At 43.2% G+C, this 1,153,433-nt stretch overlaps 1 protein-coding gene across 3 annotated transcripts; it reads right to left on the bottom strand.

Moving 5' to 3' along the window:
• Positions 1–421,296: 421,296 nt before the first annotated feature.
• On the bottom strand, positions 421,297–1,131,227 carry GRB14 (growth factor receptor bound protein 14). 3 transcript variants are annotated; one of them, XM_078681641.1, is made up of 13 exons: positions 1,130,829–1,131,225; positions 958,718–958,874; positions 762,672–762,790; positions 673,051–673,125; positions 635,543–635,680; positions 615,378–615,488; positions 615,067–615,162; positions 577,492–577,572; positions 500,658–500,774; positions 500,493–500,562; positions 479,727–479,814; positions 448,270–448,363; positions 421,297–422,810 (listed from the first exon to the last, which is right to left on the bottom strand). In XM_078681641.1, the coding sequence occupies exons 1-13, from the start codon at positions 1,130,889–1,130,891 to the stop codon at positions 422,664–422,666; spliced, it is 1,356 nt and encodes a 451-aa protein (XP_078537767.1). In that variant the 5' UTR covers positions 1,130,892–1,131,225; the 3' UTR covers positions 421,297–422,663. The 3 variants fall into 3 exon arrangements, with proteins under 3 accessions (XP_078537767.1, XP_078537768.1, XP_078537770.1); XM_078681642.1 differs by lacking the exon at positions 673,051–673,125 and having other exon boundaries at positions 1,130,829–1,131,227; XM_078681644.1 differs by lacking the exon at positions 448,270–448,363 and having other exon boundaries at positions 1,130,829–1,131,130.
• Positions 1,131,228–1,153,433: the final 22,206 nt, after the last annotated feature.

The following is a 1,153,433-nucleotide window of genomic DNA, read 5'->3' as shown; positions in this document are numbered from 1 at the left end:
ACCTTATTTTGACCTCCATAATAGCGGGAATTACACTTTGATAAAAAGTTTGAAGCTGCATCCGTGGTCAATTTATTGAAAGTAAATTTAGCATCAATAAGGTCTTTAAGAGAGGATTCAGTGTTGGAGTGATAATAAGTATACTCGAGTTGTTTAATTTTATTAAGAAGTTGGGCAGACTGAGCTTCCAAAAGCTTTTTCTTATGTGAAACTAAATTGATGATAACACCTCTAGCAGCTGCTTTAACCCCTCCCATGCTCATGACGAGCTGAGCTCGTCATAAGCCACAGTGGCCGTGTCCTTATGACGAGCTGAGCTCGTCATAAAGGCCACAACGCTCGCACGCGGGGCTAATTCCCCCGCTGTGCTGAACGTTCCACAGAAACGGGTGTGGCCGTGACGAGCTGAGCTCGTCATGAGCACACGGCCACCATGGCTCATGATGAGCTGAGCTCGTCACGAGCAAGGGGGCGCTGTGCGAGACCCTCCTCCCCCCAGCCCAGCGCGGGAATCAGCCCCGCAGGCAAGGGGTTAAAAGAGTCCCACACCATAACAAAAGAGGAGTCGGGGTATGATTAATCTTAAAGAACTCTGTGGCAAAAACATTACATTTTGTACAAAAATTGGGATCAAGGAGTAAAGAGTTAATAAATCTCCATCTACCTATGTGAGGAGAAAAGGGGATGAGGTCAATATCAACAAGGACGGGAGCGTGGTCTGAGATTAAAATGACTGTGAATAATTCTGTTTCTATAACTAGGTGGACAACTGTAGATTCTATCCTGAAGCGTTTTGTATGAGGATTTTCTGAAGAAACTGCTCTGACTGAGAGAAGGTTGTCATTGCAAAGGGCTGGCCCCACTTCTGACGGCAATCATATAGCAACTGCTGAGGTTTTTTTTCATTTTTTTGTGCATATTTATATAGCGCGAACACGACCCGAATGTATTGGAGCGCTTTACTTGAGCACCGTATTTTCATTACACATTAAGGCACAGGGAGATTAAGTGATTTGCCCAGAATCACAGAATGTGGACGCGACCCAGAGGCTTGAAACCTGGTTTCCAGCGCCAAAGTCGAATGTCTAGCCTACGGACCACATCCTCTGCCCCTGAGTCTTGTGCGGGGCCATTTACATTTGAAATAGCAGCAGCCCCTTCATAGGAGTTTGTTAACTACAGCTAATACAACCTCATTGTCTAATGAACCGCCAGTTAAAAGGAGAAAAGGGATGAGACTTTATTGAGGGGTGATGTGGTACAAAAAGGCAAAATTGTAAAGTGGCATTTTAGAGGTTTTGGGAGTGTATGCTTTCCTGAATGATCTGTGTGTTAGGTTTGAATTAATATTAAAAGCAATTATTAAACCCCTTTTAGATCAGTTGAACGAAAAAAAAATTGTCAGCTTCTACCATTTTTACAACCACTGGTGACTCGCCCAAAGCACCAGAGGGTGTTCTCCCTGATTCTCCTGTGGTTGGCAGTAGTGACTCAGTTGAGTCTCGAGGTACTCAGCAGATGGTTTATGGGAACTCCATCAACCCTTCTCCCTTGTTGCCTTCCTCGCTCCAGTAATTAAGTACTCCTTTAGTTGCCCAAGTGAATGTAGATGTTAGGTCGGGGTGTGTGGTTGGCTTGGTAATTACACCAAGCAGGCTTCTTTGGAGGGCGATCTTGGTTTGAAGTTGGCTATATTGAGCCCAGCCACTTCTGCTTTGTTCATATGCATTAGACCGGGCCAACGTACCAAAATTAAAATTAATTCAAGAGGAGACAAGTGACCAGTTAATGTGCAAGATATTACACGGGCTTTACAAGTGTATACGATTCAGTATTGCGAATAGCAATCCACTATAAATGGCCAGAAGAGTGGATTGGGTTGGACCATCGCTAAAGGCTCTAAATGGGAATTGCATTGTTGTCAACTTGAGAACTCCTGATATAGTGCTCATCTTGTTAGCTATGCCTCATTTTGCATTTTCAGAGGGTTCTCAAATTCTCCTGCTTCAATTAGGTTATTTTTTAAGCCTCCTATGTGGTACTTCCTATATATCCTGGTCGAATTTTTCCACCAGGTCCAAGTTTGAGTACGTTTCAACCAGCAAATAGTGTAAGTACCTTGCCTCTTTCTAACTGGTTTGTGGTAGCTGACAGGTTATCAGGGGCTTATTGACTTGAATTTGTTTGGTGTCACATGGCTCCCAAGTGTAATAGGTGCAGTTGTTGATGTATTAGAGGTAGCACATAATCTTACCACTAAGGGATCTGAGCTTTGTCTAGCTTCCTATTTTGGAATGCGGCTGAGAATCACGGTAAACTGTCTAAGCCAGACTGGGTTTCTCTGCTAGAGAAATATAAGTTTATAATCCTGCAGGAAACCTGGGCTTTTAGCCCTATTCAGTGCAATGGGTTTTCCAGTTACTCTATGCCTGCGGTTCCCTCAACTTTTGGGTGCCCAAAAGGTGACTTATCAATATGCGTCAAGCTAGGATTACAGTGCAATTTGTTCCGTTGTATTTTTTGCAGCTCTGTGATTCCAGTTCTGTAAGTAATTGATTCACAAAAGTTTTATTTTTTCATAGTTATTATTTATAATAATGACTTTACTATTACCATCAGCAAACATTGTGCATCTCTTTTTAAGATATTTGACAGTCTTATGACCAGGTACAAGCCACCTTTGTCTGAGTGTAATGTCATTATATGTGATGATTGTAATGCTATATTTAATACCTGTACCAACAAGTAAGTTGCCCATTGTTCCAAGTCTTTCATTATGCAGGGGTCTTCTGATTGCAAGGGTGTTGAGATAGGTCACTACGTTTTGCCCTGAGATCTTATTAATATTCATGAGGCTGACCGCAATAGTAGGTCAAAGATTCCTACCCTCGATGGTAGAGGTTTTTCATCTATAATCGATTACATATTTGTCACTCAGGGGGTACTCCAGAGACTGGTGTAAGTGTGAGGCGTTGGATGTTAGGTATGGGGATCACAACTCCTTGGTAGCTACATCCGCCTTGAGGACACAGTTACTCAGCTGCTAACCCAACATAATGGCTCAAGTTAGCCTAGTGTTTGCCCATTCCCATTGAGTTTCTGGATAGTTTAATTAAAACTAATATGGATATTGTCATGGCCTGTCTGCAAGGTATTGTGCCTGGGGGCCCAGTTTATGGCCTTATGTGATATCATTACAAAACCCTTAATCAAGCCATTGTGCAGACTAACTTAGGTCCCACAGCTCTAGGTCGATGGTTCTTATTCTCACTCAAACAGAGATTTGTGCAGGGCTATGTCATCTATACTGAGGACCCCCTTTGACATTTCAAAGGCTCGTGCTGTCTATACAATCACTCTGTTAAAAAGGAAAAGTGAAATATGTAGGGATAATTGTGATCTTTTGACTGCAGCTGTCAATCTTAAACTCTTATATGTTCTGGAAAGTGGTTATTGCCCTGAGAGCACAACATACCTCGGTTTCTTTCATGAGTAGTCATATCACTGGCGATCAGTTAGTGAATCATTTTAGTACTATTTACTGCCCAATTCTTGACATTACCACTGCCATCGCTTTTTTAAAGAACAATGAGGTAATTAGTAAGGGTATGTTTTACAGTTGACATATTTGCTATCATTCTTAACCAGGGTTCTCCCAGTAATGCTGGATACACCTGAACCTACTCAAACTGAATGGAGGAAAGACTGAAGTCCTGGTCTTAGGTCAAAAACAGGACCTCTGGAGCCCCAAACATTGGCCATCAAAGTTGGGTGCCTTTCCTTCACCATCTGAACATGTGCGCAATCTGGGAGTGACCGTGGATAACGGCTTAACAATGCAACGCCAAGTAAACAAAGTGGTAGCCATCTGCTTTACCATTCTGCGTTGGTTGAAGAAAATCCTCTGGATGCTGCCATCTGACACCCAGAAATCCGTAATAAATGCCTTGATACCTTCTCAGTTGGATTATGGAAATGTACTTTATTTAGGGGCAACCAAAGCAGAAACAAGATGTCTCCAACTAGTTCAAAATGCTGCTGCGCGCTTGCTATGCGGCAGTCACAGAACTGATCACATCACGGGGCGCCTCCGCGACCTTCACTGGCTTAGAGTGGAAAATCGAGTCAAATTTAAAGCCTTGAGTTACATGTATAAAATAAAGACAGGTAGTGCACCTAGTTATTTACAATCTCTTGTTAAAACCTACACACCTGCACGCTGTCTCCGTTCCTCATCACAAGGCTTCTTTTGTGTACCCAAATATAGACTTGCAAGAATGGGTGGCAGGTCCTTCACTTTTTTAGGCCCTAGACTTTGGAATTTCCGTCCTCTTAACATCCGTTCAGAAACCAGCTATGTCCATTTCCGTAGAGCTATTAAGACCTGGCTCTTCAACCAACAATCCCTCAGTTTGTCGGTATCCCTTTTGCCTTTTTGGTTTACAGTCTCCTTTAGCGCCGGGAAACCCTTGCGGGTAGCTGTCGCGCTCTACAAGATTAATAAATAAATAATAAAATAAATGCTCCTGGGCCAAATGGGGTATATTGATGTTTTTAAATGCAGGATTGATTTTTGGGCCCCATTACTTATTAATCTATTCAACAATCTTGCTATAGCTGAACTTCCACCTTCAGGGTCAAAGTCGATAATTGTCACTGTTCACACTGGTCCCAAATGCTACAGACCTACTTCCCTAATCAATTCAATAGTTAAAATCTTAGGTGAGTTATTATTAACAGAAGTCGGGAATGGGTGCATGACAACAACATCCTGACTCCTTGCCAATATGGGTCTAGAGAAAGAATAGGCACAACGAAGCAGTGCCTAAATTTACAACTGCTGGCCTTTATGTACTTGTCCTCAGCTTTTGATAATTTGTGCCAAGTTATGGGTGCTCATTTTAGAGAAAGGGTTAGACGCATCTCTCCAAAACTTTCTAGTAATCCTGTCAGCTAGTATTAGATTTGGCCTTAATAGGGACCTCTCTGATCTGATCTGATCACATTGAGTCATTCAGGAGTGTGTTTTAGCCCTTCTCCTGTTTATTCTGTACATAAACAAACTATTTAAAAGGAGCTACTCAAGATGTTACTGGTGTTAAATCCACCCCATACCTGTACTTATATAAATAGATGATGCTGTTCTGCTTTCCCAAACTCCTAATGCTTTACTTTTGCCTGTTTAGAGCCTTTTCAGATTTTATGATGGATCTTGATTTTTCTAAAACTTTTCCAAGACACATAACATGGCTTGTAGTCCTAAACATCATCTGTTGCATACCCTTTGCATCAATGATAACACACTTGTCAGTGTGGTTAGTTTCCCCCATCTCAGGCTTATGCTCAAGTCTTGTGGTTTCCGGGCTGGAAATGTTTTATACTGAGATGCAACGTTTTCTCAGCTCTAACAAAACAGAGGCCAGAAAACTATTTTAAAGGAAAGAGGTATGTTTTGATAGCTTTCCAAAAATCCAACAGACCCTCCAATCCACGTATATGAATTGGCAAGGGGTTCCATAATTTGGCCGCCAAGCAACGAAAGGAACGTCTTCCTGCTCGACAGTGCTTCACCTAGGGAAGAGTGACCAAATGATGCCCCAAAGAGCGCAATGCGTGAGGTGAAACATAGGGGGTCAGCAAATTGCAGAGCAGATTAGGCATAGCAAGTTTCAGAATCTTAAAAGAAAGACATAAAGTCTTAAATTGAAACCGCTCCGCTATAGGGAGCCAGTGAAGTTTCCTGATGGTATCGGCGATAGGGCAAAACCGAGGGAGCCCCAACAAGGCTCTGACCACCGCATTTTGGATACGCTGCATCCGGATAATCTGAGCTTGATTAGCCCCCAATAACAAGGAACTAGCACAGTCCAGACGAGAAAGAAAAGTCGACTGGACTATCAGCTGACGAGTTGAACGTTCGAAAAAATTCAAAAGAGGTTTAAGACCTTGCAAAAAGCCCAAGCAAGTTCCTGCAACTATTTTGGTGTGGATACGAAAACTAAGAGAAGAGTTCATCCACACCCCCAAGTTCTTAACCTCCTCCTTAGGTTTCGGGCCTTGCCAAGCGCATTCGGCCACCAGTGCTCACCCCACAGGCTTGCATTCTTACCGACCAACAGAACTTTAGTTTTACTTGCATTTAATTGCAAATAATTAGAAGTCATCCATTCAGCCACGGCCGTCAGGCCGCTTCTGAATCTAGAGGCGTTGAAGGCAGAACTTTCAGCCAGTGCAACCACTAGCTGCGTGTTGTCCGCATATGAGACCATCAAAAGATCCCACTGCCTGGTGACCGCCGCTAGTGGCTGAACATGAAGGATAAACAATGTGGGACTCAGAGCCGAGCCCTGAGGAACCCCCTGCTCAATGGAATGGACCTGTGATAGAAATGGGGGAGTAGAGACACGGAAGGATCTTCCGGTCTAAAAGGATCTAAGCCATTCCAGAGCCAGGCCCATAATACCTGCCTTCTCCAGACGTCGAAGCAGAACACCATGCGAGACCGTGTCAAAGGTGGCACTAAGATCCAACAGGATTAGTGCCGCCATTTGACCAGAATCAAGAATGGTCTGCAGGTGTTCAGTCATGGCCAGGAGAGCAGTCTCTGTACTATGGCCGGAATGGAAGCTGTGTTGCGATGCATACAGAATGTTATTGGAATGCAAAAAATTGGTTACTATGAAGTTAACATGTGCCTCCGCAACCTTCGCCACCCAGGGAAGAAGAGAAATAGGCCTGAAGTTCTCAGGTTTAGCCGAGTCCAGTGTTAAACAATTGTTTCTGGATGGTGTTGTATTCAGAAGAAAGATGTGGATTTGAGCAATCCACTTGTTCAGCAATACGCTATCCTAAAAACTAATATTGGCACATAGCCCTCTCCGTCCTTTGTGTGTGATAGCTGAGCAGGACTTGTTACTGAAGTTTAAAGCTGGTACTATATGTTATTTATTTCCCTTCCCCTTGGGCCATTTTTGTACATTAGCTGGAATGAAGTGTGCTTGTGAACCTGTTCCCTACAGATGTTGCCTATTGAGGATGTGTGTTATCTAGAATGGGATGTTTTTTAAAATCTTCTGCTTTTTACAGAAAATGTATGAATTTATAGATATGTGTATATTGTATAATATTTTTATGTGTGTACACATAGCATACCACTTGAATTTTGGTATGAAGATAGCCATTCTACTGTGGAGGAAAACATGGTAAAAAAAATGAAAAGTCCTCTTTTGTCTGATGAATGAGTGCATTTACAATATTACATAGGTCTAACACTTAGTCTGATAGGGCTGGATACATGTTTGACACTATCTTCAATTTGCTGCAAACAATTGTTTATTTCCAGAACTGTTGTCCTCATCATTCAGACTAAGATAGTAATAGGTAAGAATACATGTTATTTGAGGATTAAAACACCCAATTTGAATTTTTTTTGTCATGAAATAACATATTTTTATAAGGAAATCATGATGAAGAAAAAGAAAATATTATTTCTCAGCCTAAAAAGTAACAGTTTGGGAACCAAACTACCAAGTTAGGTGAATATGTGAGGCAATCTATGGTAAACTTTGATAGTAGTTGTAAGAAATTGGGTTGTTATTTGAGGGGAGTGAAAGCCCCACTCAGGCAACAATCACAATCCTTGCCAGGGGAACCACAAAAGGCACACAATTAGCCTTTCCTTAACCCTCTGCTACCTTCGAACAATAGAATTCAGGCTTAATTTAGTCTTAAATTGTGTAAAGTATTTTTGCAGCACAGAAACAGTAATAAAGTGAAAACATAACAGAAGAAAAAACCCAAACCAATTTAGAAAAATAGAGTAAGTCTGAATAAATAAAATGATAACATAAAATCCAATTAGTAGAGTTGGAGATATTAATGTTTAAAGTTTTAGGTAAAAAGAGCTCCAAAAGGCACAGAGTGCCAACTGTAGGTATCTGGTCATTTTGGACCAGGAAAAAGTCACAAGTTCATGCTGACTGCAATGGAGCGTGGTACAAAAGGGGGTGGCGACGGATGGAGCGTAGGCATGGCACAGGTATGAGTTGGGCGCGCTGAGAGTTATACCCTATGCTAGGTATGTGCGATATTGCTTAGCGGGTCTTCGTGTTGCTCAACTTCAGATCTGATGAAACTTTCAGATGCGCAGCGAGGCTTTGCACCATTCAGCTTCAGTCCTGATGAAGCTTTCAGATGGGTGGAGAGGGTTTGTGGGGCTTCACATAGCTTTGCTTCAGATCCAATAAAAGTTTTTGTTCAGAACTGCCCAGCTTTGGGGGATCCAGCATTGATTTACCAGGATCTGATGGAACCTCCAGTTTGGCAACTAGGAGTGCTCTCTGATGCCGGCTAAGGGTCCAGGACCTCAGTGTTACCTCTGGGAGATCAGGATTAACTCCAGCAGAGGCCAGCAGCAGGGCTCACGCAGATCCAGGCAGGTCCAGCTGGTCCTGGTCAGCTCGGCAGTTGCAGAGCAGGTCTCTGAAAGTTTAGTGTGTCACTGTAGCTCAATCAGGAGGTCAGCCAACTGTTCCTTGGTTTAACTCTGAGTAACCTGGGATCAACATAAGCAGGTTCAACATTCCTTTTTCAGACAGCGAGGCAGTCTTTCATTCAGCAGGACAGTCCACCTGGCAGAAGGGCAGTCCGTCTGAATCTTCCACAGGTCAAGGAATGTGCTGATCAGCGTTCAGATGAGGTTTGAGTTTTTTTACTTAGTTCTGGCCTTTGTGTGGGGAATTCCCGGTCATCAGCCAACTTGCATACAAACACACCACCACCAAACCTCTACACACATACTGAAAGACATGATTTTGGTTGGTCCCTAGTCATGCTTCACAACATCCCACTTAAAAGAAATGTAGACTAAAAATTTACTATCTGTCTCCCTTAAAGTCCTGACTAATACTGTACATGTGTCAAGTGAAACTCTATCATCGTGAGTCCTTGGCAGACACTTGATATTCAGGGAGAAGTGTTTTTCATTTGCCTTTAGTAAAGTCGTTGTGCTAAATTACACTCCTTTCAGTGTGTGGATATAAGTTTGGGGTATATAAGTATGTCTTGTGCCCGAGATTCCCCAGACTATGTGAGCATATCTACCTGTTTTCAGTCCCCTCTGTGCTTGTAGGGAAACCAGGAAACTGTTTCCTGGGTGCCAGTCCCGTAACTAAGGTCATCTTGTTAGTGATGCAGTCACATGAGTATCAGGATTATCACACTCCCTGGCCCAGAGCAGGAGAGTTTCCTGCTCTGATTTAGGGAAGCATGACAAGGGGCGGCACAAGAGCATCACACACCTAGTTACTGCACCGGTGTCAGAAGCTTTGACATGACCTCCCCATCAAAAGCACCCAGTCGTGAGCACTCTTGATGTGGGGGTCAAGTCAATAGTGCCTGAGGGGGTTACTGTTCCTGTCCTGGTGTGGTTGATATGAAGCAATGCATATTGCAGGAACCTGCAAATCAGTTAAACATTGTGTTGGCTTTCAAAATAAAAAAATGTAAGTCCTCTTGGCTGAGCTCAGTAGCCACAAGTTCAGTTCCTGAAAGCGATTCACGAGGCCCACAGACATCTTCACAGATTTGTCAGTTACCTTGACCCGTATAGACATGCTGACCTACTTTAATGTAATCCTTTCCTCTTTCGCTCAAGCCTTTAAAAGATACCCAGCAAAATGATTATCAACCAAACCCAACCCAACCACACCCTTCATTATAATCAGATAGTGCAGTTGCCTGCAATGATTTAGCATCTTACTTCTGAGCAAAAGAGCAGTGTACTTTCGCTTAGTAGAGGAGGGAACATCTTTACATCCTGCTTCAAGGATATACCAACATTTTGCACAGTAATGTATAAAAATATGTGATACCAAGTGCTATTCCATGTGCAGCTTAGAGTGTCAATTCGGCAAATCAAGCAAGCAGGATTGAAAGTAGCTGTCAATCTTGCGTCATTAAAGGCTGTGCATTATTTTGAATCTTTAGATGATAAACAGCTGCTTACCATCAGTTTTATCGAGATTGCTATGGACACATTTGATTCTGGTCTTTTGCCCAGTCCTTTTAGTACCAAAGGGAAAGAGGGACTGGACACCATCTCAGCTGCCCAGAAAACAGTATTCCTGAGCTTGCCAATGAGAGCTATTACTCCGTTTTACTGTAATGTCAATAAAATGTGGAAACATACGTTTTTTTTGCATCTGGCATGTTCGCCTGTCACACCCAGAGGCTAACTGAAATTGAACAGAATCTACGTGTTGTCCACATATGAGTAAAATTGAAAGGCTTACGACCCAATGAGTATTTTTAACCAATTTGTGGTAGTGATTAGCCCTGCTTAATTATACAAAAGAGAGGATGTCATTAATCAAAGCAGAGTGTAAGTGAAACACTCTGTGGCTCAACATTCAAAAAGTGTGCTATCCTGGGTTCAAGACCCTGCCACTGATTGAGGAATATTGCACCCAAAAAAATCAATCATCAATCTTGTTCTGTCTGCTGTGAGTCTGACCAACCTTGTTTCCTCTGCGGATCGTAGATAATGCCGTAGGTGGGTGTCTGAAACCAAAGAATGGGCTTCTTGAACTAGGCTTCATAAATGAAATTTGTCTATCACATTCTGTTATTGTCAACAATTTAAAAAGTTCGAAAATAATGCATCGCTGCGTTTTTTTAGGAGAGTGCCTGCAATAGTTCAGACTCTTGGTGTCTTCTAGAAAACTGCTGATGGACCTAACCTTTCTTGCGGGTTCACCCCCAGATGTTTTGCTGTCTATTTCGAACCTGTTTTTGTTGCCATTAGGACTCTGTGCCCTTTTTCATTGCTAACCCATAGTAAGGTGCTCTTTCCCGAATTTATGGTACAGTTGGCATATACCTGATGGATACCTTTAATGGGCCTGTCAGTCCCTAGTATATGGTACAACATGTACCCAGGTCCTGTAAATTAAATGCTACAAGTGGAATGCATTTACAACAAGGGGTGGTGATGGACAGAGTCTCTGAATTAAGCAGAGTACTCTCACCCAGTCAAGAGATCAGGGCTAGATCCAACACCGTTTTTTAGCTCATTGCACCATCCCAGTTTCAGAACCTGGCTGTATGCAAATTAGTCTGTCCCTGGCCCAGTGCATCATGGGAACAGGGGAGACCAGACTACAACAGCCAATTCTTACACTGGGAAGGAAACAAGCTTCCGGGGACCGTTTTCTGCCATTTCAGGCGTCTTCGGCCCGGCTTGCTTGAATCCTGATGGTGCAATGAGCAAGGGACTCACATCTGAGTATACCCTTCCACGCTTAGGGTGGACAAAATTATTTACAACAAGGGGTGGTGATGGACAGAGTCTCTGAATTAAGCAGAGTACTCTCACCCAGTCAAGAGATCAGGGCTAGATCCAACACCGTTTTTTAGCTCATTGCACCATCCCAGTTTCAGAACCTGGCTGTATGCAAATTAGTCTGTCCCTGGCCCAGTGCATCATGGGAACAGGGCAGACCAAACTACCAAGCCAATTCTTTTCTGTATCGATTTTGGCCACTATAGGTGTGGCAGGGTATACTCAGACATGAGTCCCTTTCTCACTGCTCCATCAGGATTCAAGCAAGCCGGGCCGAAGAGGCTGAAATGCCAGAAACCGGTCCCCGGTAGCTTGTCTCCTTTCTGGTGAAGAATTGGCTTGGTAGTTTGGTCTGCCCTGTTCCCATGATGCACTGGGCCAGGGACAGACTAATTTGCATATAGCCAGGTTCTGAGCTGGGATGGGGCAGTGAGATAAATAACGGTGATGGATCAAGCCCTGATCTTTGGACTGGGTAAGAGTGGTCTGCTTAATTCAGACACTCTGTTCATCACCACCCCCTTTTCTGTATCGATTTTGGCCACTATAGGTGTGGCAGGGTATACTCAGACATGAGTCCCTTTCTCACTGCTCCATCAGGATTCAAGCAAGCCGGGCCGAAGAGGCTGAAATGCCAGAAACCGGTCCCCGGTAGCTTGTCTCCTTTCTGGTGAAGAATTGGCTTGGTAGTTTGGTCTGCCCTGTTCCCATGATGCACTGGGCCAGGGACAGACTAATTTGCATATAGCCAGGTTCTGAGCTGGGATGGGGCAGTGAGATAAATAACGGTGATGGATCAAGCCCTGATCTTTGGACTGGGTAAGAGTGGTCTGCTTAATTCAGACACTCTGTTCATCACCACCCCCTTTTCTGTATCGATTTTGGCCACTATAGGTGTGGCAGGGTATACTCAGACATGAGTCCCTTTCTCACTGCTCCATCAGGATTCAAGCAAGCCGGGCCGAAGAGGCTGAAATGCCAGAAACCGGTCCCCGGTAGCTTGTCTCCTTTCTGGTGAAGAATTGGCTTGGTAGTTTGGTCTGCCCTGTTCCCATGATGCACTGGGCCAGGGACAGACTAATTTGCATATAGCCAGGTTCTGAGCTGGGATGGGGCAGTGAGATAAATAACGGTGATGGATCAAGCCCTGATCTTTGGACTGGGTAAGAGTGGTCTGCTTAATTCAGACACTCTGTTCATCACCACCCCCTTTTCTGTATCGATTTTGGCCACTATAGGTGTGGCAGGGTATACTCAGACATGAGTCCCTTTCTCACTGCTCCATCAGGATTCAAGCAAGCCGGGCCGAAGAGGCTGAAATGCCAGAAACCGGTCCCCGGTAGCTTGTCTCCTTTCTGGTGAAGAATTGGCTTGGTAGTTTGGTCTGCCCTGTTCCCATGATGCACTGGGCCAGGGACAGACTAATTTGCATATAGCCAGGTTCTGAGCTGGGATGGGGCAGTGAGATAAATAACGGTGATGGATCAAGCCCTGATCTTTGGACTGGGTAAGAGTGGTCTGCTTAATTCAGACACTCTGTTCATCACCACCCCCTTTTCTGTATCGATTTTGGCCACTATAGGTGTGGCAGGGTATACTCAGACATGAGTCCCTTTCTCACTGCTCCATCAGGATTCAAGCAAGCCGGGCCGAAGAGGCTGAAATGCCAGAAACCGGTCCCCGGTAGCTTGTCTCCTTTCTGGTGAAGAATTGGCTTGGTAGTTTGGTCTGCCCTGTTCCCATGATGCACTGGGCCAGGGACAGACTAATTTGCATATAGCCAGGTTCTGAGCTGGGATGGGGCAGTGAGATAAATAACGGTGATGGATCAAGCCCTGATCTTTGGACTGGGTAAGAGTGGTCTGCTTAATTCAGACACTCTGTTCATCACCACCCCCTTTTCTGTATCGACAAGTGGAATGCAGCAATCCCTCTTCCATCCGATAAAGTAGCACTGTAAACATGTCTCAGGCCTGCTACTGCAGCCTCTAAGGCATTCTTAAACGGCTACTTCACCCTGGCAAAATACAGGCTCAAAACTTTCCTATTAATACATATAATGCCACTATTATAAAGTTGATATTTTCTACCCAAACCAAATGTGCCTTTCTGCCAGTTTCCAGGGTCACTTCACTAGAAATTACCCTCCTGTGGTGTGATGTGTATTACTTACAGCCATAGAAATAAAAGGGTTTTGAATATGCAGCAGGGTATTTCTCTCCTGAAAAGAATGGCCTGGACTGGGGGTTGTAACCAGCCCTTACAGACCTTCCGTGGAGAGCCTGAGGACTGTGCCCACCACTTCCTGACTCCCCTTCAGGTCCTGGACCCTTGGCTGGCATCAAAGTTTACCCCTCCTACAGAACACTGCAAACACTGTACTGCAGATCAAAATTGAGAGGTTTTGGGTTCTTTGTGATGGAGAGAGGATTCCTTGGACCAGCAATGATCGCCACATCTCCTGCCATCGCAAAGCTTCAAAGGCGACCTGCTCCTTACACCCGAATTTTAGAAATGTATAGATTTGGTTCCACTGATTAGTTTTTTCTTGTTTTAGTGTCATTGTATTTATTAACATTTAATCTAAGCCTGAGCGTAAATTTCGTTCTGCTCGCGGAATTTGCGATAGTTTGACATTTTTGAGTTCCGTGGAGAGCGTGAAAATGTCAAAACTTTTGCAATCTGCTGTGAAGCTGAAGTATTTTCTTGTTTGCGCTTTGAAAATGCGTTATCGCAAGCGTGGTAGAGACTTACCAGGTCCCTGCGTTTGCAGACGAGTTTTCCTATCCGTTCGCATGCGCCACAAGATGTCGGATAGTTGGTAGCCGGTCGCGCTATCCAGCGAGAGTTTGTGATCGCGAACACGTCATTCGACCCAGAACAGGAAATAAGCATTGTGAGCAAGATGGCCGCACCCATTAGCAACCGCATGGGCAAGTTAAGGATAAATTTCCCCGCGAGAACGCAAAAACACCACAAATGGGCATTAGAAGCAATCTCGTCATCATCGCGAAAGTGTCAGCGTGCTCGCGAAGATTTTGAGCAATTTTGCGATAATTTGCGCAAGTCAATTTCCTAAATTCTGCCCACCCCTAATTTAATCCATGTTTTTAAATAGGTTTAGTACTCTACTATTGTTGTGTTCTCACTTTATTACTGTTTGAATAACGCATAACGTCTTTAGACATTGCCTCTAGGTCAAGCCTTACGGCTTTTGCGCTAAGTGATGAGAGGGTTAAGCACACAAGTTTATTTGTTGACTATTTTTGGTTCACCATAAGGAGCGAAACTGTTTGATGTTAACTAGGACTCGCACCCCCTCAACTTATTTTGTTTAACTTTGTTTTTATTATTGTTGCTATAATCCTCATATAAAGTACAGTCGTACATAGTTATGTCATACAAATAAAGCATTGCATAAACAACCAATACATTTGTCCCATTCCATATTTCCAGCATCATCAGTTTTTACAGACACTAGTTATGAGTCCGTGTCATGTTGTGGTTACATACAGAGTTAAACCATGAGCAATAAAAAAAAACTACCACCCAGAACATTTACAGCAAAGCCATGCATCACATCATGTCCTGTAACTATGGGGCACATTAGGATTGCGGGTGGATCTCGTCATAAAATGGGACTGCCCGCCATAAGGGCGGGGGTCCCGTGGGTGCCATTAGGATGCGCCCGCCACAGTGGTGGGTGCATCCTGCATTCCTAACATTGTGGCGGGTGGTGCACTCAGCACCTCCCGCCACAATGCCAGGAAGGCATGTTGTGCAGTTCCATGCACAACATGGCAGGCACCGTGCGGTGCCTGCCTTGTTGTGCATGGAACTGCAGGGGGGTACCTTAGGTACCACCATGTGCACCCCCAACCCCCCGGAGTCCCTTGGGGCCCGTAACAGGCCCCCCAAGCAGACCCCGCATGCCTTTCCGTGGTGGCAATGGCACCAGGGAAAGGCATTTCAAAACCCACATTCTAATATGTCTGACGGTGTCTTTCAGACACGCCACCATATTGAACCCTTTACCGCCCGGTCGACATGACGACCGGGCGGAAAAGTGGGGGACGGTCTTTCCGTCCGCCGCTGACCCCCCCAGCCATTGTAATATGGCGGGGGTAATTTCTGCACGGATGGTGGGCGCATCGCCCCCGCCGGGCTGGCGGTGACTCCCGCCGGGGGGTGATCCGCCCGCCATCCAAATGGGGCCCTATGTCTCATCATTTGTGTCAGACCAGCCGCCCAACTATGACTACTATTCGAAATGTATATCCTGGCGTCCTGTATCATCCAGTATGCAATGACCATCACTCTGATGGTGTGTGTGGATGCTTGGGGCTGGATATAGATCCGTGTAGGGAGAGCAAGCAGATTCTTAGTGAGGAGGGAGGGGGAAAAAGGAGGTTGGGAGGGGATTGTGAGAAAACCACATGACAGACATTCATGTGTAGTCGCTCTCAGAATAAGCAGCAGCGCATCACCCTCCTACCTGCACCTCACTCCCTCAACTAAAAAAAAGAATTCTTCCACCAACTCACTGAATATATTCATCAATAAAGTCAAATTCGTTTTTTTTTTCTTGTGGGTTTTTTGTCCTAGCTGTGACCCTATTTTGTAGAGACCTCCGACTGTTCATACTTATCATTTTTAGTGGGAGACGGCGTTGCCTTTGTTTCAGGCACTCTTGAAGGGCACTCAACAGACATATGTCATTTTACATCTTTGACTGATTGTGACATCCATACTTCCATGGGCTCTGCAGGACTCTGGATTCTGCCACGACCCTGGCATCAGAATTACATCAATAGTTCTTAGAGAATTTGGCACTTACCAGACCGTAGTGCTTTGGTCTATAGATCTCCCAGTACTCTTATCAATGTCCCACAATTTTCTGTGAATCCTGCTAAGTTGCAATACTGTTTTAGATTTAATCAGGAGCAAATTAAGGTTGACTGTTTGATTAGTTGCCCATGACCTGCTTTGCCTTGCTGACCAACTATGATACCTGCTTGAAATTCTATGATGCCTTATTGTAACGTTTAAGAACCTGTTTGAATGTCCTGACATGCAGTATTCTACTAAACACGCTGTATATGACTTTTTTTGTAAGAAACAATGGATACATTGACTTATGTGCCTCATTTTTGCCAATTGGCTTTTGAAACAACTTGGGTTGATAACCCTCAATGAGTGTGTTTTGATGTAGATTAAGAGAAGAGAAAAAAAGGATGAAATGGTTTGATCTTAGCATCATACTTCTTTTCCAGTCAGACTATATTAGTTCATCACTTTTAATTGAACATTAATTACCAGAAAGAGCAGGTTTTATTGGGCTATTTGGCTTTTCCAAAGGTGTTATTATCTGGAAAATCAGAGAACTCAACAAAGTCATTGTCTTAAGTAAATCTTATTCAAATAGGAATTGTGAGGGGTTCCCAGTCTCAGAATGAAAAAGCCTGTCTACCTAAGGCTGTGCAATGCTTGTATTATAAGGGTGTAAGACATCCCTTACTGTACTACCTCAAAAGACTTTTGTAGAGGTCTGGAGATTTAAAATTTCACTTGCCTAATACTGAAAATCATCTGCTCCTTTGATCAACTAAAATAGGAACTGTTGACGGAAAAGTTGTTAATACCTGTGACTTGCTAGATATCCTATCGTGTTGAATGTCTATTGAACACCATTGAACCCACAGGAATGAATAAGTAAGTAAGTAAGTAAAAGTTTTATTGTATTTGATTCATTAAAACCATTACAAAAATACATTTGGATGCGCATCTCATCAATCATTTTTTTTTAAAGAGAAATCTTAATTGATAAGAAAATACAATAGTTATAAAATGAGGGCTTGAGAAGTGTCCATAATTCATTATTTTTCTAAACCACCGACATCTTAGTTGGAAAGTTTGTGCACCATTAATTTTCAAAAATGTTACCAACATCTCATTTAATAGCGGAAGTCTTGGATCAAAGCAGGCATGGACTGCTTGTCTCCGTGTGCGTATTCTGTATTCACTAAAAGTTGTTTTTAAGAGAGCATCTCTTTCCTCTTTTAGCTTCGGACAGGAGCATAGCAAATGTTCGATATCTTCTTTACTGCACTGCATAACCTACATATTGTCCCACAGTTCCTTCTCAGCCATGCTTGTAGATGGGGTATGGCTGGTAGTGGGTGCATCCTGCATTCCTAACATTGTGGCGGGTGGTGCACTCAGCACCTCCCGCCACAATGCCAGGAAGGCATGTTGTGCAGTTCCATGCACAACATGGCAGGCACTGTGCGGTGCCTGCCTTGTTGTGCATTCAACTGCAGGGGGGTACCTTAGGTACCACCATGTGCACCCCCAAACCCCCGGATTCCCTTGGGGCCCGTAACAGGCCCCCCAAGCAGACCCCGCATGCCTTTCCGTGGTGGCAATGGCACCAGGGAAAGGCATTTCAAAACCCACATTCTAATATGTCTGGCGGTGTCTTTCAGACACGCCACCCACCATATTGAACCCTTTACCGCCCGGTCGACATGACGACCGGGCGGAAAAGTGGAGGACGGTCTATCCGTCCGCCGTGGACCCCCCAGCCATTGTAATATGGCGGGGGTAATTTCTGCATGGATGGTGGGCGCGTCGCCCCCGCCGGGCTGGCGGTGACTCCCGCCGGGGGGTGATCCGCCCGCCATCCAAATGGGGCCCTGTCTCATCATTTGTGTCAGACCAGCCGCCCAACTATGACTACTATTCGTAATGTATATCCTGACGTCCAGTATCATCCAGTATGCAATGACCATCACTCAGATGGTGTGTGTGGATGCTTGGGGCTGGATATAGATCCGTGTAGGGAGAGCAAGCAGATTCTTAGTGAGGAGGGAGGGGGAAAAAGGAGGTTGGGAGGGGGATTGTGAGAAAACCACATGACAGACATTCATGTGTAGTCGCTCTCAGAATAAGCAGCAGCGCATCACCCTCCTACCTGCACCTCACCCCCTCAACTAAAAAAAAAGAATTCTTCCACCAACTCACTGAATATATTCATCAATAAAGTCAAATTCGTTTTTTTTCCTTGTGGGTTTTTTGTCCTAGCTGTGACCCTATTTTGTAGAGACCTACGACTGTTCATACTTATCATTTTTAGTGGGAGACGGCGTTGCCTTTGTTTCAGGCACTCTTGAAAGGCGCTCAACAGACATATGTCATTTTACATCTTTGACTGATTGTGACATCCATACTTCCATGGGCTCTGCAGGACTCTGGATTCTGCCACGACCCTGGCATCAGAATTACATCAATAGTTCTTAGAGAATTTGGCACTTACCAGACCGTAGCGCTTTGGTCTATAGATCTCCCAGTACTCTTATCAACTTCCCACATTTTTCAGTGAATCCTGCTAAGTTGCAATACTGTTTTAGATTTAATCAGGAGCAAATTAAGGTTGACTGTTTGATTAGTTGCCCATGACCTGCTTTGCCTTGCTGACCAACTATGATACCTGCTTGAAATTCCATGATGCCTTATTGTAACGTTTAAGAACCTGTTTGAATGTCCTGACATGCAGTATTCTACTAAACACGCTGTATATGACTTTTTTTGTAAGAAACAATGGATACATTGACTTATGTGCCTCATTTTTGCCAATTGGCTTTTGAAACAACTTGGGTTGATAACCCTCAATGAGTGTGTTTTGATGTAGATTAAGAGAAGAGAAAAAAAGGATGAAATGGTTTGATCTTAGCATCATACTTCTTTTCCAGTCAGACTATATTAGTTCATCACTTTTAATTGAACATTAATTACCAGAAAGAGCAGGTTTTATTGGGCTATTTGGCTTTTCCAAATGTGTTATTATCTGGAAAATCAGAGAACTCAACAAAGGCATTGTCTTAAGTAAATCTTATTCAAATAGGAATTGTGAGGGGTTCCCAGTCTCAGAATGAAAAAGGCTGTCTACCTAAGGCTGTGCAATGCTTGTATTATAAGGGTGTAAGACATCCCTTACTGTACTACCTCAAAAGACTTTTGTAGAGGTCTGGAGATTTAACATTTCACTTGCCTAATACTGAAAATCATCTGCTCCTTTGATCAAATAAAATAGGAACTGTTGACGGAAAAGTTGTTAATACCTGTGCCTTGCTAGATATCCTATCGTGTTGAATGTCTATTGAACACCATTGAACCCAAAGGAATGAATAAGTAAGTAAGTAAGTAAAAGTTTTATTGTTTTTGATTCATTAAAACCATTACAAAAATACATTTGGATGCTCATTTCATCAATCATTTGTTTTTTTAAAGAGAAATCTTAATTGATAAGAAAATACAATAGTTATAAAATGAGGGCTTGAGAAGTGTCCATAATTCATTATTTTTCTAAACCACCGACATCTTAGTTGGAAAGTTTGTGCACCATTAATTTAAAAAATGTTACCAACATCTCATTTAATAGCGGAAGTCTTGGATCAAAGCAGGCATGGACTGCTTGTCTCCGTGTGCGTATTCTGTATTCATTAAAAGTTGTTTTTAAGAGAGCATCTCTTTCCTCTTTTAGCTTCGGACAGGAGCATAGCAAATTTTCGATATCTTCTTTACCTGCACTGCATAACCTACATATTGTCCCACAGTTCCTTCTCAGCCATGCTTGTAGATGGGGTATGGCTGGTAGAATTCTTAGCCTGTGTTTTAGGAAGGCTTCTCTTGATTTCCTGCAATACCTCAGTCCAAAGTAAGCCTGTAACCTGGGTGATTTATAGGTGCTCAGAGTCATCCGGGCGTGGCACCTATGGGCAAAGGTGGCTTTATCCTCTATAAAAGAGAGTCTCTTTATGCCCTTGTTTACTGCGTGCTTAAATTGTATGTGCGATAGTAGAGTTTCCCATAGTTCTTTTAGTCCTGAAATAGCCAGTGACTCCTCTAAGTATTTTTTTGCCGTTACGATGGAGCTGCTACACAACTCTTGCCAAAGCTGGTGGTTCAGTGTGTTCTCAGGGGAATTCTTTATTTTGTACCAACACTTAACCCCTTCCATGCAGCCGCGATTCTGCGCCTGTGCGGCAGAATCGCGAGCGGGTGGGTTTATGACGGCCCCCAGCCGTCATCAGCACAAGAGCCCCGTAGTGCATGACGGCTGGGGGCCGTCGTCAGCATGGAAGGGGTTAATATACAATCCGCTCCTTGCTAGCAGTTGTTTTGTTAGTCCAAATTCTAACCGGATCTGGGCTTGTGAGGTGTAAGATGGTAAATTTAAGAGGACTCTATACGCTTTTGAAATGCTAGTGTTCAGCAATTTCGCATCTGTGGCCCTTTGTGCTTCGCTGCCATAGGTAATGGATGACTGAATTTTAACTTGGGCAACACGAAGCAATGGTAGAAAAGTGGGGCCGGTCAGTTTGGTTTTAAGTTGTCTAAGTGTTGTCGCAATCAGCATCCCTTTCCTCTTCGTGGCCTTAAGGTGATTTGAGAAACGGCGTCCCCATGTCAACTATAACGGCAAGATATTTATATTCAAAGCAGTTCGCGATTGCCTTTGTTCCAAGGAACAAAGAGTGGGACTTTTTATTCCCAGTTATTGACAGTACTTTAGTTTTGTCAATGTTTACTTCAAGAAGGTTCTCTTCAGCGTATCCATGCAGTGTGTTGATGAGATGTTGTAGTCCTACTTTGGTATGACTAACCAGGACAACATCGTCTGCATAGGGTATGCTAGGCAAGGCTTGACCCCCTAGTCGGGGGGCATGCGCGTTGCAGGCTTCTAGAGCAGGTGGCAGGTCGGCTGTGAATAAGTTAAAAAGGGTTGGCGCTAAAACACACCCCTGCTTGAGGCCTTTTGTGGTTGGTATGCGCCTCGAGAGATGGGTACCATTCCCAAGCTTCACCTCAACCCAAGTGTTGCAATGCAGTTCGATCAAGAGGTTTAAAAGAGGAGCAGGGATCCCCAAAGAGCTAATTTTCTCCAAAGATTGGCTCGATTGACATTGTCGAAAGCTGCTTTGAAGTCCACAAAGCAAAAGTGAAGGGTTTGTTTGGTCAGTTTTGCTTTGTCAATAAGTAGTGATATTGCTAGGAGGTTTGTTGTGGTTCCGGCATCCCTGCAAAATCCTGTTTGGCTGGGTGGAATTATATTATACTTAGTTGCCCATTCGCGCAGCTGTATCAGTAGAAGCCCCGCAAAGTATTTCGCCTCAAAGTCCAGTAAGGCAATCAGGTGGTAATTTTTTGGTAGGGTTCTATCCCCTGCTTTGGAATGATGTTCTAAAGAAATTAAAGAATACTTGAACCTTGTGTCTATTTTGGGCACATTTACACTCTAACTGAGAAAGAGAAGGAAGTCTTAAGAGGTTATTTACAAGAGTACCTGCACAATAGTTTGAAAGCTCCACATTTTGGTGTGATTGCCTCTCTCAAGTCTGCTGTCAGCCTAATAATTCCTTGGTTAAAGAGATTAATCCTTATGTAAATGTATCACCTTGCAACACATCTCTGTCATGATAAATGCACTTCATCAACATGTATTGATCGCTCTCAGACAAAAAATAAGATGCTATTTCCAACTTCGTAGTGCCATTCCATTAAAATGCTTTTTCTTCATTGTTCTCTAAACCAGACGCTAGTGTACTGCAACAGCATAGGGAGTATGGGTGTGTTATTCTAGTTTAACCTGGTTCTTCAGCCCCTTTTGGGAACATAGATTGTAGGTTTTCTAGAGCACTCTTATGCCCAGGGACATTTTGGCACTAGCCTGTGATTAAAGTGGAGCACACTTACTTAAAATGAAGACAATATATATATTTTTTGAAGGTCAAGAGGGTAGGGGCAGTTTTTATATCATTGGTCAGATCGTTTCATTGTAAAGCAGTGCATTTGATAAACCTTTCACCTACCCAAGACTCTAACTTATGGGGGGGGGAACAACTGAATTGTTTGCAGAGCTGGATCGAAGGCATCTGCTTTGGGTATACCATATGAAATTATTTTTGAAATAGTCACGGCCTATTCCAGTTAGAGCTTTGAATGCTATACACAGTGTTTTAAAAGTGGTGCGCTTCTTCATGGGGAGGCAATGAAGCTCATTCAGAGCCTGAGTTGCAGAGTGGAATTTAGATAGATTTAATAGCATTTCTAGCTGCTGAGTTTTGCACAGTCGGCAACATAGAGAGCAACCTCTTTTGTAAATTTAGATAGAGTCTATTGCAGTACTCAAAGCAAGAAAGGACTAATTCAATGACTACTGTCTTTAATAAATTATACAGATTTAGGTGACCAAGTTTTTTAAAGCAGAGAAAGATGAGGAAATTACTGTACTAACCTAGTTTTTATAGGTGAGACAATCGCCCCGAGTAACACCTAAATTTGTAACTTTTTCTGTAGGGACTGGGAGTGTCCCTAGTTCTTGCGGCCACTAGGAGGCAGATCAGAATGATCTGTTTTGTCCAAACAGCATCATTTCTGTCTTTGCTGAATTTAATGTAAGGCCGTTTTGGCCCATCCAATCACTAACTGAGGACATGCAGTTTCGGAAGTATTCATCTATGCCCTGATCGGTACTGGAAAGAGACACCATAATTTCCGTGTTGTCAGCGTAGGCCACTAACAAAAACCCAAATGATTTAATTAGTGCAGCCAAAGGGGTGACATATATATTTAATAGTGATGGACTTAGCGATGAGTCCTGTGGGACACCACAGGGCAAGATATATGGTTACCAAGTGAAATAGTGTGAGTCACCGATTGAACCCTTTTGGCTAGAAAGGACTGAAGCAAGGCTAAGGCTGAGTCTTTAATACCTAGCTTCCCCAATCGGGCGACCAGATATGTATGATTGATTATGTTGAAAGCCTCAAACAGGTCTAACAAGACAAGGGCCACTCTGTCGCTCCCTGTCCAGAATTAAACTGCTTTCCTCTGTGGCCACCATAAGGGCTGTCTCCATACCTTGGCTACTTCAGAAACTGAACTGAGTTGCATCCAAATGATCATTCAGTTCAATAAATGATGACTGCTGTGAATTCATAGCCCTTTCAACCAGTTTGGCAGCAAAGGGAAGCCTTGATATAGTTCTATAACGGTTAGTGTCAAGAGGATCTAGATTTGGTTTATTTTGTAAGTGTAAAGACTGAGGCCTGTTTCCAATGCTTGGGAAATTTACCTGTACAGAACATAGTATTGGACATTTTTGTTCAATGTCCAGCAATGATATCCGGTGCAACCTGGATATTGGTGGGTGAGCAATGATCTAAAGGAGATCCCGACTTGGTGGCAAGAATCAACTGCCTAACTTGCTCCGTCGACAGACTAGTAAATTCTCTAAAGGAGCTAGGACTATTGCTAACTCAAGAATTAATGTTCAGAGACTGCTTACAAACTTAGCTATGGCAAGAAAGCCATCAAAAATTGCCTGAAACTTCATTTGGAAAATAATTGCCAAGGCATTACAGAAATCCTGATTGCCTCTAATAGAATTAGCATCTGGGATGGAGGTCAGGTTAGTGACAGTACAAAAATGCTCTTTAGTAGAATTATTAGCTCATTCAGTCTTTTTACCCTCTAACTGAGAAAGAGGTAGCAGTCTTAAGAGTTATTTACAAGAGAATCTGCAAACTAGTTTGATTGTTCGTTCTTAATCACCTGATTAGACACCTTTACTTTTTTGTACCGAATAAAGATAGAAACATAACACTGTATATTGACTATAGAGGGTTAAACAAGATCACAGCTGAGGATAGATATCCTTTTGCCCCTTTTCAAAGACAATTTTCAGTTTGTTCATTGAGCATGAGTTTTCACCAATTGTGATTTTCGATGAGCATATAATCTGTTGTGCACAAGGAAGGTAATAAGAATAGGACAGATTTCTTAAGCATGTTTGGGTGTTATGAATATTGGGGGATTCTGTTTGGATTGAGCAGTTCTCTTATTTTTCAGCGCTTTCTAGACCTAATGCCTTCTGGTGAGCTAAATCAATTTGTCTTGCTGTACCCGGATTATATTTTGTGGTACTCTAAAACGTTTATGGAACACAAAAAATATGTGAGCATGGTATGAGATAAGCTCCAGCAAAATAAATTAAAAGATTAGCCAAAGAAACATAAGTTTGAAAAGAAAGACATTGATGATCTGGGAATTATGTTATGTGCTACTGGCTTGGCTATCCACCCTTTAGGAAAGAATCTGCTACTCTGGATTGGACATCTCCTACAACTATTAAAGCACCACACACAGTAGAAAAAGTTCATTGTGAAGACAGATGTTTCTGAAAAAGCTATTGCAGCAGTTGTAGTTCAGAAATTAGAAGACAGTGGAACAGAACATCCAGTATTCTACTTATCTCATATCTTGTCAGAATCTGAATGAAGGTCCTCAGTTCTTGCAATGGAATTTTTTGCTATGAAGATGGCTTATAGTGAAGGAACTCTTCAAGAGGTATATAAATTCAGTTTCAAATGTAAGTGTAAAAAAATACATTTTTGACAGGGTCTAAAGAATATTTTAAACATTTTGAGATTCATACTGACTACTGGAATTTACATTAACTAAGAAACTTCTAATACAGAATCGGTCATCAAACATCCTTATTTGAACAATATGATTTTATTATCACTTATATTTCAGTAATTATAGGTTTATGTAATGAGGATATATCATCACACAGCCATTTCTGGTTCATAGAGGAGTTAAGACTACTTTGAATTTGATTTTACATCCCTTTTGGAGGCCAACTGGACATTTGGATGTACAAGAATATGCCTGTGCCTGTCCGATATGTGCTCAACATAAATCCTTGCAATCCAAGCTGTTTGGATTTTTGAAGACTTTGCTGGATGCCCCTGAACCATGATGTAGAACCTCAACAGATTTTATTACTGATTTTACTCCTTTCATGAAAAAATTGTGTGCTCATAATTATGGTGACAATCATAGAAATGTGCAACAAAGTAAAGTAATATATTCTTCATACGTTATGCATGGCTCTTATAATGAATAGGCCACCTATAGAATACACAGGTGTTCAAGTGTGCCTATTATTTTCAATAAGTAAAATAAAAATACGTCTCATTTTGTAGTCCGCATTTGCCGTGAAGCATAGTGCTTTTGCATATTGACTCATGCTGAACATCACCAATTTGCTTTCGCTTTTATGTGTACCTAATCTAATCTAATTCCATATTATCAATTATTATAGCTTTGAAACAGCCTGGGGCTTTCAAGCCATCAGGGGGTGAAACATATGTTGACTGAGCATCAATACCCCCATGTAGAATGAATGCTGTAAACCTAAACTACAACAACGGAAAACTGAATCTGTGACCAGACCAAAAGAAAGAAAAATAGAACGAAGTATACATAACTCAATTTCCCTTGAATGTTTTATCTAAAAATGTTTTGTGGCTCAACAACATACTAGAGAACATACTTAAACACACCTGTACCCTTCCTACTATGGTAGTCACTACACATTAAGCAGAATAAGTGAGACATTTACAGCATGTAATAAATACCATTACCCTGGAGTGAGGCATTCGCCACATATTGTGAATACCTCCTAGTCTGACGTTTTAACTTGCAAATGAGACATACCATGCAGAATACATGTATTTTACATTCTGAATTCCACATGTTTTGCCCTTTTTACAGACTTTTTCCACCCATACAGTTTGAGAGGTGTTTTGACTAGGTCAAATTTCAAGGGTGTGATAATCATCACACAACTCGTAATTCTGATCTATGTGGAAACACAGTTGCATAGGGATCGGAATTTAGCCCTGCACTTGTAATTACGGTCTGTACATTGTAAATACGACAGCAATGCACAACCATAAATTTAGCATTCTGATTAGCTCCTAGCTGGTCAGTGTCTATCCCGGGGATTCATAGCTAGTAAATGTGACAGGCCTAATCATTGTTTCAACCACATATCACTATGCCTTCTTCCCATAACAGCTGCCTGTGAACATCACAAAGTTCTAATAAAGTGGTTGAATATTCATCTACCTCACAGAATTGGTCCTACTGAGAAACATATTGCTTGATAAAACAGCTTTAGAATCATTCACTTTCTTGAGTAGACAAATGGAATAAACGTGTCCTTGAAAGCATTCCTTTGCATTTGTTTGTATTACATATTTGAAATAGTCTATGACAATTGTGTAGCCCTTGACAGTTTTCACTGTGTTCTATACCATGAGCCTTATTTTTCTATCTGGTTTAAATTTGACCTATTTTGGAATGTGTTTTGATTAATAAACCTTTGCAGCAGTTGTTTTACCATGCAGAGCAATATTTGTTATAAACAATAAATACATATTTTTAAATGTTTTTTTTATTCCTAATATTTAATTCACATTAAAAGTTATTGTGAAGCCATGCTCATTCAAGCAGGCAGATACAAGTACTGACAAGAAGAAATGGGAAATACTAAAAATGTAGGGGTCCATTAGAATTATAGGGCGGATCGCCACCGCCCGCTTGGCGGTGGCGATACGCCCTACATCCTTCCCCGCCCGCCACCCATTTACCTCCGCCATATTTGTATGTCGGGGGTACCGCGGCGGACGGGAAGACTGTCTGCCATTTTTCCACCCAGTCCACAAGTCGGAAAAGGGTTTAATATGGTGGCGGTGTCTGCTAGACACCGCCATCCATATTAGCATGGGGGCGGAAACATGCCTTTCTGTGGCAGTGTTGCCGCCACGGAAAGACATGCGGAATTTGCTTCCAGGGGCCCGTTGCGAGCCCCTAGGGTACTGGGGGCCTGCATTGTCATGGACATGGTGGCAGGCACCTCGCGGTGCCTGTCACCTTGTGCATGGCAATGCACGCAGTGCATTCCCAGCATTGTGGCAGGCGGTGCTGTGAGCACCGCCCGCCACAATGCTGGGAATGGAGGATGCCACTGCCACAGTGGTGGTGGCATCCTAATCGACGGTGCGGGACCGCCTCACCACTGGTGGCCGGTCCCAGCACCTCTAGGGCCATTCTAATGGGCCCCATAATGTTAAATGTCACATGAGCAACACATTCGGAGGGTCTCCCTACCCACTATAATATAGCCACGCCATCTCCTATCCATAAAATGGGTAGGCAATTCCCAACTGAGCAGACAAACCTAGATGACCAAGAGCTTAACTTTTCTGCTGAGCAAGTTTGTAAAGCCATTGAATTAAGTAGACAAGACGGTGCACCATGTCCGAATGGAATTCCTCAAGCCTTGTACAAGGTAAATCTGGCTTTTTTGGCAGAATGCTTGCTCATAGTTTTCAACAGTGCACTCCAACTACAAAAAGTCCCGGACTCATGTACACCTATTTTTAAAGGGGTAGTTTGACATGGACCAGCACCTCATCACGTTAGAAGACATTGAGGTAATACTCTTTGCAGGCACTCTCCTAGTGGAACTCTCAAGGTGGGTGGAAGAAAAACAAATTATCCCTCCAAATCACACAGGATTTGTCCAAGGGCCTTGGACGGCGACAAATACTCTAGCGCTGTCAGTACTTATTGATAAGTACAAGTCAAACAAGCAACCAATTTATTTGTGCTTTGTGGACTTTAAGTCGGTATTCGACTGTGTGCAATGCCATATTCTTTGTCAAAAGTTGGTTCACCTGGGTATACCCCCTACTTCTAAAAGCAATTTAGCTGCTGTATTCAGGTACCTAGGGCAGGGTGAAAATAGGGGATGGCTCTTTCCTCTCTATGAAAATGTAATCCTCCCAGGGTTTGAAGCAAGGAGGCATTCTAACACATACTTGTTTAATCTGTTTATGACAGATTTGAATCACTGACAGAATATCGACAACCAGAATATCGAGGATAGAAATATCAGACACAAAATATCAATGTGCAGAAAATCAAAGTTCTATCTACATAGTGGTAAGTACAAAAATATCACAAAAAAAATAAATTTATATTGTTGTTAAAAATATTGTTTTATTTAATGTGTAAAATAAATGAAATAATACATATAATTTAAAAAAACATTGTTAGAATTATTAGAAAATTTTTAAAATTATAACTAATACATATAATGTAAAAATAAATTAAACATACATATATATATATATAAAATATAATATATTTACTTATTAATATTAATAAATAATTATTTTAATAAATTATAAGTTGTTACAAACAAATTAAAATGTATAAATAAGGGGGGAGGAGCCACGCGCCAGTCCAAGATGGCCGCGTGAAGGATCAGCTCTTCCGGACCTGTCCCCCCATCCCTAATATCCTGTCGTATCTCCTGAACACCGACCCCACCGCTGATCGGCTGAAGGCGAGCGGTGAGCTTTGAAGTCACTCCGACCCCGCTGGGACTTCGGAGGCCGGAGCTACGCCTCTCGTCCTGGGAGGTCTATGGATTGAGCAGAGCTGAAGTTGGCCGGGGAGCCAGCCGCCAGTGCAACAACACCGGGGCCGCGGACCAGAAGTCGTCGGTCGGGCCCCGGTACGGACATACTGCAGCTGGGAGGCCGGAGGTGAGTGGCAGCTGCGGAGAGTGCTGAGATGTGGCCCACCCACCACCCGGAGGAGATTTAAATGCATGGCGGCAGCAGCGAGGCTACAGTGAGGCCTCCTGTCTGAGGGCTCGCGAGGGGCTCAAACGCGGTGGAGCAGCGGAGACACAGAGTGCGCAACTGCCGGTACGGAGCAGTGCGGAGACAGATCCTGGGAGCCCCCGGTGCCTGCACATACTTGTAGGAGCCAGCGCTGATTGTCTGAGCCGGGTGATCATCGGGGGGAGACGGCTCCCCTGTAGCCTAATAAGAGAGCCTGACACAACAAAGGGCTAGTGGAAGAGGGGCTGAGAGACACCAGGCCCTGAAGAGGGAGCTGATACCTGCGGGGCCCGCCCTGAAAGTGTTATGGTGGTCGACAGCCAGGGCCCCCGGGAGTGAAATACACACCTTTCCTTGGTCACAGATCTGGCTGTGAGTCGGGGCTTTTGAGTTATTGAGTGAGCTGGGTCGATGAGAAAGGTGGAAGTGACGCAGAGGTTGCAGTCGGGAGCTGGCGGAGTGGAGGGGAGGCCCACCGTACCTGCTCATCTTTTCTGAGCATCTGGGAGGCAAAGCTGTTCCCGCCAGTGAATGTGGTGTGGCTGGTGCCCCTAGGCACCCTCCGGTGACCGTGGAGGACGGCTTGCTTGTAGTGGCCCAGGACACTGCGATTCGAAGTTGGCGGGACAGCGCCGCCATGGCCCTGTGTTTCTCCGGGGGTCAAGGAACTGCATTCTGGGGACCGGATAGCCTTTGGGGACTACACCTTTGAGACTGCGTCTAGCCGACGACCTATCCGGGGGCACAGACTGGTTGGGGGCACTGGTTGGCTACCCGTTTCCGCTGGCTGGGTAACTCGTAAGCCATTGTTGCACCTGGTCGGAGTGAAGGGGGCAGGAATTCACAGAGGAGCCATTTGAGATGGCGTTGAAATCCAAAGGCGACAAGCAGCAGTCAAGAACCTCTAAGGGGTCGCGTCAGGCCCAGACCAATAAGCTTGACTGATATACGATGCCTCGAGGGTTTACGGATTCAATTGGTTGGAGGGGAGTCCGCTGGCCCGCCTGCTAAGCCGACCCTACTTGACGTGATGGCGGCGATAAATGGTGTAAAGTCCTCCTTGGGTCAAAAGATGGAGTTGCTGGACAACAAGCTTGACACTGTCACCATCGAAGTTAATCTCATACGGGCGGATCTCACTAAGGCAATTGAGAAGGTCATGTCTCTAGATATCAAGACCACCAGTTTAACGGATGACGTGGCACAGCTCCAACAAGAAGAGCGGGAACTTAAGGTCTCTGGCGTCCTGACCAATCAGAAGTTGGACGAATATGAGGGGAGAGCTTGACGCAATAATGTCCGAATTATTGGCGTTCCTGAGGAAGACCGAGGGCCCGGCCCCTGACTTATGCGTCGAGGACCTCATCCGTAACCATCTGAAGCCCAAGGGGCTGGACAACTTCTTCACGATTGAACGAGCGCACAGAGTACTGGGACATACCCAAACCGGGGGCCCCCTCGACCGATGATTGTGAAGGTTCTAAACTTTAGGGACAGAGACGCTATCCTCCAGGCCTCCCGGTCGGGAGGTTCCCTTCGATTTGAAAACGTCACTCTTTCCTTTTTCCCGGAATTTACTCAAACTGTCCAGAGACAGCGGCAAAGTTTCCTCGGTGTAAAGAAAAAGCTCAGGGATGTAGGACTGAAGTACGCAATGATGTTCCTGGCCCGGTTGAGAGTAGAGGCTGAAGGGAGGGTCTGGTTTTTGACAACCCAAAGGTGGCTTCAGACTGGTTGGAAAGTCGTCCCCCGAGCGGACCAGAGCGTGATGAAGGTGATGGATCACAGGAGGAGAAGTGACGGCGACCGCGGGCTATTCGGGACTATTGACCCACATATACTTTGCTGATTTGGTCTCAGGACTATGTGATGTCATAGACACAGAGGGGGGTCGTTTTTCAAAGGGCTGGGGGGCGGGGTCCTGATTTCCTCCGCTTTTCTACCTTTAGTTAGTCAGTAGTTTAGTTTATGGGGCGACAATCACACTGCCAGTTGGGGTTGGGTGGAAGCCATGAGCAGGGGTGCAGGGAGGGGATGTGGGGGTTGGGTGACCTTGCGATTTATACGTCCAAGGGATTGTTTGTGTTTTGTTTGGTTTTGTTAGCATCGGGTGACAAGGGTGAGAATGTACTGTTTCCATACCTACACAATGTCAAAGGTTAGACAGGGATCGGGGATCAGTGTGCTCAGCTGGAATGTAAATGGCCTGGGGGGATAAGATTAAGAGAGGGATGGTGAGTCAGTTTATTCAAAGACACTCCCCGGATGTTGTGCTGCTACAAAAGACACATCTTATAGGCAATCGCTGCATAGCCTTGCGTAAAGGAGGTTATAAGTTGGTGGCGCATGCGGGGTTCACTTCAGGGTCCAGGGGGTAGGTATCTTGGTGATAAATTCCTTTCCCCTGACTGTTCAGGATATTTGGGTTGACAAGCGCGGTAGGTACATCGGAATATCAGGACAGTGGTAGGGGAAGACGGTCACCTTTGTTTCCATTTCTGTCCCTCCAGGTCTGCAATCTGACACATTCCGGGATTTGGGCTCTATTTTTTTTACTTTGCCATTGGGCCTTCTAGTGATGGGAGGGAACTTTAATGCTGAAGTGTTGGATAGAAGAGTGTTAAAATAAATATTTCCTAAAAATTTAGTTTAAAATAAAAAAAGACAAAATAGCAACTACAATACAAAAATTGTTAATTACAAAAAAACTTTATAAAAATATTTACAAAATCCAAAACATACATAAATAATTATTTATTTGAAATTACTAAAAATTAAATACAAACATTAATTTATAATAGTTTACAAACTACATTTTTCAAACAAATAACTATCTTTAAAATAAAGTATTTTATTTAAAAAAATTGATTAATATTTTTTAAATAAATTACTTCACTACGTATTTCCATATAAATGGACAAACAACCCCTACAAATTTGACAGAATTAAAATATTTACCAATTAAATATTTATAATTTTCAAACAATTAATAATTAAATAATATTAAATAAAATAACACAAAAACAACTATAAAATAGAAATATAAAATAAATAAAAAATAATAATTACTTTATTTTAATTAAATTACCTCCCACCCTATTCCCCTATAAATCTACAACACACTTCTTAACAAAATACCACTTTACCATAATTAACATTTTACTAATTATTAATAAATAAATAACCAGTTCATAATTAATTCATAATCAATTACTTGAAAATACTAATAACTAAAATGTAACAATTACTTTGCTATAAGTAAATGACTTCCCAACCTATTCCCCTATAAACCCACAGTCTGATAAGTAAAAAAATATTAATGTAATTATCAATTAATCAATTAATAAACATAATAACCAATTAATAAATAAGGATAAATAAAATAATTATAGATAATAATAATAAATAAAAAATGTAAAATGTCTTTACTATAATTACATTACTTCCCACCCTATTCCCCTTTGAACTCACAACCTGCACCTAAAAAAATAACTCTTTTTTTATAATTATCAACTAAGAAATAAAATAAATGATTAGCCAAATAATAATTAATTAATAATTAATTATTTATGAATACTAATAAATAAAACTTAATAATTGCTACTTTATTATCATTAAATTACTCCCTACCCTACTCCCCTAATAAAATTATCTATTAATTATTGTATAATAATTAATAACCAATTAATAATTAATTACTAATATATTAATTATAAATACTAATACATAAAAATGTATAATTAATTTAATTATAATTACTTTATGATAATTCAATTACTACCCACCCTATTCCCCTATAAACCCAGAACTAACATATGCAAAAATTATTTAACATAAAATTAATTATTGCTAGAAATTTAACACATGCATTAATACAAATTGCTATACTTATACAAATAAATTCCATCACATACTTTTAACAAACATACTAAAATACAGAACACTAATATAAATATCGATATTATTAACAACAATATTTTTACTAACGATATTACTGTCTTCGATATTTAAAAAAAATAATATTTATTACCTTACTGTCGATATGCTGTACCACAACATTCTTGATGTCGATATTCTTATACCTCGATATTTAAAACTCTATGGGGCATATTATGAAGTAAGGGCGTTACATTATCGCCGCTTTTATTGGCAGGATACTGCCGATAAAGCGGCGATAATGGGCTTGATAATATGCTCTATGAATGCCAATCGAAGTCCATGTTAGATGTGAAGATATCTAACATTGGCTATGGAAGTGAAGCTCTGAGTGGTGGAGATGCTTCAAGTTCAAATATTACTCTCTCCAAGACATTTCAATTGCTTTTTTGTCTCCCCCATAATATATTGCTGGCATAGATAAGGCTAGAGTACGGCCTAGTAAACCAAACTATTGCTAGGAAAGCAACAAATAATAAAGTTTGAGTTAGAATAAAGTCAAATTTTTCAAATCAACTATGCTGAGTTCACTGGCAAGAATTACAAACAAACTCAAACACCCCATCAAATGAGTACCTAGAAGTGCCAATTAACAATCTGACGGTTTGTCCACTATGGGAAATGTCTGTGGCTTTAAAGTCTTTTAAAAAAGCTATCAACGGTCTGATGAAAAAAACTTCAATGCTAAAAGACAAAGGGGGTCATTAGGATGACGGGCGGACTTAGTCCGCCCGCCATCCCATCGGGGGAAGGGACCGCCCGTCATAACGGCAGGGGTCCCGTGGGGGGTATTAGGATGCGCCCACCACAGTGGCGGGCGCATAATGCATGTTCAACATTACGGAGGGCGGTGTTAACACCAGCACCCTCCGCAATGTTAAAAATGCTTGTAATGCATTTGCATACACAAAGCGGCAGGCACCGCGCGGTGCCTGCCGCATTGTGTATGCAAATGCAGGGGGGTACCACAGGCAACAGGCCCCCAAAGTGAAGACCGCATGCTTTTCTGTGGCGGCATCTGATGAAGCCCATCCTGATATGGCTGGCAGTGTCTGATAGACACCTCCACCATATAAACCCTTTTCCTAAAAGCGGCTGACGGTCTTTCCGTCTGCCGCGGACCTCCCAGCCATGTTAATATGGCGGGGGATCATTGCATGTACTCACAAAGAGAGACTCCTCCTACAGGACACATCTTTCATTATAAACGTGACTTTTTGGGATAGTCAATTTTTCTTATTTCCCTATTTATAAGAATTTCATTTATTTATATATGTCACTGTGTCAAATTCATAGAAAAACCACACACCGGCTACCACCTTCAAAACCCACATTTCCATACAGTGAAAAAAATGTGAGGAGAGAGAGAGAGCCCCTCACGGAAGAACCGCCACAAGGGGTTACTGGCTGATGATTACCAGTTTACCCACTTATCATCATCGGTAACTCTCTCTCACTCGTGAAAGGAAGAGGAAAGAAAAGAAAGTGAAATCAACAGATAATTTCACTACTTAAGAGACACAAATAATAACTCCCACTTGTGCACACATCCCCACAGACACCCCTCGTGGAAAAATCAAAAGTGTAGTTTTCACCATTAAAATTGAGAAGCTTGCTGGCCTCTTTGACTTTGATTTTGGGCAGCAAGCCTATCAAACTAAAAATGGTTTCTGTTATACCCAACCTAATATTAAATTGCCAACATGTTCCATTGATATATGGTTTCGCAACTTCATCAGGGCTTACAGGGGTTCGTCCTTTCACTCATTCCACAGTGTTTTTCAGTTCAACACCGGTCGGTGCTCCTTAAACGCCGGTGGGACGCGGCAGCGAATCCCAGAAGTACGGTGGATTTCGCAGGGAAACGTGATCAACTGACACGAAGACCCTGACAAGAGGTGTGCTGGTAGGTTGTAACTTCGCCACCTTAAGGTGTTGAACTGAAAAACACTGTGGAATAATGAATTTATAGACGACAGCAGTGACCAAATGATTACAATTAAGCAGATCGAATAACGGGATTCGATTCCGATTTGGACATCTTTTATCAAAAAAATCCCGAATTTGTAAATATTAAAAAAAAATCCCTATTCTCAATACCGAATCTCTCTTTAAGAGCATCAAAGGAAAGTAAGTTGGCACCACAAAGAAAATTTCCAATATAATGAATACCTCTATCCCCCCCATCTTCTAAAATATGCATCATGGAAGATTTCCGGGAGTAAATCATTATTGGCTAGAGGGGAGTACCAATGAAGCCGCTCCATCTCTAGCCTTTTCCTAACTGCAGTCCAGACTTTATAAGCCCCTAACAAAACCTTAAACGTCACCCTCTAATAGTATGCAAAATCGATCTGCCTCAATAAGAGGCCCCTTGCTTCTACCCCATATATTAATTGAAAAATAGAAATTCCTGGGCCAACCAGATTGCCCCCGTTTACCAACTCCCCCAGGTACTACAGTGTAATAGCCCAATAGTAAATTTGGAAATTAGGAACAGACCAGCCACCCCGATCTCTGGGTAAAGTCAAGAACCTAAGTGCCCATCTTGGGTGCTGCCCCGCCCATAAGAACCACAACACTAGCTGATCAAATTTCCGGAACCATATCTTACTGAATTCCAAAGGGATAGCTCTAAAATAATATAGTATTTTGGGTAAAAAGATCTTTTTGATGACATTGCATCGTCCAATAAGGGTCAGATGGAGATTGTTCATCCTCTTAGTATCCAATTTCATACTGCATAATAATGGAGCATGGTTTAGAACTACGATGACAGTAGGGTTAGAGCTTATCTCAACCCCTAAATACCTAGCATTTGCTACAACACGGTGATCCACAAGATCCACCTTATCATTAATTACTATTTGCGTTTTACTTTCATTCAAATGATAGCCTGAGACTCTGCCAAATTGTGATGTTAACATGCCTATTTCCTCCAACGCCTGTTGTGGTGCAGATGTGGTAAATCATCCGCATACCCTAACATTTATACATCTCCCCCTCGAGCAGAGACTGGGAGTATTGACTGGCTCTCCTGTATCAATCTTATTAATGGATCGATGTAGCTCGCATATAATAAGGGAGAGCAAGGACACTCTTGTCTGGTGCCACGTCTTATATTAATCTCTCCCGACTGTGTTCTCATCAATACCATCTTGGCGACTGGATCCTTATACATGCTTTGAACGGCTCGTATAAAGCCCTCCCCGATGCCATAATGCTTCATAGCAGCCCATAACAAGGGCCAGGAGACCCTATCAAATGCCTTTTCTGCAACCAATACAATTAAGAACATAGGGTCTCCTGTCACCTTAGTATAATCAAATAAGGTTATTGCCCTACGAATATGATCTATTGATGCCTGGCCTGGGACGAAGCCGTGTTGCTGATGAGAAACAATTTTCTTAATTACAGACGCCAGTCTATTGGCCAAAATCTTCGAAAAAATTTTAACATCATTGTTAATCAATGTGATTGGCCGATAAGCCCCTAAATCTGTGGCCGATTTCCCTTTCTTTAAAAATATGGTAATTTTTGCATACCTCCACGACACATGGGGAGATTCCCCCCTCTTAATCTGCCCAAACATCTTCAACTTAGTTGGCGGCAGCTGTATTTGAATTTTTTTTAAAGAATTCTCTTGGAAGAAAATCCAGCCCAGTTGCTTTGCCAGATGGAACAGAGTCTAGTGCATTAATAACCTCCCCAAGAGTAATCGGAGCGTCCAGCATTTCCCTATTTACCAAAGTCAGAGATTCTATTTTAACCTTCTCAAGATATCCACTAATTTCATCCTGCAGCCCTGATACATATCTACTATCTCCCGAGTATAGCCTCTGATAAAAAAATTTGAAGGCAGCAAGAATTGCATCAGAATCCGTCACAAAGCCGATATCTGGATCATTCACCCCATAATCCAAGTTTGTATTTCTTTTTCCCATATTCGCACAGCTAATGTATGGCCCACTTTTGCGTTACTCTCATAAAGTTTGGGATACCAGGCAAAGTATCTGGCTGCAGTTTTAGCTGAGGAGATCTTCACTATAGCAGATCTGGCAATTAAAATCTTAGTTTGAGCCTGGTAAGTATCCCCTCCCTCAGATATAACCTGAACCAAATTTAATTCCGCATTAGTCAGCACCTTATACAAATCATTTAACTTGCTTCTCTCTTGCTTCTGAACCCCCCACCCGAACTGCATGGTCTCCCCTCCAGGCCCTGCCTTTAAGGTATCCCAAACATTCTGCAAGCTGGTACTACCCCGATTCTCCTTCAGAAATCTGGTGATCCATACACCCATATGTTCTGCATACAGGTTGTCACTCAACAAAGCCCTGTTGAAGGACCAGGTAGAAATATTATTTGGGCACTTAATGAGCACTTCCAGAACCAAGGGGTTGTGGTTGGACATGACCCTAGGAAATTGTTCAATTTTATAGCCCTGCAACAGGCTTTGGGAGATAAAAAAAAATCCAATCTTGAATGTGATTGGTGTGGGGCTGAGTAATATGTAAACCCAGAGTCATTGCTTTGTATTGCTGCTCAAACATCCACTAGCCAGTGGAGCTACTTTAACTGGCAGAGAGATCTGAAGACTTTTGGCTTACGCCCTTGATATTTCAGTTCCGGAAGATTCTATATTACGCAGCTCATATTTATGTTGAAGTCACCGCACATTATAACTGGCAGCGGCCATCCCACCTGTTCAATTCTCAGCCAATCATACAATTCGGGGTCGTCTAGCACTGAGCCACATACTGAACGTAACGTAAACAGGCTGTTATCTATTGAGCACTGAGTTATCACCCATCTACCATATTTGTCTGAAATGGACCGTGAAAAATTTGCCATGCCCCGGCGAGCAAATATAGCCACCCCCCTAGTCTTAACCTCCTGCTTGTACAATAAAATCAATTGAAACCCATCTAGGTCAATAATCTTGTTTCTACTGGCTTCAATGTGAGTCTCCTGAAGGCAAATTAAGTCTACCTTCAGAATTCGAACATCTTCTTTTATCCTTCGACGCTTTGCTGGGTCATTTAATCCACAAATATTATTAGTCGCTATCCTAACACCACCATACATTATGTAAAGCATTATAAAAAGCAAGCACCACAAAGTATAGCCATATCTTATAGAGGGGAAAAAGAAAACACATTTCCAAACGTCCCTTGCAGCTTTCAATTTCCTTACCCTTAAAATGGATCCACCCACGCCCACACCCTTCACTAAGGCAAAAAAGGTCTCCAGACCCTTGTGAAGCCTCCCACGTTAGTGCACCCCATTGCTCCCCAACCTATCTAGAAAAAACTCCAGTTGAGCCAAATCCTGTCTGCCTTACCCCTTACCCACTCATACAAAATCCTCCTACAAGCTCATCAGTTAACTAAAGAGAGACATCCCAAAAAAAAACATGTCTGGAAAAAGAAAGGGAAATGGGCAGCACCCCATACCCCATATCTTTTTTCCTTTCCTCAGTACAATGCAGACTTATCTATTCGCCAGATATCTCTTTGAGATAGTCCCCCGCCTGGATCTCAGAAATAAACACCCTAACCCGCCCCTGATGTATAACTTTCAGCCGAGCAGGGTTCATCAAGTAGAAATCACAGCCCAGTTTCTGAAAGGGAGAGATCATCTGCCTCAAACGCCATCTTCTCTCGACGGTTGTATGGCAGAAATTGGGTCGCACGAAGAAGGTCTGCCCTTCCACTACTTTCTTGGCATTTGTTCGGGCCTTCTCAAATATTGCTTGCTGCGATAAAAAATTCCCCCTAAAAATCAGGATTGGTTGTGGTCTTTGGTCCGACCCAGGGTTGTTCTTTGCCACCAAAGGAAATCGGTGGACGCGCTGAATCTCAGCCTCCCAGTTCCAGTGTGAAAGTTCTGGGAAAGCAGACTTAAAGAGCTTGATCACAAAGCCACGTATGTCCCCTCCTTCAGCTTTCTCTTCTATACCCAACAGGCGCACATTATTTAGTCGCTGTCGATTCTCCGACTCCTCAAGCTTACATAGAATGTCAGTCATTGTAGCATCATTGGCAGATGTCTTTTGCTCAGTGCTCTCCAGCCCGGCCGCGAGACCTACTACCCTCTCCTCCAGCGCCGTTGTTCGTGCCATGACTTCAGTACAGGCTTTTCACACGACTGGGGAAAGTATTTTTGGGGGCAAGATGGCGGCTGCGTGAGGTGCGCTGAAAGTTTGCTCCCTGACAGGCTTACTGTCTGAGTAGGATAGAAGCTACACTGCATCGATTGCCTGCACCAAGTCCTCGACCCCTCGAGCCTCTGATTGCCTGGCTGCATGATCTTTTTTCCTGGCTTGTCCCGGCTTTGGCATCACCTGACGGAACTCCGCCTCTGATTTTCACTGAGCGGGACGGGTGCTGGCTCTGCAGCGGATGCTGAGCTCAGCGCAGCCTGCAGAGCCATTGGGGGAAGACACCTTCAGGAGCGGGATTCAGAAAAGGGGGTGGTGATTGACAGAGCATCTGAGTTAAACAGAACACTCATACCCAGTCAAAAGATCAGGGCTTGATCCATCACCGTTTTTTAGCTCACTGCACCATACAAGTTCAGAACCTGGCTACATGCAAATTAGTCTGTCCCTGGCCCAGTGCATCATGGGAACAGGGCAGACCAAACTACCAAGCCAATTCTTTACTGGAAAGGAAACAAGCTTCCGGGGACCGGTTTCTGGCATTGCAGCCGTCTTCGGCCCGGCTTACTTGAATCCTGATGGTGCAGTGAGCAAGGGACTCATGTCTGAGCATACCCTGCCACTCCTATAGTGGCCAAAACGATTCAGAAAAGGGGGTGGTGATGGACAGAGCATCTGAGTTAAACAGAACACTCATACCCAGTCAAAAGATCAGGGCTTGATCCATCACCATTTTTTTAGCTCACTGCACCATCCCAGGCATGTAGCCAGGTTCTGAACTGGGATGGTGCAGTGAGCTAAAAAACGGTGATGGATCAAGCCCTGATCTTTTGACTGGGTAGGAGTGTTCTGCTTAATTCAGATACTCTGTCCATCACCACCCCCTTTTGAATCGTTCAGGAGCGGGATGGCGCCTCCCCAATTTGCTCCCAGGGAGGGGGCCGCAATCTAGAAAAGCTCCTCCATTTCAAGGAAGCAGGAGGCGGCGAAAAAAGCAAGACTGTGCCTCTGCTCCTAGGCAGAGGGACGGTGAGATTGTAGAGAGTACAGAGATGGCTGCGGAGAGCAGTGGAAACTCCGGCACGGAGCAGGCTTTACTTGATGGGGGAGCAAAAAAAAAGACCCAGACGGTTCCAGGGATGTTTACTGGTAAGCCGGTAAGTGGGAAACCAAGCTGCCAGACTAAGCTTAATCTGGAGCGAACACCTATTCAGCTAAGGAGTAAAAAACGGTATCAACTGTTTCTTCTGCCGCTTTATTATACATTGCCACTATCACTGCTACTATTGCTACCCCTGGCACCACAGCGGCCCCCAGCAATATTATCTTGGCAATAAGTAACCCAGGCAATGTTGTCTCTAGGATAGAAAATGCCTCTATAGGGCTAGATGCTGCAAATATTCAGGTTGCTACAACATCACCCGCATTATTGCTATAGGAGCCACCTTTTGAGACGCAGCTAGAGACGCAGCCAGAGATACAGGCAGGGGGAAATTCAGGAATGGACTCTGACTGCTATACCCGCCCTGAAGGGCAACAAGAAGGAATGGATAAAGTACCAGGAACCCATGACGGGGAGAACTTTTTTCCAATGGTGGAGGAATCAAATTCCATAGTGGGTAGCGATTTGGAGAATTCCGATGCAGATGGATCGGCAGATAACAGTGATACGGATAGCGCTCCCACAACTGCTGACACGGTCAGGCTAGCTTCTAGCCGTACCAAGGGGAAAAAGCAACCTAGCTCCCGGTGACAGAGCACTCATTCCGATTCCAACATTCATCTCCAATGGGACAATTCGAATACTAACCCAGGAGGCGAAGGAGCTGAGGGAGGGGTAGGATTTCAAGAGAACCCCCATGCTTCAGGGTCCAAGGGTGAGTCATCTCCCTCAATGTCTTTGATCTATACGACTCTTAAGGCTATGCAAATCGAGGCAATTAGCAACAAAATAAAATACAGGGAGCAATCAGGAAAACTATGAACTGTAATTTTACAATGTTTTTATAACCAGTAGTGAAAAAACTGGAAATTCACAAGACTAACTCAATCTAAATCGGCCTCTAGAAATTAACTCTACATTTAAAAATGGTCATAGTTTTCTTGCCCTTACCATTGCCAAGAGAGATATAGCCCAGTTGAGGAAGGGAACTTTGCCGCTGATGATAGGGAAATGGCGGAAAGAGCTAAATAAATGTATGGGTGCGGATATGGCAGTGTTACAAGCGAGGGGCTGTCCCCAAAAACATAGAAAGATATGGTCTTGGTGGGCTACATACCGTGGCATTGATCTCCCTCCTCTTCCTTCACAATCCCCATAGGAACTGCCTCATGAGAAGCTTGTGGGCCCAAATGTATGTTGCATCGTTTCCTGAATTTTGCTTGCCGATGAATGTGGGGTGGGAATGTCTGCGTACAGTTCATAGTTTGTTTTCTTTTGTTTTGTATACATTGATATTTCCATTGCTGCTAATTCTTTGATATTTTGCTATCAAGTGGATTATGTCGGGCTCTCACCCAAGTGGTACTTGAAAAATGTAATACAATATATATATTTTTTAATGGCCATAGCTAATAGCAGGTACATTAGTACCGTGAAGATTTCCAAATTTTTTCTAAGATGTTTTAGACCTTTGTATTGTTGCCTTCAAGTACTATTTGTGACTTTTATCATAGACAAGCACTTTATAGAGAATTATGAATGAATTTATATGGTGTTTTGTACATCCGATATTTAAAATTATTAATTTTATGTACTTGTTTCAACTTTAAAATACTCAAGTTTGTAGGAATCATGGCATTGTAAGATTTTAATTAATTAAACAATAAGAAATTATACTACTATAAATCTATTCATTGTAAATAGCTTCTAGCACCTATAAAAATATCATCCCCTACATTTTATATGGAAGATGGAAAAACCCTTCAATGACCACTAAAATGTTGATATTTTAAAATTGAGGAGGTATTAAGCAAAAGAGAGGATGGCTAGCCTGAGTAAATAGGTATGGAAAGGGGATGTAGTCTTAGATAGGGATTTATCTAATTAACTATTGTAGCTCCTTAAAATATATGATGTCATTAATGGCTAAACACCTATACTTCTACATACATTTTAAAGCAGCTGGTTTCATATCCGCAACACCATCTCAGTGCCCATTTACTTCAGTCTGCTCCATTGGAAAGGCTTTTAATTCACCAGCTCCTATTCCTTCAAAATGGTGTTCAGGGGTGCCTGGCTTTTATCTACTTAGGGCAAACAAAGCAAACACAAGGAGATGATGAACAGAACACTGACATTTTTCAGACACTCACCCCGGTCACAGATCTGGGTTGAATCCGTCATTGTTCTTTAGCTCACTTTGCCACCCCAATTCAGAACCAGCCATATGCAAATAAGTCTTGACCCTGTTAGTTATGGGAATAGTCCAGCTTGAACTACCAAGCCAGGTCTTCCCTGGACCGAAAACAAGCCCTCATTAGCCTGACTAGTTTGAATCTAGTGGCAAAGTGAGCAAGGGATTTATGTCTGAGTATACCCTGCCAACTTAGGTCGAACAAAGCAAACCGAAGGAGATGATGGTGCACTGAAACTTTTCAGACCGTCACCACGGGTCAGAGATCTGAGTTAAATCCATCATTCTTCTTTAGCTCACTTTGCAGGTCGAACTGGACTGTTCCCCTGCGGTAGAGGGCCAAGACTGATTTGCATATGGCTGGGTCTGAACTGGAATGGCATAGGGAGCACAAACACAATGGATTTAGGCCCAGATCTCTGTACTGAGATGAATGTTTGACATCGTGCAGCATTCTGTCCATCAATAGTTCTTTCTGTTTTGCCACCCCGAGTGGCACGGGTATGCCCAGACGTGGGTGCCGGACTCTCCACATCACTGGAATCAAGCTAGCCTGGCTGATGAGGGGTGATGGCCCAAAACTAGTCCCAGGATGCTTGTCTCAAGTCTAAGGCAAACCTTGCCTGGCAGCTAGGGCTGGACTGTTTCCGTGGGAATAAGGGTCAAGACTGATTTGCATATGGCTGGGTCAGATATTAAAGGGCATGGAGAGCAAAAGAAATTATGGATTTACACCCAGATCTCTGTACTGGGGTGAATGTTTGACATTGTGCAGCATTCTGTCCATCAATTGTTCTTTTTGCATTTGTCACCCCGAGTTGGACGGGTATGCCTAGACGTGGGTTCCGTGCTCTCCATGCCACTGGAGTCAGGCTAGCCTGGCTGATGAGGGGTGATGCCCCGAAACTGGTCCCAGGATGCTTTTTTCTAGTCCAGGGACAGCTGGACTGCAGTTTGGGATGGACTGTTCCCATGGGGAACAGGGTCAAGACTGATTTGCCAATGGCTGGGTCTGAAGTGGGATGGCATGGGGAGGAAAAAAATAGGCCCAGCCCTTTGTACTGGGATAAATGTTTTACATTTTGCAGCATTCTGTCCATCAATTGTTCTTTTTGCATTTGACTTTATCTACAACATAGAATGTACCCATTTAGAGGTTGTTTAGGACTTCATGGAGAAGCTACAGTAGAACACTGGTCAGAATAGGGATATTACCTTCAGACCGGGCACCCCTACCAACTCAATAAACCCACTCTTTCTGGGACAAAACACAGTTCTGAGAGAATCTCTGCTCAACACACACTGGTAGCTATGATGCAAGCAGTGGGCAATGCTCAGAGGAGTGCAAGCTTTGTTCCAGCATTCCCATAATTGTTTTTTAATAATTTTCAACTGTGTATATGTAACAAAATTCAAAAACATGACATATCCATACAAGAAAGACAAGACAAGCCAGTACAGAAATGTGGTAATACATAAATTACATGCCATAAAAATATTACTGTTTCTCTTCAATAGAAACTGTGAAAACCCACTACTCTTTCATCTCCTACATTGACAAATAAAGGTTAAATCTGCAGAGCATACACAGAAATACTGTAATATGGGATGTGAGGAATATTGTGAATGCACCTGCTTCAACCTCAGTGATTCACAAACTACTCTGGTGGAGTTAACCCAGTCCATTAGGACCCTCATCACCCCAGTATCCTATGTGTCAGCAGACTGTAGAAAGAACTTGAGAGGCTCCAAATGTCTTTGGCTGGAGACTTGTGGGGCAAGAGATTAGTGTAGAGTTCAGTATGCTCATTTCAGCATGCGGAGAGCAAATGCAGGGAATTGCTCTGATAACTGTTTCAAATTTACCATTGAAACTGGCAGGCTCGTGACTTGTTGAAGCACCCTTGGACTAGAGGCTGTTTGCTTTGTTGGCTCATGGCAGCATTGATAATAGAGGGGTGATGAGCAAAACGTTACGTACTATCCCCTTGTATTGAGGCTGCAATCAGTACTCGAGACAACGCTCTTGGAGGTGTGAGAGGCACACTTGTGTCTATGAAGTCATTGCGCTACATTGTTAATCAACTAGAGCATATCTAGCCAGCACAGCTTTCAAAGAAAAGTGACCTACACTGACCAGTGTGAGTGCATCTAGGCAGTGCGACTTTCTAAGGAAACTGATTTCACTGTAAATAATGAGTCTGCATCTAGCCAATGTTTCTTACAAAGGATATTAATTCAAACATTTGTTTGTTGCAAATTTGACAAGCTTACTGTAAAAAGAAGTGAAAATACACACAGTGTGTTTCAAAGATGACACTACATTAACACATATTAAAAACAGCAGTTACTAGACCCAGCGGTTTCCGGCTGGCTGGGACGCATCAAAGCCCATCTGTCCTAGATAGGATGCGTATGATACACATGTCCGATAACCTATGCTCAACCTTGGGTAGCTTGGCACCGAGCAGTCAGGCTTATCCTCAGGGCCCAAGTGTAAAGTATTGGTACAACACCACCCTTATTACACACTGCATACACCACAAAAATACTGGTCTTTGCATTACACACACACATTGAAATCAAAACGAGATACACACTGTAAATATACTTTACAGTTATATGCAATTGTCGAACTTTCTCATTAGCAGCAGAATGGCATGAACATATATGGCATAATCTAAGGTATTTATCCAACACGACATTCCCCAATATTGCATACCTCCAACAGCTGCAATGGTTAAGCAATCACAGGTCTTTCACTACAACTCGTGACCCTGCCCCTCAGTCACTTCACTACATCAGCCAACGATACGTGTTGCCCTTGCTGATGCTGCATTGAGTAGATTGTCAGGATCACCTAAAATGGAAAGCAACTGTTACTTTCAACTATTCGGATTAGGCCTCCAGGCACCCAGCAGCATCAGCACGAATGCAGGATCGCTATTCCCCCATAGACAAAAAGATTGTGATCCAGGAAACTGGTGCACTTCCAAGTCTGGAGAAATGTTTCCCCTCAAGTGGAGGTGTGAGATGCTGTAGCTCCCGACAGCCAGCCATAGCTGTCCACAAGGCACAATGAAAACCCTCGGGCCCTGTCACAATGTTCTCCACAGCACAGTACCTTGTGGCATGGGTCCAGGGAGAGGAAGACAGCGACATTGGACATAGGTCATGATGTCAGACACTGTCATCCTCCTGATCTGGAGGTCGAAGACAGTCTCAGTTCCTTGCACAGATCCCTCAACACCCCTCGATCACCACATGCTCCAGAGTGCAAGCTAGCACGGGTCCCATGATTGCAAGTACATGTTTCTAGAACTCTGCATGCCTCCCCCACACTAATCAAACTCCTCATGTCCCGTCACCTCAGGTGGGCTGCTGATCCTTTATGAGCGCACTCCTGTACAGTGTGATGATATGTACATCGAGACGGTCCTTGTCCAAACCGGCAATCACTTACACCTGATTCGGCCACACTCTGCGCGGTCCTTATGATCTTGTGGAAAAGAGGTGATCCTTTGTGTACCTGGGATCTTGTGGACTGGAGGCCAACTGACTGGCCCTTGGAAAGTACCTAGGGACCCAGGCACTTAGCATCAGGCCAAAAATGTCCAGGCAAAATCCACTAAGTGATAGTCCCCTTCCGGAAGCACAACAAGCTCCAGGCCACCATGAGTCTACAGATAATCCAGTTGCAGTCCATCCTACCCTAAAGATTTCTCTTGTTGATGTCAGAGTGTCAAACCTGCATAGTATGTTTCCCAATCAAAAAGTGTCTCTAACATCTGAGGGCAGAGCCCCAGTAGCCTTTGAAGATGTAATCTGTTCAAAAGGCCACCTTTGTTGTTTGTTGTCCTGTCTGTCATTCTATCCTGGGAGGTTTGATCACTATCTTTAGTGGGGCCAAGACCCTGCCCCTTGGAATGGAAGACCCAATTCCACCTTGGGTTGAACCTAGGCTTTGTGCAGATCTAAGATCATTAAATAAAACATCATAGTGGACTGTCATTCTTTTCCTAAAACACAGGGGATGCTTAACTCAGTGGTTCAAATACTGTTCTATAACTGATTTTAAATCTGAGTCTCTTCAGGTGATATTGTCTGAGAGTTCCAAAGATTTAACCACTTTTATTACAGCTTTTGGAGTATATCGTTATGTCTGTCTACCTCTTGGTCTGGCTTCAGCTGGCAGTGGGTTTCAAAAGGGAATGGATCATCTTTTAGAGAGAATACAAGGTGTTCAGATCTTTCAGGATGATATTATGATTCATGCTAAAATAATGATATTTTGGATAAGGTATTGGAGATACCTGAAAATAGATGTATGACTGTCAATAAATCAAAATGGTTTATCACAAGTTTGGCAGTCTGTGAACTACTGTACCCACAGTCATGGTCCGAACACAAGAGCTTGGAAGTCCGACCGCTGTATTATGAGATGGGTGCGTTGCATTTGGAAAGACTGTGGCTGAACCGCTGACACCACCAGCCAGATTGCCAGGGTCATGGTCGGGGAAAAGCAGCTGCCATAGGGTGGTATGGGGGAGTTTCACCGCCGTCTGTATTACGAGGTTGCTTTTCAGGGAGCAGACCACAGCGGCAGGCGCGCTAGCTTCAAGTCAGCAGAAACAAAGGATTTGTGGTGCGTAATAACCTCTTTCCGGTACTTTAGGTCAGAGTTCAATATAGATCCCTTTCTTCAGGTCCCCATTCACAGCAGCATCTTCACCCTGAGGATTATGACTGTGTTTGTGGTGATATACAGCTGAGTCCCTTTTGTACCATCTATCGATTGCCTGGACTGCTCACATATGGGCCAGACTCCGGCAAAGGGTAGGTGATATGTTTCCGCATGTATCATGCATATGTGTGCATCCAACATATATGCAGTCGATTGCTCACACAGGTATCAATACACATGGAAAAGTAATCACCACTGCCGCATGATCCCTGCTGCCAATCTGCAGGCACTGCAGTAAACTCATAATATAGCATTCAGAAAACCGCTAGGGCTGCTGTCTTCTAGAGTCTGTGGTGTTTGGGTGGTCAGACCACCAAACTTGTAATGAGGCCTAAGAGTACATTTTTGCAAACTGTAGAGGCACCCATTCCCATGAAAAAAGATTCTTTAAGGTCATTGCTTGGTATGAGTGAATGATATGCCTGTTTTATTCAAGGTTATGTAATTTTGGTTGAACCATTAAGGAGATTACTTAAAAAGAAAACTAAATTTGAATGGAGTACAGAGCAAGAGAAAGCATCCCAAACATCAAACAAGCCATCCTATATTTCTACTCACTTACACCACGCAACAACTTCAGACTGAATACCCCTTGCAACGGGCAGCTGACCTGGACATTTGGCTCGGGCATGACACGGAAGAGAACTGGAAGTCAAACTATAGGTGAGTCATGACTTTTCTGGAATGCAGAATACCCACATGATCTAAATTACCCAATCCCTGATTGGTCGAATTGCAAAGATGATCATACTTCCTAATCTATTCGCTAACATCCCACTCCCGCTTACAACTCAATTCTTCAAATGGCTAAAATCTAATATGATTACAGTATTATGGGCGGGTAAACAACCAAGAGTCTCCTAGGACCTATTTTCCCTTGCACTCACACAAGGCGGAATGGGAGCACTGGACATGCCATTATACAATTATTGCACCCAGGCCCAATATCTACATTGCTGGCTGTATCCTCTTCCTTTTCAACCACATCTGGCTGTTGGGACAGGCCGAGCAACCCCATGTCCACTATTGGCAACCTTCTACAGCCGCTATAAAGTTCCCAGGAAGGCGATTGACACTGTCGAATTCGCCCGTTGGGCGTGGCAGGGTCTCAGAATGAGGGCAAAGCTACCGCTTCTCTATGCTTTCTCCATCCCTCCAAACTCAATCTAACCCCCCACATCAATTCTATTGCAAAATCTGCTCGTTACCAACTGCGCCTTCTTTGGGGAATCAGACGCTTCTTCCCGGAATAGAACCTTATAACCCTGGTGCAATCGCTGGTCCTCTCCAGATTAGACTACTGCAATTCTCTTCTTACTGGCCTCCCCAAATCCCACCTGTCCCCACTTAAGTCTGTTTTCCATTCAGCAGCTCGCTTCATTTATGGGGCCAAAAGAAGCGATCAAATCACACCGATGTTATCCACCCTTCGCTGGCTCCCCTTCGAGGCTAGAGCTATCTACAAGACCACTTGTATCACCCACAAAGCGTTGCACTCCTCCTCTCCTCGCTACCTGGCGAATAAACTGAAACTCTCTGGAGGCTCTAGACCCTCACGCAATGCGGAGAATCTTCTACTTGAACCTCCCACTTTCAAGAAGGAGAGAACAATGGCCCAATCCTTTTCAGGCAACGCAGTGAGAATCTGGAACTCACTCCCGCCTCAGCTCCGGACCACTGCCTCCTCCCAGGCTTTCAAAAGGGACCTCAAAGTTCTCCTCCTCCAGAGACACCTCCAAAAGTAATTCACGTCCTCTTGTTATTTGGAGGAAGACTTCCCACTACTGATATTTTCCATGCCCATGGAAGTGCCTTCCCAGGGTATTCCTGGGGTTGGAGTGTCTGCCTCTTTGGAGTATTTTCCATGTACTTGTGTTTGGTGCCCTTGTGTAACATGCACACACCACTTTGCCCTTGTAACACACGGTTTGCTACCTCTCACATGTTTTTATCTTTGATACTTGCACAAGTGCCACCTTGCCTACATAACGCTTGTTCGTGTGCCTGAGTGTCTAGCACCTTTTGCAGTATTATACCTCAAATGATACTTTGTTCTCTCTTGTAACTGCACACTTGTCACTTTTTCCTCCTGTGCACTTTTTACTACCTCATGTATTTTTGGCTGCTCACAATTTTCACTACCTCATGTATTCTGTTTGCTCACAATTGTCACTATTACCTTTACTACCTCATGTATTTTTGGTTGCTCACAATTTTTACTACCTCATGTATTCTGTTTGCTCACAATTGTCATTATTACCTTTACTACCTCATGTATTTTTGGTTGCTCACAATTTTTAATACCTCATGTATATTGTTTGATCACAAATGTCACTATTACTTTATGTAACGTAACGTATGCTTTTGTAATGTTTCTCATTATGTTCCATTTCTGTTCCTTTTGTGAAGCGCTCTGACACCTTCGGGTAAAGTCCGCGCTATATAAAAATGCATAAATAAAATAAAATAAATAAATAAAATAATCCTTTGATCAACAACCCCCAGCTGCTGCTGCACCTGGATAAAGGAGCTGCTTCATGTGCGCATAAATATAAGCTGAAATTATTCTCTGACCTCTAATGAACAGTTTCTCTCATCTTTCCAGTCTACCATGTCTTCACCCCTCATGCTTTTGGACACCCTTCTATACTACCACCTCAAGGCTACGTGTTGCATACTGCACAATATTTTTCCTGCTCTACCCCCAGTCCTCCGGGAATAGGAACATCTACTTTCCACCCCTTCCCCACGTAAATTGATAAAGCGCCTTTACAATAATATTCAAAGCTCTTCGCCAATAACTATTGCTTGGGCTAGGGTACTATGAGAATCTGACACTGACCCGGCTATCACTGATGCACAATGGTCCTATTGCTGCATAGAATTAAAACTTCTCTCCCCGAATTACCGATTGAGATAAATTCACTTCAATTTTTTTACATTGCACATATCACACCCCCAACAACTATCAGAATGGGTTTAGTTTCCGACCCACGCTGTTTACGCTGAAGTTCACCACAGGATTCCTTCCTTCACCCTGCATGGCAGTGCCCAGATATGGCTTATGTGGGTGGGGAGGTGCTAACCCATGTACCATTGGTCACTGGTCACAAAGTCCCATACTCTCCTCTGACAGGACTATTGGACATGAAAGATGTCCCTGGCACACACCGATGATTCATTGCTATGCTGCTCTTTCCGGTGAAACTTAAAGTGACAATACACTGGGGTAGGAAACCTGCTCCCACTATCAAGGCATAGATACATGATGTTACACACTGCCAAGAACAATTAACTATCGTTTGGGGCCTTATGCCACTTTATTCTCCTTCCTAAGACTCCTGCACCTGCCTCAACCACATGACTGCCAGTCTGGGTTTGCAAGGTTCTGTACACCCCCCCTCAATGGACTGTAGGATGTGGACCTTTCCCCTTGTGCCATCCTTGTGCTCCGGGGCCCAGTAGCTTCTCACTGCGATATGTGTTTGTACTATTGTCACTATCTATAATGAGTCTGCTACAAGGCTTAACATTTAGAAATTTGAGTAATTGACAATGTAAAATGCTTCAACTTAAATTATACAATGTGGCAATGCTCCTGGTACATGTCCCTCCTGCCCCCGCCAACCTATTTACCTTCCTTCTGATACAGGCACTGTTGTTGTGGTGTACTTTTTATAATGATAAATGATAATAAAAATATATATTTAAAAAACAAGCCACCCTAAAAGCACCAGTACGTAAGACACATGATTCCAACAGAAGTAAATAGAGCTGTTTTTAGCCAGGTGATAGGTGGCAAAGAATACACTATAGCACTTCTTTCAAGAGGGTTAAAAGATGAAGAGAAATGGTTCAGTATTATTGAACAAGAAGTTTTGACAGGATGTTGGCTGTGGAAAAATGTAAGAGCTATTTGTGGGGGAAATTATTTGAAATATTAACTGATCATAAACCACTACTGTTTATGTTTGATGGTTGTGCTAAAGGAACTGCAACTGGCTCTTCAAGCTTGATCAGGTTGATGTAAAGATTACAAGAGTATAATTTTCTAGTTAGACATATTTCCGCAAGCATCAACAAAAGGGCTGATTGATTATCTAGATCACCAATTGAATATGTCTTACCAGGAGTGTGTTGTGTCAGTAGTTGATGCCACTGTTGATTGTGAGGGGTCTATTTCTAATCATGATGGTTAGGATTTATGAAAAATGTTGTTATTTTGAATCCGATTAAAGAGTATGTGGTGAATGGATGGCTAGTGGCCACCAATCAGGAATCTGAATAATACATTAAAATGTTCAATACAACTAGCTGATGTATTGACCATTGAGGGAGAATTATTCATGAGACATGATGTATTGTACCACCTTGTATACTAAGGAAACAATTGGTGAAGTTAGCTCAAGGAGGACACCCAGGAGCTACAAATACCAAAAGACTTTTGAGGAAACTATACTAGTGGCTGGTATTTGACTCAGAAGTTGATTAAAGTATTGTTAGATGTGTGGAGTGTGTGAGATCAGAAAAGCATTGGCCGACCTCAAAAGAGAATGTGCACTTAGTTGCTGTCCCAAATGGACCTTGGGTGAAATTAAGTACTGATTTTGCTGGTCCTTTTAGTTCTGTGAATGAGTATATGCATGTTTAATAGTACTAACTGAGTACTACTCACAATGGGTTCACAATGAGTTTGACTCTAGTATAACCTCAGATATTGTTATTGATTTTTTACAAAGAATTTCTGCTATTGATGGTATTCTACGAATTTTAGTATCAGATAATGATACTAAATTGACTTTGGAAAAAAAATTGCAAAACTTCTACACAAAACAGGAAAAAACATCAATGTTTAGTGGAAAGAGCTAATATGGTTTTAAAGGAAGGTATTCAAATGGCTGAATGTATGTGTCAAAGATTTTCTGAGACAAAAGATTGTCAGTTATAACAATACTCCACATTCGGTCGCAGGTTTTCCCCCTTTCTTTTTGATGAGAGAAAGAGAAGGGTGTACATTATTAACACCAAAGATGAAGAGATGTAGAAAACATAATAGTGTGACCAAAATTGAGGACACTAAACTAAAGAAAACATTAGGAAAAAGCAACTGAAAGTCAAAGCATTCTATGATAGAATACACAGAACAAAATATAAACAATTCTCAAGAGGAGATTGGGTATTGGTTAGAAAACCTAGTCAAGTACAAAAATCTGTGTATTCTTCTCCAAAATGGGTTATGAAAGTATCATAAAGTGCAGTGTTATTGAAAATTAAGACATGGTGGAATAAGGGTGCACTAGTGCTGCTTAAATAGGGTCAAGAAATGCTTTCAATATCAAAGAAAGAGAAGACAGCAGTAATAATAATAATAACTTTATTGCGTGATTAATAAAAATCTTTGCAATGACTCTTTGAAAAAAACATTGGAGTAGATACATGATCAAAAGTTTTACAAAAACAGTTAAAAACAGTGAAAGAAAGTTTAAAAATATGGGCGAAAGATCCGTGCAAACTGATGCAATACATTGTGGTTTAGAAAGAAAAGAAAAGAGCAGTTCAAGGTTTACTGAGTCTTTGATAATTGAAAGAGAGTTTTCTTAAGATGCAAAAGCAGGTCTTTTTGAGTCAAGTTCGATCACTGGCCTCTGGGTTTTGGATCGTGTTAACTGTTTTCATGAAACGCACTAAACTGCAGGCTAATTGGATGTCTTCTCCCTTGAAGCTGATCAACAGGGCTTGTCTGCGAGTTCGCACACCATTTTGATTCCAGAGCTGTGTTAGTTGGCCCCTTCGGGCACTGTCTAGAGCTTTGCAGCTACATAACAAGTGAAGATTTTCGCAAAGCCTGCAATTGGAGTTTGTTTCCAAGCGTTTCCATGGGGGAAGATGTACTTTTGACGGAATTACCCCCATCCTTAGCCGCAGGAAATCTTCCTTCACCTTCCTTGAGAAGCTGGTGCTGAGGTATGGTTGGGTAGGGCGCTAGTGTAGCCTTGGATCACGAACCACCCGTGTGATCTCCTGGTTAGTGCGGCTTTGTCTTCTTCCATGGAAAGAATTTTCACTGACTTGTTGACAAGTCGCTTGAATCACTTGTGTGAACCGCTCGAATGCCAAAGGTCTTTTAATGCAAGGGATTTTATAGCTGTTTGAAGGTACACCGTTGCTTGGGATCCCTTGTTTATCTCCTGCTCTTTCCAAAGGTGGGCGTTCGAGGAGTCTGGTTCAGCATTCTTTATTTTGTGCCAGCATTTAGCATATGCACCTTTACGTGCGATTTGCTGCTTCTGTAAGCCAAACTCCAGCCTTAACTGTGCTGGGGAGGTGTAGGGGGGGGGAGTGAGAAGAGTATTCGGAGTGTTTTACTGACCACATTGTCTAGAGTGTCCTCGTCTCTCCCTCTCATGCATTCACTGCCATATGTTATTGATGGTAGCAGTTTTGCGCGAAATATGTCCAGCAAGGGGATTAAGTTTGGGCCTGCTATTTTATTCTTGATGTTTTTTTAAAGCGATGGCCAGTGAAATCCCTCTGTTTTTTATTGTTGTTGCGTGTCGCTGGAATGAGCAGTTGGAATCAAAAATTATTCCCAGCTATTTATATTCTTTAACTGTTTCCATTTTGAGGTCATGCAGAGACCATCGAAATATTTGCTTTTTTGATTTTTGATTGAAAACCATCACCTTCGATTTTTCCATGTTTATGGTCAGGCCATTTTTATCAGAGAATGTACTTGTTGAGTTAATAAGATGTTGCAGGCCTACTGGGGTGTGGCTGATCAGTATCAGGTCGTCTGCATATAATAAATTCGACAGTGTAAAACCCCCTAGCTTTGGGGCGTGATGGTTGCAGTTGTCCATATCTTTAGAAAGGTCAGACATAAAAAGGCTGAACGGGGTCGGTGTGAGGACGCACCCCTGTTTCAGCCCTTTTGTGGTCGGAATTTCTTTTGATAAGCAATTGCCGGCCCCCAGTTTTATTTGGATCCAGGTGTCTGAATGTAATAAGATCAGTAAGTTAAGCAATTTGGGGTCCACATTCCACTTTGAAAGTTTTGACCACAGTTTCCCTCTGTCAATGCTATCAAAGGCGGCTGAGAAGTCGATGTAGCACGCATATAATGGTTTTTTGTGTTTAATGGCAGCATCTATCAGCAAGGAGAGGGCTAGGATGTTAGTCGAGGTCCCTAGATTTTTTGGGAATCCAGTCTGGTTGATAGGGATTCCTTTTTTGTTCGATGCCCAGGAGGTTAGTACTTCCAAGAGTAGCCCTGAAAAGTATTTTGCATCTATATCTATAAGCGCTATGAGTCTGTAGTTCTTAGCCTCATTCTTGTTGCCTTTTTTATAGATTGGAGCTATTATTGAGCCCCTCCAGGAGGACGGAAATTGTTCAGCGTTCCAGGTTTCTACGAAGAGCGGGAGGAGTAGTAATGATTTTCATGATTTGAACAATGGCATTATAAACATACATTATGCACAAAAAAAATTGAAACAAGAAATGACTTTATTGAAGAAACGTAGGATGTATTTGAAAATGAACATTATGAAAATAATTTGTTTGAAACTGACAACCACACAGGCACACAAGAATGTTAATGATGATAAGAATGATGATTTGCAGAATAAAATTGTGAACACAGACATTCAAACAAGGATGAAAGTTGTTGTTTCTGAAAAATGTATGGATTATATTCTATATTAAGAATTTTAATTTATACTTAATAGATTTTTTTTAAGTAAAGGAGGTGTACTGGTGAGTAAATGAGTTTAGAATGTATAGAACGTTCATTTGTCATACAGGGGTTTGGAATGTAGTTGGAGATATTTATAGAGTGTTGTAGCCTATTGAAGGAAGAAGGAATATTCTTCAAGAAGAGTCTCCCCCACTGTTTTGCCTCGTGTTCCTCTTTTGGGCCTTATATTAAAGTATGTGAATTAAATATAAATATTAAAATGATTTACTGAATCCTGCATTACTAGAATACTACACCCATCCCAGTACTGCAGTTCAGGGATCGTAGATCAGTTTGTGCCTTTTCATATCTGATAAGGCAGTGATGATCTCATGCTAATAGTAGTAAAAACTATTGCATGCCAATGACAGGTGTAAAAAATCTGTCCCCAATTGACCGAATGTAGCGCAATCCAAATATTTGCTGTAGTCCGAATTTATGTAAAGTTTTCAGAGTGTAATATGGTCTATGCAGAAATGTATAGTCATTAATATGCAATCTACTGGGGCTGTAACTGTAAAGATCACGGTTATGACTAAAATATCAGAAGTTCAATTTGAGAACAATAATGTTGCTTTTCTCCCTGCAATTGCTGGTAATTTTGTAAACATGCAATATTCTTCACGTTAAATAACATGTATAAGTTTTGTTGAATTTGCTGGAAAAGTCTGTCTTCTATGTACACCCGTGTTCATGATCATGTGGTGTGTTATTTAAACAACAGAAAATATTTGGCAAAAATACTCGTGGACAAGGAGCACAGCGCTCCGAAATGCATGGCGTTTTTCGTGGCTGTATTAAACACACTTGAAATGCAATTTGGGCCACGGTGTGTTTGTTCGAAAGAACTTGGTGCACATTTTTGATGGAGGTGTAGGGGTTTACTACCCCGCCGCAGAACGCTGTTTACAAGAGGCTTGGGATTTAGCGATAACTAAGTGATGGATATATATATATATATATATATATATTACCTACTGGCGGTCGCCAGTAGGTATATATAGTTAGGATTTTTTCTCTATGGGATTTTTGAAAATTCTATGTCTAATAACTTTGGCGTTTGTGGACGGAATTGGCTGAAATTTTCAGGAAAATGGCACATTTTGTTTCTGAGTAGCTCTTGAAAATTTGGGGGGGGTTCGTCAAGGGGGGGCCGAGAAAAAAGGGGGGTCCCAAAACGTGTTTTTAACATTGAGTTTTCCATAAGGCGGTTGGCCTCACTTTTAGCCCGAACGGCTGAATGGATTTGCACGAAATTTGGCAAAATTGTAGGGACTGGTAGCCCGATGTGCCTTTGCTAGGTCTCAATATATGTGCTTCAGTGGATTTTGAGAAATTAACGTTCAAAAAAAGATATATATCTGTAACAGCGGACCGGGCAGCGCTCCGGTTCGCGGACTTTTCGCGGTACGGAGCTTTGTGAAGCGAAGCTGATTGGTTCTCCGGCGTCTGTGAACATTCCAAACAGTCCGTAGCGGCCGCCATCTTGTCTCTCGGTAGGATCGAGAGACAAGAGGAGGCCAAAGCGAAGGGGCAAATGACCATAAGGGGGCATAGTAGATCCTCGCTGACCCCCTAGGTTTGATGTGGAGGTTTTAAAAGGGCCCCGCGGGGCAAAAAAAAATAATAATAATAATAATCGAACGGCTGAATGGATTTGCACGAAACTTGGTAAAATATTAGGGACTGGTAGCCCGATGTGCCTTTGCTAGGTCTCAATATATGTGCTCCAGTGGATTTTGAGAAATTAACGTTCAAAAAAAGATATATATCTGTAACATCGCTCCGCTTCGCGTAACGGAGGTTTGCGAAGCTGATTGGTTCTCCGGCGTCTGTAAACATTGCAAACAGTCCGTAGCGGCCGCCATCTTGTCTCTCGGTAGGATCGAGAGACAAGAGGAGGCCAAAGCGAAGGGGCAAATGACCATAAGGGGGCATAGTAGATCCTCCTTGACCTCTTAGGTTTGATGTGGAGGTTTTAAAAGGGCCCCGCGGGGCAAAAAAAAAAATAATAATAATAATCGAACGGCTGAATGGATTTGCACGAAACTTGGCAAAATTGTAGGGACTGGTAGCTCGATGTGCCTTTGCTAGGTCTCAATATATGTGCTTCAGTGGATTTTGAGAAATTAACGTTCAAAAAGAAGATATATATCTGTAACAGCGCTCCGCTTCGCGGAGATAAAATTATATCTGTATTACCTAGCTGTTGCTAACACCAGTTAGCGACGGCTAGTAGGAGATAGCGACCATCTTGGGCCCCACTTTGCATGTGAGTGATATTTATCACTAATGACATGCAAAGTGGGCATGCCAAGATGTTAGCGACTGGAAACAGTCGCTAACATCGCTATCTCCTATTATCAACTTTTGGAAATATTCGCGATAAGCGCGAATATCTCCAAAAGCTAGCACCTGCCCTGAGCAGTTCTTAGCCATGTTATCCAATGGGAGGTGGATAACATGGCTAAGAGCATTAGCTCGGTAATGCATGAATATCGCTGAGTTTTCAGCGATATTAATGCATTGCGGTAGTTTTTTATCGTATTTGCGATAAACCTTGCTAATAGCAAGGTTTATCTGCGATAATTTCTGACGATGCTTAGCGGTAAAAAAATCGTTGCTAAGCATCGTTAGGGATAAATATCGCTTAACTTTGGTAATATGCCCCAACGTCTGTTAACGTTCGATTCGAAGGAAATCAGGAAGTGTTGAAAAACATTGTCTGCGCCATCTTGCCTTTTTTCAAATGCCACACTTTTGTCGTGCACGGCAGTCATTTTAGATGCCTTGACCAGACCCACTCTGTGCACGCTGTCGATCCTTAGCATGGCTCCCCACCCTCGCAAGCATCTCCCCCAGGCAGTGGTCACCCCCGCTCTCTGTCTTATGCATGGGTAATAAACCACCCCCCATCTGCGCTGCTCTTCCCTGAGAATCACACCCTGTGCCCGCCCGACACCTCCCTTTCGCCCTATTCACTTCCGCACCCTCTGACACTCCTTTTCCTCTGTGTCCGATTGTCCAGGCCGGTCCTAGGGTATCAGCTAGCCCTGCAGATGTAGTTTATGGCCCCAGCTGTAAAGAATCACCCCTCTTCAAAGGAGTTATAGTAGATCAAGGCCCACACTCGATGAGATCCGTCACAGCAGACGCGTTCCTATTATCTGAAAACCATCCTGTATTGTGATTGGGGAGGGGACCGAGCCTGAAGCGGAAGATTCCAGGGATGACTCTTTGTACATCAAAGGTTTTACAATTATGTGTCACATTAAAAATATATAGCACTCCAACAAAGTAGTAAGATTATAAAACTTTAATAACTTATAAATATATACAAGAAAACAAAAACAGTAATAACATATAAACATTTTTAGGGAAAAACAACGAAGTAGCGGTCGGCTGTGCGAATAGTCCCAACGCAGCACAACGTCCAGATTTCTGGCGTGGGGCGTCGCGGGGGGTGGGTCATCAGTAGCAAACTGTTGTGCGAATAGTTCCAAGGCAGCAGAACGATGGCACCAAGGTGATGTCCAGTAAGTTGCCGCACTGGTTTTGGTATCCTACAATGCTGCTCCGAATAACGGCGTGGGGCGCCCCGGGGGAGGCGGCGTGAACGGGCCTCTCCAGGTGGAGTCTCGTCTGTTGTAGTGGGGCGCCCCTTTACCGTTTCAGTTGCCATTCCGTCCGCTTTTGGTCCACTGTGTCAAAAGCCGCAATTCAGCTGAGTTGCGCCCACTCTTGCGGTGCAGCGATAGGCGGCTGTCACAGGACTCTCAAAATGGCGGCAGGCTGTTTCCTTTTTGGGCCTGGTCCACTGAAATGGCCCTGGGACACCTTGGAAATCGGACGCTTGTCTGCTAGGTCTTGGACCCCATTCTAGAAAGCGTCCCCTCCGCCTTGAAGATTCTACAAAAGTCTTGGGGGCCCCCGACTCCTGCAGGTTTCCGGTGGGGAGCGGCTGCCATGATTGCTCGCGGAATGACCACGACGGAGCTACGAGATGGTGGTGCTCTCATGCTGACGCCAGCTTCAGTCTGAAACATCCAGAAACAAGGTGGGGCTTTCATCGTTTGGGGAAAAAAAAAAAGTTTTCATCCAATGAAAAGTGTTGTTTTTAGGTCATATGATCAAGCCTTCCATCATTAGGAAACCAAAAGTAAAATGAACCAATGAAAAGTTTTATAAACAAGTCACATGACCTGTTATGCGGCATAGGGTATAAAATGCGGAGAAAATACGTTGGCACGTGAGGCGGCGTCAGTAGCGGACCGATGTGCGAATAGGCCGAAGGCAACACAACGCGCCAAGATCCGGATGGCACCGAGGTGGTGTCCAGCAAGTTGCAGCACTGGTGTGGCCATCCTACAATGCTGAAAGTCGGCGTGGGGCGCCCCGTTGGCCTGTGAGTTTGCGTCAGTAGCGGACCGATGTGCGAATAGGCCAAAGGCAGCACAACGCGCCAAGATCCGGATGGCACCGAGGTGGTGTCTAGTAAGTTGCCGCACTGGTGTGGCCATCCTACAATGTTGAAAGTCGGCGTGGGGCGCCCCGTTGGCCTGTGAGATGGCGTCAGTAGCGGACCGATGTGCGAATGGGGCCAAAGGCAGCGCAACAATATTTTCTGACTAGAAGACACCACAAGGCGCTGAGATGCCAAGATTCGGATGGCACCGAGGTGGTGTCTAGCAAGTTGTGGCACTGGTGTGGCCATCCTACAATGGTAAAAGTCGGCGTGGGGCGCCCTGTTGGTCTGTGAGATGGTGTCAGTTGCGGACCGATGTGCGAATGGGGCCAAAGGCAGCGCAACAATATTTTCTGAATAGAAGACACCACAAGGCGCTGAGATGCCAAGATCCGGATGGCACCGAGGTGGTGTCTAGCAAGTTGTGGCACTGGTGTGGCCATCCTACAATGGTAAAAGTCGGCGTGGGGCGCCCTGTTGGCCTGTGAGATGGTGTCAGTAGCGGACCGATGTGCGAATGGGGCCAAAGGCAGCGCAACAATATTTTCTGTATGGAAGATATCACTAGGCGTTGAGATGCCAAGATCTGGATGGCACCGAGGTGATGTCTAGCAAGTTGCTGTACTGGTGTGGCCATCCTACAATGCTGAAACTCGGCGTGGGGCGCCCGGTTGGCCTGTGAGGTGGCGTCAGTAGCGGACCGATGTGTGAATAGGCCGGAACCAGCACAAGGCGCCAAGATCCGGATGTCACCGTGGTGGTTTCATAGTTGAGAGGCACTTCATCTGCAGTGGGGCGCCGAGATCCGGATGGCACCGAGGTGATGTCTAGCAAGTTGCTGTACTGGTGTGGTCATCCTACAATGCTGAAACTCGGCGTGGGGCGCCCCATTAGCCTGTGAGATGGCGTCAGTAGCGGACCGATGTGCGAATGGGGCCAAAGGCAGCGCAACAATATTTTTGGAATAGAAGACACCACAAGGCGCTGAGATTCGGTTAGCACCGAGGTGGTGTCTAGCAAGCTATGCAGCTGAGTTGCGTGCGCACTTGCGGCGAATAGGTCGAAGGCAGCACAACAATGTTTTCTGAATAGAAGACACCACAAGGCGCTGAGATTCGGTTACCACCGAGGTGATGTCTAGCAAGTTGCCGCACTGGTGTGGCCATCCTACAATACTGCTCCGAATAATGGCGTGGGGTGCCCGAAGGGGGGGGGGAAGCGGCGTGAATGGGCCTTCCTAGGTGGAGGCTCGTCTGCTGTAGTGGGGCGCCCCTTTACCGTTTCAGTTGCCATTCAGCTGGGTTTCGGCTGCTCTTGATGCTACAGCGACAGGCGGCTGCAACAGGACTCTCAAAATGGCGGCCTGTTCTTTGGATTTGGGCCTGGTCCACTAAAATGGCCCTGGGACACCTTAGAACTCGGACGCTCGATTTTTTTTTCCTTTCCTGTACATGCAAAAAAAGGTAAATGCCCGGTACGTTACACGCTTCATCTGCCACGATGAACTCTCCAGAGGAACCGAAAAAAAATATAGTTATGGTAACTATACCATGCATCGTCATATGGAGAGGTGGCACCAATTAATTATAGTGCTGCATAAAAGAGAGATTTGGAGGAGAACCCCTGACCTGCTAGTACATTCATCAAAGAAGTGGCACTGACAGCATCAGAGGCAAGGGAAACGGTCCCAAATATTTAGAAGAACTTTGGAAAGATTAAAATGACATGTTTAGATTGTGGCAAATTAATTTCATGTGGACAGATGAGTGTTACTCTAATAAATACAGCATATGAACATCATCATAGTCGATGGTTGGTAGAGACATTTTGACTATATCCTGGACCTGCCCGTCCTCGCCCAAAATGGCGCCGGAATAAATGGGACTCGTAACTCCTTGTTGTGTACTGATTGCAGAACCTTGAAATCACGAGATACGTATGCAGTTTTGAAGCACATGGCGGGCGGGGACGAGAATTGATTGAATATTTCGACATCCCTATTGATATTAAGTTCTGATGTGTTATTGATTACTGTACTATTGAAAGTTCGAATTAACGTCACCCATGGTACTTGCCCGCAAATGTATATCTAGATAATTTTATTGTAACTGGCCCTGTCGTATTTTAATTATAAAATATACGTCCACCGATTCCGTAACTGTTAGACACCTTAGTTCTTGCAACCTAATGGCCCGCCCGTTACGTTCCTCTACAGTGTAAATGTCTACTCATCATATACGATTACAGTTTGCTCCGTGGCCGGCCCACGTGGTTATAGGCTCATATTTGTATAATGACATTTTCACAATAAAGGTTTTTAAAAGAAAACATGGTAGTAGTATATACATTGGTAAAGTTTTTAATAATAGTCACTGTTTTAGAATCATTAAAAGGCAAGTGAAATAAAGCAGACCAATTACATGAAGGGTAAAAGGTATAATACGAAGGAACGCAGTAAAGATAAATGGTCAAGGGCTGTTGTGTTTTCTACTCCTGCAACATAAAGTGATCGATAAGAATCTCATATTCAGGCGTATCGGCGACTAAGACAGCAGGTCGACCCTCTTTTGCTCAACGGCTCCGTCATGGGACGAAGAAACGCTCTTTTTCTCGAAAAAAGAATATATTTTACTTGCAGGACAGTTGTAAATTTTCCGGGAAAGTACATTAGCCTGGAACATTATAACATATATTTAAGAAAAAATAATGTTCGGAAGTAATAAAAAGCGTAATTTTTAGGTCATATGACCAAGCCTTTCATCATTAGAATAAGAAAAGTAAAATGAACCAATGAAAAGTTTTAACAAGTCACATGACTTGTTATGCTTACGTTACGCGCTGCGCGCCCCGGATGACTTCCGGATGCGCTAACGCGGCGCGTCATATGACGCATTACGCGACAACGCAGGTCCAGAATATAGTCAAAATGTCTCCACCAACCAGCGGTCGGAACACAACCCCTTTCAGCAGGCTAAATAGTTCTGTTAAATGACAACAGAAGGGACAGGCAACAAGAACCATCAGTCAAAGAGGGGAGGGCTAGTTCTTCTCTACCGGGTTACATTGGGGCGCTACCGGAACTGATCGAATTGGTAGTCTACAGTGTTTCTGGATGTTTCAGACTGAAGCTGGGTTTAGCATGAGAGCAGCACCATTTCGTAGCTCCGTCGTGGCCATTCCGCAACCAATCATGGCAGCCGCTCTTTATCGTTATTTTGGGCGGGGTGGGTGGCGGAGCCGAGCTGTTTTGCAGCCATCATTGTGTGGAGTTCAGTTCATCTCACTAGTTTTGTATTTGTCATGAGGGATTGTTCCTAATGTTTCTATTTTAGTGAGGTCAAAAAGAGATCCCATTAGTGGCCTACTGATTTTGCTCGATTCCTTTTCTTTTTTTTTTACACGATTTATCGTTATCTGCAAAGACTAAACAGAGTATTGCGACTCTGTGTTTGTTTGTAAATAGAGAATGAACCAAAGAGAACCAATTCTAAAACAGTAAATACTTGGATAACAATCAATCAAATGGAGAGAGAAGCAGGCACGATGTATTACAACGGGGGTAAAGGCCTGCGTTAACTACCTTTCACTATCTGCAAAGAGAGAGTACTCCTAATAGAAATGAGGGGGGGGGGCACCATTCAAAGCAGATCAGTGTGCATAAACACGAAAATGTTTTCACTTACCACGTACTTGACATTCGACAGCTTATGATATTTGCTATTAAAAAAACATTAAAATTCACTGAAAAAACCATAGGTTATAGACCATATATAGTTAGGAATTAGCATTTACAAAACCTTGAAAATTCACTGAAAAAACCATAGGTTATAGACCATATATAGTTAGGAATTAGCATTTAAAAAACCTTATTTTACTCACACAAAACCGTTGAAATTCCATATATAGTTAGTTGCACTAACTATATATCGCACACCCGCAATCCACTGCTGATGATGTCACATATTACATCATTCATGACATGGTCAGTGACATCACTGATGACATCACTGATGACATCTCAAATGACATCACTGATGACATCACTGATGACATCTCATTTGACATCAATGACCACATCACTGATGATATCATTCATGTGACAATACAATGCATCTCCTCACATTTTAATATAACCTCTGTTTCACCCAGTGTTAAATACAGAGTATAATTTTTGAAACCATTGACACACCAATACTAGTTACTACATACGCACTCACTGATTCCTACGTCTACACACACATTCACTCATTCACCCATACAATCATTCATACATACAATCACTCATGTTTACAACACTATCATATGCACTCATACACCTATACAGACACTCACACTCTGCCACTCATCCATGGAGTTACTCACACACCTAGTCAGTCCTGTAAAGAATCAATCACACTTCCATTTTCTTGTCTATACAGTTAAACATAGAGCACCTTACATTTTCAAACATATACTAACACATACTTACTTTCTTATACAATCATTGATACAAGTACACATTGATCTGCACAGAGTCACACACCTCCCAGCCAGCCACACACACACTCAGTCTCCCATACAAATACTTGGACAATCAATCAATAACCCATATAGTTAATCATATAGCTACTGATCAACACATGCAGCAGTTTACAGAACAACAGACATAATGATGCACAAATTAAGACAGTTTAGTCACTAACCCATGCACTCAGTGAGACACATTTAATCACTCACTCATACATTCAGTCATGCACCTACTAAATCCTTCGTCCAGACACTTATACATCTACTCATTCTTCAATATGTAAAACATATTTAAACTTTACAGAAACACACAGTCACTGGATGATGTCATCAGTGATGTCATCAGTGATGTCATTTGAGATGTCATCAGTGATGTCATCAGTGATGTCACTGACCATGTCATGAATGATGTAATATGTGACATCATCAGCAGTGGATTGCGGGTGCGCGATATATAGTTAGTGCAACTAACTATATATGGAATTTCAATGGTTTTGTGTGAGTAAAATAAGGTTTTTTAAATGCTAATTCCTAACTATATATGGTCTATAACCTATGGTTTTTTCAGTGAATTTTCAAGGTTTTGTAAATGCTAATTCCTAACTATATATGGTCTATAACCTATGGTTTTTTCAGTGAATATATATATATATATATATATATATATATATATATATATATATATATATTACCTACTGGCGGTCGCCAGTAGGTATATATAGTTAGGATTTTTTCTCTATGGGTTTTTTGAAAATTCTATGTCTAATAACTTTGGCGTTTGTGGACGGAATTGGCTGAAATTTTCAGGAAAATGGCACATTTTGTTTCTGAGCAGCCCTTGAAAATTTGGGGGGGGTTCGTTCAGTGGGGGCCGAGAAAAAAGGGGGGTCCCAAAACGTGTTTTTAACATTGAGTTTTCCATAGGGCGGTTGGCCTCACTTTTAGCCCGAACGGCTGAATGGATTTGCACGAAACTTGGCAAAATTGTAGGGACTGGTAGCCCGATGTGCCTTTTGTAGGTCTCAATATATGTGCTCCAGTGGATTTTGAGAAATTAACGTTTAAAAAAAGATATATATCTGTAACAGCGGACCGGGCAGCGGCCCAGGACGCGTACTTTTCGCGCAACGGAGCTTTGTGAAGCGAAGCTGATTGGTTCTCTGGCGTCTGTCAACATTCCAAACAGTCCGTAGCGGCCGCCATCTTGTCTCTCGGTAGGATCGAGAGACAAGAGGAGGCCAAAGCGAAGGGGCAAATGACCATAAGGGGGAATAGTAGATCCTCGCTGACCCCCTAGGTTTGATGTGGAGGTTTTAAAAGGGCCCCGCGGGGCAAAAAAAAAAAATAATAATAATAATCGAACGGCTGAATGGATTTGCACGAAACTTGGTAAAATATTAGGGACTGGTAGCCCGATGTGCCTTTGCTAGGTCTCAATATATGTGCTCCAGTGGATTTTGAGAAATTAACGTTCAAAAAAAGATATATATCTGTAACAGCGCTCCGCTTCGCGTACTTTTCGCGTTACGGAGCTTTGCGAAGCTGATTGGTTCTCCGGCGTCTGTCAACATTCCAAACAGTCCGTAGCGGCCGCCATCTTGTCTCTCGGTAGGATTGAGAGACAAGAGGAGGTCAAAGCGAAGGGGGAAATGACCATAAGGGGGCATAGTAGATCCTTCCTGACCTCTTAGGTTTGATGTACCATTTTGCCAAGTTTGGTGTAATTCCGTTCAGCCATTCAGGCTGTAGACGTATGTAAATGTCCTATGGAAAATTGCATGGGGAAAACACATTTGAAAGTGTTGAAATTTAGAACCAATTAAAATGTTACTTTGGTTTTGTATTTGTGTGTGATGAAAGTTAATTGGTTATGTATATATGTCAAATGAGAGGAAACCACAGCCATTTTGTGATACTACTGTCTGAGGTACATTTGTGAGGAATTTTTGGTGGTGAATTTCTGGTGTTTGATTTACACAGTACTAACACTTTTCCTACTTTTAAAAAGGTGAGTTGTTAATTTGTAAGGGGAACTATGTTGTACACTTGAAGATAATTTGAAAAATGTTTTCTGTTATTTATTTGAAGTCCTTCTGTTATACTAAATACTTGATAAAGTTAGTTTTATATTATGTATTACTAAAAACGATAAATGAAAGTGATTATTTTTTTCTGCAATTTACAGCAAGCAATTTCAAAATAAAATGGCTCACAATGAAGAGACCGTGGCAATTTCTTTTGAATTGTCCACTACATTGATTGAAATTGAGAGCACCAATAATGAAATATTGTCACAAGGAGGACATGACTTGTATGATTCCATTAGATTGATTGAAATGGACAGCACCAAGAATGAAATATTGTCACAAGGAGATGACTTGAATGATTCCACTACGTTGATTGAAATTGAGAGCAGCAATAATGAAATATTGTCACAAGGAGGAGATGACTTGTATGATTCCATTAGATTGATTGAAATGGACAGCACCAATAATGAAATATTGTCACAAGGAGGAGATGACTTGAATGATTCCACTACATTGATTGAAATTGACAGCACCAATAATGAAATATTGTCAGAAGGAGGAGATGACTTGAATGATTTTTTTGATCAATCTCTTGATGGCGAATTTATCGAGTGTTTGGAGACCATAGAGTTACAAGAATCATTATTGGAGACTTTTCATGAGGACATTGCTGATGAGGACATGTTACTAGTTCTTTCAAATTTAGAAAATTCTGAAGAATAAATTTATATTTAGAAATCAAAAATTGTTTGAGACATTATTCATTTTTATTTTTAATTTATGAGGTTGTAGCGAAGTGATTGTAGTATAAAATGAGACTTATAGTATAGAGTGCAACATTTTTATGTTACATGGTAAGTTTACTCATATTTACTTCCCTTCTGCCACTATATTATCTCCAATGTGTATTTGACATCTCTTCTTCATCTCCGGCCTCCTTTCTCTCACTGTGTGTCTCCGATGCATCTTATCGCTGCTATTTTGTGTAATTACAGAAGAGAGTAAAATAAAATAGTTCGGAACGTGAAAAGGGGGCAAAGTAGAGTACTCCTCACCCCCTAGGCCTTTTTAGGCGGTCCCAAAAGGATCAGTTTCTGCTTTCCTGAGAGATTATGGTATGAGTTCCATATACCACAATAACTTGCATTACAACATGCAAGATATCTATCTCCTATTACCAACTTTTGGAGATATTCGCGCTAAGCGCGAATATCTCCAAAAAGTAACACCTGCCCTGAGCAGTTCTTAGCCATGTTATCCAATGGGAGGTGGATAACATGGCTAAGAGCATTAGCTCGGTAATGTATGAATATCGCTGAGTTTTTAGCGATATTCATGCATTGCGGCCGTTTATTATCGCATTTGTGATAAACCTTGATAATAGCAAGGTTTATCTTCGATAATTTCTGATGATGCTTAGCGGTAAAAAATTCGTTGGTAAGCATCGTTAGCGATAAATATCGCTTAACTTTGGTAATATGCCCCAACGTCTGTTAACGTTCGATTCAAAGGAAATGAGGAAGTGTTGAAAAACATTGTCTGCGCCATCTTGCCTTTTTTGAAATGCCACACTTTTGTCGTGCACGGCAGCCATTTTAGATGTCTTGACCAGACCCACTCTCTGCACGCTGTCGATTCGTAGCATGGCTCCTCACCCTCGCAAGCATCTTCCCCAGGCACTGGTCACCCCCGCTCTCTGTCTTATGCATGGGCAATAAACCTCCCCCCATCTGCGCTGCTCTTCCCTGAGAATCACACTGTGCCCGCCCGACACCTCCCTTTCGCCCTATTCACTACCGCACCCTCTGACACTCCTCTTCCTCTGTGTCCGATTGTCCAGGCTATCAGCTAGCCCTGCAGATGTAGTTTATGGCCCCAGCTGTAAAGAATCACCCCTCTTCAAAGGAGTTATAGTAGATCAAGGCCCACACCCGATGAGATCCGTCACACCACACGTGTTCCTACTATCTGAAAACTATCCTGTATTGTGATTGGGGAGGGGACCGAGCCTGAAGCGGAAGATTCCAGGAATCACTCTTTGTACATCAAAGTTTTTACAATTATGTGTCACATTAAAAATATATAGCACTCCAACAAAGTAGTAGGAATATAAAACTTTAATAACATATAAATATATACAACAAAACAAAAACAGTAAAAACATTTAAACAACGAAGAGACCGTGGCAATTTCTTTTGAATTATCCAATAGATTTATTGAAATTGACAGCACCAATAATGAAATATTCTTGTCAGTAGCGGTCTGTTGTGCGAATAGTTCCAAGGCAGCAGAACGCGCTGAAATCTAGATGGCACGAAAGTGATGTCTAGCAAGTTGCCGCCCAGCAAATAACGGCGTGGGGCGCCGCGGGGGTGAGTGAGTCCAGTAGGCACCACAGCTATTCTTACCGGCATTGCAGAATTACTGCTGGGGACAATGCCTGTGCTGTAGCAGGGTCACAGCAGAAACAAAAAGGATTCTGTTGAAGATGTTGTTGGTTTTCAATTTGAAAACAGTTCTGGTGTCAACTGCTATGTTATTGTAGTGGTTAATGTTTTGTTTTCTCTAGAAAATGTAAAAGAGGGGGAGGCAGTCCAAAGTTCCGTTAAAAGGGCAAAGGAAAGGATCGGTGGTTTGAACTATCAGTCAAAAAGGGGAGGGGGTGCAACAATTTCTCCTACCGGGTCACACTGTGCTTTCACCGGAAGTGAGGTCTGCAGGATTCTAGTAATTCAAAGTGAGGCTGGCGCCGACGTCCCACGGATACAGTTTCGTCACTCCACGGGTGATCATGGCAGTCATTCCCCATCGGGGGTCGGAGACTCCCGCGGCTCCTCTAGAATCTTCAAGGTCGTGGAGGACTACGGTGGTGGAGTCAACCAGTGACCGGGCCATTTCTTTATGCTGGGCCCGCTCTTGCCAGGTCGACCGCCATTTTGAGAGTTCGGTAGCTACTGGCGATCGCGGGGTCAAATGAGCGGACGGGCTCCACCCTGCCGGGCGAGACGTTGCAGCATGGCCACAGTGGAAGAACCCTTTTCCGGGCGCCTGGAGCGCTGAGGGTGCAGCTGGGAAGCCTCCACCTGGGGAGGCGGGAGAGGCCTGTTCGCACCGTCTCTCCCTCCCAGTGCACCCCACGGCGTCTCGCTTGAGATTTGTTATGGCCGGACCAGGCGATGAGGACGAGGGGGGGGGGGTCGGAGGCATGTGCAAGACATCCCCCCCCAGGGTTGTTGCAGCAATTATACAAGAAAGAAGAAGTGTCCCGTCCGTCTTCGGGCCGGGCTTCCGGTAGATGTCGGCCGGACGCCCCTGGCTCTGGCCCCATGAACGGGTTTCTTGGTTTATTGGCTGCAGCCGGATCCCGTCGGCCTCGGCCCCCCGACCGTTGGTGGCCGGACCGGAAGAGCATGTGGCGGGACTACCTGCAACTCTCAAGGGCCACCGCGGCCGGACTGGGAGAGAGAGGGGAGGGTCGAGGAGACATTCCCCCCCCCTGCAACTGTTCAGCGTTGTAAAGGCAATCCCCTGGCCGGGTCCCGCTGGTCTCGGCCTCTCCTCCGGCTACACCCTACGTTAGGATCTCCTGGCCGAGGCGTGGCAGCAGGACCTGCCTTATATGGGCTGCTCCCGGCTGGGCGTAGCCGGAACCCTGCCCCACCTTGGAAGTTTCCAGAGTGGGGGCGGATGTTCTACTGACTTGCATTTTCCCTAGTCTATCGATTTTTTTGGCGTGGCAGGCGGTGGGACAGCGAGGGGTGATTTGGTTTCTCTTACTGTTTTTCTGGTCTCTCACCACTGGCATATTTCTAACGTTTTCTTGTTTCTAGGACATTAATAGGTTTTATCATTACGTTATGTTATCGTTTCTTTGTTCGTTGTTTAATAAAAGTTCATGTTCATCAGTGGCCTACTGATTTTCGATTTCCTATTCTTTTCTTTCCAGGTTGTTTCATGCTAAAGTTTCTGTTAACAGGATACAGTGATCACTTCGTTATTATTGCATATGTCCTTTTCACTAGGGGTGCTCTCTGGTCGGGCCAGATGACGTATGTCTAGTAAATGGTCCGGGTGAAACAGGTGCATCAATCAGTGGGGAGTAGATAGGCATGACAGATTACAACGGGGGAGAAAGGTCCGCATTACGTACCCTTTCACTACTTGCAAAGATTTTCCTACGTTTATTTGCAAACAGGGAATACCTCCAAAAAGAACTAATTCCCAAACAGTCAATGTTCGGACAATCAATCAATCAATGAGGAACTATCTGCAAAGGGAGAGAGAATATTCCTATTCTTCCTCGTTTGCAGGCAGAGAAGATCCTTCGAACAATTCAATGCTCGATTCAAACAATCAACAAGGGGTACTGTGAACACAAATGAACGCCGCTTATGTACATACGCATTGCTATTTTCAACAGGTTGTTCCTAATGTTTCTATTTTAGCGAGGTCAAAAAGAGATCCCATTAGTGGCCTACTGATTTTGCTCGATTCCTTTTGTTTTTTTACACGGTTTTTCGCTATCTGCAAAGACTAAACAGAGTATTTTGACTCTGTGCTTGTTTGTAAATAGAGAATGAACCAAAGAGAACAATCAATCAAATGGAGAGAGAAGCAGGCACGACGGATTACAAAGGGGGCAAAGGGCTGCGTTAACTACCCTTCACTATCTGCAAAGAGAGAGTACTCCTAATAGAAATGAGGGGTGGGGGGCAGCATTCAAAGCAGATCAGTGTGCATAAACACGAAAATGTTTTTACTTACCACGTACTTGACATTCGACAGCTTATGATATTTGCTATTAAAAAACCATTGAAATTCACTGAAAAAACCATAGGTTATAGACCATATATAGTTAGGAATTAGCATTTACAAAACCTTGAAAATTCACTGAAAAAACCATAGGCTATAGACCATATATAGTTAGGAATTAGCATTTAAAAAACCTTATTTTACTCACACAAAACCATTGAAATTCCATATATAGTTAGTTGCACTAACTATATATCGCGCACCCGCAATCCACTGCTGATTATGTCACATATTACATCATTCATGACATGGTCAGTGACATCACTGATGACATCACTGATGACATCTCAAATGACATCACTGATGACATCTCACTTGACATCAATGATCACATCACTGATGATATCATTCATGTGATAATACAATGCATCTCCTCACACTGTAATATAACCTCCGTTACACCCAGTGTTAAATAGAGAGTATCATTTTTGAAACCATTGACACACCAATACTAGTTACTACATACGCACTCACTGATTCCTATGTCTACACACACATTCACTCATACAATCATTCATACATACAATCACTCATCTTTACAACACTATCATATGCACTCATACACCTATACAGACACTCACACTCTGCCACTCATCCATGGAGTTACTCACACACCTAGTCAGTCCTGAAAAGAATCAATCACACTTCCATTTTCTCATCTATACAGTTAAACACAGAACACCTTACATTTTTGAAACATATACTAACACTTAGTTACTCTCTTATAGAATCACTGATACAAGTACACATTGATCTGCACAGAGTCACACACCTCCCAGCCAGCCATACACACACTCAGTCTCCCATACAAATACTTGTGCAACCAATCAATAACCCATATAGCTACTTATATAGCTACTGATCAACACATGCAGCAGCTTGCACAACAACAGACATACTGATGCACACTTTCAGACAGTTTAGTCACTAACCCGTGCATTCAGTAAGACGCATTTAATCACTCACTCATACAGTCAATCACGCACCTACTAAAACCTTCATTCAGACACTTATACATCCACTCATTCTTCAATATGTAAAACATATTTAAACTTTACAGAAACACATAATCACTGAATGTTGTCATCAGTGATGTCATCAGTGATGTCACTGACCATGTCATGAATGATGTAATATGTGACATCATCAGCAGTGGATTGCGGGTGCGCGATATATAGTTAGTGCAACTAACTATATATGGAATTTCAATGGTTTTGTGTGAGTAAAATAAGGTTTTTTAAATGCTAATTCCTAACTATATATGGTCTATAACCTATGGTTTTTTCAGTGAATATATATATATATATATATGTATATGTATATATATATATAAATATATATATATATATATATGTATATATATATATATATATATATAAATATATATACATATATATATATAACTCACCAAAGGTCCTTCGTCTGCTCGAAGCATTATCAGCGCTTCTTCCGCCACAAAGGATTCACGAACCACCAAAACTGCAGTCAAATCAAATTTTTATTGCTGTTTCCTGATTACGTGTTTCGGGCACCACTCGCCCTTGTTCACACAACCAGAGAGTAAGAAACGTCATTTGTTATACAATTCTTACACCACGTGATAGAACACCATCAATAGATATATAAAATATATATATATATATATTCACTGAAAAAACCATAGGTTATAGACCATATATAGTTAGGAATTAGCATTTAAAAAACCTTATTTTACTCACACAAAACCATTGAAATTCCATATATAGTTAGTTGCACTAACTATATATCGCGCACCCGCAATCCACTGCTGATCATGTCACATATTACATCATTCATGACATGGTCAGTGACATCACTGATGACATCATGACATCTCAAATGACATCACTGATGACATCACTGATGACAACATCCAGTGACTGTATGTTTCTGTAAAGTTAAAATATGTCTTACATATTGAAGAATGAGTGGATGTATAAGTGTCTGGATGAAGGATTTAGTAGGTGCGTGACTGACTGTATGAGTGAGTGATTAAATGTGTCTCACTGAATGCATGGGTTAGTGACTAAACTGTCTTAATTTGTGCATCATTATGTCTGTTGTTCTGTAAACTGCTGCATGTGTTGATCATTAGCTATACGAGAGGCTATATGTGTTATTAATTGGTTGCCCAAGTATTTCTATGGGAGATTGAGTTTGTGTGGGGGTGGCTGGAAGGTGTGTGACTCTATGCATAGATGTGTGAGCAGTTTATTCACTAGGTGTATGAGTTCAAGAGTGCATGTGGAAACAGCTACATGGGCAGTTGACTGTGTGCATGAGTGTATTGATGAGTGAATGGATATCTCAATGCTACATGTCATAGTAAGTACATATGTAAAACACAGTACATGTGAGAGTTGGCATATATAAATAACTGTGCATGAGAGCCACTGAATGAGTGAGTGGTTGTATCGATCATTGTGAACTTGTATCAGGGATTGTATAAGAGAGTAAATATGTGTTAGTATATGTTTCAATAAGTAAGGTGTGTTTAACTGTATAGTTGAAGAAATGGAGGTGAGATTGTTTCTTTGCATGACTGACTGGGTGTGTGAGTAACTCCATGGATGAGTGGCAGTGTGTGAGTGTCTGTATACACTGAGTGTATCTAAGGTTATATTAGAGTCTGAAGAGGTTTATCGTATTAGCACAAGAATGATGTCAAATGAGATGTCATCAGTGATGTCATCAGTGATGTCATTTGAGATGTCATCAGTGATGTCATCAGTGATGTCACTGACCATGTCATGAATTATGTAATATGTGACATGATCAGCAGTGGATTGCGGGTGCGCGATATATAGTTAGTGCAACTAACTATATATGGAATTTCAATGGTTTTGTGTGAGTAAAATAAGGTTTTTTAAATGCTAATTCCTAACTATATATGGTCTATAACCTATGGTTTTTTCAGTGAATTTTCAAGGTTTTGTAAATGCTAATTCCTAACTATATATGGTCTATAACCTATGGTTTTTTCAGTGAATTTCAATGGTTTTTTAATAGCAAATATCATAAGCTGTCGAATGTCAAGTACGTGGTAAGTGAAAACATTTTGGTGTTTATGCACACTGATCTGCTTTGAATGGTGCCCCCCCCTCATTTCTATTAGGAGTACTCTCTCTTTGCAGATAGTGAAAGGTAGTTAACGCAGGCCTTTGCCCCCGTTGTAATCCGTCGTGCCTGCTTCTCTCTCCATTTGATTGATTGTTATCCAAGTATTTACTGTTTTAGAATTAGTTCTCTTTGGTTCATTCTCTATTTACAAACAAACACAGAGTCGCAATACTCTGTTTAGTCTTTGCAGATAACGAAAAATCGTGTAAAAAAAAAGAAAAGGAATCGAGCAAAATCAGTAGGCCACTAATGGGATCTCTTTTTGACCTCGCTAAAATAGAAGCATTAGGAACAACCCCTCATGACAAATACAAAACTAGTGAGATGAACTGAACTCCACACAATGATGGCTGCAAAACAGCTCGGCTCCGCCACCCACCCCGCCCAAAATAACGATAAAGAGCGGCTGCCATGATTGGTTGCGGAATGACCACGACGGAGCTACGAAATGGTGCTGCTCTCATGCTAACCCCAGCTTCAGTCTGAAACATCCAAAAACACTGTAGACTAACAATTCGATCAGTTCCGGTAGCGCCCCAATGTAACCCGGTAGAGAAGAACTAGCCCTCCCCTCTTTGACTGATGGTTCTTGTTGCCTGTCCCTTCTGTTGTCATTTAACAGAACTATTTAGCCTGCTGAAAGGGGTTGTGTTCCGACCGCTGGTTGGTGGAGACATTTTGACTATATTCTGGACCTGCGTTGTCGCGTAATGCGTCATATGACGCGCCGCGTTAGCGCATCCGGAAGTCATCCGGGGCGCGCAGCGCGTAACGTAAGCATAACAAGTCATGTGACTTGTTAATAAAACTTTTCATTGGTTCATTTTACTTTTCTTATTGTAATGATGAAAGGCTTGGTCATATGACCTAAAAATTACGCTTTTCATTACTTCCGAACATTATTTTTTCTTAAATATATGTTATAATGTTCCAGGCTAATGTACTTTCCCGGAAATTTTACAACTGTCCTGCAAGTAAAATATATTCTTTTTTCGAGAAAAAGAGCGTTTCTTCGTCCCATGACAGAGCCGTTGAGCAAAAGAGGGTCGACCTGCTGTCTTAGTCGCCGATACGCCTGAATATGAGATTCTTATCGATCACTTTATGTTGCAGGAATAGAAAACACAACAGCCCTTGACCATTTATCTTTACTGCGTTCCTTCGTATTATACCTTTTACCCTTCATGTAATTGGTCTGCTTTATTTCACTTGCCTTTTAATGATTCTAAAACAGTCACTATTATTAAAAACTTTACCAATGTATATACTACTACCATGTTTTCTTTTAAAAACCTTTATTGTGAAAATTTCATTATACAAATACGAGCCTATAACCACGTGGGCCTGCCACGGAGCAAACTGTAATCGTATATGATGAATAGACATTTACACTGTAGAGGAACGTAACGGGCGGGCCATTAGGTTGCAAGAACTAAGGTGTCTAACAGTTACGGAATCGGTGGACGTACATTTTATAATTAAAATACGACAGGGCCAGTTACAATAAAATTATCTAGATATACATTTGCGGGCAAGTACCATGGGTGACGTTAATTTGAACTTTCAACAGTACAGTAATCAATAACACATCAGAACTTAATATCAATAGGGATGTCGAAATATTCAATCAATTCTCGTCCCCGCCCGCCATGTGCTTCAAAACTGCATACGTATCTCGTGATTTCAAGGTTCTGCAACCAGTACACAACAAGGAGTTACGAGTCCCATTTATTCCGGCGCCATTTTGGGCGAGGACGGGCAGGTCCAGGATATAGTCAAAATGTCTCTACCAACCATCGACTATGATGATGTTCATATGCTGTATTTATTAGAGTAACACTCATCTGTCCACATGAAATTAATTTGCCACAATCTAAACATGTCATTTTAATCTTTCCAAAGTTCTTCTAAATATTTGGGACCGTTTCCCTTGCCTCTGAAGCTCTCAGTGCCACTTCTTTGATGAATGTACTAGCAGGTCAGGGGTTCTCCTCCAAATCTCTCTTTTATGCAGCACTATAATTAATTGGTGCCACCTCTCCATATGACGATGCATGGTATAGTTACCACAACTATATATTTTTTCGGTTCCTCTGGAGAGTTCATCGTGGCAGATGAAGCGTGTAACGTACCGGGCATTTACCTTTTTTTGCATGTACAGGAAAGGAAAAAAAAATCGAGCGTCCGAGTTCTAAGGTGTCCCAGGGCCATTTTAGTGGACCAGGCCCAAATCCAAAGAACAGGCCGCCATTTTGAGAGTCCTCTTGCAGCCGCCTGTCGCTGTAGCATCAAGAGCAGCCGAAACTCAGCTGAATGGCAACTGAAACGGTACAGCAGACGAGCCTCCACCTAGGAAGGCCCATTCACGCCGGCTCCCCCCCCTTCGGGCACCCCACGCCGTTATTCGGAGCAGTATTGTAGGATGGCCACACCAGTGCGGCAACTTGCTAGACATCACCTCGGTGGTAACCGAATCTCAACGCCTTGTGGTGTCTTCTATTCAAAAAACATTGTTATGCTGCCTTCGACCTATTCGCCGCAAGTGCGCACACAACTCAACTGCATAGCTTGCTAGACACCACCTCGGTGCCATCCGGATCTTGGAATGTCAGCACCTTTTGGTGTCTTCTCTTCAGAAAATATTGTTGCGCTGCCTTTGGCCCCATTCGCACATCAGTCCGCTACTGACGCCATCTCACAGGCTAATGGGGCGCCCCACGCCGACTTTCAGCATTGTAGAATGACCACACCAGTACAGCAACTTGCTAGACATCACCTCGGTGCCATCCGGATCTCGGCGCCCCACTGCAGATGAAGTGCCTCTCAACTATGAAACCACCACGGTGACATCCGGATCTTGGCGCGTTGTGCTGCCTTCGGCCTATTCGCACATCGGTCCGCTACTGACGCCATCTCACAGGCTAATGGGGCGACCCACGCCGAGTTTCAGCATTGTAGGATGACCACACCAGTACAGCAACTTGCTAGACATCACCTCGGTGCCATCCGAATCTTGGCATCTCAACGCCTAGTGGTATCTTCCATACAAAAAATATTGTTACGCTGCCTTTGGCCCCATTCGCACATCAGTCCGCAACTTAGACATCACCTCGGTGCCATCCGGATCTTGGCATCTCAGCGCCTTGTGGTGTCAGTCAGAAAATATTGTTGCGCTGCCTTTGGCCCCATTCGCACATCGGTCCGCTACTGACGCCATCTCACAGGCCAACGGGGCGCCCCACGCCGACTTTCAACATTGTAGGATGGCCACAGAAGTGCGACAACTTACTAGACACCACCTCGGTGCCATCCGGATCTTGGCGCGTTGTGCTGCCTTCGGCCTATTCGCACATCGGTCCGCTACTGACGCAAACTCACAGGCCAACGGGGCGCCCCACGCCGACTTTCAGCATTGTAGGATGGCCACACCAGTGCACCTTACTAGACACCACCTCGGTGCCATCCGGATCTTGGCGCGTTGTGCTGCCTTCGGCCTATTCGCACATCGGTCCGCTACTGACGCCATCTCACAGGCCAACGGGGCGCCCCACGCCGACTTTCAGCATTGTTGGATGGCCACACCAGTGCGGCAACTTACTAGACACCACCTCGGTGCCATCCGGATCTTGGCGCGTTGTGCTGCCTTCGGCCTATTCGCACATCGGTCCGCTACTGACGCAAACTCACAGGCCAACGGGGCGCCCCACGCCGACTTTCAGCATTGTAGGATGGCCACACCAGTGCTGCAACTTGCTGGACACCACCTCGGTGCCATCCGGATCTTGGCGCGTTGTATTGCCTTCGGCCTATTCGCACATCGGTCCGCTACTGACGCCGCCTCACGTGCCAACGTATTTTCTCCGCATTTTATACCCTATGCCGCATAACAGGTCATGTGACTTGTTTATAAAACTTTTCATTGGTTCATTTTACTTTTGGTTTCCTAATGATGGAAGGCTTGATCATATGACCTAAAAACAACACTTTTCATTGGATGAAAACTTTTTTTTTTCCCAAACGATGAAAGCCCCACCTTGTTTCTGGATGTTTCAGACTAAACTGGCGTCAGCATGAGAGCACCACCATCTCGTAGCTCCGTCGTGGTCATTCCGCGAGCAATCATGGCAGCCGCTCCCCACCAGAAGCCTGCAGGAGTCGGGGCCCCCAAAACTTTTGATGAATTCTCAAGGCGGAGGGGACGCTTTCGAGAATGGGGTCCAAGACCTAGCAGACAAGCGTCCGATTTCCAAGGTGTCCCAGGGCCATTTCAGTGGACCAGGCCCAAAAAGGAAAGAGCCTGCCGCCATTTTGAGAGTCCTGTGACAGCCGCCTATCGCTGCACCGCAAGAGTGGGCGCAACTCAGCTGAATTGCGGCTTTTGACACAGTGGACCAAAAACGGACGGAATGGCAACTGAAACGGTAAAGGGGCGCCCCACTACAACAGATGACACTCCACCTGGAGAGGCCCGTTCACGCCGCCTCCCCCGGGGCGCCCCACGCCGTTATTCGGAGCAGCATTGTAGGATACCAAAACCAGTGCGGCAACTTACTGGACATCACCTTGGTGCCATCGTTCTGCTGCCTTGGAACTATTCGCACAACAGTTTGCTACTGATGACCCACCCCCCGCGACGCCCCACGCCGTTATTTGCTGGGTGGCAACTTACTAGACATCACTTTCGTGTCATCTAGATTTCGGCGCGTTCTGCTGCCTTGGAACTATTCGCACAACAGTTTGCTACTGATGACCCACCCCCCGCGACGCCCCACGCCGGAAATCTGGACGTTGTGCTGCGTTGGGACTATTCGCACAGCCGACCGCTACTTCGTTGTTTTTCCCTAAAAATGTTTATATGTTATTACTATTTTTGTTTTCTTGTATATATTTATAAATTATTAAAGTTTTATAATCTTACTACTTTGTCGGAGTGCTATATATTTTTAATATGACACATAATTGTAAAAACTTTGATGTACAAAGAGTCATCCCTGGAATCTTCCGCTTCACGCTCGGTCCCCTCCCCAATCACAATACAGGATGGTTTTCAGATAATAGCAACGCTTCTGCTGTGACGGATCTCATCGAGTGTGGGCCTTGATCTACTATAACTCCTTTGAAGAGGGGTGATTCTTTACAGCTGTGGCCATAAACTACATCTGCAGGGCTAGCTGATAGCCTAGGACCGGCCTGGACAATCGGACACAGAGGAAAAGGAGTGTCAGAGGGTGCGGTAGTGAATAGGGCGAAAGGGAGGTGTCGGGCGGGTACAGGGTGTGATTCTCAGGGAAGAGCAGCGCAGATGGGGGGAGGTTTATTACCCATGCATAAGACAGAGAGCGGGGGTGACCACTGCCTGGGGGAGATGCTTGCGAGGGTGGGGAGCCATGCTAAGGATCGACAGCGTGCACAGAGTGGGTCTGGTCAAGGCATCTAAAATGGCTGCCGTGCACGACAAAAGTGTGGCATTTGAAAAAAGACAAGAAGGCGCAGACAATGTTTTTCAACACTTCCTGATTTCCTTCGAATCGAACGTTAACAGACGTTGGGGCATATTACCAAAGTTAAGCGATATTTATCCCTAACGATGCATTGCAAAGATTTTTTTACCGTCAGAAATTATCGCAGATAAACCTTGCTATTATCAAGGTTTATCGCAAATACGATAAAAAACGACCGCAATGCATTAATATCGCTGAAAACTCAGTGATATTCATGCATTACCGAGCTAATGCTCTTAGCCATGTTATCCACCTCCCATTGGATAACATGGCTAAGAACTGCTCAGGGCAGCTGTTACTTTTTGGAGATATTCGCGCTTATCTCGAATATTTCCAAAAGTTGATAATAGGAGATAGCGATGTTAGCGACTGTTTCCAGTCGCTAACATCTTGGCATGCCCACTTTGCATGTCATTAGTGATAAATATCACTCACATGCAAAGTGGGGCCCAAGATGGTCGCTATCTCCTACTAGCCGTCGCTAACTGGTGTTAGCAACAGCTAGGTAATACAGATATAATTTTATCTCCGCGAAGCGGAGCGCTGTTACAGATATATATCTTGTTTTTGAACGTTAATTTCTCAAAATGCACTGAAGCACATATATTGAGACCTAGCAAAGGCACATCGGGCTACCAGTCCCTAATATTTTACCAAGTTTCGTGCAAATCCATTCAGCCGTTCGATTATTATTATTATTATTTTTTTTTGCCCCGCGGGGCCCTTTTAAAACCTCCACATCAAACCTAGGGGGTCAGCGAGGATCTACTATGCCCCCTTATGGTCATTTGCCCCTTCGCTTTGGCCTCCTCTTGTCTCTCGATCCTACCGAGAGACAAGATGGCGGCCGCTATGGACTGTTTGGAATGTTTACAGACACCGGAGAGCCAATCAGCTTCGCATCGCAAAGCTCCGTAACGCGAAAAGTACGCGAAGCGGTGCGCTGTTACAGATATATATCTTTTTTTGAACGTTAATTTCTCAAAATCCACTGAAGCACATATATTGAGACCTAGCAAAGGCACATCGGGCTACCAGTCCCTACAATTTTGCCAAGTTTCGTGCAAATCCATTCAGCCGTTCGATTATTATTATTATTTTTTTTTTTTGCCCCGCGGGGCCCTTTTAAAACCTCCACATCAAACCTAGGGGGTCAGCGAGGATCTACTATTCCCCCTTAACGTCATTTGCCCCTTCGCTTTGGCCTCCTCTTGTCTCTCGATCCTACCGAGAGACAAGATGGCGGCCGCTACGGACTGTTTGGAATGTTGACAGACGCCGGAGAACCAATCAGCTTCGCTTCACAAAGCTCTGTTGCGCGAAAAGTACGCGTCCTGGAGCGCTGCCCGGTCCGCTGTTACAGATATATATCTTTTTTTAAACGTTAATTTCTCAAAATCCACTGTAGCACATATATTGAGACCTACAAAAGGCACATCGGGCTACCAGTCCCTACAATTTTGCCAAGTTTCGTGCAAATCCATTCAGCCGTTCGGGCTAAAAGTGAGGCCAACCGCCCTATGGAAAACTCAATGTTAAAAACACGTTTTGGGACCCCCCTTTTTTCTCGACCCCCCCTGGACGAACCCCCCCCCCCAATTTTCAGGGGCTGCTCAGAAACAAAATGTGCCATTTTCCTGAAAATTTCAGCCAATTCCGTCCACAAACGCCAAAGTTATTAGACATAGAATTTTCAAAAAACCCATAGAGAAAAAATCCTAACTATATATACCTACTGGCGACTGCCAGTAGGTAATATATACATGTATATAGGAACACACAGTCTTTCTTTTATGTCTTGTGTCTTTTCTCTCTTTTTCGTTTCATATTATTTCTTTTTCTTTTCAATTTTTCTTTTCTTTGTCACTGTTGTGTCCATATCAGATATATACTGTGATCCTCATATATTTAAAATGAGGTTCTCAGAATGTCTGAGAACTTTTTTCTGTTCTCCAACTTTATTACATTTAAACTTTTTATGTCCTTTTTTTCTCATTAGTTCTTCCTAGCTCCTTGTGAATTTTTTCACAATGCAGTTTAGAGAACTGTTCTCGAAACGCTCACGTGATTTAAGTGCAGCTGAAAATAAATTGACAATCCATGACAGCCTATTGCATTGCAACATTTTCAACCCATTCTAAAGCAACACCCATATGCGAAAAACTGATATTTTAGTCAATTAGATCTGCCTTCTTATATTCAGTAGATTTGTCCACATTCAGGGTTTTCAAACACAGTAGTTCACATATACATGAAAATAAACCTCTGAAGTTCATTTGACACCATTTTTTAACACAAATAGCTTAAAAACTACTGAATGGATTCACACCCACCATTAAATTATCCTATAAGTAAAGCTTTACCTTGTGTGATGTTTGCAGTAATTCTCTAGAGCATTGTCCATAATACTAGACGAAATATGAAATTACAAAATAAAAAACTAAGCAGCATGTGTCGTGGGACTGCCAAATGTAATGCAGATTCGATTAATGAGCTTTTGCTACTAACAAATCGAATAGCCTGTTTTAAATAAAAGTTGCCACATAAAATGTGTGCACAGGCATCCTTCTCAATATAGTACTCCCCTTAGCTAATGTATGCCTTTTCGTAGAATTATGATAACGAGAGACTAGCTGCAAGATTTTACTCTATTTGTCATACATTATTTGCACTGCGCTCTGCTCAAAAAACGCCAGCATCAGATATCAATGACCTGCCAAGCTCAGTTTTCCTGTGATTACCCGTCTTGTGATCAGAGATCACATCAGCTGCTGAGTAGTAGAAATGAAGTTGATTAAAATTCTGCCTTTCTGCACAAAAATGTCTCTATTGTAAGACAAGCATCTGTAATCCTTTGTAACAGCAGCTATGGCACCAAAGGTAAAAATCAAACACCACATGCCTTTCATAATTCTCGATCTACTATCTTTTAAAAAATATATATATTTCAGCAAAACGTGCACTTCATATATTACCTATTCGGGGAATTTGCTTCGTTTTTAAATAGTTTTGCCCTGTTTCTTTGTCATCTCTTTATATATATTCAAAAATGAATGAATAATATACAGCTTATGCTAGATTGATAGGGGAGAAAGCTGAACGCCTTCATTTTCTAACAGAGACTGTGACCGGCAGAAAGCAGTGAGAAATATTTAACCCAAACTTCCCACATAATCTGTCATATCTTCTCTCTAGAAGGACAGCCTCGTGTGGGTAGAAAGAGATCAGAGAACAATCCCCTATTAACAGCACCCCTTGTCCTCTACTGGACTACTCAACAATAACCTCTCAAAACAACTAGACTCTGCATCAACAATATTCCACTCCACTCCCAATCAATACAACTGCAGTTCAAGAGCCATGTAACATATAGTGAACACTGGAAGTGTTCAATATATACAGGTCTCTAAAACAGGGTCAGGTTTTTGGAGCCACGTCATAAAATATTTTTGTCTGGTGCTATTTCGTGTCCTTGGTTGTAAAAGAACTCAGGGGCATATTACCTAGCAATAGCGATAATTATCGCTAAGCAGGGTTAGCGGGAATAATTTTATCGCCGCTCTACGACGATTTTTATCGCTGAGATACATTGCTATCATCAAGGTTTATCTCAGAAACAATCAAAATCATTCGAAATGCGTGAATATCGCTGGAAATACGGCGTAATATTCACACATTATGGTGACAATGCACTTAGACATGTTATCCACCTCCCATTGGGTAACATGGCTAAGAACTGCTCTGGGCAGGTGTTAGCTTTTGGAGATATTCGCGCTTAGCGCGAATATTCCCAAAACTACGCCTTTGTAGGTAATAGGAGATAGCGATGTTAGCGACTGTTTTCAGTCGCTAACATCTTGGCATGCCCACTTTGCATGTCATTAGCGATAATTATTGCTGACATGCAAAGTGGGCCCCTAAATGCCCGCTATCGCCTACAAGCTGTCGCTAACTGGTGTTAGCGACAGCTTGGTAATAGGGTGATAAAATTATCGCCGCATTAGCGGGAAAAAGTCCCGCTAAAGCGGCGATAATGGCCCTTGGTAATATGCCCCTCAGTCCTTTGTGCACATACCCTTGCCACAGTGTCATGAACGCTGGTTTCTGTAGGGGGTATGTGACAAGAATGCTTGTGAATATTCGTTGTATACCAATCTGTTGCGTGTTAATGTGTCATGTTCTGTTCTACTGTACTTTTTCTGCTAAAATCTTACAATGTCATGCTGTTATATTGTATTGTGGTTGTTGTGTTTCATTTTGTTTCGATTGTATTGCTGTGCTATTCCTTGTTGTGTTTTAAGGATGTTTTTATTTTGACATGTGTATGTTACAGTGGTATATTGTTTACTTCAGAAATTACAACAAATGCTTCTATGTTCCCACTTAAAAGCAGCTCTAGCCTTTGGAGATTATATGACAAGCTCCCAATTACCACAGATAAAAGAGGTAAAATCGCACTGCTGTAGCTCTTCGACTATTTAAGATACCAGTCTCCCCAAAAAGTGGCAGACACTGTCACATAATTGAGCTGTCCTAGTGCTCACAATATGTGGCATGGCCCTGCATGTGTGTATTAGTTAAAGAGCAGAAGCAGCAATCATTTACTGCTTTTCTCAGTGGTGTATAGCTGTTTGTCACTAGTCCTACATTGAATGTGCTGTTTTTGGCTGGAAATATAGGAGCTTCTTTTGATATATCTAAAGTAAACAAGACACAATAGCAAAAAAAACTATCGATACGAAAATGCATCAAAAATGTAACATGACACAGTACAACAAAACTGTCATAACAGAATTCAAGACAACAACCACAGTCCACCACAACTGTAACACAAAGAACTAATGCAAAACAATAACAAAACATCTAAAAAAAATCATTGCACCAACAAAATGCAACATGACGTATGTGTACAAGGATCCTTTCTGCATATTACCACCTCTTTAAATCTGCTTTCTTAATACAATGGTACAAATTATTTCCATTAAGCAATTGCTTAATTACCACCAAAGAGAGTTTGGGCCGGAATACGAGTGGAAACTCTATTTATATAGTCTGATAAATAACAAAACCATATTATATAGTATACCCAAATCCTCACAACAAGGCTAACATAATTACTCCCTTAATAGCTTCAGTCAAAAATGTTTGGTAATACGGCAATGTAGAAGCTCTTCAGCTCTGTGCTAGATCTGCTTCTCCCCACACGAGCATGTAAAGGTTCAATTAAACCAAGGACAATTCTTTCTTCAATAGAACAGAGATACCCGACTGTCCTCTGCAAGTGAAGTAGCCTAACATGGGTCCCATTATCAGAATTGTACAAGTGTGGGAAAGCTGTACTTTCAGCTTCAGTTGCGTCATCAATTCAACTTCATTTTTTTACCAAGGAATATTTTTAGCTTTTTTTAGAGATATAGATAGAGACCCATCATAGAGTATTATAAACACAGATGCAGTTGGAATCCAGGTATGTAAAGGGCCTAGAGTGATTTAGACCAATATAATATACTATTAAAATGTTTTAAATTATAGAAGGGCAGATGTGCCACCTCATGTTCCAACTTGACTATAGAAAGATAGAAGTAACTTTGTCAGATGTCATATGCTACACATTTCTTTTTAATTTCTTTGGACAAAAGGTAATAAAGTGGGGTTCTATGTTGATGTCATGTTTTCCATTAACTCCCAAGCCAAAATATATTTGAGGCAGTCAGCATTGTCAATTCACAAAAATGGCAGTGGTACAAGCCCTTTGACCCCCTTTGACATCACAGGAAAAACACTACAGGACCTTTGACCCTGATGACATCACAGGAGTTCCAAACCACTACTTCAGGAGAATGCTACCTTGGCAAAACTATGCTATGTGCAGGGTGCACCCATTTCATCCTAGAGGCTTAACCATTATGAGTTAGTTTATATCTATCAATGTATGCCCAAGTACAACAATAGTAGGGCCATATTCATTCTAAAAGGCCCAGTTACAGCTTCAAATATTCTAACACAATTCTATGATCTTGCAAAATCATATGCCCATACAGACCCTTATTAATCTATACATAATGATCACATGCCCAGACAATGCAATCCTTAGCCCTGACAAACACTTAATTGTATAAGCATAGATTGAAATACATACGCACTATTATCATTTTTCCTGGCAAAACCCAACATTCCTGTCTTTTCCTAAACATAGTCTTTATATAACAAAGTGGAACCCTAAATGTACTGAAAAGACCAAACTCAACAAATATTCACAAACCCAGCATGTAGTGGGTGCAATGAGACACCAGGGTGCAAGATCAGCAAGTCCTGGATAACCAATGTTTTGGGCATCATTATTTGCTGATGAAGCTGCATTTCCTGTCACTTTTATGCGTCATCTTAAACTTCGGCACATGTCATCATTTATAGATGACTCTTAATGTGAAAAAAAAATATCATAATGTATTTTCGAAGCAAGCTGAACATGATGTCTTATGGCTTTTTCAAGCAAAATGTACATTTTGCAAAGTGGGCTCCACCCATGTAATCCCCGTTGATTTTTTGCCTGTGAGTTCCTGGTCGGACTTGTGAGCGAGTCTCACTGCCTGAGTCTCACCCTTGGTGAATTTATGATAAACGGAATGTGTCTGCCTTTTTAATAAGAGGCTACTGCAGTACAGCTAAGTTAAGAGGCTCTGGGATGGTTACATGTGCACATGTGTGGGCCACACCTTAGTGTACCGTCTTGCGCCGCCTATCATCTGCACACAGTTAGCCTGTCACAGAAGGGACCCTTCAATGATTGATGCTGACCTAGGGTAGGCCTTATAATGTGAGTGAGAATTGGTGGTATAGGTCTGTAGTGCTTACTGAATTGCTTAAACTGTATTACACTCTATAGACAAAATGTGCACTGAAATACAGTTTTGTCCCCCTTAGGCATACAGGGTTTAGAGAGATATAAAAATAAGGGTAATCATGCACAAAAAGTGTAAATCGTCAACCCCCTACAGCATACATGCACTTCCTATGATTCTTTAAGAACTTTCATATTTCCCTGGCTCAGCCTTACCCCCTTACTGAGCCAAGTTAATGTATCTGCTGCCCAGCAGGAGGATCAAAGCCTCCCCACAAAATAGTGCCATTAACAGTGTTTGACCCAGTTACTGGGAAAGAAAAAGGTGGGGAGGAAGACCTGCATCTCATAATTAGCTTGTAACACTGCACCTAGGCTGGGACAGCAAGGTCCACAGAAAAAAAGAAGGCGGTCCAAATGTCTGAAGCTAAACAAATTTGGGGCTCACCTTTGAAGCTTTGGTAAGAAGGTATCAGGCAGTTCTGTCAGATAAGGATGAGCTGAGGCACTCAGGGAAGCTCTTTTCGTAGAAAACATGAAGTCTCCATATTGGATTGTCCCTAAATGCTCTGCAGGAGGAATGGCACAGGGGTGGAGTGATGATACGGCACTCTAGAATTGTCAAGGGGCGTCTGGCTTCGGGAACTTTGTACCCCCACTTAAAAACCCCTGCACAAGTGAAAGACTGATGAGAAGACATTGGACACAGAAACGACAATGGCAAACCAATACCCAACTAGAAGGAGAAGTCACCTTATACCACTACAAGGATGAACTGAAGGTCTTTAACTCCAGCTTATCCCCCCGAATAAGAGGAGTCTCTCCAGGATCCATTTACCACCTGAGGGAGATTTTAGGGAACAGACTTGCTAGAAAACCCTGGAGGATTACTTTCTGGCTTCTGTGGACTGGCCCCTGACTCCACTGCTGACTCATTGGTGCTCTGCTAGAGGGCCAGGAGGGCATGGAACATAAGGAGTGGGGAAGCAAGAATGTTCTCCTTGTTTGCTGTGGTGGGGCTGCGGAAGAAGCCTCCCCAGAAGGAGAGAGCCTCAGAAGCTCAAGCAGGGAACAGCTCTGGCACAGGAAGCAATGAGCTTAAGCTCCCCCTGAAAATAGTCCCTTAGAGACCCGAAGACCAGAAGAAAATGCCCCTGGTGGCTAGAGAGGACCACCTATATAAAAGAGAAACTTGTAATCTTAGTTGAGGCATGCAAAAATATGAGAATGCTTTATCACTGCATTTTACTCATTCTCAAGTTGCTTAAAATTCATCTCTTCCAAGCTCTCCTGATATTTGGTCTCCAAATGTCTCCTTTCTCTCTCCTTCTACCATATCATATTCACCTCTCTAAATTATAGTTTTGTTTACTATTCTTTCTTTTTATGCCCTAGATTTGGTCGCTGTAAAGATCTTTAGTAGTCTGGTTTTTGAAGCCAGTTTTGTATAATTATTTGTATTAAACCAAAGATATAACATTCATTACTGAAGGTAGGTTGCACTAAAACAAGCAAATGTAACCTTTGAGGTTTCTATGTTTATGTGACCATGCTGATGTTTGTTCTATATGTATTTTAAGAGATTTGATTATTATTTTTGATGGGGAACTTCCCACTTCAAGGAATAATCACAAATCTTGTCAGGGTGAACCCTTAAAGTCACTAAATTAACCTGAGTTGAACACCTTAGTAGCAATGGCACAGAGCATTTAGGCTTAACTTTAGGCAATGTGTAAAGTAGATAAACTGTACCAAAACCGTGAGTCTAAATATCATACAATAAAGATCCCCAACAGAATTTGAAAATAGAGTAAAATGTAATAAATAAAAAAATGGAAATTACAATCATTCCAATATTATGAAGCGGAGATATCATTTTTTTTAAAGATTAAGGAAACATAGAAACAAAGAGCACAAAGGGACAATGATAGTCAGTGGGCTCAGTACACCTGAATCTAGGTGTGATTTTAGGCCAACTGCCATGGAGTTGGGATGGGGGGATAAATCAACCAGGTTTTACCCAGTCAGAGGTTTTATCTTGGGACTTAGGGCCTGATTTAGATCTTGGTGAGACTCCTGTCATTCTTTGTGGCGGTGCTTACAGTTACTCTGTTTTCCATTGTGTAATCAGCTCTGTTACCGCTGTGGACTCCTTTGCTAGCTAACATTACTCTGTCGCCAACAGGGTGGTAGGATTGCGCTTAGCCTATTTAGATTTCTCAGTTGTACTAGCATTGCCCTAGCAGTGGTTTCCAGACAAAGGGATTCTGTCGTGGGACACATTCAACATTGCACTATTCCTGTGGTTTTTGAATGGATGCTAGCATCACACACTGGATGTATTTTTGCTAATTGTTTTCACCTGCATACCACTCTATAAAACACATTCTATTTCAGACCATGATCCTTCGCCATTCCACTGCAACAGAACATTGTTCCTCAGAACTTTCACAGTGGTCAGGTTATTTTTTGCTTTCTCTGTTTCTTGTTAATTTTTATTTTTTTATTTATTATCGTTTGGGGTATTAAATATATTTAAGTTAGTTATTTGATAATGGCAGGCAGGAGAAATCCCCATTTTACTGAGGGAGGAATGTCAGTCATGGTGGATGACATTATTAGAGTAGATCCACAATTGTTTGGAGCCCAAGTGCAAAATGCAACTATAGGTCAGAAAAGGCAAATGTGGGTCAGAATAATTGACAGAGTGAATGCTGTAGCAAGAAACCTGCGCACACATAAGGACATTAGGAAGCGGCGGACCAACCTGTGGGGAAGTGTGCCTTCCCTGGCCTCCAAGCGTCAAATGGAGGCCCAGAGGACTGGTGGTGGTTCTCCCTTCTCCCTTTACAACTTTATCCCTGGGAGGAGAAGGTAGGTTATACTTTTGAACGTGTCACTAACCCTAAATGTTGTTTTTGCTTTTAATTTAGCTGATGCTAATGTGTTTTGCACCTTTTGTAAATATTTACACTTATATATTTTTTATTGTTTTGTAGTATTATTGTTGTTTTCCTTATTTTACAAATTGCTAGTATGTGTTGTCAATATGTGCGTTTTTCTTCTCATTTAATTTTTTGTGTTTGCCTTGTTTGTTTGTTTGAATGTATTTTGTTGTATTTAAGATTACAGGTTTTAATCCCCATTAAATTTCACAAGATGATATGGTCCTTGCAAGTGTTTTTTCATCTAATGATATATTTTATATATATGTTATATTTTGTAAATGTCTGTTCATTTTAAGCATATTTCTATTAGGTATGTTTAACTTATAGTTTTGCAAGTGTTATTAACGTTGAAATGACTACAGCGCCCATGAGAATTTGATTTAGTTTTGTTAAAATGTCTGTAGTTTATGCTATGTTTTGAAATGTTTGTCATTTAAGTTTGTATGTTGTAATTTTCTTGTTATTTTATTGAATTGATATTGTTTCACGAATCAAAGTATGTTGACTTAAACATTTTAATGAATGGTATTTTGTATGCTGAATATAAGTTGATTTTTAAATAAATGTACTTTCCAATGTTCATATGATGACTAATGCTACTTATACTTCTAAGTTGTTCAACTTTCACACTTGTACTCTGCTAGGTCTTGGAATGGTTTATTTCACATTTCTTCTCCCTACTGTCTTATGTTGAATTTTTGGTATATTTTATGTATACTTTCTAATTCTTATTTTATTTCATAACATTATTTTACCTGCTTTTGTGAAGTCTTTTTGTGTGTAATATAGACTGTGTTTGTAATGTATTATAATACTATTGAAAAGTATAATCATTAAATTATTTTTCTTTTTCCTGGTGGGTTGCTTGATTTTTTGCTTCAAACTCATTTAATATATAACTCAGAATATTTAAATATTTGTTTTGTAATTTATAATAGGTCCAACACCCACCGAGAGTATGTGGACAATCATCTGCTACTGTTACTGATGATACCTCCACTCCACACCAGGAACAAGCCTCCAGGGAGAAATCCACTCCTGCAAATCCAGATGATGAGGAGCAGGTTGGACCATCAGGTCTGCCTGGGCAGACAGGTCCATTGAGTCTCACTCGGCCCGAATCTACACCTCCCACCTCAGCTGTTACCACACCTTGTCTCCTGGATACCGCCACTTCCTGTGCCCAAAGGAACATCATGCCAATCTTGTGCTCCCCACTCCTGGCTGCTGTTGATCCAACGCCACCACCATCTCCAGTTCATCCTGGACCCAGTGGGATTGTTAGGGTATGTACCATGGATATGGCTCAGCCCCATACTGTATATTAGTCGATGTTCTCATTGTAAGGCTTTTGTCCTTTTCATTGAATAAGGCAATATTGTTTATAAGCTAGGAAGAAATATGATTTGTTGCCTTTATCTTTATTTTTTATAAATCATGCTGATTCATATTCACAAGGAACCCTGTACAAAAGTAAAACATACGCTGAGCAGTTTGCACGTGTTTGAACACAGCACCTCGTTTACATAGCCAGCGCATTGTCAAAATCTTGGTGCTGATTAATTTGTGCCATGTGTTTTCTCCCCACCCTACCTGAGGACCCACCCACTCGAGAGCCTATAAAAGACTCATACGCCCAAATAGATGTGCTTGCTCTCGTTTCCTAATCTTCCTTACCTGATCTCCTGCGAGGCTCCTGCAGTGCATCTTCCGGATTTCCTGCGAGGCTTTGGTTCCCAGCAGTCCGTCTTCATGAACAACTCATCTCCGACCTTCCCTTCAGTACCGGAAGCGCCCTGTTTTTCCTTGGCAATCCTCTGACGCCGCATTTCTCCTTCCTGTTCCTGGTTTCTGTGATTACCGATCATCAGCAAAAGAAAGAACAACATAGATCAATCAAGTAAGACCTTTCCAATTTCAGTTTTAGCAAGAAAAAGTTAGCGTGCATTCAAAGGACAGGCATTAAGAACTTGTCCAAGGTACGCATTATTTGTCTAAATATTCCTGCACAGAAAACAGGGAATCATTTCCTGATGAAAAGGAACTTTGTCTGCAAAACAAGGAACATAAAATAAGGCACCTTTTGCAGAGAAGACTTATTTGAACATTTAAGATAGTATTTAGGAAATCTCATAAGACTGAATTGAAATAATGTTTCGTAAGTGGACAATTAAGAAGAGTTATGAGAACTCTTAGTAGTGTTGTTTTGTATTAAATAACCTCATTTTATTCCCACATAACATATTTAAGAAATATATTAATCATACCAGTGTTCTAAAAAAAAAAGGAGAGAAGTTAAATGTTGTGAAAAAGACACAATTAATAGAAAAAAGTATTTTTGGGATGTTACACAAATCACATAAATATGCAATGAAAAGAATATAGTAAATTAGGTTAATGTTGTTTTATTGAATATAGATGTCTTATTACTACAAGACACAAGAGGTCATCATTATACTTGAACTTCAAGCAGTGGAGTGTTTCTTTTGTTTCTTTTTTATTTTGTCCCATTTTCCCCCTTGCCTTGGAGATCTATTCTAGCCAAACTGTAATTTGTAAATGGTTTAGGCTGGTATAGATTTTTAGGGGGATGAGAGAACTGTCATCTCATCTCTCAAGTTGAACCACCTGGATTTCAGGTGCGGATGGGGCACAATGGCTCAAAGGCACAGGGTAGCGGGAGTAGGGTTAGTGGGAGGGAATATGTGGGCCAGCAAAGTGATAACACTTTGCTGGCCCAAAGTATTTTTTATTACATTACAATAGAACCATTACAAATGACTAACTTTGAGGACACATTCTGAAAACAATCAAACTTAAACAATGTAAATACACAAAGTAGTTAATGTGTCAAAACTTTGATCAGCAAATATCTTTGCCCTAGATTTTCCTTAACTTGCCCTGTCCTAAAAATAACTAGCACAGACTTGTATACTCATTTAATTAAACGTTGGTTTAAAATGTAATGTAATAATATGTAAATATATACTTACACTCATGTGAAGAGGTTGTCAATAACATCTTCACGTAAGTCTATTCTTTCCTCTTAACCACTATCATCTTCATTTGGCATTTCAGCATCCTCACCATTGTCTTATCATGAATTCCTTCCTCTGCAAAGTACGGGATGTTCCATCTAAGGGCTATGGTATGTAATGTGCAGCATGCCGTGGTGATTTTGCATACCTTATCAGGTGAGTGGAGGAGGGATCCACCAGTCTTATCCAGACATCAACATCTAGACTTTAGGAGCCCAAAAGCCAGCTTCTCTGTCCTCTGTGTTCTTCCATGATTTCATTGAATCGACTTTCACTAGCATTGTTGGATTCCTCAGTGGTGCTAACAACCATGGTCGATTAGGAAAAGCTGAGTCTCCAGTATGAAAAAATAAAATGAGCAAAACAATGTGATACTATGTCATTAAACTTGAAATCAGCTAAAACAGATTGACAGATTGTACTCACCTACAAGCTAGGCCCTTCCAGGTCCAAGTTGTGACATTTGCAGGGGTACCAAATAGGAAAAAGTGTTATTTGTTTCAGGTGTGATGGCCCGTTACAATTGTGAAGCATGTTATGCTTCCCCATTACAAGTGACATAGCATAAAATGCACTTATGATTATGATACAGTGGTTGTTCCAAACTTTATATTTATGAGTTAGTATTATCAACAAAAAATTGTAAACATTTGAGCCAAAAAGACAAAAAACATAAGATTAAACAATTAAAATGTTGAATCAATTATCTTGTTAATAAAAAACTATTTAATTTATGTTAAAATTGAGTTTAGAATAATGTCTTACTCATTCACAAATGCGCATTTAAGCTAGTCTGTTTCTTGAAATATGAATTCAATGGCCATACATTATTGAAAAAACAGACAGGATTGGGAACACATTAGTGTCAGAGTAACACATACACTATTTTTATGTCCTTTGTTATTTCCAGATATTGAATCAATAAATAACAAGTACTTTATGGGACTTTTGCAGATGGAATGTTCCACAAACTAAACAGATTTTTTGTCCAACCTATTTCAAGGTCAATATTTTATAATGCACTTGGAATTTGACGGGTCCAAATTCTGTCACGCATATGTTGGAGTATCCCATTTGCTAAACTCTAAATTAGGTACAAAATACGATCCATTTAGAAATATTTTAAATGCATTAAAGTAAATTGTTTTACCTTGTAAATTGCATTTAGATTTTTCATTTTAAAAATAAAAAAGGAATCAATGTATTAAAAAATGTACTGCAACTTTGTGACATTTTTTTACTACTAAACTGAAAGGCAGTTTTTTTTTTTTTTGTCCACAAATTAACTACAATATTTTAGATAGAAAACTATTTATAATATCTTTATTGAAGTGGATTAAAATGTATCAGGCTCTATGTTTTTACTTATGCAGTAGAAGTAATTTAAAACAAGAAAAATTATATTTTTGGATTTCTCCAACAGCTTAGTAAATACATAGGGTCTGATACATTAAAAAGCAATGAAGTACTGAATGAAGAAAAATAATTTTTCAATTTAAAAAATACTTAAGTTACCCTTAAGTTAATTGAAGTATATTTTACCATTGTAAAATGCCCAAACAATAAAAACAAGCTTTCAGTTTATACAAACTTGGTGCAATATTGCCCAAACAATAAAAACAAGCTTTCAGTTTATACAAACTTTTTGCAATATTGCAGTAAATATTAACACACACTGATTTATATTTTCATGTTTTACCTTTTACACACAATGTACAAAGGAATTTTTGTTTCATATCACATTTTTGTAACATAATTTCACTATTCAAAACAACAAATCAGAACCATAAAGAAGTGTAAAACACTTCCTGGAGAGAACTTAAAATTGTTAAGAAAACTGATGAAAAATAAGAATGGAGCAGTGATGGAAAATTACAAAACTGTGACCAAATGGTTTCTGAAGATATTCCCTACATGTAGGAGAAAAAGATAAAAATACATCAACGTTCAAAAGCCTTGAAGAAGGTGAAATATAAACATTTTGAAAATGTTTTGAGAAAAAATGTCATGATCAGTTATATTTACAAAGTCACAATAAAACTATTGTATATGTCTTTACAGCGTCTTCAAGAGCAGGTGATGGAGATATTGGCCAGGAAGGTGGGGAAGCAGCTGGCCACTGTGTTTCGGGTGGTGGAACATCAAACACCAATAGACACAGTGGCATGGAGGATGAGGGGACTGGAATGGAGGCTACCACCTCGTCATCATTATCGAGGCCTCCACAAGTGACCAGTCCCAAGTGGTGGTGGACCCTAACAGAGCAGTTACAACCTCATCTTTGTCCACTGTTTTGTTTCATACAGGTACCCAGATATTGGCTCAGGTAGTGAATAAACCTTTCACCTACATTTCCCCTGCCAATACATGACATAACGGTTCTTAGTACTGACCTCTTACCTAGTTATGGTAATGCCTAAATGACATAGCCTCATTCATTATGCATAAGGATTCTTGAAATCTCAGCAGGACTACCATCTCCTGCATAATAACTATGCATGAGGGTCATTCCTTCTGTAATCCTAGTCCAACATGACACAGCAAAGTATATCCCCTGCGGGTACTGCTTTGGGTATAGAAACACCATATCTTTGCTGAGACAGGATGAGAAGAAAAAGGTTTCCATGCTGACACACTGACGCTAGATGCTGATGTTCCTTCATTCAGCTACTCCAGCTCGCAGTGGTCTGACATCCCTTTTGGGGTGTCCATCTCGAGACCAAGACGGGGTCCCTCAGTCTCTCAATTCAGGTAATGGGTTTGGCTTTATCCTAGGGGGTTTCTTGGCTTTAAACCTGCATACATGCTAGGCATACTTAGGTACATCTAGTTAAGGTTGCATCGTAGGAGTATGCATTATCACTGTCATGTATTTTCGTACTTGCCTGTATTAATTGTTTTAGCACTATTGTAGAAATCTACCATACTTTTACTCTATTGTTGCTTACAATCATTTATATCTGTTTCTGTTTTATGGTTGTTTCAGCACACCTATTTTACATTAGAATAACGTTGGTTCAATAAATGCTTATTAAAAATGTCCCCACCTTTTATTCTGTGTATTTCTCTGAGACAAATTAGGAAGGAGTGACTGAGCGAAAAGTACTGTACTGTTGCCATGATCCCTGATGGGACAGAGTTGTCATGTTCAATAGTTGCCAAGAACTATTTCTCCTTGGTAAGAGGGGTTTATAGTGGCACTGTGAGCCAGCTGGTATACAGGCTAACATACCCAGTGGGGGTGTCTGGAATCAGTCTGGACACCAATCCCACAGTGTATGTTCTTTAAACGCGTAGATCCTCTATAGGTTTATAGGAACTACACATCATGCAAACGTTGGTTTGGTACTTATTTAACGGTCAAATCTGAGTAGTTTAGTTGTGCTGTTCTCAGCAAGCTCTACTCACATTTTCCCAGAGACGTCAGGAGTGGGGAGGGAACAATCCCCTACAGCTGAGTAGGCATATCCTTTGTATTGGCAGTAGGTCTCTCTAGCTTGAAGGGCAAATAGTTCCCTGTTGTGCATAAAACCTTATCTAAGTTTCCTTGAAACTTCTTGTTTTATAGCAATGTCTGACGAAGATGCCGCTGCACCAGCACAATGTGCGACTTGAGCAAGGGAGGAAGAACAGGAAGGTGAAATTAACATTTCAGAACTGCCCTTACTTTAAAACTAGCAGACTATGGAGTCACAACTAGTGGTGGGACAGTAATTTTCGTGATTGAGGCACACAAATCTTTCAGAACAGAGGTATTCTATTCATGGGTTAAACTCCCTTCTGTGGATGCACGCACAAATGCATTTCATTCTTACACTGAAGATGAAACACCAGATGAATACTGTCCTTATGAGGACATTGAAGTTCCACTCACCTAGCAGGAGCATATAAACTGGTTTAAAAGTGCCCTCTCACACACAAAAGAAAAAGTGAGACTCAGTCTGCTCGGAAGAGACAGAGCAACTTGGCCAGTCCTAGCGGCTTACACACTGCATCCAGATACCGATTCAATGCCAGTAGCACTTCATAAAGAAGTAATAAAACTGTACAGAAACCTGACACAATTCGTGATGAGAACACTCAACTGCAACTAAAGTTATTCCACAAACTCTTCATGCAGTTATGGGCAAAATGCCCACTAGATGTGAGCAAATGCCATTTTGGATATCTCAGAAAACAACACAGTTAGAGGCAGTATTCCCACACATAAGCCCTCAAGAAAAACACAGAATGGTAACAATATGCTTGCCAATGGGGATAGCTCCTCTTGGGGTAGAGTTTTCACTGCCATATATACCAGAACTCATGGTATCATGGTATCCCTTCAATAGCAGTAATACCAGATGTATTAAGGAAAATACAGAATGAGTGTGGAGCAGAACCTGCTCTGAAATTAGGGATGAAATTGTTAGGAATTTTTGTCCAGATATCAACTATTATATTAGCAACCATAAAAGGGGAGGTAGAAGCAGTGGAAGTACGCCGGCGCCTGATGGATTTCTCTCCTTTACAACAGGAATGTGAATTACCTACAATTAGCGAAGATACCTATGCCGAATTACGTATAGATAGTTTGGGAGCTAGAGCAACAAAACCTCAACTTATGGGTGGTCCTGAAAAAGATAACACCAAATAAGCACCTTATTCTTCCAAGAAGCAATGAGATAATAATAATAAAAAGCAAAAGAATAGAAAAAATAGGTCACAATCCAGGAGTGGGTCTCCTCAGCAGGAGCCCTCCGAAAGGAGCTACAACCTTAGGAATAGAGATAACATAAAAAATCAGACAGGTATCAGGATACAGGTACACATTCCTCTCAATCCTTTCAGGGTTCACTAAGAAACTCCAAGAGGGAAAGACGGTCAGAACACAGACAAGAAGAGCGTACAAAGTCCAGAGACAGGCAACGCACTTCAGACTATGCTTCCAAAAAAGAAGAAAAACAAAAATCAAAACCTCAATTAAAAAAAAAAGAAAGTTAGACATGCCCAGAATTCTGAGGACTCAACTTCTGAATGGGGAATGGGATCTTATGATGCTAGGCAGCGCAGCAGAAGTAACAATAGCTTGCCAGAACCTGATGGAATTTCTGGTGACAGCAGAGTTGAATGAACATATTACGGTGGAGGCACCTGATACAAGGGTAAGTGCCCCACATAGGTTACATGAAATAACACTCCAAATGGAGGGGAACAAACCCAGAAAAATCAAAGGTATCTTTTGGGAGAATTTACCTTATGGACATGACATTCTTTTGGCAGAAAAAGATTGGCTGCCTGAAATTGTTATGGAGTGCCCAAAGGGAGAAACAGTAGTTTTGCTGGCTTTTTCCGACCGTTCCAGTATACTTAAAACATTCATATGCGCAGGGGTCAGCAGCAGCACTTGATCCAGCATTATATTGCAACCATGTTGAGTGGGATGGTGAGTCACCTCACCATGTAATCCCAGTAAAAACTACTCCAACTCCACAGAGACAGTACTCAATAAAACAAGGAGCAAAAAAACAGGTCAGGGAAATCTTACATCAACAGGTGACTGAAACTTGGACCTCTTCAATAAATAATCCTTTGTTTCCTGTAATGAAACTCAATAATTCATACCGTCTAGTTTTAGACTACAGACATCTGAGCACATGCACTAAAACATTTGCAGAACAGAATGCACACAGAGCCGCATTAATGAATAATATTATGCGGAAAAAAGTAAAAACAGCACCACATATCTCAAATGGATTTTTATGCCAAAATACAGTGCCTGAAAGCAGATATTTGACAGCATTCTCAGCGACAATTTCTGAGACTCCCTCAAGGGTATAAGAATAGCCCTGGGATCTTCTCAGGCATTGTCCTTTGTAGTCGACATTTATCTGATGGATGATGATTTAAAGGATCACTTGACCAGGGTGAGCAACATAATTTTGGGGTTCACCTCTGAGGGCTACCAGCCTTAGAGGCTGTCACATAGGTAAGTGTTCCAAATGCTAAGGCTTTACATCCGCGATGGATACAATGGGCTAACTCTCTGACTGCAACAGATGTAGATTACAAATTTGACTCTACACTTAAACGCAAGAATGTCTCCAATGTGAACAAGAATATTCTCTCCTGAATTAAATAATGCCTCTAGATCGCTATGAATATATAATTTGCACTGACGGATCTGCTCAGCCGGCCATAGGAAGTAAACAACAATGCAGCGCCGCATGTGCGATTGTGAAGGGTCGTATGCAGTAAGGCAAAATCTTAGCAGTACGAAGACAGAGTCTCTAGGAGACTCCACGGCACAGCTGGCAGAATTAAAAGCACTGTTACTGGCACTGATAAATAAGGATTGAGAATTACCCACACTGATTGTGTGCAATTCATTTTACTGTGCCCAGTCATACAATGAATATCTCCACTACTGAGGTCAGAATGGGTTTAAAGACTCAAAAGGTTGCACAATCAAGAATGAATTGCTGTGGGAATAGGCAGCTGAGTTGAAAAATGAACTACCAAGAGCTCACAGGATACACACGCTGAGTCATCAACGTGCTGTCGTTCACGTTGAAGGGAATGCCTTGGCTGATGAACTGCAAAAGGGGGGGTATGAACTGCTGCCGCAGCTGTAATCACTTGCTCTAAAACGAGAATAGACTGAGAGATAATGGTAGCTGTCATTGCTTCACGCAAAAACTTGGCTGTACCAAAGACATTTCCACTCAAGTACTCCTAGATGCAAGTTAGATGCAGTGGGGAATAAAGAGTTAGAAAATCAGTTCTGTCGTCACTGGTGCTATTTCCTGGCAGGAGATGGAGACAGCAGCATGCTTGAAGGCAGACAAGACCCATTCAGGTGAAAGGAAATCTCCTCCCCCTACTCTAAATGCAGCCAAGGTCTATTCAGCCCAGCCCTGACTCATCAGACTTCTGGAGTCACTGCCCTTCTCCAGCCCCTGTCAAACAAAAGCCAGACATGCAATACACAAACCTAGCAGAGGCACACTGGATGGTTATGCAAGAAAATACCTACTTTCTAAAAGTGGTATGTCACATACAATGTACCCTGCCCACAGGGGTACCTTGGGCATACCTTAGGGGTGACTAATATGTAGAAAAGGGAAGGTTTAGGGACTGGCAAGTGTGTGCACTTGCCAAGTCTACATGGCAGTCCCATACTGCACACAGGCTCTGCAATGGCAGGCCAGAGTTATATTTTACTGGCTGCTTCTGTGGGTGGCACAATCAGTGCTGCATTCCACTGGCAGCATTTGATGTACAGGCCCTGGGCACACACAGTGTACTATACTAGAGTTTGACAAGTAAACCAAATATGCCAATCATGGAATCACTAATCCATAACAACAATTTAGAAAGGGAGCACTTACACATTGGCATTGAACACCAGTGACAACGTGCCCAAAGCATCTAGACAAGCAAAACGCAATCCAACACACAACAAAAATACAGGGGGCAAAGGCAAGAATGCAGGGGAGACCCACACCAATGGTGTCAGGTCTAACATAGAGTAATACTAAACATGGATTGCAGATTAGGCTTAATGCTAACTTCACATGAGCGTCTGGGTTCTGCACATGCGGGAGTTACCGCTACAGTTTATTTACTGAAATGCAATAGGTGGCCAGGACTAACTAAACAGACAAAAGAATTTGTCTTAAAGTGCGACATCTGTCTGCAGATGAAAGGTTCCACCGTAGGACGTCCAGCACAGACACCATTATTGATATCAGACAGACCACTTGCTTGTGTCTATTTGGACCATTGCATCCCCCTAGAATCAGATGGGGCTTACAAGTATAACTTGGTGGCAGTGGATTCATGCTCTAGATTCCTTGGCGTCAGCGCTCTAAGGCTTACAAGAAAGCCATGGGAAGTTTGGGTGTAGCTCTGCAGTACTACTCTCCATACCATCCCGAGGGTAAATCGGTCATAGAGAAGAAACACTGGGACTTAGGCAATCTTTAACAGCAAGGGTATTAAGTTCGGGTGGTAGTTGGGTCAATCACTTATATGGGGTCCAGAGGGCTCTCAACAATATGCCAAGAAATTCTCTAGGAATGTCACTCCTTACGAAGTCCTATGTGGGATGACAATGTGGGTACCTGATCTCGATTAGGAAAGCACAGTGGCGGATGAAAAACCTTTTGACATCAGTTATAGACAATGCTCCAAACGGCTGACCACAGGTTCAGCACATCAATCCCTGTCGCATTAAATATATTGTCCTTTGCATCTACTTCTGGCCCTCGCCGCCATTGAGCGCCATTGGAATCCGGAAAGAGCAAGATACTTTGGAATGGAAGGTGTACCAGAAATGAAGTTGGGATAGCAAGTTTAGTCCATTATCCTTCTTTATTTGTAATTGAATTAAAATCAGCCATCAGCCAACGCGATTCGTTCTTTTTGCATAAGGAACTTCATCAGGGCTTGGTCTATCTAGTAGAGTGTTCACAAAGATCCTTAGTGGTCGTGGTAGTGGTATTGTAACCTTTTGACATCAATAAACGTTTGGCTGTTTTATAGGATCTCAGTGAATTCCGGGTACTACAAAGCAACGAAAAAGAAAAGAGATTAATCTCTATTGATCTGATCAAGCCACTCTATGTGGCTGATACTGAATAGTATGCCTTGTGGCCTTCTGGGTAGCTAACGTTCTCCTCTCCCCACCATACAGAAAGTTCAGACAGAAAGACTCATAACATTTAAGGAGTCACCAATACAAAGTAATGAACTTACCAACAATGAAATGGAACTCGTTCCTGTTGAAACAAAACATCAAAAAACAAATGAAAGACAAGTGTCAATTTGGCCGACCGCCGATATCTATATCAATATTTCTCTATAAGAGATGTCTGGCAGTTCAACAAAACCTGCTGAGTTACCAAAGATAGATCGAACTGCATCTGACTACTTCATCGATTTTGATACCTTCTCTCTAGATCCCAGTGAACCTGAATCAATGCCAGCTCCAGTTTCCCGTAAAAAACAACTTCAGAATTTCTAGATTTTTCTGAAAAAGTATTTTCTAGTTTCACCATGGCTATAGCTCTAGATAATACCTAGAATATGTATTTTTTCAATTCTGGATTGGCCTAGTGGCAGTCTTTTGCATGCTCATGAACGGAAACTATCTCCCAGACGTTCTGCAGTTTCAAATGTGAACTTGGTCTGAAACCTCATATTGTCATCTCATCATGAACAAAGAGACCTGTCATTCGTGAACATTACAGCTGTTCCAATTCCTGAGGGTAAAGTGTGGGACGAGGTTGATTATGATATATTTGGTCCCACAGTACTTTAAAAAATACCTCATGTATTTAAAATGTCTTTAAATGATATCGTTACCTCCAGTACATTTTCTGATGTTTGGAATTTTGAAACTGTAAATAACATGTTGTCTGATTTATAACAATCTGCTGCATTTTCAAACATTCAAATTTTAGAGGACACAACTGATTTCGACAGAATGTACTATTTTTTAGGGTTTAACACTTCCGACCCGACCTCATATTACTATAAGGATGCACCTACAACTGCACAGAAAAATATGCTAACAAACACCAAACAGATTTACTCTGCATCCTTTATTTCTCAACTGTGTGAACAGTACTCCAACTTATGGAAGGACACTATAGACAAAGTCAGTCTGGGGTTCTAAGGAATGGCAAGTTCAGGGAACAGAGGCATTATTTCGAGCATGCCTCATTCCCCAGCAAATTATCTTTCTGAACAACACTGTGCAACAGACTTCCTGTCTTGGACTAGCCAAGAACAAAGATTTGAACACACCTCGGATTCCCTCACCTTGACACTTTGAGGGGTGGAAAAACTATACAACACATGGTGGGGATACAGCAGATGACATTATACATATACTTTCATGCAATTCATCAGACCCTGAATGGAAGGGATGGTTAGTTTGGCCTACAGACACAAATAGATGCCAGTCAAGATTCTGGGGTACTAATGAAGGGTTTAGTATCCATAGGCCATGACCAACGCTATGCACAAAGAGAACATCCGGCGTAGTGACTTCATTCAGTGTTGGGAAGTTATGCCTCGACTGGCTCAAAACCTCAACACTGTCACAGTTGAAACAGCACTTGTCCTAACTATCAGAAGACATGAATTTAAGGGACTTTTTATTAGGTCCCAGAAAACCATGTCAGAATTTTTTTTTATATGCTGTTTATAAAGAAATTTGGAAAATCTCTGAACAGGAAGCTGCGGAGAGACTTGGAAAATTGACAAAATTAACCTAGAAACGGCCTTAACGGTTTTTGATAATGCTATGACCACATTGACATCCAGGATTTATTCACTGGGCAGCATTGTATCTTCTGCTATAGAGTAAGTAAGTAAAAGTTTAAAAGTGCTCGAATGCCAAGGCATCTTGGGGCTGGAGAGCAAAGGAAAAACATATGGAACCCAGAAAATCAGATCTTACTGATTGGGAAAAAGCCACATTTTCAGTAGGCCCCCGAATTTTGGCTGGACTGGCTGGAATCTGATTAGTAAAGGCAGCTTGACAGCTAGATATGAGAGGCATCTACCTCCCCATTTACCTTTCTTAATTTTATGGATGTTTACCAGTGCTTTATTGGCTTATCTTAGTGAGCGTCTAGGGGTGTACCATTGGAATGATTTATGGTATTCCGTTGGACTGCCTCCATACAAGGTTTTATGGATCAGACACAATGCCTTGAATTCTATCTGCTCTTTAGCTGGAAGACAAAGGAGGTTCCTGATAGTCCTTGAAATTCGGTTGAATGTAGGGATACTAAGTAAGGAATGGGCTACCGCACTCTGCAGGGATTGCAGTTGGGTTAGCTGCCGTTTATCAACCCCAAGGTAAAGTGCATTACAATTGTCGATCCGGCACAACACAAGTGCCACCACAACAGTCTTCCTCAATTCCATTGGAAAAAACTGTAGAATCTTTCGCAGTATCTTTAGTGTGAAGTAGCAGGCTGAAGTGACCTGATTAATCTGAGCTGAGAAGTTAAGCTGTGTGTCACAAACAATGCCCAGGTTTCTAACTTTCCCCACTTCTGTAGGACAAACTCCTGCTGTTGCTGACCACCATGCAGAGTGCCATACGGGAGCACCAGTACCAAACTCCATGACTTCAGATATACTAGAACAGGATTTGTCCATATTACAGCACGGACAGTCTCAGTTACATTCTATTATGTTGTAGAACTGGACACTTCAATCATTGCGTTCAGGTTATGTGTCTTGGTGATTTACCAACAGTACGCCCGTGTTCTCTGCATATAATATGACTAACAAGCAAATAACAATGGCACAAAGAGGAGCAAAGTATACAAAGCTGCGTAATGGTATGCGTTGTAGTGACATGCACTGTAATGGCTGCGTTGTAATGGCATGCAATGTAAAGGCAGTTGTGTTGTAGTAATGACTGCTTTGTAAATGTAGTGCGTTGTAATGACTGTGTTGTAATGGTTGTTTCCCTCGAATGGGAGGTACTTGATGCTAAATGATCAAGGTTGTTGTGGAATGCTTCCGGGCATTGCATATCTTGTCACTGTAGGCTCCAGAGTTAAGTGCTGTATGAAAGTATTGTTTCCACCGACCCACACAGTCAGAGAGGTGTCGTTATGGCCTTTGTTGAATGTTTCCTTCATACGTTCTGATACTCTGAGCTGATTGAAAGCCATGCTTCTACAGAAAACTGTGCCCTTAACCTCCGCCCAAGAGATTTTTAATCTCCAGGTCTCAAAGTCCTACAGGCACTTGTATGAACAAACTGCCTTTTCTTTAACATGTCTGATATGAAGGATATAGTATACCTATTTAAGACCATAGGTTCTGGACTGTTAAGCACATTTCAGACAGTCTTTGGAGTGATTCCAGCCTTCATACACTCCGTATTTGTAAGCATTTTTGCAGGACTTCCGCTGATCCTGTTTCTAATAGCTGGAATCCCGGTTTAAAATTTTCTGCTATGCAGTGGGCGTCCCAGTCACCAAGGAGAAGGGAAAAATGCTCTTGGAGTGTCAATACCATGATCCCATGGTACTCCATTAGGGCACACCTTGCCTTCAGGAACTGAGCAAGTCTTCGTTCCTATCATTTCGACCAGTCTCGATTGACTGGGTTCTGCCTGTTCTCAAATGCTTATTCTGCGGACAAGAATGCATGTTGGATCTCTGTCTAACACTACTATAGGTTGCGCTACTGGATGTGGATGCTTTACTGGACCCATTAAAGGCCCATGTATTGCTGTATCGTCAGCGCATTCTCATGTTAATGTCTGCATTCTTAGAGCCACCATGGGATGCTTCATCTCCTGTTGGCACGGAGACGGCTCCTCTACTGGCACAAAAGTCATGGATACCATGCATGCTTCCCCAGCATCAGCCGTGGGCACTACAGAAGATCCTCTGTGCTCGAATGACCTGATCTGTGAGGTGTTGCAGGGATCGTCGTCTGCAATGTCAAGCGGCAGTGATGTTGCATCTCCCACACAGTATTTCAAAAAGGGGGTGGTGATGGACAGAGTATCTGATCTAATCAGAACACTCCTACCCAGTCAACAGATCAGGGCTTGATCCATCACCGTTTTTTAGCTCACTGCACCATCCCAGTTCAGAACCCGGCTATATGCAAATTAGTCTGTCCCTGGCCCAGTGCATCATGGGAACAGGGCAGACCAAACTACCAAGCCAATTCTTCACTGGAAAGGAAACAAGCTTCCGGGGACCGGTTTCTGGCATTACAGCCGTCTTCGGCCCGGCTTGCTTGAATCCTGATGGTGCAGTGAGCAAGGGACTCACATCTGAGAATACCCTTCCACACTTGTGGTGGCCAAAATATTTCAAAAAGGGGGTGGTGATGGACAGAGTATCTGAGTTAATCAGAACACTCCTACCCAGTCAACAGATCAGGGCTTGATCCATCACCGTTTTTTAGCTCACTGCACCATCCCAGTTCAGAACCCGGCTATATGCAAATTAGTCTGTCCCTGGCCCAGTGCATCATGGGAACAGGGCAGACCAAACTACCAAGCCAATTCTTCACTGGAAAGGAAACAAGCTTCCGGGGACCGGTTTCTGGCATTACAGCCGTCTTCGGCCCGGCTTGCTTGAATCCTGATGGTGCAGTGAGCAAGGGACTCACATCTGAGTATACCCTTCCACACTTGTGGTGGCCAAAATATTTCAAAAAGGGGGTGGTGATGGACAGAGTATCTGAGTTAATCAGAACACTCCTACCCAGTCAACAGATCAGGGCTTGATCCATCACCGTTTTTTAGCTCACTGCACCATCCCAGTTCAGAACCCGGCTATATGCAAATTAGTCTGGCCCTGGCCCAGTGCATCATGGGAACAGGGCAGACCAAACTACCAAGCCAATTCTTCACTGGAAAGGAAACAAGCTTCCGGGGACCGGTTTCTGGCATTACAGCCGTCTTCGGCCCGGCTTGCTTGAATCCTGATGGTGCAGTGAGCAAGGGACTCACATCTGAGTATACCCTTCCACACTTGTGGTGGCCAAAATATTTCAAAAAGGGGGTGGTGATGGACAGAGTATCTGAGCTAATCAGAACACTCCTACCCAGTCAACAGATCAGGGCTTGATCCATCACCGTTTTTTAGCTCACTGCACAATCCCAGTTCAGAACTCGGCTATATGCAAATTAGTCTGTCCCTGGCCCAGTGCATCATGGGAACAGGGCAGACCAAACTACCAAGCCAATTCTTCACTGGAAAGGAAACAAGCTTCCGGGGACCGGTTTCTGGCATTACAGCCGTCTTCGGCCCGGCTTGCTTGAATCCTGATGGTGCAGTGAGCAAGGGACTCACATCTGAGTATACCCTTCCACACTTGTGGTGGCCAAAATATTTCAAAAAGGGGGTGGTGATGGACAGAGTATCTGAGTTAATCAGAACACTCCTACCCAGTCAACAGATCAGGGCTTGATCCATCACCGTTTTTTAGCTCACTGCACCATCCCAGTTCAGAACCCGGCTACATGCAAATTAGTCTGTCCCTGGCCCAGTGCATCATGGGAACAGGGCAGACCAAACTACCAAGCCAATTCTTCACTGGAAAGGAAACAAGCTTCCGGGGACCGGTTTCTGGCATTACAGCCGTCTTCGGCCCGGCTTGCTTGAATCCTGATGGTGCAGTGAGCAAGGGACTCACATCTGAGTATACCCTTTCACACTTGTGGTTGCCAAAATAGTTCAAAAAGGGGGTGGTGATGGACAGAGTATCTGAGTTAATCAGAACACTCCTAGCCAGTCAACAGATCAGGGCTTGATCCATCACCGTTTTTTAGCTCACTGCACCATCCCAGTTCTGAACCCGGCTATATGCAAATTAGTCTGTCCCTGGCCCAGTGCATCATGGGAACAGGGCAGACCAAACTACCAAGCCAATTCTTCACTGGAAAGGAAACAAGCTTCCGGGGACCGGTTTCTGGCATTACAGCCGTCTTCGGCCCGGCTTGCTTGAATCCTGATGGTGCAGTGAGCAAGGGACTCACATCTGAGTATACCCTTCCACACTTGTGGTGGCCAAAATATTTCAAAAAGGGGGTGGTGATGGACAGAGTATCTGAGTTAATCAGAACACTCCTACCCAGTCAACAGATCAGGGCTTGATCTATCACCGTTTTTTAGCTCACTGCACCATCCCAGTTCAGAACCCGGCTTTATGCAAATTAGTCTGGCCCTGGCCCAGTGCATCCTGGGAACAGGGCAGACCAAACTACCAAACCAATTATTCACTGGAAAGGAAACAAGCTTCCGGGGACCGGTTTCTGGCATTACAGCCGTCTTCGGCCCGGCTTGCTTGAATCCTGATGGTGCAGTGAGCAAGGGACTCACATCTGAGTATACCCTTCCACACTTGTGGTGGCCAAAATATTTCAAAAAGGGGGTGGTGATGGACAGAGTATCTGAGTTAATCAGAACACTCCTACCCAGTCAACAGATCAGGGCTTGATCCATCACCGTTTTTTAGCTCACTGCACCATCCCAGTTCAGAACCCGGCTATATGCAAATTAGTCTGTCCCTGGCCCAGTGCATCATGGGAACAGGTCAGACCAAACTACCAAGCCAATTCTTCACTGGAAAGGAAACAAGCTTCCGGGGACCGGTTTCTGGCATTACAGCCATCTTCGGCCCGGCTTGCTTGAATCCTGATGGTGCAGTGAGCAAGGGACTCACATCTGAGTATACCCTTCCACACTTGTGGTGGCCAAAATATTTCAAAAAGGGGGTGGTGATGGACAGAGTATCTGAGTTAATCAGAACACTCCTACCCAGTCAACAGATCAGGGCTTGATCCATCACCGTTTTTTAGCTCACTGCACCATCCCAGTTCAGAACCCGGCTATATGCAAATTAGTCTGTCCCTGGCCCAGTGCATCATGGGAACAGGGCAGACCAAACTACCAAGCCAATTCTTCACTGGAAAGGAAACAAGCTTCCGGGGACCGGTTTCTGGCATTACAGCCGTCTTCGGCCCGGCTTGCTTGAATCCTGATGGTGCACTGAGCAAGGGACTCACATCTGAGTATACCCTTCCACACTTGTGGTGGCCAAAATATTTCAAAAAGAGGGTGGTGATGGACAGAGTATCTGAGTTAATCAGAACACTCCTACCCAGTCAACAGATCAGGGCTTGATCCATCACCGTTTTTTAGCTCACTGCACCATCCCAGTTCAGAACCCGGCTATATGCAAATTAGTCTGTCCCTGGCCCAGTGCATCATGGGAACAGGGCAGACCAAACTACCAAGCCAATTCTTCACTGGAAAGGAAACAAGCTTCCGGGGACCGGTTTCTGGCATTACAGCCGTCTTCGGCCCGGCTTGCTTGAATCCTGATGGTGCAGTGAGCAAGGGACTCACATCTGAGTATACCCTTCCACACTTGTGGTGGCCAAAATATTTCAAAAAGGGGGTGGTGATGGACAGAGTATCTGAGTTAATCAGAACACTCCTACCCAGTCAACAGATCAGGGCTTGATCCATCACCGTTTTTTAGCTCACTGCACCATCCCAGTTCAGAACCCGGCTATATGCAAATTAGTCTGTCCCTGGCCCAGTGCATCATGGGAACAGGGCAGACCAAACTACGAAGCCAATTCTTCACTGGAAAGGAAACAAGCTTCTGGGGACCGGTTTCTGGCATTACAGCCGTCTTCGGCCCGGCTTGCTTGAATCCTGATGGTGCAGTGAGCAAGGGACTCACATCTGAGTATACCCTTCCACACTTGTGGTGGCCAAAATATTTCAAAAAGGGGGTGGTGATGGACAGAGTATCTGAGTTAATCAGAACACTCCAACCCAGTCAACAGATCAGGGCTTGATCCATCACCGTTTTTTAGCTCACTGCACCATCCCAGTTCAGAATCCGGCTATATGCAAATTAGTCTGTCCCTGGCCCAGTGCATCATGGGAACAGGGCAGACCAAACTACCAAGCCAATTCTTCACTGGAAAGGAAACAAGCTTCCGGGGACCGGTTTCTGGCATTACAGCCGTCTTCAGCCCGGCTTGCTTGAATCCTGATGGTGCAGTGAGCAAGGGACTCACATCTGAGTATACCCTTCCACACTTGTGGTGGCCAAAATATTTCAAAAAAGGGGTGGTGATGGACAGAGTATCTGAATTAATCAGAACACTCCTACCCAGTCAACAGATCAGGGCTTGATCCATCACCGTTTTTTAGCTCACTGCACCATCCCAGTTCAGAACTCGGCTATATGCAAATTAGTCTGTCCCTGGCCCAGTGCATCATGGGAACAGGGCAGACCCACACAGGACACATAAACATTTGGCTCATCGTATGCTGGGAAAAATGTGGCCTTTTTCAAAACAAAAACACTTTTAATCTTCTCTTGCTGAAAAGCATGGCTTTCAGGCACTCATAGTGGTTTGGACTGTATATACGAATATACTTTAATTGACTTCTATGGCTTCTGATAGAAGTTTTAGCATATTTTTGCATTTTTCTTTTTCTAATAGACTTGTTAGTTGCCTGCAAATCTTTTAAAAATACATTATTAGACCTTTGTAGTATGTCATCCAGTTGCATGAGGAGTGGGTGTTATGTTTCAGACAGGTACCCAGATAAAGCGTCCCTTGCTCACTTTGCCACTGGATTCAAGCAATCCGGGCTGAAGACGGCTCAAATGCCAGAAACCGGTCCTCGGAAGCTTGTTTCTGGTCCAGGGAAGGCATTGCTTGGCAGTTCGGGCTGGACTGTTCCCATGAGGCACAGGGTCGGACTGATTTGCATATGGCCATGTCTGAACTGGGGTGGCAGAGTGGGCTAAAGAACGTGTTGTGTTTCTATCTAGGACCCTAATTCGATATTCCTGATTTATGCCCTTATGTGGTTATAATAAATAATATCCTAATAAAGGCATAAGAATCATATCCATATTTAGTCGTAGCCCATGCAGTCCAAATTAAGCAAGGCTACTTCCCCAAACTCCTAGAGAGTACAACGAGTTCTTTAAACAAAACAAACCTCCAGCAACCTGTGAAATCCCCATGCTTTTGTTTTGATTTGTCCTAGAACTCCTGCGAGCACTGAAAGAATGGCCCGTTCTTAGTGACATCTTTATTGGCGTCTTATGTCCAACCTTACGTCAAACCCGGCACCTTTCAGGTATAAATATACCAACGTTGCCTTAAGCAAACACACGGTGGTTTGGAGCAGAGCAGCTATCTACTTGCCCAAGTGCCCAGCTGATGCGAGAGCCCACGGACGCCGCCCCTCCCTTTTGACGCACTGAGAAAGACGCTGTCTTTTTCTCCAGCCGAGAAAATCCAGCTCCGGTGTTTCCAGCCACCCTTGCGGGTTCCTGGGATATCGAGTCCTGAGAGAGAGATGCCAGACCTCCTGCTTTCTATTACCCAGGTACGGAGCTGACTAAACCCTTAAGAGAATTCTTGATTCAGATTCCTTGGCAAAAACCAACTTAACTTAAACTGCTACTTACTTACTCCTTCCCACGTATTAGGCTTAGATCAGCGACAACAGGGTAGGCATAGACTAGAAGCACCAGTTGAGTACGTTAGTTAATGTTTTATGTATGTATATATTTTATCCATTTTAAAGTATCATATGGCTAAGAAACCATATCAATGCTTTTACAGTATTATTTCATAATACTACTTTTACTGTACGCACTTTACTTCATATTAAGTATTGCAATTATGGCAATTCATTTCTCTTGCATGAGAAAGAAGACTGCTCAATAAATAACACCTTTTATTGAAAACGCCCGTCTCTCTATTCTCTGCACTCTGGTGAAACTAAGTATGCACGATTGACTGAGTAAAATAGCTGTCTATTGTTTTCACACGACTCTAGAGATATACTCTTTATTCTGAGGGAGCAAAGTTGTCATGTTTATGGTTGTCAGAGGCTAATCCCTTTTTGTCTATCCAGGGAAGTTAAACTCCTCCTTGTTTATTCGAGAAAGTTTCTAGTGACCTCTGAGCTAGCTGGCAAAACTAATTAAGTCTAATATAGTCAGTAGAGACCTAGTCGACCTCAGTCCTACGTCTACACTGCTGTTTATATTATTCCAATGCGCAGAGCCTATTGGGAATATAGGAACTACACTACATGGCGCCCAACGTTTGGTAAGGCGATAATCTAATGCAAGGCATTACAGTAACTGAGTCGTGCTTTTTCACACAGACCCTTTTTCCCGTAAAAACTCCAAAAGACGTCTGGAGTGGGTGAAAGGTTAAAATCCGCCGGAACTTAGTAGGAAGAGATTCCTATGTATAGTTTTTGGTTTAGTCAACGTTGAAGGATACAGTGTTCCAAAATATTGTGCACCTAATCTTTGTTTCCTTGAAACTTGCTCTGCAACAAAAACTTTCTGTCAGTAAAATGCCGGAAGCGTCTCAACTGTTAGATGACACGAATCTCCAACAGAATGACCCGAATGCTATAATCATTCCGGCAAATATAAGAAGAACTATAACTATTAAACTTATAGAAAATGGACTGTCATCACAAGGTGGTACAGTCATATTCGTGGTAGAGGCCCATGAATATCGGCAGACAGAGGTATTCTATTCATGGATACACTTTCCAGCAGCAAACGCTGTAACAAAAGAATTCCACTATTACAAAATAGAGGAACCTCCGGATGAATACCCTCCTTTCGAGGAGGTTGAAATCCCATTAAATTACCAAGAGCACCTGCTCTGGTTTAAAAGCGCCCTAAAACATAAAAATCACATCATCAGTCTCGGTCCACTAGGTAGACCAGGAGCAACGTGGCCGGTTCTAGCCAGCTACACAGCACATCCAGACATTGAAAAAATGTCAGACCGAGAGCTCTTAGCTCAACTAAAACTGTTAATTAAAATACACAGACAATTGGTCCAATATGTTATGCGGACTTCAACAGTCCAACCAGCAATAATAATTCCACAGACCACCCCTCATCAGGGGAACACAAACAAAATAACACCACAGAACATACAATCATGTCTTGGTAAAATACCCTCAAAACGGGAACAAATTCCATTCTGGTTAGCACAAAAAATCACTCAGATAGAGGCAGTATTTCCTGATACTACACCTACTGAGAAACACAGAATTCTGACTATCTGTCTTCCAATGGGGATCGCTCCACATGTGGAGGACTGTGACACTTGGGGCACAGTCTTTGCTTCCATCTACACAAAAACACATGGTTTTCCGTCCATGGCGGTAATACCAAATGTATTAAGACAGATTCAAAATGAATACGGTCCAGAACCTGCTTTAACTTTGGGTATGAAATTACTGAAAGACTTCAAGCAGGTCTCGGCTATATTATTAGCCAACATAAAAGAAGAAGCAGCATCTGTGGCGATCCGCCAGAAAGTGAAAGAAACAGATATAGCAGAACAACCTTTTGAACTTGCCAGAATCATAGAGAAATCCTATGAAGAACTAGGTAGAGATAGTTTGGGTGGGAAACCAGTAAAACCCCAACTAACTGAAAATCCTGAAAAATCTTTTATTAAAAATAATCTAAACACTCCAAAAAAGAGTTGGGATGGAAATAAACAATCCACTCCCAAAGAAAAACGATTCCAGTCCAGAGGAAGGTCTCCTCAATGGAGAGAAAGATCTCCGGACCGAGGAAACAAGTCTCCCCAGAGGGAGTCCTCTGAGAAAAGATACAACCTTAGAAATAGGGATAATCTGAAAAAACATGATTGATATCAAGATATTGATACACGTCCCTCTCGATCTTTTCAGACTTCCTCACAGAAATCGGAAAGAAGAGGACGGTCAGAACACAAGGCAAAGCACCTCAAGTCCAAAGACAAGGAACCTGCTCATCAAAGTAAAAAATTACAATTTCCAAGAAAGAAGGTAGCCAGTATTAAAATAATTAAACATGCCGAGGATACTGAGGACACAACTGAAAAACGGAGAGTGGGCCCAGACAATGCTAGACAGCGTAGCAGAAGTGACCATAGCTCGCAAGATCCTGATGAATCTTCTGGAGACAGTGGACACGAATGAATACATTCAGGTGGAAACTGCAGATACCAGAGTTAGCAAACCTCATAAAATATACAAAATAACACTGCGTATAGAGGGGGACAAGACTAGGAAAGTAAGGGGTCTCTTTTGGGATAACCTTTCGAAGGGCTATGACATTCTTTTAACTGAAAAAGACTGGCCACCAGAGTTTGTCAGTGAGTGCCCTCATGGCAAAGAAATGATTATGCCTGCCTTCTCAAATCATATTCCAATTCATAAAAAATATACATTAGCAAGAAAATGGGCAGTGGCCCAAGCTCATGTATTATATAAAAATCATGTAGGATGGGATGAGGACTCTCCTCACTACAAAATCCAGTTAAAAAGTCAACCCACTGCACAAAGGCAGTACCCAGTTAAAAAAGAAGCTAAAAAGCAAGTCAGGGAGATCTTAGATCAACTTGAATATCAGGGGGTGATTGAAACATGCACCTCACAAATGAACAATCCTTTGTTTCCTGTCTCCAAGCCAGACGATTCATATCGTCTATTTTTGGACTACAGACACCTTAACTCATGTTGCAAAACATTTGCAGTACAAAACTCACACAGTGCAGCACTGATGAATAACATCATGCGCAAAAAATACAAAACGACATTAGACATCTCTAATGGATTCTTTTGTGAAAACATTGCACCTGAAAGTAGGTATTTGACCGTTTTCTCAATAATGGGGTCGCAAAAACACTTCTGTCGACTCCCACAGGGATTCAAGAATAGCCCAGGATTATTTTCAGCAAGAGTAACAGAGTTACTACAAATATATGATGATGAAGCATTATCTTATGTCGATGACAGAGACACATGTTACCACTACCGAACTAGGCCGGTTACAGGCCAAATGGCGGGGGACCTTTTGTGCCACGCAATACTCGGCGTTTGCACGTGGCGCCTTAATTTGGGTTAGACCAGGTACCCCCTTCCGAGTGCTCAGGCGGGTGGTAGACGGGGGGGGCAGATATGCACTTCTAGAGGGAATTTTAGACGGACAAGGGATCCACCTAGGCAGCATTAACGCCCCTAATTCAGAGCAGGACAAATTTTGGGACCACCTCACAGGAGTCTTAGCCCAGTTCACTACAGTTCCCTGGGTGTTAGGGGGTGACTACAATTGCACACTAGATCCCGCTCTGGACCGATCACACCCCCCCCGCACACTCCCCAGTCCCTCGGCAAGCAGAACTCTTTAGAGCTTGGACCACACACTGGGTGCTCACTGACACATGGCGGCACTTACATCCACTAGCTCGCATTTACTCGTTCCATTCGATACCTCACAACCTCCGGGTCCGCCTGGACAGGTTCTTATGCTCTGCACCTATCCTCTCTAAGGTAACATCTTCAGACTACCTAGGTCGGATCCTCTCGGATCATGACGCCGTTGCCCACATCTTGCGATTGACCTGGCGCCCCCCACACCCAACAGTCCCCACTTGGCGTCTCCCTAGAGACTGCCTGTCGGACCCGGTGTTTAGGGACACACACAATACCAGCATACAAGATTACTTTGCACACAACACGAACACGGCATCGTCGGCACTAGTGGAGTGGGATGCATTTAAAGTGGTGGCACGGGGGGAATGCATCAAACAGATCGCAGGGGTTCGCCGCACATTGGAACAGACACTCCTAACCTCGGAACAGCGTTTAGCTGCACTCACTAAACATACCGATGACTCGGAGGAACACGCCGTGTGCACGGCCGAGGCGAAGGCACTATATCAGACTGCCTGTGCTGACCTTCGAAAATACAATTTTAGGGCCTATGCCTCCAGAGTTCATAAGGACAGGGACAAAACGGGAGCGTTGCTCGCCTGGATGGCGAGGCAGGACACCGAAATCAAACGATCACGGACATTATCAACCCTGAGGGCGTGCGTGTGCGATCCCAAGCCGAGATCCTCCTGGCGTTCCAACGCTATTACGCACGGGTATATGGAGCCCCGACCCAGTACTGTCCATCATACGTGGACCGTTTCCTGGAACCACTGACGTTGCCCACGATATCAGACGCTGATAGGCGTGCACTGGACACTAAGATAACACCCTCAGATATCACCCAAGCGCTGCGCGCCCTGTCTCGGAATAAAGCACCGGGACTTGACGGATTCCCACTGGAATACTACTTGACGTTTTCTCCTCTGGTGGTCCCCCGGTTGGCTCGGATATTCGAGGCATCCCTTAGTCTGGGAATACTACCCCAGTCACTGCGAGAATCCGTGATTGTTACCTTTCCCAAACCCCACAGGGACCCACTCCACATGGGATCGTACCGCCCTATCACGCTCCTGTCGGTGGACTGTAAGATTCTCGGGAAGATCCTAGCTGATAGATATGCCCAGGTCATACGCCCACTAGTCCACCCTGATCAATGTGGCTTTGTTCCGGGAAGGAACACCTCACAGAACCTTCGCTGAATCTTCCATTTCCAGGATCAGGTGCGAGACAGGTTCCCCCGCGCCACCTGCCTCATTATGGATTTGGAGAAGGAATTCGACACCCTCACCTGGCCATTCCTCTTCTCGGTCCAACGTCGCCACAACGTTGGCTCGACGCTCTTGGCGTACACACACCTTCTGTACACCGATCTGACAACGCGGGTACGGATCGGGAAATACATCTCATCAGCGTTTGAGGTTCAACGAGCCCCCTGTCGCCTCTTTTATTTGCCCTGGCCGTCGAACCGCTGGCGGTTAGACTACGCCAGGAGGGAATGCATTGGGGCATCCCGCTCGCGGACGGTACACATTGCGTCTCTATGTACGCAGATGACCTCCTCATATACGTCCGGGACATCGAGACTGACCTAACCTCCATAGGGGTAGCGCTTGCTGAATTTGCAGACGCCTCGGGGCTCCGGGTGAACTGGGACAAGTCCACGATCTATCCCCTCCACCCAAGCTTACCCCCGGGACGTTGGGCTAGGGACCCATAGACTCTCATGGTCTGCGGAAGCCCCCCAGTACCTCGGTGTCCACCTGTACCACTCTCCGGCAGACATCTTTGAGGGTAATCACCGTAAAACGCTCGCTGGCCTACGCCCGACCGTTGCCTTCTGGAATAAGCTCCCACTAGCCCCAATAGGGCGGATCGCCCTGGCTAAAATGGTGATGCTTCCCCGACTCCTCTACCACTTCTCTAATCTACCGGTGGTACCGCCCAGGTCCTTCTTCCAGGACCTCAACTCTCTCCTGGGCACCCTTATATGGGGCGCAGGTCGACGCAGGGTGGCCCTGAAAACCCTCCAACTCCCCACAACACACGGCGGGCTCGGAGCTCCTTCCTTCGAATCCTATTTCCTGGCGGCGCAGCTCCAATGGCTGTCGTATTGGACGGCGGATCGATACACCCAGGAGACTTTTACCCCGACTGGCAGAGTCACGACCCCGGAACTCACCCGTCTTCTCCTCCCGGGCACTAAGCCTCGGCGAACATATCCCCTTCAAGTCGCGGTGGCGCGCCAGTGCATGATGCGGATCCACCGGATGTCCCCCGGTAGACCCCCATACTCCCCGCTACTGCCTCTGATAGGCTGCCCCAGACTGGACTCCTATTTCACGGCCCCAATGCTAGCTGCATGGACACACTGTGCCATCATGGATATGGAGTCGCTCTTTGAAGAAGGTCAGTTGAAACCAATCGACCGACTGGTTGTTGAGTTTGAACTCCCCCCAGGTCAGTTCCTCAGACACCGACAGTTGCTCGAGCGATTCCGTCCCTACTATAACCTCCAGGCCGGCGAACCTGACACGCATCCAGTGATACACACTATACTACATATGGGAGTGGGACGCCACTTGGTCACCTGGCTGTATAAATCGATCCGGGAACTCTCGTACACTCCCCTGACGGCCCTACGGGCCAAATGGGAGGAAGATATCGGGCGCGCACTACACGACTCGGAATGGACCAGAGCACTTGAGGCCCCGAAACATGTCTCTAGGAATGCCCGCTTCAAAAACATTCAATACTATATACTACACAGAGCATACCTCACTCCGGCACGACTGCAAAAGTATTACCCGTCAATACAATTCCTATGCCCTAGATGCCGCTCCCCCGATGCAGATTTTTGCCATATGTTCTGGAGCTGTCCCGACCTCCACTCCCTATGGCAAACGGTGCACGACACACTGACGGCTCTCACAGGCCTTACAACGCTAGCCTCCTGGGAATCCAGCGCGCTAGGCATTTTTCACGTCCCTAAACAAGTACCGGTACATAGACGCTTTGAGTCCCTAGCGCTGCTACTGGCGAAAATATGCATAGCCATGCACTGGCGGTCCCCGGAGGGTCCCCCCTTAACGGCCTGGACGGGAGCGGTCTGTAAGTGGGCGGCGGCGGAAGAGGATGCTCTTAGGGAGGAAGAGGCCAGGGGGGCGCGTAAAAATCCCATTTCTATGGAATGGGCCATGCTCCTTCATAACTTCCGACAGTCCCTGCACACAGAAGACCCACCCACACACCCCCTCCCCCGCCCGAGAGAGCCCATAGTCTTTGACTGTAGCCAGTCATCCCAGTGTCGAATCCCGGTGCTTCACACCTCCTCGTCTGCGCCCCGCTACCATGTCACACGTCCCTGCATTCCACATACGTGGGATGCCTCCGCCCCCCCGACCGCCTTACCACACTGCGAGTACATACTGGGGGAACCCCTTGCCTCTCGACACCCGACACCTGTCTTCTCTTACCTTGATCTTGCTAGCGCCTATATGCTTCCCCCCCCACAGTTCTGTCCCCCCCTGTTACTTGGTAACACCGCTATGCGGACTGTACAGACCCAGATCCTACACCCTCGAGATGGGAATTCTCATGCCCCATGTTATTCTCCGTCTCCCTTACGGAGCACTCTCATTGTATCCCAACCTGATGACATGTTTGATTGATCTGTACTGTTCAATGGAGGAAGTACCTACTTACACCTGTTAATATACAGAAATGTTGTGAGAATGGCTGACCGTGGCTGAATGTTGATGCCTCGCCAGCAGTTGATCCACTCTGTACCCATGATCTCTGATGCAACAATAAAAACAATTTACAAAAAAAAAAAATCTTATGTCGGTGACATCTATCTAACAGATGATGACCTGGAGACTCACTTGAAAAGAGTGAACACCATAATACTTGGTTTCGCAGCTGAGGGTTACAAATTCAACTTTAAAAAGTCACAAATTGCCCATCTAACTGTCCTGTTTTTAGGATATGAATTATCAAGTGAAGGCAAAAGCCTAGCAGACAACTTCTTAGAGAAGTGTGCTGTACTCCAAGCACCTAAAACGCTGAAGAACTTACAATCAATACTAGGTTTCCTGAATTTCGAAAGAACATACATTCTAAATTATGCGGAGAGGGTTAAACCACTCTATGAATTAATAAAACCTGATTTCAAACCAATAAATTGGACTCAGAAACACACAGAAATTTTAAGATCATTGCAAACAGACATGTTAACTAAAACAAAATTGCAAACTCGCGAAAACATACGCAACCTTGTAATCCGAGTCATCCCAGGAAGATGCGGATTCACGTACCTAACCTCTAATGAGGGAGAAACGTTACCAATAGCTTACAAATCACATTTATACACACAAGCTGAAATGAAATTCAGTTCTACTGAAAAAATTCTAATAGCGGTTCAAACTGCTGTAGCACGAGAAAGAGCCCAAGCCCAAGGAAGAAGGATAACTGTTTTAACAGCAGAATCAGCCCTTGAGGCATTAACAAGCCCACGCAATTTGACTGCCGTGGCATTAGATCCAAAATGGATACAATGGGAAAATTCTCTTGCTGCAAAAGACGTGAAATACTATTTTGACCCGAAAATGAAAAAACTAGAAACTCTAGAATATGAAGAAGAATATCCTCTGCCAATCGAAATTCTGCCTCTCGAACAATACACATGTGTAATCTACATGGACAGCTTTGCACAACACTACAATGTAGAGAAAAAATCCTACAACGCAGCGTGCGCGATTGTTAAAGGTCGCTGGCGCTTTGGTAAATTCAGACCAGTAATTACCAATACTGAATCACGCAGAAACTGTTCAACTCAGCGAGCTGAAATAAGATCTTTAAAGATGGCGCTCGAAAATGCCGATCACGAATTCCCCACACTAATAGTGTGCGATTCGCATTTCTGCATCAAAACTTACAACAATGACTTGCAGAACTGGGTTCAAAACGATTACAAAGATGACACAGGTGCCACAATAAAGCATAAAAAGCTCTGGGAACAAGTAGTTCTTTTACAGAAAGAACTACGAAAGACTCACGTGATACATACACTGAGTCATCAACGTGATGGCGTTCACGTTGCAGGGAATTCATTGACTCTCAGAGCCACAGCGGAAGCGGTTCAACCGGCTTCCGTAGCCACAAAAAAGCGTTCAGAAAAATACATAGGCGGAGAAACAATGCTGGCGGTAAAAGCGTCTTTAAAAAGCGACTATGCAGCATTACCTCTGAACTATCCACTCAATTATACATACATAATAGATGCAAACTCTGTTCCTTTTGCTCAAATCCCTGGAGTGGGGGACAGAGTAATTCCAAACACGAACAGGAGAGTCTTTTTAATAGCAGACGCACACATGGGATTGGGTCTAAGGCACCGAGAGATCAGGGAATCTCAGAAAGAATTACGATCAGAATACTGGTGGCCAGGGATGAGCCTGCAACATTACAAATTTGCATAGGGCTGTCAAGACTGCAACAGAGATCGCAGTCGCGAACCGACCGGAGTAATGCCAGGACCCTTCTTTTAGAAAGCATAAGGCTATCTATACACAAAACTCCAGTAGGAGAAATGCGTCCCATTTATGTTTAAGACTTGATTCACTTAAAATGTAGACACCAGCGCTCGGCTGACACCAGAACTGTTATAAAAGATTTGCGAGTCTTCATCGGCACATACGCAGTTGGCATGCTACATTCTGACCAGGGTCCTGCTTTTAGCTCTCGGGTTTATAAGGAGGCCATGACCAGCATGGGCATTGCATTGCGGTACTCTTGTCCCTTCCATCCTGAGGGAAATGCGGTAGTGGAAAGAAAAAACCGGGACATAAAGCAATCTATAACGGCGAGGGTATTAGGTTCGGGTGATGGGTGGGTCCAACATTTAACAAGTGTCCAACGTAGTCTTAATAATCTGCCAAGAAATTCTCTAAAAGGTCTCAGTCCGTACGAACTATTGTTCGGTACTAGAAAGTATATTCAGGACCTCGATAGTCACACTTCAGTGGTAGAAGAAAAATGCTTTGATATCAAAGACCGTTTGGCTGTTTTACAGGACTTAAATGAAACAAGAAGAAACCTGAGCAACATAAAGTTAAAGCAACAGCCAACAACCACTGAAGAAAAACCACCTGTCCCAGCAAGACCTGTCTGGATTCCAAAGATTGGGGATCTCGTCAGAGAGAAGATCGCGGTAAAGAAGGAATTTGGGCCTTCTTACAGAAAAGCAGTACCTGTCTTAGCTGTCAGCGGAACAAGATCAGTTGTACTACCGCCCCTTGCTGGTAAAAAGGAGAACCGAGTTGTATCCATCGACCTGGTAAAACCACAATCATGTGGCCAATAATAAGTAGTAGGCCCAGTGGACTCCCAAGAAATAGCAGAGTACCAAAATTTGCTACAATACAAGAGGTTCAAACTGAGAGACTAATCACATTCGATAAACCTGCAGTGAATAAAAAAGGACTATGCAACAATGCCATGGAACTTGTGCATCTTGAAACCCAAATTGCAACAGTTCGTCAAGAAACACCTGTCTACAACGATGTAGCCTCAGACTATGCTAATGAAACAAAGACAATTCCAAAAGCTAAAGAAAATCCAGAAGCAATTCCAACAATTGACAGAACTGCATCTTGCTACTTCATCAATTTCGATGACCTTTCTGAAGATCCAAGCGAACCTGAAGAAACGCCAGCAACAAAAACTTTCAAAGACAAAGTAACTGAATTCTTTCATCAACTCAAAGAAACATATCTGATTTCTCCATGGATTGAATTTTGGATTGTGTTAGGTGTACTTTTCCTCCTGCTTTAGCTCATCATGGTTCTTTGTTTGGGAAAATTCATTGAAGGAAAATACAGTACAATGGACACAGCAAGTCAGAACATCAACTTGGTCCTAAAGCCTCACAAGTCATCTCACATCGAGAAAAGAGAACTATCATCATTGAACGTGACAGCCAATCAAATACCCGGTGGGGTAGCATGGGACAGAACTGAATTTGACATTTTTGGCCCGATTGAGCTCTTGAAATATCCACATCAGTTCAAGGTTTCATTAAGTGACTTTGTAACACCAAGTACTTTTTCTGATGATTGGGACTTTGAAAATATTAATAACATGATGTCAGATTTAGTAATGTCAGCCAAATTCACAGAACATGATTATTTACAGGGTTCATGAAATTATGAAGAAGTGTATTGCTACAATCATTTTGGTCATCACTATTTGCATAAATCTGCTCAACCTAGAAATGTTTTTAATTATAACCAATGGGAACATTGTGCAACACCGCCTAAAAGCAGCTCTAAAACGTTTTATGAGAAATTCCCATACTTCTCAGGGTTTAACACAAGTGATGCAGAAACGTTTTATTTTAAAATGTTAAATAAGACAGGAATGAAAACAATGCTGACAAATACTAAATTAATCTATTCTGAAACATTTTATGAAAAAATGATTACATTTGGTTTTGAATTCTGGAAAAACAAAATTGAAACAAAAACCATCTGGGGTACAAAAGAATGGCAGGTCCAAGGTTTAGAAGCATTGTTTAGAGCCTGCATGATCCCAGAACAAATAATATTCTTGAATGACACCAATCAACAGACAACTTGTCTTGGCCTAGCCAAAATTAAAGACTTAAACAAACCGTCTATTCCAAAGCCCATACCTGATAGTAATAGCACTACTGATATGGAGATAGACGTATCCCATATTTTATACCAAAACAGAACACATCCTGATTGGAAAAAATGGTTGATCTGGCCCACAGACACAAATAACTGTCAAGATAGACTCCTGAACCAAATACAGGGGTTAAAACTGGATGTATGACGTTATAACGCATACTTTTACAACGCATACCTTTACAACGGAATTTTTACAACGCAAATACTATTACAACGCATGTATTTACAACGCATGTTTTTACAACGCAGGTACCTTTACAACGCATACCATTACAACGTAAGTATTGGTAAGTATATATTAATTTTTTAATTGTAAATTAATTGAAATTAATATAATTTAATGTAATGTAATTTAATTTAATTTAATTAATTTAATTTAAAATGAATTTTACTTTATTTTTACCCTGTACCCCTGTAACCCAAAAACCCAAAACTGACCCTGAACCCTAAAAATACCCCTTTACCCAAAAACCCAAAACTGACCCTGAACCCTAAAAATACCCCTTTACCCAAAAACCTAAAACTGACCCTAAACTCTAAAAATACCCCTTTACCCAAAAACCTAAAACTGACCCTGAACCCTAAAAATACCCCTTTACCCAAAAACCCAAAACTTACCCTGAACCCTAAAAATACCCCTTTACCCAAAAACCCAAAACTGACCCTGAACCCTAAAAATACCCCTTTACCCAAATACGCAAAACTGCCCCTGAACCCTAAAAATACCCCTTTACCCAAAAACCCAAAACTGACCCTGAACCCTAAAAATACCCCTTTACCCAAAAACCTAAAACTGACCCTGAACCCTAAAAATGCCCCTTTACCCAAAAACCCAAAACTGACCCTGAACCCTAAAAATACCCCTTTCCCCAAAAACCCAAAACTGACCCTGAACCCTAAAAATACCCCTTTACCCAAAAACCCCAAACTTACCCTGAACCCTAAAAATACCCCTTTACCCAAAAACTTAAAACTGACCCTGAACCCTAAAAATACCCCTTTACCCAAAAACCCAAAACTGACCCTGAACCCTAAAAATACCCCTTTACCCAAAAACCCAAAACTAACCCTGAACCCTAAAAATACCCCTTTACTCAAAAACCCAAAACTTACCCTGAACCCTAAAAATACCCTTTTACCCAAAAACCCAAAACTGACCCTGAACCCTAAAAATACCCCTTAAAAAAACCCAAACATATAACATTTAATTATAATTATATACTTACCAATACTTACGTTGTAATGGTATGCGTTGTAAAGGTACCTACGTTGTAAAAACATGCGTTGTAAATACATGCGTTGTAATAGTTTTTGCGTTGTAAAAGTTTCGTTGTAATGCTAGTGCGTTGTAAAAGTTGCGTTATAAAGGTAACATACCGTTAAAACTGAACAGGCCAGACCCAAGATACTCCCAGAGACAACATCCAGGGATAGTTACAACATACAGTGTAGGGAAACTATGCCTCGAATGGCTACAGAAATCCACACTGGTTGAAATTAAGCAACACTTGACTTTACTTAAAGACGGTGCTGACTTGCGTGATTTCATCCTGGGACCATGCAAACAGCGTCAAAAACGTTTCATAGCGGCCGGCATATACGCTGCATACAACGAAGCTTGGAAAGTAATGCAAATAGAAACAGCAGAAAAAATATGAGAAATTGATCGTATTAATTTGGAAAAATTACTTTCTGTTGTGGATAATGGGTTAACGAACGACTCTGTCCTCCAGAATATAATCACTGGACAGCATCGTATCATCTGCTATTGATATAATAGAGCAGGACTTACTAATGTTACAACATGGTCAGTCCCAATTACGTTCTATTGTACAGCTTGGCTGGACGTTGCAAAATCTGCGTTCAGGCTACGCACCATGGCGTTTAATCAACACAACGTCATTATTCTCTATCTTTAACCTTACTGATAAACAAATCAGTTTGGCACAAAAAGGAGCAGACTATATGATTCTGAGCATTGAAAAACTTGAGAGATTACCATTGACAATGTCAGAAAGACCGGTCATTGAATGGATAATACACGGAATAATTACAATACCGATAACAACTTTCCAATTCAAATATTGCCAAGAATATATACCAGCGGGCCAGTATGAAAGGTTGGGTAAAGGGTACATCAAGTCAACATGGAAATTACCTTATACACACACATGTTACAGTGAAAAGAAAAAGAATGTATTTCTTAGTGGTAAAAATTGTAAACGATCACTAAGCGGTACACTTCTGTGTCAAGGTATTAACTTGCATGGGGCCTGTGAAGGGTCTTCGAATAACCTTTCGTGTCACCTGCACGGCACTCCTGCAACACAGATAGAGCCATTCTTTAAAGAGCTTTCTAACGGGAGCTATATTCTAATAAATGACCACAGCTGTTGTGGCATGGGGCCAGGAAAAAGCCTATCTCGTGAGCGTTAGTTCCATGGTCACTTGCTGTATGCAAGTATTGTATCCAAAGAGCACTCCAGACATGGAGGCGGCAATAGGGCCTTATTTGAATATCTCTTCTATTCGAATTGATACTTTAATGAGAATGAAGTCTATTCTTTTACAGACAACTGTGCCTTTGACCTCGTCTAAAGAAACGCATGATCTTCAAGTCACAAGGACAACAGCAGAGATACATACCCTTTTATCAACAAATTGCCCCGTGCATTTCGTAGAAATGTTGAGCCAAATCTTAAACATGTCAGATACCAGTGGCATCACACATGTATTTAAGACTACTTTTTCTGGACTGTTAACACCCTTTGAAACAGTTCTGGGCATCTTTCCTAATTTTGTCCATTCTGTCTTTGGCGGCCTACCTCTACTTTTGGGACTCGTAGCAGGAATTTTATTTTTGATTCTTCTGCTCCGATATGGCAAGCCAAGCCACAGACAAGACTCCAGCAACGATGGAAGAAACGATCCTAGCTATACGCTATCGGGACCGCATAACTAAAGTCCTCGGATTAGCCCGGCTAAGAGATCTGAATATGACCTGGTTTCTTTCATTCAGACCTATCTGGCAAAATTGCATCTTACCTGTGCTTCGATGTATGCTATGCGGAGAAGAATGCGTGTTGGATGTCTGTTTTACACTACCATCAGCAGTACCAATGGATACAGATACCTTGCTAGGTCCTGTAACGGCTCATGCATCGTGTTGTCCCCAGCGGCTACCCATTCTGATGGCGGCATTCGTTGAGACTTCACCACTACCAGTATGTGGCAGTGGAGTACGAGATGAGAGCAGCATCACACAGGTACAGCCTTCTGTGAGCATTGCTGATCCTGACATCGATGATAGCAATCATTCTTACGACTGCACTGTTTTGGCATTTTCAAACTTGGTCGAACTTTCACCTGATGTCGTAGACCAATTTTTTGCGAGTCTGTCTGAAATGATGTTCTACCCTGAACAGAAAGAATAACTTTTTAAGCAACAAGCACACAGCGTTCCCTGAACTCTGACTTTGGCCTTCAGCTTTGATAAACAAAAGCTACTAAAAACATTTGGAACTATATTTTTTTCCTCTCCCCCGAAAAACGAAATTATTTTTTTTCACTTCCAAAATATTTACAGTTTTCTGGCACAGAGTACTGGAGTTCTGGACTTTTTGGTTCCGTCCAGAGGTGTCAGGGATAACACCCGAAGACCCCGGAGTTCAACCTGCCTCGGTGCACAAACAAACAGAAACACGGGCTTCTCGATGGTGGCGTCAAAGACCAAAGGTTTATTACTGCAGGGACACAGAAGTCACAGAAACTACACATGGGCAGTATCTAGGAGCCTGTTCAATTTGTACAAAGAGGGTTATTCCTTATATACTGAATATTGTGCTTCAGGCAAATTCTCTACATGTTAGAACATTCCAAAACCTTTGTATCTTAAACAATAAATATTTGTCGTTGCACAGGAATCGTCAACAATATCTGATGTCAAAACATTACGAACGAGGGGTTCCCACTAGTCCATCATAATCCCATGTCAACTTTCCATTCAAGACCCGGACCGCCTCATCGTAAATTTCGTTACCTCCCCCTAATAAAGGCCCAGAAGGAAAGGAGCAGAGCCAGGTGCAGAAGATAGAAAAACAGGATAAGAGATGTTTGTGGGTCGTAAATGGGCACGGTTACCGGCTTCGGCCGCCTAATCATGATCAGGCCAACGAACACGGGAACCAGTATAGCAGGACTGGCCTCAGGCTGGGGAGGCAACTTTTGCCGAGTCATGCTGCCACAGCGTTGCTGGCCTAAGGTGCACGTGTCACTAGCAAGGTGAATCGCCGGCTAAAGCCTACGTGTCCTTAAATGAAAAGAGGTCATTGCGTGTCCATTGACTATGTGAGGGCAAGGAATACAAAATGGCTTCCTTGTTCTAAGATGGATGCCACGGGTAGATCAGAAATGTGTTCATAACGGGAGTGCTCTTGCTCGTAGCATAGCGAAAACACCAGGATATACTAAATGGATCATTTGCGGTTCACTGATACCAAAATTATGTATTTGTGACAATGTTACAAACACGGGTTAAAATCGTCACAGAACCTCAGACCCTCCTTTTGCCCTTACATAGGCAATTACTCAGTCTATGTCAGAATCTAACTCTATGCTCATTAGGTCAGTGACATGTTGTTGCATCATCATCCTGTCTCGTACCTTTTCTCCAAATACAGGTTGTTTTCTGAAACAGGTTGCAGCACAGAGACTACACAAAGCGGGACCACATTGGATAATAAGGCAGCACGAGAACAGAAATACTAGGATGACACCAATGACCATCAGAACCTTCCATCCCCACGCTGATACCAGAGTCCAAAACCACTCCATGAAGGACCAGTTTCCCTTGTCTACGTGTATAGAGTCGGAAATCTTGTGTAGCTTAGAGATCGCTTCATAGACGGTTGGAGCATTATTGGGAAAAAAAACACAGCAGCTCGATTGGATCATTCTGCATACCCCACCTCGATCTGCAAGTATTACGTCTAGAACCATTCGGTTCTGTAACGTCATGAGACGATCCGCATGAAGCTCAGCTGTTAAGTTACTAAGGGCACCAGCAGTTTCTGTAATAGTAGATTCAACTACCCGTGTTAGTTGACGTAGATTTCTACTATTGGCCATAGGCCCCCAAAACGGAAGGAAACCTTTGAAGAAGTCTCCAGCTTCCTGACCAGCGGTATCTTCCTTGTTGAAGACACCTCTTGCTACTCTGGTCTTGTGATAATCTGAAGAAGCAGTGTATGTCGGAGGTAACAATCGAGCAATATAACATGAACCTGAGAAGTCAGCAGGCAGCCATGTATACGCTCTGTCTTGACAGATGAAGTAAGTACCCCTAGCAGTAAGGAAGGCAGGGGAGGAGTTAGACGGAAATACATAAGTCTCAACGCACTCACTCCTCCCTAGCTGAGCTCTCAGATTTCTCCCATTTCCTTGCAAACAGACCTGACCTCGGTGAGGCACGACCCAAACTGAAGTGGAGCTTTTAGGCTTGCTTTCTCCCAAACTAAGGCGATACTCTGTAGAGTTCCAACTCAAATACACCCGTAATTCATCTCTAGGGTAAGATGGAGTATTATTGACGTCTTTAATCATGTCAATAATTCCCTGGACTAAAGCTTTGTTGGCTGAGTTGTATTTAGTGGACCGTGGTGGACGCGGGGGATAGGTCTCAAGGGCATAGGAAAAAATGGTCTGAAAGGCCTGAAATGATCCATTATAGCTAAAAGGCAAGACTAGATAGGGAATGCCTTTATCCATAGTGTGAGGTATCAAGCCACACACCCAGCAGTCTGTAGTATTAACTACCAGTTGGTGTTGATGCAAGAGCTGTACAAATGTATTGTTAATAAATTCTGAGCGTCGAGCTTGTTCGTGTTCAGGAAACGAGTGAAAAGAATGCATAGGAGAAACCGTAGAAGTAGTAGGATCAAGGGGAGGTACTGTAGTTACCGGCATAAAAATTAAATGCACACCAAAGATGATTCCACCCACCAACGTTATCAAAACAATTAAAAATGTAACTGCACACTGCATTAGAAAGCATTTGCTGTGAAGTATTCTGTACAGTCTATTTCTGCGCACATAAATTATATTCTTTCGTTGCAGCTCAGGAAGCTCCATCTTCTACAATCCGCTCGTGACCACTGATGATGTGTACGTAGATGAAAATGCCTCTATCAGCCCTGGGAGTTCCCAGAACTAACAGAAAGATCGACCTTGTGTCTGACCCCCGCAGATTCAACTAGGCACACAGCCACGACCCTACGGCTACCCAGACGGCAAGGCAAAATTTAAAACAACAAAATAATAGCAAACTTCCTGGCTGGAGGCAAGGTACCAAAAATTCAAATGTGAGAATAGGCAGTTTCCTGCTTTATTTGTCCATATTGCGAGATCGCAGATTGTATCTCAGTTTTGCAGGAGCTGTCTGATCTGGAAACAATGTATTTTCAGTCGACGTTGCAATGTTCACGTTCGCAGATGGCAAATGTTCTTTTGGTGCAGATGGCAAATGTTCAGGATTCAAAAGAGCAGTTTCAGGAGGAGAGTCAGAGTTTGATGTATCAGTGATCAGTTCTGCATCACTGAAAGGGATGAACCTGGGTATTTGTTCTGCTTCAGAGGCACTGATTCCTTTCTTTACCCAGTTGTCGTAAGGAAGTGGCAGAGGCACACGTTTGACGTGTGTCGTATGGATCCAATTCTTCCGTCCGGCCACACGAATAGCAGTCCTCGTTGCCAACAAGACCTGGAATGGTCCGACAAATCTGGGTTGGAGATTCCTTGTCCGACCAAAATTCCTAATGACCACCTGGTCACCTGGTTTCAGCTGATGACCTGGACTCTCCGGTGGCTTTGGCAATGCATCGAAAACCTGTTGGTGAATAAGGCTCAATTTAGCAGTCAAGTCGAAAAGGTAATCAATTAACATTGGGTATTCCAGCTGCTTAAATTCTTTTGGTCTAGGTACCCCCCAAACATTTGCAGGACGACCAAAAATTATTTCATATGGACTAAGCCCTACTCTAGAATGTACAGTTGCTCTTGTTGATAACAAAGCCAAAGGCAGTGCATCTGGCCAGGGCAAACCCGTGGACGCTTGTATCTTAGCAAGTTTCAGTTTAAGGGTGCCATTGTAACCCTCAACTAAACCCGCGGACTGGGGATGATTCGCACTGTGGAATTTTTGTTTAATCCCTAGGCCGGCACACACACTCTGCATAACTTTCCCTACGAACTCACTTCCGTTATCTGACCATACAATCCGTGGCATTCCGAATCTGGGGAAGTATTCTTTAAGAAGGATCTTGGCAGTGGACAAAGCAGTATTGTCCTTCAGTGGGTATGCTTCGATCCATCTGGAGAACGCACAAACTACCACTAGGACGTACTTTAGATTATTACAACGATCCATGTGAATGAAGTCTAGCTGAATCACTTCAAAGGGGCAGGAAGGAGGAGCGAAGTGACCTGCAGGTGTGGGGATTCCCTTGCCAGGATTATGCATCAAGCATACCATACAATTTCTCACCACTCTCTCTGCACACTTACTAATCCCATCATTCTTCCAAACTGGAGCCAACATCTTACAAATCCCTTTAGAGCTGATGTGCGCTGCTCCATGTGCCATCGTTACTACTGCAAGCACATACGCATCAGGTAACATCCAACGCTGTTGTTCCGACAAATCAATCCAACACCCACTCGAGTCCAATTTACCCGTGCTCTCTTTCCATGCACGCTTTTCCTCCTCAGTCGCCTCTTTCTGAATTTCTTTCACGCTTTCCACTGTGTCCTCACACATTCCAGACTCAGAAATCCATCTTGTAGACGTTGCAACATACATTCTACTCATCATATTTCTAGCTGTCTGTTTTGCAGTCTCATCGGCAAAAGCATTCCCACGACCAACATCATCCGTGATTGCTTTATGAGCACTGCATTTCACAATCGCAACTTCAGTCGGCAAGGTTAGAGATTCCAACAAGTCATTAACTAGCTGACCATGTTGGATCTTAGTCCCATGGGACGTAATGAAACCTCTCTCTTTCCACAAACGGCCAAAACTATGGGCCACGCGGAACGCGTACTGACTATCTGTGAACACATTCACTCTCTTTCCCTTGGCTAAAACGCACGCTCTTGTTAGCGCGATCAATTCTGCAGCCTGGGCAGAATTCTGACTCACTCTCGCAGTCTCCACAATCGTACTCAAGGTCGTTACTGCATAGGCAGCAGTCACGTCACCATTCTCCAATTTGAAGCAAGACCCATCAACATACAACGTGCCATCTGGATCTGATAACGGAGTGTCTTTTAAATCAATTCGTCCTTTTGTTTCTTCCTCAGTTCTGAAGCAACAGTCGTGTGGTTCGGAATCACTCGACTCTTGACTAGTCGGCAACAATGTTGCTGGATTCAATACATTGCATCTTTTGATCCGAATATGACTCGCTAGCAGTGTCAATTCGTAACCTGATAATCTAGCACTGGTAAGGTGCTGCGTCTTGGTTCGGTTCATGAGTGTATCCACAGCATGAGGAACCATAACCACTAGCATGTTGTTCATTACTAAACCAGCAGATTGTCGAATGGAGGCTGCAGCTGCGGCTGTAGCTCTCAAGCAACTAGGCAACGCTCTAGCTACCGGATCTAATGTTGATGAAAAATACGCACAAGGGCGTTGTTTATCACCAAATTTCTGTGTCAAAACACTTAACGCACAACCTTCTCTCTCATGGACATAGAGCGTGAATGGCTTACTGTAATCGGGTGTACCCAATACAGGAGCTGAACACAGTGCATTTCGTAACTCAGAAAAACTCTCCTGACATTCGGCAGACCATGGCACTGGACTCGGAACATTTTTCCCAGTCAAAGCTACCAATGGTTTCGCCAAAAGAGAAAAATTTGGGATCCATTGCCTACAATATGAGGTAATACCTAAAAAGGCACGTACTTCTCTCTGCGTGCTAGGAACATTCATCTGTGTAATTGCTTTTATTCTCTCTGGGGTCAACTTCCTTCCCTCCTTTGACAAGAGATGACCTAGGTAGGTCACTTCTTGGCAACAGTATTGTATTTTTGAAGGTGACACTTTGTGATTCAAATTTGACAAATGACGCAATAATGAAATTGTAGCTGTTTTGCAAGTTTCCTTGTCATCGGCAGTCACTAGAAGATCATCAACATATTGTACTAAAGCAGAACCAGGAGGAAGTACAAAGGAATCTAATTGGCTTTTTAATGCTTGACTGTAAATGGATGGGCTTTCACAATAACCTTGTGGAGCGCGTTTAAACCTGAAGCTTCGTCCTCCTAGAGAGAAACCGAAGATATCTCTGCTTTCCTCGGCTATCGGAATGCTGAAAAAGGCATTTTTCAAGTCGATAACCGAAAACCATGCTGCTGTAGCAGGAATCAACGTTAATAATGCAGTAATGTCTGGAACCACAGGAAACTGTGGAATCACAATTTTATTAACCTCTCTAAGATCAATTACAAACCTATATACTGGAGGTTTGGTTGGGTTAGTTCGTTTCAGAATGGGCAGTACAGGACTATTACAGACATTACCTCTAGTTTCTTCTACAACGTCTTTCTCGATCAGATCTTGCACAATTAATAAAAGTGCGCGTTCACCTTCACTAGAGATTCTGTATTGTGGAATTCGTGGAAATTTTACATTCGCTTTCAAAGTTACTACATATGGTGGAATTTCTAAAAGACCTACATCATTAGGACCAGTCGCCCAAAGAGTATCAGGGAGAGAACGCAGTTCTGGTGGGAGCGCATCCATCGACAAGTACATCGGAGAAATTATTCTTTTACCCAACGTAAGCTGTACTCCTTCTGGAGAACAGTACAATGTCGCATATAAGTGTTTTAACAAGTCTAAACCAAGCAGATTTTCATTACAACCTGTTGTCAGAATCAGGGGAGCTTTCAAGTGGCGGGGTCCAACAGAAATAGACAAAGGACCAGAAACAGGGTTGTGAACAGGGGCGCCTGAAAAACCTACTGAAACGTTTGTTGAGCCAGACAAAGGTGCGCCACGGAGTTTCGCATGTATGATAGAACTTTTTGCTGCACCAGTATCCAATTATTATATTATTATTATTGGGACATTTGTAGAGCGCTGCGTTACGCACACCGGCGTGTCCACGCGCTAAAAGAAGGAGAGGCAGCGAGCAGGGAGCACAGAGCAAAGCGGACACTTATTTAGAGTAGAGGAATGTTTTCAGTTTTGCTCGGAACCTAGCTTCCTCCGGTTCCAAGCGCAGGTCCACTGGTAGTTTATTCCAGTTACTTGCCGCTAGGCATATGAAGGACCTTCCTCCCATGCGTGCTTTCTTAACTCTGGGGATCCTCAGTAGACCACCCCCAGCGGATCTAAGCGCTCGTGTTGGATGATACACTTCGATCAGTTTGTTCAAAGGGTCGGGCGCCCTGCCATTCAAAATTCGATGACAAGTGCAGAGGGCTTTATATTCCACTCTTCTCCTCACGGGGAGCCAATGTAGCTTCTGGAGGGCCGCCTTAGAAGGCGCCCTTTTGGGCAGCCTGAGAATCAAACGAGCTGCCGCATTCTGCAGCACTTGCAGGCGTGCCATGCTTTTTTCCGGAGCCCCCAGGTACAACAGGTTCCCGTAATCCAACCTAGCTGTCACCAGGGCATGGACCAGGGTTTGACGGGCACCGATCGGGAGTAAGTCTAGGACCTTTCTTAGTTTCTTCAGAATCCCAAAACAGACTCCTACCACCCGGTTGATCTGGGGGCCAAAAGTAATACCCGCATCAAACCACACCCCCAGATTGCGTGCCTCTTGACAGGGGGTTGGGGTTGGTCCAAGACAAGGTGGCCACCATGCCGACGACCAGGCAGACTGGGCTCTCCCCACCACCAGCACCTCTGTCTTGCTGCCATTAAGCTTCAAACAGTTGATAGCCATCCACTCGGCAAGATCTTTCATGCACGAGCGGAAGCCATCGGCAGCACGACAGGGCGCGTGCGATAGGGAGATCACCAGCTGCGTATCGTCGGCATACGAAACTAGTTGGAGACCATGACTCTCCACAATCGAGGCAACCGGCGCGACATACATATTAAAAAGGGTCGGGCTCAATGACGAACCCTGCGGCACGCCTTGGCCCAAGGGGACCCCTTTTGAATAGCAGTCTCCTTGCCTGACTCGAAAGCTTCTCCCCTTAAGGAAGTCCTGGATCCATCTCAGCGCGGTGCCAGAGATGCCACCTCTGTTCAGACACTGTAGCAAGATGTTATGAGCTACAGTGTCGAACGCCGCGCTGAGGTCCAACAGGATCAAGGCCATAGTTTGGCCAGCATCCACACCCTCCCTCAGATGTTCCGTAGCCATAAGGAGGGCAGACTCGGTGGAATGGCGTGGTCTGAAACCAAACTGCGTCGCATGAAGCAATCCCGTCTCTTCCACATGCTTCATGATTTGGGTATTAACCACCTTTTCTGCCACCTTGGACAGAAAAGGCAGGAGGGAGATGGGCCTCAGATTCTCTAATACCTCGAAGCCTAAGTGGGGTTTCTTCCGAAGCGGGAGCACCACCGCCTGTTTCCACCCCTCAGGCAGCTTCCCCGATCCGAAGGAAATGTCCAGGACCTGCCTTAAATAAGGCTCTAGAACTTCATGGCTGTCCGCCAGGCGTTTGGGTGACACTGGGTCCCACGGGGACCCTGATTTGACAGAGCGACACACCGCTACTAAATCCTCAAATGGAGGGGTGTGGAAGTTAGTAAGATGCCCTGCCGTCTCTGTGTCCCCAAATGCTGCCTCGCAGTCGAACCCAGTCGGTGGATTAGGGAAAGTCGAGTAGATTTTTTCGACTTTAGTTGCAAAATATTCGGCAATTCGGTCACATGACTCCGTTGAGGAACTCTCCGGCTCAGTAGGTGAATTTACCGTGGTCAGAGACTTATAAATACCGAAGAGTTCTTTGACTGAATTCTCTGACCCCAAGATTTGTCCTGCATAGTAGGCTGCCTTAGACTTTTTAATCAGCCTATGGTGCAGGCGCCTTTTTTCCAGGAACAGTTCTCTGGCCTGATTGTCATAAGACACCCTCCAGACTTTTTCAGCTCGTCTACAATCTGCCTTTGTTAACCTCAGCTCACCACTATACCATGGGGCTGATCGATCTTTCCGGGCACCTGTGGATGTGCGGCAGAGTGGAGCTGTCTGGTCAAGCGCTTCAATAATGCGCTGATTCAGGTTAGAGACCGCTGTTTCAATGTCATCGCCACCAGGCTGACCACCCCTACTTAGAGCTTGGTTGAAATCCTCCACTGAGAATTTCGCCCACTTCCTCCTCAGATAGTTAAGGGGTGCCTGACTGGCTTTATTGGATTTTAGGCTCTGTATGGAAAATGCCACCAAAAAGTGGTCTGTCCAGGGGATCGGCTCTATTCCTGACACCTCCACACCTCCCCAGTTAGCATAAACCGGGTCCAGAAGATGTCCCTGGCGGTGCGTGGGGTCCGATAGCTTCAATTCCAGTTGAAGAGCTAACATATCCCGACAGAAGTCCTTAACCCCTGTTTCCTCTGGACAGTTTAAATGCAGGTTCAGGTCTCCTAATAGGAGAAATTTATCCCTGCGTAGGGTAGTCTCCATAAGGCTTTCTAGCAGGCTCTCTCTAAACTTTGTGCATGCCCCAGGCGGCCGATAAACCAGACAGCCTTTGATCGTCGTGCCCCCATTGATTTGAATAGTGAAGACCCCCGTCTCACTCTCCACAATCAGCGTGCGCTCTAGGCAACATCCCAAAGTGTTTCGGAAAATAATAGCAATCCCCCCTCCCACCCCCTCAGGCCTATCCAGCCTAACCCAAGAATAATTCTCCGGCGTGGCCTCGATAATGTCCGAGTCGGAACACTGGTCTAACCAAGTTTCCGTAAGAAACAGTAGGTCGAACTTTTTATCTAGAATCAACTCATAAACATCGAGTCTATGTTTGCGTAGTGACCTTACATTTAGGAGGCCACAGGCAAGTGCTTGCTCCGTGGTGTCCCGCAACAGAGTAGTAAAATGGTAACCGCAATGAGGACATATCCTTTCGCCACTCGTCATGCCATGCATACACAAGGATGCAGTGCGAGGACGGAAGCCAAGGAGTTGATCCTTAGACCAGCGGATCTTATGGCCAGGGGTTGTCGCCCTAGCCCGCTGTCGGCCGCGGACGGGCGCAGACGGGCTCGACTTTGGCGACACTTCGGCGCGCCTTCGTCGCGCCCGCTGCGCTCGTCCGCTGCGCTTCCGGATTGACATCCTCCTTTCAAAGCCCTCAGCCCGTCTGCCTCACCGCGACTAGACCGCTAACCGGTCACTCGCAGGCGGAAGTGGAAGTGACTGTCTCTCACCTCCACGCCCTCCGCTCAACGGTGCTAGCCACCCTGTCGGACCGAGGCGTGGAGGAGGGAAGACGAGACAGGCACCCCAATGCGACTGGTAAGTCGGGGAGTCTGGGGGGGGATTCAAGAAGCCTACGCCCACTAAGGGCTTGACTCCAGCGGAGACACCGCTAACAGTGCAGCCGTTTTCCGTGGAAAAGTACACTTTTAAAATGCAATATGCAGTGCAGCACAGTCCATAAAAACACTACGTGCCCACAATTAAAATCACAGTAACAGTGCGCAAAGCAGCTGTGAGCCCTGCCACTGCTCACTCACCGCCACTCGTCCCACGCTGCTGGATTCCTTTTAAATCCAACAGAAACGGTTCGACTATACCTGATGTTGCTACTGCGACATAAGGCCCACTCTGATCTACTGGAACTGATACTACTCCCTCTCTTTGTCCATGGCTGTCCTAGTACTCCCTTGGCTGAACTTCCTCACTAGCTTCATAGTAATCTTCAACATGATATTGTTGAGACCTATTTTGTTGGGCAGATTGTCCATTTCGTTGGTCGAAATAATTAGAAGGGCGATCACTTGTCTGTGGAGGCATAGCACCTCTTCCTCGACCTCTAGAATTCTGCATATAACCACCACGACCTCTCTGAGCTGCCGCAGTATTATTCTGTGCCCGTACCGGACACTCAGTCTTATAATGGCCTTCCATTTTGCAATAAGCACACTGATTCCATTGGTACTGTGGCCTCTGAGAATTATACTCCGTTCTTTGATATGACCCTTGCTGTGTATTGGTCTGATTGGTGCGAGGCGGATAAGCTTGCTGTAAAAGAACTTTAGTTTTTAAATCTTTTGTCTTTTTATCTGATTTTTCTTTCTCCTCTTTATCCCTATTTTCATAGTACTGGGCAGTCGCAAGTATTTGCGCAGTCGTAGAGACAGCCCACGCACTTTCAGAATTCTTTAATTTACCACTAAGTTCGGGCAACAGATTGTGCACAAATTTATCAACAAATAATCTCTGACCTCCTTCTGTGCTCATATCTTGACCACTATGATCCACGAAAGTCTCCTCGAATCTTGTGAAAAAGTCGGAGACGCTTTCGTCTTTCTTCTGTTTGCACGCGGACAATTTGTCCCAGTTAACGCGTAATGCTGGCATTAGGGTTTTCATTAAATCGATTATTCTACCAGGCAAATTAGCAATTAAGGGTTCAGGTTTAGAACCACCTATTTGTTGACCATCCGCTGCAATTATAGCTGCCCAATCACCACCTAGGGCAACTGGATGATTCTCTTTACGAATTTTAGCCCAAATTGGTTGCGGTACTACATTACCAAATAGCAGATCTATGTCAGCTAGATTTAATACACAAGCGTCAACTGTCTGAGCCAACTCTTTGTAGTATCCTGCAGGATTTTTACGCGGATCTGGCAAGGCCTGTTTCACTGCTAATACTTCAGCTCGCTTCCATGGAATATGTATCCATACTCTCTGGAATTGGGCTGGAGCGGCTGCAATACCAAGGTTTGCATTAGCTTGCACAGCTTCACGCCAAATTGGTGGAACCTCTCTCATTGGGTATTGACGATTTTGTTTCGTACTACGTTTCTCTAACTCCCTCGATGAACGAAGGGATGGGTCATTCCTATAACTTAAAATCAGTTCCATCACTTCTTTTATATTTTGACCAACTATCATACCGGCAGCAAATTCTTTCTGAACATTAATTAATTCTTCTAGATTTGATTCAGGGTCATCCTCTTCCAATTCCTCACGTAGAAGGAAGCACATTTCATCAAACACATATCGTTGTGTCGGTTCGTTCCATTGCATAAATGTATCTAGTACATCTTGTACATTATATCTTCCAACTTTCGAAACCCATCTAAGAGCAGTGGAATCTAATATTCCTCTTTCTTCAGTACTGGGAAGCTGACTACGTCTCTGCACAGAGTCAGAGGTAGGAGTCTTAATCAGAGTTTTATAGAAGGGAGATAGAATATTAGAGACAGAATCAGTGATTCTCCGACGAACAGAAAGCGGAGTCATAATATTAGTAGAAGCAGTAAATAGAGTAGCAGTTGGAACAGATAGATCAGGAACAGTAGGAGTAGCGGGCAAAACACCCTGTGAACTAGCAGATGTGAGCGATATAGGTATAGGTAAAGAAGCCGGCAACCCTGGAGGAGGGGGTGCCGAAGGAACATTAATATTGACCACAGGAGGTACAGGAACTTGATTCAGAGGAGCAGGAACACCAGGTTGTCCAGCAACCGGTACTTGAACATTTGGTATAGGTGAAACCGTAGCACCCTGTGCATACGGTGGGGGTGATCGTAACAAGTAAGACAACAGGGGATCCTTTTCAGGGTCCTCTACTATCTTAGCTGTACTCGATGGCAAAGCAGGATAGCACTTGTCTATCGCTAAATTACGCTCTCTATTGGCCACCTCCATCGCCTAATTTCTCTCTGTTTAGATTCTTTTCGCCAATAACGGAAAGAATCAAACATTGCCGGCCGGGCTTTCTTCTTAAATAATTTCGTTTCTAAATTATCAAGAACTTGAGGTTCGAAACTACCATGCAGTGGCCAACTAAGGACACCATCTTTCTCTGTGTATTGGATCCATACCTCGTTATAAGAGATAGGGCCCACACCAAATTTGCAATATAGATCATAAAGGGGAGTTCCAATCGGAGGAACCGAACACGAGTCCTCCAACTGGGAATCACTGTTGCAACTAAAACAAGACAACATACAATTTTTCCGACTTACCATTTTATAACCCGGAACACAAAACAGACAAAACACAAACCAAAAGAAAGGTGCGTACTCGAACCAAGAACTTAGGCCTACCAGAACAGACAAACGTATCGATACCCGAACTGAACTGAATGATTATCATAACCAGAATAACCAGCGATAATCTTATGAAACCGAACCGAAACCAAGAACTAAAAGGATTATCGAAACAGAAACAACCCTCACGAAGTAATCAACTATCAACCACTTAATACTTAACTGAGGCACTGAAGACGTCACCAAGGAGAAACCCGTCACGTCTCGCCGTACTAAGGACTGCACCTCGGGTCCAAGACAGGGCGACGGTCAAGGCAACGAACCACTGCAGCCGTCTGAACGGGAACCCTCGTGGAAGAGAACGTCGGGCCACTTTTGCGATATGCCGGGATCGATGAAGTGGGGCGCCTCCCTCAGAAATCTTCCCACGAAGCTTCTCGAACTCTTCAGGCTTTTGGACCGGTACCGAATGACGTCGCCCCACGTTGGGCGCCAATTGGAGTTCTGGACTTTTTGGTTCCGTCCAGAGGTGTCAGGGATAACACCCGAAGACCCCGGAGTTCAACCTGCCTCGGTGCACAAACAAACAGAAACACGGGCTTCTCGATGGTGGCGTCAAAGACCAAAGGTTTATTACTGCAGGGACACAGAAGTCACAGAAACTACACATGGGCAGTATCTAGGAGCCTGTTCAATTTGTACAAAGAGGGTTATTCCTTATATACTGAATATTGTGCTTCAGGCAAATTCTCTACATGTTAGAACATTCCAAAACCTTTGTATCTTAAACAATAAATATTTGTCGTTGCACAGGAATCGTCAACAATATCTGATGTCAAAACATTACGAACGAGGGGTTCCCACTAGTCCATCATAATCCCATGTCAACTTTCCATTCAAGACCCGGACCGCCTCATCGTAAATTTCGTTACCTCCCCCTAATAAAGGCCCAGAAGGAAAGGAGCAGAGCCAGGTGCAGAAGATAGAAAAACAGGATAAGAGATGTTTGTGGGTCGTAAATGGGCACGGTTACCGGCTTCGGCCGCCTAATCATGATCAGGCCAACGAACACGGGAACCAGTATAGCAGGACTGGCCTCAGGCTGGGGAGGCAACTTTTGCCGAGTCATGCTGCCACAGCGTTGCTGGCCTAAGGTGCACGTGTCACTAGCAAGGTGAATCGCCGGCTAAAGCCTACGTGTCCTTAAATGAAAAGAGGTCATTGCGTGTCCATTGACTATGTGAGGGCAAGGAATACAAAATGGCTTCCTTGTTCTAAGATGGATGCCAAGGGTAGATCAGAAATGTGTTCATAACGGGAGTGCTCTTGCTCGTAGCATAGCGAAAACACCAGGATATACTAAATGGATCATTTGCGGTTCACTGATACCAAAATTATGTATTTGTGACAATGTTACAAACACGGGTTAAAATCGTCACGGAACCTCAGTACTCTGCTTAAAGTATAACTATTCTTAGAGAACAGAGCTTCTATTTTTAGGAACTCTAGAGACAATATTTTACCTCAGCATCTAGCACATGTACAGCATTTGTATTATTATGTGATGGAATGGTCTCGACCTTCTCTTCTGTATTAAGAGCCATTTCATGTGTAATTTGTTCGCATTTCATTCAGTTGATATATATATGCATTTTTAACTGAATGATACCACTGCTTGAAAAGCGTACAGTACCAATACTCATTTTTCGTGTATTTACCATATACCATTTCAAATACGAATTATGTATTTTGGGGTGGGTTGGAAAACACATGCACCATTATATGTTTACTATTGCTTAGTTTTTAGTAATGAGGGACATTAGATCGTGGAGTGGGTGTTGTGTTTCTATCTAGGACCCTAATTCGATATTCCTGATTTATGCCCTTATGTGGTTATAATAAATAATATCCTTATAAAGGCATAAGAATCATATCCATATTTAGTCGTAGCCCATGCAGTCCAAATTAAGCAAGGCTACTTCCCCAGACTCCTAGAGAGTACAACAAGTTCTTTAAACAAAACAAACCTCCTGCAACCTGGGAAATCCCCATGCTTCTGTTTTGATTTGTCCTAGAACTCCTGTGAGCACTGAAAGAACGGCCCGTTCTCAGTGACATCTTTATTGACGTCTTATGTCCAACCTTACATCAAACCCGGCACCTCTCAGGTATAAATATACCAATGTTGCCTTAAGCAAACACACGGGGGTTTGGAGCAGAGCGGCTATCTACTTGCCCAAGAGCCCAGCTGATGCGAGAGCCCATGGACGCCGCCGCTCCCTTTTGACACACTGAGAAAGACGCTGTCTTTTTCTCCAGCCGAGAAAATCCAGCTCCGGTCTTTCCAGCCGCCCTTGCAGGGTGCTGGATTATCGATTTCTGAGAGAGAGATACCAGACCTCCTGCATTCTCTTACCCAGGTACGGAGCGGACTAAACCCTTAAGAGAATTCTTGATTCAGATTCCTTGGCAAAAAACCAACTTAACTTAAACTGCTACTTACTTACTCCTTCTCACATATTAGGCTTAGGTCAGGTACACCAGGGTAGGCGTAGACTAGAAGCACCAGTTGAGTACGTTAGTCAATGTTTTATGTATATATTTTATCCATTTTAAAGTATCATATGGCTAAGAAACCATATCAATGCTTTTACAGTATTATTTCATAATACTACTTTTACTGTACGCACTTTACTTTATATTAAGTATTGCAATTATGGCAATTCATTTCTCTTGCATGAGAAAGAAGACTGCTCAATAAATAACACCTTTTATTGAAAACGCCCTTCTCTCTATTCTCTGCACTCTGGTGAAACTACGTATGCACGATTGACTGAGTAAAATGGCTGTCTATTGTTTTCACACGACTCTAGAGATATACTCTTTATTCTGAGGGAGCAAAGTTGTCATGTTTATGGTTGTCAGAAGCTAATCCCTTCTTGTCTATCCAGGGAAGTTAAACTTCTCCTTGTTTATTCGAGAAAGTTTCTAGTGACCTCTGAGCTAGCTGGCTAAACTAATTAAGTCTAATATAGTCAGTAGAGACTTAGTCGACCTCAGTCCTACGTCTACACTGCTGTTTATATTATTCCAATGCGCAGAGCCTATTGGGAATATAGGAACTACACTACAAACGGTGATGAATTAAACCCAGATCTGTTGACTGGGTGTGAGTGTTTGATTGGTTCGGATGCTCCGTCCATCACCACCCCCTTTTGTACCACTTTGTTCGCCATAAGTTGGCATGGTATGCTCAGACGTGAGTCCCTTGCTCACTCTGCCACTGGATTCAAGCAAGCCGGGATGAAGACGGCTGAAATGCCAGAAACCGGTCCTCGGAAGCTTGTTTCCGGTCCAGGGAAGGCATGGCTTGGCAGTTCGGACTGGACTGTTCCCATGAGGCACAGGGTCGAACTGATTTGCATATGGCCATGTCTGAACTGGGGTGGCAGAGTGGGCTTAAGAACGGTGATGGATTAAACCCAGATCTGTTGACTGGGTGAGTGTTTGATTGGTTCGGATGCTCTGTCCATCACCACCCCGTTTTGTACCACCCAGATAAAGGCTCAGGTAATGAATATACCTTTCACCTACATTTCCCCTGCCATACACTACATAACGGTTCCTAGTACTGACCTTTTACCTAGTTACGGTAATACCTAAATGACCTGGGGTTTCCTCCAAAAACTAGCCTCATTCATTATGAAATCTTGGAGTTGTGTTGTATTTCAGGAAGAAGTTCCAGAGGTTTGGAGGAACTTTTGGAAAAGCTCTATAAACTGATCGACCTGACGTCGACACTCAAGCCGACTACGTCAAATAGCGACTCGGCCTGGATTTCAGATTCATTCAGCTAAAAGCTCCGGAGCTCAGGACTTCCAGGGTTTCACTGAGGCTGTGAGTAAATCCAAACTACCATCATCGATCCGATTTGTGGCCTGACAAAGTACATCACTTAACAACGAGAGAAAAAGCTCCAGAAAAACAACCAAGTTCGTAGGTAAAAACTTGACTGGGCAGTCCATTGCGGTCAGCCTTAAGCTTTGACTTTGTCCCAGTCAGGCGTGACCAGATGTCCCAAGTTGGTGCTTTTCATTTGTAGGCACCATAAAGCATGTATTCTTTAAAAAATTCATATCCAGGGTTCCCAACATTGGATTTTATTTGTTTTGGAGTAAATGTAATCATAAAAATGCTTCCTATTTTTATACATTGGTTGTATACTGTGTGTAGTGTCTTACTTATTTAATGTATTGGTGCTTTTAAATGCTTTACACCCCTGTCTCCTAAGTTAATCCTGCCTCCCGGCCGCAAGCTACTAAGGTATTGAGACCTTGACTGGGCCTTATATTGTGTTTGTGGCCTTATTGCTAGTGGTAGGTGTTTACATACCTCTACTAACAATCTACCTTCCAACCACCACCCAGAGACACAGCTCCATGCTCCCTCTTGCTGCCCCCCTCAGTTGGGCAAACCCAAACCCCTAAATGGGCTGTGGTCTCCTTTGCCACAGGCACCTCACAGCTGACCCTGTCACCCTGGCTGCGCTGAGTGTGGAGGCTATTGACCTATTACACAGCATTTCTGTAGGCCAGACTGTGATACTGAATGAGATCCAGGAGCTCACCTGCCAAATGCAATAAATGGTTGCATTTCTGAAGGCCGTTCACAGGTCAACGCCTGGCATTCAGAGATTGCGTGCCAAAACAGCAGCCTCCTCAATCACCCAAGCCTCCCAACCAGCCCAACCTTCTGACTCAACTCCTTCAACCCAAACCTAAACTCTCACCCCAATCCCAAGCTCTCTCAATTCACCCACATAAACACAAAAACACAAAGGCTAATAAACAAACATACAAAAAACATACACACACTACTGAAACTACACCCACAAGCACCACAAGTACAACATCCACAACCACCACAGCCATCATCACATACACCACAACCACCACTACATCCACAACTACCATTACACCCACCACCATGTCAACAAGCACAAACACGATAACCACCACTACACATCACAAGTACTACCACCACACCTACTACCACACGCACAAGCACCACAGCCACCACCACACCCACAACTACCACCTCACCCACAACCACACAAACGACCACAATAACACACTCATCAAAACTAACACACTCACACAAAAACACACCTACACACAAAACATCACCAACCAAAAGCAAAAGCACACATTTACCAGAGTATATAAAAACACAGCCAAAGAAATACATTCACAAAAAAACATTCACAACAAACACCAGACCCACAGGCAACTGCCAAACATACAGACACAGCATATCACACACTCCAGCAACCTCTTCCTCTAAAAGTCAATCCTCAACCACTCCTGCCCTTACTCCTCCTTCCAAATTCCAGTCTTATATGTCATTAACCTCTACCAAACCTAAACCCACCCCTCCCAAGTAAAAACGCATGAGGTGCCTGCTCTGTGTCCGATAACTGCCCTTTCTTGAGTAGGTTTCGCTTTGGACTATGTTTAGGAGGCAAGATATGGGCAACAAAGCCACAGGGCATTATTATGGGAACCCCTGTCTCATTTTTTTTCAAATAAAAGTTAATGAGAGAAGTATCTAATTTATAAATGCTTTATTTTTATTTAGGAAAGCTTGTCCTAACATTATTATTTATTACCAGTTCATTGATTATTAACATGTTTAATGATGAACATCTGAAATACACATTCTTACTTACATTTTTGACAGAAATCACTAATGTTTTTTAAAATTACACATTTTTAAAGTACAAACATTAGTAAAAAAATACATAATGACATTAAAACTTTGGTGCAATCATTCATCATGATAATGGACACCTACATCATAAAAAGAATAGCATCTTTTATTTTTAAGTGTTAATACAGGTGTGTTTATTTGAACTTAATAAGTGAAAAAAGAAACACATATGCATTACACCTTAAAAAAAAGACAATTAAAATACAGAAAATGCACCAGATATGGGGAATATTTAAATAAAAAAATAAATACATGAAATGATTTAAATTTAGAACAAAGAATGATTTTACATTTATTTTAAAAACATGTTACCTTATGCAGTGCAAGTACTAAATTATATTAAATTTCAATTATTCAAAAGTTGTGAAACCCCTATGTTTATAAATTGATAGTTTGTGAAAAGTTATTAAACACACCTGTATGAACTAATTATGAATTTTGATTAATGTCAAATTTTGTGCAAGTATCCATTATCATAAAGAAATCTTGCACCAAATTGGAAAAAAAAGAATAAAACGGGTGTGTTTCTTTAAATTTCTTAAACCACAGCATTACACACATGCATTCCTCATTCGAAAAAATTGCTGTAAAAGAAATAAAAAAAAAAAGTCCAGAGCAAATGGAAATAGACAGTTCAAAAGAAAACAAGCAAAAAAAACGTACCTTCAATTCTGGCGACAACAGGGTATATTTGCTTTATAGTCAAGTAGCAGCAGCAAAGGTAGGACTTGAACGATCGGGTTCATGACGGAAAGGGAAGTGGAAAAAGAAAAAAAGATACATTTCTACATTATATCCCTTCATAACTGCCAACTCAAGTGTGGAGGTTTACCCACTACAGTTACATCAAAGGGAAAGCACATTCTGATTGGCCCGGCGGAAATAATTAGCTGAACTCCCTCTGACAGCCTCTTTTGTCTATTGTGCCATTGACATTACACTCTATTTGGCATTTACTTTCACTTACACAAACCTGCTTACACTTACATGCATATTCACACACTGCCTTTCAAATGAATACACTCTCACCCACAAGCAAGCCAATAAATATACATTTTACCTATTTTTTACTTACCTTATCTGCCGTATGAGTTCATATTCCTGGTAATTGTACTCCATATTTTATTACACAAATAAAGAATAATATTATTCACTATTTGTTTAATAATAAAATTGGAAAAAAGACAACAAAGAGGAGCCCCAACTGATGTCCATTAGGATGAGCTGCCCCTGTGCTTCATGCACTAATCATGTCACCTCTGAGGCCAGGTGTTAAAAGGCAGTGCAAGAGGTCACATGGGGCAGTTCAGGGGTCATAGCTGCGACCACTAAAGGACGTCCAGGAAGTCAGATAGAGGCTGGGCAAGGTCCTGCTGAAGCCTCTGGTTGTGATGGGAAAATACAGGGCAGGAGAAATAAAAAATTTTGGCCCAGAGAAGTCCTCTTACCAGCCAGATACTTTTAAAGCCTTCACCTGGTCAGTATTTATACTTTCAGACTTAGGACCTCATTATGATGTCGTGCAGAAACTTTCCGCCGGACTCCGTCTTGGAATTGGAATCGACCAACTTGTGGTCGGCGGTTCTGCTCGACCAAATACAATGCAAATGAACACTGTCCAGTCATATTCCCGTTGACTTCCATAGGAACCTGTGTTCCGTCTGACAACACAGGCTCCTATGGGGAAATGAGGTGTGTGGGGAAAGCCCTGCACCGTGTTGCAGGCACACATTGTGTCTGCCACACAATGCATGGTGTTACAGTGGGGTCCCTTAGGTACCTCCTCGCCCCCAAACCGGGGGCTGCAGAATGAAGGGGACCTGCGAAGGGCCCCCCAAATTCAGTTTCCAACAGCCTTTTCGTGTTGGACAGGTCAACTCAGAAAGACTGTTGGAAACCGGCATCGTAATCGCTCAGTTGGAAATGCTGTCCGCAGAGCTGTACAATGCAGTTCAGACCAACATGAATTCTCCAAGAGCCAGTTGGAACTGATTCAGAAAGACTGTGAGGTTTACAATCCGACCACCAACATCATATACGGTCAGGTGAATTGTAAACTGACCGAGTCGGTCGGAAGGATTTCGACACGCTCTACGGCGATCCGACTGTTGGGCGTAGGCCTTCCGCCCCAACATCGTAAGGAGGCCCTTAGTGTCTTTTTTGGAGCTTGGGACAAGCGGGACAAGTTGGCTGGTTGCATGCAATGATGGGTTCCTCAAAACCAGATACCTTCTTGCAGAGGGTCCACTGAATCAGATTTGCTGCTGCAGAGAAGCTTCAAGCAGAAGAAATCTGTTTTCTTAACAGAGCGAAACCCTGCCTTGGGCCTATTGCCTTTGGTGGTTTATTCAGGTCATCAGGAGGTCTGGAAATCAACCAAGTTTGTGGGTCCCAGCTTTTCTGGGGTGGAAGGAGACATACAGGTGGAAACAGCCCAGGGTCCCAGAACCTTAGGAATAACCCTTTGAGGTCCAGAATCACTCCAGCAGAGGCCAGTGGTAGGGTCCAGGTCAGGTCCAGATGGTACTAGTCAGCTGGGCACTTCAGGTAAAAGGCCTCTTTCAGCTTGTTGTGACCCTGTAGCTACACAGGAGGTCAGCCTTCTGATGCTTAGGGCCTCACTTATGAGGTTTTGGCTCAGCACCGTGCAGCAAGGATTCTTGCTGTGCTGCCGTGCATCAATAAAAAAGGGCAGGAATATGCAGTATCTATGAGATACAGAGCTGTACTGTCCTTTTCCCCTGCCCTGGTGCACAATGGGCTGCCATGTACCGGTGCAGGCACCCTTGCACCATGGTGCAAGGGTGTATGCGTTCTAGAGGTGATTGTGTTGTGAAGGAAGGGACACCTTCCTGCACAGAAACAATCTCAAGAGATGTTTTCCTCCTTCTATGTGTACTGCAGAATGCAGCAGATAGAAATAGGAAAAATTGAGGATAAATAAGGAAATCCTCAGTGCACAAAACACCTCCCCACATCCAAGTCATTTTCTCCACTCTAGGAGCAGTTTTCACACTTCATCAGAGGTAATCCTGGCTGGGCTACTCCTTGAAAGATAGAAATTAGCTTTCATAAGCTTCAAGCACAGACAATGTAACTTTCTAAAAGTTACTTTTTCTTAATATATATTAAAAATCCAACTTCACTATTGAGTTGGGCTATTAATAAATATTGAAAAGAGTGGTTTTACCATGTTTATAGTTGTTAACAACCCAGAGATAACAGAATCATAATTCAACCTTGCTTTCCAGTGTTTTTTTTCTATGGGTCAACCAGAGCCTTCTTACAGTGAAAATAACTATTAGGTCCTTGTCACTGTAGGGATATGGTGACGTTAATTTTCTGCATGTCCAACTTTTAAATACCACTCACCCTACCTTATGGGATAATGGGCATATATGGAGGTTACTCGTTGAAAATGGTTATTTTAACAGGCCGCGATGCAGGTTTTACACTGTTGCCCAGGTCTAATTTCATGTAGCTGTTGAAAAGGAGGAATTAATTTGTAAAGCCTTGAAGGCTTCCTACTTTTATGCTGTAGGGTTGTAATGAGAAAAGAGGAGCTGGATGACATTTATTCTGTCAAGTAAGTAGGATGAGGTCTAAGTGAGAGTGGCAGAGTCTATGCCGGATTCCAGATTTGTGTGTCATGATTGATTGTGTCAAAGGCAGCTGAAAAGTTCAAAAGAAGTAGGGCAGCAACTTCAATCTGGTCTACTGTGTTTTTAAGGCCATCTTAGATGGATTCAGTGCTCACATCTTTGTAGAATCCTGTTTGAAAGTTGAAAGTGTTCTTCAATGAATTGTGACATGTGGGAGAAGTCTGCTCTTTCTATATGTGTGCCTTTGATTGTTCTGTTTGCTATAGGTCTGCACTTGCTATACCTATATAAAAGTGGTAATAGATAGAGAAATTAATCATATTTTTCCATATATTTTTAAAAAGGGTTATGGAGTACTGCAGGACAACTTAGGGAGTACTATGGACCTTAAATAAAAAGAGAAAACACATTAAAAATGTAAAAATAAACATACACTGTACTAAACTATGTACTAAACTATATTTCAGAAATATAATGTACAACAGTGTATTTTAATTTTTTTACATATTTAATTGCTTCGGAAAAATATCAGGCGTACCGCTGTAATACCTACAAATTAGTGTGCTAACTCAATTTTTTTAATTACATTTTTTTTTAATTACAAATACACTGAACTACTCTATTTTCACTAATTTAGAATACCACAGTGCATTTTTGATTTTGGGGATTTTTCTTTGCTTCACTACTTTCTAGGTACTAGTGAGGTACTCCTATATATAGTACCAGTAGGCAGTTATAGTTAAGATGTAGTTTCCACATGAAGAGTGCAAAAAGTGCAAATACCAAACAAATTAAAAAACCTCACAACAATAAAAACTCTAAAACATACATCCTTTAAAATCCACTCATAGTTTCATAATTTCATCATTACCAAGTAAAACAATCCATAAATAAGTTAAAAGAATAGGGGCCTTCGGCTGTCCACTGCCCACAAACAGGAGGCAAGGAAATAACACACATAGGAATATGGAACCATCTTGGGACTCAGATTGAGCTGAGTTCCAGAATTGTTTTCTTTTAAAAGGGGGGCAAGGTAGAAATATCCCGGCCCCCAGGGCCTCCTGGGGAGGGTTCCACAGGGACCCCGCAGGGACAAAAAAGCATGTTCTTTCTCAAATTTTTGGCAGGATCTGCTGTTCTCGCCAAAACGTTTTTTTAAAATGCAGCGCAGACTTCCAAGCTTCATTAAAAATCAGCCCCCGGGTGTGCCAGGTCTCAGGGGCATTTGTAAAAAAAAAAGGAGGGGGCGTATAGACCCCCCCATCTGGGGAATAATAATGCCCCAGGGAACCCCACCTTAAGGGGTCTTTTTGATTTATAGACAGGGGGCCTCCCCCACTTTCCAAGGTCCTCCAGGGGACCAAGACCTCCCTGTGACAACATGTCACAAAATACTGGGGGGGGCTACTTGTACCCTCCCATGCCCCGGGGGCCACCATCCTCCTGAGGTCAACTTATTTTATAAAGATGGGAGGGGCTACGCAGCCCCTCCTTCCAGTTCTCCACCCCGAGGACCGCCACACCTCAGAGCTGCCACCTGCTATTTCCAGGGGTGCCCACCCCTGGAATGTGCTTCTTATAACCTTACAAATTACATCACTCATGACATGGTCAGTGACATCACTGGTGACATCTCAAATGACATAACTGATGACATCAGTCACAGAATCTCTTAGGAACCCACTCACACCCCAATATAACTTTTCATATACCCACTCTAACGTCTACACTAACATTCTCAAAAACATTGACACACCCATATCAGTACTTACACACCCACTCACTCATTCATAGGTCTATACACGCATCTACTCAGTCACCTAAACAGCCACTCATACACCAACTAATACAGCTAATGATATATCTACTCATACACCCATACAGCGACTGACACACTGTCAGTCACCCGTAGAGCTACTCACACATCTACTCACTCACCCATAGAATCAATCACACAGCCACTTACTCACCAATACAGTTATACACACACACCCACGCATTTATTCATACAGATACTAACATGTACCCACTCACCTATACATTCACTGACACAAGCATATACTTACCCATGCAGCCACTCTCATGATCACTCACTCACACAGTCACTCATATACTTCAACATTCACCTATACTGCCTTTCACGTATGCAATTACTCACCCATATACCACTGACACAGGCTTATACACACTCAGTCACCCATATAGCATTTACCCATACAGCCACTTAGACACCAACTGACAGACTGATGAAGACATTCACACAACCCAGTCACTCAACCATACATTCACTGAGACACTTAATAACTCACTTATACAGTCAGTCATGCACCCACTGCATCATCCATACAGGCACTCATACACCCAGTGATTCACCAATACACCTTGGTATATATATTTAACAATCGTTAAAAAAATGTAAACAGTCACAGTCACTGGATCATGTCGTGAGTGAAGCTATTTGAGATGTCATCAGTGATGACTATAACGTCCCTATCTATTATTTATATATAGTGGTAATAGGTAAGGGATAACAATAAAACCTGCTATTTAACTATGTCTAAGGCCCTAACCCAAAACACAGCCATAGCATAGTGTGGCAAAAACAACGACTGCCTTTTACTTTTGTAAAGGCAGTCATTAGCCAGTCATATACTGCATCCCTAAGGGCCAGATTTATCATATAATTGTTTTGCCCTTGCATCACGCATGGTACGACAATGGCAACGCAATACTCAATTCACATTTATCAAGTAACTCAAGCTCACCAAGTGCAGCCCCGTGTTGCTTGGTAATTATGAAGTAATGCAAGGTAGAGCAAGTTGCTGCTTTGCTTCACTCTGCTCTGGGAAGTTTCTCCATGCATGGACCATGAGTGTTCCCATGCCTGGATTTTGGCATATTCCCAGATTTACTAAGACTGATAATCCTTATTCCCACGGATGCTCAATGAGGATAACTACATTATTTCTCCTCGTTGCTTCCTCTTTCTAAGTGTGTTGCATTCTGCAGCAGACTTAGAAACAAAACAAAATCCTATAAGGATTGTTTTTATGCAGAAAGGTCCCTTCCTATACAAATACAATCCCGCATGCAATGCAGGCATACTTTCTACATGGCACCAGGGTGCCTGCATTGGTACTAGGCAGCCACAAGTGCGCAAACACAAGAAAAAAATGAGACTGCACCATACCTTGATAGATATGATGCTTTCATGTCCTCCCTGTCACACAACGCGGACATTTTAATAAAACAGCCCAAGTGACAACATTTTAACACTACTTAACCATGTGACAGCTACTGCAAAAAACTAGCTTTTCTAACTCATATTCTACATTCCTGACAAACTTTCATCTATATCTGTTCAGCAATTTTCACACAATTACAGTTTAAAGTATACTCTATGACATGCCACACCACTCCACTGTACAACATGACACTCCAATCTATGACACACCACTCCACTCTATGATAGTCCACTCAACTGTATGACAGTCCATGCCACTCCACTCTATGACACGAGGCTCCACTTCATGACATGTCAGTCCACTCTAAGACATGCCACTCTACTCTACACTAATACACTCAACACCCCTCAGCTGTATGCCACTCTGCTCTATGCTGTTCCACTGTATGCTACTCCACTCTGTACCATCCCACACTATTCCACTTCACTCTATGCCACTCCACTTTATGCACTCCTCTGTATGGCATTCTACTCCATGTCACTCTGCTCTATGCGAATCCACTCAACGTCACTCCACCTTACGCCACTACACTCTTTGCCACTCCACTGTATGCCACTCCAATTTACCCCACTCCATTCTACGCTATTCCACTTTATGCCACTGTAGTCTATGCCACTCCACTGTACGCTATTCAACTCCACACCGATCCTCTCTATGCTACTTCACTGTATGCCACTCCACTCTATGTCACTCCACTCTAGACCACACCACTGTACACCACTCCACTCTACCCTATACCTATTGCATTGCACTCCACTCTATGCAAATCCACTCGGTGCTATTCCTCTCCACAGCACTCCACTCTACTCTAGGACATGATAATTGACTCTACCCCACTCCAGTCTATGCCACTCTACTGTACACAACTTCACTCTACTCTATGACACGCCACTCCACCACACTCTATGACTCTCCACTGTACTCTACGGCATGCTACTTTACTCCATTCAAGTCAACACCATTCCAGTATACACTATTCAACTGTATGCAACACTACTTCATGCCTCTCCACTCTTTGAAATCCCACTCTACTCCACTCTATGCCACTTTACTGAATGCAATTCTACTCTATGACACTCAAATCTACTTCACTCTACTGTATGCTGGTCAACTCTACACCACTCAACTCAACATTATTCCACTGTACACAACTCCACTCTACGGCCCTTCACTCTATGCCACTTTACTGTATGCCACTGCAATCTATGCTATTCCCCTTCATACCACTCCAATCTATGCCTCTCTACTGTATGTCACTTAACCCTATGCCACTTCTGTCGACGCCACTCCGCTCTACGCTATTCTACTCTATATCACTCCACTCTATGCCCCTCTACTTTATGCCACTCCACTCTATGCCACTCATCTGTATGCCACTCCACTCTATGCTATTCACTCTATGCCACTCCACTCTATGCCACTCTACTCTTTGCCACTTCATTCTATGCTATTCAAATGTACACTACTCTACTCCATGCAACTCTACTGTACAACACTCTACTCCACTCCACACCAGTCTACACACTCTACTGGGCAATACTCCATTCAAAGATACTGCATTCAAAGACAGTCCTCTGAATAGCACACCAATGTATGACACTAAACTGCTTGAGACTCCACTCTACATCAGTCCACTCCACTCCACTCTATGACACTCCACTGTACTCTAAAGCATGCCACTTTACTCTATGCCACTCCGCTCTACAAGACCCCACTCCAGTATAAGCCCCTCAACTCAACAGCAATCAACTCCACTCTTTAGCAGCCTGTGACCTTCTACTCAACAACACTACACTCAATGACACTTCACTCAAAGGCACTCCTATGAATAACACACAACACAATGCTGTACAACAGTTCCATCAATCAATCAATCAATCACTTAGGTCATACTTGTAAAGTGCAGCTTGTCACCCAAGAGAGGATCCAGGTGCTTGCTGCAGGTATTAGTTGATGAGACAGTCTTGAGCCTCTTCCTGAACTGGGACAGCTAGGGTGCTGTGCGAAGGTGGAGAGGGAGGGTGTTCCAGGCTTTGGCTGCAAGATGGGAGATGGAGCATCCTCATGAGCGGCAGAAGCTTGTGTGAGGGTGAGGTGTGCAGAGCAGTGGTTCCTGGAAGGTCAGTGGAAATGCAGAGGTGGTTTATGTAGGCTGGTACTTAGTCGTGGAGGGCTTTGTAGGCATGTGTTAAATTGGCATCTCTTCTGGACCAGGAGCAAGTGGAGGTCCTTTAGGTACTGGGTACTGTGGGTTCTTTCGGCCAGGTTTAAGATCAGTCTTGCAGCTGCTTTCTGGATTGTCTGAAGTCTTTGCATGAGTTCGGTGGGGGCTTTCACCACCCTCTTCCTGGTTCTGATGGGGAGCCACTTGAAAACGTTGCGGAAGATGTGGAATAAGGCTGAGTAGACAGCGTTGACATGAAGCTTCATGGAGAATTCACTGTCAAAGATGATGCAGAGGTTGTGGGCTTGGTCTTTCGGTTTGGGGGTGGGTCTGAGTTCCGACAGCTCCCAGGAGTCATTCCAGGGGGTGGTGTGTCTGCCGAAGATCAGAACTTCAGTTTTGTTTGTGTTGAAATTCAGGCAGTTGTCCTTCATCCAGACTGAAATGTTCTTCATGCAGTTGTGTAGTTGGTCTTCGTGGGGTGAGAGGACAACCTGTGTGTCATCGGCATAGGAGATAATGTTGATGTTGTGCGATCTGATGATGTCTGCAGGTGGTAACATGTAGATCTTGGTGCTTGCCTTGCAAAGTGAAATGAGAGAGGCAGACTCTCTGGGTGCGCTCCATGAGAAAGAATGTCATCCATCTGAGCGCACCATCTGTGATTCTAATCTGGGATAGTCAATACGCGCATCTCTGGTGGGAGATGGGTTTGAATGCTATGAAGAGGTGAAGCAGGATTAGGGCTGCTGATTCTGCCCTGTCGAGTAGGGTGAGTATATCGTCTGGTGCAGCACTCAGAGCTTTCTCTGTGCTGTGATTTGCTCTGAAGCCTGATTGGGAAGGGTCCAGTAGGTTGTTTCTCTCCAAGTGTTCAGTGAGTTGGAGGTTGATGGCCTTCTCCAGGACTTTGGTGGGGATCAGGAGCAGTGAGTAGTTCTGGAGCTCGCTGGGTCTGCATAGGGCTTTTTGAGGAGGGGTCTGACCTCCACATGTTTCCAGGCATCGGAAAAGGTGTTTGTGGTTACAGAGGCATTGAGGGTGGTGGTGAGCTGGCGGCTGATCTTGTTTCTTCCGAGGTTGAGAAGCTGGTGTTGGCATGGGTTGGTGGTGCTCCAGAGTAGATGGAGTTGTTGTGTTCGGCGTGCTGAGTTCTTCCCATGCGGTGAGCGGGTGGTCGTCGGTGGTCAGCAGAGGTGGTCAGTGGGATGCTGAGGAGGTCAGATAGTTGGGATTGAAGTTTCTATAGATGGTTGCTCTCTTTTTTTGGAAGAGGTAAGCAAGTGCATTGTAAAGTTCCTGTGAGGAGGGGATTGAGATTTCAGTGTCTGACAGGCAGGTGAACTCTCTAACGATGTTGAAGAGTGTCTCGACTTGGTCGGCACTTGGCCTCTTTTTTACGTCTTTGATCTGGCAGTGGTAGTCTTTTTGGGCAAATTTGAAGGTGGCTTGGTCGGTGTGGTTCCTGCTGGTGTGCCATCTTCTCTCCAGTTGTTTGCATTTGTGTTTTGATATGCTGAGTTCCCGGGTATACCAGCTGGCTTGTTTGGAGGGTCCAGGAGTTTTGGCATGTTTGGTTGGGGTGACTCGGATCCCAGGGCTGGGGATCCAGTCGTTGAAGTTCTGTACTGACTGATCCAGGTTTGTGGTGACGTTGGGTTGTGTGGTGCAGAGGATGTAGGTCCATTGTTGCTGAGTGACCTTGGTCCGGCTGTAGAAGGGCGTGCTTTGGTGGTTGGGTTGGTGCTAGGGGGTCCAGCAAAGGTGAAGTGTATGATGGAGTACTCTGACCAAGTGAGTTCTGAGGTGTGGCTGTATCTTATTCTTCTTCTGGACGTGAATATGGGGTCCAGCGTATGTCCTTCTTTGTGTGTATGTCTATAACCAGCTGCTGGAGGCCAATGTTGTCCAATCTTTCCAGGTGGATGGTGGAGTTAGTGTCAGTAGAGTCATCCAGGTGGATGTCGATGTCTCAGAGGAAGATGTAGCATTCAGATTCCATGGCCAGCAGGGAGATGAATTGATAGATGGCGTCGCTGAAGCTGGTTTGTGGACCTGCTGGTCTATATGTGAGGGTGACTTAGTTGGTTAGTTGGTGATGTTATCCTCGGTGTGGAGCTGGAAGTTCATGTGTTCCATTATTGAATTGGCTTTGTAATCAGTGATGGTGCAGGTGATTCCTTATGTATTATTGTGATGCCACCTCTGTGTCTATTCGTGTAGTTGCTGTGTTTCATCTTTAGCTGATGGGTATTGCAGTGGCGGTGTTCAGGGTCAATATGGGGGTGAGCCAGGTCTCTGTAATAAAAGTCATTTAGAGGGCGAGGGTGGAGATGTTGTCCAGACTTCAGTGGTATGTTTGCAGAACTATCTGGCATTGATCAGGAGGCAGCTGAGTTGTTCTGGGGAGGTCTCAGCTTCCGCAGCTGGTGTAGTTCTAGTTGCTGCGATGGTAGTTGATACTAGGTGGAGGGGAACCAACAGCATGAAAGGTCACACTGGGAGTGAGGCCATGTGAGGCAGCAGTAGTTGTTGCATCTGGGATCCAGGACGTGTAGTTCTAAGAAGGAGTACCTTTGGGAGTGTGGAGGGCCAGGGTTCCTGGTGCTAGAATGGTCCACTCTATGACAGTCCACTCCTATCTCATTACACTGGACTGTACTCTATCCTACACTCCACGCTACCACACTCCACTGTACTCCGGTCTATGCTAATGCACTCCAGAACACTCTTATCCACTCTATTAAACTACACAACACCCTACTCGATGTCACTTAACTCAACGCCAGTCCACTCCGAAAGCTTAGCACAGTTCACCCGGTCAAAGGCTGTGGTAAAATCCATGAAGCTCAAAGAGAGTGTACCCTTTTTTACCATGGTATACATATGCATTATTAGATACAAGTTCAGGCTCTGGTCGATGGCACTAGGACTAGGGCTGAACCCACACTGTAAATCAGTCTGTGAGTGGTAGGTGAGTGGCTGTGTGATTGTGTGATTGGGTGAGTGAATGGTTTTGTGGGTCTGTGAGTGGGTGTGTGAGTGGTTTTGTGGCTCTGTAAGTGAGTGTCAATACAGATGTGTGAGTGGGTGTGTGTGTCAACATTCTAGGCTACACCACTCACCTAAAGTCCAGGTGGTTCCGATGGTGCAATCCTGAATCCCCTCTCTACCAGAGCACTAACCCCAGCGTAATTTGATAGACTCTGCATTCGCATCAGTACCAGAGGAGAAGGGGGTGAAATGGAATTGATGAGAGAGAGAGACATGGAACATGTTTCATTTCACCTTATCGCGGCACAACTGCATCACCACTGATCACTGCTCATCTGCTTCAGCACCTTAGGATGTTGCACAGACACTATACTGGCCAATGGTGAATGAAAAATCACAATTAACTCTGCCCCCCATGAATGTACTCATGTTGTACATTGGTCTAAAATTGTCTGTATCACAGCCCTAAATGCACAGGGTATCACCTACAAAACAACACGCTGTTCTTAAGATTCATATGCTTGAGGGGTTCATGGAGTATACAACATGCTTTGCAACATATTATTAGGAACATCTGGAGCAGCTGAATTGTCTGCCATATCATAGAACACGTTCTTGAATTATGATCATGAACAAGGAAACATGGGATAATCATGACATCATCACAAGTTGCATAATAATCATGCGAGTCATTTTTCAATGTTTGAAACAGTTCCAAACTTATACAAAAAACCTCTGATCTTCAAAGTGTGTCTTTCTGTAGCATTGGCGACAGTGTTTTTTGTGTGCTTTTATCATGTGAATCTCTGTGAGCTAGCGTAATAATGCCATAAATCGCAAACTGTCTCTTTGTGAGTCTCTGCAGCACCAACAATAGTGCTCTAATTCCAACACAATGCATTTGCGTCATGCGAGTCTCTGAGGCGCTGAGGTTTATGATTATGCAAGCGGTGTGCAGCTCTATGCATTTGCAACAAATCTTGTTAACATAGTATTGTTCTTTGTCCCATTTCTTTTGCAGGAAGCGGAAGGTCATGAAGACTCGGAGGCCGACGGTGCTGCCGATCAAGGAGAGAGGAAGAAGTTATTAAATGGAAATCGCTGACTGAGCCAGGAGCAGGTAAGTGGGGCAAGATATAACAAGACCAAGCACTGCTGTGCATGTGGAAAGGGCTTTTATAGCCATGTCTACACAGGGCAGCCAGAAGCAAATGAGGCAGTTGGAGCAGGTGCTCAAGTTGCTGGGTGTGGTAAGGCAAGGGGGTAAGAACATGCTGGTGTGCGCTTATGCAAGCCACATGTAAACACAATGTGCCTTTCTAAATTGTGCAGAGTTCTGTTTCAGTGCAACCACTGCCATTGGGGATATTTTACAGAAAGAGTGAATCACAAATACATTATTCATTGTAAACCTACCACTGCCAACAGGGAAATTTATGGCAATACAAACTAATGTATAAATCATGAAACCTCAGTGAAGAACTTCACAAACCCCTGGGAGGAGGCCATTCTTTAATAAACCAAGGACCCAGTTGTCCAAGCTTCTTAGTGCACACGTTGCACATTATAGGAGCATATAGTGGTGAGAGTTGGAACCTTGACAGTGTAAGTGGGTTTGTGAGTGTGGGTGTGTAGATGGCTGGGTGAGATTGTGAGTTGGTTTCTAATTGGATGTGTGAGCAGCTCTATAGTGCTGTGAGTGCCTGTATGGATGTGTGAGTGGTTGTGTGGGTGTGTAAGTAGATATGGGAGTGTATGAGTGGGTGTGTGAGTGGCTGTGTTGGTCTGTGAGTGGGTATGTGAATGGTTTTAAAGGTATGTGAGCAGGTGTGTGAGCAGCAGTATGGATATGTGGCTGTGTAAGTGGGTGTGTGAGTGGCTGTCTAGGTCTATGAGTTAGTGTGTGAGTGGTTTTGTGGGTCTGTGAGTGGGTATGTTAGTTACTGTATGGGTGTGTGAGTGAGTATAAGTGTGGTTGTGTGGGTGTGTAAGTGAGTGTTTGAGTGAGTGTCTAAGTAGGTGTGTGGGCCTGTGAGTGGGTGTATGTGATTTTATTGGGGGTTTGAATACACAGACCCCCTGCAGAGCACACAGGGTTTACGCTGAGCACTCTGGTGGATCTGAAGACCCTTGTGCCCTCGCAAAAAAGATGTTTTGGACTATTTCTTGCTCATGAGGGGCCCCTCACTGACCCCTCCATGAGACCCAGCGGGTCAGGGCACATCTATTTACTATCACATTTACATTTTAATTTCTCCCCTTGGAAAGGCACTCTTTCTGGACCAAGATCTAGCTTTCTGCCAAATTTGGTATATTTCCGTTCAGCTGATTGGGCTAAGGTTATTTCTAAAATCCCTACTTTAAACTGCAAAGGGAAAATGGGTTTTGGGACACCCCTTTTTCTCAGCCACCACTTGACAGATCACCCCAAGGAATGGTGCACCTGGGCCAGAAACGGACTGGTGAAGGGGATCTCATTACCCCCTCCCCTAAACAAATATGCTGGACCTCAGAGGATGCGGTTCATGGGGCCAAAATAAGCCGGAACCCAGGGAATCAGGTCCCCGGTACTGAAATTGACCCGGGGAGGGGCTGCATGCCCCCTCCCAATTTGGCTGCCTTTGAGGGGTTGGCCACAGAGTCTGGTAGCAGACCTGGCCTTGTGCAAACCCCCTGCATCACACAGCCGAATGCCATGAGCAACGTGGGCTTGGTTACATGCAGGGGTTGGCCGCAGGTGCCCTAAGGTAACTATAACTCACACCCTCACCCTGTAACCTTCTATTTCCTAACTATAACATACCTGTAACCTTTGTTTTTTTAAGTGAATTTCTCTGTTTTTTTAACAAGTAGTTGTGTTTGAAAAGTGGTGGAGAAATGGGGTGCGGCCTCTGACCAGCTCTCAAGAATCCTACTATGTAAGACTTACTGGAGGTACCAGGAGGGCTTCTTGGCCCCCAAGAATCCTCTGCATCCAAGAGGACTTCATCTCTTAACCAGCAGTGCACCAGGAGGCATGTTTGCAAAGTGGTAGAGAAAGGGGGCATGGCCTCCGAACACCTCTCAACAATTCCGCTGTATGGGACATATTGGAGGTAACAGGAGGGCTTGTTGGCCCTCAAAGACCCACAGAATGCATGGGGACGTTATCCCCCAACCAGCAAGGTGCTAGGAGGCGTGTTTGCAGAGTAGTGGAGAAAGGTGATGTGGTCTTCGAAGACCTTTTTAGCAAACCCAATGTGTGGGACTTAGTGGGGGTAAAAGGAGGGCTTGTTGGCCCCGAGGGACCCTCTGGAGACAAGGAGACATAATCCTTCAACCAGCACAGCATCAGGAGGTTGTTTGCAGAGTGGTGGAGAAAGGGCATGTGACCTCTGAAGTCCTATCAGCAAAAGAGCTCTTTGGTACTTACTGGAGGTAACAGGAGAGCTTGTTGGTTCCCAAGGACACTCTGCATCCAAGGGGACTTCATCCACCAACCAGTTGTGCACCAGGAGGTGCGTTTGCAGATTGGGACACACTGGTGGTAACAGATGAAGTTCTCGGTCCTAAAAGCCCTCAGCATCCAAGGGGACTTCATTATTTAACCTATAGTGCATCAGGAGGCCCCTTCTTAGGGTGGATGAGAAAGGGGGGTCTCTGACAAGGTCTCAGCAAGCTCACTGTGGGAAATAACTTGTGAAAACAATAATAATAAATAAGAAAGAAATTTATAAAGCGCCTGGTTATGCCATAGCGGCGTGTCCCCGCGCTAAGGTGAGTGGAGGAAGCAACGCTGAGAAACCATGTCCAGAACCCCTAACAAATTAACATGAAAACAGTTGGGTTTTATGAGCCTTCCTCAGCTTCAACTCGGAAGTTTTCATCCGGAGGCTCAGAGGAAGTTTATTCCAACTCTGAGCCGCCAGAAGCTGAAAGGACCTGCCTCCCATCCTTGCCTTCTTAACCTTAGGTACTAGCAGAGGCCAGTCCCACTCGATCTAAGGGACCTTGCAGGCATATAGCAGGTGAGATGATTCCTCGAATAGGAAGGGCCCGTGCCCTGGATGATACGGTGGCATATGCAAAGCTTCTTAAACATCACTCTTTTCCTCACTGGGAGCCAGTGCAAAGTGTCCAAAGCTCTTTTGGAGGCAGCCCTCCTTGGTTGCATAAGCACCAGCCGTGCGGCTGCATTCTGCAAAACCTGAAGTCTACTGAAGCATTTAGCTGTGGCGCCCCGATAAAGGATATTACCATAGTCTAGGCAAGATGTAATGAGGGCATGCACCAGCGTCTTCCTAGCCTCTATAGGGAGGAGATCCATAGTTTTCTGCAGGCTTTTAAGGACCCCAAAACACGTCCCCACTACACATCTAGTATGAATTTAATACGAAAGATTGGAGTCCAACCATACACCCAGGTTCTTCACCTGGGTGCATGGTGTAGGAGTCGGACCCGGCTCGAAGGCCACCAAGCTGACGGCAACACCGATGGCGCACCCCCTACCACAAGCTCCTCGGTTTTGTTACCATTAAGTTTCAGGCAGTTCTTAGCCATCCAAGAGGCAAACTCCTGCATGCATGCCCTGAAGTTAGAAGCTGCCAAATCCGCTGCCTGTGATAGGGAGACCACCAGCTGGGTGTCGTCTGCGTATGAGACGACCCTGATTCCAAAACCTTCCGCTATCTCCACCAAAGGGGTTATGTATAGGTTAAACAGGGTAGGACTCAGGGCCGAACCTTGTGGCACACCCTGTTCCAAATTGATGTCCTTGGAGTAATGAGCACCTTGTCTGACCTAAAAGCTGCGCTCTGTCAGAAAGGATTGCAACCATTTTAGGGCTGGGCCTGAGACAGCGCCCTTGTTCAGACACTGCATCAAGGTGTAATGAGCCACAGTGTCAAAGGCGGTGCTCAGGTCCAGCAGAATCAGCGCCATAGTTTGCCCAGCATCTGCCCCATGTCTAATGAACTCCGTGGCAAGGAGTAGTGCAGACTCTGTAGAACGTAGAGCCCGGAAGCCCAATCGGGAAAGGTGCAGAAGGCTGGATTCCTCGACATAAGCCATTAGCTGTTAGCTTACTACCTTCTCTGCCACCTTAGCCAAATAAGGCAGCAGCGAGATGGGTCACAGGTTTTCAAGTTTGTCCGGGCTAATATTCGGCTTCTTCTGAAGTGGAAGGACAGTTGCTTTTTTCCAACTCCTCGGCACCGTGTGTGATCTAAACAAGACCTCCAAGATATGCCTTATATAGGGCTCAAGAATAGCCAGACTCTCACCCAGCAACTTAGGTGAGGCGGGGTCTGGCGCGAGCCAGACTTAATACTCAGACAGATTTTACTGAGTAGCTCAGGGGGGGGACTAATGAAGCTGTCCAGCCTCAAACCCACCCCACCTCCTCCAATCTGTTCCACAAATTCCATACCCATCTTTACGGTCCCAGGAAAAGAGGAATACATTTTCTCCACTTTCTCCGAGAAATAGTTCACAATCCGGTTGCATCACTGAGCCGAGCCCGCTGTAGGCGCGGCGGAAGCTGCAAGGGAGGAAATCTCCTTGTAGATTTAAAAAAGTTATTTTGTAGAGTTTCCCGCAGCCCCAATTCTAGCCCGGTAGTGAGTGGCCTTAGCCCGTCTAATGAGTCCCTGGTATTTTTTCCGTTTTTCAAGGTACTCCAATCTATCCTGGCTCAAAAATCCCTTTCTCCATCGCCTCTCCAGGCGTTTACTTTCAGCTTTAGCCAGGTGCAAAGCAGTGTTATACCAAGGTGCTGATTTAGATGCCCTGCGCGCCGTCTAATTAGGAAGCAGCGGGCTGCACTATTTAGTGCTTCAGTTATACGCCTCTCTAAATTGTCACAGGCATTTCCAATATCCTCCAGGGGCCCACCCAAAGTCAGTTTGTCAAAATTATCCAGCGAGAAACCTGTCCATTTTCTACAGGGGTAGTTACATGCGGATTTTACCTGGACTCTGGGCTCTGGAAACCTCACCACAAAGGGAACCAAGAAGTGATCTGACCAGGGGACAGGGAGGGGGGTGGTTACTCCTACATCCTCCCAATTGGCAAACACAGAATTGAGTAAGTGGTCGTGCTGATGGGTAGGAGCACATGATTTCAGACTAAGGTGGAGCGACAGTAGGTCCTGACGTAAGTCAGCGGCCCCCCTATTCAGGGGATCATTCAGATGGAGATTCAAATCGCCCAACAGTAGAAGTTTATCATGTCTTATGGCCAGATGAGTAATACCCTCAACCAGGCTGGGCAAAAACCGGGTTTGTGGGCCAGGTGGTCTGTAGACCAAGAGCCCCTTCACCGTAAGGTTCGAGCTAACTTTGATTGTGAAGGAGCCCACTTCACTATCAGCAATCGTGAACGGTTCAAGGAAACATTGGAGGGGGAGTTTGAAAATAATCGCTATCCCTCCTTCTCTACCTGTCGCCCTATCAATTCTAGTTAGCGTATAGCCAGGGAGTAGTGTCTCTAGAATTTCCGGCTCAGATTTGAAGTCTAGCCATGTGTCCGTGAGAAACAGAAGATCAAACGTCCCCTCCAAGAGCAAGTCAAAGACTTCCATTTTATGCTTACTTAGAGATCTACAATTCAGTAGACCACAGTTCAGTCCTGAACTCCCTGTCTGCCTCATTCGCTCAGTATTACACTAAAAAGAGCAATGACTACAATCTCCATCCTGGTTGACCATCATGCTATGTCTACACACGCTAGCTATAAGGGGGTGCATCGCATGCAAATCTGCACAGCAAGACCAGTTACTGACAGAAAAGGTGTGTCTTAATGGCCTTTCTAAAAGCCAGAAGATCATTTAGATTCCGGATCTGTAATGGAAGAGTGTTCCAAAGTTTTGCAGCCAGATAGCGGAAGGAACGTCCTCCCGTCAGAGCTAGCTTAACCCGAGGAACCACAGCCAGACACTGTCCCATCAATCTAAGAGCTCTTCGAGGGGAATACCTTGTTATCAAAGGGCAGAGCATAGGGGGAGAGTCCATGTTCAAAATCTTAAAAGCGAGACACAAAGTCTTGAAGTGGATTCTTTTTTCGATAGGAAGCCAGTGTAGCTTTGAGAGCGTATCAGATACTGATTTAAACCGGGGGAGTCCAGTCAAAGCACGGGCTGCTGCGTTTTGGACGCGTTGTAAATGAGCCTTCTCCGTCTGGTTAGTTCCCAGAAGCAGAGAACTTGCGTAGTCCAGTCTTGAAAGGATTGTAGACTGTACCACAAGCTGACGCGTAGGCGGATACATTTTTTTTAGTATTGGCCTCAGATTACGCAAGAGTCCAAAACACATAGCGGCGGTTTTCTTAGTGTGGACCACAAAACTTAGTGAGGAGTCAAACCAAACTCCTAGCTTTTTAACTTCCTTTTTAGGTTCTGGAAGGTTGCCGAGAGTATCTGGCCACCAGTCCTCACTCCAAGCTGCAGCATTTTTTCCGACTACCAACACCTCCGTTTCATCAGCATTAAGCTGAAGATAGTTCGCCGTCAGCCAAGATGTTATTGCAGTAAGGCCCTGTTTGAACTTGTACGCTTTTACCCTGGCTTCGTCACTCAGCAACACCACCAGCTGAGTGTCGTCCGCGTATGAGACTATGGATAGGTCCCACCGTTTGGCGACCTCAGCCAGTGGTTGGACATACAGATTGAAGAGTGTCGGGCTGAGTGCGGAGCCCTGGGGTACTCCTTGCTCAATACTACATTCTTTAGACAGAAAGGGTGGGGTGGAGACCCGAAAAGATCTCCCGGTCAAAAAAGCCTTGAACCATGCCAGGGCTTGTCCCACAATTCCTGACGTTTCCAGTCTATGTAGCAGGACCTCGTGTGACACCGTATCGAAGGCAGCACTGAGATCTAATAAAATCAGTGCTGCCTTCTGCCCGGAGTCCAAAATTGTCCGGAGGTGTTCTGTCACACTGAGAAGGGCGGTTTCCGTGCTGTGTCCAGCACGGACACCGTGCTGGGAAGCATCCAGAATGTTATGCGACTGGAGATGTTGCGTCAAAACATCATTGATGTAGGACTCCGCAATCTTCGCAGGCCATGGAAGCAACGAGATAGGTCTATAATTCTCAGGCCTAATGGGGTCCAAGGTTGGTTTTTTAATTATGGGGGACACCCAGGCCTGCTTCCATCTGGCAGGTATTGTAGATGTAGTAAACAAAGAATTGATCAGAGTTCTTAATGGGTCAAGGACCAATGGGGCAGCCTCTCTAAAATGTTCCGGTTTTAATGGGTCTGCTGGGGAACCAGATTTAACTTTGGAGCAAAGTCTAAGAAATTCCTCACGATCCATCTCCGGTATGGTCCTGAGTTCATGTGCTGGGCGGTTTGTAGGCAGAGTAAGAGTGGGTATGGCAGAGAAACAGCAGTAAGGTGGGAGGCCCCTTTGTGGAGTGGTTGAGAAATGGGGTGGGGCCTCTGATGAGGTCTCAGCAATCCCACTGTAGGGAACTTACTTGTGGCAACAATAGGGATTCTTGGCCCCCAATAACCCTCAGCAGCCCAGGGGGCTTCATCCTCCAACCAATAGTGCACAAGGAGGTCCCTTTGCAGAGTGGATAAGAAAGGGTGAGAGGCCTCCAATGAGGTCTTAGCAATCCTGCTGTGGGGGACTTACTTGTGGCAGCACTGGGGGTGCTTGGCCGCCACTGAACCTCATCAGCCAAGGGGACTTCATCCACCAACCAGTAGTGCACCTGGAGGATGTCTTTGCAGAGTGGTGGACAACGGGGGCAGGGCCTCTGATAAGTTGCTTTAGGATCCTCAGTTCCACAAGGTATCACGCTGATCACTCCGAGGGACCCACGGATTCCTACATGTTGAGAAAAAACATTTATGAGTCTCTCGGGAACCCCAGTAGCACACAAATGGGGTCAAGGGATCTGTACCTTTTCCCCTTGATTCAATTTGCTCAGAGATCTTCAGCCCCGAGGACCTAATCCCGACAAACAAAATGGCATCTGCAACTTTTCTCTGAAGGTGTGGCTAGCCAATAAGGACTTTTCTTTGGCGCGTTAATCCGCGGATAACCGTGAGCGGATCAGCAGATGATTCACATCCCTATATATACAAAATGTTTTCAGTTAGTATCTCTAAAACTTCTGAACGGATTTACACCAAATCACAAAAAGCATTATCTGTAGAACAAAATCCATCTTTCTGACAAATTTTGGGTAATTCCTTCCATTAGCTTGGGCTGCAATCATTCTCAAAACTCCTTTAGGAATTAACCTGAGGAAAATCTGTTTAGAAACCTTCCCTTTTTCTCGGTCCCCACTTCATGGATCACGTTGAAACTTTATAGACTGAACCTGAAGTGAGCGTTGAATTTTTTGGGTGAAATTTCGACAAGCTTTGTCAACTGGTGCCAAAGATGTAGGCAACCAAAAAAAAGCTTCTTAAAAGAAATGATGTCCTAACTTCAGACAGCTACTGGCAACCGCTAGTAGTTAATATGTATATGTATATTACCTACTGGCAGTCGCCAGTAGATAGTTATAGTTTTTGTTTTTCCAATATCTTTGGCACCGTTTGACAATCTTTGTGAAATTTTCAAAGAAGATGGGGTGCTCCAGTCAGCTACTGTACTGAAAGATTTGGGGTGGTTTGTGAAGCGGGGGCCGAGACAAAAGGGGGTCCAAAAATACATTTTCCCCATGTTATTTCCATAGGAATCTTTAGACAAAGCTGCAGCCCGAACTGCTGAATGGAATTACACCAAATTTGACAGAAAGGTAGCTCTTGGTTCAGAAAGAGTCCTTTTCTTAAATGATGTAAATCCTTTCATAAAAAAATGTTTAAAGACAAGAAAAGGAAGCAGGGTAGAAACACCCTGACCCTCTGGGCCTGCTCAGGGGGTCCCACAAGGCCCAAAAAAGCAGCTGGGTGCGCGAATCCTGCCGATAACATTTTAAAAAACGAAGCGCAGGCTACTGCGCTTCGTTATTATTGAGCCCACGGGTGGGTCAAATCCCGGGGGCATGTGCCAAAGAAATAGCAGGTAGCCGCGGGGACCCCCGCAGCCCCAGGGATCGCCACCTACCCAGGGCTTTATTTATGGTTTGCGGGGGCACACAGTCCCCCGCAGCCCCGGGGACCACCACATCCCCGGGCTCTCCTGTTTGAAAAAAATAAATCAATGTGGGGGGCTCAAGCCCCCCCCCACATGTCCTGGGGAGCGCTACCTCCCTGGGGCTTTATTTTACTTTTGTGGGTGGGGGTGCACGCAGCCCCCCCCGCAGCCCCAGGAACCGTCACCTCCCCATGGCTGTTGTTTTTGAAGAAAAAGAACCTATGTGGGGGGCCAAGCCCCCTACACGCCTCGGGGACCAACACCTCCCCGGGGCACTAAGCATGCAAATACAGGGTCTGTAACGGAAACTTACGGACCCTGAGCCCCGGGGACCACCACCTCCCCGGGATTTTGAACACATTGGGAGGGGGGGCCGTGCGGCCCCCCCCCCAGGAGCCCTTGATGGCCCTGGGGACCACTACCCCCCGGTGCCGGCTCCTGCAGTGTCCTGGGGTGCCCACCCCGGGACACTGCTGTTTGCTATGGCAGGGCGGGAGCCGTGCGGCTCCCACCCTGCCATAGAAAACCCGGCTTTGCTTCATCGGGGCTCCCTGTTCTCGCTAGAATGAAGCAAGGCAGAATTTCTTTTCCACAAGGGGAGCTGCATGTCAGCAGCTCTCCTTGTGGAAAAGCAATGCCGGCTCCCACAGGAGGTGGGGAACCAGCGGGAACATGGAGGAATTGGGACTCCCCCCACAGTCCCCCACGGAGAAGCAGGGCCCCGGGGGATCGGGTCCCCGGGGTCAGGATTGGGCTCGGAGGGGGCCATGAGGCCCCCCTCCCACTCAAAAAAATAAATAAATAACAAAAAAGAATTGAAAACAGCAGGCCGGCTCCAGGGGATAGTGTCCCCACGGCCATAATTGGCCTGTGGAGGGGAGCCAAGCTGCCCCCCTCTGAAAAATAAAAATAAAATAGATGGCCAGGCCCTGGGGGATGGGGTCCCCAGGGCCAGGAGTGGCCTGGGAGGGGGGCCACATGGCCCCCATCCCCCTCAAAAAATAAATAAATAACAAAAACAAATTTTAAAAACGGCAGGCCAGACTCAGGGGATGGGGTCCCCAGGGCCATAATTTTCCTTTGGAGGGTGGCCACATGGTCCCCCTCTGCATAATTTAAAAAAAAACAAGGGTGCCAGGCCCTGGGAGATGAGTTCCTCGGGCCAAAGGTGGCCCAGGGATGGGGGGCCAGGAGGCCCCCCTCCCAAATTTTATTTTAAAAAAAGAAACTGGCAAATCGCCAGAGGCCCCGCCCCCTCTCTGCACCATTGTGCAAACGTGCCCCGTGGCGCGTTTTAAGGTGGGGAATTAGTTCCCCTTGAATCCTGAAAGTCCCTGGGGACCAACTAGCCCACCAGGTACCTCCAGTACACGCCACAGGACTCTGTTGCAGAGCGGTGGTCCGAGGCCACTTCCCTTTTTACACCTCTCTGCAACGCAGCTGTGTGGCGCTTACTGGAGGTACCGGGCTGGCTAGTTGGACCCCAGGGACCCTCAGGATTTAAGGGGCTGGTATTGGTGGGTTGATGGTTTCGAAAATAGTAGTCTGTATTTTATACTGGGTGTATCAAAGGTTGTATTAAAGTGTGAGGAGGTGCATCCGATCTTCATGTGGATGATGTCATCAGTGATGTCACTGACCATGCCATGAATGATGTAATATGTGACGTCATCAGCAGTGCATTGAGGGGGCGCGAGTTATAGTAAACTGAACTAACTTTAACGGTGGAATTTCTCTGGTTTTGAACGAGTAAAATGTCCAACTAACTAAAACGCCAATGAAACCTATCTTTTTTTCAGTGAATTCCGAAGGTTTTTTAAATGCTAATTTCCAACTATAAAGTGCCTGAAACCTATGGTTTTTTCAGTGAATACATATATAGATACAGATATAGATACAGATGTAGATGTAGATTTAGACATAGATATATTGCTATAGATATAAATATAAATAAAGACATGGATATAGATGTAGATTACAGAGTGGCACTCGCCACTGGGTAGTTATACTTAGGACCACATGTTGCATAGGAAAATAATTTTTGGGTTTGTTGATAACATTGGAAGCATTTAAAAAATCTCCATTAAACTTTAAAAAAAAAATCCACTCTACCTCCGTTCCTTCCCGTAAAGTTTTGAGATTATCTATCAAGTGGGTGCTGAGAAACCAGGAGGGTCCAAAAACACATTTTCCCCATTCATTTAGACAAAGGAAAATTAGACACATCTACAGCTAAAACAGCTGAAAGCTGGATCTTTCTCCAAAAAGTGAGCTTTTTGTGATTTGGTCTAATTTCATTGAGCAGTTTAAAAAAAATTAATGCTCAAAAGCTTTGCATATTTCACACTGATGAAGATCCGCAGATCCGTTCTCCCAACCCCATGTTGTGATTGGCTGGCCCAAACTGAAGGAGAAGTTTCAGCCACCACATAAGGACTTGGGGACTCAGTCCTTATTCATAAAAAAGAAAAGAAAATATGATATGAAGGGGCAGGGTAGGGGGTATCCTGAACCTCTGTGCCTTTTGGGGAGGTCCCAGTGGAACCCTGGGGTCAAACAAAAAAACACTTTTTTCTGTTGGGCTCCATGTATCTACTGATCAATCGCCATACTCTGGGCAATTCTCCTGGATTCCGCGGTGCACCTAATGCAACGCCACACACGGCATTGGACATCGTACTTTACATTTAAAAAAATATAGAAATTCAATGAAAAAAACAAAGTTTATAGTGACCTTATAGTTAGGAATTGTAATAATATCTTACTAGAAAAATATTTTTAAAAACGTAGAAATTCACTCAAAAAAACAAATGTTAAAGTGACGTTATAGTTAGGAGAAAATGTAAGTTAAAACATGATGAACAAAACCACCCCTCCATATAGTGTTGGTTTCAGGGGCGGTTCCTGCATGAGGGCACAAGGGGTGGAGCCCCACCAATCTTGGAGAAAGGCGAAGGAGATTGAAAGAATGGTCTGAGGCACATATACTGTCCAGTCTAGAATTAGCAGTACAGTACAGCCGTGTACTAACACGCTTCACATGCAAGGTGGACAACGTCAATATCGCCCAAATCCCGCATGTGCAGTGTAAGTCTGTGAGGCAGAGGTAATGGCAATCAAGTAGCAGTTTTTCCAGGGCTTCGGTCGAGTACTCGGCTCGCCCGGAACTGTTATGTAGTTAAGAACATTCTTCTAGGATATCGCTTCTTCTCTGACTGACGCACCCAGGATAGTGTGAGCCTATAGAATAGGGATTTTCATGTATCACTTCCTAATCATTGCTGGAGGATTTTGCTTCCTGTTCTTCCTTCGATCTTGACTCGATCCTCTGCAGCGCAACACCAGTTGAATAGAATTCTAGCATAATTAACAAATGAGCGCATCTAAAATTTCTATTCCTACTTGGGAATAGAAGCTGTGTTCCTGTGATTAATGAGGGTGCTGTGGCTGGCTTAAGTACGATATCAGTTGCACACTGAGTAAACCAAGATGTGAGGATAAACATAGGGCGGGAAGACTATTTTATCTGTGACTCGGGAAGGGAAACAGGTGTTTCTGTGCTTTGTGAGGTTATTGTGAGAGGCTTGCTGAAGTGTTCCATACGCAGGGTGACCGCTGAACACAAAGTGAAGCAACATAAAAAGATAGACAAAGAGCCCGTAGCCAATTTAAGCTGTTTAAGTGTCCCTGCACTTTATCAAGCTTACTTTTAGCTCAGTAAAAAGTTCGATTAAATACAATGCCGGTTGTAAGTGAAGTGCGATGTAATAAACGGAACTAGGGGCCATAAGTATCAAGCCAAATTGACTTCGCAAACGCCAAAATTCGCAGAATTTCGGCGTTTGCAAATGCAATTTGGACTAATGGTATGCATCAAGCAAATCTGCTTGAGAAATAAGGAATCGCAAAATATGCGATTCCTTATCTTGCGATTGCATTTAAGGAGTCGCACATTTTGCGATTCCTTAAATGCAATGTAAGAAGCTAAAAAAATAGCAAATTGGCCTTGAGGAATCGCAAATTACCACCAACTTCTGTTGGTGGTAAGTTGCGAATTCCTTTCAAAATGCATATTTTTTCTTTTTTCAAAGTGCCACGTGACGCACATACATGCCCTTAGGGCATGTATGTGCGCCACATGTGCACCCATGCAGTTTTCAGGGGTGAAACAGGGTGTCCTTGGACGCCCCTGCACCCTTGAAAATATTCACAATTTGCGATTAACAAATTGCGAATCGCACATTTCCCCTTCATTCCTATGGGCCTCCTGGCCCATAGAAATGAATGGGAAATTATTCCTTAATTGCGATTAGCAATTTGCTAATCGCAATTAAGGAATTTTTAGAAATCACTACAAAGAAGCGATTTTCTACATACATACCATTTTGCGATTTCTAAATAGCGATTCCTTAAAAATCGCTATTTAGGAATCGCAAAACGGAATGTTGATACATATGGCCCTAAGTTTGTTGCGCATGTTTTTAAATCAACCTCCCTGATTACTAGAGGTTGACATAATAGTAAACAAAAAGGCTGAACAATCTTTGCCGTCAGTGGGACTTTGATTAAGAGAATCTCTTAAAAAATGCAAACAAACCTCAATGCAGTGAAAGTTCAACACTTCAAATAGCAAAAAGATATCATGAAAATGGCTTGCATGGCAAGCTTGTAAATTGGAAAAATTGTGTACCTTGTGAACGCTGCGCAGTTGTATCAGCGTCACGTATGGAGATATTGCGAACCGCGGGCCGGAGTGGATGCTGCACAGCTGTACTCTGTCACCAGGTGAGCTGCTACAAACTGAGAATGAATCTTCATACAGCTGAGTAGAATCAGTGTCATCCCGAGAGATATTGTAAACCGAGGACCAGCGTGCATGTTGTAAAGTTGATCAGTGCCATGGGGTGAGATATTACAAAGTAAAGATCTGTGTTTATGCAGTTGAGTGGCATCAGGTGAGATACTGAAGACCAGAATGCATGGTGCTACCCGGGAAGCTTATAATGAAGGACATTCTAGAATGAATTCTAGAATGATCCCAAGTGTACAAGCTCTAGCCGTATATTATTATTATTATTATATCTGATTTTGTAGAGCGCTCAGCTACCCGTAGGTTTCCCGGCGCTAAGGGAACAGAAGTAAAAGAGGACAACGGAAGTTTAAGGAATCGGTTACAGAGAAAACAGCCAGGTTTTCACACCTTTGCGGAATTTGATATAGGATGTTTCAGATCGCAGAGGGATGGGAAGCGAATTCCAGAGCGCAGGTGCCAGGTGGGAGAATGAGCGTCCACCGACTCTGGCCCGCTTGAAGCGGGGAACAGAGAATCTGCAGTGAGTGGAAGATCTAAGGGTGCGAGAGGGACAGTATTGCTGGACTAAAGTGGAAAGATATTGGGGGGCTTTTCCAGCTCTGATACGGTGCATGAAGCAAAGTGCTTTAAATTTGGTCCTAGATTCTATGCGCAGCCAGTGAAGGCTACGCAGAGAAGAAGAGACAGAGGTTGTTCTCGGTAGGTTACAAAGTAGACGGGCAGCCATGTTCTGAACTACTTGGAGCTTCCGGGTGACCTCCTTACAGGCACCCAGAAGGAGTACGTTGCCGTAGTCCAGCCGCGATGTCACTAGGGCCTGGACCACTGACTTCTGGGTGTCTGGAGGCAGCATCCATGTGATCTTCCTCAGCCACCTGATGATGGTGGTGCAGGTGGCCGAGACCTTGACCACATGTTGTCTCATGGATAACTGATTATCAAAGAGGACCCCCAGATTGCGTGCTGAAGTTGCTGGGACCGGTAGAGGTCCCATTTGCTGAGGCCAATGTTGCGGGCCCCAGAGAGCGGAATCCGGCCCAAATAGGAGAAGCTCTGTTTTATCGCCGTTTAGCTTTAGCTTGTTAGTCAGCATCCAGTTGGCGATGTCAGTGAGTCCAGAACAGAGAGAAGAAGAAGGAGAGTGCTGATTAGAGGAGAGAGAGAAAATAATTTGGGTATCATCAGCATAAGAAAAAATAGAAAGTCCAGCCTGTTCAGCAAGAAAAGCAAGAGGTCTGACGTAAAGGTTAAAAAATAAAGGACTAAGAATAGAACCCTGGGGAACGCCATACGGGGAGTTGTGAACAGTGGACACAGAAGAAGGGGAGAAAACCTGGAAAGTGCGATGAGAAAGAAAGTCAGAGATCCAGGCGAGGGCGGGGCCGCGGATACCAACAGACTTCAAGGCAGACAAAAGGATGCTATGGGAGACGGTGTCAAAAGCGGCACTCAAATCCAAAAGGATGAGTGCCACTGTCTCCCCTTTGTCTACCTGGCGCCTGACTGTCTCCGAGACTCCCAAAAGGGTGGACTCCGTAGAGAAGCCCGCCCGGAAACCAGACTGAGAAGGGTGGAGAACGTTTGCTGATTCAATGTAGGTGGTGAGGTGACGATTAACATGTTTCTCCAGCACCTTTGAGAGGCAGGGAAGCAGGGAAATGGGCCGGAAGTTGGCTGGGTTGCTGATATCCGCATTAGCTTTCTTCAGCAGTGGAACCACCATCGCATGCTTCCAGATGTTAGGAACCACTGCCTCCGTGAGAGATGCATTCAAAAGAGCCAAGATACAGTCCAGAGGGACAGAGTCTAAATTACAAAGAATCTGGGGAGGCATAGGATCCAGGGGAGAGCCGGATTTAATCTCTGCCAACAATTTCAGGAAAACGGGCATGGAGATACATTCCCATTTATCTAATCGAGGAGGAGAAGGTCGTTCAGGATCGTCCTGTATGGAGAGTTGGTCATGTTGCTGGAATGGTGGCCTGGGTGAAACAGAAGATGAAGTATCAAAGCCCGCGTAGATGTTGTCAATTTTTGATGTAAAAAACTCTGCCAAGGAATTACATTGATTGCTATCCAGGCAGGGGGCTTTGGGGGCACATGACATACCCGATAGTTCCTGAACTGCCTTAAAGAGGGATTTAGGACGATTCTGAGCTTTCAGTATCGTATCGTTAACATGATTAGCCCTGGCAGTGTTACATAGAGTGTGGTATTTCTGTAATGCAAGTTTGTAGTTCTCTTTATCTGCCGACAGGTAGTTGGATCTCCAAATGCGCTCTAGTCTTTTGCAGCGTGACTTTTCCATTTTGAGTTCTTCATTGAACCAAGGGGCAGGAGGGTGCAGGAACTTTTGTTTACATTTACGTGCCGGAAGGCAGGACTCAATAGCAGAAGTAAGCCAGGTGTTAATCTTGCCCACATCATCCGTGGTGATATTAGCAGAAGGGGGGAGGGTTTCTTTTAAGGAATGATTAAGTTGCTCCAGATTCAGTTTTTGCCAGTTCCTTCTTGTTCCAAGGGAATGTGGGCTGCCAAGGGGGCCAGGTGCAACCGTTGTTTTAATGTGAAACTCTACAATGAAATGATCCGACCAAGTAATCGGCTTAGAGGGGAGGCAGGTAACATTATCTAGATTAGCAAAAATTGGATCGAGTAAGTTGCCGCCTTTATGCGTGGGACCAGAGTTTAGAAGACTTAGATTGAGGGCAGCCAGGTCCTGTATAAGATGAGTGCTGGTAGAACATAGGGTGTCATTAAAATGTATGTTTAGATCACCTAATAATAGAAAATTATTAGATTCCAGCAAAAGAGGGGAAATATGTTCTGGAAGGGCAGCAGCCCATGCGCCAGCAGCGCTGGGAGGGCGATATAAAAGGGCACCGGACAGTGTAAAATTCGGAGATAATAGGAGTTTGAAACTGCCAGCTTCGCAATTAGGGATAGCAAGATCATCCCACTTGCAAGAATAGGTCCTTTTAAAAATAATAGCAATGCCTCCTCCATCTTTAAGAGGTCTGTTACGACCCACAAAGGCGTAATCATCAGGGAGGGCAGTAGCGATATCTGGTCCAGAACAGTCTTTTAGCCAAGTTTCGGTAAGAAACAAGGCCGACGGACTATATGAAGTGAGAAGGTCAAATATGTCCCTTTTGTGCTTAGGTAAAGAGCGACAATTTACGCTGATAAAACTAAACACAGGAGATGGGTTAGACAAATGAACCTTCACAGGGAGAGGGGTGTTGATCCAAAAAGGGAATGAGGGAATGCACAGCTCAGAGGGGTAAGACGTGATAGCCAGAGCGCAATCAGGACAGGATAGAGGTGCGTCCTGACAACACATGCAGGAGCAGTACTTACCAGGCAGCGGGCGTAAGCCAAGCAGAGTACAGCGAGAGTAGGTGAGTCTGGGGTAGATGATGCCAGGAGCAGGGGGGGAAGCCCCAGGTCCCAACTGGTCGCGGACGGGCGCTGACGGGCTTAACTCAGGCGCAACTCCGGCGCGCCTACGTCGCGCCCGCTGCGCTCGTCCGCTGCGCTTCCTAGGGAGGGGGACCATTTTGAAGGGCTGAGGGCGGGAGGGGCCGAGCGCTAGTCCGCTCGCGTCCACTCCACTCCAGGCTCCTCACCCAAAATGGCGGCCAAAGTCGGGTCCCGGGCAGTGTTTTAATCGCCTGCTATGGGATGAATCAGGGGCAAGTGCACAAGTGTGCAAAATAAGCTTTTAAAAGTCGCCTGTATAACAACACAGGTTAAAACAGTGTGCAGGGTAAAATACAATTTTTCACAATTCCGTTTTTAAATTCTACACGTCGCCTCTAAAGCAGCCACGGAGCCCGGTCGAGCCTTGGGCATCCGTGAACTTCGTATATCACGAGGTATGATATTCTAAAAATGGTAGACTGCTATTCATGCTGTAGGGCTGAATCATGAGGTGAGATTTCTGGAAACTGAGGACCTGTGTTGCATAGTGCTGCCCAGGAAGCAATGAATGTATGAATTTGAGTATGTAATGTATCTATTATTTTATTTGACTGTTCTATGATGTCTTTTCCTTGCATAAAACAATAAAAGCTTTTAAAAAAAAAAGGAAGCATATGATGAGGGAAAAATCCTAGAATGAGTATAAGTGTGCATAATCAGGATGTCTATAACGAGGTGAGATATTCTGTGAAATTAACACTGGTGTGCATAATTCTGGGGTGTGAATAACTTAATGAGTGAGGGGGTAGTTGTGTGAAAGTACTAGGTGAGTGGTGTGCCTTTGTGAGTGCAGGATGAGTGGTATGCTTTGGTGACTGTAGGGCAAGCGAAGCAGTGTGCATCTGTGAGTGCAGAGTATGCAGAGCAAAGGGAGAGTGATGTGTCTGTGTGAGTTCCGGGTGAGTGATATTTCTGTGTGAGTGCAGCTTGAGTGTAGTGTCTGTGAGAGGGCAGCTTGAATGATGTGTCTGTGAGCTCCGGGTGAGTGGTGTATCCGTGAGCTCTGAGTGAGTGGTGTGTCTGTGAGTTCAGAGTGAGTGGTGTGTGAGTCCAGGGAGAGGGGCGTTTGGATTCAAGCTCGCTCACACTTTATATTTACCACAAAGCCTTCTGTCTCACCACTTTTAAAATGCATGAGCCACCACTGGTTGTCTTGCATGATGTAATTTCAGATGTTGCATTGAGGTTATCAATAATGTCATAGAACATATCAAGAGTGGTGTAATATGTGAAATCATAAGCAGTGCATGACAAGGGTGCAAGTTATAGTCAATTGAGATTGCTATAATTGGTGAGTTTCAGTGGTTTTGTTAATTGAAAACAGTATGATTTAACTGACATTTTCACCTAATTTTAACGTCCCTTTAAGTTTGATTTTTTCAATGGATATAGATATAATATCAAAAGAATGTAATTGGTTACCATGAAGTGTTATTTTATTTCCCTGCCTCCATTGTTTTCTATTGAATTGTGTTGCAGTATCTGTCAGTGGCTATGCGTGGTGCTTGGCTTACTCCAAAGAAGGGATGATATAAATCTACACCTTGTTTGTCTTCCTCTCTAATTCCTTGATATTTCCCCAAACCCCTCCCATTTATTAGTAAGTATTCCCCATTTTTAACCACCGGCCTTTGCCACATATACTGCTGAACAGCACACCTACCTGTGCTGCACTCTGCCACTGAGGTAGAGTTCTCCACACTGAAAAGACAGGAGAGGCGGAGGTCTTTCCCCACACGAGCCTCATTTGTGTGACCTATTTTAAAGGTTGTTTATGTGCACTGCATTTTGGAATATAGCAAAAAAATGCTTTAGCTGGTCTGCGCATAAGACATATATAATTTTTCACAATTCCTTTCTCAAGAATCATAGATACCTGTCAATGTGAATTCAATCACAGCACAATTTCCGAAAAACTATTTTCCTCAGAAAGCCCACCTGTGAGTCAACACAATGGTGATAGCTTACTGTGTATTATGCAGTTGGCCATTCTCATCTAATACCTTTTTAATGCAGTTTTCCCATTCGAAAATACTATTTTTCACCGCCATATGTCCATATGGGTCCAGCACGTATGCTGAAACTTGTTTTGATTGGCATATTTTCAGGCACCATCTCATACATGCTTGCATTTCTGTGTTGTCCTCCTCCGCTTGTTGACTTTCTGATGAAAAACCAGCTTCTTAATAAAATTCATTAAAGGGGCCTCCACACATTTGCTATTACTCGTACCCTTTCCTCCCCTCTGATTTCTTGTACCCCAGAGGTACACTCCTGGCTTCTTTAAATATGTTGTAATTAGTGTATTTGAGGGAAGGTAGCAGCTAACATTTCATTTATAACATCTCCAAACTGAACTTCAATGCATTGCAAGAAATAAAAACATGTTTTATTAGGAATTCTACGTATATTGTATTTTTGTACATGGCGCTTTAATCGACAGTGCATCAACTTAGCAAATGTTGTTCCCTGCACACCGGTGTGCGCTCTTTAAGCCTATATTCTCTTGTTACATTTCAAATACTAAGAGTTAAATGTTCAGCGCGACATAATAGAAACATTATTTTTGTCAAAAATCAGCTACAGCATCTCTAATCATTTTTGTCCAGCATATTATAATTTTAATTAGTCATCTCCCTTATTATTCAGGAAAAATATTCCTGACGGAAACAAATTATATCCGTAACATATTTCACACGGCGTATCAAATATTCTAAAGGTTTTCTTTCATTATTTATAAGATGGTGCGCTGTCTCGCTGCTGAAAATGAGGTAGCCTTCAATGTAAAATGGTGCAAGCAATGCAGAGGAATGAAATAAAATCAGATATTCCCTAATGATACTTAAAAATAGACATTTTTGTTGCTGTTACATACAGCATGTTCCATCTTTTAAGATTTAATAGCTCTCATGTGGTTTAATGGAGAATTACTTTCAGTAATTGATTATTAAAATTTAAAATTGCTAACCATCTTCATTATTAGTTGAGCGAATATGTTATCCTTGTAATTAAAAAAGCTTGAGACTTTCATCCTGTTGACAGAATTGTCAAACAGCCTCCAAATTAATACTCAATGGTTACAAGATGCTTGCATGAAAAATGTAGCTCGCAAGTAATTTGATGATGAAAATGCACATCAGCCACAGGAAATGAGCAGAAACACTGCACATGAATACGCTAATCTGACAGTCGACTTCCATGTTAATTCATCCATTTAGTTTTTACTTCTAAAGCTAGGCTTATTCAGACTTACTCAAAGGAGTTGTAGCTATGTAAGGCGTTTTACATTTTTTATTTTTTTAGTTCTTTAAAGATTTTTATTGTAAGACGTTTTAATTGAAAAACAAAGTGGAGATCATAGTGTTCAGCAGTAGACTGGAAGCAGTTCGAGTGAGCAGACTTACAACGAGCTTAAAAATTATATATTAGGGTTAAACATCCTAGCCTCTCTTACTTCCCAAGCCTGGATTTTTCCTTACTCCCAGGACCTGATTGACAGTGAGATTTCTCAGAGTAGTTGCTCCTAACTCCTATTTTAGAAGTCTAACACTGCAGAATTCCCAGCCCCGATCCACAATGGCAGAAGTAAGGCAGGAGTAAACTTGGCTTACTTTTGAAATTCAGGACCAACCTGGGAGCACTACAATGTAAAATCATTGTGGCAGAGGCCCGTATGTGAAACTTACGAATTTTCATGAGCAATACATAATTATTCGCAGACCTGACTCTGAAAGCCTTTTTTTTCCACAAATAAGCAGGTTGTAGTGCTACAATTTCCTAAGTAAGTCACACCTAGGTTTGGTGTAAGAGCAAATTCCTGCATACAATTTGTTGTGGATTGGTCCTACAAATTCATGAGTAATTCACACTGTAGGGATTGTACATATGCACACGAGCTGTCACGAGCATTCAGGTGTTCAGGATCGCTCGTGACAAGCTCGTGTTAATATAACGTCATGTTGTTATTTGAACCAGTAATGGATGTCGGTTATGCTCGTGATCTGTGATCCGGCATTACCGTCTTGAGACTTGATGCAAGAGGATGGAATAAATATCCAGGAATAATAATTACCTTCTGTGTGATCATTTTGGACTTCCCTACACTGGCGACGATCGGGATCGGATACTCATTATCTACACCTAAGAAAAGAAGGAATTACTTTTTTTTTTTTTTTATTCCTGCAATTCTACATAAAATTGACCAGCGCTTGCAAAATTCAAATAACAGTGTTGGATTACAACGCACAGCGTTAGAGGGAAGACTACGATCTACAGAAGAGCTGTTACTTACTATTTATTTGTGGCGTTTTTTTTGAAAACCACTGACTTCAACTCTGCTCTCGAGCTTTCATTGCCGAGATACGCGTGCAAAGACTCGCGCAAGGGCAAATGAATCAGCACTGAATAACGCGCTGACGTCATCACGCGACCTTCGGAAGCAATAAAGACGGGTTTCCTGAAAACTGTTCTTCCGGTACTACGGACCCAGTCAAGACGCTTCCTGAATTTTAAAACCACAGCGCGCAACAAGTAATGAACAATCATTTAGTGAACTCCACACCTTCAGGAGACATCGCGTTGAAGATCTCACCCATTAAAAGGTTTTCAGTGACACGCACACTGCGTGTCCCACAATTTAATATTTAATAACAATGATAATTAATAATTCAATATACTTAATTTATTTCTTTCCTTTACTACCCTGCTATTTGACTTATACTTAGTGTGCTTAAATTGACTTATACTTAGTGCGCTTAATAGAGAATTAACATGTCAGGCATTGTACCCCCACCTTCATTTTTGTCATCACCTGGTGAACCACCCATGGCTTGGGAGATTTGGGAACCTGTTTTTTTGGCTTATGTTGATGTATTGGAAGAAGGGGAGTGTGAACCAGAAAGAAAACTATCACTCCTAAAACATTGCTTGGGTGGTATAGCTTTGAAAGAATTCAAAACATTGCCAGCCTTAGTAAACCCAGGGAACATTAATGTATATGAATATGCTTCTTTACAGTTAAGTTTAAGATATGGAAAGAAAAAGAATGTGGTCATGGAAAGATTCATATTTTATTCTCGCAAACAGCGAAATGATGAACCTGTAGAGGATTTTGTATCAGCCTTGAGATCCTTGGCTGTCACGTGTGATTTCGAACACATATCATATGAACAAGTGTTAAGAGACCAGATTTTAATGAGAACTAACAACAAAAAAGTACAGGAACGTCTTTGGACAACATCTGATATGTCACTTAATAATGCTATAGATATCGATAAATCTATAGAACATTCAGAGAAATTTGTCAAAGAGATTAGAGGCAATGATAAAGGTGATGTATTTAACATAACTAAAGATGTAGATAAGTCTAAGAAAAGTTTTTTTCAGAGAAACGAATACTCTTCTAGAAATGATAACAAATTCAAGAATCAGAAATATGAAAGGAAAACTTTCAAACTGCTATGTTTTAGATGCGGCAGTGACAGTCATTTAGCAGACTGTAAGAATTGTCCTGCTTTAGGAAAAACATGTTCAAAGTGCAACAAGAAAGGCCATTTCACAAAATGCTGCAGATCAGCACAAGGGAAAATGAACTGTATACATGAATACTGTGATGGTTACCAATCAGATAATGAAGAAAGGTTTCAGGTTAATACTGTTATCAATGTATGTGGGGATGAAGATTGCAAAAAATTCCCATCATGTATTATAAATATTGATGAAGTGAGTTTAGAAATTTTCGTAGATTCATGCGCATGGTATACCATCATTTCCTTAAATGTATTTAGAGACAAATTCCCGAACAAAAAATTACTTGAGTCTGATGTCTCTCCTGGTGGATACACAGGCCACAAAATTGACTTAATTGGTTACTTTATAGCAAAGATACAATTTTCTGACCGACACATATCAGGGAAAATCTATGTGTCAAGATCTGGATTGTCACTCCTAAATTGGCCACACCAATACGAATTAGGAATGAAAATTGATCCCAGGGCCAATCCACCTGTATACGTTGAACAAATATTAAATGTTTCAAGTGTCACTGAGAATAGTTCACTAATGGTAGAGAAATTGCGTGATTCTTTCCCTACAGTTTTTAGTAGTAAGTTAGGCCAGTATAAGGGATTTGAACATGTCATCAAATTAAATGAAAACGCCATCCCTATAAGACATAGAGTAAGGAATGTTCCTTTATCATACAGACTCAAACTTAAAGAAATGCTAAAAGATCTATGTGAGAAAAACATTATTGAACCTATAGAGTCATCACCTTGGGTTTCCCCATTGTAATTTCGGTTAAGTCCAATGGGGAACTCAGATTATGCATTGACCTCCGCAGTGTCAATGCAGCAATTTGGGTTGATTCACATCCTTTGCCCAATCTACATGAGATGGTCTCGACACTGGCTGGCGCACAAGTATTCTCGTGTGTTGATCTAGCCAGTGCATACCATCAAGTAGCACTTGCTGAAGAATCCAAAAACATAACAGCATTTATCACACCTGAAGGATTATACAGGTTCTGTCGCATGCCTTTTGGTCTAGCGAGTGCAGCATCAGTGTTCCAAAGACTAATGAGGGATACTTTAGAGGGTTTAAATGGGGCCATAGCATTTCAAGACGACATCTTAGTATATGGAAAAGATGACGCTGGCATGACAATAATTTAAAATGTGTGATTGCTGCATTAGCAGACAAGGGACTTACACTACGTATTGACAAATGCAAATTTAAACAAAAAGAAGTAGAGTATCTCGGACATACTATAAGTGGAATGGGAATCAAACCTAAGAAAAATCATGTCAAGAGCATCATAAATGCTCCTGTACCCACTTCAAAGGAACAACTTGTAGCATTTTTAGGCCTTATCGAATTTTATGCCAAGTTTATCCCGAATTTTTCTGTAAAAGTTGACCCGTTCAGGTGCCTGCTAAAAAAAAATGTAAAGTTTAATTGGACTGATAAAATGACAAATGCTTTTCAATCTTTAAAAATGTTTATTGTTAATGCACCGTGTCTCAAACCCTTTGTGGTTGGCATGAAATGTATCATCATGGTAGATGCTAGTTCTTCTGGCTTGGGTGGAGTACTTATCCAGAAAGATAATGAGAAAGAATGGGTTGTTGCATATGCGTCGAGGGCTCTGAGGGATGCAGAAAAGAATTATTCTGTCATAGAAAGAGAGTTACTGGCGTGTGTTTGGGGAGCTGAGCACTTTAGACCTTTTTTGTGGGGTACAAGATTCTTAATAAAGACTGATCATAAGCCTTTAGTATATCTCATGGCTCCAGGTGGAGGCAGAACTATGTCGGCACGTCTTGCAAGATTAGCATCAAGATTACAATCTTTTCAGTGCACTATTGAATATGTTCAAGGAAAGGCGAATATACATGCCGATTGCATGTCCAGATTGATTTCTAATTCGGATACCTCTGCAAAAATTAATGAAGAAGAGTGTGAAGTAGCCTTTACTTTTCATGATATAAATTTAGTGTATGGTGAGCAAATGTCATTACAAGAAGAAGTTTGGATGGAAGAGATGAGTAAGGACTTAGAATTGTGCAGTGTCAAGAAGTACCTAGTTCATGGTTGGCCAGAACAGAGGAAGTTATCAGGAAATTTAATGGGTTTTTATAAAATTCAAGAAGAACTTGCAGTAGAGAATGAATTGATTCTTCGAGGCCATAAAATTGTACCACCTTTTACTGTCAGGAACTCTATTCTTAAGATTGCTCATGAGGGACATTTGGGGATATCTTTCACCAGAAGACGTTTGAAGGAGTCCTTTTGGTGGCCGGGCATTGACTCGTGTGTGGACCAATTTGTACGTTCTTGTTCTTATTGCTCAAATAGTGACAAGACAGCTGTCGCTTTACGTCCTGAACCATGTCCCGTTGAATTGCCTTCAGGTCCCTGGCGTAAACTAGGGATAGATATCATCGGACCTTTTAGTTGTTTACCAAGACAAGAGGCTTTTGGCATAGTACTTATAGACTATTTTTCTAAATGGCCAGAGGTCAAGATGGTGAAGGAAGTCACTTCGTATCAGATAATAGAATTCCTAGATGAGATTTTTTGCAGGGAGGGTATTCCTCAGGAGATTGTGACCGATAATGGTCCGCAGTTTGTGAGCAAAGAAATAGAACAATTTTTTGTTAAGTGCGGTATTGTTCATAGAAAAATTGCAGTTTTCCACCCAGAAGCCAATGGCCAGGTTGAAAGGTTCAACCGTGTAATCAAAGAAGCCATACAACTCTCTATCAAGGGCAATTTGAATTGGAGAAATGCATTACAATCCATGTTGTTGGCTTATAGAACATCACCTAATTCAGTGACTTTGGTCACACCTTTTGAGCTTCTAAGAGGACGGAAGCCTAGTACTAAATTGGTTCCATGGTGGTTAAAAGGAAGTTTAGCTGGTACTGAAAACTGTCTGAAAGTAGATTTTGAAGCCGTTAAAAACAGAGTTCAATCGTATAAAGACAAAATGAAACATAATATGGTCAAAAGAATTGGTTCTACATCTTGTCGTTCCATTAAAGTGGGTGATTATGTCCGTGTAAAAAGAAAAGAGGGTGTAAGCAAAGGTTTACCAGTTTGGTCAAGTCCTATGGAAGTTATTGAAGTCTTTAGAAACGCAGTCAGGGTTGATGGTGGTTCAGTGTGGAACTTAAGCAGAATTTCATTGTTTAAAGGACCCAATCAATTAGTAAATGATGTTGACAGCAATGTATTTTTTGATGTTGGAAAACAGAATGACAATGTGGAACATCTCCATGAAGAAAATTGCACTAACAACACTAGAGCGACACGTTGTCATCGTTTACCTGTTCGATTTAATGACTTTGTAATGAACTAGATTAACTTTTATAATTTTTTTGCCAGTGTTTTTTTTTAAAGGGGGGAAGGTGTGTAGGGATTGTACATATGCACACGAGCTGTCACGAGCATTCAGGTGTTCAGGATCGCTCGTGACAAGCTCGTGTTAATATAACGTCATGTTGTTATTTGAACCAGTAATGGATGTCGGTTATGCTCGTGATCTGTGATCCGGCATTACCGTCTTGAGACTTGATGCAAGAGGATGGAATAAATATCCAGGAATAATAATTACCTTCTGTGTGATCATTTTGGACTTCCCTACACACACCCTTAAAGGAGTAAAGCACACCTACTATCAGTAAAATCTTTGTGATTGTGCCTAGAGAGGCCATTTCCAAGACCTTTCCACTTCCTTGCCTTAAAAGTTCTCCTGGTTGGCATACCACCACCGAGGATGGCATCGTCATACAAGTCGTTCATATGTGAATATTCCGAAATGATTAATACCTGTAGGTTGATCTACAGTATCCATTAGTAAGAGAAATTCTCTCTCACCCTGTAATTACAGAGGGCAGTAGCAGGGGTAATTCCATGGGGGGGGGGGGGGAGAATAAACTGAGCAAATACTGGCCACTGTGAATGGGCCTCTAAACTGTAAAGGAAGTGTCCCTTAGAAAGTGAACAGAACAGACAGAACAAGACAGGTAAGGAATTACCGGAATTACACTAGATCGAGTAAAACAATTATTTTAGAACCACTGGGCCTGATTTAAAATTTGTGGATGTGATGGATGTACCTTGCACCGTATTGTAAAGAGTCATAGGATATACTGGACTAGAAATAATGCAGACAGGCTGTCCGTCATGTTTGTAACCTACACTCCAACCTCTAAATCAGGCCCTCTGTCTACAAATCGAGAATACTTTCCTTCCAATCATCCAGTGTCTTAGAACCTTTTGCTTTACCTCACAATTCTTTTCATCTCCCCAACCACTCAAAAGTTATATGTGTCTATACAGGAATGACAAACAAATCCATTGGTGTCTTAGTAATAACCTATATTTATTTTTGTATTTGCTTTTCTATGAGGCTGTACAAACTGGTAAGGCAATAAAATCAAAGAGTGAGTTAACATACCACATAACTATATAAAAAGAAACTCTCTGCCTCAAAAAAAAGAAACCATGCTCTTAGTGGTTGACATTCTCCATAGCTGGAACCCCAATGTTCCTAGCTCAAACTGTTAGAACATACCCTCTAAGAAATAGAGATCTCTGTTGTTGATCCTCAGATCTATCTATTTTATATTAGCATTAACTAATGCATTGATTATGGTACCACACTATTTCATAGATATGCTCCACAAGGCAGTAACATTTGTGTACCACATCTAATGAATATAACTGATCAGACAATCCACATGTATGTTGGACTACAGGAGGGGACTTTGTATTGACTAAACAACGTGCAGCATGTACAGATCCAACTCATTCGTGTACAGCAATCATCTCAAGCAGAGAAGTGAGAAAAAGAAGTGGGTTTGACCTCAAATGGATGAAACATAGGGGTAAATGGTATCAAATGGAGGGAACTTGCCACAGGGGCTCCCAGTCAAATAATTCTGATATTGTTTACATTATGTGGAGGCGAATTAGGGCAGTGCATAATATATGCAATAATAGAAGGTCAGTATTTGCATGGAGGGGGAAAGGATGATTGGCGTATAAATAAGAATGCACTTATGAGGTTTTTTTCATTTCTGCCTATTGGCAGATATTTCAAAATTCAACTGGCTTGGCAAATCAGCTGGACTGGCATCATCATTTGAAATTTGGCATTCAATCGATGTGGCTGTTTGTTTCACAATGGCATTTTCAATCAATTGAGAAAGCCTATTGGAATTTAATGAAGTTGCATTGAAAACTTTCACAACCAGCGAGTGGAAGTCTCTGATTGAAATCTTGGTATGGCAGTATATAAGCATGCAATAAAATAGGAGAATAAGAAATCGTCATTTAAATTACCTAGCAGACATCAAATGAGTTAAAACAAATAAGCTTCAATTTAGACATCATTGGTGAGCCAGCAATATTTTACAGTATACATATTTATATATAGTAGAGAATGGTGAGCTCCAGATCTGTTGGTGATTGGCTTTTCTCCAGGAAAAATAAGATACTCGATGCACAAGGGCAGGCAAATCCATTAGATATTCAATTTCCTGAACCTATAAAGAAAGTAAAATGACAACATCTGGGCAATAATAATAGGATTGCAACAATCAAAAAAGAAAGCAGTTCCATTATGAACCTTAGTAAACTGCAGAAATTAAACCTATGAGTGGACGATCAAAAGAACTCTATTAAAGAAACTGTTAAGATACATTCAAATGAGCTACTGTCAATAAATATCCAAAAATACGTTCTTGATTCTCACTTTGAATCGCTAGAAAATCAGTCACCAAGAAATAATGGGTCATATGTAGGTAGCCAAATACCAGTCGGTAATGGAGAAATTCGGTAAATTTCACCGTTACTGACCGGTAAATAGGCATGCGCGATGTAGGGAACGATTTGGGAAAAAAGAATCAGTAAATACCGATTCCTCATCATCTAATCAGAATCTACCGATTCATAAATACCGAATCGGAAAATACCGATTCGGAAAATACCGAATCGGAAAATATCGATTCGGAAAATAAGAAACGCTAAAAACGATAAAAGAGATGTAGGAAAAAACGTTAATTAAGAAATCCATGAAATTCAGTATTTAAGAGTCGGTAATTACCATGGATTGAAAGCAGGGGGTAACTAGGTGCAGACCATAAAACAGGCCCCAAAATGCAACAGTGTGATCAGAATGGCGGCTTTCTATGTGACAGCAAGGCGGCTACGGCTACAGGCAGCAGGAGTGAGGATCTGGAGATGGGAGGAGCAAGTCTACAGAGATCACACTCTTCCAACCTACTGGGGCAAAGATCCATGAAAGGTATAGGCTACACCACCATACCATCCTGGACTTGATAAGGGACCTGCACCCACTCCTGAGCACCCAACACCAAGGGCGCATGCCATACCACCATATGTGCAAGTGCTCTATAGCCTACACCTACTTGCATCTGGCAGTTACCAGGGGGTGATAGCTATGGTAGGTGGGGTGTCCCAGAGTTGCCTGTCCTGTTTCTTCAGGAAGTTCCTGGAGGCCATGATGCAGAGAATGCATCATTACATCAGCTTCCCTGACACACATGCGGAACTGCTGAAGACCAAGACTGACTTTTACCAAATGGCACAGTTCCCACATGTCATCGGCTGTATTGATGGCACACACATCCCAATCTGCCCACCTGCAGCCACTGAGTACATCTACAGAAAGAGAAAGTCCTCCCACTCCATAAATGTGCAGGTAATCTGTGATGCTGCCAACATAATCCAATCCAAAAATTCTTTATTTCGGCCATTTGAGACCATAAAAGATTCATTAGAAAACATTTAAAACATAAGGCATACAGTTAAAACAAGGCAAGGTGCAACGAACAAATTAATTCAGTTTCCTAGAGGGTCTAATGCAATGAGGACGCAGTTAACTATATTTCATTACAGGTCATTACAAGTTCAGTAGAAGATTAACCTTTTAGTACTTTTCCCCTTATCTGCCACATAGCCATTAAGTACTTGGCAACTGCAAAAACTATATAATGCTGGGTACTTGTCTTCAGGATTCTGTATGAATGTAAATAGTGTCTTATGCCCAAGTTCCTACACAGTGGCGCTAGCCAGTATTTCCTCTGTCTATTGTAGGCCAACATAATCACAGACATCGTGGCCAAATTCCCTGGAAGCACCCACGTCTCTTACATCTTCCAGAACAGTGGGATCTACACACGCCTGGCAGCGGGGGAATTCGGAGAAGGATACCTTCTAGGTAAAACACTGTGACACACCCTGATAGATACTGCAGATGTAGGTGATGTTGTGCATGTGATTAATGGCTCTCTATTTTCCACATAGGCGATAGCCCATATGCCGTCCGCTCATTCATCCTCACTCCCTACCTGAACCCATCAACCCCGAGTGAGAGATGATACAACGTGGCACACAAATCTACACGCAACGTTGTGGAGCGCGCCTTTGGGCTGTTGAAAAGCAGGTTCCACTGCCTCCACAAAAGCGGAGGCGCACGTCAGTACTCACCCCTCATCAGCTGTACAATCATTGCAACTTGCGCAATGCTGCACAACCTTGCCACTAGGAAAGGCACAGCAGTAGAATTTACAGATATTGAGGATGATGATGATGAATTTGCACACCCTGAGCCCAACAGAGCAGGAGTGGCGCCAGCAACAGATGGGAGACAAAGACGGGCAGAGATCACACGCAACTATTTCTAAGTAAGTAAATGTAAATGTAAATGTAGTTGAGCTTATATAGCGCACAGCTACCCGCAAAGCAGGTGTCCCGGCGCTTGCTTAGGGAACCCTTCCTGATATTCCCCTGTGAGATAGCAGGGTATCCACAAGGTGAAAGTCAGGCATCCCGCCACGAGGGGCCGTTGTGGAGATTAAGCAAGCTGTTGCCCAGAGTCGCAGAGTGTGAACCCGTGAGTCGAGGAGGCACCGGGGTGAGAATTATCGAGTCCGTGGAATTTTTAGCCCAAGACCCGCCGGGGCGGGGAATTGAACCCTGGTCCAGGACCGATCTCAGATTCCGGGTCTGCCGCCTCTAACCCCTGAGCCACACTTCTCCACAAGTAAGGGCACACAGCCAGTTGTTGTATGCACAGGACGTAGTTTTAATATCTTGGCACTACGCCAGTACACAAAGGCCCAAATGTGCCAGTCCAATTGTTGCCATCCATTAGGGAAGTCCTGGGTTACTTCACCCATTCCAGTTCAGGGAGTGTGGGCAGCATCAGTGTCTGCGGGGACGCCCACCGGTGCTGGATGCCATTGGCTGGCTGACCTCATTGGCTGTGTGGGCAGTGGCAGCCCCATGCCGCCTGCTGCTCCTCCGGGTGTCAGTAACAGGGGGCTCATGCTGCTCCTACTGGTGGTCTCCTCACTCTCCCCCACATCCAGAGCACCAGTATTTGCCGACTGAGCAGTCAGCAGCACCTCAACTGCACTTGTCACCCTCTCAAGGCCCCTGGAGACTTCACTGCTTTTTAGTGTGCCAGTCCCTCCTGCATGTTGACGCAGCGCCTGCAGAGCAGGGAAGTGGCAGTGGCTAGCCGGTTCACTGCCCTTGTGTGTTGTTCAGACCTCTACCTCTCCCTGCGCCTTGTTGCCCTGTCCTCGTCCAGCTTGATGCACAGCAGCAGCACTGACTGGGACATGTCCCGCATGCCCGCAGCCATCTCTCTCATTCCCTCCGCCATTGAGCTGATGCCCTTATCAATGTTTTTTACATTTTCATTTAGGTGCTTCATCTGTCGTTGGACCGACTGGATGGCCTTCCCCTGCATGCGCTGCACCTTTACCATACTTGCCTCCAGGCCGCAGAAGACACCAGGACCCTCGCAATGTTGGTTTGGACTGCTGTCCCTGGCCCTGCGGCGTCTGGCATCTGTGCCCTGCACTGGTACTCGCCTCCTGTGTGCCTTCCCTCCGGGGTGCACTACCTTCCTTGTCCTTGGGACGCCTGCGAGATGTCTCGCCTGTGCACAGAAAATCGTACATTAGCTCTGTGGTCCTGCAGTCCTGCTTATACAATTTAATTCTCATCTCTGAAACACTGTCGCTATTGCCTCAGCTTGCTCATCACTGTTGTGTGTCACATGCCTTGTTGTTTGGTGTGTTGTCTGACATTTTAGGTGCTTCACTGACTACATCTCCCATAATGCATTGCTGGTGTATACTAAAACCTGTACTGGAGTGGGGTTCAGACTACCACATTGGGGAAGGGGAAAGGAAAGGGGAAGGGGTTGGGGTGATTGCTGTGCATGCTTTTTACCTTTTTTGGTGGCAGCTCGGGCTGAGCTGTCTGCATCCCCAATCCCACAGACGCTGTCTGGCTCTATGGTGGACTCCACGAGCTCCTCAAGCTCAGTCAGGGCAGGTGCCCTGTTCCTCCCTCCTGTCTGCCTCGCTTGTTTCTGGAGCTCAGCCATTTTTCTCTTTGTCACGGTCCGGAGGTCATACCACCTCTTCTTGAGGTCGTGGATGTCCCGTGGGGTCACTCCAATGGCATTCACATTGGTTTGTATAGCCAGCCAAATCTTCCTTTTGGCAGATTCTGCCACCTGCAGGGACTGCTTGCCAAACAGCATGTGGTGTTCCTTCCTACCTCCTCCACATGGACCTGCAGCTCCATGGTGTTGAGTTTCACCTTTATCTTTCTCTCTGCTCCTTCCATTACAGTCTCCTTGCTTGACGTCGTGCTGTTTTCCTGGAGTAAGTATCCCAGAGTCTCAAGGGCTCTGCTCTGCTCTCCCAGCCTCTCCAGCAGCTTCAGATTGAGTCCACCTGCATGGGTGTTGCCACTTCCTGGTTGGGAGGTGGAGTGATTGCACCGGATCTGCTGATTCCTTAATTATTTCTTTTTTTGAATTGCCGATTCGGTATATACCCAATCGGTATTTAGCGAATCGCATTTTACAGATTCTGATTTTACCGATTAGGTTTTTACTGATTGGTGTTGGGGATTCTGTATTTCTTTACCGAATTTTACCGATTCGGTAAATATTACCAAATTTTTTCCTACATCCCAAATACTGAATTCTTATTACCGATTCGGTAAAATTCGGTAATACTCGGTATTTAAGATTCGGTATTTGGGATTTACCTACATATGGCCCAATATTGCTATTAGTAGGATCCCCATTGTAGAAAAATGTTATGAAGTCTTAAAAAATATTTATGGTTATATTTATTAGGGAAAATGTAAAAATAATGCCATCTTCAGTTAACTTGAAAATAAACGGATCACTGACATAATATCGATAACATAAATATAGATGTAGCAAAATATCGAGTACAAAATATAGAATACAAAAATTTTGAACTCCTATCTCCAAACAGGTAAGTGCAAAAATATCGAATCAAAAATATTGTTGTTAAAAATATAGATAGTCAAAATATTGGATTTTTTAAATGTCTTAAAAGTGATTGAAAAATAATAAAATATTAAATATAATTAACTTAAACATACTTAAAATACTTAAATAACCTTAAAATTAATAAATAATTAATTTAAGTTAAAAATAAATAAACATACAATTTAATTTTTAAATACATACATATATTTAAACATAATATTAATAAAAAATATACAATATTTTTACCGTAGGTTAGTGGGACAGTAAAATTTACTATTACCACTCCATTGAGTGCAACAGTAGAGAAAGCGTTGGATAGCGTAGGGGTAAAAATTACTATTCCCACTACAGTGAGTGGAACAGTAGGGAAAGCGTTGGATAGTGGGAGGGTAAAATTTACTATTCCCACTCCAGAGAGTGCAACAGTAGGGAAACCGTTGGATAGCATAGGGGTAAAAATTACTATTCCCACTCCAGAGAGTGCAACAGTAGGGAAACCGTTGGATAGCATAGGGGTAAAAATTACTATTCCCACTCCAGAGAGTGCAACAGTAGGGAAAGCGTTGGATTGCGTAGGGGTAAAAATTACTATTCCCACTCCAGGGAGTCCAACAGTAGGGTAAGCGTTGGTTAGCTTAGAGGTAAAAAATACTATTCCCACTCCAGAGAGTGCAACAGTAGGGAAATTGTTGGATAGTGGGAAGGTAAAAATTACTATTCCCACTTCAAAGAGTGCAACAGTAGGGAAAGCGTTGGATAACATAGGGATCAAAATTACTATTCCCACTCCAGTGAGTGCAACAGTAGGGAAAGCGTTGGATAGTGGAAGGGTAAAAATTACTATTCCCACTCCAGACAGTGCAACAGTAGGGAAAGCGTTGGATAGCGTAGGGGTACAAATTACTATTCCCACTCCAGAGAGTGCAACAGTAGGGAAAGCGTTGGATAGCGGGAGATTAAAAATTACTATTCCCACTCAAAGAGTGCAACAGTAGGGAAAGCGTTGGATAGCGTAGAGGTAAAAATTACTATTCCCACTCCTGCGAGTGCAACAGTACGAAAAGCATTGGATAGGGAGAAGGTAAAAATTACAATTCCCACTCCAGAGAGTGCAACAGTACAGAAAGGATTGGATAGCGTAGGGGTAAAAATTGCTATTCCCACTCCAGAGAGTGCAACTGTAGGGAAAGCGTTGGATAGCGTTGGGGTGAAAATTACTATTCCCACTCCAGGGAGTGCAACAGTAGGGCAAGCGTTGGATTGCGTAGGGGTAAAAATTATTATTCCCACTCCAGAGAGGGCAACAGGAGGGAAAGCATTGGATAGCGGGAGGGTAAAAATTACTATTCCCACTCCAAAGAGTGCAACAGTAGGGTAGGCATTGGATAGCGTAGGGGTAAAATTACTATTCCCACTCCAGTGAGTGCAACAGTAGGGAAAGCGTTGGATAGTGGAAGGGTAAAAATTACTATTCCCACTCCAGACAGTGCAACAGTAGGGAAAGCGTTGGATAGCGTAGGGGTACAAATTACTATTCCCACTCCAGAGAGTGCAACAGTAGGGAAAGCGTTGGATAGCGGGAGATTAAAAATTACTATTCCCACTCAAAGAGTGCATCAGTAGGGAAAGCGTTGGATAGCGTAGAGGTAAAAATTACTATTCCCACTCCTGCGAGTGCAACAGTACGAAAAGCATTGGATAGGGAGAAGGTAAAAATTACTATTCCCACTCCAGAGAGTGCAACAGTACAGAAAGGATTGGATAGCGTAGGGGTAAAAATTGCTATTCCCACTCCAGAGAGTGCAACTGTAGGGAAAGCATTGGATAGCGTTGGGGTGAAAATTACTATTCCCACTCCAGGGAGTGCAACAGTAGGGCAAGCGTTGGATTGCGTAGGGGTAAAAATTACTATTCCCACTCCAGGGAGGGCAACTGTAGGGAAAGCATTGCATAGCAGGAGGGTAAAAATTACTATTCCCACTCCAAGGAGAGCAACAGTAGGGAAAGTAAATAATTCATATATAATTAAAAATGAACTAACTATAAATACCAATTACAAATTAATAAAAATTAATTACCAATTTAATATATTATAATAATTACTCAATATTACCTAATAATACAAATTAATTACCAATAACAATTAATTAATTAACAATTGAAAAATAATTAACAATTAACTTAAAAAATGCCAATTAATAAATAAAAAAAATAATTAATTACAATTGAATTACTTCCCACCCAATTCCCCTTTAAACCAACAACCCATTACAGAAAATAAATTAATACAATGAACATAGTTATCAATTAATCAATTATTAAAATTAATGACTAATTATATTTTAATTAATTACCAAATAAAAATTAATTAACAATTAATTCAAAATAAATACCAATAAATAAATTAAAATATTTAATTAATTATAATTAAATTACTTCCCACCCTATTCCCCTATAAACCCACAACCCACCACAGAAAATAAATAAATACAATTAACATAATTATCAATTAATCAATTAATACAAAGTAATTACCAATTACATTTTAATTAATTACCAATTAAAAATTAATTAACAATTAATTCAAAATAAATACCAATAAATAAATTAAAATATTTAATTAATTATATTTAAATTACTTCCCACCCTATTTCCCTATAAACCCACAACCCGCTCCAGAATTATATTACGCAAAAAGTAAATACCATAAAATTAATTAATTAAAATAAATTATAAAATAAAAATACACTTTTAACACATATACTAACATAAAAAACACTTACATATTATTAAAAATATAAATATTAACTTACTTACCTAAAATTCGATATTTTTGTTGTCTATATTCTGTACATCGATATTTTTGTTGTCTATATTCTGTCCATTCAATATTTTGTCCATTCTATGTTTTGGATTCGATATTACTGCTATTCTGTTTGATATTTTTGTAGTCTATATTCTGTCCATTCGATATTTTTCCCATTCTATATTTTTAACTCGATATTTTGCCCATTCTATATTTTTTACTCGATATTATGACTGTATACCGAAATAAACTTTAGGAGATTCATTGAGATCCATCTTATGATAGACAAAAAGATTGTTCTAAACTAAGATAGATCCAATTAAATATTCAGCCATATACTGTGAAGAATCTGCTATCAGCGAAAAAAGTGATCAAAGACAATGGGATCATTACTTGTATACAAACCATGGGTATAGAACATATTTTTAATTCCCTTCTAGATTGAAGGTTCTGATCAATGCTGCTTCTAAATTTATTTTTTCTAAAGCAGAAACAAGGAAGCTACTCGAAATGCTTTCTATCTAAAAGGAAATGTAGATAAATTAATCAAACTGGAAGATAAAGGTGTAGCTACAGAAACAAATAGGTGTTGCCTGAGGAGGATGAGGATGATAGGTAAAGTCGACTTTTATTGATCAGAGAGGAAAAAGGGTTTAGTAAGGTGCACACGGTTTCACAAATTGGGGAAAAGAGAAAAGATTGAATTCATACAAAATAGTGGGTATATTAAGATGATACGACCTGATGGTAAAAAGGCTAAGGAATGTGGCTAAGTCTTTAATTTAAGTATATAGGCTTGGAATGTCAATGGGTTGCTGAGTGATTAACAAAATCTGTAATTGTACTCCACAGTCTGTGCAATTAAGGAATGAATCTGTTATCACCACAGTGTTGCCTAACCAGGACCAGTGCTATGCTGAAAACACACTTAGAATACAGTAAAAACACCTATATATTTATTTGTTTGTATAGTGCTTGAATCGAACCCTGAAGGGGTATCTCTGCGCTTTGGATGGGCAATACACTAAGGTGCACTTTGCGTTCAGGTACCCCTATGATTGGCATGAACTCCCCTATAAGGCCCTAGTACATAGTAGGGCAGGGGGGTTAAAACTACATTTAAGTCCCTAGTTTATAATAGAGATTGGCAGTTTAGAGGCCAGCAGCCATTTCTGCACTTGCATGTGTGCACTGCTGAGGCCTGAGGTCAGTTTAAAAGCAGCCCTGTGTTGCGGGACTGCTTTCAAAAATGTAACTTATGCCCAAACTCGACTTTGGTGTTTGGGGCACTTAAATATGATGTCCAACATACTTTGACATATTAGGTAACCCCAGGGACTCCCCTAGGTGTCCCAGCGGTGGCGTGTCTGGTACTTATAAGGAGGACCCTTATAAAATAGGTTTTATATGCCCTGGGGGTAGTAAAATGGTCCATTTCACTTCTCTCAATGTAGTAAAGTGCTTCCCAAAATATTTCATGCTAGGAACACCTTGGAGTGAGGATCTGCAATATCTTTACATATTCAGAACCCCTAAAATCTCCCTTTGATGTTCCAGGGGTGGGGGGCCCTGTAGATATATGCAGGGTCAATAAGTTATTAATTATTAACTAACGCTAGGCTTTACGGAAAATATCATTCAAGAACTTGGGAGAATGGTATTGATGAATCCAACAATATGCTGTCGTTTAATTTATCCTAACATGTAAAGAAAATAAATTATAAGACTTTCTTGTCTGTAAGCCAAAATTCAGCCTTTCAGTGGTCTGCTCTGATTGGTCAGAGTTAAGTGGATTAGCCAGGCTGCTTTACTGAAGTGATAAGTGGCACATCTGGTGAGGAGCCATTCTGGGAGGTGAGGGTTCTACTGCATAGGGATGCCAGAGCATGGGGGAAGGGTCATAAACCATGAGCTTTAAAGGCCCAGGGGGACAGGCAAAGAAAGCCAGAGCCATCTATGCCCACCCCCTCAGGACCCAGTCAGATAGCAGGCTTAGGGAAGGAATGTGCAGATGCCAGGGGGAGGGAGACCATAAAGATGAGCCATTCTGGAGGCTGGTTTAGCTAGCTCTTACCTCTCTGCTGAGACTTCAGCCATATTGACTCTTGGAGAAATAGTGCCACACTTTGGAGGAAATGGTCATGCTCAGGGGTGTAGACCTGCACCTCATTGGACAGAGGTGCTCTCCTGTTTGATCCCAGAGAACACAGAGTAGGTATTTGAGAGGTGCAGAGCCTCTTAGATCTGCTGCTTGAAACTACAGAAGAAGGAGTCACTATGCTTGAAGTTTGATTTGCGGCAATCAGGCCCTGCACTCTGGCTCACTGTGCCTGTTTTACAATCTGGAACCAGAGCCCCGTTGATCAAACCTGCTTCCAAAGTACTAAAGAGTGGACTCCCTGCAAGCTACAGGTTAACAGAGTTACCCTGGACTATAACCACAAAGACACCTCAGCCATAGATGCTTCCAGTGGATTTGTAAGGGTTTTGTCCAAGTGGAGTAAGTTTTCAACACTTTGGGACCCTTAATGGAACTTCAGGAAGAAGTTCCAAAAGTTTTTATGAGGTTTGAAGCAACTTTGAAAAAAATCTCAATCAGTGGACCGACTCAATCTGGCCAACCAAGCATGCGACACTCAGCCAGTCTGTCCTCCAGGTCCGTCCTTTTGAAAAGCTCCGAAGGTCTGACTTCCAGGGTTTTACTGGGAGCTGGTCAAACCTAAGTCTGCGAACCCCCATCGAATTCCGCCGGTGAAGAGCATGGAAGGAATCCGCTTGACAAAGCTCCCTAAAAGTTTCTAAGTCCAAAGGTAGAAGAGTTAACTAGGACCAACTGCGAGAGTCAAGCCGCCCACCTTCAACCGTGAGCCTGCCTGGATCTTTGGTTCCTCCTGCTGGAAATCTCCGGTGCTCTGACTTCCATAGGTCTGACCAGGAGCTCATCGCTAGGCAAGCCGGCGAACCCTCAATGAATCTGGACTGGCGAAGAGCTTTGAGGGATCCCGGGAGAAAAAGATCCAGAATAAGTTAAAAACGTACCGAGTCCTACCATGAGGGGTAGCCGCGCGTGTCTCCATCGCAGTTGGCCTGAAACTTTGATACTTATATGATTCGAGGGAGTGGACCAAAGTCATGCAAATATCACTGGGTCAAAAAAGTTCTTGATTCCCAAATTGTTCTTTATTGTTCAAGTGTCCATCACACAATGACGACAGTTCAAAGAATCATTTCCAATACTCCAAGTAAATCCAAGATGATCAAAATAACATCAAACAGCCGACGCGTTTCGTCCAATGAAGGACATCATCAAGGCTGTTGAAAAACAAACCAGATATAAGAGAATATTCATAACATATATGTATTCACATTTTCAGAAATTTCCTACTAGTCTCAGCATTTCGACACCTGCCTATTTCACAATCTAGTGTCTGTTAATTCTACCCCAACCTGTGTTAGGTTTACATCAAACCAAATCATATGAACAAATTTATAAGGCTCACAGAAATTACAAATTTTTTGTCGAAAAGACCTGCATAAACTGAATACATCACAGATACAGTTGATTATCTCTCTATACATCATAAATCCCCATTTTTGCCTACCTTGCAAAAGGCTTTTCTCAGTACTTCCCTATTTCCAGTTTACGTCAAAGTGAATACACCACAGTTTGTCTAAAAAAATATATATCACATAGGTATATAAGATTCATGGTACATATATTCCTATTAGCAATCAATCTATTATCTTTAGGACATCTCAGGTTAAACCCGTAGCCCATGTTCTTAAATCCCATCATCATTGACCTACAATCTCCATCTTAGTTCTACTCCTGACCGTCATTTGAGTTATCTTAACATTCCTAACTTACTATGTCTATTGACCTTATTGGTATTCTTTCCAGTTTTTGCTGCAAATTCTTACCTATATTTCAGGTCTATTCAGGTGCAGGACCTCAACTCCCTTTCCAATGTATCCTATTCTGTGTCATGAGAAAAACACAATATTTTATCTAACCAAAAATCACAGATAGACGCTATTCCCCAACCTCTATCAAGTTATCTTCTTAACAATTCCTCAAAAAACTGCTTACCAATATAACTATCAGCCAATCTTCACACAACAATTCTCACGAAAGCTCAAAATATTTTCTTTAAACTCTGTATCTGTGAACATAAATACGCATAAAAAGATGTATAATAAAAACAAAAATCTGCATTAGGGAGAAGCTTGACCTCCTAGTACTACTACTACCATGCTGCTACCATACCCTCACCTGTTCTCAGTTAACATTCCATCTTCTTAGTTCTGTTCAAACAAAAATATACAAAACATCTATGTCATTAACTATTCTCTCATCAATGTTTTAAAAGCAACTAGTGCATAGACAGAAAATGTCTATCTCCTCCCCTCTTTACCTGAATCAATTCGATTAATTCGTCTACGGGAAGTCCTGATCCATGGCGACGGGCATCTCATCTGGTAACCGTGCACTTAATCTCTTCGGGATGTCGTTATTTAAACTGCTCCTCAGCCAATCACCTCTGCTCCATTTTCCCGCTAAATAAACTTAACCTGCTTCCACTCCGGTCCGCGCTCTACGATTTCCGCCTACATAGCCATCAACCAATCCCCATTCACCTATGCTCAACCAGATAGGTTCCCACTTAGGTCCGCACTACATTCCTCACGCTAAGCCCGTAACCCTATCTCCCGGTAAGTCTGGTGATTTCCGCTTCCTTGCTTGCACCAATCACAAGTAGAGACAGCGCCCTGCATGTTCCGACATAAAAACCTCATTTAAAGGAAGTGTATTTGTCCTCATTCCTATTATATCCGGTCAACATTACTTCCGGTTAATTATCAACCAATAGAATTCCATTACATCAAATATACGCGAAGAATTGCTCAATCTTTCCTTTTTACCGTTCCTGTCAACCAATCAGATAAAGGGAAAGGAATTCTCATATTAACTCACGTCCCCCGTACCAAGTGTTTTGTAAAAACGTATTAAACAAGTCGTGTTTATTGAAATTAAAGTCATGTGCCGCAACCAGCCACCTATCGATCAATATCTAAAAAATATCCATCAATGTGCAACTAATAATATATGTATTACATTTTGTACCTCTGCACTCCAAGTATTCAAAACTTCTGTTCATTAGTTGTCAATGAGTTTATCACATATCCTAATCACTTATATTCAATTACTGTTGTTATATTGATAACCATCTTATTATTAGTGCAGTTTTAAAATACAAGAAACTTGACCATTAATCAGTACACAAATTTCTCTCGAAATCTATCATTATTAACCATTTTATTATTAGTGCTGGCTTGCGATTCATGAAATATAACCATTGATCAGTATACCAATTTTTCCTCGAAATCTTTCATTAATGACCATCTTATTATTAGTGCTGGCTTGCGGTGCATGAGATTTAAACATTAATCTGCAAACAGATTTTCCTGTAATTGCGTATTGTAATTTCAGTGATCATCTCACCTCAGAGTCCTCATCACTGAGAATTTCTGTCCATTACTTACATGTCAAGCTAATCTCCCTTTCCTCTCCTCCATATTAAACTTTATATTAAATCCTGTAAATATTTCTACTTCAGAGACTACGCCTTTTATTTTCCAACAGGGATAATTCAAAGAAAGTAATGTAACTCATGTTCTGTGTTGAGTCCACATCTCACAGCCCTACAGCGACTGATCCTACGCGACTCCTGCTGTCGCAATTGTAAAACCCAATCCCCTCCTCGTTTCGAGATCTTAACTCTTTGCAATCCATGAAATCTGATCCTATTCCTGAATTGATGATGTGTCCTAATGTGTGTATAAATAGGTGACCTTTCATCACAATTCTGAATGGATCTAACATGCTCCTGTATCCTCAATTTGAGCTTTCTCTTCGTGCTCCCAATGTATACTTGATTGCATTCACATAGAATGGCATAAACCACCCCCTCACTGTTACAATTAATGAATTCTTTGATCGTATACACCTACTCTGTATTAAAGCTGAACTTCTTGGTCCTATTCATACCTATGTCACAAACATTGCATGAACCACACGTAAAAAAAACGCAGGAGTCTGGTTTAACCAATCTGTATGTTTCTTCTTGATAGGCTCCAAATAATTACTACTGATCATCTGTTTGACCATTGGACTCCTCCTATAAATTACTTCAGGGTGTTCTCCCAATGAAGATGTTAATTGTGGAACACCCCTCAAAAGATTCCAATTTTTATTCAAAGCCGTATACACATCTTTTCTGTTCTCACAGTATTTGGTAACAAAGGCTACACGACACATCGCACTTTTACTATCCTTTTTCTGTATCAGCGTGGATTTCCTTTCCACTCCCAGTATTCTCTTTCTTGCTTTTCTGAGATCCCCCTGTTCGTACCCTCTCTGAATTAGCCTGTTCTGTAAATGGTCTAATTCTTCCAGAAAGTCTGTCTCCTTACTACAATTTCTCCTAATTCTCACCATCTCTCCATATGGAATCCCTCGAATAACTGCTTTGGAATGGTGACTGTCTGCTCTAAGGATTGAGTTTGTGGCAGTTGGTTTTCTATATAGCCTACTAATGATCTTATCATTTTCCACTCTCAGTTCTACATCCAAGAACACTATATGTGTTCGGCTCTGTTCCAACGTCAAAGTCACATTAAAGTCATTACAGTTCAAGTACTGGAAATACTCTTGTAAATCAATAGCTGATCCTCTCCATATCATCAGGACATCATCTATAAATCGAGTCCAAAATAGGATGTTGTCCATCCACTTGTGCGCCCCTCTGCTCCAGGCGTGCTCCCTCTCGAACCAACCCATAAAAAGGTTCGCGTAAGAGGGAGCGAACCTGGAGCCCATGGCTGTCCCTCTAATCTGATGATACCATGTGTCCTCAAATAGGAAATAGTTATTTGTCAAAATTAATTTGGCCATTTCGACCAACATGTTCGAATGCTCTCTCAGGCTCACATTTCTGCTGCCTAAAAAATACTTCAATCCTGCTACTCCTCTTTCCATGTTGATGCAGGTATATAAACCCACTACATCCATTGTGACTAGGGTGTACCCTTCTTCCCATGCCACATCCTCCAATTTGTTTAGAACATCCATTGTGTCCCTGATGTAAGAGGGAAGATTAAACACCAGTGGTTTTAAGAAAAAATCAACAAACTCTGATAAATGCTCAGTTATACCCCCGATCCCTGACACTATAGGTCTACCCGGAGGATGAGTACTGGATTTGTGCACCTTCGGTAAGATATAAATAAACGGAAAAGAAGGTTTGCTAATGCTCAAATATTTGAATTCTGCTTCATCTAACATTCCTTCCTCTTTCCAGGTATACAGTCTATCATTAATTTCTCGAGCTGCCTCTGCAATGGGATTGGTAGGTACTTTAACATAACAGGTCACATCTTCCAATTGTCGTCTGATTTCTCCACTGTAGTCTGATCTATTCATAATAACAATATTACCCCCCTTATCAGAGGGTTATATCACTATACTTCTGTCTGAACGCAAATCCCTAAGGGCAGTGCGTTCCCCAACCATCAAATTATCCTTAAACTTCCTCCTTTTTTTCCAGTTCATGTCCTGTGTCTTGTGTAACTCTTCTAAGGTCTTGGTTACATACATATCAATTGCCATGAATTGTCTCCCCTGCGGAATGAACTTAGACTTGGGTTTAAGCCCACTGGAACAACTATAGTCAGTGGATACGTTCAACAGCCTTGCCACATCTTCTTCACCCAAATCATCCCCTTCAGTGATGGACATTAGCAAGTGAGTATACCTTAAGTCATTGATGGTCATTTCACAACTTTTATTTGATGTCAAACTAACATTCACAGGTCTATCATGTTCTGCAAAAAAACATTTCAATTTCAATTTCCGTGCAAAATGAAATAAATCAATTTCCAAATCTGTGTAATCACATTTATACATTGGACAAAAGGACAATCCCTTCTTTAGAACTGACAATTCCTGATCATTCAAACGTCTATTGGATAAGTTCTTGACCTGTAATTCACCTTGTTCATCTCTAGATTGTTCTCCCATTATTTTTTCAAAACATTCTGACTTCTTGTACCCATCCTTGTACCTCCTGTGTTTCCGGCTTCTCCTGATACCCCTGGACTTTTCTTTCTTCCTTTTCTGATACGAGTGAGCTTGTCCAAAAAAGACGAACTGGTTGGCTGAGCAGCAGTCGCCGCTCCTCCTCCAGTAAGATCCTCAGTGGACGAGACACTCGAACTACTGCAATTGACTGAGCTCAAATCACTATGACCCCCTGCTACATTCATCGGGCCTTTAGATTTAACCAATTCATCAAAACCCCTAGCAAAGGTGAATATCCTCCCTTGGGCATAGTCTCTCTCGTCCCTTCTAATCTTGGTCATCTTTTTCTCCTTGATTTGCAGTTGGTACTTATTAATGACTTCTTTCAAAATCACAAAGTTCTTTTCTGTGAGCTCTGGCTCATTCATATTCTTTATCTCTAATTCTAAATCTGCAATTTGTTTCTTCAATTTCTCCACCTTTCTTTCCGCATTTTTTATCAAAATATTAATCATAGTAAACGATGAGTTATACAAATTTTCCTCCCACTCTTTCAACAAATCCTCATCGAGGTCATCGAATGTGGGGAATATTAATATACGAAGACCTCTGGGTACCCTTCTAAGATCCAAGTAGTTTTTCAGGGTTACCCCGTCCCACCATTTAGAAAGCTCACTCTTCTCAATCTTTCCAATTTCAAAAATGTATCTCCTAGACTATTGACAGGTGTAGCCCTTTTGCCTGTGTTACCAGGAGTCTTAGCATTACTGAACAGCTCTGCCGCCAATTTTTCTCTGTCATCCTCCATAGTTCAATCACAAATGATAAATAACCACTGTGATTTTTGTGCTCACCACCCTATAAATATAAATCTAATAGAAGCGACGGTAAGGGCCTGAAGACCGTGGCACAGAAAATCACCAGATTTCAATAAATCAGAATGTCCTTTTCTTTATCTGTCCGCTCAAACCCCAAGAGGATCCACCGTCCAAAGATCCAAAAACAGACCAAAGTACTTATATGATTCGAGGGAGTGGACCAAAGTCATGCAAATATCACTGGGTCACAAAAGATCTTGATTCCCAAATTGTTCTTTATTGTTCAAGTGTCCATCACACAATGAAGACAGTTCAAAGAATCATTTCCAATACTCCAAGTAAATCCAAGATGATCAAAATAACATAAAACAGCCGACGCGTTTCGTCCAATGAAGGACATCATCAGGGCTGTTGAAAAACAAACCAGATATAAGAGAATATTCATAACATATATGTAATCACATTTTCAGAAATTTCCTACTAGTCTCAGCATTTCGACACCTGCCTATTTCACAATCTAGTGTCTTTTAATTCTACCCCAACCTGTGTTAGGTTTACATCAAACCAAATCATATGAACACATTTATAAGGCTCACAGAAATTACAAATTCTTTGTCGAAAAGACCTGCATAAACTGAATACATCACAGATACAGTTGATTATCTCTCTATACATCATAAATCCCCATTTTTGCCTACCTTGCAAAAGGCTTTTCTCAGTACTTCCCTCTTTCCAGTTTACGTCAAAGTGAATACACCACAGTTTGTCTAAAAAAATATATATCACATCAAAGCTATGTACTGCTTTTTAAATAGGCCCGGGCAGTGTAATTCCACAGAGTTGCCAACAATTCAGTCAAATCCGCGGAGTTCCCCAAGTGGGCAGAGTATACCAAGCTGCTCTCGCTCATCTCCAATTTTTTGAAAAGGCCCAAGCTAAGGAATAAAGAGATGGAGGTGGGTATCATCTAAAAGCTTAAGTCTGCACCAACATTCACACGCAATCTAACTTGCCATCCTGGTGGATTGGTTTGAAATATACCGGTACAGAGGTGCACACAGGAAGTTGAAGAAAAAGTGTACACACCCAGTGTACGTGAAACCAAACAAGCACAAACAATCAACTGACGGAGACAATAAGAGACCAATATACAGCATTACATTAGGAGCAAAAACTACACAAACAAACACACATAAATGTACTAAAACTCCACTGACGGCACTAACCGTACGTCGCTACTGTCGAATCTGTGCATGGTCTTTGGTCATTTGTTCGCATTGATCTTCTCGGCCAGCTCCGCCCTGCAGCTGTCGCACAGCACAGTGATTGCCAGTCTGATGGCAGCTGCAGAGGTGACCAGAGGGCATGCTGAAGAGCAACAGCTATGCAGGAAACTTACCTGAGCTGGTACTAGTGGAGAACACCTTGGGTAGGCAGCGGGGCTATTTAATTTATTGCCCTAATGCAATAAATGCAAAGTTATTGCTGCTGTGCATAACTGACTAGCTGTGTCTGTAGCCGGGTAGTGTCACCTCTACCGGAGGGCTGGGCAAAGGCCACAGCAGGAAAAAGCTTGTCTGAGTCTCGTGCCAGGGACACAAAGAATGGACAACAAAAAAGATAACAAACGTAAAGCCCCATGCGTGATTGTAAACTTGGTAGCCATCTTAACTTTCAATATCAGCGGGGTCTGCCTCTTCCCACCTCAACCCGACTGCCCCCACCTCCGGGTCACCAGCAGCGACACAACATGTGGGTCTGGGATTAAAGCCCTGGGCACAAGCCCAATCTGCCCCACCACTCCCTGGTGAGAGACTGTGCAGTGCCTCACGAGCACCCAATGGCTCTGTGAAGTGGCTGCAAGGATGGCTTTTTTCCTACTTCACTTTGGAGAAGTTTGATTGGGTCAGGAAAGTTAAGGAAAGGTCCAAATTGATGACATGAAGATGCAAGAAGGTTTCAGTGCATGGAAAGCTTGATCTTAGGGAGGGGGAGTGCTTTGGTGAGTCTAGAAGTGTACGTCAGAAGTGCTAGAATCACATAGTGATGAGGCTGTTCCTCTCCGAACTCCATTGTGAACATGAGCATTCCTGAGCTACACTGCATTTCTAGGCATCACGCTCTCATGGCTCCCAAACTGGTTGTAAAACTGTCATCTTTAAGCCAGGCAGAGGAGCTAATGATATCTGAAATAGAGCAGCGCTCTAAGCAATATAAAATTAGAGATGGGCACTGGTAAACCTAGTCATGCTGTAATTTGCAGAGTGTTTGCTGAACCCCAAACTCCAAGTGGAGCGCAGAGTTGCAAATCTCCACAAACTCTACCAGTGGAGCAGTTTACCACCCACCCCTATTTTTATGTTCTTTAAATTTTTCAATCAGTTATTTTGTTCAAGATGAATTTGCAGCACCCATTTCATTGGATACATTAAACATCCATTAATGGACTAAAGAATGGGATAACATCTAATCATAATGGAATATCAGCAAGCTTTTAAAATACCTAAACAAAAGTATCTGTATACCATTGCAAACACTCTGCAAAGATATTTGTGAGTGTGGGACTATTCCATGCTCATAGAAAGAAGATGTTGTTGGAATTTTTTTAAACTTAAGAAAGATCTGATGTTTGCTTCATGTACACCTGTTTCCTGATTCAAAAGTAAAGTTTAAGTCAATATACTTACAGGAAGATTACAAAATATTCTGGCATCAGTTGGTCACAGAGTTCAACAAAGCTTCATAAAAGTGTGGAGCATTGTAAAGAAAGTTACAGGGGTATTAGCAAATAAAGACTGTGCGGAAGTGGACCATATTGCTACAGTTTAAATTCCAAAAGACTTTGTGAAAGTCTAGTCCAGGTTTTGCATGAATAATGCATTCATTCCTTATAGTTAATGGACAACCGAGTGAATGAATCGCAAAAAATAAAGTGATAAGATCTCTACAAGGTCTCCACTCTTGTTTTCGATTTTTATAGAACCACTTGCTTTGTCATTAGCATATAATCAGGAAATTCCTCAATATTAGTTTACGAAGGAATTTCAAAAGGTTGAATTACATACAGATGGTGTTTTGGTTATAATGTCGCTGATAAAAATATGAAATAATTATGCAGTTTTGGTAAATGTTTTGGCAGAGCTGATGGCCTGGAATATAGATGAAAAGCTAGAAAACAACTTTTTACAATAACAGTACAGAAGAAATGAGATATTGTAGGTACACATTTCACAGAAAACTCAAGACTTTTATCAAATAAACTATTGGAGCAAATGCTCAGAAATCAAGAATCATGATCTCTAATTATCAATAGTGAGTGGAATTACTTTCATGAACATGAATATCTCACCAACATTACTAATTTTAGTTTCAGTATCTTCTAAGTTCAATATATCTTTATTCAGCAGTAAAACAATAAGAAAAGAAAGATAAAACACCACAACACAAAACCACATTATATATATACACATGGGGCCATATTATGGAGAGTGCCCCGGGGGCTCAAAGGGTGTTTAATAGATTTTTATAGAAGTTACAAATCACCATTATTGATTGTTTATATGCAGAAGTGGACACCTTCCTGCACATGAACCAGCATTCCCTGCAATGCAGGCACCCTTGGCACTATGGTGTAAGGGTGCATGCATTCACGCTAGGCAGCTAAATTTAGTACCAGTGCTAGGGAAAACACAATGATGCACTGCTTTCTTGTAAATACAGTGCATCCCTACATTTTGAAACTGTCAGTGCGCTGCAGTAGCAATTTTGGCTTAACCCCGCACTCTGGTAGTTTTCTTGTAAATATGCCCCTATTTCTTGTGCTATGCCTATGTAGGGATGTCCTGGGGCTGAAGCTGAGTGGTAGTAGCATGGAAGAAAGCTTAGGGGCAAGAGAAAAGCCAGGTTTTCCGTTTTTTTGGGAACAAGGTGTGGATTCAATGCTTCTAAGATGTAGAGGCATTGTGCTCCAGTGGAATGGTCCCAGGAAAGAGAGAGCCTTACCTCCCAACCGAGACTTTTTAAAATGGGGGACATTGGCCAACAGAATATTGGAGGAGCGAAGATTTCTACGAGGAGTTTAGAAAAAATCCTACGTTTAAGGTAACCTGGTCTTTCCCTGTATAGGGCTTTCTGTGTGACAAGCAAAGATAAAAAATTTCTTTTTTTCCTTACAGGGAGCCGGCGCAGGCTCCTCAGAATGTGGGACACACTGGCATTTCGCGGGAGCTCAAAGATGGTACGGGCTGCTGCATTCTGGAGAAGCTGAAGCCTGTCCAGCAAAAAGCTAGGCATGCCGAGATAGAGGCCGTTCCCATAATCCAGACTGGATATAATCAGAGCTTGAATCACGTGTTGTCTAGCAGCTCTGGACAGAAAAAACAAAACTTTCCATTGAAGATGCAACAGAGCAAAACAGGTGCCTACTACTGCATTAACTTGAGCATGGAATAGCAGCTGGTTGTCCAATTTAAACCCCAGATTTTTCACCACCAGGCTGTACGCTGAGGGGGCAGGACCGTCTGCTGGCCAGAAGACCTGTGAAGGAGTATCAGCCACCTTGCCTAAAAAGAGTACCTCTGTCTTACCAGCATTACATTTCAACTGGTTAGAGGCCAGCCAACCGAAGACAATTGAGAGGCAAGAACAGAATAATGTACCCGGACAAGGCTCCTTAGCCATATAAATAACAGCTGAATGTTGTCTGCATAGGACACGATTTTGGCCCCCAGTGATTCAGCCACCTTGCCTAAAGGTGTGAGGTAAATGTTAAACAGGATCAGGCTTAAAGCCGAACCCTGTGGAACCCCCACCTTCAGTGAGCACGACAAAGCTGTGAAGGGGTGGCACCAGATCTCCTGCCCCTTACCCTCTAGAAAAGATGCTAGCCATTTCCTAATGCCAAATGCGTGGAGCTGGCTCAGGAGCATCTGGTGCGACACCGTTTCAAAGGCGGCCAACAGATCTAATAAGATCAGCAACGCCTTCTCGCCTGCCTCCTGACTCAGCCACATAGAATCCACCACTTTTAACAGAGCTGTTTCCGTGCTATGGTTAGGACGAAAGCCTGACTGGCTGGGGTGAAGTAGGCCGTTCTTTTCCAGAAAGGACGACAGCTGCTGGTTCACATGTTTTTCCAGAAGCTTCAAAGAGACTGGAAGCAGGGAGATCGGCCTGTAGTTGGCTGGATCATAGGATTAGCCCTGGCCTTTTTTAACAGTGGAACGACCTTAGCCTGTTTTGATTTAGTAGGGACCGTGGCATCTGAGAGGGGGGCATTGAATAGCTGATTCATGTGAAAGTTAATTGGCTCCGCTCCTAATGCAAGAATGGAGGCGGGCCGGATCCAATGGAGAGCCAGATTTGAGGCATTTTAGCACCCTTAAAGAATCTTCCAAAGAGATTGGGTTGAAAGAATTCAGGGGACATACTTCCCTAGTAGAGGGTACAATGTCTTTGAGATTTTCTTGAATATTGGCCCCTTTTAAGGCCAGCCCTGATATACCAAGATCCACTGCAGGTGGAGGGAGGCTGGCCTGGATCGACACAATGTTATCTTGAAAAAAAGAGGCCAGCATTTCACACCATTCCTTAGAGGGAGGCTCCATATTGGAGTCTACTTCTGGTGTAGAAAAGGGCCTCACGATTTTAAAGATCTCCCTTGAACGATTGCCTGCCTTTAGGATTCTGGCCTCGAAAATATTCTTTCTTGCTATTTTAATTTCTTTATAATAGTTACCTAGCTCTGCCTTATAGCCTGCTTTGTCCGCTGGACAGTAGTTTGTCCTCCAGAGCCTCTATTTGCTTTTACATGCCGGGTTAACATTTTTTAAGGATGGGGTGAACCAGGGACAGGGCACATTTGACCGATACTGGTTGGTGCCACTTTTAGCAGTCAGAGAGCGACAAGTGGACTCAATACAGTCCTCAACCAGACCTACATCAATGTTAATCTCACCAGTCAGAGAAGGATAGTGGCATCAAGCTTATTGATCAGTAGGTCTGATTTGAGTTTGCCACAAGCACTGACCGTACGGGGAAGATTATTCTCTTTAAGAGGAATATTACAACATTTTGGGCACCTGAACCTAAGGAGAAATTGATCAGACCAGACGAAAGGCACGGCAGGGTCAACATCAAGGGGGATGGATGTAAATATTTGGTCCAACGTATGTCCGGCCAAATGAGTCAGGCATTAGTGGAAGGCATAAGGCTCATGGCTGCGCAGCTCTCCATCAGTGTATGGCTATCTGTTAGCTGATCACGGTCCATGTGTAAATTCAAATCTTCTTCAGAACCCAATGTCCGTGCATCAGGACCAAAGGGAATACCATTCCACAAAGACCCGAGATGGATCCAGCTGCTGTGCCCGGTGTTCTATATGTGAGACCCCCCCAGATATTGATTGTTTAGAAGAAAAATCTAAGGTAAAACCCAATATCTCTGCCATCTCCAAGTTCACCTGGGGTAGCTGGGTCAGGGTATAGCAGTCTTTAAATATAATAGCTATCCCACCACCCCTGCCCCCATTTCTATCTTTCCATACAATGTTATAGCCCTCACGGATGACTGTCCAAATATCAGGGCCCGAAGACTCGGTAAGCCAGGTCTCTGTTACAAACAGAGCATCCAGAACTTCCTCTCCAAGGAGGTTGTATATATCAATGGCATGCTTAGGAAGAGAGCGTGCATTTATAAGTGCCGCCTTTGGTGACGGAGCCTGCTCTGAGTAGTATCAGGGGTCGATTTTATTATTTTTGGCAAAAAAATTGCATGAGGTACATCGGTTTACAGAGAGATCTAAGGTGTCCATACTCAGGGGTGTACAGCTGGGGATAGCATTGAAGGAATGAATTTGTTGGGATGTATAAGTCTGGCGGTGCTTTCCCAATTTGCACTTTTGGGCATTGTGACTGGTACTGGTCGCTTCCAGAATGCTGGCGGGGGCAGACGGGCTTGCCTTGGCACGCTGGCAGCTTGCATTCTGCATGCCAGTGGCACGCCCACTGCATGTGTCTGTGCAGCGGCCTGGTTTAAATACATTAGCCTGATTAGAAAAGCTAGAGCACGCACTAGCAAGATGGCCCCTCTAGCTGTCCCTGGAGGAGAAATGGCAGCCACCCACCAAACACTTGCGATGGCAGGCAGGAAGACCCCCACCACACTCCTGCATCCAGCTATTGGAAGGTGGGTTGTAAAAGTAAGTGTAACTTAAGAGCAAGTAGTGCAAAAGTACAATTCAGATTCATATTCCGAAATTCCAATTACTATAAAAAACGTACCCCTAATCCCACTGTGGTCAATAACAGTACCAAAGGGAAACACAAGCAAGCAAACTCTTTAAAAGCAAGGTAAAAAAAACAAGAGGTGCAGGTCATAACACACACTGCTAACCTTCCAGCAGCCGAGGCCGTGCAGCGGCCGGTCTTAACGGCATTAGCCTGATTAGAAAAGCTAGAGTGCATACTAGCAAGATGGCCGCTCTAGCTGTCCCTGGAGGAGAAATGGCAGCCACCCACCAAACATTTGAGATGGTAGGAAGGAAGACCCCCACCAAACTTCAGCAACCAGCTCACGTAAGGCAGGCCGCAAAAGTAAGTGTAGCTTGAGCACGAGTAGTACGAGTTTCTGATTTTAAGTAGCCCCAGATACCGGTCTTGTATGAGCCTACAGTTGAACACTTACTTTTATGAATAGTGATTAAATCAATGACTGGTTTGTGTCTCAGTTTTTGTGCAAATCTAAATACTGTATCATTTGTTTTGTTGAAGTGTTAGTCTCTTAACTTAATCATGGGTGACCAGGTCAAGGATGAATTGAATAAAATGCCTAAATAGTTACAAGTATTTGTTCTACCCAACCATTACACCCTCAGCCTATTGTTCCTAATCTTGGTTTTGACTGGGCAGAAGGTCATTACAAAGGTTTTGGTATTCTTGACTTTCAGATCTAAACATTCCATGAAAGAGGAAAAGGAGTTCTATAGGGTTTGAAGGAAGTTTGCAGTTCTTGCAATGAACACCGGTTCATCTGCATGCAATAAAATTGGGACATAGTGGCTACCCATCTTTGGCATATCAGGGCCTGAATCAAGTAGATGTTTTTTGACACTATTACTATATAACAAAAAAAAGAAAGGGTGCCAGAATGCAACCTTGACTCACATCTAATCCAATAAGTTAGCTCCCCTGACAGAGATCCCATAACGGATTAAAACTGAAGTTTCCACATAGAGGCATTTTAACAATAGTAACAAATCTTTGTCTATCCCCATTTATCCATTATATCCCAGAAGTCTGACTTGTTAAACCAGGTTGAATGCACTTGAGAGGTCCATAAATGCTAGGTGGAGCACCACTTCCAAGTTTTATTTCAGACACTTTTGTTAAAAAAATTCAAACTAGCATGGATAATTTCTGGTAAGATAAAGTTCCTAAATTATTCAGAAGAAATGTATATACTGACATAGCAAATCAGGATTTAGCTATGGAGATTTTAAGAGATATTATTGGGCAGCTGAACTGCATACTATCCAATTTTACTGGTATCTTGTTGACACAAAGCAGATAAATCTATTCATTCATATGAGATTAAAATTCCACGCAATGAGTATTAACCAAAATACTTAATGAAAATGTAATTATAGTACAAAATATTGTACAATTATGGTAAGGTTCTTAGAAAGGGATTAGATTGCTTATATTTCATTCCCATGTAACATTAATGGGATGTCACTATTTTCCATCACTAAAAATATCAACAGAATCTTTTATTTTTAGAAATGCGCAATGCATAAAACAATTAGTTGATGAATCTAGAAGAATAAAGAAATGTAAACGGCTCAGATTAGAGTGCAAATAAGTATATTGGTTATTCTATAACAAATAAAAAAACGCATCTAATCAGTGTAAAATACTTGTATTACAAAAATATACTAATCATTTCTTTGTTCTGAATATAGTTCTCATATTGTTGCTAAATTTTATTTGAAGAAGCACATTAGAGCCAGTTGATAATAGAATTTTGGAACAGGAATTAATAAAACATTGTTGTTCAGAAAAACTGAGATTAATAGATCAAGTAAGGACAATGACTATTTTATTTATGTATATGACCTTCACTTGTACAAGATAATATAAAGAGATTTTCATCATGTTTATAATACTCATGATGATTGTCAAAATATATCCACGATCAGCCTACTGTTTAGACGCAGAGTATCTCGATTATTTACATGAATTAGCTAGCTTTTGGTTGAAGAAAAATTACTTTAGAAGATTTGTGCAAAATTATGGTATATCATTGGATCCTTTCATATGTCTGTTTGGTCTGAGGAACGATTACATTATTTTTCAGCATTTATGCATTTTTAAATTATGTATGGCCTCAGAAAAACATAAATAATGATCACAACACATTTAAAAAATTGTGACTAAAGCAGAATAAAATGATAGCCTTAAAGGGAATCTTAGGGCCAGATGTAGGTAATTCATATTTACCGACTCTTAAATACCGAATTTTACCGATTCGGTATTTAAGAGTCGGTAAATATGAAGGGGGAGATGTAGGTATTACAGACTCTGTAAATACCGAATCGTTAAGATTCGGTATTTACCGAATCTGTAAATACCGAATCGGTATTGCCCATTGATTCCTATGGGCCTTGAAGCCCATAGGAATCAATGGGCAATACCGATTCTGTAATTACAGAATCGGTAAATACCGAATTTAGCAAGGGTGCAGGGGGTGTCACTTTGACACCCTCTGGCACCCCAAAAATAGGCATGTGCGCCATGTGGCACACAGGCATGCCCTAAGGGCATGTCTGTCTGTCACATGGCTAGGTGTGCATGCACACATGTGCATGCACACCTGAATTCGGTATTTTAACACCCAATTGGATTGTGTGCTAAAATACCGAATTTGTAGGACCTTTGGGACTCAGAAGAGTCCCACCTACATATGGAAGGTACCGAATCGGTAAAAATACAGATTCGGTATTTTACAGATTCTGTAAATTTACCGATTCGGTAAATATACAGAATCTGTAAAATCTGGCCCCCTACATCTAAAGATGCCAAATACCAGTCGGAAACGGCCAAATTCGGCCGTTTCCGACCGGTATTTGCCACCTACATCGGGCCCTTAGTTGTTAAAAAACAATAATAAGAAAATGATGCTTTGAAAACAGAATAAATCAAAATTAGATTCTGGAGAAGTAGTATGAAAGTTTATTCATCAGACTAATCACTTGCACTAAGTGGATTAAATCTGGGTAAATAAATTGTAATCAGTGAGGCTGTTATGGGAGGCAATGTAGTCATTATGAAAATAACTGATTACAGTAAAGAAATATAGCCAATGTTCAATGTGATGAAAGAATAGTTACAAATCTGACTAAGGACCCGATTACGAGTTTGACGGTCTTCCTGTAGGACCCCCACTGTGGCGGTCCCAGGAAGACCTCTGAATCCCGTGGTGAGTCCACCTGCTGGATTCTGAGTTGAATCAAGGGTGGGTGGGTGGGTGGATGGGTGGTGTGACAGTGATGTCATGCCAGCGGGTATTTTCTAGGCTCATAGGGGAGCCTAAACAGCATACCACCACTGTAACAGTGCCTCCTATTCGTGCACAGTATGGCATGCACTATATTGTGCATGCCATACAGTGCATGCACAACTCTGCCTTTTTGGGGCAGCACACCATATGCCCCCACACGCACACTGATGGGTAGATGTGCCCAGGGTGCCCCTTTACAAACCTTTTCACCAAGCATTTTGTGGCGGGTCCCTGCCCTGAAATGATTGGTGGAAAGGCAGGTCAGAAGCTGCTCAGCCATGCCAGCATCAACACCGCTGCAATTCCCACCTGCTTTCTAAGCTGCCACGGCAATTGGATCCTGGTGGTGGACTTGTGGCGGTCCCACCATCAACATCTTAATATGGCGGTTAGACTGCTAGGGTGGTGGTGATTGGACTGCTACCTGAAGTATAGCCGTTTCAGGACCGTCATACTTGTAATAAGGCCATAAGTCTGTGACAATATTGATAAACTCAAAGTTGGCAGATTGGAAAGAGAGAGATCTCTTACCTGATATGGACTATAGATGTCTCATAGTCCAAGTCTCCTCATTAGCCTTGCATTTGTATTTTACCCAAAATTCACAAAAGCACTCCATTCTCACCAGGAAGACAGACTTATTTCAGAAAATGACTCCCTCATTGAGCACTTACCAGAAAATGTTGATGGTTTTTTGTAACCTTTGGTTAAAAATGATCCAGCATATGTAAGAACCAGTAATGATGTCCTCAACATGGTTGTAGATGTATAATGGGCACAGGACAATATGAGATTTGGACATGAATCAATACAAGACTTTGTATATGTATTCAGAAAAGTTATGCTGTGCTAGCTCTCACACGTTTTTTATTCAGCAGAAAGCATACTATTTTGGAAATACTGAGATGCTATATGATATGGTTGCTATCATCTGGAATAATACTTTTTTTCAAAATAATGGAATCCGGTACAACCAGCTGTGGTAACATAAGCTAGCATAAATTAAAGTAAACCTACATTTGTGATCCACAATGTGTCAATGACTATGAAGCATCACGATGAGGAAATTAATTAATATTAAGATCAAGAGCAGGATACTCAGAAAGGAAGCTACCTGCAATAGCCTTGTACATGCCACAAATGCCCCCCACCTCCTCCATAGGGGTAAACCATACAGTGAGTGGGTGAGAGCCAGAAGAAACTGTAGTAATGGCACAGAACTCTATGATACTAATAGTGAGATCACAAAGAGGTTTCCATTAAGAGGTTATCCTGAAGGCTACCTCCTCAAGGCTGAAAAGAAAGTCAAACTTTAAAAAAGATAATATGCATTGGTGACAAGTAATAAAACAATCACAGGGACTACTTGCATTTATTAATTAATACAATGGTCTTTCTGTACACATTTTTATGTTTCTTAAAAAATATTGCCATTTACTAGCAAAATCCCCAGGCTTGAAAGATGTGTTTGGTAATAAACCCAGGGTCATATATAAGAAAGCCAAGACTTTGAGGGAGCTGTATTGTCCTAGCTATATTTCTTACATTTTGAGGACGGACACTCCACATACATGGTTGCCTGATACACCACTTGGACAGACACTACATATATATGGTTGCCTTATAAAACTTGTTTGCTAATATGCCTGCAATAAGACAAACAATTTATGTAGTACTCCAAGAGAAGTTATAAAAACAAAAACTTTATTAATTGCAACACAACTTATGTTGTATACATAATTGGTTGTCCATGCAGGAAGATATATGCAGGTAGTATGACTTATAATAAGAATTAAAGAACATAATCTGGACATGTAGAATAGTGATACCTATTATCCAGTGGCAATTCATTACAAAGATTACTATTCAGATATATCTGAGATTTGGTCCCATGAGATAGATCAAGTAAAATCTAAGCCCAAGGGAGGGGATGGTGAATTACATCTAATGCAAATGGAGGTTAATTGAATAACTGGATTGTGATCTACTTCCAGGGGAATTAATTGCATTATTCTTTGTAATCAATATACATTGTTACTTTTGTTGACTGCATTGCCATTCAATATATGTCCTCCTTATAGCTGTTATGGACTTCAATATTCAACTACAGAATTATAGAAATATATTTACTATATTTCCCCATTCCTATCAGTTATAAAAAAGGTACTGGCTCTTAACAAAGCAAAGCTCAAAGTAAATTGACCCATAATTGCCACATTTAAAGCCCATAGGTTTTTCTTTGAATATAAAATGTAGCTCTCACAATTTACAGAATGCTGATTGAAGCTGTTAAAACAAACATACTGTTCTATATAGAATAGAAAAGTGTGCGCTAATCTAGGATATGGCAAATCTGGCACATGGACATTAAAGAAATATACCTAGGGCATAATCCATTCTGCTTCTTTTATTTTCCAACTGTTAGATACATGTACTGGATTTTCAATTCAATCAATTCACAATTCAATTCTTTATTATGTTTTTGGAACTCCGAGGAGATCCACATAAAAACCATACACGATACAAGACCCATTCAATGCAAGAAAGACATCTACAATGTTTACAAAAATATAGAGTAATCAGATTCACTTACTACAAAAGCCATCAATAAATAGCTAAAAAACATTTAAAAAAGTTAAAAATGTTAAAACAGAAAATTTCATTTGGGGGATTATACAATGCGAGTAAAAAAGAGTTAGCATTTAAAATACCCAATTGCAAACATACATATCTAAACCACTTACGCCGAAATGGGCGCAATACAGGGCATATGAAGAGAACGTGCAAGCGATCCTGGGTGGACAAGTTGCAAAAATTACAGATTGCAGGAGTACCATACCACTTTGCCAATAGATTGTTTAATGGCAACAAATCCTGTCTTAGAAGAAACCAAAATCGCCGAATACTATGTGGTAGATTCCAGGCGACATAAGGTTGCATAGCTTTCCTAACATACGAGTCAGTAAGATGGTTAGCTCCCTTTTTAAGATAAATAGCCTCCTTGTCCATTTTAAAGCTAAGGTCCCAAGATGCCTCTTTCAAAAGTGATTTTAACTGTGCAGCGGAAACAATAAAAAGTGTGCTCTCTTCCAATTGGAGAAGGGCGTCCGCCTTTCTGAAATTTTTAACAATTTGCGAGTACTCCTTTAAGCTGCCCAACAGTTCAACCTTCATGAGATTTCTTAATGAACCCATTTCTCCTCTAGCCAAACTGGCAACCCACCGTACTACAGCTGCTAGGCCCTGCACCCAACTACTGCGAAGGCCATATTCCAGTCTGCAGGCAGCTGCTGAACAAGCGGTATTAAGAGAGGATATAGATCTTAACAACTTCCCTTCTACAGAATGTAAAAAATCCCATTGCCTTAAATCAACCAATTCCATTCCATACAGAGAGGCATAATCATTCTTGCTCCCTCTATTATATATTCTTATCATGCGATTATCAGCTCTACTACACTACCATCAATCACAGGTAAGGGACTGAGAGCTATGGAAGGTCCAGCACACCCATGCTCCTAACTCTAAGCATTCATACAAATGTAGGGCGGCTGTTCCTAAAGTGAAAAAAGAAGAAGAAAGGGGAGGTTCAAATGACAATTAGTTTTAGGGAGTCTTCCTCTTTGGAAGATATAGCCCTCACACATCTGAAAGGGTGTTATGCTTCTTAATTGGGCTTTGCTCCTCGTGAGGCCGGTGCTGCAATTCCCCAGGGGCCCCACAAGAGGTCTTCATGTCAGAGATCTTTACTGTTTGCTGTATTGATGTGAGCAGTAATTGGAAAATAGGGTAGTGTGTGTAATAGTAAATCAAAACTACCTAATGTGTACTGTGTAATTTTAATAATGTGGCACCTTTAGAAGGGATCAAAATAAGACTGTGAATACCGTCATTAGAAAACACTGTTTATCATACTGAGGTCTACATGATTCATGCCTATGTAGTCCAGATGAGATCCATGATGTTTCTTCATTTGAGGTGTAAACGAGGAACGTTTGGATTCACTATACCTATGTGTATGCTAAATCTCTAACTATATCTCAAAATCCAACCCTTCTGACCTAAAGACATGCACTAAAGGGTAGGTCTTGCACACGAAACAGCGCAGGACAATTTAATACCACAGCTAGGATGTCGACCTCTGCCTTGATTACCTTTTGTGCAGACACCTGGCTATTTATCATCTAAACAACATATAACTTACCTAGCACACAGTGCAAGACACCTCCGGGTAATTTCGTACTTTAAAAAAGTCTTCATAACATAACACACACTAACCCATACAGCACGCATCCCACAAGCTTGCACCTGCACCTGAACTCCGGCTGTGAGTCCACTCTGCCAAGTGGTGCTAAGGTGCTCTATCAGCCACTGTTGATCCAGCAGAACCAAAGCATCTCCTCTGCTACACCTTGCAGAACCAACGCATCACTGTTGATGCATGGATTCAAACCATCGCAAAGACCTAGATTGCCTATGCAACTTCTTCGGATCCCCTGTTGCGTGATGCATCTGTGGTGCAAGTCATCGCATCCCTCAACAACTACATCAGACTCAGTCACCGCAGCCTTGCATTTCCTTGAATCCAACGCTTCACCTTAATGCTAGATTTTGCATTGCATGTCCTCTTCAACGGTATCCTCAATGATGATGCAGGACCTCACATCGCAACCTCAGCACACCTTGGAACCAAGATATGGCTGTGCGATGCATCTTCAATGTGGACCCTCACAACAATCCCCAAACCAGGATTTAGAGTACTTTTTTCAATTGACCTATCTGGGTCCTGTAGCTGGCCATTCCTTCTTTTTTGCGCTATTTTCACTAAGATCTTTAAGATCCTTAAACATGAAAATCTTCTGTAATACTGATTGGTTTCAATCCAGGCAGAATCGCGGTTCGATAACGGTGGCTTGACCCTCGATGAAGGGTCTGTCAACATACGAAGCTTTTTCTGGCAATTCTCCAAACCGCTCCAAACGTCTAGAAGCTCTGAGCTGCTCCTTGGGATTTTGTGACTATGCTTCCCACAATACACCAGACCACATCCTTAAACCTGGATGCCATTCTGCTAAGTTCTTCTTGGTGGAGATAATGCGGGTGGAGCTCTTTTAACCTGGTGCTTTCAGGGAGTCCCCTCCTTCAATTTTCCATGCTTGGCAAAGTCCTTTTTGGGTGGAAGACCAAAGTGTGCAGCAGGTGCTGTTCTTTTGAGTGCAGTCCTCTCTTGTGCAGTCCAAGGGTCCAGCAAGCAGTCCTCCTTCTTCTGGTAGTTTTAAGGCAGGGATCTTAGGTGCTGGGCAGCTCTCCCATATTTTTCCAGTGTTCCTGGGATGCATGCAGGTGGGCACCTCTGACCAATGGTGTACAGGTTGACACCCAGAAGTATGACAACTTCCTCTAATGTGTAACATATTCTTGTCCCAGAAAGCACTATTCCTTTAAAATCCAAAATGGAGAAACTCTCTCCTAGAGGTTAGTATCTGACTAAGCCAACTTACTGTTGTGGCTAAGTTTCCCTAACACTTCCCTTCATGCCCCTCTGCTAATTCTATTACTGGTGCTCCTTTCTAGCTGGGGTGTACGAAGTAGGGGTGAGCCTGTGTCCTTTCCTAGCTGTCATTACCTTTTTGAAGACCAGTTTGAATGCCCAACCCTCTTCCTGCCTTTTGTTTTGCAGCTTGCAGGTCTCCATTCACCAGATGTACTTTGTCTCCAAGTAGGCCATGTCACACTCATCAGAGCAATTTCGTTCAACCTGCCAATGGCTGGCAAACCAGGAGAGGCTGCTGGAACGCTGGATTTTGGCTCATCCGAAAAGCAAGTTCTAAAACTTCTTTTCTATCATAGGTATAATCTAACCTCAGCAAGTTGTTAGATTTATTCTAACTATCATGTTAAGTCTTTGAATTATGTTTTAGATCACTCCTGTCAATATATATACTTTATTGAAGTATTTCAATATTAGCCTATGGAGCCGATGCATTACAATGTGGAACACCGAAATTGGCAGTTTTTCCCTCACCAGAGCATTTAAAACATCTTTTATAATGTCTCTGCTAATGGTTATAAGACACTTTATCCCTGGGGCAGTAAGGGGGGACTTTAAGGGTGACTTATATGTAATAATAAGGCAGTTTAAGACTTTGGAAGTACCTTTAATTCCAAAGTGGAATTTGCATCTAGTAGTCAAAATGAGAGCAAAAGGTAGGGGGGGGCACTGCAAACATCCCTGGTTTCTCACAGAGTGTGTGAGACCATACCCCTCAATTTCTTGAATTGACTCCCAGAGTACACACCATTAGGAAGTACAAAACAAAATATGAATAATACTGATGAAAATTACAAACAAGTATAAACCAAATTATCGTAACATCCCGATTATGAAGGAAACAAGTCCATGTTACTTTTTACAGAACTACTAATTCAATCAATACACTAGGAACACCAATATGAATCTACAGACACACACTGGCATGCCCTAATGTTTTTAACAGTGATTGGGCTCAGATGTACTTATAACCTATAACCAAGTTATACAAATATGCTACATATCACCTTATCAAATACACGTTCACATTTGGAGATACACATGTGACAGTTACTTTACATGAACCTCCGGTATATTGCCATCAATCTGTGACTGAGAACAATTGTACTTTATTGTGACACCACACTTTGCTTTAGTGCTTGCACCTTGAGCCTCTGGCCCTACAGCAGGTTCTACCCCAGCTCTTTCCAAAATGCCTTGTCACCTGGCCTTGGTTTCCGTTGATGTAGTATGTCCTGACCGCAAAGCAGATGGTAGAGTTGTGGTTGACAGATCACTGACGGAATATCGGAAACAGAAATACTGTGTGGACATAATACTGTGTCAAAAACTAATGAGGACCAAAATATCGAGAAGGTAAGTACAAGTAGGTAGGTATAGATTTACTACTCTTATCTCCACGTCTACATACCTTGAAGATATATATATATACAAACACCGCAAAACGTGAAAAAGACGCGATCGTCCCTAGGCCCCGCCCTCTCCTTGCACGACTCTGCAAACACGCCCCTGGTGCATTTGCAGAGGGAGAACAAACTCCCCTTGAAAACTGGGAGTCCCAGGGGGCCAACTAGCCCACCAGGAACCTCCAGTATGCGCCAGGGTGCTGTGAGGCCACGGCCCTTTTTACACCTCTCTACAACACAGCTCTGTGGCGCTTACTGGAGGTACCTGGTGGGCTAGTTGGCCACCAGGGGACCTCAGGATTCAAGGGGACTTAATCCACCAACTTAAAACGTGCCCGGGGGCACGTTTGCACAGGGGTGAAGGTAGGGGGTGGGGCCTGTGGTGATAAGTGTGCAAACATGCCCTGTGGCGTGTTTTAAGTTAGGGAATTAATTCATCTTCAATCCAGAGGTCCCCTGGGGGCCAACTAGCCCACCAGGTATCTCCCCTAAGCGCCAAGGAGCTGTGTTGCAGAGTGTTGTAAAAAAGGGCGAGGCCTCTGAACACCTCTCTGCAACGCTGCTCCCTGGTACATAATGGAGGTGCCTGGTGGGCTAGTTGACCGCCAGGGGACTGCAGGATTCAAGGGGACTTAATCCCCCAGCTTAAAACACGCCACAGGGTGCGTTTGCACAGTGGTGAAGGTAGGGGGCGAGGCCTAAGCTGATATGTGTGCAAACACGCACTGTGGCCTGCTTTAGGTTGGGAAATTAATTCCTCTTCAATCCACAGGTCCCCTTGAATCCTGAGGTCTCCTGGTGGCCAACTAGCCCACCAGGTACCGCCAGTAAGCACCACGGAGCTGTGTTGCAGAGTGTCGTAAAAATGGTCGTGGCCTCTGAATACCTTTCTGCAACGCAGCTCCTTGGCGCATACTGGAGGTACCTGGTGGGCTAGTTGGCCCCCAGGGAACCGCAGCATTGAAGAGGAATTAATTCTCCAACTTAAAACACGCCACAGGGCGTGTTTGCACACATGTCACCTCAGGCCCCGCCCCCTTCCTTCACCATTGTACAAATATTCCTCTAAAATCAGTCAAACTACGAATTCCTATTTACTCACCTGTTATTAGGAGAGAACTCAGTGCTGAATCTTTTAGCCCAGCACAGACCCTGAAAAGTAATTCTAAGCGTACTTACCAGTAACTTGTATTTCCTTCCATAGAAATCCATTGTGCGGTTTTCAACAGAAAAGTTTCTGTGTCGATTTTTTAAATGTACAAATATTCCTCTAAAATCAGCCGAACTACGAATTCCGATTTACTCAACTGTTATCAGGAGAGAACCCAGTGCTGCATCTTTTAGCCCAGCACTGACCCTGAAAAGAAATTCTAGGCGAACTTACCAGTAACTTGTATTTCCTTCCATAGGAATCCATTGTGTGGTTTTCCCCAGAAAAGTTTCTGTGTCGATTTTTTAAACGTATAAATATTCCTCTAAAATCAGCCGAACTATGAATTCCTATTTAATGTTATCAGGCGAGAACCCAGTGCTGCATCTTTTAGCCCAGCACTGACCCTGAAAAGTATTTGTAAGCGTACTTGCCAGTAATTTGTATTTCCTTCCATAGGAATCCATTGTGTGGTTTTCAGAAGAAAAGTTTCTAAGTGTCGATTTTTGAAACGTACAAAAATTCCTATAAAATCAGCAGGACTACGAATTCCTATTTACTCACCTGTTATCAGGAGTAACCTCAGTGCAGCTTCTTTGAGCCCAGTACTGATCCTGGGAAGTAATTCTAACCATACTTACCACTAACTTGTATTTCCTTCTATAGGAATCCATTGTGTCTATTTTCACAAACTAAAAATATTCCTTAAAAATTGCCTGTATGACTTAAACACATTCTTTTGACTGTTTACAGGAGATGCATCCGTGCTGAATCAAGGATCCACCACTGAATAAGAAAAAGTAACGTTAACACTACTTACCTGATAAGTGAATTTCCTCCCATAGGATAACATTGGTGATTCTATGTCCAAAAGTTTTAAGTGTCAACTTTTAAAATACAATAATATTCCTTAAAAATCACTACTGTAACCAAAACATTTTTACTCAACTGTTTACAGGAGATATCCCAGGACTGAATCTAGGATATAGTCTTATGGTTAGAAAAGTAATACAAAAGGTAACTAATTGCATTTAACTAGAAATTCACATTTAGCTCAATGTTGCATTGGGTCTGAAATTGTGTTGCGCATTACAACAACTGAAACTACTGTACTTAAAATTCAATTCCCTATTTGCAAAGTATTGAAACTAAAGTAATTTATTCTGAAAACGTATATTTGGTAATGTAATGTAAATGTAATTATAATGTAATTTAAAAATAAAATATCTAAAAATAAATAGTTTAAAAAATTGTAGTAAATCAGTATCAAAAAATAAATATAAGAATTATTACATTTAAAAATTGTCATTTACAAAACCTTTGAAATTCACTGAAAAAACCATAGGTTTCAGACATGTTAGAGTTAGGAATTAGCATTAAAAAAACCTTTGAAATTCACTGAAAAAACATAGGTTTTAGGGGTGTTATAGTTAGTTGGACATTTCACTCGTACAAAACCATTGAAAATACCCCGTTATAGTTAGTACTAACTATAACTCGCGCGCCTGCAATCCACTGCTGATGATGTCACATATTACATCTTCATGACATGGTCAGTGACATCACTGATGACATCTCAAATGACATCACTGATGACATCATCCAGTGAATGTGGTTTGGTTCGATATTTAAATAAGTATTTTATATATATATATATATATATATGTATATATATATGTATATTACCTACTGGCGGTCGCCAGTAGGTATATATAGTTAGGATTTTTTCTCTATGGGTTTTTTGAAAATTCTATGTCTAATAACTTTGGCGTTTGTGGACGGAATTGGCTGACATTTTCAGGAAAATGGCACATTTTGTTTCTGAGCAGCCCTTGAAAATTTGGGGGGGGTTCGTCCAGTGGGGGCCGAGAAAAAAGGGGGGTCCCAAAACGTGTTTTTAACATTGAGTTTTCCATAGGGCGGTTGGCCTCACTTTTAGCCCGAACGGCTGAATGGATTTGCACGAAACTTGGCAAAATTGTAGGGACTGGTAGCCCGATGTGCCTTTTGTAGGTCTCAATATATGTGCTCCAGTGGATTTTGAGAAATTAACGTTTAAAAAAAGATATATATCTGTAACAGCGGACCGGGCAGCGCACTGGTTCGCGGACTTTTCGCGCAACGGAGCTTTGTGAAGCGAAGCTGATTGGTTCTCCGGCGTCTGTCAACATTCCAAACAGTCCGTAGCGGCCGCCATCTTGTCTCTCGGTAGGATCGAGAGACAAGAGGAGGTCAAAACAAAGGGGGAAATAACTATAAGGGGGCATAGTAGATCCTCGCTGACCCCCTAGGTTTGATGTGGAGGTTTTAAAAGGGCCCCGCGGGGCAAAAAAAAAAAATAATAATAATATTTGAACGGCTGAATGGATTTGCACGAAACTTGGCAAAATATTAGGGACTAGTAGCCCGATGTGCCTTTGCTAGGTCTCAATATATGTGCTCCAGTGGATTTTGAGAAATTAACGTTCAAAAAAGATATATATCTGTAACAGCGCTCCGCTTCGCGTAACGGAGGTTTGCGAAGCTGATTGGTCATTCTGTCACTGGGCTATAGTTGGGCTACATCTGGCTGATATTTGGGCTACATTTGTTTTTTTGTGTGTCTGGCGGCCATCTTTGGGCTACATTGGGCTACATTGGGCTTCATTGGGCTACATTCGGCTAATTAGCAAATAGCTCATCGCAAACTAGGAATGGTAAAGAATCGCTATTTATTCCTTAAAGTTCGCTATTTAGGAAATGCAAATAACTTTGATGATACATATGGCGGTTCATCTCTAACAAGATAAGAAGCATAGGGATACATTTATGATGACTGGCGCATCACCAGGGATGTGTTAGTCATTTTGTGCCGCTGTTCCGTCACCTATGGTGTGCTGCATTTACAATGCGGCGCATCATGGGGCAAAAACAGCACAGATGCGTGATGTATCTGTGCCGTAAAGGTGGCGCATTGCTGGAGTTGTATCGCAAGTGTGATGAAGCTCCAGCAAGGGTCGGGGGTGCCCCTGTCGCAGGGTTTCTGTTCTCACACAGAACTGTGGACAGAGGATTGGAACCTCGGCGAATTAGGGTGTCCCAAAACTCACGTTAGTAATCAAAAACTCCTTAGCAAGCTAGGTACAGTGTCACATTGGATATAACAAACTCTCAATGTTTAGACAATCCAGAATATGAACTTATAGTACCTCAGGATACGTGGAACTCATGAACAGTCGGTTGTTATAGATTTCTTAGAAACCAGAACATGGAGTTAAGAAGAACAGATGTGTATTTGAAATGTTTATTTACTAATGCCGTCTTCTCAGGCGTAGTACCTTAGATAATAAAAGTACACATATTATCAGTAGCAAAATTACCAGCATAGTTACTAGTACATAAAAAGTGAATGGTGATAGTATGTTAACATGCTGTAAATGAATAAGAGTTAGCAACACTTATAAGCAGCCGCGGGCCGTGGAGGGAGTTACGGTGAGGCAGGGAGGCGGGGAGGGGGAGAAGCAGGGTGGAGAATACAAGTACACATATTATCAGTAGCAAAATTACCAGCATAGTTACTAGTACATAAAAAGCGAATGGTGACAGTATGTTAACATGCTGTAAATGAATAAGAGTTAGCAACACTTATAAGCAGCCGCGGGCCGTGGAGGGAGTTACGGTGGGGCAGGGAGGCGGGGAGGGGGAGGGGCAAGGTAGAGAGGGCTCCACCCTGCTTCTCCCCCTCCCCGCCTCCCTGCCCCATCGTAACTCCCTCCACGGCCCGCGGCTGCTTATATCTCACCCTCCCTAATACACATATTATATTATTTGCTAAGAAGGTCTCTTTGTGTTGGTTTAGGGCGTGCCCATACTTTAGTGTCTTAGATTTGAAGGAATCACATCAGCATACACCAGCTCTCTCTTCATGTGAACCGCATCAACTGTTGTGTATGTGTGTTCGGCAAAGCAATATAAAACCCGCCTCATGCCCAGAATTGGCAGAAGTTGCACTTATGTTATGAGTATGAAGTCGTGGAGATCAGACCTCATAACAATTCTGTATCGTGTTGTTCTTGAAACTTTAGCACTCGCTGTACAGATATAGTTTAACAAGTAAAGCAGATAGTAGACCAATAACATATTATTCTCATGTAAACCACGATGAACTACTAGGTGGAAAGCTAAAGCAACAACTAAGTGTCGTGTGCAGAAGTTGCAAAAAAGGAAAAATGGCGTTTAAACCGGTAATGAGCCCATGCTAACTTAACACGGTGTAAAGATATCCAGGACCTAGATGACACCTCCTCATGATCCGGAAACGAACTGAATAAGATAATAGAAGTGCCATCTCATGAGAGCAGATTGCAAGTTTATATGTGGACGGTCCGCAAGGTAAAGCATTAAAAACTAGGAAAATTTAATGCTAAAGAAAAATAAAACAGCCAAGTACTTTATCGAGTCTTAAGCCAATAGGCAAGGTAAATAATAAAAACTTGACAAATAAGTCAATGAATTGTCAATGAAATGCTAGTACTCAGCATATCAAACATGAAAAAGGTCTATGACATAACTGTGTATGCAAAATAAGCTGCAACAGCCTCCAATAGGAAGTCACCGTCTTCATCCGAAAACAGTTCAGCCATCCAATTTAAAAGCGGAAAAGAACATACGTGCTCTCCCAGCACCGGATCCTCTATCACCATCAGAGGACAGCTCGGTGGGTTTTCAAGAAAGCTCTGTTCCAAGAAAGACTGTGCTGCCGCCAGTAAATTCCAGGGACCAAGTAGTCCATGCATCAATGCCACAGCCATAATCCTTTCGCCAGGACAAACCAACTCGTGAGTAATGATAGGAGTCATCAGCTGATTAAAGTCGACGTCAGGAGAAACCGGTCCGCAGAGACACAAATCAATGGCCCAATCGAAATCACAGGTCAGGCAGTGAAATACAGGCTGGACACAGGTGAAGTAGGAGAACCAAAAAGATAATCCATATGCCGTGCTTAATATCGCCAACGGCATTGTGCCATAATATTCTAGCATGCGATTGCGGAACAGTGTCAGCAGCTGCAGGGTCGGAGGTTGCATAGGAGGGACATCCATATTTAAAAATGTAAAAAAGCACAAGAGCGTCCGCTGGTAATGCAAGTAAAAATGCCAATCTACGAACCAGAGTGCAGAAAATACAATGAAAGGAAGCAGGGATGACTCCAAAGATTTTCTCAAATGAAGTCACGAGACCACTGGTAACAACTTTAAAAAAGTGTGCCAGGGACTTTGTGGAGGATGCGTTAAAGATAGTCGGAAACATGTTGCTGAAATTGAAAGGCAAATCTTAATTGAAAAGGGTGTGCACCTCTGTATGGGTGTTCGCTATGTGAAGTATGAAAGTTTCACGGGCCGAACTCAAGGCCACCTCTCTCTGAGACAAAAGAGCTCTTATTCTTGCCATGCCGTTGAAACGTGTCCCAAGGTTGGTATTTGTGGCCAGATTGAAAACTCCCTATGTTCATGTGTGGGAGGAAATAGAACATTTCTGCAGCAAATAACCCGTTCACTTACTGTTACGATAAAAGGAATACTTTTAATTAACTCAGAACAATCTTCATTATTGAGCATCAAATAACTACCATTTTCCAACAACTTGAACGTGGGGATGATAGCAGGAAGTGGCGTGCCTTGCAACCCGCAAGCCATATTTGGTCGGTGTTTGTTGCATGAACCGTGTAACTGTATGTGCCTACACATTAGTGAATGATCTGGCGTCTCAGTGCATTCCTCTCCATTCAGATAAACTTCTTGATCATCTTTGAAACATCTGTATGTGTATGGAAGCGACCAGACCTCATGAAGAAAAGCACTACCTAAAGGTTCATAACGACCTATTGGTATATATTTCATACAATTTGAAAACTTATATAAAGCAAAAGGCAGCGTTATTAAACCGTGGATAAGGCATGTTGCCAAAAAACCCGCAATCCTCTGCTGATGATGTCACTGAGCATGTCATGAATGATGTAATATGTGACATCATCAGCAGTGGATTACGGGTAATGGTATCTCTAGTTTACTCCCTTATAGCTGTGTTTCTTTTAACATAAGTGTCTGTTTCCTTCCCTTATACTTACTGTTTTTGGTTCGCTTCCGGTTCGCGTACCAGCGAGCGAACTAGGAAGCGAACTAAGAGAAATAGAGGTTGGCACAGTTCCAAATATTGTACCAATTTTTTAATAACGGGGAGGTAGTTCTGAAAAGAACTTTTATTTTTATTTTTCTGAACATTTTTTTACTGTTTTTGAATTTTTCGGAACAGTTTTATATTTTTTTGGGTTTTTCTTGGAGGGGGCAATGAAAACGATTCATTGTAAAGGGCTCAACAGGAGCAACAAAACAAAAAAAAGAAGTATTTATTATTTTGGGCGTTTCGGACAAACTTGCATATGATAGTCAATAGCTCTGTTGATCAGAGTGATGCTTTTTTCTCCGTAGGAAATGAATCCATCGCAAAATGCGCAGATGTGTTTTACATCACCAAATCTCATTTGTATATTTGGCACCATCTCCCTGCCCTCTGGTCCCGTTACTTCCGGTACAACAGATCTTCTGGCCATAATAGGGAGATTATCTAGGTCGTTCCGAAACTGTGCAGCACTGTAGTTGTTAGGATGCCACCTAGTCATATGGCGATGCATTGTGTAGTTTCCGAAACTGTATTTTTTGTCGGTCCCTCTGGACAGTCTATCTTGACATATAAGGCAAGTTACGTATCTTGCATTTACTTTTTTCTGACCTTTGGGAATTTAAAAAAATTGCCAAATGAAGTTTTCTTTCCGGTGAGACGTCCTGGGCTGCTCAGGCAAAAACTGCCTCTCTTCGTGCTCGTCCTCCTGTTCCTCTTCTTCTTCTTCTTGTTGAATTACAACTTGAGCAGGTGGTCCACTCTTCCTTGGATGTGGTGGAGGTGGTGGGGAAGCACCAGCTGAAGCTACTAAAGAAGCCATTGCTCAGTGATCACAAAGGGTCTTTCTCTCACAATGATGAAAGTCAGAGTGAGGAAAGAACGAGGGATTTTCATCATTTGGGAAAAACAAGAGTTCTCAACCAATCAAAAGTGTTCATTTTAGATTATATGACCTAGTCTTACATCATTAGGAAACCAAAAGTGAAATGAACCAATGAAAAGTGTTATTACCAAGTCACATGACTTGCTGTGTTTACGTTAAGCGCTTTGCAGGGCCTCCCGGTTTGCTTCCAGAAACCTGCGCTTTGCGACTCGCTTCGCGTACCAGTTCGCTAACGTAGCACGTCATATGACGTATCACGCGACAACGTGAAACGTCATGCGGACGGGAGGCGTCACGATGTTGTTTTCTAACGCGGCACTTGCGGTAAAGAAACGTTTACCGGCTCGCGGTCTATTTCGCGGCATCAAGGTCAGCTAACGGGAAGCTTCCCGATTCGCGAAGCGGGAACGAAGAAAAAAAAATATTAAAAAAAAAAATTATTCATAAACATATAAAATATATTTTTGGATTTAAAGAAGAATACATTTTACAGCTACAGATATTAGCTGTTAAAAAACCAATGAAATTCACAGAAAAAACCATAGGTTATAGACCATATATAGTTAGGAATTAGCATTTACAAAACCTTGAAAATTCACTGAAAAAACCATAGGTTATAGACCATATATAGTTAGGAATTAGCATTTAGAAAACCTTATTTTACTCACACAAAACCATTGAAATTCCATATATAGTTAGTTGCACTAACTATATATTGCGCACCCGCAATCCACTGCTGATGATGTCACATATTACATCATTCATGACATGGTCAGTGACATCACTGATGACATCACTGATGACATCTCAAATGACATCACTGATGACATCACTGATGACGTCTCATTTGGCATCATTCTTGTGCTAATACGATAAACCTCTTCAGACTCTAATATAACCTTAGATACACTCAGTGTATACAGACACTCACACACTGCCACTCATCCATGGAGTTACTCACACACCCAGTCAGTCATGCAAAGAAACAATCTCACCTCCATTTCTTCAACTATACAGTTATACACACCTTACTTATTGAAACATATACTAACACATATTTACTCTCTTATACAATCCCTGATACAAGTTCACAATGATCGATACAACCACTCACTCAGTGGCTCTCATGCACAGTTATTTATATATGCCAACTCTCACATGTACTGTGTTTTACATATGTACTTACTATGACATGTAGCATTGAGATATCCATTCACTCATCAATACACTCATGCACACAGTCAACTGCCCATGTAGCTGTTTCCACATGCACTCTTGAACTCATACACCTAGTGAATAAACTGCTCACACATCTATGCACAGAGTCACACACCTTCCAGCCACCCCCACACAAACTCAATCTCCCATAGAAATACTTGGGCAACCAATTAATAACACATATAGCCTCTCGTATAGCTAATGATCAACACATGCAGCAGTTTACATCACAACAGACATAATGATGCACAAATTAAGACAGTTTAGTCACTAACCCATGCATTCAGTGAGACACATTTAATCACTCACTCATACAGTCAGTCACGCACCTACTAAATCCTTCATCCAGACACTTATACATCCACTCATTCTTCAATATCTAAGACATATTTTAACTTTACAGAAACATACAGTCACTGGATGTTGTCATCAGTGATGTCATTTGAGATGTCATCAGTGATGTCATCAGTGATGTCACTGACCATGTCATGAATGATGTAATATGTGACATCATCAGCAGTGGATTGCGGGTGCGCGATATATAGTTAGTGCAACTAACTATATATGGAATTTCAATGGTTTTGTGTGAGTAAAATACGGTTTTCTAAATGCTAATTCCTAACTATATATGGTCTATAACCTATGGTTTTTTCAGTGAATTTTCAAGGTTTTGTAAATGCTAATTCCTAACTATATATGGTCTATAACCTATGGTTTTTTCTGTGAATATATATATATATCACTGAAAAAACCATAGGTTTCACACCAGTTATAGTTAGCTGGAAATTTTACTCGCATAAAACCATTGAAATTCCCACGTTATAGTTAGTTGGACTCACTATAACTTGCGCGTGCAATGCACTGCTGATGACGTCACATATTACATCACTCATGACATGGTCAGTGACATCACTCATGACATCACTGATGACACCATCCAGTGAATGTGTGTCTTTCTGAAAAATAAATATGTTTTATATATGTATATGTAAAAGTTGATGGAAGAATAAATGTTTAAATAAGTGTTTACATGTTGATTGGTTAACTGGCTTATTAAGTGTATCTTAGTGAATACATATATTAGTGAGTAATGTTTAAATATTTAAATATATGTATTAGTGTTTCACTTTGTGTATAAGTGGCTGCATGGGTTGGTGAGTAGCTACATGTGTATGTATATGGGTTATTACATGTTTTTCTTAGTATCAGTATGAGTGTTTGTATGGTTTGGTGGGGGTATTACCTAGCACATAGATGCATGAATGACTGACTCTCTCTTTGTATGTGTTTTAAAGACAGCATATGTGCAGGAATGTATGGGTGGATGAGTGTGTATATGTGTGTGTTAGTGAGTGAATGAGTGTCTCACTAGTGTCTTTATCAGTAACTACATATGTATTAATCTAGTGTATGTGAATATTAATGTATATAAGTGAGTATATGTGAGAGTAAGAGATTGTAAGAGTTCCTGTTTAAATTAGTATGTGTTTCTATAAGTGATTGTTTAAGAGAGTAAGTATGTGTAGTTTCTTTAGAAGTAAAGTGGTAGTGTGTGTATAGCTGTATATGCAAATAAATGGATGTTTAATAGTTTATTTGCATGTGTGAGTATGTGTCAGAGTATCTTTTAGATGACTGTCGGTGTGTAACAGAATGTATAGGTGTATCACTACATATAATGAGTGAGTATATGTATGAGTGACTATATAGAACTGTTGGTGAATAAGTGGATGTGTATATAGATGGTGGAAATATTGAATTGGTTGTTGTTACTGGTATGGGAATCTCCATTGTTTTTGAAAATGTTAGCTTTTATTATTGAATATGTGTTTCAAGGGTTACATTACAGTGAAAGGAGGTCTGCCACTCTGTCACAAGGATGGTGTCATGAGTGATGTCATGAGTGATGTCACTGACCATGTCATGAGTGATGTAATATGTGACGTCAAACCAATTTTTCCAATTTTAAAATCGTTTGCATATTTTGTGGAGGGACAATATGCTATGGTGAGCAAAGCATTACACTTATCACCCGTGCTTGGGATCACTACAAGTGCCCGAAGAAACATTAATTGTTTCTTGTTTTGTTTTTTTGCTCAAGTTGAGCCATTTACAATTCCCTGTTTTTTGTTTCTCCCCATAAAAAATACAAAAAAAATATACAACTGTTCAGAAAAGCCAAAAAAAGTAAAAAACTTTCAAAAAAGCAATAAAAAAAATATAAAACAACAAAAAGAATAAAAAAAACAGTTCTTTTTAGAACTACCTCTAATTTATAAAAAAATGCTACATTTTTTGGAAACTCTGTCATTCTTTTTTCTCCAGGGTACGCGTATCGAAACGCTCCCCGGTGCGCGTACCGGGGAGCGTACACAAAAAAAATAAAGGAGTGAGCATGAGGGAAAGACACAGAGAGAGTGATGTTAATAGAAAGAGAGCTAGAGGGAGCAACACAGAGGGACTGTGTATTAGATAGTAAGACAGAGAGAAGGTGTAATAGGGTGTAAGTGAGAAAAGGAAAAGGAATAAGGGTGCGAAAGAAGGGAAGAGAGAGGAAGAAGACTAAAACAGAGGAACTGGGAGAATGTGAGTGGGTGATGAAAGTAAAAGGAAGGACAGTAAAGGATGGGGAATGAGGGGTTGTGACGGAACCGGAGTAAATGAACAACGGTGAGGGAGGGTGAGAAAAGAGCAATGAGTGTAAGTAAAGAGGGTGGATAAAAGTGAATGAGGGTAAGACATGGGGAGTGACAGAGAGACAGGACAGAGAGAGTAAAGGAAGGAGTAACTGAAAGGGTCTGAGTGAAGCAGCAAAGAAAGGTAAGTAAGTGAGTGTGGGTGAGTTGTAGGGAGTGAGCATGAGAAAAGAGTAGTGACAGGCTAAGGGGACAGACACAGTGACGGTAAGAGAGACAGAGAGAGGGAACGGAAGTGAGGAACTGTGAGGACAGACGGACTGAGAGAAGAAGTGACAGGAGTGAAGTAAATGATTAAGGGAAAGGGAATGAGTGAGGGAGCAAAGGAAGGGAACAGAGGGTAAGGAAAGTAAAGCAGGGGGACTGAAAGAAGTTGAATGCGGTAGGGGAGTAAGGGAAAGGGGAGTAAACATGGAGGATAAGAATAAGTCAGGGAAGCAGAGTAAGGAAACAGGAGTGAGATAGGGTGAGAGAATAGTAATGAGGTTAAAGCAAAGGGTGATGACAAACTACATTTATTTAGTCACACGTACCATATAATTAATGTAAATTTAATTACATGTTTTTACTACACTTTGTATCTGTGAAAGAGAGAAAAAAAATAAGTTATAATTAGTAAAATATATATTTTAAAAAAGAAGAGACAAGTCAACAGGTTAAAAATCATAAAAGTGTACTAAGAAATAAAGTAAGAGTGAAGGACACCGAAAGGGAAATAAAGTAATGTAGAAGGACAAAAAGAGGGAAAAATAAATAGAAGGAGAGCAAATTACTAAGAGTAAGGCAGATACATTCAGTGACAGAGAGGAAGAGAAGAAGAGAGAAATTAACTGAAGGTAAGAAACATACTAAAACAATGTGAGTTAGCAAAACTAAATCAGGAAACAGGAGTGAGTAAAAAGGGAATGACTGAGAGGGAAAGGAGTCTGATTGAGGATACATTTACAAGAATGAGGAATGGAAGATGACTGAGAATGAGTGAAGGGGAGTCACAGAGTGAAGGGATGAAGGAAGAGAGGATAATATAGAAGGATTGAGGGAAAAGGAGTGAGGAAGTTAGTAGACAGAGGGACTAAGGGAAGGACTGAGTGAAGTGGAATACAATGAGTGAGGAAAGGAAAATGACTAAGGGAGCAAAAGAAGGAAAGAGAGGGCAAGAGGACTAAAGCAGTGGAACAGAGAGAATGTGATTCGGTGATGAAACTAAAGCGAAGGACACTAAAAAATAGGAAATGAGAGGTAGTAATGGAACCAGAGTAAAAGAAAAGGGGATGAAGAACGATGAGAGAGGAGCAGTGAAGTTGTTGTAAGATAAATGATAGAAGGTAGGTAAACACAAGTGAGCATAACACAAGGAGAGTGAGAGACTGAGGACATAGAGGTAGTGAACGAAAAACAGAGAGAAGAGGACAAATGAAAGGAGCAAAGAAAGATAAGTCAGGGAGAGCGGCTGAGAAATAGTTACAGGCTGCGACAAAAGAGGTGAGTGAGTAAAGAGGAATTACTAAAAGAGCAAAAGAGGAAAAGACGGAAAAGGAAAGTAAAGCAGAGAGACTGAAAGCTGAAAAATGGTGCAAGGGAGAGAGGGGATGCAGACAGTTGAAATGGGAATGAGGAGTTGTGAAAGAAGTGGAGTAAAGGAATGGGGTAAAACAGAGTGAGAGAAAGACAGTGTGAGTGAGTAAAGAGAGCTGAAAGAGGGTGGAAAAAAGAAAGTGAGTGTGAGACAATGGGAATACAATTTAAATTACACAATACAAACTATAGAATAACTTGTACAACACGTTACATAGTTTATTTTTGCTGTTGTCAGAATATATTGAATTTCACTAAAAATAGTGAGTTCAAACTACTCATCATATGACAGCGGGAAAAAAAACCACAATCTAAAAGGTTGTGTTTGAAAAAACCCATATAAACTTACAAATCACATATGTACACTAATCTTTGATTCACTTACTTTTCTTTTAAGCCAAATAGTACATCATGAAGGTCCTTTTCTTTGGAAAATACTCTGCTGTTCTGTAAAACTTCCATTTCATCGACTTTCTATAAGAAGAGCTCCAAGAACATGTGAAATATTTCTCAATGTTTTCATTTCCTTCTTGTGTTCAGTCATGACTCTTTCCTTATTCCTTCACTTTTCCATAAGGCCAAATAGTGTCAGATGTATTAGTATGTTTTAAATTAATGAAAATAAACTCTGAAATTACCGTTTTCCCAACGTTCTGAAAGAAAAGCTCCTACAACATTTTCACAATATTTAAAAATTCATATTTCCATCTCTGCCTCACTGATATTCAACATTTCCTATAATACTGATATCACGTATTATGAGATCCATTTTCAGTACCTATATGACAACTACAATTTTTTATATTATCTTGAACACTTTTACTCACAATATAATTTTAAAGAGCAGAGTAACTTTTATTAACTGCTCCTGTCTTCATAGGCCAATTACCTCTACTTAAATTTTGGTTGTAAAAACACTAGGTATGAATTTTTTAAGTCGAAAGGCAAACGTTGTTTGAAAGTCAAATGAGTATCATCGCAGTTAGTCCAACCTCTTTGACATTTTAAATAAATTGTATAATGCCCTGATGTTGTTGAAGGACCGTCATGATAAATAATAGCTACAGTTGCAAAAGTTCTTCCTGAAATTGATAACTGAGAAGCCATGAAATTTTTAATAGAAGTTGTCAATTTACTTCCATCAGGTCTACATCGTTGGAACATTAAAATGACATACTGACCATAATTTTGTATAAATAATGTGGACAGCATTGCAGACTTACATTGGGTACATACCATATTGTGATCAGCTGCTTTAACTAGATTATTAAAAGGCACTGATTTGCAGTCTGGTAAAGTCAAATTTATAAATCTTTCGGTGTCTATTGTAGTACTACTTGATAAATTACAGTTGTCGCAGTCATGCTGCCATTGATAAGAAAGGCTAAAAAGATTTTTTATATCTACACCTTCATCTTCCAATACATCAAACATATACATTAAAAATTCCTGACAATCTTGCTGAATATTCTGTGAAAATTGTTTTTGACCAGAACATATGTCTAAAAGATTTCGAATTTCTGAAACACTTTCTATTTTTGCTCTATCACTGCTACATTTCTCAAACACAGAATTCAATAAACAACAGAATCTTTGATCCCGATTTTCAACAATCTGTTCTTGTAAAGTTTAAAGAAAAAAAACAACATTAACCACTACATTAGCATAGCAGTTGACACCAGAACTGTTTTCAAACTGAAATCCAACAACATCTTCAACAGAATCCTTTTTCTTTCTGCTTACAATTACAGTTTCATCTACTTTTTGTCTTTTTGCTACTACCTCACTGCAATTATTCTCATTTCTTCTTTTTCGGCCTACCACACATTTTCCAAACAGAGGATATTGAGGGAAATGTGGAGCATACTCTCTTCTTAACCTATTGTATTCTTTAACACAATCTAGATCTGCACAAGTCTTTGTTTCATCACACTCAATCAAGTACAATCCTGATAAAGTTCTGACTCGTGATAATGCCACATATGCCATACCCTCTTTAAACACAGAATTTCCAATATTCACCAAAGCACTATCTACACTTAAACCTTGAGATTTATGAATTGTCACTGCATATGCCAAACAAACAGGAAACTGTTTTCGGCGAACATATACGTCTTTCACAAGCAAAAATCTAGCTGAACAACGACAAATTTGTTCTATTTCGTCAATGCCATCAAATTTAATTTTTAAAATTTCAATTCCATCTCTATTTTTGTAATTCACAAAATCAACAACATGACCCATTGCTCCATTTACCAGACCTCTTTCAACATTTAAATTCCTTCTCAAAATGATACGACAATTTAAACACACATTCAGAGTTTTTTCAAAACCAGCAGTTTTAGATATAGTCTTCTCTAATGAATCCAATTTTGATTTCAAATTTTCAGACAAAATAATTGTTGCTCCCATATGCTCTATTTTATCTATAGCTTCCAGTTTCACTATCTCTTCATTTTCTAACTTTAACATTTTGTTGTTGAAGATGGAACATTCTTTCAGAGTTGGCATCAAACATATCCCAGATTTGTTCTCGTTAATTTTCTTAAAAATATTCTCTGGAAGAATGTTTTCAATTGGATACAAATTTGAAATTAATCGTGCATGTAAAGCTTCTTTCCCATGCTCACTTACTTTTCCGATTCTTACATCTTGTAGAATATATTTATAATCTTCATCCTTTGCCTGTCGCATATTTTGAAGTAGTTCTGCATATTTGAAATTTAACCATATATTAACGTTTCCAATGCTTCCTAGGCACTTCCTGGTATCTTCATGCGTGACCATTTTAAACACTGGTTGTCCTTTCACTGGAGTCAACTGCAGTAGATCTCCAAAAACAATAATGTGTTTCCCTCCAAATAACACATCATACTCTGTTCTAAGAATAACTTGCATTCTCAAATGCACGAAAGCAAGCATTAGATTTGAGACCATGCTTACTTCATCAATGATAAGAAGTTTCATTTTCTTCAGGACTCTGGAAACTTCGGAACACGCATCTCCAGATAGCTTGTGGTATTGCAATTTGTTATCATGCTCGACTGGTAGCATCAGTAAACGATGTAAAGTAATCCCTTTAATGTTATGAGCTGCCAGCCCAGTTGGAGCGGTAACAACACAAGACAGCGGTAATTCAGTCCTTTTCTGCAGATAAGTTGCAATTGCTTTAATCAGAAAACTTTTTCCAGTTCCCGCTTCTCCACTCACGTACTTAATACGTGAGTTAGTACAGGCTTAAATGATGTACATGAGCACTCTTTGTTCTCATGACTGAATCCATGTTCAATCTGTTCTGTGACTTTGTCATATATCTGTTTCTGCTCAAGGTTTAGTTGTTTCACCAAATCTTCTAAGTTAACTACATCATCTTGAGCTTGTTCCATAGCTCTTTCCACCTCATCCATGGCAGTGGCAGCTTCATTTTGGATAATTGGTCCTCCAAGTGGATCCTAACTCAATGAAGTAGAACTCTGACTGTCTTGAGAACTGTCTCTAGCAATCTCTACAGCAATTGTGGCTTCTTGCTCTATTTCTTCGTTCAACATTTGCAGATAAATTGGAAAAACAGGACATTCTATGGTATCCTTGGTTGCATTAAAAGAAACTTCGTAACAGAGAAAATCTCCAAGTAGTTCCTCTTCTGTACGCCATGGCTTAAAGAGTTGCAAAAGAGCTAAATAGTAAAATTCCCTTTTCTCTGGATTTTCGCAACTCAATTTTCGATGATTAATCAAATGGCCTTTTCTCTGCTTCACTAGACATCCTTCACACCCAATGACAGCATATATTCCATTATTGATATCTTCTCTGATGTTCCTCTTATAAATATAGTTTTGCAGAACTTCATACAAACAACTGTTCTCAAGATGACTACTTCTATTTGGATAGTATGTATCCAACATGTTTGTCTTCAAAATATCTGTACTGTTTGGTTCTTTCTCCGCCAAATACTCAATTTCTTGTACAGATTTTAAAACTCGGTTTCGTGTTGTAGCAAGACCTAGACTTGCCTAAATAATTATTCTAGACTTGGCGTAGAGACTTGCTGATGATAACCGATCAGAACATTCATATGCTCCAATTTCTCGATGCGACAACATCTTCAGACTGAAACTGTATAATTTTTTACTTATACTCTTTTCATGTGAAATGTCCTCCCACATTTCCTTCAGTTCTGTCTTTTCTTTTTTTGTGATGTAAGACGTCACATATCGAGCCACAGCAATAGAGTTGTCAGCAATGAACTGACTATCCATGTTAGCATTCCACATGGACAAAATCACTGGGTTGTAGTCGTTGGTGTACTTGGACTCTTCATTTCTTTTTAAATTGTATGTATTTTTTGGAGATTTCCTCGTCACAGTATGTCACAGAGAAGACATTACATTATTTACTCTTCCTTTAGAAATCACTGGTCGTGGAAACCCGAAACAACATTTTGTGTAGAACTTGTCCTTGTTTCTGAATTTTGGACGACAGTACTTTCCCCAACGATAGGATTGAAAGCGTAAAACTTGTTGCCTTAAACTGTTTTCTTTGGTAGTTTTCGGAACAGCACATGTTGAATACTCTTCAATGAAGCTCATCACTGTCTCATCCGAATCTGTTCCAAATTTGGGTGCATCTTTAATCCACAACAACATATGTATGTGAGGAGCACCTCTCGCTTGATACTCCTTTCTCCAAAAGAAATCCAAAACCTCTCCAAGGGGAGGATTTTTTTTGTTGGTAATAAAAGACATCATAGCTTCAAATCTATGATTGAAATATCTGCATACATTCACTGGATCCAAAGAACACAGTTCTCCAGGAGTTTTGAATTCTATATTTTGTATATTTGCATTTGCCTCTCGTAGAAATTGAAGTAAGTCGTCCAGTGCATACTCAGCACAGCTAAGAGTGAGGAACCATGTAGGAGTTCCTAAGTTTCTTAGCATACATTTCAATTCCCCATGACGACGGTACCAATACTCGTTTGTACCACGCTGACTTGCCATGAGATTGATTAGATGAGATTCCAAAATATTTTCTTGCAGATTGACTTTCTCCATAAAGTCCCTCGCCGAAACATTTTGCAGATGTGCTCCACTTTTCAGTATATGGTTTACTGCATAAGAAAGCCCAGACAAGTCACTTTCATACAGTAGATGAAACAAATATGGAATGCATTGACGAAACCTTGGATCTTCAGCATATAATCTTAAAGTTCGATATTCAGATGCAGGAATTTGAAGTGGTCGATCATCATATCGTCCACCTCGAACTGTTGGAAATAAATGTGGAAAACAACGAGCTTCCAAACTTTCTTCCCATACACTAATGGGACTTCCTTTTGCTGCTTTCATTTGAAACAAGTCAATTGCATTCCCCATTACTTCTTTGGAATGCAAAGGATGAACAGTATAATGTTCATATATTTCTTCACTTCTAGACACATCAACTTTTTCAATTTGGCCAGCTGAACAATCACTGTCTTCATCTGCAGCTGATTTCTCTGCTCCAACACATACATGTTTGTAGTACTCATTGTTTTTGACCAAATACAACGTTGCCTTTTTGACTTTCCTAACATCCACTAAATCTTGCCAGATTTTCTTACTCTTTGTCGGAACCCCATTAACTAGAATAACCAGAGGTTCCACTTCCACTTTCTCTACACCAATTGTATCAATATTTTTCTTGAAATCTAGAGGCAAATAAACAACTCTTTCCTTTAATCCTCTCTGTAAATCTGAAGGAGGCAATTTCCCTATCTTAGGCTCCATGCGAACAAATGCCTGAAAAGAATGGACACATTGAATCAAAATAGACTCATATGTATTTAAATCCATCAATTCAGGAGGAATGTCTACCAACTCAAGATTATTATGAACAGCTCTAGCAGGCATTCTGTTTTGATTTAATTTATTATAACAATATTTACAAATACGCTGATCAGAACTCAAATCAAAAGAATTCTCCACCCACAAATAAGTTGCAAAATCCTTCCACTCATAATTATTTATCTTTTCACTTTTTACGTATAAATCAACTAATCTAGTTTGATGCTTATAATGAGTTCGTCGACAACACACACAAGTAAAATTAGGCCTTTCACTTGATTTCACCTTAAACCTGGTAATTTCCTGGTCAAAATTTTCTGTACTTGAAATCTGTACATTGTCTTCCACATTAACTTGAATTTCTGTGTCAATTTCTACACTGTCCTCTTTTTCACCAAAATAACAAATCTCAATTTCTTCACAGATCTTCTTCACATATAATTCAGCTCCATGCAAAAGAGCACTGTTTAATTGTTTAAACTTAAGTGCTGGACTTTTTGCATAATACAACCTTCTCACTAATTTCCTAATTTTGTTATGATGCACTGCTAACATCCTAAAATGATGAAAAACACTCTGACAGACTTTTCTAGAAAGACAAGCCAGTGAATGCCCTTGCAAACCTGTGTTTTCTCTCACTCTGCAAGGATCTAAGTCTTGCAACATCTTCATTTTCTGTTTTAGACTTTTCTTACTATATGTACGTAAGAAATTACGAAACAAATCGATTGAATCCTGTCGCACACTACAAATACTACTACACTTCCAAGTGTACACTGGACCCTTAGTACGTCTTCCTAAAACTTCATCAGTTAACACCTCTTCTGCTTCTCTAGGCACAAGTTTCTCTTTTTCAATCGGACAACCGTCTTTCACCTCGCATGCTCGCCCACTGGTGTCAACTGCATGCACTAAATCATTCTCCTGGAAGTAACTCTCCTCATTAAAAAATGGCTCACAACTTGAACTATGCATCCATTCTCCAGAAAAAACTTTACAAAAATTAGTCCGATTATTTACTCTTTTGCATCTACTGTTTGATTTGAAAACATCAATTGTCTTGTTAAGTGTCCTAATTCTATTGATTATTAAAATAAAATAATTTTTTCTTAACTTCAAAAGCCTGATCAACAATCTTCTCTACACTTTTCTTTTTCTTATAAAAAGCAGCTCTCTGTTTACCTTTCCTAATGTTTTATAACAAATTTAAAACCACCCTATTGCGAAACATTCGTTTACGAATGTCCCTAAATTGATTCTGCCTTCTATTCCTATACATATTATTCTCTCCTGCTCCAGTAGTAAGATTTTTGGGGGGCCTCTCCTTCCTTTTCAAATTTGCTCTCTCCTTCTCTTTATGCACATTTTGACCAACATTTTTTTTTTATCTACATATGTTCCATACATATGTAGATAAAAAAAATACTTAGTTGTCTTACCAGGAGCTTTTTTCCTGTTTTTTGAAGTATTTGTTGTAGAGGAGTACTGTAATTCCGTTGCTGTTTTTGATTTTTTCCGCTTGGCATCTTTTCTTCTCCTCAGCCTTGAGGGCATAATTCCTTACTATTGTAATCTTGATTTCAATCTGAGGTAAAGAAAAAAATACCACATTATAGACCACTATTACCAAACAACAAAGCAATGACAATAAGCAAACGATATAAACACTAGTAAATCAGGAAGAGGATGTAAGAGAAAGTATGACTTACAAATTGCTGTAAAAAATAGAGAGAGGGAATACATTAGAGACAGGGTGTAAGAGAATGTAAGTCAAAGAAAGAGTGTAACAGAGTGTAACACAGAGTCAGGATGTAAAAAGGAATAAGTCAGAGAGAGGGTGTTAGAAGGGGACAGGTGGAAAAATAGAGTAAGTCAGGAAGAGAATATAATAGAGACTAATACATTGTTAATAATCCTTGGTAAAGAAATGTTAGTGCATAAAGGAAGTGTATTTTCTAAATGAGTGAGTTTTCAGTAGTGTAATCAAATGCTTATACATATGACCTATGCTCTATTTTGTAAATGTTATTTATAAAAAGATTTCAGGCACATGAATTGGTTTTACATTACTGACAAGGATTAGATAGTATCTGCATGATTAAAAAAATATATTAGCACATTTCACAATCATGTTACCTGTGTTTCCTCAGATTAGTAAGCAGATTGTGCAGATGAGGTGAGGCCTGTCCAGGGGTGCAAAGGAAGTGAGGCTTGTGTCCATGAGTGCAGTGGAGAGAACTGACCTCCTCTGACCCTTGGACAAGCCTTACCTCATCTGTGTCCTCTGGACAGGCCTCAATGTATTGGGTATAATTGATGGTAACTGGGTGCAGATGAGGTGAGGCGTGTCCAGGGGTGTAGATAAGCTGTTGCCTGTCTAAGGATGCAGATGAGTTGAGGTCTATTCAGGGTTGCAGATGAGGTGAGGATTGTCCAGCGGTGCAGAGGAGGTGAGGTCTGTGTTGAAGAGTGTAGTGGAAGAGAGGTCTGTCCAGGGGTACAAAGGAGGTGAGGCCTGTGTCTAAGAGTGCAGTGGGGGATAGGCTTCATGAAGTCTAGTCCACTGCACTCTTAGACACAGGCCTCATCACCTATGCTCCCCAGGAAAGGCCTCTCTCCCACTACAGTCTTGAACACGTCTCACCTCCTCTGTACCTCTGGACATGCCTCACCTCATCTGCACAATCTACTTCCTAATCTGAGGTAACACAGGTGACATCATTGTGAAAGGTTCAAATATATTTATTTAATCATGCAGACACTATTTATTCCTTCTCAAAAATCTAAAAGCCATTGATTTGCCCCAAAATCGTTTTTCAAATAACATTTTAGAAACAGAGCGCAGGTCCTATGTACAAGCATTCAATTTCACTACTGAAACCTCACTATTTCACAAAATACAAATCCTCTATCTTGCAAATGTTGATACCAAGCATTATCAAAAAACATGACACAAACCAACAGCAAAGAAGCTCAATGTGCTTCCTAGTATGAGGTAACACAGGTGACATCATTGTGAAAGGTTCAAATTTATTTCTTTAATCATGCAGACACTATTTATTCCTTCTCAAAAATGTAAAAGCCATTCATTTTCCCCAAAATAGTTTTTCACATCACATTTAAGAAACACAGCACAGGTCCTATGTACAAGCATTCAATTTCACTACTGAAACCTCACTATTTCACAAAATACAAATCCTCTATCTTGCAAATGTTGATACCAAGCATTATCAAAAAACATGACACAAACCAACAGCAAAGACGCTCAATGTGCTTCCTAATCTGAGGTAACACAGGTGACATCATTGTGAAAGGTTCAAATATATTTATTTAATCATGCAGACACTATTTATTCCTTCTCAAAAATCTAAAAACCATTCATTTGCCCCAAAATCGTTTTTTAAATAACATTTTAGAAACAGAGCACATGTCCTATGTACAAGCATTCAATTTTACTACTGAAACCTCACTATTTCACAAAATACAAATCCTCTATCTTGCAAATGTTGATACCAAGCATTATCAAAAAACATGACACAAACCAACAGCAAAGAAGCTCAATGTGCTTCCTAATCTGAGGTAACACAGGTGACATCATTGTGAAAGGTTCAAATATATTTATTTAATCATGCAGACACTATTTATTCCTTCTCAAAAATCTAAAAGCCATTGATTTGCCCCAAAATCGTTTTTTAAATAACATTTTACAAACAGAGCGCAGGTCCTATGTACAAGCATTCAATTTTACTACTGAAACCTCACTCACAAAATACAAAATCTCTATCTTGCAAATGTTGATACCAAGCATTATCAAAAAACATGACACAAACCAACAGCAAAGAAGCTCAATGTGCTTCCTAATCTGAGGTAACACAGGTGACATCATTGTGAAAGGTTCAAATATATTTATTTAATCATGCAGACACTATTTATTCCTTCTCAAAAATCTAAAAGCCATTGATTTGCCCCCAAATCGTTTTTTAAATAACATTTTACAAACAGAGCGCAGGTCCTATGTACAAGCATTCAATTTCACTACTGAAACCTCACTATTTCACAGAATACAAATCCTCTATCTTGCAAATATTGATACCAAGCATTATCAAAAAACATGTCACAAACCAACAGCAAAGAAGCTCAATGTGCTTCCTACTCTGAGTTAACACAGGTAACATCATTGTGAAAGGGTCAACTTTATTTCTTTAATCATGCAGACACTATTTATTCCTTCTCAAAATGTAAAAGCCATTCATTTTCCCCAAAATCGTTTTTCACATCACATTTAAGAAACACAGCACAGGTCCTATGTACAAGCATTCCATATCACTACTGAAACTTCACAATTTTACAAAATACAAATCCTCTATGCAGTAAAAACTTTTTCCCAAGCATTATCAAAAAACATGACACAAAGCAACATTAAAACAACACAATTTGCTTCCAAATCTTCTCCATAGAGTATACAAGTCTCTATCTATATTAAATGAATCATTACTCACCTTTACAAATCCTTTGGGAGATTGAGAACAGTGTCAGACACACACACCAATATTTCTTTAGCAGAGCAAAAGGTATGTACTCCAGGCACTGCAACCATGAATGGCACAGAAAACCTCTAATTCTACACACATATCCCTCGTGTTAACCAATTAAAACTCTTCCCTCTCTATTTTCAAACCAACACCCTTCCCCCCTCAGCCCTTTCTACCTGTTACCATAGCAACTCCCTCCTCACTGAGCTCTTAGGTTTAAAAGTTTATTCTACAATGTTGCAAATGAACTCAGCAAGGATGTTTGACCTCTCAATACACCAGCTTATCCGGTGCAATGTTTCTTTAAATGACTTTTTCTTAACCATTCAAATTACTTCTTTCACAAAACAGAACCATGCACCCTAACTTTCAGTTTTCAACTATCTGAATCCACCAATCATTTCTTCTGATTCAAGAGCACTGAAACTCCACAGTTTTTCTTCTTGCAAACTCCTACTGTTCCAACTGCCATTTCATTCCCACACTTCATCTGACTGCACCAGAACCTCCTCTTACCATGTATTCTGTCTGGATTATTGGACATAGCTACATCCACTGGGCTCAAAGGTATGCAGCTACCAGAAATTTTCACAACCTTGATTTACCAAATGTGGACATCAAGAGAAGTGGCCAGAGAGGATTGAGATGTCATCAATTGATACCATTGGTGAAAACCTTTTTGCATCTGCCACACCCTCACCTCATAATTCTGCACGGTGGTGGAAATGACTTAGGCACTTTGACTGGGGTAGGTCTGGAAATGCTTTTAAAGGACACCTTTGAGCAATTGATGGCACTGTTTCCTCAAACTGCCTTGGTATTTTCCAATATATGCCAAAGACAGAAATGGAAGTGGTCCAACCAATTTTGTCCACAATTTGAGAAAGCACGGAAACATGTGAATAAATCTGTTTCTGCGTACATGCGAGACTATGGAATGGGTTCAATATACAACAATAACTTGCGTTACAACATGCAAGATATCTACAGAGGAGATGGTGTGCACTTCTCAGATGAGGGGAATAGAATATTCCTCCTGAATTTAAGAGTGTGCATTGGAACCTACTTGTAGGTACCTAAATAAGCCACAGAACCCAAAAGCTCTTTTCAGGGCTACCCTACCTCTGATCACTCAAAATGATTACTTTACTTTACTCTAACTTTTTTCACTGTTTTTCACCAAAATACGCTCCCCGGTACGCTCCCCGGTACGCGTACCGGGCGCTCCCCCCGCGAAAAATTATTAATATTTTTTTTTTGCCTATATGGGCCTCCTAAGCCCCCCTCAGAAAACCTAGGGGGTCAGGGGATGTCTACCGTGCCCCCTTTTACCCATTCCCAACGTTGTTTGTCCTCCATCTTGTGTATCAAATCTACCAAAACACAAGATGGAGGACTCCTGTTGCGCCGCCGGTACGCGTACCGGGGCACGCACCGGTAAGCGCTCCCAAAAATTTTTAAAAGTTAATTTACATAAAAACCACTGGAGACACTTTCACCAAATATAGAATGGGCCCTACTACATACCAGTCCCTACCATTTCCCAAATTGGGTGGAATTCCATTGAGCCATTTGAGCTGTAGCACTGTCTAAATATCCTGAGGTAAATTACATGACAAAAACACATATGAAGTGTTAGAATTTACAACAATTAAAATGTTACTTTCATTTTCTACTTTTTTTCCTGACATTTGATTGGTTATGTACATGAATATAAATGAAAAATTTTAGGGAAACACGGCCATTTTGACTACAACTACCTGAGGTACATCTTTAAAGAATTTTCTCCATTTATCTTCATCACCTTTTAATAAGGTAAGTTGTTAATTTGTAAGGGGCACTTTAAGTTAATTTGTAAAAACTTTTTCTGATAGTTATTTACTGTCCCTCTGTTATAGTTATAGATTGAGATAGGCTTCTCTGTTATAGTTATAGATTGAGTTAGGCTTCTCTGGTATAATTATGAAATTACTTAGGCATCTTCACATACACTTTTTTGATATTTCTACTTCCTGCCTGATACCATACACTGCCCAAAGATAACTTCACTGTTAAAAACCCAACACTGCCCTAACTCTACTGATATATTTATTTTTAATGCAATTTACAGCAAGAAAATGGAAGGAGAACCAAAGAAAATTAATATTTCTTTCGAAATTGTTCTGGAGAACAATCCTGAGGAAGACTTTGACTTTATGGATCAGTCTCTGGACGAAGAGTTAGTTAATTGTGTGGAAGAAATGGAATCATGGACTCAAAATGAGGACATTGCTGACGATATAACGTTGGAAGTTCTTTTAAATTTGGAAAAATCACAGCAATAAATTTTTATTTAATAATAAAAAATTGTTCGAGACATTATTCTTTTTTATATGTAATTCATGAAATAGTACCAAAATGAATATAAGTGAGACTTATAGTATACTGTGCAACTTTTTTGTGTTACATAGTAATTTTGTTCATAGTTACTTCCTTTCTCCCACTATATTATCTCCAATGTGTATTTAACATCTCTTTTTCATCTCTTGCCTCCATGTTGTTTCTGCTTTCCTGACAGACTATGGTATGGATTCCATATACCACAATAACTTCTGTAACAACATGGAAATTATCTACAGAGGAGACGGTGTACATTGAATTTAAGACTCTGTATTGGTACCTACATGCTGGTACTTAAGTCACCCACACAACACAACAACTCTATGCAAAGCTACCCTACCTCTAAGCACTTTAAATTATTATTTTACTGTTTCACTGGGTTTTCCCCTTAATACGCTCCCTGGTACGCTCCCCGGTGCGCGTACCGGGCGATCCCCCCACGAAAATCGGAAAAAAAAATATTTTTTTTTGCCCCGCGGGGCCCTTTTATGGTCCCCACATCAAACCTAGGGGGTCAGGGGGGTCTACCCTGCCCCCTTATGGTCATTTCCCCCTTTGTTTTTGCCACCTCTTGTGTCTCGATCCTACAGAGACACAAGATGGCGGCTGCTCCGGACTGTTTGGGATGTTGACAGACACCCGAGAGCCAATCAGCTTTCCGCGTGCGAACTCGCGTTACGCTCCGGGTGCGCTTACCGGGGCGAGCTTATAGATATATATATTTTTTTTAACCTAAATTACTCAAAATCCTCTGGAGCACATATCTTGAGACATAGCAAAGGCACATCGGGCTACCAGTCCCTACAATTTTGCCAATTTTCGTGGGAATCCATTCAGCCGTTCGGGCTAAAAGTGAGTCCAACCGCCCTATGGAAATTAACATGGGGAAAACACGTTTTGGGCCCCCCCTTTTATCTCGGCCCCCGCTTAATGAATCCCCCCCAAATTGTCAGGGAAGTTGCGGAGCGGAGCTGGCCACCTAATTTGAGAAATTCGTGAAAATTCGTCCACCGGCGCCAAAGTTATTCCTAATAGAATGTTGCGGATTTCCTATGGAAACTAGGTCCTAACTATAACTACCTACTGGCAACCGCCAGTAGGTAATATCTGTATATATATATATTGATATATATATATATATATATATAATATATATATATATATATATATATATATATATATATATATATATATATATATATATAGCAATCTGCCTTAAAGTCCGAGTGCATGTATAAGTGTCTGAATGGAGGATTTGATAGCAATGTGATTGACTGTCTGAGTGACGAATTTAAAGTTTCTCACTAAATATATGGGATAGTGATTAAACTTTGTGAATACCTGTATCACTCTATCTCTTGTTGTGTAAACTACTACATACGTTGGTTACTAGCTATGTGAAAGTCTATATTAGTTATTAATTAGTTAAGTGAGTATTTGTATGGGATAGTGAATGAATGTGTGTGTGGTTGGGTGGGAGGTGTGTGACTGTCCAAAGATGTGCAAATAGTTGATTTAGTAGGTAAATAAGGTTAAGACTGTATGTGGAAACAGTTGTTTGGGTGAGTGAATCTCTTTCTCTCAGAGTTACAAAAAAACTCTGGGAAGTTGTGCTGGTATTCCTGCCGCTCTGGTAGAAATTATACCCAAGTGGCATCTCGCAAACCGTTTGCGATCGCGAGCAGGGAGAACACTCCGCTGCACATCGCAAAGCAGTGTTTTCTGCACTCCGCGATCTTTGCGAAGTACAGAGTGCAGAAAACTCTGCAAACTCCGTATTCGGAGCAAAGTTCGGATCACTGACATAATATAGAATGACAAAATATAGACTTACCAAAATATAGTCACCAAAATATAGAATGCCAAAATATCGAATTCCTCTCTACAAACAGGTAAGTACAAAAATATCGAATCCAAAATATAGTCTGTAAAAAATATAGTCAGTCAAAATATCGAATTTTTTTAAATGTCTTAAAAGTAATTTAAAATTAATGAAATAATAAGTATAATTAACTAAAACATACTTAAAAATACTCAAATAACCTTAAAATTAAGATATAATTAATTTAAGTTATTCATAAAAAATTTACAATATTTTACCGTAGGATAGCAGGAGGGTAACATTTAATATTACCACTCCAGTGAGTGCAACAGTAGGGAAAGCGTTGGATAGCGTAGGGGTAAAAAATGCTATTCCCACTCCAGTGAGTGCAACAGTAGGGAAAGTGTTGGATAGCGTAGGGGTAAAAAATACTATTCCCACTCCAGAGAGTGCAACAGTAGGGAAAGCTTTGGATAGCGTAGGGGTAAAAATTACTATTCCCACTACAGAGAGTGCAACAGTAGGGAAAGCGTTGGATAGCGTAGGGGTAAAAAATACTATTCCCACTCCAGTGAGTGCAACAGTAGGGAAAGCGTTGGATAGCGTAAGGGTAAAAATTACTATTCCCACTCCAGAGAGTGCAACAGTAGGGAAAGCGTTGGATAGCGGGAGGGTAAAAAATACTATTCCCACTCCATTGAGTGCAACAGTAGGGAAAGCGCTGGATAGCGTAGGGGTAAAAAATACTATTCCCACTCCAGAGATTGCAACAGTAGGGAAAGCGTTGGATAGCGTAGGGGTAAAAATTACTTTTCCCACTCCAGAGAGTGCAACAGTAGGGAAAGTGTTGGATAGCGTAGGGGTAAAAAATACTATTCCCACTCCAGTGAGTGCAACAGTAGGGAAAGCGTTGGATAGCATAAGGGTAAAAATTACTATTCCCACTCCAGAGAGTGCAACAGTAGGGAAAGCGTTGGATAGCGGAAGGGTAAAAATTACTATTCCAACTCTAGAGCGTGCAACAGTAGGGAAAGCGTTGGATAGTGTAGGGGTAAAAATTACTATTCCCACTCCAGAGAGTGCAATTGTAGGGAAAGCGTTGGATATTGGAAGGGTAAAAATTACTATTTCCACTCCAGAGAGTACAACATTAGGGAAAGCATTGGATAGCGTAGGGGTAAAAATTACTATTCCCATTCCAGAGAGTGCAACAGTAGGGAAAGCGTTGGATAGCGTAGGGTTAAAAAATACTATTCCCACTCCAGAGAGTGCAACAGTAGGGAAAGTAATGATTTAATATATTATTAAAAATAAATTAAATATCAATACCAATAAAACATTAATTGAAATTAATAACTAATTTAATAGTATGTAATAATTAATTAGAAATACAACTACATATTAGTTATTAAACATGAATAACCTATTCATAATTATTTAACAACTAATTAATTTTCAATAACAAAAACTAATTAATAATAAAAATTAATACCAATTAAAAATTAACAGTAAATGAATTATCAATACACAAAAAGTATTTTTAATATGTAATTAATTACAATTACATTACATCCCACCCTATTCCCCTATAAACCCACATCCCACTACAGAAAATACATTAATACAATTATCATAATTTTCAAATATTTAATTAATACAAAATAATTACCAATGAATCAAAATTAATTGCCAATTAATAGAAATTAATTACCAATTAAAAATTAATTAACAATAAATTTAAAATCAATACCAATAAATGAAAAAAAATATTTACTTAATTACAATTAAATTACTTCCCACCCTATTCCCCTATAAACCCACAACCCGCTACAGAAAATAAATTTAGAAAATTAACATAATTAACAATTAATCAATTAATACAAATCAATTGGCAATTAATAAAAATTAATTACCAATTAAAAAATAACAATAAATTCAACATGAGTACCAATAAATAAATAAAAATATTTAATTAATTACAATTAAATTACTTCCCACCCTATTCCCCTATAAACCCACAACCCGCTACAGAACTAGAAAGCAACATTTAATTAAGAATTTATAATAATTGCTAAAAATTAATATTTAATTTTAATATAATTAAATTACTTCCCACCCTATTCCCCTATAAACCCACAACCCGCTACAGAATTAAATTACGCAAAAATTAAATAACATAAAATTCGTTACAAAATTTAATATACACTTTTCACACATATACTAACATACAAAACACTTTAAAAAAATTGATATTATTACAAAATCTATATATTTAATGCCTATATTGTATACTTCGATATTTTGACTTCTATATTTAGAAAATCGATATTACTTACCTTGAATTCGATATTTTTAACCACTATATTGTGTCCATTCGATATTTTGTCCATTCTATATTTTTAGTTCGATATTATGTCCATTCTATATTTTGGAATCGATATTATGACTGTTTACCGCAAAGTTCATTGCCCAGCCCTAATTGCAATGTGTCCCGTAGAAAATATTTACTTGGTTGGAGACAGACGGATACCTTCATATGTATCTACATCCTGTTGTGTTAGATATGCATTCACGAACAGATTAGCACCTCCTTATACCTTGTTTAACCTAAACAAAAACAACTCAGTCCATGGGAAGGTTGAAGCCCCATTTGCACTGTTGACTGATTGCATACTGTCTCATTGTTAACTTGCCATGGGTTTGTAATCAATAAAATCTGTTTTAAAAAAAAATGATAGTTTGGAACATGATATTTCTGTTTCCAATATTATGCCTAAACAACGGGTTGACACGGGAGCCAGGATAAAGGTGGCTCCAGTTGTTGAGGCCGCTCCGGACTGTTTGAAATGTTGACAGACACCCGAGAGCCAATCAGCTTTCCGCGTGCGAACTCGCGTTACGCTCCGGGTGCGCTCCCCGGTGCGCGTACCGGGGCGCGCTTATAGATATATATTTTTTTTTTAACCTAAATTACTCAAAATCCTCTGGAGCACATATCTTGAGACATAGCAAATGCACATCGGGCTACCAGTCCCTACAATTTTGCCAGTTTTTGTGGGAATCCATTCAGCCGTTCGGGCTAAAAGTGAGTCCAACCGCCCTATGGAAATTAACATGGGGTAACCATGTTTTGGGACCCCCCTTTTATCTTGCCCCCCGCTTAACGAATCCCCCCCAAATTTTCAGGGAAGTTGCGGAGCGCAGCTGGCCACCTAATTGCAGAAATTCGCGAATATTCGTCCACCGGCGCCAAAGTTATTCCCAATAGAATGTTGCGGATTTCCTAAGGAAACTAGGTCCTAGCTATAACTACCTACTGGCGACCGCCAGTAGGTAATATCTGTATATATATATATATATTACCTACTGGCGGTCGCCAGTAGGTATATATAGTTAGGATTTTTGAAAATTCTATGTCTAATAACTTTGGCGTTTGTGGATGGAATTGGCTGAAATTTTCAGGAAAATGGCACATTTTGTTTCTGAGCAGCCCTTGAAAATTTGGGGGGGGGGTTTGTCAAGGGGGGGCCGAGAAAAAAGGGGGGTCCCAAAACGTGTTTTTAACATTGAGTTTTCCATAGGGCGGTTGGCCTCACTTTTAGCCCGAAGGGCTGAATGGATTTGCACGAAACTTGGCAAAATTGTAGGGACTGGTAGCCCGATGTGCCTTTTGTAGGTCTCAATATATGTGCTTCAGTGGATTTTGAGAAATTAACGTTCAAAAAAAGATATATATCTGTAACAGCGGACCGGGCAGCGCTCCAGTTCGCGTACTTTTCGCGCAACGGAGCTTTGTGAAGCGAAGCTGATTGGTTCTCCGGCGTCTGTAAACATTCCAAACAGTCCGTAGCGGCCGCCATCTTGTCTCTCGGTAGGATCGAGAGACAAGAGGAGGCCAAAGCGAAGGGGCAAATGACCATAAGGGGGCATAGTAGATTCTCGCTGACCCCCTAGGTTTGATGTGGAGGTTTTAAAAGGGCCCCGCGGGGCAAAAAAAAATAAATAATAATAATAATCGAACGGCTGAATGGATTTGCACGAAACTTGGCAAAATTGTAGGGACTGGTAGCCCGATGTGCCTTTGCTAGGTCTCAATATATGTGCTCCAGTGGATTTTGAGAAATTAACGTTCAAAAAAAGATATATATCTGTAACAGCGCTCCGCTTCGGAGCTTTGCGAAGCTGATTGGTTCTTCGGCGTCTGTAAACATTCCAAACAGTCCGTAGCGGCCGCCATCTTGTCTCTCGGTAGGATCTAGAGACAAGAGGAGGCCAAAGCGAAGGGGCAAATGACCATAAGGGGGCATAGTAGGTCGTCCCTGACCCCCTATGTTTGATGTGGAGGCTTTAAAAGGGTCTCGCAGGGCAAAAAAAATATATATCGTTTTTTTAGTTTTTTTGCGTGGAGTGCGCCCGGTTCGCGAACCGGGAAGCGTTCTGGGGAGCGTACTTTCTTGAAAATTAGTGAGAAAAGTTAGAGTAAAATAATAATTGTGAGTGATCAGATGTAGGGTAGCTCTGAGAAGAGCTTTTGGGTTTATGGTACATTTAGGTACTTATAAGTAGGTACCAATGCACAGTCTTAAATTCAAAATGAAAACTCTGTTGCCCTCATCTGAGAAGTGAACTCCATCTCCTCTGTAGATATCTTGCATGTAGTAACGCAAGTTATTGTTGTACAGGGAGCCCATTCCATGGTCTCTCATGTAAGCTGAAACAGATTTGTTTACATGCTTCCTCGACTTCTCAATTTGTGGACAAAATTGGTTTGACCACCTCCATTTCTGTCTTTGGCATATATTTGAATATACCAAGGCAGTCTGAGGAAAAAGTGCCATCAATTGCTCAAAGGTGTCCTTTAAAAGCATTTCCAGACCTACCCCAGTCAAAGTGCCCAAATCATTACCCCCACAGTGCACAATTAACAGGTCAGGTTTTGGCAAATGCATAAAGGTTTTCACCAATGGTATCAATTGGTGACATTTTAATCCTCTGTGGCCAAACCACTTAATTTCCACATCTTGTAAATTGAGGTTAGGTAAATTCCTGTTCTCAGCATACCTCTGAGCCCAATAGATGTAACTATGTCCAACAATCCAGACAGAAAACATGGTGAGAGAAGGTTCTCCTGCAGTCAGATGAAGTGTGGCAATGAAATGGCAGTTGAAAAAATAAGAGTTTAAAATGAAAAAAACTGTGGAGTTTCTGTGTTAATGAAGCAGTAACAGTGATTGGTGGATTTTGATTGCTGAAAACAGAAAGTTAGGGTGCATGGGTGAGTTGTTTGAAAGATGTATTTTGAGTGGTGAAGAAAAAATCATTAAATGAAAGAATGCACTGGATATGAGGTGCACTGAGAGTTCAGAGTTCAATTGCAACATTGTTGTGTGAACTTGCAAACACCAGAGGTCTTCCAAGACGTGGTTGCCATGCAGAAAAGGCATGAAATGGCAGAGGGGGGAAGGGTTTTCATTTGAAAAAAAGTGAGGTAAGAGTTTTGATTGGGTGACATGAGAGATATGTGTGAAGAATTACAGCATTTCTGTGCTTTTGATAGCTGCAGACTCTGGAGTGCATACCTTTTGCTCTGCTGAAGACAAATTGGTGTGTTTCTGAGACTGTTTTGAAACTCAAAGTATTTGCTAAGGTGAGAAAAGATTTCTTTAATTTAGATAGAAAATAGTGTGCTTTAAGGAGAAAATTATGAAGAAAGTTGTGTTTTTCAAATATTGCTTTGTCTCAAGTGTTTTACAAATAGATTTTGTTTCTTTGAGAAATTGTAATTGGAGAAAATGTGAAGTATTAGTACTGACAGGGTTTTTATGTGCATAGGAGCTGTGGAGTGTTTTCAAATTATGACTTGTAAATCGTTTTTGAGAAAAAGCAATGGTTTTAATATTGATGACAAGGACATAATGGTGTCTGCTTCTTTATAAGGTAATTGAGAGTCTCTGATGTTATTTTTCCCATTTCAATGTAAGAAGTTTGTCTGTGGAGCAAATTGCTTGTAAATATGCTCCCACCTGTGCATGGCAAATTTAGATTTTGAATGTTTGCGTTACATAGGCATGTTAAAGGTGACTGAAACATGCTGCAAAGGCAATCAAAAAACGCTTTTATGTGTCTTAAGGACATTTTAAGTCATTTCCCCATGTGCAGTGTTTTCAAATTATGAGTTGAAAATCGTTTTTGAGGTAAAGGAATGTTTTCAAAATTTATGTGCGCCATATGCCCCCAAATTTCTTTTTCAGGGGTGCAGCAGGGTGTTCTTGAGACACCCCTGCACCCTCGGAAAAATTCGTAATTTGCGATGAGGTAATTGCTAATCGCAAATTGCACCTTCATTCCTATGGGCCTCCTGCTGCATGGAAATGAATGGGTAATTTGTAATTAGCAAATAGCTCATCGCAAACTAGGAATGGTAAAGAATCGCTATTTATTCCTTAAAGTTCGCTATTTAGGAAATGCAAAAAACTTTGATGATACATATGGCGGTTCATCTCTAACAAGATAAGAAGCATAGGGATAGATTTATGATGACTGGCGCATCACCAGGGATGTGTTAGTCATTCTGTGCCGCTGTTCCGTCACCTATGGTGTGCTGCATTTACAATGCGGCGCATCATGGGGCAAAAACAGCAGAGATGCGTGACGTATCTGTGCCGTAAAGGTGGCGCATTGCTGGAGTTGTATCGCAAGTGTGATGAAGCTCCAGCAAGGCTCAGGGGTGTCCCTGTCGCAGGGTTTCTGTTCTCACACAGAACTGTGGACAGAGGATTGGAACCTCGGCGAATTAGGGTGCCCCAAAACTCACCTTAGTAATCAAAAACCCCTTAGCAAGCTAGGTACAGTGTCACATTGGATATAACAAACTCTCAATGTTTAGACAATCCAGAATATGAACTTATAGTACCTCAGGATACGTGGAACTCATGAACAATCGGTCGTTATATATTTCTTAGAAACCAGAACATGGAGTTAAGAAGAACACATGTGTATTTGAAATGTTTATTTACTAATGCCGTCTTCTCAGGCGTAGTATCTTAGATAATAGAAGTACACATATTATCAGTAGCAAAATTACCAGCATAGTTACTAGTACATAAAAAGCGAATGGTGACAGTATGTTAACATGCTGTAAATGAATAAGAGTTAGCAACACTTATAAGCAGCCGCGGGCCGTGGAGGGAGTTACGGTGGGGCAGGGAGGCGGGGAGGGGGAGGGGCAGGGTGGAGAGGGCTCCACCCTGCCCCTCCCCCTCCCCGCCTCCCTGCCTCACCGTAACTCCCTCCACGGCCAGCGGCTGCTTATATCTGACCCTCCCTAATACACATATTATATTATTTGCTAAGAAGGTCTCTTTGTGTTGGTTTAGGGCGTGCCCATACTTTAGTGTCTTAGATTTGAAGGAATCACATCAGCATACACCAGCTCTCTCTTCATGTGAACCGCATCAAGTGTTGTGTATGTGTGTTCGGCAAAGCAATATAAAACCCGCCTCATGCCCAGAATTGGCAGAAGCTGCACTTATGTTATGAGTATGAAGTCGTGGAGATCAGACCTCATAACAATTCTGTATCGTGTTGTTCTTGAAACTTCAGTAGTCGCTGTACAGATATAGTTTAACAAGCAAAGCAGATAGTAGAGCAATAACATATTATTCTCATGTAAACCACGATGAACTACTAGGTTGAAAGCTAAAGCAACAACTAAGTGTCGTGTGCAGAAGTTGCAAAAAAGGAAAAATGGCGTTTAAACCGGTAATGAGCCCATGCTAACTTAACACGGTGTAAAGATATCCAGGATCTAGATGACACTTCCCCATGATCCGGAAACGAACTGAATAAGATAATAGAAGTGGCATCTCATGAGAGCAGATTGCAACTTTATATGTGGACGGTCCGCAAGGTAAAACATTAAAAACTAGGAAAATTTAATGCTAAAGAAAAATAAAACATCCAACTACTTTATCGAGGCTTAAGCCAATAGGCAAGCTAAATAATAAAACCTTGACAAATAAGTCAATGAATTGTCAATGAAATGCTAGTACTCAGCATATCAAACATGAAAAAGGTCTATGACATAACTGTGTATGCAAAATAAGCTGCAACAGCCTCCAATAGGAAGTCACTGTCTTCATCCGAAAAGAGTTCAGCCATCCAATTTAAAAGCGGAAAAGAACATACGTGCTCTCCCAGCACTGGATCCTCTATCACCATCAGAGGACAGCTCGGTGGGTTTTCAAGAAAGCTCTGTTCCAAGAAAGACTGTGTTGCCGCCAGTAAATTCCAGGGACCAATTAGTCCATGCATCAATGCCACAGCCATAATCCTTTCGCCAGGACAAACCAACTCGTGAGTAATGATAGGAGTCATCAGCTGATTAAAGTCGACGTCAGGAGAAACCGGTCCGCAGAGACACAAATCAATGGCCAAATCGAAATCACAGGTCAGGCAGTGAAATACAGGCTGGACACAGGTGAAGTAGGAGAATCGAAAAGATAATCCATATGCCGTGCTTAATATCGCCAACGGCATTGTGCCATAATATTCAAGCATGCGATTGCGGAACAGCGTCAGCAGCTGCAGGGCGGGAGCTTGCACAGGAGGGACATCCATATTTAAAAATGTAAAAAAGCACAAGAGCGTCCGCTGGTAATGCAAGTAAAAATGGGAATCCACCAAGCACAGTGGAAAAAATAGAATGAAAGAAAGCAGGGATGACTCCAAAGATTTTCTCAAATGAAGTCACGAGACCACTGGTAACAACTTTAAAAAAGTGCGCCAGGCCCTTTGTGGAGGACGCGTTAAAGATAGTCCGAACCATCTTGCTGAAATGGAAAGGCAAATCTGTATTTAAAAGGGTCTGCACCTCTGTACGGGTGTTCGCTATGTGAAGCACGAAAGTTTCACGGGCCGAACTCAAGGCCACCTCTCTCTGAGACAAAAGAGTTCTTATTCTTGCCATGCCGTTGAAATCTGTTCCCAAGGTTGGTATTTGTGGCCAGATTGAAAACTCCCTATGTTCATGTGTGGGAGGAAATAGAACATTTCTGCAGCAAATAACCCGTTCACTTACTGTTACGATAAAAGGAATACTTTTAATTAACCCAGAACAATCTTCATTATTGAGCATCAAATAACTACCATTTTCCAACAACTTGAACGTGGGGATGATAGCAGGAACTGGCGTGCCTTGCAACACGCAAGCCATATTTGGTCGGTGTTTGTTGCATGAACCGTGTAACTGTATGTGCCTACACATTAGTGAATGGTCTGGCGTCTCAGTGCATTCCTCTCCATTCAGATAAACTTCTTGATCATCTTTGAAACATCTGTATGTGTATGGAAGCGACCAGACCTCATGAAGAAAACCACTACCTAAAGGTGCATAACGACCTATTGGTATATATTTCATACAATTTGAAAACTTATATAAAGCAAAAGGCAGCGTTATTAAACCGTGGATAAGGCACGTTGCCAAAGCAGCCAACCTTTTGGATTTATACTGGAAATGTTAAAGGAAGAATTATGGAGTAGGGCCTGTAAATCTTTAATGGACAACCGAGTAAAATTACTCCAACCATCATATTCCTCTAACTCCGGGATAGTAGGGGTGTTTAATTTTTTAGAAGTAGCCAATCCAAAGCATTTGGTCTGGGAAATTGTTTCATTCACAAACAACATATGATTTGGGATGAGATATGCACGGTGCAAAGCCTCAGTGCCTTTTACCTGCCAGGTTCGTGAACCCCAAACTGATGTAGATCCTGGATATCTTTACACTGTGTTAAGTTAGCATGGGCTCATTATTGGTTTAAACGCCATTTTTCCTTTTTTGCAACTTCTGCACACGACACTTAGTTGTTGCTTTAGCTTTCACCCTACCTGCGTCAAGATCTATGCCTGCTTCAAGCAGGCGCAGGGTTTTGATGCAGCTTTGTCCTATCTGATTGTAAATGCGGCAGACTGTGGGTGGTAGAGCAGCGGTGCACGTTAACTGGTGCATCTCTGGGGATGTGCTAGTTAATATAAATCTGCCCCTTTCCATACATACTGAGCATGTCATGAATGATGTAATATGTGACATCATCAGCAGTGGATTACGGGTAATAGTATCTCTAGTTTACTCCCCTATAGCTGTCTTTCTTTTAACATAACTGTCTGTTTCCTTCCCTTATACTTACTGTTTTTTCGGTTCGCTTCCGGTTCGCGTACCGGCGAGCGAACTGGGAAGCGAACTAAGAGAAATAGAGGTTGGCACAGTTCCAAATATTGTACCAATTTTTTAATACCGAGGAGGTAGTTCTGAAAATAACTTTTTTTTTATTGTTTTTGTTGTTTTATATTTTTTTAATTATTTTTCTGAACATTTTTTTACTTTTTTTGAATTTTTCTGAACAGTTTTATATTTTTTTTGTTTTTTTTTTGGAGGGGGCAACGAAAACGATTCATTGTAAAGGGCTCAACAGGAGCAACAAAAAAAAAAAAAGAATTTATTGTTTGGGGCGTTTCGGACAAACATGAGCATGATTGTCAATAGCTCTGTTGATCAGAGTGATGCTACTTTCTCCGTAGCAAATGAATCCACTGCAATGTACGCAGACTTGTTTTACTTCACGAAATCTCGTTTGTATATTTGGCACCATCTCCCTGCCCTCTGGTCCCGTTACTTCCGGTACAACAGATCTTCTGGCCATAATAGGGAGATTATCTAGGTCGTTACGAAACTGTGCAGCACTGTAGTTGTTAGGATGCCACCTAGTCATATGGCGATGCATTGTGTAGTTTCCGAAACTGTATTTTTTGTCGGTCCCTCTGGACAGTCTATCTTGACATATAAGGCAAGTTACGTATCTTGCATTTACTTTTTTCTGACCTTTGGGAATTTAAAAAAATTGCCAAATGAAGTTTTCTTTCCGGTGAGACGTCCTGGGCTCCTCAGGCAAAAAGTGCCTCTCTTCGTGCTCTTTGTCCTGTTCCTCTTCTTCCTCTTCTTGCTGAATTATAACTTGAGCAGGTGGTCCACTCTTCCTTGGATGTGGTGGAGGTGGTGGGGAAGCACCAGCTGAAGCTACTAAAGAAGCCATTGCTCACTGGTAACAAAGGGTCTTTCTCTCACAATGATGAAAGTCAGAGTGAGGAAAGAAGGAGGGATTTTCATCATTTGGGAAAAACAATAGTTCTCAACCAATGAAAAGTGTTCATTTTAGATTATATGACCTAGTCTTACATCATTAGGAAACCAAAAGTGAAATGAACCAATGAAAAGTGTTATTACCAAGTCACATGACCTGCTGTGTTTACGTTACGCGCTTTGCAGGGCCTCCCGGTTTGCTTCCAGAAACCTGCGCTTTGCGCCTCGCTTCGCGTACCAGTTCGCTAACGTAGCACGTCATATGACGTATCACGCGACAACGCGAAACGTCATGTGGACGGGAGGCGTCACGATGTTGTTTTCTAATGCGGCAGTTGCGGTAAAGAAACGTTTACCGGCTCGCGGTCTATTTCGCGGCATCAAGGTCAGCTAACGGGAAGTTTCCCGATTCGCGAAGCGGGAACGAAGAAAAAAAAATATTTTAAAAAAAAATTATTAATAAACATATAAAATATATTTTTGGATTTAAAGAAGAATACATTTTACAGCTACAGATATTAGCTGTTAAAAAACCAATGAAATTCACTGAAAAAACCATAGGTTATAGACCATATATAGTTAGGAATTAGCATTTAGAAAACCTTATTTTACTCACACAAAACCATTGAAATTCCATATATTGTTAGTTGCACTAACTATATATCGCGCACCCGCAATCCACTGCTGATGATGTCACATATTACATCATTCATGACATGGTCAGTGACATCACTGATGACATCACTGATGACATCTCAAATGACATCACTGATGACATCACTGATGACATCTCAAATGACATCACTGATGATATCTCATTTGACATCAATGGTCACATCAATGATGATATCATTAATGTGACAATACAATGCATCTCCTCACACTTTAATATAACCTCTGTTACACCCAGTGTTAAATACAGAGTATAATTTTTGAAACCATTGACACACCAATACTAGTTACTACATACGCACTCACTGATTCCTACGTCTACACACACATTCACTCATTCACCCATACAATCATTCATACATACAATCACTCATCTTTACAACACTATCATATGCACTCATACACCTATACAGACACTCACACTCTGCCACTCATCCATGGAGTTACTCACACACCTAGTCAGTCCTGAAAAGAATCAATCACACTTCCATTTTCTCATCTATACAGTTAAACACAGAACACCTTACATTTTTGAAACATATACTAACACATACTTACTCTCTTATAGAATCACTGATACAAGTACACATTGATCTGCACAGAGTCACACACCTCCCAGCCAGCCATACACACACTCAGTCTCACATACAAATACTTGTGCAACCAATCAATAACCCATATAGCTACTTATATAGCTACTGATCAACACATGCAGCAGCTTGCACAACAACAGACATACTGATGCACACTTTCAGACAGTTTAGTCACTAACCCGTGCATTCAGTAAGACGCATTTAATCACTCACTCATACAGTCAATCACGCACCTACTAAAACCTTCATTCAGACACTTATACATCCACTCATTCTTCAATATGTAAAACATATTTAAACTTTACAGAAACACATAATCACTGGATGTTGTCATCAGTGATGTCATCAGTGATGTCACTGACCATGTCATGAATGATGTAATATGTGACATCATCAGCAGTGGATTGCGGGTGCGCGATATATAGTTAGTGCAACTAGCTATATATGGAATTTCAATGGTTTTGTGTGAGTAAAATAAGGTTTTCTAAATGCTAATTCCTAACTATATATGGTCTATAACCTATGGTTTTTTCAGTGAATATATATATAGATATATATATATATCTATATATATATTCATTGAAAAAACCATAGGTTATAGACCATATATAGTTAGGAATTAGCATTTACAAAACCTTGAAAATTCACTGAAAAAAACATAGGTTATAGACCATATATAGTTAGGAATTAGCATTTAAAAAACCTTATTTTACTCACACAAAACCATTGAAATTCCATATATAGTTAGTTGTACTAACTATATATCGCGCACCCGCAATCCACTGCTGATCATGTCACATATTACATCATTCATGACATGGTCAGTGACATCACTGATGACATCACTGATGACATCTCAAATGACATCACTGATGACATCACTGATGACATCTCAAATGACATCACTGATGACAACATCCAGTGACTGTATTTTTCTGTAAAGTTAAAATATGTCTTACATATTTAAGAATGAGTGGATGTATAAATGTCTGGATGAAGGATTTAGTAGGTGCATGACTGACTGTATGAGTGAGTGATTAAATGTGTCTCACTGAGTGCATGGGTTAGTGACTAAACTGTCTTAATTTGTGCATCATTATGTCTGTTGTTCTGTAAACTGCAGCATGTGTTAATCATTAGCAATATGATTAACTATATGGGTTATTGATTGGTTGCCCAAGTATTTGTATGGGAGACTGAGTGTGTGTGTGGGTGGCTGGGAGGTGTATGACTCTGTGCATAGATGTGTGAGCAGTTGATTCACTAGATGTATGGGTTCAAAAGTGCATGTGGAAACAGCTGTATGGGCGGTTGACTGTGTGCATGAGTGTATTGGTGAGTGAATGGATATCTCAGTGCTACATGTCAAAGTAAGTACATATGTAAAACACAGTACATGTGAGAGTTGACATATATAAATAACTGTGCATAAGATCCAGTGAATGTGTGAGTGGCTGTATGGATCATTGTGAACTTGTATCCAGGATTGTATAAGAGAGTAAATATGTGTTAGTATATGTTTGAATAAGTAAGGTGTGTATAACTGTATAGTTGAGAAAATGGAGGTGTGATTGATTCTTTGCATGACTGACTAGGTGTGTGTGTAACTCTATGGATGAGTGACAGTCTGTGAGTGTCTGTTTACACTTACTGTATCTAAGGTTATATTAGAGTCTGAAGAGCTTCATCGTATTATCACATGAATGATGTCATCAGTGATGTGATCAGTAATGTCAAATGAGATGTCATCAGTGATGTCATCAGTGATGTCATTTGAGATGTCATCAGTGATGTCATCAGTGATGTCATTTGAGATGTCATCAGTGATGTCATCAGTGATGTCACTGACCATGTCATGAATGATGTAATATGTGACATGATCAGCAGTGGATTGCGGGTGCGCGATATATAGTTAGTACAACTAACTATATATGGAATTTCAATGGTTTTGTGTGAGTAAAATAAGGTTTTTTAAATGCTAATTCCTAACTATATATGGTCTATAACCTATGGTTTTTTCAGTGAATTTTCAAGGTTTTGTAAATGCTAATTCCTAACTATATATGGTCTATAACCTATGGTTTTTTCAATGAATTTCATTGGTTTTTTAAAAGCTAATATCTATAGCTGTAAAATGTATTCTTCTTTAAATCCAAAAATATATTTTATATGTTTATTAATAATTTTTTTAAATATTTTTTTTGTTTCGCTCCCGGTCCGCGAACCGGGAAGCTTCCCGTTAGCTCAATTTGATTCCGCGATCCGGTCCGCGAACCGGTAAGAAATCAACATAGTGACGGTATCGCGTTGCCGCGTAATGCGTCTTATGACGTACTGCGTTAGCGCACCCGGAAGTGCCCCGGGGCGCGGACCGAGGCGCGAAACGCAACTCCCCGGAAGCGATCCGCGGCGCGAAAGCGCGACGTATCGCGTTGCCGCGAAATGCGTCTTGTGACGTATCGCGTTAGCGCACCCGGAAGTGTCCCGGGGCGCGGACCGAGGCGCGAAGCGCAGCGAACCGGAAGCTAACCGGGGAGCGTTCCGCAGCGCGTAACATGAGCGTTAGAGGTCATGTGACTTGTTAATAAAACTTTTCATTGGTTCATTTCACTTTTAGTTTCATAATTATGGAAGGCTAGGTCAGGTGACCTAAAAATAACACTTTTCATTGGTTGAGAAGTATTGTTTTTTCCAAATGATGAAAACCCCTCCTTCTTTCCTCACTCTGACTTTCATTATTGTGAGAGGAAGACCTATTTTGCTTCTTGGAAGACCTATTTTGGTTGTGTGAAAATGGCTTCATTGATTGCTGCAGCTGGTGCACCCCCACCACCACCTCCACCTCCTCATGGGAAGAGAGGACCACCTCCCCAGGTGGTTACCAACACTGAGGAGGAAGATGAAGAAATGGATGAGGAGGGAGAACAACCACAATTCCTGGAAGAGTTGCCCCGGGTTTCAAGAAAGAAAGCCAGTTTCATCTGGCAGTTTTTTTCCATCCCTCCTGGCCAAAAAAAGGTCAATGCCAGGTACGCAACATGCCTCATATGCAAGGAACAATTGTCCAGAGGGACGGACAAAAAATACAGTTATGGTAATCACACCATGCATAGGCACATGACGAGGAAACATCCCCTAAATTACAGCCGGGCGGAATTAAGGGATATGATGGACAATCCTAGAGCAACTCCTGTGGCGAGATCAACAACATCGGTTTCCTTAACACCAGAGGAGGCACGGAAAACTGTGCCAAATATCCAACCAAATTTTGGGCATATGATACATTTATGTATGCACTGTCGTGCATTATTAGCTTGTGGCAACATGAGCATCAATGCACTGAACCTTGCATATGAACACCATGATTGCCCTAACCGCCCCCAGTAATTTTTTTTTGCTCCTGTTGAGCCCTTTTCAACGCCTGTTTTTTGTTGTTTCCCCCCCCCCAAAAAAAACAAAAAAAATATAAAATCGTTCAAAAAATACAAAAAAACAAAAAATGTTCAAAAAATACAAAAAAAATATAAAACAACAAAAATATAAAAAAAAAGTTCTTTTCAGAACTACCTTCCCTTTCAAAAAAAATTGCTACAATGTTTAGCACTGTGGCAAGCTCTATTTCTTTTGGTTCGCTCCCGGGTTAGCTTCCCGGTACGCGGACCGGGAGCTAACCAAAAAATTTTTTTTTTTTTTTAAAAAAGTGTAAATATAAGGAAAGTAAACAGAGAGTGATGTTAAAAGAAAGACAGCTATAGGGAGTAAAGAAGAGATACTGTTTAATAGATCTATTTACCGAAGAAAAGACAGAAGAGGGTATAATTGTGAAAAACAAAATAGATAACGAAGTGAAAGAAAAACAAGCATTGGCATAGCCAATAGGTCTCGCCTTTGGGACCTTCTAAGTATTTAGTTATGCAGCATAATATCCTTGGTGCAGCAACATCAACTGTTGCATGTCTAAACACGTATAAGGTCCCAAAAGCGAGACCTATTGTCTATGCCAATGCTTGTTTCTTAAGTAGAATTGCAATATGTCTGACTCTTCCATGTGAAAAGATCTTATCTTGTGCTCTAAAGATTGCTAAAGTCTCGACAGAGAACAGGCTAGGCTGTAAGTAGGGTAAATTGCGCTTGGTGATCTGTTTGAGGGAGCGTCTGCTTTGCCTGGTGTCTTTGGAGAGCAATTTTGATTGTTATACTGGACAATATAGCCCTAATGTAAATAACATAGGGGCATATTATCAACATAGGCAATAAAAGTTTTGCAGCTTTTATCGGCAGAAATGTGTCGCTAAAGCTGCTTTTGCGGCAGAAAACTGCCGCTAAAGCTGCTTTTGCACCAGTTTTCTGCCAATAAAAAGAGCAATAATTTTATTGGCTGTATTCATAATATGCCACTTAGTGTGCTTCAACTACGCAGAGAAAGCATTATGAACAAATAGTGATACAGTGATCAGTCAAAGACACTAAGAGTAATAGAGACGGAGTGAGTGAACAAGAGTGAGGAACTATGAGAAGAGAGGGACTGAGAAAAAGAGTGGAAGGAGTTGAGTAAGTAGGTAATAGAGAAAGGAATGAGGGAAGTAGCAAAGGCAGGAAACTGAGGATTAAAGAAATGAAGCAGTGGAACTAATAGTAGTTCAATGTGATAGAAATGTAACGAAAAGAGTACAAAATATTTACCTTATAATTGTCGTTAAATTACTCACTTTTTGTTTTTATACTTTCAATCTGTGAAAGAGAGAACAAACATTAGAAAAATATAAAAACATGTATTAAAAAATTACAAAAGACAAGGGCAAAGATTGAAGGACAAACAGTTTTTCAACAACTTTGACACTTACAGAAGCTACACAGTCCTAAAGATATACATTTTAAACTAACACTATCTTGATGCAGATGAAGTGAGGCCTATCTTAAAACATGGTGCATATTTTGCATTGCTGTTGTTTCAGAAAAGTGTTGCAAGACACTAAAATTTTAAATAATTGCTTCAGGATGCCAATAAGATGTCTACTATCCAGAGTTTTGTTTCAGGTGAGGCCTACTCAGGGTTGCAGATGAAATTTTGAGTTGTTGAAGAGAATAGAGGACATAATACATGTGAAGGTCTACCAATGAAGTGAGTCATGTCCACTGCAATCTTCAACAAAGTCCAAACCTCCTATGTTTCCCTGGACAGACCTAAACTTGATCTGCACAATGTGATTCGTAATGATAGGAAACACAGGTGATGTAATTGAAATACATGCAATTTATTTTGCTCATTTCACAATCACATCACTTGTGTTTCCTTTGCTTAGGTATCTCATTGTGCAGATGTAGTCTAGCATATGAAAGAATACGCAGAAGTGCAGCACTGCATGCAACAACTTTGACACTTACAGAAGCCTCACCTTCTCCATGCCTCCTACACAGTTCTACATATACATCATAAATGCAAACAGTACAGAATTAATTAAACATGTTAAATGGTTTATTTTTGCTGTTCTCAGAATGTATCAAAATTCACTAAAAACAGTGACTTGAAGGTATTCATCATGTAACAGCGGGGAAAAAAAAACACAATCAAAATGATTGTGTTTAAAAAACCCATACAACATCAGAAATCAAAAATCAGAACTCCTTAAAGTTAACTTACTTTCCATGACGTCCAAGGATGTCCTATGAACAGCTTACACTATTTTGTGCTGTTATTACTTTCAGCCCGCCACTTTCTGAAAGAAAATCTCCATCGTTTTTAAAAACATGTTAAATACAATAAATGACTTCTTGCTCTCTACCACAAGATTCCACAAGGCCAAATCTTGTCAGAGCCATGTATAACTCTTGGATTTCTTGTTAGCCAATCCCATCATTTGGCATTTCCGCAACTTTCAGAATTAAAATGTTGAAGATCATTTTCACAATCCTGGAATAGTAATATCTTCCCCTTCTTGCTCAGTCATGTTCTACATTTCCTATGACACTGATACTGCTTAATATGAAGCAGACTTACACTACCTCTATGACTACAACAATTATTTAATTCTCTACATCACTTTTAATCACAAAGCAATGTAAAACAGTAGACAGCATTGCAGACTTACATTCCCTCTACTCCATGTTTTGATTGGCTGCTTCAATTAGCTTATAAAAAGAAACAGTTTTTCTGAACTCATTCAAAGTGCACATATATCTCCATGATGTCCAGTCCTATGATTAGAAGTTATGTCTCTGAAATACACTTATCCTCAAGGCCAAATTGTGTAGGAGCCATTAGAACTTCTTGAAATTCCACAGAGCACATCCCGAGATTATTTCCCTAAAATTTGGGTTTTAAAAACACCAGGTAAGAGTTTTTAAGGTCATACGGCAATTTTTTTTTGAAAATTAAAACAGAATCATTGCAGAATGACCAGCCATTTCTAGACTTTAAATAAGCTGTGTAATGTCCTGATGATATTGAAGGGCCGTCATGATATATAATTGCTGTAGTTACAAAAGTCCTTCCTGATATTGACAACTGCGAAGCTACAACATTTTTTATTAAAGTTGTCAATTTTGTTCCATCAGGCCTACATCGTTGGAACATTAAAATGACGTACTGGCCATATGTTCGTATAAATAATGTGGACATCATTTCAGATTTACATTGGCTACACTCCATGTTGTGATTAGCAGCTTTTACTAGCTTATTAAAGGAGACTGATTTACTGTCTGGCAAAGTTAAATATATAAATCTTTCTGAGTCTACACTAGTAGTACTTGATATCATACAGTTCTCGCAGTCATGCTGCCATTGATAAGAAAGCCCAAACAGCTGATCTACATCTACACCTTCAGCATGTAATACATCAAGCATATACATTAAAAACTCCTGACAATCTTGCTGAATATTTTGAGAGAATTGTGTTTGGCCTGAACATCTGTCTAACAGATTTCGAATTTCAGACACACTTTCTATGTTTCTTCTATCAGTGGTACATTTCTCTAACACAGAATTTAACAAACCGCAAAATCTTTGATCAGAATTGACCACAATCTCTTCTTTTACATTTTTTAGAGAAAACAAAACATTAATTACTACATTAGCATAGCAGTTGACACCAGAACTGTTTTCAAACTGAAAACCAACAACATCTTCAACAGAATCCTTTTTGTTTCTGCTTGTAATTTTAGGTTCATTCACTTTTTGTCTTTTTGCTATAACCTCCCCAGTATTGTTCTCATTTCTTCGTTTCCGGCCTACCAGACGTTTCTCAAACAAAGGAAACTGAGGCAAATGTGGCGCATACTCTCTTCTTAACCTATTGTATTCCTTAACACAATCTAGATCAGCACAAATGTTTGTGACATCACACTCAATCAAGTACAATCCCGATAAAGTTCTAACTCGTGACAATGCCACATATGCCATACCCTCCTTGAACACAGAACTGCCAATATTCACCAATGCACTGTCTACACTTAAACCTTGCGATTTATGGATTGTCACCGCATATGCCAAGCAAACAGGAAACTGCTTACGGCGAACATATAAGTCTTTTACAAGCAAAAATCTAGCAGAACAACGAGCAATTAGCTGTACTTCCTCAATGCAATCAAATTTAATTTTTAAAAATTCAATTCCATCTCTATTTCTGTATTTCACAAAATCAACAACATTACCCATTGATCCATTTACCAGACCTCTTTCAACATGTAAATTCCTTCTTAAAATTATACGGCAGTTCAAGCACACATTCAGAGTCTTTTCAAAACCTGCAGTTTTAGATATACTCTTCTCTAATGAATCCAATTTTGTTTTCAGATTCTCAGACAAAATAATTGTTGATCCCATATGCTCTACTCTATCAATAGCTTCCAGTTTCACAATCTCTTGCTTTTCTAAATGCAACATTTTGTTGTTAAATTTGGCACATTCTGCAAGAGTTGGCATCAAACATATTCCAGATTTCTTTTCAGTAATTTTCTGAAAAATATTCTCAGGCACAACATCTTGTTCTGGATATAAATTTGACAGTAATCGTGCATGTAAAGCTTCTTTCCCATGCTCGGTCACTTTTCCAATTCTAACATCTTGTAGAATAGTCTTGTAAACTTCATCCTTCGCCTGACGCATATTTTCATGCAGTTCAGCATAATTGAAGTTTAACCATATATTGACGTTGCCAATGCTGCCTAGGCACTTCCTGGTATCTTCATGCGTGAGCATTTTGAACACAGGTTGCCCTTTCACTGGTGTCAGCTGCAAAAGATCTCCGAAAACAATGATGTGTTTGCCACCAAATAACACATCATACTCTGTTTTGAGAACTTCTTGCATCCTCAAATGCACAAAGGCAAGCATGACATTGGAAACCATGCTTACTTCGTCAATGATAAGAAGTTTCATTTTCCTCAAGATTCTTGAAACTTCAAAACAAGCATCTCCAGATAGCTTGTGATATTCTAATTTGTTGTCATGCTCCACTGGCAGCATCAGTAAACGATGTAAAGTAATCCCTTTAATATTATGTGCTGCCAGTCCAGTTGGAGCAGTGACAACACAAGACAGCGATGACTCTGTCCTTTCCTGCAAATAGCATGAAATTGCTATAATGAGGAAACTTTTTCCAGTTCCCGCTTCTCCACTCACGTACAGTCGGACAGGCTTCAACGACGTACATGAGCACTCTTTCTTATCATGACTTAATCCATGATCAATTTGCATGGTAACTTCGTCATATATTTTCCTCTGCTCAACGTTGAGTTGCCTTTCCAACTCTTCTAAGTTAACCGCATCCTCTTGAGCATGTGCCATGGCTCTTTCCACTTCATTCATAGCAGTGGCAGCTTCATTTTCGATAAGAGGTCCTCCTAGTGGATCCTGACTCAATGAAGCAGAACTCTGACTGTCCTGAGAACTGTCTCTAGCAATCTCGGCTGCAATCGTTGCTTCCTGCTCAATTTCCGCATTCAACATTTCTACATATTTGGGAAAAGCAGGACATTCTATGGTCTCCTTGGCGGCATTGAAAGAGTCTTCGTAACAGAGGAAATCTCCAAGCAGTTCCTCTTCTGCACGCCAAGGCTTGAAAAGTTGCAAAAGTGCTAAATAGAAAAACTCCTTTTTTTCAGGAGATTCGCCACTCAATTTTCGATGGTTTACCAAGTGGCATTTTCTTTGCTTGACCAGACATCCCTCACTTCCTATTACAGCATACACTCCTTTCTCAGTATCTTCTTTGATGTTCCTCTTGAATATGTAATTTTGCAGAACCTCATACAGACAAACATTCTCGAGGTGACTGCTTCGATTTGGATAATATGTATCCAACATGTTTGTCTTCAAAATGTCGGTACTGTTTGGCTCCTTTTCCGCCAAATACTCAATTTCCCGCACAGGTTTGAGAACTCGATTACGCGTTGCAGCAAGACCAAGACTCGCCCAAACGATACTCCTGGACTTGGCATAGAGACTTGCTGAAGACAACCGGTCAGAACATTCGTACGCTCCGATTTCTCGATGCGACAACATCTTCAGACTGAAACTGTACAACTTCTTGCTGAGGCTCTTTTCATGGGAAATGTCCTCCCACATATCCTTCAATTCTGTCTTCTCTTTTTTGGTGATGTAAGACGTCACATACCGAGCCACAGCCATACAGTTATCAGCCACAAACTGTATATCCATGTTAGCATTCCACATGGACAAAATCACCGGGTTGTAGTCGTTGATGTACTTGGACTCTTCGTTCCTCTTCAAATTGTATGTGTTTTTAGGTGATTTCTTCATCACATTATGTCGCAGCAAAGACATCAAACTGTTTACTCTTCCTTTAGAAATCACCGGTCGTGGAAAACCGAAACGACATTTGGTGTAGAACTTGTCTTTGTTTCGGAATTTACGACGGCAGTACTTTCCACATCGATGGCTTTGGAAACGCAGAACTTTTTCTCTTAGGCTTTTCTTCTCCTTTGCGTTTGGAACAGCACACGTAGAATACTGTTGGATGAAACTCATCACTGAGTCTTCTGGATCCGTTCCAAATTTAGGTGCATCCTTGATCCACAGCAACATATGTATATGAGGAGCACCTCTTGCTTGGTACTCCTTTCTCCAGAAGAAATCCAACACCTCTCCAAGAGGTGGATTCTTCTTATTCATGATGAAAGACATCATAGCTTCAAATCTATGATTGAAGTACCTACATACATTGACTGGATCCAAAGAGCACAGTTCTCCGGGTGTCTTGAATTCGATGTTATCTACGTTAGCATTTGCCTCTCGTAGAAATTGAAGTAAGTCTTCCCAGCCATACTCGGCACAACTCAGAGTGAGGAACCATGTGGGAGTACCTAAGTTCCTCAGCATACATTTTAAATCACCATGACGACGGTACCAGTACTCATTAGTACCACGCTGACACGCCATGAGATTAATCAGGTGAGAATCCAAAATACTATCTTGGACATTGACTTTATCCATAAAATCACTTGCCGAGATGTTTTGCATGTGTATACCACTTTTCAAGATGTGGTTCACTGCATATGACAGTCCAGACAGATCGCTTTCAAACAGGAGATGAAACAAATAAGGAATGCATTGTCGAAACCTAGCATCTCCTGCATACAATCGCAAAGTCCGGTATTCAGAAGCAGGAATTTGATGAGGTCGCTCATCATATCTTCCTCCATGACCTGTTGGAAAAAGCTGTGGGAAACACCGAGCTTCCAAACTTTCCTCCCAAACACTAATGGGACTCCCTTTGGCTTGTTTCATTTGAAACAACTCAATAGCATTCCCCATGACTTCCTTGGAATGCAAAGGATGAACACTATAATGTTCATATATTTCTTCACTAGTAGAGGGTTCTACTTTCTCAATTTGACCAGCACACAAATCGCTATCCTCTTCCTCACTTACTTCCTCTTCTGCAACATATACATTCTTATAGTATTTATTATTTTTTTTCAAATACAATGTTGCCTTTTTAACTTTCCTAACATCTACTAAATCTTGCCATATTTTCTTATTCTTTGTCGGAACCCCATTAACTAAGATAACCAGAGGTTCCTCTTCCACTTTTTCTACTCCAATTGTGTTAATGTTTTTCTTGAAATCTAGAGGCAAATAAACAACTCTTCCCTTGAATCCTCTCTGTAAATCTGATGGAGGCAATTTCCCTGTCTTTGGCTCCATTCTTACAATAGCCTGAAAGGGATGGATACTTTGAATCAAAATAGATTCATAAGTATTTAAGTCCTTCAATTCAGAAGGAATCTCAACCAATTCCAGATTATTATGAACTGCTCTAGCAGGCATCTGGTTTTGTTTTAATTTGTTACAACAATAAGTACACACACGTTGATCCAATCCCAAATCAAAACAATTTTCTACCATCAAGTATGTTGCAAAATCCTTCCATTCACTATTATTTTCCCTTTCACTTTTTGCATATAAATCCACTAACTTAGTCTGATTCTTATAATAAGTGCGTCTACAACACACACAAGTGAAATTAGGCCTCTCACTTGATTTCACGTCAAACGTCGCAATTTCCCTCTGGAAATTATCTGTACTGGAAACCTGTACACTATCTTCCACATGACCCTCTACTTCTTGCTCAATTTCAACATTCTCCTCTTTACTTCCAAAGTAACAAAACTCAATTTCTTCACATATATTCTTCACATCTATTTCAGAACCATGCAAAAGAGCAGCGCATAATTGTTTCAGCATAATTGCTGGACTCTTAGCATAATACAACATTCTAACTAATTTCCTCACTTTGTTATGATGCACTGCTAGCATCCTGAAATGATGAAAAACACTCTGGCATACTCTCCTGGAAAGACAAGCCAGTGAAAGACCATGCAAACCTGTCACTTCTCTTACTCTGCAAGGATCTAATTCTTGCAACAACATCATTTTCTGCTTCAAACTTTTTTTGTTAAATGACCGTACAAAATCACAAAGCAAATTGATGGAATCCTGTCGCACACTGCAAATACTACTACACTTCCAGGTGTACACAGGACCCTTAGGACGTCTTCCTAAAACCTCATTACCTAACACCTCTTCTGCCTCTGTTGTCACAAGTTTTTCTTTTTCAACTGGACAACCATCTTTCACTTCATAAGCTCGACCACTGGTGTCAACTGCATGCACCAAATCATTATCCTGGAAATAACTCTCCTCATTAAAAAATGCCTCACAGCTTGAACTATGCATCCATTCTCCAGAAAAAACTTCACAAAAATTGCTACGATTAACTATTCTCTTCCATCTACTATTTCTTTTGAAATCATAAATTGCCTTGTTTAGCTTCCTAATTCTATTGATTATCAAATTAAATAACTTACGTTTAATTTCAAATGCCTGATCAATAACTTTCTCAACTATTTTTTTTCTCTTATAAAAAAACACTTTCTGTTGACCTTTCTTAATATTTTTTAACAAATTGCCAATTATCCTGTTGCGGAACATTCGTTTACGAATGTCCCTAAACTGTTGTTTCCTTCTACTATCATGCACAGAGTTATCTCTTGCTCTAGCAGTAACATTTTTCATTGGCCTTTCCTTTCCGTTTGATTTGCTTCTCTTTTTCTGGACTGAAACATTTTCTGTAGTAATATTTTTTTTACTACAGATATTTCTTATGAATGTTTTTGTACTCTTACCCGGTGCTTTCTTGGTAACTTGACAAATCTTTTTGTTAGAGGACTGCTGCTTTTTTTCATTGACCTGCTGTCTTTGACGTTTTGCAGCCTTTCTCAGTCTTTCTTTGGTTGGCATGCTGAAATCTTGAAATGATCTGCAGTTGAATCTGTGGTAAAATATATTAAAAAATTTTATTAACCACTATTACCCAACAGTAAATCAATTACAATATTCAAAAACTTAAAACACTACTTGACATTTTTACATAGAAGATTTTTTAGTGCTTGGCAAATTTAGAATACAGAAATAGCAGAAAAGAAATGGTATTTATATTCATTTTACCTGTGCTGTTTTATATGTGAATCTGATCTAATTTTATGAGCATATTTTAATATTTTATTGAAGACACTACACATAACCTGTTTTTGAAGGTGTCTTTATTTTTAAATTAAACGGTTTACATTTTTACTTTTTATTTATTATAAATTTTTAAAATAAATGTTTATAGTTCCATAGGCTCAAGCACGTCAGCTTCCCATCCTATGTCATACAATTCTGACAAATCTGCATCCTCATCACGTTCTTCTTCATCCTCAGGATTTAAATCATCCAAGGGATCGACATCCACTGATGTTTCAATTACGAGTTCAATGATGAGGTCGAAATCAACTGATTGCTGATTGTCGCTCATGTTGATGTTGTCTTTATCTTTAAAGAAAGATAACAACAATGAGATGTTGCAGAGTAAGAGACAAATCTCAGAGATTATAATAGTAAAATTATTTAACAAGAGTAACATTTTGCACCTATTATTTAGCCATGTCCAGCGATGCTGAGGAGGTGAAGCCTATGTCCAATTTTTCAGTGAACAGGACTCATCTCTTCTTAACCTTGGATAAGCCTCACCGACTCTGTCTCCCCTGCACATACTTAAATGTAAAGGGGCAGATTTATGTTAACTGGCACATCCCCAGGGATGCACCAGTTAACGTGCACCGCTGCTCTGCCACCCATGGTGTGCCGCATTTACAATCAGATAGGAAAAAGCTGCGTCAAAACCCTGCACCTGCTTGAAGCAGGCATAGGTCTTGACGCAGCATTGTTGATATGGAGCACCCCTGAGCCTTGCTGGAGCTGCATCGCACTTGCAATACAACTCCAGCAATGCGCCACCTTTACGGCACAGATGCGTGACGCATCTGTGCCGTTTTTGCCCCATGGTGCGCCGCATTGTAAATGCAGCACACCATGGGTGGCGGAACAGCGGCGCAGGATGACTGGCACATCCCTGGTGATGCGCCAGTCATCATAAATCTATCCCTAAGCTTCTTATCTTGTTAGAGATGAACTGCCATATGTATCATCAAACTATTTTGCATTTCCTAAATAGCGAATTTTAAAGAATAAATAGCGATTCTTTACCATTCCTAATTTGCGATGAGCAAATTGCTAATTGCAAATTACCCATTCATTTCCATGGGCCAGGACGCCCATAGGAATGAAGGTGCAATTTGCGATTAGCAATTAGCTCATCGCAAATTAGGAATTTTTCCAAGGGTGCTGGGGTGTCTCAAGAACACCCTGCTGCACCCCTGAAAAAGAAATTTGGGGGCATATGACGCACATACATGCCCTAAGGGCATGTATGGGCGTCATATGGCACCTTTTGTTTTTTGGAAAAAAAGCTTTTTGAAAAGAATTCGCAAATTATCACCAACTAGAAGTTGGTGGTAATTTGCAAATCCTTAATGGCATTTTTTGCATATTTTTTGTTTGATACATTGCATTTAAGGAATTGCAAAATTTGCAAATCCTTAAGTGCAATCGCAAAATAAGGAATAGCAAATTTTGCTATTCCTTATTTTGCATCAAACTTGTTTGATACATACCATTTGTCTAATTAGCATTCACAAAGGCCGAAATTCGCAGAATTTCGGCCTTTGCGAATGCTAATTAGCTTGATACATATGGCCCCAAGTGAGGCCTGTCTTGCAACATGGTGCATCTTTTGCATCACTGCTGCATCGGTTTCATGTGGCACGGTTTTTTTACAGCATAACACATCTGCCTAAATGCATCAATTTGTAATTTTGTCGCCTCATAGCAAATCTTTTGCACCGCCGCTGCATCACAAAAGTGACGCACAGTGGCGCAAAAGAGGCATACACCTATCATAAATCTGTCCCTAGCATTTTAAATGATTAATTCAGGATGACGATAAGGTGTGGCCTATCCAGAGGTTTGTTTAAGGTGAGGCCTACTCAGGATTGCAGATCAAAGTTACGCTTGATGAAGAATACAGAGGACATAATACATGTAAAGGCCTACCAATGAAGTAAGTCATGTCCACTTCATTGCGCCAGTCATCATAAATGTATCCCTAAGCTTCTTATCTTGTTAGAGATGAACCGCCATATGTATCATCAAACTATTTTGCATTTCCTGAATAGCGAATTTTAAGGAATAAATAGCGATTCTTTACCATTCCTAATTTGCGATGAGCAAATTGCTAATTGCAAATTACCCATTCATTTCCATGGGCCAGGAGGCCCATGGAAATGAATGGGTAATTTGCAATTAGCAATTAGCTCATCGCAAATTAGGAATTTTTCCAAGGGTGCAGGGGTGTCTCAAGAACAACCTGCTGCACCCCTGAAAAAGAAATTTGGGGGCATATGGCGCACATAAATTTTAAAAACATTCCTTTACCTCAAAAACGATTTTCAAGTCATAATTTAAAAACACTGCCCACAGGGAAATGACTTAAAATGTCCTTAAGACACATGAAAGTGTTTTTTAAAGCCTTTGCAACTTTTTTGGGTCACTTTTAACATGGCTATGTAACTCAAACAGTCAAAATCTAAATTTACCTTGCACAGGTGGGAGCATATTTACAAGGAATTTGCTCCACGGGGAAAGGTCTCTTTAATTTAATATGGGAAAAATAACATCAGAGACACTGAAATGCCTTATAAAGAAGCATACACCATTATGTCCTTGTCATAAATTTTAAAACCATTCCTTTTCCCCAAAAACGATTTTCAAATCATAATTTGAAAACACTCCACATGGGGAAATGACTTAAAATGTCCTTAAGACACATGAAAGTGTTTTTTGATTGCCTTTGCAGCATGTTTGGGTCACTTTTAACATGGCTATGTAACGCAAACATTCAAAATCTAAATTTGCCATGCACAGGTGGGAGCATATTTACAAGCAATTTGCTCCACAGGGAAAAGTCTTACATTAAAATGGGAAAAATAACATCAGAGACACTCAATTGCCTTATAAAGAAGCATACACCATTATGTCCTTGTCATAAATTTTAAAACCATTCCTTTTCCCCAAAAACGATTTTCAAATCATAATTTGAAAACACTCCACATAGGGAAATGACTTAAAATGTCCTTAAGACACATGAAAGCGTTTTTTGATTGCCTTTGCAGCATGTTTGGGTCACTTTTAACATGGCTATGTAACGCAAACATTCAAAATCTAAATTTGCCATGCACAGGTGGGAGCATATTTACAAGCAATTTGCTCCACAGGGAAAGGTCTTACATTAAAATGGGAAAAATAACATCAGAGACACTCAATTGCCTTATAAAGAAGCATACACCATTATGTCCTTGTCATAAATATTAAAAAAATTCCTTTTCCCCAAAAACGATTTTCAAATCATAATTTGAAAACACTCCACATGGGGAAATGACTTAAAATGTCCTTAAGACACATAAAAGCGTTTTTTGATTACCTTTGCAGCAGGTTTGGGTCACTTTTAACATGGCTATGTAACGCAAACATTCAAAATCTAAATTTGCCATGCACAGGTGGGAGCATATTTACAAGCAATTTGCTCCACAGGGAAAGGTCTTACATTAAAATGGGAAAAATAACATCAGAGACACTCAATTGCCTTATAAAGAAGCATACACCATTATGTCCTTGTCATAAATTTTAAAACCATTCCTTTTCCCCAAAAACGATTTTCAAATCATAATTTGAAAACACTCCACATGGGGGACATTGAGAAAGGCTTTTTTATTATAATTATGGATTGATTTAGGATTCTGTGCTATAATTATGAAATTACTTAGACTTCTTCACAGGCACTTTTTAATAGTACTACTTCACGCCTGAAACCATACAGTGCCCATAGATAACTTCTCTGTTATAAACTCACAAGTACCTGTCTGAACTTAAACCCAACAGTGCCCTATCTCTACTGATATATTTATTTTTTATGCAAATTACAGCAAGAAAATGGAAGGAGAGCAGATTATTTCCTTCAAAATTGTTCTGGAGAACAACACAGAAAAAGATATTGAGGACAATGATGACTCAGATTTCATGGATGAATCACGGGACCATGAATTAGTTCAATGTGTAGATGCAGTAGATTCGCTGATTGAGAATGAGGACATTTCCGACAATTTGTTGTTAAATGTTCTGTTACATTTGGAAAAAGATTCACAAAAATAAAATTATTTAATAATCAAAAATTGTTCGAGACTTTAATCATTTTATATGTAATTCATAAACTAGTACCTAATTGATTATAATGTAAAGTCAGACTTATAGTATACTGTGCAACTTTTTTATGTTACATAGTAATTTTGCTCATAGTTACTTCCTTTCTCCAACTATATTATCTCCAATGTGTATTTAACAACTCTTTTTCATCTCCTGCCTCCATGTTCTTTCTGCTTTCCTGACAGACTATGATATGGATTCCATATTCCACAATAACTTCTGAAACAACATGCAAGATATCTACAAAGGAGACGGTGTATATTAATTTTTTGACTCTGCATTGGTACCTACATATTGCTACTTAAATAAAAAAAAACTAAAAAAAACAACAAAACGAACAATCAATAATAATACAATATTTTAAAAGTCTATCATTCTTTTTTCCTCATAGTACGCTCCCCAGTACGCTTCCCGGTTCGCGAACTGGGCGCTCACCACGCAAAAAACTAAAAATAAATGTATTTATTTTTTGCCCTGCGGGGCCCTTTTAAAGCCTCCACATCAAACCTAGGGGGTCAGGGAGGATCTACTATGCCCCCTTATGGTCATTTCCCCCTTTGTTTTGGCCTCCTCTTGTCTCTCGATCCTACCGAGAGACAAGATGGCGGCCGCTCCGGACTGTTTAGAATGTTGACAGACACCGGAGAGCCAATCAGCTTCTCTTCGCGAAGTTCCGTTACGCGTAAAGTACGCGAACCGGAGCGCTACCCGGAGCGCGCTTACAGATATATATCTTTTTTTAAATGTTAATTTCTCAAAATCCACTGGAGCACATATATTGAGACCTAGCAAAGGCACATCGGGCTAACAGTCCCTACAATTTTGCCAAGTTTCGTGCAAATCCATTCAGCCGTTCGGGCTAAAAGTGAGGCCAACCGCCCTATGGAAATTAACATTGGAAAAACACGTTTTGGGACCCCCCTTTTTTCTCGGCCCCCCCTTGACGAACCCCCCCCAAATTTTCAGGGGCTGCTCAGAAACAAAATGTTCCATTTTCCTGAAAATCCCATAGGGAAAAAATCCTAACTATATATACCTACTGGCGACCGCCAGTAGGTAATATATAAATATATATATAGCAATCTGTCTTAAAGGCCGAGTGCATGTATAAGTGTCTGAATGGAGGATTTGATAACAATGTGATTGACTGTCTGAGTGACGAATTTAAAGTGTCCCACTAAATATATGGGATAGTGATTAAAATTTGTGTATCACTCTATCTCTTGTTGTGTAAACTACTACATACGTTGGTTACTAGCTATGTGAAAGTCTATATTAGTTATTAATTAGTTAAGTGAGTATTTGTATGGGATAGTGAATGAATGTGTGTGTGGTTGGGTGGGAGGTGTGTGACTGTCCAAAGATGTGTAAATAGTTGATTTAGTAGGTAAATAAGGTTAAGACTGTATGTGGAAACAGTTGTTTGGGTGAGTGAATCTCTTTCTCTCAGAGTTAAAAAAAAATTCTGGGAAGTTGTGCTGGTATTCCTGCCGCTCTGGTAGAAATTCTACCCAAGTGGCATCTCGCAAACCGTTTGCGATCGCGAGCAGGGAGAACACTCCGCTGCACATCGCAAAGCAGTGTTTTCTGCACTCCGCGATCTTTGCGAAGTACGGAGTGCAGAAAACTCTGCAAACTCCGTGATCGGAGCAAAGTTCGGATCACTGACATAATATAGAATGACAAAATATAGACTTACCAAAATATAGAATGCCAAAATATCGAATTCCTCTCTACAAACAGGTAAGTACAAAAATATCGAATCCAAAATATAGTCCGTAAAAAATATAGTCAGTCAAAATATCTAATTTTTTTAAATGTCTTAAAAGTAATTTAAAATTAATTAAATAATAAATATAATTAACTAAAACATACTTAAAAAAACTCAAATAACCTTAAAACTAAGATATAATTAATTTAAGTTATTAATAAAAAAATGTACAATATTTTACCGTAGGATAGCAGGAGGGTAACATTTAATATTACCACTCCAGTGAGTGCAACAGTAGGGAAAGCGTTGGATAGCATAAGGGTAAAAATTACTATTCCCACTCCAGAGAGTGCAACAGTAGGGAAAGCGTTGGATAGCGGAAGGGTAAAAATTACTATTCCAACTCCAGAGCGTGCAACAGTAGGGAAAGCGTTGGATAGCGTAGGGGTAAAAATTACTATTCCCACTCCAGAGAGTGCAACTGTAGGGAAAGCGTTGGATATTGGAAGGGTAAAAATTACTATTTCCACTCCAGAGAGTACAACAGTAGGGAAAGCATTGGATAGCGTAGGGGTAAAAATTTCTATTCCCATTCCAGAGAGTGCAACAGTAGGGAAAGCGTTGGATAGCGTAGGGTTAAAAAATACTATTCCCACTCCAGAGAGTGCAACAGTAGGGAAAGTAATGATTTAATATATTATTAAAAATAAATTAAATATCAATACCAATAAAACATTAATTGAAATTAATAACTAATTTAATATTATGTAATAATTAATTAGAAATACAACTACATATTAGTTATTAAACATTAATAACCTATTCATAATTATTTAACAACTAATTAATTTTCAATAACAAAACTAATTAATAATAAAAATTAATACCAATTAAAAATTAACAGTAAATTAATTATCAATACACAAAAAGTATTTTTAATATGTAATTAATTACAATTACATTACTTCCCACCCTATTCCCCTATAAACCCACATCCCACTACAGAAAATACATTAATACAATTATCATAATTTTCAAATATTTAATTAATACAAAATAATTACCAATGAATCAAAATTAATTGCCAATTAATAGAAATTAATTACCAAATAAAAATTAATTAACAATAAATTTAAAATCAATACCAATAAATGAAAAAAATATTTACTTAATTACAATTAAATTACTTCCCACCCTATTCCCCTATAAACTCACAACCCGGTACAGAAAATAAATTTCGAAAATTAACATAATTAACAATTAATCAATTAATACAAATTAATTGGCAATTAATAAAAATTAATTACCAATTAAAAAAATAACAATAAATTCAAAATGAATACCAATAAATAAATACAAATATTTAATTAATTACAATTAAGTTATTACCCACCCTATTCCCCTATAAACCCACAACCCGCTACAGAACTAGAAATCAAAATTTAATTAAAAATGTATAATAATTGCTAAAAATTAATATTTAATTTTAATAAAATTAAATTACTTCCCACCCTATTCCCCTATAAACCCACAACCCGCTACAGAATTAAATTACGCAAAAATTAAATAACATAAAATTTGTTACTTAAAATACAATAAACATACATTACAAAAATTAATATACACTTTTCACACATATACTAACATACAAAACACTTTAAAAAAATTGATATTATTAAAAAATCTATATATTTAATGCCTATATTGTATACTTCGATATTTTGACTTCTATATTTTGAAAATCGATATTACTTAACCTTAAATTCGATATTTTTAACCACTTTATTGTGTCCATTCGATATTTTGTCCATTCTATATTTTTAGTTCGATATTATGTCCATTCTATATTTTGGAATCGATATTATGACTGTTTACCGCAAAGTTCATTGCCCAGCCCTAATTGCAATGTGTCCCGTAGAAAATATTTACTTGGTTGGAGACAGACGGATACCTTCATATGTATCTACATCCTGTTGTGTTAGATATGCATTCACGAAAAGATTAGCACCTCCTTATACCTTGTTTAACCTAAACAAAAACAACTCAGTCCATGGGAAGGTTGAAGCCCCATTTGCACTGTTGACTGATTGCATACTGTCTCATTGTTAACTTGCCATGGGTTTGTAATCAATAAAATCTGTTTTTAAAAAAAATGATAGTTTGGAACATGATATTTCTGTTTCCAATATTATGCCTAAACAACGGGTTGACACGGGAGCCAGGAAAAAGGTGGCTCCAGTTGTTGAGGCCGCTCCGGACTGTTTGGAATGTTGACAGACACCCGAGAGCCAATCAGCTTTCCGCGTGCGAACTCGCGTTACGCTCCGGGTGCGCTCCCCGGTGCGCGTACCGGGGCGCGCCTATAGATATATATATTTTTTTAACCTAAATGACTCAAAATCCTCTGGAGCACATATCTTGAGACATAGCAAATGCACATCGGGCTACCAGTCCCTACAATGTTGCCAATTTTCGTGGGAATCCATTCAGCCATTCGGGCTAAAAGTGAGTCCAACCGCCCTATGGAAATTAACATGGGGAAACCATGTTTTGGGACCCCCCTTTTATCTCGCCCCCCGCTTAACGAATCCCCCCCAAATTTTCAGGGAAGTTGCGGAGCGCAGCTGGCCACCTAATTTTAAATATTCGCGAAAATTCGTCCACCGGCGCCAAAGTTATTTCCAATAGAATGTTGCGGATTTCCTAAGGAAACTAGGTCCTAACTATAACTACCTACTGGCGACCGCCAGTAGGTAATATCTGTATATATATATTTATATATATATATATATAGCAATCTGCCTTAAAGGCCGAGTGCATGTATAAGTGTCTGAATGGAGGATTTGATAGCAATGTGATTGACTGTCTGAGTGACGAATTTAAAGTGTCCCACTAAATATATGGGATAGTGATTAAACTTTGTGAATACCTGTATCACTCTATCTCTTGTTGTGTAAACTACTACATACGTTGGTTACTAGCTATGTGAAAGTCTATATTAGTTATTAATTAGTTAAGTGAGTATTTGTATGGGATAGTGAATGAATGTGTGTGTGGTTGGGTGGGAGGTGTGTGACTGTCCAAAGATGTGTAAATAGTTGATTTAGTAGGTAAATAAGGTTAAGACTGTATGTGGAAACAGTTGTTTGGGTGAGTGAATCTCTTTCTCTCAGAGTTACAAAAAAACTCTGGGAAGTTGTGCTGGTATTCCTGCCGCTCTAGTAGAAATTCTACCCAAGTGGCATCTCGCAAACCGTTTGCGATCGCGAGCAGGGAGAACACTCTGCTGCACATCGCAAAGCAGTGTTTTCTGCACTCCGCGATCTTTGCGAAGTACGGAGTGCAGAAAACTCTGCAAACTCCGTGATCGGAGCAAAGTTCATTGCCCAGCCCTAATTGCAATGTGTCCCGTAGAAAATATTTACTTGGTTGGAGACGGACGGATACCTTCATATGTATCTACATCCTGTTGTGTTAGATATGCATTCACGAAAGGATTAGCACCTCCTTATACCTTGTTTAACCTAAACAAAAACAACACAGTCCATGGGAAGGTTGAAGCCCCATTTGCACTGTTGACTGATTGCATACTGTCTCATTGTTAACTTGCCATGGGTTTGTAATCAATAAAATCTGTTTTAAATAAAAAATGATAGTTTGGAACATGATATTTCTGTTTCCAATATTATGCCTAAACAACGGGTTGACACGGGAGCCAGGATAAAGGTGGCTCCAGTTGTTGAGGGTGTTAGGCCACAGAGGATTTGTAGGGTCAGTGTTGTAGGTATTGGGGACAGGGGTCGGATCTGGCTGGTGTTGTGTTGTGAGGGAGGGGGAGAAACATAGGACATTGGCCACACAAACCGGATGAGCCAGACGTTTTTTTCTAGAAGGTAATCATAGGCAGGAGTTTTAATCCCACGAAGGCTTCAGATCTTCTGTCCTTAAGCAGAGTGGTAATGTAGATGATAATGATTCATATCTGGGGGTTTGACATTTGAGTAAAAAAATACAGGAGCATATTCACAAGGACCGGCAATACCTATCGCAAACGCCAGTTAGCAGCATTTTTTATCACCTCCTAACCCTGAGAACTATCACCATGCGTATTAACAAGCCGGCGCTACATGGCGATACTATCAGGAAACGGCGGTGAAAACTGCTGCTAACATCAGCGTGATGGTGATAGGAAATCCGGCGTTAGTATACGAAAACTACTGACAGGCCCATCTGCGGCAGAAAATCCCACGTTAGTCAGTCCAACGTGAGTTTTTTTTGCTTCTAATGAAAAAAACAGCCTATTAGTCAACATCCAATAGAAAATAGGCATACAAAACTAAAAAAATGCAGAATGGAGCCGCCAGGGCCAAGCGCAGCACCCATCAACAACCCCTATAAGCCACCCAACATCCAGGATGAACAGGATGAGAGCCAGGATGCCTCGCTGGACCTGCGTCTGGAGCCTGCATGTCTCGCTGAACCTGCGTCTGGAGCCTGCATCTCTCGCTGGACCTGCGTCTGGAGCCTGAATGCCTCACTGGACCTGCATCTTGAGCCTGGATGTCTCGCTGGACCTGCGTCTGAAGTCTGGAATGGGATGCGGAGGAGCTGTGGGGTTGATGAGCCATGGTGGTAGACATTGAGCGTGACGATTGCCCGTACCTGGTGGTGAAGTCTGGCAGGTCGCATGGGGACACGTTGCTTACCTGTGTGAGAAGACCTCCTTGCGCACCTTGGAGCTGTTAATAGTAGAGGCACTCCTGCGCCCCAAGGTAGGAAGGTCTGCATCGCATACTACGATCCACCACTATACTGGGCTGCACGGAGGGGATTACCAATGCTGGGCACCGCCTCTACGCATTCCAAGTTTGAAGATGTTGGGCTGACTGGACGCTGTGGAGGGTGAGGCCCCTGAGCTGCACCGAACTTGTGCGATGGGAGCACTGCAACTTCACGCCTAAGGGGGCCCTGCTACATCAACTGCATCGGGAGGTTCACCAGCAGATTTTGTGGTGACTGCTGTACCCGGGCTTGTAAAATCCCACCTGGCTGAGTCTCCAGCTGGCTGAGTCACAGATTTGGAGAGAGTGCAGCGGATTGTGCCACAGTGTCAATGTCCAGGTAAGGAGAAGAGGGGATGCGTAGCGCAGGACGCCCGGGGGTCGAGTCGCCCAGGCCTAGCACATGTAGATGATGCACCCCTACTGACGGCTCATCCGCTATGGTGGAAGAGCGTCGCCCCACTGCTTTCAAACAGTGCAGAAGAGGAACAATCATCACATGATGATAACTTACTGATGTAACCGTGCTATGTTTCCTTTGGTGGTGGGAGGGTGGGTAAGACTGCTCCAAGCACGGGGAAAGGATGGGCAGATTGGCATGCCCACTCAACTGAGCAATGACTGTTTGGTCGGCCCACTCAGGCTGCCCAAACCAGTCATGCACACTTCCCTATTCATAATGCAGGTTGCATTATAGCCTGCTTGGAGAATATGCTCACCCCTCCAGCCCCTGGCTGCATGCCTTGTCATGTTGCCAATTACCGCACCTCAGCGTTGTGATTGGCTCAGGGGAGGGAGTCTGGCTGCCTACTTCATGTTCCTGGAAGCAGACGCAGGAGAGCAGGAGCAATGAAGACCCAGGACCCGGCTTCAAAGTAAGACTTCGCTTGTTGAAATAAACAACCTCTCACCCACACACCCCCATGTCCATGCTCTGTCCAGTGCTCTTTGCGGCATTTACCACCTCCCAGTTAGCCAAACCCCCCCCAGTACTTCTCAAAGGCAGCAGCTGTGCGCCAATGCGCAGCCGGCGTGCCACTTGTGTGCCAAAGGTACATATGTAGTTACGACGCATGCCATTACATGGCATTCCATTCTAATGCATACTAATACTAAGCATATTGCAACAGTAGGGAAGGTGTTGCATAGCGGAGCCGTAAAATAACTATTCCCAATTCAGTGATTGCACCCAAAAACTAACCTTTGTACCCCCAACCAAACCGTGAACCCTAAAATTCCATTTTGAGCCCCCAAAACACACCCCAATTTCCATATTTTACCCCAGAACACACACCAATATTCATATTTCACCCCAAAACACATCCCAATTTTGATATTGGGGTGTGTGACCGGACATCGCCATTGCCATCACTGATGGATGCAGTATCACCTGCAAGGAGCTCCCCAACCATCAAGGAGGAGGCATTGCCATCACCTACCGAAGTTAGCACCACATTTAGCGGTTAGTCAGTGGTATTGTTAATTGCTGGTTACTGTATTTAGTCTTTTGTGTTCAAACAAATAATGTCATGCATTCAGTCTAGTTTCTCTGTAATGGATGATATCAACAGAAGTTAGAGTTAATCTTTAGTGGTGAAGGGTGGGTGTATGTAAGGTCATGCATATTTTCGCTGGCGTTAGATGAGGCAGGGGAGATTAGGTATTGTGAGGTTGCAGGGGTTTGGCTTAAAATAGGGGAGGTGATCTTTGAAATTAGTATTTTCAGAAATACTTTAACAGTGATTAAGGCAAACAGGCATGCATCTTAGAGATGCTTCTGCTCAGAGAGAGGTAGCATGCTGAGGATGGCAGAATAGGACAGTAGACGTGACAATCAGAATTTTAAAGTAAAGGTTCATTCTTCATGTCAGATTTTAGGAATTTAGAGGATGCTCTTTAAGATAGCCTACAATTTGAGGATGCAAGACTTTAGAAAGAAAAAAAACTTGATTTGTATGTGAAGATAGTGCAATGACAGGTATGTTTAATAGGTCAAAGAATCAGGTGAGCTGTTTGTCCACTTCTAGGCTACCAGTAGATAATCTCTTCAACAAGGAGAAATGATCAGCTCGGGGATTGGTAGAGTAAAAATTGTCTGGACAGAAGCTCTGAAGGAGGTTTTGTGCATGTTCATCCTCAAGTTTGACTTACAGTACTCATTACAAACTAAAGAAGGAACCATTGTGGATCCTCTCAGTTGGCATGACACAAGATGAACGGTGTGCACAGCTTCCTTAGACAGTGAAAGTGTACAGCCTTAATTTATGCCGCTAGAGAGTTGAGATACATACACAGAGTTAAGAAGGATAGTATCAAGGCTCCCTTTACAAATTGAATAAAGATCTTGTTAGCAAGGAGCTGCTGACTGACCTTCAGAAGCACTGCTCTTTGGTATGTTGTAAGGCTGAAGGATGGAATTACAAGGTCTGTTGTGCAACATTTAAGGGCATCCTTTAGGTGAGGCCCAGCCTTTTTTTTTATTTATTACACTTTTAGTTGGCATATAAGTGCAGAACCTCTTTGTGTCTCTGTTTTCGGTGCTCCAGGCCAGAGACTAGCCTCCTATGAGGGCATTGCACGAATACTGTGTCTGGAGATTAATTTAAAAAAGACATTTGAAGGAAGAACCATCCTTCTGCAACATATTTGTACGCTAAGTAGTGCGATTCTACATGTAGATGAACTGTCAATAAATACTATATGATTATGGTTCCTGGTATTATGGTATTTTTTCCACATTTCTGTCTGTATTTATCCATATTTATTTGTGTCAACTTTATCAGTATTTATCCATATTTATTATGTGTTTTGTGAAAAAAGAAAGCTGAAACTGGTATATTTCCACATTTATCAAACCAGTAAACTTGCAGTCATGCTAGAATGCCTGGCAGGTTTCAGTGATATAAATACCCACAGAAGATAAATCAACCAATGCACCTGTATGAAAATATGCACCTTTCAGTGTCAGCATCGTGCATATCTACTGCTGTTTAAGCCTCTTTACTAAATCTTTCTTCTTTAACCCCCTTGCCTATCAATCCACATCGATATTGGCCTGAAAGTCATGCCAAAGTGTATTAAGAATCACTCCAAAAGCACCCAATTTCCGTTTTTATCCATATTTAAAAATGATTACAGACAAGAACAAAAATGGTTTTCTGTCTGTATTTATCTGTAAAACCAGTAAAAACGGAAAAAGGAGCCTTATATATGATTCACAAAAAACAAAGAATCAGCAAATTCTGTTAAAGCTTTGCTGATGCTCAATAGAAATAAATGATTGCTGTGAAAGCTACGCATAATCTGTCTTTGTTGCACAGGAATAAATGTTTCTTTGGTGCAAATAGGCTTGTAGACTGCCATCCATACTAATATTATAAAGGGAGAGCACAAACCTTTGAGGCGGGTAATCTCAGTAACCACAGCACCAATCACAACACCCAATACAGCCTTGGAAAGGGCAGTTGCAGCAGAAGGACATAGGTTATGCAGACGGCCACCATCATTTTTTAATTTTTTTTTGTAGAGTTTTATATAGCGCGAACTTGACCCAAACTGAATCAGGTATCAGAGCGCTTTACATAGCACCAGTTACGTTACATGAGGACACACATTCATTTTTGTTAGGCACGGGGAGATTAAGTGATTTGCTCAGAATCACAGGATGTTTGGCGTCATTACCAAGACTCAAACGAAATGAAATGAAATGAAATGAAAAATTGAAATGAAAAATTACATTTGTATAGCGCATAACTACCCTGAGGCCTCGCAGCGCTTGATGATTAAATGGCTTAGCGCAGGCTCAGGGTAGATCAGCAGGATTTAGCAAACAAATGCGTTTTCAAGGCCTTTCTAAAAGACAGGAGGTTACTGTTTCCTCGGATGGTGAAAGGCAGGGCGTTCCAGAGTCTGGCCGCCGAGTGGGAGAAGGAGCGGCCGCCCCAGCGAGCTTTATTAATTTTGAAGGAGGCCGCCAGCTGCAGGGTGCCAGAACGGAGGGAGCGAGCTGGAACATAGGGCGTAACCAGAGAATGCAATATCGCTGGGCCTACTCGGTGAAAGGATTGTGCAAAATGCACAAAGCCTTGAATTGCACTCTGGCAGCCATTGGGAGCCAATGGAGATCTTTCAGTGCCTTCCTGGCCGACTGCCGACGAGGCAGGTTAAACAGTAGGCGGGCCGCGCTGTTTTGTGTGACCTGAAGCTTCTGTAATACCGAGGCCGGGGCTCCCAAATAGAGAACGTTCCCGTAGTCCAGGCGGGAGAGTATCAGGGCCTGGACCATGATCCTCCTCGCCTGGAAAGGGAGCAGAGGGAGTACCCGGCGGAGCATCCTCATTAGTCCAAAGCAAGTGGCAGCAGTCTTGGTGGCCTGGACCGAGAAGTCAAGAGCGGTATCGAGCCAAATCCCGAGGCTCTTTATCTGGGACCTCGGGGCGGGGGGAACGCCCAAACATGGTGGCCAGATGGATGCAAGAGCAGACGGGGGAGGATTGCCGAGAAGAATGATGTCTGTCTTCTCCCCGTTAAGTTTCAGACAGGAAGCTTGCATCCATCTGGCAACAGCCTCTAGACAGGGGCCTAAGGTGTTGGATGATCCATCTGAGTGGTCTAGAGAGACCACCAGCTGTGTATCATTTGCGTAGGTGACAATACGCACGCCAAAGGGATGGACTATCCTGTCCAGAGGTTCCATGTAGGCGTTAAAAAGGGTCGGGCTCAGGGAGGAGCCCTGAGGGACCCCACACCTGAGAGGATGTTTAGGAGAGGCTACCTCACCCTCAAAGACCTGGAAAAAACGCTCGCTCAGGAAGGAGGCAAGCCATTCCAGGGCCGCGCCCGACACGCCCATGCCAGCTAGTCGATGTAATAGCGTGGCATGGTTTACCGTGTCGAACGCGGCGCTAAGGTCTAGTAAAATAATGGCCACCTTTCCTCCCTGATCCAGAACAGCTCTTGCTTCTTCCGTAACCGCTAACAAAGCGGTTTCGGTACCATGTTGAGGACGGAATCCTGTCTGGGAGGCATGCAACAGACCATTGGATTCCAAATAGTCTGTTAAGATGTTATTAACGTGCCTCTCCAGCAGTTTACTCAGCCAGGGGAGTAACGAAATGGGGCGGTAGTTGGACAAGTTACTCTGATCCAGGGTGGGCTTTTTGAGTAGTGCCCTCACCATGGCACATTTCCAGGAAGGTGGGACAGATTTGGAAACAATGGAGGTGTTTAGGGCTTCCAAAATGACAGGACGGATGACGTCCAGGGCCTTAACAAGGATCTGGGGGGGTGCCGGGTCGTTGGGCGACCCGGAAGTGACTTTAGAAATTAATCTGTCCAGACCACAGGCATCAAGAAGCGGAATTGTGTCCAACTTACAGAGAGCCAGGGAGTCAGCTAATTTGTGTGAGACAGAGCTGGCGTTGACCTTGGGATTGCTAAAAGAAGAGTATATGGTCTGGATTTTCTTTGAGATGAAAGCGGCCAACTCATTGCAGCGGTCTTGTGCACCTTCGGCAGTAGGACGCTCAGCAAGAGGTGAAATAAGAGACTTAGCTATCCTGAAGATTTCCCTGGGCGCATTGGCTGCTGCATTAATTTTCCCTTCATAAAAGAGAGCTTGCGCCCTCTTGATCTCTGATTTATAAAGCTTCATTACAGCCCTATAATCCTCTTTCCTAGACTGAGAGTGGTCCTTCCTCCAAGCTCTCTCAAATTTACGACACTCAAGTTTTAACGACCTGAGAGCAGGAGTATACCAAGGTGCGACTTTAGGTCTTCTAATAAATTTACATGGGCGTTTGGGAAGAACCTGGTCAAGGGTGCTGGAAATCCAATGATCAAATTCGTTAGAGGCAGAGGCAGAAGTCATAGCCTTCCTCGGGGGATCTTGGACGAGGACAGCTGTCCAATCAGTGAGGGGGAGTGAGGACCATTTCCTTCCCAGATGCTTGGCGGGAACATAACTGGGAGAAGGAGAATTGGAGAACCAGGTGAAGGGTATCAAAAAATGATCAGTCCAGGGTAGTGGAACAGGGGACTCTACATTGAGGTCAGTGTTGCTATATATGTGATCAAGAAGGTGTCCCTTCTTGTGGGTCGCCTGATAGCCTCTCTGGCAGAGGTCTATCGCTTGCAGGTTGACCCGCAGGTTGTTAGCTGACGATCATGGGGGTCGTCCAAATGGAGGTTAAAATCCCCAAGCAATGTGAAATTAGGCGAGGTCAACACAGCGTTAGCAATGAGGTCCGTGATCTGAGTAATGAAATTATTGAGGGTGCCAGGTGGACGATAAAGTAAAATACCGGAAAAAGTGGTGTTCCGAGGTCGAGCGCCTTAGCCGTTAGGCCAACTCCTCTATACATTTAAAAGGTAAAAGAACTGTGCCAGCAAAGTAGTCCCTTGTGGGCGTGTCTGCGTTGTGCTGTGGGCGTGGGCTGGGGGCGTGACTAACGCTGGGAGCGTATGGTATGGCCATCACATCATGGGCTGGGGGCGTGACAAACGCTGGGGGCGTGTGTCCGCCCTTCATGCCATGTGAGTCATACATAAAAGCGCCAAATACGTTGCTGCGCAGCATCAAGGGGCACGCTGAGGGCATGAGAAACGCTGGGGGGCGTGTGTCTGGCCTTCATGCCATGTGAACGCAATTGTGCCACATCGAGGGGCACGCTGGGGGCGTGAGAAATGCTGGGGGCATGTGCTACGTTCCGCCCTTCATGCCATGTGGGTCGTACATTAATGAGAAGATCGTCTGCTGTCGCCGTGTGCAGGGGGCGTGACAAACGTGTTCACCTGGAGACCTGGTAAGTAACGTTACTGCAGCCTCTCCTGAGCGCTGTTACTGAACTCTCTCATTCAACGAAATTACACGCGCCTGCTACCATCAACCAGGGCTCTAGCCAGGCTCAGGCGGCCAATCAGTATACTAATTACACGCGCCTGATAACATCAACCAGGGCTGCAGCTGGGCCTCAAGCGGGGGAACACACACCTGCTAACATCAAACAGGCCTGCATCTGGGCCTCAAGCGGGGGAACACGCAAATGAGCGTGTCTGCAGGGACAATTAGTGCAGCCTCTCCTACTCGCTGTCACTCAACTCTCTCATTAAACGGATTTACCCGCAGCTGATAACTCTCTCATTCAACGACATTACACGTGCCTGCTAACATCAACGAGGGCTGTGGCCGGGCTCAGGCGGCAGATCACTACACCAATTACACGCGCCTGCTAACATCAACCAGGGCTGCAGCTGGGCCTTCTCCGTCCCTATTCTAATGAAACAAAAAATGTTGTCTACCGCGAGATTTTAAAATAAATTGCCCTTGCCAAATACACACATTACACACATTCTATTTCATACCCGGACAATGTCGGGACGGGCTGCTAGTCTTAAATAAGATAGTACCAGGAATGCCATATCACCCTGTGAATTGTCTGCAGTATTCATCCAAATCTGCTTTCTTGATACAATGAGCAGCGCAGAAAATAAGTGCTGTATGAGAACTCTGCTAATGTATTTGTACCTAGATACTAGAGGACATTCAGGAAAGAATTTCAAGAACATCTTGTGAAGCAATTCTGAGAAATGTGTAGTTGGGAACTGCTTTACTGGAAGGTTGAGGTTGTGATCGGTAGCCCCTCTTGGACAGTGTAGTGCTGTACTTATATATACTAATGTATACATAATAACACTTGTGCAGTTGTTGAGAGCCACTACTGCTCCCATTTTTTTATTTCTGGAATTTTAAGCCCACTTCAGCTGTAAGAGTATGCAATACATACACAATAAATCAAGACAGAAGTATTTTTTGAAAACTCTGTGTTTGCATTGGTACTGGGACAGCATTTCATGGAGTAGTTAAGATGTGCAATGTTTTATCCCTTAATTTTTTCAGGAATGGGCTAGTGCAGATTAGGAAACAGGACATTTGCCTGTATCTCAACAAGGGCACAGCAGAGCATAATTATCAAAGCAGCACAATTCACTTACCTTGTTTGGAAGTACTCTAGACTGGTACATCAATTGTGAATCTCCTGCTGAGTAGTTAAACAGTTGTGATCTGCCCCCATCAATGAACCTAGACAGGCAGCCGCTGATGCAGGGTAGGTGCAACTGACCCGGCACCCAACGTAACCATACTAGGGTGCGGGCCATCAGCTAGGACTAGCAGAGGGACACTATTTCTCCATTTGTGTGGACAGAATACTGTGTCAAAAATATTGAAGACCAAAATATTAAGAAGGTGAGTGCAAATAGGTAAGCATAGATTTACTATTCTAAACTCTACAGTTACGTAGCGTGAGGATATTTATATCTTCAAGCTATGTAGATGTGTAGTTATATATAGATAAACTTTGCTTACCTACAGAAGCATACCTTCACTATATTTTTGTCCTCAATATTCTTGACCCAATAATTTGCTCCATGATATGTTTGTTTCCAATATTCTGTCTCAACACCACTGGAAATATTGCAAACATATGCACACCATATCAATGTTGTTGAAGTTGTATCAGTCGACGGTGGACAGTGGGACCAACAACAAAGGGCTGAAAATCAGCCAATGGTCTTTACTCTGTGATGACAGATGGTGATCCCTCAAGCCAAACTGTAAATACAGTGGATGGAAATCCATCAGTCTGAAGGACAGATAAGTCCTTCAGTGATAGAGAATTGACATCCATCAAACTGCACATCAGACCCTAAGTCAGAAAGTAAAAACCGTGACTATGTGAAGGTCTGAAAAGGTGACTTTGGGCTGTATTCAGCTCTTAGTGGTTGGATTGCTCTGTCACAAAGATGATGGATATACCGTCAACCGAAATATAAATCCCATGGAATAAAATGGGATTTATATTTTGGTGGACAGGATATCCGTCACCGTTGTGAGGAAGTAACCATTCCGCCAAGATCAGGAGCAGGTCCAAAGTCAGAAAGCAAAAATGTGACCGGGATGAAACAGCCCCACTCCATTGAATTAAGCCTGCAATTGCACCTCCATCGGGCTCAACAGTGAGCATGAACTTCTGATTAGCTTATTACTGTTTGTTGGTACATGCCCCCACATGCATCATTGTGACATTTTGCACTTCTTAATTTGCGAAAAATAAGGAATCGCAAATTAAGAAGTGCAAAATGCTATGCATCATTATTTTCGGTATTCATTTGTGATTCGGTAAAAATCGCAATTTTTACCGAATCCCAAATAAATACCGAATTTTTAAGTTAATTTTCGCAATTCCCATTGATTCCTATGGGCCAAAAGGCCCATAGGAGTCAATGCAAATTGCGAGTGGCACTTAGAAAATTTCATGGGTGCAGGGGGGGGTCCAAAGGACCCCCCCCTGCACCCCTGAAATGTATTTTTCGCATCATGTTTCACACACACATGTCCTAAGGACATGTGTGTGTGAAACATGAATGTTGAAAAAAAAACATTTTCAGCTTTTTAAACACTTTTTCCAAATTTACCGAGTGGTTCAACCACTCGGTAAATTTGGCACCCTAATTGCGAATTTACAGTTTTAAATTTAATGATGCATTGCTTTTAAGAAATCGCACATCTGCGACTTCTTAAAAGCACCCGCAATTTTAGAACTCGCAAACATGTTACGAATTCTAAAATTGCTTCATGCATCCCAAAAAGCACTTTTGCATTCGCAAACGGCCGATTTTAAGGAATCGCACCGTTTGCGACTACAAAAATGCTTGATGCATGTGGGGGTTTGTGCCCAAAAACATTTTAAAGAAAAATCCTATCTCCAATCCCTCTTATTTGATTCCAGTCATTTTGTTGTGATTTTTCTTATTAGATATTTGTATTTATTGGTTGTTGAATTTTGATGTGTTGTGTTTTGGCTTTTTTAATTGTGTTGGTACTGCTAAATACTTTACACACTTTCTCTAAGTTAAGGCTATCTGCTAAGTGCCACACCTGCCAGGAGTTGAGCTCACGTTTATTTACTGAGCTTGTACATTGGTCATGATAAGATTTTTGACTTGAGAAGGACTCATATCTTCCTTAACTAAAGGCCAATTTTCTTGCAGGACTCAAACTTAGATGGCAAATAGGTGTGGATATATTATAGTTCAGTAACGGCTTCCTGGATGTATGACGTTATAACGCATACTTTTACTCCGCAGACCATTACAACGCGACTTTTACACCGCATACCGTTACAACGCATAGCGCCTTGGGGCGCTGGATAGTGGTAAGTATAATTTATTATTCTAACTCCAGTCCCCGTGGACCCTAGGGAAGGTGTTGGATAGTAAATTATACTTATTACCTATCCTAGAGCGCCCCCCAGCGCAATGCGTTGTAATGGTATGCGGAGTAATGGTCGCGTTGTAATGGGTCTGCGGAGTAAAAGATCCGTTGTAACGGGTGTATACCCGGCTTCCTTGGTACAGTGTTTCCTCTTTCCATTAGCTAGGAGTTGTGCATTCCGTAAAAATAAAAATGGACTGAAATTCAATATGTATTATATTGAATTTAGAATTCTGTATATTGACTGTTGCTGTGAGAGCATGCACCTGAAAAATTGCCATCAGCTCCATGTGCACTGTAAAGATTCATGCCCTTGTCTTTTTATAGCAATCACAACTAGTTTGTGTCTGTCATCTTAAGTCAGGAAAGAAGACTGTAACTGAGACTTGGCAAAATATCTGTAACCCATTCCTAAATAAGCTAAATAAGCAGATGTGCATTTTCCATGAACCTCCATTCTCCTCATCACCACTAGCTTCTAGCTGTCAACCCACATATATTTTAAATGTCAATGTGACATTACAGTTAATTGAATTCTCAAGAAAAAAAAATAGAATCAATTCTCAAACATACTGCGTGTAACTTGGCCTAACATACTCACCTCTGTAAAAAGGTTTGAGGAACCAATTATAGTGTTTTGGCTTTTGGGAGATTGTCAATATGATCAAACCTTAGTCGCATTTAAAGTATCCATTGCCTGCGCCTTCTAAGTTCTACTTGACTTTTCTGCCCAGAAAAGCCAGTTGCAGTTCATCAATTCACAACCTCACTATGCATTGCTCTGCTCCACAGGGAATACACACAATAGTCAGAAAAAGTAGAGGGCTGGTCTTGTTGCACCGTTTAGAGAAATGGATCACACAGTAGGACGTTTCCAAACCAAGTGACTCTGGTCAGCAAGACTTCATGGTATAGTGACATCAAATGGCGTTTTCTTCCCCTTTGAGGGGCCTCCGTACACCTCGATGGGAAGAAAAACTCTCTAGCTACTATGCTCAACACTGCTTTCTCAAATTGTAGAAAAAATAGCGCTCTAAGTGAATGTTGATGCCTCTAAATGAGGGACTGCATGACTCTGCACATTGGTTTAGAACCACCCACCAATGACGTGCCCTTTTAAGAACCCTAGTTGGCCTGCTGGTACTTCAGAACTTGCTTTGAACAATGAAATGAATATGGGTCTCCTTCATTCTGAAAAAAGCCCAAAAGCCCTGTGCCTGTCTTGCAAGAGATAGGGAGAGATTTTGTTATACCTCTACCTTGTATTTCTGCACCTAGGACGTTTTCCATAACTGGACTCGTGACCTTCCTGGTCTCCTCTACTGGACAATGTGGAATTGTCTCTGCAGGCAAAATGATTTGGTGGAATGAGTTTGCTTCAAGAACCTAAGTGAAGGGGAGCAGCAAAGGACCTGGACACAAAGCAAAAAGGTGAACCAAATGAACTTTGACCCTCGTGGAGTCTGTGCTAAAAATCCGATTCCGAAGATATGCGAGTTTGGATTGAAAGTTTCTATGAAGCAAAAAAGGAGTTCTACTGTTCTGCAATAGCATAACCATTCTACATAGAACTAGGAAAGATGTGGAACTTACCCTGAATCATTTGAAGATCGATAAATCTCTGAAAACATTTCGGTAATCTCTCAACAGAGGAGTGTGTGCGGCAAATCAACGTAATTCATTATGACCCAGGTCTTTTTGGTGAACTATGGCCTTTCACAAGAACAAGGTTGCCAATCTGCAGGCTTCTAACTTTCTCTTATCATCCAAGATGGTCTTTCTAACCCACTGTGGGAAATCAAGTTCTTTAGATACTAAGGGCACTGGCGTAACGAAAAGTGAGGGGTCCTCCCTGCACGGTACTTAGAGGGGCCCCCTCCGGGCTCAATCAGGAGCTCTCCGGCCACAGTGCAGTGCCGAGGGGGCCCCTTGGAACTAGAGACCACCTGCACCGTGGGGGCTGCGGGGGCCTGTGTTACGCCCCTGACTATTGGGCATATTTACAAGGGCAATGTGCTACCGAAGCGTCACTTTTTCTGATTCTGATACTGTGGTGGTGCAATGCCCTGCTCCAGACTTACAAAGTGGCACTAAGCCAATTTGCAGGCTTGATGCCGCTTTATAAATATGGCCCTCCTCACCGCAGAGGGCTGTGCAATGGGTGTTGCAGTGGGCATTCCCACGTAACACCCCATTGCCTTTAGGCACAGCCCGGATTTACAAGGATCTGTAAATCTAATGCAGCAGCAAAAATTAATAGCTTTCAAAAGGAGTCATTAGAGTGGCGCAACGAGGAGAAAAACTTGTATTTTTCCTTGGTTTTTGCTCTGCGGAAGCTATCATTTCTGTCAGACAAAGCAGAGAATGAGAGAAATTCAAATTTGCAGACACCAAAATCCTTGCATTGGGTGGATACCTTTTGCACGGTGACCAACGTCTCATGGACATGGTTTGGGTCTCACTCCAGCAGCTTTGAATTAGTCCCCTCCATTAATATACCTGAACTAAGTGGTTTGAAGTAATGATGAAATACGTTGATAAGTCCTTCCTTTGAAGTAATAATAGGCTTTGATAGATCGAAGTTATTCTGAGGGCTTTGCCACAATGGATTTATAAACAACTGTTAAAAATGATCATAATTTACTGCATTGTACAGTAGGCTAAATTGCCTCTTCGAACATTAATAGACGTTGTGAGGGGATTTGGTACATATTAAGCTTGTTTTGTATATATGTAATGTATGTATCTATGGTTCCGTGCGAGTATGGTTTGAGTATGAAGGTGGCTGAGTGCTGTTGAATGTAAGTTGTGAAATGGGATCTGATTTTGTCTAAAATTCTGCAGTTAGGGTATGTATTTATTAATGCACTGATATTTTTGTTTTGAATGGATATATAATAAAAAACAAAAAATAAAATAATGAATCAAATAATGAGTACACCCTCTTAAATGTTTTATATTTGTGTTAATGGTCCAGCCAGAGTGGCCCACATAATATTTGACGTATAGCATATGTTAAATTGAAATAGGTAGAGTTCATTGTCTGTCAATGTTGGTCTTTTGCCCTGGTCCTCTACCTACATCCTGTTTCAGGGGCCCCCCTTTGTGTTAGTGGTTGTCTCACTCCAGCTGCGCCCACCATCAAGTCCCAATCCAAGTTCAGTTGCTAGTGGTCAGTTGGGCATTTCAGGAATAGGCTTCTTGTGGCTTGTTGTGTGCCTTTAACCACACAGCACAGAACAGGAGGCAGCCAACTGACCCTTGGAGTCCATTTCTGAATCCTAGGCACACATGGGAGCAGGTTGAGCCCTTCAATTCTCCACACAGGTCTCAAAAAGGAGCTCTGGTCCTCTTCTGGTGTTCCATAGGTCCAAAGAGTGTTATGATAAGATGTGTATGGGGGGCCACTTTGTAAAACTACCTAGCCAGGGGGTAAGGGGTGATTCCTAGACACTTTCTGTCGGATGATGTCAATCATGCAACTGGTATTTGCTACGGATTATTGCGCAGCCTCTATAAAATCTTTAAATGGGTCCCACTGTCATCTCGCATGCCACTGGTGCAAGGATTGATCATCAGCCATCTGGATTACGGTAATGCCCTGTTGGCTTCCATAAATGAAGGGTACTTAACAAAACTCCAGGTCCTCCAAAATACGGCAGCGAGATTAGTACTAAACCTACTACCCCATTTCCCCTATGCACCATGTTTGAAAACTCTTCACTGGCTCCTGATTAGAAAACGTATCACTTTCAAGATTACCTGTCTAATGCACAAACTCTCAATGGATATGGCCCTCATTACCTCGCTAATAAACCGAAAATACATCAGCCCTCCAGAACTCTTCGATCAGCTAATAAATACCTTCTGATTCCTCCTAAAATCTGTCCCGCCAGAAATGGCAGAAAATCTTTGCAAGAAAAATCCCCACAACAATCTAGGCAAATAGAGTAAATGTTCATACATTACTTGAGACCAAAACAATAAAAATCCAATCATTAGAGCTGTAGATATCCAAACATAAAGATTTAAATAAAGCGTCAAGTAAGGGTATCTGGTCATTCTGGACTAGGACAAAGTCACAAGTTTTGAGCTAACTGTGATGAAAAGCAGGGCGGGCACATGGCCAGGTTTGGCATGCTGAGTGGTTGATTGGTTGTTAAGGCTTTGCATCAATCTGCGTTGGTTTTAATGAAGCTATACGGTGAGCTTCTGTGGGGCTTCTCGTTGCTTTACGTCAGATATTGTAGAACCTTCCGTTAGGCCAGGAGGAGCTTTCTCTGATGCCAGCCAAGGGCCCAGTACCTGGGGAGGCACTACATTGGGATCAGGAATTCACTCCAAAAGAGGTCAGAAGTGCTGAGGCAGGTCCAGTGCAGTAGGTCACCAGGGCAGTGCAGGGGGTCCTCTGGATCGTGTTGTGTCCTTGTAGCTCAGAACAGGAGGTCTATCAACATACCCTTAGAATCACTACATCCTGGGATGAAGGGTGCAGGTCCAGTCTTCCTTATCAGACAGCAGGACAGGCCTCAAACAGATCATTTTGCAGGCCCAACAAGTTCCAGTGCAGGAGGTCAGTTGGGTATTCCTTCTAAAGTCTCCACAGGTCCATGAGTGTACTAAAGAATGGGTCAGAGGGTCCTATTTTTAAACCTAATGCCAGCTGGGAAGTGGAAAAACAACCAGAATGTTCCCCTATAGAGTGTATGGAATTTCCTGCTTCCCTGCCCTGGTCCCAGTCTGTCTGTGGGCACAATAGGCTAATGTGGAGGTATTTCAAAGTGAGCTGAGGCAGTGGCTTTGAAGTGCAAGCATGACAATGACAGCTCTGCCCCTCAATTCAAGTCAGGATAGCCATCCTGCCAACACCCAGACCTGCTATTGTGTGGCTGTCTGGGAGGAATCCACAAAGTCCACCTGCTAACTCTACTTAGTTATGTGACCCAGCAAATAGGCTGTGGGCCCCAAATAGAACAAAAAATGCCAACTTTTTAAAATTGTCTTTTGCAGAATTGTGACTTAAAGTCCAAATTTACCATTAAGGAGAATTTAAAACTTTGATTTCTTAGAAATCAAACATGACATTTCTACCTGCTCCCAAAGTAACTCCTTATTAAATGAAAAAGTGAACCTGATGTTATCCCATGGGAGAGGTAGGCCCTTATAGTAATGAGAAACACATTTTGGAGTTTTTCACTACAGGACATGTAAAACATAAAAGTATATGTCCTTCTTTTAAAATACAATGGACCCTGTCCTGTGTACTAACATTACTCTTAAAATATATTTTATTCAAGGTTCCTTTAGTTGGCTTCAAAACCAAGTCAGGATAGTGTGTGCAAGGTTAGGATGTGCCCCTATCTGGAGTGTATAATGTAGTGAACTGTCAAAGTTTCATAAATCAGGTTATTGCCTGTTTATGTCCATGCAGTGGGCAGCGCTGACATTCTTTTAAAGAGGTCAAACAGAAACTCCGGGGCCTCAACCTGCAGTACATGCTCCTCTTCCCAGCACGGCTAAAGGTGACACTTATTTATTTGATATTCTGGAACAAGCTTGGGAATGGGTGGCCGAGAGGGGGAGCTTCAACATCCTGATGGCTCCTTGGCGGTGGGGGCTGTCCACGTCTTACCCTCAGGTCGGCCCAAAGGAAATGTGCCAGATCCTACAGGACTCACTAACAACCCCATGGGCCTCGAGACTCCTCTGGCCTGCACAGAGGGAGTATGGAACCTGTGGACACACCAGAACATTTCAGGTCCAGGGATGACGATGACCCTGGTGTTCCTCCATGAGCCTATGTGGGTGATTGGGCTCAATTGGAACTCCTGTGGGTGCTGGTGTGGGATGTGTGGGAGTTTTCTGGGTGTCATTCTTTTGATGCAGGTTCCGCTTTGGTTTTATTTTCCTGCCTTTCCTTGCAGGTTTCATGCAGGACTGTACTTTTTATTGCTGACAAGCACTAGTATTCTATCGATACTGGGAGCCTCTAGGGCTGTTGGGGCTGTCAGGCCTTGTGCTGATTGTTCATGTTATGTGTGGGGTTAAGGCGACAGAGTGACTTGGTCTGGCTCCCAGCAATGGATGTCCTTCAGATCTAGGACACTGAAGTTCTCCCCTTGGGTATTTTGGATTATGCCCCGCTTTGTGCTTCAGATTGGTCTTACTCCTGTGGTGTTGCGGCCCATGTGGCAGATTAGCGCCTGGTATTTAATGCAGCCTGCATTGCCTGACTTCGGTGAGGAGGAGATGCGCTCCTACTTCAAGATCAATGGTGGTATGGTGGTATGGTGGAATCTGCAGGTTCAGTGTGGGACCCTTGTGAGGCTTGGTTAAAGGATTTGTTTATAGCCAAGAGGCCCAAAAGCTGGCAGAGATGACGGCCTTTGAGGCCCAGATTCTTTCTATGGAATGACAGGCACTGTGGCAGCCCTCTACTGAGCTAGACCATTGGCTGGTGCTAGCACGGGCCAGCCTGCATCACATTTCACTGGAGGAGGAGGAGGAGCAGAACTGGAGGGCCTCTACTCACAGGTTCGACAAACATAGTGATAAGTCAGGTAGGCTGCTTTACTGCTGCCCACCAGGAAGGTTGTCTCCAGGATGGTGCCCTCGATTAGGGACACTTGTGCAAAAAAGCCCTTGAAGTTACGCAGGTTTTTGCAGATTACTAGGGTACGCTATATGCAAGTAGATCTCGAGCTCCCAGTGAAATGCTATGCCTGATATTGCAGTATATCTCATTGCCTTCGATTCCCTCATTGTTGGCCGATGACCTTGACTAGCTGCTTATGGTGAAAGACATTTAGGAGATGGCCTTTGAAACGGTAAACTGTTACTTTCTGAAGGTAGTGCCTGAGCGGGTTGGGTAGGGCCCCGTTTTAGTGCCTATGTGGGTCTTTTGTGTGCTTGCCTTGCTGCTTGGATCTGGGCCTATGGCGTTTTTTCGTCTTCCTTCCCGATCCATTAGGGCATCTGTCAGGGTGTTCCCTGCATGCCTTATTCACTCATGCCCATATCCAACAGTGGTCCTAGGACGGTGGCCCTGAGAGCGTATCGCATTGTACGTGGATTATATTTTGGTGTTCCTTGTACACCCCCAGGCCTCCAGCCCACAATGCTTGGGAATCCTGCAGATCTATGGGGAGGCATCTGGCTTCAGGGTCAGTGAGTAAAAATCCCTGTTGGTCCCCACTGTTGGTGATGGAAGTACTTGCACGTGACAGTCTGCGAACCCTTTGTCTCACCTGTCCTTCAGGTGCCTAGGTATTCATGTCTCATGTCTTCCAAACTTTGACTAGAGTCTTAACCTGATGCCCCTGGTTACTAAAATGAAGTGGGACTAGCGACGATGGAGTCGTCTGCCATTGCATATCCTAGGGCGAGTGGTCCTTTTCAAAATGATGGTTGCTACCCCATTTGTTATTGTATTTTCAAAGTATCTGTGTGCAATTGGCCCGGTGTTAGTTCCAGTCTCTTGCCCCGATGATTGGTACCTTCCGCTGGGCTTGTGGCTGCCCCAGAGTTTCCTTTGTGAGCTACTGGCAGTCCCCCCATTGATGGCGCAATGGGCATGGCATATCTTTTCTGCTATTGCCTGGCCTCACAGCTGGTTGTGATTAACGACTGTTTCACCGAGAGGTGTGACAACTTGACTTACCAGGTAGAACAAGCCTCATTAGATGTTGATAGGCTTCTGGGCCTTACTTTGCAGGGACCCGAATCCCTGCTCCCTGCCTGAATGCACCTGGGTGGCTCTGCTGTACTGGATTGCGGTGCATCGTTTTGTGGGTTGGAATTTTCAGTTTACAGTGCCTAACCGCTTGTGGCAGGGAACATAGCTACATCATACTGTAGGGTTGAAGGCTTTGTGCACTGGGACAGGATTGAAATCACTCATCTTGGGGACATCTGGGTGGGCACACATGTGTGGGCATTTCAGGAGCTGTACTATCAGCTTTCCACCATCAAATTCTACAAGTATTTCCCGCATCAACAAGCTCTGTTGGCCACTGTTCTCAGGGACACAGAGCTCCCAGAATCAGGCTGGGGCTATTTCTTTGATCTACTGCTCTTTGATACTGATCTTTGATAGCCAGTGCCCCAGATCACTTCTCCAGCATGCGTCCGCGGTGGAAGGCCTGGGTGGAAGACCTTGATGATGCAGACTGGTGCAAGGCTTGGATGGCACCCCAGGAACTGGCTATATACACACACCGTTGATGGGTCCAACTTAATTACATGCATGCGACCAACATGACTCCCCTGCATCGCCACTGATTAGGCAGGCTTCACAAAGCCAAATATGTTGAATGCTCCTTGCTTACTGTGGACTTCTTTCTCACCAGTGTGGTGTTGGTGGGGTTGCTGGAAGAGGTTGGTGGCTCTAGAATGGAGCGCACTCTCATTGGGGCGGTGATGTAGATGACTAAGTGAGATATCGCCTGTAACTGAAGATTCCAGACCCCTCCCACATTAGTGGAGTGGTTGTGGGGGCTGGACTTAGACTAGTACGCACAACAGAAGCAGCCTGGTGTTGTCCCTGTAAACATGAGAAGATCTGGGGCAGTGGTGGGCTCACCACAGACTGGATGCTGAAACTGGCTGATTAGCATCCTTCTTGTGTATTGCTGACCATTGACTATGTCTTTTGGAATCCTGCTTGGCTTGATGGATTGCTCTCTCCTTTGCCTATTTGGTTGTAAATTGTAAAAAAATCACTAACATTTGGTTATGAAAAGAATCATAGGCAATGTCACATTGCACTCTTTGATATTTAGTGTGAAAGGTCATCTTATGTGAAAATACTGATGTATATGAGCCAGCAAACAATTTATGAGCTTTTCATTTCAGTGGTTTATTCTGCAGCTTAAGTCATATTAACATATACAAAAAGTGATGGATGGAATGCTTGAATTATTGTCAGCCATTGGTAATTACTTGTGCACACAGTGCCACCTCAGTTTAGTCCTTGCTATATGCAAATCAGTCCTGACCCTGATTCAATGGGAACAGTCCAGCCCGAACTGCCAAGCTAGGTCTTCCCCGAACTGGAACACAAGCAACAGGACCAGTTTATCCCACTTATGGGTTCATCAGCCGTGTAGAGCTTGGTTCCAGTGAGACGGTGTGCACAGGATCCACTTCTAAGCATACCCATCCCACTCCAAAGGGAACAGACCATCCCAAACTGAGATGACGTGATGAGTGAAAAATTATGGATTGGGATCAGCCCGAGCAATTGCCAGTGGCTGAGATTAATTGAAGCATTCAAGCCATCGCTTCATTTCCTTCAATGATTTAAGTTGCAGCAGTCACTGATCTTGAATAGCTCTAAAATAAAAAATAAAATAAAATAAAATAACTGATGTCGTAAATGTCAGTTCATGACCAAATATACCTGTTTTAAACCTGCCACAAATTTGTGAATGATTGCAGAGTTCTCTCCACTCATAAATCTCAGTCAAGGAATTGGAAAATCAGCATGTAGTTAGTCTGAATATTTGCAAACGCGTACAAACACTTATATTTGTGGGTGCTCACAAACTACTCTCAATCCCCTTTCCACCCTGGAAATGGTAAGAGATTTACTTCAGGCAAGAGTTGATATAAGTACTTTACAGGATTGGAAAGGTAAATGGATGAATCTAGGATTTGCTGGGTCAGGCGGTAAAGTAGTTTTGCAATGGGGAAAAATATTTTTCCTGTGGTGAAAACAGATATGGGTTTGCACTGGGGATCTTATTCCCACTGTGTAGATATCTTGCCTATAGAGAAAGCTGCACAATAGGAATAGGATCCAGATGGATAAGTTATAAGGCTGTCCCAGAAGTACGTCTAAAGACCATCAACTGGTGCAGCTGTCCAGGCATAATTCTGTAAAGTTGCATGAAGTCCGAGAAGTTGGAAAATATATGTGCAGACCGTGGTGGATATATCCGCCCATAATTTTATCACTTTCTTTTTCAATCGGCCCATTGAGAATAAATATTACAAAGACAATTAAAAACAAGCCATTTCTTTCTGTTATTCAAAATGGGAGAAGTTAAAAGAAAATAGAAAAATCCAGAGATAATCTTAGGGCTAGGTATTTGAAAATACAAATTTTGTCTGCTGTTAAAAGTATAAGTTAAGATCCTGTTTGCATAAAAAATCTTACTTATATATTAAAGTATATTGGAAATGAGTATGTTATGTTTTTTCTATTTGTTATCTTAAAGTGCTCCATATCAAAATGTTGCCACAATCGTTGCACTCAAACTACACATTTTTTATACAACTGCTTAGAAATAATAAAAACTGTTATAATCCTTATGCTCATTTGAAAATGATCGGCTATTTCTAGTAACAACACAATCCTGGAAATTGCATTACCCAAACGTTACTCACAATAATATCACACATTTAGCTCTCAATGGGAAATGATATTCCAACCCAGGCCCATATTTACAAAGGTTTTGCATCCGGTTTGCATTCCTTTTTTAATGGAGACCTGATGCAAAGTTTTTTCTGAGATTTTCAAACCAACACAAATTCATATTTGTGTTGGTTTGTACATAAAAAGTAACACACATCAGCACAGAGTGCTACTTTGCTAAACTTTATGTCAAGGGAATGTTCCATGGGTGGTACATGGGTGTTCCCGTGCTACCACCCATTGTTTTTATGCAAAACTCTATCTACTATATATACTATAATACAAAGGTTTTTGCACCAAAAATTAACGCCATACGAAAACAGGTATTAAAAGGAGAAAAGCTTTTATTCCTCCCTTTTCTGACTTTTCATGTGTGCTGCACTGTGCAGCATACATACAACATAGGAAAAGTTTCAAAGTCAGTCTAAGCATAGTGTTTTGACCAGAAAGGGTGCATATTAAAAAAAAATTCCATGCTTGTTTCACACAGAAGTGGAGAAGTGTGGCTCAATGGTTAGAGCGGCAGACCCTGATGCAGAGGTCTAGCCCGGGACCAGGGTTCAATTCCCCGCCTCGGCGGGTCTTGGGCTCAGAATTCCACGGACCTGATAATTCTCGCCCCGGGGTCCTATTCCAATCATGGAGTCCCACTCTGCAACTCTGGGCAATAGCTTGCTTAATCTCCACAACGGCCCCCACAATGCTAAGGATGCCTGGCCTCCACCTTCGGGGTGGCCAGGAGTGGACACCTCACAGGGAAAGCCAGGATGGGTTCCACAGCGGTATTCGTACAAGCTCCTTGAGACCCTTGCGGGTGAGTAGTGAGCTATACAAGTATCAATTTACATTTACATTTACACAGACATCTTTGGTGTGTGTATGTGTGTGTGTGCCACTCAGCAGCATCATTCTGTGCTGGCACTAGTGAGAAGGGAGGAGAATGCCATACGTCTGTAGATATGTTGCTGTCCTGTCTCTATCTCTCACGCAATGCAGTGCAGCAACTTTGGGTGCTGCGTTATTTTGCATCACAGTTTTGTAAATTTGCCCCACAGAGTTTCCACATTCAACTGACAAGAGTTAGAGCCAGTGTTTCCTAATGCTAACAGGCATGCCATGTTCGTGGGGTGGAATGATCCAGTCAAGTGGAATTACTATATTTTTGGATGCAGTAATTTCTCTTTTCATAAATATAAAAATAATGTCAAATGCATAAAAGTTGGTTTATCACTCAGTTAGCACACCAGTTTATACAAATGAGGGCCATCGACGTTTATAACAAGAAAACCAAACAAACAACATTTTAGTTTTGGAAAACGAAACACTTTGGGGCAAATTCACAAGCCCCTATCGCCACCACAACACCACTTTCAGTGACTTTGTGACGGCGATTCTGGCCTCGCCTTATTCACAAGGCATTGTTAAGCCACTTAACATGGCTTAATGCTGCCTTGTGAATAAGGCCCCCTCTCACGCTGTATTTAGCATGAAAGGGGTGTGCAGTGGGTGTTGCAGGTGGCGTTCCACCACAACATCCATTGATTATGATGCTGCCCCATATTTACAAGGGCAGCGTAAAAAGGAGGGAGCGCCAAAATTAAGACCACGAAAATCCTTGTTTTAAACAGGAGAAACAAGGAGAAAAGCTTTATTACTCCTCGGTTTCGCTTTTCCCATGTCTGCTGCCTAGTGCAGCACACATGGAAAAAGCAAATTGCCACGGTTTGTGTATGTGTAGGAAGGTGTCCCTTCCTGTACATGAACAAACCTTTTTTTTAAATGCCATTCTGTCACTTTCATATGTGCTGCATAAAGCAGCACACATGAAAGTGAGAGAATTGCATTTAGGTTTGTTCATGTGCAGCAAAGGACACCTTCCTACACATACACAATCGTCCCCTGCACATAGACACCCTTGCAGTCCGGTGCAAGGGTGCTGCTTTGGTGCTAAGTTGTTAAACTTAGAGCCATCGCAGGGGGAAACCGCAAGGCTGCACCATATCCTTGTGAATATGGTGCAGTGTTGCGTTTCCAAAGTGGCGGACAGAGGCGTTAAACCAACAAGGCTTACGCTTCTCTCCGCCACTTCCCTGTGCATTTTCCCTATTGTCTATACTCCATGTGATACCTTTAAACAAAGGACATTCGATTGCTGGTGCATCTCTAAGACTATCTTCAAGTAGGTCAGCATGGTCTGTGGAGTCTTACTTGCAAGCTGTCTTTTCCTAGGCAAGAGTAACAACAGCTTTCGTTCATGTGGCAGCTGGTTAGGTGTCCTATATCAAATGCTGGGGAGTATCTTTTGAAGTGATGCTCAGGGGGCAGACACATGGCATTTGAGGGTTAATTAGCTTGAGGCTGACTAGCACATTTGCATATTTTGAATCTTCATATTGAAAGGTTTTGTTTCTTCTTTTCAACGATTTTTCTTAAGTGGGTTTACATGATGAAGTCAATTCTTCATTACAACAGTGTAACGCAAAATGCTGCCCCCACCCTAAGCAAAATTTGGTAAGGGATCTCAGAGACTGCCATAACCTACAAATATTCAAAATCATTACGCCTAATGGGGTCTCATGAATGGAGGAGGTGCCTGCACCGCAGGGGCTTCCGGCACGTGCATTACCCTCCTGCTTCGTTATTGATAAGACTAACTATGACAGAAATAGGAAAAGATTGCAATGCAATAACAGTAAATTCTGAGAATGAATTAAGAGAGCGATAAAGGGGAATAAACCAGACGATGAAACTGACAAAGCAGTAAAGCATTCCAACTGAATTGAGAATTATGCTTGGATCCTATTAGAGTATTATGAGCAGGCACATTGGCACAACTTAAAAAGCACAGACTGAAGACGTAAATATGTTTATGAATATCTCTGAAGTAAAGGAAACTGTGTAAAATGAGCATTAAATTACATTTCAAGGCGAGGGGATAGAACCATACTGTATATAGTATTTAAAAAATGAAATCTTTCATTAACAAAGTTGTAAAGAGTGTTCTGTTGTTGTATGTACGTAAATGTATTGTGTAATCTAAAAATCTGGTGAAAATCTGTTGGTTTTTTTTTAAATAGAAGAGAAAACCATAAGGATGTGATAAGGGAATAGTCGCTGCGGACTGAGAACAGACATGGAAATAAAAATAAGTTTGAAACGAGGAAAATGCCTTCCTTGATGAATTATGTAAAGGAAGTCGGGTGGCCATTAAATTCTCTACATAAATGATTGATAGCCACAAGGAAAGACAACGAGTCTATTGTGAAGCTTGTTATAAATGTGAAGAAAGGAACGATATATCGTTTTTGTTTTAGTTTTAGTTATCTGTGCGTGTTAAGAAGATTCGACTGCACAATATATAAGTCGTTAATTCAGAATCTTCGCTATTCTTGTCCATACTGGTCGAATGTTTGCATTAATCTTTGTCACCTGGAATCGGACGTTAACTGCTGCCTTTAAGTTTTCTAAGAGTAGCACATTTCCTTTATCCACAGGCTTTTCTATACACTATCTTTATATGTTTTACACTAATTTAACCTTTCTTGCTACATCTGTGAAAAAAATGTCACCATAAAAGTGAAAGCAGAACAAGGGCATTCGCTGGTCCTGGAGACATCGCTGAATAGCTTCCAAAGCCTACTGTACAGTGAAACTTTACACATTTTGTATACTGCAAAATAGTAAAAAAAAGTTACCGAAACAGAGGTTGGTTTTTAAAACAAACCAGTAAATTAATGAGTAGGAAGACTCTGAGTCTGCTTAAGGATTCGATAAAAGAGACGCTTATATCATACACTCCTGACTGCCTCCACTCCAGAGAAAGTTATGTGCAATTGGTAAGGTTCTAGTCATTACCAATAGCTGAGATTTTCGAAGAAACCTACCTACAGCAGGCCCGGACGGCACTAGATTAGACAAGTTCAAATAATGTATTGTGTAGTTATTGTATAAGCATATAAAACCATAAGAACACATCAACAGTAGCACAGAATAACAAATTATAAAACATATACATGAAAAAGGGAAAATATATTCTCAGAAGAGTTTATCAACAGTTACTAAAATCAGAGATGTGTCCTGTGGCCTTCATTACAGAAGCTCAAAAGCTAGTTAGTCAAACAGGGCACCCACAATACTATATAGACACTTCCTCGGAGAGCCAACGCTAATTCCTTAAATTTATTGGCGACTGGCCATCCGTTACTCAGAAAATGATGGTTTATCAACATCTATATCAAACAGTACAAATAAAGGGTAGAACAATTTTCCCCATAGGGGCAGTAGCGTGGAAGATGTACCCAAGATCTGGGCTGGGTATCACTTTATAGTAGCATAGCCTACAGGGAATTTCCACTTCACAGCAATATCTGATTAACATAAAACTCAGTCGGAAGAGAAGCAGCTTATATTTAACGTATGCTGAAGCATATAGGTAAGACTGTCTATAGTTTTTTTATAACTGTTAATCACAAGCTAAGCATGGTTTTTCTTACCAAAGACCACCAGATCAATTGTCCCTTAATCACAGATTTTAAGATTGTAAATAGGGAAGGGATGTTCTCCCAGATCTCCAATAAAGATAATATTCCTGTTTGAAGACAGGCACAAAACAACTTCCACCAACAACTTTGAGCTGATGGGCACCCTCAAATGTTCACTTTAATACCAGAGATTTTAGGTTGCCATTTTTTGTGGATCTTATATTATCATTTGATATAAGCCACCACCAATACAAATGACCCTTTGGACATCCTAAATTCTAGTTTCCTCTCTGCTTGAGAGGTTACCCTTGGTAAATTTAGTAGGGCCCTAAAGTTACTTAAGGGCTCTGCTCCATAGGGCGTTGTGGACACCAGTTTTGATTCACTTACAGACAGAAATGGTTCTAGGAGGGATATGGCATTCTCTCAGCCAGGATGCACTGACCATAGTGTAGTGAGTGGGCCTATGTCTTCTCAGCTGCCAAATATTCGTGGAGGATGCTTCTTCCCTCCAGGTATACTATACGGTATTATTAGCATACAACTCGCTCAACCTTTGTACCATTTGGGTTCCTTTTTTCGTACTTGTTCTTGATGTGTTCCCCAGATATTATTATCTAATTTTTGTCTACATTGACAAGCGTTATACTTTTCACAGTACAAGTCCATGGCTTAATACGTTTCTGTAGCCCAATACCTGCTCAGAAGCCCAAGTCAATCAGTATATTTTTACAAGGTTTTTCTTTGATAGCCCACCTTTGTGTAGTGTGAATTTGTATAACTGAGTGAACTATCTAATTCTGCTAAGAACAGAGCGAATAAAGGTGGCGAAAACAAACAGCCCTGCTTCAGACAACAGGTTTTTAGTACAGAGACTCTATGCCTAATTTTATTCTGTAGGGGTATACAAGTTGAATGCCCCTCAAAGGGTGTACAGGTATGTGTCGGGCCAACAACTAGGACCTAGGTAAACTTCTGACTACCATAGCCAATGCTGAGCTAAAGTACAAACCTAGCACATATTGGTGTTTTTGTTTGAATTGCCTCGTCAACTGAAATAGAAAGTGGCAAGATGTTATTCCGAGTGCCTGAAATGGATTGAAAACCTTTCTGATTGAAATTAACACGTTTTTCCAGGAGGTCGTACGCTCTAGTACCACCTTTGCAAAAAAAAACAACTCAGGAGTCAACTAAAGCTAAACGTTTTGGTGTCTGAAAGTAACCCATTTTTAAATGAAGGATGAAGCAATAACCCTTGCCAGGATGTCTGAAATAGACCGTATATGCATACACAGTTGGAGAATACCTTCCCAGATATCTGACTCATGTTTAAAATGGCAATTGGGGAGGCAGGCCATTGAGACCCAGGGGGCTTTTCTCTATTATCTGTTAATGACCTTTACCTCACATGCGACATTAGAATCGAAGTCATCCGCATTAGGGACAATGTGTGCCATCCAATTTTCACAGATACATTATTATTACTGATATTACTACCATTTTTTTTCCTTTTATTAATAATTGCCAACATTTTCCCGTTTTACATTCAAGGTTGTTTGCTTAGCATTCACACCTTATGACCAATGACGAGAACTTCTATATTTTCTATATACGTTTTCAATTTTCCTTCAGTGTTTGCGTATATGAATCGATGAATGGGGGAGTTCTCCTGAATAAAAATTATTCTTTGAAGGTGCAATGCAGCAGTTTAACCGCATTGCTATGTGTTTCCAACTAACAAGACTTTAATTGCATACCTGTCAATCCGTCATGGAGCCTGATATAATAGAAGTTTCCTTTTTGCTCCCTGATTCTCTTCCTCTGTCGAGGCCGACCATACACTCATTCTGAGGGGAAGCCTGACTTACTGTTTGCTTTTGTAATGTTAAACGTTTGAGGAAAATGGTAAATTTCTCAATCTTTGTGAATCTGAAACCCATCTAAATAACCAGATAACTGCAAAGATGCAAAAATATTAGTCCAACAAAATATTTCTATTGATAGTTGTGAGTAGGATATGAATATAATGTAGACTGGGAAATCCTGTTTTTGATATCTTGATGAAGTACAGGCAGATGGTGTTTCTGATCTATGGTGGGTGATGGAACTTGTGCTTGTAGCTGTAAGCTCTGAATGAGACTATTTAGAACTTCTTCAAATATAATCTTCTTCTTCTAACTCATAGTGTTGAAATTCGTCTACAGTGAGGGTGACTTTTACCATTAAAATATATATATAACATGGGTTGTTATATGTGTAATGATAGTGTGAAAGTTGAAGTGGGTGTATGAAAGGTTACACTGGTGTGTGAGCGGGTGTGTCAGAAATTCAGTGGATTATGTGATCAGTGATGTCATTTGAGATGTCATCAGTGATGTCACTGACCATGTAATGAGTGATGTAATATGTGAGGTCATAAGCAGTGCTTTGTGGGGGCGCTAGTTAGCTCATCTAACTGTAACCAAAATCTGAGCTTATTTATAGCGTCCCTGTAACATTTGTTTTTTTCTGAGAATATATATATTCCCTGTAACCATTTGTTTTTATCACCCCAACACTCACCTAAATTGCCTTTCACATATGCAGTTACTCACCCATATACCACTAACACATCCATTCACTCACTGACACAGTCATACACACCGGCCCTCACCCATAGAGCCCTGCACAGACGCACTCACGAGCCTATATAGCCACTGATTCACCCACTCACTCATCCATGTAGGGTGTCACACACTCCCTTATCCACCACACAGACACTCATACACCCATACACCTATACAGGTATTCAGACAACCAATCATTAACTTATATAGCCACCCATGTACCTACTCACCAACCCATGAGCCCCGTACACACCAGCTGACAGACTGATACAGACATTCACACAAATTAGTCACTCACCCATACATTCACTGAGACACATATAATCACTTACTTATACAGTCAGTCATGCACCCACAAAATCGTCCATACAGGCACTCATACTCCCACGGATTCATCAATACACCTTGGTGTATAAATATTTAACACTCATAAAGTTTTTAGAAACACTCACATTCACCAGATGATGTCATCAGTGATGTCATTTGAGATGTCATGAGTGATGTCATCAATGATGTCTTGACCATGTCATCAGTGATGTCACTGACCATGCCATGAGTGGTGTAATATGCGAGGTAATAAGCAGTGCATTGCAGGGGTGCAAGTTATAGTTAGTTCAGCTAATTATAACTACTGAATTTCTCTGGTTTTGTACATGTGACATCTGAGCCTAACTATGACAACCTTGTAACTTTTGTTTTTTTCAGTGAATTTCCATGTGTTTTTATCCTATTTCCTAACTATAACAGCCCTGTAACCTTTAGGTTTTTCATTGAATTTCTAAGGTTTTTTAAATGCTAATTCCTAACTGAAATTTACCTGTAACCTTTGGTTTTCTTCAGTGATTTTCCATGTTTTTTAAGTAGCAATGGTGTTTGCAAAATGGTGTGGAAAGGCGGCTGGCCTCTGACCAGCACTCAGGATTCCAGCTGTGTAGGACCAGTATGGCTTCTTGGTCCCCAAGGACCTTTAGCATTCAAAATAATTTTATTTCCCAACCAGCAGTGAGCCAGGAGATGATTTTGCAGAGTGGTGCAGAAAGGGGGCATGGCCTTTGACGACCTCTTACCAAACTGACTGTGTGGGACTTGCTGGAGGTAACAGGAGGGATAGTTTTCCCCCAAATACCCTCAATAGCCAAGGGGGCTTCATCCTCCAACTATTACTATGCCAGGATGCGCGTTTGCAAGGTGGTAGAGAAAGGGCATCCTTGATCATTCCACAGGTAGTGCCTGTATGATTCTATGAGTGCCATTGCCCAGGACACACTGTGAATACCGGGTGTTTTCAACAAAGTGTAAAACACATATATACACATATTTTACATGAGGTTTCAGTGTAGCTATTTAGTAAGATATTAATGTAATGTTCCGCTTTGTATTCAATTGATGAAATAACTAAATCAAAAAGGCATTATCCTTCTTCACAGCAATACCGGAGGTCACAATGACATCAGTAGTCATGACTACAAATGACAGAGCGTAAAACAGATATACAGTCTTTACACAAAGTTTAAGTCTAGCTGTTTAGTAACATATTGGTATAACTTTATTTAACAACACATTTATAAAAAAGAAAAGTTATAAAAAATAACTCAACATCTGAACTCACTAATAGAACATAACTACAAACACCCATCAAAGTACCCATTGATATCCACACTCATGGGGAATTAAAACCTGCTGCAAAACTATTGCAATGCACAATCTGCAAACATCACATGACCGGAAAAGTAAGGAATATCATTGAATAATGTACTTTCAGTAAAATGAATGCAAATTATACACCCACTCCTCCTTCTTGAATCTTCTTTTCCAGTGCTTTATTGTGAGCAGGTGGTAGATTTTGGCTGTAGACCTTTTTGGACTCATGTCGGATAACGTTCATGCCATATCATCTAAAAACCTATCATAGATAACATCTCCAAATGCTGATCAAGCAGAGGGAAGCTGGAGGACCATCTACATCAGGGCAGCAGCAACAATTCCCAGCCAGAAAGTCCCTTCAGAGGTACAGACTAACAACAGATATGGCTCCAGAGCTTTCAAGAATGGGCAGGTATTGCATGGACTGTAGTGTTGGTATAAGAGCTGAGTAGCAGTGTGTTACAGCTATTTGCAATGCTGCAAAAATCATACTTGCTCATTTTTTTCTCCTTTAAACTTTTTTGCACACTTCTCAGTGCACATTTATCGAATTCCTTCTTTCTCAGTTGCCATGTTTGCAACCATAAAAAAGAACACCATTTTTTTTAAACTTTACAAAACCACAAAAAAACAAAAACAAAACAGAGAGTCACCCAGAAATAGAGGAATGTCATTGAATAATACACTTTTCAACTAAAAGAATCAAAAGAACACACTCATTTTTCTATCTAGAACATTTTTTAAGAAGAGTTCATAGTGAGCAGCAAGAAGGCAATGCAAAGCTGAAAGCAACCTCGACGTTGATAGGAGCAACAGCAAAACTGAAGCAGAGAGTCAATTACAAAGTGCAATCTCAACTTCTATATTTTGCTCCACAGTTTTCCCTGATGCCATCGTACTGCATGGATTGTGGAGTTGTAGTGAGTGCTGGAGAGCAGTCAATAACAGCTCTTCACAATGCTGCAAAGAATAATAAATGTTGATTTGTTTTTGTTTTTGCCCCTTCATAGTTTTTCTATATTAGTAAGCATTTTATTATCATACAAAATGGGTGTCTTATATCTATGTGGCCAATTCACAAAGGTAATCTGAAACAAAAGTCTAACTCTACAACTTTTGGTATTCACAGAGATCATTTACGAGTCATATCTTTAAGTCCGCAGTTAGGCTGGAATCATCGCTGGTGAGCCGTACTCTCCACACCCGGCCATACTCTCCAGCTCGGGCCGTACTCTCTGACTCAGGCTGTGCTCTCCCTTCAGCCGGATGTAGTGTAATCAATGGGACACAATGCAATTTTAACAAATGGGAACATTAGGAATGTGTAATAAATGGTAGCGGAGGTCATGAGAATCAGTATAGGCAGGGAAATGGGTAAGAAAGACACTACATTATATATGTTTAATAGATGACTTTGTCCTCTTACAAGAAGCTCTTTTTTCTTTCAGCACTTTTTCTACATGTTGCCCCCTTTGTCACTCATTTATGAAGATACAGGAGTTGCTTCTGTTGCTTTTTTGTCTGACCTTTTGTATGCATTCTAACTGTGTGTAGTTATGCATATATTGTTCAGTAAAAAAAAAGTATATTTGAATTATGACCCTAGTCAACATACCAACTACTTTACTACTGACATACACATAATACAAAAACTGTTTTTATGGTATGTTGCAGTTTTAAATCTGCAGATGAACCTGGCTATATTACTACATGCACTTACTTCTATATAGCAAACCCAAAGCAAAACACAAAACGTTATTTATTAGTTACCTTTTAACATATTATCACCTTGTCCCACAACAAGATGCACCATATCTCACTTCCAACGTATACATGGTGAAAGACCAGTTTATCCCTTCTGTATTAAATTTTAAAATGAAAGTCAAGGCAAGGAAGTGTATTTACAAGCCCCATGCGACAAAGCATCACTTTTTTTGACACACCAATGCATAGTGTAATGGTCCATGTTTACAAGACCACGTAAAGCCACTCTGCGTATCTTTTTGTGGCCTTGTAAATACAAGCCCCTGCACCACTGCAGCCACCACCAGCAAGACTGCACTGCCCAGAGTGCTGTTCTGCATATCGCGCCCGGATGCGCCGTCATCGCTTTGTGCACCTGGAGGCGCTTAAAAACCCTCGCGGCTCTAGCTCCGCGGGACGCACGCACCACTGCAGCCACCACCAGCAAGACTTCAATGCCCAGAGTGCTGTTCTGCATATCGTGCCCGGAGGAGCCGTCATTGCTTTGGGCGCCCAGAGGCGCTTAAAAACCCTCGCAGCTCCCACTTCGCGGGACCCGCACCCCACTGCAGCCACCCCCAGCAAGACTCCACTGCCCAATGTGCTGTTCTGCCGATCACGCCAGGAGGCACCGTCATTGCTTTGTGCACCCGGAGGCGCTTAAAAACCCTTGCGGCTTCTGCTTCGCGGGACCCGCGCACCACTGCAGCCACCACCAGCAAGACTTCACTGCCCAGAGTGCAATTCTGCCTATCAGGCCTGGAGGCGCCGTCATTGCTTTGTGTGCCCAGAGGTGCTTAAAAACCCTCACACGGGCGCGTCCGGGCCAAGGGCGGGGCCATCCTTGCCCGTCATCGCCCGGAGGAGGCTGGGCTGGGCCAGGGCTCTTGGTCCTGCAACCAGACGTCTGAAAAGCAGTGTGGACAGTGTACATTGCCGGGACAAAATCCCCCAAGTGGGTGAGTACTCCTGTAATTTCCTAAAGACTTTAATTTGTACTGGAACACTGAACTGCTCTTTTTTTTGGACAAACTAAGATTCTTATATCACCTTAGTTACCTTTACAAGAGTTGAATTCAAGCATGGGGAAAAGAAAAATCATGGATGGGTCCGGTGGAGCTGTGGGAGGGGGGCAGAGTGGTAGAGACCGCAAGGGAAAAAGGGTGAGGAAATCACCAAAGTCTAAGAAAAGGGCAAATAGTTGCACCCTGGAAAGGTTTGACCCACTGATAAGTGAATACGAGGATATCCTATCTAGTGAAACATCTACCCAAATTCTTAGTAAAGATGTGTCCCCCGGCTCCCCCTTTGTAGCTAAAAACACCGTAGCCCAACAGATAACAATTCCTGTAATGTTTCATAAACCGAATAGGGGAGATACGTTAGAGCCCCATAAAGAAGTTCAGGTTGGGACAGGCAGTATCATATGGGAAAGTAAGGCTGTTCCCTCAGAGGAAGAGAATATAAGGGTTGTTTACACAAATAGGTTCTCACCCCTTATAGACTTGCAGGAGCATGATTGGGTAGATGAGAATACACTCAATCCAGTAGTGATACCATGTGATACTCCCTCATCACCTTTAACTCATATTACTGTTGAACTGCAGGGGCTACCCATTGTCATAGCTGAGCTCAAAGTGGAAGGTATTTCAATGCGCCAAAAATTAGAAGAACTTTCTTCAAAGGTTGATATTCTATCTTACAGGTCCTCTCCCTGCTCAAGAGTTTGCAGCCACAGAGTAAATTATTTGGAGCAATTTAACCAAAGACCTAGTCCGGGAGGTCAGTCTGCCGCAACTGTTACAGATACTCGGCCTAAGATTCCTACCCCACATCATGCTAGCAGAATCAGTAAAGGAACCAATGGTCCTAGAAAATAACCTATACCATTGGTTGATACCACTTACGCATCTACCCTAAAACCAGGCATATTACAGAACAAAATGAGACATACAACAGCGGGTGCGGCTGCAGGGTTTCCGACAAATACACGTAGGTACTATGACCAAATTACATTCCCGGAACGAGAGCTACATCAGCCCCCAAGGATCTTTATGGTTAATGTCCCCAAAAGTGTTAACGGGAATATAAGAGAAAGCGGGGACTCCCTTACAAATAAGGCAATACATTGGATTCAATATGTCAGGGGATGTCGTTCTGTTGTTAGGGAAGACATACTCAGAGCACGAAGAATCTCTTTTCCAGGGAAGCCTTTTGACTCTATTGAATTAACACTGAAGGATTATGACCTGGTTGACAATCTGTTGGCTCTAGAGTTTCACACATCCTCCCCAAACAATTCCAAAATACAGTTTAGACGTTCCTCTTTTGTCTCTGGCTCTCCTGTGGGGTTAGGTGTTCCATCCTTAGTTGGTACCTCAAACCTTGATTCTAATGACTGACTGCATAAAGAACAACGGAGAGCTATACAACCTGGCATAATTGGCTGTAGCATCCTCTATCAGCCTAGAGAGGACACACCTAATTTGAGCACTTCGCAGGGAATTGATAGTCTATTGCATTCAATGGAAGTCTCTGGGCTAATAAATTTAGATCTTGATAAGTCTATGAGTCCTATTATCCATGAGGTTAGTATAACGGCGTATAAGGGAGTTAGTGGTATACCCAATGGCCCGTTAAATGCTACGCCTGTATTGCCCCCTGGGAGGACATTAATGACCTCCCTGTCCGTGTTGTCATAGAATATAGCTGGTTTGGGTTCTAAGACTAGCTCTCCTGAATGGCAGTCCTTCGTCTCTGAGTATGATGTATGCCTGTTCCGGGAAACCTGGGCAGTGGAACTGATGTTCTGTATAGGCTATTTGGATTTTTATGTATCTGCGATCGCAGGTGGGAAAGGCCGACCATCGGGAGGCCTATTAGTCTGGGTCCACCAAGATATTGGCTTTGTGGTGCAGGGTTTAGAGCTTCATAATAAGGGCATACTAGCAGTTAGATTATCATGGGGTGAGATTCAGAAAAGGGGGTGGTGATGAACAGAGTGCCTGAATTAAGCAGACCACTCTTACCCAGTCCAAAGATCAGGGCTTGATCCATCACCGTTTTTTAGCTCACTGCACCATCCCAGCTCAGAACTTGGCTATATGCAAATTAGTCTGTTCCTGTCCCAGTGCATGATGGGAACAGGGCAAACCAAACTACCAAGCCAATTCTTATACTGGGAAGGAAACAAGCTTCCGGGGACCGGTTTCTGCCATTTCAGGCGTCGTCGGCCCGGCTTGCTTGAATCCTGATGGTGCAATGAGCAAGGGACTCACATCTGAGTATACCCTTCCACGCATATGGTGGACAAAATGATTCAGAAAAGGGGGTGGTGATGAACAGAGTGCCTGAATTAAGCAGACCACTCTTACCCAGTCCAAAGATCAGGGCTTGATCCATCACCGTTTTTTAGCTCACTGCACCATCCCAGCTCAGAACTTGGCTATATGCAAATTAGTCTGTTCCTGTCCCAGTGCATGATGGGAACAGGGCAAACCAAACTACCTAGCCAATTCTTATACTGGGAAGGAAACAAGCTTCCGGGGACCGGTTTCTGCCATTTCAGGCGTCGTCGGCCCGGCTTGCTTGAATCCTGATGGTGCAATGAGCAAGGGACTCACATCTGAGTATACCCTTCCACGCATATGGTGGACAAAATGATTCAGAAAAGGGGGTGGTGATGAACAGAGTGCCTGAATTAAGCAGACCACTCTTACCCAGTCCAAAGATCAGGGCTTGATCCATCACAGTTTTTAGCTCACTGCACCATCCCAGCTCAGAACTTGGCTATATGCAAATTAGTCTGTTCCTGTCCCAGTGCATGATGGGAACAGGGCAAACCAAACTACCAAGCCAATTCTTATACTGGGAAGGAAACAAGCTTCCGGGGACCGGTTTCTGCCATTTCAGGCGTCGTCGGCCCGGCTTGCTTGAATCCTGATGGTGCAATGAGCAAGGGACTCACATCTGAGTATACCCTTCCACGCATATGGTGGACAAAATGATTCAGAAAAGGGGGTGGTGATGAACAGAGTGCCTGAATTAAGCAGACCACTCTTACCCAGTCCAAAGATCAGGGCTTGATCCATCACCGTTTTTTAGCCCACTGCACCATCCCAGCTCAGAACTTGGCTATATGCAAATTAGTCTGTTCCTGTCCCAGTGCATGATGGGAACAGGGCAAACCAAACTACCAAGCCAATTCTTATACTGGGAAGGAAACAAGCTTCCGGGGACCGGTTTCTGCCATTTCAGGCGTCGTCGGCCCGGCTTGCTTGAATCCTGATGCATATGGTGGACAAAATGATTCATCACCACCCCCTTTTCTGAATCATTTTGTCCACCATAAGCGTGGAAGGGTATACTCAGACATGAGTCCCTTGCTCACTGCTCCATCAGGATTCAAGCAAGCCGGGCCGACGACGCCTGGAATGGCAGAAACTGGTCCCCGGAAGCTTGTCTCCTTTCTGGTAAAGAATTGGCTTGGTAGTTTGGTCTGCCCTGTTCCCATGATGCACTGGGCCAGGGACAGACTAATTTGCATATAGCCAGGTTCTGAGCTGGGATGGGGCAGTGAGCTAAATAACGGTGATGGATCAAGCCCTGATCTTTGGACTGGGTAAGAGTGGTCTGCTTAATTCAGACACTCTGTTCATCACCACCCCCTTTTCTGAATCATTTTGTCCACCATAAGCGTGGAAGGGTATACTCAGACATGAGTCCCTTGCTCACTGCTCCATCAGGATTCAAGCAAGCCGGGCCGACGACGCCTGGAATGGCAGAAACCGGTCCCTGGAAGCTTGTCTCCTTTCTGGTGAAGAATTGGCTTGGTAGTTTGGTCTGCCCTGTTCCCATGATGCACTGGGCCAGGGACAGACTAATTTGCATATAGCCAGGTTCTGAGCTGGGATGGGGCAGTGAGCTAAATAACGGTGATGGATCAAGCCCTGATCTTTGGACTGGGTAAGAGTGGTCTGCTTAATTCAGACACTCTGTTCATCCCCACCCCCTTTTCTGAATTATCATGGGGTGAAGGCAAAAAGCTTGACGTGTATAACATCTATGCGAGGAGTACCAGGGGAAAGAAGTCGGATGTGTTGGTAGCCCTAGATTCATTGCTTGATCAGTCTTCCAGGGGTATAAATGTGATATTAGCAGGTGATTTTAACCTGACTTTTGAACCCCTTTTAAACGGGAACTCTAATTTTTATGATGCTGAAGATGAGTTGTAGAGTATCCCGAAATTAGATCTAACTCCAGTAAAAAAAAATGGACTGAAACCGTAATTCAGATGAACTCCCTCTGTATGGAGAAAGGTCTGAGGGCCACAAACGGCAGAACCCAGCCAGATAGAGACGGTGCACCCACTTTTAATAATGGCTCTAGTCCAAGCCGTATTGATTATGTTTTAATTAATTGTGAGTTATGGCACACACTAAGGGACATGAGTGTTGTTGACCATATTAAAAGTGATCACAACCCACTAGCTGTGGTCTTCGAAATTAGAGCAGACAAAGCTACACCCCACCCTGAAGGTGATGTAATAACCCTTGATTTAATCCCATCAAATAATATGAGGTGTCTGAAATGGGCAAACTTGTTAGTTAACCCTGAAGTCCTGGCAATGCTGGCAGAAGATGCAACTACTGCAACTTCAGACTTGGAGAAACTTTTGCATAACAGGGCCTCATCCGAGGAGGTTATTGGATTTCACGTGGAGTTTTTCAGACAGCTTTGCACCTATTTTTTAAGACATTTAAAAATATGGGTACCAACCTGAAGAAGGGAAGTGTCTGGTTTAATAAGGATTGTAAGGAGGCCCGTAGCTCCCTGGGGAAAGCGATAAAGTGTGGCGATATGCCTACGGTTCGGTATGCTAGGCAGAAATATAAGAAAGCCCAGGAAGTGGCAATGAAATCCTGGGATGATAAGAGGTGGCAGGAACTTAAAAGTGCCTGTGAAAATAAAAAACAGAATCTATTCTGGGATGTAGTAAAATTGGGACAGAGGCGGCACCCATGCAGTACCAAACAACTATGTAAGCCAAGACCAATGGGTAAAGCACTTTCAATTACAATATGAGGGCAGTGATGATGAGGAGGACCAATTTTATCCCCCATGTGTCTACTATGACGGTTCTGCATTTAGTAAAGCGTATGTTGATACTGCATTGAACACCCTGCAGGGAGGCAAAGTGCCAGGCCCTGATGGCATCCCAGTTGATATTTTTCTTCATGATAGAACTAGGTGGAGCCGCTACATTTTACTTTTAATGAACTAAATTGCCAATGGTGCGTCGATTCTCGAATCCTGGAAAGGTGCTGTGATCATCCCAATATTCAAAAAGGGGGATAAGTCCAATCCTGGGAACTACAGACCGATAAGTTTCATCGACTCATCTCAAAAAATCATGGGTCGTCTTGTATTAGATAAAATCCAGAATTGGATTATCAAGCAGGACATTCTATCTCCCCTTCAAGCAGGCTTTTGTTCGGGCATAAGCACCATTGATCAGGCATTTCACTTCACTCTTCTCTACTGGAAAATGTTGAACCTGCCTTTGTAGATCTGAGGGTAGCATTTTACCTCGTTTCTGGAAGTAGATTGTGGAGAGTCTTGTCTGATCTAAAGATGCCCCATGATTTACTATCTCTTGTTGCTAGACTCCATGGGGACACCTATGTGAAGATTAGGTGGGGAAGCCAGGAGCAGGTCACTCCCTCATTTAGAGTGGGCAGGGGGGTGAGACAAGGCTGCGTTATGGCCCCAAACATGTTTTCTATTTTTATAAATGGCGTTGCAAAATTCTTGGAGGTTACTCCAACTGACGCACCTAAATTGGCGGGCATAAGAATTCCGATTCTTATGTTTGCCGATGATACCCTCTTAATAGCAAAAACACTGAGTGGTTTACAGCGAGCACTAATACTCTTTGAGGAATTTTGTCACACGCAGGGTTTTGAGATAAATGTCTCAAAAACTAAATATATGACATTCAACCCACAAAGATCCTCAGGAGGAGTAATGCTACTGAATAAGCGCCCTCTGGAGAAGGTGAAAGATTTCACATACCTAGGCGTTATTATTCAGGATAAGATGAACTGGGGTAAACATCTGGACATGGCCACATTAACACATTGCCAGCTAGCAGGTACCATATTATCTGAATTTAATGCATCTTTTACCAAGCCAATGACCTCCCCTCTGACCATCTATAACATGAAAGTTGTCGCTGCAGTCCTATATGGGGCGGAACTTTGGGGGTTTAATAATTTGTCCAAATTAGCTGTAGCGGAGAATAGTTTATTTAGGAAACTTGTGAACCTCCCGCAAAGCACCCTGGTAAGGCCCCTGCTCCATGATCTAGGAAGGGAGGCATTAGCGGATGGTGCTAGACTACGCCCCCTGCTGTATTGGTGGAGAATCTGGACGACTCCAGAACTGGTACAATATGCTGAGGGTTTTAAAGATCTGATACGCTGTGATCGTTTTAAAAAGATTTCTTGGTTACAGCAGGTTAGATCGCTTCTGTTAAATGTTGGTCTTGTGGCCTTGTGGGAGAACCCCAAGAATGCCCAGTTTCCGTCTAGAGAGCAAATGAAGGAAATGTATTGGGGATGGGTGGATGCCAACATATTTAGGAAGAGTGACCCTTTGACACTGATGGGCTAATTCCTCATGGCTAAACCAGTCCAAAATCTAGAACCTTACTGGGACGCTATTACTAAGCATCAAGATAGAAAGCTCCTGTTTCAACTAAGAGTAGGCACGCTTCCAGTCAATTTGTTTTCTGCAAGGTGGGTGGCATCAATGGATACTCTTTGCTCCAGTTGCAATGAAAGCCCTGAGTCTCTGGCTCACTTGCTATTTGCCTGCCCCGCCTATACAGTTCCAAGGTGAATATGGCTGGCCCCCATTTGGCGAGTGCTGGGAACAAGGAAATGTGATGAGGCTTTAAGAATGATTCGTACTGAAGCGTGGGTGCCGCTTAACATCGCCGTAGCCATGTATTTAGGTTGGACATAGATTATAAGAGCTAGAGCAATCATGGCATCATGATCAATGTATATTGTGTATATATTTTTAAATCCTGTAAAGTCCTGTATACATATGAATTTATACACAATCATCGCCAACAAATGATTAATATTGTATTGCTACATTACTATTGCCATTATGAGCTGGGATTTTATAAGTGAGTATTGATTTTAGTTCTGGTGTTTTTATAACTTTTTATATGGATGTTTTATAATTGAGAGACATTACTCATTTTTCTTTTAATCTGTTTTACTGGGTGTTTTACGTATTGGATTATGTTTTTATGACAAAATGTCGAATAAAGCTTTATTATTATAGTTATAGTACAAGCCCTTTTCACGCAGCAATTTGCATCAAAGGAGCATGTCATGGGTGTTGCTGTGGTGTTACCACGCAACATGCATGCATTTTGCCACATTCCCAGATTTACAAAGATTTGTACACCTGGGAATGCATCAGAAATAAATGCCTCCTCAGGAGAGGTGTAGGGAGGCACAAAAAGGAGCAATATTTTTATTTCTTCTCATGTGTTCCAATTTCTATGTGTGCTATGTTCTGCAGCACACATAGAAAGAGGAAAACACCTCTTGTGATTGTAATTGTTCAGGAAGGTGTGCCTTCCTGCACAAAGAAAATTATCCCCGCAACACAGGCACCCTTGCACCAAGGTGCAAGGGTGCCTCCATTGCAGCATGACAACCAGTTGTGCACCACCGCAGGGGAGAGCACAGGGATCCTTCATATTGTTGTAAAATGATGCATCTCTGTGCTTTAAAAGTAATGCAGCACAGCCAAATGGCTTGCATTACCCTGGTGTAGAAGTACATATAGTGTCTCAACACTGTAAATCAAAAAACTCAACAGAAGAGTTTTCTGCATGCCTCTCTACCGCTGTGTCACTGGTGTATTTAGTATCTCAGTCATTTTGTACTTAAATGTATTTGAATTTTGAGAGACGCTTCATATAAAAATCTGCACATTAATCTATATTCAACCATATAGCTTAGTAATACGTCCGAGTACTTGCAAAGAGTGTTTGACAGGTTGCATAAATAATTCCCCACATGGTTCTAAAAGACTACATATTCCTCAGTAAAACCTGTAAATACTAAACTAAAATTGTGGTAACCAGGTTTCTGATAGGGCGCTCTCCCTTAACTATTGGCCTAAAAGTAGAAAACCCACTGTAATAGGTTGTGCTTCAATAAGGGTGGAAAATGGGTTGGTTACCAGACAACCGCACTAAGCCCACCTCGTGGACATTATAAATATTACAAACCAATTCCTCCTGAGCACACTCTAGATCAGTATTTTGCAAATCATTCATATGAAGATATAGTACAAAAGTAAAGATATAATTTGTTAGGCACAGCCTCATACAACAGTATTCTATAGTTGATTACATTTTCTCAAAGTGATTATAATAACATTACAAACATCTCTTTCATCTAAAAAACCAACCTGGTCCTGTCTAAGAGCATTTTGAATTGGTTTGTAAAACCTGTAAATACATGGGTTTGTGGTTGAATACATCAATACTACCTGGATGATTGAATGTAGTGCCTAGGTGATTCCGAGTTGATACAAGTAGTGCCTAGTTGATTCCCTGACTATTTCATAACTCCATGGGCCATTCCATATCTGAATACTAAATGCCAGTGTGTTTGCATGAGTAAACCACTAGTATCTGGGTTTTTGAATGAGTTCTTGAGTAGAGCCTAAATGATTAGACAAGTGTGTGACTAATGCTTCAATAATTTAGTACTTCAATAATAATTCAATACGTGCACAGAAACTGGTGGGATGATTAAATAAGTGCAACTCTGGTGCCTGGATGATTTCAACAGTGCATACCTAGTATATAGGGGATTTATAGAGTGCATGGATAGTGCATGGATAGTGCATATATAATTGTTTGAGTCCATGCATTGCACCTAGCCTATTGGATAAGTGCAGTAATAGTGTTTAAGAGATTGGATGCTGCCCATTTGTTTTTAGTCTAATGAAAGGTAGTGCCTAGAGGTTTAGATAACAGTAGTGCCTGGTTTAATTGAATACGTGCGTCAACAGTGCCTGGCTAATTAGATGAGTGCATGACTAGTGTCTGAGTGAGTTCTTAAGTCCTTTGTGAAAGCTTGAGAGATTGGAAGAAAGTAAGTTACTGCTGGGGTGATTATATTAGTGCAACACTAGCGCAAGACTATTGCCTCAGTAATTAAATAGCTGCATTGGTACTGGATGGGTGATAGGTTTAAAACAATGGAACTCTCCAATTAATTAGATGAGTGCATGAGTAGTGCCTGAGTGTTTCATCAGTGTACACTTGTTCCTCAGTATTTCAATAACTGCTTGGGTTGTAAGTGGGTGCTTAGATGCTGCATAGGTTCTGTGCAAATGTTATAATGATGGCAAATAATTACAGCCTTGTTAATTGTACAAGTGATTAGTTAGTACCTAGGTGATTAGATGAATGTATGCGGAGTGCCTGCATACTTCAATGACTACATAATTTCTGCCTACCTGATTGCACGAGTTCATGTATAGTGTCTGGGTATTTGAATAACTCCTTGGATTCTAAATCACTCATTGGATGAAAACCTGATTAGGTGATTGCATGTGTGCCTGAATATTGCCTGACTGGCAGTGAAAGTACCTTCCATGCAGTTAGATACATAACAGTTGTCACTATATATCTGACTCATTAGTTATCTCCTTTTTGTCAGTATCAGACTACCTGTATACATGCTTTTCTTCTGAGTTATGCAAAGTCTAGGTATCACACTTGGTATATAATTGCATACATGGCTCTCTAGAATCATACATTTCTATATTACTGAATGTGCACATGCATCAGTAAGTTTATAAAAGGAAAACAACATTTTTAAATTTTACAAATCACAAAACATTTTGCGAATGGCATACCTACATCATTTCTCAAATACTTCTTCTGCTTCTAAAGCATATATTCAGCATGTCTCAAACAAAAGTTACACTTGAAATTAAGCTAGCACAAGAACTCTCGAGGCATTTTAAACAAATCTCAATTTTAAACAAACTCCTCAATTTTAAACAAACCATGTTTTAAGAAAAAACACTACCCACACCATATACATGAAATTTTCATCACCCTTACTGAACATAGATCACCATATAAACAGATTTCTTAATAGATGTACACCTTCAAGCCATCTTTCCAAAAACATATACTTTTCTGCATCTTTAGGTAAACTCAAACTTCCCACCGTCTTTATATCTACCATCTGAGCATATGCAAAAGTCATTGAAGTTAAAAACCACATTGACAAACATTTCCCAATACATACCTTACAACGTATTATGTCTTTCTAATTCATATACAAGTGGACAACATGTTCTCATATTTTATTTCTCAATACACCATTCCTGTTTAATAATGTTACTAAAAGTGCTACCACTCCCAGAATTCAAATAACAGATGTATCTATGCTACACATGATGTTAGACATTTAAAACATTCTTAGTTCCTCTTTGAAACTTTCCATAATTCTATACTGTTATTTTTCAATAAAATATACAATGTACAAAAAGGCACCAATTCATTTTTCTCTTAATTGCCAAAATATTCACCACTAACCTCTTAATAGATACAGTTCTTCTCAGATATTTTTTTTCATCACCATGATACTCTTTTTTATGAAACTCCCATATACATCTTCATTTCGGTGGTAGTTAGTTTCAAGGATTAAGAAGTTATGTACAAATCAGTTAATTGCGTTCATAGATTATATTGTTGTTTTAGCTCCCTCTAGGTACTTCTGACACTGTTGGAATTTGTAAAAACTAAGCACGGGAATAAAGTAAAGTCCACATTTGTAAAGCGCACAATCACCCGTAAGGGTCTCGAGGCGCTGGGGGCCGTCGGGAAGATTAAGCGAGCTATTGCCCAGAGTCACATGGTGCTGGGCTAACCTGCCGCCGGAGCCGGGGATCGAACCGTGGTCCCCAGATTCCAGCGTCAGTCGCCCTGGCCGCGGCGCCACACCTCTTCCTCATGGTATGGTACACCACTGTCATAGAAAGCAACTCTAAAATGGCAACCTCTACAACTTTCCACTCTATCATTATAAGAAATCTCCACTTGTGAATGGTTAGCATCATGATCATCACAGAGAAATCACAATAAGAAAATAGGAGTTCAAACCTATATCTAGGTTCATTTTTCTGAAATTTGAATACTACACAACAGTTTATTACATAGTCCTGAGTTGGAAATTAAAACTTGCTGTTACTTAAATTATGTCATCACTGCTAAACTTTAAAAAAAAATGTTCTGTGTGTTTAACACCCTTCCCCAATGCACTCTTAGCTTAGTGTACCTAGCAACCAAGTGGAACCAGTGGGTCATGAGTTCACAGCACATTCTACAAGGAACATGCTGCTTCTAAATAAGATACTGCAGGTGTGCTTCACTCCACAGATTCAAAAGCATATCTCTGTCTAGTTTACATTTGTATTTTTAAACAACAGCCAATAATAAGACTTCTTGGTAAAGCATCCAACACACTACCAAATTCTATTCACTTTCATTCTGGCAGCATCCAATGAAATATATATTTTAAAAAAAAAATCTCCATTTTAACTTTTTCCTTTGAAAAACTACGTCATCCAGATCCAGACTTCTCCTGACTACTATTGCTCCATCATTTCAAAATACTTAGAGTATAAATTGTGGGCCACAGCTATATTTATTGGGCTAACGAGGCTACACAAAAGTGAGGTATTGACAGGGACTTGGGTTTGCCAAATGTGCAGATTACTTGGTTTGGCCTGAGAGGGTTAAAGTTTCATCAGTTGCTGGTTTTCGTTAAATCCATTTTGCATCCCCAAGCTCCTCACCTCATGATTGTGCACTGCACTGGCTATGACCTATGCAGTACAAAAGGGGGTGGTGATGGACGGAGCATCTGAACCAATCAAACACTCACACCCAGTCAAAAGATCTGGGTTTGATCCATCACCGTTCTTTAGCCCACTCTGCCACCCCAGTTCATACATTGCTATATGCAAATCAGTCTGACCCTGTGCCTCATGGGAACAGTACAGCCCGAACTGCCAAGCCATGCCTTGCCTGGACCGGAAACAAGCTTCCGAGGACCGGTTTCTGGCATTACAGCCATCTTCAGCCCGGCTTGCTAGAATCCCGTGGCAAAGTGAGAAAGGGACTCACGTCTGAGCATACCCTGCCACACTTATGGCGGCCAAAGCGGTACAAAAGGGGGTGGTGATGGACGGAGCATCTGAACCAATCAAACACTCACACCCAGTCAAAAGATCTGGGTTTGACCCATCACCGTTCTTTAGCCTACTCTGCCATCCCAGTTCAGACATGGCTATATGCAAATCAGTCTGACCCTGTGCCTCATGGGAACAGTCCAGCCCGAACTGCCAAGCCATGCCTTCCCTGGACCGGAAACAAGCTTCCAAGGACCGGTTTCTGGCATTACAGCCGTCTTCAGCCCGGCTTGCTTGAATCCAGTGGCAAAGTGAGCAAGGGACTCACGTCTGAGCATACCCTGCCCCTTGTTTAAAATCCATCTTTTGTACCTATTTTCCCTGTTTGCGGTTATTCACGAAGTCGTGATGACATTGTTAACAGTGATGATCGCGCCTTTTTTCCATAAAGTGAAAACACATATGTGCACAGTATTTTACACACTAAGGGTTTATTATTGTACACTTCAAACTCATGTTTTTCTAGTGTATTTCTAGAACAACCATCTCTAAAACCTATTTTACGTTTTCACAGTGAGGCCGGAGATTGCGATTATGTCAGTAATCGCGATTCCTGTGGTATGTCGCAAAAGCAGAAAGCAAACACCACATTAAAAAATCATAGTAATATAATTAATTCTAACCATCGCAGTTGATAACTCACTATATAAATAACTGTATAAAAACCTTTATCAAAATCTCAAAATCTCTATAACAATGCATACTATAGATTCACTGATATATTATTTTATATTTCCACCAATATTCACAACATCATCGGTAGTCGCAATCTCCCTGTGACGGTACATGGCTGAGTTGCACTGGCAGTCACGGCGTTGTTGCGAATATCTTGCTCAATGAAAAAAATGTATTTTGGACACGTAACTTGTGTCAAGTAACACGCCCACTTCTCAACCATAGGATTAGAGTATCTCCACGCTGACCACTTATGTGGGCTTTCACACAAATTTTCAGCCCCGGGAACCATTTCTGATAGATAAAATGGCGGCGGTAACTGTCTGTTCAGGTTGCATCCAGCCAATCAGAGCATTCCCGTTGGTGCGTGCATTCGTAAATGCTAACAAAACTGTCACGAAATATCCACGGTTGGCTTACATTTTGCAAAAACAACTGAACAGATTTACACCAAATAGGTAAAAGGCTCTTTCTCGAACCAACATCTACCTCCCTGCCAAATTTGGTGTAAGTCCATTCAACGGTTCGGGCTGTAGGTGTGGCTAAATTATCCTATGGGAATTACCATTACAAACGTAACCTTATATCACGCCCCAAAATTTCGGTCCCCACTGCACGGATCACCTGCAAACTTTCCACGACAACCAGAACCTACATTGATACTTTTTGGGAAAAATGTAATGAAGATTGGTCAAACAATGTCAAGGTAATAGGCAAGTCAAAAAATGCTTTTCCTATGGAAACTAGGTTCTAACTATAACCTACTAGAGACTGCCAGTAGGTAATCTATATATTATATATATATATATATATATATATATATATATATATATATATATATATATTCACTGAAAAAACCATAGGTTATAGACCATATATAGTTAGGAATTTGCATTTACAAAACCTTGAAAATTCACTGAAAAAACCATAGGTTAGAGACCATATATAGTTAGCTGGACATTTTATTGACATAAAACCAATGAAATTCCATATATAGTTAGTTGCACTAACTATATATCGCGCACCCGCAATCCACTGCTGATGATGTCACATATTACATCATTCATGACATGGTCAGTGACATCACTGATGACATCACTGATGACATCTCAAATGACATCACTGATGACATCACTGATGACATCTCAAATGACATCACTGATGACATCATCTAGTGTCTGTGTGTTTTTGTAAAGTTTAAATATGTTTTACATATTAAAGAATGAGTGGATGTATGGAAGACTGAGTGTGTGTGTGGCTGGCTGGGAGGTGTGTGACTCTGTGCATATCAATGTGTACTTTTATCAGTGATTGTATAAGAGAGTAAGTATGTGTTAGTATATGTGTGAAAAGTATGGTGTTCTGTGTTTAACTGTATAGATGAGGAAATCGAAGTGTGATTGATTCTTCACAGGACTGACTAGGTGTATGAGTGCATATGATAGTGTTGTAATAATGAGTGACTGTATGTATGAGTGATTGTATGGGTGAATGAGTGAATGTGTGTGTAGACGTAGGAATCAGTGAGTGCGTATGTAGTAACTGGTATTGGTGTGTCATGATGTCATCAGTGATGTCATTTGAGATGTCATCAGTGATGTCATCAGTGATGTCATTTGAGATGTCATCAGTGATGTCATCAGTGATGTCACTGACCATGTCATGAATGATGTAATATGTGACATCATCAGCAGTGGATTGCGGGTGCGCGATATATAGTTAGTGCAACTAACTATATATGGAATTTCATTGGTTTTATGTCAATAAAATGTCCAGCTAACTATATATGGTCTCTAACCTATGGTTTTTTCAGTGAATTTTCAAGGTTTTGTAAATGCAAATTCCTAACTATATATGGTCTATAACCTATGTTTTTTTCAGTGAATTTCATTGGTTTTTTAAAAGCTAATATCTATAGCTGTAAAATATATTCTTTATTACGTGACGTATCACGTAGCCACGTGAGACGCCTCATGACGCGTCGCATAACCGTGACGTATCGGCTCTGCAGTGGAAACAAAACCCGTAACGTAAGCGTGCCGGAGCACGCTTACAGATATATATATTTTTTTTAACCTTAATTAGACAAAATCCACACGTGCACATATCTTGAGGCCTTGCAAAGGCACATCAAACAAACAGTCCCTACAATTTTGCCAAGTTTGCTGGAAATCTATTCCCTTAATTTTTTTTTTACTGTTTCTCTTGGTTTTCTCCTTGTTACGCTTACCGGGACGCTACCCGGTACGCGAACCGGACGCTCCAAAAACACAAGATGGCGGACTCCCGTTACGCTGCCGGTTAGCTGCCCGGTTCGCGTACCGGGAAGCGCCTCTACCGCGAAAAATCGCGGGGGACTTTAATATCCCCCTTATCAATCCTAGGGGGTCAGGAGGGGTTTACCTTGCCCCCTTTCCTTCATTTCCCCCTTCTTTTTTCACCACATCTTGTCTCTCGAACCTACCGAGAGACAAGATGGCGGCCGCTCCGGACTGTTTAGAATGTTGACAGACACCGGAGAGCCAATCAGCTTCGCTTCGCGAAGTTCCGTTACGCGTCAGGTACACAGACCGGGGCGCTAACCGGAGCGCTGTCACAGATATATATATTTTTTTAAACGTTAATTTCTCAAAATCCACTGGAGCACATATATTGAGACATAGCAAAGGCACGTCGGGCAAACCATATCTACAATTTTGCCAAGTTTCATGTAAATCTATTCAGCCGTTCGAGCTAAAAGTGAGTCCAACCGCCCTATGGAAAAATGAATGGGAAAAACGCGTTTTGGGACCCCCCTTTTTTCTCGGCCCCCCCTTGACGAAACCCCCCCAAATTTTCAGGGGCTGCTCAGAAACACAATGTGCCATTTTCCTGAACATTTCTGCCAATTCAGTCCACAAACGCCAAAGTTATTAGACATAGAATTTTCAGAAATCCCATAGAGAAAAAATCCTAACTATATATACCCACTGGCTATCGCCAGTAGGTAATATACATATATAAACATATATAATCTGCATATCTATATAAATATAATGCATGCATACATATACATATATGCATACATATGCATGTTATTTACATGAAAGTTTTAAAAACACTAATAAAAGCAAAGCTAAAAAGCCACCTCATTACAAACAGAATGGCTTTAACTTAAACGAGGGCGAGATCTATTGCATTTTCAATGCTTGTTTACTTTGGTTCTATCAAGAAGGCATTCAGATGTGTCACACATTTGCCATAAATTCTGAATGTTAGCACTCTAGTTGCTCATTAGATCACTGTAGTAAAGCTAGTGCTCACCAGGGAAGTCTGCTGCTAATCATGGTTTGCAGCCATTTTCCCGCATTTTTTATCCCGCAGACTTTCAGTCCGCATACCATTATCCCGCAACGTCATTGACCTCGCATACCATTATCCCACATTTTTTCAAAACGCATGTGCATTTATCGCGCATGCCTTTACAAAGAATTACGTTTTAAAGGCATGTATGGTAAATGCATTTGCGTTGTGAAAACCACGATGACGAGAGAGGTAAGTGGGGTAGTGTTTTAGGGTTTAGGGTTGTGTTGTAGTGTTTCCGTAGTGTAGGGTCATGCTGGGGCTAGTGTTTTAGGGTTTAGGTTAGTGTTGTAGTGTTTGCGTAGTGTAGGGTCATGCTGGGCGTAGTGTTTTAGGGTTTAGGATAGTGTTCTAGTGTTTGCGTAGTGTAGGGTCATGCTGGGGGTAGTGTTTTAGGGTTTTGGGTAGTGTTGTAGTGTTTGCGTAGTGTAGGGTCATGCTGGGGTGTAGTATTTTAGGGTTTAGGGTAGTGTTGTAGTGTTTGCGTAGTGTAGGGTCATGCTGGGGGTAGTGTTTTAGGGTTTTGGGTAGTGTTGTAGTGTTTGCGTAGTGTAGGGTCATGCTGGGGGTAGTGTTTTAGGGTTTTGGGTAGTGTTGTAGTGTTTGCGTAGTGTAGGGTCATGCTGGGGTGTAGTGTTTTAGGGTTTTGGGTAGTGTTGTAGTGTTTGCGTAGTGTAGGGTCATGCTGGGGGTAGTGTTTTAGGGTTTTGGGTAGTGTTGTAGTGTTTGCGTAGTGTAGGGTCATGCAGGGGGTAGTGTTTTAGGGTTTTGGGTAGTGTTGTAGTGTTTGCGTAGTGTAGGGTCATGCTGGGGGGTAGTGTTTTAGGGTTTTGGGTAGTGTTGTAGTGTTTGCGTAGTGTAGGGTCATGCTGGGGGTAGTGTTTTAGGGTTTTGGGTAGTGTTGTAGTGTTTGCGTAGTGTAGGGTCATGCTGGGGGTAGTGTTTTAGTGTTTAGGGTAGTGTTGTAGTGTTTGCGTAGTGTAGGGTCATGCTGGGGGTAGTGTTTTAGGGTTTAGGGTAGTGTTGTAGTGTTTGCGTAGTGTAGGGTCATGCTGGGGGTAGTGTTTTAGGGTTTAGGGTAGTGTTGTAGTGTTTGCGTAGTGTAGGGTCATGCTGGGGGTAGTGTTTTAGGGTTTAGGGTAGTGTTGTAGTGTTTGCGTAGTGTAGGGTCATGCTGGGGTGTAGTGTTTTAGGGTTTTGGGTAGTGTTGTAGTGTTTGCATAGTGTAGGGTCATGCTGGGGGTAGTGTTTTAGGGTTTAGGGTAGTGTTGTAGTGTTTGCGTAGTGTAGGGTCATGCTGGGGTGTAGTGTTTTAGGGTTTTGTGTAGTGTTGTAGTGTTTGCGTAGTGTAGGGTCATGCTGGGGGTAGTGTTTTAGGGTTTAGGGTAGTGTTGTAGTGTTTGCGTAGTGTAGGGTCATGCTAGGGGTGTGTTTTAGGGTTTAGGGTTGTGTTGTGGTGTTTGCGTAGTGTAGGGTCATGCAGGGGGTAGTGTTTTAGGGTTTAGGGTTGTGTTGTAGTGTTTGTGTAGGTAGGGTCATGCTGGGGGTAGTGTTTTAGGGTTTAGGGTAGTGTTGTAGTGTTTGCGTAGTGTAGGGTCATGCTGGGGTGTAGTGTTTTAGGGTTTTGGGTAGTGTTGTAGTGTTTGCGTAGTGTAGGGTCATGCTGGGGGTAGTGTTTTAGGGTTTAGGGTAGTGTTGTAGTGTTTGTGTAGTGTAGGGTCATGCTGGGGGTAGTGTTTTAGGGTTTAGGGTAGTGTTGTACTGTTTGTGTAGTGTAGGGTCATGCTGGGGGTAGTGTTTTAGGGTTTAGGGTAGTTTAGTTGTTTAGTGTATGCTAAAGGCATATTCGTTCTAAAAGTTTTCGTTATTTTAATTTGCGGCCTAATAGTACATGCGGGATTTTTTTTGCGGACTGATGGTATGCGGGATTTCGTCATATATTCGCTAATCATACTTTCTATGGCAAAATGAACCCCCTCATTTTGTTCCTTTTTAAATTAAATGTTTTAAGAGTTACCACTTTATTCCAATCAAGATGGCTTCAGGTGTGCCATACCTTTGTAATAAGTAGGACTGTTAGCACTCTAGTTGTTCTTTAGAACACTCTGGGACATTCTGTCATTGGGCTATAGTTGGGCTACATCTGGCTGATATTTGGGCTACATTTGTTTTTTTTGTCTCTGGTGGCCATCTTTGGGCTACATTGGGCTACATTGGGCTACATTGGGCTACATTGGGCTACATTTGGGCTCCAACATATATATAGCCCAATGTAGCCCAATATATATTTTTCAAAGTTAATTTTCGTAAAATCCACTGGAGCCTATATCTTGAGACATAGCAAAGGCACATCGGGCTACCAGTCCCTACAATTTTGCCAAGTTTGGTGTAAATCCATTCAGCCGTTCAGGCTAAAAGTGAGGCCAACCGCCCTATGGAAAATTGCATGGGAACAACACGTTTTGGGACCCCCCTTTTTTCTCGGCCCCCCCTTTGACGAAACCCCCCCAAATTTTCAGGGGCTGCTCAGAAACAAAATGTTCCATTTTCCTGAAAATTTCAGCCAATTCTGTCCTCAAACGCCAAAGTTATTCGACATAGAATTTTCAAAAATCCCATAGGAAAAAAATCCTAACTATATATACCTACTGGCTATCGCCAGTAGGTAATATATATATATATATATATATATATATATATATATATATATATATATATATATATATATATATATATATATATATATATTCACTGCACCAGTTATAGTTAGCTGGAAATGTTACTGATATAAAACCAATGAAATTCCACGTTATAGTTAGTTGGACTCACTATAACTTGCGCGTGTAATGCACTGCTGATGACGTCACATATTACATCACTCATGACATCACTGATGACACCATCCAGTGAATGTGTGTCTTTCTGAAAAATAAATATGTGTTATATATGTATATATTATTGAATATCTTAGTGAATACATATATTAGTGAGTAATGCTTAAATATTTAAATATATGTATTAGTGTTTCACTTTGTGTATAAGTGGCTGCATGGGTTGATGAGTAGGTACATGTGTATGTATATAGGTGATTAGATGTTTTTCTTAGTATCAGTGTGAGTGTTTGCATGCTTTGGTGGGAGTATTACTTAGTACATAGATGCAAGAATGACTGAGTCTCTGTTTGTATGTGTTTTGAAGACAGCATATGTGCAGGACTGTATGGGTGGATTCGTGTGCATACGTCTGTGTTAGTGAGTGAATGACTGTCTTATTAGTGTCTTTATCAGTAACTACATATGTTTTAATGTAGTATATTTGAATATTGATGTATATAAGTGACTATATGTGAGAGTGAGGGATTGTAAAAGTTCCTGTTTATATTAGTATGTTTCTAGAAGTGATTTTTTAAGAGAGTAAGTATGTGTAAGTTTCCTTAGAAGTAAAGTGGTAGTGTGTGTATATTTGTTTATGCAAATAAATGTAGGTTCAATAGTTTATTTGCATGTGTGAGTATGTGTGTGAATAACTTTTGGATGACTGTCGGTGTGTAACAGGATGTGTAGGTGTATCACTACATATGATTAGTGAATATATGTATGAGTGACTATATAGAACTGTTGGTGAATTAGTGCATGTGTATATACATGGTGGAATTATTGAATTGGTTGTTGTAACTGGTATGGGTATCTCCATTTTTTTGAACATTTTAGTTTCTATTTTTGAATATGCGTTTCAAGGGTTAGATTACAGTGAAAGGAGGTCTGTCACTGTGTCACAAGGATGGTGTCATCAGTGATGTCATGAGTGATGTAATATGTGACGTCATCAGCAGTGCATTACACGCGCAAGTTATAGTGAGTCCAACTAACTATAACGTGGAATTTCATTGGTTTTATATCAGTAAAATTTCCAGCTAACTATAACTGGTGTCAAACCTATGGTTTTTTCAGTGAATTTCATAGGTTTTGTAAATGCTACTTCCTAACTATAACATGTGTAAAACCTATGGTTTTTTCAGTGAATTTCATAGGTTTTTAAAATGCTAATTCAGAAATATCTCGTGTATACAACCTATAATTTTGCAATAAAGTTCTGGCAATATTTTTTTCAGAAACAAGCCGTTTTCTTCACTGTTCAAGTTGCATAGAGACTCCTTGTAAAGCGATAAAGAATTAGAAAGTCTGTACCTTGCCTTTTTTTCAACGCATTAAAATTAGCCTGTAAATAAAAATAGCCTTTCTAAACTTTCGTGCACGACCCGATGTGCGGACTCTCGGCAACAGTTCTCAATAAAATGGATAGCGCATTTCCAGGCTTTCGTGCACGACCGACTGCGCGCACCCGCCTATATATTTCGTGAAAACTTTGCAATCTGAACTTATTGAATTTCTTCATAGACCCATCAAAGAACTTATAATACGTCAAAGAGACTAAACCTAGGCTTTTTTTTTAATATTATGAAAATTTTCATTAAATGGAGCCGAATGTCTTTTTAAACTTTCGTGTGTGACCGAATGTACACACCTTGGTATTTAAAAAAAAATATAAAAGGTTTTATACTTTAACAATTGTATGCTTGAATCAAGCTCAGAAGATATATTAAATCCGGATATGTTTGGATTTACTCCTTTTCACGTTTTGAAACTTCGCTGAATTAGACCGCTACTTCCAAATGGCGTACGTGACCAGATACTATCACCGCGTACACGTCCTGAGACGCGCATGTGAAGTCATGTGACTTGAAAACAACACTTCCAATTGGTTCTTAGTAGTTTCTATTCTGCAATTTACACGGAGGACTCCACCCACTCCTCTCACTATCTTTTCTACTCTCAAAAGAGAACAACGTTCAACACCCTTCGGAAGACTTTGCTGAAATGGCTGCCGCCCCGCATTCATCTTCCGAATCTGAAGGAAATGAGCGACTACCTTTAAAAAGAAAAAAGGAATCTTTTATTCGGCAATTTTTCACTTATCCTGAAGAACAAAAGAAAGTGAATGCGTCAAAAGTTACCTGCACGATATGCAATTCGGTTCTCTCAAGAGGAAATCCAAGAAAAAAATATTCCTTTTCCATACATACCATGGTGCGGCATGTCAAACAAGTGCACCCTGTGGAATTTGCACAGGCATCGACAAGAGCCCTGGCCACGCTATTACCATCAGAGGTGGTCAGCACATCTTCTGGTGGACGACCTGTATCTCCATCGAGTGCTGTGATGGACTTGAGACCATATCTTGCAAAGGTGCACATGAAATGCAACGAGTGTGGAGAAATTCTTCTGTACGGAGAGCAGAGCCTCATTCTTACTAAACTAAAAATTGAGAGTCATAAATGCCCCGAGAAAAGATAAATTTCTTCATTTCATTTTGATCCTGTGTCACACATGAAAATGTTGTTGCAAGTTAAAAAAAATCAAAAACTGCATGACACTGTTCCTGTCAAGGTAGCATAGCTGGCGGCCTAGGGGTGGAGGACCGTTGTGCAAATACCCCGGGGAGGACTCTGGATATGCTTGGTCCCTGAGATTCTTATATGTCACTGCCTTCCACAAATGGCATAAGTCCTGGATGTTCGGTGCCATACTTGAGGGTTTGACCTAAAGACACGTCCTGCGGTGCCCTGGTCCAAAATCAAACAACATAACACTTGTTTAAAAAAAAAAAAAAAAAGTTCTTTTCAGAACTAACTCATTGTACCAAAAACAGCTCCAGGAGCATATTATAAAGGGGGTTTATCTCCCCTTTTTTGGCTTTCGTTCGTGCGCGACCGTGTGCGCGCACCCGCCTATATATTTTGGGAAAACTTCGCGATTGCAACTTATTAAATTTCTTCATAGACCCATCAAAGAACTTATACTACGTCAAAGACAGTAAACCTAGGCTTCTTTTTTATTATTATGAAAATTTTCATTAAATGGAGCCGAATGTCTTTTTAAACTTTCGTGTGTGACCGAATGTACACACCTTGATATTTAAAAAAAATATATAAAAGGTTTTATACTTTAACAATTGTATGCTTGATTCCAGCTCAGAAGATATATTAAATCCGGATATATTTGGATTTACTCCTTTTCACGTTTTTAAACTTCGCTGAATTAGACCGCTACTTCCAAATGGCGTACCTGACCAGATACTATCACCGCGTACATGTCCTGAGACGCGCATGTGAAGTCATGTGACTTCACAACAACACTTCCAATTGGTTCTTAGTAGTTTCTATTCTGCAATTTACACGAAGCACTCCACCCACTTCTCTCACATCTCTACCCTGTTATCTGCAATTATGAACATCAAAAGGAGCTGCGCTACGCCCCTGTAAGAGGCCTCACTCCCACTGCTGCAACGGCTTGGCAGTCCTCCAGATGCACAGGAACAGCCCCTCCGATCCATTGAAGTTCTCTGTCGTGAGAGGCCTCACTCCCACTGCTGCAACGGCTTGGCAGTCCTCCAGATGCACAGGAACAGCCCCTCCGATCCATTGAAGTTCTGTGTCGGTCTCAATACCACTTACGAAATGAAAATAAGCACTGAAGAATATTTATGCTGTAGCAGGAGGAGTACTACATGCTTGGAGAATGCATTCTATTACCTATTCTATGCCCTCCCCTCCGCCGACTACATCCTCCTGGGGGACCTCAACTTCCACCTGGAGAACAACAGCGACCGCAACACCATCAGCCTGCTCGACAACCTCGCCAACCTCGGACTCAAGCAGCTGGTGTCCACCCCCACCCACCTCGCCGGACACACACTCGACGCCGTCTTCTCATCCAGCAAAGACGTCACCTTCAGCCACGCAACAGGACTCCACTGGACGGACCACAGCTGCGTCCACTTCACCTTCAGAAGAATGACGATCCTCCACCACCAGCAACAGGTTGCCCGAAGAGGCTGGAACAAGATCACAGCCGACCAGCTCACCGCTTCCCTGAGCCAGCACCCTCCCGCCAGCTCAGCGAACCCCAGCCAGGCCGCCGACAACCTCAAGAAGTGGATCAACAACTGCGCGGACGAACTCGCCCCTCTGAGAACCCCACCCAGCAGACCCTGCAGCAGAAAAACACCATGGTTCACAGACGAACTCAAGAGCTCCAAGAAGAACTGTCGAGTCCTCGAGAAAGTCTGGAGAAGGGAACCGACTACGGACAACATGACCACCCTCAAGCTCGCCACCCGGAAACACCACCAACTGATCCGCGCCACCAAGAAAAATACATACAAGGATCGACTGGACAACAACGCACACAACTGCAAGGAACTCTTCAACATCGTGAAAGAGCTCTCCAACCCCAACGCCGGAAACAATGACATCACCCCGTCGCAAGACCTCTGCAACTCCCTCGCGTCCTACTTCCACAACAAGATCACGGACATACACAACAGCTTCAGCAACCAACCAACGCAAGCCACAACCGCAACAACGCCACCCACCACCACCCTCCGCACCTGGACCCCGATCAGCACCGAAGACACCATCCGCACCATGAACTCCATCCATTCCGGATCCCCGACTGACCCCTGCCCTCACCACGTCTTCAACAAGGCCGACGCTGTCATCGCACCCCACCTGCGGGACATCATCAACACCTCCTTCGACACCGCCACCTTCCCTGAGAGCTGGAAGCACGCCGAACTCAGCGCTCTTCTCAAGAAACCCACAGCAGACCCCACCGACCTCAAGAACTACCGTCCCATCTCGCTGCTCCCGTTCCCGGCCAAAGTCATCGAGAAGACCGTCAACAAACAGCTGGCCGCCTTCCTCGAGACGAATGGATCCCTCGACCCCTCACAGTCGGGCTTCCGAGCGAACCACAGCACCGAGACCGCCCTCATCGCTGCCACCGATGACCTGCGAACTCTGATGGACAACGGAGAAACAGCGGCCCTCATCCTCCTGGACCTCTCCGCGGCTTTCGACACTGTCTGCCACCGCACCCTAGTACAGCGCCTCGGCAACATCGGAATCCAGGACAAGGCACTGGAATGGATCACCTCCTTCCTCGACGGAAGAACACAGAGAGTCCGCCTACCACCGTACAAGTCAGAGGCCACCAAAGTCATCTGCGGCGTCCCTCAAGGATCCTCACTGAGCCCCACCCTCTTCAACGTCTACATGAGCCCCCTCGCGGCCATCGCACGCCAACACAACCTCAACATAATCTCCTACGCCGACGACACCCAGCTGATCCTCTCCCTGACCAACGACCCCGCCACCGCCAGAGCCAACCTGCATGAAGGGATGAGAGATGTAGCTGAATGGATGACGACCAGCCGCCTGAAACTGAACTCGGACAAGACGGAGGTCCTCATCCTGGGCTCCTCGCCCTCCGCCTGGGACGACTCCTGGTGGCCCCCCGCCCTGGGCACCGCACCCAAACCGACGGACCACGCACGCAACCTGGGCTTCATCCTGGACTCCTCCCTCTCCATGACCAGACAAGTAAACGCCGTCTCCTCGTCCTGCTTCAACATCCTGCGCATGCTACGTAAGATCTTCCGGTGGATCCCCACCGAGACGCGGCAGACGGTCACCCAGGCCCTCGTCACCAGCCGACTGGACTACGGCAACGCCCTCTACGCCGGAACCACGGCCAAGCTCCAGAAGAGACTCCAGCGGATCCAGAACGCCTCGGCCAGACTCATCCTCGACATCCCCCGACGCAACCACATCTCCGGACACCTGAGAGATCTGCACTGGCTACCGGTCAACAAGAGAATCACCTTCCGTCTCCTCACCCACGCGCACAAAGCCCTACACGACCAAGGCCCGAGCTACCTCAACAACCGGATCAACTTCTACACTCCCAAGCGCCTCCTCAGATCAACCAACCACGCCCTCGCCGCTGTCCCCCGCATCCGAAGAGCGACTACAGGAGGAAGGTCCTTCTCCTACCTGGCCGCCAAGACCTGGAACTCACTCCCGACCGACCTGCGCCTGACCCAAGACCACCTCTCCTTCAGGAAGAAGCTCAAGACCTGGCTGTTCGAGCAGTAACGGCACCCCCCCCCCCCCCACCCAGCGCCTTGAGACCCTACGGGTGAGTAGTGCGCTCTATAAATGACCTGATTGATTGATAAAAAAGTGAAACACCCACGCTACAATCATATAGAATACTTCCTCTAAAGAAGCCTGTGAATAACTTTCGAACATCAGGTTAACCTTTTTTTACTCTGTCATCATTGTTAAAGATAAGTATTTACAATACTATATTAAACAATGCCATGATTTTTCCTTTTTAATTTTAAAAATCTTGCAATCTTTCACAAACCCAATACTCAAGGCTTCTTTTTCGTGACAAAAATCTTGCAATATTACATACCTACATAGAATAACAGAAAAAACATAAAACTACAAAGGCCAAACAGTCTACTAAACGCGGATTTGTAACCTATGGGGCAGATTCATGTTAACTACTTCATACCCAGATATGCACCAGTTAATGTGCACCACAGTATGGTAGTGCTCCGTTACCCATGGTGTGCCACATTTGAAATGTGGCGCACCATGGTACAAAAACACGATACATGCGTAACACATCTGTGCTCAAAAACTAATACATTGCTAGAGTTGCATCGCAACTGTAATGCAGCTCCAGCAAGGCTCACCAATGCACTATATTCACAATGCTACGTCAATACCTACGCCTGCTTCAAGCACATGCACAGTTTTGAAACAGCATGGGCCTGAAAGTCACTGAGTGAAATATCATACATTACAGTCAGCCACTTTCAAGACGCATTCCTTCAGAGGAACACTTACCGGTTATTAGAGGTAGATCGTCCGACTCCACCGGAGGAGACCCCTAATAAAAAAGACATATATAAAATGCGGACTAGCCACTGTATCGTGCTAGCAAACTTTAACTTAAAAATCGTTAGAAAAAACAAAAGGAATCGAGCAAAATCAGTAGGCCACTGATAGGATCTCTTTTTCACCTCGCTAAAATAGAAACATTAGGAACAACCCCTCATGAGAAATATGAAACTAGTGAGAGAAACCGAGCTCGACACCATGATGGCTGCAAGATAGCTCGGCTCCGCCGCCCACTCCGCCCAAAATAACGACAAACCCTATACAAATATTATAAATAAATACAACACACCAGCAAAGTAACAGGGTAAAACGTTTTATTAAATAACTATTTACATGGCAGCCTGCTGCAACATCGATCCAAATGCATGACACTGTTCCTGTCAAGGTAGCATAGCTGGCGGCCTAGGGGTGGAGGACCGTTGTGCAAATACCCCGGGGAAGACTCTGCATATGCTTGGTCCCTGAGATTCTTCGATGTCACTGCCTTCCATAAATGTCATAAGTCCTGGATGTTGGGTGCCATAGTTGAGGGTTTCACCTAAAGACACGTCCTGCGGTGCCCTGGTCCAACCATCACATATACCTGCGCCAGGAGACGGCGTGGGGTGCACTGGAAGGGAGAGGCGGCGCGAACGAGCCTCCCCCACCTCCCCAGGTGGAGGTTTCTCAGCTGCACCCCAGCACTTCACTCGACATAGGCGGCCGGCTCCCAGGGTCCGGCGGAACTTTTAGCCTTTTGGTGACTCTTCCATTCTGGACCTTGTCCCACAATCCGTTTGACCTGAAGACACGTCCTGCGGTGCCCTGGTCCAACCATCACATATACCTGCACCAGGAGACGGCGTGGGGTGCACTGGAAGGGAGAGGCGGCGCGAACGAGCCTCCCCCACCTCCCCAGGTGGAGGTTTCTCAGCTGCACCCCAGCGCTTCACTCGACAAGATGAGTTGCGCCCGCTCCTGCGGCACAGTGCCTCGCTCGGCCAGCTGAATTACGCCTGCTCTTGCTATTACAGCGTCTCATCCGCCATCTGGCTGAATTGCACCCACTCTTCCGGTACAGCGACAGGCGGCTGCCACGGAGCTCAGGAAATGGCGATCGGCTCCACAGACTTGGGCCTGGCCTGCAAGGATGGCTCTGGACAACCCTGGAACTCGGACGCTTGACTGCTACGGCATGGGCCCCATTCCCAAAAGCGTCCCCTCAGCCTTGAAGATACTACAAGAGTCACCGGGGCCCCCGACTCCCGCAGACTTCCGGTGGGCAGCTTCTGCCATGATTGCTCGCAGAATGGCCACGACGTAGCCACGAGGTGCTCTCATGCTGACGCCAGCTTCAGTCTGAAACATCCAGAAACACTGTAGTATCGCGTTGTCGCATAATGCGTCATATGACGCGCCGCGTTAGCGCATCCGGTGCGCGAAGCGCAGCTTCCCGGAAGCTATCCGCGTAACGTAAGCATAACAGGTCATGTGACTTTTTAATAAAACTTTTCATTGGTTCATTTCACTTTTGGTTTCCTAATGATGTAAGGCTAGGTCATGTGACCTAAAAGTAACACTTTTCATTGGTTTAGAACTAAACCACACCTCTTCAGGTGGTGGTTGAGCAAGAGGTGCCCCCCCTCCCCACCTTCATGTTGCCTGATTCGGCCAGCTCAATCGATCGAGCATGAGTCTCTGTTGTGATCTGAAGAACCGCTGCCTGCGGTGCCTCACAGAACCGCTTAATAAAGGCCCCCGAGGGGCGGTGTGGTGGCGCGGACTGGGAGGGGCCGCTTATCTCCTACCCCGTCCCCAAGTCTCGCTTGGCCAGCTGAGTTCCGATCACTCTTGCGGCCTACGACATGGAGAGGCCGAGGCGTTGACTAGGCGGGACCTCCGACCGCATCCACAGCGCCAACGATCGCTGCTGACGGAGGGGAGCCTTGCCGGTGAGAGCCACTGATCTAAAGAACCGCTGCCTGCGACGCCTCCCTGAACAGCTTAACGGAGGCCCCCGAGGGACGGTGTGGTAGATCGGACTGGGATGGGGCGCTTGGCTCCTGCGCCCTCCCCAAGTCTCGCTCGGCCAGCTGAGTTTCGCCCACTATTGCGGCCTACGACATGGAGAGGCCGGGGCGTTATGGATCAGTATGAGCAAATTGATCTCAGTCTTGTTGCCCTGGTGTGGCCTGAGATCGCCCCCGACATAAGCGGCCGGCTCCCGGGGTCCGGCGGAACTTTTAGCCTTTTGGTGACTCTTGTCTTCTGGACCTTGTCCCACAATCCGTTTGACCTGAAGACACGTCCTGCGGTGCCCTCGCAATGCGGCCTGGTCCCTGAATGTGTGCAGGGGGACGGTATTGATTGGATCAAGATGGCGGCTTCACACAAAGCTGACTCAAGTGTTGCTGCTGATGCTATGCAGACAAAAACTGGTTTTCAGTTTGTACATTCTTCAGGCTTTTTCTTCATAAATGTAACAATATGAGACTCACTAGGAGAACGGCCGTTTATCTTTCCTTTCAAAATGCTGCCAACAATATTTTCTGAATGGAAGACACCATCTGAGATCGCCCCGACATAGGCGGCCGGCTCCCGGGGTCCGGCGGGACTTTTAGCCTTTTGGTGACTCTTGTCTTCTGGACCTTGTCCCACAATCCGTTTGACCTGAAGACACGTCCTGCGGTGCCCTCGCAATGCGGCCTGGTCCCTGAATGTGTGCAGGGGGACGGTATTGATTGGATCAAGATGGCGGCTTCACACAAAGCTGACTCAAGTGTTGCTGCTGATGCTATGCAGACAAAAACTGGTTTTCAGTTTGTACATTCTTCAGGCTTTTTCTTCATAAATGTAACAATGTGAGACTCACTAGGAGAACGCCCGTTTATCTTTCCTTTCAAAATGCTGCCAACAATATTTTCTGAATGGAAGACACCATCTGAGATCGCCCCCGACATAGGCGGCCGGCTCCCGGGGTCCGGCGGGACTTTTAGCCTTTTGGTGACTCTTGTCTTCTGGACCTTGTCCCACAATCCGTTTGACCTGAAGACACGTCCTGCGGTGCCCTCGCAATGCGGCCTGGTCCCTGAATGTGTGCAGGGGGACGGTATTGATTGCATCAAGATGGCGGCTTCACACAAAGCTGACTCAAGTGTTGCTGCTGAAGCTATGCAGACAAAAACTGGTTTTCAGTTTGTACATTCTTCAGGCTTTTTCTTCATAAATGTAACAATGTGAGACTCACTAGGAGAACGGCCGTTTATCTTTCCTTTCAAAATGCTGCCAACAATATTTTCTGAATGGAAGACACCATCTTGTAGCATAAAGGGCTGCGTCAAGAGTGGTATTGCCCAGAATGTCTTGTTTTCTAGTGCTCGTAATGACGAAGCCAGAACTGCCGAAAGGGATTCTGGTCCTGCCGCTACTTATTGGACACATTGAACTATACTCTGGTCCTGCCTGACCTCGACCAAAATGGCGCCAGTATGGGAGCGAATTGCAACTCCTTATGACGTTCTAGTTACTTAGCCTTGACGTTATGGGGGGATGTATGTGGTCTTTATGCACATTGCGGGCGGGGAAGGGTACTGACTAGGAATACGGGCAACCCTATTGATGTCGATTTTTCATTATTGATTATTGTATTAATAAAGCTTCAAAATAATGTTACCCATGATACTCGCCCATGGTATGCGTATTGACGATTTTATTGTAACTGATCCTGTTATACTTTCAATTAAAAAATCAACCTTCACTGATCCTGCAACCGTTTGTCACGTTTAGTTTTTTCAATTAAATGGCTCGCTTGTTACATACTCCTATACCCCTGGCTTTTGAAAGACACCATCTTGTAGAATAAAAGGCTGCGTCACGGATGGTATTGCCCAGAATGTCTTGTTTTCTAGTGCTCGTAATAACGAAGCCAGAACTGCCTTGGTATATTCCAATATATGCCAAAGACAGAAATGGAATTAGTCCAATCAACATTGTGCACAAATTGAGAAAGCAAGGAGACATGTTAATAAATCTGTTTCTGCTTTCCTCAGAGATTATAGCATGGGTTCTATTTACCACAACAACTTGCGTTACCACATGCAAGACATCTATATGACAGATGGTGTTCATTTCACGGATGAGGGAAACAGAATCTTCCTCTGCAACATCAGACTCTGCATCGGTACTTACTTATAAATGCAGAAAAAACTCAATTAACACAAGGGCTCTTTTCAGAGCCACCTTATATCAAAGCACTCAAACTTCTGATTTATCTCCATTTTCACACTCTTGTAAATAGGTGTGCGCGCCCGGGTGCGTGCACCCCGCAACTTTAAAAAAAATATATATATATATTTTCGCGTTTAAGGGCCTTACTGCACACCCTGAGAGAACCTACGCAGCAAAACAATCTCTACCTTCTCCCCTTTCCATGTTCCAACGCTTTGAAATGACAATATATTTACTCGCAGTGACAAAATGGCGGTCAACACTTCCTGATTTCCTTCGAATCGTACGTTAACAGACGTCACGCAGCAAAAAAAAAATTCCGCTCGCGCGCAGCCGCTTGAGTGCGCGCACCCGTGCACGCTTATAGATATATAATTGACTTTAAGTTTAATTTTCTCAGCAACTACTGAACAGATTTTCACCATTCCAAAAAAAGCGTAATCTGCGAGCCGGACTCTACAGTTTTCCCAAATTTCTTATAAATCCATTCAGCCGTTCGACCTGTAGCCGTGTCTAAACGTCCTATGGAAAATAACATGGAGAAAACACGTTTTGGGACCCCCCTTTTATCTCAGCCCCCACTTCACCAATCCCCCCCAAACTTTCAGGGAAGGAGCGCAGCGGACCGAGCCATCTTCTTTGAGAAATTCGCAAAGATTCATCCACCAGGGCCAAAGTTAATCCAAATAGAATGTTGAGGATTTCCTATGGAAACTAGGTCCTAACTATACTATACTATAACCGCCAGTAGGTAATATATATATATATATATATATATCTTTCACATATGCAGTTACTCACTCATACACCACTGACACATCCAATCACTCACCAACACAGCCATACACACACCCAGTCACCTATGCAGCCCTTCTCTTACACACTCTCTAACTCATACGCCCACTGACTCGCCCACTCATGCATCCATGTAGGCACTCACACACCCTCTCACCCACCCACACAGACACTTATATACCCATCCAGGTACTCAGATAACCAATCAATCACCCATAAAGCCACTCATGTACCCACTCACCAAACCATACAGCCACTTAGACAACCAACTAACAGACTGATACAGACATTCATAAAACCTAGTCACTCAGCTATACATTCACTGAGACACCTAATCACTGAGTTATATAGTTAGTCACCCACCCACTGGATCGTCCATACAGGCACTCATACACCTACTGATTCATCAATACACCTTGGTATATATATTTAACAAAGCAAACACAAGGAAATATGGTCTTTTCAGACACTCACACCCAGTCACAGATCTGGATTGAATCCATCATCATTCTTAAGCTCACTTCGGCACTCCAGTCTAGACACAGCTATATGCAAATCAGCCTTGTCCCTGTGCCTCATGAGAACAGCTTAGACCGAACTGCCAAGACCGTACATAGCACAGTTTTGCCGAACCGAGTTTATTCAAAACACATATACATTCTGACATCAATTATGTTGTGTATAGTGAGCTAGAAAGTGGTAGCAGACCCCCAAGTGTTTAGTCTGCCAAGACAAAAGAAAAATTGAAGGAAGTGAAAAAAATGGAAATAAGCTAAAGAAGTGATTGACTGATACACATGTGAGACAGCAAATTCAGGTACAAACAGTCATGGATAGAAAAGTGCAATAAATACTAAAAGCAAGAAACTTTGTCAGTCTCTATACTCATGTTGACTGCGTTTTGACCCTTTAGAATAACAGGGTCTCACAAGGACTGAAGATAACTAGGGTCTAGGGAAAAAAGAACTGACTATTAAATATTTGTGGATTTATTTATTCTATTGAAAACCTGAATGGTAATTACAAAGTACATACTGGCTTCATGGAATGTCTCTGGCAATAAGTGGGTTGGGGGACATCAAATGAATGTAGCATCCCTAAAAACGAGAGTGAAAAGCTTTGATAAAAAAGAAAGAGAGGGAAAGTTATGGTCAGTGGGGAATTCCAATATTTGACACTCACCTCAAGCGACTGGAATGCAGACCAAACATTGCTGGTGAAACAGATAAGGAGGAGCCCTAGAAAGTACCTATGTCTGTAGAAGTGCTCAATCTGCAATGATACCTTTTGGAGCCCCAATGCTCTAATGGCACATCCAATGCAGCTTAATGCTGTATCAGAGGCTATCTGCAAGTGCCAAAGATAAGGATTCAGACTGGACGCCACAACTCGTCCTGGTGGAGGGGCGTATTGTGGGGCATGCCAGTAACCGCTGTGAAACCTTTCGCAAGCAGGAAGCCTGCAGAGACACCTGTGATCTTGTCAAAAATGTGGAAAAGGATACTTCCAGCCAATGAGTAAAATATATTCTAAAAATTTTGAAAATATTTTCGCAGCGGCAGGGATTGAAACTTCTATGGTGAAAACATACTAACAGTTGCGGAAAACCTCATTGCTAATGCGCGGGTCAAAGGAGAAGGCCAGCTGTAAGCTACTTGAGCATGTACCTTGACGTAGATTGTTAAAATGCAGAAGGGAATAGGAACATCTAAAGAATACCGGTAGAGATGCAAGGTGTGGGCATCTGCTAGTAAAGGGAATCTATATGTGGTGGCGGATTCCATGAAGGAAGGCCTATGGACTAGTGTTATAGCGATATTATTGATGCAGGTGCTGGGATCAAACCAATGTTGGTAATTTCATAGTAACAGTGTGGAAAACCACAGTGCTGATGCACAAGTCGGTGGTGAAGGCCAACGATTAGCTACTTGAGCATATACCATGGCAGAGATCATAACAATGAAGGGAGGAACAGGTACACCTCATATATCCCGGTGGATGAAGGCTGTGAGCAGCCACCAATAAAGGCAATTTGTCTACGGGGGCGAATCGCAAACAGGCCTGTGCACTGGAGTTGCGCAGATTGAAACTGGAAGATGGGAAGTCTGCAAGTGCAAAGCAGGCAAACTGATTGCCCTGGGGGAGTCATCGTAGAGCCTAGAATGGAGAAAAAAACTCCTCTAGGCTAAATAATACATGCAAATGAAGGGTCAGCTGAGAAAACAAATGCAGACTATCTCAATATATACAAAAATGATTATTCAAAACACAGCAAGACACAAAAATAGATATTAAGTTCATTGAGTATAGAGTTACATAAGACATGTACGAGGCTGTAGGCAAACATTGGTCTAGTTCATCAATGAAATGAAAGAATGCCATTCATCATAGGTGTTAAGTCCATTTCTTATTGTATCGAAAGTGTCTATCCATTTGCACTCAAGTCTTTGGAGGAGATAATTCATGTCACCTCCTCTTGCTGGCAACATAGCTTGTTCAAGACAATGTCATTTGAAGTAATCTGGGCTATTTTTCTTCTGTACAAAGTGCGGGACCATTGGCGCGGTGAGGACCGCGCCACGAATTTTACTCCTATGTTGCGCGATCCTTGTTTTGATTTATTGTGTATTCTGTCCAACGTGCAGTAGACCACAGAGACACACTATACAGTAAACCACATTACTTGAAGAACAGTTGGTATGGTGTTGTAAGGTAGTTGTTATTCCCTCATGTGGGAATGTATATGTATTTGAAGTAAAATCACATGCGGTTCAGCTGCCACATTTGTAGTGGCCTGTGATGGGCTATAAACCGCATCTAGTCAATATGGTATTGTCCCTTTGGATTCTTTCTTTATTGGCATAGGCAAGTGCCTGTTTTATTTTTCTACCTTTTCCGTATGTAAAGAAGGGAAGTTCCCTAAATGTGTCCATTGTTTTATGCCGCGGCCAATGCTTTTTAATGATTTTCACAATATTGTTTGTGTCAGGACAGAATGTAGTGCCACAAATGTTTTTGTTAATTTTAGTTTAGTCTGTGTTTAAGGATCTGTTCCCTTGGGCTAAACCAAGCCCTTTTCATTGAATTTATGATCAAGAGCTTAAGGTAACCTCTCCAATGTAGATAAATGCTCAAGATGGTCCCTTCTCTAAAGCAGTCCTGTTTAAGGCAACAATTCCTACGTAGACTGAGGAATTGATCAAACAGGAGACCATCCTGGAAACGTTTATATTGTAATAAGGTGTTTCTTTCGGTTAGCTTCCTGTAGAGTGACACAATGAGCTGGCTTTCCAGACATTTGGTATTCAAATCGAAGAATAGGATATTGTTACTATAGTGATTGGATGTGAATTTGAGAAAGGGTAGGCATTTGTCATAGAAGCTGGACGTGTATTGAGTATGTTCTTCACCTCAAGAGGTAAAATCACCCTCTTGTCGTGGGATGTGTGTATAAGAAGATTCAATGACCAGGTCACTAAAATTTCTTGGAGGGGGTCAAAGGGAGAGCCTTCTATGAGGTTAATCATAAAGGTGCTGTCTCTTACATATGTTTCAAGAGCTGGTACAAAATCTTTGATAAAGACATTTAAATACTCGCCCAATGATTCCAAAATAAAATCGCAGCCAGATAAAATTGGCCTTCCAGGTGGTGAGTGCACATCTTTGTGTATTTTAGGAAGAGTATACAGAACAGGAGTTTGAGGAGATTTTTTGTTTAAAAATTCAAACTCTAGTTAGGTCAAAAAATCCAGAGTCATGGGCACGCATTGTAGAATCGAATATTCTTGCTCTGATCCATTGTATGGAGTTGGAAGAGAGTAGTTTATAAAGGTTTTTGTTGGATAGTTGCCTCTGTATTTCTGCATCATACTTATCTCTATCTTGTATCACAATACCAACACCTTTATCGCCTGGTTTGATAATCATGTCATCTTCTTTTCTCCATTGATTGAGTGCCTTCCTTTCTTGTAGTAATTTGTAATTTGTGATTGTAATTTGAAATAGCCTGCTTTCTCTGTCCGGGCAAAAGAAATACCTTTACTGAGAAGGAAGACTGCTTCTGAACTTAATGTTTGGTCTGAAAGGTTAAAGACAGGAATGCAGTGGGGGTTGCGGTTGCCCTATGTGGTGTAAGCTATCTGACGTATGGCTTCTTGTGGCTCTGTAGTATTCATGTTTACCACTATTGGCCGTCTGGACCTCATTTGTAATAACGTCTCCGTGTTTGGCGGTCTCCGGAATATTGATTCCAGCTTCTCGCGCTGTACCTCTCACCTATTGTTTTTTAATTTGCCCCAAGTAGCTTGGCTGCGCGGCTGTTGTGTTTGAGTGTAAAAATCATCTAACAAGTATGGATATGTTTTCTCCTTACTAACATTTTGTATGTATTTCTAGACTTTGTCTGCTTTTTTCTGTAATTCTATGAAGTTGAACTCAGCAATAGATTTATTCAATGTATCCAGTGCAGATTTAGATTCTTCCAGAATGTTGCATCCAAGCAACTCCTTTTCCAATTCAGCAATTTCTCTGAGCTCGATTGCACTGTGTTCTAAGGCAGTTTCCACCCCTATAACCATCCAATGCCTAGAGCATGTTGTAGAAATATGACCAAAGTATTCTTTGAACTTTTTGTCTTCTCTGAATATGACTGGAACATTGCGGACCTGAAGACCTTGAGGAATGAATCCTGCTTTGAGATATTCAGTCAACATATGGGCATGTAGTTCAGTTCTAACATGCTTCTCTTTGTCGTTTTTTTATTTATCCAACACTATTCTCTTTGTACTTAGTGAGGTTGTAGTGGTGTTAGAGGAAAACAGGGATGGGCCACTAATGATCTTTGCAATATAGTCCTCTGTATAGAGTGGTGCTTCTCTATCAGTCATGATATGTGATGTACCCACTGGTGTGTGAAGCAATGAACCCAGACAGTATCACATGTGACTAATACATATACATATAACAGAACAATCTTCAGAGAAAGGGAGAGCAACGTAACAACAGCTCTTGCGGTGGTAACCACACTAGTAATGTTTAAACAAACCAACAAGAGCAACCCTTATTTCCATGCGAACAGGGGTATAAAGTATTCCTTGATAGAAAACGTTCACATGGAACTCATTTTAAACATCAATACATAGGACTCACAGATATTTCTGTGCGGACTAAATCAAAAAACATCAATGCAATATTTCAAACAATTAGAAGCAGAAATAATAACTAAACCAGTATGTAGCACGGTTCAGCTGAACCAAGTTTCTTCAAAACACATATAAATTCTAACATCAATTACGTTGTGTATAATGAGAGAGAAAGTGGTAGCAGACCCCAAGTGTGTAGTCAGCCAAGACGAAGGAAAAATTTAAGAGAGTGAAAAAATGGAAATAAGCTAAAGAAGTGATGGGCTGATATACATGTGAGACAGCAGATTCAGGTGCAAACAGTCAATGATACAATAGTGCAATAATTGTATATTCAAAAGCAAGAAATTTTGTCAGTCTCTATACTCGTGTTGATTGCATTTGGACCCTTTTAGAATAATACGGTATCATCAGGACAGAAGATAACAGGGGTCTAGGGAAAAAAGATCAGTGTGAGGGAGCATTTCTGAGAGTGAAAGGGACAACGAGCTTGGTGAGGAGAGCAAGAAGCAGCAAAATTACAAAGACCATCACATTAGATCAATTGGAAATTAGGGAAGAACTGATAAGGTGATGAAAATAGTGTTTGTGTGTAAATGCAAATTTTGATTTCCAAACAAAGTAAAGCTTGTGTGACATACCCTTGAGATTGAAAGATCTTTTTCATTTAGAGTTGATACAGCTCAGCTCCATTAAAGCCTGCGGTCCTCATTGTCTTTCAAAACTTTTAGAAAACAGAGATTTCTCTTCAATCTCAGTTGCTTCACTTAAAGCGTAACTCCACTCCATGAAAGTCTATAGATACCATTGTGGTTCAGTGCTATCACCACACAGGGTATGCTTCCAAAAACAGCCGTTAATTATTAGGGGTGGGAATAACTTGTATAATTCTGTGCAGCATAATCTTGCAGATTTGCCGAAGAAATCTGCGCTATTATGCTTCAATTTCACAAGAAGAGTAACTCTGCGTTTAATGCTATTTCTCAACAAACAATGCCCCTTCGTGCCCATTGTGGGCTAAGAAATAGTGCTAAACAGAACAGAACACAAATTGTGAGTGTGAGCAGCCTCTTGCGTTCGCTAAATGTGGTCTGGGACTGGATCTCCTCAAAATTACTACCTCTATTTAGCGCTACTTTCTTAGTGTAAAACATACACTAGCGTCCAAAATGGATGGAATTGTGCATTTTGCGATAGGAAACATTGCAGAACACAAAATTTAGTATGAGCAGTCGCTCGCACTCGCTACATTTTCTCTGGTGATAAACATTTTTCCCCCAAATTACTCTTTATTACACAAGCAGGAGTAATCTTATTGGTATTTCCATGTCAAAGGATAACATTGAATTACTGAAATTATTCTGATTACTCCAGCATAATCCAAATTCTGCCCAGTACAACTAATCATTGGGCTTCAACTATGGTAGTTTTTCCAATTAACATTACCGTCATGTGTGAGTTACTACCAAGACAAGCTCCTTTCATGTAGACTTGACTCAACTTCATAAAGTCCATTGCCGTTCTGTAAGAGCCACATTTAGTAGGATAAAGGGCGATATGGTTCATTACATATAACTAAAGAGCAGTAAACTTGATACCAATTCACTGGGAATCACAGGTCTTCTAGACCATTTATAATGCTGGCCTAGAGACATGAACATCACTCTCAACTTCTATCCACAAGTCTCTGATTCAGGCAATGATCAGCAGGTTCTCAATCCTGCAGAATCTTGGTAAATTACTTCAGCATCAATAGGAATTCCACTATCATATTACTGGCCTTGTATCTATCTGCTCATGGAATGAAAATGCCAAATTCACACATAGATGTCAAATTCAATGTCATTCAAAATCTCTAAATGTATGGGTGATGAAATAAAATGTATAGTGTAAAATTAAAATCAGTAAACAATATTACAGATTAGAAAATACATGATATGAAAATGTAGACATCCATCAGCAAAACATATTTAAACTCATCGGGGAGAATTCACAAATATATTTATAAGTATATGAAATAGCCCTACCAGAGTACTGTTTCAATTACTCATAAATATCTTTGCATATAAAAGCTGAAACTGTGAAGTATCTGTTAAGTGTTACCGCTTAGTTAGATTTATGATTCTGCCATAAAAATTAAGAATTCTTTGAATTACAACATTCAAGGAGGTCATCATCAAACCTATTTATCTTCTTCCCTCCATCATAACCAGCATGATGTAGGATTCAGCATCAGTTCGAAATTGATTAAATATGTTAAAATACCACTGTTTGATACCACCACTACACTGTTCATGCCACTCTGACTATAAAATTGTCTATGCTCTGAATAGGATATGAGGTGCAGTCTCTGAGGGTCGTTTTGCCTTGTTTGTGCAAGTGCTGGTGCCTTGTCTTAGTCTTTTGGGATATAGTGCTCATTTGTGGTGAAGTGCGGACGTGAACAGATGGGGGCAAGTCCTGTGTTTGGATAAAACCTCACCATCAGTTCATAAACAATCTTTCACTTTTTATGAACAGGCAGACATGCTTGTCAGTTAAAGTAAGAATTACTACTTGGGATCTGTAGGATTGATAATGTTATTACCACTTAGGGACTGATTACGATGTCAGTCAGAAAGCCTCAGACCGCTGGTCAGAGGCTTTCGGACAGACATGGAAGGTTTGAAGTCTGACCACCTTATTATGATGATGGTGATCAGAATTTAAACCGTCTGTGGACTCCGACGTGGTTTTTGAGCCGTTGGCCAGTCCAAAAGGCATCGTAATCCCTTAAGGACGGCGTTTTAGCCGTCAGGATTATGGTGGCGATTTCTGGAAGCCAATCCATATCAGCCTTTCCGACATGGATTGGCTGTCGGAAACTGACTTTGGGGACCCCTAGCAGGGTCCCCTACCCCACTGGCCCTCCGCATTTGGCCCTGGGGGCACTATTTCACTGCACTGTGTGCAGGCACTATGAGGTGCCTGCCACACAGTGCAGGGATGTTTAAACACTTCAGTTTTTCAATGGGAGCTTATGCTGTGGGCGGATCAGCTCCCGCACAAGCTACCATTGAAAATTGGAAGTTTGCAACCGCATCATGTGCGGTCGCATCCTGCTTGCGCGGTCGGAAACTCTGACCTTTCCCAGTTCCTTCCACGAAATGATGTTGGTCGGAGGCAACTACGACTTACATAATAATTAGAGCCTTAGACTATATCTTTCAGTTCTTTTTGTGAACTGTCCATGCAAACGAAAATATGGGTGTGAAGGAGGGTAACCTAACAAGAACTCTAACCGTGCTTACTGCTTTCTTGCCGTACAAGTAAAAAGAGACAATCTCATTTTTGAACCAGAAAAGGATCTAAAGTTAGTTTCTGAGAAATGTGGAAAAAAAAACATTACTATGTTATTGTATTCAAATTATAGAGTGCCAAATAGGAGTAACTACAGGTACAGACTTCACAATATTGTGGTAATTGATATTTGGCCACAATAATTTGTCAGGTCGATATTAAGAGCTTGATATTCTTGATATTGTGGTAGAAAACCTCTAGCAGTAAATACTAAGTGGAATTTTACTAATTGAAAGGTGAACAGAGAAGTATTTACATTTGTCCTATTTATGTTACACAGGATATACAATAGGGTGGAACATTCTTATGTTACTGCAGAAAAGGTGGAAGTAAAAAAGGAAGAAATGGCAGGTCTGAATTTTGAGAACAAGTGTTGTGGATAAAACAATATTAAATAACGATACAAGAATGGTCGAAAATGGTACGGTAAGACTGATACAAAGAGAGCAATACCATAATATTTGAAGTAATCTGATTTGCAGCAATTCAGAAATCGTATAAAGATTGGAAACAAACAGTTCATGTCCTTAACAGCGAGCAAATGATCACTGCAATTTAATCAGTGGATCCCAATTAAATCCGGAGTTCGTATTCAGTGCTACAAATGATAAAGACGAATATTAGATGCTCAATTATTTCCATTTGAAAAATGGGAAAGAATAATTCCCCTACATGGCCATGAGTTAGATAGAATACAGATAAATAACTTGAGACAAATGCGTATTTATCAACAATTTAACGACATCTAAAACTGTAGGCCTGAATAACTGGGTGAATATAACATACATATTAATACTCTTGGTTGGTCTAATTTCTGAGGCCATGTGGAAGGTGTTCATGAAGAATTGCAACTGTGTCACAAAAAAGGACCTTTATTCACAAAAGGGTGAGCAAGAAAACCATTGCCCTTTCAGGCTGATTTTATAACAGAGAATTACTGGCAACCCCCCCAAGCATGACTTTCAATACAAGCTTGTCTCTCCTAAAAAGTATTTCAAACTATTTTCAACCACACCCATCATTTCTGTCACAATATGTTTTATTTTTTTGCTTGAAGGACCCTTTCATTTCCCAGGCACATGAAAAAGTAATTTCACTGCTTATACCAATTGCCTCCAAAGGGGCAGATGTTTCAAAGGGGGTTACCCATTCTGTGTGTACGGGAAAATGCTGTAGAACATATGGTGCTAAGTTATTTGCATTGAAGCAAACTCCACTTGCCTACCCTTTTCAATTCCTCTAAAGGGACAAACCTCCCTGTCAAGCAATTTAGGGCCAGATGTAGGTCACCAAATACCGGTCGGTAAGGGCCGATTTCGGCCGTTACCGACCGGTATTTGGTTTGTGACCTGTAGGGGGCCTAAAATGTACCGATTCGGTAAAATACAGAATCGGTAAATTTACCGAATCGATAAATCTAGATGTAGGTGGCACTGAAAACAGTGCCACAGGCCCTTAAGAATTCGTTATTTACCATCAAATACTATTTGATGGTAAATAACGAATTCCTGTGTACATGCACATCTGTGCATGTACACCTGTGCCATGTGGCACACATACTTGCCCTAAGGGCATGTATGTGTGTCACATGGCACACAAGCCTGAATCAGGGGTGCAACAGGGTGCCACAGTAACACCCTGACCCCCTTGTCAATTCGGTAATTTTACCGAATCAAGGCCCATAGGAATCAATGGCAATTACCGAATCGGTAAATACCGATTCAGTAATTACCGAATATTACCGATTCGTTAATTTATTCGGTAAAAATACCTACATAGCATTTACCGATTTGTAAATACCGAATCGGTAAAATTCGGTATTTACGAATCGGTAAATACTAATTACCTCCATCGGGCCCCAAGTGTACTACCAGAAGATGTACATCGTGAACTGAAAAGCTCTTAGACACTTGCGATATCGCTATTCTTTAAGCACTGACAGCATAAAATGTAGCATTGCCACTACAAACATCGATAAGGGGTAGCTAATTTTGCTGTTCTTGGCCTCTGAAAGCATTGTTCATTGGTCATTAGGATGATTCTGGAAGTTGTCCCCCAGGAAAATTATTTTTGTGAAAAGTGGTTTAAGGGTCCTTAAAACATTTGAGCCTAGGAATCTATGCAAGTAGCCATGCAATGACCATTGCATATCATGGACATACGCATCCACTCGGAAATGAAATCAATAAATATGTTTCCTCTCCTGTTCTAATCATCCTCATAGTCATTCTTGACACACATTTTTTTACATTAGGGTTCCAATGCCTGTTTCACACTGAATGCGCTTTAAATTGTGAGTGAGCTGTAAATAAATGCAAATTTAGAGAGACCTTACATATTCGAAAACACTTGGGGAGAAAAGTGTCAGTTCAAGTCATAGTTTATGGCCTTCTTCAGAAAAAGCTGGGCATTTATTACATCTCCATAACATTGGCACAGAGGCAAGCAACATCATATTTTCAATAATATTAGTTTGCCATAACATTGTAAACAAAGGTGTGCATAGTTCAACGAGCTATGTGTCTGCTTGTTTTTGGATCACTGTGTGTGGTTTATGTATTGTTATGTTATCTCTTTGGTGTGTCACCTTAAAAAGATGGTGCAGTGTTTGAAGATGTTTCTATTGGGATCCCTCTAAAAACTCTCAGATGGATGAGCTGGATGATGCAGAACGTTGGCTGAAGCAAACTCTCAAGTCTTACTTCAAGCATTGTGGATAGATCCTGTGTACAGTTATTGAGCAGAACACAAAAAACTAAATGAGTAGTTACTATACCTTCTGGTTTAATTAAACAATTGTGGGAAAACAGGTTATTAACTTACTCGGGTGTAAGCCCTGGTCAAGCAACATCCACAGTCCCTGACAGCATGAACTAGAAAAGTCAGTAAACTAACCTGTGCTTAACCCTGGGTAACTTGGCACAAAATGCAGACAGTTTAAGATAGAGGCAATGTGTGAAGTGCAGCACACAAAGAGTAATAAAGTGAAAAGACAACACAAGAAAACTCCCACACCAATTTTGAAAAATTGGGTAAACTTAAATAAATGATTTGACACCACAATGATAAAAATCCAATAAGTAAAACAATAGTTATACATTTTTTGACTTTTTTTATAAAAAATAGCGCTTAAAGCAGGTCAAAGGCCAAAAATATGGCCTACCCCGATGGAGTGAGGTTGGATCCCTTCAGCTCCTACCTTCTGATGTGGAGTAAGTTTCAAGAAAAATGTTCTGAGAAGGTAAAATTGAACAGAGCAAGTCTGCAGGCAGTGTTCAAGGAGGAGGCATTGTTGTCAAGCAGCCTTAGGTTAAACCTGTGTTAAAGATTTCTACATCAACAATCTCCAGCAGTACAAGGCAGGAGACTGTAGCCAAAGACAGTTCCAGAGGCTCAGATACCTCCTTCGTGAAGGAACAATGACCAGGAATTTTTGATGCGGAGAAGAACAGAGTGGTAGTAGCTTTGAAATTAGTCAGGCCGGCGATGCACCTTAGATGGATAGACAAGCTGGTTGGTTCAGGACTCTATTCGGTTCTCGGAGCAGTTTTTAGCCAACAACTTTCTAAGTCCTCATTTTATTTTGGCTATCTGGGCACCTTCAGTACCACAACCAAGGATCCAGGGGCCAGTTGCGATTCCCCAAATGCGAATCTCAAGGGCTCTCAATCGGGAAATCGTGGAATGCAACTAGTGAAGGTGTACAGTACACCTTTTGCGATTCCTAGGGGGTCGCAAATGACCTACCTCATGAATATTAATGAGGTAGGTAGTAATTTGCGACCCCCTAGGAATTGCTAACATCACAGGATTGGTGCCCTGCTGAGATCAGCAGACCACCATGTCCGTGATTGCTTTTCAATAAAGCAAACTTTTTTTTTTGTAAAGCAGCCCATTTTCCTTAAAGGTAAACAATATGCCTTACAAAATCAAAAATGAAAAGTTTTCTTTTCATTTTTTAAGAGCAGGCAGTTAAGAGCAGGCAGTGGTCCGTCGGACCACTGCCTGCTCTTAAAAATGTTTTTACAAACATTCACAAAGGGGAAGGGGCCCCTTGCGGACCACTTCTCATTTGTGAATGGGTTACCACCTACTTGAAGTGGGTGGTAAAATGCGAATGTTTTGCGACAGCAATTGTAGTCACAAAACATTCATACATACCAATGTGATTCTGTATTAGGAAGGAATGCCCTAAACACGCCCCTGCCTAATACCAAATCGCAAACCCATTTTGCGATTCAGTTACATGTTATCGAATCACAAAATTCGGTTTACTGCATCGGAAAAGCAATTTTTGCAAAAAAAGCCTGATGCATCTGCCCCCAGGAGTTCAGGACTCATTCACACTGGTTCTAGTTGCGGGTTTAATATGGTGGGAGCCTGTGACTCTGAACAGTTGGGCAGTAAACTAGCCCTTGCAGTCACTCTGGTAGTCCTGGGTTCAGGTGAAGATGGAGGGCTTAACTGCAGGGCTGGTCTCTGGGCGTGCAAGGCAGGCTCCAGGCAGCAAAGTAGTCCTTGCACGTACAGCAAGGCAGTCTTGCGGAGTGCACAGCAGGGCATAGCAGCAGGCAGCCCTTGAAAGTCATACTACAGGTCCAGAAAGTAAACTGAAGAGTGGGTCTGAGGGCTCTACTTTTATACCCACTGCCTCCATTGCAGTTGAGAAATATTTCTAGAGGTTTCTCTTTGAAGTGCTTTGAATTTCCCAACTTCCCTGTCCTGGCTCCAATCTGGCTGCAGTAACAATGTGGAGGTGATAAGCCCTTTGTGTGAAGGCAGAGCACAGCCTATTCCATTGCAAATGGGGCTGTGCCCAGCTCTGTCCTCACATCCTGCCATCAGATGGCCCATTTAGGCACACCTAATACCTCTATAGTTTGACTGTTTGGGAGGAATTCACAAAGTCTGTCAGCTACACCCAATCAAGTGTAGAACATTATGACTTTCTGAGTATGGTACACCACTATACAAGGGACTTCTAAGTAAATATATTAAATGGGCCAATCAGGAGTAAATCACTTTGACCATGCTTAGGGAAGTGACCACAAGCACTTTAGCACTGGTTAGCAGTGGTAAAGTGCACAGAGTCGCATGGCCAACAACAATTAAGTGGGGGCAGAAGCAAAACGATTCCCCCATTTGCATGGGGCCAACCCTCAAATGCAAATGAGAGAATACCCTCACAAGATTGCCCTGGCACTACATGAGTGGAGATGCTTACGGTTTTACAAAATGGGCTGCACAACCGTCTACAGCTCCTTCTGGGATAGTAAATTACTTCAGCAGTGCACAATGTAGGTGCACAAGCCCGTTGCACCCCCGGGGCACTGATAGCCCCAGGTGAGCCACTTTGACCAGTATTGAGTTGCAGGAGGTCTTACGTGAATTTGTAGAAGTATTGTGATACTTGTGAAGCACTGATGATCCCAATGTGTTCTTCAGAGCTTCTTCAATGTATACAAAACAGTGTATTGCTCTTGCAATTTCGGCACATATTTCCATGTCACACGCACACTTCAATGGTTCTGCATGCATAGCTTACTTTTCACTTTATGGTACAATTCCACACATTGTTCTTGCTTGATAGTAGAAATGATATTTCAAGTTGCTGTCCATCTTCAAACCTCATTATACATATTTACGGGGTCACAGTTAATTGGCAAATGTGTAATTTCATTTTCATTTGCACTACTTCATTTTATACAAATCTTAAGTCTTTAAGGCACTGTAATGTTTAATAGAAATATCTGGTACTAGAAATGGTGTTCCTATAGCTCTCTTAATAGCTGATTTCATGTGAATCTACAGGATGATTTTCAGCAATTATTAATCATTTACCAGATTTCCATTTTAGTCTTCAACTCGACTTCATAGCACATCTTTAAACTGTCACCTTAATTGGTGAAAGGCAAATAAATAATATATCTGTCAAGTAAAAGAGGCAGGATTTTCAAAGGTGTGTTAAAAAAAATAAGAGGCATGTATAATGTGGCTATGTCTGATAACAAAGAATTACTCTATTAATACCATGGTTCAATGCTGACACCCAGAGGCCATAATTTACAAGGATGAAATAAATCGTATTTGCATTCAAAAGACCATTTGTTCTCTATCACATTAACAAAAACAAAGCATATCATTTTAAACGGTATTTAAAATGTACATACTCATAATCAATGTACTCTCTATATTGGTCAGTCTCTGTGCAGCAAAATTAATTTAATGCATTTAATAATTATGGATGTAATATAAATCGAATCCATAATAAGTTGTTGTAATGGTGAAAATATGGAAATGTTGACGAAATTATGATACAAAATCGAATAAAGACAGAGCACAAGGGTACCGGCGCCCTTACTGGCAACTGATTAATATGGAAATGTACTGTTTAAAGCATGGTTGTCTTTCAAAAGATATGAAGCATGGATACAATTTGTATAAGGTTTGTGTGTTCTTGTCCATTACACCTTCTTTGGGGTTCAAGAATTCTTAATGGAGTATTTAGATATTAATAGGCTCAGTACACTCCAAACCCCTCACCAAAATTAAAAAGGCAAAAATGAGCAAATAGAAATGGGTTTGGGAAGTAAGAGTGACAGAATGAACCAACAAAGCACTGCACTGAGTTTCCATATAATATTTCAGCATCCCTTTTGGGCGTTGACATATAGGGAGCACTCAGAAACTCATTAGGTTTGCCTGTGTGGTATAGTCCATGCAGACATATGCACACGCAGTGTGCATATGTGCAGACACAGAACACCTCACCAACACAACCAAAGACCTTTTTGCAAAATCTACATAGATATAGGCTTCGATGCACGCAAACAAACATACAGGCATTACTGAAAATAGAAAGTCAGCATAAAGTTGTACAGAAGGGAGCACATTATGATGTACATTGAAAAACATGAATTGTTGGGTAACGCGGGTACGAAGGATGATGTTTAGCATGGGAGCACAGAGTGATGTTCACCAGAGGAGCGAAGGGTGATATGCATTAGGAGAGCACTTCTTGTTGCGCCAATCTAACACCTGGTTTTGAATAGAGTTAGATTTCAGCGCTGCCTCAGATTTATAGATCCTTGTAAAGGGGTCCCATGGGCCCCCAGACATCCCCTTCAAGGCAGGTGCAGTCAATAACTGCCCCGCTTGCAAGGGGATCTCTAATCCTCTTTATAAGTGCAGGCGGGTTGCCGCCTGCACTGTGAAAACATGGAGCGGCTTCAAAGCAGCTGCTCGGTTTTTCACATGAATGAGCACGAATTTGTGGCTGCCCTCAGGGCAGTGCAGTCATCATAATATGGCACATTTTCCTTCATTGCTCTGGGTGCACCTTTTAAAAGGTGCGCTCAGCGCAATGAAACAAATTGTGCCGCATGTATAATACCTATTGGTGGCTGGTATTCAATGTCCCACAATCCACCTGCACAGTCCAGGAAAAATCCAGCTGCAACTGGTCAGCTGGGGAGATCCTCTCTTTGGCTTTGTAACCAACTTCTTCCAGGTATGTTGTACCTGTTGCTGATCAGGGAGTTCACTCCAGCACTTCTAAGTGCAAGCCTTTTATGGTGCATTCCAAGGGTCCAGCAGGGCAGTCTCTCTTCATCATTTTTCCAAGCAGTGTTCTGAGAACTCCCTACAGCTCGCCCATATTTAGCCTTCATTTCGGCTGGCAAGAAGAGGAGGACACCCCAACCAATAGGGTAAATTTACCTCTCTCTGTTGTGACCACGTTCTGCAAATTGTGGCATATATTTGACTCAGAATACACTGTTTTCATAAAAATCTAAATGGAGAAAGTCTCTGGTTGGTATGTGTGTCTGTGTAACCCAACCCAAAGGCCTGGCCAGCAACTCAATACACACCTCTTCCAGCCCCTCTCCTAATCTTATTAGGAGGGCTCCTATCTGGCTGGGGATCAAGGAAGTGGGAGCTAGCCTGTGTCCTGTGACATTTATTCACCTGTCTTTGAAGTCCAGCTTATCTCCCCAGCCCCCTTCCTTTCCCTGACTTCTCCAGGAAGAAAATCTCTTCCCACCAATGGCTGTATTGTTTCAGCCCCAGGCCTCTTCACACCTGCTCAGGGAGCAGATTGGCTCACGTTGTCAAAGGCTGACTAATCAGAAGAGGCTTCTGAAAGGAGTTCTGTAGGTAACTTTAGGATAATAAGTTCTAAAACTATGTTTCTGTAATAGTTGTCATACCTCTGACCTTGGCAAGTTTTGGATTTATTGTAACCATTATTTACTTTAAATGAAATTGCTAGCTAAATCCCAGGCAAAGATATAGCCTATGGGACTAGAAACACTACGATAGGGAAAAGCAACTTTAGATATTTCTCCCTACAATCGCATACAAAACATATTTTATATTGTACCTGCTTTTTGTAACAATGCGGCCTACCCTAGGGAGACCTAGGGCTCACCTTAGGGGTGACATATTAGTAATAAAAAGGTAGTTTTGAACTTTGGAACTACTTTTGAAATTTCAAATTTCAAATTAGAAATGTCAAATTTAGAAATATTTTATTTTAAAACTAGCCTGCAAGGTCGGCCTGGCTTTAAAATGTTACCAGATACCTCCCCAGTTCACACTTTTGTGCATAAAGTCCGCTGAGGTCCCTTAATAGCCATCCCCTACCATATACTAGAGACTTACAGGTAGGTTGTCTTTGCCAATTGGAATTATACCAATTTCTATATACCTTTAGAAGACAAACCACTGGCCCTTGGCGTGGTTAGCAGAGCCTAGTGCACTTTCAGAGACAATAACCACCAGCATCAGTCAAAGAAATGTGGGTGATCAAGGCAAACTGGATGACTTTCCTACAATTTTGAGGAGATTGCTCAAGAACTTTAGCACTGGTTAGGATGGTAAAGCACACAGTGCCAACAAAAAGAGAACATCAAAGTAAGGGAATGAAAGCAAAGACTTTGGAGGAGTGCCACACCAAAGATGTCAGATCAAATATGGGACACATGTTGGAATAGGAAAATATGATGGCAATGAATACTATGAAATGTGCAGGCCCAACAACAGCAATACTAATGAATGCAATGTCAATGTATCCCATAACATGTGCCCACATAGCCATGGCAATGCCCATCAACGCAATGTCAATGTATGCCATAACCTGTGCCACCACAACAGTGTTGATACTGGCAGTAACTACGTCAATGTTTGCCATAATCCATGCACGGATGATATTGTTGTTACCAGTAGAAACAATGTTGATTTCCGCTATGACCTAGGCAAGCATGACAGTTAATATCAGTGAAGACAATGTTGAAGTATGCTATGACAACTATGCGCACAATGTTGAGAAGGTCAATAAATATGTTCCGAGTAATTGCCATTTTATTTTCAGAAGTTCCAATAAACTTGTATCATTGCTGATGGATTCACCCAAGTTGACCTCCCCATCAACCCTGAGTCAGAGATACATGGCCAGGCAGGTCCTGCAACCTACACCCACTCCTATAGAATGACAGGTCAAAGGTGGGGGTCTGTCTTAACCCAAAGACAAACGCGCACCCAGGGAAAACCCTGATCCATTCAACAGATAGATATTTCCGTGGAAATTGACCCCAATAAAACACAGTTGGTCAAGGGCTTGCAATCCCCCAAAATAGTGCAAAGCTAGAGGCAACATGTAGAAAGGAAAAGTCAGCCAATCAGGACATGACATGCACACCACACACAGAGATCACATGCTCCTCATGCCGTACATCTGGACACATACACACTGGGCAACACTAGCTCTCGCTGAGTTCGAGAGCCATCTGTGTCCCTATCTGATACCCACACTTGTTAATTTATGATTGACATGCATTTCAGGAATGCAGAAATTACTTTATTGTACCTCACAACATGTATATAATGTCAGCCAAATCTTTGTACATGGAGAGACTTTCCTCAAAAACATTCTGTCGAGACTCTCCCAGCTGCTGCGTTTAATTAATACAACTTTTGCTAAACACCTCTTGCCTTTTCACACCTTTTGGCAAGCCAGCCAGGAGAGATTGCTTTATCTAGTCCAACTGCTGCCGATGGACAACGACCCTGTCTGAACGGATTCACATCTGTGTAAACAAGATCAGTGATCAGACATCACAATTGATTAGAAGTTCTGCAGAATCCGCAGGGCGGATATCAATCTGGAGTAAACCGTGACAAGATTAAGAGACTACATCTGATCTAAAGTCCCAGCATGTGGTGTATGGCACAAGCGCTTAGAACAGGTTTTCCCTAGTCAGCACGCTAGAGAAGGCAAAATAAGTTCAGCTTTTTGAGCTTGAACAGTTTGGCTTGACACAACAGTACACCTCTGACCTTTGGTGTGTTATATTGGGTTGGTTTTTAGCTTGAACAGTTGGACGTGACACAACATTACACCCCCTGATCCTTGGTGTGTTATATAGGGTCACCACCTCAATCTTATTTTTTTAGTCCAATTGGTTTCTTAGAGAATTTGGGGTTTCTTAACACTGGGGGGATTTAAAAGAAGTGAAAAGATGGATTTTGGCACTTGGACCGCTTGGCGTCGGGCAGTTGAAAGATACTACCCCTTGGTGTGACATAGGGTGTAATTAAATAAAATTGGGCAAAAAGTCAGACTCAAGTGAAATAAGGTGTAGCTTGTGTCTGGCCACAGAGCACCGATAGTTGTCAGGTTATTCCTTTCTCCACACAAAGTGCTGCTACCTTTTTCCGCTGTGGCTAATAGTGATAGACTAACAGGCTCACTTAGCTCTGCATAGTACACAGAGCATCCCCACTCCTTGGGCTGTAGGAGTTAGAAGGGGGCTAAGGTTTTTGGACAAAGTGATAATATTTTCTGTCAACACTTTTCTCTCTTAGTCTCTTTTAGATTTTCGATTTTAAGCATTCATTGATGTTGCAATGCTGTTATATTTTGCAATATGCTGCATGTTTGAATATTATGTCATGATAGTAAGTCAATGCTGTATAAAATAATAACCAATTTTTTCCAGATCAGAATTTCACGTTTGCTAGTTTACTGCTACAAATTAACTCCTACTGCTCTGAACTAACAATTGCATTGTGTTACAGGTTGTTTTTTTTTTTTTTTTTTTTTTTTTAAACCTTTATTAGCGTCAAAAGGATATACAAGTCTAGGCCTACAACCAAATCGGCCGGCCTCAATACGTAAAACAATCAGAAGTTCCAAGGCAAACATTACAGAATCAAGCAGCAAGAAGCAGAGGCAATACAATCGTAAAAAGGGAGAATATACCTAGGAACCAGAGGGCCAAGACACAGGAGCAAAAAAGGTTAATTTTATAATATGGGGATAAGGCATATGACAGGCTCACTTTCAATGTAGAGACGGCCCAAGTCCCAAAACCAGCCTCAGCGACAATAAGGGGGTATGGGGCCACAATACAGAAGAGGCAACACAATTCACACAGGAAGATCGGGATAATTTAGACATAATCGACACTTGAACAGTATCATCGTTACATGCCCACCACCCAAACCACAGCTAAGCCAGAACAGAGGGACCGGAGAAACATTACATCAAAACTAACCCGTCATAGTGACCTCTAGGAAAATGGAGGGAGGGGGACGGGGGCGAAGAAAGTAGGGGGAAGGGGGGGGGGGGGGGTGGGGGAAGAGGGGGAGGGGAGGAGAACAAAACGGAACAATGAGAAAAAGAAATGAAATACAAAAACGAAAGAAAGAAGACACGCCGACACAGGCGTCCCGTGGCGGGAGTACAGGAGAAAACAGGAGTATCAGCACCAGTGAGGGTACAGCAATCGAGAAGAAATGCAACCGAACCATAAAAGGAGGGTTAACGACGCCACACACCTCACCCCGAACACACCACGGGAGGCAGGGACAGACGCGACATTACTATAAAGAGATACAAAAGGGCCATAGAACCATAAAACAAACAACAAATAGAACCCAACCCACCCAACCCACCCTGCACCCCTGTAGAAGGCTATGGCCTACCCTTCAGACAGCATGCCTGTCGCCCTAAACCAGAACCCGAAATATAGCAAGAAAGAAAGAGAGAAGAACGAGACAAAAAGAAACAGAAACAAAAATAAAGAAAACAGGAGGGAGGAACATAAGAACAGAAATCAATATGGTCGGCCGCCGCCCTCCGCCCAACCAGACAATCGCAACAAAAACAGACTAGGACGACACCCCATCAAGCGCCATAAAACTTACAGAGGAGGGGACTACCCACCGCTCTATGGGTACAAACAACTGCGCCACTAAGTCGTATACCAATAATCAACCAGGAGTCGTGCATATCACCCCCATCCCTTCCGAACCACAAATCCCACCCACCACATGACAGTGTAGAATGAGATATTCAATACAAAACCAGCACACAATCGAAAAAAATGGGGAGTAAATCAGTCCGCAAGTGAGCAAAAGTTCGAGCAGAGAGTTTAAATGCATCAGCGATCGCAGCACGGGTGATGAAGAACAGGAGTTCAGTTTCGCCGCTTGGGAAGGCGAGGGGGTCTCCGTAGTAAACAAAGGCGAAGCCATCGGAGCAGGTGCAGGCGGCAGTCCACCAATATTTCTAGGCATCCGAGCCGAACAGGGCCGCGGCACAATGTCCAAGTCCCCGGGGTCAGAACCTCGAAAAACAGGGAGCTCCAAAGTCACCGGCACACAAAATTATCTTCGATCAGCGGCAGCAACACTTGCGACCATAGAGGGGGGCGAGGCAATGGAGTCACTGAAACAAGGGGGCGGCAAGAAGAAACGGCTGCTCAAAATGGCGGCAGATCGTGGCGGACTCACAGGGATATCGGGGGTCAGGGATGCGCGCAGGGCTCTCAGAGCTTCCAGGATATCTCTGACCGTAAGCTCACGCTCACTAGACCGGACCGCCGCGCAATTAGGCAACCCAAGCCCGCCGCCACAAGGCGATTCATGTTTCAGAGGGTCGGCCGCCATTTCGCGAAGTCAGCCCAGTCGCCGCCCTCCGCGACCCCCAAAAAACAGTTAAAAAATGTAGGACTTCACAGAGCTCCGGGGGGTTCCCAGCAATGGCAGCCTTGGTGCCGAAAGGATGTCCGCCCAATGCGGGTCTACGCCTACACCAGCACCGGCGCCCCCAACAAGCAGAGTCCGGGCGCAGAGGTCCAGGGCCGCCGGTCAAAGCAGCGGCGGGGGGAGGACCCCTTCACAGAATCAGTCCCCGGTGCATCTCACCCACATCAGCCGCGCGGTCACCAGGGCAGGCCCGGATCAGGATCGCCGGGATTTTCGCACAACGGCTCTCATCATTGGTTCACTCTCCCGACCGGGGCCGACAGTCGTCGGACCCCACAGGCTAGGTCCCGGTCTAGGTTCCACGGAGGCCCCGGTCTTGCGGAGGGCACTGCACGTCGAGACCTCCGGGCCAAATGGTGAGTACCAGCGAGGTGTTCCGTTTCCGATTGTCCGATAATGTGTCGTCTCCGGACAGGATATTATACAGGATACATGATCAGGCCGGAGGGCTGCGGGAGCCGAGCTAAAAGGCGACCATTACGCTCGCGAGCTTGGCTCCTCCTCGTGTTACAGGTTGTTACTATTTCATTGCATATGTCTTTTGTTTAGTGTTAAATGTCCTTTTACTCATGCATTGTTTTTTTTATTTAGCTTGAAACCAGCAGATTATTTTTGGTACCACCACGTGCTCACTGTTCCCCAAAATTAGAGTAGGATTTAATTAGAGTACAATTCAGAAATATTTAAATATTCTTGAGACAATCCAAATGTGCTAAATTCTAAAAATAAGTTCCCTAATCCATCATAGAGACTACACTAAGCCACATGTAAGCAAAATTCCCCAACCAGACTAGAGAGGCACTGCCATGAGTGGCACAATCATACCAAAGACTATGAATTTCCCTTGCCTGAGGGGGGAACATTCAATGCTAACATCATAGAAAGTACCAAAACTTACATTCAGGCCTGACATGTGGGCCATAAAACCATTTGGAAATATCCTCTACACACCACACATACAATCCCAGGGCTAGCACCACGAGGAAGGAAGGCTCTTTTTCTTCGAACTCCAATAGTGAGGATGAAAGCATAGGCTGGGGCCCGCACATACAGAGGAAAGGCAGGGAGTGCACACCAAGGATCACCCAGGAACTTAAAGACACACTCACTCCACTGACAACCCAGGACAACCCTGAGGAGTGCCCTTAGTCACAATGCTAATAAGTGAGAGACCATACTACTTCTTGGAGGATACAGGTGTAGCAAGGTCATGCTTACGGGAAGGAGCAGACCCTATATCCAAGATCACAATCCAGGTGCAGGGAATCTCAAAGGCTTTACCCAAGGATCCCCATACAGAACCCCTCAAGCTGGAAGTAGGAGGGAATAAGATTCGGGAGCAGTTTTTGTACTATTCATCCTCCACCAACTAACATATTGGAGTGGGGCCTATTGTCCAAACTAAGGATGTCCATCCAGTTTACTGAATATGGAACTATAGCATGTTCTTCCCCTGGAGCCTCCCCTCTAGGGCACACACCAGCAACTTCCTCCGACACCAAGGGAACGCCAGCCAAAGTGAACCTGGACCGTCGAGCGCCTGTCAAGAGGGTAGTTCTGGACAATACAGGAAACCTCTAAGAGTTATATAAACTAGCTCAGCAGTGGACTAGCCGTGCACACCACCTCTTTCTAGAAGTGGGCAAAAGAGTAGCAGGTAGCATGCACAGGGAACAGGAAACCCATGATCGCAACAACCACAGGCCCACTACACCCAGAGGATAAGTGGAAATTGGGGTAGCAACCAGACCATGCCTGAGCCTACCCGATCCAGACTTTGTCACTGCCCTGGCACCTTCTCAAGGGAGGAATTGGTACAAGCCATGTGGCACCGTTACAAAGGGTATGTTACCCACACTCGCAGCCCCCTCCCTGTCACCAAGCATAGCACCCAGGCGAGTGACCGCAGTAAGAAATATGGCATCCTCGACTAGCAGAGTGACATCCCAAGGAGATTTCCCCACCTACCACATGGGAAAATGGCCTGGTCTAGGATAGACAGGCTGCTGACCACTTTACCTATGCCTGGGCCCACTTGGGCAAACTGGCTAAAGTCCCCCGAAAGGGACCGACGCAATCACATACATTCAAGGGGTGTCCAGCTGGGTAAGGACTCAACCACAGGCTCCCGGAGGGATCCAACTGAGTACTTGTACCAGAAAGCCAAAAGGCTGGCAAACACCAAATGTTTAAGAATGCCACTATTGTCACTGCAGAAATCACAAGGCTGACTACTGTTACTTGGAAATGTACCACAAACAAAACAGAATATTACTAAGGTAGTTCTCACAGAATACCTAACCACCGAAAAAACCCTAGAACAAGCCAAGTACGCAGTGAATCCAAAACTTCAGCACAGCACCGCTCCATACCCACCCCAGAATGCTCACTATAACAATAATGACTAATGATAAAACAGTAGGAAAACTCAAGCCTTTACTTACACACAAGGAAACCTCAGGGTGGCCGTACTATGTGGACTTGGAATCCACACTGGAGTTCACCATCCGGATGCCCGCCAGGGCCCAGGGCCCCCACTGCTGTTGATCCCTCGGGGAGGGATTGGTTGACCACACCCCATTATGAGGACTTTCTGTCAAGGGATCATGGCAGCCCCCCAGCTGGTACATTGAAGCAGGCCCACAGGTCTCTTTGTCCAATTCACTAGTGCATGCCCCAATTTAAAGGACTTCAGGGCATATTACCAAGCAATAGCGATAATTATCGCTATTGCTTGGTTAGAGACAACATTTTACCGCTGAGCTGCGGTGATTTTTATCGCAAATAAACCTTGGTATTACCAAGGTTTATCGCAAATGCGATAAAAAACGGCCGCAATGCATGAATATCGCTGAAAAGTCCGCGATATTCATGCATTACTGAGCTAATGCTCTTAGCCATGTTATCCACCTCCCATTGGATAACATGGCTAAGAACTGCTCAGGGCAGGTGTTAGCTTTTGGAGATATTCGCGCTTAGCGCGAATATCTCCAAAAGTTGGTAATAGGAGATAGCGATGTTAGCGACTGTTTCCAGTCGCTAACATCTTGGCACGCCCACTTTGCATGTCATTAGTGATAAATATCACTGACATGCAAAGTGGGGCCCAAGATGGTCGCTATCTCCTACTAGCTGTCGCTAACTGGTGTTAGCGACAGCTAGGTAATAGGGAGATAATTTTATCTCCGCTTTCTTGGCTTTTAAAGCCAAAAAAGCAGAGATAAACCCCTTGATAATATGCCCCTTCATTCTTTAATACCTTTTCAGGCCCCCTCTAAAATCGAGGCCCTCCTAGAGTTCCAAAATGAGGCGGAAGCTCCAGTAATGAAAGCCAGGGTTTCCACAAACTTGGAAGAAGGGGGTTGAGAAGACCAAAGAGCCCCATTAGCTATGCCCAAAACTGACCCCTAGTCAATAGACAAATCCACCTGGGAAATCTGCCAGTTCAGTTCACTTACTCCCAGCACGCCCCAGCTGCACACCTGACCCCGTGGGTGCCAAGCATTCTGCCTCCTCCTCATCTCCCCAGATATTTTCAAATATCCAAAAGGTCTGCTTATTGGAATATGCCCCTTCAATGCAGGAGAAGTAGTGTACCATCAGATAAGAAGCCCCTGATTCCTTCCAAGTGCAACAGCTCCTAAATATCCCAGATTTCGGAAAGACGGTCTCCATCGAAAGCCCTTGCAGCCCACTCACCGGTGCCGGAATAGACTCACCAACTGGGACCCGGCTGGTCAAATGTTATTCCCAGGGCCTCATGAAAGTAAGAGGCCCTATCCCATTCATAGTTGCATCCAGGTCACAGGAGCAACAGAATGGCTTCCCAGCAACCACAAGACCCTATTCCATCAAATTAATTAATGTCACCTCCATCAGTCCCAACGAGATACCTACCCCTTGCCAAAAAATAAAAACCTGCAGACAAAAAGCAGTTACAGCGATTTTCCATAGGTCCCTATAGGGGTCCACACACATCCTTCCAACCACCTCTAGTATCCTTTGTTAAAATTAGCAACAGCCAAAAACACAGGTAACTGCTGACCAGGACCCGCACAAAACAGCCCAAATATGATTGATTTTTCTAGAAGGAGTGTGTAACTCAGTAACTCTGCCTAATTAGAGAAAATCCTTGTTCAAAGCCATGTGCAGAGACCCAAGGGATGACCACGTGGGAACGAAAACAATAGCCTAAAATCCAAACATCCACTTCCCTTTACAGTTGCATGCAGCACATCAAGATAGAAAAGACACCCCTGCCCTGATCTAAACATAACACCTTTAAATGGAGCTGCCCACAGGAAATGAGTAATTTCCCCAACACAGCTAGGAGAGAGGGGAACCTAAAAATACAAAGAGCAGTAAAATTGTTTAAAACGCACCATTTACCCTAAAAATGTAGCACTTTTCAGTACCCCGTTCGGAAAACGTAGCTCACAGTTGAACCATTGAGAGCATCAGTAAAATGTTAATGCTGATATTTTTCAGACAACTGCCTAATGATGTATTTGTTCCAAACTAACATACATCCCAAGGCTCTTAACCTACAGGTCTGTGATCGAGCTGAAAGTGCACCAATACTTTGCGGGCCCGCCGTTCCCACAATCAAAGCTTTCAAAAGGACTTTCTTTCACAAAGTCAATCACTCAAGTAAGATACATTGAATTTTGCAACACCCTTTGAGCATTATGGTTTGAAATGCACCAAGACAAGACACCTCTGGGCATCCAGAAGACAGACACCTCACCCGAAGACGACCCCACAGGCTACAAATGCTTTTTAAGTTGTGTGTTGTTGTATTGCTGTACACGCTCTATTTAGCCGGAGTGCTCTTGAGCTCCTCCAGAGCTAGATGATGCCTTATCCTATAAACTCTACTTTCTTGCAACACATGCACAGTGACCTCTCTCACCTCACATACACCTGCACTGAAACAAACACTAGTATTCCTCACACACTACACAGCACACTCCTACACAACAACTGGTACTAATAAATGGCTGCCGTAGGCACTCAAACTACAAACTGGTCATGTTATATATGATCACTTATACCCTACACCGTAGGTACTGACAGCCTTACCTACCCCAGGAGATAGCCCCTGAAAGAGCAAAATGCCTCTTCCATCTGTACCTATATAGGATCAGAGCAAAGATCCAACCCAACAGATTAGAACCCTGTAGGACACTAGTAAACATCACCTGGTATGAGACCAACCCCACTGCACTGTATCTCTTCACCGAGCCTAGTGACAACCAATCTGAAGTAGACAGGATGAGCAGAAAGGGCACCACAGAGCAGGATACTGTTTGGCCCGGGACTTCTTAGAAAAGAAGATCCTGGAGTTACCAAGACCATCACACCAGTGCACAAATACATCCACTCCTGCCTCTGTCTGCAGTCCCAGGGTGGCCGTTAACATCTTTGAAGCCACCTTCTTTAAAGACAAATGGGCCCCAGACATGGAATTCCAGTGCAGGGCTGCTCATCTCAATCATGTGGGGGAAATGAGTTCCATGGGAGGGGGTACAATGCTAGCAAAGACACCCCATTCCAGCAAATCTGGAATAGGGAGATTAATTATATAGTTACAAATTGTTGGGGGGAAAAAGGGGCAACCCCTAATTGTTTGGGAAATTACACTAAACTCTTTATATTTCAGAGGCAAAGCAACCATAACATTGAGCAATAACGAGAACTGTGGAGTGATACTACACATACCGGACCCGCAATGGGGCATCTCCACGTTAATGGATTTCTACTGGCAATGTAGCGACCTTCCCTACACCCAGATCCTCCCTGACGGTGTGGCCTCTTAACCCTAATCACCATACACACCCCAACCCCGGTCATCCATGGAGAAGTTCTTTCTGAGGTATCTTAACATCAGTTACAGAAGAAAAAAACTCTTTTGCATCTGGCTCAAAGGAGAACCACTGATTGTTTTGGCTGAGATCAGTACAAGGGCACTTCAGAAAAATGTTGACTGTTCACAGAGACTCAAGTATAAGCCGGACGGTCAATACCCTTCTTCACCATGCAAAAGCTCGCTGGTTACAGATAACCAAGTAGATGATGAAGATGATCAACACTACTGAGCTTGCCCTAAGTGCTGTCAAGGAAGAACTGAGAGCCGTCCACTTTATGTTGATGCACCATCGGTACATGTTGGACTTGATGACCACAATGGAGGGTGGGATGTGTGCCAAGATTGTTGCTTTCTGTTGTACTTTATTTCCTGTAAAAATGATATGGATAATGGGAAATTACCTTGTGTCATCCAAGAACTCCATTTTCTGGAAGCCACCATGAAGAAGGAGGGAAGTGCCCCAGAGCGGGACTGGTTTGCATAGTATCTTTTCGTGGATCTCTCTATGAGTGTCCAAGCTATTCATGTCACTAATGCCAGATTTCATTGCTGTACATCTGGTATGTGATTTCCTACAAGTGGGGGTTTTGTGCTATAAAAATGCAATCCTAAACATTTGGTAGTATGGACATGGCTAAGGAAAAAGTAAAAGACACTAAGGAGAAAAGAACCTTAGCAAGTGTACAACATTCAAACTATATACAGGCAAACCAATAATTACACATTGCAGATAAATAATTAAAACATTTAATATATTTTCTAATATCAAAATATACAAGTGTGTTTTTGAATAGTGGGAAGGATGGCAGATTTATCTGCAGTATGTAATTATTGGTTTGCCAGTATATAGTATGAATGTTGTACACTTGCTAAGGTTCTTTTCCCCTTTGTGCTAGTTAATCCTTATGCTTGGCGAGTATATCTTGCATGTAGGTGCCCCTTCTTTCAAAAAAAGTTAAAGACACTACAGACATACACACACTTTCAAATAATATAACTTTCATGACATACAAGGAAGATAGAGTAGTTGAGAAAACAACAAGAGGGAGGAGTGTTAGAATGGGTAAATATGATGTCAATGAATACCATGATATGTGTAGACCCAACAATGGCAATACCAAGAAAAGCTACGTCAACGTATGCCATAAACTATGCCGCATAACCATGTCAATGCCCATAAATGCAATGTCAATATATGCCATAACCTGTGCCTGCACAACAATGTTGATACTGACAGTAGGGATTTCAATGTATGCCATAATCCATGCATGAATGACAATGCTGTTACCAGTAGAAACAATGTTGATGAACGCTATGACCTAGGCAAGCACAATGGTGTCAATATCAGTAAAGACAATATTGATGTATGCTATTACAACTGTATGCACAATGTTGAGAAGGTCGATAAAAATTATACCAGTGATTGCCATATTATTTTCAGGAGTTCCAATGAACTCCTATCTTGTTGTCAGATTCACTCAAGGTGATCTCCACTTCGACCCCAAGTCAGAGATATGTGATCAGTCAGGTCCCTCGACTCACACTCACGCCTATCAAAACACAGGGTCTCTCTTAACCCAAAGACAAACGCACACCCAGATAGTTGCACCACAAACAGGTCAGGGGAAATTGGCCCCAATGAAGCATGTAGATAGGAACACTCAGACAATCAGGACAGGACATGCACACCACACGTGATCATGCGCTCTTCATGCCGGACATCTGGACACATACACACTGACCGACACCAGCTCTCGCCAAGGTCAAAGGCTATCTCTGCTCTTATCTGATGCCCACACTTGTTAATTTATGGCTGAGATGCTTTTCAAGAATACAGAAATAACTTTACTGTACCCCACAAAATGTATATAATGTCAGCCAAAACTTTGTACACAGAGATACTATCCTCAAAAGCATTCTGTCGAGACTCACCTGGCTGCTGCGTTCATTTAAACCAACTTGTTCCTGTTTTGCCAAGCACCTCTTGTCGTTTCATTTCTTTTAAGTACATTCATATCAGAGGAACAACTATGACCATTATAGAAATAATATGGTGATGTCTGCTGTGAGAAGCTGGCCTGATATATGATGTCCACTTATGTAAGTGTGCACCTTGCACCAGTCCAGACAACCTTTATGGTGATTTAAGAGGTCTTAGACAACCTTAGAAAGCTCTCTAAGTGGTAGCTGTGGAGAGCAGCCTTCAGGCTTAGTCCAGAAAGAGTGTAAAGCAGCCTGTTTTACCAGAATGCAATCTTATAGTATAGATCAAGTGAAAAGAACCACACCAAGGGGCCCATTAGGATGGCAGGCGGATTGCCCCCGCCAGGCCAGCGGTGGTCACCGCCGGCCTGGCGGGGGCAATTCGCCCGCCATCTGCTCCGGAATGACCCCCCGCCATATTAATATGGCTGGGGGGTCCGCGGCGGACGGAAAGACCGTCCGCGCTTTTCTGCCCCGTCGCCTTGCGAACAGGGCGGAAAAGGGTTTATATGGTGGCGGTGTCTATCAGACACCGCCAGCCATATTAGCACGGGCTTGAAACAATGCCTTTCCGTGGCGGCACACCACAAAAAGGCATGCAGAGACTCCCTGCAGGGTCCCGTTGCGTACCCCCAGGGACTCCGGGGAGGTGGGGGGTGCACATGGGGGGTACCTATGGTACCCCCCAGAAGTTCCATGCACAGCATGGCAGGCCCCGCGAGGGGCCTGCCATGCTGTGCATGGAAGTGCACAGCATGCCTTCCTGCCATTGTGGTGGGTGGTGCTGAGTGCACCGCCCGCCACAATGGTAGGAATGCAGGATGCGTCCGCCACTGTGGTGGGCGCATCCTAATGCTGCCCACGGGACCCCCGCCCTTATGGCGGGTGGTCCCTTTCACCGACAGGATGGCGGGCGGGCAAAGTCTGCCCGGCATCCTAATGGGCCCTTAAGCCTTTATAAATATATGTATTTATTATATAATAATCTCTAGTACGTTCAAATATCTCCAACATGGAGATAAACACAATGCACATAATACATTAGCAAGAAACACAATAAATAGCACAGTATACACAGTGGGCCTGGGGGGACCAAACCATATATTAAGAAAGTGATATAAGAACCACAACTCGAGTCAGGATAATGTTGAGAGGATGTAGAATTGCTGGGGACCCACAGAACCACCCAAAGTAAGTAGATAGAGGCCCCACAGAGAGCATGTGCAGTGTAGAAACACAACCACGTGCTCCATACAAGTCTATGTGCAAGTCGCAGTTGGATTTTTAAAGATTAATGACCCTTCCCAGCGGACCCTGAAGAAACACCGTTAAAGACAGAAGGTTGGAGAGCCACCCTACCCATGGATGCCCTAGTACCCATGCTACATACTCCACGGAAGCCGGGTGCATATGTGTGAAGTCAAACCCAATGGAGGACTTCAGGAATGTGCCACTGTGGAAGAAGGTAGAAGTGTCCGGTGGAATCTGAGCATGGATTCTTGATGAGAGGTCCCTGCAAGCAGATGCGACAGAGTCTATGTCACTCAGGAGGACCAGGACACTTGGAATGCCCTCCGATGTCTGGTTTTTCAGGATGCATGATGAGGACCTTTAATCTGCAGCTGTGAGGACCAGGTGATGCTGAGTAGGACCAGGAGCCATGCATGAGCTGTCCCATGAAGGAAGACGAGGACTGAGGGGCAAGTGGCCATCAGGAGCACCAACACGCCTTGGCAAATGCAATCAAAATGCAGGAAGAGAAGGAGGAGCAACATTGGGATCAGCAAGGTCCAGGGGACTCGCCAACTGCAGGGGAGTCATGGCAGGCCCAGGCAATCAGGGGAGCCTAAAAGAAACAAGTGTGACCCTCAATTGGACCCACAGGCCAGAGGCACTGGAGTTGCGAGAGGACCTCAAGCAGCTCACCAAAATATGCAGTCCACGATGCACATGATGTGGTGTGGCTGAAGATTCAGGTCACTGGAGATGCTTGAGGTTGGGGCTACTTGTAGCGCAAGGATCTCCTTGGAAGGAAGCAAAACAAGCCTTTGCAACTGCAAGTTGGACGCAGGACATAGGGGTTTGGTTATTGCAACCCCCACAAGGGATAGCGGCCTCAAACTTTGTGAGAGGGCAGGGCAGACATCGGGAGCTGTGGAAAACTACCACCTGTGTTTCATAACATTACAGAGTCCGGAGGAGCTCAGGATTAGCAGACCAGTCGTCTTAGTTGCGGTGCCTGCGAATGCAGGGGAGTGACCCCTTCACTCCAAGAAGGATTCCTTCAAGTGACTTTAATGCTTCACAGGCTTTAGAAGGTTCCTGTATGATGCACAGGCACAGACGATGCAGCAGACTAGAAGGGAGATGAAGTCAGGCGCAAACAAAGTCCAGCGAAGTCCAGTGTGCCCAGACGGTAGAAGAAGTGGTGCCTGATCTGAATCTCATCCCATGATAAATCTAGGGACCTACATCCAGGTAAGTCATTAAGTACCCTTGGGAAATGGTTGGGAAGACTCAGGGGACCCTCCCAGGGGAGGTTCTGGGCAGAGGGGGAGGTTACCCTCATGTCCTTTGTCTAGTTTCACACCAGACCGGGAGCCAGCGGATTCCAGAAGTGGTTTGAACTGGACTATGCACGGAGACACCAAATGTGCCCCTCATGCAGACTTTCTGGCACTGGCAAGTGCACCCACATGGTCCCGCTACACTAATTCCTGCCTGGGAGGTGATCACACCTCCCTGTGACAGGATGCCTATTGTTCCACCATCCTCTGCTCGAGCTTGGCTCAGCAGCAGGAGGGCAGAATTGTGTCTCTGGTTGGCAGCAACCATTTTGTACTCTCCGCCTCTAGAAGGATGGCACTGGGAACACTTAGAGCCTAATGGAGGGCTCTTCTAGTGCTTCAAATCATACCTCCCACACCGTTTACTGTGTGGGGTTTGATTCCAACATGTTTGATACCAAACATGATAGGATTTGTTGCAGCCAGTTTTGAGATGGTCATTGCGTAATACACAATGCCCCTCTATATAGTATATGGCTGCTTCACTTACAATCCAGGAGAATGGACTCCGTAGGCTGTAGGGGTGTCCTGCTCATGCAGGGACACACTCTCACTAAGAACCAAGCCTCCTGCCTTCAGGATTGCAAAGGGCTGCTATCGGGGTGACTATTAGGTTTTAAGTTCAGTGACCCTTAGATATAGGAAACCTATACCGTTAGTAAGTGGTGCAAGCAACAACCTACACAGGCTGCAATGGCAAGACTGTAGTTCCATTTTGCATGGTCTCTCATGGGTGGCATAATACATGCTTCAGCCCATGGGAGACCTCCGAGGCACCTAGGCCCTGAGTACCTTAGTACCATATACTAGGGACTGATAAGTTTATCCCAGTTTCCAATCTGGAATGTACCTAAGTACTGAACACAAACATTTAGGGAGAAAGCAGATAGACTGGGTTCCTGATTAGCCGGATCCTTGTCAGACTAATAATAAACAGCATCATGTCAAGAAAAAAGTTGGGGTAACCATAGAAGCAGAACCTACTTTCCTTCATGCGCACCTAGTGGCATACATTAATTGTAACAAATGGTTGTGCACATCTCCTTAGTGACGCATGGGTTTTGTACAATATCATTTTGTATTGTGGAAATTATAAATCTACAATTGAAATGGCAAAACCACAAGTCCCCAAATGCAAAGTTCAGCTTGTTGACAAGTCAGTCCTGTGTGGCACGTGTAATTTCCCTACGGTGCTATTTTCTTCAATAATTATAAATAAAAAAGAATCCAAATTTCCTCATGATCATCAACTAAAATTGACCCGTTTTCAATTTGATGCTTTTGAGTGTCCCTGCTTTCGAAGTGCCCCTCATTCAGAAAACAAAGTGTGCATTAACAATTTCACAGCTGACTGTGAAAAGTCTAAGAATCAAATTCGATCAGGCGTTGTCCTTGAAGGGTCACGTCTCCACAGTCTGTGGCACTTACTTTTCTACATTGTGACTACTGCGGAAAGACTTTCCTCTGGTTACCATCTGCTGCAAGGAAAACATTGGCCAAAGCCGTACTTACATGTCAACTTGACTATGGTAATGTGTTGCATACCACCACTAATAACACCTTATTGGTGAAACTATAGATAGTACAGAATACGGTCTATCTACTTTGAGATCCTTGCACTGGCTTCCAATCAGAATGCGTATCATTTTCAAGACCTGTTGCTTTACTTACAAGGCTCTAATCAGTGCTTAATTTGAACTGGGGCTTTCTGGTTCTAAGCACCAGCTCTTAATTGGTTTCCAGTGCTCAGCACAGGCACCTAATTGTCAACACCATACTTAGAACAGTCCACCACATAGTGGCACTGTTCATCTAATTTAGAGATGACCAGAACAATGGTAGTTTAGGAATACAAAATACATTAAAATTGCTAATACCTGCCTCCTCAGCCATTCCTTTAACTTTGGGAACCTGGAATAATCTGAACTGTCGCATTTACAAGCGAGAGAGATGGTTAGTAGTTGTTTTGGCATTGACGACAAGGGAGATAGGTGGTGAAAGCTGCATTGGCCTCCTGGTCAGAGCCCTGGCACTTTATATTTTACAAATTAAGCACTGGCTCTAATGGGTGCTGCTCCCTTTACCTAAAGGACAAACTGATTTACTACCATCCTGCAAGAATGTTTAGACCAAGTGATAAGGTGTTCTTGACTGTTACCCACTTCTGCGCCACCAGACTGGGTGGAAGAGCTTTCTTCTTCTTGCCCCTTTGGCCTGGAACTAACTTCTCTACCATCTGCGTTGCTGTCTGGACCTTGCCAAGTTTAAAAAACTTTTGAAAACTTTGTTGTTTTAGGTGCTATTGAGATTCTTTGCTGGCTCATCGATGAAATATACCTCCGGGTACGATTTGTTGTGCTATGCTAAGTAGAAAGAACATAACATAACACAATACAACATAATATAATATATCATCGCATGACATAATATAACAATACATAATATAACATAACATAACAACATAAATGAGTATTTCTTTCAAACCATGATGATGAGTGCTTGATTCTCCTAAGGCAATCTATGTCTTATTCTACTCCATGCACTTTCCAATATATGAGCTCCTTTCACTCGCGGGAATGCACTCTGTACATAAGCAGCTATTGCCGTTCTCTGAAGAATTTTTTTCACCAGGATCTTACTTCTGCTGTTACCTTCTGCTCTCACGTGGTGTCCGATTCCACTAGGGCTCATAGTATGTTTCATTTGCATCTGAAAAATTATTTCTTGTGCTTAATTGGTCTTTACTGGCCAGGTGCTTTTGAAATTCTAATTTGATCTATGGCTCGGTTGGTGGAAATCTGTCACCAGACGTTTTGGATTTAGGCCTCCAATATTTTGCAACTTCTTTTAGCTTGTTTATTTGATGCTATCCCCGGATGAGGGTGAGTTCCTTCCTTCCAGTTTAGCACCCAACCTGATTTTGTCAGACTGAGGTAAATCTCCTGACCCCAGATGCCCCCTTTCAGCAGCCCAGAGCTGAAAATAGCCCAGGGATCCTCTTAATTCTGTGCCCTGGTGTCTTCCTTCAGCAGCAGTCCATGGCCATCAAAGAAGGTTGCATTGCTTGCCTGCACTTGTCAAGCCTAACACCTGCTAACCACTTGGAGGACACCTATGCTTCAGACTGCATTTGAGGGGTGCTCACCACAGGATGATCCATAGAACTTCTATATGAGCCTTCTTTCTAGTATCCCCAGCAGGTCGTTCTACTGAGCCCCAAGAGAGTATGGAGGCTAATGCCACTGCAATCAAAGCAAGTCCGGGGGGGGGGGTTCCTTAGCTTACTTGTCTGTCTGTGTTCTTCTCTAGGTTTCAGTTCTACTCAAAATTCTCCCTGTGTGTATTGGTCTAAAAATTGAGGTGAAAAGTTCAAAAAGGTTGGCATCTCAGCCATATGTCATATCATTTTACCACCCCAATCCATCCGGCTGTATGGCAATCCTGGGATTTTGCAACATGATGAAATCAAGCTTTAGTCAATCACAACTCTTCCAGAGATTGTATTCCCTTCACTCACTAACACAGCAAACTGGTTCATTCTTTAAAAAATTTCAAAAGGTAGCCTCTCATGTGAAAGGTGCCCGAGGTCTAGCTGTCTTCCTTTGTTTATGAGAGAAATTGCATGCTCAGTTGTCTGTAAATATGAGTTAATTAGCCAAAGCAGAATCCTCTCACCCCTTTGTGATCTCCCAGGAGAAGCCTAACCCCCTCAAAGGGGTATATTGTTTGGAGAAGGCTTTGGTCCACCTGCTGGTTAGCAGAGTAGTTAACTTGACACAACAGGATAGTTCAAAGTCTGAATTTCATTAGAGGACTACTGTGGAAAATACTGCAAAACACATGGTATATGAAGAAGAACATGTGTCAAATTAACAATATTTGCACAAATGACCATTTTGAACATAAAATAGAGACTTTAACCTTTTCTGTATGTTGAGTTAATGTGAAGTTAATATCTTAATCAGTGATGTACGAAATTCACACATTTGCTTTCACACAACAGTGTGAAATTTCTACACATTACAAACACGTATGCGTAATTCTCTGAAGTGCGCATCTGTGAATTAATGCTTGGTATTAGCATGAACTGCATCCTCACATCAATTTTTTAATGCGAGGCTGCATTTTGAACTAAGAAAATGTGCATAAAATGAAGTCGTAGCGAACAACTGGCACTTGAATTGTATTATTCCTGAGCATTCACTGTAACTTTTGACCGTGAATGGTGCATTCACAGTACATTTTACTGCAAATGCTGCATAGTGCGTCGCATAGTATAATGGTGCCATTATGAGAATTTTTCTTAATAACCATAAGAGAATTTTCTCTAAATTGTACAAATCACACCAGTGTAATTTCAGTTTCACTCAGGTCTAATTTTGATGTCGCTTTTATCTACAATGTGAAAACATGAAAGTACTACAGGCTTACAGTGAAGCAATACAGACTCACGCTAAAGTAAACAAAAATAGGGACATTTCATTTTTGATGACTTGGAGATGCCAGGAAAGGTTTCTCCTTTTTAGTCCCAAAACCCTCACAAACAGCCTAGCTACAGTCACTAAGAGTAATGGGGTAACCCAGTAACCCTCAAAACCTGGGTCGATTAACTGAATGAGAACAGTGGTTCTGTTGGGAAATTCATTTGCATTGAAGAATATATTGAATATATAGTTGTGGAAAAAGACTTTCATGTGAATAATCTACCAAGAAAATGAATTTTAAGGAAAACACAAACTGACCATAAGAAGGGTACAAAGGCTAATCTTTTATATTTGACCTTTCCGTCGGTTTGATTCTCAATGTTTTTAAGAAGCTGTCCGAAGCCAACAGTACATAAACTAAATGTACAAGTGGTAAGTGAGTTGTGACTGGTGACTGGGTGCTCAACAAAACATTTTTAAACAATACACATACTGATAAGCATACATATAGAGACAATATTTTAATCAATAGTGTCCACTTTGAATCACATTTGTTTCAAACGAATATATTATTTATTTTGTTTGCTTGAAACTATGTGTGGACTGATACAAAGGCAGAATGTTGACGTTTCGACCCTAGACGGATGCGCTGACTTTTGTGCATCTAAAGGCGGGTCTTCCTCAAGACTGCAAGAAAGATGGACAGCCTATAAGGTAAAATTAATAAGGTCAGTGTCAGGTGTGTGTCAGTGTTTGAATTAATGTCAATCTCGCTGCCTAGGGCGGCTTACCTTGTAAAAAGGTGGATGTATCGACAATGATGGCTTCTGATGTAGGTGGAGAATGTCAGCCGACAAACTCCAATTCGTTTGAGGCACGAATTCCTCTAGGAAGAATTAAACACGGTGAATTATTAGGTCGCCACCTCAGATGGTAAAACATTTGTCATGTGAGCTAATGTGGTCAGGGCTAAGCACACCTTTTAGAATAATTTCGGTCTTGAACACTAGCCGGTGGGAAGATCCGTATAGTTCTGTGCCCCCGTGGCGATCACCTGCAAAGGTAGAGGTCCACTCTTAATCCTGAGTAAGGGCATGTATCCTGGGTAGTCAGGTTAAAAGTGACCCATATGGCTTAAAACCGACCCACAGTGTCAGGAAGTGAGCATACATGTAATTATATTGATTTTTCAAACAAACGGCTGTGATTTGATATTTTTATTAAGGTGTCTATTAAATGAGCATGCTGTTGCTGCGGTGCACGGATGTGAAGGCATCGGTATGAACCAGACGAGTTTCTCTTGTGCTTAGAAGAACGATATTGAAAGCAAAACACCGATACCCTGTGGTTATTTAAAAAGGGCTCGGGGCACGGGTCTGGCACTTTAGATGGCCCGGTATTTAGATTCCAACTATTTTAACAACGGCAGTGATTAGAACATGTTTTTTTTAAAAAAGACTCGGAGCACAGGTCTGACCCCTTCGTTGAGCAAGGAAAAGAACCATCAGCCTGATTCATGTACGGGCCGTTTTGCGTGTCCCTAATAGCGATTAATAGCGACTCGCTATTGAGGAAACGCAAAACGGCATTCATGTACTTTTCGGGGAAAAAATAGCGACTCGCACGCGGGCGCTAAAGCCGTTAGCGACCTACAAAAAACGCAGAAAAATCGCTATTTCCGGCTACCTGCGATCGGGATTGCGACTCGCAATCCCGATCGCACGGGATTGCGACTCGCAATCCCGATCGCACGGGATTGCGACTCGCAATTCCGTGCGATCGGGATTGCGAGTCGCATTCTCGCGGGATCTGGAAAACGGGAAGACGCATTCCGAGCACCGTGATGACATCACAACCAGGAAGCAGCCAAATCACAGCCCCAAACACCACAGTGACGCTATCATTCGAGTGTTCACGACGGAAAGCTGCCGCTAAACCTCCGTTAGCGACTCCCGAACCGGCCGAAATAGCAACCGCCATGTCCGACGAACCTCTCCCTGGCCCCAGCACCAGCGCTGGCCGCAAGCGCAAACTAAAGTTCTCCGAGCAGGAGCTGGAGAACCTTATAGAAGGGGTGGTGGCCAACCACGACCAGCTCTTTGGAGCCAACTCAAGGAGGGTCCCAGAGCAGGAGAAGCGGAGGATCTGGGTGGGGATTGCCTCCAGCGTCAACTCTGTGGGCGTTGCGGACAGGTCGTTGGAGGAGCTGAAAAAGCGCTGGTACGACCTCCGAGGGCGTGCCAAGGAGAGGGTGGCGGAGCGCCTTGGTGAGGCATCAGGCACTGGAGGTGGTGGACCGACTGTCCCACCCAACACCCCCCTGGAGGACCAGGTAGAGGACACCTTGGAGAGGGAGGCGTGTGTTGGCGTGACCCCTCTGGACTCCTCCCGCCCCACCCAAGACACCCAAGGTAAGTGGCATGCACCTGCGACCCTGTCCCCTATGACCGTCCCTGACCAAATAGGCTCACTCATTGGCCCTTAGTCATGCCTATGTTGTGCATCAGGAAATGCCCTGAAGCATTGTGGGAGACGTAGTATGTCCACAATGTAGTAGTACCACAATGCGGCCAGAAAGGTTCCAAAGTGCGCAAATCCACAGCCATCCAGGGAATGACACCCAGCATGCATGTAACATCTGCACGTCTGACAGTCACATGCACCTAATGAGTATCCACTTACCCTCACAGGTGCGGATGATAGCAGTGACAGCGAGAGGCTGCTGATCGATGAGGAGGCCCAGGAGGAGGAATCCCTACCCGATACCCAGCCACCAGCCCCTGCCGCTGCGCAAACACCAGCAGCCAGGCCCCCCACCTTACCTGCTGCAACATCTGCAGGCCCACCGGCTGCCAAGACCAGAGCCCCCACCTTACCTGCTGCAACATCTGCAGGCCCACCGGCTGCCAAGACCAGAGCCCCCACCGTACCTGCTGCAACATCTGCAGGCCCACCGGCTGCCAGAGCCAGTCACCCCACCAATGTGCCTCCAGTGCCTGCCGCACCTGCAACACCAGCTGCTACACCACCTGCAGCTCGTCCAACCAGATCTGGGCCAGCCACATCCGCAACACAGCGGCCGCACAGCAGGAGGGGCAATGGGCATCTCCATGCCTGCATGAGCGTGGAGCGCCGCATGCTCCGAATACACCAGCGCCAGTCGCAGCAGCAAGGAGCCATCCAGCTCCAGCTGCATAGGATTGGCCGCAATGTGGCGGGAGTCGGCGAGCGGATGGACCGCATGACGGCGGCCATGGACCGCATGACGGCGGCAATGGAGGACAATACTGCAGCGCTGGTGAAGCACCGCAGTGTTGCAAGCAGGCGCCACCACCAGCTGTTGAGCCGGCTGTCCACCTATAGTCGCTCAAATTATGTGGCAGCAAATGCCACCACCCAGCTGTCGCGGCGCTCGTTGACCCAGCAGCACCAACTGGTCCAGTGCTGCGAGGACATTACCCGGGTGCTGGAGCACTTGACCACCGCCGTTACCGCACTGCATACACCTGTGCTACCGGCCATTGTGGGGGGAGACGATGCGAGTGAGGGTGCCTCCAGTGTGAGCAGCCACTCTGCCACGCAGGCCCCCCCACCTAGGCGCAGCACCAGGGCTACGCCTGGTACAGCTGCCCAGGATGAGGAAGAGCCTCACAGGCGCCTGGGAATTGTGCGCCGGAGGCGCCAATGACATTGTGTCAGGGACACAGGCGCAGGCTGAAGCTAAGCCTGCCATGAACCTTCACATGCAGTATGCAGGAATACTGCATTTTGTAAATAGTTGTTACCATGACCCTTTTTTCTTGTGAATCAAACAAATACATTTATTTTGCTGCACACATTCGCCTTGTGTAATCATTACATTTTGCATGCAATTGTGATATGTGGGGTGGGGGAAGGGGGTGGGCTAGAAATTGTTAGCTGTGATGTGGTTGCGACGTCTGTGGCCTTCAGCTGGGTTCTCCCCGCGTGCATGGTGCGCATGTGCTGGTGGCCGGTCGTCCCCCTCAGATTCACTGCCTGAGATGTCAACTGGTATCCGGCGCTTGGTTGCAATGTTATGAAGCATTGCACAGACAGCCACAATGCGGCAGCACGCTGCAGGACTGTAATACATGGCCCCACCTGTCTTGTGCAGTATACGGAACCTGCTCTTGAGCAGGCCAAATGTCCTTTCAATACAGTTCCTTGTCCGGATGTGCGCAACATTGTAGCGCCGTTGCTGAGGTGTGGCAGGGTTGAGGTAAGGGGTCAGGAGGTATTCCCGTAGGGCGTAGCCACTGTCACCTGAATGAGAGGAGCAGATGTTGATTGCCTGTGCAGCGCAGTTACTTCATAGCAATGTGACATTGTCGACAAAGTGTACTTACCAAGTAGGTGTCCTTCCCCAAACTCTCCCCTGATCAGTCGTGTGTGGAGTCCGCTGTGCCTGAAGATAAAGGAGTCATGGGTACTCCCTGGGTACTGGGCCACAATGTCAGTGATGATGGTCTTGGCATTGCAGACCATCTGTATGTTGAGGGAGTGGTAGGACTTCCTGTTGCGGTACATATACTCCGTGCCAGCTGGTGGGCAGATGGCGACGTGGGTACAGTCTATGCAGCCGAGGACATGGGGAAAATGGGCAACATTATAAAATTGGAGTTTTGTCAGGTCCAATTCCTGTTGGCTCGTGGGAAATGTGATGTGCCGATGGAGCTGGCTGAGCATGGCGTCAACAAAAGTGTGGAGGCAGCGTGACATGGTGGGCTGGGATATCCCCCCAGCAGCGGCTACTATGCCCTGGAAACTGCCGGAGGCCAGGAGGTGCAGGCTGCACAATACCTGCACATGTGTGGGCACAGAATTGTTTCGCCTTGTTGGGTGCTGCATGATGGGGTCGAGTTCTTGTATCAGCCAGGTGATCATTTCCCCATTCAGCCTGTATTTTGCATAAATCTGTTCTCTGGTTTGGCCCAGCAAGGTGACCCGCTGCCGGTAAATCCTTGCCTGCCTCATACGTCTCCTCCGTGCTGCTCGCTGTAGCCTTCGCCGCCTCACCACCATGTACATCCCAGGCATTGTGGATCGCCTAATGCTGCTGCTGAATGTCCTTATGTGTGATTGGTCAGGCCTGGACCTGTTGGTGATTGGCTAACAGTTTTTCAAATTTTGGTTAATCATGGCTTTTATGGTTACCACCTGCTTTGAGTTGTCCTTAAATTGCGGCGCGCAAACGTGCGATTTAGCGCTTTTTCGCTAATGTATTTCTTTCATGAATGCCGATTGAGACAATATTGCGTTTCGCTATTCATTTCGCAGATTCCGTGGTTGGTCGCTATTTCCGTATCGCTAATGCTCGACTTCCCGGAGTCTGCGACTATTACAGCGTAATCGCTATTCCGATCGCTATTATTTTTTAGCGATTTCGCTATTTCGTACTTGAATGCCGATTCCGTGTTTTGCACCCGCAATTGCGTTTTCGCAGCCATTGCGGGCGCTATTTCGCTTCATGAATCAGGCTGCATGTTTTTAACCTGGCAAGTGGTAGGGGAGCTCATCTAAATAGGGTAGTGGCTATGGAGTTGAATTCTGCTATCTTCAAATAGAGTTTCCTTTGTAAATTTACACTAAGGCAAAGAGGAAGTGCTGTAAAAGGAGGTCTTAGGATTATGAGACAATAGTCAGGATTGGTTGTTATATTATCTCCAATCACATGCTTGTGCACAGGATATAACTGACATCTCACAAAACATCTCTTCAGAATTTTCATGGACCTAGGAATACTCCACATGACGAAGAAGGCCCAGTTGGAAGAAAACTCCTGACTCCTGCTGGAAGAAAGGCCTCATACAAGGGCAAAGGACTCATGAATCCTGCTGCCACCAAAGAAATAGAATTAGTTTCTGATGATGAATAGCTTTATTTCGATATCTTTACATATCATAAAAGCATTACAGTACAACAATAATAAAAATGCATAAAAAATCTGACACTACACATTGTATAAAATTTACAAAACGATAGTAATCCATAAACTGCACTATTAACTTGCATAAAATCAGTTTGTGTACAAAATCCATCAAGACATTCTACTGGAGCAAAAGTTTCTTAGCAGTTCGCAACCGGCAGGCCCAACCCAAGAATTTAGCCAGACAGCAGGCAAACAAAGGACGAGCATCCGAACGTAATATACGTAGAGCCTCCAGATGAGATCTAGTGCCGAGGCTCCTACATAATGGTTTCAGCCATCTGGACCTGGGAGCTACGTATGCCGGACACTCAAACAGCAAGTGGGCCAAGGATTCAACCTTCAGTTCACAAAATGGGCAAAATGGTATGGTTTGCAAGGGTGGTTTCCAACTAGAGGTTAGCTGCCCTAATGGAAGAACTCCCACCCTAAATCTAAAATACAGTGATCTGTCCCATGGATTATTGATCAAGTCCAGGTAGGGTTCTCTGAGAGGGAGCTCCTTAATTACTAGAAACTCTACAGCAGATCTACATAGATTGGAGTTGCTCATTCTCACATTAGTCACCCATGCCCAATATAATTTCTTAAGCAGCTGTTTTGGGGGGGCTGTTCTGTTTACCCAGGCATCACCTAGGCCCATTTCATAGAGAAGCCCCTTAACTTCCCTAAGCCAACCAACCTTGTGCCAACCAGGTAGGGCAATGAGTTCTCTTAGGGCGTCCGCATAGCTGCTTAATTCTGGAACATTCCATATCCGGGCCCATAATAAGAGGGGTCGTAGCCTTGCTTGCTCATTTATTGGTCGTGTGCCTGCATCAAGCAACAAAGGGAGTGTGGGGGTACTGTGTGGCAATTTCATAAGATCCTTATGAAAGTTGTTTTCGAGGCATGTTAGGGTGTTAACTCTCTGCACTCCCCACAATTCCGCACCATACAATGCAGCGCTCACCACCCTTGCCCTGTATATATCTAGTAGCGCCCCAATAGGTTTGAAGGATGAGGCGCGTTGCTCTTTAAGCAGGGCCCCTGTGGCCCTCTTATGAATCAGAATTTTTTTTTGGTGATGGGCCTTCCAGTTCATCGTGTCGCAGATTCTTATGCCCAAGTAATCAAACTCCTTAACCCTGTCAAGGGGCACAGAATCTAGGACAGGAGGGAAAACAGATTTCCTGGGAGGATTCAGAACAAGGAATTTGGTCTTGCTTATGTTAATAGATAGTCCCCTGGTGTCACAAAAGTCCTTAAAGCTGGAAAGCAACTTTTGGATGCCAGCAGGAGTCTTAGAGATTAGGAGGGTGTCGTCTGCAAATAGGAGCGTAGGAATTTTCCTGCCAGCCAGGGAGGGTGCATCTGTTGGCTGTTGAAGAAGATGCTCAACCACTCCGTTAACGTAGAGTGAAAACAGAGTGGGAGCTAGGACACAACCCTGGCGGACACCCTTATCTACAGGAATTCGAGATGTTTTTTGCCCCTGATCACCCCACCTAATCTGAGCATAATTTCGCTCATGGAGCTTAATAAGCAAGGCCAACAGGTAAGGGGGAATACCTAACCCTTCCAGGACATTCCACAATTGGGCTCGTGGGACCAGGTCAAAGGCAGTTCGTAAGTCGATGAAAATTAATTACAAGCTACCCTTGCCCAATACGACCACTTTCCAATACAACATTAACAAGCGAAATGTCTGCTCGATAGTACGTGTTCCTGATCTAAATCCTGCCTGGAAATCTGATAATATCTGATTGTCTTCAACCCACTGTAGGATTCTGCCCAAAATTACTTTGCCTGCTACCTTTTGTGTTGAATCGAGCAGACTGATTGGACGGTAATTCGCTGGGTCGTCCCGACAGCCTTTCTTAAAAATCGGGACGACCTCAGCGCCCCTCCAAGAGTCAGGTAGACAGCCTCCCAAAACAGCCTCATTCAGTAGTGAAGAGATTAGTCTGCTCCACTCATGTATGTTTACCTTCAACAGATCGCCGGGGATGCCATCCGGGCCAGCAGCTTTATTTGTAACAAGGGACCTAATTGCCCCTTCTACTTTGTTGGCACAAAAGGGGTAATCAATAGTTGCAGTGGCAGCCGGCAATCTAGGTGGAGATTCCGTGCTAGATTGTATAACTAGGGGGATAGAATAAAGCTTCGAGAAGTGGACAAACCAAGCCTCCCCTGAGATGTTACAGGTCAATTGTACATCATTGGGCTTATCCCTGGCTCTCAGCAAATCCCAAAACCCCTTAGAGTCTTTCTTAGCACTCGCCTTCATTAAGTCGCTCCAAAAGATAGAATCATGGGCTTCCTTGGCCAAGACTATAGTTTTATTATAGAATTTCCTGGCAAGTCTAATTTTCCCAGAGTCTTTGGATTTCACAGCAAGAATGAGATCCGTCTTGGCGGCCCGACAATCTGCCGAGTACCATTTGTCTCTCGCCTTAGAGACACTTCTCGACCCGACCCTTACCCTTTTTTGCGGGATAATAAACAACTCACTAAGGGCCGAGATAGTTTCAGTAAAAGACGCTAGGGCAGTATGGTCGGAGTTTACCTGAGCATCTAAGCTCGACTTCATAGCTGCCACTATAATCTTTGCTTGTTCCATTCTTCCCACATCTGCTACTACTTTGGCCCATTTTAGTCGCCTGCCACAATTGGAGGGAACAAGTTCATGGGAAGATTTCCATGCCTGGGTGACCTTAACCTGGTTCCCGACTTGCCACGGCGGAAGCATAGTTAGAGACAAGGGGTTATGATCGCTATCACAAGAAGAGATAACTTCCATATCTCGGTGGAATGGCCATAAGTTGTAATTTAACATAATATAGTCTATTCTGGAAGTATGTCCCAGCCTATTATAGGTATGTGCTCCCCCTAGGTCTGAGTTGGAGCGCCCATTTGTTGCTCTCAGGGTGTGTTCCATGCAAAGAGAATTAATGTCAATTACACTCTGCGTCCATTTTTGGATTGGATCTAGGGAGAGCGTAGGGATACCTCTCCTTGTGTCATCATCCCAAATATCTAATATATCCTCACTTGCCAACGGCTCATAGCAGCAGTTGAAGTCACCTGCAAGGATTACATAAGAATCAATCTTGCAGGATTCAAGTTCACTATTTAAACCTGATGATGCTAACATTGATGCCCCTCCTTTGGCCCCCCTTAGGTAGAGGTTGAACACTTCTAACTTCCTACCCCCCTGGCACTGTATGGTTAGTCTCTGCAGATCTGGGGATTGGGTGAGTTTGTAATTAACACTAAGACCTAGAGCAATACTGACCCAGATAAGGCCTCATACGAGGGCAAAGGACTCATGAATCCTGCTGCCACCAAAGAAATAGAATTGGTTTCTAGTCTCAAGTAGTTGGCCTCCTCTTCACCTGCTTCAGGGACAACAAAAGGAGAAAAAACCCTGACTCCAAAACAGTCCAGCTGACCACAGTGGTCTAGGTCCTGCAGGAGACCTGACTGGGGAGAGAGAATTATTGAGGAGTTAGAGGCTGTTGGATTATCCAAGATGTATTGGGAAATGTTTTCATCATCCAGGGGACAGGGACAAGGTGATAAGGCTTGCTCAGTGATGTAACTATCAAGGTGGAGAAGAATATCATGTGTGTGCTGCTTGGAGATTTTTGTTGTGCTCACAACTGGTTCCGTGTATCCTCTTTGTAAAGATTTCTGGCCTCGGGGGGCATGGCCAACTGCCGAGTAACATGGCCACTCTCTGAGGGAGCTCCGCCCGAGCGCACCCGTTTCCAGCATCTATCCATTTAAAATCCAAAGGTGAAGAGGCACGAATGGCAGTCTTGTGTGCCTGAAGCCAGCGCTATTCATTTGTGCCACGGCACGGCCGTTTTCGGTGAGCTTACGCTGAGATCGTCTTGACGTCGCACTCAGCCCGGGATATCGGCCCTGGCAGTGGAAGAGGGGCGTGCAGGCCCGGATGTCATCCGTGGCTCTTTTCCTCAGCGAGGAACTCTGCTGGGTATTGCTAAGCCTGCACCCTCCCGAAGCCTTGGATCTCTGGAGCGGGCCGTATGTATGTGCCTCGATGACCCGGCAGGAGCCGCAATACCGCTGGGGGGGTACAAAGTCAACATGTGGCCCAGGGGCTGACTGGCTTCAACACGGAGGTGAGGAGTAAAGGCCGCACTTCAGGAGCCTCGTTTACCAGCGGGAGCGGGGCACGTATTCTTGTTGCTAGGCCCGGCTTTATATCCCGAGCCAAAATCATTACCTTGGTGTGCACCTTCTCCCCTTGGGCGCTCCCCCCGCAGTGGACGCAAGGCCATCCTGAAGGAGTGAAGGAGGTGGCCGTGGCAATTTCGGCCCTACCCAGCGGCCTGGCACAGATTGTAGGGCTGCACCCCGCAGTGTGCCACAGATCCTCATTCTCTGCACCGACCCGGCTGTGGGAGCGGTGAGGTAGCGGCCCATATCATCTGCAGCGATCAGAGCTGTCCAGTTGGCGGAGTTATAGCAGATCGGCTCAATAGTTCGGCGAGCGGCGAAGTGCGGTGTGTAGTGCCATTGAGTTGCCGCACCCCACGGCTTCCACGTGCCAGAGTCTGCAGCACAGCCCACACCCCATTGAAAGCAGTGACTCTGTGGTAAATGCTTACTATATCTTTTCCCCTCTACCACTGCATCAGAATGTCCTGTGACATCATAGAATGTTTAAGTGCCTGACTCTAGCTAGAGAGTCAGTTGGTCATCTCAGGCTGAGGAGCTGGAAGCTCTCTCCTGGTGGGGTTTTCTCCTAGTATCTTTCTATCCTGTAACCTGCCACCTATCTACTTGCTAATAAAGAGGAATCTACTACTACACCTGGACTATGCATTTATGTTTGTGTACCACAATTTGGCGACGATTTGAAGCTGATGAATCTACATGTGTCAACTAAAGACAAGTGTCTACTAAAGAACCAAGAAGGAACCTAAACAAACTAAAAGGTAACGCCCAGCTAACCCCACCAGTGTCCTTTTCAACTTGGACAGCCTGCACCCTGGGCGTCTGTGTTGTGAGTGAGCTAACTGCCTTTTCGCTGTCATCTGGAGTCTGTCTGTTTCCAGCTACAAGAGCCACTGTCTCAGCGGGCCTGATCACCCTGTTGTGCCTTCTGGTTTTCTTGTATTCTTTGACAGTTCGCTGTGGATTCAGTGTATATTCACACAGTGTGGGCACTTCTCCTACTACAAGCGCTTGTTGTATTTGTTCTTCTGGAGGTGCCCCGGCGCTAGCAGTACCCTCACTCTCACAACACTGTTGTGTCTCTACCTTCTCCATCACAGGAGCCACCCATCATCTGTTTTGTCAAACTCTATGTAGCCTTTCTGCATTGGGTGTGTACTCCCACAGTGTGGTGTTTCCTCTGCCTTCACAACTTCAAGCCATTCAGCGTATGGAAGCAGCGTGTGGAAAATTGGAAGCCTATTTGTATTTTTGCGGTGAGAGGGGAACATTTTTGAGACGTTTTGTGTACTTTTCCAATGCGATTTACTTTGAGGCGGTTGAACCTTCACATCATGCGCAAACCAACTGCCATAGCGCGCACGCAATCTTACCCGCCTCGTAGAGCCTGCATCTTGCCCTGTGTGACGTCTGCCTCTCCGTCACTGCTTTCTCCCTTGCCAGTCCGGTATGCACATCTTCGCCGTGAGCCATCCAGCACCGACGTGAAGACTTGCCTCCATTTTGGTTGTTCTTGCTGCGCAAGTCTCCGCAGTGTGTACGAGTCCGTCCGTTGTTGCCACTGTTTTAAGAGTTTGAAGGTTTGTCCCTTGGTCCGCTCCAGCTTTTCTTGCGGTCCTAGTCTCTTAACTGTTTCAGTGGATAGTGGAACATGAGGAATGAGGAGTGTATGCCTACGGCGTTCTAAGGAGAAAAGTGCTTTCAAGCTTTCTCTACATTACTGTCTGCAATCGAGATTTGCCTTTTCCAAGAGGAGGTTCTCTCAGGAACTCGGGTGAGAGATTCATTTCGTGACTCTTATTACGTTTCTAAACATCTGCATTTCGATGCTTTCAAGCTTCCTCTACATCACTGGTTGTATTCAAGTCTTGCCATTTCCAAGAGGAGGTGACTGTGAATGTCCCATCTTTAGACTAACTCTTGGTTGAAGGTTGCCTGCTTATCACCCCATATTTCCTGTTGTGCAGTCACTCATCGGAATTTATGGACAATCCTAGCCAAGAAGTCCTCGGGTGAGAAATCGCTCACCGGAGCTCAAGTTTTTTTTTATTTTTGTGTGGGGGTTGCATTGATAATGTATATTTATGTGTAATTTCATTTTCCTTAACAGTGGTGGGTGTCAGTTTTTTTTGTTTCCTAAGGCAACATGTTTACTCTATGGTGTACCCTTACTTTGAGGAGGTTGTGGTGTCAGTCTGTACCAACTTTTGCTTCCTAGAGTCATGTTACCTCTTGGTGTACCCTATACATTCATAGGGGATGTTGCTGTCTGGGTTTTACAGGGTGTGTTTCCTGTGTTTAATTCTGATTGGTCAGCTAGGTTGTTTGTATTTAATTAATGCCCCATTTATGTACTAAGGGTTAGTACTCTACGGTGTACCCTTACTTAGGGGAGGTTGTGGGGAGGTTGTAGTGCTAGTCAGTGCCTACATTTTGTTTCCTAGGGTCTTGTTGTTACCCTCTGGAGAAGTTACGTTGCACACTTTTAAAGTGGTGTACCCTTTTATTAGGGGAGGTTGTCTGTGTGGTAAATGCTTACTATATCTTTTCCCCTCTACCACTGCATCAGAATGTCCTGTGACATCATAGAATGTTTAAGTGCCTGACTCTAGCTAGAGAGTCAGTTGGTCATCTTTCTATCCTGTAACCTGCCACCTATCTACTTGCTAATAAAGAGGAATCTACTACTACACCTGGACTACGCATTATTGTTTGTGTACCACAGACTCCATCTATCCTTTGTACTATTCCTTGACTTACCTGTGGGCGTCTCCTTAACAGACTTGCCTAACCCACACTCAGCCCCACAGCGAGAGCACCTACCAACAGTGCTGTAATACGCGCCACGCAGGCCCGGCCGCTCTGCCCTTTCCTACTGTCCATACCTCTGGTGAAACCTGGTCATGGCTGTGGGCCGCAACATTGCAGGCCAAATTGGAGAAATACACCTGGGACAAGGTCCCTGGCCCTGCCAACTAGGATGGCGATGCCCCGTCGGAGAAGCAGAGGAAGGGGCAAATTAACTGACCCTACAGGACATCCTCACAGCCATAACAATGGTCCAGACATCGTTGGAGTCCAGCATTGACTCTGTGTCCACAGAAGGTTCGCTCATCAGAGCTGATATGCGCTCCATGAACACCAGACTAAAGGAAGTAGAATCCATTGCAAGCTCTCTGGTCACCGATACTACTGCCCTACAGCGGGGGGTGGATGACCTCCAGACCCTGACTGTGAGACTAGAGGTGCAACTGGATGAGTATGAGGGGCACTCCAGGTGCAATATTGTCTGCATACTGGAGGTCCCGGAGAGAGCAGAAGAACCGTCGGCGGAATTGTTTGTAGAGGACCTAGTCACCACTTACCTCAAACCGACGAGACTGTCCAACTTCTTCTCAGTCAATAGGGCGCACAGGGTGCCCGGGGGCAGACGAAAACCTAGAGCCCCCCCTCCAGACATATAGTCGCTAGGATTAGGGACAGGGACGTTATCCTGCAGGCAGCTCGGGTAGCACCCCCACTCGAATACCAGAACAGCAAAGTGGTTTTCTTCCCAGACTTCACCCTCAAGGTGCAGCGACACAGTTTTCTAGAAGTAAAAAGGGCGCACGAGACAAAAATGTCAAATATGCCATGCTCTTTCTGGCCAAACTGTGGGTGGAATCGGAGGGCAAGGCTTGGTTCTTTGTCGCCCCTGAAGCTGCGTGGGACTGGCTGGATGGCTAGCAACCGGCGAGGCACAAAGGTTATCGAATGCAGCAGAGTGGCCGAGAAAAGGCCCAGAGCAACCCGGAGAGAGGATCCCCGCCGGGAGGGTGAGAAGAATCAACAAGAGGCGACTAAGAACTGGTCTGTATGCAATGTTGTAATATGTGATGGCCCTGACCTTATCTCTCGATGGGTCTGGGCAGTGGTTGGGTTATGTTGATTAACAAACACGTAACCAGGCCGCGCTCCAGTGACTGTTTCATGTTCAAAAGACTGCCATCAGTTTTATATACAAAATGAGTGTGGGTATCTTGTTTTATTGATTCACTGTTTGCTTTTATTGTCCGCACGGGTACCCAGTTGGCCACACGCACCACAAAGTTTTAGGGGTGGACGATAGGCACTCTGCAATTTTGGGGTGGTGGGAGGTTCTGATTCTGCCAGGTAGGGAGGAGGGATGTGTTCTCTTTGTTGGGGGGGTGGGACCCTGTGCACAAAGTCTCTCCGTCATGATCCACAGCCGTATTGCTGCTTACAGCTCTCATCCTTGTGCCCGGAGGAGAGGGAGGGGAAGTATGTTTCCGTTTAGTTTTGTTATAGATGGGTATGTCATGTTAGACACTTTGAGGGACATAGCAACAAGCATGCTTCATGTTGTGACTTCACTGCACCTTGGGGAGGGTCGGAAAGTGGGCATAGTGTACTCTGACGATGCTGCTGGGGGGCTTCCCTCACGACTCTACACTCACACCTCAGACAATGACTGGTATCGCAGTTAGGCAAAGGCTCAAATTGCTGGCCTGGGGGACAAGATCAAAAGGGGCATAGTGCTCCAATTCTTGAAGCAGCACTCCCCCAACGTAATTCTGTTACAGGAAACGCATCTTCTCGGGAATGCCTGTAAGGCCATGTCAAGATAGGGGTTTAAATTGGTGGCACACTCAGCATTTGCGTACGGTTCCAGGGGAGTGGGAATAATGTTGCATAAATCGATCCCCATGACAATCGACCATATCTGGACTGATAGCCTAGGTAGATTTGGTGCGACTTCTGGGACCTGGGAGGGGGGCACAATTAATCTATGTGCCGCCTGGCTTGCAGATCCAGGCATTTGTGGACACTGGTAGTCTTCTCTTAGAGTTGCCAGGGGGCAGATTACTGATCGGGGTGACTTTAATTTCATTGTCTCTGATTCCCTGGATAGCTGGCTACAGAGGGTCCTGCCCCCCTCCCGAATTCAGATTCATAGCTTTCTGGGGGCACACGGCCTCATAGATTTCTGGAGGAGATTATGTCCGGTTGAGCAGCAGTACACTTTATATTCAGGGGCACACTGTAGCATGTCCCGGATTGACTACATCCTGACATTAGCGCATCAGATGGATTGTATTAAAAAAATACACCACCTGGCCAGGGGAATTTCTGACCACTCGCCTATCTTGTGTCGTTTGGAGGTGGGTGAGACCTCCATGGGCAGGATGGCCCAATTAACCCTTAGTATCCTAAGGTCCCCCAGATCAGTGACAAGATCATGAGTGACTCTGATCTTTATTTCCACGAAAACGAGGGATCAGTATATTCACCTGTGACGTTGTGGTGGCCTATCAGGCTGTCATTCGGGGGTGGCCCTGGCTCAAATTGCGGGTCTACGGAAGGAAAAGCATGCGGGCATGACCCGCCTCTCGTCAGTGGCCTTAAGTGGACCTCAGATTGGGAGGACCGCATTTCGCCATATGTGGATGATATTTTACTCTACCCGGCATTCCCGGCGGCCCGCTCAACAGGGTATTGAACATATTCTTGGTGTTCGGCAGATTCACTGGCTACAAAATAAATTGGACCAAGTCAGTGCTCTATGTCCTGCATGGGGCATCTCCCTCGCTTCCCGGGGATTCTGGGTAGCAGAAGCGATAGACGGCTTTAAATATTTGGGGATATGGGTCTCTAAGAACCCATTCCGTTTTTATGAGCGTAACCTTCAGCCACCCCTACTACGTCTTAACAGCAACGTCCGACACTGGAAATCTCTCATTCTGTCCCTCCTAGGGTGTGCAGCCCCATTCAAAATGATGTCCCTCCCTAGATTCTTGAACTTTTTGCAAAACGCTCCACATCACATAGACTTCGTATATTTCAAGGAACTCTACAGCATTCTTCGGGATCTGCTTTGGGAGGGAAAGCCACCCTGAATTACCACTCATAAGGTCACACTGGGGTGGTTTGATGGGGTAATCGGTCTACCTGACATCAAAAATTATTACTGAGCATCCCATCTTGCAGCAATCAATCCGTGCACTTACAGACCACAGGGTGACCATGCTTTGCAGATTGACAGGTGGCTCCTACTGGGTGGGAGCTTTGAGGGGGCAATATACTCAGTTAGGCCAGCCCTCGCTGGACCCACTGGGATGCCGTACAGGTGTGGAGGGCGGCCACAAAAAGTCTGGGATGGGAAGATAGGATTATGCTGGTGACACAACTCTGGCACAGTGAGCGTCTGGGTAAGTTGATCCCCTCGAAGGGTTTTGACCGCTGAGAACTGATCAGAATATCGAAAGTGGGGGACTTGTGGAAGGCAGGTGACATAGTCCCCTTTACCCAGCTACAGATAGACTAAGAGTTGGTGCAAACCAAATACTTCACATATATACAAATTAGGCACGCTTTGCTCGATGTATTGGCCAGAGGGGAGTCCATTTCTGAGTCCTCCCCTCTTGAGGACAGAGTCTTAGATGGAGACCTAACGGAGAAGGCCATATCACTTATTTACAAAAATTTGATTAACAATACTGCAGACCGGTTAGTCCGGCTACAGGCAAAATGGGACCATGACGTAGCGGGGCTTGATGACAAGGAGTGGCTTGCGGTGATAGAGCAAGGTTTGCAAATAAGCAACTTGCTCGGATGTAATCCTCTCATATAACCTCGTTATAAATTACTAATAACCATTGTAATACTAATTTACATGACATTTTAACATTAGAAAAGAGGGTAGCTTGCCTAGGTGTTTTACTAATAAATAACCAGAGTGCAAATAAAGATGGCTGCTAACCCGGGAAAAAGCATTGCGCATGCGTGAACTGCATGACATCTTAACGCTTGGAGGGAAAGTTTTGCTTCTGCGCAATGACAGGTAAAATGGCCGCTTAACAATTCACATGCTAAGCATCTACTCTGCTGAAACTAAATCGCATTATATATCAAGTACTAATGCATAAATAGTCTTTATTATTAAATGGGATTAGAGTAGAGATAAGTGGTATGCAGTAAAAGAATTTTATTTGAATCTAACATCTTGTCTTTTTGACTTCTCTGTTAGTTCGTATTTGGGCCTTAAAGAGAGCTAAGGGCTGACAATCATGTGACACTCATCCGCATGCGTGGTAGAGACAACTTCGGAGTCATGAGCTCAAGTCTTGTAACCCGATTAAGGACAGCCATTCTACATGTCCTGGGAACCAGCTGTACATCCTGATGACTTCATGGACAGCTGTACAAACAGTATACATTGTTGATAACGCATTATGAAAATGGGCGGGAATAAAGCTTGGGAGAAACAAATTAATGGGTGGGAACATAAGACAAAGGTCTTAAGAAAAAGTATTAAATTTAGAATGGTGTGATGATCATACCCTCGGCTTGTCCAATCTGAATTAGGAATTTAATAAGGTTGGTAAACATTTATGGGTGGTAAATGCCACTAAAAAGGTATAATTGGGGGAGTTAGGTAGATTAGTTAGCCCAATCGCTGCTCAATTGCTGCCAGAACCCTGAGAGATAGAGATGCTGTCCGATTGCTGATCAAAGATTACCTTAAGAAGCAGACTTGGAAAATGTCAAACAAATAGAATTAGGAAGGAGATCGTGGAAGAATTGAGGAGGTAATAGAATTAGAAAGGAGATCGCAGAAGAATCAAGGAGGAAAACAGTATCAGAGAGGGGTGAGACGCAGGCGTCGAATCCAGAAGGGGCTGCCTGTTCTGTCCTATTCCTGTCCTGAAAATATCACCCGAATTTTCCAAGGGATCCATAACTCTTTGCCAGAGGAGTCCGTTCGTGCCCCATCCTTGGTAACTATAAATCTGTGTATTCTGTCAATGTGCCTTTTCTCTCTATCCTCTCTTCCTGAGGTACTTGTCATTGAAATTTATAGTTAATTTCAGACAAATTGAGTCTTACCTCTTCAGAATGATGGAATTAACACTGTAATTTGTCTTTGATTTTCATGAAAATTCAGATAAACCTTTAAACAGTCAGTCAGTCAGAATATCTTTATTCGACTTATTACAAGTCATACAAAGAAACAAAACAATAAAACCCTGAGAAGCAATATATACATAAATAACCCTTCAATGACCTAAAAACATCAAACTAAGTACATATTATACTATAAATACTATATACAAGAATAAATAGATAATGCATTATACAATACATCAAAGTAAAGAAAAACATAACAACTTTAAAAAAGTTTAAAAAAAGTTTAAGGCGACACCTGACCCCCCCTTTTTGCCCTTACAGCGGCCACTAAAAAGTTGGCAATACAAAAAGTTGTGCGGGGATTTGTCAGGAGTTGTAAATAAAGCAACGCCGGACGCACCTGAGTAAAGCCTGCTTCTTTCAGGATGGGGAGCAAATATTTTCTTCTCTGCTCATGGTATAGGCTACAAAACATAATAAAATGCATTGTGTCCTGAACAGAAAAATGGTCACAACTGCATGGGGGGGCTAAGTCTGGCTTCTGCCAAGATGTAAAAGAACCTAAATAAAAATGTAACAGGTTAAACCTAAATTTAGTCAGTAAAAACCTGTGGTAAGGGACTGTAACAAAAATGAGATAAGATGCAAGGGAAGATTCGCTCACCAAGAGATTGTGAGCCCTAACTGCTGGCTTCTGCATTTCAGCTTCCTCACGACGCATTTCCTTCATAACCCTGAATGACTGTTTTATAAGGTCTATGTCCAGAGCTCTAATTTTATCTGGGCTTAGAAAGAGTTCTGGGTGGCCCAAATCAGTAAATGATTTAATTAAGTGGGCCAACCATGGAATGCTACTATGTTTATCAAGTAATAAACATCCTTCAATATTATGTGGTTCAAAGGAAGATCTTCGTTCAACCACATTTTTAGCCATAGAGTTAGAGGTGCTAAACTCAATGAGTCTGACAGGTAGGGTAAACCCACCTCTTTATGTATGGAAAAAGTCGGAGTTGACTGGGGGATAGAGAGAAGCGACCTTATAAATCTATTTTCTGCCCTTTGGATGGGATCAAGATTCACGTACCCCCACAAAGGGGATCCATATAGGGCAATAGCAACAGGCTTGCACTTATAGATCTTTAAAAGGGCTTCCATGGGCCTGGCTCCCAGCTTACCAGCAAAGCCCAAGAGCGCTGAGGAAGATCTTATAACCGCCAGCCTCTTTGCTCTAATCTGTGGCCCCCACGTTCCGTTCTGGTCAAACAAAACACCCAAGTAGGGAAATGTGGTTACCTTGGCAACCAGGGCCCCTCTGCAGAAGAATGATTTATGTTTCTTTTTGAAACGTTCGCGGCCCATAACCATAGTATGTGATTTAGAGACATTAACCCTAAGGTCTAGGTTATCCATGAAGGAGCCAAAAGCGTCCAAAAGACGCTGAAGACCTACGCCAGTGCGAGCAATCAACACGGCGTCATCCGCGTACAGGAGTGCCGGAATGTGGACATCTCCTGCACGTGGCACGTCCGCGTCCTGGTCTCGCAGATAGTCCCCCAGGCCGTTGATGTAGATGGTAAAAAGCGTGGGCGCTAAGATGCAGCCTTGCCGAACCCCTTTTAAAGATTTAAAAAGCGGGGTACATCTGCCGTTGTTTGACACTCGGACAGCTGCAAAAAGCTCCTGATGCATGGTGGCCATGCACGTTACCAAAGCTTCATCAATACCCATCTCCAAAAGAATTGTCCAAAGTTTTGCCCTATTAACGAGGTCAAAGGCCGAGGATAGGTCCATAAATGCCAAAAACACCGAACCCTCCTTGGCCACCGTATACTTTGAGATGAGTAAATGCAGATTAATACATTGTTCGATGGTCCCTTTTCTCTCCCTAAAACCATATTGTAGGTCAGACAACCCGCCACAGCCCTCAACATTCTCCCTCAGTCTAGATAAAAGGACTCTGCCCAGAATTTTTATCGTTGAGTCCAAGAGGGATATGGGCCTATAGAACGCGGGGTCGTCCCGCTGACCTTTGTTTTTAAAAATGGGGACGATGGTAGATCTGGCCCACGAGGCGGGAGCTGGGTTACAATTAACTGCATTAAACACATTTGACATAACCTCAGCCCACAGTTTAGGAGAGTACATAAAAAAGTCAGCAGGGACTCCATCGGGGCCAGGTGCCTTATGTTTGGTGGTAGCCAAGATAGCTTTCTCCACTTCTTGGGGATTAAAGATGATGGGATGAAGGTCCACGTTTATTAATGGAACATCTTTACAACCGACTTCATCACCCCCATAAACATTTTTAAAGAAACACAACCATTTTTCATCTGTGATCACGCAGTCCATAGGTGCATTGCTGTCATCAGAGAATATGGGCTGTTTGATAATCTCCCAAAATCTCCTACTGTCCTTCAGCACTGCTGCCAAGAGAAGATTATCCCATGTTTCGCTTTTAATGGTATCTTTGCGTTTCTTGACGGCTGACTTATAGTTTTTCCTTAATCTCCAGATTACATCTTTATCCCTTGGAGTGTTTTTTAAAGCTGCCAACAGTTCTCTATGGGCTTTTGAGCATGCAGAATCAAACCATCGCTTATGTCCTTGTACACCCTGGAATGGTTTTGATAAAAGATCCTTGGATACCTGATTACAGATTGCCTCATAGGCCGCTACTATGTGAATACCTTGCGTGCCCGGATTTTTACAGATCTCCACATTGTCTTTGATTTTAGGAAAACATTTTCCATAAAAATTCTCCGGAATCACTTTAGCCCACTTCACTCGTCGGTCTTGATCAGTGGTCCTCAGGGGATGTGCTGGTTTTAGTTTCATTGGAGGCGCCCCCATCTGGGCACCCCAGGCCACTTCGAGTAAAACTGGGTTATGGTCACTATAGTGTGTAGCAACTGTGCGATATGCCATGGTCCGATTTAAGATCCCTGGTGAGACAAAAATGTAATCGATCACTGTACCATTTTGGGCGCCGGTAAAAGTTGGCAATCTCAGGCCACTGTCCGGTTCATACAAGTCGTAATTAGCCAACAGATCTTCAAGCTCCTGGCCCTCTGCAGAATGTTCGAAATGAGGGCCCTGTAAGGCTGCGTCATCAAACTCATTTGTACTTCTTCCCTTACATGATAGGTTACATAAATGAATGTTAAAATCGCCTAATAAAATAAACTCAAAAGCTAACTCGGTATTCTGTACTGCTGTATTTAAAATATTATCCAAACTGGAGATATTGCGACCGCTATATTCAGAATTCCCTGAATTGTAGAAATTTACATATAAAATCCTACATGTTTTATTAATCACCCTTTCAATCATTAGGATATTGTCAGAGTCAGTACTAATCTGCCTATAGCTGCCCACTAAATCTAATGCAAACAAAATCACCAAGCCACCTTTGGCTCTGCCCGCCCTGCTAGCCACTGCTGGTTTAGTAAAACAGGTGAACCCATCCCACCAAAGATTGCTGGATGTGTCCCATGTTTCTTGCAAGGCGATTATATGGTGCTTAGTGACAAAGCTCAACCAGGAATTATCCTGGCGTTTTGCAGCTAAGCCTGCTACATTCCAACTAATAATCCTGCATGAATCAGTGGGTAACCTTAGTTCATTTGCAACCTCTAAATCACCCTCAGCTACTAGTTGCAATAATGGGCCTTGGCTGTTGTCAACTAGACACGGGCTCTGTATGCCCTCTCCCCCCGTGCTCGAGTTTACCGCAGCCACAGTACAAGATGCAAGCAGTTGCTGTGCAGATTTCATTAACACTTGAGACTCTGATGCTACATTGGGGACAAAATTATTCGGGTACTCAAAAGTATTCAAATCTCCACATTTTACTATTGGGTTGTTCAACACCTCCCTATCCGTGTCAAATCCTGGAACGAGTCAATCGCAAGTATTCAGGTCAGATAGAGGGCCAAACCTATTTCCTGTGGCAAAGCCCCACTCAAAAGGAGTAGCCACCTGACCCTGTCCATATAAAGCTGGGTTCCACATAGATTGTGGGGTATTTGGGCGTGTAAGAAAATGGTCGTTTCTCAACCAGTGTGAGGGCCTAAATCCCTGCGCGCTATGTTCATGGCCCATAAGGCCAGAACCCCAGCCATTAAACCTTGAATCATGTGCAAGGGCTTGCCTGTTAGTTAACTCTTTCTGGTAGTTAAATCTTCCTGGCTCACGATATGCTGGGCGCTTGAACCAGTCATTAAAATGTTGAGATATGGTACCCCCACCCCAGCTACTGGGGTTAACGTGTCTTTTGTAACTGGGAATAATGGGTATAGTAGCAAACTGAGTCTCATCATAAAAGAACTTTAGAGTAAGAGGAACTATAGAGCCGCTACGACGTTGGGGTGGGAAAACATTATTCAAAATTTCTGGGAGGACCTCGGCATTGGCAAAGTTTAGAATGACACAGTCCCCCTGGAACTTTTTGGGCTTACTGCCAATCCAGGAGACCCTCCTAGTCATAACGATATCCCCTGCCAGTTTATCAAGCCCTTGTTGTGCCATATACATATTGTTAGAGAGCCAATGTAATGCTTTATCTTTTAGATCTTGATTGGACTCTTTTTTCCCTTGTGATAGAGCCGGGACATTCGCCAGCACCAGCACTACTGGCGAAGCTTCCCCTACAAATTGGGCTGAAACATCCTCTTGTTGTATAACCGCTGTAGAACCAGTGGTGCTGTTTCGGCCATCTCCATTGTCTACGACAAAATCCTGAACCTTGAAAGCTCCTGAGGCGGAAAGCCGGGAGACGAAGCACTTTTTAAAAATTGTTTATGTGTCACAATTTGCCGAAATACTCTGCATTTTAAAACTTCACTCACCCGTTTACCTCTCTGGAGCGGGCTCAGAATCACCTAAACAGCGACCCCTTCGCTGCAACGCTAAACCACCTAACAAACTTCTCTGACGCCATTCTCGGCGAGGGAGAGAGGCCACGCCCACTTTAAGGCCACGCCCACCCGCCGCCCACGGTACTTAAACGCTGCCTTCAGCACGACCAATTCAGAACCTTGAAAGCTCCTGAGGCGGAAAGCCGGGAGACGAAGCACTTTTTAAAAATTGTTTATGTGTCACAATCTGCCGAAATACTCTGCATTTTAAAACTTCACTCACCCGTTTACCTCTCTGGAGCGGGCTCAGAATCACCTAACAGCGACCCCTTCGCTGCAACGCTAAACCACCTAACAAACTTCTCTGACGCCATTCTCGGCGAGGGAGAGAGGCCACGCCCACTTTAAGGCCACGCCCACCCGCCGCCCACGGTACTTAAACGCTGCCTTCAGCGCGACAAATTCAGAACCTTGAAAGCTCCTGAGGCGGAAAGCCGGGAGACGAAGCACTTTTTTAAAATTGTTTATGTGTCACAATTTGCCGAAATACTCTGCATTTTAAAACTTCACTCACCCGTTTACCTCTCTGGAGCGGGCTCAGAATCACCTAAACAGCGACCCCTTCGCTGCAACGCTAAACCACCTAACAAACTTCTCTGACGCCATTCTCGGCGAGGGAGAGAGGCCGCGCCCACTTTAAGGCCACGCCCACCCGCCGCCCACGGTATTTAAACGCTGCCTTCAGCGCGACAAATTCAGAACCTTGAAAGCTCCTGAGGCGGAAAGCCGGGAGACGAAGCACTTTTTAAAAATTGTTTATGTGTCACAATTTGCCGAAATACTCTGCATTTTAAAACTTCACTCACCCGTTCACCTCTCTGGAGCGGGCTCAGAATCACCTAAACAGCGACCCCTTCGCTGCAACGCTAAACCACCTAACAAACTTCTCTGACGCCATTCTCGGCGAGGGAGAGAGGCCACGCCCACTTTAAGGCCACGCCCACCCGCCCTTTTTCCTACACATTTAAGATGTGCAACTACCGGACGCGCAGCGGACGGGCGCAGCGGGCGCGCCGTCAGCGCGCCGAAGGCGCGCCAAAGGCAAGCCCGTCTGGGCCCGTCCGGGCCCAGAAGGCCCTAGGCCCCGTCACTATGTCGGGTACTCCTCAGGCTCGTGTAATGTACACAGCGGATACTTTACACGACTTACGACCTAAGAACATCCTAGCCTGCCACCACTCATTTACTGCAGGTAAGGCATTCTCGACCTGTCCACAATGCAATCCGACTCCTATCCTGAAATCACCCACCCTTGCTTTGAAACTAGGACTTCTTAACTGCCGCTCCCTCCCCAAACATGCCACCGAAATGAACCTCCTGATCCAGAACCAGGAGCTTGACCTACTGTTCATAACGGAAACATGGCTCACTGACAACACCGACTCGGATGTTGTCACGGCCCTCCCCACCGGGTATATCTGCCAAGCCCTTAATAGACCTAGAGGGAGAGGAGCCGGGGTAGCTATAATCCACAGGGAACAATTTACCTGCCGGATGACCAACGCTGGTATTGAGGATTGCGAGAGCGGTCAATTCTCCATCCAAATCTCCCCAGCTCTTACCCTGGCAGGGCTTCTAATTTACCGCCCCCCAGGGGCCCCGGGTAATTTTATCAACGCTGTATTCGAATCCGTTTCACAACTAGCTTCTTCCACCCCCAACTTCCTTATATTAGGTGACTTGAACGTCCATTTTCTGGACCCCACGGATCAAGCAGCATCGGACATTAGACACGACTTAACTTCTTTAGATATTCGTCTAGTGAATAACGAGCCTACCCATGACAAGGGCCATCTACTGGATCCGATCCTCACCAACATAGCAACAATGACCACTAACCTACCGGTGACCTTACCTTGGACGGACCACTTTCTGGTCCCCTTTTTCTGGGAAATCCCCACACCCACTTACTCAATCCCTAAAACCCAAGTTACCGACCGACAATGGCGCAAACTATCACCTGAGATATGGGCTGACTCTCTTGCAGAGTCCATCCCTGCGCTCTCTTCTGACCCCGATACAGCTGACAAACAATTCAGCGATTGGATCACTTCCTCCCTGGATACGCTGCTTCCGAAAACTACCACCTTCAAACAACCTAAAAGAATACCCCCCGCTTTGTGGTACACCCCAGAGCTCAAAGTTCTGCGTCAAGAGTGTAAAAAAACCGAACGCTCCTGGAGGCGCGACAAAACAACAACCAATAAGAACATCTACTCTATTTCTCTTCTGACCTATAAAACTGCTATTCATAAAACCAAAAGCATGTTTTTTCAGGAGAGAATAGAGAAAGCAGGAAGCTCCAGTAAGGAAGCGTATGCCATCCTTAAAGAGCTGTCAAAACCCCAAGGACAAGGACTAGGACCTACTTCCGATCCTAAAGTCGACCTGGAGAAATGCCAGCAACTGGCCAACTTCTTCCACGACAAAATCCGACGAATTCTGGAATCTATCCCCCCCTCCAGTCCTGAGGAAGAAATCGCTCTCCCACACACCTCCACCTGTCTGTCCACGTGGGGCCAGGTCACGGTAGACGAGGTGAGAAATACGTTCAACTCCATGAAGAGCGGTTCCCCTAGTGACCCTGCTCCTCTCCGCATTCTTAAAGAGGTAGCCCCTACTATCATCCCCTCCCTTACCCATCTAATTAATACCTCACTCCAACAAGGAGTTGTACCCTCAAGCTGGAAGAAGGCGGTGGTAAAAGCCCTACTGAAGAAACCTACGCTCGACCCCGAGAACCTGGCTAATTACAGGCCCATCTCCCTACTGCCTGGAGTGAGCAAGGTCGCAGAAAAATTGGTCAACAGGAAACTCTCGCAGTTCCTAGAGGCCAATAACAAATTAAAAAGCTCCCAGACGGGCTTCCGACCTGGACAGGGCACGGACATCGCCCTCCTGGCTGCGGTAGAGGAGGCCAGAGCGCTATTGGATGGGGGAGGATCAGTGGCAGTGATCCTCCTCGACCTTAGCGCAGCGTTCGATACCGTAGACCACCAACTCCTCATCGAAAGATTGGCTAGAGTTGGAGTGGAAGGTACAGCCCTATCCTGGCTTTCTTCTTTCCTGGCCCAACGGTCTTACCAGATTTGGGAAAAGAACGCCCGCTCCTCCGAAATGCCCCTCCAATGTGGTGTTCCTCAGGGCTCTTCCCTGAGCCCTACTTTATTTAATATCTATATGTCCACATTGGAGGAGGTTATCACCCCTTTCGGAGTGAGCGTCGTCAGCTACGCCGACGACACACAACTAGTGGTGTCTCTGTCCCATCCCAAGCAACAGAAAGCTGATCTCTTCAACTGCCTTACGCAGGTCCATCATTGGATGAACAGATCAGCCCTAAAGCTTAATGGGACAAAAACTGAGGTCCTTATACTTGGCCCGAAAGGAACCTCACTTCCCCTGGACAGCTGGCCAGCTTGCTTGGGTCCGCCCCCTGACCCAAAAACAGAGGTGAAAAGTCTAGGTGTGTGGATCGATTCCGATCTCTCTTTCACTTCACAAGCTAAGAAGGTGGCGGGGACCTGCTTTGGTCTCTTAAAATCTCTGAGGAAAGTCCTGCCCCTTCTCCCCCCTAAATCCCAAAAACTATTAGTCCAAGGTCTCATAATATCGAGGCTGGACTATAGTAATGTGATTTACCTGGGCGCTCCCGAAGCGACCCTTACTAAACTGCAGACAATTCAGAACACGGCCGCCCGGATCATCACTAACACCTCGGCCAGATCATCTGCTAAACCCGCTCTCAAACTCCTCCACTGGCTCCCCATAAGGGAGAGAGTCAAATTTAAGGCCCTATGTCTCGTCCACAAAACGCTGCACAACCAAGGCCCTCCTGTCCTCAGTAATTCTGTCACCCCCTACAGAAATTCTAGATCCCTCCGTTCCAATGCAGAAAACTTTATCAACACCCCAAGATTCAGGAAAACCCGAACAGGAGGAAGACGTTTTTCGGTACAAGCCTCCCGCCTTTGGAATTCTCTTCCTCGTAACCTACGAATGGAACCTCAATACCTGCGCTTCAGGAAGCTGTTAAAAACCCATCTCTTTCCCTAACCTGTGCACCCCCCCCCCCCCCTGTCTCTGATCTTTCATTCTCCCTTTTTTCCTATCTCAGTTTCTTGCCCCGCTGACTGGTGAATTCAGGGTTCCTCAGCGCTGGGATACCTCCGGGTGACTATCGCGCTTTATAAAAATAAATAATAATAATAATAATAATAATAAGGAATAGGTACAGAAGGCAACGCTGGCAAAAGCAGCGGACCTTGTTGCATGGGTTGTAAATTACTTTCGGTTGGGGTAGCCTCCACAACTGTGGGTGTTAGATTTGTAACGAGAGAGGATAGATTCTCTACCTCATCTACTAATTTAATATGTACCCCACCCAGTTTTTTAACCTCAGATGTTAATTTATCTAATTTCCCGATAAGGGGCTTAATTATTGTCCTGATCTTGATGTCTATCATTTCTTGAATCCTATTGAAAAGATCATCATCGATAGTGCGTTTGGACTCTATATCAATGTCGGGCTCTACATATCTCCCCCCCAGCCTAGTGGGTGGTGTGGCGGGTTTTTTCCTTCCTAATTGTTTCCCGCCCCTCTTTGCTGGGAGTCTTCTGCAGGCTCTAACAGCCCGTGTTGAAGGCTGCAGGGATTGTGGGTCTTCCTCCGGGACAGCTGGCTGTTGGTTCACATCAATAAAAACACTATCTGATAGATCTATTAAATCAGTTCTATCTATTGGCAAGTCAACGTCAGCGTCAGCAGCTACCTCAATGCTGTTATTTTGAGGATCTTGTTCTGCGGAAACTGACAGCGGTTTTTCAATGAGTGAATCCGATGTCGCTGTACTTAAGATGCTTGTAGAGGGGCTATCTGTATGCAAAATAGGTGATTGACTTAGCCCGAGAGATTGCCTTCTCTTATTGTTAATATTACTGACTACTTGTACCAAATATGAGTCGATAGTATTCACTGCCTCAACCGGGGCAGGAATCAACTTTTTCCCCATGATTGAAAAGGTAATTTTTTGATGATCTTCAAGGCACAAATCTGGTGAGTACAAACAATGTTGACAACGATGTACCGTGCAGGTCAGTCAAACATCCAGTAATGGAATAGGAGGCCGATGCCTCTTAATCAAATATAAACAAATATGAACTAAGCTGGAGACAGTACCTTATAGAATATGTGGGAGGTGTCAGGGGGGTGGCCTAGCCTGGCCTCCTCGTGCCGATGAGGGCCGTAGAGGGCCCGCCCTTGAGGGCCGTAGAGGGCCCGCCCTTTGCCCGGGCTTCGCCCCGGGCGTCCCGCTCGCGTCCCACGACGCGGGTCTATGTCACCCTTTATTGGCCTCCTTGCGCACTGCTGGCGCGTTTCGCGTCACTTCCACGCGCCGCCGCGATGCCTGCCGGGAGTTGTAGTCCCTCCCGGAGCGGCGGCGCGGTTTCTATGGCCAGGTATGACTCTCTTGGCGGTGGCGGCTTGTGCGTCAGCTACTGCGCTTGCTCTGGCGCCCGTTTGCAGCCCTGGAATGACTCTCGGCGGTGGCGGCAGGTAAGTGGTCTCCCCCGCTCTGCCGGTCTCTGTCTCCCTTTATTGGCCTCCTTGCGCACTGCTGGCGCGTTTCGCGTCACTTCCATGCGCCGCCGCGATGCCTGCCGGGAGTTGTAGTCCCTCCCGGAGCGGCGGCGCGGTTTCTATGGCCAGGTATGACTCTCTTGGCGGTGGCGGCTTGTGCGTCAGCTACTGCGCTTGCTCTGGCGCCCGTTTGCAGCCCTGGAATGACTCTCGGCGGTGGCGGCAGGTAAGTGGTCTCCTTTAAACCTTATCCGAGTCTGTGGTTATTAATGAACTGAACAGGTAAAAGCATAAATGGTTATAATTACCATCATAATCAACTAATATAGATTCATTTGTAAAGAAAAGGGCTTAGTATTAAATAGGCTCAAAGCTGAGAGGTAAACAGACTTATATATATATATATTTAGCCTTAAAATTGATCCCCAGCGGGGTTTCATTGACCAGATTGTGTGTGTGTGTGTGGTTCATGGGCCCGAATGCGTATTTAGTGATAATTGTTCGCAGGTTGGTGTCCCGCTGGATCAGCGGCGTTGGCCTCTTCTCAAGAAGTGGCCATTTCCTCTAGGCTCCGATTAGTACAGTTAAAGCTTCTTCACAGATCCCACTTGTCTGTACTGCTACTGGTTTGGATGGGCTATTGTACAAAGGGTGGCTGCCCTAGGCACTGTGGGCAGGAGGGCACCTTCATCCATACTCTCTGGGGTTGTCCGTTTGTCCACTGGGCGGCTGTGGTGGGATGCATGGAAGAAGTGTTGGTGCAGAAGATAGACTGCAATATTAGGCTGGCTATCATGAGCGCCTGGGGCCTAACAAACCTGAACTCCAAGGAGCATATATGGGTAACTTTGTGATTGATGGTGGCTAAGCAAAATATTGTGCGACTCTGGAGGGCAGATGACCCGCCATGACTAGTTGAATGGGGCAAAGACATGGACTGGTGCATGATCACTGAAAAGACTGTATATGAAGGCAGAGGGTGTCCCACCAAGTGGACGCAGATCTGAGAGAACTGGAATGACTATAGGGAGGGTTATGTGAGCCCCGCACATGAGGCACGCTGCTTTTGCATGAGGTCTGAACACGATGGAACTGTGATTATTCTATCATATTTTGTACTTACTGTGTTTAATGTCTATCTCGCCTCATGAGTATGTTGCTATCATCTATGTATGTTATTCTTCTTGATTGTCATACCTTGATTTCAATAAAAAGAGTTATTTAAGAAAACAAAAAAATAGATTTCTGGCCTTTTGGAGCACTGGCCAGCCACGGCTTCCAACCTTGCACCACTGGTGAATTTTGATTTGGACCAGAGCAAGGTACCACAGCTATTCAACCTGCAAACTGACAGTGGCAGCTATTAAATTCAGATTTGTCCACTTCTGAGCTTTTAGTGCCAAAACAGGTTCAGCAGCAGGAGCTTGACTACATATCCATCTTTACGAGATCCTGACCAACTACACTTTTGGAATTTACCCAATAGAAGAAAGTTTCAGAATCTAAGTCCAAAAGTTAAATCTTTAACCAGGATGACCCACTTGGTGTATCCAACAACCGATCCATTGCAGTCAGATGAAATCACACCTAGGCTCTGGTCAATCATGACATATATTTTGACTTTTGAGTTGCATTTTACATTTTCTTGTATTTTTCCCAAATATTTCAAATAAATCATATCTTAGGGTCCCCAATCTATTTTAATTATCTTGGTGTCCTTTTGCTCATTAAACCTTTCTCTATTTTTTAAACTGGTTCTTCACTTTAAAATGATTGGTACTGTACTATGGTGAATTAACTTTTCCTGCAGTTCTCTTGTGTTTGCCTGTTGCTTGTGCCATAGTTACCAGAGAGTCAGTAAAGATGCTTTCAAAACTGTGTTTTGATCTTACCATAGTAGGTTTATTGCGTAGGTTAGTGTACCCCATCCTAATTTAATAACCCCTTTCCTGATTGCAGGCCCTAAATAATGTATTTAATGTCCCATCAGTCAAAGGCTACCTCTGCTCAGATACTGTAATGAGATAGACAATATTCCTACATACTTAATAGGCACATGCGTGCACTTGAATGTGCCCATTGTTCACACTGAACCAGTGCATGCAACCTTATTTTAGAAGGCGGGCGCTGGTGGTCAACACTCAAAGGCATTTTAGTAGAACTTGCAGATACATAACTTTAATTGCTACAGCTGTATTTCCGCTCACTGCTAACCATGCCTTCAAGTTGTGCCCATATCTGCCATGCAAAGCCTTGTTCTCGTTCTCACCTTTGTTCTGTATGAGGTAGAGGGTTGTTGCACATTCTGCCAAGATTGTAGATCTTGCACTTGTGAAGCACCATTATTTCGGTCTCATTCCATGATTTCCTTTGGTGCCCTTTGTATGAATACATAACATTTATGTATTTTCTCATTTTGGATAGTTGCATGCTTATTGGGGGGTGAGGGTATATTTTTGTTGCCTGATACTGTGAGTCCCAGCTTAACATTCGCAGAGTTTGAATTGGCATGTGAAAAGACATGGCGTGTTTGGCTGGGAAGTACCTATGCTTGACAAGAAGCAGGGAGCGCATCTAGAGAGGACTACACACAATTGCCCCAGGTGTCAGAGATAAGGAAGACATATCTCTGCTGCGCAGCTTGGTTGGAAGACGGTCTAGATTTTAACAAACTATTTAAGTTTTACACTTCTAATGCACTTTCAACATTCATGAACTGTGAAATCTGATTGAGTTTATCCCTTCGCTGCAGCGGCAATTCCGCCGCAGCGCAAGGGGGTGGGGCAGCCGCGCAGCGCTCACTTGCTCGTCACGGAACCGCTACATCAGGAGCCTCAGGTGCGCTGTGCTAATGATGGAGCGGTTCCGTCACGGCCCCGACCACTCAATGGAACATCCAGCGCAGGTGCGGAATCCGAACCACGCAGGGGTTTATTAGAATTTTGAGACAGGTGACAGTGCCTCCCGTAACTCCCTGATCTGAAGCCCCGTCTTGAACACTGCTTCTTTGGTTCCCAGTGTTCAGGATGTGAAACCATAAAATGCAAAACCACATGACACGTTCTCTGCAATTTTTCATTTCGCCAAGCCCTATATTGATCTCACTCATGCATCAATACCCAAATGTGATCCTGTTTTTTTATGTTGATGGTGCTTCCCTAAGAAATGACTGTGGCTCACTAATGACTGGATCCAAATGCACCATATGCACTTTGCATGAAGTAGTTAAGAATCAATGTTTTCCTCAATGCACTCTGATCAAGTGACTGAATTTACTGCTTTCACACATGCTTGCCTTCTCCCTGCCCAAACAATTGTTACCATTGTTTTTGAGTATGCTTTTGGAGCAACCCGTGATTTTGAATCCCTGAAAACAACTTGGTTTCCTTACTTCTGCTGAGATCCCTATCAAGAACAGTGCATAGGTTCAAGGATTACTTGGTGTATTTTTCTTGCCCTCTTTGCTTTGCAAACTGTTCAAAGATGAGGTATTTAGAGTGAATGTTTTTGCTGATAAACTGCTAATAAATGGTGCACTGTGTATGATCTTCAAAGTGTATGTTTCTCCACCTTTTGAGTCTGTTAATCCTACCTTAAAAGATTTGCCTGCATTTCTGAAATGTGCGTCTGAGAAGTAGGCTTCAATAAAACAAGACTTTGAAAGATATCCTGATGGAGAGTAGAAGGATAGCACCAGGAGAACGGTTACCCCACAATTCCTCCACCGTAATCTCACCCGACTGAATGACGAAATTGTCCACATAAGTAGGAATGGCATGATTCTTACCCAATGATTTGCATAATTTTTTTTCATCCGGTGCCCAACAACATTGACACTTGTGTCACTTGCCAAGCTCACAACATTAAGACGAGAGGCAAAACCTCTCCCTCTGTCCACAGACCTTCAAGTGGCCCTTTTTTCCACAGTCACATGTACTTCATCCAAATGCCCAAATGATGTACATACTTGTTTATGCCTGTATGCTGTCTGGATGGATTAGAAGCATCCCTATATGCCCATGCTGATGTGACTGTAGTTGCAAAAAAGCGCATAAGGGATTTAATTCCTAGGTTTGGGGTTCCCTTTCATGTAGGAAAGGATACCCATACTGTGTCTGCTTTTGTATAAGGACCGTGCAAAGCTTTAGGAATTAGAGCATACAAAAAGTGATGGATGAAATGCTTGAAATAATCTCAGCCACTTTTTTTTTTTAATTACTCGGGCCGCATCACAGTCCATTATTATTTTACACTCCAAGCTACCTTAGTTTGGACCCAGCCATATGCAAATCAACCTTGACCCTGCTCCAGGCTACGTTGTGCCAGAATACCTGTGTTACTCTCATTATTTATTTATTTTTATTTATTTTTTGAGCTTATAGAGCGCGACAGCTACCCAAAAAGGGTTTCCCGGCGCTGGAGGGTCAGAGAACTGGAATCTAAGTACAACAGATAAACAGAAATTATTAGTTGAATAGCCACATCTTAATGGCTCTGCGGAAAAGTGTGTAAGTAGTTTCTTTGAGGATATCAAGGGGGAGAGAATTCCACAGAGTGGGGCAGAGGTAGGAGAATGAACTGCCCCCCATCCTAGTGAGTTTTACTCTAGGTACAGTGAAGTTACCATAAAATGAGGATCGGAGGGGGCGAGAAGGAGTATAGGGACGTACAAGGGATTGGAGATATTGTGGGGCTGTGCCCTGGTTGATTTTAAACATATAACTCAGGGTCTTGAATTTGATGCGATTCTCAACCCTGAGCCAATGTAGGTCGCGCAGATATCCCGAACTGTGAGTATATCTGGGAATATTGTAGAGAAGTCTTGCGGCCGAATTTTGCACCAATTGCAAACGTCTCTTCACTGCCTTGTTAGCTCCTAAGTAAAGGACGTTACCGTAGTCCAGCCGGGATGTTATAAGGGCATGGACCACCGTTTTTATGGTTCATCGTTCAGTGTAGCTTGGTTCCAGTATGCACATCCCATCCCATACCCATCCCACTTAGGACGTCACACTGAAATATACAAAAAAAGTGATGGATGAACTGCTTGAATTAATCTTTTCCACTGATAATTACTCAGGACTGCATCCCAGTCCATCATTATTTTGCACACCATGCCACCTCAGTTTGAACCCAGCCATGTGCAAATCAGTCTTGACACTGCTGCAAAAGGAGCATTTCAGCCTCTACTGCCAGGCCAGGTACTCCCTGAGCCAGAACACAAGCAACCCAAGACAGTCTTCACACTTCATAGGACTCATTAGTTGGGTACAGTTTGGTTCCAGTAGCACAGTGTACACAGGACCGACATTGGGCATACCTTTCCCACTTAGGGCGTCACACGGAAGTTTTCAAAACAGTGATGGATAGAATGCTTGAATTAATCTAAGCCACTGGCAATTACTAGGGTCGCATTTCAGTTTATCGCTATTTTGCACATCATGCCACCTCAGTTTGGACCCACCCATATGCAAATCAGTTTTGACCCTGCTTCAATTGGAATTGTCCAGTCCAAACTGCCATGCCAGGTCCTCCCTGAACCATAACAAAAGCTACACAAGCCCAAGTTTGCTCTTATTAGGGCTCATCAGGCAGGTATAGCTTGGTTCCAGTGTCACATTGTGCACAGGAAACACATCTGGGCAGACCCATCCCACGTAGGGTGTCCCGCTGACGTATACAAGACAGTATATGCAAGACAGAGAAAAAATCTTCGACATTGTTTTGCTATTTGGATATCATCAATGAGATACAAATTGAGATTTTAGACACTCAATCAATCAATCAATCATATCACTTGTATAGCGCACTACTCACCCGGGAGGGTCTCAAGGCGCTTGGGGGAGGGGGTCCGTTACTGCTCGAACAGCCAGGTCTTGAGTTGTCTCCTAAAGGCAAGATGGTCCTGGGTCAGCCGAAGGTGGATGGGGAGGGAGTTCCATGTCTTGGCCGCCAGGTAGGAGAAGGATCTGCCTCCGGCGGTGGCTCTTCGGATGCGTGGCACGGCGGCGAGGGCGAGGCTAGTAGATCGTAGCTGGCGGGTGGGCGTGTAGAATGTCAGGCGGTCGTTGAGGTACTTGGGGCCCAGGTCGTGGAGAGACTTGTGTGCGTGGGTGAGGAGCCTGAACGTGATCCTCTTGTTGATGGGGAGCCAGTGCAGGTCCCTCAGGTGGTCGGAGATGTGGCTGCGTCTGGGGATGTCCAGGATGAGTCGGGCGGAGGCGTTCTGGATGCGTTGGAGTCTTTTCTGTAGCTTGGCTGTGGTTCTGACATAGAGGGTGTTTCCGTAGTCCAGTCGGCTGGTGACGAGTGCTTGGGTGACCGTCTTCCTGGTTTCAGTCGGGATCCATCGGAAGATCTTGCGGAGCATGCGCAGGGTGTGAAAGCATGATGAGGAGACGGCGTTGACTTGTCTGGTCGTGCGTGGTCTGTTGGCTTGGGTGCGCTGCCTAGGGCGGGGGGCCACTAGGAGTCATCCCAGGCGGAGGGCGATGGTCCCAGGATGAGGACTTCCATCTTGTCCGAATTCAGTTTCAGGCGGCTGTTCTTCATCCACTCGGCGACGTCTTTCATCCCTTCGTGTAGGCTGGTTCTGGCGGTGTTGGGGTCTCTGGTGAGGGGGAGGATCAGCTGGGTGTCGTCAGCGTAGGTGATGATGTTGAGGTTGTGTTGGCATGCGATGGTTGCAAGAGGTCTCATGTAGACGTTGAAGAGGGTGGGGCTGAGTGATGATCCTTGCGGAACGCCGCAGATGACTTCGGTGGCCTCGGATCGAAACGGGGGGAGGCGGACTCTTTGTGTTCTTCCGGCGAGGAACGAGATGATCCACTCCAGTGCCTTCTCTTGGATGCCGATGTTGTTGAGGCGTTGAACTAGGGTGTGGTGGGAGACAGTGTCGAACGCTGCAGAGACGTCCAGGAGGATGAGTGCCGCTGTTTCCCCGTTGTCGAGCAGGGCTCGGATGTCGTCGGTGGCTGTGATGAGGGCGGTCTCGGTGCTGTGGTTGGCTCTGAAACCGGACTGTGAGGGGTTGAGGGATCCGTTCGTCTCGAGGAAGGTGGCAAGCTGTCTGTTGACGATCTTCTCGATGACTTTAGCAGGGAACGGGAGGAGCGAGATGGGGCGGAAGTTCTTGAGGTCGGTGGGGTCCGCTGTTGGTTTCTTCAGTAGGGCGCTGAGCTCGGCATGCTTCCAGCTCTCCGGGAAGGTGGCGGTGTTGAAGGAGTTGTTGATGATGTTCCGGAGTCGGGGTGCGATGGTGGAGTCAGCCTTGTTGAAGACGTGGTGGGGGCAGGGGTCGGTTGGAGATCCGGAGTGGATGGTGTTCATCGTGCGGGCTGTGTCTTCGGTGGTCACCGTGGTTCAGGTGCGGAGGGTGCCGGTGGGGGGCATAGGTTCTGCGGTTGGGTGCGTGGACGGTGCGCCGAAGCTGTTGTGAATGTCGGCTATCTTGCGGAGGAAGAACGAGGCGAGAGAGTCGCAGAGATCTTGTGAAGGAGCGATGTCGTTGTTGCCGGTGCTGGGGTTGGAGAACTCCTTGACGATGCTGAAGAGTTCCTTGCTGTCGTGGGCGTTGTTGTCCAGTCGTTCCTTCAGTGATTTCTTCTTGGTGGTGCGGATAAGCTGGTGGTGCTTGCGGGTGGCGTGTTTGAGGGCGGTCATGTTGTCGGTGGTCTGGTCGAGGAGCCAGGCTTTCTCGAGGGTGCGGCAGGTCTTCTTGGAATCCTTGAGTTCGTTGGTGAACCAGGAGGCCTTCTTGCTTCTGGGTCTGCTGGGAGGGTTCTTCAGTGGCGCGAGGTCGTCGGCGCAGGAGGTCAACCACTGCGTGAAGTTGCGGGCTGCTTCATTGGGGTCCGTTGTGCTGGCGGGTGGGTTCTGGCTGAGGGAGGTGGTGAGCTGGTCGGCGGTGATCTTGCTCCAGCTCCTGTGAGGAACCTGTTGCGGGTGGTGGTGGGTCGTGGTTCTTCTGAAGCTGAAGTGGACGCAGCTGTGGTCGGTCCAATGGAGTCCGGTGGAGTGGCTGAAGGTGATGTGCTTGCTGGATGAGAAGACGGGATCAAGTGTGTGGCCGGGAGACTCAGTAGATATTACCAATTTGTAATGAAGGTGTAGAATGCAACAGTTCTAAAACACCAATATTCTTCTGTTGTCTATTCATTATTACATTATTTTTTTTAATTTGGCTGCACCATTACATACTGATCTGCACCATATTTAAATGGGTCCAATCTCACTCTAACTAATGAAGCTAGTTCAATGTCCCTCTGAAAGATAAAACAAGGAACATCTTGCATGTAGTTCTACCTAACTGAGCTGTATCCTTCATCTTCAGTATCCAGACTTGTTGAGGAAGTACAGTTGCATAGTTACAACTAACTCTAGGATGTGCATATTGGCTGGTAGTGTAATCATCTGTATAGCCAATCCTTCATTATTAACATGCTAAGGGACAATGGGCCATTCATAGGTGCTGAAGCAATGCCACCCTCCCCCTTCCCAACAATGTTGTCCTGCTCTCTCTTTTTTCCACTTGCGAATCAAACAATCTGTTAGTCTACTTGAAGTATTCTTTGATTTTTGCTTCCACGCGTGAGATAAAATCCAATACTTTGCTGCACATGGGGTGCATTTCGAATGAACCACAGTCATGTTCAAGTACCAATACTTATCCATCAAATCAAGCAATTCTGATTGTAGACTGAAGGAATGAACCTTTTTATTATATCTGTTCAACAGAAATGTTTCCCAGACAATGCATAAAATGAAGTGCATGCCCCCTTACCTCCTACCTGGTCTGCAGAGTGCCGGGCTCTACAGGTAGTGTGCTACACCATGTACGTACCCTTACACTCTGTGACGGGTGAATAGTTTACACAGAGGACAGGGTGAAGGTCTAGCTCTAGCTAATGCTTCCTCTGAAGCTTATCCTTTTCCTCCGCTAATATGTGGCAACCTGAATGTGCATTAAAGCTGGGCACCCAACCTTCAATATATTGAGATGTTTAGTGGGCTGGAGTATCTAAATCTTCTGCATAACATACAGGGTTCAGTTTCCTTTTCGCATTCCTGCAAGGTGCTGAGTACTGCTCAACACTGAAGGCCTTCCCCTAGCTGATACCATCTTCTACCCATGAAAAATCATGGAATGATACACCCTGCTCTCAAAGTAATAGTTTTGACATCTTAAAGCTAGCTCACCTTTTAGTTGGGCCTCAATTATCACAAGTGCATTGGATCCTGAAAATATGTTGATTGTGAACTCCCAACTGCTGGATCCTTACTGATTTTGTTAATCAACCACCAATATTTTTTGTCAGAATTTTAAGCGTTTAGCTGGACACGTACCCATACAGGCTTAGACTCAGTTGTTGTGACCTGAACCAGGGTCAACAAGAAAGTAGGAAAAATGGCAAACATCTCAAAGCAAGCTTGATTTATTACACACTTGTCTGCCACACCTCTTCACCATCGGCTGCTTACTGCAAATAAACTTAATTGAATACCTGAGAGCCTACAAAGGTTTTTGAAGACACATGAAACCCTTTCTGTTAAACTTAAAATAGGTCCCCTCCATCCTTTTAATTTAATGGTGATCACAGAACAGGCGAGGTCCCTGGGGATAGTCAGGTACATTGACTGGATGACAGAGCAGCAATTTGTATAGACAAGCGACATTAATGCAAATTGATGAAGCTGTGACTTTGCTGAGTACACTCCTACTCTTGTCATTTATCCAAGCCAATACATAGGAACAAACAGACACCTTTGAAACCAAGTTCACTGTTTCATTAATTCTCTTTAATCTTCACAAAAGATAGTTGTGCGGATAAGGCAAAATACTGAATTACACAAATGCAATTTATGCTGTAATTATACACAGTATTAAGACACACACACACAGCATATCTCAAATTTAATTAATTGGTAGAGGGGAACAACGTTGAGTAGATCTGTGATTTAACTGTGAGTTATTGCTATAAATTTCTTTTATTTTGAGTGCAGCAATGACCAATTTAGGTTTAAGCAGGCCAAATCCATGCCAAGGACATAGATGTCAGCGGTGTAGCCAGTGCCGAGATTATGGCACCCAGACGGTGGGGTGTGGGTCCAGCCATCTCTATACTGGCTGCAGCTAAATTACAGGTCCCCCACTCTGGATAAATTAAAAAACACAGATGCCCGGGCACAGTTTACTCTTGTGGGAGGGGTGCCGCTTGGAGGGATTGGGTAGGAAAGATTAGAGGATATGCGGGACATGGAAAAGAGAGAGGAAATGTATGAATGGAAAGGAAAGGTTAAAATTAGGAAGTGAGTGATAAGGATGAGCAAATGAGACTGAAAAGAGTAAGAGAAACGGGCAAGAAATAAGGTGCTCAGGAAAAGAACAGAAGGAAAGAGAAGGACGATAGCAAGAGGAGAGAAGAGAAATGACAGAGAAGGAGATCTAGAACACAGGTAGATTAAGCAGGGGATGCAGGAGAGAAGGGTAGGATGCTAATTGTAGAGAGAGGAAACAAGAAAATTGAAGGAGAGAGGAATCGGAAGTTAGAAGAGAGGTCTTAAGGGGAGTAAGAATAGATAAGAGAGAGAAAGGGAGGAGCAGAGAAGGGCGATCTCGAGGCAGGAATGGAAGAATGAGGGAAGAAATGAAATATGCAGGAGAGAGGGAAAAGCAATTGGAATGTAGAACTTGAAGACATGTCGCTATCATTAGTGCAATAGGTGTCCACTACAATCCAATTATAGTTGTCCCAAGGGTGCAGGGGTCTGAATTTACATTTGCATGTTACCCTTGCTGGGCAGCACGCAACATAATAAAGATTTTTGAATACTTAGAACATAGATGGGAATATTTACATTGCTACTGGTTTTACCTTGAAAATCTTACGCGGATTCTTTTGTTATGAACCTAAGAAGGGCACATCTGATTTACTGTTTCACAACAGATTTCTGAAGCTGATCAGTAAAGGTAATACTTGACTCTAAAAGACCTTTTCAGTGCAGGATGTGATGCAAACACATTCCATTTGTGGTCCTCCAAAGCTGGCGTCACAGTTACTAACTAAAATATATGTAACGTTTCCTAGGACTTTAATAATATTTTGGGATGTTCGTCACTAGTTTAGGGGAAAATGCATTTTGGTTAAAATGTTGTCCGAGAACAGTGATGTTTTAACTTGCAAGGCAACACTCCCTTGTTGAGCTGATAGAATTCCACAAGCTGGATGAGATCAGAAAATCTTGTGTGGCCGTCGTCCAGTGTGTATAGCCGTTCACCAGCGTCATCCAGCTATCATTGAGAAAGAAGGCAATGGTGAATAATATGTTGATAATACTGCAAACAGCTTAATTAAGCATTTCTTATGATTAAGAGGCAATTTAGAAAAGATAAAAACATTGTTATCTTTAAATTCAAGCTCTTTTTACAGTTAAAAAACATGAATTTTGGGCACAGAAATTAAATTTTTATAAGTAAATTTCCCCATACTACATACCATGGAGGGGAACACAACATTACCATGAGACAGAAATAGTAAGATACTGATCCACAATGGTTTGTCTGTGTGTAGGTAAGACTTCCTCCATAAATATCGGTCCCTTCTTTCTGAGTTAAATGAAGAAACCCACAGAAACATGAAAATAAGCTTGATGGGCTTGGCCACGAAGGCTATATGTCATATTTCACTGTTTGACGACTGATCAAACTGAAGAAGAATGTATCGTATAAATGTATGATGGTCAATCGTGAATAAGGGTTTGTTTAAGCCAAAATGCCTAGATGTGTTCACTTTTGGAGTCAAAATATATTAAATGAATGCAGACCGTTTCTGGAGTCACAGTACATCTTGCATGGAAGAGCGAGGGGTTTAGAAGATTTTATGCGGTGAAGGCAGTCCCATTACTTACAGGGTACCAACAAAGGTTTGGAATCAGCTGGTAACTGCTGATTGGTCCCAAAACTATTGTTGGTGCTGCACTCCTACCCCCTTAAAATGTGACGTGGCCCTGGGGAATGGGGGCCAGAGCCTTCCGCAGGCCACACACCCCTCCCTGAAACAATATATTGCAGGATCCCTATGGGCACTGGACCACCCCAAGGGGGCTTTAAAAAAGGGTGACAGCCTAATTTTCTTTTCAAAAAAGGTTCCACTGATCTACAGAATGTCTGCAAATTCACTGCAAAATCTTTTTAGAAATAAATCTTTTTGGCTACAGGGCTATCCCTACCCTTACACCATATATATGTTTATACTCATTATCAGGACAAGGTCCTGAGTTCCCCCGAGTCCTAAAATGGCTGCCATCATATTTTTTTCATGTGGTGGTAGCCCATCTAATCTTATCTCTAGATCTGTCAGCTCCTCGAAACCTCAGTGGCGTGGTATATATATATATTTGGAACCTTAATTTCTCAAAAAATATGAAACAGATTTGCACCAAATAAAAAAGCATGCTTTCTGGACTAAGATGTAGCTTTATGTCAAATTTGGTATCATTCTGTTGAGTTGTTTTGGCTGTGTCAGTGTCTAATTGTCCAATGGAAAAATGAATGGATGAAAAGCCGTTTTGAGAACCCCCTTTTTCTTGGTCTTGCTTGCCCACCCACCCGAAAACTTTCCAGGAAGGAGTAGAGATGGATGAACATTTTTGAAAAATAAATTTTCTGTCATTGTTGCACACTTTTTATATTCATTGTTTATCCGCTTTTTTAATCAGTCTTGAAAAATTGCGTATTTGGCCAAATGTGTGTTGGTTGTAAAAAAGGCAGTCGAAGAGGATGAATCTGGAATTTGGATATTTTTAATGCAGATGTATTACGCAGCATCTCCTCGTGTTTATCTTTTTGATGAACTGAGTTATTTTGATAGTACATATATGCAATGATAATATATATTGTATTCCTCATCACCTTCCAAACTATAAATATTTGTGGTCCAATCATATAGGTGCCATAGAGGGTGAGTGGGGTTTACAGTGATGTAGTTCCATGCAGTTTTTCTTGGTCTACATTCTTACATACACACACATATTTGTGCATGTCTTCACACGGGGCAAGATGTCATCCAGGCTAGCAAAAACATCTTTCACAAAATATCCACCTCCTTGGTAGAAAAAAGTTGACACTCTAGAAGGACATTTTCGCCAATCTTATTTATTGTGGCCCACAAATCAAAATTTACGAACAAGAAACTTGTGAGTGTGTTAGAAGCTTCTAAACCTTGTGACAGGTGACACAACATAGATAGTACACGAATTATTGAGCACAGTTGGGTTATGTAGAAGTATCGCCGAGATTACAGCCCAACAAAATGAATAATGGATAGTTGACACCAGGTTGTTACTTGTGGAAAGAGGATGTTTCAGGGTTCTGAATAGACCTTTACATTTCTTTTGAGCCACATGTGCAGATATTGACTATATCATTATGAAAGACTTACAACAAAATATCAAGTAGAATACTATATTTGTCTTTTTAGAGAACATTAAGTTAGACGTGGGGAGGGAAAGTAGAGCACCAGACATAAATGTTCTACTTACTTCCTTCTTAGAGCGGTGCCTCCTTTATCCTGAGCCGCTGCCAGGTGGGGTGAGGTTTTTCCCTCAAACATTGGAGGTAAGAAATAATGATGATTACCCAAAAGTTTGGAGAAATGACAAAATTGGCAATGGAATTGTCGTAATGGTTATATATTTGGTACGCGACGGTCTTTGCCTAAGGTTTTCAGCTTGCCGTTATATGTACTTTCCTATATTTCTTCCAGAATCATCAAGAGATATGAATACCGGTTTGAGGATGAAATATATACAGTAGGAAACAGGTGACGAGGTTGTATTGTTTCCAACTAAGACATATATTTGGACACACTAATTACTATTTTCTTTTCTTTTCTTCTTTTTTTCACGATTGCAGTAGCTTAAATACTTGGAAAGGTCCTGAAGAAAGCACGGGGTACAGTTTTGCCTATGGGTGCTGAAACATGTTGACCATCTAATTATTAGAAACAGCTATCTGTTGAAACTGTTTCTTTGCACTGTTTTTAATTTGGACCGTGGCAAACAGGAATAAAATTGTGGTTTTTGCCGCGCTCTAATTTTAACTTCCACTTTCACTATTGCACTGCACTATCTTCCCATACACTATACTTAAATCGTTTTTGCTCACATCTGTCTAGAGTCATAACACATCCTGGGGATCCTCTATCAATATGGTAGAGTTGTAGCCCTGATTGTCAGTAGTCTATCTAAGGAGACCCAGATGATGAAACATGTTACCTGGTCAGGTGACTGATGGGAATCCGAACATGTATTTAATATTTTTTCAGGATTGTTTATAGAAAAAGCCTTATGGTGGAATACTAGGCGCATACCTACAGTTGCACAGACCTAGGGATATATTTGTATGAGTCAAAAAATACCAACAAAAGGTCACTAGTGATACACGCACGCAAGAGCATCCAAACAAAAGGCAAAACATTCAAGGTTTACTCTTCTATGAAAATCTAATAGATTGAATTTTAGAAAGAAAAGTCAAATGTCTTATTATACATTCCCACCTTGACCTATGAAAATACAGAGACAAGGCAAAATCTCATTCGGGAACCACAAGAAGAATGCAAAATAGTAACTAACTTGATGTTCAGATAAATTGATGTCTGAGTAGAAGGATCTTCTTACCTATTTACTACTAAAATACTAAAGGAGCAAAAAAACAAACTAGAATATTAAAAGAACGTTTTACCTTAAGGTGACATTACAGTCTATGAGAATGAGAAAGTGTTCCAGATAATGACAGAAGGTTCAGGGGTGACCTCAGCAGGTGAAGACTCTGGACCGAATCAGGTTTTGGCATTAGATAAATGGAAACTGAGATTCATTTAAATGTAATTCTTCATAAGTAGAAAAGTTCTTATGCAATTCCTATGTGGATTTTACACTTTCTCATTGCATTCACTGGTGAAAAGGAGTCACAGTCTACAATATCTTACTGATTTGTGGCACTCATGGATATATTTCTAAAAATATATTGTTCACTTACAAGTTGCACTAATTCTTGCTATTGGCTTCTTGGAGACCCATGAGACGAAATGATTAAAGCCCTGGCACTAACCACATAATGATTAGAGGACAGAACCCAAACATGGCTTTATTCTTTGTGGTAACCGAGTAAGGGAACAGCCTGATTCTAGAAATAATAATGTAATCCTGAAAAGCTCTTGTAGGCAACAAAGCACTTGGCACGCAAAGTTGCATGTTAAATAAAACAATGGCCGACAGTGGTGTCCCTCAGTTGACTTTTTTATCCAAAAATCTGGCTATGTGCCTTTTATCTGCTTTCATGATTCTCTCTGGTTTAGAAATATTTTTCAAAAAGTTCAAATTAGAATCATGTGCTGTACTCTAATTCCAAAAGGTACGCAACCTTTTGTACAAATTCATTAATGCCACTGGCAATTAAGAAATCATAAGATTAATATGTTTTTTGGCTTTTACGAGGGTCTTTGAGCACTGGCTTAGTTCACAGAGGTATTAGCTAGCAGAGTGTCACTATTATTTCCTTTGAGAACATGCTATGTTTCATCCTATAACAGGGTTTGTCAGTTCCTAGGCCCTCCATCTTTGATGACAGGCTAAACCGAGTCATCTTCTAACAAAAATATACAGGATAAAGGTTCAGTTTTACTCGGGCAGAATCGAAACTGAGAACTGACCGGTGGATAATGAATACAGGAAAACTGTGAAAAGTAGTTTGACTATACCAATCTTTTTACTGCTAATGAGATACGAATAAGAGGTGAAATATTCATGCAGGCACAATTTTCAATAAGAACATCCTCAACTGTTGTATTAGGCATGATGCAAAGCCAGCATTCCAATGAGGGGACAGAGCACGCCTCTTGCCAAATATCATTCTTGCAGTGACATTTGGAAAAACCATATTACCCTGTTTGCAAAATGGGCTGAGTAAAAAAGATACCTCTATAATATATGTTATAGGTATCAGCGGTTTTATACATTTTAAGAGTGCTTTTCATATTGCATGATATCAGAGCCTTTCCTGGAAATAGATATAATGAGAATCTCCAACGGTCTTATAAAAGTGTTTATTGATTAACAATCAAGGGCATGGATTATAGCGAAGGGTTAGCTCACCTCAAAGATACTTGTAGAAGCAGCCTAAATGACACAGCTTACTCCCTCTCTGTCGTTCTCCAACTTTTTCAGTGCAGTCAGTGCTTAATTTGTGCCAGTGGTTGCCGGTCGGCACATATATTAGGGGCCTGATTTATAAAAAGTGACGCATTGCTGCGTGAAAACAGCGATGCGTCACTTTTCACTGCGCCCTCCTTGCGAGACCAATGATGCGTCATATTTACAGTATGACGCATCATGGCGCAAGGAGTTACAGATACGTCAGTATTTCTGACGTATCTGTAATCGCAAAAGTCACGCATTGCTGGAGTGTGTCACAAAAGTGACAGCAATGCGTCCTTTCACATGGGGAAAGCCCCATGTGAAAGGGCTTGCATTAGTCTTACGCCTGCTGTGAGGCAGGCACAAGATTTTGACGCAACAGCGTCCTAAAAGTAACGCAGTGAAATCTCATAGATTTCACTGCGTCACTATTACGAGGCTTTTTGCGGGGGAACGCCCCCTCTGCATACATTATACCTGATGCAGGTATAATGTAGCGCAGGGGTTTACAAAGTGACGCATCTGCTTAGATGCGTCACTTTGTAAATAGTGCGCAACAGGAGGCATGTTTTACGCCGCCGACGCGTCACAAAAAGTGACGCATCGGAAGCGCAAAACTGACGCAAGGCCTCATAAATGAGGCCCTAGGACCTTGCAGGTTTTATTGTGGGTGCAGTACTCTTTGTTTTCTGTACCCCGCTGCAGCTCTGGGTGCCTGAGGTGCCATGCGGCTCTGTGTGCTTTTACAAAACTAGAGTTAAGTGTTGTCACTTTATTGTTTTTTCCTGAGTAACTCCTTAGTTGTTTATGAAGTAAGTTGTGGGGTATAGGAGTGCCTACTCTTACCCTTCCTCTCCTGTTGTTTCTTAGCTCTGTGTGCTTGACCACTTTGCTGCACTCCACCCAGAAAGATCAGTTTTTGGCTGTGTCTGCTGACCACGTCTGGTCCCAGAACTAATAGAGAACAAGAAGCGCAAATATGAGGTAGAGAAGGTAAAGAAAAGGAAAGGCAGGAGCAGAAAAGCGAAAGTATGTAGGAAAGAGAAGGAATGCAAGAGGGATCTGTCATATCCATGGAGGCTCCACATCCCTAGATATACATAGATCTTTTTTCTTCAATAACTCCAAAACCTTTGAACAGACTTGCACAAACTTACAAAAGACAACTTTCTGCATCAAGCTTTCAGCCACATTTGGTCTAATTCTGGTCAGTGGGTGTAGTCAAGTTCAAAATCCCTATGGGAAATTGGATAGAGAAAATGCTTTTTAGGACCCTCACTTTTTCTCAGACCCCACTTGATGAATCACCTCAAAGCTTACCAAACAGCAGCTGAAGCAAGTGGTAAACTAGTTTTGAAAATTTCGTAAAGATTTGTCAAATGGCGTCAAAGTTATTAGCAAAGCAAAAAAACTTTCATTATGTTAACATGGTCCTAACCTTAACTAACTACTGGCAATCACCAGTAGGTAGTTATAGTTAGAACCATGTTCGTATAGAAACAGTGTTTTTGACTTGCCTGTATCTTTGGTGTCATTTGATGAATCTTCACCAAATGTTCAGAAAAAAGTGTCATAGTGAGCCTTGTTGTGCATGGAAAGTTTCAGGGTCATCCGTCAAGTGGGGGGCTGAGAAAAAGGGAGGTAAACAAAAATATGGGTTACCATTAATTCCCATAGGAGTTATGAACATGACTACATCTCATACCATGGGACGGAATTACACCAAATTTGGTTCAAAGTTACATTTTGGTTTGCAGATCACTCTTCCAGTTATTTATTCATTCAGTAGTTGTTGAGAAATTTAAGGGAAAGCATTTAAGGATGACTGGGTGAAGCCTAAGTACAGATCTCATGGTGATATCTGCACTTCAACCAGAAAGTGCTGGCAAACATCTTGGGACAAATATACATGATAGCTCCCCATTGAAATACATTGTAGTGATTGTCAGGTTTTGAGGGTCACAAAAAGGATAAATAATGTATTGCTGTACCATACTAATTTCAGGAATTGTGGTGTGTTCCAAGGTGTTTATGCACTGTGAAAAAGCCTTCTGCTTAGAGTACATCAATCATGTTTAGGAGAAAACTGTTTTCTCATGATTTTCCGATAGAGGTTATAGAAGGTACCAGAAAAGCTAAAGTTAGTGCATAGCTACATAATAAATAAGTCTCCCAAGATGGCCACCAGAGAGAAAGGAGCTGAAATGTATTCAAATATCACCCACATATAGCCCAATGTCAGAAGTGTACAAAACACCTACTCATATTGGGGTCCATCATAAAAGTGCATGAAAAAAGTTACTAAGGGGCAGATTTGCAAACCCCTTGCGCCACTTTTGTGTCATTTTTAACAAGGGAAAAATGACACAAAAGTGGCGCAAGGAGCTCCTAAATCTGCCCCCAACAATTCAGGAATGGAGTGACAAAATAAAAAAATTAATGATATGTGTTTATTTGCTGTCTTCCATGCTATCAGAGAGAACAACGTTGAAAATGTTGCCCTTAATGGTTGCTTTGTGTGAGAGTGGTGTGCCATTATTATGCTTAGTTTTTACATTTCCTGACAGTATTGTATCTATCTGATAAGACCAAAAAATAATATTTGTTCAACGAGCTCAATTTTCAGGTATGTGAATTACATTTAATTTGGAGAAAAAAATGATTGAAAAGATGTATGTGTATGTGAGAATGTAATAAGAGAGTATCAAATATTATTGAGAAAATATTGGAACTATATGAGGTACTGTATGAGTGATGTTATGAGTGGCGTTGTATGTTGAATAACAGGTGAGTAAGACTCTTTATGAGTGTATGAGAATATACAGTTTTTCTGATTTGCAGACTAGATGTGTGAGAAGTTGGTTCACAATCTGTTACTTTGAATTAGTATGTTGTACACTTGCTGTTTACTACATGGTGTATTTGGTAGTGAGAAAACTGTAGATTAAGAGTTCAATTTTTAGTTATGAACTCATTAGATGTGAAAATATTTACATGTGTTTATATGCCGTGTTGTTCTCAAAGAGTGTTTTTCTTTGAAATCTCTCTAGTGTGGTTCTGTTACACTGCTCTGTCAGACATCTACAGAAACAAATATGCATGCAGTCACCTACCCAGAAACTACCTGTGCATGCAGCAAGTTCAAACATAGTTGCAGTCACATCTATATTGCTCTCTTTTCTGTAACACAGGCACTGAGGTATTTGTTTATAGCCACTTCCATAGATATGTAGCGAGCCACAGAGATACTAAAATAGACAGTCACATACCACCACATTTACTTAAAGGTCTCATGGCACTGCTTCAGGTGTACTCCTAAAATTCCTCAGATATGTTGGCAAGTACTGGCACAACCTTCTCATTCATTTAGAGAATTACTCTCCCAAACATGGCCGATGCTTGGTAGTACAGGTCCTTTGTGTGCACTTTCATATGTAGCTTAATTTGCCATGAAAAAGCTGTTTGTCAAGTCTTATTTCCCAGTTTCTGCATGATAGTTTGTGCTTAAAAGATGGAAGATGTTCTTTTCAGTTCACTAAGTTACTTGCCCCTTTGCTAAGTAGTACATAGAGGAGGCTGTCTCTAAAGCAACTGATATACATGTTCAGAAAACAATAAAGCCTCTGCTTCAGCTTTTGAGACAGCTGTAGAAGCACATATAGATTCAGTCACTAACCAGAAACTATTAATACGTGCACCAGACTCAAAGGTAGTTGCAATCACACCTACGTAGCTCTGTATTGCCTAACACAGGCACAGAGGTATTTCTGCAGCCACTTACATGCACATTTATACAGCCATAACAGTATTATAACAGGTAGTTACATACCATCACATTCAAGTAAACATTGATGGAACTTATAGAGGTGTACTTGTACATTCCCTCAGATATGTAGGCAAGTACCGACATAATCTTCTCAACCATGCAAAGAAATGGTATTTCAAAATCAGTGATTGCTACTAGTACAGGCCCAATCTGTGCACTATCACTGAAAGCTTCATTTGGCACATTATAGGTGTTTCTGAAGTGTTAAACCCACGTTTTAGTACACTTCTAAGATATGCTGTACATATGCCATAAAGGACGCTGTTTTGTGCTGAAGAGATTGACAGATGTCCTTTGAGTTTAATATTGTTACTTGAGCACTTGTATGCCCCTATGCGAAGTACTACAGAGTGTGGCATCCCTAGAACAATTGATATAGATGTTCACAAAAGCATAGAGCCTCTTTTTCTGTTTCAGAGACTGCTACAGAAGCACGTATGCATTCAGTCACTCAACAGAAATTATTTTTGCATGCTGCAGACTCCAAGGTAGTTGCAGTGACACCTACATATCTATCTATTGCCTAACACAGGCACTTAAGTATTTGTGGAGCCACGTACTTACACATTTAGGCAGTCATAGACGTTTTATAGCAGGTAGTTACATACCAGCACATTTACTTAAAAATCTCATGTCACTGATCAAGTTGTACTACTACTCTCTTTTAAATATGTAGGTAGGTACTGACAACATAACCTTCTCATCCATGTTCAGAAATAGTCCCTCAAACATGGGTGTTGGCTACTAGTGCAGACCCTGGCTGTACGCTCTAACTGCAAGCTTCATCTGGCATGGTAAAGGTCGTTCTCAGCCCTTTCAAAACCCCATGTACCCATTCACTGACCCACTTAGACACTCATGCACCCACTTAGCCATCTACCTAAATAGTCAGAGACTCACTCAAACAGTGATGCACCCAATCACACACCCAGTGAGGCAATCACACACTCACTTAAACACTAATTTTCAATGTGTTACACGTAGGAAATAGAATTTTTTTTAAAACTTAGAAACCAAAGGATACAGGGCTGTTATAGTTACGAAATGGAATTTAAAAACCTTAGAAATTGACTGAAAAAAGCAAAGGTTAAAGGGACATTATAGTTAGGAAATTGAATTTAAAAAAACGTATGAATTCACCCAAAAAACAAAGGTTACAGGGAAGTTATATTTAGGCACACATTTCTCTCATACAAAACCAGTAAATTACAGCTGTTATAGTTAAATGACTTAACTATGACTTACGTCCCCATAATGCACTGCATATGACCTCACATATTACATCACTCATGACATGGTCATTGACTTCACTGATGACATCTCAAATTACATCATCCAGTAACTGTTAAATATATATACCTTACTATATATTATATACAAAGATACTACAAAACTTATAGTATGTGCCTTACTAAAGATTAATGCTATTTGTAACACATATTATGCAAGTGGCTGTGTGACTATGTGTATCTATGTGTTAGTAGGTGTCAGAGTGGCTCTATGGGTGTGTGAGTGGTTGTATGAGTGAGTGAGTGGCTGAGTAGATGGCTGTAAGGATGAGTGAGTGAGTGACTGTGTTTATGGCTTTGGGGGTGAGTGATTGGGTGTGTCAGTTGTGTATGGCTGAGTAAGTGAGTATTGGAGAGGCTATATAGGTGAGTGATAGGATGGGTGAGTAGATGTATGAATAAGTGAGTGGGTGCATAAGTGGTATATGGATGAGTGTGTGGGTGTGCGAGTGACTGTATGAGTGAGTGAGTAAATATGAGATTAGCTGTATGGGTGAGTGTGTGCTTGTGTCAGTGACTGTATAGGTGAGTGAGGACATGTGTTAGTATCTGTATGAGAAAGTGAATGGGTGTGTGAGTTACGGTATGGGTGAGTGAGTAGCTGCATGAGTGACTGTATGGGTGAGTGAGTAGGTATGTGAATAGCTGCATGGGTGACTTACTCAGTGTGTGAGTGGCATTGTGGGTGACTGAGTGAGTGTGTTATTGTCCGTATGACTTTATGGCTGGGTGTGAGTGAGTGGGTGCATGAGTGGCTGTGTTTGTGAGTTAGTTGTTGAGCTGAACATGCAGCTCCCTGGATCTCAAAGCAATTTGTCTGTTTTCTTGCTCCCTTCACAAAGAGCAGTGAAACAGACACATGCTTCGCTTTCAGCAAGCAAGAGCATTTTCTGCTCTCACTTGCTAAATGTGGGCCAGTGTGGACCGATGTTTGCTAGGGCTTGGCAGGAATGGTGCTCCCACTAAACCATAGCAAACTGCAATGTCCTGGGGGTAGGTACCTTGGGACATTGCTGGAGCCGGCCCGGGGGGGGGGGGGGGCTGCTCCAAGGGCTACCTAGGGCTCCGTGCGGCACCCCTCCTTTCTTTCATGATACCCACGGAGGGGGTGGTACCCAGGGCCTTGGGTCCACAACAGACCCCCTTAATTACTGTGAAACCAAAGGGGATGATGGACGGAGTGTTAAACAATGAAAGCACTGACCCCAGTCAACTGATCTGGGTTTAATCCATCATCATTCTTTAGCTCACTCCGCCACCTCAGTTCAGACATGGCCATATGCAAATCAGTCTGAACCTGTGCCTCATGGGAACAGTCCAGCCCAAACTGCCAAGCCATGTCTTCCCTGGACTGGAAACAAGCATCCTGGGACCGGTTCCTGGCTAATCAGCTGTCATCAGCCAGGCTAGCTTGAATCCAGTGGCAAAGTGAGAAAGGGATCCACGTCTGGGCATACCCTGCCAACTTAGGGCGAACAAAGCAAAACCAAAGGGGATGATGGAAGGAGTGTTTAACATTGCAAGCACTCACCCCCAGTCAACTGATCTGGGTTTAATCCATCATCATTCTTTAGCTCACTCCGCCACCCCAGTTCAGACATGGCCATATGCACATCAGTCTGACCCAGTGCCTCAAGGGAACAGTTCAGCACGTGCTCGCCATACCACCGGAATTAAGCTATCTGAAGAGGGGTGAAACCCCGAAACTGGTCTTAGGATGCTTGTTTCCAGCCCAGAAAGGACCTGGCTTGGCAGTTCAGGCTGGACTGTTCCCATTGGGCGCAGGGTCAAGAATGATTTGCATATGGCTGGGTCCAAACTGGAATAGCATGGTGAGCAAAAAAACGATGGATTTAGGCCCAGATCTCTGTACTAGGGTGAATATATGATATTGTTCTGCACTCTGTCCATCAACTGTTGTTTTTTCCCTTAATTATTGTATTTGTGCACTGAGGCGGTGGTCCCTGGGGCTGTGGGAGAGATCATGGGCCTCCCGCACATTTTGTTTTAATAATGTATGTGCCCAGGGAGGTAGCGCTCCTTAGCGCAGCAGGGATGGTTGGAGGGCTTTCCCCACATTTCTTTTAAAAGAATCAGTGTGCCCCAGGGACATGACAGTCCCCGGGGTAGCTGGGATCTGGGTGGGCCACACCGCATTCCTATTCTTAAGTGCCCTAGTGATGAGGCAGGCCCCAGGGCAGCCGGGGTGGCCAAGTGGGCCCTCCACATTTCTAGTATTTACTGCCCTGGGGATGTGGCGGTCCATGGGGCTTGGTTTAAGCCTAGGAGGGGGCCCCATGAGCCCCTTCCTTAATTTCTTTCATGCCCCCGGGATTTGGTCCACCAAGGGGCTGTAAAAAAAGCTGTGAGTCCACCTGTAAATTTACAGCAAAATTGACATTAAAAAAAAATACTTTTTCCCCCACCATATCTGGGTTGTCAAGGTATTCCTACCAATCCCCCCTTTTCATAAGTTTTAACTTGTTTTAGAATTTGTAAGATGACGGTCAACACTTCCTGGTTGAAGTGTTTGCAGCCAATTAAATTTTAGAAAGACCTGCAAGTCCACTGCAAAGATATCCATATTGGCAAAACAACAAAAAACACTTTTTTCGATGGAAACTTTAGTCCTAACTATAACTGTGAATAGATTAACTGATGTAGGAGGTGAACCGCGCGGCCCCCTAGTTGAGCCCTACATGGCCCTGGGGACTGCCATCACCCAGGGCTGGCTCCAGCAATGTCCCGGGATACCCCCCCGGGACATTGCAATTTGCTATGGCTTACCAAGAGCACAGCTCCCACCAAGCCACAGCAAACTCTGCTCTACTTCATGGAAGTAAGACCAGTAAAAATGCTCTCACTTCCATGAAATGGAGCAAAATTGCTTTTGGACAGAGGGAGCTGCATGTTTGCAGCCCCCTCTGTCCAAAAGCAATGCTGGCTCCAGCAGGATGTGGGGAGCCAGCAGGGACCAAGGGGGCCTTGAGGCTCCCTACGGTCCCCAACGAGCTGGCCCTGCTCCAGTCTTGGGGTCCTGGGACAATATCAGCTAGGGGTGGGGGCCACACAGGTCCACCTTCCCTTTTTAACAAAAATGATGAAGGCCTTGCCCTGGGGGATTGGGTCCCCATAGCTAAAACAGGCCACGGGCGGCCTCCCATGTAAAAAATAAATAAATACATAAAGGACAGGATCCAGGGGATGGGGAACACAGTGCCAATATTGGCCCAGGGAGGGGCAGCCACGTGGTCCCCCTTCCTTTATACATATATATATATTGTTCCTTCTGGCTGCCCATGGTCCCACGGGAATTGGCGCACACTCCGGCGGAGCACGCCAGTACTCAATCTCCGTAAGAATGTTTTCCAAAATATCGTGCGCTCTCAGAGAAAGATTCGCCAACAAGTTATCGATTCCAAGGGTGTTTATTCAAAACTACATGTTTCGGCTTACACAGAAGCCTTGCTCACGTGAGCAAGCAATTGCACTGAGCGTAAAGTAGATCGGAAAAGAAGTGTGGACTTGTATAATAAATTTCTTTTTGCCCACTGGGGCGATAATCTGATCGAGTGTTGAAAGAATTTGGGGCGTTTGTACAGGATGTTACAACACTGCCATTCAACAGAGCTGCTACCAGCACATATTGTTTGCTGCTCGAACTTTTAAGGACATCAATTGGGCAATGATTTGAATTCTAATCTCATTGTTGTGGCTTAAAGTTTAATTCATGTATGCCGTTCATTTATGCCTTCATGCTATTTAATTTAATTTGTTCCAATATTGTGTCGTTTGAGAAACAGCCATGAGTCTGTCTTTTAGCTCCTATTGTAAAGCACTAACGGGAGTCTGTCGTTTATGTTCACCAAGGGTGAGAGTCAAATGATTTGTATATATACCTTTATTCAACCCCACACTCGCACACGTGATAAAGGAGACTAGATCTCTAAAACGCGTCGAGTTGGATGCTAAATAATATATAATATATATATTACCTACTGGCGGTCGCCAGTAGGTATATATAGTTAGGATTTTTTCTCTATGGGATTTTTGAAAATTCTATGTCTAATAACTTTGGCGTTTGTGGACGGAATTGGCTGAAATTTTCAGGAAAATGGCACATTTTGTTTCTGAGCAGCCCCTGAAAATTTTGGGGGGGTTCGTCAAGGGGGGGGCCGAGAAAAAAGGGGGGTCCCAAAACGCGTTTTTCCCATGTTAATTTCCATAGGGCGGTTGGCCTCACTTTTAGCCCGAACGGCTGAATGGATTTGCACGAAACTTGGCAAAATTGTAGGGACTGGTAGCCCGATGTGCCTTTTGTAGGTCTCAATATATGTGCTACAGTGGATTTTGAGAAATTAACGTTTAAAAAAAGATATATATCTGTAACAGCGGACTGGGCAGCGTCCCAGGACGCGTACTTTTCGCGCAACGGAGCTTTGTGAAGCGAAGCTGATTGGTTCTCCGGCGTCTGTCAACATTCCAAACAGTCCGTAGCGGCCGCCATCTTGTCTCTCAGTAGGATCGAGAGACAAGAGGAGGCCAAAGCGAAGGGGCAAATGACCATAAGGGGGAATAGTAGATCCTCGCTGACCCACTACGTTTGATGTGGAGGTTTTAAAAGGGCCCCGCGGGGCAAAAAAAAAACAAAATAATAATAATCGAACGGCTGAATGGATTTGCACGAAACTTGGCAAAATATTAGGGACTGGTAGCCCGATGTGCCTTTGCTAGGTCTCAATATATGTGCTCCAGTGGATTTTGAGAAATTAACGTTAAAAAAAAGATATATATCTGTAACAGTGCTCCGCTTCGCGTACTTTTCGCGTTACGGAGCTTTGCGAAGCTGATTGGTTCTCCGGCGTCTGTCAACATTCCAAACAGTCCGTAGCGGCCGCCATCTTGTCTCTCGGTAGGATTGAGAGACAAGAGGAGGCCAAAGCGAAGGGGGAAATGACCATAAGGGGGCATAGTAGATCCTTCCTGACCTCTTAGGTTTGATGTACCATTTTGCCAAGTTTGGTGTAATTCCGTTCAGCCATTCAGGCTGTAGACGTATGTAAATGTCCTATGGAAAATTGCATGGGGAAAACACATTTGAAAGTGTTGAAATTTAGAACCAATTAAAATGTTACTTTGGTTTTGTATTTGTGTGTGATGAAAGTTAATTGGTTATGTATATATGTCAAATGAGAGGAAACCACAGCCATTTTGTGATACTACTGTCTGAGGTACATTTGTGAGGAATTTTTGGTGGTGAATTTCTGGTGTTTGATTTACACAGTACTAACACTTCTGCTACTTTTAAAAAGGTGAGTTGTTAATTTGTAAGGGGAACTATGTTGTACACTTGAAGATAATTTGAAAAATGTTTTCTGTTATTTATTTGCAGTCCTTCTGTTATACTAAATACTTGATAAAGTTAGTTTTATATTATGTATTACTAAAAACGATAAATGAAAGTGATTATTTTTTTCTGCAATTTACAGCAAGCAATTTCAAAATAAAATGGCTCACAATGAAGAGACCGTGGCAATTTCTTTTGAATTGTCCACTACATTGATTGAAATTGAGAGCACCAATAATGAAATATTGTCACAAGGAGGACATGACTTGTATGATTCCATTAGATTGATTGAAATGGACAGCACCAAGAATGAAATATTGTCACAAGGAGATGACTTGAATGATTCCACTACATTGATTGAAATTGAGAGCACCAATAATGAAATATTGTCACAAGGAGGAGATGACTTGTATGATTCCATTAGATTGATTGAAATGGACAGCACCAATAATGAAATATTGTCACAAGGAGGAGATGACTTGAATGATTCCACTACATTGATTGAAATTGACAGCACCAATAATGAAATATTGTCACAAGGAGGAGATGACTTGAATGATTTTTTTGATCAATCTCTTGATGGCGAATTTATCGAGTGTTTGGAGACCATAGAGTTACAAGAATCATCATTGGAGACTTTTAATGAGGACATTGCTGATGAGGACATGTTACTAGTTCTTTCAAATTTAGAAAATTCTGAAGAATACATTTATATTTAGAAATCAAAAATTGTTTGAGACATTATTCATTTTTATTTTTAATTTATGAGGTTGTAGCGAAGTGATTGTAGTATAAAATGAGACTTATAGTATAGAGTGCAACATTTTTATGTTACATGGTAAGTTTACTCATATTTACTTCCCTTCTGCCACTATATTATCTCCAATGTGTATTTGACATCTCTTCTTCATCTCCGGCCTCCTTTCTTTCACTGTGTGTCTCTGATGCATCTTATCGCTGCTATTTTGTGTAATTACAGAAGAGAGTAAAATAAAATAGTTCGGAACGTGAAAAGGGGGCAAAGTAGAGTACTCCTCACCCCCTAGGCCTTTTTAGGCGGTCCCAAAAGGATCAGTTTCTGCTTTCCTGAGAGATTATGGTATGAGTTCCATATACCACAATAACTTGCATTACAACATGCAAGATATCTATCTCCTATTACCAACTTTTGGAGATATTCGCGCTAAGCGCGAATATCTCCAAAAAGTAACACCTGCCCTGAGCAGTTCTTAGCCATGTTATCCAATGGGAGGTGGATAACATGGCTAAGAGCATTAGCTCGGTAATGCATGAATATCGCTGAGTTTTTAGCGATATTCATGCATTGCGGCCGTTTATTATCGCATTTGCGATAAACCTTGATAATAGCAAGGTTTATCTTCGATAATTTCTGACGATGCTTAGTGGTAAAAAATTGGTTAGTAAGCATCGTTAGCGATAAATATCGCTTAACTTTGGTAATATGCCCCAACGTCTGTTAACGTTCGATTCGAAGGAAATGAGGAAGTGTTGAAAAACATTGTCTGCGCCATCTTGCCTTTTTTGAAATGCCACACTTTTGTCGTGCACGGCAGCCATTTTAGATGTCTTGACCAGACCCACTCTCTGCACGCTGTCGATTCGTAGCATGGCTCCTCACCCACGCAAGCATCTTCCCTAGGCACTGGTCACCACCGCTCTCTGTCTTATGCATGGGCAATAAACCTCCCCCCATCTGCGCTGCTCTTCCCTGAGAATCACACTCTGTGCCCGCCCGACACCTCCCTTTCGCCCTATTCACTACCGCACCCTCTGACACTCCTCTTTCTCTGTGTCCGATTGTCCAGGCTATCAGCTAGCCCTGCAGATGTAGTTTATGGCCCCAGCTGTAAAGAATCACCCCTCTTCAAAGGAGTTATAGTAGATCAAGGCCCACACCCGATGAGATCCGTCACACCACACGTGTTCCTACTATCTGAAAACCATCCTGTATTGTGATTGGGGAGGGGACCGAGCCTGAAGCGGAAGATTCCAGGAATGACTCTTTGTACATCAAAGTTTTTACAATTATGTGTCACATTAAAAATATATAGCACTCCAACAAAGTAGTAGGAATATAAAACTTTAATAACATATAAATATATACAAGAAAACAAAAACAGTAAAAACATTTAAACAACGAAGAGACCGTGGCAATTTCTTTTGAATTATCCAATAGATTTATTGAAATTGACAGCACCAATAATGAAATATTCTTGTCAGTAGCGGTCTGTTGTGCGAATAGTTCCAAGGCAGCAGAACGCGCTGAAATCTAGATGGCACGAAAGTGATGTCTAGTAAGTTGCCGCCCAGCAAAAAACGGCGTGGGGCGCCGCGGGGGTGAGTGAGTCCAGTAGGCACCACAGCTATTCTTACCGGCATTGCAGAATTACTGCTGGGGACAATGCCTGTGCTGTAGCAGGGTCACAGCAGAAACAAAAAGGATTCTGTTGAAGATGTTGTTGGTTTTCAATTTGAAAACAGTTCTGGTGTCAACTGCTATGCTAATGTAGTGGTTAATGTTTTGTTTTCTCTAGAAAATGTAAAAGAGGCGGAGGCAGTCCAAAGTTCCGTTAAAAGGGCAAAGGAAAGGATCGGTGGTTTGAACTATCAGTCAAAAAGGGGAGGGGGTGCAATAATTTTTCCTACCGGGTCACACTGTGCTTTCACCGGAAGTGAGGTCTGCAGGATTCTAGTAATTCAAAGTGAGGCTGGCGCCAGCATGGGAGCGCCGACGTCCCGCGGATACAGTTTCGTCACTCCACGGGCGATCATGGCAGTCATTCCCCATCGGGGGTCGGAGACTCCCGCGGCTCCTCTAGAATCTTCAAGGTCGTGGAGGACTACGGTGGTGGAGTCAACCAGTGACCGGGCCATTTCTTTATGCTGGGCCCGCTCTTGCCAGGTCGACCGCCATTTTGAGAGTTCGGCAGCTACCGGCGATCGCGGGGTCACATGAGCGGACGGGCTCCACCCTGCCGGGCGAGACGTTGCAGCATGGCCACAGTGGAAGAACCCTTTTCCGGGCGCCTGGAGCGCTGAGGGTGCAGCTGGGAAGCCTCCACCTGGGGAGGCGGGAGAGGCCTGTTCGCACCGTCTCTCCCTCCCAGTGCACCCCACGGCGTCTCGCTTGAGATTTGTTATGGCCGGACCAGGCGATGAGGACGAGGGGGGGGGGGTCGGAGGCATGTGCAAGACATCCCCCCCCAGGGTTGTTGCAGCAATTATACAAGAAAGAAGAAGTGTCCCGTCCGTCTTCGGGCCGGGCTTCCGGTAGATGTCGGCCGGACGCCCCTGGCTCTGGTCCCATGAACGGGTTTCTTGGTTTATCGGCTGCAGCCGGATCCCGTCGGCCTCAGCCCCCCGACCGTTGGTGGTCGGACCGGAAGAGCATGTGGCGGGACTACCTGCAACTCTCAAGGGCCACCGCGGCCGGACTGGGAGAGAGAGGGGAGGGTCGAGGAGACATTCCCCCCCCCTGCAACTGTTCAGCGTTGTAAAGGCAATCCCCTGGCCGGGTCCCGCTGGCCTCGGCCTCTCCTCCGGCTACACCCTACGTTAGGATCTCCTGGCCGAGGCGTGGCAGCAGGACCTGCCTTATATGGGCTGCTCCCGGCTGGGCGTAGCCGGAACCCTGCCCCACCTTGGAAGTTTCCAGAGTGGGGGTGGATGTTCTACTGACTTGCATTTTCCCTAGTCTATCGATTTTTTTGGCGTGGCAGGCGGTGGGACAGCGAGGGGTGATTTGGTTTCTCTTACTGTTTTTCTGGTCTCTCACCACTGGCATATTTTAACGTTTTCTTGTTTCTAGGACATTAATAGGTTTTATCATTACGTTATGTTATCGTTTCTTTGTTCGTTGTTTAGTAAAAGTTCATGTTCATCAGTGGCCTACTGATTTTCGTTTTCCTATTTTTTTCTTTCCAGGTTGTTTCATGGTAAAGTTTCTGTTAACAGGATACAGTGATCACTTCATTATTATTGCATATGTCCTTTTCACTAGGGGTGCTCTCTGGTCGGGCCAGATGACGTATCTCTAGTAAATGGTCCGGGTGAAAAAGGTGCATCAATCAGTGGGGAGTAGATAGGCATGACAGATTACAACGGGGGAGAAAGGTCCGCATTACGTACCCTTTCACTACTTGCAAAGATTTTCCTACGTTTATTTGCAAACAGGGAATACCTCCAAAAAGAACTAATTCCCAAACAGTCAATGTTCGGACAATCAATCAATCAATGAGGAATGACATAGGTACGACGTGTTAAAGGCTTGCGTTATCTACCCTTCACTATCTGCAAAGGGAGAGAGAATATTCCTATTCTTCCTCGTTTGCAGGTAGAGAAGATCCTTAAGAGTATTAACTTCGAACAATTCAATGCTCGATTGAAACAATCAACAAGGGGTACTGTGAACACAAATGAACGCCGCTTATATACATACGCATTGCTATTTTCAACAGGTTGTTCCTAATGTTTCTATTTTAGCGAGGTCAAAAAGAGATCCCATTAGTGGCCTACTGATTTTGCTCGATTCCTTTTGTTTTTTTACACGATTTTTCGCTATCTGCAAAGACTAAACAGAGTATTGCGACTCTGTGCTTGTTTGTAAATAGAGAATGAACCAAAGAGAACAATCAATCAAATGGAGAGAGAAGCAGGCACGACGGATTACAAAGGGGGCAAAGGGCTGCGTTAACTACCCTTCACTATCTGCAAAGAGAGAGTACTCCTAATAGAAATGAGGGGTGGGGGGCAGCATTCAAAGCAGATCAGTGTGCATAAACACGAAAATGTTTTTACTTACCACGTACTTGACATTCGACAGCTTATGATATTTGCTATTAAAAAACCATTGAAATTCACTGAAAAAACCATAGGTTATAGACCATATATAGTTAGGAATTAGCATTTAAAAAACCTTATTTTACTCACACAAAACCATTGAAATTCCATATATAGTTAGTTGCACTAACTATATATCGCGCACCCGCAATCCACTGCTGATCATGTCACATATTACATCATTCATGACATGGTCAGTGACATCACTGATGACATCACTGATGACATCTCAAATGACATCACTGATGACATCACTGATGACATCATCCAGTGACTGTGTGTTTCTATAAAGTTTAAATATGTTTTACATATTGAAGAATGAGTAGATGTATAACTGTCTGGACGAAGGATTTAGTAGGTGCATGACTGAATGTATGAGTGAGTGATTAAATGTGTCTCACTGAGTGCATGGGTTAGTGACTAAACTGTCTTAATTTGTGCATCATTATGTTTGTTGTTCTGTAAACTGCTGCATGTGTTGATCAGTAGCTATATGATTAACTATATGGGTTATTGATTGATTGTCCAAGTATTTGTATGGGAGACTGACTGTGTGTGTGGCTGGCTGGGAGGTGTGTGACTCTGTGCAGATCAATGTGTACTTGTATCAATGATTCTATAAGAAAGTAAGTATGTGTTAGTATATGTTTGAAAATGTAAGGTGCTCTATGTTTAACTGTATAGACAAGAAAATGGAAGTGTGATTGATTCTTTACAGGACTGACTAGGTGTGTGAGTAACTCCATGGATGAGTGGCAGAGTGTGAGTGTCTGTATAGATGTATGAGTGCATATGATAGTGTTGTAAAGATGAGTGATTGTATGTATGAATGATTGTATGGGTGATTGAGTGAATGTGTGTGTAGACGTAGGAATCAGTGAGTACGTATGTAGTAACTAGTATTGGTGTGTCAATGGTTTCAAAAATTATACTCTGTTTTTAACACTGGGTGAAACAGAGGTTATATTAAAATGTGAGGAGATGCATTGTATTGTCACATGAATGATATCATCAGTGATGTGGTCATTGATGTCAAATGAGATGTCATCAGTGATGTCATCAGTGATGTCATTTGAGATGTCATCAGTGATGTCATCAGTGATGTCATTTGAGATGTCATCAGTGATGTCATCAGTGATGTCACTGACCATGTCATGAATGATGTAATATGTGACATGATCAGCAGTGGATTGCGGGTGCGCGATATATAGTTAGTGCAACTAACTATATATGGAATTTCAATGGTTTTGTGTGAGTAAAATAAGGTTTTTTAAATGCTAATTCCTAACTATATATGGTCTATAACCTATGGTTTTTTCAGTGAATATATATATATATATATATATATGTATTTTAAACCGAAAAGGCTGGGCCCGGGGGATGAGTGCCTGAGGCCATAATCGGTCAAGGGGAGGGAAATCACGCAGCCCCTCCCCATTTAAAAAAAAGACTGGCCCAGGGGTATGGGGTCTCCGTGGCTGAAATTGGCTTAGGTAAGGCCTAAAACAAATTCTTTAATTAAAAAAAAATCTGGCAAGTCGCTGGAGGCCACACCTCCTTCACATCTCTGCAAACGCGCCTCCTGGTGCAATGGTAGTTGGAGAATAAAATCCCCATGAATGCTGAGGTTCTTAGGGTGCCACAAGCACTCTTGTTACCTCAGGTAAGTCTAAGACAGCAGGATTGCAGAGAGGGCTTAAAGGGTGAGTGAATGGTTGTGTGAGGGGTGTATGAGTGAGGGAGTGGGTGTGTGAGTGGCTCAATGGAGGACTGAGTGGGTGTATGAGTACTGTGTACATCTGTGAATGGGTATGTCAGTGGTTGTATGGGTGTGTGAATGGGCATACAAGAGGTTGTATGGGGGTGTATGTAGGTGTGTGAGTGGTTCTGTGGATGATGTCATCAGTAATGTCACTGACCATGTTATGAGTTATTTAATATGTGAGGTCATAAGCAGTGCATTGTGGTGGCGTGAGTTATAGTTAACTCTCTAACTATAACCGCTAACTTTCACTGGTTTTGTACTAGGGAAACCTGAGGCTAACTATAACGTCCTTGTAACCTTTGATGTTTTCAGTGAATTTCTAAGTTTTTTAAAATTCCATTTCCTAACAATTACATCCCTGTAACCTTTGGTTTTTTAAGTGAATTTCTAAGGTTTTTTTAAGTAGTAATTGCCTTTGCAGAGAGGTGATGAGAGAGGCCTGGGTTTCCGGCCAGCTCTCAGGAATCCTGCTGTGTAGGACTTACAGGAGGGACCAGGAGGGCTTCTTGGACCCCAAGGTCCCTCAGTAGTAAAGTGCACTTCATTCCCCAACCAGTAGTGCACCACAAGAAAGGGGGCATGGCCTCCAAAAACCTCTTAGCAGCCCCACTGTGTTGGACTTACCGGAGGTTACAGGAGGGGTAGTTGGCACTCAAGGACGTCCTTGGGGGTCAAATACCCCTCCCGTCACCTCCAGGAAGTCCCACACATCAGGATTGCTGAGCGGTTGTCAGAGGCCACGCCCCCTTTCTCCACCACTGTGCAAACATGCCTCCTGGTTCACTGCTAGTAGGGGGATGAAGTCCCTTTTTCAGAGGATCTTTGGGGACCAACTACCCCTCCTGCTAACTCCAGCAAGTCACACACAGTGGGTTTACTGAGAGATGTTCAGTAGCCATGCCCTATTTTCCACCTCTCTACAAACACACCTCCTTGCACACTACAAGTTGGGGGATGAAGTTCCCTTGGCTCTTGAGGGTCCTAAGGCGCCAACTACCCCTCCTGCTACCTCCAGTAAAACTCACATAGCTGTATTGTTGAGAGATTGTCAGAGCCGCGTCCCCTTTCACCACCACTCTGACGAACCTGGTTGGGGAAAGTAGTCCACTACAGCCCTGAGGCCCTCAGGAGTAAAGTGGAATTCTTTGCCCAACCAGAAGCACACCAGGAGGCGCGTTTGCAGTGTTGTAGAGAAAGGGGGCGTGGCCTATAAGTTGTCTTAGCAATCCCACCATTTGGGACTTACTGGAGATAATAAGAGGGGTTGTTGGCTTCCAAAGACCCTCTGCATTGAAGGGGATTTCATTCCCGAACCACCACTGTGCCAGGAGGCGCGTTTGCAGAGAGGTGGTAAAGGGGGTGTTGCCACCGGCGAATTAAAATAGTTTTTTTTTATTTGTACTTTTTAGGAAAGCGGCTACCCCCTTTCCCTCAGCCGATTTTGGCCTCGGGGACCCCACCCCCCAGGGCCAGTCTTTTTTTTAAAGGGGAGGGGGGCCATGCGGCCTCCCTCACCGAGCCAATTACAGCCCCAGGGATTCCAGCCCCAGGGGCCCAGCCTTTTCCTTTTTTTTTCTTTTTAAATGAACGAAAGGGGGCCGCATAGCCCCCAATCCCTGGGCTGATTTTGGTACTGGGGGCCCCATCTCACAGAGCCTGTGCCACCCCTCTCCCTGGGCTGATATTGCCCCAGGGCATGGTTTCTCTTTGGGGCTGATTGGGGAGCCTCAAGGCCCCCGTGGTCCCTGACGGCCCCCCTCTTGCAGGAGCCAGCATTGCTTTCGGACAAAGGGAGCTGCAAACATGCATCTTCCTATGTCCAAAAGCAATTCTGCTCTGTTTCATGGAAGTGAGAACATTTTCAATGCTCTTGCTTCCATGAAGCAGAGCAGTGTTTTCTATGGCTTGAAGGGAGTTGTGTTCCCACCAAGCTATAGAAAACGGCATCCTCCCGGGGTGGGGACCCGGGACATTGCTAGAGCTAGCCTGGGGCGGTCCCCAGGGTCATGTATGGCTCCAGGAGGGGGGCTGCCACATCCATTAAGCCCCAGGGGGTGGTGGTCCCCAGAGCTGCGGTGGCCTTGTGGCCCCGGCATTTTGTGTTAATAAACCCCTGGGAGCTGTTGGTTCCATGGGTTTCGTGGGTGGAGCCCCCCACACATAGTTTCTTTAACATAGCCGCGGGGAGATGGTAGTCCCTGGGACTGTGGGGAGGGTCACATGACCCCATGCATTTGTGTGAATGAGCCCCGGGGAGTTAGCGGTACCCGGGGCTCTGTGGGGGGGCTAGAACACCCACACACATTATTTTTTTACTAAGCCCTGGAAGGTGGTGGTCCCCCGAACTGCGGGGTGCCCATGTAGGCCCCCATCATAATTTTAATAATGCTCTTAGGACTTGTCCCACCCAGGGGCCTAAATTAAATGAATCCCGGGAGCCTGTGCTTCATTGTTTTTTTCATTTTGGGCGTGAGTTGTGACTCCAATGCGGCTCCAGCTGAAATTATTTTAAATTGCTTTTTTGGCACCGGGGGGGTCCCTGTGGGGCCCCCTAGAGGCCTAGGTGGTCACAGTGTTTCTACCCTGCCCCCTTTTTTCTGTGACTCGGTTGAACCGTGTCGCAAAATGGCCCGCTAACACTTCCTGGTTAAAGTGTTGGCAGCAAATCAGAGCAGTGCATTTCATTGCACGAGCACGTCTTTGTTTGCGAAGGCTTCACAATCTGAGAAATCACTATAATGTTGGCCTTAAATTTCTCAAAAACTACTGAACCGATTTACACCAAATAGGCCAAAGGTGCTTCCTTGAATTAACGTCAGCCTCCCTGCCAAATCTGGTGTAAGTCCATTCAGCTGTTCGGGCTGTAGCTGTGGCTAAAGGTTCCTAGGGGAATTAACATTACAAACACAGCCTTAATTCTTGCCCAAAATTCCTGCACGGATCGCCCCAAAATTTCCATGACAACCAGAACCTACCTTGACATATTGTTTTTCGAAAACTTCATGAAGATTTGACAAAAAATGCTTTTCCTATGGACTGCCACTAGGTAATATATACATATTATTTACTTAGCTATTCATATTTACCTTCACAGTATTCTGGGAGTTTATATTTTTGCCACAATATTTTGGCAAGTTGTTATTTTTCACCTGGATATTTTGACATGCACACCCCCTAAGTTTCAGATGGTTACATAACTAGAGGCATATGATTGTTTTTTCCTACTGAGATTTTTTTCAGTCCTGCCAATAAAGAGAAGGATATTACACATATTAGGAAAGAAAGATGGTTAAAGAATAAGGGTGTTCTAAAGACTTCACTAAGTTGCTCTTTTTTTAAAATGTGATATGTTTTAGAATCCTGCTTATACACAGAACCAGCAAAATCAGCATATATATAGTATGCCAATATCTGCTGAGGTGTGGGTTATCTGTTACTTGTATATTTTTTAAATTCACTGCCACTTACCACAACAACCTGAAAATGCTTTATCTTCTTCCCATGGCACAGAGAAAGTACAAAGTGTTTTGGATTGCTCTGGCTGTCTCTTAAGAGAAATACACTAAACAAAAGGGGAACAATTAATGGAAGAAAAATTCAATAAATTATTCAGTGCATCCAGAGAATGTCTTAGCTAATAAATAAATCATAAAAATGAATGTTCTAAAATGAAAAGCAATAAATCCACCAGATACAAAATAATTATGAACACATTACGAATTATTAAACATGTTTTACATGTTTATTATCAGATTAATGGTACCTCAATGAAGTACCAAACTTAACAAGTTTAAAAGATTCATCCACATGATGATGTTGTTTCCCAAGGAAGGGACTGCCTTTAAATGGAAAACTGTAAGTGACTTCAAAGAAAGACCAAAAACCCAAATTCTAGTTGTACATGAGAAATAGTAGCTGATAACTGTACACTATAAGGGGATTATAAGACAATGAGATGTGGCCATTGAGCACCATGAGATGAACTGTGATATGCTGCTAATGTGTTTTTTTTCCTTATTTTTAAAAGGCATTTTGAAAGGCAGGAACCACCACTCTGGTCAGGGTAAGTCAGATACACACTAAAAGATAACCTGTGCTCACCCTCTGAAAGCTTGGCATAGAGCAGCCAAGCTTATCTAAAGAAGCAATGTGTAAAGTACACACACACAGTAACACAATAAATGCACCACAAAAAGACTCCACACAGGTTTAGAAAAATAGGATTACATTCTGAACAAAGCAAGACCAAAGCGACAAAAATCCAATGTACAGAAGTTGAGATATTGTATTTTAAAAGAATAAATGCAGTAAAGTGCTGAGAAGCAAGTAAAGCTAAAAAGGTTACTTTAGGTCACTCTGGATCAGGCCAACCATAATGGAGTGTTGGCTGGCCAGCTACAGGATCCATGGAGGTCCCGGTAAACAAAGTACCTTTCCCGGTCGCAAACAGCAAGATGTGTTGGTTGATGTCGAAGCTCGCAGGTGTATGTTGAGTCGATCTTCTACACACAGTGTAGGCGATGCGTCAGTTCTAAAGAGGCATGAAGCAATGCACTGGATTTAACCATGCTGTCAAGGAGATGCATTGGTCTTACCAAGCTGCAGCAGTGGCAATACGCTCTCCGATGTGTCGATCTCTGCCAGCAAAGCGCTGGTTTTCAGGAAATGTACCAATTTTACTCCACAACCTGGTCTACGCACCAGTTCCGCTACACATGGTCAGGAGATGCATTAAATCTATGTTGCATCTATCTGGGCCACTTCCAGTGAGCCAGGCATAGGAGCAAGGGTAGATACTTTGATATCCCTTAGTCTAGAACAACAGGAGGAGCCAACAAACCCTTGTAGATCACTTGGATTGAAGGCAGAGTACAGCTCTTTTTCAGTAGAGTCATAGAGTCGCAGGCAGTAGGGCAACACAAATAAAAACAGTCCCTCCACATCAGAAGTCCAGTTGAGTTCTTTAAGCACAGCAGTTCATCTAGAGAGCTTCAGTTAAAAGTCCAGTAATGTCTGATTATAGGGGTCAGAGACGCAGTACTTATACCCAAAAGTGCATTTGATGTGGGGTTGACTTTAAAGCAGCTCACTGAAGTGTGCAAGTATGCCTTTCAATGAAGGCTTGTCTGCCAGGCTATCTATGGGGGGTAATTAGTCCTTTGTGTGGGAAAAAGACAGCCTTTTTAAGTGAAGTGTTATCCCCTCTCTTCTATCCTGGCCAGGCAAGGCCATCAGAAGGATGTAAATTGGTACTGAGACACACCTATCCTTACTGTGTTGTGGCTGTATATAGGGACTGTACTAAGTGTGGCTGTCACCCACCCCAGACATGTATTGGAGACAGACTGTCAGGCACACAGAGCAGTAAGTACAGAGAAGTGTTTACTCTCTTAAAGTGGTACAAAAGGGGGTGATGATGGAGCATCTGAACTGGATTCAAGCAAGCATGGCCAAAGACGGCTGAAATGCCAGAAACCGGTCCTAGGAAGCTTGATTCCGGTCCAGGGAAGGCATGGCTTGGCAGTTCGGGCTGGACTGTTCCCATGAGGCACAGGTTCAGACTGATTTGCATATGGCCATGTCTGAACTGGGGTGGCAGAGTGGGCTAAAGAACGGTGATGGATTAAACCCAGATCTGTTGACTGGGTGTGAGTGTTTGATTGGTTCAGATGCCCCGTCGATCACCACCCCCTTTTGTACCACTTTGTTCGCCATAAGTTGGCAGGGTATGCTCAGACGGGAGTCCCTTGCTCACTTTGCCACTGGATTCAAGCAAGCCTGGCCAAAGATGGATGAAATGCCAGAAATCGGTCCTAGGAGGCTTGATTCTGGTCCAGGGAAGGCATGGCTTGGCAGTTCGGGCTGGACTGTTCCCATGAGGCACAGGTTCAGACTGATTTGCATATGGCCATGTCTGAACTGGGGTGGCAGAGAGGGCTAAAGAACGGTGATGGATTAAACCCAGATCTGCTGACTGGGTGTGAGTGTTTGATTGGTTCAGATGCTCCGTCCATCACCACCCCCTTTTGTACCGCTTTGTTCGCCATAAGTTGGCAGGGTATGCTCAGACGTGAGTCCCTTGCTCACTTTGCCACTGGATTCAAGCAAGCCTGGCCGAAGACGGCTGAAATGCCAGAAACCGGTCCTAGGAAGCTTGATTCCAGTCCAGGGACGTCATGGCTTGGCAGTTCGGGCTGGACTGTTCCCATGAGGCACAGGTTCAGATTGATTTGCATATGGCCATGTCTGAACTGGGGTGGCAGAGTGGGCTAAAGAACGGTGATGGATTAAACCCAGATCTGTTGACTGGGTATGAGTGTTTGATTGGTTCAGATGCTCCGTCCATCACCACCCCCTTTTGTACGGCTACTCTCTAAAAGTGGCATTTCTAAAACAGTAATGTTAAATCTAACTTCACATGTAAGGAGGAGTTATCATTACCATTTAAAAGTTATGAAACATGAAAAAGCTACTTCTCGCTGATCAGAAATTACAGCTTAAATGTGTACGAAGGAATTCCCCATGTTAGCCTATGAGAGGGGTAGGCCTCACTGTAGTGTAAACAAATTTGGGTGTTTGTCTCTACCAGGACAAGTGGAGATTACATACACATTTTCTACCTTTTATTGACATGGCACCCTCTGTGTAGGGTTACTTAGGACCTACATTAAGGGTAATTCATCTATAATAAAAGGGTGGTTTAAAGCTTGGCAAGTTGTTTTAAATGCCAAGTCGAAGTGGCAGTACTGCACAGACCCGCCCTGCAATGGCAGGCCTGAGACAGGGTCTTGCTCGAAATGATTCTTGTTTTCAACTGCTGTTAGTTTTGTGGTTCTGCATTTATTATGGAAGATAGTGTGCTGATCCTGTAAATACGTCTCTATGTTCAGGCTAAATTACAAGACTTTTAATATCTCTGTCCATCTGTTGTACAGAGAGTCCACTTGGGGGACCACTCAACATCTTTTGTAGCCTAGCAATGCTGTCATATGCCACAATCCCTGCAAGGAAATATTTCCCCATCTGCATCCTGACTTGATCGAAAAAGAAAGCCATATATGGGATGCAATGTACCCCTGTAACTGTATGCCTCCTGCCAAGGATTTGTGCTAGCTCTGACCTTATTTCTTTTCTTTATTAATGGCTCCATATGTTTCAGCTGTGAACATTATGCTCTCATTATGCTCCCAGGCTGGCAGGGAAGAGGTTACCAGCCTTACTTATTGCTGATGACAACTTGCTCATTTTAAAAGGCCTGAAAGGACTAGGAGGTTCTCTGTTTTCTGTTATATGCACAGGCTAAAAGTTAATGCACAGAAGCCCAAATTCATCATGGATGTCACGAATCACAAAGAGATGCCCTTCTTATAAAGCAGAGAGTCTTAGCCATCCATAGGTTTGCCAATGGCATCTCTGCACATCCCATTTCCCCGTAATAGAAATTTACAAAGTTCTAGCAATTAACGCTGCTCTTTATAGTGCTGAACTTTGGTGTCACTGTTATATATCAAATTTGGGGAAGGCAGAGAATCAATGTATGAGGTCTTTGATGAATCTTGACCAGAGTACCCCTCTGCTTTCTGTGCAATTAGATCTTGCATTAAAATTTATTGTAGAATTCACCGAACTGAGGCCTATATCATACTGGATTCATGCTTGGACCACTACCGTGCTCAATCCCTTCAAGAATGCATTGCAAGATACTACTACTCTATCTCAATTTTCAAAGAACCTTTGGTTAAGCTAAATTAAGAAAACCATGGTAGATCGCACCAGAGAGGATATTGGCAAAATCATTCTTCCATCAGCCTAAATGCAGAGAGTAGAAGCCAGATACTGGGAATACTTATGGAGAGGTGGGAATCATCTGCAGCACTAGGTACTTCATTGCAAGCATTCTTGCAAATAAAGCTTTGTTTATGTACGAGGACATTTTAGATTATGTTAATTCCCTTCCTAGTTTCTTGTACCTGAAATTTAGATATGGTGTTTTGCCCGTAGCCAAATTTACATAATCATAGCCTTTGACTTTGTGAGAAATTGGGTTGTTGGTTGGCTGGGGTGTGAGCCTTCATCAAGCAACAGCCACAGTCCCTTGCAGGGTGAAATACAAGAAAGACACTAAATGAACCAGTGCTAAACCCTGGGTAGATTGGTACAAAAAGCAGTCTGGCTTAACTTAGAGGCAATGTGTAAAGTATGTATGCTGTACACAAAAAGCAATAACGTAAAAACATCACACAAGAAAAATCCCAGACCAATTTAAATAATAAGGTAAATTATAAATAATTATTTTTACACCAAAATGACAAAAATCCAATTAGTAGAGCCGCAGTTATTCATTTTAAAAGATTTTAGTGAAAATAGCTCCAAAGGGCACAATTCACCAATTACGGATATCTAGTCATGTTGGACTGGGTCTAAATAACAAGTTCAGGCCAACTGTGATCAAGCACCGGTCAGCTATAGTCACCAGATTAGTCCTGCTGAAAGTTTTACCTTCTCATATCAGCACCAAGAGTCCCATTCACAATGGAGGGGCCACTAAGAGCTGGGAGAGTGTCAGAGTAGCGCAAAGAGAAGGCCAGAAATCCCGAATGGTTGTTGCTGAAGCGCAAAAATCCTGTATTATTGTGCATGGGCATTGCTGGAGCCTAGCGCTGGTGGTCCCCACAAACAGTAATGCTGTGGTGCAAAGAGGTGACTGACATGCCGGAACTTCATGTTTAATGGCAATGAGGGTGGCACGAACAGGCCTGCTTGCAGTCGCGAAGAGCCCAAAAACTTCAATACAGCTATCTGATGCCGCACTAAAAGTCCAGGGCCTGATGGGGTACCACACAGGGATCAGGAACTCACTGCAGCTGGGTCCAGGAGCTGGTGCAAGATGATGATGAGCCTTTTATGTCCCTAAGGCTCAGACCAGGAAGCGAGCAGAATAGCTCTTTATGTCACTTTGACAACCCTGTGTTCAAGATAAAGTTGCAGACCCAGTTCTCCTCTCTCAGGCCAGCAGGGCAGCAGTCCAGAAGAGTGGCAGTCCTTTCAGCAGTGCAGGAGTCCTTCTTCTTGGGTCCTAAAGTGTACCGATAGTTGGTGTCTGAGGTCTTTTATTTATACCTTGGTGGGAGAAGTTTCTAGACAATGACTTTGAAGTGCATGGAATTTCCTGACTCCCCTGCCCTGGATCCAAGCTGGCTGCAGGGACAATTTAGAGGTGCTAGGTCCTTTGTGTGAGGGCGATCTACTCCCTATTCAGTTGCAAGTGTGGCTGTGCTCAGCTCCGTCTCCGCATCCTGCCAGTCAATGGCCCATCCAGGCACACCTAATCCCTCTATTGTGTGATCGTCTGGGAGTAATTCACAAAGTCTAACAATCACACCGAGTCATGTGACACAGGCCAGGGCACAAGTACAAAAGGGCTGAGGGCAGAAAATGTTAACTTTATAAAAAGCGGAATTTTCAAAAATGTATAAAAAATGAACTTTACCATTAAATAGAGTTTTTCCTTATAATTCCAAAGACACAAAACACATCATTGCTACCTGCTCCCAATCAGAATAATTTCCAGCTTATTAAATGTGATAAGGAACCCTCAATGTTATCCTAAGGTAGGGGTAGGCCTCACAATAAATGGCCTAGTTATAGGTCATTTTGTACCTGTGTAGCGGCATTAGATTGAGTTTTTGAGATTTTGGACTTCTGTTAATGTTCCCTATACTTCTGCCAACAGGCAATGCAACCATTGGCTCACCATTTATAGAGAAGTCAACTTCCTTAGTTCATCCACAAGGGATCCTAAAATATTTGGGAATTCAGAAACATTGTCCAAAATATGCGAGTGTGCACTTTTGAGCAGAGTGAACATTGGTCCTCGCCATCTTACCTTCTCTATTTACCTTCTCTACACTGACATTACTGCTTCCATCTGTGTGGCAGATTCGTCCTCACAGAAATTTTCCATCGGGCGGGGCACTCGCCAAGAATGTCCCCTCTCTCCTTACCCTTGTGAACTGGCTATGGAACTGCTTGCAGCTTGGGTGAGGATAGAAGCACAATTCTGTGGTTTTGAGTGATCACATGAATTCTCGGATTGATGCCCTTGTCCTCCTTACACACCCTAAAAGATCGGGTCCGAGACTCCTTAGGATAATGCTGATTTTTGTAGAGACCTCCAGATTATATACGCTTGTAAGTCCTTCCTATGGCCATTACTGGGTGGAAGCCTATTGGGCGAATGGAAACGTGAGGTGACAGTGGTCACGGATGGGTTTAAGTACCTTGGGGTGTTTCTATCAGCCTCTCAGCCTGCTGCATGGGAAAAGAATCTAGCACCATTATAATTACAGATCAATGAGCAGGTGCGCTCTTGGTTGCACTCACGGCTTTCCCTAATTGACAGATCCGCCATTTTTAAGTTGGTCTCCCTGCCCCACCTTCTCTATCAACTTCAAAACCACTCCTATCCAATATTGCCCATCTGGTTCTGACAACTGAACGCAACTCTTAGTCACATCCTATGGGATGGGAGCTTGGTGTGGGTGGCCCTGAGAACGTGTTTTCAGTCTACAACCTGCAGTGGTATGGCGTCGCCTGATATCCAGACATATCATGCTGTCTCACACCTTCTTATCCTGAACGACTGGTGGTACGGCGACAGATGGGATCCCATGTATGTGGTCGAATGCTGGTTGATGGACACTATGTCACTAAACGTGATCCTTTATTCAGGTCCGACGCTCCAAATTTTACAGCCAGCAAATAAGACGGTGTTTGTGATTTGGAAGCAATCACTGCGTCAGATTAGGTGGTGGAGCAGATTGACGATGGAGTCTCCCCTCTGGCACAACAACCTTTTACCTCAGCTATCAATGCTGTCTGGTTTTGGGGGCTGGGAGCCATCGACATATCTAGGGTGGGAAATGTCCTTCATGGTCAGACTCTAAAGTTATTCCAAGAGTTCCAAAAAGAATATGATATGCCCCGTTCGCTGTTTTATAAATACCTCAAATTCCAAAATGCCTTTTCCCCTTATATCACTCACTTAGAAGAGGTACCCAAATGTAATTCTATATAGGCCAATGTCTTCATGGGAGAACTAGGTGATCACAAGCTAACCAAGATATACTGAACACTCACGACTAATAGTCCCACCTCACTCGACACAACACGCGAGGCCTGGCAAAAAGACTTTGGCCCTATTGATGATGACGACTGGACCGAGGCGCTGGAGTCTCCACGTGGGTTGGCTATCTTGGCACGCTTAAGACTCATACAATTCCAATACCTCAATAGGGTCTATTTCACTAGGTACAGGCGATGGCGGGCTGGACTACTTGACTCTTCTCTCTGCCTACGCTGTAAAATCATAAATGGCTCTCGTATACACATTGTGTGGCAATGCACAGCACCCTCGAAGTTCTGGCGGGTGTGATCACATGCCTTTCGGAAGTATTGGGTTGGGATATCCCATATTCACCATGATTAGCCTTTCTCCATATCACAGACGGTATCAGGGGCAATGTATATGAGCGCCATCTATTACTTCTTGACCTTACACTGGCAAAATGCGATATTGCTAGGGCATGGAAAGTGGAGTCCCCGCCATTAGTAGGGGTTTAGAAGAGGGGACTTGATTTCTGCATGGGGCTGGAGATACCAGTATTAAAGGGAAGGAGGTGCCCTCAGAAACATCCTAAGATTTGGAGGAGGTGGGCGGAATATCATGGGTTATATCTAGAGCCCATTCCGGATGTATCAACAAGTGTGTAATTTTTGTGATGGCAAGCTGATAACTGACAAATCCTGTTGTAAATGTATAGTCATTAGATCTGGGTGGATGAGAACTGCATGCGTTGAATTATATATTATTGGTATGGCACTGCTGTTTACTGTTGGGGTACTAAGTCTGATTCTAGCCCTGATCTGCTGATCCTAAGCGAGACATGGTTGTCTGAAGCATCCAATCCTATGATTGCCAGTGCAATCCCCCCTGGTTATCTTATTCTGAGGAAAGACCGAGATGAAGGTAGAGGAGGGGGGTGGCCCTGATCTACCAGAGCTCCTTTAACTGTGTTGTGTTACCCACTCTGAATTTAGTATGAGCGGAGAGTTTGGGCTTCCTTCTAACTATCTCGGCTCAACAGTCTATTGCTGGTCTTGTCATCTATCGTCCTCCGGGGCCAGCTGGACATTTTTTAGAATCACTCAGCCATGTTATACCCCCCCATAGCAGCTAAATATAGCCATTGCTTAGTTCTGGGGAATTTCAATATACACATGGATAATATTTTAGATCCAGAGTCAGTAAGGTTGTATGAATGTATGACTATACTGAATATGACCCCGTATGTCTATCTATCTACTCATGATAAGGGGCATACGTTAAATCTGAATTTTTCATCTAAAGAAATCGAAATTGACGCTCCCCTTCCCTTAGTGTGGTCGAACCAATGCTTGTTAGGTTTTAGAGTTTCCAGAGAGCCTAACAAGCATCTTTCTATAGGCCAGGCCCGTGCTAATAATTACAGACCTTTCCACTTGTTTTCTCCAGAGGCTATGCAGGAAGCACTAAGTCACTATCCTAATCCTCTGAGTGGGAATCTAGAGGGCGATGTGCTCGCCTTAGAGCATTGGCTCCAACAACACGCTTAGGAAATTACTCCCCCTACTATGTGGCCAACTATAACTAACCGAGTCTCCGCCCCCTGGTTCTCGGTGGCCCTGAAGGCAAGTAAAAGTGAGTGCAAACGCCTTAAAAGGAAATGATGGGCGATTTACAATCCCATAGACATAGGCATTTATAAGCAGGCCTTAAGAGAGCATTATAGAAATGTTCATGAGGGAAAGAAACTTTTCTTCTTAACTAATATCGATGAGGCTAGTAATAAAAGCAGAGAACTTTTTAACATTGTAAAAAGTTTTGTATCTCCTAAGTCCACCGGCAGCCGGTATACGGCGACGAACAAATGGACTAATCTGCTGGCATGTTTCTTCCATGCTAAAATCAAAATTATCCTAGACTCTTTTGACACAGAGCTGCCAGCACCCGTTGCTGCCACTGTTTTAGCGCCTGTTGCTAGGCGCCGCATTGACCCATCTTGGTCGCAGTTCCCTGCTATTTTTCTGGAAAAATCCGCCTCAATTATGAAGGCTCTCAAATCTGGCTCACCCTCTGACCCCTGTCTGGTACATAATCCTGCAGTAAATTTTATTCTTAATACCGCTCTCCGAGAGGGCCTTATGCCACAGTCCTGGAAGCACGCCAAAATATTCCCGCTGCTGAAAAAACCATCGGCCGACCCTAGTGCAGCTTGTAATTACAGGCCCATCTCTTTATTGCCTTTTTTCTCCAAGGCCTTGGAGAAATATGTCAATATGATCACCACAGAGTATGTGGAGGCCAATCATCTGCTTCATTCTAGCCAGTCCGGTTTTAGGGCTAACTTCAGCATGGAAACTGCATTACTAGAAGTTGCTGAAGCTATTAAAACCCAATTGGATAAAGGAGGCAATGCAGCACTGGTGTTGTTGGACCTCTCTGCTGCCTTCGACACCGTACCCCATAACAGACTGCTGAGCAGACTTGAGGAGTGCAGTGTCGGAGGTACCGTATTGAGATGGTTCACCTCCTTCCTTAATAACCGTAAACAAATGATTTGGTCGCCTCCTTTTACCCCACATATACTGCCTATGAACGTCGGAGTTCCTCAGGGCTCAATTTTGAGCCCTACTCTGTTCAATCTGTATATGGCCCCTCTCCCACTCACAGCCGAGTAGCATAGTGCGAAAATAATTTCGTATGCGGACGATACTCAATTGTTCACATGTGAGAAGGGGGCTGAGTGCTGAATGCTATTTAAAATTGTTTATCCGAGGTTTTTTCCAGGTTCAGAATTAACCAACTGAAATGTAACTCAGACAAATCAGAAATTATTTTCTTTGGCTCCAGCCCTTGCGATACTTAGCTTAACTGCTGGCAAGATATGTCTCCCCCTTCAGCACCAGTGACTACGGTAAAAAATTTAGGGGTTAAACTGGATGATACCCTCTCAATGAAGGCCCAGATACAATCAGTGGCTGGAAACTGTTTTGGGGTGTTGAGAATGTTGCGAAAATTTCTCCCACTACTTCCTGTCTCGCATAGAAAGACGGTTGTGCAGGCTTTGGTGATCTCTAAGCTGGATTACGTCAACTCTCTTTACCCTTGCATTCCGGCGTATCTGGTTGGCCGTCTTCAAATGATCCAGAACGCTGTAGCTAGAGCCATTTTTCCTGCAGGTCCTAGTACACATACAACCCCTTTGCTGGTTTCCCTACACTGGCTTCCAGTTCAGAAATGTATTCATTTAAAATCATTGGTGCTGGTCTTTAAAGCCTTTCATAAGATTGGGGCTCCTTACCGCAATGAAAGATTTCAACATTACATTCCCCAACGCACTGTGAGGTCTTCCGCTCAGCTTCCGACCTCCACTTCTAAGGTCAGGCTGTCTAGGATCAGGGGCAGATCCTTCCAAGTGGCAGCTTCTCATTTATGGAACACTCGGCCTCTTGGTCTCAGACCGACTTCCTCACGTTTAGGCGGAAATTAAAGACCTGGCTGTTTCAGCTGTAAGTCTTCCGACTACTATTCGCAAGTGGGGTTTCTCTTTCTGTTGGCTGTTACGTGGTCTTTGTTTCAGCGCCGGGACACTCCTGGGAGTACCTGCACGCTTTATAAGTTCCATATAACATAACATAACATAACATAACATTCTCAGATTCTGCAAAGTTTTATTTTGCAATAGTAAAAGTCAGCATTACTACTGCTATGATGTACACTCTATTATGGAAAACCCTGGCTGCTCCAGGGCCGTTACGGCTGTTGACAATAAAATCTGTGATGAAAAAGAAAAATATGCAAGCATGTGCACTTTATTAGTTGGTTGTTGATATCTGATTGAGCTCTTATTACCAGATTAGTTAAATTATCCAATTTGGAATCTATCCCAACAACATGCAGGACTAGGGTATTTAATAGATCCACCTGACTATCCAATTCATTTGAATGAAGATTTAACGCTGTTGGTATAGCATCAATTTTTCCCACAAATTCCTCCATGCACTATTATCAGCTATTTTTTGATGTTTGGGCAATCTTATATCCACAGAATTATGTACATCATACTTATCCCAAAAAGAGAGATCAGCAGAGTTTAATGGGTTGTCCATTTGGACATCTGTCGTAGGATATTGACTCGACTCAATAAGTTTAATTTTTTTAAGGAGTTAGTATTGGTTGTGAAGCTGAAATATTGCAGCTCCTCACCGGAACATGACTAAACGGATCCAAACCTGTCTTCAATTTCAGTGACTGATCAATGTACCCATCTGAGCCCAAATTTTAATGGAAAATGTTATTCTCTACTACGTTTAAAGTTGATGTCAGCAACATCAACTCTTGAGGCACTTTTTTGTTTCGAAGCTTAATATTATCACTAAGACTAGGATCAAATTTGAGATTCTGTAGACCCTGGGGACTTTAATAGATTTAGATCTGGTGGTTCATTGTCTGGACATAAAGGTGAAATCACAGTCTTATTTACTTTCTTAGAGAACTTTGAAGCCTTGAGAAAACTTTGATTTATTTGGGTATCATTGAGACACATAATAGAATAGCCTTTATTCCCTCACTAGATCTAAGTAACTTAGATTGTTTTCGATTTAATTGGATATCTCCCAGATAATAGAATCATCACATTAATTCAAGTAGTTATGCTGTTTTAATCAGATTGGCACTGCATCATCCATTTTATGTAAACAGCTTTGTTGGGCTGGTATCTTTGTTAAACCTGAATATACATTACCTACATGACCTACACATCCTGGAGATGGCGCTGTCTGTCAGCTTAGTAAATTCAGTCTAGTGTACCCTATAGGCATAACAGGATTGAGTTTTGTGAACCAAAAGCCAGGATCTTTGGCCCCAGGCCGCGGACGGGCACAGACGGGCTTGTTTTTGGCCCGTCTTTGGCGCGTTGACTGCGCTACCGCTGTGCGGTCGCTGAGGCATGAGGGCTAAATAGCCCCTCTCTGCCTCCAACTAGAGCGCTAACCGCTCCAATGCGGAAGTACCTGGCTCTCCCTGTCCCGCCCTCCGCACAACGGTACTAGCTACCGCGTCAGACCGGGGCGGGCAGGAGCAGACACTGAGCCCAGGCTTCCTCAATACGTAAGTGCCAGCTGCCCGCTTTAAATTCCCAGTGAGACACAATTGAATATTTAAAACTCAGTATTGTGAAACAGGAAATGCTACCAGTGAAAGCACAAGTTGAATGTTTAAAAGCTCAGTAACATAAAACCGGGAATGCTGCCACAAACTGCCGTACCGCAAAACGGATCGGGAGAGACACTGCCACCGTCCTCCCTACCGCAGCGCGGCCGCAGATGCACTCCACCTAAATAGCCCCTCTCTGCCTCCAACTAGAGCGCTAACCACTCCAATGCGGAAGTACCTGGCTCTCCCTGTCCCGCCCTCTGCGCAACAGTACTAGCTACCGCGTCGGACCGGGGCGGCCAGGAGCAGACACTTACTTGGAATGTAAGGGGCCTAAATAGCCCCTCTCCGCCTCCAACTAGAGCGCTAAACGCTCAGATGCGGAAGTACCTGGTTCTCCCTGTCCCGCCAACTGTGCAACGGTACTAGCTACCGCGTCGGGCGGGCAGGAGCAGACACTGAGCCCAGGCTTCCTCAATATGTAAGTGCCAGCCGCCGCCTTTAAGATTCCCACTGAGACACAATTGAATATTTAAAACTCAGTAGCGTGAAACAGGAAATGCTACCAGTGAAAGCACAAGTTGAATGTTTAAAAGCTCAGTAACATAAAACCGGGAATGCTGCCACAAACTGCCGTACCGCAAAACGGATTGGGAGAGACACTGCCACCGTCCTCCCTACCGCAGCGCGGCCGCAGATGCACTCCACCTAAATAGCCCCTCTCTGCCTCCAACTAGAGCGCTAACCACTCCAATGCGGAAGTACCTGGCTCTCCCTGTCCCGCCCTCTGCGCAACAGTACTAGCTACCGCGTCGGACCGGGGCGGCCAGGAGCAGACACTTACTTGGAATGTAAGGGGGCTCAACAACGCTCGTAAATGCAGGTTAGTGGCTAACTATATACAGCGCCACCAGTTTGATGTTGTGCATAGCTATTATGCTGGATACACTTTGTACACTAGGGGGGTAGCAATACTAATACATAGGAGAGTACCATTCAGGGAGCTAGAGGAGGGCCATGATCCTGGGGGTCGCTACATTCTACTCAAGGGATTCACTGCTGGAGCACTCCGTATTGTTTGTGAATGTGTATGCACCAAATGTTGATGACCCAGAGTTTTTTTAAACCATCCCTACACACATACTGCACATGGGGGTTGACCTGATTTGTATGGGAGGAGATTTCAACATATTGCTTAACCCAGTGCAGGACAGCACTTCCTCCACAGCAGACATGAAGCTGGGGGCAAGGAAGGCATTGTCAGACATTATTGATAGTTATGGGCTGGTGGATGCATGGAGGTACCGTAATAGCGTACAGGATGGATGCACTCATTATTCTGAACCCCACAACACGTGGATCTGACTAGATTACTGGTTCCTGTCACCCAGTATGACACTTTGGGTGACGGAAATGTTGACCCCTCCACATACCCTGTCTGATCACTTGCCAGTGGTGGCGAATATGCATGTGCTCTGTGTGGGGGTGTGGAGTGCCCATGGCGATTGCCTGACATGGCATTGAAGGATGCGGTATTTGTCACGGAATTAGGAGCCGCAATCAATGAATACTTCACACTGAATGAGGGCTCTGTATCGTTTAAGGCCACGCTATTGGAGGCATTTAAACATACACTAGAGGTTAGTGCATATCCAGGAATGCGGGGATCCAGCAAGACCTCCGACGCACTCTTGCCCACATTGAATCTCATTTGGCCAATTTAGATCAGCAAGACGGTTGTTCTATAAACCCTTCTAGTTTACAGCAATGGGTGACATTTGTGGCAGAGTTCAATCGGCAGAACGGGAGGCGCATTTCCTTGGTAAATACACAACCGCAAGGGGATATGGTGAAGGTGGATGTCCTGGATGGACACTTGCCAATATCCTAAAGCATTCTCGTAATCCACATATATTGCAGAATTAGTGGGCAGAGATCACCAGAATATAGTTGGTACGGTGGGTATATTAGAGGAAGTGCTTGCATATTACAAGGCACTCTGCACCACTAGAGAGGCTGAGCAGTTAGGGACCTTCGCGGACTATCTTCACAAGGTAACTATGGTTTGGCTGGAAAAATCTCATCAGGAGTTTCTCGCTGAACCTTTTTCGGGGGAGGAAGTGACTGAGGCTATCAATGCGCTGGATGGCACAAAGGCTCCGGGCCTAGACATTTTTACTGGCTGCTTGTACAAGCAGTTTAAGGATATACTTGTGCCTTACTTAATGGATGTATACCAGGAGGCCAAGGACGCAAGGGTGCTTCCACCCACTCTAAGAGAAGCAGTCATAATTTTATTTCCAAAGCCGGGTAAGGATACCTTGCGAAATTTCTCCTTGAACGCGGCACCAGACAGGGATGTCTTGTGTCCCCACTGTTGTTCGTTCTGGCCTTGGATCCATTGATGCATCACCCACTGGAGTGATATTCCCATGGGGGTTTACAATTTAATACTGACCAGCTGTTACTTACACTATATGTCCAGCACCCTGATGATAATTTAACGCCGATACTGGCTGAGGTCACCAGGTATGGAGGGCTCTCCGGGTTGTGAAACCAGAGGTGTTCCAGCTCATAATGGCACCTTGTCGTAAATATTGTGAATACCCCCTGCTCTGGAATGATCACTCTGTTAGGGACCTTGGAATCCAGATTCATAGGGGAATTTTCTGCAATTAAAACTGTGGTCCAGTGCTTGAGCGGCTAGGGCAGAATATAGCGAGATGGTTGGCCTTGCCCTTGTCCATGGTGGGTAGAATAGCAATTAAATGGTAGTTCTCCACCAGTTCCTGTACTTATTTACTAACATCCCAATTCCACTGTATAATAGCTTTTTTTCCAATCTTCGCACCCTACTGATACGGTTGGTGTGGGGAGGTAAACATCCCCACATTAGCTGGGATGTCCTTATGCTGCCTTATGAAAGGGGGGGTTTTGGGTGCCTAATTTCCAGGTGTTTTACCTGGTGATGCAGACCAGTTTAGCTCGCCTCTGGTATCATGTGGCTATTTTCTTATACCCTATCATCATCCGGAAGCTGATTTAGCAATCCCCGCATCCCTCGGATCCCTGCTGCCTGTGGGAAATCCACAGGACCCTAATGATATTCAAACTCTGTCTACCACTAGTTGGGCATGGCATAAGATAGTGAAACTGACTGGCTTTCGGATTTTGTATTCTTCCGCATTGCCAGTGGCGAGTAATGGTTGGAGCCCTATCCTGCAGGAGGTGCTAGTGAAGTGCACATTGGGCACGTTTCATCTGGCGTTCTTCGGTGACCTTTTCCCAGAGGGGCATGTATTCTCCTGTTCTGAGGACCCTCGTTGTCGGGATGCAACGGTTATGGATTACTTCATACTTCAGAGATTACAGGGTGCCTTGAGGGCAATCATATACAGCTACCCGTTGGAACCACCAGTGTTCCCACTATTGACTGGTCTTATCAAGGATGGGGCTGTCACACAATTGGTGACTAGATTAGATAAGGTCTCAGTGGTATATTGCCTTCCCGTGGTGCAGGAGTGCGTAGGGCATGTGAGAATGATCTTGGGTACCCCATTACTGATACACAGTGGGGTAGGTGCTGTGCGCAAATTTGTCGAGTCTCATCAAATCAAAGGCATACATTATTGCATTTTAAGTTTTTGTGGAGTGAATACAAATCCCCAATGTGCTACACCATATTGACCCATCTAGACCACATCTATGTCCGAAATGTCAATCTCCAGATGCAGACCGCACATCTTACTTCGACTTGTGTGAAGATTGGGAGGTTCTGGTTAGCTGTGTTTGTGGAACTTTCCAAGATGCTAGATTTTACAGTTCCACCCTTGCCCCTAATGACGCTTCTTGGGTATGTTCACGACCTTCCTAGATCCAAGCGGTGATTCGCGGCCATTGCATTGCTTCTTGCTAAGAGTGAGGTGGCCATAAACTGGGGTAGTAAGCGTACACCTACGATCAAGTCGTGGCTGCCTAGTATGACATACTGTAGCTGTAACAGCGACACTTAATCCCAATTTCAACCACCTGCGGCAAGACCCTTGGATATATGGCAACGGTTATAACTGTATCTTCAGGATATATCGGATACCACAACTACACCAGCAAACACACAACCCACGAATGTACCTCTTGTGAATGGAATGGTTGACCCGGAGGGGGATATGGTATGATACCCATTGTAAAGTCGGTACAGTGTTCTGCTCTGCCTGCCTCTTGTGGTGGCATTGATCTCACTTTATTATGATCTGTATGTACCTGCACGTTGTATAGTGATCAACATGAGACTTAATGTATGTTGCACTGTAACTGTTCTTATTTTTGCTATAAAATTAATAAACAAGGTTTTTTAAAAACCTGTGGAAATGGTTGTGAAACCGCCAGGAAACTTAATTGCTGCATATCTTCTATCAAAATACAGACAATACATCTATGTAGGAGGCCATTTATTTACCGCCAACAAACAAGGGTACTTCAACCCTGTCTTCCACTAATGTTGAAACCTTTGCAACATCTTAAAAGTGTATGTTTTTCTGGCATTTCCTCAATCTATATAATATCTATATATCCTTGATATTAACCACCTATTTTCAGAGCTGTGAAGGGCTATGGATTTGGTGATGGGGTTTATCTCACAGCTTTTGAAATGCTTTCATTCAAGCCTTAAACATTGACCTTCTGCCTTTTGGAATTCTACCTTTATCTGCCTCCCAATATGGACTCTCCAAATCCTATTCTTCACGAAAATACATGCCTTAATTCAATCTCCAGAAAAAGAATCCAGATTGTTTCAGCTTTAAATTGCACCAGATGCACGAGTTTCTCTCAGAATCCAGGATAAGGTATGTGTCTAATTGGCAGAGGTATTTGTTCACATAACCCTGTAAACTTGGCTGACCTACTCAGCAATTTTGAAGACATGGAAAACTAGGAAGCAATACACTCTGGTACTGAAATTTCCTAATTTCAAAATAGCTGTGCTCTCAATTACTTTGGGTTCCCCCGCCTCTTGGAATAGCTATTAAATAAATTGCTGGACTGCACAATGTCCTACACTAGTTATATCTTATTGACTGAAGTCTCGAATGATGATGCATTTCAAAATTTCTTGTCTGTAACACTAACTGCTAAGATAAGAAATTCCTACAGTTTAATCGCCTGGGCCATCACCTGAGGTTGCTGTTTTATATTCAACAAGAGCTGAGTGGATGGAATTTTGAATTCTTCTTTAAATGTGTGCTGGAATGTGGGTTATTAACATAAGGCTTCCAATTGAGTTTGCCTCCTGCAGCATTATATTTCACTTACCCCTCAACATTCTTCAATAAGCAAAGTTTCCTTACAGAAAAAAAATATGAAACAGGGATTAGAGGGAAATTATTACTTTTTTCAGTTGTTAACTTTTAGGTGAATGAGGCACCAAAGATTATGAAATATCAATAATTTATTGACAATAAAAAATGAATTAACAAAAATATCAGTTGAAAAATGAAACCTGGATACCATAAGGTTGATTACAACAAAAGGGTCAATGCCTTCCAATAAATATCTTAAAATTGGTGATCTCTGAAGACAGAACAACGCTAGGTACTGATATGTCAGAATAACATGTTTGTTTCCATTGAGATCACATTGTAATCGGATCAAGAGTGATTAAGTTCTGAGGTGTGTGCCCAAGAGACAAAAACAAAAAGATAAAAAAGTGTTGTTGTATTTCTGTGTTTTGGAGTCTGATCTTGCAGTGGCATTCCTCTATCTGAATCATCTTCTCTTGTCCCTCCACAATGGGTCCAATCATGCTGCCTGACTTAGGTTTTTGAACCAGTGCGGGAGGGCTCTTCCCATTCCTAAGATTGTATATGAGTGGATGTTGGGTTCCATTTTGGAGCTACTCTTGAAATTTTAATAATTTAGTAGGTTAATATTTTGTGCTGTCTGAAGAGGGGGGTCATATGGAGTGATTCTAAAGCTACTAGTTTGGTCACATTAGTAACATCCTCTCCTGCAGTCCAGTGAGCATGAGTTCACGGAAAAAGATCACCTTGCATATTGGCAGCCATTTTTTTTCACCATGGCCGGATGAAAGATTACACACAAAGGTGGAAAATTAGGAGACGCCAAGTGCCTCTGCTACACTGTTGCTGAGCACAGCTAATCCCTTATTAACACAGCCCCCTCTATACATGCAAAGTGACGCTCAAGAGGAGTTCTTTTCAGATATGGAATCCTAGACAATGCATAGCAAAACATTTAAGGAAATATTGATGCTACATGACCAGAAGTTAAAATTGATGGTCAAGCAGAATCAAAAGGGGATCAGGAGGCGTCCCCTAAGTCTAAAACATCCATCTGAAGTAGGAAAGAAAACTTACACAAAACTTAAAAACAGAAACAGGACATACTAGCTATTACTGAGTAAAAGCTAGCTGAATGCTATTTTCTGTGGGAACAGACAGGGTAAAATCAGGAAGGTCTAGCCTCAACAGAAAAAAGAAAAGACGTTTCTTAATGACGCTGGGGGAAGAACAAGGGACAGAGCAGATACTACAAGCAGAAAATAATTAATTAAAAATGTAGGAACAAATAAAGGAAAACACCACTCTGTCAGTTGAACATCTAGTCAATCAGAGTGAAATATACACTGTCCCACCCCAAATGTAGAGGCAATAACAGAGACATACATGTATAAATCACCAGAACATATACTCTGTTCACAAGGGCTTGATCTATGAATATCTTTGGAAAACAAAGAGAAAAAGAAATAAAAAATCAGAGCCAAAGCTGCACCCCTATTAAAAAATACCTGGAGAATTACAGATACCAAAATCAGATTTTAAAAATCCCAAAATATTCATCCCAAGAAGAGTTTTCTTTTGTAAAAAATTTCTGAATAGAAGTAGTACCCTACTGTTGATGGCCAATAAAAACTACGATGACCTTCAATGAAAATAAAAAACTAAGGGGCCGATTATGATGGAGGATTTTCCGCATCCTCCGGGCTTGCGGATGCCACCGCCGGCCTGGAGGATGCGGAAAATCCTCTGCGGAGCCACAGAGGATCCACCGCCATATTAGGATGGCGGTGGGCCTAGAAATCTGTCCGCAGCTTTTCCGCCGCGGTTGGCTTACAATCGCGGCGGAAAAGCTCTAATATGGTGACGGTGTCTCTCAGACACCGTCAGCCAGATTAGGATGGGCTGAAATAAATGCTTTTCCGTGGCGGGTTTTCCGCCGTGGAAAAGCATGTGTAACTTCACTGCGGGGGCTCGTTGCGGGCCCCCGGGGTGAAGGGGGGGTGGGTGGTGCACATGCGGGGTACCTATGGTACCCCCCTGCATTTGTATGCAGAAATCGGCAGGCCCCGCACTGTGCCTGCCGCTTTCTGCATACAAATGCAATGTATGCATTTTTGCCATTGCGGTGGATGCAGCTTGAAGCCGCACCCGCCGCAATGGTAAAAATAGAGGATGTGACCGCCAGGGTGGCGGTCACATCCTAATTGCACAGGAGGGAACCCCGCAGGCCATGCGGAGGTTCCCTCCTACTCTATGGTGGCGGATGGACTCAGGTCCGTCCGCCATCATAATCGGCCCCTATATGTGTATGAGATCCCCAAATTATCCCAAGCCCAAAAACTGTACAAACAGCAGCAGTGGGTTAGGTAGCCAATAGAAATTTTTTTTTTAATAACTCTTTTCATTAAACATCACTTGTCAGACAGTGAATAGAGTACTTGAAGCAATCATTCAGTATACACTTTCATCAGAGTAGACTGCATCAAGAATAAGCATTGTTATACATTTAAAATGCAGTCTTCATGGACTTCACAATTTTAGCAAAAGACACACAGAAGAATGACGGAATGCAGAGCACATCAAACATTCTCCCCAATCAATAGATTTGGGTTAAATCCATCGTTCTTTTGCTCACCATGCCACCCCAGTTTATACCCAGTTGTATGCAAATCAGTCTTAACCCTGTGCCTCCTGGGCACAGTCCAGACCAAACTGCCAAGCCAGGTCCTCCCTGGACCAGAAACAAGTATCCAGTGACCAGTTTTGGGACAATGCCCCTCATCAGCCAGACTAGCTTGAATCCAGTGGCACAGTGAGTCCGGGACCCACGTCTGGGCATTCCCGGCTCACTTAGTGTGCGAAAGAAAAAGACACACAGATGATGGATGGAATGCAGAACAAATCAAACATTCTTCCCCAGTCAATAGATCTGGGTTAAATTTATTGTTCTTTTACTCAACATGCCACCCTAGTTTAGACTCAGCCATATGCAAATCAGTTTTTACCCTCTGCCTCATTGGAACAGTCCAGCCCGAACTGCCAAGTCAGGTCTTCCCTGAACCAGGAATAAGCATCCTGGGTACGGTTTCAGGATAACACCCCTCATCAGCCAGGCTAGCTTGAATCCAGTTATAAAGTAAGCAAGGGACCCACGTCTGGGCATACCCTGCCAACTAAGGGTGAAAAAAGTAAACACAAGGAGACGATGGATGGATAGCTGAAACTTTTCAGACACTCACCCCAGTCATAGATCTGGGTTAAATCCATCATCATTCTTTAGCTCATTTTGCCACCTCAATTCAGACCCAGCCATCTGCAAATCAGTCTGGACCCTGTGCCTCATGGGAACAGTCAAGCCGAATTGCCAAGCCAGGTCTTCCCTGAACCGGTAACAAGCATCTTGGGACCGGTTTTGGGGTAACACCCCTCATCAGCCAGGCTAGCTTGAATACAGTGACAAAGTGAGCAAGGGACCCATGTCTGGGCATACCATGCCAACTTAGGGTGAACAAAGCAAACATAAGAAGATGATGGATGGAGCACTGATACTTTTCAGACACTCACCCCCAGTCACAGGTCTGAGTTAAATCCATCATCGTTCTTTAGTTCACTTTGCCACCTCAGTTCAGACCCAGGCATAGGCAAATCAGTCTTTACCCTGTGCCTCATGGGAACAGTCAAGCCCGAATTGCCAAGCGAGGTCTTCCCGGAACCAGAAACAAGCATCTTGGGACCGGTTTCGGGGTAACACCCCCTCATCAGCCAGGCTAGCTTGAATCCAGTGACAAAGTGAGCAAGGGACCCACGTCTGGGCATACCCTGCCAACTTAGGGTGAACAGAGCAAACACAAGAAGATGATGGATGGAGCACTGAAACTTTTCAGACACTCACCCCCAGTCACAGGTCTGAGTTAAATCCATCATCGTTCTTTAGCTCACTTTGCCACCTCAGTTCAGACCCAGGCATAGGCAAATCAGTCTTTACCCTGTGCCTCATGGGAACAGTCAAGCCTGAACTGCCAAGCTAGGTCTTTCCTGAACCCTAAACAAGCATTTGACTCCCCTGAAGTCAGCAGTGTAGCCAGCATGTACAGCCAAATCTGTCTAGGGCTTTGTAATGGTTACCTCAGAGAGGGGTTTCCTGTAGTAACACGAGGTCCGATTCATACCAGATTAGGTACTGGAGTTTTATACCATGATTAAATGTACTACCCTGTCCATTTAGATTACATTTCATGTCAATAATCTCGCTCACTGTATCATTGTCCCAAAAGGTGTATTAGTGGAGAATATGTCTGCCTCTATACCCCGGGCTTTCAAGATTCAGAGATAACAGACATTAAACAGCAATTGAAATCAGTAACTTACACAGCAGAAATACCTATGGTAACTATACCTGGGGGTTTAGATCAGCAGGGTAACTTGGCTGTAAGGCCCTCCACCAGTAAGCTCCCTTAGACTGTTGGCTGCAATGTGAGAAATAAGTAACCCTGGGCGTAGTACTATGCTACTCTCACGGAGAGTGCGTAGTTTGCACTACTATGCGAATTGCACGTAGCACAGTGCAAAAACGCGTAGTGTAGAGAGCATTTTTTGCTTGCTCGCGGTCCTCAATATCAAGTTGGCGACCACGAGCGAGCAAAATCAACATCCCGGTGAGACTTTTTCCTCATTAGCGATCAGCAACACCAAGTTGCCGATCACGAGCGTGGAAAATAAACCTCCTGGCGAGATTCTCGGCCGGGAGGTCAGGTTTCCTATTGCGAGTGGTCGCGTATGCTGGCAACAGCTCGCGATGAGAAACTACCAGTCCGCGTTGCGAAAGCTGCCGCTCGAGTACAAATCTACTTGAGCGGCAGAAAACCACCACATTCACTGTGCAAGATGCCGTTTGCAATGATTGCACAGTGCAGACAAGCATCCGGCACTGTGCAATCAGTGCGAACAGCATTTCCCTCCCGCACAACGCAGTTCGCATAGCTACGCGTAGAGTGCAAAGTGCACTTCACGTAGCTACGTGTAGCGCTACTACGCAAACTACGCCCAGGGTTAGAAATAAGCACCAAATACTCTCAAACAGAAATTCCGGGCTTAGTGAGACTGAAATATCTCACATTCCAGTGTCAGTTTTACCTGCTGTGCCTGTTCAGTTTACGAAAAGACAGCATAAGAGGATTTTGAAATCCCACAGTAAAAAAGCTGCTACTGGCTCAGGTAAATTGCATTCTGAACAGTCTGATTAAGTCTATTCCATTTTAAGACCGCCTGTCAATAGAGCAAGTTGGGTGCTCAGTAGATGAAGTGGAGTCAAAGATAAGGCCAGTGCCACTCCTAAAGAAGCTATTATAGAAATAGATTAAATAGATCTAAACCGCAATTCGCTTCAAACTCTCAGATTGGTAACCCTCCCCCACAGAGGGTGCAACAAAAGAGGATCCCAGCAGTTTGTGACCGGAATACAGGAGGTGTTACAACAAACAACCAGGCCTTAATCACAACCAGTCTTGGAGATACTCAAGCCAATCTCTGTGATCAAAATTCCTATTTGGGGGGAGAATTTCGTCCTATTAAGCAGATGACAAATATTCAGTATAATAGTCACAAGGAAATTTAGGTTTCAATACAACAGTCTGTGTATACACCCTCTCCAATAATTAATAATGAAGTAAGGCCTAACTCTTAGCAATATGCAAATCAGCCTTGACCCTGTACCTCATGGGAACAATCCAGCCCGAACTGCCAGGTCAGGTCCCCCATGCACCAGAAACAGACATCCCGGGACTGGTTTCATAGTTTCACCCCTTATAAGCCAGGCTAGCTTGAATCCAGTGGCACAGCTAGCAAGGGACCCCGTCTGGGCATACCCTTGGTCACTTAGGGCAAACATAACAAACACAACAAGATGATGGACAGAGTGCTGACATTTTTCAAGCACTCACCCCCAGTCAAGAGATCTGGGTTTAATCCATCATTCTTTTGCTCAATATGCAAGCCCAGTTTGCACCCAGCCATATGCAGATCAGTCTTGACCCTGTTCCTCCTGGTACAGTCCAGCCCAAACTGTCAGGCCATGTCCTCCCAGGACTGTAAACAAGCATCCTGGGAATGGTTTCGGGGTTTCACCCCTCATCAACCAAGCTCGCTTGAATCCAGTGGCACAGCGAGCAAGGGGCCCACGTCTGAGAATACCCTTGGCTATGTAGCGGGAACATAGCAAACAGAACAAGATGATGGAATGAGTGCTGAAATTTTCAACCACTCACTAACAGACAACAGATCTGGGTTTAATCCATTGTTCTTTTGCTCACTATGCCATCTCAGTGTGGACCCAGACATATCAAATCAGTCTTGACCATGTTCTTCATTGAAACAGTCCATCCCAAACTGCCAGGCCAGGTCCTACCTGGACCTGAAACAAGTATCCTGGGACCTGTTTCAGGGTTTCACCCCTCATCAGCCACGTTAGCTTGAATCCAGTGGCACAGCGAGCAAGAGTCCCACGTCTGGGCATACCCTTGTTTGACAAATGATATGGAAAAGTGAGCTATTCAGCATGATTATTAAGGGTTTTATCTTTAAACTTGAATGTAACAGTTAAGTATGACTGACCACGCTAAATCAGGACGTTTTTTCTTGCAGTTCTGCTATCATAAGAAAAGTTTGAATATGAAGTAAGAATTTTAGTGAAGGCATGTAGCACTTTGTTCTGACTACTTTGCACAATTAGACTTTCATGAGTTAACATTTCCTGTCGGGATATTTTAAATATAATTATATTAAATGGGACCAATAAGGCTCCTGTTCCATATTATTTGAACATTAAAACACTTTTTCTCAAAACCTTAACTGGGCTAAATTAGCAGGATTATATTCCATTGTGGATGAATTAATGTTGAAAAGCGTTATGATGTACATATGATTTAAGCTATTGGTTTTTCTTTTGAGTTTTAATGAAGTGACGTATTGTATTCCAAATGATTAAAAATGGATTTTATAATGTGACTTATTGATGATATTTTATCTTGTGATCATGTTGTGATGTATTGTAAGTTTTAATTAACTGAGCAATAATGTCTTACTTACGACTGGGTCCCTGTTTGGTCATGGTCTTAGCCGAAAACGAAGAACCAAGCTTGAGCTGATTCGAAGGCTGATCCAGAGACCTTTTAAGGCATGGGCAAAGTGGGCTCCGACCCAGGGCCCCAACATTTCAGGGGGCCCACTGATAGAGCCAGCTCTTTTCTGCAGAGTATTATCCTGATTACCGTAAATAATGCTTAAACAGATAGTTTTAAATACCGTTTTCCTTTATTTTAAATGTTGGTGTGGAGTCTATTACAGACATTTTGCAGAGAAATGTTGTGTTTGTGTTTCATGTAACGTCCAAACAAAAAGATTTTTTTTAATCAAAATAGGTGCTCACAAATGAGGAATGGGAGGGGGGGTTATAGAGATTATTCTATTATTATTAGTGAGCTACTGTTGTGCAACAACATTGATAAACACACGCCACTGTCCCTGAATAGTATTTGTAAACACATTTACAATTTGGATGACTGAGCCTATGCATTGTCAGTGACCTAGTCAACTGGGCATTAACAAGGTGAAATTGGATCATAAATTCTAAGTGTTCTGAGGACAGTTCCCTAAAATATCTTTTGCCCAGAGCCCCCAAAATCCTTAAGATGTGCCTGGGCTGATCAGCCAGGCACTTAGATTCCCAAAGGGCTGCCATGTTGAGCAGGGGGGGATAGTTATTATTGCGCGCTGAGTGGAGAAAATGATTGCCAGACAAGATAACCTTTCCCTACATATTTTGGCCTACAGCCATTGTCATATGCCTTGCATTTCTCAAACAAGGGTGACAAGTATGCCAAAAACTGGATCAGAAAGGTACATAGGAGGACTGACACCACAACTTGTTTCATGATTAGTTGATGCCTCACCGCTTATCAGAGTGAGTGTTTGTTGGATACTCTGTTGTTACATAAGCTGTCACGAGCATGTGGTAGTTCTTGTCACAGCTCGTGACAGTCTCGTGTCCTATGTTATCTTTCAAAGTGGGGAAGCTCGGGGATTGGTATGACTGTTAAATGTATGGCATTCTGAATGTGGACTTGACATGAGAAGGAGTGACAAATAAACCTTCGTCACTTTCTACCTGTTTCCTGTCATCTTTACCATCTTCCTACACTGGCGACGAGGATGGGATTGAATTTACCCCGTGACTGAAATTTTGCTGAAGATTTTAAAGGAAGATTGAATTATTTGGAAGCAGGGATTCGTTGGACGAAACTGAAGTTCGCCAAGAAACGTCACTGCATAAATAACTTTGCTTCACTATCTTACCGCTTCGGAGGTTTCCTCTTTGTTGTTCAGCTTAACCATTGCTGAAACTGGTATTGAAGTGTGTGAAAAGTTATTATGTGATCGCTGGCGCAGGGAAGTCACGGTGACGCAGGGAAGTTCCGAGCTCACACGTTGGTGTGTTGTTTATGCTCGATCTCCTCACGAAACATCACGCACACCACATGTGACGCGCTGCTACAACAAGGCCTATTTTCTCCGGAAAGAGCGTGTGAACAACGTGATGACCATTTTCTAATTATTTACAACCCAGTGAAGGAAATTTATCGTTTGAAAAGCCATTGGAACTACCTTGCACCAAGTAAACTCAGTGAAGTATTCTTGTTTTTGTTGTCCATTCATTCAACGTTTTGAAGATTATCTTCAGTTCCTTCAGTTGAACATTGACTTCTACATTTTCTACATCAAGTGAATCTGTTTAATTATTCATTTATTATCTATCTTTTTAGAATATGTCTGGCATTGTTCCTCCTCCTGCTTTCCTTTCATCCCCAGATGAACCACCTATGTCTTGGGAAATATGGGAACCTGTGTTTTTAGCGTATGTAGATGTACTAGAGGAGGGTGAGTGTGAGGCTGAGCGAAAATTAGCTTTATTAAAACACTGTTTGGGTGGTATTGCGTTGTAAGAATATAAAACTCTTCCACCTCTAGTTAATCCAGGAAATTTAAATGTTTATGAGTATACTGCGTCGCAATTGAATTTGCGTTATGGTAAAAAAGAAAAATATTGTTATGAAGAGGTTCATTTTCTATTCACGAAAGCAACGTGCTAATGAACCGGTTGAAGATTTTGTTTCAGCTTTACGCTCATTAGCTGTTACATGTGATTTTGAACACATTTCTTATGAACAAGTCTTAAGGGACCAAATTTTAATGAGAACAAATAACAAAAAAGTACAAGAACGTCTTTGGACCACATCTGATTTGTCCTTAAACAATGCCATAGACATTGCCAAGTCTATTGAACATTCAGAAAAAATTTGTGAGAGAAATAAGAGGCAATGATAAGAACGATGTTTTTAATGTGTCTAAAGATTCTGATAAATTTTATAAAAACTATTCGCAAAAGAGTGATGTTCTCTTTAAAGGAGATGGCAAGTTCAGGAATCAAAGGCAAGAAAGGAAAAACTCGAAACCACTTTGTTTCATGTGTGGAAGTGATGGTCACTTAGCAGATTGTAGAAATTGTCCAGCCGTGGGAAAAATGTGTTCGAAATGTGGTAAAAAAGGACATTTTACTAGGTTATGTAAATCTTTACCAAGGAAAGTAAACTGCGTACATGATTGTTGTGATAGTGATACCTTAGAGGATGATGGCGAATTTCAAGTCAACACTGTTATTAATGTATGTGGGGAGGGTGAGTGTACCAAGTTTCCATCATGTCTAGTAAGGATTGACAATGTTGATATTGAATTTTTGGTGGATTCATGTGCTTGGTTTACCATTATTTCATTGGACGTTTTTCATAAAAAATTACCTAACAAAACCTTGATTTCACCTGATGTATCACCTGGTGGCTACACAGGTCACAAAATTGATCTAATGGGTTATTTTGAAGCTGATTTGCAATATTTTGGCCGCCATACTCATGGGAAAATTTATGTATCAAGATCGGGTTTGTCTCTTCTGGGGTGGCCTCATCAATATTTGTTGGAAATGAAAATTGATCCCAGAGCCAATCCTCCTGTTTATGCTGTAGAACCACACAATGTATCTAGTATTCATTTGCCAAATACCCAATTAGTAAATGATTTAAAGAAATCATTTCCTAATGTTTTTAGTGGTACTTTAGGACGGTATCAAGGTTTTGAGCATGTCATTAAACTACATGATAATGTTATTCCAGTTCGACATAGAGTGAGGAATGTGCTCTTATCTGTTAGAAGCAAATTGAAGGATATGCTTAAAGATTTGTGTCAAAAGAACATCATTGAACCAATTGAATCATCCCGTTGGGTTTCGCCTATCGTGATTTCCATCAAATCTCCCGGTGGACTTAGGTTGTGTGTGGACCTTCGTAGTGTCAATGAGGCAATTTGGGTTGATTCTCATCCTCTACCTAATCTTCATGAAATGCTTTCCACTTTAGCGGGGGCACACGTTTTTTCATGTATTGATTTAGCCAGTGCGTACCATCAGGTAGTTTTAGCTGAGGAATCAAAAAACATGACCGCTTTCATTACCCCAGAGGGACTTTACAGATTTTGCCGTATGCCATTTGGTTTGGCGAGTGCTGCCTCAGTGTTTCAAAGGCTTATGAGAGATACTTTGGAAGGGTTAAATGGTGCCGTGGCATTTCAAGATGACATACTTGTCTTTGGCAAGGACAATGAGGAACATGATAAAAGTTTTCGGAGTGTGATTGCTGCCTTGTCAAAGAAGGGACTTACTTTACGTCTCGATAAGTGCAAGTTTGGGAAAAAAGAAGTCGAGTATTTAGGGCATACCATTAGTGGCATCGGGATTAAGCCTAAACGTAATCATGTCGAGAGCATTGTTAAAGCTCCTGTGCCTTCCTCCAGAGAACAGCTTGTGGCGTTTCTGGGTCTCATTGAATTTTATGCAAAATTCATACCAAATTTTGCCTCAAAAGTGGATCCGTTCAGATGTTTGTTGAAGAAGAATGCTAAGTTTGTCTGGACCGAGGAGATGACTGAGACTTTTGGAAAATTAAAAAAGTTTATTGTGAATGCACCTTGTCTCAAGCCTTTTGTGGGTGGTGCCAAATGCATAGTCATGGTGGACGCTAGCAGTTCTGGTTTGGGAGGTGTACTTTTGCAGAGGGATAATGAGAAAGAATGGATTGTTGCTTACGCATCAAGAGCCTTGAGGGACGCAGAAAAAAACTATTCTGTCATAGAGAGGGAATTATTGGCGTGTGTGTGGGGAGCTGAGCATTTCAGACTGTTTCTGTGGGGTACAAGGTTTGTCATAAAAACTGATCACAAGCCTTTAATTTTTCTCATGTCTCCTGGCGGTGGCAGGACAATGTCAGCGCGCCTTGCAAGACTAGCATCTAGACTACAATCCTTTCAATATCAAATTGAATATGTTCAGGGTAAAGCAAATGTACACGCAGATTGCATGTCCAGACTAATTTCATCTTGTGAGTTTCCTTGTGAAGTCTTAGAAGATGATTGTGAAGTAGCTTTTACTTTTGATGATGTCAAATTGGGGAATAAAGATCAATCATTTTTACAAGAAGAAAGTTGGGTAATGGAAATGAGTAAAGATGAGGAGTTGTGTAATGTCAAAAAGTATCTAGTACAAGGTTGGCCTGAACCAAGGAAGTTGTCTGGAGATATGATGGGTTTTCATAAAGTTCAAGAGGAGCTTGCAGAGGAGAATGGTTTGATTTTAAGGGGAAACAAAGTTGTTCCACCTTTTTCTCTTAGAGATATTATTCTCAAAATTGCTCATGAGGGGCATTTGGGGATATATTTTACCAGAAGACGAGTCAAAGAAACATTTTGGTGGCCAGGCATTGATTCTTGTGTGGATCATTTTGTACGTTCTTGTATTTACTGTTCACACAGTGACAAAATAGCTGTAGCTTTGCGTCCAGAACCACAACCTGTTGATTATCCCAGTGGTCCTTGGCGTAAGCTGGGCTTAGACATCATTGGTCCTTTTAGTTGTTTATCTAAGCAAGAGACTTTTGGAATTGTCCTGATTGATTACTATTCTAAATGGCCGGAGGTTAAGATGGTTAAGGATGTTACTTCTCAGAAGGTGATTGAGTTCTTGGATGAAGTTTTTTGCAGAGAAGGGATTCCCCAAGAAGTTGTAACTGATAATGGTCCTCAATTTGTAAGCAAGGAAATGGAAAGTTTTATGATTAAGTGTGGTATTGTTCATAGGAGAATTGCAGTTTTCCATCCTGAAGCCAATGGCCAGGTTGAACGCTTCAACCGTGTGATCAAAGAAGCCATCCAACTATCTGTCAAAGGTGGGTTGAATTGGAAGATTGCGTTGCAATCCATGCTTTTGGCATATAGGACTTCCCCTAATTCTGTAACTTTGATTAGTCCTTTTGAGCTATTAAGAGGACGTAAGCCTAGTACCAAATTAGCGCCTTGGTGGTTGAAGAAGAATATGAGTGGTTCCAATGAGTTTTTGAAAGTTTATTTTGAAGCTGTTCGCCGCAGAGTTGAGTTATATAAAGAGAAAATGAGACTGTCAATGGAAAGGAGGGTTGGCTCTACTTCCAAGGATTTGATAAAGGTGGGCGACTACGTCCGAAAAAAAAAAAAAAGGAGGGTGTTAGTAAAGGTTTTCCTGTGTGGTCAAATCCTAAAAAGGTGATTGAAGTTTTCAAGAATGCCGTTAGGGTTGATGGTGGTTCAGTCTGGAATTTCAATAGGGTGTCAGTTTTTTCTGGGCCAACTTCGTTTCAAAATGATTGTGACAGTAATGTGTTTTTGGAAGTCGGGGAACACACGGAACATACCAATAATACTGGAGTTGACACCAATTCTGGTAATTCTAGAAGTGTTCGTTCGCATCGTCTCCCTTCTAGGTTTAGAGATTTTGTGATGAACTAGTTCTACGATGCTAATATGCGTATGTATTTTTTTATTGTTTTTTTTTCTTTCCTTTTGTTTTTAGGGGAAAGGTGTGTTGGATACTCTGTTGTTACATAAGCTGTCACGAGCATGTGGTGGTTCTTGTCACAGCTCGTGACAGTCTCGTGTCCTATGTTATCTTTCAAAGTGGGGAAGCTCGGGGATTGGTATGACTGTTAAATGTATGGCATTCTGAATGTGGACTTGACATGAGAAGGAGTGACAAATAAACCTTCGTCACTTTCTACCTGTTTCCTGTCATCTTTACCATCTTCCTACAGTGTTTATATCCGACTTTCACAAGACACATTCAGCAATAAATCGACTATTTTTATTAATTTTCCGTGCAATGAATAATCTAAACTGTCAACTCTTATTGTTTTCTTGTTTCCTTCCTTTCACTTGATTGAAAGAAAAAAAACAACACTATGACTTACCCATCTACAAGTCCTTGCTGTGATATCAATCTCTGGGCTTCATCCCTTGAAATTCTGTGGTGAAACCAAGGTTGTGATATGTGTATAGCTATAAAAAGTAAACAAACACATGTCAATATCTCTCATTTACAATAATCATTTTCTTTAGCTACATCTCAATTAATCTGTATATTTCATTTTAGTGTTCTGTGCCACAGATTGGGAAATACGTAGAAGTATTTTGTGCAAGTATTAACTTTTTATTAGGCAGTGCTCAGTGAGAGTGAAATTTATATTTTGAAGCATAGCAAAATGACAATGACAATCATAGTTCTCAATACAATAATCCAAATTGGAATATACATTTTGCTTAATAATATGTATTCATCAGTATATTGTCAACTGTGCTAGCCAAAACATCTCCAACAACTTGGGGGCTAAAGGGGATGTGATATGTGATAACACCTGCCTATACATGGACAATACCAAGCAAATTATGTGTCCATTTAACGCTGATAATCTCATGTTAATTATAAAACAATGCACAAAATATCTCAATAGTATGCCCCTAAAAGGTGGACTGAACATCAATAACGAAATGTTGACTCTTACTTTCAAAGCAGTGAAATGGTGTGAGTGCAGCAGAAAAGGATATGGTTTGACTGCCCTTGAATTATTCTGACTTGTGAGAAATTGGGTTGTTGGTTGGCTGGGGTGTGAACCCTAGTCAAGCAACAGCCACAACTCCTTGCAGGGTGAACCACAAAAAGTCACTATATTGTGCTTAAACCTAGGTAGCTTGGCGACAAGCAGTCAGGCTTAACTTAGAGGCAATTAGTAAAGCATTTATTCAGCACACAAACAGTAATGAAGTGAAAACACAACACAAGAAAATTCCCAAACCAATTTGTAAAAATAGATTATATTTCAATAAATTATTCGACACACAAACAACAACACTTCAATGAGTTATACCCTAGATATTGATTTTGAAAGTTTTAAGTGAAAATACCACCAAAAAGCTCTAAGCACCATCAAGAGATAGTTGGTTGCGATGGATCAGGACGAAGTCAAAAGTTCCGGTCAACTGCAATGGAGTGCAGGCTGGTTACAGGGACTAGATTGGGCCTCTGAGCAAAAGTACCTTAGTCTGGGTTGAGTCAACGTTGAGGATCCTGTCGACGGAGAGGACGCAGAGTGCATTGATGGTGATTCACCATTGTCAATCTACTGGTAATCGGCGGTTTGCTGGTCTTGGTTGTGTAACAGTGGCAATGCATTGGCTCCAATGAGCGGGTTGCTGCAAAGTGGAGTTTCAGCTTCGTCATCAATGCTGTCATCAACGGAGATGCAAGGACTTTACTTTAGAAGAGCGTAGCATAGTGGTGGTTCTGAAGGCTAAATGGTGTCTCTGAACCATGCAAAAGAAGCTATGCACCAGTTCTGGTTCTCGCAACAGGGGCAATGTGGCAGTTCTGATCCACACAGTGATGAAGATGCATCAGTGCTGACAATGCAGTGATGGCGATGCACCAGTTCTTTCCCTGCAGTGGTGATGATGTGTTGGTTCTGCTGAGCAAGCACCTTACACCCACTTCCTAGGGTCCAGTACTGGAGTGGGACCACTTGGCAGCGTAGAATTACAGATGGTAGAGTCCATGTGCAGCTGCAGAATAGTTGGAAGTAGTTTATGTCCCTGAGACTTCAGATCAGTAGTACCAGCCTACTAGCCCTTGGAGTTTCTCTGGGTTCGAGGGGTCAAATGATGCAGGTCCAGTCCTTCACACCCAGACCAGAAGGGCAGCAGGTCCTTTAGCAAGAAAGCGATTATTACAGAGCAGCAGTCCAGCAGAGTGGCAGTCCTTCAGCAGCACATCAGTCCTTCATCCTGGTAGATTAGCCACAGGTCCAGAAGTGCACCGAAGAGATGGGGGTCTGTGGAACAGTTATTATACCCAGTGGGGCCTTTGAAGTTGGGGAGACTTCAAAGAAGGGCCTTTGAAGTGCAGAGAGGTCCCTCCTTCCTGCCCTGGCTCTAGACTCACTACAGGAAGGGATGCAGCCCTTAATATGGGCACAGGACAGTCTATTCAGGTGTAAGTGTGAGGCTGTGCCCAGCTCCTCCTTCCCATCCTCTCAGGATGGCCCATTACGTCACATTTAACCTCCCATTGAGTGTGACTGTCTAGGGGGACTACACTCAGCCCAGCTGTCACCCACCCCAGATATATGATCAGAGACAGGCTGCAGGCACATAGTGCTAAGAGCAGAAAAATGCCAATTTTCTAAAAATGGCATTTTAAATATTTTAATAAAAAATCTGACTTTACCAGTAAAGAGGATTTTAATTTCAATTCCATAGGTACCAAACAAGACAGACCCACCTTCTTTAAATTAGGAACTAGATCCTATTAAATGTGATATTATCCTAGAAGATGTTATCCTATAAGAGGGGCAGTCCACACAGCAGTGAAACATGAATTTGGGAGCTTTTCACTACCAGGACATGTAGAAGTTAAAAGCCTTTACTTACAAAGCACTGTGCCCTATTGGCTACGAAGTGCCTCTGTAGAAGTGATTCATGTGTAATAAAACAGGAGCTTACGGCTTGGCAAGTGGGTTTAAATGCCAAGTCGACAAGGCAGTGAGACATTGCATTCAGGCTACAATGGCTGGCCTGAGACACGTTTTAGAGTGCTGCTTAGGTGGGTGGAACAATGAGTGCTGCAGGCCCACTAGTGCATTTAATTTACAGGCCCTGGGTATATTGTATATCACTCTACAAGGGGCTTACAGGTAAATTAAATAGGCCAATTAGGAATATGTCAATTAAACTATGTTTTAGGGGAGTGAGCATAAGCACCTTAGCACTGGATAAAAGTGGTAAAGTGCACTGAGTTCTAAAGCCAACAAAAATGAATTCAGAAAAAAAGGGGAGGAGGAAGGCTAAAAGTTTGGGAGTGACCTTGCAGAAAGGGCCATTTACCAACACTTGTCCAACTTCTGCAGGATGACTTAAAGGTTTTTCAGCATACATCTGGGCTGAGCTATGAAGGGACAACCATTTGTTTAACAAGACTTCTTCCTCCGTGAAAATAATAGGATGGTTGATGCTTCCTATTGTCATAAAAAATATGTGATCCTAGTATTGGAGGATAGATTTATCTTATTCTATTGAATTTATGGGCCAAGAAAGCCCTTAATATAGAAGCTGATGTGTGGGCAGGTATGTGCAAGCTGCAGCCAAAAGGTGGCTCAGAGCATTGTAAAACAAAACACATTAAAGCATGACATAACATGTACTAGGTTTGTCTATACAGTAATTGGGTATAGTAGACAAGGTGCACACTGGTGCGCACATGGGATTCATTGCAATTTATGCAGATTTGTCACAAGATACTCTGCCCCTCTTCCCATATTTTTCTAACAAAGGGTCAGGCATCTCCATTCTGAATTCCCAGTGATTACAAATAGGACCCTCAGGTTTCAATGAGAGCTGAGGAAAAACCACAAGAAAAGTAAGTGTAGTGCTCGACTGCACTTGAATCATTTGCTCCAGGAGAATGGGGATTTGCCATGCCGATGTTTTAGTCAACGTTTTTGCATTTCAGGATTATATTTAAAGCTGATATATATGGAATAATTGATACAGTGCTCTGAAGGAACATGACATTATGTGTTAGTTTAGGACATTTACTGATATGACTATAGTTTCATGTCTTAAGAAGGCATTTTATCATTTACATTGGAATAACCTCATGATAGCAATACTGTTTTCTGGGTCCTGAGCATGAAGGATTGTTATATCTTGTCTGCATTTTGATCCTGTGAGATAGCGCAGCCTACTGTGGCAGCATGTAGGATTTGTGACAGGATATGTTACCTGAATATGATTCGTTCCATCATGCCTCATCCAAGTCGATTCTTAGTCTTAAAGTGTAGTTGAGAATCTACTTGAAGTGTAAGGATAAAAAATAAAACGAAGAGATGTGGCATATTTAGCCTGAAAAAAGACAGGCATTGTCTGGTTGCATAATCCATGTTTAACTGATTTTAATACCTATAGCTCTTTCACTTTGTTTTGCTATAAAGTGGGATGAAAACACACTCTTTTGACACTTTTTTGTTTAAAGATTCCTTTGGGACAGTAAGCACCATTAACCCCTGCGAATAGTAAGGCTTGTCTAGATTCTCACATTATTTTTTGGGAAATATCTTATTTCTGTCCACCCAGAACCTCCGTAGTTTTAACCACTCAGTGGTGTAAAATTCCTCATTTGCCCATGTTTTCTTCAAAATGTTATAGAGGGGGGATCTCTAAACGCCACAATAAATTCAATCTTGCTCTTTCACAAAGATGTATTTAAGGCAGATTTTTAGGCCACATCACTTTAAATGTTCACAAGCCTAAACTGAATTTTGTTACAGAGGTAGCATATACCCCATTACATTCCATCTCTGATTTTGATCAAGGAATGTCTTCAACTGGTAATCAGATACAGAATTTGATGGAAAAGCATGGGACTTACAGATATTTGGTTAATTCTAACAAGGTCTAAAGCAATTTCTGGGTGGTCTGAGTTCATCATTCCTGAAGCCCATCACACCACGGGTGGGTTTATGAAGCCCTCCTTGTTATATTGGGTTTGTCAGTGCCCTTTGGGGTGCAAGTTGAAAGGGTGTTGTTTCTAGTTTGTTCTAACAGAGAAATGTAGGATGAAATACATTTGGTGTGCCTAATGTCAAATGCATAACCATGGGGAGAAGCAGAGAGTGTGAATACACACATGCAGGAAATTACCAACTTTAGCATGGACAGTATCTAATGAAGACCCTGTTGTTACCGTCCATTGGTTGGATCCACCATGGCGTTGTGGTAGACAGCTTTTGTAGTCCTGAGGAGATCCACACAAATTACTGGGTAGGTCAAAACATCGACACCAAAGAAGGGAGCATCTACAACAAATGTCTTTTTCAACGCAAGGGAGGTTACATTGGACTGTGTAGTATCCAACAATGGGTCATCTCTTCAAGTTACATTGTATATATGTGTATCATAACGTCACTAGTTTCACTTTGCACTTTGGAGCACTGCACTGTCGACACCAATGTACAGCACAATACCATTCAAGAGTACATACATGATTATATCTACTTGAATTGTACGTGGAATTTATACACATATGAAACAATGTTTTAAAATAAGATCGATTGAACCTTTGTTGTTGTTGCATTCTTTTACACAATAGATGTAGAATGCTTAATGAGCCGTCAGTGCATATACAGTGTGCAGACTGGTCCAATGTATCTCGTTATGTTGAAGATAATTGTAACTTTGAAGGATGCGAGAGAAGCACCATTTTGTAAAATTGTGAGAAAATAATGAGCTTGGATTTTCTGTAAACCACAACCTAATTGGAGTATTTTGTGGGGACCATGTGTAGGTGTAGCAAATGTTAAAACTGTGTGATTTAAGCAGAGCAGATTTTTCCAGAATGCTTAGATCCATGGTTTTGTCCACTTCGAGACAACTTAGAGTAGAGTAAGGGCAGAACTAGTTTACTTAAATATTCATTTGAGACAACTTTATAATAGTTTATCTTATTTCATATATTACTTTTATTGATTTAAACATTATATGATTACTGATTACTGATTAATACTAACTTGATGAGTTTTGTAAGAAATTGGGTTGTTGATTGGGCTGTTGATTGACTGGGGTGTGAGCCTTGGCCAAGCAACAACCAGGGATAGGATGCAGCCTTAGGACTAGAGAGTCGACCTCAAAGCTCGGGAATTGGGTCCAAGTCTCGGCAACGATGTTCCACATCCTGTGAATCTAGGCAAATCACTTAATCTCCCTGTGCCTAACAAAAATCAATGTGTTCATTTGTAATGAAACTGGTGCTCGTGTAAAGCGCTCTGATACCTGATACCCTTGAGTCTAGTTTGCGATATATAAAACTCTTTAAAAAACCACAAAAATAACAATCCTTGTTATGGCGAGGGCCAAGTCAACCCTAAATTAATGTGTGCTCAACCCTCTGGTAGCTTGGCAATGATCCATTGCCAAGTTAGGAGAATAGTGTTATTCTTAATAAATAAAACAAGGCCAAAACAACAAAAATCCAATCAGTAGAACCAAAGGCGTGCAGGTATAAAGATTCCAGTAAAAATAGTGCTAAAAAGCACAAAGCTCAAACTGTAGATATCTGGTAGCGCAGGACAGGGACACAGTCACAAGTTCAGGCGGACTGCAGTGGAGCGTGGACTGACTACAGTGACCTAGTTAGGTCCACTACACAAAGTACCTTATGTCCTAGTTGCAGAGTGTTGTGAGGTTTCACACTGAGGATGCGTTGCACAGTCAATGTGATGAGTCAGTTCCGATATGCCGCGAAGGTGTGATATGAGGACCTGCATCCTAGTAGAGGATCCGGTTAATGAGGACTTACTAGACGAAGTCCAGCATCAAAGATGCATCTTGCAGTTGAGGTGTTGTGTCAGTTCTAAGGAGCTGTGAGGCTTTGATGTGAGAGCCAGCAGCATCATTGAGGCTGACTTCCACAAGAAATGCAAGGTTCTGCATTGGGAAAGCTTTGCACAGGCTGTGCTGTTTTCGTTCTTGTCATGGATCAGATGAGAAGCTTTGGTTCTGCTTGATCCACAGATGGGCTGGCAGAGCACCTTCAGCCCCACTTCCAAGGGTCAAGGACTGGGATGGCACCACTTGGCAGAGTTTACTCATAGATGGCAGAGTCCAGGTGCTGGGTGCAAGGTTTTTGGAGCCTTCTGTCCATGAGGCTTTAGTCAGGAGGCCAGCCTTCTAGCCCTTTGTCAGACATGGGTTTCTGGTTGTCAGAATATGCACCCTGAGCAAGCGGGAACCACCACTCTAGTCTGAGTAAGCTAGATACACACTTAACGATAACCTGTGCTCAATCTCTGGTAGCTTGGCATAGATCAGTCAGGCTTATCTAAAGAGACAATGTGTAAAGTATTTGTGCAACGCCCACACACAGTAACACAATAAAAACACCACAAAAATGGTCCACACAGGGTTAGAAAAATAGAATATACTTCTATGAGTAAAATAAGACCAAAATGACAAATATCCAATATGTAGAACCAGAATTATGAATTTGTAAAGATTAAATCAAAATCTAGGGCTTAGAGTCAAATAGTTCTTAGGGATACTTGAGGTCACACTGGACCGGTGCACATCCAGACTTCAGGCCGACCACTATGAAGGGCAGGCCAGCACCAGGGCTCATTCAGGTCCTGCTGAAAAAGTACCTTGGATGGAGCAGGTGTCAGTGTCAAAGACTCGATACATCGGTACCGATCCACTCAGGCAATGAAGGCTTTGTCGACGAATCCCTTTACGATGCAGGCACTGCATTGCGGTTGTTAGAATAGAAACTGTTTATGCTTATGCAGTGCTCCATGTAAGTTAGCATTTGCTGTGCTATTTTCATTTCCTGCGCCATTACAGGCTGCTGGAAACTGATCTCATCCAATTCCGTGAAATGGTCCCCATCTGAGTTTTGTTTCTTCACTTAGGTTTTGTTTCAGTAATGAGTGCACTGTTCATATTAGCGCATACCTTTCCCTCTAGTTATAGGGCACTCTCCCACTTGTCTGGTGGCGGGCCCAGGATGGAATGACCTTGGATTATGTTAGTTTGTGTCAGATACAAGAAGTTTAAACCTTTTTTTGTTATTCACTGTTAAGTTACACCTGCTTGGAAAATTCCACTGTAGGCGTGTTTCTGCTTGACTATGAAATGTACATACTGTATCTTTATGCTTGTTGATTTCAGTTCCCTCTGTAGCACTCCTAGCAACTGGGCAGATGGGGCTCCACTCTCAGTGTATATGAATAAACAGATTTTAGGTTGTATTTTTTACTGTCTGCCCGACTCTTCAATTAGTACAGAAGGCTGAGAGGTGGCAATTAGTGACCCTTGTGGCTCTAAACAGGTTACTTCCTTCAGTTGGCGCCGGAAAAGGGACTCCTTTGGGTGATTGATCCATCCCCTTTCCGCAGACGGGGGGAGGTCGAGGACACCGTAGGGTCAGACTGACGGCTCAGGGATCCCTCCAAGAAGAGTGTCTATTACGCGCAGCTGCTCCTTCCATCCTGCCAGACGGTGCCCCACCCAGTAGTCATCCTGACTGGAGTCCTGAATGGCAAAACCCTTGAATCTGACCGTTTGGTCTGAAGAGTCGGCAGTGGAGAACCAGTTCGTTTGTACTACTGATATCAGGTGAGTTTGTTTTGGTTCTCTGTGGATATGGTACCATTGTGGTTTGAGTTTGTTATGATTGAAGGATTGTCTTGGTAAAAAGTGTTTGCAAACACTTTGCCAGGTAAAACATCAACTTTTTTTTCCGTAATGCCTGGTCTAAGTAAGTTTGGGAATTTGTGTTTTCGTTGTGTTCTGCAGTTGCTCGATTGGAAGAAGCTTAACCCGCGCCTCCTAAAGGCAGCCATAATTTTGTGTATGTGAAACATGGTCTTGGCCCTATTATGTTTAGCACATTATGGTACAAATTTATAAGGGAAAATGGCGAGTTGCAGGGGCCTTTGGCAGGTTCTTTTCATGAGCAAAAAATTGTGTTTTTACAAGAACAGTTGTTTAAGAGACGAAGTACACAGTCGATGTTTGATTCTATTTGAATTTGGCAGAAAGAGGCTAAACAAAGGCGATTAAAAATGAAGAAAGACGCACGGAAAGGCAGGATGCAGAATGCGCAGAGAGGAGATTTTGGTTGCAAATTGATAAGTTCTATGTGGCCAAAGAGGATGATCATACCTTTTTAGAGGAGTTGTTAGATACTCAACCCACACCTCCTTATGCCCCGCAGAGGATATACCCTGTTGTCTCTTTGAAGACACAGCAGCCTGTCTCGTCTGCTGAAGTTGCTCCTGTATCTACGATTATTGTACCTTCAGCTCCAGTTACCATGCCTCTTTCTTTCCCTTTGCCATCTTTTACGACTGTGACCTCTATTACATCCACCTCCCATACTCTGATGCCCACTGTTCTTTCTCCTCTGGTACAAGCATTGACTATAGTTCTGCCTACTACTTCCATCATCCCTCCTCCTGCAGTTATACATCTCCCGACGTTTTTGGATACTGATACCCCTGTACGAGGGTTTGATGGCAGGAATTTTGTGAGATTTAGGGAACACATGGGTCCATTGAAGCGGACTGAAATAGGGGAGGAAGAAAAGAGGCCGATAGTGAGTCAGGCCATGCAGTGGGCTCATAATGCAATTGATAGTGTGGAGGTTATTTGGCGGGTTAGAAGTGATTTTGAGCCCTTTTTACACCAGCATGCTCTTCATCATATGTCTGCTACCTTGATGGATATGTGGCATACATACATTGGGTTTGAGGCTCCCCAAATACTATTTGATAATAGAGATCATGTGTATGTGTCTGATATGGAACCGGGACAAGTGTTCGGTAATGTTACTACCATAATTTCTTATAGAGGTCGGTTGTATGATGAAGAGTCCTACTCAAATAACACAGTTCCCTATGCGTGAAGTCCACCCAATGTATCATCCAGAAATACCAGCATTGATGGATCAGCACAGTGCGACCACTATGCCGACCATGGCTGCCCGCTTTCAGAAACATTGGGTTTACACTCCATGGAAAAGAAGTAAGGTTTTAGCATTTAAGACTACTTTGCCCGATCCCAGGAAAAATCCCACTGACTATTATAAGGAATTAACAGAGGTTGCTTCTTCTACTGTAATGACTCTTGCAGATATTGACATGTTTTTTGGTATTCTGGTTCTGGTTCATACTTGGAGACAGGTGCATACTAAAGATCATGTAACAGAATTAGGCGGTACGTGGGATGTGATTAAAGGATGGGATCAGGAAAGGAAGCCTGGTGATAACCCCGTGCTGAGATACTTGCTTTGCCTAGTCATATTATTACATATATGCACACACTTATTCCACCTAAGAAGGTGAGTTCAGACAGATCGACGGCTTGTCAACAGAAGAAGGATGAGAGTTTGTCCGATTTCTTCACCCAGTTTGAGAACACATTTTTGGAATATAGTGGACAGGATATGTCTACTGAGGGAGGAGTTTGTAAAGTTTGTTGATAGGTTTGTTACTAATCTTCTTCCTGAAATAATGACTTGTGTGCAGGCATCTGAGAGTACTTTGTCTACATCTTCTCCCTCTGTTATTTTGATTATGGCCCAATATTATGAACATTGAGATTAGGAGGAAAAGGATAACACTGATAAGAAGCACAAGGATCTAAAGATGAAGATGTTGTTCCAGCAAGCATTTAGTGGAAATATTAGGGGGCGAGGAGGTCCTTCTTGACAACTGCCACATACTAGGCAGCCTTCCATGATACCTTTGGGGCAGAATCAGTATGCGTATTGTAAGGAAGAAAGACATTGACGCAGCCAGTGCCCTGTGCTTTTAAATACGGGTGTGTCCTCTAGAGGATGGGGTACTGGTGGAGGGGGTTGTGGAACCAACAGACATCAGAATGCTGCACCACCTGGGGGCCATTCTGATAATATTTATTTTAATGACCCCAGAGATGGACAGCACTATCATGATGATTATGATGTGGATGATGTGACAGATATATCATATAGCTAGGACAGCCAGGGACAGGGTGAGGGACCAGTTCAGATACCTGTTGACCAGCGTGGTCCTATGTACCACCCACACTATGGGCCGCAGGTGATACAGATGTGAGTCTGTTGCATATATTAGGGGGCGAGGAGGTCCTTCTTGACAACTGCCACATACTAGGCAGCCTTCCATGATACCTTTGGGGCAGAATCAGTATGCGTATTGTAAGGAAGAAAGACATTGACGCAGCCAGTGCCCTGTGCTTTTAAATACGGGTGTGTCCTCTAGAGGATGGGGTACTGGTGGAGGGGGTTGTGGAACCAACAGACATCAGAATGCTGCAGCACCTGGGGGCCATTCTGATAATATTTATTTTAATGACCCCAGAGATGGACAGCACTATCATGATGATTATGATGTGGATGATGTGACAGATATATCATATAGCTAGGACAGCCAGGGACAGGGTGAGGGACCAGTTCAGATACCTGTTGACCAGCGTGGTCCTATGTCACAGCGGATTTGCAGGGTTCGACCAAGGAATTTTGGTGGACACAGGTGCGACAAAGAGTTCTGTTTCAGGTGTACCGGTTGTAAGACCAATTTCACTACCCTTGCATTGACCGTTGGTCCTTTCACTGTGGAATCTCCGTTTTTGTTAACATCTAATTATGGTGAAAATTTGATGTGTTTTGATCTGTTATAGAAATTGCATGCTACTATTTGCAGGTGTTTATATTACTATGGGTCCAGATGTGAGTACTAAGCAGTGTTTGTCTCAGAATGCGTCCCTTCAAGCTGAATTTGCTCAGGTACCACCCACACTATGGGCCGCAGGTGATACAGATGTGAGTCTGTTGCATATACCACAAGTTTCTATACAAGTTAAAGATAATTCTGTCCTACCAAGCATTCCTCATTATAGGATACCACAGACAGGATAACGGGCCCTTCTTCAGATTATTCAGGATTTTATATGAAAGGGAGTATTCGAAGAAACGTCTGCCAACATTTTGTAACAGTCCTATTCTTCCAGTCCTTAAGAGGACGCCTTCGAGTTCCCCTGATGCTGTTGATGATGTTTACTGCTTTGTGATTGATTTGCAAGAAGTGAATAAATTGTGTTTCTGCTGGTTCCTGATTTCACTATGCTTTTAATGATGATTCCAACTACTGCTAAGTTCTTTTCTGTCATTGATCTGAAAAACAAATGTTTTAGTATTCCTATCGACCCAGACAGTAGGTAGTTGTTTAGATTTACACTAGCCGGTAGAAGCTTTATATTATGTCGTGCTCCTCAAGGCTATATGGAGAGTCCTAGTATTTATAGTCAGACATTAAAAATCCAGTTGGATTCCCTCTCGCTTCCTCCAAGTAATGTATTAGTGCAGTATGTTGATGATCTGCTAATTGCTTCTGATACAGAACAAGGTTATAGAGACTGTACAGTCAAATTGCTGTTGAGTTTGGCACATCATGGACATAGGGTTTCTCTTTCAAAATGTCAGTATTGTCGACAGGAGGTCATCAATTTAGGTCACCTACTGTCGAAGGAGGGTAGGAGGTTGATCTTGAGTGTATCAGTACTCTTGCTAAAATTCCCATTCCTCAAGCTCAGAAAACTTTACTTCCTTTTATAGGTATTATTTCCTACTGTCACCAGTGGATCCTAAACTACTTTTTACTAATCAAACCTTTGATTGCATTAACAACAAAAGCAGTGCATGAGCCTTTCCCTTGGACGCCAGAATGTCAGCAGTCTTTTGAGCAATTAAAAAATGCACATTGCTTGGCTCTGGTGCTTGGCACACCAAATCATAACAACCATTTGTGCTCTATGTTCATGAGATGGCTGGTTGCGCACTTTCTATTTTAGCACAAAAGTTTGGGGACAAAAAGAGGCCCTGTGCTTATTTTTCTGCTGTACTTGACCCTGTTGCTAGAACCCACCCGAATTGTCTGAGAGTGGTGTGGATGTGGCCACTTAAATTAGGCAATCAGCTGGACTTGATAATGACCTCACAGTTATGGTACCCCTTGCTGTGGATACGCTTTTGAATAGAACAAAGTCACATCACCTCACCAGTGCACGTCTTAATGGCTATGAATTGACAATGTTTGCTGCGCATATTACAATCAAAAGATGTGCCACTCTAAACCCAGGCACGTTACTACCCCTCCCTTCTGAGAATGATACAGTCGAAAAACATACCTGTATTTTCCGGAGTGGAAGAAGAAACAAAGGGATGTGTAGACCTGACTGATCTTCCATTATCTAACCCTCAAGGGGAACTATATGTTGATGGCTTCTGTTGTAAATTATCAGATTGCACCACCACTGCAGCTTACGCTATCACTACGTTGCATACGGTGGTAGAGACATCATGGGTCCCTTACCAGTAAGCTCAAGCTTCTGAGCTAGCTGCCCTTATTCGAGCTTGTGAATTGAGTGAAAGGTTGGTAGTCAATATTTATACTGACACCAGTATGCATTCGGGGGTCGCCCATAATTTTGGGCGACTCTGGGCAGAGCAAGGGTTTCTTACCTCCCATGGTACCAAGATTTAGCATGGGCACCTTATATTGTAGCTTTTGTGTGCTTTAACGCTCCCCAAGAAATTGGCAATAATTAAGTGCAGTGCCCATAGATAGGTTTTTGATGATGTTGGTAGAGGAAATGCGTTTGCAGATCAGGTAACTAAGGAAACAGCCTGAAGTAAAGTGAAACGTATGTTTGTCGCAGTTCCAGCTAGGTGGGTTCCCGAGAGTGTTATGCTTGAAAATACCTTTGAGAGTGTAAAGGAGATACAAAGTGAAGCCACAATAGAAGAATTAGCTAAATGGCAGGAGAGTACAGCACAGTTGAATGAGGAAGGGTGCTGAATTGATAAATCTGGAAAACAGAAATGGATGTTGCTGGATGCATACGTTCTTCCCGTGGTTACTATAGCACATGGTCCAGCTCATATTAGTGCAAAAGGCATTTGTAAATTGTTAGCCCCTGTATGGCAAATTGATAACATCTCCAAGACAGCTGCGTATTTGGTGAAGTACTGTATGGTCTGTATGATGCATAATCCAGGGAAGGGTACCCCTACACCACCTGGTAATTTTGCACCACCTGCATTTCCTTTTGAAGTCCTCCAAATGGACTATTTTGAATTAGAGAGATGTAATAATCTTAAGCATGTTTTGGTGGTTGCATGTGCATTTATTAATGGCCTACCCCACTAAGGTACTCCTTAAAGAGTATGTTCCTCATTTTGGCTTTCCCCAAACTATCTGGAGTGACAACAGAAGTCATTTAATTGGAAAGTGATTAAATTGATTTGTGAAGGTTTGCAAGTCAAACAGAAATTTCATACTGACAATCATCGACAGTCAGCAGGTTTGGTTGAGAAGTACAATGGTACTTTCAAACTCAACTTAGCAAAAATTCAGGAGACAAAAGGGTTGAAATGGCCAGATGCTCTACCATTAGCTCTCTGTCAACAAGAGCCACAGCTCATTCTAAAACAGAATTGTCACCTTATGAGGTCATGTTCGGATGTCCGGCAAATGTTTGGGGTGTCCCACGTCCTTGTGAATACTCAGATATTGAATATCCTGCATTGCTTGATTATCTTGGCCATTTAACAGAAAGTGTACGTTCTTTTCACCAATAGGTGCGGGAGTCCCTACCTTCTGTACCAGAGGGGCCCGGCCACGACATTCAGCTCCTGAGATTTTATTTTAATCAGGAACTTTCAGCGGAAGAAAAGTTTGAAGCCGCGCTGAAAGGATCCTGAGCAGGTTCTGTTGGTGACACGGACGGCTATAAAGGTTGCAGGTCGAAGGAACCAGGTGCACACTACCCACTGCCGGAGGATTCTTTTTTCATTGCCATATGACCAGTGGATCAAGGAGCACACTGGTGACACCGAGTGTGAACATGTGCACAGGTTTGTTCCTTTTGGTGATTCCAAGTAGACTTGAACACAGACAGATAAGGAGAACGAAGATGTTTTGAACTAAGCTGTTCTCTCAGAAATGCGAGCTATTCAGGAGCCTTTGTTCATTGATCACACAGTGCCTGGGGGTGCCAGATACAATTTGCGCCCTCAGCTGAGGGACACTGAGTCCAAGGAGAAGAAAGATTAGGGATGAGACAGGTAGTGCTGAGTAACAGTACCAACGGAATTAATTTAAATTAGTGGAAAATGTTGCGCTTACTTTGCCTTTGTTGTTTGAACATTAGCTAGGGAGAACAGAAATATACATTACAGGTATACCATCTTTATCAATGTGGGATAGATTAAAAGAGTTTGGACAGAGCAAGCTCTGCCACCGGTGCTCAAGAACGCCAACTTAATGATGGACAGTAGGAGCCTGTATCAGTGAGGTGCTGACGGACACTGAGAACTTGCATATTTTCCTGAATTTTTCTTTTTTGTTTTGATTCATTATGCAACCTTTTGGTAAGAAGGTTGCTGAAGAGAAACAGCCAGTGGTTCTTGTTGTACAGTATAATATGATGTGGACCTGGAAAAAAAATATGTGTTGTTTTTCTGATTCTGCTGATGATAATATTGTGTGGGGTATCATGGGTTCCGTAAAATTATCAAAGTGTGCCTTTAAACAGCAAGGGTAAGGTTATTTACCCAAAAAGAAATAAAAGAACTGCTCTGAGTAATGTATTTTTGGAAACACACAAGAGGTTCTTCAGAAAAGGAACCGCTTGTTACCCCACTGAATCTGTACTAGCTTGTGAACTGCATAGCCACTGTCACTCGTAAATTATACATATACTCAGCCACCTCAATTTACAGAAGATAAAGGAACGTTTGTTTTTTGTTATCCGGGACCATCTCTATACCATAGAAAGAAACTTGGAATGGATTATTCAGTTAGTGATAACAATACATATTGTGGCAATTTTTGTGTGGAACAAAAGAATATCACATTGGTGGGTTGGCATTACAAGGAATTGATAGTTACCAGAGAGGATAGTTATTACCTTGCCTGTTGCCCTATTGTGGATAGCACTGATACTTCACTATATATAAATTGCTTGGGAATAGGGTTGTATAAAAATAAGATCCCCATGGTAAATGACGAGGATCCAAATACTTTCGGAATGAACTCCAGGTATGCAGAAGTGGATTATGAGTGACAGATTTATGCACACCCAGGGCCCGATTCACAGAAATTATCTGAGACTACATTCCAAACTTACTACTTTTGGTATTCACAGAAGGCATTTAGTAGTAGTAGAGTTAGGATTTTGTCTTAAGTATGTCTTAAGTCTGTCCTACGTTTGTCTTAAGTCTGTCCTAAGTCTGTCTCAAGTCAAACTTAAGACAAAATGCTAACTTTACTATTACTAATTGCCTTCTGTGAATACCAAAAGTAGTAAGTTTAGGATTTTGTCTCAGATTAGTTCTGTAAATCGACCCCCCAGAGTTTTTCTTTTTGTCTAATGGGACGCATTCTAATGTTCATAATGGTACAGATATGATGTAGCCCTTGAAATGGTATTACTCATTGTGTGTAACTTTTAAATATGCCAAGCCTAACATACGACGGGTTAAAAGGACCCTGACTAAAAAATTCTGTGAGGGAGTGACTGATATAGAGGTCAATAATCACAGTAATGGGATCACTTTTGGATACATCCTTTCTTCTATTTTCACCTTGGGTGGTACTTCCAAGGCCAGGGGTGAAAAGACTAGAGAATATTTTGGGTGTAAGCTATACATTTTATCTAATACCACAGAAGCAGGTTTGTGTGGCATCACTACTCAGTTGGAGAGTATGAGAATATATTCGGAACAGACCAGATATGCAGTCGATTTTATTCTAGCTAAGAGTGGTGGTCTATGCGCAGTAGGAGGTGATCAGTGTGAAATCAGGATCAATAATATGGAAAAGAATATTACCAAACACATTTTAGAAATCCTTGAAAACGTCAAAGGAATACAGAGTGGAAATTGGAGTTCGTCTTTCTTTGCCAGCTGGGGCTGCAATCTTGAAAAAGTGATTTATCTGATTGTGGTATTGGTGCTCTGATGTGCTCCTATTCAGTGTCTTCCCTTCTACTGCTCCTACTGTCCCACTATACACCTAACAGAAGATGTTAATTCATGACACAAATGCCGCTATAATGATTCAAAAGGATAGTGAGGATCTGATGAATATCGATGAGGAAATATTCAAGAATTCCTCCCTCCTTGCTGTTTCATTTTCTGATGCTGATGGTGGATTATTGTTGTTGTTTGTAGTTTGGTTTTCTTTTGTTGCCGTTGGAAAATGTTAGCTCTTGCTAAAAGGAGGGTCTGTTAAAATAGAAACTGTTTATGCTTACGCAATGTAAGTTAGTGTCCGCTGCACCATTTTCTTTTCAGTCGCCATTTCAGGATGCTCAAAACTGATCTTGTCCAATTCCAAGAAAAGCTACCCTCTGAGTTCTGTTTCTTCACTTAGGTTTTGTTTCAGTAATGAGTGCACAGTTCATATTAGCACATACTTTTCCCTCTAGACAGAGGCCCTCTCCCACTTGTCTGGTGGTGGCCGCAGGATGGAACGACTTTGGGTTGTGTTAGTTTGTGTCAGATACGAGAAGTTGAAACCTTTTTTTTTGTATTTCACTGTTTATCATCTGCTTGGAAAATTCCACTGTGGACGTGTTTCTGCATGATATGAAACGTACATAATGTATCTTTATGACTGTCAATTTCAGTTCCCTTTGTAGCACTCTTAGTGACTGAGCAGATAGGGCTCCACTCTGAGTATATATGAATAAACAGTTTTTGGTTTGTATTCTCTCCTGTCTGACCGACTCTTCATTTAGTACGGAAGGCTGAGTGGCGGTTATTAGTGACCCGGTGGCCCTAAATAGGTTACTTCCTTCACAGTCGATCCACACAGTCTGTCAAAGTGATGTCGCTGATCGGCCACTGTGTCAGCGGCGAAGGCAATGCATCGTTTTCAATCAGCTCAAAGCCATCACTGAGTCGATGTTAATGGTTCTGGACAGCTGAAATCACCTTTCAAGGGCCCAGGACTGGATTGGCACCACTTGGCAGTGCAGTAATCCCAGATGGCAGAGTCTTGGTGCTATTGCGGGGTTGAAAGAACTCTTTGATGACCCTAAGACTTCAGAACAGGGGGCAAGCCAGCAAGCCCTTGAAGTCCCTCTGAGTTCATGTGAGAAGGGTCCAGTCCTTGCAACAGGGCAGAGATCAGCAGACAACCGTTCAGACCAGCAAAGCAGAAAAAAACAGTTCTTCCAGAGCAGCAGTCAAGCAGAGTGACAATCCTTGTAGCACAGCAGTCTTAACTCCTGTCAGAGTTCTTCATGGACCCAATAGTGTACTGTCTTTGTAGGGTAAGTGCCCCAGTTGTTACTCCCAGTTGTGCCTTTGAAGTGGAGGTTACTTCAAAGCAGATCCTTGAAGTGCACAGGTCCTGCTTTCTTCCTAGCCCTGGCTCCAGACTACCAGCAGGCGGTAAACAGCCATTTGTGTAGGAAACATGACACTGCCTATTCAGGTTTAAGGGTCAGCTCCCCTCTCTCATCCTGCCCAGGAAGAGCTATGCAAGTGAATGAACACGTTTTCTGTCACACCCACCCTTATGGTGTTTGGTGCTGTCTAGAGAGAATGCGCCAAATGTAGCTGTCACCCACCCCAAACTTGTACTGCAGACAGGCTACAAGGCACACAGAGCAGTAAGAGCAGAAAAAATGTGACTTTCTAAAAGTGGCATTTTTAAAACAGTAATGTTAAATCCAACTTTACCAGTGAAGAGCATTTATCATTACCATTCCAAAGTTATAAACTATGATGCAGCTCTCCTTTCTAATTGGGAATTACAGTTAAAAAATATATTAAGGAATTCCCAATTCTGCCCTGTGAAAAGGTATAGGCTCAAAGTAGTGAAAAACAAATGTGGGTGTTTGTCACTACCAGGACACGTAAAACTTGAAAGTACATGCACTAAATTTTACTTACAGAGCACCATCCCTGTGGACTACCTAGGGCCTACCTTAGGGGTGACTTATGTATAATAAAAGGGAAGATTTAGGCTTGGCAAGTTATTTTAGCTGTCATATTGTATTGGCAGTAATCTCCACATACAGGCCTTGCAATGGCGATCTTGAGACATGTTTGAAAGCTACTTGTGTGAGTGGCACCACTATTGCAGCAGGCCCACTTTAGATTACAGGCCCTGGGTTTATGGTATACCACTTCACAAGGGACATATAAGTAAACTAAATATGCCAATTGTGTGCACACAGATGTTTAATGGTTAGGGGAGAAGCACAGGCACTGGTTAGCAGTAGCAAAGTGTTCAGAGTCCTAAGGCCACCAAAATGATACAGCAGAAAGAGAAGGTAAGCCTGCAAAATGTTCGGGAGAAGACCACCCTAAGGATGACAGATCTAACACCCTTGAAGTCACTTTGGGGTCTTAGGTACAACAGATACAAGCCCTGTCCTTCTTATCCAGACAAGAGGGAAGCAGAAGCCGATGAACACAGCAGGGCAGCAGCCCTTCAGAGCAGCAGTTCTTTCAGCAGCTCAGCAATCCTCCTATCCACAGATCCAGAGTATACTGAAAAGTCGGTGTCTAAGATCCAATATTTATACCTAGTTGTGCCTTTGAAGTGAGAAGAAGTTTCTAGAATCAGGTCTTTGACGTGCACAGGTGCCCTACCTTTCTTGCCCTGGCTCCATACTAACTACAAATAATATGTTGCCCTTTGTGTGGAGGCAGGACACAACCTATTCATGTGCCCAACTCCTTCCTCCAATTCTGCCAGTGATGGCTCATCTAGGCACACCTAAGCTTCCTATTGTTTGAGGCTGTCTGGGAGAAACACATAAAGCCCAACTGTCAACTATACCCAGTCATGTGACCCTGAGACAGGCTCCAGGCACCAAATAGGTAAGGCAGGAAAATGCCAATTTTCTAAAGTGGCATTTTCGAAATTGTAATTTAAAATCTGACTTCATTAAGTTTAGGGTTTCTTATTACCAATCCAAAGACACCAAACATGAACTGGTTACCTGTTCCCATTTGGAAATTACAGTGTATTAAATGTAATGCCGTAACTCCAATGTTATCCTACGGGAGACGTAGACCTTACAGTAATGAAATATGAATATGAGAGTTATTCATCACCTGGACATGTAAAGCTTTGTAAAGCTTAAAAGTGCACGTCTAACATTTTAAATACAATGAACCCTGCCATCTGGGCTATCCAGGGCCTATGTGTATTAAAAAGGATTTTTTGGGCCTGGCAAAAGGTTTATTATGCCAAGTCAACACGGCAGTTTTAAATTAACCAAACCGGCTGCAATGGTAGGCCTAAGACATGTTTAAAGTACTATCTAAGTGGGTTGCACAATCAGTGCTGCATGCCTAATAGCAGCATTTAATTTACAAGAGCTAGGCATAGGTAGTGCCACTTTACTATGGACCCGCAAGTAAATTTAAATGGGGCAATTGGGTATAAGCCAATTCGTCCATGTTCTAAGGAAAGAGCACAAGCACTTTAGCTCTCATTAGCAGTTGTAAAGTACACAGAGTCCTAAAGCCAGAAAAAACAATGTCAACAAATAGGAGGTCTGTGGGACAAACGTTAGGGAATAAACCACACCTAGGATGCCAGGTCTAAAAGATTTTACTTTGTAAACTTTTACTCTTTTAATAACCTTAACAAGCCGAAAACTAAATCACTCTCTGTCTCCCTGTGAAACCAAATGGGTTTCACTTATGTAAATGTATTGATTTGATGATTAGCCTCAGTCATGGATTTTGATTAATCAGACAGCGCCTTAATGGGTTAATTTCGTTCAAAGAAAAGGACTACAACAGGTGTATCCAGTGTGATATAAAAAGGTTAAATATTTTGTGATCTAGTCATAAAGCTCTAAAATGTTAGTGGTGGAGAATAATATATATGTGTGTGTGTGTGTGTGTGTATGTGTGTGAGTGTGTGTGCGTGTGTGTGTGTGCTTTTTTTACCAATCCTTCAATCCCTAGCCTTGTAACCAACAGTATTTTGCATTTAACAACTATGTCCAACAATAATGTATAATGATTAGTAATGATAACTTTTTTGTTTCCAAATCATTGTAATTTCATGAAATCTTCTTTATGGGATGTACTGTACCAATGTTTGTTGTTGAACTTTGAGGTGTTGCTGGGATACCATGCATATTTAGACGTGTGCAGCTTTTCCTCTATAAAAGAAAATACATTTAATGGTTCTGTGTTCCACAAAATAAAACAAAGGAAAATAATAAAGAAATAAAAATAAACATAAAACGAAGATTACCCGCCACAATAAACCTTCTTGGACTGCAACAGAAAGCGCTTCAGATGGATTTTCTATCACCCGACTTCTTTTACCAGAAAAATCCATTGCAACAAGGGAATTTTCTGAGCTGCTTCTCTGGAAAAAAGGGGCTGCATTAGAATATGCACAAATTGTTCTGCTCTTTTTTTGTTCCAGAAGCAAACAATCTAGTTTTTTGTGTTTTTCTGTGATTCCTAATTAAAACTTATTATAATAAATATGAAAACGTATCTATTCTTTCTGAAACAATGTATATTGTACAAATGATTCTTTAAGTGACAAAATGTGTTTTAACCAACATCAGGGCTGGCACCATGGAGGTGCAATTGGTGACACCTCGCCATGCGCTGACTTTAGGGGGTGGGGGCACAGTGTTTTCAAATACAATATGGTTTTAAAAGCACCTGCTGCCACGTTCCTTGACTCCATCTATTATAAGGAAACCATAAAAATGTCAAGAGAATTCTGGTGATTAATAGACCTGCTGCAGGCAGATCGCAGTTGTGTCTAGTGGAAGTTTTGACTCATCATAAAGTAGCGCAGGGGGTTCAAAGGCCTGCTGCAAAGCAGGTGTACCATGCACATTACAAAGTGCATACAATGTAATTTGGTCAGTGTGTTACTGCTTCTGTCAGAGAGCTCCTTTTGTTACCTGCAGTTTATAAGTCTACATCCTTAATATAGAACAATGAACTATCAACTGTCATCAAAGATCTCCATGCAAACTGCAAGGTATAGATTAGAGCGTTTTGATTTTTTCCCCAAGTCTTTCATTATCCTAATGTTGCAAACAGGGTTCACTTGGGTAGAAATCAATTCTTATTAGTAAAGCCAACCATGGTGATACATTTTAAATTCTGAGTTTCTGCTTCGCTAGACCAAGCACTCCTAAACTGTAGTCTACGAACAGGATGACTTGTGACACCTACACCTTGTAGTCCTCTCTCAGATGTAACATTTCCTATACACTGATTTACACACTTATGATTTATTGTCTCTGTGTAATGTGTATGTGATGTAAAGTGCTTTGGCACCTTAAACTAGTACGAGTGGCGCTATAAAGCAAAAGAAATGGACGAGAGAAAGAGTGGTTAAGGAGAATTGAAGGGCACTGTTAAAGTGTACTATTGAGAGAATATGTGAAGAGTGTCATTGGGGGGTGCCAACAAACACTGTCACACCGGGCACCACGCCACCAGAGATAAAGCTGGCCCTGACCAAATTTTTTCAGATATGCTCTAAACTATCTGGACTATAAAACATTTTTACATTCATCAAATTGAAATTACACAGAGATACATAGTAATGAAATGTGTTTGTTGCGAGCAAAGACAAGTCCTTATTTCTAATGCAGTTCCTAATAAAAGTATTTTTGTGTACTCAAATTCGTAAAGTAGGTAGGAGTGTCCAAACTGGAACTTATTTTTCAAATTTTGCAAAGATCTTTAGTTTGCAATTTTATTGCTTTGCCACGTCTGTGCAAACTCAAGACTTTGCCATGACGTGTGTTGCACATGCATTTATTTAATTCTAACAAAGATGCTCTGAATAACAAATACTTAGTAGGAAAAATGAGGACTTGATTCTCAAATATATTTGCATTTGTAGGTCAGACTTATACAAGCAATAGCTTTATTTCAGAGTGTGAAATAACTCTTCCACTTCAGATAAGTTGTTTTGCAGCCGTAAATCAATTTATCCTTATGAAAAATGTAATGGTAGTAAGTGAATGAGCAAGAAGTAGAGTGTGCAGGGAGTGGCTGTTAAGAATGGAGAAAAGACCTGTGAACTTGAACATGGCAACAATCATAAGAACGTAGGTACACAAATTGGTCTCGTTCTCTTCCCACCGTGCAAAATATGTCAGATGTGGAAAATGGTATGAAACAGACACAAACGGGAGTAGGGGGAATGGATACAATTTCTCGACATTGAAAACATATTTTCCTGGAGAAGAATAAATGAAAAGAAAGCAATTATTAGCAAATACATTTGTACTAGTACTGACAATTTTCTCGTGAAAAAAATTACATTAGGATAATTTCTAATGAGAAAATCTAATTCACTAAGTTTTTCCAAGCAAACACCTGGACAAATGTTTCCAGATGTAACCTGACAAATATTTTCCAGTAAAGAAATGTTGGCCATCTGTACCCTTATGAGTCCAGAAATCTGAAGTTTCAGACTTCTCACCTTTGGTAAATAAGGATATGAGTGTTTTTCTCCTGTTCCATGCCACTGAGCACAGACAAACTCCACTAAATGCAAAGATAAAGAGAAACATTATTCATACATATTTCAGCTTTGTTTTAGTCAATTCGACTGAAAAGTACACCTTCTGTGCAGAGAAACATTTCTTGCAATGCAGAGAAAAGTTGATTAAAATAAACTGGAAAATTTCACAGGTGTCACAAAGGACAAAAATTAGGTACTTCATAAAACGTTACAGAAAGAAAGTACATACTCTTAGTAGTAGATGCAAGCAAATGAATAATTTCCCGATTATGTGCCAGTAGTCTTCATTACTACTAGTCCTACATATCCACCTCAGTCATTACGTATGAGGTGAATGTCTCTTCCTTGAGACAAGGACACTCCAGGAAACGAATATACGAAGCCTAGAAAAAAGGCTGAATTGTCATGCGACGGTGGGTGGGTCTTAATGACTCAGGCACAGAGGAGTCAGACTGGGAGTAAAGAAGATGGCAGAAACTATTCAAGACATTATCCTCACCCCAGACGTTACATATGAGGAATACCAAAGCAACAACATACTCCATTTCAAAGAAACACACAACAGCAAATATCACTGCAAGCCAATTTACTTTAATAAGATGAATCATTTAAGAAATTCATAACAGGATTCAACTAAGCACGCCAAATCCAATGTTACTGCCATCCTTCTCTAAACTTTAGATCCTATAATGATGAGCAAAATTGTAAGGTGTCAGGTATGAATCATCTTCTGATACTAAGGATTAACCTTAAAGGGAAGTGGTGGAAGTTCTTTACTTCCGCAGAAGTATGGGGACTTCAGGCATGTAGCACTTGGTTTGACACCCAAGTCGGAGAGGAGTGTCTGCCAAAGAATATGCCATATCAAAAGTAAATTCAAGCGTCTATTTGTTGTCAAGGAGAAAACCTACATTGAACTGCTGCTCCAAAAGCTACAAATAAATGATCAGTCTAGTGGAGGAAACATGAAAGGTCTGAGACTAAAAGAACTATTCTAATAATCAAAGCATGAAGAAGCCTCCAGTAGAAGAAGAGGACTGAAAGAATACCTGAAGACCAACATCATGATTGTTATGGAGATTTTTGGGAAGAAGTACCTAAGAAGAGAAGGAAATGAAAGACAAACCAACAAAGCACCCAGTTAGTTATGTAAACTAATGTACTCATAAAGGCAATCTTGAGAGAAATTAAATGGCCTCCACAAATGAAAGCTGACTGTGAGAAAACAAGATCTGTTTGCATTGTCCCCCAACTCTCTGCTCCCATTTTTACTACTTCATGCTGGTTTTCTTACTCTGACTGTGCCCTGGGCTCTACTAACCAAACCCGGGGTCTGTACTCTGTGGTAAAGTGCATGGCAATTAGGTATAATTACAATTGGTACAGTCAGCCTAGCTGTATGTACGTAGTACATGGTAGGGCATGTAGGTCTAGAGGCCCAGTTCATTTAATGCACTTATGTGTGCGCTACTGTGGTGCCTGATGTCATTTAAAAGTCAACCCTGCCTTGCGTCTACTTTTAATTTGAAATTATATGCAAATTCAACTTTGGAATCAAACGTAGTTCCAAAGTCTCAAACTACCTTACTGTTACATACAAGTCACCCTTGAGGCCTCCAATTGGTGCTGGAGAAGTAACTACAAGCAGGGACAGTATGAAATATGTTTGATAAGCCATGGTGAGAGAAAAACTGCCAATTTCCTTTTTCGCCATTGTAGGAAACTAGCTCCATAGGCTTACGTGGAAATATTTTATTTAAGTTTTGTAGTGTCATTCAAAGACTCAAAAGAATAGTTAGAATATATACAAAAGCTTGCCTGCCACTGTTAGATTTGTAATAACTATTACAGAAAAGAAGTTATAAAATGTTCTTTTCTGTCAGCCAAAATCCAGCCTTAAAACTGCCCTCTCCTGATTTGCCAGCCTCTGCCAGGCTGTTGTAATGAGGTGTGAAGTGTCCTGCTAGAGGGACAAAGGATTTCTTGTGGGTGGAGAACTAAAGGCTGCAGAAACAAAAGGGAGTAGGGGTTTGAAGTGGCCAAAACAATTTTCAAAGGGAGAATTACACTTTAGGATTGTACAGGCTCATTCCATTGGTAAGGGGTGCCACTTTGCTTGACACCCAAGAACACTGAATGAATATGGGAGGGTTGCCAAGCAACTCAGATCTGCTGAAACAGCAGGGAGAAGGACCGCCCTGCAGGAATGCACCCAATGGACTGCAGTCTGAAGGGCTGCACTTGCTGCATATTTTTGGTGTAAAGGATTTTGCCTGGTTTCCATGGATTAAGGAGTAGTCTCCCTGAAAGCTACTGGTTAACAGAGCACATCTGCACCAGCACCACCAAGAAGTCCCCATGCTTGAGTGTGTCTCGTGGACTTTTAAGGACTTGTCTAGGTACATTGTGGAAATTATAGTCCTTACATTACAAGGGCCATCTCAGAGCTTGTAGGCCCTTGGATTGGTGTTTTAGACACTTTGAACCCACAAGAGGAACCTCGGAAAGATGGTCCAGAAGTTTGGGGAAAGTTGGAGCAACGTTTGCAAAAAGCTCTATAAGATGACCAGGTGCATTCTGGGAGTTGTAGTCCCAGATCCCAAGAGTCAAAATAGCACATCTAAACCCTTGGTTGTTGCTGTGGACCACTTTCCGGTATCAAGAAAAACTTCAGGAAGTAAGTGTAAAAAGGCTTCATCGTGGGTGACCTGAACTCTGTACTTTGCCCTGGTCCAGCGCAACCTTTTTTAACCCTTTGAACACTATTTGCTTCTAAGCGCTAGTTTTACTTTTAATCTTTAAAAATTCCTATCTCTGGTTCCCTATATTGGATTGTTGTCATCTTTGTCTATTTCTTCATAAACATATAACCTATGCATATAAATTAATGTTGGATTTTATTGTGTGTTATGTATTACATATTTAATGCATTGGTGTTTTAAATGCTTTGTTGATCTATCTCCTATGGTAATCTTGCCTGCTGGTTGCCAGCTACCAAGTGTTGGGCAAGGGAATAATTTGAGTCCCTGACTGAACCTTTTATTGTGTTTGTGGCATTTTTACTAGTGGTAGGTCTGTACTTATAACTACTAATAAAGCACTTTCCAGCACTGACTTTGAAGCTTTTTTGACCAATGTCAAATTCCAAAGAGAAGAAAGAACAAACAAAGGACTTGCAAAAAAAACCTTTTCAAAAGTCATTAAGGCAACTTTCCTCATCCCCCAAGGAGCATCAAGGCCCTCTCAAAGTAAGTTATGATGGCTGCTCACTGTTCATTCGGAGAGAGTAGAGATGCAATGGTTTAGACTCAATCTATCCCAAATAAATAGGAGATTAGCTAGAACCTCACACTCCAAAGTAGAAACGCCATGAGCATCACATTGGTTCTGAAAAATTTCAATGATGGGAATATGATTTAAAGGTGAAAGTCCTTTAAAAAATGTGAATGGCTTTGGCCAGGTGAGAGAGAAGGCCCATGTATCTGCAAACCCTCCCCTCAAATTCCATGCCAAAAATAACAACCTCTGTGGAAATGGTAACCCTATTGGATAAAGATGGAAAAGAGTTTACAGGAGTTTCTTTAGAGGGCACAAAGATAGAGTAGAGGAGTGGGACTGATGACCGCAAGGTCAAGTATGGAACAGCTACAATTACATTCCTTTGCTCGCATACAATCCTGGTTAGCAATTTGGGAATGGCAGGGAAAGGAGGGAAAGCACAAACGAATTCCTGAAGCCATTCCAAAAGTAACACATCCATCCCTCAAGCTCCAACTATGTGCTGTCAGATGCCAAAAAGAGGAACTTGAGCATTCTCTTGAGGTGCAAAAAATTGATGAATAGGTTCCTGAACCCCCTGTAGATTTCCTGAAAGGTGAAGGAGGACAAGACTATATTCTGGGAAGCAGGGAAACTCCTGCCCATAAGATCTACTTGTAAGTTTTCACATCCAAGACTTCAGCATATATGTCCCTTGGTGATTTTGTGTGGCACTGTCACTATATTATAAAACCTCACTAACACATAGTATTCAGAAAGTGAGTCTGGATATACAATGCAGGTTTTAGGACTGCTGACAACACTCTCAATTGAAGAATGCTTAGTCTCCATCGGTGATCAGCAACCGTGAGTTCACGTTATCAAGGGAAACTCCTCAACCTAGAAAACTGGCAACTATCATTATCTTTCAAGGACTTGGATGCTAGAAAGACTTTTTGAAGATGTAAAGAACCTAGCAAACAACTAAGAGATGCTCTGAAGTTTAGTGGTAATAGACTCCCAGTTCTTAATACCAATTGAGAGCCAAAATACATCTTTTTCAGGGCATGGATTGTCTGACAAAGAGGTTCTTCCCACAAACCTGCTTGCCATTTAGTCTTGATGTTGTCTGGGACCTTTCACTTTTACTTTTCACAAAAAACAAGAATGAAAGGGAAAGACTGATTGTGGAGAGCACTGAAACAAGTGTTGCAAAGTTATAGCAAAGCCTTCAAAAAAGTACCAGGTTCTTCAATTGTGAGAAAGCCTATATTTTATTTTCCATGCTTCAAAATCCTGGGAAGAAGATCTTTCCCATTACACTTGCCCTACAAATCAGAAGCAGAAGTTTTGTTGTCATGACATTCCCATCTTTGAATGGAATAATCATTACTGGGGACCCTAAGGACATGATTAGGGGGACTTTAAGCATCATAAGTCAACGTAAAGGGGTGACGGAGGAGTCAATGGTCAACCTTTACTTCAGCACAATATAGAGTCCTTTAACTTCTCCAACTGTTTGGGTGGTATGGGTCCAGCCAGTGGAATTGAGAGGGTGGAAGAGGAGAAGTTAACCCCTGACCTCGTGATCTATGAAGCTCTTCTGCTTTTCCTGCCTCTGAACCCTAAAAATATAGCCAGGGGGACTGCAAACCTCATAAGTCAACGCAAGTGGGCAGAGGAGGAGATGTTGACCCCTAAGATCTGTGTGATATAACGCTCTTTGGTTTTTCCCACCATGTGGAACCCTAGGAACATGGCCAGGGGGACTGCAAGCCCCATAAGTCATCAACACGAGGGTCAACCTTGATCTCTTCATGCTATTAAGTGGTTTGGCTTCTCCTGCTGCATCAGACTAGTGGGCCATGCCAAGCCCAGGCCAAGGGTGTGCCCGTCGTCGCCCATCATTATCTGGAGGAGGCTGGGTTGGGCCACCCTTCTTTGTCTGCTGATTTGGTGACCTCGTTGCTCTGACTATTGCTATGGAAAACCAGAGATAACTGTTATACTTCCCATAAGATGAATAGGTGTTTATGTATTCCATTCTTTCACTCTTGATCCAATTAAAATCTTAGTGATTAACTGGGACCTATTTCCTACCCTTTAATTAGTGGCAACAATTATGGGGGAAATTAAGGTGGTTTCTAGTTTGCACGGACCCCAAAACAGGAATAAGCTTAAAAAAACATGCCACTGAGAACTGTGTGAAGGATGAGACTGATGATTTGAGTGAGGAGATTGAGTCGATGTTGGGCAAAAACCGCCCGTCCACAACCTACCAAAAATGCAAAAAAGATGGCAAAAATTTTGCAAATAAGAAGACATGTTTACAAGGACCAACTGCTACCCTTTTAATCTCAAAACCAGACAGTTTCAATAATCCAGATGCATCCAATGTTCTTCATTTAGAAGCTCCTTTGCATGTGTTATCCAAATTAACAAGTTCTAAGAAGTATGATGCACTCAAATGGCAGGAAACTGGAGATAGCCTGGAGACAAGGGGGTATAGATGATACTATGCAGACAGAATCACAATTAGGCTTATTGGAGAAGTTGAATTGCCCTTTGACTTTATGACGTTTAGAAAATGTGCAAGACAAACATTATTATCTAATGGCCATACTATCCTTCCCTCTGAACTGGAATTTGAAGAATTATATGTACTATTCTTGAGCATGTTGTTGAACTATTCCTGTGTGTAATTTGTGAACTGATGCCAATTCTCAAAACTTGCAAATGTGGGAATGTTTGGTGTAGCCTTTATCTTGCCCAGGCTGAGGTAGTGTGTTTGTTGCATAGTTTTGTTCAGAAAAATAATTTACCTTGGTACAAGACACACTCTAAAAAAAAGCCTTAAACTTTCCAGTCTTTTGTGCTCAAACAGATTTTAAGCGATACAAAAGGGGATGATGGACGGAGCGTTTGAGCAAATCAAACACTCACCCCCAGTCAACTGATCTGGGTTTAATCCATCACCATTCTTTAGCCCACTCAGCCACCCCATTTCAGACATGGCTATATGCAAATCAGTCTGACCCTGTGCCTCATGGGAACAGTCCAGCCCGAACTGCCAAGCCATGCCTTCCCTGGAACGGAAACAAGCTTCCGAGTACCGGTTTCTGGCATTACAGCCGTCTTCAGCCCAGCTTGTTTGAATCCAGTGGCAAAGTGAGCAAGGGACTCACGCTGAGCATACCCTGCCACACTTATGGCGGCCAAAAGCGGTACAAAAGGGGGTGGTGATGGACGGAGCATCAGAGCCAATCAAACACTCACACCCAGTCAAAAGATCTGGGTTTGATCCATCACCGTTCTTTAGCCCACTCTGCCACCCCAGTTCAGACATGGCTATATGCAAATCAGTCTGACCATGTGCCTCATGGGAACAGTCCAGCCCGAACTGCCAAGCCATGTCTTCCCTGGACCGGAAACAAGCATCCTGGGACCGGTTTCGGATTCATAATCCTCATCAGTCAGGCTATCTTGAATCCAGTGGCCAAGTGAGCAAGGGACTCACATCTGAGCATACCCTGCCACACTTAGGGCGAACAAAGCGATACAAAAGGGGATGATGGACGGAGTGTTTGAGCAAATCAAACACTCACCCCCAGTCAACTGATCAGGGTTTAATCCATCACCATTCTTTAGCTCACTCAGCCACCCCAGTTCAGACATGGCTATATGCAAATCAGTCTGACCCTGTGCCTCATGGGAACAGTCCAGCCCGAACTGCCAAGCCATGTGTTCCCTGGACCGGAAACAAGCATCCTGGGACCGGTTTCGGATTCATAATCCTCATCAGCCAGGCTATCTTGAATCCAGTGGCCAAGTGAGCAAGGGACTCACGTCTGAGCATACCCTGCCACACTTAGGGCGAACAAAGCGATACAAAAGGGGATGATGGACGGAGCGTTTGAGCAAATCAAACACTCACCCCCAGTCAACTGATCTGGGTTTAATCCATCACCATTCTTTAGCTCACTCAGCCACCCCAGTTCAGACATGGCTATATGCAAATCAGTCTGACCCTGTGCCTCATGCGAACAGTCCAGCCCGAACTGCCAAGCCATGTCTTCCCTGGACCGGAAACAAGCATCCTGGGACCGGTTTCGGATTCATAATCCTCATCAGCCAGGCTATCTTGAACCCAGTGGCCAATTGAGCAAGGGACTCACATCTGAGCATACCCTGCCACACTTAGGGCGAACAAAGCGATACAAAAGGGGATGATGGACAGAGCGTTTAAGCAAATCAAACACTCACCCCCAGTCAACTGATCAGGGTTTAATCCATCACCATTCTTTAGCTCACTCAGCCACCCCAGTTCAGACATGGCTATATGCAAATCAGTCTGACCCTGTGTCTCATGGGAACAGTCCAGCCCGAACTGCCAAGCCATGTCTTCCCTGGACCGGAAACAAACATCCTGGGACCGGTTTCGGATTCATAATCCTCATCAGCCAGGCTATCTTGAATCCAGTGGCCAAGTGAGCAAGGGACTCACATCTGAGCATACCCTGCCACACTTAGGGCGAACAAAGCGATACAAAAGGGGATGATGGACGGAGCGTTTGAGCAAATCAAACACTCACCCCCAGTCAACTGATCAGGGTTTAATCCATCACCATTCTTTAGCTCACTCAGCCACCCCAGTTCAGACATGGCTATATGCAAATCAGTCTGACCCTGTGTCTCATGGGAACAGTCCAGCCCGAACTGCCAAGCCATGTCTTCCCTGGACCGGAAACAAGCTTCCTGGGACCGGTTTTGGATTCATAATCCTCATCAGCCAGGCTATCTTGAATCCAGTGGCCAAGTGAGCAAGGGACTCACGTCTGAGCATACCCTGCCACACTTAGGGCGAACAAATCGATACAAAAGGGGATGATGGACGGAGCGTTTGAGCAAATCAAACACTCACCCCCAGTCAACTGATCTGGGTTTAATCCATCACCATTCTTTAGCTCACTCAGCCACCACAGTTCAGACATGGCTATATGCAAATCAGTCTGACCCAGTGCCTCATGGGAACAGTCCATCCCGAACTGCCAAGCCATGTCTTCCCTGGACCGGAAACAAGCATCCTGGGACCGGTTTCGGATTCATAATCCTCATCAGCCAGGCTATCTTGAATCCAGTGGTCAAGTGAGCAAGGGACTCACGTCTGAGCATACCCTGCCACACTTAGGGCGAACAAAGCGATACAAAAGGGGATGATGGACGAGGCGTTTGAGCAAATCAAACACTCACCCCCAGTCAACTGATCTGGGTTTAATCCATCACCATTCTTTAGCTCACTCAGCCACCCCAGTTCAGACATGGCTATATGCAAATCAGTCTGACCCTGTGCCTCATGGGAACAGTCCAGCCCGAACTGCCAAGCCATGTGTTCCCTGGACCGGAAACAAGCATCCTGGGACCGGTTTCGGATTCATAATCCTCATCAGCCAGGCTATCTTGAATCCAGTGGCCAAGTGAGCAAGGGACTCACGTCTGAGCATACCTTGCCACACTGTATGAGGCACAGGTTCAGACTGATTTGCATACGGACATGTCTGAACCGGTCCTCGGAAGCTTGTTTCCGGTCCAGGGAAGGCATGGCCTGGCAGTTCGGGCTGGACTGTTCCCATGAGGCACAGGGTCAGACTGATTTGCATATGGACATGTCTGAACTGGGGTGGCAGAGTGGGCTAAAGAACGGCGATGAATTAAACCCAGATCTTTTGACTGGGTGTGAGTATTTGATTGGTTCAGATGTTCCGTCCATCACCACCCCCTTTTGTACCGCAAACAGATTTTAAATCACGATTGCTCTTCTAAAATCCAAACAATTGTATAAACACCTGGGAAATAAAGTAGGCAAAACAGATTACGTTTGTGTCGGTCAGCATACTTTTCTTTACTGGGGAAGGAAAAAGTTTCTAATAATAGGACTCTGGGTCTATAGTTTTTTGTCAGAAAAATATGCAAACATCTGTGTGAATGTTTTGGAGCTACACAAAAGTGGTGTAAGTAAATGTTCCCATTGTGTATAATTAAATATTGCATGTTGAGTACTAGCTCTGTGTAAGTAATAGTGCACATAGTGGTGAAAAACAAACTTTTCATCACAATTAGATGTCCCACTACACATATCTTCACTTTCAGGTACAGCATACTTTTCTAGACTCACATACAAGGAAGAACTGAAGTAACCTCAACCTAAATTGGGCTGCTCAGAGAAAGAAAAGGAAGCAGAAAGGAACATTTAATTCCCTAACGGCAACCCATACAATTGTTAAGATTGCCCTCACCCACTGATAGTAGCAGGCTTCATAATTGGGCTGCTACTACACCATGAAGCAAACCAATGCTCCTGGTGCAGCGCTATTGTTTCAAGAAACTGTTGTTTCTTTAAAAGGGATCTCTACTACTGCCAAAGTTGAGTATTGAAACTATCTAAGTAGGTACCCTTGTTTCTTTATTATGGGTCCCACTTGGCAGGATTAAAATAAAAGCAGTTATGGTAGAGTGTCCATGTCTCTTTTACCTAATTACTTTGTTATCAACATGTTTCAGCATATCCATCTGCCACTATGGGTCACACGGCCTTCATCAGTATACAGATCTCTTGTACTCAAATCCCTCTTAATCAATCATTAAAAGGAAGGAAAAAATGTGGCAATACTCACCCTCTGTAGATACCCTCTGGTTCAGGCCTGTGTTTCCCTAGTAATTCTCCAAACATGGGATGAGAGTAGGGACATCGCCCTATAGTCACACTTCTCTCAAGGTGCAATGTGTCCTGAATTAGCCTCTCTTCATCCTCCAAAGGTTTTCTAGCTCATCAAGCAGTTATTTGACTGAGTTATTATCCCAATCATCCGTGATGCTTCCAGGGGTAATAATGTCATTCAGTGATAATGTTAACACATATAGTATCTGTAAAAGTTCTGTCTGTCCATAAATATCATATGGTACCTTACTTCAAACAATTCCATCAATTACTGGAACCAGCAAACTTTTCACAAGGGACAGCTCTCTTTGCACTTTGTGTGGTGAAGAATGAGGCTTCACTACCTCAGTTACCAGTTCTGGGAGATAGTGTGCATTCAGAAGCAAAAAGATTACTGTCACAAAACCAATCTAAAGGAAAAGCAATGAAATGGAAATACAAATATAATTCCAAGCTGGAATAAAATATGTATTTTTAAGCCAAATTATAAATGCATGAGTTTCATGTAGTGGTGGGTCTCATGAATCTGATGAAAAGTCATCAATGTTGACAAAATAGCCATAGGCAGTTTGTGCAAAGACAATGCCCTCAATAGATTGTGTAGACGTAGTAGATAACTCCAATGGTGTATCATAATTTACAACTTTTTTGCTGGCATGTGGTGTTAAAACCTATGAATTTGCATATGGGGATTGTATGATGTTGGTAGATGTAGCTGGAAGTAGCAAGATGTGAAGTACAATGGAGGCAGGAAGATACTGAAGATTATCTTCTTTATTGTAAGCTCCATAATCAGTAACGTCCTATCCACAGGGCACACAACAGTAACTGACTCCTGAACATTCAGCTCGGAGTTTCAAGAATCAACATTCTATATTACATAAGTGCTCTACATGGAACTAGCTGGCTGACCCACAGCAGTATGTCAGGCAATTACCACACAAGACTTTAGTGTCAAATATCCCCAGCCAGGGAGCAGACACCTCAGTGTTGGTTAAAGCTTGTAATGGGATTTATTGTATGGCAGTGAGAGGAGGTAGGTAACTAACCAGGATCCCTCATTGCCTACTGTGCAGGACTGGTGACAGAGTGTGGTTTGATTAGGTCAATCAGCACAAATCGTATGCATTTACAACCAGCAAGGGGCAGTAAAAGTACAGTTCTGGTGCTTTTAACAGCCCAGACTGGCACAAGCTTTCTGTAAGATGGGCCAAACTTGTTCTTGTCCACAATCTTCTCTCGAACCAGGTCCCTGATCTTTGGAATCCAGCCATGAGTTAGTGGCTGTCCCTCACTTTGCCAGTGGCAAAATATTTATTGAGATCATTGCTTTGCTCATCCCAGACGTCTTTCACTTCCTGTAAGACAGCCAAACATTCAATGATATCAAAAGGCGTTTCCGCCACCACTGTACTAGGATTGTCAAGTTCTGGAACCCTCATCTTGAACTCAAACAGCACACCATAGGGAGTCCAACCAGACAAGGATCTTCTTGGCAGATTGTTTAAGGCTCTCTGTACCCCATACAGGTGGTGGACCCAACTGCAACCTAAATCTAAAACTCTAGCTGTTAAGACTGCTTTAAGTCATGACTTTTCTACTCCACTATTGAATTTACCCCAGGATGATAGGTGGAGGAGTAGTGCGCAGTCATACCTCATGTTCCCTTGGTATCCCGGGGAGCCTTAGAGACAAACTTTGAGTCCTGGTCCCAATGGAATGCAAGTACTGCATATGTGCTGATGAAGACTTGCAAATCTTTCATAACAGTTCAAGCATCAGCTGATCGCTGTAGCCATATCCATAGTAATCGAGAACAGGAATCCATTACTAACAGAATGTATTTAAAAGAGCCATCAGTATGTTGTGGACCAGATAAACACAGGCCATAAGCATGTTTGAAATTCAGTGGACATGCTGTGGCAAAGACTTTTATTTATTAACAAATGTCACATTAAAGACATAGGGCAAAATTACATACCTGACGGTCAGAGCACCAGGCCCGGCAGAATACTGACTGCCATATATAATGACATGGGCACCACAACCACGGGGATCTGTCAGACGTGGCATGCTCAAGCTCACTATGTGAGGCTGAAGGCTATGCCGCTGCCACGCTGCGCCTGAAAGTTGTGCGTGCACTGTTGCCATGCACCATGTAGTGCTTGGCACACAGCGCATGCAGAGGGGGGCTCAACATGTGCCCCATTCACTGCCACCCTGGGCAAAATCACCCAGGGGGCCTATTTGGGGCCCCCTCTTCACTTTTCCAACATCCTTTATTTAGTGGGTTCACCACCATGTTAAGGATGTCAGAAATGCAGATTGTAATTTGCATGGTGCAGCCTTACTCTGCACCGCCGCCATTCCCCTCAACAATTCCCACCGCCACACTGTAGGGATCCATTACCTTGGAGGAGGTGGCGGTGTGTCATTGGGTTGATGTCGGTACATCCGCTGTACCCCTGATCCAGCATTCAGACTGACTGAGGAGCCCAAAAACTCGTGTCTTGAACTTACCACTGCGTCCGTGTCCGTGCTGCCAGGAGAACAGAGGTCTGGGGAGCGAGACTAGCAGCAGGAGCCGAGTCCCTCCCGCCGCCGCTTTCTTCCATCAGAAAAGGGGGTGGTGATGAACAGAGTGCCTGAATTAAGCGGACCACTCTTACCCAGTCCAAAGATCAGGGCTTGATCCATCACCGTTTTTTAGCTCACTGCACCATCCCAGCTCAGAACTTGGCTATATGCAAATTAGTCTGTTCCTGTCCCAGTGCATGATGGGAACAGGGCAAACCAAACTACCAAGCCAATTCTTGTACTGGGAAGGAAACAAGCTTCCGGGGACCGGTTTCTGCCATTTCAGGCATCGTCGGCCCGGCTTGCTTGAATCCTGATGGTGCAATGAGCAAGGGACTCACATCTGAGTATACCCTTCCACGCTTATGGTGGACAAAATGATTCAGAAAAGGGGGTGGTGATGAACAGAGTGCCTGAATTAAGCAGACCACTCTTACCCAGTCCAAAGATCAGGGCTTGATCCATCACCGTTTTTTAGCTCACTGCACCATCCCAGCTCAGAACTTGGCTATATGCAAATTAGTCTGTTCCTGTCCCAGTGCATGATGGGAACAGGGCAAACCAAACTACCAAGCCAATTCTTGTACTGGGAAGGAAACAAGCTTCCGGGGACCGGTTTCTGCCATTTCAGGCGTCGTCGGCCCGGCTTGCTTGAATCCTGATGGTGCAATGAGCAAGGGACTCACATCTGAGTATACCCTTCCACGCTTATGGTGGACAAAATGATTCAGAAAAGGGGGTGGTGATGAACAGAGTGCCTGAATTAAGCAGATCACTCTTACCCAGTCCAAAGATCAGGGCTTGATCCATCACCGTTTTTTAGCTCACTGCGCCATCCCAGCTCAGAACTTGGCTATATGCAAATTAGTCTGTTCCTGTCCCAGTGCATGATGGGAACAGGGCAAACCAAACTACCAAGCCAATTCTTGTACTGGGAAGGACACAAGCTTCCGGGGACCGGTTTCTGCCATTTCAGGCGTCGTCGGCCCGGCTTGCTTGAATCCTGATGGTGCAATGAGCAAGGGACTCACATCTGAGTATACCCTTCCACGCTTATGGTGGACAAAATGATTCAGAAAAGGGGGTGGTGATGAACAGAGTGCCTGAATTAAGCAGACCACTCTTACCCAGTCCAAAGATCAGGGCTTGATCCATCACCGTTTTTTAGCTCACTGCACCATGAAGAATTGGCTTGGTAGTTTGGTCTGCCCTGTTCCCATGATGCACTGGGCCAGGGACAGACTAATTTGCATATAGCCAGGTTCTGAGCTGGGATGGGGCAGTGAGCTAAATAACGGTGATCGATCAAGCCCTGATCTTTGGACTGGGTAAGAGTGGTCTGCTTAATTCAGACACTCTGTTCATCACCACCCCCTTTTCTGAATCGTTCTTCCATCAGAGCGGCCGCAGAGCGGGGGGACTTCAACCCCCAGGAGCCTTTGCAGGGGTGCTTCTAGTGACGCTGCAACAGGCGCCCGGAGGCGCATAAAACACCAACGCCCCCTCCGCGTAGCGGGACGCGAGCGGGACAGAGCGCGGGGCTAAGCCCGGGCAAAGGGCGGGCCCTCTGTGGCCCTCAGAGGCCTTAAGAGCCTGGACTGGGCTACAGACCCTGCTCAAATTACATCAACCCACTGACAGGTGGACACCTGAACTGTAAGCATAGGCGCAATATCCTGAAGTTTACGTGCAATATTAATAGGGATGTGTATATCTATTCATTGCCTGTCTTTGTTGGTTGCTTTAAAATCTAATGCCCAAGGGTGATAACATTGTGTTTGTATACGCGATAGCTATTTTAGTTTTCAGGGCTAGGTATTGACATGGATTGTCGAGAGACTAGAAGTAAGACTGCAGGGGGGGCAAAAAAGTTGACCGGCACCCTGGACGATTTCATAGTTTGCACCAATTCATTGATTGATGAAGGGATAGTATTAATGAGCAGAAGGGTATCCCAAGATCTAGCCTCGGCTAAAAGATCTTCATTAGGCCCTATTGCCCAGGCATGCTATGTTAAATAACGATGAGGGTCATAATGCATTAAGTTCCGAACAGGGCCCTGATACTCCCCCTCATTCCAACTCTCTGTCAGAGGGCCGTCTGGATAGTGATCTGGTTGCTACGAAGGCGAATAACCAACCGACGAGCGCTGACATTAACCAGAGAGGGCTGAAAGAGGGGGTAATTCCCAAACATAGGTCTAGTAAACCGACCTCCCACAAAGCCAGAAAAGCTAAAATGAACCCTAACCAGTCTACAACCAGCTTACAGTCCGCGGCTGTGAGCGGGGATCTGGCCGTAAGTGTTGAAGATATAGGGGAAGTACAACCAGTTACTATTGGTCTATCATCGAGTCTCCTTGATGACACGATTGTAGACAGTAGTCTGGAGGAAATTCCGGAAGTAAGTAGGGAAGAGGATAATTTGGCTGATACTCGTCAGGAAGGAGGTGGGGTAAGTCTGACGAGTAGTGATATCTTAGAAACTCTAAAAACCCTTCTTGAACCCATAGAGGCAAGGCTACGCTGCTTAGAAACAGTGCTGAAAAATATTCACAAGGATATAAGTGCCCCTAGTTTTAATCAGAATAACATGGCCTGCCATGTGACGACTATAGCACGCAAACAACCACTGGCCCCTAAAAATGTAGTTCTGGGCAAAAACACCGTGCCAAAGAATCCCACCAATACTTCAAACTCAGGAGGTGCAAAAGTTAAGACCCCTGACCCTAAAAAAACACCCACTCCTGCCAAGCCTAAAATAACCCCTCAAGTTAAATCTAAAGATCCTGTACCTTTAAACCCAAATCTGGATTCAGCCCCTAGAGAAAAGGTGGAGTTTCGAAGAAATATTCACCTTCCCCCAGACGCCGGCCCTTATGTAGTGGTCCTGACCGGGGTCACGGAACAAACACCACCTTATGTGGAACCCTATCAAGCATTGAAGAATAAGGTGTGTCACTGGTTATCCAATAATCATCCCCTACCTATGAATATCCCCAGTAACATATTAATGGTGGAGAGAACCCCCTGGGTGGGAGGAAATAGAAAAAATTTACAAGGGGATTGTATTGTGGTAACCTTTGATAACCTACAGGTGGTTGAACATATCTGTAGAGGAACCTCTCGTTACCAAGCTAGCACTGTCACTGCTAGGCCACTCTCTTATTTCTATTTGCCCGTGGAGCATGTGGATAAAAGATGGAGCTGGCTAAGGGATTCGAATGATCAAAAGGGTAGGCGGAGGTTTAACTCCCCATGGGATGTGCAACCCTATGGATGGGGTGAGGGAGGAGAGGATGGTTGGAACCTTGTGCAGAGAAGAAGAGGCAGATCTACCCAAGGCGGGCATGGTGCAGGGATACAGAATGGCCTTTTTCACAGTTATCCCCAGACTGTTAATGGTCACGAAAACTATTTTAACATTCCAATGGGCAATCGCTATGACTGTTTGTCTAACTTAGGTTGGGTTGATTGACAAACACAGGGCCAATCGCTTAGTTTGATGGAAAACATCCCCCCAACCCCACCACAAAAGGCAAACAGTCTTCAGAGTGCGCAGGAGTCTAATATAGATCTGGGACCGTCAATCCCAATTATGATCTGGGGTGTTGAAGGTGGTGACTTAGTACCTGGAAAAGAGGATAAAGTAACAGGGCAGGGCGAGTTAATTGTGGCTACATGGAACATCGCTGGCCTTAGGAGTAAAGTTGATGACCCCATATGGAGGGACTTTATAGGTGCTATGGATATAATAGGTATACAGGAAACCTGGGACACACAAAATATACTTACAGTAGATGGTTTTACCACTTTTTTCCTCCCAGCTGTCACCTCTACACGGGGGCGAGCGCGGGGGGGTTTGGTTACCCTGGTATCTGCTAAAATTGCTGGCACATATAAAGAAATAGTCACTGGTTGTCCCTACTGTCTTGCAGTCCAAATAATCCGCAAGGGCCACCATAATGTCCTGGTAGTGAATTTTTATAATTCTTTTGATAGGGCTTATCCAACTAGCAATCTGATAATGTTAAACTCTTTTCTCCTAAAATTTAAAGAGTCGTTGGAGTCTGAATGTACCATTATGTTAATGGGGGACTTCAATATTCATGGTTGTCAGGATAAATGCCCACCAAATGTTCTATTTGGTCCTCCGGATCAAGAGGACACTCACTTTGAGCACTCAGACCAGGGCATTCTATTGGAAACCATGTTGGCCGAAAATGGGTTAATGTTACCAACTGGGGGTGGTGAGGACATTGCCACATTTAAAGGACACGGCAGTGGGTCTGTAATAGATTTTATATTTTTAAGTAGTAGCTGCGGTAGTCATATCATCAGTTAATCCGCTGTGCGGTCTCATTTCAGCGATCACAATCCAGTATTGTTAAGGGTAAAGCATGTAATCGTAATCACGGAGAGTAGGTTGAATTTGGTGGATAAATGTGACATACGGTTGACTGACCAAGCCCGCAGAATTAAATGGTGCAAGCTAGTCCCAGAGGAGTTCTTTTTAAATCTCTGCAGCAGTAGCCGGGAGGAACTCAAGCTCTGCATGGATGTTCAGGCAGGGGACAAAGAAGTAGTGGAGGCATACCAAAAGGTTTGTCTCGATATTGTCTCCAATCTGACACATCATGGCAAAGGTAAAGCACAGGGGAAGGTAGGCTGGTTTGATAAGAACTGCTCAGTGGCCAATCAAAAACTTAAAGCGGCCCTTAAACGCAAACCAGTGGACAGATCGCTTGTGGCTACCCTTAGTAAAGAATATAAGACAGTCGTTGAAAGAAGGCGGCGAGATATTAGAGAGAACGCTTGGGCAGAGTTAACGTCAATTGACGTGCTGAAAAGCAGCGCCAAGTTCTGGGCTGTGGTCAATCAATCCTATTTTACTGACTCCCGTAACAATGAACTGGACTGTGGAATACAAGAAGATAAATGGCACCTGCACTTTAAGTCAGTTTATGAACAGGAGAATTCGGGGGCTGAGGCTTCGACCTCCTTTTCCAGATTGCCGTTTACTTTAGTTGTAAATGAGGGTGAGGTGGCCGAAGCTATTGGCAAAATGACCAGCATTAAGGCTCCTGGGCCGGATGGAGTTCCCTCCGACTTTTTTAAAGCTAATATAGCATTTTGGTCCAATGCCTTAGCAAATGTTTTTAATAGAATTTCAAAAACAGGCATTCCGGAGACATGGTCCCAGTCGGTGATTGTCCCTATTTATAAAAAAGGTGATAGAGGGGACCCTGGCAATTACCGCCCAATTTCACTTATCGACTCAGCTGTAAAGGTCCTAAGGAGAGTGGTTTTATGCAAACTTACTGATTGGCTCGAGGACACAAACACTCTCTCGGCCCTACAGTATGGTTTTAGAAAGGGGCGAAGTACTATCGATCAAAGCCTAAATCTGCAACTGCTCATTGGGAAATATACAATAGCGAAGCCAGGAACCCTGTACATTGCATTTATGGACCTATCCTCGGCATTTGACCGAGTAAATAGGTCCAAGTTATGGGGCCAGCTTCTTAGAATTGGAATAGATCCCAACATTGTGTACTTCTTAGCAGACCTCCACAGGGATCTTACAGCCACGGTGCAATATTATAGAAAAGGTATTTGCACGGGTAGGATTAGCATCACTAATGGGGTAAGGCAAGGATGCATTTTAGCGCCCTTGCTCTTTACATTATATATCAACGACTTGGGCGGTGTTCTTGGAGCAGCTTGCAAGGACATACTGAGGGCAGGGAAGTTCTTGTTGCCTGCATTATTATATGCGGATGACGCTGCCCTTTTAGCTCGTACTGCAGTGGGTCTCCAATGTCTGTTAAATTCATTTTATGTTTTTATGTCATCTCTTGATCTGGGTGTCAATTATGGTAAATCTCATGTTATGGTGGTGGGCCAAAAAGGCAGGGCCCAGAAAAATGTAATGGTACTGCAATGTAAAGGGCATAAATTGACAAGAGTCTCCAGATTTCCTTATTTGGGGGTTGTATTTGATGATTGTTCAACCTGGTACCCCCAACTGCTGGAGAAAAAAAATGCCCTGGCGCGTTCTATTTCGGCAGTTCTAGGCTTCTCGCGCAAACTAGGAGTTAAACCCTTGGAGGCGGTATTGAAGATATATGTTGAAAAATGTATTGCTATCGCCATGTACGGCGCAGACTTGTGGGGTTTTAGGCCAGTTAAGATGCTCCAGGTAACGGAGGACAATTTCCTTAAAACGATTCTCTCCTTGCCAAGATCCACGGCTGGCTTTATAGCACACCAGGAATGCGGCGTAGCCTATTTGGAGGATCGAATCGCCATGGCCCCCCTACTAAAATGGATCTCAGTCTGGCTCAACCCGGAATTGGAAGTGAACCACGAAATTTTTAAGGACTGCCTTATCCTAGATCATTGGGATCGGATTCCTTGGTTGAAATATGTCCAACAATTATCTATAAAGTTAGGCCGGCCAGAATTGTTTAACAAGCCATCTAATTTAGTGAAGGGTGACATAAAGTGGGTCAAAAATACCTTCTTGTCTAACAGAGGAATGGATAGAGAAGGATTGGAGTTGTCAAAGCCATCCGTGGGAACTCACCAATTGATTGTATCCTCAGGGTGTGAACTGGAACTATATCTAAAGGTTGTTAACAATTCAAATCACAGATACCTTTTAACTAAGTTCCGGTTAGACAAAATTCACCTTCTGATTTCTGGCCGCCCTGGTTGGACTAAGCCCCTTGATCTGGATTTGTGTAAATGTGACGGTTGTTCGATTATGGACACTGCTCACTTTCTGTTTTTCTGTGGTTACTTCACAGATATAAGGAAGAAGTTTATTATACCCTTGTTAAAGGGGAAAGGGTTTAGGCAAGTAAAGCCAACCATATTGTACCTCCAATTACTGTCTAATATATGGGAAATTTGTAACGTAGCTAGATTTTTAACCATAGCGGTGAGACTCAGCAAAAAGATTAATTGGACTTAGATGAATTATTGCAAATGTTAATTTCTGCTTTTTGAATCAAGTTTTAAACGTTTTTATCCCTTTTCTTATCCATGGAATGTTGTATATATCTTCCGTTTTAAAATTTGACACCATGTTTTTGCATTTTTAAACATTTTTTAATTGGGTACTCCCTCTTTTTTAAATTGTATTTCTATGTCATCATGCCGCCTGGTGTCTTTTGGACCTTCTTGTTTGTTTTTGTAATTTTGTGGTTTTGAAATGAACCGAATAAAGTATTTCTTGACTGACTGACTGCCGGCACTCAGACCGCCATCAACAGGCTGGCAGCAGTCCGTCCGTTAAAGTCATATTAAGGCCACTCGTCCTTAGTCTGTGTAAAACACTCAGCCACCAGTAGCATTACTGGAATATTGAAACTCTAGCCATATCTCCAGTGTGGGCAGATGCTTGACCCTCATGTGTTCCCATAATTAATTCTGGCCCGAGGTCTAAATTTGGAATTACCCTATCCCTCTCTCCGGAAAGTTGAGCAAATACAATGTTTTACACAGTTAGCTGGTAGAAGTATTTTGCTGGAAAATATGTTGGTATGGGGTCGCCCCAGCACAAAGCTGTGACTAGGCCTGGGGGATACTCGGAAAAAATATCGAGTTAAAATATGGAGTTGCAGAAATTTCAAATTTTTTATATCATGACACAGAAATATCGGGTTAAAAAATATTGATGATAAAAATATCAAATTTTTAAGGTAAGAATTATCGTTTTTTAAGTTTCTTTATGTTTTTTAAAATTATAATTTATTGTGTTTTATATTGTTTGTGTAATTGTTGATAATGTTTTTAAATATAGTCTGCAATTCAAATGTAAAATAGTACTCTATAGTGTTGTAGTGGGTTGTGAGATTGGTATTGGTACAGGGTAGGAAGAAAATTAAGTATAATTGACAAAAAATGTATTTAATATTCAATTGATTTTTAAGTAAGTCAATTGTGTAAATATTATTTTTGTAAAGTTATATTTTTAGGTACAGGATGCTGGGTTTTATTGGGGTATAGGGTGGGAAGATAATTAAATAATAATTGATGAATTATTGATACATTATTAATTAATTAATTGTTAATTAATTATGTAAATTGTGTCATTATTATAATTTTTTATTCATATGTTATGAGTGGGTTGTTGGGTTTGTAGGGGTAAAGGGTGGAAAGCTAATTAATTCAGTTGTTCCTGCACCCAGCATCATTATATAGCCTATGCACCACGATCTCAGAATGGAGTCATTCACACGAAGCAGACAGGCCCACACCACGCTAAAAATGTTGCCATCCAATGGAAAACCTGTGTATCTCCATTGAAGGTCCCCCATATTCCATATTTTAACAACTTCAGGCCCAGGTAGTTGATAGGAAGGCAAACACTACAATACTATCACTGTCTGGATAGTGTGAGCTCTGATTCAGAGTGAGGAATTTGAGTTTAATATGGAAGGCCTTTTCCAATAGTGACACAATTTGAAGGACAAGTCTCCTGTTTATTCCCCATCAAGTCTACCAGCTAAAACAATCATCCAAATTTATAGGCAGAATTTAAATTATTGAGGGTATTTCCCTGCACTTTTAATTGGTACTTGAGTAGGTTTCAAGTCAAATTGATTAATCACATTCTAAACTAGAAATAAATCAACAAAATTGATTAATCACATTCTAAACTAGAAATAAATCACCAAAATGTGATACCTTCCTGACATTTTACAAAATATATATATATACATATATTTTGTAAAATGTCAGGAAGGTATCACATTTTGTTGATTTATTTCTACTTTAGAATGTGATTAATCAATATGCATATATCTTCTATATATAAATAAAAATGTTAATGTTCGTTTGTTCAAAATCGCAAATCTCTGAAAGTTCTTCACCGATTGCTTTGAAATTTTGACACACCGTTGGATTCGAATACGTGCATGTTTTTATATACACAACGTTAGATTCCAATACGCGTGTGTCGAATACGCGCTTGTTTTTTATCGAAAGGCTGAACAGACCCTATTGATTTGGTTGCTGCGCAACAACTACAAGGGACGCATAGAGACAATAGTCTACATACATTAGGATGGACAGTTGGTGTCAGGATGGCAGACCGGGAAGTGGGTGGAGGGAGGGGGGAGGAGTTGGTTCACTTTGCAACATTAAGAAAGGACACATAGAGACAATAGTCTACATATATTAGGATGTTTGTTTGTTCAAAATCACAAATCTCCGTAAGTTCTTCACAGATTGCTTTGAAATTTTGACACAACGTTAGATTCAAATGTGCGCATGTTTTTATATACACAACGTTGGATTCCAAAACGTGCGTGTCGAATAAGTGCATGTTTTCAATCGAAAGCACAAACAGACACATACAAATGACAATGTTTGTTTGTTCAAAATCGTAAATCTCCGAAAGTTATTCACCGATTTCTTTGAAATTTTGACACAACGTTGGATTCGATTCAGCGCTTGTTTAAGTATACACAACGTTGGATTCGAATACGCGTGTGTTTTTAATCGAAAGGCCGAACAGACCCTATCGATTAGGTTGCCGCGCAAAACTACAATGGACGCATAGAGACAAAAGTCGACATATATTAGGATGGACAGTTGGTGTCAGGATGGCAGACCGGGAAGTGGGTGGAAGGAGGGGGGAGGAGTTGGTTCACTTTGCACATTAGCGCGTGTTTATATATACACAACATTGGATTTGAATACTCGCGTGTCCAATACGCGCGTGTTTTTAATCGAAAGGCCGAACAGACCCTATCGATTAGGTTGCTGCGCAACAAATACAAGGGACGCATAAAGACAATAGTCTACATATATTAAGATGGACAGTTGGTGTCAGGATGGCAGACCGGGAAGTAGGTGGAGGGAAGGGGGAGGAGTTGGTTCACTTTGCAACATTAAGAAAGGACGCATAGAGACAATAGTCTACATATATTAGGATGGACAATTTGTGTCAGGATGGCAGACCGGGAAGTGGGTGGAGGGAGGGGGGGGGAGTTGGTTCACTTTGAAACATTAGCGCATGATTATATATACACAACGTTGGATTCGAATACGCGCGTGTCCAATACGTGCATATTTTTAATCGAAAGGCTGAACAGACCCTATCAATTTGCTCTCTGCGCAACAACTAGAAGGGACGCATAGAGACAATAGTCACAACAACATATTGCATACCCACAAGCATTGAGAAATTAAACATATTAGAAACGTGCGCTTACTCTTTTCCTTTGCTTCCATTTAACCAGACTGAGCCACAGCTAAGCGTGGCCGGGTACAGCTAGTATATATATATAAATATATAAAGATAAAAAATATAACCATATAAGAACAGACAGACTATTCTATTGCAAAGTGGTCGAAAATGATCTGCATATATACTGCTCTGTGACAGTGTTATTGGAATTGTCAGCAAATCTAACTTCATAACTCGCAATATATGATTACGGAAGACCTCCTATGAAATAGAGACACAGGTATAACTGAAAAGGTAGGTAGTATTGTGCATATTTGTCAAATGCCAGTCCTTCATATGTGGGATACAGGAACATTTGAATATACGGCATAATACAATTATTCACTCACTTCTGTCTGATTATCAGTGAGGTCGTCATCTATTTAAAAAGTGCAGTATTAACAACTGCTGATACTAAGCCTATTTAAAAGAGATATTGTAACTGAGGCCCATGTTCCGCTAAGATAGCAAAAGATAAACCATGCAATCAAAACATATCATACAGACAGGCAATGGCAAGTGGATTGGTCTCGGGGATGTTCAGAAAGGGATTCAAATGCTGAACATTGTTAATACAGTAAGTAAATGCAGCTCTTTGGCCTATGTCCTCCATTAATTGGCTCCGAATATATTTTACTGCAATTGCTGAAACTGACAAACCAGGTCCAGAATCATATACTCGGTTTAAAATAGTGGGCCTTTTCTTTTCAGAATTACCAGCTATCTATGAGCATGTCCATCCGCCTCCAATTACTTGGGAGCTATGAGTAAATGAAATATATCCAACATTTCTAAAATATACAATGTTGCTGTAAATTCCATGTTTTTACAGGGGACTCTGCTTCATGGCTTATATCCTACTACAGGAAATGGCAAGTGGACTTTTAGTTTTTTTTATTAAACATTTTATTAAAAAATATTATAGAAGGCATCTTCGGTGGTTCGATGCCAGCCTAGAATGTTTTGGTGCGTCTTCAGACACATCCCTACTTTCTTTCTTTCTTTTTTTATGTAACTTGTAATGCACACAAGTTCCCAGAAGGGTTTCCCGGCACAGGGCAGGTGTTCTTTTTTTCTTAGTTGTTTTGATCATTGGCAATTTGTTGCACGTATGCCACAAGCATTTCCTACGAGGTAAAGACATTGCTGCCCAATCCGAGCAAGCAAGAGTTGACCAAGGATTCTCTAAGATACTAGTTTGTGATTGCTGTCACAAACGTGGTGGATATCTTGTCTGGCTTCTTACGACTGCATTATATCGTACAGCACTTGTAATAAGACGAATGGAATATTTGTCATGTTTGTGATGAAGAAACCTGTCTGCCAAACTCTAAATGAAGCTCTTAATTCTTTCACACACAGATGTTCCAATATTGCTTTCTCAAGACCACAAATTAATTGTTGAAGTGACATTAGAGATCCAAAATAAATCCTATTGAAACATTTATCCATCATGTTCTTGATACAAAGGGGCATATTTACAAGCCCCAATCACCATCACAACGTCACTTTCAGTGACTTTTTGATGGTGAGAGGGGCTTAGCCTTATTTACAAGGCAGTGTTAAGCCACTTAGGGCCATATGTATGAAGCAAATTCGCATTCGCAAAGGCCTAAATTCACAGAATTTCGGCCTTTGCGAATGCAACTTAGCAAAATGATATGTATGAAGTAAAATCTGGTGCAAAATACGGAATCGCAAAATTTGCGATTCCTTATTTTGCAATTGCATTTAAGGAATCACAAATTTTGCGAGTCCTTAAATGCAATGTATGAAGCCAAAAAAATTAGCAAAATGCCCTTAAGGAATCGCAAATTACCACCAACTTCTAGTTGGTGGTAAGTTGCGATTTCTTTGAAAAATGCACATTTAAGCAATTTTCAAAGTGCCATGTGACGCACATACATGCCCTTAGGGCGTGTATGTGCGCCACATGTGCACCCATGCATATTTCAGGGGTGCAACAGGGTGTCCTTTGGACACCCCTGCACACTTGAAATTATTCTCAATTTGCGATTTTCAAATTGCGAATCGCAAAATTGAGAATACCTTCCCATTCATTCCTATGGGCCCCCTGGTCCATAGAAATGAATGGGAAAGTATTCCTTAATTGCGATTCGCAATTTGCTAATCGCAATTAAGGAATACTAAGAATTCGCTAAAAAAAGCGAATTTGTACATACATACTAATTTGCGATTCTGCAATAGAGATTTCTTAAAAATCGCTATTGCAGAATCACAAATAGCGATTTCTTAAAAATCGCTATTTCAGCAAATCAGTACCTTCATACATATGGCCCTTAATGTGGCTTAACGCTGCCTTGTAAATAAGGCACCCTTTCACGATGTAGTTAGCGTGAAACTGGACGGCAATGAGTGTGGCAGTGGGCGTTCCACCGCAACACCCATTGATTTTGATGCTGCCTCCTATTTACAAGGGAGATTAACACTTTTCTAAAACATAATGTATAGGCAAAAACATTTAGGCTCTCTTGTTTAACTTGCATAGAAAAGAGTTTGTCTGGTAGAACAATATGTTGGCTGTAATCTACCCTCTGACATTATGTGCGTATTATTAAAAAACCTTAGTTAGCAGTTAGAATCCACTGCATCCAGAGTTAATAAAAATGCTGTTTGTTTAATGGCGGACGCGCTGTCAATATCATGCGGGAGGTGAAAAACAAGCAACAGAAGTTTTACAGAATTAGAATTTGCAGTTGAGCTCCACTGCATACAGAGTTCTAAACCACATAACCTTGGCGGTGGCAGACGCGCTGTCAACATTTCACGAAGGCTAAAATCAAACCGCTACAATCGTATTGCCCTTACCTGTCCGCCGTTGCCTCCAGGAGGAAACTGTAGTTTACAATTGGCATTGCATATTGACGCCTTACTAGTGCTATATTAATGTGCTTTCTCTCTTGCATTTCATTTTGTATGTCCCGCACATCTAAATCGGCCGATGCACGTAAAAAAAGCCATTTATCTAAATACAGCGCTATTCTAAATAGTCTATTGCAGACTTCAGAATGACATCACGGACACTGGGAACTGTAGTTCTCAAAGCGAATCTGTCTCATTTACTATATTTGCGATGCTCTAGTATTGTTACTGGAAAAAAGATCTTGTCTTTATCTATATGCTATACTTCTTGAGCACACATATCCATCTCATCTGGTGTATAATGAGGATAACAGTGTTTATGTACATCTGCTCACAGAGTCATGGTGTTATAAACTACAAAATATCGCATTATCACTGGAATTTGCAGTTTTCTGGTGGTGGACTATCAATCTACGTTTCGGTGATGTTCAAAGAAGGAGTGGGGGCATCTACCCTTATCACAGAGAGGACCTCTCACAGTGGAGTTTACATAATATCGTCACTACTGGTCTTATCTACGATTAATACCAATCTGCATGCGTCAACTAGTCTAGGCCATCCAACAATTCAGGATAAAGCATCGAGATTGGTTATATGACAACGCAGATTTATACCTATTCCAGTGAGACTAGTTTACTGTATTTACTAGATAGCGACACCCATTGTATTGTATCATTGAGACCTGAAATGTCACTCAACAATTTAAAAACCCATCTTTGTTCTCTTATGAAGAGAAAACTGGAAATGTCACTTATGTGTGGAGGAATGTGTGGTTTCTCCAGAACTGTCCAGTGGAAATTTTCTGCTTGGTAGTTTTTTTCTACAAAGTGTCTAGTTAATCTCTTCGTGCTCTTTTTGCACCTGAAGATGTTCTTATGTTCCAACATTCGTAGCCTGACTTTCCTCCTTGTCATACCAACGTATTTATAATGACATGGGCATGTGATCAAGTATATTAAATGATCACTATTACAATTCGTGAAACTGCGTTGAATCCATAGTTTTGGAGTACCAATGTCTATAGATTTTGATTGTTTTGTCTGAGGTAAAATGGCGCATGAACCACAAGGGTAATGTCCTTGGACTTGAGGTAAATCCTACAATGTAGTCTCTTGTTGCTGTTTCTGACAAAAGGGTCTAGTGTCGACCAACTTGCCCTTTATGTTCATACTTCTTTTTACCGAGAATAGTTGTAGTGGTATCTTATCGCTGTCACAGTTCAAAATGCGCCAATGCTTCCTGATACTTTTCTGCAAGCCATTTTTTAGAGAACTGTAAGTATTTACACAGGTAATATGGCCAAGAGGAGGTTTCTGTACTGGGGGTTCCAAAAGCGCCTCTCGATTGTTATTGGTGGCTCTCTGGTAAGCACGTTTGATGATCCTCTTGGGATATTTTTTCTCTTCTGGTTGATTCATGAGATTCTTTGCTCATTCATCATACTTGTCCTTATTAGAGCAGTTTCTCCGAATCCGGAGAAACTGCCCATAGGGCAAGTTCTCCCGGAGAGACTTAGGGTGTTGGCTATCAAAGCGCAACAATGAGTTCCGTGCCATCTTGAGGTATTCACGTGTATAGAGACTCCACGTCAAATGACACCAGGTAGTCCTGTTCCGGGTCAAATACAATCTCAGGTAGAAAGCGGAGAACATCCTTTGTATTCTGTAGGTATGTCGGCATGGTCTTAACAATTGGTCATAAGAAATGGTCCACAAAAGTTAAGAGTGCCTCGAGCAAAGAACCAATGCAAGATATTATCGGTCTTCCTGGCGGTGGTCGTTGGTGTTTGTGTACCTTCGGGAGGCTAGTTTGTAAGAAGGCAGCTTCTTTATCTGTAATCCATTGCTGAGTTTTTTCCTGTTTTTTCCATCTTGAGGTCATCCAAACACTGGCTGTTTATTCTGTATTTCGAATCTGATTTCTATCTTAGCCTTTCTGTTTATCTTTTGTGCTCTAGTTTTCAACTACTTGAGATTTGGAGTGTCCATACATTTAGGAACACTCCTTCTTATAGACTTCGGACTACTTGGCGGTTAACAAATTGAAGTAGGGAATTTAGTCCGGGAGTCTTTAATTGATCCCTGTGGCCCTCCTTTTTGTGCTTTTGTTCTTGTACGGCCTTCTGGCCGCGGGCTTCTATATACATCTTTATAGGTGTTGTTGGTATCACTTACCTAGGATATTTTTACAGGTGAGATTATAACCACTTCTGTGTGTTTTTTCTTTGACCTTTTGAAACATGGCAGAGTTTAGCGGTTTGGCATAGGACGATACAGCGTATCAGTCTATTTTAGACAATACACCGAGTATTATTGATAGTTTGACTAACACGACATTAACATCTGAAGACGAATGGAGCAAAGTTCTGTTTCTTAAAAAGTCTCAATCACGCACCCTGATTAAAGGAGCGATAATGGCAGAATACCTTAGAGCAGGCTGCGCCCCCTTAGGCTTTAATGTGACAAACAACCCACGCCTTTTTCTACAAGATAAAACTTTTTAAAAAGATTAGTCTCTAATAGCATGGCACTGCAAGCTTGACTGGCTTATTTTAATAATTAGCACAGCCAAACATATAGCAGACGCAATGCTTATGGAAATACAGGTAATAGAAGGACGGATTAAAACTACGATTAGTAGTACCATATTCAAGAAACATCAGGAAGAGTCCAATAAAAAGAATAAAGAATACCAGGATAACATCTTAGCAACAAAATCAAAAAAATCAAAAAATATCTGGTGCGTTTCAAGCATGATGTGGTTCATCCATATACCAGTGAGAACTACTCCCCTCCAGAGTTTAATACAAAAGGAAGACGCTATGGCTCCTCTTATTCGAGTTCTAACTCATCTACCAGTTCGAATGAAGGAGAAATGACTACTAACTGCAATAATCAGTACAGAGGCAGGGGCCGGGGAAGGTACCAAAGAGGGCATTGGCAAGGTGGACCACCAACATCACAGTTCCAACAGTGGTGGTCACCATCACCGTGGGGTTTTCCTAACCCTCAGTTTCAGCCACCTATGCCCCATTGTCAACCACAGCAACAGAAGTTTGGTAACCAGCCTTTTTTAGGGGCTGGCCCAGTGAGACCAAGAGGCAGACGGAGGAATGCTGCCTTCCAAGTACACTGGAATCAGCCAACAACTTCGTACATGGGAACCAGGAGCAAAACAAAGACAAGCGGACAAGTGGACACCAATGTGGAGAAAGCTTGATAGTCAATTTAAGCCAGAAACAATTGACAGATGATGAGACTTCAGTTCTCAATCGAGGACTTGGCTTTGTTCAAACGAATCCTGGAGATGCCTTTCAGGTGAATTGTGAACTGGCACAGTTCTTTCGAAAATTCCAACTTTATTATTTTTTCCGCAGTAAAGAAGTCAGATTGGCGGACACTGATGACAAAAACACAGGTCTTAGAAAACGCTTAACTTTCAATTCACTCACTACAACTGTTCCCCCGAAAGTATTAGCTTTAGAAAAGGCTGTCCAAGAAGAGATAACAGTTTTATGTCAAAATAGGATGAAATCCTTCTGTAATTTAAAGAAACTGGAACAATTGGCGATAAAAACCCTCTCTGATCATCGCACGATAACTATCAAGCCCGCTGACAAGGGCTGTGCAGTAGTGATTCAGGATACTTGCACCTATAGGGAAGAATGCATACGCCAATTATCAGACACAAAGTTTTACCATTTGCTAAAGGAAGATCCAACAGAACGACTAAAGAAACAGATTTCAGATTTGGTGGCTGAAGGCTTATCAGAAAAATGGATTACAGATGAAGAAGCTGCCTGCTTACAAACTAGCCATCCTATTATACCGTACTTCTACTGCCTCCCGAAGGTACACAAACACCAACGACCACCGCCAGGAAGACCGATATTATCTGGCATTGGTTCTTTGCTCAAGCCACTCTCAACTTTTCTGGACCATTTCTTAAGACCAATTGTTAAGACCATGCCGATATACTTACAGTATACGAAGGATGTTTTCCACTTTCTACCTGAGATTGTATTTGACCCGGAACAAGACTACCTGGTGTCATTTGATGTGGAGTCTCTATACACGTCAGTACCTCAAGATGAGACTCTGGAGACCATTTCTCAGATTCTATTGAACACTACGTTAGTATCAATAACACCTGTACCCATCATAATGTCTTTAGCTCGAATGGCAATGAAAGAAAACTTTTTCAAACATGAAGATAACATCTACCTTCAAATATCAGGTATGAGTATGGGCAGCGTTTTTGCGCCAAGTTTGGCGCACCTCTATGTCCATACGTTCGAACAACAACACGTCTTAACACCAACAAATCCATTCTTTGAGTTTATACGCGTTTGGAAACGCTATATCGATGACGTGTTAGTTATATGGCGGGCCAACCTTGAATCTATCACTGATTTTCGCAATTGGCTGAATACAATAAATGACTTTTTAAGGTTTACAGTAGAGGCAAATAAAGAAAAGATTGCGTTCTTGGATCTATCAATCTTCCACACACTGGATGGGTTACAGAGTAAACTCTATCGTAAGCCTATGGCACGGAACTCATTGTTGCGCTTTGATAGCCAACACCCTAAGTCTCTCCGGGAGAACTTGCCCTATGGGCAGTTTCTCCGGATTCGGAGAAACTGCTCTAATAAGTGCAAGTATGATGAACAATCAAAGAATCTCATGAGTCAACCAGAAGAGAAAAAATATCCCAAGAGGATCATCAAACGTGCTTACAAGAGAGCCGCCAATAACAGTCGAGAGGCGCATTTGGAACCCCAGTACAGAAACCTCCTCTTGGCAGTCTTACCTGTGTAAATATTTACAGTTCTCTAACAAATGGCTTGCCGAAAATTATCAGGAAGCATTGGCGCATTTTGAACTGTGACAGCGATAAGATACCACTACCACTATTCTCGTTAAAAAGAAGTATGAACATAAAGGACAAGTTGGTCCACACTAGACCCTTTTGTCAGAAACAGCAACAAGAGACTACATTGTAGGATTTACCTCAAGTCCAAGGACATTACCCTTGTGGTTCATGCGCCATTTTACCTCAGACAAAACAATCAAAATCTATAGACATTGGTACTCCAAAACTATGGATTCAACGCAGTTTCACGAATTGTAATAGTGATCATTTAATATACTTGATCACATGCCCATGTCATTATAAATACGTTGGTATGACAAGGAGGAAAGTCAGGCTGCGAATGTTGGAACATAAGAACACATTCAGGTGCAAAAAGAGCACGAAGAGATTAACTAGACACTTTGTAGAAAAAAAACACCAGGCAGAAGATTTCCACTGGACAGTTCTGGAGAAACCACAAATTCCTCCACACATAAGTAACATTTCCAATTATCTCTTCATAGGAGAACAAAGATGGGTTTTTAAATTGTTGAGGGACATTTCAGGTCTCAATGATACAATACCATGGGTGTTGCTATCTAGTAAATTAAGTAAACTAGTCTCACTGGAATAGGTATAAATCTGCGTTGTCATATAACCAATCTTGATGCTTTATCCTGAACGGTTGGATGGCCTAGACTAGTTGACACATGCAGATTGGTATTAATCGTAGATAGGACCAGTAGTGACGATATTATGTAAACTCCACTGTGAGAGGTCCACTCTGTTATAAGGGTAGATGCCCCCACTCCTTCTTTGAACATCACCGAAACGTAGATTGAAAGTCCACCACTAGAAAACTCCAAATTCCATGATAATGCGATATTTTGTAGTTTATAACGCCATGACTCTGTGAGCAGGTGTACATAAACACTGTTATCCTCATTATACACCAGATGAGATGAGATGGATATGTGTGCTCAAGAATTATGGCATATAGATGAAGACAATATATTTTCCAGTAGCAATACAAGAGCATCGCAAATATAGTAAATGAGACGGATTCACTTCGAGAACTACAGTTCCCAGTGTCCATGATGTCATTCTGTAGTCTGCAATAGACTATTTAGAATAGCGCTGTATTTAGATAAATGTTTTTTTCGGCGTACATCGGCTGATTTAGATGTGCGGGACATACAACATGAAAACAATAGAGAAAGCACATTAATATAGCACTAGTAAGGTTATCAATATGCAATGCCTTTTGTAAACTACAGTTTCCAACGTCCAGGACGTCATTCTGCAGTTCGCGGTACACCCGTCAAAGAGGTATTTTTCAATTTCACAAATAGTGTATATTATCATATATTGGTTGACTTAGAAAAGCTAAATTCAATGACCATGTTGAGGTACAATATAAAAAATACACTAGTGTGACTGTTACGGACTGGGAGTAGACTAACAACCAACAAATCCCACCATTAATGACGCAATTCAGTAGTTTATTATGAGGCAATCGTTATGCGCCGTAAATAACTAATTAGTGAGACACTAACGAACATAAAGAGAGACCAAGTAAAGGTCCGTTACCTCCATCCCAGCATTGTCCCTGCTGGAGGCAACATCGCACAGGTAAGGGCAATGCGATTGTAGCGGTTTGATTTTAGCCTTCGTGAAATGTTGACAGCTCGTCTGCCACCGCCAAGGTTATGTGGTTTAGAACTCTGTATGCAGTGGAGCTCAACTGCTACTTCGAATTCCGTAAAACCGCTGTTACTAGTTTTTCAGCTCCCGCATGATATTGACAGCGCGTCCGCTATTAGACAAACAGGGTTTTTTTTTAGCTCTGAATGCAGTGGATTCTAACTGCTATCTAAGGTTTTTATAATAATACACACATAATGCTACAGGGTATATTACAGCCAAAATATTGTTCTACCAGACGAACTCTTTTCTATGCAAGTGAAACAAGAGAGCCTAAATGTTTTTGCCTATACATTATGTTTTAGAATAGTGTTAATCTCAGGCATAAGACATAGGCTATATCTATAAATTGTCATGGTTGACCTTATGAGTCTCGTTTGTTCATGATAAATAAACAAATACTGGACTTTTTTATATGCTATACCGCTAACCGGCCATGTGTTGGGTTGGGAATATTTACGCACTATTGAAAAACAGTTTGAAGTAACCCCTGACATCAGACATGTATGGGTTACAGACATTACTGTTAAAAACAATGGTTTCTTCTTTGTGATAATTACATGCACTCTCGCTGCATTTTGGACTATTTTTTCCACAGAGCGGGGCCTCTTTGACATACGTTGGTGCCAAGAGAGGTGAGGCCGTGGTGCATGGTAAGTTTACCATTGCTAAAAATATTCAAAGAATGTGTTTTGTAGTTTGTTAGACAAGATATGCAGTTTGTCTCCTTTTTTCCTCATTTTTTTCAGATGTCAGATACATCATGTCCACATGGAGGATTTGAAAATGGATCATTCAATTTGTGACTTTAACAAACAGTATGTATAAGATATGATTTGGTGGCAGTGACATAGCCTCTTTGAAGCATTAAGTTCCTGAAGAAAGCTAGGGAGTTTTTTCCCCAGAAGCTTAACCATGTCTACCATAAGAGCAGTGCTATATTTCAACTGCTCTTGATCTATTCCTTTCACTGTTTTTAGATAGGAGGACATCTGGGAGATTATACTTGTCAGAGTCATTGACACTCTGTGTCTTCGTTGTGTATCCTTTTTAATTCACATTCTGTTGTTTCTTGCACTGCACTATCCACTTAAGAGAGTCCTGTCCTCCTGCACTATTCTCTTGTATAGAACTCTACAAAGAGGATACAACAATTTTTCTTCTATCCACCTCCTGGATGGAGGTAAGGCGAAGTATAGTTGTTTGGCATCCCAGATAATGACACTGGACACATAATGTGTAATGATGGGACACCAATGATCCCTTGAGGAGTTTTTTCCTGTTTTTTCCTTCTTGAGGTCATCCAAACACTGGCTTTTCATTCTGTATTTCGAATCTGATTTCTATCTTAACCTTTCTGTTTATCTTTTGTACTCTAGTTTTCAAGTACTTGAGATTTGGAGTGTCTATACATTTAGGAACACTCCTTCTTATATACTTCGGACTACTTGGTGGTTAACCAATTAGAGGCACCAATCTTCTCACAAGAAACTTAAACAGCAATTGAAGGAATGGTGAGGTTGAAGACACTGGGAACTGATTGCCTGCTGGTTGAATTCTACCTTGATTACTCTGACTAGCTTGCACCTCACCTGACTAAATTGTTTGCAACAGTGAATGACTCCGGTATGCAGTCCCCAGCAATAAGAGCTTCTTGCAGCTTCCTTGCTGAAGCCACATTGGAATGTATTGGACTGGACATCTTATAGACCATTGTCCCTGTTAACCACTGATTGTTAACAACTGAGCAGAGTGTTCGCAAACAGAGACCTACCATTGATGGACTCCTTGATATACATGGATAAAACAAGGTTCATACCTGTTTGCAACACATCTCCAAACATAAGGAGCCTTTTTAAAATAATGGTAGAGGTGCCTTTAGCAAACTGATGTGGAAGTTTTTACAGTTAGTCATTAAACAGATGGGCATGGGTGGGGGCGGGATCTAATGGATATGACGACTGTACAAAAAACCTATAACAAGAGCTGGAACTGGTCAGTTGATCTCACTGACATATAACATTTAAAGAGATAGTAAGCAGAGGATGCCCAATTGTTAGGATGGGCAAGTGAATGATGTTAACAGACAGGAAGCCTTCTATCACATTGCATGCAGATGATACGCTCCTCTTCTTTAGGGACGACCAAAGGGGTCCTACTGACTCAATACAATTGTTAGAGGAATTCCTCAGTCTTTCCCAACTTAACTCAAACTGGGTCAAAACATACACGTTTCCATTTGATGCAGAGGCTGGAACTGGTGGACTGAAGTGACAGACACTTATCCTGGCATGGTCACACATTCTGATAACTGGAGCTTAATACATATCAGAAGTTATTTGATGATAATATGAGAGCAGCAATTAGGGCCCTGAAGGGCAAAGTGCTGTTTTGGCAGATGCTGGCCCTTATTGCCCTGCTTAAAATGGTAACACTTCCTAGGTTGCTATATTATTTTGTGAATCCCCCTGTCTGAAATAGCCCCACTGGTTCTGGCATTACATATTAGAATAAAAGATTTTATTTGGGGTGCCAGAAAAATAAAGGAAATGTGGTCAATTGGAAACTGCTTGATGCCCTAATTAGGAACTAAATTATTTAGCTGCCCTGGTACAGTGGTTGTCACGATGGTTAGATGCAAATAATCTTTTGGAGACCACAGGAAGTCAGGGTCCTGAGGTAGACCGATAGTTAATAACCATGATACTACAAAAGAAAGCACATTTGAGCCCATTAACCCGGCTGGTGCAAGTAGCAAGGAGATACTGACACAGATAGTTGTATAAGACCAAAGACATGCTATTATATGAAACTATTATATGACCTATATATGAGCTGCTTTGACTGAGAGGTAGCGTGACATTTGAGCAAGCATTCAGTTGCGAAGATGTAGGATTCCGAATATAGGTGATTACTCTAGGGAGAGGAGGCTATTGATCTTTGAAGACAGGGCTTCCTGCACGGCAGTTTTTGGTGTATGGAAGAATGATGGGAGTTTTTAGCAAAATCTGAGGTCTGGATACATAAGAGCCTTCCACACCTGCAATTCTGCAGTTACTCTTCACAATAGAGGCTGGGAGATGGTTATTGTTATAGTTTTACAAATTGCAGAATACAAACTCTAAACCTCCACTACAAAGGCTGCGGCTAAATTGAAGATGAATATCAATAATAAACTCACTGATATCGAATGGGCAAGACCCTTGGAATATACTCAACAGGTGTTCAGAAATGCACAGCTAAAATATACACAATTTACACCATAACATCTCAACAGATAATTAGGAATGGACAAGCAAAAATGCTCAACCTGTGATCCCCTTGAGGGTCATTTTCCTTACATGGCGTGTGTAAGAAAGGACCCTTTCTGCAGGGTTACCCGCAGACCCTTTGCCTTCCTCCTCCCCTTTTTGCTGCATTCATTTTTGTTGCCATTTATTGTTGGCCTAAGTGTGCAGTTTTAAGCTGTAATGTTGACCTACCAAGTTAAGTAGGACATATAATTGTAAGTGTTATATGCCCTAATAGTTAAAAACACTTTAATTTGTGTTTCTCTATTGCAAGGCCTATCGCTCCTATAGGATAATATTGTTAATGTTAATGTTAATGTTAAGAATAATTTATAGAGCGCACGTACACCAGAAGATTTCGAGGCGCTGTGATAGGGTGCCATCCATTACTTGCGGAAAAGTCAGTTGTAGGCTTGTGCAAAGAGCCAAGTTTTGAGTAACCTTCCAAATTTCAGGAGGAGAGTGCAAGTGCGAATCTCCGGGGGAAAGAAGTTCCACAGTTTGGGGACAAGAGCTGCAAATCTGCAGCCTCCCAGCCATTTCCGTTTGAACTTGTGGGTCAAGAGAAGCCGGAGGTGAGCTGAACAGAGGTTGCGGGATGGTGTGTGCTTGAGTATCAAGTTGTTGATGAATATGGGATTTTGACCGTGCAAGGATTTGAAAATCAAGTATCCAGTTTTAAAGGTGCAGCGTTGGAGGATGGGGAGCCAGTGCAGTTTCCTAAGGAGTGGAGTCGCTGGTTGCCACTTGGGTTGTTGAAGGATCAGTCTGGCAGCCTGATTCTGGACCATCTGTAGCCGTTTAAACAGGTACAGTGGCATGCCCAGGTAGATGGAGTTTGCGTAGTCCAGGTGCGACAGGACCGTGGCTATCAATACCTGGGTCAGGGCATCCTGTGTGAATAAGAGGCGGATCTTCCTGATCTTTTGCAGTTGGAAAAAGCATTTAGATATGACTGACCCGACCTGAGTTTTTAGTGAGAGGTCGCTGCTAAGTGTGAGTCCGAGTGTTTTAACCGAGGAGGAGGGAGAGGGCCATCGCCCTAGCTCTGACGGACAATGGTGTGGTCCCCAGAACTTGTGGCTGTCTCCAGTAAGGACTAGCTCTGTCTTACCCAGGTTAAGCTTAAGGTGGTTGTGATCCATCCACTGTTGGATGTGCAGCATGGTGGCATGGAATTCGGTGACAGAGCTGTGGGAGTTGTCGATCGTGAAGACTAGCTGCGGGTCGTCTCCGTGGTTGAAAACGGTGACCTTTCTGTCTTTGATGGACTGAATCAAGGGGAGGATGTAGAGATTGAACAGGTGAGGGGAGAGTGAGGAGCCTTGTGGAACACCACACATAGTTCTTTGTTTGGGGGCTGTGAAGAGGCCTGCGCGAACAGCCTGGGACCAGTCCTCCAGGAACGAGCTGAGCCAATCGGCGGCAACGACCTGAATACCTGCTTGCCTGACACGGCCTGCCAGTATGGTATGGTCAACCTTGTCGAAGGCGGCGGAAAGGTCAAGCAGTACTAGTGCCCGAGAGGAGCTTCTATCCGCGTTGTCGCGGAGTGTGCAGGGCAGAAGCCCGCCTGATGTGGGTCAAGGTATTTTGAATATTCCATGAAGTTTGACAGACATTTTGCTACATAGGCCTCCAGTACTTTCCCCAGAAAAGGTAGCAAGGAAATGGGGCAATAGTTAGACAATATAGTGGGGTCGGCTCCAGGTTTTTTCAGAAGAGGGACCACTACGGCTTCTTTAAACGTATGAGGAACGTGACCAACCGCGAGTGAGTCATTCAGGGTGAGGGCAGGGCCCGGGAATGTTGAGAAGGAGTCTTTTAGTATGTGAGGGGGACAGCAGTCCGTGGGGGATCCTGACTTGACTCTTGCCAGGAGGTCCTGGAAGGTTTCGGTGCTGATGGTTGGGAAGCAGCTGAGTATGCAGTAGTTACTCGGCGAGGCGAAAGGGGACACGGTGGGAAGGTGTTTAGCGATACTAGCTTTGATGACAGTGATCTTATCAATGAAATAGTGATTCAATGAGTGATTCAATGAGTCGCACAGAGCTTGGGTAGGGGTGGTCCTATTTAGAATTCTGTCCGGGTTGGACAACTCATTCAAGATTGAGAAGATTGAGAATACATGAGGAGAAGTGAGCGGCTTTGGCCGAGAGAATGGCATTCATGTATTCTTTCCGTGCTATAGTGTACAGGAGTTTTTTGTCACAGGAATAACTATGTCGCCATTGACTTCCTAAATGGCGCAGAGACAGTTTCTGGGATTTGAGTTCTGGGGAGAACCATCTCTGGGCGTTGGCGCGGCAGGCAAGTTTATCTTTTTTTAGATGAACGTGCTTATCGCTAGCTGCGAGAAGCCAGCGTGTGAGCATAGCTTCAGCTATATTGATATCTGAGTCAGGTGTCAGAGAAGTGCTGACCAGTGTATCGAGGAATTCCTTTTTGTTAATGGAGTTCCATTTTCTCGCCAGCCCGCCAGTGACTGTGGGGAAGTTGCCAAGGGAAAATTTTGAAAGATGGTGTTCGGACCAGATGCAGGGGAGGGTAGAAAGGGCAGAAGTTACCAAGCCAATTAGTCCAGACATGATCCAGAATGTGCCCTTTGAGCTGAGTGGGTGAAGAGGCCTGTTGGGTGAAGTTCATATCAGTGAAGAGATCAGTTAGTTCAGCCGACTGAGGTCCTTCGAGAGGGTCATTATACCAATAGTTGAAATTGCCCACCAGGGGGATTTTAACATGGTTGATGACAGTAATCTGTTCACTTAGTGAGAGGGGGAAGAGGGGCATCTGGTGTGGGGGCCTGTAGATAAGCACGCAGATGAAAGAATCAGAGGCAGATTCAAGTTTCATTACTATGTTCTCCACCTCAGGGAGGCAGAGAGATGCAAGAGTGCTGAACTTGAATTTAGTGTTAATGATGGCTGTAACCCCGCCCACTGGTTTACCAGACAGGCGGTTGGCATGGATGAAGTAGTAATCAGAGGGTAGCGCCGCCAGCATGTTAGGGGAGGAGTTGAGTGTCAGCTGTGTCTCAGTAAACAGAAGGATGTCAGTTTGGTCGTTGTTCAGAAGGAGAAAGATGTCGAGCTGATGTTGGACGAGGGAACGGATGTTGAGGTAGTAGATCAGCAAGGGCAAGGGTTTCAGGTTGTTGGTTACCTGGGGGAGGGGGGTGGAGGTGGTAGATGTCAGGATTTCAGGGAACGAGTTCCTTTCACAAAATAATTCTTTTCCTGTCAGTACGGAAAGCGTTTTAGGGGGAATGGCAAGATGTATAAAATGCATCCTTTTCAGGGTCTCTGAAGAAAATGAGGTGGTACGAGCATAGTGCCTGGACCCTGGCCTCAGGCGGATGGGGACGGGCGCAGAAGGGCTTGGCTTTGGCGCGCCTTTATTGCGCCGCCAACGTACACGCTGCGCTTCCGCACTGTGTGCACTAGTGGAGAAGCGTGGCTCAGTGGTTAGAGGCGGCAGACCCGGAAGCTGAGATCAACCGTGGACCAGGGTTCGATTCCCCGCCTCGGCGGGTCTTGGGCTCAAAATTCCACGGACTCGACAATTCTCGCTCTGGTGCCTACTCAACTCACGGGGTCACACTCTGCGACTCTGGGCAATAGCTTGCTTAATCTCCACTACGGCCCCTTGCGGCGGGATGCCTGGCTTTCACCTTGTGGACATCCTGCTGGGGTTTCTCACAGGGGAATACCAGGACGGGTTCCCTAAGCAAGCGCCAGGACGCTTACGGGCAGCTGTGCGCTTTACAAGTCCACACATTTACATTTGATCCTGCCCCTGGCTCTTCCCTCTCTTAGCGCGATTGGCTTAGTCCGAGGGTAGTGAGCGGGAGCAGTTGGGTTGCCGGTGCAGCCTCTCAGACGCACCGTGACCAATTTTAAAAAGGAGCAAGTAGATTCAATTTTTAAAACAAGTGGAATCAGAAGTATACAATTTTAAATTCAATTCTAAGAGCAGCAGTAGCGTTGGGATTACCTTACTAGATTTTATAAGTGTAATATCCAATTGGGAAGAGATTGTACACCCACGTTTGATGTCTCTGGATCACAATTTAACATCACAACTCATTGTGAAGTTAGATTTTAAATTTGAATTCTGAATATGACTTTTAGAAAGTTCTGTGTGAATTGGGGGGTGTGGCCTTTACCTACAACCACGTTGGGCCTTAGACAATTGTATACACAAAACAACATCAGGTGGTTGTAAGATTTAAACACATCTTTACTTATGCATGAGGTACATTTTACTCAAGTCAAGTCAAAACCATCTTTATTCGGTTTCCGTGATACATAGAAAACCATTAAAGCACAGATAAAAAACATATTTTAAAAGGACGGTTATAGAATAGCATGATTCAATACATACATGATACCAACAATTAGTTAAGATTAAGATTGTCACGATGACGTACACAAAATTTCAAAAAACAAGCAACAGGTTTAGCATGTAGTTCATTGTCTAAAAATGTAAGTGCTAAAAATGCTGGGCGGCAGGCTCGAAGTCTCATTGATCTTAATATGGGAACTATTCAGCGTTTGCGAGGAATTAAAAAATATATGCAAAACAATAAGGTATGAATTGAAGATTGTGGAGCCATAGAATCACACTGACAGGGTACTAGATTCCTTGTCCAATCATTTTGGTGGGGAAAAGAAATCAACCGATGAAAGCTATCAAATCTTAATCTCGTTAGCAAAAACTTTTCATACTGGTTCAAAGTAAACATCAAATAGGGCTGCATAGAGAGAGTGGTTTGTATTGCTAGTGAGTGTTGAACTGAGGGTTTCCCTATTTCTTGGGAGAGTCGTAATTCGCCTAGATGGGACAGGCACAGTTTTTTCAGTTCTTTCCTTGGCACTTCTGAGATACTGGATGGGTTTATAAAATATCTTTGGAGGCCTAAGTCCTCCAAAAAAAGCCTTACGTATGCTAACCATCCTATTTTCTCCCTATTATCCAGTGCCATACATTCCTGGATGAGGATGCACGTCAGTTCGCACTGCTGTGTGGTCAAAATGCGCCTCCGTAGCATAACTGGTTGGGTCTTTAGGATGTCAGAAATGTAATCCAGCCCTAGTTCTACGTGGCAACCATATGTAGTGGTGCTTTGTGTATATGCAAGTAAATAGCGCAAAAAGGAATTTTCCACTCTCTGGATGTCATCCGTATTAATATGCCCCCACAGCCCTGAACCATAACTCGCAACACTGGTACACTTTGCCTGGTAGATTTTTAAAATTTCTTGTGGTGGTCTCTTGCCTAGCTTCTGTGCAAATGCCACCAATGCAGAAGTGGCCCTAAGGAACTGTAATTTCCTAGCCTGTATTGCCGCCACCCAATTGAGCTTATAATCTATTAGAATCCCTAGGTATGGGTATGTAGTTGTACACTCTAAACTACTGTTATTTACGAAAATCTCTCTGGTTTTCTTTGGTTTAGGACCGGCATGCATGACAAATGTCTTTTTTATGTTTATTCTTAGGTTCAGGGAGTTCATAAAATTACAGTACTTGTTCAATGACCGCTGGAGCTGGACCGGCGTCCTTGCCAAAATTACAGCGTCGTCAGCGTAAAGTAACGCCAGGATCGGCCGACGACGTATTGTTGGCATATCCTGGCTTCCCTTCACCATCTCCATTTCCAAGCCGTTGGTTTACAAAGTAAATAGGAAGGGGGCCAGAACACAACCTTGTCTGACCCCCCTCTCTATCCCAAAGGACTCAGTGAGTTCTCCCCCTTTTCCGAACCTCACTCTCGTCGTTGCCTCTAAATAAAGTTCCCTCAGAAAGTTCACCAGCGGGAGATCTACTCCCATATCCATTAAAATTGCCCACAGTTTGGAGTGACCGACGCAGTCTAAGGCTGCAGCCAGGTCAACGTAGACCATGTGTAGGGACCCTTTATTGCTGAGGCATACTTCCCCATGAGAAGGGAAAGATTCAGTGCGGTAGGGAGACGGTGGCAGTATCTCCCGGACCCGCTGCTGCATACGTGAGTTAACAACAGAGTGTGTACATTGCCAGTGGTTGGGCTGCGAGAAGCAACAAATAATATATTATAGCGCACTGATTTTAATAGTCGCTTGCTTTTTACCTTAGGCAGATTAACGTGTCTTTTTAAACACTTGCATTCTCTCCCATCTACTGTTACACCTGGGCTCGATATTTCAGCCTGCTCGCCTCGGTCCGACTCGGCAAGCAGTGCCGTTGTGCGGAGGGCGGACAGGCAAGAGCCAGGCTGCACTTCCGGTTTCGCCCGAGCTGAGGTTAGCGCTCTAGTGGCTACCTCACTCGGGGCTATTTAGACCGCCCTGACCCTCGGGTGCACGCGGTAGGGAGACGGTGGCAGTATCTCCCGGACCCGCTGCTGCATACGTGAGTTAACAACAGAGTGTGTACATTGCCAGTGGTTGGGCTGCGAGAAGCAACAAATAATATATTATAGCGCACTGATTTTAATAGTCGCTTGCTTTTTACCTTAGGCAGATTAACGTGTCTTTTTAAACACTTGCATTCTCTCCCATCTACTGTTACACCTGGGCTCGATATTTCAGCCTGCCCGCCTCGGTCCGACTCGGGAAGCAGTGCCGTTGTGCGGAGGGCGGACAGGCAAGAGCCAGGCTGCACTTCCGGTTTCGCCCGAGCTGAGGTTAGCGCTCTAGTGGCTACCTCACTCGGGGCTATTTAGACCGCCCTGACCCTCGGGTGCACGCGGTAGGGAGACGGTGGCAGTATCTCCCGGACCCGCTGCTGCATACGTGAGTTAACAACAGAGTGTGTACATTGCCAGTGGTTGGGCTGCGAGAAGCAACAAATAATATATTATAGCGCACTGATTTTAATAGTCGCTTGCTTTTTACCTTAGGCAGATTAACGTGTCTTTTTAAACACTTGCATTCTCTCCCATCTACTGTTACACCTGGGCTCGATATTTCAGCCTGCCCGCCTCGGTCCGACTCGGCAAGCAGTGCCGTTGTGCGGAGGGCGGACAGGCAAGAGCCAGGCTGCACTTCCGGTTTCGCCCGAGCTGAGGTTAGCGCTCTAGTGGCTACCTCACTCGGGGCTATTTAGCCACGCCCCTCCTTCAAGCGCGCAGCGGTTGCGCACAGGGGGCGCCTTCGAGCGCGCCTAAGAAGCGCCGAAGAAAAGCCCGTCTGCGCCCGTCCTCGACAGGACGGGCGAGGGGCGATGGACCCCGGTCCCTCTACACGAGCTTGTACTGGTAAGGGCAACCAATCTCTCTCCTACTCCGCTCTTACACTACGTAGCCTTAGACCACCTACATGCTGCAGTACAGTCATACCCTGGCACTGTATTGAGGATGCCTATTCCTGTCCTCAGTGTCTGCGCCTTTCTAACGTCATTGCGCCCTCTCCCGATTCCTACACTTCAATTAAGGGTTTGAAGAGTTTTTTGCTAAATGTACGCTCCCTACCCAAACATCAACATCAGGTTTGGGACGCAATACATTCCATTCAACCAGACATATGTTTCCTTGTGGAAACCTGGTTAAAACCCCATACAATTACAGCCATTGCAATGGGGATTCCCTCTGGCTATAAAATTAAATACCTAGACAGGGACATCAAAACGGGAGGTGGATTGGCTATTATATATAGGGACCATATTCAACTTACTATTATTGAACAACACTCAAACTCGCAGCTAGAAATACTACTTTTTAAAATTCACCTTACTAATCTTTTCACCTGGAAGGGTGCCTTGGTCTATCGCCCCCCAGGAGAAAACCCTAATTTTGCACTTACTCTTCAAGAAATACTAGCCCCGCACATAAAATCCAAAGAAGACTTTTTACTTCTAGGTGATTTTAATATACATGCAGACAAGCCTATGCTGACCGAATCCATGACTCTAATTACAGATCTATCGAACCTGGGCCTAGAAATGAAAAATCATAGGCCTACTCATGTAGGAGGACATATGCTGGATTTAATTTTCTTAAATTCTACTAAAATATTCTGCTTACCGGCTAAAAGCATATCCTGGACAGATCACTCTTTGTTGGAATTCACACTAACAACCCCTGTAAGACCCACAAAGAATGCTCCCTCCCCCCCCCTCTTGGAGACGTCAATGGCATAAAGTTAATTTTAATACAGCTCAAGAAGCATGGACAGACCCCAATTTTCTGGAATCCGACACAGTAGACATAGCTCTAGCCAAGCTGAATGAGTCTATCAAAAAAGCCATTGACACTATAGCTCCTCTAAAAAGACATAAACAACCCCCAGTGTCAAAACAAGAAAAATGGTATACGAAGGAACTGAGAGCAGAGAAACAAAAATGCCGACGAGCTGAGAAAGCTTGGCGGAAAACAAAATCCGAGGATAGTCGGAAATTTTTTCTAAATGCTCAAGCAGAGTACTATAAAAACATAAAGCTGGCCAGAAAACAACAATTAACACAACAAATAGCTGAAGCAGGCAACAGCTCTAAGGAACTTTTTCATATTCTGCAAAACTTTATAAAGCCCACGGCATGTGAAAGTTCTGACGACTTCTCACAGGATTTGTGTGACAAAATCTCTCTATATTTTGAAGATAAAATTAACATCATCTATGAGAGAATAGTAGTAGCTAATAACATCAGCAAAAATAACACCAAAACTTGTTCAATTACAACCCCCTCCACATATAATGAACCTTTTCTGACGTCTTTCCCTTCTATTGATCACACAGAGCTCCTTACTCTTTGCAACCACATAAAAACAGGTTCCCCTAATGACCTAGTTCCAGCTAAAATGGTTGGTTCCCTGATCCCTTTATTAGGCCCTCATATACTTGAAGTGGTCAACATCTCCCTCAGGACAGGCCAGGTCCCGGCAGATTGGAAAAAGGCAGTGGTGAACCCGATAAGGAAAAAGACATCATCTCCCTGGACAGACCTTTCCAACCTACGTCCTATCTCTCTCCTACCTTACCTGGGCAAGATCACGGAGAAGCACGTGAACACCTATCTCTCTCAACATCTTGAAGCGACGGAAGGCCTGGACTATTCTCAATCTGGGTTCAGGCCGAACCACAGCACAGAATCAGCACTTCAAACAGTGACCAACAACATCAAAATGGCACTGGATGATGGTTGCTCTATGATTCTGGTGCTGTTGGATCTTTCCGCCGCTTTTGATACGGTGTCTCACAAGGTGCTTCTCCATCGCCTAAGGGAGGTAGGAATAGAAGGAGAGGCTCTGGCGTGGTTGGAGAGTTTTCTGTCCGGGCGTTCCCAAGAGGTTAGGCTGGGCTCCCATAAATCCACCTACAGGGAGCTCAATAAGGGGGTGCCACAGGGCTCTTGTCTGAGCCCCACACTCTTCAATATATATGTGGCCCCCCTAGCCAACCTAGCAAGATCTTTCGGGTTCACCCCCGTGTCGTACGCTGACGACACCCAACTCCTTTTTCCTTTTAAAAATCTTACACCTGCAATAAAAAAATCTTTTGCAGATGGCATGAGTGCCATTGCAGACTGGATGTCATCAAACTGTCTGCAGTGTAATGTCGGGAAAACCGAAGTTATGTTGTTCGGTCAAGCGACGGCACTTTGGTCATCGGATTGGTGGCCCCAAGAACTAGGTCCTGTCCCCACCCCCAATAGCAAGGCCAAAAACTTAGGAGTACTATTTGACCAACAACTCACTTTCAAGGATCACATCAATCAAGTAGCTGGTACCTGCTTCCGGGCTATCGGGATGCTAAGGCGTGTTTTCCCCTATCTACCAGACCACTACAGAAAAACACTGGTCCAGGCTCTTGTTATCAGTAGGGTAGACTACTGCAATGGTTTGCTCCTTGGAGCTAACGAGGAGCAAATCAAGAAACTACAGGTTATACAAAACACTGCAGCAAGGATTGTCATGAATGCCCCACCTAGGACACCTTCCGGCCCCCTACTGACTCATTTACACTGGCTTCCTGTGAAGAAGCGAGTTCAGTTCAAGACCTTATGTACTATACATAAGAGCCTAATAGGGATGGGCCCCAAATATTTCATTGACATCTTTCAGCCCTATATCCCAGGACGCTCTCTGCGATCCAGCAATCAGCAATTGCTGAAGGTGCCCAGAGTTAAGAAAGCCAGGCAGGGTGGCCGTGCATTGGCTCATACCGGACCCACACTCTGGAACACACTGCCGCTGGACCTAAGGTCCATTACCAACCATATGAACTTTAGAAGAAATCTAAAAACTTACCTGTTCCCTACCAACTAATGATCATATTACATCTGGCTACACCTCTCATTCTCACTCACATCTGCAGTTATAGCGCGGAGATACCCCTTCGGGAGTCTAGTCTGGCGCTTTATAAGCATATAAAATAAAATAAAATAAAGTGCCTGATCCACTGTACTAAGACCCTATCGGAACCCGAATTGAATATTGGAAATTATACTGCTCTCACTTGCCCAATCCTCCAGACGTTCTAACAGTATTCGTCCAGCGATTTTTCCGAGAGAGTCTAGTAACAACATAGGTCTGTAGCAAATGGGTCCCTTGCGGTCACCCTTTTTAAAAATCGGGACCAAAATTGATGTGGACCACGAATTAACCAGACCTACCTTCCTTGCGTCTTCCAAAACTATAAGTAAGATTGGAGACCATAGATCTGATTTATATTTAAAAAAGGTCTACTGGAACCCCATCAGGTCCTCTGGCTTTGCCTGACTTTGATGTTTTTAAGGCGTAAGTTACCTCCTTGTGTTCAAACATTAGCTGGATGGGATAGCTTGTTTGCAGTACAGCCTCCCCTCGGGCCGGTACATCATCCTCTGCTTGTTTGAAAATTTCCGTAAAGTGGTGTACCCAAGTTTGGGAATCCACTGCTACATCCAATTTTGGAGAATCGTTAGCTTCAGAAAAAAAAGGAGATTTAACGGTTCTCCAAAAAGTGCTCATATCCTTTTTCTTACACAACAGTGATGGACAGAATGTGGATCAATGTCACACATTCACCCCAGTCCAAAGATCTGGGCCCAAATCCATCGTTTTTCCACTCCACACCACCCTGGGTTAGACAATGGCGATATGCAAATCAGCGCTTACCCTGTGTCCCATGGGAACAGTCCAGTCCGAACTACAAAAGCCATGTCCTTCCCAGAACGGAAACAAGCATCCGAGGACCGGCCCGGTTTCGAGGTAACACCACTCATCAGCCCGGCTAGCTTGATTCCAGTGGTGTGGAGTGCCTGGGACTCACGTCTGAGCATCCCCAGTACACTTAGAGCGGTAATTGCAAACACAACAGTGATGGACAGAATGTGGATCAATGTCACACATTCACCCCAGTCCAAAGATCTGGGCCCAAATCCATCGTTTTTCCACTCCACACCACCCTGGGTTAGATAATGGCGATATGCAAATCAGCGCTGACCCTGTGCCCCATGGGAACAGTCCAGTCCGAACTACAAAAGCCATGTCCTTCCGAGAACGGAAACAAGCATCCGAGGACCGGCCCGGTTTCGAGGTAACACCTCTCATCAGCCCGGCTAGCAGTTACCGCTCTAAGTGTACTGGGGATGCTCAGACGTGAGTCCCAGGCACTCCACACCACTGGAATCAAGCTAGCCGGGCTGAAGAGAGGTGTTACCTCGAAACCGGGCCGGTCCTCGGATGCTTGTTTCCGTTCTGGGAAGGACATGGCTTTTGTAGTTCGGACTGGACTGTTCCCATGGGGCACAGGGTCAGCGCTGATTTGCATATCGCCATTGTCTAACCCAGGGTGGTGTGGAGTGGAAAAACGATGGATTTGGGCCCAGATCTTTGGACTGGGGTGAATGTGTGACATTGATCCACATTCTTTCCATCATTGTTGTGTTTGCAGTTACCGCTCTAAGTGTACTGGGGATGCTCAGACGTGAGTCTCAGGCACTCCACACCACTGGAATCAAGCTAGCCGGGCTGAAGAGAGGTGTTACCTCGAAACCGGGCCGGTTCTCGGATGCTTGTTTCCGTTCTGGGAAGGACATGGCTTTTGTAGTTCGGACTGGACTGTTCCCATGGGGCACAGGGTCATCGCTGATTTGCATATTGCCATTGTCTAACCCAGGGTGGTGTGGAGTGGAAAAACGATGGATTTGGGCCCAGATCTTTGGACTGGGGTGAATGTGTGACATTGATCCACATTCTGTCCATCATTGTTGTGTTTGCAGTTACCGCTCTAAGTGTACTGGGGATGCTCAGACGTGAGTCCCAGGCACTCCACACCACTGGAATCAAGCTAGCCGGGCTGAAGAGAGGTGTTACCTCGAAACCGGGCCGGTCCTTGGATGCTTGTTTCCGTTCTGGGAAGGACATGGCTTTTGTAGTTCGGACTGGACTGTTCCCATGGGGCACAGGGTCAGCGCTGATTTGCATATCGCCATTGTCTAACCCAGGGTGGTGTGGAGTGGAAAAACGATGGATTTGGGCCTAGATCTATGGACTGGGGTGAATGTGTGACATTGATCCACATTCTGTCCATCATTGTTGTGTTTGCAGTTACCGCTCTAAGTGTACTGGGGATTCTCAGACGTGAGTCCCAGGCACTCCACACCACTGGAATCAAGCTAGCCGGGCTGAAGAGAGGTGTTACCTCGAAACCGGGCCGGTCCTCGGATGCTTGTTTCCGTTCTGGGAAGGACATGGCTTTTGTAGTTCGGACTGGACTGTTCCCATGGGGCACAGGGTCAGCGCTGATTTGCATATCGCCATTGTCTAACCCAGGGTGGTGTGGAGTGGAAAAACGATGGATTTGGGCCCAGATCTTTGGACTGGGGTGAATGTGTGACATTGATCCACATTCTGTCCATCATTGTTGTGTTTGCAGTTACCGCTCTAAGTGTACTGGGGATGCTCAGACGTGAGTCCCAGGCACTCCACACCACTGGAATCAAGCTAGCCGGGCTGAAGAGAGGTGTTACCTCGAAACCGGGCCGGTCCTCGGTTGCTTGTTTCCGTTCTGGGAAGGACATGGCTTTTGTAGTTCGGACTGGACTGTTCCCATGGGGCACAGGGTCAGCGCTGATTTGCATATCGCCATTGTCTAACCCAGGGTGGTGTGGAGTGGAAAAACGATGGATTTGGGCCCAGATCTTTGGACTGGGGTGAATGTGTGACATTGATCCACATTCTGTCCATCATTGTTGTGTTTGCAGTTACCGCTCTAAGTGTACTGGGGATGCTCAGACGTGAGTCCCAGGCACTCCACACCACTGGAATCAAGCTAGCCGGGCTGAAGAGAGGTGTTACCTCGAAACCGGGCCGGTCCTCGGATGCTTGTTTCCGTTCTGGGAAGGACATGGCTTTTGTAGTTCGGACTGGACTGTTCCCATGGGGCACAGGGTCAGCGCTGATTTGCATATCGCCATTGTCTAACCCAGGGTGGTGTGGAGTGGAAAAACAATGGATTTGGGCCCAGATCTTTGGACTGGGGTGAATGTGTGACATTGATCCACATTCTGTCCATCATTGTTGTGTTTGCAGTTACCGCTCTAAGTGTACTGGGGATGCTCAGACGTGAGTCCCAGGCACTCCACACCACTGGAATCAAGCTAGCCGGGCTGAAGAGAGGTGTTACCTCGAAACCGGGCCGGTCCTCGGATGCTTGTTTCCGTTCTGGGAAGGACATGGCTTTTGTAGTTCGGACTGGACTGTTCCCATGGGGCACAGGGTCAGCGCTGATTTGCATATCGCCATTGTCTAACCCAGGGTGGTGTGGAGTGGAAAAACAATGGATTTGGGCCCAGATCTTTGGACTGGGGTGAATGTGTGACATTGATCCACATTCTGTCCATCATTGTTGTGTTTGCAGTTACCGCTCTAAGTGTACTGGGGATGCTCAGACGTGAGTCCCAGGCACTCCACACCACTGGAATCAAGCTAGCCGGGCTGAAGAGAGGTGTTACCTCGAAACCGGGCCGGTCCTCGGATGCTTGTTTCCGTTCTGGGAAGGACATGGCTTTTGTAGTTCGGACTGGACTGTTCCCATGGGGCACAGGGTCAGCGTTGATTTGCATATCGCCATTGTCTAACCCAGGGTGGTGTGGAGTGGAAAAACGATGGATTTGGGCCCAGATCTTTGGACTGGGGTGAATGTGTGACATTGATCCACATTCTGTCCATCATTGTTGTGTTTGCAGTTACCGCTCTAAGTGTACTGGGGATGCTCAGACGTGAGTCCCAGGCACTCCACACCACTGGAATCAAGCTAGCCGGGCTGAAGAGAGGTGTTACCTCGAAACCGGGACGGTCCTCGGATGCTTGTTTCCGTTCTGGGAAGGACATGGCTTTTGTAGTTCGGACTGTCGGACTGGACTGTTCCCATGGGGCACAGGGTCAGCGCTGATTTGCATATCGCCATTGTCTAACCCAGGGTGGTGTGGAGTGGAAAAACGATGGATTTGGGCCCAGATCTTTGGACTGGGGTGAACGTGTGACATTGATCCACATTCTGTCCATCATTGTTGTGTTTGCATATCCTTTTTCTGGCAGCTTTCGTGCAATTTATTCCATAAATTATTTTTAATCTGAGATTTACGTTTTTTCTGTGCAGCATTGTAAGCTCTCCTAAGTATGACAATTTCGTTCTTGTCCCTATTTCCTTTACTTAATATCATTTTTAGTTCCTTATGAGATTTTGTACATTTGGAGTTGAACCATCCTTTCCTAGTACTTCCTTCCGGTTTCCTTACCTTAGTTAGTTCTTGTTTAATAATTTCGATAATGGTCGTGTAACTAAGAAAAATGTATTCGTAAGTGGAATCAGGGTCTAGGCAGATAAAGAGTGATGGCAAAACTCTCTTTACTACCCTAGCCGTAACTTGCTCTTGAACGACCTTGCCCCATTTTAGGAAAAAGCCATTAAGCCTATCAAGGTTCAGATATCGTTGATCCAAGTGACTCCAATAATCCGCATCAACTGAATGTAAGGGACTGCTTACAGTCATGCTGTTAGGGAAGTGATCACTTATGGGGATAATAATTGTCTCAAAGTTTAGGAGTGTTGGTGGACTGCAATGGGAGATGAGTATATAATCACTTAGGGTTGTAGCTCCTCACCCATTGAAGGTTGGGGCGAAGGGAACTAGGGGATTAACTAATTCATTAGCAAACCCCAGGTCCAGGGAGATCATAAGTTCGTTCATTCGGTCTCCTATACTCGTATGTGAAAAGTGTGTTAAATTGTCCCCAACCTCGTCCTGAATTCCAAGGTGTTTGTATTGCTTTTTTTGCATAGGGACAAATTAAAATCGCCACCCCATATCAATACTACCAGTTTCTCAGAGTTCTTCAATCTTAATCCTTGAATTAAAAATGAGACCTTGTTTAAAATAGCAATTAACTCGATTGAATTTACATTATTATAAAAATGTATCAGAAAGTAAACAGACATCTTAATTACAAACATTAAAATTACCTGGTAATTACTTTCTAGCACCGCCACCTCAATTTTTTCCACAGGCAGAACATTAGATATATACATTAATAACCCCCCTTTTGGCCTTCCAGCCGCTGATTGTATAGCTGCTGAGAAGGTTTTGTAGCCTAATAGATGGACGGGGGTGCAGAGCCAAGTTTCCTGCAACCCTATAATGTTATGCTTCTTCACTAGTGACAGCCAATTTTCATTTGCGATTTTGGGGCGCAGACCTGCTATGTTCCAGAAAACTATGTCCAATTTTGAATCTTTTATCTTGGGGGGTGAGAGCCTTTTCTGTGTATGGGATTCCCTCTGCATGAGGTTGAGGGTGCAGTTAATATTTTTGGGGAGCATGTTCCGGACCGGTCGCCTGAATCATAAGATGCTGATTTCAGAGCCTCACCATTTATAAGTTGAATGCTCAAGATGTCTAGTGGTGAAACTGCTTGTGTGGGCCCAGAGTTTACAGGGTCCTGACTGAGTGGGGCCTCTATGATACTCCCGGATGCTTCCCCTGCCACCACCGAGCCCAGTCACTCATTATCATCCAACCCTGATAAGGCGCTGAATCTATTATAAGTGGAAATCGCTGTTGAGGCTAAGCATGGGCGGATTTTGCGAATTGGCAATCCGCGAACTTGCGTATTTACGGATTCGCAATCCGCAAAATCCGCGAACTCTCGCGAATTTGCAGATTGTTTGGTTTTTTTTGTGTTCGCAAGGATTTCTGCCAGTTCGCGAGGGTTGTGTACCAGTTCGCAATTGCGAACTTACTTGTCGGCTCGCAACGGCCGCGACTATGTTATTTCTACGTCTGGTTCATCATCACAGGTTCACAGCACCCTCTGTTTCACCACTGCCACCCTCTGGTACACCCATGCCACCCTCTGGTACATCACTGCCACTCTCTGGTTGGTTTATCACTGTAGATTATGGGGGTGAAAAAAAGCAAGCACACCTGCCCTGCTTCAACTGACATGAATTAATTTGGGGTTGATTAATGTGTCACTGAATTTAAACTTCCAGTCTGGCTGGCACCTGCTTCCTTATCTGTAATTTGCTTTCTGTTGCAGTGCAATTTTTTTTCACAGGACCTTTGTGGCCTACTTATAGCTATTCTCTGAGCCTGCTGTGAGGGTCGGAGCAGGGTCATAGAATAGTTGCAAGTAGGCAACTGAACTCTGAGGGGGCCCCTCAGGAAGCACTACAGGGAATGGTTACTAATGATAAGATTGAACTTTTGCACCTGCTGAGTGCTTTCAGTTTTGTCTGTAATTGCTTTCTGTTGCAGTGTATTTTTTTTAACAGGACCTTTGTTGTATACTTGTAGCTATTCTCTGAGCCTGCTGTGAGGGTCAGAGCAGGGTCATAGAATAGTTGCAAGTAGGCAAATAAACTCTGAAGGGGCCCCTCAGGAAGCACTACAGGGAATGGTTACTAATGATAAGATTGAACTTTTGCACCTGCTGAGTGCTTTCAGTTTAGCAAAAATCCAAATATCCAGCAGCATCCACAAAAAGTAATCCTTCCAGGTCAAGATCCAAATCAAAGTGACCAGCACATGAAGAAAGCACTGGGAGGAGCCTGCTGGACAGGAACAGGAAGTTGGAGACTGTGGGACACTTCCTTCACCCCCCCCCAAATGGACTCCTTGCAAAGAAAAAGTGCAGGCAAATGTCACCCTGAGGAGTTATTCTGAAAAAAATCATAATTTTCAAGGTTTATGCTGCCTGCTGGTGGATTTCTTGTGCGAAATTGCAAATTTTGCAATCTCGCAATTGCGAGATTGTCGCTGCCCGCCGCATCTACGTGTTCGCAAGTGTTTACTCCCGCGAAATTGTATAGTATTCTAGTTGGCAAGTGCGACCAAGCAAAAAATCCGCTTCGCACGGATTTTACGAATTTTCGGCAAGTTCGCGAGAGTTCGCGGATTGCGAATTTGCCGAAAATCCGCAAAATCCGCGAGCGGAACGGATTTTACGCCCATGCTTAGTTGAGGCCACTGTGGTATGTAGGGATTTCTCATGTCTAAAAAGGGGAAATTTTAATTTTTTGGAGGGTACAAAAAACCCAACGGCAAGATGTTTATTCCTGCGATATTTGCAACGTGGCTCCTCCCCATGTTTACCAGTCGGGGGAGATAAATGTCATCACTACGCAGTTCCCCGGCATGACCTTTTCCCTTGCCCCCACCCATTGGACTCGCCTAACCAACTTAAACTCTTGAAAAAGATGACTGTGCAGTACAACCCTTCTACCCAACCAATGGAGCGACTTATTTTTAAGGGCTGTCCAGGTTTCCTCGCTAGGGGATTGGTTGGGGGGTACATTGCCTAAAATGTTTACATAGGGGGTAGCTTCCGGTGGAAGATCTATGTGAGGGTCTGCTGCCCTCGGTTCGGCCTGACGGTAAGTGGAGGGCTTATTTTGGGTTAAGTTTTGGGGGGGAGGGGCCTGTGCACAGGCTATAATTGCCTGTAAAGATGGATTAATAGGTCCATTAATGTGCATTGATGTTAATTGCGTTGCCCCCAAACCAGTCTGGATGTTATAGGTCTTTTTTTCCTGGGTGGATGCCTCAGGGAATGCCTTTTTTGTTCTTAATCCATCATTTCCCTGGATATTTTGGTTCACGGGTTGGTATTTAAAGTCATACTTAGGCCTGGTTCAATAGTTGTGGATGGATTCGCTGAGCTGAATTTGGTCTGTAGAACGATTTCTACATTGGTCATTCTTGTGGTCATCTGATCTAGCCTAACTCTAATATATGAGTCAAGTCTTTCCACTAAGGCTGTCAATTTCAATAGATGGGCCTGTGTAGTGATAGTACCACGGCGATAACTTCTCTTTTGTGATTGTGTCTTGGACTGTGCTATGTACTTCCTCTTTAATGGGGCAGTTTTCTCTTGCTGGGCGTATTAGGAGGAGGATTAATAACAACTGGGCCTACTTCATTGTAGATGCTGTTACTACTAGCGTCTGTTTTTCTTGAGTTGTGCTTAGACTTTTTTGTGGTGGTTGGGTGTGTGATTCACTACTAATTAGCTGGATGCTGTCTGAAGGCAATTGAATACAGCCGTTTTGAGCTGTAAGAGCCTTCCTCCCTAGGTATGGGGAAGTTGATGATTTTTCAGTGGGGGGTAAGTCCTGGGTTAAGCCAGATGATGACCCCGCAATTGACTCTTCTACTGTATGGATTTGCTTATCTAGGACGTCAACCGCTCCAGTTAGATAGCTCAGGAGAGTCTGATGGGTGTCAGTATTACGCCTAGTTCCACCTGGACTAGCTAATTTCCTTTTACCCATTATACAATACTAATCTCCCATGTGGTCAATACTTGAAATTTACTTGGGGAGAATAAAAGATAGGAAAGAACAGCAACAGTAATTACAAATGAAAGAGGTACTAAATACACAGTTAAGATCAAGGTTATCAGCCAAGAGAATGGGCCCAGCCCGGCCTCTTCCAGCCAATGACGGGCAAGGACTGGCCCTCCCTTGGCCCGGGTGTGGCCCACGGCGCGGGGGCCCGCGCTGAATTTAAAGGTCCCAGGGGGGGGGCTGCTACTGAGCACCTCACGCGAGACCGCGCTGCCCTCTGGATGTCGTAGTTGGGCAGCGCGCGGTCGCGGATGTCAGGAGGCACGTCAGCAAGGCAGGCTCACTGGCAAAGAGAAGTCAGTCCCTCGGCAAAAGCAAGTTGGCAGGCGGCAGGACAGGTACTTATTGTGGCAGAATGTCAGTTTCCAATTCTAGTTAATTTGCCCCCTGTTCTCTGACAGATCACTGCCCCTCTCTGGCAGAAATAGTGTGGCACAGTCTAGCCACATCCAACCGCTCTGCCCCGCGAGCTCTCACCGCCCGCAGTCTGTGGGCCAAAGCTCCGAGGATGCCGGGGGTGATGTCCGCAGGTAGAAGGCAGGCTGGCCGCGGGTAGCAAGGTGGCGGCAGCGGCTGCCACGGAGAGAAGAGTGCGGGTGCAGACCCAAAAAAGCCAAACGAGTTACTCCGCTCAGCTGCGGACTCCGGGCGTCGGCAGGAACCACGTGTAGCCGGTCAATTTTTACATTTTACATTTGGTGCGATGAAAGAAAGGACAATCCACATTCAACTCGATGGATATACAGTGAAAAATATTTGAAAATGTGTGAAATATGGAAAGATAAATCAAATATACATTGTTAATAATGCAAAATATACACATGAACTAGGTTAAAATTGCATCTTCACCAATCCAAGATTTTACAAGACCAGAGCATTACATTCACAGAAAGTGCTCTTAGTACTGGAATGTATAAAGGGTCCAAAGGGGATCCTAGTTCAACCAGTATCAATATGGAGGTATACATTTATTTGTCTAAAGAAACTATTGGAAGCCCATGTTAGATACCTTTGGACCCTTTATACGTTCCAGTACTGCTGAACGGAATTTCACCAAATTTGGCAAAGAGGTAGTCCTTAGTTCAGACTCATGCCTTTTGCTTAAATGGTGTAAATCCCGTTCAGTAGTTCCTGAGAAAATGACATTTAAAAGCACATATATATCTATGGCCTCGCAGGATCCGTGCATCCTGAGCGCAGCCTAAGGGCACCGTCCCGATCGCGCGCTGAATGCTAATTGGCTGTCAAGTGGTTGTCAGTATTCGACACCAAGAAGTGTTGGCAGTCATTTTATGCCTCGGTATATGGCTGAGGCTGAAGAAGTTAGTGGAATAAGGGTGCAAAATGTATAAAGGGGGCAGGGTAGAAATACCCTGACCCTCTAGACCTGCTAAAGGGGTCCCACAAGGACTCCTAGGGCCCAAACAAAATTATTAATAATATATTTTTTTAAATGGCAAAGTACGCGCAGAGTGCGTGGATCCTGCCGTAAGAAAAATAACCAAATCCCTGGGGGAAATTATTAAAATTTATGGGGGGCCCAAAGGGGCGCCCCATCCCCAGGGACCGCCTCCCCCCTGGGCTGCAAAATAAATGGTTGGGGGGGCTCCAAGACCCCCCAGCAAAATACGTGGTTGGGGGACCACCACCCCCGGGGCTTTGTATATTATTGGAGGGGGCCGTGTGGTTTGGATTTTGAAAGGTTTCCCTGCTCTCTCTTTCAAAATCCAAACTAGATTGCTTTTCCACATGGGGATCTGCATGTTAGCAGCTCCGCATGTGGAAAAGCAATGCCGACTCCCGAAGGACGCGGGGAGCCGGCTGGGACCGTGGGGGCATTGGGGCTCCCCCCACGGTCCCCAACGTTTTATATAAGCCCCAGGGGATGGGGTTCCCGGGGATAATAGAAATTAGTGATAGGGGCAAATTCTTTTTTTTTACCCAGCGTGGCGCTCGGCACGGCTCCCTGGTGCGCACGCGTTGGGTACACGACTCCTAACGTGTAGGGTGCGTGACTCCAGTGTGTTTGGTGCACGACTTCTACGCGTTGGGGCACGACTTTGATGAGTTGGGTACCCGACTCCAAGTAAAAAATAATAATATTGTTCAGATATACATCAAGCTTTTGTGTTTAGATCTTGGGTGGCTCTAAAAAGATCCCTTGTGTTAATTGAGAGATTTTGGTACTTACAAGTAAGTACCTATGCAGAGTCTAAAGTTCAAGAGGAAGACTCTGTTACCCTCATCAGTAAAATGTACACCATCTCTTCTATAGATGCCATCCATATTGAAACGCAGATTGTTGTGGTAAATGGACCCCATCTTATCATCTTGGAGAAAAGCAGAAACAGATTTATTGACATGTTTCCTAGCTTTTTCAATCTGTGGACAAAATTGATTGGACCAGTTCCATTTCTGCCTTTGGCATATGTTAGAATAGAAAAAGGCAGTTTGGGGGAAAAGTGACATCAATTCTGTAAAGGTGTCCTTTATAAGAATTTCCAGACCTACCCCAGTCGAAGTGCCTAAGTCATTGCCACCGCAGTGCACAATTATGAGGTCAGGGTGTTGGAGATGCAAAAGGATTTAACCAATAGCATCAATTGGTGCCACTTTAACCCTCTCTGTCCAATCCATTTAATGTCTACATTTGGCAAAGCTTGGTCTTTGTCAATGCCTCTGTTTTCTGCATACCTTTGGTTCCAGAAAATATAGCCGTGTCCCACAATCCACACTCTAGGCATCTTGAAGGGAGGTCTGGATGTACTCAGATGGTCTCTGTATGTGAAATGGCAGTTTGAGAAGTGAGATTTTTCTAAAATGGTGAATAAGATGTAGTTTTGAAAAAAGAAAAGGAATGATTAGCTGTTTCAGATCATTCTAGTCTGAAAAGTAGGTTGCATGTTTTTGTTCTTTAAAAGCATGTTTTTATTGGTTAAGAAAACGTATTTGAATGGAACATTAGATAGGATAAGCTGATATTTTGAAAAGTCAAGCACACTTGCTGTTTGGATTAGCAACATTGTGTCCTGAACTTGTGACCTATGAGTTTAGTTGATTGTTCCATGAACTGTTTCTATGGTAACAGGCAGTGAGCAGATTGGGGGTAGGGTTCAAATGTATGTCATTTGGAAAGGGCTGAAATGTGTAACCACAGAAATGTGTGTTAGCTTTTGAATTAATGTGGGAAGCAATGTGATTTGATATTTACATGTATATGTGTGCAGAATGAGAGGAAAAGCTTGCCATTTTTTGGTTTTGCTAAGAGCTGCACAGTACAGAGATTCTGTATAAGAACATCTGGTGTGTGACTGACATACTTCTTAATCTACAAATCAGTTTGAAAGGTAAAGTATTCTTTTGTGAGAGGTGGCAAATGGTGTGTTTGTTTTTAATAAGATTAATGTGTTTCTCTTGGTAAAGTCCAGGGAGTAGTCTTGCTTGTCTAGATTCACTTTGTGAGACTCTGTTCTAAAATATGTGGAATGTGTGCAGTCATCTCACCTGTTCCAGACTATTACATATTTTTTACTATAGAGAAAGGGAAACTGTTATTTGTCTAGAATCACACTGTGAGTCAATGTGCATTTGGGAAAATTGTGAGAGAAGCATTTGGTTGTTTGATGTGTTTGCAGACACATAAGTGCTTAAAAACCTTTCTTGTTAAGTTTTAGTTGTGTTAGAAAATAGTCATTGCTTATACATTAACAAAATGAGTTAGACTTTAACACTAAAATGCAATAATGAAATATGTGGAATGTGTGCAGTCACCTTAGTTTTTGTAGATCAGTCAATGTGTTTTGATGAAGTCCAAGGGATAGTCTTGGTTGTCTAGAATCACACTGTGAGTCTGTGTACATTTGGGAACTGTTGTGATAGAAGCCTGTGGGTATTTCATGTGCTTGCAGATATATAACTGGTTAAAAACCCATGCGGTTGCCAAGTTTTGGTAGAACTTGAAAGCAGTCGTTGCTTCTCTATTTGCAAAATGAGTAAGGCTTCCACAGTACAGTGCAGTTCTAAAATATGTGGAATGTGTGCAGTCGTGTCACCTGTTCCAGACTAGTAAATGTTTTTTGCTAAAGTGCAAGGGATATTGTTATTTCTCTAAAATCACACTGTGAGCCAGAGTGCACTTGAGAACATTGTGAGAGAAGCATGTGGTTGCTTGATGTGTTTGGAGACACATAAGTGCTTAAAAAACATTCTTTTTGTTAAGTTTTGGTAGAATTAGAAAATAGTCATTGCTTATGTATTTGCAAAATGAGTTAGACTTTAACACTGAAATGCAGTAATGAAATATGTGGAATGTGTGCTGGTGCTGTCACCTTAGTTTTTGTAGATCAGTCAATGTGTTTTGATAAAGTCCAAGGGATAGTCTTGGTTGTCTAGAATCACACTGTGAGTCTGTGTACATTTGGGAACTGTCATGAAAGAAGCCTGTGGGTACTTTATGTGCTTGCAGATACATAACTGGTTAAAAACATATGCTGTAGCCAAGTTTTTGTAGAATTTTAAAGCAATCATTGATTTTGTATTTTAAAATGTGTCAGGCTTGTACTCTCAAAAGTAGTAATGAAATATGTGAAATGTGTGCAGTCATCTTATCTCTTCTAGACTAGTAAATAGTATTGCTTCTCTAGAATCACACTGTGAGTGTGTGTTGATTTGTAAAGCATTGTGAGAGAAGCATTTGGTAACTTTATGTGTGGATTAGTACTATAATCATTCAGTCATTATCCAAGTACTTATGCAGCGATTCAGAGTCTTAGCACATGTACTGCTTCAAACTCCTATGGACTATGCATGTAGTGATCTAACCACCTTCACACTTGTGTTTCAGGCCTACAATTCCCCAGTTAGTATCATCATCATCATCATCATTGATAACTTTATTTCGGTCATCACAGACCATAAAAGTGCAGATAAAATACATACATACAAGCACAGAGTAAATAGAACAATAAATAGTATTTCCAATAAAATTGAAGCCTAAAAATCGATGAAACCTTTGTAGTTATCAAGATATACATAATAAAATATGTAAATAAACAATGATATTATAAGAAACTTTTCCTTCTGCGCCACATACCAAATAAAAACCGTGAGACAGCAAAAACAATATGGGGGTGGGTGTCATACCTTAGGACCCTACAAGCTTGGGCACATTGACTGAAGCCTAAGTTCTTACAAAGTGGGATCAACCAGTATTAAGCAGGGCAAAAAAACAAAATGTGGGATACACCTTCTTGCTTATAATTACATGCCGAGCACATAATATTCTCTGTATTAGCCCATTTAGAGGTAAATGCCCTAAGTGGGAGGCTACCAATCCTAAACTGCATGTAGAGTTTCCTCACAAGTGGGGGATAAATTACATCCAAAAAATCCTCCATTCTAGATTCAGTTTTCACTTGGAGGAACTCTACCGTCAGTCTTCCCATAGTAGTGCACCTCTGTAAGGATAATAGGTTCTGGTACCTAAAATGGCGTAACAGCTCTGCTTTAGTAATCCCTGGGCAACTTTCTTTGGGATTATCCCACAACTCAGGTAGGCCAATCCGATTGCTAAGTGGCCTGATGTGTAGAAGCCACGGGCTGTTCTTGGTTTTTAAAGAAGCCCACACCTCTATGAGTTCTTCTTTGTTGGTAGCCAATTCAGGCACTGACCATAATATTTTCCAATAAAGCATTGGCCGTACTGCTACTGCCTCTTCTATACAATCTAATCCCAGATCCATACGTAGGGAAATGAGCGGTGTGCTGGCTGGTAGACCCAGTAAATTCCTCATAAAACCGTGTTGTACCATCGTGTGCCTGGTTACCCGTTGGTGTCCCCATAATTCAGCCCCGTAAATAGAAGCCATTCTGGCCTGAAGTCTATAAATGTCTACAACCGGAGCCGCTGGCTTTAAATCTGAGAGTCTGTGGACTTTACCAATCCCGCCCACCACTTGGGATAACCTAAGGGCTGCCTTTGCTATCTGAAATCCCCAGTCAAGATTTTCCGTTAGAGTAATACCTAGGTACTTAAATGTCATAACTCTTTCCAGAGGAGTACCATTCAAAAGTGGGTTTGGACGGGTCTGTTTGAGAGGATTAAAAATCATAAACTTTGTTTTATCTAAGTTTATCTCGAACCCACGCAGTACACAAAATGCTGCGAAACCGTCCAGGGTGCGTTGGATGCCCGTTGATGTTTTGGACAACAACAAAGTGTCATCCGCAAACATCAGAGTGGGCACCGGCCCGGACGATAGCCTTGGGGCATCGTTATCTTTTACTCTAAGGGATGGTCTACTAGCTAATTTATGTAAAGATAAAATAAGGTTGGGGCCAGGACGCACCGCTGGCGTACCCCCTTCTTCACAGGGAAACGAGCCGACAGTTCACCATGTCTCCCACACCTAACTTGGGCATAATTACCCGTGTGGAGTCTAATCAAGACATTCAGCAAATAGGTGGGTAGGCCCAGATCTATTACTTCTCTCCACAGCTTTTCCCTCAGCACTAAATCGAATGCGGCCCGCAGGTCAACAAAGATGAGGTAGAGGCTGCCACCCTCCACTCTCACCGTTTTCCAAAATAGTACCTGGAGACTAAATATTTGATCTAAGGTAGAAATACCCATCCTGAACCCAGCCTGGAGTGTAGCCAATATCTCCTTTTCCTCTATCCAGCCCTGAATTCTGTCCACGATGATCCTGCCCATCAGTTTTTGTGTAGTGTCTATCAAGCTGATGGGCCTATAGTTAGACAGAGTTAGGGGGCAGCCTTTTTTGTGGACAGGGATTATCTCTGCTCCAAGCCAGGTATCTGGCGGGTCCATCCCCTTGAGTATCACATTAAATAAAACAACCAAATATGGTGCCCAAATCTTTGGTTGAGACCGAAATAAATACCCAGGCAGCTTGTCTAAGCCAGGCGCCTTGTTAGGTAAAAGTTTGGCTATTGCGGTTTCAACCTCAGTAAGCGTGATATACAAGGGCCCACCCAGTTGATACTCATGGGGGATTCCTGATATGGCGCGCAAGGGGGCCACTACAACCTTACCCAGCGCAGAATCCAAAGGCCTCTCCAATCGATGCTCATGGAGGGGTCCTGGGGTAAAGAGCAAGTGGGTATCTTCAGCCTCACCCATCATAATATCCAATGGCCCCTTCAATCAATACTCATGGAGGGATCCGGGGGTAGGGATCAAGAAGGCCTCTTCAGCGGAATTAGCCTAAAGGGCTCCGAAATGGGCTTCCCAGACCACAGGTGCTATGTTCGATACCGGCGCTAATCCACCATCACGCACCTCAGAGCTAACAATGGCCCAAAATGACTTGGAATCCTTGCGTGAGAGTGCTGATCTTAGTTCTTCCCATCTATCTGCCTCCCAGTCTTTCTTTTCCCTACTAATAACCTGCTTAATGCAGGTTCTATCCTTTTCTTTTATTGCGGTTAGTAAATCTTTTTTTGCTTTCCGACAGGATGCTACATACCAAGGATGGGTTAGAACTGGGGTTGCCTTCTTACTGGCATATGGGTAGAACACTTCAGAGAGTTTGGCTACCAACTGCTTATGAATTTCCAAAGTTCTTGTCTGAGAATCTCAGTCGGGATCCTTTTCTCACATCTCCCCCATTTCTATCAGCTGCGGTAATGCCAGCTGGTATATTCCTGCAAGTTTGGTCGGAGAGCCCTGAAGGTATGACCATTTGACACTCCGTCTATTGTTAGATAGCAGGAGGGGCGGTTGAGCAGCATAAGGTTCAGGGGCGGCGTTGGACAGCCCAAAACTACCAGGTTTCAATGTCAGGACCAGAGCATTATGGTCACTGTCGTTCCTCGGATAGACCCTGAAATCTAAGACCGCATCCCAATGTCTGGTTTCAAGCACTATGTAATCAATAATGGAAATTTGCCCTATTTTATTGAAGGTTGATGAGCCCGGTCTATCTGGTTCTACCCTCCCATTACACGCCCGCAGGGACGCTGTAAGGGAAAATGATTTAATTTAGAGAAGGAGCGGGGTCCATGCTCTGGCAGGTGGTATCTGCGGTTCTGGAATACGCCAATGCTGATCCTCATCAGCTAGTCCACCCGTGTCTAGGTTACTAAGAGGTTCAAATTGGCAATTAAAATCTCCGCCAACTAATAGGGCTACTGTTGGATCGAGGGTCAGGATAAACTGCCTTAGTATGTCGATAGTGCCAGATTCTTGCCCACTCTGCGTAGGCCTGGAATAGATGTTAAGTAGGGCAATCTGGGAGAGTTAGAAGGACACATTGGACATCGGGTGAGTTAGTTGGAATATGAGCTACTTTGGCACCCAAATGCGTGCCCACCCATATGGTGAGGCCACCCGAGGGTCTGCCCCTACCCTGTGTTATAGCCAAAATATTAAAAGTGGCAAAACCGGCCCTCTCAGTCTCTTCCAACGCCCACGTTTCCTGCATCAAGCAAATATCGTGTTTTTCTATAAAAGAACCCCACTCAGGCAAAGATAATTTTTTTCTAATCCCTGCCAGGTTCCAGGACAGGATTTTAATACTACCATCCATTGCCCTGGTGCTAGTTGGACCTAAACCTTTCATTGGGCTATATTGATCACTTTCTACCCCACTGACACACGTTGGCCTCTCGATCTCTTGCATTCTTTCTTTGTCCTCATCTATTAACAGCTGATCAGTAGTTCCACATGCCTCCTCCTGTAACTCAAGAGATAGGGCACCTAAGTCCACAGTTGAGTGATCCCTCCCCTTGATCTGCCCAACATTAGCCCCAATTACCGCCCTACCCCCTGCACCCTCTTGTTGGGGAATAAATAAAGCGTAGGGAGTGTTAACATCAACATTACTCCCCACTATCTCTACTTGGGGGCCTGGATCATTAGCTTTTGAGGGTAGGGACTACTGGCTCTCAGGCATCAATCCACTTGATCTAAGATACTAAACCTGTTAGTTTGAGGAATCAATGAAAGTAAAGGGATAGGTGAATACGGACCCTTCCAATTTATTGCCCCCTCTTGGTCTCTGTGCGGTAGCATATTTCGAGCCCCCCAAGACTGCCCGCCTCTATATCGTTTGAGACCCAACTGGGGAGCAGGATAAAAATAAGATAGATGTAAGGGTTAGATTTGTGTTTTAGGCCGAACTGAAGCCCCATTAGAGATGTAGTCAACAGCACGGTAATTCCTAAAGTTAATTATTACACAGTTACCCGCAATGGTTTTTGGTCAAGTCCCTACCCAGTCAACTCGTCTTGCAAACATTATTTCACCAGAGACCTGTGGGGGAAGAGGCCTGTTAAGGTTGAGCGAATGTATGCATTTATTTTTAAGTTCAGTGTATTCCTCATTTTTCCCCTTAATTAACATTGGAACCCCTGCAAGCACCACCACATATGGTAATGACTCTGGGGGGAGATCAATGCAGGGTAGGGCTTTTACAAGCCCATCCTCAGGAGTGTTTCTGCTGGCTTGAAATTGTTGGTCTACACGACCTATCACTCCCCCAGATACCCCCCTCTAGGTTGAGCTTCGCTGTTATCTATATTGCTTTCCCTTAATGGTGGCGGGATAACATTGGGGGGAGGATTGTTGTTTACCACCAAAGAAAATGCAGCAAGTGTGTTGTTGCTAATAGGCAGATTATTAAAGTTGCCTTCTCCGTTACCATTTTGCTGCACCCGTCACAAGTACCATCACCCCCTATGTCGTCTGGGTCTACCCGTGCCTGGGCGGAATCAAACCGTGACTCTAAATGCAAAAGTCTAATTTCAATCAGGGTGAGTCTGTCGTATAAGGGAAGACAAGTCTTTGTAAAAATAAGTTCCAATTTAATCCAGAATGCAGTTCCCAGCTCTGTAGGGCCCACATCACTGAAGTTCATTACAGCAGTAGCCGATTGAATAGTCTTTGGGCTTGTTACTGGGGTATTCAAGGGTCTTGTGCTTGGTCCCTCGCCCTCAATATTCCTTTTTTGAGTCTTCACTTTCTTGTTTATAAGTTGTGCACCCCCCTGTTTCCTTTTCACAGCTGGATCTGCTACCACCTTTAGGGCCTCAGTTTTAGAGTTCGGTTTGGATCTCGTTTTTGACCTTAAGTTTAACTGGCCCAAATCTTCGTGATTAGGGTCAAGCGTGCTTGGGCAGGCTGGTGCAACGTTCGTAATGTCTAATAGGGTACACAAATCTTCACTGCCTTGTAGTGGATTTCCCACATCACTGCTAGCTCCTATTGGACCAATATTAGTCCCAGGTTGATGGTTTGGGGACACTGCATAGGACAGCGGACCCAAAGATGACCGTTTATCAAAAACAGAATCCAATGACAGCCTTTTTTCGGTTAATTCAATTTCCCGAGAGAGCACAGATGATGCCCTAGTGATAAAATGATCCAGGGTACCCATAAGAGAGCCACCTTTATTGGACTTCCTCCCCTTTGGTTCCTTAATGATAGCCATAGCAGGGTCTAAAAGAAAAAGTGGCTTTTCTAGGTAGTTGGTAATCAGATTGCCACTCCAACGAGGTTCAAGATGGTATTTAGGTGCACTAACCTTAATTTGCAGGCAAAAAGAGGGCGCTCCTGTCCCGTCCTCTTCCGGGCTTAAACGGGCCCGCCCTTGGCCCGGGCTTGGCCCGGGCAGCTCCCGCACTCGTCCCGCGCTCGTCCCGCACTCGTCCCGCGCCGCAGTAGCCCAAGCGTCCCTTTATGCGCCTCCTGGCGCGCTGACTGCATGCGCGGCATGCGCGGCTTGTGTGGTGCAGGGGATGCTGGAAGTTGTAGTTTAACTCCCCTCCGGCGTCTCCCTGCTCAAGGATGGCCCCCAATGACTCCTGGCGGTGGCGGCAAGACCACAAACTGCTCCGGAATGCCCCCAAAGGTGAGACCGCTGTGACTCCTGGCGGTGGCGGCAAAACACAGGTGAGCTCCCTGTATTCAGGGATGTACAAATCCTCTGCAGATTACGGATGGCTGATGGCATCCACTTCCTGCCCCAAGGAGGAAAACGCTACCAGTATTTAAAACACTTGTGCATGAAGACACCAGAAAGTCTCTGGGTAGTGTTGGAAATGTTAACATTTGATCATATTTTGAATACAAAGAACTCATTACAAATATGCGACAGGCAAATGATGTTGATTATGGAACTATTCTTCAAGATATAAGAATTGGTCTACTGACAGAACATGGCAAACAAGCTTTGCAGAGTCGGTTACTTTACAATTTGTTTCCAAATGAAAATATAGTTCCTGAGAAAATATACATGAAAATTGCAAAAAACAAATTTGTAATCTGCGTAATGCCAGCACTGTGAGAGTGTTCTATATTCAATTAACAACTTTTTGAGGCTCTCCTGAACAAAGTAAGCTCGGGCTCTCCTCATGATTGCTGTCCTCCTCAGATACTTAAGGAGGTCTTTCTTGCCTGTCCGGACCCTCCGCTCTCCTTGCTTAACAATTCCTTAGCAACTGGCATAGTTCCAGACTCGTTCAAATGTGCGGTAGTGGTCCCCATTCTAAAAAAGCCCAATGCCGACCCTTTAATCCTAAGTAACTTCCGCCCTATCTCGTTACTCCCGTATCTTGGGAAGATTCTGGAGGCCCATGTCACTCATTGCCTAAGATTATTCATTGAAAACTCTCAGTTCCTTGACCCTCAGCAGGCGGGCTTTAGGCCAGCCCATTCCACCGAGGCTGTCATCGTGGCTGTGATTGACGAGCTTAGGAAGGGCGCTGATAATAACATCTTCCAGGCTCTGGTGTTACTGGATTTATCGGCGGCCTTCGACACGGTCGATCATGAACTCCTGATCGACCGTGACAACAATGCTGCCGTCGAAGGCCTGGCGCTGAAGTGGATTAGATCTTTTCTGCATCAGCGCTCCCAGGCGGTTCACCTTTCCTCCTTCGCGGCATCCCACTCCAATCTTACCTGCGGAGTCCCTCAGGGCTCTGCTTTATCGCCCCTCTTGTTCAATCTTTACATGCACCCCCTGATAACCTCCCTCTGTAATAGCCCGGTCTCCGTCTTTAATTATGCCGACGACCTCCAGCTGGTCTTCAAACTTGACTCCACCTTAGCATCCCGCACTAACTTTCAAACCACCATGCTGTCTATTAGCGACTGGATGTATCATAGCCAGTTGAAGCTTAACCCCGAGAAGACGGAGCTCGTTCTAACTGGAGGGCATGCCAACCCTTGGAATGCTAGCTTTTGGCCTTCCCCTTTGGGTTCTCCCCCCACCCTGCGGACTCGGTTAAGAGTCTTGGCGTTATCATTTGCAAAGATCTTTCTATGAAATCTCAGATTAATGCTGTTACCTCTTCCTGCTTTTTTCATCTTCGCAGAATTCGAAAAATCTGTAGGTTTCTGACCACGGAGGCTCTTATTCTTGTCATCATGGCCTTAATCACCTCTCGTATTGATTACGCCAACGCTCTTTATGTCGGCATTCCTGCTTACCAGCTTCATCGTCTGCAGCTGGTGCAAAATCAAGCTGCCAGGCTTGTTTTCCGCCAATCTAAACATCAACATGTCTCTCCACTACTGAGGAACCTTCATTGGCTCCCGGTGGCCAACCGCTCCATCTTTAAACTCGGGTGTACTATTTTTAAGGCTCTCTCTGATCAGGGCCCTGCCTTCATTGCCTCCAGAATACATCGCTATGCCCCTTCTCGTGCCCTTCGTTCCTCCCACCATAACCTGCTTGTTATTCCTTCATATAAGCGGAAAAAACATGGTGGCCTTAGATTCTCTTTTTTGGCTCCCAGGCTATGGAATTCATTTCCGAGTGAACTTAGACTCTCCCCCAGTTACGTCTCCTTCAGGACACTTCTTAAAACGCATCTGTTTCGGCAAGCCTACAAGTAATTCACATGTCCATTATTACCTCTTCGTCACTAGCGCCATGAAACCGCCTGGTGTCCGTGCGCTGTATAAATGCTTTTAACATAACATAACATAACATAACATAACTTTTGAAGCTGGAAAATGAAGAAATAATAAAAATGGAAGCCATCAATAAAATAGAGCATGAAGGAATCAGTATTATTTTGACAGAAAAATTGAAGACAAAATTGGATTCTTTAGAAAAATCGATATCTAAAACTGCTGGTTTAGAAAAGAATCTATATGCATGTAGAAACTGTCGGGTAATTTTAAGGTGTAATTTGGATGCAGAAAAAGGTTTCGTTAATAGAGCAATGGGCAAAGTTGTGGATTTTGTTAATTATGCGAATAAAGATGGTATTGAATTTTAAAAATTGAAATTTGATCAGATTGAAGATATGAACCAAATTGGTAGTTGTTCACTTCATTTTCTGCTTGTTAAAGATTTATATGTCCGTAGAAAACAGCTAATAGGACGTTAGAATTATCGCAGCTTTTCGGCCAAAACGGCCGCAAAAGCGGCGATAATTTTTTAAAGCCCCCTTGTTGATATGCCCCAAAATTCCTTAACTTAAAACCCATCACAGAGTGGGTTTGCACATGTCACATTAGGCCTATCCCTTCCCTTCACTAATCTATAAACATGTTCTATTAGTTTGCCAAAACATAAGTACTTATACATTTATCTTGTTCTCTATTTGCAGTACTGAAATTATTCTACTAATTACTCATATAGTTAATGATTAGACTAGCCATTAACCCTAGTATAAATTAATGTCTTTATATACATTGCATGTATATTATACTTATAGCACAAGACACTCTTTCATATTTACAACAAGAGGAAAAGGCAGTCTGTGTACCTTTTCTTCTCCATGTAAATACAACCTCATCATACATACCACTTTGCATTGAAAGGGCAGGGCGTTCTATGGGTGCTGCTGTGCGTGTTTACACAGAACACTCATAGAACAAGAAACATGTCCAGATTGATCAGAAATCATATTTCTGGACATGTTTGTGAATGCTACACCATCCTCCAATTGGTGTAGCAAGGCACATCAAGGAGAATTGTTTTCATTTCTCCTCATTTTTTCTCTTTCAATATATGCTACATTGTACAGCATACATTGAAGGAGAAAAATGCCTTCACTGATTGTTTTTGTGCAGGAAGGTGTGTCTTCTTGCACAAAAACAAACTGCACACGACACAGATATCCTTGCACCCTGGTGCAAGGGTGCCTGTGCCACCACATGGCTACAGTTTGAGCAGCAGTGCAGAGAGAAGCATAGACTTGCAACATATTTATGTACATATGTGCTTCGGAAGTACCACAGCACACTGCAACTAAAGAGCTTACAGTGTCATGCTGGAGCACTTCTTTATAGTTCTGCAATTATACATTCACCATACATCACAAATGCATTCTTTCAGTCAATTATTCACTACACATATATTCGTCTAAACGTTCACACACTATCATACAAGTAACTCTTTTTTTAACCAGAGAAGTTAGTTTTGAAAATAACATTTTTCTTTTTGTTTTATATTTTGTTGTACTTTTTTTGAACGATTTTTTGATTTTTTCGGGGTTTTTTTAAAAGGAAAAAAAAGACATCTGGAGGAACAAAACAAACTTCAGGGGAAAAAAATCTATCACTGATGATTCTCTAGTGTTCGACAAACCAAATCAACAGACTGCTCTCCATAGCAGAGCAATCTATTACACTTAATGCAGTGTATTTTGGTGTTGGCAAATTGAGGACGAATGTCCAGACGTTCAGAAGACATAGCAGCAGAGGTGCTAGGAACTGTAGACAGAGGGATTGTTTTGTGGCGTTTAGGCTCAATTACATTTTCCCGAGACATGCCGTTATATAGGTTCAATTCACATTGCCTTTAAATAGGCATATAAATCAAGCCCTTATTTAGGCATAGCTCATGCTACCCAAATAAAGGCATGGCTACTTCCATCCGTTCACCAAACATCACAACGATTTCTTGGAAAACCAGCTTAAGCTGTTAGGGAACTTCCCCTTGCTTGAATATTGATTTCTCCAAGAACTCAGTTACTTTACAATGAACAACTATTCTCCATGGTTTCATTTATGACGTTCATATGCCCGACTTTACATCAAAATATGGCATTCCTAAACACCTTCAAGGTATACATATACCTTCACTTGCTATAGCAAGATACGGTGGTTGGGAGCAGTTCGAAGACCTACTTGCCCGATGCAGCTCGCTACAACAAGAGCCGAAGGAAGCCGACTCTCCAGCTGATACACTGATCAGGAAGCTGCCTTTCTCCTGCCTAGAATCTAGCTCCAGTGTTTCCGGCTCCCCTTGCAGGGTGTTGGGAAATCAAGCCCCCGAGAAAGAGATACCAGACCTCCTTCATTCTGAGGTATGGAGCTGATTAGAACCTAGAGAAACCTTTGCTAGATTCTTGGCAAAAACTAAACCTATGCTAAACAATTCCTACTTCTTCCCTCGTACTAGACTTAGGTTAGGTACGTTGGAGTTAGGCGTATTTCAGAAGCAGCAGTTGAGTATTTTAGTCTATGTTATTTATGTATGTATTTATATATGGCTTAGAAACCATACAATGCTCTTACAGTATTATTTCATATTACTGTTTACGCTGTACGCATTATACTTTGCCGTCTGCCTAACGATTGTAGCAGTTCACTTCTCTTGCATGAGAAAGAAGACTGTTCAATAAACCCTTTTTATTGAAAACACCCGTCTCACTATTTCTCTGCAACTCTGTAGAAAAGAAGCATGCATGTTTGACTGAGTGAACTAGTTATCTATTGTTTCCACGACTCTGAGAGATATATTCTTATTCTTGGGAAACAAAGCTGTCATATTTATGCGGTTGTCAGAAACTAATCCCTGCTTGTTTATTCAAGAAAGTTTCTAGTGACCTCTGAGTTAGCTGGCACACAGACAATTAAGTTTAGTGTATTTGATGGAGACCTATTGACATAAGTCCTGTGTCAAATGTATAGGATATATTATTCCAATGTGCAGAGCCTATTAGGAATATAGGAACTACACTACAGGGTTTGAGCCAATTTTCTACATTCCTCCCTTGCCAAGTTCACAGGATGCTGTGTTTTTAGATGTTTCATCATACTCGCGGTCCCGCAAGAGTATTTCTTCACGGGGTCACCTCTTGACAACACCCTTTTGCAGATTCACCTTCACAGCATTGACTATCTTCTGTCCCTCCGTTATAGAAAAAAACTTCCACACAACTGAGGTGTACCTCTCAGGAGGTGGAGGTTCATGAACAAATTCCTAATCTGAAGAGTTGTCTGAATCAGGTAGTGGCTGCTGTCCTGAAGCCATTGTAACTAATAATAGTTGTCCAATTTGACAAAAAAGGTTCTTCCCAGCAGAGAGATGTTCCTCCCAAGAAAGTCTAAGAAGAATGATTGAAATGGATGGGGTCCTTTAATAGTTAGAATAGGCAGTGCTATGAGCCAATCAAATGTCTTTTTTTGAAGTCACATGGGGTACGCGCACCGTGCACACAGGCAGCATGCACCCAACGTGACATCGCAAAATTGCATTTAAAAGTAATGTAACTTTATTGAAAGTTAATGAATATTATTTTTATGATTAGCTCAGATAATGTCTTGTCTTAATATTTATAATAAATATATATATATATATATATTTTGGGACATTTCGCTGGAGTAGCGTACCCACCGCGTCCAACATGCGTATGACATCATGCGGAGCCGCGTGACCGTCGTGTTGCCTAATACGTATATGTCACATATGCGCCACAAGTAGCGTACCAGTCGCATAGCAATCGCGTAGGAAAATTCGTACCCGTCGCACATCCTACGCGGATCCTACACAACAATCCTAAAATGGAGGCTAAGTTGAGCGCAGTGAACGAGAAAGGTGCATTTTGGGTGCGCGACTCCAAAAACAAAAATGAAAAAAAAAACAATAAAGAAAATAATATAAATATATTTAAAAGAATATAAAATAATAAAAAATATATATGTTTCTTAATTTAAAAATTATATTTGTATTAAATTTGTGTAATGTAATTTAAAAAATAAGATATCTAAAACTAAATAGATAAAAAAATGCAGTACAACAATATGAAAAAAAATATAATAAATACATTAAAAAAAACATAGGTTTTAGACATGTTATAGTTAGGAATTAGCATTTAAAAAATCTTTGACATTCACTGAAAAAACCATAGGTTTCAGTCTTAGTATAGTTAGGGATTAGCATTTAAAAAACCTTAGAAATTCACAAAAAAACTGTAGGTTTTACGGGGGTTATAGTTAGCTGGACATTTCACTCGTACAAAACCATTGAAATTCCTCCGTTATAGTTAGTTGTACTTACTATGACTCGCGCGCCCGCAATCCACTGCTGATGATGTCACATATTACATCATTCATGACATGGTCAGTGACATCACTGATTACATCACTGATGACATCTCAAATTACATCACTGAAGACATCACTGATGACATCATCCATGTGACAATCAGATACACCTCATCATACAGTAGTATATCCTTTCAACACTCATTATAAAATATGAAGTACCATATTTGAAACCATTGACACACCAATACAAGTTTCTAAAAACCCACTCACTGATTCTTAGATCTACACACACATCGAAACACTTACCTATAGATTCACTCACTCATGCTGTCAATGATCAATAGAACACTATCAAATATACTTATACATCTATATCGACATTACACACCAGCACACATCCTATTCACTTATGCATTCATCCTACTCACTTATGCAAACAATGGATCATACTTACATTTACTCAGCTACACACTTATACAAACACCACTTCATTTATTCATATATATAGTAACTCATACTTAGTGTGTTATAAAATCACTATTACAAGTATACACTTATTCATACAGTGAGTCATACAATCATCGAGTCTTATGTATACTTATTTTTATACAACAACTGACACATACAATGCCTTTTATTTTTCTACTTTGTTGGACATGTACCATTGAGAGATATATTTGCTCACCCTTAAAGATATTCACTCACCCAAACAACTGTTATAACATGTATTCTTAACCTCATATACCTACTGAATCAATTATTCACACATCTTTGAGCAGTCACACACCACACCAAACTACACACACATTCACTCTCCCATACAAATACTCAGTTAACTAATCAATAACTAATATAGACTTTAACATAGCTAGTAACAAACTGGTGCAGCAGTTTACACAACAACTGACAAAGTGATACAGATATTCACACACTTCACTCACTATCCAATATATTTAGTGAGACATTATAAATTAGTCAAGTAAACAGTCAATGACACAGCTACTATATCCTCCATCCAGATATTTATATTTATATATCCACTCATTCTTCAAAGCGTATTGCTACATATATAATACCTATTTAAATAACAAACCAAACCACATTCACTGAATGATGTCATCAGTGATGTCATCGGTGATATCATTTGAGATGTCATCAGTGATGTCATCAGTGGTGTCACTGACCATGTCCTGAATGATGTAATATGTGACATCATCAGCAGTGTATTGCGGGCGCGCGAGTTATAGTTAGTACAACGAACTATAAGGGAGGAATTTCAATGGTTTTGTACGAGTGAAATGTCAAGCTAACTATAACACCCCTAAAACCTATAGTTTTTTCAGTGAATATATATATATATAGAGAGAGTCTGGAGAGAGTAAAACTATCTCATGGTGGGCTGAATGTCAGTTGTATTCTGGTACCCACAGTGGATAGTTTTAAAAACAGAAGGAGTTTGGAAAATATTCGCCCTTTACAACATCAACATTTTTCTGCCCTAGAGTGACCCAGCTCAGGGTTTAGTGCAATCTTCAGGACCGGTTGGTATAGTCCAGGTGTTACTAACTTTTTCTTTAGTGAGAGCTACTTCTGATCTCTGAAAATCATTGTGAGTTGCTGAAGGCCTACCAACTTCTGCATTGTTACCACACACCCTCATGACTAATTCCAATGTAAACATAATGTCCATAAACCCAGATATTATTGTTTGAATCAAATCCTTTGACTAAGTGGAATATGGCTGGACTCCCATCTGTGTCAGTGAGAGTGTGGTATTTAGGGATGTATGAACATCTTTGCATATGAATGGGATACATGTGTATGGTGACAGACAGCCTATGTGATATGTACTTGTGGCACTGGCACAGGAATGCCTTTCATTATATGTGGAGTTACATGTATGATACAAACATATAACCATGAGAAATCTAAAGTGCAGAAAAAGTTCTGCAAAAATGTTCATGATATGGGACATTTTTCTACACCTTAAATTTCTCCCATTTAAAATAATGGCTGTTTTATTCTCTTATTAATATGATACTGGGTCTACCAGCTACTGGGAGCAAGATTCCTTCTGTGTATAAAGGCAACACTTTGAAATAGAAGAAACTTAAACTTAAGGGTTAATTGTATGTTTGTTAAGGACTTATTCAATATTTGAATACCTCAGTGCTGCAGTTCTTCCCCTCTGTACACTGGGTCATAAATCTGACTCCGGCACTGCTCATTATCAGCCCATGCTATCTGCAGCCTGAAGATAATAAAGTAAAATAAACACAGCCTTTTCCTTAACTTCAAAAGAAAAACGTGACAATGTGCTTTTTTAAAAACTTAAATTAAGGCTGTGAGCAACTCTGAAGGTATCATCGAGCTACTGGTAGCTCGCACTAGACTGGTTGGAGAAACCTGATATGATCCCTCTGAAATAACAAGCATAAATGTAAAACCTGGTGTTGGTCTAAAAATACCTACTTATAGCACTCTCCCACATACAATAAGAAACACCCCTTTCCTTTTTTAGCAGACGTACCTTTGTGTGTGCCCAATTGTTTAAGGAGTATGGTTTCTGGTTGGGTTTAAATCACAAGTACATTTTACAGTAGATTATTGCATGTTTCCAGACATACCTCTGGAAACATTTTTGTATTTCCTTAAATTCTGCAGTCTCTTCCAATGCTAAGTTACTAGCCTGTAGGATGCAGTTTTACCTATTTTCCATGACTTGAACCCATACACCATAGCAAATATGTGCTCATAAGCTGAACGTACCATGACAAGTATATACTTTTTACTCCTGTTAAGATTTAAACTGTGAACTTTCTCTGTAATTCTATAAGCATGAATTATACTACTGACATACACTGGATGTTTAGTTCTTAATTGTCTTTAGGGTAAGCTCGTATTACATTGTATTTGCCCCATCGCAGCAGGAAACTGATTCATTTAAAATTCATATTTATCTTTTCTGTAAACACACTGATCATGCATACCGTAGGTGACACATTCTGGGAATTGGGTTCACTTTTTGTTTGAAGTGGCTTCAAGTAATTCTGATACAGCTGCATTCCATACTGAAATAGAAAGATGACAGTTATTTACTTGTGTGCACCAAGAAGGGTAATTTTGCATGTTTATGATTGTTGTACCACATGTCACTTATCTTTACTTTATTATACAACATTACAGCAGTTCCGAATGGTGTGAAAATGGGGGTAATTTCTCTCACCTGGTCAATACTGTTCTATGGGTTGGTATGTGTTTGGCAGATAAATACATGCTGTGCCTTGTTCTCCAGGGGAAAATTAGAAATAACTTTGTGAATTCCAATCCTGTGCTAACTCTTCCTTGCACAGAGATCCAAAAGCATCCTTCTAGTCAGAATCAGAGACTCTGGTGGAACAATTCATTCAAATAAATGTGAAGATGTGAAACAAAGACACCAATGCTGCCCTAATGTTTGCTGTAGGGAAAACTTAACAAATGTCTCATTTTATGTTGCGGTACAAAAGGGGGTCATTTTATGTTGAACATCAATATTTATCTAGAACTATAGCCTCATTTTAGGATTGATAGATGTTGTGCCAGCCCATCAGTTCAGCATAGACCCTGGCCTCCATGTCAAATGGCAGACATTGTGCCATTATAAGAGAGTGTCACCTGCCTGGTGAGCATCTCTGTGCAGACAGTGTGTCTGCTGCTGCGCCAAATGTGCAGGTAAGTCATCGCCTGAAATTTCAAATACTACTGGCCTTACAAAATAAGAATGGTATGCTTGCTAATGAACTGGGATGCATTTTTTCATAGGCAACATAGGGGTTTAAGTGGTTTTAAGCCTGCTCTACATTTGTACCACAATTACTTTCTGACCATATAGATTTCTCCCATGATTTGATTTAGTCTGATTTGAAACTGCTTATAGCTCTGAGGCGCTAGAAAATTAGCTATCTAGTACATGCACAGAGAGAAGCAATTTTTCACATTATAATGATGAAAAATGAGATATTTAAAGCATGTTATGTCTGATGTCCTTTTTGTGTCACACCTAAGATTTCTTGAAAGAGGTTTATGATTTGCTGTGTCAACAAGATTTTGTAATGGAACACTCATTGTGGCCACCTTATGTATGAGTACCAGGTAACAAATGTGTCTCAAAGTGAAACAAGTTTTATTTGAGTAAAAGGTCAGCTATATACTGCAAGCATACACAGATAAAACTGTCACTGATTGACGTTTGCCTATAACATACCAATTTTTGTTTCATAAGGCATAATGCTAACAGCTGACTGAAACAGGCATGGGTGCTTGCTTCACTCCAATGTCTTCTAATTTATATATAGGCATGTGTAAAGTGTAAATAAATGGCAGAAGACACACAAGTACATGATGGGTTGGTCTAGGTACATTGATATTTTTATATATGGGAAGAAAGAGGAAGACAAAGTAAATTTTTATATTTTTCCTTGCTTCATTTTCTATCACAAAATGATTTTTAAATATATTTGCAGAAACACACCAACAGGTTAAGGTCTTAAAACGCTACACACAAACCAAAGCAACAATCTAAATACAATTTCCTAAATATACTACTGACACTCCACATCACTGAAAATTATTGAAAGTCCTTAAAGACAGGTATGGAAAGCACTTTTTGCCAAGAGTAGTTTCTTGTCCTTGAATGTTAGCAGTATGGGCAGACCTTATGTGTAGTCTGATGTGGAGGACCTGTTGTGAAGGTGTTGAAGAGGTGGATGGTGGGGTTAACTGACTACTTGTCCTGCTGTTTGGAGTATGGATAGACCTCCCTGGTGTTTGTTTCAAATGCCCCTCCAGAAAGGCATGAGCATATTCTTGCTCTTCCAGTGAATGTGAATCCTTGCATGTCCCTCATTAACCATACTTATGAATTCTCTTACTGATGCATCATTCAGTATATTGTACTTCATTTAGCCTTCTGTTCAGCAAGGTCTACCAAATATTGCTATTGAGTGAACTCTTGTCTCATCACACCTGTACGCAATGGTGTATTGTTGCTATTTTTGGAGCCTCACCATCTGACTTATGTAGTCACACAGTCTCCATCCAATTTTCTCTTCTGATTACCTCACTTATGAAGTATCAACGTGGCAGTTCATTGTGAAGTCTCTAACAAGGTGTGTCCTACAAAGGTAGCTGTTACAGAGAGTGGAACTTCAGCTGGTACATGATAAATGTCTTCCTCTGCTGATAGGCTTCACTCTACTCTATGTCTGCCATGCCATGTGGCTACCTCATGACCTTATACTTTCTTTTTTTCCTCTTCTTCATGAAGAATGGAGACATATAACTTTGGTTAATTTATCCAGATTAATTTTTGGGAAAGTAGAGACTTTTCCAGTTGTAATTATCATGGAAGGAGTAGGTGCAGTGGTCGCAATTCCATAGGCAGCCTGGGTGGGTGTTTTTGTGCAGGTTTTGCTGGTAATATTCGATTCATTGGTGGTAGACACCATGCCTGTGGTCATAGATGGAGTGGTAGTTGGTTGACTAATGGCCAGTGTCAGTGCTGCTTTTACAATAGTGGCTCTGGTTTCTCTGGGACTCTTTCTTTGTGTGCTGTGAAGGTGGTACTTGTGAAGGTGCTACTTGTGGTGAAGCAGAACTTAAAGAAGGATAAAAAAGAGATGCTTTTATTATGTGCTTCCTGTAATATTAAAGCTAATAACTTCTGTATTATTTTTAAAAAGGTAATCTCAGAACATACCCCTCAAATGTAAATGTAATCTTTGGCTCACAATATTATCTGTCAATTGTAATAAAAATGTCTTTATATTTTTATCGAACCATGCAAACATCAATCTTTGAAAGTCAACATGCCATGTAGACTTCTGATCCTCAATATGAGTTGGTCACAATTTAGTGTGGGGTATAGTGGGATGCAAGAAGCTATAATTCCAAATGGTTTCCCCAGACCACATTTTAGCTATTACAAGTCCCCCCTCCAGAATGGAGAATAAACTCATGAACTCAGAGACATCAGTCCATCCCCATGTCATTTTACTCCATTCCAGGATAAAGTCCCTGGCATTTCTTACCTACTGGGAACACGTGGAAAGTGTCAGCAAGGTGGGGGGAGGAGATTGGAAGAATGGATGCAGGGCAGCCCTGAGAATATCTGGTGAGGACTGTCTGCTCCTTCTGGACTGCTGGAGGAAGCGAGCGGGGACGGGCAATGCTACTGTCTTCATCCCCTGACTCTGAAGCATCTGAAAGGCTCTGGTGTATCCGGACCCATAATTGTCAGGTCTAGAATTTGCAGACACTATAAATCTGGGACCAAAGAAACTTGGAATTGTGAGTAGCTGTATTTTTTCAGGATTTATCACTCTTGGTGAAATAACCCCTACTCGTAATGAGGGCTTTAGTGCCAGGTTTAGTAAGAACGTATTTCATCCTTGTGTCACACAAGTTGACGTAAGGCCATAAAATGTCAATGATATTTACAAAGTCACGTAAACTGATATATTAGTGGACATGCAGGTCAGTTCATCTTGGTTTGCTGCATAATAGTGTGCTGACCTGACCTTGGTATGACAGGGAAAATTTTTTTATTTCTCCCTTTTACTTCCTTGCTGCATTTATGCTGCATTCTACAGCACACATGCAAAGTGAAATAAGCATTAAAGTATTCTTTTGTGCAGGAAGCTTTAGCTTCCTGCACAAAATGATTTCTGACCACAATGTGTGGCGCAAGGGTGTCTGCATTGGTGCTAAGCTGACACAAGCGGGCCAGTGTACAGTGAGAGCAGAAGTGTGCCATATTTTAGTACATATGGTGCATTTCTGTTTTCACCCTTTCACGCACCACTGTGCAGCAAGTTCCCTTGATAAGTTGCACTGCATGAAACTTTGGCAAATCTGGGCTTTAGTGTTTTAATTATGCATATATATATATATATATATATATATTTCCTTATATATATTACCTACTGGCGGTCGCCAGTAGGTATATATAGTTAGGATTTTTTCCCTATGGGATTTTTGAAAATTCTATGTCTAATAACTTTGGTGTTTGTGGACGGAATTGGCTGAAATTTTCTGGAAAATGGAACATTTTGTTTCTGAGCAGCCCTTGGAAATTTGGGGGGGTTTCGTCAAGGGGGGGCCGAGAAAAAAGTGGGGTCCCAAAACGTGTTTTTAACATTGAGTTTTCCATAGGGCGGTTGGCCTCACTTTTAGCCCGAACGGCTGAATGGATTTCCATGAAACTTGGCAAAATTGTAGGGACTGGTAGCCCGATGTGCCTTTTCTAGGTCTCAATATATGTGCTCCAGTGGATTTTGAGAAATTAACGTTTAAAAAAAGATATATATCTGTAAGCGCGCTCCGGGCAGCGCTCCGGTCCGCGGACCTTAAGCGTACCGGAACTTCGCGTAGCTAAGCTGATTGGCTCTCCGGTGTCTGTCAACATTCCAAACAGTCCGGAGCGGCCGCCATCTTGTCTCTCGGTAGGATTGAGAGACAAGAGGAGGCCAAAACAAAGGCGAAAATGACCATAAGGGGGCATACTAGATCCTCCCTGACCCCCTAGGTTTAATGTGGAGGTTTTAAAAGGGCCCCGCGGGGCAAAAAAAACAAAAAAAATTTTTTGTTTTTTGCGTGGGGAGCGCCCGGTCCGCGAACCGGGAAGCGTTCTGGGCAGCGTACTGCAATGAAAAATGAATGATAGACTTTTCAAATGCTGTATGTTAATTGATTGTTGTTTTTGTTGATTATTTTTTATTTTCTTTATTTTTTAAGCATTTTTTTTTAATGTGATTGTGTTTCATAATTTATTAAACTTTCTAACATTTCATTGTCAGAAATTTCATAATTATCATGGAATATACATTGTAGTCTCTGAGGGTGTAAAATGTCCTCATTTGCAAGGAGGTTATCTACTGCTTGTACACATTGCAGTAGTTCATTGTCCCAAGTTTCATCGAAAAATTCAATGTCAATTTGATCAATTGTATCAATCAATTCTTGGCTGCTCTCTTGCAGGTCCATTTCAAAAGAAACTTGGTTTTCGCTTTCCATTTTGCCTGAAATTTGGATTAAAAAAATATATATTAGTAGAGATATGGGCAATGTTGGGAATAATTTTAGATAGGCATTTTTTATCAGTGAATTTATCTTTGGGCAGTGTATAGTATCAGAGTGGAAGTAGGAATATAAAAAAGTGTATGTGATTTAACGTAAGTAAATTCATAATTATACAAGAGAAGCCTAACTCCATCCATAACTATAACAGAGAAGTCTCTCTAAATCTATAACTACTACAGAGGGATAGTATATATCTATCAGAAAAAGTTTACCATATTAACTTATAGTGCACAATATACTTCAGTTTTAAAAATAAAAACTTACCTTTAGAAAGAAGTTGAAGGAATTAGTGAAAATACTATTGAAATGTACAGCAAGAAGTAGTAGTCAAAATGGCTGTGTTTTCTTCTCTTCCTTTATATATATTCAGGTATATAACCAATGAAATGTCAGGTAAAAAAAATAGAAAATGAAAGTAACATTTTCATTGGTTGTCAATTCCAACACTTCAGATGTGTTTTGTGAAGTAATTTACCTCAGGGTATTTAGAGAGGTCTACAGGCTAAATGACTAAATGGAATTCCAATCAAATTTGTGAAAATGGTAGGGATTGGTATGTAGTATGAGCTAATCTATATTTGGTGAAATTGTCTCCAGTGGCTTTTCTGTGAACTACTTTCCCACCTTTTTTGATGGTGCGCTTCCCAGAGAGCGACCCGGTACGCGAACCGTTGAGCGCCCCGGTTCGCGAACCTTAAGCGTTCCGGGAGTCCACCATTTTGTGTTTCGGTCGAATTAAGATACAAGATGGAGGGCAAATAATGTTCAGAATGGGTAGAAGGGGGCACGGTAGAGTTATCTTGACCCCCTAGTTTTTCTGAGGGTGGGTGAGGAGGCTTATATGTGCGAAAAAAAAACATTTTTAAAAAAAAATTCGCGAGGTTAGCTCCCGGTTCGCGTACCGGGTAGCGCCCCAGGGAGCGTACTTTGTTGGAAATTAGTGAAAAATGTTAGAGTAAAATAATAATTGTGAGTGATCAGATGTAGGGTAGCTCTGAGAAGAGCTTTTGGGTTTATGGTACATTTAGGTACTTATAAGTAGGTACCAATGCACATTCTTAAATTCAGAGTGAAAACTCTGTTGCCCTCATCTGAGAAGTGAACTCCATCTCCTCTGTAGATATCTTGCATGTAGTAACGCAAGTTATTGTTGTACAGGGAGCCCATTCCATGGTCTCTCATGTAAGCTGAAACAGATTTGTTTACATGCTTCCTCGACTTCTCAATTTGTGGACAAAATTGGTTTGACCACCTCCATTTCTGTCTTTGGCATATATTTGAATATACCAAGGCAGTCTGAGGAAAAAGTGCCATTAATTGCTCAAAGGTGTCCTTTAAAAGCATTTCCAGACCTACACCAGTCAAAGTGCCCAAGTCATTACCTCCACAGTGCACAATTAACAGGTCAGGTTTGGGCAAATGCATAAAGGTTTTCACCAATGGTATCAATTGGTGACATTTTAATCCTCTGTGGCCAAACCACTTAATTTCCACATCTTGTAAATTGAGGTTAGGTAATTTCCTGTTTTCAACGTACCTTTGAGCCCAGTGAATATAACTATGTCCAACAATCCAGACAGAAAACATGGTGAGAGAAGGTTCTCCTGCAGTCAGATGAAGTGTGGCAATGAAATGGCAGTTGAAAAAATGAGAGTTTAAAATGAAAAAAACTGTGAAGTTTCTGTGTTCATGAAGCAGTAACAGTGATTGGTGGATTTTGATTGCTGAAAACAGAAAGTTAGGGTGCACGGATGTGTTCTTTGAAAGATGTATTTTGAATGGTCAATAAAAAATCATTAAATGAAAGAATGCACTGGATATGCAGGTGCACTGAGAGTTCAGAGTTCAATTGCAACAAAGTTGTGTGAACTTGCAAACACCAGAAGTCTTCCAAGAGGTGGTTGCCATGCAGAAAAGACAGAAAGGGCAGAGGGGGGAAGGGTTTTCATTTGAAAAAAAGTGAGGGAAGAGTTTTGATTGGGTGACATGAGAAATATGTGTGAAGAATTACAGCATTTCTGTGCTTTTGATAGCTGCAGACTCTGGAGTGCATACCTTTTGCTCTGCTGAAGACAAATTGGTGTGTTTCTGAGACTGTTTTCAAACTCAAAGTATTTGCTAAGGTGAGAAAATATTTCTTTAATTTAGATAGAGAATAGTGTGCTTTAAGGAGAAAATTATGAATTATGTGGCGCAAATTGCTTGTAAATATGCTCCCACATGTGCATGGAAAATTTTGATTTTGAATGTTTGTGTTACATAGCCATGTTAAAAGTGATACAAACATGCAGGAAAGGCAATGAAAAAATGCTTTTATGTGTCTTAAGGACATTTTAAGTAATTTTGCCATGTGCAGTGTTTTGAAATTATGATTTGAAAATCGTTTTTGGGGAAAAGGAATTGATTTAAATTTATGACAAGGACATAATGGTGTATGCTTCTTTATACGGCAATTGACTGTCCCTGATGTTATTTTTCCCATTTTAATGTAAGACCTTTCTCTGTGGCGCAAGTTGCTTGTAAATATGCTCCGACCTGTGCATGGGAAATTTAGATTTTAAATGTTTGTGTTACATAGCCATGTTAAAAGTGACCCAACCATGCTGGAAAGGCAATCAAAAAACGCTTTCATGTGTCTTAATGACATTTTAAGTCATTTTCCCATGTGCAGTGTTTTGAAATTATGATTTGAAAATCGTTTTTGGGGAAAAGGAATTGTTTTTAAATTCATGACAAGGACATAATGGTGTATGCTTCTTTATAAGGCAATTGACTGTCCCTGATGTTATTTTTCTCATTTTAGTGTAAGACCTTTCTCTGTGGCGCAAATTGCTTGTAAATATGCTCCCACATGTGCATGGAAAATTTAGATTTTGAATGTTTGTGTTACATAGCCATGTTAAAAGTGACCCAACCATGCAGGAAAGGCAATCAAAAAACGCTTTTATGTGTCTTAAGGACATTCTAAGTAATTTTCCCATGTGTAGTGTTTTGAAATTATGATTTGAAAATCGTTTTTGAGGTAAAGGAATGTTGTTAAAATTTATGTGCGCCATATGCCCCCAAATTTCTTTTTCAGGGGTGCAGCAGGGTGTTCTTGAGACACCCCTGCACCTTTGAAAAAAATTCCTAATTTGTGATGAGCAAATTGTTAATCGCAAATTGCACCTTCATTTATATGAGCCTCCTAGCCCATGGAAATGAATGGGTAATTTGCAATTAGCAATTTTCTCATCGCAAATTTGGAATGGTAAAGAATCGCTATTTATTCCTTAAAATTCGCTTTTTTGGAAATGCAAAATAGTTATATGATACATATGGCGGTTGATGTCTAACAAGATAAGAAGCTTAGGGATACATTTATGATGACTGGCGCAATGAAGTAGAAATCACTTACTTCATTGGTAGAGCTTTACATGTATTATCTCCTCTGTATTCTTCATCAAGCGTAACTTTAATCTGCAATCCTGAGTAGGCCTCACTTTAAACAAACCTCTGGATAGGCCACATCTTATTGTTATCCTGAATTAATCATTTAAAATGCTAGGGACAGATTTATGATAGGTGTATGCCTCTTTTGCGCCACTTAGAAAACATTGTCCATGGGGAAAGGACTTAAAATGTCCTTAAGACACATGAATGTGTTTTTTTAAAACGTTTGCAATTTTTTTGGGTCACTTTTAACATGGCTATGTGACTCAAACAGTCAAAATCTAAATTCGCCATGCACAGGTGGGAGCATATTTACAAGGAATGTGCTCCATGGGGAAAGGTCTTATAATGTAATATGGGAAAAATGACATCAGAGACACTGAAATGCCTTATAGAGAAGCATACACCATTATGTCCTTGTCATAAATTTGCAAACCATTACTTTTCCCCAAAAACGATTTTCAAATCATAATTTGAAAACACTGCACATGTGGAAATGACTTAAAATGTCCTTAATTCAAAATTTGCGATTCCTTAAATGCAATGTATCAAACAAAAAATATGTAAAAAATGATATTAAGGATTTGGAAACTACCACCAACTTCTAGTTTGTGGTAAATTGCGAATTCTTTTCAAAAAGCATTTTTTTCCAAAAAACAAAAGGTCCCATATGACGCCCATACATGCCCTTAGGGCATGTAGGTGTGCCATATGCCCCCAAATTTATTTTTCAGGGGTGCAGCAGGGTGTTCTTGAGATACCCCTGCACGCTTGAAAAAATTCCTATTTTGTGATGAGCTAATTGCTAATCGCAAATTGCAACCTTCATTCCTATGAGCCTCCTAGCCCATGGAAATGAATGGGTAATTTGCAATTAGCAATTTGCTCATTGCAAATTAGGAATAGTAAAGAATTGCTATTTATTCCTTAAAATTTGCTATTTAGGAAATGCAAAATAGTTTGATGGTACATATGGTGGTTCATCTGTAACAAGATAAGAAGCTTAGGGATACATTTATGATGACTGGCGCAATAAAGTGCACATTACTTACTTCATTGGTAGGCCTTTACATGTATTATCTCCTCTGTATTCTTCATCAAGCGTAACTTTAATCTGCAATCCTGAGTAGGCCTCACATTAAACAAACCTCTGGATAGGCCACACCTTATCGTCATCCTGGATTAATCATTTAAAATGCTAGGGACAGATTTATGATAGGTGTATGCCTCTTTTGTGCCACTGTGCGTCACTTTTATGATGCAGCGGCGGTGCAAAAGATTTGCTATGAGGCGACAACATTACAAATTGATGCATTTAGGCAGATATGTCATGGTGTAAAAAAAACGTACCACATGAAACCGATGCAGCAGTGATGCAAAAGATGCACCATGTCGTAAGACAGGCCTCACTTGGGGCCATATGTATCAAGCTAATTAGCATTCGCAAAGATCAAAATTCTACGAATTTTGGCCTTTGCGAATGTTAATTAGACAAATGGTATGTATCAAACAAGTTTGATGCAAAATAAGGAGTAGCAAAATTTGCTATTCCTTATTTTGCAATTGCACTGAAGGATTTGCAAATTTTGTGACTACTTAAATGCAATGTATCAAACAAAAAATATGTAAAAAATGACATTAAGGATTTGGAAACTATTGTGGTAAATTGGTGGTAATTTGTGAATTCTTTTCAAAAAGCTTTTTTTTAAAAAAACAAAAGGTCCCATATGACGCTAACACATGCCCTTAGGGCATGTATGTGTGCCATATGCCCCCAAATTTCTTTTTCAGGGGTGCAGCAGGGTGTTCTTGAGACACCCCTGCACCCTTGGAAAAATTCCTAATTTGTGATGAGCAAATTGCTAATCGCAAATTAAACCTTCATTCCTATGAGCCTCCTAGCCCATGGAAATGAATGGGTAACTTGCAATTAGCAATTTGCTCATCGCAAATTAGGAATGGTAAAGAATCGCTATTTATTCCTTAAAATTCGCTATTTAGGAAATGCAAAATATTTTGATGATACATATGGCAGTTCATCTCTAACAAGATAAGAAGCTTAGGGATAGATTTATGATGACTGGCGCATCACCAGGGATGTGCCAGTCATCTTGCGCCGCTGTTCCGCCACCCATGGTGTGCTGCATTTACAATGCGGCACAGCATGGGGCAAAAACGGCACAGATGCTTGACGCATCTGTGCCGTTAAGGTGGCACATTGCTGGAGTTGTATCGCAAGTGCGATGCAGCTCCAGCAAGGCTCAGGGGTGCACCATCTCCACAATGTTGCGTCAAGACCTATGCCTGCTTCAAGCAGGCGCAGGGTTTTGACGCAGGTTTCTCCTATCTGATTGTAAATGCGGCACACCATGGGTGGCAGAGCAGTGGTGCACGTTAACTGGTGCATGCCTGGGGATGTGCCATTTAACATAAATCTGCCCCTTTACATTTAAGTATGTGCAGGGGACACAGAGTCGGTGAGGCTTATCCAAGGTTAAGAAGAGATGAGTCCTGTTCAGTGAAAGATTAGACATAGGCTTCACCTGCTCAGCATCGCTGGACATGGCTAAATAATAGCTGCAAAATGTTACTCTTGTTAAACAATTTTACTATTATAATCTGTGAGATTTGTCTCTTACTCTGCAACATCTCATTGTTGTTATCTTTCTTTAAAGATAAAGACAACCTCAACATGAGCGACAATCTGCAATCAGTTGATTTTGACCTCATCATTGAACTTGTAATTGAAACATCAGTGGATGTTGATCCCTTGGATGATTTAAATCCTGAGGATGAAGAAGAGCGTGATGAGGATGCAGATTTGTCCGAATTATATGATATAGGATGGGAAGCTGACCTGCTTGAGCCTTTGGAACTATAAACATTTATTTTTAAAATTTATAATTAATAAAAAGTAAAAAGGTAAACCGTTTAATTTAAAAATAAAGACACCTTCAAAAGCAGGTTATGTGTAGTGTCTTCAATAAAATATTAAAATATGCTCATAAAATTAGATCAGATTCACATATAAAATAGCATAGGTAACATAAATATAAATGTCATTTCTTTTCTGGTATTTCTGTATTGTAAATTTGCCAACGACTAAAAAATCTTCTAATTAAAATGTCAAGTAGTGTGTTAAGTTTTTTATCACTGTTACTGATTTACTGTTTGGTAATAATGGTTAATAACATTATTTATTATATTTTTCCACAGATTCAACTGCAGATCATTTCAAGATTTCACCATGCCTACAATAGAAAGACAGAGAAAGGCTGCAAAACGTCAAAGACAGCAGGTGAAAAAAAATACGCAGCAGTCCTCTAACAAAAAGATTTGTCAAGTCACGAAGAAAGCACCGGGTAAGAGCACAAAACAATTTATAAGAAATATGTGTAGTAAAAAAAATATTACTACAGAAAATGTTTCAGTCCATAAAACGAGAAGGAAATCAAATGGAAAAGAAAGGCCAATGAAAAATGTTACTGCTAGAGCAAGAGATAACTCTGTGCATGATAGTAGAAGGAAACAACAGTTTAGGGAGATTCGTAAACGAATGTTCCGGAACAGGATAATTGGCAATTTGTTAAAAAATATTAAGAAAGGTCAACAGAAACTGGTTTTTTATAAGACAAAAAAAAAAGTTGAGAAAGTTATTGATCAGGCATTTGAAATTAAACGTAAGTTATTTATTTTGATAATCAATAGAATTAGGAAGCTAAACAAGGCAATTTTTGATTTCAAAAGAAATAGTAGATGGAAGAGAATAGTTAATCGTAGTAATTTTTGTGAAGTTTTTTCTGGAGAATGGATGCATAGTTCAAGCTGTGAGGCATTTTTTAATGAGGAGAGTTATTTCCAGGATAATGATTTGGTGCATGCAGTTGACACCAGTGGTCGTGCTTATGAAGTGAAAGATGGTTGTCCAGTTGAAAAAGAAAAACTTGTGACAACAGAGGCAGAAGAGGTGTTAGGTAATGAGGTTTTAGGAAGACGTGCTAAGGGTCCTGTGTACACCTGGAAGTGTAGTAGTATTTGCAGTGTGCGACAGGATTCCATCAATTTGCTTTGTGATTTTGTACGGTCATTTAATAAGAAAAGTTTGAAGCAGAAAATGATGTTGTTGCAAGAATTAGATCCTTGCAGAGTAAGAGAAGTGACAGGTTTGCATGGACATTCACTGGCTTGTCTTTCCAGGAGACTATGCCAGAGTGTTTTTCATCATTTCAGGATGCTAGCAGTGCATCATAACAAAGTGAGGAAATTAGTTAGAATGTTGTATTATGCTAAGAGTCCAGCAATTATGCTTAAACAATTATGCGCTGCTCTTTTGCATGGTTCTGAAATAGATGTGAAGAATATATGTGAAGAAATTGAGTTTTGTTACTTTGGAAGTAAAGAGGAGAATGTTGAAATTGAGCAAGAAGAAGAGGGTCATGTGGAAGATAGTGTACAGGTTTCCAGTACAGATAATTTCCAGAGGGAAATTGCGACGTTTGAGGTGAAATCAAGTGAGAGGCCTAATTTCACTTGTGTGTGTTGTCGACGCACTTATTATAAGAATCAGACTAAGTTAGTGGATTTATATGCAAAAAGTGAAAGGGAAAATAATAGTGAATGGAAGGATTTTGCAACATACTTGATGGTAGAAAATTGTTTTGATTTGGGATTGGATCAACGTGTGTGTACTTATTGTTGTTGCAAATTAAATCAAAACCAGATGCCTGCTAGAGCAGTTCATAATAATCTGGAATTGGTTGAGATTCCTTCTGAATTGAAGGATTTAAATACTTATGAATCTATTTTGATTCAAAGTATCCATCCCTTTCAGGCTATTGTAAGAATGGAGCCAAAGACAGGGAAATTGCCTCCATCAGATTTACAGAGAGGATTAAAGGGAAGAGTTGTTTATTTGCCTCTAGATTTGAAGAAAAACATTAACACAATTGGAGTAGAAAAAGTGGAAGAGGAACCTCTGGTTATCTTAGTTAATGGGGTTCCGACAAAGAATAAGAAAATATGGCAAGATTTAGTAGATGTTAGGAAAGTTAAAAAGGCAACATTGTATTTGAAAAAAAATAATAAATACTATAAGAATGTATATGTTGCAGAAGAGGAAGTAAGTGAGGAAGAGGATAGCGATTTGTGTGCTGGTCAAATTGAGAAAGTAGAACCCTCTACTAGTGAAGAAATATATGAACATTATAGTGTTCATCCTTTGCATTCCAAGGAAGTCATGGGGAATGCTATTGAGTTGTTTCAAATGAAACAAGCCAAAGGGAGTCCCATTAGTGTTTGGGAGGAAAGTTTGGAAGCTCGGTGTTTCCCACAGCTTTTTCCAACAGGTCAGGGAGGAAGATATGATGAGCGACCTCATCAAATTCCTGCTTCTGAATACCGGACTTTGCGATTGTATGCAGGAGATGCTAGGTTTCGACAATGCATTCCTTATTTGTTTCATCTCCTGTTTGAAAGCGATCTGTCTGGACTGTCATATGCAGTGAACCACATCTTGAAAAGTGGTATACACATGCAAAACATCTCGGCAAGTGACTTTATGGATAAAGTCAATGTCCAAGACAGTATTTTGGATTCTCACCTGATTAATCTCATGGCGTGTCAGCGTGGTACTAATGAGTACTGGTACCGTCGTCATGGTGATTTAAAATGTATGCTGAGGAACTTAGGTACTCCCACATGGTTCCTCACTCTGAGCTGTGCCGAGTATGGCTGGGAAGACTTACTTGAATTTCTACGAGAGGCAAATGCTAACGTAGATAACATCGAATTCAAGACACCTGGAGAACTGTGCTATTTGGATCCAGTCAATGTATGTAGGTACTTCAATCATAGATTTGAAGCTATGATGTCTTTCATCATGAATAAGAAGAATCCACCTCTTGGAGAGGTGTTGGATTTCTTCTGGAGAAAGGAGTACCAAGCAAGAGGTGCTCCTCATATACATATGTTGCTGTGGATCAAGGATGCACCTAAATTTGGAACGGATCCAGAAGACTCAGTGATGAGTTTCATCCAACAGTATTCTACGTGTGCTGTTCCAAACGCAAAGGAGAAGAAAAGCCTAAGAGAAAAAGTTCTGCGTTTCCAAAGCCATCGATGTGGAAAGTACTGCCGTCGTAAATTCCGAAACAAGGACAAGTTCTACACTAAATGTCGTTTCGGCTTTCCACGACCGGTGATTTCTAAAGGAAGAGTAAACAGTTTGATGTCTTCGCTGCGACACAATGTCATGAAGAAATCACCTAAAAACACTTACAATTTGAAGAGGAACCAAGAGTCCAAGTACATCAACGACTACAACCCGGTGATTTTGTCCATGTGGAATGCTAACATGGATATACAGTTTGTGGCTGATAACTGTATGGCTGTGGCTCGGTATGTGACGTCTTACATCACCAAAAAAGAGAAGACAGAATTGAAGGATATGTGGGAGGACATTTCCCATGAAAAGAGCCTCAGCAAGAAGTTGTACAGTTTCAGTCTGAAGATGTTGTCGCATCGAGAAATCGGAGCGTACGAATGTTCTGACCGGTTGTCTTCAGCAAGTCTCTATGCCAAGTCCAGGAGTATCGTTTGGGCGAGTCTTGGTCTTGCAGCAACGCGTAATCGAGTTCTCAAACCTGTGCGGGAAATTGAGTATTTGGCGGAAAAGGAGCCAAACAGTACCGACATTTTGAAGACAAACATGTTGGATACATATTATCCAAATCGAAGCAGTCACCTCGAGAATGTTTGTCTGTATGAGGTTCTGCAAAATTACATATTCAAGAGGAACATCAAAGAAGATACTGAGAAAGGAGTGTATGCTGTAATAGGAAGTGAGGGATGTCTGGTCAAGCAAAGAAAATGCCACTTGGTAAACCATCGAAAATTGAGTGGTGAATCTCCTGAAAAAAAGGAGTTTTTCTATTTAGCACTTTTGCAACTTTTCAAGCCTTGGCGTGCAGAAGAGGAACTGCTTGGAGATTTCCTCTGTTATGAAGACTCTTTCAATGCCGCCAAGGAGACCATAGAATGTCCTGCTTTTCCCAAATATGTAGAAATGTTGAATGCGGAAATTGAGCAGGAAGCAACGATTGCAGCCGAGATTGCCAGAGACAGTTCTCAGGACAGTCAGAGTTCTGCTTCATTGAGTCAGGATCCACTAGGAGGACCTGTTATCGAAAATGAAGCTGCCACTGCTATGAATGAAGTGGAAAGAGCCATGGCACATGCTCAAGAGGATGCGGTTAACTTAGAAGAGTTGGAAAGACAACTCAACGTTGAGCAGAGGAAAATATATGACGAAGTTACCATGCAAATTGATCATGGATTAAGTCATGATAAGAAAGAGTGCTCATGTACGTCGTTGAAGCCTGTCCGACTGTACGTGAGTGGAGAAGCGGGAACTGGAAAAAGTTTCCTCATTAAAGCAATTTCATGCTATTTGCAGGAAAGGACAGAGTCATCGCTGTCTTGTGTTGTCACTGCTCCAACTGGACTGGCAGCACATAATATTAAAGGGATTACTTTACATCGTTTACTGATGCTGCCAGTGGAGCATGACAACAAATTACAATATCACAAGCTATCTGGAGATGCTTGTTTTGAAGTTTCAAGAATCTTGAGGAAAATGAAACTTCTTATCATTGACGAAGTAAGCATGGTTTCCAATGTCATGCTTGCCTTTGTGCATTTGAGGATGCAAGAAGTTCTCAAAACAGAGTATGATGTGTTATTTGGTGGCAAACACATCATTGTTTTCGGAGATCTTCTGCAGCTGACACCAGTGAAAGGGCAACCTGTGTTCAAAATGCTCACGCATGAAGATACCAGGAAGTGCCTAGGCAGCATTGGCAACGTCAATATATGGTTAAACTTCAATTATGCTGAACTGCATGAAAATATGCGTCAGGCGAAGGATGAAGTTTACAAGACTATTCTACAAGATGTTAGAATTGGAAAAGTGACCGAGCATGGGAAAGAAGCTTTACATGCACGATTACTGTCAAATTTATATCCAGAACAAGATGTTGTGCCTGAGAATATTTTTCAGAAAATTACTGAGAAGAAATCTGGAATATGTTTGATGCCAACTCTTGCAGAATGTGCCAAATTTAACAACAAAATGTTGCATTTAGAAAAGCAAGAGATTGTGAAACTGGAAGCTATTGATAGAGTAGAGCATATGGGATCAACAATTATTTTGTCTGAGAATCTGAAAACAAAATTGGATTCATTAGAGAAGAGTATATCTAAAACTGCAGGTTTTGAAAAGACTCTGAATGTGTGCTTGAACTGCCGTATAATTTTAAGAAGGAATTTACATGTTGAAAGAGGTCTGGTAAATGGATCAATGGGTAATGTTGTTGATTTTGTGAAATACAGAAATAGAGATGGAATTGAATTTTTAAAAATTAAATTTGATGGCATTGAGGAAGTACAGCTAATTGCTCGTTGTTCTGCTAGATTTTTGCTTGTAAAAGACTTATATGTTCGCCGTAAGCAGTTTCCTGTTTGCTTGGCATATGCGGTGACAATTCATAAATCGCAAGGTTTAAGTGTAGACAGTGCATTGGTGAATATTGGCAGTTCTGTGTTCAAGGAGAGTATGGCATATGTGACATTGTCACGAGTTAGAACTTTATCGGGATTGTACTTGATTGAGTGTGATGTCACAAACATTTGTGCGGATCTAGATTGTGTTAAGGAATACAATAGGTTAAGAAGAGAGTATGCGCCACATTTGCCTCAGTATCCTTTGTTTGAGAAACGTGTGGTAGGCCGGAAACGAAGAAATGAGAACAATACTGGGGAGGTTGTAGCAAAAAGACAAAAAATCAATGAACCTAAAATTACAAGCAGAAACAAAAAGGATTCTGTTGAAGATGTTGTTGGTTTTCAGTTTGAAAACAGTTCTGGTGTCAACTGCTATGCTAATGTAGTGGTTAATGTTTTGTTTTCTCTAAAAAATGTAAAAGAAGAGATTGTGGTCAATTCTGATCAAAGATTTTGCAGTTTGTTAAATTCTGTGTTAGAGAAATGTACCACTGATAGAAGAAACATAGAAAGTGTGTCTGAAATTCGAAATCTGTTAGACAGATGTTCAGGCCAAACACAATTCTCTCAAAATATTCAGCAAGATTGTCAGGAGTTTTTAATGTATATGCTTGATGTATTACATGCTGAAGGTGTAGATGTAGATCAGCTGTTTGGGCTTTCTTATCAATGGCAGCATGACTGCGAGAACTGTATGGTATCAAGTACTACTAGTGTAGACTCAGAAAGATTTATATATTTAACTTTGCCAGACAGTAAATCAGTCTCCTTTAATAAGCTAGTAAAAGCAGCTGATCACAACATGGAGTGTAGCCAATGTAAATCTGAAATGATGTCCACATTATTTATACGAACATATGGCCAGTATGTCATTTTAATGTTCCAACGATGTAGGCCTGATGGAACAAAATTGACAACTTTAATTAAAAATTTTGTAGCTTCGCAGTTGTCAATATCAGGAAGGACTTTTGTAACTGCAGCAATTATATATCATGACGGCCCTTCAATAACATCAGGACATTACACAGCTTATTTAAAGTCTAGAAATGGCTGGTCATTCTGCAATGATTCTGTTTTAATTTTCAAAAAAAATTGCCGTATGACCTTAAAAACTCTTACCTGGTGTTTTTAAAACCAAAATTTTAGGGAAATAATCTCGGGATGTGCTCTGTGGAATTTCAAGAAGTTCTAATGGCTCCTACACAATTTGGCCTTGAGGATAAGTGTAGTTCAGAGACATAACTTCTAACCATAGGACTGGACATTATGGAGAAATACGTGCACTTTGAATGAGTTCAGAAAAACTGTTTCTTTTTATAAACTAATTGAAGCAGCCAATCAAAACATGGAGTAGAGGGAATGTAAGTCTGCAATGCTGTCTACTGTTTTACATTGCTTTGTGATTAAAAGTGATGTAGAGAATTAAATAATTGTAGTAGTCATAGAGGTAGTGTAAGTCTGCTTGTATCAGTGTCATAGGAAAAGTAGAACATGACTGAGCAAGAAGGGGAAGATATTACTATTCCAGGATTGTGAAAATGATCTTCAACATTTTAATTCTGAAAGTTGCGGAAATGCCAAATGACGGGATTGGCTTACAAGAAATCCAAGAGTTATAAATGGCTCTGACCAGATTTGGCCTTGTGGAAAATTGTGGTAGAGAGCAAGAAGTCATTTATTGCATGTAACGTGTTTTTAAAAACGATGGAGATTTTCTTTCAGAAAGTGGCGGGCTGAAAGTAATAACAGCACAAAAGAGTGTAAGCTGTTCATAGGACATCCTTGGACGTCATGGAAAGTAAGTTAACTTTAAGGAGTTCTGAATTTTGATTTCTGATGGTGTATGGGTTTTTTAAACACAATCATTTTGATTGTGTTTTTTTTTCCCCGCTGTTACATGATGAATACCTTCAAGTCACTGTTTTTAGTGAATTTTGATACATTCTGAGAACAGCAAAAATAAACCATTTAACATGTATAATTATGTATAATTAATTCTGTACTGTTTGCATTTATGATGTATATGTAGAACTGTGTAGGAGGCATGGAGAAGGTGAGGCTTCTGTAAGTGTCAAAGTTGTTGCATGCAGTGCTGCACTTCTGCGTATTCTTTCATATGCTAGACTACATCTGCACAATGAGATACCTAAGCAAAGGAAACACAAGTGATGTGATTGTGAAATGAGCAAAATAAATTGCATGTATTTCAATTACATCACCTGTGTTTCCTATCATTACGAATCACATTGTGCAGATCAAGTTTAGGTCTGTCCAGGGAAACATAGGAGGTTTGGACTTTGTTGAAGAGTGCAGTGGACATGACTCACTTCATTGGTAGACCTTCACATGTATTATGTCCTCTATTCTCTTCAACAACTCGAAATTTCATCTGCAACCCTGAGTAGGCCTCACCTGAAACAAAACTCTGGATAGTAGACATCTTATTGGCATCCTGAAGCAATTATTTAAAATTTTAGTGTCTTGCGACACTTTTCTGAAACAACAGCAATGCAAAATATGCACCATGTTTTAAGATAGGCCTCACTTCATCTGCATCAAGATACTGTTAGTTTAAAATGTATATCTTTAGGACTGTGTAGGGGGCCTGGAGAAGCAGAAGCTTCTGTAAGTGTCAAAGTTGTTGAAAAACTGTTTGTCCTTCAATCTTTGCCCTTGTCTTTTGTAATTTTTAAATACATGTTTTAATATTTTTCAAATGTTTGTTCTCTCTTTCACAGATTGAAAGTATAAAAACAAAAAGTGAGTAATTTAACGACAATTATAAGGTAAATATTTTGTACTCTTTTCGTTACATTTCTATCACATTGAACTACTATTAGTTCCACTGCTTCATTTCTTTAATCCTCAGTTTCCTGCCTTTGCTACTTCCCTCATTCCTTTCTCTATTACCTACTTACTCAACTCCTTCCACTCTTTTTCTCAGTCCCTCTCTTCTCATAGTTCCTCACTCTTGTTCACTCACTCCGTCTCTATTACTCTTAGTGTCTTTGACTGATCACTGTATCACTATTTGTTCATAATGCTTTCTCTGTGTAGTTGAAGCACACTAAGGGGCATATTATGAACACAGCCAATAAAATTATTGCTGTTTTTATTGGCAGAAAACTGGTGCAAAAGTAGTTTTAGTGGCAGTTTTCTGCCGCAAAAGCAGCTTTAGCGACACATTTCTGCCAATAAAAGCTGCAAAACTTTTATTGCCTATGTTGATGATATGGCTCTATGTTACTTACATTTCTTTGCTGTTTCAATTAATCTTTTTCTGTTATTTTTTGTTTTCTGTTTTCTATTTTTTCTCTCTGTTATTCCCCATGTTTTAATCTTATTTTGAACATTCACTCACATTCTCCAAGAAACTCTTCTTTGTTAATGTTATACTCTCTTTTTTAGGTCGAGTGACCTATCTCAATGCGCATGTGCGCATTGAGATCGGGAGCTCGATCTATTGCAGCTTAAACAGAGCTTACCGAGATCAGGCGATTCCCAGGCGATTTCTTCCAGTGCACGTGAAAGCGCGTGCACAATGCCACCAGCCGCTTGCCTCGCATTACCACATCAAAGGCAAGGCGGCCTCGTCTCAGGCCCCTGCTGCTTCACACCCTCATGCCGCTCTCCCCGCTCCGCCCCCTCCCCTGCCCGCCGTGTCGCATTTCTCCTCCGCCGGCCGTACTTTCACTTTGACGGCCGCAGGCCATCTCTCGTGTTTCTCCTTGTTATTGTTCGAGTGTTTCCCTGGCTCAGCGTGGTGCCCGATTCATGGACATTTACAGACGCTCTGGTCTCTGTTATTGTATTTCCAGGACATGGTGCCATTCTGCCGCAGCAGCATTAGGGCTGTACATAAAATGCCATGCGATAATTCACTCTAGTTTTACTTAGGCTCTCACAATGTTTTTAAGTAACGTGACAGCTGCAACATATTTAAGTGCCCAGACAGCTACAACCACACTTGTGAACAGCATTTCGTACCCCGCTCGGTAGGCGGGGTCATGACTTCACTCAAATGGTGAACAATGGCATGGGAGTCAAGAACATCGCAGAGTAGGGTTATAAGCTGGCCGGTGCTTGTTCTACATTGGCATGCAGCTCTCCCTTTGAAGACTAGATTCCTGTTTGTATTCCCCAGTCTAATATAAACAAGCATTTTTTATACTGCAATCAAAATAAAATAAAGCGGAACAGGGCCGTAAATTACGTGTGACGTACATTGCATACAAACTGAGGATTCACGTGTGTTTGTCTATACACTCCAGCACCCGCTTACACATACAGTGGTACCTACACAGCAGCACACACACACTAACAAACATAGATAGATACACAGCACAGCGTGGGACACGCACACAAACACAGTGGCTCACACACGCACACTCACAGTAGGCCACATACAGTAACTCGCTGTACACACACGCGCACACACACGCAGTACATCACGCTCCACATACACAGGCACTCAAGGTTAAATGCACACGCATAAAGTGGCACAGACACAGAGTGAGTCACACACAACTGCAAGATCAGTAATTGTCAGGTACAAACCCACTCGCAAACAGCATGACTCACAAGCGCAGTAGTGCATACCCTCACACTGTTACATGCTTAAAGTGGCACACAGTCTAAGATGCAGTGACACATAGACTATTACTATGAAGCACACACACTTAGATAGACATACCTAGGCACGTGCACACGAGCACTCCTAATTTCAGATTTGGACGTAGCATTCGCTGCGTTTTGTAGTCTGAGAGGCATTTGAAACACACAACCACCTGCCTTTAGCTCATACACTCAGAAGGTGCCAGCACAGGGCTCCCTCCTATATCCGCCTTAATGCGCTCTTGTTCTGCCAATTAATTAGCCTCCGAGGGTGGGAGCGGTCGCTCTTGTGATCCCCCCGCCTGCCGGGAGGCTCGGGCACATTACAGACGGAATAGCAGTGGTCCCCACGCCACCAGCTGCCTAATAACTGAGCTGCCTGCAGCCCGGCAGAGCACAGCTGGGACCTGTCCCACCAGGCTCGGCACCAACAGCTCCCCTAATCAGCCGGGCCAGCCGGCCACTGCGAGCCACTCTTTAGTGGGCAGATGGTGTGACTTTGGACACTTTTACCTGCGTTAAAGTATTGCATGCCTCCCTCGCCCCCCCCCTCACTCCCCTCAAACTATACACCCCTGCTTTCAAGTGGAGGCTGGAGGGCATCTTACTCATTCTAGAGACTAATTACAACTCTGATTTCTAGTGTTTATTTGGAAGGGGCACAGAAGTTGCAATTGTGTGTTGCATTATTTCTTATCAAGCACGTAGCAGCAAACACCTGGGTAGGTCAAATGCATGAGAGTATTTTTCTAGGGTTTATCCCAAGCTCAAGCATTTAAAAGTACTTTGAGATGTGATAAATGTCCAAGATCACACAGGGTGTGCCTGCAATGACACTGTAATTGTGCCCAGCTATCAGGTTTTACAATTTGCACTTCAGCCGCTGGATGGTAGGTAGGATTTGTAAAGTGTGCCCAGGATCACACAGTGTGGTCATGCAGCAGTTTAATTGTCTACTGGACCAATAAAACTAACATTGTCCAGTATACCAATCAAAATTGCTCTCCAAAGACACCAGGCAAAGCAGACGCTCCCTCAAACAGATCACCAAGCGCAATTTACCCTACTTACAGCCTAGCCTGTTCTCTGTCGAGACTTTAGCAATCTTTAGAGCACAAGATAAGATCTTTTCACATGGAAGAGTCAGACGTATTGCAATACTACTTAAGAAACAAGCATTGGCATAGACAATAGGTCTCGCCTTTGGGACCTTATACGTGTTTAGCCATGCAACAGTTGATGTTGCTGCACCAAGGATATTATGCTGCATAACTAAATACTTAGAAGGTCCCAAAGGCGAGACCTATTGGCTATGCCAATGCTTGTTTTTCTTTCACTTCGTTATCTATTTTGTTTTTCACAATTATACCCTCTTCTGTCTTTTCTTCGGTAAATAGATCTATTAAACAGTATCTCTTCTTTACTCCCTATAGCTGTCTTTCTTTTAACATCACTCTCTGTTTACTTTCCTTATACTTACACTTTTTAAAAAAAAAAAAAAATTTTGGGTTAGCTCCCGGTCCGCGTACCGGGAAGCTAACCCGGGAGCGAACCAAAAGAAATAGAGCTTGCCAGAGTGCTAAACATTGTAGCAATTTTTTTTGAAAGGGAAGGTAGTTCTGAAAAGAACTTTTTTTTTTATATTTTTGTTGTTTTATATATTTTTTTTTTTTTTGAACATTTTTTGTTTTTTTTGTATTTTTTGAACGATTTTATATTTTTTTTGGTTTTTTTGGGGGGGGGAAACAACAAAAAACAGGCGTTGAAAAGGGCTCAACAGGAGCAAAAAAAAATTACTGGGGGCGGTTAGGGCAATCATGGTGTTCATATGCTAGGTTGAGTGCATTGATGCTCATGTTGCCACAAGCTAATAATGCACGACAGTGCATACATAAATGTATCGTATGCCCAAAATTTTGTTGGATATTTGGCACAGTTTCCCGTGCCTCCTCTGGTGTTAAAGAAACCGGTATTGTTGGTCTGGCCACAGGAGTTGGTCTAGGATTGTCCAGCATATCCCTTAATTCCGCCCGGCTGTAATTTAGGGGATGTTTCCTCGTCATGTGCCTATGCATGGTGTGATTACCATAACTGTATTTTTTGTCCGTCCCTCTGGACAATTGTTCCTTGCATATGAGGCAGGTGACATACCTCGCGTTGACTTTTTTTTGTCCACGAGGCATCGAAAAAAACTGCCAGATGAAACTGGCTTTCTTTCTGGAAACCCGGGGCAACTCTTCCAGGAATTGTGGTTCTTCTCCCTCCTCATCCATTTCTTCATCTTCCTCCTCAGTGTTGGTAATCACCTGGGGAGGTGGTCCTCTCTTCCCATGAGGAGGTGGAGGTGGTGGTGGGGGTCCACCAGCTGAAGCAACCAATGAAGCCATTTTCACACAAGCAAAATAGGTCTTCCAACAAGCAAAATAGGTCTTCCTCTCACAATGATGAAAGTCAGAGTGAGGAAAGAAGGAGGGGTTTTCATCATTTGGAAAAAACAATACTTCTCAACCAATGAAAAGTGTTATTTTTAGGTCACCTGACCTAGCCTTCCATAATTATGAAACTAAAAGTGAAATGAACCAATGAAAAGTTTTATTAACAAGTCACATGACCTCTCACGCTCATGTTACGCGCTGCGGAACGCTCCCCGGTTAGCTTCCGGGTCGCTAAGCTTCGCGCCCCGGTCCGCGCCCCGGGACACTTCCGGGTGCGCTAACGCGATACGTCACAAGACGCATTTCGCGGCAACGCGATACGTCGCGCTTTCGCGCCGCGGATCGCTTCCGGGGAGCTGCGTTTCGCGCCTCGGTCCGCGCCCCGGGGCACTTCCGGGTGCGCTAACGCAGTACGTCATAAGACGCATTACGCGGCAACGCGATACCGTCACTATGTTGATTTCTTACCGGTTCGCGGACCGGATCGCGGAATCAAATTGAGCTAACGGGAAGCTTCCCGGTTCGCGGACCGGGAGCGAAACAAAAAAAATATTAAAAAAAAATTATTAATAAACATATAAAATATATTTTTGGATTTAAAGAAGAATAAATTTTACAGCTATAGATATTAGCTTTTAAAAAACCAATGAAATTCATTGAAAAAACCATAGGTTATAGACCATATATAGTTAGGAATTAGCATTTACAAAACCTTGAAAATTCACTGAAAAAACCATAGGTTATAGACCATATATAGTTAGGAATTAGCATTTAAAAAACCTTATTTTACTCACACAAAACCAATGAAATTCCATATATAGTTAGTTGTACTAACTATATATCGCGCACCCGCAATCCACTGCTGATCATGTCACATATTACATCATTCATGACATGGTCAGTGACATCACTGATGACATCACTGATGACATCTCAAATGACATCACTGATGACATCACTGATGACATCTCAGATGACATCACTGATGACATCTCAAATGACATCACTGATGACATCACTGATGACATCTCAAATGGCATCACTAATGACATCACTGATGACATCACTGATGACATCTCAAATGACATCTCAAATGACATCACTGATGACATCTCATTTGACATTACTGATCACATCACTGATGACATCATTCATGTGATAATACGATGAACCTCTTCAGACTCTAATATAACCTTAGATACACTCAGTGTAAACACAGACTCGCAGATTGTCACTCATCCATGAAGTTACACACACACCTAGTCAGTCATGCAAACAATCAATCACACCTCCATTTCCTTAACTATACAGTTAAACACACCTTACTTATTCAAACATATACTAAACATATTTACTCACTTATACAATCCTGGATACAAGAGCACAATGATCCATACAGCCACTCACACATTCACTGGCTCTTATGCACAGTTATTTATATATGTCAACTCTCACATGTACTGTGTTTTACATATGTACTTACTTTGACATGTAGCACTGAGATATCCATTCACTCACCAATACAGTCATGCACACAGTCAACCACCCATACAGCTGTTTCCACATGCACTTTTGAACCCATACATTATGCACAGAGTCATACACCTTCCCAGCCACCCACACACACTCTCAGTTTCCCATACAAATGCTTGGGCAACCAATCGATAACCCATATAGTTACTCATATAGCTACTGATCAACACATGCAGCAGTTTACAGAACAACAGACATAATGATGCACAAATTAAGACAGTTTAGTCACTAACCCATGCACTCAATGAGACACATTTAACCACTCACTCATACAGTCAGTCATGCACCTACTAAATCCTTCATCCAGACACTTATACATCCACTCATTCTTCAATATGTAAGACATATTTTAACTTTACAGAAAAATACAGTCACTGGATGTTGTCATCAGTGATGTCATCAGTGATGTCATTTGAGATGTCATCAGTGATGTCATCAGTGATGTCACTGACCATGTCATGAATGATGTAATATGTGACATGATCAGCAGTGGATTGCGGGTGCGCGATATATAGTTAGTACAACTAACTATATATGGAATTTCATTGGTTTTGTGTGAGTAAAATAAGGTTTTTTAAATGCTAATTCCTAACTATATATGGTCTATAACCTATGGTTTTTTCAGTGAAAATATATATATATATATATATATATATATATATATATATATATATATATATATATATATATATATATATATACATATATTATTGTTGTGTAAGAAAGTTACCTTGTTCCTTTACAGCTCCAGCTTTTGCTGCTCCTTCAATTTACTCAATGCTAGTATAATTGCCAGTATTATTTTGAATTCCCCAAATTGCTTCTTCCCAGGGAATTGCCTTGAGTTATGGAGCGCAGCCCCCCCACCCCACCAGTAGCCAGGTACACATGGTTGGCTTTAATAGCAGGTCACAAACTAAACATTTGAAAGTCAGGTAGATCTTTTTTGATTCATCCACAGTGCTGTGGTGTCCAGACACAACACTGACGTCTGCTGTAATTTGTAAGCATCATCATTTTGGCCTGCATTGGCACTGGTCTTGTCGTCCATACGCTCAACCATCATTCCTTCTCTTTTGCCACCTCCTCCACATGCACAAGATAAATAATTGTTTGTTTTGCAGAATTGCAATGGATTTTAAATCCTCACTATAACTGCCAGATGGTGAAAGAAATCAAGGTTGCTCTCAGGAAAAAGACGTTGATTGGTTGTCGTGAACAAGTCTCTCCTCTGCATAGGCTATGTGTTTTAAAGTCAAGTGTGGCGGTGTGCCTAGAAAATTTAAAATGGAGACAGGTGTAGAACCCACTCCTTGGGTGAGGTCAATGGAGATGGAGCTAGGATCAAATCAAGAATGGACAATCAATAGATTTTTAAATAGTTACTCATAATCAGAGGAAAAGAAAACACAAAGAGACACATGCTGAAAGTGGTTCTTCTCCCATATCTGCAGATCAGCAACCGAGGGGCAAAGGTAACAGAGAAGAGAATATTCCTTGGACATTGAAGTTCAGAATCAGGACCATCTCCATGAGTGCATCAAAAAAGGGGAAAGAAGCCTAGGAATAAGGTGAACTCACGTGAAGAAGTACATTTCCTACTCATTGAAATTGCCTGCCACTTCTGGAATGTAGTTCATCCTAATGGAGATGTTTGCTTTCATCCAATGAGAGAGATGAAAGTTTAATTTCACCACCAGGACTCACTCTTCTACTATCATAATGATTTATAGAGCCGATGTTGACCCTGTTGTCCATCCATATCAAAATAGCATGATCAATGTGTGAGGAAGAAAATATTTAGTTTGCAATCATGATTCTATGTCAGGACCGGAGGCTTCAGATTATGCTTTTCTCTCTTCGCTGTTTATTTTACAAAACCACACAGCAGCCAGAAAAGCAACTTATTTTCTCGCAAAAAATATATATGTCAAACACCCAACATGGGTTAAGCATATAAACATGAGAAAAAACACATGGGATAAACCACAACTCCCATCAGCCCAAGAACTATAGTCCTTTCATAGTGTCCATGACGTCAAGGTAGGGCGTCCATCTTAGGCTCTCTTCCTCTTTCTTCGCTACTTCGCAGCCAGTTAAGTGCCTTTTTCCCTTTTCTCCCGCATAATGGGTGTAGCGGGATGGTTTGGGTGTTGGCACTGGGTTTTTACTTAAATGATTGTTGGGCTCCTTTGGCGGGTTTACACGCATGTGTTTTTTCCCTTTTCAGAGCCCGTGTTTCTGTGCTTTGTCGCGGGGACGTTTTCGCCCCTGACGCGACTGTCCCCGGAGTTGCGGCCTGCATCTGTGGGCGCCAGAGGGCGCCGTCGCGTCTCGTTCTCCCCGGCGCGGCTTTCCCTCTGACGGGAACCGCGCGGAGGAGAGCGACAGCGTCTGCAGCCTTCGGTTACCGCCTCACCGTGACGCCCGGTCAGGGTTGTACTGTCCCATTCTTCTGACGCCCCGTGTGGGTCTGTATTGGCGGATTACCGCTCCTGACGCCTGCGGGCTGTACCTCAGCACAAATTTGTTAACTTTTCCCCAGCTGTTAAGTGCGCTAGGGAGGCGGCATTGAGCCCGGTCTCGTGGGAGAGGGCCTGAGCGCACTGAGAGGGGTGCTGCCTCTTATGCTTCTGGGTTCCCAGATCTGAAAACGTCGCTAACCTTGGGTTAGCCCATACCTTCTGGTACCTGCAGCCAGTATTAATCCTTCCCCTACCCTCGGGCTTTAGTCATGGCGGAGGGGTACTATGTGGAGGAAGAAGAGTCCCACCAGTACCTGGGGGATGACGAGTTTTACGAAGCAGTTGACCAGTCTATTTACAGATGTGTCCAGGAGATTGTGGGCCCTATGGAGGATAGACTCTCGGCCCGCATAGTTGAGGAGTGCGCGAAGTTGGCCCCGGTACCCCTGGGGGCCCAGGGGGCCTCCCCCACTTCTCCTGAGGGCAGACCCCCCGCCCCCAAAAAGGTGTGTAAGGCTGGTGGCTCGGGGGCTGCGCAGGGCGTGGATAAGGACGCCTTCGAACGCCTCAGGGACGCGTTTTTGGCGAAGGCGACCGAACCCGAGTCCTCTGCGTCACTCCCGGCCCCAGGCCCTCCAGCGTCGACGGCGACAGCCCCTTCCTCTCTGGGAGGGCTCTCCCCGGTGGACACGGACGATGACGGTGACTCGGTGCGCTCGTGGCGACCGTCCGGATCAGCGATTGAGTTGCCCCACGACGCCTCAGGTATGTTAGATCCGGATGATATCATCCATCCGAGGTCGGCGGCCTGGGCGACGGGCGACAAGGTCGCGAAATTCGTGGCGGGGCGCCTACGCAAGCCACTTGAGAAAGAGGCACGTAGCTGCCTACGGGGAGAGTGTCCGCGACCTACGCTGGAGGGCAAGGTGGCCATGACCCCGGAATTGGACGGCAAGATGGCCACCTTTATGGCCAAGTTTGTCAAGGACCCCCGCAAGGGCATTGATCGCTCGTGGCGCTCATGCCAAGATAAATTGCTAGACACCATAGGCCCCTTGACCAAGATACTTGATATGGCAGAGGACGCCAAGGTCTCTGGTTCCGCCATTTCACCTGAGGTCCTTTCCAATTGGGCGCAGAGGGCTGTAATCTTCTTGGGAAATGCCAACTGCGCCCTCTCGACCGAGCGTAGACGCTCCTTGCTAATCAAGTTGGATCCCAAATTGGGGGACTTAGCCTCCTCGGAGGCAGGAGCGGTGGCCCAGGGCGGTCTCTTTGGAGACCCTTTCATTAAGGAACTCGGCAAGTTCGTTTCCACCTTCTCCTCCCTGGATAAAGCCCAATCCACCATTAAGAGGGTGTTTAGTCAGCGTTTTTCCAGGGGGGCCGGTCGCGGTAGGGGCCTCGCGACCGGCCGTGGCGGCCAAAATCAGCAGAACAAGGGACATGGCTCCGGCAGAGGCCAACAAATTTCCTCCGCCAATTACAACACCTTTTACCCTTCCAGAGGGCAACGCTTCAGAGGAGGCCGCGGCACCTACAGGAATGACGCAGGAAGCGGCAATTCACACGGTGAGTGTTATCCCGGCGGACAGCGTCCGCATAGGGGGGAGGCTGGCTTGTTTTCCGGACTCTTGGTCAGCGCTCACGAACGACGCATGGGTTCTTCAAACCGTGCGCGGTTTCCACATAGACTTTTACGACCGGCCTTACCAGCCGAGGGATCCGCGCCCCATTCTCTTTTCCCAGGCGGATGCCAGGTTGATCGACGAGGAGGTCTCGGCGTTGTGCCGAAAAGGGGCCGTCTGTCTTTCGACAAGGCATCCAGCAGGTTTCCTCAGCAATATTTTCCTTGTGGAAAAGACGGACGGGGGAAAGAGACCGTGATAAATCTCCGGGAGTTCAACGGTTGGCTGGTCTACAACCACTTCAAGATGGAAGGCATCCATCTTCTGAGGGACATTCTCTTAGCCAACGACTGGATGGTTCGTTTGGACCTCAAAGATGCTTACTTGGTGGTCTCTATTCACCCGCCGCACAGGCGATTCCTTCAATTCCTCTGGCGGGAGCAGGTCTACGAGTTCACTGCCCTTCCTTTCGGGCTCTCCTCGGCCCCGTGGTGCTTCACCAAGCTGTTGCGCCCGGTGGTGGAGGTCCTTCGGAGCCAGGGCATTCGAATGATTGTCTACCTGGACGACATCCTCCTCATGGCGCAATGCCCCAGGATGTTGACCCTTCAGCTCAACCAGTCCAACACCTATGGCAGGTTTCTGTCATTATCCACAACTGTAGTGAATTAGAAATGGACTGAGTCACTTAGATGAACTAAATATTGTAATGTGAGTCTAGCTACCAGTTGGAGAATGCGTAATGCACTAATTGCTGCATGTGTATACAGGACCATGAGACTATGTAAAAACAGAAAACTGTTTCCATTGTTCCTCTAGTAACTGTCTTTCTGGAAGCTAAAGATTATGAGATAATGATGTAGAGATGGGACTGCATTTTTCAAATCACAATAGAACAAAGGAAAGTATTACCAATCGCAGGATCAGACTATGTGCAGTTCAAGACCAGGGCCCAGCCCAGATTTACCTTATGATTACCCTTGCTTCACGCAAGGTGACACAAGACAGTTCAAGTCCTTTAATGGGACTTACTAAGCCACACAAATCGCCATGAAAGCCACCTAAATCCAGAGTAACTCAAGGTAGCATAAATCACTGCCTAGCATTACTCTGATGTTGGGAAGGTGTTCCATGGGTGGTGCATGGGTGTTCCCATTCATTCATCCATAGATTTTGATTCAAACCCAGATTTACTTAGACCTGTAAATCTGGGATTGCATCAAAATGGTACCCCTTCCCAACAGCGACGGAATGAGGAGACATATCTTTATTTCTCCTCATTATTTGCTATTTCTGCAATTGCTGCATTCTGAAGCACACATCAAAAGAGGAAAATGTATCAAATGATTGTTTTTGTGCAGCAAGGTGCCCTTCCTGTACAAAAACAATCCTGCCTCTAACACAGGCACCCTTGCATTGTGCAAGAGTTCCTGCATTGGTGCTAGGCAGTACCTTTGTAGATATGGTGCATTTCTTCTCTTCCTATCAAGTGGTCTACGGGCACTGCATTGAGTTACTTTTTGATAAAACTTCTCCAGGTTTTGAACTGAAACCATCTTTATTATGTTTATTAATTATTTGCAAAAAAAGAATACCATTGTAGACCTGATCAGTAGACATTCTCTACTATCCACAGACACTCCACTGCTTTGTTAAACTCTATGGGACATATGTACAATGATTAGGAATAGCTATTTCCTAATTGAAAATCATGGTGAATTACAATTAGGAAATTGTTACTGCTAATGTATGAAACTGTTTTGAGTTTCATTTGTGATTCCAAGTAAGTCGCAAATAGACCTCCCTCATGAACATTAATGAGGTAGGTTGCAATTAGTGGCCGAGTAGGAATCATAGACTTCACAAGGATGGCGGCCTGCTGGGGTCAGCAAACCAACACATCTGTGATTACTTTTAAATAAAGCAATTTTTATTTAAATGCAGCCTTTTTTCATTTAAACGCGTTTAAAAAGAAAAAAATTTAACTTTGAAGTTTCATTTTCTATGAGTAGGCAGTGGTCAGCTCACATGGGATTCTCAAAGGGAAAGGGAACGCTTTGGGTCCACTTCCATATGTGAATGGGTTACCACCAAATATGAGTTGGTGGTAAAGGGCGTATTTTGGTTGTAAAACATTCATACATACTATTTCTATTCTGTATTTGGAAGAGATACCCAAAACATGCCCCTTCCAAATACTAAAAAGCAAAACCCAAATTCCGATTCAGAAACGGGTTACTGAATTGCAATTTGGGCTTAGTTTGTATATGCCAAAAGCATTTATCTGGTTGTCACCATACAAAAGCTTTGAAATTCTGGCCTTATTTTCTTTCTGAAAGGTTAGCAATTAATATCCATAAATTGACAGTCTCGATGTGCATTTTGAGGCCAATGTACATTTGTTCTGAAAGTAACTGATGGAACGGTCAGCCAATAGGGTGGTCAAAAATCACCTATTTCCTCTGAACCAAAGAGGATTTAGACCTATGGCCTAAAAACTAACCTTTATGGCTTTTTCACGGACTATAGTTCCACCTTTGGCACTGTAGACAAGGGGATCCTATGGTCAACATTTGTAAAGTTGGTTATATACTCTTAGCTGCTTCAACTAATAATCGTGTTACAAACCAATAATTACGTGTATGTCATCAATGGCGCAAGGAAACCACCAGTCAACTGAGATGTTGAGTATAAAGGATCCATAGCACAGGTGTGTTTTGGTCCTCTCATTATAAGCGCTGTATGACTAATTTGATGGATAAACAAACTTAACCTATTCTGTTCTCAGCTATATTGGGTGGTACACCATTTTCATGCATATTGTGCAGAATGTTGACAATAAACACCCAAATAGGATCTAGCAATCTCCGAGTCGGCTTTGGTTGTACATTAGAAAGCCATATTGACTAAAATATCCGTACAAAAATATTGCCTCATTGTGTGTAACTTTTTTATCAACTCCAATATGGCACTATTTTGGCAAATAATTTTAAGAATAAATAATTTTTTCAGATGATATTTTGGTGCACATATTTTAGAATCATGCACTAGATTCATCTGCACAATTATGAGAATAAATTCATGACCAATGACAGCAAGACTAAAGCTATGTTTTCAACTGTGGGATTACTAACATAAATTGTTCCAGAAGCCGATAGCTGGTGGTCACCTTGAACTGCAAAAGCTCAAAGCTTTGGCAAGTTACAGCCGGGCTCACTCTATTTTGTAGAACTTTTGGGTATGGTTCTTTAACTTTCTGCTGATGGCCCTGGAGTATAGCGTTTTCCTTTAAATATCTATATTGCAATCCTTTGGTTGGATTAAATGTGCCCTAACCTCAATGTTATCTTGGTAAATTCAGCACAGGAATTGGTGGGGGTCAAACAATCAACAACACAACCACTTTCTCAGATGGAATTTGTTTAGCCATAATGGTCCAAAGCCTGGAAGGACAGTTTCTCTGGTATTTCATAGGAATTTCTCAGAAATCATCAGCCCTCCTTTGCAGTTATTTGTGGGACCACCTTCATAAGCTTTTTCCCAGGAAAAGTAGTGTCCTTGCATTGTAGCAGTCAATAGAATAAAAACTGAGCTTCATGTGTTACACCCTTGTGACCCCTTGCTACCTCAGAGGTGCCTCAGAGTACATTGGACCATGCAGCCTGCCAACATTTCATCTGACTCATGTTCATGCAACTTCACTTGTTGAAAGTAGGATAGCTGGGGGTACCTCTTGATGCAGACATAGTCTTTGCTACCCCTCTTGTATACACTTGTGATTCATCTAGGAATGTTAGACCTTAGGAAACCTATCTTTACCCGTTTTTATAAGTGGCAATTCTCTCATGTGTAAAGAGAAAAATTGATATGGTTTGTGGCAGAGTTGCAAACGTTGTCAAGGAATTTCTTACTTTATAATCTGAATAGGATTTTTGATTTTTGAATATAGGTCTGTAATCTGGCGTCACTCTTTCTCATGAAGTTATATAATTTTTCTTTAAAAAAATGTATTAATCTGTTTGCCATCGTTTTTATGCTTACCATGAACTTAAATATTAAAAATAATAATAATAATACATACTTTCATTTGTTTGGATTGCATGTGTTACATAGAGGTTCCTGTACTAATGTGTTCTCAACCTCCTCTTAGGAAGTTAGTGCTAAAATGTGTTGCTAATTTAATTAATGTACTATTTAGCTTTTATTTAAAAAAAGGAACAAACGGCACGATTATGAAGTCGGACAGACTGCAACCACATGAGAGCTGGTTGGGGTCCACCCGACATTTCACATTGCGGTCGGCCCACCACATTATGATGCGGCGGGCGGAGGGACCATGCCATAATGACGGCAGAGCCAGGCTCAGCTCCACCATCCAGATTATGATGACAGTTTCCGACAGCCCATTTATGTCAGCCTTCCCAACATGGAAAGGCTGTCGAAAGTGTCAGAAAGCATTTTTGGGGGTCCATGGCAGGGCCCCCTTCCACCCAGGCCCTCGACTATGGGGCTGGGGGGCACCTATTGAGGTTCTGTGATTTTGCGTGCTTTTACTTTCTTTTCTAAACATGGGTTTCTGCCATGCGTCGTGACTGCCATCTGGTGTTGCCTTTTACGTAGGCCTCAGAAGTTAGTCTGCGAGCAAAGCAGTCTGACCTTTTGTGGGTCAGGTGTACATTAACTAATGTTTCCTTCGTGCGCTGGAGTTAATTTCAGAAGCTGGCCTTTCACTTGGAATTGACCCTGCCAAGCCAATTTCCCTGCAAGATCGTTATCCACTTTCCCAATCACCATTCAAGACATTTGTTAACCTTTAAGTTTCTTTACGTTTCTGTAATCTTGCACATTATCTGAAACTACTTTTCTTTACTGTTTCTTCATTTCATGGGGTACGCTTTCAATTAAGGGTTTGTTCGGGCCTTCCAAATTATTATTTAGATATGCCTAAATATTAACTTGTGGGTTGGGACACTGTAAAATGAGCTTTACTATATGATGCTGTGTGATGTCATGTATTTTCTATTAGTTGAACTTTGGTGCAGGGGCGTGCATTTTAAATGTACCTTTTTGTGTATAAATAGGGATGTCTCGCCATAGTAAATTGAGCAGTTTCTTGAGTTGTACACTGTGTTGTATTACTGGGATTTCTGCTACTGGCTGCAGCTAATAAATTTGATCTCTGACGCCACCGAGAAGTATTCAGTGTCTCTGTATACCAAGGCAAGGGAACCCAGAGGACTTTGGGCGTGTCCCTGGCGCCGCTGGGTACTTGAAATCCTACCTACGGGATTCAGAAACGAGGTTTTTTTGATGTCCACGCCACTTCAAAACCGAGTTACTAAGGTCAGAATGTAGTGGACTGTACCAGATATCGAGAAAACGCAGAAGTCATCTAAAGAATATAAAGGGATTGCATATGAGCGGTTGTTTATTAACTCACAAGAACTTCCTACTGGTGTGACTTACACAGTGAAGGTTGCAGCGTTCTACTCCCCTATGTGATTGAAGTTATTGTCAACGGTTGAGATTACTTGGATGATTACAGGTACAGCCTGCAGTATACATTCGGACAAAAACGAAGTCTGAATAGAAGTGATGATCTGCTTCAACGCAGTATCCTGTATATCTATACAGAGTATATAATTGTCTTTGGGAAGATCGGCTATTCTGCTAAGAGGTCCTGAGGAAGGTGGTCTTATCCCACCGAAACGCGTCGACCTTGCGCAATAGATCATATAACAACTTGTGATCCCTCCGACACAGAATGAAGAGTGAATGTTGAGTGTATGAAAGTGGGTGTATGATAATTTGGTAAATGTGTATCAGGTTTTGTTTTCTCTGTATGGTATCTGTATTTTAATTGCCCAAATGCTAAATCTTATGTGCTCTTTTGTAAAATGATGTTATAAATTCAAAGGAATAATATAAAGAAATAACAAAAAAATAAATAATAAAAAAATCTTAAATGAAAAAATACATGTAGCCACCTTGTGTTGAAATTTTTTTTATTTAAAGTACAAAAGCTGTGATTTGCAGAAATTAGTAGGTCATCAGGGAATATCGCTCTGTCATGTAGCTTTACCAAGGCAAGGGAACCCAGAGGACTTTGGGCGTGTCCCTGGCACTGCTGGGTACTTGAAATCCCAGTTCTTCACTATGGTGCCCTCTGCCTGACATCGTAATCAGGCCAAGGTATTCAAAACTAACTTTACTCTTGTTTCTGCTTGTTGTTCATGGCCACAACACCTCGACCATTTGTCTCTGTTTCAATTTTATGTATAGCACTATCATACTTACATATTTTACGCAAAATTTGGTTATGGGTATTGGTAGCTGATGAATCCTAAAGGTTTCAGGGCGGACAATAAAAATCCAAGTACAACATGCAAATGAGCACATTGAGTGACCATGAACTGAACAAGGATGGAGAAGTGGCAGGGGCGTAACACAGGCCCCCGCAGACCACGCCTGCACAGCTCCAAACACATGCATTTGCCCATCCTGGAAAACGTTGTAACCTCAAGGTGAAGCCTTGAAGCATCATCGCCAACTCTAACTCTCCAACCAAAAGCAAATTAGTTATTGGAGGCAGTCTGCACTTTTGTTACTTGCCCCAGCTCTTTAAATGAATGGCACTCTGGCAGTCTGCTGACCCCGCCCAGGGCCAAAGCTGATACCGCCCAAACACAAACATATCCTGTGGCACTTATGTCATTCACTCCTACATATCTAACCTTATACCTCTACATTGTGCCTTCAGGGCGAGTAGTTCATCACCTGGCACATGTACAGTATCACCATGCACCCTGAAAAAACAGTGTCCTCAGCAATTTTATTGACTTAGCAGGCAGCTCTTTCCTTTGAGCTGGTTACGCTGCTCAGTGACTTTCTTCTCCTCCTTCTTCTATCCTGGCAGGGCAACGCCCATTTCGCCCTTGAATAGCAGCCATCTCTAGTTACAGAACCCTTTCTGAGGTTCAGTAACCTCTTAACCGAATCACAAAATAGGTTTAGTACATGACAATGGCCACTTTGCCGTCACAAATCACGTGACTTTGCGAACTGTAGGCTGTTTTACTGCATATTGCTTTGTACATCGATTCCAAAATATGGCCTTTGATATTTTCCTTGTTTGTGAGGTAGACAGGAAGCTGTTATATTAGTTAGTAAGTGTATTATGTGTGCTGTTACCACATGAAACTTCAAGTTAAATTAACCAGAATAAACATTGATCCCAAGGATTTTTCTGTTTCACATCTTGCATACTTGATCAGCTGTGTTGGCAGTGTGGGAAATCAAACCAGAGCAGCATATATATATAAAAGTGTATTAATATGGATCACTTCTACCTATTGAGGATTTTATGAATCTTACTTTATGTATATGTAGGATTTGGCCCATTTACAAAGGATAAAATATAAATTCACTTAAACTGAAGTTTCTGTACTTGTGGTTGTTTAATCTTTCTTCAGTCCAGACAAACAATTTATAAGGTATTAAAAAATGCTTTCCTCTTTGCACAGTCATTTGGGTCACGCATATCATTGATGGAAATGAATACATGTGATTCCAACTTTCTGGTAGAATCTCACTATTAGTCAATGGTGTTTCATTAGACTGAATTATGCTATATTACAGAAAATAAGATACTGTATACTGACTAATACTGCAAAGCCATCCGCAGGCATGCTTCTCCAAACATTTATCATATTGTTTTATTATGAAAATAATTATTTTAGAAATAGCTGAAAGGAATGGAATTGGAAATTTGACATTACCTTAAACACTCTAATTGCTGTCACCCAGCAGGTCCTACTGTCTTCATCATCCGCGCAAAGCAGTTTCAAGTCGCTGGTCCCTCCTGCTTTGTTATTCTAGAAAAACATATAATATTATTTAACATTTACACATATATTGAAGATACGACCTGTTGACATCAAAACCACTGAAGTTCTTCCAGTTATTGTTTTATTAAACAAACCCTACTTTCAAAAAATAAACATTAAATATATATATAGTTATTTGTTACATGCCTTAAACCAGAATCCATATTTTTGTTGGCCCAGTCTATTAATTTATTTTAATGTACCTTAAAACAGAATCCATATTTTGTTGGTGCTCCATGTGTCTGTTTGACTGACACTAGTAAGTAAACACCAGCGTTGTTAAATTCACTGAAAAAATGTAGATATCTTGGCTCCTGTAATGAGATTAAATAAAACGTGTTCCATATTACAAACATAAAAGTTCTACATATGATAGTTAAGGGTACTATTGAATGCATTAACACCACCATTGCATGTTGAAAATTCATTGGTATGCACTTCTGTATCCGAAATAATTATTCATTTGTGGCCGTATCAACCTACATTTGTCTTTCATTTCCAAAAGTGTGGAAAGGAGGTTACCTCTGATTTTACCTGATTAAGGAATGTGCAATATTGAGCAACTTTGTTCCCCAATGGACGGAACTGACCCGCTCTCGACATGGGAATTAATCCTGAACTAAATGGATAGGAACACAGGTAGCAAGGCACCGAGAACCAGAAGCATCTTTGACAATGGATACAAGGGTCCTAGATGAATGCAATCTTTATGAAGCCAGTTTTGCTTCAAGGCTGTTACTTTGCATTGAACAAACTTCAAAATGAAACAAGCTTCAAAATTCACTGAAAAAACAACGGTTAAAGGGACATTAAAGACCGATGAAAATGCCAGTTTTAAACGGATGTGACCACTAAAATACACCAGCTATAGTTTATTTTATTTATAAGATTTGTATAGCGCGAACATGGCTCAAATGGGTATCAGAGCGCTTTACATAAGGATGACGCAGAAATAGGAACACATCTCAAAGAGCCAAAACAAGGTACAAGTAGTTCAATGTGTCACACGAGTAAGAATTACATAGTGGAGGGAAATAGGTAGAAGGCTATTGCATCAGCTGATTTAGGACAATATACATCAAGAACAAAAGGGACAGTATGGCAGGCAACAGTAGGTCACAACAGATGACATGAAATAGTGAGGATATCCAAAAGGTCTCGCGGTACGAGGAGCAAAGATTCTAGATCAGCGTATTGTTCATTAGTAGTGCTTTCACTTCCCTTTTGAAGGTGGAAGGAATAAGCCTTGTCTATGCTGGAAGGGCATTCCAGATTCTCGGGGCAATGTCTGAGAATGAACGGTAGTAGGTTTTAAGCTTATTGAATTTCTTTGGCTTGAGCAGCAAGGTGCCGGTGCTCCTTGTGGGCCGGGAGCTCCCAGAAAGTTCCAGCTTATTTGCCAGGTAGAGTGGGGTATTGAACTGAAGAGCTCTATGGGTCATACAAGCAATCTTTAATTGGATCCTTGCCTCAAAGGGAAGCCAGTTGAGTGATTTGAGGTCCAGCGAGATGTGGTTGGTTTTCTTAGAACCCGTGATGAGTCTCGTAGCCGCATTTAGCGAAGCTCTGATGGGGACTAAACTGAGTTTTGGCAGTCCGCATAGAGTAGCACTGCCAAATTCTAGTCCGAAGATGACCAGTGCTTGCACTGCCGATTTGAAGTCCTCCTGGGGCAGGTAGGGTTTGATTTTTCTTAGGATGCACAGCTGGAAATTCACTCCTTTGGTAGATGCTCTGATGTACTTCTGCATGTATAGGTTTTTATCAAGCAGTATTCCAAGTGATTTTGTGGAGTCAATGAGGTGTGGTGTGCAGTTGAGCGCGGTGAGATTAAAGAGATATTTTTCAACAGTGAGGGTATGCCTAGTCGGTGCAATGAGGAGGAATTCAGTCTTAAGGGCATTTAGTTTGAGGTGGTTGGAGGTAAGCCAGTTTAGGGTTTTGAGCAGGGTTCCGTTGAGAGCCTTGATGTCTTTGGGGGAGGATATTTTCATGTATAGTTGGGTGTCATTGGAGTACATGTGATATTGGAAGTTGGAGGCTTTAAGTATTACCATCAGTGGTTCCAGGAAAAGGTTAAAGAGAGTGAGGGAGAATGAGGACCCTTGTGGAACACCGAGCATGCAGGGACTGGGGTTGGATAGAGTCTGATTGGATTTGACTCTTTGAGTTCTATTGTTGAGGAAAGAGGCAAACCATTTAAGGACCATGCCAGAGAGTCCCATTCTGCATTCAAGGAGGTGGAGAAGATTGTCATTCTTGACAGTGTTGAATGCAGATGAGAGATCAAGAAGAATTAGTAGGCAGGCTTCATTCTGGTCCAGTAAAGTGAGAGCGTCACCCACTATGTGGGTGATGGCCGTTTCGGTACTGTGCCAGTGCGGAAGCCCGATTGGAATTGGTTGAGGAGCTGGAATTGATCAATGTGTCTATGAAGTTGTTCATGAACATATTTCTCCAGTAGTTTAGCTAGGGTAGGAATGTTTGTGATAGGTCTGTAGTTTTTCAGGTCTTCAGGGTCAGCCAAGGTTTTTTTTAGGATGGGGAGCACTAGGCCCTCCTTCAGGCAGTCCGGGATCTCGCCTTGACGGAGAGAGGCATTGATGATCTTGGACCAGAGTGGTGCTAATGAGCCAATCATTTCTTTATAGAAGTTGGGGGGGAGGGGGTAATTGAAGTGGTTATAGGGTTTGATGGGTGTGAGAGTGTTGAGGATGGTAATCAAGGGGTGTGAATTTGCTCCAAGAAGCATTATTTTGGGGAGGGAAAACAGACTGGCTGGATGAGGGCATGGAGAGGGAGGAGGCAGGAGGGGGTGAGAGTAAGAGTGCAGCCAACCTAAGGTCAGATTCGATCTTGTTTGACTTTTCTAGGAAGAAGTCAGCAACAGCTTCGCAATTTGGCTGTGGACGAGCAAATTGCTGAGATTGGGTGAGTGCGTTGTTGGATTGTGTTTTAATCATCTCAAATAGTCGCTTGAGGCGATTTCTTGCTTTGTCAAGTTGGGCTTTGAAGAAGGAGAGTTTTGTGGTTCTAATGAGCTTGTTGTATCTACTTCTTTTGAGTCTAAGGATTTTTAGCAGATCCGTGGAGGGAGTGGATCTCCAAGAGCGTTCAGCTAGTCTAAGGCTATGTCTGTCCCTGTTTAGGTTGTCGTTGAACCAAGGTTTGGAATCCTTGGCTGGTATTCTTTTTAGTTGTAGGAGGGCCGCAGCATTTAGCGCCTTGAGCATGGCACTGTTATAGTGCAAAGTGAGGTCATGCACGTCGGTCATGTTTGCAGGCTGAGGAAGGGAGTCATTGCAGTGAGCTATGAGCTCATTAGCGCTAGCGTTGAAAAGCGATCTTTTCCAGTGTTTTAATTTTAGTGGTTGAGATCTATTGGGAATCCAGCATTCAAGGATAAGGAAGCTGATATTGTGATGGTCCGACCGATCACAGGGAAGAATAGATCCAAGAAGAATGGTGTTGGGCTTGGAAATTATTAGGTCCAGTGTCGAGCCTAAGTTGTGTGTGGGGTTATCACAGAATTGAGATAGGGAGAGGTCTGTTAGGAAGTTCTTGAGAGTGTTAACCGCCTGATCATGCGGGTCATTCCAGTGATGGTTGAAGTCACCAAGGAAGATCTGTGGGCAGTGACGGCCCCGATTGGAGGAGATGGTTTCCATAGTTTGTTCAATTAGAGGGAGGTTATCCCCAGGGCGGGGGGTAGAAGATGTGAAGGGAGCATAAGGGTCTGTGTGCACTAGTGATGTCTATTCCTAAGTATTCACAGGAAGAGAGATTAGCTGAGGAGGATTGTTTTGTTGTGAGAGAGTTGCGGAAGATGCAGGCTATGCCACCACCAATTTTCTTGACGCGATCTAGTCTGATAATATTGTGGCTGGGAGGGACTAATATGTCAAGGATAGGCCCAGAGGGGTCGTTGAGCCAGATTTCTGTGAGGACAAGGAGGTCTAGTTCTTGGGCAAGGATGAGCTCAGCAAGGTCTGCAGCATGTTTAACTGCTGATCTGCAGTTAAGTAACATGCAGTTCAGGTGCGGCTTGTGCAGGCGGTCCATGATCGGTGGGTGTGTGAAGTTGATCTGCATGAGATTATTTGTGTTTAGGACATTGGAGTTGAGTCTGGGAGCTCTGTACGGATTGGATGTGATGCTTTGGATGGGTTCCGAGAACATTGCTTAGGACGGATTGGGCTGGGGGTAGGTAGTGGGACTACTTGTACAGATCTGGAGGGGACTGGGGTGAGTGAGTGCCGAGAGGTGTACGAACAGAGGAAGGAGATGATATCTGGTTCAGAAAGAGGATTCATGGACCTGGAGGGTCTAGATGGGGCGTTCGGGTAGGGGGTGGTGTTCCAGTTCTGGCCTGAGGGAATATCTGGTACTGAGAGAGGGTACATGGTCCTGCAGGTTCTTGCTGGGGTGTTAGGATAGGGGTTGGTAGTCCAGTTCTGGACTGAGGGTTTCAGCAGAAGCCTATGCAGGGTCTCCAGAGAGCTTTTGTTGGAGGAGAGATCAAGTGCCAGCTCTTCGGTTGACTCAATGCATTTTTTAATAACAATTTTGAGAGATAGAAGTACTTGGTTTATTTCATTGAGTTTTGCAACAGGCTCTGAAAGTGGATTATGTATCATGTGGCGGGTAGGTGGGGGATTGGACAGTGGGAGGGGAGGGGGGAAATCCGGGCTGGATGAGGGGTGAGTTGAGCCAGAGGGGAGGTCTCAATGTGATGAGTGGGAGTGCAAGGAGAGCATGCAATGGGATGGAGGTTGGGAGAAGGGGGGCTGTGAGAATTACCACTGTGAGGTAGGGTAGTTCCAGAAGAGAGGGCAACGGGATTGAGGTCGGGAGATTTCCTCGTGTCCTGTAAGGGACTGCCAGGAGAGTGGGCAATGGGAGTGAGGTTCAGGGAAAGAGGGTTAGAGGAAAGGGGGTTAGGGGAGGGGAGGTTGGGAGAAGGGAGGTTAGAGGAATTAATGTTGAGGGGCAGGCGAGCAGGCTGTTAAATGAGGGAGTGAAGAAGGGGGAAAATGATATGTGACGGGGAGGTGTCGGAGAGGAGGGCGGCGCAGGGAAAATGCCCTGCTCCTGAGTTGGTGGCAGGTGAATAGTTTGGCCGGTGCAAATTAGGTGAATTTGGGGCAGCTCGGGTATGTGGAGGTGAGGTCATGTCTGTGTTGGTAGCGGTATGATGGGTAGTCCTCAGGTTAAGGCCCCTTGGGGAGGGCTCAGTATTGTCTTGAAACGGGGTAAGGGGACGCCCGCTTCTAGGTTGGGTAGGGTAAACATTAGTGACCAGTGAACCTTTAAGCAGGGCAAATCTGTCATCAAAGATGTCAAGGTTGAGGTCGGAGGCCTGAACTAGAATTGTCCCATTGTTGTAGATAGATATTGTAGCATTTGCTCTAAATTTGGGAGACGTTGTAGCCATAGTCGAAGGCCATGCGGGAATTTTTTAGTCGGGGAGATTTTGAGTGAGGAGAGGAAAATCGACCTCCACTGAGCTCTTCGTAATTATAATTATAACTTGCGCCCGGTCATGCACAGTGTTGTCATCAATAATGTACTTTCAGATACTGCAGTCATGTAATCATTGATGTCCTTGAAAATGTCATGAGTGATGTCATATTTGTGGTCATAAGCAGTGCATGGCAAGGGTGTGAGTTATAGTTACTTTAGGGCACAGATTATGGATAAATGAATGGTTTGTTGAATGGATAAGCCCAAAACTTAACAGGAATTATATGAAGTGGAAGAACATTTTTTTGGGGGGGCGAACATTTTGTGAAAAATTCATCAAATGACACCAGATTTGTAGGCAAAACAAAACATGTTTTTCGTATGGGAGTGCAGACATAACTACCGGGTGGAGACAACTATTGGGTAACATATATATATATACATATATATATATATATATAGACAGATCAAGACAGACTGAGTATGTCGAAACGCGTCATGCTGGGGCACTGGCCAGGACTGACTGGATGCCATCAATCAAATCAATAAAGCACTGGGAAACTTTATTTGAGTCCCTTGAGTGGTCCGTACCTGTTATTCATCGCGCTGAAGGATGTTGGCGTATTGCAGGTTGTTGCGCTATATATATATATATATATATAAAGTTAAACAGTTACTGTAGTTAGGAATACTTTACTTATTTTTTCCATGCAAACTTACTTAAAATACAGAACTAAGTTCACAACTTCAACCAGTCATGTGTGGTTACATAGTTGAATACACTGTGTATGGAGGTGCGTAAATTATAATAATTAGGTGTTGCATAAATTATAGATTTATTGTATGAGTAGAAATTAAAAAAAGTTTTCTTTTTCAGTTTTAATTTAGCACAATTGCAACACATAATTCCTTTCAGAAAGTTACCAAAGCTTATCAAAACATATCAGTCATAAGTTTCAACACAACATACATAGTCTGATCATACTTTGTATCATCGTCCATCAACTTCCCAGCCACCACCCCCCCTCTGCTATGAGCTCTGATGGGAGAGATGTTTGTGGGTCCTCCCTGTGTGTTCAGTAGATGGTGTGGAGGCCCACAACCCACGATCCCTACACATGCATGTCTTTAAAGCTTTCCATATTTTGTCAAATTTTGGTTGTGTATTATGGACTATGCCTGATAGGTTTTCCATCATATAAATGGACCATATCTTACTCCTCGACAAGTGCATTGATGATGTGAAGCACTGGTTCAACTCCAGAGCGAACACCTCTCTGGTCGCAACAAGAAGCTGTGAGATTAATTTGACTTGTGGGGTCATCATTGGAGAAAGTTACTCTTCTTCTGGGTTGCCTAACAGTTGCGTCAGGGGATCGAGCGGGATCCAGGTGCCAGTGATTTGTTGGATCTGTTGCACAATTCCCTCCCACTACCTCTGAGTGTGTGTGCAAGTCCACCACATATGAATAAAGGTGACCTTCCCCGCTCAATCTTTCCAACAAAGTTCAAAGCTCTCTATTTTGGAATGAAGATGGGAGGGGGAAGAGATACCAGATGACAGCAATTTATACACATTCTCTTTAAGGTAAATGCTAATGAAAGCCTTAACAGTTCTTCTCCAGATTTAAACCCAGGGATCCTTTGTAATTTCTTTCCCGAAATCCTGAGTGTCTTATGTACTTATATTTTTGTGTCATGTATAGGTCTATCAGGGTGCGTTGCAGCCAAGTGATGCTTTTGCTCAGTATTTTGTACACAAACAAGACCTCATGAGGAGTTTTTCCCTCCCTGTGGCTATCTCTCAGGTAAGCTGCCCGATGGAGAATTTGTGTTATGCAATAATGGTCTTGGCGGATGAGAAGCCATCAGTCCACCATTTCCAATCTTGTGATGAAACCCCCATCTACATACAGCTCACTGGGCATGTGAGGTTGATTCTCATACCAGGCTTTAAATTTTGGTTCAAGGATGCCGGAAGAAAGTCAAGATTATTCTTCATGATGGGAGACATTGGAGAGGGAAAGGAAGTGGAGCCACTCCTCCATGCCACCTGTTCCAAGTATTCTAGGATGATGGTGGTAGAGGAATGGGATGGGGGAGTCTGTCTCCTGACCCGCCTCAGAAGCGCTTGCAGAACTTGGAGGGAAGCCCTGAGAAGCTTTGATTCACCAACCTCCAACCCTGGAGTTGGGGGGTAACTGTAGTTTAATTCCAGTGCTGGGTGAATTGGCACTGCATGCACATACTTTTTTATATTAAATACTAATGCTGCCTGAGTATTAGGCATCAGGAGAGTCGCTCATGGGGCCCTGGAAGAATGATACTTCCACAAAAATGCTATCAGCTTTTTGTGTATGGAATCCAGGGTGAAGCTATGGATGAGCAGTGGGGAACACTTTATAATTAGGCTGTCCTGTTTTCAGTTTCTATTTTTGGTAAATTCTGGTGGGGTTTTATCAGTGTTTTCAATATCTTAAAAAACAGTTGTTATCAGTGGTTACACATTTTCACGCCACTAAAAACAACAGAAAAAGTGTTTTTCCGGTGTTTATGGAACGTTTTGCTTTTATCATTGCTTGCTTTCTGCACTGAAAGAACATGGTATATAGACAGTGTACGTATAGTGTAGATGAGGTCCAAAGAGATTTTCGCAAATGAATCTTATTGTAGTACACCATTCAGTACTTCTTCAGTGAGTGTTTGGTCATGTGCGCTCGCGCTTTCCTTCCCATGTAAACTTCTATGAAAAGGCCCTCTCAGCATTCATAGCCCCTTGGGCTGAGAACCGTCAGCTAAGGGGCACAGTTTGGATGACTTTTTCTTTGATGCCACATAAAGCACGAAATGATAAATATTTGCGTTTTAGTTCCTGGGCATAAGAAAACAGTGCACCAGAATGGACTAAAAAGTCAATAGCATCCCTCATTAACTCTGAAGATTGTAAAGATGCTTTCAGCATACCATCTAACAAGTGGCAAGGATCTCCTACAAGGAATCACTTCAGCTCGAAAATCAATTTTGACAGGTCATCACACAATTTTTTTATATACGTAGCAGAAAGTTCATCTTTATGCTTGTCATTTGCACAAATCATGAGAATTCTAGCTTTCCCCACCAACTGAGATTCTTAAATAATGTGCGTGGTACTGGGTGGGTATTGGCTCTATATAAGTGCTACTTCTTCTGTGCTAGATTAATGCTTAGATATTTAAGAGGGTGTGGTGACCATGTGAAACTATTATGATGGAGCTCTGCATGAACCTTTTGATGCAGCCCTACAACACTGATGCCAGTTAACTTCAATGGGTTTACCCAAAAGGGAGGCAGCTGAAAAGGCATCCACCTACTCCCTGAGGGCTGGAAAAGAGAAGTGTGCTCTGGTAGGAAGTGGAGGATGTCATCAGCGCAAAAAGATAGTTTAAACTATTGCAAGCTCACTGTGTAAAGCTGTGTATGGCAGGTGTGTGCGGGTTTCTATTGAGAGAGAAAACATTGATGGGAAAGGTGGGCATCCCTGAAGTGGACCCTGGGTTAGTGATAATTTCAGCAACAGATCACTGTTTATCCTTATCCTAGTTTTCGGGGCATGCAGCTGGCTAGAATCCAATTGGATATTTTAGGGCCCACTGGTGCCTTTTGAAGGTTTTTTTTCATGAACGCCTAATAGACCCGGTTGAAGGCCTTCTCCACATCTAGCAAGAAAAGGACCATTGTTTTTTGCTGATGTTCCACTGCCTCAATAAGTAGGAGCACCAGTCTTGTATTGTTCCTTGCATGTATGGATTTTATTAACCCACTCTGTTGGGGTGAGATAAGTGTAGACGAGAGGTCTTGTAGCCTTGCTAATAAGATCACTGTAAAGATTTTCATGTGGGTGTTCAATAACTCGATAGCCGGTACAATGAGCAGAGCATAGGATTCTTGTCGGGCTTCGCTATAGGCGTCAGTCTGTTTTCGATCATTGTGAGCATCACCATACCAGTGGTAAAAATATAGTTAAAGACTGTGGAGCACCAGCAAAAGTCTTCTGCCCAGAGAGGTGTTTCATCACTCTCAAGACCTCCTCCTTAGATATGGCCTCCTCCAGTTCCCAAAAATCCTCCTTCTGCAAAGAGCAATGAACGTCCTCTAACTATTTATCCTGAGCGGCCTGGTTCGGTGAACATAGAGTAATAAAAATCTGTAAAAACAACCAAAATGTCTGGAGTGTTCATGTGGGTCTGCCCTCTCTCATCTTTGCTTGCTTTGATTTCTGGTGTGTAGATGGTTGAGTTTGTAGGCTAATATAATCAAAGTAAAGTTCCCTTGATTGCAATTGATGTACTTAACTCCACTTCAAATCCATTGTCCTTTCTCAAGCACTAAACTACTTCTAGTTCAAGGACTTCTCTTAACCATAATGCATCTTAATCATGAACACATACATAAGTAGAACCACTAAGGCACTTTACAATCTAGACATATATTAAAACATTACGATACCAAGGTATATATTGCATTCAGTGTTTATTAATTTTTTTTAATTAATTCCCAATTAGGAATACTAAAAATGTCTGCATGTACAGATCATGTGCATTTTCACTATTTGTAATGATATAATTTCTTATCTCGATGCACTTAATCAACATATGTAGAAACAGGTACAATAAAACAAATACAATCAATCAATAAAGTTAAAATTAAAACCATAAAGGTTTGAAATGTCGACGCGTTTCGGTGGATCCTGCTCTTGCACCACCTTCCTCAGGACAATTAAAACCAAAGAAATCTTCACATGCTCCAGCACTTTGCCTGATCTTAATTTCACTTATTTAATATGAAGGAATTTGGGTCAGCTTATTTATCATTCTATCCCACACTAGAATATTTCAGAGTGTTAGGTTCAATGCCACTCATAGGTCGTATGCTAGAATAACACGATTCAGGACTGACTTTAGAGAACCATTGTGTTAAATCATAATCCACAAACCTGAACCCCAAATAAAAGGATAAAGGAAAGTAATTTCAGTGCAGCCCGATTGGCTGCAGTAAGGGCTACCTCGTTTAGAAGTCATTTGAGCCCCTGCTGGCATTGAAAGACATCTCTCACTGTAGGTCTGGAGAGCCTTAAAAGGCTCATGGGCCCAAATTATTGTCTGGGAGTGGCATGTTCCCTCTGCCCTGGGCCTCAGGTTGTCCACTGTTTCTCAATCTGAGGGGATGAGGATGTGCACTCCTCTCTGCCTCACTGGCATCACAGTTGTTGTTTGTCTTTATGAGATTTATTAGTTCTAGTATTGCGCCTTGCCCCGAAAGCGCTGATCATTGCCTGTGAACCCTTAGGTAAATTTTGGCCAGTTACCTCCGCAAGGTACAGTACATCTTTCACCTCTTGAATCTTGCTAACCATATGCTGAGACTATTTATATGTGAAACATAGGCGAAAGGGGTGTCCCCAATGATATGGGGTGCCTTATTTCTTGAGATTTGCCATAATGTCCTTGGTTGCCCATCATTGCACCAGTGTTTTCACAGAGAGGTCCTGAAAGAGCGCTAAGGTGCTGCACTGAAACACTGTTTCCTGTCTACAGGCAGCTAACATGATGGCTTCTTTGTCTTAAAATGCGAGTGTGGGTGTCCGTTCCAGCATCATACCACTTTTAATTGATATATATACATATATATATATAGAAAGACACAGGCTCCGTATTATGAAGCTTTGCTGACCTAATGCACAGTCCTGCTGAATTTGTAAGAACCATATAATATGGCGGCACCAACATTCTAGGTTTGGTACCTACCTATTGAGTCTACTGAGCAGTTTCTATGGGTGTGCCCATGACTCCTTTATTACCTTTATATGGCGACATCCGCAGTGACAAGGGTTTATCCTCCTCAGCGTAATAGGAAGCTCCTCTTTATGTCTGTCACAGGATTTTCTCTATAGTGTTTTCTGTTTTTGAATTCCATTTTTAAATGTTATGCAATCACTAATTATTCTTATTAATTGCAGACAAGTAGTAACTGTTCACTTAACTAGATAAGGGCTCGCCAATGGAACTGGAGAGGTTACCTTTGTGGTTTAGGTACACAAAGGGGCCCATTAGGATGGCGGGCAGACTTTGTCCACCCGCTATCCCGACGTAAACCGGGACCGCCCGCCAGAAGGGTAGGGGTCCCATGGGGGCCATTAGGATGCGCCCGCAACACTGGTGGGCGCATTCCGCATTTTTAACATTGCGGCCAGCGGCGCCGCAATGCGCATTCCGCATTTTTAACATTGCGGTCAGCGGCGCCGTAATGCTAAAAATGCACCTTGTGCACTTCAATGCACAACAAGACAGGCAACGTGCGGTGCCTGTCACGTTGTACAGTGAAGTGCAGGGGGTACCCTCCCCATGTGCACCCCCCACCCACCGGAGTCCCTGGGGGCCCGCAACGGGCCCCCACAAGACATTCCCGCATGCCTTCCCATGGCGGCAGCACCGCCATGGAAAATCATGTCCCCGCCTGCACCCTAATATGGATGGCGGTGTCTAACAGACACCGCCACCATATGAAACCCTTTTCCGCCCGACATCCTAATGGGGCCCAAAGTGTTTAAATGTGAAGTTTTTTTATTCCTGGGTAGGTTTTCCAGCAGTCAATGCTAATTCACTATTATTTCATAAATACACTGAGGCTGCAGTTCCAGCTGCGTATAGACCTTACCAGAAGCATCATATTTGGTTTGAAGGCGACCTCCCACATACAGATTAAAATGTCAGTCTCGGCCCTCTCAATAATGAAGCGGCTACCTGGCTAGTCTTATCAGGCTATACGACTTCTCCACATGCAAATGTAATAAACCAGTGTGAAACGCTTGCTCTTTTAAACCACTTGGTTAGGTTAGTATCAACATGTGATGCAGTATATTATGTGTACATTAACTACTACCCTGGGAAGGGCTCCTCAATATAAATTTAGAATTCTCTCTATGTGTCTTCCACTTGGTATGGTTCCCCAGCTGAGGAGTATATTATGTGGGGCACTGTATTTGCTGCACTATACACCATTGCGCATGGTACTTCTTCAATAGCAGTTTTACCTGAAGTTCTCAAACACATTCAGGCTGAACGTGGTGTGGCCCCGCACCAGATTTGGGATGAAACTCATTGGAGACTTTACCACAGATAACTAAATTATATTAGGTAATATCTAAAGGGAGGCAGCGCCCTTTGTCGATACGACAATAGCTCGCTTTAGTTACCCTTGCAGATCAGGAACATGAGCTTCCTTAAATAATTTCTGAAGCCTTTACATCGATAGGTTATAAAAATTGAGAAACCAGCCCAAACAAGCCGCAACTTAAGAGCAAATCTGATGCCGAAACTACCAAGCAGACACCTAAGTTTTCTTAAAAGTGCTGGGATAAAAAAAGACAGAGCTAGAAATAAAACACAGACTGAGTTTCCTCAACCATTGTCTTCCAATCTACGTAACCATGATATGCGTAAACAGCCTGATAGGTATCAGTATTCTGATACACGTCCTTCTCGTTCCTTGCAGGACCCTGCAGATAAACGGTTAGAGAGCGGGGGATAAGGCGACCCCAGACCGGAGGAGTATATGAAACTGAAATAGGACTCACAGCGCTCTTGCGTTGTCATCATAAAAAAGGAAGAGAAACTTCCGCAGCAAAAAGTACAAATTGAAATTGATAAAGTGGCCTGGATTTCCACTAAATATGACACAAACACTCAGAACTCTTCTTCAGCACAAGACGTGGATAAGAACTCTGATCGACAGCGCAGCAGACTTCACCATAATTCACCAGACTCTTCAAGAGCTTCTGGTGGTCAACCTGACTAATGGCTTATACAAGTGGAATCTCCAGATCAGAGGCTTAGTCTTCCTGACAGACTTTATGATATGGACATACAATTTTAAGGGTGGTATACCGCATATTATTAAAGTAATCTTCTAGCAGAATTAATGGATAGGACATTCTGCTGGCTGAGGTGGATTGGCCGCCAGAGTTTGTTAGAAAAGTTCCACAGAGGGGAAGATGAAATTATACCTTCCTTATCCTTTTTTGTACCTGAGGAAGTTAAATCAGCATATGCTGGAGAATGGGCTCTTGCACAAAGCCCCAGCATTATATCGTAATGAAAAGGGTTCCGATAAAGATTCACCATATGTTATACCTATAAGGTCTAGTCAACTCAACAGGTGCAAGCACAATACCCTATTTATCTTAAAAGTCCAGTTAAGGAGATTCTATCACAATTAGAACATTAAGGTGAAATTGATGCTCGTGTCTCCCCTATGAACAATTATTTCCTGTGCTTAAAACTGTTCAGTCATATTGTATAGTCTTAGATTTTAGGCATTTAAACAGTCACACAAAGACTTTTGCAGTACAAATTTCCCACAGCACTGACTTGATCAATAATAAAAAAAATTATTTATTTGAGATTTGCTACCTACAATAATATAAGCCATTATTTGTTAAGATATGTGTTTAGAACTCCAAAGAAGCTGGGCATTTACAGTAAATGATATAACATAACAACAAAAAACAAAGTACAGAGTGTTTCTTATCATGCTGATGACACTACTTTTCTATTAGATGATTTATCCAATACAATCCACATTTCAAATTCTATTTTATATTTGAGGTATGTACTTAACCTGATAATAAGTAACAAAGAAAAATGTTCAGTCACATTTCAGCTCCCCATCTTGCACAGAAGAATGAAAATTCCCCACCATCCTGTCGGATGTATCCGTCCCCATCCAGGGGATGCACTTGCAAGTAATTTTTCAGTAGTTGCCAGTTATCCCGTGGGTGTGATGCTGGCGGCTGCAATGTTGCATATATATCACTCATTGTATCACAATGAACCAGGTCTTAAAGCAAAGCCTTCACTGTTGGTGATTGTGCTCTGCCCCAATGTATAGAGACTTGGCTCTTAGCGACCAATAGAGTGACTGCTGTGAATCGCCTTATATTTTCCTTCAAGGGCTGAACATATCCCAGCAACGCTAGAAGTGGCATTGGCTGCAGAGTATGCTCGATCATCAGGGACAGCCGTTGAAACACCTCCCCCAATATGCCAAAGAAGGCCTGCAGTTCCTGTCAAGTTGCGAAAAATCACCATTAGGAGTGGTGCACCTAGCACATATATGAGTAGTTCCAGGGTCCATCTTAGCAAGTACACTCAGGGTTATATATGCCCGGTGTAGATATTTAAAATGTAAAAGCTTATGGCGATGGTTATTAGATATGTATTATGTCTGTGCACAGCAATAATACCACATTTTATCAGTCAATGATATATTAGGATATCGCTCCCAGGCTCTGTGTGCCTTGGTCCTCACCGCTGGGCAGAGAGTCAGAGAGAGATGGTATAATCGGGAAACCAGTTGTGCTCCGTCCGGTGCAGTTATGATCAATGTAAGCGGGGGAAAGTCAGTTGGTTCAACTGTCATGTCTGAAAGCTCCCCAATTAGAGATCTGCACACTCGGTGTATAAGGAATTTGTTCATAAATGTGGCGTCATTTAGGGAGATAAGTTCCTCTGTGCTACATAGTTGTGAATCCCTAAAGAAATCACCCACATTTTGCAAGCCAAGTTTCATCAATGTTTGCTTTGTAAGGGTTTCGGGTGTAGGGGGCAGCCAGGGGTTGTCGGCCAGTGGTATGTGTGCCAAGTGTAGAAATCCAGCCTGCAAATATAGTTGTAATTTGGACCACACCCAGCACGCTGTTGTCAACGTCTGGATTTCAGGCGGGCATCGAGGTAGACCCTCTGGTAAAAGTGCGGATGAAATATTTGGGTATATCTGGATTCTTTCTGGCTTCAAGTACTGGAGGCGGGCATCTGGGTGGTACCAGTAGTATGTGAAATATATTTGGGGGACTAGATAATATAAATAAAGGTCAGGGACACCGAATCCACTCTGTTCATATGGCATAACAAGGGTAATCAATAATATAGTTAATAAAAAATACAAAACTACTTCAGACATTTCCAATTGCATTCTCTGTTGAAACATAGTGCCACAATTCGATGGGGTTCTCAGTGCTAGGAGCTCAGAGTATTTTCTGTTGACTGCCACAAGGGTATAAGAACAGTCCGGGTCTGTTTACTACCCAAGTAATGTCAATTTTACAAGAAATGGACACAGAAGCGTTGTCCTATTTTGATGACATTTACATCGCAGATGATGATTTAAACACACATCTGGCCAGAGTGGATTGTATAATCCTGGAATACACTGGTCATCTAAAATTGCCTTTCCCAGTGTCCGTTTTTTGAGTTACTAATCATCAAATGCAGGAAAAAGCCTAGCACCACATTCTTAGAGACATGTGCAGGCACATGTATCAAGGTAGGATAGTGCGAGTCCTTAATTGCGATAATTAAGGAATCGCAATTAGGGACTCGCAAAAGCCTATGCATGTAGGAGTTGCTACAAAAATAGCGATTCCTACACATTCCTTATTTGCAAATAAGGAATGGCTTCCCACTCATTCCTATGGGCCTACAGCCCATAGGAATGAATAGGAAATTGCATGGGCAATTTGCGAGTACCAATAGGTCCTTGCAAAATGTGCATGCGATTTCAAGGTGCAAGGGAGTCAAAAGGACACCCTGCAGCACTCCTGAAATTGACCTGTGCACGTATGTTGCACACACACATGCCTTAAGGAAATATGTGTACACAACATGAAACTTAGAAAAATGCACAAAATTGCAATTTTTTTTACTTTCATGCATTGCATTTAAGGAATCTCGATTTGCAATTCCTTAAATGCAATCGCAATTTAAGTAATCACAATTTAGAGATTACTTAAATTGCGATTTTTGCATTTGGGATGATGCATCCCAAATGCAAAAATACCGGTTGCAAAGGGGCAGATTCTGAGAATCTGCCCGTTTGCGACCGGTTTTTCTTTTGATGCATGTGCCTTGTTCCCTTTTAGAATCACCAAATACCTTAAAAAAGCTACAATCTCTTTTGGGATTACTACATTTTTTAAGAAAACACATACCAGACTATGCACAATGTCTTAACCCGTTGTACGATTTGTTTTGTCATTCTTTTCCCACAAATCATTAGGCTACTGAACATACAAATATTCTCAGAAATTTACAAGCAGACATGCTTGAGTCCAAACACCTACACACTTGTGTTAATACTACAAACTTAGTGATCTGCATAACTGTGGGTTCCATTGTTTACACATGTTTTAGTCCCTGCAGGAGAAACAGTGCCATTTGCATATGAATCACATGAATATGCCAATGCGGAGATGTGTTTTGCATCCACAGAAAAAAGGTTGACTGCTGTTCAGACTTCCTTAAAAGCTTCTGATTTTTTATCCTACCATGCAAACAGAGAAAATCTTCAGTATGAACATAAATACCCCATGTCCAGTGAAATTAAGCCTCTAGGTGAATATGCTTTCATAATCTATCTTCTATATTGATGGTTCAGCCCAGCATGTGGTTGATACTAAGTCAGCAGCATGTGCTGCATTGAAGGGTGTCATGAACAAGGGTGTTTTCAGGCACAAAAACATATACAGAACCTTGAGGTGACTGTACCGCTCTGCTGGATGAATTGAAAGCTTTGGTTCTGACTATTGGTGCTTGAATGGATTCACAGATTCTAAAGGAAAGGCTATCAAGCATAAACTACTTTGAAGAAATATGGTGGCACTTACGGATGCTTTACCACTTTACCACGGGCTAATGTAGTTCACAAATTGAGCCATCAACGTATATGTGTACACATTGCAGGAAATTAATAGGCTGGTAAAGCTGCCAAGGCGGCTGTTCATACTGTTTTAGCAGATTCAATTACTCATTCACATACAGGTACTGATGATGGCATAATGGCTGCGGTAATAATATATTTTCAGAAAATAGGAAGATACCCCTGAGAGTATTTTTTTTAGGGAGGGGGTAGATAGATATAAAAGGTCAAAACCCTATCTTGTTGCTGTCTGTTTTAATCACAGGTTATATGAATATTGATAGATATCTAAAAATATTGTTTTCATTTGTAGAGTTGGTATACATAATTGTCCTGATGAAGGTGAAAAACTGACAAACACCGAAACGCCGCGTCAACTGTTTTTTGCATTTTGTGTTGTTTTATTAACTTTTATTGTACCTTATGTCATTGTCCAATCAAGATAATGACATATTTTAAAGGATGTGAAATTTGATGTACATTAGATTGTAACCCAATGGGAGGAATTCAATAAAATTAACCCCGTTTTTTAAATACACTTGATCTTGTAGCAGTAACATTTTGTGACACTAGCAAAAAATTGAAGTGATAGTTTTTAATATTTTTGGCAACACTGTAAGATTCCTTAATAACTGCACAACTCTCTCTCAATATTCATATAACCTGTGATTAAAACAGACAGCAACAAGATAGGGGTTTGACCTTTTATAATGGCTGCGGTGACTGCTTCAGCTAGTCTGAGAGAAAATTGAAGAAAAAAGAGCTTGACCCATTCTACTGTGCACCGATGTCTGTCCTTGCTGTCTATGGTACTAAAACTGTGAGTTTGGCTACCTTTTGCTCGTTCTAAACCAAAACAGCAATTTTCCAATCCATCAAGTTACACTATGTGGCTAGTCATCCATAGAAGGCCACAACGGTTTCTGGGTAGTTCCTTTACACCTCTCCCTACCATACATAGTATCCCTCTAGAAGTACTGAGTTTTTCTAATCTTTCTACTTCACAACTTTCAATTATTCCAGATAATGATGATAAGACAGGATGTATTTCTGACCTGGCTGTGCCGTTTTCTACTGCTGCACCTTGCAATAAAATTATACACTATCAACCGCCTTTGCCGGATGGGGTCCCTGTTTTTACTCAGAGTGCCTTACGATATTTTGTCAACTTTGGTGACTTTTCATTAGATTCTTTGCATACTTCCTTGCATGGTATATGTGCACTTTTCCTTTGGTGCAACAGACTTACCTGATTCCTCCCTGGTCCTGCTGTTGGATTTTTCTTTCCTTGTTTTTTCTCCTCCTCTGGATTGGATTCATTACAGTTTTCTATCTAGTATTGAATGGACACTTTCTCCCAGATTGTGCATAACCAGGACTTGTGTATGAGGTGCTTACGCCCCATTCTTCATCAGATTAGTTCCTAAGAGACTAATCCTGGTGAACATTATTGCTTTCACTGTGTCTGATGGCATTGTTTAGGAAATGTACCCGATGACATTGTTGGTCTAACAGAAACATTGAAAATTCTATATGTTTTTAAAATTCCTATGGATGATGGTATTACCCAAGGTTCCATTTCTAGCAATTGGGATTTTATGACTGTTTCTAATATGATATCCGAATTAGCATCATATATAGTATTTGAGAATGAGGATTTGTATTTTAATTTTGTGAATTATGGGGAAAGTTTTGCTACCATCATTATGTACAAGTTTTCTTACACAGAGCTCGTACTCCACCTGCTATTTTTTATTATTCACAGTGAGAACACTACCTGACACTACCTGTGGCTAGTTCTATCACATATTTGAAGTTCCCATATTTTTCTCACTAGGTATCATATTTATATACGTTTATGAATATCCCACTGAAGAAAATATGCTCACACAAACTAAATTAATGTATTCTCATTCATTTATTTTACAACTTGCACTAAAAGGTATTGAGTATTGGAAGGAAAATACTAAGGTAAAAATTGTATGGAGTGTACAACATAGGCAGGGCCGCCAGGGCACTGATGCTTTATTTAGGGCTTGTCTTATCCCTTGCCAAATGATCTTTTTAAAAGAAAGAGTATGTTGTGACTAAATGACTTGGGTTGGCCAATATTTAACATTTTAATACGTCAAGCATTCCCTCTGTTGCAAAAAAAGATAACTGGCAACAGTTTATTAATCTCACAGAAGAACAACATAATGAAAGTGTGCAGAATGCATTGTTCACTACTTAACTTTCTGGTTCAGATAGGTGGTTACTGTGGCCAGTGGATACCCGTGACTACAAGGCCTATTTTTTGTAACACTTTCAAGAGGTTTACAGTAAACAGGTCAGACCCCTAGCATATTGAGTCACAACACACAGGAGTAGTTACTACCCATAGGGTAGGAAATGTATGCCAGCAATGTTTAGAACATACCTCCTTGTCAATTGTTAAAGACCACTTATCCCTCCTTTCTGATGATATGGACTTACAGGATTTTTTTGTTCGGTCCCAGATCTCCTCATTTTAAATGTTTTATATCAACTTTAATAGCTTACGTTGACTGAAAGCCTTATTTTTTCAAAAAGATGTGGCACTAACATCTGCTCGAGAAGTTGCACATTCCTCTTCTGAGGACACCTCCGGCATTCAGAAGTGACAAACGAAAGGGTTATATCTCAATTTCCTTCGGAATATGAATGCCCATGTTCAGGCTTACTGACAACATCTCTAACTCTGTAAGGATAGGCGTTTAGATGTGGTACTGTGAGCTAGCCAAGCAAACTAACATTTACTGATTATATAGAAAGATTTAGTTTCTGTATTATGACATTTTGTTGACCTAATACACAGTCCTACTAAATTTGTAGGAATAGTATAATAATATCTACCTAGGATCCTATAAAACCTTAATAGGTACAGTCAGGATACTTTGGTGACCAGCAGCTACATGCACATTGTCCTTCTGTTTCAACATACACATGCACACACAAAGGGTCTCCATAGGGTGATGGTCCTCGCAGAGATGGTATTTGTCTGGTTTTGTAGCGATTTACCAACACTATGTGTTCTGTTCTGCTCTCCAAAGTGTGTGATAAGCATGCACACATGTACACACACACACACACACACACATATGTACATGCAGATTCATGTATTGCATAATATTATCTTTACATTACTTTTACTTACCTTCGAGGTTCCTTTAGTAGAATAATACAAGCCTGATCGCCGTAAAAGAAAGAACAATTTTTTCCATGATTTCTTTCCATTATCCTTCACATGTAGATATCCATGAATTTCCGGAAATGTACTTGAGCTCAGCAACTTCTAGAAACCAATTGTTTTATTATCAATTGTAAATAAAGTTTTATGACGTGTATAACAAGCAACATTTACAATATGTTTTTTACTGGTATCCCGAAAAGTTATCTTACATGTCTACAGAGTACAGAGATACAGATCCAAGTTGTGAGAATCTGCTTTGGCCTGAATAAGCTTGAATATATAATTTCTACTTTGAAAGTCAAGTAAGATTCAATGCACGGTTTGCCATAAAAAAATATTCATATTGAATGTGGACTTGTCTAATTTAGCAATTTTGGCAGCCACAGAGTCACTGCATTTGCAATCAGAGAGTTTGGCATCTAGGTCCCCATTATCAAAATAAGCCCATATTTAAATACTAAGGCCCTCATTTTGAGTGTCCTCTTAATTTGACTTGGCCTGTATCAGTTATCTGTCCCATCAGAATTATGATATCTGTGGAAACACAAGGAAACTCCTAACTTTCACCCAGAGATTTTGGCTGGTAAATGCAGCCAAAATCTCTAGGTGAAAATCTAGCTCAAAAGGTGAAATTACTGATTCCCTGGTAGTTACTCATTTTAAGAGCTGGTTGTAGAGCGTGAATCTCACCTAAGTGTTTGAGAGCACTATACAGTTCAAAGGGAGAAACCTGCAATTACAAATGTGGAGAGATATGCATCAAATTATATGTACATGAGAAGCTGCATAGAGCAACAGTGCAACAGCACAACAACTGAAATATCATTGGATTGCAGACAATGATGTATGTCAGATCGATGTTAATATGGCTATGTTGTATGACATGTATAGAAAAAGCTTGCCATTACTGCACCTCTGCTTTGGATAATTGTGGGGTTACATGGACATGTTTAGAAGAATTATATATTAAAAATAAGATTGTCCTTCCTGCTTTTGCTGCTTTGTTGCACATTGTTTTCCAATATATATTTACTTTGTGCATGTTCGGGGTAGTTATTTGTGTTTTTTCCTTTATCATTTTTGGTTTGTTTTTAAACATAAAAAAATAAATAAAGGACCAGTGGAATCTACAAATATTTCACTATTCAATTTCAATATTATTTTATTGCTAACCGTAGAAAGTTTCCCTCGTTCTCTTCCCACATGATAATTTGCTTGTCTTTGGTGAAATATTTGCAATGGTCTCAACCGTAACCCTTTTTTTTATCACTGCAGTATTATATTTTTTCAATAAGAATTAAAAATGGAATAAAATATGGAATATAACTATAGTAAAGAGAGCTTTAAGAAGTATGCAGAACAGACATGGCTGACAAGAGAAAGAAGTAGTGGGTTACACTTCAGATCTATGAACATGAATAAGTCATAGAGCTATGAAAATACATCAGACACAGTATTTACACTTGGCAGCCATGAAAATAAACTAGTTAAAAACAGTCAGGGCTGGCAGCACTAGTGAGTGGTAGGGCGGCCAAATGGCTGGGTACCTGCATAAAACAGTTAATAGAGACTCACCTAACCAATCCTGGTGCTGCTCTCATGCTGTTACCCAGACTGCCAGTCAAACGGACATGCAAACGTTGATCTTCCCAGACAGCCCACCCTCTTCCCTGCTGCTGTCATGTAGTAGGCACCAACCCATCCTGACCATCGGTTCGGGAAGAATGGATGAAAAATAAAATGGCAATAAATTAAGTTTATTTGCTATTTTATTTTTCAACTCTGTGGTTTCTTTCTGGCATTTTGCTTCAAGGAGCAGAGCTCCTCTGCTCAAAAGGAGGAGCCACCCCTGGTTTAAAAGGACCAATGATATAATGGATTGCAACCGTAGCATTAGCTCAGTTAATTTTAGATCTTGCTACAGGTAAACTCAGCATTTTGTCAAAGCTCATGTCTTCAACCCAAATCTTCTCAACAAGAAATACACAGAAAGGGGCTTTGGGTGAGCCCCTAACAGATATTGTGCTGCCACTGCTTGTCTGATGTTTGTAAAATTGAACATGACATTTAGCAACTACTTAACACAATTCACATTTTGGATTGCTGAATGAGTCTCAAAGTAGTCCATATGAAATGCTATGGTGGCTCCTGCCTGATGTCTCCCAACTCTGTGGGAGGGATATATTAATGAAAGTACCTAATTGGGTTGTTTCTGATCCATGTGCTTCTTGTGAAGCAGGCCCATGATAGTGCTCGGGCTCATTTTGCGGCACCACAAAAGCCACTGGAAACAAATTATCCAATGGGATCCCAGGAAATCTCGTTGGTTTAAAAGGGGAATATTCTAGTCTAAGCATGTCCCTAAATGAATATGATGTTGCTGCAGTGTTGATGTGGCGCATCACCTTACAATACAATGGTCCTTTCACATACACCAATCAGCACCATCACAGGGAGTTACATTTTCAATGAAACTGCAAGGCAAGTGAGGGCCATGCAGGGCAACGTTGGCCCCCACCAATCCACAACTGTAGTAATGATCTAAAGTTGTAGTAGTAAATCGTAAGTAAAATTTCAGACTAGTCTCATACATTATGTAAGTCCAGTGACAGCAGGATCAGTATACACAGGTGTTTCTGAATGGCATTTAAAAATTGCCACATTAACAACACTGTGGATGGGGGCCCTGGGGAAATTTTAAAGACCGGGCATAGACATATTCCCTATAAATATTAACAAACACACAAATGTCTACGGGTCTAAGTGAAACAAAACCTTATGCCTTATAAGATGATGTGGCGTTGTGTTGGCTTAGTGATACCCACAGACAGTTTCTTGGCACTCCGCTCGAAATTGATGAGATTCAGGATACTATTCTGTCCCTCCATAATGGTAAGGCGACGGGGCTGGATGGCCTAACGGCCGAATTTTATAAATGTTATATTGATATAATGGCCCCGGTATTGAAGGAGGTTTTTGAAGAGTCATTGGAGGTAGGTGTCTTGCCCAGGTCATGGGGGAGGTAGTAATCACGTCTCTTCTGAAGCCAGGGAAAGATCCCACAGAGTGCGATTCGTATAGACCGCTCTCCCTTATAAATTGCGACGCTAAGATCTTAGCTAAGGTTCTAGCAACTAGACTTTCGTTACTTATGACTACGATAGTACTGCCTGACCAGGCGGGGTTTGTCCCCGGCAGGGCCACTAATCACAATCTGCGTACCCTTTTTTCCCTAATTCAAACGATAGCGCCAGAACTACCCGTGGCAGCTATATTTCTTGACGCTACAAAAGCGTTTGATTCGGTTGAATGGAATTACCTCTTCACAGTTTTAGCCAGAATGGGATTCCCGAAAAATTTTATTGCCTGGATACGGCTACTCTATACTGATCCGGTGGCGAGGGTGCTAATTAATGGTGAGCTTTCGGCTTTAATATCGATATCCAGAGGCACCAGGCAGGGGTGTCCGCTATCACCGCTCCTCTTTTCGATAGCTATAGAACCCCTGGCTTGTCGCATTCGACAGCTACACAAGCAGAGCGCCTTTAAATGTTATCAACGGCAGATTGATGTGTCGCTATATGCTGATGACTTGACGTTATATGTAGTGGATCCGCAGGCTAATCTTAACCCGCTACTCCGAGAGTTCCTGGTGTTTGTTAGATTGTCTGGCATAAAAATTAATTGGAGGAAGTCCCAATTTTTCCCCCTGACTCCTGCCATTTCTCACTTCTCTCTGGATTACCCGCTCGAATGGTGTGATTCGGACCTTCGATATCTAGGTGTCCAGGTCTCTGTTGTGAAGGAGGATACGATAAGACTGAATTATGGCACTGCCATCACTAAACTTAAGGACAATGTTTCACGGTGGATATCATTACCGTTATCCATGGCCGGTAGAGCCTCACTGATCAAGATGGTGGTTCTGCCTCAGTTTCTGTACCTGTTTCAGAACATCCCATATTATCCGGGTGCCTTCTTCTTTAAATCGCTGCGATCGGAACTATTGCGGTTATTTTGGGGAGGCAAGCAGCCGAGGTTGGCATGGTCGGTTATTACTCAACCTTATGTTGATGGGGGATTTGATGTCCCTGATTTTCGGATGTATTATCTGAGTGCTCAGGCACATTATGCTTATCATTGGTTTGTTCCCACATCGTTCATTCCACAATTGGCTGTGGAGGATTGGATAGCCCGGCCTATTCCTCTTAAGGGTGTTATTTATGGCCCGACCAGCGTTATAGAAACGCCGGCCACTACAGTAACATGCACGATTGATGCATGGCACCGAATTCTTAATATGCTGCCGGTTGGGTTTCTATACGCGCCTAGCATGCCTCTCGTATATCATCCTGAGCTTTCCCTGTTGCAGGAAGGGGTGATTCCACACGTTATGTAATAAATTGAAACTGAATACATGGGGACAGTTGTTCATGAATGGAAAGTTTAAAACACGGGATCAGTTTTTTCTGGGTCACTCGCCCACACCATTAGACCTCTTTTACTGCATTAGGATACGACAGGGACTGCGAATTATCTTGCCGCGTTTCCCGGATGAACCTGCCATAGTACTGCCTTTACAAATTATGCTTGGGTCTGCAGACGGCCGACACCTGGTTTCACACCTTTATCGTAGTATTCGCGGACAGTGTGACGGCGGCGAGAGCAGAGCGCTTCAACACTGGAGTGAAGATATTGGCAGGGAAATAACTGCAGCGCAGTGGACATACTGCTGTGGCCTCACGGCTAATATTTCACCCAGCTGCAGACTAAAAATCATTCATTACAAGTTTCTACAGAGGATGTACTATACGCCGGAAAAAAAGATGAGGTTTCACTTATCGGACAATGCTAGATGTGAACGCTGCAGATCAGACGCGGCGTGTTTTTTACATTTAGCGCGGGAGTGCCCGGTTGTTTTTGACTACTGGGCTCAGGTGCATTTGGCACTTCAAGAGATGGTTAATGTGACGATTGATAAAGATCCACTCACTATGCTGCTAGGATACACTATGCAGGTTCCCAAATTAATAAGGAAGTTTATGGATGTTGCATTATTGTTAGCAAAACGCAGAGTAGCGTGCAGATGGGGGAGGGGGCGAGCCCCAAAATTTAAAGACTGGTTGAATGACATGATTTATTGTCAGGATCAGCATAGGGTGTATGCAGACACGCAACCAGTGAGCAGTAGGACCAGAGACATATGGGACCCATTGCGAGAATACTTGCTGGCCACTGCGGCTTCCTCGGATGATGGGAGCTTGGTAGATGCGGATGGTCCCACAGTCGGTTAGGAAGGATGGCTCTACGCTGTAGCATGTGAATATTGCAAGTCTCTGTGATACATTAGGATGTCTCAACCGCAGAATGAATGGTTATGTTGGTTCCATTGTGCAGACAGTAAGGTTGAGGAGTGCCAACACTTTCCACGTTGATACTTGCTAGTAATGCCAGGGGATATGATAATCTCTCTCTCTGTGTCCTGTTGGTTTTACCCCATTCCTATACCCAGGATAAGATTACTCTGTCACATGCCTGTCCTGATGAACGATGCCATTATATAGCGACACCTGCCTCATGTGCCGGCGCCTCTGCGTAAAAGCCGGAAATGTTGCGACTATAGGATGGTGCTTTTCAAGAGTATTGCAGGGAAAGCCCCTTTGTTCATGTTATGGTTTGATGCTTGACATATGAAAAACTCAGGGACCTTTGGATTTATTTCTGCCACGCATTGATAAGTATAAGCCAAATATTAAGGTTTTACGCTGCCGGGCCTCCGGGATGTCGGCCATTGAGCTGTGTATAATATTGCTGATGCATGTGGGTTACAGAACACGCAGCCGGCCCGAGAGGTTGTTGGCACCATGCTGTGTTACAGTGTGTTGGAATAATAAAGGTCTTTGAAACAAAAAAAACCTTATGCCTTATATGATGATAAATGAGCAACGTAATGGAATAAAGAACAGAAGAAGTTAAATTGACTAGTCCTGACATATCCCTGGAGAATAAGGATACCCATCAGTCACCACTCGATACCGCCCTTCATCATTTGGGACTCCTTATGGTCCTTCCTCTCTGTGAGTTATGAGTGATGAAATGAGGACTGAATGGAATGTCCTCCATCAACAAATAGCCCACTGTGCGGTCCGTATGATATTAATTTATCGTCTCAATTCGTGGGTGACATGATTGCAGTGCATTTGAATGTGAAAGAAAGTGTGTTAAAATTGAGTGAAGAAGCAACACATATTTTATTATTTTTACTCGCTCCTCCAATATTAAAAACAAAGTAGCAGGGAGCAGTTTTCAACAAATGACAGCTCAGTTGGTATGTAGGTCAACATGTTTTGGCAATAAAGGGGACCTAATAGTCCTTGCCTTCTTCAGGACCAATATGTTAATGCTACAGCAATGTGCAAAATGGTGAGCATACAGTAAAAAGAAAAAGGAACGCGGTAACCTGAAATCCTAGGTGTCTGTTTCTTTCCTGCACATGGACAAGTTTGATCGCTAGTGGAAAGAAAAATATAAATTGAAAAGAATACTCTGCATCATAAAGGTAAAAAGTAGATAAATCAGGTGTTTGCAAAGATATCAATATCCTGATAAAAACAAAAAATGGTTAAAATAATGTGGCATAATACTCAGTTATAATGTATTGTTTTTACATCACGTGTACTATTATCACTTAGATGTAATAAATCACCTGCTTACCTATTGTGCTGGAGAAATGAGCCTCACCTCACCTGGCTTTGGCTCAGGAAAAGGAAGCACCGCTCTAAAAACAAAGGAAAAAGGGACAAACACCAGAAGTAAATGTTCCTTGACCTTTAGGCTCATAAGATATGCTCATCGAAACAGCAATTTAGTCGCAATTTCAGCATTACCTCTCCAAACAGCCAGAACGTCGTCTATATATCGTTTCCACAACCAAACCGAGTTGAAAAAAGGGTTGGTTGTGGTAAGTATATGCTCTTGCTCAAAATGATGGACGTATAGATTGGCTAAGCTTGGGGAAAAAATACTTCCCATACTGGTGCCCGAGGTCTGTAGGTACACCGTATCTTCAAATTTAAAAAAGTTTTCTTTCATGGCAAGAGTGGCACAAGCCATAATGAAATGTACTGGAGTTATGCTATCAAGAATCCGAGATGTTAACAATGTTTCGTCTTGAGGAATTGACGTGTACAATGATTCCACGTTGAAGGATACTAGATAATCAGTAGTGGTATTGAATTCAATCTCCGGTAAGAGTCGTAGGACATCTTTAGTGTCCTGGAGGAATGTGGGCATTTCATTTACCATTGGTCGCAAAAAGTGATCCACGAATGTGGACAATGGCTCTAGAACTGATCCTATGCCAGAGATAATAGGCCGCCCTGGAGGTGGTCTTTGATTTTTATGCATAGATGATGTTCTGGCTGTTTGGAGAGGTAATGCTGAAGACTTACAAGATTTTCTCATATGGCTCAACAATAGGAATGTGTTTCTACGGTTTACCGCTGAGTTTGATAAAAAACAACTAGCCTTCCTGGACTTGCTGATCTTTCCACTCCCAGCGACTACAATCAGAGCTGTACAGGAAACCTATGGCCCACAACTCCTTACTATGCTATGATAGTTATCATCCAAAATCCCTAAGAGATAACCTTCCCTACGGTCAATTTTTGAGAGTACAGAGAAACTGCTCGACCGACACAGGGTTTAGGGAACATTCAACCGCATTGCAAGAACAACTATGTCTCAGGAAATATCCACCTAAATTGATACACCGTTCACTGAAAAGTGCCAAGAACAACAATTGTGAAGCACTTCTGGAACCTCCATCACCAAAACAAAGCTCACAGAGACTGACATTTGTTAACACATATGGTACCCTATCTAACAACATCCAAAGGGTAGTCAGGAAACACTGGCTGATACTCAACACTGGACAAGAATCTATACACCTTCCCCTTTTCACTTTCAAATGCAGCCCGAATTTGAGAGACCGCTTACTGCATACTAGACCTAAAAGCAAGACACCACGCATTGCTGGCACTATGTGGAATCTCCCACCGGTGCAGGGCCACCATCCCAGCGGCTCCTGTGCATCCTGCTCACAGACCAAGAAATCACTTGAGATCGACATTGGTACGACCAAACCCTGGTCACAAAGAAGATTTACCAATTGCAATGGGGACAAGCTGATATACTTGATTGTTTGCCCGTGTCAGCTAAAATATGTGGGAAAGTACACCCGCAAAATAAACACCAGAATTTCCGAGCATAACAGCACAATAAGATGCAGAAAACAAGCCACCAAGCTCACTAGCCATTTTTCGGAGGCCCAACACGATCCATCTGCATTTCAATGGACAGTGTTGGAACAGCCTTTTATTCCTGACCATGTTACCGACCTATCTAAGTACCTACTTGTCAGAGAGCAAAAATGGGTCTTTAGGTTAGGTAGTGATAAGATAGGACTGAATGATGATTCCCTTGGTCCACTCTTTGAACTCTTTCCATCACTTTGTTCATGCCCCATTGTAGTGGAGTCTTTGTCAAAATACCATTCCAATATCATGACTGTTGGAATGTATTTGTCAAAGTTGATCTTGTGAGGATGGTTATTTCAAGTATGCCATTTACTCATTCTGTACCTGCTAGGCATACATCGTTACATCTTCCTGGCTTGTCCGGGTAAGCTTTCTGGTGACACACCCTTAGTGTTATTTTAAGCATGTATCTATATCCTTGTTTGGCAGAGACTATTATCGTGATATGCTTAATGAGTAACTCTCACCCCTTAGGCTAATTTTGATCTATCTAAGAAGCACCCCCGGTCGAGCAAGTCAAAAAAGGAAAAGTAAGCAAAAAGCATATAAAAAAGGAGATTAGAAACAGGGGAAGTAATAAGGAAAAGAAAAATATCAAAAGTAAACTAATGAATTAGCAGAGAATCATTCAAAGACAGATGAGCATAAGATTACAGAGATACAGGTGGTAGTTACAACATTACAACTAAATTACTACTGCATATGTCACTGAGATTGAGACCATTCTATTAAGGGTGACCAGATTTTTAGTCCTTTTATCCGACGGTTCCTGCCTTTATTTTTATATATCGCCATTTCTAAGTTAAAAATTGCTAACAGTCTTGAAATCCACTGTTCATATGATGGGGCCATGGGATCTAGCCAGGCTGAAGCTATACAAATTCTTAATACGGCCGTCGAAATAAAAATCAATTCATGACCGACATTCGGGTTGGTAAGATTTGTTACACCCAAGACAACTGTTTCGTTAGGTAAAGTAATCACTATTTTGAGAATCAGTGAGAGAAAGCGTTAGATTCTTGACTTAAGAGGAGTTAAACAGGGGCAGGAAGAAAAAATGTGTACAGAGTCCGCATTTTGTAAATTACATCGGAAGCAGCATGTACCTCTCCCACTACCCCATTTGGAGATTCTGTCCGGAGTGTAATACATAAAGAAGCATATTTTATAAAATTGGGTTTGGAGTCTGGTTGACATAAGGACCGTTTGAGATAGCCCATATTCGTGTTCAAATTCTTCTGAGGAAATAGTGATTTTACTTTGCCATTTCTGAGTGATTTTCTGTATATCGTCCGTAAAATACATCAATAATAGAGGATATAACCCCCCAAGCCTGAATTTTTTCTGAGAGTGACTTAGAATGTCGGCTATGGAATTTTTACTCAAGGTGCCCTCTCCCCTTGTATGTCGTGATAGAAAATCTCTAATTTGGAGATACTTGAAGAAGTCTCAACATTCCAAATGATACTTATCTTTCAAGGCTTTAAAAGAACATAGCCCCCCGCGGAAAAAAACATCTTATATGAGTGATTCCGGCTGTATTCCACCTATTGATACAGATATCTTTCAATATTTCTGGTAGGGAGGGATTATTTTGAATAGGTGTGTAAAAAGATAAGCGTCCCAGACCTACCATTTTCCTCACAGATTTCCAAACCTTGAATGCTCCTATGAGTGTTTTTAATCTCACTTTTTTGTGATAGCTATCGAAGAGATATCTCCAAAAATAGCCAGTGCTTTTATCGCCCAGTATTATTTGGTGGATTGAAGGGGCGTCATTATACACCGATATCCCTGTCCCATCAAGATGAAAGAGCTCGTGATTATATAACAAAACTGTTGCCCAGTAATATGCCTTAAGATTTGGGAGGGCTAGTCCTCCTCTTTCTTTGGGGAGCGTCAGCAGTTTGTAGGCACGGCGGGGATGTGTGTACGACCAGATAAAGTTCGTGAAGATACGCTCCATTGTTTTAAACCACTGGTCTGAAATTTCCAAATTAATTGCTCTAAATATGTACAGGAGTTTTGGAAAATAGACCATTTTTAATGCGTTCATCCGTCTGATCAGAGAAAGATGTAAATTATTGATACGGCGGAGATCTTTTTGCATTTTATCTAGTGAGGGTTTCAAATTCAAGTCGACAAGGTTTCCTAAATCGGATGTGATAGTGACCCCTAGATAAGTAGCTGATTCTGTTATGCGTGGATCTGCCATATCACATTTGTTATTAATAATTATTTGTGTTTTCGCTTGGTTCAGCGCATACCCTGCAACTTTCCCGAATATTTCAGCCTCTGACTCAATGATAGGTAAAGCCACGCTTGGCTTAGCAGTGACAATGGCAATATCATCGGCATATGCAATGGTCTTTGTTAGATATCCTTGTGTCGACATAGGGGTTATGTTCCTATTGCATTCCAATCTACGAATAAACGGATCGATGTAAATAGCGAACAGCAACGGGGAACACGGACATCCCTGCCTAGTTCTCTCGAGATTATTAGTTCTTTAGAGAGGTTAACCATCACCGTAGCCCGAGGATTGATGTAAAGTTTCTGAATTGCCTGTATAAAATCCTGCTTGAATCCCACCCGGGACTTAACCTTCCAGAGGAATGGGCAGGAGACCCTGTCAAAGGCCTTTTCGGCGTCGAGTAGTATTAACGCCATCGGGTCTCCTGCCACCTGGGTACTGTCAAATAAGCTGATTACCCTCCGTGTGTGATTTGTGGTTTCTCTCCCGTTGACAAAGCCATGTTGAAATTTAGATATAACTTTATGAATAATTGATGAGATGCGGTTAGCCAGCAGTTTAGAGTATATTTTGGAGTCTGCGTTTATTAAAGTAATGGGGCGATAAGAGCCCATCCGGTCCAATGGTTTATTTTTCTTGGGGAATATGACAATGTTTGCTCTGGACAAAGAGTTGGGGGGCTGTCCTCCTCTGAATAAGTATAGGCATAGGTCTAACAATATTTCTTGAAGCTGGTCCAGGAATACTATATAAAATTCTAATGGAATAGCGTCTAGTCCAGTTGCCTTCCCACGGGAGAGATCCTTCACTGTTTTTACTATTTCATCTATGTCGGGGGCCTTCTCCAAGCTTTCCTGATCTTCTATGTTAAGGTTATTACAAATATCTGTTTCTAAATATTCGGCAATCTTCTCTTGGTCTATTTCTCCCTCTTCTGTATATAGAGCACTGTAAAAGCACCAGAATGCTTCTCTAATCTTCCCTGGGTCGGATACCCTGCCTTCTGTAGGGTCCTGGATCTCCTGTATGACATTCTGTGAGGTCTGCTGTCTCATCCGGATGGCTAACTGCTGACCAACTGATTCACTAACCTCATATATTTTTTCGCGGTGGGCAGTAGCTTTTTTAACTGCTTTGATGGTATATACATTTGTAATTGCTGCTTTGTCTATTTCAACCTGAAGCTGAACATTAGTTATTTCTTCTGTGGTAAAAGACCCTCTTGTTACCCTTATAAGATCTTCCTCCGGCCCCTTTAAAGTTTCTTGTAGCAATCTTAATGATTCTCTTGCACATGTATTAGTCCTAAGTGAATATTGTATAGTTTCTCCCCTAATTCCTGCTTTTAGGGCATCCCAAACGAAATCTACCGTTGTGCTCCCATTATTGACCGCTAAGAAATTAGAGATCCAGCTTCTCATGTGGTTGCAATACTCGTTCTCAAGGAGCAGAAATCTCTCAAATGTCCAGACTCGTTGTGTCTGGGTCAATGATTCTGTATCGACTGTAAATAGCAAAGGATTGTGATACGAGAGGACACGGGGTAGCTTTTCTAATTTAGACGAGAACTTCACTGAGTTAGAGATTAAGAAGTAATCCAGCCTGGCATGTGTATGATGAGGATTTGAATAATATGTGTAGCCTGGATCATTGGGGATACGATTGGAAGTCTGCCGCCCATCCACTAACCCATGAGTGATACATAGCTGCTTAATAGCCCTAAAGACCGTAGGTTTTCGGCCGCGATATTGCCAGTCGTCTTTCATTGACCAGTCACGTGGAAGATTTATATTGAAATCCCCACAGATTATTACAGTTAGCGGCCAATTCGTGAGTTCATTAGAGACATAATTGATTGCCGAGGGGTCATCGCTATTATTCCCATAAAATGAGCAGATGGTCATTGGCGAAGATTGCCCTGCCTGAACTTCTGTAATCACCCACCTACCTAGTTTATCCAATTTTGTTCTGATAAAACTATTCCCTACACCTTTAGCTAGAAGTGCTACCCCTCTAACCCGAACACCCTGTGTAGTTGGGCCAATCACATTGTACCCTAGTGATCTTAGCATATGTAATTGTGACCCTTCAATGTGAGTTTCCTGCAGGGAGACAATGTTGGCACCGATGGTCTGTAAGCCCACTGCCACCATTTTTCTCTTCTTGATATCATTTAAACCACAAATGTTTAATGACAATATTTTTAACATCCCCATCTATCTATCCGTTTTTGTGTCGATTATGTAAAGTTTTCCTTTCCATTCCCTAAAGAGTTTACCAGAGAGCTGCCTGACCTGCCATGCCTTCACCCCCCCCTCTTTCCCTCCCCCCACCCGCCACCACCTTTGAAGGTTACCTGGCCCTGTCGGGACCAGGGGTGTGACATCCGTGTAAGCGGGCCCTGCGGACTGGGCTAGTTTGTTAATGTGGATTATATGCTTATCTAGTACCAATTGAGCCAAAACCTAGATAATCTGATAACAATTCAAAATTAGTTTTGTAAACTAATTTTGTTCTCCAGCCTACTCGTCCATTCTACGAGTTCTCGACGCTTCCCCAAACTATACCTTCTGAATAATACGAATTGAAATAGCAATGCAGCTTATCTATTCCTTCTACAAGTCCTTTTTATATGATTTAGATTATTTCCCTGGATTTCGTGACCCGGTCCCTGAGATTTCTCGTAGATAGTTCTCGGCCTGTACTTCGCCATTAAAGCTTCTTGTTGATCCCTTGAATATGATTTTCAGGCGTGCTGGATTTTGCAAAAATACTTTTGCTCCAATTTTTTCGAAGGGTCCAAATAGCTGACGCATTTTCCATCTTCGCTCCACAGTAGAGTGAGCGAAGTCCGGTCTGGCAAAAAATTTGAACCCCTTGTATTCTCTTTGGGTGGTAGGTCTTGCAAGGTCATAAATTGCTTCACGAAGAAGGAAGTTGCCAAAGTAGACCAGCATTGCCCTGGGATATTGATGTTGCTTGTTAGAATGTTTTGATGGTATTAGGGGAAAGCGATGGGCCCGCTGTATCTCCCTTTCCATAGCCCAGGCCTCCAACTCCGTAAATGATGTTTTAAGAATGTTGAACATTGCCCCTCTAGCGTCATCTCCCTCAAAGTTTTCTGGAATTCCAAGAAACCTTAAATTGTTCCTTCTGGATCTGTTTTCATGATCTTCCTCTTTGGCCATGAGATCCTTTATTATTCCATCTTGTTCTTTTTCGTTTTTTTGAAGCTTCACGACATCAGTTTCGAGATATTCAGTGCGAGTTTCCACCATGACCATTCTCTCAGACATCTCAGAGCAAATGCTGCCCACTTTTTTCACAGCGCCTTGTAATTTTTCGATGGCCATGCGAATCCTTTGGCTATCTTTCTTCACATCCTCGTGGAAATTCTTTATTGAACTAAGCACCTCGGTCAATGGGTGTAAGTGCTCAGTTTTCTGATTCATCTTTTTTTGAAAAGATTGCTCTCTCTGATTAGATACCATTGCGTCCACTTCTATGGGTGCCCTTGTCTCTTTGCTCCTCATATTTGAGTCAGCATTCCGAGTTCCTTCGCCTGAACCTATAGTAGGATTTCCCTCCGAGTTGGTTTCAATTGGGAATATACTTTGAACATCCTTACTGCTTCCACTCAGCTCTCTAGAGTTCTTGTTCTGCAATTGGCTCTGTTCTTTTTCATTTGTTTGTGCATCACTCGGGCAATCCTTGGGCCGGGGGCTGAATATATTAGATATTCTTGGCTGGGATGTTGCCAGTAGACCAGTATTCTTTGCAGTGGCTTTTACATTTTTTATAGTCTGTAACCTCTGTGCCTTTTTGGCCATTAACTCCAGTTTGGCGTTTTCCTCTGTTTCTCCCCCTGTCTCCTTCTTGTAGCCAACCTTTCTCTCCTATTCTTTCTATTTCTCTTTCTCTTTCTCTTTCTCCTTTAGTTTTGCTTTTTCCCTTTCCTTTTCCAGCTTTTTTTCTGCATTTTTGTTTCTAGTTTTTCCTTTTTCTTGAGATTCATTTCTTGCCAGGTCTTTTTCCTTTGCTCTGGTTCCTCTAGTTTCAGGGCCTTTATGTCTGCTAGTTGTGTGTAGAGCAGGTGTCCCTTCAATTTCGGCATTCTCAAGGTTTTGACGGCTTCCTATATTTACCGCGCCCTCTGAATGTGCCGCGTCTTCTAGGATCAGTGTCTCCCCTTGTAAAAACACGCCTTCTTCATCCCCCTTTTCTTTGTTGAGAGTCGTATTGTTTAGTGCTGCTGTTTGCATTTTCAGTTGTTTTTGGCTTCTATCTTTATTCTATTTTATGCTCGGATTTTGACGTGGTGTTTCTCCCGGTAATTTAATCATTGGGCTTCTTCCGGTAGAATTAGGTCTACTTATGGCATAGTCCGTGTTATTACCCGGGTATGTGGTCTCTTCGTTCAACAAGTTTTGTTCCCTTTTGTGTTTCATCCTTTTTTCCCCCCACTTCTTTTTTTCCTGATGTTAGTTTTGCTGGTTAATCTTGAGTCATTGGAGCCAGAGATCTCCAGAGATACAGTGCCCATTTGCGCACCTGGACTTGATTCGCTTGAGTCGCTCAGTTCACTTGAATCACTTGAAAAAGATATCCCTGTTTCGTATAGATCTGATTCGGAGTCTTCGTTAGAGAGTGAGAGATTAGTTGAATGTGATTCTTTCCCAGCTGGAAGCGTTCGCCTGTTGGGAGAAGGGTGTAAGTGCTCAGTTTTCTGATTCATCTTTTTTTGAAAAGATTGCTCTCTCTGATTAGATACCATTGCGTCCACTTCTATGGGTGCCCTTGTCTCTTTGCTCCTCATATTTGAGTCAGCATTCCGAGTTCCTTCGCCTGAACCTATAGTAGGATTTCCCTCCGAGTTGGTTTCAATTGGGAATATACTTTGAACATCCTTACTGCTTCCACTCAGCTCTCTAGAGTTCTTGTTCTGCAATTGGCTCTGTTCTTTTTCATTTGTTTGTGCATCACTCGGGCAATCCTTGGGCCGGGGGCTGAATATATTAGATATTCTTGGCTGGGATGTTGCCAGTAGACCAGTATTCTTTGCAGTGGCTTTTACATTTTTTATAGTCTGTAACCTCTGTGCCTTTTTGGCCATTAACTCCAGTTTGGCGTTTTCCTCTGTTTCTCCCCCTGTCTCCTTCTTGTAGCCAACCTTTCTCTCCTATTCTTTCTATTTCTCTTTCTCTTTCTCTTTCTCCTTTAGTTTTGCTTTTTCCCTTTCCTTTTCCAGCTTTTTTTCTGCATTTTTGTTTCTAGTTTTTCCTTTTTCTTGAGATTCATTTCTTGCCTGGTCTTTTTCCTTTGCTCTGGTTCCTCTAGTTTCAGGGCCTTTATGTCTGCTAGTTGTGTGTAGAGCAGGTGTCCCTTCAATTTCGGCATTCTCAAGGTTTTGACGGCTTCCTATATTTACCGCGCCCTCTGAATGTGCCGCGTCTTCTAGGATCAGTGTCTCCCCTTGTAAAAACACGCCTTCTTCATCCCCCTTTTCTTTGTTGAGAGTCGTATTGTTTAGTGCTGCTGTTTGCATTTTCTGCCCTTTTTGGTCCTTTTGTACAGTGAGTCCTTCCCCTCCGTCCTCTCTGTCCTCTCTGGCACCCCTCTCCATATCTGTAGCCTTAGAGGGCGTTGCAATCCAAATCTGATTGTTTTCTGGCATCTGTAAACCCCGCTGAGTTTGATGTTGCCCTCCTTGGGCTTTTCTCTTACATCTGTAGGAACGTTTTCTCAGCACAGTATCGTGGCTCCTCAGACCTCTCTTATTTTTTGATTTTCCTCAGACAAGTACTTTGCACACTCTGTGAGAAATCAGTGATGGGGGGGTAAAACTTACACACTTGAAGTTTTGCTGCTGTCCCAAATATCGATACAGATAGCGTAATGTTAATTACTGTGTCAAATGAGATATACGGAACAGCCTCCAATTTTAATCTGCCTCTGAGCAGCATTCGTTTTCCCAGCTTTCCCAGCTTTTCCCTCTCTCTCCCTCCCTCTACCTTCTTTCTGTACCACGCCCCTCCTGCGTCTTATCTTTAACTTTTTACGGCCCCTAAGACATGCTGTGGGCTTACACGATCTTTTCGGGCTCATACAATCTCTCTTAACAATAGAGCTGGGTTAGCGCAACGCACGAATAGAAAATGCCTTAGGTACTAGTAGCGTAAATACTACACACTACTCCAATCCCTGTGGAGGGCTGGTAATGCGGTAGGACACCAGTTCATAAAAGCGGCGTGTTATTCGATCGAGGCTATGACACAATTTCTCATCCTGATTGTTACAGATTGTGAGTTGTGGTGCCATCATTGAATTGACTTTGAGCCTTGTGACTAGAGGCGACCATCATTGACCAAGTCATTTTCTACCTTATTATTATTTTTCCGATTAAGCCCGAACAGAGTGAATTTATCATCTGTCACATGAAAGGGGCGATGTCATATAACTAATAGAAATTGATGTTTCCATGAGCATACCTAATGAGCCTAAAAGCCAAGGAACATTTACTTCTGGTGTTTGTCCCTTTTTCCTTTGTTTTTAGAGCGGTGCTTCCTTCTCCTGAGCCAAAGCCAGGTGAGGTGAGGCTCATTTCTCCTGCACAATAGGTAAGCAGGTGACTTATTACATCTAAGTGATAATACTACATGTGATGTAAAAACAATACACTATAACTGAGTATTATGCCACATTATTTTAACCATTTTTGTTTTTTGTCAGGATATTTATATCTTTACAAATACCTGATTTATCTACTTTTTACCTTTATGATGCAGTTTATTCTTTTCAATTTATATTTTTCTTTCCACTAGTGATCAACTTTGTCCATGTGCAGGAAAGAAACAGACACCTAAGATTTCAGGTGACCACGTTCCTTTTTCTTTTCACTGTATACTCACCATTTTGATCATTGCAGTAGCATTAACATATTGGTCCTGAAGTAGGCAAGGACTATTAGGTCCCCTTTATTGCCGAAACCTGTGGACCAACACACCAACTGTGCGGTCATTTGTTGAAAACTGCTCTCTACTACTTTATTTTTAATATTGGAGGATCGAGTAAAAATAATAAAATATGTGTTGCTCCTTCACCCAATTTTAACAGACTTTCTTTCACATTCACATGCACTGCAATCCTGTCACCCACGAATTGAGACGATAAATTAATATAATACGGACCGCACAGTGGGCTATTTGTTGATGGAGGACATTCCATTCACTCCTCATTTCATCACTCATAACTCACAGAGAGGAAGGTACATAAAGAGTCCCAAATGATGAAGGGCGGTATCGAGTGGTGACTGATGGGTATCCTTATTCTCCAGGGATACGTCAGGACTAGTTAATTTAACTTCTTCTGTTCTTTATTCCATTAAGTTGCTCATTCAGCATCATATAAGGCATAAGGTTTTGTTTCACTTAGACCCGTAGACATTTGTGTGTTTGTTAATATTTAAAAATTCCCTCCAAATGTACTCCGTTTTTACAAGCTTCAAGATTGGAAGCCAGTTATGGGCTACCTCACACTTCCTGTTCATAGCAATCATTTACCAGGCTAACAATGGCATTCAGGAGTAACTAAGGGACTTCAGGCACCCTTGGCCCCTCATAGGCAGCTGATATGTCAGTACACATTAACATGGCAGAGTACTCGGAGACCTGGTGTTTAGCCATGCCTCCTTTTCCAGCCAGAGCTGCAGTGCAGTCAAGGTGAATGACACCAACACAGCCAGGAAAGTACATATGCCTTCATACTCTAGCACAGACCTTGGAAACCTGTCTCTGGCCATACTGTTCTATTAGACCTACCTCATCCAGGCCTCACATGTGGGGAGCATGTGCACGGTGTAACCACCTCACCACCTGGATACATATAAATGATCATGCCACACATAGAGCTAGGTATTACACATCTTTGTTTTTCAGAGTGGCACCGTTAACTGCCCATACTATGTCATGAAGTTTCTTAACCTCACCCACTCACCTACATCACTATTCTATGGAGTCTGTCAGGAGCCAGAGGGTCCCACTATCTCTAACATACACAACACTATGGCCCTGATTTTGATGTCAGGCGGACCAACTCGGTCCAGGGACGACCGATACCCGGTCAGCAGTTCTGACCATTTCATTAGGATTCGACTGAACACTGTTCAGACGCATTCCCACATTTCACTATGGAAGCATTCATGCCAGCCGTAACCAGCCATAATGCATTCTCTTGTAGTGAAATGAGAGGTGTGGTTGATCCGTGCACCCGGTGGCAGGTACCTCAAGGTGCACCAAAGGGGGCCCTGCTTTCCGACATGGTTTCCATTGTTTCCATGTTTGATAGGTTGACATGGAAACCATGTCAGAAACCATGTATTGTAATCTCAAGGGATTACTGGCCGGATTCCGACTGGCCGAGGGGCTCTATGAGCCCATTGGAAGCCAGCCAGAATGACTGGCCGGTTTACCTCCTGACCGCCTATATCTTAATCAGGCGGTCAGAAAGTAAACCAAGGAGCCCACTATGATGCGGCTCGGAAGATTTGTGAGCCGCATCAGGTCCGCATATTGCTGACATGATTACACAGCTGAATGGAGCCAAAGTCGTTTCCCGCCTTGATTTGAACAAAGGGTATCACCAACTTGAACTGGAAGAAGAATTGCAGGTACAGTACTACCTTTTCAACTCATGATGGTTTATTTGGATATAAAAGACTACGTTTCAGAGTGTCCTCAGCTCAATCAGGTCATTTGTAGAGCGCACTACTCACCCGTAGGGTCTCAAGGCGCTGGGAGGGGGGGGGGGGTGCCGCTACTGCTCGAACAGCCAGGTCTTGAGCTTCTTCCTGAAGGAGAGGTGGTCTTGGGTCAGGCGCAGATTGGTCGGGAGTGAGTTCCAGGTCTTGGCGGCCAGGTAGGAGAAGGATCTTCCTCCTGTTGTCGCTCTTCGGATGCGGGGGACGGCGGCGAGGGCGTGGTTGGTTGATCTGAGGAGGCGCTTGGGAGTGTAGAAGTTGATCCGGTTGTTGAGGTAGCTCGGGCCTTGGTCGTGTAGGGCTTTGTGCGCGTGGGTGAGGAGCCGGAAGGTGATTCTCTTGTTGACCGGGAGCCAGTGCAGATCTCTCAGGTGTCCGGAGATGTGGCTGCGTCGGGGGATGTCGAGGATGAGTCTCGCCGAGGCGTTCTGGATCCGCTGGAGTCTCTTCTGGAGTTTGGCAGTAGTTCCGGCGTAGAGGGCGTTGCCGTAGTCCAGTCGGCTGGTGACGAGGGCTTGGGTGACCGTCTTCCTCGTCTCGGTGGGGATCCACCGGAAGATCTTACGTAGCATGCGCAGGATGTTGAAGCATGACGAGGAGACGGCGTTGACTTGCCTGGTCATGGAGAGGGAGGAGTCCAGGATGAAGCCCAGGTTGCGTGCGTGGTCCGTCGGTTCGGGTGCGGTGCCCAGGGCGGGGGGCCACCAGGAGTCGTCCCAGGCGGAGGGCGTGGAGCCCAGGATGAGTACCTCCGTCTTGTCTGAGTTCAGTTTCAGGCGGCTGGTCGTCATCCATTCGGCTACGTCTCTCATCCCTTCGTGCAGGTTGGCTCTGGCGGTGGCGGGGTCGTTGGTCAGGGAGAGGATCAGCTGGGTGTCGTCGGCGTAGGAGATGATGTTCAGGTTGTGTTGGCGTGCGATGGCCGCGAGGGGGCTCATGTAGACGTTGAAGAGGGTTGGGCTCAGCGAGGATCCTTGGGGTACGCCGCAGATGACTTTGGTGGCCTCCGACTTGTACGGTGGTAGGCGGACTCTTTGTGTTCTTCCGTCGAGGAAGGAGGTGATCCATTCCAGTGCCTTCTCCTGGATTCCGATGTTGCTGAGGCGCTGTACTAGGGTGCGGTGGCAGACAGTGTCGAAAGCCGCGGAGAGGTCCAGGAGGATGAGGGCCGCTGTTTCTCCGTTGTCCATCAGAGTTCGAAGGTCGTCGGTGGCGGCGATGAGGGCGGTCTCGGTGCTGTGGTTCGCTCGGAAGCCGGACTGTGAGGGGTCGAGGGATCCATTCGTCTCGAGGAAGGCGGCCAGCTGTTTGTTGACGGTCTTCTCGATGACTTTGGCCGGGAACGGGAGGAGCGAGATGGGACGGTAGTTCTTGAGGTCGGTGGGGTCTGCTGTGGGTTTCTTGAGGAGAGCGCTGAGTTCGGCGTGCTTCCAGCTCTCAGGGAAGGTGGCGGAGTCGAAGGAGGTGTTGATGATGTCCCGCAGGTGGGGTGCGAGGACAGCGTCGGCCTTGTTGAAGACGTGGTGAGGGCAGGGGTCAGTCGGAGATCCGGAATGGATGGAGTTCATGGTGCGGATGGTGTCTTCGGTGCTGATCGGGGTCCAGGTGCGGAGGGTGGTGGATGGTGGCGTCGTAGCGGTTGTGGCTTGCGTTGGTTGGTTGTTGAAGCTGTTGTGTATGTCCGTGATCTTGTTGTGGAAGTAGGACGCGAGGGAGTTGCAGAGGTCTTGCGACGGTGTGATGTCGTTGTTTCCGGCGTTGGGGTTGGAGAGCTCTTTCACGATGTTGAAGAGTTCCTTGCAGTTGTGTGCGTTGTTGTCCAGCCGGTCCTTGTATGCATTTTCTTGGTGGCGCGGATCAGTTGGTGGTGTTTCCGGGTGGCGAGCTTGAGGGTGGTCATGTTGTCCGTCGTTGGTTCCCTTCTCCAGGCTTTCTCGAGGGCTCGACAGTTCTTCTTGGAGCACTTGAGTTCGTCGGTGAACCATGGTGTTTTTCTGCTGCAGGGTCTGCTGGGCGGGGTCCTTAGAGGGGCGAGTTCGTCCGCGCAGTTGCTGATCCACTTCGTGAGGTTGTCGGCGGCCTGGCTGGGGTTCGCTGAGTTGGCGGGAGGGTGCTGGCTCAGGGAGGCGGTGAGCTGGTCGGCTGTGATCTTGTTCCAGCTTCTTCGAGCAACCTGTTGCTGGAGGTGGTGGATCGTCGTTCTTCTGAAGGTGAAGTGGACGCAGCTGTGGTCCGTCCAGTGGAGTCCTGCTGCGTGGCTGAAGGTGACGTCTTTGCTGGATGAGAAGACGGCGTCGAGTGTGTGTCCGGCGAGGTGGGTGGGGGTGGTCACCAGTTGCTTGAGTCCGAGGTTGTCGAGGTTGTCGAGCAGGGTGGTGGTGTTGCGGTCGTTGTTGTTCTCCAGGTGGAAGTTGAGGTCCCCCAGGAGGATGTAGTCGGCGGAGGGGAGAGCGTGCGGGCTGACGAAGTCGGCGATGTCCTCGCTGAATCGTGTGCGCGGTCCCGGGGGTCGGTAGATCAGGGTGCCTCTGAGGGTGGTCTTCGGGTTGGTGTGGATCTGGAAGTGCAGGTGTTCCGCGGTGGTGAGGGTGTCGTCGGTGTTGGTCGTGATGCGGATGGTGTCTCTGTGGATGATGGCGATGCCTCCTCCGGTCTGGTTGTCGCGGTCCCTCCGGGTGATCTTGTAGCCCTCTGGGATGGCGATGGCGATGTCAGGGGCTGAGGAGGAGTTCATCCAGGTCTCGGTGATGAAGGCAACGTCGGGGGCGGTGGTGTCGAGCAGGTTCCAGAGTTCTACGGCGTGTCTGTGGACGGAGCGGGTGTTGAGCAGGATGCACTTGAGGTGGGTGCTGCTGGAGTTCGGTTTGTCGGGTGCAGGGAAGGTCCGGATGCAGGAGAACTTGCAGGCGAGGCAGCTGAAGGGTCCGTGGGTGTGCTTCGGGGCGGCTCGGTGACATCCTGGGATGTGGCCGGTGTTGAGTGCGGTGAGGTCGGCGGCGCTGTAGGTTCGTCGGGTCGGCTTCCGTCGGTGGGGGCCAGGGGTCCTGGCGCTGGTCGCGATCCGGTCGCGGACGGGCGCAGACGGGCTTACCTTTGGCGCGCCTTCGGCGCACAATCGGCGCGCCCGCTGCGCGTCAACGCTGCGCGTTCGCACGGTCGCCATTTAAGGCGAAGTGCGCGGGTGGGCGGGGCAGCTGGGAGGCGGGAGCGGGGAGGGATACAGAAGACAAAAGGGGCGGGGACAAGCGGCGGTGGCGGGAAGGGAGGGCGGGGGGCGGCGCGGTAGGCGGAGGACAAGGAAGGAGCTGACACGGAAATAAGTGCAAAAACAGGCACAAATTACCGAGAAAAACGGGGAGAAAAGAGAGTTACGCCGAGAATCACAAAGCAAGCACAAATTACTGACAGAAACGGGGAAAAAAGAGAGTTACGCAGAGAATCACAAAAGCAAGCACAAATTGCCGAGAAAAGCGGGCAAAAAAGAGAGTTACGCAGAGAATCACAAAACAAGCACAAAGAACAGGCAAAACAAGCGAAAACAACACTCGCAGCGGCGGCAGCCGGCAGACGAGGCAGCGCGAGGCAGAGGGCGGGCAGGGGCACACGCAGTAGCTGGTGGCCGTGCGGCGCGGGGGTGTCCCACAAGTGGGTCACACTCACCTGCGTCGCACGGTCGCCATTTAAGGACAAGTGCGCGGGTGGGCGGGGCAGCTGGGAGGCGGGAGCGGGGAGGGATACAGAAGACAAAAGGGGCGGGGACAAGCGGCGGTGGCGGGAAGGGAGGGCGGGGGGCGGCGCGGTAGGCGGAGGACAAGGAAGGAGCTGACACGGAAATAAGTGCAAAAACAGGCACAAATTACCGAGAAAAACGGGGAGAAAAGAGAGTTACGCCGAGAATCACAAAGCAAGCACAAATTACTGACAGAAACGGGGAAAAAAGAGAGTTACGCAGAGAATCACAAAAGCAAGCACAAATTGCCGAGAAAAGCGGGCAAAAAAGAGAGTTACGCAGAGAATCACAAAACAAGCACAAAGAACAGGCAAAACAAGCGAAAACAACACTCGCAGCGGCGGCAGCCGGCAGACGAGGCAGCGCGAGGCAGAGGGCGGGCAGGGGCACACGCAGTAGCTGGTGGCCGTGCGGCGCGGGGGTGTCCCTCAGCTGCAGAACTCTTTCAGGTTGTCATGCATCATCTGAAGGAATCAGAGAGACAAACATCTATTACTCTGAGACGCTTGACCTCTCCATCATTAAACTCATTGAACTTGCAATAATTGATGAGGGAATTAAGTGTTTCTACAAACTCATCCATCATTTCAGCAGCTTTCATAGTCAATATTCGGTATTGGATTGAACTTGATGCTTGACGCCTGTTTATTTGACGGTACATCTGTATTCAGTCAAAATATTGAGTTTGAAATGTCGCCTTACACAAATATTGAGTTTTAAACATTGTGACACAGAAATATCGACAGCGAGAATATTGTAGTCATGAATATCGAATAAGGTAAGAAATATTGTTTGGTGGGTAGTAAATTATTTTTAATTAATTAATAATTGATCGTTAAATAATATTAACTAATTAACAATTAATGATGGTAATTGTGTATTTCATTTTTGTGTGCGGGTTGTGGGGTTTATAGGGGTAAAGTGTGGGAAGTAATCTGTTTTTAATTATTCATAATTAATTTTGATTAATATTAACTCATTAATTGACAATTATGGCAATTGTGTAATTCATTTTAGGTGTGGGAAGGTTTGCTTGTGTTATTTTAGGGCTAAAGGGTGAGAAGTAATTTATTTTTAATTAATTAATGTTTAGTTGACAATAAATATTAATTAATTAATTGATCATTGATTTTTGCAATTGTGTTATTATTTTTTTGGGGGGTTGGGGTTAAAGAGGGAGTAAATTAATTTTACTTACTTTATAATTGATTGTTAAATACTATTAGTTATGTAATTGAAAACGTTTATCAATTGTGTAATCATTATTTTACAGTTCATTTTAATAGTGCATTGTGGGGATTATAGGTGTAAAGGGTGGGAAGTTATCAACATTTTAAAGGGTTTTAATTTGTGTTTTAATAAATATTTTTTGTTTAATTGATAGTTCATTATGTTAATTATGCAATTATTATTTTTCAATGTGGGTTGGGAGTTGTGTTGTGTTATAGAATAGGAAGTAAATAGACTACATTTATGTATTAATTAATGTTTTTGTTAATAAATAATTTCTGAATAAAATGTTTGAAAATTATTTTTGTATTTAATTTAATATAATATTTGTAGGTTTTTGTGATATTTATTTAACATTATATTATTATAATATTTTTTTACATTAAATATATTTAGTATTTTAACTCTTAACATATTTGTATTTTTTATTTAATTTTTTCACAAATATTTTTATTTTTTTATGATATTTTGTTTGTTTTAAATTTTGAACTGAATTGTAAATCTTACCCATTCGTAATCCAACACTTTCCTTATTGATGCACTGACTGGAGGGGGAATAGTAAATGTTATCCTTCCGCTAGCCAACACTTTCCCTACTGTTGCAATCACTGGAGTAGAAATAGTAAATGTTATCAATCCGCTATCCAACACTTTCCCTACAGTTGCACTCACTGGAGTGGGAAGAGTAATTATTACCCCTCCGCTTTCCAACATTTTTTGCAACTATCGCACTCATTGAAGTGGAAATAGTAATTTTTACACCTCAGCTATCCAACACTTTCCCTACTGTTGCACTCATTGGAGTGGGAGTATTTTTTACCCCACTGCTATCTAACACTTTCCCTACTGTTGCACTCAATGTGGTACTAATTTTTACCCCTCTGCTATCCAACACTTTCACTACTGTTGCACTCTCTGGAGTTGGAAATTTAAGTTTAAAGATTTTTAAATAGTTTAATGTTTTAATTTATAATGGAATGTTTTTTTAAACAGAGTTTATGTCGTTGGTTTATATATATACTAATCTGCTTAAGGACCTGGAGGCCATGGACTTGACTCAAAGGGTCACAGGCCCCACACATGTTGGTGGCAATCTTCTGGACCCAATCTTTTCCAACTCCATAGGGCTCTCAGTAAGTAACCCCCTCCCAGTCCCTTGGTCCGACCATTCAGTCATTTGCTTCTCTTGGAAGCTGCCTTCAGGCATCCCCACCCCACCTCTTCACTCTTTCTCGACCAGGGTTTGGTCCAAGTTGGACAGAGAGGAGTGGGCAAATAACCTTAGGAGCACGGCCCCCCTGCCTAATGCAGATCCGGATGGGGCTAACACAGATTTTAATCAGTGGCTTGTTCAATCATTGGATAAGGTACTTCCGGTAAAAACTATGGTCAAGAAAAAAACCAATCATCACCAACCATGGTACAATGCCGAGCTTAAGACCTTGAAACAAACGTGCAAAAGAGAGGAGCGCCAATGGCGCAAAGATTTCGACTCTGAGAAAAAGAACATCTACAGAGCATCCATTAAATTCTATAAAGCGGCGCTTACTCGGGCCAAAGCATCTTACTATGCCCAGAGAATTGAAACTGCCTCAAATGCTCCGAGGGACCTCTTTCAGATTGCTAGGTCACTGTTAAAAACTCCTGATCCCCCTTCCACCCCTGATCAAGTCGGCACCCGCTGCGAAGATCTGGCGGCTTTCTTCGACACTAAAATCAAAAAAATCTTGATTTCTATTCCCCCTGTCTCCTTAGCTGGCCCAGCCGGTTGTTCCGATATATTGGGAGGGAACGACAGGCCACGACTCGAGGCCTTTGACATCCTTAAGGAGGAAGCCCTCCCGGCTCTTATTAATTCTGTTAAAAGCGGGTCTCCACTTGATCCCGCCCCTATGAGCGTAATAAAATCAATACTTCCTGCTTTATCTACATCCATTGCCAACCTCGTGAACTCCTCTATTAGGGCAGGAGTTGTTCCGAAGGATTGGAAACTGGCAATGGTAAAAGCTCTAATAAAGAAGCCCTCACTTGACCCCAGTGATTTTTCCAATTATAGACCCATCTCTCTTCTCCCGGGCATTAGCAAGCTTACTGAGAAGCACATCAACCATCAGCTGGCCTCCTTTTTGGAGACCAACAATTTGCTTCACTCTTCCCAGACTGGATTCAGGAGAGGGCAGGGTACCGAGACGGCGCTGCTGAGCGTGGTGGAGGAATCCAGGAGGATTCTGGACACTGGTGGGAGCGTGGCCATTGTCCTCCTGGACCTCAGCGCCGCGTTCGATACGGTGACCCATGATACCCTTCTGGCCCGCCTTAACAACTTGGGAGTCACGGGGAGCGCCTTGAGTTGGCTCAAATCCTTCCTGGAGGGAAGGGCCTTCAAGGTGTTCGAGGAAAACATCTCCTCGTGCCCGGTACCATTGCAGTGTGGGGTTCCGCAGGGATCCTCCCTGAGCCCCACGCTGTTTAATGTGTACATGGCTCCCCTGGCGGGACTAGTGGCACCATTCGGGATCCAGCTGGTGAGCTACGCTGATGACACCCAGCTTGTGGTCTCCTTGAACAGGAACGGGTCCTCCTCTGTTAATCTGAGGATGTGCCTTGAGGCGGTCGCGGGATGGATGGACCAGTCTCAGTTAAAGCTAAATGGAGGAAAAACGGAGGTGATGCTCCTGGGGAAGGGAGCCTCCCTCGATAATTCAGAGGCTTGGCCACTCTGTATGGGATTAGGACCACTGCCGAAACCAGAGATCAAGAGCCTTGGTTTCTGGCTTGATACGGAGCTTTCCTTCCGTTATCAGGCTAGGAAAACCACGGCCACTTGTTTTGGATTATTAAGGATGATCCGTAAGATCCTCCCCCTGTTACCTGAGGCAGCAAAAAGGACACTTGTCCAATCTCTGGTTCTATCAAGGATAGATTATGGCAACGCCATCTACCTGGGCGCCCCTGCTGGGGTAATCCAGCGGCTCCAGATCGCACAAAATTTTGCAGCTAGAATCCTGACAGGCACTGGCCCCAGGATGTCGGCCAAACCGGCCCTGAAGAAGCTCCACTGGCTCCCAGTGAGGGAACGGATTTCTTTTAAGGCCTTATGTGTTACACATAGGGTCATGCATGGACAGGGTCCGGCCATTCTGAGGACCTTGATTAGGCACTATAAGGCCCGGAGAGACCTGCGCTCAGACGATCAGAATTTAGCTGAGATCCCGAGAGTCCGGAGATCTAGGACCGGGGGTCGTCTCTTTTCTCTGAACGCAGCTAGGCTGTGGAATTCGCTTCCCCCCCCGCTGCGACATGAACCCAACCTGCTGATCTTTAGAAGGAAATTGAAGACCTGGCTTTTCAGCAGAGTATAAAGCTAGATTTATACAGTGATGTAAATAGCTCCTGATCCCGTCGCTGTGTACCCTCTGGGCTCCGTACAAGCGCTGGGATGCTCCTGAGTAGCCATGCGTTATATAAGAGTCTGAAAATAAATAAATAAATATATATATATATATATATATATATCGCGTAGTACCGCGTTTTCACTCCATGCCGCAGCGCCAAGTCGCCCCGCCGACAAAGACTTCACGGATACGGACCTGTTCAGTGCAGAATAATTTTGTTGGTGCAAAGTAAGTCGCATATATATATAGTAAATTTTTAAAATGATAAAATACATTAAAATGATTAGTTTAATTATTGTTTTAAAGTTGAAAATATATATATATAAATAAATTATTGTATAAGTGTATTTGTTATATTTGTTAAAATGTATATTAAATATAATTATTTTTTTATTAATGTTATTCTCTAATATGTCTAATGTGTATTAATTTATTTTATACATATATACATATAAAAAACGATATTTTGTACAAATATATTCATGGCATTGATATATTGTTTTCAATATTTTTGTGTTGACAATTAGTAATATAAGATGTACATATTTTTGACATCGATAGTTCGGTCACGATATTTTTGTATGAGGATATTTTGGGTGTCAATATTTTGTCAGTGTACCCGTTACATCACATCATAACCGTGTGGTATTTTCTTTATCACTTCTTTTACTCGTTCACCCACCAAATCCTTTATTTAATGATCTTTTTGTAATTTGCTTCTTCCAGCGCATCAATAAACTCATCGAAGGATTCGATCCAGGCAGTCCATCGGTTACCTATACTCTGCTTTTTGGTGGTATCGGAGGGAGACAGTGGTTTTAAAAAGGGAGGACTGCTATATTGTGCACTCTTTTTAGTAGCCATTGAAAATCTTCACTATTCTGACTGCCACCCATGGCAATTCAGTCTTCCCAACATGATTTACCAGCTTTGTAAGCACAACCCTTGTGCTTCTTCTTGGGTTGTGGAGCCTGCTGCTGAGGTTGGATGGCACTCTTTACTCTTGTTCTGGACAGCATAATCATATTCTCTTTACCTCTCATTATCGTTGCCTCTAATGTTTCTCTGCGTATTTCTGCTTCTGCTCACAGCATTTTCTTGCACCTGGCTGTTGCCAATTGTTGCACTTCCTTACCTAGTTGTCACTGCCTTTAGCGTTTCTTTGTGTCAGAAGGCTTCCACTTTCAGCACCTCCTTGCACTTGGCAATCATTGCCTTTGGCACTTCTCTGTACCAGGTTGTCACTGTCTTCAGTGTCGCAATATATAAATGACGCCTCTGAGTTAGGCTGGGGCGCAGTCTCGACCAGCAACATTCTAGCAGACTACAAAAAAAACTTAATGTACTTCTTTGCAGGCCTTGCACTGGCTGGTGTGGTGCTTTGACTCCACATACACCAACCATCAATTTTCCACTTTGACTGAGACACACATGGCCCACACGAGCAGTTTGCTGGACCACAGAAAACACACCATGAGAGCAATCTCGGTTCTTCTGGCTGCCGGGTTTACGTAGTTCCCTATCTCGTCACCAGTTGCAGCATCCTTCCCAGCCCGAGTACATATAAATGATCATGCCATACATGGAGCTCTGTATTACACATCTTTATTCTTCAGAGTGTAACCATTAGCTGCCTATACTATGTCATGAATTTTCTTAACCACACTCAATCACTTATGTCACTATTCTACAGAGTTTGTCACGGGCCAGAGAGATCCCACTATCTCTAACATACACTGCACTCCACGGGGCTGCATGCATAGTGCTCTCTGGCAGTGGCATTCTTAGGTCATCCTCTAAGGTGTTACTCCCTCTTAAGCCCTAAAGATCAGGGTATCCTATTTTCTCCTACTCATACCACAATGTTCTGCTGCACCTTACTTGGCTTCCCTGGCCTGCCCTGCCCTTGAATGATAGACTTATACAATTAGAACTTCAAAGCTCTCTTGCGAGAAAGTGGGTTATTAGTTGGGATATAGAGTAGTTAACCTCTATTAATAAGGTCACTATTCTTGTTATGCCCAGCAAAGGTTTCAGTTATTTAAACTTTAGCTCAAACCCTTTTGGCTATGCCACAGAGCAGATAGGGCTGAAATAGGAAAATATGTGAAGCATTTCGAAGTACTAAAACAGCTAAATAAAAATGAAAAAACACAGCACAATTAAAAATCCCACTCCAATATATAAAAATAGAGAATTATTGAATGAACTAACACAATATAAATCCAATCGGGGAAATTGGAGTTTCTTTTTCTCCATTGCAAGTTTATTTGCCTCCGGTGCTATGGCTTCCAATTTGTCCTGCAGCTCCCTTGCTGATTGCTAGTCACTGAGCTTCGATTGACAGATGGCAGTTCAGAAGGGCTTATATTGGTAGAGCATGTTTCAATTGCAGCCCTGGATAGTACACCAGAAAATAAATTTTAGGACAAGTTGCTGCTTGCCCCTTTATCTTCTGGGGCAGAATCCACTGCTCCATCCTCAGAGGGGATCTCTGCTTGGTGGGCTTCTTTCCAGACATTGATTACTATTTTATAATTCACCTCTCTGGTATTCTAGTCACTCTTAAATTTTGTTTCTCTGCATATGGTCTTTATGTGACCACTGTGAGAGTTGTCAGGGTAGTGAGATCCAACTCCATGTCCCCATATAAAAAGTGCAAAATCAATTTTATTTTCAGTTCAACTGCGGGATTTTTTATTTCCAACTTGTTAGCTAAGTGGTTCTCCTAAACATAAGTTCTGGAGTACACTGCTGAACACCAATGTGAGTATTCTGGATCCCACTGCTGAACATCAGTGTGATCAAGTAGATTAGTAGTTGGGGTGGATGGCAGTCCGCCTCAAATAATAAAGTCACTATTCTTGTTAGCTCCAGTAAAAGTTTCAGTAATTCAGTAATTTAATTTAAACCTGAACTCAACCCCTGGCAGCTATGGCACAAAACAGACAGTCGTAACTTAACAAACTGAGTAAAGCAATTAGAAGAGCAAAAATATATTCTTTTAAGTTGAAATCACAGCACAATAAAAATTCCACTCCAGCGTATAACAAAAGATAATCATTGAAGAAACAAAATTGCTTTAAACGCTAAACATCCATTTGGGGTAACAAGAGATATGAATTTGTAATGATTTAAATGTTAGCAGCAAATAGCATTAAGCGCCAACTGCAGTCATCAGATTGCTCTTGACTGGGACCAACACGCAATATAAGGCCGTCTGTGATGGAAACCAGGTTCGTCCCCTGCTGAGGTTTTACCTTTTGACTTAGGGTCTGATTACAAAACTGACGGTCTTGCGACCGCTAGACTGGAGATGGCGCAGGTGTGTCGGTCCACCATTTTGCCGATTAGGGCTTTGAAAATCATATCAGCGGTGGACCGCCAGCTGTACCAGGGAACAGTCATTCCCTGGCGGTGGTGCAGGAGTGCCACAACGCATTATGCTGAGAAGCGACTGGCAGAGTCCCACTTAGTATATTTTGAGTGCCTGTACCACCAGCCTTTTCATGGCAGAGCCCCACCCTGAAAAGGCAGGTGGTGCAGGAACAAAGGAGGCCCTAAAGGGCATATATGCCCCACACCATGGGGAAAAATTCAGGGGGCACAACAAGTGCTGAACATATATATGTGTAAATATTCTGTATATATTATCTAAAACTGCATTTATATATGTTTGTTTGTAACCCTGAAGAAGCCCTTAGGGACGAAAGGCATTGGCTACTTCATTTCCTTTTTAAAGAAGAATTTTGAATAAAGAGAAGTTATACAATGACCTGTTGATTTGTTTCTGAAATGTTGTCATCTATAATATATGCTATTACTGAGTGGAGTGCCGGATCTTTGTTTGTTTATAATTATTTCTGAGGAGTCTTCCATAGGGGACATAGGGGTATTGCATCTCAGGTCTCTGGCACCCAAGCAAACCACCTTAACCCAACTAGGGGATAGGTGCAGTCACTGTTGCCCCATACCCTGTGAGTTTTTGTGTTCATATGCTACTGAAGAAGGCTCCATGAGACCGGATATATGCCGTGTCCGTCAAGCTCTATCATCGGGCCATATGTCGTGCTCGAGCGGCCTTCTATGCCGAAGAATTCCGGAACAGCACAAACCCGTCAAAGGCCATCTTCAAGGCGGTTAAAGACCTTATGGCCAAGCGGACTCCCTCTACAGCCGGGAGTTCTGTCTCCCACTGCGAATCCCTTGCCTCCTATTTCTTGGGAAAAGTCCAAGCTATCTATCGGACGTTCCCTAGCATTGGGGTTTCGTCGGGGAGTTCCAATGGGACACCTTGTCAGATCACCCTGCTTTCATTTCCCCCTCTCACCTCGGAGGGGTTTGATAAACTTGCTTTGCAAGTTAAATCTGGGTCTCCATCCGATCCAGTGAGACCTGCTCTCTTTCGAGATCAGACCTTTATGGGACGCCCTGTTGTGCGTTCCCTTGTCAACCTCTCCTTGGAGTCGGGGGTAGTTCCAACTAAATGGAAGCAGGCGGTGGTGTCCCCGATTATCAAAAAACCTTCCTTGGACCCGTCTAAGCCTGAAAGCTTCCGTCCCATCTCGCTGTTACCCTGGCCGGCTAAGTTGACAGAGGCCCATGTCAATCTGGCCCTGTCAGAACATCTAGCTCGGACCAATGCCCTCGACCCCACACAGAATGGCTTCCGTGCTGGTCACAGCACGGAGACCGCTCTTCTTGTGATGGTGGAACATCTGCGTGCAAGGTTGGATGCTGGTCAGACGGCGGCGCTGATATTGTTAGATCTCAGCGCCGCCTTCGACACGGTATCTCACAGCATCCTCCTGCATCGGCTCGAAGAGATTGGTATCAGTGGTATGGCGCTGCAATGGTTCCGCTCCTTCCTGGACAACCGCTCCTTCTGTGTTGCCATCCCTCCCTTCACGTCCAGTTTCCAGCCTCTGGCCATGGGGGTCCCGCAAGGGTCCTCGCTGAGTCCCACGTTGTTCAATCTTTACGTGAGACCGCTGGCTGATGTCGCGAGGCAGTGGGGCCTAACTTTGGTCTCATATGCCGATGACACACAGCTGGCGGTTACTCTCAGCGGGGATGCAGAACAAGATGCCCCCAGGTTTCAGTCTGGACTGAAGGCAGTGGCTAGCTGGTTGACAGGAAACTGTCTCCAGCTTAACGCCACGAAAACGGAGGTAATGGTTGTCGGGAAGGGAGTGGAGCTATGGGGCGATCAGTGGTGGCCTTCTGAGCTGGGCCCCACTCCGACCCCGGTGTCGGAGGTGAAAAATCTGGGGGTCTGGTTGGACGCTGGCCTTACTTTTGTAGGGCATACCAAAAAAACTGCAGCCTGTTGTTTCGGTCTGTTAAGAGGATTAAGACCTGTTCTTAAATTCTTCGACGCCCCAACTAGACAGCTTGTAGTCCAGGCAACCATCATCTCTCGTCTGGACTACGCTAGCTCTCTCCTGGTTGGGGCCAACCAGGCTGAGTTAACTCGCCTGCAGCGGGTTCAAAATGCTGCGGCTAGAGCCATTGTTGGCCTACCCAGATTTTGCCCGGTGGCGAATGTCCTCCGCTCCCTGCATTGGCTCCCTGTAAGGAAGCGTATTCTTTTTAAGGTCCTTTGTTTGACCTTTAAAATCTTAAGAGGTATCGGCCCCGAAATTTTTTCCAACTGTATCTCTTTCTATGTCCCCACCCGCAGTCTTCGATCCCAGGGCCAAGCCCTTGTTGTGGTCCCCAGATTTAGACTCAGCCGGATGGGGGGTCGTTCTTTCAGCGTGAAAGCTGCACTAATTTGGAACACCCTCCCAGTTGAAATCCGTTTGTTAGAAGACCTGTTGTCTTTCCGGAGAGCTATTAAAACATTCTTGTATTAGCTGTTCCTTTTAGGTTTTATCTTTTCCTGTTGTGTTATGTTTCTCCTTGTCTCTGCGCCGGGACGCTCCTTGGCTGGAGTAGCTGTTGCGCATAATAAATTAATATAACATAACATAACATAACATAACATACCATTTCTGCAATGTCCCACTTGAACACATTTACTGCTACTGAAAAGCTCCAAGTGCAAGCAACTTGAATTCTTTGCCAAAAGGCAAAGCACTTTTGTTAGATTGACTTGGCAGGTTTTTACCAGTCCTCTGGAAATCTTTAGAATCAAAAGGTGTCTAGTGCTAGGTTTGTCAGGATACAGCCAATGGTCCCAGGACCTCAGGAACAGCACTTGGGGGGGGTCGATACTCACTCCAGCAGAAGCCAGAGGTCCATTTGGCACTGGCCAGATGGGTCCTTTAGGAAAGGGCTTCTAGCAGTTGTTGTGTACTTGTAGCTCATCAACAGGTCAGCCAAGTGACTCTTGGAGTCCAGTTATTTGTCTTGGGTACAAGCCGAAGCAGGCCCAGCCTTTCAGGTATCCTCACAGGTCTCAACAGCAAGTACAGTTCTTCTGATTTCCACAGGCCTAGTGGTGTTCAAAGGGGAGTGTCCAGGGGTACCACATTTATGCCTGGCACAAGCCTGTGGAAGGGTGTGATGCCTCCAAACAATCCTACAGCGCACCTCTTTGCCCAATCTACGATGAAGAAACCATGTTCCACTTGTGCACGTCTATGTGCCCCTCACAGAGGTGTGGCCATAGAAATTTTCAACCCCTCCTTGGGGGTCTCTTCAAACCAGTTTTGGGGGCAACTCCCCTCCCACTGAGATTGGTTCCTCCCTGGGGGAAAAAAGGAAAAGCCCTGCACAGGTGTCAGATAACACTTGCCTGTGACAGAGGAGGTTTCTTTAAAATATTCAACTTCCTGGTCACAGCCCAGATGGTCATGGTGTCAGAGGAACTGAAACAACTCTCCAAACCTAATGCCTTTGTTCTGCTCTGGGAGCAGTTTTTACACCTCATGAACGGACTATTCTGTTCACAGGTGAGAGTTGGAGGTCATGCAAATGTGCTTCCAAAGTCTGTAAGCAGGGAAAAGTTAACTTTCTAAAAGTAGATTCTCCAAAAAACGTGTTACAAATCCAACTTTACCAGTGAACTGGACTTGTAATAAAATTGACAAAAGTCCAAGAATTAACTTTTGTAGCGGTCTTCTAGAAGGAGATGACATTGCTTAATGTAATATGTATCCCAGTGCTTTCTTATGGAACAGCCAACCCCATCACAGTGAAAATACCTTTTGGGGTCTTTTGACTGTAAGAACTTGTTTAACATCAACCTTTTACATGGTCTACTTTTAAATAGCATATACTCTGCCTTATGGGAGGACAGCCTACTTCGGTGTGACTTATTAATATTTGAAATTAAGGGTTAGGCATGTCAAAAGTGGTTATTTGGCAGGTCAAAGATGCAGTTTTAAAACTGCACAGACTGGCTTCAATGGTAGCCCTGCAGTCATGTTTGCACTGTCACTGTAGTGGATGACACGAGTGCTACAGTTTAGTAGTGACATTTACCTTACAGACCCTGTACAGTAAACTATATCCCAGGGACTGATAGATAGACTCTATATGCCAATTAGGATGTGGACATTTCTACTTCTATTAGGGGTTAGAGCACGTGCACTGGGTCCTGGTTGACAGTGCCCTGCTGCACATAGTCAAAACAAAAACAGCAGCATTGTTCAAAACATGATGGCAATAATGAAAAAAAAGGCATTTCCCTACATCTCTGAATGACTGAATGCATTTTTACACAGCATAGTAGAGACACATTTTGCAACCATATCTTGGTTCTCATCTTTGAAACAACATCTAAGGATGCACGGCACCAGACCTAGCATCAACAGTTTCTATAACTCCCTGGTAACATAATGCTTCTTTGCACTTTGAGGGTCTCAGGCTTGAAAATCACAGAAAGAAAACTCGGAATAGGTGGACTACAGTCCTCTTGTCCAACACTTTCATCTAAATCACCATTGCATCACAGGATTCAAAATTACAATACCCTCTAGGTACTGATTTATTTTACATGGTATGGTGTAATCATGTTTGTCTGGACTATTATGTCACAACCCCTGGGCCATGGCCAGGCCCCAGTTTACATTAAGGAGCGTCTCAAAAGCTATGTGCCAGGACGTACCCTCCGATCGTCTGAAGCAGGCCTCTTGGCATGCCCGCGCTTCAATACGTCCACCAAAGGGGGCAGAGCCTTTTCTGTAGTGATCCCGCAACTGTGGAATGGGCTGCCAGAAAGCCTTCGTAAGGAGCCCACCCTCCTTCCATTTAGGAAAAAACTTAAAGACGCTTCTTTTTACTGAAGCCTGGGGCACAACCTAGGCCAAGTCCGGTGCATGTACATGCTGATCTTGGTGAGGTTTAGGCTCTGTCTCATAACGCTAAGAGATCTGTTGGTGAACATACGCTCTAAAAGTCCCAGTTAACAATAACAACAGTGTTTAGCACCTGTAGGAAAATGGGTTATTATTTGTGCAGTTTGTGAGGCCTGTGCAAATAATAGGTCCATACTTTCCCCTTACTGGGAACCAAACACCCTATTGTAGTGCTTGCCTCTCTCAGGGTAGCAATACAGATCAGTCAAGGCCTACTCAGGGGGGAATTGTAGGCTTGTAATCGCAATTTGTGGACACACAATAATAGTACTCAATAAATGATAGTCCGGTCTGTGACTTTTTGGATCCTCCATATTTGGATTGGTGCTCTTGTTCCACCCCATTTTTATTAGGTCGAGCCTAGGCAGTGCATCGGTGGCTCTGCGAGGCATGCTGTATTTTGTATGTGTGCTATCAGGGACTTTGGACACGGGCACCGCTGTTGGTTGGTTACTGGGGCTACTATTTAAAATTCCTTTTTTCTGTTTGGTTACTTTTGTGCATTTTTCCTGCCTTTCAGCACTTGGTTCGCTCTCAGTGGACATCACTAGTTGATTCTTTTGGTTGTACAGTTCCGGCCATCGCTTGACTCTGCTCGCACACCCTACACCCCCCCATCATGCACAAATCCAGTGTCCATCTATGTTATTATCGGAAGGGAGAACATTTAGGCCTTTTTCTACAGGCCACTAGCCTGACAAAGAAGGTCATGGGATCCCGGAAGTAAGATCAAGATTAAACAAGCTTTGCCATGCAATAGGTTTCGCATTACTGAAAGTTTGACCAATTGGCTTTGCAAATAATAATGCAATGCCAATAGCTCAAACCTTGTGTAATGCAAGACCTTTTGCATTAAAAATGCTTATATGTCAATGGAATTTGTAGGCCAAAGGGAAGAAATAAGCACTCCAAGGAAGTATACCCCTATGTGTATAATAAAGTGTATTTTATTCAGCTGGACAGGGCTGTCCCCAGCCCTTAGATAGTGTTAGCAGATGCAGATTTATTATCCTCACCCTTTCCTCCTAAGGAGCTGAGGGAAGCACTGTTAATTACTCCTTTTGTGTGGGGTGGCCTTTATTCCCTCTGATGGGGAGAAATGTAACTTGTCCCAGCAGGATAACAAAAGGCCTGGGCCCTGATCCTGAGCTGCGCTAGGGAAATACGACCATGTTGAATGATGCATATGTTGCACAGATACCTTCTTGGAACCTGCATTTTTAGTTTTGCCCCATTGTTATATGTCACTGGAACTAGTAGGCCAAAGGGAAGCAAAAATGCACTCCGAGGAAGGATATCCTCTATTTATATAATAAAGTGGCACTGCTGATAAAACAGTAAACCACACTGACTTTCCCTATGAGTGTACACTAACATTATAAGGCCTACCCCTGCTGAATGTCTAATCCTGCAGATTCCCCTCTACACCATCTCTTTTATATCATTGAAAATAAAACCCCGGTGTTTGTGCCAGTGTGACTTACCTTCAAAGTTTCTGTTGGGGTCATCGGTTCAGGTACTTCGTTTGTAAACGACACCATATGAGTGGGAAAATAAGTCTGATAGATAAAACACATTAAACAAAAACAGATTCATAACATTTCTGTATTGTTCCTTCAGATGAATTGTGATAGTTATTTTTAGTATTTAAACAGTAAAGAACTTCGCACAGAGGTGTATAATTTAACAATCAATTAATGCACTGGGGTTATTGTTACTCAGAATTTGAGGCATGACTCCAACTTGTGTTGCTATGTTTTATTAAAGGTAATCAAACTTTATGCAAATACTGTGTACATAATTGTACAATTATAACGGGAGCTTTAGAGAAATAAAAAATGTTTAACCATGTTAACAATGGTAAATCTCACAAAGTGAAAACACATATGTCACAGGCAATAAATAGTATTGTACCTGTGCTTGAGTCCTTTCTAAAGCCTCTGATAGTCGATGAAAGGCGAATCAAGTGGGGAAAAGGCATTAAAAAGTTTAGACCCTTAAATAAATAAAATGTAAATTGGATGTAATACAAGGATCTGTTAAGAGACCAAGGGCCTTCATCACAATAATATTATAATGTCCTCCATCGCAACATACTTTATTTTAGTCGAAAGTCAACTTTTTGGGAATTCTCAAATAATTTGATGGATACACATTGAGTGCTCAAATGCATAGGTGTCACAAATTTGTAAAAATAACAGGTGTACATTTATGCATTTATAAACACCACACACAATTTGCACGCACTAACTTTATTTTGTTTTCTACATAGTGAACATTATTTTACCTCTGCAGTAACCCTTGCATTAAGGCTGGTGCCAGTTTTATGGGTATGCCCTCCCTGTTTTAGACCATAGAAAGGTATTAAGTGATAGTGACCTCATTTGGAGTTTTGTTGGGGGCTATCAAACAGCAGTGCTGGTTATGCCACCAACTTCACTGCCCCTTCCTGTATGCCATGAGAGAAATACGGGTCAGAGAGTCCCTGGGCAGTTAGAAGGTGCTGGATCCCTCAAGCGCCCTAGATCAAACTTGGAACCAAATACCACCTTTTAGCATTTGACTCTCAGGGTAGCAGGGCAGAGCACTCCATGACAGCCTTTGGAGGTGGTGCTGTGGGTTAGAGACTCAGAATTCAGCAACATAACCAACAACACTTTACAAATTGCTGCCTAGTCAGCGCTATTACATTTAAAAAATAAAGTGCACTTTATTCCACATTAGATAAATGCTATGCTCATTTGTAAAACTATATACACGCTGGCTGATGGAGAAGCCAATGCTGATAACATCTAAGGGACAACACAGCCAGCAAGGGGATATAACAAAGAAAGGTCATACAAGGCCAGTAACCCCAAAAGGTCACTGGTTCTCATTAGCCAGAGGCATTCCTGGTGGTTTACAAAACAGCAGGGTCTAGGCCCTAGGAAAATACTTCCTGTGCATGTGCCTTACACAAACATAGAAGTGGATTAGCAAACGCCAGGCCTACTGGCTTAGTCAGGATCCACTACAGAACATAAACCCTTGACTCATAATGCATTTAATCATGAAAATCATTCCAAGGGGAAGCAGAGTTATGCAGTGGTTTTATCTTTCAATTGTGCCAGAAATATACATTTTATTTGCACACATCATTCCAGTATCAATATGGCATGCAAAATTGAATATTTTGTATACAAACCTTATTTCTACATTAAGCAGGCTAACCATCAACTAAAGAGAACATACCAATAAAGATGAATGTCCCCATAGCTTCTGGGCAAAAGCCCCAATTAAAAGGAGGGCTAATTCCCAATAAAATTAGAATGCTGCATTTAAAATTAGCTAAAGAACTCCTCAGAGATCCATTATTTTCTGGGGTGGCTGGCAGTGTTTCTGTGGTGCCACAGCCCTCCTGCAGCACCGTACACCAACTATGCTTATTTTCGGATGTGGCCCCATTGCTTTCTGGAGTGGGCCATTCGCCCACTGCAATCCTAACCCAACTGTATATTGTAAGGAAATGTTTTCCTTTTTAGACACATTTTTGTGATACGTGTTCTCTGGGGGTCGGTGCTACTTGCAGGTGCTGTTGCCCTTGTGGGCACCCGCATTTAGAGCCATGTGTCTACTCTTCCACCTCAAGCACTAAACACTGCTGCAGGTAGCTTGTAGGGAAGTCTGTAGTCTAGTTCTATCACCCATTTGGGAGACAGCTGGAAAATAGAAGCTAGGTAGCACTACTCATGCAGGGCGCCCCTGGGTGCAAAGCCACCTTAGGGACGTATGGTATCTTCCCAATTCCGTAAGCAACTTCCAGGTTCCCCAACCCCTAAATCTTAGACACAAATCTTGACGGTGCTTGTGAGGAATTGGGATCTGAACTGTCGCAGGGATTCTGCTCCTACACAGAACTGTGCATAGAGACGTGGAACCTCAGTGAATCAGGGTGTACCAAAACTCACCTTAGAATGCAAAAACCCTACCAGACTAGCAATCAGTGGCTCATTGGTTCTTCCATACCCCCAATGATTAGACAAACCAGAACATGGACTTAGAACACCTCAGGTAACGTGGAACACATGAACACTCTTTCGTTATACTATCATACCAATCCAGAACGAGGAGTAAATGAAAACACGTGCAAGTTTGAAATATTTATTTCTAATGCCGTGTTCTCAGGCATAGTATCTTAGCTAATACAAGCAAACTTATTATAAGCAACAAGGTTATCAGCATAATTACTATTCCATAAAATACAAAGGGAGAAAGCATGTTAAAATGCTAAAGGGAAGAAAGCTAAAAGGCACCTCATTCTTGCCCTCCCTTTCTAGTATATTTAGTATATTATATTATATCTACAGAAGGTCTCTTTGGGTTTTAGAAGGGCGGCCCCATACCTCTAGTCTTAGTAGAAAGGGATCACATCATCTTCTAGACCAGCTCTCTGCATGCGAATATTCATCAAGTGTGTGTGCATGTTCTGCGCAGTGCATTATTAAACGCTCCAAAACCAGAGTTGGCCACAGCTGCATATATGTTATGTCTAGGACGTGCGCTGATCAGACTGAACAACAACCACTGTGTTGAAATAACCTTGAAGGCCTCGGCACTCACTGTTCAGACATAGCTTACCAAGCAAAGCTGATACAATAGGAAAACATTATTCTCGTTTGAAGCAAAATATTCTACTAGGCTCCAAGCATTAATAACAATATGTGCCGTGTGCAGAAGCAGCAGAATGGAAAAATGGCGTTTAAACTTCTAAAAAGCTCCTGCTAACTAAACACAGTGTGAAGGCAAAGCCTATCTCCATGACACCCTCCTTTGATCCGAGCACGGATAAGATTAGATAAGGGGCAAATTTTGGAATGCAGAGTTCAAGAACGACAGTCAGAACCAGTCTCGAATTTGCACAAGGGAAAAAGAAAGAAGAAACATTTTTTTTTAAAAACCTTATAGTCAAATAATTATGCAAATCCAATATATTTAGTCATTGGCCTTAGCAAAGTCAATAGGTCTAGGGCAGAGAATTTTTTTTGTAGAGGCTTGAAAAAAAATATATATATATTCAAAATCCAATAAATGACCTCGGGTATGGGAGAGAGAGAAGCGATGACATATCTCATCCTAACAATGAATATGCAAAATATGCAGCAACAGCTTCCAACAGAAGTCACTGTTCTCATCCGAAAATAGTTCAGCCATCCAATTTAACAATTGGAAAGAACATACATGTTCTTCAATTACCGGAGCGTCTAGCACCATCAGAGGACAACTCTGTGGGTTTTCAATGAAGCTGTGTGCCAAGAAATCTTGCGCCGCTGGGAACACATTCCAACGACCCAGAACTCCATGCATCGCTGCAAAGGCCATAATCCCTCCATCAGAATAAAGCAATTCATGACCAACTAAGGGGCTCATAAGCTGATTACAATCCACACTGGGAGACACCGTATTGCAGAGACACAAATCCAGGGCCCAGTCGAAATCGCAACTCAGGCAATGAAAGACAGGCTGGACGCAAGTGTTCCTTTGCAAGACTGTCTCTCGTCTCTTGTAGATTCTGTCAAACATGGCAATGTTCATCTAGGTCAAAGGGGGCAGCAACTGCCGCCTTGTCTAGACCGTCAAGGTCCGGGACAAACATTTTGACACCAAAGAGCATTTCGTATGGGGTCCGCCCACCCAGAGACCTTCTAGGGAGATTATTTAGAATACGCTGCACGCTATTGAGGTGGGCCAGCCAGTTCCTGCCAGTGCCTATAACTCTAGCTGTCAAAGACTGCTTTAAATCTCAGTTCATTCGTTCCACAACACTATTACCCTCAGGTCTGTATGGAGACGAAAACTTGACTTGGACCCCCAACAAAGTCATGGCATCCTTATACGCCTTAGAGGTGAAAGCCGGACCCTGATCCGAATGGAAGGTACCACAGGCAAAAATCCCTACAAAGACACGCAAGTCTCTTATGACAGTTCGTGAATCAGCGCTGCGGTGTGGCCACACCCACACAAAGCGTGTGCATGAATCAACTGCTACTAAGAGGTACTTATACGCAGTATCAGAAGAAAAAGGACCGCAGTGATCTAAGTAAACACAACCAAGTGGTTTATTAGAAATGTACAACTGTGTCTGGGGGCGGAAACGCAGCAGTTGAAGGTTTAATCTGCTGGCAAATGTCACATTGAAGGACATAATCACGCGTCTGTTTGTACAGTCCCCGCCACCAGAAACGTTGTTGTAACTGAGATACAGTAGCAGAAACGCCCGCATGCGCAGACGCAACACCTTCATGGGCAGCTGTAATCAATGAGGACCTGCGGTCTGCGTTGGAAATTAACCTTTTACCAACGTCCGGTATTTTCACATAAGGAACTTTATCAAGACTTAAGTGGTATGAATACTTTGAAGGGAACCCCTTAGGTTATTTACTTCCGTTTGCAGTCGCAGCAACGGCTGCCAAGATTTCATCATCAATCTTACTTTTGGAACGTGTAACTGCCGCAACCAAATATGTTGATACTGCTGATTTTGCGGCCTCATCGGCCAAAGAATTGCTAGCAGCGTGAGCTCCCACACGCTGATGACGGAGAGTATGAATTACAAACACAAGTGGCAACTGCTCTTTGAGCTCAGCCACTCGGACCCAGATAATTTTATGTTTTATTGTGCTATCCTTGGAATCACGAAAATCATTCTGAATACAAAAGAACAGGTTTTCGCTGTAAGACTGGACACAGTAGTAAGAATCACTCACAATAAGCGTTGTCACACTAGGATCAGCGTACTCCAATGCAAGCATCAGAGCACGAAGCTCTGCCAATTGTGCCGTGCAGTCCCCTAAAGTCTGCATGTGCATGACCCTGGACTTGAACTCATCATTCACCATGGCACCTACCACAATGGCGCAAGCTGAAACGTATGCGTGCTTAGACCCATGCGCAACTTGCGCTGAACCATCAGTGTATATGATGCAATGGAAATCCTCCAAAGGTCGCATAGTCAAAGGTGCAGGATGAACAAATTCATACTGCAAAAACTCTTGCGACAGTAGGGAGGCATCAAAAATAAATGTGACATCGAGAGACGTCAATGATGCTGCCCATTGTATCCACCATGGTTGCAAAGTTTTAGAATTCGGTACACTGGCTTTCGTCACTGCCTCTAGTGCAGGATACGGGGTAACAACCAACATGTGTTTCCCTGCGACAGTGCACGTTCCTCAAGAATTGCAATCTGAACTGCTGTCAAAACTTTTTCCACAGTAGAAAAACGCATTTCTGCCGAAGTGTACAAGTGTGACTTGTAAGCAATAGGTACTGTAACTCCTTCGTTAAAAGTAAGGTAAGTGAAACCCACCACCCCAGGGATGATTCTGATCACCAGGTTGGTGTGGTTATCATGAGTCAGTAAGAATTTAGATTCTAGAAGATCAGCCTGCAAAGATTGCAAAATAGCTGAATGTTCTGGCAGCCAGCAAGATTTGGTAAAAGAAGGTTGTATCAAAGCATACAAAGGCTTGAAACGCTGGGCATATTTAGGAATGTATGTACGCCCGAAATTCAAAAATCCCAGCAAGGACTGTAACTTTTTCAGAGTTGTAGGAGCGTGCAGTTGTGCGCATTTCTCCAAGAAGTGAGGAGCCAATCCTCGTCCTTCATTGTTGAGCTCATAGCCCAGAAACAATACTGTGTACTCTGCAATGTGAGACTTTGCATAGTTGAATTTGTACCCTAAGTCCGCAAAGTTACAAATGATGCGGTCAACGCGACACAGATGCGCCCAAAGCTTGTCGTCTGTGAGATATATGTCATCCACATACGAACACGCATCCGTGTCCACTCTCTCCAAGAGAGAGACTAGATGGGCAGCAAACACGCCTGGACAACTCTTATAGCCCATCGCTAGGCGTTTAAATTGGCATTATTTGCCGCCACAGGTAAAACTGGTCCATTGGGAACTAAGACCATCCAAATTGTGGGCAAAAAAAAACGTTGGAAATGTCAAGTGTGGTTTTAAACCGTTTCCGCACAAGACCATCCACTAAAGCAGAGCCGTGGGTATGCTGTACTGCACAGGTACGACAATGCGAGTCCAAATGCCGGTAATCCAATACCAAACGGTACGAGCCGTCTGGCTTGGTCACAGTAAAAAAAAGGGTATTCATCTGTGACACACAAGTTTCAATTACACCTTGATATTCCAATTGTTCAAGGATTTCCGCAACCGAAGGCTTAGCTTCGCGTCGGATGGGATATTGAGGTTGAGGGTGGGGCATAGAGCGTAAGGGAATCTTGGAGTGTGGGGAAAATGTATCCCAACCACAGTGTGTACGGTATAGAGTCGGCGCAAGGGCCTTAGCCCACTCTTCTGCAAAATTCAGCGCATGCTCCTTTGAGACAGTGTGCGCGAAACTAGGGAGGATCACCTCCTCCCCTCTCGGAGCCACGAGGACAAAAGGTGGGGGCCAGTCAGCCTCCGCTAACAAAATGTCATAAGTAGTCTAAGATTTTCCCAAAATACCCCTTTTGTGGTACGTTGTTGTATGTCACCTTCAATTAAAAGGACAATGTTATAAAGTCTATCAGGGAGACCTACTCTGGTATCAGCTGTCTCCACACCAACATACTGGTTAGTCGCTGTCACCTTCAGTATAGGACGCAGGGCCTCTCGCACTATGGTAATCTCCGCCGCGCTGTCCAACAAAGTCAGCGCCCATGGCAGATTCCAAAGCTGCATTCTCACTATCTGTGGCATATCTCGCTGTTAAAGCGGCAACCTTTTTCTTCTGAAACTGGGGTCTTTTCGGTGTCGAATCGTCCTGCTTGCCTTTACTGTCATTTGGGCGGGGCTGGTCGCATCCCTGCTGGCCACCCTGACCTCTGCCGCCTCCTCCACCACCAGTCGATGAGGCCGATTAGTCCTGAAAAGAACGAGGAGAGCGTTGTTCAGAAACCTGAAAACAATCAGGAGATTTTATCGTTGCGTGATCGCGCAAGTCATAAACACGTTCTGTAGGTGCAGGCACTGGTGATGCAGGACGTGACTCCTGTTTCTGTTGCTGTTGTTTACCCTGTTTTTGTTTTTTCGGCCAATTTTGCTTCATAGCCTTGGGCTGGTCGTCTGTTTTTGGCTTCTGCCCTTGAGGTTGCTTTTTCTCTTTTGTAGAGAAAGGCATGACACCCAAACTATTACGGCCCACAGTCTTATAAGCCGCCGTAATAATTCTCGGTAACTGGCGGGGTTTATCGGCATCGGGAACTGCCTGCAAAGCATTTGACACTTGAAAGCTTACCGCATATCCCTTGACATTAGCAAGTACGAGATCAGAAACTACGTCAAAACTGCCGCATAGCCGCATACCCAATTCAACCGCCGCCTCAGGTCCGTGCTCCTCTTGAACACGTTTAATGACCGAGGGTAGGACGGTCATTGACGGAGTGTCAATACACCTCGAATAAACCGCCGCAAAAATCTTACCCCAAGACTCACAGTCACCTGCCTCTGGTATAAAGTCTTTAGGGAAACTAATTGTCAGAATCCTGTGTTTTTCAACAGGAGTCGTGTTAGAAAATACTGCTTCCAGCTGGTCAAATTTCTCGGCAAGCCAGAAAGGCATATCATCCTTATCCTGGGGGCGCTTGCCCATCACTGCATTAACCATAACAGGATTAAGCTTCATAACGCTCAGTCTGGCTGGAAGCGCCGCAACACCTGGGACCCCGCCCCGGAGATTGCGGATAATGTATTGCACTAACGACCTAATTACACTAATTGCGACTGTATGTAGCAGCCATAAATCTGCAACGGGAACCGCTCCATGTCGAGGATGCAGTGTAAATCCAGCCAAAACCGGCCATGTAGCGCCTGGAATGGACAAAGGACCTAACCTTGTGACTAACAAAGTGTGGGGTAGGGCGCCATTAAACCAAACTTGGTGCTGCCAAGCATTAATCGGAACTTCCTGTCTCCTATATGGAACATATTCCTGTGGCACGGCAGTAGGAGCATAAGTGTCGAACACACCAGTATTTGCGTTCACAGCAGGAAAGGTCACCCACGAATAGAAAATTTCGTAAGGGTAAGCTACTTCCACACTTACTACCATAATAACTGCCATGCCCTCTAACCCAACGTTATAAGCCTGCAAATGATTGCAAACTGCAATTCGACTATGTTGTGGTAGGTCAACGTCAGCCATAGTGACACAGTAAGAAAGAGGTACAACAAAAAACTACGTAGCACAACTGGGTAGTAATTCAAAAGGAAACCGTTTGAAAAGATTCAAGTTTGAAAAGACCTATGTAACTATAGGTAGGTTTGTCCAACACCACTGTCTTCCGGAAACAATAGAGAAGGGGGTTAAGGACTGATATAAGCACTAATCAAGTGTCACGTAATAAGACCACCAACGGTTGGGCGCCATGTCGCAGGGATTCTGCTCCCACACAGAACTGTGCATAGAAACTTTGAACCTCAGTGAATTAGGGTGTACCAAAACTCACCTTAGTATCCAAAATCCCGTACCAGACTAGCAATCAGTGTCTTATTGGTTCTTCCTTACTCCCAATGATTAGACAACCCAGAACAAGGACTTAGAACACCTCAGGTAACGTGGAACACACAAACACTCTTTCGTTATACTATCATACCAGTCCAGAACGAGGAGTAAATGAAGACACGTGCAAGTTTGAAATATTTATTTCTAATGCCGTGTTCTCAGGCGCAGTATCTTAGCTAATACAAGCAAACATATTAGAAGCAACAAGGTTATCAGCATAATTACTATTCCATAAAATACAAAGGGAGAAAGTATGTTAAAATGCTAAAGGGAAGATGGCTAGAAGGCACCTCAGTCTTGCCCTCCCTTGCTAGTATATTTTATTATATCTACAGAAGGTGTCTTTGGGTTTTAGAAGGGCAGCCCCATACCTCTGGTCTTAGTAGAAAGGGATCACATCATCTTCTACACCAGCTCTCTGCATGCGAATATTCATCAAGTATGTGTGCATGCTCTGCGCAGTGCATTATTAAATGCGCCAAAACCAGAGTTGGCCACAGCTGCATTTATGTCTAGGACGTGTGCTGATCAGACCGAACAACAACCATTGTGTTGAAATAACCTTGAAGGCCTCGGCACTCACTGTTCAGACATAGCTTACCAAGCAAAGCTGATACAATAGGAAAACATATTATTTTCGTGTGAAGCAAAATATTCTAGTAGTCTCAAAGCATTAATAACAATATGTGCCGTGTGCAGAAACAGCAGAAAGGAAAAATGGCATTTAAACTTCTAATAAGCTCATGCTAACTTAACACAGTGTTAAGGCAAAGCCTATCTCCATGACAGAACCTCTTTACTCGCCCATATGTTTGGGTTTCGACCACATGGCTGTTGGAACTCTGCTCTAAGTGAGTCTCAATAACTAAATCTCAATGTAAGCACTGGTAAAATGTTTGAACCACCAGTGCTTTTCTTCTAAAATAAGGTCTGATTCTGTGCAGCTGCGGTAAGAGACTGCATTGTTTACATGTGTCTAAGTGTCATATGAATGTGCACTTGTGTGCGAACTGAGCAAGTGGGACTCCAGTTTAACTTAGCCTGCTATCTGTTGGCAGGTATCCTTTGCATATGGGACCTTTAATAAATGAATTAGGACCTGTGCAGGCCTTAAAATTTAATTGAGCTTCTAAAGAGAAATATCCCTACTTCTTTTTGACTATATATGTACCCCTTACTGGGATATAGTATACCTATATCCACCATTTAAAACAGACACATATTAACCTATAAGTCACTCCTTTGGCAGGCCTTGACAATCCTGAAGGCAGAGTGCTTGGTTTTGTGTGAGAGGTTGCCCTAGCATAAGCTGAGCCCCTATGCAGCTTTCAGAATCCCTTCCTTATTGCTGTCCTGTGATATGGCCATACCATATACTCTTAAGTGCATTATAATCCTCGCGGTTAATGCTAACTTTGGTTTGGCTTCATCAAAACATGTTGTGTTTGATGTCAAACACTTTGGAATACTACCCCCTCCCTGCCAATTCCGGCAGCAGGGGTAGCATTCCACCCTCCTAGAGGGAGAAGACATGTACACACTGGTATACCCTGTTAAAGTTTTACAGAGCCTCAGAATCACAAAATGGATGCTGCTGCCACAGACACGAGTCTGACCTCCTGCTTCTGGACGAAACCCCGGCAGGGGAGGCCTGGACAATAGGTTTTCCTGTCCAGGGAGGGGCCAGCACCTCCCCAGACAGGTTTTAGTGTATTGGGGCAGGGTGGGTTGCATTCAGTGAATGCTTTTGAGACACTGCCTAGGGCACACAAGGTGCTCCAATGAATTTACCAGTTCAAACCGGTTGCTAGGGCCCTCAGCCTTAGCTCTGGCACATAACTGGACAAAGGGGAAGGGGTGTAACCACTCCCTCCTCAGGTCCTCCAATAAGTGGGACCCTAGAGTTAGTCCATCCCCTAAACTTAGTATAAGTATAGTCCCTAGGACTTTAGATTTCCCTGGATGAAACTCTAAAAACAAAATCCTGGACCTTTGACATTCCATATCGACTGGAAGACAGAAGAAATCTCCCTTGGGGTCAAGGAGTGACCCCCCTGTTCAAACAGGCACCTAAGAGCATCTTGCTGGTCTGCATTTTCGAGGCATCCGCCAGATCCCGAAGAATCTGCGACACAGGACACAGACTTCCAGACTTCTCTGAGTCTGACACGAGATCCCAGCAAAGCTGAGACCCACAGCCATCATGAGAGACGTGGGACCTGAACTCCTGGACAACCTGCAATTTTGCAACTGCATCTACTTCCCGAAGTTTCCCAAAGTTGTGCATTGGGCTATTTATTGCCCTCACCCTGAGCACCTTTTGTCAATCGCCGCGTGACGCTACAACACCCACGCACCAGCCCGCCAGGAACGCCCTGAGCAGGGAATACGTGACATCACTGCCCCCTCACACGTGAGCCTGGTAGCCTACATACGAATACATACGAGTATCAACGGCTTTGTTTCGAGCAGGTCAGGAGACGGACTTCTGAATCCCTAGGTGTCGGAGTTGGACACTACTTTCCTCCTGCCCCTCCCCCCTACCCTCTTCCCCCTTTTTCCCTCTCCCCCCTCCTACTTTCTCTGGCACACTGCACATATCAGGGCACGCCGCGGTAGGTAATATCCCCCACACCCTAAGTCTGGCGCATGCACCGCACACGTCCCCTCCCTCGCCCCCCCATCCCCCCCCATAAGGGAATGCGCGACTGACTCCTCCGCCAGAACGTATGCATTCGCTCGCACATTCAGACCAAGGCCTATCAACACACTCCGATGGACTCGGAGTTGAGAGACCCCACCTACCGCGCCCCCCCCCCCCGACCGGGGACCCCACATGGGAGGGGGACTGACAACCTCAGTTCTGTATTGAGTTATTGTTAAAGTTTAGAGTTCAACAAAAAGTAAATAATGAGACCTCAAATGCTTAAGAATTGACATTACCTGATCAAATGCCTGCGGAATTATGCCTCCTTTTCACGACTTCAAATAATATACATCGCGGCCGGCCCAAATGGGTTGTAGGCGACATGCTGTGTTCACTTCTAACTCCCCGCCCAGGGTCGTGGAGCATGATTGTTCTATATGCTAACGCTGCAGGCCTGTTCTAACAGGTTGTAGGCACAAGGCTGTGTTCTCACTCTGCAACTTTAATAAAGGTCTTTAATAAAAAAAAAATAATAAAAAATAAAAAAACACCCTGAGCACCTTTTGCACCGAAGCTGAGAGGCCTACACTCCACAAGTGTCCCGTGAGTCTACTTTCTTCACCGCAGCTTGAAGCTCCTTTGCGATCCCAAGTCCGTTGGCTAGTGGGTCCCCACGAAGGACAAATATTTGTCTCTTGAGCTTCCCTTGTTGCTCCAGGTGTGCTCTGACTCTTCTTCAAAGGGTGAGTCCCTCACACCTTGCTGATCTGCACCGAAGCCAATCTTGTCATCTTGCCTGGGTTGCTGTTGCCAAGGCTTGTTAGGTCCAATCACTGCAGCACTCGATATCCTTCGTGGGATAGTTCCAATCCAGCTCGTGGTCATCGTCAACACCTCCTGGTCCTCGTGGCTGACGAGTCAAGCTTCACCTACTTCACCGTAAAGCACCCAACATCGGCGGGCATCTTCCTGTCGCCATCCTGTTCACTAGCTAATGACCCAGACTCTGTCCCCTCTGCTTTCAGGTTCACCAGATCTCCGATCTACCCTTGGCTCCACCCGGACACTTTCCCTCTGGTCGCCTGCAGCACTTCTTCGTAGCTCTCCATTTGAATTGACAACGAAACCCGACACCAAAAGACACCTATGTACCCGGCTTCCCTGAGTGAGGTAACACGAATACTCCGGTGCTCCCATGGGTCTTTTCTCTTGAAGTGTCTAAGGCTAAAGGGGTTCCATTGTAGTTCACTCTGAATTGTCCTTAATCTTTAAAATTGTAACTTGCTTTTCCTCCATAGACGTCAACGGTGATTCGCGGCTGTGTTTAGACACTGCACGCGTCCCCTGTGGGTCTCCTGCGTCCCTACCTGGGTGGTTCCTGGTTGCCCCAGCGGTTCTACAGGCCCTAGGCCTCACTTCTATCCCTTACATGGTTCTTATACCACTATTTTAGTACATGGTTTGTGAGGCCCCCAGGGGAAACCGTAAACTGTTTACTGTGTGCTATTTAAGTTCTTGTATGGTACTTTGGCCTCTAGCCTCATAAAGATACTAGAGGGGTTGTGTTTAGAATACATACATATATCTTTGATATATACCTTGTGTGGTGTGCTTTCATTTGATCATTCAATAGATTATAGACTGGTAAAACAAGCAGCGTTACATTCCTTCAAGACTTAGCCTGAAGACTGCTCTCCACAGCTACCACTAGGATAGCTTTTTATAAAGGTTGTCTTAAACCTACCATCAATAAGGGTCGTTTGGACTTGTGCAAGGTGCCCACTAGAATAGTGGACATCATATGCCAGGCCAACTTCTCACAGTGACTACTCAAGTTGATTTTGCTGCTGCTCGAGTACATTTTCTACTAAAGCAGTAGCCTTCTGATCACAAACTGTCATGATCACCCATGACCGCCCGCGCTATAAAAATCTCACCGAATGTCTTTGTAGTGACTGCAAACTGTGCTAAAAGATGACAAATCTTTCTGGTATTTGTCAATGTACCATTCTGGAGCCGCATACACCCCTAAAAACAACAGAAATTCACTGGAAAAACCAAATGCTGAAGTAATGTAATGGTTAGGTGAGATTTCTGTGACAACTTAACGTTTTTAACATACAAATCCACTGAAATTCACCAGTGATAGCTAGTGCTTTGTGATCTAAGGAACTACAACTGGCACTCCAGCATGCTCTGCTAATTACCCCAAATATTGCATAACTCATGACATCTTATAGGATACTATTGATAATATCACTGCGACATTTGCAATGAAATTATTGATGAGAAAACTATGCATGGCGTGGAGTGAGTTATGGTATATTCTACACTCAACTTTGGCCTTAAATAGAAAACAACAAAAAATGTTGACAGCAAAAAAATCTATACACTGCTTCTTTTTAATTATTATATCCGATCACAAAGTGAACATAAAAATGGGATATAGAAATTCTTATCTAAGCATTCAGATGTTAAAGAAGGGAATGATGGTCCATCTACGCTATTGATTGCAGAATGTAACTCTCCAAATAATGGATGGTAATTTGAACCAGCCCTAGCTTGTGGAATTTTCAAAATTTCCATTGAAGCATCCCAATTTCTTCAATAGCACCACAATGAAAACACGTTAGGTTCCATCTTCCAATTGCATAGCTATGGATTAAGGGCTTTGAACTGCCAATTTATTTCAGATATACCAATTAGGTATACACATATATCACTTCACACATTATACATTTTGGTAGGAGAAACTGTTCTCCTGTATTTCTCATCTTGTAATTTTAGGAAGAATAGGGCATGAACATTTCCCTCAAACCTTTAGTTGAGTAGACTGAATGAGGACAAATTATCAAATCATCTTGTGGAGCCACATGGATAGATAATATGTGGTTCCTTTTGCATGAAGTCCGTAAATCTTGTGACCCTAGGACATTCTGCAGTTTTCTAAATACACTTGATAACAGTAGTATAAAAGCAAAGGAGCTAAGCAAATAAAAGATCCCTGGAGGAAAATATCATTCACTTTCACTATTCACACAGTCATAAAACCAAAGGAGAACAGTGTTACTTCTTTCCTATGGGTCAGTTCAATTGAATCTCATTATGATGTATCCCAGCCGAAGACTTCTACTATTGAAACGGTGAAGACCATAACGAAATACATTTTATAGTTCACAATGAAATGATCGATGTGATATAGAAAGTCGATCTGATGGGATCCTCCATTCTGATCTAATGGAATGTCATGCACAACATATAAACATAATCCTCGTTGTTGGGCACTTTTTATCTATAATTATACGCACCCATCATTTTTTTTTCTGAGATATACTCTATTCTAGAACAATTCAAAAGAAAGCATTAATGTTGAGTCCTAAAAATTACAGACATTTAGCTTTACAAGATGTTGACACAAATACCTACACAAATGTGTTATTGAACGGCCTAATGGTTTGGTCATCAGAAAACAAATTGATTTCCTGGATTTGTTTTGGCGCTGAGAATGCTAATGCTCAAAATTGCGATCAATCAAAACTGCTAGATGTACACGTTTTATAGACTTCAAAACCTCAGGTGACAGGACTCACAGAGCATGTCTATTGTATGAAACTTTGGGACATTCCCCTGTAATATGGCCATTCAACTTCTGTATCAGTTACATAGGTGTGTGTTACATTGGGCAACAATTGCATGTTATCTATAGCGATTTCTACGAATAGAAGACTGAGCAGCCGCAGCCGTGCAGGTAGTGGGGCCAGGTGGGGAGGTTTTCGATAGATGACCATGAGGGAAAATGAAATAAATAATTAATTTTCTCTCGTTGTCCTCCCTCGAAAACCCACCCCACCCGGTCCCACCGCTCATACCTGCACAGGCCATGGCTGGGATTGAGGCAAGGCTGAAGTTTTGTCCCTATGCTTTTTTAATATTTATGTAGTAATCTGGGCCAAGCTCTTGTAAATCATAGATTCTCTGTACCGAAACTTCAGGCCATCATGGATAAATCCTGCAATCTGCTGATGACTCCACTCTAATAGACAAGGCAAATATTGGCTAACATACTACTATACTTGTGGAAAAGCATTATAAAGGAAATTATTTGGTGGTTAAAGGTGAAAAACCAACTGGTAATTTGTTTTTATATATTATTTTTAGGTTATATTTAGGATACATGGATGATAAATCAAAGGACCAAACAGCGTTTAATCAATGAAGTCAATATAGACATAATACAGTAAAAAGAGGAAAGAAAAGGTAAAAAGAAAACTGAAAATATGGAGCAAGGAGGCAAGGAGATAAAGAGAAGGAAGAACTAAAAATCTTAATTTACTTTTGTCCCAGAATACCAGGGTAGTATTTGCAAACATAATATATCAGTCTTTATCATAAAGAACATGATAACCACAAACTTTGCTGGAACTACTTTGGACCAACCAGATATTACCAGTTGTGAACTCTGCATATAGACACTAAGCTCCGGGTGGCCCCTTCAGCACGGTAACCTGGCTGGAGATCTCCTGATAGAGCACAAAGGGAGCCCCTCTACTTACCTTGCAGTGGGACCCCTCAAGTATTGTTATGCCACTGGCTGACCCTTGGTCCTTCCCTACTGCTAGGCCGCCCCCACGAGGTGTTAACTTGGCTTGGGGTAGGGCCTTTCAAAATTGCACCTGCAATTTTAGGGCAGCTATGACCCTTCTCAGCTTGTCTTTGAAGAAGTTGACTGGGAAGTTGTGGAGCCTGATCTCAAAGTATCTGACTATGTCATTCCTCCAAGGCAACAAGGCACATCCCAGACGCTCCTCGAGGGGTTCTGATATGACATAGTGGGAACACACAGGATTTGAACATCAAAAACTCAACTGCCAGCTGCTCACGAAAACTGCTGCCATGTGCTGTGTATGGGGGTGAGGTATAATCGGATGTACAGATGGGAAGACGTAGCACATCCAAGTATAGTGAGATTGCGTGTGTTACTCTGTCTGTTGATATCGGCCAGGTCTACCCCTCTTGGTGAAGTCTGTTGGCGAGTTGCTCCATTGATATGGCAAAGAGTTAGAGGGGAGAAGGGGCAGCCTTGCCAGGTGCTTCTCCCTACTGAGAAGGGTGGAAGGATCAATCTGCCCAAATAGACTCTGAAAGTTGAGTTTGCATTGAGTAATTTGGTACACCCACTAAGGCGTTCCCCTGGTCAGGGAGCACTAAATTTGGTAGTATCTGTGCATATCTCTGAGCCAAGATGTTCCCTAGGATCTCATAGTCAATTCCCAGTATAGTAATTGGTCTATAAGATGCAAGGAGAGTTGGGTCTCTATCGGGTTTCAAAATAGATACCAGGAGAGATTCCCTCGGGGAAAGGAGCAATTTCCCAAATCACAATGCTTCATTGTATATGTCAGTTTGTCTGGGTGCCAGTAGAGTGGTGAAGGCACTGTAATACTCTAGGGAGAGACCATCAAGGCAAGGCGTTTAATTACCAGCTAGGGTTTGGATAGCCTGCTTGACCTCAGGGATGGCAACATGATCATCCAAGTCAATTTGCACAATTGCTGGAAAGCATGGAAGGAGAAACCAGCAAAGAATGTCTCAGCCTCACTGATGTGGGAGAGAGGGGGTGCAGCATATACTGAGGAGTAGTAAGATAAGAATGTGGCGAGGAATTCAGATTGTGCATATATGGTAGTGCCGGGGGTGTGAGGGGATCTCCAGGATCGGCCCTGTATGAGTGTATTCTTGCACTAACCACGTGAGGAGGTGACCGGATTGTCTCCTTCTCGTGCATTTTGGCCACATATGCAGTGAAGTTGAAGCAGGGTGGCTGCTGCAGAAGCGAAGAGTGATGGTTTTTGACCTCTGAGAGTAAGGGGTGTTTGCCAGTGTCAAGGACTGCAGCGTTTTCCAAAGTGGCGATCAGCTGTTCAGAGCACTCAAGCTCCCTATCTAGTGTTCCACAGACTTCCTCTATCTCCTGCAGAGATAGAAGGAGATGGCGGCTACTGCGCAGAGGATCAAGCGAGTGCCCTGACCTTCTGGCCTGGGACCCGCACTCCCTCTCTGCAGCTCTGCCTGGCTGTCTCTGCCACTGACTGTGAAAAGCAGGGTTCGAGACCGCTCTCGACCCACACTCTCTGTGCCTGCCTTGGTTACTTGCCTGGTGGGGTTGTTTTTTTCTCATTGGGTTTATTGCCATCTCTTAACTTGCTATTGGCAATTTCTATTTCTGTGCCCTCTCTCCACTTGCGCTTCTTGGTGCCTGTCTGACCTTGGGGCCCCTCACACTTGCCTCTTCCTGCCCTTCCTGCCTCCCAGCTGTGTTTCCCTCCCCCTCCCCAATTTAATGGTGCACCATTGGTAGGCTGATGGTGTGCCAAAGGCAAGCCCATCTGTGCCCGTCCGTGACCCGACCGCGACCAATGCCAGAAACCCTTGTTCGCCGGCCATCCACCGCAACGACTGAGCCACCCTCCTCGCACTCAACCCCGGAAGAAACAACAATTGCCAGCATTCCACACCAAACACGACACACAGCCAGTTCTCCTGCTGCCACTGCTGCAAATCTGCTGCAATCCTTCACCTCCGCCCGAAGCTAACACCAACGATGCCCTAAAGTGCATCCTCCTCAACTTCCACTCCATGCACAAGAACGCTGTAGAGATCTGGAGTATCTTGGACAGCCTCTCACCCGGGGTCGCCTTTTTCACAGAAACCTAGACCAACGCCTCCTCCGCCCTGGACATTGACATCACCATCATAGAAGGATACAAGATCCAAAGGAAGGACCACCCCAACCACCTGGGAGGAAGACTCGACTTTGCACACAAAAAAACCTCCACCTCAAGCAACTCTTTCCCCGCAGCCGAACACCTGCACTTCCAAGTCCGAACCAGTCCCTACTCCACACTCCGCAGCACCCTCCCCTACAGAACCCCATGCCCTCAAGCCCTCTTCACCGACACCATCACCGACTTTATCGCCCCCATGCCATCGCCTCCACAGACTGCACTCTCATCAGAGACCTCAACTTCCACCTCAACAACCCCAGCAACCCCAACACCACCATCCTCCTGGACAACCTTGCCAACATCGGACTAAAGCAACTCGTCACCACGTTCACCCACAAGGCAGAACACACCCTTGCAAGAGCAAACAACATTCACTTCAGCCACACCACGCAACCCCCCTGGACTGACCACCACTGCGTTCACTTCCATGTCGACAAACCCAAAACGCCAAGCCCCGCTCCATGCCCACCACAAAGAAACTGGAGCAGAGTCCCCGAGCAACAGCTCAACTCCTTCCTTAACTGCAACACCACCACAGCCACATCCGGCTCTCACCTCGCAGCCAACGAATTTCACATGTGGATCACCAATTGCGCAAACAAACTCACCCCACCACACAACGCTGACAGACACAGCAAAGCCACCTGGTTTACCCCGACCTCCAAGAAGCCAGACGCACCTGCAGACTCCTCAAGAAGACCTGGAGAAAATGCAAGACACCCGAAAACCGCTCCACCTACAAACACGCCATGATGGAGTACCACCAACTCATCAGAGCCACCACAAGAAACTTCATCCACCACAAAATCCTCGCCAACGCCAGCAACTCCAAGGAACTCTTCAATGTCATTCAGGAATTCACCAAACTTCCCAGCGAAGCCACAGACATCATCCCTTCCCAGAACCTCTGCGACAAGCTGGGATCCTACTTCCTCCTGAAGATCAATAACCTCTACATCAATTTCAATGACCAGAACCCTGACCCAGCAACCACTGTCCCTGACAGCACCAGACAGACCACCATCTCCTCCTGGACCCAGGTCACAACTGAAGAGACCACCACGACTATGAATGGCATCCACTCAAACGCTCCCACCGACCCCTGCCCTCCCCAGATCTATCTCAGGGCCTCCGCTGACATAGTGCCAGAATTAAGTCGCACCATTAACACCACCTTCAAGACCGGTACCTTCCCCGACTACTGAAAACATGTAGAAGTGAGACCCCTGCTTAAGAAACCACCAGCTGATCCCACGGAACTCAGAACTACTGGCCCATCTCGCTCCTCCCCTGTATGTCATAAGTCACTGAAAAGACAGTCAACCCACATCTAACCAGGTTCCTCAAAGACAACATCATCCTCAATCCAGATTCAGTCGCAACCACAGCACCGAGACCACCCTTTTTGCCGCCACGGACAACATCAGTATCCTCCTCGACCAAGGCGATACCACAGCCCTCATACTACTCAACCTATGAGCCGCATTCAACACTGTCACCCACCGCACAGTCACCGCCAGACTACACGCCACCATCATATAAGGAACCGCCCTCGACTGGATCCGCTCGTTCCTCACCGTCAGGAGCCAGAGGATCAGACTGACACCCTTTCCTCTCCGAACCCACGGAAATCAACTACGAAGTACCCCAGGGATCTTTGCTCAGCCCTACCCTCTTTAACTTCTACATGGCCCCCATTGCCACCATCGTCAGACAACACGGCCTTAACATAGTGTCCTACGGCGACAACACCCAATGCATTCTCTCCCTCACCAAGGGCCCCACCTCTACCAGACTCAGATCCCAGAAAGGAATTCCACACATTGCATCCTGGATGAAAAACAGCTGCCTGAAGCTCAATTCGAGAAGCCAGAAGTCCTCGTCCTCAGAACCACCCTGGCAGCATGGAGTGACTCTTGGTGGTCCACCGCCCTCGGCACTCCTCCCACCCTCATGGACCATACCTGTACCTCTGCATTGTACTTGACTCGTCTCTCTCTGTCACCTCCAGCTGTTTCAACACCCTCTGCATCCTCAGCAAGACTTTCAAATGGATCCCCCCAAGTCAAGGAAGACATTCACCCACGCCCTCCTAACTAGCAGGCTCGACTACAGGAACGCTCTCTACACCGGAATAAACACATGATACAGAATACCACCACCAGACTCGTCCTCAGCCTACCCCGACACGAACACCTCAGCCAACACCCACAGAACCTCCACAGGCTCCCTGTCGAGAAGAGAATCACCTTTAAACCACTCACCCACACCTACAAATCCCTCCACAACACCAGACCCCAATACATCAATGAGAGAATCACCTTCCATGCACCCAAGAAAACCTTTAATCCGCCAACTACGCCCTCGCTGAAAATCCATGCATATGCAGAACCAGAACAGGGGGAAGAGCCTTCACCTACATTGCTGCCAAGACATAGAATGAGCTCCCAGTCAACATCAGACTTGCCACCTCCCTGAATGCCTTCAGGAAGGCCCTTAAGACTTGGCTTTTCGACTGAACAGAGCTGCAGGCCCTCCCCCCCAGCACCTTGAGACCCTCGCGGGTGAGCAACGTGCTTTGCAATTCCCTGATTGATTGATTGATTGCAAACAGATCCCCCTGGTGACAACCTTAAAAGTGCCCCATTCAAGTGCTCTAGTGGAGGATGTGTCCTTATCCTCCGTGAAGTATTGAGTGTGGAGGTGATGGAATTCACAGTATCCAGGGTCCTCCAATGTCTCCCAAAAGAGGCGCCAGGTAGGGACAAGGGTTCTCATGGCATTCTACGTTATCTCTAGGGTATGGGCATCATGGTCGGAAACTATACATCCTAGATACTTGGCGTGGGTTGCCAGGTCTATAAGGGTTGCCGATAGGAATAAGTGGTAAAGTTGGATGTACAGGTCAATCAATTGAGACCCAACTCTGTGTGCCAGTACCTCGGATGATGTCGCCCAAAATGGTCCCTAGTCTACTTTCGGGTTATAAATGCTTACTAAAAGGATTTGTGAGCAGTAGAGGAGGCCCTCTACCATGCCATACCACCACTTCTTGTTCAGCACCATCTCCAGGGCCTGGAGGGGTCTCCTGGACTAATCCTAATGAGAGTCTCATGGCATAGGCCGAGTAGGTAGTAGCTATGAAGAGACTGCTCCAGCACTTGCGCCGGTCTGCCAACTCTGTCGAGGTGATGTGTGTTTCCTGGAGGAATATAATTTGGGTGTTTAGATATTTAATGTAGGAATAGATGGAGTAGCACTTCCTTGCTGTGTGCATACCTCCGACATTCAGGGTTTAGGAATCTCGTCTTGTCAAGTGGTGTCATGGAGTCATTAGGCTGGCCAGTCTGGTAGGACTAGCGGGTGAAGGGAAGAAGAGTATTCCAGAAGTCCCTCACACATTGTCCCTGCAATGGTGGGTATCTCAGGTGTGCAGCTTCTGTCAGAACACCAAATTGAGCACTGTAGGGGCAGGGGAGGTGAACTAAGACAAGATGTAGAGCATACTGCAATGGCAGCTCTCCCAAACTGTGAACCATGAACGTACATGGGGGGGGACTCAAAAGCGGAAAATGCGGAGTGAGTTTGGGGCAGCCTCAGATTGGGGAAAGGTTGTCTTCTGGGGCCCAGCAGCTGAGATAGCGAGGGTTTAGTATGGGGAACCAGGGGAGAGGTGAGAGGAGGAGAAGGTGGTAGCCACCTATTGACCTCGCACTGGCCATCCATAAGAGGCTGTCAAGAGGGAGACAGCAGCCCCTGATGCAGTAAGTGGCAAGGGTTGAGGGCACAGGGAGCAGGCAGAGCCTGCAGTCCAGTGGGAAGTGTCAGGATCAAGAAAGTCATATAGTATTTGCTGCTCGGGGGATGATCAGTGGTGGCATCTGGGAGTCCCAGGGAGGCCCATCCAGAGCTGTGGAGTCATCGTCTGAGCTGAAGATGTGGGGGCCTCAGTCCCCCTTTCATGAACTGGTGTTTTCCCCCAAAACGCCACCGCTTGCAGGGCCCTGTGCCGGTTCCTAATCAGCTGCTTCAGGGGTAGCGGCAGAGGAATATTGAAGAGCAAGGAGCCACCAGATGGCAGGCAGGCCCTCAGAAGTCGTCAGAGTGCGCGGCACGGGCCACTCTTCTCAGTGCTGTGGCATCAGCACCAGGCCTCAGCACGTCCTCCCTCAGACAGGGGGTCACCCTATCCTGGCCTGTATCAGCAGGTGGGACTCTAGGCCCCATACCTCAACAAGTCCAGGGAGTGCCACTAGTCTGAAGCTGTGCGATGTAGGCGGTGACCGTGCAGGTCCCAGCACACTGGATCTCCTCATTTCTTGGGCCTCTGTCTCCCAGCTACTGAGTATCCTTTCGCACTCCACGGTATGTGGGCAAGTGTATGTTGGAGGGATAAGTAGGAAGATTATGTGGACCAATGAAGTGGAGCTTTAAGCTAGAGTGTCTGCTCTCCAAACCATGCCCCACAATTACCAAGTGTCATGGTGGATTGTAGCATTGGAAAGAAGATTCCCAAAAGCAGACCAGAAATATAATGTAAGATTTGGAAGAGACCATCCACCCTTATTTGTTGAAAGTTGACGTAAGCAGATTTAATGTCTGGGGCATTTATATTGCCAAATAAACTTAGGCCAAGAACTGTCCATATTGTGAAAAAACAGTGGTTAGATATAATGGTATTGTTCTAAACAAATACAGAAGTTTCAAACAATCAACATCTTTAAAACATTGCATCTACTAGTAGGACCCCCTAGGTAGTCTGTTTCATTGCTCAAAAAATTATTTTGATTTGGAAATTAATGGGTCATAATTTAGTGGTATTAGATCATAAAAAGAAAGATATACCTAAAGATACAACTATAAAGCAGAATCAATATAACAATTATCACCTGAAGGTTTTGTTTGAGTATGTAAAATCTAGGTTTTCGACATATTATTCTGCTAGACGGACAATGTATCTAAAGTAGTGGCTTCTTTTTCAGTCGCAGAAATGGCTATTTGAGAATTAGAAGTGAAAATAGGTACCTCATCAACATAAAAAGCAAGACTAAAAATATCTGAATTAATTTTAATTGTATTCAAATGGTTAGGATTCCTCAATTGTTGCAAATATGGTTCAAGGTAAAGTGCAAATAAGAGTAGGGAGAGGGGACACCCTTGACACATCCGTCTCCTTATTAAGACTTTTTCAGATATCATACACATACTGATAATGTTATGTTATGTTATATGACTTTTATATAGCGCAAATCACTTTCAGGTCTCTAAGCACTTCTAGAGAAGAGTGAGCAAGTCATTGTAGCGGCGATGGCAGAAATCACGTAGTTGTTAACGCCTCTCTAAATAGGAACGTTTTTAAAACTTCCTGAAGGTGAGCAGAGCTGGTTCCCAACGTAGGTACTCCGGCAAATCATTCCAGATCTGCGGGAGAAAAACAGAGAAAGCTCTACCCCCTTTGGATTTAGAGATGTACCTGGGGGGAGCTAACCTACAGGCCTCCGGTGATCGCAGAGTCCGTCCAGGAACATATTTCTCCAAGCGATCTTTTATATACTTGGGTGCCTGACCGTACATTGCCTTGTGGGCAATACATGGGGAACAGCCTTTACAACGCGGGCATTACCACGCGCTGCCATCACTACGCTGCTTTTACAACGCAAGTCGTTTCAACGACTTGCGCTGGAGGGTGCTGTTGGACAAGGAATAGTTTAATTTTCTATTCCAACACCTTCCCTACTGTAATGTGGGCTGGAGTTGGAATAGAAAATTAAACTATTCCACTATCCATCGCTTACAGCGCAAGTCGTTGTAACGAATTGCGTTGTAAAAACAGCGTTGTAATGGCACACGTGGTAATAGCCCGCGTTGTGCTGACATACAACTCAATACATAGACCCTTGAACTGCGCTCTCTGTTTGATGGGGAGCCAATGTAGTTTAAGTAACAGAGGAGTAGCGCGTGTCTTTCTAGGAAGTCTAAAAACAAGCCTAGCCGCATCGTTCTTCACCACCTGCAATCTCCTAATAAGCTTCTGGGGGAGGCCAATGTAAAGGGCATTCCCGTAATCCAGCCTGGAGATGACAGTGGCGGAGACAATTGACTGTAGTGAAGATGATCATACCATGGGCTATTACTTGTTGGAATGATGAGCAATTTGGTCTTATCTGGATTTATTTTCAATGAATTGGCTGTCATCCAGTTCACAGTGAACCTGAGCAGCTTTTTGGCCGACTCCTGGGCCTGACGGGAGTTGTTAAGCCGGATAAGAAGTTGAGTATCATCGGCGTAATTAAAGACCTGACAGTCCATGTGAGTCAGAGTCTCCATAAGGGGTTGCAGATAGATATTTAAAAGGAGTGGAGATAGTGCAGAGCCATGGGGTACCCCACAGGCCGGGGAGCCCAGATCCGATATCTGCTCACCCAGCTGAACTCTCTGACTACGGTCAAACAGAAATGACTTTAACCATTGGTATGCTTGACCACTAATACCCAGATTGGTGAGACGGTTCAGCAGTATGTTATGGATGACCGTATCGAATGCCGCTGACAGATCTAATAAAATCAGGGCACTCGGCTGTTTATCATCAACCATAATTCTGAGCTGGTCCAGAATGGACAACATCACTAGCTCTGTGCTATGGTGAGCTCTAAAGCCCACTTGTCTAGCTTGGAGTAGCTGGTGGTCCTCCATATACTTCGAAAGTATGTTTAATACGTGCTGTCCCAACATCTTAGCTAGAAAGGGGAGCTGAGAGATGGGTCTATAGTTTGTTAAAGTCAGAGTATCTGCACGAGGTTTTTTCAACAGGGGAGTGACCCTGGCTTCTTTGAGATTTATCGGTAGATAGCCCATATCCAGAGAATTATTTATTAGTTCCAGGACCTGCTTCTACAGTCCTGGCAGGGCCATTTGAAAGATCCTCGGAGGGCAAGGGTCTACTCGAGAGCCTGATTTGGTGTGATTTGCTAAGGATACTAAGGTGACTGAGTCTATTTTAGGGAAATTAGAAAACTGACTGCTGAGGCAGGGAGGGGGGTTGGTCAGATGGAGGGAGCTGGGGTCAGTGGGGGTTCTACAATTTCCGAGATGATGTCCTTAACTTTATGAAGGAAGAACTCCTGGAAGACATCACAGTCTAAAGAAGCGACTGGGGATTTCTTCTCAGCTTTTTAACTCAGTTCCTTCAGAATAGCGAAAGTCTCTTTCTGTTTGTTCTCTTCCAGGACAATCCTTCCCTCATAATACTCCTAGCTAAGATGGCTGATTTGTAAGCGGAAAGAAGGGCTTTCTAGGCATGTAGCTCTGCTGGCTTATAGCTTTGTCGCCACCGCCTCTCAGCTTGGTGGAGACATTGTTTTTTTTCCCCTCAATGATTCCTTGAACCATGGGGCCCCCTTTCCTTTATCTCTGAATTTTTCTTCCCGTTCGTGTGCCACTATATCTATAGCCTGCTGTAAATAGGTCAGTAAGGCTTCGCTTTCTTGGTCCAGGGTGGCTATTTCCGTCCTAGGGGGCGGAATTCAGTGCAGGGTATCTATGAAGCGATCTGCCTCAATATTTTTCCAAATTCTAACCTTTCTCCACAGGGGTGGGGGCTGTGATAATTGGCTATCGCTCGGGACCCAGCATCTAAGCAGCGAGTGATCAGACCAAGCACAGGGGCTGTTATCTGTTATCTCTGCCCAAGGCTGTGAGGTCCAGATAAGGTCAAGAGTGTGGCCCTTTACATGGGTAGGACTGTTGACCAATTGCTGAAGGTCCATTGAGAGCAAGGCGGTCTCAAATAGACCCGCTGCTAACTCTCTCTGTGTCTTGTCCCAATGGTAGTTAAAATCCCCCACGACTAAAAGACATTTATATCTGATACATAGATCAGTAATAAGCTCCAGAAAAAGATCATTAAAGCTAGAGGTGGTCCTCTGTGGCCGATAAACTACCATGAGTACGATGCAGGATGATTTAAAGGATATTTTTACCCCCAAGATATCTGCATTATCGCAGTTTTCTGCTATTATTTTAGTGACCATTAGGCTCTTTTTAAAAAGGAACGCCACCTCCCCCCCCCCTCGTGTCCCCTGGTCTGTTTTGCCAGAAGGCATCAAATTCTGTTGGGAGTGCTGCAATAATGTCTGGGGCTGACATGTACCTTAACCAGTTTTCCGCAAGTACCAAAATGTCTATATCACCATCTTGTAACAAAGAAAAAACCTCTTTGTAGAGAACGTGTATTTAGCACCGCTACCTTCAAGCCCCATACTGTAGGGGCACAGGCCTTTTCCAGAATCATCAAATGAGATGGCCTGAACATAACCTCCGTGCTATTAGTCCTCAGTAAGTTTTTAGCCAGCAGCCTCACCTGAACATTAGCCTATAAGATGTGCTTACCCGTAGCAAAAAAACGTAGCATTTCTGCAGTATAAATCAGCGGGGGGACAGGGGTTCTGGCCCATGGTCCCAGCCGGGGTTCGGACGGGCGCAGACAGGCTTGCTTTTGGCGCACCGCCAGCGTGCCCGCTGCGCATCAGCCCCATCAGCTGGTTTTGAAGCTGCAGTGGGTGAGCCAGTAGAAAAGACTAGAGTGCATCTAGCATTGGCGGCGTAGAATGTGCTGCCGGAAGTGAGTATTCTAATGAGGCCGTAACCATCACCCGTGCTCCCTCCACTCAATCAGCACTCTATAGCTGCGGTGGACCGGGGAGAGGTGATCGGCATGCGGCAGGTAAGTGGAGAATCAAATTTGTTATGCGCCCATAAGTTTTAAAAATCACAATAGGAAAACATACAACAAGTTTAAAAAGTAGGTTTAAAATTATGCAGGTTCATTCAAAATGAGGATTCCATAAGGTCCCCCTAAGCGCAAGAGCCGTCAGCGTATTCTGCTTCCCGGCTCTACCTGTGTTTCTCTATCTAATCTGGGCAGAGATATTTGATTAGAGTAAAAAGACGCTTGACAGCATTTTTAAGCTGAAGCCCATGACTAACAAGGTCTTCCATAAAAAAGCCAAGAGTCCTTATATAATGCCTTTTCTGTGTCCAGTATTATCATCCTTGCTGGAACCCCAAGGGTATTGGCAAAATAAAAAATGGAGATGGCCAAATTTGTGTGACTTGTGATATTCCATGGGGGGACAAGCCCATACTACATGCTATTCACCCAACCTACTATTTTCGCTGTCATATGATGCACCAAAATGTTGAGTAAATTGTGCCATCACAATTAATCAAATACATGGGTGAATATGAAGATTTGACCAGGGGATCTTCCCCTTTTTGGGAAATACTTCATTAAAGGTATCAAATTCAAACCAGGAAGACAGCATTATCCCAACTTCTTCCACATAAGCAAGCAGTTGCTCCTCCAAGGGCTTGATTAAAATGGATTTTATCTTTCACACTGAAAGACCTAAAGATTGGAACTCGATCGTCAGATCTCAACTTCACATCTCCAAAAGGAAGAATACTCCTTTCAGCTGCAAACTAACAATTGTTATCCCCAACCGCTTGAAGCGAAGAGGGTATACCTCTATGACGATCTACCATAATGACACAGTTTTAATTCAAGCTAACGACAACCTGGAGGCTTTTGACACCCTCTTCCCCGCTCTGTGGTCCTCACCCTCCCGTGCCTTTCTTCCCTGCCTTGCCCAGCCCTTCTCCCCGGAAAATCGGTCCATCAAGGAGAGCACCCAAACCTTTCACACGCCCCCTATTATCAACATTAGCCTCCCGGCACGCAACACCACCCTCACAGCTACCACCTTGAACAAGGGCTCTCTTCCCACATCCGACCGTCTCCTCGTCCACCCTTGCCTGCTCCCCCCACTCTACTATGACTGACCACAACTCACAGTCCTCAACCCCCATCTACTTCCCTATTCCCACACTCATAAGAACGCGGCAGCCACAACACGACCTGCCTCTTGATATGCCCTTGGCCCCATGCATCGACCACAAGGACTACACACTATTAGGAACGCAGCTGCCACAACAGGGTCCTCCACTCGCTGCGCCTTTGGCCCCGCCCAACAACAACACGGACAACACACTATCTTTAAGATGACAAGACAGCAGCGTTAGGACTCCTCCCTCCCGGGACGCTTACATTCAGAACCACCCTACCCCCACCTTAGAAGAGACTGATCTACGTCTCACCTTGCTCGAAAGCCAGCTATCCATCGTAATCCACGGCTTCAGCGAAATCCTAACCAACCTCGCCTCGCTCAATAAACCTTACCATAATCCTCACAACACCCCCACCGTCAACTACCCCACCCTCCAAGGGCTTACCATGTCTCCCCGCCACAGGGTATTCCCAACCCCCCCTCGTATCATATCTGGAACTCAGAACATTCCAGGAGAACTAGAGCAGCGATGTCCGTGAGTGAAGCAGCAGATCTTGCCTCCTCATACGACACCCCAGCTAATGCCACCCCTCTATCCAAATCCAGGTGATCACTGATTTTAGAAGGGCCCTCTCCCCTCCTAAACACCCCAGACCCCCAGCCTCCCTTTCCAACATCCCCAGGGCCCCCTTTAAGATGAACCCCACCAAAGAGGCAATCGCCACCAACTGCATGCTCATAAACTGCAGATCAGCCTGTAAGCATGCAACTGAGCTAGCAGAATCCATCCTCACCCATGATATAGACATAGCTTTCATCACTTAGACATGGCTAAATGAATGCTCGACACCAATCTTGGACACTCTCGTGTCACCAGGATTTACAATCATCAACAAAGACCGAAAATACCAACAAGGAGGAGGTATAGCAATCATTCATAACAACAATATATATGTGACAGAAATTGACACCTTTAACTATAACACATGTGAATGCCTCTCAGCTAACATCAACACAAGTGACAATAAGACATTTCAGTGCCATCTCCTTTACCATCCCCCAGGAAACACCACCGCATTCACCAACCAACTGTCCGACCTCATTGTTCATTGCTCACTCCGAGATGCCAACAGCCTAATTCTGGGAGACCTCAACCTACACTGGAATGAAAACATCAATCCGGCAATCCAGAACCTGAATGAACTGCTGCACAACAACAACCTCACCCAGCATTGTTCAAATGGGCACCCACAACAAAGGAGCGACCCTGGATGCCATCATCTCCCAACAGGACACCTTCATGATAGACCAGATCCTACCTGTGGACTGGTCTGACCAATTTCTCATCAACCCCCCACCCAAAACCCCCCAAATGGATGAGAAATCTCAGACAGATCTCCATAACCGACTTTGAAAAAAGGGTAGACTCACACTCCTGCCTACCTCCACAGACGATCTAACGAAACTCACCACTCACTATAACTCTACTATGACTTCCATCCTATATCAATTAGCCCCTCTGAAACTAAAAAAACCAGGAACACTCCGTCTAGATCCTGTTTCAATTCAGACATCAATGCTGAAAGAAGATTACTAAGAGCTGCAGAACAAAGAGCGAGGAACAACCCCTCTACAATCCTACACGAGCAACTCAAAGCAACCCGAAGGATATACAAAAGACACATTATCAACGAAAAAAACACCCTTTTCTGCACCGCCCTGGACAAGGCAAAAAACAGACCCAAAGAACTTTTTAATATCATCAGAAAACAAACATCTAAGCCCTATGCTGCCACAGGCCAGGCCTCCAAAGACCTCAACTTCGTCAACTTCCTCATAGACAATACCACCAAGATTGAGCTCTCTCTTGACATCAACCCCAACACCTCTTGCACAATCTCTCCCCATGAAACCGAAGCCAATGCACTCAAACACCCCATGAAAGTCTGGAAATCTTTTAAGCCCATACCAGAAATCGAGATTCTCAATCTGATCTCCACCTCCAAACCCGCTCTCACGCATTAGATCCTCTACCCACTCAATTGACAAAAAAACTGAAACTCTCCATAGCTCCATACTGGTGCAAGATCATAAACAGCTCCCTGAGCACCGACCTCATTCCTGAGAGCCTCAAAGCTGGCCAAGTTACCCCACTCCCGAAAAAACCTGTCCTTGACTCCAACAATCTCAACAACTTCAGACCTGTTTCTAATCTTACCCTCCTTGCCAAAATTCTTGAAAAGTGCGTTCTTTCTCAATTGACTCAGCACATGGACAGCATCAACCTTCTAGATCCCCACCAATCGGGTTTCAGAAAAGGCTGTAGCACTGACATCATGGATGACATTCACAAATCTCTAGACACCAACAAATGCTGCCTACTCATCCTCCTGGACTTGTCGGCAGACTTTGACACGGTGTATCACAACCTTCTCATCAAGACTCTGCAAGACAGGTTAGGAGCAGACGAGGTGGTCATATAGTGGTTCTCTTCCGTCTTATACAACAGCTCCCAAAGGATAAAAATCAAAACCTTCATGTCTGACTCTCATCCTGTAAATAGAGGGGTCCCCAAAGGATCAGTGCTCTCCCCTCAACTATTCAACATTTATATGGAACCCCTCACCTCCATACTCAAAAATGCCAACATCACCTTTCACCTCTGTGCAGACGACACCCAGATCTATCTAGACACGTCCTCCTTTGAAGATAGTTGGAGACTAAACAAAACTCTTAAAAAGAAGTCCAGCATTGGCTATCCAAGAACCACCTCAAACTCATCCAAGACAACACTGAAATTCTCCTCTTCTCAAACAAAGAAGAAACCCCCCAAATCATGGAATGGCTTAAAGAAATCGAGGCTCTCAACTGTAATCTCACTCTGGCTAACTCCACCAAATCATTAGGATTTTTCCTAGACCCCAAACGTGACATGGTCAGTCACATCAAGAACTCAGAGAAGAGTGCCTTCCTCAATCTGAAGCTTCTCAACAAAATGAAACCCTTCATCCCGCCCAACGATCTCAAACAAGCCACCCAATCCCTGGTGTTATCCAGACTCAACTACGGAAATGCTATCCTCACCGGTACAGCGAAATCCCACCTAGCGCCCCTCAAAACAACTCTAAACGCAGCAGCCACAATGGTCACCGAAAATTTGAGCACATTGCACCCACACTCAAAGATCTAAAATGGCTCCCAATTGAGATGCATGCCAGCTTCAGAACTGCCTGCCTCACGCATAAAGCCCTCCACACAGGGAAACCTGAATACCTGGCCTCCAAACTCAAAAAGGCAGGCCAGACTAGGAACCTCAGGAGTTCCAACTCCCTCCTGCTCATTCCTATGAAAACACGTAAACAAGAAACCGCTCACGATCTTTCTCCGGAAACACACCCAGAATCTGGAACTCCATCACACCAGACATTAGGACTATCCCATCCTTTGTAAAATTTTAAAAACTCCTGAAAGACCTCTACATCAACCGTGCCTTCCCGGACAGATAACCAGTGCTAAAGTGTTCATGCCTGCATCCCGCAGCACCATGACACTTTTAACCATAATCTACCTCCTCCCAGCTTCCTTTAGCCCCTCCACGCTCCCCCCGTCCCTTGAAATGGTTCTGCGCAAGACAACTGTGCACTCTGTGAGGCTCTCAGGACTGCCATGCCTCTATGCAGTACTACAGGCAGGGATTCCCGAACCAATATGTATACCGATGACTATTTAAAATTCCTGTACTTTAACTGCTGTAAAGCGCTCCGATACCCCCGGGTCTGGCTAGCGCTATATATTACTTCTAGAATAAAAAAAGAAATACAATAAACTTTATTAAATTCAGATGGGGTTGCAATGGGCTTAGCTGCTTCATCCAGTAGAAAAAAATGTAATAGCTTTTTTATTCCAGGGCCAAAATTGGAGAATCAATATATTCTGTTCTATGTCAGTGATTACATTTGGAGTCACTGTGGTACTGTAATCGTTGAGTTCTTCTAACAGGGCTGTGGATTCTTCTCCTCATAGTAACCCATAATATTCTTGAAAAACCTTCATAATTTTGTCAGATCCAATCTGCAGTTCATGATTGGCATCCTTAATAGACTTACTGCACTCAAATACAAATATTCCACTATTTGCAGGGATTGGAGACTACCCATGTCTTCGATATGCTCAAAAAATGTTAGCTTAGTATTCAGAGAAATTTGGACAACCATGTCCAATCAATTGTAAATAGACAATCTCAGCATGAGACTTTTTTTGATAGTGCATCTGCAAATTGTAATTCCAAGTCCAATAGCTACCGGTGTAATTGGTAATCCTGTTTACGCATCTTACTCATTAGATTCAGTTGAATATATTTCTCGTCTTGACTATACAAAAAGGATTTGGTTCAGTGTACACTTTTTTTATTGTAATGTGAACTACGAATTTACAGCACATAAGGGATACCTTGTTGTTTAAGTACGCACCTTCATGGCCCTTCATTTTGTAAACGTTAGTATCACCCCGTACCGCTGCTTTCCTAGAATCCCACGATTGCGAGATATTCTGATCTTTAATACTCGACAAATAAATTGTTCAAACTTTTGGACATAAGCTCACTTTAGGATCTGTAGAACAAAGGAGACCTATCAAAAGTCCATCTACGACAATGCGCTGAATTACTGATGCCTTTGGTAGAGATTGTAATAGCCAGTGGGTTACGGTCCAACAGTATTCTAGGGAATAATCTTATTGAAATATGAGGCACCACTTCTTGTGAGACATACATCATATCCAACATAGAATTATGCTGGTGTGGTGTCAAATAATATGTAAAACCTATCTAGTGAAGTGACGGCTATAAATCACCCATATGATTGTATCAGATGTTGCAAGACAGCCAGGGTTTAAATATAACAATGACCACTACCCATATTTGTTTGCATAAATGCAAGGACAAATATTATCAATAAAATCACCACATAAAATCAGTGGATTGCCTAAGGATGCTAGCTCCACAGAAAGTGGATGGTAAAGAGATGTCACATAGCGTAAAAGAGATACATTGCGACTAGCTATCACCCACCTCCCCATTCTATGTCTTTGAACATTCGAGCAAGTCCAAGTGTTACATCATGCAGGAATGGCCACCCATCTAGTTGGTTTATCATAGCCAGAAGCACATATTAACTCAAATCCTAGGGCATCCCATTTATTTGTCTCTGTTCTAGTCAGATGCATTGGTTGCAGGCAGACTATTTTAGACATTAGAAGCTATAATTCTGAACTGATCTTACCAGTTTTAGAAAGAGACCATAGCATATCAACATTCCAAGATAATATGCTCATCTCCCAAGCCTGTTGTTACTATCAGCATAAATCACTGATAGATGAATTTAGAGAAAAGATCATTAACTCTGTGCACCATTCCTCAACTTTTTCTGTTTTCGCCACGAGGTCTCTCAGACAAATCTAGGCACCTCCCTACACTAGTTTACCCTCCCTTTCATCACATATTCCAACACATTAGGCTTAAAGGGGCAAATTGTTCCTGCAACCCCACCTTCACTCTATCCATCCTTCCCGAGCATAAATTACCAAGGGGAACATAGCTGGATCAGGTGGAAGGGAAACACCCCTCCAGAATGCCCCAACAAACAATTAGTAAGCTTAATACATGAAGGTACATCTATAGCAGTTGTCTGTCTGAACCAGGCCACCTAACATGTCCTATCTCTTTGTCCTTGCTCCCTTGGGTATTCTTAGATCATTTCACAAGAAATTATGGAAAGTGGGTACCTGTTGCAGCAGAACAAGTAAATACTTTATAGACAATTTTTAACTTTGTGAGCTCCTGTAAGAATACCCAGTCCCTGACGTCCTAAAAAAGAGGTATCCTTCAATGGAGCTGCCATTTCCGAGTGATCGTAGCTAGGCAGAAGTCAACTCTAACAAAAATACCTGTGTTGCCTACCCTGCCTGGATTATTAGGTCATGCTGCCTGTTATAGAAGTTGCAGTAATATTAAATTCCCATTGTGAATTAAGATTGTTCAGGGCCATGAACCCTCCTCTCCCCATTTAGGTCCGACAAATGAGCATCAGAGGGTTCTCTGTATCTGGCAGTCAATGCCCCATATACCAATGATGGGGAAGGCTTGTTAGATCACATGCACTATGAAACAAAGCGGGTCATCCCTCTCAAACATTTCTGGTACACCAAGGATTCAGAAAATATTATGACACCCAATTTTCTAGCTCCTCCACTTTGCAAGAGAACTCCTTGGTAACTATTCCTGTTCCTAGGTCGACTGATCCATTGCCTGCGTTTTATCCCCCAAATTTGAAATCCTTTGTTCAGCCTCAGTCACTCTTGAGACCGATGAGTTTAGCTGTTTTGACAATGTACGTATAGGGACCTGTGTCATATGTGATGTCTTAAATGCAGCAGAGTTTTTCCTATACTCATCCCTGTCTGAACAAAGAAGATTGGAAACTGAGGACATAGGTATTGCATGCAGCTGTTGGTGCAGCTGCATTTGACTCAACTCCATCCCTCATAGCCAGTGCGCGAGGTCTCGGAGGATGCTGCAAGTTGGTTAGTTAGGCTAGATCATTAGCGGAAAAGTTAAAATGCAGCTTTGTTCCCAGATCCTCATCTCTGCTCTCACTCTATGCACATTCTCTGGATATTTGTAAAGCTGAATCCTTGTTGGTCTTGCTAGTCTTGACTCTCCTGTCAAAGTCAAAAGATACTTTATTCGGTTTAAATCACAAAAACCATAAAAGTGTACAAGCATTAAAAGGTCCACAAGTCACCAGACTGCATAGTATGTAATAAAATACAACATAAGTAAAGAACGGGGAGTACCCAGTAAGATATGCAGTTCATGGTGCCAAGAGTTTAAAAACAACAGCATAAACATTGATCACCCATCTAAAGAATTCATACAGTGATTGACATTTATAGAAAATCGGCTAGGACCAGGCGATCTTTTTGCCAAGTCTCACTGCTATGGTTAAAAATGTTGCCACGTTAAAGATTTCCCATATTTCTGTCAAAAGTTGAAGGTACATCAAAGCTGGCTTCACTTGCCTGAAGCCTTTTCCTTTTAACAATGGTATAATACATTTTGATCTAATACCTTTGAAGTGGTCACAGAAAAACAAAAAGTGTGCGGTGTCCATAATTGAACAACTGTCACATTTACACAAGTCTAAGCCTGTGCTCCTGGTCCAGGCAGGGCAGCCAGAAATTAGAAGGTGGATTTTGTTCAAACGAAACCTTGTCAGCAGGTACCTGTGATTGGCATCATTTACAACTTTGAGGTACAGTTCCGGTTCTGAGCCGGAGGAAACAATCAGCTGATGGGTCCTGACAGAGGGCTTTGACAGCTCCCTGCCTTCTCTGTCCATTCCTCTGTTCAACAAAAAAGTGTTTTTAACCCATTTCAAGTCTCCTTTCACCAAGCTAGAGGGTTTGTCGAACAATTCGGGCCGGCCCAGCTTTTCGCACATTTGCTGCACATATTTCAGCCAGGGAATCTTTTCCCAATGATCTAACAATAAACAGTCTTTTAAGATTTCATGATTCACATCAAGCTCAGGGTTTAACCAGACTGCCACCCATTTTAATAAAGGGGCCATGGCAATTTTGTCCTCCAAGTAGCCCACGCCGCATTCCTGGTGAACTATGAAGCTTGCAGTGGATCTTGGGAGGGAAAGAAGTGTTTTTAAGAAGTTGTCCTCTGTGACCTGAAGCGAAGTAGCTGGCCTAAAGCCCCACAAGTCGGCCCCATACATGGCAATCACGGTGCATTTGGCAGCATATACTTTTAATACTGCCTCAGTAGGCTTCACCCCTAGTTTACGGGAGAAGCTCAGCACTGCCGAGATTGAACGTGCCAGGGCTGTTTTCTTCTCTACCATTTGAGGAAGCCACGAAGAGCCCTCATCAAAGACAACCCCCAAGTAGGGAAATCTGGGAACTCGTGATAACTTGTGTCTATTACAAAATAATGACATCACATTTTTTTTTGTCCTTGCTTTGTGGCCCACTATCATAACATGAGACTTGGCAAAATTAACACTTAAATCAAGATTGTTCATAAAAACATAAAAGGAGTTCAACAGGCATTGGAGTCCTACTGCAGTTCTAGCTAGGAGGGCAGCGTCATCCGCATACAGTAAGGCCGGCAATAAATATTTCCCAGCCTTCGGGATATCCTTGCAAGCAGCGCCCACAACTTTACCTAGGTCATTAATATATAGTGTAAAGAGCAGGGGAGCAAGAATACAACCCTGCCTCACACCATTAATGATGCTAATTTTTTCCGTGCAGTTCCCCTTTCTATCATAACGGACCATTGCTGTGAGGTCCCTATGGAGGTCTGCTAGGAAATACACTATGTTAGGGTCTATTCCGATGTTGAGGAGCTGGCCCCACAATTTGGATCTGTTTACTCGGTCGAATGCCGAGGACAGATCCATAAAATCAATAAACAATTACCCTTGCTTAGCTAAAGTGTACTTCCCAATGAGCAATTGTAGGTTTAGGCTTTGGTCAATCGTACTGCGCCTCTTTCGAAAACCATACTGTAGGGGGGAAAGTGTGTTGGTCTCTTCTAACCAGTTAGTCAATTTACATAAAACCACTCTCCCTAAAACCTTGACTGCAGAATCGATGAGGGATATGGGTCGGTAATTGCCAGGATCCCCCCGATCTCCTTTTTTGTAAATGGGTACAATGACCGACTGTGTCCATGACTCGGGAATGCCTGTCTTAGAGACTCTGTTGAAAACATTGGCTAAAACTTTGGACCAAAATAAAATGTCAACTTTAAAAAGATCAGAAGGAACGCCATCAGGTCCAGGAGCTTTATTACTGGTCATCATGCCGATGGCCACTGCCACCTCCTCCTCATTCACAGTTAAAGTATAAGGTGATTGAGGGAAGACGCTCATGCCCTCTGTCGCCATAAACTCATTTTCATAAACAGACCTAAAGTGCAGGTGCCATCGATCTTCTTGGATTCCACAATCCAATTCGTTATTACTGGGATTCGAGAAGTAAGGTTGGTTGACCACCGCCCAAAACTTGGCACTACTTTTTAAGACATCTATTGAGGTCAAATCAGCCCAGGCGTCCTCTCTAATTTCACGCTGCCTTCTTTCAACTGAGGACTTATATTCTTTCCTGAGGGTGGCCACGAGCCGTTTATCTACTGGGTTGGACTTAAGTGCGACCTTAAGTTTATGGTTGGCCGCTGAACAATTTTTATCGAACCAGCCTTCCTTCCCTTGTGTTCTACCTTTACCCTGGCGAGTCAGGTTGGAGAGAATGTCGAGGCAAACCTTTTTGTACGCCTCCATTACTTCACTGTCCCCAGCCTGATCATCCATACACAACATTAGGTCATCCCTGCTACTAAGGCATAAATTGCTATAAAATTCTTCTGGGATTAGCTTGCACCATTTAATCCTACGTGCTTGGTCTGTCAGCCGCATATCATATTTCTCTACCAGGTTTGAGCGACTATCCTTGATAACAAATATGTTCTTTGCTTTTAAAACAACAGGGTTATGATCGCTAAAGTGGGACCCTAGAACTGAGTAACTGCTGATTTGGACTCCACAGGTACTACTAAGGAATATGTAATCAATCACGGAGCCACTGCCATGACCTATAAACGTGGGGATATCCCCCTCACACCCGTTTGGCAAGACAAACCCGTTTTCAGCCAACATTATTTCCAGAAAAATACCCTGCTCTGAGTGTTCAAAGTGGGTATTTTCTTCATCCGGGATACCAAACAACACATTGGGGGGGCATTTATCTTGACAGCCGTGAATATTAAAATCTCCCATCAGCAAAATGACACAGTCATGCTCTGCAGACTCTTTAAAATCAACCAAAAAAGCACTTAACATCTTCAGGTTACTAACTGGACTGTCCCTGTCAAATGAATTATACAAGTTTATAACCAAGACATTATGGTGACTCCTATGAGTGATTAAGACAGCAAGACAATAGGGGCAGTCAGTGGCTAATTGCTTGTATGTCCCAGGAATTTTAGCAGAAATCAGGGTTACCAGACCCCCCCTAGCTCGCCCCCTCGTTGACCCAACAGCCGGTATAGAGAAAGTAGTGAACCCATCCACAGTCAATACATTTTGGGTGTCCCAAGTCTCCTGCATAGCTATTAAGTCCATAGAACCTATAAGGTCCCGCCAGATCGGATCATCCACTTTATTTTTAAGACCCGCAATATTCCATGTTGCCATGGTAATGTCCTGACCACCCCAAGCCTCATCTGATTTTGTTAGCAATAGAGCCCCACCTTCCGCACCATTGCCATTGGTGGAGATTGGATTTAACATCTGCTCATCCAGAGTGCTATTTTCCATTTGCAGAGGGGTGGGCGATTTGTTGTTGGACCTCTGTCTATCTGATAGGACCTGTGTTTGTCAATCAACCCAATCCAGGGTTGATAGACAATCATAGCGATTAGCTATTGGGAAGTTAAAATGATTTTCATAACCATTAACAGGCTGATGGTAATAAAGTGGGTGACTGTTATAAGGCCCTGCAGCAAGCCCCCCTTGAAATGGTCTTCCTCTTCTTCTCCTAACCGGGTTCCATCCCTCATTTCCACCCTCGTCCCGGGCCGGGGGATATACCTCCCATGGGGGTTTAAACCTCTGAGTTACTTTTTGCTCCTGTGGGCCCCTTAACCAACTCCATCTATTGTCTGATTGGAGCCCAGGTTGGTAGAAATAAGAGAGGGGCCTAGCAATAACGGTGCTAGCATGGTATCCAGAGGATCCTCTACATATATGTTCTACGACCTGTGTGTTCTCAAAAGTGACCACCACGCAATCCCCTTGTAAGTTTCTTCTGTTCTCTCCCACCCATGGGGTTCTCTCCACCATTAGAATGTTGCTTGGCATATTTGGCGGTAAGGGATGGTTTTTGGAGAGCCAGTCGCACACTTTGTTTTTAAGGCCTGATGGGATTCTATGTCGGAGGATGGAATTTCAGTGACACCAGTAAGAATCACTACGTAGGGGCAGGCATCTGGGGGAAGATGGATATTTCTGCGGGCCGTTGTCTTGACTCTAGGGATCGAGTCAGGGTTTGGGGTTGGCGGAATAGGATCGTTTGATCTAGCTTGGGGAATTGACTTGGGAATTGACTCTCCTGTCAATAAATCCTCCACAGAATTTGTAAAGATTTTGCAACATCAACGTCTAATGAATTCTCGTTAAAGAGGGAAAAGATGATCTTAGGATTTTCCTTAACTGTTGCATTTTTCACAGCAAATATTGCACCTCCTGTATCTGGCCAGGCCTCATCACAACTCATGATGCCACGTATGTTAACACTTTCTATTGTAGCCTCAGTACCTTCTCACTGCTATTATGCATGCTCAAATATACATTGGGATCATTACCAGATCTGATGACTTTTGTAGGGAGATTTGTACTAGAATGTTCTAAGAGTACAGTTGCTTGTCAGGAATTGCTGAAAGGTAATGGGGGTCAAAGCTGAGTCTTGCCACCAGTTGTGGAACAGCAAGTTACTTCTCGGGTCAGGCCGTTCCTTTTGTGGCTCCAATCAGCAGCTCCGAGAGCCTTCAAAACAAAAGAGTGGAAAGGGCGTGGATCTGCTGCCAAGATTTCTGCTATACTAACCGGCAGCATTCTGCGGGGGACCAGCCACCAGGTCCATCTGCCAGTGAAAATAAAGTTAATGAGGCCAACATTTTGAATGCACTTAGCATCCACACTGCTCCTGTCATGCTCATAAGGAAATCTACGGTGACCGCCACTTGTTTTGACTCCTTCTGACCATGATTCCCTCACAGGCAGCTCTATGGAGGTAGGATGATCTGTGACAGCTAATGGACATACTGGGTCCTCTGTTGGGGATCTTCAAGCACAACAGGCCAATAACTCACATGGAACAGTAGGTACAGTGGGTAGAGACATGTTGTAACACTCCAAAATAATTGTCAGAGATACAATGATTTTATACAGACTGCTGTACAAACTGAAGTAATCACTGTAAACTGTGATGCTACAAACATACAGAATATAGGAGATTTATAATGCAGCAATAATGGGTGCTATGTCTATGGCTGATATAATTACAGCTCTCATTTCTACTCCATCTTTTCAAGGCTCAGAGGCTGCATTGCGACTAAGCTCAAACTATGCACCAACCGGTAGTATTTGGAAGGAAGTAAACAATGAAAGGCTCCGGAATGTTGATAGAACAGAAAAATGAATTAGTTCCTTTATATAAATATTTGAAGGAAAATGTGGATCTAAGCGGCTTTTTGCCTCATCAGTATAAACTTGACACTTTTTTTTTCTATGAAAAATATATAGCAGAACCTCCATTATCCTTCTTGGAAATCATTGCTCAAAGAGATCAAATTCCATATCTGCTTTAGTTTAAAACAATGAGACATTTCAGGGTAAATTACATCTGGAAACATTTCAGATTACTATTTCAGTTATTTTCTTCAGTACAATCTCAAATGAGGCTGAATTTGAGGTTACTAATCAAACCAATTAAATGGAATGTAATTTATTGTGTAAACATGCTAAAGAGAGCGATATTAAAGCATTATAGTGGAGCAATTTCCAAAATTATGCTATGTCTTATAGTCTTTCGCTCACACAGGAATTAAATATAACATACTATATAACCTTATAGGATGTAATGATCTCTGATATATTGTATTGGATTTTTAACAAATCTTAAGTAACTATTTAAAAACAAAGTAATTTAATAATGATTAAAGGGGGTTTCTGTATTACAAATATTACAGTTGCTGAATATATCTATGAAGTTAAAGCATTTAAGGTTACATTTCGGCCTCTGTTTTAAATGAAATATGTCAGAGTTGGCTAATACAAGGATCTAGTTATAACTATCCTGTCTGTCAAAAATGATCAGACTCTTCAATGCACATTGTTTGCTTCCCAGCTTTTTGTCGTGCAGAAAAAAGTATTTAAAAAAATCACCTTTGAGTATTGTCTCAATGGAAATGATGCATTGCTGTCTAGTTGCTTTTGGTAAGTGTATGGACTATGTACTGGCCAACTGTTGCTCACGCACACTTCATATTACAAGTCGCTGAGGCAGTCTGTAACCACATAGATGAACACATCTTATCACTGAGTTCCTTTAGGAGGTGATGGTCATCTCCAGTTTGACTTGCAATATCTTTACAGCAGAGATTGTTTTATGCCTTATCATACAAGGTCACACCACCCCATATCTAACAAATGTGTTAAATCCTAGGAATCTTAACCTTTCATATGAAAGGGAAAGTATAGGTGCAGATAAATTCAAGTGAAATCTCTAGAGAAAAATTAAAAACTCTAAAAAGCAGTTCAATTTTTTTTACAAAGGACATTAGATTGAATTTAGTGTAAATTAGATTTAAAATGTTGTAGCCCGATTTGGGTACAAACAAGCAGAGAGTTATTATCCTTCCTGCAATAACGTATATATTGCATAACATTAAACATGTTGTTATAATTTACACCTTTCTGTTGATCACTGTTTATTTTACAGAAACAACATCAGAAGTAGGAAACACCAGTTCTTGTTGTCTTTGATTAAACGGCATCTGTAATTATGATCTGGCGCCTGTTTTGTACCTTGCCTACTGAAATTGACAACAAAAAAAAAAAAATCAAATTAAATATAAAATCTCCCCAAAACAAATATGATGCCCCATAATCAATATTACACACTTACAAATATTAAAATACTAAAGTTTTAAACATTGCAAACCCTAAAAAATTAACTATCCCAAACCCAAATCAATTAAGAAAAAATGAGATATTACATGAACCCATTGAAAAAACTATTCCAACTCCAAACAGAACAAACTCTGGAAAAAAAAAGGTACATGTAAAAGCACCACTGCCGGTATTCTTAAAGACATTAGGAGACAACTATCAATTCGGGAAGAGAAATTGCGCGAACTAGATCTCAAATATGGGCGAACAGCGTCTACAAAGACATTAGCGGATATTAGAATGATCTTGTCCGAATACCAAACATATGCGGAAGATGAACTTAAATATATATGGAAGCGACAGGTAGCTAGGTCTTATGGGGAAGGAGGGAGACTAGGTAGAACGCTAGCATAAGGTCTGTTCCGGACACGCACCCCAGAAAGTAAAAGCAATTAGAGACACAAACGGAAATTTACAATATGACACACAGGCAATACACCAGGAAATCACGACTACATATGGTAATCTATATACTGCACAGCACTCCATAACTATTAAAGATATATTAGCATATCTGGCGGACGTAACCGTAGCGTGGTTATCTGACGCACAGTGAGAATATCTAGCATTACCAATTAAGGTAGAGGAGGTGACTGAAGTCATAAAAACATTGCCAAATGGTAAGGCGCCGGGCCCTGGCGGCTTATCCTGCGAATTCTATAAAACTTTTGTAGACAAACTAGCGCCTCACTTAGTAGAAGTGTATGGAGATGCACATGAGAAGTAGATATTACCTCTGACAATGAGAGAGGCTATGCTTATAACACTTTTAAAACCTAACAAAGATCCGGAATACTGTGAATCATATAGACCACTATCCCTAATAAATGTGGATACAATAATTCTAGCCAAACTTCTAGCTACCAGACTCCAGCCCCTGTTGACTGGCTTGATTCTACCAGACCTATCGGGATTTATACCTGCACATTCCACAGCCCACAACACAAGAACGCTGTTTGCATTATCCCACTACTTGCAGCCGACTAATACAGCAGCTGCGATTCTTCTAGAAGCTGCTAAAGCATTTGATTCCATTGAATGGGGATATCTGCATGCAGTGTTGGTTAGGATGGGCTTCCCCCCAATGTTTCTGCAATGGGTGAAATTACTATACTGGGCTAAGTCATTAATTATACCTCTAACAGACACTACAGCCCCACATACCACAGATTATCCACTGGAATGACAGGAGGAACCGGTTAGATATTTGGGGGTTTGGTACCACCGAGACCCCGAAGGTGTGATCCGTACAAACTATGGTAGGGCATTAACACATTAGAGGAGAAAATAGAGAGATGGATCCAATTGCCATTGACATTAACAGGCAGATTAGCAATCGTTAAAATGGTAGTCCTGCCGAAATTGCTATATCTATTTAACAATATTCCGATCAGACCTCCAACAGAAGTCTTTCGCAGAATATCCACAAGGGTGCTCCAACTCATATGGGCAGGTAAGCATACACGGATCAAGTTATGCAGCATGGCATTACCGTACTCCCAGGGGGGATTTAGGGTTCTGGATTTTTTGCTTTATTAGTTGTGTGCATAAGCACAATATGCACATTACTGGCATCACAGGATTCCTTATATGACGCATGTTGCAATTGAGGAAGGAGATGCGGCACCGATCCCACTAGACGCCATCATAACGCACAGGAGACCACCATTACATAACAAAGATATAAACGCTATAGACACAACCAATAAAGCTTGGCAAACAATAGGCCGCAAAGCAAACAAACTGCCATTATATGCTCCGTCCCTTCCACTACATCACCATCCGGAACTCTCGGTTACCCAGGAAGAAGTAGGAATGAAACTATTGTACCAAGTAGGCATAGATAAAATGGGGGATTTATACAGAGACGGTGTCTTTAAGACGACTGAGGATCTATCATATATAAGTAATCAAACATTGCTATTCATATTCACCTACTATCGGTTACAGGGGGCGATAAAAAAGCTATACCTGTCATACCCTGCAGAACCACCACAATTAGAAGCACTACACCTACTTATTACCACACCGAACGCCAAACACATGGGGGTCGATTCCGATCCGGAGAAAAAGCGATCCGAATCGTCGTACGGAGCTTTTTTCCCCGTACGAATTGCACCTGTAAACGTCCCGTACGTACGTCGAAGTACGATTCGTACCAGGAGCCATACTCCATAGGACTCGTACAAGACACCGCACGACTCTAATCTCTGTACGATTCTCCCTCGGAACCCGCTTTACGCGACATCTGAACGGTTCGCGGCTGGTTTTTACGACCCAGCAAGTACGATACGTGTCGGTACGCACCGTACGACCCTTTTTCTACGGGAGCTGCAAACAGCCGTAAAAGCAGAGTTTGCACCGAAACAGTTACCGAACGGCCCCCCCGGGTACGGTGCGTACCCGCCATGATCGCAGGGGTACGCACCGTACCCCTGCGATCATGGGGTGTACAAGCCGTACCCCCATTGTACGATCGGAGTACGAGCCGTACTCCCATTGTACGATCGGTGTACGAGCCGTACCCCCATTGTACGATCGGTGTACGAGCCGTACACCATTGTACGATGGGTGTACGGCTCGTACACCAATTGTACATGGGGTACGGCTCGTACACCGATCGTACAATTGGGGTACGGCTCGTACACCGATCGTACATGGGGTACGGCTCGAACACCGATCGTACATGGGGTACGGCTCGTACACCGATCGTACAATGGGGGTACGGCTCGTACACCGATCGTACAATGGCGGTACGGCTCATACACCGATCGTACAATGGGGGTATGGCTCGTATACCCCATGATCACAGGGGTACGGTGCGTACCCCTGTGACTATGGGGGTACGTACCGTACGGTGTGTATGTGTTTGTTTGCTTTTCCGTACGACTCGCCCTTACCTGACGTGGACCGTACGAATCGCGTCCTCATACCCCGGTCCGGATCGTACTCGTCGGGTCGTACGGCATGTGTACGAGTCGTACGGTATGTGTACGAGTCATACGGTTCACGGTTTCAGCCTTGCAATACGTACGGATCGCCACGATTCGGACGGATTCACGGAATACGGATCGTACTTCGCAACTCGGACGGACGGGTACGATTCGTACGGAGAGGGCTCTGGATACAAATCGTACGGATGTTTTTTTTCCCAAATCGGAATCGACCCCATGGTGTCTAAACTATACACTAAGTTACAGGAGGAACTGGCAGATTCTGATTGTGTGGCGTGGGGGCGGTGGAATGAGTAGATGGCCAATTGACTGACGAGGAATGGTGTACAACGTAATTACTAATGGGTATGCTGACACCTAATGGAAACTTAAGAATGTTACACTATAAGTATTTGTACCAAACCTATTACACCCCGGCAAGACTGTACAAATACTGTTGAGTGTCTATCTAGGACCCTAATTCGATATTCCCGATTTATGCCCTTAAGTGGTTATAATAAATAATATCCTTATAAAGGCATAAGAATTATATCCATATTTAGTTATAGCCCATGCAGTCCAAATACGGCAAGGCTACTCCCCTAGACTCCTAGAAAGTACAACGCGTTCTTTAAACAAACCAAGCCTCCAGCAGCCTGGGAATTCCCCCTGCTTTTGTTTTGATTTGCACAAGAACTCCTGGAGTCCAGAAAGAATTGTTAGTTCTTATACCAACGTTGCCTTAAGCAAACACACAGTGGTTTGGAGCAGAGCGGCTATCTACTTGCCCGACGCCCAGCTGATGTGAGAGCCGAAGGAAGCCGACCCTCCCTTGACGCACTGAGAGAGACGCTGTCTTTTTCTCCAGCCAAGAAAATCCAGCTCCGGTGTTTCCAGTCACCCTTGCGGGTTGCTGGGAGACCCTTAAGAGAATTCTTGATTCAGATTCCTTGGCAAAAACCAACTTAACTTAAACTCCAACTTACTTACTCCTTCCCACGTATTAGGCTTAGGTCAGGTACACCGGGGTAGGTGTATATTAGAAGCACCAGTCGAGTACGTTAGTCAATGTTTTTATGTATGAATATATTTTATCCATTTTAAAGTATCATATGGCTAACAAACCATATCAATACTTTTACAGTATTATTTCATAATACTCCTTTTACTGTACGCACTTTACTTTATGATAAGTATTGCAATTGTGGCAACTCACTTCTCTTGCATGAGAAAGAAGACTGCTCAATAAATAACACCTTTTATTGAAAACGCCCGTCTCTCTATTTCTCTGCACTCTGGTAAAACTAAGGGGTCCCGACATCTATTGCCCAATTCCCCCCCGCCATATTAGGATGGCGGAGGGGACCGTGGTGGTGTGAAACATCGCCCATCTGTTTTCCGCCCCGGTCGCCTTGCGGTCGGGGCGGAAAATGATTAATATGGAGGCTGTGTCTGTTAGACACCGCCTGCCATGTTACAATGGGCTTTTGCTGATGCTTTTCCGAAAGGAAAGGCATGCGGAGACTCCATACGGGGGCCCCTTGCAGGCCCCCTGGGAGTCCGTGGCTTGGGGGTGCACATGGGGGGTACCTATGGTACCCCCCGAAATTCTAAGTGCAACATGGCAGGCAACGCGCGGTGCCTGTCATGTCGCGCTTAGAAAAGCACAACTTGCACTTTTACCATTGCGGCGGGCGGAGATTTCTGCTCCGCCCGCCGCAATGGTACATATACAGGATGCGCCCGCCTGTGTGGCGGGCGCATCCTAATGCCCTGGTCTGAATCCCTGCTCTTATGGCGGGCGGTCCCGGGTCCCGGTATGATGGTGGGCGGACTAAGTCCGCCCGTCATCATAATGGGCCCCTAAGTATGCACGATTGACTGAGTGAAATAGTTGTCTATTGTTTTCACACGACTCTAGAGATACACTCTTTATTCTGAGGGAGCAAATTTGTCATGTTTATGCGGTTGTCAGAAGCTAATCCCTTCTTGTCTAAATCAGGAGAGTCAACTCTTTCCTGAACATTCGAGAAAGTTTCTAGTGACCTCTGAGCTAGCTGGCAAAACGAATTAAGTCTAATATAGTCAGTAGAGACCTAGTTGACCTCAGTCCTACGTCTACACTGCTGTTTATATTATTCCAATGCGCAGAGCCTATAGGGAATATAGGAACTACACTACAATACGGGTTGAGGACTGAGGCTAGATGCCAAAGATGCTGAGCGGAGGATGCATATTTCTTGCATTTCGCATGGTCCAGCGCTGCAGTGGCACAGTTTTGGGTAAAAGTGACTCAGATATTGGGGGACATGTTGGGTGTTGTTATTGCTTGCACTGTGCGTAATTGTTTGCTAGGACTGGTGTCAGATGTGTGTGCTACGAAGAGAACTTTTTGCGTAATTGCACTATTAATAGCTAAACGCCGTGTATCTCTATGCTGGGATAATAAAAGGTCAAACAGTGGTTAACAGATCTAACATATTGTAAAGATACCTTGAAGACATACGAAGAGGAGCTGCCTTCAGGTTCGAAACACAAAGATTACTGGAATTTCCTAGTTACGTATTTACAAACGCATCAAGTGGACTAATAATGTGTAATAGACATGTTGTAGAAGTATACGCCAAGGACATAAAATGTATACCAGACTAAATACAGGGTGTTGTTGGGCTAAGGTCTACATGTTTCTCATATGTTAGACATTGTATGTCTTTAAAATGCCAATAAAGAAAATTTAAAAAAAGAATGAACTCTGGAAAAATGCTGGACACCAAACGATAAAAAATTACTATTGCAACTCCAAACTAACTAAATTCAGGGAAAGTGCTGGACAATAAAATCTAAAACAATTACTATTCGAACTCCAAACTGACTAACATCAGCAAAGGTGCTGGACAATAATTCTAAAAAATTACTATTCCAACTCCAAACCAACTAAATTCAGGGAAAGTTCTGGATAATAAAACCTAACAAATTACTATGCCAACTCCAAACAAACTAAATTCATGAAAAATACCAAACCCTGATCCAGAAAAACATATAACTCATCAATTTCACAATATTAAAAGTGAAAAAAAATTGTAAACACTAAACAAAAAACAGTTGCTATTTTGAAACCAAATTAATTAAATAATCATTAAATACATAATGAATAAAATGATAAATATACTTATACTACTCATACCCAAAAAAACTGCAAAAAAATTATCATATAGTTACGTAAAATACATTTTTATTACATTTTAAATAAAGTTATAAAACGAAAATATACAGATTAACTTTTAATTGACAAACATAATAATAAAAATGCAGATAAAATTAAAATTCACACCGTTTTTTTATATTTAAAACACAAAATATATTTTCAATTAAATATAAACAAAATTATAACAAATTATATTGTAAATAAATTATAAATCTATTTTTTTTATTTTCCAAAATATTTTTCAATGTTAATAAAACAATTGATACATTTTTGTAACATGTGAAAATAAATGACATTCTTTCGAAATTAAAAATGTGTACATTTTTGTAAAAATTATAAAATACACAATTTTTTTATATAAAAATGTCACATTTACCAAAACATTTGTCAGACAATAATAACAATTGCTAAACATATTTTATTTATATTAGTCATAGAATGAACTTGAATGAATGTAAATATTTCAAATATAACTTTAACTAACAAAAAAATTACATTCAAAATCATTTTTAAATCATAAAACCAAAATAATTTTCATAATTTCTTTTTTTATTATCAAACCCTAAAAATAGAAAACCAAATACAATTAAATTATAAAACAGCTTCATCTCAACGGCTAAGGTGCTCGACCTCGGACCTGGGGATCTGGGTTCGAGTCTTGGTAACGACGCCAAACATCCTGTGATTCTGGGCAAATCACTTAATCTCCCCGTGCCTAACAAAAAAGAATGTGTGTCCTCATGTAACGTAACTGGTGCTATGTAAAGTGCTCTGATACCTGATTCAGTTCGGGTCAAGTTTGCGCTATATAAAACTCTGCAAAAAAAAAAGATGACTGGGTGCTAGCAAGGTGAGCTTCACCAGGTCTCAAATAGCTCCTAGGTCCCAGTTTAACAAGACTATCATTGTTGCCTTGCACATGTTAGAGCTATTTGTACCGAAAACTTTAGAAATGCATACCTGCTGGTCCCCCTATTGGATATTTATTGTTTTGGTATAATTTTTTTAATGTATTTGTATTTATTTATTTATTTTTACAGCTGCCCCCTGGAGTAATAACCCACTATCTTACAGGTGTAACATGCAAAGAATGCCAAACACTGTTTTCTCATTTTCTCCTAAAAGGCAATGCTTACTTGAAGGACACAGAAAGGAATAGGTTGCACATATCTGCCCCAGAACATTTTTTCAGTATTTCTTCTAAGTTTGTAGGTAAGCTAAGATGGGGCCCAATCAACCTTTTGTATATGACCAGCTCTAAATTTTGACTGCTACAAGGTTTCACATGACAAGATATCTGCGGTTGTCTGTTTCATCTTTAGTTGCTTTAATCTTTGAGGTGCTACATTACCCTAAAAACTTAAAAACTGCAAAACTCTGGTTCTACCAATTGGATTTAAGTTGTTTTGGTGTAATTTGTGTACATTAGAAATAACTCTATTTTTCTAAGTTGGTTTGCGATTTTTCTTGTGTTGTGTTTTAATTTGTTACTTTTTGTGAGCTACATAAATACACTACACATTGCCTCTAAGGTAAGGCTACCTGCATTTGTGACCAACGAGGAGGGGGTTAAGCACTGGCTAGTTTAGTGACTTTTGTGGTTCACCCTGACAAGAATTGTGGTTATTACCCGAGAGGGACTTTGACCCCCCTCAATCAACAACTCAGTTTCTACACAATGCAAGTCCTGTAATCCGTGCATGCCACACAAATCTTGGTTTCAGGACTAGGAATGACTTGTTAAATGCTTGGTTTGCAAAGGAACTGGTGCACAGAGAGTAGTGCTTGCAGAAACAATATGGTAAAACCCAGGTGACTGTAATATGCAGATGCCTCACCACAAGGCAAACTGGTGACAAAAGGGAGTTCTTTATTTCTTTTAAATAAAGTATTACATCCAACAGTCTCACAAGATAGAACAAATTGTGCATTTGCCTTAACTGCTTATTGTTGTGTTGCAGCATCTGAGACATGGTGTGATGTAAAGAAAGATGCTTAGCAATGGGAATAGCTTGGCCAATACCAAGTTAGGTCATTTTTGAATGGCGGTGACGAGTTGTACAACAATGTCAGCCCATCAAAGTTATAGATTTTGGGCTCATTATGAGTTTGGCGGTTCTGTGGACCGCTGTACAGGTGGTGGCAGTCAAAGCGTGGTGAGCTCGGTGGTACGAGTTAGGCAGATCGTCTTTGGGGAGGCTCCCGCTGGATCGCTGGACTGCCAGCAGACTGCTGACCGCCAAGACTGCCAACCACCGGGTTCAAGGTCGGTGGAAGGCAGCCAAATTAGGGTGGTACCAAAGAGCTTTCTTCTTCAGCAAGGCTGATTCCCGTGTGGATCCATTTCTCCAGGTCCCCCCTTCACAGCAGGTTCTTCACCCCGAGAATTATAACCCTGTTTGCGGTGATCTTCAGGTGAGTCCATTTTAAACCATATACCTATTGCCAGCACTGAACACATATGGGCTGAACCCCATACATCATGCATATGTGTGCATCCGAAACATTTGCAGTCTAAGGGCCCAAGTGCGTTGGCGTACGGAAAAGTCCTCCGACTGTATGGTTTTGGGAATAGTCCCCCCTCAATGACCCGCTGCATTTCCGTCGGCCAAATTATGATGCAATGTTTGCAAAATCATACCTTGGCAGATGGATGTCACAAAAGGCCGTCCACCACGATTGGAAAAGCTGCAAATCCTCCCTGTGTCAGACGGGGGAAACTGGTCGCTCCCACGGCGGCATGACTGTACGGCGAATTACGATAAGAATGCGGAGCTGGCGGACTGAGCGCTGCGTCCGACCGCTGTGCACGCACATCGGCCAAATGAATGGGGGACGGAACCAACTTCACAACTATGCCCGAAGTGTGCCTGTACTCCCTGCCGCTCTCAATCACAACACACATACCACAATGATACACCTCAACTTGCTCCTGGTAAGGAAAGCCATACGCAGCATGGAAGAGACAACTGGAGTTCATCACTCATGTGGACACACCCACATAGCACAGTATAAAACCAACCCCTTCCTGGACCAGCATCCTATGCACACCACAGGCCAAGACAGAGAGACAGGACACCATTGACCCACACTGCTCAACATCACACCCACCCATCTCCACACAACACCACTTCCACCCACACACCTCACACACTGCACATATCTCGACCACTACCTTGCACCCTGCACCCCTCATTCATTTGCACCATGCCCCCCCTAAAATTCTAAAATCTACCAACTCAGAGTTGAAAGTGATGGTAGGTGAGATTATCAGGGTAGAACCACATCTGTTGGTGCACCTGGTCCAACACACCCCACTTTTGTGCAAGAATCAGATGTGGGCAAGGATCCACAGCAAAGTCAATGCCGTTGGGACCACCATACGCACTGTGTGTGACATCAGGAAGTGGTGGGGCAACCTCAAGGGCCGGGTCAAGCATCAGGCCCAGAGGAACCATGCAGCAGCCCAGAGAACTGGTGGCGGCCCTCCCATTCCACCAGTAACCCTCACCGAATGGGAGAAGGTGCTTGCCATAATGCATCCTATACATATATGGTGCCTGTGTAGTTACTTTATATGAATAGGGGCCTCATGCCCCACAACATTACACATGGGTTGCACCAATCACTTTAGGCAAATGAATTGTGATGTGTGAGGTAATTTGCATGGTGCCAATGCAAATGCAGTATGTGTTTGCAGTTGCAGCTTCCTGGCATCTGCGGTGTGGCAAACACTATGCGAATGAGCCATCAGCCAATGCGGCGTACATACTTTGATATTGCGGTGTGCACGCTCTGCAACTGTGGGGCTCGGTATTGGCCCCAATTGTCTTCAGGGGCACTGAGGGGATTGGGTGGGCCTCGCACTTTGCATTTGGCAGGTTGCCACATTCATCGTGGTGCCGCAACGCTTGCTGGGAGTTGTAGTTGTTCAGGGGTTGCATGCGTGGAGATGTTTGGTACGTACCTCTGCTGTCAGGCGCAGCGGCGTCTTGTCTGCCGGGGGTGCATCAGGTAGAGCTGCGGGAACACCTGTAGCGCAGGATCCATGGCGGTTCCGGTGGTTTAGATGGGTTCTGCATTGACTCTTCCTCTCCGCTGTTGTGTTTCTGCCATCCACAACGTTGTGTTTTTTACGCAGCGGTGGGAAGGGTTGTTTGCCACATCGTAATCTGGTTTGCGGACGGTACGTGTTTCCGCACGCCGGTCTTGCTCTGTTGGCTCCATCTGCCACCCTTGCATAAGCAAGATATGTGCGGAGCCTGAAAGACCGCAACGGCCTCTGTTGGACCATTGTAATTCGGTGGTCGCAATGTCCACACCTGGGGCGGGAAGGTGAACGTTTTCCGCCACCAGTTCGGATGGGCTTTCGTCCATCATAGTAATGAGCCCCTAAATGCACAGACAGACATTGATATATTAGGGAAAAATGCTCACCACTGCTGCAAGATCCCCGCCAGTCAACTCGTAATATGGCGGTCTTTGGACCACCGGTGCCGTAGGCGGTTGCCTGGGGCCGTACTACAGTCAGACCACCAAACTCATAAAAAGGCCCTTAGCAAGTTTCAGGTAAATGTAAGTAAGTTAGAGCTGAAGGGGTAGATATGATTACATTCAATTCAATGTTTATTGCAGCTAGGTTTAATGCTACTATAGCAGATGAACAGACTTATACATTAAAACTAGCAGAGTGTGAAACCAGATATTTCTTCATGACGCTTTGCAAAGTTTTATGAAATTTGCCATGTAGCTTGCGGGGATCTTCCATGAAATATTCATGATAGGTCCCTCAGCAGAAGGTCAGGGAAGATACCAGTGGAGATAGGTTTGAGCAGAAAAATTCTCTTATTAAGACAATTTCTCCTTAAACCAGAGTTCAAAGAAATAAACTTATGTGAAATGGTATAATGCTGAGGTTGGTGAATTTCACAAACATTGTGTAGTATGAAATGTTACAAGTTCTGTATATTTCACAGCATTAATTAAACATTTGCACGGGCTGAAATTAAATAGCAACAAATCAGATGTACCATAATAGTTGCAAAGCATAACATTCATTATCAAACTAGTGTAATAAACACCCGATGCCCTGTAACAGAATCTAAAATGTGTTAATCTCTACTAAAGGGAATGAAGCGTACATTTTGATTACAATGATTTCAAATTCTACTCGCTGCTTTTAATTTCTTGATAGGCAATTCTAGGATGCATTTACTGCTGATTAGGGAAGAGAGGCTTATAAAATTGTATTGCTTCCAATGTTGTCCAAACTTCGTCGTTGTTTAAATCCCTCATTATATAACAAGACCATACATCTGCTAGCCCTTCAGAAATACACGCATATGTAAAACAGTCTAACAAAGTTGAATAAGTGAAACAGATCATCATCATTCACATGTTCCCCCTAGGAACTTTTATATGCAATAATGGGTCAAGTGTTTTAATCCATACCACTAATTGACCCTAATGCGAAATGGGTTCCACTGGGGAGCCTTGTACTTTTAAAAAAGCATTTGCAATGCCAATCAGTACCCAGTTTAGCAATGCTTGTAGTTGCCAGAACTGGTTTTATCAATATGACATGAGCACTGGCAAAGTCAATAAATGTGGCCAGGTACCTTTGAATGTCGACACACAATGTAACAGGCATACAGGAAGCACAGAAATGTACATTCCATCACATGCTTTTGCTGTTACTGCTGAATTTTTACAAGTATATGAAAAGCAAATACCAGTGAGCAGGTGAGGCTTAAGACGGTAGAGGAGACAGTGAGGCATCCAGCAGCAGCAGTGCTTGGTGTCGGGGGCAGAGGACCAAGGATGACTAGGTTGATGAGGTGACAAGAGGCAAAAGAAAGAGTGGTATACAGAAAAACAGTGTGCAAGAGAGAGAGCTAGAGAGTGAGCATGCAGGGAAAGAGAGTGTGAGTGTGAGAGTGAGAGAGAGGGACAGAGAGAGTGGGAAAGATAAGTACAAACATTTCTATCAATACTAAATTAGAACTGCCACACAAAGATGCAGAAAGAAAAGCAATGCCCTGACATCAGTAGAAGTATACACTCAACCAATCAGAAATGAAGGTGAAACGTATATGCTTCAGGGACGGTACAGACGATTAGGGGTTAAAGCAATCAAATCAGGAGCAGGGAATTTAAATAAGTAAAAAAGCTGTCCAATCATGAGCAAGGGGAACACCCAAAGTCCACTACAGGGGGTCAATTCTGATCTCAGTCCGAAGGGCTCTGAATAGGATTCGGCTTTGCCTAAACTGATCCGGAGCACTTGTTTCCGACCGACTCATTCCCAGTTAGGAATGACCCAGTACGATGCCTGTAAACTCTTAGCGCTGACCGAATCGGTTCCGGAAGGTATTCGGGTAGATATAGCCTTTCCGGAGCTGACTCGTACAGCTCTATGGACTTGTTTTCCGAGCGAGCAAGTACGATGAAGGATTCGGACAGCCTTTCCGATTCTGTTTGCCAGGAACAAAAAGACTGCTGGAATTGGTCTTTGGGGCCTGTAGCAGGCCATCCTTCATCCGAGCTCTCTGAATCAGGCCCATGGGGGTACCAATGGGAACCCCTTTCAGACCATACACAGTGTTGCAAGCACCATGGGGTGCCTGCCACAGGGTGCACGATTTTCCTCAACCACTCCTTTCTTCAATAGGAGTCTATGTTCACGTACGAAATACAGACTCTCATTGAAACCAATGAAAGTCCGACCAAATCGTATCCGGATGCATACAAATGCATCGTACTTGTTCGGTCGGACTCCCCCAATCCAAGTCGTATGGAAAGCATTTCGGAACCGAGTCGTTCAGCATACTTTCCGAACGATACCGGACTAAGGCCCTAAGTGTATGTTAAGATACTGGTTACAGTGCTGTCTGCGATAGACAACCAAAGTTGTCTATAGCAAGACTACAAAAATCTTGAAAGCTGCCTATGGACCTATGGATGTGCCTATTCCCTTGAAAGCTATACTTACATTTTGTAGAATTCTCTATAGTCTTAGATTCATCTTCTCAAGCCTCCTTTAAAGCATATTTTGGCTACCATTGTTCTCATGTAACCAGCGGGCTAAAGGCTTCTGCTTTTATTGGGTTCTCTATTACATATTGAATGAGTTTACATCTCAGTAGAGCACCTCTGAAATTCTCTAACAAGAGCATGCACTTTATTTAGTTCTTTTATAGAGAAAGCTTATTTTCCCTTTTACTGTTTAATTATGATTATATTGGCAAATTCTAAAACAAGGCAGCACATCTGGAAAGCAAACAAGGTGTTTCACCAGTAATGGTGCTACCGAACACCACTCTGAGCTAATTAAGAACAAAGCATTACAATTGCTTAGAACAATTATGCCAGCCCTGACAAAAAAATCAGATTTTTTTTCATGTTGTTATTTTAGAAATGCACTCTTTTACCTTACCGTTTCGGCATTCAAAAGGGATGAGAAACACTTTCATAAAAGTAATATGCGTGTCTTGACATTTAGAATTCCAAGCCATTAAACAGATTTTTCCTATTAACATCAGGCATTTTATTGTTGATTTGTAGTAAAGATGCGAGGGTAATCCTCACTTCTTTTAAATGGTTTTCCTATAAACACTCCCAGCATTTTCCTCCATTGAGATAGAAACCTCTGAGCAAGCAGCGAGTAATACGCAGCCCGGAACTCTTTGTCCTCAAGCTACGAGGATAAATACCACTGTCAGCCACTTTTTCTAATGGAACTGCAGCCCTATCAAAAATACCCCCCCATTTCATCTACTTGCAAAAAACAGGAAGTGAGCGGTGTTTTATTTCACCTTCTACATTGTGATGTCTTTTGTTCTAGCCTATAAATCGAACAACATTTTGGAAAAAAGGAAAAAATAATGGAATAATAATGAAAACAGGTCTAACCCATACACTATGCCTGGCTCAAATGGTGTGAGTGCCTTTTGCTGCATAGTTTAAAGCTTGTTCCAGGAATAGAAAAAGCCAATTTCCTATCCATTGCCCTCGTCTTATCGTAAGGTCACAAGGTAGTTGTTTACTCGGACAATGTTCTGTTTCTAAAACTTCCCTTCGAGAACTTTGATGTATCAGTGCTCGCCCCTGATGGGTCTGCACAGTTGGAAAACGCAAGTTGCCGTTAAGTGGCTATTATATTTTAAGAAAGGGGATTGCAGACTATACTTTTTCCCTCTTAAAAATATCCGAAGAGGATAAACATAAAAATGTCCTGAAAAATAAAGTTTGGAACACTTAAACCATTTCCCTTTCATCTGAGAAGATATAAAAGAAGCAGAATTATAGATTTTATTTCCAAGATGCTGTAGTCAGAGCAAGGGGTGTATAAGGTGAGGTAAAAATATTGTTGCGTACTTTTATTTCTCAAAGGCCTTTCATAACCACATTCACTGTGCAAAAATAAGTGAACGTGTGACATGCCCACAAGGGTGGTTATCAAAGCTGAGGTAAAGTCAATCTTTGAATTACATGGGTGAGTGCAAACGTCTTGCCTTTTAAGTTCAGTACATGACAATCTATTCTTACAGCGTTGATGCTCCTCATTACAGAACGCTCGTACATAAATAACTCGAGGACACGAAATTAAGTTTATTACCGACTATAAAAAAAAGTATTTTTTTGTTCCTGTATTAAAATGTATGACTTCACAATTTGGGGTGTGCGGAGGAGTATCAGATGTGGAGGTTAAAATCAAGTATTTGAAAATGACGTGTGGGTAATTTGGAGTACGATATAATACTCAATCCAGCTACAAATAAGTACCTGGGTGCTGGTGGATTCTTTTTGCTTGTGAAAGTTTGAATGAATTAATGATACCGTGCTGGATCAGAAAACATTTTTGACTGGTGCTGTCATATTTACATGGTTTTAAATAAATCATTGCTTGTTGCAAATTGCTTTTAGCACCGTATTGTGAATATAAGTTTGGGGAGGTGGTAATATTTTGTGGTCAGGTCGTATTTTTTGTGTTGTTTTTTCTGCAGCGTTTTTGATTGAGCTGTGGCTTTTACTGTTGCCCTTGTGCTGTTCAACTTTTTAAGACACCAGTCAGCTTAAAATGTTTTTTAAAGAATTGAAAGGATCATGGACAGAGCCGAGCCTTGGGGAGACAACAACATTCCCACAGAAGAGTGGCTCAAATCTGACATTCTCGGCGCCGTTTGCCAAGAATTATTTAAATCAGTGCCGTGTCCTTATTTTCATATTTAGCAGGTGTTCCACTTGTAGAGCCGTCTGGTGAAAAAAATAGCCCTACGGAGGCACCAAAGCCGTGGAGAATGACGGGAGATTTCCTTGTTGGATATGCACATGTGCATGCTTTCAGCAAAGGAATTCTGGTGATTCCCTAGGACACAAATGTCCCAAAAATTCTGCTAATCCCAAGGATTACCTTCTTTGGAGGGCTTGTACCCTCTTAACAAAAAAGGAAGTCCCTTGTCCACATTAAAAACTACAGCGAAAACTCAGCTGTATTGCATATCCAGCTAGGGAATCCTAGGATTGCCCTTATTTAGGATAGTAACGTTTTTTATTGATTTTGACTTACAACACCCTTCGCCGACATCCAGTGGCCAGCGAGGTAGTTGGGAAGCAAGGCGGAGGGGAGGGGGGAGACAGGAGTGGAGGGGGATCGGGAAACATAATCCATATCAACAGCAAACAGTGAGTAAACAAAACAATATGTGTTCTTGTTACAGCTGTTGTAGTCCTCACTCCTTCTTTTCCCCTGGGTCTACTGTGGTTGTAGAGGGTGTAATCTGCAGTAAGTGCAAATATATTGGGCACATGAGTTGTTGACATTCTCCTGAAAGGTGGTTAATGCATATGTCCCATCTTTTTTTGAATTTGGGTAAGGTGTGGCTAATGGCGTCTGTCAATTTCTCCATCCCTAATAAATCCCAAAGCTTGTGAAGCCAATCTGTATGTGTTGGAACTACATCGGTACCCCATTTTGATAACAGGATTTGCTTCGCTGCACACAACGCTAATGTAATGGCCTTTCCCCTTTCGGAGTGTAATGGAAACATTTGGACATTGGGTAACCCCAACACTACATAGCTGGGAAAGCAGGGTATTTCCGCATTGAACATCATGTCAATGTCAGCCAGAGCTTCCTTCCAATACCTATGAAGCTTGGGGCACTGCCAAGAGTGTGCCCGAATGAGCGCAGTGTCTCCAACATGTGTCCACCCTTCCCTTCTGCCATTGAGCCAGTCGGGCCAGGGTATAATACCAGTAGTGTGCTAATTTTAATAGTGTTTCTTTGCCAACAGTGCTAATGCCAGAGATGCATGCACAGTGCAAAATATCTGTCCATTCCTTATCTGGAAAACTGTGTTCTCACTCCCGCTCCCATCTCTTCCTAGCTGGAGTCTGTAGGGGTGGAGTCTGTGTATTTAAGAATGAATATATGTCTGATAAAATGCGGGAATCATCTTTCCTGGTAAAACCCAGCGTTCAAACAGTGTAAGTCGTCTGCTAGCGTGTGGCTTGATTGCGGGAAGAGACACCCAGTGTCGGACTGCTAGGTAAGGCCAGTACTCCGAGTCCGGGAACCCAAAGTCTGGTTGGAGTGCACCAAAGTCCAACAAGCCTTGAACATCAAATAGGTCTCCAATCTTCTTGCACTGCGCCTCCTTTCACTTGCATGGCCTGAGGGAAATCTGGGTTCCCTATGATTGGTGTGAGTGGAGTGATCTGCATGGATAAATGAGGAGTGGAGTACACCTTGTCCCAAACCCCAACCGTTGCTCTGACTACTGACGATATGTATATGCCTGGCCGGCGATGCTTATGTTGGAACCACGGGATCTTCCTAATATGGATTCCCGCGACTGCTTGATCCAAGAAGCACTAGTGTTTTTCAGTCATTGGGCATTGCCATTCAACTATATGGCGTAACTGGGCAGACTGGTAATATTTTGTCAGATTTGGTATACCCAGTCCACCCTTGGCAATTGGCAGATATGCTCGTTCTTTTGCCAAACTGGCCAGTTTACCCGCCCATATGAAGGCTTTAAGGGCATCCTGTAACTTCTTCAAAATGTACGAGGGTGTGGCAACGGCATCATCTGCATAAGATAGCCATTTTTCAGCAGCTGGGTCATTTTTACTGCTGCGGTGCGGCCCACCCAGGAAAGGGGACCACCATGCCAAGATTGGATAAGGGATCTCACTGCATGAAAATGGTCTGTGTAGTTGTGTGTGAGCGAGCTTTCTGTTGTGGGAAATATTTGAATACCCTGATACTGGATACCCCGCTGTGCCCAGTGAAAGGGGAACTCTGACTCCAAGCAAGTTTGTTCCTCATGTGGAATTGTGATATTCATGGCTTGAGTCATGGCTGTGTTCACTTTGAAGCTGGAAGCCTCCCTGAACCTTGCAAGTTCCTCTAAAAAAGGAGTGAGTGACGCAGGTTTGTGATGGTCAGTAAGAAGTCATCAGCATACAGAACTATTTTATGGAATTGGCCCACCAACAAGATTGCCTTTATCTGTGGATGATGTTGAATGCGCTCCGCTAGCGGCTCCATATAGAGAGAAAATAATGGAGCTGAGAGTGGGCAGCCCTGGCGGGTCCCTCTCGAGACTGAAAAGATCAGAGACTGAATATTGTTCAACCTGACCAACACCGGAACCTAGGTCCAAAGCCCACTGTCTCCAGTACCCCGTGCAAGAATGGCCAATGCACACTGTCAAAGGCCTTTTCAGCGTCTATTGATAAGAACAAAGTTGGGACTTGTGAATGCCGTGTCTTGTCCAATAAGTGAATGAGGCATTTATTATCACTACAGGTGCGGCCCGGTATGAAGCCAGATTGATCAGGCTCTATCAACACCGGCATAAGTCCACCCAGTCTGCCCGCTAGAATCCTTGAAAAAATCTTGGCATCTACTTTCAGGAGTGATATGGGGCGATATGATGAGCAGTGTTGGGGATCTTTCCCTGGCTTTAGTAGCTTTTGATTATCGCCATGCGCATTGATTTCGTGAACTCCCCAGATTCGCTAACTGAGTTATACAGTCGGGACAGAATTGGGGACAAAAGTGTGGCATATTGCTTGTAAAAGGCTGCTATGAACTCATCCTACCCTGGCACTTTTTCCAATTGAAGTCATCCTATTGCATCCAGACCTCCCTTACAGTTATGTCTTTCTCCAGAGGCCCCGCGTGGGGGGCCAGCAGCTTTGTTATTGGGGCTTGTTCAATGAATGTAAGCAGATGTCTGGGGCTGACCCTTCGCCCTGTATAATCGTGCATAAAAGCGACCAAACTCTGCTGCTATAATCTCATCTCTCGCAAGGTGGCATCCGCTGCCATCTATAATACCCTGTACTTGCCTAGAGTGCATCTGTGCTCTCAGTTGTGTGCCAGCAGCTTTCCTGCCTTGTTTACCCCGCATAGTACTTCTGTCGTATTCGCAGTAAAGTGTACGCCGCCGCATCCATATCTAGCGCTCTAAGCTGTTTCCGCGCTATATTTAATTGCTATCTATTTTTATGTCAACCTACACATTGATGAGCTTCCTCCAGCTCTTTCCCATTAGCATCTAGAGCAGTGCGTTTCGTGGCTCGTTCTTTATTGAGTTTGGGCTCTATTGCTATATATACATGCCTCTAAAGACTGCCTTGAGAGCCTCCCAAAGCGTGGCTATCGCTGTATCAGGTGTGTCGTCTACTATGGCCTTCTCCACTTCCTGTACCATAACATCATAAGATAACAGTTTAGGATTGAGATGCCATGTTTTGTTGTTCCAATATGTAGTGGGCAGGTGTAAGTCCAAGTGAACCGGAGCATGGTCAGATATGGCTGCCACCTCAATCGTGGCCTGGTCTACTCTCGGGCATAAGGGAGCAGAGACCAAAAGTAATAAATTCTAGCATAAGATTGATGGGCAGCTGAAAAGAAGGAGTAAGACTGTGTGATCGTATTTAGTGTCTGCCAAATATCAGCTAGTTCAGCCTCCGCAAGCCAGCTCACCCCTTGTTAAGAAAACATCCCTGCTTGTTTCCAGTCCAGGGAGGACCTGGCTTGGCAGTTTGGGCTGGACTGTTCCCATGGGGCACAGGGTCAAGACTGATTTGCATATGGCTGGGTTCAAACTGGAAAGGCATGGTGAGCAAAAAAACGATGGATTTAGGCCCAGATCTCTGTACTGGGGTGAATGTATGATATTGTTCTACATTCTGTCCATCACCTGTTGTTTTTGCATTTAACATCCCTGTGTGCCCTGGCATGGAGGAGACCTATCTATGGAGGCGTCCATAACCAGATTAAAATCACCCCAATATTAAGTTGGAGTCCGGGGAGGCAAGCACTGCACCTAGCGCCTGACAGATAAAAGGTTCCTGCCGTTTATTGGGTGCTTAGATTGATCTAGAGTGAGTGAATGCTGAGCAAAAAATACCCTCAGGGAATTAAACCGCCCTGGAATTTCAGATTGTACCCCATTGTCCTTCCCTTTGAAGTGTGTTGCCACCAGTATCGTGACCTACGCCTTTTTCCCTTGGCCAGAGGACCAGTACTGACGGTCAAACCATCTCGGCCGCATCATATGCCAATCTTGTTTCAAAAGATGAGTCTCCTATAGGAGACATATATCACATAGTGCCGCCCTAAGCTGGTTATGGATTGCTATTCTTTTGGCTGGTGCATTAAAGACCCCTTACATTCAGGATAATTATACGCACCATGGTTCAGAGAGGGTAGGACTGCTATGAGAGCCCTCGGCAACTCATTCATTGCCCCAACCCCCAACGCATGTGTGGAGTGTGACAGACCGATTAAGTTTGGAGCACAAAAACATTGAGTAAACATGAAAACAAAAACAGAGAATAAAACAAAGGCACCAGTTGGTGCCCAACTTGCAGTTCTGCAATGAGGGTCCATGTCGTCAGTCGTTCGCAGCATTTGTGAAGAAGAGTAGGGATTCGGTCCATAAGCTCCAGAATCTCTCTGCAGCACCCCTCTATCTCCTCTTCTCTAGAGTCCCCAGCACGCTCTACAGAGTCCACTCTCTGCTCTAATTCCCCCATATCATGATGAATATCTTTAATTTTGGTGTTCACTTCTTCTCGAAGGGCTGCTATATCGTCCCGCAGCGTGCCAAAGAGTGCTTCCATAAAGCCCTGTGTGATCGAGCCTCCGCATTCACATCTTGTCACGCCGGGGGCTTACCTCACCTCCAACTAGAGAGGTCGAGACGTTCCCAGCTTTTTGGCGGACCCCTTAAGCAGAAGGTCCTTAATACTGGCAACGTCCTCTCTGACCTAGAGGTGGTCATGGTGGTGCCAAGTGTTTTACTTGGGAGACCCTGCGCTCTGAGAGATCCCAGCTCAATGGGTGTGAACAGGAATGTCAATGCCGGGCCGCTTTCAAATAGAGAAATTCTGATCACCCAGTGTCGGCCCTCCCATGTTGGTCACAGACACAGTTTTCTCAGGCGCCCGGGGGCTCACACGTGGCTCTAACCTTATAGGGCTCTGCAATGCCTGTACGCCAATACTCAGGTGCAGTTCCAATGTTTCTGTAGGCCCCAAGCGTGCTATATGTGTGCCCCCGCCACCTCTCTTAATGTGGCTGTCACGATTTGGCCATACGGACCCCTCAACAGGGCACTTCTCTTTCCAACCACTGTGGACAAATGGCACTAGATTGCAGGTTTGAGGGGCAGGGGCCGCAAAGGTCATAGCACTACTTCACACCGGCCGCCGTCAGCCCCGCAGCACCTTCTATATTCCTGTTTATCAGTCTCTTACTCTTACTCTAGGGGGCTACCGTGTTGCTTTTGCAGATTGGCACCACCTGAGCTGAATGGGCAGCATTGTGCCTCCCCTGGAGAGCGCGGCCTTGAAGTTCAGTCAGCCGCCTTCTCGGCACTTCACCGTCCTGCCACATGTCCTCCACCACACCACTGAGCGGTCCCGGCAGGGCCCGCCTACGCCCCCGGGTGCCCCAGGTGTCTCCACTCAACTTCTGCCTTGTTGTGTGCCGCTGTTGCTGGGTGGCAAAGCTGATGGATAGGAGTCGCCTTGCTGCGCGCTTTAGCGGAGCCCCTCAGCGCTTGACTTTAGCCTGCGCCGGTCGCCGTCAAACCTATGGCACCATTTGCTCTTGAGCTCGCCGGATCTTTTACATAGGCACTGTGCTGATTAGGTAGACTTGCCCGGGGATATGAGGCACACTCTTCCGATCCTGGTCACCTCCACTGGCCCAGCCCGGGCTGCGCAGCTGCATTATGTACATTTACTCACAGGCAGAGGAGGATATTTAAACTTTGCTACAACCTACTATGCACATGAAATCTAGTGAACAATACATTTCCCATAGCTACAGCACCATCTTTGGGCTATTTAATTCCAGAAGACTCAACATTGTTTAAAAAATAATATCGAGTGAAAACTGAATGCAGTTTCACCAACCAACTGAGCGTTATATATTAAATTGCAAACACGTAACATCCCAACCCAGTTTGTGGATCCCCATGTTAGTTTAGTAGTGGAAAGTGGATCATTAGTGGTGAAAAGTAGGGAACACCACTAGTAATAAGGCCCCAAACACAATTAAAGGGTCAGTCTAGATCTAAATAAATTATTTCCTTACTCAACCTTCAGTGAATGGCAATGAGCAGGCAGGCGTAACTTAGGGGACAGGTGTGTAAAGCATTTAAAAACACCAATACATTAAATAAGAAAGACACAACACACAATAAAAGTCCAAACTGCACTTTAGAACTATAAATCATATATTTATGAAAAAATAGACACCAAAACCATAAAAATCCAATGTAGGGAACTGGTGATATGAATTTGTAAAGAATAAACACTTTCTCAATCAATCAGTCATTTGTTAAGCGCACTCAATATCCACGAGGGTCTCAAGGCGCTGGGGGGGACCACTACTGATCAAACAACCAGGTCTTTAGTATCCTCCTGAAGGTCAGCAGGTCTTGGGTCTGTCATAAGCTCAGTGTGAGGGTGTTTCATGTCTTGGCGGCGAGGTGGGAGAAGGATCTCCCGTCAGTTGTTGTTCTTCAGATTCGTGGGACGGTGGTGAGTGAGAGGTCGGCGGAACGTAACTGGCGGTTGGGGGTGTAAAAGGAGAGCCGTCTGTTGAGGTATGTTGGGCCGGTCTTGTGGAGTGCCTTGTGTGCGTGAAAGAAGAGCTTGAAGGGGAGCCAGTGCAGGTTTCTCAGGTTGGGGGTGATGTGGCCATGTCGTGGTATATCGAGGAGGGTAACATCCATTACGACGCGGTGTTTACACCGCACTACCATTACAACAATGGTTTTACAACGCAAGTCGTTACCACGACTTGCACTGGAGGGCGCTCTAGGCTAGGGAATATTAGATTTACTATTCCAACACCTTCCCTACTGTACGTAGGCTGGTGTTGGAATAGTAAATCTTACTATTCCTAAGTCCAGCACCCTACAGCACAAGTCGTGGTAACGACTTGCGTTGTAAAACCAGCGTTGTAATGGTAGTGCGGTGTAAACACTGCGTTGTATTGACATACAAACGAGGGCGTTTCCATAGTCGAGTCTGCTGCTGACGAGGGCCTGGGTGACTGTCTTTCTTGTATCTGTCGGGATCCATCTGTAGATCTTGCGGAGCATGCAGAGGGTGTTGAAGCAGGAGGAGGAGACGGCGTTGACTTGGTTGGTCATTGAAAGCGTTGAGTCGAGGATGATTCCCAGGTTGCGTGCATGGTCGGTGAGGGTCGGGGCTGCTCCTAGTGCCGTTGGCCACTAGGAGTCGTCCCAGGCTGACGGGTTGGAGCTGAGGATGAGCACCTCCGTCTTGTCCGAATTCAGCTTCAGACGGCTGATCTTCATCCAGTCGGCGATGGCCTTCATACCTTCATGGAGGTTGGCTTTGACGGTGATGGGGTCCTTGGTGAGCGAAAGGATCAGTTGAGTGTCGTCAGCGTAGGAGATTATGTTGAGGTTGTGCTGTCGGGTGACGCGTGCGAGCAGGGCCATGTAAATGTTGAACAGTGTCGGGCTGAGGGAGGATCCTTGGGGTACGCCGCAGATGATCTCGGAGGCTTCAGGAACGGAACAGGGGGAGGCGGACGCTCTGGGTTCTGCCGGAGAAGAAGGATGTGGTCCATTCCAAAGCCTTGTCTAGGATCCCTGCGGCGTGGAGGCGTGCGCGTAGTGTGCGGTGGCCAACAGTATCGAAGGCAGCGGAGAGGTCTAGGAGGATGAGTGCTGCAGTCTCCCCGTTGTCTAGCAGGGTCCTGATGTTGTCGGTGGCAGCGATGAGGACGGTGTCAGTGCTGTGGTTGCTGCGGAACCCTGACTGGGTCCAGGATTCTGTTGTCTTCGAGGTATCAGGTTAGCTGTCTCTTAACGATTTTCTGGTTGACATTGGCCGGGAAGGGGAGCAGAGAGATGGGTCGGAAGTTCTTGAGATCTCTTCGGTCTGCCTTGGGTTTTTTGAGTAGGGCGTTGATCTCTGCGTGTTTCCAGCTCTCTGGGAAGGTCGCGGTCTCAAGGGAGAGATTGATGATGTTGCGTAGGTGGGGTGCGATGGAGCTTCTTGCTTTGTTGAAGACGTGGTGCGGGAATGGGTCTAACGGAGAGCAGGAGTGGATTGTGCTCATGGTCTTGATTTTGTCATCTACGCTCACGCTGGTCCAGGCTAGCAAGGGGATGTGGTCAATGGTGTGTGGAGGGTCTGTTGTGTTGCTGTCTGTTGGGGCTGTCTGGGTGTTGAAGCTGTCGCGGATGTCTGCTATCTTGCGGTGGAAGAAGGTGGCGAGGGAGTCGCACAGGGCTTGCGACGGCAGGATGTCGTTGGTGTTGGAGCTGGGGTTGGAGAGTTCCTTCACGATGTTGAAGAGCTCCTTGCTGTCGTGTGCGTTGTTGTTGAGGCGGTCTTTGAAGGAGGTCTTCTTGGCAGCCCTGATGAGGTGGTGGTGGTTGCGGACCGCGTCCTTGTGTGCTGCGTGACTGTCCGGAGTTTGTTCACTGTGCCATTTCTTCTCTAGTTTCCGGCAGGCTTGCTTGGGATCTAGGAGTTCTGGGGTGAACCAGCTGGTCCTCTTGCTGGTGTCTCTGTGGGGGGGTTTCTTCAGCGGGGCGAGGGTGTTGGCACAGTCCTCGATCCAACGTCTGAGGTTGTGGGCAGCGACGCCGGTGTTGGAGGGTTCAGTGGGTGGGCTGAGAGCAAGGTTTGCATGTAGTTGGTCTTCGGTGATTTTGCTCCAGCAGCGGTGGGGGATCTGTTGGGTGCGGTGGGTTTCTGGAAGGTGAAGTGGATGCAGCCGTGGTCGGTCCAGAGGAGTTCGGTGGTGTGGCTGATGGAGACATGCAGGCTTGAGGAGAAGACAGGGTCGAGCGTGTGGCCAGCGGAGTGGGTGGGCATTGTGACGAGTTGCCTCCGTCCGAGGTTGGGGAGGTTGTCGATCAGGGTGGTGGAGTTGCTGTTGTTGATGTTCTCAAGGTGAAAGTTCAGGTCTCCAAGGAGGATGTAGTCGGTGGAGGTCAGGGCGTGCATGCTGATGAAGTTGGCGATGGAGTCGCTGAACTGGTGGCGGGGTACGGTGGGTTGGTAGACGAGGGTGCCTCTGAGGGTGGAGTTGGGGTCAGTGTGGATCTGGAAATGCATGTGTTCAGCGGTGCTGGGCGCGTCGTCCGTGCTAGTCGAGACCCTGATGCTGTTCTTGTGGATGATGGCGATTCCTCCTCCGACTTTGTTGGTGCGGTCTCTGCGGGTGATCTTGTAGCCGTCTGGGATGGTTATGGCAATGTCGGGTGTGGAGGAGTTGTTCAACCAGGTCTCTGTCAGGAAGGTGATGTCGGGGAGGTTGTGTTGAGCAGGTTCCAGAGCTCGACGGCGTGTTTGCGTGCGGAGCGGGTGTTCAGTAGTATGCATCGGAGGTGGTTGCGGTCTTTCTTGGCGGGTGGTTCCTCGGCTCTGTGGCTGGTGTAGCTGCAGTTCCGGCAGGTGAAAGGACCGTGTGTGCATTTCGGGGTGGCCTTGAAGCAATTGTGGGTCCGTCCGGGGTTGAGAGCGTGCAGAGTGCTGGCGTCGTAGTGGCGGCGGTCGTTGTGGTGGGTGCGAGGGGTTCTGGTGCTGGGCGCGGTCCAGTCGCAGACGGGCGCAGATGGGCTTGCCGCGTGCCAGCGGCACGACCGTGCAGCAGCCGGCATGTATGGGGAGGTGGGAGCGAGGAGCAGCTGGGAGGCGGGAGGCGGGGGCAGCGAATGGGCAGTCAGGGGGGCGGAGCCGCAGGGGACGCAGCAGCGTGGGCGTTGAGGGGCGACAAAGGAAACAGAGGGCAAAAGGGCAAAACAATTGAGGGGGAAACGAGTGGCACAGAAGGCAGAAAGGTCAAAAAAGGGCAAAAAGGTCACAAAAATACAGGGGGAAACGAGTGGCACAGAAGGCAAAAAGGTCACAAGAAGGGCAAAAAGTCTCAAGAACGGGGGGAAATGAGTGGCACAGAAGGCAGAAAGGTCCCAAGAAAGGACAGAAAGGTCACAAAAAACGGGGGGAAACGAGTGGCACAGAGACAGAAAAGTCCCAGGAAAGGGCAGAAAGGTCACAAAAAACGGGGGGAAACGAGTGGCACAGAGGGCACAAAGGTCACAAGAAAGGGCAGAAAGGTCACAGAAATGCAGGGGCAGCTAAGCAACAGAAGGCAAAAATGGGCAGAGAGACACAGGGGCCGCGAGGGGAGCAGAAGGAAAAAGTGGGCAGAGAGACACGGGGCAGCGGAGGGAGCAGAAGGGAACCGGACAGAGAGACACGGAGGCAGCGAGGGGAACAGAGGGAGAGAACAGGCACAGACTACGTACAGGCAGCGGGGGAGACAGACAACAGCAGTCATAGACACAACAATGAAAATGCAGTCACTACAACGAGAGCAATGAAAGAACATACAGGCAATACAATGGAGGATGAGCACACCTACGGCTTACCACTGGCCACCAGGGATGAGGCGCAGGTGGTAGCCTGCGGGTGGAGGAGGGCCTCAAACTTCCTCAGCAGCGGCAGCTGGGCAGGGAGGCACAGGCGGTGCTGTGCGGAGGGGGAGCAACCTACCTGGAAGGGTCAAGGGTCACTTAAAAACCTAAAGTGCCACTGTGGGACATCTGGTGGTGCTTGACCAGGACAAAGTCAAAGTTTGAGGTCTTCCACGATAGAACCCTGTTCGGATATACTAAGCAGGAGGCCTCGGTCAAACTTTTAACTTCGGACTTAGAAACTTTGCTGGAGGATTTTCCCCCTTAGCGGTCTTCTCCAGCAGGCCGATTGCGATGCAATGTTGTTGGATTGCTTCTCCATGTGGGCCAGGCCCAATCCTGGAAGTCTGGAGCTCAGAGGGTTTCAGTGGGACAATCCTGAAATTCAGGCCACGTCACAGGTGAAGGTAGTTGGCTCTTGACGCCGAGTCGATCACTTTATGGAGCTTTTTCTAAAAGTTGCTCCAAACTTCTGGAACTTCTTCCCACAGGTACTCTTGAGGGTTCAAAGTGTCCAAAACACAAATCCAATGGTTTGGAATCTCCTAGATGGTCCTTTGAGATATCTGGACTACTTTTTCCCACAATGTACCTGGCCAAATTCTCAAAAGTCCACTGGACGCACTCCAGGATGGGGACTCTAGGTGGAGATGATGCAGGTGGGCTCTGTGCAGCTGTAGCGTGCAGGGAGTCAACTCCTTAATCCTTCTTAAAGCAAGGAAAAGTCCTTAGGACTGTAATACCTGATTGTGCAGGAGGTGCATTACTTCAGAGTGAAGTCCTTTGGGAGCAGATCCAGATTCCAGCATGGCAGTCCCTCCTCTCTTAGTAGGTTCAGACAGCAGATCTCAGGAGCTAAGCATCTCTTCCATATTTATCCAGTGTTCCTAGGAGTAATTGAGGGGGGCACCCCTGACCAATGGGACACAGCGTGCCACACAGGTGTATGCCAATTTCCCCCAAATTGTGGTATATTCTTGTCCCAGAAAGCACTATTCTCTCAAATTCCAAAATGGACAAAGTCTCTCCAGAAAAGCTGGATCAGGCTAACCCAACCTACTGGTGTGGCTAATTTTCTAAACACTCCCCTTCCAATCCTCTCCGTAATCTAATTGAAGGGGCTCCTCTGTGGCTGGGGTTTCAGGATTTGGGGTCAGCCTGTGCTGTCCTAAAGTGCCATTCTCCCTTTGAATACCAGTTTGGCTGCCCCTCACCCCCTTCCTGCCATCTGCTCTGAAGCTTGTACTTCTCCAACCCATTGTCTCTCTAGGAGGGTTTTTCCCACCTCATTAGATCAGCCTGGCCAGCCTGGGCAGAGTTTAGCCAACAAGGAGAGAGCAGCTAAAAGGCTGGATTTTGGCTCACAGAAAAGAAAGTTTAATAACTTCTTTCTGTCCTAGTTATTATAAATCTAACAGTGACAAGTTGTTGGATTTCTCTTAACTATTAATTTGATACCTTAAAGTATATTTCACATGGCTCCTACCAATATTTATACTTAAATAAAATATTACAATGTTAGCCGGTGGAGCCGTTCATTACAATGGGAAAAACCAATATTGGCTGTTACATCACTTTGCTAATCTGGAGCAGCGTTGAATTCCATGGGTGTTGCATGGGAAAATCCACCACAACATCCATGGAACGCATCTCAGGTGCAGAGTAAGGCGACGCAGTGATTTGAGCTGCATCGCCTTACTCCTGATTTATGAGGCCACGCAAAGCCATGCAAGCCGGTGTTGTGTGACTTCATAAATCTTTATGAGAGCCCTGCTTCATGCATGTACCACTCATGGTTGTTCAAAAGTGATGCAGGGCTCTCATAACTAAGGCCCCAGTATCTTTGAAAAGGTGAAAAGTAGGTAATAGTTAGTGGTAAATGTGCATCGACCACTGGCAATAGGGCCACTTACCTAGTCTAGGGCTCAGACTAGGTCTCAATAAATTATTACCATGTGCAACCCTTGGTAGCTTGGCAGCGAACAGGCAGGCTTAACTTAAGAGACAGGTATGTAAAGCATTTGGAAACAGCAATTCACAACACCCAATAAAATCCCACACCAATTTATACAAATTGCACAAATATTGTATCTTTAAAACAATACCAAAAGCGAAAAAATCTAATGTGGGGAACTGCAGATGTGAATTTTTAATGATTTAGCACTGCATAGCACTTAAAAACCTATAGTGCCACTTTCGGACATCTGGTCTCGCTTGACCGGGTCAAAGTAAAAGTTTCAGGCTGACCACATGGAACCTTCCTTGGATATCCCTCGTGGTAGGCCTCAGGCGGGATTTCACCTTCAGACATAAAAACATTTCTGGAGCTTTTTCTGCTGGGTTCCCTCGATGCTCATCACCAGTCCGGGTTTGGTGAAGGTTTGCTGCTTACTTTCCAGGGAGCTTCCAGTCAAACTCTGGAAGTCAGACCTCCAGAGCTTTTTAGCAGGATGAATCAGCAGGGCAGACCGGCTCACGGTTAAAGGTCGCCAGCTTGGCTCTCGCGGTTAAGTCGGTTCCCCCTGAGGTTTTTGCCAAAGTTGCTCCAAACTCGTCTAAATTTCTGGAACTTCTTCCTGAAGTTCCTCTCTGGGTCCCAAAGGGTCCAAACCACAATCTAAGAGCCTGTAATCCCAAGATGCTCATTGAAAGTAGGAGACTTCAGTTCTCACAATCAACTTGGACAAAAACCTTGCAAATCCTCAGGATGCACTCCAGGCTTAGAATTCTCGGTGGTGATGGTCCAGGTGAGCTCTGTTAACTGATAGCTTGCAGGGAGTCCACTCTTTTTTCCCCTTGAAGCAAGGTACATAAGTTGAGTTCGGGCCCAATTTACATTTAAAAGCAGGGCTGCAACACAGGGCTGCATTTAAAATTACTCAGGCTCTCAGTAGTGCACACATGCAAGTGCAGAAAGGGCTGCTGGCACTTTAAACCACCATTCCCTAATATATACAAGGGTCTTAAAGGTAGTTTTAGTTCCCTTGCCCTATTACGCACGAGGGGCTTATGGGTAAGTCATGCCAACCACAGGGGTATCCTAGCACATAGTGTACACTAATGTATATGTGTGTTTTCAATGTAACAGTGGGTGTTTTCAACATAGCACTGGCCTTGGGTCTGCCCAGCAAAGTCCAGGACATTCTGGGAGTGAGAAAAACCAGCATCCAGGGGTCTCAAATGGGGCAAACAGTGGGGGGAACACTGCAAACAGACCCTGATTGGCAACAGTGATGAAGCAAATCTATCCCTTAACGGATGGGTGCATATTTTCCAGTCACAGATCCATTTGGTGTAATCTGTCCATTACCAGGACCAGTATCAGGAAGTCTGAATGGAAGAAGACCTTCCTTTTGGGGATGGCTGCTGGAGGGACTACTGACCTCTACAAACCCCCTACCAATGTCTTGCAAAGTTTAGAGCAATTAAAATGTACATCATCCACTGAGTATATGCATTATGTGCATCCCACTGAGAGATTTATTAGCAAAAAATTAATGCAGTGGGACAATGCACATTCCCCTATTTGCATGAAGACACTGCTTTCAGACGAGAGGACACCCATTAATAAATGCATCTGCACTTCATCAGCACCTACAAATTTAGTAAGACAGGAGTGGTATTAATAGCCATTTTTGGTAATAAGAACATGGGTGCCAAACATCATCTAGATTTTGCATAAGCCACACAGGTTATGACAATGGATCCTGGTCATAGAGCTGCAGTCCTTTGCATTTTTGTCTGACAGCGCAAGGACCAAAAGCAGATTCAAGCTCAAGAGTATTAAGCTATCCAGTGCTGGGAGAAACTAATAGCATGAAGTTGACACTCTTCAAACAAAGTTGCACATTCAGCAACATTGTATGGGTCAAAGGGAGCATCTTGACAGGAAGATACTTCAAGAATCCACAAACGTGTATGTTCTAAAGTGTGGAAGAGCATTTCTCCAAAAAAACTTACAACTTCAGTACGAAGATTTTATTTTTTAATTATTTCAAATAACAAACAGTGGGCACGATTACTTAAAGTATACCATATATCCCTTTTTGTTTTCCTCTCTAATTATGACACAATGAATATATGTGCTTCACACACTCTTTGTCTTGAGGGTCGAAACAGAAGGGAAAGATTTGCACCCTCTGATTGCCTGACATACTTGATCATTTTCTTCTTTGCCACTGAATTATTTACCTTGAATGTTTTACTACAAACGCGTAAACATGTTTAGCCCGGGCACAAATGGTGTTTGAACAAAATATTAAATTTGAAATATTGTAGGACATAAATATCTTTAGAAAATATAGCTACTACCTGTTGGACTTTGCCCTTTCTGCCTTTTTCCTTCATTACTCCTATTTTTGCTTAATTCGTTTCTGTTGGCTCTAGGACTCTATGCACTTTACCACTGCTAACCGGTGCTAAAGTACTTGTGTTCTCTAACTTAAAAAGAGTAAAATTACCTTACCTCGGATTGGCATACTAAATTTACTTATTAGCTCCTCGTTGAGTGGCATACCATATAACAAGAGCCTGTACATCAAATGCCTCTAATGGGTCTAAAGCACTTATTGTTCCCGCCATTCTAGCCTGAATTCAGTTTAAAATTTTCAATTCGACATGGCAATACAATTCCCCTGCCAAACTTTAAACTCCTCTTTTATTGAATATAGGTCACCCTTAAGGTAGGCCCCAGGTTACCCATAGGACAATGTAATTAAAAGGTTAGAGGTGTACCTTTAAGTTTTACATGTAATAGTAGTGAAAAACTCAAATTATTGTTTCACTGCTGTGAGGCCTATTTGTCCCATAGCACCACATTGGTTACCTTATTACATTTAATAAGTGCTAACTTTTGATTCAGAACAGATAAGCATTTCATGTTTGGTATCTATGAAAAATGAAACAAATAATCCTCTTCAATAGTCAAGTCAGATTTTAAATAAATAATTTGAAAATGCCACTTTTGGAAAGTTAAAAAAGTCAACACATCTAGCTGACCATATGTAGGCTGCTAACCTTTAGGCAGACTCAAACTAAATCCACAAATCAGTTAGTCTATTACGTTTACTTATTCATTTTCAATCATTTCATTTTATAAATCTTCAAGACAGAGGTCAGATACACATAACGTTCCCATTACATCAAACCAACAAAATTGAGACACAGTGACAAATAACATTTTGAGATGGTTTTCAGTCCAAATACAGAAAAAACAGGTAACCCACAGATCAAGTTTTCAGGAAGCACTGAGGTTACCACTCAACAGGGGTAAACAATGTTTCATGTAACAAAGGTTTACAGTATTCAATACATATATTTTCCTAAGTTGCTACACATTCCTATTTAAATTCTACCCATGTTGGTTATAAGTACCAACACGTTTCAAGTCCCACTTTATTTTTGGGGGCTCTCTTCAGGGCTGTGACTGGATTTTGTAAAACCAAAAAACACATGTGTATTATTTTAGTACATGCTTCTCATTCTCTATCATCTCTATTACACTAACAAGATAATGATTTTGCTTGTGTTCTCTTTAGGATAAAGCCATGATTATTAACACGAGTGATAAAGATCCTTGTATTTCTGCAACGGTGAGCACTAACTGTCAGTAGTAACTTCAATAGCAAGTAAGTGCTAAAACAAACGATTTTACACGTATGTGCTCTTCTTTCAATCAAAAGCCTAGAGCCTCCATTCCACCATTGATAAGAATTTTGTGTTTGCAGGCTCATAAATAAATCGGCTCTACAAGCCACATTAAACTTAACATTAAGCTGAGGAAAGGTGACTGTTGAAGCCAAAGGGAAGTTTTTCCAAGTAAGTGGAACATGTGACACGTCCACAACTAATTATTAGGAATATAAAAATGGGCAATGAGTAATTAAATGACCTTTTGCTTTTAGGCTAACAACCTCACAGCATTCTGCCAGTTCCTTGAAGGGATGTCCAAGACCAATTTGAGGTAGATATAATCCTGAAATATCTACAAGTGTAATAGAGATGATAGAGAATGAGGAGCGTGTACTAAAACAATACACCTGTGTTTATTGGTATTATAGAAATCAGACCTCTGCAACAAGCTCGGTTCCTACTTCTACCTGAAAGTCAAGGCCCTCTACGACAACTTCAGCAAACAGATTCCTGAAACCACCCTCACTACCGGCAATGACAGCCAGCCCAACATCACCACATGGACACTGGTCACCACCAAAGACACCACCACGACTATGAAGAGCACCCACTCAGGAGCCCCCACGAAACCCTGCCCATTGCACATCTTCCACAGAGCCGCCACAGCCATAGCACCTGAACTACGCTGCACCATCAATGCCTCCTTCGAATCCGGAATTTGCCCCGACAACTGGAAGTGGGCAGAGGTCAAGCCCCTCCTCAAGAAACCCGCAGCTGAGCCGACGGATCTGAAAAACGACTAGCCCATATCTCTCCTTCCCTTCGCAGCTAAAGTCACAGAGAAATTGGTCAATGCCCAGCTGACCACCTTCATCGAAGAAAACTCCATCCTCGACTCATCCCAATCCACAGCACCGAGGCCGCCCTCCTTGTCGCCACCGATGGCATTGGTGTGCTACTCAACCAGGGCAACACTGCAGACCCCATCCTGCTAGACCTCTCCGCAGCCTTTGACACCGTCTCCTACTGCACTCTCTCAGCCAACCTCCACAATGCCAGCAAACGGGGAACCTTCCTCTCCGAACCCACAGCGATCAACTGCGGAGTACCCAAAGGATCATCACTCATCCCCACGCTCTTCAACATCTACATGGCCCCCTCGCCGCCATCAGATAGCATGGGCTCAGCATAATATCCACCCAGCTCAGTCTCTCCCTCACGAAGACCCCCAAAGACACAAGACTCAGCTGCCAGAAAGTAATGAAAGACGTCACAGCCTGGATGAGCAACTGCTGCCTAAAGCTCAAAACGGAGAAGACAGAAGTCCTTGTCCTTGGACCCTTCCCCACTGCTTGGGACAACACCTGGTCACACTCTGCCCTCGGAAACCCACCCACTCCATGCCCAGAACCTCAGCATCAATCAAGACTCCTCCCTCACCATGACTCGCCAGATCAGTGCCGTCGCCTCCACCGGCTTCAACTCCCTCCGCATCCTTTGCCTTCAAGTGGATCCCCCCGAAGCCAGAAAGACCGTCACCCACGCACTCATAACCAGCAGACTGTACTACGGTAATGTTTTCCCCGCTGAATCAACAAACCCCTGCTACAAAAACTTCATACCATCAAGAACACCGCAGCCAGACGTGCCCTCCTGCGACCTGTGAGACCTCCACTGGCTCAGTGTCAAGAGGAAAGTAACCTTGAAGCTATTCACCCAAACCTATAAATCGCTCCACAACATCAGACCCAAATACCTCAATGAAAGAGTCTCTTTCCACGTACCCAAAAAAAACCTCTGCTCCGCCGACCCAGCCCTAGCAGAGACGCAGCACATCCACAGATCCAGGGCAGGTAGAAGAGCCTTCTCCTACATCACGGCCAAGGCCTGGAATGTGTGTCCAGTCAATATCAGATGCTTCCCCACCCTGCACACCTCAAGCCATGAGTTTTCAGATGACCCAGAGCATGACCCCAGCGCCTTGAGACTCTCACGGGTGAGTAGCGCACTTTAGAAGCCCCTGATTGATTGATTGATTGATTGATTGAATTGGCTGTGCTCTGTCTTCATGCAAAGGCCTTGTCATCACAACATTGTCTCTTCAGCCAGCTTAGAGCCAGGAAGTCAGGAAATTCCAAGCACTTCAAAGAGACCTTTCTAGAAACTTCTCCTAAATCAAAGAAGATACCAGGTGTAAAAATAGGGCCATCAGAATCATCCTTCAGTTCACTCTCTGGACCTGTGGATGGACTCTCAGAGTACTGCCTGTTGCTGTGGACTGCTGTGTACTCCACAAGACTGCTTTGCTGCGCCTGGAATGCTTGAGCCCTGCGCATTCATGTGAACCCAGTCATAACTAGGCCTGGGACTGAAATTCCGCTCTGCTCATGGAGTTTGCTGAGTTTTTCCCACTCCATGCTCCACGTAGCACATGGAGTTCCGAGAAAGTGAGTTTTTTCCCCCGCTCGCGCTCACCAACATTAAGTTGGTGAACATAAGAGTGGAAAGTCTTATTCCAGGCCACCTCACAGTGACATTTCTCAACGTGGTGGGTCATAGATGGTTGCTACCGCTCGTGTTGAGAAACCTTCCGTTCATGGTGAGGAAGCTGCCGCTCGAGCAGAACATCTTCTCGAGTAGCAGAGTGCGCTGTGCATGGTGCCTTTCCAGCTGATTTTACAGTGCATAACAAATCCTCAGCACTAACAACCAGCATAACGTAACACACTCTACCATTTGCAGAAATCGATGTAGCACAGTGGAGCTTGTTAATCACTTTAGAAAACCACAAACTTTGCCCAGGTCTAGTAATATTAGGCTTCCACTATCTTGAACGTGCACCTGGACTCAGCCTGAGTGAATACTAACCCCCTAGGTGGTGCCCCTCCAGTCCTGTGCCCCTGGTAGAGGTACTAAAGGTGCCCAGCTAGCCAAAATCCAAAACGTCGAAATTACACAATTTTTGGCATAAAATAGCTCTGAGAACCGAGGCAAGACCTGGACCAACCTGCTCGTAGATTCACTCGAGATGAATCAGCAGTCGGCCTGACTTCAAGTTAGTTCCCGCTATGTTGTTCTCCGCAAAACACACAAGAAGATTGACGGAATGTTGCACAAGGGCAAAACATTCACCCCCAGTCACAGATCTGGGTTTAATCCATTTTTATTTTGCTCACCAAGCCACCCCAGTTCAGACATGGCCATATGCATATCAGTCTTGACCCTGTGCCACATGGGAACAGTCCATACCGAACTGCCAAGCCATGTCTTCCCTGGACAGGAATCAAGCAGCCTAGGACTGGTTTCTGCCTATCAGCCGTCTTCAGCCAGGATAGCTTGACTCCAGTGGCTTAGTGAGCACGGGACCCACGTCAGGGCACACCCTTCCAAGCCATGTCTTCCCTGGACAGGAATCAAGCATCCTAGGACCGGTTTCTAGCTATTGACACTTGGCTTTTTTATCAACCATTTTGGCACTCCTGTATCGATCAAGACAGGGCCCCTTTCAATTCAAATCATAATCAACACTTTGATGATTGGCCAGTGATCCCAATTAAAAATAGATATGAACCACTAACTGATCTCGAAGCCTGTGATTGACTCTCTATCCTAATTGAACCGCAGGTCGCTAATACCGAACTCCCTACTCAAAATATGAGTCCCACCTTGGGCCCAGAGTTGTATACTTAAATGTATCACTTGGAATATAGTGGGATATAGACAGAAAATACAGGATCAGGAATGGTTACGACTTGTATTAAACTATGATATTCTGTGTTTCCGAAAAACATGGGAAATAAACACGATCAGCATAGATGGCTATAGCACCTCTTAAATGGATGCTGTTCCGTCCAGAACAAAGTGTGCAAGTGGGAGGCTAGTTACCCTAATAGCTAGTACAGTTGGGGTCAAGGTAAGAACGTTTATAAATACATTGCCCTGCTACCACATCCTTTTATGTCCTGGCCAGCATGGAAGGGATTGGCTTTTAATTAACCGGTACAATAATAACTTTACAGGAGATATGGCCGTGGTGGTAAAACTAATTAAGAAAGATATTGACCACCTCTTGAAAAACCACCACACTTCCTTAGAGAGTTTATGGATGAGCGACTTCAACATCCGTTGCTGCAAAAGGATAGAGCCTGCTACCTCTGGTATGATAGAGGACATAGGGGAGCCTATTCGCCATTTTATCCATTATGGTTATGGCTGTGTACTAAATAGACAATTACTGATCCATAATCTGGAGATAATTAATTCAGTACAGCCCAGTACTGCCCAACTAGATCACACATTCTTTGCTCGGTTCCATTATCGATGGATTAATTATCCTGACTTCCGAAACTATAAGATCACAGGTCTCCTTCATTGAGACAGTAATCCATTCATTTAGTGATCATGGGGCAACTACTTCCCCAATACCCTGGGGTTTTAAGAATTCTAATCCCTAAGCCATTAATTACAAGGAAATATTTAATTGTTCTGAAATGGGACAAGCCAGATACATCGAAATTCGCTCATAGTATTGTCTCCACTATGATCCAGGATATCGCAATCTGTCAGCCCGACAAACCCCCCGTAGCCTTTGAACAAATTATAGCTGAAATGAATTCAAATCTTTTACAGCCCTGTGACAGAAAAGCCAGGGGACCATTATGTTGGTTCAATGGCTGTTGCACCAAAGCATTAAAACATCTCCGCATTGTCCTCAGAATAAAACCAAGATATATACTGCTGGTAAAATCGTCACGCTCCATTTACAAAGCAGAAAGAGATAATAGACTAAGGGCTTGAAAAGAATTAACAAAAACAGCTATGCTAAAAAATAGCAGGGATTTCTGGCTTATAATTAACACCCCATTCCTTAAAGAGGAGACAGATATCTCCCTAGATCAGCATGACAGAGGACGACTGGGTGAGCTACTTCACTGGGGTATTTGGCATAGATGGGGGGGGCCTGTAACAACATCATGTTGTCAGAGTCACCCAGAGGAAGGTAAATTATTTTTTACCCTGGACGAATTGAAAATTGCACTGAGCCAATGTAGCAGATTGAGGGCAGCTCGGCCAGACGGGGCACCAATAGACTTCTTTTTAAATGTACCAGAAGCTTTGGGCCCGCTACTTACTGATGTTTTTAATGCCATATCACAAACGAATGTCCCCCCTTCTTGGAAAAAGTCTGTGATTATACCGATCTATAAAAAGGGGGAAAAATCAGTAGCGAAACACTATTGACGAATATCGCTGTTAGTTAGTACAGCAAAATTAATGGGCCATCTCTTGCTAAATAGGTTGGAGGATTGGGCTCAAGAAAATAAGATATTAATTCAAACCCAGTACGGTTTTAGAAAGAATAAAGGGACTGTGTATCAGTGTCTCACCTCAAACTTATTGATGGCCAAATACACGGCAGCAAAGGAAGGCCATCTTTATATGGCCTTCATGGACCTATCAGTCGCGTTTGACCGAGTGGCCCATACGAAGTTATGGTCTATTATGGAGAACATGGGCATAGACAAACCAATAGTTAACTTTATTCGAGAGTTGTACTCCCCAGCTATGGCCTGCAATCACCTGGGGAGTGAGGGGAGTGCTCCAGACACTTCCTACTCGCTCACTGTGTCAGGCAAGAGTGCATGCTTGCGCCCTTTTTATTCTCTGTCTATACGAATGGCGTGGAAGCCGCACTAGTTGGGTCTACCAGTGACATCCCCCTTATCAATTCTGCTCCTGTGCCTCTACTTCTTTATGCAGATGATGCATTATTGCTGGCTCGGAGTAGAAATGTGTTGCAGATGCATATAAACACCTATGTGAGATTTATGAATAATCTAGATCTTTAAGTAAATGAAACTAAATGATTTGTGCTCGTGGCAAGAACAAGATTAGGAAGCCCACCTAGCTGGAACATAGAAGTGAGGACATTGGATTTAGTAGAATCATTCTGGTATTTGTTTGATTACAAAAATACATGGCACAACATAGTGGCCAATAGAGGCCTTATGATGGAAAGAAGCGTAGGGGCAATCTTTAGCTTCATCAAGAAACTGGGGTCCAAACCGATAGAAACCATAAAAACAATATATGAAGCAAAAACAATGTCTGTGGCAGCATACAGAAAGTCAGTGTGGGGTGTCACTACTGTTTCTAGTTTTCAACACACTTAGAAGATTTTTTGGAAATGCCTGATTGGTGTTACACATTCTTGTTCCTCCTATAATTGCCGTACTGAATTGGAAGATCCTTGTGTTACAGACCAGATTCATTCTGCCCCCCACTTTTGTGGTACGCAATATGGAGGAGGGAAACACTGAAGCTAACGCATGAAATCCTACATTATTGCCTAGATCTTGACGGGTCTTGCAGAATAAAATGGTTGCCGTGTGTCAAGAACAGCCTGCACACTATTGACAGGTTATTTGATGATCCAATTACCAGCACCTCCTTCGCTAGGTCAGAACTGAAAAACTTTTAACTGAAAAACAGAGGGAAATGGGATGGGAAGCCAAATGGTGTAAACCAAGGGTCACGCAATAGAGCCTAAAATAAACACACCTGATCTTAATTGCTTATCTTTTGTGACTAACACTCACCATAGATGACTGTTACTGAGGTTCTGATTGAACTACATTCCCCTAATCCTTGGCTATCCTGCTAATATCCACCCTATGAACGCCTTGTCTGTTTGCCCATGTGACTCCTGATCAGCCCAATGTGAGCTCCACTTGTTATTTCATCAATTCTATAGTGACGAGAGGAAGAGTTTTGTCCGCCCAATCTGATGCAGATATAGGGTGAGGCAATGTCAACCAGCTTTATACCTTCTAAAACAGCTGTCTGATACCTTTACCTGCCGTCGTCTGGCTCTGTGCCATAAAGAGACATGAGCAGTATTTGTAACATAAAAAATGCAATTGTTCCCCTCTTTGTGCCACGTTTTAATTGTATAATAGTTTTATCTGTATCCTTTTTTTCACTGTTTTAATGTATACCATGATTTTACTGTATGTAGAATACTTTTTACGCTGTCTTATCAACTGATGAAATGAAGTGATTTTTTACTGACTGACTGATTGTTTTTATTTTGTTTTTATATTTATTAAATATAGTTTGTCATTTTAAGTTTTTTAGTAATTCTTTTCAAACGTTATTAGTAATCTATAGTGTAGTGGGGGTTGTTGAATTCATAAGGGAATAGGGTGAAAAGTTAATGAAATTATGAATAATCGATAAATAACCTCAATTTAATTGTAATTGATTTTTTATTGCAAAATAATTATTTAATCTATTATTAGTTATGCATATCATTTATTTGATTTGTCATGTTATTTTATATCCTATAATTTCAGGTTAATGTATTCCTTTCAAAGCATATATGCAATTTATAATTAGTAATTTCAAGTTATATTTTAGTATCAGGTTGTTGGGTTTGTAGGGGAATTAAAAGCATGCTAAATTATTTGGTATGGTAGTTAGATATGTATTGAATAATAATTATGTAAATTACTTAATTGCTTTTATTTGTTTGATTTTTTGTAGTGTTTTAGGCCTTCTAAAGTGTATTTTAAGTTGATATGCTTATTACACGTCTTTAAAAAAAAAGTTTTTATAAATATTTTCGGGGGACTAGGGTGAGAATATATTAAATGTAAAATATTTTTATATTAATCCTTATTTTTATGTAGTTGCTCAATTGACAATTATATATATTTTACGTTTGTACTTGCTACGTTAATTATTTGTTTTATTTGAATTCTTGTAATGGCAAGTGGTTTTAAAATGTTGCCTTTGGACTGATTTTCCTTTTTACATCTATTCTTATAATGGCAAGTTGGTTTAAAATGTTGCTGTTGTAATGATTTTCATTTTTACATTTTATTTGTATTTAAGTAGTATCTTAAATTGATTTATTTTATAGTTAGACAAGTTACTCCACCAAAAGTAATTTTATTTTTTAAGGTATTTTTCCATGTACTATAATTTTGTCATTTATTATTAGGTATTGAAATATAATAGTTAGAGCATGTATTCTTATAGGTAGTCACTTTGAAGTCAAACACGATGCATACTGTTGCCTAGACTAGGGTGGGAATAGTAAATTAAATTCCACCAAAATCCAACATGTTCCCCACAGTTCTTTAGACTGGAGGGGGAATAAATAGCAAACCTAACGCCTCTGAAGTCCAACATTTTCTCTACCGTTGCTTAGATGGAGTGGGCATAGTACATCTAAAGCCTCAGAAGACCAACACGTTCCCTGCTATTGCTGGAGCTTTGAACAGATATCTTTAAGATAGATAGATAGATAGATAGATAGATAGATAGATAGATAGATAGATAGATAGATAGATAGATAGATAGATAGATAGATAGATAGATAAATAGATAGATGCGTGCCCGTGTGTGTGTGTGTGTAATGAAATAATTTTTAAAATCAGCATATTCATTTTATATTTTAAAATTTGAAGTGTACATATATTAAAAAATTATGTTATTGTTCCTCTTTTTGGGTGATATTCTCTTCCACTATATTTTTGTCTCGATATAACTGTAATTTCTATTTTATGTATAGGAACACTATATTGTTGTCAACAATAGTTTTGGCACAGTACTTTTGTCAACAATATTTTATTACCACGATATTGTGTCAGAGAACATCAGAAACAGCACCTCTCTTTAGATTGTTCTTGAAAAGTATGGGGCACAACTCAAGTTCACACAGTAGGTAACTTTTGTCAAAGGGTATATGTAAGGTTTCTTCTAAACAGATTCATACAAACAGAAGACTTATTTTTGCATTAATTATTAAAGTTCTGTATTGCAGAGAGGGTTGCCCTCTCTCCCTGTAAAGAAAGCTCACACATTTATGAACTGCCATTCAAAATTCTGTCAAGTATTTCAAAGCTCTATGGATTGGTGCATTTCAGATACTCAGGAGAAAGGCGTGGTGATTTATTTTCTTATTATTCTTTCTTCATTTTGCTATATTGAAAGAGGGGATAGTATTGCTCAGATGTGTTCCATTTACTCAATCTGATGCTCTATAAATTAAGTTAAAAGTACTGTGAAAGGCATATTTGGTTACTTTTATTTAATAAATATATTTATATACTGAAAATCTAGCCACATAGGCTTTACAAGAAACGTACAGGAAGTATATTAACAATAAGCATTGACAGTTATCAGGTAAAGTATTAATATTTATTGGTGGCAATATCTATATTGCTAGGTGCAACTTAAATGGGAGTCTTTTGGGGGCTTCCGAAATGCTCACAGTTTAGGGATAAATTGCATGTCCAGTGGGAGCTCATTCAAAATTCTTGGGGTTCGGCAGTAGACCCCATCTTTCAGTATCTTTCTCTTTTTGAACTTTGGGCTCTCCTATCTGAGGCTGAATTTACGTTTAGATATCCTCTGACCACCTGAGGCATGTAGCTTTGCTGGGGAGACCACGAAGTAGTGCTTTTTGTTTGTGATTGCCACCGGAAGGTTAAGTCAAACATCAAGGAGAAGTCACTGCAGTTGTTTTAGAATTATGATTATGTGGTGTGATCTTTTTGCCATTTGGACTACGTGAGATGCAACACTGAGATTTTAATTTCAGCTGATTTCAGGCAATCTGAATGTAGGGTGTTGCCCCCATCAAAGTGAGAAAAGACTAGGACCTGCTCCTGTCATGACACAGAGAGTGCTAGGGAAGAAAGTCACCTGAGACCACCCGCCGAGCCCATCAACCCCGACTCCACCGCTACCAACCTTAAACAGTGGATCAACGACTGCGCCAACACCCTCGCCCCCCCCAAGATCTCCATAACCAAACACACCAGCAAGAAAGCCGCCTGGTTTACCGAAGACCTCGGGACCTCCAAGCACACCTGTCGGAAGCTAGAGAAGAAATGGCTCCGCGACCGTTCACCAGACAGCCTCACAGCCCACAAGAACACCACTCGCAGACACCACCAACTCATCAGGACCGCCAAAAGGAGCGCCTTCAAGGACAGCCTAGACAACAATGCACACAACACCAAAGAGCTCTTCAGCATCGTGAAAGAACTCTCCAACCCCAGCTCCAACACCAACGACATTCCACCATCACAAGACCTGGGCGACTCCCTGGCCACCTTCTTTCACCCAAAGATCACCGACATCCACGACAGCTTCAACTGCGACACCCCCGCAACCCCCACCAACCAAGACCGCCATCCCCGCGACCTCCACCCGCACCAGTCACCTGACCGCCTGGTCCAACGTCAGCAACGAAGACACCATCAAAACCATGAACTCCATCCACTCTGGATCCCCATATGACCCGTGCCCTCACCACGTTTTCAACATTGCCAGCACAACCATCGCACCCCACCTCCGGAAAACAATCAACATCTCCTTCGAGACAGCATCAATCAATCAATCAATCAATCAATCACAGCATTTATATAGCGCACTACTCACCCGGAGGGTCTCAAGGCGCTGGGGGAGGGGGGGGTTTGCTACTGCTCGAACAGCCAGGTCTTGAGCTGCTTCCTGAAGGCGAGGTGGTCCTGTGTCAGGCGGAGGTGGGTCGGGAGGGAGTTCCACGTCTTGGCGGACAGGTGGGAGAAGGACCTTCCTCCTGTGGTGGCTCTTCGGATGCGGGGGACGGCGGCGAGGGCGTGGTTGGTCGATCGAAGCTGGCGTTTGGGAACGTAGAAGTTGAGGCGGCTGTTGAGGTATCCTGGGCCTTGGTTGTGTAGGGCTTTGTGTGCGTGGGTGAGGAGCCGGAAGGTAATACTCTTGTTGACCGGGAGCCAGTGCAGGTCTCTCAGGTGCCCGGAGATGTGGCTGCGGCGGGGGATGTCCAGGATGAGTCGTGCTGAGGTGTTCTGGATCCGCTTGAGTCTCTTCTGGAGTTTGGCGGTGGTTCCGGCGTAGAGGGAGTTGCCGTAGTCCAGACGGCTGGTGACGAGGGCCTGGGTGACCGTCTTCCTGGTCTCGGTGGGGATCCATCGGAAGATCTTACGTAGCATGCGCAGGATGTTGAAGCACGACGAGGAGACGGCGTTGACTTGTCTGGTTATGGAGAGGGAGGAGTCCAGGATGAAGCCCAGGTTGCGTGCGTGGTCTGTGGGTTTGGGTGCGCTGCCCAGGGCGGGGGGCCACCAGGAGTCGTCCCAGGCGGAGGGAGAAGATCCCAGGATGAGGACTTCCATCTTGTCGGAGTTCAGTTTCAGGCGGCTGTTCATCATCCACTTGGCAACGTCTGTCATCCCTTCGTGTAGGTTGGCTCTGGTGGTGGCGGGGTCGTTGGTGAGGGAGAGGATCAGCTGGGTGTCGTCAGCGTAGGAGATGATGTTGAGGTTGTGCTGGCGTGCGATGGTTGCGAGGGGGCTCATGTAGACGTTGAAGAGTGTTGGGCTGAGCGAGGAGCCTTGAGGGACGCCGCAGATGACTTCGGTGGCCTCCGATCTGAACGGGGGGAGGCGGACTCTCTGTGTCCTTCCGGCGAGGAAGGAGATGATCCACTCCAGTGCCTTCTCCTGGATTCCGATGTTGCTGAGGCGCTGTACTAGGGTACGGTGGCAGACAGTGTCGAAGGCCGCGGATAGGTCCAGGAGGATGAGGGCCGCTGTTTCTCCGTTGTCGAGCAGGGCTCGGATGTCATCGGTAGCTGCGATCAGGGCGGTCTCGGTGCTGTGGTTGGCCCGGAAGCCAGACTGCGAGAGGTCGAGGGAGCCGTTCGTCTTGAGGAAGGCGGCCAGTTGCTTGTTGACGGTCTTCTCGATGACTTTTGCCGGGAATGGGAGCAGCGAGATGGGGCGGTAGTTCTTGAGGTCGGTGGGGTCGGCTGATGGCTTCTTAAGTAGGGCGCTGAGTTCGGCGTGCTTCCAGCTCTCCGGGAAGGTCGCGGTGTCGAAGGAGGTGGTGATGATGTCCCGGAGGTGGGGTGCGATGACAGCGTTGGCCTTGTTGAAGACGTGGTGAGGGCAGGGGTCTGTCGGAGATCCGGAGTGAATGGAGTTAATCGTGTGGACGGTGTCTTCGGTGCTGATCGGGGTCCAGGCGCGGAGGGTGGTTGTGGGGGGCGGTGGTTCGGTCGTGGTGTGCGTCGGTTGAGTGCTGAAGCTGTTGTGTATGTCCGCGATTTTGTTGTGGAAGTAGGAGGCGAGGGAGTTGCAGAGGTCTTGCGAAGGGATGATGTCGTTGTTTCCGCATTGGGGTTGGAGAGCTCTTTCACGATGTTGAAGAGTTCCTTGCTGTTGTGTGCGTTGTTGTCCAGTCGTTCCTTGAATGCGGTTTTCTTGGTGGTGTGGATCAGTTGGTGGTGTTTTCGGGTGGCGAGCTTGAGGGCAGTCATGTTGTCCGGTGTTGGGTCTCTGCGCCAGGTTTTCTCGAGTGCTCTGCAGTTCTTCTTGGAGCTCTTGAGTTCGTCGTTAAACCATGGTGCTTTCTTGCTGCGGGTCGGCTCGGCGGGGTCTTCAGCGGGGCGAGGTCGTCTGCGCAGTCGCTGATCCATTTCGTGAGGTTGGTGGCCGCTTGGCTGGGGTTCGTTGTGCTGGTAGGAGGGTTCATGCTCAAGGAAGTAGCGAGTTGGTCTGCAGTGATCTTGTTCCAGCTTAGGGGGGAACCAGTTGCTGGTGATGGTGGAACGTGGTCCTTCTGAAGCTGAAGTGGACGCAGCTGTGATCCGTCCAGTGGAGTCCGGTGGCGTGGCTGAAGGCGATGTCCTTGCTGGAGGAGAAGACGGGGTCGAGTGTGTGTCCGGCGTAGTGGGTGCAGGTGGTCACCAGTTGCTTGAGTCCGAGGTTGGCGAGGTTGTCCAGCAGGGTGGTGGTGTTGCGGTCGCTGTTGTTCTCCAGGTGGAAGTTGAGGTCCCCGAGGAGGATGTAGTCGGCGGAGGGGAGGGCGTGTGGGCTGATGAAGTCGGCGATGTCTTCGCTGAATTGTGCGCGTGGTCCCGGGGGTCTGTAGATGAGGGTGCCTCTGAGGGTGGTCTTGGGGTTGGCGTGAATCTGGAAGTGCAGGTGTTCGGCGGGTGCGAGGGTATCGTCGTTGTCGGTCGTGATGCGGATGGTGTTCCTGTGGATGATGGCGATGCCTCCTCCTGTCTGGTTGACGCGGTCCCTCCGGATGATCTTGTAGCCGTCCGGGATGGCGATGGCGATGTCGGGCGCTGAGGAGGCGTTCATCCAGGTTTCCGTGAGGAAGGCGACGTCTGGGGCTGTGTTGTCGAGCAGGTTCCAGAGCTCGACGGCGTGTCTTTTGACGGAGCGGGTGTTGAGCAGGATGCACTTCAGGTGGGTGCTGCTGGAGTTCGGCTTGGTGGGTGCTGGTGTGGCATGAGTCCGGTTGCAGGTGAACTTGCAGGAGTGACAGCTGAAGGGTCCGTTGGTGCGTCTCGGAGTGGCTTGGTAGCAGGCCGGGGTTCTGCCGGTGTTGAGTGCGATGAGTTCGGTGGCGTCGTAAGTCCGTCGGGTCGGCTTCCGTCGGTGGGGGCCAGAGGTCCTGGCACTGGGCGCGGTCCAGGCGCGGACGGGCGCAGACGGGCTTACCTTTGGTGCGCCTTCGGCGCACAATCGGCGCGCCCGCTGCGCGTTCGCACGGTCGCCATTTATGGCCAAGTGCGAGGGAGGGAGGAGCAGCTGGGAGGCGGGAGCGGGGAGGGCACAGAATGAAAAAGGGGCGTGGCAACCAACGGAGGCGGGAAGCGGGGAGCGGGGCGGAAGGTTACCGGGGCAGCAGAGGGGAGACAGTACACGAGCAAATACTGTAAAAACAGTAAAACAATGGGGCACACAGCAGGAGAATCACAGGGCACAAAAGCCAGAAGGCAACAGAACAGCGATCACAATACCAGTAGCAGATGCCCTGACCGCAGGAGACCACGCCGCTCGGCAGCAGGGGGTGTGGTCGGCCGGCGGCAGGCAGGGACAGTGAGGCAGGCGGGGGGCACACGCAGCAGCTGGTGGCCGTGCGGCGCGGAGGTGTCCTAAAGCTAGGTCCTTCCCGGAAAGCTGGAAACACGCCGAGATCAACGCCTTTCTGAAGAAACCCAAGGCGGACCCCAAAGACCTCAAGAACAAACAGCTAACCCACTACCTCGAAGACAACAACATCCTGGACCCTTCCCAAACCGGCTTACGCAGCAACCACAGCACCGAGACCGCCCTCATCGCCGCCACCGACGACATCAGGATCCTGATGGACAAAGGAGAAACAGCCGCTCTCATTCTCCTGGACCTGTCAGCTGCCTTCTACACGGTCTGCCACCGCACCCTATCAGCACGCCTCCATGACGCCGGAATTCAAGAGAAGGCCCTTGCCTGGAAGACATCCTTCCTCTCCGGCAGAACCCAGAGCGTCCGCCTCCCACCCTTCCGCTCAAAAACCACCGAGATCATCTGCAGCGTCCCACAAGGATCCTCCCTCAGCCCGACACTGTTCAACATCTACATGGCACCTCTCGCCCACGTCGCATGACAACACAACCTCAACATCATCTCCTACGCCGACGACACCCAGCTGATCATATCCCTCACCGAAGACCCCCTCACCGCCAAAGCCAACCTTCACTGAGAAATGAAGGCCGTCGCCGACTGGATGAAAGACAGCAGACTGAAGCTGAATTCAGACAAGACGGAGGTCCTCAACATCGGACCCACCCCATCAGCCTGGGACGACTCCTGGTGGCCCACATCGCTAGGCACAGCCCCAGAACCCACCGACCACGCACGCAACCTGGGTTTCATCCTTGACTCCACCCTCTCCATGACCAAGCAAGTCACCGCCATCTCTGCGTCCTGCTTCAACACCCTCCGGATGCTCCGCAGGATCTTCAAATGGATCCCTCCCGACACGATAAAAACCGTCACCCAGGCCTTCATCACCGGCAGACTCGACTACGGGAACGCCCTCTACTCAGGAACAACAACCAAGCTCCTGAAACGACTACAGTGAATCCAGAACGCCTCGGCACGACTGATCCTCGACATCCCCCGACGCAGCCACATCACACCCCACCTGAAAAGCCTACACTGGCTCCCCGTCAACAAGATAATCACCTTCAAACTCCTCACCCACGCACACAAAGCACTACACAACACCGAACCAACATACCTCAACAACCGACTCAGCTTCCACACCCCCACCCGTAACGTCTGCTCTGCGACCCTCGCCCGCGCCACAGTTCCTCGTATCCGGAAAACCACCGCCGGCTGCAGATCCTTCTCCTACCTCGTCGCCAAGACCTGGAACCCTCTCCCTACCAGCCTACGACAGACCCAGGACCTGCTGGCCTTTAGAAGACTTCTCAAGACCTGGCTCTTCGATCAGTAGCAGCCCCCCCCACACCGCCCCAGCGCCTTTGGACCCTCACAGGTATGTAGCGCACTTTACAAATGCATTGATTGATTGATTGATTGACCTGTTTCAGAATACCTTTGTCTTGTTCTACGTCCACTTAATTACTATTCCCTTGTTTCTTCTCATGTCTGTGCTTGATATTGTCCTTGTGATTTGTAACTGAGAGTTTCTTTTGCCTATTGCCCTTTTTCCTCTCTTAAGGGGCTACCCGTGTTATCTTAGAATAGCATCCTTTCCTTATCTTCCTTTTCATTATCTTGCTTCCTCTCTAGTTGGTTTCAGAGTAGCTATGGTAGCATCTAGTGAAGATATTTTTCTTAAACAGTATCATTGTTTTCCAGATAGCTTTGTGAAATAAGGATGTCACTCACCACAGGGTTTTCAAAAAAATCATACTTGGCAAAGTGTTTCCTGAAATAGAACCGACTTTCCTCCATTCCCCAACTTGACTGTATTTCAATAACCATTTCATGGTCTTCTATAGTTCTTTCTACAAAAACAGATTAAGAAAAGAAGATTATATTCATGTAGTCATCTTGCATCAATCTAGAAAACCTCTGGGAGCAGACAATAAGAAATATACAAATACAAGAAATAGTAAATGTCTGAGTTACTCAAATTACCACTTCAAAGGTTAGTTTGTGTAAGTGGTACAAGGAAAATGGTCACCACGTGCAATGGAAAAGCAGCACACATTTCAAACCAGTCATTTGCCTTTATATGATGGTACCTTGTTTTGTCATTCTTAGAAGGGGAGCATTAAAGGATTAGCAAACTTATCCAAGTCTCTGCAGGACTGACAATCAAGCATTGAGACTCCAATTCCTTAGGAGTAAATGGGTTACAGTGTGGTTCCATGAGCTCCTACTCCCTCACTGAAGTGGCTGACGTGGTAATCTTCCCTGAGGGGGCATGTTTCTTTACCACATAGGGGCCGATTCTGATCTGGGAGGGAAAGCTCTCCGACCAAGCCGGATCCGGAGTGTTTTCCGACCGAGCCGGAGTCCTGCAGTCTTACCGAGCGAGTACGATGTGGCTGCATGCTGCCAGACTCGGGGGCCTATTATGATTGTGGTTTTTCCGCATCCTCCGGGCCGGCGGAAGCCACCGCCGGCCCGGAGGATGCGGAAAAACCGCAGCGGACCCACCAAAGACCCACCGCCACATTAGGATGGCTGTTGGGTCCTGGTTTCCGTCCGCAGCTTTTCCGCCGCGGTTGGCTTACAACCGCGGCGGAAAAGCTTTAATATGGTGGCGGTGTCTCTCAGACACCGTCCGCCATATTAGGAAGGGCTTTAAAACATGCTTTTCCTCTGCGGGTTTTCCGCCGTGGAAAAGCATGTGTAACTTCACTACGGGGGCCCGTTGCAGGCCCCCTAGGTGAAGGTGGGGTGGGGGGTGCACATGGGGGGTGCCTATGGTACCCCCCTGCATTTTTATGCAGAAATCGGCAGGCACCGCACGGTGTCTGCTGCTTACTGCATACAAATGCAATGTATGCATTTTTACCATTGCGGCGGATGCAGCTTGAAGCCGCACCCGCCGCAATAGTAAAAATAGAGGATGTGACCGCCAGGGTGGCGGTCACATCCTAATTGCACAGGAGGGAACTCCACAGGCAATGCGGAGGTTCCCTCCTGCTCTATGGTGGCGGACGGACTCAGGTTCGTCCGCCATCATAATCGGCCGCTTAGTTTGGTCGGACTCCCATAGAAGTCAATGGGAGCCGGTCGTACAACGCGTACATGGGCTCCCATTGACTAAATTGGTACGTCTCACACAAGAGAACCCCCTACAGTGGCTACGCATGGGTGCCATCCACACCGTACATGTCTGTGTTGGGGAGACCCTTGGGTCTCCCCCTGTGTCCAACTCGTAGGGCTGTGGGTGACAGGGGGTCCGACGTGGACCCCCAAAGGCAACTTCCCAGACGTTTTGCAAGCCAAAAATGTCAACTCGAACCAGCTGTCCGACACGTGCATCGTACTGGCTCGGTCGTAAATCGCATCCATTGCACGGCAAGGTTTACTTACCGATGAGACGTACGGAGTGGAGTCAGACCCGGAAACGACTCGGTTGGTGAATTTCACGGTATTCGCATCGTAATTGCTTGCTCATACAGCTGTACGAGTCGGGCGGAAAACACATGTACGGCTCGTACTTTTTCCGGCCGTATCGTGTACTGTGCCCTTCCAAGTGAGATTGGAATCAGCCCCTAAGTGTTAGGCAATGCAATGCATAGAAACAACTTTCACTTTCCAAATTCTGAAGAAGAGTCCAGTCCAAACCAACTCTTCAAATAAACTGAAAATCTATATGGATGAGAGAAGGAGGATCAGCCTTAAATTCATACCCAAATCCCTAATGAAAATACAGCAAATACAAAATAAATGAAAACAAGGCGACTAATAAAGAAGAAATGCTTATTTTTAGGATTTAGGAACAAGATACCGCAGAAGAGAATAAAGATGACCTGAATAAAAATAATAATGGTATTTGGGAATATAGCACAGTACTCTCAGCGTAAATAACAAAATTAAAATAAAAACAACCAGAATATATTGTCGCTGTAAAAATCTGAAGAAAAGGAAGGAACATTGTACCTCGGAGAAAAACTACCAAAAAAACTTAAAATAATACTCAAAAAGGAAAACTGAAATTAGGGGATTGATTAAAAAATAAATATGGGCACAGTAATTGGCATGTTTCAGAAGATTCACATGAGAAGGCCATTAATGAAATTACGTTCAGAATGTACTTAGAAAAAAAACAGAGAAACACAGGAAATACAAGGTCACTTTAAAATACTAGAAAATCTAACTTTTAAAATTTCTGTCATTCCTGAGGGTCATAAAAATAATGCAGGAGCTCGAAGTTATTGAGTAAGGCACTGCAATTAGAAGGCTGGATTGATCTAAACAGGTAGATACCGTGTATACGCAGGTAGGCAGCTTCTGAGAGATGTAATAACTCAAGATCTAGGTGCACCCCAATCAACTTGTATTAGCATGCAGTAAAGTAGGTGATATCGAGATTTTCACTGAAAAAAACATGAAGGCGAAAATATGTCTTAACATTCTTGATTAGGCTTGATACACCCTCAGGCATTGATCTTAAAATGATAAGAACTTACATCAATAAATTTGGCAAATCCAAACCCTTAGAAGTGCAACTCTATAAAGTTTGAAATTTAGGAGAACCCACCCCCACCTCCTCTCTGGGTAATGTAAAAAATATAGTTGCCCTCCTTACTTTGCCATAAAAGCTCATCAATATAGAAACCAGGGTATCCAGTGCTTTAAACCAGAAATTTTCAAAATCCAATGGGATGGATCTGGAGAGGTATAAAATCTTTGGCAGGAGCAGAATCTTTATTATATTGCAGCAGTCTACAATAGACAGGTGAAGATTGTGCTCTCTCTCAACATCGTGTTTTGCCTTAACTAGTATTGATCCAATAATATTCTTGATCATCTGATCTACCTTTGCACTTATCTTATTTCCAGATAGACTGACTGCTCTACGACCCTTGGATCCTGACTAACAATAAATAGATTCAGTACCAGTTACACTTTCTGCCTAATAAGGGTATAACCTGAAATATACCAGACTCTATGGCCTGATGCTCTACTATCTGCATAAAAGTCTCTGGGTCTGCCAATGCAACCAGGATGTTATCTGCATAGGTCAACGCTAATTAATCCTGATTGACCACCCATGATTTTCAACCTGCCAACTGGATTCTTGTAGAATGCTTGTATTGCTGTTATGATGCGCATCCTAATCCAATCCTTCTCATAAGTTCCCATAGATATGCCCACGTGACCCTGTTAAATACCTTTTCAGCATCCAACGAGGCCACAGCAAAGGTTCCTTAACCACCTTGGCTACGTCAAAAAGCGTAATTACATGACGGATGTGGTTCATGGTGCTCCTGCCTAGTATAAATACATGTTGGTTTGGCGATATCACCTTGGCTATAATTTGGCTCATCCGAGCGGCCAGCATCTTAGAGTAACGGTTAATGTCACTATTAATCAGTGTTACAGGGCAATATGATCCTGGATCGACCAGTGTTTTATCTTTTTTTAAGAAAACCACAATATTGGCACTCATCCAAGATTCAGAAACCATACCCCCCCCTGCACCTAAACAAAGAGTTCCATCATGTCTGAAATTAAGACTGTCTTCTAATCAGAAGTAGGGGAGATGGAATGTTGATCCATTCATTTTCCAAAGGATATGTTATAATCAAGGGAGAAAGGATCACTTGTCCTGATCAACCTTAGGTCTGCAGGATCGTTGGGGGGATTTTCTGTCCCAATATTAAGACCCTCATGCACGTGATGGGTATGGTGGTGTCTTGAAGCGGTATATCTTGATTCTCCGCTTATATTTCACGTGTGTGCATAATCATTAGGTCTACTTAGGTTATGCAGCCTCCACCAGGAGGATTTTACCCAAGGTTGGTGCAGTAGTGAGCCAGAGATAAAAAGACCAAAAACCAGGGAGACAAAAATTTAATAAATCTGATTTTGGGTCTGGTAAACTCAATAGTAGTGCATCCGGTTTTACTGGTTTATGAGTTACAGTTGCACTTCGAGTGAAAAGGGGGTTAAAAGGTTGGTCGACATGTTTCTGCCTCAATTGCCTTATTTCTAGGACTTACGGGCATTCATCAGGACCGTGAAATAACGTGCAAAAAATATAATACAGTGTTCAGAAGTGAGAAGAAAAAGGTTATTAACCTGTTCCTATGTCTTGGAGGTCTTATGGTACCTGTAATGAGTAAACACATAATTGTAACACACACACACGGGTTGGGGAAGGGGGGACACACACCCACAGCAGATTACTGCTGTCATTTTTCCAATAAACAACTACAAAATGGCAATACTTTTAGACCGTTAGCGTCCATTTGAGTGTCAACTCTCTCATCCTCTCCATACTCAGGCACCGTCCTATAGCATGCTTCCAGAGGGACAGTGCAGGACTTAAATGGTATCGTGCATTTATATTCATTGTGAACTCTCGTGACATTGATGGTCGTGAATTCTCATCAATTTCTATCAGGGCGAGTGCTGAAATCATTCGACCTATGGTCGTGACATGCAAGGCATACTGCGCGTTTTTGTGAGCTGAAAACGCCGTTATCTTAGAGTGCGCCTTGTGGCATGCACACGTTGTTTACGCTAGCGTTTACCTCGCGCATTACTTATGCACACTTCCTTCAGCCGGTAGAGATATTGGAGCGGGCTAAAGGGGGGGGTTAAAAAGAAGCATTAATGTCAAGGCGGCTGGTTTGTACTTGCGGTTTTGAAGACAGGATGATGTCTATCTCCTCGCTACCTATTGCGCCTCGTCCTCAGCTTGCTGTTGTGCGCGCTGCTCTGCTCTTACCGAACCGGAAGTGGTTCGTCTCTCTTCCGGGTTACTTTTCAGGATCGGCCTCGGGGGCGGTGCTAACGCTGCCTGCGCGTTCCTATTGGGCTAATAGTATTTACTGTTGCGTTATTGACCTTGAGGCTATATTCTTCCTAAATGGTGAGCCTCTCTTTATAAACCTCGTTACAGTGGTTTTTGTAAAAGCTACCAGGCTCGCAAAATTACCATGATGGCAAATTAATTTCTGCACAGTGAATTGATGACGGTAGTGTTTGCTCACGAGCGATGTGTTTTCAGTCTTTATGATTCTTAGGGGTAAACTGCAGATAGTTAATACGCGTGGTTTATATTTTGATTGTGCAGATCTCCACAGCTTGTTTCATGTTGAAATCTTTTTATTCCTTTTATCTCTTACAGAGTCGGTGTAGGAGTAGAGTCTCTCATTCATTGATGGCAGTGTTACTGCTGTGGTTTATGTACAAATTGGTCTTATCAGGGTGAAACAGGCGGTGTTCTCTTTTTGATAGGAATGCCAGTAGCTTCTCGCTGTATATATTAAAGGGGCAGACTGTTGTTTCCAGAGGGCACTAGTATTCAGATGGCCCTCTTTTGATTCCATAAGGGGTCCTTATTGGGGGTGTCACTGGGTTGTCTTATCAACTCGTACAGTTAATAATGGGGTACTCATTTTCTTGCCACCGTGAGCCAAGGTATATTATCGTTCAGCCCTTCGGTATCTGTCTTGAGTCTGTGTACCCATCTCTGCTCTTTTTCAAAAAGGATTTTTTCGGCATTGTGGTCTTTGTTTGGCAATGTTTCCAGAATTACCCATTGTAGATCTAATGTTGTGTGGCCCTTCTCTAAATAGTGGGTGGCCATTTTCGTGGTGCTCTTTTTGCACTTGACATTGCTCTTATGTTCGCATAGTCTTTGCTTTGCTTTTCTGCATGTCATTCCGATATAGTTCATTTTGCATGGGCATGTAATCATATAGATCACGTGGGTGGTGTTGCAGTTTGTATGGCTGTTCAGAGTCCATTTGAAATTTGGAAAGAGTTGCAGTTCTTTTGTTGCTTTTGTGAGGTTGCAGACTGAGCATGAGCCACATGGATAGTGACCTTTCACTTGTGGATTGCCCCATGGGTTGAGATTCTCTCTCGGTTTCTTTGGGGGTGGCCTCGTATGGACCAAGATGTCTTTCAGGTTCCTGCTCCTTTTATTTGCGAATCATGGTTTTTGCCAGGTCAGTTCACCCGATGTGAGTATCCGCCAATTCTTATTGACCATCTTCTTGAGATTGTTTGTCATTGGGCTGTACGTGGTAACACACGTGAGTATTTCTTCCACGGGTTTCTTTGGTACGATCTCGAGGAGTGCTTCTCTGTTCTGATTCCTAGCACGTTTTTTGCAATTGTTGATGATCTTTCTTGGGTAATCTCGACTCTCTAGTTTCTTACAGAGGTCATTTGCTTGTGCTTTGTATTCTCCAGGGTTGCTGCAATTGCGCCGCAGCCTGAGGAACTGGCTGTAAGGTAAGTTCTCTCGTAGCGGGCGTGGATGGAAACTGTTAAAGGATAACAGGCTGTTTTTAGCAGTCGTCTTGAAGAAGGTTCGGGTGTGGAGAGTGTTCTCCGCAGCATAGACGGTTATGTCTAAGAAATCGATGCTCTTGTTATTTGCACAGTGAGTGAACTGTAGACATTCGTCCTTTTGGTTCAGCCAGGTATGGAATGATGATAGACTCAGATGGTCACCTTCCCAGATCACAAAAATATCATCAATGTATCGTTTCCAAAAACGTATACAATGATGATAGGGGTTGTTAGTTTCATTAAGAATGTGAGTCTCCTCAAAGGAGCTCACGTACAGCCCTGACACGCTTGGGGCAAATGTACTGCCCATCGATGTCCCGTGGCACTGTAGGTATAGTGTGTCTCTATATTGGAAAAAAATTTCCATCAGGGCCAGCCGGCAACATTCTAGAACAAAGTGCCTGGGGGTTTTGTGTGACCATGTGGTGTTAAACAACGTATCTTCTAGAGTCGCCATGGTCTTCTCCTGGGGTAGGCTGGTGTATAGACTTTCAACATCGAAACCCACCAGGAGCATAGTCTCTGGTGAGTACTCGATGTTTTTTAGTTGATTCAGGAGATCCCTTGTGTCCCTTAGATATGTGGGAGTACTTTGAACAAGTGGTCGCAGGTATTGGTCAGCGAACTGGGAAAGGGGTTCAAGAATCGAACCAATCCCCGAAATAATTGGGCGTCCTGGTGGTGGTATTCGTCCTTTGTGTGTCTTGGGAAGGGAATAGAAGTATGGGGTTCTTGGTGTTGTAGTTCTCAGGTAATCCCCCTCTTTTTTTGGAGATCCAGTTATTGGTCTCCCCTTCTTCTATCATCATGGCTATTGTTGTTTGTAGTCTTGGTGTCGGGTCTGTTGTTAAGATTTTATAGAATTTGTCATTAGACAGAAGGTCCATACACTGTTGGTTGTACCCTGTACTGGTTAGTAGGACCACCCCTCCGCCTTTATCGGCTGGTTTGATGACTATGTTGTTGTCACTTGTCAATGCATTCAAAGCTTGTTGTTCTGATCTTGTAATATTCTGGAATGGTTTCTGCATATCTCGAGCCAGATCGTCAATCCCCATCACGTGCATGAGGGTCCTAATATTGGGACAGAAAATCCCCCCAACGATCCTGCAGACCTAAGGTTGATCAGGACAAGTAAAATTAAGACTGAGCAGAACATTTTATAAAACTCCAATGGGATTTGATTAGTCCCACAAGCTATCCCTGAGGGTAACTCTTTCAGGGATTTCTGGGATTCCTCAACCATAAATATTGCCCCTAGCAGACCCTGCTCCTTCCGAGTTAGTCTTTCCAGAGACATTGAGGCCACAGCTTGCTCTATCCTCTGTTCATCCGCTTGGGGTTGAGCTTGATAAAGACTTGCATAATAGTCTCGGAATACTTCCGGTATGTCCTCAGGATCCTAGACCAATTTGCCACCCATATCTTAAATTTCTTTATTATGGTCTCCAGCCACCTTCAGTTGAGTGCATATTGCTAATAGATGTCCCATCCTTTCATTATATTCAGAACATTCCTGCTTCTTGACAAGGTACTTTTCCTTGTTTTTTTAACTGTAACTTCATTGATTGCGGCTCTAGCCTTGCCTATCTGCTGCTGAGCCACTTCAACATTAATTCCCCCTTAGCATGGTGATGGGCAAGGTCTTTGCTTTGGTAAGTTTTCATATATAGTTCCATTAGCTGTAATTCCTCCTGTTTCTGCTGGTTCAAACTATACCTCAGGGTTTCCCCTCTTATACCTGTTGTAAAGGCATCCCAAGCCACTCCCAGTGGGGTACTCCTGCTATTTAGAAAACAAAATTGGTAATCCATGTCTTCATGTGGGCAATATAGCCAGGTTCCATCAAAAAACCTCTCTCGAAGGTCCAGCTGCTAGTATTCCTTGTAATCCCGTCCATAGATAGTTTAAATACTATAGGGTTTTGATCTGACATTACTCTGCGATATAATTTGATCTGGGCATCCCTTAATAACTGTGATGGCAGCAAAAAATAATTCAACTGGGCAAAAGTCTGTTGGGGAGCCGAGTAATAAGTATAGCCTAAATCAGGTGCCCTTAACTCCTCCCATAAGTCTGACAGACCTATTCCTCTTTTCAAGCTTCTACGAGCTTTAAACACCCGTGGTTTCCCTCCTATATAATTGCTTGATATGTCTGATTGTAGACATCCTGACCGTTAAAATTCAAATCCCCACAGATGATATAGTGGGGAGGCCAAATTGGTAATCTTACAGCTAAAATATCCAGCCAACTAGGATCATCAAGAACCGCTCCATATACTGTACATAAAAGACCCATTGACATATCGCCACTTGATGATAATCCAGGGTCCATATCTACCTGCTTTACTTCAAATCCATTCTCCCACCCCTCTTAGAGCTAATATTGCCACCTGCCTTTGTTTTGGTGTCTTGCATGGTGCTTACAATTAATTCTAAGCCCAGTGTCTCAAACACCTTCACATAGGACTACTCTATATGTGTTTCTTGTAAACAATAAAGTTCTGCTTTAAGAGCTTTTAGATCCTGCATTACCCTCCGTCGCTTGTCTCTAGCATTGAGACCACATTTATTTATAGTTGCAAAATGGATCTTAGTCATTAGTTTGACATTCCATTAAGCCTCCTAGTCCTTTTTGGGAGATCCTACCAGGCTCACACCATTTCTGTAATCCACTCTCTATTCTTGCACCTGTTAAGAGATACAGGTTGAAGCCCATCCTCATATTGTCTCACAGCTTCCCCACTTTTCCACCTTCCCACTGAAAGACCCACCCATGAACCTCACCACTGGAACCCTGGCCCACCTTCCCTACACTCCCACATGCTCTCTGTATCACCCCAACCACCCCAGCTTGACTGCCCCCTCCCCCACCTACCACTTGAGGCAATTGTCTCCAGGGTATGCCTCTACCAGCTCCCCCTCCAGCTCTCCGACCATAGATCAGACCCACAGTTCCCCTTGAAATCTTAAAGTCAGAGAACAAAGACATAAAGGAGCAACACAACCACCCTCCACAAGAACAAAGTCTCTACTGTGCCCAAGTTATTTCAATATTAATAATGTTCACTTTATCAGGCCTTAATCACATTTATAAGCTGCTGAGGAAACCGAGAGTTGTGGGTCCAAGCTGATTAAATATTCTTTGGCCTGTATTTCTGTGGTAAATGTTCTAGTTTTACCCTTAACAATAGTTTTAAGTCAAGCTGGGTCAAGCAGAAACGCTTCTTCTCCAGCTTCCTGAAAAAGCTTTATAAGCTGCCACCTGTGTTCACCGTGGCATGGCCGAAATTAGGGTACACAAGAACTAAAAATCTTTAAAGTTCCACATGGCATCCAGTCGAGCCTTCTCAAACATGATTTGTCAGAGGAAAAAATCCCCAAAATTCACAAAAACTGCCCAGGGCCGGCTTTCTGTTGCTCCTACTGAAGAATTCTGATTTCTGCACATGAGTGGATATCACCCTGTGCACCCTTGTTACTTCTGTCTCCTAGTTCCAAGACCCAAGTTCTGGGACGGCAGTCTTTAGTAAATCAAGCATAAAAGATCTAATATCGCTGCCCTCCACCCCTTCCTTTATTCAGAGAAAGCAAAGAATATTTCGCCTTGGGCGATTCCGAAGTCCTCTATCTTCCATAACATATCTGACAGTTTATCACACTGCATCTCAAACTGACCCTTAAGCCTCCCCAGTTATATTTCAGCTTATTTTGTCCTCTCTTCTATGGTGCTAAGTTTTTCTCCAATCTCAACACAAGATTTTGCCACTTTTTTAATGCACCTTGACATTGTTTAGTGGCTAATATTGCTCTCCAACTCTCGGCTCTAAACTCTGTTCGATGTTTCTTAATAGTACTCAGAATAATCTTTAGTGCAGACTCTCCAGGTTCCTTTCCAGTGCTTGCGGGGGCATTCCCTCCCAGGCCGCCGGAGATCCCATACCCGCCAGCCTGGTTAACCAGTCATGTGTCTGAGTAGTTCAATTTTAATACTTCTGCCAGCTAGGAAAATGTCTCAGTTTTACCATCCATGGAGAGGGGCTTCCCCTGCATCCCTTGCGGACTCTGTGATTTCAGATACTTCCTCCATTTCACCGTGTCCCCCTCTATCATAGAGAAACTACCACCACTCACACCTATGGGGAATTACTGAGCTCATCATCGCTTGTTTCGAGACTCGGTAGGTTCTGACATAACCGTGTGGGAATAGAATTTTTCAGCACTCTCCAGGATAAATTGAGGTTTTGGTTATCCCTACCCCATCGGACTGAACATGCCCCTCCTTCCTTTGTACAATAGTCATTCCCATAGTCTCTAATTCAGCACACTCTAAATTCTTCTCCAATCCAGCGCTATTGCAGTTCCTTGCCCTTTTAACATCACCAATATTCATATCATTCAACCATAAAGAGATCTCACCTTGATGTTCAGTCTCACGTGGCTTCTTCTTCTTCAGTGCAGTGAGTTAGTTTCCCCTATAAACTGCTCCCAAACTTCAACCTTTATCAGTTAGTTGCTGCTCTTCAGTGTATGAGGGTTCTTTTGAGTAATATAGAGGAAATACCTGAATCTATACGGGGTGTGCCATCGACCTATGAGCTCACAACAGGATCTGAAGCTAAAGGATTTCGGCTAAGACTGCTAGAACCCAGCTATTACAAGAAAGTTAGGTTTAAGGTGTTGGGGGCAGCCTTTAAAAACTTGGTTGATTTGAGAAAGAAGTTTGGAATTGAGAGGTGGAATTGGTATACTTTAATAGAAAGGAATCCCTCAATCCCAGAAACATTCCAGAATGCCAGATGGGAGAAATTTGGATTATGTTAACTGAGGGATCTCTTCCAGGATCAGAGGTTCGCATCTTTTCAGGAATTGAAGTTCAAGTTCACTCTAAACCACAAGGAATATCTGCAAATGTGCAGCTTTTTATACAAAACAACTGGTGGACCGTTCTTAGATCTCTTGCTTGGGGGAGAAAAACTTTCTATTATTACACTTTATGGTAAATTATGAAATTTGGTACCAGACGATCTTGAGCAGCATTACGCTAAATGGTAATCAAAGATTGAATTAGATGATTTTACTTTTTATGATTCTGTGGAGCTAAGTCGTATGGTATTGTACTCTTTGGGGTTGGAAGCACAGCACTACAAGTCAACTTTTTTACTTAGATTTCACCCAGCAGAGATTGCAAGGTTGGGGGAGGCGGAGGGAATAAACTGTCCATGCTGTCAATCTCATGAGCAGACTTAGTTCATATGTTTGGCACATGTCTGGTTTTAGACAAACTGAGATCACAGATGTGGGTAAGTAGAGGAAGCAAGATGGCGGTCAGCTGAAGTGACCACTTGCAGCTCCCGGCAGCATGATCCAGTAGACCCCCACAGCGAGAGTAAAGAAACCAGCTGAGTAGGAGGAGATGATCGCATTGATACGAACAATCCTCGAGGCATTTGCGAGAGTACTGACAGTTTGAGCAACAGAGTGTAAGTGCACGGCAGGACACCTCAAGCTATTTTCCGTGACCGAGAAATTGAACAGCGTGCTGAAAACAATGCCCCCTCCCAGGTCGCACTTACCGGGCGGAATGAAGCCGAAATCAGCTTCTAAGACGATCAGAAGAGGCTCGGTGACTGCGGGGCCTGGCCCAGCTATGGAGGGTCCTGGAGGCGTTGACGCAATGAATTCTTCGGAGGTGAAGCTGGGAGCTCTAGCTGCGCGTTACCAGGGACACCAAGGTCAAGGCGTGAACTGGAGTGAATTTGCCCTGAAGGTGAAGGGGAAGTCTGGAACTACTCGCCGGCAACACCAGCCCGGCAGCACAGTAGTGGATCTACTTAAGGGTTCTAAGAAGGGCATTGTGGTCAGCAAACTTGGAGGCACCCCCACAGGGCCCTCAGTGGTGGAAAAACGGGCAGAAGGGAAAGGAGGAAGTGAAACGAGGGATGCGGACAACCGGAGAGAGAAGAACTTCTGTGAAGGTACTCCGCACTATCAGATGCTACATGCTCAGCGGATGACTCTATATCACTCTCTAGATCTAGTGAAGCCGGACTAGAGAGGTAGATTCAGCTGCAACTACACGTCAGGCACGCAGGAGGTCGAGTCGGGGAGAAAAGGCTGCAAAGAAAAAAGCCACAGTACAAGAAGAGCTGAACTGGGATTATTTCCCAACTCTACATTGGTTACCGCTATAGTAGGCAAGGCAGGTACAGAGGACCAGGAGAATGCAACATCAACTTTGGAAGATATGCTGCAGGCAATCTCATCACGTCGTGAAGAGGCAAGGCAAGACATCGGATTCTCACAGTCGGCCCTCTGGAAGATGAAAGGCTCTGTTCGTAAAGTAGTTAAAATCTGTAACTCTATTAGTGAACGACTAACTGAGCTGGAGAAACGTACTAGAGTCCTTGAGGAGGATGTGTCGGCTGTACAAACGCAATCAGAGGCACATGAAGCCAGATTATCAGACATGCAGTGGAAGCTAGAAGAGCAAGAAAATCGCCAGCGGCACAATAATTTGCATTTTTTAGACATTCCAGAAGGGCGCGAAGGTTCTGATACATGCCTCTATATGATAGACCTACTCAGTAAAGCATTTCCAGATCTTGAAGGCTGGAATTAGCAGCAGGAAGTCCAGCGTGCCCTCAGAATCCCTTTCAACTTAAAAAAAAAACAACAGGACAAGACACTAAACCCAGGGCTATCCTGGTATTTTTCAGGAATTTCCTACTACGGCAAAACATCTGGGAGAAAGCCAAACCAGAAGCTAAACGGAGGGTAGATGATGTTGCCTTCTTCGCAAGGCCAGATTTTTGCCACATCACTGTGGAGACACGCTGGAGGCTACGACAGATGATTGCCCCTTTCCAGGCTAAGCCTACCTGATGAACCCTGCCAAATAAAAAATAATTATAAGAGGCCGAACATACTATTATAACTCTGAGATCAAAGCAAAGGAGGCCTTGGCAGAGTTAAGGGGCTAGGCCTGTAAGGGCCCGTAACTGGAAAAGGAGCGAGGGGTAATCAGAATATATCCTGGAAATGTATGGATAATAAAGTTGCTGGGCCGGAATAGAGAATAACAGAAGGGATGGGAGGTGCTTGGAGGAGGTCAGCAATGCAATACTAATGGGTATTGAATTGTGGATGGTGTAAATAATATGGGTAACAATAAGATGCAGGGACAATACATGAAAGAGAATCATTTAGATCCTATTTTTTTCCTCTTTCTCTTGTTGTTTAATTTATGTGGCAGCTACTTAGCCATTATATTTGTATTTCTTCTTTTCTCTCTAATTTGTTTTTTGTTTGGGACAGTACTGGGGTGCTGCTGATCATTTTGTTTCATTGTACACACAGACCTAGGTCTGGAAGCTTCTACGGTGGAGGGTGAGCATGGGGCACGGGGACGGGTGCTGGTAGGGGTGGATGGGCGGTGGGGGTGGAAGGGGGTTCAGAAAAGCGGAAAAGGAAAGGCAGGTATTAAATCTACAAACAATGTAAAAAATAATGAGGAGGGCGCTAAACTGATAATGGCAATTAGGACAAGTATAACTCAATAAGAGTAGTATTGCGATTTGTACAATTAATGTGGGTGGACTAAACGATAAGAACAAATGTGGAAGAGCTTATGAGATACTTATAACCATCAACTCAGATGTAATGTGTTTCCAGGAAACACATATTCCGTGGAATAATAAAGATGTTCTGGCGATCAGGGGCTACAATTTGGTGGTTTGCTCCACTCAAACTTCCATGATTAGAGGAGTAGCAATTTATACTAAACAATTTACGGGAAAGGTCAAGAGGGTTGTAGCAGATAATTGGGGACACTGGGCAATAGCAAGGTTGGCTATGGGGGTAACAGAGGTCAATATATATGGGGCAAACCAGGACAATCCAGAAATTTGGGAGAAGCTTGAAGTGGGACTCGTGTCCTGGCCGGAGCCAGTGATAGTGTGTAGCGACTCAAATATACACTTAGAGACCACTAAAAGCCAGACCCAGAAATATGTAGGAAAGAAGCCATGGGTATACAGAGCACAGACTAACTTTCAAACTAGTCATGGGCTAACTGACATATGGAAAGAGAAAAATTCTGGGGATCCTGGATATACATACTACTCGCACCCCCACAGACTATTTTTTAGCTTCACGTAAAATAATCGATAGGGTTAAAATTAGGTAGCTCCCGCAATTATTCTCAGACCACAATCCACTTATGTTAGAAATAATAGGATTTAGCAAGGGCAGGCAATCGAGCGTCTGGTCCTTCGATAAAAAATTACTCGCCAGTGAAGACTTTTGCACTCACATTAAGTGTTGGTCCAGTGAGTTTTTTGAGGATGGTATGAGACTCTTTCAAGGCTGGGTTGAAGGGAGAAGTAATCAGCTACATGGGACAAGCACGCAAGCAGAAAAAGACTGAGGTTGACATGGTGAAACTAGCTGGGTTGGAGGCTGAACATGAGATAATGATTAGTAAGGGGGAACAGGAAGAGCAAATCAGGAAACATATGCTGAAATTAGCAGCAACAAACGCAGAATTTGATTCTGATTGAAATTTTTAAACAACATAATAGTAGAATCAGGAGCTAATAAATACTCTCCCAGATGATATGGAAAAAAACTGAAACTATGTGGGTAGAGAAACTGGGGGACGGGGATGTGGATTTGGATATGGCAATCGTCATAGGAGAAACAATCTTCCTCTCCGCCAATCTAAAAGCCCCACAGTACAAAACATTGTTTAACCTATATAATACGCCGGCTGAGTTGCATGGATGGGGAAAGAGGGGAGATGATAAATGTCCAAGATGCCAGATAGACCCTGCTGACATAGTGCATATATTTTACTCCTGTACCAAACTTTTATTGTTTAGGGAAAGCAGAGAGGAATTTTGTGTACAAACACTTAATAAGCAAATAACGATTACTCCAGCATTAATGGTATTAGGATACGATAGCCGGGCAAATCTGGATACATTACAGAGGGATTTTGTGTTTATGACAATAGCTGTAGCCCGGCTGCTGATAGCGACAGCTTGGAAAGATACCGAGCCACCTACTTACCAACTATGGCTGCATAGAATGTTGAGTATTAGTGTGCAGGAAATATAATTGTATAGATGTAAAGGGCGAAAAGCAAAGAAGAAGGGTATGAAATTATGGGAACCTTTATTAATATGGCAGAATAGTAAAAGTGTATAAAGTAAGCATGTAACGTGTATATATATATATATTTAGAGTTTTATGTACAGTGTTGACTGTGGCGGAATTCATAGTACAATGTAGTAATGTAATATTTGTTCTTTACCTGACCTTTCAATAAAAAAAAAGAGATATCACAGATGTGGGGTCACCTTGTGGAATGGTTTTGGACTCTGGAATAGACCAGAAAAGTAATTGGGAGAGATCTTAAGTCATGGTCAAAGATGGTATACTCAAGGGGAATAACGGAAAATTTGATGTAGGCAAATTAGATAGCTCTCATTGCACTTGCAACTTTTCTAGTTACAGTACTGTATATTAATATGAATTTAGTGTGATATTTGATTTTTAACTTTTCAATATTTTTTCAATGGAGGATGATATATTACTGAGCGCAATCTTATCTTTTTTTTTTTTGTGAAAACCTTTATTATATCGTTCAACACAAAATACAGAAGTAGCCCTGCATCGACAGGGGCCGGTCACCACATGTATGCAGAACGTATCAGGAAATCCAATAACACAGCTCTTCAGCCGACAAGCCATGGGATATGCCTAAGGTTTCATTTTATATTTAACCCCCCCCCCCAAAAACAAGATAAAGAAGAAGATACAGGATATCCGGAGCCACACACTGGAGGTATAAAAATGCGGGTAGGCGTTAAAAGGCAGTCATGGATCAAGATAGCCCAACAGTAAAAATGCAAGCGCCAGTATGTTCACTAAGGGAGAAGAACAAAGCTACCTATCTATCATCATAACCACCCACCCCAAACCCCGCCCACTCATATGCTGCAGGATGAGATTGAAAGTATCGCTACCGGACCCTGCAAGAAAAAGGAAAACGGGCCATAGAACACAACAAAGGCAAAATAACAAACCCCCCCGCACCCCCCACCCTGCACCCCTGCAATGGCTATCCCACTAGCAGCGTGCCTGTCGCCCAGAGGAATACCCTAAAGAGAGAGAAAGAGAAGAAAGAAGGGGCCATAGAACAAAACAAAGGCAAAATAACAAACCCCCCCACCACCCTGCACCCCTGCAATGGCTACGGCCTAACCCACTAGCAGCGTGCCTGTCGCCCAGAAACGTCCCTAAAAGAGAGAAAGAAGGGGAGGAGGAGAGACAAAAAAAAAAACACACTCCCGGACTCCCCTAACCTCCACCAGACGCGACCACCCGGAAACAAGTGCAAAATAAATGTAGCGAGATGCACAATCAATCCGGGTAAGTACGAAACAAACCACCCGACTCCCGCATTTCACAGGTCACAATCCCAGCGGCAGATTAAATTATTTTCACGTATCCTAAAAAGTCCCACAAGTTAACCCTGGCCAGTACGAATGTCCACTGGAGCACTTATACCCCAGGCCACTGCAACAATGAGAGAGGTAAAGTTTTCATGAAAGTCCAAGTCAGTATGAGCAAGCCAAATGAAGGATAAAAGTTCACGATCTCCACAGAGCAAGCGAGGAAAAGCGTGGAAGGATGATAAAACTTTCCAATAGTCACAGGTGATCTTGTTAAGGCAGTCAAGGTTGTCCATAGTGATATTCAGCGAGATAGGGTTCAAGCAAGGGACGCTGACAATGTCCACGGGCACGCGATCTGTCTCATAGGAATCAGCAGCGCGAAAGGGATCCGGCGTCTGCACAGGGACCTCGAAGTTGGATACACGATGTTTCATTGGTGGCAACGCTGGCTGCGATGATGGCAAAAAGCCGCTGTCCGGTCGCCGGCAAAGATCATTCATTGTTACCGACAGTGCCTGGTAGTTGACGATGATCTGTGAGTGGAGCGCTCTAATGGCCGCCATTACGGCGCGCAGCGGTGGTGTGTCTTTCGTCCCCTCCATCTCCTCTCGTAAGCAACAGATCAGGATGCAGACCCCGGAGGCCGGCTACTCCGGGGAAGCAGGCAAATCTGGAGCGGACACCAACCACGGGCGCTCTCCCCTCACAATTTTGCACCTTCGCCGCTGGTCGGGGCTCCCGTCCGCACCCCCCCCGACAAGCTTACTGTGTCTCCGGGCGTCGGATACAGGGCCGCAGCAAACGATGTGTCACGCCGTGGCGTGTGCGTTGCAGGCAGGATACGAAATCGCCGTTTAAAACAGGTAGATTATGTCCCCGTTCGGGAGACCGGACAAAGCCCAAGGTTCACAGCCGATGTTGTTCAATTCCAGCCCGGATGGGTTAGAAATCGAGGCCCCGGCTTCCACTCCCAGGTAGGCCGAAAATGAAACACGGCGTATCTCCGTCATCCGGTGTGATAAAAAGTTCGGGATTGCGCCTTCCGAGTCAGTCACTCCTCATATATACGGGAGTCCGATTGGAAAACAGGATAACTTGCAGGATATACGAGCTGCTGGCGGAGGTCGGCGGAGCCGGGAGATTATGCTGCCATCTTGCTTGCTAGCGTAGCTCCTCCTCGCAATCTTATCTTAATATATATTTTGTAATCTCTATTTACTACTTCCTAACAACCTTCCCAGACTATGTAACCATGAAATATGTAGAAGCATTTATAAAGATAATTTTAAAAAGTGCAAGTTTATACTCAGTGATCCACTGAAACTAAAGTGTTCAATAATATTGGGGAGAATTGTAATTTAATTTCAGTAAATCTAGAAACAGGACACCATAAAACAAAAGTAATTTCCTATGCAACCATTAGAAAACAGAAGGTAAATCTAGATAAGAGTAAAATCTAATTGTGCAAACATGCAAGTGTAGTATGGCAGGACAAATACCAGCACCAACACATTGAAGGACCTGGGCAAATAAAGAATCCATCAGCAAAACTTAAAATTCGACTGATAGGCCAAGATTATTTGATATGCAATACATAAGAAGGGATCTGGAGACAGAAAATATTAGCTTAAAGTGATAAGCATCAATTAGTAATGTGGAACATCAACAGTCTGAATGGTCATTGGAAGCAACAGACATATAGAGGTGAATTTCCCGGAAAATAATGTTAGTTGAAACTCATATAACTAGTAGAAATTGACCGCATGCAAGCACAGTGTATTGAAATGTGAATTTTGAAATCAGGATGTGTAAACAAATGGATTTGCTATATTCATAAAGAAAAATGCTAACATATGAACTCATGAAACCGTGAGTTAAAAATGGGAAGATAGTTCGTAATAGAGGCAACTATATTTTAATTGTGTGCTTCTAATATGAGAAACACATATGTTTATGGAGACTATTTATAGAACTTAGGAGAGTCCCAAAAAACTTATCTACTAAGGGGATACTTTAACAAGATTCAATAACCACTTCTAAATAGCATCTCTTAATAGCAGTAGTAGTAAAGTCTCTTTATTCTGTTAAATATTTAACCATAAAAGATACAAAAACAGATAAAAACTCATGAATAAAGTGCATAAAGTGCAATCCATTAAACGTAAGTGATAAAAACAAGTACAGTTACTGCCTGAATCAGTAAAAAGAAAGTGGATTCAATATATGGAGCTGAAGGGCAGGCGCCAAAATACAATCAATTAGTGCAGACAATTAAGGCCAATCCCCTTGAATCTTATCAATACTGATTAGAAAATAGCCCATGTTTACACAGGTGCTCATCCCTCTCAACATAGAGTGTAACACCATTTCTTACCCTAATTTTTTAACCTGAGCCTCTCTCAGAATGGGAACCAAAAACCTTTTCCTTGGAATCGTGTATAAGCTGGAGAACTTTATGGACTGAGCTGAAGTTTTATAAAATTAATTTAGAAAAACTGACCAGAGGTGGAAAGGAATTCAACCTAAACCTGGATAAAAGCTGACAACGGTATACATTACCAAACAGTGCACTTGGAAAGCTGGTTTGCACAATTCCTGGGCCTCCCTGAGCGCAGAGAGAGTAAGGATAGAAAATTCTGTTTGACCCGCAGGTAGTCAGCCTTAGCACTTTTCTCAGGTTGTGAGAAAAGGTTGCGGCGGCCCAAGGCTGTTAATGCAGACTGGATGCAAGACAGCCAGGGAATGGTATACAACCGTTTCAACGCAACTTTTACAACGAACTTCTATTACAACGCAACTTTTACAACGCAGGATCCATTACAACGAATGTCTTTACAACGCATGTTTTTACATCGCAGGTACCTTTACAACGCATACCATTACAACGTAAGTATTGGTAAGTATATAATTATATTAAAAATGTTATTTAATTATTATTTTTTTATAAATAAATATTAATTAATTATTATATTTAAAAATAAAATATTATTTAAAAAAACAATGTATGTAATTCTATTATTAATTAATATTTTTACCCCTACACTATCCAACACTTACCCTACTATAACACCCCCCTGGAGTTAGAATAGTAATTTTTACCCCTACACTATCCAGCACTTACCCTACTATTTCACCCCCCTGGAGTTAGAATATACCCATACACTATCCAGCACTTACCCTACTATTTCACCCCCCTGGAGTCAGAATAGTAATTTTTACCCCTACACTATCCAGCAATTACCCTACTATTACACCCCCCTGGAGTTAGAATATTAATTTTTACCCCTACACTATCCAGCACTTACCCTACTATTTCACCCCCCTGGAGTTAGAATAGTAATTTTTACCCCTACACTATCCAGCACTTACCCTACTATTACACCCCCCTGGAGTTAGAATAGTAATTTTTACCCCTACACTATCCAGCACTTACCCTACTATTACACCCATTATTTTAAAACACATAAAATATTTAATAAAAAATATATATATATATTTATAAAAAATTAAAATAAAATTAAAATTAAAATTAAATTAAATTAAAATATATTAATTTAAATTAATTACATTTCAAAAAAATTATATACTTACCAATACTTACGTTGTAATGGCATGTGTTGTAAAGGTACCTGGGATGTAAAAAAATGTGTTGTAAAGACATTTGTTGTAATGGATCCTGCGTTGTAAAAATTGCGTTGTAAAGGTAGGCGTTGTAAAAGTATGCATCGTAACGTCATACATCCCCAGGGAATTGCTTTAGAGTTGGCTAAGGAAAGAGAATCTTGGACAATAAGCCTATTAAAAGTTGACTTTCTCTTATACCATGTTGAGAGCCAACATAGTATAGGCCCTGAGATTGACAAAATCCAAGATTTAATTGAGGCCAAGTTCCTCATGTACTGCAATGTTTGGTGAACTTCGGGGCACCCCAAGCAACAACGTGTTTTCCTCTAATGGAAGGGGACTGCAATCACGATACCCCCAGATATTACAGATATACTTAGCCTTATAAACATGAAGCAGTGCTTTTACTGGTTTCTAGCCCTCCCTTAGGCTGAAATTCAGGACCACTCCACACAGTCTGGTTGGAGGGAGCCTTTTCAATTGAGAAGGGGAACCCCAAGAGGACTTATCACCATACAAGATGCCCAAATAGTTAAAAGAATGAAATTAGGTGATCTTAGCTTTAAAGCAAAAATGGCTCTTGATTTTAGTGGGCTTAGTACCCACAACCATCACAATAGATTTAGAGGTGTTCACCGAGAGATCCAATCCCTCCATAAGCTTAACATAAGAATCTGAAAGCTGTTGAAGGCCCAAAGCTGTCCTTGACATAAGTATAGCATTATCAGCATATAAGAGGAGGATCTCCTTATGCTTCCAGGAAAGCAGCCTCTAAGCAATTGATGTAAATGGTGAATTAAAAGAGGGCTACGATACAACCCTGTCTCACACCTCTAGTGAGGGAAAATCTTTTGGTACAAGTGCCATCCTCCCAAAATCTGACAGCTGTAGATATAGCCATATGGATGCTTGTCAAAACAGAAACAAGGGCTTGACTCAACCCTAAAGACACACAACTTTGAGCAGCTTAGGCCCAAGAGAGATCCACAAATCCTAAAAAGAGGGGACCCTTTTTGGCCCTCGTATACTTTTGGATCAGGAGGTGTAAGTTTGATGGTGCCCAGACTGGGCTAAACACATACTGAGAGTCAATAATGATGTTTTTCTATTTGGCCCAGTTTACCAGCATTTTTAAGCAACCTGGCTCAAAACCTTGACTGTGGTGTCAATGAGCATGCTTGGCCTGTGGTATTTTGGGTCCCACCGTCACCCTTTTTAAATTATGGCACTATGAAGCATTAGGACCAAGAGCTTAGGGGGCTAATTGATGCAGCAGCATTTAAGGTGTTTGTCAAAAAGGCTGCCCAGATGGCTACCTCACTCTTGAAAAGGCCAGCTGCACACCGTCTGCCTCAGGAGCCTTTTTGTGAGACAGGCGTCAAGTGGCACAAGTAACTTCCATGATATAAAAGGTGAGACAGGAAGGACTAACCACCTTTGTGCCAGTATTGGTGTACAGTCATAATATCGAGTCAATTATTTCGACTGGACAGAATATCGAGTAAAAAATATAGAATGGACATAATATCGACTAGACATAATATAGACAACAAAAATATCGACTAGAGAAAATTAATATCGAATAGAATGGACATAATATCGAATCAAAAATATAGAATGGACATAATATCGACTAGACATAATATAGACAAGAAAAATATCGAATTTAAGGTAAGTTAATAATAATTTTTATTTTTTGTGTAATATAAGTCTGTAGCGGGTTGTGGGTTTATAGGGGAATAGGGTGGGAAGTAATTTAATTCTAATTAATTAAATATGTTAATTTATTTATTGATATATATTTAGAATTAATTGTTAATTAATTATTAATTGGTAATTAATTAAAATATAATTGGTAATTAATTATAATTGATTAATTGATAAATATTTTAATTTTAGTAATTTATTTTCTGTAGCGGGTTGTGGGTTTATAGGGGAATAGGGTGGGAAGTAATTTAATTATAATTAATTAAATATGTTAATTTATTTATTGATAATAATTTAGAATTAATTGTTAATTAATTATTAATTGGTAATTAATTAAAATATAATTGGTAATTAATTATAATTGATTAATTGATAAATATTTTAATTTTAGTAATTTATTTTCTGTAGCGGGTTGTGGGTTTATAGGGGAATAGGGTGGGAAGTAATTTAATTATAATTAATTAAATATGTTAATTTATTTATTGATATTTTTTTAAATTAATTGGTAATTAATTATTAATTGGTAATTAATTAAAATATAATTGGTAATTAATTATAATTGATTAATTGATAAATATTTTAATTTTAGGGTTCAGGGTCAGTTTTCAGTTTTTGGGTAAAGGGGTATTTTTAGGGTTCAGGGTCAGTTTTCAGTTTTTGGGTAAAGGGGTATTTTTAGGATTCAGGGTCAGTTTTCAGTTTTTGGGGTAAAGGGGTATTTTTAGGGTTCAGGGTCAGTTTTCAGTTTGTAGGTAAAGGGGTATTTTTAGGGTTCAGGGTCAGTTTTCAGTTTTTGGGTAAAGGGGTATTTTTAGGGTTCAGGGTCAGTTTTCAGTTTTTGGGTAAAGGGGTTTTTTTAGGGTTCAGGGTCAGTTTTCAGTTTTTGGGTAAAGGGGTATTTTTAGGGTTCAGGGTCAGTTTTCAGTTTTTGGGTAAAGGGGTATTTTTAGGATTCAGGGTCAGTTTTCAGTTTTTGGGGTAAAGGGGTATTTTTAGGGTTCAGGGTCAGTTTTCAGTTTGTAGGTAAAGGGGTATTTTTAGGGTTCAGGGTCAGTTTTCAGTTTATGGGTAAAGGGGTATTTTTAGGGTTCAGGGTCAGTTTTGGGTTTTTGGGGTACAGGGGTACTTTGTAAAAATAAAGTAAAATTACATTTAAATTACATTTATTTAATAAAATTAAATTATATTAAATTATATTATAATATTTTTTATTAATTTATATTCAAAAAATTATTATATACTTACCAATACTTATGTTGTAATGGTATGCGTTGTAAAGGTATATGCGTTGTAAAATCTTGCGTTGTAAATGTATGCGTTGTAAAAGTTTTTGCGTTGTAAAAGTTTTGTTGTAATGGTAGGCGTTGTAAAAGTATGCGTTGTAACGTCATACATCCCTGGAGTGGGAATAGTAATTTTAACCTCTACGCTACCCAGCGCTTTCCCTACTGTTGCACCCACTGGAGTGGGAGTAGTAAATTTTACCTCCACGCTATCCAACACTTTTGCTAATGTTGAACTCACTATAGTTGTAACAATAAATTTTAAACATTTTCTAAAATGTTATATATGTTTATTTAATAATATGTTTAAATATATATATATATATATATATATATATATATATATATATATATATATATATATATATATATATATATATATATATATATATATATGTGTGTGTGTAATTTTTGGTGATATAATTTTTTTAATTATATAAATTATTTATTAAAATTATATTTTTTTAATAATTATTTCTAAGTTTATATTAAATATATTTATTACTATATTAGTTTTAACTTAATTTTAAGACATTTTAAAAAATCGATATTTTGACAGTCTATATTTTTGTAAGTCGATATTTTGGAGTCGATATTTTGGTACTTACCTGTTTGAAGATAGGGAGTCGATATTTTGTCAATCGATATTTTTGACTCGATATTTGTGTATCTCGATATTTGTGTCGTCGATATTATGTCAGTGATCCGCCAGTATTAGAGGTCATTAACTCCTCTCAATCATTGAAGGAAATAATTTGGGGGAAATGGTCAAACCATTTAGCTTCCGTTATAGCAGTGGTCAAGCTAGACAGAATATGCTCAATCAGGAAAGGGTGGTTTACAGCTCTCCAGAATGCTGCATAGTCATTAGAATCACTAGCGCAAATTAGCTGGTCACAAATATCATCCGTAAGAGAGTCTTTTCTCTCCTCCAGCATCTTCTTGTAATAAGTTCTTTAAGTCTATATCGCCTTTCTGTATTGTGGGAAGAGTTTAAGGGCTGGTTTTTAGAGCACCAAGGGCTTTTGAGAATGCCTCATTAAACCACTGGGGTCTAGTAGAGGCTGAGGAGCCTTGACTAGGAGCAGCGAGGATGGACCTTACCCTGGCACAAAATTCTGAGAAAACGGTGAGAACGTCCTTAGGACAAAGGTCAGGATTAAGACAACATTCGACCTCTGGATTGAACTGCCTAAAGAGAGTCCTGCAAAGTTCCTCTGGGTTGATTTTAGACCACCTCACGCACCTACCCTGATCCGTGGGAGTCAATTGTTGCAAACAATGGGACGGGAGCAAAGACACTGACTCTGGAAATTTAGGGCTACCACTAAGGGATTATGATTACTCCATCCTGTCCATTTATTCTGATAACTCCCCAGAGATCTAGAGAGTTACATTGAGATCAAAATGCAATGCACAATGGATTCTTCCCCTCTGCCAACATAAGTGGGGACTGCCTGGACAGCAGGTATGGTCATGTTCTGGGTGGGAATGAGTCAAGCAGAGGAGCAGTGGGGACTCTTCGATGGCTAATGGGTTCTGAAAAACAAAACAAGGGCCAGTACAAGGGTGGATATTAAAGTCACCCACAAATATTATCAGGACCTTTCTTGCCGGTTCTGCTCCACAAAGAAAGAATGAGCACCTACATTTCTCAATGACCGAGCCGGTGTTAAGAATGGTATCAGAGTGAGGAGAATAACCATTATGATTGTAACTATTCAAAATTAACATCAAGGATTTGTCAGAAAAAGTGAGGAAACTGGCCCTTACATGTGGGAAATCTGTCTCCACCTCAAGCATCACAAAATGTAATGCTAGGGAGATACACAACCCAGCCTTGACTCGCCCAGAGGAAGAATGTATCACTGACCAGAAGAAATGGACAAAAGTAGCTAAAAATGGGGTGGTTTTGAGGGATAATGTTCCTTGAAAGTCTAAGATCTGGAAAGGGTTAATGAAATCTAGGGTCCCTGGTCTTAGCATCTAGCTCGGCTATATTCTAGGAGAGGAAACCCAGCTGATCTCTAGTGAAAGATTCTGATGGTCCACCCCTCACCTCTACTTCCATCAATTTCTCCTCTGCCCCAGGTTTGATACTAGGTAGTCAATCTGCCCCCTCCAGAGAGCCATCAGTTTCAAATCTATTAGAGGTGATGAAGGGGGCAAAGTTCACCCCAGAAGGCATGCCATAAGACGGGAAGCCCCAGGATGTCGGACCCTATTCTCCCCTGAAGCAGAAAAGATGAGATGAATAGATTGCTCCCAAATGGGCTTACAGTGTGTAACTTGAGAGGATTGAGGCACCCAGGGATAGTAGTTGTGAATCAGAGCAGAACTCCTCCCTGTTTTAGAAAATCAATCAATCAATCAATCAATCAATCAATGCATTTGTATAGCGCGCTACTCACCCGGAGGGGTCTCAAGGCGCTGGGGGAGAGGGTCCGTTACTGCTCGAAAAGCCAGGTCTTAAGTTGCTTTCTGAAGGAGAGGTGGTCCTGGGTCAGCCGGAGGTGGATGGGGAGGGAGTTCCATGTCTTGGCTGCCAAGTAGGAGAAGGATCTCCCTCCGGTGGTGGCTCTGCGGATGCATGGAATGGCGGCGAGGGCGAGGCTGGTCGATCGTAGCTGGCGGGTGGGGGTGTAGAAGGTCAGGCGGTTGTTGAGGTACTTGGGGCCCAGGTCATGGAGAGCCTTGTGTGCGTGGGTGAGGAGTCTGAACGTGATCCTCTTGCTGACGGGGAGCCAGTGCAGGTCTCTCAGGTGGCCGGAGATGTGGCTGTGTCGGGGGATGTCCAGGACGAGTCGTGCGGAGGCGTTCTGGATGCGTAAGAACCCTAGAGGGCGCAAACCAAATCCCTAGCCCTTTGAATGTTGGAAAGAAGCCAGGATTCTGGCAGCAGCCCACCTAGTGTTAATATTTACCACCACACAATCTCCCCATATCAACTTGGGCCCACGTCCCACCCACCCCACTCTAGGCACCCTTTTTTATCTGCGTATGAAAACTGACATACACCCTTACCTTCATGGACAACCAGTGGGACATCTTATTCTTAAAGTGTAAAAACCCCTAAAAGGTATTGGAATTGATAGGAGGCACATGCACAAGGACTTCAATGTAGGGGGTACAATCAGGCGAGAGATCAAAAGAAATATCCCAACTGGAAGGAGCCCCAGGACCATTCTCTTTCAGGGGGAACCACAGAGTGGGCCCGTAAAGAGTGTCCCTAATGGTTCCAGGTCCTAATGTCACAGGTTGAGGTGCACTGGAGTGAGTGTGGATGCCAATGGGTGTATTATCAAGGCTGGTGCTCATGCTCAATTGGAGGTCCTCTTGTCATGGAGGATGAGGAAAAGACCTGTAGAGGCTGAAGAAGTTGCACTAATGGGGGAATGGAAGAGAGAGGATTGTCCCAATGGCAGGGCCATCCAACATCGTGAGACCAGAGGGACAGGGTATATGAGTAAGGGATGAATTTACTCAGGTAAGGTTAGTACAAAGGTCCCTTTCCTTGAGCTTTTCCAGTAGGTCATTGTTGATACTAATGAGATCCAACACCCTTGAACATAATGAAAGGACATCATCTTTAAGAAACTTAAGTTCAGCTCTAAGGTGTACAACCAGGCTCCTAAGACCATCTGGACAAGCCAGGTCACCAGCAGCGGAATCTGAGCCAGCATCCTGCAGCACTTTGAGGCTAGTTAGATCAAAGGGGGTGGATGCATAAGATTGTGAAGGTAATGATACAACCTGAAGATCTTGAGTGGGCAACATCCCAGCAGACAGGGGGCCCATGGCAATGATGGGTGAGGGGGGTGTCTGAGCCCCTCAGAGTTGGATGTGGCTGGGCTGGGCTCCCCCTTGGCTCTTCATGGAAGGTACTGTTGTCCTTTATTTATGACTAATGGCTCCTCAATTTGCTGTAAACAGTCCCTGTCCATATGTGTAGTGACTAATATTGGCCAAAGAGGATTTGCAGTATTTGGTCTCCCATACATAGATACTGTAGCGCATTGTATTTTACTTTGTATTTTTCTTTGCCTGTGTCTACACAAAACACCTCAGCTTTATTCCTTTGGTCTAGGTAGATCTTTGACAGTTTAGCGTGGAGCTCCTATTAGTGTGAAGTTTCCAATTGCCATCTAAGGGACCTTAAAGTGTTGGTTCTGGACCAAATTGCATAACTGGTTATTATTGGACCCTGCTGTTTTTAATCCTTACGTGTTCCTTTTTGATTTGGTGGTAAACACGTAACCCTTGTTTGAGGCAATGTGAATTGTGCCCTGTGCAATTAACACTGTGTAAGGGAAAAATGTCGAAACGAAAAGCTGTGGACAATGCGGAGGAGAATGTCAAAGCTAAAAAGCAGGCTAAACATGCAGCTAAAAATTGCACACTTGATGAAATTGAGATCTTAATTGAGAAAGCTGAGGGCATGTTGATTGTAAAGGATAAACGGGGCAATTCAACATTGACTAAAACTAAAAAAGGGGACACAAAGTCCTACTTAACCAACCCTTGCACTAACATGGGTATGACTGCATCATCTAGATCTTCCCCCTTAAGAATGATACTGGGGTTTTAGCAACTGCTTTGTCGGCCTTATTAGTTGTCATAGGGATGGATGAAGAACAATCATATCTTATCATAACTTACATAGAGTGCAGCAATAGATTTTTAGTCTTGCGATTAACCAAGGGCAGCTCTAGTGTGGCCGATCCAGCACAATGCCTCCCTAACATGACCCCTAATCAATATCTGGCTCCCAGTACTGATGTGAATCATGTACTTCATCTGAAGAGTGAAAAAGTTGAGCTAAGAAGGTTATAACTACTCTTCTCCCTCCTGCCTGCATCCTGATATGGATGGCGGTGTCTAGCAGACACCGCCACCATATGAAACCCTTTTCCGCCCCGTCGACTTGTCGACCGGGCGGAAAAAGCGGCGGACGGTTTTCCCGTCTGCCGCGGTTCCCCCGCCATACTAATATGGCGGGGGAAATGGGTGGCGGGCGGGCTAGGATGTAGGGCGGATTGCCACCGCCATGCGGGCAGTGGCGATCCGCCCTACATCCTAATGGGCCCCTTAGTCTGGAAAAGTAGATAAATTAACAGTGTTACTGACAAAGCTCAATCTGGAGGGGCAGAATAGACTTCCTAACAACACTAACAGGGCTGAAACTGATCTCTGTGAGTCCTGTACTATAAATTGACCACCACATTTAGAAACAGCTATTTATTCCCCTACCTGGAGTGACAAAGCCCCGAGGACCAGTATCCCAAGACATTATATTATGTTAATAAAAATTGTTAAGCGCACAAATACCCAGATGCGCCAAGGCGCTAGCTCTGAAAGTATAGGCAAGGATCAATATTAAAATTGGACAAAGAGCCATGTTTTGAGTGCCTTTCTAAAAGCTAATAGGCTAGTCATGGCTCTGATATTAAGGGGTAGTTTGCTGCCCAATTTGACTGTGCCCAATACAAAACTTCTGCTTCCTCAATCGACTCTATATATCCTAGGGAAAACCAGATCATTTGCACCAGATGAGCGCAGGTATCTAGGTGGCTCATATTTTTTAAAACAGTCTTTCATGAAGGCGCATTTTTCTGGGGACCCCTTCCCTTTTGCGACCGCAGGGTGGTAATTTGTGAGAGTTTTGCGCCTGCCATTGTGGATTAAAAATATTCTTACATAGGGTTGCGCTCGCTATCAGGAAGGGATCGCCCCTTCCTAATAGCGAGTCATAGACCCTATTTTGCGAGTCGCAAATAAAATTGTGACTCGCAAAATAGGGTTTGTACATTCCCCATGCTGTTTCTGCATGCGCAAACGGGTTCGCAAACCTGCTTACGCATGTAAAAAATGGTCGTATATCTGGCCCTTGGTAAGCAGTCTAGCTGTGGCATTCTGAAGGACTCTCAGTTTATTGAAATATTGCTTCTGCATGTTAGATTGAGAGCATTGCCGTAGTCCAATTTAGAGTGTACTGTCTTATTAGAGTCTTCCAAAATAAAAGGGAGGACTTTCTTAACTGTCCTCAAAATGTGAAATGCTGGCAAAGTCACTGCATTGACTTGTTCTTTAAAGGTAAGCTTATTGCCCACCAAGACTCTCAATTTGTTTGCTTTCTTAACCGGAACTGGTAGCGTACTCAGCTCTTCTGGCCACCATGACGGGTCCAAAACGTGTCGTGGTTCCCGAACAGGATGATGTCTTACCGAATTTAAGACTCAAGCAATTACTATCCATCCAGTTGTGGATTGTTAGCATGCCACTTTGAAATCTTTCACCCATATTGGAACCTGTTGCTGCCACTGATACAACTATCTGTGTGTCATCCACATGAGATGTAAGAGCAAACCCAAATGATCTTCTGACAGGTGCGAGTGCAGTGACATATATATTAAACAGGATTGGGCTGATGGACAAGCCCTGGGAACCCCACATGGGAGAGAAAAGGTGTCCGAGACATAAGGACCTAGGGCCACTGTCTGAGTTCTCTCTGATGGAAAGGATTTTAATAGGGAAAGTGCTGAACCATCTATCCCTATCGCCTGGAGATGGTCGACCAGCAAGTTATGGTTTATCGTGTCAAATGTGACTGATAGGTCAAGAAGCACAAGGGCAGCCTTTCCTCCCTTATCAATGCTCATCTTGATTTCTTAAATTTATTTGATTTAAGCAGTCTCTGTGCTATGACCTGATCTAAAATCAAATTGAGAGTCATCTAGTAGCTGGTTATTCTGGATGAAATGTGCTAGTTGTTTATTAATTTCTCTTTCTACTAGTTTTACGGGTAGGGGAAGCTTGGAAATCAGTCGATTATTACCGGGATTTGTCAGATTCAGGCTGGGTTTCTTCAAAAGAGGGAGTGTAGATCACCTCTTCCACTGCTTTGGAAAATAGCCTATTCTAAACATGGCATTGAACATTTCTGTAAGATGCGGGGCAATGGTTTCAGTGGTTAACTTGATTATAGCCAGAGGACATGGGTCAAAAGGTGATCCTGACTAACTGCCTTGAATCAACTTCCAGAACTATGACTCGGTCAGAGAAGAGAAGGAGGAAAAAGTGACTTGGTTAGCCTCTCTAGTAGTCTGTATTGGTCTACTGATCATCATTGTGATTATTCTCAAATTTCTTTATGGATTTGCTCTACTTTCTCATGAAAAAACTTTGCAAGAGTATTACAAAAATCCTGATTATTTCCTAGTCTGTTAGTTCCGGACACAGTGTTGAGTTCAGCTACTACCTGTAAGAGTTCTTTAGTTGATTCGATTTTTATTGTAAAAAAAAAGTGGCTTTTTCTTGAAAAACTAAATATTTATAGCTGTTAATAGCTGCTTTGTATTTTGCCTTTTCTACCTAACAATACTCCTTGTGCCATTTCTGTTCTTGCCTTCTGCAATATTGTCTCATCGATCACAGATTTTCAGAAAAACACAGTGCCGAAGGTTTGCCCTGGTGTGTGTTGGTAGTCTTGAGTGGGACTGACCGAGTTATGGCTGAGGACAGCCAGTCCTTATAGGAGGTGGTAGCTAAATCGTGGACCTCTGTGACCCTTAAATGTCCTTGCTCGAGAGTTTGAATCAGTTCCTTCACCTGACTTTTATTCCAAGCCATGTTTTTTTATTCAGTACCTGCACTTTTTTAATTGGACTACTATTTGGCCATTTAACCTAAAAAATAACTACCTGGTGGTCCGCCCACATCAGTGGCCAGCGTTCCACCAGTGCTAATGCAGGGTAGTTAAAACATATTCTCTCCAGAATGTTGCCATCTTTATGGGAAGGGCCATCCACTAGCTGGGTCAGGCCAAAGGTTGCCAATATATTGAAGAGTTCTTCTGTGTCTTTATCCCCTGGGATTTAAAGATAGTAGTTGGAATCTCCTAGACTTGGAACATTATTTGCCTGGAGGCTAGCTTCCAAAAGAGCACTAATTGAAGGGAAAAAACGATTTCTGTTGCCAGGTGGACAATATATTAACAACACTTTAAAGGACTAGGTTTTAGTTGCCAATGTTAAAGGACAGAGCTTCACAATCTGGCCTGGAAGCTGGCACAAAGATAGCTGTGAAAGTATCTCTATAAATCACAGCCAGACGGCCACCTCATTTAAGAGGCCTGTCTAACCTATATAAGGTATAGTTTGGGGGAGGACTGTAACCAGGTCAGGGTAATGTAAACTCACACCAATTGGGCAGTGAATGGAGGAGGGGGGCAGGAGTCTTCTACCAACAAAGCCCCCAAGGTACCCTACCACCGTAAGACCACCTTTTAAATATATCCGCCAGGCACCTAACTCTTTCCCTAAGAAGAATATAGTGTCACTAGGAGAGACATACGCCCAGGAAGAGAGGAGTACTACTATAACAACAGGTAGTGAAATCTTCCAGAAAAACATCCCAGAATTTAAGCCAGTGACTTCTGAAAACAGAGACTCACTAATTAGCAAAATCACCCACGTGTTGCGCCAAGTGTGCAGTTGCAGATGAATAATTAGGGAAGATATTGTAGCGGTGAGATGATACAGTAATATACATACTGCCATGAATCATATTGGCATAAGATTCACCGATAAAAGAATCAATGAAGCTCTAATTTCTCTGGAACATAGATTTGCACCATTCAAGAGCTCAAAGATATGTATAAAAATGAATCCTTCTCTGAATAATTTGCGAGTATGGAAATGGACAATTTTTTTCTAAATATTAAACATGTCCACAGAGAGTGGGTAGCTAAAATTATATGGCTTCTTCAGAAATAGACTGACTCTCACACTCACATGGGTAAAATAGTGAAGGAAACAATGCTAAAATCCATACCTCTGATGAGGTGAGTCGGGAAAACGGCATTAGCAGTGCGGTCGGAACCACACGTGCCACAAGAATTCAAACATTACCTTGCTTGCCTTTACCACTCATATGCCACACACATTCCTTTACGATGTATGCCTTTACAATGATTTCCGTTGTAACGACAGTAAAGGCATATGCATGGTAAAGGGAGTCAGTGCTCTAGACTTGGTGCAAATGGTCAGGAGGGAGGTGTTGGAGACTTTCTGCCTGGACTTCCTACTTCCTTCCTCCTGCATGGTGAGTAGTTTTTTTTGGACAGGGTTAGGTTGGGCTCATTTTCAGGGCTGGGGGCTAGGGTTTAGGGCTCAGGGCAGGGGGCTAGGGTCGCTTTTTGGGCTGGAGGCTAGTTTTTAGGGATCAGGGCTGAGCGCTGGGGTGTTTTGAGGGCTGTGGTCGGGTGATTTTTAGGGCTAGGAGCAGGTTTTAGGGCTCAGGGTGGGAGGCTGGGATCTTTTAAGGGCTAGGGTCGGGCTAGTTTAAGGACAGGGGCCAGGTTTTAGGACTCAGGATGGGGAGGCTGGGTGTAAACTTTACCACTCACTTACCTTTACCAATCATGTCTTTAGAACGAAATTTGTTGTAAAGGCATGCATGGTTGAGAGGCAGTCATGGTAAAGGGCACATTGTTAACACATGTGAAATAATCGCATGCGTGGTTCTGTCATACCACTGGTGAGTGGCTCCCCCCCTTGTCTCTATCTCATCCACATCACTATTAGTCTGTGACCATGACAATGGAATTGCAGCCAGATTTATCTCATGGAATGTAGCCGGGTTACAGACTAAATTATTTGATCTGGAGTGAGGCGAACTCCTTGATGGTCATGCCAATATTCTTTTGCAAGAAACATGGATGGCTGAGACAATGTCTAGGCTAGGCTAGACTACCTTTCCTTTTTTAGTAATGCCATCCTTGCAAGCTCATGTTGAACCTTAGAGGGCTTAATAATGTGGATACAAAATATTAAGTATCTTAAAGTGAAAGTCTTAAATGTGGGGTCAAAGCACAGCCTGGAGATTACTGGTACACTTGTAGTCTCGCCCCGATAAAGCATATTACACTCATAAATAATTATATATGATCAGTGCAGTATAATAACAAACCTCCTACTTTACATGCCTTACAGACTTTCCTAGATCGTAAATTACAACACTCCTGACCTGTTATCATAGCTAGATAGTGTAATACAAAATGTGAACCAATTGAGCTCTTTATTGAATTAAATTTAACCAGAAGATAAAAAATGGGGCTTACCTGAGCTCATAATCCAACCAGTCAAGTCAACTCTTTCACCTCTTCCTGACATATGGCATGCGAGCTGCAAATGCGCACACTAGGTCAGATCACTGCCCACAGTCCACTCTTAAAATGGGATTTAACGCCAATCAGATAAAGTATATACTATTAGATTTGAGAACATGGCATTACATGGACGATATGAAAATCATAACACGAGTGGACAGTGATCACAACGCTCTTGTTGCAGAATTTAATCCAGATCAAATATTCAAGCCACAGGAGCATGATGATAACATCTTTCCAACATCATTAGCCCTTACAAATCATTTTAGACAGGGCCGGACTGGCTACCGGGCAGTTGTGTGTGCTGCCGTGCTGGGGGCTAATTTCGTTGATGGGGACCTGCGTGAGCAAAACGAAATTCATTTTGCTTTTTTTATTTCAAATCGCACGCAGGTCCCCATCAAAGAAATAAGCCCCCACCACAGAGAAATTAGCCGCTAGCTCGGCAGCACACAAAACTGCCCGGTAGCCAGTCCGGCCCTGATTTTAGAAATGTAAAATGGGCAAAATGTTAACAGCAATGAACATGCTAAGGCTGAGATCTATTATTCTCTAGTGACCCATTCTAGAATCATATCAGTGGTATTATTAAGTTTGTTAAAAAAAAAAAACTAAAAATGTATGTTTAAGAAGCAATCAATTAAGACAAAGAATGCAGGGTTGCAGAGGGGGAGCTTGATCAAGGCTATCAAAGAGGGTGCTAAAGCAGGTATAACAAGTGCCAGTGAACTCTATCAGAAGATTTTGACTACTTCTAAAAACAAATTTGAGGAGGACCAGTGGGCTAACCTTTTAAAAGCATTGAGGAAAGGAGACTTCAGAGCCTTCTGGAGAACTACTGCCAATGTCAGTAACTCTGGATATACCCCCCACCTATGTCTTTGTCCAGGTAGGCCAATGGGTTGAGCACTTTTCTACTCTTTATAACATTAGGGATATTGCCAGCTCCAATTATGTGGAAGAGAGGCTGGCCTAAACACTGGTGGTGCCTTTGAGTGCAAGTAGTCCCCCATTAGTATTTTCCTAAAGTAAACTGACGTTGCCCTATTACACACGAAGAAAGAAAAGGCTCCTGGCCCCGATGACATACCAGGGGACCAGCCTCATTCAGAGTCAGACATCTGGGTTCTCTACCTGAATACTCTCAGCAATGCTGTAGCTAGTGGCAGGAATTCTCAGAGACATGTCATGGGGCAGTTGTCGTGCCAATTCATAAGAAGGGTCCTAAAGACAACCCTGCAAATTATGGGCCAATTAGCCTTAAGGATAGTACAAAGTAGAGCGTTTGCCCACAAGTCCTCCTTTGTTTCCAGAAGTGATGGCTGACCATGATGTCTTGTTGACATTCCAAGCAAGTTATTGGGAGAAAACCAGTACAATTAATCAAGCCTTCCATTTTATGCCCATCTGTTGGAAGTACATCACTGATAATAAAAATCCCTTGTATGTAGCCTTCATGGATATGAGGGCTGCATTTGACCCACTACCGAGAGAAATTTTCTGGTAGGTGTTGGGTGAGTATGGAATGCCACAAGACTTGCTCTATCCGCTAAGTAGACCGCAGCAGACACCTGCGCCCAGGTTAGGTGGAATGACTATGCCAAGTTGACTGCTAGGATTCCCAGTAAGCAAGAGGTGAGGCAGAGGTGTGCCCTGGCCCCCACAATGTTCTCACTGTATTTGAATGGTGTGGTGGACTATTGAAAAAGTGCCAGCATGAGGCACCTAAGTTAGCCATGCTAGCACCCATGTCCTGCTGTTCGCTGATGACACTCACCTACTATGGCTTTGTGGGTTTCAGCCAGGCCAGGGGACTGGAGATAAATGCAGGAAAGGCTATAAATCCCCATCACACATTTAGAAATAAGTCAGGCTCATGAACATGCTGTCCTGGGACCACCAGCTTTCCAAAAGTAAATCTATTCTCATACACAGATTGGCGGCCCCTGTGAGGAAACTGAAGGCAACAACTAGTAGAGCTATCTCACCACCCATTGAGGTTTATAGAGCTGTGGCCCTTGAGGGAGCATTGCCTGGGGCAGAAATAAGGGGGTGTTCGGACACCATGGAAATTCAACATCGTGGAAAATTGGTTTGTAAGATCTCTCCTGAATGTTCCAGCTAGGACACCCCTTGTACCTCTCAGGTGGGATTTGAATCCAAAAAGGATTGACCACATAGCCCTTAAAATCTTGCTAATTACATTAGATAAACGCTGTATTACCCCTTGGCATAGAGCCATGAAAGCTGTGTGTATAGAGGGAGTGTGGCAAGACCCCACTAAATTGGGAAAAAAATTCTGCGAATTGGCTCAAGGAAATATATTGGGATCATGTTATACAGAAGCTATGGTGTGAGGCGACACCGGATAGCTTGACTAGTTTCTAAGTTATAAATGTAGCCCGCACTTTCAACCTTTTGTTGATAGAGTTACCCCTCCAGAGTCAAAGTCTCTGTTTATCCGCTTTATAGAAGGAATTTTCCCACTTAAGTCTCTTACAGCTAGATGGGCAAAAGTGGGTGAAACACTTAGAGAGTGTCACTTTTGTTGTAACATCTTGGAAACTGAGGCTCATTTTCTATTGTTTTCCCACAATATAAAATCCTGAGATCAAGATGGATTCTCTCACTATGTTGTACTCTTCGCGTAAGCCGGCACATGGTGGCATAGCACTTACCAAAATCTGATACATCTGAACCAATTGCTTTTGCACTATTGTGATTACTCAACTGGGCATGCGCTATAAGATCTTACTCAATGTAAGCTTGAGGCAGAGACAGCCCTCTTTTACTTATCCCATGGATCGTCTCTGGTGGAGTCATCAATCAGATGTTATTTTACTATGACAGTTGGTGACCAAATTAGGATTTGAGTCCTACGTCGCTGGTTGATATTCTTAATACCTTCTTGCACTAGTCACTTTGGAGCGGGACAACACTTTAACTGAGCTAGTGTTCAAATGAAAATAAATGAATCTCCTTTGGAATGTATGTGTACACTATTATGTTTGCTGCTTTGCTGCATTAGTCACTTTTGAGTTTATGATTCTTTAATGGGGCAAGTGTGCAAATGAGAAAGATTTTTGATTGTTTATATCTGGCTACATTATTGTGATTACTGTATTTGGTTTGCCTGACCTGCAACCTTGAATTTGACTCTGTAACTAGATTATTTTTTAGCTGTTGGACTGTCACACAAGAGCTATGTTTGGCAGCTGACAACCCTGTCGTTTTTATTTATGCTGTCTTTTACTTTGCACATCAACAACACTAGCCACTGTTGGCCAGTGTCCATTGGACTTATCCCCAGTTGGGCGATGATTATTTGACTCTTCTTTTTAAACTGTTGTTTTTATGATTTATTTTATTTTATCATGCTTGTACAGTATGTTTAAAGTTGTTTAAAACTGAAACAAAGTAGTTTGATGAACTTAGTATAGTGTTTATTACAAAACCAAATTGTTTGTGATTGCTTATACAAAGCAGTCTTTTTTTAAGTGCAGACAGTTTTCCTAAAAGGAAAATTGGACTCATTTACAAAAAATGAAAAATTAAAGAAATCATTTTAGGAGTAGGCAGTGGTCCCATCGATCAAAGCAGTGGTGGCTCGCAGAGGTAACGCTGTGGGGCGGTGAGGGGGGGCTTGGTTTGGGGTAGTGGAGTGTGACATTGCAAATAAACTTTCCTGAATCATTAATTGGGTTTAGAAAATTACATATAATGTTTAGCGGTCGTAAACCTTCAGATTTGCTGAATCAGAGAGTTTGTGACCATTGAAACATTTTGTAAATCTGGACCCCTTGTGTGGGAAGCGATTTGTGATGACACGATGCCCCCTAATTCTGAAATTTAATCTGGTTAGGTCCAAGTTGTTTCCGGTCCACCCTGGAGATCGACCCCTAGTTCTAAATTCTTTGGAGTCTAAAGCCACTGGCTAAAATAAGTTGGCCGAATAAAACTAATAGCTAAAAAAGTTGGACCTAAATCTCACTCTACACATATTTTTGCATTAGGTCTGTTAGACCACAAAAAGTAAATTAAAGTGTATTGCCATCTTGCAAAATAAAATGTCCTAGAGCCGTAAAGTGCCATTCGTGGCTATCATGCAAGACACACGCGTGCACAAATGAACCTCTGAAGAGTGCTTGTGCAAGTCATTTTACAGCACTCGTTTTTACTCCATAATTTATGTAAAGACAACTAATATTCTGGAAATGTGCAAGTTTTAGAATACAATCTAAATATGCTTCTTTTTCTGCTTATCAGTACTTGTTAACAAACTGCCTTTAACAAACGTTTTTGATTCAGCTACAGGGTTCCCTGTTCGTGACATCATTACACAATGACTTGATGGGCAGAAAAGAAACCATTTAGTTTCTAACCTATGAGAGACTGAATGAGATGTATTTGACCTGTTGGTCAAGAATTAATACTTGTGCTAGCGGGGAAAAGGGAAGAATATGCATTAGCAGCAAGAATCATTAAATCCTAATTTCTAGTTCCCAGCGATGGGAATATACAATAAATCCGTTTGAGTGAAAGGGTCATGCTTCTGCAATATTTCTGTCTCTTTGGGATGTGTTCTAAAATGGTCACATAATTTCTTGCTAATGTGTAAAAAAACATTCTACTTTTGCTTTCAATTAGATCTTTCTTAAAACTCCCAAAGAAACCTAGTTGTTACATTTGGTACATTCAATACAAAAGACGGCCATTGATTGCCGTAAATGACATTCAATCATGCTTGACAATCCGCTACGAGTCTTTTGAGAGGTAAATACAAAAGATAAAAGCATCATTTGTCTAGTGCCCTTCCGCAAGGGTCAGATTCAAAAAGGAAGTAAGTCACGCATGCATCCAATCGCCAAGCAAGAACTGTACAGCCGGTTCTCTGTGCACAAGGGAGTACTGGAGGGATGCCCCCTGCTTCCACATGCATTGGCTCCCATGAGCAATGCTTTTGTAGGTACAGAAGACCTACCTGAGGAAGTCATCAGGCTCTCAGGAGTCCGTCCTGGTGAGAGGGAGGCAGGGGAGTGGGCAGAGATCACAATTCACTGCAACCGTGTCAAAGGGCCAGAAGAAAAAACAAAATTCATTTGTATCTGTGACGAGTATCACAGACAGGAGATTTTTGAACTCTCAGTGCAGTGCGCCTTTTCCTGTGTCGGGTCTAAGGAAAGGGGACGGCAGGTTGATCTCAGGAACAGTGTTCTACATATATACTTTCACCCAATAGCTCATGAGGAATTGGGACTATATGGAAACACATATGCTACAAAGAAGGTGATTCCTTAAACTCGTTCAAAAACATTTGAAATTTAAGCACAGAAGAAGAAACTGTTTATTTTTATTATTGAAGGCAATCTACATCTCACCCAGAAAGATATTTTTAAAGGTTCGAAGGTGCTTCCAAAAACTTTACATTGGTTTCTAAAAATATCAACTTTAATGAAACCAGATGAAGAAAATATGTGTAAAAAGAAATGTAAGTCCACAAGCACTAGTTCCACCGAGGGTGGCGTGCTATTCATCACAAATGTTAAAAATCAAATAAAGCCTTGGACATGGCATCTCTACCATGTCGCTGACAAGGACACGATTAACTGCTGGTTTACATACAGCTTTGTACCATGATCCCTTTTTGGAATATGGCTGGATCCTAAGTGGATGCTTTGGAGTCCATATTCTTCTAGATTATATGGTTGAACTAAACAGAGGCTAGTCTATCACGACCAGGAATATGTAATTTTAGTCACTTGACTCAGCCCCCTGGACTTTCCTGGACTCGCCTAATTGCCAGGTGTTTCGGGAAATTATTAATTCTCCTGATGATGATTCCACATGTCAAAGGGATTGAAACGCTGTTGACCCACACTCTGACCCACTAGACTTTGTATAAATCTTCTGCTTGGGTGCAAAGTGTTTTGTTCTTGAAATAAGTGACCCTGACTTGCTCATAATTGCTGGTCATACTTTGTTCTTTGCCTGTATGTTTTGGTTTTGTCTGGTTCTAACACTTGCTTTGGAATTACCCCAGCAGGGATATATTCTTTAATGTGACTTTTACTCAAAAAATCTCTTATAGTCATTGGAAGACTTTCTGGGAACTATTACGTTTCCAACAGTATTGTGTTCACATTTATTGCTTAGGGACCAACGTTTAATTAACTACATATTACCCTTGGTCCCTAATGATGCTTGGGTTCCCTTGTTTTTTAAACTAACTTTATGAAAGTTTCATTTTCAGAATTACAATTTAAAATGTAATTTCACCAAAAATTAGCATTTTATATTTTGATTCCAGAGACCCAAAACTTGGGGGGGGGCATCGCTTTCCAACTGAAAATGACACTTATAAAATGTAATAAGGTATTCGCAATGGTAAACTATGGTAGAGATAGGCCTTGAAGTAGTGAAACATAAATGTAAGTGTTTTTCACTACTAGAACATGTACAACTTAAAAGTACATGTCCTACTTTTTAAACACACTGCATTCTGCCCTTGGGCTGTCCAGATTCCACCTTAGGGGTGACCTATTTGTATTAAAAGGGAAGGTTTGGGCATGGCAGAAGGGCTAACCTGCCAGGTCGACATGGCAGTTTAAAATTGCAGATAGAGGCTCTGCAATGGCAGGCCTGTAATATGGTTAAAGGGCCACTGAAGTGGGTGACACAATCAGGGCTGCAGGCCCAGTGATAGCATTGTATTTACAGGTCCCTGGCACATGAAGTGCACTTTATTAGGGAGTTTGTAAGTAAATTAAATATGCCAATTGTGGATAAGCCAATGTTACCAGTAGAGAGGGAGTACACTTTATTACTGGTTAGCATTAGTAAAGTACCCAGATTTCTAAGGCCAGCAAAAATCAAGTCAGCAAAAATAATAGAAGGTCTGATGGGTAAGATGAAAGTGTATTTTCATTCAGAATAGGGAATAAAAGACTGAAACTTATCTCCTTGCTGCCCGTTTTTGGAGACTGTCCGCAGGAAGGGAAAGCCTGCATTTCTAGAGCATCCCAGAGGATTTCAGAGCCTTTCGTCGCCACAGCGCCACAGCGCCTCGCACACAGGAGGATGAAGACCTTGGATCAGCTGAGGACAGGAGGCGCGGGCAGGTGAGCAAGCCGGCGGGGCTGCGAGCACGCAGGCAGGGACTCCGATGACCAGGAGCCCCTGCGCGCCCATCTAACACACCTGGGCTGCTCTCCCCGCTGGCCACGCCCCCCGCCCTCAGTCCTGAAAAAGCGGCGGTTTTCTTAATTAAACGGAACCCTTATCTCCTTGCTGCCCGTTTTTGGAGACTGTCCGCAGGAAGGGAAAGCCTGCATTTCTAGAGCATCCCAGAGGATTTCAGAGCCTTTCGTCGCCACAGCGCCACAGCGCCTCGCACACAGGAGGGTGAAGACCTTGGATCAGCTGAGGACAGGAGGCGCGGGCAGGTGAGCAAGCCGGCGGGGCTGCGAGCACGCAGGCAGGGACTCCGATGACCGGGAACCCCTGCGCGCCCATCTAACACACCTGGGCTGCTCTCCCCGCTGGCCACACCCCCCTGTACGCCAACCAATGAGCAAGAGCCCACAGAGTATACATTGAACCTTTGTCCCCGCTCAGTGGGAGCGAGCGGGAGCGCGTCGGGAGAAGCCCGGGACAAGGGCGGGACCGTCTGCGGCCGTCCGGGGCCGAAGGAGGCCGGGTCAGGTCACCCCTCTTACATCTCATTTGGGACAAGCCAAGGTACTGTGTTGAACGAGGAAAACCCCTTTTTATTGACACTGACTGTTACCGATTTTTCCGACACAGGAAAAGGGTTAGAACTTGCCTAATTTTATTAATGTAGGATCTTGTTGACTAACTGAAATTGTTTTTTGTTGTATAGTATTGTAAAGATTTATATTATCTAATAGTTCTGTTATTTTTCGTGTCTTAGATTGACCATACCTATTAGACTATTGAGTGCTATATCTGACCCTTGCTAGTAATTTTTTTTTTTTTTTTTTTTTTTTAGCTTTATAAACATGCCTAGAAAGTCGGCCGCTGTTACGTCAGAACCACTTAATACTTTAGATTCCTTCCTAGTTCAACTGGTGAAGAAAAAAAATAACGAGAGAAGGGAATCCCTAGGCCTGAGCCAATCGCCAATACTGCGTCCACTGAGTCCTGCCCCTGATGCACAATTATTTGGGACTAGGTCTCCTGAGCCCACAATCCTGATCCCCGATATAAATTCCCAAGCTGTTAGTAATGTGATAGAAAATTCTGATTTGTTAATTGATCTCTCACTACACGTAGGGTCTGACTCCGAGCAACAGCATAATACCACAGCGGAAGCTCTGTTAATTCCATCGCCTGTTGCCCGACCAGTGAGAAACTGTAGAAAGTCCCAAGCTAAACGTGGGGCTAAGCAGACAGGAAAGAAAAGGGCTACCCCTCCACCTAGACATAAAGTGAAAAATGTGGAGCATGAAGACCCAGAAGAGTTTAGGCAAATCATTGACGACGACCTATTTAATAGGATCTCGGAAATGATAGACATTAAAATTAGGACTATTATTAAGCCACTCATTGGGAAAATAGACAAATTAACAGCAGAAGTAAAAAGATGGGTGGGTCGCAAACTAAGGTGGTTAACGATCTGGAAAATCTAGCCTCCCACGTTATTAAACCAGTAGTCACAGCTGAGGTGGGTACGGGCTGTGATATATGCCTCATGGAAGGCCAAGTACAGCTCACTTTGGTAGGGCAGTCACCATCATCTGACCCAAGCCAGGTTGTTATAAGAGAGCCACCAACTTTAGCTCCTGCTGTCTCAGCACCACTAAATTTAGGGGAGGATTCAACACATTTCATCATGGCAGCCTCACCCTTAGTCTTAGTATTAGCGAATGTTCCTGTCCTACCCCCTGAGCAAAGAGAAACCCCTCAAGGATTAAAAGATAAAGCTCTACATTGGCTCTCCACTAATATGTATATGGCATCCCAGGGAGTTGACCAGCTAGCAGGGGAAATCGTCACGACAAAGAGGGTACCTTGGATTGGGAATAATCAAAAGAAATTTAAAGGGGACTGCGTAGTTTTAAATTTTGCCAGCGCAGAGGTACTCCCAAATATTCTTACTAATATCTTCCCACCTCAACGTAGAAGGGGTTCTATAATCCCGCTTACCCTGAAATTTTTCTATAATAAAAATCATAACGTGACTTCCCCTAATATTCCCAGGCCTAGAAGGCATGCAAGAGCCACTTATTGGGGTGGGGAAAATAGATTTAGATTTAACAACGATCGCCCACATTTGATGACTAGCTATGGGACAGGGCAATACAATTTCCCGATTGGGCAAATGGCCAGAACCCCGGGTCCAAATTGGCCCAACACAAATAGGTGGGGAGTAAGTACCCCGGGATTTGACAATGGAGGATATGGACACGGCCGGGTAACGAACAGCTTTTAATGCGCCCCAACACTCCACAGCCTGTGTGGAACACAGTAGTGAATGGCTGGGGTCAGGCGGCCACCCCTTTTGATTGGGGGGTTGGAACAGGGAACAGGTACGGAGTCTTGTCCAACTTAAATGACTGCGACTGACAGATAGAGGGTATGATCCTGGGAAATAATGATTCTAATCAGCAATTAGAATGGAATAGCCCACACATTGATGGATTATATCCTGATGAGTCCACCCCTCAGATAGGGCAGGGAGAACAAATCATACTTAGACACGATCACCCTCCTATGTCACATTTGCCTGAGCACTGCGCGATTCAATGCATCGCAGGAGACAAGTCACAGAGCCTACCGAAAGCAGGTTCAAATGTTCTAACTCAACCAACACCTAACAATGTAGGGGCATTGGTGGGGCATTTTGAACCTACGTCATCCAGAGACCCGTGCAAGTTGATAACTTGGAATATAGCAGGGTTAAACGGTAAGCGTCAGGACAAGTTATGGTCAAACTTTGTTTTAGGTCACCATATTATTGTGCTCCAGGAAACCTGGGATACCTCTGCCAACCTTTGGTGGGATGGGTTTATAAGTTTTACTAAACCAGCTGTCCCCAGTCGTATGGGGAGGGCAAAGGGAGGTCTGCTGATCTTGTTCTCATTAGTTTTAAAGGGTAGCTGTAGGGAGATTTGTACCAACTCCCCAAACATTTTGATGGTCGAAAGAGTGTCTAATAACACTAGCAGGACTATTTTTGTAAATTTTTACAATTCAGCGAATTGTGACCATAGAGGTCAAAATATCACTGATCTAGACAACATTTTAAATTTGGCCAGTCAGAATACTAAGTTTGATACCGAATACATTTTATTAGGTGATTTTAATATTCATCCATGTAATCTGATTTGTATGAAAAATGGTATGGAAAGGGATGATGGTTTAGAGGGACCCCACTTTGAACATACTGTGGAAGGAGAGGAATTGGAAGATTTTCTTGCTAACTTCGACCTTCACGAACCAGATGGGGGCACTAGATTGCCAACCTTTACTGGCATCGCCCAAGGTACTACCATAGACTACATATTCATATCTTTGGGAATCTTAAACCGGGTAATGTCTTATCGCACAGTTCAATCACACTTTAGCGATCATAATCCGGTTGAATTAGAAGTAGCGTGGGGAGGTCATATGGGTCCATCCCCGTTGGTAATAAGTTCTGGCCACCATCTGAAGACTTCTGATCAAGGTAGACGCCTGAAATGGGCCAAGGTGGTACCGGAGAAATTTTATGCAGAAAACTATGCTAAAATTAAGGATAAGGTGGAGATCTGTAAAAACCCATGTGCCCAGGGCCAAGAAATTGTCGATGCATTTGAAGGAATATGTGGGCAGGTATCACAGGATCTTACAGCAAAGACAAAAAAAGGAACCCCAGGAATAAAGCGTTGGTTTGATTCAGCTTGCTCCAAAGCACATAGATCACTGCTGGTAGCCCTTAAAAACATCCCACGGGTAAAAAGCGAGATTACCAGACTTAGGAAGATTTATAAGTTAGCTGTCAAAAAACGCAAAGACACTATTAAGCAAGAAGCTTGGGACAGTCTCATTTCAGTGGCAGTCCTGAAAGATAGCAAAAAATTCTGGGAGACCCTTAAACAGCCCTTTTTCTCGGATGACAGCAATGAATCTATGGACTGTGTCGTCTCCGAGGACAAATGGCTGTCGCACTTCAAAAATGTCTATGGGGACACTGTTGATGCGGCGAATGATGTCCAGCTGATAACCTCAGTTACCTGTCCCATCCTTTTTAACAGAAATGAGGTGGAAAAAGCTATTCGGGCCACTAAAAAGCACAAGGCACCGGGCCCTGATGGTGTGCCTGCTGACTTTTTCTTGTACTCACCAAAACTGTGGGCTGAAGTTCTGGCAAATGTGTTTAATGCCGTTAATGGTAGTTCTGCACCTGCCTCTTGGGACACCTCTACTATTGTTCCAATTTTTAAAAAGGGATTGCGGGATGATCCAGCCTGCTATAGGCCCATATCCCTCCTGGACTCGTCAGTGAAAATTCTTGGTAGAGTTCTTTTAACCAGGTTGAGGGAGAATGTAGAGTACTGTGGTGGGTTGGCTGAAATTCAATATGGTTTTAGGGAAAGAAAGGGCACCATTGAACAGTGTGTCAACTTACATCTGCTCATCTCCAAATACACTGTGGCCAAGGAGGGTTCCGTATATCTTGCATTTATGGACCTCTCCTCGGCTTTTGACCTAGTCAACAGGTCGAAGCTGTGGGCCATCTTGCTGGAGATGGGTATTGATGAGGCCTTGGTTTCTTTTATAGCTACCCTGCATCAAGAACTCTCTTCTAGTGTACGCGTGACAAATGAGGGCAGGTGCACCACTCCCTTTAGGTCATTAAGGGGGGTGCAGCAGGGCTGCATCCTAGCCCCCTTGCTCTTCACCATCTATATTAACGGCCTGGGTGCACACCTGTGTGGGCAGGAAGCCGACGTCCCGCGTGTGGGAGCATTTAAGATCCCGGCGCTCCTATACGCGGATGACGCCGTGCTGATTGCCCGCACGGGTGTTGGCCTCCAGTGCCTTTTGAATGCATTTGGTTCGTTTATGGAGAAATTGGATCTTAAAATAAACGTAACCAAGTCACACACAATGGTGGTGGGCCGAGAGTGTCGCAAGAGGAGGAAAAAAACATTCACATGCAGGGGGGACACAGTCTCTAGGGTATCTACATTCCCCTATCTAGGCGTACTGTTCGATCAGAAAGGGTCCTGGGGTCCGCAGGTAAGAGCTAAGAGGTTGGCTGTTATTAGATCATCTTCTGCGCTCCTGGGCTTCGCCGGTAGGCTAGGGGCTAGGCCCATGGAAGCTATATTAAAAATCTATAATAGTAAACCCGTAGCCATTGCCTTATATGGATCCGCATTGTGGGGCTATGTAAATGTGGAACCAATTCAAAAAGCGGAAAACAGATTCATCAGAACCCTACTTTCTGTTCCCCAGTCGACCCCAACGTATTCGATCCATAAAGAAGTGGGCCTACAGTTTCTTTCTGACAAGCTGAGCATGGCCCCCCTGATTCTTTGGCTGAAAATGTGGATGAATGAAGATCTCCCACTGAACCATAAGATCATGTCTGATGTGCTGTCCTTGGACAGATCCAAAAAGATCCCTTGGGTGGCTTATTTGAGCAGTGCATTTTTGGATCTTGGCCGCCCAGATCTTTTTTCCTCCCCTGAGAATATTAAGTTCCAAGATATTGAATTTGTTAAAAAGTCATTTCTGGAAAGGAGGGAAGCATGCCGTGAAGAATGTGAACTGGTAAAACCGGCAGTGAGGGACCACTGTTTATTGGTCAACTCATTATCACTTGCTCCCTACCTTGGTTTTGTAACAATCCCTTTTCATAGGTATCTTTTAACCAAATTCAGATTTAATTTGCTACATTTTTATTTAGGTTCTTTTAAAAATTGGCAGAAACCAGAATTAGCTCTCCCCTGTAGCTGCGAACAGTTCTCAGTGCAGGACACGATGCATTTTGTTATGTTTTGCGGGTTGTTTTCAGAACCACGAAAAAAATATGTGTTGCCCATACTTAAAAAGGCCGGCTTTACCCAAGTAAGACCGGCTTTGCTTTATCTACAACTATTACCCGACCCCCATGTTACCTTTTGCATCGCTAGTTTTCTGGTAGCCGCATCAAGGGTGAAAGCTGCCTGCCATGATTAGTTTTTCGGAATATTGCTTTTTATCTTTTTTATACTTATGTGTAAAATGATATATCTTAACTGTTTGTTAAATTGTTTCCCATGTAATGTTTTTATGTAACTAGGATATTTTTATAAGAAATGTATTTTATCCTCTCTGCTTTGTATGGCTTTTGAGTAAGCCGAATAAAGTTATTTTGTCTGTCTGACTGAAACTTAATCTACTCAAAGTAAGTCTTATTACGCCATACTCCAATATTCCAAATCAAGTATAGTTGGCTCACAGTTATGACTCCCAAGAGACAGACATTTCTCTACATTCTCTACATTTTGAAATTTAACAGTTGATTTTAATCTGTTTTTATTGCCGAGCAATCTATTTTTAACATGTATTGTACTTAATAAAATGTAAAAATATACCTTGGTATAAATAAGCAAACAAGTTGTTTCTCTGATCTGTATACACTTCACAGTGGGTTAATAAATAGTATGGCATGGATATCTTTGTCTGTTAGTTTGAGACTTTATGCTCTCTGTGCATAGGGACTTTCTATTTTTGAAGCTTACTCTTCCTCTGTCCCTGATTGGATTGATTAGGGGTCCTCTTTTTGGTTTTTGGTTTTCTTTCAAAGAGGTACAGGGTAAACTGGAGAAATTTGAAAAGAAGGCCGAAATAAATGGGTAATTTCAATAATAGACTGTGCTTTTAACTGTACAGTTGAAGGAAAAAATAAAGAAGAATGAAATCTAGAGAGCAGCCAACTTGAGGATCTGTAGGATACTTACAATGTCTGATGGATCAGAACTGAAGACCAACAGCAACTTTTTCTTAAACATTCTTCATGTCTACTGTAGAGGATGCGACAAAAGAAATCCTACTTATAGGAGGGAAATGGAAGGTTGATCTTGTGAGACACACATATGTTGAAAGTAATCCTGCTTGAGCTAATCATACCAAAGAATACCAGGGTAAGAAGAAAAATGTATTATTCCAGGAATATGTACCGGAAAAAGAAAATGGAGGACCTCCAAAAAAGAACTGAGAAACATGGAAATTAAAGCTTCAGTTTGCAGCATGCCATGGTAAGGAATACATTGGATTTCATGACAAAACCCACAATTTACCCATCTAGAAGTCGTCAAGTGTTATTCTGAGAAACAACCAGACTAGGAAAGGGTGCAACTGACAGCCTGTTAGAAGAAATGGGTTGTGTAATTCTGGGAAAGGGACATCTTTAGTTTATTGAATCTAATATTTCAAGACATTTTGTAGAAGTGCTTATTTTTCTAGTTCTAATTAGTCCAAGGCGAAATTTTTAATTCTGCTCATAGAATTGTCAGAATTTGGCTACTCTGCATTACTCTTGTAACACAGAGGTCTTGCCAAATTCCGCCAGTTGCCATGAGGAAAATTATGTTCCTGTTCTAGCAACACGATGACAATGAGCTAGTAAGCTGACGAATGAGATTTGATTCCCCTTAGCGTGAATTCCCCTCAATAGGAAGAATTCCAGCGATATTTTCTCATGTGAGTGGTCGCGGGAGCAGTTGAGGTCAGAGGGCTGCTTCTCGAGTTGACATATATATGCATGGTTGAAATGTAATATTTAAGACTAGTGTTTTTTTATTTGTTTACTTATATTGATTACATATGTTATTTTATAGGATTGCTCCCTTATTCTATTCATATAGTCCTAAAACGTACTAATTATAGTGACTACTTGTTTCCTGATTTTATAGAGATTATAAAATGATGGCCATGTCTTCTGTAACGCATTAGTCCATTCTCAAATATAGTGCATTAGATATTGGAGAAGAGATGGTGCCTGAGTAGTCAGGAGTAGTCCCCGGTGCAGTAAGCGTTATTACTTTATTTGAGTCCATAGTAGAGGCGAGGGAATTGCCGATTTTTGACTTGTTGACAAAATGGGGTTTTCAGATTAGATGGCGCCTTGATAAAATGTCTTCTTGATAAGACTTGCGCTACATTAAAAGTAACTTTTTGTGGCTACATGATACAAGCAGTTTATATTTTGTGTGATTTTCAGATGTTAACGGACATATGAGTGACAAAGATATTTGTTTATGTGGAAACATACTTTATACTGGGTGAATTAGTACGTTTTATGATTAATTTTACTCATTACTATGAGATTCGAATTGATGAGATATTCAAATATGATTTAGTTTTACTAGGCTTTCTAGTACAAAATCGGACATTATTTGTTATTAAGGTATGTTGGATGTGGTCACCATTGAAGGCACCAGGGTAGGTTTCGGGTGTATACTATCTCTTTTATTTATTTATGTTTGCACCTGGTGATGGAGAGGCAATTTAATTGTGTCACACTTGGGTGTTAATTCAATATACTGTATTGGTGGATTGTATAGTTTGGTTATGACCAGTTGTGTTCCTTATGTTCACTTGTGTTGATGTATTTATGGGTTTCCACACTGGATGAATTCACTCTATTACTATATATGCATTATCCAACGAAATGTTGATTTCTAATAGAATGGGATTTTAGTTTGTTGTGGATATCATTTCCCGTAATTAGTGATGTTTTGTTTACTCTTAGCCCTGATAAGGTCATGGGTGATACGTCATTCCAATGAAACCCGTGTTGGCTAGAAGCTTGAAGATCTTGGTAAAGAATGGAATGTTGATGCAATTATTGTGGACTCTTAAGTTTTTTATACTCAAAGGCGCTTTTTATATTTGAATTTGTATGGTTCATAAAGGTTGCTTGGTGGCCACCTTTCCTTTTAGAGCACTGTGATATAAAATATAATATGACTACCCAATTCTAGAACTGTTAGTGTGTGCCAGACACTGTGAGACTTGCTATTTGCTTCTTGAGTAGCTTTTCGACTCGAGCCGCAGCAAAATCCACTTGAATGGCGGGACGCTCTTGCGACCACATTCACACTCGCCGTTCTCACTGATTTAGCAGCACAGAATGCACTCCGTCCACTAAATCGCAGTGCAAGTAGGGCAACATGCATATTTACCACCCATTTACGGAACTCCACAGGGGTCTCATGTGACTCCGCGGAATGCTGCAAGTTCCACCCACCCCTAGTTCTGACGTTACCCTCAATGAAGAGGGAATTTTCCCTGCATAAGTCATACTTTGCCTCGTTGTGCTTTAGACAAAGACATTTTGTTCAATTGATGCTTACTTTATGTTGGCCCTCATTATGAGTGATACAGTTAGTTGAGATATGTGCTCTAACGGCTGTTATCGCACATATCACAATTGTGAGTATTGTCATAAATATTGGCAGGTCAGACAAGCTTATAGTTAGGGCTCCCGGTTTTCCGTTTTTACGGATTTATACATATAAATACAGATGGAAATCGATATTTCCTTTGTCTGTATTTATATGCATAAATGGCAAAATACTACTAAATGTTGCTGCGCGCTCTGCCGTGCTTCAGTGAAGAGTTTCCTTGCCACGCCCCGTTCCAGGAAATTCCTTGCAATCCTTCAATCAGGGTCTTTTACTGCTCTCATGTGGGCCTTTGGGCGCAGGGACTTTCAGTGACGATCGTGCCCCTCAGCCTATCCTGGTCTGATCATAGCGTCACTCTGGGGCATTCCAACACCTCCGGCCCCTCCCTCATAACTTTTGGCCTTTATTTCTGGGACTCACCTGCCTATTCTCCCTGTTTGCCTGCACTACAGACCACCAGGTGTGAAGACGCCTTCCTGTTGCCACCGATGGCTTTATCTCTGAGCCAGCCCGCCACCATTCCTATTCACAAGTTAAGTCTCTAACGAGTCGGAATTGCTTGTTGTGGCGGCTCTGCTTGCAGTGCGTGGGCTGCACAGTTGGGGGCATCACCTCGGCTCTCGAAGCATGGGCAGCGAGTGGAGGAGCGACTGAATCACCCTGGGTGCCCCTGCACTGATTCCCCTGCCAGGGGCACGTGAGCATGTATGGTTTCTCTGCCTATGAACTGGCCTTGGAGTTGTAAGTGTTTATTTATGCATCTCTCCAACCGTGATTCTCTCCTCCGGCGTCCCGCCTCGCAGTCTACCTCGACTGACCTCATGTTGTGAAGTACCGCCACCAGGCCCTCACTGCCCCCCCCACAAGTCCCCTACCAGCCCCCTTCTAAACTTGCCCAAGCCAGGAGTGCACAAGCACGGGTGCTTGTAAAACACGAACTCGAGAGGCACCTCTTTTATTAGATAGCTCCCAGAAGCTTTTCTATCCTTTATTGGACGCTCGGTGTCTGTTTAAGAGATCCCAATCGGTACTCTGTTTATAATACTTAGTGCCAGGGGCGGGGGCGGTGCAAATTAATTTATTTTTAAATTTGTATGTAGAGCAGGACGTTGTTATCAGGGTGTAAAAGTAACTCAGACATTTATCTTGCATGTTCCCCTAGAGAAAGGTTTTAAGATACAGCTGACTTTAGAGACAGTTTTTGAATACATATCCACATGAGAGTAAATCGGAAGTGGTGGGTGGAAGTTTCACACCAATCGCACTTTTGCCTATAGCAAATTGATTTATTTAAGGTTTTTGTGCAGCGCAGATCACATCAAGTTACCTAAGAGAACTTTTCATTGGAGTGATGCAATGAGGAGAAACTAGTGAGCATACATACATTAAGACTGTATATTTTGAAATGCCATTTTACCCACTCATACACTTATCCCAGAGAACATGCTGGATTAGAGCAGCAAACAGAAATTCTTAGTTTACAGTGGTTCCTGTTCAATGCTAGACATTAAGGTCTAATCTAGAAACAATGAGTGACTATGGAAAGTGTTATGTGGGATGTTTTAGAACTACAATTGAGAACCAGACAAGTCCAAGGTGTGAGATATGGTAACTGTGTAATTTTGTGTTCAACTAGGAGTGCTTTCATTCCTCTTAAACGTGCTGTTTGTTGGGACCTTTCTCAGGACGGAGGAATGCTATTCCACATCTTGGTTGCTGCCCAGAGAAGGATTGGTGAAGATGTTTGCGCTTTTTGAATTTAGGGGGCTAGTGTGCATTGTCAATTTAAATAAATGCGGAAAAATACTAGCTGTAGCAGCGTCTTTTCCTAGTGGCAAAAATAAATGCGGATAAATATAGAAATAATGCCTAAAAAATAAATATGGATAAATACAGACGGAAATGGCCAAAAAATAAATACCATAAAACCGGGAGCCCAACTTATAATGGATGGAAATACTAATACTAGGTATTTACCAGAACTTGCAGATGTTGTTGCAGTAAGCACCAAAATCTGCATGTTCTGCAAAAACTCATTATTACCTGGTAATTATCACACAAGATAAATTCTGACTCGGCCGAGTGGAATTTTATCAGGTGCAATAAATATCAGGATAATTACTGTGCCACCAATAAAGATGGCCTAAAATTGAACTAGGTGGTTTCTGGTTCATTTTACCACACTTTGGCCATCGACTGTTGGTGCATTAGTATTTCTAGAACCCGAGGGGCTAACATATGACATAATAAAAAGAAGGAGGGTAGAAAGAGTAGAGATAGGAACATGAAAGTGAATTAAAAGGGGACCGTATATTAAGATGGAGCCGACACTTTGATACAAAACCACATTTGGTGAAAATGTCTCAAAAGAATAACATTTTATTTCTTGATATAAATGCATTGTGGCTAAAACACAAATTAGGAAGTCAAAGTGTTAATTTTCTCCAATTCTAAAAAAAGCTTCCACATATATTGCAAGTGAAAAGTTAAAATGTGCAGCTTCTTAGGGAGCAATGAGAAAAGAAGGCTGGGTTAACACACTTGAAACAGAGTAGAGAGAATAATAATGACATAGCCACTTTGAGAAATCTATGGTCACCTCCAAACACCTTACAGAGCTTTTTCATAGTTGATACTGTGCACAAAGGACTTTGACTTCTATTCGATAACACTGGTAGATTGGTTTGGCAACAATAAATTAGAATACAGTTGTTTATTGGTCCCAGTCTGGAATGCAGATTCTGTTCACAAATTTCCAAGTCTGCAAGTAAAACATGACTCGGTGCTCTCTTAAAGATTTGTAGTACATGTGTAGATACCAGATTTATTTTTATCTGCATTTAATGACATTGAAAATGTTATACCCAAAATATCCTCCTCTGAAACATTAAACGGCTGATACATTCATTTTTGGCACAAATCAGATGGCTCACCCTTTGTTTACTGGTACTTCTCAGAATGAGACTCTTTGGATTTGTAAATAATAATGTGTTTCGAGTAGTGCAATCACCTGTCGGTACCAGTCAATGGTCACTAAATGTGGCATTTATGAGACACATTTGACCACCATTTTGGGCAAGTGGGCTTTTTCAATTGTATCAAAATTTGGGGTTCACTGAATAAGTTTTGCCTAAGGAACAATTCAGGGAGATGCCTTATTTAGTTCCCTGGTTTCACCGTTGTACACATTAACTTCCAGAAGTCATGTCATCTTTGATACCTCTTCAGTTAGGCACACAGTCAGCCTACATTAGGAAGTTATTATGGAAAGGTAACATGGTCTGTGGTTTATGAGCGATCAATTTCCCAAACTGATATTCAAACATGGTCCTCTGTGGTTATTGTAGATTGTTGTAGCTCCTTCCTCATTCATTGTGAAAATGTTGTGGCATTGTACTCTCTGAACTAGAACAGTCATTTTTACCACTCCAATCATCAAACCCGTACAAATCCTAGCTGAACCTATTAGTCCTATCTGTGGGTCGTGAAGCAGGACCTTCAGATTGATGATGGGGATTGCTTATAGTACCTTCCTAAAAGTGTGGCCCTCATTCTTAGAGAGAGAATTCTGCTTGCTGATGATGGGAAAACAAAACTCAACATGTAGAGACATGGCATTGATACATCACTGATCTATTGTTAAATGAAGCACAGAATGTGCCCAGCACCACTTATCGCGAGTAACACATTCCCATTTAAAGACATTGTAAAAATAGGATAGTCTCTTAAAAAGTCAAATAAAGTATTACTTTATGGCGACAGAGTTTTGCCTTAGTACATTAGATAATATCACTGTAGTAGGTATTTTATTTGCTGATTAATAAAAACCATTACAATCAAGGATAAAACCAATAGGTTAAGAACATTATTTTTTGCCAATAGAATATACAGATTTATACTGGAAAGTTAGCAGCAATAATAGAGAGCAGCAAAGAATAAGGTGCTAATGGCTGGAAGACAATTCCAATTACTATTATTAAAAAATTTATAATTTTCTTCTTGGCAAGCCTACAAGGTACAGGTAAAACAAATTAAAACCATTTATCATAAATCTCAAATGTGTTTATCCAAACACTGTAACAATTTAAAACCTTTTGAAACTTCAGTTCAAAGTTGTGTACAGAACTTTTTAGTAGCAGATTATTATTTTAGCATTAAAATCTTTAATGAAAAGTTCCTGTCTTAACATTCATTATCATTCTTGGCTAATAGTTTTTTTTCAGCAAGATAAATAAACTTTACAAATTGTGGGATCAAGCGTGGCATTTTCCCAGTGAGTTAGATAATAATGGCATGTCGACATGTTCTCACCCCAAGTTCGTTAAAAATGGGTCTCAACAGAGTCTTCCACTCTTCTAGCAGTTTGGGACTCGTAGTTACTATATGTGTTAAAGATTTGTCATGGAAACCACATAGCCTACAATTTTTGGGGATCAGTTTTCTTCCCATTTAGGTGTTCCGTCCTTTGTTGGGTATCTCCCAAACCGCAATAACATACTTTTGGTCCTTAGAAATGGTTTTAAGTGGGTTGTCAGGTATGATTGAGGTTCTAATTTAATAAATGAGTTGATAACTGACCAGGAGTGATTCTTTTTTTTAGCTCATCTTTGTCTAGAAGACTTGATGAAAGAGTAACTGAACGATTTAAGGTTTGTTTAAAAATTGCTTTGCTCTTAACTTCATCTTCAAAGGATGGGCACTTAAAATTGTGTAAACTCTGTCTTAAATAAGCTCTCCAACTCCTAGCATGCTCATACCTTGATGTCTCCTGCCAGCACTGATTTGCAAGGTTACCCAGTTCTGAGTGAAACAGAGAATATAACATTTTGAGAAAGGCAGATTGCCGTACCGGAGTTTGCCTTTTCAGACCAAATTCTAATCTGACATTAGTGTGTCCTATATGAATAGGGATCCCAAAGACTGATTTAAAGACTTTTATTTGTAGGTCATCAAGAATTTTCACATCTTTACCATGAAAAATCATTGAGCCATAAGCCAAATAGGGAATCAGCTTTGCTTTCATGACCTTTAATAAATGATCATGGTTTGGACATGACAACTTGTCCCTCAACTTTCTAAAAGCAAAGGACAAGGCTGTTGCCTTTGCTTATCTTCAAATGTTATTCCTAGGTATTTTATAATATTTCACGGTTTCAATATGTAACCCGTTGATCTTCCATTCTTTCTTATCTGTTTTTGTACCACCTATCCTCATTATTTTTGTCGTTTTGGTATTAATTTGCAAACCATTAGGGTAATATATTGATTAAAAGAATCAACCAGTCTTCTTAGGCCTATTACAGAATGGCTTAACAGTATGGTGTCCTCAGCGTTTTGTAAGTATTTGATGTCTTTGCCTAAAAAGTTAGGTGAGTGAGCATTAACTTCTTTAAAATGTATTGGTAGGTAGGCCATAAAAAGATTAAAAAGGCACGGAGCCAAAACACAACCTTGTTTCAGACCAGTCTTAGACCTCGATTATGATGGCGGATGGACCTGCGTCCGTCCGCCACCCCCGAGGTGAAGGGACCGTCCGCAGGGGCAGCGGCGCTCCCTCCATACCAATTAGGATGTGACCGCCACCCTGGCGGTCACATCCCGTATCTTTAACATTGCGGCGGGTGCTGCTTGAAGCAGCACCCGCCGCAAGGTTAAAAATGCATGCTTTGCAATTGTATGCACAAAGCGACAGGCACCGCATGGTGCCTGCCGCTTTGTGCATGCAAATGCATGGAGGTACCATAGGTACCCCCATGTGCACCCCCACCCCTCCCTTTACCCTGGGGGCCCGCAAGGGGCCCCCAGAAGCAAAGGTCCACATGCTTTTCCACGGCGGAAAAGCCGCAGCGGAAAAGCATGTTTTCACACACATCTTAATTTGGCTGACGGTGTCTTGCAGACACCGCCACCAAATTGCGGTCAACACCCCGCGGATCAGCGGCAGACGGACCTGCCATCCGCCGTTGTTCCCACCGCCATCATATTCTGGCCGTGGGTGTTTTCTCTGACCGCGGCGGTGAATCCACATTCTCCGGGCCGGCGGTGGCTTCCACCGGCCTGGAGGATGCGGATTCACCGCAATCATAATCGACCCCTAAGTTTCTAATCGACGGGTTGTACTTCTGTCATCTCCACCTTTGATCTGAACCCATGTATTACTATATAATAATTTAGTCTTGTTAAACAATTGGTTTGGAATACGCCATTCCAAAAGTTTGGCCCAAAGTAGATTACGGGGAACAGAATCAAAAGCGGCTTTAAGGTTGACAGAACAGGTATATAACTTTTGCTTTCTGCATTTTTCCCTTTTGCCCAAAAAAGTCAGTAAGGTCAAGTTTGTGATAGTTGATTCCCCTCTTCTAAAGCCGGTTTGGAAAGTTGGAATTAGATCTTTTTTTGTGGCCCATTCTTCCAAGTCCTCGAGCAAGCAGCTCACAAAGATTTTTGTCTTCACATCTGTTAGGGCAATTAGCCGATAATTTGCAGGATTGTCTTCTGGACCACTTTTGTATATCGGCTGAATTATGCTTCCTTGCCATTTTTCAGGGACTGATTCAGATTTAATAACATCATTAAATAAACTCATTAAAGCCTCTGGCCAATGCTCAAGGTTTGCTTTAAAAATCTAATTTGGAATTCCATTTGGGCCGGGTGCTCCATTCGATCTGATCCTGCTTATTGCCTTTTAACTTGCTCTATAGGCCAACACTCTTTAACTTCTGGCTCAACTTGGACAATGTGCTGGACATTACCATATGTTCTGCCTTCTTCTCTGTTTGACTTGTTTGTCTTTTCCATGTTCCATGTTTGCTGGAACATTACAAAATCAAAGTTCCTCAAAAAGGTTACTGTATCAGGATCCTCTATAAGGGTTATCAAACCATTGGTATTCCACAAGCAAATAATACAGGGTTTTGTGTCTTTCTTTGAGTTCTTTAAGCATCATTCGTGCATGCCAGCTCTCCCTTTCGTTAGTGTTGTCGGGAGCCAACTCCAATCATCGATGAGGGCTGTATCTTTCTTTATCTCTTAACATACACGAGTGCCTGGGTTGCATCTTGTAATCTTGATCCGAGATGACAGATCAAATTAGTTAGGCGCCCTGAGGCTCCTTTCAAAACCCTGAAATCTCCTCTTAATCTTGAACTTAAAGCAGGATCCATTGAGGCTGGACTGTTAATCGATAACATCGGGATCAGCAGAATAGGACATTGACTTTCACTGAATTTCCATATTTTGATACCCCATTTCTCAAATTGTGTTTCATTTGATGAATTTTTTTTAACTATGTCTTCTCGATGCCAATTTGTAAGAGTCATCTCTTTGTTGGAATTGTTATGATCTTGTCTGCATTCAACTGAATCTAAGTCTTCCGATGTTAGATTTTTTAGGTCAGGGATTGCGTTTAACAGTTTCAAAATATTACCAAAATTCAAAATATCGTCTGGACCTCTTGAAGTATACCATGGACAAAATGCTAATTTCATAGCTGTATTTGAGAATTCATTATTCTTTAATTGTTCTTTTATTATATTACCAGTGATCTCATATGACTGCTGCATGTCATGAATGACCCCATTACCTAGTGATGTGTCATCCACAATTATTGGTTCTGAGGGTACTGTATGCTTGATGTTGGTTGAACCGATTTCTTAAAAGGCAAAATTGTTAGCACGTTCCCATTTACCAACATTTTGCTCCTCAAATCGTTGATCGGTTCCTTTTGAGCCTCATCTTGTCCACTCACTGGTAGATTGGATGTTGCATTAATTTGCGACCTTGTGCAGTCATAGAACACTTCGGAGGAAGGTCGTATTGGGGCCGGCCCAGTTAGGCCAGCCGTAGTTTTGCTCTGATTAGATTCCAGAGGTTTGAATATTGGATAGACTTCTTTCGTAATAAGCTCAGTTGGCAAGTCTATGATTGTAGTTTTGTTTTTTTATTGTGAGCTTTCCTTAGCCTTTTTCTTGCTCTTTTAGTTAGACCATCTGAATTTATATTAATGGTTAGTGCCTGGTTTGGAGTAATTTGTGGGGCATTAACTTCATCTGCCGATGTTAGATCCATGGATTTGTTTTCTTCATTCAAGACCTGGGATTTCTGTTGCAAGTTGGATGGTGTCTCTTCCTTTGGAGATGTTTCACTTACTGCAATATTCCTTGTTGATGGAGCTATATTATGTTGCTGAGTTTTGCTTTTTATATTTTGTTGATTTTTTTCTTATCCTGGTTATTGCCTATATACTCCCAGTTTCATCTGCTGGTCCCCCAGTGTGGCTTTAGTATCCGAATGAGAACCATGATTATGTTCATTCAAGACTGTTTTCTTTTGTATAATTCTGTCTGACATCGCCTTGACCTCTTGCACCATGGAACTCATAATAGTCGCTAACTCTGAGATTTTATCAATCAATCAGTTTGAGGAGCCCTTGCATGGCTCTGGTGGTCAGGGTAGAATTATCCTGACTTCTTTTGTCTTTCTTGCTTTCATTTTTCCCACCACAGTGTTCAGTGCACTGTGGTAGGTAATGGTGGCAGCAACAAACGTTTTCCTGTGATAGCCACCCAATCAGAATTTGGCAGATTTGCTAATACACAGTCAAATTTGTAAATGTGCAATGCCTATATTTTCTGAATTGAGTTCATGGATCCTCTGTGAATTTGTGAATCTGCGAATTAGCAACCAGTGTATCTCCATAATTTAACCCATTCATGTCCACCCTGAAATACTTTTTAAATGCTAGTATCTCAAAAAGTATTTAACAGCTTTACACCAAACCAAGCAAAGGCACTTTCTTGAGTAAAGTGCTATGTTCATGACTGCTCCTTGTGCTACTCCTCATTTAAAATACATATTTTTTTATTTATCTTATGAGGGCCAACATCTGTTAAGTGATACCGCCACTTGCCTGCTATTTTTGCGATAGTGGGCACTTTGCTTTTCACTTTTTATTGTCAGTTTACTGATATAAAAACGTTGTCTGTAATGTTACAAAGAGTCATGATGCATGCAAATGCGGCAGCAGCTGTTTTGAAGTGGGTTTTCTCTTAACAGAAAAGCCATTCTAAGCCATTCTAAGAACACTTCTCAAGCCTGTAGTTGCATTTGACAGATATGTTCCTATGTGAATATCAGTATAACAAACCACTGGCAAAGTCAATACCTTGACTTAAAGATGAGACCAATTGGATTTGCCAATGCTTCTTTTCAATTTCCCCCTCCCTAGCCCCTCAGTATAAGTGGCCCTGATATTTTCCATACCCAGTGATCCTGATGCTGAGAATATCGAAAATCCAGGCCATTACAAGTTGAAATCTGTGGGTCTCCTTAGAAGGGAAGGATTACAAGGGAATCTGAAATTTGAGGAAATTTCTCATTTTCCGCCTCCGTTCATACAATGATTTCTGCTGCATTCAGCAGCAGAAATCTGTATGTGAAAATAAACAGCTCCCCCGAAACATAGCAGATGTCATAATTCTGATGGGGTTTGTAATGGTTACTACTGACCCAATCGAAATGAAGAGGGCGACTCGTAGTAGGGACCAAAGGGGTCATAATTAATGCTGGTTATCTGGTTAAAGACATTTAAAAATCCCCTTTGTATTTAGCACTTCACTTTATTCTTTTTTTAACAATTATGTGTTTCATCACGTCCTGCTGGTTTTAATTCTGCTGCTTTAAAAAAAATACACATAACAGTGTATTTTTCTGTGTGCTGGTATTTAGCAAGGGTGCACCGATTTGTACAATCCCTCAAATGCCTCTGGCCCGGTTCGCACTATATAAATATGCCCAAAAAACTCTTTTTTGTCTTTACTCTCTGTCCAATTTACAGGCAAAGCTATGGTCGAATAATTATACTTTTTGGTAATATGAAGTTCTTTTGAAACCTAATATTTTGTTAGCATATATAATTCTGTAGATTGATATGTTTTCTTAGCATAAATAGTGGCAACCATGTACCACTTCATCAGGTTGTAATGTCATACACTGTCTCTCAGCCCCCCCTCCCAGTCGGGCCAGAGCTGGAAACTTATGTGACTTCTGGACCTTGAAAGGCCAAGGACATGTCAGTCGCCAACATGAAAGAGCTATTATTGTTACAGCAGTGTTAGCGTCGACTGAACTTTGGCCATCTCCTTATCATAGCCAGACTAAGACGTGTCTAGCACAAGGAAGTGGTAAACACCCAAACAACGTTTTTCTTCTTCAAAGGATAAATACTAGTCTTTATCAGCAGCATTTGCTATTTCTAAGGGCAGGATGTAAAACAGGAATGTCCTATGTCATAATTATATTTACAGTTCACCTGAAATGTTAAAGTGAATGGCTGTTCATGTGAGGACTGTACTTTCCCTTACTTGGGATCATCACCAGAACCGTTTTAAAGCGTGTGCTTCATTGGTGAGTATTTTGTGCTATGTCTTTAAAAGAAAGAGACTCACACGTGCACACAATCAAACAAACTTAGGGCTCGATTCAGAAATGTATTTGAGTGTATATGGAACTGTATGCTAAGCACAAGCCTATGTTGCACCTGTAATGGTAATTGGTAAAGGCCTGTGTGAACATGAACATCATTCTGTGGAGTTTACCTGTTTTTAGAAATTGTAGGGTTGTTTGACTGAGGGTTGCATTTCCCCCCTTGCTTAAGAACACTACTAAAATTGGGCTTGTGTGTTTGTCTCAAGGGAATCGATATGTGCAGCGTCTTTAAAAGAAACAGAATTGGACAGACAAACATTACACAGAGGCATATTTTGTTTGCAGTTTTATAGCGGGAACTTGTTCTACGTATTTTACATGAGCACCAATTAAACGATACAAGTTTGCTGTTCAGATTCATTCTTTAAGGTGGGGGGTGATTAAGGGACTGATTTAAATTTCAGCTGAAGGATTTTTCCTTCACAACGGTGACGGATATCCCATCCACCAAAATAAAAATCCCATTGGATAATATGGGATTTCTCTTTCGGCGGGCGGGATATCTTCACTGTTGTAAACTTAATTCAGGCCCTATGTGATTTCCCCAGAATCATAGGATGTTGAGCTGATACCAGCATTCGAACTTAGTTTCCTAGTTCTGAAACCAGCATTTTCTGGCTGTAATGCCACATTCTCTCATTAAGGCTGCATGAAATTATTTGAGTAATGTGGGATAATATGCTAAGTGTCCACCCATACAGTACATTCAATGGCAATAGTCAAAGGTCTTTTTGCACATTCACATGCAATAGAAACCTTTTTACTTGCAGAATAAAAAGTACTACTCAAGTGTAAATGTGAGTGTATACCATTGACTAACATAAAAATACAGAATAACTAACTACCCTAAAATAGGCGAATCAAGGGAAAAAACAAGGAGGAGCTCAGTGAGACCCATCCAATTCTACCACAACAAATGCATCAGGCCAAATTAAAAAAACGTAACAGCCAAAATTACAAAACATCTCAAGTGGTACCCAATGCAAATCAGGCTCATAGTTACACCATGAAGAGAAAGCCATTATGTCAATCACAAACTACATCAAGCCACTAATTGGAATTGCTAGGGATTCACACAGAAACCAAAAGCATACAGGGAATAACACTATTGAGGCAAAGGTAGAGTAAGAATTGTAAGAAATCAGGTCATTTGTTGAGGGGGGTGGAATCCCACTCAGGCCACAACCACAATCCTTGGCAGAATGAACCACAAAAGGTCACTAAATTAACCTGTGCTTAACTCTCTGGTAGCTGGCACAAAGCAGTCAGGCTAAACTTAGCGACAATGTGTAAAGTATTTATGCGGCACAGAAACAGCAATAAAGTGAAAACACAACACAAGAAAAATCTTAAACAATTTAGAAAAATAGAGAACGTTTTATTAAACAAAATGAGACCAGAATGACAAAAATTCCATTAGTAGAAACAGAGATATTCAGTTTTAAAGTTTTAAGTAGGTGTGGCGCCTAAAAGCACAAAGTGACATGCACGGTCAGCTGGTCATGCTAGACCAGGAGAAAGTCACAAATTCAGGCTAACCACAATGGAGCATGGGCCAGATACAGAGACAAGGTTAGTTCTACTGAAAAAATTACCTACTCAAAGTCTGACACGAAGAGTTATGTTTGCGGTAGAGGAGTCCACAAGGAGCAGGGAGAGCATAGTAGACGTATCGCTAAAGTGTGAAGAGCAGACCAGGCACCACAGATGGTTGCCTCTTTAGAGCGAAGACCCGGTCAGGTCTCACAGACAGTCTTCGCTGGAGATTCGTGTTAGTGGCCACCACGGGCTGTCGCTGCTGTAGCGATAAGTGCAGGTCTCATGTTGCCAGTTTCTATTATTGGTCACTGTAGCATGAAATAATGGGTTCACCAGAGCTGTGTGTTGGCAGCCGTCACGAGTGGCAGAGTCTCAGCATGAATGCGCCCATTCGCTGTCATGAAGAGACCAAAACGTCCAAATTTCTTTGTTTCTTGTAAAGGAGATCAATCTGATGACAGTCAAGGGTCCGGGACCTTGGGAGGCACCTCTTGTGGATCAGGGATCAATCTAGCAGAGGCCAGTGGGGCTCAGGGAGGTCCAATTCCATGTCCAGGCATGTCCAGTTGCAGCAGGTCAGCTGGGCGGTTGCAGGGAGGTCTTCTGCAGCCTTTTGTGTCCCTGTAGCTCAGACAGGAGGTCAGACAACTGACCCTTGAAGGCGCTCAGGTAGCCTGGGATGAGGGGAGCAGGTCCAATTTTTCCTTCTCCGCGATTAGGGCAAATGAACGAAAGACAATGGCTGAAGGTTCTGATCCAAAGCTCACTTTTCTCTTTCTTCAATTCTTATTGGCCCATATTGGGGTATTTTACCCAGAGCGAAAACTTTGGTTTACATTTCCCAAGGAGCAATGAGTCTTGGGACTCAGATCTGTTGGATATTAAAAAACTGGACCCGATAATGCTAGGTCCGGAGATACCGAGCCTAGCACTTTAACTGCAGGGTGCTTGCACCAGGTACTAGAATGCATCAACAGTTCAGTACAGCAAGAAATTACTATTGTGAGCTTTTGTGTCGTGGTTACCCAACAATCATCTTGCCACAGTCGTGGCAGAGAATGCAATGGATGGTGCAACAATTCTATGTCATTGCAGGTTTTACCAGTGAGCTTGTAGTCATTGACTACACAGTGGCACATCAGTCCCCCCTGGACAGATGGTAGAATTTGTAATGAACTCCATTGGCACTCCATTATTGTGGAAATTGTCTGCAATTCTTGGAGAGCGCTTCACATATGTGTAGGTCACCTTTTCTGATAAAACACATGACAGTTTCATCTTCCACCAAGCCGCAGTTGCACATCAGTTGTTTGATGCAGATTACAGCGACGTACAGCTGCTACGTGAGCACAACAAATACACACACTGACTACATATTTTGCTCAGGGCATGACTTCAGAGTGACAGGTATACCTCACAACACTATTCCCTACATGACCCCTGATGGAAGTTGCTAATGGATGCATGAGTGAAATGTAACACAATATAAAGCGAGAATAATGCTATGTCCTTGTGCAGGTGATGCTGTTTATGGTCTCTGTCCCCATGTCCTCATTCCCATCACACATCCAACCATTACTCACAGCAGAAGAATAACAGAGAACACACCCAGCACGAGGCATCATAGAGTACTCATTTGGCAACCTGAAGATGCTCACCAGATGTCTGCATTGCACAGGAGTGGGTGTGAGTGGGGGCTACTGTACTCCTTTGAAGTGCGTGTGCAAGATCATTGGCACATGTTGTATGTTACACAATATTGTTCTGCAAAAGGGCATTCACAACGAGGAACGCCTAGCACTCCAGCTAGTCAGTTTCCTAATGCCCGATGGCCTATTTCAGGGCTCAAAAGTACACTCAGTCATCAGACATTAAATCTTTTATCTCTTACAAACATTGTGCAACAGAAGTAATCTGTTTTTAATAATTTTATTCAGGAAAGGCATAAATGGATTAGGATTTCGCATTTTTAAAGCCATTTGGCCAGCACAATATAAACATACATGGGGCCTAGATACTGTATCTTAGTACCACTAGTAAACCTCTCCATTTAGGCAATTTTCTCAGAGCAGCAACATGTGAACGTTCCTGAAGACACACCAGAAAGGACAAAAAATTGGCTGGAGATAGACTTTCTTTTCCTCCATAGAGTGCTTTACGTGCTGCGCTTGAAGTATCTGTGAGGCGCCCTGGTGATAAATGGTGCAAGTAAACATCCGGAAGGTGCTACCCGCGATGGCTGCCCGGAGTATGCCCTCATACGTCGGCCCTCATACCTCGACACTTATATATATGTCTGATTGCTGTGAATCCTGTATGCTCAGAAAACTAAAGTCAGGTCTAGGTGTGCGCAGTTTTCAGAACGTACTTTTCCGCTTGTGATTGAGCCCCTGGGTTTTAGCTTGATTTACAACAGGGACAGTAATAAACCGTTACCCACAGACAGCGGGGAAAGTGAGACTATTCAGGTATCAGTTTCCCACATTCAGACCAGACACTCAGGGATAAATATTTGATTTCCGTGTGCCTGTTTAATGATGCAGCTCCAAAATAATTAGTTGTTTTAATAACCTTGAATATTTGCTGCAAGAAAAGATTTATGTTGGTGTGAAAGCATCATTAGGAATCTGTCTGAAGAAAATAAAAATAGCATCGGTATGAGAAAGTATTTAAAAATCCTTTAAAAACGTAGACGTGACACTCTTCTGCCACGGTTGTAACTTGGGAAACATTTTGGATGTTAACTCACAACTGGAGATAGTAGTAGTTAGATATTAAAATAGTATCTGTAGTTGCATTTTCCCTGCCAATCTTCAGCATTGTTCTCTTTTTGTTTCACTTGCAATTTCAGTCTTTATTTAATGTGCACTCTTGCTTTGGTGCGTCTTGGATTCCTGTTACAGATGTCCCAAACAAATGTACCGTGTGAGGAGGGCGTAGGGCCTTGTAGGGGACAGGGCTTCATCCTGAGAACTGTACGAAAGGCACATCTGCCCCTTCCCTGACCAACTTCTCCCACCCCTCCAAAAGGAAAAGCTTGCTGAGGCTGCAACCAATGTCCTGGGGTGTTTTCCCACTCTTTAATGGGCATTGCTTGCTTAGACTCTCCAAAGACGAGCTGGAAACCCACTCTATGGAGATGACTGTGTGAAGGGTTGCACACAGAGGCACCAAATGATTTGTCAGACATGCTGTTCAATCATGGAGTGCCGAAGTGGAAGGCAGGTCACTTGCAGTGCTGGAAACATCTGCCCATAAAGTTGGAAAGTAAATATATTTCTCAATCTTGTGCTTTCTATGATTTATGAGTGTCAGTTCACCCTTAAGATTGTTGAGGCACTACCCTTCTTGTTGTCGTTCTCCTTTTTGTACCTTACTGTGAGCAAGTGTGCCATTTAACTTGGTCCCTCCCACTTCATCTAGACTCATACTGCTGGATTTTTGGCTCTGTGGAATTAGATGTTCCTAACCAGACACAGTGATGCGCTCTGACCCTTAAAAAGGTAAAATGTCTAACTCTTATTAGATATTTGGGTTTCTGGTTGACTCGGTTGTGAGCCCTGGTCAAGCAGCAACCACAATCCTAGTCAGGGTAAGGCAGGTAAGGCATAAGTAACAACAAATTAACCTCTGCTCAACCCCCTGATACATTGGCACAGAGCAGTCACGCTTAATTTGAAGAAAATGTGTAAAGTATTGGTGCAACACTGCAAACAGTAAAACAATGAAAACACCACACAACCTATAGTCCATGCCATTCACCTTTTGGTCTTGAGAATTTTGAACAATAGGTTGGTACATATTAACATCTTTCTCACAATGGTTTCCTTGCAGGGCAGTGTGAGGAGCATGCCTCTTCTATATGAATTACTAATAGCCACAAGGATAATCATTGCTAACTAGCAAATTTTTGGCACAGTTTGCAGGTATCCATGAAGCGCCTATAAATTTACCATTTTAAGAAATTCATAACACAACATGAATACAAGACACTTGGTGAACGTCCCATTACAGTGAAGTTTTGACCACAGTTAATATTACCTGTTTTAATTTGTGCATTTTGAGTTAATGGGCACAGAAGTATGTTCTGTAATTGCAGGATACCTACGTGATTTTACAGTAAAAATTTAATTTTTCCTGATGAAGGCATAGAGTCTCTGAAAAGCGTGCAAATAGATGACACAGGACACTCATAAATAGAAGCCACAGTTGGTAGATCTACAAAGAGCTTTCACTCAAATTGTATGGAATAGACACTGACTTCAACCATTGCGTTATTGATTTTTAATTCAATCAAATAATGAATTATAATGCTGTATGGTTGAAAAATAAGAAATATACATCAAGTACCGTTCATGTTAGGTGTCTTCTGCTGTCATTGCAAAGGTTAGGTATGCAAAGTTGATTACAAAGGATGACATGAATGAATGATTGTATGACTGGTGTGAAAACTGTACCAATGTTTTCTATTTTAGTAATGTGTAAATGCACAATTGCAAAATGACAATATTCCATTTGTCTGTATTTTTATAAACTTTTCAATGTTGATTGTCAATAAAAAATTGAGCTAATACCAGATTCATTTTTTCTTGGCCCTGAAAGGAGTGAGGAAACTGCCTAGAAAGTAAGAAGTTGTCTAAGTTTTCTGTACATTTTGGTTCCAAAGATTGCAGGGGCGATGCAGACCTCATGCTGCAGGTCCAATCCATGCAGCAGCAGCTACGCACCGGTTCCGCTAGAGGATGCACCGCTCAGCCAAGGGGATGCATCAGTTCAGCTCGATGACGCACTGCTCAGCATAGAAGATGCATCAGTTCCATGGGTAAGCACCTTAGGTCCACTTCCAAGGGTTCTGGACTGGGGTGGCACCACTTGGCAAGGTAGACTCACAGACGGCAGAGTCCAAGTGCAGATGAAAGGTGGCTGAAAACCTGTTATATCCCTGAGGCTTCAGATCAGGAGGCCAGCCAACTAGTCCTTGGAGTCACTCTGGGGCCAAGAGATGCAGGTCCAATCCTTCTCACCCAGGGAATGAGGGCAGCAGGTCAACACAACAGGGCAGCAGTTCCTCCAAAGCAGCAGCCCAGCACAGTGGCATTCCTTCAGCAACACAACAGCCCTTCTTCCTGGCAGAGTATCCACAGGTCTAGAAGTGTACTGAAGTGGTGGTTTTTGAGGCCCTTCTTTTATAAACAGTTGTGTCTTTTGAGTGGGGAGAAGCTTATAGAAGCATGACTTTGATATGTACAGATGGCCAGCCCTGCCAGCCCTTGCTCCAGTCGAACTACAAGGGTCATGCAGCTCTTTGTGTTGGGACAGGAGACAGCCTATTCAGGTGTTAGTGAGGCTAGGTTTGGCTCCTTCCTCCCATTCTGTCTGGATAGCACACTCAGTCACACCTAAGCTCCCATTGTGTGTGGATTTCTTGGTGGAATACACAAAGCCCAACAGCCAACTGCACTCAGCCATGTGACTAGAGACAGGCTACAGGCACCAGATGGCTGAGGCAAAAAAATGGCAACTTTCTAAAACTGGCATTTTCAGAATTGTAATTCAAAATATGACTTCACCATGAATTATGATTTTGAATTAGGATTGCCGAGACACCAAACATGAAACAATTATATCTTCCCATTTAGAAATTACACTAATAAAATGTAATAAGGTAACCCTAATGTTATCCTGCGGGAGATATGGGGCTCGCAGTAGTTCACATTGCCAGATTTGTAAATTGCTTCCTTTTGTATCTCTGCTGAATAGTCCATTTCTTTGGTACTTACTTTGTCTTTTTCTGCTGTTTTTCACCAGCTCTCTCAGTCAAGGTTCCCGACCTCAGCCAGCCCTACCCACTGCCTCCCAGCACCCCTCCTGCCCAGGACCTACTTAATCGAAAATAAAATTGCCTCCATTCAAAATGACTCCCCCCCCCATCCACGGCCCCTGGGCCTTCTAGCTCTGTCCAACTGGGTCCCTCAGTTGACGGACTCAAAAACTTCACCCCTGTCACCCTTGTGCAAACCAGAGAAGCAATTCTATCCTGTAAATCCGGTTCCCCCGCCGACTCCTGCCCCCCCAAGATTCTCCACCAACTCATAGATGTGGTGAATCCCATCATCAACGACATAGTCAATTCTTCTCTCAGTACCGGATCTGTACCCCGCATATGGAAAATGGGTATAGTAAAACCCCTTATGAAGAAGGCCAATAAACCCCCGATGGACCTGTCCAATCTCCGCCCGATCACTCTTCTCCCAGCCTTGGGAAAAATAACAGAACTGTTGGTCCATAGTGAACTTAAAACCTATCTGGACGCCCACAATATACTCCACCCGCAACAATCGGGTTTTCGTCCTAAACACTCGACCGAAACAGCTCTGATTGAACTATCAGACACAATTAAGCTGCTGCAGGATCAGAGGAAGAAGGCTATTCTCATCCTTCTTGACCTCACAGCAGCTTTCGACACTATATCCCACCCCATCCTGATCAGCAGACTGAAGGACATAGGGATCTCAGACACTGCCCTAGCATGGATTAAATCATTCTTTACTGACAGATGCCAAACCGTTGCTCTTGGCCCCTTTCAATCCAAAGAGAAAAAGGTCTCCTCTGGAGTGCCCCAGGGCTCCATCCTTAGTCCCCTTCTTTTTAATGTTTACCTCATCCCTCTTTTATCCCTGATTGAATCATTCGGCATACCGGTTACCTCGTATGCCGATGATACACAGCTGATTGTACCCCTACAGAACAACTCAACCTTAGCTGAGCTCAATCTTAAAAACTGTCTAACAGCGGTCTTCGACTGGATGAACTCTAATCATCTTAGATGTAACTCTGACAAAACAGAGATCCTCCCCATCGGAAATAACACCTCCTTCTGCCCAGCCATGTGGTGGCCAGATAACTCTGTTGCCCCCCCCCCCCAGACCGTAACAACAGCCAGAAACCTCGGCGTACTCTTCGACTCAGATCTCTCTTTTGACCAGCACGCCAGGAATGTCGCCGGCAAATGTTTTGGGATTATAAAAGCCCTAAAAAAGTTTTTCGACTTTTTACCACTGGCCGCCAGGAAAACTGTCACGGTGGCCCTCATACTCTCGCGCCTGGATTACTGTAACGGCCTCCTGGCAGGAACAAAAAAGTCCACTCTGGCCAAACTTCAGAGCGTTCTTCATACTGCTGCCCGACTAGTTCTAAAAGTACCCCGTAAATCTTCCGCCTCTGCAGCTCTCAAATCCCTGCATTGGCTCCCTCTGCATAAAAGAATACTTTTTAAAATACTTGTTATCGCCTTCCGGTCGTTTAACACCACTGGCCCTAAATATCTAATCAGACGTTTCCACCACTACGTTCCGACTCGACTCCTTCGTTCTGCACATGACAACCTCATGTCCCCTGCAAAGTACAACCTGAAGACGAAGGGCGGAAAGACGTTAAGTTTCCTGGCCATCAAAGCCTGGAATAACTTGCCCAAACGTTTGAGACATCAAACCCTGGAAAAACCCTTCAGACATCTCCTAAAAACATGGATCTTTTCGCTACCCGATGACTGGGCTAAAGCTGCCATCTAGCCTCCGACAACCTCTGATACTGGGCCTCAGGAATCTCAGCGCCATGATGCTCCCTCCGGAGCGAACGTTGCGCTATAGAAATACCCCTTCACATGGAGGTCACAGCGCGGTCCCAATGAACTTATCCTCATGTCAGATTCTCCTTGTTGCTGTGTGTCGCTCGCCACAGCTGTTTGTGTTTCTCCAGCTGTATTCTGTCCAAAGTGTTAAAATTATAAACATTGCAGTATTACTGCATAGCCATTAGTTCTGCCATTGTTTTTGTTGTCTATTGGTTACAATTACGTTTAGCCAATTAACTGTTTTCCTGTATTCATTTAGCCTCTCATAGTCCTTTTCTTTCTGTTTACATTGGCAGAATTGGAAATTGCTTCCTGTTGTAACTCTGCTGAATAGTCCATTTCTTTTGTGCTTACATTGTCTTATTTGTACTTGCATCTTTGTATCTTTGCTGTTTTGTCTGACGTTCAACCGCAGCAGCTCGCTTTTGCTGTATGTTTCTTTTGCACCTATATTGTCTTTTCCTGCCGTTTTTCAGCCACTCTCTCCCTTCCGCTCTAAGCCAGCCTCACCACTGCCTCCGAGCATCCCTCCCTCCCCCAGGATCTACTTAAGGAGGCCGGAGTGCGGCGTGCAGTGGACGTGTGCATCAGATGTGTGCAGTGGGTGCACTAAAGGCAAGCCCGCCTGGTCCTGTTTGGGCCTGGACAGTGCCCATCAACAGGAACCCTGGTTCCCCCACCACGCAAAGCTACTCTGCCACTGTGCTCCAAGCCCTGGATCACACACCCCGCAACAACAACTGCTGCTGAACCTACCCCTGATTGGAGGTAACATCCTTCATCTGACATCACTGCCTCTTCTTTGCAACACCGGAACACCTGCACACATGACGACCACTTCTGTGCCAACCACAACGACCCCAGGACATCTCCACTGCCTCCTGCTTAATGCACAATCTCTCTGTAAAGACGCCACTGAGATCTGGGACACCATCACCTCTCTCACTCCAATGTCATCTTCAGTGATGCATGGCTTAACCCCTCATCAGCACTTGACATTGCCTCAGGAACACCTGAAGGCTACAAGACAACACACAAGACTGCATCAATAAACATGGAGGGGGTATAGCCATCATCCACAAGGAATTCATTTACTGCACCACCACAGCATATGACACCACCCAGATCACACTGACACATACACACTGACAGAAAAACCACCATCAGAGGCACCCTCACCTACAGACCCCCTGGAACTCAACCCCAGCATCTGCAACATCTTACCTGATTTCATCGGCCTGCTTGCCATTGACCCCAAACACTACATCTTCCTCAGAGACCTCAACTTCCACCGCGATGACCCTGCTGACACCAATACCGCTAACCTACCTGAAAGCATGAACCCCCTCAACCTTGCACAACTAGTCACCAACCCCACTCACATTGCAGGACACCCAGCAGAGCCTATCTTCTTTGCCAGTGACAGAGTCAAGCACAGCCATGTCACCGATTTCACCAGGACAGACCACCCCAACATCTACTTCACCATCTCAAATCCCCCCTGCACCACCACCAAACCACCCAGCACTGCGCACTGAAGCGGAAACAAAGTATCATAGAGCCAATGGACCAACACCCTCAGCACTTTCCACCTGGCCGCCTCAGCCAACCTACACAGGCTGTCAAGAACTTCTCTGCCTGGATCACCAACTGCACTGACAGTCACCCCATCTAGTTCATCAGACCTAAGAGACCATCCAAACAGGCCAGTTGGTACACCATGGAACTCAGAACCACAAAAAGCAACTGATAACTCAAAATAGGTTGGCATGCCAGCAAGAATCCTACAGACTGAACCATCTTCAAAACATCGCTCAACTAATACCAGCAATTCCTGAAAAGTAGAAAAAGGAGCGCCCTTGCCAACCGCATTGCAGCAAGTTCCAACCACAGTAAAGAACTATTCAGCATTGTCAGAGAGTATTCTCACCTGTCAGCCACATACAAAATTCATCACAACCCCCTGCCAGGAACTCTGCGACACCCTGTCTGACTTCTTCTACGACAAGATCTCCACCATCTAAAAAACATCAAACCCCAACCAACAGCCACTGACAGGCTCAGCCTCATCCCACTCATAGATGTAAACCCGGACCACCTGCTTACCACCAGGGAACAGCTCACCACTCAAAACACCACTGTCATCATGAACTCCATCCATTCAGGAGCTCCCATAGACACCTGTCCTCACCACAATTTCAACATTGGGAGCAAGAAAATAAGAATCCAACTTATCACCATCCTCAAAGCATCCATCACAGTGGCCTCCTCCCCCCGATGAATGGAAGCATGTTGAAATAAATTCCGTCCGCAATAAACCATCTGCAGACCCCGACCAACTCAAGAACTACAGTCCCATCTCTTTGCTCCCCTATCCCACCAAGGTCCTAGAGAAAGTCATCAACCACCAACTCACGGAACACCTGGAGAACAACAACCTTCTGTACATCTCCCAGTCAGGATTTCGCAAAGACCACAGCACTGAAACTGCCCTCATTGCTGCCACTTACGACATCAGAGTCCTTCTGGACCAAGAAGGAACAGCAGCCCTGATCTACCTGATCTGTCAGCGGCATGCATCACCGTATCCCACTAGCACTGATCGAGAGGCTTCACCACATCAGAATTGAAGAAGATGCCCTCGGAAGGATTGCCTTCTTCCTCACCGGAAGAACACAGAGAATCCACTTTCCCCCTTCACTTCTGAACATAAGACCATCATCTGCAGTGTCCCTCAAGGCTCACCCCTCAGTCCCCACTCTGTTCAACAAATAGATGACCCCCTGACCAACATCGTCGGAACCCAGGGACGAAACATCATATGCTATGCCGACGACACCTAGCTATTCCTCTCACAATCAGAAGACCCCTCCACCATGAAGGTCAACTTCACAGGTGCATGTTAAGCATTGCCGACTGGATGAAAGACCACTAAAAACTCAACACAGACAAAATGGAAGAACTGATCTTCAGGCACAACACCTCCCCTTTGGAATCCTGGTGGCCCTGTGAAATAGGAACCCTCGCCCACGCTGACAGACCACGCCCACAACTCCAGCATTATCCTGGACAGTAAACTCACCATGAAAAAAACAGATTAACGCAACCTGCTCTGCCTGTTTCCTCACTCTTCGCATGCTGCACAAGACCTGCAGATGGCTCCCCATCAACACCAGACATACAGTCACTCAAGCCCTAGTCACTAGCCGGCTGGACTAAGGTACCACACTCTACGCAGCAATTACCTTGCACCTCCTGAAGAGTCTAAAGACCAGACAGAATGCAGCAGCCAGACATCCTCGACCCCCCTAAGCAGATCCACATCACTTCCACCTCAGGAAACTTCACTGGCTTCCCATTCAGAAGAGATGTCACTTCAAAATGATGAAAAACCAAAGGTGGTGATGGGCGGAGAGTTGACAATACAAACACTCACCCCCAGTCAACTGATCTGGATTTAATCCATCACCGTTCTTTAGCTCACTCCGCCACCCCAGTTCAGACATGGCCATATGCAAATCAGTCTGACCCTGTGCCTCATGGGAACAGTCCAGCCCGAACTGCCAAGCCATGTCTTCCCTGGACGGGAATCAAGCTTCCCAGGACCGGTTTCTGGCATTACAGCCGTCTTCAGCCGGGCTTGCTTGACTCCAGTGGCAAAGTGAGCAAGGGACTCACGTCTGAGCATACCCTGCCAACTTAGGGCGAACAAAGAAAAACAAAAGGTGGTGATGGACGGAGCGTTGACAATACAAACACTCACCCCCAGTCAACTGATCTGGGTTTAATCCATCACCGTTCTTTAGCTCACTCCGCCACCCCAGTTCAGACATGGCCATATGCAATTCAGTCTGACCCTGTGCCTCATGGGAACAGTCCAGCCCGAACTGCCAAGCCATGTCTTCCCTGGACCAGAATCAAGCTTCCCAGGATCGGTTTCTGGCATTACAGCCGTCTTCAGCCGGGCTTGCTTGACTCCAGTGGCAAAGTGAGCAAGGGACTCACGTCTGAGCATACCCTGCCAACTTAGGGCGAACAAAGAAAAAACAAAGATGGTGATGGACGGAGCGTTGACAATACAAACACTCATCCCCAGTCAACTGATCTGGGTTTAATCCGTCACCATTCTTTATCTCACTCCGCCACCCCAAAATGATGACCTACACTTACACAGCCCTACACAACCCAGGACCAGCAAACCTCAACCACCTCCTGGATTTCCACAAGCCCTCCAGACAATTGTGCTCCATCTCCCTCAGCTTTGCTCACACCCCTCGCATATGTTGAAGCAATATCGGAGGATGCTCCCTCTCCTACCTCACGGCTAAGTCCTGGATCAACCTCCCCTTTCACCTCCAGACCTCACCCTCTCTGCTTGGATTCAGGGAAGGACGTAAGACCTGACTGTTTGACTGAGAACCCCCCGCAGCAGGATTTTCATTGCGTGGATATTCTCACAGGTGATTAGACGCATTCCACAAGTCTGATTGATTAATGGAAGGTTAAGGCCTGGCAAGAGGTTTACCTTGCCCGGTCGACATGGCAGTTTAAAACTGCAACCTACACAGACTCTGCAATGAGCAGGCCTGACACATGTTTACAGGGCTACTTAAGTGGGTGGCACAATCAGTGCTGCACAGGCCCACCAGTAGCATTTAATTTACAGGCCATGGGCACATGCAGTGTATGTTATTCTGAACATATAACTAAATTAATTAAATATGCCAATTGTGGATGAGCCAATACTACCATATTTTAGGTAGAAAGCACGAGCACTTTAGCACTGGTTAGCAGTACCAAGACCAACAAAAACAAATTCAGCAAAAACTGGGAAGAGGAAGGCAATATGTTTGAGGGGTGACCCTGCAGAGAGGGTCATTTCCAACAACTCCCTATTAGCATATTCGACTTCCCTTTAAGGTCATACTACACATTGCAGAAATACATCCTTAGCCTGGGAAGTTAAATCTCACCTGCGGAGTGCAGTACGTATTTTCATATTCTGTTATCCACTAGTGTATGATAGGAAAACATAGCTTCAAGCCAACCATTATAGATGGCTGATGTAATTTATACCTACATCCCAACCTGTCAGTGTAACCCTTTTAACAGGGGAAAAATCTTCCTTTCAAATATTAATAAGTCACCCTATGTAGGCCTAATAGCCCCAAAGGTAAGGTGCAAGGTAAGCAATGTAGAGATTTAATGTTGCCATACCCCTACAGTTTCAAGCCCCAAAAGTCTGTTTTCACCTGTAATATGCTCTGCTCACCTATGAAGAAACACATATTGCTGTCTGTGGTTTTGGACAAGACGGAAACAAGATAGAGAAATGGTTCAACCACTATTTTTAGTCTCAAGACCTGGCTTTTTGTCTAACTCGCATCTGCACCTCCCCTTAGCCCCCAGTGCCCTGAGACCCTCACGGGTGACTAGCGCGCTTTAAAATTCCCTGATTGGTTGATCGAGTATTTATGAAAAATCCAATTCAAAGGTGAAGTTAGACTTTTAATAAATATTTAGGTAACATAACTTTTTGAAAGTTACCTTTTACCTACCGGAAACCTTTGGAGGCTGATTTGCATTAGCCTACCAGCAACTGCCTCCACAAATGCTTGACTTTAAAGAGGTGGAAAAACTGCTCATAGCAGTACAGTGGCTCAGGCTTGTTGACAGGAGGGGCTTGTTATGAGGCACATGAGCCCTATCAGGTAAAGAAGAGCATCTGGGCAGGTTCCAGAAACATCATTAACTTGAAGGCCTGCCCATTCATAGTTTAGTATAAGGACTGGGAGGGGGAAACTCTTGATCCAGGGAACATGCTAGCCAGCCTGGTTCTGTCCTGGTATGAGGGAAGCTGGTTCCAGAATCATTTTGGAGTAGCTTTACAGGATTGGGCTACTCATTTCCCTAACCACATCCCTGACTGGTGCACAAGCGATCTTCTAGGGATGAAGGCATGTCCCATCTTGAATTTCCCTTAGAATAACACACTCTGGAATAGTTTTCAGTAAGACAAATAGATGTGCACTAAAAGTGGGTAGGGGGTGCCACTATGAAATTTGATCCCATTGGCTAAGGAATGTCCAATAGTCATCCCCACCCACTGGCTACTCAACTATACAAAAATGGACCTAATCACCATCTCCCAAGAAGACTTTCTGGACCTACAGAAGCATTGAAGAGTCCTACACTGGCTGTCTGAAACCTGTGAGAAGACCTGAAGGTCGAGGCCTGTTCCTCCTTGTGCCATGGACAAAGAAGTAGACACCAAGGGTCAGTTGGCTGACTACCTGTGTACTACTGGTAAGCAAACCTCTACAGTATGTATTTTTCCAAAGTTGTCCAGCTGACCAGTAGCAACTCAAACTGAACTTAACCCTGCTTGTATCATCTGCCCCAGTAAGTTCTGGACCTAAGTTCTGTCCACCATGTCCTGGGAGCCTTAGATGTTGCCAAAAGTAGCAGCACCAGAAAGTCTGAAAAGATGGGACTTCAAACTTTTTGGGACTTCTAAGACTTCCACAGTGACAGCAGCAACTAGTGGCAACAGTGTCAGACTTTGAGGCAGCTTTATTGGCTATAGCTTCATGCTTGCCCATCTGGAGGATTTTTAGATCCACAAAACATTAAGATCAAAGGTAGAGTTCATGATCAGATGAAGACACAAAAATTATTATCAGGTTATTGTAGAACTTTGCAGAACTCCAAATTTAATTTTCTCCCCCTCAGAGCTTTATCCTCCAAAACCAACGGTAACGGTGGGACCTCATCCCGTGGCTATCATGCTTACAGAGGACATCAGCGGCTACAGCTTGCAGCCTTGCCCAACTAAAGGATTCTGACTTCCTTTCCAGAGACTAAATCTCAAGGTAAAATCTATGATCAGGACCACCTGCTCAGCGTCTCCAACCCAAGTTCCATCGTGGTAAGCGTGAAATCACGCTTAAGTCCTGGTCCAGGGAATAGAACTTCACATTGGCACTTTAATTTGTCATTGTGCTTTTTCTCTTAAATCTTACAAAACTCCTTTTAACATTTTGGTACTTCTAACTGCTCACAGATTTCCTCTAAGTTACGTCTTTCTTGTGTGAGATAGCTACCAGTGGTTGGTCGCAGGTTTAAATTACTGAAACCTTTGCCTGGACCTAACAGGATAGTGATTATTATGTGTGGTAGACTACCATCCATCCCAATTAGTAAGCCCTTACATATACGAATTGTGAATAATAGACTATTATTTACTACTGATATAATCAAAAATGTAGACCCTTACTGCGTGTAAGGAACAATCAGCGGTCTAGTGAACAAAAGTTTATAGAAGCACCTGCAGCAGCCATCTGACAAATACTGATTGTACAGGGCTAGCCAAATCCCAACTCTGACTATAATGGCCTGCCACACCTAAGGGCTGACTATTTGTGACGTGCTTCAGTATTACCTGTAAAGATGGTCCTGGGCACTATAGGATTCTGCCATGTAGTTCCCTGGGCTTCACTGCAATCCGGCAGTCACCTCACCCTCTCCTAGAGTTGGTATCAGGGGCCTCACTAACCTCACCCTCTCTATGATGAGTTTGAAAAGCAAAAGGCAAAAGAAAATGACTGAAATTGTCTATGGCAGTGTTTTACAAGCTTTTATGTCTTGCAACTCCCTTTTTTACAACAACAAACTTATGCAACACACCTAGCTTTAATGGACATGAGGCAAAAACATCCATGTTAAAAAAAGTAAGCAGCAATTTATCAGAATATAAAGGGCATGATTACAATGTCGGTCAGACTAATGTGGTAGGATTAAAGTCTGACCGCCATAGTATGATGACAGCGGTCGGAGTTTAAATCAGCCAGAGAATGAGATGTGGTCCCAACGGGCCTGTCATTCACTCAAAATGCCCTCATAATCCCTTAAGGACAGCGTTTCTACCGTCAGGATTATGATGTCGGTTTCAGACAGCCAGTCTATGATGGCCTTACCGACATGGATTTGCTGTCAGAAACTGACTTTGGGGGCCCCTAGCAGGGCCCCCTCCCCCCTTGTCCTCTGCATTTGGCCCTGGGGGGCACCTATGGTGCTCCCCTTAACATCCTTTCACCGTGTAGCAGACACAGTGAGGTTCATGCCACACGGTGCAGGGATGCTTAAAAACTTCAATTCTTCAATGGGAGCTTGTCCTACGGGCAGTTTCAGCACACCGCCAAGCTCCCATTGAAAAAGGGACGTTTGTGACCGCACTATGAGGCCGATTATGATGGCGGACGGACCTGAGTCCGTCCGCCACCATAGAGAAGGAGGGACCGTCCGCAGGGGCAGCGGCGGTCCCTCCGTGCTAATTAGGATGTGACCGCCACCCTGGCGGTCACATCCTGTATATTTATCATTGCGGCAGGTGCTGCTTAAAGCAGCACCCGCTGCAATGATAAAAATGTATGTTGTGCCTTTGCATGCACAAAGCGGCAGGCACCTCGCGGTGCCTGCCGCTTTGTGCAGGCAAATGCAGGGGGGTACCATAGGTACCCCCGATGTGCACCCCCCACCCCCCCTTCACCCCTGGGGGCCCGCAACGGGCCCCCAAACACAAATCCGTATGCCTTTACACGGCGGAAATGCCGCCGTGTAAAGGCATCTTTCTGCTGAAATCCTAATATGGCTGGCGGTGTCTGATAGACACCGCCAGTCATGTTGAAGCTTTTCCGCCGCGGACGGAAGGCGTCCGCGGCGGAAAAGCTGCGGACTGAAAAACGATCCCCCGCCATCCTAATCTGGCGGGGGGTCTTTTTCAGTCCGCAGCGGTAAACCCGCATCCTCCGGGCCGGCGGTGGCTTCCGCCGGCCCGGAGGATGCAGGAAAACCGCAATCGTAATCAGGCCCTTAGTGTAGTCGCATCCTAATTACATGGTTGAACTGTCCAGCTCTATGGTCAGTCGGTTCCTTCTACAAAACGGTGTTGGTCGGAGGCATCTCCAACCAACATTGTAATGAGGGCCTACGCCTAATATTGACCTCTGTCTTTAAAGAACAGAAAATGTGACAAGATAAACAAAGAATTTAAAGGGCCATGATTGGGTTGCAATTTCTAACCTGGAATGTCAACGGTCTGCGAGTGAGGGGTAGGAGACATAGAATCATACAATATCTGAGAGGCTCCCCCGCTCAGGTCATTGTCATTCAGGAGACCCACCTACTCTAACATGAGGTGGAAGATATGCTGAAAAGGCTCAAGTGGGTAGACAAGTTTCTATGCACAGACCGCAACACAAATATACGTGGGATCCTCATCATTTTTAAAAAACAGGCTAAGGCTCAGATCATAGACTTCCAGGAGGATCTCAGTGGGAGATGGCTCATTTCCAAAGTACGGCTAGATGGTAGGCCATTCACTTTGGTGGGCTATTATGGCCCCAATCTCGATGACCCTTCACACCTGAACAAAATTCCGAGTTATCTGATCACTTCCCAAGACCCGGTGATATGGGTAGGAGATTTTAATCTTGTTCTAAACCCCACCTTAGGTAAGTCCCCCAATTCCAGAGCATTGACGCACTCCAAATCCAGGCAAACCCTCATCTCAATAATGACAACTTTGGGACTTGCGGATGTATGGAGGGAGAGAGCGGGTAACACTCTGAGGGTTTCCTTTCAAAACCTCAAATATAATCATAAATCGAGAATTGGTTATGCTCTTTTTAGTTACATCCTCAAAGATGCTTTAAAGGACCTGGTTTATCTTCCCTCCCATTTATCAAATCACTCTGCCATCCTCTTTACTTTAACACTTTCCCAGCATATCAGACATACTACCTGGTCCTTTGACCGGACGACTTTGCTAAAGGATGAAGAGATAAGCTTCCTTATAGCGGACTCCACCTCATTCTTGGAAATCAATCTAAACTCTGCTACTATTGTGACTGTGTGGGAAGCACTCAAAGCTTATCTAAGAGGGTGTATAACCAACCAAGCCTCTTACAGAGGGAAGATATATAGAGAAGCAATGACAAAAATAGAGCAGGAACTAGCACTTATAGATCAGAAGAGTGGCTCCACCATTCGATCTTTTACTGACCAAGAGAGGCGGGAGGAGTTAAAGAAAAATTTGGAAAATCTACTTCACGAAAGGGTGGCTAAGAGGTGGGAGGCTAGCAAGCTCCAACACTTCGAATATGGAGAGGCTGCAGGCAAGGTTTTGGCCTGGAAAATTAAATCAGACCAAGCCAAAACATACATCAGGGAAAAAAGGGTGGGGGGGGAAGCCACCGCTAGGACCTCCAACCCAGGAATTGGAAGTGCCTTTCAATAATTCTTCCGGATCATCTATAAGGAGGAGATCACGGAAGACGTGATGGCCCGGGATGCATGATTAGATAAGATCGGAATGCCTTCCCTTTCACTAGAACAAAGTGATAGCTTGGACAAAGAAATATCAGAGGCAGAAGTCCGTAATGCTATTAACCGATTGAAGCGGGGGAAGGCAGCCGGACCAGATGGTCTACTAGGGGAGTTGTACCGTGTCGTGGGTCCCGCTATCATTCCAACATTGACGGCCCTCTTCAATGATATCTTTATGGAAGGCGTAGTACCTCCTGATGGGTACCGCAGATGCTGCACCGGGAGGAAGATGACAGGGAGGCCGCTTGTTGCTATCAAGACAACTCAAATATAAAAGAAGGAGAATAAGAAGAAACAGGAGGAAGTAATCAAAGCTCCCCTAGACCCCATGAGGTGACCCTAAGCTTCATAATAAAAGTTGAAGTGTACATAACAGAACGGTGGTCATCCCTGGTGCAGCAAACCTTTCCAGCATACGTACATCTTGATTAAGGTGAAAATTCTTTACGATATGGAAAAGATACCCCTAATGGATTAAGAAATAGAGGGTAAACTCAGAGGTTATATCATTATCTGTCTCACTTGATGTCCAAGTGATTTTTAAAAACCGTCCTGAAGAAGGTGTGACTCACTGGTCAAGACACCGAAACGCCGCGTCGACTCTTTGGTTTTTATATTATTGTTTTTGTATGACTATGCAATATGCGCAGCAGACGGGCGCAGCGGGCGCGCCGTCAGCGCGCCGAAGGCGCGCCAAAGGCAAGCCCGTCTGGGCCCGTCCGGACCCGGATGGCCCTTGGCCCCGTTACTCTGCCAGGTGACCCTCAGGAGCGAGTGACGTATACAGCTGACACATTACGAGCCCTACGTCCAAAAACCACCCTGACCTGCTACCACACGGTTACGGAAGGTAAGGTCTTTTCGACCTGTCCATACTGCAATCCGGTCCCCCCCCCTAAAAGCACTACACCGGCTTTGAAAGCCGGACTTCTCAATTGCCGCTCCCTTCCGAAACACGCCACCGAAATAAACCTCCTAATCCATGATCAGGATTACGACTTAATGTTCCTAACAGAGACATGGCTCTCTGATTGCACCGATCCGGATGTCGTCACAGCTCTCCCCACAGGCTATCTCTGCCAAACGTTAAATAGACCTAAAGGGAGGGGAGGTGGGATAGCCATAATCCACAGGCAACGATACGTCTGTAGGATGACGAACGCTGACATTGAGGACTGTGAGTGCGGCCAGTTTTCCATCCAAATCACTCCAGCCCTCACTGTAGCGGGGCTTCTGACCTATCGTCCCCCTGGGGCCCCAGGCAATTTCTCCAACTCTTTAGTTGAAGCCATTTCCCAACTAGCCTCCGCCACCTCCAACTTCCTGCTACTAGGTGATCTTAATCTCCACTTCCTTGACCCAACGGATCGTGTGGCAGTGGACATTAGACATGACCTTACAGCTTTAGAGGTATGTCTGGTGAATAAAGAGCCCACCCACGAGAAGGGCCATCTATTGGATCCCATCTTTACCAATATTCCAACGATGACCACCGACCCTCCGGTGACCCTTCCATGGACTGACCACTTCCTGGTCCCCTTTTTCTGGGAAACTCCCATGTCTAATTACTCTATTCCTAAAACCCAGGTTACTGATCGCCAATGGCATAAATTGTCATCTGATATTTGGGCCCGCTCTCTTACCGATTCCACTCCCGAGCTTTCCTCGGACCCAAATGTGGCCGATAAACAATTCAGTGACTGGATTACGTCATCTCTTGACACTCTGCTTCCAAAAATCACTACCCTTAAACAACCTAAAAAGATATCCCCTGCTCCGTGGTACACTCCAGAGCTTAAAGCCTTACGGCAAGAATGCAAAAAGACCGAACGCTCTTGGAGACGTGATAAAACAGGAGCGAACAAAAATATCTACTCCATCTCTCTTCTCAATTATAAAACAGCTATCCGGAATACCAAAAGCGTGTTTTTCCAGGAGAGAATAGAGAGAGCAGGTGGCTCCGGGAAGGAAGCATTTGCTATCCTGAAAGAACTCTCAAAACCACCAGAACAAGATCGTGGACCCCCCTCTGACCCTAAAGCTGATCAAGAGAAATGCCAACAACTGGCTAACTTTTTCCAGGACAAAATCCGATTAATCCTGGATTCAATTCCTCCCCTGTGCCCGAGGGAAGAAACCGTTTCTCCATATCCGACTCCTCCCACCGGCCTATCCACATGGGGCCAGGTCACTCCAGATGAAGTGCGGACGACGCTTAACTCTATGAAGAGTGGTTCCCCCAGAGATCCTGCTCCTCTTCGGATTCTTAAAGAGGTAGCCCCTTCTATCATCCCTGCCCTTACTCAGTTGATTAATACGTCACTTCAACAGGGAGTTGTGCCCCAGAGTTGGAAGAAGGCGGTGGTAAAGGCCTTACTGAAGAAACCCACTCTGGACCCCGAAAACCTGGCGAATTATCGGCCCATTTCCTTACTCCCAGGAGTAAGTAAAATTGCGGAAAAACTCATCAACAAGAAACTTTCGCAATATCTAGAGGCTAACAACAAACTGAAAAACTCCCAGACGGGCTTCCGACCAGGACAGGGCACGGACATCGCCCTCCTGGCGGCGGTAGAGGAAGCCAGAACGCTGCTAGATGGTGGAGGATCAGTGGCAGTGATCCTCCTCGACCTTAGTGCAGCGTTCGACACTGTTGACCACCAGCTCCTCATCGAAAGGCTTGCAAGAGTTGGTCTAGAAGGCACAGCCATATCCTGGCTCACATCCTTCTTGACACAACGATCTTACCAGATCTGGGAGAAGAACGCCCGTTCCTCCGAAATGCCCCTCCAATGTGGTGTGCCTCAGGGCTCCTCCCTGAGCCCTACATTATTTAACATCTATATGTCCACATTGGAGGAGGTCATCACCCCTTTCGGAGTGAGTGTCATCAGCTATGCTGATGACACACAATTAGTGGTGTCATTGTCCCATCCCAAACAACAGAAAGCCGATCTTCTTAACTGCCTCACGCAGGTCCATCACTGGATGAACATATCAATGCTAAAATTAAACGGGGCAAAAACCGAGGTCCTTGTACTCGGCCCAAAAGGAACCTCACTTCCTCTAGACATGTGGCCAACATGTCTAGGACCTCCCCCAGACCCAAAGACAGAGGTGAAAAGTCTGGGTGTCTGGATCGACTCGGAACTCTCATTCGCCCCACAAGCAAAAAAGGTCGTAGGGACCTGTTTCGGTCTGCTAAAATCCCTGAGGAAAGTCCTGCCCCTTCTTCCTCCGAAATCGCAAAAACTATTAGTCCAGGGTCTTATTATATCTAGACTGGACTATAGTAATGCGATCTATTTGGGTGCACCGGAAGCAACATTGAATAAACTGCAGAGGATCCAGAATACTGCTGCCCGGATCATTACCAACACCCCGGCCAGATCATCGGCTAAGCCTGCCCTCAAACTCCTGCATTGGCTCCCCATAAGGGAGAGAATTAAATTTAAGGCCCTGTGTCTGGTGCACAAAACCTTGAACAACCAAGGCCCTCCAATTCTCCGAAATTTCATTACCCCATATATAGCCACAAGATCCCTTCGCTCTAATGCAGAAAATCTTATCAATGCCCCAAGGTTTAGGAAAGCACGGTCAGGAGGAAGACGGTTCTCGGTCCATGCGGCCCGTCTCTGGAACTCCCTCCCTCGGGATCTTCGTCTGGATCCCCAATACCTCCGTTTTAGGAAACGATTAAAGACACATCTTTTCCCCTAGCCCCTATGTTCTTCTCGTAAACTCAGCCTCAGTCCTCAGTTTCATGTCTTCTAGGTTCCTCAGCGCTGGGATACTTCCGGGTGACTACGCGCTTTATAAAAATAAATAATAATAATAATAATAATAATAATGTGATGTACTGTAACGTGATGAAATTTTAATAAATTACTGTTTTTAATACATACAAATATAGAAAATCTTTTTTGAATGCCACAGGAATTATATATGTTTTATTCTAAGTGTGTTCTGTTGACCTCGAGTATCTAATTGATAAAAAAAAATTTTTGATCTGTACATCAATTGGGGTCCAGTCGAATGACAGGACCAGGGGAGACACAACAATAGTGTTGATGTCGTGCTAGGTCCTTTGAGAACAAGGGGCCATGACAGAGGGTACTCCCTGACAACTAGGGACTTTCTTGTGTTCTAACAGTAGTACCTCCTGAGTCATGGAGGGAGGCAACGATAGTTCTGATTCCCAACCAGAAAAGGATCCGACCGACTGTGGGTCTTATCAGCCGATCTCGCTCCTAAATGACGACTATAAGATCTTCGCAGCCATTTTATCAGCACGGCTTGGGAGCGAGATCGGCTCAATAATACACGAAGATCAGAAGGGATTTATAAGGGGGAGCCAGCTGGCAGACCTTACCCACAATCTGATCAGCGTAATTGACATCCCCTCAATCTTCTCTCTACCCCTGGGTAACCTGACCCTGGATGCTACCAAAGCCTTTGACAGGGTCAACTGGCCCTATTTGACTGCTGTAATGAGGAAGTTTCGGTTTGGGGAAAGGTTTTTCGAGTCATCAGCCTTTTATACAGGGACCCTAAGGCTAGTCTTATGATTAATGGTGCCTGCACTGAGCCCTTCCAAATTATGAGGGGTACTAGGCAGGGCTGCCCGCTCTCCCCTCTCCTATTCAATTTATATATAGAACGTTTCGTGCAAGTTCTGAGAGAGGAGCCTAGTATCTCCCCCTTCGAATTTGGAGGGTGGGTGAAGCGGGTAGGACTCTACGCCGGTGATATCCTTATTTATACAATAGATCCGGTTGAAGCTTTTCCCACAGTTGTAAAAAGGGCAGAGGAATTCGGGCGGATCTCCGGATATGAAATCAACGTGGGAAAGACAGAGATCATGACCTGGAACCTAGATAACTTACAGCTTACAGTGACCCCTTCCATGCGTTACCTGGGTATAAGGATCACTCAGGATATTAGCAAGAAAGCACAGACCAACCTGGACCGGGTTTTCCGAGTATGCAGGGCACTACTAAAATCTTGGTCCTTTCTTCCTTTGACCATTCTTGGGAGGATAAGCCTGGTAAAAATGTCTATCCTCCCCAAATTTACATTTATATTCAATTCTATCCCATTAGCCTTTGATAAAAAACAGCTTCAAAAGTGTCAGCAGGGAATTAACTCTTTCATTTGGAGATACAAAGCAACCAGACTGGCATGGAAGAAATTAAGGCGGAGGAGGGAAAAGGGTGGGCTGGCGCTGCCAGACTTACAGTACTACGCTTGGGCATTCCAACTAACCCATTCAAGGATGCTGTTAAAAACTCCATCAAATTCCTCTAACGGGAAAATGTTTAAAGCCATGCTAGTTGGGGCAAACCTGCCACTAGATGGATTTCTATTCAAGTTTGGTGATCAGAGATTCTTTAAAAAAGTGAGACTAAAGATTTTACAATCATTGGCGAAGGATTGGGTGCAAATAAAAACAAGAGTAGGGTTGGCCTATTTTTCAAACTCGCCCCGATGCGGGACTCCCCGGGGCTTCCCCATGTTTGAAAGACAGTCTAGCAGTCCCTGTTAAGGAGGCTGGGATCCTAAGATGGGGAGAACTATTAGCAGGAGGAATGTTGGTGGAATGGGAAGAGTTGTGCGAGAGGGTTGGCCCTGCCTTAACGAGTTTCAAATATGTGCAACTTGCTAGTTGGTACCGGGAGCTGTTTAGGAAAAAGACTCAAGTAGGGAAGAACAGCTTCCTGGAAAAACAATTGGTAGAGAAGCAAGGGGGGAGTAAGGAGGTGGCATTTTGGTACTGGTCAATTCTGGAGGAGGTGGATGGGGACTTCACTCTTCCTGAGGAGTTGTGGGGTTTGGACATAGGTGCTCAAGGTGACTTATGGATTAGATCTTTCACTCTCCTGTGTAAAGCTGTTAAGCCAGCGTGGTTGAGGCGAAATCACCTACAGTACATCAAGCTTATCTTTCCCCTTTAAGGCTTTCCAAATTCCAGCCAGGAAAGTGCTGTAATAAGTGCCTCCTCCCCGCAGCCTCCGATATCCATATGTTCATGGAATGTCCTCATATAACCGCTTTCTGGGACGAAGTAAAGGTCACCCTGGACTCAATTCTTAAAACATCAATATCCCTCACTCTGCCACTAATAATATTTGGGTTGGACGACAATCTTACGGGGCCAGCAGGAACTTTTCTATTTTACGCAATCCTCCTCGCAAGACAGCAGATCTGTAAATGTTGGGTCGACTCTAAGGCACCATCGCATGCTGGTTGGCTAATGTCCCTGTATGAAACATCAAAGGTGGACATGGCCAGATCCTGCAGTAAACGCAATCTCACTTTTTGGAATCTGTTGGTTCAGTGGAGATAGAATGATCACCAGGCCAGCCCAGGGTTTTTTTTTTTTGTTTGTTTTTCCCCGGGGCCTATACACTCCATGGCCCTGGTTGTGGATTCGCTCAAGAAGGTTAACAACGAACCTGGTCCAGCAGGCTGATATCCGCATAGATGGAGTAAAACATCCTTGAAAGCATCTTCCGCCAATCTGGTACATTTGTTCTGGGCTTGGGTAAGGTGTATGAATGAAATGAAATGAAATGAAAAATTGCATTTGTATAGCGCATAACTGCCCTGGGGCCTCGCAGCCCGGTGCCTAAAGGACACCCACGGTGGTTGGCGTTTTTTTTCTTTGGAACGAGGGTCTGGCAAATGAGGACAATAAATTTTAAAAAAAAGAATTTAAAGGCACCTTTATTTATTGCATGGACTTGAACAGCTCACCAAAAATCGTCTCATGACCCACCCGTAGGTCACAATTTGGGAAACACTGGTCTATGGTTTACGGGGGCTATTTGTACAGCACTTGTTTACCAAAGCATCTGCTGCTAATAGAGAATTGCTAGGACTACCTAATCTCCCCGTGCCTAACAAAAATGAATGTATCCTCATGTAATGCAACTGGTTCAATGTAGAGCGCTCTGATACCGGATTCGGGTCAAGTTTGGGCTATATAAAACTCTGTAAAATAAAATAAAACATAAAAAAATTAAAGCATTTATGACAGTTACATAAAGGTAGGTGTTAATAAACGATCATACAAACGTCACTGTCTTTAGTTGTTATGGCTTACTTGACAACTTGCATCTTCAAGGCTAAACTGTGATCAATATGGATGTCAAGGTTTAGAAATGAATCTAGGGGAATGGGTAATGTACCCATTGCAAAGGGCCACATGTGAGAGTCACAGAACAATTTTAGAAGGAAGTGAGAATTTCAATTTTGTTTCTTAAAATTGGAGACCATCTAACGATAGGAAACTGATAGGTCGGCCAAAGAAATGCGTGCATCAGTATATTGGTCTGCAGTGCTGGAGAGACCAGAATTCAGTTTGTATATTATCAGCAAACATATACAAATGTGCTTCCAATCATGAGACCCTGAGCTATGCCAACACAGAGGCACTCGAGTTCGGTGAGACAGGAGATCAATATATTGGTTGTCAATCTTCCTGAAAGGACTCAATCACTTTACTACTGATATGCTTATAATGTAGTGTTTTATCTAGGAAACCTGAATCGATATTCCTATTTTATGCCCTTGTCCGGTTATAATCAATAATGTCCATACAACGGCATAATAATCATATCCATAATTCAGTCATAGCACATGCTGTCACATTAAGCAAGGCTACTTCTCCGGCACCCTAGTAAAGCATACCGAGTTCTCTAAACAAAACCACGCCTCCAGCAACCTGGGAAATCCCCCTTGCTATTGTTTTGATTTCGTCCTAGAACTCCTGTAAAGCACTGTAAGAACGGCCAGTTCTTAGTGACATCTTTATTGACGTCTTATGTCCAACCTTACGTCAAACCCAGGCACCTTTCAGGTATAAATATACCAACGTTGCCTTAAGCGAACACACGGTGGTAAATCTGGAGCAGAGCAGCTATCTACTTCTGAAAGCCCAGCTGATGCGAGAGCCCACGGACGCTGCCCCTCCTCTTTGACGCTTTGAGAAAGACGCTGTTTTTTCTCCTGCCGAGAAATCCAGCTCCGGCGTTTCCAGCCTACCCTTGCGGGTTGCTGGGATATCGAGTCCTGAGAGAGAGATACCAGACCTCCTGCTTTCTATTACCCAGGTACGGAACTGACTAAACCCTTACAGAGAATTCTTGAGTCAGATTCTTGGCAAAACAAACTTAACTTAAACTGCTACTTACTTACTCCTTCCCACGTATTAGGCTTAGGTCAGGTACACCGGGGTAGGCGTATTTAGAAGCACCAGTTGAGTATGATTAGTCAATGTATATTTGTATGTATATATTTTATCTATTTTAAAGTATCATATGGCTAAGAAACCATATCAATGCTTTAGCAGTATTATTTTATAATCCTCCTTTTACTGTACGCACTTTACTTTACCATGAGTATTACAATCGTGGCAATTCATTTCTCTTGTATGAGGAAGAAGACTGCTAAATAAATAACACCTTTTATTGAAAACGCCCGTCTCTCTTTTCTCTGCATTCTGGTGAAACTAAGTACGCACATTTGACTGAGTGAAATAGCTGTCTTTTGTTTTCACACGACTCTAGAGATACACTCTTATTCAGGGAGAGCAAAGTTGTCATGTTTTATGGTTGTCAGAAGCTAATCCCTTCTTGTCTATCCAGGGAGGTTAAACTCCTCCTCGTTTATTCGAGAAAGTTTCTAGTGACCTCTGAGCTAGCTGGCAAACCTTAAGTCTAATATAGTCAGTAGAGACCTAGATAACCTCAGTCCTACGTCTACACTGCTGAATATATTATTCCAATGCGTAGAGCCTATTGGGAATATAGGAACTACACTACATGGCGCCCAACGTTTGGTAAGGCGATAAATCTAACGCAAGACGTTAGAGTAACTCAGTCGTGCTTTTTCACACAGACCCTTTTTCCCGTAAATACTCCAAAAGACGTCTGGAGTGGGTAAAAGGTTAAAATCCACCGGAACTTAGTAGGAAGAGATTTCTATGTATAGTTTTTGGTTTAGTCAACGTTGAAGGATACAGTGTTCCAAAAATATTGTGCACCTAATCTTTGTTTCCTTGAAACCTGATCTGCAACAAAAAACTTTCTGTCAGTAAAAATGACAGAAAGTGAAGAAGAAAGGGAGACAGCTAGAATAGCAGCTCGACTCCTAGAGGATGACAATAGTCTCCTGCAGACCGACCCGAATGCAATACTCATTCCGGTCAATATAAGAAAAACTATAACTCTTAAACTTATAGAGAATGGACTAACATCGAGAGGTGGTATAGTCGTATTCGTAATTGAGGCACATGAATATCGGCAGACAGAGGTATTCTATTCATGGATAAACTTTCCAGCAGCAAACGTTGTCACACACGAATTCCACTATTACAAAATAGAGGAACCTCCGGAAGAGTACACTCCTTTCGAGGAGGTGGAAATCCCATTAAAATACCAAGAGCACCTGCTTTGGTTTAAAGGCGCCCTAAAACATAATAATCACATCACCAGGCTCGGTCCACTAGGTAGACCAGGAGCAACATGGCCGGTTCTAGCCAGCTACACACCACATCCAGACATTGAAAAAATGTCAATACCAGAACTTTTAACACAGCTAAAACAACTGATTAAAATTCATAGACAATTAGTCCAATATGTAATGCGGACTTCAACAGTGCAACCAGCTATTAACATTCCACAGCTGACCCCTCATCAGGGGAATACAAATAAAATAACACCACAGAACATACAATCATGTCTGGGTAAAGTACCCATAAAACGGGAACAAATTCCATTCTGGTTAGCACAAAAAATCACTCAAATAGAGGCGGTATTTCCGGATACTACCCCTACTGAGAAACACAGAATCATAGAAAAATCCTAGGAAGAGATAGTTTGGGTGGGAAACCCGTAAAACCCCAACTAACTGAAAATCCTGAAAAGATATTTATTAAAAATAATCTAAACACTCCAAAAAAGAGCTGGGATGGAAATAAACAATCCACTCCCAAAGAAAAAAGATTCCAGTCCAGAGGAAGGTCTCCTCGGCGGAGAGAAAGATCTCCGGACCAAGGACACAAGTCTCCCTAGAGGGAGCCCTCTGAGAAAAGATACAACCTTAGAAATAGGGATAATCTAAAGAAACCTGATAGATATCAAAATATTGATACACGTCCCTCTCGATCTTTTCAGACTTCCTCGCAGAAATCGGAAAGAAGGGGACGATCAGAACAAAGGGAAGAGCACGTCAAGTCCAAAGACAAAGAACCTGCTCATCAAAGTAAAAAATTACAATTTCCAAGAAAGAAGGTAGCCAGCATTAAAATAGTCAAACATGCCGAGGATACTGAGGACACAGCTGAAAAACGGAGAGTGGGCCCAGACAGTGCTAGACAGCGCAGCAGAAGTGACCATAGCTCGCAAGATCCTGATGAATCATCTGGAGACAGTGGACACGAATGAATACATTCAAGTGGAAACTGCAGACAGCAGAATTAGCAAACCTCATAAAATATATGAGATAACACTACGTATAGAGGGAGATAAGACTAGGAAAGTAAGGGGTCTATTTTGGGATAACCTTTCCAAAGGCTATGACATCCTTTTAGCTGAAAAAGACTGGCCACCAGAGTTTGTCAGGGAGTGCCCTCATGGCGAAGAAATGATTATGCCTGCCTTCTCAAATCACATTCCAATTCATAAAAAATATACACTTGCAAGAAAGTGGGCTGTAGCCCAAGCTCCTGCATTATATAAAAATCATGTAGGATGGGATGAGGCCTCTCCTCCTCACAAAATCCAATTAAAATGTCAACCAACTGCACAAAGGCAGTACCCAATTAAGCAAGAAGCTAAACAACAGGTCAGGGAGATCTTAGATCAACTTGAATACCAGGGGATGATTGAAACATGCACCTCACAAATGAACAATCCTTTGTTTCCTGTCTCCAAGCCAGACGATTCATATTGTCTAGTTTTGGACTACAGACACCTTAATTCATGTTGCAAGACATTTGCAGTACAAAACTCACACAGTGCAGCACTAATGAATAACATCGTGCGCAAAAAATACAAAACAACATTAGACATCTCTAATGGATTCTTTTGTCAAAACATAGCACCTGAAAGCAGGTATATGACCGCTTTCTCAATAATGGGCTCGCAGTTTATTTCTGTCGACTCCCACAGGGGTTCAAGAATAGCCCAGGATTATTTTCAGCAAGAGTAGCAGAGTTACTACAAATGTATGATGATGAGGCATTATCTTATGTCGATGACATCTATCTGACAGATGATGACTTGGATACTCACTTGAAAAGAGTGAACACCATAATACTTGGGTTCGCAGCAGAGGGTTACAAATTCAACTTTAAAAAGTCACGAATTGCCCATCTAACTGTCCTGTTTTTAGGATATGAATTATCAAGTGAAGGCAAAAGCCTAGCAGACCATTTCTTAGAGAAGTGTGCTGTACTCCAAGCACCAAAAACGCTGAGGAACTTACAATCAATACTAGGTTTCCTGAATTTCAGAAGAACTTACATTCTAAATTATGCAGAGAGGGTAAAACCTCTCTATGAATTAATAAAACCTGATTTTAAACCAATTAATTGGACTCAAAAACACACAGAAATTTTGAGATCTTTGCAAACAGACATGTTAGCAAAAACAAAATTGCAAACTCGCGATAATACACGCAACCTTGTAATCCGAGTCATCCCAGGAAGATGCAGATTCACGTACCTGACCTCTAATGAGGGAGAAAAGGTACCAATAGCATACAAATCACATTTGTACACAAAAGCTGAAATGAAATTTAGTTCAACGGAAAAAATTCTAACTGCGGTTCAGACTGCTGTAGCAACAAAAGAACTCTTGCACAAGGCAAACGAATAATAATCGTTACACCAGTATCAGCCCTAGAAGCGGTAACAAAGGCAAGCATTCCGAATGCTAAAGCGCTACATCCGAGATGGATCCAATGGGTTAATTCTCTTGTTGCAACAGACGTACTTTACGAATTTGATCCTGATTTGAAAACACAAGAATTTCTACAATATGAATATGAATGTCCTCTGCCGACCGAAATCCTGCCTCTAGAACACTACGGCTGTATAATATATACAGACGGATCAGCACAACCCGCAGTTGGGGGTAAGAAGGCTTACAGTGCTCCGTGCGCGATTGTTAAATGCCGGTGGCGCGGAGGTAAATTGAGACCACTGGTAACAATGCCACAATCTGTAAAAAACAATTCAACAGACTGAATTAATAGCTTTAAATATGGCGCTCGACATTGCCGATCGCTAACTCCAGACACTAATAGTGTGCGATTCGCATTCCTGCGTCAAATCATACAATGAAGACTTGCAGAAATGGGTTGAAAACGGTTACATAGATGACACAGGTGCCACAATTAAGCAAAAATCGCTTCTGGGAACAAGTAGTTCTTGTAAAGAAAGAACTACAAAAGACTCACGTGATACATACACTGAGTCATCAGCGTGATGGCGTTCACGCTGCAGGGAATTCATCGGCTGAAACAGCCACAGCGGAAGCAACTAAACCGGCTTCCGTAGCCACAAAAAAGCGTCCAGCAAAATACATAGACGGGGAAACCGTGCTGGCGGTAAAAACTTCTTCAAAAGGCGACTGTGCAGCATTACCCGTGAACTATCCACTCAATTATACATACATAATCGATGGAAACTCCGTTCCTTTTGCTCGAATCCCTGGAGTGGGGGATAGAGTAATTCCAAACATGAACAGGAGAGTCTTGCTAATAGCAGACGCACACATGGGTGAAGGTCTAGGGCACCGAAAGATCAAGGAATCTCTGAAGGAATTACAATCAGAATACTGGTGGCCGGGAATGAGCCTGCAACATTACAAATTTGTAATGAGCTGTCAAAACTGCAACAGAGCTCACAGTGGCGAACCGACCGAAATAGTGCCAGAACACCTAATTGAAAGCAAAAGGTGATCTATTCTCATGATTAAACAGGAAACATGCGTCCCTATGTATATTATTTAAGACTAGATTCACTTAAAATGTAGACACCAGCGCTCGGCTGACGCCAGAACTGTTATAAAAGATTTGCGAGTCTATATCGGCATATACGCAATTGGCATGCTACATTCTGATCATGGTCCTGCTTTTAGCTCTCAAGCTTATAAGGAAGCCATGACCAGCATGGGCATTGCATTGCGGTACTCTTGTCCCTTCCATCCTGAGGGAAACGGGATTGTGGAAAGAAAAAACCGAGACATAAAGCAATCTATAACGGCGAGGGTATTAGGTACGGGTACTGGGTGGGTCCAACATTTAACAAGTGTCCAACGTAGTCTTAACAATCTGCCAAGAAATTCTCTAAAAGGTTTCAGTCCGTATGAACTATTGTTCGGGACTAGAATGCATATTCAGGACCTGGATAGTCAGACTTCAGTGGTAGAAGAAAAATGCTTTGATATCAAAGATCGTTTGGCTATTTTACAGGACTTAAATGAAACAAGAAAAGACCTGAGCAACGTAAAGCTAAAACACCAGCCAACAGCCACTGAAGAGAAACCACCTGTCCCAGCAAGGCCTGCCTGGATTCCAAAGATTGGGGATCTGGTCAGAGAGACGATCGCGGTGAAGAAGGAATTTGGGCCTTCTTACAGAAAAGTAGTACCTGTCTTAGCTGTCAACGGAACAAGATCAGTTATACTACCGCCCCTTGCTGGTAAAAAGGAGAACGGAGTTGTATCCATCGACCTGATAAAACCACAATCATGTGGCCGATAATAAGTAGTAGGTCCAGTGGACTCCCAACAAATAGCAGAAGACCAAATCTTGCTACAATCCAAGAGGTTCAAACTGAGAGACTAATCACATTTGATAAACCTGCAGTGATTAAAAAAGGACTGTGCAATAATGCCATGGAACTTGTGCCTCTTGAAGCCCAAATTGAAACAGTTCATCATGAAACACCTGTCTACAACGATGTAGCCACAGACTATGCTAATGAAACAAAGAAAATTCCAAAAGCAAATAAAAATCCGGAAGCGATTCCAACAATTGACAGAACTGCATCTGGCTACTTCATCAATTTCGATGACTTTTCTGAGGATCCAAGCGAGCCTGAAGAACAGCCAACAACTGAATCTTTTAAAAACAAAGTAACAGAACTCTTTCATCAACTCAAAGAAACCTATCTGATTTCTCCATGGATTGAATTTTGGATTGTGTTAGGTGTACTTTTCCTCCTGCTTTGGCTCATCATGGTTCTTTGTTTGGGAAAATTCATTGAGGGAAAATACAGTACAATGGACACAGCAAGTCAGAACATTAACTTGATCCTAAAACCACACAACTCATCGCACATCGAGAAAAGAGAACTATCATCCGTGAATGTTACAGCCAATCCAATACCAGGTGGGGTAGCTTGGGACAAAACAGATTACGATATTTATGGCCCGGTCGAGCTCCTGAAGTATCCACACCAGTTTAAGATTTCATTGAGTGACTTTGTAAAATCGAGCACATTCTCTGATGATTGGGACTTTGAAAGTATTAATGATATGATGTCAGATTTAGTAATGTCAGCTAAATTTACAGAACATGATTACTTGCAGGGTTCATCTAATTATGACGAATTGTACTGCTACAACCACTTTGTGCATCACTATTTGCATAAATCTGCTCAACCTAGAAATGTTTTAAATTATAATCAATGGGAACATTGTGCAACTCCACCAAAAGGTAGTTCAAAAACATTTTTTGAGAAATTCCCATACTTCTCAGGGTTTAACACAAGTGAAGCAGAAGCCTTTTATTTCAAAATGTTAAATAAGACAGGAATGAAAACAATGCTGACAAACACTAAATTAATCTATTCAGAAGCATTTTATGAAAAAATTACTACATTTGGTTTTGATTTTTGGAAAAACAATATTGAAACAAAAACCATCTGGGGTACCAAAGATTGGCAGGTCCGAGGTATAGAATCTTTTTTTAGAGCCTGCATGATCCCAGAACAAATTATATTCTTGAATGATACCATTCAACAGACAACCTGTCTTGGCCTAGCCAAAACTAAAGACTTGAACAAACCGTCTATTCCAAAGCCAACACCTGACAATAATAGCACTACAGATGTTGAAATAGACGTATCCCATATTTTTACCCAAAACAGAACACATCCTGATTGGAAAAAATGGTTGATCTGGCCCACAGACACAAATAACTGTCAAGATAGATTCCTGAACAAAATACAGGGGTTCAAATTGACCAGGCCAGACCCTAGATACTCCCAGAGACAACATCCAGGGATAGTTACAACATACAGTGTAGGAAAACTCTGCCTCGAATGGCTACACACAACCACACTGGCAGAAATTAAGCAACACTTGACTTTACTTAAAGACGGTGCTGACTTGCGTGATTTCATAAAGGGACCACGCAAACAGCGTCAAAAACGTTTCATAGCGGCCAGCATATACGCAGCTTACAACGAAGCTTGGAAAATAATGCAAATTGAAACAGCAGAAAAAATACGGGAAATTGACCGTATTAATTTGGAAAAATCACTTTCTGTTGTGGACAATGGGTTAATGACTCTGTCTTCCAGAATATATTCACTGGACAGCATTGTATCATCTGCTATAGATATAATAGAACAGGACTTGCTAATGTTACAACATGGTCAGTCACAATTACGTTCTATTGTACAGCTAGGCTGGGCGTTACAAAATCTGCGTTCAGGCTACGTGCCTTGGCGTTTAATCAACACAACGTCATTATTCTCTATCTTTAACCTTACTGATACACAAATCAGCTTGGCACAGAAAGGAGCAGAATATACAATTCTGAGCATTGAAAAACTAGAGAGATTACCATTGACAATGTCAGAACGACCTGTCATTGAATGGATAATACACGGAATAATAACTATTCCGATAACAACTTTTAAATTTAAATTCTGTCAAGAATATATACCAGCAGGCCAGTATGAAGGTTGGGTAAAGGGTACATTAAGTCATCATGGAAATTACCTTACACACACACATGTTATAGTGAAAAGGAACAGAATGTATTTCTCAGTGGTAATAATTGTAAAAGATCACTAAGTGGTATACTTCTGTGTCAAGGTATTAACCTGCATGGGGCCTGTGAGGGGACTTCAAATAACCTTTCATGTCACCAGCATGGCACACCTGCAATTTGAATAGAGCCATTCTTTAGACGGCTTTCTAACGGGAGCTATATTCTAATAGTGGACCACAGATGTTGTGGCATGGTGCCAGGAAAAACTTATCTAGTTAGCGTTAGTTCCATGGTCACTTGCTGTATGCAAGTATTGTTTCCAAACAGCACTCCAGACAGGGAGGAAAACATTTGGCCATTTTTGAATATCTCTTCTATTCGAATTGATACTTTAAGCAGAATAAAGTCTGTCCTTTTGCAGACAACTGTGCCCTTGACGTCATCAAAAGAAACGTATGATCTGCAAGTCGCAAGGACAACGGCAGAGATACATAGCCTTTTATCAGCAAATTGCCCCCTACATTTCGCAGAAATGTTAAGCCAAATCCTAAATATGTCCGATACTGGAGGTATCCCACATGTATTTAAGACAATTTTTTCGGGACTGTTAACACCCTTCACAACAGTTCTGGGCATTTTTCCTAATTTTGTCCATTCTGTCTTTGGTGGCCTACCACTCCTGTTGGGACTCGTAGCAGGCATTTTATTTTTGATTCTCCTGCTTCGTTATGGCAAGCCAAAACGCAGACAAGACTGCAGCAACAATGGAAGAAACGATCCTAGCTATACGCTATCGGGACCGCATAACTAAAGTCCTTGGATTAGCCCGGCTAAGAGATCTGAATATGACCTGGTTTCTTTCATTGAGACCCATCTGGCAGAATTGTATCTTACCTGTGCTTCGATGTATGCTATGCGGAGAAGAATGCGTGTTGGACATCTGTCTTACACTACAATCAGAAGTACCATTGGATACAGATACTTTGCTAAGTCCTGTAACGGCTCATGCATCGTGTTGTCCCCAGCGGTTACCCATCCTGATGACGGCATTCGTTGAGACTTCACCACTGCGATTAAAGGGTAGTGAAGTACGAGATGAGAGCAACATCACCCAGGTACGACCTTCTGTGAGCACTGCTGATCCTGTCATCGATGATAGCAATCATGCTCACGACTGCACAGTTGCGGCATTTTCCAACTTGGTCGAACTTTCACCTGAAGCGGTAAACCACTTTTTGGAAAGTCTGTCTGAAATGATGTTTTCCCCCGAACAAAAAAAATAACTTTAAAGCAAACTAGTACACAGCGTTCCCTGAACTCTGAATTCGGCCTTCGGCTTTGATAAACAGAAGCTACTGAACATATTTGGAACTATATTTTTTTTCATCTCTCCCCTGAAAGCGAAATTTGTCTTTTTCCCGATTCCAAAATATTTACCTTTTTTTTTGGCACATGTACTCTGCTTGAAGTAGAACTATTCTTAGAGAACAGAGCTTCTATTTTAGGACCTCTAACGACAATATATCACGTCTAGCACATTTACAGCAACTGTATTTGGATGTATGACGTTATAACGCATACTTTTACTCCGCAGACCATTACAACGCGACTTTTACTCCGCATACCGTTACAACGCATAGCGCCTTGGGGCGCTGGATAGTGGTAAGTATAATTTACTATTCTAACTCCAGTCCCCGTGGACCCTAGGGAAGGTGTTGGATAGTAAATTGTACTTATTCCCTATCCTAGAGCGCCCCCCAGCGCAATGCGTTGTAATGGTATGCGGAGTAATGGTCGCGTTGTAATGGGTCTGCGGAGTAAAAGATCCGTTGTAACGGGTGTATACCACTGTATTTATATGTGATGGAATGGTCTCTCACCTTTTTTTTTCTGTATTAAGAGCCATTTCATGTGTACATTTCGCAAATCATTCATGCTGATATATATATGCATACCTTTTTAATGAATGATTACACTGCTTGAAAAGCGTACAGTACCTATAATCATTTTCATGTATTTTCGCATACACCATTTCAAATGCAAAAATGTATTTTGGGGTGGGTTGGTATACACATGCACCTTTTATGTTTACTATTGCTTAAGTTTTAGTAATGATGGACATTAATTCGTGGAGTGGGTTTAGTGTTTTATCTAGGAAACCTGAATCGATATTCCTATTTTATGCCCTTGTCCGTTTATAATCAATAATGTCCATACAACGGCATAATAATCATATCCATAATTCAGTCGTAGCACATGCTGTCACATTACGCAAGGCTACTTCTCCGGCCCCCTAGTAAAGCACACCGAGTTCTCTAAACAAAACCAAGCCTCCAGCAACCTGGGAAATCCCCCTTGCTATTGTTTTGATTTCGTCCTAGAACTCCTGTAAAGCACTGTAAGAACGGCCAGTTCTTAGTGACATCTTTATTGATGTCTTATGTCCAACCTTACGTCAAACCCAGGCACCTTTCAGGTATAAATATACCAACGTTGCCTTAAGCAAACACACGGTGGTAATTCTGGAGCAGAGCAGCTATCTACTTCCGAAAGCCCAGCTGATGCGAGAGCCCACGGACGCTGCCCCTCCTCTTTGACGTGCTGAGAAAGACGCTGTCTTTTCTCCTGCCGAGAAATCCATCTCTGGCGTTTCCAGCCTACCCTTGCGGGTTGCTGGGATATCGAGTCCTGAGAGAGAGATACCAGACCTCCTGCTTTCTATTACCCAGGTACGGAACTGACTAAACCCTTACAGAGAATTCTTGAGTCAGATTCTTGGCAAAACAAACTTAACTTAAACTGCTACTTACTTACTCCTTCCCACGTATTAGGCTTAGGTCAGGTACACCGGGGTAGGCATATTTAGAAGCACCAGTTGAGTACGATTAGTCAATGTATATATGTATGTATATATTTTATCTATTTTAAAGTATCATATGGCTAAGAAACCATATCAATGCTTTTACAGTATTATTTTATAATCCTCCTTTTACTGTACGCACTTTACTTTACCATGAGTATTACAATCGTGGCAATTCATTTCTCTTGTATGAGGAAGAAGATTGCTCAATAAATAACACCTTTTATTGAAAACGCCCGTCTCTCTTTTCTCTGCATTCTGGTGAAACTAAGTAGGCACATTTGACTGAGTGAAATAGCTGTCTTTTGTTTTCACGCGACTCTAGAGATACACTCTTATTCAGGGAGAGCAAAGTTGTCATGTTTTATGGTTGTCAGAAGCTAATCCCTTCTTGTCTATTCAGGGAGGTTAAACTCCTCCTCGTTTATTCGAGAAAGTTTCTAGTGACCTCTGAGCTAGCTGGCAAAAAGTCAGTAGAGACCTAGATAACCTCAGTCCTATGTCTACACTGCTGAATATATTATTCCAATGCGCAGAGCCTATTGGGAATATAGGAACTACACTACAATACCAGACACCTTGGCAATAAGTATGGAGTGGTTGATAGAGTGGAGAGATTGAGTAAGATCAGGACTCCAACACCAGCCCATCCGCAAGTCTGCACAGATCATCAACTAATTCTCTGTTACTATGGGTTGAAAGTACATCAAATAGCTATCCAAGTCAAGTCAAGTCAAAAGAAGTCTTTATTCGATTATTCATCTTAAAAGACATGCTACACATCCAACATTATATCTTCATTTCTAAATTGCACGGCAATTTGTTTAAAAAAATAACTTAGTGTGAAGTTAAAAACATGAACTAAGACAGAATTAAATCATTTATACACGACTTCATTTGCAAAGTTAAAAATTAAACATGATAGAAAAAAGACAGTTAATACCAAATGACCCAGTCTAGTTGGGACCTTATTGCTTAATTAACTGGGAACTTAGTGCGAGTTAAGCAACCTCAAGCATAGAGTCCAAGCCCAACCTAGGTATTTTGCAACCCCTATTACTATCAAGGGCGATAGATCAGATTTTAGGATCCTACAGGCTATGGATGCTGAACGAGTGCCCAGACTTCTACATAGTGGACGAAGCCACTTCTTCCTAGGGGCAGCATACAGGGGGCAAACAAAAAGAAAATGACACACACTTTCACCCTGCCTAATACACAGTGGACAGTGCTCTGGCCCTCCCTTACCCCATGATGTAGTTAGGCACCTCAGTGGTAACGAGCCAACTCTCAGTTGATGGAAAAGTTTGCGATCCAGGGGCTTGGTGATGACATCCCAGTACTTTTCAAAGGAAGAGACATCCTTCAAAAGAACAAATGTCGTTGTTAAAGAACTTCCTGTCATTTCCGAGTGTCTTTTACCAACAACCCATTCCCAGTATAAATTTCTCAGCTCCTTTTTGGGTGGAAAGGTGGCCGAGTCAGGGTTGTGCCATAATTCACCAAGTCCCATGGCGCACAGAGTGGATCTCACCCCTTTGAACCATCCTAATTTATCAGAGCCCAGAAAATTCCTTACCTCTAGGCATGCTTTGGCGTAGAGCAGCAGCTCAGGTGTAGTCCACAAACGCCGCCAAAATGCTAGAGGTCTGAATCTCGCTAGGTCTTCCACTGGTTGGCACCCTAGGTCATACAAAAGCGGGATAGCTATCCAAAAAGATGCTGCCTTCCTCTCCTTGCTCTGTCTCTAACTTTTCTTCCATTCATTCACTCTCTCCTTCCATCCTCTCTCTCTTCTCCCGCACCCATCTTTCATTGAGTCTCCATCCCTGTCTCCCCCTCTTGCCCCCTGTGCCTGTTGTAATTCATGTCAGGGTTCTGGGGAAGTTAAAGAGGTACCAACAGAGAAACATAAACACTGTGACCACTCACCCAGACCTTAAAAAAATCTGGAAACCAGCTACAGGAAACATTGAGAGGAGCCAAGAGTCCTAATATGAATGTAGCAAACGTGGTTCTTGAGAAATGAAAGAGGGAGAAGATCCATATCGAGAATGATAAACAATGCAAAACAACTTAAATATAATATGGTTGTGCATTTTGAGCCAGTGAGGGGTTTGCAAAATGTTATAGACAGAAGTGAATTTTAGAGCTCCCACCAACATTCTAGCCGCCAAAGTTTCACTGATTGAGACCAATCTAACAAAGATGTTTTAATATTAAGATAGATCCTGTTACAGTAGTCAAGTGTAGAACCCATCATATCAGAGATGACTTTAATTGTACCTGAAGGGGTTAAACAACGCAGGATTACCTGAAGCTACAGAAGTTGGCAGGTACTAGAAGAGATAACTGAAGCAACGTGAGCGTACAATTGAAGGGTGTCATCAGTTTCACCCCAGGGCTTTTGACAGTGTCAGAAATGGGGGGGAAGGTGCCACAGGTAGATTGCCATTGTGAGTGCAAAAGTAATGTAGCTATAGGACACACTATAATGATCTCAAATTTATTAATGTTTAATTTGAGCCATTTTTAGCTTATCAAAGAACAGTCTGCCAATAGGTAGTTCTGTATGGACAAAAGGGTTGCAGCGGGAACACTCATTTTAGAAATGAGGTTATTGTTGGTGCTATAACTGCACTTATCTAGCTCAAAAGAATAACCCAGGGCCGGGAGAAAAGACAACTAAACATTAAACAAATACGGGGACTGAATGAACCCTGATAAACCACATACTTTATTTGTTTTGGTGCTGAATGTTTGTCAAGTAGCACTTGTTGAGAGCTACCATTTAAAAAGGATGAAAGCCATTGGTAACAGAACCATTCTGCTGCAAATTTTGAAGCAAGATTTAATAGTCAATGGTGTCAAATGTTGCAGAGAGATCCAATAAAATCAACATTTAAGACATATTTCCATCCACAGCCAAATGCAGATCATCTAAAACAGCCAAAAGGGCCAGTTCTGTGCTTCGTTTAGAGCGGACTCAGACCTGGAAGTCGTCTAACACAGTCTTGGATTCAAGATCAAATCAAATCAAAATATATTTATTCGATTTGCAAAAGCAATCATAAAAGTACAATAAAAAAAGTTTAAAATCACCAATAAATTCCTATTCAGTCCATATAATACAGATTAATAAATTACCATAAAACACCCCGGATGAGAACCTAGATAGATAACCGCATACATTATAATTATCTAAATAATTGCAAATACAGTAAGGCTGGTCTTGCTTGCTTAAAATTCAAAGGAAAGAGAAGAGAGTGAATATAGTTGTGTCACTGACCAGCCCATTTAGGGCAAATAAGGACAATATGTAAAGTGTCTAATGCAGAGGTGCAAATGTGTAGGGGTCTGATGGCATATGCTACCCCACTAACAGCTGACGAAACAAATTTAAATGAAAATACATTAAAAACCTTCTGTGCAAAACCGGCATATGCAGCTTTAATGCAGGTCTATTTTATTCATCATCACATAATGTGTATAACGGTTGTTAAATTGAGAGCCTAAGGCTGTTGTTTCTTGAGTATGAACCATACATGCTTCCTTAACCCACGCAAAATCTGATTTAGAAATCAACTCTGAAAAATTAGAGAGTTGGGGTTTACCCTGTTCTCTCAGAGTTGGTTTTATATAGCTGAAAAATAGTATATGCTGACTTTATTCCATATTCCGACAATTTCTCAGGATCTTCCTGCTAACCTCTAGATCACTTTTGAGCCATATGGGAAGAGTATGGGATGCACTAAAATAGGTCCTTCTGGCCGAAACTGTTGGTCTAGTGATCTACACATTTGTCTCTAATGTCGGCACTTGTATTATCAGCTATACATTGTTTTTAATCCTGACACGGGGTAGCTGAATAAAGTCACAGCATAGCTAACCCTGTAGCCAGTTTTAAACTTTTCACATCACAGCACTGCACTTTTATACACACGCCAGCCTCACATAGGAGTTTAGTACACCCCGCCTGACTCAATAAAAATATCCCTGAGCTCCTCCCTCGTAGAGAGGGGGTTGTGGCCCACGCAAAGACTAGGTCTTTCACTTGAGGAGGCACCCCTATGATGAATCATAACACCTCTGGTGTGTGAGGGGAACCGTCCTGAAAAGGGAAATCCCCTATCATGTATGGCAGAGCACATTCAGACAGCTATATAACCTCCTTTTATTCCGGACCATGGCTCTTTTTGTGTGACATTAATTTGGTGGGGAGTTGGCTCACGCAGGTTCTTAAAACTCCTCTAGCCCCCAAGTGTAGTTATTATCCATCAACCACCTCAAACTCAACCAAGAAAAAAATTAAGTATTTGTCTTCTCCAATCACGACCAACACCCTCAGATCCAAAAATGGATAGGGATTGCTCTGGACACAAGACTTAACATGAGCTCCCACATAAGCTTCTCTGCAAACTGCGCCTCTACAGCCTAAAACTCCTCAACAGAATCAAGCCTTTCATACCCCCAATGACCTTAACTAAAAATCGCTACTCAAGCTCTAGTTCTGTCCAGATTTGACTATGGAAATGCCACACTAACTGGGGCAGCTAAAACACACATTGCCCCCCTGAGAGCCACCCTAAACACAGCCGCAAGAATGACCACAGGATCCAAGAAACACAACCTCATCCCCCCTGCGTTGCAAAACCTAAAATGGCTACCAATCGAAGCACACTGCTGTTTCAAAATGGCCTGTCTCACCCATAAAGCCCTAAACACTGGCAACCCGGATTACCTCACAGCCAAACTCACTAAAGCAGGACAATCGAGAAACCTAAGAAGCCCCAACATGTTCCTTCTAATCCCACCCAAAAAACATAAACAAAAAGCCTTGTCCTGCTCTTTCTCAGGCAATACTCCCAAAATCAGGAACTCTCTCTCAATTCATATTAGAACCAACCTCTCCTTCACGAGTTTCAAGACACAACTAAAAGAATTTCTCTCAACCGTCATATCAATGTCTCTGGACAATACCCTCCCAATATTCTCCTCTTAATCCCCTATGCATTGAACTGTGAAAACTCCAGAATCTACTTGTATCATTGTACTATGACTGTTTATGCTTCTATGCATGTATGTTGTTGTAAAGCGCTCTGATACCCCTCTGGTTGTGTAAGTGCTATTTAAAATAAAATTTTGATAGGCAAAATAGTTGGGAAAGCAGATAAAGTAGCAGTGGGGGCAAAATGAATCACCTCCTCCTCTTCATCCTTTGGGCAACTGTCCTCATTACAATTAAAACAGGAGACATTCTCAAGAATCTTGTCCCTGAAGTAAGTTGCTACACAGTTACAGAAGCCTTGGGAACTTTCTTTGGCTTGCTGAATTGGCGGAGTGGAAAGACTTTGAATCACTTTGAAAAGTTACCTAGGATTATCAGCGGCTAACATTATTTTCAGATTGAAATATGCAGACTTGGAAAGCATGATGGCACACATATTTGTGCATCAGTTCTGTATGCTTATCTTTTTCTTCAGTGGAGGGAGTAAGCCTCCACCTACATTCTTGCCTCCTGCACCAATGTCTAAACTCTTTTAAATCATCTAAGAACCAAAGAGCAAATGCTCTGGTCTGGTCCTAGTATTAGAGGCAAGGGGGGCGATTTGATCAATAGCAGTCCCTATCCACCTGTGAAAATTCTCTGCAGTAAATTCCAATTGGCTATTATTCTAAGGAATCACATAATGCCACTTCAAAATTTTCCATGGAAATTTTATTCCACCTCCTGAAAGTAGTAGTGGAATTCTACAACTGACCTCCGTCCCTCAGAATGATAATTTAAAAGGCATCACTAAATGGTCAGACCAGCACAGCCAGAAAGGGTCTCCCATCCTCGAGGCCCCATGATTGACAAAAATAACTTCTAAAGTGTGTCCTACTGTAAAGGTGGAAGAGTTAACTAATTGCATAAAAGCAAAATCCTTCACAAGTTCCAAAAGCCTAGCAGAGTCAATGCAATAAGTGTCTTCCAAGTGAAAGTTGAAACCCCCCAAAATAGTAAAGTTGGTGAACGCAATGTATGATTCTAATGCTAGGCTCCATGCCTCAGGAAATTTGGTATGGGAGCTTGGAGAACGATAAACCAGGAGTGCAAAAAACATTGATTTGTTATTAATTTTGAGTCTAAAATGTGCTCTCTCATACACATTAGGTGGACCCTAGCATATGGGCTCAAGAGAGCAGTTAAAAACATGTTTAGTAATCATGGCCAACCCTCCTCCCCTGCGCAGGTGTCTATCTATCCTAGCAATAGCATAGTCTGGGGGTAAGGCGGCTACAAGATCTGGGCCAGAATCTTCTCTTCCCCAAGTCTCAGTGATAAACAGGCATTTTAAATCGTGGTCATATCAATGTGTATAGCTTTACTATACAAGATGTGTCTCTATTCTTTCTCATGCAATGTAAAGCGCTCTGATACCCAAGGGTCTTGTTTGCGCTATACAAAACTCTTTAAATAAATAAAATAAATAAAGGATCAACTCACTGATTTCAACTCTGTTCTGTCTGAGCATCTGGCTCGCAACCAGATATTGGATCCCAGTCAGAATGGCTTCCGGCCAGGACACAGTACCGAGACGGCATTACTTTACATCACGGAACATCTTCGCCAGGTACTTGACTCTGGACGTACAGCAGCGCTTTTGTTATTAGACCTAAGCGCTGCTTTCGATACTGTGTCCCACCCTATACTGATCCAACGCTTACAGGAAGCTGGAGTTACTGACATCGCTCTCCAGTGGTTTCGATCCTTTCTATCGGATCGAACCTTTAAAGTGGCTATACCACCAGGTCAATCCGCCACCCATTCCTTGGAGCTGGGAGTCCCACAGGGATCCTCGTTGAGCCCTACAATGTTCAACCTCTATGTGAAACCGTTAGCTGCAGTCGTCAAACAGTGGGGTTTGACGATGACCTCATATGCTGACGACACACAGCTGGCGGTGACACTTAGTGGAGACCCTGAGGTGGAGGCCCCCAGATTCCGAGCGGGTCTTGTGGCAGTAGCAAGCTGGCTTCGGACCAACTGCCTTCAGTTGAATGCCACCAAAACTGAGGTGTTGGTATTAGGGAAGCACGCTGAGCTATGGGGAAACCAGTGGTGGCCACCAGAGTTGGGCGTCACTCCGATTCCAGCCTCTGGAGTGAGAAATCTAGGCATTTGGCTGGACTCTGCGCTCACTTTTATGGATCACACCAAGAAGGTGGCTGCCACGTGTTATGGCATCCGGCGGGGTATAAGGCCGGTTTTAAAGTATTTTGACCCCCCTACCAGACAGCTTGTGGTCCAGGCATCAATCCTATCTCGGCTGGACTACGGCAGCTCGCTGATGTTAGGGATGAATCAAGCGGAGGCCTCTAGGCTCCAAAGGGTGCAAAACGCCGCGGCACGGGCCATTGTGGGCCTCCCCAGACATTGCTCAGTGTCTGGTACTATCGTGGCCCTACATTGGCTCCCGGTCAGACAGCGAATTAAGTTCAAAGCGCTGTGTCTGGCCTTTAAAATTTTGAAATCTTCCTCGCCACCGGCACTTGCCAACTTACTCACTCCTTATATTCCTTTGAGATCCTTGAGATCGGAGGCGCTCCACTTGGCAGTCTGCCCCCGTTTCAAACTGAGCAGAATGGGTGGGCGCTCCTTTCGGGTGCTTGCGGCAGGGTTATGGAACTCGCTCCCGGTACGCATCCGAGCTCTTGATGACCTGCTCGCCTTTAGGCAGGCGATTAAAACCTTCTTGTTTCCCGTGTCCGAATAGTTGCCCCTTTCTTTTATTGTGTGTTATGTTATAGTGTCTGTCAAAGCGCCAGGACGCCCCTTTGCTGGGGCAGCTGTGCGCTATAAAAATATTTAAAAAAAAAAATAAAAAAATACTGAGCTTAAGCATGGAACACACATTGATCAAGGCACAGGAGAATTCCTCAGGACCGGGGATACCTTTGGCCCTCCAGCTTTCTTTAATATTGGATGTAGGAATCAACACCCACCATTAGCACCGAGTGCCATTTACAATGTGAGCAAAGTCCCAAGTGAGTAAGTATGGGGTTCAAAATATTGCACTCGCCCTTCTCAGTTTTCGAACACCAGCCCATGAACTCAACACATGAATATAGATATTTTTTACCATTATCAAAGTTAACCCTAACACCTGTGTTATATTCTTAATCCTGGGTTTGTGCTTCTTCAGACCAAGCAGTCTTAAAAAGTGCCTACCAGTATGCATGGTATGTGAATCCTACACACTTGTAGTCTCCTAGTAATATATTCTATACAATTATTTACAGTTGTAGGATTCATTGTCTCTGTATGTGTGCGATGTAAAGTGCACTGACATCCTACAGTGGTATGAGAGGCGCTATTAAACAAACACAATATGTATGAGAGAGGGGCTATGGAGACATGAGAGGTGCTGTTGGAGAGTGATAGTGAGGGAATCATTCAAGAGACCCAACAAAGATTGTTGCATCCTGGTGCAGTTAGTTCATCATTTACTATGCTTTAATAACGAATACAATTAAATATATAATGACAAATGTGTTACAGAATGCACCATTTTCCCCCCATATTTACTTGGGGGAGAACCCCACAAAAGCCCCTCTTTGCAGTTGTCAGGCTCTCTTGCTGAACTTGCTATGCATTATGCGGGTACAGGTCTGACAAAATTTGTCAAGGCTGCTTTGGGTTCCCAATCCGGCACTGCAGTCAACCCAGGAGCACAAGCTGGCAAAACTATTGGAAAGTGAAGAGAGTCTTTCACTGTGGGAGGCCTAAGGAAACAAAAACTAATCCTTGTGCATGGAGGTAAGTAATTAACATTTAAGATCAGCAATACCACACAACTATATGAATCCAAAAGCTACAATTGGTCATCATGTTAATAGCTACACCATCAATTGGGGAAAGCAGGAGCGTGCACCGGCTTCAGTGAGTGAGTATAGATTAGATTTGACACAATTTACCTCTAACCCTATTTCCCTCTTCTATTATTTCCCTTATTTCCCTTATGTACACAATGTTCTGACTCGGTTTTATTGCTTCCCAGCGGACAAATTGTATTATTTTCACCAGCTTTGGGGATAGACGCTGTTTGCCGCACCACAACCCTTCAGCCTGCTTTGCCTGCCTGCCCCCGCTGCCGCTGAAAACACCCGCGGCCGCTGAGAGGGGCCGGGCATACAACCAACTACAAATCCCAGCATCGCTTGCTTCGTGGGGACGCCGGCTGACCGCTGGGTCTTCCGCCCGGGGGCGTACTTCAGGCAGCCCTTCCTTCGGTGGAGCGGGGAGTCATTTTCACCGGCTTTGGGGATAGACGCTGTTTGCCGCACCACAACCCTTCAGCCTGCTTTGCCTGCCTGCCCCCGCCGCCGCTGAAAACAACCGCGGCCGCTGAGAGGGGCCGGGCATACAACCAACTACAAATCCCAGCGTCCCTTGCTTCGTGGGGATGCCGGCTGACCGCTGGGGCTTCCGCCCGGGGGCATACTTCAGGCAGCCCTTCCTTCGGTGGAGCGGGGAGTCATTTTCACCGGCTTTGGGGATAGACGCTGTTTGCCGCACCACAACCCTTCAGCCTGCTCTGCCTGCCTGCCCCGGCCGCCACTGAAAACAACCACGGCCGCTGAGAGGGGCCGGGCATACAACCAACTACAAATCCCAGCGTCCCTTGCTTCGCGGGGACGCCGGCTGACCGCTGGGGCTTCCGCCCGGGGGTGTACTTCAGGCAGCCCTTCCTCCCGCGTCGCGGAATGCGCACGGGCATCGCCGGGCTGAGCCCGGGCAGAGGGCGGGCCATCTGTGGCCATCAGGGGCCAGAGGAGGTCGGGTCGGGCCACCCCCCTTGGCTGTAGGATGGGGAAGCGCAAACTGACTTCCAATGAAGGGGAAGGTAAGAATGCCAAGGTGCCCCGCAAATCAGAGACTATTATTTCATATTTAACTTCAGCTGTGGGGGCTCTAAACGATCAAATTGCCAATGTAGAGAAGGAACTGGGACTTGATTTGTCTACGGATTTAGTACCCTCTCTGGATGTTGTAGCTCGACTGAGTACTGGTCCTCCTATCCCTCTAGAACCAGATATTATTGTAGCCAACCCACAGCAGGGTGGCTTGATCAACCCGATTTCCGTAGACACCACACAGAGAGATAGCTGGGGGGGGCAAAGACACATGGAAATGCAAAACATAGCAGTAAAGGCAGCAAAAGGAAGAATCCCCTTACCCAGACTAAAGGGAAAGCGGATACTACACCGAACCCTAGTCTCCCTGCTAATGTAAAGGAATTGATGGTAGAAATAATTGAATCTCGCTTGGAGCCTGTACTCGTGAACATTGGCAAGGACTTAGTGGACTCTTTGAACCTTTGTGTCGCAAACATTGTTAAGAAATGCGAAAACATTGACAAATTTTTGAAGGAATTTAGGGCTCTTTTTACAGGTTGCAAAGAAGGCAATGACATAGGCGAGTCTCAAACTATGGTGATAAGTCAGGAAATGGATATGGTTCCTGCCTCGGGTGCAGACACGCAGTCTCTACATGAAAGATATATACACCAAGAAAAAAGGGCAAAGTTAACCCCGGAGGCTCAACAACAATTTACACCCCATGAGGTTGTGCAAATAAGGAATGTAGACCAGGATTGTCATACTCTTGATCTCTGTACTTTAAAATGACCTACATTGCACCTTCCCCCTCAAGCAGCCCCTTTAGTGGTAATTCTGACTGGAATCCCTCCCTTAAAAAACTGTGCCGTGGAAAAGGAGATTGATCTTTTGGACAGAACTAAAAGGTGGTGTTCACAGTTTAGCAGTGGGAGTATTGATATTGCCTCGAGTATGATTACGGCTAGAAGGGTTGAGTGGGTTGGGAAACGGAGAAAGACCATCCCGGAAGATTGTGTGGTTGTTAATTTTAATAGAGCAAATATTGTGGATACTTTGTTATGGGATGGCTCGGAGCTTGATGGTCAAGGCATCAGGCCATTACCTCTGGGTTATTTTTATCCCCTATCTTCCTACTCACAACCCAAATCATGCTCGTCTAAAGTCCCACAGATTCAATGTAGCGCCTTGAATGATAACAACACTAAACGTTATTCATATCAATCTCAGCAAGCTTCATTGAGGGCAGCTAAAATGGTCACGGCCGGCCAGACTATTGTAGGATATTGTCCAGAAGTCCCTTTAACTAATAGATTTTCGGCCTTGTCGAGCTTGGACATTAATGATTGACAACTATCCACTGACACGACCGATAAGGCCATCATAGAACAGAATAGGCAGGTAACACCTCATTCCTCATATAAGATAATCAGTTGGAATGTGGCAGGGCTGAGAAAGAAAGTAAAGGATGACAGATGGTTGAATTTTGTGGTACAGTTTGACATAATTGCTCTACAAGAGACCTGGGACCCAAGTGACCTTTTTTGTCTAGATGGTTATTGTAGCTTCCCAGTTAAGGCTACACCGGGACTGGGAGGGAGATCTAAAGGTGGTCTAAGTATCCTAACTTCATTAAAACTCCCAGGCACATTTAGCAAATTGGTGATTACCTCAGCTAACCTTCAGGGTCTAGAATGGTCTCGCCCCAAACATCCAACGACCCTAATATTGAACTTCTACAATGCCCCAGAGAAGGATACACAGAACATACACCTGAGTACTTTGGTTACTTTTTTAGAAGAATACAAGTCAACACATATTGCTTTATTCGATGTAATTTTAATGGGCGATTTTAATGTACACCCTTGTGGATGTGACTGTCTGGCAAAACAACATATAGGTCCCCCTGGTTCAATTTCCACTCATAGGTCCCCCTGGTTCAATTTCCACTCACTTTGAACATTCTCTTCAAGGTGAGATGTTGGAAGATCTACTCGCCAATGTTAACCTATATGAAATTGAGGGAACTGGGGGGGAGGATAGGGCCCCGACTTGTATAGGCAGAGATGCTGAGACAGTAATTGATTACATCTTTGTCTCCCCTGGCATAATATCTGTGGGAGCCTCTCTTGAAGTTGTCGTTTCGGCCTTCAGCGATCACAACCCCCTGGTCTTGTCATTACTTAAGGGGGCTGATGCTCACAAACAGAAGGAAAGTGCGGAACGAAATTATGACAAACTTATTCCCAAGGACCAGGGTAGGAGGCTTAACTGGGCCAAGGTGGTCCCAGACACTTTTATGCAGGACTTAGAGAGCAAAGTAAAAGAGGACATGGAAATATGTAGATCGTTTGGCAGACGGCAAACAGGTCATTAACTCCTTCACTAATATCTGTGCACAAGTCAGAAATGACTTGAAGTGCAATAAGAAGAGGGACTGTCTAGATCTACCAAGATGGTTTGATGAGATATGCTCAAAAACCCACAAAGAACTAATGTATGCACTAAACCAAAAGCCAAGAAATCGGGAGCTAGTGGCTCTACTTAGAAAAAATTATAAACTTGCCATGGCTAACCGTAAAAAATGCATCAAAAATGAGGCATGGGAAAATCTTATGTCAATAGATGTTCTTAGAGGTAGTTCAACATTTTGGGCCGTAATTAACCACCCCTACTTTGCTGGCACAAACAATTCGATCATGGATTCCGTGATCCCAGACGAGATATGGGTTGCGCATTTTAGTAAAATTTATAATAGTGAGGAGGATTATACACCAGCGACGGACCCTGTACACAACTATTTAGTCCCCCTTTCGCTGTTTAAAGAAAATGAGGTTCAGAGGGCCATTGTGGAGATGACGAAAAATAAGGCGCCGGGCCCAGATGGCGTGCCCGCAGACCTTTTCAGGACCCCCTTGGAGTTTTGGACTAAGACGCTGTTAGAAACGGGACCCCCGGCCAGCCAACGCTCACGCCAAGGTCAGTCAGGGATCACCATTTCTAAGGTCAGGGCAAGGGAGTCACACACCAAGATAACCCTCTAGGTAACGTGACGCGAGCAGCAAGGCTAATCTCAGAGGCGATGTGTAAAGCGTTTGCGCGCGCACCCCAGCGACAACACCCTAGGCCCACCACAAAGGAAACTCCACACAAGGTTATATCAAAAATAGCCTTTGTATTATAATAATAAAAACACATTAGATAACACACACACACTTTACAATGTGCCAACAGGCACGGGCAAGATTTACAAGGGATTATGTACAGGACAGGGCCACCTGGACCACTGTCAGGGGTATGCACTTTTTAGAAATAATACTTGTAGGTATAACACTTAGCACATAAACATATAATGACTGTAACACAGAAATAGTAAATGTAGCATACAACCAGTAACTACTGGTAAAGGGAAAATACCTCCTACGCCACCCTAAACACTGTAGGGAAATCACGCAGGGAACTAGGACCTTATCATCAGGACCTATGGAAGGAAAACCTATCACCTAAGCAAGTCACATTTAGCAAAGGGAAGGAAACCTAAAATAATCACCTAAGCAAGTCACATTTAGCAAAGGCAATAAAACATCAACAATCCTCTAAGCAGGTCACTTTTAGCAAAGGGGAATAAAAACATAAAGAATCACCTAAGCAGGTCACTTTTAGCAAAGGTAATAACATAAACAATCCTCTAAGCAGGTCACTTTTAGCAAAGGGGATAAAACAAACAATACATTGCACATGAGGCATTAAAACACATTCAGAGGTGCAGGTAGAACAGTTGCGCAGGAATTACATCAGCAAGTAAATCACAAATTGCGCAGGGTGCACCACACTAGAAATGTCCCTCAGGCCAACTGGCCTCGCAAGGGGCTTAAATGCCCTGAGTCTCAATGTCAGGGGAGGCTGCGCAGGCAGCACAGAACAAAAGCCTAAACGTAGCAACTGTCCACTAAGTGCTGGACAGTTGTAAATCACAGGTAGGCAAACGTTGGAGCCACGTGGGCTCAAGAACACTGGTGGGGAGGAGACACTGTGTAGGAGCCTCGGGGCTACTGACCACACTCGTGTCCCAAGAGCCTCTCTGGCTCGCAAAACAAATAGGCACTTAAGAGCTTCAGCGCTCTACAACAATTAAAATGCCCCCTCGAGCCTCGGGGCTCATAAATCGCTGTGGGCGTGGGAGCCTCTCGGGCTCTAAAACAAATGAGGCACCTTGAGCCTTCTGTGGGCTCACAGAATGATGGGGCGTCGCTGGAGTCCCTCACGGGGGGACTCGGGATCAAGACAATGGCCCCCAAGAGCCTCTAGGGCTCACAAGCAAAGAAATGGCCCCTCTCGTTGGAGTCCTTCGTGGACTCGGAAGACCTGGCACGTGGGAGCGGCCCGCTGCCAACCGGGGCCGCTCTCAAACAACAAAAGACCCTGTCCCCGCACTCACCGGTACCTCACGAGCGCTGCGGGGGCAGGAACACTGCCGGCTCCTCTCGCGCTGCTCCTCTCTGGGCGGCGCTGCAGGGGCCGCGGGCGGGGCTCCCCTTCACTCGGGAGCCTCGCAGAGACGCTGCAGGCCGCTTCCTGCGTCTCCCGCCTGACTTCGTCTCGCGCCCTCCGCCTGACTTCCGCTGGGGCCGCCAATGGCAGCGCGGCCCTGGGGGTCAGGAGGCGGGACTTCCGGGTCGCAGTAGGCAGCGGCCCGGCAACAGTTTTCACGGCTCCGGGGCTTGCGGCGGTGATCACGGGGCAATGCCGGGTGGGCACCGGCTCGTAAATAACAAAACACCACGGGGTAATGCCGGGTAGGCACCGGCCTTTAAGTAGAAGATAAAGCGAGGTGGGCACTCGTACATCAAATACGAGCGCAGCAGATGCCGGGTGGGCACCGGCTGGGCAACGAAAGCGCTTCCAGGCGCAATAAGTAAAATAAAGCGCTCTCTAGCGCTAGGGGCGATCCACAGCGCTCCCAAGCGCTTCCGGGCAGGGAAAAGCGCTCACAGCGCCAATGGGCAGAAATAAAGCGCTCCACAGCGCTAGCAGGCAATTTAAGCGCTCCCAAGCGCTAGGGGCATGAAAGCAAAGCTCCAGCAGGGACTGGAGGCAGGCAGGGGGGCAAGGCAGGGCCAGAGCCAGCACACTGGGTCTCCAGGCAGGGAGACAGTCCAAGTGGCGGTCCTCCTGGCCCCAGCAGCAGCAACAGCCCCCTCTGGCAAGGATCCAAAAGTAGAACAAATTGTAAGGGGACACAGCCCCTTCTTATACTGTGGAATCCTTTGTTTCAGGGTGCAGGGTGAGGGGAAACCAGTTGCAGCTGGCTTGGGAGTACCCTTGATGGCCCAACCACCCCTTTCATTCACTGGGGAGGCTTGGGTCGTTAGACAAACCACAGGGGGGCGGAGCCAGCATTGTGTGGGGAAAAACCCCGCCCATCCAGGACCCAGGTGCACTCCTCCCACACCTCACTCATGCTGATCTCACACTCACCACCGGGCAGACCCATCCAGACTTCCTGGAGCCTGGCATGCCAGCCAGCTCCAGCCAATCACGCTCCAGCACCCTCACTGCACACATACATCAATGTCCAGAAGTAGCACTTCCCTTCTAGACACATACAAGCCGCACATACCATTGCGCAGCATTCATTCTCACGAGTTCATACATACCAAACTCGAGCCTGCACTCCCCACACATCAGGAACTAACATGGACATACACATTCTCCATGCATTCCTATGGGAGGGCAGGCCAGCCATACTACACGCACGCACTTTACTCTGGGACACAGGGAAAAAGTGCGCAGAGACCCAAAAATCACTAACACTGGATCACAAACAAAAGCAAAAAGATTAGGGGTGAACCTGCCCTAAGGCCCAAGTCCAACACAACCCCCTTCCAGCCAAAACGCAGGGCAGACCAATCACCACCGTGATGGACTTCCCTGCTTGGGGCGATAAAACACGGACGCGGGCCCACAACTGCAGGGACACCCACCTGTTTTACGCCACGGTGAACCCCTAGGGTTCCTTCTAAAACTACTGTAGGGACTAACTGGGGTACCCCACTGGTACTCTCCAGCTGCCCTCGGCCAGGACCAGGCCCTAGGCAACCCAGGTGCCACTGGATCCTGCCTACTCACATAGTGGGGGGTATTAACCCCTGGCATATAATAGCCATTCTCCACCCTTCCTGTCTGCAAGACAGGGCTAGACTGCCACTGGTTCTCCAGCCTAGGGTCTACAACCTTAGGTGGACCAGGAGTCTCAGGGAAGGCTCTCCTCCCCCTACCTCTTCTTCTCGGGTTCCTCCTCCTCCTGCGAGGCGTACCCTCTTAAAACCATCCTCCCAACCTAGGGTTTAACCCCTCAGGTTGCACCGGGGTCAGAGGTGGGCTCTCCCACCCTCTGCACCCCCTTCCAGAGTCCTGCTCCCTCCCAACCGGGGCGGTACCTCTGGAAAGAGAACTGGTCAGGACACTGATTACAGTAGTCCCACCCTTCAGGTCAGGCGGATCCTGATCCTGGCCTTCCAACCTCTGGTCTAAACCCTTTGGTGGAACCAATGCCTGGCACTCCAGGACTTCTGGGGACTCACATACTATCCCCCAATCACTCCTTTCGCTGGACTCCTGTACCCTCCCTACTGGAGCGGTACTGCCAGACTCTAGAACCATAGAAGCTCCGCTTACAGATGCTCCAGGTCCTCTACGCACTAGCAGATCTCCCTCAAGTGAACTAACAAGTAAGCTTCGGTTCCCATCCTGGTGTTCCCTAAAGAAACCATCCAGGCTCTGTGACAGGGCTTCGGGCGTCTGGGGACTCTCGGTCACACACTCACGCCTGCTCCACTGAGACAGGCAGTCAGCCCCTACACCCTCCTCACTAACCTGGGACCTAGCTGGGCTACACTCACCCTCCTCCACCATGCTGGGCTGGAGAACACCTGACCCACTATTGTTGGAATCACTCACTAATGACTCCAGAGAACCTCTCGCACTGTCCCAGTGCTCTGCTTCCTCTGCAAGGTCCCAAGGACAAAAACATTTCAACTTCAGCAGGTGCTGGCGCAACTCTGGACACACAACACTGAGCAACTGCGCTTTGAGGAACATATTCACCACTTCGCCCACCTCATTGTCCGAGTTAGCCCTCAGCCAATCCCACATTGCATCAGAACAGTCATCCATAAAATACCCCCACTCCTGGTGAGGTGGTTTCCTAAGGTTCCTGAACTTCAACCTGTTCTCCTCCTCTTGGGAAACAGGTACCAGACTCGGGGAACTGGGAGTGGGACTGTCTACACTAACATTTAAATAGCTGCCACCACTGGACTCAACCCTCCCTGGGGAATCCAGACAATTACAACTGTGGGCAGGGGAGAGTCTCTCTTCTAGGGCTGCGCTCTCACGGATGATGGCCCTTCTCTCCACCTCTATCCTCTCCCACGCTAGGGCTCTCTCGACCTCTAGTTGTTGTTTCTTGACACCCAGCTGCGCCATAGCCTGGGCATGCTCTAACATGAGCTGTTCCATCGCTAGCTGATGCTCCCTCTCTTCCTTCCTATCTAACCAATCCTGTGGGGACAGGGAAAGGGATGGGGCGCTGGTACTGACACTGGACCCAGCAAGGGACTCCCTATCTATGGGGTCCTCACTATCTGCTGATATCCATCCACTGTCATCATCATACAACTCACTTTCTTCAGGGCTCTCCACAGACTCACCACCCTCATGGCGTGCGGCCCGGGCCCTATCTCTCTCACTGTGCTCAAGATCCCACTGACCCTTTTGCCATAGGATCAGGCTGTCCCTAAGCTGGGACTGAGTATCCAACTCACTCACCTCCATGCCTCCCTCTTCACAGAATCTGACCAGCTCTGACCTACTGTACCTAAAAAGACAACAGAGATCAAAAACAGGCTCCATTTTGGCGGACGTTCTCAAGAAGAGTTTGACACAGAGAACCTGGGGGTCTGAGCTTACACAGGAGTATACAATTACAAAAATCAGCAAGATTCCTATCTCAGAGAACTTGCACTCCTCTGTCCATTGTAACACACCACTCATTCACACACACCCTCCCCTCGGACTGGTAAGGCAGTTTCTACCACCCCTGACTTCTCAACCTGACCATAAAGACACAGGTACCAAACTCTGGAAGCAGGGCGGGGAACAAATGTACTGGACAGAAATTACAAAATGACACCTTTCAGGAGAAGCAATACTGATCTTCCCTAAAAAACAATAATCCCCAAAATGTGGTTATCTAAAATTGCAGAGTTTTGTAGTGTGGCCTGTCGCCACTGTGGTACAGCGCAAACGCAAGTCCAATCCGCACCGCTTGCCACCAATGTTAGAAACGGGACCCCCGGCCGGCCAACGCTCACGCCAAGGTCAGTCAGGGATCACCATTTCTAAGGTCAGGGCAAGGGAGTCACACACCAAGATAACCCCTGCTCACCCTCTAGGTAACGTGACACGAGCAGCAAGGCTAATCTCAGAGGCGATGTGTAAAGCGTTTGCGCGCGCACCCCAGCGACAACACCCTAGGCCCACCACAAAGGAAACTCCACACAAGGTTATATCAAAAATAGCCTTTGTATTATAATAATAAAAACACATTAGATAACACACACACACTTTACAATGTGCCAACAGGCACGGGCAAGATTTACAAGGGATTATGTACAGGACAGGGCCACCTGGACCACTGTCAGGGGTATGCACTTTTTAGAAATAATACTTGTAGGTATAACACTTAGCACATAAACATATAATGACTGTAACACAGAAATAGTAAATGTAGCATACAACCAGTAACTACTGGTAAAGGGAAAATACCTCCTACGCCACCCTAAACACTGTAGGGAAATCACGCAGGGAACTAGGACCTTATCATCAGGACCTATGGAAGGAAAACCTATCACCTAAGCAAGTCACATTTAGCAAAGGCAATAAAACATCAACAATCCTCTAAGCAGGTCACTTTTAGCAAAGGGGAATAAAAACATAAAGAATCACCTAAGCAGGTCACTTTTAGCAAAGGTAATAACATAAACAATCCTCTAAGCAGGTCACTTTTAGCAAAGGGGATAAAACAAACAATACATTGCACATGAGGCATTAAAACACATTTAGAGGTGCAGGTAGAACAGTTGCGCAGGAATTACATCAGCAAGTAAATCACAAATTGCGCAGGGTGCACGTAGCACCACACTAGAAATGTCCCTCAGGCCAACTGGCCTCGCAAGGGGCTTAAATGCCCTGAGTCTCAATGTCAAGGGAGGCTGCGCAGGCAGCACAGAACAAAAGCCTAAACGTAGCAACTGTCCACTAAGTGCTGGACAGTTGTAAATCACAGGTAGGCAAACGTTGGAGCCACGTGGGCTCAAGAACACTGGTGGGGTGGAGACACTGTGTGGGAGCCTCGGGGCTACTGACCACACTCGTGTCCCAAGAGCCTCTCTGGCTCGCAAAACAAATAGGCACTTAAGAGCTTCAGCGCTCTACAACAATTAAAATGCCCCCTCGAGCCTCGGGGCTCGTAAATCGCTGTGGCCGTGGGAGCCTCTCGGGCTCTAAAACAAATGGGGCACCTTGAGCCTTCTGTGGGCTCACAGAACGATGGGGCGTCGCTGGAGTCCCTCACGGGGGACTCGGGATCAAGACAATGGCCCCCAAGAGCCTCTAGGGCTCACAAGCAAAGAAATGGCCCCTCTCGTTGGAGTCCTTCGTGGACTCGGAAGACCTGGCACGTGGGAGCGGCCCGCTGCCAACCGGGGCCGCTCTCAAACAACAAAAGACCCTGTCCCCGCACTCACCGGTACCTCACGAGCGCTGCGGGGGCAGGAACACTGCCGGCTCCTCTCGCGCTGCTCCTCTCTGGGCGGCGCTGCAGGGGCCGCGGGCGGGGCTCCCCTTCACTCGGGAGCCTCGCAGAGACGCTGCAGGCCGCTTCCTGCGTCTCCCGCCTGACTTCGTCTCGCGCCCTCCGCCTGACTTCCGCTGGGGGCGCCAATGGCAGCGCGGCCCTGGGGGTCAGGAGGCGGGACTTCCGGGTCGCAGTAGGCAGCGGCCCGGCAACAGTTTTCACGGCTCCGGGGCTTGCGGCGGTGATCACGGGGCAATGCCGGGTGGGCACCGGCTCGTAAATAACAAAACACCACGGGGCAATGCCGGGTAGGCACCGGCCTTTAGGTAGAAGATAAAGCGAGGTGGGCACTCGTGCATCAAATACGAGCGCAGCAGATGCCGGGTGGGCACCGGCTGGGCAACGAAAGCGCTTCCAGGCGCAATAAGTAAAATAAAGCGCTCTCTAGCGCTAGGGGCAATCCACAGCGCTCCCAAGCGCTTCAGGGCAGGGAAAAGCGCTCACAGCGCCAATGGGCAGAAATAAAGCGCTCCACAGCGCTAGCAGGCAATTTAAGCGCTCCCAAGCGCTAGGGGCATGAAAGCAAAGCTCCAGCAGGGACTGGAGGCAGGCAGGGGGGCAAGGCAGGGCCAGAGCCAGCACACTGGGTCTCCAGGCAGGGAGACAGTCCAAGTGGCGGTCCTCCTGGCCCCAGCAGCAGCAACAGCCCCCTCTGGCAAGGATCCAAAAGTAGAACAAATTGTAAGGGGACACAGCCCCTTCTTATACTGTGAAATCCTTTGTTTCAGGGTGCAGGGTGAGGGTAAACCAGTTGCAGCTGGCTTGGGAGTACCCTGGATGGCCCAACCACCCCTTTCATTCACTGGGGAGGCTTGGGTCGTTAGACAAACCACAGGGGGGCGGAGCCAGCATTGTGTGGGGAAAAACCCAGCCCATCCAGGACCCAGGTGCACTCCTCCCACACCTCACTCATGCTGATCTCACACTCACCACCGGGCAGACCCATCCAGACTTCCTGGAGCCTGGCATGCCAGCCAGCTCCAGCCAATCACGCTCCAGCACCCTCACTGCACACATACATCAATGTCCAGAAGTAGCACTTCCCTTCTAGACACATACAAGCCGCACATACCATTGCGCAGCATTCATTCTCACGAGTTCATACATACCAAACTCGAGCCTGCACTCCCCACACATCAGGAACTAACATGGACACACACATTCTCCATGCATTCCTATGGGAGGGCAGGCCAGCCATACTACACGCACGCACTTTACTCTGGGACACAGGGAAAAAGTGCGCAGAGACCCAAAAATCACTAACACTGGGTCACAAACAAAAGCAAAAAGATTAGGGGTGAACCTGCCCTAAGGCCCAAGTCCAACAGACGCTCACAAATGTTTTTAACTCCACAATTACATCGGGGTTCCCTTCGTCTTGGGCCACTTCTTCCATAATACCTGTGTTCAAAAAAGGATCAAGATCTGACCCTGCCTGTTACAGGCCGATCTCTCTGATTGACTCTGCCGTTAAAATCTTGGGCAGAGTCATCCTGCAGAGACTCGGAGAACACCTGGAAGAGAGGAGGGTCCTCTCCGAATTACAATATGGATTCAGGGCCAAAAGGGGTACTCTTGATCAATGCCTCAACCTCCACATGTTAATTAGCAAATACACCTTGGCTAAGGAGGGTTTGTTATACATGGCCTTTATGGACCTAACATCGGCCTTCGATCTGGTCAATCGCACCAAACTCTGGACTATTTTAATTAATATAGGGATAGACCCGCCCTTGGTAAAATTTTTAGCGGCCCTACACCAAGACCTGCGAGCTTCGATTAGAACCAACAGAGAGGTAGGAAGTACTAGCTCTTTTAGCTTGAAGCGAGGCGTTAGGCAGGGGTGCATTTTGGCACCCCTCCTATTCACCCTTTACATAAACTCCCTTGAATTAACCCTGAAGGGGTCTACACCAGACGTCCCACGCGTGGAGGATTACGTAGTCCCAGTACTCCTCTACGCGGACGATGCGGTACTACTGGCCCGCACCGGGGTAGGGCTGCAGAGACTCTTGGATGATTTTGGGGAATTCATGTCCTCCCTGGATTTACAAATAAATAATAAAAAATCACACGTCATGGTAGCTGGGAAACGCCCAAAAACAGTAAAAATAAGAAAGTTTCACTGCAATGGGGAAGAGATCTCCAAAGTTCCGGTTTTTACTTATTTGAGCGTCATTTTTTACGAAAGGGGCACCTGGAGGCCACAACTAAATGCCAAAGGCATAGCTGTCACCAGATCAACTTCAGCTTTCTTGAGCTTCGCAAAACGACTGGGCTCGCGCCCAATAGAAGCCCTGTTGACAGTTTACAAGTCAAAATGCCTTTCTATACCCAAGTATGGTGCTTCCAAATGGGGTCATTTACCACAAGGCAAACTCCAGGTGGTGGAAAATAAATTCCTTAGATCTCTGTTAGTGGTCCCCCAATCTACCCCAGTACTTTCAGTGCACACAGAGCTGGGCCTTGGTTTTATTAGCGATCAGTTACAGCTGGCACCACTAATTTGCTGGGCTAAGACCTGGCGAAATTCTGAAATCAGCCTAAATCACTCTATCCTTAAAGACTGCATGGCACTGGACAAAGCTAATAAAATTCCATGGCTGGTCTATATCAAAAATACTTTGTGTAAACTGGGGAGGCCTGATCTTTACTTTGCTCCGAGCTCGATTAGGAAGGGTGATGTGGTTTGGATCAAGGAAAAATTTTTGGGCCGAGCGGAGTTGGAACGGGAGGTGGTAGAGGTTCAGAAACCGGGAGTCAGAGCTAATTACATCTTGCAGACTACCCCAAAAATGAAACCCTATCTGAATATCGTTACTCGACCCTTCCATCGTAACCTCCTCGTGAGATTTAGACTTAACATCATCCAGTATTCCTTGGGGAACTATCCAGTTTGGGGAAAACCAGATTCATCTATCCCTTGTAGCTGTGACAATTTTTCAGATCAAACACTGTTGCACTTTATTATGTTCTGTGGCCATTATGAGGATTGTAGGAAACAGTTTTTAGTTCCAATTTTGAGAGAAGCAGGCTTTACACAAGTCCGGCCTGCACTCCACTACCTACAACTCTTGAGTAGCACCAGAGTAATATTTGGGGTCGCAAGCTTTTTGGTTGCAGCTATGCGTATTAAGTCTAAAAAACTGACGCTAAATGTTTTTTAACATGTATTTTTTTTTTTTAATTGTTAGCTATTTCCTCTTAAGATGATATGCCCCAGCCTATGTAAATATATGTAACTGATTTTTTAAATGTAATAATTGTTTTTAATACATGAATTGTCTTTTTACATACGTGATGTAATTGCTTTTATGATTTTAATTAATCGAATAAAGTATGTTTTGACTGACTGACTTGTTTAATAAAATAATTGAATAAAAAAAAGATCAAATGCCAAAATGTTCACATACTCCCTAACTTGGTTCAAAAATAAAAATCTGTTTAATTCAAGTGTTCCAGGGAACTTTGTGCAGGTTACTTTGAAATTTACAATTATATCATAAAATAGATCCCAGACCCAGCAAACCACAGATTCCAGCCAAATTCGTAGCATGATGATTGCACATGTGACCCTAGAGTAAGGCAGTTTCCATCTAAATGAATTAACATCATACTGGATAAAGGGTAACCTGCTTTAAAATCTAGCCAAACGTCAAGACGTGCCCAACCTAACATACTTTCAGATAAGCTTCAGACTTTTCAATAAATATTTTTATTCTCTGGGCTTCATAAAATCCTCTTAAAGTCTATACATTCAATTAAGCAAAAGAGATAAACAAAAGGCATTATTATTGATCAACCACTGATCTACAGAATGGGGGTGCATATTTAGACTCCATCTGCCCCACGATTTTATACGCCACCAAACAAACCTGGGGCAACTTTATTGCTACATTCAATAGATAAGTCTGTTTTTATTAAAAACAGAAACACAAGATATTTTTGGAGATAAAGACTCTTGGGGTAAATGAACATGTGTAGGATCACACCTGCATAGCTTTTCTTGCCTTGTTTTTTTCTCGATTTGTTGTAGGGCTTGGGCAGCCAATACTCAAATTTGAAGAGCCGCTTCAATGCCTGAAGATTGGCAGGGAACCCCGGCAATGTGGGGTATTTCAGGAAGAAGGGGATACACTTGTGCAACCAGTCGTACACAAACTATTTTAGGGAGGAAGTGAGAATGTAGTCATGTGTCAGCATGAGAAGTTAGCACAATCTGACAGGTTTTTTTTAGCCGCTAGCTGGAAATGTAGAAGGGAGTAGGATAACAATGGAAAAAAAATATTGGAAACATGCATGACAATGATTATATATTTGATTTCAAACATTTAGCCTCCGTATAAAAATCAGAGAAAAGTGTATACTTCCATGCTGTAGATTTAGATAATAGTCATTTTAAATGTCAACAAATTAACCAATTGCAGGAATAGAAGGAACGTCTTAGAATGTATAAATCTGAAAATTCGTTTTTATGTGTTCTTGGTCTTTTGTTCACAGTTTCTTTGATAGGAGTGTTCCCTGCACAATGTACATTCTTGTTGCCCTGCCCACAATTCCCAACAAATTGTATCTGGTATCATGGTTTTTAATCTCAGACCTAGCCTACACCAATCTAGTGTGTGTGCAGAGGCTTTGGCCTGTTCCTTGACATTAGTGAGTCCCTGGACCAGTTCTGTGATTGGGAAGGGTGCACCAAACACTCCTCTACGCGGATGATGCGGTACTACTGGCCCGCACCGGGGTAGGGCTGCAGAGACTCTTGGATGATTTGGGGGAATTCATGTCCTCCCTGGATTTACAAATAAATAATAAAAAATCGCACGTCATGGTAGCTGGGAAACGCCCAAAAACAGTAAAAATAAGAAAGTTTCACTGCAATGGGGAAGAGATCTCCAAAGTTCCGGTTTTTACTTATTTGAGCGTCATTTTTGACGAAAGGGGCACCTGGAGGCCACAACTAAATGCCAAAGGCATAGCTGTCACCAGATCAACTTCAGCTTTCTTGAGCTTCGCAAAACGACTGGGCTCGCGCCCAATAGAAGCCCTGTTGACAGTTTACAAGTCAAAATGCCTTTCTATACCCAAGTATGGTGCTTCCAAATGGGGTTATTTACCACAAGGCAAACTCCAGGTGGTGGAAAATAAATTCCTTAGATCTCTGTTAGTGGTCCCCCAATCTACCCCAGTACTTTCAGTGCACACAGAGCTGGGCCTTGGTTTTATTAGCGATCAGTTACAGCTAGCACCACTAATTTGCTGGGCTAAGACCTGGCGAAATTCTGAAATCAGCCTAAATCACTCTATCCTTAAAGACTGCATGGCACTGGACAAAGCTAATAAAATTCCATGGCTGGTCTATATCAAAAATACTTTGTGTAAACTGGGAAGGCCTGAACTTTACTTTGCTCCGAGTTCGATTAGGAAGGGTGATGTGGTTTGGATCAAGGAACATTTTTTGGGCCGAGCGGAGTTGGAACGGGAGGTGGTAGAGGTTCAGAAACCGGGAGTCAGAGCTAATTACATCTTGCAGACTACCCCAAAAATGGAACCCTATCTGAATATCGTTACTCGGCCCTTCCATTGTAACCTCCTCGTGAGATTTAGACTTAACATCATCCAGTATTCCTTGGGGAACTATCCAGTTTGGGGAAAACCAGATTCATCTATCCCTTGTAGCTGTGACAATTTTTCAGATCAAACACTGTTGCACTTTATTATGCTCTGTGGCCATTATGAGGATTGTAGGAAACAGTTGTTAGTTCCAATTTTGAGAGAAGCAGGCTTTACACAAGTCCGACCTGCACTCCGCTACCTACAACTCTTGAGTAGCACCAGAGTAATATTTGGGGTCGCAAGCTTTTTGGTTGCAGCTATGCGTATTAAGTCTAAAAAACTGACGCTAAATGTTTTTTAACATGTCTTTTTTTTATTGTTAGCTATTTCCTCTTAAGATGATATGCCCCAGCCTATGTAAATATATGTAACTGATTTTTTAAATGTAATAATTGTTTTTAATACATGAATTGTCTTTTTACATATGTGATGTAATTGCTTTTATGATTTTAATTAATCGAATAAAGTATGTTTTGACTGACTGACTTGTTTAATAAAATAATTGAATAAAAAAAATCAAATGCCAAAATGTTCACATACTCCCTAACTTGGTTCAAAAATAAAATCTGTTTAATTCAAGTGTTCCAGGGAACTTTGTGCAGGTTACTTTGAAATTTACAATTATATCATAAAATAGATCCCAGACCCAGCAAACCACAGATTCCAGCCAAATTCGTAGCATGATGATTGCACATGTGACCCTAGAGTAAGGCAGTTTCCATCTAAATGAATTAACATCATACTGGATAAAGGGTAACCTGCTTTAAAATCTAGCCAAACGTCAAGACGTGCCCAACCTAACATACTTTCAGATAAGCTTCAGACTTTTCAATAAATATTTTTATTCTCTGGGCTTCATAAAATCCTCTTAAAGTCTATACATTCAATTAAGCAAAAGAGATAAACAAAAGGCGTTATTATTGATCAACCACTGATCTACAGAATGGGGGTGCATATTTAGACTCCATCTGCCCCACTATTTTATACTCCACCAAACAAACCTGGGGCAACTTTATTGCTACATTCAATAGATAAGTCTGTTTTTATTAAAAACAGAAACACAAGATATTTTTGGAGATAAAGACTCTTGGGGCAAATGAACATGTGTAGGATAACACCTGCATAGCTTTTCTTGCCTTGGTTTTTTCTCGATTTGTTGTGGGGCTTGGGCAGCCAACACTCAAATTTGAAGAGCCGCTTCAATGCCTGAAGATTGGCAGGGAACCCCGGCAATGTGGGGTATTTCAGGAAGAAGGGGATACACTTGTGCAACCAGTCGTACACAAACTATTTTAGGGAGGAAGTGAGAATGTAGTCATGTGTCAGCAGGAGAAGTTAGCACAATCTGACAGGTTTTTTTTAGGCGCTAGCTGGAAATGTAGAAGGGAGTAGGATAACAATGGAAAAAAAATATTGGAAACATGCATGACAATGATTATATATTTGATTTCAAACATTTAGCCTCCGTATAAAAATCAGAGAAAAGTGTATATTTCCATGCTGTAGATTTAGATAATAGTCATTTCAAATGTCAACAAAATAACCAATTGGAGGAATAGAAAGAACGTCTTAGAATGTATAAATCTGAAAATTCGTTTTTATGTGTTCTGGGTCTTTTTTTCACAGTTTCTTTGATAGGAGTGTTCCCTGCACAATGTACATTCTTGTTGCCCTGCCCACAATTCCCAACAAATTGTATCTGGTATCAAGGTTTTTAATCTCAGACCTAGCCTACACCAATCTAGTGTGTGTGCAGAGGCTTTGGCCTGTTCCTTGACATTAGTGAGTCCCTGGACCAGTTCTGTGATTGGGAGGGGTGCACCAAACTTGCCTTATTTGTACAGACAGTGCACTACTGTCCTTGCTATGACTTTGGTAAACAGAATAGAAGTGGCAGCGTACCATATTTTGTGACTCCATTGTTGTGATTAGACTTTAATCCTAAGTGTATGCTATTCATGGATTTTGTGTGTAGCCTGTGTTGTCCATGAATAGTATGTTTAATTGAGGCAGAGTCATGGAAGCTTGTGGGATCCATTTTGGATGCCCCTGTCCTGGGCACAGGATGGAGGTGAGATTGTTTTCTCAGACAGTGGAAGTGTATTTCTGACCAGCAGGGAGTAGGCCTAGGCACTGAACAGAGAGAGGAGGAAAGGCTCCTTTAGAATTTTGTTTGGCCTTTTCCTGAGCAACGACCTGCTGATCAGTCATTCTGAAGCACCAACCTTTTGTCTTTTCTTGAACACTCCTTCAGTTTGAGTTATGACTGTCAAGTGCAGAAAGCTCACACCTCTTTGTGCCTCTGTTGTGGGTACTCCAGACTAGAGACTAACCAGCCATGAGAAACATCACTCTACACAAAATACAGAGCCTTGCGAAACAGGTTCTGAAATTGCAGACAGTTGATACACATCTCTTGTCTGCTTTTACTGTTTAAAGCTGGACCCAATGGCCCACTTGTTCTAGTTACACATTCTCTATGACCAAGAAATGGAGTGTTCCACCGAGTACTGAGAGGACAGCTGTGCAATCAGAGTTGATGTCTGTGTGGAAACAGACACAATTAAGAATACAATGTTAGAGAGTTGCATATCTCATCACAGTGCTTAATATAATAAAATGTTGTTACCTTGACATTAGTGCGCTTTAGAGTTCTGTAATGACACTAACTCATCTTCCCCTCTTTCTCCCTGTACATCGCAGAGCTCAGATGTGACCTTCATTGTTTATTTAGTAATATTTATTTATTTATTACTGAGATGTTTTTGAAATTGGTGATGGTTGCTCTATATTTGTGTTTTTGCCTTCCTTTTGTTGGTTTTTGCTGCTATGTCGTGTAAGCATACCAGCACAATGGGGGATTATTGACTTTCTACCACATTGGAAAGCACATGCGGCGCTGATCCCAGCAAAGCACATGCACAACTCAGATACCCTCATTTTGATTCTGATTCCCATTTCAACCTGCACATTGGATGGTTGCTCTCAAATTGTCTTTGTCCTGATGATGACCTCTTAAATTAATACGGTCGAAACATCGTCGACGCCTTCCTGGCAAAAAATAAGAGGAAGCATTAAGTGTATTGTTTCGTTGTGAGCTCACAAAACCTGTTGTTGTATATATATTATTCATTGTTCTTGCCATTTTTGTATACATTATAGTTTGTCCTCTGTTAACCTTATTTGTTTGTGTAAGGCTGTGAGCACCGTGTGTAATTATGTATATTCTAACTAAAGACAAATTATATATTTATTGATAATTGTTTGAGGGTATTTTGTTATTCTGTTATTTGATTTTTCAAAATGTTTTTTCTGAAATTATTAATGTCTCTTTTCTTAAAATTAGAAACCTGAACCATTGTAGCATTCATTAAACCTTAAGCTTTGGCTTCAAGCAGCAAGGCTTGTAGAAAAGAACATAGTGTAAAGCATTTAACAGTACCAAACATCGAAATAAGAAAGCAATACAACACGAAAGAAATGTAACACCAATTTATAAAAATATATTAGAGTCCTTGAAGGGCAAAATCCAGTGGAGGGAAAGAAGATTTTCCAAGGTTTTTTCACTGTTCAAACAAGCATTGGTCTACAAAAAGTTTATAAACTTTTAGAAAGTTTATAATAGTTAGTTTACCCACTCTGCATGGCTTAGGCAACCAAATCCAACGAGAGAGAAGGCCAGTTGCAGGGGGTCAAAGGGGTAAATTTAGACACTTACCTAGCTACCAGAGCATTTTCCAGTTCAGTTGCAGCCTTTACAACACGACCACCATAGACTATTCTGGAGTCGTCCTGATGCTGAGGATACAAGATGAAAAGATGCTCAAGGGTGGTCTGGTCTCGGTGCAGTCAACAGGGCTACCTTTCTGGTGATTCCTCAGTCCACAGGTCATGTAGGGAGACTTTGACCACAGATGTCGGGATCCCTTGAAGTCCTCTTCGAGACAGTGGAAGGCCAGCTGTGGCTGGTGTACTAGTTTCCGTGCACCATGATCCTTGAAAAATCTTTTAGTGGGGCAATGATTATTGAAAAAGTTGTAAATACCCAGCTAACATTATTCTTGGAAACCTTCAAACTCCTCCACCCATCACAATCAGGCTTCAGGGCCCCCCACAGCATGAAGACAGCACTCATGGAAATTACACACACCCTCAAATTTACACTGGACGCTTTCCGCAGTGCTGCATTCATTTTGTTAGACATCTCAGTGGCTTCACCGAGTTGGCCATTTTGGGGTGGAGGGGAAGGCTCTAGCACTGCTGGGTTCCTTTCTAAAGCACAGGGAACAGGTAGTAAGTATACATATGCATCTATTTTTATCGAAAGCCAAAATCCTCAAGTATGGTGTGCCTGAGGGCTCAGCCCTGAGCCTCACACTTTTTAAAATATATATATGATGCTGCTGGCACACCTCATCGATTTCTTTGGTATCCAGGTGGCCTCCTAAGCAGATGATACCCAGCTTCTGAGGACCTATAATAACAATGAGTTGGAGGACAAAGCTAGATTTGTGGCTTGTATTGTAGCAGTAATGGGATGGGTTAAAACCAACTCTTTACAATGCAACCCTGAAAAAACTGAGGTCCTGCTGTTTGATGTCGACCCCCTGCCTGGATGGTCAGGGTACTTGGCCAGCCAGCTGCACTGTACCTCCCCCTCGCTGAGGAGGCCAGGAATGTAGGAGTTCTTGTCGACACATTTTTATCCCAAAAACCCCAGATCTCAGCTGTGGTTAAAACTGCATGCTGGATACTAAGAATGATAGGACAATTCTTGCCCTGGGAAGCCCAGAAAACAGTGGCACAGGAGATGATCCTATCTAGGCTGGATTATTTCAATATATTGTACCTAGGTGTCTCAGAATATCTTATCCAGAGACAGCAAAATATACAAGACATGACAGTCTGCCTTTTGTTTAACCTTTCAAAACTCTCCTCGATTTCCCTAAACCATACCCAGTTGTACTGGCTACCAGTAAAGAAAAGGGTCCTTATTAAAGCCTGGACGGTGGCACATTTAGCTTTCTATGAGACAGGTCCCAAATACCTACATGAAAGGATGACAATATGCTGCCCTAAAATTCTTGTGCTCACAGTGGGTCCGACTGCTGATCATCCCCTTCACCAAAAGAAAGATATGGGGTGGTTCTGCATGTTCGGTTCTGGCAGCTAAGCATAACAACTTCCCCTTTACTCTCAGATGTAAACTGGATAAAAAGCTGTTCTGAAAACCATCGGAAACCTATCTGTTTATGGGGAAAGGTGATTATAATCCTCCTAATGACTATCTATCTCAGCTCCAGGATACTCGCGTAGTAGCCAAGTGGTCTACAAAAACCCTTCATTCATTCATAGTGCCCTTCTTGGGCAACCAATATGGACTCTGATGGCACTCCAGGGTCCGGCTGCTTCGGGTAGTACTTTGGCCACTGAGGGTCGGTGTCTTGGGGTGCCCCCAGCAGCTCACAGCAAATCTCATGCATTGACTAGCAACTTGCAGGCGTGGGCAACTTAGGCTGTGCTGACCCAGTTACAAATTCCAGGGTATCAGTCCATGGTTACTTTGAGTCACTCCTTTGGTCTGGGGCTTGGGCATGACTTTTCCCCGAGCCAGGAGCCAAATGCACAGTTCTCTCCTTGCTAACCCATGGTGCAGCAGGTGCAGATGGTGCAAACTCTCTTTGTGCGATCCAGGGGGCAGCAGGGCAGTCCTTCTTCGATCCTTGTTCCAGTCTGACGTGATCTGATTTGGAGGGTGCCAGGAGTGCAACATTTATTCCCAGAAAGTGCCATGATGGGATGATGCGGTCAATAGTCAATGGTCTACCAGGCCAACTCCTTCTTGGTGTTGACTTTCCAGCTATGTGTGGCATCTAGCAATCCCAGATTGCACTATCTGTCCCCTCTCAATATGCCAGGACTCTTCCTTGGATGTCAGGAACTTGGCAGTCATCATTGAGGTGTGGCAACCTGAGTACTACATGCCCACGGGAAAACTGGTTTGGACACTAGGTTCCCCTCTCTGTCCCTTTCTGTGTCCTGTCTACCTGAACAAAGGGCAGCCCCTCAGGATTGTGAAAGCTATCTGCCCATCAAAGGTGGCTTAGTCTTTGAAGCTTGAATTTTGGGCTAGCACCCTGAGTGGCTTGCTGCAAAGGGGAGGTAACATCTGTAGCAGGCTGCTATTGTTCTTAAGCCGGGGAATAATGCATGCTACTCCCCAGGTGGGCAGAATACTATCTGTTAGCCAGTGCCCAGGTGAGGCTACTGGACAACTGGGTCACAGAGTGGCAGCTTTCTAAAAGTTGCATTACTTCAATAGTAACATTAATTTAATCCTGGGCATCAGGTCAGGATTAATACTGTAATTAATTTGATACCTTACAGTACCCAGATAGGTAGTCCCATTCAGAGGGGGTCGTTTGCTGTGTGTGTTCCTGCTGCCGTTGGGAGACCAATTTTACTACTTGCGGAACCCGCTTCGCGGGTCCCGCTGCGCTGTTGCCGCCACCGGAGCCCAGGAGTCACAGGAGCCAGCTGGGTGAGAGAGCGTGCGACAGGGCTGCGAGCGAAGGAACCGGGACTCGCTTTCCCAGGAGTCCCGGCAATCCTCCGGCCTATCACCTGGCCCGCTCTCCCTGACCGCCCCGCCCAGCTCACCTTTTTAAAAATCCCCGCCTCCTATTGACATTGGGGTCGTTTGCTGTGTGTGTTCCTGCTGCCGTTGGGAGACCAATTTTACTACTTGCGGAACCCGCTTCGCGGGTCCCGCTGCGCTGTTGCCGCCACCGGAGCCCAGGAGTCACAGGAGCCAGCTGGGTGAGAGAGCGTGCGACAGGGCTGCGAGCGAAGGAACCGGGACTCGCTTTCCCAGGAGTCCCGGCAATCCTCCGGCCTATCACCTGGCCCGCTCTCCCTGACCGCCCCGCCCAGCTCACCTTTTTAAAAATCCCCGCCTCCTATTGACATTGGGGTCGTTTGCTGTGTGTGTTCCTGCTGCCGTTGGGAGACCAATTTTACTACTTGCGGAACCCGCTTCGCGGGTCCCGCTGCGCTGTTGCCGCCACCGGAGCCCAGGAGTCACAGGAGCCAGCTGGGTGAGAGAGCGTGCGACAGGGCTGCGAGCGAAGGAACCGGGACTCGCTTTCCCAGGAGTCCCGGCAATCCTCCGGCCTATCACCTGGCCCGCTCTCCCTGACCGCCCCGCCCAGCTCACCTTTTTAAAAATCCCCACCTCCTATTGACATTGGGGTCGTTTGCTGTGTGTGTTCCTGCTGCCGTTGGGAGACCAATTTTACTACTTGCGGAACCCGCTTCGCGGGTCCCGCTGCGCTGTTGCCGCCACCGGAGCCCAGGAGTCACAGGAGCCAGCTGGGTGAGAGAGCGTGCGACAGGGCTGCGAGCGAAGGAACCGGGACTCGCTTTCCCAGGAGTCCCGGCAATCCTCCGGCCTATCACCTGGCCCGCTCTCCCTGACCGCCCCGCCCAGCTCACCTTTTTAAAAATCCCCGCCTCCTATTGACATTGGGGTCGTTTGCTGTGTGTGTTCCTGCTGCCGTTGGGAGACCAATTTTACTACTTGCGGAACCCGCTTCGCGGGTCCCGCTGCGCTGTTGCCGCCACCGGAGCCCAGGAGTCACAGGAGCCAGCTGGGTGAGAGAGCGTGCGACAGGGCTGCGAGCGAAGGAACCGGGACTCGCTTTCCCAGGAGTCCCGGCAATCCTCAGGCCTATCACCTGGCCCGCTCTCCCTGACCGCCCCGCCCAGCTCACCTTTTTAAAAATCCCCGCCTCCTATTGACATTGGGGTCGTTTGCTGTGTGTGTTCCTGCTGCCGTTGGGAGACCAATTTTACTACTTGCGGAACCCGCTTCGCGGGTCCCGCTGCGCTGTTGCCGCCACCGGAGCCCAGGAGTCACAGGAGCCAGCTGGGTGAGAGAGCGTGCCACAGGGCTGCGAGCGAAGGAACCGGGACTCGCTTTCCCAGGAGTCCCGGCAATCCTCCGGCCTATCACCTGGCCCGCTCTCCCTGACCGCCCCGCCCAGCTCACCTTTTTAAAAATCCCCGCCTCCTATTGACATTGGGGTCGTTTGCTGTGTGTGTTCCTGCTGCCGTTGGGAGACCAATTTTACTACTTGCGGAACCCGCTTCGCGGGTCCCGCTGCGCTGTTGCCGCCACCGGAGCCCAGGAGTCACAGGAGCCAGCTGGGTGAGAGAGCGTGCGACAGGGCTGCGAGCGAAGGAACCGGGACTCGCTTTCCCAGGAGTCCCGGCAATCCTCCGGCCTATCACCTGGCCCGCTCTCCCTGACCGCCCCGCCCAGCTTATTCCAGCCTTAGGCCCATATAAACCTTTGTAACCCGCTGCGCGGGAGCGCGCGGGAGCGCCCGGGGCGAAGCCCGGGCAAAGGGCGGGCCCTCTGAGGCCCTCGTAGGCCAGAGCAGGCCGGGCTGGGCCCACTCTCTAAAACCCACTCCGTGGGCTTGTGTTACAGGTTAGTTAATGGCTACCCTACCTGATGGGGGGTCACCTGGGAAGAAGGGCAAACTTCGCAATGGGTCACTAGACAATTACTTTCCCAAGGTACTGTCCGAGGGGGAGAAGGAATTGATCATGGCTGAACGCAGGGCTGAGCGGAGGCGTTCAATCGAAAGCTTGAAAAACAGATCCTTTATTGACTCTGCGTCTGTATCCTTGTTCACCGAGGGGGACTTAATCGATCTTGGGAGGGAAACCGTTAGTCAAGAAGGCTTCCCACTTTTACTGCGTGATTGCACTTCTTCGCCTGGTATGTCCCTTGATCCTATTGTGATTGACCCCCCTACCCAGATCCCATGCCACCCTGCTGCTCCCCTGAAGCTTAAATCATTGAATTCCAAGCAACTAGTGGTTGCACAGATACATGGACCACCACCAAATAAAAAAAGGAGGAAATTAAGGGCGGGACAAGGCAAAGTTAAAATTTCCCATTTAGACTTTGGCAAAGGCCCTAAATTATCTTCACCGCATGTAAGGGCTACCATGGAAGTTGCAACTACTGTAACACCCGAGGCATCACCAATGGTGGCTACTCCGCTTGTTGAGGTCCCCAATATAGCAGTTTTAGTTAACAGTCAGGGGCCCTTATTTACAAACTCATCGACTCCTCCTCCACCTGTAGGGGATTTCGAACTTTTACTGAGGTCTCTGTTGCTACCCGTGATTGAGAGTCTTAGGAAAGTCGAAAATAGATTGACCTTAGTAGAGGCTGCCTTAAATAGTATGGCCACGGTGACCAGGGCTCAGGGGAGTGGGGGAACACAACCAACACCTTGTACTGGGGTCTCGTCTAGCGAGACTGTAAAACCCCCAGTAGCTACCCCCTCTGCTCTACTCCAGCCGTCTAAACAGTCGTCTCAGCATCAGGGAAAGGCGGCGCCTGCTATACATAAAGAAAATCCTACAATGAACCCGATCATTTCTGTAGCTGGGACAGAAGGTGGCCCCCAAAGGCCAATGACAAAGGCTCCCCCAGTAAACAGAAGCGAGAGACAGGGGGAAGGGGGACGCACCAGAGGTCCTTTTACTAGGGTACCTCAAGTGGAAATTCCACCTCAGGCGGTGCCCTATGTAGTAGTCATGACCGGGGTTCCTCCATTAGCAGACAATAAGAAGGAAGGTTATGGCCAATTGAAAAATAAAATAATTCATTGGTTGAGGACATTCAGGCCTATAGCCCCAAATGTGGATGGAGATATTGTACATGTCAGAAGGATCCCGTGGTTGGGTAACACTAGGAAAGATATTGACGGGGATCTAGTGGTGGTCAATTTTAGAGACCCCCGTGCAGTGGACTACATTTTAAACTGGCCATATGCAGGAGGAGGAAACTCTATTACACCTAGGCCCTTAACCTACTTTTACCCGAGGCCGGTTCCTTACCCCCCCAAACATAGGGAAGAGTCTTATGCCCTATGGCCCAAGCAGTTTGGTTACAATAGTACTCATCAGGTATTTGGCCAGCATCAGCTTTACCCTAATGGTCAGTCTGGTTGGTTTACGGTTCCACAGAGACATCACCTAAGCCACAATGGTGCAATGGAGCATCTTAGACCCTTCACCCCCTGAGATACTTTCAATAGGTTTTCGCAGCTTAGTGGCATGGAGGACTGCGATTGATGCTTACAGCCTATGGAGGAGGGAGGCGGTAGACATGGAGTGGATCCCCAGCAAGGAGGAATTATTTGTGACAATTCCCAGGAGGTAACCATAGATGACTCTAATGTCATCCACTCGAATATGCCTCATTTTGATGCCCCGGGTATGTCTATTGTTGTTGATTGTTCTGAACCCGACAGGCAATCTTGTTGTGTGAGTAACAGCCACCAATCTAGAGGTGTGGGAATGGAGCCGGGGGGGGTGATCACGGAAGGGTTCTCTCTAGTGCACAAGGGCTCTAGGGTAATAAACCTGATTTCCTGGAATGTAGCCGGGCTAAAAAGGAAGTTAGACATCCCTGAATGTCATGAATTCATCGAGAAGTTCGATGTCTGCCTGTTTCAAGAAACTTGGTGCTTGATACCAATTGATAAATCTGGCTACACTACCTTCTTTTCCCCAGCGATAAGTAGAGGGAAAGGTAGACCAGCAGGAGGTCTTTTAGTCTGGATAAGAACTGACCTAGATTGGGACATGGCCTCTAATGACACCCAGTGTAATGATTTAATGCACCTTTCTTCCAGGGGTCATATCGAGGGGATTAGGCTTGAACTTTTTAATGTGTACGCTAGAGGGGCTGCGGGGGATAATACTTCGGCAACCATATTGAGCCTTGATTCTGCTCTAGCTAATTGCCCTCCCTCAGCCAGAATTATGGTGGGTGGCGATTTTAATTGCACGTTCGAACCTCTTCTTGGTGATGATCCACTAGGTACTGAGGAGGACGACTCCAGGTGGTCTATCCCCCCCTTGACGGTACCCCCCATCCGGAAATGGTCTGCTAGGGCAATCCAACTGAACGCCCTCACTAGGGAGCACAAATTAAGAGCCCTTAATGGCAGGACCCGGTCTGATATATTAGGTGCAATGACTTTTAACAGGCTATCGGCCCCGTCCAGAATTGACTATATTTTAATGAGTGTTAGTATGTGGATGGACCTTATTGATATGGAGGTGGTACCCACCCAGGATAGCGACCATAATCCGCTTTGCTGCAAGTTTAAATGGGGCAAAATTAAAGAGAAAGGGATGAGTGCACCGTTGAAACTAACCAAAGAGATCATCCCCTACGAAAACAATCGTAGATTGAAGTGGGACAAGGCTCAGCTAAACGCAGACCAACTAGAGACCATTAAATTTACCATCGAAGCCCTGTACAGGGGCTTGGAAGCAATGGATCGGGTGGTTGCTAGCCCTCCGTGCCTTTCTTTACAACTAGATTCTGCATATAAAGGCACGATAGATCAAGTGAGTCTTTATTTCACCTCTAAAGGGAAAACCCCCAGATTAAATAGGACTCCCCCCATATCCAGCAACCCATGGTATTCAACGGACTGCAGGGGGAAGAGGAAAAGTTTGTCAGTTGCCTTGCTCTCAAGGAATCCTACTCTGGTTAGAGCGGCCAGGAGGGAGTACTTGAGAGCAATTGCTCTGGCAAAGCGCGAGTGGGAGGAGGAGCACTGGAGGGAAATAACAGACGCCGTCAGTAGGAGGGACTCGACGTTATTCTGGGATTTAATCAATAGAGCTAGGCAGGGTAAAACCCAGCCTTTAGCAACCCATATAACCAGCCTGCAATGGTTCAATCACTTTTCATCTCTGTATGGCGGCAGTGAAGATACATCTGGCCCTTTGGTTGCTTGTGGGGAGGGAAGGGATCCTGACGGGGAGACGGAGTGCTTATTTATGGCCTCCGAAGTAGTGGCAGCAATTAAACATTTGACGCCCAAAAAGGCAGCTGGGCCGGATGGGATCCCTGGGGACCTCTTGATTGCTGAACCCCTAGCCTGGGCAAATTTAATAGCCACCATAATGAATTTGTTAGTAAAGGGACACCCCGTGCCAGATTCATGGAAGGGTGCCGAGGTGGTCACAGTGTACAAGAAGGGGGCAAGAGATGACCCTGCCAACTACAGACCGATTAGTCTGATAGACATAATCCAGAAAGTGGTTGGCAGGGTCATTATCGCCAGGGTGGGCGATTGGATGGAGGAGGAAGGCATTCTCTCTCATCTGCAGGCCGGATTTCGCCAAAGGGTGGGCACGATGGACCAGGTCTTTCGGCTGTTTGGGATCTATTGGAAGGCAGTTACCATCAAGAAGGGGAGCCTATATATGGCCTTCATAGATCTCAAGACGGCCTTCGACCTGGTCCCCCGTGCTAAACTGTGGGAGATTCTGAAAAGTTTGGGCTTTCCTGGCTCACTCTTAAGATTAATTGTAAGACTCCACGAGGGGACATACGCCAGGATCAGATGGGGTACACAGGGCCAACTGACAGATAGGGTACCTGTGAGGAGTGGAGTCCGTCAAGGGTGTGTCATGGCTCCGACTCTCTTCTCCTTGTTTGTGAATGGAGTGGTGGACCATCTGAGAGGAGAAGAGACGGATGCCCCAACCCTGGCGGGGGAAAAGATTCAGACCCTGCTCTTTGCTGATGATACCTTACTGATAGCTAAATCCCCGATAGGCCTGCACAAACTCCTGCAGCGTTTCTCCTCCTTTTGTACAGAGAGAGGCCTAACCATCAACACCACCAAAACCAAATTGATGGCCTTTTCACCCGCCAAAAATTTTAAAAACAATGTTCTGCTTAATGGGACTCCCTTGGAGTTGGTCGAGGCATTCGACTATTTAGGGGTCCGGATAAATAGCCGAATGACCTGGAAGGATCACTTAGCGAAAATGCTATTGGGCCACAAAAGAGTGTCGGGGGTGATCTTACGAGAGTACCGGGCATCAATTAGTAAACCAGTGTCCCCGGTAATGGCCATCTACGATGGCCAGATACTCCCGGCTGCATTGTACGGCTCCGAATTATGGGGGTTCGACAATGTAAATGAGCTAACCTTAGCAGAGAATAAGTTTTTGAGAGATGTGGTGGCACTCCCTGTTTCCACCCCGCTTATCCCCTTGCGGTTAGACCTTGGTAGACGTGCCCTAAAGGATATAGTGAGGCTGCGACCATTGCTTTTTTGGGTCCGCCTGAGAAGGACTAAGGAGTTGGCCAAATATGCTGAAGTACTGGACGAGCTAATTTTACTCGACTCTGGGTGTAAAATTGGCTGGTTGAAAAATTTGAGGCTATTGGTCTCCCAATTGGGTTTGAGAGATATTTGGGAGTCTCAAGCGCCCCCGCCCAAAATGGTGATCAAGAAATTATATTGGGATTGGGTTCAGGCTGAAGCATCACGTGGTATAACAGGGGGTTCACTTACAGAGTCTTTTCTGGAGTGTAAGTGTGTAAGGAAACTTGAACCCTTCCTTGACTTGATAACCAAGCCTCTAGACAGGGCCCTCTTTTTAAAATTAAGGTACGGTACCCTCCCGGTACACGAATTTGCTTCAAAATGGTCCAACCAGGGCGGCCCCTTGCGATCTTGTCCTGGCTGTGCGGCCCCTAAAGAGTCCGTGGCCCATCTTCTTTTTGCCTGCCCCGCGTATAAAGTGGCGCGGAAAAACTGGTTGAAACCAGTATGTAAAGGTTTGGGGATGAGGTGCCATCGCTCGGCCTTACGAGTGATTACATCGGATCTATCATCTACCCCATTGATATGCGGGGTGGCAAAGTTTTTAGGTAGTGCCTGGATTATTAGATCAAGATCTCTGGGAATGATTGCAAGGCCTCTACCTACCCAGAATGGAGTTGTTTGAAGCTGCTAATTCTGAGTGCCTGGAGTATTTTTTTTGTCCGTGGTTTTATTAATTATGACAGTGCTCAGTCGTATTTTAAGTATGGTCAACCCTTGTTGTTGCTAGTATAATTTGATGGAATGTATTTTAAAATGTATATTGTTGTCTTTTATGGTGATCAATTTTACCGAATAAAGATTTATACAATACTGTAATTAATTTGATACCTTACAGTACCCAGATAGGTAGTCCCATTCAGAAGTTAGTCAGGCTGAGGTGTCAGTCAGGAACTATGTGTTAGCCAATGGGGTTACTAGCCTTTCCACAGCAAAATGACAATTTAGAAGTGCTGCTGATAGGACATATAACAAATACATGCCTTACTTAATTATCCACAGATCCCTGCCTTAGGGCTCTATAGGCCTTTGTTAGGGGGGATTTACATACATTCTCAAGGGAAGTGGGGGCTCTTTCATTAGTTGAAGTTGCAAAGTCGAAATAGCAAAGTTACCACTGCCCTTCCAGTCAGCAGTGTAGGCTGGGAGCCATTTTCCACAATGTAACACACAGGGTTTCACAAACAGTGCTGCAGCCATGGGTGGACACACTCTTTTACATGCCCGAGATACCATGGATACCACATACTAGGGGCTTATAAATAAGTCAGATCTTGCCAATTGGGATAGCCAATTTGGCCTATACTTTGCAATGGGTTAGAAAACTGGCACTGAGGTCTGATTGGCAGGCCTCAGTATACTCACAGATTTCATAAGCCAGAAGCATCAGTCCTGAAATGTGGGGGTGAACATGCAAAATTAAATTAGGCATTTCCTTACATAGCCGGGGTATATTGAGAATGTATTGACAAAAAGCACACATCAAATGCCAAGGCCTGTCACTAATTACCTGTGCAAAGCATTAATGTGTTACTAGTGCACAAAGAAAGTTTTGAAGTGTCAGGTAGAATTATTTCATTACTGTGAGAATGCAGGTCCTGTTTGAATTGTCCCCCCCCCCACACTTTTTGCCGCCATTTGGACTTTCGTGATGCTGGTTTTCTGACTCTGATTGTACCCTGGGCTCTGCTAACCAGACCTGATAAGACAACCTACCTGTAGAACCCTAGCATATGGTAGGGCATGTAGGTTTAGAGACACAGTAGACTTAATGCACTTAAGGGTGCACTATGTTGGTACCTGCTGTCATTTTAAATGCCAGCCCTGCCTTCCACGCTGCTTTTAAAAGTAAACTATATGCAATTTCGACTTTGGAACTAAAGGTACTTCCAAAGTCACATACTACCTTATTTTTACAGATAGGTCTCCCCCCCTAAGGACTCCCATAGGTGCCACAGTGGTAGGGTGCCTAGCAACTATAAGCAGGGACAGTATAAAATATATTTTATATGCCCTGATAAGGAAAAACATGCAAATTTCGTTTTTCCCCATTGTAGGACAATGGATTCACAGATTAACATGGGAATACTTTATTAAAGTGTAACTATTCAAAGAAAGGAGCTAAAAAGATACATCAAAGTATCAAAATGAAAGTTAGAATGAATCCAGCAACTTGCTATGTTTAGGTTTATTATAACTATCACAGAAAAAAAGTTATAGACTTTTTTTTTCTGTTCGCCAAAATCCAGCCTTCCAGCTGAGCCAAACTGTTTTTAATGAGGTGTGATGGAGCCTGACTAGAGACAAAAGATTTCCTATGGGAGGAGTACTGCAAACTGCAGAGCAAAAGGAAGGATGGTGAGGCGTAGCCAAACTTCTTCAAAGAGGGAATGACAGTTTAAGACAGCACAGGTTCACCTCAACATACTGCACCCCCAGCCAGCCAGAAGCCCCAGTAATTAGATTAGTTAAGGGGCTGGAAGGGGAGTGTTAGGGAAACTTAGCCACACTTGTGAGTTGGCTTAGCCGGATCTAACTCTTCAGGAAAAGATCTCCACATTTTTGATTTTGGAAGACTAGTGCTTTCTGTGACAAGAATATGCCACACTTTCGATGAAGTGGTTATAGCTGAGGGTGTCACCCTACATCCCATTTGTCAGGGTTGCTCCCCTGCTTGAAGCCCAGGAGCACTGAATAAATATGGGAGAGCTGCATAGCAACTCAGATCTGCTGCCTGAAACAAGAATGAGAAGAAGGGCTGCCCTGTTGGATCCCTGATCCGTACCCAAAGGATTGCCCTCTGAAGGACTGCACCTGCTCCACAATCTGGTACTGCAGCCCTAAGGACTTTTCCTGGCTTCACAAGGATTAAGGAGTGGACTCCCTGAAATCGACAAGTTGACAGATCCCACCTGCCTCATCTCCACCAAGAAGCCTCCATTGTGGATTGCATCCAGTAGACGTCCAGGTGCGTTGTGGGAATTGTAGTCCCAACATCCCAAGGACCATCTCAGAGCTTCTAGACACTAGATTGGTGTTTTGTACACAAGTTCCAGATGTTTGGAGACGTTTGGAGTAACCTTTGTAAGAAGCTCTATTTGTTCATAAAAGCGGAGTCTATTTTATAAATTGGAGTTGGATTTTTATTGTTTGTTGTATCTCACTTATTTAATGTTGTGGGTTTTTTAAAAGCTTTACACATCTGTCTCCTAAGTGAAGTCTGCCTGTTCATATGCCAGCTACCAAGGGTTGAGCAATGGAATAATTTATTGAAACCTTGACTGAACCTTTTATTGTGTTCATGGCCATATTACTAGTGGTAGGTCCCTACTAATCACTACTTATAAACAACTTTCTAACACTTACTATAAAAGGCAATTGGGCCAAGATGTCTGACCTCATCTTTATAGAGCACCCTCAGCAACCTCCATCCTCTGAGCTTGAACCTCTCTGATCCACCTTGGCATCCAACATCTGCCCTCCCTTTTCTTGAATTATTTCAATTGCATCTCCCGGCACTTTGTTAGTGTATCCAAACGTTCTTCCACAGTCTGTCAACTGAAAATCCTATGGCATTCGCATGAATTCTAGAATTATATATTTTGTGATAAATGGCTTATCAATCATTGCACATAATTGTAAGAAAGCCCTTAGTTGGGGTATCCTGTGTGCATTAAATATCACTAGCACTTTCAAAGTAAAATATCATTTATCTATTGGTCTTAAAAATGATTCATGTACAAATAGAAATACACTGACACCTAGTGGTTTTTCTAAAGATGATCTGCACAATGTATTTTATTGCAGTAACTCACAGTGTAATCATCTGTGGTCATTAGGCATTGATTGCCTTGGGTATCACAGAATAGCGTGTGCATTCCATTAAGGGTTCCTTAGGAATAATATTGCTCAGGGTTGACTTTGAGATACTTGATATGTAGATTTTTCCAATATACAGTTCTGAGTTTAGCAGAGAAATGCTAACCAACGTTATTTGGTGTTCATGTAAATGTAGAACCCTTGGCCCCGTTCACATAGATGTGGGAAGATTACATTTAACTTGTTATCATTTTTCAAGTGGGAAAAGTAAGAATTCGTGTCTTTTATATTTTAGATGTCGATCTTCGTCTGCAAGCCCCATTGGAGGCAGTGCAGAAGTTTATCTACACTACCAGAATTTCCCTAGTTCCAAGAGTAACAAGCATTGGCAAAACCAGGAGGTTTAATGTTTTTACTTTGCCACCGTTATGAGTCGATGCTGAGCAGCTTTAGAAAAAAATGGAAAACACAGTTATTGCCGCTACTGATCACCATTGACAAAAAAGTGGGATGTGGCATACCTGTGTATGCGTGTGCACATATTAATCTCAATGTATTGGCTGCCCCAGTATGATGATTTATGCATGATCGTGCATATCCTAGCATTCATATGCATAGGTCATGACGAGGGCGTCCATTTTGTTTCTTTTTTCAATTTACTATTCCAAATGGTGAAAGACCATCTTGGAGTGGTAAATTTAAAAAAAACGAATAAACAGTGCAGCAAAGCACATCTAAGCAAAAGAGCAGTTCAGTAGCAAATTGCAGATGCTGGGCTTTCTCAAAACGTTAGAGGAAGTATTTAATTGAAAATCAAAACTAGAAAGGAGAGGTGGAGACTGCAGGGAGAAGAACTGGGAGAGGGAGCGGGGGATGCAGCACACAGGGAGAGGATCAGTGTGCTGACCACCTCAGAACGCACACCTCAGACTACATCCAAAAGGTTTCTCGGAAGTACTGGACTATGAAGGCTGAGCGACGCCTCTGCTCCATCCATCAGCCTAAAGTGTTATACACCATACGACAAGGGGGACACTATGTTTCCATTGGGGGAGGAATTTGTGTTGCAGAGACCAAGATCCTGCAAATCTGAGGCAGTCAGCGGTCCAGTTTACGCGTAAGCATGTGCACATATATCATGCACCAAGGGCATCAGGTGTGACAGTTGGACTCAGAGAGTTTCCTAAGGTAGGAGAAGGATTTCAGTGATGAATGAGTTATGAATATATCTGTCATTTGCCTTGTCTCTTTGTACTGGAGGGATTCTGGGCTCCATCATGCATCATATGAATCCAAACTGTCCCCCTCCCTCAGAAACCATATACTATCCGACAAATTGGAAGCACTGATTTTATCTGCGAATTTAAATTAAGCGCAGAAAGATGTTTGGGTTGGGCCATAAACAAAGCAGGCTCATAACATAATAATAGGTGGGCAGTGTGTGTGCAGATGAAATGTGTAATGGGCCTTGTAAAGAAGCTTTAAAGGAAGCTTGCAACATACTGTGGCTATGTGCCATCCCATCGTAATTGCTGTGAGGAACTAAATAGAGATAAGCCATGGTGTGAAGCATGCGTGTGAGCAGTAAAAACAGCCACAGCTGAAAGTTCAGGCAATCTCACACACCCACTGCAACCCCTAAAGGCTCCATCACTCCACTAGATTGAACAGTCCCTACAATAAGAGTACAAACCACAAAACGTGACATATCACAAAAGCATACAGGTGCAGAGTGTCTCAGTCAATTGCTGGATGAAAAAATGGATGAATGAGTGCATGGATGAAGCGTGTGTCACTGAGCCCATGCATGTATATCAATGAGTACATGGCTTGTTGAGTGAATAAATGCATGGATGGATGAATGAATGGGTGTATAGTTTCCCAGCTGAATGGCTGGACAAATGAGTGTACGGCTATACGGACGGGGTGAAGGGAGAGTGAGTAGATGAATGAGTAATGATTGAGTGAGTACATGGGTAGATGTGCATGTGAGTTAGCTGATGTGTCAGTGTAAGAAAGCATGGTTTATCTATCCACCCACACATAAGCATTCCTCTTTCAATCTGTGGTGTCTTGTAATAAAAGAGTGCTGGAACTCTTCTGGTTCCCACTGTAAACCATAGGCCTGTGACATAAGTGTTCGAGTGATGAGTTCAAGGCAGGCTTAGACTGCTGAGTTCGGACTTACACACAGCGGAATAAAGATGTGTATGTGGCATAGTTATTGGCGAGGTTGTCAGGATGCTACACAATTCATCTATTCACCAAATGTAATATACTTATCCCATAATCAACCAACATACTCATCCATACATCTTTCATGTATATCTCCACACCATCCTTTAAGTATCATGTACTCACCCACACTCAAGCAGTCTTCTAGTGATCCATGTTTCCGTTCATGCTCAAGCATCAACTTATTTTTCATCCCCTCACATACATTCCTGAATCCAATCAGCTGCCTGTTAACACCTAGAGAAGTCCTGCTCCACCCAATGAAAATCAACACCCTTCCTCAAATGAACAACTAGTCAAGTCGACTGCTTGAATATTTTAACTTTTTTTTGCTATGGTGATGACATACATAAGAGGAGAAAAGAAAATCCTGAATATACTTGTGTGGATTCGTACATCTGCTGTCATAAGAAATGGTAAAGTGTCAGTACTAAATTAATACTCAAAACAACATGAGTGACAGTCAAAATCAAACAAATGGCTGGTAAATGTAGGCAACAAATGTGACTGACATTTACAAACAACAAATTTGAAGAGGGTTGTTCTTTAGCTCTTCTATATATGTGTGCTAATTTTAAGGTCTTCTAAACAACTAACATTGTCTCTAACATAAAAATACAAATGTGATTGTGGCACTGCACAACAGTGCTGATGAAACAATAAAGCAACGGGACTCGCCACAGATTCAGAATTTAGCTAAGTAGAGGGTAACTGGGCAACACAAAATGAAAATAGTACAACTACAGAGGAGGAGATTAAAAGAAGTTAAAGTGAATTTGAAATTATGTTAAATGAGAACTACTGGCCCATCTCTCTCCTCCCCATCGCAGCCAAAGTCAACAAGAGACTCGTAAACGCCCAGCTGACCACCTTCGTGAAAGAGAACTCCATCCTAGACACCTCCCAGTCTGGATTCCACTGCAACCACAGCACTGCAACCACCCTCCTAGCCACCAAAGATGACATCCACAGGCTACTCGACCAGGGACACACCGAGGACCTCATCCTTCCAGACCTCTCCGCAGCGTTCGACACGTCTCACATCGCACTCTCGCAAACAGACTTCACGACGCAGGGATACAAGTAGCCACCCTACACTGCATCCAATCCATTCTCTCCAGCAGAACCCAGAGGATCAGACTCCCTCTCTTCCTCTCTGAACCCACAGATACCTTCTGTGGAGTCCCCCAGGGATCATCGCTCCGCCCCACGCTCTTCAACATTTACATGGCCCCCCTCACTGCCATCGTCAGACTGCATGGGCTCAGCATCGTATCCTATGCCGACGACACCCAGCTTATCCTCTCACTCACGAAGAACCCCAAAGACATCAGACTCTGCTTCCAGGAAGGAATGAAGAATGTGGCAGCTTGGATGAATGACAGGTGTCTAAAGCTCAACTCAGATAAGACCGAGGTCCTCATCCTCGGACCCTGCACCTCTGCCTTGAACAACACCTGGTGGCCAACCACCTTCGGGAACCCACCCACCCAGACAGACCACGCAGGAAACCTCAGCATCATCCTCAACTCCTCCATCACCATGAACCGCCAGATCAACGCCATCGCTTCAACTGCCTGTGCACCCTCCGCAAGACCTTTAAATGGATCCCCCCTGACTGGAGAAGGACCGTCACCCACACACTCATAACCAGCAGACTGGACTACGGCAAAAACCTATACGCCGGAATCACCAGGACTCTCCTACACAGGCTCCAGACCATTCAGAACGCCGCAGCTAGACTTGTCCTCAGGACAGCATGCCACAAACACATGACCCAACAGCTAAGAGATCTCCACTAGCACCCCGTTGAGAAGAGGGTCACCTCCAAACTCCTCACCCACGCCTACAAATCCCTCAACAACATCGGACCCAAATACCTCAACGAGAGAGTATCCTTCCACGTGCCCAAGAGAAACCTCAGTTCCGCCCACCTCGCCCTGGCAGAGGTCCCCTACATCAGCAGAAACAGAACAGAAGGGAGAGCCTTCTCCTACATCGCGGTCATGACCTGGAACGAGCTCCCGGTGAACATCAGACGCTCCCCGATCCTGCTCTCGATAAGGAAGGACCTCAAGACCTGGCTCTTCGACTGATCCTGAGCTGCCACCCCCCTCCAGCGCCTTGAGACACTTGTCGGTGAGTAGCGCACTTCATAAACCCTTGATTGATTGATTGATTACTAGGTGCAGTGCTGCTTATATGGTGTTGTTCTGGACTGCACAACCAAATCGATTCATACTCTGATGATGATGACATGACGTTAGAAAGATTTATATAGTTCTCTACTATTCAAAGGGAGACATAGCCCATGAGTGAATAATCTGACAAAAAGAAGCAGCAAATCCAACACGCATAATTCAAAGTATCACTTTTAAAATGTTTAAGCAATTCTATTGATAGAACTCTATGGATGTGGTGATTTTAGCTCAAAGTACCCGTCAAAATCCAAGACGTCAACACAGCCACAAAGGAGGAAAGCGTCAGAAAACACAGTGATGCATCAGTTCTTGAGTCCTTGGTGAATGGATGCATCAGATTTGCTGCATTCAGGAGAAGTGTTGTGTCGATTCTGAACTGCATGGAGAAGCAATGCGTCGATTTCCAGAGGAGACTACTTTCGGATGGTCGATGCGCTCAAAATGTGGTGAACAGGTGCGATGCATGTGAAAATTCAGACGCTCTGGGTCAATGTGGTAGCAAAACAGGTGCTGCATCAATTTTCATTCCAGCAGACAGGTGATGTGTGGATTTCTTTAGCTGCACAATAGGGCTTGCAATGAAGTAGGAGCAGGGGTCTCGGACATCGGAGACTAGGTGCTCTGGAATCGATCTGTTGTTTGGGCTACAAACACGCACCATGCCGATCTTTCAGCCACACCGCAGAGATGCGTTAGTTTCAACCGCACAGCAAGCATGAAGCTGGAAAAATGGCGCTGGAAGGGTGATGCATGGATTTTCAAGTCTTGAAGCACCTCCAAGGGCCCAGAACTGGAATCAGCACCACGAAGTAGGTCAGAACTCCCAGCAAAGGAGTTCAGAGATGCTGTAGATAATAGCTTTGATGCCCCTGAGACATCCAACAGGTGGCAAGCACACACAAGTCCTTGGAGAACCATGGAACATAAGGATACAATAACACAAAGTCCAGTTCTTTCACTGCCAACAGACAGAAGCGGCAACTGCAGCTCAACTGAGCAAAGCAATACATAGCAAAGGGGCAGTATTCCTCCTAACAGCTCTTCTTCTTGGCAGAGCCCTCAGTCCCGAAGTGTTCTAAAGATGTGGGGTTATAGGTCCAATACTTTTACCCCTTTTGGCCTTTGATGAAGTAGGCATAATTCAAAGGAAAGGTTTTGTTGTCCACAAGATCCTGTCTTACTCTGCCTTTGCTCCAGACACACTACAGGGGGGCAAAGATAGCATTGTGACAACCCCTTCCACCACTCCAGTTCAGGGAGGCCCATCAGCCTAGTAATGGTTCATTAGGATGTCAGCTCCCATTGTGTTTCTGTCTAAAAGGAATGCACAAACAACCCAACTTTCTGTCTAAACCAGAAATTGATTCCACAGGAAGGCAGAGACACAGAATGGTAAAGCAAGAAAAAGCCAATTTTCTAGAAGTGGCATTTTCAAACATACAATTTTAAAAGCACCTTCACTGAAAGATGTATTTTTAAATCCTGAGTTCAGGAAACCCAAACAACAAATCTCTGTTGCTTCCCCATTGAAAGATACACTTGTAAGGTGCAACAAGGCAGTTTCAATGGGAAACATCGTTTACAACGCGGTGTTTACACCGCACTACCTTTACAACGATGCCATTACAACGCAAGTCGTTACTACGACTTGCGCTGGATGGCGCTGTTGGATAAGGAATATTGTAATTTTATATTCCAACACCTTCCCTACTGTTACGTGGGCTGGTGTTGGAATATAAAATTATAATAATCATCAATCCGCGCACACCAACGCAAGTCGTTGTAACGACTTGCGTTGTAATGGCAGCGTTATAAAGTACCGCGATCTAAAAGATCGCGTTGTACTGAGACGTACATCCAGTTTCAATTATAACCTATTGGAGAGATAGTCCTTTCAATAGTGTAAACTGAAATTAGCAGTATTTCACTATCAGGACAAGTAAAACACACCAATACATATTCTGCCTTTCACATACACTGCACCCTGCCCATGGAGCTACCGTGGGCCTACTGTAAGAGTTCCTTATATGTACATAAAGGGAGGTTTGGGCCTGGCAATTGGGTACACTTGCATGGTCAACATGTCAATTTAAAACTGTACTTACAGACACTGCAGTGTCAGGCCTGAGAATTGTTTACAGGGCTACTCATGTTGGTGGCACAATCAGGGCTGCAGGCCAAATAGTAGCATTTGATTTACATGCCCTGGCGACACGCAGTGCACTTTACTAGGAACTTACCAGTAAATCAAATATGTCAATCAAGGATAACCAAACATAATCACAATCTACACAGGGAGCACTTGCACTTTAGCACTGATCACTGGCACGATACGAGAAGGCCTAAAAGTGAAATTATATGTGGACGACTGCCTTCTTTATAGTAGTGATTGTCATAAAAAAATAATATATGAATGCCATGCACTTCTAATTTAATAGGTTCACTTTCAAGATGTAATATATAGCTAAACAAATCTGAAGAAATACAGTGGAGATCCGGACACTGACCAGCCTCTAGAAACCTTTAATTACATACTAATATGTTACTTTATATTAAAGAGCTGGATAACTTAGCCACTTCCCCACTAATGTAGGAAGGTGTTCTGTAAAAACACAAATCTGCAGACTATTTTCTCTTCATTGCTTTTAGACAGGATAACACACAATTAAAAAATTGAGCTTGTCAGAATTTTTGTACAATGTTATACTCATACTTCAGTTTGGGGATTCTAATCTATGTAGAATCCAGTTGGTATTACTCAATCTGTCCAAGCAAAAATGACTGAAGCTATTTTTCAACAATATAAAGTGATCACTGAAGAAATGGGGGTAAGCCCATTTACCTATTCTAATGATTTAGCCAACTCAGTTCTCGTAGAAAAATATTAAGACAAAACACCTCATTAGGAATCCGATCTTTTCTACTTCCAAAATGGCTCATGAGCAAGATCGAGGAGAGTGATGATGAGAGAGAGAGAACAGGATCAGAAGTAATGGGAAACAACGGTCAGTGGGGACCTGCAAAGTCCACAAGGCTAGCGCACCACATAGTCTGTGAGGTCACAAATGCAACCGCCGTGATGGCGCCAACCAAGGAAGAGGAGGAGAACTGTACAATAAATAAATAAATAAATAAATAAATAAGGGAATTAAGAATGGTGCTCAATATGTACTAGAGGGAGCATACTAATAATACTTCATGTACAGTGGAAGAGATGTTCACAATAGCCCCTCAAGCACAGATAGAGACCAACACGCAGTGCACAAATGAAAGTGGAGCTCACCCGTGCCCAAGCCTGGTCCAACCCTGGCTCTCCTATTAATGGCTCAGCTGAACCCTCATATAAATGGACCAATTAACATGGAGGCTTCTTGCTCAGAAATATATCATCAACTAATTTGGTCCCCTCACATCCACAAGCAGAGCAAGCCCTTCTTGGATGCAAAATCATTTAATCTCTCCTGGCAACAACACAGTCTCAGTCTCCAAGTAAAGTCACTCCAAGCAAAGCCACTCCAAGCAAAGCCACCTGCAGCTTCCTAATGCAATATAGGTCCAAAACGCAGAAAACCATTTTTGACATATCCTACCTCATAACATAGGAATAGGAGAAGCTGATAGACTCGTACACTCCACATAACATGGACTTATCCTGGGAAAAAATGGCAAGACACCTGAAATTAACACTAATCAGGCCAAAACAGATGGGACAGACAACATATGGGCCTCGTTACATAACACTTAGCAACTTTCAGTTAATTCGATGCAATATCATTCTGACAAAATGGACATACACCTATCAGTTTTAAACTCATTGTCCATATATATCTTAAACATCAATGCGAAACTGGCCAACCTCAACAATCTGATCAGACGGGCCCAAACAGAGGCACCACTCACACAATCAAGCTGCACCTGGGTTGCAATTGTAAAGAAGTTATCAACCCTACTATCTGTGATGGGAGATCGGTTGACGTACATAAGGGAAGTTTCTAATATCGAACCAGCTCCATCTCGGACCGCGTCTCCTCAGATGGCAGTACCAGCCACAGACAAGCGGTCTCGGAGACTCAAGAAATTAGACCAAACATAGAAAATTATTAAACCAAAAGGAGAACTTGCAGGTGGGGGAGAGAAGTAATGACTCAGCTCATCCAGGGCAGATGACCTTCCCTCAGAGGGGCCCGCGACAAGCAGAGCGTCACAGGGAAATGCCTGGTATGCGGCTTCTTCTGACCCAAAGCAACAAAGAAAACCGGGAAGGAAGGGAAGGAAAATGAAGACAGACATGTCAGCATACTTTTAAACTGGATTCACAAACAGTATCTTCAGCAACCCACTGCTGGGGGTAACCAGAGACACTTCTATATCTGCAGACACGCAAGGGGAGCCCAGTCAGTCCTCGATGGTGAACACGAATAGTGAAGAGGGACCAACGACCGGGGAGGAGAGTCCACTCAAGACCCAGCTGACTTAAATAAAACAACTAAGGATGACACTGGGAGGAGCCCTTCAATAGAAATCAGACTTAACCCCTGGAAATGGCTCAGATTCAGAAACACACAGGCTCATGGAAGTCTCAAGATCCTAGAGAAGGGGCACAACAAGCAATAACCTCCAGAGGGCCACAGACATGAAACATGCACCACCCTGTTTTTTCCAGAATACAAGACTACAGGCCAGGCTGATATACTATATAGGGGGAACATCCTATGCCTTTTAACGTCCATCAGCAGTTTGGAAGATTTAAGATCATGTGACCTGGAATCTATAGGATTTGTGGAGCTCAACAATCATCTACAGATTGAGGCAACTAAAGCGGTCTAGGCAACATCCGGTATAGCCAGGAGGACTTTGGATGAGTAAGAGTAATTAAGCACTTGGGGAATCAAACGGACACCTTATAAGAAAACAGGATATATGTAGACCCTGTTAGCTAGGCATTGGAACCATCTAGAACCCCGCTCTGAGCATGCTACAATGCAGACATATTCCATGCTAAGGGGGGCCCAAAGCACATCCCAAAGGTGCAAGGGGGAAACAGCTCTCCAGGGCCCTAGCTTATCTGCAAACGGAACTCCAGTAACACAAAATTGGGGTTGGCCAGCTAGTACAATAAATGCCTGAAGTTATAATCCCTGATGTAGCAAGAACCCCTCATTATATGTCAATATCATCCAACATCTCTGCTCCTGGAATATAAACGGTGTAGGAAACAAAATAACAGACACAGAGCTGCTTCTGCACTTACACATGGTGTCGGTGAGTGAGGGCTTTATAAACAAACCTAATTGGTGTTGTTATCTCTTGTGCTCGACTACTTGTGTGTTTCCAACCAAGTAACACTCTTTTGTTGTTATTTTTCTAGTTATAGTGGGGACTAAGAGTGTTGCTTCCTCCCTACCTCTCTTTTTGTTGATTTGTTATTAGCAGCGCACAGCTGTGAGAGTTTCTGTACACGAGGGGTTTAGGACCAGCTCCTGATCTTCCCCTACTACTAGCTTAAAGGTGACACTCCCGATTAGACTGACACCTTTTTGCACCCTGCATCATGGCAAACTTGGGACTTACCTATTCAGAAGCCGAAATTGAAGCAATCATATCAGACTCTACCCTGTTTGCGGATCCGGCTATCTTGCAGGCCATAGCACACACCTCTGTCTGGGAGAAGTTGACCGAACAAAAACGGGACCGCATCAGAACTATATTGCCTGGGACTATCATGAAGCAATATTTGTCATCTAATTCTGCACCGAGAGGCCTCTTGGTGACTAATGCACCTCGCATCTTTCTTAATGATGCAACGTTTCGCAAAGTATGGGCCATGATCGCATGGCACTGCACGCGAGATTGGCTCGTCCTTATAATCAAAACTGCCTTACGCCTCTCTGAGGCCTTACTAGTAGAGATCCAAGAAACTGAATCACAATTCAGAACAACCGTGACCGGAGGCGGATACAAGAAGAAGCTTGATGAGATCAACCGGGAACTCAATGAGTACAAAGAAAATCTGATGCAGTCTAAAATCACTAAATTCCAGAAGGACTTCGAATTCAACAAAATGTATCCTTATGCTGATCCTAACTTCACGGTTACAGCCAAAAGTAATAATGACTCTGACCTCTCAGATGACAACTCCTTCAATAGCAGTGGATCCAGTTCTGGCTCCAACAGACAAGGACGGAGACGAGGGAACAGAGGCAACCGAGGGAACCAGAGATACCAGAACCATCCACCTAATTGGCCAATAGCACCTCCTTCTGGTTATGGACCCCGCCTTTTCCCTTCCCCCATCCACAATTCCCGATGATGGGCTGGAACCCTGGGTGGCATCAACCACATTTTGAGAACCAGTACCAACAGCCTTTTTTAGAGAGGGGTCGGGCAGGCAGAGGCAAAAGCAGAAGAACACCCAATCAAGTATCCTGGCAGACAGACGACCCAGTCGGCAACCACACCAGGAGCAAAACACCAAAACCCGGGACAAGCAACCAACAAGTCTAATCACAAATCTGTCAGATCTGCGATTGAAAAGTATTGAACAACAGGTCCTTGAAAAAGGACTTGGCTTTGTACCAACAGCCCGCCCAGACAAATTCAAGCTGCATTGTGAATTGACCGACTTCTTCAGAAAATTGAAATTAAAGGCCTATTTTGAAGGAAAGGAGGACCCTAATGCAGACCTATGGAAAGGTGATACTGGTCTCAGACTAAAATCTACATTTACACCGCCCCCCCCACACAGTACCTGCGGCTATTATAGCCTTTGAACAAGCAGTGTTCCTAGATTTGGAAACCTGCCAAGACCCTTCGACATACGGGAATTTCAGTACTGAAGAGTACAAAGCACTTGAGACACTTAAGAATAACACCAAAATCACGATAAAACCCGCTGACAAGGGTGAAGGAATCGTCATCCAGAACACTACTGACTACGAGAAAGTATGTGAAGATCTATTGAATGACACCAACAATATATTCCCCTTACTCATGATCCTTCTGCTGATCTCCAAAATCGAATCACCAGCATGGTCAAGGAAGCTGAACTGAATGGGCACCTGTCAAAAAATGAGGCGGACTTTCTCGCCACCAGAAAGTGTACTGTTCCATATTTCTATACACTTCCGAAGACCCACAAAAACAAACTGCCGCCTCCGGGTCGGCCGATAGTGTCAGGTATCGGGTCTTTATTAGAGCCCCTGTCCACCTTTTGTGACCAGTTTTTGAAACCCATCGTTCAGAATACACCTACATATCTAAAGGACACCAAGAGCCTGCTTCACCAATTACAAACAATGTCCTTTGAAGCAAACTCAGTAATATTGGCTACTCTAGACATAGAGAGCCTCTATACGAGTATTCCTCAAGAGCAGACCATCAAAGTTCTGAGTACAGCTCTCAATTCAGTTTCCTGGGAATATACTACTCCCAGAGAATTCATAATAGACTGTGCCACTATTGCACTTAAAGAGAATTTTTTTGCATTTAAGGGACAATTGTTTGTTCAATGCTCTGGTACTTCGATGGGCAGTATCTTTGCCCCGAGCGTGGCGGGGTTGTACGTGTCTGATTTTGAGGCCAAGAATATTCAATCTATCACCAATCCCTTTGCCAGGATCATCTTCTTTTGGAAGCGCTACATAGATGATGTGCTGCTCATCTGGCAAGGGAGTATGGAACGTTTGATGGAATTTCTCAGTTGGGTCAACACTATCGACAGATACCTGAGATTTACTCACACAGTCAGCACCACGGAGGTAGTGTTCCTTGATATAGTGATAACTAACGGTGGGACGACTTTAACCACCAAAACTCATTATAAAGCTACTGCAAAAAATAACTTGCTCCAATTCTCCAGCTGTCATCCGCGCCCGTTGAGGGAAAATCTGCCTTACGGCCAATATCCAAGGATCCGGCGCAATTGTAGCAGTACTGATGACTTCAAACAACAATCACTCAACCTAACTGACAAACTACGACAAAGAGGTTACCCGAATCACATCCTTAACAAAGGATTCAAATGGGCACGCAACCAGCCTCGCGAAGTCCTACTGGAACCATCTGAGAGACCCATGGACGAACCTCCCCTTACCTGTGTCACTACCTATAGCACCCTGTCTAACCTAATGAAAAAATCCATTAATAAAAACTGGAAAATAATCTCCAGTACCAAGAAGGACTGGGAAAAGCCCCTTTTTTCATTTAGGAAAGGCCATAGCTTGAAAGACTCTTTGGTACATACCAGGCCTAAAGAACCAGTTGCTACGCAAACACGCAGCATTACTGATGCATGGCATTTACCCAGGGTTACGGGACATTACCCATGTTCCAACTGTTCCGTCTGTCATCTAACGATGGCAACAAAATCGTTGTCCTTGGAACCAGACAAAACATGGTGGCAAATATCACACACTAACTGTAACTTGGCTAATGTTGTCTACCTAATCACGTGCCCCTGTTTGTACCGATACGTGGGCATGACAACAAGAAAGGTTAAACAGAGGGTATGTGAACACAGGAGCAACATTAGGTGCAAAAAAACCACAACCAGGATGAGCCACCACTTTTTACAAGCGAACCATACCACCAATGACCTAAGATGGACTGTCATCGAGCAGCTAACTGAGGGCCCCAACATTGCTGAAAGACTCTTTGAGAAGGAGCAGCGATGGGTGTACCGGCTGGGCACCCACCTAAATGGTCTGAATGATGACATACCATGGGGTTCAATTCGAAAGTAACATCCTCTCGGAATCTCTCTGAAATTCTACCAATCGTGCCAACGGATTTCGAGCTCTTATACAAAATTAATTATCCATGAGCATCTCATTGAGTACTGATAGGCTAAGAACAGGCATTCTCTAATGTTTAAACATCGAAACCTAGAACAGGCATCCTCTAATGATTATTCATGAGTCTATCACCTCCTAGAACTACTAGTTCGTGAGCCATTGCTCATATATGACATTTGATATTCCGTAACCCATGCTGACTTTTCCTTAGTTCGCCTGGTTTACTGCGTTGACCAGATTATTGAACTAACCCCATGCTTCGCTTTTGCCCATCCTCGGCGAAATAGTCAACATGGATTTATCATCTAATGCAACACCTTTGGGCTGTTTATTTGATAATAGTCAATAAAGTTTCACGTTTTTCAGTTTTGACATCGTAACTTGCGCCTTGGCGCTCTAGCTTCACAATGGTGATGCCGGTCTGTTGACATCGGCCGGCCATTCCCATTGGTTAACCCCACGCATACGCGTTTTTGGCCACGCCCTGACCCGGAAACGTGAGCGCTGCTGACTCGGCTCTCGCTACATATACCGTCCCTTCACTCAAGGTCCCGATCGTCGAGACTCGGTTTAGAGGGCTGTTCAGGTTTACAAACGGGTGCCTGGCGTCGTGGGCGTGAGTGTTTCTTTGGCTACGTTACCAACACAAGCTAAGTATTTTTGAGGCTTCTGTAACAGTTTGTCCCGCTGTTTGTTTTTCCTCTTGCAGGATGTGCCAAATACGCCATCACCCCCCTCCCGTGGTCTATGGGGTGATATGTCATCTCCTTTTAAGTGAGAACCATTGCGTTAGTACTCCGTAATCTTTGGGCATAGTGGTCACTGGCTTTTGGCCCATTGATCGGTTAGTTCCACACAGTGAACGCGCTTTGTGTTTCTACAGGGCTCACTACCAAAGCTCCCGTTTCCCATAGTGTCACGTATCTCCCTCGCGGCGCATGGAATCTGACACGCGCACCGGTGGGCAATAATTGTATGTGCCGTTTGACATGGATACTACGTGAGACCGGCAGTACACTGATAATGTTATCATGTATCATAGTTTAATATACACCCACTGGCGGAGCCACTTATCTTTGCAACTAGATGAGTGTTGTGCACCTGCCAGTACACATGAGCACAAGTCACCGTATTTACAATGATTAATCTCAGAACAAGAACTAATTGTTTGTTTGTCTTTCTGTGTATGTCTGTATTTCTTGCTCCTACAGGTGCATTTAATTTTTGAAGTCTCTGATCGAGAGACTAGCAGGGTCTGTGCCTCCCGGTTTTTTGTTCGGTGAGGCCCCCTGTACATTGCACTTTTACAGACATCTTTTACTTTCACGTCCCTTGGTAAGGTGGGCCTTAGCGTGCCCATACCGCCGGGGTTTAGTCACTTTAGGTCCTGACGAATGCCAGGTTAATTACACCACCTTTGGCAGAAACATGTTGACCATCCACCACCACATAATGATATTGGATACAGACCATCCAATTTAGTTGGCCGTGTTTACCAACACATTTTTTAATATGCCCTTGGTGATCAGTCATTAAATCAATTTCTGATACATGCAAGGCATTTTTAATTCACCACATCACTTTTTTTCACGTAACTCATCACCTAGCCTTCACTTCTTCACATTACCCGCTCCGCAGTAAATCTGGTGTTGAAGCACACTGGGGTGACATTCGGTCACACCCAGTGGGGCCTGATGATGAAGCATGTCACCGACCAGGTCGGTGAGTGAGGGCTTTATAAACAAACCTAATTGGTGTTGTTATCTCTTGTGCTCGATTACTTGTGTGTTTCCAACCAAGTAACACTCTTTTGTTGTTATTTTTCTTACACATGGTTGACCTTATAATCTTACAAGAGACCTGGCTTGATCAACCAATTCATTTACTAGGTTTTTTAGCTATACCATCTTCCAGCTACTAAAAGTGCCATATTTGGTCACTCTAAAGGAGAACTTGCAACCTATACCTCCACAAGGACCATGTATGCAGTCAATAGGCAGGCCATCACGTTAGCACTTCTTAATGCAATACAAGCTCCCAAAGTAACGATGCAAGGCACAAATAAAAATCTACCTCTGGTACAAATTAATGTACACCTACAGCCACGAGATAAAGCCAAGGACATTAACCAGCTGGAAGAGGAACTAACCAGACTAATAATGGAAGAGCAAGTCTCCCATTTTATAATAACTGACAATTTTAAAATGCATATGCTGGGCACCACAGAAGATGATAACTCACTGGAAGACCTTCCATTCGCATGGCAAATTCCACCATATGATATGAATAATTGGGGAAGACAAACCAAGCTAGCTAGGAAAATTCTAGGGAACCTAGAACACCTTAGCTTCCATGCACTAAACTGCCAATTTCCACGAGATTGCCCCCCAGCCACCACTTTCCATAACACAGCAACCAGCACAACAATTGACTACACTTTTGTATCGATCCCACTGTTCCACAAAATCATGGATTATTATATAAGGGTAAAGGACTACAGCGATCACCTCCCACAAGAGGTTACAATGTCAACATATGTTGCAATATCCACGCAGCCCAGACATGTCTAGCTGTGTACACATTCTTAACATTATAAGGCTCAAATGCAAAATTCATGAACCAGAAAGGCAGCTGGCCTTGACGAAGATTCTTCTGCAGGTAAAGCAAACTACAAGACTTGATGCATTAGCAGACTGAGAAAGCTTCACAAGGGAACTAACCAGACGAATAATGGAAGAGCAAGTTTCCAATTTTATAATACCTGGCCATTTTAACCGGCATATGCTGGGCACAGCAGAAGATGATAACTCACTGGAAGGCCATCCATTCGTATGGCACATTCCACCAAATTATGGGAATAATTGGGGAAGACAAACCAAGCTAGCTAAGAAAATTCTAGGGAACTTAAAACACTTTAGCTTCCAGGCATTAAACTGCCAATTTCCTTGAGATTGCCCCCCTTCCACCACTTTCCATAATACAGCGACCAGCACAACATTTGAATACACTTTTGTATCGAGCCCACTGTTCTACAAAGTCATGGATTATTACACAGGGGTAAAGGACTACAGTGATCACCTCCCAAAAGAGATTACAATGTCAACATATGTTGCAATATTCATGCAGACACATTATTAACATTATAAGGCTCAAATGCAAAATTCATGACCCAGAAAGGCTGCTGGCTTCAACGAAGATTCTCCTACAGGTAAACTAAATGACAAGACTTGATGCATTAGCAGGCTGGAAAATCTTCATAAGGGCACTAAGAGAAGCTGATACAGTAAAAAAAGAGCCACAACTGATGGGGATAGCAGAACTTTGACATGGGTGTCCCTTCATCTCAACAAATGCACAAGTTGGTCACCTTAAGGAAGAAAGAAATCAAGCAAACTGGGGCTGCAAAGATGCTGCTCGGATGCCAAAATCCAAATACATCTAAGACAATTAAAATCAATGTGTAAAAAGCTACTCTAGCAACTCAAAAAAGAGTCAGAAAAGAGTCTGTAGGCTAGGCTTTTATATGACATTAAGAGCAACAATAATGCGTGATTCTGGCACCCAAACAATATGCTACAAAAGCCAACAGCCCATGTGATCGTCTCACACCTGACAGAAGGGTCAAGCTTCCTCCATAATCACTTCAACAAGCAACCCGGCTGCAATTCTAGTCCAAAAGTTACAGATCAACTGAAGGAAGGTAGAATCCACAAAACACACAATAATCAGGCATCTACCACAATCATGATCTCTGCCAACCAAATATCTTAGAGAATAGCCAAAGGCAGAAGAAAAGGAGCACCGGACCAAACCGTATACCGCCGATCTTGTTAAAACCAGACCTTGACTGCTGCATGGAAGTACTGAAATCAGTCTTTGAATGAATTAAAAAAACAGAGTTAATTCTGGCCTCATGGAGGCGCTCAATCATCTCCCCAATCTACAAAAAGGGCGACAGGAATGAGGCTAGAAACCACAGATTTGTAGCCCTGATAGACAATGACTCCAAATATTATGCTGGCTCATACTACAAGAACTGACAACCTGGGCAACGGAAAATGCAGTCATCCCTCTTAACCAAACAGGCATTAGTAGGCACATGGGAACTACCACTAACATTCCAACTCTATCCCTGATGGTTGATGCCTCTATAGCAACTAAACTACCACTGTATGTCTGCTTTATCGAGTACAGCTCTGCGTTGCACCGCATTGATAGAAACAAACTGCGGTGCAAACTTACTAAACGGAATATTCCATCCCTCCTATTGGAACAGCTAATACTTCTCCACACTGACACATGAGTTCATGTGAAGCTGGGGGCTGGAGATAACCTCTCAAGAAGGATTCCAACCACAATCAGGCTAAAACACGGCTGCATACTGGCTCCAACTCTACCTAACCTCTTAATGACAGACCTGTCAACCATGCTAGATAAGTGCAACTCCCATGCCCCAAAGATGGGGGCCTCATCCATTTGAATCTAATATATGTGGACGATCTCATACTAAACACTATGACACCAATAGGCCTGCAACACTTAATGGACATTACACTAAGCTACTCAGTCGAAATTGAAAATGGCTTGAGCATAAATCTGGACAAATCAAAAGTCATGCACTTGAATCAACGAAGGGCTAAAGGAGCTTACCTCTGGCACTTAGCTAAACAACAGCTGGAAATCCTCGAAGAATGCAAATACTTGAGTATTATTATAGACAGTCAAAGAACCTTCACAGCCCACAAGGAACCATTAAAGAGGAAAGGTACAGCGACAGCAGTGGCATTAAGAAACCTAAAAAACTAAATTGCTGGCATAAGCTTCTTTTTACTGGTCCGAGTAAATTAGATGAAACTTATACCAACAATCACTTATGCAAGCGAAGCATGAGAGGGAGAGACATGGCTATACTAGAAGGCATTGTAACAGGGGCACTCTAAATGTTCCTCAACCTACCCAAATATGCGTCACCAGCTCAAATAAGATTAGAATTTGGTATGCAGAGGCAAGGACTGGCCTGCAGGGGAGCGTACATCAAATGATGGCATAAGATCTAAAGAGCGGAGCCAGGGATACTAAACGTTCATCTACGGCCCGAACTGTCCACTAAGGAGAAAGGCGCAGCAAGGGGTGATCTGGAAGACTCTCTACATCAGTTAGGTCTGCAGGGCCTCTGGGAGACCTCAGGGACACATGATGGCTTTAAAAAGCTTGCTAATAAAACTGTTAAAAGAGTCACCTTGTTGGAGGACAAAGGATTACTGGCGGCAAGGGTGTACCTCCAAAGAGAAATACCTACAGTACTATCTGGTCCTCATCAGTTCTTAACCACTCTGGACCTAAATACTTCTCTCCCAGGAACCAATGTTACACTCCCCTCAGATGTCTGTGCCGTAGCCACCTGGCCAAAGTTCTCAGTGTTAGGCGAGCAAAAACCAGAGGTAGATCTTTCTCCATCCTGGACTCTCTAGCCTGGAACAGCTTGCCTTCTGAATTATGCCAAATCAGAAGCAAGCAGTTTTTCCGAAAACTACTCAAGACCTGGCTTTTTACCCTCTAATTATGACTTTCAGTGCCTTCTTACTTTCCATTTAGTGCCAGTACGCTCTTTCGGCTAGCTGTATGGACTTGAAATTCCTGCATTCATTCATTCACAAAGGGTTTTAGTGGGCAGAATCATCAGTTTACGATGTATCCAGTGGAAAAAAGCTGATTTAGCTTTTATGATAGATTTTTAAATATTTTTTAAGATGACATTGAGAAACTTAATTTTTTCTGGGTCAATAATTGTGGCGCCAATTCCATTTGGGCCATTTAAAACACATTCTGATGCTTAGCCAGATGAGCTTTCCAAACAGGAGCAGGTGTATTGCTGGCTTCTGTTAGCAAGGTTTTGATACTTTCCCTATGTTGGTTAATATTGGCATTTATATTGGGTAATGTGCTTGCCAATGAATTACAGAAAGAGTCAATATCACTGCATGCCCAGTTGCCAGAAAGCATTCATGTGCTAAGCAAAGGTTCAGGAAGAACCAAATCAAAGTGTGCCATTTTAATTAAATAATGGTCCGACCAAACACAGGGCATGAACATGATGTTATCAACTGATAAATTGATATACAATGTCTAACGTATCGCCGTTGATATGAGTAGGAGAGGTCACGTGTTGTTCAAAGTTCAGACTGCTTAGCAAGTCGGGTAACTTCATAGATGGTTGCCCACCTGTTTCCATATTAGCCCAACAATTATAAGCCCCAATTACCAGAGTTTTAGCGGTCAATTATTATAGGAGAGATGTGTTCTGCCGGGCAATGTGGGAAGTGGGGCATATAATCATTGGGTCTATATACCAAAACACAAGTTAAAGATGAAGATAAAGAGTCATTTTAATTAAAAGGTTAACAGCTGATGTAATATCAAGTGATGCAAGGCAGGTAAACTTCAAATGTCATTAAATTATAGCTGCTACACCTCCACCTATTTTACCCATAGGATTGTTAGCGTGAAATTGGTAGCAATTTAATGGGAGAGCAGCCGATATGTCAGGGGACAATTCAGTCAATAGCCAGGTTTCATTTAACAATAAGGTGTCTATCTTTTCAGAGACCTGCTACTTAAATGTTTCTATTTGTTGTTTAACAATTGATCTAGTTTTCAGGGAGATAACCATAAGCTGGTTAGCCGAGTTATCAATCCCTGTAGGGGCACTGGGTGCTTGCTTAGTTCAATAGTTGATCTTTTTTTATTTAGCAGTCCTAAGTTAGATGGATGTGACAAAATGGTGAGTGTGAGTTGATATCCTACCAAGTGTGTTTAAGATCGTTAGCGGTATAGGCGGGATTTTGGGCATAGTAACTCACCCCGGCCGGCCGCGGACGGGTGCCATTGGCGCACCGGCAATGCATCCGTGCCACTGCCACCATTTAAAGGGCTGTGAGCTCTAACAGGCTCCGACCCTTTCAAGCTGGTTGGTACCCCCTAAACAATCAGCAGAGAGCTTGATGCGTCTACACGCGGTAATTAGATATGCAGAAAGCAGCCTTCAAGCAGCGATTTCTAAAGTGCAAAGCGGTAACATGCAAGATAGATCATTAAAAACTAAAGTGTGATTACAAGAGCATTGAATCCCCTGAAATGAAAAAGAGAGAGAAAAAGCGACAGAGCATCTGTGAAAGCTTGTGTGTGTGCTTCTAAGCATTTATGTGAAGGTGTGAGTGAGTGGCCTGCTGTCTCATAGCAACAGTGGGTGTGATATAAATTATGAATATTCAGCCCTGATTGTTTGAACTCCCATTTCTTAAAGGAGGAGTTCTGGTCGGCAATGGGGTAAGTTATTTTCTTTTCTAGTCTTGTCGTATTAGAGACATGTCTACACAGGCAAAGCTATGAGGCTGGACAGTTTTTGTCCCATAGCAGGGGAGAGGACCAACATTTGCAATCACTCCAGGTTCAGAGCTGCAGGAGACTCAAGTGAGTCAGCAGGTTGAGGCGAAATAACAAGGGCCTTAGCATAGGGTTTTGCAGCTACAGGGGGTGTTAGATCTGGGGGTCTCTAGTTGGCAGAGGTAGGTACCAATGTCCAAATAGGGACCCTTGCTTCTAGTCAGGGTAAGGGGGATACAATCTTTTTATAACCCCTGCTCACCCCCTTGGTAGCTTGGCACGAGCAGACAGGCTTATCAAAGGCAATGTGTAAAGTATTTGTACCAACACTCACAGTAACACAGTGAAAACACCACAAATGGACTCCACACCAGTTTAGAAAAATAAAGTATCTTTACCTCAACTACCAAGACAAAATGACAAAAAAACAACATACACAGTTCAAGAATAAGTCTTTAAAAAGAGTTCAAGGGTTTGCGTCAAAATAATTCACAGTTGCGACAAAAGTTCCATGGGGTAGTTGCAGTGTTTGAAAACCACCGATGCGTCACTCCCTAGAACCTGGGGAGGCGATGCGACAACCCCGCTGCACTCAGCGGGCGTGTTGCGATGAATCTGATCTGTATGGGGAGCGAGGCGATACCTTGTATGGATTCCGGGTTGCAGGTTCGATAGGAAGCATCTCGCACAGGCACGATGCGATGATTTTCGGGACGGCTACGATCTTCGGTGCGGTCACAATGCGCGGCGCAGTGTTGATCTTCTCTCTCGGCCCCTCGATGCGTTGCTCTGCGACGAAGTTCGCAGAGATGGGATGCGATCTGCAAGCAAGCGGTGCAATGGTTTCTCACAGAGATGGCAGGCTCTGCGACGATACTCGCAGTGACAGGAATCTTCCCGCACCGGGGCGATGCACTCCGCAAGCAGAAAATGCGTGCACATTGTAGATCTTCTTCTTTTCTTCTTGTCCAGCTCCCCAAACAGCAGGCAACAACCTCCAGAGGCCCCACAAATGGATCAAGCACTCTAGGAAGGGCAGAACTCTCTCAGCAGAGTTCAGGGGGAAGCTGGGGGTGAAGTCCTTTTGTTCCTCGTACTTCTTAACAGGAGGCCAGCTCTTCTCAGGCCCTTGCAGATCTCTTCAAGCAAGGGGACACAGCAACAGCAAAGTCCTTCCCCTCTCCTTGGCAGAAAAGCAATTGCAGGTCAGCCCACAAACACACAGCAGGACAGTCCTTCCTCTTCAGTCTTCCAGCTTTCTCCTTGGCAGAGGTCCCTTCTTGATTCCAGGATGATATAATTTTCTAGGGTCTGGGTATCCCTTTTTATACCAATATTCTCTTTATTCTCTGAGTGCAGAGAGGCCTTGGCCTAGTCCAAACCAGTTCTGGTTAGTCCTGGAGCACTCTGTTTACATGGCTCCTCTTTCCTTTTGGAGAGAGCGGCAGGTTCATCAGCCGCCCAGCAGGAGGTGGAGCCAGCATTGTGGAAGGTAGGCACAGCCCTATTCAGGCCCAGGTGCTATCCCCTCTCACCACTCCAGATGAAGCTATGCAGCCTAGGGCTGACTCATTCAGCTCCTTGGAGCCAACCCAGCCCCTGTCACTCACAAACCAGACAGTCAATTCACAAACAGGCCAGGCACACAGAAAGGTCAGACAAGAAAACAGACACTTTCTAAAAGAGGTGTTTTCAAACAATGGATTTAAAAAACATCCTTCCTAAAATATGTGTTATTAAATTCTGAGTTCAGGGATACCAGATTTTCATTTTCTTTCTTGCTCCTATGGGAAGATATGCTAGTAAACATTATACACAGCATTCCCCATTATAGCCTAAGGGCAAGATAGCCTTTCAATAGTGAAAAACGAAATTGGCAGTATTTCACTATCAGAGCATGTCACCCACATTAGTACATGCTCTACCTTTCACATACATTGCACCTTGCACAGGGGGGAACCTTGGGCCTTCTATAGGGGTATCCAATGTTCACAGAGAGGGAAGGGTTAGGCCTGGCCAGTGAGGACAATGGTCAGGTCAGCATGGCAGTTAGCAACTGCACACAGGTGTTGTAAATGAATCCAGTAAGCCAAGTAGAAGTCTGTAACTTTATTGGGACAGACAGCTTGAACAACCACCTTCAGCAGGAGCCCAGTAGAGAATGGCTCATCAGTGCATACAGAATGTTACAGTGGAAATTGTATCATAACAATTCTAACAGAGAATGTAGAACATGGATGACATGGGTTACTACACACCTTCCCCCTTTTGAAAGAAAAAAAAACAAAAAAAAAAACAGGAGGGAATGAAATAAAAACTTTGAGGGAGAGGGAAGGTGATTCAACTACAAATTGTATGTATCTTTACAGAAGATAAAAGTCAACAACAGTAATCAAGTAACTTTACAGGAATTTGTTTAATTCTAGAACTTTTCCTGGGACCATGTTCAGGAAGGCTATTTCCTTGAGAAGTAAAGTCTGGAGGTATAGGTATATTCGTTTGAACACTGGGATTGTGAACATTGCTTGTAAAGGGAGAAATAGGAACATTACTCTCATTGACAGGTGTAATAGGAATTGATATAGAGGGAACACTCTGAGAAGGAAAGTCACTCGCTTGAATAGGCATATTAGCATTAAGATTTTCTGGTATGAAAGTGTCAACCATGGAAGAATAAGGTACAGGATCCTCCAGAATAGGATTAGTGGGTAGAGAAGAGGACAAGAGATTTGGGTTCTTACATATAGAAATTCTCCTGAAATTCCACACTTTTCCCCCTTCAACACGAACAGCTTTGGAGAAAATTTCAATAACTTTGCAAGGATTAGACCATTTGTTCCACCTGTTTCCAACTGACTTGCCAAACTTGACACGAACAAAATCACCTATGGAGATTTTCTTATTGTAGTGAATAGACGATAAGGCACAGCCTTTCATTTTCTCTTGGTATCTCAACACTCTATCTTTAACTTCATCACGGTTAAAAGGAGAACTAACAGGAAGTTTGACTTTCATCCACCAAGGAAGAAGTTTTGAACCAGGTTTCCTACCTCTAAGCATTTCAAAGGGAGATAGGCCTGTTACAGAGTTAGGGGAGGTGCGATATGATAAAAGAGTAGCACATAATGTTTTCTTCCAATCTAGATTACTTTTTACTGCTAACTGGATAGATTCCTTGATAACTCTGTTAAAGCGTTCTGTCTGGCCATTGCCCTGGGGATTATAATTGGATACTCTTTTGTGGACTATGCCGCATCTCTCTAGAAAAGACTCAAATTCCCTACTGACAAATTGTGGACCATTATCGGATACAATCTCGGCTGGAATGCCTTCTCTACAAAAGACTTCATCTAGAAACTGGACTACCTGTATGGAGCCAATCTTGTCTACTATTTTGATTTCTGGCCATTTGGAAAAGTAATCGATTAAAACCAAAGCAAAAACTTCTTTGTTTGGAGACAAACAAAGAGGTCCAACAATATCGATGCCTAGTTTTTTCCAGGGACAATCAACAAATTCAATGGGAGAAATATCTGTAGACAAAGGTTTTACTGTTTTGTCGCTATTTGCACACGGAGAGCAGGAACTCACCCACCTATCAACCATTCGGTCAATGCCAGGCCACCAGTAGAATTCGCGGATACGTCTTTTGGTATTAGACATGCCCATATGACCTTCATGCGCCATTGAAACTATTTTCTCTCTTAGGGAAGAGGGAGGGACTATCTTGTCGCTGCGGGACACAAAACCTTGGTTGAACATCAGTTCATCTTTAACCTTAAAGAAGGATAGAATGTCACCAGATAAATGTCTTTCTTGGGGCCAACCATGCTGTAAATAATCTACAACACCGGATATACAGGTGTCGTTACACATTGCTTCTCTCCAATTAGCCTCAGAAATACCAGTAGATAAACCTGTACTGTTGCACTCGTTGACGTCATCAATGTTAAAAACCACATCAGAGTCAGAAAATTGAGACCAAATAGAATTGACTAGGGGTAACCTGGACATGCAGTCGGCATGTACATTTAGGCGACCAGGGATATATTCTACAATGCACTGAAACTCTTGAAGTTTGGCAGCTAAACGGGCCAAACGCGCGGTTAAAGTTCTCCCACCGCCAGCTGCTAGCATGTGTATCAAAGGCTTGTGGTCGGTTCTTAATCGAAAACTGGTACCCCAAATGAATTGCCTGAAATGTTCGCATGCCCAGGTACAAGCTAGGAGTTCCTTTTCTATGGTGGAGTAATTGTATTCAGGGCCACGCAGTGTTCTGGAAGCGTAAGAAACTACGTGTTCTACACCATCATTTTTCTGGATTAAAACAGCACCCAAGCCAGTATTGCTTGCGTCCACACATACTATGCATTCTTTACCCAGTTTAAAAGGTTTGAGGAACGGAGCATTAGCTACTTCTTGTTTCATAGTGTCAAAAGCTAATTGCTGGTCTTTACACCAGGTGAATTTTACATCTTTCTTTAGCAAAGACCTTAAAGAGTGTACCTTGGAGGCATAATTTTGTACAAACTTGCTATAGAATTCGGTTAAACCTAAGAAGGAGATTAATTGTTCTTTATTTGATGGTGCTGGGGCTTTTAAAATACTTTGTATATGGTTGAACTTAGGTTTAATGCCCTCTGAAGAAATCTCATGACCAAGATATTCTACTTTGCTCTGTCTGAACTTGCATTTAGACAATTTTATCGTTAAACCTTTTTCTTGAACAGACTTAAGAACCTTCTCCAAATTAGCATCGTGTTCATCATGATTCTTACCATAAATGAGGATATCATCTTGAAATGCAATTGCACCCAAACAACCCTCTAGTACAGTTTTCATTAGCCTTTGGAACACAGAGGCTGCACTAGCTAAGCCGAAAGGCATGCGGCAATATTGAAACATGCCTTCCGGCGTGATGAAGGTTGTTAGGAATTTTGATTCTTCGTGTAATAACACTTGATGGTATGCACTAGTTAAATCCAGTGTGGAGAATACCGATGCTCCAGATAGAGTGGAGATAAGTTCATGGATGTGGGGTAGGGGATGTCTGTCAATCCAAATTTCCTTATTTAAGCTCCTTAGGTCAACACATAGACGGAGTTCGCCATTGCTCTTGAGTGACAAAACCACTGGCGAAACCCAAGGAGAGGACTCAACTGGTTCAATAATTTTCTTATCTACTAAGTCAGACAGAATATCTTTCAATTTTTCGCGGTAAGCTAGGGGAACGTTTCTTACTCTATGGCGAACGGGTATGGCTGAGTCCTTAAGTATGATGCGGTGTTTGAAGTTTTCAAAGGTCCCTAAATTATCTGAAAAAATGGATGGAAATTTGTTTTTTAATTGTGAAATGAAATCATTATCAGGGGGGACTACATATACTGGGGGGGAAGCATTGGGGTCAAGTTTTATACCTAGGTCGTACTGATGGGGCCAACACAAAATGGAAGCTCCTTTGGAAGATACGTAAACCTTTCCTTTAATGGATCTGTCTTTGAATTTGATCTCGGCCCACATGTAACCCTCAATGTCAATTTTCTTACCCGTGTACCCACCAGGATTTATGTCTGGTGGTAATAACTTGGTCGAATGCCAATGTCGATTGAAGACATTTTTCCCAATGATGGTGTACCAAGCGCAGGAGTCAATCAACATTGAAATTTCTTTACCATTTATGGTTATAATATCAGTGGGAAAACCTTTGCATTCTGAATCACCTACACATAACAGAGTGTTGATTTCAGATGGTTGTTCAGTATCATCGAATTCTTCATAAGACAACAAATTTACTTTTTGGGGAGACCTGCACATCTTGCTAAAGTGGCCGGACTTTTTGCACTTTATGCAAATCTTGTTCCAAGCGGGACAACCTTTGTGATTGCCTACGTGATCATTAGCACCACATCTATAGCAAATAATTTGTGATTTTTTAACAGGGAATCTATTATCTCTATTGGAAAAATCTTTCCTGGGAGGAAAGGGACTTTTCTTAAAATTATTAAAATTTTTGACTAAAGAGACTTCAGGGATGATCACTTTAGGTTTGGTATCTAGGCCTCTGATCTCGTTCACAAAAAGTTCGGACTGTTCAATACCTTTGGCAATGTTCAGTACCGCACTAAGAGATGTATCAGTGCCCATCCAAAGACGTTCTTGGATTTTCTTACTTTTTGTACGCATCATAATCTGGTCCCTCAAAACTTGTTCGGAATTGATGGTTTCAAATGCACAAGATTCAGCTAAAGTGCGTAAAGCGGCTACATAATTTTCAATTGACTCATCATCTTTTTGTATTCTTGAATAAAATTTAAATCTTTCCATTACGATGTTAATTTTTCTGCCAAATCTAGTACTTAGTTGTTTAATAACAATATCAAAAACATTTAAATCCTCGGCATCAGTACTATCTATGGGAGGCAAGCTTTTTAATTCTTTGAGACCAGCACCACCTAGACAATTTTTTAATAATGCTAGCTTTCTTTTAGGAGAACAACCATCCTCTTCAATAACATCTACGTAAGCTAAAAATGTAGGGAACCAAAGATCCCATTCCACTTTAGGATCGCCTGCTGTAGGTAAGAAATGTGCAGGGGAAAGAATGTTGTCAGACATTGTCAATATATTTAAAATTAATATTACAGAAACTAGATAGGAGTTTAAATGAGTAAAATGACTGATTATGGAAAATAATAAAAGTAGTCACCGTTGTCTGAAGATATCAGTTCCAGTCGATTTTTGAGTTTAGTTGTTTTATGGGTTTTTCTTCTAAATGTCTTTCTTTTTCTTGAAATGTAAAAAAATTGTTGTGGAAAATAGTTTGTATTTGTCTTTAAGCGTGGACGAAGGTTTTATAATTGGTAAGTATTGAAGAAACGATCGTTATTGTAGTTTGTAGACGATCGTGTTGGTTTCTATGGAAATGATGAACACAAGATGGCTGCTGGAACGCATACGCAACGCGTGATGCGTGCGTGGTGATGAAGCGGAAATGACGAAATAGGAGCGTCGGAAGAGAAGGAGGAGGCTCGCGTCGCGTTGATGGAAGCGTTGATGTGTGAGAGCAAGCTCGCGTGAATGGGAGCGCTCGTGTGGGCAGAAGCGCTCGTGTGGGTGGAGGCGCTCGTTAAGTAAGTTTAAAAACAAACAAATGTATTAAACTGTCAATGATAAGAAATTTTCTAGAAATGAGGTATTTTGGGACATAAAAGTCGCATTAAGCCGGCAATCAATCACTGGGTCTACATTTTGCTAAGATGAGTGAGGTAAAATTAAAAGGAATTAACACAAACTGCCGCTGGTGCAATCGAGGCACAGGAAGTCAGAACAGCCGCTGGTGCTATCTTTACACATATTAAACGAAAGAAATACCTTAGATTTGTGCTGGTGAATGCTGTCTGTTGTCCCTTAATTCCATTGGAAAAGTTCTTGGAAGTGTGGATTCTTTTCTCAAGTAAAAAAAACTTTTGAAGATCTTCTTTTCTTTTTTTTTTTTGAAGAAGAATTTTGATGTTGGGTTGAAAATCCCGGTCGTCGCCAAATTTATGTTGTAAATGAATCCAGTAAGCCAAGTAGAAGTCTGTAACTTTATTGGGACAGACAGCTTGAACAACCACCTTCAGCAGGAGCCCAGTAGAGAATGGCTCATCAGTGCATACAGAATGTTACAGTGGAAATTGTATCATAACAATTCTAACAGAGAATGTAGAACATGGATGACATGGGTTACTACAACAGGCACTGCGGTGGCATGCCTGAGACTCCATTTCAGGGCTACGCATGTGGGTGGCACAATCAATGCTGCAGGCCCACTAGTAGCATTTGAATCACCAGCCCTGGCACACTCAGTGTGCTTTACTAGGGACCTACTGATCTGCCAATCATGGATAACCAATCATAATAGCAATTTATACAGAGAGCATATGCACTTTAGCACTGATCAGTAGTGGTAAAGTGCCCAGAGTCCTATTGCCAACAACCACATGTCAGGAAAAACAAGGGAGGAAGAAGCAAAAAGTTTGGGGACAACCCTGCAAAAAGGGGCATTTCCAACAGGGGGCAAGCTATATAAAAAGATTGGATATGGCTTATGTGAAAATGCAGACTGGAGAGGGATAATTTGGGGTAGAAAGATGCCATTGGTTGCCACAGAATGACGTTCTTGTGGAAACAAACAAGATATTTCTAATACTGAGAGGACTGCTAACACCTTAGGTATTAAGGAAGACATGATGGTTGGCAGAAGTAAGATGGATGGTTTGCGGAAAATGCAATGAGGTTTTGGTGGAGCAAGTTTTGACCAGAGAGTAGAAGAAGGTTTTTGGAAGGCACTTGTTAGAAGTTTGAGTATGGTATCAGGGTGGGAGTAAGAGGTATGGAAAGTGCCATGTAAGTGGTGAAAAATGAATACCAAGTTCCACTGATCATGTAAATGTAAATTTCAATGTCAGACAAATGAGTGCTCCTGTGTCCATTGCCACTGCGTTAGGCATTCTGGCGCAGCAGGGCATGTTATAGCCAGGTGAACTGCCAGCTAGAATGCTGCAGAATGCAAAGGAAGGCTCGGGCACTAAGAGTGTTGAGTGGTAGTCATGGCACACAGCTGATAGTGCACTTATCGTGTAGTTAAGGCCTCTGGGAGCTCCATTGTAACCACCCAGGTCAATATTCCACCCGATTCACGTCAGTTTCACTTTAAGGAGAGCTTCTAAATCATGAATACACAGGGAAAGGGATCAAATCTAGATTTAAGAGGTCTCCACGTCCTGCTCAGTAAATTGTGTTATGTTTTCTATGGAATAATAGCCAAAAAAACACACTCCCTGCTATGTGGGGTGACTCCTCTAAGTCTTTGTGTATGCGACCTTGATGAGTAGTACTGAATTACAGCGAACAGTAATATGTCATTAAGCCGAAGACATGCATAGAACCGAAATTGCAATTATAAAAAAAAGTGGCTAACAGGCACGCACAACAAAATAAAGCACTGTTTGAACGAGAAATCACCTTATATTTAAAAGGGCACTCGAGACTTTACATTTTGACACCATGCCTATTGAGAATATTAACAAAATGGCACAGCTCTTTAAAAGGCGAAGGGCTTTTATGAAGAAAGATACATTAAAAACAATGGCGCAGAAAATCCCTGTAACTAATGTGGCGATCAGCATCTGCAACAATGGAAGCGACAAGAGAGACCAGAACTAATAAGAATGTTATAACATACACTACACCGGTGGTATAGGATCAGTTAATCATGATGTGTGTTTAGTTCAGCTTCATAATTAAAGTCCAGGCTTCCAGTACTAGGACGTCATCACTGTGTGCTAATGCCATAAGTACAACGGAAGGCAGGAAAGGAAAAATAAAATAGGAAAGAAACAAATTCGGAAGGAAAGGAAGGAAAAGCACGACTGGAGAAAATGAGGGGTAGGGGATACAAATGGGCAGGGAAGAGAGAAAGGTTGGGAAGTGCTATGCTAAATGGTGTTCAAAGAAGCAGGCCATCATTCTAAAGGAAGGAGGCACTGATCCTGTACTCAAAGTTTAAGACCGTGACACTCACACAACAATCCTTGCCACTACAGCTACTAAAACAGATGCTATTACTTCTAAGCAAGCATTGGCACAGCCATGATATCTCTCCATGACTGGCTGGTAGGATGGTTAGTTATTTCTATTTTATTGCAAATATAAGCCACAAAAGTAAAATGGAAAAAAAAATGCCACCTCCATAAACTTGTAAAACTAAATTAAAATTTAAGAAACCTTCAGTGGTGTGGCTGCTATACTGGTGATGCTTTAAAATAACAGGCCTTCCAGCTGCCCCATACATTATTTTAGTTTCATTGCTTGTATCGCAACCTAACCAAGGACTCAAGTCGCAATCAGCTACAATGTTACAATGTCACTTAAACACTTTATAGCTGCAACTTCAAAGATAGACACAACATATATTTTCATCTAACTGAGCAGCCGAGTGCAGGCAAGAAAAAATGTTGAAATAAAAAAAACAATAAACCACATTTTACATTAACCTTGTCACTGGAAGGAATGGATGTAAGCAACATGCACAGGCATGGGGTGGCCACTTAAAGTAAAGGGAGTCAATGGGTAAAGTAGGCTGACCTGTTTGCCCCATGCTGTATTCTGTGATGGCAGAAGTAAAATGTGAATGACAGTTTAAGTGACCAATGAATGAAGCCTGCTGACCAAAAACTCCTCTATGTGTGTATATTATGTATTTTTTGAAGAACACGAGCCTGGTGAGATCGATAAAGCTGTCTGAAAGGCCAGGCCTAAAAAGCAGGGTGCCATGACTCCCTCCAGAAGCTGTCATTTATTAACCCTGGGCAAAGCACTACGCTGCACTCTCGTGTAGTTTGCGAAGTTTGCGCTACTTTGCACTACGCAAATTGCACGTAGCACAGTGCAAACACGTGTAGCATAGTGTAGAGTAGTGCAGCGGTCATTGTCTGCTTGCTTGCGGTCCTCAATGTCAAGTTGGCTACCGAGAGCAAGCAAAATGACATCCCGGCGAGACTTTTTTCTCGATTGTGATCAGCAACATCAAGTTGCCGATCGCGAGCGTGGAAAATAAACCTCCCAGCGAGATTCTCAACGCGGGGAGGTCAGGTTTCTCATTGCGAGTGGTCGCGTATACTCGCGACCGGTCGCGATGAGAAACTACCAGTCCGCGTTGAGAAAGCTGCTGCTCGAGTAAAAATCTACTCGAGCGGCAGAAAACTAAAGCTCGCACTGTGCAAGATGCCGTTTTCAATGATTGCACAGTGCCGGATGCTTGTCCGCACTGTGCAATCATTGAAAACTGCATCTTGCACAGTGCGAACAGGGTACTACGCAGTTCACTTAGTGCTACGCATAGCTCGCGTAGTGCGAAGTGCACTTCGCGTAGCTACGCGTAGCGCTACTTCGCGAACTATGCCCAGCCCTATGTCAAAACAATTAGCTTTGCAAGAAGATAACCTGAAATCCAGTTTGTTTGTTTTTGGGGGATAACACATGAGGTACTGAGCAGGAAAAACAGGGTAGCTCGGTGTATGAAAGAAGCACTAGACCAAAACCTGGGTTTACCCCAAGTTACTGCTAGGTGGCAAGGGGACAAAGTGGCTTTTGAGAAAAAGTGAGAGTGAGGTGCAGCAGCCATTTCACAAAAAGAGTAAATTCATTCACTCTAATCTTACCAGCAGGTCCACTCATATCCAAATCACATGTACTTCTACATCTCTGGGGGACATGGTAAGATAGACAGAGGTTATGGATCATGGTTCTACTATGCCCGTGATATCTTTATTGACTGATCTACATAGAATTATGCATGTGCTTTCATCAGACTTACTCTAGACTACAGAATGTAATGGCGTCCTCAAAACTGAGAGTCACCTATTACAATGAACATGTGAAAGTATCTCTTGTTGCTACTCAGGTCACGAGTATTATTATAGCCTGCTGGCGATAAATGGGTAGACTATTGAATTAGAGAAGAGGCAGGTATGTGTTTATAATAATTTGAACAAGAAAAGAAATAGAGCTCATGCTAATGGAATGATATTTCTGAAATTCAAAATGCAGGACCTGAAATATGGGGAGTAGCGGTCAAATCTTAAAATGTTTGGTACCCCAGATTTGAAGGAGGGAACCATAGCATAGGCTTTATGGGTAGAGCATTGGCAAAAATGTTGAACATCTTGCAGGAGTGAGGCAAATCTACTCCACCTCGATTGGATCAACCACTAAATGAGAAAGAGGTTTGAGACTAGATTGGGGTAAGAGGGTTGGAATGAGAAAGAGGAAGAACAAGATGAGGCCCGTATTAACGTGTTCTCACTTCTTGGTCTGCATTCTGCTGTCTAAACGATAATCACTGCACTGAATTCTGCTCAAGCATGCTGAACCAGATATCTGTGTTGCTTGATAAGAAAAGGAAAGGCAGGAGATGGTAGATGAGCCATCACTTATCAGGTTGAAGGCATTATAGGTTCTGAGATTTACCTGGTGCCTACATAAATTTGGCTCAACTCAGAGAAACACAGTTTGATGACACTGCAGCTCACTCGTGTACTATGGGTTACCTGCATAACAAAGACTAACTTAACAACTATTCATTAGTCTCTAACTCAGTGTCTAGAACTAAACTCTTTAGTCAGCAACTTTAGCTATCAAAAAGAGTGCATTGATATTCCTTAGTATTGTCATGTAACGCACCAATGACTGTGTACTGACTCTAACACACATCGGTACCCCAAACAAAGAATGTCTCTTAAACTGCATGTGTATTGATGTCAATAACTGCATGAGTATCAATGCCAATGTTTCACAAACTGCACAATATAGCAGAGTACTATGAATCACCGTGTATTGCTGTGTAAAGCACAGCACTAGCAAATATGTTCTCTATTTTTTACCACAGCCTGGGAAGTGGAAATGCAGTGAAGTTCGGAGCAGTAGAAAGAACTTGAGTTGGAGAAGATGAGGCCACTGGGAATTCTTGGGGTAGGAGAGGGTGGATATGAACAGTAGAGAATTTTCACTGGTCCAGAACAATTACCAACACAAGGGTGTGAGTAGCTTAAATACTGAATACTGAATCTATCATCAAAATGGCATCTGGTCTCATCAGTAGATGTTGAATCCCACAACATTTGGTGGTCCTGCTAAAACCCCTGTGAGATTTGGTGAAATGTTCTCATTTCCTGTAAGAACATCACAACACAATTACCATCCCTCAGAGTTGTGCCATTATATTGAGCAATGCCATGACCTTGCTGCAGTGTGTGGCCTTGTAGTCTGCTGGGATATTCTAGGCACAAGGTCTGATGGGTGTAGAATGTCCATGACACAAGTTCAAGTTCAAGTTCAGGAATTTATATAGCGCACTACTCACCCAGAGGGTCTCAAGGCACTTGGGGGAGGGTGTGTGCATTAATCAAGAACGAGCAAGCACAGGTAGAGCCACTAGAGATGCATTGGGCAATGAGCTGTGCATAGATAACACAATATATGCTAGAAAATTAGCTGATGCTCATTTTAAGGGGATGAGTTTAGCTGTCGTACTCAGCCCTGTAAAACACTCCATTGGCTCTGTGTCTACGCTTTTCCTATAGAAATGCCACATATATACATATATGCATACATATTAGTTTTTGGCTGATGTTTTGTACACTGTGGGAGGACAATGAGGTTTCGTACAAAGCAGCTAAAATTAAGAAAAGGGATATGGATGATATAAAGTAATTCTGTTTCTTTTTCTCTTCAAGATTGGAAGTTGAAATAGTGGCATACCCCCACAAGGCAATGGCCTGCAAAGTACTGCAGCAAGGTAGGTAAGGTGGCACATCAGGCTTTGTGGGTGGGTTTCAGAGAGTGGGGAGCAAGTAGAGGAATAGTGGTGATCAGAGGGTTGGACATGTCTGGATCAAGGGGACAATCGTTAGAGTAAGTTGCAAGTGGGACACAGATATCAGATGAAGACATTTCAAAGCATTATTATATCATGTCTTTTTAACTATAGTCCTGACTTTCTTATACCTCTGAAATGCTTAGGTTTATAAACAAGGCTCATTAAATTAATGGCTTGCAGTTATATACCAGATGGAGACGAACCACCAAGTAATTTGAAATTGAAGCAAATTGATATAGCAGTCTTGCAGAACCCATATTACACACAATGAATTAAAGCTAATAGATGAAAATGTTTCTAGACTGTATTGGATAGCAAATTAGGAAGATAACGCAAGAGGTGTTTTTTTTGCAAGATTGCACAAATGCTACAATGTATCTCTGATCCTGATGATGCTGAGTAATTAAGATAGCCAAATAAGTCCTCCTTGCATTTTCATTATGCGCTTTATATGTTTAGAATCTCACTGTTTAAGGTTTAGGACTTCATTGAGAGCTTGGCAGGACAGGAGAACCACCTAAAATTAGTAATGCTTTTGCCCCAGCAAACTAAAGTTTCCAACTCCTCTTTTAGAGTTATTTGAACCCCCAGGCTTTCTAAAGGCTGAGCCTGAGGTGGCTCCACCATTGGAAAACCTTGATCAGGCAGTGTGGCTGATGTCTGACCACCAGGTCACAGTGTGAATCAACGCAGCCTATTTGGTGTAAAGTTACTAACGCACCCTATTTAGGGTAAAGTGGCCATCACTGACTTTCCTCTACACATGTTTACAATATGAGGCATCCAGGCAGAGAAAAAAACCTGAGCACCCGGGCCTTTTTAATGTACTGAAAACAAATGATCGCTTTAGGGTATATTTCAGAAAAAATATAGTTGAGCGAGCAAAAAGAAAAATAGTGCTGACTCAGCTTTCAACTCTCACGTCAGTGCATCTGCCATATCAGCAGATGCACTGAAGGCAAAGCTAAGCCCTCAAGGGAGATATGGATAACTAAATGTGAAGGGTGGTCCTCCACCAGGGCTGCAGAAGCCATCATCTACACATACTTGCAAGGCTACACATACTTGCAAGGCTGGCAGGCCCCCCCGCCACACTTTATATGAGCTCCTTTGATGTTTTTGGGGTTGGCTGCTTGATGAGGTCCATTTCTTCTGTACAGATACTTAATAGTAAAATTAGATATAGATTAGGGTCGTACATCACTCTCTAGAGGCTGAACATAAAATGGTCAATTAAATACTGTTTTGAAACATTCAGGATTAAAGATACGTGGAATGTTACACATCAATGTTGACAGTCAGTTCCCCTTCATCTCTGCTGAACATGGATCGTAATCACAATTTGATCATTTAGGCACATCTCAAAGTTTCATTTCAATTTCTAATCTTAGATAGTAATACTCTGTTATTTATAGGGTCGCTCTTACTCAAAACGCTTTTATAGAACTAACTTTTATACCATGATTATCACCTGACACCATCAGAATACTTTGTGTACTTTTGGTTACCATAGCAACAGCAATGAATACAGCAAGGGTGAGATTAGAGCAGTAGAGTGATCCAAGGATGGAACTTATCTCAACATGATAAATAAATACAAAAGATTTACGCTTTGCCTATTAAACAACTGGAGGTGGCCAACAGGATATCAAATACATCTCATGGTTAAGATTGGCTTGTGCAGGGTTATCTGCACATTGTGCATTTCTTGCTGAACATCACAAGTATTTGTAAAAGAGGAAACATTTGGCAAGTTTTGTTGATATTACCTTGTCTGAAAGCCCATAAGAAGAGGCTTTTGAAAAGGAACTGTTTGCGTACCCGATTTCTGTGCCTATATTATTTACTGAAATTCTATATTTGCCACTAAGGAAGGTGGTGGATCCCAGTAGAATGACTTTCAAATTGTACAAGTTCCTTCAAGATTAGATTAGTGAGACACTACTTTGAGTGATGAAGAATATGAAAAATGAAAAGCCATCCCCACATTTTTGGGCACATGCTGCTGACATTGATGTGTTCGCAAAAAAGAAAACAAAGTTAGCAAGTAGTGAACATCCTATCCCTGTTAAATGCTGATGGCATGCGGAACAAATTTGCAAATATTTTTGTCATTCAATTTAACATGGATTAGGCCCAGGCAGCAGTACTACACATTATACAAATTTAGGTTTGGTACTAGTGTAAAAGGGTAAGTGCTTGATTTAGATCTCGATCATTTCTCTCCTCCCGAACACGTCGGAGCCCCTCTCTACCTCGGAACTCTCCTCGCTCTACCATTCCAACCTAGAGCGCGTCCTAGATCAGCTGGCACCTCTGAAACTAAAGAAACCCAGAAGCATCCCCTCCAGATCATGGTTCTCTACTGACATTAATGAGGAAAGAAGACACCTTAGATCCTTGGAAAGAACCTGGAGAAACAACCCCTCCGCACTTCATCGGGACCAACTCAAGGCAGCTCGCAAAATTTACTATACTCACATCAAAAGCAAAAAGACCTCCTTCTTCAGTTCTGCTTTAGACAATGCCATAAACCACCCCAAAGAACTCTTCGACATCATTAGAAACCAAACCTCCATTACCAAGGCAGCCAACTTAGCTGCCTCCAAAACCCAATGCGACAACTTCGCAAGCTTCTTCAACGAAAAAATCGCCAACATCGTTCGCTCCTTCAACCCGAGTCCTGCAATCATCCACTTCCCCTCAGTAACCTCATCTTTCCGCTGGTCTTCCTTCCAGCCGGTTGAGGTTGAAATGATAAGCAATCTGATCGACGCAGCGAAACCCTCTTCTCACTCCCTCGATCAACTTCCTTCGAGACTGACCAAGGATCTGAAGCTCACCTTAGCCCCAATCTGGGGCAAGATCATCAACAGCTCCTTAAGCGAGGTCCACATCCCTGACTGCCTTAAACTAGGACAAGTCACACCTCTGCTCAAAAAACTCGGCCTTGATCTCACAGACATGAACAACTTCAGACCGGTCTCGAATCTTCCGTTCCTAGCCAAAATTTTGGAAAGATGTGTGCTCTCACAATTAAACCAACATTTAGAGAATTCCAACCTACTGGATCCACTCCAATCAGGGTTCAGAAAGGGCTGCAGTACGGAAACCGCTATCCTAAATGTCCTTGATGATTTGCACATGTCACTCGACTCCAACAAATGTAGCCTTCTCATTCTCCTTGACCTCTCGGCTGCGTTCGACACAGTTGATCACACCCTCCTACCTAATGTCCTTCGAGAAAGAGCGGGCATCGAAAACACAGTCCTAAAATGGTTCTCCTCCTTTCTTAACAACCGCTCTCAAAGAATAAAGATCAACAGCTTCGAGTCAGACCCCCTCCCCATCAACAGAGGTGTTCCTCAAGGATCAGTACTCTCCCCGCAACTCTTCAACATCTACATGGAATCCCTCACCTCACTCCTAAGGAACTCCAACATCCCCTTCCACCTTTACGCGGATGACACTCAACTCTACTAGGAAACTTCTTCGATCGCTGACATTCACAGACTTAATGCTACACTCATGGAGGTTCAACTCTGGCTCTCAGCCAACCACCTCAAACTGAACGAAGAGAAAATGGAAGTTCTCCTAATCTCGAACAAAGATGACAACCCACAAATAGTGGAATGGCTCAAAGTGTTAAATGCCCTCAATGTCTCTCTTACTCCAACGGACTCAGCAAAATCCCTAGGAATCACTCTCGACCCCAAACTGGACATGAAGAAGCACATCTCTAAAACCGCCAAAAGCGCGTTCTTGAACCTGAAACTTCTCTACAAAATTTAACCCTTCCTCCCCCCAAAGATCTGAAACATGCCACACAGGCACTTGTGCTCTCTAGAATTGACTATGGCATTGCTGTACTGACTGGAACAGCCAAGTCACACCTGGGACCCCTCAACTCCACCCTCAACGCAGCCGCAAGAATGATCACAGGAACAAAGAAATTTGACCACATCTCACCGGCACTCAAAGAACTGAAATGGCTCCCGATTGACCAACGAGCCAACTTCCGCACAGCCTGCCTAACACATAAAGCCCTGCATACAGGCAAACCAGAATACCTGGCCTCAAAACTCAAAAGGGCTGGTCAATCCAGGAACCTCAGAAGCTCCGAAACACTCCTACTCATCCTGCTGAAATCACAGAAACGCAAGACCTCAAATAAATCCTTTGCGGGGAACGCGCCCAGGATTTGGAACTCCATCCCCCCACATATCAGAACGACCGCCTCCTTCCCACTATTCAAAGCGCTACTCAAAGCCCTCTTCCTTGAACGCTCCGGTGCTTAGCGAGAACCCCATCGCCCAACAGCAGAAATCAGATATCCTTTTGTGGAACTCAGAACTAACTGATTCGCCCCTGAACTCCGTCTCTTATTGCGCTCTAGATGTTGGTGTACAGTCTCTATTCTCCTCCTATCATGTCCGATTCTTGTTTTCTATGCTTATTGTCTTTGTTGCATTTCGCCATTTGCTGTGAAGCGCTCTGATACCCACCGGGTCCAGCTAGCGCTATACAAAACTTCAATAAATAAATAAATAAATACATGAAGCCCATATTAATTCCAGCGGGGCTTGTAACAATAATAACAGACTCCATCTGAATTAAAAGGTCTTCAGAACTCCGAAGACCCATTCAGTGTTTCACGGAGACTACAGATGCAAACAGAATCCTTCAGAAATAATTCTGAGGGAGACTGAAGAGAAGAGAAGGGAATCAGTCTCTGAATCACCAGTTACCCTGGTATTTCCTCATTTCTCAGAGGACAGTCAGGATTTTACTTGCAAACCCCACTAAATCCGTTCTCTGGAGTTACCAGTTTCCTGTGTATCAGAAGCACTGATTGAGGGCTTTACTTAACAGGGCACCATCTCTTTCTTCCATTCAATTTCCCTACCTTGATTGGCAATGAAAGGCAGAAGGGCCCAGGCTAGGAAAGCAAAAAATGGCCCCTATATACAGAGAGAAAAACACCCTACAAGTCAAAGCCATTACATTTTTTTTTTGTTTGGGATTGTGTATCAGTGAAACAAAAAAATGAATAGTTAGAGGGCAATACAAAGTTGGCAACTAATCAACTTTTTGTGATGTAGCAATAAAAAAAAGCTCCTGTATCATTCATTATTACAGTTAACTGCATAGATAAAGGATTGCATGCAGCAATAGTTGTGAGTACCATCGTGTCAGAAGTCTACTCCAATAGGAGCTGCATGCTAGACACCTTGAACCCGTTCAACACTATCTACCCTTTAACCACAGAAACTAAACATATTTATAACCAGATTATTTACAGTTTAAAAGTCTTGAATGTCTAAACGGGCATGTAGGTGTGCACTTTAACAGCTGCACAGATAATCAACAGAAATTCAAACTGTCGCTGATTCAGGGAATCAGTCTGGATATAAACTTAACTGTGAAAAGTTGTTCACTATAAATATAGCTCAGAAAAAGTCTGAGAGCATTTTGTGTTTAAGATGCTAGTACGAGAGCGCGCGACGCAGCAGCTAAGATGGCCGCTCCTTCGTGAGCTCCGCAACCTCGGCGGCGCTTCAAGTACGAAGGTATCGCTTTTGGGCGGCGTATCCTTCTACAAAAGGCGGATTCAGACGTCGGAAATCCTCCAGTGACCCAGGGTATGCTTGCTGCTCTCAGCGCTCATTTTTTCACGGCATAAAATGAGAAAAACGATTTCTCCGATAATGGCCGCCATTTTGTTTCTCTGTTTTCATTTCTACAATCTTTTCTTTTTCGCTGAATAACATGTGAAAAAACGATTTTTTTCGACAATGGTCGCCATTTTGTCCTTCTGTCCTGATTTTCACTATTTTTTTTAAAAAAAAGAAGAATCAAGTGACTTCCATTCTCACTGCTATGGACTTTGTGCCCTCCTCTCTCCTCTTCGGTGTGCCTATATCTCTGCAAGTCCTGTTTTTTTCAATCCAGTGGCTTATGCACTGCTCATACTTGTTTTGCCTTAACTTCTTGTGGTGCTCTTCGTCAGCAGACTTGCGGAACAGTATTTAACTGTGCTATTTTCACGGCCCTGTGGGAGCTGTCGCTCGCTTTTCATGTTTACTGCTTTTTTGGCTGTTTTTCAACTTTTTGCGGTGCCCTTCTTGGATTCTTCTGTCATTGGTGCATTTGCGTGAGGTGCTCGCTCACTTCTTTGCATTGAGCCCCCTGTTTCACACACAATGGAGCATACGCAGACTTCTAAAACTTCTTCTGCGGCCCCTGCAGCGCGCAAGGACTCTACCTCTTCTGGTAAGCGCTTAAAAAAAGACCCTCCTTCACCTTCCAAGTCTCCACCTCCTGTAACGCTTGAGGACATTATGGAGGAACTTCGCCATATTCGCCCCTTTATGGCAGACACCACCACAACTCTGCAGAGACTTGACGAAAAATGGTCTACTTTAGACAAAAGGGTAACAGATGTTGAACAACAGATTAGTGATGTTCGGGATGTTGCCGCCAACGTCGTCAGTCTCACAGAAGAAGTTGAAATGCTTAAAAAAACCTCTGAGGACTTGGAAAATCGAAATAGGTGCAATAATCTGTGCATTTATGGTGTTCCAGAAAATTCAGAGGGGTCTGATATCATCCACTTCTTGAAGTCTCAAGTCCTGCCTATCACTGGACGTTAACATTCAGAGGGCGCACCGCCTTGGCCCTAAAAATTCTTCTGCCTCCTCGAAACCCAGGGGTATCATTGCATACTTTCTCCTCTACTCAGATCTAATGACTATTCTTCATTCGGCTAAGCAGCATAAGCAGCTACTATGGTCTGGTCACAAGTTATTTTTCACTCAAGATGTATCGAAGCTGACTGCTGCTCATCGTAAAGAATTTTTGGACTTACGACCCACGCTTCGCGCCATGAATGCTAGATACGGGCTCATCCATCCGTGTTTCTTCAAGATCACGTATAAAGAACCGTCGTTCAGCTCGATGATCCAGCAGATCTACGCAAGTTCATCAACACGCACAAGGAAGACACTATGGAACACAGTGGCTCTTAATGTTTAATTGTCTCTATTCTGTTGTCCTATGAATTTTTGCTGCACCTTTTCTTGTTATAATGTGCCATTGTTCTCTTCCCTTGTTTTTTAGATATATATTCCATGTGTTTGATCCCACTTCTCCTTCGTTGTGTTGTCCCATCGTGCGATTTTTCACATCCCAGTATGCCGTCTTTCCTCATGGTTGTCTGGTAAGTTTCCTTCATTTGTATTATCTTGTCGGGCTTAGTCTAATCTTTTTCGTCTTCTTTCTTTTTACTCCTATGCTCCTTTTTATGGGGCTCTGCTTTCGACTTTTCTTTTTGTTGTGCGGCCATCTTTCCCTGTTGCTCCCGCTCTCACTTCATTGTCTGTTCTGCTCCTGATGTGTATGGCTAGAACCCTTCGGTTTTTCGCCATCCTGCTTGTCTCGTCTTACCTCATGGGAGTTTCTGTCTCCCATTCCTTTTTCTTTCTCTTTATCTTTTACCATCTTTCACATCCTTTTCCCTCACTTAGCCTTTTTGGTACCCTCTTACTGCTCACTTTTTTTCTGACTCTCTTGGTGCTTCTATCGTTGCAGTGGTATTTCCCTCTCTTTTTCACCCTTGCTCATTTTGGCTTTTTCCGTATTTTTTTCTCCTGCTCTTTTTCCTTTCATTCTCTATCTTCCATCAATTTTCTTTCACACTTCAAGGACTTCACAATCCGATCAAAAAACAACGTGTCCTTTCTCACTTAGCGAGACTGAAATGTCAGATTGCTCTTTTGCAAGAAACGCATTTAACTTTGCAAGATTTATCCTCATTGCGCAAACAATGGGTTGGAACAGCTTTCTGTTCCCCAGCTGTTCATCACAAAAATTGTGTTATTCTTTTGTTTCATAAATCGTTAAATGTTCAAATGTTGCATGAATCACAGGATACTGATGGTAGATGGTTGTTTTTGGAATGTATTGTTAACAATGTTAAACTCTCCTTTTGCAATGTTTATGGTCCGACTGGAGTCGACAATGTATTTTGGAATGATTTTTCCTCCCTCCTTTCCTCACACACCTCTGAAGACCTCATTTTGGGGGGTGACTGTAATCAGCTCATGGATCCTTTTTTAGACAGGAAATCGAAAACTAGGTACATTCCTACTAAAATGCAAAAGTCTTTTCATAACGCAATTACCTCCAGAGGCCTTATTGACTCCTGGAAAATATCTCACCCCGACTCTCTTGAGTTCTCCTTTTTTTCCATGGTTCATGCCTCACATTCACGTATTTACTACATATTTCTCACCCAACATGCTTTTCAGTTCATGACGAATTCAGAAATTGGTTCTATCCTTATTTCCGATCATGCCCCTATTATCCTGGATATGGATTACCCCTCTCCTATCTCCACTTCCAAACGCTGGCGCTTCAATAATTCCCTCCTTTTAGACCCTTTATTTGTTGAGCATTTGTCCTCGTTCATGACGGAATTTTTCCACACTAATCTTCACTCCGTTTCTGAATTTCACTTTGTGTGGGACGCCTTTAAGGCCACTACTAGAGGTTGTATTATTGATTTTGTGTCTCGTAAGAAGAAGAAAGTCATAGCCCAATCCACCCACATTCTTAAACAAATTAAACATTTGGAGCACTTATACTTCACCACTAATTCCCCTGATACGCTGTCTTCTCTTATTCAAGCCAAAATGCAGTTTAATAAACACTCTTGGGACTCCGCAACTAATAATCTTCTTAAATTTAATGCAAAAATGAATGGCGGCCGCAATAAGGCGGGGAAAGCGCTTGCCAACTATCTTAAAATTAAAAAGCAAAAGACCAACATTATCTCTATCACGGACTCTCAAGGTGTCTCTCATTCTTCTGATGCCAAAATTCTTGATTGTTTTGTCGAATATTATTCTAATCTGTACACTCCTGAATCCAATCCTTCTTCAGCACAGATTGACTCCTTTTTTCAATCTATCCCTAAATCCCCTTCAGATGCTGTTGATCTCTCCTCTTTAGACGCCCCTATCTCCGACACCGAAATACTTAATGCCATTACTCTTTTACCCAAGGATAAAACGCCCAGCCCGGACGGTTTTACAGTGCGCTTCTATTTGCATTTTAAATCTATTTTAATACCACACCTACTTTCCTTAATTAATTCTTTTCTTGTAAAAGGCGAATCACAAGGTTCATTTACTCAGGCCATGCTTTGTCTCCTTCCCAAAAAAGACAAAGACCCCACCTTATGTAAAAATTATCGGCCTATCTCCCTTATAAATACCGATTGTAAAATGTATGCAAAAGTCTTAGCTTAACGGATTAATCAAATCATCCCTGATCTCACTAATATTTATCAGTGTGGCTTTGTTAAGGGACGCTCCATTACGGATAATGCAAGAACTCTTCTTAATATCATCAATCTTGCTTCTAAAATGAAATCCCCTATTGCGGCTATTACATTAGATGCTGAGAAGGCCTTTGACCGTGTTAACTGGGATTTTATGTTTGGGGCTTTAAGATGGCATGGTTTTAGTCCTCCTATTATTCGCTATATTCACTTACTTTATTCTGCCCCCTCTACTTCTATTTGGGTCAATGGCACTCAATCTAATTACTTTTCTCTTCACAGAGGCACTCGACAAGGTTGCCCTCTCTCACCCCTTTTATTTGTCCTTGCTTTAGAACCATTTTTAGAAACAATTCGTCGCTCCTCTTCCTACACTGGTTTTCTTTATAGGAATGTTGAGATCAAATATACAGCCTATGCAGATGACATTATGCTCTATGTCTCCAATCCATCCACTTCTTTACCTGCTCTTTTTTCCTTGTTACAAGCCTATTCTTTAGTTTCAGGATATAAATTGAATATTGACAAGTCCGAAGTTTTACCTCTTAATAAATTCTGTCTTTCTCATCTCTTTCATGGTTCTGGTTTTGAATGGAACCCTACTCATATCAAATGTCTTGGTATTCTTTATGCCAACACCATCAGAGAAACTATCAGAATTAATCATAAGGATATTCTTAACAAACTCACTTTCCTTATAAATGGTTGGTCTCCCCTCTTCTTGTCCTTGTGGGGTAGACTTGCAACGGTCAAAATGATGTTACTTCCTATTGTTAATTGCTGTCTCTCAATGCTTCCTATCTCCCTCCCACTTTATTTTTTTAAATCCATAAACCGTTTGCTAACCAAATTCTTATGGAATAATCGTAAAGCTCGCTTATCTCTTTCACGCTTACAACAACCCAAACACTTGGGTGGAGTAAACTTTCCCAATATTTCTCGTTTTCATTCCGCTTTCACTCTTAAACAGATTTGGTCGTTTCTGGATGATTCTGCTTCTTCCCCCATAACTGCTTGGAGCTCTCTAGAACTTGAACAAATTGCCCCCTTTTCTTTCCTTAATGCTACTCATCTCACTCACCCGCCGACACGTTTTCTTGCCACTACTCTCAAACACTCTAAGACACTCTTTTTATCTCTCTTCCGCTCTTTTCTATCGCAAGCTGAATTACACTCCCTCACTCCTATGTGGTATAACAAATCCCTTAAACTTACCAACAAAGCGTTATTTTGGAAGGAATGGATTGATAAAGGCATTAAGACTTACACTCAAATATTCAAAGACAATACACTTCTTACTTTTTCTCAGATTTGTGACACTTTCCATATTTCCAATGCACACTCCCCTCAATATCATGCTTTCAAACATCTTCTTACTGATTTCATTTCACAGCAATCTTCATTACCCATATCTCCCCCAACTTTTCTCTCTTTGCCAAATTTTTCACTTCCCCTTAAAGCAGCTGTAATTTATAAGACACTTTTTTTTCTCCAATGTTGCTAGAACTAAAACTAAACTTGAATTACTCTGGGAACTGGACCTGGCTCAGGAATCTTCCTTTCAGACATGGGACGCTATTTGGTCTAAAATACATACTGTTTCCCGTTCATCTAGTACTACACAGACATGTTATTTTTTTTATAACAGACTTTTTTTTTACACCCTATGACTTATGCAAATTCAAACTACTCGAGTCTCAAAATTGTTGGTCTTGTTCTCATAATACTGCTGATCTCATTCACATGTTTTTTTATTGTCCCCTTGTTAACTCTTTCTGGTTGAAAATTTGGTCGCAATTGAACAAAATTTTTAACACTACTTTTCCTTTTGATATTGTACACATTTTTTTCGTAGGTGGCTCTTCACCCATTTGAGATGTTCATTGTAATTTTCGTAAATGTATCGACCTTGCTGTGGCAATTTCCTTCCAGGTTATCACCACCAACTGGAAGGACACTTCAAAACTATCTTACAATGCCTGGTGGAACTTGCTTTGCCATCATCATAGACTTGATCGTGCCTTTGCCACCACGACCGCTTTACTAATCAAAAGGGATTTAATATGGCTGCCGTTAACCAATTTTCTTTCTAGATCTGTTTGAATTTGAGTTACCATATGATGCACCCTACTCTTTTGTTTCATCTTCCTAATGTTGTTCTTATTGTATTTTTATCCAAATATATGAGCTATTTTGTTAGGCTATTCCCATCCTCTTTTCTCTTTTTCTTTCTTCTTCTTTTTTCTCTCTTTTCTCCTCTTTCTTTTTCTTTTTCTTCTCCCTTAAAACAAAATCTTTAAAAGCTTTTTCCCTTAGTAATGTTTATGGGTCCCTTTTTGGGTTACTCTCTTTAATGCTATATTTTGTTACTCTCTTTTAAATTCTACTAACTATTTTTTTCCCTGTACTGTTGTTTACATTGCTTATTTACTTCAATAAAGCTTTTTAAACTCAAAAAGATGCTAGTACATATTTAAAACAGTGGATTAATCTTCCTCTACCTGTTTTAGGGAGAATTAGTTTATCAAAATGTCCATTCTCCAATTTTGTATACATAGTTTCAATTGTTTAACCCATATACATTATCTAAATGTAATGCCGTAAGGAGCACCAAAGAAACTGGCAGCACACTACCATCAACATTGATACATGGCAAATGGTATATCACACTCATTAGTAGGAATTGTACACTACACATCTGCCATAATGGGATATTCTATAATCTAACACATCTTTATATGTTTGCTGGGCCAACTCCTGGATTCATAAACATGTTCTTCTGCTCTGGCGCACAAGCCCATCCCGTTGATCAGTTCTCGCATAGGAGTGCCTTGGCAGAATGCCAGTTTCATGCTATATTTTGTTTGGCTAGTAAGAGTCCATGCGCTACCAAAGTTCTCAGGGCCCGAGGGCCTCCCCGTCCATCCGTCATCCCGGGGTCTGCTACAATGGTCCTGCCTAACAGTTTTGAAAGTGTTGCGTGGATATGGTACCCTTATGTTTTCATCACGTGACATGTCTATATCATGTGAAAGGTCTATGGTTCCATTTTTGCGGTGGGTGGAACTCGTGAAATTTACTTCTGTGGAATTACGTGGAGTTACATAAAAACTCAGTGGAATTCCACAGACTTTCGCCCAATGCAATCAAAGAAGCTTATATTAAATAGACCTCAAAATAGCGGCATGCAGAACTATAAACAGAAAGACAAGCAATTCTTACAGACTGACAGTGAAATCAGTCCATTCAGTGGGACAGATTTTGCACATTGATATCTCACATTGCCAGGGAAGGTTCTACGCACGCATCAATGGATAAATTAAGTCACATACAACTAGGATTCCGCGTACCTTGCAATGCTGACCATGTTCTGGACTAGGCCCGTCCGGATCTGGTAGTTACTCTCATGCACTGGTAGTCATCCCTCAGATGTGGGACCTTTGCTTGGGCAGGGTGCTCCCACAGACCAAGACTCTGGCTCAGGTTGTGCGAGGTAGGCATCCCAGGCCCCCTGTGGGTCCGAGCAGGAGATGTACTGTGTCATTGTAACAGCTGCCCAGGCACCAGTTGTCTGACTGATCAAGCTCTGGAAGTCCAGCATCAGCGGCCTGGGGTCTCCCCCACGCATCCCATCTGGATCTGAAGCTAAGCCCTGGGGAGGGAGGAGCAGGCAGCGCCGAGCCATTCTCCTTCAGCTTCACGGGCTAAGATCCTCTCATCTCTGTAGCCAAGCCACCGTCGCTCACATGGTGGAATGCTCACTCTGCCACAGAAGTGTCCCCGCCTACCTAACTTGGGCAACAACACCAGCGGAGAGTCAGCAGTGCACAGCCCTAGGCACTGGGGGAGCGACATCTGTGCGCATGAGGATGGAGGAGGCTGGACGGCAGGAAGCATTCAAGGACACCAGCTGTACCTAGGACTGGTCATTGTACCTGTAGCCTATGGTGTACCCTGCAGCCATAGGCGGGTTGCTCCCTTTACTGTGCGGGTCCGATGCAGCCACCACGGTTCATTCTCTTCCATGTCGGCTACCTCTAGTGCTCGTTCGTAAGGTGTCAGACACATTTCCTGTGCAAGATGCATGATCGCTTGCCTCCCCAAAGGAACCATTGCAGTGTAGTGCATATAGTTTGGAGGAAGGTTGCAGGACTTTGCGGGGGGGGAATCTTGCACAGTGTAAATCATCTAAGGGGGAGAGAAGATCATGAACACAGCCTCCCCCTGTTTGATATGTTGAGCAACAGAGAGTCCCACGTGTCCGTATCCTGTTTTATTCAGGAAAGTAACAGTGCAATGTTCAGGTACCATTACAGCTGTTTGCCTAAGGTTACCTGGATGAACAGATATTTGAAGTGCCCAGGGTCCCAGCTAAGGGGAATAGAGTGCTGGTAATCATATTGGTTTCCGGCCACTGGAAAGTATGTAGTCTTTAACAAAATATCTGACAGGCCTGAGCCCTCACCATAATTGCATAGCATTTCCATTAAATGGGGAATCATTTGGGGGAAGTCATTAAAGTTCACCAGAAAATGTTCTGCTTGTAAGGAGGGTCTGCCTTTCCTCTCAGACGGGCAGAAGAACCTACTAAGTTGTGTATCTCAGCGGATCCTTTCTGCCAGGGGTTTGATCATTAGTGAGAACAGGTGTGGGGACAAGGGGCATCCCTGTCTGGTGCCTCTCTGGATAGGGAGGGCAGCAGGAAAAGCACTGCTCACCCCAACAAGTGTCCAGGGTCCATGTATAGTAGCGGCATGTAGCATTGGAAAATGGGGCTGAAGTTTATCTGCTCAAGGAGGTGAAACATAAAGGGCTAATGTATCTAGTGGACCACATTTTCAAACTCAATGGAGACTAGGGCTTGAGTCTCCTGGAAGCCTCAAAGTTAGCTAAGATTGTGTAAAGCAGTAAAAGGTAATGCCTGGTGCTATGGCTTGGTAGAAAACCATTTTGGTCATAGGCAATCAGGTCTCTGATTACTGTCAATGGTCAGTAGGACAATACTTTGACCAGTATTTTAGCCTCATGATTTATGAAGACTATGGGTCGATAGGAGCCGCAGTCATCAGGTGGTTCTCTTGGTTTCATTATGACGGGTACGGTGGCACCAAGGAGGTCCCGTGATGGCGTCCCAGTTTCACATGCCTCTTTGCAGGCCTCTTCGTATATTTTGAGGAGGTGTGGGATGAGGAGTGACGCGTACACCCAGAACATCTCTATGGGGAACCCATTGAGATCCAGAATTTTCCAGTGTGGTAGTCCAGCAATGGCCTCACATATTTTGGCCTCACTAAGCAGATCCTCCAGCTGTCAGTGATCCACCTGGGGAGGGTATGTATAGGTAGGTCTTCCATAATTGAGTTTTCTCTTTCAGCCATCAGAGGGTTCCTCGCTGCATATCTAGGGTCAAAGTATCATGCAATCTCCTGGACAATGCCTGTGCGGTCCATAGCATGCACACCTTCTAGATTATTCAGGCCCAAAGTTCATTTTATGGGTAGGTCCCTGCTGACCAGCCAATGCCGAACCTTACTGTCTTTGATACCCATCTCATATATATTTGGAATTGTAAGGAGATTGCCATGGAGGCAGTGGTGTCCATCCGTTTTTCTCTGAGCAAAAGATTGTTGTAGCTGGTTATTGTGGGAACTCATAAGTCAAACCTCTGCATTTGCTATCTGTGTCTCCAGGTTGGTTACCTCTTTATTCTTCAGTTTTTTGGTGGTTGTTTGGCAGTATATCACCCGTCCTCTGAGGCCTGCTTTGAATGCCTCCCACAGCAGGAAAGGGAAAGAGACAGAGTCAACATTAAGTGTGAAAAACTCCTCGATGTGGTTTCTGGTGTAGTCTGCAAAGTCGCCATTAGAGCATGATTAGTCAGGGCTTGAGGAAGTAGCCGGGAGCCTGACCGGTAGCTCACATGATTGGATGGGATAAAGATATGGTTCAATCATGCTGACAAGTTGTGAACATTGGAGTAGTGTGTGAATTGGATGTCTGAAGGGTAAGTTGCTCGCCATATGTCCACAAGGGCCAGGGAAGTGGCCCATCATGCTAGTAATGGGGATATATGAGTTGTAGACTGTACACTAGCATTGTTGTGAATGTACATGACCAATTGAAGTCACCCATATAATTAGGAGTCCTGTCAGAGACTTCAGTATATGTGTTGTTCTACAGAGTCTCTCACCAGAGTTGGCAGTGCATATACAGAGAACAACAGCCATGGTGTGTCACCGACCATACCCTCCACCACTGTAAATCTGTAAATCTACCCCAGTTATCATGGGTGGTCTTTGTCACATGCATCAGGAATTGATTGTGGAGTAGCGCCGCCATGCTTCCGGGGGTGGTTGTGTAACAGAAATGCTACACCCCTAAAGTGCCGACCATTTAGTACCCAATTAATGTGTTTCTTTCCTGGAATATCACCCAGGATGTGTATCATTTGATGTATTGGAAGATGGCCTTTTATTTGATTTTGTTCTTAAGACCATTGGTGTTTCAGGTTAAAAGGTTGAATGTGTCTGCAGTGGCCATGGGTATGCTAGCGTGCAGCAGCGCTGTTATGGCCGGGTGGTGCTGCAGAACATTAAAAGATAGAAACAAAACCAAACAGTGATTACTGAGGTAATATGATTTCCAAACTCCCCTCTCCCACCACTGATTAAACTGAAGCATCTGTTGTTCTGCCCCAAAATGAATCTCTTATTGCAAGGTGGAAAGTTTTCTATGAGGGAGCAAGCCCCCAGTACGTCGGAAGAAAGATTGCCATTCCATTTGTTATCCTAATACAGTGCATAAGTCAGTCTCCCAAGGGAGAGCATTGAAGTCACTTGATCTCTTGATCCGTCCTCCTCAGAATAATTTTTTTTATTAGCCACACAGTGTAATTGAGGATCATGGAAGTGTGCGGGAGCGCTGGTGAGCGTCTAAGCAGACCCCATCTGACCTCAACGAGTTGTTGCTACCCTCAGTGCCATCTAGTGGCTCCTGGTGGGGTGAGTTGTCTGCATCATGTCATCCCCTTGTCGCTCCCTGCGTCCCTCATGAGGAGGTCTGGTTATCTCCTCGCTGTTCCTTGAGGGCCGGGTTGGACCCTAAATTCTGTTACTGCTGCCCAGAGTCCAGATCTCCAGCTGATTTGCTGTTGTGTAAAAGATTTATCTCCACTGGGAAGAGGAGCATCTATTGGAGCTATGTTGCTCTAAATTTCTGTTTAACTGCTCCGGAAGGCTGTCGCAGTTGTTGGACGTGCAGTGTATAGTTTGGGTAGATGTTGTTCTGAGGATCCTCGGATCAGAGGTCCTGTTGAGACCAAGAGCATCGGAGGATCGTTTCTCCAGCTGCATATTTAGAGAAGACGACACCCCCGTGGACCGGCCCCCCACCCGGAACTGCGGCAGAGAGTGTGCTGTGCACCAAACCTTCAGGCTAGTGAGGAGAATACTTAATCTGGCTCCGTCCTTCAAGGTGTCATTTACTTTACAGGGGGAGCTCGCTCCTATGATCACTGGTCTCCTCCACCTCCAGCCTGAGACAACAGCATGTGGCAATTTATGCCCTGAATCACTTCAGGCCTTGGGGTTAGAGCAGGCTGATCCAAGCCCTGCTAGCTGTGGCAAGGCCACGCAATGGTATCTTTGTGGTGATTGCCCACATCTGAGGTTGTCATGCCGTCCCCAGTTGCCCTGCAGCACATAGGAACAATCCGGCAGTGACTTAACCAGGCGGGGGCAGTGTGCAGAGTTCTGGGCTCCAAACGGGCCGGGGAGAGCTGGCAGGTTGGTTGGATTCAAAACGAATTTAATGGGGCTTGGTGGAGCTCTTCTAAAAGACATCAGCCATCTTGGTGCTTCGCCACACCCTCACATAGTTTCACATTTTGAAAGGATATGCACCTTTTAACTTTCTAAGCAATTACTTTGCGTTTTTACTTATTTTCTTAGGTCAGTAAGTGTGGTTGGCTGAACATTTATTTGAGGAAGCGAGAGGCAGTAATAGGCTCGTATGGTAACACTTATTCAATTATGAAAAGAGTACATGATATTTGTCAGATATAGAAAACACTGAAATGTTATTTCAGGAAGTTCTACACATTATATGATATGTTGATATGGAGCAAAGAGGAAGTAACATGTCTACTCCATATGCTGGTAACTTGTAAATCAACGTTAAGTATTAGCACAAATTTTTCTTGAAACACTCTGCAAAATGGCTCATATGAATGTCATTGGCGTAAATGATAATATGCATCAAACTGCAATATTTTAGACAGTAGCACCATAATTGCCAGACAAATCTTATATCTGCATAGATTGAGTCCTCTCTCAATATGTCGCGAAATGGTAGAACATACTTAAATATATGTATTAATAAACAGTATTTTAACAAATAATACATTGAAGCAAAAAATAACTTTTTTAATTATAGTTCTGTCCGGGTAAAGTCTTAGATTGTGGGCTTTAAATGCATTGTTGTGGTAAACCCCTTTTTACCCGACAGATTAAGGAGATTCGTTGGAATGCAGTGTGAGGTGTAGTTTGCAACCTTACTTAAGATATGTATAGGTACTTGATTGGTATTTCTTTGTTTTAATTTTTTTATTTATCTTCTAGTTTTAAGAGGAAAAATCAAGAATGATGTTTCAATATAAAAATACAGAGATGGCGCCCAGTGTACCTCAAAATGACATCTGAACCGGACTTCATCCACCTCTCCGACTGCTTCACAAATATAAAATAACTAGGTAGTATACAATTACCTAAAATTTAACCCTGAGAATGTCAACTTTCTACTTTCTTTCCATTCAAAGCTATCTCTCAAATCTTGCCTGAGAGAGATATATGATGCATTGCAAGAAATGTTTCTATTTTGTTTCTTGATTCACTAAAACAAACTCTAAGCCCTAATTAGTGTTCCATGTAGTAATGAAGAAAATGAATTCTTGCGCCCTATATGATGTGACTGTATCCTATCAAGTTTTGTGTCGGATTCGGATTCGGTTTTGTCAATTTAGGTAGATCAAAGTCACTCCCAGGTAATGGACAGTGAACATATGCCTATTCAAGCTAAACCTCCACAAACCGTTTCTAACATTTCTTATATCATTGGCATGTGCGGATTGGACAATACGTATGATGATAGGAGACACATAACTCGTAAATGTAAGCAGGTCAAATCCTTATTATGCTATGCTCAAAAATCAACAAATTTCTTTAAGCTAAACCAACTATCCTTTGTTCTGCCTCCTAAACTTTTCAAAGATAATTACTAGATTCCATTTAATACTACCTAGCTTGTCGATGATTGCTAAATGATCACTGTGTCTCATATGTAAAAAAAAACATACATATACCTAATTATATGTGATTTATGTATGCTTTTAGATGATTAATATGTTCTGAAGTGGTCTCAAGCCTGGTCAATGTCCTCTTTTCACTATAAAAAGCAGCAAATAAATAAATAGATGCATACATAGAAAAACGTTTTGTGACTTTTGTTATATAAGTAATTGTTTTTACAACACCCAAAAGACGATTGTATTACATATTTTATACTTCTTCTACATAGGTATCACACTTTCCTTCGACATTTAAACAAATTGCATTTAAATGAAAATGCCTCTGGTCTTGTGGCCCCAACCATCTCTAACTTCAAGGAACAAAACATTACTTTAAGCAATATATAATTCCTAAAACATTTAGACAATCTTCCCATTATGCAACCAGTGATGAATTTTCAAATATGATGGGGTAAGATCTATTTGTCTATTCCTCTCTCAGCATTTCAGGTCAGGAGCGAGGTGGCCAGTTGTTCACTACCAGACCAGCTCAGATCTTTGGTATGCAACACAGCAGTGCCAGATCACTCCTCACTTCAGTATTGGAATCACATAATTTAAACATATGGGACACTGGGCTGCTAACCATCACTGAGGTGGAATCCTCCTGGATCAGAGGTTCGCAAATGGTGAACAGTAGCAGAATCAGTTCTTAAACGCACTGCATACGCCTCCTTGCCTGGCATGATTTCATGGTTGCATTGACTCAACACTTTCATTCTGTTTATGCATTCAACCATATGTCCCATGATCTTTGCTGTTTTCATTCTTCCACCTCAGGTAGTCCTCTCCCTTTCTCTTCAGACTTTGTAACCCTACATTGTTTTTATGCAGTTTGTACAACCACTTTAATGTTGCTGAACTGGAGTCCTCTGCTCCTTGGCGTGCTGGAGATCAGAGATGGTCTCCTGGTTGACATCTGGTCTCAATGCTTCCATCAGGGTAAGCTACTCCCTCTGGTTGTGGATCACTCCTCGATGTGCCTGCTCATGTATGGTAATTAGTGTGCACTGACCTGTTGGCTAATAACTTACTTATTTAGAAAACTCCATACACCCGCCACCCGAGGTCACAGCGGCAGATCAGAACGCTAACAAGTGTCAGTTTATGCCAGGATTCCTGAATGCAAAAACCTGAGCAAGCATTCCTGTGTCTTCTCTTTCCCATCCCTATTTTCCCTTTCTTTCTCTGGTGAGATATTAGAGCTCTCGATATCTTCAGAAATACTCAGGGAAGGCAAGGATTCTCACTAAATCTACCTCTGTGAGCAAAGCCTGATATCCTCTCTCTGCTATTACCACCTCAGCGCATGCTCAGAGTGGTACTAGTATGCACTGTCTCGGTGTCACAATCCTTTTTAATGCATTCATATAATGTAGTGAGAACGTGGAAATTCAATTTTTCCTTTACTCTCGGGTATTCCATTATCCATGCCAACTCTTTTACAAACCTTTCATCTTTATGCCAAATTGATAAAAAAAATCTGGTGTAATTTGCACCCACATTCCCAGGAGTGTTAATAAACATTCACGATAGAGCTACATTGTGATCTCATTAAAACTCTTTTCCAATCATGTGTGCACTATGATAAAAGCAAAAAGAAAAACACTGCATTAAATAGTGAAGAAAAATACGCATTGTCTAAGTCTGATTCATTTTTAGCCCTAAAAGCTTTACATGTTATATATACTTACCTAGACCCAAGTGAGGAAGATGTTCAAACAGAGTCCAACTGTGGTCATCAATGTAATGATGCTTCAGAATTAACAGCTGGCACACATCCCTAGCTGGAATGTCATTAGGTACTTCCAATGCTCTGCTGGTATCATCTTCACTGTAAACTTTAATGACCTGTAAGAGGAGCAAGGTCACATTTTTTTAAGCCAAAATTAGCCAATGTATTTTATTTTATTTTGTACCACTCAACATATTTTTGACATCTTATTGCTCTGCTCAACGGAATATTTTTATTTTTTAACACATACGCAAATGCAACATCCTTATTAGAGAAACAAGAGACCACAACATCCAGAAAACAAATATTGAAAATTTCACGGGATACATGATACTCCAAGAGGAGAAACAAAGACCCTGAAAGTAGGACGGAGCTTAATGATGTTAAAAAATATTATTTTTTTTACTGTTGAAATCCGGTATGAAAATTGTGACTTGGTTTTGGAAGATCCTCTGTTGTTATAGACCTAAATTGTGGAAATGTGTGATTCGATTAGCTTTGCAAATTTGCCTCATTGTACTTGGCCTGCTAATTGGCTACTTATATCAAACCTGGCACAAACTGTGTTTTGCATTCAATTTGGTACTGAAAATTTTGCACACATTTTGTTACCTGCCAGTTTTGTTCCCTTACAGATTCAGGTAAAACCTGACCAAATGTGTGCAGGAAAAAGAATTGCACAATGAATTTTGTAGCATGGAACAAGTAAAAATAGTACTATCATGATGACGCCTAGTTTCCCATTCGAATTCATACTGGAGCAGCAAACGAGTTTGAGGAAAAAATGCTCTGGGTAGCCTTCCACAACCAAATATATAAGCCTTTCCTTACGCTGTTGAACTTTTGGCTACCTAGTAGCAATGCAGGCACCAAGGGTGCCTATGTTGCAGAAAGTAGTGTTTTTGTGCAGGAACTGCTACCTTCCAGCACAAACACAATCCTTTGAGCCTTTTTTGCTGTAGCACACGTAGAAAGAGGAAAAACGAGGAGCAATACAGATATTTTGAGAAGGCGTAGCATTTGAAAGCATTCCCAGTTCTACCAACCATGGCAAATCTTAGAATATGCCAAAATCCATGGGTGGATGCGTGAGAACACCCATGCTCCCCCAATGGAATGCCTCCCTGAGGCAGAGTAACGCAAGGCAGCAACTTGCGCTGTCTTGTGTTACACCAAATTCAACAGACATAGCAGGGCCATTCAAGCTGGCCTTGCGTGGCTTGGTAAATCTCATCTAGGTTTTGCTTTGCCCTTGTGGTCCCTTGCTTGGAACAAGGGCAATGCTAAATGTTTATAAATATGCCCCTCAATGTGCTATAATGATTGTGATGCAGGTCACATTTCTCTTCATGGGGAAATAACAGGATTTTAACATTTGGCACATGGAATGCCTTCGTTTTTCTTTTACCAATAGTCTTCCAGTGGAACTTTGGATCCTTCAAAGTAACATTATCACCTAAAGAGTCAGATATACATGTATAGACGATTTGGGGGCCAACTGGATTAGGTATAAATATGCCAGTTTTATACTGATAATTCTAACTGGTAACACATTTACAGAAAAGCTAGAGCTTTTGGTGTGATGTTCTTACCACTGCTTTTATATTTGGTTCTAGAGAGAGTTCTGTAGAAAACCATAAGACTACACTCTTGACATTCCTTTGATGCGTGGTATGAAACTGGAACATTGTAGGTTTTCAATGCAAGAGTGTGTGTATAGCACTATGTGAGGGAGGTGGAAAAACATAACAGCTCATTTGTGGAATTATTGAACCTGACCCCGCCTCAGGTCACTTTTGCCACTGGGAAGAAGTTTTCTTGCTGCATCTGCTACTTTCTGTGACGCAAGAAGGATTGGAAGCACCATAGACCTTTATTGAAACCATGATATTGTCCCTAGCAGGTCTGGATGGAGTTCATAGCAGAAGGTGTTTGAAGCCCGGAAGAAGCCTAGCTATACATCTACAGACATTTGCCACATAAAATCTTTGGTAATCTAGTCTCTTTTGGCTTGCATTGGTGGACTCGTAATGATGTTACTGAGGGCAAGATGTACGAAGCAATTTTATGGACACCAACTCTCTGATTTGGAATTTGTCAATGCAAAAAGGTATTTTCAAGCATACAGATCCAATGTTAGGAGTTAGTAAACTTTTACTGACACCCACAACCAGGATTCTAATCCCTTAACAAATTACAGTTCATGAGGTGCATGTTGTGGGCATCCCTTCCACATATGGATTTGGTTTCCTGTGTATCAATGCTTTACAACTGTTAGCTGGTCGTGAAATATTGACTTGCAAGTTGTAGTGGTAAATCATTCACAAAGGTAAAAGGATCACCGGGGACCCTTCCCTATTACTGAATTTTCTAAGAGAGTTTATTGGGGAGTTGGCAGTAGTTCTAAGGACCACTTCTAACTGCCAAAAATATTTTTACTTTAAAGTACTCTTATTTTAACGCAGCCCCATTTCCGTTAAGAAAAACATGCTGCATTAAAACAATATATACTTTATTGTAAAGCCTTCATAGGTGTGGTCTGTTGACTGTAGCAGGCCAACTTCCATGTGATGGAGACCAATCAGAGGAAATCACAATTTGCAACTATCCTCAGTAATATTCATGATTACAACCGAATAGATTCGGAATTTTGAAATATGACCTAGTAATACATACATCAGTAACCAGATTTTGGCAACCAGATCTTTGTACATCTGGCCTTTATTATAAGTGGCCTTGCTTGTTTTCATCATTTTCTGTGAGAACTATATTCAGTACACCAGAAACGTATGTTGAGACCCCAAGAATTTCAACTGAATAATAAGGCTGATAAGTGACAAAAAGGGAAGATTGTTGTAAGTTACTCAAGGTGAGTGGGGGAGGGGGGATATATATTGCATGCCTGAGTGTATGCAGGTGAGATTCGAGAATTGGTGCATTTTGCATGTATTGCTGTCATATCCCCAATTATAAAAAATGAAGCACTTTTCCTTGAATAAGCACTAGAAGCCATTGTGAGCACCAATTTACCTAAAGTGCAGAAAACATTCAAGGTGGAGCCACCAGTCAACCCACCACTTCATTACTGTTTATCTAGAGCCACTTTATTGATACTGCACACTGTTCTACTCTGCACCATGATGCATACGTGTGTGCAGCAAATGAAAAGTTGGGCAAAGTTCCCTTTCACAGTAAATGTGCAGTTCACAGTGCCGGAACAAGCTCAGTCCTGCATTATAATCATTGCATTAGTGAAAGGCTGACCAGCTGTTTCAAGATACAGGTCCACCATTGAAAGATGGTGAGGGCCCAACCTCTCTTTTAAAGGGGGAGGGTGGGTAGATGCAATGAATGACTACACCTATCTGTCTGAGAGTTCGTGGGACACCTCCACCTAATGGGCATGCGGGTGGGGGGTGATATTACTGTGTGCCACCTCTATTTGGCACACAGCCAGTGCACACCGGCTGATGACTCTTTGCCTATGCACCAGAAACTAATATGATGCAGGAATATAGGCCAGGGATTCCCTCACTGTTAAGGTTACCCCTACTTTGAGATCAAGCCGGTGCACATTTAGCCAATCCATCAAGCACCTGCAGCCACTTCTGTAATATCAAAGTACCTAGAGACTGTAAAAAGTGGGAACACAATACCACTGCAACCCTCTGGCACTTTATAAAATACAGGCCCTGGTGCATGTCTGATCCCAAGCGTGGGCCCTGGAGGCACCTATCAGGGAACATACCATCCAAGACTGCACCCACACATATGGGCATTCATCGGGGCACTCTTCTAAGGCCACAAGCATAATTTGTATTCACGGATATTGCATGAGAATGATGGTACTAGTGTCTCATGTAATAGAGGTGTAAGTAAGAAATTATCTTTGTAGTAAAATCATACGTAAAGGAAGATATTTCGTATTCTGCAGAAGAGATATAGACGTACATTGGTATAGAGTCATGATATCGATGTTTAAATATCGTTCTGCCATAATATTGATGTTTAAATATCGATGTGACACAATATCGACCTGCAAGAATATCGTCGACCAGAATATCGACATGCAGATAAAAAATATTGTTATTGTTAATATTGTAGTTAGTTATATCGTTAGTCAAAATATCATTGTTAATAATATCGAAATTTTATTTAGTGTTCTGTATTTTAGTATATGTTTTAAAAATATAGTTTATTTTTGTAATGTATGTTTGAAATTTTCAGAAGTCATTAATTTTATGTTAAGTATTTTTTGCGTATTTTAGTTCCGTAGTGGGTTGTGGGTTTAAAGGGGGCTAGGGTAGGAAGTAATTTAATTATAATATATTTATTAATACATTTTTAGAAATTATTAATTTTTTAAGAAATTAAATATTGCGTTTTAGTTCTGTTGTGGGTTGTGGGTTCATAGGGGAATATGGTGGGAAGTAATTTAATTAAAATTAATTATTTAATCATGTAAAGTTTTTTTATATTTTTGTAGTTAATCATTTATATTGGTAATTGTGTTCATTATTTTGTTATTAATTAGTTATTAATTGGTTATTTATTAATAATGTATTGCTAAATATGTTAATTGTGTAATTTCTTTAGGAGCAGGTTGTGGGTTTATAGGGGAGTAGGGTGGGAAGTAATTTAATTATAATTAATTAATAATTGTATTAATTAATATGTATGTATTTAATATTGTGTTGTTAATTGGGTTACATATTTTGTTATTTAATAATTGGTTATTCATTATTATTTAATTAGTTGGGAAATATGTAAATTGTGTCAATTTTTTATGAGTGAGTTGTGTATTTAGAGGGGAGTAGTGTGGCAAGTAATTAAAATTAATATAATTGTTACTTTTTATTATTTTATAGTCTTAATAGTATGAATTAATGTATTACTCATTGTTTTTAATTGTATTGTTTATTGTTATTAGTTACTTAATTAATTGTTAAGCAATTATGTTAATTGTGTCATGTTTTACAATAGTGGTGGTGTTATTTATAGGGGTATTGATGAGAGGTAAATTATCTTTTATTATTTAAGTATTTGTTAAGTAATGTTTATTATTTTGCTGGGAGTAAATTATTCACCTCGGCTATCCAACACTTTCCCAATTTTTGCAATTGTTGGAGTGGGAATAGTAACTGTATCCCCTCCACTATCCAACACTTTCCCTACTGTTGCACTCTATGGAGTAGGAATAGTAATTGTATCCCCTCCACTATCCAACAGTTTCCCTACTGTTGCACTCTGTGAAGTGGGAATAGTAAATTATTTCCCTCCGCTATCCAACACTTTCCCTACTGTTGCATTCCCTGGAGTTGGAATAGTAAATTATTCCCCTCCACTGTCCAACACTTTCCCTACTGTTGCACTCCCTGGAGTGGGAATAGTAAATTATTCCCCTCCGCTATCCAACACTTTCCCTACTGTTGCACTCACCGGAGTGGGAATAGTAATTTGATCTCCTCCGCTATCCAACACTTTCCCGACTGTTGCACTCCATGGAGTGGGAATGGTAAATTATTCCTCTCCGCTATCCAACACTTTCCCTACTGTTGCAGTTGCTGGAGTGGGAATAGTAAATTATTCCTCTCCGCTATCCAACACTTTCCCTACTGTTGCACTCCTTGGACTGGCAATAGTAATTTTATCCCCTACGCTGTTCAATATTTTCCCTACTGTTTTAGTTAATGTAGTGTAAAATGTTGTCTTACAGGTTTATGTATATATACTATGTTGAAATACAACAAGAGGAAAAAGCTATCCCACAACAATTCCTGGGCGGAGAACCTGTGCCCCCCACATTTATGACTACCTTCAAACCTAAATCTAAGTTTTGCCCTATTTTACTGAAAGACAATCTAGATATCTTTCATGATAGAGTCTCAAGCGAACTGAAAGAACTCCAGATCAAAAATGCAAAGGTGACAAAAAAGAAAAAATATAATCATCGTGATACTCAATATCACAGACTCATAAAAAAACTGAGAGGACAAAAACAATTGATTATTAGACAGTCCGACAAGGGCGGGAATGTTGTGCTCTGGCCCAGAAAGATGTACATGGAAGAGGCTTTAAATCAACTGAATGACAGGGACTGTTATAGGAGAACAAATGCCCAGGAAGTACAAACAGCAAAAAATTACTATTATTCAAAACTGATGGCCTGGAGGAGCAAGGGTTTGTTGTCCTGGGATGAATTCAAATTCCTTAAAAATGAACATCCTGTCACCCCTGTTATCTATTTCATCCCTAAGATTCACAAAAATCAACAGCAACCGCCAGGGAGACCGATTATTTCGGCCAAGAATAGCCTCCTGGAAAATACCAGTAAATATATTGACTTTTTTCTACAAGACTTTGTTAGGACCTTACCATCTTTGATACTTGATACAGGGGACCTTCTAAACAAACTTTCCAACTTTGTATGGCAACCTAATTTTCTTTTAGTATCACTGGATGTTACATCCCTTTACACAAGTATCCACCACAGGGATGGGATAAAGGCAGTTAAACATTACCTTGCTAAAAGAACTGGTGATTGTACAGAACATTCTAATATGTTGGTGGAAATGATCCTAGCCTGCTTAGAGAACAATGTTTTTCTATTTTCTAATCAACATTTTCTGCAAACTAGAGGCATGGCAATGGGGGCCTGCTTCTCCCCCAGCTATGCCTTCCTCCATATGGGTTTCTGGGAGGAGCAGGTCCTCATGGTCAACTTTGCAGCTACTATGAACTCCAAGGTCAAAGGCTGGTGGAGGTATATTGATGACCTTTGTATGATCTGGGATGGTTCTGAGGTTGATGTTTCGGCATTCATTGATCTTTTGAATTCCAATAACCTGAACTTGCACTTTACCAGTACTGTAAGTCCTAAATCGATTGTGTTTCTTGATGTGGAGATTTATATAGATCAAGGTAAGCTACACACCAAACTCCACAGAAAACCGACAGCAGGCAACACCATACTACATGCTTACAGTCACCATCCACCCCATCTGATAAAGAGCATCCCCTACGGGGAGATGCTCCGTATCAGACGTATCTGTAGTAATGATTTTGATTGCCTCAATGCACAAGAAGAGTGCAGATCTAGATTTCTGGCTAGAGGCTATGATCTGCATACCATTGACTCTGCACAAAAGAGGGCTAACTCTTTTGACAGACAGCAAATGTTAATTACTATTGAGACCAAGGACATGGTGTCTCGCATTGAGGCTAGTAATGAAACAAGACTTATCATGACTTTCAGCAACCAACACAAGACTATCCGTAACATAGTGAAGAACAATTGGTTCCTCATTAGAAGCGACCCGGTTATTGGCAACTTGGTAACTATTAGGCCCAATATCACCTACAGAAAAGCGAGATCTATGGAGAATAGTCTGGTCTCTAGCAGCCCTGAGGTAGCCACAGGCACGTGGCTAGCAGGAAGTAAAGGGTTTTTGAAATGCGCAACCTGCAAGACCTGCAAAAATGGTATCAGCAGATCTGAATATACAATACCCTTCTCTCCTGTCCCAATAAAAATAGGAGAGAAACTCAATTGCAAAACAGAATTTGCTGTTTACGTCTTGCAATGTCCTTGCGGGCTCAGATATGTGGGTAGCACAAGGCCCCAGGTCCATAAAAGAATCTTGCAACACCTTAGGGCCATTACCAACGCAGACCCCACATATCCCGTGGCCAGGCATTTTGAAACGGTACACAACAAGAACCCTCAAGGCCTTACCTACTTTGTCATAGATTGGGTCCCGCCCCAATGCAGGGGAGGTGATAGGGAAGGGCTTCTTCGTAAACTTGAGACCCGTTATATCAACTTGCTGGACAGCAAGATGCCTAACGGGCTCAACAAGAGTGAAGATTGCCATACCTATCTATAACCATGTCACAATATGAGTTTTTCCATCTTGAACCAATTCTGCATTAACTAATTACCATCTTATTTAGCAACTATCTTTTTAATGTAATTCCCCTATCCTCCACACATACCATTATGTAGATCATTCTGATATTTTATCACTTTTTTATCTTTGGGCACTATCTTTTTTAATTCACATTGGTAGCACTTTAAGACTTTACTGCGTGTTGATGCACATTTAACCAACATGCACTGAACTACTAGCGATTTTTGCACAAGTAATTGCATTGCCCACATGGGTATTATCAACTATATATTTATACCTGTCTTAATTATTATGAACTCATTTTAAATCATATTTTTTACATATGTCTTAAAATTGTTTTTATTGTTGTTTTAATCAAACACACGGTTGACAATTCTAACATGTGCTTGAATTTGGCAAATGTTACAATCATATTTGCAAAATGAGTTAAATATGAATCATGAACATATGTATATAAATTGTTAAGAAATTGGTGGGTTTTACTTATGTGTTCTCAAACCTGGTGGCCCCCTCTATTCATATTCATTTGTTTCTATCTTGTGCATAAACAGTTTTGGGTATCAGGATCAGTGCTAATCAGCTTGATAAAATGTATTCATACAGCTATTTTGAATTCCAATCTGTATTTTACTGGCAGATTTTTTATGTTGGTTTTAATTTCAAAATGTATTAGAACTACAATGCATTCAGGCATATAGTGTGTTTTTTATGTCTATCACGCACTTTGCACTTTAAAAATGGTGGCCATGCCCCATGACTGCGTCATGTGATCAAGGCTTTTGGGAGCCGAAACGCGTCGTGGCAGACTGGTGTTGGGCGCAATAAAACTCTAAACACCACGAGTTGGGTCTCGTCTCGTCTTTACCTCAATTGGTTGTTTGTTGTACTGCTGTACTGCTGAGGACGTTACGTACCGCATATATATATATATATATATATGTATTTAAAATTTTTATTTGTGTTAGTAACGTTTTATAGTTTAATAAAATAATTATTTATTAATATTAAGGGAAAAAAATTATATGTATATATAATTGTTTTATATATGTATGTTTAATTTATTTGTATATTACATGTATTATTTATCATTGTTCACATTTTAAAATAATTCCGTGTTTTTAATAATTAGATTTATTATTTCATTTATTTTATATTATTTTTAAGACATTTAAAAAAACGATATTTTGAACAACGATTTTTTAGTTTCGATATTTTTGTACTCACCTTTTTAGAGATAGGATGTCGATATTTTGTCCATCAATATTCATGACACGATATTCTGGTAGGTCGATATCGTTGTCGTCGATATTATGTCAGTGATCCATTTACATACCTTAAATATGTATGTTTGAAATTTTGGTAATGAGGATAGTGAGCAAAATCAGACTCAATGAAGTATTAAAAGTACTTGCCTCCTTAAAGAGCATAGAAGCATCTGCTTTTGACAAATGTCAATGTCATAATTTTAAAAGACACAAATTGACTTCTTCCAATGGAAACAGTGATTAATTATTTGGTATCTTAAGGAAGGTAACTATCTAACTGACTGTGCAAATCATACATGTGTCCCATTTTTGATCACTTCTCTTAAAATGTTAACCATTTAGCCAATCGATTGTATTCATCTATCACAGACAGGTTTTGTCAAAGGGTGATGAGGATGATCAAATATTAGCTGTCCTCTTGGCTTAATGAATATTAAAGCCAATATCGAAACTCCCTGAGCAGCTGTAGTTCTTGAGGGAAGAAAACTTTGATATAGGGAGGTGATTGTTTTTAAGCTGAAAACGTTGGAAATCGAAATTGTGACATATATGTGTCCATCTCATCTCTACAATGTCTTTCCTTGAAGGGAAGGTTTATTTACAATAGGGTACACCAGGGGCGTCCTGCTTATCTTCTCCTTGAGAAATACTTGTCATTTTACATACATTTTCAAGAGATTAATAATTTTAATCCTTAATGTGTGCAGAAGATATTGTCTAGCTGTCATTTTACCCCAATTTTTCTCTGGAATATGCTGTGAATTTGGTTCATATTTAGTGCTCACAATATGGTAAATGTGTGGAAAACTGAAGTCTTTCCACTAGAAATACTGTGTACAATAAGACACGTAGATAGAACGGCTTTAAGTGCTCAGGACGTTCTCTCACGTACCTCGTAATTGGATGTGAATATTGCCCTGCCACTGAATTGAACGTAGAGGTAACAGTGTCTAAAGTGAAGGGCACTTGTAACAGGGGCAGGTGTACAGATTGACTTGTGGTGGAAGTGGCTATCCTCAAAATGTGTGACTTAAATTAAATCCATTATATGTTTGGATAAAAGAACATTTCTTCATTCACGGCAATTAAGTACAAATGTATTGACTGCATATCACATCCAAATAAAGATGCTCCTAAACCACTTGGAACCTGGAGTGATACTTAGATATGGACTTTCCAAATTCATGTCCAGAACAGAAGCGGGTTGGGCTTAATTGACATCAGTGAAAGAGAATTAAAGAAGAGGATAGAGTACCCATCACATTCAGGAGTCCTGCCTCCATGGGAAAACATTGCGGCCGGTATGTTGCCCTGGACTGGTTCTCGCTACCTTGTATCTTATAGGCCAAAACATATTTACCTTTCAAAAGTTTTTGAGGCTGCACAGCCGGGTAGCAAAGACCTTCAGATGTTCAGGGATTGCCTTCCCCACCTCATATCTTTCTGCAGAATGTTTCCCAGTGCCTGTCCTTGCCACAGGACCCTCCACGGAGAGCCCTCCCGGGTGACAGAATGTAAGCCCTCCGAACTACAGACTTCAACATTGTTACTGTCTCTCTCTGATACATTCAAGTTTGTCCCAGAATCTCTCACCAAAGCAAAAGGTATTCAATATGCGGCCATGCTCACCCATTTTCCTTAAATGGATTCTGATTGTATTTTTTCTGTTAGGCCCATTACCATCAATACTCAAGATTTGCAGTACCTGCTGTTTTCTCTCACACTGAACAGTGATCCTTACTTAGCAAATCTCATTTACGTAAGGGTTCTATGACAAGAGTTTAAAATGGTAAGAATTGTCAAATTATGAACAATTATAACATTATCAGTAAATTTAATGCCTAGTTTAGACACATGAAAGGCTTCAACTCACTTATTAAACATTCTGCCCCTGATGTTACTCACCTGCCAGTAACTCCTTATCCCCAAAACTTAAATGCAAATAACAAGAACTGAGAGCCTCTTACATCATGTCATTTTATGGCCAGTAAGGCTCAGATTCGTAAAATCAGATGTTTTCCGAATGCAAATGGAATTTTATTATTCACCAAACTCAATAAGTGATTCGATAATATGTTACCACCTATTATCGAACTGCTAATTGATTCTGGGAATAGGTACCAAACCGGTATTTGGAAGAGGCGTTTTAAGCGTGTCCCTTCCAAATACCAATTCCTATAGGGATGTGTTAATGTTTTGCGACCGGATTTCAAAGGAGGTGGCAAGTCATTCACAAATGGGAAGTAGCCCACATGGGATCCTTTCCTTATGTGACTAGTCCCAGAAACGTTTTTATGAGCAGGCTGTGATCCATGAGACCACTGCCTGCTCATAAAATAGGTTTGTTTAACTTTTTTAAACACATCCTGTTTTTCTTTAAAGGCAATGGGTTGCATGAAAAAAAAGATTGCTTTATTTAAAGGCAATCACAGACATTGAGGTAATTAAATCCATTTATAGTGGGTCTCAATGTATGACCTACCGCATGCAGTTTAATGAGATAGTTCAAACTGCCATCCACTACAAATTGATATTTTGAGAACCAAAATAATTATAAGTAGGCTGGTTCTCAAAATACCAGTGGATTAATTAGAAGTCGGTGCACAAATTCCAGTCACTTCTAAAAAATAATTTTTGTACATTTCATTTAAGGAATGCAAATTGAAGTTTTTCGAAATTCATGATTGCTTGCTTGGAATCTTTGGAAATGAGGCAATACGATTCTTATTTAGGCACAGGCAGGCTTTACTCCATCCTGCCTGGGCAGCTAAGCGATGCACTCTGCTATGCTGGTGGATCGTAGCCAACCATATTTAGAAATCTGCACGTCTATTTGAAATATTTGTGCCTTTAAGATAGCTGCTGCTTTGTCTGCTCTGCTGAGGAAGAACAAAATATCCCTGACATAGGTGAATGACACAAATATTGATTTAAATACATTGTGTGACTTGAATATCAGGTCAAAAATATTATCACTACAAAAATATCTTAGGACAGAATATCTAACATGAGAATATCGTTTGTTTGGTATATAATATCGTTTTTAAGAATGCTGTTGGGTTTAATATATTTTAGTTTATTATAGTTGTAGATAGCATAGTATTTTAGGTGTTAGAATTGCAAAATAATTGTTATTATTCATTTACAAATTTATTTTCTTTTTAACTGTGCAGTTTTTTTTTAATTCAATCAGTAATTTCTAATTTAGTAGCACATTGTAGGGTTTGTAAGGGAATAGGGTGGGTAGTTAATTACATTATAATTGATTAACTTTGAATGTTAATTCTTTAATTTACATTAAATAGTGAATTTATTATTGTATACCATGCTGAATTGCTTGATTAATATTTTAAGTTTCATTTGTTAATTTTAATGTATATTTTAATTTGTATATTTTTGTCAGTAATTTGTATTTGAGTAGCAGGCTTTTGGTAATGTAGGAGAATTTGGAGGAAGCTAAATAAATGATAATTTAGTGGTAATGTTAAATGTTCAATTCTAAATTAAATGTAATTGATTCATAAATATTTAAATTGTTTAATTGCTGTTTCATTTATTTGAGGTTAATTTTTAAAATGTAATGTATATTTCATGTTTATACTTGTGTTAGTAATTTATATTTTTAGTAGTGGTCTGTTCGTTTTATAGGGGACAAGGGGGGAAAGGTATTGAAATTATATTACAAGAAGCAATGTCAACCTTTTTGTTAGGTCCAGAAAAGGTTCCAGTAATTTAAAGCTGAGCTCAACTCTTGGTAGCTGAGGCACAGAAGAAAATGAGTAGAGCATTTAGAATAAAAAAACAGATACAAAGCCAGCAATACAACATCAAAATCGTATTCCAATTTAATAAAACAGAGAATACTTTAACAAACAAAATGGCTCTAAAAATCCAATAAGGAGAACTAGAGGTGGAAATCTTTAAAGTTTGAAAAAGAAAACACCAAAAAGTGTTAAGGGCCCTGCTGGCTGTGCTTGTCCAGGAACAATGAACAATTTAAGGCTGACAGTGATGGAGCATGGGTTGCATACAGAAACCCGGTTTGCCCCGATCCTAAATTTTACTTCCTGATTTCAATTATGAAATGGAAGTCAACAATCCTCCATTGGGCAAGGCTGCATAATGTGGCCAAGAAAGGCTCCATGATGCCAGATAGCCTTCGGATAAGGTCCCAGTGAAGCCATTGATTTTTGGCTGGAACTCTCCAAGCAGGAGTAATACAAATTCTGCAGAAGGATGCTCACTCTATGGATTGATACTTTTGGCAACGTTGCTGGTGCAACTTTGCTTTTGCTACTTTCACACAGCCAAGGGTCCCAGGACCTCAGAAACACCACTTGGGGTTCAAGACTCACTCCCGCTGAATCAAACAGCGGGGTCCTGGGCAGATCCAATTGGAACATGTGGGCTAGGGTCTTCAAGAAAAGGGCTACTAGCAGCATTTTGTGTCCCTTTAGGTTAACAGGAGATCATCCAACTGGCTTGGAGTCTGCTTCTTTGTACTGAGCACAAGTGGAGCAGGTCCAGCCTTCAACGTCTCCTCACAGGGTTTAACAGCAGGTGCAGTCCTTCTTCTGTCATCCACTGGTCCAGTCATTTTCTGAAGAGGGTGCCCAGGGGTGCAAAATGTATGCCTAGCACTAGCCTGTGGGTATGAGTGGCTCCAGGCCTCTCTCTAGCCAATAGGAAAAAAGGTTCCATTGGTAACTCTACACACTTTCCAAGCAGTTCCTGTGTTCTCACCTGCAAATAGTTCCAAAGTTCCCCTCTACATAAATCCAACATGGCAGAACCTTTCTTCCCCTGTTCAGAGCTCCTGTGCGCACCCTAGATGTGTAGCCATGAAAATGAGAACCCCTCTTCTATGGTCAATGCAAATCAGTTCCAGGGGCAGCTCCTCATCCACTGAGGTTGGTGCCTGGCTAACTAGGGGGAGAAAGGAGGGACAGGTAAAGTATCAGCTGTATCTGCCTGTGACAGGGTAGTCCTCTGAAGTTAATTAAGTTCCTGGGCACAGCTCTGATGGTCATCTTGTCAGGGGAAAAAACGCTTCCCCAGTCCCAAGGCATTTGTCTCAGCACTGGGAGCAAGTTAATACTTTATCAAAGGGGCTATTATGCTGCTGGGTGACAGTCTGAAGCTCATGAGAATGGGCTTCTAGAAGCTTTAGGCAGGTATAAGGTGACTGTTAAGAGATTATTTTGCAAAACAGTTATCGCAAATACGACTTTACCAAGAAATTTGGTTTGCAATAGATATTTTAGAAACTCCAAGAATAAACTTTGTAGTGGTTTCCTAGATGGAGATAACATTATTTATTTTTTAATAAAATATTCCAATACTTTCTTATAGAGCAGTTAGCCCTGCTACAATTAAAATTGTTTTGAGGTCTTGTCACTGTAAGGATATATTTTACATTAAACTTCTACATGTCCTACTTTTAACTACTAAGCATCGTGCCTTATGGGCTTCAAGGCTAACTCAGGGGTAATAATATTTAAAAGGAGGGTCAAGGCCTGTGAAAAGGGGTTATTTTGGCAGGCGAAGTGCAGTCAATTTTCACGATTGAGGGGTCAGAGCACTAGCCCTGATGCCATGTTAGCAGATTCAACAGTGCATAGAGTAAAAGAAAACAGCAGCGTCAGTCCAAACAAAATAGGAGCTATCATGAAAAATGAGGCATTATCCCACGTACATTTTTAATTGTTTGTTTTAATTCAATTATTTTATAATTTATTGCTATGTGTTTTTAATCTTATTTGTAAAATGTATTTTCATGTATTGTGGCTTTGATTTCATTTGCTTTACTCAAGTTTTATATTAATTTAAACATTTTTAATTTATCATTTTCTATTTTTAAATGCATGTGGTTTTATTGGGTTGACAGACGGAAGTGAGCTTAACCACTTCCATACGCCATGGTGCGCGTGTGCGTCCCGTCCGATCTGCGCATGCGTCAAATTAGGCCGCACCGCTGTGGAATGTCCGCCGCTGTAAAGTGGCTAGATTTACCTAATTAAAAACAATTTGTGTTCATTTATTTGTATTTATTTGTATTATATTTTGTATAGTATATTTTTCTATAAAATATGGTTTAATCATTTCAAGTTGCTAGATATTTAAATGTTTTCTAAAAAATGAATGTGAGTTTGAATTGAATATTTAATCCCTATGAAGGTCAACACGTTCCCTACTGCTGCTTACACTGGAGTGGGAATAGTAAATCTAACCCCTCTGAAGTCCAAGACGTTCCTTATTGTTCTATACATTGGCGTGGGATTAGTAAATATCGCCTCTCTGAAGTTCAACACATTCCCTGCTATTTCGTAGGCTGGAGTGCTAATAGTAAATCTAACCCTTCTGAAGTCCAAACCTTTACATACTTTTACTTAACCAGGACTGGGAATAGCAAAAGTAACCTCTCTGAAGTCCAAGACTTTCCTTACTGTTCTAAATGTTGGTGTGGGAATAGTACATTTAACTACTGTGAAGTCCAACATGTTCCCTACTGTTTCTTTCATTGGAATGGGAATCGTAAATCTAACCCCTCTGAAGTCCAACACCTTCTCTACTGTTGCTTAGATTGGAATTGGAATAGTACACCTATCCCCTCTGAAGGCCAAAGCATTCTCTATTGTTGTTTAAATTGTAGTGGGAGTAGTACATTTAACTCCTCCTAAGTCCTGTACCTTCCTCACTGTTGATTAGTTTGAAGTGGGAATAGTAATTGTACCCCTCTTAAGTCCAACACTTTCTATATTGCTGATTAGGCTGGATTTATAGGAATTTACATTTTTATTGTTGTTTTATTTCCTTTATTTTCTTTAGTAATTTTTTTTTAATGTTTGCATTCTTTTTGAAAATTTGAAGGAATTATTTTCCAAACTTAGTTAGAGAAATAAGGCACTTAGAAGATCACTATGAACATATCTATAACTAATTTTAAAGTGTACTACCTTTCTATTTTTATTGCATAGTGCACTAGAATTTAAAAAATGTAAGCTTTTCTAAGATGATTTATGACAATAATCTTATTTCAGGAATAATCAGCAAGTTTAAATACAGAACTACTTTAATAACGAAATAATCAACAAAAGTTCATTATGTGATTATCCAATTATTTTTCTTTAAGGAAAGAACTTTTTTTTAATTATTTATCCATCCCACTAATGCATTCCAAAACCAGTTTATTCCAATATTTAATCTTTCAAGAGCAATGATTCCAAAGTAAAATCAGAATATTCGAGAAATACATATGATGATAGAAATGTTTGACTTCACAACACAGATATGTTGGATACTCAGGTCTGTATTAAAAAAAAAATTGGAAAGATCACAAACCCTGATTTTGGTGTCTATAGTCATCTAGTCAGATTCACTGTTTATTAGACGTGGCGAGCTTGTGTAGTTTAACTCTGTGGAATTCCACAGAGTTGCATAAAAAGTCACCAAATTCTGCGGAGTTCCATGCGTGGGCGGAGTTTTGCTCTGCCATCCCTAATGAAGTCCCTGTGGCTGCTGAGGGTCGTTGTGGGCCAAAAGCCCCTATTGTTGCCGCAGGTAAGTCCCCCACAGCCAGATTGATTAGACGTCCTCCGAGGCCTGCCCCCTTTCTTCAGCCACCCTGCAAAGAGGCCTCCTGGTGCACTACTGATTGGGGGATGAAGTCCCCTTCACTGCAGAGAATCGTTGGGAGGCCAAGGCTTCTTATTGTTGCGACAAGTAAGTCCCCCACAGCGGGACTGCTTTGACATTATTCGAGGACCTCCCTCATTCTCAGCCACTCTTCAAAGGGACCTCCTGGTGGACTACTAGTTGGGGAATGAAGTCCCCTTGGCTGTTGTGGGCCGTTGCAGCACAAGAACACCAATTGTTGCGATAAGTAGGTCCCCCAAAGGGGGCCTGCTGAGATGTCATCGGAGACCCCTCCTCCTTTTCTCAATCACTCTGCAAAGGGGCCACTTGGCACACTACTGGTTGGGGGGTGAAGTCCCCTTAGCTGCTGAGGGTTGTTAGGGGCCAAGAACCCCTATTGTTGCCACAAGTAAGTCCTACACAGCCGGATTGCTGAGATGTTGTTGGAGGCCCCGCCCCCTTTCTCATCCACTCTGCAAAGGGCCTCCTAGCACACTACTGGTTGAGGGATAAAGTCCCCTTGGCTTCTGAGGGTCGTTGGGGGTCAAGAACCCCTATTGTTGCCACAAGTAAGTCCCGCCACAGCGGGCCTGCTGAAACATCAGAGGCCGGTCCTTTTCGTAACCACTCTGCAAAGGGTCCTCCTTATGCGTTACTGGTTGGGGAATGAAGTACCCTTGCTTGTTGTGGGCCGATGGGGGCTAAGAACCCCTACTGTGTACAGAAGTAATTCCGGAACAGCCAAATTGCTGGGACGTTAGAGGACCCACCCCCTTTCACAACCACCCTGCAAAGGGGCCTCCTGGGGCACTACTGGTTGGGAGTTGAGGTCCCCTTTGCTGCTGAGGGTTGGAGGGGGCCAAGAACCCCATTGTTGCCACAAGCAGTTCCTCCCCAGCAGTATTGCTGAAATGTTGTCAGAGGCCCTTCTCCCTTTCTTAACCACCCTGCAAAGTGGCCTCCTGGTGGACTACTGGTTGGGTGGAGAGGTCTCCTTGGCTGCTAAGTGTCTTTCGCAGCCAAGAACTCTTATTGTTACCACAAGTAAGTCCTCCACAGCGAGATGGCTGAGAAGTCAGATGCCCTTCCCTTCTCAACCACTCTGCAAAGGGGCCTCCTTGTGCATTACTTGTCTGGGGAAGAAATCATCTTGGCTGCTGAGGGTTGGCCCACTGTTCGCGACCACCCGTAAAGTCTTGTTGCACTCATCGCGCTCCCTGCTCACACAAAATGACTTGACGAGCGCACCAGCTAAAACAAAAATCAGTAACTCCACATTCTCTGTGGAACGCAGAGCTGCCGAATTCTGCTAACTCAATGAGTGGAGCGGAATTTAAAGGCCTACTGTTTATTATCTGAAGAAGGTCCAGTCTTTATTAAAAATTGGCCTATGCAATACTAATATTATTGTGAATGAAAGGAAAAGGAGAAAATCAATTAAATCAATAATATTTCCTTTGGGGGTAGTAATTATAGAAGAATGCAACTTTTTGCAAAATGGTTAATTTAGCACTTCTCTTTTTTTCACAAGCTCAATGTCAAAGTGGAATCTTTCTGTTTTACATCCTTAACTTACTTCGATAGTAGTTGTACTTTTATAGCTCGATTCGGTGAGGCTCAAACACAGTTAGAAATTTGTTGAAACAGACTTTCTTTATCTACATGATCCAAATGTTGTGTTGCTGGTAGATGTGTTAGATATTAACAGCATGTCAAATACAAATATGATACTGATTTATAGGGCTATGTTAATTGCAATGTATAAAATAATATATTGGCATATGCAACACATACCAAGTTTTACAGAATCGTTTGAAAAATTGTATAAGTTTAGAAAAAGAGAATGTTTATGTGTTATTAGATTGCAAACAAGTAGAAATGTTAAATGCTATGGATGGGCGTTATTTGAAGCACTGAAGACATTGTTAAACTTAATGATTGTTAATTATGTCATGAAATGATTATGAAATACTTTATTACAGTCTTTGTAAATTGTTGTACGTATTTATTGTAATTTATATAAAACTCTCTAACAAAAAAAGGACGATGTTTTAGCCTACCCAGATTGTATTTCTCAAGTTGATAAGGTCCAGCTCCTCCGAAATTAATAATTCAATTTCTGACACCTCCATTTTAGACAAATGGCAGTCTAAATTATATACATCTGAAGGAAAATATCAGGAGGTCAAGAACGAAGATTTTGGGCAGATTCTTACTGTGTAAATAAATCTTAGGATGATTTGGGTGGTGCTTTAATTTCTTGACAAACAATGTGTAAAAGTGGTTTATTGTATTTACTTGCGCCAAAGTTTACTTTCATGAATATGCACTATTGATTCTGCTGATCCTAAGCATCAAAAAACCAGATGCTAGCTGGAGATTGTAGTAGACACTTTAAAGAAAGAGTCTCCTGTCATGACATCTGTATGTCGTCTGCTGCCTGATTGTGAACCACAATCATCATCTCCTTTAAACTTCAGGCAGTGTTTCTTCTGAAGACATTGAACCAGGAGTCTACCTACTTTGTTGCTTCTTTGAGTGAGGTTCCCAGAGGACAGGGTGTTAAACATCCATGACACTACATCAGCTGCTAGTTCCATCAAGGTTGTTAATCTTCCGATGAGTATTCTCCTTGTCGCAGTTAGTGCACATTGTAATACGGCTTTCGTCCTTTAAAAAATAATGCGAAGTACTAAACTTGACATGGGTTTCTAAGGGTGACACTTCTTGTTGCTTTGGTGCTGGCTGTCCCAACTGGTCTTGAAGTCTGGAGTAAAAGACATTTCAAAAGCTGTCTTCTGCTGTTACAGTAATTGCAGTGGCATTGCAGCATATTTTTTCTCTTACAAAAAAAGGAGACAACTGGTATGGGTAGCTTCCTTGATCTTAAATCAGGTATACAGTTCTAGAAAAAACATTACCACTACCACTATTTGTAACCATGCTTTTCCATTGCAGCCTTTTTTATGTCTCCATCAGTGCCTGCCCGTATTACCCAAGGAGGGCCTGTAGTAGATAAGTGAGCATCTTTATATCAGCAGCAAGCTCTTCTGCTAGCACAGCTCTATCATCTTCCTATTTTGTTGTCAACAGTCTGCTTCCAGAAACTGTCATGGGTCAACCACAATTGCAATGGCAGAAAGAAGAGGTCAATCGTTCCCAGGTTAGATGAATGATGATACATCCAAAAAGTATCTAGGCTGCCTACTATGCATGAAGACTGTACAGATTATAATTTCAAAATAAGCTGCAACAGATGTGCTGATCTTGAAGGGGTTTGTGGCAGTGATCATTTTCTTGGCAGACCCTGCTTTGTTACATGTCATGATCAGTTGGGCATATTTCAGAAAGGTTTCAAAATGTTGTCCGAACAAGGTGTCAATTATTGCTTACATGTCAGAAAAATGAAATAGGAAGATGCAATAAGACATTGAAAAACAGACACATAACCCATCTACAGAGTGATCCATATATTTAGAGCAGTCTAAAACTGCCTCTAGCCTGACCAATGAACATGAGTCTGAAACCATACGTTGTATACCTACAGTTATTCAGAGCACCTCACCAACACTGAAGCACTCTGGCAAAGATAACTTTATGAGCAAGCTAAAGGAAAATACCATGGTTCTAGCCCTGCTGATGCCTTAGTCATGGAACTTATTCCACTTCCACAGCCTCCTAAACACATTTCAGCAACAGCTAAAAGTGTATCGGATATGCAGAATAAATCTAGCGGCGCACCACAAGTATATTGTCAACAAAGATCAGCAACAGCAGTCCAAAATTGAGGATGAATCTCGCTACTGCCATCCACTATCACTCACAAACATGGCATTAAAATAAGAAATTACCTTAAACACTAAGGATAATTCATGGATCTTGCCCATACTTGAACCGCATCACTGACTTATTACCAACTGCAATAAATAAACAAGGTAAATCTAAGAATACCCATACCATTTTATTTACCCCAAACACATACCAGCAAAGCAAAGACATCTTAAAAATTGAGTATAAATTATAGGGCATTTCGACTCTACCCTACACCACTAATAGGAAAGCCGCACATATCAAGGATACATATTGGGACAATCCTCCCCTCATTCGACTGATCTCCTGATACATACCCCCAGGAGCATTAATGTCCCTAAAATCTTGGAAAATTATCGGATAACAGTTCCCATTCTGTCTCTCTCTCAATTGTGCTAAAAAGAATAGTGAATCACGGAGTCCCCAGTATGCAACAGATGCAGTACAACAAACTTGCTGTTCCACTTTAACTAGGATCCAAGATGGATATGCTTTACTTAAACAAGGAGAAATATAACATTACGATGAAAGCCTCTGAAGAGGGCCTGCCACAGAATGAGTACACTTCTGCAACTAGGTGATCTAACAAACACATCTGGAAAATAAGAAACACCTGTTTTTTCTTAAAAACAGAGGAGGTGCTGCAGTTAGTTAATATATTACCATGTGATCCTTTGTTTCAAGTGTCAAAATCAACGGTAACCAGACAAGTGCGAAGCCGGTAGAAATTTGGCACTATCTATGCAATAGGTACAGTTGACGTGTGTGGCAAGGCTTTTTATTAATCCTTCCTTAGTTGCATACAACATAAGACTCGCTGTATGTTAACTTGGTCATTGTACCTGCATTCCATGTATTATAATTCATGATGGAGGTATGAGGCCTAGGAAAGAGGTCTGCTTTTTTTCTAACAAGAGCTTTTCAGACTGTACTAATTAATAATATATGTTAAAGCAAATACAATAAAATGCAGTGTTTTGCAATGGTAATTCTGCAAAAATAACTCAGCAAAAATTGGGTTTGAAAACAATGACAGCTGCGAGAATATTTTTCGCACATCTATCCAGTTTGAATACAGTCTTGATGAACAAAGACATTTGCAATCTGGTTCTCAATGGAAGTACTTTTTGTTGCGTCACACAACATTGTTTGAGGAACTAGCTTACCCACTAAACATGTAGTGGTGTTAGGGTGGATCTATTGTGCCAAAGATGTAGAAAAAAATTAAAACCTGCCCAAGTTTCATAAAGAATGATCACGAGGACCTTTGCAACCATGAGTGACAACAAAAGGCTGTAGGTTAGAATATTGTGAGCAAATATAACGTCTAACCTAAATCTTGGGTTAGATTTAGACAAAGTGACTCTGTGCTGCTTCTCACAGAAAATAAAAAGTGCAGAGTTGCACAACTTTCGAATTCATGGACAGCGCCATATTTACAACACATTGTCATCTTAGACCAAGTATAGCGGCATAGCAAAAACTTTTGTCACGTAATTCATCATTATACTGCACAGTGCATTATTGCATGACACAATGCACCATTGCATTGCACATCTGTTTTAAAAGTGTTCAGAAATGGTGCTAACGCTTTTGAGGGCCAGATGTATGACTCTAAATTGCATGCGCAAATGGGTTTGTGACACATTTGCGAATGCAAAATGACCCAGAACCATGTACAATTCCTAAATAGCCAGTTGCAATTTATTTGCGGCTCACTATTTAAGAATTGCGTCCGCAAATTAATGTACGAATGGTGGTAATGCAGTCACAATTTCTCAACCCAGAGAATTACAGACCGATCTCCCAGCTTCCCTACCTCTCTAAAGTTTTAGAGAAACTGTTGAATGTACAGTTGACCAGGTACCTAGAAAGTAACTCCCTTTTGGACTCTTCCCAGACCGGCTTTCAAGCCAATAACAGTACCGAGGCAACGCTGCTGGCAGTGTCGGACAGTATCAGATCCTCCACCGATCAAGGTGGAGCGGTGGCGCTGATACTGCTTGGCCTGTCAGCGGCATTTGACACGGTGTCCCACAACTGCCTGTTGAACATACTTCGGAGTAAAGGAGTTCAATCCACGGCATTGAACTGGCTACAGTCTTTTCTGAGGAACCGCACTCAGGCAGTACATATGGGTCAGTTCCACTCCAGGCCCAATCCCATCAGCTGCGGGGTCCCCCAGGGCACCTCATTGAGCCCCACTCTTTTCAATGTCTATATGTCATCTCTTGCTGACATTGGAAGGAAGTGGGGCATCGGCATCTGCTCTTACGCGGACGATACGCAGCTGATGGTGACCATGGACGAAAGGCCTGATATAACCAAAACCAAGCTACATGACTGCCTCTCCGAAATGGCCCAGTGGATGCACGCCCACTGCCTAAGCCAGATTCTGCTGTTCGGTGGTGCCAAACGTGTATGGGATGACACATGGTGGCCACCTTCACTGGGTTTGGCCCCCACTCCAAAGCAACATGCCAGGAACCTGGGAATTATCAAGGACGATGTCTTGTCCATGAAGGATCATGTTCGATCCCTTTGTGGCAAGGGCTTTGCCATTCTAAAACTCCTAGCCAAGATATTCTCATGGATACCCCTGGATTGCAGACGCTCAGTCACGCAGGCCCTACTGGTCAGTCGCCGGGACTATGGCAATGCACTATTTGTAGGGATGAATGAACATCTGTTCTCTCGCCTGCAGGTTTTGCAAAATCTGGCGGCCAAACTTATCTGCAACAAGGGCAAACTAGACTCGGCATCGGAATGCTTAAAGATACTCCATTGGCTACCGATGCGTCAGAGGGCTGCCTTTAAAATGCTTAGCCATGCCCACAGGGCTCTACATAAAACTGGCCCCACAATTCTTCAAGGGAAAATCGAATTCTATGTTCCCACTAGGAACCTACGCTCTTGTCAATCTGCTTTGGCCAAGACGAAACGCATCTACAAAGTTAGAACAGGGGGTCGCTCTTTTTCCTACTTGCCAGCAAAAAGGTGGAATGAGCTCCCCACCGACCTGAGACATACCACAAACTATCTCCAGTTTCGGAAAAAACTGAAAACCCACCTCTTCCCCAAACTCTAGCTTCTTAGCATCCGCCATCAGTAGTTGCTACCTGGTATAAGCGCCGTGATATCCCTTGGGATGAGTGTTGCGCTCTATAAAAACCGCAAATAAAAAAATAAAAAAAATTAATTTGGAAGGGGACCCCTTCCACTTTGTGACTGTCTCTAAGAATATTTTTTAAGGGCAGGCAGTGGTCCCAGGGACCACTACCTGCCTTTATAAAATGTATTTGCGACCCGCTATTTAGGAAATTCGAGTCACAATTAGGAAGTGGCAGTCCCTTCCTAATTGCATCCGCAAATCAATGTATGAATGTTTTGTGACCGCAATTGCGTTTGCAAAACACTTGCAAATTACCACTCTCTTCAACAGGGTGGTAATGCAGTCGCAATTTGGAAGGGGTCCCCAGGGGTCCCCTTCCACTTTGTGACTGTCTCTAAAAATATTTTTTACGGACAGGCAGTGGTCCTAGGGACCACTACCTGCCTTTACAAAATGAAATGACTACTTTTTAAGGGAGTATTTGGTCATGCATGCTCACTCTTTCCTTCCCATCTAAACTTTTATCTGTGAAAAGGCCCTCTCAACATTGGCACTTGAGACAGGCAACGCCAAAATAGATAGTATGCAATTGGCTAACTCTGTTCACTGACAAAGCTATCCATGCCAATACTGGTGTACCTGAAGATTCAATCAATCAATCAATCATAACATTTGTATAGCGCGCTACTCACCCAGAAGGGTCTCAAGGCGCTTGGGGGAGGGGGTCCGCTACTGCTCGAACAGCCAGGTCTTGAGTTGTCTCCTGAAGGCGAAGTGGTCCTGGGTCAGCCGAAGGTGGATGGGGAGGGAGTTCCATGTCTTGGCCGCCAGGTAGGAGAAGGATCTGCCTCCGGCGGTGGTTCTTCGGATGCGTGGTACGGCGGCGAGGGCGAGGCTAGTAGACCGTAGCTGGCGGGTGGGTGTGTAGAAGGTCAGGCGGTCGTTGAGGTACTTGGGGCCCAGGTCGTGGAGAGACTTGTGTGCGTGGGTGAGGAGCCTGAACGTGATCCTCTTGTTGACGGGGAGCCAGTGCAGGTCCCTCAGGTGGCCGGAGATGTGGCTGTGTCGGGGTATGTTCAGGATGAGTTGGGCGGAGGCGTTCTGGATGCGTTGGAGTCTTTTCTGTAGCTTGGCTGTGGTTCCGGCGTAGAGGGTGTTTCCGTAGTCCAATCGGCTGGTGACGAGGGCCTGGGTGACCGTCTTCCTGGTTTCGGTTGGGATCCATCGGAAGATCTTGTGTAGCATGCGTGGGGTGTGAAAGCATGATGAGGAGACGACGTTGACTTGTCTGGTCATCAAGAGGGAGCAGTCCAGGATGAAGCCCAGGTTGCGTGTGTGGTCTGTTGGCTCGGGAGCGGTGCCCAGGGCTGGGGGCCACCAGGAGTCGTCCCAGGCGGAGGGCGATGGTCCCAGGATGAGGACTTCCGTCCTGTCTGAGTTCAGTTTCAGGCGGCTGTTCTTCATCCACTCGGCGACGTCTTTCATCCCTTCGTGTAGGCTGGTTCTGGCGGTGTCGGGGTCTTTGGTGAGGGAGAGGATCAGCTGGGTGTCATCGGCGTAAGAGATGATGTTGAGGTTGTGTTGGCGTGCGATGACGGCAAGAGGTCTCATGTAGACGTTGAAGAGGGTGGGGCTGAGTGATGATCCTTGCGGAACGCCGCAGATGACTTCGGTGGCCTCTGATTGAAACGGGGGGAGGCGGACTCTCTGTGTTCTTCCGGCGAGGAATGAGACGATCCACTCCAGTGCCTTCTCTTGGATGCCGATTTTGCTGAGGCGCTGTATTAGGGTGCGGTGGCAGACAGTGTCGAACGCTGCGGAGAGGTCCAGGAGGATGAGTGCCGCTGTTTCCCTGTTGTCGAGCAGGGCTCGGATGTCGTCGGTTGCTGCGATGAGGGCGGTCTCGGTGCTGTGGTTGGCTCTGAAACCGGACTGCGAGGGGTCGAGGGATCCGTTCGTGTCGAGGAAGGCGGCAAGCTGTCTGTTGACGATCTTCTCGATGACTTTGGCAGGAAAAGGAAGGAGCGAGATGGGGCGGAGGTTTTGAGGTCGGTGGGGTCCGCTGTTGGTTTCTTCAGTAGGGCGCTGAGCTCGGCATGCTTCCAGCTCTCCGGGAAGGTGGCGGTGTTGATGACATCTCGGAGTTGGGGTGCGATGGTGGAGTCGGCCTTGTTGAAGATGTGGTGGGGGCAGGGGTCAGTAGGAGATCCGGAGTGAATGGTGTTCATCGTGCGGGCTGTGTCTTCGGTGGTCACCGTGGTCCAGGTGCCGAGGGTGGCGGTGGGGGGCGTTGTGATTCTCTACATGCGTTGAACTGGGCGCATATGCCCTCAGAGTTATTGAAGCAGTCAAAAATGAGGCAGCGCTTTTGAAACTCCAGAGAAAGTTTCCCTTTACGGAAGGGATCTATAACTTGTGCAGAGTACCACAGTGAGACTTCATTGACTTCAAATGCCATGGTTGGTGAAGGGAGTTTTCTCATGTATTGTAAAATAAAAGTTCCTGAATTGCTCCTCAACATTTCTCGGCTTACCAAGTGGCAAGCACTCTAACATGGAATATGTTGCAGTGCCAAAGTCACTAAAAGTGTTGCCCAGCCTACTCTCAAGGAGATGTTTCACATCTACACCAATTATGCTGAACACTTGGTAGACAAGTGTGTTTTCAGGCACTAGTCTTTTTATCATGTCTACTACAGCAGTCATGCTTTCCTGTAAAAATCTAAGAATGCAGTAGTGTGTTCTTTCATTCAAATCACTATCAATATGTGACCAAAGATTCTAACATTTTTTGCCTTTGGCATCGTCACTCGCCAAAAGTTCTGTAAACGATTCCCACATGGATAATATAGCATTCATAGCCTCTAGGACTGAGAACCACCAGCTAAGTGACACAATTGGGATGACTCTTTGTTTGATGCCACACAGAGAACAAAATGAGAAATATTTGCGTTTTAGTTTCCATGCATAACAAAACAGTGCACCAGAATGGACTAAAAAGTCAATAGCATTCTTCATTAACTCTGAAGATTGTAAAAATGCTTTAAGCATGCCATCTAACAAGTGGCAATGATCCCTTACAGGGAAGCACTTCAGCTCAGATATCGATTTTGACAGGTCATCACACAACTTCTTCATATACGTAGCTGAATCACTGCAAATACAAACAAAATCACTCCAATCTTTGGTGAACTTGGTAAGAACATTTTGCAGCAGGATTCCAAGTGACATTGCATTCCATGTTTTCCAAACGTCTGGTGTCATATTTTCACCAGTGTCCTAGATGCTTTGTGACTGCACTCTTTTCACATATACCTGTCACTATACTTTGCATTGAATGTTTAAATCCTGGGATGTTTGGCAATTCACCTACTATCAATACTGACTCACTAGAAAAGGGGGCTGATGTATCAAGGGGTTTAACCCATTCTCTCTGGGTAAATGTGATGTTACATAATGAGAAAGTTTCTTATGAAACCTACAGTTTTTCTATCAGTGAAAGACTCAAACGCAGCCAAAAAATCAAATATGATTTTGATATTTCCTGATTCTCTACAGTTTATAAAAAAATAAACAACATCTAAAATATTCTTCTAGCCCCTGTATCTTTAGCCCAAAGAGCACAAAACTGAAAAAGGAAGAAGAAACAATATTTTAGTGACATCCCTAAACAACAAAACTCAAGCAGAATAATGTTAGCCCAGTCTTACTGCTACCTTAAATAACAAAGTTACATTGTACTGGCCCTTTCAGGAAGACCTTAAAATTACTCTTTCACTCGACTTTTCCTTTCTTTGAATGGCATTTACTTTGTGGGTGTACAGGGTTTTTTCAGTGTTTATATGTTTACACTGTTAATGGCTATTTCCCTTCTGGTGGGGTTTAATCAGTCATTATAGGTTTAAACCTAAAACCGGACAGCCTACATATATACTTTTCATGAACTCCAGCCCACACCCAAATCCATTTAATATTCACAAGTCTATTTCATCTTTATATGGAAATTGTTATGTTCAAAGAAACTTTACAATACACATATTAAATTGAATGAACACAAAAGACAAACCTGAGTAAAACCCAAACAGGCATATTACCATCTAATGTTGTACAGTTCCGATAAAACAATACTACATTGTTGGTAATAATCACATCCTTATTAAATCTTTAAATGGGCCCATCATATTATTTAAATGTTTTCACTGTCTGATTTCCTCATAAATGAGTGCAGATAGTTTTTCAACAATTTCATTTTTTTATTTAAATTTAATGATCGTTAAAGGTTCTCAAATGTAGCAATGGCAAACTTGGTATGTCATCAAAGCATTTAATTTGATTGCTGCTTTTGATACCTCACCGAAGGGGGAAGTGGCCTTTACAACGTGGGCAAAGCCACAATTGCTATTTGCCCACAATCGCACCCACGCTTGCCTTAACCACTCATGTGCCTTAACCACGCATATGAGTGGCTAAAGCATATGCGTGGTCTAGTTGCTGGAATGGGCGGGCCCAGGATCAGGAAGGATCGGGAAAGAACGTAGTGAGGTAAGTGGGGCTGGGGTCTGGTTTTGGGGAGGCAGGGTCGCTTTTAAGGGTTTGTAGGTAGATTTTAGGGTTGGGGGTCAGATTGTTTTCAGGGCTCGAGGGAGACAGGGACGTTTTTAGGGATCGAGTGGTTGGGGTGGTTTTTAGGGCTGAGGGGATCAGGTAGTTTTTAGGGCTCAGGGGCCTGGTTCATTTTTAGGTCTCAGGAGGGGTCAGGATAGTTTTTAGGGCGCAGGGGGGGGTCTGGGTTGTTTTTAGGGCTTGGGGAGGGGGCTCGGCTATGAACTTTACCACACATATCCCTTTAACAGTCATGGCTTCACCATGAAATTGCATGGTAAAGCCATGTGTGGTAAAGCATGCGTGGTAAAGGAATGCGTTTTGTTCAGACACATTTGTGGTTAGGGCAGCATTGTAGAGGCACACGTGGTTTAGCTGTGCTCACCTTTATCATACAACCCACCAAGGTGCTTGGGTGAAATACAATACAACTGTGTGAGAGACACACCAGGGCTGTCCATCAACCGCCTTCATAATGTAATCCCGTCCCATTCAGGTTAGTTGTACTGTCTTTGTTCTTACAGTAACTGTACTACTTAACCACATTTTCTTTAGATCTTCTCTGTAAACACAGCTAAAGTGGTATCTAAAAAGAACAGACTTTCTTCTCCTTTACAGGTCTCTTACATCCAAGCTTGAGCCTTGTCACTACCACTTCTGTTAATACCAACTTGTTAGTAAGCACAGTATTCTAAATTGTATTGATTCTTCCCATTGATGGCCAACATCTTTTATTTACTTAATGAGAAATATTAGTACATAAACAAGTTAGAGATTAATAGATTAGTAATTTATCAGGTAAGTTTTGATTTCCTCTATGAATGTGTGTCATCCCTTTGGTTAAATTAAATGTTTGCTTGTCCTTTGGTTGGGCATCTAAATGTATATCAATCATTAAAGTCATTTAAGTTGCATATTCTCAAATGTGTTGGACTGAATTTTCAAAGTTGGAGGTGTGGTGAAATAATTACCCAGCCAACAAAAATAACCCTGGTGGCAAATATTGACACAAATATATATATTTTTCTTGACCCCTATTTATGACCATGCTAGTGATTGTAGTGCTAGTGGCCTCCATGTATTATGATTAGTGTTAAAAAAATATTACTGTATTAAGATTCTCTTTCAAGTGTTCAATTATGTGTAGGTATGTATACCGTTGCATCTCTTGAAGCAGAATTGATTGAATCTACCAAACTAATGAACCCTTTGATTGCGTTGTCGATCTGATAGGGACAGACCCCAATATTTCAGGTGTCATTGTATTTTCCTCAAACTCCTAGGATTAATATTGTTCCAAGCTAGCCTACTCAACCTGTTCTCAGTTTTAGAAAAACCTGTTGAGATATAGAAGTTGGTATTTGCATGAAAAGGAAGGTTATTTTTTGGACTGTTACAAGTTTGATAAATTTGTACCTCCACTTGTAGACATAGTTAGCTATTCATTGTATGTTACTAACGTCTCTTTTGTAGAATTTGTCTAGGAAACCCAGCCCTACCCCTTTAACATCAAATGATATACTCACAGATCAAAAGAATAAAGACACTCGGGTCATTTAGTGTTTGGTGGAGTGGGAGGACTCCTTTAAATCAGCAGTACGTCTGCCTCATTGTACTTGCTGCGCCTACACCCTATTTAGAATAGGGTAAGTACTGAGTTTCCACAAGTGGAGCCTCTGCTAGATTCACCGTCAGAAACCTTTAACCTAATGGCCCAACCACAAGCGAGTCACCAGACCATAGTAAGAGTCATGACACCTTATTGAAGGTGGGTGGTCACCATTAGAGTTCCCTGTCTTATACTGCTAACCAAAGTATGGTGACTCCAGGCATGGGAATCTCTCAACTGACCCCATGTTCACTGGAGAAAGCTCCATGTGTATCAGTTTATTTATTTATTATTTGCTTTTCAAGAATAAACTATCACTTTTGAAATACAAACATCTTTGCAGGGTGGGTGCAAAAACACGCTTCTCACTTAGCAGTTCTTCACGGCCTTCAATGGAACAACTCCACCAGCAGTTTCACTGAAGGCAGAGAGATGTCCTCCTAACTAGCAGAGATCTTTAAGTGCACATTGGCCTCTGCCAACCTGGCATTTAGAGGCATACTTTAAAAGACCTGCATAGGCATATAAGCCAGAAACAGAGCACAATTTCAGTTACAAACATAACAAGCAAATTCTCTGGTTTGGGTTTGCAATGACAGCCCTGAAGCACTAGGCAAGTTGTCCTGGCTAGCAGAAATGCTATAAGACTATGCTAGTGGCAGAATGTATGCCAAACAGATGCTAACAAAACATATCTTGGATTAGAAATTGAGTGCATCTACTTTAGCAAGATACTGAATGCTGCACAAACAGGCAGACACGTCTGCTCCCTCTCTGCCATGTCAACATCTCAAGTCATGTAATTTGCGATACATTTAGCACAAATATGAAAGGACCTTTCTGAAAGCAGTGGAAGGAAAGTTGTAATTACATTCAGGATACAAACATCCGAATAATGTGCATTTCTATGTCCTGCTACATCTATCACTTTTTAAGAACTGCAAACCTGAGCATGCCAGCATATCTTTTTGTATGACAGCCACGTCATCACAGCCATCCTTAGATAGATTGTGCATCTTATCATCTGCAAGCGTGTACATTTTGAGAAGAGAAATGGTTTAAGGCTCAAGCTTTCCTCAATTGTGCCATCTGTATTTTAGGTCCAGCTACAGGCAACTTCAGCTTTCTGGGAAAACTCATTCATCAAAACCTTTAAAAGATGCAATCAGAAATGTAGACAGAGTGTGGACTTTTGGTAAATCACCTTTAGCCATTGGCTTTCATGTGTTTGTTTCAGTTCGCCACTGCTTAGATGGCCTGTCCGTCAAGCCCATGTGATTTTGTGGAAAGTTACATTGTCCAATTTCTTGTTGCCCATAGGTTTTGATTATGATAATCAATAGTCCTGTTAGGCCCCAGATGAAACATGGATGAAACACGTAGTGCAGCATGCAACTGGAATTCAATTTGTGTTTTTTGGTCTGGTTTTAATACTCGTTAGATTAAACCTTTATTGCTGATGTATATGTTTATGTCTCACATACAGACAGCTTTTTTGCCACTAATAAATTAAAATATATACACACACATGCTCCAGGTCAGCCCCTCGCTCGTGACTTAATTTCTATATCATTTCCTTGTTCCTTATTTGATGGATGTTCTCACTATTCTGTGTTTGTCCCAATTCTGGAGCATTTCTTCTTTAATATATTCTATGTACCATGTACTTTAAACAATTTCATTTACCATGCAATGGGATGAAATGTCTTTTCTTGATCTCTCCCTCTGTGTGCTGCATTCTCCTCAAACACCTTCCTCCCTGCAATCCCCATGCTCCCACCTTTTTTGTCACTGCCCCATACCTCATAAATATGGGTCAGCATCAAAAAGCGATGGGTGTTGCGGTGGTACGCCCACTTCAACACGCCCCTCTCACGCTAAGAGATGTGTGAATGGGGGCATTAGTTACAAGGCAGTGTTAAGCCACATTAAGTGGCTTAACGCCACCTTGTAAATAAGGCAAAGAAGTTAACGCCACCAGAACGTCACAAAAAGTGATGTTCTGGTGGGGTTAACTCCTTGTAAATATACCCCATGATTTCCTCACTCTTTTTCCAGGGCCTGGCTGCTGCAGTTTGCTGCCTTGATACTCCTTACTGATCCAATATTGAAGCAGTAAGTAAACAAAACAACCAGAATGGCAACCACGTATTAGCATACACACCAAAGCTGAACTGTATCAGCAAAAGACACTGTCAAAGACAAAAAGGTCTGCATTAGCAATCGAAATGGAGGTGCTGTTATTGTTGCCAATGCATATATATATAGAATCTGTCCGCTGCATGCCTTGGCCTGCATTAAAGTGCTGTGTGCTAATCTGTTTTGCTCATTCTTTAGTTTAAGTTTTAATGTCAAGCTAGCATGACTTCATGATGCCCTTTGGCTGCTGAGGGTTATTGAGGGTCAAGAACCCCCTATTGTTGCCAAGTAAGTAAGTCCCCCACAACGGGATAGCTGAGACTAGGGGTCAGTATGCCGGTAAGGTCTGCTCTACCGGTGTGTTGGTGGAGGTTTGTTGAAATCTGTGTTCCAAGCAGAGCATGGAGTGGCAAAACCGTACAAACTTTGCTGCGGAGTGGAGTTTACCGCCCACCCCTTCATAAGACACTTCTGTAGGATTAGATTGATATAACCAGAAGGAGACCTAGGAATAGACACATGCATATGGGAAAATGGGTGCATGCCATTAACCCCGCTGCACTGCTCTCAAAGGGCTCCAGTAGCTCCAGTCAGTGCACAATGCTTGCACCCTTCGTCCCTGTGGGGCTCATGCTCTCTTACCTAAACAGATGACCGGTCCTCTCTCGCTGGAAGATGGAAGGTACAACTAGCAGTATAAGGAAGTACTCAGTTCACTGATGAACCATAATTTGAGGGCACCATCATTGGCATCCTTCCCTTTGTTTGGGGTGCCACCAAGCCATAGATTAGATTCCAGAACTTTCCATCACAGAAATGTGAGTCCCTGCCTATTAAAAAGTTGGGAGGGGTATTGAGGTGGGTCTTCTCCTTTTCACTCCTCCTCTTCCTGCTCCATCTGGCTCTCGTTAGGAATCATGCTTGCTGGTTGCTATGCCCAGCACCAGAATTCTTGTTTTGCTGCTCTCATGGAGCCTCCTCGTTGCAAGCTAAGTAAGACAGATAGCAAAACAAAAATGTTATTTCTATATGCATTTGTCTCTGTGTTTGTGAGTGATTGAGAGTAAATGAGATAAAGTGAAAGAGTATGTGTTTGAGAGTGTCAATGAGAGTGAAAGTGAGTACGAGGTAGTGAGTGAAGGAGGATGAATGTGCTAGAACGTGTTACTGATTGGAGGTTGTGAGAGGGAGTGGTAGTGAATTGTGGGTGTAGTTATCAATGGTGCAGTTGCGCTAGGGCCCAGAGCTAGTGAGTGTGCCAAAAGGTGTTAGTTAAAATGAGAATCAGTGAGTATGAGTACATTTGTAACAGTGAGTGAGTCTAAGTATGAATAAGAATGGGCAAGTGAGAGAATGTGAGTTAGCGTGCATGAGGGGAAGAGAATAAAGCCCAAATTATCAAAACTTTCACACAACACAGTGCAGCAGCCAAAGCTGCTTCGCTGCATTGTGGGAGAGAGCAGGAAAGCGCCATATCTAAAAAGATATGACACTATCCTGCTCTCTCCCTAAAGCTGCCGCACAATTAGGCTCTTGTGCGCCATGCACACACCTTTACGCCATAATGCAAAGGTGTCTATGTAAGCCTAGCATAGGTTTTGTGATGGAAAGATGTCCTTACACTGCAAAATCCTATGCTTTGACTTACTTTAAAACTTCTCCTACTTTGAATTTGTGCTTTACAGTCCAGTACACATGCAAATTTGGAAAAGCGAGGAGAAATAAAGGCATGTCTCCCTTTTTAACGTCTGTTTTCAAGGGGTTTTACTTTTTGACCCAAAACACACTCTACTATTGTTAGTAGATATGTTTTACATCAAAAACCATGGTTGGTTGCAAGGGAAGGTGCAGGTACTACCCATGGAATGCGCTCTTGATGCAGAGTAACACAAAGCAGCACATTGCACTACTTTGCATTTCCTTCAAGCATCTTTACAGTGCAAAATATGTTTTGCACTGGAAAGTACATTTTTAAAAAACATTTTGTGCAGGTTTGCATTACTTTTGTGAGAAAAATCAAGCACAATATGGTTGTTAATCTGGGTCTAAATGTGAGAGGGAATGACTATGAGTGAGGCAAAGTTTGAAATAAAATGGTGTAAACTCCTAGGCGGTCTACGCCTCTACACTTTCAAAGATCAGCAACAGCCACTGATGACGATACTAACTGACCAGATGCGGCCTAACGGCCTGAGTTGCCAACTTTGGAATTGAGGAACGAGGTCTGAATCCCAGCATCAGCTCAACATCGCTCTGATACTGGGCAAAATACTTAGAGGCTAATTACGAGTCTGGCTGTCCATGGACCACCAGACTTACTGGAGCACGGTGGTCTTCCGACCCCTCTATTCCAACTAGGGTGGTCACGCCACCCTGGGACCACAGCAACTGCCAGGGATCAAAGATCCCGGGCAGTGGCGCAGTGGTCATGAACCCGCAATATGCTTGGCGGGACGGCTGTAGTTCCACCAAGCATATTACGAGTTTCCTCTCAGCTGCAGTTACACCTCCATGACAAACTGTAGCAGAGAGGAAACAAAGGGGACCCTACAACTCCCCCTTGTGCATGCAGGTGGGCACATATTATGCCCCCTGTGGACAAGCATCCCATTATCAGCACAGCATGGACTGCAGCAGTCCATGCAGTGCAGGTACTGATTTTGACGTTCCCATCGTTGTGCCTATTTCATAGGCACTGCCATGGGAATGGCAAAGAACCTTCTGCCAGACCAGGAGAAAACTCCTAATCTGGCAGTTCAACCACGGGGCTGGCAGCGCTCCCACGCCACCAAACTCACGCTCTTAATCTCCCTGTGCCTAAAAAAAAATCAGATTTTGTGTAATGTAATCTGGTGCTCATCTTAAGCATCCTTATGCCTGTGTCCGAGTTTGCTCTATAAAAACAGCTCAACTAAAAAATGACAGGCAACCAGGAACATTTTACCGGAGTATTGGAACTGCTACCCACTGGCCCTCTTTGCTATCCATCCATCCATCCATCCATCCATCCATCCATCCACCCCACCCCTATTTTGTCAGAATAGTTTTGTTCCAATATTTTAGTCTGTACTTGGCACTCTTGGTATCAAAGCCACAAAGCCCCCCTCAACCCCCTCTAGACAGAAGAGTCTAGACTGCTGAATAAATGATCACTGCATTAAAAAAATTAATTCTTTCTTCCCCTTTTAGCATTTGTTTAGCACTTAATACCCCTCAATGGATTAGTAAGCACTATATACATGTGAATGTAAACAGAGACAATTTGGGATTTCTATCTTGTTTGCTTGGAAGTATAGGAAGACGGCAGAGATTACCTTTATAGTGCCGATGTGAGGTCTTACAAACCAGCGTTATTGGGCAAACATTGTCTCTCCTTAAAACAGAGTGGTCAGTAGATCACACTGTCTTGCACAGTTCGAAGCCCAACTGTTACTTTTTTGTCCTGAATGTTGTGATTCACCTATAACACCCCCCCCCCCACCCTATCCCCCCCCCCCCCCCCCCCCCCCCCCCCCATCGCCTTCCTTGGAGACACAGCAAGCAGCAAGATAAGCTGAAGGCCTTTGTCAGAGAAAAGAAAATGTTTAGTCCTACGCTTTCTTCGCCCATGCTTTCACTGGGATAGACACAAACACACAAACACAGCTTCAGCCCAGGCTACAGAACACGACGGGGGCTGAAGCCCTTTCAGCCCAATGGGCGTTGGGGCCTGCAGTCAATACACTGTCAGAGGCACTTCCACACGATTTACAGACTAAATCACAGAAAACCCGATAGCCCTCTTACCCCTCACAGCGTACCAGTCACGCACTCGAACACGACGAGAAGCAGTCTCACACTCCTCACAGATTAGCAGCCACACGCTCAGGGAACTGCACCATTAACACGATAGTTATGAGCAATTTTGCATCATTTAATCTTTATAAAGAAATAAATGATTGCAGAGAGTTGAAACAATTTGGTGAAGGACAGACATGCTCGGTGTGTGCACTCACATCTTTAGAACTCTGTAAGTGTATATTGTCGTGTTACTACTACAGACAAACGAAATCGACCTATATAGGAGAGAAATGCAATTATGTTCAATTAATCATCAATTGCGTGGAACAGACTTATTCTAGAGTGAACACTGTGTTTAGCATTTTACGCGCTTGATAGGAAGAGAATTGCGTGATAATGGACTGGGTAACTTTTTTGAGGGCATACTGGCGATAGTTAATTGACGTCCTTTACCATTCTGATTCAAAGAGCAATTTGAATAAGAGCTTTTAACAATAACCAGGTTAAAGGGGTTGTTAATGATTTTAAAGCCTGGTGAGGAAATATTGTGTTCATTAACAAGACCAGCTATTACTTGAATTTCAAAAGCTAGAAAAAAATAGCAAATATCTTCCCATTCATCAGTCTGCACTTCGCCTTTTGCATTTTATATTGAGGACGACGTGCTGCAGAATGGAATGTCCTCAGCGATCCTCAACAATGTTTAGGCGAGATAAGAACTGGAATACATGCTGTGTGTCTCCACAAGCAATACTTCGTCTGAACTATCTCTTTGCCATATTTAAATATAAAGAAACACCCAAGAACTTAAATTTACAATTAAATAGAAATTAAAGATTTTTTTTTTATTGATTCGTGTTTGTTTATTCTTTTTATAGAGTGCATAAATGCTTCATATGAGGCGACGTCACCCGCCAGGCTTCTGTCCATTAGGGAGCTGCTCCTAGGCAGCATGAAGAGGAAACCAATGTCGAAAAAGCCATATTTTCAGATTTTTCCTAAAGACTCCTTCTGAGGGGCTCGTACGCGGTTTAAGGAGCATACTGTTCCAAATCTCTAGGGGCCTCATTTATGAAAAGTGACGCATCGCTGCGAGAAAACAGCGATGCGTCACTTTTCATTGCGCCCTCCTTGCGACGCATCATTGCGCAAGGACTTACAGATGCGTCAGTATTTCTGACGAATCTGTAAGCGCAAAAGTGACGCATTGCTGGAGTGTGTCACAAAAGTTACGCAACTCCAGCAATGCGTCCTTTCACATGGGGAAAGCCCCATGTGAAAGGGCTTGTGTCAGTCTTATGCCTGCTGTGAGGCAGGCGCAAATTTTGACGCAACAGCGTCCTAACAGTGACGCAGTGAAATCACATAGATTTCACTGCGTCACCATTACGAAGCTTTTTGCGGGGGAACGCCCCCTCTGCATACATTATACCTGACGCAGGTATAATGTAGCGCAGGCGTTTACAAAGTGACGCCTCTGCTTAGATGCGTCACTTTGTAAATAGTGCGCAACAGGAGGCATGTTTTACGCTGCCGATGCGTCACAAAAAGTGACGCATCGGAAGCGCAAAACTCACGCAAGGCCTCATAAATGAGGCCCTAGATATATAAATGAGCGCAAGCCTTGTCTCACTTTCCTAAACCAGGTCACCAAAGAGTCAGACGAGCAAAGCAGTTCTTGTCGGAGCGTTGAGTAATGCCAGACTTTGAAGAGAGCTGGGGCAGTGTTGGAAAAGGCCCTGTAGGCATAACTCATGCCTTTAAATTGTACTCGCTGGCTGACCTGAAGCCAGTGTACCTCTCAGAGACCTCTAGTGACAGATAAAGATCTGGGAGACTCCAATAGCAGCTGAGCAGCTGCATTCTGAATCATCTACAAGCTCCTTAGAAGCCGCTGGGACAAACCTAAATACAGTACATTGCTCTTAGTCCAATCCGGACGTTTTCATACCCTGGACCAATGCTTAATTTGAGCCTGTGGTTTCCGGTGCTCAGCCCTGGCACTTAATTGTCAACACACGGCAGTTATGACAGTATGCAGCATGGTGTTGTTTGCCTATTTTAAAGATGAGCACAAGAACAGCTATTTATTAATTTAATGCGCATTAATATAGCCTTATAGCCCGCCGTAGAGGTCTATACCAGCTACTAAAGGCCCTCTCCAGTGTTAACTTTAACAAGGGAGAGGGACTTTAATAGCCGGTATAGCCCAGCTACGAAGGGCTATAAGGCTATTAGAACATTCTGCCACTAGAGGGTAGAATGTTCTAACAAAAAAGAACAAAGCCTTATGGGAGCGTGAGGGGATTGGAATCCCCTCAGGCTCCTTGAAGCCTTTGTTCACAGCCAGAGCTGTAAACAAAGAAAGATTGGAATGTTGGAGCTCCAGGCTTATACCAGCCATTATAAGCCCGGAGCACTCCATTGTTTTCAATGGAGCTACCAACATTCCAATGTTCTAGCATGCCTTATGCATGCCGCCCAAGCTATTCTCATAGGTTTGGGCCTGGAATAGTCTGAATGGGAAACAACCTTTACAACGCAGTCATTACATCGCACTACACTTACAACGCAGTCATTACATCGCAACATCCTTTACAGTACATGTCACTACAACCCAGGCATTACAACGCATACCATTACAAAGCATAGTACTCCTACACTATCCAAAACTTACCCTACTGTTGCACCCCCTGGAGTTAGAATAGTAATTTTTACCCCTACACAATCTAACACTAACCGTACTGTTGCACCCCCTGGAGTTAAAATAGTAATTTTGACCCCTATACTATTCAATACTAACCTTAGATGCAATGAAATGGTATGCGTTGTAATGGTATGCGTTGTAAAGGTAGATTTTTAATATGAGATGTAGTGTCATGCGATGTAATGGAATTCGTTGTAGTGGATGTTGCACTGTAAAAACTGAGTTGTAAGTGCATGCGTTGTAAATGTATGCATTGTAATGTCATACATTCAGTCTGAATTGACACACTTGTTAGTAGTTGTGTCGGTACCGTCATTGGCAGCACTAGCAGGAGCAATGAGTGGTGCAAGCTGCAGTGACCTTCTGAAAAGGGCCCTGGCACTTGTTATTTTACAAATTAGGCACTGGCCAGGACCACTGTTTTCCGAGCAGTAACTGGAGGAGACCACAGCATTTTCGACAGAATTTTCTGGGAGCCGAAACACGTAGCTGACAGTCTTAATTTGGTGGTTGAAAGGCAAATGCATGGAAAATGCTATGGTTTTGGTGCTCTGTGCAAAATGACATTTCGGTTCTGTCGCACAGTGGTAAAATAGCGTATTTAATGCTTCTAGAAGCTGTCAGTGCTGGAGACTCCGCAGGCAGCTGCATTAACCCCTTGCCCACGGCCAGTACTCCACTGCGATGCTGGACATTCTGATCGCAGGCGTGGTCATGACGGCTCCCGGCCGTCATCAGCACACGAGCACTGTGATGCATGACGGACGGGAGCCGTCATCAGCACAGAAGGGGTTAAATTGCCTTATTGTAGTGCCTTTAACAAGGGAGAGGGACTTTAATAGCCGGTATAGCCCAGCTACGAAGGGCTATAAGGCTATTAGAACATTCTGCCACTAGAGGGTAGAATGTTCTAACAAAAATGAACAAAGCCTATGGGAGCGTGAGGGGATTGGAATCCCCTCAGGCTCCTTGAAGCCTTTGTTCACAGCCAGAGCTGTGAACAAAGAAAGATTGGAATGTTGGAGCTCCAGGCTTATACCAGCCATTATAAGCCCGGAGCACTCCATTGTTTTCAATGGAGCTACCAACATTCCAATGTTCTAACATGCCTTATGCATGCCGCCCAAGCTATTCTCATAGGTTTGGGCCTGGAATAGTCTGAATGGGAAACAACCTTTACAACGCAGTCATTACATCGCACTACACTTACAACGCAGTCATTACATCGCAACATCCTTTACAGTACATGTCACTACAACCCAGGCATTACAACGCATACCATTACAAAGCATAGTACCCCTACACTATCCAAAACTTACCCTACTGTTGCACCCCCTGGAGTTAGAATAGTAATTTTTACCCCTACACAATCTAACACTAACCGTACTGTTGCACCCCTGGAGTTAAAATAGTAATTTTGACCCCTATACTATCCAATACTGCAATGAAATGGTATGCGTTGTAATGGTATGCATTGTAAAGGTAGATTTTTAATATGAGATGTAGTGTCATGTGATGTAATGGAATGTGTTGTAGTGGATGTTGCTCTGTAAAAACTGAGTTGTAAGTGCATGCGTTGTAAATGTATGCATTGTAATGTCATACATTCAGTCTGAATTGACACACTTGTTAGTAGTTGTGTCGGTACTGTCATTGGCAGCACTAGCAGGGGCAATGAGTGGTGCAAGTTGCAGTGACCTTCTGAAAAGGGCCCTGGCACTTGTTATTTTACAAATTAGGCACTGGCCTGGACCACTGTTTTCCGAGCAGTAACTGGAGGAGACCACAGCATTTTCTACAGAATTTTCTGGGAGCCGAAACACGTAGCTGACAGTCTTAATTTGGTGGTTAAAAGACAAATGCATGGAGAATGCTATGGTTTTGGTGCTCTGTGCAAAATGACATTTCTGTTCTGTCGAACAGTGGTAAAATAGCGTATTTAATGCTTCTAGAAGCTGTCAGTGCTGGAGACTGTGCAGGCAGCTGCATTAACCCCTTGCTCGCGGCCGGAATTCCGCTGCGGTGCTGAACATTCCGATCGAGGGCGTGGTCATGACGGCTCCCGGCCGTCATCAGCACACGAGCACTGTGATGCATGACGGACGGGAGCCGTCATCAGCACGGAAGGGGTTACATTGCCTTATTGTAGTGCCAACTCTGCCTCATCACAGTGGGCTTTCACGTTCAATCTTGAGGAAAGTCAAAAAGACTAAACCTCTCATTGTTTAATGATAGAACCCAATACTTGTGTGGTGCAGCGGCAAGAATGGCTGACTCCGAAGCACAGGAATCACGGTTCGACGCCTGTGGCCGCTCGGCTCAGCATCATGTGACTCTGGGAAATAGCTCACTTAAGGGGAGATTTACAAACGTTTTACGCTGTGTTAGCATCACAAATGTGACTCTAACCAGCGCAAAATGGTTTTTTTGCTATTTACTTTACAGCGGAAAACTTGTTTTGCACTGGAAAGCACTCTCAATGTAGTGCATAGCAGCACTAAGCACTGCTTTGCATTATTTAGCACCAAGGGGGCGTTACATGGGTGGAACATGGGCGTTGCAACCACCCATGTCTTTTAACTTAAAACCATATTTACAAAGACACATAGACATGTTTTTGCGCCACAAATTAACGCCCCTCAAAGGAGGCGCTATCAGGAGAAATGCTTTCCTTCTCCATGCTTTTCTGACTTTGCATGCATGCTGCACTGTGCAACACGCATACAAAGTGGAAGAAGCTTTCCAAGTGTCTAGGCACAGTATTTTGTACAAGAAGGATAGCCTTCCAGCATGAAACCAATGCTAGACTTATGCATACACCGTAGCGCTTTGGCGCTGCGGTTTCTGCATGGCACACGGCTGCTGAAATCAGCCCTGGCGCTAGGGAAAGGGGAGGAGAAAGCTATATCTCTGAAGATATGGTGCTCTCCTGCGCTATCCCTTTTGCACAATGCACAGCAGCCTCATGGGGGCTGCACTACATTGCGTGACTTTTTTGTAAATCCCCCCCTTAATCTCCCTGACGGCCCGCAACGTCTTGAAACCTTAATGGGCGATACGTTTGCGCTTTACAATATTGAACCCAGCGATTAGAATTAACAAACTAATCGGCAGGTCACATAGCAATCATCTTAACAGGTGACTTTAAACTTAAACTAATGGGCAATAATGCTAAAACACCATGATAAGAATATTAAGACAAGCTTTGCAATATACCAGACTGCTCCACAACCAACCAATTTAGCGATAAGACCATCTGGGAAGCCTTTCAGGGCCCAAGTGTGTTGGATTTAAATGGCTGCTTGTCAGCTGCAACCCTATGAAACATACAAGGATTGGTACGACTTGAATGCAAGAAATCTTTTAAACATTTGCATAGATGGAGCTTCTGATTCACATCACTAATTTCAAAATATTGCAAAGAACTGAAAGTAATAATTTCCCTCAGTTTACCACATTAAAAATGAAGAATTATGCCACCTTTGGACAAAAATCTATTGTCCAGGCCCCCAGGGGAATCATAGGAACAACGTGAAATGGATCATTGGATTACAGTCTCAGCTCTGAATTTAATCAATCACATCTGTAAATTATCTACAACTGAACCTACTTCATATATTGAGATGTGGGACCTCTTGATTATTTCAAAAAATAACTCAGCTACCCATCCTCAGAGAATTCCTAAACATCAATGGTATTCCGCAACCCTACATCAAACTAAAAGGCAATTGAATAAGGTCTTGAGGTGTCCTAGTAAAAGAGCGCACCTCTGTCAAGTGGACAAAGCCAAGTCCATCAGAATAAAATCGTTAAAAAAGAGTGTAGGGAAAAGCAATGGCTGACACTACATGCAGTTTGTTTCTTAAGAAACTGAAAATAAATGGGGAATCTTATAAATTTCTTTGAGGCACCTCACGTACAAACATCAAGCAATATAAATGTATTAGCTTGGATGACATATATTTCTCTCTAAAAAGAAGCATTGCATGGTACCTTTCGAGAAACCTACTCAACTTCTTTAAATTCTTTAAATATCGACCACAATACTAGACAAAAAATTACTTGCAAATCGAATAAATTATTTGCATTATTATGCAAATAAGCAGGAACGATAGACCAGAGTTCAAAAAGATTTGCCCACAACAGTTGTCAAAGACAACCCTTCCTATTGGCCAAGGCTCTGAGGACTATTTGTGATTTGCTATTCCAAAGGAACCATGCCAGAATTTTGTAGGGGCTCTCTTTACCAACCCGTCCACAATAACTTCTGAAAAGGAAACCCAGAAAACTATAGGTTGATCACACTACTCAACATGGATGCAAAATATTACGCAACTTTATTGCTTTAGGAACTGTCAGCTTGGATATAAAACCAGAGCTTAATTCCTTGGTTTCAAACCCTCTTTTTCCGGACTGTTCTATCTATTGTAGGTAACATTGTCACTCTTTCAGCTCTCATCCATCGTAGCATCAAATTCAAACCTGTTGGGTGCTTCACTGATTTTAGGAAGACTTTTAACTTTCTTAACAGTACTTTGCTGTGTTCAAAACTGTTGGAGGAAATGCGCATTCCCAACCAACCACTAACACACGTCCACTCTCTGTACTCAAACAAATGAACAAGATGGGCAATAATTCAGCTCTCACGGAGAAGGTTGCGGTAAACAGGGGTCTAAAACCGGTGCGTACTAGTGCCATTATTTTTCAATCTCTATTTCACTGATATGGGCACTGCCCTAATCGTGTGTGCCTGCCCTCCAAAACTATATAATCATTATTTACATATGCTTCAATAATCAAATGACAAAATGATTCTAGACCAAATTTAGAAAGCCCTTTGCAATACTTGAAATACCCTAACGATCGACAGTGCAATGAACGGGTTAGCAATCAAATAGCCCAACACAAAAATTAATTTGTTGCTTCACATGGCCTCTAAATGGAGAAAAACTCCAAGAACATCCAGAATAAGGGGGTCTCTTCCAGACGTGAGGCTTCACAAGAGCCCCATTTACAACATTTGGATTAAAAAATCCATACTTTATTGCATGTTATTAAAAAACATGTCAGATCCATCTTTACATACTCTTCTAGAGATGTTCAAAGTTACATTTTCCCCAGCACTTTCTAATGGCTGAGAAGCATATCCCCTAAAATGCTGGAAGTTTATGGTGTAAATCAATCAATGCAGGAAACCTTTTCATCTTTCTAATTCTGCTTCCGAAGACCAAGACCATGTGGAATTCAACGTACACAATCAAACGCTTACTGAGAACGTGAGTATACTGCTCTACTGGTATAGACTATGGGGCATATTTACCAGAATTTGGCGCAACACGGTGCTGCACGACATTTTGCTGCACCGAGATGATCATTAGGGAAGTGCAGGGATGCATCGTATTTACAGCAATATGACTCATCCCTGTGCTTTCCTCTGCGATGGCGAACAATTGGCTGCCTAGCGGCAATACAGGCACCCTTGCACCATGGACTAGAATTGTGCTGCTCAGAAGAGTTTCAACGAAATAGCCAAGACGAAGACCTTGCAGCACCAATGTTTTAAATTAGGCTTCATCAAAGACTTTCAGATCTATTTACATTCTATAGAAAAATAAGATCTTTTTGTTTGGTACTGAAAATTATGATTCTTGAAAGAAATATAGTAAATATAGTAAAATAAAGTTCAATTTTGTTGCTGTAAAATGTGGTCATCTATTCTGCATTATCCTGGGGGTCTGCAATGCTACTCAATTTACTACCAATAAGGCATCCTTTAAATTTCTGTCTGAATTAACATCAAATATCATATTTTGTTTTTTGGTTAGTCCAATGGAGTGTCCTTTTTACTGCCATTAGGGTTGGCCTTTCATGACCATCTATAATCTACCTTGGTAAAAAAATAAAGAGCAACAAATATGAATGCTAATTTTAATAATCCACTTCATTGGGTCAGTGTAAGGAAGCATGTTTCAGTCCATGGAAAAACTTTTTTTTCACTTGTGGTCCTCTGGTGTTTTGAACTCTGCTATAAGAATGTATCCCTAATTGAGTTACACTCACTGTAAGCTCTCTGTTAAAATTGATTTGAGCTGTAGCTTAATTTTAAAATAATGACATCTGCTGCACACCTGTGTTGAATGGCTCTGCACAGGTTTGACATGAACACATATTTGCTTGCATATATATACATATATGCAAGCTGCTTGAGTAAGGCCATAGATTAAATTAGCCCGACATCTGTGCACCAATAGTATTACTGCAGAAGAGATCCTGGCTGTAATGGAGGTGGCCTGATAAGTGCTTGAAATTCAAATGAGAAGTCAGAAAACACAGTTCTCTTTCTGTTTGGGTAAAGTGTAAATGTACATTGTCTAAACTGGTTAACAAATGGGTAAAGGGTCCCTAAAATACAACGTTATATTGGCATCAGTTACACAAAGGTTATTTACCTGTCCCTTTGGACCAATGTGTGGGTCATTGAAATTCTCACCAAACTATAACATCCCTTTAACATTTTTTTGTTGTTGTTGATTACTAACGTATAAAGGAGAAGGCGCAACAGTCCCAGGATTTGAAACCATCATAATTGTATTCCGTTCTAAACATGGCTGATGCATTTCGGCAAAACCTTCACTTGAAAAATAAATTAAAATATATATAGTGAGTGAGTAGGTGTGAGTGGCTGTATGGGTGGATGAGTGGGGGGATGTGAGTGGCTGTATGGGTGACTGAGTGGCAGTGTAAGTGGCTGTATGGGTGAGTGACTGGGTGTGCAAGTGGCTGTGTGGATGACTGAACGGCTGTATTGGAGAGCGAGTGGCTGTGAGTAGTTGTATGAATGTGTGAGTGGTTGTGTAAGTAGTTGTATTGCTGTGTGACTGGGTATGTAAGTTGTGTGAGTGTGTGATTGGCTCTGCTGAGAGGCTGTATGGGTGAGTGACTGGGTGTATCACTAGCTGTATTAGTGAGTAAGTGGATGTGTGAGTGGCTGTATGGGTGAGTGAGGGTCTGTGTGAGTGACTGGGTGGGTGAGCGAGTGGCTGTGTGAGTAGGTGTGTTGTAGTATGGCGTTTTAGATTCCGAATGGATTTTCCCGATTCATGCCCTTACATAGGTACAATTCACGTTGCCCTTATATAGGCATAGAAATCAAGCCCTTATTTAGGCAAAGCCCATGCAGCCGAAATACAGGCATGGCTACTTCCATCCATTCACCAAATGTCACAACGATTTCTTGGAAAACCAGCTTAAGCCGTTAGGAACTTCCCCTTGCTTGAATATTGATTTCTCCAAGAACCCAGTTAGTTTTACAATGAACATCTATTCCTTAGGGGTTTCATTCATGATGTTCATATGCCCGACTTTACGTCAAACTTGGCATTCCTAAACACCTTCAAGGTATAAATACCTTTGCTTGGTATAGCAAAGTACGGCAGTTTGGAGCAGTTCATCGACCTACTTGCCCAATGCAGCTCGCTATATCAAGTGCCGAAGGAAGCCAACTCTCCAGCTGACACACTGATCAGGAAGCTGCCGTCCTCTGCTGAAAAATCCAGCTCCAGTGTTTCTAACTCCCCTTGCGGGTTGTTGGGAAATCGAGTCCCGAGACAGAGATACCAGACCTCCTTCATTCTAAGGTATGGAGCTGATTAGAACCTACAGAAACCTTTGGTAGATTATTGGCAAAAACTAAACCTATGCTAAAGACCATACTTACTTCTTCCCTCGTGCTACACCTAGGTTAGGTACATTGGGGTAGGTGTTTTTTAGTAGCACCAGTTGAGTATTTTTAGCCTGTGTTATTTATGTATGTATTTTTATATGGCTTAGAAACCATACAATGCTATTACAGTATTATTGTATAATACTATTCTCGCTGTACACATTATACTTTGCATTCTGTCTAACGATTGTAGCAGTTCACCTCTCTTGCATGAGAAAGAAGGCTGTTCAATAAACCTTTTATTGAAAACGCCTGTCTCACTATTTCTCTGCAAACTCTGTAGAAACGAAGCATGCACGATTGACTGAGTGAAATACTTATCTATTGTTTCCACGACTCTGAAGATATTTTCCAGTCCTAGGGAAACAAAGTTGTCATGTTTATGCGGTTGTCAGAAACTAATCCCTTCTTGTGATAGCTAGAAAGTTTCTAGTGACCTCTGAGCTAGCTGGCACTCACAATTAATCTTAGTATATTTGATAGAGACCTACTGACCTAAGTCCTACGTCATATCTATAGGATATATCATTCCAATGCGCAGAGCCTATTGGGAATATAGGAACTACACTACATGGCGGCCCACGTTTGTTAAGGCACTAATTTAGCGGTAGAAACTAAAGTAACTCAGTCGTGCTTTTCTAAGAGACCCCTATTTCTGTAATACTCCAATAGACATCTGAAGTGGGTAAAAGGATAAAATCTGCAATAGCTGAGTTGGACGAAAAATCCTATGTATTAGCTTTTTGGTTTGTTCAACGGTGAAGGATACAGTGTTCCAAAATATTGTGCACCTTATCTTTGTTTCCTTGAAACTTGTTCTGCAAGCTTTCGGTCAACAAAATGCCGGATAGCGACAACAGCACCAAAGCTGGTGGAGCTGCGGCTGATCCAGACGATGCAGCTTTAAACTACTCAGGTTTCCAAGAAACCGACGATGATGCTATAAGCATACCTCTAAATTTAAGGAAAGCCATCACTATACAACTTATAAAAAATGGCCTATCAGCAACAGTTGGTAGGACAGTTTTTGTGATAGAGGCACACCAAACAGAGGTATTCTATTCGTGGATAGTCTTCCCTGAAGCAGATCCAAGAACACATGTGTTTCACTTCTACAAAGAAGATGAACCACCAACGGAATACATTCCTTTCGAGGATATTGAAATTCCACTAACTTACCAAGAGCATGCGCTCTGGTTTAAAGGCGGTCTAGTACATATAAATCACATTTCCAGGCTCGGTCCACTAGGTAGACCAGGAGCAACATGGCCGGTTTTAGCCAGCTACACTCCACATCCTGAAAATAATGAAATGACAGATGTGGAACTACGAGCTCAACTCAAAGAGCTAATCAAAATCTATAGACAATTGGTTCAATATGTCATGCGGACTCTTACAGTCCAACCTGCAATAATGATTCCACAGCATCCCCCCCACCAGGGGAACACAAATAGAATTACACCATAGACTCTACATTCGGTCGTTGGTAAATTACCCGCAAAACGGGAACAAATTCCATTCTGGATAGCTCCAAGATTTACTCAAATCGAGGCAGTATTTCCGAATACTACCCCGCATGAGAAACACAGAATTTTAACAATCTGTTTACCAATGGGGATCGCACCACATCTGGAGGACTGCGACACTTGGGGTACAGTCTTTGCTGCAATTTACACTAAAACACATGATGTTCCGTCTATGGCGGTAATACCAGATGTCCTGAAACAAATTCAAAAGGAATACGGGACAGAGCCTGCCTTACATCTAGGTATGAAATTACTGAAAGATTTCAAACAGGTCTCAACAATAATATTAGCCAATATTAAAGGTGAAGCAGCATCCGTGGCGATCCGCCAAAAGTTAAGGTAATTTGATGTAACTGAGCAACCACAAGAACTGGCCAGAAAAATTGAAAACACTTATGAAGAATTAGGTAGAGACAGTTTGGGTGGGAAACCAGTTAAACCCCAACTGTCTGCAAGTCCTGAAAAGGTCTTTACTAAAAACACTCCTACTCCCAATAAAAAAGAAGTGGGAAAACACTAAACAAACGTCTATAGAGAAATATTCTCAATCCAGGGGTAGGTCTCCTCAAAAAGAGCCCTCTGAAAGGAGGTATAACCTCAGGGATAGGGATAGTTTGAGAAAACATGATAGATATCAAGATACTGATACACGTTCCTCTTGTACCTTTCAGACTTCATCAGAGAAATCCGAAAGAAGAGGACAGTCAGAAAACAAGGAAGAACGTGAGAAGTCCAAACACGATCAACACGTTAAAAAAAGCAAGAAACCTCAATTCACCAAAAAAGAAGGTAGCAGGTCTAAAAACCAGACATGCTGAGGATCTTGAGGACACAACTCAAGAAAGGGGAATGGGCTCAGACAATGTTGGACAGCGCAAGAACTTGAAGGATCATCAGGAGACAGTGGACGTGGAAACTGCATATACCAGGGTTAGTTGTCCACATATGTTATATGAAATAACACTCTGGATGGAGGGGGACATACCAAGAAAAGTGAGAGCACTCTTTTGGGAGCGACTTTCTAAGGGTAATGACATTCTTCTAGCTGAACAAGACTGCCCACCACAATTTGTAAGGGAGTGCCCACATGGCGAAGACATATTTATGCCAGCCTTCTCCAACCATATTCCAATTTATTTAAAATATACTTATGCCAGGAAATGGACAGTGGACCAAGCTCCTGCATTATACAAAATCCAACTAAAAAAATCAACCAACTGCACAAAAGCAGTACCCAGTTAAGCAAGAAGCTAAAAAACAGGTCAGGGAGATATTAGATCAACTTGAATACCAAGGGGTGATTGAAACATGCACCTCGTCAATGAACAATCCTTTGTTTCCTGTCTCCAAACCAGACAATACGTATCGTCTAGTATTGGATTACAGACATCTAAACTCTTGTTGCAAAACTTTTGCAGTACAAAATGCACACAGTGTAGCATTATAGAATAAACTTGTGTGTAAAAAAGATAAAACCACATTAGATATTTTGAACGGTTTCTTCTGTCAAAACATTGCACCAGAAAGTAGGTATTTGACCGCTTTCTCAATTATGGGGACACAGCGTCACTTCTGTCGTCTCTCTCAGGGATTTAAGAATAGTCCTGGGTTATTTTCAGCAGGAGTAACAGAGTTACTACAAACATATGATGACGAAGCCTTATCATATGTGGATAACATCTATGTGACAGATAATGACTTGAATAGGGCCAATACAATTATATTGGGATTCGCCTCTGAAGGGTACAAATTCAATTTAAGAAAATCTACAATTGCCCATATAAAAGTCCTCTTGCTAGGATATGGAGTGAAGGCAAAAGCCTGGCAGCAAACTTTCCAGAGAAATGTGCACTGTTCCAACCTCCAAAAACACTAAAAAACTTACAGTCGATTCTAGGTTTCCTGAATTTTTGAAGAACATATATTCTAAATGTTTAAACCTCTCTACAAATTAATCAAACCTGATTTTAAAAACAGTAAATTGAACACAAAAACACAGACATTTTGTGTTCATTGCAAACAGACATGTTAGCAACTAAACATTTGCTAACACGCCTAAACACACGCAACTTAGTGATCCGAATCATTCCAGGACAATGCGTATTCACATACTTAACTTTTAACGAAGGTGAAAAAGTGCCAATAGCATACAAATCACACAAGCAGAAATGAAATTCACTTCAACAGAAAAAATTCTGACAGCGGTTCAGACTGCAGTAGCAAAATAGAGAGCCCTTGCACAGGGTAAACACATTATGGTCATTACACCTGTACCTGCCCTAGAGGCAGTAACAAAAGCAAGCATTTCAAATGCAAAAGCTTTACATCCGAGATGGATACAATGGGTTAATTCTCTTGCTGCAACAGACATTGAATACATTTTTGATCCATATTTGAAAACACAAGCATTTCTACAATATGAACAAGAATGTCCTCTGCCTACTGAAATTCTGCCTCTAGATCAGTATGAATGTATAAATTATACTGACGGATCAGCTCAACCCGCTATGGAGGGTAAACAAGCCTATAGTGCACCGTGCAAGATCGTTAAAGGTCGTAGGCGCGATGGCAAATGCCGACCAATGGTCACTAAAACTCAATCTCTAGCAGACTGTGCAGCTCGGCAAAGCTGAACTACATGCATTCAAGATGGCGCTTGAGAATACCGACCGCAAATTCCCCACACTCATACTGTGTGATTCGTATTATTGTGTCCATTCTTACAATAAATACTTGCAAAACTGGATTCAAAATGGTTACAAAGATGCAAAAGGTGACACAATCAAGCATAAATTGCTTTGGGAACAAGTAGTTCAGTTACGACAAGGACTACAAAACACTCATGTGATACATACGCTGAGTCATCAACGTGATGGCGTTCATGTTGCAGGGAATTAATTGGCTGATGAAGCCGTGAAGGCAGCTGTGCAAAAGTCTTCCGTAGCTGCAATCCCTCGTTCAAAAATGAAAATAGACAGCAAAATAATGCTAGCTGGCAATGCTTCAAGCAAAGACAGTGGCAAAACATTACCAAAAGGGTTTCCACTCAAATACTCATACATTACTGATGAAAATAATGTTCCATTTGCTCGAATCCCTGGAGTGGGGGATAGAGTAATTCCAAACATGGAACCTAGATTAGGACTACATTTAGCAGCACATTAAGGGCTTGCCTCTGCACATGCAGGTGTTTTTGCCACAGTGTCATTATTAAAACAGAGATACTTGTGGCCACGCATGAGGAAACAAACCAGAAACTACGTTTTGTAATGTGAAATATGCCAAAAGATGAAAGTTTCTACTGTGAAACGGGCTGCGCAGACGCCCCTGTTAATTTCAGGTAAACCATTAGCTTGCTTTTACCTAGATCACTGCAGTCCCTTACAGAGGGATGGTAACTATAAATATATCATGGTCACAGTAGTTTCGTGCTCAAGGTTCATTTGGATGTGGCCTCAGCACTCGGCGAACGCTCGAACTGTTATAAAAGATTTGCGAGTCTTTATCGGCACATACGCAGTCGGCACGCTACATTCTGACCAGAGTCCTGCGTTTAGCTCTCGAGCTTACAAGGAGGCCATGGCCAAATTGGGCGTTGCATTGCGGTACTCTAGTCCATTCCATCTTGAGGGAAATTTGGTAGTGGAGAGAAAAAAACGGGACATAAAGCAATCTATAACAGCTAGGGTATTAGGCCCGGGTGACGTGTGGGTCAAACCTCTAATAAGTGTCCAACTTAGTCTTAACAATCTGCCAAGAAGTTCTCTAGGAGTATCACTCCATATGAAGTCCTTCTTGGAACCAGAATGATAGTAGTGGACCTCGATTGTCAGACTTCCGTGGTAGACCAAAAACCCTTTGATGTCAAAGACCGTTTGGCTGTTTTACAGGACTTAAATGAAATAAGAACAAAACAAAGTAACGTGTTCCTGAAGCCAACTACCACTGACGAGAAACCGACTGTCCCAGCAAGGCCTGTCCGGATTCCTAAGCTTGGGGATCTAGTCAGAGAGTATATCGCGGACAAGAAGGAATTTGGGCCTTCTTTCAGACAACCAGTACCTGTCCTAGCAATGCACGGATCAAGAACAATATTACTGCCGCCCCTTGCTGCTAAAAAGGAGAACAGGTTTGTGTCCATCGACCTGGTCAAATCACATCATGTGGCTGATCATAAGCAGTAGGCCAAGTGGACTTGCCAATGTAGTCAGACTACACGAATATATCAAGTGATAAAGTGGTTCCAGCGATTTCAACGAATCCTGATGCAATCCCAACAATTGACAGAACTGCCTCTGGCTATTTCATTAACTTTGATACGTTTTTGAGGATCCCAGCGAACCTGAAACAACGGCAGTAAAAAGAACTTTGAAAGAACAAGCAACAGACCTTTTTCATCACTTGGAAAAAACGTATCTGGTTTCACCATGGATTGATCTTTCGATTGTGTTGGGTGTACTTTTTCTTCTAATGTGGTTGACTCTAGTAATAACTTTGGGAATGCTGATAAATGGAAGATATGTTAAAAAGGACCCAGCAAGTAAGAACATCAACTTACTACTCAAGCCACACAAATCATCTCACCGTAAACAAAGAGACTTGTCATCAGTGAACATCACAGCCATTCCTATACCTGGTGGTATAGCGTGGGACAGAACTGACTTTGACATTTTTGGCCCGTCGGAGCTGTTGAAGATTCTACACCAGTTCAAGATTTCCTTGAATGACTTTGTTTCATCTAGTACCTTTTCTGATGATTGGGACTTCGAGACTCTTAATAATATGATGTCAGACTTAAAAATGTCTGCTGTATTTACAAATCATGAATACTTAGAAGGTTCATCAGATTATGAACAAATGTATTGTTGTAATCATTATGGTCACCATTTCTTGAACAAATCTGCAAACCCTAGAAAAGTATTGATGTATAACCAATGGGAACATTGTCCTACGCCACCAAAGGGTAGCTCAAAAACATTTTTGGGAAAATGTCCATACTTTTCAGGTTTTAATGTATCCAATGCTGAATCATTTTACTTTAAAAATGTTAATACAACAGGAATGAAAAGTATGTTGACAAATACCAAGTAAATTTTTTTCTGCAGCCCTTTATTCTCACCTGTCTTCACTAGGTTTCGACTTTTGGAAAGACAACATTGAGACAAAAACTGTCTGGAGCACAAAAAATTGGCAAGTGCAGGGGATAGAAGCTTTATTTAGAGCCTGCATCATCCCAGAGAAAATTATGATTTTGAATGACACTGTGCAACAGATATCTTGTCTTGGGTTAGCCAAGATAAAAGACCTAAAAAATCCGTCCATACCTACACCTACACCTGATAGCAATAACACTTCAGAGGGGGAGGTCGATGTACATACTATTTTGCATCACAACAGAACAGATCCAGATTGGAAAAAATGGTTAATCTGGCCCACAGACACAAACAACTGTCAAGATAGATTCCTGAATAGAACACGGGGGTCCACATTCACTAGGCCAGATCCAAGATATCTTCAGAGACAGCATCCAGGAATAGTAACAACATACAGTGTAGGGAAACTGTGCCTTGAATGGTTACATAGAACTACACTCAAGGATATAAACACTTATCTTTACTTAAAGATGGCGCTTATCTTAGGGAATTCTTGCTAGGACCAAGAAAACCGCGTCATAAATGTTTTATATATGCCGATATCTATGCTGCTTATAATGAAGCATGGAAGATTACGTAAGCAGAGACTGCAGAAAGAATACGAGAAATTGATTGTATCAATTTAGAGAAAATTCTCTCTGTCGTTGACAATGAGTTAACGACTCTGTCGTCCAGGATATATTCTTTGGGCAGCATAGTATCCTCTGCCATAGACATCATGGAACAGGACTTGGTCATGTTGCAACATGGTCAGTCACAATTACGTTCTATCATTCTATTAGGCTGGGCGTTACCAAACCTATGTTCAGGCTATGTGCCTTGGCGTTTAATCACTACTACGTCACTGTTTTCAGAATTCAATCTCACTGATAAACAGATCAAACTGGCACAGAGAGGAGCAGACTATACAGTGCTGCGCATTGAAAAACTAGAAAGATTGCCATTTACTGTCGCTGAAAAGCCAGCCACATAATTGATTATACATGGAACAATCACCCTGCTTGTTACAATTTTCCATTTTGAGTATTGCCTAAAACATATACAGCAGGCAAATATGAAAGGTTGGGCAAAGAATACATCAAGACATCTTGGGAATTACCACACACACACAGATGTTGGAGTGGGGGAAAAGAAGTGTTTCTTAGTGGTAACAATTGTGAAAACGCACTAAGCGGTTCTCCCCGTTGTCAGGGTATTAATTTACACGGGGCCTGTGATGGTTTCTCCAACAACTTATCCTGCCACCTGCAAGGTTCACCAGCTGCGGTGATTGATCCAATTTTTAGACAACTTTCTAATGGAAGTTACATTATGTTGAAAGATCACAGCTGCTGTGGCATGTTGCCAGGTTTACCCTATCTAGTAACTGTGTCAGCCAAGGTCACTTGCTGTATGCAAGTATTGTTTCTAAAAACCAAGACAGATCGGGAGTCGCCGTTATGGCCTTCTCTGAACATCTCTTCTATACGAATTGATACTTTAAGCAGAATGAAAGCCATTCTTTTACAGAAAACTGTGCCACTGACCTCGGCCAAAGAAACCTATGATTTGCAAGTCGCAAGGACTTCTGCAGAAATACATCCCCTCTTGACTACAAATTGCCCTATACATTTCTCGGCAATGTTAAGTCGTATCTTAAGCATGTCTGATACGAGTGGTATTGTACCTGTATTTAAGACAGAATTTTCTGGACTGTTAGCACCTTTTGAAGCAGTCCTGGGAATATTTCCAAACTTCGTGCCCCCTCTGTGTTTGGCGGATTGCCTCTCATTTTGGGACTCGCTGCAGGGATTCTATTTTTGCTCCTACTGCTGCGATATGGCAAGTCAATCCACAAGCGACACCCAATTCACCATGGAGACAACTCTACTGGCAATGAAGTGTTGTGAGCGCATCGTTCAGATTTTGGGATTAACTCGTCTAAGAGAATTGAATACCACTTGGTTTCTATCATTCAGACCAATTTGGCAAGATTGCATCTTACCTGTTCTATGCTGCCTGCAATGCGGTGAAGAATGCGTGCTAGACACATGTCTGACACTCCCATCAGTCATGCCAACGGATGTTGATACTTTGCTTGAACCAGTAATGGCCCATGCACTGTGTTGTCCCCAGCGGCTAACAATTCTGATGACGGCATTCATTGAGATCTCACAGACGCAAATTGCTGATGGTGAGGTACGAGAGGAAACAGGCACACAGGTACCTTCCAATTTGAATATTGCTTTCACCTACAATGGTAGACAAATTCTTTCCAGACTTAAAAGATTTCATGTTTTCTCCAAACAATAACACTGACTTTTGATTTGGCATACAGTGTTCTGAGAGACTCTGAATTCGACTTTCATTTTTTCAAAACAAAGTCCTAACTTTGGAACTCTTTTTTTCTATGATTATTAATTTTCCCACATTTGTAGTTTTTATTTTTTGGCACAAAGTAATTTGCTTAAAGTAGAACTATTCATAGAGAACTAGAATTCTTTGAAAAACTTCCAGAGACGATATTTGGCCTTGTCCTCATACCAACAGTTATATGTAATATGACATGAAATGGTTTCAGCACCTTTTCCTTCTGTATTTACGAGCCATTTCATAAATGTATTTTCGTGATTCATTCAGACAGCATTTCCAAATGTCAACTTTATGCTTAGAATGAAACATTGCTTTGAATGCGTACAGCACCAAATGCGCTTTTGTGTACAACCAGTACCATTGCATTTTTATGTTTAACGTGTTTAGAACTTAGTAATATCTTGCATAAGAAAGTGGAGTGGGTGGTGTATGGCGTTTTAGATTCCGAATGGATTTTCCCGATTCATGCCCTTAAATAGGTGCATTTCACGTTGCCCTCATAGAGGCATATAAATCATGCCCTTATTTAGGCATAGCCCATGCAGCCCAAATACAGGCATGGCTACTTCCATCCGTTCACTAAACATCACAACGATTTCTTGGGAAACCAACTTAAGCCATTAAGCACTTCCCATTGCTTGAATATTGATCTCGCACGTCTTCCTGACAAATGCGCATGCGCGGGCGCCTGCGCATGCGCATTTCTGGCGAGAAACTAGGAAGAAGGAGCCCCGGGACGCCGCATGTGAGGTAAGTCGTTTTAATTCATTTAACATAGTTTTAAATCTTTGCCAGGGCATTTACAAGAGGGCGGGAGGGAGACGGGTGGCACGTAGTGGGGCTACGTGAAGTGTGTGGGTGGGCGTAGCTTCCTCCCCACTTCGCGGAGCTTCACGTAGCCCCACTATGCACACTACGCCCATCCCTACTTGGCACACTCACAAAGAACTTCACAACAATCTTTTGTCATCCTTAACCTTTGGAGCCTAGGTGGAGGAAGGAAATTCTAGAACCTCCTGTGGGGGGGGGGGGCTATATAAGTTTCTTCCACTTCAGAGCAGCCACCATGTATAAAAATAGAACTCTCAGACCCACCCTTCAGTTCCCTCCTGACCTGTGGATTACACTCAGAAGGCCTGCCCTGCACTTCAGAGGACTGCCCTGCTGCTTGAGGGCTGCTTTGTACTTCAGAGAAGTACCCTGCTGTCCCGAGAGGACGGCCTTACTACTTGAAGCATGCCTTTGACCCTCAGAGCACTTCCCTGCTGCTTAAGGACTGCCTTGCTGTGTGTGCCCAGAACTACCAGTATGCCTCCAAGGGCTAGTTGACTTGCCTCCTGTTCTGAGCTACAGTGGCACAATAATTTCACACACCTTGAACCCTACACCTGTACCTTGCTTAAAACTGAGTCCTAGCCTCCAAGTGGTGCCTATCCAGTCCTGGACACTTAAAAGTGATGCAAAAGTTGTTTCAACAGCAAAAACCTAAACGCCACATAGTGCTCTGTGAACCAATGGGAGACCGGGACCTACCTGCTCGGCTTTCCACCAAAAGTGCATCTCCGGTTGGCCTGACTTTGTGGTAGCTCCAGATGCATGTTTCTCCACAGCAGCAAATCCTTTTCAGTGGCTCCTCGCAGAAGGGGTATGAGGCCTCGTTGAGCTCTCATTGACTACAGTCAACAGCTTAGTCTTAACTATTTTTGACTTTAAAAAAGGGACAAAGTCCAAATGTGGAAAGCTTTACCACAAGTTCATCCAGCGGCTCCCTCACGATGATGTCTCCTCCTTGGACAATGCTGGCTGCCTTGCTTCACTGAACTTTACCTTCTTAGACATTTTCCCTCGAAATTTCTTCGAAGTTCGAAGGCAAGCCGAAACCGCAATCAATCCACCTCGTGTATCCCAACTGTGCTCAATCACAGTCGGCCAACATCCTGCCCCCTAATGCTTTTAAGGGACCCCATTCATGTGTATAGATGCCTCATAGCCTAGAAACCACCTTTGTATGTCATCACCCTTTTTAAATGTCTTACCTCGATTCTTGGAAATGTGCACAACCCGATCTGAGTGCACCGTGGAATTGCTCCCACCATCCATGTTGGATTTATTCTTCAACTCCAGCTCTTTGAGCCCATGCTCATGGTCGAAAATCATCTTCTGTGATTCCATCTTGAGCCTCTCAAGCTCTATCTGATACCTCCTAGCTTCCCTTCTGCCCTTCAGCTCCTCTGGGGACAAACTACTGCTGTCTAGCCAGGAGGGACCCTTCTCTCCCAACAGCACATCTACCCTAGGAGTAGGCTCCTCCGCCTTCACGCTTTCGATTTAGCCCCGGTCTCGCACGACTAGATGGCTGTAGTTGGTGCTTTGATGTTTTAGGAGCTAGTTTTTACAAACAATGTAAAACTTTATCACTTCAGTTTCACTGGTGGGATTTTTGTCGTTTTGGTGTCAAATAATGTATTAGATTTTTCACTATTGCTTCTAAATTGGTGTGGGATTTTCCTTGTGTTGTGTTTTTACTTTATCACAGTTTGAGTGCTGCATAAATACTTAACACAGTGCCTCTAAGTTCAGACAGACTGGTTTTGTGCCAAGCTACCAGAGGGTTAAGAACATGTTAATTTAGTGACTTTTGTGGTTCACCATGACAGGGAATGTGGTTGTTGCGTGAGAAGGGTCGTCACCTCCCTCATTCAAAAACCCAATTTCAAACAGGAATAAAATGAGAATATTCATGAAATAATATGTAAATAGTTTTGGTGCATGTAGAATGGACTTTTACTAGTGGGAAGTTAAGTGTTTCAAGGACAATTCACAAATGCATGTAAAGGTACATAAAGGAGTACAGTAGTAGCACTTTCCATACTCATAAATGTGTTTTGTGATTCGACCCCTCGTGTATTGGTAAGAGGGGCAGCGCAGTGGAACTGTGAGCACCAATGCAGGATCTCGTACCAAGGAACGTTCTGAATAACAGTGCAGTGTGGTTACAATGGAGACTTAATCAAGATTATAAAGGGGAGTTGGCAGCATATGGCAGCAACAAGAACTTCAGTACAAAGTTTAAGTTGTTTCACAACGTCATAGAGTCTTATCCTTGATAGCCAAATGTCAGGCATAATTAAGCGTTACCTGGAACAGTTTTTATAACAGATTACTGCTGTTGGTTTTATTATCCAGAGCTCTGCTTGTGTGTCAGGCTGCAAAGTAACAGCATTTCGTAAGGACACGTTCGCTAGGGATTAGTGTAGTGTAGTTCCTATTATCCCAATAGGCTCTGCGCATTGGAATAATACCTTCAATAGTATAGGCCTAGCCCAGACGTTAACTAGGTCTTCTACTGTCGATATTAGACTTAAAGTTTTGGGTTTGCCAGCTAGCTCAGAGTTCACTAGAAACTTTCTCGAATAGGCAAGGAGGAGTTGAACCTCCCTGAATAGACAAGAAGGGATTTAGTTTCTGACAACCATAGAACATGACAACTTTGCTCTCCCCTAATCAAGAGTGTATCTCTAGAGTCGTGTGAAAACAAAAGAAAACTTATTTTACTCAGTCAGTACGTGCATTCTTAGTCTCACCAGATTGTAGAGAAAAGGAAGAGACGGGCGTGTTCAATAAAAGATGGTATTTATTGATCAGTCTCTTTTCTCATACATGAGAAATGGATCGATATTATCGCAATACTTATGGTTAAGTAAAGTGCATACATTAAAAGCAGAAGTATAAAATAATACTGTAAAAACATTTATATGGTTTCTAAGCCATAAGGTGGTTTAAAATGGATAAAATAGATACAAACACATATACATTTGACTAATCGTACTCAACTGGTGTTTCTAACTACGCCTACCCCAGTGTACCTGACCTAAGCCTAATACGTGGGCGGGAATAGAAAGTAGCAGTTTAAGTTAAGTTTGTTTTGCCAAGTGACTGACTCAAGAATTCTCTGCGAGGGGTTATACAGTTCTGTACCTGGAATCTAGGATGAATGAGGGATGGTATCTCTCGTCTCTGGTCTCGATATTCCAGGCTGCCTGTGAGGGCTACCCGGAAGCGCCGGAGCTGGATTTTTGCTCGGCAGGAGAAAGCAGCGTCTCGTTCTCAGCGCGTCAGGAAGGCGGGGCTGCGCCAGCGGGGTCTGCTCTGCTCTGGGCTTCAGCAAGTCTGGCTGCTCCGATCTCGTCACCACTGCGTGTGTTTGCATAGGGGAATATCGGTAATATTTATACCTTTAAGGTGCCGAGATTGACGTAAGGATGGACATAGATACGTCAATAAGGATGTCATACGACCAGGTCGTTAGCACATTCTTTTGCTGAAGTTCTCGGTGAAATCAAAACAATGGCCGCAGGGTTTTTCCCAGGTCTGTCATAGGTTTGATTTGTTTTGAGAACTCCGTATGCCTTATCAGGGGCTGGAGGAATATCGCTTGTCTAATTAGATGGCAAGCGTTATGACCTAATCAGATAACACGTTCCTGTGCCGTAGTGTGGCTTTATCAGATAACGGTTCCTGCATCATGGGGGTTTTCTGCCTCATGGGATGGCTGCTAGTTAACTTGTTAACCAGAATAGGGTCAGGAATAGGGGGGATCGATACAGAACCTATAGGAATACATCACACCCACTCCACGCTAACTATGGACATATTTACTAATCTATGCATAGTAAAACATACTGTAGAGTATCGTGTATACCTTACCACCCCAAAATACATAAATGCATTTTGAATTTATCAAATATACGTAAAAAACAAAGTCATATGTAATATATGCACTCAAGCTGTAGAATAATGCTAAAGTAATCACGCATATCTATACATTATCACTAATTTGTATATGAGAATTTACACATGAAATGGCTCTTAATACAGAAAAAAGGTTCGAGACCATTCCATCACAGAATAAAATAATTATGAACATACCAGCGGGCAGCTAATGTCTATAAACTATCTAAAATTAGAAATTTTAGTTCTCTAAGAATAGTTCTTACTTTAAGCAGAAGATAGTGTCCCGAGAAATTTGAAAAATATTTTGGGGCTGCTGAAAAAAATTGCTGTCCGTGAACTGGAGGGAAAATTGTTCATGGTATTTTGCTTTTCTAGTTGAAGGTCAAATTCAGGGAACGCCGTGTACGAGCTTGCTCAAAAGTCTCTATTTCTGCTCTGGTGAGAACATCATATCATTTAGACTCTCGAAAAAGTTGTCAACAGCTTCCTGGGAGAGTTCCACTAACTCGGAAATAGGTGTAACCATGCATTCGTGTGCATGATTGTCTCCATTGACATTTTGATTAATATTGCTGACAGAAGGTCGTACCTGATCGATGCCGCTTTCATCTTGAACTTCACTACCCCTTAATCGTAGTGGTGAAGCTTCCACGAATGCCGTCATCAGGATTGGTAGCCTTTGAGGGCAGCACAAAGCATGTGCCTTTATTGGACTCAACAATGTTTCTGCATCCATTGGCGCATCTGATTGTAGCGTCAGACAGGTGTCTAACACGCATTCTTCTCAGCATAGCAGGCACTTTAATACAGGTAAAACACATCGCTGCCACATTGGTCGAAATGAAAGAAACCAAGTCATGTTCAGGTCTCTAAGCCGGGATAGTCCCAGGATTTTTGATATCCGGTCCCGGTATCCAATGGCTAGGATTGTTTCTTCCCTTGTCGCAGGTGTTTTGTCTGTGACATGGTTTGCCATAACGAAATATAAGGACTAAGAATAGGATTCCTGCAATTAGTCCTAAAATGAGGGGAAGTCCGCCAAAAATCGAATGGACGAAATCTGGAAAAATACCCAGTATGGCTTTGAATGGTGTTAATGCCATCGAAAATACTGTCTTAAATACTTTTGAGACTCCACTGGTATCAGAAATATTTAAGATTTCATTCAGGATTTCTGCGAAATGTATGGGGGAATTAGTTGATAACAATGAATGTATCTCTGCAGTCGTCCTTGCGACTAGGAGATCATACGTTTCTTTTGATGACGTGAGTCTTGTCGGCGTCTGAAGAAGCACTGTTTTCATTCTGCTTAAAGTATCTATTCGAATAGAAGTAATTTTCAAGTTGGGCCATGCCCTTGCCTCCCTGTCTGGAAGGGAGCTGGGGAACAATAAGCGTCCACAGCACTTGACCTTCACAGTCGTAGTTACGAGATAAGGAGTCCCGGGCACAAGACTACAGCATCTGCGGTCCACAATTAGAATGTAACTCCCATTATAGAGTCTTTGAAAGAATGGTTCTATCTCTGTAGCAGGTGTGCCTAGCTGGTGACATGAAAGGTTATTTGAGTTCCCTTCACAGGCTCCATGCCAACTAATTCCATTACACAGAAGTGTACCGCTTAGTGACATCGCACAATTATTGCCACTAAGAAACACTTTATGTCCTTTATTACTGACACATGCATGTGAATAGGGCAAGTTCCATGTTGTTTTAATGTACCCTTTTCCCAATTTTTTGTACATGCCAGCCTGTATATATTTTTGGCAGTACTGAAACCTGAAGGTTGATATTGGAATATTAATTATCCCATGTATTATCCATTCACTGACAGGTCGTTCTGACATTGTCACTGGTAATCTCTCGAGTTTCTCAATGCTCAGGATTGTATAATCAGCACCCTTTTGTGCCATACTGATTTGTTTATCAGTAAGGTTAAAGATATATATTGAATAGTGACGTTGTGTTGATTAAACGCCAAGGCACATAGCCTGAACGCAGATTTTGTAACGTCCAGCCAAATTGTACAATAGAACGCAATTGAGACTGACCGTGTTGTAACAACAGTAAGTCTTGCGATAATATGTCGATTGCTGAAGACACAATGCTGTCCAGAGAAAAAATTCTGGAGGACAGAGTCATTAACCCATTGTCCACTACAGAAAGTGATTTTTCCAAATTAATACGGTCAATTTCCCGTATACTTTCTGCTGTCTCAATTTGAGTAACCTTCCAGGCCTCGTTGTATGCTGCGTATACAGAGGCTGCTATGAAACGTTTTTGACGCTGTTTGCGCGGTCCCATAATGAAATCACGCAAGTCAGCACCATCAGTAAGTAAAGTTAGGTGTTGCTTAATTTCTGCCAGTGTGGAAGTTTGTAGCCATTGAAGGCATAATTTGCCCACACTGTAGGTGGTTATTATTCCTGGGTGTTGTCTTTGGGAATATCTAGGGTCTGGCCTGGTCATTTTGAACCCCTGTGTTTTGTTCAGGAATCTGTCTTGACAGTTATTAGTATCTGTGGGCCAGATCAACCACTGTTTCCAATCTGGATGTGTTCTGTTTTGGTTTAATACATAATTTACGTCTATCTCTTCATCTGTAGAGCTATTGCTGTTCATTGTTGGTTTTGGAATAGACGGTTTATTTAAGTCTTTGATTTTAGCTAAGCCAAGACAGGTAGTTTGTTGAACAGTGTCATTTAAAAATATAATTTGTTCTGGGATCATGCAGGCTCTAAACAAAGATTCTATACCCTGTACTTGCCATTCTTTTGTACCCCAAACACTCTTTACTTCAACATTTTTGTCCCAATAATCAAAACCAAAAGTATTCATTTGTTCAAAGAATGAGTCTGAATATATCAATTTCGTGTTTGTTATCATGGTCTTTGTCCCTGTCTTATTTGACAATTTGAAATAAAATGTTTCAGCATTACTTATGTTAAAACCTGAAAAGTATGAATATTTGTCGTAAACGGTTCTTGAGCTTCCTTTTGGAGGTGTTGCACAATGTTCCCATTGATTATAATTTAAAACATTTCTAGGTTGTGCAGATCTATGTAGAAAATGGTTACCATAGTGGTCATAACAGTACATACTATCATAATTTGTAGAACCCTGCAAATAATCATGTTTGGTAAATTTAGCAGACATCACTAAGTCAGACATCATATTATTTATACTTTCAAAGTCCCAATCATCAGCAAATGAGCTTGGTTTTACAAAGTCACTCAACGAGATCTTAATTTGGTGTGGATATTTCAGGATTTCAACCGGACCATAGATTTCGTAGTCAGTGTTGTCCCATGCTACCCCACCCGGTATAGGATTGGCTGTGAAGTTGACTGAAGAAAGTTCTCTTTTCTCGACGTGTGAAGATGTGTGTGGTTTGAGGATCAAGTTGATTTTCTGACTTGCTGTGTCCATTTTAGCATATTTTCCCTCAATGAAGCGTCCCAACGTTAGTATCATGATGAGCCAAAGTATGAGGATAAATGCACCAAAACCCACCCAAAATTCAATCCATGGAGAAATCAGATATGTTTCTTTCAGTTGTTTCAAAAGTACTTTAACTTTATCTTTAAAGGTTTTTGTTGATGGCTGTGTTTTTGATTCAGTGAAGCCTTCAGAGGAATCATCGAAGTTTATGAAGTAGCCGGATGCAGTTCTGTCAATTGTTCCAATTGCTTCAGGATTACTGTTTCTTGCATAGTCGTTTGTTACTTCATTATAGATTGGTGTGTCTCTGCTAAATGTTTTTATTTGGGTTTTCAGAGGTCTAAGTTCCATTGCAGTGTTGCATAGTCCTTGTTGTAGTTCTGTAGGCGTTTCGAATGTGATCAGCCTCTTAGATTGAACCTCTGTGTTTGTAGCAAATCTTGGTGTTCTACTACTTATCGGGAGTCCACTTGGCCTACTATTTGTTTTCGGCCACATGATTGTGGTTTTACCAGGTCGATGGATACAACTCGGTTCTCCTTTTTACCAGCAAGCGGCGGTAGTACAACTGATCTTGTCCCGTTGACAGACAAGACAGGAACTGCTTTTCTATAAGAAGGCCCAAATTCCTTCTTTACCGCGATCTTTTCTCTGACTAGATCCCCGACTTTTGGAATCCAGACAGGTCTTGCTGGAACAGGTGGTGGTTCTTCAGTGGTTGTTGGCTGCTGTTTCAACTTTATGTTGCTCAGGTCTTTTCTTGTTTCATTTAAGTCCTGCAAAATAGCCAAACGATCTTTGATATCAAAGCTTTTTCCTTCACCACTGAAGTTTGACTATCGAGGTATAAGACTAACATCCTAGTTCCAAATAATAATTCGTACGGACTGAATCCCTTCAGAGAATTTCTTGGCAGGTTATTTAGACTACGTTGGACACTTATTAGATGTTTGACCCACCCAGCTCCCGAACCTAATATCCTTTCCGTTATAGATTGCTTTCTGCCTTGGTTTTTTCTTTACACCATCCCGTATCCCTCAGGAAGGAAGTGAGAAGAATCCCGCTATGCTATGCTCATTTGGCCATGTTTCCCCTCAGGCTCAAAAGCTAAAGTGAAAACATCGGTCAAACGAGCATGCTCCTAGCGTATATGCCATTTAGACTCGCAAATCTCTGTATAACAGTCCAGACGTCAGCCGAGTGCTGGGGATCTACATTATAAGTGGAAACTAGCCTGTATATGTTAATCGGACGCTTTGCTTTTTACTGTTGATTCTTTCTGGAGTGAAACTACACGGTATTACACCGTTTCTCTCACCACTGCGATTTCTGTTACAGTTTGGGCAGTTCTTTACAAACATGGTATGATGCAGGCTCATGCCTGGCCACCAGTACCTTGATTGTAATTCTTCCAGAGAATCTTTTAGTTTGAGGTGTCTGAGACCCTCGCCCATATGTGCGTCTGCAATTAACAAGTTTCTCCTGTCCATGTTTGGAATCACTCTATCCCCCACTCCAGGGATTCGAGCAAAAGGGACGGAGTTTGCATCGATTATGTATGTATAATTGAGTGGATAGTTGATCGGTAGTGCTGAGCAGTCGCCTTTTGATGACGTTTTCACCGCCAGCACTGTTTCACCGTCAATATACTTCACTGTATGCGTTTTTTCTAGCTACGGAAGCCGATTTAGTTGCTACCGCTGTGGCTGTCTCAGCCAATGAATTCCCTGCAACGTGAACGCCATCACGCTGATGACTCAGTGAGTGTGTCACGTGAGTCTTTGGTAGTTCTTTTTGTAAAAGAGCTATTTGTTCCCAAAGCAGTTTCTGCTTTATTGTTGCATCTGTGTCATCTTTATAACCGTTTTGAATCCATGTCTGCAAATCGTTGTTATATGATTTGACGCAGTAATATGAATCGGACACTATAAGTGTCGGGAATTCGCGATCCGCATTATCTAGCGCCATTTTCAATGCTATTATTTCAGTTTGTTGTTCTGAATTAGTTTCTACTGAGTGTGTTTTTGTTAATAGAGGTCTTAGTTTACCTCCGCGCCACACTTCTTTTGTAATCCCACATGTCGGGTTGTATGCTTGTTCTCCCCAAACGGAGGGTTGAGCCTGTCCGTCTGTATAGATTACACAAGCGTATTGTCGTAAGGGCAGAATGTCGATTGGCAGAGGGAATGTTCTTTCATAGTCTAGTTTTTTTAGTTCCTCTAGTTCTGGATCAAAGTAGTAGTATACTTTGTCCGTTGTAATTGAATTCACCCATTGTATCCATTCCGGATTCAATGTTGTTGTTGGTAAATTACACGGTGTTATTAATGCCTCAAAGGCTGATTCTGCTGTTCTGACTGTGATACGTCTACCGTCAGCTTGATCTTTTTCTCTAGCTATTGCGGTTTGAACTGCATGAACAATGTTTTCTTTAATGCTGAATTTCTTTTCAGCTTCTGTGTACAAGTGTGATTTGAATGCAATTGGTACCTTTTCTCCCTCATTAGAGGTCAGGTATGTGAATCCGCATCTTCCTGGGATGACTCGAATCACAAGATTGCGTGTGTTATCACGTGTTTCTAATTTTGTTTTAATTAACATGTCTGTTTGTAAGGATCTCAGAATTTCTGTGTGTATTTGAGTCCAATTGGTTCTTTTAAAATCTGGTTTTATTATATCATAAAGGGGTTTGACCCTTTCTGCGTAATTTGCAATGTATGTTCTTCCGAAATTTAGGAAGCCTAGAATTGACTGTAAGTTTTTTAGTGTTCTAGGTGCTTGGAGTACGACACATTTCTCTAGGAAATTGTCAGCCAGGCTTTTGCCTTCACTTGATAATTCATATCCTAAGAACAGGACTGTCAGATGGGCAATTCTGGATTTTTTAAAGTTGAATTTGTAACCCTCTGCTGCGAACCCAAGTATTATGGTGTTCACTCTCTTCAAGTGAGTCTCCAAGTCATCATCTGTTAAGTATATGTCGTCGACATACGATAATGCTTCGTCATCATATGTTTGTAGTAATTCTGTTACTCTCGCTGAGAATACCCCTGGGCTATTCTTGTACCCCTGGGCTAACCGACAGAATTGTTTTTGAGTGCCATTTATTGAGAACGCGGATAAATATCTGCTCTCTGGTGCTATGTTTTGACAAAAGAATCCATTAGAGATGTCTAATGTTGTTTTGTATTTTTTGCGCACTATGTTATTCATTAGTGCAGCACTATGCGAGTTTTGCACTGCAAAAGTTTTGCAACATGAGTTAAGGTGTCGGTAATCCAAAACTAGACGATATGAATTGTCTGGTTTGGAGACCGGAAACAAAGGGTTGTTCATTTGTGAGGTGCAAGTTTCAATCACCCCCTGGTATTCTAGCTGATCTAGGATTTCTTTTACCTGTTTTTTAGCTTCTTGCTTAATTGGGTACTGTCTTTGGGCAGTAGGTTGTGATTTTAACTGGATTTTGTGAGGACGAGAGTCCTCATCCCATCCTACATGATTTTTATATAAAGCAGGAGCTAGAGCTACTGCCCACTTTCTAGCAAGTGTATATTTTTTTATGAATTGGGATATGATTTGAGAAGGCAGGCATAATTATTTCTTCGCCATGAGGGCACTCCCTGACAAACTCTGGTGGCCAGTCTTTTTCAGCTAGAAGGATGTCATAGCCCTTGGAGAGATTATCCCAAAATAGTCCCCTTATTTTTCTAGTCTTATCCCCCTCTATACGTAATGTTATTTCATATATTTTGTGAGGTTTGCTAACTCTGGTGTCTGCAGTTTCCACTTGAAGATATTCATTCGTGTCCACTGTCTCCAGAAGATTCATAAGGACTTTGCGAGCTATGCTCACTTCTGCTGCGCTGTCCAGCATTGTCTGAGCCCATTCTCCGTTTTTCAGTTGTGTCCTCAGTATTCTCGGCATTGTTAACTACCTTGATACTGGCTACCTTCTTTTTTGGAAATTGTAGTTTCTTTTTTAGATGAGCAGGTTCCTTGTCTTTGGACTTGGCGTGCTCTTCTCTTTGTTCTGATCGTCCTCTTCTTTCCGATTTCTGCGAGGAAGTCTGAAAAGATTGAGAGGGACGTGTATCAATGTCTTGATATCTATCAGGCTTCTTTATATTATCCCTATTTCTAAGGTTATATCTTTTCCCAGAGGGGTCACTTTGGGGTGACCTGTGTCTTTGGTTCGGAGATTTTTCTCTTCCCCTAGGAGACCTTCCTCTGGACTGGAATTTCTTTTCTTTAGGATTGGATTGTTTGTTTCCATCCCAGCTCTTTTTTTGTGATGTTGGATTATTATTAAAAAATATTTTTTCAGGACTTTCAATCAGTTGTGGTTTTACTGGTATTCCACCTAAACTATCTCTACCTAGTTCCTCATAGGATTTTTCTATGATTCTGGCAATCTCAGCTGGTTGGTCTGCTATATCTGTCTCCTTTAACCTCTGGCGGATCGCCACGTTTGCTGCTTCTCCCTTTATGTTGGCTAATAATATAGCCGAGACCTGCTTGAAGTCTTTTAGTAATTTCATACCAAGAGTTAAAGCGGGTTCTGGACCGTATTCGTCTTGAATTTGTTTTAGCACATCTGGTATTACCGAAATGGATGGAACACCGTGCGTTTTTGTGTAGATGGAAGCAAAGACTGTACCCCAAGTGTCACAGTCCTCCACGTGTGGTGCGATTCCCATTGGAAGACAGATAGTCAGAATCCTGTGTTTTTCTAACGGGATGGTGTCTGGAAACACTGCCTCTATTTGGGTGATTTTTTGTGCTAACCAGAATGGTATTTGTTCCCGTTTAGCTGGTACTTTACCTAGGCAGGATTGTATGTTCTGTGGTGTAATTTTATTTGTGTTCCCCTGGTGAGGGGTCAGCTGTGGAATTTTAATTGCTGGTTGAATTGTTGAAGTCCGCATCACATATTGGACTAATTGTCTATGTACTTTTATTAATTGTTTTAGCTGTGTTAAAAGCTCTGGTGCAGGCATTCTTTCGATGTCTGGATGTGGTGTGTATCCGGCTAGGACCGGCCACGTTGCTCCTGGTCTACCTAAGGGACCGAGCCTGGTGATGTGATTATTATGTTTTAGGGCGCCATTAAATAAGAGCAGGTGCTCTTGAAATTTAAGTGGTACTTCCACCTCCTCGAAAGGAGTGTACGTATCAGGAGGTTCCTCTGTTTTGTAATAGTGGAAGTACTTTGTTACAGCATTTGCTGCTGGAAAATGTATCCATGAATAGTATACCTCTGTCTGCCGATATTCGTGTGCCTCAATTACGAATATGACTGTGCCACCTCTAGGTGTCAGTCCATTTTCTATAAGTTTTAAGGTTATAGATTTCCTTTTGATGACCGGGATGAGTATTATATCCGGGTCTGTTTCTTGTATAGCAGTATCAACTGCTGCGAGTTCAGTTGCTATTCTAACTGTCTCTCGTTCCTCATCACTGTCTACCATTTTACTGACAGGAAGGTTTTTTCTTTTGTTTGCAGATCAGGTTTCTTATGGAAACAAAGATTAGATGCACAATATTTTGGAACGGTGTATCCTTCAACGTTGACTAAACCAAGTACCATCCATAGGAGTTTCCTCCTGCGAGGTTTGGCGGATATTACCTTTTACCCACTCCAGACGTCTTTGGAGTATTATGGGGAAAAAGGGGTCTGAGTGAAAAAGCACGACTGAGTTACTCTAAATGTCTTACGTTAGTTTTATCGCCCATCCAAACGCGTTGGGCGCCATGTAGTGTAGTTCCTATTATCCCAATAGGCTCTGCGCATTGGAATAATACCTTCAATAGTATAGGCCTAGACCAGACGTTAACTAGGTCTTCTACTGTCGATATTAGACTTAAAGTTTTGGGTTTGCCAGCTAGCTCAGAGTTCACTAGAAACTTTCTCGAATAGGCAAGGAGGAGTTGAACCTCCCTGGATAGACAAGAAGGGATTTAGTTTCTGACAACCATAGAACATGACAACTTTGCTCTCCCCTAATCAAGAGTGTATCTCTAGAGTCGTGTGAAAACAAAAGACAACTTATTTTACTCAGTCAGTACGTGCATTCTTAGTCTCACCAGATTTTAGAGAAAAGGAAGAGACGGGCGTGTTCAATAAAAGATGGTATTTATTGATCAGTCTCTTTTCTCATACATGAGAAATGGATCGATATTATCGCAATACTTATGGTTAAGTAAAGTGCATACATTAAAAGCAGAAGTATAAAATAATACTGTAAAAACATTTATATGGTTTCTAAGCCATAAGGTGGTTTAAGATTGATAAAATAGATACATACACATATACATTTGACTAATCGTACTCAACTGGAGTTTCTAACTACGCCTACCCCAGTGTACCTGACCTAAGCCTAATACGTGGGCGGGAATAGAAAGTAGCAGTTTAAGTTAAGTTTGTGTTGCCAAGTGACTGACTCAAGAATTCTCTGCGAGGGGTTATTCAGTTCTGTACCTGGAATCTAGGATGAATGAGGGATGGTATCTCTCGTCTCTGGTCTCGATATTCCAGGCTGCCTACGAGGGCTACCCGGAAGCGCCGGAGCTGGATTTTTGCTCAGCAGGAGAAAGCAGCGTCTCGTTCTCAGCGCGTCAGGAAGGCGGGGCTGCGCCAGCGGGGTCTGCTCTGCTCTGGGCTTCGGCAAGTCTGGCTGCTCCGATCTCGTCACCACCGCGTGTGTTTGCATAGGGGAATATCGGTAATATTTATACCTTTAAGGTGCCGAGATTGACGTAAGGATGGACATAGATACGTCAATAAGGATGTCATACGACCAGGTCGTTAGCACATTCTTTTGCTGAAGTTCTCGGTGAAATCAAAACAATGGCCGCAGGGTTTTTCCCAGGTCTGTCATAGGTTTGATTTGTTTTGAGAACTCCGTATGCCTTATCAGGGGCTGGAGGAATATCGCTTGTCTAATTAGATGGCAAGCGTTATGACCTAATCAGATAACACGTTCCTGTGCCGTAGTGTGGCTTTATCAGATAACGGTTCCTGCATCATGGGGGTTTTCTGCCTCATGGGATGGCTGCTAGTTAACTTGTTAACCAGAATAGGGTCAGGAATAGGGGGGATCGATACAGAACCTATAGGAATACATCACATTAGGAGAGAGTCAGCTGAAAAGGATATGAATCAAGTCCGTCAAGATATGCAAATATAAACAACAATTTTTTTCTTTCTGAACTGTACATATTGTTTAACTACAACAAAGCAGGCCCTATGTAATAACAGTAAATCTGATATTTTATGAGTTATTTTGAATGTTTTATCAACGGGGTTTTGCCTTCAATAGTGGCATTCTGCAGTTTAAGATATTGCAAGCTATACAGCAGGTGCAAAAACACACACTACTACTTGTGTAAATAAGACAATAAGACAATAAGGCATAAGACAATAAGGAGTGCACGGTGTAGGAGTCACATGTCAACCATACCATTTGGCAGTATATATTAAGAGTGTTTGGTTTGGAGAAGCACAAACTCAGGATCTAAAATGTACCACAGTGGTTGGGGTTGGAGTTACTAATAAGAATGTATTCCTACCCAAACCATCAATCAATCGGTATTTGTATAACACAACTAATCACCCAGGGGGTATCCAGGGGGTGTGCTACAGGTATCAGTCAAGGAGCCAGGCCTTGATTCCCTTCCTGAAGTTTGCCACCGAGGGTGCGCGAGGAGGGTTTTCCAGGCTTTGGCAGTGAGGTGGGAGAAGGTGCTTCCTCGGAAGCGGCTATGGCATATACTTGGTGTCTGAGTGAGGGTGATGTGTGCAGAACTGGTAGGTTGGTGGAGGATCAGGAGGTGGTTCATGTTGGCTGCTCCTTGGTTGTGGAGGACTTTGTAGGCATGGGTCAGGAGCTTGAAATGGCATCTCTTCTGGATGGGCAGCCAGTGGAGATCTTTTAGGTGCTAGGTGATGTGAGTCCTCTTGAGCAGGTTGAGGATCAGTCTGCCAGCTGCATTCCGAATTGCCTGGAGTCTTTGCATGAGCTTGATGGTGGTGCTGGCATAGAGTGTGTTGCTGTAGTCAAGCCGACTTGTGATGAGGGCCTTCTTCACAGTTTTTGTGTTGATTGGGAACCATCTGAACATTTTACAGAGCATGTAGATTGTCTGAAAGCAGACTGAGGATATGGCATTGCCCTGATATTTTATGGAGAGGTTGCTGTCCAGGATGATATCAAGGTTGCTTGTGTGGTCTTTTGGTGTGGGATTAGGCCCAAGTTCCAATGGCCAACAGGAATCGTTCAAAAGCACGGTGTGTCTGCCCGAAGATCAGAACGTCTGTTTTGTCCATGTTGAGTTTTAGGCAGTTGTCTTTCATCTATGTCACAACGTTCTTCATACAGTTATGGAAGTCAGTTTTCATCAAGGTGGGGTCCGCTGAGAGTGAGAGGACAAGCTGTGTTGTTGGCCTAGGAGATGATGTTGTGTGACCTGACAATGTCTACGAGTTGTGTCATGTCGATGTTGAAGAGGGTAGAGCTGAGGGATGAGCCTTGTGGCACTCGGCATATGGTGTGCTTGGGTTGCGAGGTGGAGGGAGGGAGGCAAACTCTCTGGCTGCGTCTGGTGAGGAAGGATGTCATCCACCTGAGTGCATCATCTGTGATTCCAATTCGGCATACTCGATTGATGAGTGGGCGGATAGGTTGGAAATGGTATTAATAGCATAGAGTCATTTATTAAGTGGATATATAGCTTTTGGTTAACCAATGAGAACAAGATCATTTAACAAAGACTACCTGATAGAAATATATTTTTTAATGTTAAGCCTTAAAATCACCGTGACAGATCTGGTATTGTAATTAATACTATTAATACTATTTCCAACATATCCACTGGATAGTTGCAGTTTTGCAAGTATTTCCCTATAAACTATTATTTCTGTGATGCGCAGGATGCCCCGGTAGTTCTTTACCGGATGACGTCTTCTACTTGCACCCGGAAGTTGATTAGCAATGTTAACTTTGTGCGCCCGGGAATTATTTGGCTGTGGCAACCACCTCAGTTAAAGATAACAAGTCCTTAGACACCATGTTAATGTGATTACAACAAGATATGGCATGAGACGGGCATCTTATTATAATATATTACATTATGGTAAGAATGGTTAAACGTAACCCTTCTATCTTCAGCATATACGCCGAAAGGTTTTGATGCCGTGGATAGAAAACTACAACTACCATGATGCGCATGACGGTTCAGTAGTTCTAAACCAGATGGTGTCATTAATGCGCACCCAAGAGTAAAATAATGCCATACACCTGGGTTCAGAATAGCATTAAAAAGAAAGGGGTCCAACTAGCGTTACCGCCACATATGGTTCAGTTTGGCCGCGAGGTAACAACGGACAGGTAAGGCTCAAACCGCATTATGGCTGAGTGTTTTTTCTTGTCTGTTTGTGTTTAGCGGGAGGAGTGTTTGAGTTATTTTCTGCCTATGGCTGCATGCTGTTCTCCTGTGAGAGCATTGAAATAACATAGCTGCGATACGCCGCTTTCCTCACAAATTAGTAAATCGCACTAAATATTAAGCCGTTGTCTTACTAAATTTAGGTGAATGCGTGGTTCAACTAAGGCTAAATGCCGATCAATAACACCTTTGCCCCGCAGTGTATCACACACAATTATCAGCGGTGAAGAGATTGTCTTAAACTCGATATACTGCCTCATTTTACCTGCAAGACCACTCTGCTAATACCCTATATAAGAAACTGATGTTACTTAGATTGCCGATACATACAAGATATCGTTTTACACAGTGGCAACTTGCCCTTTTCATGAAATAACATACTTTCCAGAATAATGGCTGTTGTTTAATTTTCTGAAATCACATTGCCTGTACCCTAGTGAACAAGTTGACGAGATTGCCTATAGAAATAAAGCTACCTTCTTGATGAGGTTGACTTCACCTTTTCATACTAATTGTTAACATATTTGATAAATGAAGCTGAAGAGCTTATTGCAAGCATATACTACCCAGTTATACTAGGGAGTTTCTGCTCACTGAGAGCCTGCACTATCATATTACATGATCCCCAAGTTTGATGTAAGTGCTAGGTTTTTCTTTCCTTTTGCAGAGTCTTATATCTTTGCCGTATACGCTTGCATGCATTTTCTTACAGCCACGGTCTTATGTCGTCTCCCTGTCTCTCCACACATGATGCGTCTCTAGCAGGTCTAGGAATGGAAGTTTGAACAGGTGATTAGTTCTGAGACAAATCTCATTAAACGCACATCACTACTAGGTTTTCTCTTCTTCCTCAGAGGGGGTCTCTTTTTCCTGAGACGTTGCCAGGTGAGGTGGAGTCCACTCCTCGTCAAAAACGGGTGAGAATAAATATTTTTAAATGATTTGATGCACAATGGAGTTGAAGATATGGCCTGATGTAGATTTATTATGCATCACAATGTACGATAATAGAGCTGCAGAACTCTTCTACCTGGTTACTGTAAATTGTTTTTATTTTCACAGGTACGACCTGCGTCCTATATCTGACAGAGGATTTGAACACCTGAAAGCCAGTTTATATGCTTGTATCTTTCCAACCTTATAATAGATAGAGATTCTTTTTAATCTGTACAATTTTTCACACATCGCAGTAGCAATATATGATTTTTGTGGTCCTGAAGAAAGCCTAGGATTAACTATCCCAATGGCCGAAACATGTTGACCTATTAATACAGTTATTAATTAAAACTGTTTTGCACTGTTTTTAGTGTGGGTAACAAGTGATACTCAATAAACAAACTTTTCTCTTGTGATCCACTTTAAATCTCACTCTCACTTTCTACGCACTGCGACCATCACTTTTAGAACTACCTCTTCACATCTGCAATATTGTGGAGATCTAACTCTCTTGAATACCTAAAAAACATCCATGAGCTCCCTTCTCAGCGCAAGAAAGTTGTAGCCCTTGGTTACACTACTGTGTAGCCAGGAGGATACCCAGATGATTAAGCATGTCACCTCTGGTGAGTGATGGGAATCCATCATTTTTAAAGGATTGTCCACAGTAAATGTGTTCTTTCCTGAGCTACATCTTCCCTCTGTTTATCATACCATTGAGTCACAGCTCTTTTATAGTTCATTGCAATCCCCCTTGATTCAGTAGACCTGCAGATCTATTTACGTTATTGTGAGATGGGACAGTAGTTCTGGAGCTCGCTGTATTCTGCCGAAGCTTTCTTGAGGAGGGGTCTGACTTCCACGTGTTTCCATGCATCCGGAAAGATGGCTTCAGTTATGGAGGAGTTTATAGGATGGTGGTGAACTGGTGGCTTGTTGCTTCTGAGGTTGAAGAGTAGATGGGGGCATGGGTTGGTGGGTGCCAATGAATGGATGGAGTTCATAAGGGTGGTTTTGTCAGTGTGCCAAGTGCTTCCCATGCGGTGAGCGGGTGGTTGCTGGTTGTGCTCGATTGGTTGCTTAAGAGGTCAGAGGGTTGGGGCTAAAAGTTTCTGTAGATAGATGCTATCTTGTTGTGGAAGTGATCTGCAAGGGTGTCACAGAGTTGTAACAAACCCTTTGTAGCATCTTGGGATAATGAAAGACTTTGAGGGGGTGGGGACGTCCCGTTCTAACCTCAACAATGCAGTTGCATTCAGCTTTTTTATGGCAGTTCATAGTTTACTGTGCTATACTAGAATTGTAACTTCTGAACTGCAAGCAACAAAAGGATTTATGTGATGAAAGCAGTAACTCACTGAGGTTTCCACATAAATTGCAGTTCTATAATCTACATGAATCAAAATTGCCACTAGTCAAATCTCTGATTTCTCTCCAGGAGGAGCACTAATCACCAGTTATATTGTCGTTTTTATTGTTGTCTGAAACTGCTGGACACCCAAGGTACTCCGCAGCAGGTGCTTTTCAATCCATAAGTTATTCTAAACTCAGCGCCCCCATCCCCGCAGCTCAGCAACAGATGCAGCTGAACCGGTAGCACCACCCTAAAGTCAGCCCTAGTTACCGCTTGTTGGCCACAAGTTCCGACATGTGTTACAAATGAATGAATAATTGACAACACAAGCTGAACGATATGTACTGTTTGATTGCAGCAGCATAGGAACAAACTACTTGGAGGACTGTGCAGAATGCATAAATACAAATAACGCCAACTCTCCACAAACTCATTAAACGGGAACTAATATAACCAAAGTCCAGAAAGAGCACTTTGTAGCATTTAACATTGACTTAAATACCTCAAAATGTTCTAATTGAAAACAGAATGTGAGAAGATGTAGATGGCTGCACGAGCGCTGCATATTGCAGAATTAAAAACACATCTTTTAGAAGGAAATGTTTATTTTCTCTAGCCGTGACTGACTCCTAATGTGCAGAACCCTCAAGAAAGATAGATCGATACACTAGCCAGAACAAATATAATGTATGCCAACAGATGAAAAGATTATAGAAAGACTAAATAGATGCAGAGTGACAGTACAATGGAAATCACATGGGTGATCTGCACTGTCTAGTCTACTGTGACTTCTACAAGAAGCATAGATAGTCTCTGTAAAAACGTGGCGAGATGAAGAGTACCCACCTTCTTAAAATGTCCAATGAAAGAGAGGCAAAGGAAACATCCTATCAAGACTGCAGGCAATACACAAAGTACCAAACAACACCAAAGAAGTAATCATTGATTAAATTGCTGGCTAAGACTGTGTATCTGCAATCAAAGAACACTGCGCATAGTAATAAGTGCCAGAGATCATAAAGAGAGAAACATAACACGTCCCATATAAGTACATTACGTTCCTACTGAACTGGATCCCTATCGTGATAGGCTCTACTGCCTCAGTGAAGAACCCAGCATCTGTTTTAATGCAACAACAGTGTTGTTATGTTATGCAGATTTGTGGCGCGCACTATCACCCATGAATGTATCCTAGTGCTGACCAGGTGTGAGCCTAGCCAAACATAGGGCCTAGTGGGATTACCCAAAAAGCTGGATCTTCAGCTTCTTCAGAATTCAAGAATTGAGTTGAAGGCAGGTCATTCCATGCTTTAGGAGCAATGCAGGAGAAGGCTCAAATGACAGTTCTGGGCTTCCCATTGTGAGGGATGTGTGCAAGTAGGAGTCTGGATGAGTAGAGGAGTCTGGAAAGTTTGTGAAGGCAGATTTGATTGCAGATTTGTTGTTAGGTCAGTGCACGGTCTGGATGCTCGGGTGGGCAGGGAAAGGAACAGGAAGTGTCAGGATTGAAGGCTTGACACACATAGGTAAGAGGGGCTGGGGACGAGATTGGGGAGGGGAATAGTCTTTTTGTGGGGGTCAGGGTAGTTTGTAGGACTTAGGGTTGCTGTGGGCTAGTGTTCCCAGAGTCAATGGCTCAAGGTCTGCTTTAGTTTTTTGCACATGGGAGTTACCAAGATTTGGCTGAAATTGAGGGTTGGTGTGGGCTAGGGTTCTTGAAGTCTAGGGTTCAGGGCTCATTTGAGTTTTGTGCATATTGGAGTTTGCAAGATTTGGCATGGATTTAGTGTGTTTTTTCGACGTGTTTTGGCTGACTTCTGCTTGTTTTTCAATGGGCTGGGTTGGGGTATCTTTGGATCAAAAGTGGAACCACTTCCTGGGATACGATCAAGATGTGGCTTGGTGTGGTAATCGTGGATAAGTTGGAAAAGCCTCCTTCCAATTTTCAAGAGGATCGACGTAGTGGAAAGGATCAAAACACAATTGTTTGCGACGGTCCGGTTTGCAATGTTATCCAATGGGCCCATTTTGGGGGTTTCAAGAAAGGCTTTTGGGGGGTTCCAGTTGCTCCAAATGAAAACGGCTTCTGTCTGATTGCTAGGGATGTCTACTGTGCCTGTGATTGTTTGGGAGGATATCGATCCTCAGGAAGGGTGGTTTTGGTTCTAGTTTTTAAATGGGAATTCACCTGCATTGGTTTCTATGGAAGGAGAGGTTTTGCACATATTAGGGGTGCTAAGAGAGGGTGTTTCAGGTGGTTCAGAAAGTATGTGCTTGGATGAATGAGTAACTGGGAACCTCTAGTTTTAATTTTAGCATACATATTTCTTTAAAAAACAAGCCTTTACAACGAATATCATTGTAAAGGCATCCGTGGTAATGGCATGGTAAATGAATGTGTGGTTAAGACGCATTCAAGGTTGGGACTGCACTGTAGAGGTATACGTGGTTCAGCCATGTATGTCTCAGTCATACCACCTTCTGGCGGATGTATGTAATGACAACGCGGGCTTTACCCCGCGCTGCTATTACGACGCATCCTTTATAACACAAGTCGTTACAACGACTTGGCTGTAGGCGCTGGATTGTGGAATAGTTTAATTTTCTATTCTAACTCCAGCCTACGTTACAGTAGGGAAGGTGTTGTAATAGAAAATTAAACTATTCCTTTACCAACAGCACCCTCCCGCGCAAGTCATTCTAACAACTTGCGTTGTAATAGCAGCGTCGTAATGGCAGCGCGGGGTAAAGCCCGCGTTGTCATGGCTGCTTACCCCTTCGGGCTGCTGAGTTTTGTTGATTCTTGCATAGAGAGTTTTAAATCCCAGCATAGAGGGTTTTCCCGAAGTTCTTGCTTGTGACTGGGGCACTTGTTACTATTTTCCAGCTGCTGATTGGGAACCATTTGAAAATCTTCAGAAACATCTTCAGAGTATGGAAGCATGATGTACTGATAACCTTGTCTTAGGCAGAGGAGAGGCACAGCTAGGGGCAACATGACGGCCTTTAGGTAGTTTTGATCGCAAGCTCTTGTATACTGGTGGCGCGATGTAACTTATTACTAGTCGGGAGTACCTGCTAACCGTAAAAATTCTGTAAGCGCTGTAAAGCGTAATACTCGGGAATCTGAAGGAGCGCCTTTTCACGGCTTTTACTTCATTTCCTTTTTTGGGAACTCCGACGACCGGCAACTCTGTGGGACATACTGTCGGAGTCACTGCCGGAGAAGCACTGGGAGGAGTTTGGGCGGAGGCTGCGTCGCGGCTCAGCTGGAGCCGCCATGTCGCTGCCAGGATCAGCTTCCCACAGAAATGCGGCAGTGAATTCCAGTATGTCGGGCAAACATCAGGACGTACTGCAAAAACACTCCAGAAACAGGGCGCTGCCGGCAGAGAACCTTATATGACCCCGGTAAGGAGGAGTGCGTAGGTTTTGCTTGAGGAGTGTGGTGACCCTGCTGAGAGCTCTAACAAAGGACAGAAAGGTCCGAAAGAGCATGCTCTGTAGTTAAGCAGAGAAGGGTGAGACAGGGCCTCACAAAAAGAACAGCACGGGAGATCAACAGGTACACCTTAAGGAGCAGAGGGGTCAGGGGTAAAGAGGAGCCCAGCGTCTCCTCTGTCAAAAATTCTCTCATCAAAGGTCAGATAGCCTCTCCACCAGAACAGTCAGAACCGTGTGAAAATCGCACGACGGATTTGAAACTAAATAAAACGGCAACAGAATCCACAAGTGTTAGAACAAACACAAAGAGACAAACAAAGAGGATACCGGAAAAAATAAAAGTCACCCCATCACTCCACTCATATTTTAAAGTGAAAGCCCAGGGCCCAACGGCCACAGCAGACTCTTGCACAGTACTCTCCGAATCTCAGCAGGAGAACCAAAATACTCAAGCAGGGATGGCATCCGGCACTAAGGAAGTAATCCCAAAATAGATTGTGTTAAAAAAAAGATATGATCCCTTACTTAGTATCGATGAAAACACCCCAAAGATCATGATATCGGTCAATTCGGTGTTCAGTTTTAGACAGTTGGTCTCCATCCTTTGGGTGATTTCTGTCATGCAGGCATTGAACCTGATCACGGTACTGGGAAGTCTTGTCTATGAGGGAGAGAATGAGTTGCATGTCGTCAGCATTAGAGAGGAAATTAATGTTGTGAGAGTGGATGATGCTGGCTAGAAGGATCATGTATGCATCGGAGAGGGTTAGGCCTAGAGAGGATACTTGCAGAACTCTGCAGATGAGGTCACTGATGTCCAAGGTGTACAGTGGCAGGCTAACTGACTTGGTCCTTCCAGTCAGGAAGGATCTGATCCATCAGAGTGTTTGTCCTTGTATTCCGATGTCGTGTGGGCATTGGATGAGGAGTGAGGCCGTATTGAATGCTGTGGAGAGGTCCATGAAGATGAGGGCCTCCATGTCTCTGCTGTCCAGAGTCATGCCGATGTCATCTGTGTTGGTTATGAGGGTAGTTTCCATGCTGAGGTTGGTTCTGAAACCAGACTGGGTGGTGTCAAGGATTGGTGGCCTTTGAGGGTATTCATGAAGCATCCGTTGCTGATTTTCTCTATGTCCTTGGCTTGGAATGGCATCAGGGAGATCAGCCATTAGTTTGCCAGCACTGAAAGGTCCATGGAGGGTACTTCCAGCTAGGATAGGACAGTGGTGTGTGTCGAAGCATCTGTGGGAGGTCACAGAAGAGGTGGAGGCATTCAGAATGGGTGTTAGCATTGTGATAATACGCTGCAGTTCTCTGTAGTAGGCATGATAAGGGCCAGGTACCGATGGGGCCCCTGAGTGGATGCACTTCATGGCAGTAGTCATCTCTTCTGTGGTGATGACAGGCCACGTGGTTAGCATTGGTTCTTTGGATAAGATTCTGGAGGCATTTGGGCAGGTCGTTTTGGTTTGATTGAGGGTTGTAGTTGCTGTAAATGGTGGTGAATTGATGCTGAAGAATTGAGAGAGATTGTTGCAGAAGTCCTACGAGGGTGTAATAAAGCTGGATGCAGCTATTGGTGAGGGAAAATCCTTCCCAATGGAGAAGATTTCAATGCTTTTATTGGTGCTGGCATCGATGCAGTCCATCAGAGTGGTGCTTTTGGTTTCAGGGGGGATTGAATATGCTTCTTTCTGTATCATTCTGCCTCATTCTCTATTTGCTCCAGTTACAGTGCGCAGTCATTAAATCAATATTTATCTGAGTTAGAGCATTATTTGACATCACAGCTCAGAATCAGAAAGAGGTAGACCCTGCTCAATGTTTCCAACCAGTACTGCTTGAAAATGAAGCTCTAACTGGGAGAAAACTCCGGTAAAATGAATTCAGTTTATCAACTGTGGCACATAAAAACAGGACCTTGCCTCTGCACGAGGGCAGAAGAGACGATCATGATACAACCCCTGATATTAGGTTGGGCAGTAGATAGCGAAACAGACCTACTTCCATGTCCTTGAGTGCAGCTGCAATTAGCGGTGCACAGCACGAAAAAAAACACAAAAGAGCTGTGCTGCCTCCGCTGCCTGTTTCTTTCTTTTGTGTTTGAGATGTCTAAATTTTATCCATAGAACTAGACATTTCTGTGAGTTACTGCTGTCTGCTTTTCATTTATTAACACAGCGGCATTCTGGGGCTTATGTGTGAAATTTAGACATGTCAAATGCAAAAGAAAATGCTCGGCCTTGCACGGAGCCAGCGCAACTGTTCATGATAGGGAACTTATGGCTCTATCATCATCCCTTTTGCTGTGCTGCATCAATTCATACATGGTCTGCGTGTTTGATTTTGCCAGCATTAGGGCGCACATTAGCTCTACCTGCCAGTGCAACTGTCTAGCTATGCTTCTTGAACAAGAGTTGATGAGAGCACACGTGATGTTGAACACTAAATCGGATTCCAGTCCAGAGTAACATTCTGGACGCACGTTCAGCCACCTGTCACTATCGTACATTCAACATTATGCAGTTGTTTTTAACATTCCTGCACTGTTAGTGTCTCTTAGTGCTCTAAAATCCCCCAATAGACATCATGTAGACATTATTAGAAAGACAGAAAATAAATAATGAAGTGTTTACTTCCATTTCTATTTCTGTCCCTATTTACTGTCTACTTGCTAGGCTCTCCCGTCACCAATTCATGGCACCCCGTCTCCGTTTTGACCACCACAACTTTTCAATTAGCGCCATCATTAGTAATCTCTTTTTGGATTTCCTGCTATGCCCATCTTTACTTCTGTCGAAAGCCACTGTTTTCTCCACCACTACAAAGCTTTACAAAAACTACTACTTATTCACTAACCTCATTACCTCCTCCTCCAGTCTCCCCGTCCCATTCCTTCACAGTGACAGCTAGTCTGCTCCACAGAAACCTATAACCTAGCTGAGCTTTTGCACTTCCCCCAATATGGCGTCACTATCATGTGCCAATAAAGAGGGAAGTGCCTGACAGAAACATCCTGTTCTTTTTTTTCTGCCGGCGGTCGCCTTGATGCCTAGCTGAGCTTGGGGTAAGTTCCCTGTTCCTTTATTATTTATGTATGTTTTGTCGGGCGGCCGGCATTAGCGGCCGCCTTTGTTCTTGTTTACTTGCCACCGCGCTGCCTCACTCTGCATGGGTTTTTCAGCGGTTCGCACTAGCAGCCGTTCCTGGCTCACGCTCTCACCTTTGATGCCCAGCCTGCTTCAGCGGCCGTTTTTCATTGTTTCCCGGTCCCGCGGCACCCTGCTTTAGCGGGCGGGGATTGCTGGGTTATTTCCTGCAGCGCGCTTCCTGGGGGCAATTTCCGGCCCCCTTTCCCTGGTTCCACGGGAGCTCGGGTCCTCGGGACTTCATGGCTGCCTTTGAAAGGGGTCCTTGTTTTTTGTTTTTTGTGCTTGTTTGTGCCTGTGTTTGGTGCTTGGGACTTTGCAGCATGGATTCGGAATCCTCTTTCTCTGCTGCTCCTCTTGCTGCCCTGCGCCTCATGATTAATGAGGCGGTGGCTGCTGCTTTCCTGGCTCGGGACGTGGATGGCCCTCCTCCCAAGGTGCCTCGTGGTTCAGTGGATCCACAGGCTGTTCCTGATGAGGAGCTGGGTCCTGATGAGGATGAGGGTGTTCGTAGTCGTTTTGTTCAGGGTGCTGAGCTCTCTGAACTGTTCTCTCATGTCCAGGACAATTTGGGATTTTCTCCTCCCGCTGATGTTGTTCTGGAGGATGATTTCTTCACGCAGTATGTCCAGCCTGCTGCTGACTCTTTTCCTTTGCACGGGGCTGTGCGCAATGTGCTGGCTCACGAATGGATGGACGTGGATAAGTCCACCTTCCCTCTAATTTTTTGTCCAGGCGTTACCCTCTGGAGGGTTTTTCTTATGAATTTCCTCAGGCTGTGAAGATCGACAACTTGATGGCTGGTCTTTCTTCTCAGGGTTTGGTCCTCTCGGATGACACCCTTCCTGGGGACGCTGTGGATAAGCGTGTTGAGGGGCGGTGAAGCGTTCTGCCACTGCCTATTCTAACTGCATGGTCCAGTCCCTCCTCAAGGATTTTCAGTCCCTATCCCTTCTGTTGCAGGACGGTGAGGATGCCACGCCTCTTTTGTCTTTGATGGAGTTGCAGGTGCGATACTTGTCGGATATTTACTTTGACAATTTGGGGGCGGCGGTGGCTGCTTCTGGTGCTTCCATCGCTGCACGTCGTCATATCTGGATGCATTCCTGGAAGGCTGATTCTGCCCAGAAGTCTGTCCTCCTTAAGCTGCCTTTTGGGGGTTCCAAGGTGTTTGGTCATCACCTGGAGGGAATGGTGAGGCAGTCAGTGGAGAACCGCAAGCTTGTGGCTCCGGTCCGCCCTCCTTCTAGGGGGCGAGGTTTTGGCTACCGTCGCGCTTTTGGGCCTCCTGCTCGTGGCGCTTCGCAGCCCTTTCGTGGCAGGGGTCGTGGCCAGGGGGCCCCTATAGTTGCCAAGTCCCGGGCCCCTGCCAGTGTTGCTGCCACCGCTTCCTCCTCTTCCCAATGACTGTCTGCCTTTGCCGGTTGGAGGTCGCCTGGGCAGTTCAGACTGTGTCGGAGGGTTGCCGGATAGAATTTTCCTCTCCTCCTCCTCCGGTTTTCGTTCTGACTCCCCTGCCCTGTCTTCCTCTGTGAAGGGAGGCGTTATTGGCCGGTGTGCGACTCCTGTTGGAGAAGAAGGCTATTGTGGAGGTTCCTTCACTGGACAGGGGCAGGGGTTGCTATTCGATCCTCTTTCTGGTCTCCAAGAAGGATACTTCGGATCTTCGTCCTGTTTTGGATCTAAAGCGGGTCAATCGCTTCGTTGTCCATCGCCCGTTCAAGATGGTGACTCTGCAGTCCATCCTGCCTCTAATGCTTCCTGGGGGCTTCCTGGTGTTCCTAGATCTGATGGATGTGTATCTGCACGTTCCTGTCCATCCGGCGGACCAGCAGTTTCTCCGATTTGCTGTGGGTTCCCTGCACTACCAGTTCTGGGTGCTCCCGTTCGGCCTTTACTCGGCGCCAAGGATTTTCACCAAGGTCTTGGCCCCGCTGGTGGGTATTCTTCATTCCAGAGGGCTGCTGGTATTTCCCTATCTGGATGACTGGTTGATTGTCTCTCCTTCTTTTTCTCAGGCTCTGTCAGATGTGGACCAGGTGTGTCTTCTCCTGGGTTCTTTTGGGTTCCTCATCAACCACCGGAAGTCCTCCCTGGTGCCCTCCCAGTCCCTGAAGTTCCTGGGGGCTCTCTTCCGCATGGATCTGAACTTGGTGTTCCTCTCTCAGGAGCACCAGTTGAATTTGTTTCGTCACCTTTCTTGGCTTCTGTCCCAGTCCCATGTGTCTGCCCGTCTCTGGTTGAGAAGTCAGGGGGAAATGGCGTACACTTTGCATCTCCTTCCGTGGGCCCGGCTGCATCTGTATCCCCTGTTGCATCATGTCCTGTCTCACTGGGATCCTGCTTCCCTGGATTACGAGGCCCTGATTCCTGTCTCTGCGGAGATTCGGGTGGATCTCCAGTGGTGGTTGTCCCCTCAGTCTCTTTCCCGGGGGTTCGATCTCCGGCCGCCTCGGTCTGTGGTTGTGATGTCCACGGATGCCAGTGCCTTGGGTTGGGGTGCTGTGCTGGGTGCCTCCAAGGCTCAGGGTCGGTGGTCCCGTTTCGAGTCCCTCCAGTCCTCGAACTGGCAGGAGTTGAGGTGGTTTGGTTGGCTCTTCAGTGGTTCGTTCCTCTCTTGCGGGGTCAGGCGGTCTCGGTAGAGACAGACAACCATGTGGTTCGTGCTTATGTGAATCACCAGGGGGCATGTGTCGCTCTCTATTTCTCCTCTCCCGGGAGATCGAGCTTTGGGCCGAGTTGCATCTCCTGTCTCTGACGGCGGTCTATCTTCCGGGGATGGAGAATGGGCCTGCAGATTATTTGAGCAGGGTGTTCCCCTCGTCGGTGTCCCTATGTCTCCCCAGATCTGTTCGATCTCGTTGTCCTCTGTTTCGGCCGTCCTTGGCTGGATCTTTTTACGTCGGAGGCTTCTGCCCTTCTGCCTCTGTTTTGCAGCATAGTTCCCTCTCGGTTGGCATGGGCCACCGATGCCTTCTCGATTCCTTGGTCGTCGGGCCTGCTGTTTGCCCTCCCTCCGTTTGCCTTAATTCTGCTGGTCCTCCGGAAGATTCGGTTGGATCAGACGGAGAGTCTCCTGGTGGTGCCGGAGTGGTCGCGTCGGTCTTGGTTTCCCCTTCTCCTGGCCTTTTCTGTTTGCCCTCATTGGAGGTTTCCCCTGTGTCCCTCCCCTCTGAGGGCTCCTCTTCTCAGGATTGCCTCCCTGTGCCGCCTCCGGCTGGGGGTTTGGCACTTGAAAGGTTGAGTTTGCTGGGTCAGGGTTGCTCTCTGGAGGTTGTGCATTGCCTTCAGCTGTCGCGCCGTCCTTCCACCTTGCGGTCCTATGCCCGTCATTGGAAGCACTTCTCCTCCTGGTGTCTTGGGAAGGGTCTCTTTTCTGACTCCTGTGAGGCTGTCCGGGTGTTGGACTTCTTAAGGGATGGTTTCCTCTTGGGTCTTGCGGTTTCTTCACTGCGGGTGCAATGGGCTGCAATTCTTGTCTTTTGGGGTTCATCTGTGTCCTCTGTTTCCCCGTTGGTGGCTCGCCGTCTGTGAAGTTTGTTGCTTCAGCGGCCTGTTTCTCGCTCTCCTGTGCCTCCCTGGGATCTTCCCTTGGTTCTGCGGGCTTTGACGGGTCCTCCTTTCAAGCCTTTGGACTCCGTGGCCCTGAAGTTTCTCTCTGCTAAGGTCCTTTTCCTGGTAGCCATTACGTCTGGGCGTAGGGTTGGTGAGCTTGGGGCTTTTATGGCTTCTCCCTCCTTTTTGCGGTTTTGTGATGACAAGGTCATTCTCCGTCCCAGTCCATTTTTTCTACCTAAGGTGGTGTCTTCTTTTCACTGTCAGGAAGATATTGTTCTTCCGGTCTTTTTTCCGGAACCTGCCTCTCCTGAGGAGGTGCTCCTCCATTCGTTGGATGTGCTGAGGGCTCTCCGCATCTACTTGGATCGGACCTCTGGTTTCCGTAAGGTGGATTCCTTGTTTGTCACCTTTGGCCTCTCTGGTATGGGTCTTCGTCCTTCTTTGACCACCTTGTCCCATTGGGTTAAGGCTGCCGTGGTTTCTGCTTACGAGTCTGCCCACTGTCCTCTCCCTTCTTCTGTTCAGGGTAGGTCGACCCGGGGCGTTTCCTCCTCCTGGGCCATGTTCAAAGGGGCCTCATTGCGGGACATTTGTAATGCGGCCACTTGGGCCTCTCCCCATACTTTTGTTTCACATTACCGTCTTCAGTTGGGGATGGCGGCCTCTGCTGCCTTTGGTGCTCATGCCCTGTCTGCGGTACAGGGTTTGTAAGCCGTACTGTTTTTTTGTTGCTTAAAATGGACCTGTATCTTGTATTTTTTGGTCTGTTCTTACAATCACCGTGTGCTTGGGTATGGGCTCACTGTGAAGGAATGGGACGGGGAGACTGGACGAGGAGGTAATGCCCGGTTACTCACCGGTAATACTCATTACTCCGAGTCCTGGTCTCCCCGTCCCATTCCCGAATCACTCCCTCCCTCCCTGGGTTGTTTATGTCTTTGGGGTGATTGTTTTGCTTTCTTGGTTTCTTTTCTTTGGCATTCTCAGGATGTTTCTGTCAGGCTATTCCCCCTTTATTGTCACGTGATAGTGACGCCATATTGGGGGAAGTGCAAAAGCTCAGCTACATTATAGGTTTCTGTGGAGCAGACTAGCTGCTCACTGTGAAGGAATGGGATGGGGAGACCAGGACTCGGAGTAATGAGTATTACCGGTGAGTCACCGGGCATTACTCTCTCTCAAAGAGATCTCAAACAGTATGAAGTGCCATAAATGTTGGTGATATTTAACGCATGATGGAACTTTTAGGAGTTACAGATCACTATTTAAATGTTCCCCACTCCAGATTAGATAGCTTAAAAATTCAGGTTAGTGAGAATTTGGACATAGTGGAGAATAACAATTGGGTTAGTGAGGCGGAACTCAAATTTTTAAGGAATAAGAATGCATTAACAGCAGCAATTTATGGCCTCCCCAAGATTCATAAAAATATACTCCCGCCACCAATGCGACCTATAGTTAGCGGAATAGGATCATTGTTAGAACCTTTTAGTCAATACTTAGACACCTTTTTAAAACCACTAGTTCTTAAACAGAAATCCTATGTAAGAGACTCTGCTCATATAATTGCTATGGTCGAGGGCATCAGCTTCTGTAATCACACACAGTGGCTGGTGACCCTCGACTTAGAATCATTATATGCAAACATTCCGCAAGATGCAACGATCAAGGTCATTACTGACTTGCTTGAGCCAGAAGTAACTAGGGGTGCAAATAAAGAGTTTATTATTGAATGCATGTCACTGGTCTTAAAGAATAATCTGTTCCTGTTTGAGGAAGAGTTGTTTTACAGTGTAAGGGCACCAGGATGGGCGCAACTTGTGCACCGAGCCTAGCGTGCCTCTATGTTGGTAGCTTTGAGGAGAAACATGTTCACAATGAAGCGGCGCCCTTTTATGAAAACATCTTGATGTGGAGCTGCTTCATTGATGACATTTTCTTCATATGGGAAGGAGACGTAGAAACCCTTAGGGAATTTTTGGAATGGTTGAACCTAGGGGATCCCAATCTAAAATTTACGGTGAATTATGACACCTCAGTAGTCAACTTTTTAGATATTACCATAAAAAATACTTCTGGAACACTGTCCGTAGAGCTCTATACTAAGCCTACTGATAAGAACACTTTCTTACATTACGGGAGTTATCATCCCCGTGCACAGAGGGATAACATCCCATTTGGACAATTTCTCCTTTTACGGAGAAATTGTACCAATCTTGAAGATTTTTATAGCCACTCAGATACATTAAAGAGCAAGCTAGAAGCCCGGGGGTATCTAAAAAAATTAATTAAACACGCCTTTAGGCGGGCAAGATTTTATGACCGCGAAAGTATGATTGCCCATGATCCTGAAAAAAAGAAAAATAGGAGTACCACATCTGATAAACGTTTAGTTTTTGTCACACAATACTCAAATGTGAGCAATAAACTAAAAAATGTGGTGAACTCGAATTGGAATCTTCTTAATGAAGGCCAAGATGTAAAATTAGCAAAACCACTATTCACATTCAAGAAAAATGACAATGTAAGAAAAGATTTGATTAATACCTACAGACCTAGCAAACCCCTTACACAAGCTGACCTACAGATGAATAAATTGGTTGGAAATTTCAAGTGCGGAACCTGTAGTGTTTGTGACCATTGTTTGGTCACTAAACAGATATCACACAATAATTTTGTTATGACCTCAAAAAGTCATAATAACTGTAGGAGCAGCAATATCATATATCTTTTGCGTTGCCCATGCAATAAGATATATATAGGAGAGACAGGGAGAGAACTCAGACTTCGTGTTTTAGAACATCGATCTGCAATTAAAACTAGAAAAATCAATGCCCCGTTAGTAGAACACTATTTAGCAGCAGGTCATAAACACACTGAGATAGAGTGGTTTATTATAGAAAAGATTACAGGAAATTTAAGGGGTGGCAATACAGAATTCAAGAGAAAAAATAGAGAAATGTGGTACATCTCTATTTTAAACACCATAACACAAGGATTAAACTCGAAAGAAGACTGGATGAGATTAACAATCTGAATTGATTCAGTATATAGTAAGGTATGTCATAATATGACTTATACCCAGATAGGAATCATAGAAACTGTTAAATGTGAAACGTCTTGCCGATTGGTGTAATCAAGTGCAGGGGAACAGGGCCTGTTTATAAAAGTAACTGGATAATATGTATTAAAATTAGAACTCTGGATGATACTTAAAGTTATAAATTAAATTACATACATCATAGGAAACTAGAATAATTTAGGAAGGATAACAAATGAATGGAGCGCGCTAATAATGAAACTTTCACTTTAAACCATAACTTCGCCATGGTCGCTGTATCACAAATTAATAATGTGTCACGAACTGCGACTAACTAAGTAGATAAAATACATATGAATTGTTTCCCTCCGGTAATTATTTGCGAAAGTAGAAAGTAGTACCGTTTCCCTTTAAAGAAATGCGAGGGTCGAAAAAAGGTCCGGTTTCCTTTAAGAAGAAACCGGAAGGAAAGAAGCGTCGCACTACAAGCAGTGCGCATAAATAGCACGTATGAAATAAGGAAGTTCTTTCTCTGAAATCGGAAAACACGATAACGAAAGTAGGCTGAACGAGAGGTCGAAAACAGGAGCCATACGGGTAGGTGACAAAATATAGTGGTCAACGGTTTAGGTAGTATGTAAAATGTATGGGGGTTCGAGTCAGTTAAAAAACAGCAGGCATTGGTAAAGATAGGATGCTGAGAGAAGAATGGCCGATCCGTTGGTTTATGATGGCAATGTGTACACTATCAAGGAGCCGTTTCGAGTATCGATAAGGTAGCTGAAGTAAATTACGTATAAATAAACAAACGGAGCAAATAACGGCAATCTCCACTTTGGGTTTGTTTATAAAAAGAACTGAGAGGGACATATGCACAATACACAGGAGTACTCCCAGCAGGTATAAGTATGGTATTCATAAAGATACAGTATGTTACTATAGGGGGTATAATATTAAACAAGGAGAATGAGCTATGGGGCCTGTGCTTTAATTAACTTGTGTGACAATAGTGAAAAGAGAGTACCCATAATAGCGTTATGTATCAAAATACGGGCCCTATTGATTGAACAATATAGAGAGGGAGAAATAAAGGACTACATGTAAATAATGGGCTATGCCGCACCATATTAATGAAAATAAAATAGCGATAGGCTAAAGGCTATTGTATTAATTCAACAGCTACCAGGAAGATGTAAAGTTTCATTTTGGTATAATGGTTGTGGAAAATTAATAAGAGGGACAACAATAGGGTATAATTACAAGGGGAAATAAAGTGGTTTTCATATTAGAAACACACTAGGGCATATGAATTAGAATTTATTGTTTTATTTTTAACCCTGTGGTTAATAACACCGCATCAAGAACACCCTTTGAGAAGAGGACTGAGAACGAGAAGTCTAGGCATCAGCAAACAGAATATCTTCACATGAATGATTTTAATGGACAACTAGATATAGGGTAAGCATAAGCAACGTGACCGTGGGGATAATAAAGGATAGTTAGTATCCATTTAAATATACACATAAAAGAGTGTTTTTCAATAGATATATCCAACATATGCCTTTCCATAGGTAAAGATAAAGATTTTAAAGAATTACAACTACCATTAGAAGAAGATACAAATACAAGAATACAAGAACCAATAATTATGGAGAACGATAGTGAATTATCCTGAAGATAGTCTGAGGTGAGCAATAACCCAGATGTGAGTTGTATTTATGAATCCCAATAGGGGTGAGAATGGTGTTCTGACTTTGACTCTCCAATATTATAGGTTGATACAAAACCATAGGGAGTGAGCAAGTTGATTGTAAACAACAGAGGAAAAGATCTAACAATAGGATTGACGAACTGGCTATCCTATTAAGGTAATTCATGTTAGAATAATAATATTTTTAATGAAATCGATAATGAACTAAGATATAAAAATATCTAGTCCATCATAGAAATATATGAAATCATGAAACAAAAGAGAACCGTGTGTGGTGATTGTATAAATGGTGTATTAATGAGATATTGGAACATGCCCAATGGGTCCCTTTAGTTAAGTAATCAGGTGTTTCACAATAAAAGACGGCTGTATTTGAAGATTTTAAATATATTCAATTGTATTATTATCATGAGATTTGTATGTCAAATACTCTCTGAGAAGCATTTTTCACTGTAAAATAAGATGGTTTTGTCGAAAGTTTGGTTCTTTTAGAAAAATAGCATAAATAAAATTTTTGGTTATGTATAGGAAATTAACTGGAATATATATATATATATATATATATATATATATATATATATATATATATATATATATATATATATATATATATATATATATATATATATATATATTTTGTTAGATAGTGAACATTGATGACTGAGTGGAAGGAATTAAACATCTGTCCTGAAGATGGTGGGAGTAAACATATAGCTCCGCCGAAACGTGTCAACGCAAATACAAATTGTTAAATCTGGGACAGGACAACTAACATAGTAACAAATTGTTGTCTCATGTTTTTGTCATTAGTCAGCTACAGATGAACTAGCAAAAGGCATACGGTGATTTGCCTGGTAATAGCTTTCCTTCTTGTCCTACACAGTATTTTTAGCTGTTTAATATTTGCCATTATGTGTATACATTGTTTGATGTCTTTTTAAAATGTGATTATTGTTTTAGAAAAAATGTATGTTTTTATCAAATCTTGAATTTTTGCAAAATAAAACTTTTGTACAATCCACTTAAAATACCCGTTCTTGGAGCTGTTCCAAAGTATGAATGCTGAGTGTGTGAAATAAGTAACTGATTCTGTCATTAGTCCACAGGGTAAAATATTCTTACTAATACTGTAACTGGTGCTCTGACCCTTTCTGGATCTTACGAGCCCCTCTCCTTGGTTTACAAGATATTCAAAGAACACAAAGTAAATGTGTACTTTTTATAGCTTAAGCTCATCTTTAGGTACCTTTCCTGTGCAGATTTATCATATACTAATTGAGCCCCACTGCCCTCTCCATAAAGTTGGTGCACAGACTACTATAGCTCTGTAGAAAATAAAAGTACTAAAAAGGGATTCCCAAGTTAGCAGGGACCCTGACCCTTCGCTTCCCTAGGGAAGGACCATTCTCCATATTTTGAGACACCCACCTGCCTGGTGGGGATCTCAATGCTTTCGATGGAAAAGTTAGTGCAGTGGTTGCACCGAAAGTAGAGGAGATTCCCTAATGAGCGCCATGTTTTATTTGCACCACTTTGCAAAATGTCTTTGTTTTACTAAACAAATGGCAGGCTCCACCCGCACCAAGAGGTGTGGTGCCCTTAGTGGCATCTCGGCTGGAGCCGGTCCTGGCTTCCGGTTCAAGGGAGGTAGATGGCGCCGGAAGCAAAGGTGGGCAGGTATGCACCTAATCAAGGTGTGCAGGTGGCCCCTCCCCCCGATAAAGTATAAAAGTGGAGAACGAGTGGAGGAAGCTCTCTTTGTCCTCTCCAGCGAATGCCAAGACATCGGACCAGCAACAAGTTACGGCCTTGTCGTTCCACTGCGGGAACTAATCAACAAACTACCCGGGAGAGTACGATATCGGCGAGGGCGAGGGATAATAAGCTAGTTTGCTGTAACGTTTAAGGTGAGAGGGCCTCACAGCGTAGTCAAGCAATGAATTAGGGTTTAAAGTGTTTCAGCATGTCAAAGAAAAAGGGGCTAAGCCTTTGGTTTACAAAAGCAGTTCTCATGCCATCTCGGGGCATGAAGGTAGTAAGTGTTCCCAATTCCCTGGGGTATAGGTGGCCTGCGCACTGGCCTCAAAGGGGGGATGGCTGCAGTGATGTATAGGGATGGTGAGCTACACCCAGCAGAGCATGGCGCACTTTTTCGTCGGTCATGAGTTTGTTAATTATAACAGGCAGTGCTGGGCTTATTTCCGTCATTTGGTTAAAACAGCATGGTAACCTGGGGCACTGGGCTCGTGAGTAGGCTGGGTGCCCCTAGGATTTGCCTAAATGGGAGACAGCCATTACGACGTGGGCTTTACACCGCGCTACCATTACGACGCAGCCATCACAATGCAAGTCGTTACAACGACTTGCGCTGGATGGCGCTATATACTAAGGAATAGTATGATTTACTATTCCAACACCTTCCCTACTGTTACGTAGGCTGGAATTGGAATAGTAAATCATACTATTCCTTAATCCAGCGCCTACAGCGCAAGTCGTTGTAACGACTTGCGTTGCAATGGATGCGTTGTAATGGTAGCGCGGTTTAAAGCCTGCGTTGTCATGACATACATCCGCCTAAACGTGGCATCGGTAGCACATGAGTTGCTTGTTATAACTAGCAGCGCTTTTTAGGTTTTCGGCATTTTGGTTGAAACGGCATGTTAACCCAGGGCACTTGGCTTGTGAGTAGGCTGGGTGCCCCTGGGATTTGGTGCATGATTTTGCAGGTCGCCAGGGGATAATAAGCACGAGGGGCGGATGCCGTGGGCACTGGGATCGTGAGTAGTTCCGGTTCCCCGGGTGTTTATCTTAGGAGCAGTGCAAAGCGAAATACCCGCTGGATTAAGAGCAGAAATAAGACATTTGGCAGATAAATGAATTCTCTTTTGCTTTCTCTAGTGCACTGGTACAGAGGGGGGCTTTTCAGGCGTTATAGTAGTTAGGATGCCACCAAAAGGCGCCCAAGTCAACAAAGATGCCCCAGCTACCACAGAGGTATATTTATCGCTATCAGCATTTTGGGAGGTCGCAAAGATGGGTGGCATTGAGTGGGCCTAGCGGACACTGGCTCAAGGGCCTGGAGCAAAACCACAACAAGAGGCTCCATTAGCCAAACGTACGAGAAGAATTCCAGCGTGTTACCAGGAAACACAGCAGGAACTAGCTAAGCAGGGCTCGGATGGGCAGGCCAACAGTTCAGGTGAGGCGGTGGTAACGGGCCGGCCCATGACAAAGGTAGACATTAATCAGGGCTCTGGCACAGTAGTGCCTAATGGCCAGACAAAAGGAGGGTCACCCCCAACAGCTGAGCACTCAGAGGACAATTCACCCATTACAGTTGGGGTCACAACTCAGAACAATGTACCTCATACAAATCAAGTACCGGCAAGTGCGCCTCAAATCTCGGCGGCACAGGGGGAGTGGCCGCAGGAGCCCAGGCCTTGGCGCAATCTCCTGCACTGTTAATAGCGCAGCAAAGCAGTGGGGTAGCACACATGTGGGTAAAATCGGGGGGTGCAAGCTCCGCTAGTGGTAGCTGCTACATCACAGGCTCCACACACTAATCCTGTCATCACTCGGCCGGGTTTGGAGCCACTAGTGCCACCAGTGGTAGTAGTGTCAGTGAAGACACCTATTTCACAGATCCCTATGCTTTATGGTTCTGCGACGCCAACTTTAGCCCCATCAGCAGGTATTACACGGCCTGTGCCTGCAGAAACTAGAGAGAAGATTTTCAGGGGGGAATATGTGGATGTTTTTGACCTTATTAATGCAGGAGTGGTCCCAGGGAAAATTAGAGCAGGCAAGGATGGGGAGTTCAAACAGAAGAAGTTTTGTGTTGAATGGTCCATTAAGAATTGGGTGACTGGTTTTGCCATTTATGCAGCAATTATGGTAGAGAAATTCCCAGCAGTGGCAGCTCAGTTGATTAGCTACATGTCAATGATCCATTCGGCAGCGGCAGAATTCCCAGGCACGGCCTGGCTGCAATATGACAACAGATTTTAGGCAAATGAAGGTGGTAAGGCCAGAGATGGCACGGGAACAGTGGGAGATTAACATATGCGGAATTCTACCTGGCACTATCATTTACCAAAACCACTCACTCCTTTTGAGGGGACAAAGGGACTTGGGACAAGAAACAGGCTTGCTGGCAGTTTAATAAAAACAAATGCAGTAGGGTGTCTACCTGCAAACTCAAATACCTTATGTTCCTTCTGTGGCGCACAAGGTCACCCAGAAAGCAAGTGCTTCAAGAAATTGGGAAAACCGAAAGAACAACATAACCACTCCCATACCCAGAATAGAGGCCGCAATCCCCAGCCATCATAGGAAACTACCCACACTCATACTTTTGCATGTCTTGGTTCATCTCCTCAATTGATACGATCATAGAGAAGAAGCTCATATGTTATACATGGGTTCAAATACGGCTTCCATATTCGGTCTAAAGCTCTGCCTTCCACAGTACCCCCACGCAACCAGCTCTGTCTTCTGCAAACTTGAGGTCCCTAGGGAAAAAATCATGAAGAATGTGGCACTGGGGATGGTGGCTGTGCCCTTTCAGAATTCTCCAAGACCAGATCTGGTGTGGTCTCCCTTTGGTTTGGTACCTAAACAAAGGCCGGGAAATACAGCCTAATTCACAACTTGTCATCCCCACTGGGATCTTCAGTCAATGACAGGTTAGATCCAGATCTATGCACAGTGCGGTACACCACATTTGATACAGCAATTCACAAATTACAGAGACTGGGTAAAGGCGCTCTAATGGCAAAATCTGATATAGAAGCTGCCTTTCGCCTCTTGACAGTGCACCCGAATGACACTAGGCTGTTAGGTTTTACATTTGAAGGGAATTTCTTTATTGACCGTGTATGCCAATGGGGTGTTCTATTGCCTGTGCTGTGTTTGAGACATTTAGCCGTTCTTTTAGAATGGGGGGTACAAGATCTGTTGTCATCGCAAGACTTGGTGCACTATTTAGATGATTTCCTATTTTTAGGTCCTCCAGGGTCACCGGCTTGTGGGAAGGCCCTGATGGGCTTCCAACAGTTGGCTGAAGCATTGGTGGTCCCACTGGAGAAGGAAAAAACTGAGGGTCCAGCGACTTGCATTAACTTTCTTGGGCATTGAAATAGACACCATAGTGGAAGGTGCAGGCTCCCACAGGAGAAGGTGAGAGCATTTAAGGCCTCCATAGATTAATGTTTGGCGGCATGCAAGGTGACACTGCACCAGTTACAGGTCCTGGTGGGGCAAATATATTTTGCTTTCAGAATAATACCCATGGGGAGGGCATTTTCAAGGACCATTGCCAGGGCAATGTCCAGTGCACAATCAAAACATCACCACACCAGGCTTTCCTCAGAGGTAAAAGACGACTTAAGTACTTCAAAGGAATTTTTGTTGGGATTCAATGGCTCTTTGCTGTGGCAGCAACTGGTGCAATCTAATGTGGAAATAGAATTTTACACAGACGCAGCAAGCACTGTAGGATTCAGTACGTTGCTAGGTACAAAGTGGTGAATGAAACACTGGCCGGCGGAGTGGGTCAGGATGGGTTTGACACGCAATGTAACATTTTTAGAGTTGTTTCCTTTCATTGTAGCATTACACATCTGGGGCGCCTTCCTTGAGAATAAGCGCATCGTGTTCTGTTCTGACAGTATGTCTGCAGTGATGGCGGTGAACAATCAGAGGGCCAAATGCCCTTGGGTACTTAGCCTGCTTAAAGAACTCATTCGTGGGTACCTCAAACATAATGTATATTTTATTGCCAAACATGTGCCAGGGGTGGACAATGCAGTAGCTGATTTCCTGTCTCGTTCTAAGTTAACAGAGTTCAGAGAACGATGGCCACAAGCTGACAACTGGATGGCATTCTTCCCAGAGGAACTATGGAAGCTTGCTGCCCCACTGCCCCCGAACTGATAGCAGATTCCCTTGCTCCCAAGACTAAGAGTATGTATGAGCAGGCATAGCTGATATATTTGGGATTCATACATAGTGCAGGAAAGCCAGAGAAATGTTCACTACAGGCAGTGATGCTATTCATAATAAAACAGAAAGAGAATATGAAATTGCTACCTCTTGTTAGGAGACAGTTGTCAGTGATAGCCTTTTTCGCAGGACAGGGGGGGTGGCGGATCCTACCAAGGACTCTCGGGTCAGACGGGTTTTGAAGGGTTGGGAACATTTGGCCCTGGGGGTAAAGGACGGCAGGAGACCTATTGACGCCAGTAGATTGTGAGGTATTTTGGGGGTTTTGCCGCAGGTTTGCACATCCCCTTATGAGACACATCTACTGAGGTTAGCATATTCGCTGGCATTATTGGGGTTTTTCTTAATTTCTGAACTCATACCGGCCTCAAAGATGGATAGGGAGGGAGGTATGAGAATAGCAGATGTAATAGTATCAGCAGACAGTTTGCAGGTCAGGGTAAGGAAGTCAAAGGCAGATCCTTGGGGCAAAGGAGCATGGGTGCAACTAAGGGCAGCTCATGGTACCACTTACTGTCTAGTGACATTGATCCAGGCATTCCTCCAAATATGTCCAAGAGAGGGGGATACTAGGCTGTTGATACATGCAGATGGTGCCCTCTTGACAAGATTTCAGTTCACATGCCTATGCAAGCGCTCCCTGACGTTATTGGGAGTAGGGACATCGCTTTTTACCTCCCACTCATTTCGCATTGGGGCTGCCACAACTGCAGCCTCCTTAGGTTTGCCATTTGAAGCCATTAAAAGGATAGGCAGATGGAAGTCATCCTCTTTTTAACGGTATGTTAGACCTCAGTTAGTGTAGGCAGCTTCTGGGTTGCAGCGGCGCGAGGGGCCCTCTGCCTAATCCTGTTTCCTTCTCTGTTTCTTAACTTCCCTCTGGCCTTCAAGAGGCAGTGGACGCAGGTATGCTGGTGTGGCCATTCTTTTATTTGCATAGCAGGGTGGTTTTTTCGCGAAGCAGGGCTGGAGAGATTACAGAGGGCGAAGGGAATAAATCACTACTGCACTTACAGAGGGCATTGGACAAGGGCGGCATACCCATACAGGATGTGCTGTTGATCCATTCGGGGGGCAATGACATGATTCCCGCGGGCCTAAGGGGGGTTAAGGAAGCACTCTTCTCCATGATTTTACAGGTGAAGAATTCCCTGCCGGATGCGATGATATTCTGGTCGGAGGTAATCCCATGCTGGGTTTGGGCTAATAATGCTCCGTTGACAGCAGTGAATAGGTCAGTGAAAAATGTAAATCAAGCAGTGGCTAAATTACTGGCTGGCTCACCACTGTGTACCATTAGGCACAACCTGATACAGGCCACTAATGCAGATTTATACTTAACAGATGGAGTTAATTTGTTTAGCACAGGGCTTGAAATTTTCCTACAGAATATTCTAGGGGCCATTTCATTGGAGCTGGGTGGTCGGCTGGATGGTCAAGCGTTGGTTGGGGGAGGGCGAGAGCGCCGGTAAGCTCCTATTCCTGGGGCGGGGTCCCGAGCAAGAGAAATGGTGAGAACTCCATTTTGGCATGGACTGTCTGGCCCTGGGACAGGGCGGGCCGTCAACGGGGGTTTGGGACTGACCTGTTGGTGGCCCTGGACTCTCCTGCCCTACCTGAGATACCGGTGTGTGTGTAGCAAGAAACTTTGGAGAGGGTATCTGTTGTGCAGGTACCCTGTGGGGCCAAGGCGTTAAGCAGTGCCCAGGTGGTAGTATCTCTGGGAGGGAGGACTGGTAGTCATCCCAGATAAAAACAGTACAAGTTGGTTGTGGCCTGCATCAAAGTGTGTCTCTGGAGATCCTGAAATGTAAATACAATCTCAACCTCCTGGCAGAAAGGTATTCTTCACAAGCCTAATTTCTTTCTCTAATATGTGTGTTAGTTTTGGTTTTTCGTATAAAAATTGATCAAGTGTTGACAGTCAATCAAGAATTAAAGATTGCGTTATTTGAAGGTGTAATAAAAGACTATGCAGTCTGATGTTTTCTCTGGGGTAAAGGGGGTGAGGTGGACATATTTTGCTGGGGTGACTCGCGCCTTGTATGCACACTAACAGAAATGTACCTCGCTTCCAGCGTTTTTTCTCAATGGATCCCAGGGCAATTGTTTGAGTTTCCTGATTGGAAACACCATGCCTTGCATTTAGAACACAGGCATGGAAATCCAGTATGTCACCCCTTCTTGGTTAGGCTTAGACTCTGCCGTCAGATGCCTAGTGGTGCTTACCCCACCTCTAAATGTGGCATGGGAATCGCACGTTTAGGTGAGATCCTTTTTGGTGGATGGTCCAGATCCACCAAACTCAAAATGAATCCCTTTATTCCTGCTTCTCCATAATGTCACCCTAACTGGATTGACTAACTTTATCTGTAGGATAAATATAGTAGCAATCATAAATGTACATAAGCTAAAGAGCTGTTTTGTTTAATGTATTATTCATTTTATTCACTTATTTTCTGGCATAACTTTCCCTTCCCCAGAAGTGGATACCATACAACCTCACCTAATAATATTGATCTTTACACTCTAAAGCAATATTAAAAAAGAAAAAGAATTGTTCATATGGGAACAGGGTCTCTAAGGTGCAGTGGCTGCCTTTTCTTTTTCAAAGATCTTAAAGAGTACACTTTCATAAGTCTTATTCATTTTACAGGTGAATAAGTATATGTGTTCTCAACCATTCCACAGTCATTGCAATTGCGGCATCAGCAAAGTGAAAGAAAGATTGACTACATCAGTGAAACCCTCCGTTTATGAGGCAGTTTGCTGGGCAGTAGCAGTGATGACCTCATCTCCAGCTACCTTACTACCGTCGCACAAATCTTCTGCTAATCTGTTGGCAGCTCAAACTAGTTCCATGAGGATTTCTTTAGCCAATATCCCTTGTCTATCATCCTTTTCCAAAATTTAAAGAAGGGGTCTGCTTGCCCCAGGCAATGTATCATCAGCAGAAGCAAAAAGGCTATACATTTTATTTAAAATGCCCTTTTTTGGCACTGAGTGGATACCGACCAGTCAATGAGTCTGTGTGTGTGACTCTGGGGCCCACCTTTCTTGTCCGCAGAACCACCACTGGCCTTTAGATTGTCTTCACTACTGTATATGTCCACAGCACATGTAAAAGCACAGTACTATTGTGTCAACATCTCAGACTTCCCCTGGATTCATCCATTAGTGGTTTTGGGTGTGGGGTTAAGGTAGGTTCTATTAAGCATCCTATAATGTATCAATCAGAATCTGGCATTGCCCGTTACCTGCTTCATCTTTTCTAATACTTTTTTTCATTTGCCATTTAACTGCATGCCAAGAATATCCTCCCAACTGTCTCGAATGCGCAGTGTCAATGGATGTTTTTTTTCAACCATGGCTCATATGAGGCTGAAATCAGTCTGCCCCTTATATTAGAGTTACAAAAGTAGAAAATGTCGGTGATGAAGTATCCTGCCATGAAAGCCCTCTTTGCAATTCTTGATGCTCGGATCAATTTAGCATAGAGAAGAGCAACTGGATGAATGCAATACTGAATTCTGTCTAAGCGTCAAGCAAGGTCAAAAAGGTGCCATTCATATCTATGTCTTCCAGTCCCCTACAACCTCCTCTGATCCATTCTGCCATCTTGTATTTCTGCGTCAATTTGGAGAAGGACAGGTAGTTCCATATGGTAAAGTTAGCCAGGGAGGGGGTACTTTTAATAATTATTTTGGCCACCCAGATCCAGATTGTGGACATCGAAGAAAGTAAGTGTGGTATCTCAGGGTGCATCTTGTGCAGAGTCAGAAACAACTCCTGAAGAATATGTTTAGGGGACACCTTGAAACATGTCGATAAAATATTAGGGACAGTAATCCTTATATTAACCCTTTTTATCCATACCAACTAGGAGCAAGAATAAAACATTAGCTCACTAGCTAGGTATTTTAGCGTCACTTTACTCCACTCCCCCAACACTGCACTACATATTTTTCACATGTAAGTGCTCCTAAGTAATTTCGCAAGTCGCAGCACACCCCAAACAGTAGCTGTGTAGGATGACCCCAATGATGAAGCATGTCACCTAGGGGAAACCCTGGGTGAGTGAGGGGCCTAAAGAAAAGTATTCTTCTTTTCTCTGTACAGGGGTGTGTTTTAGCGCATTTCCTGATATCCACGCTCCTCAGATTAGGTACAGCGCTCCATGATTTACGGATTCGTGTTACATTACATATATTTAGGAGAGTGAACCAAACCGTAACCTCCTTCGCTGTCCAAAGTACATTAGCCACTGTGGGTGGCAGGCAGACAGGGATCTCTAAAGTGGTACACAGTCCTTGACCCAAGGGGAAGAGGCAAGGTCTTCCATTGACTATGTGGCTGGTGGGCCCCCCAGCAGGCTCTAAATGAGCCTCTCATTGTTAAGGTGGGTACAGCGGTGCATACAAGGAAAATTGGGCACAGGTTTAGTGGTGAGAAAATTAGGCCTCAATGTTCTGTTCATTGTCTGTCCCAACCCTGGTGCTCTCCTGTTCTCCGGCCTAAATGTGTGTAATAAGTCCACCTGTTATTTATTAGGGATCTATATGTCATCCTGTCATACATGATAATTATCTTAAGTTGATATCATGATAGTTAATTTGTGGAAGCCATAGTAGTTTCCCACATTGAGCACTTCATGTCTACTTATTTTAAAATATTGAAAAAGCTGTTAACATTTCAAAAATGCAAGGCATTCAATATCAAGCCATGAGATTTATTGCCTAGTGCCCATGACCTTCCATGATTTGTAAAGCTTCTTGTTGGCAACCCTACAACTGTGAAGCTGCGTACGCTGAGAATATTTTGCTCATGTATCGCTTAATGGTAGCAGCATTGGAGTAATCTCTCTATTTTCATTAATGCTCTATTTACTCTATTCATGGTCTCCTCTCATTAAAGGCGAAGACCCAGTCAATGCTTAACTTTTACAGGCTATGAGATCTCTATCTCACTCATATCATAAGAGACAGACCCTTTCATTATGTGTACAATATATTTGAACTTTTGGCAGGACTGTAATCTGATAGGACTGTGATAAGAAGCTTTTTTATTTTCTATTGCAAATAAGAACATTGGTATTACATATTTACTAGTTTTATCAATGGGAAATTAACTGAGGGATGTTCATTCCTCTGACTTTGACTGAAAGCCTTGGTCATAGCTTTTCCATTGGCTGATTGTGTGAGGCAGGTATCATTTCATGTTATTGACCAAGTAATTAAATAAATAAAACAATTTACCTTGCACGCGCTGCATCGCCAACTCAGCGATGCAGCGCTCGCAAGGTAAATTGTTTTATTTATTTAATTACTTCCCTTACTCCTGTTCGTCATATGTTGGACTCCACTACCCCGCAGCCTTCCCATCCCCCGTCCCGCCCGACCACCCTGCAACACTCCCTCGACGAGTCGCCACTGGCTAGACGGCATGACAAGAGGAAGATGTACATAGAATGCATTGCCTCTCCTACTAGGAACACGTACTAAATAGAAAGGCATAGAACATGTTGCAAAACCCGAATGTTGAATCATCTCAAGCCAATAGAAAAGAATCTTCCGTCTTCTCTCTCGATTCCCGCAGAAACCAGTCCTAGGAAGCTTGTTTCCGGTCCAGGGAAGGCATGGCTTGGCAGTTCGGCTGGACTGTTCCCATGAGGCACAGGGTTAGACTGATTTGCATATGGCCATGTCTGAACTGGGGTGGCAGAGTGGGCTAAAGAACGGTGATGGATTAAACCCAGATCTGTTGACTGGGTGTGAGTGTTTGATTGGTTCAGATGCTCCGTGCATCACCACCCCCTTTTGTACCGCTTTGTTCGCCATAAGTTGGCAGGGTATGCTCAGACGTGAGTCCTTTGCTCACTTTGCCACTGGATTCAAGCAAGCCTGGCTGAAGACGGCTGTAATGCCAGAAACCGGTCCTAGGAAGCTTGTTTCCGGCCCAGGGAAGGCATGGCTTGGCAGTTCGGCTGGACTGTTCCCATGAGGCACAGGGTTAGACTGATTTGCATATGGCCATGTCTGAACTGGGGTGGCAGAGTGGGCTAAAGAACGGTGATGGATTAAACCCAGATCTGTTGACTGGGTGTGAGTGTTTGATTGGTTCAGATGCTCAGTCCATCACCACCCCCTTTGGTACCGCTTTGTTCGCCGCCATAAATTGGCAGGGTATGCTCAGACGTGAGTCCCTTGCTCACTTTGCCACTGGATTCAAGCAAGCCTGGCTGAAGACGGCTGTAATGCCAGAAACCGGTCCTAGGAAGCTTGTTTCCGGTCCAGAGAAGGCATGTCTTGGCGGTTCGGCTGGACTGTTCCCATGAGGCACAGGGTTAGACTGATTTGCATATGGCCATGCCTGAACTGGGGTGGCAGAGTGGGCTAAAGAACAGTGATGGATTAAACCCAGATCTGTTGACTGGGTGTGAGTGTTTGATTAGTTCAGATGCTCCGTGCATCACCACCCCCTTTTGTACCACTTTGTTCGCCATAAGTTGGCAGGGTATGCTCAGACGTGAGTCCCTTGCTCACTTTGCCACTGGATTCAAGCAAGCCTGGCTGAAGACGGCTGTAATGCCAGAAACCGGTCCTAGGAAGCTTGTTTCCGGTCCAGAGAAGGCATGGCTTGGCAGTTCGGCTGGACTGTTCCCATGAGGCACAGGGTTAGACTGATTTGCATATGGCCATGTCTGAACTGGGGTGGCAGAGTGGGCTAAAGAACTGTGATGGATTAAACCCAGATCTGTTGACTGGGTGTGAGTGTTTGTTTGGTTCAGATGCTCCGTCCATCACCACCCCCTTTTGTACCGCTTTGTTCGCCATAAGTTGACAGGGTATGCCCAGACGTGAGTACCTTGGTCACTCTGCCACTGGATTCAAACAAGCCTGGCTGAAGACGGTTGTAATGCCAGAAACCGGTCCTAGGAAGCTTGTTTCCTGTCCAGGGAAGGCATGGCTTGGCAGTTCGGCTGGACTGTTCCCATGAGGCACAGGGTTAGACTGATTTGCATATGGCCAAGTCCTAACTGGGGTGGCAGAGTGGGCTACAGAACGGTGATGGATTAAACCCAGATCTGTTGACTGGGTGTGAGTGTTTGATTGGTTCAGATGCTCCGTCCATCACCACCTCCTTTTGTACCGCTTTGTTCGCCATAAGTTGGCAGGGTATGCTCAGACGTGAGTCCCTTGCTCACTTTGCCACTGGATTCAAGCAAGCCTGGCTGAAGAGGGCTGTAATGCCAGAAACCGGTCCTTGGTAGCTTGTTTCCGGTCCAGGGAAGGCATGGCTTGGCAGTTTGGCTGGACTGTTCCCATGAGGCACAACGTTAGACTGATTTGCATATGGCCATGTCTGAACTGGGGTGGCAGAGTGGGCTAAAGAACGGTGATGGATTAAATCCAGATCTGTTGACTGGGTGTGAGTGTTTGATTGGTTCAGACGCTCCGTCCATCACCACCCCCTTTTGTCACCACCCCCTTTTGTACAACATAAAGTGAGTTGGCATAGTCAATGTGGGAGATGACTAAGGCCAGTACTACTTGGGTCAGGGCTTCTGTAGTAAAGAATCTACTGATCTTCCTGATCCTTCGAAGCTGAAAGAAACTGGAAGAAACCACTGTCCCAATCTGGGCTTTCATAGATAGATCATTGTCGACAGTGATGCCCAGACTTTTGATTGAGCACACAGGGAGTGGCGGGTTTCCCAATTCGATGGCCAGAAGTTGGAGTTCCAGGGGTTAGTTGGCCCGCGGATTAGGATCATCTCCGTTTTATCGGGGTTCAATTTCAGTTGGTTACTATTCATACACTTACTTATAAATTGTATGGTGAATTGAAAATTGGAAACACAAGATGCAGACTGATCGATATCAAATATCAGTTGAAGGTCGTCGGGGCGTTTTCCAGCATCAGCACTAAAGCACCAGGAGGCGCTTAAAAACGCCTTTGACTACAACTGAAGTTGGTCCATCTTAAGGTACTGTCGCATGATACACTGTGGGCCAAACATTCGTTTGCCTTGGACCTTTGGACCATCATAGTACTCTGCTTACCTAGCCTATTATTTGTACCCTTGAGACTCATTAGGCCCTGGGTGAAGAGTAGGTTTTTGGGCTGGGTGAGGTCATTACTTGCTTGAGTATAGACAGCCCTGTACTATTGCACTGAGATTGATACAGGACAATGGGGAAGCAGAATGCATTGGAAGAGAGTGGGGAGGGAATTGAGGGAGGGCCAAAGCGTAACATCAGGAAAAAGGCAAAAAATGCACGAAAGGTTATCGCTAATAATTGTGTCATGGATCGGATAGACACATTGATTAGTGAGTGTGAGGACATCCTCGAATCAGCCCCCCTTAAACCTGTAAATAGTAATTCCAAACTTCAACAGAAAGAGAAGATTCAGGTAAATCGTGTACAGTTGGCTATCCCAGACATGTTCTGTAAAGCTAGTAAGAGCCAGTTACCTAATACAATTAGCGAGACTCAGGCTGAAAATGCTTCTCTTGAAAGTGTTATTGATTCCGGGGGCGATTTAGCATTCGCAAACATAGATCATATTGTTCCCATTGTCATCTGCACCAATAGATTCCAACCACTCGGTGATGTACAAATACTAAACAGGGTAAAGAAAAATGGACTGAGGAGAGCGCAAGCCCAAACACAAACTGTCAGCCTCCCTTGTGAGTGTAACCCCATTGCTGGCTTGCAAGAGCAGACATTAGAAAAATGAACACAGGAAGTTTCCATACTGAGTGACGAAGTACAGTCGATGAAGGGCTCTCTAGAGAAGATACTTATCTTGGTGAGATCCTTAACATTAGGGGCAGGCCAACAAGGGCAGCCCAGCTTACAGGTTGGTACGAAATTGGAACCTCCTTTAAGACCTTTATCCAAAGATCAGGTGGGACATCGGCCAAACCCAAGCCTCCGAGATAGTGAAGATTTATGAGCACCAAGATGTAATGGTACAAATTATCCAGATAAAAGACGCCCTATTGGCTTGAAAGTTCAACCAACGAAGTACTAATCCTCAAATGTAGTTGCCATTAAACCTGGACCTCCGCATGGTACATATAGCAGTACCCATTTACCTTTTAGGGACATCGGTTATGCACAAGAAGGCCTAGGGTTTCCGTGACCAGGTTTGGGGCCAACTAGAGGGTATAAACTGAATACACACAAGCTCCCTAGAATCCTTATGGTCAAGGGCAGCCCAGCTCACTGGTTGGTACGAAATTGGAACCTCCTTTAGGACCTTTATCCAAAGATCAGGTGGGCCATCGGCCAAACCCAAGCCTCCGAGATAGTGAAGATTTATGAGCACCAAGATGTAATGGTACAAATTATCCAGATAAAAGACGCCCTATTGGCTTGAAAGTTCAACCAACGAAGTACTCATCCTCGAATGTAGTTGCCATTAAACCTGGACCTCCGCATGGTACATATAGCAGTACCCATTTACCTTTTAGGGACATCGCTTATGCACAAGAAGGCCTAGGGTTTCCGGGACCAGGTTTGGGGCCAACTAGAGGGTATAAACTGAATACACACAAGCTCCCTAGAATCCTTATGGTTAATGTTCCAAAACGAACCACAAATAGTGGCAGTGAGAATGGTGATTCGCTGATAAACAAAGCCATCCCCTGGATCAGATATGTGAGAGGTTGTCGATCGGTGATCAGGGTGGACATCTTAGCTGCACGAAGGATCTCTCTCCATAATCAACCATTTGATAGTATTGAACTTACTATGAAGAGTGTTGATCTTGTCGAGAATCTCTTTACATTGCAGTTCCGCACTAGTGGCCCAGAGAATTTTAGAATACAATTTAGGCGCTCACTTATTGGTTATGACACGGAGGTTTGTCAGGGACTCTGGAGATTGCAGGGCTCCTCAAGCCTTGAGATCAACGATTGACGAAATCCCACAGGCCTGCCAGGGGCTCAAAAAGGCGTTCCTATTGCATCCCCTAGGGAGGGACCTAAGGAGAGGCTATCGACCACTATCCACAATGGGGCTCTGTCACTAGAAGATGATGGGGGGACAAGTTTAGCTGCTATACCAACTATGAAACACCCCATGCCCCAGATCTCAGTTCCTATTTACCCTGTAAGTAATATCTTGAGGGGGGTACCTGGAGAATCTATTAGTAACAGGGGCATACACCCACAAGGAACTTCCCAGATGGTTGTGAATCTACCTACAGTATGTAACATCCTGAGCTGGAATATTGCAGGCCTTAATTCAAAGTTATGCTCGCCTGAATGGAATACTTTTGTAAAGATATATGACATTTGTGCTTTCGAAGAGATCGGGGCGGAAACACCCCTGTTTTGTGATGGGTATTTGAATTTCTCCATAGCAGCTGAAAGGGGAGAGATGGGAAGGCCCTTGGGGGGGCTAACGATCTGGGTTCATCAAGAGCTTAAAGTCAAATCCAGGTTCTTTCAACTCAGAATAAGGATATCCAAGCAATTAAATTAATCACCAATGATCATTTATCAATTGTGTTATTTAACATCTACGTCAGGGGCACAAGGGGCAAAAGATCAAGAGTTTTAACGGCTCTTGAAGAGCTCCTTGACATACTACCTAACGCTTCTACGGTAATAATAATGGGTGATTTTAATATATTGTTTTAACCCCTTACTGAAGAGGATGGCCACTGGATCGGATCAAGGTAGATGACAGTAAATGGGGTGTCCCACCGCTTGAGTTGCGGCCTATTAGAAAGTGGACTGATGTGGCTATCCAATTAAATAGTATCTGTATGGAACAGGGCCTAAGGGCTCTGAATGGGCAAACTAAATCAGACAGGCTAGGAGCAAATACTTTTAATAATGGGCATTATGTAAGTAGAATCGATTATGTTTTGGTAAGTCTGAGCCTGTGGTATTTTGTGGAGGACATGAAGTCATTGACAGGCTCGAAAGTGACCATAATCCGCTCTGTTGTTCTTTGTTTCTGATTTGTCATATTTCAGATTCACGTTTAGCTGATAGGAACTACCTTGGCGAGGTTGTCCCCACGAATGATCAAAGGAGACTTAAATTGGTACAGGTAAAAGAAGCCCCAACCTTGCTAGACAACATAGCGCAGAGCCTGGATCTCGCTATTAAAGATCTCGAGGCTTGTGTATACCAGAAAGGAGACCAAGGTAGAATAGTGAGCATCCATTCCGCCTTTTTTAACCTTTTGCGCTCATACTTTGTGAAACAGGGAAAGAAGCCCAAGGGATCAGCCCAGAAAGAGGGACGCTAGTATAATGATGAATGCCGGGAGGCTCGCCTGGCCCTTGGGAAAGCCATAAGAGGGGGTGATCCATCAAAGATCTGCGAAATGAGAAAACTTTATAAGGCTATGCAAGTAAAGGCCAAGAAAGCCTGGGATGTTAAAAGGTGGCGGATTTGAGGGACGCATGTGCCTCAAAAAATCCAAAGCAGTTTTGGCACATTTATAAATGGGCTACTGGGGGCCAAGCTGAGCGCCCCCAAAATCATGTCTCCGTATCAGCATGGGTTAATCACTTTAAGCCCCAATAGGCTTCTACCCCTTTAGTGGGGGAAATCGTACTCACAAGTTTGATGTATTCGGAAGAAACCTTTACCAAGAGGGAAGTTGAGTCAGCATTGAACTCAATTTTACCGGGGAAAGCACCAGGGCCCGATGGCATCCCGGGCGATATCTTTTTACATGATAAATCTAGTTGGAGCCGATGCATCCTCTTGCTATCCAATGCGATTGCACAAGGAGCCCTGATTCCCGCGTCTTGGAAAAGTGCGGAAATCATCCCTGTCCACAAAAAAGGTGATAATGCATGCCGGGGAACTATAGGCCTATTAGCTTAATTGACTGCTTCCAGAAAATAATTGGTAGAATGGTGTTAAATAGATTACAGGGATGGATAGAGGAGTTCGGAGTCCTATCCCCATTGCAAGCTGGATTCCAAGCGTCCATAAGCACCATCGATCAGATTTTCAAATTCACTCTAATTTACTGGAAGATAGGGACTATAGGCAAAGGTAGTCTCTATGCCGCCTTCGTAGACCTTGGGGCGGCATTTGATTTAGTTCCCCGTTGGAAATTATGGCTACTTTTGAAACAGCTTGGGATTCCCCTGGACCTTTTAACTTTGATCAGAAGGCTCCATGAAGATAACAATGCCCAAATTAGATGGGGGGCCAGGGGGAAGCCACTGAATTGTTCCCGGTGGAACGCGGTGTGAGACAGGGATGTGTGATGGCCCCTACGCTATTTTCGTTATATATCAATGGGGCAGCTGATTGTATGAGTGCAATACCAATTGACGCCCCTTCACTTGTCGGAGAAAAAGAACCAATATTGATGTTTGCCAACGACACGTTGATCCTTTCCAAGACCCCTAGTGGGCTTCAGAAGGCATTAAAAATCTTTGAGGATTTTTGCTGCCAGATGGGCTTGGAAGTCAACGTGTCTTAAACAAAGCTAATGGCATTTAACGGCTGTAAGGCAAATCTGAGGGGTTTTAATATGAAGGATTGCCCACTAGAATTAGTAAATGAGTTCACCTATTTAGGAGTGAACTTTCAAGGAAGTATGAAGTGGGATCGCCAAATTGATTTAACCTCACTTAAACTCAGACATATTTCGGGGGTCTCTGTCAGGAGCATAATCTCTCTCATTTTAAGCCTATTAGTCCAGCCCTTTAAATTGCTCATTTGAAAGCTGTTAGTTCAGCATTATATGGCTCAGAAGTTTGGGGATGCGAGAACCTTCTAGCTCTTATCATCGCTGAAAACAGGTTCCTAAGAAATATTACTAGACTACCCCAGAGTACCCCTATGTGCCGTTGTTAATTGATCTCGGTATGAAACCTAATGCAGCAGTAGCTAAATTGCGCCCCCTTCTGTATTGGAGGAGACTATGGTCTACACCTGAACTCGCAGGCTATGCGCAGGGTTTCTTAGAAATAATTAGGGTTGATACACTACATCGTATTAAATGGTTATGGGTAGTTCGAAACCTTCTAGTAGAGCTAGGCTTGATTTCTCTGTGGATTGATCCTGTAAGCTTCAACTTTTCATCAAAAGTTGTGGTGAAGACCAAATACTGGGAATGGTTTCAGGAAAAAAAACGGAAGACAACAAGCGTCAACTTCCCTTGCTAGCTACTTTTTGGACCATAAAGTCGCCCCGAGGTTGGAACCTTGCTGGGATGCTATCACTAAACCCATGGACCCGCAAGTTGTACTTCCAGTTCAGGGTGGGAACGCTCCCAGTGAGATTATTTACCATTAAATGGTCAGCCCAATCGTCAACTAGGTGCCCGGGGTGTAGATCCTTTAATGAGTCTACGGCTCATATTCTCTTTGCTTGTGATGCCTATGTTGCCCCGTGCCGGGCCTGGCTGTTACCAATTTGTAGGCTCCTGGGCACAAGGATGGCTGTGGAAGCTGAACGCATCTTGCGTACTGACACATCATTACCTATTGCACTAGCCATGGCAATATTTCTAGGCTGGGTATGGATTTTGAGGGCTCGCCTAATTGCTCAGAGTATTTGAAAACAAAAAATATAATGATTTCTTCATAATGCTGTAATTTGCACATATTCTAATGTTTTATCCTTTTCAACCTGCTGTTTTTAACAATTTTATATATCTATTTTTATTAACGGGCATGCGAAGTAGTTTTATCTAACGATTTATTATCTCTTTTTTTGTGATTTTGTAAATAAAATTGTACTCACTGATTTGCACACTGCTTTTATGACTGCAAAAGTCGAATAAAGCTTTTTTGAAATGAAATGAAATGTAAGAACCTTCCTTTCTCTGAGGGAGCGAATAAAGGGCAGTAAGTGCAGATTAAAAAGAAGCAGTGAGAGAGAAGAGCCCTGCGGCACCCTATAGGCTAGTTTGACTTTGGATAAGAGCCACTTAAGGGCCAGGACCTGGATCCCCACGTCACTGACACGGTCTGCCAGAAGATCATGGTTGACCGTGTCAAATGCTGCAGATCGATCAAGGAGTACCAGGGCATAGGTAATACCCTTGTCGGCCCCCTTCCTAAATTCATCCAGAACCGTGAGGATGACGGTCTCTGTGGAATGAGCCAGTCTGTAGTCCGCCTTATTGGGGTTACGATAGTAGGAATGTTCAATAAAGGAGCTGCCACATGTGCTTCCAACACCTTGGCTAAGTAGGGGAGCAGGAATATGGGGCAGTAGTTCGTGAGAACTAAGGGGTCTGACCCTGTTTTCTTTAGAATTGGAACAAATTTGGCTTCTTTAAATACTATTGGAACAATGCCCTGCTTGAGGGAGTTATTCAGAAGCGTGAGAGGAGGATCTGGGCAAGTGGGAAAAGCTTCTCTTAATATGTGCGGTGGACAAAAGTCAGTTGAGGAGCCAGATCCCACCTTCCTTAGAAGGCTGAAAAGGCTTCCCTGATAATGAGAGGGGCCTGTTCTAGCATTCGAGAGTTCCTAAAGGTGGATGGTTGGGATATAGGAGGGGTATTGGCAGGTATGCTAGACCCAATGGTGGCAATTTTAGTTGATAAAGTAGGTGTTGAGGGAGTCATATAGTGCTTAAGTGGGGGCGGGCTTTGATGCAACTCTACCTGGCATGGTTAGTTCAGCCTCAATAGCGAAGATTTCCAATGATTTATTCGCGGAGCTTAAAATTTGTTTTGTCTCCAGTTACGTTCTGCTTGTAACAACAAATGTGATCTGTACTATATAGCCCAACATGCTCCTTCATGAAAAAAACGAAGTGTTGTCATTTAGTTACACATATCCTGTTTGAATAACTGTTCAGCACGTATGTTCCAAAAGGAAGGTTTAATCCAAGCATGAGATTGGGTGTGCGCATTTACTTTCTTTCATTCGAAGTCTAAAGGAACTACACTTCCCAAAAAACCGAGGGAAGAAATTTACATCATATATTAAGTACCGGCACTGACTCATCTCGAAGGGCGACGGCTGATTGACAGACGCCGCGCCATGGAGAGGAGACCCGCTTCGTGATTGAGGTATGCGTTCATCCACGCTTAGACATTGCACTCGGTACACAAGCCTCCCCGGGGAAAAAAAACGGCATGATCCACCCCGCTTTCTAATCATGGGCTGGTGTTTTTAAGGGACCGTGTCGATGACATGTATAATGCACAAACCGAATGCTATACGCCTGTTTTCAAAATGACGGTAGTTAGTGATCCGTTTCTTTACATCAAACAGGAATCGGGTTCCAGAGATTAACCAGCAAGCCGAGCCTGGCACTATGTAAAAAGATTTCTCGAATAAGGTAATTGCCCGATTATAGATGATTTATTTGATGCCTAAAGACTTTGTGTTGTTACATACCACCTTGTTTTTCAAACAACGAACTGCAACATAGCCTTTTTTTCACCAACAGCACACGATCGGAGCCACAGTCCACAGGATATTGTCAATTTTGATTTGTCGAAATTTGGGAAAATTAGTTCTTCTTTTTCTGAATGGGAAGAAGACAAGGTAACTAATTTCGGTTGCGCTTGTCCGTTTAAAGTTGAAGGTTTACCTCAGGAGTGAGGATAGTAAGGACTGTTTTCTTATCTTTCGCAGGAGTGAACCCCCCAAGGTCCTGAGGAGAATCCCCGCTACTAAGGGGTTTCGAAAGGCGTCGACCCTTTCTTTCTTTCGTTTCCAAGCCAATCACATGAAAGTGTCCTTTGTAAAATCACATAGATTGTCTAAAAAAAAATTGATGGCCTGTTTTTGAATTATTTGTTGTCATCTGTAAAATTGTTGTGAAACAATGCTATTAATACCCCACCACCCATAACATTAATAGATTCCTCCGAATCTAGGTGAGGGTATTCACGTTTTTTCTTTTCTAATTCTGCAATTCTCTTATTCTACCTGTATGTCTGATTAGGTGAGAAAGAAGTTTGTGTATGACTTTTTGCACGGAATGAATGTTGGATGATAAATGAGCTCGTACGATCGAGGTCCATTCTCTCGCTTTTCTTTGGCAATTTTGGTTTATTTTGTAATCCTTATATACCACTTTTTTGAGAATAGATTTTAAGATATTTCCCTCTCCCCCTGCCCTGATCAATTTGACAATTTTGTCTAAAAAAAGAAAAAACTATTTGTGCAATCTCAAAAAAATAAAAAAAATAAGACTGACATATGTTTGCAGCAACAGTTTCAAGTCGTTGCGCATCTGAAGTTGGTTGATTCATATAGCAGTACTGGCAATTTGTTCTGTTTAAACTGATATGTGGCGCAGCCTTACTGCGCTTTAGCCAAACCCTTTCGTTGTTTCCTGGAACAAGTTGACTGGTAGCACAGAGTGTACTCACCCAACTAAAATGCCTGCACTTCTGGTGAATGAAATTGGGATAAATCAAATATTTTAACAAACTTACACATAGACTCTTTAAATAGTAAGTGAAATGTTTAATTTGGACCAAATAACATCAAAATCATCTAACTATGTTATCTCTCAGCTAATTTGTAAAGATGAGGTATTCATCATATCTGTGTAGCAACGCAAGATTAGGTGTGACAAGGTGTGCCAAGCTCACTCCTGTCCCATCACAATATCTTGCTCAATTTGCATATTTTTATTTGTTCCTTCTTTCATGCATTTGGTGAACACTAAATTCAGATCTTTGTGTTAGAAACAGCCATATCAACAATAAATAGTCCACAGATTTGTTCATATAGACATTAACCAAATATAATAATAAAAAGTTGCTGTGGAACATGAGCACCACTCTATATTTTTCAGAATTAATCCTGATTCTTGTCTTTCAAGTCTCAGCCATCAGATATGCATGTGTGGCTCGCCTTTGCTATGCAATGTCTATATTGTTAAATGACAGGAGATAAAATACCAGCCACTAAAAGTTGCCTTCCACCAAACCAGAGCCTAACCATCATTTGCTAATTGACATCTAAGTACAATAATGCCACTCAGCTTGTAGGCAATGAATATTTCAAGATAAATCTAATAGCATACTACTGTGCTATGAATCTTGGCTCTGCATCAGTTATGTATAGGAAGTAATGGACAAAGGTTAGTGGCAAAGCTAATCACAGTACAAAATACTGCTGCATGTCAATGGGCCCCTTTTTCTGGACTTGGACCCACGTTTATTATAATATTGGATTGTTTGGCCACCTATCAGTTTTAACCCCTAACGTGCTAAGGAAGTGATCTCCAGGCACTACATCTCTCTTACTGAGGACATAGAGGTCATATCCTCGTACCAAGAAGGACAAAGAGATCCTTAACTCCCACCGTCAGGTGTTCCACATACAGATTTGTGAAATTATTGGTATCTCTGAATCACAATCCACACAACCCTGAACTCATGAGATGCGGTTGCAAAATGTGCAGTCATCAAATAAACCGAAATAACAACTGTATTATAAGGGTCAAGGGGACAATATTTAACGACCTCTCAAGTCCACACCCCCACCTGAAACAGTAATACCAACAAAGAAAGACTAAGAGGTCAAATAGATGAAGAAGAAGTGGCCACGAGAAACTGACACACACCTCTATCACGACTAACGGTGAGGGTCCATCAGTGATGAAAGAGTCCTATCAGCCCACCCATTTGGCGGAACCTCGTCATCTAGGACCTTGTCAGCAGGTGTTCATATGGCCAAGCTCCAATGTACTTGCTTGGTGCCAACAGTTCCCATGCTGAAAGAAGATGAGTCCTCACTGCGAGTGGTACTGATAGGGTGCAGTGCTCAAAAGAAAGTGCGTAGTTAAAATGGCGGTCAAGGTAGAAAAATATTTTTTATTGGTATCTCCCTGGACGTCAGATTAAAAAAGATGTGGCAACAGTGTGACAATATCACTTTCAGGTAAGCATCTAAATTAGGCCAACATGTTTCTGCCTTAGGTGTATAATTTAACAGGCATTCGTCAGGGCCAAGCTGTAAAAACGACTACTGCAACATCTATGTGTTCACTATATTGAGAAATTTAAGAATCAAAAAGCAAACTATATGGCATGGTTGTAATGGTAAGTTGAATCATGTGGCTAGGTCAGCCACCCTACCGTATCTGGTAAAACAACCATGCAGAGTTCAGTCCTTTCCCAGCACTGTGTGGGAGTAAAGCCTCACCTCACCCGGCAACGGCTCGGATAGAGAGGCCCCGCTCTGTCCGTCGGTACCTCCGAGTGTAACCGGAACCGAAGGGGAGGCCACCCCAGAAGCAAAGAAAGCCCCTTGGAACACATGGGAACTTGGAAATGGTGGGGGAAGCAAACCAGCATGGGGCCGAACTCCTTTCTAAGCAGAAAATACTCATAGACTTTCCCACCTCTACCTCCGATCAATCTGGAGGTAGAAAAATGACCCCCAGATTAACGGAGCAAGTCAGTTGATAATATAACCCCAAACTATTGAGATGCAGGTGGTGGGTAGTGACCAGTGAGAGGCATCCCTTAGGTTGGATAGACCGGTTTACTACCAGGGCAGTGCAAAATTCACTTAGTTTTGCCTTGCATTATGTATGTGAAAGATTGGAAAAATTATGCAAACCTTTACGTAATTACACAAAATGCAGAACTGACATTAAGCTCTGTATTTTAGTGTGAAATTCATTCTCATGTCCACTTTCAACACAAGGAAGTATGGTGCTGAAAAAGTTGTGCGAAAAACATTGAAATCAACAGCTGTTTGTGTTCTGTTATTCGCATTGTGCCTGTGAGTATGGGTACATTTTTACCACAAAGGGCGCACTTGCAGGTCATTTTTACTAAAAACAGCACAGAATTTTGCAATGGGGCATAATAGCGTACATTCAGGGATTTTACATAACATTAACGTAAAATTACCAAAATTACTCTAAATTACATCAGCGTAATGAACATTTTGCCTATGCCTACCAGATACTCTTTTCCTATTTTTTCACATTTCAAAAGTTATCCATGGTGACCAGCGAGCCATTCAGATCCCCTAAAGGGGCCTAATTTCAGGGTACCATTCTGTGCTCGGCAAAGAGATCTGAAATACAAATGGTGGCTAGAAGGGAAAGAAAGACAGGCCATATGACAGGAACCCATTTCCCTACATCTAATTATTAAGATGGCCAAAAATGATCTCCGATATAAAGGGAGAAGTTTAGATAAGCTAAGGAGCTAGATTCGTGGTTAATATCCATTATCTGCATACTTTTCCAAAAATTGCACTCCAAAAGAAATACTTTTCTAGGATTTCAGGAGAACCTTGTTTTGCGAGCAGGGATCTTTTAAGAAGGTAAATTTTGCCACTCCTGAATAGATTCCAGCTTTGGGAGTGCAGTCCTCCATCAGCCAGGAAGAATTCCCCAGAATTGATTACGGGATTGCAGCCCTGACGGGGACTTCTAAATCTCACCTCGCCCCCCTGAAAACCACGTTAAATGCAGCAGCCAGAATGGTCACTGGTACTAAGAAATTTGATCACATCTCCTGCACTCAAAGAACTCAAATGGATCCCAATTGAACTGAGAGCCAGCTTCAGAACAGCCTGCCTCACCCACAAAGCCCTGCACACAGGCAAACCGGAATACCTTGCTGCCAAACTCAAAAAGGCCGGCAAGTCCAGAAACCTAAGGAGCTCCAACACTCTGCTACTCATCCCACTGAAATCTCGCAGGCAGAAACACGCGACAAAATCGTTTGCCGGAAACGCCCCCAAAATCTGGAACTCCATCCCTCCCCACATCAGAACGATACCATCATTTCCCAAATTCAAAAATCTGCTCAAAATGCTCTTCCTCGACCGCGCTCAAACGAACCGATAGAAGCCAGGATGCTCTCCACCCAGCACCTCTTCTATCCTTATATTTTGACCAGTGGCATTGACTCGGACCAAGAAATTCTTTCGGGACTCGCGTCCGGTGTGAACTAAGCAACCTTTGGGCGGCGCCTTGTTCGAACTGCATCCTCCTTGCCCTCCAGCGCCACCGCGCCTTTGTTCGTCCTACTCTCGACCTGGTCCAAATGTTTGACTATAACCTGTACTGCATACTTGCTCATAATTTACTTGTTGTAAAGCACTCTGATACCCTCGGGTCCAGCTAGCCCTATACAAAACTCCTAAAATAAATAAATGAATACAAATAAATTCTGGAAATGGTACATTGAAAAGGGGAGAACTTCTACGCTCTAGCAATGCCTCTTCCTCTGTATCCAAGCCTGGAACGTTGGGTTTTTGCTCTCTTAAAGGTGGCAAAATGCCTAATGGCTTATCCGCTTCCAAGGTGGGTTGATTGGGATATCGACCTGAAATGCTTCCCTTCATGCCCCAATATTTTCCGCTTGATAGGTGTTTTGACATTTTCCTGTCTTCTAAGATAGGCCTATTCACATATGTGAGATCACATGTTTATTGAGAGGAGTATGGAAATGCAGGATGGTAGGATTTGCACCACTGAATGCTAATTCCAATGTTTTGTAATGCCTGAAAGTGAGGAAATTGTGTTTTAGCCTCAGAGTGAAATTTAAAGAGCTTTGTTGATAATAAAAAACATGGTGTGATTCAAGCAACCGACACCGCCCTGAATACCACTGATCCTCTAGCTTTCAGAAATGTCTGGGGTTAGAATCAGTCAATGGGTGCTGGTTGGTCAACGACCCAAATACTGCAGCACAGCCATCCCTATGAGAACTATGAGGGAATGGTGCTTTTGTAGCCATTGCTTGACATTTACAGGGCATTATAGGCACAAACAATAGTAGGTTTCATTCTAGCAACACCTCGCAGGTTCCTGAGGGTCTATAGTGTTTAGAAATTCCTAGGGTTGGTAGTGTTCAGTAGGTGCTTTCCAAGCCTGGTTGAAAAACAGCTATAATCCAGTGGACTTCCCCCTTATACACTAGGAATGCGTGTGGTTTGTGTCCTCTCCTGATCCATGTGATAGGCCCACTCACACATGTGAGGGGTTCTTTTTATTTGAAGAAATGTAGGAATGCTAGATTGCTGGCTTTGTGCTGTTGGCTTCAATTTCTGATGTTTCCAGTTTACAAATGTGAGTAAACTGTGTGTTATAATCTTCAATGCGTTAGAAGTAATCTGTGCATATCTCCATTGTTTACTGCTCTGCTCAGCCAGTGTGTGATGTCATGTAATGTTGGTAAGGGACTGGAGGCTGGTTGGCAGTTAGTTGGCTGAGCAGGGAGGATGCCACTCTTGGTGGGGTTTACCTTAAGTAAGTTGTAACCTGTAACTAACTGGTAATCCTCTTCAATAAACCTACAACTGGCTACCTGATTGCTTCTTGCCAAGAGGGTACCTTTATTTACAACACTGGCGATGACCAGGAAAGCAAACCTACTCGTGAAGGAGATTAAAGAACCTACTGTGAGAAATAAAGAGGAAAGAGATTGAAAATTAAGAAGAAAAGAGAGACACCCTGAAACCCCACCAGTGTCTTTTCCATCAGACAACCTGCAGTCAATGCAAGTGTTAGGAGTTTAACCTGCTTAACATCAAATGTACACAGATTGATCATGGCTGATGGTTGTGAAACCGGTGCCAACTAGGTTGGAGTTGGCTTATACAGCATTATACAACACATACCGGTGGGGAGTGAACCGTCGGCAAGTGAAAATATACTGGTGGTGCATGAATCTGCAGTGAAAAAAATTATTCACTCAAAGGGCCAAGATACAGTTTTATTGTATGCTTGCCGCCACTGTGATTAACAGTAGATTCCTGGATTAATCCACCATCTCATACTAAAGGATTGGGGGGACAAGCATTCAGACCTGCGACTGTGCTGCCATTATTGGGGAAAGCCGGATTCATCAGTGTTGGCAAGTGAAGTGCATTGCCACGGGAAGGGCATGTATAGTGTGAGGTTGAACGTGCCGGGTAGTTCGGTTTGGCCAGGTGAAGTGTGCTGTCAAGGGAGATCTTTTTATGTGGAGCGTGTTCGCTCATCGCGCGTTGCTAAGAGAGATGCCATTGCCGATGCTTGTCATGTAGCTCGCTTAGTCGACCGGATTAATAATGTGGCACACCAATAGGAATTGGCTAACATGAAGAAGAAAAAAATAGTGAACATATGTTGTAGCAGAGCCTGCGTGTGCCTAGCCCTAGGTTTAATTAAGGAGGGCTGTTGTGAAGTCATGTGCTCAAAGGTATAATCGAGCCTTAGGGGCAAGTGTGACTTTTGGAAAAATAACAAGTAGAGAGAACAACTTTACCCTGTGTAGTATGTACAATCACTGGGAGTTTTTGAATTGTTTGCTAAATAGCTCTGCCCCTTATTCTGCAAGAGAGGTAATGGGATAGCCGATCTGTTCAGGAAAGTAGTCTGGAAGGAAAGCTAGAGCGCCGACCTGGCAAAGGGGAACAGTTTGCGTGCAGTGAGAACTAAAGCTCCAACATTTTGCATGAGGTTAAAGGAAGGACCTCCATTTAAATGTACAGAAAATAATTTAGCGATGCTTTTGGGTGAGAGGTTGCTCACCAGAGGGGAGGATATTGTGTTATTACAATTTTTGGATGCCATGTTGGCATTGCGGCAGAGTATTGTTTCATTTGTTCCACTTTAACCCGTACGGTGCTGGGATGGCCCCGGGCCGTCCCTCGTGATGGAGGGCGTGTGCGGAGGGCAGCCCCCAGCCATCCAAACCCCACCCACTGATTAAAATGCCCGCACCACGGTGGAATTCGCGCCACGGTCAACGGGTGAAAGAAAATGCTGTTTTGTATCAGTATATATTGTGTCCCTGGTCCTGAAAGATATTCAGTGGAGAGTGTGTGTCGTATCCTTGGCCCTGCAAGGTATACAGTAGAGGGTGTCCCTGGTCCTGCAAGGTATGCAGTAGAGGGGGAGTGTTATGTCCCTGGTGCTGCAAGGTATGCGGTAGAGGGTGAGTATTTGTTAGGGTCATGTTGTGTTGCACTCTAAATTTACAAAAGTCCTTCCTCAGTGGTTAAGAATACACAGATTTCCATGTTGTATAGCAGTCCATATTTGATTCCTCCTTCAGTGGTTGAGGAACAATCCTTCCATATAGTAATATGTGTGGCTATTATTTACTCTGTAGCCAGATATGTGTGTGTGTGAATGTTTAGTTATTGGACCTGACTGAATAATGTATAGGGTTCAGTAATTTATGGGATTTTCACAGCCACATATTTGTGTGTGTGAAAGTTTTGCTATAGGACCTGTCTGAATAATTTATAGGGTTCAATAATTTGTAGGATTTATAAATTGTATCATTTTCTATTTTATGTCTTCTTTTTGTATTTTTATTATTTTCTAAGTGAAGGAGATGTGGTATAATCTGCTACGCTTTAGGTGGATAGAGTGGGATGAGCAGGGAGGATGCTGCTCCTGGTAGGGTTTGCATTAAGAAAAATGTAACCTGTAACTAACTGATAATCCTATTCAATAAACCTACAACTTGTTAATACAAGAACTGGCTACCTGATTCCTGCTTACCCAGGGGGTGCCTTCATTTACAACAATGTGATTTAAGTCATACTCTGCAGTTTTCAGGTTTTCTGGGTAAGGAAAGAAGTGAGATTGCCAGATTTAGAGTCTTCCAAAATGCCTTTGGTTTTTAGAATTGTAAGAGTGTGTGACCATCAGTGACTCAACAATGAAGCCCTTACTCACCTGAATTTTCCACAATTTCTCCTGCTCCTAATCACACTTCCCTTGATTAAAGTTTAGGCCCTTTCCTTAGCCTCATGTGGGTGATGTCTTGACCTTAAGAAGGGTGGGAAAACTTGATGGTAGGACTTTTGCCAGTGGCTACAAATTCCACTGTTTAGCTGTTTAAAGGGCATTTGGTTAAAACAAAACAAACATTTTCTTTTACAGCGTGTTTGCTATTTTATTTTTCAAAGTAGAAACAACCATTGGGTATTTTTGCACCCCACTAACCTGAAAATCTGCAAAAAAGAATGCACATTTCGCTATATATAAAACTACGGAGGGGTAAGTACAAATAGTCTCAAATGTCAAATATAGCATCTGCAATGCAATAGATCTTGCATTTGCGCAAGGTTGAGCTATTGGCATTGTAAATGACAATGCCTTTCATTTATATTTTGGTTTTTAAAACATAAATAAAAGGCATTGTCATTTTGAATGCCAATAGCTTGAACTCTCGCAAATGTGAAATGATGATGATGATGAAATGATTATGCTCTTGTATAGCGCACGACTACCCGTAGGCATCTCGGCGCTTGCTTAGGGAACCTGTCCTGGTATTCCCCTGTGAGATACCCCGGCAGGGTGTCCACAAGGTGAAAGCCAGGCATCCCACCGCGAGGGGCCGTAGTGGAGATTAAGCAAGCTATTGCCCAGAGTCGCAGAGTGTGACCCCGTGAGTTGAGTAGGCACCGGAACAAGAATTATCGAGTCCGTGGAATTTTTGAGCCCGAGACCCACCGAGGAGGGGAATCGAACCCTGGTCCACGGCTGATCTCAGCTTCCAGGTCTGCCGCCTCTAACCACTGAGCCACGCTTCTCCGAATGTGAGACCTATTGCATTCCAAATACTTGAAGGCATCGCTAAGTTGCCCACTTTTGTCTCCTGTGGCCCCTGAAGAGCTCCCCGTTTGCAACAAGTTAAATAAACGAGCCGGTGGTCGCAACTGCGCACCAGAGACCCCCCCCCCCCCCCCCCCCCCCCCCCCCGCCCTCCTGCAGTAAGAGAAACTCATTACAGAAAAAAGTGCTTACAGACTAAAGAAGACGTACCGTGTAACAACCGAAGTAAAAGGCCCAGTCCTCAGGGGAGGTTACAAATGAAGACAAGGCGGTATGAAGGAGAGAGTAACAAGCCTAATAATGAATCAGACACCAGCATTTATAGAAGCATGGCTCGCAGAGCAGCATGTGCGCTGCCCAGGCTCGACCTAAAAAGGGCTCATCACTCTTAGGCCCTCATTCTAACGTTTGTAGAATAGAGTGAGGTAGTTATCACACTCGGTAAATACAATTACCATGTGGTACTGCAATTACTTAGAGGGTGGTAAATGCTTCCTATTGCAAGTGTTGAACTTGAGAATGCAGAATAGTTATTTAAGATACTATTTTCCAAATGTTTTCCACTGGCTTTTCTCTCAATAAATTTAGGCAGGCTTGACTAGCAGGACTATATTGGGGGGAAACTACTATGTTGTGATAACTATCATAAAACTACTGTTTGCCGTGAACTTGTAATCATGGCCTTACCTTCGTACTTAAGGGGTTAATGTAGGCTTAAAATATGAATGTTCCGAAGTCCATAAGGAGTCACAAAGAGTGCATCCCCCGCCCCAACCTAAAACCCAGTACCCAGAATCCTTGTGGAGGCCACGAAGAAGAAAAAAAGGCAGTCACAAAATGTCCAGACCACCATATATTTCACCTAAATCTCTAGCTGGGAAAGCATGGGTGACGATAGTATTATCGCTTTCTGGCCGAGTGCACAAAACATTCAGATACACTGCATGAAATTCGAAGAACACCAAAAAAAAATTATTTTGACTGATTATGAAGGTAGCATGAGTCGTTGCCTTTTGGAACCCATTGCCTTTTCACAAAGTAAGCAAATGCCACTACTTTAAGAACTTGCTTTTAATTAAACATTCGATTTTCCCTACTCTGAAACGTGGTCGTCATGTTACTTCAACGGTATTTTATTTTAAACGTAAACGAGCGTTTTGAAAGTTAATTGTGATTTAACACGCTGTTTGCCTGGTATTTGTAAGCCGCTATAAAGGTCAAAACATGATTCCGTCGAGTACGTGCTGAAAACTTGTTGCGCTCAAAACTGAAGGACATTTTGTCAGTAAAGAACCTTCAGTTTAAAAACTGACCACTTGAATTATAATGTCACTTGTCTCCGATGCTCTGCTTTAATAAAAGGATCAAAGGTTGAGATCCCGAATTCTGGCATGCGGTCCAATTGGCAGACTTGCCTGAAGTACAATTTCAACAAAGTCTTTTGTACAATAGTATTAAAGGCTCCTGGGAATGTTTTAATATCTTCCTCATTAAAACAAAAAGAAAGGCTGCATAATTTATTAAACTATGAGCATATTTTAAGGATAGTACATTTTTTTAGCATGAGAGACAAAATGTTATATTCATCTGAACCTTGACGATCTTTTGTGATTCAATCCATTGGCACACACACATTGAGCCATTTTGATCACGTCTTCATAAAACTTCCTTGAGGGACCGAAGATTGAAACTAGCCGTCTCAGAGAATTAACCTTTGTAATTTCTAGATTAACTGAGTGTATGAGCTAAGCAAGCATGCAAGCCTGTTACAGGAAGCCCTATAAACAACGACTAATGCTTGTATTTAGTTTGGAACTAATCTTAATATGGGTAAGGAATTTCGTAGCAAAATAGGATGACAGTTTTTAATGAGAAATGTAGAGGCAGTCTGTCAATCTGCACACCATGGGAAGAAAATGAGTAGTCTCCTTGTGTGGAGTTAAATACGGATTAAGTACGAAATGAGTGTAGTACCCTTTTGCCAACTATAATAAGATTTCAGAATGACATCGTGTTCAGTCCAGTAATCTACTAATTAATGATTCGCTCGCACCACTTGACTGGTATTTATTATTAGTTAATGTTCAATTACATTTTTTAAAGAAACATTAAAGGCAACATACATCAAAATATATTATAAACAGAGGTACAAAGTTTACTTTATTAAAAAAAAACATGATTTTATAATATGTTTAAATGCTTATAAGGTATAAACTTATGGATGGATGGGTATCCAAAAGAATGGAAGGAAAGTCACTGTGGTGGGTAATGATGGGGAAATGTTAGTTATGGTTTACTGATGTTACTAAATGGGGCTGGAGATATTGTTGAAAGAGAGGTAATGTTTAACTAACTAGAATTAGGGACTGATTATGATTTTGGAGAATGGGTTACTCCATCACTAACATGATAGATATCCCAGGCGCCGTATTACAAGTTCCATTAAATCCTATAAAACTTGTAATATGGCAGACGGGACATCCTTCACGTTTGTGATGGAGTATTCCTTCCGCTAAGATTGTAATAAGGCCCTTAGTCTTGTTCTTGCAATAACTGTTGTGTCTTGATTCTGCGGTACAAAAGGGGGTGGTGATGGACGGAGCATCTGAATCAATCAAACACTCACACCCAGTCAAAAGATCTGGGTTTAATCCATCACCGTTCTTTAGCCCACTCTGCCACCCCAGTCCAGACATAGCTATATGCAAATGAGTCTGACCCTGTGCCTCATGGGAACAGTCCAGCCTGAACTGCCAAGCCATGTCTTCCCTGGACCGGAAACAAGCTTCCGAGGACCGGTTTCTGGCATTCCAGCCGTCCCCAGCCCGGCTTGCATGAATCCAGTGGCAAAGTGAGCAAGGGACTCACGTCTGAGCATACCATGCCACACTTATGGCGGCCAAAAGCGGTACAAACGGGGGTGGTGATGGACGGAGCATCTGAATCAATCAAACACTCACACCCAGTCAAAAGATCTGGGTTTAATCCATCACCGTTCTTTAGCCCACTCTGCCACCCCAGTTCAGACATGGCTATATGCAAATCAGTCTGACCTGGTGCCTCATGGGAACAGTCCAGCCCGAACTGCCAAGCCATGTCTTCCCTGGACCGGAAACAAGCTTCAGAGGACCAGTTTCTGGCATTCCAGCCATCCCCAGCCCGGCTTGCTTGAATCCAGTGGCAAAGTGAGCAAGGGACTCACGTCTGAGCATACCCTGCCACACTTATGGTGGCCAAAAGCGCTACAAAAGGGGGAGGTGATGGGCGGAGCATCTGAATCAATCAAACACTCACACCCAGTCAAAAGATCTGGGTTTAATCCATCACCGTTCTTTAGCCCACTCTGCCACCCCAGTTCAGACATGTCTATATGCAAATCAGTCTGACCCTGTGCCTCATGGGAACAGTCCAGCCCGAACTGCCAAGCCATGTCTTCCCTGGACCGGAAACAAGCTTCCGAGGACCGGTTTCTGGCATTCCAGCCGTCCCCAGCTTGGCAGTTCGGGCTGGACTGTTCCCATGAGGCACAGGGTCAGACTGATTTGCATATGGCCATGTCTGAACTGGGGTGGCAGAGTGGGCTAAAGAACGGTGATGGATTAAACCCAGATCAGTTGACTGGGGGGTGAGTGCTTGTATTGTCAACGCTCCGTCCATCATTTCCTTTGGTGTTTCTTTGTTCGCCCTAAGTTGGCAGGGTATGCTCAGACGTGAGTCCCTTGCTCACTTTGCCACTGGATTCAAGCAAGCCGGGCTGAAGAAGGCTGAAATGCCAGAAACCGGTCCTCGGTAGCTTGTTTCCGGTCCAGGGAAGGCATGGCTTGGCAGTTCGGGCTGGACTGTTCCCATGAGGCACAGGGTCAGACTGATTTGCATATGGCCATGTCTGAACTGGGGTGGCAGAGTGGGCTAAAGAACGGTGATGGATTAAACCCAGATCAGTTGACTGGGGGTGAGTGCTTGTATTGTCAACGCTCCGTCCATCATTTCCTTTGGTTTTTCTTTGTTCGCCCTAAGTTGGCAGGGTATGCTCAGACGTGAGTCCCTTGCTCACTTTGCCACTGGATTCAAGCAAGCCAGGCTGAAGAAGGCTGAAATGCCAGAAACCGGTCCTCCGTAGCTTGTTTCCGGTCCAGGGAAGGCATGGCTTGGCAGTTCGGGCTGGACTGTTCCCATGAGGCACAGGGTCAGACTGATTTGCATATGGCCATGTCTGAACTGGGGTGGCGAGTGGGCTAAAGAACGGTGATGGATTAAACCCAGATCAGTTGACTGGGGGTGAGTGCTTGTATTGTCAACGCTCCGTCCATCATTTCCTTTGGTTTTTCTTTGTTCGCCCTAAGTTGTCAGAGTATGCTCAGACTTGAGTCCCTTGCTCACTTTGCCACTGGATTCAAGCAAGCCGGGCTGAAGAAGGCTGAAATGCCAGAAACCGGTCCTCGGTAGCTTGTTTCCGGTCCAGGGAAGGCATGGCTTGGCAGTTCGGGCTGGACTGTTCCCATGAGGCACAGGGTCAGACTGATTTGCATATGGCCATGTCTGAACTGGGGTGGCAGAGTGAGCTAAAGAACGGTGATGGATTAAACCCAGATCAGTTGACTGGGGGTGAGTGCTTGTATTGTCAACGCTCCGTCGATCATTTCCTTTGGTTTTTCTTTGTTCGCCCTAAGTTGGCAGGGTATGCTCAGACGTGAGTCCCTTGCTCACTTTGCCACTGGATTCAAGCAAGCCGGGCTGAAGAAGGCTGAAATGCCAGAAACCGGTCCTCGGTAGCTTGTTTCCGGTCCAGGGAAGGCATGGCTTGGCAGTTCGGGCTGGACTGTTCCCATGAGGCACAGGGTCAGACTGATTTGCATATGGCCATGTCTGAACTGGGGTGGCAGAGTGGGCTAAAGAACGGTGATGGATTAAACCCAGATCAGTTGACTGGGGGTGAGTGCTTGTATTGTCAACGCTCCGTCCATCATTTCCTTTGGTTTTTCTTTGTTCGCCCTAAGTTGGCAGGGTATGCTCAGACGTGAGTCCCTTGCTCACTTTGCCACTGGATTCAAGCAAGCCAGGCTGAAGAAGGCTGAAATGCCAGAAACCGGTCCTCCGTAGCTTGTTTCCGGTCCAGGGAAGGCATGGCTTGGCAGTTCGGGCTGGACTGTTCCCATGAGGCACAGGGTCAGACTGATTTGCATATGGCCATGTCTGAACTGGGGTGGCGAGTGGGCTAAAGAACGGTGATGGATTAAACCCAGATCAGTTGACTGGGGGTGAGTGCTTGTATTGTCAACGCTCCGTCCATCATTTCCTTTGGTTTTTCTTTGTTCGCCCTAAGTTGTCAGAGTATGCTCAGACTTGAGTCCCTTGCTCACTTTGCCACTGGATTCAAGCAAGCCGGGCTGAAGAAGGCTGAAATGCCAGAAACCGGTCCTCGGTAGCTTGTTTCCGGTCCAGGGAAGGCATGGCTTGGCAGTTCGGGCTGGACTGTTCCCATGAGGCACAGGGTCAGACTGATTTGCATATGGCCATGTCTGAACTGGGGTGGCAGAGTGGGCTAAAGAACGGTGATGGATTAAACCCAGATCAGTTGACTGGGGGTGAGTGCTTGTATTGTCAACGCTCCGTCGATCATTTCCTTTGGTTTTTCTTTGTTCGCCCTAAGTTGGCAGGGTATGCTCAGACGTGAGTCCCTTGCTCACTTTGCCACTGGATTCAAGCAAGCCGGGCTGAAGAAGGCTAAAATGCCAGAAACTGGTCCTCGGTAGCTTGTTTCCGGTCCAGGGAAGGCATGGCTTGGCAGTTTGGGCTGGACTGTTCCCATGAGGCACAGGGTCAGACTGATTTGCATATGGCCATGTCTGAACTGGGGTGGCAGAGTGGGCTAAAGAACGGTGATGGATTAAACCCAGATCAGTTGACTGGGGTTGAGTGCTTGTATTGTCAACGCTCCGTCCATCATTTCCTTTGGTTTTTCTTTGTGTCTTGATTCTGGGCTAACCAACAATAAAAAAAGGGTTTTAAAAAAAGTACTAGTTTTGTAAGGAAGAGGGGGTGCGATTGGTAAATAGAGCTGGGTTAGTGTAGGACGTTTTTAATGGTATAACTACTGTTGTTCTTCAATGGAGAACGAAGATGGCCATAAGTTGAAATCAAATTGTGTATTTTGTACTGTAGGGTAGGCTCACACTGAGTAGGCTGGGAGTAGACTCTTATCTGTGAGAGAGCTGTGTGTTGTGGAACACATTCTCTCATCACTATCACTTTTCACATTCTTTTCCAGGGGCAGGAGGCATCAACATACTATTTTGAAAAATGAACCAGTATAAAGCATCTGTTTCGAGAGGTGTCACACTAAGGTCCCTCTACTCAATTCCCAGAATTTCTACAGAAGCAAATATTTTCCACCACTTCTCCGTGAAGTTAATCCTTTGTATCAGAAGAAATGACTGATACTGGTGATTGACCCCAGGGGGAAAGGGATTCGAAAGAGGGAGGGCAATGGTTCTGATGTACCTTGACTCTTCTGTGAACAGGATGACGGTGGGTGTTAATCTTTCTGAGCAGTACCCCTAAAGTTCTAGTGGCAAGTTGCACTCTTTCTGTAAAGATAAGTACTCTGAAACAAGAGCACAACAATTTCACAGCTTTACAATCAGTCTGAGGTGTGAGTCCTTAATGAAACATACTAAACAAGAACCACTGTAAGAAACTCAAGTCCATGCGAAGGTGCCTTGCACACATCCTTCCTCACTGAATACTGAGTGCATTTCCCTTCCCCCCATTAAGGTGATTCCGAAATCATTATTTTTCTATAACGTAGTGTTACTTCACACAACTAGCCTTTTTCTTTTAGCCAAGGATTTCTTATTCAAACTCAAATTGCTAAGGTGTCCTTGAAGAAAAAGGGGAATCCCAAACTAGAAGCACCCGATAAGTGAACTAACCTAATGGCAGAGTAAAGGACTGGAATAACTGGAGCATCAAACAGTGAGAAAAGGGACTTAGTGAAGGTGATAGGAGGGATGGCGGTTCAAGGTGATCGCAAGGTGATTGGCCAGGTTCCAAGGTTATTGAAAGGTATGTTGAAGGGACGGAGTTTCAAGAGAGATTGCTGGCTGATCAACCAGGTCACAGGGTTCAAGATTTTGGAAGCTATCTCAAAAGGACGGAGTTCCAAAAGGAGTTAATGGCCCACAGGTTATTATTGTTGTAGGCAGCAGGGCCCGGAAACCAAGGAAGCTGCTGATGGGGGGCACAGCTTACAGAGTGACCACAGGACCCTCAGGTGGCTCATGCAAATGAAAGGTGAGAATCCAAAATTGTTGAGGTACCCTACAGGTAATGGACTTCACGTGGAAGACAGACAAGGAATATACCACACCAATGCTGAGGGTCTGTCCAGGTTCTTCCGCCTTAGTGATGAGAACTCCCTAGAGGTTGAGTAGCCCTCCCCACTTTCAGCTGGGGGGACACGTGTTAGACGTGTCATCCTTAGTGTGGTCTTCCCCCAACATTTTTCCTGCTGACATCCACTTTTAGCTGTATCTTTTTTTTGGCCTTAGGACTCTGAGCACTTTACCACTGCTGAGCAGTGCTAAAGTGATAAAGTGAATGGGCTTCTCCCCCAAACAAGATAGCATTGATGTACACCTGATTGGCTTGTTATAATAATAATTGAATAAGTTTATTGTTTCAACCAAACTGACCATAACAATCAATATTAGATTATACAGAAAATCACCTTTAGTTCTTAAAAAAGGTCAACAGTTAAAAGTGATAGATCTCGGAGGAGAAACATGGCGGCGGCAGGCTAACGGCTGTCGCGGAGCTCTCCGTCCGAGCGCACCAGGAAAACAGCTGGGATGTCCCCACACGGAAATTCACGGTGAGAATGGGTGGTAAGGAGACCGCAAGATAGCTACGCGGTAAAAACACGTTTTTCTTTTTCTCCTCTTTGTTAAAAAAAACGAGCAGAGTAGTGGCGGCGGCGAACGAAGATCGGCGCTAGGACCCAGGGAAATAGTCAATCTGAATGCATGCCGGGAGGATGAGGAGGGGCTGCTGCAGGTTAGGAGAAACGACGATTTGGGAACGGCCCCAGGAGCAGCTGCCGATGAGTTGGTGACGGGTGCGACGGGTGCTTCATCGAAGCAGACAAAGAAGATAAGTTTAAAATCAGGGACTGTGGTTTGGAGCTCGGGGGGGGGGTTAATTGGAAGTGGGAAGCGTGGCAGTACACAAAAGGTGCGTTTCTACACCATTACAGAGGTCCTGTGTGCTGGGGGCATTTTTCAGCTTCTAGATACTTAACCCCAGTAACCCCAGTAACCCCAGTAAAAGGAAGCGTTTGTATGGAGGCAGTCTTGCCTACAGGAGCACCAGTTTTGTCTTGTCAGAGTCAAGTTAGCTCTGATATCCTAACGCCAGCAGGGACAAATTCGGCAACAGGGATTTCGGAGCCTGGAGGGAAAGATCGGCCCAGTACCAAGCGAGCTAAAAGTAGAGGAGAGGTGGTAAAAAATAGATACCAGCTGAGATCAAAACAAGAATTAAAGCAGCAGGGGGTCTTGGATTTAGCTGAATTGGGCGAGAAGGTGAGACCCTCACCACTTACACCACACAAAAGTAAGAGGAAGTGGAGCACTAAGAAGAGTATCAGCAGTAAACTCCCTCAGCAGATCTCAACACAAAAAAATACTCCCTCTCTTAAAAGTTATTTTAAAGTGATTGAGAAAATGAATTCTTTAAAAGAAGGGGCTAATGTAGAAGAGGACCGGCAGTCCCCCCAGATTACTCAGACCCCTTCTTTATCTGTTCTGGCCTTGGATAACCGGTACTCCCCTATTGCGGAAATACAAGCCGAGGAGGTGTCAGAGGAGCCAGAGAGCCCAGTTAACCTGGACAACGACATTCTGATAAGTGGCAGTAATAGTCTGACTGAAAACCCTCTATCCCATCGAGACTCTACGATTACACAGACATCAGAGGTCACAGTGTGTAACCACACGGATACCACTAACACCGCAATTACCTTAACTCCTAAAACCCATGCTAGGTCAGAAAAGGATACTGCTCAGTTTTCCACTCCCCCCCCCCAGGAGCTTGATAAGATTGGGCTCCTATTTCACTCATTGAGGGGTGATCTGCTGGAGAAATTTATAATTTCCGAGGCAAACCAAAAAAGATTGCACGATAGGTTTGATCTTTTGGAAACCAAACTGGAAGGGATAGAGGCCCGGACGGTTACACTGGAAAAAAAGGTTTCTACCCTCTCAGTTACTACGGAAGAGAACAGTGAGGACCTCTGCACCTTAAAAAAACAAAATAAGGCTCTAATGATGGACATGGAACGGTTGGAGACTCACTCAAAACGGAATAATCTTCGCATTTTGAAGATACCAGAGGGGGAAGAGGTAGGAGATACTAAATCCTTTGTCTGTAGACTCCGTAGAGAGGGTGTTTTGAAAGATCGCTTAGATATAGATCTAGAAGCGGAAATTCAGAGAGTACTTAGAGACCCTTTCAGACTACACCCAGATCGCAAGGGACCCAGGAAGATTCTGGTCTATTTCCAGACCTACAACGTTAAGGAGTTGATACTTAGTAGAGCCTTAGCAAGCGCCTCTCTCCACTATCGGGCCAACCCATACCAAGTTAGGTCTGACATAGGAGGAAGAACGGCTCAGAGACAATGGGAATTGGGTTCAAGAATGCCTGAACTTAGATCATTGGGAGCGAGAGTGCAGAATGCAGATTAAGTTTCCAGCCATGCTTAAAGTTATGTGGAATAATAAAATGTACACCTGTAATCAGCCAGAAGAAGTTGACGAACTGTTACGGAACATGAGGGATTAGGTTAGTTGGAAATATCTAGCATCTTAGTACTGAGCATACTTAAACCTAACTTCCACCTGCATCTATTGCTTATATGAAAAAAAATGAACATAGTAATTTGAGACACTGTTCAATTTCCTTTGAGTAAAAAAAAAGATATATATATATATATATATATAAAAAGGACGGGTTTGCACATCACCCTTAAAAAAAAACCTTTCAAATACACCAGATCACACCGCTAATAGATGATAGGGGCAAGGGATAGGATAGACAGGGTGCTGAAAGACGGAGAGCTTCACAGGGGCGAGATAACGCCCAAGATGAAGGGAGGGTTCCTCAGGGGAGGGAGTGGGCGGGGGGGGGGAGAGAAGGGGTAAAAAGAATAAAAAGTCCTCATTCGACCACAGAAATACAAATATACATATACACCAACAAATACAAACATATACATACACATATAGACACTCAGATAATGCTCTTCTCCTGGAGAGTAGCTGGGAGGGTAATATTTGGTTATGGCGGTAAACCCATATACAAGTAGTAAGATCATTTCCTGGAATCTCAATGGAATAGGAAGCTTCAGGAAACAACAGAGGGTTTATGATTTCTTAAAGGACCTAGAGGCTAGCATATATTTATTGCAGGAGACCCATATTGAGGCAAAAGAGTGTAAGAAGGTCTTCGAAAAAAGGCGTTGGGTACAGGACGTTTTATGTTCCAGGCAAAAAGGAATATCCAGGGGGGTTGCAATAATCATCAGGGCAAACAAGGGAATTAAAGTACAGAGTTGGGATACTGACCAGTCAGGGAGGTGGCTGGTAGTGAAACTCCTGATCGCTAGTTCACCGTACACATATTCAGTATATTACGGCCCAAATGAGGACAATGAAACTTTTCTTCGTAATCTTGAGAGGGTTCTAATCTTGAGCAAAGCACCTCTCATTCTTGGGGGAGACTTTAATCTCATTCTAGATACTCAGTTGGACCGTACCTCCAGAGCAAGATATGTCCCGCCCAAAAGGTCTCTTTTAGTTCTTAAGAACATAATGAAAGAATTTAACTTGATGGATGCCTGGAGAACTAAGAATGGTAACCTAAGAGAATATTCTTTTTACAGTAAAAAGTACAAACAATTCTCAAGAATTGATTTATTCCTGGTAGACCACTCCTTTGAGTCAGTTTTGACTTCAGTTACTCATATTTCAGTGGGCCTTTCAGATCACTTAGTGGTACAACTAAGTATTCATTTTAAAAATATTGTCACTGAACGTAGATGGACCCTAGATAGAACTATTCTACTAGATGATAATATTGGAGTTAAAATTAAGAGTAGCATAACAGAGTACTTTTTATTCAACGTGGGTTCTGCTACAGAACAAACTGTTTGGGAGTCATTCAAGGCCTTTCTTAGAGGTTTATTGGGACATCAGATGAGACAAAAAAGAAAAGAGATAAAAGATAGAGAAACTAAAGATTTGGACTCTATTAAGAAGAAAGAGCAGGAACTTCAGCGGGCTGCTCTAGAGGAAAGAAGAAAGATCCCAGAACTGGAAAAGGAGCTTCTGGAGCTGCAGCTGAGTCTCAAAGCTAAAGCAGATAAACTGATCCACGACAGATGGGAGACCAGCAAACTAAAAAACTTTGAATATGGAGAGAAGTGTGGGGCACTTCTAGCATGGAAGGCCAGATCAGATAGGACCAGAATAACATTAACACCCTGTCCCAAAGAACTTCAGGAGAACAGCTGACTACAGACGAAGAGATTAGGGATGAAGCAGGGGGTTTCATTGAAGAGTAATACCAGGAAAACATAAAGATTGGAACAGAAGTTTTGGAGAAGTGGTGGAGCCAAAGGGTACTACCTCAATTGAGCGAGGCAGATAAAAAGACCCTGTCAGGGGAGATCACTGAAGGGGAAATCAGGATACAGCTAAAAAAGATGAGCAGGAATAAAGCCCCAGGTCCAGACGGCCTACCAACGGAGATCTATAAAGATAACGAGGAAGAGATTCTTCCATACCTGTTGTCTCTCTTTAACAATATATACCAGCAAGGAGGGGGTATCCCACACTCATGTTTGAGGCCACTATTACTCTAATAGCTAAACCTAATAAAGACCCAATGAAAATAGAGTCTTATAGACCTATTTCTCTTCTGAATTCCGACCTCAAAATATTTTCGGGGATTCTGGCTGAGAGGCTATCCAAAGTCATTAAAACTATCATCCATCCTGACCAAAGGGGGTTTATCCCAGGTCGACAATTAAATGAGTTGACCTTTCAGGTCATCGGAGCAATTGATTTTGTGGAAGAAAAGGGACTGCCACTGGCCATCGTGGCAATAGATGCCGCGAAGGCCTTTGATCAAGTCAACTGGGTGTTCCTTTGGGACACCCTGACCAGGATTGGCTTCCCACTACCCTTTATTCAGGCTGTTAAAGGATTATATGGGAACCCACGGGCAAAAGTCTAAATTAATGGTTGCCTGACGGACTGGTTTGCGATATCAAGAGGGACGAGACAGGGTTGTCCCCTGTCTCCTCTCCTTTTTGATTTATACATCGAGCCTTTCGTTACAAAGTTAAGATCAGATCCAACAATCATTCCTTTCAAAATGGGCAGGCTGGAGTTAAAGACCGCACTGTATCCTGATGACTTGTTGTTATACACAATCAATCCATTAGAGGCCATTCCGAAGCTATTTAAACTAGCAGAGGAATATGGAGCAGTCTCAGGATACAGCATTAATAAGAGCAAAACAGACATAATGAGTTGGAATAGTCTTGTCCCTATACCAGGCGTGAAAACAAAGATCAGGTACCTAGGTATCTATATTACGCAAAAACTGTTGGATATACACAAAATAAGTTGGCAAATAGTGGTAAAAGATATAACTAAACTCCTACAAAGATAGACTGGTCTACCTCTCAGTATATATGGTAGAGTTAATTTAATTAAAATGGTAGTACTGCCTAAAGTGACTTTCCTATTTAATAGTATTCCACTGAGATTTCAAAACAAAGATATTTCCAGCCTCCAGGGCAAGATAGGCTCATTTATTTGGGCCACCAAGTCACCAAGAATTGCTTGGAGGAAGTTGAGAAGGGGGTTAAAAATAGGTGGCCTGGCCCTCCCAGATCTGCTTCTCTACTGTTATGCGTTTCAGTTAAAAAAATTTAGACTCCTGGCTAATAAGTTAGATTCATCATCACACGGTCGTTTGTTTCAAGCAATGCTATCCGACCTTCCTAAGGGTCTTGAATTTTTTTTGTTTAAATTCGGCGCCCAAAAATTTTACAAAAAAGTCTGCTTAAAAATCCTACTTACAGCCCTTAAACTGTGGCAAGCAGTTTGTAAAATCTGGAAAATTCCCTACTACAACTCCCTGGCTCCAATCTGGGACTCCCCCGGAACACCGGAATGTCTATTAGATCGTCTTTCTTCCCCCTTGAGAGAGGCAGGCTTTGTACGATGGGGAGACTTACAGGCTAATCTAGATCTCCTAGACTGGGCATCCATATCTAATATGACAGGAAGATCCCTCACAAGGTTTAAATATTATCAACTATCATCTTGGTGGGGAAGTCAAAATTGGGTGTCAGAAGTAGAGGGATGTGAATTCCTAGAATTAGCCAATAGACAAGAAGGATGGAAGGGAGAGGTTTCTTCGTGCTATAATTTGTTAATAAGGGCAAAAGACAGACAGGAGGCAGAAATTTCAAAACTTTGGGGGGATATATTGGTAGATGGCACGGAAAAGCAACTGGAGGTTTGGATAGATTCATTCATAATATCTCAAAAAACAATAAAACCTGCAAACCTCAGAAGGAATCATCTTTACACGGCATACAGGGTTTACTGGACTCCCTCAAAATTGACAAAAATATCTGGAGAATCACACTTTTGTCCTAGATGTAAGCTTTTAGCTGCAGATGACCTACACATTTTCGCAGATTGTCCAGAAATCAAAAACTATTGGATATTGGTCTGCACTTTTTTAGAGGAGGTACTGTCTAGACCAGTCACTTGCAGTCCTAGACTGATTCTTTTGGGTTTAACAGAGGAATACGACATCAGAGACAGTATCACTCAGTTCATATTTTACGTGATTGTCATCGCTAGGAGGGAGGTCTGCAGAGAATGGAAATCTCCAACTCCTCCAAGGTTTGCAGACTGCCTAAAAAACATCATGGCTATAAGCAAAATAGATCTGCTGTGCAGGGGAGAGGGTGCGGCAAAGATCTGGGCTCCATTGATAAAATGGTCAGACAGTTAGAGAATAAAAGTCCAATGATTATAGCAGGGGTTTGTGGTCTGGTCCTCCCCGGGACAAGGTACATCGACATCGAACAGGGGAGTTGGACTAGTAGAAAGCCTACCTCTGGGAGACCCTTTAACTGCTAAGCATAAAACTCCAGGGCGCACAGTTAGGTTTTGTGTTGGCAGATTTGAGAGTTTCCATCTAGAGTCATACCATCTGGTGGCATATATGAGGACAACAAAAAACAAAAAATAACAGTTAAAAGTTATACAAAACAACCAATAATCAATAAAACCAATTTAATTTTGATCATTTGTCAAAATAGAACCATAACATTTTAAAATCATTGATCACAAATCAGACAAATACGTCTCGACTGTTACAGTCCCAGTATTTATACAGTAAGTATTATGACTAAATCAATATAGAAACGGATTTGATTAACTGACAATCAAGAAATGTGCTAATCAAAAAATGCTCAGAATATTGTGGCTAGATCGCATAAGATGCTAATTTGTAAAACCCATCCAGTATTGGGCCTGACAACTACTGAAACAAGGCATAGATTTGAAGTCTTCATATATTTATCAAAATATATCTCCTCATCATCCAACAACCAATCAAAAGTAGGCACCACAAATCCAAATGTCAGCCCCCTTTTCACTAGAAATACAGGGAAAAATGAGCATTTGCCAAAAAAAGCCATCTTGATGATTACGCCCTACATCTTATTTAGTTTGGGATATACTAATCTTTTTGATGAAGGATCTCTCTTGATTCAATATTACAAAAACAAAAATGTTCAATTTCGTTGTTTCAAGTGTAGCCCACAATTGGATAATTTAGAAGAACATATGACCAATATCCCCAACACACCTTTACAGGTATTGTCTATCTGCATTCAATGTTTATATACACTTCTGCTCTTTGGTTCCAGGCTGCATAGTTATGGGATGAAACAGCCAGCACAATGGCTCTGTTGTCAGATCTCATACACAGACTCTCAGCCTTGTTACACTTACTGACTTTGAACTTTAAAAAGAGTGATCGTAGACAGTACTTATGAAGGCATAACGTAAAGTGGCACAACAAGAGGAAATTAGGTACTGTATCTTGGCACTCAAAGGACACAGACATTGATCTGACCCCTCATTTGAAAATGTTGACCACCTTTTGGTTACAGGGAGCACCTGTAATACTCCCAGTCAAAATTTTAGATAAAGAGATATTTTTTCTAGTGGGTAGATGTCATTGATGCAGGCAGTGGGAGCCTGGTCTTGATTGAATGAAAAATAGCATTTTGAAAGGGGGCCTAGTTGGTCAACGTTTGTTTGGTTTTGTAGTCGCAGTCTGCCTCCATTACCACTTCAAGGCTATCCTTCGTGATTATTCCAAGATGAAGCCAGTATTCCTTCAGTCCAGTGCTGACAAGAACATTTGACAGATGAATAAACCATGGTAACTTGCAATGATCTTATTTGCTGTGCTGCTTCATGAGGTCTATTAAAATTGATCTATAGGATATGAGTTCCTCCTTGGACCATATGCAGAGCCAATATTTTAATGGTGCCAAAGTGATATAATCCTCAATTTTTTGAATGCTTACGTCTGTTCTCACAGCAAGTATTGGCATACCATGACTCAGTTGTAATAGCCGTCGTATAAAATTGTTTTCGTGATTTGTAATTTAGCGGTCTATATATGACCCCAAATCTTTCAGGTAGATTCATCAAGCATTTTTGCGAGCGCAAACGGTGCGAATTGCAAAATTCGGCCGTTTGCACCCGCAAAAATGGCATTTGAGATTCATCAATGGTTCATGAACTCACAATTTGAAAAATCGCAAATAATTGCGATTTATCGAATTGCGATCGCATTTAAGGAATCTCAATTAGAGATTCCTTAAATGCTATTCATGAACCTTTTGAAAATTGCGAAATCGCAATATTGGGCCGCTGTTTACCACGAGGTGTCACTTCGTGGTAAATAGCGAAAACGTAGAAAAATGCTCTTGAGTGCATTTTTCTAAGTTGGATGTTACACACATACATGTCCTTTGGACATGTGTGTGCGCAACACCAGTGTAAATCACCTTTTCAGGGGTGCTACAGGGTGTCCTTTGGACACCTTGGCACCCTTGAAATTGCATCCTTATTTGCGATTCGCTAATTGCTAATCGAAATAAGGATTGACTCCCCATTCATTCCTATGGGCCTTTGTCCCATAGGAATGAATGGGAGTCATTCCTTATTTGCGATTAGCAAATCGCAAATAAGGAAGATGTAGAAATCGCTATGAATTTTGCGATTACTACATGCATCCTGTTTTGCGAGTCTTTAATAGCGATTCCTTAATAATCGCTACTAAGGATTCGCAAAAGAGGAGCATGATGAATCTGGGGGTTAGTGTCAAATAGACAAGCCACACCTGGTTTTATTTTGTAGGCCAGCACTGCTGATCCCACAAAATGATTGCCTCCCAAATCTGAAAATCTCAACTGCTGGGCCAGGGAGGTGTTGCTTTTGGATGGCTGTGAAGACCACAAAAGTTGTCCATCCAGCCGGATACCTAGAAAGTCATATACGAGTACTTGATTCAAAGATGTATTGTAGAACTTAAAGATAGAACATAGTTTCTGCTTTTGGTTTAGAATCATATATTTTGTTTGCCTAATGTTGATGGACAATCTTCTGTCAGTGCAGAAGGACTCAAAACCTTCCAGCAAACAGTGCATAGATACCTCTAGTCTAGTCAATGGCACTGCATCATCAGCAAAGAGCAATATTGGTATATATTCATTGCCTAATTTGGGTACATCAAGATTAAGATCCTACAAGCTTTTTACAATGTCATTTATGTAGCAATTAAAAAGGGTTGGTGCTAAGATGCAGCCTTGCTTCACCCCTCGCTGTATTGGGTTCTCTATCGTATATTCACCTCTGCTGCTATATGTTATCCTTGTGGTATTACCAGAGTGCAGCGCAATTAATAACTTCAGGATCTTCTCTGGGACACTCATTCCCCTTAAGATTTGCCATAGAATTGGGTGATGACACTGTCGAAAGCTGTTTGGAGGTTGACAAAAACCAAGTAAAGGGAAGACTTCTTTACGCAAGCATATTTAGAGCAGATTAGGTTCAATCTAAAAACCTGATATACTGTTCTCTGACCCCTCCTGATGTCTGCTTGATGAAGTGAAATTAGATCCCTTTCATCCAACCACTGATTAAATGAGATAAGAGTAGCTTTCCAAACATTTTGCCGACGCCGTCAAGCAGCGAGATTGGGCGATAATTAGAAACAAGATCTCTTGATCCTCTTTTGTGGAGAGGCACAATTATTGATTTTCTCCATTATGAAGGAATTTCTTCTAGAGACCAGATGTTATTAAATGTGAGAGTCAAAATTAGTAACCATAGTATTAGCCCATTTTGGAAGACATCTGAGGGGATTTTTCCGGGGCCAGCTGCCTTATGAGGTGTTTGAGCCATGATCGCTTGTGCAACTTCCTTTTCACTAAATCGGAGCAGTTGCGTCAAAGTCAATGAATTACCAGGAGTTGTGGAAACTATTGTAGGGAGTATGTGGTCTGGTATGCACTGTTATAGGCCTTCATGCTTATTAACTGTTGACTTTGGATTTGAGTTACTACTATGATCTTCAGATTGGGGTATCTCAATGGGGATGTGGTCACCCAAAAGTAATTGGCTGGTGGTGTGCTAGCAGGCCATTCGGTCAATACGACAGTGTCTCGCCATCTCTCCGGTACAGAAGAGTAAAGGGATTGATCCAAAGTTGTGGGCTGATGTTCAGCTCCACGTTCTTTGGTGCAACCTCGTAGCCACATCAAATTATTTCCTAGAATATCTTTGGGTTTCATGAGAATATTGCATCCAACAGTCCTTGCCATAGCGTATGTTCATGGTGTTTCTTTTTATATTTTAGTAGCCCCTTATACTGCTTTCTTCTATCAAGAAACAGCTGTTCATCAAGTTCAGACAACGTTTGGTTCTATAGGGCTAATAACAAAGATTTTTTAGAATTTCACACACTCCATTTTGAACCATTCCTGGCCCTCATGAGAAAGATATGCGGGAACAGTATTTGTTCTATTCTCTCTTTCCATAGTTGCCTACAGCGGTAGCTCCTCAAACATTTGCAGCTGCCGCTGTCGCTGCTGCAGCTGTTGCCCCATATCATTTGCCAGTAGGATTAGGGTTGAAGCACGAAATAGCAACCATTTGTGACTTGTAGCATGGATGTTTGAATCGCACTTATCATAAATTCTGATAAAGTTCTTCCTATTCAGTATTTGGGCAAATTTGATACCTCTTTGGTTTTGGCTAAGAGTTGACGTCAAAGAGCCTGGACTCGGGTGCTCCAAAACCAAAAACAGTGGATCGTGATCGCTTTCAATCCTATTGATTACTCCCATATCCATAATGAGATGCCATGCTTCGATATTATTTGCCATGTAATCAATGACACTTTGCCTACCATCTGCTTGAAAGGAGATTCAGGAGGCTCATTCGATTTAATTTGACTGTTAAATGGGAGCAGACGTCCCTGAGTTAGAGCCTTGAAGATTAATTTGCCCTTATTTGTTCTTATACAGTGGTCTGTAGGTGGTATGGGGTAAATCCCAGGTGCCATTTTCTTCAGTTATCAATTTATTTATTGGGGGTGCAATTCGGTATTGAAATCACCAAATACCAATATACAGTCTGTTCTACACTGGGTAGGACCTCCCATAATAATTTCAGATTGAGGAATCAATGGTTATTCCAATCTTTTCATCAAGAGATGAACTTTGAAAGACAGGGTGTCAGGTTTAACTTGTATGCAACCGCCGGTGGAAAGTGCACATTGATGATCCCAAGTGACTATGCCTAACTACTTAGATTAATGATATCAATGTTCTTATTTAGCATAGTAAATAATTGTTTCAGTGTTTTCAAGAATAGACGTTCTGATCCAAGTAGTCAGGCCCCCCACTGGCCTGCCTTTTTGCTGTTTAATTGCAGATAGAAGATATTTTGAGTAGCCATCTAGATCAATGGCATCAGTGGTCCGCGTTTCCTGAAAACAGCGAATATCTTGTTGCACTAGGAAAGACAGCCAACCCTTATCCTCTATCTTGGATTTTATGCCTGCTGTGATCCATCTCATTATGTTTAAACACGGTATTGATCTCATTTCCAATTTGATAATTCTGGGTTTATTCTACAGGCATCTTCCTTCTTGGTCAGCTGATAGCAGTCTTGATGATGGTTAAAGATTGTATCACCGTTGATTCTGTGTCATGTTATTTACTTTGCAAAATTTCAACTCTGTTAAGTTAGACCGCTTGGGGAGCCACTGGCACAAACTTGCAGATTCTTGCAACACTGAACCTGGAATTTGGCTATGCCCATATTTGTTCCAAAGAACGTTTGTTCAACAAATATAGATGACATACTTAGTTTACCTGTAAGTCCCTTGTATAGTGGTATACCATATACGCAGGCCCTGTAATCTAAATACTTCTAGTGGGCCTGGAGCACTCATTGTGCCACCCACACAGGTAGTCTTTCAACCCTGTCTCAGGCCTGCCATTCCAGGCCGGTGTGTGAAATGTACTGCCACTTCAACTTGGCATTTAGAACCACTTCCCAAGCCTTAAACTCCCCTTTTATTACACCTACGTCACCCTAAGGTAGGTCCTAGGTCACCCTAAAGCCAGCGCTCTCTGTAACTAAAAGGCAGGACATGTACTTTTAAGTTTTACCAGTCCTGGCAGTAAAAAACAGTTGCATTCATTTTTCACTGCTGTGAGGCCTGCTCCTCTCATAGGCTATCATTGGGAATTCCTTAAAATACTTTCAATCTGTAATTCCTGATTGGAGAGCAGTAGCTACTTCATGGTTAATATCTGTGGAATGGTGATGATAACTCCTCTTTAGTGGTAAAGTTGGATTTGACATTACCATTTTAGAAATGCCACTTTTGGAAACTGGACATTTCTCTCCTCATAACTTACCTCTGTGTGCCTGCAGCCTAGCTCCAGTACACATTGGGCTGGGTGACTATACTTTGTGCATTCCCTCTAGACAGCCATAAACACAGGAAGGGGTGGGTGTGACAAAGGACCATCTGCATTCATCTGCTTCCTGGGCAGAAAGGGGGAAAGGTGGCTCATACTTACATCTGAATAGGCTGTATCCTGTCCTCAGACAAAGGTCTGATTACTCCCCACGTATATCCTGCCAGACAGGACTTGGTTGCAAGAGATCCTTGTGCACTTCAGAGAGTTCCTTTGAATGCAACCCCTACATCAAAGGCACTTTTAGGTATGCGTACCAGGGCTCTGACCCTACCAAATCAGTTCACTACTAGACCTGAGAAGAAATCTGCTGGAGAAAAGCTACTGTGCTGTAAGGATTGCCACTTTCATGTGAGAGACTGTTCTGAGGAACTGCTTCTCTGCTTTGCTGAGCTGCTCTAATGCTTACTGATCTCTGCCCTGCTGAGGGCAAGGACTGGATCCATGTCTCTTGAAACTGGAGTGACTCCTAGGGCTTGCTGGCTTACCTCCTGTTTTCTTAAGTCCTCGGGACACAAAAGACTACAATCCTGCTGGTGCTGCAGGAGTCTGCCTTCTGTTAGTTTTACCCTTGCCTGAGGTGCCCCCTCCAGTTCTGAGCCTCAGAAGTGGGTTCTGCAGCTGATTTCTGCAAAACCAACGCATCGACTCAACTGAGAATTTCTGCCACATTGCCCTTCGACGCAGAGCCACAGCCTGCACGACCTGATGATGATGCTCTGCGTGACTCAATGACGACGCATTGCATTCACTTCAACTGAGCTCTACAATAAAGCAGGACCCCCTTTGCACAGCTCAATGATGACGCAGTAGGCTCTCGACGTTGAAAAAGGCTCTATCCAAGGTATCTCTTTAGTGGGACCTGTCTGGGTCCTGTAGCCGGCCTGCCCTCCATCGCGTCGGCCTGAACCGTGAAGTTGCACCTGTCCCTCGCGACCTTAAGTACCGTTTTGACCGCTAGTGAAGAACTATTTTTACATTTAATCTTCAGAAATTATATCTTGACTTCTACTGATTGGATTGTTGTCATTTTGGTTTTGTTTTATTCAGATAAATATTATCTATTATCTAAAACTGTGTAGAGTATGGTTGTGGCTTTTTCATTGAGTTACTGTAATTTAAATGTTGTACAAATACTTTACACATCGCCTCTTAAGTTAATTCTGACTGCTCTGTGCCAAGCTACCAGACGGGGGAGCACAGATTAATTTAAGGTGTGTATCTGACTTACCCTGATTTAAAGTGGTGGTCCCTTCTTAGACAGGATGCAAAACTCTGCTAACTACAGACCCCACTTCTGAGAGGGGCTTTAACAACTAGTATAGGCCAAGGTAGAAGGGCGATAAAGCTATTAGAAAATTCTACCCAGTAAGGGTAGATTGTTCTAAATTAAAAAGGGAGAAACAGAGAAACAAGCATTGGAATGCTGGAGGTCCGGCTTATACCAGCCGTTATAACCCCAGAGCTTCCCAACATTCGAATGTTCTAAAGTCCCTTCTTTTCTTGATGACGAATAAGGAAAACTACCATCCATCTCTATAGAAGATAGTTATCCTAATATGTCAACTACACTAAAGACATCCACGAAAACCTCCCTCTCACAACAGGCATAGAAAGTAGTTTTGCAAAGTATTCCAACAGAATATTGAGTACACAATATTGTGGCCCTAGGCATTAAAATCCAAAATGTTGTGAAGGTAAGTACAAATATAAGTATTGGTTTACTAATCATAACTTCTAATATATGACCTTGAAGATACACACATGTGGATATAACACTAGTAAATGCATTTCTAGTAAATCTAATCTGTCTGTTGATTTCAAATCAACAAGGTTAGTGGAACCACTTTATCTTATGACAGGCAATCCAATTAGGACACTCTCAGCTCAATTTGTTTCAATCTCTGTATGAATGATAGGGGGTCAAAAATGGAATGACTATTTAATGAAAATTCTCTTACAATTTTGGAAGGTCTCTCAATCCCGGATGGAAAGTCAAGATGTCTGCATACTGCTTTAGTTAAAATCACTAACTATTTATACCATTAGAAAATGGAACCTTGACTTTAATATCATTTTAAGCATCAAAAGTAAACAGTCCCACCAACAGTTCAAAGGAGAGCCTGGGTCTTTAGATAAACATAAAAAGATGGCATGTTTTGATGTCTCTGCCATAACGCCATAGCGCGAGATCTTTCAGAGTCAAATGTTTTTGAATAGCCTTCTTGTATTGGGTCATCCGACACAAATGTTTTCAAAGTTCTTAGGGTTTTATTTTGTTTAAAGCTTGATGTCTGGTGAAAGGTTCTATTGGGGCCTCTGCCTCTTAAATAGAGGGATGGTAGGTCCCTGAGGAATTCTGGTTGGTCCCTGAGGAATCCTTTTAAAAGACACTGGGCCCAATTCACAGAACTAACTTAAGACAAAATCCTAAACTTACTACCATTTTGGTATTCACAGAAGGCACTTACTCATTTTGGTATTCACAGAAGGCACTTACTCATTTCGGTATTCACAGAAGTTAGGAGTCCACACTTTAGGACTCCTAAATGCCTTCTGTGAATACCGAAAGTCTTAAAATTAGGATTTTTCTCAATTTAGTAGTAGTAAAGTTAGGACTCCTAACTTTAGGACTCCTAAATGCCATCTGTGATTCCGAAAGTCTTAAAATTAGGATTTTTCCCAATTTAGTAGTAGTAAAGTTAGGACTCCTAACTTTAGCACTCCTAAATGCCTTCTGTGAATACCGAAAGTCTTAAAATTAGGATTTTTCTCAACTTTACCACTATTAAACTGAGAAAATCCTAATTTTAAGACTTTCGGTATTCACAGAAGGCATTTAGGAGTCCTAAAGTTAGGAGTCCTAACTTTACTACTACGAAATTGAGAAAAATCCTAATTTTAGGACTTTCGGTATTCACAGAAGGCATTTAGGAGTCCTAAAGTTAGGACTCCTAACTTCTGTGACTACCGAAATGAGTAAGTGTCTTCTGTGAATACCAAAATGAGTAAGTGCCTTCTGTGAATACGAAAATGGTAGTAAGTTTAGGATGTTGTCTTAAATTAGTTCTGTGAATCGGGACCTCCGAGATTACTTGGCTTCCTCAGATCAGATGTTCATGAGTTTCACAAGTGTACACCTAGAGATCTGAGTATTCATCCTCCATTAAGCTTCTTGGTCAATACATTCTGATTTGTTGAGTCTGATGTTGTGGTTGGGAATATAGGGCAGGTGGCTCTTATTAGGCCTAGTCCTCCTATGTTTGTGAAAATGGTGCAGAGATTTTGAATATGATGCTATGGTCCACCTCAAGCCAATGGAGATCTTTTAAGAGCTAGACGGAGAGCAGGCAAATAAAAGGAGATTTTTTTTGAAGGGTAATACTAGGAGAGGTTTTGGAAGTTCAACATTGTGAAATTTGGGAAATTTGGATACTTATAAGATGCATTTATTTCTGAAATCGATCATTTTATTAATCTGGAGAATTATATGTTGGCTCTAATATTCTCAATATGCACAAATTCATCTGATTTTAGAGAATCTTACTTCAAGAAAAATACTCATAACTTACCATATAGAAGCCATCAAGGGTTCACAAGGTCCAGTGAGATAACAAATTATGTTTATTGATGGTGCTTATATAGTGGGGAAGAATTTTGAGCCCACATTTTAACCCAGCAATAAAGGCTGAAAGGCTCCTTGAATCATTATATAGGTATCATACACGTTATTCTGTTTTTTTACATTAAGTCTAAGAATCACATTGGCAATTACCATTTACATTTTGCAACATATGGAAAGGGTGAACAAAAATGTCTTTATACAAACTTACTAAAGAGCTTTTCAAAAAGTAACAATCGCAATTGGACTATACACTATTCTGTAGACTAATAATAATACTTTTCTTGATTGGTTTTAAGTCACCATTTTATTAAAAGAATAGATACAGACTCTGGCGAGAAGAGAACACCATTAGTATCCAAAAGGGGCCAATATTCTCCTTATTTCTTGATCTTTCACTACTGCTGAAGATACTGTCATTCTTTTACTATTTTGCATTTCAGGTAGAGCTCTTACTTTGCTGTTATCCTTTCTATGCCATCACTAACAGTCCATTTTCTGATCTCATCTTAAACTGCTCACCTCCTATTTTGCCATCCCTCAATCCTCAGTTCTCAGGCCCCTCCTGTTCTCTATCCATACTGATAAATCAAAAGTGAACTACAGTCTACTTTTATATCTTTAATCCATTTATTTGTCTGCAAACTAACTAGGATGCAGTAGTGCTCTCTTCGATCAACTCTAACATTAGTGAGATTCTGTTATTCTTAGTCCATCTTCTAACGGTTGATTTTGATCCACTTTCTCTTCTACCTGTTACACCCTCAGCCCGCATTCATAAGGTGACGTTTGACCCTATTTAATATGTATATAGTTCACTATTCTGTTGCTCTCAACTGCCTGCTTTTTCCAGTTCAGTTAAAAGATACTTCCTCTTGTCAGACTTCCTCATAATACTGTCTACCCTCTTCCATTGTTATTTAATTATAGAATTCACCTGCTTTTTAATATCCCCTTCACCTCTCTCCCAGACATGCTGTCTCTGCTTTTTCAATTTCTGCATAAGTTCTATGTTTGTGCATGACTTTCTACCCTCATCTTTCATCTCTTGTTTAAAATCAGAATTGCATTGTTAGAATATCATTAGTAAAAAATATTCTCAGACTGAAATATTGTGTACTTATTATGGTTTACAAAAATATTGTCGCATTGGGTTAGATTTTCATAATTAACTCTATAATATTATTCTAAACACCATTTGCAATGCAATGTTTCTGTAAGGCAATATTTTGGTAATATTATTCTGATACATTACCAAAATCACACTCATTCACGACCCTTCCTTCCAATTTGTGTTATCCACTCCCCATATTTTTCTGCTTTACACTATCTTTCCCATTCTTGCTCCTAAACCTACAGGGGAATGGTAGTTACAACCATGTGAACAATGTCAGCAGCAGGTTTGCCAAGGGGTCTGTGTTTTCATAGTGTGCAGGCACAGTAGACTAGTGTCTTACTCTGGCATCACTCTGTCTGTATCGATGACCTGCACATGACTGTTGCAGTAGGGTTTCACCCATTTAGTATGGTCAGATTTTTTTCTTTTTTGATTACCCGGTTTTGGAGTTTTTACTGTGGGTGAGTCTCACTACTTGTGTGTCACTGCACAATAATCACATGGTAAGTGAACTGCATCTGATTATAACCAGTGTCCGCCTTTTAATGTAAGGCTGCTGCGACACAGGTAGGGTAATGGGCACTTGGCTGGTTACACGTGGACATGTGTTCACAAGTCTGTACACATGTGTGAGGGATGCGTGTGTGAGGTTACTGTGGTGCGCAGTCCAGTTACTGTATGCAGGTAGCCTGGCAGAGGGGTACTCTGAAAGGTTAGGTGGCGATCTGGGATAGGGCTTATGATATTAGTGGGCAATCATAGATAAAGTCAGTATGGTTTACTGTTTTGTCTGCAGTGACCCTGCATTGCACATATCGGGGGTATTTCCCTTTGAATGCCGGTTCACTTATCTTAGGCTTACAAATGCCTGTGAGGTATGAAACAGGGGTGAAACATGTGCGTCCAGTCTGACAACGTAGGTCACAAGATCAGATATGTGCACTTTATGGGTTGTCCAAAATGTTCATATTTCTCTGGCTCAGCTCAAGTTAATTACATTGCTCCCCAGCAGAAGGAATAAAGGCCTCCTCAAACAAATAGAGTAAATATCAGTACTTCCCTCAGCTCCTGAGGAGGAATGGATGGGTAAGAAAATCTGCATCTGTTAATTAGCTGTCACACTGTACCAGGGCTTGGGACAACCCTGGTCTCCTGAACAAAAGAGGAAGCCCACACAACTGGAGCCAATTCAGGAGGGTACTGCTCTTTAAAGTTTTGGTTGGAGAAACCCTGACAGTGATGTCAGCTAGGGGCAGAACTGAGGCACCCAGAGGAGATGTGATCAGTGACTTCTGGACGGTGCCATCTTGAACTGCCCCAGCATGCTGTGCAGGAGGGTTTGGATAGGGTGCCCAGGGATTGGCTAAGGGTGCCAGGAGTCTTATACAACCTTTCGCCTCCTTTAAAAAGAGCAAAGATAGGGCTTTTTACTGAAACAAAATGGCAGAAGCAGTCATGGACAACTGAAAGGACAAGCCCGCTGATCCCCTAAGGAACTTTGCCCACACTTAACCCCAGGACCAGTGGATCTCTCCAAAGGTCAGTGAGGATGACCCCTTTGAACATCCTGAGGACCAGTTAGAAGGAAACCCGTAGTTCTGTGCCCAAGAAAGAGGTTAGGAGCTCCAGAGGAAAGGAGGAAAGCTGCCACAGAGAAAAGCCAGCTCCCTGCAGATTATCTCACTTTTGCTGCCAGGAAGCCTGATGGAACTGCTCCTGGTTGCTAAAGCAAACCACCAAGAGTAAACTGAGCACAGGGCATCCATATCAGTGCAGCAGGCCTGAGTTATGGCCGTTTTAAGGTTGGTAACCTTTGACCCCCCAACGAGGATCGAAGCAGGTAGCGCTCCTCTGCATCCTTAAAAATTACCCCTTGGGGTATCAGTGTAAGGTAGATTTAATAATTTATCCCAGGGAGAGGGTTTGTGTGGGACCCCCAGACCTTCATGTACCCCCAGAGGCACCCATCCCACCAGGGGCTGACACAATAAAAACAAAGAGAATGCCATTTCATCCCACAAAGATGGAGAAAAAGGGCCTAGGACCCCATCTCTGAGTCCCGATGACAAATCAGCATTCGCACTCCTTCCAACCGTGGTCGGCTCGCTTTCGCTCCCCGTGTCTGTGTCTAGGAGGAGCAGAATGGTCACTACACCGAAGATACCCAGCCCGCATGGAGCAGGCAGGGGAGAAGGGGTGAACAACCTTTACAACGAAACTATTACAACGCACTACCATTACAACGCGGTCATTACAACGCAAACCATTACAACGCATTGCGCTGGGGGGCGCTCTAGGATAGGGAATACGTTTAATTTTCTATCCAACACCTTCCCTAGTGTCCACGGGGACTGGCGTTGGAATAGAAAATTATACTTACCACTATCCAGCACCTCTAAGCGCTATGCGTTGTAAAGGTTTGCGATGTAAAAACCGCGTTGTAAAGGCAGGCGTTGTAATAGCCTGCGTTGTAACGTCATACATCCGGGAGAAGCATTCTTCCGGCTCCCACGCCAACAGAGATGGATGCCAGCAGTGCAGTGAGCCAGCAGAGGCAGCCAGAAGTGGGCTCCCTGGGCCACATCAATGAGAAGGCAAGGGAGGGTTCTTTGTGGGACTGAGCCCCCCACCAAAAATAAAATGAGGCACACACTACTACTGAGGGAGCACCCCATATTATCCTGAGGGCCCCTATAAAGAGAGTGTTTCCTCACTTTCTGGTGGTCCCAGGAAGGCAGGAACACCTCCAGTGGGGTGTGAGTGGCTGCAGGTGGCATCGCAGCCCCAATCCAGTGATTTAAAAGAAGAAGATACTGACCCTAAGTTTAAAGAGTAAAGGAAACTACAAACCCCCTTCTGCTTTCTGGCTGAATTTTTAAGCATTCCCAAGGCTGGAGCTTTTGCTGTGCAGCTGGGAGGTAAGTGCCCCTCAGGGGCTGGTTAGATGTTTGCATTTTGTGTGGCCTGAAAGTGTATAAAAAACACAGATACATGTGATGTATATTTTATAAAAATTGATTAACTACTTATGTTGTTAGTGATTGTTGAATTATGTTGGAATGCTTTATTGACAAATATTGCATTCTCATATGGTTATTATTAATTTTGATAGTGGTTTTTAACATGCATATTCTTTGTCTTTTAATGTGGTGACCCTTGACAAAGTCATAGGTCTATTTTATTTAGTGAGATAGGTGTGATTGTGATGGTCATGACCGATTAGGGGACAAATATGTTTACAGAATGTCATCTAAGATATCTTTAGTCTGCCTAAGGTAAATATTTGGAAATAAATGTGTGGTATTTAGTAGTGTGTGTGTGTGTGTAATAAATTTACTTTTCATTTCCTAAAGAAAAAGCACTGACTGGACAATCTTTTTTTGGTTGTTATTATTGCATTCCACTGAATGGTGATTAATAGCCCACCACTTCCCACAAATAGATCCTTGAACGACTCTACTTCACTACCCTGAGAGAGTCAAGTGCTACAATGGGGGGCTTGTTTCCAAGTAAGGAAATTGTGGACTTATTACTTGTGCAGGCCTCACACTCTGTCCAAGTAATAACCCAATTTCCTACACTGACAAGTTGAGCAAAACCTTTGCTTCAGCGCTTTATGAAATGCTGGCACTCATATCTGTGCATGCTACAATTAGGCTTAGCTATGTTCCTTAAGTCATGATTCCTCTCTATTAATTTACTCATATCCGCCCACCAATCTGCTTTAGCAATTTGCCTCTCAGTTTTGCGTATGCTTCTCCTTGAAAGCCATATTTTTTCCTGTGAGCCTCCGGGCCACTGATCCTGTTCCTCTGGTCAGATGTTAGCATTTCTGTGTTCTATACTGCTATTGACTCTTGGAATGGATTCTAAGGTGTTCTTTCATAATTTCCCTTTTATTTTGAAGCCAAATGTTCTCGCATCTGCTGATCCTGACAGCACCCTTCATAAATACCATCTTCTAGTCTCTCTAGACTAATTTTTCAGTAATTTTTCTACCATGTCATTGATCATTCACACCTATTTAACTATACCAAATGAATAATAAATGCAGGGTTTTGGCTAAACCGATTATATGAATTCAATTACAACTACAAATAGTTACATTAATCATGGTATTTTGACACAAATAAGGCATGCCATAAATAGGTGTTCAATACAAAAATAGAAAATGCCGACAGTGTAAAGCAAGGAAGAAACCTGCGCCAGGGAAGGCACAGCCGGACGATGGGGGCCCGGGGCAAACACCGGCCGGAGGCGGGAAGCCCTCCCCCCTCACCGCAGAAGCCCGCGAAAGAGGAGGCGATCAGGATTGGACGCCCGAGGTAGCCGCTGGCCCCCCAATCAGGGAGCGAGAAGGCAAGCAGCTGGGGGAATTAAGAAAGGGCGCAAGGCCCAGAGTTAGCACTCAACCCCCCCCAGCAAGAAGAGGACAGAATCGCCGCCGAAGAGGAGCAGCTTACCAGCAGGGACGAGGCCTTGGTCGAGGAGTCGACCAGAAAGCAACGAAGGTCAGCGGCAACAAAGGAAGAGGCTTCGCTCACCCAAGAGGACCAAGGGGCAGACAGAGGGCGACAGCGAACAGCAGAAACCTGGGCAGCACAGGCAGTTGGGTGGGCGGCATCAACCAGGCTGCATCCAGCGGGAACCGGTCATCGGGGATACGTTGGCCATGGGTAATCGACTGCGAGGCTGGAGGAGTGTCCCACGTCCCGCCCGGCATCGATATCTGCACCTGGCTTGCTCGGGAGACAGTGCAAGCAAAGGAGAAGCCACCTGCAGCTGCGGCGGTGAGCGGCACAGGTAGCGAGGACCAGTCAACTCCCCCTGGAGCCCCTGCAGCAACCGGAGAAGGGAGGTGAGATGCCTTGGGCAGGGGTGGGAGAACCGCAGTGAAGCAGCAACTGGGGCGGCACCGAGAGCGTAGGAGCAGGAAGGCTCTGGCAGGGGGGGGCTTCTACCTGAAAGGCAGGAGCAAGCCCTAAAGGGGACACGGAGCTTCCTCATTGATCGAATCCTGGGATTCCAACAAACAACAGTGCTTCCGAGGCGAGGAAGCAGGCGCTGAGCTCATATTATAATTTAAAAGGAACGACCCAAATTACTGATTGCCGGAAGGCGCGGGCAGCTGGGAGGGAAACACGACTGCCAGCACGCTTCAGGGATGTGCAAAGGGGCAAGGAGGCCCCCCAGATAGGACAGAAAAGGCCACGAGTGGATTACGGGCCTGAGCTGGATACAGACCTGCAAACAATGCTGGACAAAGCCAGGGCTCTGGTGCCTCTTAAAGGGAAATCATGGATGGCTGAGCACATCAGGGGGGCCCGGAAGGAAGGGAAGTAAGCCAATACAGGCCCACGCCACCCCCCAAGCAACCGGGAGGCAAGGGGCATGCAGCAAAAATGGCGGCCCACAAGAAGCCAAACAAAGCAGGAGCAGGGGGAGCAGCTGGGGAAATGGCAAAGAGCACCGGGGCAAGGAGCAGAGCCTGGGTCAGAGGCAGCGCGGCACCATCCCCTGAGTGGCTGTATGGATCAGACTTGGAGGGGGGCAGCAGCGATGAGGGGTATGTGGCCAACACGGCAGCCGCTCTGGAGTAACACAGCAGGCGGAACATCACGGCGGACAGTGACAATTGTAAGCGCCATGCAGAAGGCAAAAGGGAAGGGCGTCATGGGAAGCAGCGTGCTGCTCTGGCGAAAGGGAGGCCAGGGCAAATAGTGAACTTTGGGGCACAGCTAGGGGAAACAACCTACCAATGTGGGGGCCATGGCCTCTCCAACACCCCTCGTTAGCAGGCCAGGGAGGGGACCAACAGGATTTCCAGGGCGATGCTCTGGGTCAGAAACTGGTTCACCCAGCAGCATGGGTGCTCTGCTGGCAATGGCCTGGGCCGGGATCCCCATTTTGGGGGCCCCCAATGGAATATGGAGGGCAGTGGGTAAAGCCAGAAGCCTGAGTAAAGGTCCAGGAAGAAAAGGGACCCCAAGGGTCAACAGGCAGGGGGCAGGAGAACCCCCAACGGGAGAATCGGAATGAAGAGACAGGGACTGAGGAAGCCCCACAGGGGGGGGACAGCCCTGGAGGGATGCGTCGCAGGAAAAAACTGAACAGGTGAGGGCCCGGACCCAAGGGGGAAACCAGCCAGCGAATACATGACCCCCTCCTGGGAGACCGCCCCCACCACCACCACAAAACTACTAGGCCTGGCGAACTTCATCCCGCTAACAGTAAAGGGACAGATTTAGAGAAAATAATTTACATTGCTAGAGGTGCGCAAGGCAGGCTCGGACCTGAAAACGCAGGACAAAAAAGATGAGAACGGGAGGGATAGACGCAAACCCAGGGTAGACAGGACATGTGAAAATTGGTGTTCATACAGAAGTTCCACCAAAGTGCAGCAGCACTACTTTTATACGAACAGAAGGTGCATGATGCACAGCTAAGATACCATGGTGACACATGGTTGAAGTATGACGAGGGTTTCAGTGAGAAAATGTAGACATGGCCGGTGATAGAATGAGACTGCCAAGACATGGAGGGGTTCATGACTCACATGGTAGCAGCCAGAGAAGGGCTCAGCAAGCGGGAGTCCAATTTTGGTCCCCATGGGGCCAAAGGGAAATACGAAGGTCAGGGACAGTATGTCAAGGGAAAAAGCCAATATGGTAAAACGAGAGGAAAATCCAGTTGGCAATATGACAAGGATGATTGTAAGTGGGTGACCGCATGTGGGTTTAAGCACAGCTGTGGGACCTGAAGGGGGAACCACCCTGCCATGCGCTGCAGACAGGCCCAAGGGGCAGGGGCCAGCAAGGACAAGGGTAACACAAATAAATAACAGACAGGGTGCAACAGAAGGGGGTGCGAGCAGGGGACATTTACTACCCACTCCCTTAAAAACAAGCAGACTGCTTTCATTAAGCTATTATCTCAAAGCATCTGACAGACAGACTTTAGCAGAAGGTTTCACGATGGGCTTCCCCATCCCCTATAAGGGACCTTTAGTTGAACGGGAAAGCCACAACCTGAAGTCAATACGAGACAACCCGGGTGCGGCAAGGCAGAAAGTGGACAAAGAAGTCCATCTGGGTAGAGTAGTTGGCCCATTCTCCCCCCCCCCCCCACAAAAAAATGTGATAGTTTCTCCATTGGGCGTGGTGCCCAAAAAGGAAGCAGGCAAGTTCAGGTTAATACACCATCTGTCACTCCCCCAGGGGGATTCCATCAACGACTGGATGGAGCAAGGAAATTGCACAGTAGTATACACATCGATGGATGATGCATCAGAACTGATCAGACAAGCAGGAAAAGGGCTCTATATGCTAAGACAGACATAGAGTCCGCCTTCCGACTCCTGCCAGTACACCGAGATAGCTACCTCCTACTGGGGTTTCAGCTAGAAGGCAAATACTACTATGACAAATGCCTGCCAATGGGCTGTTCCATATCCTGTGCATACTTTGAGGCCTTTAGTGGGTTCTTGGAATGGGAGCTTGGAGCACGTTCCTCAGCAGGGAGGAGGATCCACTACTTGGATGACTTCCTTTTCATCAGTAGGGCAGGCACAGGGGAATGTGCCAACCTCCTTCGCCTTTTCATTGACATGGCGCAAGAATTGGGGTCCCACTAGCTCAGGACAAAACGGAGAGCCCAATCACAAAGATGTCCTTTCTCTGGATAGAGCTGGACTCTGTAGCCGGAACATGCAAACTGACGCTTGAGAAGGAGGGGGAGTAGCCTCAAATCATTGGGAGGCTAACGCAACAAAAGAAAGCAAAACTAGGTGAGGTACAGCAGCTGCTGGGAAAGTTGAACCACAAGAGAAATACCTGCAGGGCGCCCTTTCGCCAGACGCCTGGCCTGTATAACTAGGGGCATGACACAGAAACACCACCCGGTTCGCCTAACGCAAGGAGTGAATGAGGACTTGGGGCAATGGGATGCCTTCCTGACCAAATTCAACGGCATCGTCATGTGGCGAGAGCCATGAGTACATGCTAACCAACTGGAACTTTACACAGACTCAGCAGGAGGCTAAGGTTTTGGGGCCATCCTGGGACAGCGTAGGCAGCAGGGGCAGGGGCATGGCCAGACAGCTGGCATCAAACAGGAATTACAGGCAACATCTCCCTTCTGGAGTTATTCCCTATTGTGGTAGCATTCACCATATGGGGCCACAGGCTGGTCAACGAGCGAATAATTCTATGGTCAGACAACCACGTGATAGTGCAGGTAATCAACACAGGAACAGCTAAATGCCCAGTGTTGGTAAACCTACTGCGGAGACTAGTCGACTGCCAGCTAAAAGCAAACATTGTGCTCAGGGCACGACATATTCTGGGGGTAGACAACTCAATCGCGGATGCCATTTCACATTTTCAGTGGGCAGATTCAAGGAGCTCGCCCCGGACGCAGAACAAGTGATGACCCCGGTAGACCCCGGAAGAAGTATGGACCTGGGTGGAGCCGGTTTGAGTAAAACAACTCAACAGGCCCCCAAAACGGAGAACCGCTATCGTAAGGGCAGGGCTACATTTTCTGACATAACAAGTCTAATGGGGGAATGGCTGGCAGGGCAAGAGGAGGTCTTAGGTTTTTAAGGGGGCATTCAAAAAGGGAAAACACTAGATTGTGGGCCTGAGCACACCGCAACGCTGTAGCATACTACACAAAAATGGCAGCGGGGAGGGATCCCATCATGGCCTTTCTGGGCAGTATCACGTTAAAAGGCTGGGGCAGGTTGCAGCAAACAAAAGGGGATAGACGGCGGCCCATTGATTTTGCAGTCCTGAGGCAAAGAATCTGTGCACTAGATGAGGTATGCACCATGGAACTGCGCAGCCCTCACAGCTCTAGCAAGATTAGTCCACCCGGCCAAGGTGATTTTTCAGAGATCATAGTGGGCAAGGCTTGGAGAGGGCCTGTGGACCGGGGGGGGCGGAGGAGAAATCCCGATGTAAGTTAAATATCACTATGACAAAAATATGCAGGGCCAACGGCTGGGGTTTCGTGCGACACGGTTTCATCAACTTGAGATCCCCTGGTTATCAGTTGGACGACAGGGTACACCTGACAGGGGTGGGGATGGACTTTTTCTTACTCAACATTGTAAGGGTCTTAGAGCAGATGGGTTTCTCTTGAAGAAGAATGGGAGGGGAGCGCAGGGGGGAGCTCCCTCCAATCATCAAACCGTAGGTAGCGTGGCAGAAGAAACCCAGGAAAGATACACAAAAGAGACAATTACTAGAGGTAGATGGAAGGCTCACACAGTGTCCTTGGGATGCCTCACAGCAGGGGGACTGAGGCAGTTAATGACTACACACAGCCACAGGCAGAGTAGATGAGATGCTCACACATGGTCCTTGGGATGCTGCATGGCAGAGGCCCTGATGAGCAGGCGAGTGTCCAACAAAAGGTCCAATGCAAGCGGAACAGCACATGCAGCCCGGGCAGGTCCTGACGGACGCCCACAAAAATCGGTACCAAGGTGAAGCCTGGGATTGCAAACACAGAGGCCTGGCAAAAGGGGCACCTCGCAAAATGTTACTTTCTGGGAGCAAACAAGGACAAGTAATGTGCAAGGACAATGAGGGTATACAATAGCATGGATGTTTATGAATGACCAAATAAAATTGTGGAATATAGAACCATGTTATGTTTTAATAACCTGTGACCTTTCAAGGCACCAAATCAAGTTGTCAATGGAGTAATTAAAGGAAAAAGGGACGCAGTATGTGGGCATGGGGGGGGCTGGAAGAAGGCTCACCCCTGGGAAGGGTTCCATCATTGCCCCCTACTGTAAATGATTTTTGGGGTGGAAGGGAGGGAGGGGATACATTACATAAGGTAAATTCAAATCATTTTCCCGTTCTAAAGGCTTCCAGGCAATACGTACCCTTTAGGTACACAATGAGAACTACCAAAAACAGTCAAAAATATAGTTTTTTTTCGGATAAAAATAAATCAAGCCTTTACAAGGACATCAATAAAATACATTAAAACACATTTTACACGCACACATAGAATGAAAACTCATTCATCTAAAACTTGATTTGGCATTTGCAAAAATTACTGATATGAAATTACAGCATCGCTATAATTGAAGCTTCATCCGTTCTGCAGTTGTTAAAAACCTGGCGACTGAAAAAGAACAAATGGGAATATCAGCAGAATAACCTAGTAGAAGAAACTCCGTTAGAGGTCATGCACTACAAAACCTGAAAAGAGGAAGGAGACAATGTTTTTCTTTCAATATAGTAAAAACAGACATAATAGTAAAAAAGTACTCGTTTTGCTTCAATCACATTATTACTTACACAAACAGGCCGCCGAAAAGGATATAGCACTACTTTATTACCATGTGACATCAACAACTGGCAAAACTTGTAATCGAACATAAATTGATTTGTGCGTGAGGAGGAGGGTACCTTATCTCAGTATAAACCCCTGCCCCATTTATTAACAAAGTAGCTGTTACCTATCTACTCAGGGACAGGAGCTCCGGATTACCATTCTGGACCCATTCATAGTACTAGTTAACTCTGAGTCCAGCCTTTCCTTGTAGAGACACAACACTTTATGAAGTAGGATCAGCTTGATGGAGTGAGAGACGCCATTTAAAAAATGTCTTTTCAGCTAAGGGTAAACATTTCACATTAGTCTGTCCCCAAAGTTCCCCCTGAAAAGTGCTGCACATGTTTAGCGCCAGGTGTTATCATCATTGACATTAACTGTACTCGTTTTATCAATCTCGTTTGGAGAAAGGGCAAAGTCTGCAGACAGATTTAGATAGTGAGCTACTGGTGACTCACAGATCTGAACCCTGAACTCTAAACCCACTAAATTATCTTTTCACATTTTTGTCCAATTGGTCATTGTTGCTTTTTACAGTACCCAGAATAATCCTGGCATAAATACAATTACACGGAAATGGCTAGCAATGTTGATTAAGAAAGTAAATATTGCATGTAATTCTCGTTTTACTCGTAACTCGTGATCGTCCTGAAAGCAGACTTGCAAACCTTGGCTTCCTGCTCTCTTTGTGATCTTTGAATTGGACTTAAGATACCAGGTGTAATGCATTTTGCTCTTACTGATGTATGGGGATTTCCTTTTCTAATCCCTCTACCACTGAACTCTATGTGCTCTCTGACACAGTGACTCGGAACACCACCATTACCATAACTATCTCGCCGTTTGTAGGTTACCTGGGGCCTCCTCTCTATGGAGCAGTACACTTTCTCTGGAATCTTAACATTATCTAGCCAGACTGCATCAGTAGCAAAATTACCCTGTCAGATGCATACTCAATCGCATGAAACACAGCTGGACAAATAAACCCTGGGTAATGTAAGGGTGGCCTTCTGAGCTGTGTCTGTCATGTTTATGTGTGCGAAGCTTGTACACCTTTAACTGTTCTATGCAGCTTCTGTTGTTACTGCGGCAGTCTTTAATTGACTTTTTCTGTGTGTGAAGAAAGCTTGAACTATCGCTGTCATGTTAGGCCTGTTATGTGTTAAGGAATGGGGTGCCGTTGCTGCACCTGTTTTGTGAGTTGAAGGGAGGCATATAAGGTTGCTGCAAGTTTCATGCCCGATGTGTGGGTGAATGACTGTCATTCTGCTTTCTGTGCTGTATGTGCTCTACACGTGTGTGTGTGTGTGTGTGTTTGTTCTACCTATCTGCATCGTACTGTATGTATAAAGAAGGATTTCTGCCGCTGACCGCGAGACCCGCAGGGGAACATGGGCGGGACAGCGCTTTAGTCCCACCCGGCTAGCTCGAGCCAACCTATGGGGCGCCCCTCCCCACATCCACCTCTCACCGGCCAGGAGGAGGGCTTACCTGTGGGAGGGGCGACCCCACTACATATACCCCGGCGGCCGTAGCTCGGCCTCTCTCCTTCCTGTTTCACCCGAGGCTCTGAGGGTACCTCTGCCTGGCACAGTAAGGGTGCCTGAGCCAAGGACCAGGAGCCGAAGGAGTTTCCGGGAAACCGCGACGGCGCCCCGTTAGTCCTTCGGGCAATCGGGGGGCCTGAGCCGATCGGGGGTGTGCCACACCACTCCGACCTGACAGGGGGGGGGGGGAGTATAACGAAGATGGTATTGTGCTGCACCGTCAGAGCATCGACTCGCCGTGCAAGATGGCTCCTTAGGCATGCGGGACAGCGAGGGGCTGCCTGCTTTGGATCGCCCGTAAGATGAACCAACATAACGTCATACCTGTGTTGTATGAAATAAACCTGCAGCAGTTCTTTCCCACAAATATGTCTCCTGAGTTTCCTTTGGGTGGGAATTGTAATTGTGCATTGTACAAACGGGCGGGAGCGAATGGCGGTGTGGGCACTATGCCGCTGACCGCGAGACCCACAGGGTCGGGACAGCGCTTTAGTCCCACCCGGCTAGCTCGAGCCAACCTATGGGGCGCCCCTCCCCGCATCCACCTCTCACCGGCCAGGGGGAGGGCTTACCTGTATACCCCGGCGGCCGTAGCTCGGCCTCTCTCCTTCCTGTTTCACCCGCGGCTCTGAGCTGTTCCCACCCTGAACCCTGACCCAGCGGCTAGAGCGGCGGAGCTAAGTTTTAGAATGTTGTAATGGTCTTCTTTGTGTTGCAGGCGGAGTTACAGGGCGATCTGGAAGCAGACGGGTACAGTAAGGGTACCTCTGCGGCAGAAGGGTACAGTAAGGGTACCTCTGCCTGGCACAGTAAGGGTGCCTGAGCCAAGGACCAGGAGTCGAAGGAGGTTCCGGGAAACCGCGACGGCGCCCCGTTAGTCCTTCGGGCGGTCGGGGGGCCTGAACCGATCGGGGGGTGCCACACCGCTCCGCCCTGACAGGGGGGGGCGGGAGTATAACGAAGATGGTATTGTGCTGCACCGTCAGAGCATCGACTCGCCGTGCAAGATGGCTCCTTAGGCATGCGGGACAGCGAGGGGCTGTCTGCTTTGGATCGCCCGTAAGATGACCCACCATAACGTCATACCTGTGTTGTATGAAATAAACCTGCAGCAGTTCTTTCCCACAAATATGTCTCCTGAGTTTCCTTTGGGTGGGAATTGTAATTGTGCATTGTACAAACGGGTGGGAGCGAATGGCGGTGTGGGCACTATCTTTTACTGCTGTGCTATACCTGATCTGTGCATCAGGGAAGCTTGCAATGTTGTTGTGACTGCTCTATATGCATGTGTGCCTGTGTAAGAGAGAGAGCTACCCCATATCTCTCTCATACAGAAACACGTATACAGAAGCCTTTACCACTGTATGAAGTCTTTACACTTTTTTAGGTAACATGGGGAGACTAGCCCTACTGTTGACAGTTCTGTCTATTGCATGTAATGGGAACACATAACCATAGAATAGCATGTGATGAGAGTACTCTACTGGCAACGCCCTGTCATAAAACAGCAACATTTCAGTTATAATGTTATTTTCATAAAAAGTCTCCATGAAGCCTATGAGATTTTGATGAATACATTTTTACAATTGTGCGGTGAAATGCAGCAGGTTTCTTGTTCTGCCTAGCTTTGAAGACCATGAAGTAATTTACACTTTCATGACCGTTCAAGACTACCTGTAAAACTTATTTTTACCTAACCACAATTGAGTTGTAAAATCACTCACATGCCGCCATATTTTAAATGTCCAAGCTGAGATATCCCACCCCCGCGAACTGAACCTGTGGGACACGGGTTTGAGTAAATGAGGGTGGAGGGAGGCCAGACTCTCACTTTGCTTTCTCTGCGATATTCAGGACAGATGATGAAGTCAAGTCAAGTCAAGTCATATAATTTATATAGCGCACTACATACCCAGAGGGTTTCAAGGCGCTTAGGAAGGGGAGGAGGATTACTTGTCAAATATCCACGTTTTAAGTTGCTTTCTGAATGCTAGGTGGTTCTGGGTAAGGCGAAGGTAAGCGGGGAGTGAATTCCATGTTTTAGCAGCCAGGTATGAAAAGGATCTGCCCCCCATGGTGGTCTTGTTGATGCGAGGTACGGTGGCGAGGGCTTGGCTGGAAGAGCGTAGTTGGCGGGGGGGGGTGTAGAAGGACAGTCGTGAGTTGAGGCATTCTGGTCCGATGTCGTAGAGTGATTTGTGTGCGTGGGTAAGCAGTCGGAAAGTGATCCTCTTATTGACGGGTAGCCAGTGGAGGTCTTTAAGGTGACCAGAGATGTGTTCGTTGCGTGGGATGTCTAATATGAGCCTGGCTGAGGCGTTTTGGATTCGTTGGAGTTTCTTCTGGAGTTTTGCGGTAGTACCTGCGTAGAGGGTGTTTCCGTAGTCCAGTCGGCTCGTGACTAGAGCGTGGGTGACTGTTTTCCTTGTTTCGGAGGGGATCCAGTGAAATGTTTTTCTGAGCATGCGAAGAATGTTGAAGCAGGAAGAGGATACGGCGCTGACTTGTCTGTTCATTGAGAGTGAAGAGTCCAGGATGACGCCTAGGTTCCGTGCGTGGTCTGTCGGGATGGGTGCTTTTCCGAGGGCTTCCGGCCACCAGGAGTCGTCCCATGCAGAGGGGGATGTACCTAAGATGAGGACTTCTGTTTTGTCTGAGTTCAGTTTCAGACGGCTTTGTTTCATCCATTCGGCAACTTCTTTCATTCCTTCGTGTAGGTTAGTTTTGGCGGTGCTGGGGTCGTTGGTGAGAGAAAGGATCAGTTGAGTGTCATCCGCGTAAGAGATGATTTTGAGGTTGTGTTGGCGTGCGATGGCCGCGAGGGGGCTCATGTATACGTTGAAGAGGGTGGGACTGAGTGAGGATCCTTGTGGTACGCCGCAGATTACTTCAGAGGCCTCGGACTTGAATGGTGGAAGGCGGACTCTCTGGGTTCTTCCGGTGAGGAACGAGGTGATCCATTCGAGTGCTTTTCCTTGGATTCCGATGTTATTGAGGCGTTGTAAAAGGGTGCTGTGGCAGACTGTGTCGAATGCTCCAGAGAGGTCAAGGAGGATGAGGGCGACTGTGTCTCCATTGTCCAGTAAAGTTCGAATGTCGTCTGTTGCTGCGATGAGGGCGGTCTCAGTGCTGTGTTTTGCTCGGAAGCCAGATTGTGAGGGGTCGAGGGATTTGTTGGCTTCGAGGAAGGCGGCGAGCTGGTTGTTGACAGCTTTCTCGATGACTTTGGCCGGGAATGGAAGAAGCGAGATGGGGCGGTAATTTTTGAGTTCGGTGGGGTCCGCTGTGGGTTTTTTCAGAAGGGCGGTGAGTTCAGCGTGTTTCCAGTCTTCCGGGAAGTGAAGGACTGTGTCAAGAGCTAGAAGCAATCTCCTGGAACAAGAGACTTTAGGCATCAGATGTCTATGGGCCAAACCCAACCTGGTACCAGAAGCAAGGAGGATAGGCATGCTCACATGTACAATGTCTCACTCCACTCCTTGCATTATTACAGCTATCGGACGGCATCAACAACAGCAAGCTGCTACTCATTAGGATGAGACACTCTACTTTTCACATCAGCAAGACTCAGACCCTACAATGCTTGAACCAGGCATAACAATAGTATGGCTTAGGAATACCATTTCCCACTCCTCTTCACTCTATTACATGTTCAAACCCTATGAATTATGACGCAATAGGTGTACTACACTTCCCAACATTGCCACAAACCCACTGTATTCCCACAATAAAAACCCACATCATTCCATCCAAAGACAGTCTAAGAAGTAAAGTTCTGCACATCTGGAAGCACTTTTGAAACTTATCAGGGGCGCAAAGTCCTGAAGAGACAAGTATACTACACATATGCTCACATGGCATCACTCAATACTTAAAGTAGTACATTTATTATTGCAACAATGTTTAATACAAGCTGCTGCACCCTTCCAAAATCCTACTTGGATAGTTTATTAATATATTGTGCTACATTCTGTTTTAAAGTGTCAAAAATAGACAGTTCTGGGGTGATGCTTCACTGAAAGTAGTCCCTATGAACATCCAAAATCAAAATAAAGGGATTGAAGTCATAGGATTGCTTCATCGGACTGCTTTATTATAATCTCTACACTGATGCAAATCAGCCGATGAAAGTACCACAAAAAGTGTAGAGTAAGCTGTACCCTCTGATTTGGATACAATATCATTAAATCCACGCTACCCATTGTAAGAAAGGGAAGTCTTGATATCCACAGCCTGTGGTGGGCTTACAAACCTTGTCATCCCTCAACCACATTTGAACAATTTTATCATCATACATCATCCAAAATGTCATTTACAAATAAAATGTGAAGTCTTTCTCATGTTGATATCTCACAAAATTTAATAATGTTAGTTCATTCTCCTATTCTCCTACAATAACATCATTATTCTGATCCATCCACGATGCACTTGTTTGCTGATATACAATTTACAGTACCCCAATGCACTTCATCTGGAGATATTATCATTTGATACAATTTCTGCTTTGGACTTCTAATGATTTACCAACAAAGAGCAGAACACAACTTCCCAATCCAGTGCTGCAGTGCCATAAGCAGTCTTGATATGGCTTATTGCTACTCCACAGGCCCAGACAACTGCAGTCTACCCAGCTTTCCACCACTTGGAAAAGTTCCATAAAGGCCATCAATTATTCCTGGGGCTTCAGTCTTATGCTGCTTCACATCACAAGCCAATGCACTTGGAAAGGCCACATGATGTACTAAAACTCCACAGGCCCATTCAATCTTGAACTACCCAGATTTCACAACACCTGGAACAGGTTCAAGAAGACTGAAGTGTGAGCCCAAGGCTTCAGTCTCACCAACAAGCCAGCGGGGTCATCTGATCTACCTACTGCCCCTCCACAGCCATGGACAATAGCAGCCTGTCCAACTTTTCTGACACCAGGAACAGGTTCAAGAAGATTAACAATCATGCTTAAGACTTATCTTGGCCCACAATCCAGCATATTTATGGTGGTTACTTAACCTAGTGCTACACCAGAGTGCAGCCAAAAATGATCTGACCAGCCTTCCTGTCACTGGTTGGAGGGCCAAGAAAGACAAGCTACCTCCTTAAGGCCTCAATCTCACCCAAACGAGCACACTTGCTACAGAGGTCATGTAACCTACTGTTACACCACAGTGGTAGCCAATCATGGACCTTTCAGAGCTCCGACCAAAAGGTCCAGCAACAAGAAGGATCCAGCCTGCCCATGTTTTGTCTCACTCCACAAGCCAATGCGCTTACAAAGAAAGGTTACATGACATACTGCAACACTGCTGGCCAAAGCACTTGTGTCCCACCAAGCTTTCCCACCACTTAGGACATGTTCAAGAATACCAACCAGATGACACAGGGTCTCTGTCAGACCCAAAAGCCAGCAGGATAAAGGAGTTCAAATGACCTGTTGAAACTCCGCAGCCCCAGACGATTGCACCTTGCCCACCTTTCCCATCACTAATAACATGAAGGCCAACAAGCATGCACAAGACCTCAGTTTAACCCCACAAGCCTGCACACTCATGGAACCCATGTGATCTATGGCTCCATCGAATGCACAGGCAATCATGGCCTCCTGAGCATTCCCACCACCACGAACAGCATAGAGAAGTCCAGCCAGCCTCCTCAAGGACTCAGGGGCATATTTACAAGCCCCTATCGCCACTGGAATGTCACGTTTAGTAACGATCCTGTGGCGATATGTGTTTTGCCTTACTTGCAAGGGTGCATTAACCCATTTACCGTGGCTTAACGCTGCATTGCAAATAAGGCCCCCTTTCACGCTATACTTAGCGTGAAAGGGGTGGGCAACAAGTGTTGCAGTGGGTGTTCCACTGCAACACCCATAGATTTTGACACTGCCCCATATTTACAGGGGGGGCATAAATATGAGGCAGTGCCAAGATTAAGACCAAGGAAAACGTGGTCTTAAAAAGGTGCAACTAGGAGAAAGGTTTAATTTCTCCTCATTTTTGCTGTTTCCATGTGGGCTGGTTTGTGCAGCACACATAGAAACAGCAAAAGGCCATTGATTGTTTATGTGTAGGAAGGTGTCCTACACATAAACAAAAAAAAAACGTTTTGCAGCTGCTATGTGTGATGCATAAAGAATCATACATAGATGTTTCAAAACTCCATCTAGAGATTGTTCATGGGCAGGAAGGGACACCTTCCTGCACATAAACAACCTTCCACTCAACGCAGATACCCTTGCACTATGGTACAAGGGTATCTGTGTTAGCACTAGGCTGCTAAATTCAGAGCCAGCTCAAGGGGAAACGCTGGGCTGCACCATATTGTTGGAAATATGGTGAAGCCCTGTGATTCAGAAGTGGCAAACTAGTACTTTCAGGAAGGATGATGGAGAGGATGTAGTCTTACGGCTAGAGCGGTCGTCCTCGAAGCTGGGGAACCGGGTTCGAGTCTCAGCAACGACGCTCAACATCCTGTGATTCTGGGCAAATCACTTAATCTCCCTGTGCCTAACAAAATTAATGTGTACTTCTGTAACAAACGTGGTGCTATATAAAGCGATTTGATACCCGATGTCTCTGGTCTAGTTCACGCTATATAAAACTCTAATAAAAAAAATAATGAGTAGGGATCTGCTGCTACTTTGCAGCCCAAACCTATTGCAACCCAACCAACTAAATCATAATCACAAACAATTAAAGGCCAAGTCTCAGTCTCACACCAAAGATAGTGTGGTCATAGTGGTCATGTGATCTACTTCTACTCTGCAGTCACAGATAAAATATGATCCATTCAGTTTTCCCTCAGAAAGAACAGGTTCGATAAGGCCAAACAATATGCCCAAGTTCTCAATCTTGCCTCAGAAGCCAGTTTGCTCACAGACATCTCATGATCTACCACAAGTCGGCAGTCCCAGGCAATCATGGCCCACAATGTTTTCATGCCACCAGGAACAGGTGAAAGGTCAACCAGTATATCCAAGATCTCAGACTCACACTAGAAGCCAGGGCACTCAGATTTGTCACACACAATGAACTACTACCCTGCAGCCTGAACCAATTCTGAAAACACAGGTACCCAGACACCAGGAGAAGACTCATGGAGACCAACCAATGTGCCAATGCCTCGGACTTGCTCGAAAGGCCAGAACACTCAAGGAGATCAAATGACTTACTGCTACTCTGTATTAGTAGCAAGTGTGAACTGCTCAGCTTTTCCGTCAAAAGACATTGGTTCAAGAAGCCAATAAGTGTGGCCCAAACTCACAAAACGTATCCCATATCTAACTTATTTGCTGTAGGGAAAAGAATCTATCTCTATTTAAGCACCCTGTTGGCAAAGATTTTTTTTCTTTATTTGACCTTACCCCACTCTAGTAGTGGCATGGTTCATCATCGGGTCCCATCCTGGTCCATAAAAACCAGGATGGGCTCGACCATATTACAGGGAGCACTTGGAATATTTTTCTAGTAGTGGATTAATTTAGGTAGCAAACTTACTTCAAACAGGAAGGGAATCCTTTTATTTGCGGTTGTTTGGGTATGGTTAAAATATCAGTTAAAAGGAGGTATGGATATAATGTCCCTAGAACCCTACAATGGTCAGTCAGCATAGCCAAATTTCACTCTTGCCTGAGACTCAAGTACATTCATGAAGGGCACAATATTGACCTCTACTCTAAACCCCCAGAAAACTGCGCTCCACCGAAATTTACGGCCACCATGAACAGATTCAAGACCACCAATCAGTGAGCCCAAAGCCTATCTTGCTCTACCTGCTAGGTTGCTCAAAAAGATCAGACCTTCTACTACTTCAAACTCCCAGCCAATCACATACTTCCCTGGTCTCCTCTCACCAGCAATACGTTTAAGAAGGCTCACCATTATGCACAAGGCCTCAATCTCCCCAAATAAGCCATCAAACTCACTAGGCCTCAAGACCTACTGCTACTCGACAGTCCAATCCATTTGTAGCATATCCAGCTACCTCCTCCTCACCAGGAACATGCTTGCTTAGGTCAACAAGTGTTCCCTAGGCCTCAGTCTTGCTTCAAAAGCCAGCATTCTCACGGGGGTCATATGATTTACTGCTACTCCTCAGGCATAGTCTACTGTGGACCACCCAGCTTCCCCCAGAAGGGGCAGATTCCTGAAAGCCAGCCATGTGGCCCAAGACCTCTCTTGTCCAATAAACGAGTTTACTCAGGGAGCATAAATAACCTACCACCACTTCTCAGACCCAGCCAACTGTAGCCCATTCAGCATTCCCTCCAACAGGAACAGGAACAGGTTAAGGGAAGAAAACCAGCATGTACAAGACCTTAATCTTGCCGCACAGACTAGCACTCTGATGTAGGTCATATGACCTATTGCCACTCTGTCCCTGCAGCCAATATGTGCACCTGTGTATGAAGTCCACATACCTTATGGGTAATGCTCAGAGCACACTATAGATGCCATTATTATAGAGTGATGGTGTGAATCTAACACGAATATAGATGGGAATCATTGACATACTGTGGGCATTCTTGACAAGATGGTGCTCAGCCATGCTTCAAATCTTCCTCTAGCCTAATATTGGTATTTCCTGTCTTGTTGAACACAATAGTCATGGTGTAGTGTTATGTACATGAGTCACATCAACAAGGGTATTTAAAAGAAAATGTAGTATTTTCAGTGTGTTAGCATATAGTGATGTTAAAGTTCCATATGTTGCACGATATAAGCCTCATGAGTCACTCACTCACTCATACAGCCAGATACATCAAGCCAAAATCGGCTCGCAAAGGGCCAGATTCTGAGAATCTGGCCCTTTGCGAGCGCTACTTTTGCATTTGGGATTCATCATCCCAAACGCAAAAATCGCAATTCTAGAAATCGCTAAATTGCGAATAATTGCATTTAAGGAATCTCAATTTGAGATTCCTTAAATGCAATTCATGAACCATTTTAAAATTGCGAATTCGCAATCTGGGGCCGCTATTTACCGCGAAGTCTAACTACGTGGTAAATATCAAAAACTTAGAAAAATGCACTTTAGTGCATTTTTCTAAGGTGTATGTTACACACACACATGTCCTTTGGACATGTGTGTGCACAACACCAGTGTACATTGCTATTTCAGGGGTGCTACAGGGTGTCCTTTGGACACCCTGGCACTCTTGAAATCGCTTCCTTATTTGCGATTCGCTAATTGCTAATCGCAAATAAGGAATGACTCCCCATTCATTCCTATGGGCCTTTAGGCCCATAGGAATGAATGGGAAAGCCATTCCTTATTTGCGATTAGCAATTAGCGAATCGCAAATAAGGAAGCAGTAGAAATCGCAAAAAATATTGCGATTTCTACATGCATCCCGTTTTGAGAGTCTGTAATAGCGATTCCTTAAAAATCGCTATTAAGGACTCGCAAAACCGGACTTTGATGAATCTGGGGGATAGTGACTTCAGCCTTGACGACAAGGCCATGATCATGGAGAAAGATAGGTCTGCCTCTAACAACAGTGGCATCTTGACCATATTACATCAAGTTCAAGTTCGGGCATTTGTATAGCACACTACTCACCCAGAGGGTCTCAAGGCGCTAGGGGAGGGGAGATTATTTGTCGAATAGCCAGGTTTTGAGCTCTTTTCTGAAGGAGATGTGATTCTGAGTGAGGCGGAGGTGGGTGGGGAGTGAGTTCCAGGTCTTGGCAGCCAGGAAGGAGAAGGATCTGCCACCCATGGTGGATTTCCGGAGGCGAGGGCTTGATTGGACGATCTTAGTTGACGGGTGGGTTTGTAGAAGGACAGTCGAGTGTTGAGGCATTCGGGTCCTAGATTGTAGAGGGCCTTGTGTGCGTGGGTAGGAAGGCAGAAAGTAATTCTTTTGCTGACGGGAAGCCAGTGGAGGTCTTTTAGATGTCCGGTGATGTGATCTTGGCGCGGGATGTCTAGTATGAGTCTAGCTGATGCGTTTTGGATGAGTTGGAGTTTTTTCTGTAATTTTGTTGTGATTCCGGCGTAAAAAGTGTTACCATAATCCAGTCGACTCGTGACCAAAGCGTGGGTGACAGTCTTTCTTGTTTCGAGGGGGATCCAGCGGAAGATCTTTTTGAGGATGCGAAGTACGTTGAAGCAGGAGGATGAGACAGCGTTGACTTGTCTGGACATCGAGAGAGAGGAGTCTAGGATGAAGCCAAGGTTACGTGCATGGTCTGTGGGTGTGGGTGCTGTGCCCAGAGCGGAAGGCCACCAAGAGTCGTCCCAAGTTGAGGGGGAGGATCCTTGGATGAGCACCTCCGTTTTGTCTGAGTTGAGTTTTAGGCGGCTCTGTTTCATCCATTCGGCTACTTCTTTCATGCCTTCGTAAAGATTGGTTTTGGTGGTGTTGGGATCTTTGGTGAGGGAAAGGATTAGCTGGGTGTCATCGGCGTAGGAGATTATGTTAAGGTTGTGATGACGCGCGATGGAGGCGAGAGGACTCATGTAGACGTTGAAGAGGGTGGGGCTGAGTGAGGATCCTTGAGGTACGCCACAGATGACTTCAGTGGCCTCTGAGTTGAATGAGGGAAGTCGGACTCTTTGGGTTCTCCCAGCGAGGAATGAGATGATCCAGTCCAAGGCTTTTCCTTGTATGCCGATGTTGCTGAGGCGTTGTATAAGGATACTGTGACAGACTGTGTCGAAAGCGGCGGAAAGATCGAGTAGGATGAGGGCCACTGTTTCTCCGTTGTCCAGGAGTGATCGGATGTCGTCGGTCGCTGCAATGAGGGCGGTTTCGGTGCTGTGTTTGGCTCGAAACCCGAATTGAGATGGATCAAGGGAGTTGTTGTATTCAAGGAAGGCGGCGAGCTGGCTGTTGACGGCTTTCTCTATGACTTTGGCCGGGAATGGGAGGAGGGATATGGGGCGGTAGTTTTTAAGTTCAGTAGGGTCAGCTGTGGGTTTCTTCAGAAGGGCGCTGAGTTCGGCGTGTTTCCAGCTTTCTGGGAAGGTGGCGGAGTTGAAAGAGCAGTTGATGACATCGCGGAGGTGGGGGTGCAATGATGGAGTCAGCTTTGTTGAAGATGTGGTGTGGGCAGGGGTCAGAAGGCGAGCCAGAGTGGATAGAGTTCATGAGGCGAATGGTGTTTTCAGTGGTGATTGGGTTCCAGGCGTTGAGGTTGTTAGTTGGTGGAGTGGGATCTAAAGGTGGAGGAGAGGGTTGATCGCTGGGAGAATTCTCGAAGCTGTTGTGGATGTCTGCGATCTTGTTGTAGAAAAAGGAGGATAATGCGTCGCAGAGGTCTTGGGAGGGGGTGATGTCGTTGGATGCTGCGGAGGGGTTGGTGAATTCTTTGACGATGTTGAAGAGTTCCTTGCTGTTATGAGTGTTGTTGTCGAGACGATCCTTGAATGCTGATTTCTTGGCTGATCGGATCAGTTGGTGGTGTTTGCGGGTGGCTGTCTTGAGGGAGGTCATGTTGTCTGAAGTTGGTTTTTTTCTCCATATCTTCTCCAGGTTGCGGCATAGTTTCTTGGATTTTTTAAGTTCATCATTGAACCAGGGGGCCTTTTTGCTGTCTGATTTCATTTGGTGCATTTTCAGGGGTGCTAATTCGTCAGCACTGTGGGTAATCCATTGCTTGAGGTCGGTGGCCGCTTGGTCTGGGTCCATTGAGATGGTGGGAGGGTTTTGGTTGAGTGAAGTGAGGAGTTGGTCGGTGGTGATTTTGTTCCAGTTTCTTCGAGGGATGGGTTGTGGACGGTTGTGGGTCAGGGAGCTTTTGTAGCTAAAGTGAACACAGTTGTGGTCCGACCAGTGGAGGGCTGTGGTGTGATCGAAGGAGATGTGTTCACTGGAGGTGAAGATCGGGTCGAGCGTATGTCCGGCTATATGGGTGGGAGTGTCAACAAGTTGTTTCAGTCCGAGATTGGCCAGGTTGTCCAGAAGGGTGGTGGTGTTGCAGTCGTGTTTGTTTTCAAGGTGGTAATTGAGGTCTCCTAGAAGAATATAGTTTTTGGAGGCGAGGGCGTGTGGGCTGATGAAGTCCGTGATGACATCGCTGAATAGAGTGCGGGTGCCTGGAGGTCTGTAGATGAGGGTGCCTCTAAGTGTGGTCCTGGGGTCGGTGTGGATCTGAAAGTGGAGATGTTCGGCGGTTGCAAGGTTGTCGTCGGAGCTGGTTGTGATTTTGATGTTGTTTCTGTGGATGATGGCGATGCCTCCTCCAGTTTGATTAATGCGGTCTTTTCGGATAATCTTGTAGGCGTCCGGTATGGCTATGGTGATGTCGGGTGCTGATGATGTGTTCATCCATGTTTCTGTGAGGAAGGCGATGTCAGGTGACGTTGTGTCGATTAGGTCCCAGAGTTCTGTTGCGTGTCTGTGGACCGAGCGGGTGTTGAGCAAGATGCAACATCGAACACCACGGATCACTCAATGACGCCGCAACCATCACCTCAAATGAATCCATAATCCTCTTTCCAAAACTGCATGGTTTCACTGCACCACCATTAAAGACAACATCACAGAATTAATACATTTTAAAATATTGTGAAATAACACTACTAACCATAATATACATATAGCACTAGTGCAATGGTATGTGTGCATCCAAGTTTGATTGAGCAACAATCTAAATAATGACCCATCGCTAGAACATTGTGACTTGTTGATTTGTCAGAGTACAATGCTGTGCTTTGAGCTCCAGTCAACTATATTAAAGGACGGTATCTGTGAGCTCAAAGGAGGCTTGCAATAGCTAACATATGACGAGATCCCATGTTGACCTTCATATTCCAGCTCATTGAAGTTGTTCATTCCTTGACTGTGTGCTTTGCAGGTTAACCCGTTAATTCTGGACATGCTCTACTATATTATGGACCACTGCCTTGCTTAGCATTGTAGACGTTATATGTGATGATATCTGTGGGTATTCTTTCTTTGATGGAGGCCTCAAAGCAAATTGAAGATCTTAAACTGAATAGTCTGAGGGTCTGGTCTGCTCGCTCAAAATATCCTTTGACCTACTTCTTTTTCAGCCTTGCTTGAAGACTGAAGAGTCTATTTCCAAAATAACTTTGTTCGATTGACTTCTTTTATGTCTATAGCTGCACAAAACATTAACCCAGAGTAATTACTCTGGGACATGAGATGGACATCTCCATCATGGATGGAGATGTCTTGTTTGATGTAGTAAAGTGTATTATCTCGCAGTATACTTAGCTGGATCATTTCAGTTTTGTCAAAAGACAGAGACACATTTTGATTCTTTTTGTGCTTTTCTTTTGTTGCCTTCTGTGCTGCAATGGTGTTGCCTTTCGTGGGATATCACAAAGTATGGACCATACTCACTAATCCTAAGTGGATACAGCATGGCCTCATTTACAGTAAAATTATGGTTTTATGAATTTGGAGAGATTCTAACACGGCTGTTTTACTGTGCAGTGGTTTTATGTATTCATGCAAATAAAGATGTACTTACTTACTAACTACTAGTATCTCAAAGGCAATTAAAAGCAGTATCGATGTCCAAATTCCAGAGAGGGCATCCTTGTACCCCACAGCGTACATAAAGGCAGCATTTAACTTTACAGTGTGCAAAACTATCAAATGTGTTGACATGCACAAATTTGAAGGAAGACAATTTGTATCAAAAAGTTTCAATCAACAATTTTTCTAGATCTATATATGTTATGTCAGTATACAACGCCTCCCATATGTAATCTGTACTTGAACATTTATCAGGCACACACTTGGTGTGTCCATCTTCATGGCATAAAAATATAAAGAATCGCGGTAGAAATCTTTGTTTGAAATAACATATAGCTAGATGAAATTATTCTCTACACTTTGTTATAGCTGCACCATAATATACAAACATCTACTTCAAATAAAAGTTGGACGCAGAATTTTCATTTGGCTTCCAGTGGCTTCTTCAGTTTCATCGACTATATTGGCATTATAAAAAAAAGCCAATCCAACTTTTCCGTGGCATTTATAAGAAAAATTAAAAACGGTGTCAGTTCGAAATTAGATCGACATACATCAAGCATACCCCTTTTTAAAGAAAAAAACGGTCGTCTACAGTACACGATAAAATGTGAAGACATGACAACTTTATTTTGTGTTGAAATTACCCGGAACTCTTAAAAAAGAAACACATTTTCGAGGTAATAAAATTAATTCTTTTACGTACCGCAACTGTGATGTTTCAACAGATTTAGCTTTAATTGATGAATAAACTGGAAACAATATTTGCATGTTCTCTCCCGCGTTGAAGCTGCAAAATTACTAAGTTATTTTTGTTTTACTGATGCAAAGGGCACGGCTTTCCATGCTCTGCTGTGGTATCACCCTTATTATTCATACGGTAAGATACCGAGGCACATGCAACAACAGAAGGACCTTGAAATTCCTGAAGTGGATAATGCAGGTTAAGCCAAAAAGTTTTATTTTCTTGTGTTAAACGACATTGGAATGGACAGAATTCTGAAATTCCTTCTTACCACTTTTAAATGACTGCATTCAACTTTGCAATCTGCTTCTGTGAAATGAACGCACTTTGAACACTGTGCCGTGCTCTAACGTCCCACCAATAGTACAAACTGATGCACACATAGCAACACAAACAGTGACAATAATAATAAAATAAAAAAAGCCCTACCCTTTTTTGCAGAACTAGCGGAGTTATCGCGGGCAAAGTTACTCTTCGTGCATACCAGCTCATGTCTGCTCTTCAGAGATTCAAAACCAGCCGCCTGGCCAGGTCATTCGGGATTTGAAACTAGCCGCTGGCAGTCCGTATCCCTTCGCTTCTTGGACCGCAGCACGTCATCCCTTGCAAAGGAAGAACACGGAATGCAAAAAATGCCGCCCTGTTTATCCGAATCCAAGCCTTACATAAAGCCAATTACGGATGACTGTGGGATAGGCCAACCTCGAAGCCAATGGCAGGCCTTTGTCCTTGGAAACACATTCTGTTACTTGTGTTTATGATATTTGAAGAACCAGATTAACAGCCATTTTAATCACATCTTTGCTGTTCAAAGGCCAGTAATTCTGAGCCTGCCTTGTCAGCTTGGAACACATTCTTTCCTGAAGCAGACGTGAAGTGTGCTTGCTACATAACATTGATTTTCATACTCAGGCAGTCTAATCAATTCCTGAATGCAATAAACGGGTGTGCGGATCGTCACAGAAAAATTGTTCGTTCAAACAGTTCCTTTTTTGCACCGAATTTCCTGCACATTACTTAAATTACTGCCTTTTTATTTAGGGTAACCTTGGTACAGCAAACATCACAACTTATAAATGTTCAGTTCACTGCAAAACAGCATTAGCGCTGTAGCTCTACCTCATTTTTCAGAACTCCCTGCAAGAAATATAAATTGATTTAGCAAATCTCTCACAAGCACATATCCTTGAAATGTTCAAAGTTAACTTGGCAAGCACTGTGAGACTGAGTGCCAAACGTACTTTATCAGGCTCCTTTTAATAGGTTTTTTTCCAGCAATACTGTAATTGGAAAATGAAGACAAGTCCCAATCAGCAGAGGACAGCGAAAACGTACACTGAAATATTTAAGTCATTCTGAATCCTTTATTTCTGTCTGTCCATTGATCCTTTTGTCCGTCGGCTTGCCTACTCGCCTGCCTGCCTGCCTGCCTGTCTGTCTGTCTGTCTGTGTGGCGGGTCGCCCTTCTGGATACATCTTGACTGCTTACATCTGCCAATGTGTGGACTAGCATGCAACACACACCATCATTTTAGTAAGAGGCCCAGAAGAGGACAAAAAATCAGGGTATAGAGTAGATTTCTGTGCGTAACCTAGCATTACTTTGCAAACTTTGGTGTACATTTAAAAACAAAAAATTATAGAAATCCTTCCGCATTAATACGTCCTGAGCATAAGTGGTTTCGTTTTTAAAATGTGCAAGTGCTTAATCAGTACAGGATTCTGGCTTAGCAACACCATTTTACTCAGCTGGCCCACAAACAGGCAAGCAGAAGTTGATGATGAAAGCAGTGTCTGCATATTCAGTGGTCTACTTCACATGAGGTGAAGTAGGAGTGATTCGTAGGATAGGATGCTTATTTGAAAATAATTGCACATTTGCATACCCATTCTACATTTCTCGAATGAGTAAGATTGCACTTTTACAGTCTAATGTATTTATTTCAAATAAAGTTGCTATTGAATTGAGTAAGATCTCTGTTCCTGTTATAAATGGGGATCTCTAGTTGGCAGTGGCTTGCACCCTGTCCAAGTAGGGACCCTTCCTTCTAGTCAGGGTAAGGGAGTTACACACCCAAGATAACCTCTGCTCATCCCCTTGGTAGATTGGCACAAGCAGTCAGGCCAATCTCAGAGGGAATGTGTAAAGCACTTGGACATAAACACACAGTAACACAATGAAAATACTACAAATGGACACCACACCAGTTTAGAAAAATAAGCAATCTTTAATCACCTAACTCAAACTATCACTTTTAAAAGTTTAAGCAATTCTGTCAATAGAACTCTATGGATGATTTGAATTTAGCTCAAAGTTCCTTTGATGCATCAAAAATCCAAGACGGAAAACAGACGCAAAGGAGGAAAGCAGAAAACACAGCGATGCGTTGGTTCTTGGGTCCCAGGGAAATGAATGTGTCACTTCTGCTGCATGCAGGACAAGTGTTACATTTGATTTCTCACTGCGAAGAGAAGCAATGCATCAATGTTTAGAGGTGACTCCTTTCAGGGGGCGATGCTTTGGAAACTTTTGTGCACAGGTGCGATGCATAAGAAAATCCAGGCGCTGCAGGTTGATGCGGTGGCGAAACAAGTGCTGCATCGATTTCCCCTCCCACAGACAGGTGATGTGTAGATTCTATCAGCTGCACAACAGGGCCTGCATCAAAGTCGGAGTGGGTGTCTCGGACATCAGCGATTCAGTGCTCTGGATTCGGGATGCAGTTGGTTCTTCAGGCCGCGAAAAGGCGCTGCATCAATTTTTCAGCCGCACCGCGGCAATGCATTTGTTTTTCAACCGCACGACAAGCTTGCACAGGAAAAACAGTGCTGGAAGAACAATGCATGGATTTTCAAGTCTTGAAGCAGCAGAACCACCTCCAAGGCCCCAGAACTGGAATTGGCACCACTTGGCAGGTCAGAACACCCAGCAGAGGAGTTCAGAGATGCTGCAGGTGAAGTCTTTGATGGCCCTAAAACTTCCAACAGCAGGCAAGCACACATAAGCCCTTGGAGAACCTTGAAAAAGCAGGATACAAGAAAGCAGTCTTGTTCTTTTAGTCCTCACAGACAGAAGCAGCAACTGCAGGCTAACCCAGCAAAGCAACACACAGCAAACTCACAGTACTCCTCCTGACAGCTCTTCAGCTCTTCTTCTTGGCAGAGTCCTCAGTCCAGAAGTGTTCTAAAAATGTTGGGTATAGGTCCAATACTTATACCCCTTTTGCCCTTTGAAGTAGGGGTTCTTCAAAGGAAAGTCTTTGATGCCCACAAGATCCTGCCTTGCCCTGCCTTAGCTTCAGATACCCTACAGGGAGAGGAGAAAGCATTATGAGAGGCATACACACCCTTATTCGGGTGTTAGTGTTAACTCCTCCCACCACTGTAGCTAAGGAAACCCCATCAGTCTGGTCATGGGCCATCATGACATGCAGCGCACACCGCAGCTCCCTTTGTGTGGTTGTCAGTCTAAACCAGAGGTTGATTCCACAGGCAAGCAGAGGCACAGGAAGGTAAAGCAAGAAAATGCCCACTTTCTAAAAGTGGTATTTTCAAACACATAATTTAAAAACTACCTTCGCTAAAGAATGTATTTTTAAATTCTGAGCTCAGGGAGCCCAAACTTCAAATCTCTAGCTCTTCCCTATTGAAAGTTACACTTGTGAGTTGTCACCTGGCAACTCCAATAATAAGCTCTGGGAAAGATATTCCTTGGCATAGTGAAAAATGAAATTGCAGTGTTTCACTATCAGGCATGGAAAACACACCAATACATGTATTGGTGTGTTTTCCATGCCTTGCAATGCACCCTCGCCATGTGTCTACCTTAAGGGTGCCTTACATGTAGAAAAAGAGCAGGTTTGGACCTGCCAAGTGAGTGCTCTTGCCAGGACGACATGCAGTTTAAAACTGCAATCACAGACACTGCAATGGCAGGTGTGGGACCTGTTTGCAGGGCTACTCATGAGCAGTTGATTTATAGGCCCTGGGCACACACAGTGCAATGCTCTAGGGACTTGACGGTTAATTAAATATGTCAATCATGGATAACCAAACATAATCACACATTTACACAGGAGCACTTGTACTTTATCACTGATCAGCAGTGATAAAGTACCCAGAGTACACAAACCAGCAACAAGTAAGTCCAGCAGACAGTCAGAACACGGAAAAAGCTTCCCTTTCAATTGCGCTCCAAGCTCTGATCCCGGGGAATACAGGTAGGTCTAGGCCCTCTTAGTTTAACTGTGCTAGACCTGTCCCCACACAATGCTGTGCAGCATCTGTCTGCACAATGATTTTTTGGGAGAAATAGGGTGCCTTGAGCAAGGTCTCCATGCACATGGTTGCCTTCGGGGCATCAAACAAGGTCTGACAAGCCTCAGTCCGGATCACTGTCCTGAGCTGCTTCGTGGAAGTCAGCTCAGTCAAATGGTGCAATGCCCCTTGAAAAATCTCCTGTCGTATCCAGTGGGACTTAAAAAAGATCTCCCCTCTGTCTGAGTCCAAGCCAGGATGGTGCCAATCTTGTGTCGTAGGGGGACCACCTGGCTGCTTCCTACCTCGTGCCCCAAGTACACCACAGATCCCTACCCTATGTGGCGCTTAAGGGCCTTGATAGTGAGGCCTGCATTCTGCTGGGCCTTAAACACTTCCCAGAGGTGATGCAAGCGATCCTCCTAACTGAAGCTGAACACTGCACTGTCATCCAGTTAGGCGGTGCCGAAATCCTCTAGCCTAGCCAAGTCCTGGTTGACCAGCCGCTGAAAGGTGGCAGAGGCGTTCTTCAACCCGAAGGGCCTGACATGGAACTGGAAGTGCCCCTCCGGCATTGAGAACGCCGACCTCTCTTTGGCCCCATTACTCTTACTGAGGAACTTGACGGTTCCCAGACGATCTATGAGCTCATCAGCTCTGGGGATCTGGTGCGCATCAGCCTTAGTGACGGTGTTGAGCCCACGGTAGTCCATACAGAACCGTAGCTCAGGGTACAGAGAACTGTGGGACCAAGACCACTGGGCTCGCCCAAGGACTATTGGAGGACACTATCACCCCTAACCCTAGCATCTTGGAAACCTCTTCCTTGATGCTGGCTTTGACCTTGTCAGTCAACCTGTAAATGTTTTGTCTCCCTGGATGTCAAACTCTCTATGCAGTGGTGGATGGCCACAGACAACCTTGGCAAGGGAATAGTGATGCATCCAGACCCTCTATTATTTGTGACAACAGATGCGAGTGCTGTGGGCTGATGTATATCATTGGGGACTCTCTCAGCCCAAGTAAAATGGTCTGGGAGCAAAGATCAGAAGTCATCAAATTGTAAAGAATTGATGACAGTTCTCTGTGCTCTTTTCATTTCAGTCATTACCTGTTCCACCAGCATGAGTTGATAATGTTGGACAACACAGTGATGTTAGCATTTTTCAATGACTAGGGGAGTACCCATCGCAAATCATTGAACAAGTTGGCCTGTAGTCTGGGTGGTGGGCAGACACTCAGTTTCTTTTGTTGGCAGCTGTTAACATCAAATGTCTGGACAATGTAGTGGCAGACACTTTAAGTCAGAGGTTTCCCTCTTCCCAAGATCTACAGTAGACAAAGTCCATCTTAAGGGACATTTGCAAGAGGTGTGGCCTCCCCTTTCTAGGTCTGTTTGCCTCTAGGCTTAGTGTGCTTCTACTGAGGTTTTGCTCCAGGTTCTCAGAGGATGATCCTTGGGGTGGGGATGTGCTGACCTTGAAACGGGCCTGGAAGCTTCTTTTTGCCTTCCCTCCAATTCCTGTGACCCATTGACTCTTGTGCAGGATTCAACAGGTGAAGGCCCAAGTAATTGTGGTGGTTCCCTACTGGCCCAGACGCAGTTGTTTCCCGTTCCTGAGACGCATGGCACGGGGCTTTCCGTGGTTCTTTCCTCTCTCTCCTGCTCCCCTGACATCTTCCACGCAGCTTCAGCTTCATCGACTTTCCCTCTCGGTTTGGAGACTGAAAGGACGAGGTTGGAGGAACAAGGTCTATGTCCTCATATTATTGATGTGGTTCAGAAATATAGAAGATCTTCTAATCTCCCTTCCTATTCTAAACACTGAAAGGTCTTTGATTCCTGGTGTTCTACTCATGGTGTTTCTTCAGTGGAAATATTCTGTCACTTCTATTCTTCAGTTTCTCTTCGATGGGTTTCATAAATATCTTTCTCTTTGGACTGTGAAGTCGAAATGGTATGTAATTCAGGAATTCCATGTGAAACATGATTTGATCACTGGTGCAGTGCCATTTGTTTCTTGGTTATTCAAGAGCGTTGCTATCTCATGTCCTTTGGTGAAGTCTACAGTTCAGTCTTGGGACCTTCCTTTGGTTTTGAAGGCTTTACAGAACCCGCCCTTTCGAACCTTTGAATATGGTATATCTTAAGTATCTTTAATATAAGGTCTTATTCTTGGTGGCTGTCACTTCTGCCCGTCGGTTAGGGGGAATGTCAGCTTTGCTCTGTCATCCTCCTTTTCTTTCTTTTCTGGATGATGCTATGGGTCTGATTCCTCCTTCCTTCCAAAATTCCATGCCTCTCAAGATCTATTTATCCCTGCTTTCTTTCCCAACCCTTCTTCTGCAAAGGAATGTAGGTGGCACTTGTTGGATGTTAAAGATGGTTTCTTGATTTACCTTGACGTATTCAATGATCACGGGAAACCTAATTCTCTGTTCATCAATTTTGGCATCGCACAGAAGGGGAAGAAGGTGTCAAAGATCACGTTGAGTCATTGGATCAAAGAGACTATTTCCTTGGCGTATACTGGCTCTAATCTCCCAAAACATTTGGACCTGCAGGTCTATTCCACAACAACTGTAGCTGCGTCTTGGGCTGAACTTCAAGATGTCTCTTTGGGGGTGATTTGTAGGGCTGGGACTTGGGCTTCAGAGCATGCTTTTGGGAAGCATTACAGGTTGAATAAGCTTTTACATAGACACCAGAATTTTGGCTCTGGTATTTTGCAATTCAGTGTTACCTTGATAGTTTGATTGTGTATAGCTGACTGTTAGTGTTCTGGGGACTCTTGCCATCAAAATTACTTGGTGTTGCAGTATGTCTGGATCTCCTGGTGCTGTTTGTCAAAAGGCCTTTTCAATGCTTTGTCATACCTCATGGTTAAGGACTGAGTCCAGGACGAGGGATGTAGAGGTAGTGCATGGATTACTTACCAGTAATCTTCATTAATCTTAGTCCTACTCATTTTCGAACCAGTCATTTGTTTGTGATAGTGGCCTTCTGTTCTGAGGCTTGATATTACAGGAGGTACTGGGGGAGGGCTATGCTCTTGTAGCCCCAGTGGAGGGTGTGTGGCTTAATAGCATTTCCTGTCCTGGGATTGGGTAACTAACCTCCTGGTGAAAAACAGGGTCGAGGATGAGTAGGCCTAAGCCATGAAGATTACAGGTAAGTAATTGGGGCATTTCTATTCTTGTGCTGTTATACGGTTCCCACTAGAATAGGTAGGAATGGGTATTAGGACAACAGGACATCAGAGTGCAGGCACTGAGTCCACACACACCATAAAATATTGTTGGCCCATCTCCTAGCTAGTTCACAGTGCCATACTCAAACCGCTAACCTTCATGGGGTGGCAGTTGATTTTGGCAACCTCAAACATGACACTCTCATACCTAAGGAAATAGTTGAAACATATCTTACCCCTTTTTTTGTTTACTCATGCATGCCCTTGGTGAACATAAGAAACATACAAAGGAAGTTTTCAATACATTCATTGAAACAATCGTAATCTTGCATAGAAAGAGTGAGCTGCAATTATTAGACAGATAAAACAAAGCAATGTAACCAGCATTTGGAACACATGGTGAAAAGAATATGCAGTCCAATCAAGGCAGTCTGATATATATATATAAATATATATCTCCAAAGCTTCAAAACACCAGCCGGTTGCACTCGTGGGCGGGTGCACGCCAAACGGGGGTGTGCCCGTTACACAATGTCAATTACACACATCCAAGGATCGTACATCCAAAAAGGAAAGCAGCACTCGCAGGAGGTAGTTCCAAAACCAATTTATTCGTGGCGGAACTGAACAGCAACGACGCGTTTCGCCGTAGGGCTTTGCGTCGTTGCTGTTCAGTTCCGCCACGAATAAATTGGTTTTGGAACTACCTCCTGCGAGTGCTGCTTTCCTTTTTGGATGTACGATCCTTGGATGTGTGTAATTGACATATAAATATATATATATATATATATATATATATATATATATATTCGCCGAAAAAACATAGGTTTTAGGCACGTTATAGTTAGGAATTAGCATTTAAAAAACCTTGCAAATTCACTGAAAAAACCATAGGTTTCAGCCATGTTATAGTTAGGAATAAGCATTTAAAAGACCTTAGAAATTCACTGAAAAAACCACAGGTTTCACACATGTTATAGTTAGCTGGACATTTCACTCATACAAAACCATTGAAATTCCCCCGTTATAGTTAGTTCAGCTAACTATAACTTGCGCGCCCGCAATCCACTGCTGATGACGTCACATATTACATCACTCATGACATGGTCAGTGACCTTACTCGTGACATCACTGATGACATCTCAAATGACATCACTAACTATAACGGGGGAATTTCAATGGTTTGGAAGTTTTTTCCTTTCTTGATGGAGATAAAAAAGTGAATGCGGCGAAGGTGACATGCAAGGTGTATTCGGCAGTGCTGTACAGAGGCAATCCAAATAAGCACTACTGTTTTGGGATTGCCAGCATGGATAAGCATGTTAAAACTCAACGTCCCCGCTACTATGCTTGTGCTGGATGCAACAGACTTCGGGATGAGACTCCACCAGCTGTACCCAGCACATCTGCAGAAGCATCAAGTCCTCATTCAGACATCCATCCAGATTTTGGAGATTCGATTATTTTGTGCAAACTTTGCAAAGAGACTCTTTGCTATGGAGAACAATCCATAGACTTAATTTGCAGGTGCAAACAAGAGCACCGTTGCTCCCACTCTTACTTTTTTGTTCCAGACTGTTTTGTTTCTGCAGTTCCCTTTTTTTCCTCTTAAAATAAAACAACAAAAAACAATTGTTTAAAAAAGCCCCCAAAAATACAAAACAACAATAAACACACAAAAAGTTATTTTTAGAACTAATTTCACTGGTCAAAAAAGAGCTATATTAGTATGATAGTGTGTGCAAGTTTTTTGATAAATGAATGCGTGGTGCATAATTGAATGAAAGAATACATTCGTAGTGTATGGTGAATGAATAAGTGTAAAACTAAAAGGAGGTGCTATAGCATAACTCTAAAAGGTGTGCACTTGCAGTGTACTGTAGTACTTCCGAAGCACAGGAATGTAACATATGTACATAAATATGTCTATGCTTCCCTCTGCACTGCTGCTGAAATTGCCTGGGTGAATTTATAAGTGTTTGTGTTTTGGAGTAGTGAATGGATTAGTACATGGTGCTAAATGGATTACTAGAAGAGTGCAAAGGGAGTGACAGTGTGTAGGTGGATAGAAGACTGCATGCATAGTACATAGTGGTTTGAAGCAGGCCATGTCCTAAGGCCTACCTCGCTGCATGAGTACTGGCTACTCACTGAATGATTAGAGTACTGTAAGGAGAGTGTGTGAGGGAATCTATGAGTGCTTGAGTTTTAGCACAGTGAATAGATTAGTACATACTGCTGAATGGGTCACTACAAGAGAGTAAGGGCAGTGACAGAGTGTTTGCTGGAAGTAAAAAGATACAGACTAGGGAATTAAAGGTGTGAAAGAAAAGTGGGCTGGTAGATAGAAGACTACATGCATAGTGCATAGGGGTTTGAAGCAGTCCATGTCCCAAGGCCTACTTCGCTGCATGAGTACTTGAGTACTGACTGAATGATTACAGTTCTGCAAAAAGAGTGCCTGACTGAATTTATAAATGCTTGAGTTTTAGCACAGGGAATGGATTAGTACATACTGATGAATGGGTCACTACAACTGTGCAACAACAGTGACAGAGTGCTTGGTGAAAGTATAAGGATACAGACTGGGGAATTGAAGGTGTGAAAGACAAGTGTGCAGGTGAATAGAAGACTGTATGCATAGTGCATAGGGGTTTGAAGCAGTCCATGTCCTAAGGCCTACTTCGCTGCATGAGTACTGGCTACTGACTGAATGAATAGAATACTGTAAAGAGAGTGTCTGAGTGAATCTATAAGTGCTTGAGTTTTAGCACAGTGAATGGATTAGTACATACTGCTGAATGGGTGACTACAATAGTGCAAGGGCAATGACAGAGTGTTTCGTGGAAGTGTAAGGATACAGACTGGGAAATTGAAGGTGTGAAACACAAGTGTGTAGGTGGTTGCAGAACTGCATACATACTGGATAGGCATTTGAAGCAGTGCTTGTACTAAAGCCTAGCTCACTGTTCTACCTTGCTACACCAACTTCAAAATGGTGCAGCATTCACACACATCTTCAGATTTATTATTTCTGATGTATCCTTTTGTATAAGTGTTATGTGCAAACACACACAGCAACACATATAGAACGCCCCTTCAATGCATAGTGGTGTGTATGATTATCTATTTACATGGAGAAGAAAACGTATACAGAGTATCTTTTCCTGTCATTGCAAATATAAAACACAATCTTGTGCCATAACTGTGTTACCAAAAGTGATATATTGTTGCCACAGGATGATTTTAAATTGAGATTTAAATTAAAAGTAATTAATTAATTAAAATTTAAAGTCTAATGATCTTAAGCTACATGTTAATTCCACATAAAAAAGATGCACAGCATCTCTTTATATAGTCGAGAATTTATTATTATTAAAGAGTGAAATTATTCTCCAGACACCTCATATTTTAGCACAGCTTCTAAAAGGAGTTCATCTGGTACTTCTTCCAGATCATACTGCTGGTTTGCCATTTCAGCGTTTATAGCTTCCAGTAAATCTACGTCATCTAGTGCTTCAAAAAAATCAGCATCATTGATTTCATTTTCAAATTCACAGGTGACATCTGCCGTACTGATGTCTTCTGAATCAGTCTAGCTGCCTGGTATAGATTGATTTTGTAGTTCAATTAAACTGTTGATCATGTTCAATGTCTCTTCTGTAATATTCCCTCTTTTTCCATAGCAAATCTGTTATGTTCTAGGTCCTAGCACAAAAACATAAACACATCACTTTAACAGTTTTCTTAGTACATAATACAAAAGTAGGCTTATCAACTATTTTGGCCCAAAAAAAGATATTATGTAAATACAGTTGTCTAATAACATTCCAACAGTAGAGTTTTATTAGTTCATAAGGTTATTTAAATGCAGCAGAACCCCTCCTATTCAGAGAGCAGAGGCCACAACAGGGGAAACTTTTGGAAGCAGCATTTATTCACTTGGAATGGCGAATGCATTTCGGCTGCTCATACAGCCTTCCTCAGCGCCCAAGTGTCAGGAGGTTCTATGCAAGTTGTTGGTAAGTCCTGCCTCCTTTTTGTTAGTCCAAGGTCCGCTCCGCCCCTCGAGTGTCCGCCCACCTGATGCTGGTCGCGATGTCCTTGTGAACTGCATTACCCAGAATCCATCCTCATGTTACCAGGTGGGTGATACGGGGGGTGTTGGCAATGAAATCTTGTGATTGCGCGGAGGTGCAAGGTCTAAATACGTGCACATTAGAACCAATGTCCTGCTTGTGAATTTGAAATGCGCCTCCTCCGGTCCCCTTCGACCACCTCAGCCCCAAAGTCCGGACATGTTGTAGCGGGGATAGCTTGCCAGTGCACGCCGTCCTGGGTGAGGTTTAACTGCCTCAGCGCCGCTGACCTCTTTCCGTGCTTCAAGGCGGACTTGGAAATCCCATTACCATGGAAAAAGAAGAAAGGCACAGCCGTGTCAGTTTTTCTCCAAGTCCTTTTGCGAGGTGGGGGACCTCTGTAAAGCGTCTCTGACCGACGCTCAATTGTATGCAGCAGAACCCCTCCTATTCAGAGAGCAGAGGCCACAACAGGGGAAACTTTTGGAAGCAGCATTTATTCACTTGGAATGGCGAATGCATTTCGGCTGCTCATACAGCCTTCCTCAGCGCCCAAGTGTCAGGAGGTTCTATGCAAGTTGTTGGTAAGTCCTGCCTCCTTTTTGTTAGTCCAAGGTCCGCTCCGCCCCTCGAGTGTCCGCCCACCTGATGCTGGTCGCGATGTCCTTGTGAACTGCATTACCCAGAATCCATCCTCATGTTACCAGGTGGGTGATACGGGGGGTGTTGGCAATGAAATCTTGTGATTGCGCGGAGGTGCAAGGTCTAAATACGTGCACATTAGAACCAATGTCCTGCTTGTGAATTTGAAATGCGCCTCCTCCGGTCCTCTTCGACCACCTCAGCCCCAAAGTCCGGACATGTTGCGGGGATAGCTTGCCAGTGCACGCCGTCCTGGGTGAGGTTTAACTGCCTCAGCGCCGCTGACCTCTTTCCGTGCTTCAAGGCGGACTTGGAAATCCCATTACCATGGAAAAAGAAGAAAGGCACAGCCGTGTCAGTTTTTCTCCAAGTCCTTTTGCGAGGTGGGGGCCTCTGTAAAGCGTCTCTGACCGACGCTCAGTTGTATGCGGAAGAACCCCTCCTATTCAGAGAGCAGAGGCCACAACAGGGGAAACTTTTGGAAGCAGCATTTATTCACTTGGAATGGCGAATGCATTTCGGCTGCTCATACAGCCTTCCTCAGCGCCCAAGTGTCAGGCGGTTCTATGCAAGTTGTTGGTAAGTCCTGCCCCCTTTTTGTTAGTCTATGGTCCGCTCCGCCCCTCGAGTGTCCGCCCACCTGATGCTGGTCGCGATGTCCTTGTGAACTGCATTACCCAGAATCCATCCTCATGTTACCAGGTGGGTGATACGGGGGGTGTTGGCAATGAAATCTTGTGATTGCGCGGAGGTGCAAGGTCTAAATACGTGCACATTAGAACCAATGTCCTGCTTGTGAATTTGAAATGCGCCTCCTCCGGTCCCCTTCGACCACCTCAGCCCCAAAGTCCGGACATGTTGTAGCGGGGATAGCTTGACAGTGCACGCCGTCCTGGGTGAGGTTTAACTGCCTCAGCGCCGCTGACCTCTTTCCGTGCTTCAAGGCGGACTTGGAAATCCCATTACCATGGAAAAAGAAGAAAGGCACAGCCGTGTCAGTTTTTCTCCAAGTCCTTTTGCGAGGTGGGGGCCTCTGTAAAGCGTCTCTGACCGACGCTCAATTGTATGCAGCAGAACCCCTCCTATTCAGAGAGCAGAGGCCGCAACAGGGGAAACTTTTGGAAGCAGCATTTATTCACTTGGAATGGCGAATGCATTTCGGCTGCTCATACAGCCTTCCTCAGCGCCCAAGTGTCAGGAGGTTCTATGCAAGTTGTTGGTAAGTCCTGCCTCCTTTTTGTTAGTTCAAGGTCCGCTCCGCCCCTCGAGTGTCCGCCCACCTGATGCTGGTCGCGATGTCCTTGTGAACTGCATTACCCAGAATCCATCCTCATGTTACCAGGTGGGTGATACGGGGGGTGTTGGCAATGAAATCTTGTGATTGCGCGGAGGTGCAAGGTTATTTAAATATAATTGCTTATAAAGATATCCTGTTCTTAAGTTTTCATAGAATTCGAAAACCAGTCACTCCTTATAACTATGGAAAATGACTCAGGCTCTTATACTAAAATGCAGTACTAAAAAATTTAAAATATGTCTATTCACCTTACCCCTTCCAAACTAGTAAATGTGTTTTAGTAAAATGCAAAGGAAACTGTTGCTTGTCTAGAATAACACTGTGAATCTGTGTGTATTTAGGTACCATGCTGACACTGGTTTTTGAATACTTCATGTGTTTTCACACACATCAATCCTTAAAGACCTATCCAGTACTCAACTTTTAACAAAATTAGAAACTAGTCACTGCTTATATATGTCCAAATTACTCATAGCAACACCTATAGAACGCCCCTTCAACACAAAGTATTGTGTATGATGAGGACATATTTACATAGAGAAGAAAATCTAGACACAGTAACTTATCCTGTCCTTGTAAATAAGAAAGAGTATTTAAAAACACACTCTGTGACGTATTTTATGTTGAGCAATTTGGTCTCTTTTAATCCTGAAAAGTCCCTGGTCTCTACTAGCCAACCATGTCTTTCTATTCAATACCATACAGGTGCGTTGCGGAGAGCTGTTCTGAAGCCATGTCCCATTTTATACATCTCTGGCACTTATTGAATATATCGTCTGAGATTGTGGGTCCCCAGGGACACTCAGTATGTATATTAACTTCATCATATATCTTTAAAAGATACAAACCATCTTTGCAAACATATGTACTCTGTCCATCACTTGTTTCTTCAGTTGTGTAGAAGCACAGCCCATTTACCATCTTTTATAGTTACTTATACTTACCTTAAAAGTAATAAACAATAAAAAAAAGATATAGTATAAAATTAGCATATGTGGAAGACAAGAAAAAATACAGTTACAATATATATTTTACAATACAGATAGTTTGTAAAACATTTCATTTGCCTTTTTTGCTGTTCTCAAAATATATTGAATTTCACTAGAAACAGTGATTTCAATTGTACTCATCACATAACAGCAGGTAAAAAAAAAGACAATCAATAATATTATCTTTAAAAAAAAACATTCAACAGTCTCAATAACAATCTAAAAAATTGAAATAAAACATATGTTAAATGTTTTTTTCTAAGAGCAATTTGTTACCTAAATATGAAACAACTCAAACAATGATAAAATAATAAAACATTATTATTAATTTTCATACACTGTAAATAATGTTGTTTAGAAATATATGCTGACAAAATATACAACCAAAAGTTCTTAATTGTTTTAGATACTTTTCCTCAAGGCCAAATAGTATTCATGAAATCCTTTGTTTTGAAGTTGTCCAATAGTAATCCTGAAAGGCCAAATTTTGTTCCTAAAACTTTGGCTTTAAGAATATTAGCTAAGAATTTGGTAATTCTTTAGGCAAACGTTGTTTAAAAACCAATTGACCATCATTGCAATGTATCCAACCTTTTCACATTTTAATAAAGCAGTGTAATGTCCAGATGTTGTAGAAGGATCATCATGGAAAATAAGTGCTACAGCTACAAAAGTTCTTCCTGATATTGATACTTGAGTAGCTACCACATTTTTAATTAAAGTTTCCAATTTTCTTCCATCAGCTGTCCAACGTTGCATCATTAAAATGACATACTGTCCATATCTTTGTACAAATATTCTTGATAACATTTCTGATTTATATTGGCTACACTCCATGTTTCGAGTTGCTCCTCTAACTATGTTGTTAAAAGACACTGATTCACAGTTTGGTAACGTCAAATATATACATCTTTCAGTGTCTATGTTAGTGCTACATGTAAACAAACAATTTTCACAGCCATGTTGCCATTTATAAGAAAGGCCAAAAAGATTTTCAATAGCTATACCTTCATTTTCCAATACAACAAGCATATACATTAGAAATTCCTGACAATCTTGCTGAATATTCTGCGTAAATTCAGTACAACCAGAACATATATCCAATACATTTCGAATATCAGAAACACTTTGTATTTTACTTTTATCACTACTACATTTCTCATGAACAGAATACAACAACAAACAAAATCTTTTTTCCTGATTCTCAACAATTTGCTGTTGCAAACTTTCAAGAAAAAAACAACATTAACAACTACATTAGCATAGCAGTTGACATCAGAACTATTTACAAACCGATAACCAACAATCTCTTCAACAGTGTCCTTTTTCTTTTTGCTTGCAATCACAACTTTATCTTGTTTTTTTCTTTCTCTATACCTCCACTACAGATATTCTCATATCTTCTTTTTCGACCTACCACACTCTTTTCAGATACAGGATATTGACATACAATGGGAGCATATTCTCTTCTTACCCTATTATACTCTTTCACACAATTTGCTTCTGCACTAATCTATCTCTCATCAAAATCAATCAAGTACAATCAAGACAAAGTTCTGACTCGAGACAAAGCAACATATGCCATACCCACTTTAAACACAGTACTTCCAATATTCACCAAAGAACTATCTACACTTAAACCTTGAGATTTATGAATGGTCACTGTATACGCCAAAGAAACAGGAAACTGTTTTTTGCGAACATACAAATCTTTTACAAGCAAAAACTGAGCTGAACAACAACTAAATTGTTGTACTTCTTCAATTTGATCAAATTTGATTTTCAAAAATTCAATACCATCTTTATTTAGATAATTAACGAAATCAACAACATTACCCATTACTCCATTTACTAAACCTTTTTCCACCTTCAAATTACGTCGTAAAATTACCCGACAGTTTATACATGCATATAGATTCTTTTCTAAACCAGCAGTTTTAGATATTGATTTCTCTGAAGAATCCAATTTTCTCTTCAACTTTTCTGTCAAAATAATAGTGATTCCTTCATGCACTATTTTAGCAATAGCTTCCAATTTTATAATTTCTTCATTTTCCAACTTAAAAATGTCTTCATTGAATATAGAACATTCACACAGTGTTGGCATTAAGCAGATTACAGAATTGTTTTCTGCAATTCTCATATATATTTTCTCAGGAACGATATTTTCATTTGGAAACAAATTGGAAAGTAATTGTCTCTGTAAAGCTTGTTTGCCATGTTCAGTCACTTTTCCAATTCTTATACCTTGAAGAATAGTTCCATAATCAACATCATTTGCCTGTCGCATATTTGTAATGAGTTCTTTGTATTCAAAATATGACCAAATTTTAACATTTCCAAAGCTACCCAAAGACTTTCTGGTGTCTTCATGCGCAAGTGTTTTTCAATACTCGTTGTCCTTTTACAGGAGTCAATTGCAGTAGATCTCCAAAAACTATGTCGTCTTTTCCTCCAAATAACACGTCGTACTCTGTTTTAAGAATTTGCTGCATTCTTAAATGCACAAAAGCAAGCATTAATTTTGATGCCATGCTTACCTCATCAAGAATGAGAAGTTTCATTTTCTTCAAGACTCTTGAAACTTCACAACAAGCTTCTCCAGATAGCTTGTGGTATTCCAATTTGTTTTCATGCTCTACTGGTAGCATTAGTAAACGATGTAAAGTAATTCCTTTAATGTTGTGTGCTGCCAACCCAGTTGGAGCAGTGACAACACAAGACAAATGCGACTCTGTTGTTTTCTGTAGATAACTTGTAATTACTTTAATTAAAACACTTTTTCCTGTGCCAGCTTGTCCACTTACGTACAGTCGGATAGGTTGAAATGACGTGCATAAGCACTCTTCCTTTTCATGAAGCAATCCATGTTCAATCTGTTGTCTCACTTGCTGATATATTTGTTTCTGTTCAACATTTAATTGTTCTTCCAAGTTTGCTAAGTTTGTTGCATCTTCTTGAGCTTGATGCATTGCTGTGTCCTCCTCATTCATGGTGATTGCTGCTTCATTTTCAACAATTGGTTGTCCTAGTGGATCTTGACTCAGCGCAGCAGAACTTTGACTGTCTTGAGAACTGTCTCTAGCAATCTCAGCTGCAATTGTAGCTTTTTGATCAATTTAATCGTTAAACATTTTCACATAATTTGCAAAAGCACTGCATTGCATGCTATCTCTACAAACATTAAAGGAATCTTTATAGCTCTGGAAATCTCCAAGTAATTCCAGTTCTGAACGCCATGGTTTGAACAGTTGTAAAAGGGCTAAATAGTAAAATTCCCTTTTATCAGCAGTGTCGCAACTCAGCTTTCTGTGATTAATCAAATTTCCTTTCGTTTGTTTCACCAAACATCCTTTGGAACCAATGACTCCATATTTTCCATCAATGATGTTCTCTGTAGTATTCTGTTTAAAAGTGTAGTTTTGCAGCACTTCATAGAGACAAATGTTCTCAAGATGATGACTTCTGTTTGGGTAGTATGAGTCCAACATATTCGTTTTCAAAATATCTGTACTTTCTGGATCTTTTTCTGGTAAATATTCAATTTCTTGTACAGATTTCAGTACTCGATTTCGCATTGCTGCAAGACCTAGACTCACCCAAATGATTCTTCTAGATTTGGAGTATAGACATGCAGATGATAACCGATCTGAGCATTCATATGCTCCGATTTCTCGATGCGATAACATCTTCAAACTGAAACTGTATAATTTCTTACTTAGATTCTTCTCGTGATAAATCTCTTCCCACATTTCTTTCAATTCCGTCTTTTCTGATTTTGTAATGTAGGATGTTACATATCGAGCAACAGCAATGGAATTGTCTGCAACATACTGAATATCCATGTTAGCATTCCACATGGACAGAATAACTGGATTGTAGTCATTTATGTATTTTGACTCTTCACTTCTTCTTAACTTGTAGGTATTTTTTTGGAGACTTTCTTGTGAAGGTATGTCGCAAAGATGACATAAAACTGTTCACTCTTCCTTTGGATATTACAGGACGTGGAAATGCAAAACGACATTTGGTGTAGAACTTATCCTTAGATTTGTACTTTCGTCGACAGTATTTTCCACATCGGTGGCTTTGGAATCGTAAGACTTGTTCTCTTAAGTTGTTTTCTTTTTTGCTTTTGGGTACAGCACATGTTGCATATTGTTCAATAAAAGTCAAAACAGTATCATCCGCATCTGTTCCAAATTTGGGGGCGTCCTTAATCCATAACAGCATATATATATGAGGAGCACCTCTTGCTTGATACTCTTTTCTCCAAAAGAAATCCACAACTTCTCCAAGAGGAGGATTTTTTTTATTGCAGATAAAAGACATCATAGCTTCATAGCTTCCCCAGGTGTTTTGTAGTCAATATTTTTTATATTGCAATTTGCCTCTCGAAGAAATTCAAGTAAATCATCCCAAGCGTACTCAGCACAGCTTAGGGTAAGGAACCATGTAGGAGTTCCTAAGTTCCTTAGTTTACATTTCAGTTCTCCATGCCGACTGTACCAATATTCATTAGTCCCACGCTGACATGCCATTAGATTAATGAGTTGAGATTCTAAATGATCATCTCTCTGGTGCACTTTATCCATAAAATCTTTTGCAGATACCTTTTGCAGATGTATTCCAGTTTTTAAAATGTGATTGACTGCATATGAAAGTCCAGACAAGTCACTCTCAAACAAAAGATGAAATATATAAGAAATACATTGTCCAACTCTTGGATCTTCTGCATATAATCTTGTTGTCCGATATTCAGATGCAGGAATCTGCACAGGACGTTCATCATATCGTCCTCCTTTTCCAGTTGGGAATAACTGTGGAAAACAATGACCTGCCAAGCTCTCTTCCCATACACTCATGGGACTTCCTTTTGCTTTTTTCATTTGGAACAACTCAATAGTGTTCCCATCACTTCTTTTGAATGAAGTGGATGCACACTGTAATGTTCATAGATTTCTTCACATCTTAATATGTCCACTTTTTCAATTTGTCCACTTGACGTTTCAATATCTTCTGCTAAAACTATTTCTTCTTCTCCCACATACACATTTCTATAGTACTCATTGTTTTTTATCAGATACAATGTTGCCTTTTGCACTTTCCAGATTTTCTTATTCTTAGTTGGCACACCATTAACAAGAATAACTAGTGGTTCACTTTTTTTCTTTAAATCTAACGGTAAATACACAACTCTTCCTTTTAATCCTGTTTGTAAATCTGAAGGAGGCAATTTACCAGTTTTAGGCTCCATACGAACAATAGCCTGAAACAGGTGTACACAATGAATGAGACTAGACTCATAGGTGTTTAAATGTATCAATTCTGAAGGAATAGCAACTAACTCTAAATTATTATGCACAGCTCTAGCGGGCATTTTATTCTCATCTAATTTGTTATAACAATATTTACAAATATGCTGATCAGAACCCAAATCAAAACAATTATCTACCAACAAATAAGTTGCAAATTCTTTCCACTTATCTTTATTTTCTTTTTCACTTTATAAATACAGATCAACACTCCTGGTCTGATTTTTATAGTGAGTTTGCCGACAACAAATACAAGAAAAATGTGGCCTTTCACCTGAAATCACCTTAAACTTTGTAATTTCACTTTCAAAAATGTTTGTACAACTATGTTCAACATTCTATTAATGTTAATTTCTTCACTCTCTTGTTCAGGACCAAACTAACAAAACTCAATTTAATCACAAAACTTTTTCACATCTGATACTGACCCACACAATAGAGCACTGTTCAACGCATTTAACTTTAGTGCTGGACTTTTTGCATAATACAATCTTCTCACTAACTTCTGCATTTGAGTATGATGTACTGCCAACATCCTGAAATATTGAAAAACACTTAGACATCCTTTCCTAGAAAGACAAGCCAGAGAATGACCATGCAAACCAGTATTTTTCCTCACTCTGCAAGGGTCTAGTCCTTGCAACACCTTAATCTTTTGTTGAACACTTTTTTTATTATATGCTTGTAAGAAATTGCGTAATTTATCAATAGATTCTTGTTGTACACTACAAATACTACTGCAATCCCAAGTGTACACTGGGGCTTTAGGACGTCTGCCTAGAACTTCATCAGCTATCATTTCTTCTGCATTTCTGGGAATCATTTTCTCTTTCTCAATTGGACAACCATTTCTAACCTCATAAGCTCGACCACTGGTGTCAACTGCATGCAACAAATCATTGGTCTGAAAATAACTCTCCACTTAAAAAAGGCTCAGAACTTGAACTGTTTTTCCATTCACCCAAAAAAAATCACAAAAATTAGTTCTATTAATTAATCTTTTCCTCTTACTTTTGGCCTTCATTAAATGGATTGGTTTATCTAGTGATCGAATTCTGTTTAATAATAAAATGAATAGTTTCCTTTTTTACTTCAAAAGCCTTTTCAGCAATGGATTTAATATGCTTCTTCTTTTTTATAAAATAGTGTTCTCTTTTTATATTTCTTCAAATCTTTGATCAAATTATGTACTACTTTTTGTAAAATTATTTTTTGCGGATTTCTTTATACTGATTTTCTCTTCTTTTGCTATAAGTTGTATCCTTTGTATGTATATTGTCTTTTTTTAATTTCCTATTGTTTGCACTTTTTTTGTGCTAGGAACATTTTCAGTGCTTTCAACATTTTCAGTTTTTTTTCTGAGTCTAGTAATATTTTTAATAACGTCCTTTGTGGTCTTACTAACATTTTTCTCTTTTTAGCCACATTATGTTGGTTATCCAATACTTGTGGTTGCGTTTTTTTCAAGTAAGTATCCTTTTTCTGACCTTTTCTTTTTCTTTCTTTCCCAGGCATGATAACTTTATTTTAATGATGATAAACAGTATCAGTAAAAAAAGAATCATAAATAAGTGTATATTAATAACTTTATAAATTATACTTTTCTATTACTATGCAAACACATTTCATATAAATTCTGACTAAGAAATTGTAGGCCTGAAGCACAAGTGTGAAGGTGGTTAGACCACTACATGCATAGTGCATAGCAGTTTGAAGCATTCCATAGCCCTAAAACCTGGCTCACTGCATGAGTACATGCATATTAACGAAATGATTACAATACTATAAGGAGACACACTGAGTGAATTCATAATTAGTTCAGTTTTACTTTAGTGAATAGATTAGTACATGGTACATAAACAGTCACTATGGTTTTGCAACAGTAGTCATAGTGTGTTTGCTGGAATGTATGGTTAGTGACTGAAGAATTGTAAGCCTGAAGCACAAGTTTGAAGGTTGTTAGCCCACTATATGCATAGTGCATAGCACTTTGAAGCACTCCATGCCCTAAAGCCTGGCTCAGTGCATGAGTACATGCTTACTAACTGAATATTTACAGTACTATAAGGAGAGACACTAGATGAATTCTTAATTGGTTAAGTTTTACCTTAGTGAATGGATTACTACATGGTACTGAAAGAGTAGCTATGGCATTGCAACAGTAGTCACACTGTGTTTGCTGGAGTGTATGGATAGTGAGTGGGAAATTGTAGGCCTGCAAACACATCAACCAACCAATCTCTCAATTTTGCCAAATAGACACTGACTCACAGTGTGATTCTAGACAAAGAACAGTATTTCTTGCACTTCACTGAAAGGATTACTACATGCTACTGAAAGAGTCACTATGGGATTGCAAGAGCACTCACACAGTGTTTACTGGAGTGTATAGACACTGACTGGGGAAATGTAGGTCTGAATCACAAGTGTGAAGGTGGTTAGACTGTACATGCATAGTGCATCGGAGTTTGAAGTACTGGATGACCTAAAGCCTGCCTCACTGCATGAGTACATTTACTTATGTGTCTGCAAACACATCAAGCATCCATTCCACATATTTCATAACTGAATTTTACTATTTAAGCTACACTAATTTTGCAAATACATAACCAATTACTATTTTCTAACTCTACCAATATGTGGGAACACAATAGGTTTTTAAACAATTACATGTCTGCAAACAAATGAAGTACTAAAATGCTTCTCTAGGAGTTATTCCTAAATGCACACATACTCACTCTGTGATTCGACACATTTCATAGTCTAGAAGGAGTACTGCATTTTAGTGACTTGACTCATTTTGCAAATACATAAACAATTACTAGTCTACAAGACATAAGATGACTGCACACATTGCACAACATTTTCTACTACACATTCGTATAGAGTGCTCTGTCAGAATGATTCCTAAATGCACACAAGACTCACTGTGTGATTCTAGACAAACAACACTATCCCTTGCATTTTACCAAAACACATTTAATAGTCTAGAAGGAGTACTGCATTTTAGTGACGACTCATTTTGCAAATACATAAACAATGACTGGTTTCTAATTCTATCAAAACATGAAAACAGAACAGTTATCTGTCTGCAAACACATGAAATACACAAATGCTTATCTCAGAATGGTTTCTAAATGCACACACACTCACAATAAGATTCGAGAGAACAAAAAGTATTCCCTGCACTTTAGCAGGAGAAACACATTAGTATTCCCTCTCATTTCTCACACATATACACCTAAACATCAAATCACATTCCTT

The sequence above is a fragment of the Lissotriton helveticus genome, chromosome 3_1, assembly GCF_964261635.1.
Source record: "Lissotriton helveticus chromosome 3_1, aLisHel1.1, whole genome shotgun sequence".
In the NCBI taxonomy this organism is placed as follows: Eukaryota; Metazoa; Chordata; class Amphibia; order Caudata; family Salamandridae; genus Lissotriton; species Lissotriton helveticus.
Note: the sequence above shows the minus strand (reverse complement) of the source record. Positions and strands in the feature narration are given on the sequence as shown.

Excerpts from the sequence above, each read along its gene's own strand:
- GRB14 (XM_078681641.1), bottom strand. The coding sequence starts at position 1,130,891 with ATGAGCTGGTATGCACGAAGAGTAACTTTGCCCGCGATAACTCCGCTA. Across the intron at positions 615,489-635,542 it reads CTACTAAAGGAACCTCGAAG|GAGCCAAGATATCTACATTT; the intron begins GTAAGTAAAAGT and ends ATCTCATTACAG. Across the intron at positions 422,811-448,269 it reads AGCATTTTCAGGTTGTTGTG|CTGGATGACGCTGGTGAACG; the intron begins GTAAGTGGCAGT and ends TCTCAATGATAG.